Source organism: Gopherus evgoodei, chromosome 2 (assembly GCF_007399415.2).
Source record: "Gopherus evgoodei ecotype Sinaloan lineage chromosome 2, rGopEvg1_v1.p, whole genome shotgun sequence".
NCBI classification, from domain to species: Eukaryota; Metazoa; Chordata; order Testudines; family Testudinidae; genus Gopherus; species Gopherus evgoodei.
In genome coordinates this window covers 257,169,841-258,291,012 of record NC_044323.1, presented here as the reverse complement: position 1 = coordinate 258,291,012, position 1,121,172 = coordinate 257,169,841, and the positions used below count along the sequence as shown (strand labels likewise).

Genomic DNA, 1,121,172 nt, shown 5'->3' with positions numbered 1-1,121,172 from the left:
ACCACTTCATCCAAGATTGCATTACCCATAAACGATGCCATAATGGAACCGGCATAGAATATGTGGCAGACTCCCGCCATGATACTACCTACCAGCAAATGAGCTGACAGAAAGTATTTCGTCCCACCTAAGGGGATGGACTTTCTCTTCTCTCATCCACAACCCAGTTCCCTAGTTGTGGAAGCTGCCAATCATCTCAGCAAACAACCTAAATTCCAGTCCACTCCACAAGACAAAGAACACAAACCATTAGACTTTTTTGGTAGAAAGGTATACTCATCAGTTACACTCCAATTCTGGGTAGCCAATTGCTCGGCTCTTCTAGCCAAGTACAATTTCGATAACTACAATACGCTGCAAGAATTCCTTGAGGCCTTACCTGATGAAAAATGTCCCCAATTAAATGCCATCATGACAGAGGGACAATTAATTGCCCATATAACCCTACAGGCCTCAATGGATGTAGCAGACACTGCTGCGAAAGTGATGGCTACAGCTGTTGTAATGCGCAGGGGCTCATGGTTGCAGTCGTCCGGTATCCCAAAGAAGCTCCAACTTAAGGTGGAGAATCTACCTTTTGACTGGGAGAAATCTTTCTCCACAAAAACAGATGACATTCTTCACTTGCTGAAGGACTCTCAGGCCACTCTGTGCATTTTAGACATATATACGCCACCAAACAAACGACGTCGATACCAACCATATAAAAAAGGCAGAGACACCTCTTTCCACTGCCCTCAACAGCGGCACTTTTGACCGGAACAGAAATAAGCAACGCTCACAGAAATGCAGGGCTCCTCAAACTCAGTCCTCGTCTTCACAAGCATCTGTCACCAAGCCACAGTTTTGAAGTCTTGGTCAAGGGTCTAAACGACTTCCCCCACAACACAGCACTGCCAGATACTCCTACCCAACATTTTGGCCACAGCCTGTGCCCATTCTATCATGCCTGGGTGGCAATAACAATGGACCAATGGGTACTGGAGATTATAAGATTGGGTTACCCCATCCCTTTCCTTTCCCATCCCCCTTCAGGAACCCTTCTCACAAGCACCTTTTACAACTGGAAGTGAATCATCTTCTACAATTGGGTGCCATGGATCAAGTTCCAACTCAATACAAGGGGAAAGGTTTTTATTCCTATTGTTTTCTCACCAAAAAGAAAAACGGTGGATGCAGACTCTTCAGAAGCTCAACAGAGTTGTGCGGAATCACAGATTCAAAATGGTCACACTGGCCACAATTATTCCAGCACTAGACAAAGAGGACTGGTTTTCCGCCCTTCCGCCCTCCAAGATGCTTATTTTCATATGATCATACACCCGGCTCCCAGATGATTTCAAGATTCACGGTGGGCCTCAATCATTATCAGTACAGAGTACTACCTTTTGGCCTTTCCACTGCCCATCAAATTTTTTCCTAAACCCTCACAGTAAAGGTGGCCCACTTACGAAGAAAGGAAGTGATGATCTTCCTGTACCTGGATGACTGTCTGCTGAAAGTACAACACAGGAAGAAGTGACAAACATGGTACAGACCGCCATCGTGCTGGGATTGCAAATATACGTACAGAAATCTGCACTGACCCCAGTGCAAGAACTGGAATTCATTGGGGCCTACCTCGATTCCACACACACCAGAGCACTGTTGCTTGGTCACAGATTCAAAACAATAATCAACCTCATCTTGATGGTCACCAGCAGCCCTCAAACATCTGCCAGAACCTGCCTACAATTATTAAGTCATATGACAGCTATGACGTTCGTCATGAGACATGTGAGCCTGCGTATGTGTTGCCTACATGGCTGGGTGAGCACAGTGTATGCTCCCAGCAAACACAGTCTAAACAAAAGAGTGATATTACCTCCAAAGGTCATTGCATCACTACAGTGGTGGATGAAACCGGAAAACATCTGCATAGGGATCCCTTTCCAACAGGATCCACCATCGCTAATAATCATGACCAACGTGTCATTGATAGGCTAGGGCACTCACTTGGACCAGCACACCATAAAAGACAAGTGGTCATCGACAGAAACTCAGCTCTACGTCAATCTCCTGGAGCTCTGAGCGGTATACAATGTGCGCAGGCACTTCCTCCCGATCATGCGGAACGGATTAATATGCATACTGACCGACAACATAGCATGCATATTCTATTTCAATTATCAAGGAGGAGCTTGCTCCCATTCACTCTGAACTGAGGCCATGAAATTGTGGAACTGGTGCATTCACCACAACATAACCATCTCAGCATTTTACCTCCCGGGGTTCCAGAATATGATGGCAGACATACTAAGCAGACATTTCTCCCAGGAACATGAATGGGAAATACATGACAGTGTCCTCCAATCGATATTCCAGAAATGGGGCTTTCCATCTGTAGACCTGTTTGCTTCAGCAACGAACCACAAGTGCCCACCTTTTTGCTCGAGGGCAGGACTAGCACCCCAGTTCTTAGAGGATGCCTTCCTCATCACATGAGACACAGCACTCATGTACGCATTCCCACCGATACCTCTAATCCCATGAGTCATTCACAAGATATAGGCCGACAGGCCCATATCATGCTGATTGTTCCAACATGGCCCAGACAGATTGGTTCCCTAATGCGCTTAACAGTGTGTGCTCCATGAGTATTCCCCTTGCGGGTGGATCTCCTCTCACAGAACAAAGGCTGGACTCTCCACCCAAATCAGGAGGAACTTCACTTCAAAGCATGGCTTCTACAAGGTTCCAACATGACAAATTAGCCTGTTCAGAAAGACTGAAACGGATGTAGTTAAATAGCTGGAGATCCAGCATATACTTCACTACATACTGGAACTCAAAGGCCTAGTCTACACTATGGGATTAGGTCGAATTTAGCCACATTAGGTTGATTTAAAAATGATTGAGTCCACACAACCAACCCTGTTCCGGCTACCTAAAGGGCTCTTAAAATCAACTTCTGTACTCCTCCCTGACAAGGGGAGTAGTGCTAAAATCATCCTTGCTGGGTCAAATTTGGGATAGTGCGGACTCAAATCGATGGTATTGGCCTCCGGGAGCTATCCCAGAATGCACCATTGTGACCGTGCAGCACAGGTGACCATGCAGTTCCCCCAGAATTGCAAACAAGCTCTAGCATGGACTGAAGGGGAAGCACTGGATCTGATTGCTGTATGAGGAGAAGCATCTGTGCAGACTGAACTCTGATCAAAAAGAAAAAATGCTAATATATATGCCAAAATCGCACAGGGCATGGTGGATAGAGGCTACAACAAGGACACACAGCAGTGCCTCATGAAAGGTAAGGAGCTCTGGCAAGCCTACCAAAAGACAAGGGAGGCAAACAGTCACTGTGGGTCAGAGCCCCATACATGTCGCTTTTTTGATCAGCTGCATGGCATTCTTGTGGGGGACCTACCACTATCACACCACTGCCCATGGACACCTGCAAGGGGGAGTCTCATGCAACAAGGAGGAGGATTTTGTAGAGGAGGAAGAGGAGAATGCATAACAGGCAAACGGTGAATCCATTCTCCCCGGCAGCCAGGACCTTTTCATCAGCCTGGAGCCAATACCCTCCCAAGGCAGGATCCCTGACCCTGAAGCCGGAGAAGGCATCTCTGATGAATACACATTTGTCACTACAGAACAGGGTTTAAAAGCAATAGTGTTTAATGTTTGATTTGCCCTGAAGAATTGGGATGCATTCATGGCCAATACAGCTACTGGAAAAGTCTGTTCGCATGTCTGGGGATGGTGTGGGAATCCTCCAGGAACATCTCCATGAAGCTCTCCTGGAGGTACTTTGAAAGCCTTTGCAGAAGGTTTCTGGGGAGGGCTGCCTTATTTTGTCCTCCACAGTAGGACATTTTACCACGTCAAGCCAGTAGCAAGTATTCTGGAATCATTGCAGCACACAGCATGGCAGCGAATGGCAGGGCTGGCTCCAGGCACCAGCCCAGCAAGCAGCTGCTTGGGGCAGCCAGTGGTGAGGGGCAGCACGTCCAGGTCTTTGGTGGCAATTCGGCTTTGGATCCCTCACTCCCTCTTGGAGCGAAGGACCAGCTGCAGAATTGCTGCCAAAGACTGAAGCAGCAGTGGTAGACCTGCAGATTGCGATCGCGGCTTTTTTTTTTCTTTTGCAGCTTGGGGTGGCAAATATCATGGAGCTGGCCCTGGCGAATGGTCCTGGGTTTTGGTTGCATTCCAGCAACATTTGGTCTATATCTTTCTGTGTTAGCCTCAGTAGAGTGATATCATTCATGGTCACTTGGTTGAAATAGGGGAATTTTTGTAAGGGAAAAGTAAAAGGACCCCATTCATGCTGGGCTGTTTGCGCTTGGCTAAAAGGGATCATTCCAGAGAATAGCCTTGCGGTGGGGTGGAGATAGGTGTGTGCTGCACATCCACCCGAAAACCTCAGCCCCTCCTTTTAAATGTGAAACCCAACCCATTACTTGCTCTGGGAAAGGAAGGCACTGCAGTTTGAAAACATTCCCACGTGTTATGAAGGTGTAAGAAGCCAAACCTGAATACCAAAAGGCTTACGATGGCTACCTGGAAACTGAATTCTGTTGCCCATCCATGTGTAGTGTCACCATACTGGCTGGTACTCAATATAAAAGGCAAAATGCGACCTTGTACTTAAAGCACATGTGCTGTCTGCTGTGAATTGCTTGATTCACAGTGAAAGAGCCTCCCTTTTGTTCTCAGAAATGTATCATCTTAAATTTTACTCTCCCTTTTTATCTCCCCCAGGTGCAAATGTTTCTACGCACTCCCTATCATCTCTATTTCTGATGTTATCGCAGATTTAGAAGGCAAAAAAAGTACTCATGTTGACATGTTTTCTTTCCTCATGCAGTCCTCCTGCACTGATAGGGAACAGCTTAATGCGTGGAGGCATTCAGTGGCAAAAGCCAGGAAAGAATTAAGTGAGCATGAAGAGTGGAGGCAGGACATGATGCTGAGGCTAATGGGGGAGCAAACGGATATGATGAAGCATCTGTTGGGGGAGCAAGCAAACATGATGAAGCGTCTGATGGAGCTGCAGGAAAGCCAACAAGAGCACAGACCCCTGCTGCATCCACTGTATAACTGCATGCCCTCCTCCCCAAGTTCCAGATCCGCCTCACCCAGATGACCAAGAACGTGGCTCTGGGCACTCAGCCATTCCACTCCAGAGGATGGCCCAAGCAACAGAAGGCTGTCATTCAAGCAATTTGATTTTTAGTATGGCTACAATAGTAATATATGGAGATATGCCTCTCTCATAGAAGGTCATTGAGTCCAGCCCCCTGCCTTCACTAGCAGGACCAAGTACTGATTTTGCCCCGGATCCCTAAGTGGCCCCTTTCAGGACTGAACTTGCACCCCTGGGTTTAGCAGGCCAATGCTCAAACCACTGAGCTAGCCCTCCATCCCACCTGGGCTACCTTGTCTATTATCTCATTTTTTTAATTAATAAAGGAAGACTGCATGGGTTAAAAACATAGTTACTTTATTTTGAAGGGAGGAGAGTGGTTGGCTTACAGGAAATTAAAATCAACAAAGGGAGTGGGTTTGCATCAAGGAGAAACATACACAACTGTCACACCGAAGCCTGGCCAGTAATGAAACTGGTTTTCAAAGACTCTCTGATGCGCAGCATGCTTTGCTGTGCTCTTCTAATCACCCTGATGTCTGGCTGCTCAAAATCGGATGCCAGGTGATTTCCCTCAACCTCCCCCCGCATAAATGTCTCCCACTTACTCTCACAGACATTATGGAGCACACAGTAAGCAGCAATAACAATGGGAATGTTGGTTGCACTGAGATCTGACCTACTCAGCAAACAAACAGTTCCAGTGAGTTTTTAAAAGTCCAAAAGCACATTCTACCACCATTCTGCACTTGCTCAGCCTATAGTTGAATTGCTCCTTACTACTGTCCAGGCTGCCTGTGTAAGGCTTCATGAGCCATGAGAGCAAGGGGTAGGCTGGGTCCCCAGGGATAGCTATTGGCATTTCAATATCTCCAACGGTAATTTTCTGGTCTGGGAAGTAAGTCCCTTCTTGCAGTTGCTCGAACAGCTTGGAATTCCTAAATATGTAAGCGTCATGCACCTTTCCCAGCCATTCCACGTTGATGTCGGTATAATGTCCCTTGTGATCCACCAGTACTTGCAGCACCATTGAGAAGTACTCCTTGCAGTTCATGTACTGGTTGGCAAGGTGGTCCGGTGCCAAGACAGGGATATGCGTTCCGTCTATTGCTCCACCACAGTTAGGGAACCCCATTGCAGCAAAGCCATCCAGTATGACCTGCACATTTCCCAGAGTCACTACCCTTGATAAAAAAATGTCAATGAGTGCATTGGTTACTTGGATCACAGCAGCCTCCACAGTAGACTTACCCACTCCAAATTGGTTCCCGACTGACCGGTAGTGATCAGGTGTTGCAAGCTTCCACAGGGCTATCGCCACTCGTTTCTTAACTGTCAGGGCAGCTCTCATATTGATATTCCTGCACTTCATGGTGGGGGAAGGCAACTCACAGAGTTCTAGGAAAGTGGCCTTATGCATGCGAAAGTTTTGCAGCCACTGTGAATCATCCCATACCTGCAACACTATGCGATCCCACCAGTCTGTGCTTGTTTGCCTGGCCCAGAATCAGCATTCCACTGTATCAACCAGCTCTGCTGTCACCATGATGTCCCAATTGCCACAGCCTGTGCTTTCAGGAACATTTGTGTCCATGTCCTCATCAAAATCCTTCCCGTGCTGGCGTCTCTTAGCCTGGTTCTGCATATACTCCAGGATAATGAGTGAGGTGTTTACAATGCTCACAACAGCAGCAGTGATGGTGAGCTGAGTGGGCTCCATGCTTGCCATGCTATGGCATCTGCACGGATAACCCAGGAAAAAAGTAATGATTTTCTGCCATTGCTTTCATGAAGGGAGGGGTGCCTGACGACATGTATCCAAAACCAATGTTTTTGCCCCATCAAGCGCTGGGAGCTTAACCCAGAATTCCAGTGAGCAGCATAGACTGCGGGGACTGTGGGATAGCTACCCACAGTGCAACACTCTGTAAGCTGATACTAGCTGCGGTAGTGAGGACGCACTCTGCCAACTTAATGCGCTTAGTGGGGACATATGCAATCGACTGTATAAAATCGATTTCTAAAAATTGACTTCTATAAAATGGACCTAATTTCATAGTGTAGACATACCTAAAGAATTGGGCTTATCCATAAGCTCAAACTACACCTAGCGGCTGTTACAGTCTTTCACCACAAGGTGGAAGGAACATCAGGCTTTTCTCATCCAACCACTAGATGCTTTTTTATTGGTATACAGAACATGTTCCCAGAAGTCCAACAAGCTACACTCCCATAGGATTTGAATATTGTACTCAAATGCCCACTAGAGCACCTTCTGAATCACTGGCAACTTGTTCACTCCTTCATATGTCTATGAAAGTCGTGTTTTTGGTAGCGATCACCTCAGCTAGACGAATCAGTGAAATCGGGGCACTTATGGCTGAGCCCCCTTACACCATGTTCACTAAAGACAAGATCATGTTGTGGCCACACCCCAATTTTTTGCCCAATATAGTGACATCTTTCCATGTAAACCAAATCATACACCTATCCACATTTTACCCAAAGCCATATGAGAATTCTCAAGAGGCTATCCTACATACACTTGATATCAAACAAGCCATAGCATTCTATTTAGACAGAACCAAACTCTTCCAGAAATCCCCAAGGCTGCTTATTTCCACCACAGAATGCTTCAGAGACTATGCAATATCAACCCAGAGACTATCTAAATGGATTTCTACTTGTATCCAACTTTGCTACCAATTGCACAACAAGGAACCCCCACTGGGCATCCAATCTCATTCTACCTGGGCCATGGCTACATCTATAGCCTTCCTGAACAATGTCCCTCTAATAGATATATGCAGGGCTTTCACATGGGCATCAGAGCACACCTTTGCAAAACACTATGCCTTCACTCAATGCTCTATGTCAGATGCTATACTAAGCCTTACCGTGCTCTCTGCCACAACACATATGACTCCAAAGCCCTACCGTCCACAGTAGGGCACTGCTCTACAGACATCTAAAGTGGAGCACCCACAGGGACACTGCTCAAAGAAGAAGAAGTTACTCACCTTGTATAGTAATGGGCTTCTTGGAGATGTGTCCCCCTGTGGGTGCTCCACTACCCACCTTCCACCCTTCTACAGATTTTGTTCATCGAACTCTGCAGTAGAGAAGAAACTGAAGGGTGGGATCGCGCACACGCTACATGAGGAGGCACCAATGGCAACATGAGATGACTACTGTGAATGTGCACCCTGACCGAGAACTGCTACCAAAAATTTCCGATCTGCAGCACAGGGACACACCAACACCTAAAATGGAGCACCCCCAGGGACGCACATCTCAAAGAGTCTTTGTTACTGCGCACGGTGAGTAACTTCTTCATATGCTTTGTGTACATAATAGTGGAGGACCAAAAGTAGGCTCTGAACTCATTAGTTCAATTATCTAACCATTCCACCTCTTTTTATCCATTGTAATTTATTGTACAAACATAATAAAGGGCTCTGATAGCATGTGCACAAAATCTTAAACTACAGTTGAAATCTACTGAAAATAAATAAATATTGTTATGGATTCGGTGAAACCTCATTGAAGTAAGTAGCTGTAACTACTGCACTTCATTTAAAATAAGATCATCTACCCAAACAAATGTGTGTCTCTGCCAAAAAACGGTACATGTAACATCTCAGAAATGGAATCAGGGGAAGAGGGGTTTTGCTGGGTGTGACTGAATATACCTGCGTTCATACCCTACACATTATTGTAATAATGTTTGTACAAGATATGCCTTGTAAGGTATCATTTAAAAACGCATCATTTGCTGATCTATAATATCTTGGCCAAATGCACATAGTAACGTTATATAAAGTCATGAACATAAACTGAAATTATGACAGAAGTATGTTTCCCAGATAAATCTGGGGAGTGGCTAAACCAGTTCCTCAGAGACAAAGGATAAGTTGATGCCTCAGCCAGGTGTCAACGAAGTTGATGGACCTTGCCTGATAAGTGGCCATTCTTTGGCAAGGAAGGGGGCAGAGACAAAAATCTACATTTTTAGCAACAGCATGGAGTTTCCTTGACTCACCAAACTGACTATCGCTTTGCTTCCAGCTGGAAATTCTTCTCAAAGGAGGGAAAGAACTATAAAACGAAGAAGCACACATCCATCTCTCTCACCCCACCCATTGCATTCTCTGCATCTGAGAAGACAAAAGGAAACAGCTGTTGGATTTTGGAGGAAGGGCCCTCATCTGAAACCTTGGTAGGTAATCTGCTGGAGCATGTGATGAGAAAGTTTCTTAAGTTGATACTAGCAATCATTTTATCTTTATTACTCTTGTAATCATTTCTGATTTTTATGCCTCATTACTTGTACTCACTTAAAATCTACCTCTTTGTAGTTAATAAACTTGTTTTACTGTTTTAACTAACTCAGTCTGTTTAAACTGAAGCGTCTAGATAACTCTATTTAAGATAATACAATGGCATATTATTTCCTTAAAGGAATAATGGACTTATTCTCTTGAAGTAATAATGGAATCTGTGACTTCCAGAGATCTCAGTGACATTTTCTGCTTCAGCGCTGCGGCAGTAGGGAGTGAGGGGACACCCAGGAGCTCCCAGCCACTGGCCCTGGAGCTCCAAGCTACAGCAGGAGGCCCCCTGCAGCTCCCAGGCACCACAAGCGGTGGGGGAATCTGGAGCTGCAGCAGCAGTGGGTGCTGGACCCCGCCTTCCTATTTTGCCACATTTATTTTTTGTAAAAGTTAGAGACAGGTCACAGGCTTCTGTGAATTTTTGTTTATTGCCCGTGACCTGTCCATGACTTTTACTAAAGGTACTTTATTGCCCATGACAAAATCTTAACCTTAAGCATAACCACGGTTGGTGAGAGCCAGGATATAGGTGGCAGACTGCAGTTACACACAGACACTCAGGGTGTGGCTTGCATGCTGGAAGGTTGTTTGTGAATGGCCCAGGTGGGAGCTACTTCTCGAAGGCATTGTAAGGCACCCAGCTTGTAGGGCAGGGGAGAGACAGATCCCCACTAGTCTGGATTGTGTCCTGATATTTCACACTGGGTACTGTTTAGTGGAGGTATGTGTGAGAGAAGCAGAAGCAACAACCGAAAAGCAGCATTGGAATCAGTAGAAAGCCCAGGATACAGCCAGGATAAGTACTGCCAATCTTGCCCTGAGAAAAGCCCAGTGAGAAAGTGCTCTTGGGTTAAGTGCTGACTGGGAAGAGGCTAGGAACTATGAGCAAAGAAACTGTCTCCTGTTGTTTGATTCCTACTATTTTTCAGGAAAACAGTTAATGTGTGCGTTCTTTGTAAATAAACAGCCTCACATCAGATAAATACCTGATTCCATCAATTTCTGTTCCTAACCAAACCAATCAGCTGGACCCCAAATTGTGGTTAACTGGGTCAACAAAGGGTAACAATATCAGGCAGTGTTAGTAAGGGGAAATTGAGCCTATTATAAAAACTAATAACTTTATTTGCTTCAAATAACTTTCTAATATACTGAGCAAGTGAATATAAAGATATACTGCAGGTTATTGATTTACAGTATCAATACTGATGTTCTCAGCTGGGCCTGAGCTAGTGCGATTAACTCAATCAGTAGAGAAACATTTAGTTGTTTGTGCTGAATGTCTCAGTCATTAACCAGATTGCACAGACAGTGAACACACAAACAAGTTTATCTAAAGTTTTTAAAGTTCACACGCTGGGTCCTCTTTCCCCCTATCATGAATCTCTCATAGTAATTCCTGGTTCAATGAAGCTATCACAGAATGTATTTTCCTTTAACTTTGCAAATACTATGAATTGCAATGAGTTTTCCAGGCCCTCTGATGTTACTCTCTCCTGGGAAGAGGGTGAGAGAACAAACAACAAGTGACAGATGTGTGGCTATGTTGCTTAATGCACTTTTGGAAGGCATTCAGATAGGATGGTCATAACTGTGATATAATAATATCTATATAGAATAGAATGTATTTAAAAAGAAAAAAAAGCAGTGTGTAACATTCACATTCTAACTTCAGTGAATGAGAAAGTACCAACTGTATTTCACAGCCTGGTTAGTTGGAACATTCACCATAGAAATATGCACTGAACTAAATTTTCATTTATAAAATGCAGATTATAACACTTTAGTGCATTTCCTTAAATCTCATTGTATTTACTCTCCTTAGAGGCCTGCAACACCATCTCTTATCATTTATGTTGGGGTAGATCCTAGAGGCCTCAACTGGGATCAGGGCCACATTGTTCTATGTGTTGGATGTACACACAATAAAGAGAGAGAACAACCCTTCCCAACTAGTTTACAGTCTAACTTATTGAGAAAGACAAAGGGTGGGAAAGTAGCAATATCCTCATTTTACAGATGAGAAATTAGGGCTATATGTCACTTGGAGTCTATGGCAGAAAAGGGAATTGAAATTGGATCTTCTGAGCCACAGTTCAGTGTCTTAACTACAAGACCACACTTATATTTGTCACTAGTCCCCCAATATAAGCAATTTGTTTTGAGGGCTGAATCCAATACCCATTGTAATCTAGAAGAATCTTTCCATTAATTTTAGTGGGACTGGATCAGTCACTACGTGAACTGGAAGAATATTTTCAAAAAATGTGATACAGAAGAAGAAAATCTTTTAATCTTTTATACCTGTTAGTTTAAGCCCTCTCCTTTTTGAGGTTGTATTTCACTGAAAAACTTCTACTTAATTTAATAGTTCTTCCAACTTAAAATTATGGATATTTTTTTCAAAAGTGCCTAAGTAGCTAGGAGTGTAAGTTCCATTCTCAAAAGTGAATTAGGAGCCTAATGGACAGATTTTTCGTGTCTAGGTGGCTAAATACCTTTAAAAATAAGTCCTTAAGTCTGACTTTCAATGAGACTTAGTCTCCTAAATCATTTAGGCACTTTTGAAAATATTTACCCCTCCTCTTTATCTCATTTTTTTTCTGGATAGACTGGATTAGAATACAAGTGTATTGATTAAATTACGAAGTTTGTATGAATAAGGACTAGATTAATTACTTTAGTTATTAGATAGCATTCACAAGTGTGCTAGGAATTTCACACAGAAGACAGGTCTCTATGCTGAAGAGTTTACGGTCTGATGGATGTAACAGATAATTGAGGCTATACCATACAACAGGGAAAGGAGGAAAGGAAGGACACAGGTCACAGAAGATTGCTCAGTTAATCATTTAGATATCCTCACATTGTGATGTTTCAAAATGTGTGTTCTTCCTGAACTTTGCCCTTAATTTGAAATTAATTAGATGTTGCCTATTGAGCAGCAGAAAATGTGTTTAAAAGGTTTTGCCACTAGGGGACACCAAAGATTTATGAAAGAAAGAAAACTGTTTAGTACTTGTAATTAATTTCCTTACTTGCATGAAGACTGGCAAATTAATTGAATATTAAAAAAACATTTTATTCTGTAGCAGCTTAATGCTCTGATATTTGCTAAATTTGGAGAAAATGGTTTATTAATATTAAAAAATCTATATATTTATGTACTACTGTTAATTTATAAGCAATGCACAAAGTTACCATAACTGAAGGAGATTAGGGGGAAATGTTTTTTTCAGTGTATACATTTCAGTATTTTGCATACAGTAATTTCCCCTATTGTTTATGTGGGTCTTCCACATAGCAACAGGGGAGAGAAAAACATTTTTTTAAGATAGGAAAATGTAGTTGTAAAGAAAAAAAAAAGTAGGAGGGGGACCTAGGGGCATGTGTAGTACCTGAAGCTATCTTCTTAGTTCATTTTTTAAAAAACAGATTAGATATCAAGATGATGTGTCCCTTTAATGTTATCTTAGTATATGAGGTTAAAATTGGATTAGAATTTGGGAAACTAATGTGTTCATCTCCCACTTCTCCTTACTCTAAAACAAAATCTTAACTAGATGTTTATGAACTCCAGCGGGGCTCTGTTGACATTCCTATGTTGCAAAATACTGGATGTATCAACACTCTACCCCACCCCACCTTTATCAGAGATTGAGGAATTCCAAGGGTGGAGGTTGGTATTAAACATGTTAACAGCAACAACAAAAATTCAAAAAAGTAAGTGTCTGGGACTATGCCCACTTAGTGATTGTGAAAGGTGCTAGCCAGTCCTAGGGATTAAAGTCCTCTGTCAACACACAAGATAGGTTAAGCACAGGCAGTAACAGTGCAAGCTTCTGTACACTTTCCCACCAACATATCTCAAGTCTGTCAGCAAGAGTGCAGAAAGTAAGACTACATCATAGTTCATTATCTCTCTATTGTGCACCCAATCCTGTAAGGTGCTGAGTGACCTCAGTTCCCATTGAAATCAATGATACTCCAGCTACAGCTTGACCACTGACAAGAAAGTCAATATTTCTGTTAAAAGAATCTATCTATCTATCTATCCATCCATCTATCTATCTACACACACTTTGCTGTAATTATTTCATTGCTGACTCATGGTCTTTTTGCGTTGTACTGATTTACATTTGTAAATTTGGTAACTCCTTTCTACACTTCATATTTGTCTCCACAGAATTTCATTTTATTATTTTTAACTCATTTCTCCAAACCACCAAGATCTCACTGAGGTTTTATCCTTTGCACCAGAGTATTAGTGATTCCTTTCAAAATTCATCTGTGAAGTTGATTACAATACTATTCAACTCTCAAGATACCAATACAATATTTAATATAATTGGACCCAGAACTTACGCCTACTGTATCTTATTGCATATTCTTTAGGCCCCATTCTGTTCTTATACTGGGATAAGTCAGGATTAAATCCATTAAAGTCAGTGGATTTACACTGTGTAAAACCGATAGGTATAACTGGGAACATAATCAAGCTTTCAATGTTCAATGAGTTTGATTTTTAAAATTATTTGTCTATCAGTATGATTAGAGTTTCATCTAATACACATTTTTCCAGTTTCCCCGTAAGAATTTTTTATGAAATGATATCACAAGGCTTATTATAGCTGACATATATCCTATTGAGAAATAACTGTTTACTTTTCCCTGTAAGCTTGTTGTTATATCAAAGAGATAAATTTATAGTTATGATTTGTTTTTGATAAATCATTATTGCCTACCACTATGTGTATGACTTTATTTCCCTTTAGGTGGTTACAAATTAACTTCTTTATTATTTCTACCAATTTTCCAGATATTAAAACGTAATTTATACTTTTATAATTCCATGAATTAACCTATTTCCCCATCTAAAAATAAGCACTGTATTTGTCCTTTTCATTCATTTGGGACCTGTTGTATTGATTTAGATGTAATATATGAGCTAAAGGTGTTAACATAGCCCAGTCACTGTCCAACATTAAACAGTGTTAAACAAGGTCTGGTGTTTGGTATACAGAGCCCTCAGCCTGCTTAGTACCATGACAAACACACCATTAAAATCCTTTTAACATTTTATTAAAGATACAGGCCTTGGCTACACTCACACTTTACAGCGCTGCAACTGGGGTGTGAAAAAACACCCCCCTGAGCGCTGCAAGATACAGCGCTGTAAAGTGTCAGTGTAATCAGGGCAGCAGCGCTGGGAGCGCGGCTCCCAGCGCTGCACGCTACACTCGTAAGAGATGTGGTTTACATGCAGCGCTGGGAGAGCTCTCTCCCAGCGCTGCCGCTCTGACTACACTCACACTTCAAAGCGCTGCCGCGGCAGCGCTTTGAAATTCCAAATGTAGCCATACCCACAGAGAAGAAACAACAGTTAAAGCATTTGAAATGTAAAGTATTAAGTAAGGTTTTCATTTTAACAACAACTTTTGTTCCCTTTTCCATTAGCTGGAAAGAATTTTAGAAGGAATTCCCCTGATAGTCTGTGATGTCATTTGGATCCCTCTCTCTGGCCCAGTCAGTGCATCTCCCAGGGTCAGGATGACAAAGCCCCACAGTCTGAGGAAGTGATGAGGGTGGCAGCCATGATGGTGAAGCTCACACCAGTAGCCTCCATCTGTTCTTTCATTCTTTTTTCCCTTAAGCTGGAGAGAGTTTTTCTGAGGAAAAGAGAAGTTAGTTGAGATGGGCTGGAGTTACAGGTGCCAACTTTTCCCACTGCTGGTGGGTGCTCGACCCCCCTCGCTTTGACTCCACTCCTGCCCCGCCCCCTCCCACCTCTGCCCTGCCCCCATTCCAACCCCTTCCCCAAAGTTCCTGCCCCAACTCCGCCCGCTCCCTGCCTCTATTGGACTCCATCCCCAAATCCCCGCCCCGGCCCCACCTCTTCCCCAAGCACACCGTGTTCCCCCTCCTCCCACCTCTCTCCAGCGCTTGCCGCTGTGAAACAGCTGTATCACAGCAGGAAGCACTGGGAGGTACGGGGAAAAGTGGGGACGTGGCATGCTCAGGGGAGGAGGCAGAGGCAGAGGTGAGCTGAGGCGGGCGGGGAGCTGCCAGTGGGTGCAGAGCACCCACCAATTTTCTTCTGTGGGAGGTCCAGCCCCGGAGCACCCACAGAGTTGGTGCCTATGGCTGGAGCTGTTATTAAATCCTATTTTATCCCAGGTGGTGTTTGGGATTCAGGTCAGTAGAGGTGGCGATGTTTTCTGGGTCTCTGATCTGGTCTGATCAGAACATCTCTCAGGATTAGGATGACAAAGGGTATGTCTGCACTATGGGATTATTCTGATTTTACAGAAACCGGTTTTTTAAAACAGATTGTATAAAGTCTAGTGCACGCGGCCACACTAAGCACATTAATTTGGCGGTGTGCGTCCATGTACCAAGGCTAGCATCGATTTCCGGAGCGTTGTACTGTTGAATTTATCCCATAGCTATCCCATAGTTCCCACAGTCTCCCCTGCCCGTTGGAATTCTGGGTTGAGATCCCAGTGCATGATGGGGCCAAAACAGTGTCGTGGGTGATTCTGGGTAAATGTCATCACTCAATCCTTCCTCCGTGAAAGCAATGGCAGACAATAATTTCGCGCCCTTTTTTCCTGGATTGCCCTGGCAGATGCCATAGTACGTCAACCATGGAGCCTATTTAGCCTTTTGTCACTGTCACCGTATGTGGATGCTGCTGACAGACGTGGTACTGCAGTGCTACACAGCAGCATTCATTTGCCTTTGCAAGGTAGCAGAGACGGTTACCAGCTCTATATCACCATCTGCATTTGGAAACTGGTGATGATGGTTATCAATCCTTTTGTACTATCTGCAATTGGAAATTGGCAATGACGGTTATCAAACCTTTTGTACTGTCTGCTGCTGTCATGGCCTCGCTGAGGTCAGCCGGGGGCGCATGGACAAAATTGGGAATGACTCTCCAGGTCATTCCCTTCTTTATGTTTTGTCTAAAAATAGACTCAGTCCTGCCTAGAATATGGGGCAAGTCTACTAGAGAACCAGAGAGCACAGCCGCTCCGGGTCAGAGCCCCAGATATCCTGCAGAAATGATGAGCTGCATGCCATTCTAGGGGGTGCCCCTGCAACAACCCCACCCGTTGCTTCCCTCCTCCCGCACCCCTCCTGGGCTACCGTGGCAGTGTCCCCCCATTTGTGTGATGAAGTAATAAAGAATGCAGGAATAAGAAACACTGACTTTTTAGTGAGATTAAATGAGGGGGAGGCAGCCTCCTGCTGCTATGATATTCCAGGCAGTATAGAATCTTCATTAGACATGAAAGGGGGAGAGGTGAGGAGCTCAGCCTCCAGTTGCTACGATGAGGACAGTTTTCAATCCTTTTGGACCGTCTGCCGGGAATGACTGGGAGTAATTCCCATTTTTGCCCAAGCGCCCCCGGCTGACCTCACCGAGGCCAGCCAGGAGCACTCACGGGATGATGAGGACAGTTTCCAAGCCTTTTGTACCGTCTGCCATCAGGAAAGGAAGGGGAGGGGATGCTGCTTTTCAGCGCCACAGCACCGCATCTACCAGCAGCATGCAGTAGACATACAGTGACATTGAAAAAAGGCGAGAAAAGATTTGCTTCCCTTTTCTTTCACGGGGGGCGGAGGGAGTAAATTGACGACATATACCCTTAACCACCCGAGACAATGCTTTTGACCCTTCAGGCATTGGGAGCTCAGCCAAGAATGCAAATGCTTTTCGGAGACTGTGGGGACTGTGGGATAGCTGGAGTACTCAGTCCCCCGTCCCGCCCTCCATGAACGTCCATTTGATTCTTTGGCTTTCCATTACACTTGTCACGCAACACTGTGTTGATTCCCTGCTGTGGCCTCTGTCTGGAGATTTTTTCAAATGCTTTGGCATTTCATTTTCTGGAACGGAGCTCTGATAGAACAGATTTGTCTCCCCATAAAGCGATCAGATCCAGTATCTCCCATACAGTCCGTGCTGATCAGCGCTCCTCGCTGGGCAAACAGGAAATGAAATTCAAAAGTTTGTGGGGCTTTTCCTGTCTACCTGGCCAGTGCATCCAACTCCAGATTGCTGTCCAGAGCAGTCACAATGGTGCACTGTGGGATAGCTCCCGGAGGCCAATACCATCGAATTGCAGCTTTACTAACCCTAATCCAAAATGGCAATACTGATTTGAGCACTACTCCCCTCGTCAGGGAGGAGTACAGATATCGATATTAAGAGCCCTTTATATTGAAATAAAGGGCTTCATTGTGTGGACAGGTGCTGGGTTAATTCAGTTTAACGCTGCTAAATTCGGTATAAGTGCGTAGTGTAGACCAGGCCAAAGGCACGGGGTCCCAGGAGATTGTGGAGGTGGTAGCCATAAAGGTGAAGCTTATTTCTGTAGTCTCCATCTGTTCTTTTCTACTTTCCCTACAAGTCTCTTTCTTTGAGGATCCAAAAAAGGAGTGATAGTTGGAATAGCCCATTTCCCCCCTTATTTTGTTCACCATGTAGGCCTATTATCCAACATACCAATTTTGGTTCATTAATTTCTGATTCCACATCCTATTTTTACCAAGCATGATTTTAACATAGTCCTTGAACCGTGCTAGCAGATCTTTTTGTTTAAGCTAATTCAGTCTGTCTCATTTTCATACCCTTTCCAATCAACATTTGTTATTACAGTTTATTGTAACATTTTTGGAACCTTTACATGCTAGTTATAGTTGGGCTCACAATTAGAGTAAATTTATAGGCCCACTTATCACAACAGACTTCATCCAGGAGTTCTTAACCATAATGGCCTGTGCTTCTGATACTCATTCTGCTATTCCAGTTAGCTAAGAATTCTTGAACTGTTATTGAAATTATTTCATCCTGAATCTGTCTTGTGACCCCTCTCTTTCTTTATTAGTTTTTACTGGATTAGATATTTTGTTAAAACTACATTATCCTTTTTAATCAAGACTAAAGCAAAATAGTTATATATCTTAGCCTTCCCTTTGTTTTTGGATATTGGTTCTCTTTCTCTGTTAAGTAAGTAACTTGTACTTTCTTTGCTATCCTTTTGCTTTTTATGAACTCATTAAAGCTCTTTTTCATGTTCCCTTGTACCTCCTTTACTAAAAGTACAGCTTTTTAACACCAGATCCCTTCTGTCCATAGGCAAAATTCCCACTGACTTTGATGAGAGTTCCATGCACAGAATGATTGCAGGTCTGGGCCTTTTGTGCATTTGTCTTTATGACTTGTCACATAAACTTGTAATTTCTTTCAGATTTGTAAAACAACACAAGAAATATGTGGTTATGGCTGTACACACATTTATTATGCCATTGCAAACTACACAAACTTCACTCTTCTAGTTTTAAAGTCACCAGAATCCTTTGATATTCTTGTAGTTCAGTTATTTGAATGACTGTCCACATGTATTCCACTTCTGGTGCATAGCCATCCTCTGGATGATCTGATTTTTGTGGCCAGCAGTGTCTGTAGAGGTTATACAGGGCAGAGTGGGCCCAACCATCCTTCAGTTTCTTATGACCATCTGTGGCTGTGAGACAGAACCCCTATAGTGTCTGCTTCTCTGTGCACTGTATGATTTTACTAATTTTGTGCATATACAGTTAGCAATATTAGTAGAGTTAGTATAGTGGAGGGATAGTATAGTATAGTCAATGTAGGTTTTTTCCCTTCTTGATACACTTGTTGTCTGTACATATGTGTGCAGGGCCAGCGCTACCATTTAGGCAGCCTAGGCAATTGCCTAGGGAGCCGGGATTATTGAGGGGGCAGCATTTTGCCGAGGGGGCAGCAGGTGGCTCCGGTTGACCTGCCACAGTCATTCCTGCGGAGGGTCCGTTGGTCCGTGGCTCCGGTGGAGCTGCCACAGTCATACCTGTGGACGGTCGGCTGCTCCTGCGGCACCAGTGGACCTCCCACAGGCATGCCTGCTGCAACTCCACCGGAGCCACGTACCAACGGACCCTCCTCAGGAATGACTGCGGCAGCTCCACCAGAGCCATGGGATCAGCACGGGGAGGCGGCGAAATGGCCGTGCGCCTAGGGCGCGAGAAACCCTGGCGCCAGTCCTGTATGTGTGTGTTTGTATATCTCATTTGTATTAGTGTTAGAGATTTCCTCAATCCTGGGATTTAGCTGCTATGACTGAAACAAGGTCCCAGGAGTTCAAAACAGTCTACTGGCCCTGAACATGCTGTGAGTTCTGAGTTAATGTTCCTGTGAGCTGCAGCTCAGTTCTGAGTTCCCAGGCACACTCTTCTAAGACATCAAAAGCATCATCCACTGAGACTGGCAGAGCGGCTAAATTCTCCTCCATCCAGTGGTCTGAAAGGGGTAGGAAGGAATATCTCTCCCACAGCGAGCAAAGACCAAGACCACCCTCCCTCAGCCCTAGTAAAAGGAGTCATAGGTCCCAGACTGCTCAGTCAAAGGGCAATTCATGGCCCAAAATTGGTCCCTCTGACACCCAAACAGCAGTTGGCACTTCATCTGGTACCAACCTGTCAATACTGACATAGGTGCCTGTGACCCACATGCCCATGACTCCAGTGCCAACATCTGCTATGCAGCTGCTCCCAGCACCATCTTTCTCAGCACCTAAGTTATTTTTGGTACCAAGCAATCTTATGATGATAGCACAGCCTGAATCACTACTATCTTCAGCTGTTAAGAATACCCTGTACTTTGGTACTGATACCAATACTGTTACGGTACTTCAGTTACTTCAAAACAATTCAGCTCTTCAGTTATACTGGTATGGGACACTCAAATTCACCCTAGAATTCCAGATATTAAGGTAACCCCACTATTAGAGGAGAAATACTCATTTTCTTCTTCTCCTTCAGAGCACAATAGGGACGAGTCCGCACTCACTCACCTCATTTTCATTCGCATGACCCCTATTGGTCTGAAAGGGAATCTAGCTATGGGATCCTAGGGAGAACAGTCACCTTGGTATCCACCTCACCGGCCCCCAATCTCTTATCTCAGCAATCTTGACCCCACTAAGCCCCTTGGGGTATGAAACAGGAGAGGAAACCTGCCTTTCTACTACTGCCCCAGAGTTAATCTCCCTCCCTGTAAAACTTTGTTGATTTGCTGAAGAGAGATATCAAGCATAAATTCACACGATATGCCAGGAAGAACAGGAATGTGAAGAAGAATACTTGCAGACAAAAGAGCACTCAGTCCCAGCGGTGATCTCTTCTGCCTCACCAGGAAAGGTAGTAGTGCCCTCCATTTTCACTCAGCCAGAGGAGTTCAAAACAATTCAGGAATGTCTGAGTCACATGGCAGACACAATACAAATCCCTGTGGAGGTAGTGCAGGAAAAATTGCACAAGCTACTGGACATTCTGCACCCCTCCATGCCTGGAAATCTTGCTGTGCCAATTAATGAAGGACCGTTGGAACCAATAAAAACATTATAGCAGACACTAGCATCAGTAGCACCTATGTCTAAGAAGGCAAGGTTGGTGGTATCAATCCCTTTAAATGGGTTTGACTATTTTTACCAGCACTCTTTTCCTGGGTCTCTGGAAGTGGTGGGAAAATAAGAAAGGTCCAGACAGCATGTACCCCCAAAAATGACTCAGAGAGACCAGGATCCAAAAAATTAGATTTATTTGGCAAGAAAAATTACTTATCAAGTCTGCCGATGCATATTGCAAATTTCCAGGTGCTCTTGTCAAAGCACGATTACCTTAAATGGGACAGGGTATTGCAGTTTATTGAGATACTTCCTTAAGAACAGAGGGTAAAGTGAGGTGAAATTTTTTGACTAAAATTCTTTTTCAGTGAAAAATGCAAATTCAGAGACATTTTCTGAATTCCTAATTGCTAGTTTCCAGTGTGGAATACATGTGGGCAGTCACTCAAACAAGAAAGAACAGTTACTTACCTTATAGTAACCATGGTTCTTTGAGATGTATTGTCCTCCCTCTTTCCCCGTTACTAGAGTCCTAAACCACCTGGACAAGACTGTAAAAGGGTTAAAAAAGGAACTAGATAAATTCATGGAGGATAGGTCCATCAATGGCTAGTAGCCAGGATGGGCAGAAATGGTGTCCCTAGCCTCTGTTTGCCAGAACCTGGGAATGGGCGACAGGGGATGGATCACTTGATGATTACCTGTTCTGTTCATTCCCACTGGGACACCTAGCATTGGCTACTGTCAGAAGATAGGATACCGGACTAGATGGACCTTTGATCTGACCCAGTATGGCTGGTCTTATGTTCTTAACAGAGGAACAGTTGGGCCCGCTGTGCCTTTCATGCCCTGGGATGGGAGGGGGATCTGATGACATTTAGAGTGTAGATGTAGCACCAGTGGACACTGTTGGCCAAAAAAATCCGATCTCATAGGTATGGGGCACATGGAATCCATATGGATAATACAGCTCAAAGAACCACGGTTTCTGTAAGGTAAGTGTATAATATCATTCCCATAAATATTCACTTGTTTCAATGGGACTTGTGTTCCTCAGTCACTTAGTGCTTTTGAAAATCCACTCCTACAGGTATTATGAATTTTGGCAGCCTACATATGGACATCATGATCTCCAGCAGGACCAAACTTGCTTTAACACCAAAAGTACAACCAGATTTCATTTCAGCTAATAGAATAACTCAAGAACCAACTCTTATCTTCACTGAGGCTAGCCACTAGAGGGAGACATGCTCACACATCAAGTCGATGTATTCTATAGACTGGTTTCTATGTGAAGTGAACTACTTTTACAGTTCTAATCTGATCTGGATGAGAGTGGGGTATTTTGAATCACCTTTTCCTGTAGCTGTCCAAATACCATTTAAAAAAAATACTTCTAGAAGAAGAAGGAAAGAGGAAGGACAGAAAAGAAAGACAAGGGGGTGGGGGGTTATTGCAAATCCACCACTCAAGAATGGCTCTTCCTAGGGCAACAGTGGTGGAGGGGGATGTTGGAAGGGATGATGATGGGCAGAGGAGGTGTTACCTCAACCTATACACCTTTGAAGCAGTTTAATCACATCTCCACCTACATTTTTATTACACATCCTCCTACTCCTCCCGAATCAAGTTCTATTTTCCTCCCAGGTCATCCTGCTTTACTCGTCCCTTTGTCTCTTGGATTTGTGCCTTATATCATGCTGCCCCTCTGGCTGGAACAGCCTCCTATCACTTGTCTGCTGGGCATCCTGTCGTTCCCCCTTCAAATCCTTTCTTAAGACCTACTTCCTCCAGTTATTCCTCCTATCACTTTCTCCCCAGTAATCTCTCCACTACCTTCTCTTGCTGTCCTATATCTCTTATTGTGCTTATCTTGTTTAACAGGCATCAGACCATATCTAACCTATGCTTATCAAACACTCTTTAGATTTACAGCTCTATCTAAATATTTAATCATCATAACACTCAAAATGACAATTAATACTGGGGTAGGGAGAGAGATAGAGAAGGAGAAAAGAAGTGGGAAAAAGAGTAGGAGTTACTTCCACAGGCAATAGAAAAGGAGAAGGCATGAGAAAGGAGATGAGAAGGAAGGAAGTGTTAAGTTTCTCCATACATAAACACCAGAAAGATACATTCCATCCAAATGATCTTTAGTACCTTCCTAGATTAAGAGCAAGAGAAAATAAAAGCAAATTCTCCATGAGAGAGCACAGTGTGCGTCTTCTGATGACCTGTATTCAATTGCAACCGAAATATGAAACAAAAGAGTCCTTAGAGCTTTAAAGGTGCAGTACAAGGAAAAGGCTTATAAATTTATAGACTTAAGGCTTATATAGCGAAATATACCACAGAACAAAGAGGAAAGGAGGAGAGAGAAAGTGGAAGAAAAAGGGAAGAGGAGGGAGAATATTGATTATGTTTGTGCTGGGCTAGTATTTTAAAGGAGTATATTACCTATATATTTAAGGCAGAAAAAGGAAATCAAGCAAATATTGTATTTAATGGAATAATCCAGATGCCACAAATGGCAAAAGTCACCAAAATTGTACATTTTTTTCCAAATGAAAATAGATATAAATATAACGGTGACAGTCTAGGGCGCTTAGCAACAAAGATAGCATTGGATGCTATAGTGACTGGAAGACAGTAGTATGCGATGACTTCAGAATGTATGGAATTGGTGGCATCAGAATTACAGTTCTATTGGACAGGAAGGATTCTTTTGTTTTGGTTTTCATTGATTGAGCTAGCTGTTTTTTGATTGGGATTTGGTTCTGACCTTTGGCATATTTAACCTACATACATTTTTGTTCTGTAAATAAAGACTATATACAGTAGGAAAAGTGACTTCATAAATTCTTCTTTGTAACGTTCCATCAACCAAAAAGATGCTATTAACTGGGGTCCTTTGTGGGCTTTTGCATTTCATGTAAGTGTGGATGTGTAGTCCCAGGTTATGGAGAATGGTGGTGGCAACAAATTCAGAGGAGCCCATGACAAACTGATAGTGAGGGGTAGGACACAAACATTACTAAGAGAGTATCAGAGGGGTAGCCATGTTAGTCTGGATCTGTAAAAGCAGCAAAGAGTCCTGTGGCACCTTATAGACTAACAGACGTTTTGGAGCATGAGCTTTCGTGGGTGAATACCCACTTCTTCGGATGCATGCAGTGGAAATTTCCAGGGGCAGGTATATATATGCAAGCAAGAAGCAGGCTAGAGATAAAGAGGTTAGTTCAATCAGGGAGAATGAGGCCCTCTTCTAGCAGCTGAGGTATGAAAACCAAGGGAGGAGAAACTGGTTTTGTAGTTGGCAAGCCATTCAGAGTCTTTGTTTAATCCTGAGCTGATGGTGTCAAATTTGCAGATGAACTGAAGCTCAGCAGTTTCTCTTTGAAGTCTGGTCCTGAAGTTTTTGTGCTGCAGGATGGCCACCTTAAGATCTGCTATTGTGTGGCCAGGGAGGCTGAAGTGTTCTCCTACAGGTTTTTGTATATTGCCATTCCTAATATCTGATTTTATTAAGAGAGTTCAAAATACTGACAGTCTAAACTCAAGGTGCACAGGAAAGGGGTTTTTTTTTCTTGCAACTTTTATTTTGTGTGAAAGTTGACTCTCCAATCCCAGTGGAGAAATCGACCACCTGTGGGATGTGTTTGAGAGATATGATACCAGTTTCTGAAGAAAAAGCAACTTATTTAGGCCTTGCAAATTAAGAAACAGGAGGAGCAGTTGGAAATTAGGCCACAGATAATACTAATGGAACTATTTAGCAAATGGAACTATTTAGCAGTGAGATGAGATCATGAAGGAACAAACCAGACAAGCAGCTGAAATTGAGTTCCAGAATAGATGATCTTTAGGGCAGAGTCTGTGTCTTCTTATGTGTTTTTTTTTTTAGTGATGAATACAATGAAGTCCTGATCTTGATTAGGGCTTTCAAACATTACTAAAATCCCAAATAGTAATAAAAATAAAAAAATATTATTATTCCTAATAATACACACAAGCTTATTCAGAGTTGGCAGTGAGTCCCCTTGCATGATATGCAGAAAATGGAAAGTCCCCTGCAACTCTACTTCCTAGTCCCATTGTGGGACTTCAGTGTCCTGGAGGGCTTTGAGGTGCCTTACACCAGAATGAATTTCATCCATTGAGAATATGAGAAATATGTATGAGAAATACATTATTTCCTGTTGAGTGAGCTTATTAGAGGATCCAAATGGAGTGATCAGAATGGAATCACATGGCTACATTTTTAAAGATACACTGCTACCTCGATATAACGCCACCCAATATAACACAAATTTGGATATAACGCGGTAAAGCAGTGCTCTGGGGGGGCAGGGCTGCGCACTCCGGTGGATCAAAGCAAGTTCAATATAACACAGTTTCACCTATAACACGATTTTTTGGCTCCCAAGGACAGCGTTATATTGAGGTAGAGGTGTACTTCACTCACAATGGAGTTGATTTGTAGCTTTCACTTTTTATTTTCAAAAAGGGTACATTAACCAGTTTCCATTTATTATTATCATCATTTAATTGAAAATAAGCAACTGGCTGCAGATAAGGGGCTATCAGAAGCCTAGAGAAACCTAGAAAGCAGGAAAGAGAGACTGGTATACTATTTTAATAATTGATTTAACATATTTAAAATTATTTTATTAGTTGTCATTACAGTGCTTATTCAATGCACTGTAATGCTGTTAGTTGGAAAGAATTGTATTTAATTTATATTATATTAAAATAATGCTGCTATTTTCTCTCTTCCAAAGAACTGTGTGGAAGAATTTAAAAAAATACTTTAAATATTTAAAAAAAAATTTTTTTAAAGTTATTTTATAATTACAATAAAAATGCCAAATTGTGTAGCAGTGGTGAATAATGCATTTAGATGTGCATTTTTCAGCATTAACCTTTGGTCTGCATTCCTTATAAACTACCTACATGGAACTCCACTTGCAAGTAATTAAATACTTTTTAATCAGTTGCTAGAATACTGATTATACCGATACTGTAATTATCTATAAACCACTTAATTTGGGAGGATTGAAATTATTTACATTTTGTGTTACACTTGTTTTAAATAATACAGCTCTCCAGTGTATCAGAAGCACTTGGCTTTACCTTTGTTTTCACTGCACACCTCAGCTATATTATTCAGCACTGCTGTGCAGTCTGTTCCTTATTGCTTAAATAGAAGGTAGTACTTTAAATGAACACCAGTTACAGCTAACGATTTCTCATCTAGACAATTGGATGTATTAGTATTTTAATTACCTGGCTGTAATTTCCACTTAATTTGGAGAATTTCAAACATTTTCCTTCCAGCACTAAACCAATCTCATTTATAATGCTTTATTATCACAGTTCAGATTCCAGTAGCATTCTCACTCAACAGCAGTCATACAGCAGGATTTCTCTGGCTAGTTTTCAGAACATTACTTACTCTCGGAAGGAAGTTCCAGTTGAAGAGTAATAATATCCAATAAATGTTTTTTATATTTGGAAAAAACCACCCAGTTCAGCTTAAGAAATAATGTATTTGAAAACAACCATGTTATACAAAGGCTAAGGCTGACTTGGTACCCCACATAAGGTAAATGTACCTATACAAAGGATCTTTGAACTGAGGAGAGAACACCAAATAGCCTTAAATGTGTTTTGTTCGATTTAAAATTTCCAGGCTGAGATTTTAAAAGGAGCCAAAGGGAGTTGGGTGGCCCAGATTCCACTGATTTCACTGGGAGCTGGGTGCCTAACTCCCTTAGATCCCTTTGAAAATCTCAGCCTAGCTGGATATTTCTTTACTAATAACACATCTTATTAGGCTAAGTTGGCTGTTTTGTACATGTAAAGCTTTTTTGATCAGTTGGATTATAACAACAGTTCTCTCTTTCTACCAGGCTTCAAGTCACCACCATGTCAATAATTTCAGGTACAAGAAAAAGATAACCAATTATTCATGTTACTGATATAGTCTATAGGGATTGGCTACTTATTTTGTTGTAGGTATAAGAAAAGATCTTTGGTATCTATTTCAAAAGAAAGGCTCTTTCCTTTCTTTTCCCAGAGCGCTCTCCTCAGGGAAGGAAAAAACTAACATCCTTAGATCAGGATCACCCCCTCTTCTGCCTCCCTTAGTCTCTTCCCTGCCCACCCAGATTATTTATAGTGCTCCCTTCATATGGGAAAACGCAGCTATCTTTGTGTTCCTGCTGAGTCGGGGCCCTGCGAGCACCAGCAGCTACAAGGCTCACAGGGGAAGGTTGTCACAAAGGCAGCAGCTAACCCGTCATAATGGAGTCTGCTGTACTTGTTAGAGAAACACCCTGGATGTGACACAACCCCTCCCTGCTTCCCCTTTCTACTTGTGTGTGTTGGGAATTGCAGACAGTGCCTGGGATTTCCAGTGGCTCTTGTGTGATCAGGCCCCAGGATCCAGTTATAGACACAATTATTTGATACATGATGCAAACCGGCTGGCAAATGTTTTGCTTATAATACTCAGCCCCTTGAATCAAGACGAGAGAGAGAGAGAGAGAGCGTGTGGTACCTTCAGGGAAAAACAGAATCCTCTTGGGAAGAGAACTGTTTAGGTTTGGTTTAGGGAAGTTTGTTTGGTCTAATCTTTTTTCCTGCCTGTGCCCACCTCATATCAGTAAATAATGAATATCTCCAGGTTGCTTATTCATGAATATCTTCCCTGGAGATGAACAGTGATAATCTCACCAGCCTGTCCAATTGGTGAGTTTGTTTCGATGAGTCACGCTCAGAGAGGAGGAAAAGTATTTGCTAATGGCTCATGTTCTTTCCATGCATTGTCTGTAATTCCATAGCAACCCAGACTTGCTGTGAACCACATAAGAAAGCCAAGCCGGGTTGCTGCAGCCTGTGTGCCCTGAGCCAAGGTTCTGCTGTGTCTCTTTCCAGGTCCCCAAGAACGGATTCCCTGGCTGTCCCAGGGACAATGCAGCATTAACACAACGGGGGATCAGTCTCTACACAAAAAGTTCCAACATGAGGGAGAAGAGGCTCACTACTGGTATGTAAAGCTCTCCCAACAGGACAAAAGGGCAGTAAGCACTTAGGGCTATGTCTCAGGCTATGGGAATGACGACTCCCAGGAGGGAGATTTAAATTATATCCTTGAAATTCATACAGCAAAATTCTTCAGTCCTAAGAATGAAAGATCATAAACATGTCCAATGAAGTGAGCTGTAGCCCACGAAAGCTGATGCTAAAATAAATTTGTTGGTCTCTAAGGTGCCACAAGTACTCCTCCACTTCCCTCATATGCATCCCAAAGAAGGGAAGCTGTTTCTCAAGTGGGTGAGACTTGGAGCATAACTGTTTCACCTGGGAACATTTCCTGTGTTGCCTGTTCTCATGATTTTATCATGAGTTTCACAATATCTAGTGTGTTTAGCCCCAGCTTCTTGAGTCATGGAGTTACATGGGAATCTCAGCTTTCTTTATTAAAAAAAAGCAAGTTTTTAGTCTTCGTGATTTCAGAGTAAAGCTGGAAAATGTGGCCTAAGTGCACCATAAAGGCTCAAAAAAACCAAACAAAAAAAAAACAAAAAACCAAAAAAAAAAAAAAACAAACCAGAAGACAAATACCCCCAATATATGATTTTTCAAAAAAATCTCATTATATTTAAGATAATCCCATGAATTTTTTGAGATCTGATTCATGATTTTTAAATGCTTGGGGTTGGCAATACAGCATTTTCTTAGAGTTTGTTTTATTTCCTCAGATCAGGTTATTTTATTTCAAAAAACCCAGGAAATTAGTAGAGTCCCATCACTTACTTAATTTTTCAGAGTAATCGCTAAATTATATGTGCAGTCAAATTGACCTTAACAAACATAAATGGAAATGTGTTGGATGAATAACAAGTAGTATTTTATATCTGTGTTTCAGAGCCTCCAGATATAACAGAAGATACATTTGTAAGTAAACTTTAAAAGGACCAATAATTATTTTTCTGTTTTGGGACTATAGAGAAAATAGCAGGTCTACTACTATATGGTTTCTTATTTCTTCCATTGTAGTAGCTGAGCACTGACATGTTTTTCTGAGCAGGAATACTGCTACTTCTGACAATGTTTCTTTAAAAAAATGGTTCTCATTGTTTCATTTGATTAAGAAAAAAATGCTGCAGAGTTAGAAAAAGTGAAACAGAAGTTTAAAGGGAATAAGATTGCAAAGATAAAGAAAAGCACAACGATAGAGGAAGGAAGGAAGAAAATAGGGAGTTGGAAGGTCCAATTGATATGTTCTACAGATGCTTTTTTCTTACCATTTTGAGAGCTGATTCATCTGTTCTCTGCTTATTGCTTCATACCAAATGACACCCCTTTCACTGTTTGAATGTCTAAGCAGTATGCATGTTTTAAAAATATATTTAGTTCTATCTTTTATGGAGACCTCCTAGGTTCTATTTCTACTCCAATATAAATAATATATATTGAAATCCAGGTTAATTTCATTTAGGAGTAAACAAAAATATGTATCATAACATATTAATAACCTAGCTGAACCAAAAGTTTACATTGGGTTAGGTTCTGATTCTATAATCTACTCCATGTGGGCAGACCCCTTGATTTCAGTGGAACTCAAATAGGTGCATGGATCCACTATGCAGAATTCAGGGCAGGATCAGGGTTTCTGTAAGCACTTTAAGGCTTTGACATTTAAAGTGAGCACTGGATTTTATCTATGAGCACTTTTCATTTCAGTAGAAGCTGCATTTAATGTACTGTTCTATTGTCTTACCAAGTCTATCTCTGTTCAGATCCTTCTTGGGTATCTTATAACATCACTCTGTATCTGTGCTAGTACACTCATGGCAGTGATATGGAGAAAGCTAGTATATAGAATAGATACAGTGTCATGGGATATGTTTCCCTAGAAAATGTAAACAGCATTTTTACAGGATACTACTGACATAATGATCATCCCTTCAGTGCTTTAAGACTGACAATAATAGGACCCTTGATACCTGTATACTGTATGCAGGCAAAATTCCCAGTTACTTCAATAAGTTTTGCCTGCATAAGCACTGGAAATTCAAGCCATTTATAGTTCATCCAGACTGCCTATTGGAATCATGAGAATGCTTTTAATAATTATAACTTGGATTATACACATCAGGGAAAGAATTAAAAGAAAATGCCTATTGCCACCAACATCTAAAATTTTTTTTGTATATAAAATTATATGGACTCTAATGGGCAAATAGTAAGTGTGTAAATATTATTTTGAAATGAGAATAAGACTGGTTGCTGACATCCCATAGGAAAGTTTTATTGTTTTTTCATATTCTTTAAAAAACTTGCAGATAGGTGCAATAAGTAGCAAAGCTTGTGTTAACAGTGTAGTAAAAGTTTTATGGATTAATGACCCAGTTTGTTTATATTTCTTGCTGCTATATAAGACTTTAAAGAACATATTCCTGGCAAATAAAAAACACGTGTACCCCTGTATATTTTCATAGGACTTCTAATTCAGTGTGTAATAAATACTTTGTTTCAAATAATTCACTTAGATGAGAGAAGTATTTACACTACATATTATTGTATCTAACCATCATCAAACTAGTCTTTACCCATTTCAAATCTAATGATGTATTACCTATGCACAACAAATGTGAAATATAGATACTTTTTATACATGCGCAACCTGTTTCTAACAAAACTTTTCACATAAATAAGAAAGTCCTTATGCACTTAGGGCTCAATCCAATGTCCATTGAAGTAAATGGGAGTCTTTCACTAATTTCATTGGGCACTAGATCAGGCCCTTATGCCTTGATTCAGGAGAGATCTTAAGCATATGTTTATTTAAAGCATGTGCTTTTCATTGTCTTCAAGTTAAGCACATGCTTAAGTGCTTTGCCGAACTGGGGCCTAAGAACCTGGTTCAAAGCTTATTGAAGTCAATGGGAGTCTTCCACTGACTTCTGTGTGCTTTGGGTCAGACCCTTTAATCCAAATTCTCCTGTTTAATGTTTAGTTCAGATATCTTTGCCCTTCCCCTTCCATGCCTCTCCCAGGTCCTGAGTGCTGGTACACAGCAAGCCACTGTGGAGCTGAGCTTGACACAGTAGTTCTAGGAACGTTCATGCCATATATGCCCTATCAAATATTGTCCCCCATGTGCATAGTTGCACTTAATCACTATGGAGAAAGCGTCAGGATTTGATATCTTAAGAACTTTAACAGCCCCAATAGATAAATTTAGACTAAGACAGTTTTTATGCTCAGAAATAATAAAGTGTTCGAGAAATTGTATGCAGTGTTGTTGAAGCTGTGTCAACCCCAGGATATTAGAGAGACAAGGTGCGTGAGATAATATCTTCTATTGGACTGACTTCTTTTGGTGAGAGAGACAAACTTTTGAGCTACACAGAGCTCTTCTTCAGGTCTGGAAAAGGTGCTCAAAGTGTCACAGCTGAATACAAGATTAGTTTAACATCAATAGCTCATATTCTTAGGTGAAGCGGCCCATTAACACCCTGCAGTCCTAGGACAAAAAGTGAGTTACAGATTGTTGTTATAAACCATAAATCTAGTGTCTTCATTAAGATCATGATTTTGGTCTAGCAAAGTTATGAATTTAAGTTCCCAGGCTTGTCTTTTGAAAGTGTTGTGCAGGTTTCCTTTGAGGATGAGGACTAATCAGCTATAGATCAGCTATAGAGTCATTGCTCTGTGAAAAGAGTTCACCCACAGGTGATATGTTCTTTTTCATTTTCCTGTGTGAGTTCATTCGTGAACACAGTGAGTGTCTGGTTTCATCCACATAGTTGCTACTGGGGCATTTAGTGCATTGGATGAGGTACAACACATGTTGTGATACGCATGTGTAGGACTCAGGGATCTTGAGAGGTGTGTTGGAGGTGTGTTGATCATTGTAGCAGTGGAGTTATGTCTGCAAGTTTTGCATCTGTTGTTCTGATAGGGTCTGGTGCCGCTTTGAGTTGGTGTCCTGGTCTGTGGGGAGCTTGCTTATGATGATGAGTCTGGAGAGGTTGGGGGGTTGCTTGAAGGCCAGAAAAGGGGGTTCAGGAACAATTTCTTTCAGGAGGGGGTGCCCATTGACTATTGGTTGTAGTTGTTTGAAGATATACCCCGTATGAGTTCCAGTATGTGGTATAGTTGACAAGTAGGGATGTGTGGTTGGAGGGGGCTTATTTCTTATTGTTGCAGGTTGTCTCAAGGTATTTGGACCATTAATAATTGACATTATTAAAAACTAGACAGGATTCTCTTTCATAAAGCTGACATATTTTTAAAAAGCCAACAGAGAATATATTCTATGCTGGCTTGTTTCTTCTCTCATTGACATGAGTAGGAGTTTTCCATTGATTTTAGCAGTTAAGACGGGGGGGGGGGGGGGAATTCCCAGTTTGGGCCAGCCCCAACTATGGCATACTACTGCTTGATATCGTGGGCCAAATTCTGATCTGGTTAGCACCCTCTCATTCACCTTTGGTGGCTACCCAATTGTGAGTATCAGTTTGGGGATGGAAGCAGCTACATTCCTCTTTCCCAGGTGCAGATGGGTGGAAGGGTGTGGAACAAGTCAGGAATATGTAGGCTACTTACATATCTTTTTTTTTTCAGAAGTAAATTTGCAAATTTCCCACTTTTACTAGATTTTAGGTTTACAAGTGTTTTATCTATAACTTCTTTGACACATGAACTGTCTTTGTATGTTTTGTATGATATTGAGCACATCACTGGTGTATGTAACCCTTCTGCCTATCAGAGTTGGCAGCAACAAGGGCTGGGTTCAGTATCTAGGGGTTCCGTTTCAATAACAGAATGGAAAACTGGCTCGAGCCCTCACCTAGTGACCTGGGACAATTACATACCACCCCCCGGGCACCTGTAATGGGCAATACTTCCCCTCTCGCAAGCACAGAGTCTGAGTGTAGCAAAAGCCTTTTAATAAAGGAGGGAAACAATGTGGCATTATGTTGGGGAAACACCACAAACAGGATTCATAACACAAACCATAAGCAAAAGACCCACCACCAAGTAAGTTTGGCAGTGTCCTTTTCCCCTCAGGGTCTTAAGTTCAGAAACCCAACAGTCACTCCACCCATAGTTTCTGTCCTTGGTCAGTGCAGCCCCAGAGTGGTTCTTGAGTCCATCAACCCAAAAGTCACCCCTCCCACAGTTTCTGTCCTTAGTCAGTGCAGCCCCTAGAGTTCAGAAGTTCATCTGAAGAGTTTACCAGTCTGGGTGGAAATGGGGGGAGATATGGGGGCATCTTACATGCTCCACTGCTCAGGTCGATGGCCAATTGCCACGCCTCACCATGGGGTTCTGCTGCAGTCTTCACCGCCAGCTGTCCAGCTAGCCGCTTCTCTCCACTAACCATGCCTTTCCCTTCCTCTCTGCTAGCCATCCTACTAGTGCCTTTCCCCTCCTCTCTGCTAGCCACCCTGGTAGCTGCTCAACAACATGTCTTCAGCCCCCCACACACACTCTTAGCACAGCTCTCAGTGATTTCAGCTGTTGGGGGGGACAGTGCTGGCACACTCAGAACCACTGTCCCTAAGAATCAGCACATAACAAGACTACTAATAGAATCAAAATTAGCTCTGTTATTACACAGCAGAGAGAGGACGGGTCAAAGTGGTGTTTGGGGCCCACACTACCAAGCACACATACCTATCCCCAGCCTCTCTCAGTTCACTGGGCTTTGAAACCCATGTCCCTTGCCTAGCGAGTGCTAAATAGGTGAGGGCAAGTCCCTCCGTCATAAAATGTTAAGTACAAATCTACTGTCCTTGATTCACATAACCAGGATAACAACACTTTATTACTCCTGCCACAGTAACAAAGAGATCCCACAGCAGCCGAAGTGATCATTTGGGCAAGCAGTCCCTTCACACTAGGCGGGGTGAGTGTGCCCATGCAAACAATATCAGCCTCTGAAGTCCTTTTTCACAACTCACCACCAGATGTCAGGGTAGAGCTCAGTCTGACTCTGGTTACATGTACAATGAATGTTATGAATGTTATGTTATGTTTTTATGTTCTTAACACAATGACACAGTGAAAAGTCTACTTTTGTGCAAAAATTCTGATCTGCTTTAAGACAAACCATAGTATAAAAGACTATCATCTATACAAATACACATCAACATAGATTACTTTAAACATTGTCTTGTGTTTTCATGTTCCTATAGGAAGATTATTTAGCGACAGATGATACGCTTGTGGACTACTTTAATGAATTCTTGAATCTTCCAGTAAGTATGTTATATTAATTTCTTCCTAAACCGAAGAACAAACTTTATTGTGATTAGTACTAAAGCAAACTGGCTTGGCAATGCATACTAAAGTGTTCTGTTCATTTTCCAATTCTTTTGAAGGGCTTCTATATTTTAATGGTAGCATCTAATCTTTTAAGATGTTATCATCAGTAAAGCTTTGCCAATATCTTTAAAATACAACATAGTATCTAGACTTCTTGGGATATAATTTCTCTTGTTTCAGGTCAATCTATATATGTAACTTACAGTTTAATCAAAATATTATAGATTAGAAGTGAAGAAGACATATTTAGTGCTTATGTTAAAATACCTTTGAAAATCAGGCCAGTTTTATTTAGGTACCTAATTTAAGGCATTCAGGTTTGCAAATATTAGTCCTAGTTCATCTCTTGATCATTGAGGTCAAGGACCAAATTCAGCAGTGGTGCATCTCCACTGATTTAATTTAGAGGTGCACCTCCCCCCCCCACATACATCATTATTGATTCTGTCTGAAAGTAAATTTCCCTGATTTCAGTGGGAATTTTGCCTGGGTGAAGATGGTAGAATTGGATTCTAAAAACCAGTTTTTTATTTTTAAATAAAATTTGTGAGCATGTAAAGAAATATATTGGAGTGTGGGTATGGCCCATAGTGATGACACTGTCTTCTCACAGGAGCTCTCTCCCTATATACTATATAGTACCTCTCACTGCAAGTTTCCTGGGAAACTCTCTCAATTAAACAATGAAGGCACTGTAAGAAGAACATGGGAGTTCTCTTTCCAGCTGCTTTAGTATGTGTGAATCCAAACCTAAACCTGATGTTCTTTAAGCCTAGGCCATCTATTGAAAAAGCTGGACTGTTCTGTGATGTAGCAATTTTTAATCTTAAACGGGTCAGATTTTCCTCATCACAAAAATACCCCCTCCACCCCATGTTTGTTTGGAAACTGAGTTTCCATTTGACTTTCCTCCAGATCATTCCATCACAAAGAATGGTGGAGATGGAGTCTGCTTCCCTAAACCCATGGATGTCCTTGGACCTACCCTGCACAAATCTTAAGACACCTAGTTCAGGGCTGGGCTGTCTGTCAGAAGTCGTCTGTGTTTCCACAGTGCTTAGTCCACCATCTTGCCTCTATGGCAGCACAGACCCTGAGCCATGCTTCCATGGTCTGGGCACTTGCAGCGGTCCCTGAAATCTATAGAAGACAACTCACATTGGCAATGCTGACTAAGCAAGTATTGTTTTACACAGGTAACCCCTGAGGGTTTCTGGGGGAACAATGCCACAAAGTCTCTCTTATACACTTATCCAAAGTATTTTAATGGAAACTAATATTTATTAGACCTTTTTATTAATAGTGGTCTCATCACCTTTATTTTCTCTTTGATTTCTGTTGAGGGGGTTCTCTCTTCAGGATTAAGTTCCTTTATTATCTGAAATACTGTAGCCTGAATATTTTATATTTCCAACTTCCCTCCTCTTCCAAAAGATTGACTCTGAGATAGTGCAACATTCTTGTCCAAAGCACTCCACTGAAAATTCTGTCTTTTTGACTTTCTTATGCTGATATAGCTGTTGCCTAGAAACATAATTACCCAGGTCTGTTTGTATTTAGGCAACTACTTAAACTGAAGAAATATCATGTGACTTGATGCATCAAATCAGAGGCAGCAAATGTTTACGTTGAGAGACTCGCTCTTTTGATTTAGAATATACCATCAGTGACTCTGATGGTATAGCACGAGTGACTCTGTATAGCGCAGAGCAATACTCTATTGTAGTTTACAGTACATTCTTTAAACAATTAGGTTATCATACTACTGTTCAGGACATTCTGACATCAAATGATGTATACTTTAATGAAGTTGTCAGAACAAACTTTTTGAAAGATAAAATTATACAGAATAACCAAAAGGACACTTTTCTTTTGGTCTGAGGTGCAGTGATTTGAGAAAGTTAGAAAGTGATTACATGATATAAAAACAGTTTACATCTATCTCAGTGATTAATTTAAGAACAATGGTCCTTTATAAAATACTTAAAACAGAAATATTGTAATAAGCATATTTCCATCTCCAGTTGGCCAGGTAGCTACACCTTCTTTGTTGGATATGGACCTGGGCACTGTAAACTATGCATTCATCACCTCCAGGAGTATAGTTTACCAGAGCATGACAGTTAAGGACACAAGATAGATACATCTCCTTCAGTGTATACAGGCTCATCTATTCAATAACACTGCTGAATGGAAATACATTTCTCCTGCATGCTGCAAGCCACACTGGCTTCCCATTGCATTCCAGGTCCCTTTTAAAGTCCTTTTCAAAGCATTCAGTGGGCTGGGTTCTGGTTATCTAAGGGACTGTCCTTTTCTTTGTGACTTAGCACAATATCTGCATTAATCAGGGACACGGGAGCTGACAGTACCCAGCTTGAAACTCACAGGGAATGGGCATTCTTGGTGGTATGCCCTTGGCTGTGGAATTACCTTACATCAGAAATCAGGATGATCATGGATTTTACCAACTTCAGATTTTAAGACTTGCTTCTTTTCAAAAGCCTTTCCACTATAAAAGCCCTAAAGAATGGACAATGTTACTTCTCTGGAGATAAAAATATTTCAACACTTCTATGGTATTAAAAATAGATATATTTTCCTCTCTCTTTGGTGAACACAAACACACACAGAGACATATTAATGGTGTAATGTGGAGAGGAAGATGAATATAGCCCTGCAGATTGATTATTACTTTGTTACATGGTTTTATTGGCACCCAGGTATGATGGTGATGGCTGCAGAAGAAATATCTAGACACACAGTCTAGGTAGGGATCTGGAACCTTTATGGAGGCAAAACTTCCATGGGAGTTTTGCCTGAGTAAAGAAGAACTCTAGGATTTGGCCCATTGAAATTATCCTGAAAATAAAATGAACAAAAAAAATAAAATAATGTTTAGGCTAATTGCACTTTTAGAAAATAGACACTATGGGTCTGATTGCCCTCTTACTTATACCAGTTTAAATCAGGAGTACAATGGTTTAAAACTGATGTTACTGGAGCAAAATCAGAGTGTGGATGGGTGGGAGAGAGCAAGTCAGATGGCTGAGAAAAGTTAGAGTATTCCCCATTTTTAAGACTCTAAACCTCTTTGGATGCACCATATCATGGTCAGTAGGTCCCTATAATTTCCAGGCTGCACAGAGGAAATTTGCATGTGCCTTGGTACCACTACAACCTGTCTCCAAGTGGCTTTTTCACCACTGAGTCCCTGCACCCTAGGTTATGTTGCCAGAAACTGGCCTACCCTAGGACTAAATCTAAATGAAAGCCTTCTACAAGTAATCTAGACCACTGTTTCTCAAACTGGGTTCCACGGACTCCTTGAGGGTCCATGAAGATACTTCAGTAGGGTCCTTGGGCCCCGCTGATCAACTTCTCCCCCTACCTCCTGGCGCCTCCTGCATGCCGGGGAACAGCTATTCTCTGGCATGTCGGAGGCACTGGGAGGGAGGAGAAGGAGTGGGAACAGGGCACGCATGGGGCAGGGGGCAGAAAGAGCTAGGGAAGAGGAAAGAGAGGGATGGAATAGGGGTAGGAAGAGGTGGGGTGGGGCCGTGGAGGAAGGGGTGGAGTGGGGGTGGAGCCTAGGGCTGAGCGGGGAGCTTGGGGGTCTGGGAAATTTTTTAAATCAAAATGGGGGTCCTCGGGTTGCCAAAGTTTGAGAACCACTGATCTAGATCATCAGAAGAAGTTGTCCTTATTTCTCTCCTTACTGACACTAGATTGACTGACAAAAAGCTAATTTCTTCTCCATTAATTAGCTCTTTACTAATTGCCTGTGATTTGCTCATTATTCAGCATTGGGAGTGAAATCCTGGCCCCACTGACGTTAGTGGGAGTTTTGCCATTGACTTATCTTCACCTAGGATTTCACCCTGGACTCCTAAAGCTGCATAATCACTTTTAATTATTTGGACTTTCATTGACATTTATGTAGAGTACATATCTTAAGGGACTTTTGGCAAAGTCAAAAAGATATTGTATGATTTATTAGGACTTAGTTCATTTTCTCCCTGTTCAGATTCTCATCCTAAGAGATGCTGAGCTGTTGTCATTCATTTTCTCTTGGGTTTAGGCTATGAGACTGTGGGTGGGGTTTGGTGAGCATAGTTACATATTAGGAACCTCAGCTGAAGCTAAATATTTTTGACAGCTGTAAAAGCTGAGGCAATAGAGATGGATACATCCGATGTCCTGGGTGTACGGTGATGGTTGATGTTTTGGGAGGAATAAAGGACAGTTGCCATCAGTACAATTAATTATAAGGCTTTACAACTCAGAACTGTGCATTCAGTTTGTTCTTCAGCCAAGAACATATTCAGCTATTGTGTTTGCATTTGATATCTGAGAGGTTTATTTGCTTTCGACTATTTGAGTATGATTGTTTGTTTATTAAAATTTCTCCTTTTTTTGTTTTTGTTTTTTTTGGCTTAGTGACTTTTGTGAAACTGAGTTGATGTCCTACATACTGGATGTTTAGGATATGGCTGGCATTTATGACTTTCAAAAGCAGGAGGGGGCATTTTGCCACCAGGCAAAACTAAGTTGATTTTTGCCTTTCAGATTTTATCATAACATTTTTGAGGGTCCTGGATTTCCTGCATATTTTACCAGAGATATAAAATTATCATCATCATCATCATCATCATCATCATCATAACAAGAAATGTTTATTGTTTTTTTCTTAAGCAGTGACGTAAATGCTTCCTTCCCCATAAAGGTTTTAACTGTTTTAAGGGTGTTTCTATTTGAGGCACTAATGATATTCTCTATCTGGTAGAGTTTTAGCTTGTGTGTGCACGTACTAAGCCTGGTGAAAGAAAACTATATCTTTGATGCTGATTTGGTCTCATGCACATTATTTGAAGTCTTACTTTTTTCATTCCTTTAGTGTATATGTCTTATAAATGATTTGTTGTCAAACATCCAAAATGACAACACAATTTATACTTAAAAAGTTGTAATTGGCATCTTTTTCACTACATTAACATTGCCAGATGTTTTCTGTTCAGTTAATTAGAATGCACAATGAAAAATCCAGCCTACGAATCAAATACTAGAGATTGAGTAAAAGTAGATATGAGTGATAAATTAATGTTGTCCTTGGTTAGTTTTCAATTTAAATACCATAGAACTAAAATAATCTGGTGATGTCTACTCAAATAGTTCCAGATTATGGAATTTCTATGCCTTGTTTGCATTTTTCTGCAAGGGAGAACACATCAAAGCTTGGGAAATTTTGGGTTTTTTTCCTCCCTTCTCGCCCTCTTTTTAAAAATAATAGGAAATGAAATAATAAAAATTATGTTCAGGCAGTATTAAGGTTGCACAATCACTCAAAAATCAGAAAATGCCCAAATTAGTGTTAAATATATAAGAAATTTGCAGATATTAAGTTGGGGGGAGTTCTGGACACAAACAAACAGAGACAATACAAAACAACAACAGAACCACTTTAAAATGCAGGCGAATAAATCTGGAGAAAAAGAATCGAAGCCACAAAGAAACCTGGAAAATAACAGTGTCAAAAGAGATTCACGAGTGAACAGAACATTAGATGTGCCATTGTAGAGTGATATGGCTGTGAAACATACCACTGCAGTTGTGGGCAGTATGGTCCTGACCCAATAAAGCCTTTAAGCATATGCTTAACTTTAAGCATGTGAATGGTCCTACTGACAGCATGGAGACTACTCACATGCTTGAAGTTAGGAATATGTTTAAATGCTTTGCTGAATCAGGGCCTATAGGTAGAGGAATTACATGATGTGAAGGGAACGTAACAGACCATTTCCATGGTTCTGCTGTAGCCTAAGATATTGTGTTCAAATCTGGGCAACTCATTACCAGAAAGATATTGACAAATTGGAAGAAGTTCAATGTGATTACTTAGGATTTAAACCGGTGCAACAGAGAACAGAATCTGGCCTATGGTATGTGTCTGTTACAGCTATCCCCCTATTCCATTTTGTTTCTTACAGCTGTCCCCATGCTCCATTTTGTTTTTGTTCTCCTCCTGTGGCCCCCCTTCCCTGGCTGTTAAGTTGTTTACCAGGGCCACTGCCCTTCTCAAAGGGAGGGCTCCTTAAGTTATTTACCAAGAGCCATTGCCCTTCTCAAAGGGATGGCCACTTATGCTGCGTGCTAAGTGGGACCACCGCCCTGTTCAAAGGGTTAGTCCTGTTATCACCTTGTTGAACCTGGGCTTGGTGTAGGGCAGGCAATGTCCAGAGCTGCAAGACCTATTGTGTTTTTAAGATCCTGGGCATGAATCATAGGCCTCATGTGCTTTTGAGTCACCAACTGCACAGGACTATGTCCAGGCATGTCTCTGTGCTCACCTGCAGTTTTTTCCCTGTGCCTCCTCCCCTGTGACAGAGGGAGCCTATCAGGATTACTGGGGGGAAACTGCCTAAGTTTGCCTTTAAAAACAGACATTTTTTAAACAAACATCAGAAACGTTCCTGCATTGCTGTCTGGTCTGATCAGCCAGGGGTTTTGGGGGGGTCCTTTCTCCGCTCTCGTTTTATTTTTGAGCATACCCCCGGTTTTTAAACCCCCCCCCCCACGAAGAACGAATTGCTGCCTGAGAGATCTCCTGTTTATCGAGACCATACTGAGCCCTCCTTACTTCTTCTGATGTTGCTGCTGCTTCTGCCTTTGCTGCTGCCTTGGGGACCAGTAAGAATCCCTCTGTGAAACTTTCCATACTTTTATTTTATTACTTTAGCTGCTGGCTCTGTTTCCCTAGCACACAGACTCAAGCTAAAACTTGGTCTGTGTCTTAAAACCTCTCTTAAACTCCGCAGCGCTTTGCTGCTAAAAATAAGCTTGTGCCGCTGCTAAGCTCTGCTCCGTGCTTTCAGCTGTATCCACTGCTGCAGCCACCAACCCTTGGCTTCCTTGGGGACTGCCTCAGGAGCTGTATCCTGGGCACATACCACTCTGCCCTCTGTAACTTCCCTATAGCATAAGGTGCACCGTAGGTTTTGCTTTTTAGTTTAATAAGTCATAGTTTGCTAAGATTGTAGAGCTTGTAAGTTTCACCCGCTTTGTTATAGTTTGCTGTTTTGTTGCTCTGTATAGTTGCTTGTTATAGTTTGCCTAGAATTGTAATATTTGTTGTTTTGCCTAGTCGTTGATTAAGATAGATTTAAAAAAGCCATTGCCTGGTTGTATTCTGTACCCGTTTTATTACTTTGTATAAGCTGCTTGTAATTTATATAAGTTTGATTAAGTTAGAGGATAGATAAGGTTTTTACTGCTTGAATTCATCTTCCCGCTGTCCCAATCTCTCCCTGAGCTTTCCCATGTCTGTTTTTCCCCCGCTCCAATCTCCCCCTCTGTGTACTTCTCCATGTCTTCCTGTTGTAACCCCTTGCTGCTTCCCCCCCGTGTAACTTCCCAAACCCTTTGCCGCTTCTTTCCTTTTTTTGTGGGCGTCCCTCTAGCCCTTCTTTACACCTCTATGCTGCCTCTCCCTGTATCCCCTGTGTTCGTGCCCCCGCTCCTCCGCTGCCCCTCCCGTACCGAAGATAACCATCACACTGCTCCGTTTGTCTTCACCCCGCTGCTCTGCAACTTCCCTGAAGTGCTCTCCGCTGCTGCAGCCTGTTTCTTCCCTGAGGTACTCTCAGCTGCTGCAGCCTGTTTCTTCCCTCAGCCGTCTGCCCCATTCTCCACATGCCTTCCCATCGCTTACATGCTGAGCGCCCTCCCCCCTTGCTGCTCCCAGACTCCTCTTAAGTGCTCTCCAGCTGCTCTTGTCCCCAGTATCTCCAGCCTGCAGGCTCCTGAAGACTGCTGCTCTGGGCTTCAGAGTCTCTCGCTGCTTGCAGCTGCACTCTCCTCTCATCAGATACCACTAATCACTCACTCCCCTCCCCCCTCCTGTTTCTTGACCCAGCTTTTAGGTACACTCTTGCTATCACAGCCTCACAAATTAAGTCAGTACTTTTCTACGTTGCATAATTTCACTTATCACCCATATTGAATTATTGCACTGTGACTCACATTTTACTTGTGGTTATGACACCCCATTAGTTGCTTCCATTTTTCTAATATACTTTGTATACCATTTTTATATAGAAGCTACCATTTTATTTTGCATTTTCTTTTGGGTACATTTTGCATTCCACACTGTATCTAGAGTTGTTCCTATATAAGGTTAAGTTGCTTATTGACTGTACTGTATCCCATTGTGCTGAACCCCACTTACTGTACCCCACTGTTAAAACTCCCTACACTGTTCAATAAGAAGAACCCCCCCATCATTGTCTATTGTAAACATCTTATACATCCCATCCCATCGCATTTCATTGTTAAATTCCCACTACTTCTTTTTCCCTTTAATAAAGAAATTAATTGGCACCCCACCTGTGTGGTAATTGCTCCCCAAGATCCCATATACCTGCAGGCAGGGACAGTATGCATTCTTATTAAAAAAACAAGAAGCTAAATGAAATGAAAAATATGCCAAGTGAAAGAAAATAATCTTATTCTCCAATGTAGGTAAAACACCAATTTTACAAACTCTGTGTGAAATCCTGAACCTACTGTATGAAACCAAAGGGAGTTTTGCCAATGAGTGGAATATGACCAGGATTTCACTTTCTAATTTTTATGAAATTCTTCTTAATGTAAAATGTTTGTTGTCCTACAGTTTGATTGTGGGCTACTTGTATATTCTGCTTTTACAGAACCTCAATTTCACAATTTTTTGGGGCATCATCCAAGATTTTTTATCAGATCTATCTATAATTTCCCCCAACATTTCTGCTGAATGTAAACATTGAGAGGTAGCATTAGTTTGGGTTTATAAGAAAAATGGCAGTGGAAAATCTGGTATCCACAGCACTCAACAAACTAATGATGATACTCTCCTTTTGGGTATTGCTCAGACAGCCCTTGGAGCTGACAAAAGTTGTATATGCATAGCTGAAGGTGGGATTTGGCCCATCCTATATACTACACAGTACCTGATTGAATTGGCAGTACATGGTAAGTTTCTTGGTTTTGACTTTTGGTAGGCTGTTGACCTACTATATCTAAATACGAGGCATAAGAATTTACTATATATGCCAAACACTCAGAATGATCCATCCCCCAAAACAGTAGAGCAAGAAGCTTCACTGGATATGGGATTCAATAATTTATGGTATAAACAGGGAAGCAGGGACCTGATCCTGTAAGTGAGCTGCTTGCAGAACCGTTAATAAAGACAATGGGAGTTACGTGTGTGAGCAAGCATTTGCTGTATTGGGGCCTATATCTGCATGGGAAGAAGGTGAATTAGGGTCTGAAATGAGTGACATAGTTTGTAATTAGATATAGTTGAGAGCTGTGGTAATAATTTATTGGAAAACCTTACAATGAGCAGGAAAAGTGGCAAGCATGCAGATTTACTATTGCAATCCCTAGCAAAAGCCATGGAACGAAGAAGGAAAATGTCTAATGATACTATCTTGCATTCTGTAGGGTGCTTCCCTACTGCAGAAACAGGAATTTTTATATGAAAGGTTTCTCTTATTACAATTTCTTTTGCAGACCTTTGCAGAGCCAGTTAAGTTTAATCCTGATTTTGGCGTTTTTGAAGTAGTTAATGATACCCCACAATGTCTGGAAAGCCAGATGAAAAAAATTCTACATAATCAGAAACCTCCCAGTCCCATTTATGATGCTACAAGGAAGGCAAAGAATGATGGGCAGCTTTCCAAAAAGAGCAGCATTTTTCCAGACTTCAGTGTTGACCCAAATTACAGTATTATGGTAAGCATGTTGTGTCCAGTGACTTTATATTTAAATCCAATTATATTGATACTGACAGCAGTTACTGTTGTGTTTGGCTTGTTATCTTGGGAAAAATGTTAGTTTGTGTGTTAGGAAAACAGTATGATGGGCCAAATTATGTCTTGAGATGCACATAGGTCTTCCATTCAAGTGAATTGAACTACACATGTGCATCCTGTAAAGTAGAATTTATTTCAGTGGTCTGAATGCTCACTAATATAAAGACAAAAGTTAAGCCATGTCTACACTGGGAGCACTTTACTAGTATAAGAATACCAAGTACTCTACTGACAAGGCATTCCTAGTATAGATGCAGCTATACTGCCAAAGCAGTACAGGAAGATAATAACATTCAGAATACTGGGAAACTTGGTTTATTCCCATTGTTGCTTATATTATACTGGAGTAAATTATGTAACTCTAGTTTCTTTCATTCAAGGCTATTCTAATTAGGGCTGTTGGTTAATTGCAGTTAACTCATGCGATTAACTCAAAAAAATGACCTGGGATTAAAAAATGTAATCACAAGTAATCGCACTGTTAAACAATATAATACCAATTTAAATTTATTAAATATTTGTGGATGTTTTTCTACATTTTCAAATATATTGATTTCTATTACAACACAGAATACAAAGTGTACAGTGCTCACTTATTCTTTATTACAAATATTTGCACTGTAAAAATGAATAAACAAAAGAAATAGTATTTTTCAATTCACCTCATAGAAGTACTGTAGTGCAATCTCTTTATTGTGAAAGTGTAACTTACAAACAGGGCCTGCTCCAGGCACCAGCATTCCAAGCAGGTGCTTGGGGAGACAATCTGCAAGGGGCAGCAGTCTGTGTGTTTTTGCAGCTCCAAGCAGGGCGCCAAATTGCCACGAACAGTGGGGGCAGTTCATCTGCAGTTAGGGCAGCAAATGTGTTTCTGCGGTGGCCCAGCAGCTTCTATGTTCAGCTGCCCGCGATGGCAATTTGGTGACTTCTGTCTTCCAGCCGAAGACAGAAGCTGCCACCAAATTGCCGCTGCCATGGAAATGCGTGTGCCGCCCTAATGGCACATGGACTGCCCCCGCCGTCTGCGGCGGCAATTCGGCTCGCTGTTTGTGGTGGCAAAAACAGTAGAGCCGGCCCTGCTTACAAATGTAGATTTTTTTTGTTACATAACTGCACTCAAAAACAAAACAATGTAAAACTTTAGAGCCTACAAGTCCACTCAGTCCTACTTCTTGTTCAGCCAATTGCTAAGACAAACAAGTTTGTTTACATTTATGGGAGATATCGCTGACTGCTTCTTATTTACAGTGTCACCTGAAAGTGAGAACAGGCATCACATGGCACTTTTGTAGCTAGCGTTGCAAGGTATTTTTCGTGCCAGGTATGCTAAACATTCATATGCCTCTTCATGCTTCAGCCAGCATTCCAGAGGAGATGCTTCCATGCTGATGAGGCTCTTTAACAAAATAATGTGTTAATTAAATTTGTGACTGAACTCCTTGGGGGAGAATTGTATGTCTCCTGTTTTGTTTTACCTGAATTCTGCCATATATTTCATGTTATAGCAGTCTCAGATGATGACCAAGCACATGTTTGATTTTAAGAACACTTTCACAGCAATTTGACAAAACGCAAAGAACGTACCAGTGTGAGATTTCTAAGGATAGATACAGCACTCGACCCAAGATTTAAGAATCCAAAGTGCCTTCCAAAATCTGAGAGGGATGAGGTGTGGAGCATGCTTTCAGATGTCTTAAAAGAGCAACACTCGGATGCAGAAACTATAGAACCTGAACCACCAAAAAAAAAAATCAACCTTCTGCTGGTGGCATCTGACTCAGATGATGAAAATGAACAGGTATCAGTCCGCTTTGCTTTGGATAGTTATCGAGCAGAACCCATCATGAGCATTGACACATGTCTTCTGGAATGGTGGTTGAAGAATGAAAGGACTTATGAATCTTTAGCGCATCTGGCATGTAAATATCTTGTGAAGCCAGTTACAACAGAGCCATGCAAATGCCTGTTCTCACTTTCGGATTACATTGTAAACAAGACATAAGCAGCATTATGTCCTGCAAATTGTAACCAAACTTATTTGTCTGAACGATTGGCTGAAGTAGGACTGAGTGGACTTGTAGGACTTGTTTTCTTTTTGAATGCAGTTATTTTTTGTACATAATTCTACATTTGTAAGTTCAACTTTCATTACAAAAAGATTGCACTACAGTACTTGTATTAGGTGAATTGAAAAATACTATTTCTTTTGTTTTTTACAGTGCAATTATTTGTAATAAAAATAAATATAAAGTGAACACTGTACACTTTGTATTCTGTGTTGTAATTGAAATCAATATATTTGAAAATGTAGAAAACATCCAAAAATATTTAAATAAATGGTATTCTATTATTGTTTAACAGCATGATTAATCGCAATCAATTTTTTTAATTGCAATTAATTTTGACAGCCCTAGTTCTAATGCCCTATAAAAATTAGGAATGAGGCTGCTCTATCTTATGCCAGGGCTGGAGGCCAGTTAGAGAATCAGAGAGCTCTAACTGGCTGCCTCCCTGCTTTGCTGAGCATAAACTCGGTGAAGCAGAGATTCTGGCTCACAATAGAATGAGAAAAATAACTGCAGTACCACAATATTTGGTGGCAAACTAAACAGGAAAGACAGCCTAGGCTGAAGAAATGGGGCAGCAGCACTATATCGGCCTCCAGATAAGAAAACAAAATGGAATGCACAATGTTAAGAGAGGTCAAAGAGGCAGCAAAATCTAACTAAAGTATAGTACTGACGGCCTTCAACTGCTCACATATGCACAAGTCCAATGGCACAATGGGACAAAGTTTGAGAAACAATTTCTTGACATTGTAAATGTCTGCTTCTTGGAGCAGCAAGTTATAGAGCTCACGAGAAGTGAAGCTGTGGTTGACTTAGTCTTAAGTAACCCACAGGAGCAAATTCAAGAAGCGACGGTATCGAAGTCACTAAGTAATAGTTGTCATAACCTAGTCCCAGATTTGGACCTTAGTGTCCAAAATATGGGGGTTAGCATGAAAACCTCCAAGCTTAGTTACCAGCTTGGACCTGGTACGGCTGCCACCACCCAAAAAATTAGAGTGTTTTAGGGCACTCTGGTCCCCACAAAAACCTTCCCTTGGGACCCCAAGACCCAAATCCCTTGAGTCTCACAACAAAGGGAAATAATCCTTTTTCCCTTCCCCCCTCCAGGTGCTCCTGGAGAGATACACAGACACAAGCTCTGTGAATCTAAACAGAGGGACTCCCCCCTCCCCGTTTTCCAGTCCTGGAGAACAGAATTACTGAGAGTTAATCTCTTTCCCCCCTCACCCAGAGGGTATGCAAAGTCAGGCGAATAAATCTAACACACACAGATCTCCCTCTGACTTCTTCCTCCCACCAATTCCCTGGTAAGTATAGACTCAATTTCCCTGAAGTTTCCCAGTAAAGAAAAACTCCAACAGGTCTCAAAAAGAAAGCTTTATATAAAAAGAAAGAAAAATACATAAAAATGGTCTCTCTGTATTAAGGTGACAAATACAGGGTCAATTGCGTAAAAGAATATTGAATAAACAGCCTTATTCAAAAAGAATACAAATCAAAGCACTCCAGCAACTATAGACATGTAAATACCAAAGAAAAGAAATCATATAACTCACTATTTGATCTCTTTGTCCTTACAACTTGGAGACAGAAGATTAGAAAACAAATCACTTCTCAAAGCTGAGAGAAAAGCAGGCAGACAGACAAAGACTCAGACACAAACTTCCCTCCACCCAGAGTTGAAAAAAAATACTGTTTCCTGATTGGTCCTCTGGTCAGGTGCTTCAGGTGAAAGAGACATTAACCCTTAGCTATCTGTTTATGACAATAGTGACCACAGTATAAGCAGGTTCAACATCCAAGGTCCAGATAAGGTACCAAAAATGGTTATGAACCACTACTCTAGGACAAATTCAGCCTTGAAATAAGCAACTACATTGATTTCAGTGGTGTTGCATAGAGGAGATATATTTCTTCCTAAGATCTGCAGGGTTTTTGCTGGGTTTCTCTGAATATCCTGCCTCTTCTTCACCACCACTAACGCCTCTCACATAGGTTGGGAGAAGGGGACAGTCCTGCATTGTTTCTAAGAATAATTGACCCTCCATGGGATTTTTCACATACGGGAAATATTGTGACCTTTATAAAGAAAAATATTCTTCAGGGCATTCCTGACACTTTTTTTTTTTGGCATGTTGCACCTCTGTTCTTCCTTTTGGAATCCTGGATGGGTGATTTGTATGCCCCCTCTACTTTTGTATGGTACCTCTGACTAACAGGCATGAATTCAGAAGCTGCTGGGGCATACCAGCATGCCAAAAATCAGTACAGCGGCTACACAAAGTAGAAAAAATCAGCCACAGCTGTTGTATCCTGCCAACAGCGATAATACATCTTGTGTTCTCTTTCTCAGTCCTCATCTCCCTCTCAGCCTGTTTAGACTTATGAACAGGAAAACGGTACATGTGTTGGTTTATTACAGATGTGGGGTATGTATACATTGATCTGAGGTCAGTCAAGAATCAGTCGAGGATGAAATATATGAAGGAAAGGCATATGCAGTAATGGGAAGAACTATTAACAAGTAGAGAAGGAAACTGGTAGAGGTTCTGCATATCTTATTTCACATAGGTTCCAGCAAAGCACTTAAATAAGACCTGAGCAGTCTATGAGACCATTCACATGCCTAAAGTTAAACACATGCTTCAAAACTATGCTGGATTGGGTCCCACAATGCCTAAAGCTGGACCTAGTTACAAAATCTACTGTATTAAATTTAGAACTCTTTTTCTGAGAACGCTTTCCTTCAGATGATAAATATAATTTTGCATATCATCCACTCACAGGAGAATTAAACATGCTATAAATAACTCAAATAAAACACCAGGATTTGATTCAACTGGTACATAAATGTTACAAATGTTTTTCTTACATCCAAGGAGATTGACCAAAATAAAGAGACAACCTTCTGTATTTCCAAAAACTTTATCAGTTACCAAAAAGAGGCATACATTATAGGGATGAAAATAATTATTCTTCATCTCCACAAAGGACATGACCCACAGCCAACATAAGCCTTCCATGTTTTGATATATTTTCTTTTATTTAAAAGAAACCACCTACTTTTCAAAGTAATTTATATATTTTAACTCCCCTGGGGATATTTATGGAGCAGAAATAACCCTTGTCCCTTATGAAATATTAGATCACAGAAAGATAATTCAGGACCTAGCCCTGTACTGATTAATTGAGGTAGCAAACTGCTAAACATCCATCATTTTGTCCCTGCCTATACTACACCTGTGGACAAGTTGTGGATTTCATTCTTCCAGGCCATCAATTTCACCAGCAATCAAGTCACAAAAATACAATCTAAGAACAGAGAAATACACTTGAGAGAAGTGAAAAAGCTAGACTCTTCAGGATGTAAAAAGTTGTCAAAAAGGTGCCAAATCTTAGGTTTATTTCTTATTAGCCAATAGAGAGATACTATGAGACTGCTTCTCCTCTCATGTATGCTGGTGTAAATCAGTAATAATTCCACTGATGTCAGAATATAACTGTTTATTATGTTCATGGCATACACACAGAAAAATTAGATTAAAACATAAATATTCTTGCTGGAAGCTTGCAATGTACCACTACTTTATTTCTTAGAATTCAGAACTGTAACACCCAAGAACCTACAGGCTGCTCCCTAAGGCAGAGGGGCACAATCCATCCTCCTTTGCCTTAAGATGGCTCTTTGCAGACAGATGTGGATTGCATGCTTTGCTATAGAGCTCCCTAGCCTGAAAGCAGGACCAGGAAACAGTCCCTACTCCTCACACACACTTAAAGTGATACCTTGCAATACATCATATGGATGTAGGTGAAAACTGTTGGTTTTTTAAAAATATCCACAGTTCTCCTGCTTTGGGGCTTTTGTTAAGACCGTTTGAAAGTTTCCTCAGCCCTCAAAATATTGATGAAAACACTAACTGTTGTTATTTTTAAAATAAGTATCATCAGCAAAGTTACCTCTTTCATATTGCAGTTGGTACTCTGATTTGCATTCCTCTGTCACTTGCACTAGTTTGGAACAGGGAAATTCCAATGGTTTAAGTTTCCATGTATGCAGTTTTAAGAAAGATCAGAATCAGACCCTCAGGTGTTATAGGAAGGTAAAGTAATTCACTTGTCTGGTTAGACTATGTTTGAGGGGGAAAGTTGTTTACTTTGCTGGAATTACTGCAAGGTAACCTATCAATTAATTATGTGGCAAATAAAACTTGATGAAGTGAAACATTAACAGATATTTGATGGTTTTTTTGTTTTAACAGCGTCTTGAGCGAGAACAGGGAATTCAGTGGATTAAGAAAGAAAGACTCCCAGCCTTTCTAAAAAGTGATTGTTACTTTGAATACAGGTATTGCCCACTCTAATGTCATATCAAGTTTTAAATTTGTTAATTTATCTCCTCTATTTAGTTTGTTTTGTCATAACTCTTACAACATTTTCTCAGATCTTTTGCCCCATGTAACTGACATAATTTCAGTGATTTGGATAAATTAAAATGAGGCTGATGCTTTTTCTCTACTTCCTCTTGACTCTAATTTCCCTTGTCCATAAAATGACAAGATTGAAATAAAAGCTATTCTAGAATTAGGATAAAGCTGCTATATCTGCTAGATTTTCCTCTGCCCAGGTTCTTTGAGGAATGCTAAGGCAAAATGGTGAGTCTTGTAGCATGACCTGATGTACTTGTTGTATTCTTCCTGACCTCCTTTGAGAAGATGTCCCAGAGCCTTGGACCTACTGGGGAAGGCCCTTCCTCCAGATCCCTAAAGTTCATGTCTGGGTTCTGTCTGTTGTAGTATACAGGATGATCACAGCTGTGCTGGTGAGTCCCTAAGAGTGGCTGCCTGGTATCCTGGCTTACCAAGTCCCCTTTTTATTGCAGAAATTGACCAGTTCTTTGGGCACTGAGTGCTGCATAAAAATATTTTTAAATGTTTGCAGTAACTGTATCAATATTCAATATACTGAAGACTATGCTTATATTGGAGAGAAAATTTTAAAAAGGATAACAAATCCTAGAGAAATGATGTATTTTCCCTTCAGGCAATAAATGGACATGCCTAAGAGTTTTCTGTTGTGTCAAACCACTTTCTTCATTAAACAAAATAAAATTATATAAAATGAGCTCTAATCATGTAATTAATTCCCACTGAAGTTAGTATTTAGAACTAAACACATGCTTAAGGACCTTCCTGAATTAGGGCCAAAGTGAGCACAGATGGGAGGGAAAAAGAGACCAAATCTGACCCAGAACACCAGATCCAAACACTCCTCCCCTCCCCTCTTCCCTCGCATCTCTGGTCAAGTTTGGATTTGGAGCTGGATTCAGATATAAACTCCAGGCCCAAGCCTAACGTATACCATGCCTAGCTTTAGGAGGAATTCCTCTCTGTCTCTCTGAGCTGTAAAATGGCTGTCATTCTTCACATATGTAAATAGGGTCAAGGGGGTAAAATTGAAGATACGTAGAACAGGAAGTTCCCCTTTAGAATTTATTTTGAGATGTGTTAACGTTTCTTACTGTCAGTTGTAAAGATAAACAAATGTCTTGATGAATGCTTAAACTGAACTACTCATTTGTCTCCTGATATATTTAACTGTAGGTTAGCTAAACTGCTTTCGCAGGTAGAATGGAGCAGAACTGGTATTAACTTCATTATAGATACAACGTATTATCCCTGGATTATGAAAAGAGAGCTGACACCTCCTTTTCTTGAGGAAGATGAAGAGGAACTAATTATGAGAAAGTTCTATGTTTCACTTGGCAAGGTAAAATCAGCACAACATATAGGCAGGCAATGGCAGCAATTTTGTGCTGGACTGAGCACAATGGGCTAAGACCCTTTGTACTAATTTAGTCTGTCTGTCTTCCTCTTGCATCTTTTCCCATTAACATTTGGTGTTATATGTTACTATGACATTTTACAAACTTTCACTCACTTTTCAGTTAAGTTCATAATGAGGGTAAATTTGTAGGCCTATTTATCACAACAATTCCAGTTTCCTCTAAGTACAGGGGGAGCTCTGATGTTCCCACTCCAGGCCCCGGCCTCTCTGGAGAGTCTTTTCCTTCAGATTTCTGCCTAGCTCTGAATTCTGGGCTCCAACTTATTCTCCCTTGGGTTAGAATACCCACAAGCAGCCCTTCTTCCATAAAGCTGTGTTTCACTCCTGGCTGCCTTCCCAGCTTCCAGATTCACACCACTGTGGCCTCTCTGGAGAGACCTCTCCCCACGTCTCTTCCTGGCCCTGGTCTCAAACTCCTTCCCTTAGTTCAGGGGCCATACTTTAATCCTGGCAGGTTTCCCTCAATATTTCTACATCCATTGTGAACCATCATGATAACAAAACCTACATGGTGAGAGAGCACAGAATAACCACAGACAATAAGACAGCCCTGCAACAAATAGATAAAATTGAATTATTGTATAAGCTACAATGAACTTTTTTAATGTTGCTTTTCATAGGCTACAGTTACTCAGACAAAGGATTGGTTTACACTAGCCAAAAAAAATCAGCAAACAACAACTACAGATACAATTACTCATCCTTTAGTTTCCACTCAAATTCAAGGTGCACAGTATTGGTCTACAGGCCCTCAGAGAACTGTTGCATACAACCACAATGTCAGCCCAGGTAAGTAGTAATGGTGCAACCATGTTATTTAGATAACAAATATGACAAGATTGAAATCAAAGCTGTTCTAGAGTTTGGGTAATGCTGCTATATCTGCTTATCATTGTTCTGTGGCCTACAGTACAATACCTAGGAACTTGGATGGGGGAAGAGAATAGATGTATTTTCCTCTCTACTCCTGCAATGTTAAATGCTGCTTACTATAAGTGGCCCATAATCTCTCCTCTGCTATGTAGAGCAGAGGGAAGCAAAATGGATCAGAAAAGCTCGAACACATGGGGAAGTGTAGGAACTGTGTCTCTCCCCAGTCCTGTGAGAACACAGAAGCTGTTGTATTTGAGAATTGCCTTATGAGGGCCATGTGGATCCAAAACATGGATGGGGTGGTATGATAACTCCTCAGGACATTATTGCTCTGGAAACTTATCGTTGTAAAATATGCTCATTCATTAATCATTAATGTACGGGGGTTGCACTAATATTTAAGTCATGACTTAATCGTTAGTTTATGCAGCGCTGCAAGCAGCCCGGTCAAGATTGCATAGTACTTGCAGGATCTGTATTGCATTGGGCTGGGACTGGGATAGGAATGGGAATCAGCGGGAGGTCCACTTTGCTGTTACGTTTTTCTTCTCAGAGTATAGTGGCTTCAAATGTTGGGGAAACCACAAAGTGTTTTAGCATAATCTAAATTTGCAAGAACATTTAACCACGACACTTCAGTGAGTCTCTTAGCAATACACCCTCATATCTCAACACATTCACTTTTTCCTTAGTGAGGCTTGCTAGTAGCCATGTGGACAGTCTTTCTTCTTGATCCTCCCTTTAGTTGTCCAATAATCAGTGAGTTTTCACCCTATGGATCTATTAGCTCTCCTGCCTGAGAGCTTTGTCTTCTAGTGTGGAGCTCTGTTTTTCATCTGCGTCTGGCTATTACTCTGTCATGCAAAATCTGCTGCTCCTTCACTCTAAAACGCATTATGCATGCATAGTACTTCCCTTCCTTAACCTCGATGGACTGGGGGCAGAGTCAAAGAATGGGCACAAGTGAGGTTTGGTTGCAGCATAGTTATTTCATGGGAACATCCTTGGAATATGAGGTGCAGGGCATGGTCAGATAGCAGTGTCAGCCAACCAGGATGAGGGCAGTCTAGCCTAGTGGCTAGAGTCAGAGCTGTAGTCAGTCACTGGGAGCCAAAGCCAAGGGTAAAATTGGAAGGCAAAAACTTGGTGTCATAGCAATCTTTCTCAGATCTGAACCTTAGAGTTCAGGAAATGAGATACTAGCACCTGAATCCTCTAAGCTTAATTACCAGCTTAGATCTGAAAGCACTGCCACCACCCAAAAATATAGTGTTTTGGGGCACTCTGACCTCCCCAACCTTCCCTGAGGACCCCAAGAACCCAGATCCCTTGGGTTCTTAAAACAAGGAGAAACAAACCATTCCCCCCACCTTTCCCCCTCTCAGAATTTCCCTCCCTGGGCAATCCTGAGAGCTACTGATCCAACCTCTTAAATCACCATACAGAGAAGCATCTCCCTTCCCTTCCACAAAGAGGCAAACAGATTCAAGGAAAACAAAGAGAGATTCTATCTCTCCCCCTCCCGTCTCCCCCCACCCATCCTGGTGAGTTATCCCAATCCCCTGGAATAACACAAGGGAAACAAGGAAAAAAAATCAATCAGGTTCTCTAAAAAAAGAAATATTTTAATAAAAGAAAGGAAAAAGTAAAAAATTATCTCTGTAACTTCAAGATGTAAATATACAGGGTCCTATAGCTTACAGACACCAGAAAGAGTCTTTCCCCCCAGTACCAATACAAATCAAAATATTCCCAGCAACTGCATATAAAAGTTAACCAGCCAGATCCACAATTGCAAATAGAGTAAAACAATTAAAAAGCCTAAACCGCCTGATTTTACTTACTATATGAAAAGAAACTTAGAGAGCCTGTAGTAACATCTGGTCTCTCTCAGACCCTCCGAGAGAAGAACCCACAATGGACAAAGAACACACACAAAAGCTTCCCTCAGCCCAAATTTAAAAGTATCTTGTCTTCTGATTGGTCTTCTGGTCAGGTGTCCCATTCCCTGCTTGTAACCCTTTACAGGTACAAGAGACATTAACCCTTAATAACCTGTTTATGACACTTGGTACCAGAGCAAAGGGCCAAGCTGGAGACTATAGTCAGGAGCCAGAGCTGAGGGTCAAACCAGAGGGCAGGAACTGCAAGCAGGGTGGCAGACAAGGATGGGTTCAAAGCAGGAGCAGGCACAGCAATGAGCATGAGCATTGAAAAGCCAGTGAGCTGCTGTGGGCAATCAGTTGCTTGGCTCATCAAACAGCCTGCTGCAGACCAACTGTACTGATGAGGTTGCCTAGAGACTAGCTCTGCTGAAGGTTGGGATTCCTGACACACACCTCTAGTTGGAATTTATGCCACTGGGGGATCAGGACAATTGGTTAGTGTCATAAACAGATAGCTAAGGGTTAATGTCTCTTTCACCTGGAGCACCTGACCAGAGGACCAATCAGGAAACCGAATTTTTTCAACTTTGGGTGGAGGGAATTGTGTGTCTGAGGTCTTTGTTTTCTGGCTGCCTGCTTTCTCTGAGCTTTGGAGAAGTAGTTCTGTTTTCTAATCTTCTGTTTCTAAGTGTAAGGACCAAGAGATCAGATAGTAAGTTATATGGTTTCTTTTCTTTGGTATTTGCATGAATATAAGTGCTGGAGTGCTTTGATTTGTATTCTTTTTGAATAAGGCTGTTTATTCATATTTCTTTTAAGCAATTGACCCTGTATTGTATCATCTTAATACAGAGAGACCATTTGTATTTTTTCTTTCTTTTTTATATAAAGCTTTCTTTTAAGACCTGTTGGAGTTTTTCTTTACTTCAGGGAAATTGAGTCTGTACTCACCAGGGAATTGGTGGGAGGAAGAAATCAGGGGAGATCGGTGTGTGTTGAATTGGCTAGCCTGATTTTGCATTCCCTCTGGGGGAATAGGAAAGTCCTTTTTGTTCCAGGACTGGGAACAGAGAGGGGGAGTCACTCTGTTTGGATTCACAGAGCTTGTGTCTGTGTATCTCTCCAGGAGCACCTGGAGGGGGGAAGGGAAAAAGGATTATTTCCCTTTGTTGTGAGACTCAAGGGATTTGGGTCTTGGGGTCCCCAGGGAAGGTTTTTCAGGGGGACCAGAGTGCCCCAAAACACTCTAATTTTTTGGGTGGTGGCAGCAGGTACCAGGTCCAAGCTGGTGACTAAGCTTGGAGGTTTTCATGCTAACCCCCATATTTTGGAAGCTAAGGTCCAGATCTGGGACTAAGGTTATGATATGGTGTAGCAGCGGGTGGGATATAGACAGAATCCAGACGCCAGTAGGAATATTATATTTTTCTTTTCTCTGCTAAGGGCTTTTTAGGAGAGAGGAACAGTTGGTTTTAAAAGGGAACCAGAGAGAATTTTTTTTTTCTGCTCTCTCTGGCAGTTTGTGGCTTGCATGTTAAGCAAGAAGCCATTTACCAGACTGTTAAGGGTCTTTTGTCACACAATAGCACTCCCATTGAGAGTCATACCAGCACTATATAAATGCAAATAAAGTGGTTTTTCAGGTTTACTTGACATTGAAGATTAGCTAAAGGCACTGTTTCTAGGCAGACTTCAGGAGGCAACAGAGAACCTGCAGTTCAGAGGATAAACACCGGAGGGCACCCCAACACAAGAAAACAGGAATCATGACTTCTAAGGCAAAAATTAAGGCCGAAGAGCAATTCAAAGAAGCTGAACACAGGCGACAAATGGAGATGAAAGAAAGAGAAGAACAAATCAAAGAGGCAGCACACAAAAGAAAACTAGAAGAAGAAGAGGCAGCCCACAGAAGACAGATAGAACTCCAGAGGGAAGCCCACCAACAGGCCATGGAATTAGAAAAGGCTAAGCAACAGACTCCAGCCAATCCTAACAACCCATCGCCCATTATTGCTCCACAGCACAGGAAATTTCCCACCTACAAGGCAGGTGATGACACCGAGGCCTTCTTGGAAAATTTTGAAAGAGCCTGTCTTGGGTACAGCATCCCCAAAGACCAGTACATGGTAGAATTAAGGCCACAACTCAGTGGACCTTTAGCAGAGGTGGCAGCTGAAATGCCTAAGCAGCAAATGAATGACTATAAACTTTTTCAAACCAAGGCCAGATACAGAATGGGGATAACCCCAGATCATGCCCGTCGGCGTTTCAGAACCCAAAAGTGGAAACCAGAGGTGTCATTTCCCAAACACGCCTACTACATTGCAAAAAACTATGAGGCCTGGATAACAGGAAACAACATTCAAACCTTGGAAGAACTGAACCTCCTCATACAAATGGAGCAGTTCTTGGATGGTGTTCCTGAAGACATCACACGGTACATACAAGATGGAAAACCCAAAGATCTCGCTGAGGCGGGGGAGATTGGAGCCAAATGGATGGAACTGGCAGAAAGCAAGAAAGCTACTGTCAAGGGGAACGATTACCACAGGGGGCACACAGACCATAAACCCTACAACCGAGGACAGCCAAAGACCCCGCATACCACCCAAGTAAAGCCACAAACACCCTACTCTTCCACCTCACCAGTCTCCAGTAACTCACCTCGGCCCAGTGACCCATCAGATGGAAGATGCTTTAAGTGTAATGAACTGGGACATATCAAGGCCAACTGTCCAAAGAACACCATGCGAGTGCAATTCATTACACCACCATCACCCCAAAGATCCCCAGGCCCGGATGCCTCTCAAATACCCTTGGAGCGAAGGGAAAATTTGAGAGTGGGCGGAAAAAAGGTTACTGCGTGGAGAGACACAGGGGCACAAGTGTCAGCTATCCACCAATCCTTCGTTGACCCCAAATTCATCAACCCAAAGGCCAAAGTTACAATTTACCCCTTCATGTCACAAGCTGTAGACTTGCCTACAGCTCAACTGCCTGTCCAGTACAAAGGCTGGTCAGGAATGTGGACTTTTGCAGTCTATGACAATTATCCTATCCCCATGCTACTGGGGGAAGACTTGGCCAACCAGGTGAGGCGGGCCAAGAGAGTGGGAATGGTTACATGTAGCCAAACCAGGCAAGCTTCCAGACCCATTCCTGTTCCTGAGCCGTCCACAGAGGCCCCGTCTGTGTTACCAGAGACCCAGACAGAGGTAGTGGACCCGGATTCCATGCCTACCACTGAAACAGCCACCGCATCTCCAGTCCCAGGCCCGGAACTGGAACAGCAACCAGCACCAGCAAGTGCAACCACATCTTCAACCGCAACGCCAGAGGGCGCCAGCGAGCCAGAACTGGCCGAAGCAAAAGACAGCCATACCCAAAAGGCTCAGCCAGAGCCTGAAATACCCTCAGGTGCACCAGCGGAGAGCGGTTCACCAGCAACGGAAACAACCCCATCACCTACATCGCTTCCAGAGGGACCAAGCCCAAGTCCACAGTCTGAGGAAGAACTGGTGACCCCAGCCTCAAGGGAACAGTTCCAGACTGAGCAAGAAGCAGATGACAGCCTTCAGAAAGCTTGGGCGGCGGCACGGAGCACCCCACCGCCTCTCAGCTCTTCTAATCGATCACGGTTTGTTATAGACCAAGGACTTTTATACAAGGAAATTCTTTCTGGTGGACACAGGGAAGAATGGCAGCCGCAAAAACAGTTGGTGGTTCCAACTAAGTACCGGGGGAAGCTCTTAAGCTTAGCCCATGATCATCCCAGTGGCCATGCTGGGGTGAACAGAACCAAGGACCGGTTGGGGAAGTCTTTCCACTGGGAGGGGATGGGCAAGGATGTTGCCAAGTATGTCCGGTCTTGTGAGGTATGCCAAAGAGTGGGTAAGCCTCAAGACCAGGTCAAGGCCCCTCTCAAGCCACTCCCCATAATTGAGGTCCCATTTCAGCGAGTAGCTGTGGATATTCTGGGCCCTTTCCCAAAAAAGACGCCCAGAGGAAAGCAGTACGTACTGACTTTAGTGGACTTTGCTACCCGATGGCCAGAAGCAGTAGCTCTAGGCAACACCAGGGCTAACACTGTGTGCCTGGCCCTAACAGACATCTTTGCCAGGGTAGGTTGGCCCTCTGACATCCTTACAGATTCAGGGTCTAATTTCCTGGCAGGGACCATGGAAAAACTGTGGGAAACTCATGGGGTGAATCACTTGGTTGCCACCCCGTACCACCATCAAACCAATGGCCTGGTGGAAAGGTTCAATGGAACTTTGGGGGCCATGATACGAAAATTCATCAACGAATTCTCCAATAATTGGGACCTAGTGTTGCAGCAGTTGCTGTTTGCCTACAGGGCTGTACCACATCCCAGTTTAGGGTTTTCACCATTTGAACTTGTGTATGGTCACGAGGTTAAGGGGCCATTACAGTTGGTGAAGCAGCAATGGGAGGGGTTTACGCCTTCTCCAGGAACTAACATTCTGGACTTTGTAAGCAACCTACAAAGCACCCTCCAACACTCTTTAGCCCTTGCTAGAGAGAACCTAAAGGATGCTCAGGAAGAGCAAAAGGCCTGGTATGACAGACATGCCAGAGAACGTTCTTTCAGGGTAGGAGACCAGGTTATGGTCTTGAAGGCGCAACAGGCCCATAAGATGGAAGCATCATGGGAAGGGCCATTCACGGTCCAAGAGCGCCTGGGAACTGTAAACTACCTCATAGCATTTCCCAATTCCTCACTAAAGCCTAAAGTGTACCATGTTAATTCTCTCAAGCCTTTCTATTCCAGAGATTTACAGGTTTGTCAGTTTACAGTCCAGGGAGATGATGCTGAGTGGCCTGACGGTGTCTACTACGATTGGAAAAAAGACGGTGGCGTGGAAGAGGTGAACCTCTCAACCACCCTGGAACGTCTGCAGCGGCAACAAATTAAGGAGCTGTGCACTAGCTTCGCCCCATTGTTCTCAGCCACCCCAGGACGGACTGAACGGGCATACCACTCCATTGATACAGGTAATGCTCACCCAATCAGAACCCCACCCTACCGGGTGTCTCCTCATGCCCAAGCTGCTATAGAACGGGAGATCCAGAACATGCTACAGATGGGTATAATCCGCCCATCTACCAGTGCATGGGCATCTCCAGTGGTTCTGGTACCCAAACCAGATGGGGAAATACGCTTTTGCGTGGACTACCGTAAACTAAATGCTGTAACTCGTCCGGACAACTATCCAATGCCACGTACTGATGAGCTATTGGAGAAGTTGGGATGTGCCCAGTTCATCTCTACAATAGACTTAACCAAGGGGTACTGGCAAGTACCACTAGATGAACCTGCCAAGGAGAGGTCAGCATTCGTCACCCATGCGGGGGTGTATGAATTCAATGTCCTTCCTTTCGGCCTTCGAAATGCACCCGCCACCTTCCAGAGGCTGGTAGATGGTCTACTAGCTGGACTGGGAGAATTTGCAGTTGCCTACCTCGATGATGTGGCCATTTTTTCAGACTCCTGGCCCGAACACCTACTACACCTGGAAAAGGTCTTTCAGCGCATCAGGCAGGCAGGACTAACTGTTAAGGCCAAAAAGTGTCAAATAGGCCAAAACAAAGTGACTTACCTGGGGCACCAGGTGGGTCGAGGAACCATAAACCCCCTACAGGCCAAGGTGGATGCTATCCAAAAGTGGCCTGTCCCAAGGTCAAAGAAACAGGTCCAATCCTTCTTAGGCTTGGCCGGATACTACAGGCGATTTGTACCACACTACAGCCAAATCGCTGCCCCATTGACCGACCTGACCAAAAAGACCCAGCCAAATGCCGTTAAGTGGACTGATGAGTGTCAAAAGGCCTTTACCCAGCTTAAGGCGATGCTCATGTCTGACCTGTGCTCAGGGCCCCGGACTTTGACAAGCCATTCCTAGTAACCACAGATGCATCTGAGCGTGGTATAGGAGCAGTGCTCATGCAGGAAGCAACAGATCACAACTTCCATCCTGTCGTATTTCTCAGCAAGAAACTGTCTGAGAGGGAAAGTCACTGGTCAGTCAGTGAAAAGGAATGCTATGCCATTGTGTACGCCCTGGAAAAGCTACGCCCATATGTTTGGGGACGGCGGTTCAAACTACAAACTGACCATGCTGCACTAAAGTGGCTTCATACTGCCAAGGGGAACAACAAGAAACTTCTTCGTTGGAGTTTAGCTCTCCAAAATTTTGATTTTGAAATTCAACACATCACAGGAGCTTCTAACAAAGTTGCTGATGCACTCTCCCGTCAGAGTTTCCCAGAATTCAGTAGTTAACAAGTGTTCTTAAAATGTAGAAGTCTGTTAGTTATATACTTAGGGGTATATGTAAAGGTGCATGTGTTGTATTAATCTGTTTATTTTCAAGTTCTAGAAGGCAATCGCCGCCAGTGAGCTTCCCCACTGTCTGCAATTTGGGGGGCGTGTCATAAACAGATAGCTAAGGGTTAATGTCTCTTTCACCTGGAGCACCTGACCAGAGGACCAATCAGGAAACCGAATTTTTTCAACTTTGGGTGGAGGGAATTGTGTGTCTGAGGTCTTTGTTTTCTGGCTGCCTGCTTTCTCTGAGCTTTGGAGAAGTAGTTCTGTTTTCTAATCTTCTGTTTCTAAGTGTAAGGACCAAGAGATCAGATAGTAAGTTATATGGTTTCTTTTCTTTGGTATTTGCATGAATATAAGTGCTGGAGTGCTTTGATTTGTATTCTTTTTGAATAAGGCTGTTTATTCATATTTCTTTTAAGCAATTGACCCTGTATTGTATCATCTTAATACAGAGAGACCATTTGTATTTTTTCTTTCTTTTTTATATAAAGCTTTCTTTTAAGACCTGTTGGAGTTTTTCTTTACTTCAGGGAAATTGAGTCTGTACTCACCAGGGAATTGGTGGGAGGAAGAAATCAGGGGAGATCGGTGTGTGTTGAATTGGCTAGCCTGATTTTGCATTCCCTCTGGGGGAATAGGAAAGTCCTTTTTGTTCCAGGACTGGGAACAGAGAGGGGGAGTCACTCTGTTTGGATTCACAGAGCTTGTGTCTGTGTATCTCTCCAGGAGCACCTGGAGGGGGGAAGGGAAAAAGGATTATTTCCCTTTGTTGTGAGACTCAAGGGATTTGGGTCTTGGGGTCCCCAGGGAAGGTTTTTCAGGGGGACCAGAGTGCCCCAAAACACTCTAATTTTTTGGGTGGTGGCAGCAGGTACCAGGTCCAAGCTGGTGACTAAGCTTGGAGGTTTTCATGCTAACCCCCATATTTTGGACGCTAAGGTCCAGATCTGGGACTAAGGTTATGATAGTTAGCCTGATGTTTTTTGCCACTTGTGATATTTTTAATCTGTTATGTAATAAAATAATATTTGAATTATTCCTTCATCAATGTAGATTAAGACTTAGAGTAAATTAGATTCAGTATTATGAAAATTGGTGGATTTTTTAAATTTAAAAATTTAAAATGTGGAATAGTGTGAGTATGGAACATAGGAATTTCTATACCAGATCTGACCAGTGATCCATTCCATTCAGTATTCTGCTTGTGACATTGGCCACCGCTACCTAATTCACAGGAATTTACAAGAAATACTATAATAGAAAATTATGGAATAATCTGCCCATCCTAAACTCTGATTAGTAATGGATGTCTTATGCACTGACACATGGACACTTATATCTCCTGTTGTGCTGAATGGTTACAGGAATATGGATGGAATTCGGTTAACCCTCAAATTTAAAAAACAAATTAAAACCAAGATGCTGTATAGCAATGGTAGAATTATGACTTTGTTTTTTCTTGCTTTTCATTTAGATTCTGTTCCTTCTCAAGGTGCATGTAGTTTTTCTGCTCAGTCTTACACAGCTGATTTATACAGCAGTAGCAGCAGTAATTTAGGTAAGCAATATTTATAGATAAATGGTCACTTGTGCCAACTACTATCTGGACTGGAAAAATCCTATTGCCCAGAAGCCTGGGATATGCAGAAGGAATCTGGGCAAGTAAAAGTGTCAGGTTTCCTGCTCAGCAGTTAAGAACAACAGGGGAGGCTGGAGGCCAGTTTAGTAACATGAGAACATCTGCACTGACCTGCCAATCAAAGGGAGGATGGCTAAAGGGGATGAGTGAGAGTGTAGCAAAAAGAAATGAGCTGCCTCAATGGTACAGGGGGAGAGAGAGAAGAGAGCTGGTTATTTATCTAAACACATTATTAATGAAACTCTTGTGAACAGAACTGATTCCTTTTTGGGTTAAAGATTTGATCTGTAGGAACTCAAATGTGAAATTGCAGAACTACTAACTACTAACTAACTGGTTTGTAACCTATCATTTAAATAAGCTTCTGTACCAGATGACTGGAGGATAGTTAATATGATATCAATTTTTAACAAGGACTCCAGAGGTGATCCTGGCAATTACAGGCCGATAAGCCTGACTTCAGTACCGGGCAAACTGGTTGAAACTATAGTAAACAACAGAATTGTTGCACTTATAGATGAATATAATTTATTGGGGAAGAGTCAATATGTTTTTTGTAAAGGGAAATCATGCCTTACCAATCTACTGTCATTCTTTGAGGGGGTCAACAATCAGGTGGACAAGGGGGAATCCAGTGGATACAGAGTACTTTGATTTTAAAAAAGCCTTTAACAATATCCCTCACCAAAGGCTCTTAGGCAAAGTGAGCTGTCATGGGATAAGAGGGAAGGTCCTCTTATGGATCAGTAACTGGTTAAAAGATAGGAAACAAAGGGTAGAAATAAATGGTTGGTTTTCAGGATGGGGAGAGGTAAATAGTAGTGTCCCCCAGGGATCTGAACTGGGACTAGTTCTATTCAGCATATTCATAAATGATCTGGAAAAAGGGGTAAAGAGTGAGGTGGCAAAATTTGCAGATGATACAAAACTACTCAAGATAGTGAAGTTCAAAGCAGATTACAAAGGGATCTTACAAAACTGGGTGGCTGGGCAACAAAATGGCAGATGAAATTCAATGTTGATAAATGCAAACTAATGCACATTGGAACACATAATCCCAACTGTACATATAAAATGATGGGAGCTAATTTAGCTGTTCCCATATAAGAAAGGGATATTGGAGTCTTTGTGGATAGTTCTCTGAAAACATCCACTCAGTGTGCAGTGGCAGTCAAAAAAGCAAACAGAATGTTGGGCATCATTAAGAAAGGGATAGATAATAAGACAGAAAATATCATGTTACTTCTATAGAAAACCATGGTTCACCCACACCTTGAATACTGCATGCAGATGTAGTCACCTCATCTCAAAAAAGATATATTGGAATTGGAAAAGGTTCAGAAAAGGGCAACAAAAATATTAAGGGTATGGAACAGCTTCTGTATGAGGAGAGATTAATAAGACTGGAACTTTCAACTTGGAAAAGAGATGACTAAGGGGGGATATGATAGAGGTCTATAAAATCATGACCGTGGTGGAGAAAGTAAATAAGGAAGTGTTATTTACTCCTTCTCATAACACAAGAACTAGAGGTCACCAAATGAAATTAATAGGCAGCAGATTTAAAACAAAGAAAATGAAGTATTTCTTCCCACAAAGCACAGTCAACCTGTGTAACTCTTTGCCAGAGGCTGTTGTGAAAGCCAAAACTAAAACAGAGTTCAAAAAAGAAATAGATAAATTCATGGAGGATATGTTCATCGATGAGTATTACACAGGATAGTTAGGGATAGTGTCCCTATTCTCTGTTTGCCAGAAGCTGGGAATGGGCAACGAGAGATGGATCACTTGATGATTACCCATTCTGTTCATTCTCTCTGGGCCATGAGACATTGGCCACTGTTGGAGGACAGGATACTGGGCTGGATGGACCTTTGGTCTGACCCAGTATGGCCATTCTTATGATCATAGGGTCCTAGGATCCAAGGTCCCAGACATATTATTATATATTTACTCTTTCCATGTATAAAAAGATGTTATTCCATTGACAGGCGCCTGTCCAATGCTCTGAGCACCCTGACAACAGTTAAAATCAATAAACTCATGCCATTTTCCAATATGACAAGTAATACACTTTCCATTCCATCATAGGTAGATAAACAGCTACCATTTATTATTCCCTCTTGCTCCTAAATAAAAAACACCTCCCACCTCAAACTACCACCTTGCCACAGGCATAGGAGAAAAGATGGGCCTAGCAGCATGACCAGATATTTAATAGGTTCCCTGGGGGTGGAGGTGCCTATGGGTTGGGATGCCAGTTGGTGGAGTGCTGCCTGCTGGCAAGGTAGGTTGCCTTGGAATGTGTTGGGGTCGGACGGTTGAGAATGCAGGGATCTGGTGGACCAGAGTGGAGAGTGAGTTTCACAGACTCAAGGGGCTCTCGCAGAGAACGTTATGGCAGAAGACCCCTCCTGTTCATTGCAAGGTAGCTGCAGCTCAAGCACATTTGCTGATCCCAACTGTGGAAGTATGGTACTTTCCATTGCTGTCAACAATGATATGCAAATACGTTCCAATTTTTGTAACTTGAAAACTTGTTTCTGTGTGGCAGGAGAACAGTTTTGAATCTGAGAGCTTTTTCAATGATCTCTTTTGATTTAATGCAGGAGTGGATTGCCTGGATATGGAATACAGCCAAAGGAGTCTCCCCCTCCCCCAGAGGACAGAAACTGCAAAAACTAGCAATGTTAGAGGGAGATCCAAAAGTGCAGAGGTTGACACTTCTGTATCCATTGCTGACACTCCTTTCCACGCTATGTTAAGAGTATACCTAGATCAGAAATGGGAGAATGGTCCTGAGGAGAAAGAAAATCTGGAATACGATGGTAGACAGGAAATGGCAGCTTTTCAAACATTAGAAGAGTTTACATCAGCTTATATTCAGTACATAGTGAATGAATCAGTTTCAAAACTGACAGGACAACCGGCCGCTAAGAACAAGACTGATATGAACTTCAGTAAACTGTCCAAAGTATTTATACATGAGTTATCAAATAATCAACTTTCTGCTACTGCTGCAGCGCCACCTACTTCTCAGAATATCTCTCCGTCCAACAAGTTAGACTCCAAAGGACATTGCATAAAACATGAGACTGAAGAAGTGAGTTCAAGTTCAAGGTCTGAAAGTGATGTCACAGACAGTCGGGCTGCCTGGTGTACCAGTCACAGAACTTATGATATTGGAAACAGAAATGAGTTTGAAAGATTCAAGAAGTTCATAAAAGGAACTTTGGGTGAAAGGTACTGGTGGCTCTGGATGGACATTGAAAGACTAAAGGTCCTTAAGGACACTAGAAGGCAGCTAAGGTATTTCCCGTTGTTTTTAATGCTTATAAAGAAGGCTAGATAAATGTTGTTTATGAACATTTAGAATTACCCATGCATAATGGATATGGGTGAATAATGCAGACACAATGGTTCTAATTCTGATTATTTCACTAATACAAGGGTAATTCAGGAATAACCACTGAAGTTGGCTGAGTTATATGTTTACAAAACTAGTGTGAGTTCAGAATCAGGGTGAAAATTAAAGCTTTATACAAAAGATTTTTTTTTTATAAAACTGAATATGAATAAATGTCTTAATGAAAACAGAATGAAAGATACTCTATAAATGTAAGATTTTAAAGTCACAAGCAGGGCATACAGTATGACACACTTCCCTAAGCTTTATTAAATTTAGGTCCCCTGCCCTAAGCCAATAGGGACATTTATTCTGTACAAAACTTGGGTTTAATGGTAATAGAAATGTTTTGGCTTCTGCTATTTAGAAATGTTTGAAAATATATTTCCAAAATGACAGCTGTTTGCTCAATGGAATGAATCATGCCAATTATGATTCAATGTTAATATCAATGGCTATAGCTTATTTAGGAAAGACTGAGTGGGCAAAAGGGAAAGGGGAGTGGCACTTTATGTAAAAAACGGTAGTGCGTATTTCTGAGTCACTGATTACTTGAAAGAACATGATCTTGGCTGCTTATAGAACAGTATCCTAACTGATAAAGCACAAGATGTGGTATTAGTTGGTATCTGCTACAGATCTCCAAATCTCACTAGGAAATGGGATAATCAGCTCATAAACTTTAAGGTCATTGTGATCATCTAGTAGAGGGGTGGGCAAACTTTTTGGCCCAAGGGCCACATCTGGGTGGGGAAATTGTATGCAGGGCCATGAATGTAGGGTTGGGGCAGGGGGCTGGGATGCGGGAGGAGTGCAGGTTGCAGGAGGAGTATGGGATGCAGGAGGAGGCACAGGGCAGGGAGTGGGGTGCAGGAAGGGGTGCAGAGTGTGGGAGGGGGCTCAGTGCAGGGGGTTGGGATGTAGGAGGGGTGTGGGGCAAGGCAGGGGCTCAGGACAGGGGGTTAGGGGGCTCAGGGCAGGGGGTTTGGGCTCCAGGAGGGGGCTCAGAGAAAGGGGTTGGAGTGCAGGAAAGGTGTTGTTTCAGCAATTATTTGGTGACGAAATCTGTCAGCTATCACACCCAGGAAAATCTGGGCCCTACTGTTATTAGTAGCACTTGTCCTCCAGTCTACACATGGGAAGTTAAAGTCTCCCAGAATCAGACAATTCCCAGTAGTGTTTATTTAATTAAAAACATTAAAGAGGTCCATATCCAAACTGGATCCTGGTGGTCTGTAGCACACCCCAGGCACTATATTAGGGGAACCTCTAGTAGCTTTCTTCCTCAAAGTGATTTTGGCCCAAACAGGCTGCCTTATCCGTTCCATCACTTCTAATTTCTTTACAGTCTACCTTATCATTAATATAAAATGCTACTCCAACACCTTTTCCTTTATTTCTGTCTTTCCTGAGCAGCAAGGACCCTTCAATACCAGTACTCCAGTCATAACTACTATTCCACCATGTTTCTGTTATCCCTGTCATATCTGGTTTCACTTCCTATACCAGTAGTTCTAGTTCCTCCATTTTGTTACCCAGGCTCCTTGCAATGGTGTACAAACATCTTAACTATTGCATCTTGGCTTCACCCACATTCCTCGCCCAATTGGGTACAGTCATATTACTGTCAATATCACCTACCTGACTGGTATCAGCACTATCCTTTCTCTTAATACCCATGCTCCTACCCACTGCTGTTCCTTTCTTCATTGCTATATCCTTTCTTACTTGATTTTCCTCCCTCTCAATCTTAAAATCAGGCATGGAGATTACATGAGCATCTCCCAACGGTCTCCCCTGAGTTCCTAGCTTACAGCTCTTGTAATGAATTGTGCCAACCTCCATCCATGAAGTCTGTTTCCCTCCCTACCCAGGATGAGTCAATCCCACGAGAACAGTCCTCTATCCATGAATGCCTCCCAGTGGTCAAGCATCTCAAAGCCCTCCTTGTAGCACCACTGCCTGAGCCATCTGTTGATCATCATAATCTTGTCTCACATTCGTTCTCCTCCTCTAGGGACAGGCAAAATCCCAGTGAAGATCACCTAAGCCTCTATTTCCTTAAGTGTCTTCCCCAGGCTGGCATAGTCTCCATGGATATGTTCCAGCAAGAATCTAGCTGTGTCATTTGTTCCCACATGAAGGATAATCAGTGGATTCTTTCCTGCTCACATGAGGATCCTCTTCAGCCTCAGGTCCACATCCCATATCTTAGCTCCCAACCGATAAGTCACCCTTCTGTTCTCCGAATCAGTTCTGGTGACAGGCCTGTCTGTTCTTAGTAAGAGTCACCAGTCATGTAAACCTGCCTTTTCCTGGTGATGGTGTGATTCTCCAGCCATCTGCCTGTTCTTTCTGGCTGCAAATCCTTTTGTGTTTTATTCTCTCTTGCAGTCTTCTGCAAGTTATCCTGTATCCTCCTGAGGCTCTGAACTCTGGGTATCTCCATTGACTCTTCCCCTCTTCTTATAGGACTAGCCACACTTCTATTCTTCCTTGCCCTCCCACCATCAGTTACTGCCTGCCACACCCTTCTTCATTTTCCAGCTCAGCAAACCTGTTCCTGAGCTCTATTTCTCCTTCACTAGCTGGTCTTTTCCTCTTGTAGTCACATGCTTCCTCTGGCCACTTTCCTCACCCAGCAGTCTCCCCTCAGAGTTCTTCAGTCCAGTTTGCATTTGCAAGTCTTGACTTTTTCCTTCAGCCTCCTCTGCCTTTGCTCCATCATCTGCTCAACCACCCCTCAAAACTAAACCATAGTTTCCATCTGCATCTCCAAGCCTCGGATCTTCTCTTTCATCAGTTCTATCAAGTGGCACTGCGTACAATATTAATTTATTTTCAGGTACCTGCTCTAGCATCATGTACATCCTGCAGCTTCCACATCTGGTCATATTCATTGGACTATAAGGTGGATAGAAAGCTGGCTAGATTGTCAGCTCAACGGGTATTGGTCAATGGCTCCATGTCTAGTTGGCAGCTGGTATCAAGCGGAGTCCCCCAAGGATCGGTCCTGGGGCTGGTTTTGTTCACTATCTTCATTAATGAACTGGAGAGTGGCGTGGACTGCACCTTCAGCAAGTTTGCAGATGATACTAACTGGGAGGACTGATAGATACTCTGGAGGGTAGAGATAGGATACAGAGAGACCTGGACAAATTAGAGGATTGGGCCAAAAGAAAACTGATGAGGTTCAACAAGGATAAGTGCAAAGTCCTGCACTTAGGATGGAAGAATCTCATGCACTGATACAGACTAGAGACTGAGTGGCTATGCAGCAGTTCTGCAGAAACTAGGGGTTACAGTGGACGAGAAGCTGGATATGAGTCAACAGTGTGCCCTTGTTGCCACGAAGGCTAACGGCATTTTGGGCTGTATAAGTAGGAGCATTGCCATCAGATTGAGGGATGTGATCATTCCCCTCTATTCGACATTGGTGAGGCCTCATCTGGGGTACTGTGTCCAGTTTTGGGCCCCATAGTACAAGAAGGATGTGGAAAAATTGAAAAAGTCCAGCAGAGGGCAACAAAAATGATTATGAGTCTGGGGCACATGACTTATGAGGAGAGGCTGAGGGAACTGGGATTGTTTAGTCTGCAGAAGAAAAGAATGAAGGGGGATTTGATAGCTGCTTTCAACTATCTGAAAGGGAGTTCCAAAGAGGATGGATCTAGACTGTTCTCAGTGGTACCAGCTGATAAAACTAAAACTATTGGTCTCAAGTTTGCACTGTGGGAGGTTTAGGTTGGATATTAGGAAAAACTTTTCACTAGGAGGGTGGTGAAGCACTGGAATGGGTTGCCTAGGGAGGTGGTGGAATCTCCTCTCTTAGAGGTTTTTAAGGTCAGGCTTGACAAAGCCCTGGGTGGGATGATTTAGTTGGGGGTTAGATCCTGCTTTGAGCAGGGAATTGGACTAGATGACCTCCTGAGGACCCTTCCAACCCTGATATTCTATGATTCTATGATTCTTCCATGGCTTTGGTCATTACTACTGCTGCCTCTGTACCTTTACTGCCTAAATTCCTGTCAAGGGGAAAAACAAACAAAAAACCAACAACACCAAAACAAAACCAGAACCCTGCACTCCCATTCCCAAACTCCCTTGTTTACAGCTTTGTTTGCTGCACTTGTGCTACAGCTCCTGTGCCACTGGCTGACTGTTTGGTGCTTTTATAGGCCTATTGAAGACAGAGGAGGAAACAGGAAGTTGTCTGTGGGCTGCTGGTCTGGTGTTTAGCTGCTCCAACCCTCCGATAATGACCTCCTGAAATTCTGACTTAGCCTGACTCTTAGTAACTGCCTCCTGGTTCCTGCCTTCCAGTTTCCTCATCTGATCCTGATCTCCTGGTATCCTGACTCAGCTTGACTTTTGGTACTGCTTCCTGTTTCCTGCCTTCTGGTTCTGTCACCCTAACCTGACCTCCTGGTGTCCTGACTCAACCTGACTCTTGGTAATTGACTCTTGATCTATGCTTTCTGGTTTCTCTCACAATTCTGATCTCGTGGCATTCCAACCTGGCCTGATTCCTGGTAACTGGCTCCTGGCCCTTGGCCTGCACTCAGCTCTAATCCATAGACCAGACTGCCCATGCTGCAGCCCTGACTGCTTTTACAGACCACTATAACCCACAGGAGTGGGCCCAATGTGAGAGGAAGAGATTCAGCAGCCCAGTCACTGCCTCTGGAAGCACTGGACTCACCTGAGTGAGCCGCGCGCCTTCAGGTGGCTAATCAAGCCCTCCAGGATCAGGTCATAAAGCTGACATGGTGAACCAACTACTCCAGGTACAAGTAGACCAGTTGTGTGGAGAAAATGCCACACTTTTGTGCACTCCTTGAAAAGCCCCGCCCTGAACAGGGTCCTAAGGTTCCCCTTCCAGAATATTTTGATGGGTCCTGCCAGCAGTTCTGCAGCTTCATTAACCAATGTCGTGACTTGTTTTTGACATGTCCCCAGACCTACAACTCTGATTTGTCCAGTGTGAGCTTGCCTATCAGCCTGCTAATGAGAGAAGTACTAAACTAGGCCTCCCCGCTGCTGGAGAATGATAGCCTGGTTCTTTTTAACAGAAATGCTTTCCTCCAGTCCATGTCAGTAATATTGGATGATCTGCACCAAGCTTGAACAGTCAAGACTGCTCTGAGGAAATTCTGGCAGGGGAAGGATACAGCGGCTACCTATACAGTGCACTTTCACAGGCAGATACTGAATTAGAATGAGGCAGTGCAACTGTATCAGTTTTGGTGGGGTCTGTGGGAAGTAATAAAAGATGAGATTGCCCCATGTAGAGATGTCCATGAGTTTAAATGCCTTCATGGATCTCACCATTCATATAGATAACCAGCTGTGTGAAAGAAGGGAAGAAAAAAGGGGCTCCTGCAACATCTCTGTCTGCATGTTGTTCCCTTGATGCCTGCACTTTGCACCAAACAGACGCAGGTGGATATTGCCCATTGGTGGCTCACCACAAGGACAGAATATGTCGTTGTTGGCACACATATATGCTTCTATTGTGAAAAATCGGGCCACTCTATTTAGAACTGTCTCACACAAGCCCTGAAGGGTCTGGGAAAAGAGGTGGCCCGTGCTAAGGGGGTGGGCCTGGGCACTAAAGGAAAGAAGTTCCCCCCCATCTCAGTCTGACTGGGACACATTGTGCACCATGTCAGGATGTCCCTCACTTTCAGGTACCTGTTCAGTTGCACATTCCCAAGATAGAACAATGGATTCCAGTCCAATGGGCTCTTGTCAATTCAGGAGTTGCTGACAACTTCATAGATGTCACAACTGTCTGGTTACTACAAATCGCTTTGCAATACAAGTTAGTTGCAGACCTCATAGAAACTACTGATGGGTTGCCTCTTTCTTCAGTCCCTGTGACTGAGGAAACAGCCCTTCTGAAAACAGCATTTAGGGGTACCATAACACCAGGGGCAGCTCTAGGTACCAGCACACCAAGTGCGTGCCTGGGGCGGCAAGCCACGGGGGGCGCTCTGCAGTCGCCGCAAGGGCAGCAGTCAGGCTGCCTTTGGCGGCATGCCTGCGGAGGGTCCGCTGGTCCCCCGGCTTCAGCGGACTCCCGCAAGAGCGCCACCAAATCCGCGGGACCAGGGACCTCCCGCAGGCAAGCTGCCGAAGGCAGCCTGTCTGCAGTGCTTGGGGCAGCAAATACCTAGAGCTGCCCCTGCATAACACAATTCAATTAATTCTCCACACTTCCCCCTGATCCTTGGAATTCCCTGGCTGACCCATCATAATCCCCTAATTCACTGGCAAAAACAAGAAATCATCTTCCCTTCTGCATTTTGTTAACAGCACTATCAGTGCAGGCAAATTCAGTCCCAGCATTTGGACCTGCCAGGGGAGTGGAGGCAAAAGTGATGGCCCTGGCCGAGGCACCCCCTTGAGCTACATCGGAACTTCCCCATAAATACTAGAATTATGAAAAATGTGTTTGAAAAGAGGAATGTGAAAAACCTTCCCCCACATCAGGCCTACAACTGCCCCGTAGAATTACCACCTGGGGGCAAAATTGCTGTTCAGGCAGATTTACACCACGCCTGAACCTAAATTGACCACACTTCTGGAATACCTTCAGAGAGTCTGGCCCAAGGGTTTATTGACAAATCAACATCACCAGCTGGTGCCTCAGTCCCCTTAGACAGAAAAGAGGACAGCAGTCCTCAGACTCTGTGTTGACTGTCACATCGTAAATCAAATTACGACAAGGAACCAATACCCTCTGCTCCTGATTCTTGAGTTTACTGGATCGCATGTGGCTGTCCCTATATTTACTACGCTGGGCCTCCAGGGAGCCTATAACCTCATATGTGTTAGGGAAAGTGATAAATGGAAGACTGCCTTCCAAATGTGCTATGATCATTTTGAATATCTGGTGATTGCGGTTCAGGCCTAATGCCCTGGCTACCGTCCAGTAGTTTAGCAGCAATATGTTCTGGAATGTGCTGGACCAATATATAGTGGTTTATCTAGACAATATCTTGGTTTCTCAGACAGTCCTGAGCAGCACACTAATCACATTTGAGTGGTCCTGGAGCATTTACAGTAGTACAGACTCTAGACTAAGCTTCAGAAGTATGTGTTTGACCAGATTTCCACAGAATTTCTGGGCTATCATAGAATATCCTGATCCCCCACAGGAATCAATATGGACCCACCAGGGCCGGCTCCAGGCACCAGCTTATCAAGCAGGTGCTTGGGGCGGCCACTCCGGACTGGGGAAGCACTTCAAGTATTCAGCGGCAATTCGGCGGAGGGTCCCTCACTCCTGCTCAGAGCGAAGGACCTCCTGCTGAATTGCTGCAGATAGCAATAGCGATCGCGGCTTTTTTTTTTGGCTGCTTGGGGCAGCAAAACCCCTGGAAGCCGGCCCTGGGACCCACACAAGGTCCAGGCTGTTCATAATTGGATGACCCTCACATGACCTGTGATTTGCAATGCTTTAGGGTTGTGAATTTTTGTCAGCTGTTTATCTTACATGTCTCAGAATAAATTGGGCCCCTCACTGTTCTGCTCTGAAAGGAATGCCCAGTTCCAGTGGTTCCCCTGAAACCCAGCATGCATTCGATCAGCTGAAACTTGCCTTACCACTGCACCAATACTGGCCCACCTGGATACAATATGAGTTTTCTAGTAGAAGCCGATAGCCTCTAGTATGGCAATCAGGGCCATACTCTCCCAAAGACACTGTGATGGGTGTACTTACCTCACCCTGGCACAGCAAGGTTTAATTGTTGCAGTGCAGGCTGAGGAAGCCACACCCCTTCACCTCTGCTGGGCATGCTCAGCCTGGAGCAAGATATAAAAGGAAGCAGCCTAGTTCAGTCTGGGCAGGCTGCTGAAGGGAAAGGATGCAACCGGCAGGCCTTCTCCAGGGAGCTGCTACTGGTCCTGATCCCAAAGCCAAGGCACACAAAGCCCTAGACAGATTCCAGACTGATTGATTAACCCAGAGAGGAAGCTGTGTCATGAGGAGCTACATCGCCTGAGGACCCCAGAGATCCATAGGAACCGTGGACCATTGCATAGGAAGGACCATCCCTAGGATATGAGCAGTCCAGGGGGCTCAGACTTTGCTTCAGTGGTGGACTGGGGAACCAGTCAGCATGATTTGGGAGGATACCTGCTGACTTGGTGGTGAGTAACCCTGCCACTGCCAGGGCTCTGGGCTGGGGCTCAAAGGAGCAGGGAGGGGCCCGAGTCCCCCAACCCAGGGTGCCACATACCAATGACAGCTCCGGGTTTACTCAAGTGGCTCTATTCTTTTCATCTTCACCATCACATACTGACCCCATAACAAGAGATGGCCGATCCAATGCCATTTGCAAGTTTTTGATTCTGAACCACATGGACCTAGCCTGGAACTGGCCCACATCCTCGAGACCTGCAACTTTTTGCCGGAATCTGGTCACGACTGATTCATTCTGCCTCAAAAATTCCACCCTCACAAGCTAGCTGCCATTGACGGAACCACATGACATTCCGGAGGGGTCATGTTCATGAATAAATGCAGTTACATTCCCCCAGATAAGATGAGAGTGGAAGCCTTACAGCTATGCCATGACTTCGCCCTGACGGGACACCTGGGCCACTTTAAAACTCAGCAATTGTTGACTCATCTTTGATGGTGGCCCCAAATGCACCCCTAATACAGGCTTTCATAGTATCCTGCAATGTGTGTACTCAAGCCAAGATGTTGCTCCACAAACCCTGCAGTCTACTCCAACCTCTAGACTCTCCATCTGGACCCTGGGCCACTATTACATTGGATTTTGTTGTGAAGCTACCAGAGTCTAACAGGTTCATAATGATCTCTATGGTACAGACCACTTCACCAAAATGCCCTGTATTAGTCTACTGAAGAGACGGGCAAACTATGGATTAGTCATGGTGTGACAGGGTGTACCTACCTCACCCTAGCTCTGCAGGGGTTAACTGTGCATTGCAGGCTGAGGAAGCCACTCCCCTTCGCCTCTGCTGGGTGAACCAGGAACCCAGTCAGTGTGTTTCAGGAGGATCCCTGCTAACTCGTGGCGAGTAACCAGGGCCCTGGGCTGGGGTTCGGAGCAGCAGGGAGGGCCCGAGTCTCCCTACCCAGGATGCCACACATCCCTGAGTGGCGACCCACTTCCCCAGTGGGCCAATAGGCCACACAACCCCACAGAGGGATGCGACTTTATTGACTGACCATTAGGCCACACTGCCCTGGCTAGAAGAGTTGCTTTATGGACTCCAGCCATCAGGCCGCACTGCCCTGAACAGAAGGAGCTGCGTTATTGACACTGGCCATTAGGTCACACTGCCCTGAATGGAAGGGCCATATTATTGACTCTGGTCATTAAGCTGCATTGCTCTGAGCAGAAGGGTCATTTTATTGATGCTGGCCATTAGGCCATGCTGTCCTGAGCTGAAGGGCCACTTTACTGACTCGAACCATTGGCCATGCAGGCCTGTGTAGAAGGGCAACTTTATTGACTCCAGCCACTAGGCCGTATTACCTTGTTTCCTAGTAAGGGTTATCAGCACTGCACCTAACCAGCTGCAGTACAGCCCCTTTCTTTGCTGGTGACCACACATGGCCTACTAAATCACATCACCTCTGATGGATCACAATTTACAGCCCAATTCTGGTGTGAGGCCCTATGTCTTCTGGGGATCCAGCCACACCTTTCTTACCCCACCACCCTCAGTCCACTGACCAGACAGAAAGAGTCAATCAGATTTTAGAGCAATAGCTATGATGTTATATTAACCACCATCACGATTACTGGTCCTCACTATTATCTTATGTGGGGTTTGCATACAATAACACAGAACATGCTTCCACAGTAAAAAGTCCCTTTTTTGCCATCTATGAGTACCACCTCTTATTCCACTTACAGTTACCTATGACTTCTAACCCAATCACATTGGACTTGGTGCAGGAAGAAGGAAGGGGTCACCTGGAAAAGTGAAAGCCAACTAGAAGTGACATGCAGACAAACATCATCAGTCAGGCCCCACTTATTCTGTGGGACAAATAGTGTGGATCTCAAGGAAGCACCTCTGCACAAATAGACTCTTATGTAAATTGGACTTTCAGTTCCTTAGCCTTGACTGAATCCACCAACAACTTAACCTGGTCACCACTGAACTACACCTACCCCAGTCTCTCAAGGTCCACCTCGTATTTCACATATCCTTCCTGAAACCCTGTACCAAGAATTCTTTTCCATACAGGACCTAATAGCATCCCCAACCAGTGCGCATACAAGGCCATGAGGACTGTGTTGTGCACAAGATCTTGGTATCCTGACCTAGTCTGACTCTTGGTAATTGGTTCTGCCCTCTGGTTCCATTGACTAAACCTGATCTCCTGGTGGCCAGACTCACAGTAACTGATTCTTGGTCTCTGCTCTCTGGTTTGTCTCTTGATTCTGATCTTCTGACATTCCAAACAGGTCTGATTTCTGGTAACTGGACCCTCTGCATGCATCTTATGTAAACCCCTACACCAGGCCACCCATACTGTGGTCCTGACACTGTACAGTTAAAAACTGATCTGGTTTAGAGGGGACATGAAGGAAACTTTAAAAAATAATATATAATAAATGGGAAGTTGATAGTAATGAATATAAATCAGAATACAGGAATTGTGGAAAACTGATAAGCAAAGTGACAATAGGAGAAATCACGCCTAAAGAGTTAAGGTCAATAAGAGTGAGATTTTAAAATTTTGTAGGAACAAAAGGAATCCTGATAATGATTTTGATCCATTACTAGATGGAAATGGTAGAATTATCAATAATAATAATGTGGAAAAGGCAGAAGTGTGCATAAATATTTCTGTTCTGTATTCAGGGAAAAACAGATGATGTAGTCTCATCATATAATGATGATAACATTCTTTCCATTGCACTAGTATCTTAGGAGGATGTTAAACAGAAGTTTTTAAAGTTAGAGATTTTTAAATCAGCAGGTCTAGACAACTTGCATCCAAGGGTTTTAAAAGAGCTGGCTAAGATACTCACTGGACTATTAGTGTTGACCTTCAATATGTCTTGAAACATAGGGGGAGTTTCAGAAGACTGAAAGAAAGCTAGTATTGTGCCAATATTTACAAAGAGTAAATGGGATGACCTGGATAATTATAGGGCTATCAGTCTGACATCAGTCCCAGGCAAGATAACGCCGTGGCTGCTTTGGGTCTCAATTAATAAAGAATTAAAGGAGGGTTATTAATTAATGCCAGTCAACATAGGTTTATGGAAAATAGATTCTGGCAAACGAACTTGATATTTTGATGAGATTATGAATTTGGTTGATAAAGGTAATAATGTTGATGTAATATAGACTTCTGTGTGACATTGGACTTGATACCACGTGATATTTTGATTAAAAAAATGGAAACATATAAAATTAATATGACACACATTAACTGGATTAAAACGGGGCAACTGATAAGTCTCAAAATTTAACTGTTAATGTAAAATCATCATACAAGCAGGTGTGTTTCTAGTGGCATCCTATAGGGATTGGTTCTTGGTCCTATGCTATTTAACATTTTTATCAGTGACCTAGAAGAAAACATAAAATCATCACTGATAAAGTTTGCAGATGACCCAAAAATTGGGGGAGTGGAATGAATGGACAGATCACTAATACAGAGCAATCTGGATCGCTTGGTAAGCAGGCTGCAAGTAAACAATGATTTGGGGGTTGTGATGGATAGTCAGCTGAACATGAGCTCCCAGCATGATGCTGTGGTCAATATGGCTAATGTACTTCTTGGTGGTGTAAACAGGAGAATCTTGAGTAAGTGTATGTGACATTACCTAGGGTACAATCTGGGCCATTGCACAGCTGTGTCCCATTAATTCTCTAGCCTGGCATCCTTTTTACACTGCTTTGGTGTCAGAATATCCACTCCTGGACTGTTCCTACAGCCTAGGGAGATTCCCAAACCTGAGTCGGCTTTTGTAGGTGACAAATCTGAGGAACTGTCACAGATTGAAGTGTCACTAGAGGAGGTTTTGGAATTAATTGATAAACTCAACATTAACAAGTCACCGGGACCAGATGGCATTCACCCAAGAGTTCTGAAAGAACTCAAATGTGAAGTTGCGGAACTATTAACTATGGTTTGTAATCTGTCCTTTAAATCGGCTTCGGTACCCAACGACTGGAAGTTAGCTAATGTAACGCCAATATTTAAAAAGGGCTCTAGAGGTGATCCCAGCAATTACAGACCAGTAAGTCTAACATTGGTACCAGGCAAATTAGTCAAAACAATAGTTAAGAATAAAATTGTCAGACACATAGAAAAACAAACTGTTGAGCAATAGTCAACATAGTTTCTGTAAAGGGAAATCGTGTCTTACTAATCTATTAGAGTTCTTTGAAGGGGTCAACAAACATGTGGACAAGGGGGATCCAGTGGACATAGTGTACTTAAATTTCCAGAAAGCCTTTGACAAGGTCCCTCACCAAAGGCTCTTACATAAATTAAGCTGTCATGGGATAAAAGGGAAGGTCCTTTCATGGACTGAGAACTGGTTAAAAGACAGAGAACAAAGGGTAGGAATTAATGGTAAATTCTCAGAATGGAGAGGGGTAACTAGTCGTGTTCCCCAAGGGTCAGTCCTAGGACCAATTCTATTCAATTTATTCATAAATGATCTGGAGAAAGGGGGTAAACAATGAGGTGGCAAAGTTTGCAGATGATACTAAACTACTCAAGATAGTTAAGACCAAAGCAGATTGTGAAGAACTTCAAAAAGATCTCACAAAACTAAGTGATTGGTGCAACAAAATGGCAAATGAAATTTAATGTGGATAAATGTAAAGTAACACACATTGGAAAAAATAACCCAAACTATACATACAATATGATGGGGGCTAATTTAGCTACAACAAATCAGGAAAAAGATCTTGGCATCATCATGGATAGTTTTCTGAAGATGTTCATGCAGTGCACAGAGGCGGTCAAAAAAGCAAACAGGATGTTAGGAATCATTAAAAGGGGATAGAGAATAAGACTGAGAATATATTATTGCCCTTATATAAATCCATGGTTTGCTCACATCTCGAATACTGTGTACAGATGTGGTCTCCCTCACCTCAAAAACGATATTCTAGCACTAGGAAAAGGTTCAGAAAAGGGCAGACTAAAATGATTAGGGGTTTGGAGAGGGTCCCATATGAAGAAAGATTAAAGAGGCTAGGCCTCTTCAGCTTGGAAAAGAGGAGACTAAGGGGTGATATGATAGAGGTATATAAAATCATGAGTGATGTGGAGAAAGTGTATAATGGAAAAGTTATTACTTATTCCCATAATACAAGAACTAGGGGGTCACCACATGAAATTAATAGGTAGCAGGTTTAAAACAAATAAAAGGAAGTTCTTCTTCACACAGCGCACAGTCAAATTGTGGAACTCCTTACCTGAGGAGGTTGTGAAGGCTGGGACTATAACAATGTTTAAAAGGGAATCTGGATAAATTCATGGTGGCTAAGTCCATAAATGGCTATTAGCCAGGATGGGTAAAGAATGGTGTCCCTAGCCTCTGTTCATCAGAGGATGGAAGATGGATGGCAGGAGGAGATCACTTGATCACTGCCTGTTAGCTTCACTCCCTCTGGGGCACCTGGCATTGGGCACTGTTGGTAGACAGATACTGGCTAGATGGACCTTTGGTCTGACCCGGTACGGCCGTTCTATGTTCTTATGTTCTTCACGCATGCAAATTCACCCCCAGCTAAATATATGAGAATTCAGACCTGTCACTCATGAATTACATACAGGGCAATACCTGCAAATTCCTAGTCCCGCCCTGTCCCCCCCAGAAATGTGTGTCTTATTACTGCTCAGCATAGGAGCCAACTCTGTGGGTGCTCCGGGGCTCAAGCACCCACAGAAAAAAGTAGGCGGTACTCTGCACCTGCAGGGCTGGATTTATCTTTTGTGGCCCTGCTCCCACTCGGCCTCTTTCCACCATGAGGTCCTGCCCACCGCTCACACAAAAGGTGGAGAGGAGCAAGCACTCGCCGCCAAAAACAAAAGTCAGCGCCTGTGCTGCTCAGTACCTTCTGAACAGTACAGGCTCATAGAAAGTCTGTCATTTCATCGAAGGAAAATGATAATGCACCATCCTTGTTATCTCAAATGGAATTTCCCACACACTTTAATCCAAAAACACTGGTTAAGATAAAGCAATAAGATAATTATTAACTACAGGAAGATGGATTTTTAAGGACTACAAGTGTGATGTATTAAATCAGGATTGGTTATAAAAAGAAAATAAAGAATAAAAAGCAGCTAATACTTATTTACAAGCTAAGTGAACTTAAAAGCAAAGGGGTTTTGTCTCACCATATACAGCATCTGTACTGGCTGAAAAGCCTTCAGCCAGGGGCCCTCTCCCAATTCAAAGATGTTTCTTTGTCTTTCAAGCATTGTAGCTGCTGGGAGCAGAGATGGGAAAAGAGAGGGGTGATGTGGAGGCCACTGTCTCTCATTCTTATACCACTCTCCCCTCTTTGAGGATTACTCCCAGCTGGGGTGCAGATGACAAACAGTTTCTTGTGGACTTGAGGTTTGAACTGTCCCTGTGATTAAATATACATTTCTTATTCACAAGCCTGCCGGAGGATGGCTGCTTACGTAGGTGATAGCTCTTTAGAACCTGCTGGTGGTTGGTACTGGTTTGGGACTACTTTTCCTAAACTTGGAGTATGTCACAGCAATGTTATGTAGTAGAAACTGATGTACATCAACACTGATATATAGTTATATTTTACCATGTCAATTGTGTTCAGCAGGTTATGAGTTTTCAAATGATACCTCACAAGGCATAGTTGTACAAAATTTATCACCGTCTTGTAAAGTGGTAAGTATAACAGTATAGACTGTCACAGAATAAAGAGGTTATTTTAACTCTGTATTTGGCCCTGGTGTGACCTCACCTGGAATAGTGTCCAGTTCTGGTGTCAATAATTCAAGAAGGATGTTGATAAATTGGAAGGGATTCAGAGGAGAGCCAAGAAAATGATTAATGGATTAGAAAACATGCCTTTTATTGTTACACTTGAGGAGATCAATCTATTTAGTTTAACAAAGAGACGGTTAAGGTGTGACTTGATTATGGCAGCATGCAGAACACAGGTACTACAAGTGGGGCTACATGCCACAGTGAAAGGCAAGCTGCATCCATACTTGTCACTGTGGTATGTAGCTACACCTGGAGAAAGGCTCTGGCATAAGGGAGCTGCCAGAACCTTTCGCCAGTGCTGGCGCCTTTCACTGTGGTGGGGAAAGACTCCAGCAGCGAGTAGGCAGCAGGACACTACACTGATACAAATAGCGGAATACCTTGGGAGGCTCTGCTTGGGCATGTAGAGAGATGAGTAGGGTATATCCTCTGGGAGTTCAGACATGTAGGGCACTCTTCTCTACTCTGCTTGGCTAAGCTATGGCTCACTGTCTACACTGCTATTTATACCCATGCAGAGATGCTGGAACTAGGGGTGCAGTAGCACCTCCTGGCTTGAAGTGGTTTCCGTCATATACAGGGTTTACAGTTTGGTTCAATGGCTCCCAGCACCCCACTATAAATTTTATTCCAGCACCTATATACCCATGCTATGTGGGTGTGCAGTGTCTGTACTTACATGCTACTGTAAGTGTAGATGTACCGTATAAGTACCAACATGGGGAAACAAATTTTAATAATGGGCTCTTCAGTCTAGCAGAGAAAAGTATAACATGAGCCAATGGGTGGAAGCTGAAGGTAGACAAATTCAGACTGGAAATAAGGTTTAAATTTTTAACAGTGATGGTAATTAACCATTGGAAAATTTAACAAGGATTGTGGTAAATTCTCCAATACTGACAATTTTTAAATCAAGATTCGATATTTTTCTAACAGATGTCCTCTGGGAATCATTTTGGGGAAGTTTTATGGCCTGTGCTATACAGAAGATCAGACTAGATTATCACAGTGGTCCCTTCTGGCTTTGGAATTTATAATATGTGCAGGAAGTAATATGTATCTTTTTCTTTGACTCAAGACAGCTTGATAAAATGAAAAAACTCTATCTAGTGAGCAGTGGCGATTATTTTCTCAACTCAGAAGTCTTATTCAAACTGGACCTGCTACTTGGAGACCAGTGGAATACAAGACACTTAAAATGGATTCAGCCTGAAGTAGTGAAACCTTTACTTCTTTACTGGTAGGGATAACTGAAGATGAACTCTGAAGTCATTGTTTTTGTAATGTTTACTCCCTTTACTACTGCTATAGTTGTGGGGGAAATTCTAACCTCCTTTACTCTGGTACAACCCCATGGAGCTGGTGTTAGCACAAGTGATAGCAGATCTTGGCCCCGCAAATTTTTGTTTGAGAGATCTGAGACTCAGGGTCAAGCTCCATATTAAGCTACATCCTGTACAGCCCATCTAAAATCGTTGGTGTTGCACATAATATAAATCTATGCAGAGTGTGACCCTGACAATTTACAGTTGGACCCAGGACCGGCGCTAGGGGTTTGAGCACCCTAGGCTCAAACCCGCGCCGGTCCTGGGTCCAACTGTAAATTTCGCCGCCCCGCGCGCTGGTCCCCCAGCTCCACAGTCCTGCCTGCAGATGGTCGGCTGCTCCCGCGGCTCCAGTGGAGCTACCGCAGTCGTGCCTACGGGAGGTCTACTGCAGCCGCGCAAGCAGCCCACTGTCCACAGGCATGACTGCAGCAGCTCCACCAGAGCCTCGGACCAGCGGACCCTCCGCTGGCACCACTGCGGCAGCTCCACCGGAGCCGCCTGCCGCCCCCTCCAGCAAAATGCCACCTCCTAATAATGCTGGCGCCCTAGGTGATTGCCTAAGCCGCCTAAATGCAACCGCCGGCCCTGCTTGGACCTCTGTTATACATAATATTAATAGCTGTCTTGCGGTAACTTTGAAAGCCTGCTTACTGCACTGCTGTTAAAAGTTTAAATGTGGATAATTATATTTGCCTCTACTGTAGATTTGAGAATTAAAAGTGTTATATAGAGCTGAATACTATTATTTATTTAGCTTTGATTTACAAAGGCTGTTCTCTCAAGGACTTCACAGTAAATCATCTGTCTTCATATTAATTGTTCTCCTTCCTGCTGTAGTAGATTATGCAGATTCTAATCTAGTTTGCAAAGTATAATTAGTCATTTTTTTTTCATTTTCCTCCCTTCCTCCACCCCCCAAAAAGTGAATCTCTGCACCCATGAGCTAAAGCTACAAATTACTTCCTGCTACCACAGTGCCTCATGGGAGTTGTAGTTTGGGTGTCTCATGGCTCCATTCTCTTTTACAGACTAGGCATAGCATGCTAGATTGAATGTAAATTGCAGTCTCATAAACAAAAGCAGCTGTATTATAGTATGCCATTTAGAACTCTAACGTATTTAGGCAATAGGTCACTTATATATTTAGAGGTTTTAGAGGTAATTTATCTTTTCTGTTGACTGGTCTTTCACTCTGGTTATTAATAGAACCATACATTGATGTAGTAATGTCACATTAGTCCAATAGTTTGTGTTTTGAACAAAGTCTACTTGTATGTATTTCCCCCCCCTCCAGGGGTCCCAGATTTTGTGTCACTCATACAGCTGCAGTACAAACTGCCAGTGCAAAGTTGAAGCAGTGGCACACCTCTCACGAGAGACCAAGAACGATATTGATCCTTACCCACAAATGGTGACATTGTTACCACTGAGAGCTAAATCTTGCATTCCAGGATAGCACCTTCCCATCCTCAGGTAGGCATGACAAGAACCCTCAGAAGTTAACGGCAGAAGTTCTGTTGAAGTAAAAGGGACATGGATTTGGTCCTCATTCCTTGAGTCAGTTTTATAGAGTCAGATCTAGTTAGTCTAAGCTTGTTTCATCTAAAATCTATGTATAAAATGCAGTAGAATGCTACTGGGTTTTGTACAGTAGCTCCAATACAAACTGCAGGCCAATTTCTGTTCACAGTTACAACTCTGACAACGCCATTGATGTCATTGGGCCAAGGGGCGGCTCTAGACATTTTGCTGCCCCAAGCACATCATCATGCTGCGAGGGGCGCTCTGCCAGTCGCCGGGGCCCACGGCTCCGGTGGACCTCCCCGCAGGCATGCCTGCAGGAGGTCCCCAAAGCCACTGGACCAGCGGACCCCACACAGGCATGCTGCCGAAGGCACCCTGCCTGCTGCCCTCACCCGTCGACCGGCAGAGTGCCTCCCACGGCATGCCACCCCAAGCACATGCTTGGCATGCTGGGACCTGGAGCTGCCCCTGAGTGGGCCACATGGATATACCTGAGAGCAGATTTAGCTGAAAATTTCAAATTTCATTGATTACATAACAGCTAGAGAGTAAGATTCTGCCCTCTAGTATCCTGGTATAAATCTGGAGTAATTCCTTTGGTTCAATTAAGTTACTTTGGATACACACTTACTAGTGTTACGGAGAGCAGAATCTGGCCCACTGCCTCTCAAATTATAATTGTTTAGTCAGAACAGCCAGCTGTGATATTTTTTCTAGGGATGGTCTCAAGCTACAAAACTCAGATCTAGATAGGATTTTAATATACTAGAATTTGTACACTGCGAGATCAGGGTTCTTGACTCAGCTCATCACAAAGGGCCTGAAGATGAGAGGTCACTTCAACGGAATTTGCATGTACTCAGCAACATTCAGGATCAGGTCTCAAGATAGGAGCTATTTACACATTGTGAATCCAGATCACAGTTCAGATTTCAAATACTCCCAAGGATAAGGGATGTTTTGATTCAGGGATTGAGTTCAAACCCATCTCTAATATTTTTATTGAAATAATTGTTAGAATGCAGTTTTAATATCTATGTGTATTAAAAGATTAGTAATTAATGGAAATGGATGGTTCACTATGGTCTAAATTAATCTTGGTGGCCTGATGTTTACTGCAACGGCTTCAGCTGTTTAATTAAAATTTAAAGAAACGTCTAGATTTCACTTTATAGGGATTTATGCAAACATTTTTCTGGTTGTTGTTTTTAAGACATGGGATTGGATCTTTTGAGATACTCACTGAGTCTGGATTTTGAATGAACTCACAGTCTTAATGGAAATGAACAAATTTTCACCTGTTTTCATTTCAAACTCATAGATAGTGAAGTTTCATTGCATAGCCCTATACTGGCCCAGATTTACTTGGAAGTGTTTTGCATTTTAGCAAAACTTTCTGTGAACCTGGCTTCAGATAACTGAGTTTATAGGAAAGCCTGAAACTAGGTGAGCTTTGTGTGGTCTCAGGTTTTGTGAGAGCTTTGCAAAACGTTTATAATTCTAAGTTATCCTCTGCACATCTCAACTGATTTGTAAACTAGAGGACATTCATCTGCTGCCATTCATCTTCATCGGCATCCTTAGAGTTCATTAAGGAACAAATCCTGGTCCTGTGAGCAAAGTTTGAGCAAAAGGGCTTTGTCCGGGAAAGTATGCAGGGGCTGATGGAAATCTAGATGAGCAGGTGCCACCACTGGGAAAAGAAAGGACTAGTAGATTGCATCTGCACTGTGTGTATGAGTCTACTGGCCATACCCCGGGTATGCCCACATTTTCCCCTTATGGTGAATAGTATAATAATGTGCAGCTTCCCCCTACATAAGTTGTCTGCTTCCCTGTGCAATGTCTATCTGCTATGTTTTGGAGTTTCCGTGTCTTTTGGATCAAATCTGGAATCAGGAGCTACAGAGACAAAAAAGGTTACATTAAAATTGCAGGATCTTGATTGTTTGGGTTATTTGTTTAATATGGGTCATGTTAAACAAGATATGCCATATTCTCCTGTATCTTCATTCCATTTGCAGAAATCTTACTGATGTTAATTGGAATTTTATGTAAAGACGGAGGGTGAAATATTGCCCTCTGCTATCAACTTTTAATGCTTTGTAGTTATTAATGGATGATGAAAAAAGCTTGGATCTTCTGTACATATTGTGATTGGAAAGAAAGTCACTGATGTCAATGGAAACCTTTAACTGGAGAGCATCAGAAAGAACAAAGGTGGGGAAATTTGTTTCTGAGTTGTTCTATTTTTCTATTCCTTTAGAGAAATGAAACCAGCTCACCCACAACCTTATTAAAAACAAATGTGATGAATTTATCTTCTAAGAGAGCTACCAGATTATTGTCAGCTATCCTGCCATCAAGTGGAACCATCACAAAGGATGATTTCTACAGCGTAACCAGTAAACCTGATGTTCGTAGAAAAAGGTAGGTGCAAAAATCTCTTGTGTATCATCTATAAATCCCATACTTCTCAACTATTTAACATGGTTTTACAAAAATCTTAAGATACTCATTGTTTTAATGGAATGCAACTTTTCTATTGCCCACTAATTTAATACAATAATCTGCTAACAAGAGCACAGTTTTGATTTAATCTGCCTGTGGTGGAAATTTCTTCCTAACCTCTAGCTGTTAGTGGTTTGCTTATGCCCAGGAGCATGAGGGCTTTGTCCAGGGAAGTATGCAGGGGCTGATGGAAGCCTAGATGAGCAGGTTTATTTAGATGAGCAACATTTATTATCCTTTCTGATGTAACTGTCAATGTTCTGACTGGGCACATACATATCTTTTTTTAATCCTTCTAAGCACTCGGCTTCCATGATAACCTGTGGGAATGAATTCCACAGGTTAATTATGTGTTATGTAAAAAATATATATATATATATTTCCTCTAACTTAGTTTTAAATCTGTTGCCTTTCAGTTTCATTGAATGTTTATTTGCTCCTTCTGTAAGAAGACAAACTAAATAGTAATGCTCAATTTATCTTCTCCATACCATTCACTATTTTGTTACACCTACATCATGTTCCTTCTTATTTGTTTCTTCTCTAAACTAAACATTCCTAATCTTTTCTTAAGCAGTTATCAAACATTTTTGTTTGTTTGTGAGTCCAGGCCAAAATCAGTGGGAAGCAACATGATTCGTCTCTCTGCTGTTACTGATGATACAAAATGCCTGAAGTCCCAGACAGACAGAAAATACACCTATGCTGAGCTGCTCCCAGTAAGTAGCCCTGGAAGAACCTGGCTTCCCTGAATCTGTGGTTGAATCTACAGTAAAACCAATCAAAGGGGATATACCCAGTGATTTTGGAAAATGTGTTTGATTTTACAGATAATATCTTTGCCTTCTGCAGTGTTTTAATGAGAAAGTAGGGCTGTCAATTAATCACAGTTAACTCACACGATTAATCGTGATTAAAAAAATTAATCGCAGTTTTAATTGCACTGTTAAACAAGACAATACCAATTGAAGTTATTAAATACTTTGGATGGTGTTTTTCTACATTTTCATATATATCTTGTATTCTGTGTTGTAATTGAAATCAAAGTGTATATTTTGATTACAAAGATTTGCATTGTAAAAATGATAAACAGAAGAAATAGTATTTTTCAATTAACCTCATACAAGTACTGTAGTGCAATCTCTTTGTCCTGAAAGTGCAACTTACAAATGTAGATTTTTTTTGTTACATAACTGCTCTCAAAAACAAAACCATGTAAAATTTCAGAGCCTGCAAGTCCACTCAGTCCTACTTCTTGTTCAGTTAATCACTAAAACAAACAAGTTTGTTTATGTTTACAGGAGATATTGCTGTCCTCTTATTTACAATGCCACCAGAAAGTGAGAACAGGCGTTCGCATGGAACTTTTTTAGCTGGCATTGCAAGAATTGTACATCCCCTGCTCTGTTTTACCCGTATTCTGCCATATATTTCATGTTATGGCAGTCTTGGATGATTACCCAGCATATCTTGTTGCTCTTTTTAAGAACACTTTCACTGCAGATTTAACAAAATGCAAAGAAGGTACCAATGTGAGATTTGTAAAGAGAGCTACAGCATTCGACCCAAGACGTAAGAATCTGAAGTGCCTTCCAAAATCTGAGAGGGACAAGGTAGGGAGCATGCTTTCAGAAGTCTTGCGGAAACTACAGAATTTGAACCACCAAAAAAGAAAATCAACCTTCTGCTGGTGGCATCTGACTCAGATGATGAAAATTAACATGCGTTGGTCCGCACTGCTTTAGATGGTTTTCAAGCAGAACCCGTCATCAGCATGGATGCATATCCCCTGGAATGGAGGTTGAAGCATGAAGGGACATATGAATCTTTAGCACATCTGGCACGTAAATATCTTGAGACGCCGGCTGCAACAGTGCCATGAGAACGCCTGTTCTCACTTTCAGGTGACATTGTAAACAAGAAGCGAGCAGCATTATCTCCTGCAAATGTAACCAAACTTGTTTGTTTGAGTGATTGGCTGAACAAGAAGTAGGACTGAGCAGACTTGGAAGCTTTAAAATTTTACATTGTTCTATTTTTGCATGTAGTTTTTGTACATAATTCTATATTTGCAAGTTCAATTTTCATGATAAAGAAATTACATTACAGTACTTGTATTAGGTTAATTGAAAAATACTATTTCTTTTGTCTTTATACAGTGCAAACACTTGTAATCAAAAATAAATATAAATTGAGCACTGTACACTTTGTATTCTGTGTTGTAATTGAAATCAACATATTTGAAAATGTAGAAAACATCAAAAATATTTAAATAAATAGTATTCTATTGTTTAACAGTGCGATTAATCACACAATTAATCTTGATTCATCTTTTTAATCACTTGACAGCCTTTTAGAAAGCCAGCATGGTATCCATTTGTCCATTCTATTTCTTTATTCTTAGAATAGGAAATAATGGTGGTAACTCTCATACTGTGGTATGGTAAAGACTAATAAATGATTATGTTTTAATCATGATAATGTTCTTTATGTGATAGTAAAAAGGATTATTATGTGTGAGTTAATGGATAAATGCTTCAATAGAGACATTCCCACACCTTAGTACAGTTTTGTGCAATATTTTAGTGACCAGTGGAAGTGAGAGCTTGAATATGGCCCTAAAATATGCAGTGATGAAAACAGTAAAATATACAGCAGGAACATGTTCCAGTTCTAATTTTTTTCATCACTTCTACACTTTATTGTATGGCTTGTAAAATTACTGCCTCCAAAAGCAACTTCCTGAATCCAATGCACAGAAGAATGTTTCCTTAATTTTTGCTGAAATGATGGAGGCTTTGGGGGCTTCCTGCTTCTTGAAGTCCAAGAATTAATAAATAATGCCACAGGTACAGCTATAAATCCCAAACTCTTCATGTTCATTGAACATTCCAAAAGTGTCCTGCTCTTTCATAGGGATTGTTGGCACTGCTGGCCCAATTCAGGAAATAAACTGTAATGGTTGGACCTTTCACATGTGCATTGAGTTCCTTAATCTGTTAATAGACTGTTTATTTTCATTAGGCTAGTACTCTTGTTTATTCCTTTGCTGAAGGTATTCTTGTTTAGTTAACAGAAGGGATGGGGGAACAGGCTGATGTTTGCGGTTAAGTGAAATTTATATTGTGGAACCAAATATTCAGGAAATATTCACACTACTAAATGTCTCTATTTGTACATCCTTGTCTTTTGTCTGGAGGAGTCTATCTCTGGCTTAGGGGAAGAGAAGCCCAGCCATTTATTCTCCACTTGGTTATCCATGGAGGCTATGAAGGGCCCTATGGTCACTTATGCCACCACTGGACATGATGGTGGAATTTGCTTGGCATAATAGGTGGTCAGCGATAATAGTCATTAATCACTCTCTCATCACCAACCCCACCATCTGCCCACCAGGTTTTGACCTGCCAAGGCACCTGTGGCCATCCTTGAACCAGTTTTGAATAGGATAGGGCAATTGTGCGGCCTGTCACTCTTCAAATGGGATTTCTCTAATGACTCATGATGTAGATATAGTCAACTTCAGACTACATTGCATCTTCTTGACGAGTGCCCAATGACTTACTTCAATGGTGAGTGAACTCCAGTATGCAGATGATCGTGCTATAGTTGCACACTCAAAGGAGGATCTATAAACAGCCCTTACCTGCTTCTCTGAGGCTTACAAAAGTCTAAGACTAACCCTGAACATTGACAAAACAAAAGTTCTCCACCAGCCAGCTCCTGGTCAATCATCAAACCCAGCAAGGAAGTTCTAGATTGACAGAGAAGAATGGAAAATTTAGAACACCTTTCCTACCTTGGCCGCCGTCTCTCACAGAGGGCAGACAGAGATGTCAAGATTCAGCACAGAATCTGCTGTGCCAGCCTTGTCTTTGGCAGACTGTCTCAACGGGTATTCAACAACCACCACATCAGAACACACACTAGACTTTTAGTTTATAAAGCAGTGGTAATCTCAACTCTCCTCTATTCTGGCGAGACTTGGGTGACCTACAGAAAACACCTGGAAAGCCAGTGCTAGCGCTAGCACTTTCTCCAGAAGATATTCAACATAAAGTGGAAGGATCATCACCCTAACATCAGTGTCCTCACGGAGGCCAACACCTTCAGTATTGGATGATTATCCAGCACCAGCTGAGGTGGAGTGAGCACTGTGTGTGCATGCCTGACGCACGCCTACCAAAACAATTGCTGTATGCCCAGCTCACCAAAAGAGAAGGGAAATGGGGAGGCCAAAAGAAACACTTCAAAGACACCATCAAGACAAAGATTAAGAGATGTGGCATCAATACCACACTCTGGTACACAGTGGTCAAGGACAGGGCTAACTGGTGAAGACTTGTCACAGAAGGAAAGATCACTTTTGAGGAAAATTGCCTTGCCCTGGTCACAGAAAAATGCCAGAAAAGAAAGGACAGATGACTGTCATACAGAAATCATGGCTCAAACCTGCCTTCCAACATCACCTGCAATGTCTGCCAACAAGTTTGTGGCTCAAGGATTCGGTCACCAAAAGACCCATAAAAATTAAAATCTGTGGAAGAGATCATCCTTGACCTCAAGGGATCACTGATGTTGCCACCTGGCGCTTCACACAGCTGATGATGATGCCATCAAATGGCGGGGCCCACTGTGCATATGCTGAGTATCAAGGATTCTAATTATTCCATACCCTCAGGCTTCTCACTGTGACTGCTTTCTCACAAGACCCTCTCTCAAAGGCCCTGCTCTTTCTTCCCTACCTGCTCTTGAGCAATCTTTGGAGAGAAACCTATTGTCCTCCCATCCCCACTCCTTCATCCACTCCCAGTGTCCTCACAGGATGTGACCAGTCTGCTACATATTTTCTCAGCTTTTCAGGGATAAGCTTACTGGCCTGCATTTTCCTTGGGATTCTTTGCAGGAGGGTGGGGAGGGAGGTGTCAAAATAGACCCCCTTAAATCTCTCCTGTCCTACTCAATACTCCTGGATACTTTGATACCTAGAAAGTTACTGGAACAAGTTAATAAAGAATCAATTTGTAAGCACCTGGAATGCCAAACCTATCTAATTTCCTTCTTTGACAGGGTTACTCGCCTAGTGGATAGGGGGAAACAAGTGATTTTCCTTAATTTTTAGTAAGGCTTTTGACACAATCACACCTGACATTTTCATAAACAAACTAGAGAAATGCTGTCTAGATGAAATTACTATAAGGTGAATGCACAACTTGTTGAAAGACTGTACTGAGAGTTGTTATCAATGGTTTGCTATCAAATGGAGCAAATGGGACCGGGGGTGGGTGCGAATGGGCGAGTCTGTCCTCAGTCTGGAATGCTTCAACATTTTCATTAATTACTTGGATAATGGAGTGGAGAATATGCTTATAAAATTTGTGGATGACACTAAATTGGGAGGGGTTGCAAGCAGTTTGGAGGACAGGATTAGAATTCAAAACAATCTTGATGAATTGGTCTGAAATCAACACAAATTCAATAAAGACAAGTGCACAGTGCTACATTTAGGAAAGAAAAATCAAATGCACAACTACAAAATGGGGAATAACTAGCTAGATGGTAGTACTGCTGAAAAAGGAGATGGCAGTTGTAGTAGCTTACAAAGCGAATGAGTCAAAACTGTGACGCAGTTGCAAAAAAAAAAAAGCGAATATCATTCTGGGATGTATTAACAGAAGTGTTGTATGCAAGACACAGGAGGTAATTGTCCCACTCTACTTGGCACTGAGGCCTCAACTGGAGTATTGTGTCCAGTTTTTGGCACTATGCTTTAAGAAAGATGAGACAAATTGGGAAGAGAGTTCAGAGGAGAGCAATAAAAATGATAAAAGATTTAGAAAACCTGATCTATGGGGAAAAATTTTTAAAACTTGAGAAAAGAACATGGAGGGGGATCCAATAAGACTGCAAATCTATTAAAGGCTGTTATAAAGAGGATGATCAATTGTTCTCCACATCCTTGAAGGAAGAATAAGAAGTAATCAGCCTAATTTGCAGCAAGGGAGAATTAGATCAGATATTAGGAAAAACATTTTAACTTTAAGAATATTTAAGTACAAAGGAAGGTTGTGGAAACCCCCTCATTGGAGATTTTTAAGAACTTGTTAGACAAACACCAATCAGTAATGGCCTAGGTATTGTGAGTCCTGCCTCAGCCCAGGGGGATGGACTAGATGACTTCTATGCACCAATTGTATGTATAATATAATGTAAAATCTGGTTGACTGGAGTGAAGATGTCAGCTGAACAGTCTGCGTGACACCCCATTTCAACTCATTGACATCTAAGAAAAATTAATCACCTTTATTTCTTGCTGTTCTGTTAATCTAGGGTAAAAGTCCTACAGAGAGTGTTGTCCTAGGGAGTTCTAAAATGGAATGTATGCTACAGTCTCTTTATGTGGAGAACAGAGCAGGCTACTTCTTCACACACTTCTGTGAGAATTCAGGGAATGAGGTATGAGGTATTTTCTTACCCTGTGATAATTTATTCCACAACTGACTGAACACAGAGCTACAGAGGGCAGCCAGGCTGAAAAAATAATTGGAGAAAGGGGTGGTGTTCATGCATTTTTTGAAACTAAAGATGGGCCTTAATCTGACTATCCCAAACCTATTTGAAGTCTGAGTGTTCCATCAGGGATGAAAGGGACTATTCATTGTGAATAACTGCCTTTTCCATCTGGCAGAAAAACAATATGAGATCCTGGCCTTCAGAAAGATTTTAAAAAGGGGAAAAAGAAGAATATCTACTAGAATATAATCTCTTTCACATGCTAGTTTTCCACCTCCTTCCCTGTGGTGTCAGTTATGTCCAGAAGTATCCAGCATTTGCATAAAGTTCTTTAGTGTTCACTGAAGCTCCATGAACTTCTGGGAAACACAATTATATTTCTTCTCTGCTATCTGCAAAGCCTCTACTTGCTGCAGGATATAGAGGGAGAATGGGTTGGAGCTAGTCAGCGTGTGGGCTTTGCAGAAGCAGTGAATCTTTAGGAAGGATTTGAAAAAGATGAGGATGTAGGCCGTGGTCATTCCATCCATTGGCAGGGTTATAGATTTCTCACAGATGTTTAGAATGCAGCAGCAGTGGCCAGAAATGCTTTCTTCTGCCTTTGGCTCTCCAGGAGACAGCAACCACAATTTTTCAAACCTGGGTGCCTTAAATTAGAATCCTAAATTTACATTTAGCCACCTACACAAAATTGGTGTGATTTTTCAAAGAGGATGAGCATCCATAAATCCCACAGAAGTAAATGGGATCTGTGGTGATCACTCCCTTCCAAAAATCAAGCCATTTGTATTAAGTGTCTTCCGCTGTGGAACTTATGTTCAGCCTGACCTCTGACTGAAACAAGTCTTGGAACCAACAGGTTATGGAGCAAAACTCCCCTCTTTGGCAGGTATTCCTTTAACTGTCAGTCTCATGAAGCAGCTAGCCCCAGATGTGCTTTTGGGATACTCACCAAGACCCAACCCCCATAAGTGAAAGGCTAGAAGAGAGAGGTGGGGGGAGGGGGGAAGAGCTAGCTCCTTCTTCTGAAAGATGTTTGATATTTTTGTTTGACTCAATGAAACGGAGACCAAGATATGGTACCTTAGAAACAAATATAATAACAATGTAATATAGTCACAATAACATATGCCAAGCATAAAACGTTTAATTGTCTGGGTTATTGCTGCAAAATGCTATCACCACCATGGCACAAGTTCTGCACGTACATTATCAACATTTCTTAAGTGCTGGCTTCACGCCATCAAAATGTGGTTACTCTTCAAATGTTAACTGTAACGTTAACAATTTTAATGGCCAATTATATGCAAAGGATACAATGAAAGATATAATATCGCAGTGACAATGCCATTAAACATGTTGTCCTGTTGCCAGTATGCAACAGAAGATTAAAACCATCTTAAATTGAGCTTGATTTATGATGACCCCAAGGAGCTAAACAATTACTTGGATTGGAAATTCAAGCTTTTATAAAGCCCTGATAATTGGGTAGTAATAACTTATATTCTTTTTCCATCTGTAGCTGTGGAAGAACAGTGCGTACTTTTGGTTTGACCTACAGGCTTATCATCAACTTTTCTACCAAGAAACCCTTCAGCCTTTTAAACTATGCAAGCAAGCTCAAGTAAGTTATAAATGTGTTTTCCCTTCAGTAATATCTTTTTTGTAAGACTGTTTAAAAAAGACAGAAGAACTGAAAGGGTTTCCAAGTCTCCCCAACCCCAAGCAAAGGAAATTTGAGGTTGTGGTCAATAAATCCAGCTTTAAATTGTTACCATGGAATTGCTTTACTTAAATGTTAGCCATGCATAATTTGTTTCCTAGGATCAATTCCATTCCCAGCTTTATCTATTAATATTCAGTTTGCATAGTCTCCCCTTTGCTACTCACTGCCAGTGTTATCTCTTATTTGGAAATAGCTATTGTTAATGCTGATCATTCTTTTTGTGTATGTATGTGTAAATCAGTTGTTACCGTCTCTCATGAGGGTTAGAATTTCAAATCCTGAAGCCTAAGCTTAGGATATTGACTTTAGTCATAGAAGTGGATCTTCCAGTTGTCAGTTTTATAGCTTTTCCTTTTCTTAATTTCAGCCCATTATTAATCCTGATTATACAATTACTCTCGCTTCTTGGTGTTAAGCTACTTCATAGATTTTTAAAGTGCTAATGAGATTGCTTACCCGTGAGAATTCTTCACTGGCTTTACACTGTAAGTTCAGGTGCAGTGAAAAAGTTAATTATTTTCCCACTGACCAGTAGTGTTGATAACTGAGACCCATGTCCTATAAGACTGTTGGAGGCGGATGGGGGAGACAGTTACAGCCATTTTAAGTATGCCATGCAGTTTTTACGGCCATTTTGAGAAACTTGGGTTTCCTTTTCCTTTCTAAATTATCCTGTGCCTTTAAATATGTGTCTGTTGCTCCAAAGAGAGCAGACCCAAGTATCGCTTAGGGAGCACCACTTCCCATGTCCATAAAGCTTATGTCTGTAGAGAGAGGAATGGCATTTTACAGAACCAGAATAATTTAAATTTCAATGTAATTTTCATTTTAAGTTATTGCTGTACTGAGCAGTTGTAACTCTCCCTCCATGGCTTTTCCATAGCACTGAGTGTGCATGGGTCAGTGGCTGGTTGTGGGCATTGATTGAACTGGCAGAGGGATGGCTACTCCTTGGGATCCTTGTCAGGGAGAGAAGGAGAAGGAGGCACCTCCTACTCCATGCTCTCACACCTGCCCAGAAATACATGGCGTCCATGTGTGGGCATTGGGAGCTGGGGAGTTTCAACCTACTTCTGTCTCCCATTGGCAGGCTCACTGGAGACAGGGACCCTCTCCGCCACCATTGCTTATGGCCCTCTTGGAGCTATCTTAGACCCACAAGTGCTGCGTTGGCTACCCCTACCCTTTCTTTTCAGTTGTCATAGCTGGGTTTCTGGGCTTGCTTTGTGGGGCTGTGGAGGATTTTTTCCTGTACTTGCAGAGTCCTAGAGGCCTCGTAATGTAGGAAATTAAGGAAAAGAGATCACAATTAAAACAAACAATAGAAATTAGTAAGGGGTAATAAAACAGAGTAATTATTGTCAATACTTGTGTCTAGTACACATAAGAGGCTTTAGAGACCAGCTTCTGGGCTAAACCAAAGCCTGAGACCCAGGAGTTTCTGTAGTGGAGTCACCCCTGCTGCCACCATGGCCTTGTCTGGGGAGGAGGATGTGGAAGCTATAACTGGCTGAGTCACTCCCTCAATGTCCACAGAGGCCTGACGGACTTTGTCCTGGGCCTCAATAGCCTGTTGAGCATATGGATGTTTTAAGGTCCATGAAGAATAAGACACCCTTTGTCTGTACCCTCACTCTCCTTCAGAGTGGGAAAGTAGCAAGACTGAATCCTGTTTTCAGTTAGGGAGGGCTAGACTAAAGGAGTCACCCCTCACTCATTGGGATTTTAATGCTTAAGGCTGGTTAATCTCATACTGGAGCCAATTAATGCCCCGTAATCTGAAGGGGTGAGAGTGGGGTTGGGCAGCATGTTAAAAGTTAATAAAGTTGCCGCCTGCTTTTTTAATTCCACCTCCAGTTCTGTGTCTTCATTCTTCTGTGTGCCCTGATCTAAACGTTCTTGCTCCTGGGCAATAAAGGAAATGCCACAATAACTCAGGGATAACAAATGCTTGAAGCAGTCACAATGCTGAGTTTTCCTCTTTTTCCTAAAATTCAGGAGGACACATTATAAATTGTATGTGTCAATCTCAGCCTTAAAACAAAAATGTCCAACTTAGGTGCCTAAAGTTTGACATCTAAATTCATATTTAGGCACCTAAATATGTAAGTGGCCTGACTTGAGTGCCCACAGAACACATATTTATTAAAGGGAGCTGCAGGTACATAGGATCATTGAAAACTCAGGCAATTTTTATTTAGCTGTCTTAATATGGATTTAGGAGTCAAATTTATGTTTGAAATTTTTAGCTCCTGGGCCCGAGTCTCCATTGCATTGCACATGGTGCAGTCATTTGCACCGATGCAAAGTGCCTATGAAACACTGACGTTCTGATTTGGTCATATTTATTTCTTACTTTGCCCTGGACTAAAAGGCTGCATGACTGAAAAGCAAGCCTTTAGTCTTGTCTTATCTTATTTCCAGCCCCGGCCTGGTGGTGACAGCAAAACATCAGACAATCAGTGTTATTAGGCAATCACAGAAAGCTACATACACATGACCATTAAAGTAAATACATCAGAACGAAATATGTGAAACTGTTCCATTAGCATCACAGCTGAAATGAAACATAACAAATCAACACATGTGCTGAAACATTTGGTATCATTCTCAAGTTTGCCTTTTAAGGCTGCACACAAATTATTCTTGTTTTCATTGGAACATAGATGAGAGTCAAGCTGTATCCAATCAAAAGGGCCTGCTTCTGGAAAAGATGCCTTCCCGAATTCTGCACTCACCTTTGAAACAATGAGATAGTTATTCCAGCTACTCCTAATGTCAATCAGATTTCTAATAGCAGATTGTCATATATTTTACTATTTACGACTGAGAGAGATTGAGTGTTTTATACAATTTAAGAAACTTTCTTTGATCATTGTATTTTTCTGGACAGTGTTTTATCTAAGCTTTATGATATACCCTGGCATGTGTTTCCTTAATATATCAGTGTGTATAGTAAAAGAAACTCAAATGAGGATGAAATGTGATGCACTAGAAAAAAGATGAGTGACAGTAATAATCCAGGAATGAATGGGTTATTTCACTATAAACATACATGCTGGAGTGTAAAACTAATTGGAAAAGAAAAATAATAAAGAAACACAAGTTGCAATCTGCAATGAAAAATAGTATTTAGGGTTAGAAAAATTTAATACCATTATTGGAAATATAATATTTTAATACTAGAGCCAATTTAGATGAAGAGTTATTATTATCATGGACTTGTTGGGGAACAATACTAAGCATTTTTTGTGTTTTTGCATAAACCTAAGCATTCTGAGATTACATACTGAAAATCTTTACATTTAGGGATGAGTTTAACCAAAACCCCAGATCTGAACATTCCCAAATTTGGGAGGTCATAATCTGATTTTCCCAGAAGTTTGGTATATTTGCATTTGGTCCATTATAAATAACTTCAAGATGCAAACTCTGATCAGACTCCAGATCACAGTTTTGGTTTGGACCCATCACTAACTTTAATACTTTTATAGAAAAATATATAGCTGGAAGGTAGGAAAATTCTTTTTATGTTTTACTGAAGTTGCCAAACATTGAATGAATTAAGTCTGATGAGCCTGAGATTTTACACGCTCAAAGGTCTTTATTTGAATTTTACAGCCTTATAATCATTTAATTTAAACTGAGTTTATTGAAATACACAATATAATGCTCTATGAAGTCCTTAGTGCACAAGCTCCCATAGGGACCATTCAGGAGTTTCACAGCCCCAGTGAAAATCTGGAAGCACAGTACTTCTTATAGCTCCCTAGCATGGGGCGGAAGCAGGGCCACTGATACACCGGAGTAGTTGAGCAGGCAGTCACCCTGGACACCAGCTTCCAAGAGGAGCCAAACTTCTGAGCAGCTTGCTTTTTTTGGTCTCGGCCGCTCAAAGAATGGAGATGAGCACCAAAAATGTTTTCCACCCTAGAGGCGCTCCTGGATACATTCTTTAAGACAGGAGTGGGCCAACCTTTTCAGCCGAGGGCCATATCTGGGTGGGGAAATTGTATGCAGGGCAGGGGATTGGGATGCGGGAGGGAGGGAGTGCAGGGTGTGGGAGGGGGTGCGGTGTGCAGGAAGGGGCTCAGGGCAAGGGATTGGGGCAGAGGAGGGGTGCAGGGTGTATGAGGGGGCTCAGGGAAGGGGTTGGGATGCAGGAGGGGTGGGGAGTGCAGGAGGGAGCTCAGGGCAGGGGTGCAGGATGGGTGCAGACTGCAAGAGGAGGCTCTAGGCAGGAGGCTGGGGTGAAGGAGGAGTGCAGGGTACAGGCAGGGGGCTTAGGACAGGGAATTGGGAGGTGGGGTGCAGGCGGAGTTCAGGCTCTGGCCTGGCACCACTTACCTAAAGCAGCTCCGGGGTGGCAGCGACGTGCACCGGTGCCAGGGCAGGCTCCCTGCATGCCTACCCTGGCCCCATGCTGCGCCACTCCAGGAAGCGCTGCTGCCCCTGGGCAGGGGGGGTGCGGAGGGCGCCATATGGGCTGTCCTTGCCGCGCCTCCAGGTATCTCCCCCAAAGCTCCCATTGGCTGCGATTCCCCATTCCCGGCCAATGGGAGCTTTGGGGGGGGCAGTGCCTGGAGGCAAGGGTAATGCATGGAGCCCTCTGCTTACCCACCTTGGGGCTGCAGTGAAGTGGTGCCGGCCGCTTTTGAGAGCGGTGCGGGGCCCGCGGCACCACAGGGGGCAATCCAGTGGGCCAGATCCAAAGCCCTGAGGGGCCAGATCCAGCCCACAGGCCGTAGTTTGCCCACCCCTGCTTTAAGAGCATATAATGTGTTCTTCCCTCTGAAACTGACTGGCTTCATTCAATAATTCAGAAGGAGAAAGCCATGGACATCACTTCTCCACTTGTTTGTAATGACCAGCACAATTTGCAGTAACATCCCATTCACTCCTTACATTCAGGCCAGGGAAAGCTGTGCAGTTGTGACTGACCCGGCAACACAAGGTGGTGTGACTGTGCCGGCAACACAAGGTGGTGGAAGGTTCCTTGTCACCTCTCCCGTCATGCATCAGCACAAGCATTTACTCACAATCTGGCCCTATATTTCCACTTGGGGGCTCGGATATTACAATGATGGGCATACTATAAAAATCTTGATAGAAAGGTAGGTTGTGGGCCAGCTCCTCAGATGTCCTAAATCTGTGCATCTCTCTTAAAGTCAACAGAATTACGTCAGTTTAGAGCAGCTGAGGATCTGGCCCTTAGGGTATATGTCTATGCTACACTGTAATCCTGAGTGTCCACACTGAATTGTAAATCTGGGTTTACAGTTGCTGGACCCTGGTCTCAAAGCCATGCTAACGCATCCACACTGCACTATACAGACCTTCTGACTCAGTTCTGTGAGTTGAAGTGCGTCCACATTGCAAAATGGCAGGGTTTGGACTCAAGTCACAGGCTGTGACACACCCGTAGCAGGGTCCCAAGATCCAGGTGCTGAGTGCTTGCTGACCTGGCTCAGACTGATCTGTGTGCGGATGGAAGTAACCATATATAGCCTAATGGATATAATGTCTGCCTTTATGTAGGAGCTCATTCTGTAGCATCTCCACAGGTGAAATGGAAGTGATGTCACTAGCAGTTCCACATGTGGAGCAGCTGCAGTAGCAGGTCCTGATGTTGCAAAGGTAGTGAGTTTAAAGCCTGTTAATAATTTATGACATTGTCTATCAAGGTAAGTATAGATTAGTTTTTCCAACTTTTCTAATTTCTGAACCAAAACAAACAGAAGGCCATTTGAATGCAAACATTTAGTATATAAAAAATTCTATTTAGAGAGAGAACAGTTCCATCAAAGAAAGATGTGTTTTGGGTTTTAAAAAGCCACGTTACAGGAAGGTTAGCCATTTAAATGACCAGGTTCAATCTAATACACTGGGGTCTTCCCTAATTCAGAGCTCCCATGTGTGGTTTTACGAGTGGACCAACTTAGTCCTATTGCTGTCTAATTTGACTTGAATAAAATGTCTAACCCCTTTCTGAGATGGTTATTTTTATAGCTATCACATCTTTATATGACTGGACTGTCTTTTTATAACTTGGTTTTTTTACATGTGAAATGTGTTGGATCAGATTAAAATATGATGTAATTGTAACTTTATTAGTTTTAAGTAACTTCCAAGGTTTGACATCACTGTGAGTCTAATTAGTGCTGTATCTGCAAAATTTCAGTTTATTTTATAATTAGCCCAGGGTGTACACTGATCTGATAAATTTGGTTGAGTTTTTCAGCTTAGCTTTACCTATGGATTTGTTAGTTTTTTAGTCTCACCCCTACACATGGGAATCTTTATCTGGGCTAACAATGTATAGGCCGTGCTAAAAACAAACCCGTCTTGCTTTTTAGGTGCCTACATCTATGTAGAAAATGGGTGGAATCCTGCATGGTTGTTAAAGATGCTAGTCATTAAAAATTCTAAGGATGACAGTTGTAAAGGGATCCATGTGTTTGGTGACTTGGCTTTTGCAGAGTTGAAAGAGCCACTGTCAAGTGTTTAGACCCGAAGTGTTGGTTCTTCCTGGAGTGCTTGCACATGCCTGTTCCAGTGTAAGGATGTGTGTGCCCTGAGCAAAGTTGCTTGAATTTCCCCCCCTAGTGCAGGGGTTCTCAAACTGGGGGTTGTGACTCCTCAGAAGGTCTCAAGGTTATTACATGGAGGAGTGGGTCATAGAATCATAGAATATCAAGGTTGGAAGGGACCTCAGGAAGTCATCTAGTCCAACCCCCTGCTCAAAGCAGGACCACCCCCAACTAAATTATCCCAGCCAGGGCTTTGTCAAGCCGGGCCTTAAAAACCTCTAAGGATAGAGATTCCACCACCTCCCTAGGTAACCCACCCTTGTGCTTCCTAATATTCAACCTAGACCTCCCCCACTGCAACCTGAGACCATTGTTCCTTGTTCTGTCATCTGCCACAACTGAAAACAGCCGAACTCCATCCTCTTTGGAACCTCCCTTAAAGTAGTTGAAGGCTGCTATCAAATCCCCCTGCATTCTTCTCTTCTGCAGACTAAACAAGCCCAGTTCCCTTGAACCCGGAGGTACAGGACTCAGCACCACTGGTACCACTGAGCAGCAGAGAACTGTTGCTCAGACTTCACCCAGTACCGTGTCTCCCCTCTAAGGGAAAAACCCTTTGGCAGCCTCCACGTGATCTTCGCCATGACACTGATCATTGGCACTGAAAGGAATGGCATTGCCTTGTTCTCCATGCTGCAGTTCATCATCAGAGTCAGAAGTGGGGTCCTAACTCCCTCCATTGACACAGCCGCCCGCACTGCTCCCCGGGCCATTCCTTTTTTATTGTTGCCCCAAGTACAGGGGTGCCACTGAACACTTAGGCACTGGTCCCCATGGTCCTGGCAGTTATGCAATGACTGTTTAGGAACCCATGGGGCATGCGCCCTCACGGCAGCTTCTCAAGGCAATCATACTCAGTGGCCTTGGAAAGTATGATGCCCCTGGTACTGCACCGAGAGACCTCTCACTCAGACTCCGGTACCGAACCCAACACCAAGCCTCAGGGGGAAGTCCTGCAGGCCTCTGTGGAGACTGAGGAAGTGACGGAGGCTCCTCAGCTGGTTATAGTCTCCTCATCCTTCTCTCCAGATGAGGCAGTGGTGGCAGCAGGGTGTCTCCACTGCAAGATGACCACAAGGAATACCAGGACATGTTAAAGAGGGTAACCTCAAACTTATAGGAGATGTGGTTAAGGAGACATCACATAATCATTTAGACATTTTGTCAGCAGTGAGCCCTTTTAGAGTGGCTCTACCACTCAGTGAGGCCATTATGGACCCAGTCAAGGCACTGTGGCCCTCCCTTCTACAGTCAAGGCACTGCCTCCCTCCCTTCTACAGTGAAGTGCACAGAATGCAAATACTTTGTATCAGCTAAAGGATATGAGTTCCTATTCTCGCACTCTCCCCCGGGGTCCCTGGTTGTGGCGGCTGCCAATGAAAGGGATCTTCAAGGTCAAATGGGATCCATATCCAAGGGGAAAGATTCAAAGAAATTGGACCTGTTTGGCTGGAAGGCCTACTCCATGGGGGGGGGGGGCTACTGCTCTCCATAGTGAACCAGCAAGCCTTGCTAGGCTGCTATGATTTTAATATTTGGGAGTCCATGCTAAAATTTAAGGAATTGCTCCCCCAGGACTCTAGACAAGAGATCTCATCCTTAGTTGAGGAAGGGAAGACCGTGGCATGGGCCTCCCTTTAAAGGATCTGAATGCTGCTGATTCCATGGCCAGATCAATGCCACAGGTGTAACCATGCGCAGGAGCTCATGGTTGCAGTCCTCAGGGTTTCCACATGAAGTGCACCAAACTCTGCTTTTGAAGGGTCATAGCTCTTTTTGGAGCAAATGGACACTAGACTACATGGCCTCAAGTACTCTAAAGAGACCTTGAAATCTCTGGGTCTGTATATCCTGGCAGTATCCAGAGGGCACTACAGATCCCAACAGACTGGCCACTACTTTGCCCAATCAGTCAGGCAAGATCAACAGAGGAGGAAGAGCAGGGGGTTCAGACATAAGCCCCCTTTGCAATCCTCCTTAGCAGGCCCTGCGCAGACTCAAAGCACTCGTTTTGATGAGATGCTCAAGGTCAACATTACAATCCCCTCAACACCGGATCCAGCTACCCCTTCTTTTTCCTACCAGCTCCTCCACTTCCTCAGTGCCTGGGTCCACATTACCTCAGATCTCTGGGTTCTAAGAACGGTAGAAGTGTATTACCCCATCCAATTTTTGTCTACCCCACCTTCCTAGCCCCCCCCCACCTGTCTCTCCTCAGGGACCCTTCTCATGAGCAACTGTTGGAAGAAGAAGTCCAATCCCTCCTTCAGGTGGGAGCTGTGGAAGAGGCCACAGACGATTCCTAAGATTTGTTATGAACAAGTTCATTACCAGTTTGTGGTCCTTCCATTCGGCCTGTCGGCTGCTCCAAAGATCTTCACCAAATGCATGGCAGTGGTGGCAGCCTTTCTCAGAAAAAAGGGAGTTCATGTGTTCCCGTCCCTCTATGACTGGCTGGTAAGAGACTGGTCCAGAGCTCAAGAGGAATCTGACATCCATCTTATCCAATTGACCTTCAGGGCACTAGGTCTACTGATAAACATCCAGAAATCCACTCTTATCTCTGCTCATTGGTGCCGTTCTCAACTCTCTGCAAGTGATGGACCTACTTCCGGACAATTGTTTTCATTCAATTACATCCCTAATAAGGTCCATCCAGTCTCATTTGACCAAGACTACATGAAAGTGTCTAAGTCTTCTGGGCCACATGGCTTCATGCATGTATGTAGTGCAACACACGAGGCTACATCTCAGACCTCTCCAAGCCTGGCTGGCCATGATATACTCTCCTTTATGTCATCATCTGGACTCAGTGGTCACTGTTCCAGCTCAGATCCTCAATTCACTGACATGGTGGCTGAACCACCACGTGGAACATGCAGAAGTACCCTTTTCAAGGCCTTAATTGTCTGTGTCTAGTATCTGATGCATCAGCCCTCAGCTGGGGAACCCACCTAGGATCTCTCAGAACTCAGGGCCTCTGGTCTCAAGAAGTAGGGTTGCCAACTTTCTAACCACACAAAACCGAACACCCCTGCCCCACCTCCTGCTTGGCTCCTTCTCCGAGCCCCTCCCCCCTGACCCCGGCCCTGCTTGCTCAATCCTCCTTTCCTCCGTTGCTCACTCTTCCCCACCCTCACTTACTTTCACAGGGCTGGGGCAGGGGGTTGGGGTTCAAGAGTGGGTGAGGACTCTGGGCAGGGGCTGGGGGTTGGGGTACGGGAGGGGCTCTGGACTGGGGGTGCAGGCTCTGGGGTGGGACTAGGGATGAGGGCTTTGGGGTGCAGGAGGGCGCTCCAGGCTAGGGTAGAGGGTTGGGGTGTGGGGGGTGAGGGTTCCGGCTGGGGATGTGGGCTCTGGGGTGGGACTAGGGATGAGGGCTTTGGGGTGTAGGAGGGGGCTCTGGGCTGGGCCAGAGGGTTGGGGTACAGGGGGATGTGTGTGGTCCCATCAGCACTTACTACGGCTCCAAGGAAGTGGCCACCAGGTCCTTGTGGCCTCTAGGTGCATGGGTGGCCAAGCAGCTCTGCGCAGTATGTGCTGTCTTCATGCTCACAGGCATCGCCCCCTGCAGCTCCCACTCATCATGGTTCCTGGCCAATGGGAGCTATAGAACCACCACTCAGGACGGGGTCAGTGCGCTTAGCCTTCCTGGCTACCCATGTGCCTAGGGACCACAGAGACTGGCAGCTGCTTCTGGGAGCCACCCAGAGCCAGGGCAGGTAGGGAGCTTGCCTTAGCCCTGGGCTCCTGCTGCGCTGCTGATCAGACTTTTAATGGTCCAGTCAGTGGTGCCGACTGGAGCTTCCAGGGCCCCTTTTCGACCAGGTGTTCTGGTGGAAAACTGAATGCCTGGTAACCCTGTCAAGAGGAGCTTTCCCTCTTATCAATGTCAGGAAGCTTGGGGGACCGGGGGGAGTATCTAGCCTGCCAGGTGTTCCTACCCCACATTACAAACAAGACTATTTCGGTTCTCACAGACAATACAATGGCCATGTTCTACATAAACAGACAGGGAGGGGCGCAATCTTCCCCCCGTGTCAGTAAGCAATCCAGCTGTAGGAGCTCTGCATTACTCACTCAATCAGTCTAGAAGTGTCCTATCTTCTGGGAACACAGAACCAGCTGGCCAATCACCTCAGTAGGTCTTTCTCCTCTAACCATGAATGATCCCTCTGACTGGATATCATGAGGGACATCTTCCAATGGTGGGGGACTCCCTCTATAGATCTGTTTGCTACCTGCAACAACAGGAAATGCCATCAGCTCTATTCCCTGTGAGGCCACTGCCCAGGGTTGCTCACAGACACATTGCTATTGTCATGGACAAAACATCTGTATTATACATTTTCACCTACCCCACTGAGTCACAAAGTTCTGATGAAGATCAAGCAGAACTGAGCATCAGTCATTCTCATAGCCCCAGCATGGCCCAGGCAACATTGGTTCACCACCCTCTTAGGCCTTTCAGTGGAGATTCCATTACTGCTTCTGCTACACCCAGACCTGATCTCTTGAGACCACAGTTGGCTGCTCCACCAAAACCTCAGTTCCCTTCATCTAACAGCCTGGAAGCTCTATGGCTGACCCCTGAGGAGCAGGATTGCTCAGAGCAGGTCCGTAGAGTCCTACTGGGCAATAGAAGGCCACCTACCTTGCAGAATGGAAGTGGTTTTCCATCTAGTCCTCCCAATGGGGAATTCGACCTATGCAGTCCACTCTGCAGCTTATTTTGTAGTACCATCTGCTGCTGAAACAACAAGGTCTGGCCCTCTCTTCAGTCAAGATCCACCTAGTGACCATCTCAGCCTTCCATCCAAAGGTCAACAACCAATCCGTTTTTTCACACATGATCATGATCCGTTTTTTCCAAGACTTGGAGAGGGTATACCCCCAGGTTAGAGAACCCATTCCTCCCTAGGATCTAAACCTTGTCTTGTCAGAGCTCATGGGCCCACCATTTGAGTGGCTAGCAACGTGCTCATAGTTATACCTTTCCTGGAAACTGGCCTCCTTAGTGGCCATCACTTCACCCAGAAGGGTATCAGAGATCCAGGCCCTTACATCGGAGCCCCCATACACAATCTTCTTCAGCATAAGGTTCAGCTGCATCCACACATGTTGTTCCTCCCAAAGGTGGTTTCACAGTTCCACTCAATCAAGCAATCTTCCTGCTGGTATTCTACCCTATGCGAACAGAGAGGAGCAGTACCTGCACTCATAGACTCATAGACTCATAGGTCAGAAGGGACCAATCTGACTCTTTAGGTCTTAGATAGGATCTGGTTCTCCATATACAAAGGACCAAACCATTCCACAGATCAACTCAGCTGTTCATCGTGATTGCAGAGAAGAAAGGACCTCCCCATCTCTGCCCAGAGAATTTCATCCTGGATTACTTTATGCATCCGGACATGCTATGAACTCGTGGGCATTTTACCTCCAGCTAATCCGACTGCTCATTCCAGACCTCCTTGGCCGCCTTTCTAGGACAAGTCCCTATTCAGGACATCTGCAAAGCAGCAACCTGGTCATCAGTGCACATGCTCTCAACACACTATTTCATCACCCAGCAGACTAGAGACCATGCCAACTTTGGCCATGCAGTCTTGCAGTCAGCTTGTCACTGAACTCCGAGTCTACCTCCTGCACAACTGCTTGTGAGTCACTTACATTGGAATGGACATGTACAAGCACTCAAAGAAGAAAAAACAGGTACTAATCGTTCTGTAAATGTTGTTCTTCAAGATCTCTTGCACATGTCCATTCTAAAACCCACCCTCCATCTCTTATTGGAGTCACTCAGTTAAAATAAACTGAGGAGGGCGGGGCTGGCAGGCATCAGTGGGCACTGGAACTGACCCAAGGGATACCTTGAGGGAAAAAATTAATGCAACTGTGCTTGGGGTGCACACACACCTACATTGGAATGGACATGTGCAACACATGTCGAAGAACAACAGTTATAGAAAGGTTAGTAACCATTTTGGGTTTGTTTTATGGTTGAAGTTTGACATGACTTGATATGCTAAATAAAGAAAAGAGAAGTTATTTTTTAACTATTCAAACATTCCTCTGCTGTGCTAGACACTGAAACACAATAGTATTTTATTAGTGCATGAGAACCAGAAAGTAAAACTGACCAGCCTCACTTCACTGTCTAAGCTGAGTGAGACAAAACAGGGAAGGCTATTTTCTCAGCTGGTGTATATTAGTGTAGCACCATTCAAGTCAGTGAACGATGGTGATTTACCCCAGCTTAGAATCTGTCCCAAAAGTTGCATTATATCTTTGAATATTCTTATAATTTTAATGTTACACAATGCTAACAACAAAAGTAAAGAATGTTTAAAACTATATAAATTTTATCATAGCCTCATAGATGTTTGCTTCGGAGAAGTTTTAGGCCCCAGCTCTCCATTGGATATGCTGAAGCGGGCTCCTGTTCTGTGGCAGAGTCCCAGTGAAATCAGTGAGGGTCTGCATATGCACAGAAGTCCATGCTAGTAGATCCTGAACCAGGACTGCAGTCTTCTTGGTATTTAGGATTTTCAATTTTACATTAAAATTCCAAAATCTTGCTTGGTTTGGTTTCTAAAAAGCAAGAAGAAACCATCTTTCACAAAATGGTTTATTGTATTATAGAACAGTGCATCGTATTACAGTTAAATGTTTAAAGTAATAACAGTGTGTAACTCAAAGATGAAGATCTGCATTTGTTGTTGTTATGGTGATTGCAACTAAGGATCAGCAAAATGTATCTGTGTAAGCATTACCATCACCATTATGCATGATTTTGTCATCAAAGAAGCTTTTAATAAGCAGAAAATGTAGGAGTAAGGAAGTCAGGGAGCTGTGGCAGAAACTGTATTTTGGAAAACTTAGTAGCATCAAGGGAATAGAGGAAGGGGAGGAAAGATGATGTGAGCGAGAGAGTAACTAGGATAATAAAAAAACAGTTTGCTACCACCCTCATCTTTAACTAACTTATTTACTGTGGCCATTAGAATGGATGGTGGTTAAAAAACTGTTGTCTTCTCTTTTATTGTAGTTCCTTTATGCTGCTTACATTGCTCCTTCTGCCAGCATGGATATTGGACTGCAACAGGATAAGAAAAATGAGATTTATCAGAAAATTAAGCCACCTTATGAGGATCTTTTTGACCCAGCAGAAGAATATATTCTCACCCTTCTGCTGGTACCATGGATGAAAATGGTGGAAGCAGACAAATCCATTTATGGAAAGGTAACTTACATAGGGCCAGCTAGTGAGGGGCCCTTATTCTATCCCTTGATCATCCCCATTCAAGTCACTGGGCTTGAGTGAGTGCAGGTACTGCTCCCTCAGTGTTCCTCATAAGGGAAAAAATGGGGCCATAGTCACAGTTCCCCTCTGCACTGACCAATGGAATGAGTAGGACACATTGTGGAGAGCAGGCTACACCATTCTGAAGATGCAACCTGCACTGTTCTCTAATGAACTGGACCACTCTGCTCTGGGAGGTAATGTAACTTCCTGAGGCACAGGCTTTCCCTATGGGATGGTGTGCTCTGTGCTATCTCATAATCATGTCATTGACTAAAGGCCACACCTATGATTTTACTTAGCATGAATGGCCAAAGAGTCATTTTTTTACCATAAAGAGATAATAAGCAGTGGTGTCAGAGTGTCATTATAATGACCCTAAGTCAAGACTAACTGTCTCAAACATGCCTTAGTGCTTAGAATTAAGTTGTGGCTAATGCTACAATAAGAGGAAATATTGTACAACAGACAAGCAATGTTTGCCTGAAAGGGTATGTCTACCCTATGGGATTATTCCAATTTTACATAAACCGGTTTTGTAAAACAGATTGTATAAAGTCGAGTGCATGCAGCCACACTAAGCACATTAATTCGGCGGTGTGCATCCATGTACCGAGGCTAGCGTCGATTTCCAGAGCGTTGCACTGTGGGTAGCTATCCCGTAGCTATCCCATAGTTCCCACAGTCTCCCCCGCCCATTGGAATTCTGGGTTGAGATCCCAATGCATGATGGTGCAAAAACAGCGTCGCGGGTGATTCTGGGTAAATGTCGTCACTCATTCCTTCCTCCGTGAAAGCAACGGCAGACAATCATTTCGCGCCCTTTTTCCCTGGATTGCCTTGGCAGATGCCATAGCATGGCAACCATGGAGCCCATTTTGCCTTTTGTCACTGTCACCGTATGTGTACTGGATGCCGCTGACAGAGGCGGTACTGCAGTGCTACACAGCAGCATTCATTTGCCATTGCAAGGTAGCAGAGATGGTTACCAGCCGTTCTGTACCGTCTGCTGTGCCATTGTAAATTGGCAATGAGATGACGGTTATCAGTCATTCTGTACCGTCTGCTGCTGTCATGGGTGCTCCTGGCTGGCCTTAGCTGAGGTTGGCCAGGGGCGCAAAGACAAAAATGGGAATGACTCCCCGAGTCAATCACTCCTTTATGGTTTATCTAAAAATAGAGTCAGTCCTGCCTAGAATATGGGGCAAGTGTACTAGAGAACCAGTGTATCAGAGAACCAGAGAGCACAGCTGCTCTGTGTCAGATCCCGCAGAAATGGTGAGCTGCATGGCATGCACAGGGGCTGCCCCTGCAACAACCCCACCCATTGATTCCCTTCTCCCCCAACCTTTCTGGGCTACCGTGGCAGTGTCCCCCATTTGTGTGATGAAGTAATAAAGAATGGAGGAATAAGAAACACTGACTTTTTAGTGAGATAAAATGAGGGGGAGGCAGCCTCCAGTTGCTATGATAGTCCAGGCAGGACATTAAACAGTGGGGGGGGAGGAGCCCAGCATCCCGCTGCTATGATAGTCCAGGCAGTACAGAATCTTTTCTTTAGACATGAAAGGGTGGGGGCTGATGGAACTCAGCCCCAAGTTGCTATGATGAGAACGGTTACCAGCCGTTCTGTACCATCTACTGGGAAAGACCGGGAGGCCAGCCAGGAGCACTCGCGGGCTGATGATGGTGATGGATAGCAGTCATATTGTACCGTCTGCCACCGGGGAGGGGAGGGGAGAGGATGCTGCTATTCATTGCCACAGCACTATGTCTACCAGCAGCATGCAGTAGACATAGGGTGACATATAAAAAAGTCAAGAAACTATTTTTTTCCTTTTTCTTTCATGGGGGCGGTGTGTGTGGGGGTAAATTGACGACATATACCCTGAAACACCCCGGACAACGTGTTTGACCCTACAGGCACTGGGAGCTCAGCCAAGAGTGCAAATGCTTTTCGGAGACTGCGGGGACTATGGGATAGCTGGAGTCCTCAGTACCCCCTCCCGCCCTCCATGAGCGTCCATTTGATTCTTTGGCTTTCCTTTACGCTTGTCACACAGCACTGTGCTGTGGCCTCTGTCTATCATAGCCCGGAGATTTTTTCAAATGCTTTCTCATTTCGTCTTCTGTAACGGAGCTGTGATAGAACAGATTTGTCTCCCCATACAGTGGTCAGATCCAGTATCTCCCGTATGGTCCATGCTGGAGCTCTTTTTGGATTTGGGACTGCATTGCCACCCGTGCTGATCAGAGCTCCACGCTGGGCAAACAGGAAATGAAATTCAAAAGTTTTCGGGGCTTTTCCTGTTTACCTGGCCAGTGCATCCGAATTCGAATTGCTGTCCAGAGCAGTCACAATGGTGCACTGTGGGATACCGCCCGGAGGCCAATACCATCGATTTGCGGCCACACTAACCCTAATCCGATATGGTAATACCAATTTCAGCACTACTCCTCTCGATGGGGAGGATTACAAAAACCGGTTTAAAGAGCCCTTTATATCAATATAAAGGGCCTCATTGTGTGGACGGGTGCAGCGTTAAATCGGTTTAACTAAAATCTGTTTAAACGTGTAGTGTAGACCAGGCCAAACATTCTACCATGTAAGCAGGTGGTGAGCCTGCTGTGAAAGAATTAAGTGTATTCTGCAGGCTTACTGAAGCAGGTTACCCAGTGTCCCATCCAGATATGAGGTGGGAGTGGCTCTCTAGACAGAGGATCTAAAATAAGGGCTGAGCAATCCTGAGAGAAAAACTATAAGAGCAGCAAAGCAAGAAGAGAAAATTGGAAATTCCAGTTTTGCTGCTTCCATAAAAATCAGAATAAGAAGTAATTAGGCAAGACTGTGTGTTCTGACTGTATTCTGTATGTGGACTTTGTTTAATAGTATGTTTGGAAATGTGACCGCTCACAAGCGATTACAAAAGTTAGGACAAATCTGCTCTCAGATTCATAAAGTGTATCTGTGGATTAGGTGAGGCGGGACAGAGATTTGTTTAACAGGAATGAGAATCTGGAAACCTGGGTTCTGATCCAAGTAGTTTCACTATGACCTTGGTTTAAGTGGCTTTCTTTTCTTATATGTAAAGAAAAGAGAATTACATAATAACACCTCCATAGATGAGAGTATATTTGTTAACAGTTGTAAAGCACTTTGAGATCTTTTATTGGAAATCTCTATAGCAGTGCAAAGTATTAATTAATTATTATTATTACGATTATTATTATATTCTCTCTATATCGGGGTAGGCAAACTTTCTGGCGTGAGGGCCACATCAGGTTTCCAAAACTGTATGGAGGGTCAGGTAGGGAAGGTTGTGCCTTCCCAAACAGCCTGGCCCCTGCCCCCTATGCGGCCCATCCCACTTCCCGCCCCCTGACTGCCCCCCTCAGAACCGTCACTCCCTATCCAACCCCGCCTGCTCCCTGTTCTCTGGCTGCTCTGATCCCTATCCACACCCCCGCCCCCTGACAGACTCCCAGGACTCCCAAGCCTATCCAACCCTCCCCTGTTTCTCATCCCCTGACCGCCTCACCAGAACCTCCGCCCCGTCCAACTGCCCCCTGCTCCCTGTCCCCTGACTGCCCCCTGGAACTCCCTGCCCTTTATCCAACCTCCCTGCCCCCTTACTATACCACTCAGAACACCAGGACTGACAGCCGCGCCGCCCAGCTGCAGCCAGCCCCGCAGCTGCGCTGCCCAGAAGGAGCTCGCAGCCCCGCTGCCCAGAGCGCTGGCGTCATGGTGTGCTGAGGCTGCTCGGGAGTGGGGTCTGGGGGCTAGCCTCCATGGTCAGGAGCTCAAGGGCCGGGCAGGATGGTCCCGCAGGCCGGATGTGGCCCATGGCGGTAGTTTGCTCACCTCTGCTCTACATGCATGAACAGCTATGAGGATGCCACATATATTGGGAGATCAGGATTTCAAGGTTGAGGACTGACAGGCCTGAGAACAGAATCTTGCCATGACTTACATTTTATGCCATAATCTCTTCTCTTTCCAAGCATTGTCATGAGAAAGATATTTCAACTATGTTCTTAGTGATCTGCAGAATATGCTGTCAAGTATCAGCGGGATAGCCGTGTTAGTCTGCATCCACAAAAACAATGCTGTAATTGGCCAACCCTTTCATTAGCATGAAATTCTATTTAGACTTTGCCAGACTAATGTTATACTAAGCATTACACCTTTTGCAAACATAAGTAACACTTCACATATACTGAGAATAGCAGTTCCTCTGACCAAGTGGTTTCACTATAAAGCATAATTCTTAATATTTTTTTATTAAAAGAGGGATGACATTTTCTGAACATTCTTTTAACATATCATTTTAATCTTGTCTAGTGACAAATCTAAAACCTTCTATGATTGCTTTATGTTAATTTCATGCATGTAGCCTACAATGTCTGTTAGTGATATAATGAGAAACTTTTATCACCCTTTCAGCACAGGTGGTACTTTGCTTTGCTGTTGTATGGTTGTGCATAAACTTTTCAAATGACAATACTCTAATAACAGAAGAGACCTGGGCAGATGTATAAAAAAATATAGGGCCTGAGCCTGTTGGGTCCAGCAAAAAGGAGAAGACGTATTCCTTAGGGTGGACCGAACAGCACATGCTCTGGAAAGCCCTGTGCTACTCCTCTCAGACTATGCCCTCTTGATGCAATGCACTGTTCAGCAACTTAGTTCTCCTTCTAGGAAAGATCCAGCTTTGCTACTTGTTTAGGGAGAGGAGACTCCCTGTGTCCTCTTTCCCCACTTGCTTGGCAACACAGAACAGGTACATTTATTCCACAGAAAACAAGCTATTTCAACCAGCAATAAAGGAGAGGCTTAAATCATACATTTGAGGCATGGTCAAAATATCTTTTATAAAAACCCAAACACCAAATCAAACCTTTTTCATTATGGTGTCTCAACTTCTATCAATTCTCTGATTTAATCTTTGTACAAAATGGTCTGAAATTATTTTCCTGGTTGTTTTAAAAATACATATTATTTCTCAAAAAACTCCCAACAATGAAGAAACAAAAAAAGTTGTGCAGCAGTAGAAGAGAGTTAGATTGTGGTCTGTGGACATTCAGATATATGATGCTGAGTATGATATTAGTGTCTAGGTAGATGTTAATTTGGAAATATTGTCTTTTCTCTTTCATATAAGCTCTTGCATAATTAAGACCATGGTGGGGGAAGTCTGTCTGTGATGGATTACTGCACCACTATAACATGCAGGTCCAAGTTTCATAAATGTCCAGTTCCCACATTTGAATATTCCAACCAATATATAGATGTACAAAACAGTTACTTATGCACCTAACTGCTGATCTGAGCATACAAATGCAAGATTACTGTTGTTGTTAAGCACCATATATGTGCATGGTGTTACACAGATTAAAAAATATCACTCAAGTCATTGCCCTGAACAATTTATAGTCTAAAGCCACCAACTGGCACAATATGGAACAAAACAGGAAAAGCACAGAATAGTTGTCTTATAGCTTTCATATTTATTGGTTGGATTCTCTATTGAGGTGCTCATGTTTCAAAATTGGTGGTGAACATCATTTCCTAGTGAGCACTATAGTTCTAAGAACTGGATTGCTGCTTCTCAGTGGCTCTCATAGGGATGCAACTTGCAGTGATTTTTTCTTCTTCTGAACATCTGTCTCGTTATTGGCAAGGATGTTTCTTTTCTACCCACTGTCATTGGCAAGTTGCCTGCCCAGCTCTCCAGCTTTCTATAATATATACTGTGGGGATTACATAAGATATTATTTTTATTAGGTGGAGCTGGTGGAAGAAAGTCGACAGCTGGACTCAGTGTACTTTAGAAAGCTACAGGCTTTGCATCAAGAGAGTGTTTCCAAGAAGGATGAGGTAAGACAAGCACCTACTAACAAAAACAAACTTGATTTCTATCTGAGAGGCTTAACACTTTATGGATCAGCAATGAAAGGAAACTGTGAGCAGGTTTGATTGACTGACAGTGCTGTTGACTAGTATTAATTTTCAGATGAATGCTTGACAGCCATCACTGTTTTAATTATGGTTCCAATTCTGCTCTCAGTTACATCAGTATTTGGGCCTGATCCAAGCTCCATTGAAGTCAATGGTCTGACTTCTACTGACTTTAGTGGGAGGTGGATTGGACCCTAAATATTGAGGAAATCCCTTGAATTCAGTTAAGTGACTGGTTTATTTAAGGATTAAATCAGGCCCAATATGTTTAAAATAAAGCTGATAACATACCTTACCGATATATGCAGCTTATTTCCTTAGGAATTGGGAAGTTTTTATATCAAGACAGATTCTGCTCCTCTTCAGCAATGGTAATAATTTCTGTGTAGCAGCATCATTCCTTGTCTGCTTGGTCATGACAGAGCATTGTTTCCTGTAACAGGAGAAAAAGTGACTTCATGGCAGCAATTAGCAACAACAGAAGAGAAGGAATTAAAAACAATAAAGAAGGATTAATGGAGGATTATTAGATTGTCCAGGTTATAGAGGCAGAAGATTTCTTTATATAATTGAAATTGTTTCTTCTGTTAGAGTATTGCTCCTGAAATCAGTCTCCTACCTCAGCCTGATGTTCTCAGAGAAGCACAGCTCTTAAGTGAAGTCCCTGAGGAATACAGAGGTTGTAGCCTTCACGACCTGATCCGCAATGGACTGGAGTTAGAACAGTTCCGACACTTTCTTGAAGAGCATTCTGCAGTGTATGTTTGTTGTTCTTCAGTTATTTCTGCACTCAAAATGCCCATTGTCTTTTATGGGAGTTTTGGCTATGTAAAGATTACAGGATTGCAATCTATCCATTTTTTTGAGAATGATATGTATGCACTAAAATGAGAATTTTGTTCAAACATCAGAATGGCAGTCTCAGCTGTTTGTTAGAAATAAATCTCCTGTTATGAAATCATTTGTGGTCAAATTCTTCCTGCATGTGTCCCACGGCCATTTAAAGACATGCACCCAACACAGAATTTGATCTATAATGAATAAAACTTGCTTTTGATAGCACAATTTGAACCTGTTTTTTTTTTCAAATTGAAGGCTCAGAATTACAAATATATACACAGAATTTGGGCACACAGCTATCATAAGTGTGTAAGCAACTGCAGTTTTGGTTCATGCAGTTAACACAGTTAAGTAACCATCACAGTAACTGCATGTGTAATTTATGCACACACACAATTTCCAAAATTTGAGCCTAAATATGTAAAATAAAGATTTAAGCAGACATTTCAACAGAAGTAAATGTGAGTTTTGTCCCTAACTTCTCTATATCTTCCTACATTAGTCCCCATATTTTTAACATTCCAGAAAATTGCAGAAGTACTCAGTTCTTAGGTAACTGCTCAAAATAGTTAAAATATTTCCTTTTTCAGCCTTCCAATCCCTTTTTACACCCATCTGTTTCTTTAAATTAGGTTTCCCTAAACCAGGGGTGAGCACATTTTTTGGCCCAAGAGCCACATCTGGCTATGGAAATTGTATGGCAGGCCATGAATGCTCACAAAATTGGGGGCTGGGGTGCAGGAGGGGTTGAGGGTTCTGGGGTGGGGCCAGAAATGAGTTCAAGCTGTGGGAGGGGGCTCTGGACTGAGGCAGGGGTGTGGGGAGGGTGAGGGCTCCAGCTGGTGGTGCAGGCTCTGGGGTGGGGTTGAGGATGAGGGATTGGGGGTGTAGGAGGGTGCTTTGGGATGAGACTAAGGGGCTCAGAGGGCAGGAGGGGGATCAGGGCTAGGGCTGGGGGTTGGGACTCAGGAGGGGGTCAGGTGTAGGCTCCAGGCAGCGCTTACCTCAAGCAGCTGCATGTCCCCCCTCCAGCTCCTACATGGAGGCATGGCCAGCTGGCTTTGCACGCTGCCCTATCTGCAGGCATTGCCCCGGCAGCTCCCATTGGCTGCAGTTCCTGTCCAATGGGAGCTGCGGAGGCAGTGCTTGGGGTGGGGACAGCGTGCAGAGCCCCCTGGCTGCCCCTACATGTAGGAGCCGGAGCAGGGACATGCCGCTGCTTCCAGGAGCCATGCGGAGCAGGGCAAGCCCTGGACCCTGCTCCCCAGCGGGAACTCGAGGGCTGGATTAAAACATCTGAAGGGCTGGATGTGTCCCCTGGGCCATAGTTTACTCACCCCAGCCCTAAACTAATGCTGATGATGTTGTCTCCTGGTCCAGGGTAAACGGTAATATAATTATAAGCTAGCATGGAGCAAAAGAGTCAAAAGTGCCTAAGGGACAGGAGTAGAGCTTTGTGGAGAAAAGGCATTCCGTTTCATGGAGGATTCTGAGATTTTAAATTATGGTTTTGTTCTGATTTGGAAGCTTTAGGGCTCCTGGCTCTGAGGAAGTCTACCTAGCAAGCTGCCCCATAGCCGCAGATCCTGGAAGCTCTGTGGTCCCCCCAACTCTGAGGCAGTCTGTATAGTGGGCTGCCACAGAACTGAGTGGGTGAACTGCTAGGAAACGAGGCAGTGTTCCAGCTGAACTTTTTTGAAACTGAACTGTCCCCGTTATACATTCCAATTTGGACAAATTGGCAAATTCCAATTAAACGCTGTTAGAATTTTTCCAACTAGCTCTACTTAGGAGAATAAGTCCTAGTAGGACTTAAACTCCAAAGTACCCAAGAGACTTTTGAAAATGGGCCTTCAGTTTTTAAATCAATTAGATACTTTTGTAAATTTTACCCATGAGCTAATACCTCAAAAAACAAAATAAAAATCTGAAAATATTTATTAGAACAAGAAATTAAAGTGGTTTGGCTGGATCTGCCTCTGCATGTTTCACTTTCTGCAAAAATTCTAGCAAACAAGTTTATTGTCAGGAATGTTCACAGAAACACTAAATTTTAATAGAAAATAATCATAGAAAGTGAACTTGGAAGTGTGAGTATTCTAAATATTTTTCTTCTCCAATTAAGGAACAAACCCAGTATCATGTAACCTGTGTGTCCAATCAAGATTATCCCATTAAAAAGCTGGCATTTTAAATATTGACTACTCATGTTGAACTGATTATGAGCAATTTACAGACCAGGAGTTTTATGGAGAAATTATTCATCTTTTAATATGGATAATAAAATATTTGAGGAAATAGGAATTTATTAATAGATTATTCAAAAAGAGACAAATTCATCAAATAAATTATTTGGTCTGGTCTACTGTAGACTGGGATTTAAAGGCATTCCGCTTCTACTTCTGAGTGTTTTACTAGTGACATACTCATTCTTATGTTAGCTTATTTCTAATCTAGTAAGAAACAACTGAGGCAAAAAGTATATCCCCTGACATAGCATGCAAGATCTGGACACTTGATTCCACTTCTGTTAATTGTAATTAAAATAATAACTTATTAGAATTCTGATAAAAATGACATCAACATGGAATAATGAAGAATATTCTCCTTGATTTGTTTGTAGCATGGATCTCATGTGCTGGCTAGACATTGAACAATTCAGAAGGATGCTCCACAAGGAAAAAGAAAAAAGAGAGGAAAAATCTAAAGCTATTAAAAACAAGTACCTAAATAAAAAATACTTCTTTGGACCCAATAGTCCAGCTACAAAAGAACAACAAGACCAGGTATCAGTATATAGAACAATATTTATACATAGCTGTCACAGTTCTGGCAGAGCTCCCTCTGCTGGACATGCTCCAGGCTGCTGTGGTTGGGTCCCACGTACTGGGCATAAAGGCTTTAAGCTTCCTGAGTCTGAATAGGCTCCTCCACCATCTCTTTGTGCCTCTCTGGCACATTTTCTGGGCAAGCTCTCTGTGTGTTACCCTTTTGCATAAATAGGACTTCAGAGTCCAGCTGCCCGAGGTCCCCATGACCAATGCTGAGCCCCCATAGACACCCCAGTTGCTTACACACACTCTTGCCCAGAGATCCACTTTGTGGGCCCTCAAGCTTACAGTTCACCTCCTTAGGGACTCGTGATGGTGGAAGCAGACAGACACACTGACCTTGAAAAAACAACAAGGAGTCCTTGTGGCACCTTAGAGACTAATACATTTATTTGGGCATAAGCTTTCATGGACTAGAACCCACTTAATCAGATGCATGTATTTTCCATTCCATGCATCTGATGAAATGGGTTCTAGCTCACGAAAGCTTATGCCCAAATAAATTTGTTAGTCTCTAAGGTGCCACAAGGACCCCTTGTTCTTTTTTGCTGATACAGACTAACACGGCTACCACTTTGAAACAGACCTTGAGAGGTTCAAACGTAATCACTCTTTACTGTAGATAGCTAAAGAATTATACAGTTCTAGACAAATCAATAAAATGCCTTTACACATTTCCCTGCCTCAGTTTACTCACCAATCTTGAATGTTCTTTGGGCTTAAGTCAGAGTCATCTTGGGTGTCCAGGATTCTTCTTCTGGCTTCTCCTCTGAAAACTGAGTCTCCCTCTGACCCTTCAGACAATGCTCTTTTGCTCTCTACAGTGGCTGTTGACAGACCTTTTATCTTATAATTTCCAGTCCTCTTTGTCAGGTCATCAAAGTCATCAAACAGGTGTTGACTGTTTACTCCCTCCCCCCACCAGGAGCTCAGACATGGAAAAACTGGTTTGCCCTGGGCAGTAGTCATCTTTGTCCACAGGTATGCCATTTAAATGGATGATCACCAGAGTTCAACAACCCTTTATTGTTAGCCCAGTGCCAGGTGCAAGAATGTCTCCTGTCACCTCTTGCGGGTGTTAATTCAATATGAGGCAAAAGACAGAAGATAAGGCAAAGAAGTCCCACATTCAAAATGGAGTTTGCAGTCTGACCCAGATACACAGAGACTTCAGCTTTAAATAGAATTCATCAGCCGTCTGCAGATTCCCCAAATCGTCACAATAACAATAATGCAGATACATGTATGTATTCCAGCAGAACTTGTGTTGACTGAGAGGCGTCCATTTTAATTAGCTGCCATTTGATACATACCCAGTTTATTTTTCTAACAGATTATTTAATTTCTATTTACTTTTGTATTTTTGGTAACCCTAGCAGATACCTGTGTCTAACCTAAGTGCTCCTCAGCACTCATCAGCTTTTCCTCAGTTCTGCATTTAAACAAACCTCCTAAAACCTTGTCAATTTCCACTCCAGCAGTCTGGTTCCATTTTGGATAAGATGTACTCCATCTCTTTGGTATAGGCTCTCTCATCCTCAAAAGTTCCCCAGTGTCTAATTAATTTACACCCCTTGGCTCAGATCTCACTAGGCTTCAGCCCAGTAATGCACAGTACAGCTCAGAAAGAAGCATTCAAAAAGTGGCTTTACGCCAAAGTGGTCTGTTCCGGCTCTCATCTTTAGTATGCAGGTAAAACCAACTGTAGGTAACAGCATGTCTAAAGCATGTAGTGTTGTGTTCTAACTTGATGCTTGTAACATTTGCTTTGATCAGGATGGAGGACTTTATGCTGCAACCTGTAGTCTCTGTGGACCATACCTCTCTGTGATAGGGCCAACTGCAATCTGCTCCATTTTATGAAAATTACTTGTGATCCTTGGTTAAGCATGCTTTGATTAAAGTTATGCTTGTGTTAAAATACATTGCTCCTGCAATTCACTCTGATTGCCTCAGCAGATCTGACTTCATATCAGCACCTGCAGTTTATGCTTTCTCTGGGGCAATGACAGTGTTATTCAGTGACCATCCAACTCTCATAAAGCAAAGTACTATTTATTCAGAACAAAAGAATTTCAGAGAAAACACATCTTTAAAAATAATAAACAGCTTGTACATATGCCTACCTTACCAAGTGGGTCTTCCATCTCCCACTTGCAGATAGGTCTAACATATTCTCGCAGGCCTGATTCTGCTGGACACAGCATCCTGCCTGTCAGTTTTTGGGTGATGTGTGTGAGACCCTCCTCAACTCAGGGAAGGTATTTTATACAGTTTCAAATCATTCGTGCGCCAAGACCTTTGAACCAGGTCAGGCCAGTCTAGGCTATTCCTCAGGGGTTGAAATTTGAAAAAGACTTACTACGTGCATTGTTTCATTATTGGGAATTTGCATTAATTTCTCCAATTGACATTAGTTCCTGCAGGAACCATTCCTTATCTGACCCGTTTAGCCAGGAATGCAGTCATTAGCCAGCCCATAAAGATACACTTAATATTTATGAGGCTAACACAATAGTCTTTGAATATTCCATGGTTCCATAATATTGCATCTGTCACAAGGGATAAGTGACTTTTGCCCATACACAAAAGAGCTTCTCTAACCTGTTGTTGTATTTGGATTGTTTAGCTAATGCAGTCAGGTGGAGGCTGGGGACATATACTTCATGATCGACTTTCCTCAGCAGTTCTGCTAGAAATTCAAAAATACGTCCAGATGAGGCTAGAAAAAAGGTGGCTGCCACTGTTCCTGGCAAAAGAACAATCTGGGGCACGTAGAAAAACAAAGGTAATGTTTCAAATATGGCCCATCCCAGTAGTGTTTTCATGCTGAGATGTAGCTTACTGTTAGGGTAAGATGGTGCAGAAAAATGACAGTCAATCATAGCTCATAGTGAATTTAAACCCCAGGGAAGTGACTTGTGCATACAGCTTGCCGTGTTACGCTGATGCCAGTGGATGAGGTTTTTTCCCTCTAATAGCCCAATCCTGCTGATGGCCTTGTTAGCCACTGAAGCTGAAGAAGGCAGTTGATGCTGCCTTCACAGTCAGCCAGTGTGGGGAAAAGTTGGACCTTTGCAGCAGAGTTCACCCTCTATACCCCCCACGTAGTCACACCCAAAAGAAATCCAGCTCCACAGAAAAGAGTTGCAGAGATGCTCAGGGAGACAAGAGCACAAGCAAATGATCTGGCTTCCCACACTCTGCTACTCCTGTTTCTCACGCTGCCCATGTCCTCCCACCTGAAGCTGTATCGCCTCCAGGAGCTACTCCAGGCCTCCTACAGAGCTGCCAAGTGGGAAGACTGGCTGGCTACAGGCCTGGCTTCTGACTGGTTACATTAAAGAATGATCAGTTACATTACACATGAGTGTTCAGAGTAGGGAGAGCTTTGCTCCTGCTGGCACATCATACATTAGCTTTTTTGCTATGGGCATAGCTTCTACCTCACTGACTTTTATGGCAGTGTAGCGAGGATGGGATCTGTGTGGGGGGTAGGAGGAATTACACTGCTGCTGAGACTAGCAAAAAATCCTGTTTTTAGCAGACACACACACAAACTGAACAGAGAATTTGTATTGTACTGATTGAGGAAAAACCTGCCATTTCCAACCAGGCACTGAATTCTTTCAAATCAGACACGTAACTTAGTTTTAATTCTTTTTTAACATAAAGAGGGTTCAAAGGGCTTACAAAAATGTGGGCAGATTGGATAGTCCATCTCTCTATTTGTTGATTTAGAGCACTGGACACTTTTCACAAATCAGTATTTTGTAGGTTTTTAAGTAAGCCAAATTATTTTATTTGCAAGACTATGATTTGTAACAATTATAGGGGCTTTTGGTATTTTTTTTAATCTACATTTATGTTTCCTTACTATGTTCCCTATCTTACCACAAAGTGAGGGGATGAAAAGGCCCTTTGAAGCAGAGAGTCTCAATCTTTTTCTTTCTGAGGCCCACGTACCCCAACTTACTATAAAAACTCCAGGGCCCAGTGGGAGGCAGGGGTTTCAGGTCTCCTGCCTTCAGCCACCGGGTGTGGGGCCTCAGAACTTTAGCCCTGAGGGGCTCAGGGCTTCAGCCATGGCAGGGGAGGGGGCTCTGGGCTCAGGACCTCAGCCCTGGGTTGGGATGGGGGGCTGGAGTTTCAGCCGTGGGAGGGGGGGACAGCTTGGGGCTTTTGCCCCTTTGCTCTGCACCCAGTTTCAGGTGCTGAGGCTCTGGGCTTCAGCCTCATGGCTCTGCTCCTGGCTTCAGACCCACAGAGGGTGCTGAGGCTCAGGACTACCTGTGGCTCCTCTCCTGGTTTCAGCCCCGTGGGGGCGCCAGGGCTTGTCTTCAGTCCTGCAACTCTGTTCCAGACTTCAGCCCTGTGGAGGGCATCAGGGTTAGGGCTTTAGCCCCACTCCCTGCTTCAGCCCCACAGGAGACGCTGGGCTCGGGGCTTTTGAATCTGGTTGAGAACAGCTGCTTTAGAGTTTATTTAGTGGAAGTGAACCAGATTACATTCTCCATCCATCTTCATAATTCAGGGTGACCAAATATACTGGGTTTGACCATGCAGCTCTTATTCAGACAATCTTCCCTTGATTTAGGTGGGTGTTTTGGCTGCAAAAGGGCTGCCTGATCAAGTCTACCTTTTCTGAAGCAGATGACTTAAAAGCTGGGAGCATTTCGTATCCAAACCCATTATAGCCTGTACATTAAACAAGAAGAGTTTAGTACTTGCCAGATGAGCATACTGATAATCTTGTGTTCAGCCACAGATAAGGGACATAGCTGAAGATCTCCTAATCCAGAGAAATGAGAAAAAGATTGGGTCCTGGAAGGCAAGTAAAGTATGTTATGTCTCTTTTCCCTGGTATTCCTCTGTTTCCCTGTTGAAGCCTGGAGATTTCGTCATTGTTTCCCTGCTTTACATATCTAGGCCCAAGTTCACTGCTGGCATCAGTGGGTGTAATTACATTGATATCGGTGGAGTTGTACTTGCTGACATTAATGGTTAATTTGGCCGCCAACTGGATGGGACTTCCAGCAATAATTGTACTGGCCAGAGGGGTCACTCTGGAGCAAGTCAAGCCTCTCCCCAGGGATTGTGCAGCAGTCTGAACTCCTCTGAGAGCCATAATTGGTACTGGATCTTTAATGCACATTCATCTGTATTTCCCATGCAGTGGGCTTATTGGGACAAGCTGTTCATTCCAGCATCTGGTAGTTTATTTATTATTGAGAGTGGATTACATGCAGACACAAAAGAGAATGTGAAGTATGCAGCAGAATGGGCAAGTTTAATCATATCACACAGTATCTGTTTCATTTAGAATTGTATTTTAACCTTACAGCGCTAAGATAATATCGATTTTAAACATCTTAAACCTCAGTCATATGACATTTCAGGAGACATTTGCCAGTTTTTTTCCCCTTGAAGAGCAGTGAACTCTTTGTGGTTGCCAATGTGCAAGTTGTATACATTTATTCAGTCTAAATTTTATTGTCTGTTGAATACAAACTAGAGACCAGGTCACTATTACCGCTGCAAACCACTAGATAGAAAGAAATCCAAAGTGCAGGTGGGTTCCGTTAACTGGGTTTTCCCTGGTACCTGTGTTTAGGGAAATAATTATTTGCAGCATCTCATTTAGGGCTGTGCTTTTGTCACATCTCATCATATAAGCAGGATGCATTTGATTATTTTTTCACTCCTATCTCCCAACACTTAACCAATTCCTGATCACAGTGTTCACACCACCCTGAATGGAAGTGGCTTTACTATTTGAGGGAGGACTATAGTAAGATGATTCTTTTGAGTAATATTAAACTAAATTTCTCTTTAAGCAAGTTGAATTTTGGGTTGCCACTACCCATCTCCACTGGAAGAGAAGTATAGCCCAGCTGCTTGTGCTGTGGATTGTGTATAGCTACTGCATGAGGAATGCAATATGGTATATCAGCCTTTAGCTGACCACAGCATGGATGGTGGTCACAAAGTTGGCATCCAGAAGAGATGGTTGCAGCCTCCTTCTGAGTTGAGGATGAGAAAAAGCCAGTTTAGCTGCTGCTGTCCTAAATATTCTAGTAGCAGTTGAGGAGCAAACCAGAAGTCCAGACTATGAATCCAGTCAGCCAGAAATGAGTACATCATCTCAGTCTGAGGAGTTGATATTACTCCTGCCATATCTTCCAGTTCCTTTCCCCAACCAACATCATTTTGTCTGTGTTATATAGGAGATCAGGCTAAATGATCATAATAGTCCTCTCTGGCCTTAAAATCTATGAATCCCCTCAGTCTTATCTGGATTAAGACTCACTCAGATTGCCGTCAGCCATGGCCCATCTCCCCAGACACTGAGGGCTTGTCTTCACAGTGGGTGTCGATTTAGCAGGTCTGGTGAAAACCCAATAAATCAACAGCAGAGCGCTCTCCAGACAACTCCAGTACTCCCGCTCCCCGAGAAGAGTAAGATAAGTCAACCAGAAAGTGTCTCCCATCGACACAGCACAGGGAAGACACTGCTGTAAGTTGACCTAAGCTATGTTGACTTCAGCTACATTATTCACATAGCTAGAGTAGTGTAACTTAGGTCGACTTATCTGGTAGTGTAGACAAACCCAAAGTAATGCATGTAGCAGTTTTGGACAGGTGAGAAGGCATGGAGAAATACAGCGAGGTATCATCAGTGCATGTAAGGCACCACAGTCCTTGCTTCCTTACTAACCCTCCTAGAACCTCATACACAGGTTAAACAAGAGGGGTGACAAGCTGGAATCTTGCAGAACTTCAGGGTTGAGAAGCAATTGCCCCACCAACTGTGAGTGCTCATCAGTGTTACAATGAAGCCAGTCCCAGGAATAGCCCCAACCATCCTTTTTATGGCTGCAGTTAAGCTAACAAAACCTCATGTGCAGAGGTGTCAAAAGAGTTGAAGCTACTCATCATCCTGATGAGCTGGGCTTTTTTTTCTCCTGTTTGCTCTGGGGTTTTTATACAGTTATTTAACTAGAATCAAGGACAGCCCATAATAGTAACATCAACAGTCTACAGATAGGGAAACTTAGGCAGAAAGTCAGATTCTGTATCAAATACAATATTAGCAAGTGAAAGTCCCTTGCTCTCAGTCCTGTCCTTAATTCACTAAATTGTGCTGCCTCTGATTCTATTGAACTGCCCTCTTGTTGGCCAGAAGACACGCTGGCTGCTCAGCAGAGGAACCAACTCAATGGCACCCAGATGGCTGGCACCCAGGAGAGAGCTTGCAATTGCACTAACATCACCAGTAGCAGCCTAGGCAGCATTCCCAGCCATGATTCTGCCTGTGGCTTTCTGAAACATTGAGGGGCTTGTCATAGTTCCCACAGTGCCCAGAAGTTACGCTGGGTGACTGTAGCAGGGGACTATGTATAACCTGTGGTTTTATTTTACTGTTAGGAGAAACCATTGACAGACTTTCAGCTCCAGCTCTCATGTTACATTTCCAAGGCTATCTGCAACAAAAAATACTCCTCCACCCCTTGCTTGCTAGCCATTGGACATGACTCCCTCCCTTTAGGTCCTCATGGATTGTATACTGATGTTACAGGGTAATTTTCAGTCAACCATCTGATAACAGCGAGGAATTGGTTGGCTTAGTGTTCAAGGAATAATAGCAAAGCATGAGAATTGTGAGCTCAGTAAAGAAGGACTGAGGGTTGATTTCCATTCTAAACTTCATGTCAAATGAACTTCTGCATAAATTGTCTTTCTTTCTCTACCCCCTCTGGCTTCACTTTTCACTCATCCTTTCATGTGTTCTGTTTCACTGTCTATTTTGAAGCATGAAGATTCCCAAAATGTCTTGATGACTTTAAATCACATTTTACTATTTGTAGAATTCATTCCAGAAACAGCAAACTCTCCAGCTTCTGTTGGTGATCATGGCAACACTTTTCAAAACTGGTTTTGTTAGTGAGGTCCATGTCAAAAGCATTTTGGAGTTTTTAGCAATGTGGTTTGTCTGTTCCTTTCTCTTTGTTGCTGTTGTTTGTTTGTACAAAACTCAAACTGTTCCCTAAAACATAGCTTGTTGCCATAAATAATAGCAGTGGCTGTTTCCATTTCCTCTCTCATCCATCCTTTCCAAAAAATGTTGTACCAACCAACCACAGAAAGAAAAAAAGAAAGAAAGATTGCCAAGTTCTATTGTATCCCCGTCATAAACTACTGAAAGTTAGGGTCAGTGCAAAGATAAGAATCAGACAGTTTACCCTAACTAATGCTTTTGTTATTGCTTTTTGAAACAGTTTATTCAGTGAATTTTTTTCCTTTTGACAGCATGTGGACAATAAGTGGGTTTCTTCATCTAGAGAAATAATCATGTTCCGTAAAGCGCTGCTGAATCCAGTGACAGCATTACAGTTTCAGCGCTTTGTGTCTTTGAAAGGAGATTTACTGGAGAACGGAGTGCTCTTCTGGCAAGAGGTTCAGAAATATAAGGTATGGTGCTATAATGTGAGCAAGGGAGTATCATGCAGATTTTAAAGTATATATCTATTAACATACTTCAGGATACTTTTAACTATAGTGCCTTGATGCAATTTACTGTCAACATCAATGCCACCCACTTCACTGCCTTATTGTTCTTTCCTCCATGCAGATCCTTCTCCATTCCTTAGAGAAAATATTTTAAATTAATTGAGAATTTCATACCCACATTCCTTTGTGCTTATATACACTCTAGAATGATATGGACCTTTATAGGGATATTGTCAATTAACTCATGTCCAAAATTTTATTATTATTTATATGTTGAGCATTGATGTGCACTGTGCTGTACAAAACATAGTGGGCATTCTTAAAATGTTTATTCGGGTTATGGAGGCATTCCAGTAGTATTAACCATTGTAAGTAAAGAAAATACTATTATATATACAATATGTACACAATTTTACAAAGGGTAAGTGTTCAGGAAAGATGCAATCTGAGTTGTCATCATCCTCTGATTCTCCCAAACTAGTCATGTCTCCTTTAGGCCATGTCCTCCATTACAGTAGATCAGCTTAGCTCTATTGACTTTAATGGAGCTACACCAAAGTACTAGCAGTAAGTAAGTCATGCCTGTGTTCAGCAGAACACAAGGACTTGTTGTGGAAGAGTCAACATGGTTTTTGTAAAGGGAAATCATGCCTCACCAATTTACTAGAATTCTTTGAGGGGGTCAACAAGCATGTGGACAGTGGGATCCAGTGGATATAGGGTACTTAAATTTTCAGAAAGCCTTTGACAAGCCTTTGACCCTCACCAAAGGCTTTTAGGTAAAGTGAGTTGTCATGGGATAAGAGGGAAGTTCCTCTCATGGATTGGTAACTGGTTAAAACATAGGAAACAAAGGGTAGGAATAAATGGTCAGTTTTCAGAACGGAGAGAGGTAAATAGTGGTGTTCCCCAGGGGTCTGTACCAGGACCAGTCCTATTCAACATATTCATAAGTGATCTGGAAAAAGGGGTAAACCGTGAGGCAGCAAAATTTGCAGATGATACAAAACTACTCAAGATAGTGAAGTCCAAAGCAGACTGTGGAGAGCTACAAAGGGATCTCACAAAACTGGGTGACTGGGCAACAAAATAGCAGATGAAATTCAATGTTGATAAATGCAAAGTAATGCACTTTGGAAAACATAATCCCAACTATACATATAAAATTATGGGGGCTAAATTAGCTGTTCCCACTCAAGAAAGAGATCTTGGAGTCATTGTGGATAGTTCTCTGAAAACATTCACTCAGTGTGCAGTGGCAGTCAAAAAAGCAAACAGAATGTTGGGAATCATTAAGAAAGGGATAGATAGTAAGACAGAAAATATCATATTGCCTCTATATAAATCCATGGTTCACTCACATCTTGCATGCAGATGTGGTCACCCCATCTCAAAAAAGAAAGACTGGAATTGGAAAGGTTCAGAAAAGGGCAACAAAAATGATTAAGGGTATGAAACAGCTTCTGTATGAAGAAAGATTAATAAGACTGGGACTTTTCAGCTTGGAAAAGAGATGACTAAGGGGGGATATGATAGAGGTCTATAAAATCATGAATGGTATGGAGAGAGACAATAAGGAGATGTTATTTACTCCTCATAACACAATAACTAGGAGTCACCAAATAAAATTAATAGGCAGCAGGTTTAAAACAAATAAAAGGAAGTATTTCTTCACAAAAGTACAGTCAATCTGTGGAACTGTTTGCTAGAGGATGTTGTGAAGGCCAAGACTATAACAGCGTTCAAAAAAGAACTAGATAAGTTCATGGAGGATAGGTCCATCAGTGACTATTAGCCAGGATGGGCAACGATGGTATCCCTAGCCTCTGTTTACCAGAAGCTGGGAATGGGCGACAGGGGATGGATCACTTGGTGATTACCTGTGCTGTTCATTCCCTCTGGGGCACCTGGTATTAGCCACTGGTAAGAAAACAGGATGTTGGGCTAGATGGACCTTTGGTCTGACCCAATATGGCCTTTCTTATGACTATGACAATGCCTGGCCCCTACATACAGGCTGCAGAGAGGGGGAGAGGCTGCTGTGATCAGTTAATATGATCAATGATTATTATTATTTATCATTCATACCATATTGCAGTAACCACTGAAGACCTCAGTCAGGATTGGGGCCCAATTGTGCCAGGCATTGTATGAACACACACACTAAAGACAGTCCCAAGCAGGAGTAACAAACAAACAGAAGGACTGGCAGGAGGGAGGATGAGGATAATAGTGTAAGAATATGTGGTTGCTTGGGCAAGCTATGAGATAATTTGCATGTTTCAAGTTTTTATTTAAAAAAATAAATAATAGTTATAAATAAATGAGATACTAATGATACCAGTAATCACTGCTGGCCACCTGCTTAGCCATCAGAAATATAAGTTAGCACATGAATTATGCCACCACCACAGAAAAGCAGAGCTGGCTCCTCAGGCTTTGAAATTACTGAACCCTAAGCACTTCCCAAAGCCAGCTGGTTCAGAAGGCACAGCAGAACTGAGACTCTAGCTACGGCTATGAGATGGTGATTCACTTGTTACCCCAGAACTGGGAGTAGCTGGGAGGCCAAAACACACACACAAATGTCTGAGGTTTCTGTTGGTTTGTGGCTCTCCCAAGCTACATTATGGAGAAAAGTGGGCTCCAATTTGAAGTGTTTTCTTTATGGACATATTCTATGAAGAAAAAGCCATTGTTTTACCCTCCATTTATGTTAATTTTATCTGTTTTCCTATCTAACAAGGAAAAGTACAATCTGACCATAATTATACCTGCACACAATTTGGCAGGGTTGGCAGCTGCTGCTCTTCATAGATGCCAAGGACTAGACGAGCAGGCGTGTTGCAGGTCAGGATGTACCATAGGACCATTGCCAAAAAGCTGTGTGCAGAACTTTGCATAGTGCCTGCCTGCAGTGTCTGAATCATATTGCACCATTGGTTTTCAAACAGAACTCCCTGTGGGACTTGATGTCTGCAGTGTTCCTTACCACCTGGCAGATTGGTAGGATGTTTTTGGGCAACTGAAAGATAATAAATAAGAAGAAATGACTTTTAAAACAAATATGGATAAATATTAGACTGTAGGATTTTTTTTCTGTCTGCTACACTATGTTCTGCCTCTCATCTTTCCTCTTATATCCTATGGCTTGTTCATCTTTCCTCTATGATTTATTTGAATTTTTTTACATCCTAAATTAATAAGAAAAGGCATAATATTATTTTATGATATGCTGAATATGGTTTTCTATTGTCCTTTCAAACATGTGTTCATCTTTTCTCATTGTAATTTTTATCATTTTTCCCTTCACACCATTAAAAAAGTATTAATAATAAAAACAAAACAGTTCTTTGAATTATGAAATATCTTTTAAAAACCATGGGGTTTAATTTCCTTTCAGATTAAAGATCAAGTTGCAATACAATTTCTTCTATCAAAAGTTAACCCAAATTCTTGAGCTCAGGCAGATCTGCTCCCACAGGTTCTCTAGCATGCTCACTGTATCTTAATAGAGATATTTAAGGAACTGTGATAAACATATAATACGATGGAAAGTCAGGATTTCTGCACAGAAGGAAACTACACATGAAAGGATTTGATAACAGTGCTTCACAACATTTTCTCATAGGTTAATGCTGCCACTGCACTTCATCAGAGCTTGACTGTGCAGCACTTGCTTTCAGTCACGGGTTTTATCAGAGTTATAGGATCATAGGAATGAGACCCTTGCAATTGAATTCCTGTTGTCCATGTTTTAGTGCTGGGTCCACTCTACTTTTAATAATCCCAAGCCATGGAGCTTTGGGAAACTATAACACAATCCAGTAGATCTCAATATCAGGAAGGTTTCACTGGTAGCCTAAATTGTTTCCTTTCTTAATTTCATGCCATTACTCCTGGTTATAGCTCCTTATACCATCTTAAATCATTCTTATCTCATTATTTGTAGGCAGTCTCCTTGTCCCCTTTATTTATGACTCACCATGCTATCCATAGTTAGCTTAGTCTCTTTTGGAAATCAGTCCTTCTCACACTTTCATTTGTGTTTGGAACTGCCTTACTTTTGTCAACAACATGCTCATATTGAACCTAGAATATCAAGTGCACAGCCTCACCAAAAGCACATAGAGGGACTATCGCATCTGCTCCATGACTATGAATGCAACCTAGTATGTCATTGGCCTTTTTTCCTTTTTTGGTGCTATTTGTTGTTAAGAAAGTCAATGCAAGAATTCTGTTGCATCTTAGTTAAGGAGGGGTGTGTGTGTGTGTGTGTGTGTGTGTGTGTGTGTGTGTGTGTGTGTGTGTGTGTGTGTGTGTGTGTGTGTGCACTGTACCATTAAGAAATTTATTGCCAATACACCATACCGGAAAGACACATTTGGTATCTGCTGAACGCTGCAGGGCTATCCCAGGAACCACAGTGGCGAAAGGAGCAGAACTGTCCCCAGCCCCACCCCAGGTCTTCCACGCAGCTGCATCTCCTTTCTGGAGTCTGTACAGCGCTGCTGGAGGACAGGGATGGGGACAGGGACGGGGGTGATACTGCTCACTGTAGGAGCTGCCGGCGTGCAGTCATCCGGTGGCCCCATGTTCTGCTCCTTTTGTTACTATAGTTCCTGAGAGAGCCGCACAGTTCAGCAGATACCGATTTCTATCCACAGATATCCACATCTGCAAGTATGAATTTGTATCCATGCAGGGCTCTAGTCATAGAACATTTTTTGTGAGGTGCAGGCGACTGGTGGGAGGGGCACAAAGGGTCAAGTAACCCTCCCCAGGCTCAAATATCCCCGCCAGCCTGGGGTGGGAGAGAGGAAGGGGTAGGGCAAGAGCCAGAAGGCCAGCACCTCTCCTCTTCCAGCCATGCTGCCTGGGATGCTGCCAGGTGCAGCACAGCAGCTGCCTAGGAGAGCCAGGCACTCTCCCAGGCAGTTGCTGTGCTGCACCAGGCAGCATCCAGGAGTAGTTCTGGGGCCTGGCTGCCAGGAAGAGCAGCCAAATGACAGGGGGAGCCTGTGCAGTGGGAGGACAGAGCTCTCCTCCCAGGTAATGTGGGATGGGGAGGAGACAGGGACAGTGTGGGGGCTGAGAGCAGGGCAGGGAGGGGTCACATGGAGGGTTGTGGGAAGGGTCACGTGGGGAGGTCACATGCCCCTCTTTAGCTGGTGCCCCACTTTGTGTCCCTCCCATGAGTCGCCATACTGGTAAGAGTTAAAATCTACTTGCACCACTGTGTGTCATAATTATTTGCATATAACTGATGTTAGTCAGATCACTTAGTTTTTGTAAAGGACCGAATGGCTAGTTACTGATAACTAATATATTCACTGTATGCTGCATTTTCCACTGTTCAGGATTTGTGCCATTCTCACTGTGATGATGCCACTATACAGAATAAGATCACAGCTATCATCAACTGCTTTATTAATTCCACCATCCCACCGGCTCTGCAAATTGACATTCCACAAGAGCAAGCTCAGAAGATCATCGAGCACAGGAGAGAACTAGGGCCATATGTATTTAGAGAGGCACAGGTAAGATGATGGGGATGGGTGCGGAGAAAAGTATCAGATTTGGTTAGAGATATTGTGCCTGTTTTTTAGAGATGGTCTCTGATATTATGGGCACAATTTTGGTCCCATAAATCATTGTGGGCACAAAGCTGCACCTATTATACTAATTATTATCCTGAAAATTAAGGGATCAAGATGTGGGAGAGACCTCTGAATACTGTTAATCGCCAGTACACTGTATGATCTTTTTCAGCTGGTTTTACCAAGGAAAGGGGTGATCGGCCCTGCATTAGGAGTTCTTGCTTTAGACCTAGTACTCCATTTTCCTGAGTTGCTTGATGTGAATAGTTAAACTGTAGCAACCAAATTTTGTAGTTTGAGGAACCACTTAAGTAGATATAAAAAATGTTGTAGACGTTAGCAAAACACGCAAGCAGCTTCTACCTTACCGAAAATGCTGCCTTTTCTTTTTCCTTTTCTTCAGAAGGTCTGTGTAATAGGAACAGGCTGTGAACAGGTTTTTTCTCTCTCTGCTTATTCTGCTGCACAGAACCAAATAAGGTCCATTGTAAACCCACACTTTTTACCCTCTATGGTCATTACCTTTTATACTTCTGTTCCTCAAAAACATGAAGCTGTGTCTTCTTCCTTTTCCCACCAAATTGTCCCACCCCTTTTCTGAAGATCTATTAATGCAAATCCACAAAACATTCAGATCATGAGGTAAATGATTTGGAAGACAGGAGGATTCATACAGATCATAAGATAAGGGAAGATGCTGATTTAAGGACTCGACTTGTATAGAATACAGCAAACTCCAGAAATACAGAGTGGGACTAATGGAAGAATTTGGCACGATAAGACTGACATTCTTATCAAATATCACTATTAAGCACATTGGCCTCAATTTTGTGACGTGGTAAGCGCCCTCAACTCCCACTGAAGTCAAGTGACAATACAGGACTTTCAGCAATATCATGCCTTAATACAATGTGTTAGTAGAATGCATTGCTTTCTGATTGCTTTTTTTTATTGTTTTTCTTATTCCCGTTCAAAAAAGACCCCATGAGAGATTATATCATTTAAAAATTATCCAAGATTTACTCATAGATCTCTAATGTGGTTTAAGAGCTTTTCCAGAGGCAACAAAAAAAATTTCCTTTCTCTTAAGGAGGGAAAAAAAACAAAGCTGTCTCCCTGATGAACAGAATATTTGGAATATTTAAGCAGAAGAGTGGTATAAAAAGCAATCCAAGTGGTGAATACTTTATAAAGAATACTTGTAAAAAATGATGGATGTTTTCATTAATGCAAACAATTGTTTAGGGAAATATAAAAAAAGTGGGCCTTTTAACTGCATTTTAGGAGTATTTCTCACCAGTAACAAACATACTGATGAGAAGCATGTGCAGAGCAAAGCTGGACTGAACTGTCAGGAGACAATACGTGGGAGGAAACGTGCTGTGCACTAAAAAGGAATAGTTATTGCATTGTTATGGTCAACTCCATTTACTTTTTACAGTACACTCTGTTTTCTTAACATAGTCGTGTTACACTTCCTTTTCTTTCTGCTCAGATGACTATTTTTGCTCTTCTGTTTAAATTTTGGCCAAAATTTTGTGAATTTCGAAGCAATTTGGCAGATGAGAAAATTTTGCCTACTTTGGAGAGAAAAAAGGAAAAGAAGAGACAAAATTTTAAAAGAAAAACAACAGAGGAAAGACTCGCACTTGTAAAGGTGAGAAGCTGAAATACCATAAACACATTTTTCAGCGAACAAGAGTAAAACATTCAAATATTCCCCCTATGGGCCATGAGAAGACTCCCACTTACTTCAGTTGGCTTCAAATCAGGCCCTAAATGTCTTTTGTTAGAATACAGGCTTCAGGTACAATTCAGTCCTTGGAGAATTAGGCTCCAATCTGTAAACACTCACGCATATGCTTAAATTGTGTGCTTAAAGATAAGCCCATGGGTAAGTGTTTGCAATTGGGGCATTTATCCTCCCTCTCATTTTAAATAGGGTGGAAATATATTTGTTCATCTCTTGTGGTGAGGGAGAAAGTAAAAACATGAAGGGCCTAAATTTTCAAACAGATCTGCATGTGCTGCATGTGTAAAACTGACAATTGCACATGGAATTGCGCTAGAACATGTTGGCATTGTCAGTAGACCATGTTTAGCTGTTTACTATCAGGTCACAAATTATATTTAAAATCAACACGTTTCCTTTCAAACAAAGATTTTGAAATGCTGATGCAGGATTCACTCTTTATCCTCTTTGTTTATTTTTTGCATTTCCCTCAGCACTGACAATGAAATTATTAGGCTACGCACTTTGACTTTTGTTAGTGAGCAGTTTCTAATCTGAGTTGTTAGTTGTTAATGCACTAGCGGAAGTAAAAGCAGCAAAGAATCCTGTGGCACCTTATAGACTAACAGACGTTTTGGAGCCTGAGCTTTCGTGGGTGAATACCCACTTCCTCAGATGCATGTAGTGGAAATTTCCAGGGGCAGGTATATATATGCTAGCAAGCAAGCTAGAGATAACGAGGTCAGTTCAATCAGGGAGGATGAGGCCCTGTTCTAGCAGTTGAGGTGTGAAAACCAAGAGAGGAGAAACTGGTTCTGTAGTTGGCAAGCCATTCACAGTCTTTGTTCAATCCTGAGCTGATGGTGTCAAATTTGCAGATGAACTGAAGCTCAGCAGTTTCTCTTTGAAGTCTGGTCCTGAAGTTTTTTTGCTGCAGGATGGCCACCTTAAGGTCTGCTATAGTGTGGCCAGGGAGGTTGAAGTGCTCTCCTACAGGTTTTTGTATATTGCCATTCCTAATGTCTGATTTGTGTCCATTTATCCTTTTCCGTAGAGACTGTCCAGTTTGGCCGATGTACATAGCAGAGGGGCATTGCTGGCATATGATGGCATATATTACATTGGTGGATGTGCAGGTGAATGAACCAATGATGGTGTGGCTGATCTGGTTAGGTCCTGTGATGGTGTCGCTGGTGTAGATATGTGGGCAGAGTTGGCATCGAGGTTTGTTGCATGGATTGGTTCCTGAGCTAGAGTTATTATGGTGCGGTGTGCAGTTACTGATGAGAATATGTTTCAGGTTGGCAGGTTGTCTGTGGGCAAGGACTGGCCTGCCACCCAAGCCTGTGAAAGTGTGGGATCATTGTCCAGGATGGGTTGTAGATCCTTGATGATGCGTTGGAGGGGTTTTAGCTGGGGGCTGTATGTGATGGCCAGTGGAGTCCTGTTGGTTTCTTTCTTGGGTTTGTCTTGCACTAGGAGGCTTCTGGGTACACGTCTGGCTCTGTTGATCTGTTTCCTTATTTCCTCTTGCGGGTATTGTAGTTTTGAGAATGCTTGGTGGAGATTTTGTAGGTGTTGGTCTCTGTCTGAGGGGTTAGAGCAGATGCGGTTGTACCTCAGTGCTTGGCTGTAGACAATGGATAGTGTGATGTGTCCGGGATGGAAGCTGGAGGCATGAAGGTAGGCATAGCGGTCGGTAGGTTTTCGATATAGGGTGGTGTTAATGTGACCATCACTTATTTGCACCATGGTGTCAAGAAAGTGGACCTCCCGTGTAGATTGTCCAGGCTGGGGTTGATGGTGGGGTGAAAGCTATTGAAATCGTGGTGGAATTTTTCCAGAGTCTCCTTCCCATGGGTCCAGATGATGATGTCATCAGTGTAGCGTAGGTAGAGAAGGGGCGTGAGTGGACGAGAGCTGAGGAGGCGTTGTTCCAGGTCGGCCATAAAGATATTGGCATATTGTGGGGCCATGCGGGTGCCCATAGCAGTGCCACTGATCTGGAGATATATATTGTCATCAAATTTGAAATAGTTGTGTGTAAGTATAAAGGCACAGAGCTCAGCAGCCAGTTGTGCTGTGGCATCATCAGAGATAGTGTTCCTGACAGCTTGTATTCCATCTGTGTGTGGGATGTTTGTGTAGAGAGCCTCTACATCTATGGTGGCTAGGATGGTGTTTTCTGGGAGGTGACCAATGCATTGTAGTTTCCTCAGGAAATCAGTGGTGTCACGGAGATAGCTGGGAGTGCTGGTGGCATAGGGTCTGAGTAGAGAAGTAGTGGAAGTAGGCTGTGTTTGGGATGCAGCTACTACAAGGGAATGTTTGTGAAGCTGTTTCTCTTGAAATTTTGTTTTTAAAATATGGAAAAGTTTCTGTTGATATTTTGTTTGACGAAAGGTTGCGTTTACAAAATCTGAACGTTGGGCCAAATGTGATCTCTGTGTGTCCCTTTAAGAGCAAATAAACTATTACACCTGCAAACCTTCTAATTAGCATTTATATAGCACTGTACATATTCAAAGTACCGTACTAACAGGTGCTCAGATACTGTAGTGATATGAACTACATGAGTATCTAGACAGATAGAGACATTAAGTAATAAATCCTCATAACAACTGGGGAGATCATGTAACTATTATTATCCCCTTTATAGAGGGGAAACAGAGGCACAGAGAGATGCTGTGATTTTCCCAAGGCCACACAGCTATCAGTGTCAAGCCAAGACTGAAACCCCCAACTCACGCTCATTCCTCCAGAGAACGCTGCCTCTCTATTGAAATGCCAGAGCATGGGCATGCATAAAGAGTGCAATATTTATGGGTAGTGCATGTTTGTGTCTTCACCTCAGTCAAAACAGACTTTTCCTTCTCTCTAATTTCTTTCTTTCTTTTTTTTTTTTAAAGACTATTGTTTGGATGGAGTTTGGAGCAACAAAGCTGAAACTCCCTAGCCCTTATATAGCACAAAGAAAGTACTGTGTAGAAGAGGAGATTGTTATGGAGCAAGGAAAAGCTGACGCCTGTGCAAAATCTTTTCTTTACATTATGTGAATATTTTAATATTCTGTGTATGTGCCACTCAGCAGTAGGGGCAAATCTAGCTCCTTCATCTGTGGCTGTTGATGGCCCTATGACAGTGAATCCAATGTAGAGAGACTGGACACAGGGGAGCTATACTTGGGTTGCATCATCTGTGTCCAGTTCAGAGTCCAGCTCTATGCATAGTCACTGGGTGCTGATGTGCAGGGTTGTGTGTGTGGGGGGTGAAGGCAGGCCATATCAGGGCCAGAGGATTCACTCACATGCCAATATTTCAGCTATTGGGTGAAGTAGTTGTGAAAGTTGCAAGCTTGAGGGAGGCTGCTTTACCTCCTCCCTTTCTGCACATCGGCCCGTGGCCAAAGCCAGCAATTAATCCTGGGTTTTGAGCTATGAATTTGCTCCTGGGTAAGGCATTAGGCTGTACATGCTACATTCCTTATTCCTGTTTGCATTAGTCACTCTATAAATTGCTCTTATGCCAGTATTTCTGCATAAGCAGTTACACTTCACTTACAAAAAGAATTTTTGAAATCTTTACCAGAAAAACACCCAAAGCCTGACTGAAAAGTTGCAATTAGTTTTAAATCTGTGCTCATCCTTCCCTCCCCCTCCACCAAGAGAGGACAATCCCCCATGCCTGGGTTTGACTTTTCCTTCTTCTCTTTAGCCTCGTGGCACAAATATAGGTTACTAAACAATTTGGGCTAGATCCTGCTAAGCATTAAGCTTCTCTTATCCATGGAAGTTGACGGTGTTCACTGTCTAGCAGAAACAGGATCTTTAAATTTTAGACCATAAAGCTTTAACTATTTTTAAAAGCAGTTTCTTGGAAGATGTATGTTAGTCAGTCACCATTTTATAAAACCTTGCAGTTCTTTGGTAGATAGGAAAATTACTTAACTTTCATGTCCAGGATTTTATGGTATGTTAGGACAATTAGGGGAGGAAGATAAATAAAATGTTATGAAAATTCCAAGAAATTTAGAAAACAGAAAATCCAAGGTTAAAGGCAGAGAAGATCTATTACGTGAATGGATTGCTAATGTTTAACCAATTTCTACTTTAAAATTCTACAGTGGGTTGACTTGTTGACCAAGTGGTACTGCTTTGTGCCAGTGCAACATACAGTCATTAATGAGTTAGACTAGCATGGTGCAGAGTCTGAAAATGAGTCCTGAATTTCCTCCAACACTGCCAACAATTAGCAGGGCCTTGAGGGATTTCTGCTATTGAACCAGTGTCCTCTGTTGGCTAAGTAATGTCTTTATTTGCCAAACTCCTGCTTCAGCTGCGAGGCTTGTGATTCTTCTCCCAAGCTCTTGTCTCTCCTGCCTGATCAGGCTTCTCTATTGACTTACATTTTCCTGCATTAAAGATAAATTATAAAAGCAGAAGCACTTTTCAAATTTTCTTCAAGGTTTTATTCAGCTGACATCACCAAACATATTTGTTGGGGGTGATGCCATGCTATGATACATGATATTGTGTCATGATCTAGCACAGCATGAGATGACATCATCCAAAAACTCTCACAAATCCCCCATTCCCAGTTTAAAGAATAGTAAGTATAAAATTTGTTCTCAAGGTTGTACTATGTCTCTGTCCTATCAATGGAGAGTTTGAGGGGTCAGAGGGCCTGTTTTGGGATGGAAGATAAAATTCATGCTGGAGGAGCAGCTGAGGAGCACCTTGGACAGTGTTTCAGGAGCTGTGGTCAGTCGGAGGGTGAGGAGAATGAGGGAAGTATAGAAGAAAGATGCTCTTCTGTGGCAGGGAACTGGAAGATCTTGGTTCTTTTGCCAGCTCTATCATCTCTGCTGTGTGACCATGGGCAAGCCATTTAACCTCTCTTGCTCAGTTGTGCCATCTGCAAAATGGGGGTAACACCTGCCTCACAGGGTTGTTGTGAGAGTTAATTAATCAATGTTTGTAAAGGACTTTGAGTTCCTCAGATGGAAGGTTCAAACACAAAGCATTATTATGACATCAAAATAACATTCACAGTGAGAGCAATTAACCACTAGAAGAATTTACCAAGGATTGTGGTAGATTCTCCATCACTGAAAAGGTTTAAATTGAGATTGGATGTTTTTCTAAAGAATCTGCTCTAGTTCACCCAGAGCTATTGGACTTGAAGCAGGAATTATTCAGGGAAGTCTTGTGACCTGTTTATGCACGTGGTCAGACTAGATCATCACAACAGTCCCTTCTGGCCTTAAAAATCTAGATTATATGAGTTTGTCTACACAAACATTTAGTTTGTGGCAAGTTGGGGTGAAAATCTACTCTGCGCTATCCTGCTGTAAACTAACTATCCACTGAACTCTGCTAACATACATTACCCATTTGTTAATGAGCTTTGATCTACTCCTATTTCAAAGAGGACTAGATCAAAGTGCATTAACAAACTGTTAATGTGCATTAGCAGGGTCCACACAGACAGTTAGTCCACAGCAGGGTAGTTTCACATCCCAGTGGGCTGCAAATTAAATGATTGTGTAGACAAGCCTGATGGAAATGTGTTCCATTGCTGCTTCATTGTGCCATTTAGGCTCTAAGAGGGTGGATGGGAACTGTTCACAATGAAAATGGTTGGCAGAAATTTAGAGCGGTGGAAACGTTGAATTGGGCAAAGAAACACCTATAAAACCCCAAATCTTATTAGTATGCAAGAATGATAAACTACAAAACTGGGCATTAGAAAGTTCTGTACAAAATATGCTTGGAGTGCTATGTGATATTGCATGTGAGTCAGTTGAAATGCAACAATACCATCTTCTCTGACTTTATTCTTCACCCCAGCTCAATTATTTGCAACTAATCAAAGAATTGTTTCTATTGGTAACAGCAAGTGAAAAAAGTTGTCAGCTTATCAGAAAGTATTTCTGTGGATGACACCAGTATGGGTAGAGGAACACCTTCATCTGTAACTGGATATGGACGACAGGTGAGTAATAAAATATCTTGCTACAGATATCCACACCCCCACCTACATCAATGAAGAGAAGTAAGGCAAGGTGCTGATGTAAAGCGAAAGTGGAGGATTGGCTACTAACGTCTCTGTTGCAGGGTTCTTAGAGAACTGCTCATTCTCAATACATTAACTTTTCAGGTTAAAAGCCTGCTCTGCCTCTTCTGAGGTTCTTTCATTTTTAGATGCTGGGGAGTATTTCTAACAACTTGAGGCCTTTTGAGTTTATAAGTGAGGGCAGCAGTGATTTACACTTGAGATAAGACCAAGGCAATGGAGTTTCAGATTCATATCAGAGCTTTCCTGAAGACTGGGAGTCTATAATGCCAGGGGAATAGTATTTTTTTTTCTTTAAAATAACGGAAGGAATGAGCACAGCAACTTCTGAACACTAAGCGATGGTTTATAGTGTAAAATGGATGGGTGGAATATAGTTTGGAATATAGACCAGCTTGAATGTCATCCAAAATCTCAAACCAACCAAAATCCAAACCATGTTTTTAGGTTCAGTGAAGTTTGGATAAGCACACTCTCCCCCACACAGTCCTCTCACTCAAACAGGCCTTTTACCTTTGCTTTTCCGCTGGAAAAGTCTCGACTGGCTGATTCTGAAGCCAGGATGCTATCCTGCACAGACAGACCAGGGTGGAGCAGCTTCAGAATTTCTAGGAGTCTGGTAATCTCTGCTGAACCAGCTTCTGCCTTCAAATCCTGTGCTACTGTGAGAAGTGAATTAGAGTTCCTCAGACTGAACCACCAAATCTAAAATTGGCCTCAGACTTTCAACATTTCAGGAAAAAAGGCTGATACAGAATATTCCTGACTAGGGTTATGCCTTAAACCAAACAGAGGTAGAGTCACATAATGTTTGGGTGAGCGGCCTAAAGCTTACTTTGAACCTGACTGGGTACATTAAAATTTAAAGAGCAGCATTTTTTCTTTACTGCAGGAGAGAAGGTACCATGTTGTAGAAAGGTGCTGCCAAGTGTGGGCAAGAAGAATTGGGAGATTTCATATGACCAGCTGGGATCTGGGTGGGGTAGCTAGCAGGTAGAGAGGCTCAGGGTGGGTCAGAGGGAGTGGGCACTTTTGGGTGTTCAAAGGAACAAAAAGAATGAAATTTTGGCAGGGGTAAGATTCTGTAATGTTTTAGGAAGAGGAAAAGAAGAAAAATGTGACATGGAGAAGGGAAGAGTAAAAGAAAATGGAGAGTTGAATAAATTAGGATGAGCATCCAATCTGTCAGACTTTTCTGTATTGCACCTCCCAGTGCATTGTGATTCACTTCTTGCTAGTGAATTGTTTCACAATTTCAGTTTTTAATGGCACAACTCCCCTTTCGATAACTTCTTCAGCTTTGAGAAAGCTGGTATTGTATTAACATAAACAAGCCCTCCTGCTGCTGAAATAGACCATCAACTACCAGTCACAGGGTACAGAGGCTGATGTTTGAACATGGTTCTTGCAGGTTTCCTGGTCTTATTCCAAGTACATAGAAGCCCTCGAGCGAGAAAGAGTACTCCTTAAAATACAAGACGATCTGGAGAAAAGGACATCATTATTTTCCACAGGTTATTAATCATGTTCTGTGGTTTAGGAGGACAGTGTTCTGACTACTAAACATTATACGGTGAAAGTCACACAGCATGAGGCTCTCCTCATTTGTTCTGCTTTAGGACTGTGTGGGTGGGCCTCACCTCCACTACCCTGTCTGCTGTGGAGTGGCTGTTCACACCCATATAGCTCAGTGACGAGGGTGGTGTTGGGAGCGGCCATGGGATCCAGTGTTACCACTGCAGTGCACATGTAGTGTGACCAGATAGCAAGTGTGAAAAATTGTGATGGGGGTGGATGGTAATAGGAGCCATATTTCAAAAAAACAAAACGAATATCATGACTGTCCCTATAAAATCAGGACATCTGGTCACCCTAGGGACGTGTAGCACAGAGAAGAATGCACATTTTTTCAGACTGTGCACTGACACAGCAGCCAAGGGGGAGTACTCTGCAGCCGTGCATTTCAGCTCTGTAGGCTGTAGGCTGCATTTTACCTCCCCAGGTCCTTGCACTACAGCCACTTGAACTTTATGTGGCCAGAATAAGAATAAACATTCTATTACACTGTCAGTGTTCTCTCCATGAAGGTACTGGGAGGTGCAGCAGCTCATATCTGCATTTAATTTAACGTCCTCATAGTCCATGCCCCAAAACTATACAATCAACTGTGGTGTTCCATTCATTTTTTGGAGATTGTATCTGACCATAAAATAGGCACTTCTCCTAAGCAAAAGCACAGTTTCCCTTAATTTCAAATTGTTTTCTTTATACAGGTTTCTCATCCACAACCTATTTGAAGCCAGACTTCACTGCAAATCCAGAGAAATCAATCACTTCATCAAACACTAGTCTGATTTGGGAGAAACAGTCCAATCTTCCCAAAGATGTGGGAAGTGAGTCCCAAATAGTTAATAATTTGCTTCTGTTTGGTATTCATAGTTGAATTACATCCTTGGATTCTGAAATTCTCAGATTATAATTCAGAGCTAGCTAGAGACTAACTCTGGGCATGTCTGCACTACCTGCCGGATTGGCGGGCAGCGATCAAGCCAGTGGGGGTCGATTTATCGCAGTCCCCGAGTGCTCTCAGGGGAGCAGCAGCAGTCAACTCACCGCAGTGAAGACACCACGTTAAGTCAGTCTAAGTACGTCGATTTCAGCTATGTTATTCATGTAGCTGAAGTTGTGTGACTTAGATCAACCCCTTCCCCCCCCCGCCAGTGTGGACCAGGCCTCTGCCACTGCAGCTATAACAGAATAAAAAAGGGTAGAGGAGAGAGAATGAAAGAGATGTCAAAGGAAAAAAACAGATTTTGCTACATTTTGAATCCCCAGATTAAGAGTCCCCTGGCTTCCTTCATGCTAGGCTGAATCTACAGTGCCTCTCTTGAATTTTTTTTAAATTGATGAAGTCTAGAATTACTATAATGTCTATGGAAACATGCCTCCATTCCCTCTCAGGCCTTGTCTACGCTACAGGGGGAGACTGATCTAAGTTACGCAACTTCAGCTACGTGAATAACGTAGCTGAAGTCAACGTACTTAGATCTACTTATCGCAGGGTCCACACTACGCTATGTCGACGGGAGACGCTCTCTCATCGACTCCCCTTGTGCTTCCCATTCAGGTGAAGTATAGGAGTTGATGGGAGAGTAATCTGCGGTCAATTTAGCAGGTCTTCACTAGACCTGCTAAATCGACCGCTGATGCATTGATCACCACATATCAATCCCCCAGTAACTGTAAACAAGCCCTCAGTTTTCCCTTAATCTTTTACTGCTTTAATTTTCCTACTTTAGGCAAGGTGGACTCAACCCTTCCCTATTGCTACTGCACTTCGCAGTGCCTGGATGGGCCCTCTTGAGGCAGTACCTTTTGTCTGTGACCAGCAGAAGGAGCAATATGCAACAGGCTAGATTTTCTTCATTTCTGTTTCAAATTCTTTCTTTCTTTCCCATGGTTTTTCGGCCTGTTCAACCCCTCCTTTCACAACTCTGTCCTCCATTATGCTCTCTAAATCACTCCCACACCTTTGGTCCCTCGCAGTCCCCATTCCTCTCTTCCTCTCATCTCATCCCGTTTCCTTGCTAACTTCCGTTGCCCCACCAACTTCCTTAGTACTCCATCTCCTTTTCCGTCCTTTCCTTTTCCCCACAAACAACCCAGGGTTTTGGCTGTCTTAGGATGGCCGTGAGACTCTGATTGTGATGTGACTGCCTCCTTTTGTGACTGCCTGTGACACAGGAACGCAGCTCACTCTTAGCACTGCTCCTCTCCTTCTTGTATTACCAAAGAGCAGCACATCTCATTACTGCCTAGATATGAACTAAAGCCTCTTCATACCTTGGTGATTGCAAGTTTCATCCCTTTCCCATGGCTGCCACCTTGCTAATGGTATTCTATTACCCTTTGCAGGAGGATTTAAAACCTAAATGAAGAACAGAACACTGAGATAATGAATTATGGCGGCCTTGGGATGAGCTAGCAGTCAAAATAAATAATGTGTGGTTAGTTTTGCACTCATGTTTTCAGAGCACAGATAATCAGTTGGGATATTTAAAAGCCAACAGATGCTAGAATCAAGATAACAGAGGAAAGTCCTCCAACATACTCAATAGCAATATAATGTTGTTCTTATTTACGCTGGGTGCTGCCAAGAGGCTGCCGTCAGGATTAGGTACAATCACACATATAAACACACAGGTAGATGTGGTTTCTGCCCCAAAGATCTTACAATTGGATTCAGCTTCTTCAGTGCCTGAGCTAGTGAATAAGTGCTACACCATCTTAAATACAGCACAATGCATTTGCTAAAGCAGAGGTGGGCAAACTACAGCCCATGGACCACATCCGGCCCATGGGACTGTCCTGACCAGCCCTTGAGCTCCCTCGCAGCCATGCCGCCATGTGGGCAGTGCTCTGGGCGGCGGGGTTGTGCACTCCTGCAGAGCAGCGCGGCAGTGTGTTTGGCTCCAGCTGGGCAGCGCGGCTGCCAAACATGCTGCTCTGAGCAGCATGGTAAGGGGGCCGGGGCTGTTGGATAAGGGGCAAGGGTCCTGAGGGGCAGTCAGGAGACAGGGAGTAGGGCGCGGTTGGATGGGGTGGAGGTTCTGAGGGGCGGTCAGGGGAAGGGGGGATTGGATAAGTGTGGGAGTCCCAGGGGGCCTGTCAATGGGGGGTGAGGATAGGCTCAGAGCAGTCAGGGGACTGGGAGCAGGGGGTGTTGGATAGGGGGTGGGATCCCAGAGGTGGTTAGGGGAGGGGGGTCCTGAGCAGGGCCACCTGGGGGGAGGGCAATTTGCCCCAGGCCCTGGGCCCCGCAGGGTCCCCACGAGCCCTGACCCGGCAGTGGTCCAGGTCTTTGACAGCAGGGGTCCTTCAGTGCTGCTGAAGATGTGGAGTGACTGAAGGGCCCCCCGCCGCTGAAATGCCGCCAAAGACCAGGATCGCCGCCGGATGAGTACAAGCGTCGCAGCTCCCCCGCATTGCCCTAGGCCCCCTGAATCCTCTGGGCGGCCCTGGTCCTGGGAGGGGGCGGTTAGGGGACAAGGAGCAGGGGGGGTTGGATGGGTCAGGGGTTCCGAGGGGGGCAGTCGGGGCGGAGGAGTGGGAGGGGTTGGATGGGGGCGGGGGCCAGGCTGTTTGTGGAGGCACAGCCTTCCCTACCCAGCTCTCCATACAGTTTTGCAACCCCAGTGTAGCCCAAAAAGTTTGCCCACCCCTGTGCTAAAGGATCCCCTGTCTTTGATTCTATAATTGTCAAGCAGCGTGGTTTTGTGTATTATGACCCCAATTCCACCTTTACATACTCGCATGCAACTTCTATTGACTGACAATGTTTCATGAGATTTAGAGCTTTCAAAACCAAACCCTAGCCCTGTTGTTCAGTCAATGATTCCAAGCCACAAAGTTAGTGGCTTCTGCTGTACATGGGCATAACCCAGGTATGGGAAAATAAATTCACTGAGTTCCAGTTTGTGGCGATTCCTAGGAATTATTCCAATTATAGGATGGGGTTTTTCTCTCCCCATGCCCAGTGGAAGAAGGCAAGGATCCATGTGAATCTCAGGGATCTGCCAGAGACCAGACTATCCACTGTACTCCCATGTAGCCAGCCTACCAAGAACATCCTTGCCCTCTGCTATTCCTAGAGGCCCTCCCCATAAAAGATTCATTCCACAGCACAGAGAGAGAGGCTGTGGGAAATTAATGCAGCATGTGGGCTGCGAGGGGAGAATCAGGAGCCCCTTTTTCTTTCTTAAGCTCAGGGAGCTGGAATCATATGGAGCTCCTATGAAAGGGATTCTGCAGGGTTGAGGGCAAAGAGAGAACAACCTCACTTTCGTGGTTTCAGGCCCACCCATCACATATACACAAAACTTCCTACAGTTCAGATAGACTTTTGGTTCTATTATTTCTGCATTTGTACACCTGGACAGCACTCCTTGCAACAGTTTGCAGCTAGCAGAGCACATGCAGGGGCATGTGGTCTACCTCTCATTAAAGTGAAAGGCAAAGGAGAGTTGTGCCATTCTGCCAAGGTAGTGGCATGTCTTAGTCTAAAAGTGAGTGAGTGACTCTACCTGTATTCTGGGAAGTGTGTGGCATGCTGTGAAACGTTGCAGACTGATGGTCTGTTTCTCATTTGTTGTATTCTCGCCTACATGGTATTTTGAAACAGTTAAATAGCATGAAGACAATGTTTATCTTTCATTAATAGCTTTTTACTTGAGTCATACTTGGATTACTTATTAAATGAAGCCTATTATCCAGATATATGTCACAGATGATAAAACTCCACATGAATGTATTCCAGCCTTGCAATATTGCCACGAACATTTACCAGCCCACGCACAAAAACTACTCTCCCCCCCATTACCATGACAATGATGATGATGAAAAAATTACTTTACTTGCCAATTTAAAAAAAAAATACTTTTCTCAGTGAGTGATTAGAATTTTGCAAAGCTGGTACAATCCATTCATTGCTTTCTGAACCCAAAGTTCCCCCAGAGAGCATCACACGGCAATCACTCTATATCTGACCTATCAGTCATCCTCAAAAGAAACCTGCATGACACTTCCAAATGATGAGCCTGGGAGCTTAAATTCATAATTCTGCTAGACACTAAAATCATGGCCGGAACAGAGACGCTGAATGTATGGCTTATTACAACAATCTGAAACCACTAACCCCCACTTTTTGTCCTATGACTCAGAGGAGTTAATGGGTCATTCTACCTTGAATGGTCGCTTACAATATGTACTAACTACTTATGCTAAATAATCTGTTCCACCTTGCATTTAGCTGGGACACTTGGAGTACCTTTCCCAGACCTGAAGAAGAGCTCTGTGTGGCTCAAAAGCGTGTCTCTCTCACCAACAGAAGTTGGTCCTATAAAAGATCTTACCTCGCCCACCTCGTCTCTCTGATGTTCCTCAGTCCATTTCACATTTGAATTTCTATGTTATATAAAAAAAATCACATGTAGCCACTTTCCTGTTGAGTACACATCTGATGAGGCTCATATGTTATTAAAACCACCAAATACCACCGCCCTTCCTGCAGCCCCCATTGGCTTGGAGCGGCAAACTGTGGCCAGTGGGAGCAGCGATCAGCCAAACCTGTGGACACGGTAGATAAACAAACTGGCCTGGCCCGCCAGGGGCTTTCCCTGAACAAGAGGTGGCCCTAGTTTGAGAATCACTGCTCTAGATCACTCTATAAATAGGAATGTCAGCACTGCCTTTGGCTTTCCCTGTTCTATGCATAAATCAGTGCTAGGGCTGCCGATCCAGCACTTTTCTTCAGCACTACATGCAGTCAATATTTTTTTAAAGAAGTAAAAAAGGTGCGTTATGTATGTTTAAGATCTCTCCCTTTTGTCAAATCACATTTCATTTCCATTAGCTTCAACCATGGGTACCTTGGCTTCTATCAAATGTGCCTTTTAGAAAACTGTAGGTTTCTATCAGAACAACAGGTTTATATGGAGTTTGTTGCTACAGCTTGAGGAAAAAATTCCTGTTATTTGGCAAGATGCAATATCAGAAACCATTCCAACCTGACTGGTGATTATTCTGCACTAGAGGTGATCAAAACACAGAGGCTAATTACACTTCTTTGAACATATTCTTTTTTTGTTTAGTGTCATGGGATACAATATATTTAGGCTTAGCAGAATTTGATTTTTATTTTTTTATCATTTTGAAGGATAATATCAATAAGCATTTTTTCCAATGTTTATCAACTGAAATTTTCACAGCTGTGGGAAATTTTGGAGTGGGTGGGTCAGGCAATTATTATTTAATGGCAGTAGACACAGATTCAAAAACTTTAAGCTTCAGAGCTGTTAACACACAAATTGTAAACATTTGTCAAAATATTAAAAGTAAATATCCTTAAATCAAACTGTAATAAGTTCTCAAGCAGCATTTTTCTGTGTCTATCTGTAAATTTCAGTTATTATTGATGGAAATATGTTTTCATACATTTGTGGGTGTAATCAATGTTCACTGACATTTACCAGTAAAAAATGAACTTTTCCAAGCCTAAATATATTGAAACTGTTTGGAATTTTCTTAATTGCCATTTTGAATATATAGGTATTAATACTAAGTACCTTTACCGTATTACTTCACATTTCTTTCATCAAATCTGACATTTTTTATGCAAATCATCTGTATTCTTTTCCTAGAGTGGACAGTTTATTTTTAAAAGTCCAGCCATGAAATTATTCATTCAAAACTCCCCTTGATTTCAAAAGAAGTTTTGACTGAATAAGAATTTCAGGACAGCAGCATTAAAATGGAGTGAGGGCAAGGCCCTCCCACTTTTGAAAGCAGATGGGCCTGGCCTGTCCACTTTTCACCAGCCCCTCCTCCTCCTCTTGAAGCTCTGCTCTTCCCCTTGAGACCCTGCTTCCTTGCCAGGCCAGAAGCTGAAGCTCAGCCTGGGGAGCCTGTGCTGCTGTGGGGAGCTGTGGACCCTCCACTTGTCTGGGGTGGAGTGAGCCCAAGAGTAGCCCCTGGCCCTCATCCACGTCTCCTGGGCCTCCCACCCAGGGCAGAGAGAGGGCCCACGGCAACCCACAGCTGTCCGGGCGGCTCTTAACATGCCTGGCTGTGTCTCTTTGGCCCCCGAGGCCCCACATTGGCCAGGCAGGAAGCTGGAGCTGGAGCCGGGTCAGAGTAATAGCTGCGCAGGCAGCTATGGATAGCTGAAGATCCTTCACCTGCCCGGAGTCCTAGACCTAGCTCTGACTTCCGGCATGGCTGGAGTGCGGAGGGTTGGGGGGAAGAGGATGTGGGGGCAGGGCTACAGTGAGGGTGGGGCCTCATCCTCCCCCACACTTTTAGGAAGAATCTGTTGTCCCTGCTTCAGGATCAGGCCCTATACAAATATCTCAGCCTGCAAACCTGCCAATGTATGACACAAGCCATAAAACTGTGTGATGAATGGCTGATGTTTCATATACCATATGCTGATTAATAACAGGAGAGAACTCTGTGTTTCTAAAGCTAAACTGACTCTTTATTAAAAGGATTATTTACAGACTTAACAGAGAGTTCATAACTGCAGCTAGCATTCCAGCCATGTGCACACAGATTGACTTCCTGTTGCCTCACCTAAACTCTTCCCTCCTGCAACCCATGCTCCTCACAACAAGTTACATGCAAGATGCTACAGCTGAAATACATAGGCCTCGATTGTGATGGTAAGGCATAGATCCATATTAGCTCCCTGATATGCAGGCAGGATTGGCCGCTGCACCACCCTTTAAAGGGGAGCAGAATGATCTTCCTAGTGTATCCAGCCAGTGCTGCTGGCCATTGCCTCTTCTACATTCTGATCCTTTTGGGGGTGGCCGTCATTCAGAGATGATACATGCCTGCAGACAATGGGAGGGGGCACAACCCCAGGGGTGAGCAAAGTATGGCCTGAGGGCTGCATCCAGCCCTCCAGTCATTTTAATCTGGCACTTGAGCTCCCGCTGGGCAGCGGGATCCAGGGCTTGCCCCTCTCCGGCACTTTAGCCAGGGAGCAGGTTGGGGGCTTGCCCCACTCCGTGCAGCTCCCTGAAGCAGCGGCATATGCCCCCTTCGGCTCCTACATGTAGGGGCAGCCAGGGCACTCCACACACTGCCCTTACCCCAAACGCTGCCCCCGCAGCTCCCATTGACTGAGACCTGCAGCCAATGGGAGCTGCAGGGGCAGCACCTGCAGACAGGGCAGCACGCAGAGTCGCCTAGCTATGGCTCTGCATAGGAGCCGGAGAAGGGACATGCCGCTGCTTCTGGGAGCTGTTTGTGTTAAGCACCGCCCAGAACCTGTACCCCTGACCACTCCTGCACCCAAACCCCCTTCCCCAGCCCTGATCCCCTTCCCACCCTCCAAACCTGTCTGTCCCAGCCTGGAGCACCCCCTGCACCAACCCCAGCCCCACCCCCACACCCTAACCCCATGCCTGAGCCCAGAGCCCTCCCCCACACCCTGAAATCCTCATTTCTGGCCCCAACCCAGAGCCCACACCCCCAGCCATAGCCCTCACCCCCTCCCATACCCAATTTCGTGAGCATTCGTGGCTTGCCATACAATTTTCATACCTAATGTGGCCCAAGGGCATGGAGTGGGGCAAGCACAAAAGTTTGCCCACTCCTGAACTACAGTCACATACCCCACCCTCCAAGCAGCCCTTCCCCTTCCAGAAAGCACCCTCTCAGCAGCCCTTCCCCCCCACCAGGAAAGCAGCCACCCCTTTGTGCAGCTCCCACCTGTTCCTCTGCCTCTCACAGCATAGTTAAAGCAGCAGCGCCTCTGAGCAGCTCCCAGCTATTCCTCTCCATTTCCAGCTGGCTCAGCTGCTCCACGGGGGGTGGCATCTGCACAATGTGACCAAGCAATCTGGGGGGACATGTGACCCCATATGCCCCCTCCCCTCGCATCACCTCTAGTAGCCATGCTCGAGAGGCTACTAGCTGGGAGTAGTCTTATAGTCCCTGTGCTGGGGATTGTGTTGTTCTTATTAAGGCATGGAGAACTTGTATTTAACTATCAAATTTTGAAATCAGAAGCTAGTGTTGACTGCAGCCCTCAGCTTCCTGCAGTCCAGAACCCTGCCTGCCAAAATGGAGGCTATCAGCTACAAACCCTCATCCTTATACAACCATAACAGCTAGTGCACACAGGGGTTCAAGGCAAGAGAAAGGCTCTTGGTGCCCTCCCTACTTGCAACCTTTAGAAAAGGACAGACACAATCTAGCCCTTTGTTTTTATTCAAACTATTGATTGCAATGAATGTTTTGCTTGGGTAAAAATTGTTTGAAACCAAAGTCCTTCAAGATTTCACTCCATAATTAATACAACTCCTGAAATAATTTTTGTATCCAATATTAAATAATGTGACATAATTCAGCCCTTCTGTAAATATATGGAAGCCAGTGGTGTTACACCAAGATGAACTTGACCAAGGTTTAAAATTGCTCTGCTATATAGTTCATTGGTCAATATGTTTTTTCACCTTTTGATTACATTGATCTCAGTTAACAACTGTAAATCATTTCAGACTATAGCTAAGAAAGGTTAGTTAGAGCTTTTAAACTTTGTGATCAAAGTGTCTGCAGACTATTGGTGGTTCTGGTAGGTTCTGTAAATATTTTTAGAGATGGGTCTGCACCAAAATTCCAGATCTGTGTCTGGGTTTCGATCTGAGCTCACCATTTGCACCTATCTCTAATGACCTGATTCAGAACACTCCCAGGATCAGGGAAATTCATATTTAGATCTGTATTTTGAACCCCCATGTACAAGGCTGTTTGAATGTGCAGTATTGGAACAGACCCATATCTAATATTTTAAGTTTGTAGTCCCCAAACTAGAAACCAGACAGAATTGATTTTTCCTTTAATATGAAAACAAATCTTGCAACAAAATTCCATCACTGAATTGGACTGATATGAAACATAAAAATATACATTTTCTACCTTCAAACAAATGTACTCATACTTTGCAATTTGCACTGGCAATATAATAATGTAACTAGAAAACGAATACACAATACACCGAATTGCTTTAGTGCCAAATATTTTTCCACACTGCCCAGATACTAGAGAAGGATAGGGATATGCAGAGGTTTATTGGGTTTGCCAAAACATGATATGGATATTCTAGGTATAAATATAAGGTTTTGTTTCTATTTTAAATAATCAGTTAGCCAAGGTTTTTAACCTCTCTAATGCACATGCTTTTATGTTGGATTTGCTACTATTTTTTTAAATTATTGAATAAAAAATGTTTATTTTTTTAAAGAAACTAAAAATGTTGATGTAAATTTGGGGTTTTTCTTTTCTCCCTTATAACTATTTTGTGCAATATCTGTTTGAATGTCTTTTGTTAACAAGATTTTTTTAAAGGAATTATCACTTCTCAGAAAAGGATTCTTGTACAAAGAAAAGCGCTTCTTGTCCTCGGCAAGGAAGTTCAGTGAAACAAACAATAGCACAAACAAGTTAAAAAAAAACACCTTTGTCAGACTTCAGGAATGCACCTGCACACAATGGCTTATACATAACACAGTAGCTGTCAAGGCAAGCAAATAAAGAGATTTAATTTCAGCTATACAAACAACTCTAGTCTGAAATACACAAAGCCATGTAAGTGAATCTATTAAACAATTAGCTTTCTAACCATTGTTCAGTCTTCATTAGTACTCTTTACCGGTATGCATTTGTTCCCCCCAAGGATATGGTGGTCAAGTCTTGTAAATAAAAGATCCTGGTGGACTTGAATACCATTCATGCATGAATCAAGTAGATTGTGAAACAAACCTGGCACATTTCTTTGAGAATTTAGAACTTTGCTGCTTGAGAAATATATTCAAATTTAAAATCTATGAAACATTAAATTGTCTTGTGTTGCAATCAATAGGGGTTTAAGTTCAGTATACATCACCTTCCCTAATAATTTTCCAGCCATTTTCTTACATATTATTGTTCAAACTTTGGTATCTGCTTAAAGCAGAGCTCCCCAAGCTGTGGAATGTGCCCCTCTTGGGGGGCATGGAGGAACGTTGAGGGGGTCATGATGGGATCTGGGCCAGCTCCTATAGAGGGCAGGGAGGGAGTGCCACCCATCCCTGTTTCAGCTTCACCCCCAGCCAGGGCCATGGCTCCCAACCTTGCCCACTCCCAGCCGCAGCCCCACCACCAGCCTCGGCCCTCAGCTGCAGTTCCACTCCCGCCCCCAGCCACATCTCCCAGTCACAGCTCTATTCCCCAACTTGGCCCCAAACCCAACCCATACTGCAGCCTCAGCCTTGGCCCTCTTACCCCTGTCCACACTTCCCTCCCAGCTGGGGCCCCACTCCTGGCCCCAACTCCCAGGGGGCTAGGCATGGACAGGCATAAGGGGCGGGGGCATGACTGTGAAAAGTTTGGGGACCACTGGGTGAAAGTGTTTGGTTCTTTACCCATTTGCATCTCAGAGGATGCAGATATAATACTACCTTGGTCCAGGGTTATTCCTCCTTAACTGCTCTGTACTCATGTATCACCATCTGAGGAAAGGAAATGCACTCCTGCTTTAAGTGAAACAGCTACAAGAGAAGAGTAACTCTCTCTTTAGTCTTTCCTCCCAAAACAGGTACATAAGTTTCACTGAGTAGCAATTAACAGCAGATGGCTAACTGCTGGCCACAGACTTTCAAACTAATGAGTTACTGTTTTCAGGCTGGAGAAATAATAACTAATATCTGACATAAAAATAAGTGTGTGTGTGTGTATCTCCCAGTAATGGTATTTGTGTTTAGGCCATTCCTGGGCCCACTTAATGCCTGGTTGCCTGATCTGGCAAGTTCTGAGCAACCTCAGTTCCCACTGACTTCATTGATATCTTTGTTGATGCTCAGCATCTGGCAGTAGAAGGTCCTAAGAAAGCTATCCATAGGGCCAGAGCAATGTAACCCAGATGGTCTTTCCATTCTTTATCCACCATCCAGGTACTGAAATGCCAGGACAGTACTAGATCCTGTGCCACCTCAGCTCTGCTGCTGAGGCCAACAGAAAAAGAGCAAAGGAAAACCACCAATACAGAGATATAAAGAAATATCTGGGTTTCCACGTTACTGAGATATACAGCTGCCTCTGAATTCAAATGCTCATCCTCTTTTAAAGTACGATTTGGGGCATGACACTGCACTCCCTCTGCGCCCAAAACTTCCACTGAAGCCAATTATTCAAATCTAACTTAATGAAGACCACAGTTTTGTTGGCTGCACAATCACTGGTAACCATCAACAAACTGATTCATCTACAAGTGGGCCAAAAGTTACAAAAGCTGTTTCTGAGTTCTTGTTTGTACCCTTCATCACAAAATTACACCAAAATTAAAGAATGCAGTACTTGAACCGACTTCAAAGGCTGAGCTTGCACTTCTAGCTAGCTAAGGCTTTTACTGGTTTATGTTTTCCATTTGGCTTCATTGCCCTGTTCTTTGCTGATGCCTTTCTAGAATTTCATTTACAAATATTACAGCTCTGGTTGGTGAGACACACTAATTAATACCATGGTGGAGGCTATGGCTTGTAGCAATCTCATGCCTCCTGCTTGGAAAAATGCTGCAATTTTTCCACCCATATACATCTAGCACCAGACAGAACATGGCCAAATGTGTCTTAAGAAAATGTACTCTAAATTCATTTAATCAAAATACATTTAGCCAGGATTGTTCACACTGTTATCTATTGCCAGTTCTGTTAATCACAAAGCTCAAACATTTCAATGTGGTCAAAACATGAGATCTACAATTTCTTAATTAGATTCTTTTCAAACATAACAATAAAGTAAAACCAGGCCATTTTATGATTTTTTTTTAAAAATGTTGAATGCCTTCAATAGTTTAGCTAAAAAATAACAATAGATAATTCTGTGATTTTCTGAAAGCCCCGTTTTATTATCTTGTCTAATCTTTGAAACTTGGGACCATATCCTGACATTGATTTTAGCTTCATTAAGAATCTTGTCTGCAGAATGATGGCAGCAATTAACTTGAATCGCTAACTAGTAGGATGAAAACCTTGTTAACGTCAGGATCATAAATAAAATCAGTTTTATTTATAAAATCCTGAACTCCAAATGACATTACCAGCATAGGCATAAAGCTTAGCAGTCGAGCATGGCACTCTTTTAAGTTGATGGTCCCTCACACATTATAAATGAATCCAAATGAATAAAAGAGTCCTTATTTTTCTTATTATTTGTATTGCACTAGTGCCAGAGGTCCCTGCATTGGGCACCCGATTGTGTGGTGCTGTATGAGGAAGAGGCAGAAATGGTCTCTGACTCAAAGAACTGACATTCTAAGATGACAAGCAGTGTACACAGTGTAAGGGAGAGGGATACAATCAAAGTATGCAACATTTATATGCAAATTATATACTTTCATATTTTTTAAATAATGAACATAAACACTTCAGCTATACCTCAACCTATACCTTTTTGTAGGTATCATGGAAAAAGCAGGTCTTGGGGTGAGAGAAATGGCCTTCCACTCAGTCTGAGACCAGGACCATGGAAGAATGCTTTCATTAGAAGAGAGTTGCCTTGCAAGCGGCAAGGGTTACAGACCCAAGAAGAAATGCAAAGTGTTTCAAATGAGATAATAGTACTTTAACTGTGCTGTCATTCTTACACTACAAACAATATCCCAGACAGAATATTTTAATTAATCTGATATGTGCTGTGCGGTGTACTCTAGTGGAGAGAGCAGAGGCTGTGAGACAGGAAAGTTGGATTCTGTTTCAGACTGCCACTGGCAGTCGATGGGCCAGACTGTGACCTCCTTATTCCCATTGTGAGCAGCTTCTCCCAGGAGCAGTCCCACTGGGTATGTCTGCAATGCTGAGTTAACCCAGGCTTTTACTTGAGTGTTTCCCCTAAGCCCCCTCCCGTCCACACAGAAAAACCTTTGACCAGAGTTCAGTGGAGCTTTGGCCCCAGGCTTGCTAGCTTGTCTGGGACTATAGGCTAAAGCCTGAGTGAAACTTTCACTTAGGCTGGTAACCTGCCTACTTTGTAGTAAAGAAGCAGGCTGAATCACTTGCATGCTGAAAGCCCTCCAGTGCCTTCCCACACTTCTCCCTGTGTGCCCAGAAGGAGAGACAAGTTTGCCCACAATTTCCAGCTCAGCTTAATGCTTCACAAAGAACCATGGAATAGGCCTTCAGAAATCCTGGTGACAGATACACATGGATGAGCGCAGCACCAGTGAGGACATAGTAACTCAAGTGTAGTTTTGCAGTGTGGCTGCTCATACATAGGTTAACCTGGGTGCTCAGACCTGGATGCTGAGCATCAGCATTAACTCTGCAGTGAAGACATATCTAGTGACAAAGGGGTTCAAAATCTTGCTCTGTGTGTGGGGCTTTGGATAAATCAATTCCATTCCTGGTGCCTCAGTTTCCCCACCTTTAAAATGGGGATAATACTTATCCTTCCCTTTGATATCCTCCCTTGGAAAGGGCTATGGAAATGTTAAGTTTTATTTGATATTATTTTACAGTTAGTAGTTTGTAGTGTTTTGTTTCTGCCTAAGTTTTTTTAAATTATTGTTATTATTTGTTTGGTGTGATGAGAGAACATGCCGGCTGCAGGAGAAAAAACCAAAGCTTTAAACTATAAAGTTTTCCCAGTGTTCTTTCAGATGCATGAGATGATACTAACAGCAAAATCAGACTGCTTAAAAACATGGGGGTATCCACAGTGCTATCTGATCATGAGAGGATGATTGGTTTAGAATGCAGGTAATTTGTTTGCTGAATGGCAAAATGTTTTCCTAACTGTGTCCCTTTCAATAATCTGCCTGGCCTGCCTAATACATACATAGATCATAATAAACGCCTATCATTTTTCATCCTCAAACAGCCTCACTGACATTAGCTAATTAAGCCTCACCACAGAGCTATGAGGTAGTTCAGTTATTATCCCCATTTTATCAATAAAGAAACTGAAACAGAGATATTAAGCATTTTTCCCATAGCCATGAGGGAGTCAGTGTCAGAGCTGAGATTGTAGAGGTGGATACATTATGGCCAGTGCCTGTCATAACCCATCCAAAACATTACAGAGGACGATACATATTTTGACAGTATCTCGAAATCAGGGAGTAGTGGTTCTGGCTCAAACATTGTGCTAGCTGAGGGTGAATTTGTTCCAGTGGAGTTGTCTGTCAAGTCTGCAGTGGTCCTGTTTACCTCCTCTTCCAATGATGGCTGTTGCTGGATAGCCATCAAAAGAGAAAATGACTCACCGGCTGCTTGTCAATTTGCTCTTGGAGAACTAGTGTATTATATCCATCATGGGTGTCGGTCTACATTGTACTGGAAAGCAGCAGTCATGACTGTTCATGAACTCTTATTTCACAAATGGTGGACATCATTTATCTGACATGTCACTACAATAACGTAATGTGGGACATTTAGCTCCATCAAAACTGCACTTTCTCCATTAGAAATAAACTTCGCATATGTCTAAGCTGCCAGGCATCAAAATTATTCTGAAGTTACTTCCAATGATCTTATAAGACTTGTCATATCAGCATCTCAACAGGAATTAAAAGCCACTAAAACAGGAGGGGTAAGAAAGTTTTGTGTAAAAGGCTGCAGTTGCCAGTAACTTCAGCTTACACATATGCAAAGTTTTTATACTTGAACAAGCTACGCATACTCAGACTTCTTTATTAAAAAGAAGTGCAGGGGAGCCTCAAGAATATACTGTAAGCCAGCAGCCGTCTCATTGTCCATCTCAAATATACACCCCACAGAAGGAAAAAGTGAGGCTCTCTTGTGTGGAAAATAGGTGTTACCTGACACCAGGAAGCTGATATTTAAAGCCAGCGTCCAAATTTGCACTCAGAATTTTGTGCCTGCAATGAATTGCAGATGCAATTTTGCAGGCAGAATTAATTCCTTGAAGAAATGTTGGCAGTTAGACACGTCCTGATTTTCAGGTGAAATTAGGATTTATGAATATTTTATGTTGGCCTAGTTATTGGTGTGTTTCCTGTATGACTATATTGATTTAACTCAACAGGAGTCTGTCTAGAAAAACAGGTAGCAAGGAAAAAATAGCTCTAGATAAGCAAACATTTAAGAGTTGATACAGGACAAGGCCAGAACTATTAGCTTTTATTTTGCCTATTCTCCAGCAAACCTACAACACTGGTTTGGATCAGAACAGGAAAAGACACTCAAACACAGAAGGACAAAAGAACTTTGACAGGGTTAAAAGACCTTCTCTCAAGAGAGAGGCAGTGACCATTTAGGGGAGATAGTCTGAGAAACAGGACCCCACTGGGGGTGTCTGAAGAAGCTAGCCCTGCCTAAGTTAGCATCAAGGGATGGTAAACGTTTAGGTAAGATAGACGTATGTATGATGTTGATTTAAAGTCCTATTTATCTACAAGCTTTGTTCTTACAGCTAAAGTAAACAATACTTTTGTTTTAAGAAGGCAGCCTGATTACTGTATTCCATGGTCACAGACTCTCGAAGGGAAGAACTGGAGGTGCCTGAACTCAGTTGGACTATCAGAGTGAGAACGGTTGATATACAGGGCTCAGTCTAGAAGTGGGAGAATTGCCAAATTCCAGCTTCAGACAAGTAAAGGCATAAGGCCTAACACCTGAAGACGTGCCCTCAGAGGTACCAGAAAGGGGCCACAGATGCACTTAACCCTGTAGTTATGACGTGTCTATTTTGAGACATAGTTGAGTCTCCTGTTTGATAATATGATTCATCATGGTACCATGTGCTGGACAATCAATGGGGGTCATTCATGGAATAAGGAACTGTTCCACATGAGCACAGGTGTCAGAATCTGGCCCTTTAAAAAGTTCAACAAAGTTAAAAAATTGTGAAGTGAGATTTTAAAATGCTAAAAACAGTTTATGAAATCAACAAAAGGCTCATGAAATCTCCATCCACTGAGTTTATTTGGATTTTAATGTTTGCTTTTTTTCTCCATTGTTCGGGATACCCTTTTAGAAGTTTGAAAATGATTATTTTCCCCTACCAATTCTGTATTCTTTCCACTTAGGAATCATTGATTTGCCCCGTCCCTGATAGTCTGAATACAGCTGAGATTTATACAGCTGTTTTATTTAACTGCCACTTCAATTTTGTAAAATGCCTTATCATACCATAGCATCTGTGTTTGTGCCCCAGCGTCTCTGATTGATGCCAACACATTTCTGAGAAAAGAAGTCTTTAATTAGTTAATTTCTGGCTCAGAGACAGCATGAAGAGCACAAATGTTTTTGTTTGTGGCACAAAGCTTGCAGCTAGTGGTGTTTTTATTTTTAAAAAAGCTTTTCTTGGTGATAGAGTAGTAGATTTTATAACAAACAAATTAGGAATGTGGCAGGCTTGGATGATTACTATTGTGACATACAGCCTTTTTCCACTAGAGTATTTGTTCTAATTTGATCCAGGTTGGCTGACAATTATTGCCGTCAAATGACTGTTTCGTAGCCTGTGTGAAAATAATTGGTTATGACAGTGTTGCTGCTAGTGGACCATTGTCCACGTCAGAAAAACCGCTATGATAATGGGTACCTTTTCTGGCCATCTCAGTACCAAAGCCAGGGATTCAGGGCCCTATCCTGTTCCCATGGAAGTCAGTGGAAAACTTAGGAGCAGGAACAGGCAATAAATGAGCTTTAACTACCTCCTTCCTGCCTGTAGAAGTGATCTCTTTATGCCAAAGGGCACCAGGGTGCTTCAGTTCCTGCAAGTGTTTGTCATAACCTTAGTCCCAGATTTGGACCTTAGCGTCCAAAATATGGGGGTTAGCATGAAAACCTCCAAGCTTAGTTACCAGCTTGGATCTGGTACTTGCTGCCACCACCCAAAAAATTAGAGTGTTTTGGGGCACTCTGGTCCCCCTGAAAAACCTTCCCTGGGGACCCCAAGACCCAAATCCCTTGAGTCTCACAACAAAGGGAAATAATCCTTTTTCCCTTCCCCCCTCCAGGTGCTCCTGGAGAGATACACAGACACAAGCTCTGTGAAACTACACAGAGTGACTCTCCCTCTCTGTTCCCAGTCCTGGAAACAAAAAGTACTTTCCTATTCACCCAGAGGGAATGCAAAATCAGGCTAGCAAATCCAACGCACACAGATTTCCCCTGATTTCTTCCTCCCACCAATTCCCTGGTGAGTACAGATTCAATTTCCCTGAAGTAAAGAAAAACTTCAACAGGTCTTAAAAGAAAGCTTTATATAAAAAGAAAGAAAAATACATACAAATGGTCTCTCTGTATTAAGGTGACACAACACAGGGTCAATTGCTTAAAAGAATATTGAATAAACAGCCTTATTCAAAAAGAATACAAATCAAAGCACTCCAGCACTTATATTCATGCAAATACCAAAGAAAAGAAACCATATAACTTACTATCTGATCTCTTTGTCCTTACACTTAGAAACTGAAGATTAGAAAACAGAACTACTTCTCCAAAGCTCAGAGAAAGCAGGCAGACAGCAAACAAAGACTCAGACACAAAATTCCCTCCACCCAAAGTTGAAAAAATCCGGTTTCCTGATTGGTCCTCTGGTCAGGTGCTTCAGGTGAAAGAGACATTAACCCTTAGCTATCTGTTTATGACAGTGCTACACTATCCTGGGGGTGAACAGAGACTTGTCTCCAGAGTTGTAAATCTGGCAACTTTTCTTTACAAATAAATTAAAAACTCAAGCAAACAAACTAGATCTTTAAGGCCAGATTTTTAAAGGGATTTAGACACCTAAACAGGCAGATAGGCACCTAAGACCATCAGGAGGTGCCACTGCCATTTTCACAGCCACAGCTCAGGCACTACTTAACCCTCCTAGGTGCCTAAGCCCCCTGGGCACCTAAGTTTCCACTAGTCAACATTGTCAAAGCTGCCTTAGCTCTGACGCTGCTCCACAGATAACAAGCTGCTCGAAGCTTTAGCTCAAGCCAAGGCCCTGCAGTGGGATTTTTAAACTAAGTAGGGAAACACGTATCTCACCAGAGGGGCCCACTCCTTATGCATGATCTGAGCATTCCTAACATCTGATATGTTAGACTCTGCAGCAGCCGCCACCAACAATAGGTGAAGGGACAACACAAACAATTATTAAGGCCCTAAAATATTGACTCCCCTCAAAATGCAACACAGGGAAAATTACTAACGAAGCTTTTTGTAATGATTTGCAACCATTAGGGTGGACTGTGCATGAAAAAGAGTTCCTGGACATCCATGCTAAAAGAAGATAAAGAAACTATTGACAATATTTTAGAGTCAAAGTGCTCTTTAATCCTCTGCCCCCAAATGGATTAAGGGGGTATGATAATACACACAAACTGAATTATGATATTGAAATATAAAGAATTGCTAAATGGTTACGCTTAAGAGCTTTGTTAGTTACACTTTAATTTACAATTATGGATAGTGAATGAATTTAGGTGAGGTAACATTCAGGCCAACATGAATGTCATTTAACTAATTCTCCTTTTACATAGAATTGCTGATTTGCTTAAAAATGATGTTATTGCTGACAGGACCAAGGTGACGTTGTGCTGGAAGATTTTAGGTAAAAAATATACAAACCTGTAATGACAAGAAATCCCCTTTACTTAGGCTGACCGTAAAAGAAGACTAAGGTAGTAATTAGAAGGGAAACATGGGCAAATCATCACCTTATTTTAAAGTGAGGTACAAAAATCTTCTGATTAGTTGCTAAAGGTCAACAATGTGCTTGTTTTATTTACAGACTGGACCAGTCATGCTTATCAGTGAACTAAATCATGTCATTTTATCTATCATCTGCTCTTGCGCCAATTCTGAAGATGTGTGAGAATCATTCAGGGCAGGACAGGGCTGTTGTTGGTTGGTTGGGGCGGGATGGAACTGTCGTAGGCCAGGGCAAGACTGTCATCAGTTGGTCACAGTGGGGTTGTTTGTCACCAATTAACGTGAGGCAGAGCTGTTGTTGGTTGGGGCACGTGGGCTGTCATCAGTTCATTGTGATGAGGCTGCCGTTGGTCAGGACGGAGCTGTCATTGGTTAGTCAGAGCAGGGCGATGTGGTGCTTTCTTTGGTTGGCTGGAGAGATTGTTGATCAGTTGGGGCATGGTGGGGCTGTAGTCGGCCAAGGCGGGATGGGGCTGTTGTCAGTCGGGGTGGGGCAGAGCTATCATCAGTCAGGGTAAGGTGGGGCTGTCATAGGTTGCATTGGTCAGGGTGAGGCTGTTGTCGGTCAAAGCAGGGTAGGGCTGTCATCGATTGGAGCAGGGCTGTCACTGGTCAGGGTGGGGCTATTGTCGGTTGGTCAAAGCAGGGCTGCTGTCTGCTGGTTGGAGTAGGGTGGGGCTATCAATGGTGAGGGCACCTATTGAAGTCTGTGAAGCGGATGGGTGCAAGCCCACCCACATCTGAAGGCCCCTCCCTCAGTGTAAGCGGGGAGGCCAGGGCTGTCGTCATTCAATTGGGACAGGGCTGTCTTCGGTCGGGACAGGGCAAGGCCATCACTGCTTGGTAGCAACAGGGGCTGTTATCAGTCAGTTGGAGCAGGGCTGTATTCAGTCAGTCAGTCAGTTGGGATGGGGCTGTCATCGACTGGGATGGGCCTGTAATCGATTAGGATGGAGCTGTTGTCATTTGGGGCAGGGTGGGGCTGTCGGTTCGGGTGAGGTGTCATTCGTTGGTCGGGGTGGCTGTCATCGGTCACTCGGGGTGGGGCTGTCGTCAGTCAGTTGGGTTGGAGTGTCATAGGTCGGAGAAGGGCTATTGTTAGTCAGGGTGGGTGAGGCTGTCATGGATCAGTTGGGATGGGACTGTTGTCAGTCTGGGTAGGGCTGTCATCAGTCAGAAGGGGTGGGACTGTCATCAGTTGATTGGAACTGGCCTGTCATCTTTCAGTTGGAGCAGGATGAGGAAGGGCTGTCCTTGGTTGGTCGTGGCAGGGCTGTTTTCGGTTAATTGGAGTAGGGCGGGCCTGTCATCAGTCAGTCAGAGCTGGTCAGGGTGTGGCTGTCCTTGGTTGGTCAGGATGATGCTGTTTTTGGTGGGTCTGAGCAGGTTGGGGTGAAGGCGCCCTCGGTCAGTCGGAGCAGGGCGGTTGTCGGTCGAATCGTGGAAGTCAATGAATGGCTACGCAGGTGGTGTCTAAGAGAAGGCTTTGGATTCTTTGACCATGGGATGGTGTTCCAAGAAGGCATGCTAGGCAGAGATGGGCTCCACCTAACAAAAAGAGGGAAGAGCATCTTCACAAGGAGGCTGGCTAACCTAGTGTGGAGGGCTTTAAACTAGGTTCACTGGGGGAAGGAGACCAAAGCCCAGAGGTAAGTGGGGAAGTGGGATACCAGGAGGAAGCACGAGCTGTGCAAGAAGGGAGGACTCCTGCCTCATACTGAGTAAGCAGGACAATCAGCGAGTTATCCTAAGTGCCTAGACACAAATACAAGAAGCCTGGGAAAAAAGCAGGGAGAACTGGAAGTCCTGGCATAGTCAAGGAATTATGATTGGAATAACAGAGACTTGGTGGGATAACTCACATGACTGGAGTACTGTCATGGATGGATATAAACTGTTCAGGAAGGACAGGCAGGGCAGAAAAGGTGGGGGAGTTGCATTGTTTGTGAGAGAGCAGTATGAAACTGCAGAAAAAACTGAGAGTCTCTGGATTAAGTTCAGAAGTGTGAGGAACAAGGGTGATGTCGTGGTGGGAGTCTGCTATAGACCATCAGACCAGGGGGATGAGGTGGATGAGACTTTCTTCCGGCAACTAACAGTAGTTACTAGATCACAGGCCCTAGTTCTTAGAGATTCCCTGGCTGGGATGATTTAGTTGGGGATTGGTCCTGCTTTGAGCAGGGGGTTGGACTAGATGACCTCCTGAGGTCCCTTTCAACCCTGATATTCTATGATTCAGGGTGGGACAGGACACTGTTGCTCACTGCAGTGGGCATGCAGCGATGAGGCTAGTACATGAGTTTACCATGGTGCCAGTGGCTCCTGCTCTGTTTGGCTGGTTGTGCCCTTTCCAAGGGGCCAGAGGGATCCCTGACCGGCCACAGCAGTGCTGCAGGCTTAGCCTGTGCATGGACATAGTCACTTCCAGCAGGCCGGTGAGTGTGGCTGTGGGCAGGAAGGGTGTGGGGGAATGGGTCTCTGGAGGGTCTGTGGGGGGACACTGAGGGTTCTGTTTGGGGTACTCCTGGGGGAATGAAAACAGATCCCCTGAAGATTTCTTTGCTTCCCTTTCAAAAGTGATCGAGAAGCAAAGGGAGGGGGGTGGCAGCTGAGAATGCCCATGGGCTTAGTTTGGGGGCAGTGCCCCCAAAAAGAGGCGAGGTGTGGGGGCACACAGAGTCACATGTCACTGCCTCCCCCACTTTCTGCAAGCACAGAGCTGCTGGCTGAAAAAAGAGGGTGCTGCTCAGAAGATGCCACTTTCTGGGTCCTGGTGCTGGTTGAGCTCCCCTTCTGTGTGCTGGGAGCCTCCTGTTTTCTGTACAACAGTGAGTGCCTATGGTGGGGAAGGGCAGGGGCAGGCTGGGACTAGGGGGAAGAGGCAGTGGGGAAGGAGGGGGTGGGGTGGGAAGGAGATGGAGCAGTGGGGAAGGGGCATGCGATGGGGAAGCGGGGGCAGGGGGGAAGGAAGTGGGAGGAGACAAAGCGGTGGGCAAGGGGCATGGGGTGGGGAAGAGAAGGGGGTAGGGGAAGCAGGGCTGGGGAAAGAGGCAGTAGGAAAGGAAGGGGGGATGAGGAGGAGATGGAGTGGTAGGGAAGGGGCATGGGATGGGGGAAGCGGGGGCAGGGGGAAACTGGAGCCAAGCATGCGGCATCCCCTTGGCAGAAGCTGGGGCTCCCCTGTTAAGCAGGTCCATCAAACCCTCACCCTGACAAGCCCCATCTCCCCTGCATCTGTATCACCCCCACTGAGCCCCAACCACCTGCACCTGGACCCCCACCCAAATGAACCCCACCTCTCCTATTGAGCCCCAAACACCTTCACCTGGATCCCCTACAGTCCCATTGCCCCTGGAACCTCCCAATGAGCTTCTGTGAATCCTGATCTCCCACTGAGCCACCCGCACCCAGATTGCCCCACAGAGAACTCTCTTACCCCTACCTGGATCCCCCCACACTTAGTCCCTCTGCACTTGGATCCTGCCGCCAGGCTGAGCCTGCTCACCCACACCTGGACTGTGTCAGGGTCAGGTGCAGCCTCACTGCCAAGTCCCTGTCACAGGGTGGGGTGGGGGGAGGCTGCAGGGTCATCTCCCACCTCCATGCAACCAGTGGCCTGTGCTCCCCACTGCCATGTTGGAGCCTCCACATTTATTTACTGACAAAATTTGCAGAATTTTAAAATATTGTGAGCAAAATTTTTAATTTTTTTGGTGCAGAATCCCCTCAGGAATATGGGGTGCTGTGCAGCTGTGAGGGTGGGACTGTGAGGAAGGTGGTGGGCAGTGGTCTATGGGTGGCGGGTGCTGGGTGAGTGGTGTGGTGTGCAGGATGCTGTGCAGCTGTGGTGGGAAGCCAGGAGGGGAGGTCTCTGGGAGGGGTGGGGGCTGGGCATAGAGCTCCGTGGTGAAGATCTCTGGGGAGGGAGCACTGGGCATAAGGATGAGGTACGGGGCAGGGGGGCAGTGTGGTGCGGGCCCGCCCTCAGGGGGAAGGGACATGCGGCCAGCACAGGGCTGGGAAGACCACTGTGCATCCGGCAGCTGCAGGTTTGTAAACAGCGCTCGCCTTCTGGGCTGCGCAGAGCGGTGCTGGCTCCCGCCGCACCATGCCTCATTGCCCCCAGCCCGCCCTTCCCGCTGGAGACTGACCATCCCACTCCCCTGCACCTTGCCCCATGGGGGCCCACAAATATGTATGGGGCCAGGCCCACAAAAAGTTAATCTGGCCCTGGATGAGGCTGTCACACTGAAGGCTGCTACAGAAGGAGCAGTTTGGGGTGGGGGTGGGGTGGTGCTCCTGTCATACCCTTGCCTAGAGAGAGGTGGGGGTGGGGTAGCCAGAGCGCTTGTCCTCCCCCTTCCCTCTGCTTTTCCTTTGCCCTCACTCCCTCCTTCCGCCCCCTCCGCCATGTGGTCCCCAGCTGTGTTGCTTGGCCCCACCTCCATACGGATTTTGTGGCTCGCGGTTTGAGCCGGGCGGCTTGCCGTAGCCTCGTCAGTGTGTTGCGCATGCGCGGCTGCAGTCCCGTAGTCTGTGCCCGGCTGTAGTCAGTGCGGAAGGACCTTGGTGCTTTGCTGAGGTGAGTAGAGGCCTCCCCCGCCCCACTGGCCTGGAGCTAGTCCGGCAGCCCGGCGTCCCCTCCTTCCCGGCCCCGCCCCGCCCCGCCCCGCCCCGCCGCCCCCCTGACCTCCGTGTCCCTGAGGCCGCTACCAGCCACCGCGCATCCTGCGGGTGAGGGGCCGGGCGCGGCGCGGCGCGGAGCGGCGGCGTCGGGGGGTTGGGGCCGGGGGCCCGCTGCCGGCGGAGGAGCGCGGGGGGCTCGGTCGCTCTGGGTCCGGCGCTGACCCGGGCGCGCCTGGGCCGTGTGACTCTTGTCTCCATTTTGTCGCTCGGTTGGTGTTTGCGGACTAAGCACCCGGCCTAGTCCTCTGCGTCTGATCCCCGGGGATGTGTGTGACGCTGGACAGCAGTGCTGGGTCTGTGACCAGAGCGGCCTGACCTGCAGACCACAGACTGCCGCTGCCTTGCGGCCCGGCCAGGAGATGGCAGGCAGCGAGGGACACACCGAGTGTTTTCGGCACAGCACTTTTATCGAGCATAACCGCATCTGCACGTGGAGAGCTTTGCTGGCACAGCTGCACTGGCAAAACTCTTGTATAGACAGTGCCTGACACTCAGTCCTGTGTGTCTCACACGACTGTGTGCACAGTCTGCTGCACTACTGTGTACATGGCACAATAAACCCCCTTTGCAGAGACATATTATTACACAGTACAGTTGTCTGCCATCTTCCTTTTTTTAATATAGTGCATTAGTCATACATTATATCTAGATTAATAAAAATATGGTTCCTGGCCTAAAAAATCTGAGTATGACTTGTTTCAGGAATATAAAATGGCAGTAGACTTCATAGGAGAGGGAGGAGTATTGTGTGGCTAAGACACAGTAAACAGTAGAAAAGAAACACTCCATGAACTAGTCTATTATATGTATTTAAAGTCTGTTGTGTTTTGATAGTTTCCCCTCACAAATAGGTTTCCTTCAAAGGGCATCTCAAATGTTGTAAGGAGGTATTTTAATGGAGGGAATGATTTTGCGTGTGTTGTGAAGCTAATCTAGTATCCTCTTGTGAAATGTTTAGTTTAACAAGTCCGTTATATACATAGAAAACAAAATGCATTAATTAGGACAGGAACTTCCTGTGTACATCTCTTAATAAATTTCTAATGTATTACTTTCCTAGGAGAAATCATCACCATGTCATCTACTCTGTTGCCCAAACCACAGATGAGGGGCCTCCTGGGCAAACGTCTGAGATTCCATATTGTAGGGGCATTGATTGTATCCCTGGGAAGTGCAGTTTTGTACAAGGTAAGGTCTTATAACAGCTGTGAGCCCAGTTCATCTCGACCAATCTATATAGCCTTCTGGTTCAGGACTTTGACTTGGTTTATCAGAAAACTGCTGTGATGGATTTCTCATGAGTATGTCTCCAGAGTGCTGTATGAAACCTTTTGGTGCTTCTCTGAGAGGAGGAGGAGTTCCTGTTTTACAGATAGCCTCCGATAGTTTCTGAGTGACCTGGCCGAGGCCACATAGTTGTTGGCGAGCCTTGGACTAACCCTAGGAGCCACACGTTGCACAATTCGTGTCTATACTGCCCAGTTAACATGAACTCTTACCCAGCTTTTAGCCCACCTGGTTCATACAGGGAGAGAAAAAAATCTGACCCAGGTTTGGAAGTGCTTCAAGCCTGGGTTATCTTATCTGGTGGAGATGGGAGTTAGAATACAGGCTCCACTTTAATTCAGACTGCTTTTCCGTGAGGAGATAATCCTCCAGTGCCTTCCCACAATTTTTCCTGAAGGACATCAAGTGTTCCTGCAGTTGAGTGGGAAAGAATCCTAGAGCATCTCACCACTAAGAACAGTGAAATATGTCTGCAGACACATGAGTGAATGAGGACACAGTAATACAGGTAGAGGTTTGCTATGGGGATGTCCACACCCAGGGTAGGCTAACATGGATGCCAGTCACCCAGGTTACTTGTGCAGTTCAGACGTATCCCTAGTGCTATGTATAGCTCATGGTGGCTCAGCCTAAAAAATTTAAAATTGATGGTGCTCGGACTGGTCCATGGACTTGCCTATGTTTAATGTAGGATATTTATTGAGGGGAAGAGGGGAGAGAGAGAGTCCCTGAGGAGGGTCCCACTTACTAAGTTATCCACAGAATGATGGCCTTTGGAACGCTTAGCTAAGCAAGATGGGCAAACTCTCTGCCCTCTGTAACTTAATTTGATTTAGGAGAGTCAAACATCTCTCAGCCATTTCTGGTTTCTTAGAAGGGTTAACCCTTCTTGGCATGTGCATTGGCATCTGAGTATTTCGTAAAGTTGTTGTAGAGTATAAAATAAATATCTAGAGACTGGTCTCTTTAAGATGAGATCTTCCTCTGTGTTTGCAAAGTGCTTAATGCACTTTGGATGCTACTGCAATAGAAGCAATAATGAATACAATAAAAATGCTGTCTGCTGAGAGCCACCTTTTCAACTAACTTTAGCCACCATTGAAAGCTGGAGAATTGTTAATCAGCCTTGATATCCTGCTTTGGTCAGAAGACTACCCGTGTGCTCAGTGGAGTGTCTATCATTATTGTTGGCAATCTATCTGATAAGGTATAGTGGGCAAGGAGGACACAAATATCTCTGGAGGGATAAGGACAACATGGTGAAAAAATAGAACTGTGGCTTAAGTGTGAGGTTGAAGACCTTTTTTTTTTTTTTTTTTTTTTTTAAAGGATTAGGGCAAGGCCACATGAGCTTTGCTTTCTGGGACACTAAAGAGTCGTGCAGACAGAATAGCAGTAGTTAAACACTTAAATACCTTTAATACGCTGAATGCATAACCATCACTTTTTATGTCTTAGGATGGCTTGATTGCCTTTATGACTAAATGTTTGCTAGGTTTCTGAGGGGTGATATCTTGTTAAAAAGTTTCACTCAGAATTGATTTCCTAAGCAATCAAAACACACACACTCAGCAACTCATTTCTAAGTATATGGAATAACTGAGCCTCCAGTCCTTTACTAAACTTCTTTCTTGTCACTTGCAACATTTACATTTTCAGAAAGCTCTAGCTGAAGACAGCTGTAAATATTAAGGTTTAATTACTATTATTCATCAGTAAAGCCTAGCTCTGTTACTAGCACAGTCAGAGGCTTCAGCTCCTATTGGAGATTTGAAAAAAGTCCATTAAAGTAAAGGAGCAACTTACCAGGACATAGCTAAACTGACACTTGATGTATCTTTAATCACTACAATTTTTTTTAAACCTGGCGCACCTGTGGTGGGGCAACTCTTTAAAAAATAAAGGGTCAGATTCTTGGGTATGTACAAAGAGCACACCACAAAAACTGGGAATGCAGATATGGCATAAATCTGTTTTGTGCCTTTTCTGCCTGGGGCTTGTGTTTGAAGAGCCAAGCTCCTCACGTAAGAGCAGTTAGTTTCCTTCACTGTTGTATCTTGCCTGAACTTTGTTGAACTGAAGGGGTATGTGTAGGAAGACTGATCTTCATCCACTGTTCCCTTAATTATGCACACAAGTGGCCAAATCCTGAAAATATACATGTATATAACTCCATTGACCTCTGGCATTCGTCTAGATCTGCATGTATTTTAAACTAATGTAAAATGTGCCCCGGTCTGGGAATATTCTCAATTGTCTTATTTCCTAGCCAGCTATGCTCACAGCTGGTATGAAATTTGAGAAAGGTGGAGGTGGGTAAAGAAATTCATGTGTGGTATCTTGCCCTTTGCCACTGCAGTGCCCAATCAGATGATTTGAAAGTATCTTGTCTCCTGATTGGTCCTCTGGTCAGGTGTTCCAGGTTCACTGTTTGTTAACCCTTTACAGGTGAAAGAGACATTAACCCTTAACTATCTGTTTATGACAGATGGAGATTCCACCACCTCCCTAGGTAACCTCTGCAGCATGGGGCACGGGTCACTTGCTGGTGGATTCTCTGCCGCTTGAGGTCTTCAAACCACAATTTGAAGACTTCAGTAACTCGGACGTAGGTTAGGGGTTTGTTACAGAAGTGGATGGGTAGGGTTCTGTGGCCTGCTTTGTGCAGGAGGTCAGACTAAATGATCACATTGGTCCCTTCAGACCCTAAAGTCTATGATTCTTGAAGGGCTCCCAGATTTATATGGCTATTCAGTTGACTAAAAGATTCTATCAAAACAAATGAACCACAGCATGGAGCCCAAGTGTATGAAGTGTGTTCATACTAGGAAAAAGATGGGGGATATTCTTTATGTGTGAACACATGGCAACTAGCACAAGGTAAAATCTTAGTGAAGACAAAGCAGTTTGTAGTGTTCACATGTGTTAGGTTAAGTACCAGGTTAATATTAAACTTCTTGTCTTCCCTAGGATTTAATTGTGTGTTAATTTATGAGTATGAACCCTCCTTTTTCTTAGTGTAGATGTGGCCAAAGTGGGTGCGTCACTTTGGCTATTTGCTTTGGCAGTTCCCTTTCCTCCTTTTGTAACCTTACAGAATTGCTCTAACTGTAACTCAGTTTTAGTAGGAATGATAGATAAAATGGCATCCCTAAACCACTTAACCATGTGATTGTCCATGGGCATATTAAAAGTATATTTGTAAATCCTTTAAGTGTAGAACAATTGGCAGGTGGTGACAGTTTTTTGGCAGAAAATGATCACTTGGACTTGTGCACATTATCTGACAAGGAAGAATTAACTTATTCCTGAAAATTTAATAATGCTGTTTGTAAATCTGGTTCCAATTTTTAGATGAAGCAACACAAAACATTTGTTTTCCAATCCATTAAATAGTTCAGGATCTAAATCTGAGTAAAAGTATTGCTGTAACCCTCTAATATCTAACTGTTCTGTGTTGAACTAAAAACAGCTTTTTGAGACTGAAGTAGTGTTATATCAGGTGATATGGCACCACCAAGTGAATTACAGGCTTTCTGCATCTTATACAAATTTTTCTACTCTTAAAACTTTAATTCTCTACCTTTTGCATTTCAGTATGGCGTGGCTGAGCCCAGGAAACGAGCATATGCAGACTTCTATAAAAACTATGATTCCATGAAGGACTTTGAGGCCATGAGGGAAGCTGGTGTTTTTGAAAGTGTACAACCGAAAGACTCATAAGCAGCATATATAGGTAACTGCAAGAGGCCTTACATCAAACTGATCTCACTAACTACTGTTTATATGGATACACTGGAAATGTCCCATTTTGATGTTTTTTATCAAATTCTACCCTTAAATTGCCATCCAGTTAAATGGAGGTGAGAGTTCCTGAAGTTTAGAAAAGGAAAAAGGGTCTCAGTGGGAACTACAGATAACATTCCTTTTGTTCCTAAATCTGCAGGGCCCATGATGATAAATGCAAAGTATTGCATGTTGAAGGGAAAAAATTGAACTACTTATGCATCCGTTGGGGGTAATAAATTAAGTGTTAACTTAAGGAAAGGACTTCGCATCATTACTTTGACAACAGCTCATCATGCGGAGATAATGTGTTAAAATGCATAAAGAATAGAAAATACAGAAATATTGCCATTATATAAATCAGTGGTTCACACTAACTTGCAATATTGTGCAGTTATGATAACCCTATCTCAAAAAGGAAGAGACTCTTACATGAAGTATTTGGATATGGGAGATTTTACCTTTATAAAACATGATAAAAGTATACAAAACAATAGTATAGGGAAGATAGGCTGGGAGATTTTTTTTTTCTGTCTTGTAATACAAGAACAAGGAGACATCCAGTGAAAATGACAAATTCAGAACTGAAAAGGAAATGTATGAAAAAAACAACTGTTTAGTCTGTGGCACTCTGCCATAGGATACTGAGGCCAAAACCTTCTCAAGATTGAAAGAAGGATGGAGCACATACTACAAATATATTCAATCATGAGAGTTAGTTGAAAAAATTGACTTGATAGGGATATATAAACCCTCATGTTCCATGGTTTGTTTGAAGATTGGCTTAATCAAGCTGAGGGCAGGTTGTTTCACCTATGCCTGCTGAAGAGTTTCTTGCACCTTACTCTGCAATGTTTGGTTCCGGCTGATTGGGGGGGGGGGGGGGGGGAAATGTGGACTAGATTGGCCATGGGTCTTATTGATTATGGCAATTCCTGGTTTCCTTTGACGATAAAGGAGAGGGAGAAGACCAAAAGATCACTTCTTTTGGGGATGGAGAGAAACAGTGCATGTTCATGGGTCATAGAAGCAGCTTCCAATACATCCTGCTTTCTCCAGAGCTTGAGGAAAAGGGAAGATAACTGGCCACAAGCTGAATTTCCATATTTAAAAAAAAAAAAAGTTGTACAAAGGAACGTGGGAGTTCATGCCTTCTCACATATTTTGTAAATAGAAGCATTTGATTTTTCCCCTTAATAGACTGTACTGTTCCCTCGATATAACTACAAAGGGTTTTTGAACAAAAAATACCAAACAGCTAATAACTTTGCTCTTAAACATCCTCAGAACTCTGCCTCCTCTCTTCCAGATGCTGTGATTAGAAACATCAGTGTTAAAGTAAGCTGTAACTTGGCATAAGAGCTTTTTTTTTTAAAAAAAAAGCTGCTCCAACCGTAGTCCTGATTGGGGGGGGCTACATATGAAACTGATATTGATATCTTCATTGATCACTTTCTTCCACTTCTCTGAAAACTACTTCTTCAAAGACTGATCAGGGGCAAGGACTTCTCCAGTCTTCCGGTGCTCAGGAATGTTTATTGTGATCATCACATGATGATTTGTCTTGCCTAATTATCCTGGCCAGCTAGAGTTTGACTTTTAGTCTCATTCAGTTTTATTACTTGTTAAGTAAATGCTTCAGTACTGGACTTGATGGTGTTAATGTTTCTTGCTTCCACACACAAACATGACATCAGATAGCAGCTGGTTCCAGTATAACAAAAAAATGGATGATGGATGCTCCTCATATAGTTGTAAAGTACAAATGCAAAACAGAGTAGCATAAACTAATAATGGGATTATTGACCATCCTTTTATTCTTCCTCCCATTGGAAATTCTTTTTTTTTTTTTTTTTTTAAGCAACATGTAAGAGTGTGGTAAATAACAAAGGGATCACTTTACCTTTGCACAGTCATACTTCTATCTCCAGTTTAAGATCATAATAAAGAATACTGCTAACATATGTTTATGTAAACTAACTTTCTCTGGCACTTACATCACCAGTGCTTTGGTCAGGTGGCCTTCTTCAGGGTGTTTTGAAAGGCTATTTGGCAAGAATGTCAGATCTGATTATGGGAGGAAAATCAACTGAAACAATACTGCCAACAAAGATGCAAGTTTAAAACTCTTTAATTGAAACTGAGAATCGAGCTTTGCTATGCAAACACAGCCAAAAGAAACACTTGATTACACCAAGAGGCTGTAAGCTTTCCAGTTTGCAAGCAATGTAGAAAAGTCTTTCTCTGACCAGGTTGAGTGCACCTGTTTGTTAGAACTGTGGCACATTAACTAGCTCAAGGCTTTAAAGGGATTTTGGGATTATCCTTTCTTCATCATTTACCCAGTGGCATTAATTGAGAGAAAGTGGCACAGATAGAATAATCTTAATCTGTAACTCTGTTTAGGTAGTGCATTAGAAGAATTATCAACAGATGTGGAGGTGCAGTGCAAAAATATCCTCAGCTTCTGCAGTAGGAAAGAAGCTGGTGGGGACCTGCAGTGATTGTAGGGTGCATATGACTGCCTAGGTCAGCAGTTCTCAAAATGGTGGTTGGAACCCCTCAGGGCGTCAGGAGGTTAATTACATGGGGGGGGTGGTCACAAACTGTCAGCCTCCACCACAAACCCTGCTTTGCCTCCAGCATTTATAATGGTGTTATACATTAAAAACACTTTTTTATATGTGTAAGGGGGTCGCGCTCAGAGGCTTGCTATTTGAAAGGGGTCACCAGTACAAAAGTTTGAGAACCACTGGTCCAGGTAAATCGGAAGGAGGGGGAAAGAGGAGATACAACTTATCATTGCTGCTTCCGCCATCTGTGGAAGATTGCACCTGTGCTTTCTGTCTATAAAGTGAATGTGGAAATCTCCCATCCCCTCCAAATATACTTGTGAAACTGGATGGAGGTTCAGTTTTGATGCTGTTTTTGCTATGGACATCTGTCTTGTAGAAACTGTACTAATACCAACCTGTTGAAGGTCTGGATAACTAAATAGAAATTTGTCATAGGCTTTCCTGACCCATGCTGAAGATCTGTTAGACTATATCTAATACTGCAGCAAGTCAGTGGACTTTGGACTAACTCAAAAATAGACTCTGAAAATCCTTTTCTCTCACCCCCGCCCTCCTGTTCCCTTCTCCCTAATTTTAGGGTTAACACTACTTCTTTTAACCTGCTGTTTTGGAATGTTTCTTGCAGTTACCGAAGAGGAAGTAGGTCAGTAGTTAGCATATTAGCATGGGACTGTAGAGACTGAGGTTCAATTCCCTGCTCCGCTATAAACTTGTGTGTGGCACAGGGCAAGTAGGTAGGACTAGCATTTCAAAGGGCTTTAGGCACTGCAGTGCTGAGTCTTGCAATGCTTGACTTTTGGGTGTGTCGCTACCAGGTGGAATCCATCATACACTTGTGCATTTATCAATGTGTATATAGTGAATTGTGAAGGCTGTTCCAGATCTTACTGCGTAACTCTTGATTTGTTCCATGTTTCAATTTTATTTACCTCAAGCAATGTCATAATAAGCGATGAGGAAATAGTGGTGGGAAATTCCTCCAGACTAAACTACTGGCATAAACACTTTCCCTCTCTGTTTGAATTCATACATACTAATGTAGTTACTTCTGAGAGCTAGGATTGTCCAAATATATTAACTTATGTTTTTCTTATTTTGCAGATCATCTTCAAGGAGACTTGACAGCTTAAACTTGTTTCTTCAGTCAACTGTAAAATGTGTAATACACTTCAGTGGTGGGCATGCTGTAGTGTTATTCAATAAACTAAATACTTAATGAAGCTTTATTTATCTTAACTGATGACCTTGACTGTTTAGATGCTGAGGGAAGGGGTGGAAATTCAGGTGGTACTCTTCATATAATGCTAAAGACTAGGTGAGAGAGAAACAGAGATCCTGAACCCTTGTGGTTACTAAAATAAAGACAGTATTGTTTGCTTCCTGGCCTAAAGTGTTCAATAGGCAACAGCTGCTTGGACAGCACTTGCAGAGGATTCCTATATACAGTATTTATAAAAAATTGAAAGCTTTTTTTGCTTAGGATACAAAGTTAAAATGTACCAGAGTTAAAGTTTCCAGGGCCACATAATTTCCCTCCTCCCCCTTCAAAGTTGAACCTGTACTACTGAATGAGGCAAGGATCCTCTTGAAAACGTGATCATGTAATTAAAGACAGCATCCGAATTAATACATAAAAGGGGTTGCAATTAATATTGCCCATGCAACCTTAATCTGGCAGTTCCAAATTTTTGACTTTTAGAACTCTTAAATAAAATGACCTTTTAAGGGGTTGTGGGTTGAAAGGGAGGTGTGCACGAGGGAGTTTTGAGTCCGTAGCACTTCCTTCCCTATCACATTCCTATTCATTGGGGGTAAGGGAGAAGAAACAGACACAGGGAAGGGGAAAGGTGAGAAAACAGTATGACATCTCTCTTCCTCCCCCCCATGTATTTTTATACTTCTCCCATCAAGTTGTCTGTTTGCTTGCTGTCTTGTCGTCTTCTCCTTTCTGTTCCTAGACTCACTACTCTTGAGTTCTCTGTGGGTTTTCCCCTCTCCTCCATTATAGTCTTTGGCTCACTTCCTTTTTCCTTCTTAGGAGTACTTTCTTTCTTCCCCTTTATCCTGCAGTCCTCTCTCTCTCCAACCCATTCCAGAAGTTTGAACTGTCACTGTTCCTGCTGCAAGGCCCCTACTTATTCCCCTTTCTGCTGAAAATGCCTTCTTTTTTTCTTCCTGTGTGCCCCCCTAACCCTCTTCCCCAATAGTGCTGGAATGTGACTCCTGGGGCTGGCACCAGCACCCTACCTTTGGGTATAGGCAGCAGTGCATAGCAGTTGGCTTAAGGCCCCAAATCCTAGGTGTATGCCTGTACCTCAGACACTGGGGGCCAGGAGAGGGTCTAGAGAAGATGAGGGCAAGAGCACCTAGTGGCAGCCAAAGGCACTTAGATGCACACATACTGAAGTAAGAAAATGCATGTTTAAGTTACATAAACAAACTTTCATTTGTGCTGTGGTGATGACATGAGAGGGAAAATGTTCTGTACAAGTCAGTTTAATTTGCTCTGGGACTGCAAACATTAAAATGTCCATTGTAATTAATGGTTACTGCATGACATCAATACAGGGCCATTAAAGATGAGTTGGATACCTTACTTGCATTTCTTCCCTTAATGTGCTTGGATTCTTTTTAAAGCATAAGGTATATCTCCATATATTATCTCATAGAGCTGGAAGGGACCCTGAAAGGTCATTGAGTCCAGCCCTCTGCTTTCACTAGCAGGATCAAGTACTGACTTTGCCCCAGATCCCTAATTGGTCCCCTCAAGGATTGAGCTCACAACCCTGGGTTTACCAGGCCAATGCTCAAACCACTGAGCTATCCTTGCCCCCTGAAGCCTAGCCTTGAATTTCTTGGGTTTATGTTTGGTTCTGGGACAACTAAAGCAACTGCAATATGTTTTAAGGTAATGATGCATGCTCTTAACTGTAATTCCATTTTATCATAGATATGGTCTAGGAATATAGAGTGAGGCTTAGCCTCAGTCACCCTGGTGTTTCAACCTACCCTCCATACTGAATTTAGGTCAAGCTATCCTGTACAGTCTCAAACTTGGACAAGATGGCCTGTTACAAGTAATTAAAACATTCTTGTTCTTACATTAAACAGAACACATTAGCCTCAAATAATGTGAATCAGTGTCACATTTATAGCTAGAATGCAGGAAACTGCTTCAGAGTGTTTTTGGCTTGACACATAAGATTCTAGAGTTGCTCAATAATAGTGTCTTTAAAGTAATTTTCCTTGTAATACCTACTGTTCAGAGAACATAGACTCCATCTCTCTCATAAGCAGACAGTAAAGTCTTCCCATGAAGAAGCACAGCAAATTAAGACCTTTCCAAATATAATACAGATAGCTAAAGTTCAAATCCAGTTGGCATAGCTTTTATTATTTCAAATAGCCCATTAACTTTTCAACATTCAGCGTGGACCATGTAGAAACATTAAAGAAACTCCTTGTGTAACTTTTAGTTGATTCAAAACACTAATGCAGTAACAGAAGGTCTGAAGAAAATCCCATCCATATAGGTTTTGCTGTGAAATAGGGAATACACTTTTATTTGTGCTTCAGGTAGATAGTATTAGAGGTGTTAGGGAAACACTTTCTCCTGTAAATATAAACTGAATATTATAGCATGATAGAAAAAGACAATACTTAATCTCTCAAAGCTGTAACTATCCCAGCCTGTTAAACGTGCAGCAACCATTTCTTCTGACTAGTGCTGTCTCAAGCACATCTATAGGTTCTAATGGTACAAATTTTTTATCCACACAGCTTTGGTGGCACTATAATTTGTTAATGGCAGATGCAGGCTAGTGAAGTCAATTTCTTGTGCAGGCCACTATATACACAAACATATATTTTTGTCATGCCTTTCTGCAAATTTAGCTTTTTAAATCATTTTGCTTTTGAAGTCTGACTTTTCTTTTACCAAGTTCTATTGTTGCAGTGAAGACTGCTTCAAAAAGGCAGACTACATGGAGAAAAAAACAAAACTGCCTATCCTGTCTACTGTTGCAGCAGCTGGAGAAGAAATGTGCCTTTCTTAAAGAAATATAGGGTTGGGAGAGAGCTGGAGGCATCAACTTGTCCAGCACTCTGTGCTGAGGCACGACTAAGTAAATCCAAAGCATGTGTGACAGGTGTTTGTCTGACCTGTATTTACTAACCACCAGGGAGGCTTCCACAACCTTCCTTAGTTAAATTCTTGAATAGGTTTCCATCTTTAGCGTTGGAAAGTTTTTCCTAATACCTAGCCTTGTTGCAGATGAAGCAGATTACTTCTTGTTCAACCACCAGTGGACATAGAGAACAATACATCAACCTCATCAGCCCTTAAGCTACAAGTATTATTAGTTTCTCCTCCTTGGTCATCTTTCATAAGACTAAACATGCCCCTAAACCTTTTATCATTTTTGTTGCTCTCTTCTGGGCATGCTACAATTTGTCCCTATCATTCCTAAAGGATGGCACCTAAATTGGAATCAGTACTCCACCTGAGGTCTCCCCAAGGCTGTGGGACACTTGCCCCTCCTGCCCCCATGCCTTACATATAAAACTACTGTCAATGCACCCCAGAAGATTAGCCTTTTTCTAACCTGAATCATGTTGACTGATTGTCAATTCTTGATCCACTATAATCCCCAGAGCCTTTTCAGCAGTATTACAGCCTAGCCAGCTAGTCCCCATTTTGTAGGGGTGCATTTGATTTGATTTTCCTTCCAAAGTACTTTGCATTTGAATTTCATCTTGCTTTCAGACCAAGTTTCTAACTTGCCAAGGGCATTTTGAATGCTAAGCCTAGCCTCCAAAGTGCTTGTTACTCCTACAAAGTGTGTTGTCATCTCCAAATTTGGTCAGCATAGGTGCCATCCCTTTATCTAAGGCATTAATGAAAATAGTGAATTGTACTGAACCCAGGAAAAAAACAAAACCACACACACACACAGTTTGACAGCAAACCATTGAGAACTACTATGGGGCTTTTGACCAGCTGGACATCCACCAGACAGTAATTTCACCTAGACCACAGGTTCCTAGTTTGCATATGAAATGGATATTTGCTGTCATGCCGGACAGCTTTACTAAACTCAAGTTATAGCTCTATGTCCCCGCTCCCAACCATCCAGTAGGCCAGGGTAGACAACCTATGGCATACGTGCTGAAGGTGGCACGTGAGCTGATTTTTCAGTGGCACTCACACTGCCCGGCGCTTGGCCACTGCTCTGAGGGGAGAGGGGGGTGGTGCTGCATTTTTATTTAATTTTAAATAATGCTCCTTAAACATTTTAAAAACCTTATTTACTTTATATACAACAATAGTTTAGTTATATATTATAGACTTAGAAAAAAGCGACCGTCTAAAAACATTAAAATGTACTACTGGCACATGAACCCTTAAATTAGAGTGAATAAATGAAGATTCAGCACACCACTTCTGAAAGGTTGCCAACCCATGCAGTAGGCCAATAAGCCTGTTAAAGAAGGACAAATAGGTTGGTTTGGCATGATTTGTCTTTAACAAAGCCATTCTGGCTAGTACTTATAACTAAGGCTGTGATTTAGTCTCAGAAGGCATGGAATCTGTGACCACCAAAGTCCTCCATAACTTCAGTCAGTGCTGGCTGGGAGGTGCAGCATCCCCTACTGCTTGTGGAGGCAGGGAGCTGCAGGGTACCCCTGCCACCGTAGGCAGTGCGAGTACCCCGCAGCTCCCTGCCACCAAGCTGGCTGGGGAGGGGGAAACCCTCCCCCCCCAGAACTTTCCACCGCTGCAGATAGCAGGTGGGCGGGGGAACCCCCCCATAGCTCCCAGCTGCCATGGGAGGACCCTCGTCACATAGAGCTGCCAGTGGAGGAGGACCCTGGCGCGCCGAGCCCCCAGGGGTGGTGGGAGCTCCCAGCCTCCTCTCTGCCATCCACGCCCCCCTCCACCAGGCTTCCCATTTTTAATTATTGCCTGTGACCTGTCCCTGACTTTTACTAAAAATAACACAACTCTAAGCTAAGCTTTATTTATAACCCTATTCCTAGTCTCCTCCAGGTGTTTACAACTTGATTAAGTTGTTCCAGTATCTTTCTAGTTGGGGCTGACGGGTCTATCAGGCCCTTTGTCTCCCTTTTTTCAAGATAAGGACTATAGTCGCCCTCACTAATTTGGACCGTGGAGAAGCCACACATGTAAAGTGAGGTGGTGGCCTTTGGGGAGGGGCAGTGGGGTGTGTGTGCAGGCGGGCGGGCAGGCAGAATTCGTGATGTGCAGGGCCCTTGGCCAGAAATGAGGCAACTTTCCCCAGCTCCTGAGCTGCAGCTGCTAGAGAGAGCCTCCTCCTTCCCAGCCTCAGCTCAGGGACTGCCATGATGAGGGAAGAGAGGGCACATTCATTGCATTAAGACCACTGATATTAAAATATGAGTTGTGTGCTTTTATTTGTAGAACAAACCCCCCCCATTTATTATTAGTTTTTTTTAAATATAGTGCTTTTATAGTGCTTTACAGTGGTTAGATAACAGTACAAAGAACATTTGGAAAGATCATTAAGTGGTCTGCCGAGACCCTCAGCAATTTTCAAGTGGTCCGCCGAAAATAAAAGTTTGAGAACCACTGCCCTGGGCTGTTCATTAGGCCCTGGCACCTTGAAAACAGCTAACACATGGAGATTACCTATCTCATAGACCTGGAAGGGACCCAAAAGGTCATTGAGTCCAGCCTCCTGCCTTCACTAGCAGAACCAAGTACTGATTTTTGCCCCAGATTCCTAAGTAGCCCCCTCAAGGATTGAACTTACAACCCTGCGTTTAGCAGGCCAATGCTCAAATCACTGAGCTATTCCAAATATTCTTGAATCTGATCTCGCCTTATTGGGGGTTGCAGTCCGTCTCCCTTGCAGCTGGCCACCATTAAGCCTGAAGCCAAATAAGCATTAACCATCTCTGTCTTGATAGCACAAGTTGTTAGAGCAGCGTTCCCACTAAGGAGACGACTTGCCCTTTCCTTTGCTTGTTCCTAATGGAGTTAAAGAACCACGTTATGTCCCTTACTTGGAGTAACCCATTTTGATTTTATGCCTACATATTTGTGCTATTCTTCTGTATGTCTCCTTAGCAATTTGTCCATGTTGCCACCGTTTGCTTTGTCAGCTCAGTAACACGCTTGACACAAGTAGCCTCTTACTATGCTGCCTTGTGGGCGTTTGCAGTTGTGCCTTTAATATTAGTTCCTGCAGCTCTGCTGAATGTCTTTCTCTCAGAGTTTCAGGCCATACCTACCAGTGCTGTGGCTGTTAAAAATTTGCCTTTTTTTTTTTGAATGCCAGCATTTGTATGCTGCCGCCCTCACACCTTTCTAGCCTTAGCATCAGGAAAGCTATATTTATATTATTACTTTCGCTCAAATTTCCTTTCCCCTGCAGCATCGCAACCAATGCCTCGCTCTTGGGCAGAAGCAAATGTAAAAAAAATGGCTGTCTGCCTGTTTATTTCCTCCACCTTCTGAAACAAAAAGTTATCTCCAATACATGCCTATGCCCTATTTTTTGTTTTGCTACAGTACTTTGCCAACAGATGCCCCCATTACTACTATCCAGTAGGCTAATAAGCCTGTCGAAGAAGGAAAAACAGCGCACATACTAGTAGGGTTGCCAACATTCAAATCACACAAAACTGCCTTGCCTCTTCCATGAGGCCCCGCCCCTTCTCTTAGGCCCTGCCCCCCCTTTCACTGTGCTGGGACAGGGGGGTTAGGAGTGGAAGGGGGGTGAGGGCTCCAGCTGGGGGGGTGCGGGATTCGGGGTGGGGCCAGAAATAAGGGGTTCAGGGTGCGGGAGGGGGCTCTGGGCTGGGGCAGGAGGTTGGAGTGAAGGAGAGGGCTTGGGGTGCGGGCTTTGGGAGGGAGTTTGGGTGCAGGAGGGGCTTCTGACCTGGGGAGGGGCGGTTAGGAATTTCAGAGCTCCTGGTTGGCGGCACAATGGGACTAAGGCAGGCTCCCTGGTTGCCCTGGCTTTGCGATACTCCTGGAAGCAACCACCATGTCCGGCTCCTAGGCAGAGGCATGGCAAGATGGCTTTGTGCTGCCCGCCCCTGCAGCTCCCATTGGCTGTGGTTCCCAGCCAATGGTAGCTGCAGAGGCAGCGCTCAGAGATAGGGGAAGTGTGCAGAGCTTCCCTGATCTCAGCTGCTCCTAGTGGCCGCAGGGACATGCTTCTGGGAGCCGTGCGGTGCCAGGATAGGCAGGAAGCCTGCCTTAGCCCCACTGTGCTGCCGACCGGACTTGTAACAGACTGGTTAGGGGTGCTGACTGGAGCCACGAGGGTCCCTTTTTGACCAGGCGTTCTGGTTGAAAACCAGATGCCTGGCAACCCTGCATACTAAATATTACAGTAGCTATTTCAAAATCATCCATGATAGTTACTACTTTTTAAACATAGCTAAGCAAAAGTCCATTGCTTTACATCAAGAGTCAAGGTTTTTTTAAAAAGGTAATGAATATGGTCTGATGTATTTTGGACCAGAACTTTCACATCCAGTGTTGTTTTAATCACTGAACAGCACTAGTGTGCATCTTTTTTGTGATCAGCATAGGCAAAACAAAGGTGAGAAGGAAATGGCTAATACTGACCGATCAATAGATATTACCTTACGGTTTTTGTTGGCCTTTGCAAAATGGAGTGGTGAGCGCCTGCTGTGCTAGTTAAAAGATTCAAAACTCAACTGTCAAGGAGGAAATAGACTCAGCCCTATGTCATGGGGCAATTTCGGTCAGTGAGTATGCATGTGTTGTCAGATGCTACTGGTGTGGTGCTCTGCTCTGTTCAATGTTGATATCACTCGGCTGTGTGCGTGTGTTCCCTCTGTGTGCTGTCCCAGCTCTTCGAAGATAGCTGACACAGCAGACCCCAAGAGAACCCCCAGTGACCACAGAGTCTAGTAAGGTACAAAGGCACTTCGGCCAGGTTTATTGTCAAACGAAGCACAATAATAGTTCCCTCTAGATTTTTACTCTACAGGACATACTACGAGGATGTGCCCCCTGACAATGGACTCAGCTTAGTTAGGCGGGACTTTCCCTGCCTCCTCGGCTGGACAAAGTCACCGCCTCAGGGATGCATTCTTATACACAGGTACAAACAAGCTACACATCACTCCTGACGTATGAGGTGCAACCCCTCTACGTAGCAAGGTACAACCCCTCTACGTAGTAAGGTGCCGCCTCTCACCTTCGATAGAGTTGTTTTGTTCAAACCAACATGTACATCATATTACCCTTTTGCTAGTCATTGGGATGGGTTAGTCTGTTCCTTGTTATCTGTGTGGAGTGTACAAGTATGCAAATGTTCTGATATCTGGTGTCCAGTACATTTTACCTATGTCTCTTTCTGCAGCATTAGTCCTTTTCGTGCCAGCTTCTGTGAGCAGGGCCTGCCTCTAGCTCACAGCTTAAACTTTGCTTTATGTTAGCAAAGTCTTGACCATTACTTTAGTTCAGGCCTCAGGCCTCATACCGGGCCTTTGATACCAAGGTTTATATCTTAGTGCCTCCTCTTACTACATTCCTCCATTTTTTTATGGGGAGGATGTTTACCCATCGTCCCGGAAAAGCATAATGCATGGACTGAAGATAACCCAGTGGGCTAAACACTGTTATGTGGTTACCTTATTTTACCATCCATACACTCATGCCCCATCTGTCTGTTTAGTCTGCACACCCCCTCGTATGACTGGCAGACAGTTTTCATAGATGGATAGAGTTGTTTTGTTCAAACCAACAACATGTTTGCTGTATAGTACACTAAGCTCCTCGTGCTAAGCGGATGTCCTAACATCTGTCCTTTGTCACTGGCTCAGAGTCCTTTTGAGCTGGATTCTTTCTTCTTGACAAATAAGGTGAGCCACACACCTCCTGAATTTGTTTTTCTCCTCTTGCCAGCCATGGTCAAACAGACCCCCAGTATGTTCCTTTTCAGAAGTATAATATATGCCCCAAATGCATATAGTTGATTTCTCGCTCCCCTTGCCTGCTGAGATGTACCTTAACCAGGTCCTCACTGCTCCTCTGGATTGCTGTTTCTAGGCATTATTGCCTCAGAAACCAGCTATTGTGCTAATGGTTAAGGTGATTTTATGAGACTGTCCCCACTAGCTGATCATGCTTGTCTGTGATGGCCAGGTGAAATAAAATGTAGAAGGGAACCATACAAGTTCTCTCCTGAGAAGATTCCACCACAATGTTCTCCCAGAGCAAACAAGCATTCCTTGAACACCCCAGAATAAAGCTAGCAAGCCAAAATCTTGAACAAGACAAACTAAAAAAGAGATGGATTGGAGATTTTGGGCTCTCCAGCCTCAAAGAATGAGCCCAGGTATATTTCTAAAAGCACAAGTTGGAGAGCTTCAGCCCGCCAAGCACAGTTGTTAGGCATCTGCTCCATGGACAGTTTTGTTTTCGCCATTCACACACATCATACGTAGGAGAGGCTGATTTATGTGAAGTTACCACATATGTTTCCGTACCTGCCTTCACAGAAGGGGGAGAAACAACCTTCTGCCAAATGCAATACATACACTAGCTTCTTTTATTGTAGATGAGTGTGCAATATAAATATATTTGCCAGAGGATGAGCATAATTCAGGAAGAAAATGTCAGCATAATCCCACCAATATTGGTTTGACACTTCAAAAAAACCGCTGTCTCCTCCCATATGTTTTACAGGTGTGTTTTGCATGTTTTTGATATTCAGCCAATGTTCTACTAGGTGAACAGCTTATTCTAGTTTGGGTTGTGACTATGACACAGTTTTGAATCAGTACATAGAGTCATAAAACTCTGTAGCACCTGTTTTTGCCAGCTCTAGTCATCAGTCTTTACTTCAAAAAATATTAATGTGAATTTCAAACTGTGTTTCATGGTTGGCTGCATTTTCTGGGGTACAGCAAAGCCCATTATCTTACTGGGGGTTGATCACACAGAGATTCAGTGTCACTATTATAATCAATGTTCTGTTCATTAGATTGTAATCACGTGACTTGTGTAGCACACAGAAACCAAGTATTGTAGGAATAGCTTTATTAACTTTAAACAATCCTGTTATATTATAATTTATGCATCAGTATGTAAAATTAGCAGTAGTAAACTATTTCCCATAAAAGATTCAGGAATGAACAATCTATTTATTTACATTTTTAAATAGTGTCATTTAAAGGCAAACAATGACCAAGTAGCTAGCCGACTGTATGAAATGTTAATAATGGATGGGTTCATTTCACATTCAGCAAAGGGCTATTCAAATCCCGGGCTTCTTCCTTATTAGTACACAAGAGACATGAATTCCAGGAGTAGCTTCAACAAAGCAGAACTCATGAGAAATGCATAGCAATTAATACATTCTTATTGTATGTCCATTTGGTCATATAAGTGATGTATAGGAGATGCTAACATAAGTAAATGGCATTTAGTGAACACTAAGGGCAATGATCTGACTTGACTCCTGTTTTAGTTGTTGGTTGTATTCAGATACATCAGGAATCCCCACACAATAAGTTAGTTCCTGTGCTGAAATTCATGGTCAGAAGGAGAAGAGTCACGGGCAGAGTTTAAAGTAGAAGCTCACAAAAGCCAAGAAACTGAGTCACGTCAGCTTTTCCTATTTAAAATGAAAATTGCTGTAGGTGTGTTTGCTCTGTGATGACAGCAGTACAAACTATAACACAGATTTGAAAATAAAGGGTAAAGAACAACTTGAAAAGCACATTTCTGTCTAAAAGCTTTTTACCTAATATTGTTACAAGTGCCATCTAACATTGATGTCATTGATATTGCTATTGCCCTTTGTAAGCCTGCTGCTGGCAGTAGCCATCTTGCTGACAGATAGTGGTTTGCACCGGGCTCCAATATTGCAGTTTTCATACAACTCTGTCTTTCGACCTATTTCACAGTTGTTACATGAATTGAGAAATGAGTCTAACTCCAAGAATTTTCCAGTTGCTCTGCTGTGCAAAATAGGGTATAATTTCTAGGCACACGTAGTTCTGTATGGTCTGATGTAATACATGACTTCTCAGTCCTGATTCTGAATTTCCTGGTTTCTGACATTTTAGGGTGATAAGCAAAAAATGAATTACAGCTGGCCAAAGTAAGGAAGTGCTGTGGGTATGGTTTGGAGAGTCCAGAAATAGTAGAGCCTATCAAGGTGAGCTACAGATAAAGTTTAGCACTTGGGTTTAAAAGGAGCAAGGTGCTAATGAATTTTTGGTACATATTAATGAGAATAAACACAGCTCCTAAAGCTTTTTAAAATGCACATTACTGGACTCAAAATTATAACTGCTCCTATTTCCCTGACATAATTACATATTACCAACTAATCCCCAATGGTATATATATCAAAAATTCTTATGACATTTTGATTGGTGGATAAAATAAGTTTTCTGTATACAGACAGTTTCAAAAGTAAATTAATATTATCGTTTCCATTTTGTTCTTCAAACCACACAAAGGCACTAGTTTACATTAAGGACTAATGTCCTGCAAAATTTCAGTCAAATAAAGGAAGCTATTTTAAGGTTAGAGTGGTGCTAAAACCCAGCTGTTGCTAGTAACTTAAAACGGTCACACCAGGTCTATCAGATTTAGTAGGGGAATATGTTTTGCTTCAGTATGTAGACATTGGGGTGGAAAAAGTTTCAGCCTTCAGGAAGTTTTTACAGCTGAGTTATAAGCCTTGCTTATACCAGGGACTGGCAGACCCTAAAATATGATATAGTGGGCACAAATATCTATTTTTGGTGTGTGCAAAAAATGTCTCAATGAATAAGATTTCCCTTGTCTTCTTTCCTCTTATTTCTGCTAAGAGAAAGAACAAAGGATTTTCATTCAGTTACCACCTTTCCCTTTGGTTGAATATCTGTTTGTTAGGGTGGTTATTTTATGCACCAACTCTGCTTTCCTCCTAGTGCTAACATCTTGCATAGAGACCAGGCATCCCAAAGTTGTCTTTGTAGTCAGGTCAGAAAAGGCAGCTTTTAATTTTTCTATCACCCACCACCCCACAAAACTGACATTAGAAAAGTTCACATTAGGTGACTGCATAGAAAGCATGACTTTCAAAATGGTAATGCATAATCATGCTTGCCATAATTTGTTCTTAACTAAATCCCTTCCGCAAGGCTTTATTTTTTACCATAGTGAATTTACTAATGAATACCTGAGCAAAATTTGGATCAACTAGGTACTGATATGTCTTAATTGTGCTTGGAAGGGGCTCTGCAGCTACAACTTGTGATGCTGTTTGTACAGAAGAGTGGCCTGGAGCAAGGTGGTAGGATGTTTTTGTGACAAAATCCACCAGCCGGTTGTATTGTTGTTCAGAGAGTCTCTCTCTAACTCCATCCACCTAAAATCAGATAAATCAACGTTATTATTGGAATTTAAAGTATCTTCACTTACTGTTCATACCCAGCAAACATACTTCTGCATTAGTTTGTTATCAAGCAAAGGCTTCCTATCATAGATCTGTAATGTTGGTGACGTTTCATCCTTTCTGCAGCTCACTGTCTCCCACATTTCTGTGACATGTGAGCTGCTTCCCTCTTCTACAGTTCTGGTGGCAGTTCAATGTCCCCTTTCTTCAGCTTCCCACCAGAACTTCTGCCTCTCTGGCAGCAGTTAGGTTTGCCCCAACTATTTCTGTTGCCAACTTGACTTTTAATTCATTTTCTGGGCAGTAATGAACAATTTATAATCTTTCCTCCTCTGCTGCCCCACACAGATCAGGTATCTGGCAGCACGGTGGTGTTAGCCACCCAGACCAGTTGTTGTAGTGTCTCTACTATGGGACTCCCATGTCCCCCCTCAGGCTGTGCAGAACTGTCCAGCAAACATCAGACTAAATCCAAGTGGGGTTCTATATATGAGGCAGCATTCACAGACTTTTCAGAGGGTAAATTATGTCTTGCCTATTCCCAGCCTGCCGACCATCACAGAGGCAGGGCACGGGACTCAGGACATGCCCTCTCCAAAGAGCTGTGACTCCAATCAGGAGCTTCTGAGCATTTCAGGGAAGAAGGATGCAGAGGAAGCTATCCGGCCAGCTCAAGGGGTAAGTCCCACATAAGACCCCAGCCAGAAGGAAAAACCCTTTAAAAGATCCAAACTCATCTCCTACATAAAGATACTGAACTGGGTTTTCAGCTCCCATGCTGGCCAGTAAACAATTCTGATTTGCAAAAAATTTCAAGGTTTCAAAATTGGTTTTTGTTCCAATGCAGAATGAAAATGAGAACTTTCGAAAAATGAGAGAGACAGACAAACACACAAACAGCCAACAACGCAGTGCTTATGTATGTACCTGGGATGTGTGGGATGGTTCCAGTTCCTACTCTGCCTGATTCAGAGCATTCCAGGTGAATGCCCTAACCATCTCTCTCGCTGACTCCCCAACCCAGTTGGAGCAGTTCATCTTCATATAACTAATTTATTTATTGATTTACTCTGTAGCACAGTGGTTTGGCACTTACCTGGGATGCAGAAAACCCAAGTTCAAGTCTACCTGATTCTGAAGCAGGGACATGAATCTGGGTCTCCTACATCCTAAGAGACTGCCCCCTAACCACTGGAATGTCTCTCTCTGGTCGTGACAAGAAGTTCCATCCTGGACATAAGAAACCTTTTTGATGAAATTTTCATCAAAACGGATACGTACCATGATCTCATCTGATTGCATCCCTGCAATGCAGATGCCCATTCCAAACAAATCTTGTGCTCATTCAAATTCAGAGACTGTCTCCTGTTTGGAGAAAACGGGTAAGATAGTAGCAGAGAGCACATCCATGCCCAAGCAGTCCCTTCTGTCTCCACAGAGTGCCTTGAGAAGAGACTACAAGCCCAACAACAGGTAGAAATGCTCCTTTTGCTCACCATCATCCCAGAAGTAAGATAGCACATATTTCAGGCACAAACCTTGGAACTGCAGATCCAGTAGCAAAATCAGAGGTGGCAGCAATACCTCTAGAAACTCACTATGACCATAAAGACTGTGCCTCCACCTTGATTTGAATGTAGGAAGCAAACTATCCTCCTTCTCAGAAGTTCTGGTAGGAAGCTGGAGAAGAGGGACACTGAACTGCAGAAGAGGGGCACAGCCTATACATCACAGAATTGTGGGAGACACTGAGCTGCAGAATGAGTGAAATATCAGCAAGAGAAGGTGAAATGGATGAAAGTGGACTAATTGGTGAAAGTAGTAGTGAGTTTCAGTTGCCCCCTCAAACTAAGGGCACCACCTCATACCTTCTTCCTCCAATCACCCATGTCAAGCAGTCCCATCAAACACGAGTTGATACTGAATGGGCTCTCACCCCAGGATATCGGAGCAATACAACCAGTACTCCTGAGGGAACTCAGTGCCAAAAAATTCTGCACCAAAAAATAAAAATTCTGCACACAATATTTTAAATTCTGCACAATTCTGTGTATTTTATTTGTAAATAAATAAACGTGGAGGGTCCAGCATGGCAGAGGGGAACACAGACCACTGTCTGCACAGATGTGGGAGATCATCCCACAGCCGCTTCCTAGGATATGCACTCAGCGGTGAGGCTGCACCTGATCCTGACACAACGCAAAGGCCTGGCCTACCTCAGAAACACTACAGGACCCTGCCCCTCCATGCCAGGTGCACCAAGATAGTGAGCAAGAGGGACAGTCTCACATGCACACCCAGCCCTGGCCCCTGAAGGACTTAGTGTGGGGTGAAAGGTTCAGTGTGGGCAACTCGATGAGGGGTCCAGATATGGGGGCGGATCTGGATGCACAGGGGCTTGTTGGGGGTTTCCAGGTGCAGGGGGAATGGGACTCTGCAAGGGGGGTCTGGGTGTGGGAGGATGAAGATGGTGGTGGGGTATTGGTGTGGGGGGCTCAGCAGGGGAGTCTGGGTGCGTGAGGCTTGGTGGGATGTGGATCTGGGTGTAGGTGGTTGGGGCTCAGTGGGGTGGCGGTTCCAGGTCCAGGGAGCTCATAGAGGTGGTCCAGATTCGGGAGGGCTCGTTGGGGTGAGAGTTTGAGTGCAGGGTACTCAGGAGTGGCTATGATAGCTGCTAGCTGAGCCTCATAGTCACTGGAACACATGCAAGCTGAAGTGCTGGTCCTAAACTAGGTACTGAGTCCTTCAGATGACGGACAATTCCAAGAAATGTCCACATGGGTCTTCCTATCTGCTCCACAAAGCCTCAAGTACTCAAGAAGATGTCAGCCTATTGGGGTGGGGAGCACACTTTGGACAAAGAACAGTGCAGGAAATGTGGCACTCCATAGATAGGAATGAGAGCCTCAACCTCTTGGAGGTCAGAGCAGTGAAGCTAGCCCTAGGAATGTTCCAGAGCCCTCTCATGGGCAATCACATCCTAGTTCAATTGGACAACCATCACCACCACTGGGGAGTACATCAGCAACCAGTGGGGAGCTCAAAGCTTGACAACTCACATGGGAAAGCATTAACTGCACTTGGATTATTCTTCAAAGTGATTAGGACTACACTGGCCTCCAGATGGACTTCAACACTAATGGCCTACTTCTCCAGCTAATCATGGTTTACCTCATGCTATCAAGAAAAAAAACAGATACCCCAAGGACCCTGGAATTTCAGCTATTCTGGATTTTCTAAAGGACATTATGGAAAGGGACTATAGCACAGCAACATAGCACATACATCATCACCGATAAGTAGTGTCTTACATTCCAAATCCTTGGGCTCTTTAGCCAAAAATCTTCAAGTCTCAAGAGTTCTCAGAGCAATAAAATTGTCTAAACCCGCAGTAGACCAATGTTCCTAAGGGGGATCTAACTACTTGTACTAGAAGCCCTAACCACTCACCCCTCTGAACCATTTACAGTGGTCATGCCTTTCTTTCTACCTACCTATCTGTCTACATCTGCTTCTTAGTTGCTACGATACATGCTGGATGAGTCTCATAATTAGCAGGTCCATCCATATCGAAACCACCTTGTGTGTGCCATGATGACAAGGTGGTTCTAAAGACTCTGGAAACTTTCTTATCAAAGGTGAATTCCTCTTTGCATGCTTCACAGGAAGTGATCCTCCCCCCATTCTGTTCAGAGCCATAGCAGCCTACTGAAAAGGTGTGAGGATATACAAGAGCACTAAAGATCTCATCATAGGCGATTCCTCAAGGTCAAGGATGATATAATTCATGGATTATCCATTTCAAGTTATCTATGGGTCCACAGATGGGCCACAGCTCTGCCACATTGTAGACACGTATTTCTGAGCAGGATGGGTGAATCTGAGATACTGGTTCGAAGCATAGTGTGCTTTCTCTGTTGCTCCTGTTTTTCTGTTACATGTAGTTGAATCTGGTTCTCAAAGTGCTGAGTTCCCTGCTTCAAGAAATTCCTCCATTGTTGTCAGTCCTGGGCTATACATTCCTACAAGTTAATGTCAATGTTGCATTTTCTCAAATTAGCCTTCAAGACAGCTCTATAGCATGTTTTCTGCCCTCTTCTAGCATGTTTGCCTTGGCTGAGTTGAGAAGAGAAAATTTGTTTTGGCAGTCTAGAATTGGGCATCTGAACTACATCCCTACCCAGCGAAGTTGATGATAATCATCACCTCGATGCTTGTGATATTCGCTTACGAGAGGATGTTAATGTTAATGCATCTATCAGCTCATTTAATTTGAAGAATCTTAGGCATACGGCATTGATGACACTTCTCCAGTGCCATAAGATATCTCTTATGTAGTCCACATTTCAGCCCCTTAGAATAAGGTGGAGAGCACAACAGCTTTATAAACCAGAAGTTTGGTTTTAATTCTAATGTCACAATCTTCAAAACACCCTCTTTCTCATATGACCAAAAGCTCAGCTGGCACATTTGAGACAATACCAGATACTTCTGCCCCATACAGCACTGCAGGTTGTACCACTGTTCTATACAGTTGCGCTTTCAGTCCCAATGACATACTGTAGTGGGGTGGTTACCTGCTCCAGCCCTGGCAGGGTTAAAACCAGCCCTGGGAGAGAGTTGGAGGGTGGGGAGAACAGCCCAGGCTGAGTGGGAAGCATGCTTAGCTGCTGCCACCCCTCAATTAGGGCCCAGCTGGCCCTATAGAGGCTTGAGCCAAGAGCTCAAGCAAACACTTTCTCTCTGTCTTTAGAGGGAGAAGGGCCTGACTGCTAGGGAGTGTACCTAGGTACCTAAGGTGGAGCAGGGCTGGGGGAAGGCAAGAGGAGCTGGGGAGCTCTGGCCTGGAAACCCCCCAGGCTGCAGGCCTACGGTAAGGCCATCTAGGTACTGGAGTTGCAAAGGGGCAGCCCATGGGTAGGCAGAGGCAGCAGGTCCCTTTGCCTGTGATGAGTGGCTGATGCACTGCAGTCTGCACCAGTGAATGGGGGCTAAGTGATGACTGGCAGTAGCCAAGACTGAGGCGAAGTGGGGATAGTGGGTGGGGGTTCCCCAGGGAGGGAAGACCCTAAGACTGAGGGGTTACTGCCAGGGGGCAGCGCCCCAGATAACAGGGCACCAGGTCTGGGAGCGACACACGGGCTAAGCGGTAGTGGGACACTGACCTGGAGAGGGCAGCCCAATGGCTGGAGAGCTAATTCCCTGAGACCACCAGCAGGAGGTGCCGCAGGGGTGAGTCCACTCCCTTACACATATGTTTGTCATACACAATGCCTGAGAAGTTATTCCATACTCTTTCAGCACTCCTCAGTCTGGACTGAACCTCACATTCAAGCTTGCCGTCTTCTGTAACCCACCCACAAGGGAACTTGAACCGATCAATCTGGTTGAATTTTACTCCATTAATTTCTATATCCAGTTTTCCTGCAGCACCTCTACTGACCCATATGAGCTCAGTTGTCAGGGTCGGCTCCAGGGGTTTTGCCGCCCCAAGCAGCCAAGAAAAAAAAAAAAGCCGCCATCACGATTTGCGGCAATTCAGCGGTAGGTCCTTCGCTCCGAGCAGGAGTGAGGCAGCCTCCGCCAAATACCTTAAAGTGCTGCCCCGCTCCGGAGTTGCCGTCCCAAGCACCTGCTTGATAAGCTGGTACCTGGAACCGGCCCTGTCAGTCGTAGTGATTTTCATCTCATGCCTGCTCAGCTGATCATACCACTGATTTCACTATGTCCTTTAGGTCTTCTTTTGAGGATGCCCTTATTGCTATGGTACCAAGTATCAGAGTGGTAGCCGTGTTATTTGGTAGCCACAAAAACAACCTGAAGAAGTGGGGGGATTTACCCACGAAAGCTTAGGCCCAAATAAATCTGTTAGTCTTTAAGGTGCCACCAGACTCCTCGTTGTTCTTATTGCTATGTCATCTGCATATAGCAGCTTCTCACCTTTTCCCATTGGGATCTTCTTCCAGCAGGTGTAGTCAATCAGTACTAAACAGTAGCAGGCTGAGGGCCAATTCCTGATGCAGTCCAGCTTTCATTTCACAGGCAGGGCCAGTTCCAGGCACCAGCGAAGGAAGCAGGTGCCTGGGGCGGCTAATAGAAAGGAGCGGCATTCCATCTAGTATTGGGGCGGCACGTCCGGGTCTTCGGCAGCACTTCGGCGGTGGGTCCTTCACTCCATCTCTTCTTCTTCGGTGGCACTTTGGCAGGAGCTCAACTGTTTGGATTTTTTTGCTGCTTGGTGCAGCAAAAAAGATGGAGCCGGCCCTGTTCTGAGGGGCTTGTTCCAAAATATGTTCAGATCTTTGTTTCAGGTGGAGTATATAGTACACTCTATATAGTGCATTCACTATAGTTTTTATATCCTCAAACACTCCATATTTCGTCAGCACGGTTGTAAGCATCCTTCCGTCCACATTATCGTACACCTTGTTTGTGTCTATAAAAGCCAAGAAGCTATCCTATTGGTACTCTAGCTGCTGCTCTGTTGTTTGCTGAATTACAAACATGGCATCAGTGGCTCCTCATCCTTTCTTAAAGCAAAACTGTTCTTGTTTGAGGAGTTCTTCCACCATTCGTCTAATCCTAGCGTCCAAGATGTGTTCCAGTATTTTCACTCCATGCAACAGTAACTTTATCGCTTGATAGTTTCCACAGTCATGTATCCTGCCCTTATGTATTGGGACCAAGATAGACTTGCACCAATCTCTGGGGAGTCTCTTGCCTGCCATACAGCTTTAATTACTCTGCTCATCCATTTTATGCCTCTCTTATCCAAGACTTTCACCAAGTCCACTGTCACTTCATCAAGTAAAAAAAGTATCTTACAAAAACCATGGAACTAACAAGAATGAAATCCCAGTCCAACTGGAATCACTCCCCAAACTCCTCTATTGACTTCATTTGGGTCAAGTTGTCACCCATGGTGCTCAACTTCACTGCTTTTTCAGTGTATTCAGTTTCCCCTTCCTTTGTGTATACACTCTCTGTTGGGATTGTGAGCTCTTTGGGGCAGGGAGCTTGTCTTTATATGGGTCTATGAATTACTTGTTGGTGCAATATAAATAACAATACTGATATCCATGTTTGATTCTGACAATGCCTCTCATTCAAGAATTGGATGATGAGACTTGATGGTCAGGCAGAACTTGCTCAGTTTAAGTGATGATTTGCAGGAAAAAGAGAAGGGAGTTGCAAGATTGAGTACAAGAGGGTAAAAGCAACCTAATAAAACCATGCTGCTCAAATATTCTTAAGTGAAAGTGGCTTGTTAGGGTTAGGATTAATAGATGAACCATGCCCTAACAATGTGCATTTAATTGCTGAACTGCTAGGTTAAGCATCTAATAGAATTTGGTTTAATTTTTTTCAGTGTAAATTTGCAGGAGCAGCCCTAATGTTCTGAGCAATAAATACACATACATAGCTTCAGACATTAGAACCTCTTATTCAGAGAGTTAATGTTGGCTAAATTACCCAGTTTATTCCAGAAAAGCCTTGTGGTGGACACTGAAATTTAATCTGGATAATGACTGAAGAAGGCAGTAGGGAATGATAGCACCTTTACTACTAAGAAGATTAAAAATACCACTGGCTGTTGTGGGACCTTAATCTCTGACCTCCTGACCCAGACATGAGCATGCCACCAACTGATCCCTACTGATACTCTTGACAAACTCACCAATGAAACTTTATCTTTAAATGACGACACTACTAAATGTCTTTACCTCCAAATCACAAGGCACTCTTTGTTGTTTGAGCTGCACCTTCAGCAGATTTTTTTGTTGATGGTCTTCTACGCACTCAATTTCAGTCACAGGGAATGCCTGCTGCTGTGTGTCTTCACTGACACTGACCACAAATAGCACCTCTGATGTAAGCAGCAAGCATCCTTCATGCTCCTGGCCTGATCCACTCACAATAATCACGTCCAGTGCCATATGGACCTCTGGCCTTCCTAGAGACTGAAGCATTTTCCTGTTTAAAAATAAGTCAGTATTAGAAATTGGATGTGTGAAGTAGTAACTCACTTTTGTTCTTCCAGGTTTTCACTTAAGATTGTAGCTGCCTGCCACCTAAAAATACAAGGTAAGCTTCGGTTTGTTTTTGTTAAAATCACTAATACCACATTTCCTGCAATACTCATGTGTAAGATTTAAATACCAAGGTTTCATATTTATTCTGTAGAGTTTATCATAACTCCTTAATGATTTGCTGCAAAACTGACGTAATAACTTCATGGCTATTCATAATTACATTCACCTAGGTCAACCAATTTCTTATCCCAATAGAGAAATCACCCTGAGAAGCTGGATCCAAATCCAGCGCAGAAAGTAAACCTATCTTCAGTGACAGCTATTTCTGGAGATGTGCAGTATTTTTCTTGGGCTCAGTGCAATGATAAATAAGTAAAAACTTACTGAATGTCATCAAATAAAGATTAGCTCTGCAGTTCTAAAGCTGGAAGCAGATCAGCAGTCCATCATTTCCAGATTGGGTTTCTACGCAGTACCTTTATGTTTAACATTCCTAAATAAACTGCTATAACTCAGCCTTTCCTAGGGAAGAAGCCTGTTAAGTTGACCAAGAGCCAGAACCTATTAATAAACAACGTGGATGTAAAAATGAGCAAGAGTCTAAATAATTTTACCAGACATATTTGACGTGGCTGTTTGCGGCCTGCTCAACATTTTGATCCTTTGGATGATAGCGCTGTTTGGGAAGCTGAGAAAGTCCAGCTCCATGCAAAATACCTGTGGTAAGAGAATTTTAGATTTTTACTAGTTATTTTCTGGAAAACAGTTACATGTTGCAGTGATGTCATCTGTTTAGAGCGGTTCATAAAACAGTGCAGATACAAACTGATGTCACATTTTTGGAAGTTGTAATAAAGATAATTCATTGACCATTACAATGCAATAGCTGTGCATTTAACCCTTAGCAAGAAACAACAACAACAAAAATGAACGTACTAAAGGTCAGTCACACACTAGCAATTCAGAGAAACATAATGCCCTTGAGAGCCATCATTCCAAAATGGGCTAAGACACATCATTTACAATTTACATATAAAAAGCCAAGACCACCGTTAACTTTCTTGTTTAGAATTAAAATATTTACACATATGTGCCACGATTGGTAAAAATTAGAAGAAAAGTTTGCCTAGGTACAGCATTTAAATGTTAAGTTACTTAATCCAGCTGTTAAACATGGATCAATATACATTTATGAGATCTCCTGGGGCATCTGCTTTTATTATAAGTTCTTCTTAGTGCCAGCACAGAACGAAGACTACAAGAAGCAGTTAAACAGGTCTCCAAGTAGACTCTCCAGAGTAGAAGATGATACAGCATGTGTGCTTTCTGGTGGCTTGTAAATTTTTATAAATAAGGTATGGTCATTAGAACAAGAATTACTTGTTTGTAAAAACTTCATTGATATAATAAATTCTTTAACAAGAGTGACAGAAACTAGGTTAAGAGTTGAGGAGCAGTGTAACAAGGTATAGTGCTGAGCCCTTCAAACAACAGAGGAAAATGATTTTGTTAAATTAAGCACACCAATGAAGCAATAGCATTTTTACATAGGGGTGTCAGTAACTTCTATTCCTTTTTATAAAATGGACAATAATTTAAACATAAAATGGATAATAATTTAAACAAAACATCAGTATTTGAAAAATACTTTAATTTTTAACACACATGTTGATGCTAATACTTAAAAGAAGCTTCCCACTTGTAACAATTGGCTTACCCAAGTTCTCAGCATTATGCAAGTGAAAATGTCATTTACAGATGGAGAGAGAACATGTGTTTATTTCTGTGTGGTCCCCCACCCCAGGGTCCCTCCCAAGAGGCACAGACCCAACTTCCAATCCAGTTGTGGCTGAGAGTTATTCTAACTGTTGTGTGTTTCTCTCTCACGCACTGCCATTTATTATTGATATAGTTTTTATGTCTTTCCCTGGCTAACTCTTTCTGTCATATGTTCATGGAAAACATGATGTGTTGTATACAATATCTGCAGTGAAAACTGTCCCTCTGCAGTTATGGATTTCTTGTAGTTTGATAATGATTGTACTCTGGGCTTAAAGTAACCTAGAAACAATGATTCTACAGTTAACAAAAAGAACATTATTCCCACAATTTAGGGCCAGATTCTGATTTCACTGACATCAGTTTTACACTTGTGGAATGCAGATTTCAGAGGAATTAATCCAGAGCCAAACTAGTGTAAGAGAGATAAAATCAGGCTCACAATATTGTAAAACCATTGAAGAAGAGACTGAGCTGTACACAAGCCTTTTTACCAACTGGATATAAAAAAGATTACCAAGCATGTTTGCTTGTCATTTAATTATTTACTATCTCCAGATTAGGTCAGGGAGGTGTTCTGTGTGTAAAGAGAAGTGTGGAGATAATTTTTCAAAATTTCGACTCTAAGGCAACTCCTCATATTCCACTCATGAATAACTTTGGCTTAATGCAGGAGTTCTCAGACTTCATTGCGCCGTGACCCTCTTCTGACAGCAAAAATTACTACACGACCCCAAGAGGGGCGACCTTAGCCTGAGCCCCACTTCCCTGGCTGGGGTATATGGGGGGAGGAGGGGGAAAGCGGGCGTGGCAGCAAAGCCAAAGCCTGCATCCCACCACCCCTGGTGGGGAGACTGAAGCTCAAGGACTTCAGCCCCAGACAGGACGCCTGTAACCTGAGCCCCACCACCCAGGGCTCAAGTCTTTAGGCTGTAGGTCTGAGTGGTGGGACTTCAATTTGGGCTTGGGCCCTGGGTGGTGAGGCTCAGACTTCAGCTTCTGCCCCAGGCCCAGCAAGTCAAACGCCAGCCCTGGTGACCTCATTAAAAAGGACTCGTGACACACTTCGAGGTCTCAACTCACAGTTTGAGAACTGCTGGCTTAATGAATCGGTATATCAAGAAAAAGAGGAGAATGCGCTCGGATTAAAGCACCACTCCAAAAGTAAAAAAATCATTTAAAAATTGCTTGAGGTTAACTTAATGACTGATTTGTCATCAATGTGTATCTTGTTCCCTTTTTTTAACCCTTTAGTTTTGGAGCTAAGGATTCATGACACCAGAAGGAAATGCTATTAGCAAGTTTAGATCATTTCATGGTACTCTTTCACATATTTTACTGGCCCAAAGTGCATTTAGCTAGATCTGAAAGGATTTGCCATAACTACTGCTAGTGCTTAATCTACTTCGCATGCCTATCCCTCTATCATAAAGTTGGGGTTACCAGTATATTCAAAACCAGAATTCAATTCCCTACCCAGAAGCACTACAATTTAAATGGGATATTCCCACTACATAAATTTTTTTTTCCTCTCAGATTCTTTATTTAAAGAAAACATAACTCTCTCTTTTCTGTAACAGATCAAGCACCCACAAAAAAATGCTCTAATTCAATCTATTATTTCTGCATTACATTTACTGTTGAAATCTCTCTTGCAGCACATATGTTTCTGTAACTAATTCCCCTGGCTTCCAAAAATTACTTCATAGTACATTCTATGTTTCTGGTGCCACACAAGACTGTGATCTCAATGCAAGAGAGCATGACAGGATGACTTTTAAGGGAGAAAGACAACATTTACAGCAATTTAACTGCAGTATTTTAAATCTTTTTGCAAGGAAAATAGCTACTGATTCATATAAACAGACACGGCAGGCTGTATTTCATGACCAAATCTTAAGAATATTCTTTAAAGTTAATACTGAGATCTCAAAATTATTGAAACTCACCATAGCCTGTCTGGGAGACAAGTTCAGCTGCTCCTCCAATTGGCTTAGTAAACACTCCCATAATTCCTTTTCCTACACCAGAGATAACACCTTTGGCCTTGTGCCCTGCCGAAGCTTGGGCCTCAGATATTTTCTGAAAATTCTGCATTGGCTGATCTACAATACCAGCAATTGCTCCTGCAAAAACAAGAGTTGCCAATAATTAATGAAGATTAAAATCCCAGAACAAGATCAAATCTGAACATTGGAAGAGAGCTTTGTTTGGACTGAACATTGCACTCCACCCTCTGCTACAGCTATTTAGCATACATTTACCAGTTATCTAAACAGTATCTTCGCTTCGTTTAGACTAAACCTCCGCTTCCCCCTCACATGTCTCACTCTTTAAACCTTTAAATCACTTAACTTCATAATATGTTCTTGTCTTTCAACTACTTTTTATTAAATGCCTTTGCTGACTTGATATAATGTAGTTCAGTCTATATGTGGCTTCTGGAAATATTGAGAGTGGAATAAATATCCACTAGTTTTGAAAGACTTTTAGCAGTTATAGAATTGAGATTTTCATGTAAGCCTGTGATTGACTTCAGGAGAATAAAAACTGTTTGCATTCAATAGATCATTTTTATATTCTCTTCCACTGCCAGAAATGTTCATAAGCTAATGCAACTTTTGATATACTACTAAGATTAGTAGAATTAGACTTTTGGACTTTTTGTTACTCTTTTGTTAAAACTACCATATTTTACTTTAATGTGCATGGTTCAAACTTTTACAAGTGACACAATGACCTCTCCAGCTTTTAGTATCAACAGAGGACTCCAACTTAAATCTTCCTAAATGTAAACAGGTATGTGAGGTGGTACATTTCTTTGATCTTGAGTTTACTCAAGCCACTTACCACAGACATGTCTCTAGTTATTGTAATTTTGATAGATAAGCTATTTGGAAATCACTAAGAGTACAATGATTGGACAAAGTGACAGGGTGCTAGTTAGATAACATCAATTAGAGAATGGGCTGCCTGATCTAAAGTCCTTTGCTCGCTGCAAAGCAATTCACCCGGGTGCAAGTTTGCAGATCCCTCAGATAGCTCTCAGTTTGCAGTTCCTTCTGCAAATATCAGGATAAAGCAGCCACTTAAAGACTAAGAAATTGACTGGAAGTGTTACCTTTATAGCCATGCATTTCTCCTAGAGCATGGAAAACTCTGAAGATCTCACTTTGTATCTAGCACTAAGTGTGCACATTTTTTTTTCACTATACTGTAATTTAATCTTAGTGAATAATAAATGTTTGTAGCATTCACATGGGGGCAAATGCACCCAGGAATAATTCTACTGATTTCAATGGAGTTACATCAGGGGTGCATCTGACCCAATATGTTTACCAGACTGACCTATGCTAGCTAGCCCCTAACTGGTTTTAAAATGATCTTAAGAAATGGCCACTGGGTTAATGAAGGAGCTGCTGATTTTGAATGATGAGAACTGGTGTATTTTCCAAATAACAAATGAGATTGGGGAAAAAGAACGTTCAAATTTCCCCCTATTCTTGTTCTCTAAAACATTGTATCCCCAAAATGCATGTAATATGAAAGCACTGTAAATCTTCCTCCAGTTACACACACTTCTTCCACCTTTTATGTGTACTTCATTTCCCAGAAAAATGTGTTTGTATTGCTGCCTCCTTGTTTGTAAGAGACCTGCCCACTGTAGTGAACACTCATCATATCTTTCATTTCAGTCACATTTTTAACTCTTTGTATTATAATGCCAGGCTATGAAGCTTCCTTAACTATATGCTGTGGAAGAGATGTACTTTTCAATTCAGTTCCATTTCATTAATCGTTAACAGCTGCTCATGCTTGTTGACTTCAAAATACACCAACACCCCACTGCATATACAGGAGCTGTTCTTCCATTCTTTGCTCTTGTACAACTGTTAACACATCTGAAGAAACAAAATAATTCTTTGTGTAGTACTAGGTTCCAGTATTATGTGACTTCATGACCTCTTTCACCCAACCTACAGAGGTCATGCACTGCAACTGCACGCTCAGAACAGAAGTTACTGCCTTATTAAATGTAATCCACCTAAATCCTTGCACTAGTAAATTGCTTACTGTAATACACTTGAGCAATGTTATAAGGTAATAATGAATAAGAGCTTACTCCAAAGAACTTGTGGTGTGCTGCACACACTTCTCTGATGAAATCAGGCCCAGAGGACAAGACAGCAGAATGGAAACTGCTTTGACTATGATACATAAAATTATTATTTATATCGTGCCCAAGACAATACTACCACAATCCATATAATAAACAACAGTACTCACATCTAACTGACTTTTGGTACCTGTGGTTGGGTCTCATCAAGCTTCCCCAAAGAAATGTAGGGGAGACTTCCTTTTGGGGGTACTCCCGCTTCCATGGGGCAGGTGGACCCATGCAGCTCTCATCCTCCCTCAATCATGTGGTCTCAGGAAAGGAAGTTCCCAGGGCACAGCAAGCCCAGGAGCAGAGACTTGCCCCAAGCAGAAGCCAGAATCAGCAACACGGCTAGAGATGCACACATGAAGCCTGTCTAGGTCTCTCCAAATCTCCTAGTACCTGGAAATGTGCAGAGAAGACTATCCTCTGAGGGCAGCTGGCCCTATGTGGCTCTATCCCTCCCCATTCATATGTGGTTGGCAAAAGCAGCAGCTTCCAGGGTGGAACCAGCCCAGGAGCCCAGATTTTTTACCAGCAGGAGCATGGAGGAAGCAGAGGCTCAGTTAGGGTCACCATTACAGCTCCTGGACAATGGTGAGGTCATCAGAACTACGACCTCTGTAGTTTGTACCTTGGACATCCCTGGCCCCCATTTATTGTCTATTCATTCCAACTGCCTCCTGTTCTCTTTCACAGGCCCTTCATTGCCAGGCCACTCTCCTGTACTCCCAATACAATAAAAGCAAACCCCATTTCCCTTCTTTACCACACCAAAAAAATTGCACAACCGCTATGACATCTGCCAACCATCAACCTGATTACTCTGCTTTTATACTGTATCCCTGCTGACTGAAAAAAAAAGTGGTATTTTTATAACTACAAAATGTGTGTTCAGGGCAAGTCGAAGTTCCTTGCCAGGAACAAACAGAACATTCCAGTGGAACGAATGCTCAGAGTGATGAACAGTGTTTGGAGTGAAGAGAAAAGTCAAATGGCATAGAATCTATGTAAGCTGTTCTTTTGCTCATAGTGAATGTTAATGCCACTTGTTCTGTGTTTCATTCAAGATACATTCATTTAGATCAATATGATACAGGAAAAAATCCTCCACTATGAAAACAATGCATGTGTCGCTACTGAGTCAAAAGCTGGCAGTACAGACATAAGCGTACTTTTGTCAGTTGTGTGACACAAGTGTTCTGGTTTCTGAAAACATGTCAGAAAGTGGTTGCCTTGCTGCAAACAACATGTGCTTTTTTATTGAAATGAACAGGCCAACTTGTGAATACGGTTAAGCATGTGCATAAATATTTGCTGGATTAGGATTTTAGACTGCAAGATCTTCAGGATAGGGACTGTCTCTTACTTTCTTGTAGGTACAAAGCCAAGCATAATGGAGCCCTGATCTCAATGGATGCAACTGTAATACTACCGCTATTATGGTGAATAATAAAGTTTAGAGAGACAAGGTGGGTGAGGTAATATTGTTTATTGGATGAACTTCTTTTTGTGAAAGAGATGAGCTTTTGAGCTTACACAGAGCTCTTCTTCAAATCTGGGTTGTCTGTAATGGAAATCACAGCTTCCAAAAGCCAGGTTTTACACATTGTCTAACTACAAAATTATTAGTTTCTTCATGCTACAGTCTACTAATACTACTAAACAAGATTGCTTGCTAGCATGAAGTATAGCGTGAGTGGAGTGTACAGTCCTCCTTCAGTTTTTCTGAAAAGTCTGTTTCGCTAGGGTTAGACAGCTGTTCAATTACTCAAAAATGTTCCATTTCATAAAAAGGAGCTGATTCTATGCAGTGTCTTTCACCAGAGCCAACATTTTTGAAACTGATCCCATAGCATCAATATTCTCTCTCACATAATTATTAGTTTTTATTTAATGCATGACAGTGTGATTAACGCTATACAAAACGCAAAAGATGACATGGCCCCCTGCACTCAGGAGTTTATAATCCAAATACCACAATCTACACTTTTATATTTCATATACTTTTATACTGAGATCTACCACAGAAAAAATGCCTAGACTCTTTTGATATCAAAAATATAACAGAAAACACCCAGCAGTCTCCTTGTAACTAGAAAATAAGAAAATTGCGAGCCAGAGATAACAATCAAATCAAACAACACCCTGGCAGTGCTTGAGTCATTTAGAACTAGACAGAACGAAGCACTTAAGAATGCACTGTGGGGAACAACTTGCACTGAGAAGGAGACAGAGTACATGACTTTGGCCCTGATTCAGCAAAGCACTTAAGCACGTGCTTAAGTGCTTTGCTGAATTGGGGCCATAATGAGCTAGATTGTTAAGCAAGTTAGGTGTGCAAATGTGCACTCATTTTTTTCTGTGCAATTACCACAAATACATATGTAAATCAGATAATTGTGCACACATATGACTAAAACTGGCTATTTGCATATGCAATTACCCAAACGGTCTGCACATTTGGGGTGACTGGAACACATATTATGCTGCTTTGATCATCTCATCCTATAGGTCTTTTCCATGTTTTTTTCATTTCTATTAATCTATGCAATCATCAAAATTATTTCTACGAAGGACCTAGAAATCCCTATCTTTAGATTCATTCTGAATGCTTCCTGCTTGCGAGAGAAAAGAACACAGCAGCACCACTTCATTTCACTTCACTGTACAAGAAAGACACTGGAGGTACTTTTTTAAGCGTTCTATAAATGTGCTGGAAAAGCAAACCAGTGCTGCAGCACTTTACTCCAACCAAATCTGTTTTGGAGGGATTTCTAAAATCCCTAAAACTGAATGGTCAGGGGAGAAATGTCATTATGATGTATCTGTAGCAGCTGGAATTTATGTGTATTATGCACATAACTTAGATGCCTACTGTTTGTATACTTAATAGGAGAATCAGTCTTTTTGATGTTATCAAGAAAAAATCAAGATTTGTGTCTGATACAATTGTGATGTCTGCTGATTCCTCATTGATACTGACAAGCTCCATACTTGTCAATTCCCCTAGAGTAACCACAGGTATTTATTTGGGAAGTTAATTATTTCTGTTGCTAAGAATAGTAGGTATTACTTTAGCAGTGAAGAATTTGTAAACAGAATCATGGAGACAGAGAGTACAAGTTCCTTATTCCTGGGACCGTTGAAATTTTAAAATAAAACAGCGCTGCAACTGCAGTTTAAGCCAACATGTAAACTGCTGCTCTTCTTCCGTATTTTGAGGAACAGCAGCAATTAAAAGCAAGACGTTATTTGGTACTTAGAGGAATACTGTTTAAGTGCAAAATTAATAACCTCATATTTCCAACATAATGTTTGAGTTCTTGGGTAATCAAGTAGGCTCCAGTATTCTAGTTCCTGCTATTTTCATAAACCCAGAAGTATCCACATAACCACTGCAGCCTTTCAAAAAGATATTAGGCTACTTAGTGCACTGTGCCTGGATGTTTGTGACAAGTGTGGTGTAAACCACTGGTATGTGTGTCTTACAGGTCGCCTGTATGAGCCAATCCACAGAGGATATTAGTTGTTACAGCACCCAAGGACAGAGTGCTGGCTCTTTAGCTCAAGTTGTAGCAGCTCATGCTTTTAGCTCTGCAGTTCCCCAGTTCAATCACCTCTGTGTTGGCCAAAAGGGTGGCCATCACATTGGCCTGTGGTCTTATTTGTGACTGAGCTAAGATCACCAAACTATTTCTCACCAGCATCCAATACTGGACTGACGCAAAGTGAAATCTTATGTTCTTCTGTTATGTTCTTATGTTCTTATCCAGCTACTCAACATGACTGCCCCCATCCCAAATAAAAAAACCTCCTCTAAACTGCCTATGAGTTGCAATATCTGTACCAGTTTACTATTGGGTAGTGGCTACTAATATATGAAATTGCTGCTTCATGCACATCTTCTCTCAGGACACTAGCTTGCCAGGTTACAGGCATTATCAAATGACAGGGCTTCATATCATCTACTGTTTTTGCTTAAAATAATTTTCAGTAACTTAACCTGAACTTGTAACATTTTACCACTTCCTCTTTGGGGCTTTCAGGGTTGTGGTTGTAAATTTAGGAGTTGCGTATAGTCCTGATGATTAGGAACAAGGACATATCCTGTCAAGCTCATCTCTTCTAACCTTTTGCTCTGGACTGTTTTTCGGTCACTTTGATCTCTAAGGGATTCATACTCCTTCATATGCACTAAGGCACCTTGCCAAAGAATACAATTTGGCATTCCTTTGCTAGTGTGACAAATAGAAGTACCCTACAAAATCCAGTTCCTGAATGCTTTAACTAGAAAACTTCCTTTCAGAGATTTTCCAGAGTAGTTTAGTTTTCAAACTTCTATGTAATATTTTGAAATATCCATAGTGATCTTCACCTCTGACCAAACCATTTGGCTGCTTGACTAATATAATTATACCGAGTCAGGCCAATCTGGCTTTCTTTGCAAAAGTAGAATTGTTCATCAAAGTTTACTTGACATTTGCACTACGCTCAAGTGGTTTTCAAACAAAAACAAGCATCTCTGATATCTATTGTGCAATAGAAAACACAATCAGTTTTAGAAAGTTTTCCTATTACTCACTGGAAAGTAAATATCAGAATGATGACGTCTTTGTGCTGACTTGCCTACAAGCCAGCATGCCCAATACAGAATTATACTTTCATTTTGACTTATACATCATGTACTAATAGAAGTGTTTCACAAGAACAGCATGAGAATATGAAGTTACTCTATATCTGCAATTATTATTAACAGGAAAAACAGTATTTAAACTCACCTTAATTCTGGATAAACAGAAACAATATCTCATATAAGTAACTCTGTGGCCATTTAAGAAAGTTTTGGCCTTTGTGTCGCTAATCTGCATGCAACTGTACAAAAGACTGATGAGTAGTTCATAAATATCCAGTACAACTATAGTAAATTGGTAACAATACGTTACCTAAAAGGCTGATGCCTAAGCGGGAAAGCCCCTGTCTCAGTCCTTCTCCCAAATTCTCTGGAAGCTGCCTTCGCCATTCTTCTTGTCTGTTATAATGCTCCTCATCCAGTGACAGACGATCCATATTCCGAGCAAGACTTGTTGCAAGATTGGTAATTGATGTCAGTGTACCTAAAAACACAGTTATATGTTTGAATGTGGATCAGACTGTTTTAGTCTAAGTCCCACTGAGCTATCCTTACCAACAGAACAGCAATTCAACTGAATAAGCTGCCCATGTGTAACATACATTTATTATTATTTGTTAAGCAACATCAATGTGCTTCATTAGTGCACATCAGACCTTTTACATTGCCCTTCACCAGGCCTGCCTTACTAGCGACAAGTACAGCTCATCCACATATCCTTCCCTGGTTCCCAAACTATTACAAGTCTGACATGAGCATAACGGGGATGGATGGAAAGGTCAACCAAGTTTCATAAAATGATCCTATAAGAGCTTCTCTTGTATGAATCTGAATTGCTAGCAAACAGCTAATACTTCATTTTCTGTTGCTGACCTTGTTAAGCCACAAGATGGCACTGTTTATGTATCCTTGTAAAAGAAAAGCTGGCTGTGCTTTAAATTCAGATCTGCCTTCACGTCAAAATGTACTTACAAAAGTTATGACAACTGCATCTACATTTTTTTTAGAAACAATAAATATGATGAGGCAACGTAGTTTAGAATTTCTTATGTTTAGCAGAAGTACTGAACACTTTTAATATTTCTGTAGTTATCATATGGAATAATGGCCAAGCCAATCTTGGTTTCCCCAATGGGAGGTTTAAAATTCTGAAGTTTCTGAAACATTCTAGCATACTGTAGTCAAGAAGTGATCTGTTTAATACATAAGACATTATGTATGAGCTTTGTTATCCTCCCTGCATTTCTTTGCAATCTAACAAGGCAAACAAAGCTGCAGGCAATTTCATTTTAAACTTTAACACATTATTTAACAATGCATGACAACATGGCAGAAATAGGAGCAATGAAGTGAAAGATCTACCTTTGGAAATGTGTTTAACAAATGATGTTGTTCCTCTGGAAACTCCACTGACAAATGCTCCTGGGCCTCTGGTTAGCCCCTCATATGGGAGCCTAAAGAAGTCAGCTATGCCATTCCCTATACTTCGCACCAAGCTAGCTGGGCTTCCGAGAATTTCTAAAGATCCGACAACCCAGCCTGTGAGGAGAAATAAGACAAATGTTACATTCACTAAAAATTGTGGAAGCAGCAGTTGTGAAAAAGTTATTCCTTAATTCCCCCCCCACACACTTTTTTTTTACACTAGAATTCACCACATTATGAACTTCCTCTGAGCAAAACACGGGAAATAACTCATCCACTATGAATTCAGAAATGGCAATCTTTCATACTTTGTAAATCAAAGAAATCCCTTTGGCAAACTCACAAATAGCTTTGGAATGACTTCCTTCCACGAGCCTCCCGTATTTCTGCTAAATGTGTGCGTGGAGAGATGGAGGCTAGATTCTAACAACTAGGAGCAACAGTACTGGAGGCTTAGCTTGTTTTGTAGGCAACATAGTGATTTCTCATCCTTATGTGAGAGAATCATGACAGCCAGTTTACAGCGATTCAATGTACAGACTTATGGGAGCATGGAGGTCAATTGCTTGATGGGGTGTTGGAAACGGGGATGCAGATTTTTGACAAGTGCATGAGAAGTTATTTTTCATCCACCCCAACCCTTCTGAGCTGACCACTTTCTTCTTGAGCCTAGTTCTAGCCAGATAAATGTCTTTTTCTCAGTACAGTTGTGTAAACAGCAATGACATATACATGCTGATTAGATTACTCATAAGGGAGTATTCCTTATGAATATCCCAGGAGAGGTATCTGGAGATCTGGTTTCCTATATAAATACAGGGTTGCCAGAGGACAGTCTGATGGCCACTGTATAGTGCTCTGTTGTGAGTCTTATTGTAAATCTGCTTTGCAGGTCTCTTCTTTTTCAGGTTGGTGGATTGGCAGGAGGTTATTAAAGAGATGGTGCTGCCATAACTGTTGTTTTCAGCAGCCCATCAAGACTATTTCAGAAACAACAATATAGACTCATTGGAAACTGCCTGCTCTGCCAGTCTCACAATCACAGATTTCAGTTAGGGCTGCCAGAGTTACATGATACATAATAGGGACAGAAGAGTAAAAGAGGGACTGAACTGCTTCTTGTCTTTCTAATGAGGGCCGTGAAACTGCTTTGGTCTCCTTATTCCCACCCCATCATTGTGGGTTCCTGTTCTCCAGATTCTTTCTTTGTTACTCCTCACAGCCATTCCTAAGTAAAGCTGAATCATGAAACTGAGCAGAGAGAAAATGTTACTCATATGAAAGAAATGAATCTCGTGCTATCATTTTAAGCTCCTGGAAAATCTATTATTCTTGCAGAATCTGTCCCCCATTTCAGCTTTGTCAGTTGAGAGGTACAGTACACTACAGATAAAAAGCAGGGATCATAGTGGACATGAGGGAGAGGTAAAAAACCAAACCAAAAACCAAAAAAAACCCAACCCAAGTACAGTCAACTGGCAACTCCAGGAGAAGATCTGGAATGAAAACCTTCGGATGTTGGCAAAAGTCCTGCAGTTGCTGCCCTACAGAGGTGTCTTACTGGCAGCCCTCTCTTATTGGGAGCTCTTATTGCTCCAGCATGGGCTTGCTATCTCGCTTCAGTGTAATATTTCTATAAAAAAGTATTTGCCACTGTATAAAGTGATGGAAAACAGGATGAGGCTGGCAGTGGTGTACAGATGGAATGTATGCGCCATCTGCTCAGGATCCTTTCTGATCAATAATGTTGCACTGATCATTTACATCTACCATATTTGTGCATTTCAGGTTTTTTCAAATGTTTTAGGAAATGGAGCCCTTTCAGGAGCTGCTTCTCCCTCAGAGACCCCCCCCATCATCAAAACAATGGTTCTCCAGGTGATGAAGAATGGATGCAGATCCCCGAGAAATGATCAGTGCTGATCTGATCACTGACCACAGATTGTTTGTGAATGACCTAAGATGGTCCATCCCACAGAGGGTAGAGCATGTACCCTCTCCACAAAACTGACGGACCCTGCCAGTCTGAGGTGTGGGGTACTGAGCTTGCCTGAACTCTGCTCACACACTGCCAATCAGCTTTTTCAACTATTACGGATAGACAGGGCTGAAACTGTTTAAATACAAAGTTCTGGGACAACCTGGCATTCCAGTGACTGTGCACTACAGTTTGGCTTTGAATAATGAGCTGTTGGTTCTGGCAAGGCTGGGAAGGCAGCAAATTCACCTTGGAGTGAGAGAGAGGGAGAGAGAAATAGAGGTATTTTGCATCATGAGCGACCTTTTCTGGCCCATACACTGGAGTGAAGCTGATGGGCTCTCAATGGACCTTTATCCAGCATCTTGCCTAGAGGTCAGATCACCATGACTCAAGCCCTTTTAATGAAGGAGGTAAGTGTGGGAGGAAGTTTGTGTATATGGGGAGAAATGAGGAACTGAGCAGAATCCACCAAATTCACAAATTCTATATTAAAATTTCACAATGTTTCATAAGCCTTATTCTACTACACATCAGAAGGCACTTAGTATTTATATCTACTAACATGAAATAACTATTACTACAATGTCTTAGCAAAGATCCACCATATTCTCTTAATAGGCAACCTATTGGGATACATTTTGGCTAATAAAATTCAAAATTTCCATATGACTTTTGCTAATGCAATGTGACAGTGTTAAACATTTTTAACCAACATTCCCTTCAAACACAGCCCAAGCCACCAAAGTTGTCATTTCCGGTTAATTATTTGGAGGATGTGGGATGGCTAACTCCAAATCCCAAAGGTGACCATTCCAGTCCATAAGCTTCCCCTACTACATTGGTACCTGTGATATGGATAGCTGGTGCATGGAGGTAATGGGCGTCTTGTGCCACTGCATTAGCTGGACTGTAATTTGGCTCTTAATTTAGCAGGAAGCCAAATCTCTCCTTTAGTACTACAGGGGCCTGATTTAAAAAAAATGTTTACATGCAAGTGTACCATTATGGCATGATCAACTCTACAAATCAGATATTTGCACATGGGAAAGGCCAGTTAGACATCTCATTGGCTATATTCATCTATAAATACCTGATATACATGCACAATCATGGTAATTGTGCATGAAAATGTGGTACATAATTGTGTACACACTTTGTGTATGTAGCAAAAGTGGAAAAAATAAGATTTTGGAAAATCTGACTCTAGAGACTTAGGAAAATAAATATGATGTTGCAATAAGTTCTACATTAACTGTGTGTGATCATTTACAAATTCCCAGGCCTATTAAGGTGTAGAAGAGACTGAGACACTTTATTATGAATTTATGGGAGACAGAATTTTAAGAATGCATCCATTAATCTAAGAGGCTAATTGCTCACTATCGATTCTGTGTGGGAAAAAGTCAGTACAGCAAACTACATACTTCATGGATCAAAGGACAATAAACATCTGTGTGCCAGTTTAGCATGAAGGCTCTGTGAAGAAAGACAGATTCCTAACCATAAAGAGCAGCCAAAAGGTTTAACAAGAAAACAACGTACAGTGGTATAATTTGCTCTGAATGCATTGCAACTTATTGAATAATTTGATTAAATAAATTATTTTTTGTGAGTTCATGTTGGGAATTCGTAGTTTGATTCTGATTGTATTTATAATATGAGACGACAAAAACCAAAATGGACAGAATACATTACAATAGTTTTTACAGGGCTTTGGAAAAGTCTTCAGGTGCCAACTAACATTCACCACAGCTTTAAATGTACATCAATTTCAGCCCCACCATTTTATTTGACCCCCATCATATTGCAGAATATCAAATGTTTCTTAGATTATTATAGTAATTTTGCAGGACCATCTAAAGCACAAAAAACAGATCTGACTGTAGTAAGTAGCTTGTGAGCTACTGTAGTAAGTAGCTTGTGAGAGAATTACTGGATACTGGTACATAATAAAAATGTTACAATTCTAAGTGTAAGGAAAAAATACTGACCTGCTCTGAACAGTGCCCCCGCAGCATAATGCATGGCCAAGGCATGGATGAGCTGTCTGGCAGTGGTGTAGATGGGTCCCCTTTCAAACACGGAGAAGGAGAGAGGGGTGTGATCTGAAGCTATATACAGCTTTAGTGAAGCATGGATACTGACCAAGAGGTTAACTGGTTGTATTGCTAACTTCCTTAACTTCACTGGGTTGACTAAAGCTTTAGCATGCTGTCTCACTTGTTCAGGCAGTATCTGGGTAATAGTTGAGGTTTTCATGCAATGACCAATCACTTTGCTGTCTGGAAGATATGTATCAAATAAGGTCTTAATGTAATAAACAAATGTATCTTCCACATACAGCCTCGCTGGTTTCAGTTCGAAGTTGAGGTCATTAACGCAAAACAAGAAATTCTGTTCCTCTGATAAAGTGATGCAGAGTTTTATGAAACAGTTTTCCTTATATTCGTCCAAATCTTTGTTGGATAAAATGAGGTTGTTCACTTTGGACCACCGCATGGTTTCATTTTTCTCTCCCTGGCACAGCAGGACTGCAAAATGGAAACTGGATTTATTATACAGCTGGTTGTCCAATTGCAAGTCTCCACAATATATTTGGAGACTATAAAACTGAAGAAGACCTTCGGAGGTCTCTCCCTGGAATTCATGAGACAGGGATCTCAAGTAGCTGGCCATTGGTGCCATGTTAAGGAAAAGGTTGTCCACTGTAAGCCGCAGAAGTTCAGATGACATTTTATGATTTGTTATTTCATCAAACACTGCAAGACTTGCCTGGCTGATGAACATTTTAAATATAATGGTCTGCTCCTGAGTTCTAGATAGGAGGAAAGGAAAACATGAGTTTGTAATTTTACTTGATTTGACCTGGTATCTTGTTTTCCCAAAAAAGCTAGTGCTGCTGGGTGATCAATTTCTTAGAGATTAATCCTTAATTATAGCTCAAATAAAAACTCTGCAAACACACATTCCTCTCTTGTTGTAACATCTCTGGAAGCCGAGAATTCTGAGTGTTATAAATAGGTGATGTTATAATTAGAGTTGAATGGATTTGAGAGCCAAGTTTTAGCAATGCTCTAACAGTGGGAGACAGTCTTCTAAGGAAGAGTGTTATAAAGATGATGGAGTGCACAGTTAACTACTGTGTATAGGGCCATTCCTGCAGCCATTACTGAAGAAAACTCCCACCAATTTCAGTGGGAATTTTGCAAGAGTAAGGACTGCAGGAACTGGCCACATAAACTTTAAACTTGTGAATACACTCAAAATTACAACGGAAACTATTTTTAATTCTTTAAAATGAACAGTTCAGTACTGTTTATTATACCAGACATTGAGTGTTTATCCTAGAGTGACATGACCTCAGATGTTAGATTGTCATGTTTTACTGTGATATACAAAACATAATATGTGCTCTAAACTTATGCCACTGAGTATGCAGTGGGATTAGACAAAACAAACAGTTATGCCAGATTTCATAAGTCACTTCACACTTACAGGGCTTAATGACTTCCCTGGATAAGTTTTTAAATTTACCAACATTTTTTATGATCTTCCATGTGCTTTATATACCTGTTCAGGTTGATCTGGACAGGTCCTGGTCTTCCTTCTGGTGCCAAAGTTATTATTATTGTACCACAGCGATGAGCAATGTCCACATAAACATAGCCAAAACCAATTAAGAACACAATCTAGAAAAGAACATTTAAAAAACTAATTAGACATATATAAAATTTTACTGAAATTGCTGATTTTACTCTAGTACAATTTGATTCAATGCTATTACCACTTTCGAGTTGCAATTTTTCATCTCAAATCATACTTTCTGTTGAGAGGCAGAAACAGTTTGCTTTCAAAAGAAAAAAAAAAAGATTAAATCCAGATTTTTAAATATTCCATCTGTAAGCTTAATAGAGAAGAATATAATAAATGAGAGAGAAAATTAGCTTCTCATCCTTTACTTCCAAGAACTGATAAATACATTTTAAAAGGGTGGAGCTTCCTAGAATCTAACCTGGATGTGGGAGGGAAAAACAGTTTAAATGCTAAAAAAAAAAAAAATGACTTTCAAACTCTTGGATTTCAGATCACCGAGCAAAGAATCTCCCTGGAGCTCTTCAGAACACCCCTCAAAAATCAGAACTAAGCTGCATCAACAAGACTCTTTGCAAATAAGAACTTCTTTGATGCAATGAGAGAAACTATGCTGTGCCTCACTGGAGGTGTAGCCAATTTATTCAAAAACAAGCCAGTCCAGTGTAAGTATGCTTTTACAAACATGCATGTTATATTTGAATTGAATCCCAAATTCTGTCCAGTTTTCAAGCAATTAAAATTGAAGATCCTGCTTTCTACCAAAATCTCTGGGTATGAGAGAGAGCTATGTCAGCTGTATCAAAATGGTGGGAAACGTGGAAGTAAACTCACACAAGATAGATAATTTCTAAGTGCTGTCAACTTTTCAAAGATGCACACGTCTAACCAGCCAGGTCAGCATCAACTGAGCTTGTTGTTAGCATATTCAAATTGGTTCAGTTAAAACGTTATAGTAGGTAAGAGTGCTGGAATACATACCCTGCCCTCAATAGCATTTTTGTTTGCTTTCCTTGTAGCAATGTGGAGGCAAAGTTGGGGTAACCAATACTAGGATTTCAAAACAGAATTTTAAACGAAAATATAGGAACATGCAGTTGCCAAAACTTGCAGCTGGTGTCCAGTGTGGACAAAGGCTAAAAGGACCAGCTCCTTCTATAGATAAATGAGACCTAGGATTTCAGCTGGTGGATGTTGTGCCTGTATGGGGGCCTGAAGTCTTCAAATACCGAAGTACCCGGTTGGTCCTCTCAACTCCTCCCAGCAAGGGAAGGCTAAAGGATTCAGAAATGAGCTGTGTCCTAGGGAGTAAAGGTAATGAGGTCTACCCTGAGTTATTAGTTTTATGATGGCAGCCATGTAACTCTGCACCAGACCCCGTTAAACGCCTGGTATGTGATGGATGGCGGTGGTGTTAAGTCAATAAAGTTGCAGCTTGCCCCCTTAAAAACCATTTCAGTGTCTGCCTTTCATTCACTTAAATGTCCTAAGCAGCAAAGAAGTGGTAAAAGCATCTCAATATCTAAGGCAGGAGTTGGCAACCTCTGGCACGTGGCTAGCCAGGGTGAGCACCCTGGCGGGCCAGGCCAGTTTGTTTACCTGCTGTGTCGGCAGGTTTGGCCGACCGCAGCTCCCATTTGCTGCGGTTCGCCGTCCCAGGCCAATGGGGGCAGTGGAAAGCCGCAGCCAGCACATCCCTCGCCGCCTCCACCGCCTCCTTTGGCCTGGGACAGCGAACCACGGCCAGTAGGAGCCACAGTTGGCTGAACCTGTCGACGTGGCAGGTAAACAAACTGGCCCGGCCTGCCAGGGTGCTTGCCCTGGCGAGCCGCATGCCAGAGGTTGCCCACCCTGATCTAAGGACAGCTACAAAAGTACGGAAGGCCTAACTAGTCAGTAGCCTGAGGATTTGATGATTGTACTGCTGTGTTTTGCTTGCAGATTTGCAATGTGTGCTTGAGAAGTAAATGTGCTCATGAAGTGACTCATATATAGCATGTGTTTTGTACTTAATTTCATGAAACCTTCACAGATTTTCGTGTTGTTCCAGAAAAAAAGAGAGTATGTTTTTCAGGTTTGGAAAAAGCACAACAAACTTGGTTAGGCCTGCAGAAGAGACAGCAAGCTGCATTCTATACTGTCTAATACATCGCCAACAGAATTGTTTACTAAATTTTAATTCCATGGCCTATCATTTACACCTGTTTCAAAATGAAAGCCTAATTTAAAGATAATGGCTACCCACTGAAAGATAATAAACATGGAATTCCAGAATGCCATATTAAAAGAATTACTTTTAAGAGACAAAGGAAAAATCATGTTGGTAGCTTGAAATAAGAGAGGTATATAACACATGGAGAAACAAGTTTCCAGACTTGAGATCTGTAGGGTAAGCCAAATGCAGAAAGTTGCTCTGCATAAACAAGGACATTTACTGATGGGAACACAGAAGAGATTCTTCTGTTCTTCAAAACTCTAGGTAAAGTACAAAGGAAAGGAATACAAATACAGAGAATTGGCTAGGCAAAACTAAGAAACAAACACAGGAAACTCAGTATCCAGTTCTGATGAAGAGATGAGTTGATTGTTGACAAACCAACTGTGAGAACATTAAATAAAATCCAGTAGTTCATAAGGAATCCAATTTTATGTGTGATTGTTGGATTCAAGATAAGAATGATAATAGTTGGATGTTATTATAGCAGTAATTTGTTTTATGTTTTCCACATTACAAGTACAAAATTTGTTTTTTATGGAACAAAAAATTGAACAATAGCAGAACTATAATGAATGGACATTATTTGCAGCTATACAGCCTCAGGCTGTGATCTCAACTCACCACATCAGCTATGGTCAGATGTTGGATGAGAGAGCTCTAAAGTGAAAGCAAGTGCTGAAGGGAGTAACGCTGTGTTGGTGATTCTATAAGTGGTGCTCTTCGTTCTGAGTTCCTAACCAATGCCCAACCATTGTATCATGGTTCTGCTATCCAGTTATCTGAATGCAACACAGTGGTATCTGAACAGAGTATCTATGATAGAGGTGGTGTTTTTTTAAATGGGATGTAAAACTGAAGTCTTGACCATTTATAGACATAAAATCCTATGGCACATTTTGCAAGAATAGGAGTGCTAGCCGTGTATCACAGTCTAATTTTAATTCAGGAATCACTGTACATTCTACTAACCTAAAATTCCCCCATCCTTTCAGTTGGATACAGTATTCTTAGCCTCCTGTCCTAAACTCTTGTGTAGTGTTGTACACTTTTTTTTGGCAACATTTCCATTGCGATTGCATCTCCGTTTTGGGTGAAATTATTCCCAAGGACAGATTCTGGCCATTCTTCATGGCTGTGAAAGAGTGCAGGAAGAGAACAATAAAGACTCTTTACCAGTCCCTTGTGCACAAGTCCATGATTCCCTACAACTTGAAAAGGGTGGTGCTCGCCTCGACACACCAGCTGATGGACCTAAACTGGAGGGTGGGAGGGGGAGAAGACTGCATTCCTTTATAGAAGTGGCTTCTCCTCCTTTGCCCCTATTGACATTCTCTCCGCCCCTGTACTGCCTCTTAAGCACCCTTTGGCTTTAAAGTCCACAATCTAGCCCACAGTTTGTAACATTTATACAGCACTTCTGGATTCTCCTGGATGGTACTATGTATACATTTAAATCACTGTCATGGTATTTTCATCATTATTAGTTGCCCCTCGAGTAAGTTTAGGTCCCACAGTTACTGTAGTTATTTATACTGTAGCTATTGTGCCAAATCAGATCATACTGTTGGTCTATCTACTCCAGTATTGTGCCTCTAGCAGTAACCAATTCTTGTTATGTCTGAGGAAAGTACATAATCCTAGAATGTCCCTAGCTCACTGACTGTGAGGGATGGACTTCTTTTCAAGCCCCAGACATGATCAGTTTATGCCTGGAAGCATGAATATTAATTTCTTCTACCATTATCTTAGCTTACAAATGTTATTTATGATCATACAATTGTCAAATGCGTTAAATACCTTGCTAAATTATTTGTTTTAAAGATTTTATGAGGCAATGAATTCACAGGTTTACTGTATACTACATAAAAAGGATTGCCATTTAGCAGCTTTAAATGTACAGCCTTTCACTTTCAGCTAAGGTCCTCTTATTCTTGCATTATGGAATAGAAGAAACAGATGTGTCTGGTGAGTTTTCACTATACTTTCAGTATTCTATACGTCTCAATCAAGTGTCCTTTTAATTCCAATCTCAGCTGGCTCTGATAATGGATACTAGATGTGACTAATTCTTTTAGTAAATTAGTAAAGCACTTTCTTTCTAGAGGAATAGACTGTGCCTGTTTGTACTTTGTACTTGATTGGCCATAAAGAAAGGAAATGATCTGTGACCCTGTAAATCTCAAGAAACTTCAGGACCCAGACTTGGGTGGTACACAAAAGGAACATGCCTAGTTGCTGAATAGCATACTCAGCACTTATTTCAGGTACTAGTATTTTTCTAGTAGCAAGTGTTGTCTTTGAAGAGGACTGCAAGGCCTCTTGAAAGAAAAATCACTATTTGTACACCCTAGAATTTCAATATCTAGGCCACTGACACAATATGCAGATCACCTGCGAGTATACTTGCTTGATCCTATTTGTGAGACAGAGTTAAGTGATAATGGAAAGGTTCTAAGCATAGATAGTGGATGAGGTTTTCAGATTCCTTGCTGCTTTAAAATGAACCTTCCTAATGACACTGGAAGAGACAGACAAGAAGTCTTAATTAGAATGTTTTAAAAGTACCTGCCACTTAGAATTTCTGCATCTTTGCAGTGCAATAACTTTCCAGCTGGATTCAGGAAGTACCTACATGTCAAAAGTGGGACAAATGTTCTTCATATAACAGATTATTCGTGGGGATTGTAAATGAAACTGTTCAAGCTACTCTGCAGTTCACGTCCTTCAGATTAATAGCTGATGGAAATATCCTCCAGTAAAAACTTACTTCCTCTCAGTCTCCCACGTAAATTGCTTCTTTTCATCAGAGAATGCAGACTCCTTTCCTGATAATTTATATAGCATATCACTGAGGTATTATCTGTAAGAATTCTGAATGATTGTTCTTTCAAAACAGGATGTAAAGCAGGACTTTTTTGGGCTCCAAACAGAGATAGCAAGGGAGTTTGAATAAGATTCTCTCTCTCAGCTTTGGAGCATTCATATCTATAAAGGCTGTATGATGGAGGAAACAATCAATGTAACCCTCCAACTGGGACTTTGACACACTTTTAAAAAGTCTAAAACCTGATGCAACCAATCTTTTAAATGACTGTTGGAGGTCTAGCATGCTCTGGTGGGTCAAAGGAACAGTACTGCCAACCCAAAATGTTCAAAAATCTAGAGTCAGACCCACACAGAATAATGAAATGGGATTAAAAATCATGAGATTTCTAAAAGCATCATATATTTTTGGAATGCATTTTGTTTGCTTTCTGGATTTTGAACCTTTAGGGTTTGCTCTGGTCATGTTTTCATGCTTTTCCCCATAAACATGAGGTCTAGAAATGTATTTTTTTTAATGAAATCTGTGATTTTCACATAATCACTTGACCCTTAATAGGAACACCAAATATCACAAGATTCATGATAAAACTGTGAGATTTATGGCTTTTCTACATGTCAATTTAGAGTGCGGAAAGCCTGCGTGTGAATCTACAGCTGTGTGGGCACTGCTTCAATGCAGTGCAATTTCAGAGTGTGGCTTGCCATTCTACACTTTCAAGTAGTACAAGGGTGGCCAACCTGAGCCTCAGAAGGAGCCAGAATTTACTAATGTACATTGCCAAAGAGCCACAGTAATACGTCAGCAGGTCCCCATCAGCTCTCCCCCGGTCCCAGCGCCTCCTTCCCACCAGCAGCCCCGCCGATCAGCGCCTCCACGTCCCTCCCTATCAGCTGTTTCGTGGTGTCCAGGAGGCTCGGAGGAGGAGGAGTGAGGGCACTGCAGGCTCAGGGGAGGGGGTGGGAAGGGGTGGAGTGGGGTCAGGGCCTGTGGCAGAGTCAGGGGTTGAGCACACTGGAAAGTTGGCACCTGTAGCTTCAGCCCGGAATCAGTATCTATACAAGGAGCCGCATATTAACTTCTGAAGAGCCGCATGTGGCTCCGGAGCCACAGGTTGGCCACCCCTGAAGTAGTAGTAATGCCAAATTGCACTCCAGGACTTTCAGTGCACTGTAACAGTGTGCACATGGGACATTTCTGCATGGCAAGATCTTGAGCTGTAGATTCACACCCTGACTTGCCGTGCAGTACCTTGCTGTTCAGATAAGCCCTTAGGTATTCTGAAGGAATCACTGTAGCCCACAAAGCTAGTTTAAAGATATTTTATATCACACTAATACAAGAAACCTACAGGCCTACACCTAATATATTTACCTTAAGTATTTAGCTTAAGGCTTTGAAGCCTATGAACCTTAGCATAAGTGAGTTACCCAAAAGTGACTCTGAGTTATTGGGGAACAGGGAATATCATGCTTAGGAGATTTTTTTTGTACCAGGCAACCACAGGAATATGAACTAAGGTCAGCGTTGGATATTTTAGGATAGGAACATCTGAAAAAAGTACAAACACAAACTTGCCTTCGCAATGAATTGATGTATATGCTAAGTGGAGATCATTAATATATTAACCTATAGGATAAGGACACCTCAACATTATTATGGTGAGGAAGTCAGTTATGGATAAAGAAAGCTGGGCATCTACATGAATATTCATAGCCGTCACCAGGACCTATAATAGGCCCAGTCACCACGTAGGCCTTGAGATTGTGACCATCAGACTTGTATGGCATGCCATGGATGACTGCCTGTCTCTTACCACTAAGTTTCCACAAGAAGGGGTAAGTGTGTGTAAGGTATGGTGTGGGACAGCGCCTTAATTTTATATTACAGCTGCATTCTCATTTGGTTTGGAACATTTGTGTTTTTATTAATTATACTAATACAAGTATTTAAAGCTTTTCCCTCAATGTGAATGTTGTCATTGTGTAAGTTTGGGGTTCCCAACCAGACACTAAACTTAATTCTGATGTGCCTGATTCAGGTACTAGAACGTTTCAAATCTAGAGGTTCAATCACTGATTAAATGGAAGTCCTTAACAATCAATGTAAGCAATAACCAATAATCAATAACCACTCAGTGAATTAGGCAACACCACCAAGGTACAAACTATCATTGGACCAAACAACCAACAAATATCTTTGCATATAATGTAAAGTATATGCAGACTTGTGCTAGTTGCTGTTATGTCTGAAACTTAAATGATCACATAATTTAAGAACATACCTGCAACAACATCTAGTATTTTCCTATAGAGAGACAGAATTAAGATCGCTGCAGCCATCTCTTTCTTTTAAGGCAGATCATTAAGGTGGAGTAGTAACAGTATGCACACAAAATACCAACATAGTACATAAACAATTGCAAAGTGTAACCTTGGATTGATTTTTTTTTAAATTCTGCTTACTCAAGTAACACTTCATCATTGAGCAAAGAAAGTTTTGTTATTAGCCTCAATGCCCTGGGTTCAGAAAGTCCAAGAAATTGAGATATTTTGTACGAGTAAGTCAAAGGGATTTTTAAAGCTTAAGTTAAACAAGCTGAGGGTCTGAAGTATCAGAATTTTTAATTGGAGAGAATTCCTCCACTAGGATAAGATCCTCAAATGCTTTCAAAGCATTTAATTCCTTCTTTCAGCCTGATTTCTATAAAGAACACTGGATTGGCATAATATCAATGACTAGAATTTGAAACCTTACATTGCCTGACTGGCTTGCTGAACTCAACTGAACTACTTGCTAATTAACATACTAGTTAATAATCAGGAACATTTTGTGAGTGGTCCCAAAGGAAAACATCTGAAATTGCTATGTTTTTTTAAGTTGCAAAGCTGTTTGTGTTGATTTCGTGTATGCTAATTACTTTAAAGATGGACAAATTTCTGTTAAAAAACCAACCAACCAACCAACCAAACAAAACCCCTCACTATCCCAGGCAAGGAAGTTTTCATTTACCTCAAAACAGGAGAAAAACCAATTGAAGAATAAAATAACTCCCCTTTCGTATAAACATAAACTTCATTCCCATGGAGAAACAGAGGGAGAATGACAATGATGGGTCCTGTGGGATTTGGAGGGATAAGGAAGCTGGAATAGTGAAGTTACTAAATGAGAGAAATTTACTCTGTTGGATCTTGCATATATTTGCTTCATGAGGCCAGAGTTCCTCAAGATTGATGTGTCTAGACCAAGTAATTTTCACAACAAGGCATCTGGGAGTATGAAAAAGGAGCGACATAATTTAAAACTGGAAAATTTGTATTATTTGTCATAAAAATAGCCATGCATGAATAACAGAATCATAGAAATGTAGGACTGGAATGTCCCTCAAGAGGTCATCTAATGAATTCATTCCCCCATAGTGACACAGGACCAAATAAACCTAGACCATCCCTGATAGGTATTTATTTAACATGTTCTTTAAAATTTCCAATGACAGGGATTCCACAACCTTCTTTGATAACTTTTTCCAGTTCTTAAGTCAGAAAGCTTTCCCTAATATCTAACCTATATTTCCTTTGCTGCAGATAAAGCTCATTCTCTTGTCCTACCTTATGTGGACCTGGAGAACAACTGATCATTGTCCTCTTTATAACAGCCCTTAACATATTTGAAGACTTGCCATCTCAGTTTTCTCTTCTCTAGACTAAACATGCCCAGTTTTTAAACCGTTCCTCAAAGGTCAGATTTTCTAAACCTTTTATTATTTTTGTTGCTCTCCTCGAGACTCTCTCTAGTTTGTCCAGATCTTTGTTAAAATGAGGCACTCAAACCCGGACACAGTACTCCAGCTGAGGCCCTGACAGTGCCAAGTGGACTAATCATATACCTCATCTTACATACAACACTTCTGTTAATACACCCCAGATGGATATTGGCTTTTTTCACAACTTCATCGTATTGTTGGTTCATGTTCAATTTGTGATCCACTATAACACCCAGATCCTTTCTGCAGTACTACTGCCTATCCAGTTACTCCCCATTTTGTATTTGTACATTTGATTTTTTCTTTCTAAATGCAGTAGTTTGCACTGGTCTTTACTGAATTTCATCTTGTTGACTTCAGACCAATTCTCCAATTTGTCAAGGTAATTTTTAATTCTAATACTATTTTTCAAAGTTCTTGCAAGCCCTCCCAGCTTGCTGTCATGCACAAATTTTATAAGCATAATCTCCACTCCATTATCAAAGTCACTAATGAAAATGTTGAAAAGTACTAGACCCAGGACAGACCCCAACAGGATTCCACTAGATACATCCTTCCAATTTGACAGCAAACCAGTGATAAATTCTCTCTGAGTGTGGTTATTCAACTGATGTACATCCACCTTTTACTAATTTCATATTGTCCATATTTCCTTAGTTTGCTTATGAGAAGGTAAACAATAATCAGAAAAGCATAGAAATGTAAGACTGGAAGGGCCCTCGATAGGCCATCTAATCCAGTCCCCTGAACTGAGGCAGGATCTAAAATTTCAACAGATACACGGTTGGAGGGAGCTCCTAGGACTTAAACAGAAAACACAACTACCAGGGCCATGCACCAAAAAGGTAATTACATGTTTATCATGTAGTTTGATTATGGGCAGATGCAGAATATAGTTCTACCATTGTAAATTTCAAAAGCAAAATGACTGTACTCATCTGGGCAGTGTTCTGTGCAAAACTCCTAGAAATATTGATCTTTCAAGGTCTGACATGATGGAAAAAAATACATTTCCCTGTGAATTTGCCTTTGCATGTGGAGATGCCTACTTACTACTGTGCACCTAGTTTAGGCCATTTATCGCATATTTGAAAGACATTTACCTTCTAAGCTGAGAAATATTTTTTTAATGATTTACCTGTGTTCCTTGATTATTAATGTCCACAAAATCACTCCATTCATTTGTTAGTTCATCTGTTGATATCACTTTCAGAAGAATGCTGGGCAGCAGGTCCTTGGTTTTGCAATCTGGGTAGCCGGAGACTTGATGATAAAGCTCATGATGAATAGAACATTCAGCTGGAATTTTCTTGCAATAAACTTCAAACTTTGGTGTGTCTGAAATTTTACAAAATGTCTAGATTAGGCTCTCCGCCTGTTCGTTCTTACAGCAGAACCCAAACCCACATGTTTATACATAGAAGAGATTTCTCTACTACAAAGAAAGCTCACCTTTGTCTTTTATGTTTGGTTTTTGTTTTTAAACATTTTTTCTCCAGCAACTTTTGTTTTTCAGTACAATAATTTGTCATAGCTAGAGCTGACTGAAAATTATTCAACACATTTTTTTGGTCACAATTTGTCAATTGGTCAAAATCCAAATGTTCTGTGGGGATATGTCAATTTCAATAAATTCCATTGAAACCTGCCCAGTTTCCTGCCAGTCTACCCACCCGGCTCATCAGATGGACTACTGAGGAACCTGAGCTTCCATGCTCCTGGCTCCTCTGAAGCTGGATGCCTTGGCTACCAAGCTTGCAGCTCCTTGGCAGCTCAGATGCCTGACTTCTTGACTGCTCAGGCTCCCAAGGCTTGTAGGCTCCCCGGCTCCCGGACAGCCTGCCAGGTGGACTGCCCCAAAGCTGGGACTCCCTGTAAAGCAGGGCAGAGAATGGTAATTCCGTTTTGTGGAGAATTTCAAATTTTAGGTTCTCATTCTGAATCGAAATGAACCAGTAGTTTGCTATCACTAAGGCTCAATTTTTTAAAGGCATTTAGGTGTTGCAGCACACAGCATTGCAATGCCTATCTGATTTAGAAGCCTATGTCTCATTCCAATGGGAATTAGGCTCCCAAGCACCTGATTGTTCTGAAAATGAGATGGAAGCTCCTAAATCAGGTAGGCATTGCAATGCTGAGTACCACAATGCTTAGATAGCTTTAAAAATCTGGGCATCGATCCTCAGCAAAATGGAATTACCATTCTCCACTCAGTGATGGTCATAACTATAGCACCTACAGACTTAAAACTAACAGTAGAGATAAAGAGTATAATAATTTTATTATGACAATGCTTTGTTTCTGATTACTATGTTGTAACATAAATTCCATACCTTTGATGTTCTCCTTTATAAGCAATGAGACAGAACACCTGTTATGGATAATTATGCGAGGACTAGGGTCTTCCTTAAGAGTTAAGTATGTCACCCCAAGATGCTCTTGATAAGTTAGTGCTATGGCTCTACAACAGAAAAAGATTATATGTGTGATTATAAAATTCTTTGGATGAATTTCAAATTTACTATTATTAACACCCCCTTTGTAAGATTTTTCATTCTTAGGCCCAATTCTGCAGACACTTATGCAGGGATCAGCTCTGGGTCTGGTTCTGTTCAATATCTTCATCAATGATTTAGGTAATGGCATAAAGACTACACTTATAAAGTTTTTGGCCGATAATAAGATGGGAGGGGTTGCAAGTGCTTTGGAGAATGGGATTATAATTCAAAATGATCTGGACAAATTGGAGAAATGGTCTGAAGTAAATAGGATGAAATTCAATAAGGACAAATGCGAAGTACTCCACTTAGGAGGGAACAATCAGTTGCACACATACAAAATAGAAAATGACAGTCTAGGAAGCATTACTGTGAAAAGGGATCTGGGGGTCATAGTGGACCACAAGCTAAATATGAGTCAACAGTGTAACACTGTTGCAAAAAAAGCGAACATCATTCTGGGATGTATTAGCAGGAGTGTTGTAAGCAAGACACAAGAAGTAATTCTTCTGCTCTATTCTACGCTGATTAGGCCTCAACTGGAGTATTGTGTCTAGTTCTGGGTGCCACATTTCAGGAAAGATGCGGACAAATTGGAGAAAGTCCAGAGAAGAGCAACAAAAACAATTAAAGGTCTAGAAAACATGACTTATGAGGGAAGATTGAAAAAATTGGATTTGTTTAGTCTGGAGAAGAGAAGACCAAGAGGGGCTATGATAACAGTTTTCAAGTACATAAAAGGTTGTTACAAGGAGAAGGGAGAAGAATTGTTCTTATCCTCTGAGGATAGGACAAGAAGCAATGGGCTTAAATTGCAGCAAGGGAGGTTTAGGTTGGACATTAGGAAAAACTTCCTAACTGTCAGGGTGGTTAAGCATTGGAATAAATTGCCCAGGGAGGTTGTGGAATCTCCATCATTGGAGATTTTTAAGAGCAGGTTAGACAAACACCTGTCAGGAAAGGTCTAAATAATACTTAGTCCTGCCATGAGTGCAGGGGACTGGAATAGATGACCTCTCGAGGTCTCTTTCAGTCCTACGATTAAGCATGTGAGAAGTCCTACTGACAATACATTTTAAAAGAAAGGCAAGAGAAAAATAGGACAACATTAGAGGATAAACTGACTTTAATGGACTACTCCTATGTTCAAAATTAAGTACCTGCATGCTTGCAGGGACACAGCCTTAAACTGCAGACTTATAGGAACTGAAAACAATGAGAATTTCAGGGCTAAATTTTGAAAATTGACTTCTGAAACAGCACAGGAAAATTTGCACATACATGTAAATGCTATTTTTAAAAAAATGTTTTGTACATGTAAATATTTGAAAAACACACCACCACAATACTTTGCAGTAATGATCCATAACAATATCAGTATTTTAAATTCTAGCATTTTGGATCACTACTGCTGCCATTTAAAAAAGAAAATCAATTAATTGTGGATCATCATTAGTGAATAAAAGGTATTGTTTCCTGATTTGCACATACAACTGCTTGCTTGAATGTGCAATTTTAATGGCCACTTCTGAAAATCTGCTTCTTTAAAGTGATTTTTATGAAATAACAGGTCTAAAATATGACTATGTCAGTTTTTGAAAGGGAGTGGTATGGCTCCTTTGTCCTCATCAAAACTCTGAGGAACTCACATTATTCTTCCTCACTCTTAGGAACCCTATTTTTGCTAGCATCATTCCACCTGAAGTCTGCATGGGTATCTCTGGAATCCACCAATATCACTTCTAAATTATCTAGAAGAATTGCTGTTGAGTAATTGAATGATATGAGGTATTCCCACCTTACTCCATATAGACTGAGAATGTTGCCTCCAAAACCCCTACCACCTCTGCTGGACAAGTGAAAGAAAGACTATATGACTCACTCACAGTGATGTGGCATCACTGATTTTAGTGAATTTATTTCAAATTTACACCTGCATAAGTGAGAGCAGAATCAGACCTCAGGTCTCGAAATGAAAGTCAGGTCTCCTATATGGCAAGAGTTTTATTTTTTACTTGCTGGAGGCATTTCTTGTTTCGAAAGGAGAATACATATTTGGATATAGCAAGCTTTAAAACTTGGAGATCTTTTCTAGCTACATTCTCAAAACAGTTTATCCCCAATGTTGCTTTTCCTGCTCTTCTCTCTTACTCTTCTTATAAAATGTTATTGTGCACTTTTACATAGCTTTCAAAAATACTTCCCCAAATTGCTAGATTAAAAATTAAAATGGTTAAACAAATTAAAAATTACATGGTTAAAATATAGTGGATCACAAAATCTCTGAACAAAGAAAACATCTTCTCAAGTTCTCTCTTAGGATTTCTAGAAATATTTGGAGAGAGAAAAAGTACAAAAAATGTTTCCAATTCTACTTCATTATTTATTTTTCAGCATGTTTCTCAAAGGGCTACTATAAAGTTAAAAATCATGTATTAAAAATAAAAAAACAATTTTTCTTTCCTGTGCTACTAACAACTTAGATTACTAAAACTGAAATGATTTTTAAACCAATTATATTTTTCACCATTTATTCCATTTGCTTACTTTTTGCATTTTATTCAACCTGGACAATAAAATCCCTCTCAGTCAGTTTCATTTCCTGGCTCTTAATGTCGCAATATTTGGGTTTCAAACACTACACAGAATTGTTTAAATCCAAACTAAAAATTGTTTTCATTGACAGAAGATAATTCTGAAAGCATTTCTATAATATTTGGTTTTGTTAACTCTTTTAAAAACAAAACCTATAGTTTGGAATTATATTACTTAATATTGTACCTCCAACTCTTAATTTGTATTATTTCATGCAAATTTTCAAAAATGCTGAAAAGACTTCTTTTCATTCTCTCTTATTCTGTATAGTATTATACATCTTAAAGGAGGAGCCATGTAAATAGTAAAATAGTACAAGTTGTACATGATCATAACATTCAACCATTTATTAAAAGTGTCTAAAACATCAAACATTAACAGTTTTTTTAAATTAAAGTGAGATCCGACTTTACATATGGTGGACATATGTTGTTATTTTAACTTTTCTATTAATCTCTTATGCTTTGTTTCTAGATAAAGCTTTATACTGACAGTCAAAGAAGAAGGTCATTCACATTTATTCAATTTACCTGGTACAAAATCCACTTTCATTACAAACTCCAATGGGTACTGACACACTCTGTCTAGGAAACTCCGGTCTAATCACAGCTGGCAGGCTCCAGCACCGTGAGCTGTCAGCACACACAACTGGACTGAAACTTAGCAATATGTGCTTTTGAAAAAGGGACACTTCTGAAGTTGACTGACTGATGTCCGACATCAGGTCCCAGCATGGAACAGAGCTCAATTTTTCAGTAGGTGGCTCCCCAGCTGGGCAGATGCTGAATGCGGTACTGTCTGGTATATGTAAATACTGGAAAGAAAAAGAAGATAATGCAAAGACAATGTTGGGTCATAACAAAAGTCCATTGATATTTAACTTTTACTGTGAACAGTTATAACTGCCCAATTAGAAAACTGTAACTAAAAGTTCAACATCAATGGGGCTGCAGGATTCCACAGATATTCAGACATATTCTGACCCATTACACCCAGGCTATCAAATTTAAGTCAGTGAGTTAAATTCGGTTCTGCCTGGTATGTGAGAGCAGAGGGTGGGCATGGAGTGCCCCTCCCCAGTGTTAAATTAATAAAGTTGCAGCCTGCCCCTTAAATACCTCCCATATGTCTGTTGTTCATTTACCTGCATGCCCTAATCAATACATAAATGACTGATTAAAAATATATTTGTGCCTGCATGCATTCTGCTTACTGTACGCTTCTTTCCTAAATATACAGTGCTGTCACAGAAAACTTAAATTAATGAATGAATATTTCATTCCTTGAAATACATAAACTTGTGGAATATCTGCAGATCCATGGCTTATGATCAGGTACTGGAGTCATCTAAAAAGGGTACCTCAAATATTTCATCCTGCAAAGCAGATGTACTTCTTCTACATGTGAACTTAGTACAAATTCTCAGAAGTACTTCAACAGCTATTATGGATTATACTGCCTATATTACAGCAATGGTCTTTATTCTCTGAACAGATGGAAACCAGGCAGAACTAATCCTGCAATGTGTAGGGATCTGCCACTTTGCACAGATATCTATCACAGTTAATTACCGTAGCAGAATTTACCGTAGCTTCCCCGTTTTTAATTAAAACAATATGAAATTACTTATCTTTATTAACTCTTAACTTTTTACTTTTTTCTGTTCAATTTTTGCAAGGCAAATTTGAGACTTTAAACAAATATCAATGCCTACCTATTGCAGAAGCCAAAGAAAAATAATATCCAAAATACTGTACCTCCTCTCCTGACCGAGGCCTTGAAACAGACAGCTGTGGTATACAATAGATATGGTATGATGTATTGTTGATTACTGTTGTCTTATCTTCAATCTGTAGAATTTGAATACCATGCTGAACCATAGAGGAAATGCAGAACTGACACAACTGCAGGATAATTTAAAAGAATATGTTAACCAGTAAGAAAACAATATTTTAGGCTGGAGACCCTGTCTTAATTCCTCTACATTATAACCTGATGTGCATCAAATTTCTAAGCAGAATTCTTGTTAGCTGCATCAGTCAACATTTTTCAGCTAAGACTGAGAATCCATAATTTTAATTTGTTTAAAGTGATGTTGTGCATTTTATAGATGATCTAAGTTTTTTAATTACATTTGATCCTTTATTTATCTTTGCATTGTGCTTTTGAATCTATTACCATATTTTTGAGCAAAGTTTGTGCATTGTTATGTATTTGACAGCTTTCATCTGCTGTTTGATTATTCTCTGTTTGAAATGATAAAGTTATAAATTGTCACAATGTCTTCCTAACCTTTTTATGACCTGGGAAAGCACCAAGTTTTATTTCAGCTTCAACAAACCCTTCTTCATCCAGTGTTACCATTTCCCCATTGTCTGCATCCTTCCATTTTGGAGATGTTATGTTATGAACTAGTTTGATTGCCACTGATTTGTGCACAGTATTTGTGTTTGCCCAGTATATTCCAATTTGAAAAGCTTCCTGTAAATGGAAAATAACCATATTTAGAACTTTCTGCTAACTTTTACACTCATACTACAATTAACAGTAATTGTCAAGTATGCATATACCTACAACCAACTTCCTTTATTGTTTTTGTGCAGACCTATATTTCCCCCCTTTAATTCTCTCTATACAGTATACATTTTATAAGGGACATGGTACTGTATAAATATCTTAAAAATGATTGGCAAAATTTAGTGGCAAATACAAGGTGGTGTAGCTAGTCAATCAAAGCAATATATCTGGAAAACACGTATATGCCACAAAGTTGTACAACTTGCAGTGATGAGGCACTAGTAGACATGCAAATTAAGCTTAATTCTGCTTAAACTCAGATAACAGGTTGGGAGTTGTGATAAGAAAAGTGTATGGGTGGCCAAAAAGAAGGCCTTTCAAAGGGAAAATCCAACTAAATCTATTTTGTGATCCAAATTCAAGTTGGAGGATGTATACTTGAGCAGTCCTCCTATCTCCCCCATTTGAAATCCATCTTTATCACAACAGACACCATCAACATTCTTGGAAGCACATAAACTACATACACAGCACAAGTCATGAAAAAAATTACTCGCAAGACAAACATTCTTCCCAGGCCATCAGCTGCGCCACCTAAGCAAATGTATATCCATAAGGGACAAAGCAGCCTTTGCACCCGGCATTGTGCAATTAGGAAGGTAGCTGTGCAGCTGGCTACTGGGACAGTGGGAAGATAGCAGTGACATCTTCCATTGTGGTCAACACCCACCACTGGTTACCTGGATGGCAGAGCCAGATTCTCCCAAGTATTGATGACACATAAAAGGATCAAGTAGGCACTACAGATACCCAGAAGGAAACAGTGAAGAATGCAATCTGTCTGTGCATAGGTTAGGGGAGTAGCTCACCTAGCATGCAAGATCTGCTCTATACTCCCAAAGCAGATTTTTTTCATGGGCATCTGTGAGCCATATTGCGCAGCAACCTTAACTTGTCAATCACTGTATTGCACCATATCCTGCCAAAGTGCCTTGGACTACATCTGTTTATTTTGTCCAATCAGCATGGCAGATTCCAGCTCATATTTATACCCGGATCATAACCATATTACTGGTACACATATGGACTAGAATGCAGCAAGAACATGTGGACCATGTGGATTGAAATAAGGTTTGAATGTTTAGAAAACTTGTGCATGTTAACTTGAACAGTATGTCTACCTGGAAATTTGGAGGTATAATTGTTTTCCCGGCAGGTATCTGCAGAACTATTTTCTCTCCTTCAAATAGCCAGAGATCCCATTTGGACTGATTGTTAAGCAGAGCCCAGGGCAGGAGTTCTATCAGCAGAGTTTTAACACAGGGCTTCCAGACTGACAACTTCACCCGCATTGGGCTATCCCACTGAGTGAGCTGTTCATTACTGTTCCAAATAACATATCAAAAGAAAAATAAAATAAAATTATTAATTCAATGTTAAAATTGCATTTAATCATTCTAGCTACTCAGAAATTATTTTACAATACTTCATCATGACCTATCACTCTGAAATGCGTAGAGGTACTGTCGGGAACAAGCTGGCCCTAACTGTAGGTTGTAAAAGCAGGAATTTGTTAAAGGGACAATCAATCTGAAATCTGCTCAATTAAAAAAAAAAACATTAAAAATAGTATCCCGACTACACCTGCTCTGACTACTTCCTGCCAATTTTAGTGGCTGTAAAATCACATTTGCATAAACAACAGTCTCTGCTGGTCACAGTAGAGGTGTTGGAACCACAAAAAATGATTGAGACACCTCAATTCTGGGGGCAAACAAGGCTGATTTGGCCCCTGCAGTGTAGTTTTGAGCAGTTTCTGAGCTGATCTACATTATTTAAACTCTGTTGTTAGTTTAAAAAATCAGTACAGATGTCATATATGGTATTCAAACATAGGTAAATATATGTTTGAATATCACCTATGACTTAAACTAGATATAGTCCTTACAACTTGGTTTCACAAATCTGGCTATACATACACAAAAAAAGGAAAGTGATCCTCACTAACTTTCTCTAGTAAATAAAGTACTGTAAAGACAGCTGCTTCTATGTTTTTGTTACTTCCAAATGAGTAGCTTAACAGTAAAGATTCAAAGATTCAAAGCTGGACAAAACTCTAGATAGTTATAACAGAAATCAGAACAGATTAAAAATGAGGTTTTAGGATAACTGCATTACCACTGAAAAACCCTACAAGCCATAGGCAACAATTTTTAGATGACTAAGATTTGTTCTTAGCGAACTGAGGGCTCTTGTTATGAAGTGATGTATTCAATCAGGCCCTGATCCTACAAGGAACACGAGCAGTTATTAACTTTAAGCATGTGATTAGTCCTATGGATTTCAAAGAGACTGTTTAAGTCCTTAAAGTTAAGTATGTAAGTTTTTTGCAGGATCAGGGCCTAAGCCACGTATCAGCTGTGGTTATTGTGTAGGACAAGTCACATAACTACATTTCAGTGTTCTGACTGTTAGATTATTTACATTTTTTTGTTGTTATACTACCAGTCCCTCCTCAGTATCAAGTGAAGAATAGTTATTCTAGGCGCATAATAACTGAAATAAAATTTTCTCTGCATGCACAACCACAGGAAGAAGGAAATTAAATAAAGGAAATTAGTAAAATGATCCACTGGCTAAATACCACTTGCATTTGAGGAAAGCTAGACTAATGAACAAATTGCCTTTCTAGTCATAAATCCACATGTGTCAGTTGTGCTGTTTGCTCACTGGTTGGTTAGCTCAAAAAAATCCCAAAGCTACTTTTGCTAACTACTCTGTGTGATGGTACCTCCTATAAGGCTTTATGGAAATATGCTTAGAATGTGTTTTATGCTACATATGCCATGTAACATATCTTCATAAAGGTTATGATCTACTGAATCTACTGAATGTATTAATCCTATTTGTATGCATGTATCACTTTTTTATTCGAAGTTATGAATGTTGGCTGTGTACTGGCTTGATTTCTAAATAACCTTAGTAGAGCATTTGGTCAGTTCCTGGAGAAAGGAACGTTGGAGTTAAGTACCTAATCAAGAAACACTTAAAGGACAATGGATCTTGGAATGCTCCAATCCACATGAGAAGTTTACTTGAGGACGTTCAAGGTAGCATGTAAATAATGGATGCTACCTTTAAAAACTGTGAGTCATGCATGGATGTGTGACTTGCCCAGATGACTCCTAAACTCCATCTTGGAGCTGGACTTTGCTTAGGAGTGAGGAGGGGGGTCTCCACCCACAAGAGAAAGTCTGTTTAAACCCCTGGGAGACCCCTCCATTTTGTCTTCAGCTGGCTAAAGAGAGAGCATCTCCACCCCCCAGGATACTTGGAAGAAACTGGAACAAAGAGCAGCAACTGCAAGGGGAGTGAGTGATTGCTGGACCCAGGCTAAAAGGAGATTAGCCTGTAAAAGGGAGCATTCTGGAACTGGTGAGGCTCTTATCTGTAGTCAGTTTGATTAGACATAGATTTGAGCATTTTATTTTATTTTGCTTGGTGACTTACTTTGTTCTGTCTGTTACTACTTGGAACCACTTAAATCCTACTTTCTGTATTTAATAAAATCACTTTTTACTTATTAATTAACTCAGAGTATGTATTAATACCTGGGAGAGCAAACAGCCATGCATATCTCTCGATCAGTGTTATAGAGGGTGAACAATTTATGAGTTTACCCTGTATAAGCTTTATACAGGGTAAAATGGATGTATTTGGGTTTAGATCCCATTGGGAGTTGGGCATCTGAGTGTTAAAGACAGGAACACTTCTGTGAGCTGGTTTCAGGTAAACCTGCAGCTTTGGGGCAAGTAATTCAGACCCTGGGTCTGCGCTGGAGCAGACAGGTGTGTCTGGCTCAGCAAGATAGGGTGCTGGAGTCCTGAACTGGCAGGGAAAGCAGGGGTAGAAGTAGTCTTGGCACATTGGGTGGCAGTTCCCAAGGGGGTTTCTGTGATCCAACCTGTCACACTCTAATCTATGTACTTTTTAATGGTGTATAACACACCTAGAAAGGCTCACCAGGAAAAGATATTTTGGTGAAAAATTGGTAAAAAAATTATCATTAGGTTATTTGCAATGATTTATGAAGCTCCTATCTACAGAAAAATATTTATAAAATTATCAGCCAGTTAGACAAGCATGAACAAAATTAAAGGCTTTTAGATCATTTATTACAATTGAAATATGTAGGGTCTTTTAACATACTGCCTTATTTGCATATATATTTCTTTAATTTCATGACAATGCAACCTCAGTGGGCAACACTTAGCAAAGCCTATATTACCTCTCTGAATCCTTTCTATTATATGGCCACACAGGCTGGGGAGAGCTATTAATCCCATAGAACTCAGAGAGTATCTGATTCACAGTGCCACCTGTATGGGATTTAGTAGCTATCTGTTTAATAAGTGCTGTTGAGATAGGAACTGCACACTCTGATGGATCATCCTCTTCCCTGTCAAATGAAAACAGAAACAGAAATCAATTGCAGCACTAGGTCCAAACTATGGTTAACATTTTCTTTAGTGCAGCATTATGAGTGCACTCTGAAACCTGAATGATCTCATATGAAACCAGGATTAAAGTAATCAGACATATAACAGAAAAGGGACTCCCAAAACGTGGTAGAATATGGCATTACAGGAGATGGTAGGAACTTTTTTTATCAAAATGCCAAAACTTGCGCACTTATTTGTACGCTCAACATAAACAGATATGGGTGCACTAAGAGGAACTGCACAGTTTACAATATTCCATCGTATCATTTTCAGCAGCCCATGCAATTATCTGTTCTATACATGCAATGCAAGGGAATATTCTTGGAAGTACTGCACTGAAAGTTAAATGACAAATGATGACGACTCCTTTATTGTAGGCATTTTCAGGAAAATGCACAAGTTATACCTGGCTTGAAATGTCAAGTGATGGGTAAGATCAGGCTCTATATTTTGCAATGATTTCTCCTGCCCTTTTCCTGGAATCATTTGTGTTTCACTCAACCCCAGACTTCTTTTCTCCAAATGTATGATAATTGGATCTGGAAGATGACTCCTCATGATAAAAAGAGGGCTGAAAACAATCTACAAAGAAAAACAAAAGCAAAACTGAAAACAAACAAAAAACAACACACTAACTTAATGTTAATTCTATTCCAGCTGCTGAAACAAGCTGTTAATAAATCTTTGCTCGGGGTCATTCTGACCTTAATTTATTTCAGAACATGAAAAGGCCACAGAGCCATACAGAATTTGGAGAATGGTGAATGCACTCACTAGTCGTTGTTGTACTTGAGTGTTGGGTTCTACTGTCAAAACTGTGCACCACACATAAGTAATTGAACTGTTTGAAGATGGCACCTACACACAGAGAGATGAATAGACAGCATTAAGTAAGATTATTTTCAGCTTATAAAGCTGGACATCTGATCACATCAGTTAGAACTCTGAGTTACTGTAAGTCAGAAAGTAGAGAACACTTCACCACTTAGAGTAATATTGCTCGCTCTCTTTCGTTAAATTTACATAGGATCATAAACATGTGACATATTTAAGGTATGTAATACCATATATTTTTACTTTAATGGGGTCAAATAGGACTTAATATAATTAAGGATGCAATCAGAAGTTCCCCTATCAGCTATCTGCTACTGATGAGAGGAGGGAAGGTAGTTTGGACCAGAAGAAAGTGCCATTCCAATGAATGTACATGGATAATCAGGCTGTGAGGTTTCCACCAGGTACTCTAAGCTGGAATTTGCAAAGGAGCCTGGAAGTTTTAGGTGGAAGTTTATAAATGCTATACTCAAACATCTGTTTATCTTCATACCTGAATGACTGTGCTATATTCTGTGTGTTTGGAACTGAGACATACATCTCTTGACCAGTCTTCATCTCCTTTAGCTTTCACACTCAACTCGGTCAGCTCATCATTTTCTAGAACATAGGAAGGCAGCTTTTGTGTGGCTGCAAGGCAGTCAAAATGTTCTTTAACAACTGCCTGCCCATCTTGACCAATGTAGTGCTGAACCACTTTCAATTCAATGCTGTCAGCCAGATAACTACAGACCATCTGTCTTCCACAGATTATGATCTAAAACATAAAAATAGACAACTGCTGCATCACCAATTTCTGAAAAGAAAACTCAAAGGGTGTCACTGTGGAATTAAATTTAAGATACAAGATTCTTCAAATACCTTAGAACTGTATTGTTCTTAAATTGCTCTTGAGTAATTTTACAAGAATAATCTACAGTGGAAAAAAAACCAAGCAATGTTTTGTTTCTGAGAGTTGCTGAAAATAATGGAGAGTGGGCTCTTTAGATACTCCACCAGTGCGTTGATTTATAAAGAACAATATTCTTCTGACTAGCCAAATGCATTGATAATTCCAGAGAAACATAATTATTAAGATACCCCAAACAATGCTAAAATAACATATGGATTTGATGTAAATGGATATTATGCAAAAAATTCAGGTAAGGACCTGTATGGCGTTAGTGTACTCAAGTCCTATCGAGCACTTTAAAGGATTGCACTCTGTGGCTGTAGTTATGTCTTTGCCTTCCCCGATGTTCCTATATATTGCAGTTCTCTTAGCATATGGTGTCATAGCTATGGATGTTTTGAGTTGTAGCCGCAACGGCTTTTGAAGGATTCCATTGAAACCCCAAATCCTGGTCACTATCTAGGGTTCACTTTCTCAAAGGAGCAAGCCTCTGCAGTATGTTTACAGGTTTAAAGCTTACCCTGCAATTAAACACCCATTTAAACATAAAAATAAAAAACAAAGCTTCAACCAGCTCTGAGGCCTTCCACACTATGTGTATTAAACATGTCTACCTAAAAATTGGCCAAACGGGTTGAGTTACTACTGTCCAAATCAAATGAATCACTACTGAGTAACACAAGGTGCTCTCCTATGTCTGTGGACTGAATGTGTTATGTGCACCATATACCCTGGCTTCTGCCAATTGAGGCACAACTATTACAATATTATTACAGATATGTTAACATGTTATAGTAGAACATCTGTACAGTAGCTCATTGTGTGGCTATGCAAGAAGGAGAACAGGAGTCAGTGGATATGGTTTAATTAGGCTGCAACTTTATTCCTAAATGTTCGGGAGTACCCAGCAGATAAAACTGTAGAGTGCAGGTAATTCCATAATCATTTATATATTCCTGGGTGGCGGTGCTGCTGTCAGCTTTCCCCTTTTACCCATCCTGTTCCCCAGCCAGCCCGCTGCTGGGATCTAGCTGCATCCCCCTTGAATGAGGGGAAAGGGGCCATAAAGGAGAAGGGGTTGTTTCCCTGCTGTACAAGTCACAGGAGCGCTGAATCCTTCCTCTTTCTGTTCCTTTAAAGAATACGTCCTCTGTATCCTTTACCAATCCATTTGAGCTGATCACCGTATCTCTTCCCCACAGAGTACCTGCACTGGACATCCTGCTACACTTATCTAAAGAGTTGTGCCATCATAGCTTAACCCCCATTTTATTTTTTGCCCCAACTGAGCTTTAGGTGAGGAAGGCAAAAAACCCACCTTACCTTGGCCAATTTGGTGGCGAGGGAAAATATTAATTCCCAGCCATTGAGAAAGGAGTGACTAGCGTAATGCCCAGAGCAGATCATGACTAAATCTAGTAGTTTAACTACTTTTGTGGGTGAGAGGGTAGGTACTGCTCTGCCTGGTCCAGGACAGGGGAAGAGGGGGAAATGGGTCAGTATCCCCAGGCTGACCTGGTATGAAGCTGCCATAGCAAGTAACTCTTTAGCTCTCTGGCCCTTAAAGGGACAACACTCCTTCTGAAATTTTAATTCGGTCATTTCTTCTCCCCCTCTTTTTCAATAACCTAAGGGCCTGAGGCACACTACTGAATAAAAACATAAATAACGTCTTTTTAAAAAACAAAACACATTCCTACTTTTCAAGAGCACAAAAATGTGCCAGAAATTATATAACTTTGCATTGTTAGAAATTAAAACCCAGGCAAAAGGATGTTTTACAAAATGTGTAAAAAATGTGCTGAGGACTAAGATTTTGTGTGCCAAGATTCATACCAGAGTGAATTCTTACAGCAGAGTTGTATTAACTCCTGAAATAATCTCTATAATGTAAGACCTGCTAGTCTCATTAAATATTATGGCATTAGTGAGCACCATTACAATTACAGGGAAATATTATAATTTAAAAATGGATTATTCATTATTTATGTAAAAAGCATAATCTAATTTACTCAGATTCAAAATGGTTCCCCTATATTGTACACAAGAGCACTTACTTGTTTTTGCACTCCACTGAGCTGTTGAATCTTGATGATAAGTGATGCTGTCCTGCCTTTGTACTGAATGGTTCTGATAAAGGTCCCTGCATTGTCCACACTGAATGGCTCAGACCAGCGCCAGTTTCCCCAACCTTCAATGCAGATGTGTAACAGCTGGAAAGGAAACAATAATTCCTTCAATGCAGAACTGCAAAAAAAGGCTTGCACTAGAATATGAGTTCCAATATTGAGAAATGTTTCTATCCATAAAACTTAAAAATGCCAAGTAGATATTTTCATTGAAATCTGTATAACACCCATTTTTCAGAATTGCTGACTGCACAAAGAATAATGTAACACTCTGAATGATTATATTACAGTATTTCCACAATAAATTTCCATATTGTCTACTGCAAATAATTTACATTCTTGAATGGTAAAGATCTAGCACAACACTTGCTAAGAAGAGGCCCTGCACACTATAGGTCAGGCCAAGGAAAATAAGAGAGTTCCTTTACTGCTCTGGAAATTCACTCTCTTTACGGTTAGCAGGTAATTCAGATACAAGCCATTAAAAAAAAAATCTTTAAACTGTCATTCATGAATACAAACCCCTTACCCCCACCCAAAAATCCTCCAAACCAATCCATCTGGGGAGGGGAGGGCGGCCCACTTGAGCTCATAAGTATATCAAATGTATCAGTATTTAAATATGTTGCTTAGAAATGGGGAACATCTCAATTGAATCAAAGTGGTGACAAGTGGCTTTTGCAGGCATAATTATACCATTATAATTATATAGTTATACCAGTATCAGTCCCCGTGTAGTCACACTTATTCTGGAATAGGAATGCCTTTTTCTGGTTAGCTTAAACCGTTTCTAAGGCAACGCAGGGCTTGTCTACCTGGTACATCACTATGTACTATATGGGTGTAAATTCTAGTGCACACAAGCATGTTGTGTACTAACCTCTACATGGACCTTTTTACTCCAGCTGAGGAGCTGGCCATTTAGCTTTATATAGATGATTTATGGCTGTTCAAAGTTAAGAATGTGAGTTTGCATATACACAATTAAAGCAATAAGTATTTCTTTGCAGAGGGCCAGCACACAGTCTAAGCACCCACTTAAGCCCTTAAAATAGTTGTGCAAAGGCTTTATGAAAAGTCTCTGTGCAAGGCTGAATTGCACTTTGTATTTGGGCATCTGGGGCCGGAAGTCAATGAGAGTTCTGTCATTAATTAATTGGAAGCAGGAGCAGGCCCATAGTATAATTACTTGCACCAATGAAAAATAAAAGCTGTAAATATTATGTCCTGACATGTTTAAAAAACAATTGAAAAAGGGAGATTGTGAAGTCTATAGGTCAGGGTTGTTGGCTGAATGTTTGTCCAGATATTCTTTTGCAGTGTCTTAGGACTGCTTTCTACTTTGACCTTTAGGAAGCAGCCACAGTAACCGCCTTCTAAGACTTTACAACTCAGTAGCCTTTTCATAATTTGTGGTGTCCTCAGCACAAGATTACACACAAAAACAAAAACATCCATACAGTGAGTGGCTTCTGAATCACTCAAGAAATGACTGCTGCATTCCCATTCAAATTACTTCACCTTAGAAGAAGGCTTAATGGCTTTAAAAAAAAAAAAAAAGTACCTTGAGGCAAAGTGTACTCCATGACATAAAAGCTCTTGGTAGCTTTGATATTTAAATAGTAGTTACAGAAAAAGAAAAACAATTGTAGTGGCTGGAACCATTTCAGTTTCTTACAGAAGCAGCTGGGCATATAAAAACTAAAAGAAACAAGTAAGCTGTTTACTTTGGAGAGACTAGTAGCTGGAAATGATAACAAAATAATGAAAAAAGGTACTAAAGAGTCAGTCCCAGTTAGAATATACTCAAAATACATGCCAAATACAGATGCCAGACATAAAGATATAATTAATAATTAGCATTTGCTTATAACCCCAACTTTAAGATGACTCCTGTCCTGTATAAGTAACTTGTTCTTTAACTGAATGTCACCAAGGAATATGCTGTCAGTTGTCATTTAGCAGTCATTAGTTCACAGAATGTTGACTTAGTAATTTTCTGTGTATCACAAAGATTTATGTGCATTTGATTCTATGGTTCAGAAAAAAAAAATTAAGAAAAGTGAGGAACAGACTGGTGTATTATCCTTCTAATTATATAGTAACTTTTCCTCACGCCAAATCACTCATATATTTGTGAATACTACCAAGAGACATGGAATAACCCAGGTATCTTATTTTAACTTTTACCTAATATATCTGTCTTCATGACTTATTAATACTAGTAGTCTGTATTATATGTCTGTCTACTTTTAAAACCTTGTTCATGAGGTTCTTTGAAAAGCAAGATCTTGAATCATTTTCAAAATATGAAGACCTCTAGTGCTATGTATGTAAAAAGATGGAAACAGAGACTGATGCAATTTTGGAAAATCAAGTAATCAGGAATAAACATTATTTTAGCATAAGCCAATATCAGAAAGGATGTTTAATTAGACACTTAGTACATGCTCTGTACTAATCTTAGACAACTCCCTTCACCCACCAAGATATAAGCAAATGCAAAGTGTACTTTGGCAATTCTGTTTAAGAACGAAGGGGTTTATAAAAGCAGATAGAGAAGTAGCAGAGAGACATTCTGAGAAAAGAGGTTTTGCTACTAAAAGGGAAAACATGTTTGACTAAAGTAATCCTTCTGTAATTCAAAGTTTAGAGCCAATCTAAGATATTTTGTTGTATTTATTCAAATGTGCATGAACTTATCATCCTTTTGACATCTGTGCTTTTTCTCTACTATCTAATATGTTGATAAATACTGTTTTTCGCTTAGACTGACCTGTACTGGGGTACTGGACTATTAATTTTGTAGCCATTACTGGCTGCTGCTTCAAAAACAAATGAAACTGATATTGGGAAGGCAGAGTAAGCTGTTTGTGCTAGGTAAGTGGCATAGAGAAGGCTGCATTCGCCGTCCAAATCAGTGCTACAGAAGGGCAAATGAGAGTCATCATGGGCATAAAGAAAGCCAAATAACATAAGGGCACAAATTGGACATTCCATTTGAACTGAACTCTTAATTGTGATGGTAAAATTTCTAAAGAGACTGAATGAACCCATAAAATACACTAAACGAGAGTTGGACAATATCACTTGACAGGAGTAGAAATACCATTATCCTCTTTTTTGAAATGGTTTCTGTTCTGGTCTTTTTAATGAGAATTAGAAAATGTTCTTAAAATATTAGATGTTATTGGGTAAAACAGTCATATGTCAGTAGATTGATCAGCGCTACTGTAAAGTTCAGAAATCTTTTTGAGCACAACATGTTATCTCATCACAACATTAAACAAAACAATGGATCAAATAAATCAAAGAGCTGAAAAGTCAGAGACTAGAAATTGTAAAGACCGTTTATAAAAGACGGTTACTCACCTTTGTAACTGTTGTTCTTTGAGATGTGTTGCTCATATCCATTCCAGTTAGGTGTGCGCGCCGCGCGTGCATGTTCATTGGAAGATTTTTACCCTAGCAACTCCAGTGGGTCGGCAGGTCGCCCCCTGGACTGGCGCCGCTATGGCGCCTGATATATACCCCTGCTGGCCCGTCCGCTCCTCAGTTCCTTCTTGCCAGCAACTCCGACAGTGGGGAAGGGGGGCGGGTGTGGAATGGATATGAGCAACACATCTCGAAGAACAACAGTTACAAAGGTGAGTAACCGTCTTTTCTTCTTCGAGTGATTGCTCATATCCATTCCAGTTTGGTGATTCCCAAGCCTTACCTAGGCAGTGGGGTCAGAGAGAGATGTCGCTGAGTGCAACACAGCGGAGCTGAAGGCTGTGTCATCCCTAGATTGCTGAACCAGGGCATAGTGGGAAGCGAAGGTATGGACAGAAGACCAGGTTGCTGCCCGGCAGATATCCTGAATGGGCACGTGAGCAAGAAAAGCAGCCGATGAGGCTTGAGCCCTGGTGGAGTGCGCAGTCACGTGGCCCGGGGGGGCGTGCGCCAAGTCATAACAGGCGTGGATGCAGGACATTACCCACGAGGAAATCCTCTGTGAGGAGACGGGTAACCCCTTCACACATTCAGCCACCGCAACAAACAGTTGGGGGGTTTTGCGGAATGGCTGAGTTCGCTCTATGTAAAAGGCGAGCGCCCTACGGACGTCCAGTGAGTGTAGCTGCTGCTCCCTGCGAGTTGAATGGGGTTTTGGGAAGAAGACAGGTAGGAAGATCTCCTGGTTAACATGGAAAACCGATACCACCTTGGGGGGAAAGGTTGGGTGCGGTCTCAGCTGCACCTTGTCCCTGTGGAACACAGTATATGGGGGATCTACCGTGAGGGCCCGAAGCTCCGAGACCCGTCTCGCTGATGTGATGGCCACCAGGAAAGCGGTTTTCCATGAGAGGTAGAGAAGGGAGCAAGTCGCTAATGGTTCAAATGGAGGGGACATGAGCCGGGTCAGAACCAGGTTAAGGTCCCAGGTAGGGGCAGGGCGGTGAACCTAGGGGTAGAGACGCTCCAAGCCCTTAAGGAATCTAGTCACCATAGGGTAAGAGAACACCGAGCGGCTATGCCCCCCGAGTGAAAGGTGGAGATGGCCGCCAGGTGAACCCAGAGAGATGATATCGCTAGGTCCTGTTACTTGAGGGACCAGATGTAGTCTAAGATATTAGCAATGGAGACCTCGGTGGGAAGGAAGTTTCGTTCCACGCACCAGCAGGTGAAACGCTTCCATTTGGCTGAATACGTCACTCTAGTGGAAGGCTTCCTGCTGCCCAGGAGCACCTGCCGCAATGGGGTAGAGCAACGGAGCTCAGACCAGGTCAGCCACTCAGAAGCCACGCCATGAGGTGGAGCGATTGAAGGTCTGGGTGACGGAGCTTGCTGTGGTCCTGAGTGATCAGGTCCACATGAAGGGGCAGAGGGACAGGGTCGGTTATGGAAAGGTCCAGCAGCATGGAGTACCAGTGCTTTCGGGGCCACGCTGGAGCTATCATGATCAAGCGGGCCTTGTCCCTGCGCACCTTCAATAGGACTTGTGGACGAGCGGAAATGGTGGAAAGGTATAGAGCAGGTGCGTCGTCCACGGAACAAGGAAGGCGTCCGCCACCGAACCCGGTGAGAGGCCTTGAAAGGAGCAGAACATCTGACATTTCCTGTTCCTGCGGGATGCGAAGAGGTCCATTTGGGGAAACCCCCACCTCCGGAAGAGCAAAAGAGCAATGTCTGGGTGAAGGGACCATTCGTGGGAAAGGAAGGACCTGCTGAGATGATCCGCCAGTGTGTTCCGAACCCCCAGGAGAAAGGATGCGATGAGGTGAATAGAATGGGCTATACAGAAGTCCCAGAGCCGTAAGGTCTCTTGACACATGGGAGAGGATCTCGTGCCGCCCTGCTTGTTTATATAATACGTGGTCGTCGTGTTGTCGATGAATACCGAGACACAACAGCCCTGCAGATGCTGACGGAATGCCTGACAAGCAGCGGACAGCTCTCAACTCCCGGACGCTGATATGGAGGGCTAGCTGGCGAGGTGACCACAGGCTTTGGGTTTGCAGGAGCCCGAGGTGAGCCTCTCAACCCAGGAAGGAGGCATCTGTTGTCAGGGACACCAAGGGTTGGGGCGGATGGAACGGGAGCCACGCACACACCACGGAAGGGTCCAGCCACCACTGGAGGGAGTCTAAGACGTCCTTGGGAATGGTGACAACCATGTCGATAGAATCTCTGGCCGGACGGTATTGTGCGTTGAGCCAGGACTGGAGGGGTCTTAGGCGGAGTCTTGCATAGTTCGTTACGAACGTGCAGGCCGCCATGTGGCCCAGGAGGGTAAGGCAGGTGTGCACCGAGGTCAGGGGCGCTGCTTGCAGTCTCCGTATGATGGCTGCCATAGTTTGGAACCTCGACAGAGGCAGAGAGGCTTTGGCAAGAGTGGAGTCCAGGGTGGCACCAATAAACTCTACCCTCTGTGTGGGGATTAGCGTCGATTTCTCCACATTGATCATTAGACCAAGGCTTAAGAAAAGGTTCTTGACAATGTGGACGTGACTGAGGACTTGTGCCTCGGAAGTCTCCCGGATAAGCCAGTCGTCTAGGTATGGGAATACGTGTATACGACTGTGGCGAAGGTGGGCGACGACTACAGCCATACACTTGGTGAACACTCTTGGGGCTGTAGATAGGCCGAATGGGAGGACCACGAATTGGAAATGTTGCCGGTTGACCACAAACTGGAGGAACCTCCTGTGGGGTGGGAAGATGGCTATATGGAAGTAGGCATCTTGCATGTCGAGGGTGGCGTACCAGTCTCCAGGATCCAGGGATGGGATAATGGTCCCCAGGGATACCATACGGAACTTCAACTTTACTAGGTATCTGTTGAGTTCCCTCAGATCGAGAATAGGTCTGAGACCTCCCTTCGCCTTGGAGATTAGAAAGTAGCAGGAATAAAACCCCTTGCCCCACTCGAGCTCGGGAACCTCCTCTATGGCTCCTTTGGCGAGGAGCGCTCACACCTCCTGCAGGAGGAGTTGCTCGTCAGAGGGGTCCCTGAAGAGAGACGAGGGAGGGTTTGAAACAAATTGTAGGTGGTATCCAAGTTCCAACATGCGTAAGACCCAGCGGTCCGATGTTAGCTGGGACCACGCAGGGAGGAAAAGGGAAAGACGGTTGGAAAAAGGAGGGGACGGATCCATCAATGAAACTGGTACAACGCCCTCGGGCGCACCTTCAAAAGGAAGGTTTCGGCCCGGAAGAAGGCTTGGAGAGGTTCTGGTTCTGGCCTCCTTGGTTGCCGGATTGTCTGCAGCGACCATTCCTGCCTCGCCGTCTGACGAAGTCTTGCCTCTGCCGGGGTTGGGGGTAAGGCCAGTGTTGCTGCTGTGGCCGGAAGGGTCTGTGCTGGGTTACGGGTGTATGCATCCCTAAGGAGCGCATAATAACCCTATTGTCTTTTACGCTTGGCAGCCTAGGGTCAGTTTTGTCGGAAAACAGGCCTTGGCCTTCAAATGGGAGGTCTTGAATGGTATACTGGAGTTCCGGGACGAGGCCGGACACCTGCAACCACGAGATACAGCGCATAGTAACGCCAGATGCCAGAGTACGTGCAGCTGAGTCCGCGGCATCTAGGGAAGCCTGCAGGGAAGTTCTCGTGACCTTTTTGCCCTCGTCGAGGATCACAGAGAACTCCTGACGTGCTTCCTGAGGGAGCAGCTCCTTAAATTTGTCCGCCGTGGCCCAGGTGTTATAGCTGTAGCGGCTAAGGAGGGCCTGCTGATTGGAGACGCGGAGCTGGAGGGCCCCCGCAGAGTAGACCTTTCGGCCGAGTAAGTCCATGCGTCTCGCCTCCTTGGATTTTGGGGCTGGGGCCTGCTGACCATGTCACTCCCTCTCGTTCACAGATTGGACGACGAGGGAAGAAGGGGGAGGGTGGACATACAAGTATTCATACCCCTTTGAGGGGACCATGTATTTACGTTCCATCCCTCGCGCAGCAGGGAGAACAGAAGCCGGAGACTGCCAGATGGTAGTGGCATTAGCTTGAATGGTTTTAATAAACGGAAGGGCAACCCTAGTGAGGGCATCCGCTGACAATATGTCCACCACTGGATCTTGTATCTCCGAGACCTCCTCGGCCTGCAGGTTCATGTTCTGTGCAACACGCCTGAGGAGGTCCTGGTGCGCCCTAAGGTCAAGTGGAGGCGGGCTGGTAGATGATGTTCCAGCCACAGCCTCGTCCGGGGAGGATGAAGAGGAGAGACCTGGGAGGAGCGGGTCTGCGGAGGGCTCTGCCTGAAGAACTGCGTCCGACTCCGCAGGGAGTTTGGGGTCCTGAGGCTGGGACAGCCTTTCCTCCGTGGGAGGGGAAGGAGGACGGGAAATCGTGGCCTCAGGAACCCTGTGCTCCGAGACATTGGAACAGGAGGGACCCAGCTGAAGGCCTTGGGCTTGATGGTAAGCCCAAGGCGTCGAGAACCCCCCCTGCTGCGGTCCATGCTCTTGAGGCTGGGGTTCATGGAACAAGGTAGCAGGTATGTCTGTGTCTGGGGCATATAGGCTATCCGCCTGAGAGGACACAGACGGCTGGCGGGACGGTCGGAGGGTGCCGAACGAGGCTGGTATGGGTCCCTCGTCCCCGTTGGTCGAGACCTCCTCGGTGCCAGAGACTGGTACCGGGAATCATAACGGTGCCGAGATCGCGACTGGGACCTGCCACCAGTTTGGTGCCGGGAGGTCGATCGGGAACGCCGACGGCGCGAGCGGCTGCGGGAGTCTCGGTGCCGGTAGTGATGACTAGAACTGGAGCGGTGCCGAGAGTACCAGGAGGTCGATCTGCGCCGTGAGTACATCCAGTACCACCGTGGTGAGCGGTGCCGGGACTGCGAGCGGCACCTCGATCAAGATCTTCCGCGGGACCTGGAGCAGTGCCGGGACCTAGGTGGAGATCGGTGCTGGCTTGCCGACTCCAGGGACGGAGGTCTCATGGCTTCAGGCTTGCCTCTAGACTGAAGAACCCGCACCGGCGGTGCCGGGAGTTGAGGCAGAGCAGACTCAGTCATTGCAATAAGGTCCCTGGCCGAAGAGAATGTTTCTGGCGTAGAGGGGACTGTCAGCTCGACCACGGGTCTCACCGGGGAGCTCTCCAAGACCGGACTCGATGGACCTCTCGGGGCTAGAGTCGACGGTATCACTGGTGTCGGGGCTGCGGCAGGAGTCGGTGCCGGTGCCGGGTGGTCCGCACGAGCCTGCTTCGCAGGAGTAGAGGAAGCCGATGTTCTTCGGTTGGGACCCTGCGCCGGGGAAGGCCGGTGCTGAGGTGTCTTCGCGGTGCCGGCGCGGTCCGGTGCCGGAGTGGTGTCGGCACTCGGTGCCAAGGAAGGAGGGTTAAGAGCTGCCTACATAAGGAGAGTCTTTAAACGATGGGCTCTTTCCTTCCAGGTCCGTGGCTTGAAGGCCTTACAAATGCAGCACTTCTCAGATATGTGCGATTCCCCCAGGCACTTTAGGCAGGCGTCGTGGGGATCGCTCGTGGGCATCGGCTTTTTACAGGCTGAGCACGGCTTGAATCCCGGCGAACCAGGCATGAGCCCGGGCACCGGGTGTGGGGAAGGGCTAGAGCCCGAACCCGCTAAACTATACACAATAACTGATTGACAACTATGAACTAATTACTCTATACACTAACAATAACTATATACAACGAGTGAACAAGGAGAAGCTAGGTACGTGGAGGGCAGCTATGCCGCGCTCCACAGTTCCAACGACCGACACGGCGGTAAGAAGGAACTGAGGAGCGGACGGGCCAGCAGCGGTATATATCAGGTGCCATAGCGGCACCACTCCAGGGGGCGACCTGCCGACCCATTGGAGTTGCTAGGGTAAAAATCTTCCGACGAACATGCACGCGCGGCGCGCGCACCTAACTGGAATGGATATGAGCAATCACTTGAAGAAGAACATGTTTTTGCTTCCTGACCTCTTTCTGCGGCTTTCCCCTCCTTTTCCTTATCCAATTCTGCCCTCCTGCTGCTCAGGCTATTGGGACTGTCTTCCTTCCTCTAATGCTTTCCTAAGGGCTTTTCTCCCTGTCTCCTCAGAGCTTTCCTTACTTCCCTTCTCCTTTGATCAAGGATAAGGCTCAAAAGGAGTTTCTAACTACCCATATTTATTCAAAAATAAACATAAAAGCACTAATGAGATTGTTGCAGTTATCACAGCATTACACTTCTATCTATCTCGGGGAAGGTTTTTGCTTCTGTCTTGTTGGCCAAAGCCACTGATATCTTAAGAAACAAAAGAAGATCACAACAAACTGGCTTCACTTCTGGCTGTTCAATGATGGAGCTAATTTTCAGAGCATGCCAGTTTATCGAGAATTCAGAAGAATTCAAGTGCTCCATTCACATTACATTTGTGGATATCAAGGCCACATCTGACTGTTGACATGGAGTCATTTTGTCTGATCTTGAAACTTGCTGGCCTCCCCAACAAGCTCTTTAGAATGTTATTTCTTTTATATGATGACTCCTCAAGCAACTTTCTTGTAAATGGGAAAATAACTGCTTTCTTTCTAATCAGATTAGGCATTAACAAGCAGGTGTTGCCGCTCCCGAACTCCTCAGGGTTGTCAGAGACAATAATAAACACATTTTAGGCATTCATTTTGATTATAAAAACCTTACCAATGTCAATTTTACTGACAACATAGAGCTGGTCATTGAATCAATGGACGAGCTGGTTGTGGCTTTTACAGCCCTGGACAGCTCAATGGCAGAAGTTGGCCTGAAAATTAATTGGGGCAAAAGCACAATTCTTCTTCTTGTCAATTTTGAACATGCTGCAGGCTTTGCCATCTTAGTGGATAACCACCCAATCAAGCTTTACAGTTATTTCACCTCAGTTCTTTTGGCGAGAAAGAACTTGAAGCTCACATGGCAAAAATATCATCAAGAAAGTGTTAAATAGATAAATAGAGAGATGAAGCTCAGGATACATAATGCTTCAGTGGTCAATATCTGACCTCTGGAAATGAAACATGGCCCCTTACTCTCAAGACTGAAAAGAAATTGAACACCATTCAGATGAAGTATCTCTGAGTAATCAAAAACATCAAATGGTACATATTCAAGTCAAATGAAGACATCAGTTTCCTAATTGAACACGTCCCACCCTCTCTAACAGTCACCCGCTTTAAGGTGGTCTAAAACCTGCTCTGAACACCTACCAACTTCCCTACAAGAATCATCTTTGGCTTTGACCCAATGACAGCAGGATGGAAAAGACCACATGGAAGACACAAAACAAGATGGTTTGATGGCATCAACGGACACCTGCCCCTCACAAACATTCTATCATGTAACATGTCAGATTTGTCTCAAGACAGAAAATCAAGGAGGCACATAATGTGTTCGGTGGCCTCTATGCAGTCCAAGAGACCATGTGAGAACTACTCCTATTTACTGCCCCTCTGTCATCTCTGGACTTCCTATCTTTACCACTTTTCTGCTCAGAGGTTTCTTACAACCCCCCATCCCCTCATTTTCCCTCCACCGCCTCTTCTGTCTCAATTTGCTAAGGGTTTTCAGCCAGTAATGAGGGAGATGGGTGAGATTTAGATAAATAAAGCAGTTACATGACCTGGTGTAGAGACCAAGGAAAGTGATGAGAAACATGGCTAAGGAAGGGGTATTGCTGAAGCAGCTTTGCCCAGCCAGCGTGTTCCAGACTGCAAGTAGGTATAATTTAATGCTTGTAACCTAGAGATTGTAAACTAGATTTTTGCATAGCTTGTAGATGTGGTCAAGTTTATTCTGTTTCAGTTTATTTGAATATTTTTTCTATTTTCTAGCTTAAATAACTAAACTTGCTTTTGAACGATAATTTGACTTATGAGCCATTTGTTGGGATACTTATTGTGAGTCAATCCCAATGGGTAGTAAATGAATTTTTGACCTCTTATGAGCTGCACAAGGGAAGTAATGACTTGGTCAGTGGCATGGGAAAAAGTGTAAATTCCAAGAGGTGTTGCTGATAAAATAAAAGCTGTGGTCCCACAGAAACAGGTGAAAAGTGTAAAGACTAAGAGGAGAGCTGGGTTCTAGGAACCTGAAGTAAAACTAATATTTCTCACTGAAAAACTAAAACTGAAGGAAGGTGGAATGTAAGGAGTGAATCAAATGCTGCAGCAACAGTAGAATTTCTAACTTAAGAACATAAGAACTACCATACTGATACAGATGAATGGTCCATCTAGCCCAGTATTCTGTCTTCTGATAGAGACCAGTGCCAGGTGCTTCAGAGGGAATGAACAGAACAGATAATCATCAAGCGATCCATCCCTTGTCACCCATTCTCAGATTCTGGCAAACAGAGACTAGGGACACATCAGAGAATGGTTTTGCATCCCTGCCCATCCTGGCTAATAGCCATTGATGGACCTATCCTCCATGAACTTATCTAGTCTTTTTTGTACCATTATAGACTTGGCCTTCACAACATCCTCTGGCAAAGAATTCCACAGGTTGACTGTATGTTGTGTGAAGAAATACTTCCTTCTGTTTCTTTCAAACCTGCTGCCTATTAATTTCATTTGGTGACCCCCTAGTTCTTGAGTTATGAGAAGGCGTAAATGACACTTCCTTATTTACTTTCTCCACATTAGTCACAATTTTATAGACCTCTATCATATTCCCCCTTAGTCGTCTCTTTTCCAAGCTGAAAAGTCCCAATCTTATTCATCTCTCCTCATATGTATGCTGTTCCACACCCCTAATCATTTTTGTTGCTCTTTTCTGTATATTTTTCAATTTCAATATATCTTTTTTAAGATGGGGCAACCAGATCTGCATACAGTATTCAAGATGTGGGAGTACCATGGGATTTACATAGAGGCAATATGATATTTTCTGTTTTATTTATCCCTTTCCTATTGGTTCCTACCATTCTGTCAAGATTTTTGACTGCCACTGCACATCGAGTAGATATTTTAAAGGAACTATCTACAATGACTTCACGGTCTCTTTCTTGAGTGGTATCACCTAATTTAGAACCCATCATTTTTTATGTATAGTTGAGATTATTTTTTTCCAGTGTGCATTGCATCAGAAATGCAGATTGACTGATTTTTTCTTTCTTTATGGATCCCACAACACAGCAACAGTTTCTTGCTAGCATCACTTGTGGTGCAAATTACTCTGATAGAGGTGAGGAGAATGGGACCATGGACCCATCCCCTTCAAGCTGGACACTGGAGTATAGGCTGAACTTTCCTTAGTGTTGGCTCAGCAGGCACACTCCTCCTGTGCACCAGAGAGCTCCAGGAGGCATTGTTTGGCTCCACACAGCTTGTGCCTACCAAACTCAATCTAACCCCACATTTCTAGATTAGAAGAGTGTTAAGAACAAGAAACATGAACAAAATTATGATGAGCCATACGTTTCTTGGGTAATAAAAATCGTTATCTGTCCAAGATATTATCTGGAAAGTAAATTAAATATAATCCAGTTAAATCATTAATTTGGAATGTGGAACCCCAAGTGGAATTGACAATACATTTCACAGTACTTAAATAGTGCAAAAATAAAATAAAGCTTTATTTTGCCTGCTGTTGTTCTGTAAATGGTCTGGGGAGGATTATGTTAAGTACCAAAGGTTGTTCAGAGAATCTGTAACATCCCTAAGCAATTAAACAGGAAAATTTCCAGATAGTGACTGATGTTTGAAGTCACAGTTTCTATATGTTGGAACCCACAGAGTACTGTATATCCTCTTAGACTTTATGGGACATAACCTAGTACCTGAAAGAATACCAACTTGGAAATAAGTAATGATAAATTATTATCTTGTTGGAGAAGAAGCATAAGTTACATTTTGGCTTCATTTTTCTTCTTTGGGGAAAGAGGAGGAGGTTCTTAATAGAACTTTCCAAATCTACAAATACCTTTTAAAAAAAGTCATTTATAAAGTTACAGCTCAAGGTTTGTTTTGCGAACACACTATCTAAAGAAGGAAGAAGAAAAGAAACTTTATATTTATTCCAGTATTAAACTGAAAGTGTTACTAAAATTTGTGTAGATAGGTACAATACTTTATACGGTATATTCACTGAAACATCATGCAAACCATGCAAATCAAAATCATATAGTAATAGTCATTTAAATTATATATGGTTCATTTAGGAATGTTAAACTACAATATTTTAATGAAAAATATACACATATTACCAATAATCAAAGGCCTGACTGTTCTCTCCTTGAAGTCAATGGCAAAATATGCATTGATTTCAGTGATCATGTGATCAAGTCCTTAAATGCAGACTGCATCAATTCAGCCTTATGGTTGATATTATAAATGCATACAAGAAAAGAAATTCAAAGTTGTAGTTCTTATTTATCAACATTTATAAGTATTCTAGAACTACATAAACTGCTAACCTGCATAGTAATTCAGGTTCAAGACATAATGTTGCCACACAGATCAACAGAACATGAGATCCATTCCTACCTACAATGGTTCATATCACGGTTCTTGATTGCCTGGTTTACTGTAACCTCCTTATTTTTCATAGGTGTTAAGGGCAGAAGGGAACATTATGACCATTTAGTCTGACCAGTTGCATAACATAGACCACAGAACTTCAACCCCATAATTCCTGCATCAGTCCCATAACTTCTGGTTGAACTAGACTATGTAATCTTTTAGAACGACATTCAATGTTGATTTAAAGACATCAAAATGAAGGCCAACCCGCCACTTCCCAAGGTAAGCTGCTCCAATGTTAATCACGCTCACTGTTAAAAATACGTGCCTTGTTTCCAGTTTAGAACTTTTCTAGCTTTAAGTTTTAGCCACTGGATCTTAATATGCCTTTGTTTGCTAACTTGTAGAACCCCTACTACCAGAAATCTCCCCATGTAAGTACTTACAGATTATTTAGCCATCCTGATTCTCAGTTCATCCTTTCTTCAACATGTACATCATGTTGCAGCTAAAAACAAAACAAAACAAAAAAACCCCTTCCTTTCCTACAGCTCTGACCATGTCACCCCCTCCTAGAATCTCTCTCACTTACTCCCCATCTCTTCCACATCAAGCTCTTCTTTCTCACTTTCAGGGTGCTGAAAATTACACCTACACCTCAGGCTATTTCTGTCTACTCCTAATCTCATACCCTATTCTCTGCACCCTCTTCTTGCCTTATTGCTCCTCCTTGTCTTCTTCCATCACTCAAACCTTCATATCCTTTTTCATGCTGCTCCTTATGCCTGGAAAAAAACATCCTCTTTCAGCACACCAAATACCCCCCTTCTCTACTTCAAAGCCTTTCTCAAAACCCACTTTCTTTAGCTAGCTTTACACTCGGCCCTCTTCTCTTGTGCTACCTATTCCTTACTCTGTGCCCTACCTTATTCTCAAATTTAAATAACAATAATACATCAGTAATTACAGCTTCAGATGCAACACAATGTTAATCAACATTTTCATTTTTATAGAACTTGCCTCATCCTCAGTGGTGAGCTGCAGCCAGTTCCCACTGGTTCACAAGAACCGGCTGTTAAATTTAGAAGCCGGTGTAGAATCAGCTGTTAAAGGGGCAGGTGGGTGGGCAAACAACTGCAGTCTGCGAGCCACTTCTGGCCCGTGGGACCGTCCTGTCTCTGGCCCGTCTGAGCTCCCAGCTGGGAGGCTCCCCCGGCCCCTCTCCTGCTTCTCCCCCCCCCCCCCCCCAGAGCCACAGCATGCCGAGCCGCCGGCGCCAGCACTCTGGGCAGCTCTGCAGCTGCTGCCACTTTGAGTGGCAAGGGGTGGGGGCTGCGAGCTCCAGCGGGCTGTGTGGCATCCTTACATGCTGCCCTGAGCAGCATGGTAAGGGGGCCAGGCTGGGGCTGGGAGGAGGGGTTGGATAAAGCAGGGGCTGGGCTGGGCAGGGAGTGGTTGGAGGGGGCAGTTGGAGGGGACCGTCAGGGGATGGGGACCGGAGGGATTTGGGTAGGCATGAGTTCCAGGTGTCTTTTGGGGTGGTGGTGGATGGGGTCAGGGGAATCAGGGGACAGGGAGTGGGGCAAGTTGGGTAGGGGGTGGGGAGGGATCCTGGGGGGCAGTTAGAGTGGGGGGGGGGTTGGGAGGGGGTAGTCAGGGGACAAGGAGTAGAGAGGGGTTGATGGGTTGCTTGCGGCCCTTGTGGGTTCTGAGGGCAGCAGTCGGGGGCAGGACATGGGTGGGGGTCAAATGGCGAGGGGACAGGCTGTTTTGGGAGGCACAGCCTTCTCTACCCAGTCAGCAATACAATTTTGCAACCCCAATGTGCAGGGCCGGCTTTAGGAAGTGCTGGCCTGATTCGAACAGTTTCGATGGGGCCCCGTCAAGGATGACTAAAAAAACCACATAAAAAACATGTGGGGCTTGTACTCACCGGATGGTGCTCCGAGTCTTCGGCAGCACTTTGGCGGCGGTTCTTCATTCACTCTAGGTCTTTGCGGCACTGAAGGACCCGCTGCCGAAGTGCTGCCAAAGACCTGGTAGGGACCCGGTTGTTAAGATTTTGGCACCTCATTACTGCTCATTCTTCTCTGTCCCATCCTATGTCTGGTGTTATCATTTCCTTTGTTTGTTTAATTTAGCCTGAATGTGCAAACATATATGCATACGAGCATTCCTAATGAACTGAATGGGACTGCCCACATGTGTAACTACTTATGTAAACTAGTGCTTGTAGGATCAGGGCTTCAGATGGTAAACGCTTTACAATAGAGACACTCTTTCTCCCTTCTCCCCCCTAAAAACAAATATCATATAAACTTATTGATCTCTTTCAAACAACAATCGCCATTAATAATATGGGCAGGGGAGGCATGTGTCAGTCCCAGGACTGTTAAAGCTTAACATTATAGCATTACAGACAGACATGAAGAGGGACTGAGTGTGCTGTGTTTGGGATCGGCTCCATTTTGAAATGAGGAAGGAAAAGAAAAATAGAGACATTCTTAGCTAAACCGAACTATGGCTTATGAAAGGTGAAGAACATATGGGGCATGTTCTGATCTCTGTCACACTAACAAAACACTGAATTAATTCTACTGAATTCAATGGAGTTTTATTAGATTTGAAGCAGTATAACTAACATTAAAATCCAGTCCGTTGTCTTTAGCAGTAGATTCATAATATGGAAAGTTAGTGAGAGGAGTGTTAAATATTAAAAATAAATTGTTATTATCAACTTAGCTTTAACCAACTTCAAATTATGCCAGAAATTTGGAAAAAATCCCTTTCTTCACATTAATTTATTATGGATCCCCACTGAAGTTTGCTTTTTAAATTTTCGCTGCACTCACAGTCAGTGTCCCCTTGCCTTGCGCAGTGCTGAGAAAGAGTATGTTACAGACAGTTTTGGGTGATTACTTGCAAACAAATAGTTTTCAGGGAAGCAATTCAGGGAATCTAATGTAACCACATGGGTTTTACACTTGTGAAAGCAGTGAGTTTCTTGGTCAGTCTACTGTCTTGCAAGACAGAATTCCATAACTGTGAGCCAGCTGCTGAGAAGAACCTGTCACCAGTGCTTATGATAAATACCATATGCTCCAGTATTCCTAAGGAATATGGCAGTCTTGGAGACAAATAGGGCTTCTGAGATAACTGGGGCCTATCCCAGTACTGGGCTTGAAGATCAAGATAAGGACCTTGAAGTAGATCCAGTGTAGCATGTAGAGCCACTGCAGAAATGTAGCGGCCCATCCCTTTTACTGACCCCAAACAGACCTCTTACTTTCACTAAAATCCACATCAGATCTAACAAGGTTTGGCAATCTTTGCCAGGATTTCTGACAGCTTTATAATACACAGCTTTTGTAAATGGAAATCATGCCTCATCAATCTATTAAATTCTCTGAGGGGGTCAGAAAGCATGTGGACAAGCGTGGTACAGTCGATACAGTGTACATGGACTATCAGAAAGCCTTTGACTAAGTCCATCACAAAAGCTCCTAAGCAAACTAAGCAGTTATGTGATAGGAGGGAAGGTTCTCTCATGGATCAGTAACTGGATAGGAAATAAAGGGTAGGAATAAATGGTCAGTTTTCACAATGTTGAGACATAAATAGCAGGGTCCCCCAAAGATCTGTGCTAGAACCTGTGCTGTTCAACATATTCATTCATAAATGATCTAGAAAAAGAGGTGAACAGTAAGGTGGAAAAATTTATAGTTGATATAAAATTACTCAAGACAATTAAGTCCAAAGCTGACTGTGAAGAGTTACAAAGGGATCTCACTAAAGTGGGTGACTGTAATGGAGTTCTCAGTTGGCCGAGGGGCCTAATGATTAGCATCCACTTGGTCGTAGGGGAGCCTGGGCCCACCCACTCCACAGGTTCTGATCCAGGGCCCTAGGAAGGTTAGCAGTGTTCAGCCTCCAGGAGGGGCCCTCTGAGCTACCTTTAAAGGGTGACCAGGTGTCTGGGTTTCGACTGGAACACCTGGTTCAAAAGGGACCCTGGCGGCTCCAGTGAGCACTGCCAACCGGATCGTTAAAAGGCCAGGTAGCGGTGCTGCGCCGCTAAGGCAGGTTAGTCTCTACCTGTCCTGGCTGGCACTGTGCTGCACCCCAGAAGTGGCCAGCAGGTCCAGCTTCTAGGTGGGGGGTTGGGGCGGGGTATGGGGACCCATGTGCTGCCCCGATCCCAAGCATTGGCCCCGCGCTCCCATTGGCTGGCAAGGTGGTGGTGCCTGCGGGCGAGAGCAGCGGGCGGAGCCTCCTGCCCTCTTCCTTTCCCCCCGCCTAGGAGCTGGACCTGCTTGTTGTTTGCTGTTTTGGGGGCGCGCACAGAGCGGTGCCAGCATAGGCGCGGGAAGTAGGGGTGCAGGGGGTGCTTCCTGTGCCTATGCTCTGTTCCCAGCCATCTGTCCCCCAAACCCTCTCCTCACCTGGGGCTGGGTTCTGGTCTCGGCTGCTGGCTGTGGGCCCTTCACTGGCCCCAGCCCCACTCCCAGGCCCCCACTCCCAGGATCTGCTGGCCCCGCGCCCAGGCCTCTGCTCCTGGGACCACAGCTGCTGGCCTCATGCCCGGGGCCCTGCACCTGACCCCGCAGATGGGGTCCTGGCTGCTGGCCCCTGCCCAGGGCTGTGGCCTCGGCCCCCTTACCCCTGTCAGTGTTCCTCCTCCCAGAGACACAGCCCTGCTCCCAGCCTCGGGGCATGGGGGGCAGACAGGGATAAGGGGGCTGGCTTTCAGCACCCCCACTAATAAAATTTTCCAGCACCACTGGGTGCCAGGACAGGCAGGCAGCCTGCCTTAGCCCCCCTGTAGCACTGCTGACCGGGAGCCGCCTGAGGTAAATCCATGCCCCAACCTTGAGCCCCAACCCCCTGCCCCAGCCCTGAGCCCCCCCAAACTCAGAGACCCCTCCTGAACCCCAAACTCCTCATCCCTGGCCCCACCCCAGAGCCAGCACCCCCAGCGCAGAACCCTCACCCTCTTCCTCACTCCAACCCCCTGCCTCAACCCGCAGATCCCTCCCACACTTCAAATCCCTCAGCCCCATCCCCCAGCCTGTAGCCCCCTCCTGCATCCCAAATCCCTCATTCCTCAGGCCGACCCTAGAGTCTGCACCCTCAGAAGGAGCGCTCACTCCTTCCTTCACCCCAACTCTCTGCCCCAGCCCTCCTGCACCCGGAATCCCATATTTATGGCCCCACCCCAGAGCCCACAAGCCCAGTAAGAGCCCTTATCCCCTTCCACACCCCAACCCTCTGCCCTACCCTAGTGAAAGTGAGTGAGGGTGGGGGAGAGCGAGCCACAGAGGGAGAGGGAATGTAGTGAGCAGGAGATGGGGCCTTGGGGAAGGGGCGGGGCTAAGGTGTTCGGTTACGTGCAACTAGAAAGTTGGCAACCCTGGCTACCTTCCCTGGTTGCTTCCTTCTCTCAGCTTCTGGTCCCAGATAAGGAGAAAGGAAAAAGGAAACCAAACTACCACCCCAGCTGAACTCCACACACAGTCCTATTCCTTCAGGGCGCCTTCTCCAGCCCCTTTTGGCAAGAGCCTTCAGGGTACATCTGCACTCCTCCTCAGCCACCCACTTCTGCACTGGGTTGCTTTCTTTTCCACCCTGTGTCCAGCTGGAGTATTTTCTGCCAGGTTGGAGGGGTGGAGCTAGCTGGGCCCAGTATAATCCTTTAACCCCTTCCATCCCAGTGTGGGGCTTGTATAGAATGAAAAAATGGCAGATGAAATTCAGTGCTCATAAGTGCAAAGTAATGAACATTAGAAAAAGTAATCGCAACTATACATGCAAAATGATGGGGTTTAAATTAGCTGATACCCCTCAAGGAAGAAATTCTGGAGTCATTGTGGATAGTTCCCTGAAAACATACACTCAACATGCAGTGGCAGTCATAAAAGCTAACAGAATGTTAGAAACCATTAGGAAAGGGATACAAAATAGGACAGAAAATATCACAATGCCACCACATAAATTCATGGTATGCCCACACCTTGAATATGGTGTGCAGTTCTGGTCGTCCCATGTTGAAAAAAAGATATAATAGAATTGGAAAAAGTACAGAGAAGAGCAATAACAATGATTAGGTATATGGAAAAGCTTCCATATGAGGAGAAATTAAAAAGACTGGGACTGTTCAGCTTACAAAAGATGACGACTAGGAAGAACATGATAGAGGTCTATAAAAGCATGACTGGTGTGGAGAATGTGAATAAGGAAGTGTTATTTTCCCCTTCTCATAATACAATAACCAGGGTCACCCAATGAAATCAATAGCCAGAAGGTTTAAAACAAACAAAAGGAAGTGCTTCTTCACTCAAGACACAGTCACCCTGTGGAACTTGTTTCCATGGGGTGTCATGAAGGTCAAAAGTACAACTGGATTCAAAAAGGAGTTAGCTAAGTTCATGGAGGATAGGTCCATCAATAGCTATTATGGTCAGAGACACATCCCCGTGCTCCAAGTTCCATAAACGTCCAACTGCCAGAAGCTGGAACTGGATGAGAGGGGAAGGACCACACAAAATTGCACTGTTCTGTTCATTCTCTGTGAAGCATTTGGCACTGGCCACTACCAGAAGACAGAATACTGGGCTACACTGGTCTGACCCAGTATGCCCGTTTTTATGAGTTCTGGACTTCCCCAAAGTCAGAGAGGGACAATACATTTGGGGATGCGTTGGACCCAAGAAAGGTCAAGAACTCATGAAATTTAAAGAAAATGACCGGCTGGAGTCCAGCAGAATCAGTGTCAGACATAAGACTTTCCAATGAAATATTAACCAAGTTAGAAAGGCTTCTAGGAATCAGAGAGTAAACTGAAGGGCAGAGGAAGAGAAGGGTTAGGTTGACTGAAATGTAGAGGGGTTGAACTAGAAGAAGAAATGGAAAGGAGGAAGGATTTCTCAGAATGTTCAGATACATTAAGATAAGCCTGCTTATGTAACAGGACCAAACCTTTTCAGAGTAATCACCAATAACTGATCATCTGAAATGCCATACCAATGCATTTTTTATATTAAAATGTTAAATAACTATAATCCACTGTAGCATCCTTAATCCAGTAAAATTCATTCAGAACTAAAATAAAACACTTGCAATGTTTTATCTATATGCCTCTATATTAAACAACGTTTTATACATTTCATTTATTTTTGTTCAAAATTTTGACTAGCCAATTACAGTACTTCCTCCTAATTTCAGTTAGCAAAAGAAAAATGGAGAATTTTATTGGTATTAATGTAAAAGAAATACAATCCTTTTAAAACTATTTATTTTCATTTAACTGAACTGCCTTGCCATATTAAAAAAAACATTTTTACAAAGGTTAAATAAAGTATTTCATGGCAACCGCTGCTGCTCAGTGCCTGTGTAACAAGAAACATGAGCCAGCCAAAGTTGTGCAAATTGGTTTTCTTTCCCAGTAAGAGAATGTGGTATCTAAGACCTTGTCCTAACTCATTTTATCCCCAAGTGTAAGTCAAGTATGAACTAATGCCTGGAGGGAAGTCCCTGACTCCAAAAGTATGGATTATTTCCCATTTATCTTACAATCTGCTCTCAGAGTTCTTAAAATTCACTAACTTGGCAAGTCAGGAATTATCATGAGAAATGAAATAATTTCATAACTATGAAGTCATCTAGCATTCCATAAATCTGACACTCACAGGGCTTGTCCAGGCTTGGGCATTATTCTGACCTTTAAATAATAGGTTGTGTTCAATATCCAGTTCAGCCTGGAACAATTAGAAAAGTGCTACAACATTACAGATACAACATGAAGCCTTAATCAAGTTGCTGTTTTCATTACAAACAGACTTGAATTAATATCTCACTTTAAAAAATAAAACATTTTACACATGATAATATTTGCAATATTCTTAATAAACATGGCTTGTGTGACCTAAAATGGCTAAATATTATGTTGTTGACAGTTAAGATGAACCATTTTTCTAATGCGAATAGCATTTACAATGATTCCTGTCTAAAATTTATCACATGAACTAAATTTACATTTGGATGCAAAGGTTCTGAATATTTTCTGAAGAAAATCAGCTTATAATTGAATAGTGTATGGAAAACCTATGCTTCCATGCATCATCAGTGAAGCTGCCTCAGTTCCCAGTTTCAATCCTTAAACTTGCTGTCATGGGAAGGGCAGTGAAAACGGTAACAGAACAATAACATTCCAGAGACTATTGCAGCGGGTTGGGATAACTTCAACACAACAATCTAGTGTCAGCCCAGGAAGCGATGAAAGGCTTTAAAATTTGATGCCACCATTGTATTGTTGACCTTTTCATTCTGGTGTGCACTAGCTCAAAGAACTAGGGATTGCTGTCCTGTTCTTATGTTAGGCCTGCTCTCCTCAGTGAGATATCTAGCTCTGTCTTGGCTTGCCTTTCCTTCTCCCTCCTCTTCAAGGCCTGCCTTTTCTTTCCACTCCCTGTCCTTCTGCCAGCTCTGCACTGTTTCTTCCTCACATGTAACTAGTGCACAATGCAGTGCCTCACCCAAGGTGGCTGGCAGAACTACAGAAGATAAATGTTAAACCTTGCCTGGCTTTCTCTCCACAATGTTGCCTCTCAAACCACAGATTTTGGGTGTCTATGGTTAATAATTTAATATACATTAATTAAATCCTGAAGTAATCTAATTTCTTAGGATCCAGTTCTGCCATCTGCACTCAGGTTGAGAAGTACCTTATTTCACAAGTACACTAACTGAAAACTATGGTATTACCCACAAAACTAGCTACTACTCAATGTGAGGATAGAAGAATTTGACCCTTCGATTGTAAACTGTTTGGGAAAAGGACCATGCCAACTTATGTATTTGTACATATTGAGTGTAACATAGCCCTGATCTTGATTATTACTGTGTAGACCTTCAGAATTTTGAAGGCTTTATGGTCAGCCACACTCTGTAGTAGAAAGTTCCCCACTCTGTGCCTATTCCTGCTCTCAATGAAGTCAATGGCAAAACTCCCATTGTCTTCACTGATGAAGGGTTCGGGCTTTAATGTTGCCATTACTTACCAAACACCATTCTGTGAACCCAGAAAGGATTTGCATATGGGCACCAGCTACGAAAACAATTTTTCACAATGTCCCCCCTTTCTCTTGGTATTTACCATCCACTCTCAAAATAAATAAACCGGGTATCTTGGGCATCTGCTACGGGAGTTGAAAGAAGGAAATTGTATAGCAGCAGCAGCACTAATAGGAGGATGAGAGACAAAGTAGGTCCTGTTGTACATAGTCCTATACCGCAAGTTGTCTAAGGTAACAAAGGTGCTGCTCTGCTCATTACATAAAATTGTTTATAAAAATAAGCACAAGTTAAAGACAGAAAGCCTAGTACAAACTGGATTGTTCAGGTTATAAGAACTGCAATAAAGGGGTCTTCAAGGTTCCTCATAATGTCATAGATTGGCATGCCAATGATCTGGAAGATTGTAGAAATGGGAGGAAATGTTCATAATTGAAATAATCAAAATGTGTTTTATCTGGTTGATTTTAATGGCCAATTAGAAAAACTAATTACACAGAATTTGTAAAAAGCAACGAAGAGTCCTGTGGCACCTTATAGACAAACAGACTAGCCATGAAAGCTTATGCTCCAATACATCTGTTTGTCTATAAGGTGCCACAGGACTCTGTCGCTTTTTACAGATCCAGACTAACCCGGCTACCCCTCTGATACTAAACAGAATTTGTACTTCAGGGTTTGCATCAGCACTTAGTGCATGGCCGGCTAGAGCACTAGATTTGTATCCCGGCTTGCTGCACATTAAGAGAGCAAGTAGAAAAGCCCTAACATTATCTTATCCCTTGCTGGGCTCAAGATATCCCTTATTAGCACAACAGCCCCCTCCCCCACTTTAATGTATGCGTACACAATCTCCAACATCTTTGAAGCTTAATTCAGCCTTGAAATAAGTAGTCGCATTCTGCTGACTGGCAAGGCATCTGCAACAACTTACTATAGGGCTGAGTTTGGTCCACCCAAGTTACCATGTCAATGTAAGGTATATGCTTGTTTTGCACACCCACTGACTGCCACTTCAGCACAACTTACAGTCAGTTTGCCACCTACATCTGTTTCCTAATTAGGGTGACCAGATGTCCCGATTTTATAGGGACAGTCCTGATATTTTGAGCATTTTCTTATATAGGCACCTATTACCCCCCCTCCCAATTTTTCACACTTGCTGTCTGGTCACCCTATTCCTAATCAACCTAAACCTTATCACCTCTGAATTTGACTTTTAGATCTCAGCCACATCCATGATAATTGTCCCCCTAAACATTACCCCTATCTTACACATCAAGATTGGCATTTTCAAGGTGCCCAAGAAAATTAGGCACCCAGTTTCCACTGAATTTCTCTTTGGTTTCTTTAAAAATCTGAGCCCAGATGTTTGGCTACAGAAATACAGACTGACAAACAGGGTGGAAATAGGCTTTTAATGGTATATGGCTTCCTCTGTTGTGTGAATACCACATGAAGAACATATCCCAAAAAATTATGCACTGAGAAAATCAATTTCAAGAACCTGGCAAATTAATTTTTTTGCTTTGGTTCAGAAGCTTGAATTTTTATGAACATGATTTTTCTTTGGGAAGGGTGTGTGCATGTCCAGTTCTAAATTTGAATCACATGTAAACACTTCTGGATTTCCTCATCCCTTTATTTATCTCTTATGTCTGATGTAGGTTCAGCATGTGGCTCCTGATGGAACTGGAAAGCTAAAGATAGCTGAGCACATGAATAAAAACATAGAATCAATGAATAAAAACTCCAGCCAACTTTAACAATTGCTGCATTTGTAATGCTGTTTCTGACATACCTGTGGGGACTTGTGAGAGCGCCAGCTGTACTGGTGACTGTGGAGACTAGCCAGCACAACATTTTCGTCAGTATCCACCTGGCCAAACCGCAATGTCTCCTGTGTGTCATTACAGATCACAAAATGGCTAAAGACCAACTCCTCTGCCTCCGGGCATTGGTTCTGAAAAGAAAAAAAAGAATATGAAAGCCAACAAGCATCAGCTTAATTGCAAGATGTTTGGCAGCTGTCTGCCCAGTGGTGATTGTTACAACACAGAAATGTTGTAAGATCTGTTGTCATTAGCTTTGGTTATAAAGTATTCTATACTGCTAGCATAAGCACGAACAAGTGCTGGGGTCTAAAATGTGTATCCCAAGAATGTATTTTTGCTCTTCTACTGTAAATCATAAACATTCAAAGCTAGAAGGAAAATGAAATCTCCCAACTTTTAGAAATGACTAGTGCAAAATTAACATATGTAGGAAATAATGTGTTCTATGGTGCAGACAATATACTAGAGGCTGAATATAAAACAATTCTATTGTTCCTCCAAGCTTGATAAAAGATCTACAAGGCTAACAGGACACATGTCCTGCTCCCCAGCTGCTTCTTTTACTTTGAAATGCTGCTGTGGAACATTCTGGAGCAAATATTTCCTCTCAGAAGGCTTTCTCTTGTCATGCTGCAACACTTCAAAGGAGCAGGACCGCTAGGGCTGCAACTCAGGGACTACTTCCACAAATCCACAGGCTTTTTTGAAATACATCATGCAATTTAATGGCTCAACATGCAAAATATTAAACTGTCTAATACATTTTCATAACATCATTTTAACTTCGTAGAAACACTCCCTGCTCAATGTAGCAGTCCCTCCTCCACTCTTTGTATCTGGTTCCTTTTCAGTTCTGAGGTATCGCAGCAGAGCAAAGAGCATTCTGGGCATCTTTCCACCATTTATTCTATTTGCATGATGGGACTCCATGACAGTCAATATAAATTATCAAGCAGCAGGGCTTTACTCATGCCTGCAGGCACAAACTGCAATCTTCTGCACCAGGAGAAGCATTCACTGCCAAGGGAGAATTGGAAGCAATACTGCCGCCCTCCCCCAGGGAAGGTTTTGTCAGGATGGAGCCGCTGAAAAGTATACTCAAGGCTTGCATAGCAACTCTGCCAATGGAAACTGCCTGGGGGATGTGATGAGTACCATAGCCTTCCCACTTGGGCCACCCCCTCCCATATCCTCACCCACTTTCTGGGTTGCTTTCACAGTTATGCCAAACTGGTCCCACTGTCTTTTTTCAGGCGAACTTTCTGCAACTGGGATGTTTGAGCCTGAGACTGATCAGGGCACACTGTTTAGCTCAGCTGAAACAAGGTGTCGCCTAACAAAGTAATCCTTTCACTCCTTAAATGGCAGGTTTCGGTAACACAGTGCTCTCAAACATTTTCACAGAGAAATCATCTCACAGATTCCTCTCCCACACCCCCATCATAATTGTGCCAACTCTCTCCTTTTCCACTTGCTATCACATAACATCCTTGTGGCAAATGGGAGCAATTGCTTACATGAGGAAGTAATACTAGAATACTATTTATGCAATTTTATGTATATAGCATATATAAATTATCACATTATTTACTTTTGGTTTTCATTTATTTTCCATCCATCTTTCCCTGCACATGCTTCTCTATCACTTGTTCTCTTCTTCTCTCTCTCTGTTGCTTGGTTGCCTTCTCCCCTCAACATATTGTCCAGTTGCTCCATTCCCATCTCTCCTTCCTAGGATATTTTTCTTCTGCTGGCAGGCAGCTCCAGGTTCACAGGTAGCTTCAATCTTTGAGAGCTAATTCTATTTCCTCTACTCTCTGTCTTATGTAGCAGAGTTCCCTTGTAGAAAAAGTGAGGTTGGTTCCTACCATAAGCTATTTTCACATGCTTCCCAAGGTCTCTGACAACAATGTGCCGGGAAACCTGAAAAAAGCACCTGGAAGCAAGGGAGAGAGCCAGGAACATAAGACCAGACAGCTCTCTGCAGACCACTAATGGTCCATGAACACAGTTTGGTACCTGCTCTTGCACTGTGGGTCAGATTTTCAGACAGTTAGGTGTGCAAATATGTGTGCCAAATTTAAACTTAAATTATGCCAAATTGTGCCTTTGGATATGAGTGCCTGGCTATTATTGAATCCAGTGTGAGCTTTGTGTGCAAATCAAAAGGTAAAATTTAGCCCCTATGGTGACTCCATGCACAATTTAGGTAACTTAGCATTAAAATGACTAAGTGCATTTGTGTACTAAATTATCTGGTTTGTGAGAGCAATTAAGTGTGTAACTGGACACTTAACTTCTGAAAATCTGGCCCTTTGTCATGAATTTCTCTTCACTATGCTGCATATCTTCCATGAAAAATCAGTCAACTAAGCTAACACTAGTCAAAGTCTCCCTTTTTGTAAGGAGTAAAACTCATTACAGAGCATCTGCATTAATTGTATTCAGCAGCTGATCTGGGTATACTAGATGCTGACATATACAGTGCCACTTCAGAGAGCAGTATTTATTTTGGCACTCTCTAGTGATGGATCTATGACTTCTTATTGTCAAACTGCCATACCCATATATCTACCACAAACATATATTTTCTTGTAACAGCTTTATAAAATGTTCTTTTGTAAAGACAGGATTTAAAAGCTAAGGAACTCAGTATGTTATAATAGTCAAACCTAGCTCAGACCTTAGTGAATTTAATACAACTTCTTTTCCCCAAGGAAACAGCCACTGGATTTGCCTTCTTGGTTCTGCAGCCAGAAAGCCTGAAACAATAGCACCACAAGGAGTTTGAGCTTCTTGGAGTATTAATATGAAGCTCAATTACCATGAAGAGTAACTTCATGCATTTACTGACATGCAAAAATAATTCAATAGGCCAAGCCTAATTTTAATTTTGCGCCAGTGCATATGTAAATTAATGATTGGCACCTGGGGCAACAAGTTTGCATTTAAGATGCCAGAATAGATGCTTTACAGGCTATGGGATTGCACAGCTTTGGTGTGTGATCCTGATCTAACATTGTATGTATGTATCTAAAGTCCACAGATGGCTTCCATCAATGTGGTATCTGAGCCTCGCCGCCAATTTTCAATGTATTCATCCTCACAACGCTGCTGTGAGGTAGGGAAGAGCTATTATTCCATTTTATACATAGATTACTGAGGCTCAGTGACTTGCCTGAAGTCACACAGAAAGTCTGTGTGGAGCAGGGACCTGAACCTGTCTCCTCCAAATCCAGGCTAGTGCCCTAACCATTAGATCATCCTTCCTCTCATTACCTCCAAGGGCAGCATGCAGCACTGTTCCATCAGACTATACTAACTGCACTAACCACATTTAATGTCAAATACTGATAGCAGTTACTAGCATTATATGCTCGAAGTATTACCGGCATCTATTGTCTTTAGCAGCAGCGTTTCTAAGACTTAGATACAAGTGGTATTTTAAGCTCTAGGTCATACTGGATTCTATTCACATAACTCAGGTCACAGGGCCCCCAGTAGAGGAAAGTTTACCTGAAGGTAGTTGCAGTGGCACAAGATACCAGTCACTTGCTGGGGAAGAGGGGCTTAGAGGTGGTCACTGATGCCTCAAAGGAAAACAAAGGGGATGTCAAGAGTGACTTGTGGATGTGCTAATTCAGCACATCGCTCATGGAGTCTTTGCTAGTGGGTTCCTCCATATCTCACATTATTGTTGAAAGATATCTTTCTCCAGCAAAACACTGCCTACTCTCCCTGGATGTTAGCACCCTCTGAGGCACAGTGGGTGAATTTAGCCCAAAAGCTGCTGCTAATGTCTAGTGCAGGAGCTCCTCACTTAATGTTGTAGTTATGTTCCTGAAAAATGTGACTTTAAGCAAAACGATGTTAAGCGAATCCAATTTCCCCATAAGATTTCATGTAAATGAGAGGGGTGAGGTTCCAGGGAAATATTTTTTTTCACCAGACAAGACTATGTGTGTATACACACACACACACACACACACACACACACACACACACACACACACACACACACACACACACACACACACACACTATAAGTTTTAAACAAACAATTTAATACTGGTACACAGCGATGATGATTGTGAAGCTGGGTTGAGGTGGTGAAGTCAGAGGCTGGGATATTTCCCAGGGAATGCCTTACTGCTAAATGATGAACTAGCGTTTGGTTGAGCCCTCAAGGCTTAACTGGTTGTTAATGTACAGGGCAGCAGGCATGGAGGGAGGGGACAGAGCACAGCAGACAGAGACATGAGAGCGAGAGATGCACATTTCTCCTTTAAATAGCTAACCCCAGTCTTAAGTACACTGCTTTGTTAATTAGATCAGCTTGCTGAGATGCAGCTGCTGCCTGGAAGCTCCCTCAATCCTGGTGTGTCCTTCCGCTCTATGGAAATGGGGTAAGCGGGTGCAGGAGCAGGAGGGGAGGGACACCCTGATATTAGCCTCTCACTTCCCCCCTCCCCTTGTACAGCAAGCAGGAGTCTCTGGGAGCAACTCCGAGGCAGAGGGCAGGAGTAGCACATGGCAGTGGGCGAGGGACAGCTCAATGCCGGCAATTGTTAGCCTGCTGGGCAGCTGCATCACAGGGAACTTAGGGGTGTGGGGAGCTGATGGGGGGCTGCCAGTCCACCCTGATTACAAGCCCCCACCAGCTAGCTCCAATGGGCTGCACTTCCTGTAAGCAGTGAACAAAGCAGGTGGCTGCCAAATGACGCCATTAGAAGCAAGCATTGCACAGCTTTAAATGAGCATGTTCCCTAATTGATCAGCAACGTAACAATGAAACAATGTTAACTGGGATGACTTTAAGTGATGAATTACTGTACTAGAAATGCCTGGGTGGGAGGGTTTTGAAATGGAGAGAAGAGGCAAAAGGAGGAGAGGAAGAAGTGTAGACTGGCAAAGGAGAGGATAGGAATAATAGTTAAAGGGGAGGATCTAATCTGCAGACACAAAGAAAGAAAACAAACAAAAACTGGGGCACTGTGCAGGAGTCAGTGGCAGAGGACTGACTGGCCACTAAAAGAGTTGCAAACAAAAAACATGCCTAAGACTGGGTTAGGGGAAAATGCTCTCTTGAATCAAAATAACAATCAAAGGATTTGACAAAAGATCAACACCCTGAACTGGGTATAGACAAAGGTCAGTTCCTGGGGGTCAACTCCCTGCCCTCTCTAGTCTGTTCCTACGTCTTTCTGTTCCTTCAGGGAGGCCTGGAAAGTCTCTCTTGTTCACAGGGTTTTCAAATAATTTGTGAACTCAATTCAGAGAGGAAACCCCCTTCTCTATATACTGCTGGTCCTCAAGCTTTCCCTGGTCTCAGGGCTCTGTGCTCATTTGAATGACCATAGCCAGAAAGATCTTCCAGCTCAAACTTATTTCAAAGCAGTGCTGGGTTTGGAAATGAATCATAAATGAGTGGCCCCTGTGCATGGGGTTATCTTCTGAGTGTTTTTCAAGCTACTGTACAGTTGTGGAAGAGTTTTGCATATATTACTTAATGTGGCTGTTCTGCTGAGAGGACTTTAGTAATTTCACATATCCTTTCCAACTGTTTTTCTAAGGCAGAACAGCAATCTTTGATAATTGTTACAGTCAAAACTTAAGATATGACATGACTGCTGCGTTTTGGCATTATCAACTGAAATATAAATACCAGCTATATGTATACACCATTCCTTCTTCCAGTCCTTGTAGCAGAGATACAAGGAAGCTGCTGTGATCACAGATATCTGCCTGACTGGAAGATATCTTGGAAATCAGACTGAGTTTTCTTAATGAACTGGGATCAATCTGCTAGTAACAGAGAGGTTAAGCACCACACGGCCTTAAAGGGAAAAAAATGAATTGGTTTCCTCATCTTTAAAAAGTGATGTTTAATAAATTCTAAAGGGTTCAGAAAAACATTTAGGCCCCAAAGGGGATGTTTACATTTTTCTAAAATATACTCCCATAGTACGTATTTGGTGAGCTATTTTATCAACTGACCCTTGGCCTATGGAATTCAGTGAAACACTAAAGAGTTAAAACAATTTGGAATGATTTAAATGTTCAAATACAGTAAAAAAAATTGCATCGTTATTCAAGTGAAGCATGCATTTTCTGTTTCAGCATATACTCTATTATTAAATAATTACTCCTTAATGTTCCCTATACATTACTTTTATAATTAAAACCTTATTTACTTCAGCTTTGCATTCAGTTGTGCATTAGATTGTTACAGTTTGTATGTGAACAGGCATTTCATATTATAAAAGATTAGACAGTGAAACACAAAGTCAATAAGGGAAATTGTTTTTAAAAAAGAGCTAATCCCCTCCGGTTTTCAGCATGTGACCTAGAAGTATAAAGCAAAATGTGTATTGGTGTTTTTTAGGCCTAATCTACTTCTAAAACTTTCATCATTACTAAATCAATCCACATCTAGGAAACAAAGACACTGACAAAGGCTTCTGTTAAACTTGAACTCTTGACCTAAAGGTGCAAGGCCAAATTGCTTCATGCTTCATCTGTCTGTCCCATCCACATGGAATATAAAATTACTTATGCCATATATTAGTCCAGTAAAAAATATGTGGAGAATTATTTTTCCTGCTTATTAAATACATGTTTCTTGTTGGCAGCATTTACTCTATATTCGATGTGAACACCGTACATCAAACAATACTTACAACTGGGAAATTCATTTTTCCCCCTTGTGGAGGTAAAACCACATACATAACAGCTTGGTAGCAATTTATTTAATAAGCAGTTTTGAACCCACTTCTGTGTCAAATGTCCCCTAATTTCAAAGTAGTGCAAGTTTTTAATCTAGAATACTCAGGGCTAGATACCCACCACATCAGAACATGGTGGCAAGTACCCTTGACATGAGAGGAAACGAGAAAATTACAGCAACAATTACAGAAGTATATCCTCCTGTGGATCATGTTAACATTGCCAAAGCCATGTATAAATCAGAACCAACTATTCATAGAATGTACCTGTCAGCAATATACTATACAACATATGGCTCTACTTAATCAAATATACAAGTCCATTTTTTCAACTTGGAATGTTCCTTCAAGGCACTGTGTAGTCAGTCAGCCATTTACACTCTGATGTGGTTTAAAACATTTAAATATTTACGCACGATATTTTACTTAGATGTATAACTGTGTGTGAGAGACCTTTTTATCCTAAGAGGAAACTAATCTTTCTGAAGGCCATGTTTCAGTAGTTGCCACACATATCTCAGATGAGGCTCTGGTTCTAAAATAGAAATATTCTGGGCTTAACTGCACTAACAAGGAATCTCATGTTTTTTCTATGTTTGTTTTTTATTAAATGCATTGTTCAAAATATGACAATAGATAGAAATTGGAGCTACAAAGATCTTGTGATATTTGAACCAGCTGTAAAGATTTAAATCACACTAGATCTTGTTTTATGAATGTCCTTTTGCAACAAGCAAACCATGGAGTGCCCTTAAAAAAGTTTTTTTTTTTTAATATAAAACAGATGTTTTATCTTTTTTTTTACTTTGCTATTGTAGTACCATTACAGGTAATTAATTCACAAGAAACATATTGGTCTGTACAGGAGCAGCGCCAGGGTTTTTGACGCCCTAGGCGGATGGCCATTTTGCCACCCCCCGCGGCCCCGGTGGACCTACCACAGTCATGCTGGCGGACGGTCCGCTGCTGGAAAGGCTCCGGTGGAGCTGCCGCAGTGATGCCGGCGGGTAGTCTGCTGGTTTAAAGGCTCCGGTGGACCTGCCGCAGGCATGACTGCGATAGGTCCCCCGGAGCCTTTAGACCAGCGCACCGTCCGCCGAAATGACTGCAGCGGCTCCACTGGAGCCTTTCCAGCAGTGGACCGTCCGCCGGCATGACTGTGGTAGGTCCACTGGACTTGTGTGCCGCCCCCCCCCACGGCAAAATAGCGCCCCCCAAAAATTCTGGCGCTCTAGGCCATTGCGTAGGTCACCTAAACGGTAGCACCGGCCCTGGGTCTGTAGGTAGATAAAGAAAATTATTTGCATTCAGGGCTGTATTGAGGTGAGAGCATTATAGATCTTTGAAAGTTCACTGCAGAAGCAATGTTCTTTGCACCAGAATTGGTCTTGCCGATTTATGCTGCATATTCAGAATGTAATGTGACACTAGTACTGAACTTCAAGAAGAATAAAAGCAGTAGCTGTTGGAAACAAAATGTCATATTACTAAGAATGAACTAGTCTTGCATATCATACATCATTCACATATTAACTGACTATTTTGTATTTCAAAGACCCACTGGGTTAGAATCTGATCACAGTTATACCAGTATAAATCACTGTCACTCCACTGAAGTTCAGGCAGTTAGTCTGGATTTACTCAAGTGTAACAGAGCAGAATGTTGTCCATTATCTACTAATTTTCACAGCTGTGTCTGAATTAATGCTAAATACTAGAAAGACTTCTACTGTAAAAGTCTTTTACATCTTTGACTATTGTTAATAAATTTAGTTACCACCAACTTTGATTTTAGGTGAATCCAAATAGCCAGAATGTAACTTCTTTCATGCTATCATATTTGCATACCTGTTGCCAAGCTTGAAATGCTGTATTCAGAGAATGAACTGCATGCTGCCCAAAGTTTACGAATATAGGGTCCACCATCATAGTGCAGTCCAGTAAACTTTCTGTTGCACTGCTTGAAATGGCAGTCTGCCCCCAGATTTTGAAAGGCTTCACGATATTCTGCATCGTAACATTTCGGCACTCCAAAAGTTTACAGCCAGTCCATGTAGAAAACTGGATCTCCTTGAAGATTGATTCATCATTCCACTGCCGGAGATATGTGTGGGGCTCTTTGAAGGAAACTATCATGTATTCTAGTTCAGATGGAACATTTTTATCAGAGGTAAATGGTTGAAGGGACCTTGCTGGTGCTGTTAAATTAAAGGATAGAATTAAAAATGGATATCAATAATGCAGTCAAGATTCAAGAACGTCTTTGCTTTCCCAATTTTTTTTTTATTTGGAGAAGCTTTTCATTTGTTCTAAATGTGTAAAATACATAGGATAGCTTAAATGTCTGAAACTTAAAATTATTGGTGATAGTGTACAGTATTTAATAAACAAAGACACAACTATAATTAACATAACCTTACACACTGCAAACACAATGTACGTAAAAATAAAATCTATCCAGATATATCCATAAATTTAAGTGACCAAAGTACCTTGTATACGTTACTTTTGGTCCTAGCTCTATCTCTCACTTTTTGTCTGTTAAATCCAATGTTAGGCACCATTCCTGCATTTTGTGGAGTGCAGGAAGATTCCTGTACCAGCACACTACACAATGCAGAATTGGGGCCTTACATTGTAAACTTATTTGGAGTAGCGACCATATTGTTGTCAGTTCTGTTTGTGTAGCGGGAGTATGTATATAACATGCCATACATATTTATAAGCCTGTATAAATAATGAATACCAGTAACACTGTCATACTTGTTGAACTGCCATTCTGCAGACTAACAGCTTTTATAATGAAATTTCTATACTTGCTCTGATTAGCAGAGTATTCAAAAACCACAAGTGTGCCCCCCTTTCACAAGCAACATCATCACTCAAAAACTTAAACCAAAACATAATCCTGAAACTTCGAAATTGAGAGATATACAAGGTTTTCATGTGCTTCATTAAAGTCTTGATCCTGGTCCAGATTCAGCAAAGCACCTAACACTTGTCTAATATTAAGCATGTGAGTAGACATGTTGAATTTGTTATGATTCATGTCACCAGGACTATTCACATGCTCAAAATTAGCATATGCTTAAATATTTTGTTGCACTGGAACCAAAATGCTCAGCCATTTGCACATTCAAGCCCTATTATCTTTAAAAAATTTTCAAAAATGTAACTGATTCAGTAAGTTTTGTACTCTATTTGTACAGCACCTAGCACAAAAGACCCCAATACTGACTGGGACTTTTAGGTGCAGTAAAGATAACAGCATCAGCATAAACTCAATTGCTGCTGAAAAATGAAACAGCTGTGTTTGATTTTAATCTGATTGTTGCTTTTTCCATTATGTGCAATTCCACAGCTCCAGCAACTGGAATTGGAGTATAATAGCACCAAAAGTTTAAGTACTGTACAGGGCTAGCTGGTGTACAATTAATTTTCTAGATTTTACTAGCATTAATGTTAGTAAAATTTGATAATGGATATATTTTAATTTTGCAGAAAAACCAAGAACTACAAATAAAAAAAGCAGTTCCTTTAAAAGGTATCTTAGATATTTGTTCATGTTCCAAGGAAAGCATTGCTGGCATTTGAAATCAGACAATCTAAAGATCTCTTGGAAGGTATTTGCCTTTAATGCACTGATAAGAGAGCCCTGAACAAAAACAGATTAATCTTTCTAAAAATGATCATAATTGGAACAACAATTATATTTGCAGTTCCTTTATCAAGGCATCCATACTGAAGAGGTTGCAAAATTGTCAAATATTTCAACAATAATGTAAATATGTTGGAAAGTTTAAAAGTTGAATTGGTTCTATAAATTGGCTCGAGAGTGAACTGGCACCTGCTATCACTAGCTCAGAAAACTGAACTGCTTCTACATACAATCACTCAATCCCAAGGGACAAAGTGAAGCTGATCAGTCAGTCACACGGCTTTTGGAATATACTCTATCAATCGACAGAGAACAGAAGTTGTGAGTTTGCACTGAAGTGATTACCAATGGCCTTTCCTAGTAGTGATTTTTCATAGTTTGCTGCCTGAATAAGAAACTGGGACTATAGAAGGCAAAATGATAGTAAATCATAATTAAATGTTTTCATTATTATGAGTTAAGAGGTACGAACCTGTGCCCAGCTGATCAAGATGATGGCAGAGATGGAGTTCCAAATGAGCAAAATGGACTGAAACGCCAAGTGAAGGCACAAACCAAGGGGTAAAACAGGAGTCAACTCTGGTACAGGCTGCTAATGCTGTAGGAGTCACAAGCTGATCACACGCACTTTGTGAGCCAGATTCACTTTCAGAGCTGTGGAAAATATATAATGAAGGAGTAGCTCAGCAAGTCCAGGTCTTTATCACTTTATAACAGGATTTGAGCATTTGCTATGCTATTTTTCTGACATAGCCAAAACAACCATTTTATTTTATGTTTAACTGTTAATACTGGCACAAAGGAGGGACAAGGAAGAGCTCTGTGTAAGCTCAAAAGCTTGTCTCTCCTCACCAACAGAAGTTGGTTCAACAAAAGATACTACCTCACTCCCCTCGCCTCTCTAGTATCCTGGGACTGACATGGCTAAAACAACACTGCATACAATACTGGCATACAATTTGTTTTTAAACTGAAGTTGGTAGACAATATTTCAATCAAAGAACTTTGTTATTACAGTAGAGTGTATTCAATGTACTTACTGAAATATGTGAACAAAAAATGAAGAAATTAAACTTTTACAAATTAATGAAAAATGGCAGTTATGTTTTAATGCTTGTTAAAATGTAGTGGTCAACTGTGTTGACACTGCACAGGCCATAAGAAAGATTTGAAAACTCACTTTACCGAGACAAAAAAGGATTTTTTAAAAGAAAGTACTCCATAATTTATATACTGTAGCTATCTTTTCCACATTTGAATCCCTCCCTGCAAGCCTCTTATTGTCCTCTGCCACTGTATAGTCAGAATTTTAGAAAAATGTCTTAGACAAACCTGTTATAAGCTCAGCATGCAGTCGTATAAAATTTATTATGAAACAGTAACTGAATAATTTAAAAATGCCACCACAGTTGAATTTTCTCTTGCTAATGACAACTCCTGACACTATGAATATTTCCAAGACTTATCCTGAAGTTCTCTTGAGAACAGCTAAAACTACCTCGCAAGCCTATAAGTTGCTAAGACATCACAGCAGTACAAATAAACTTTCTAATTTAAGCCAAATCAATCATTAATGCTCCTCACTCCCACTACCTTAGCTATTTTGCAATTTTAGAGTTCTGAGGTTAAAAATCCCAGGTTTTGTTTGAGACCAATAAACTCCAAGTTTTTATCCACAGTTAAATACTGGTTTTGTGTTCAATTGTAACCAAATATTACATATATTATGCGAGCCTAAATTCAGTAAATAACAAAGACGTATAAAATTTGGAGCAGATCTGGATTAAAAATTCCAAAAATGTAACCAATATGCTTTGTACATTGAGGGAAAATTTTCAGCCCTTCAATTTATCTTCAATTTCCACATGTGAATCTGCAAAATTATGCATAAATATATGTGCACCCATAATTTTCATGCACAAACACTTTAATTTCCTAATGTTTATGCCACACACCTAATTTGATCATCATGTGTTATAATAAATAACTAGCATGATATTTATCTTCAAAGAGCTTAGAGTACATTTTGGGCTTGTGGACATGATGAGTTTTTGCGATTCATGAAAATGTTAGACTAACAAGTGCTATATATGTTTAACAATAAACAATTCAAGATGTGTTCATTATCAAAGGAAAAAGACAAGATGTAATGTACAGAGATAGTGAAGGAGGAGAGAGAAATATCTGCCACTGGATTTATAGAGAGACAAGGTGGCTGAGGTAATATCTTTTATTGGACCAACTTCTGTTGGTGAGAGAGACAAGCTTTCGAGCTACACAGAGATCTGCCTCAGGTCTGGAAGCCCAGCTCTGTGTAACTCGAACGCTAGTCTCTCTCACCTACAGAAGTTGGTCCAATAAAAGATATTACCTCAGCCACTTTGTCTTTCTAATATCCTGGGCCTAACACAGCTACAACATCACTGCATACTAGATTTATAGTTGATTTCTAATGCTTCCTTTTCCCTCTTTCACTTGTCCCCTGTTACTTTGAAAATGGCCAAAGTCATAGGCCATCCATCATTGCCACTTCCATTGCCTATGTTTATAACTCTCTCTGCAGTACGGCTGATCTCTGCCAATTGGTATCTCTGGAAATAAATAATTCTTCGAGATGGCTTGGGTTAATGGTTAGGGAATTGGACTGGGAGATCTATGTTCTAATCTTGGTTCTACACTCTGCCTCTATTTCCACATATGTAAGACAGAAACAATTATGCTTTACTCTCCTCTGTAAAGTATTTGCAGATATACAGATGAAAAACATTATGCAATAACTAATTATAAGAACTAGATAATACTTAGTACTGCCAGGAGTGCAGGGGACTGGAATAGTTGACCTTTCAATATCCCTTCCAGTCCTACGATTCTGTGATTATTATAGTAGTCTCAAGGAGGGATGGGCAACGCTTAAAAAAATAACCAATTCCGATAACCCGCTGAAATGTAAATGGTTATCTGGATCATTGAGTGCTTTTCAGTTTGCAAAACCGGTTAGTAATCTCAGAAGAACTGGCAATACTGTAAGAGCAGCCTTTCCCATGATATTTCAGCGCTTCCTGTTCTGTCCAGAGACAGAGACACAAAAAAATGAAAAAGAGAAGTAGAGGAAAGAAAGGTTAATCTAACTTTTTAGAACCTTAACAAAGATTTAATTTTCATTTTTTTCTTTGAGTCAGCTTTGAATTTATCCAAATTGATTCATTTATCCCTGTTCATAATAACCTCCCAGAAATGAACTCTCCAAAGTAATTATTCATTGTCATAAAAAACAGAGCAAAGCAGTATGAAGCCGTTAAGAGCATCTCAAATTTTCTTTAAACTCAAACATTTTTCTTTTCAGAAACCATTGTACCAGTGACTCTCAGTTCTTCTTTCCTCATTTAATATTACAAGGATATTTTCATAAAAACCGAACTCCTTGTTTCTTCAGACTTAATATAATCGCTTCTTACAAATTTTTATTTACAGAGTCCTAGTGTGCTAGGGCCTTTATTTCCCACCTCTAATCATAATAATGATTGTGGGGCAGCATGATATGGTTGATGCAGGAGGACATGTGTCAGAAGCTTCACTTCTAGAAAGTAATTTAAGGCATTTATCCATACTTTACTGTGATTGCCTTGCTCTACAAACAATATACCAGGTGGGTATAATAGCTGGGCACTCAAAACATCAGGCACTCAAAAAGATCTTTAAAGACTCTAAACTACTTTCATTTATTCACGTGGAGAAACTTTAGTTGAAAAAGGACCACCATATCACTTGTTCCTGAACCAACTGCTGAGATCAACTCCAAGAGAAACTTGAAATAGCAAGCCCCCCACTTACAAAATGCTTGATGCAATTATGTCCAGTAATCTAGAGTTAAATAGCAAGCTTGAGTAGAACTATGTTTTTTCTGCAACAAAATGAGCATAAAACTGTTGCACATTAGTGAAGCTGAGTATCTTTCCCGGTAGGAAGGAAGGGGAGAAACAGGAGAACAGAGGTAACATAGAACATAAGAACGAGCATACTGTGTCAGACCAAAGGTCCATCTAGCCCAGTATCCTGTCTTCCCACAAAGGCCAATGCCAAGTGCTTCAGAGGGAATGAACAAAACAGGTAATCATCAAGTGATCTGTTCCATCGCCCATTCCCAGTTTCTGGCAAACAGAGGCTAGGGACACCATCCCTGCCCATCCTGGCTAATAGCCATTGCTGGACCTATTCTCCATGAATTTAGTTAGGATTTTTTTTTTTTAACACTGTTAGTGTCTTGGCCTTCACAACACAGAGGTTAATTTTAAGCTCCTGAAGAGGACCTCATGCTATTGTGAGAAAATCAGTGTCCCCTGAAAATCATTTGAGGCAAAAGAAAATTAGGATTCTTTGTTTATTTCTCTCACATCTGAAGAGTTTCTGGGGTTCTTCATTTTCATAGCTGTTTGGCCACGGCTGGGGAAATGATACTATTATGAGTGAGAGAGTCCATTGTTCTTATTCCCAGAAACCACTTCCAGGGTCACTACTTCCCATATTGGTATTCAAAATAACAAGTACAATAAAGGAGTCAGCATTAAACAAATATCAATATTTGCTAACAGTTACTTCAGTGGCATCTGGGATACCACAATATCATCCCATTCAGAAAAGAACTGCAGTATTTCAGATACTATTTTGTGGTAAAGCCATCAGTAAATATCTATTTTTAAAAGGAGACCACAGTTCTTAGAACTAATTTAGAGCTTTTCCTATTCAAATTACTTGATATACTGTGATTGGAATCTGATTCTTTGTCTGAGCAGACTTTAGATTGACCTTCAACATTGCTTTAGTCTTAAAGTGTAAGCAATGAGAATTCGAGCCCCGAATTTTCTATCTTTCATTCTACTGCCCATTATATGTCACATGCAGTCTGGTAATAAAACAGAATTATTTGATAGTCCAGAAACACTCCTTCTGTTGAGTCCTGTTGAAGTAAAAGTAGGTGTTTTAACTTTGCAGAAGTACATTAAATAAGCCCCTGATTGTGATAACAAACAATTGTGATTCACAAACATATGAGAGTGGGCAAGATTCTCTGGCTTGCTCCAGAGGCACAAAGGTAGCAGAGTGTCTGCAAGTTCCCCACTAGTAATAAAAAACAGAGTTAGCTTATACAGCTCCAAGTATGGTATTGTATATTGAGGTGTGATTGTACTGGAAAACAGAGCAATAGAAACAGAGAAAATATAAGTACAAACAAAATTGAATCTAATATCGTAGAATGATTTCCAAAGATTCACATGAAGTGTCAGAGTTTATAAAATGGGCATCTTCTACAATACAGATAAGATATACTCAAAAATTATAATTTCACATCTTACAAACCCAGAAATGCTCTGGCTAAATGTATGATGACTGGGAACAATGACTAATCCTGACCTGCACTATTCCTACTAGTCCAACAGTGGAATTCTTTAAAGCAAAACTGCCATTTGTGACAAATTGTGACAAGGAAAAATATCCACCTGGAGAAGAAAGAAACCACTTAACTCGTGGTTAGAACACAGGTCTCTAGAGGTCTAAGTCCACTATATCAAACTACTTTGAATCTAACCCAGAACAATCAACTAGAAACACAATTGTGTTTTCCCATATGAATTTTTTAAAAAGTAGATGTCAAAGGCATATTGCAATTTGTTTGCACTTGTTTTATGATATCTTAGATATGAAGATGTTTCTGCTAAGGCATTTTTAAGGGAATACTGACAAATTACAAATCATAATTATAGAAATGCTGTTATTCAGTACATAAAATATATACAACAGCCTTTAAAGCATTTACTATGATAACCAGTATGAATAGAAATTGATGGAGCCTCCCTGCCCCTCAAGTCTTTTTCTACTTAGGCCTCGTACAATACATTGAAGTCTCTGTAATGAGAGCTTTCCATCCCTGCCCCATGAAACCTTTAGCTACAAAGGCAATTTATTCTCATGTAAGAACATAATTCTGCTCCTATACATTCTTTTAGGACTGCTCATGAGCTGCAATTGCCAATTATCCCGTATTACGTGGTGGTGTTTCTGTTGTGGACTATCCACTAAAGCAGAGGTGGGCAAACTATGGCCCACAGGCCACATCCAGACCGCAGGACCCTCCTGCCTGGCCCCCAAGCTCCTGGCCCGGGAGGCTAGCCCTGGCCCCGCCACCACTGTTCCCCCTTCCCTGCAGCCTCAGCTCGCAGGGGGCAGTCAGGGGACAGGGTGAAGGGGTGGTTGGATGGGGCCGGGGTCCCAAGGAGCCATCAGGAATGAGAAGAGGAGTTGGATGGGGCGGCAGGGGTCTGGGGGTGGTCACGGGACAGGGAGCAGGGGTGTGTGGATGGGGCAGGGATCCCGGGGGGGGGCCGTCAGGAAACAGGGGAGGTTGGATGGGGCAGGAGTCCTGGGGGGGGGGAGCTGATAGGAGGTGGGGGCCGGGCTACAACCCCCTTCCCTAACCAGCCCTCCATACAATTTACGAAACCCAAGGCGGCCCTCAGGCCAAAAAGTTTGCCCACTCCTGTATTACTTTAAAGACCACTACAATTATTTCATACAGGACTTCAAATTGGATTTGAACAAGGAATGGCCTTATGAGTGAAATAAGAGTTCTTTATAAATTAAGCCACTCAGGCCCTAGATTATCCATTTCCGTATTAATAATCACTCCCTAATCAATTTTGCAAATAGTGAGTATGCCATGGATTTTGGACATCATCATCTTTGGATAGCATAATAGCCATCACAGCCGACGTTACCACAGCCTGTCATCTAATACTCAGCATGTAAGCTGAATCCATCTCTTCCCACAAAATCTGCAGTTTTCTTGTCACCAAACATGATGAGACACACGTTTCACCCTTTATTTCCATTTTAGGAATCAATAATAAAGTACTTAAAACACAAGGGATTAGCCCTTTAGTACTAGTTATTACCATATCAGAGGGGTCACAACAAAAACCTGTAGGTTTTTTTGGGTGTTTTTTGGTTTGTTTTTAAAGAAAGTTATTGGTAGTGTGGGAGTCTGATCCAAAATATAAAAATCAAATACAGAAAATATACTCCAGCCAAGTTAAGGACTTTATAGGAGTAATTCCTTTTTGTAGGACAATTCTATATTAGATGTTTTAAAAATTAATCAACTAATTAAACACGTGTTATTACATCACTTAAAATATCAAATGCTATGTAAATACGAAGTAATAATACTAAACATATCTGCACAAAAATATGATTGGTACTTATATCTATTTTTCTTTTTTAATTATGGAGTTGAGAGTGGAGTGATACAGGTATCTAGGTGTAGGTTCTCTCATTTTCACCCCATCAGTCCTGATTGGGATGGCCAATGAAGCAGTTCAAGATACTATTTGGTCTAAATGGAGATCTTAAAGAGTATCCACCATCAGGCATTCATTTTGTCTCTCTTTACTCTCCCTATTACTTTGTCCCTGCTTCCTCATAAGAGCTAGAAATGAATCTAAGTAACACTATAATTTGCACTGGTTTACACTTCTTTCTGGCCCCTTTAGAGACTCAAACATGCTCCTGAATCTAGATCTCCTGGTGTGAGCTAATATCTAAAAAAGGCTTTTTTTGCTTTTCCTATGCTCACAAAATTGTGGAAAGCAGATGGAGGAGTAGACTGAAAATAATCATTGTAGATTAAAAGTTTCATGTCACTGTACCACTAATTTTTCTACAGACATATTTATTTAATACAGCGGTTCTTGACATTTTCCATATTATGATCCCATGTTATAACAGAAAAACTTGCCCCAATCTAGCTACAACGAAAGGGAAAGTGGTCATGACTCCACGTTGGACCTATGACCACCCACACAGGTGCTGCAACCAGCGGTTGAAAACCACAGATTAATATATTTTGCATGTGTGAATTTGTATTCTGCTATGAAATGTTTCTTATGCTCATCACCATTTTCTGGGTTAAACTGGTTTACTCTATTAGATTTTAAAGTTATTTGCATTTCCTTTAAACACTAGTGTTGTTCCTAGTGGTCGTTGCTTACAAAACTTTTTAATAGAACTCTGTGAAATATTAGATACAATGATAAATCCCATTTGAGTAGAAAACAATAGCTGTGACAGCAATGTCAAATGCTTTGATGAAAAAAATCTACTGAATTTCACTAGCTTTATTTCCAATTCCCACAGAGTTCACATTTCTATGGTGCTAAGTTGACCACAAAGGTAATTTTGCAAAGGTCCCACATTCAGAGGAATTAACCTTGTCTAAAACACTTAACTTCTCAATGATGAAAATGCATTCCTTCACAATTAACATCAAGAAATCATTTCCAACCTGATATTATTAATGGAAACCAGATGTTTAATTTTTTATTGATTTTGTTCCTGACTCCCCTTGAATTCTATGGGTTCTCCCTCTCTCTCACACACACGGCAGTAACAACCAACAATGGTTGTAGTAGGCAATCTCCCAATCCATCCAGTATAATTTACTAAAAGGACAAGAAGGAGAGCAGTTTGACATCACTTGCATTGTTATTTCTGAATATCAGATACAATAGTGCACCCCGATAGTTTTTTCAAACTCTGTCAGGTAATCAAAAAACTCATCAACAAAATCCAAACTTTGACTCTCAGTGCACTTCTTTCACAGTTAACCATTTACGAAGCTTCCAGATGTGAAGAAATGAAAACATTTATCTTCTGAAGTGTTTCTGAAATCTCCTGATGGTAAATTTCCATTTGCTAGCATAGTAAGAACACAATGTGATTGATACATAATGACCATAAAGCATCACAAAGATTATAATTAACATTATGGAGATATGCACTCACAACTGAATTGTGCCTTTCAGGTTCTGGCTCACACAGGGCTGGATTAAGGCAGAGGCTTTAGAGGCTGCAGCCCAGGGCCCAGGCTCAAGGGGGAATCCGCAAAAATAAATCACAGGCAGCGATCAACTCTGGGCCGCTAAAAGTCTCATGGCGGAGCGGGGCGCTCAGGCAGGCTGCCTGCATGCTGTGGCCCCACGCTGCTCCTGGAAGCGCTAGCTGCTAGCACATCTCTGCGGCCCCTGGCAGGGAGGTGGCTCCACACACTGCCCCTGCCCCCAGCACTGTCCTTGTAGCTCCCATTGGTGTATTCCCGGCCAATGGGAGCTACAGGGGTGGTGCTTGCAGGTGTGGGCAGTACATGGAGTCACGCTGTCCCCCCTCCTTCCAGGGGCTGCAGAGATGTGCTAACAGCCAGCCGCTTCCTGGAGCATATTGGTGTCATGGCATGCTGCAGCCAAGAGCTGCCTGCGGTAAGCGCCTGCCAGCCAGAACCTGCACTTCGCACTCCCTCCTCTACCTCAGCCCCCTGCCCCAGATCAGAATCCCCCTCTTGCAGCCGCACCCCCTCCTGCACCCAATCCCCTGCCCCAACCACCTCCTTGTATATAGGGGCCCCACAAAATCTAAAAGCCCCAGGCCCACAGGAGAGTTAATCCGTCCCTGGGCTCACACCGAGGGCAGTGCAAAGATGCACAACTCTGGTGGTAGCTACCAGGTGCACAGGGGAAGCATGTCTCCTACTACACCACTCAATGAGTTGTGACACATCATCCCTTCTTTAACGAGTCAGTTTTGCTGCCTGGTGCAGGTGGGTGGGGATTGGCCATGGTCTGATGATCTCTTTCCCCTTTTTAATAATCTTTGTGTTCAGAGTCTCCATAGATTGCAAGGTTGACAGTTAACTTATGAATCTGCAGGGAGAGAAGAAGGTTTCTTTCCACACTCCATGGACTTGTGTGAGGGTCAATCACAATCTGAAGATCAGTTAGGAGCAATTACTACTAGCATAAGTGAAATGACATCAGTTTCACTAAGTTTCTTGAACTAGTTCTCTCCAGGGAATTGTATACCTTTCCCTTGTTTAAAGATTACCTTTGGTCATCAGCTCCATTCTGATTGCTGTTCAGGACAATCCTCCAGAGGTCTGAGGCTACAAGCTCCTTCTGATCATTCACAAGGTTGATACTGGGCAGCTGCAGCTCACAAACTTTGCTTTCTGATAGACTGAATTCCCGGAATGCAATGAATGATTTCTGGAGCTCATCCCAGTACTCCAAGCTACAAGGAACCTGTGACATTAAAGAAATCTCAGTTACTCTGTACTTCTATACAAGTACACAAAACAGGTATCTACAGTACACTTTATAATGATAAAATTAAACTAAAATAATTGCCAAATGACCAAGAGAATTTTAAAATCTTATTATGTACCCTATTCTACCTCCATATAGTTAAGCTACATTATTCTTAGACCTTTCTATGAAGATGTTACTTAAAACATCCTCCTATGTATTGGGAAAAGAAATAGTTATTTACACTGCATGACAAAGAAAATACAAAAAATCCCATATTCACATTAGGTAGTCAAAAGATCCATTGGATGTGACTATAATATAGAGTACTCTACTCCTCCATCAGTCTATTTGTATACATCTGTTGTCTCTTGTCTTATGCTTATATTGTAAGCTCCATGGGTCAGGGCCAACTTTTTGTTCTGTGTTTGTATAGTGACTAGGACACTGGGGTCCTTGTTCATAATTAGAGTGCTACGGCAATACAAATGATTAATAATAATCCCCACAAAACTCTGCTTAATTGTATTTGAATTAGTGTCTTTAAAACATTTAATATAGTGTTAAAATATGCACATTAAATTAGTGAAGCTATAAAGGGGAAAGTAGTTTGAGCATCTGCTACAAATCACTAGAAAATTGTATATTTTTAAAAAAAATCCTGATCCAACTCTGAAAGTACTTTAAAAAAAAGAACAGCTTCTCTTATGGAATGTACTAACTGTCCAGATATCTGTGTGGTTACAAAGAAAGTCATATCGTGGACTTGATTCAGCAAGTTACTTAAACATATACCTAATTTTAAGTATATGATTAGACCAATCATTGTGAATGGAACTACTCAGATGCTTAATGTTAGGCATGTGGTTAAATACCTTGTTGAATTGGGGAGAATGTCATCAAAAAAAATTCTCAAGTATGTAGAAAACAAATGTGTAATCTAGAAAGCAAGAGATTCTGAAAACAGAAGAAACTATCTCACATCTACTTTTAATTGATAACAAGAAAGTAACTGAGAATATGAGAGGGGTTAAACTTAAAATAAATCTAAACCTAGTAATACATGGAATGCACAGTGAAGGCACCCAAACAACCTGAATTCCACTCTGTAATGACCCTTTGCAATAACCACACAATTACGATTAGTGTATAATTGTGTTTTTAATCCTAGATTAAATTAAAATGCTTTTAAAAGATACATTCAATTTTTTCCTTTTCTTATGGTATCATTACAGGGCCAAGTATACTTGGGCACCATAACGTGAGTACTTCTTTTAAGTTTACCCTTCACTCTGAATTCTGTGAGCTTTTAATTTTTGTTCTTGGCATAATTACAACATCTCTGAAATGTTTTTACCCCTAAATTACTGAGATATACTCAACCTTACTCCCAGTTCAATGTAGTTTTTATTTTAAAATGTCCTTTATTTTTTAAAAATAATAAAAATGTTCATATACGAACACTAAACAGGAAACCCAAAGAGAATGTTACCATGTGATATTGCTAATAATTAAAAGATATGTAGCTTACATTACTTAATTTTAACTTTTAGGGTCAGGTTCACCGGTGTGCTTTGACTGCATTGTCCCATTCTAGAGCAGTGCAAAGCAGCCTAGTTGCCAATTTCCCCCAGTGCCTGACTTTCACAACACTTTGCACACACATACAAGTTTCCCCATTTCTCTTGCCCCCTATATTCCCAGTGCTACCAACTCTTGTGATTTTATTGCGAGATTTGAATATCTGGTGCTCCTAGAATTATGTGATCACATGAGTTTCTCAGTTTTCATTTAAAATAAAAAGTCCGTAGCCCTCATGGTTGCAGAGAAAATCTTGACAACATGACCTAAATGTACCATAAAGGCTCAAATGCCAAATAAAAAGAACCCCAAATATATTATTTAAAAAAAACAACACCTCAGGATATTTAAGCCAATATGATTTTTGAACTCTTGGGGTCGACAATACTGCATTCCTTTGTGCTGGTACACACAGACACCAGCATCCCCCTTGCTCCTGTCCCCCACATTCTTCTGCATGCCACACCCACTAAGTTATTTCCTCTTGCCCTTGCTGTTGAGTAGCTCTCCTGCAACTAAGTTTTTTAAAGTGATTGTTTAGTATTAATGGTCTTTTTTGTAGGTTAATTCTTCATAACTGAAAGTTTCTTCTTTAATAGGGGCTGAAAAACAGTGTTCTTCTATAGAAAATTTCATGAAGAATTGCTCTCTTTCAAAATGACTACCATCTCCTCAATGGCAATGGCCATCTTCTCTAAAGGCAGCCAGGTTTCATTTCTATTGGGAACAACAGTAGATGGTAGCCATTTTGAAAAAGGCCTCCTTCGTTAGGAGGAGCCTGCAAATTTCACTCTGATTGAGTTGAAAGCACAAGTTAACAGCACAAAGAAATTTACAAATGATACTACAGTCTGGACACATTGTACAATGGGACCCGGAGAAGTCAGATATACAGATAGATAGAAAACAATGACACAAGACTGATTTTGCAGAAATGCAAGCTAATATACAGCATACTGGAAGGAATTTTTTTGGAAACATAGGTATTCAATAAATGGAAGAAAGCTGGAAAACAGTAACTGCAAGACATAAAAATTAGATGAGCGTGTAACAGAATACGCAATGCAATTTTAGACTGCATTAGTAGAGACTTAATATCAAAGGGTAGAAATCAAAGTCCTTTTTAGTCCCCACTGTGATCTGAAAGAGTGTACTTATTTTTCGGTCCCCATTAACAGAAACATATAGAAACTGGAGAGAATTCAGGGGAAGCCACAAAAATGACCAAAGGAATAGGGTATGTGACTAATGAGGAAAAACACATTGTATACTGATAAAAATGAGAAAAAAACAGTTTTAAAATTTGAAAAGCGACTCATTTGTATGCACAGTATTTTTCCCTAGCTGTATTTTAATATGTACCGTACATAAGAAATGTAGTTTCGACAGATATATTAGGATTCAAGATATCATTTATAGGTTATAAACTAAAAGGTCAAATATGCAGTTTATGTGATCTCCCTAAACTAACTACAGCTCATATGCTTTGGGACTGTCCCAAACTCTAAGCATATTGGGCTGAAGAATGCAAAAGACTTACTTGATTTAGAATCCTCTGTGCCTAAACATCTAGATTTATTCATTCTAGGGGGCTTATTGCTAATGCCTGATCTGGATAAATTTAAGGGATGATGGGTGCTCTGGGCAGCATTAGCTGCCAAAAACAATAATTGTGAAAGACTGAAAATAGGCTATATCCTCAAAACTGAGTCACTGGCAGTGGGAATGAGTGAATTAGATGCACTAAAAAATGCCCCATGTGTAAAATTAAATAAGGTAAATAAGGTAAATAAGGCTCTTTGTTCGTCCCTCCCTCTTGGTAAGAGCCTTACAAACACCACAGCTACAAGGCTAGCCACTAGACTCCACTATTAAACAACACACACATACAAGAACCCACCATTCTTTATCTAGCACCTCTGCTGACAAAAGTTTCCTTTTTTTCCTAGTTATCAAAAAGGTCTATGGCTGTGATCATGCTCATCATCAAAACAGAAAAAGAACACCGAGTTTAGCTTGTATCTCCCAATCTCACTTGTTACCTGGAGTGCAAAGGTATTATTTAAGCACCCATAGAATCAGACTGAACTCAGAATCCTTAAACTCAACTTTGCAATATGGCTGCTATATATTTTAGTACACGAATACCTTACATAGAAGAGGCAGCAGCCTCCCTCCATGTAGGAATACTGCAGTGCAGAGAAATACATGCACTGAAAGTTTCCTTCTCTCTTTTGGTGACCTTTGAGAAAGAGTTAAAGAAGGGAACAGCTGGGTTACAGACTAATGTGTTCATGTATTGCCCCCAGAGATGCAATTATGGCCTTTTATTTATGTACTGTTTCATTTTTTTTGTTTGAAAGAAGGCTTCTAAAGATTAAATGTTCACTTCTTGAAGTACTATCCCTCACATGGTGGTACTTCCCCTTGGAGATGAAGTCACTCTTGTTCCAGAAACAACTACTGTACAACAAAATGCACACAGAAGACAGGAAGCATGTGTGTGTGTTTTATTATCTCCTAACAGGGCCACCTAAGTGAAAGAGAGGTGGAATATAAAACAATCTTGTACTTTGTGTTAGACGCCAACCCATGCTGCGATTTTAACCCAAGCTTCCTGCATGAATAACTGATTGCTCCATAATACGGCTATCCTGGTATTAGGATATTTTTCTGTTCTACAGCCAAATGCCTTGAAAATACAACTCTCCCTTTAGGTGAACTGAAAAAGTAACAGAAGAAAAATAAAAACTCTTGTCCACATTACTATAGGAAGAAAATTCTTGGCAATGTTACCCAGCAATCTGTATTTTTAACTTTATGGTTAACAGTGATTTGCATCAAAATTGCAAAAGTAATGTTAGTTGAAAAGTGTATTACAGGGAAGGTGAATTCAAAAGAAAACTAAGTATAAACAGATATAAAAAATTAAACGTGCCTATGTACATTGCTAATAAATAATTTAAACTGACCTCTAGAATAACTCTACAATTTCAGAACATTTCAATACACACCTGCCCGACCAGCTTCCTATGCAACTGAGGCCATGTCTACATCTAAAATTTTGCAGCGCTGGTTGTTACAGCTGTATTAGTACAGCTGTATAGGGCCAGCGCTGCAGAGTGGCCACACTTACAGCAACCAGCGCTGCAAGTGGTGTTAGATGTGGCCACACTGCAGCGCTGTTGGGCGGCTTCAAGGGGGGTTCCGGGAACGAGAGAGCAAACCGGGGAAGGAGACCAGCTTCGCCGCGGTTTGCTCTCGCGTTCCCGGAGCACCCTGCAAACCGCAGGGAAGGAGACCTGCTTGCTCGGGGTTCCGGGAACGAGAGAGCAAACCGGGAAAGGAGACCAGCTTCGCCGCGGTTTGCTCTCGCGTTCCCGGAGCCACCCTGCAAACCGCAGGGAAGGAGACCTGCTTGCTCGGGGTTCCGGGAACGAGAGAGCAAACCGGGAAAGGAGACCAGCTTCGCCGCGGTTTGCTCTCGCATTCCCGGAGCCACCCTGCAAACCTCAGGGAAGGAGACCTGCTTGCTCGGGGTTCCGGGAACGAGAGAGCAAACCGGGAAAGGAGACCAGCTTCGCCGCGGTTTGCTCTCGCGTTCCCGGAGCCACCCTGCAAACCGCAGGGAAGGAGACCTGCTTGCTCGGGGTTCCGGGAACGAGAGAGCAAACCGCGGCGAAGCTGGTCTCCTTCCCCGGCTTGCTCTCTCGTTCCCGGAACCCCGAGCAAGCAGGTCTCCTTCCCTGCGGTTTGCTGGGTGGCTCCGGGAAAGCGAGAGCAAACCGCGGCGAAGCTGGTCTCGTTCCCCGGTTTGCTCTCTAGTTCCCGGAACCCCGAGCAAGCAGGTAAGGAGAACCGCTTGCTCGGCGGTTCGGGGAACGAGAGAGCAAACCGGGGAAGGAGACAAGCTTCGCCGCGGTTTGCTCTCGCGTTCCCCGAACCCCCCTGCAAACCGCAGGGAAGGAGACCTGCTTGCTCGGGGTTCCGGGAACGAGAGAGCAAACCGGGAAAGGAGACCAGCTTCGCCGCGGTTTGCTCTCGCGTTCCCGGAGCCACCCTGCAAACCGCAGGGAAGGAGACCTGCTTGCTCGGGGTTCCGGGAACGAGAGAGCAAACCGCGGCGAAGCTGGTCTCCTTTCCCGGTTTGCTCTCTCGTTCCCCGAACCGCCGAGCAAGCGGTTCTCCTTCCCTGCGGTTTGCAGGGTGGCTCCGGGAACGAGAGAGCAAACCGCGGCAAAGCTGCTCTCCTTTCCCGGTTTGCTCTCTCGTTCCCCGAACCGCCGAGCAAGCGGTTCTCCTTACCTGCTTGCTCGGGGTTCCGGGAACGAGAGAGCAAACCGGGAAAGGAGATCAGCTTGATTACCAGAGGCTTCCTCCTTCCACGGAGGTCAAGAAAAGCGCTGGTAAGTGTTTACATTGGATTACCAGCGCTGGATCACCAGCGCTGGATCCTCTACACCCGAGACAAAACGGGAGTACGGCCAGCGCTGCAAACAGGGAGTTGCAGCGCTGGTGATGCCCTGCAGATGTGTACACCTTCAAAGTTGCAGCGCTGTAACTCCCTCACCAGCGCTGCAACTTTCTGATGTAGGCCATGTCTACATCTAAAATTTTGCAGCGCTGGTTGTTACAGCTGTATTAGTACAGCTGTATAGGGCCAGCGCTGCAGAGTGGCCACACTTACAGCAACCAGCGCTGCAAGTGGTGTTAGATGTGGCCACACTGCAGCGCTGTTGGGCGGCTTCAAGGGGGGTTCCGGGAACGAGAGAGCAAACCGGGGAAGGAGACCAGCTTCGCCGCGGTTTGCTCTCGCGTTCCCGGAGCCACCCTGCAAACCGCAGGGAAGGAGACCTGCTTGCTCGGGGTTCCGGGAACGAGAGAGCAAACCGGGAAAGGAGACCAGCTTCGCCGCGGTTTGCTCTCGCGTTCCCGGAGCCACCCTGCAAACCGCAGGGAAGGAGACTTGCTTGCTCGGGGTTCCGGGAACGAGAGAGCAAACCGGGAAAGGAGACCAGCTTCGCCGCGGTTTGCTCTCGCGTTCCCGGAGCCACCCTGCAAACCGCAGGGAAGGAGACCTGCTTGCTCGGGGTTCCGGGAACGAGAGAGCAAACCGGGAAAGGAGACCAGCTTCGCCGCGGTTTGCTCTCGCGTTCCCGGAGCCACCCTGCAAACCGCAGGGAAGGAGACTTGCTTGCTCGGGGTTCCGGGAACGAGAGAGCAAACCGGGAAAGGAGACCAGCTTCGCCGCGGTTTGCTCTCGCGTTCCCGGAGCCACCCTGCAAACCGCAGGGAAGGAGACCTGCTTGCTCGGGGTTCCGGGAACGAGAGAGCAAACCGCGGCGAAGCTGGTCTCCTTCCCCGGCTTGCTCTCTCGTTCCCGGAACCCGAGCAAGCAGGTCTCCTTCCCTGCGGTTTGCTGGGTGGCTCCGGGAACGCGAGAGCAAACCGCGGCGAAGCTGGTCTCCTTCCCCGGTTTGCTCTCTAGTTCCCGGAACCCCGAGCAAGCAGGTAAGGAGAACCGCTTGCTCGGCGGTTCGGGGAACGAGAGAGCAAACCGGGAAAGGAGACCAGCTTCGCCGCGGTTTGCTCTCGCGTTCCCGGCGCCACCCTGCAAACCGCAGGGAAGGAGACCTGCTTGCTCGGGGTTCCGGGAACGAGAGAGCAAACCGCGGCGAAGCTGGTCTCCTTTCCCGGTTTGCTCTCTCGTTCCCCGAACCGCCGAGCAAGCGGTTCTCCTTCCCTGCGGTTTGCAGGGTGGCTCCGGGAACGAGAGAGCAAACCGCGGCAAAGCTGCTCTCCTTTCCCGGTTTGCTCTCTCGTTCCCCGAACCGCCGAGCAAGCGGTTCTCCTTACCTGCTTGCTCGGGGTTCCGGGAACAAGAGAGCAAACCGGGAAAGGAGATCAGCTTGATTACCAGAGGCTTCCTCCTTCCACGGAGGTCAAGAAAAGCGCTGGTAAGTGTTTACATTGGATTACCAGCGCTGGATCACCAGCGCTGGATCCTCTACACCCGAGACAAAACGGGAGTACGGCCAGCGCTGCAAACAGGGAGTTGCAGCGCTGGTGATGCCCTGCAGATGTGTACACCTTCAAAGTTGCAGCGCTGTAACTCCCTCACCAGCGCTGCAACTTTCTGATGTAGACAAGCCCGTAGACAAGCCCTAAGTGTTGTGAACTCATCGTACAGAGCAAGTTGCCTTCTAGGAGTTGGATAACATTTCTTACCTCCTTCTCAAGGCACTAAGATTATATCTCATCACTGTGGAAAATAACCTCTTCTGGCATATCTATGTTCTGGAAATTCACTCCATTAGACTTTTGATGTGGATCCAAATAAAAAATGGAAGTGATTCAAAGTCAGATACAGCATAACAATGTTTCAGTTTTTATATAATCCAATAAATTATAGCTGCACAAAGGAAATTATGTTATGCCTTTTTCAAACTTCGTCTTCATCTTTGTTATTCACACTATTTTTGCTATTCACACTATTTTGCTATATCCTTAGACTTTGGGCACTGAAAATTCTTCCTCAACAGCACCTGCTCAGTGCTTAACAGTGATAAGCAGATACTGCAATTGGAAAAACTTTAAGAAACTATACATTACCTTTTCTTCACAGAGAGCTTTTGGATCCTGATTTGAATTGGGTTTAATAATGCCTGTCTGAAAGTCACAGTTATTTAGTTCAATTGTAAATATGCCTCTGTGTGTGTGTTTTAATTTCAGGTTTTTCATCTGTAAAATGAGGATAATAATATTTACTCAGCTTTCCAAAGGACTTGGAAATCTTTGGGTAAAAGGGGAATATACTTTTTTTTAAAAATAAAGAATAGCATCTCAAACCTTCTATCTATGTTAAATCAAATATATTTATGGTAGTCTGCCACTGCTATTAGTTATGTGGTATTTATTCTACTTACACTTAAATCAGTACTGCAGAATATAAAATAAACACCTATCAATTATAATGCAGAGATATCAAAGAAAAATTTCTTTTCTGAAAAAAAAACCTGTTTTAAAAAAAATACCTAAATGCCTTTTAGCTGAGTTTGAAAAAAAGCTTCTATACATCTTCAACTAATAGAAGCCATAAAAAACCCTTTGTAATATTGGAACCAGTTGAGAAACCACAAGTATTCAAATGCAGGAAATCATGATTTTATAACATTTTAATGTGATCTACTCTTGGGAAACAAAGTTAACCAAGCCCTATTTCTGTACAGGAAATATTCCACTGTACAGTTGTAATACATTGTGGTGAGGGGCACAGCTGCAAATTTTTCACCTGTAATGCCCCACTGGTATTGTGGCTTACTGCATTGCATCAAGATTGCCTTCCTGTCCGGAAAGCCCTCTAAGTACAAACAAGACTCTAAGCCCAGGTTTTATTTTCCCTTGGTATCAGAATATGGTAATTTAAGAGCCCTGAGAAATACTTTTTAACCTTTTAGAAGAAATATGTAGCATTCTCTTATTAAGGCCTATGTTTTGTGTTTTTTAAAAAAACATGTGACCAACTTATCTTATCAATTTATCAAGCTACCAAGTTCAGAGCAAATGCAGGTGTGCATGATAGAAAGCAATCTGTCACAGACTGAGTTTTTTCTCATTAAAGAGAAATTAATCTAAACATACAAAATAGCTTTTGTTAAAACAGAGACAGCAGAGCAGTACCAAGCTGTATGTGAAAGAACTTCAGAAGGATCTTTAAAAAAAGAAAGAAAGATATATACATCTCTTAAGTAGAGAAACAGTTTCATATGTCATTCATCTTTACATTGAGTACACGTGGAGTCACTTACACTTCCTACTGAAAAAGTAGCAAGAAACGGTACAATGCTGTAGAATTTATTTGGATTCTTTGTGTCTAGTTTCTCTATTGAACCTTGCAAATCCTCAGAAACAAGTTATCAAAAAAAGCTCTTGGTATATGACCTCATCTACCCATTACAGTGTTTTTCAAATAGTTCTATTTTTTCTGATAGAGTAAAAATAGTCCACATTTATATAGTGATTTTCATCTTGAAGGATCCAAAGCACTTCACAAATAATATGTATATAGCACCACTGAAATGCAGTCACCTCTGGGATTGCAGCCAGCAGCTTACTAGTGCATAGTATATATTGCACAATAGTGGACTGATGAGATATTTGGCCCAGGATACATGAACAAACCCGTATTCTAACAAAAAGTGGCACAGGGACTTCAGCATCCAGTTGTAGTAGAGAGAACATCATTTTCTAAAGTTTCATAAATCAGAGATATGAAGTCTGAAAAGGACAGAACTCAACCAGAGTATAAATCTGTCATTAAAATACTCCAATGGTTTTGTCAGTCTTCTGGCATCAGGCAGAGTCTTCACTGGCTCAAGGGATAAAAGTGTGAGGCACTGGTAAATTATGCACAATGACCATTAACATTCCCAAGAAGTTACGCCTAACTCCATGCACAGTTTATTGAAAATGTACCCCTAAAGGATACAGTCTCCCTTCTTGATATACAGAAAGTTTTGCATATAACATGCAGAACACACAACAAAAAATTTTAATAACTGACAAATACATTAACAGGATAGTAAAGTACCTCAAAGCAAGATAATTCACAAATGTTTAAATCTACAATACCTAAAAAAAAATTGGCTGTTTCTTCATCTGCCTCAGACTCATTGTGCAACTGTAGTCAATAACTTTTTCTGCCTCTGTTTCCCCTCCATGAAGCAGAATGAAGATAATACTCAATATCTATCTCAGTCTTAAAATTAGTTTTAAATAATTAAGTCCTAATGTTCAGAAATAGGTTTGCAAAATTGTACATGTCATTATGCCTGTGCTCACCAATGACCAGTTAGATCATTTGAAGTCTAATTAGTTACTGGTACATGCAAGTCTCCAATCCTTGGCAATACTACAATTATACACACAAATTATGCGCGTTCATTTTTGCACATGTACATTTCTGAAAATGTGGGTCTAGGAAAGAAATTTCAGACACTAGGATTAGGGGAATTTTTGGAAGGGTGTAGTATTATAAGTCAAATATAATTTTTAGAATAAAAGACTAATCTTTCATTTTATGCTTGTTTAATCTGTCCAAATATCAGATAAATGAATAAAAAGGAAATAATATATACTAGTAACTTAATTTAAAAGGATTACTTAAAACAACAAATGACAGCTATAAAAGGCAAGATCCCTGACAATACAACAAATTTGGCTTGCTCTCTGCACTAACTAAAATAATTGGACAACATATTTTAACACACTTTAGAAAAGTCTGACCAATTAAGGCACAAGCGTTAAGTATAATTACAGACTTTAAAATATTCAAAATTTCAGTCCATGCTGTTGATAAGTGTAGATGAACTTTACAGCATCTTAACTAATAATACCACAAACCTAAATCACTAACCTGCCAAACACAAATTATTGGATTTCCAAAATACTTGCTTCTGAAATGTGAGAAATGAACCAAACATGAGTAAAATTTGTGGTTTCCCCAAAACCTCTTTTCCCAGCTCTTTCAAATGCCCAGCTCAACACTGTAGCCCCAATGGGGAATACAAAGCAAAAAGGAAACAGAGTCAGCCAAAAATGAGGTATTCTTCATTAAAGGGAAAAATGAATGCCTTTGACATTGATCATAATTCTCTTCTTGTTTGACTGTCATGTCAAATCTTTCCTGGAGTTATGACTTATAGTAGGTCTAATGCCAATCATTCTAAAGCTCATTCTTCCTTGAGCCACTGTTTAAGCAGCCACTAGGTGTTAGCAAATGTGTCTGTTTCTAAGTTAGCATAGTGTTGAAAACATCAAGCCCAAGGTTTTGTAGTTTACAAATGTTTTCTTTAAACCCTGTAGGCGATTAATGTGATGTAACAGATAATTCTCTTAAATCCTCAACTTTCCCAGATGTTGCAGACATTTATATTCTCTTAAAGGAGCTTTCTTCACCTCAGAGAATTTACAAAGGAAAGCTTCCAGAGCTGGGTTACTTACCTGGTCTTTTCCCTAATTAAATCCAAGCTAAGCCCGTGCAATCTCAAAACTATTTACTCCTCTGCTTTTTTCTGCTGTCTGTGAGATCAAGCTGAATTAACTACCACTCTCTAGACCAAGAGAGTGGGCTTTTTCACCCTGTTTACAAAGAGACTGTGTTAAGGTAAAAGGGCAAAACAAGATGCCCTAGCACACAATAGTATTGTCATCAACTCTTTTAAAACTGACTGCACTTGCATGCAATCAAAATACCAGCTGGTACTCAAGGGAAACACACATACTCAAAATTGTTTGTGCATTACAGCTTGATAGATGTTTTATTTTAACTTCATATGCAGCAATGAATAAGAGCCATAGATTATGCTCCTTTTGTCTTAGTTCCCCTATACCTTTTAACACCCTAAAATATTCTCTCAACAGAGTTCATGATTTACCTGGACTATCTCTCTGGATAGCAATTCAAGAGAAAATTGTATTAAGGTCTTTGCTGTGAAAGAGGCCTGTGTAGATCTTAAGGATCAGAATTTAGAGTACCACTTGATATAATCACAAACAGCAAAAATATAAAACAGGTTATATTTGATTATACAATCTGTTATTCAGTGGCCACTTGTGTTAACAGTTCAGTGACAATGAGTAGGCTTTTAGGAAGTACAGGGTAGTGCCAGTGATATTCTTTGCTGGAGAGATAGGATACAGAAAGGAATAGCAGAGAACAAACACCTTTGAAGAGACTCCACAAGTAAAAAGCTGTGCAAGAAATTTCTTGTTGCAATCCTGTTCACAAGCTTGTTTGTGTGTGCACGCATGCACGCACACACACACAGGCAGAATATTTTCCATGCTACACAAATAGCTTTTCTTGGTGAAAACTTGTTCCCAGTATGGATTACTGACATCATAGGTACAGGCCTAAAGAAAACAGAAAAATAAACACCTCCTTGTGTAGTCAGAACCCCTCCTTGTCCTTCTGGCTGAACATATGTTAGGTATGGGGAACTGTGCCTTTAAGAGATCATGTTAAGTAATGCAGCAGCAGTTGGAACCGAGATACTGAATGAAGCTTCTCTCTGTCAAGCACCTTTTCTCTGAGTTATTACAGAATACCACACACTACCAGAAATAAAAAGAGATTCAGAAAATAACCTGAGTGAAGAAATGGAGCAGCTAAAAGCTCCTTCACAGCTGAAACTCACTGGGAACTTGGAAGAAGATTGGAGGAACTTCAAACAGCACTTCACTCTTCATTTGCTAGCAACGGGTGTTGGTCAAAAGGAAGACATACCTTATTTTTGACAATGGGTGGTTCTGAAGCACTTGCTATGTTTAACATTTTCAGTTAATTCACACAGAACAGCCTAACTCAGTGATATCAATTAATTTTATCATGTGTTTCATGACATTTGGTGATTTTCTTAAAGCCCTAGCTCCTGGCACTGTGTGCTTAGGTAAATATGTCAACTTTCATTTGAAAAAAGAATATGCTTCTATCTCTCTTGGTTGCGGAGTAAAGATTGAAAACATGACATGAGTGCCACTTAAAGGTTCAAAACCCAACAGGTAAATAAAAAGAACATAAAATTGATCATGCTTAAAATTGTAGTTCAGAAATTTAAAGAATACTGTACCCATGTAAAAATGAAAGATATGAATGATATGTTTTAATCTGAGGTTACAAATGGTGATTTATGTGAGGCTGAAGAGCCAATCTTGCAATTCGGGGGGGGGGGGGGTGTTAAATGAGTCCCTGATAAAAAGACTGGATTGTGATTAGAATCTGGAACAAAAAAACTCAAAGAATGACTACTATAAAATTAACCCCTTCACAAAGCATGTAGAATTTCCTAAGCAACAGAAGTTACCCAATCCAGACTGAAACTTATGGAGAGTGGACCATGGTCTGACACAGCAAACATGGTTGAGAATCCAAAATACTACAAGAAGAGAGATCTGCAAATCCAAGTGACAGTGCAAGGTACCTCAGAAATTAACTGAAGATGGTTAAAAGAACGAGGAGTTCTTGTGGCACCTTAGAGACTATAATTTATTTGGGCATAAGCTTTTGTGGTCTAAAACCCACTTTATCAGATGCATGGAGTGAAAAATACAGAAAGCAGTATAAATATATTCAGCACATGAAAAGATGGGAGTTGCCTTACCAAGTCGGGGGTGTCAGTGCTAACGAGGCTAATTCAATTAAGGTGGAAGTGGTCGATTCTCAACAGTTGACAAGAAGGGGTGAATATCAAAGGAGGAAGGCCACTTCCACCTTAATTGAATTGGCCTCGTTAGCACTGACCCCCCACTTGGTAAGACAACTCCCATCTTTTCATGTGCTGAAAAGATGCTGAGAGAAGAAAAGGCACAGCCCTGGAAGTCTTTCCTCTACACCTCAGATTGCCTCCTTGTGGGCTGCCTAGCATGTTCCTGAGATACGGCTGTTATGAATACCCCAGGGGGATACCCTTACATCCCTTGTCTATTTGTTTAAATAGGTTCAGAGAAACCTTAAGGGAAGAACAGCCTCATCACAGGATTTTGTTTTGTATTAAGCTGAAATAGACTGAAATTTCAGCACAGAATTCCTGTGATGGACTCAGCTTATTTTGTTACAATTTATCTAGGATTCTTGAAAAAAATTCAAGCTGCTCCTGATCCACTGTATGCTATTTCCAGTCCTTCCCATCTGCCAGCACTAGGCCCAAAGAACAGGGGAATGTATCATGATCAGTGGAACTGGACACAGAGAGTCCAGCTCCCGGAGGGAGGAATGTGAGGTGTTAGGCTGGAAACAACTCATCTAAAACAGAGCTCAGCATTTAATAAAGTTCCACTTGTTCAACTTAGCCTGCATTCAGCTTTACTCTCTGCTAATGAAATACGGTGGCAGCACTGGAACGGTGAGTTCTCTGAAGTGTATCAGCTGGCAGGGTGAGCCATGGAACTCAGTCTGAAGCTCCTGGAGCAGTGGTTCCCAAACTTGTTCTGCTGCTTGTGCAGAGAAAGCCGCTGGTGGGCCGGGCCGGTTTGTGTACCTGCTGCATCCGCAGGTTTGGCCGATTGCATCTCCCAGTGGCTGCGGTTCGCTGCTCCGGGCCAATGGGAGCTGCTGGAAGTGGGCCCAGATACTGCAGGTACACAAACCGGCCCGGCCCACCAGGGGCTTTCCTTGCACAAGTGGCGGCGGATCAAGTTTGGGAACCACTGTCCTAGAGCCCTGGATTTTGCAGACACAAATCTAGCCCAGCAATGGACCAAGTGGAAGGAGGAGTTCCATCTGTACACAGATCTGACCATACAGGAGTACAACAGCAGGAAAATAAAACACTTATTTTGCCATATTCGGGAACCAGGCAGAGTGGTCCACTCTGCCTCGAGCCCGGTTGCACCGAGATCATACAAGGTAACTACAGAAGAGGGATAAGTGATCCAAAGGCAAAGGAGACACTTACAAGCAGAAGATACAAGACTCAGAGAACCTACGGCAGAGGTGGGCAAACTATGGCCCGCGAGCCACATTCGGCCCATGGGACTGTCCTGCCCAGCCAGGGTGGGTAGCCCTTGGCCCCTCCCCTGCTGTCCCCCCACCCCTGCAGCCTCAGCTTGCTGTGCCGCCAGTGTTCTGGGCAGCAGGGCTGCGAGCTCCTGCCAGGCAGTGCGGCTGCGAGAGCCGCCGTCCTGCCCCGGTGCTCTAGACTACGCGGCGGTGTGGCTGGCTCCGGCCAGGTAGCGCGGCTGCCAGTCCTGGTGCTCTGAGCGGTATGGTAAGGTGGCGGGGAGTGGGTGGGTTGGATAAGGGGTAGGGGGTCCCAGGGTGCAGTCAGGGGACAGGGAGCAGGAGGTGGCTGCATAAGTGTGGGAATCCTGAGGGGCCTGTCAGAGGGCAGGGGTGTGGATAGGGGTCAGAGCAGTCAGGGGACAGGGAGCGGGGGTGTTCGATAAGGGGTGGGATCCAGGGGGCGGTCAGGGGCAGGGGTTCCTGGGAGGGAGCGGTCAGGAGACAAGGAGCAAGGGGGGTTGGATGGGTCAGAGGTTCTGAGGGCGGCAGTCACAGGGCAGGAAGTGGGAGGGGGTGGATATATAGCCTTCCCTACCTGCCCTCCATACAGTTTCAGAACCCGGATGTGGCCCTTAGGCCAAAAAGTTTGCCCACTCCTGTCCTACAGTTACACAGATCATCACAGAACAGAGAGACAAAGAACTATCCAGAAGCCAGCCCCACAAGGAAGGAGGATACTCTAGAAACATTGTTTGCTAGACTTGAAGATAGATGAAATGAAGACATAGAGAGGTTAGTCCCAGTGTGGCTGTCTGTTGAGGATATCAAACTATCTCGAAGACTACATAATCAGCTGAATTTTGTGATAAAGACAAGACTTCAACTCAGCTATGGGCTAGCAACCTCTGGCTGAAGGGACAGGTTGTTGAAGGCTTGGCTTCAAGTATTTGTTTTATTTGTAGTAAAAAGTTTGTATAATAGGGAAGATGTGTCATAATCCATGGAAGTGGAGTCAGAGGAACCATGTTCCTCGGAGGGACTATTATTGAGAGACACCAAGGGTACAAGGAGCAGGTGGAGTTAGGCTGGAAGCAGTACACAGGATTCAATTAAATTCCAGTTGTTCAGCTTAACATATATTAAGCTACTCTCTTTGCTAATGGAACAGGGACCCAGGGTTGTCCTTACCAATAGGCATAGGGCACCAGGAAATTTGGTGCCCCAAATTTCCTGGTGTCCTATGCAGCTGCATGCTGCTCCAGCCCCTGCTCCACCTCTTCCCCATGGCCCCTGCCCTTGCTCTGCCCAGCCCTGCCCCCACTCCACCCCTTCCCCAAAGCCCCCGGCCCTGCTCCACCCCGGCCCTGCCCCCAGTCTCCTGAGGACTGCGGCAGGGTTGGGCCTGCACTCACTGGCAGTGGGAAGTGCAGCGACTCAGTTCCAGCCTGCTTCACCAGTGAGTGCTGGGGGGCAGTTCTCCCTCTACTCCTCAAGCCAGCGCCCCCCCCGGCAGAAGCCTGGGGCCAGACTCCCCCACCACGTGGAGGCCTGGGCCCTCCCCCCCATGGGGGGGGGCTGTGTAAAGCCCCAGAATGGCTAGGGACAGCCCTGCAGGGATCACTCTGAAATGACAGCTGAGCATGAATGTTCTAGCTGGACCAGTAGGATCTACTGATCGGGAGTACGGCTGCCCAGGGATGTGCTAACTGGTAAATTAATTGATTTTTTGTTTTGTTTCACAGAATAACACCTTTTTTTCTTCTTTGTCCTTTCACCAATAAACATCTTCCCATGTTAGCGTCCTGATTGGGTTTTGTTTTTGTTATTTTGAACGGTATATATTTTGCACTGAAACTGTTCTCAGAAACAGGGCAACATTTCTTGGGCTAGGTCCTCAGCTGAGGACCTGACACATTGTGTATATGAAGTCACAAGTGCTGAATGCACTGCTCTACACCACTAGTTGATTACTCAAATTTTACTACTAAACAGATGATGTCACAGGCCAGATCAAAACCATGCTGACCTACAAATCCAGTTTGGCCCTAAAGTTGCCTTATAGAGAACAATTTACAGTTAGATGGAGAAACTGAGGCACAGAACGGTTAAATGACTTTATCAAAATCATAATGCTAGCTTCTGGTAGTGGTCGGATAGAACCGTGATTTTCTGACTCCCAGTCCTGCCTTTTAACCATTACACTATTCTTTAAAATGGCAAAATTTCACCATTTTTGCAAATCTCGTGTGAATAGTTGGTAAGTAAAAACAGACAAAGTAAGGACAAAAACTTCTTTTCCCTAGTCTTTTCACTTCAGAAATTGCTAGCACAAGATAGTGCCCTAAAATGTAATACGAACCTCTCAAAACTCAGACCACTAATAGCTGTTTTTTCAATTGTACATAATAAAGAATGATCTTTTTAAAAACCTATCTATGTATCTTCAACCACCAAAAATTATCCTCTACCTTCACTCTAGTCACTTTTTTGACATGCTGGTGTAAATGTTTCATCTGAGAGTTAAAACTTGGAAAAGTCTCAAGGAATCCTTTCTGGCTAACACCAATCTTTAACATATGAAAAAAGTGATATTTTTACCTCTGTCTTGGTCTTCATTTTTATCCTTTGGATCAATTCCCTAAAAGATTTCCATACTTTGGCCTTTTTCCTTCTTTCAAACTATAAGTATGATCCTCACTACAGCACTGACTTCCTGTTCGTTTTTGCCCTCACCAACTGGAGCAATAATGGATTGCCCTTGCCTAAAATCACTCTAGATGGAGACAGCTCTGGGATTAACTCCACTCTCAGGAAATATATGTTGTCTTCCACTAAGTCAAATTGTCAGTGGGATATGCTTTTTCTTCTCCATGTATGTTTGACCACATTAGCTGTAGTCTAGATTGAACTTCTATGCATTTAGTAACATTTGAATTTCCTACTGTCTAATAGGATCTTTAGTGGTTTCCCCTTTACATAAAGGGTATACTAGCTGTGGTTTAGAGTCACTATGTACTATATCACATGGACAAGGAATAATATATGTGCTGTTAGATTTATTCCTCTAAGCACATCAAACTGCCACTCCAGTATGTGTCCCTTCCCTTCCTCCCACAATGACTTTTATTAAAATATCTAGCTCATATATAGGGCTTTTAATCTTCAAAGCACTCTACAAATACTAATCAAGGAAATCTCATACCAGAGATGTGGATAGGCAAGCATTATAAACACCGTTTTAAGGATATTGAAACAGAAGTAGAGAGACTGATTTGTTCAGGGTGACAGAGGAACATGTCGGTGTACTGTAGAAGATTCATTCGGGAGTTTCTGGACTTTTTGTTGTATTCATATCACACCTTTCTTGATATAGAGTCACATTTTCAAATGGCCACTCAAAGCTGCATCCACAATTTGCATGAGCAAACCATGGGCATTTACACTCCCAAATTGTTTTTCATTTCTTGAATTTATTCAAATTAGCACTCTTGGAACCTTCTGGTCCCTCTTTTTACTGTTGTCATCACAGATGCTTGGACTGATTGCAAAATGTAAATAACAGTGCTTAGCCACCCTTGTAAAGTGCTTTGAGATATTTGGATGAAAAGTACTATAAAAGTGAAAAGTATATACTATATATACTGATAAATATTTTATATTATTTTTATAGTAAAAGAATCAGGGCTTTATAAATTAATATGATATGAAATATATTAATAAACATTTTAATAGCTTTTAATAGCCCCTCCTTAAAGTACTGAACCAAGATATGAGTTGCTCCACGACCCATTAGGCTCTATAAAATGTGCATTTGAGGACACAACCATACACTGGAACACACACATTCAAACACCTGGTGGCTATGCCTAAAACCACTTGGGATTGTTCAATTTTTCTTCAACACACATACACACACACTTACTTTGAGGAATTTGTAACAGATTTTTCACTTTCACTTTTATTTTCAAAATGAACTTGTACCCAAACAAAAATTTGCAGGTTATGCTGGATTATAAATTTGCTGGCTGATGGGGATCAGTATCATTCATTCTGAGTAATGAGAAAAGTTGTTTGTAGGGGAGGAAAAATAGATCTTAAAATTTCCTAGTGATTTTGAATATTAACATGACACTGATCATTAACAGACAATAGCTACACAGCAGTGAGCTTGCTCTGTATTCTGTCTCCACTTCAAGAGTTGTAAGAAGAAAGGCAGGGTTAGATAAAATGTCTGTTGAAACTCATCACTTCCACCATGACTTCAAGAAAAAACAAAAGGCTTTATTGCTCAGAGATAAATACTATTTAATGGCTGAGCATAGTGGAGAAACAGAGATAGTTTCCAGAATAAAATTAAGTAGATTTGTATGGAAAAATGAAACAAACTAATAAATAACTGTTAGCAATCCTCAACTTTCCCAGATATGGTTTAAGATGGTTAGTATTTTTCCAGTTGACAAGTGTTTTTAATTTGTTAAACATGTACATTATTCTAAAATAGATTTTCCACATTTTTAAAGGATATGGAATGTTAGCATTTCAAATGATTTTCTGTTTTTTGATTCAACAATCTCATTTACTATCCAGGCTTTCTAATGTCTAGACTGCAATATATCTTTATTCAACACAATATACAGATAAAATATGGTTAAACTGATCACAGGTTAGACTGTAACAGGTAGACACAAGAGTCCTATAGAAAGCTGTGATGCTATGGAGCCTTTTCAGAAAAAGCTGGGTTGAGCATGGGAGAGGGATAGGCTGACACTGGAAGTGGGGAGTTTGCAAAACCTTCTTTCTTAAGGCACTGTGTTTGTGTTTCCAACGTATTCTATCACACATTCTTTTTCATTAATAAGGCCCCAATCCTGAAAATATATATGTGCTTAACTTTAATGCTTAACTTTAATTTAATGGGCCATATGAGTACTTAAAGTTAAACACGTGAAAGTTTGTGCAGGAAATGGACCTAAATTGTATATAAGCCCTGAAAATAGGGGAAGGTAGCTCTAGAGAAGATCTCAGTGATGATTCAAGATTACAGGTAGTGGTAAATAACCAAAGTTGAATAATATGAAAAATACTTACCTTTGCTCAGTTAAATTTTTGGAAAAGTCAAGTCTAGAGGGAACAAGTGTCTCCTGTAAATGATATGCAACATCTTTGTGCGCTAATTAAAATGCCAGAACTTTTCTTTAAGATCACTCAGTTTCTAATGATATAAGGCATATATTTCTAGCCATGATGGTCCAGATATTGAACTTTAAAATTATGAGTCCTTGGGTCTAACAATGCTTTTTTGGCATAGACCAAATCTTACACTGAAACCAGTATAATATTGTCATTGTCTACATTTTGAGGCTAACTTCAAGAATGGGATATAAGAAGTTTTCTTATGTGCTTTGCAAGGAATGTGTAGATTTCTGTTGCCAATAACAGATGCTATGCAGAGCCAGGGAAACAATTTGGAGCATGGTGGGGATAAGTTAGGACCTGACCTGCCAGAGAACCACTATGTAGAAGAGCCAGAAAAATAATATTTCTGGTCCTGGTTTCTTGCTGTCTGGGTCAACAGAAATGGGTATGCTGCAGAGGTACTGGTTTTAGCATGTGGGAAGAGGAAATACCTCATATCACTGAACAGCGTCTCATCTAACAAATTAAGAAGAGATATTGGCAAGTTCTAAATGAGTATAATGAAGTCTTTTTTGGCCAGAAAGATGATGAGCCATGAGGAGCCAGAACAGTGTTTGTAGGATGTAAAAACAGGCAGAATGGGGATTCTCATGGCTGTAACCAAGCTGGGGATGGTTTCTCCTCTCTTCCTCCAAACACAAAACTAAATATTTTTAACAAAATCACATATGAAAAGCTTGCTTTCCTCCAACAGAAAAAGGAAGCAAAGTAAGAAATATATATACACACCTCTACCCCAATATAACATGATTGAATATAACATGAATTCGGATATAACAAGGAAAAGCAGCTCTCGAAGGGGGAGAGGGGGCTGTGCACTCCAATGGATCAAAGCAAGTTCGATATAATGTGGTTTCACCTATAATGCAGTAAGATTTTTTGGCTCCCGAGAACAGTGTTACATCGGGGTAGAGGTGAATATAAAAAAAATCAATCTAAGTAATTTGACTAAGACAAATGTTTACACTCAATGGTGTAGCCCATACGGCTAGCTTGCCTTTACTATATTCACTGCCTTGCCTTCATTATTTTCAGCAGTAATGCAAGGAACCTACAGGCTTGTATCCTGCAAGACACTGATTTCAGTAGTTAGCGTGAGTCTTGAGGTCTATGAACATTGGCATAGATAAACGGCCCAATGATAATCCCTAAATTTTTGGGAACTAGAAATAGTGTAAGGGGGAATTTTGTCCATAATGACATCAATGAACCACAGAAACATGAGCTAACACTAGCTTGTGAAAGTTTTTGGAAAAAACATCCAACCACAAGAGTGCCATGGCAACGAATTGACATATATGATAGGTTGAAATTATTAATATACTAACCTATAGAAGAAGGATACCTCAACATTAATAAGGCAAGGAAATACAAATAAGGAAGAGGGGAGAAAACCCTACTGAATATGCATTAGACATGGTAACATCAGCATAACATATTATAAAAGTGGTATCCCAGGAGGAGAGAGAGAGATGTAGCTCTTGGGAGGTGCCAGAATGATGGCCACTGGTGAAGATGAGGAAGATGATGGTGATGAGGAAGATAATGGCTAACATTTCAGGTTGTTCTGGAAGGGATGGTGTGAGTATGGCTGTTCAGATGTACTTTCTTATTCTCTCTATCTACCTTACTGAGTTAGTGTTTGTGACTGTGCTAGATGTATTAATAAATTATTTGTAAACATAGGAAAGTTCCTATAGTATGAGTGTTGCAACTGTGCAAATTGGGGGTTCCAAACTACACAGTAATTTTAATAATACTGGGCCTGATCTTCGGACAAGAACCTGTCAAACCTCAAAGTGATAACTGAGGGTTCTTGTACATAATCTATAGATCAGGCTACAATGGAATAAAAGTGAGAAAACAAGCTATTGGAATATTTTTGAACCTACATTAAAATTTGATTTGAGACACACATCACGGTTCAGATCAGTTCTTATTGCTCTGAAGCAGTTAGTCTACCCTGAGGTTACAGTCAAATTGCAGCCAGCATGTAATGAATTCTGATATCTAACAAAGGTCTGTTTACAGTGAAGTTTTCATAAATTCTAATAATCTGAAGAAGTTATAGAAACAAAGAGGCTTCCAACATTTATTCATGATGATTAAAAAGATGTGCCTTAAAAGAGTTAAGTAGAGCCAGAAAGCCAGATGAAATGTCACAATGATTTACTTTAAAAGATGAACATACAACTGGAAAATTTTAAATGTTAAATATAAGTGAAATTACACACGTGAACCTTACACTGAATTTATCTGACAGTATAGAACTGAGTCCTTACTGGTATCACAGCTGGTTACAGTATGGGACCACATAGTATTTCAAGATATGTTCCCTACTGGGAAAGCTGCAATATGATTTCTATGCACTTTTGTATCATTATTATATTTACAACTTTTTTGGTTCCCTTTCTAAATATGCTAATCATAATTACCTTGTTCACAAATATGCTGAAGCCTTTGTAGTGTTTCACCACAAGTGAATTAAAATAATTTTTTTTCTTTTATTTTCCCTTTATTCCTAGCCTCTCCCATTCAGCTAGGTACATCTACCCCTGTCCACATGTGTCCCTCCACCCCCACTCAGACATCCCCTGTTCCTGTGTGGTTCTGCACCCTATCCTCTGTCCCCATGTGACCCTGCACCTCCATTCCCATTCAGCCCCTGCCGCAGTCTGTCCTCCCACACTAGCCTTTATGAGCCCGTCTGTGACCCTCCAGCAGCCCCACGCTGTCTGTCTCCCCATAGCCCCTGTCACCTGACTTGGCCCAACAGGTAATGGAAGAAGGCAGACTATTTCTCTTCCCTAGCTGGCTGGGTACTGCTGCTCTGTTCTATTCCCACAGAGCCCTCTGGTGAGCAAAAGGCAGAACTACAGCTGTTTTCTGCGCAAAAAATTAAAAATATGCACGGCTTATTAATTTGCATGCAGAATTGCCCCAGAAGTATATGGTAATCCATTGTGGGTGATTGACAAGCAGTACCTAAGTAGTAGGAGGATGCAAGGATGAAGATGGTAGGGCTCAGCAGAGAACCTCTGTCCCAAAGGAGGCATCGGCAGCCCAGGCCTGAACCAGGGCATAATGCCTTGCAAACGTGAATGGAACTCCACATTGCCGCTTTACAAATGTCAAGGAGGGATACGTCGTGAAGACACACTATGGTTATTGCTTGGGCTCTAGTGGAGTGAACTCTTACATCTGTAGGGGGAGGGAGGTTTGAGAGCTGACAGCAGAATAGAATGCTGCTGGATATCACTGGTCTACAATTTTTGAGAAGTCGTCTGCTTCAGAGATAAAATGTGATATTTATTATATATTTTGATGTGCTGAATTCAAATATGACAATTAAAACAACTGATTGGCGACTGTTTCTAAGATATTTAAGTTTTTACATTTTATGTCTATGTATATTGTGTAGATAGTAGAGTTTTAATCATAAATTGTAAACCTAGGTTTTTTCATGTGTTCATGGTTGCTTTACATGATATTTCACCTGTCCTGTTTATGTAATACTTTAAAAATCAGCAAAAGGGTTATATCAATAAAATTTATTATGAAACAAAAGGCAAAAAACTATTATGTACATAGTTTAGTCCTATTCAGTGTCCACTCGGCGCTTCTTGACTTGTCTCTTGTATTCATTAAATGGAGCATCTCTTGTCACTGTCCAGCAATAGTCTGCAAGCATTGATGGGCCCCATTTGCCCTGATAGCCTGCCAGGAGATTCCACTGCTGTAGTCTGGAGCCCAACAGATCTGCCTTACTCTTGGGTAGTTCCAAATCCCTGACAAGGTCATTCAGTTCACCTTGTGTTATGAGGTGTGGTTCAGAGGAGGAGGATGGAAGAAAATGTGGGTCCTGTGACATTGATGGTTCAGGACCAGAAGTTTCATCCTCTTCCTCTTCCTGCTCTGACTCAAGTGAGAATGATTCTGGTGCATCAGGAACCGGCAGTCCTTCTTCGTGGGGTACTGGGCGTATAGCTGATGGAATGTTTGGATAATGCACAGTCCACTTTTTCTTCTTTGACACACCTTTCCCAACTGGAGGCACCATGCAGAAGTAACAACTGCTGGTATGATTTGTTGGCTCTCTCCAAATCATTGGCACTGCAAAAGGCATAGATTTCCTTTTCCTGTTCAACCACTGGCAAAGATTTGTTGCACAGGTGTTGCAGCATATGTGTGGGGCCCACCTCTTGTCCTGATCTCCAATTTTGCAGCCAAAATAAAGGTGATAGGCTTTCTTAACCATAGTGGTTATACTGCGCTTTTGTGATGCAAAAGTCACTTCACCACAAGCATAGCAGAAGTTATCTGCACTGTTCACACAAGTACGAGGCATCTCTGCTCACTTTGGCTAAACAGAAATGTGTCCCTTTGCAAAATCAAACACTGACAAATAAGAGAGCACGACACTGTATGATTTCTAGATCTGATATAGGGCAATTTGTTCAGCAGAGTGATGTAAGCTTCGTTATGATTGCATCATCCATGACTTCTAGGAATAACATGATGCAATTCATATTATGTATGACGCAATACTAGCTTCAAATTGCATCATTCATTGTTTTGCTAAAAAGCAAGTACTGTCCAAACCCAGTCATAGATTTATTCATAGATCCAGTCAAAGATGTATTTTAGTCATTTCTGGTTTAAATTGAGATCCCTTCCCTTTATAACTCACTTATCCACCGCCATTCCCAAGTCAAGGGTCGTATATACTGACCCAATAGGATATCTTGAAAACTAGAGCCAATCAACAATTTTAAGCATCATTTTCATTCTCAGTGACCCAGAATTAGTAAAGTTGGACTACATTTATTTCAGAAGCATTTTGGCTGTAGAGCAGTGTATCCATTTGGAAATTCTCTGAGTGGTGATGGCATGCCCTCTTACTCTTTCTGCTATAGCGACAAACAGTCTCGGAGACTTCCTGATTGGTCTTGTTCTCTGCAGGTAAAAGGCCAAAGCTTGTTGAACATCGTGGGAGTGGAGCCTACATTCTTCTGCAGATGCATGCAGTTTTGGTTAAGGTGAAATTCCAAAACTATTTTAGGGATAAAATTTGGGGTATAGGTGTAAAGAAGCTTTATCTTTATGGAACACCATATATGGAGGGTCTGCTGTCATTGCTTCCAGCTCACTGACCCTTGTTGCTGATGTGATAGCTACAAGGGCAATTTTCATGGTGAGGAGGGGCATGGAGCAAGTAGCTAAAGGCTCAAAGGGAGAGCCTGGTTAGTACCAAAAGAACAAGATTCAGGTCCCAATGGGGCACAATCTTCTGAATCTGTTGGTTAGTGGATGTGTGAAAATGGAGTAGCCCTGATCAGGTGGATGGTGTGCACTGACCACCACTAAGTGGACTCACAATGAGCTGAGGGATAGACCCAATGTCTTCAAAGGTAGGATATAGTCTAGGATGAGAGGAATATCCGTAGCTTTGGACTGAACGCCTCTTTGCTGTGACCAGGACAAGAAGCATTGCCATTTAGCTAGGTAACATTTTCTAGTAGAGTTCTTTCTGCTATTAGACAGAATGCCTCATATAGCTGAGGAGCATGCATGTTCTAGGAATGATGCCTATCCATATACTACTCTGTGAAGTGGAGTGGTTGTACATTGAGGTGTTTGATCTTGCCCTTGCACTGGTTTAGGAGCTCAGGGAATGTCAGGAAGGTAATCGGCAGGAGAGATGACATGCACAGGATGTTGGGGAACCAGAACTGTCTGGGCCAGAAAGGGGCAATCAGGATGACTGTTGTACTATCCTGCTGGATCTTGTCTAGTACTCGTGGTAGAAGTGGCAGCGGAGGAAAGGCATAGTTGAACTGGTCTGACCAAGTAAGGAGGAGACTATCACCCTGGGAGCTGTAGCGTAAGGCTCCTCTGGAGCAATACATGACACATTTGCTGTTTGCTTGGAAGCATTATGGCCCCAGGCATCCAGCATCCTGAGAAAGACACAGACCATGATCAAGGGCTCAGAGCTGTTCAGCCAGAGGACAGACTGTGCTCTGTACTCACTGAAGGATTCAAAAGCCACCTTGTGCTCTCTGGGGATATACACTCCATTACCGGGACCAACTCAAGGAGTGTGGACATCTTGAGAGTCCAGAATGCATATCAATGCCCTGGAACTATGGGCGGTACAGTCCTTTCTTCTGTTCAACCACTTTCACCATGTCCTGATAATATTTGGCCAGGAAGGACTGGCCATTAGCCCCTGCAGGGAAGCAATGGAGTGCGGCTTTCTCACAATAGGTCAAGCCTTTTGGGGTCCTTGTCCTTGTGGCTACTTTTACTCGACTTTAACTTTTATTGTACTATTGACACAACTAAGGAGCCCAGGCTGATGTGGGTGTAGAAGCACTCAAATCCTGTGGCAGTTGTCTGGTACCACTTCTCACCATTTTGCAGCAGGACAAGAAGCTGACCGACATCACATAGCTTATGGATTTCTTCAATATGACTGATGTTTCAAATCCCAATGTCTCGACAATCATTGCAAGGAGTTCCTGGAACACTTTAAAGTCATCGAGTGTCGATATCATTTCATCAAGTCACAAAGATGAAAGGTCCTATGGTGGTAATACAGGTGGCTGGTGCTGCTCTGTCCCTGGATCTGGCATAGGTACTTCCTGGTACTGTGGCATAGGTGATCCAGCGAGGAATGCTGACTGGAGGGTAGTCTTTTCCTCTTCTTTGAGTGTGGTGAAAATCAGCTTCTTGATGCCTGAGTTAGTGGGCTGCCTGGTAACCCAGTAGGGCCATGGTGTCATGCTGTAGGAATAAAGCTGGCTTGTTGGTTATTGGTCAGTTCAGGGTTATTCCTGATGGACGGGTGGTGGCTGAGTCCTGTAGGGTAAGGTGTTAGGTATCTCTATGGTATTTATCACTGACCTCAGAGAAGGCGGGTCTCTACTGGATGTTGGGAAGAATGTATGTCACAGTGATGGTGAGGAGGAGTAGACCTCCTCTGTAGTGCCAAAATATACTGCATTCTCAGTATCTGAGTCTTTACTGGTGCAAGTAGGTTTGCCGGTACCAATGGTGATCTTGGTCCTCTGGGCTCATCCTCCCTGGTGGGCATGAACACTGATGGGTGCATCATCAGAGCAGGGGTTCATGCTGGAGGAGTCTGCTGCACTGTAAGCTACTCCTTTCCCCCAACTCTCGATGCTATGAGGTACATGATAGATTTATCTTCAGCGACCATACAGTATCTGTCCTTATGGGAGGACACTGAGTCTGGAATCTCTGCTTCTGTTTGGAGTGGCTCTTTTTGGAGCCAGCTGTAAATGCCAGAAGAGGTGCACCATTTTCGACTGCTGAGAACAGCTTTGGTACTGATGGTATCAATATTGGTACTGGAACTGGGTAGCAGTGCCATCTTCTCTGTACTTGTCTTTGGTGTTGCTTTTCTGCTAGATGGGGTGCTAAATGAAGCTGGTTGTCTGAAAGCACAGCTTGAGAACTGATCTCAGGGTCTGATGACACCTTCATGGAGTGTCCCAGAAGATGGAGAATGATAAACTGGCAGAGAATCTGCTCGATATAGGAGATGTCCCCACACAGGAGAGAAACCTGTTATTTCCTTCTTCTAGAGGGATTAGTCCATCGCAGGATGGACAGGGCTTAAATCTTGACATGTCAAAGGATGCTGTACAAGTGTTCTAACCAGTTTGGTTCAAATGGATGGAAACAGTTCATGGCAGTCAATGCAGAAGATGAGAAGTAGTTCTGAAGATTTTCCCAAAGATCTATAAAAGTTTAGCAAAAGCTAAGAACTAGTGGGTTGAACTGAGGGAGGGCTGCAGACACCTTGCCCTTATATGGGAACATGAGACGGCACAGAGTGTATATGTGTAACTCTGACAGACCCTGGTCATCGGCAGGTGGGATCGAACCGGGGACCTCTGGAGCTTAATGAATGAACCTCTACCACATGAACTAAAAGCCAACTTGCTGTTAGCTAAGGCTGTAGAGCACACTCATTTTATCTCTCTCTTTAAGTGGTCTCAATGCCACTAGATGGGACAGAACACCACACCCAGTAAGTGTGTGGGTTACATACTTCTCCTAGCTGAGGAAGCATGTCCCGAGCTTCAGTCTTCCCAGTTGAAATCCAGGAAGATCCCAGGGCCACCAAGTGAGGTAGTGGGCCCCAGACCCCCACAAGAGTTTTTTGGAGCCCCTGGAGCAGTGTCTTTCACTCCCTAGAATAGAATCATAGAATAGCAGGGCTGGAAGGGACCTCAGGAGGTCATCTAGTACAACCCCCTACTCAAAGCAGGACCAATCCCCAGACAGATTTTTGCCCCAGATCCCTAAAAGGCCTCCTCAAGGATTGAACTCACAACCCTGGGTTTAGCAGGCCAATGCTCAAACCACTGAGCTATCCCTTCCTGGGACCTGCTACCAAAGAGCCGGGTCTTTGGTGACAATTCGATGGCGGGGGCACCCCCCACCGCCGAAGACCTCAGGTTGCCTGAATCCTCTGGGCGGCCCTGGACGAGCCCCGACTTCTAACGTCGACAGACCCTGGGCGTCAGTGGGTGGGATCAAACCAGGGACTTAAGGCTGCAGAGCAGACTCATTTTTTCTCTTTAAGTGGTCTCAGTGCCACTAGATGGGACAGAATACCACATCCAGTTTAAAAATGTGTGGGTTACATATACAGCCCCAACAGACACTGCTTTTCAAAAAACCTCCAGTCTTGCATGCATGAGGGATAAGCACAACTACAGTGGGAACCACACTGACGTACTCAATGGAGAACCTACATTACTATATAGGGCTAAATTTTTAAAGTGGTACATGTGGAATTTTGCCCACAAAGCCTGTTAACTATAATGGGGTTTATGCAGCAGACTTGTTGCACATTGCTTTGAAAATATAGTCTTTAAGGTCTGCAATTTGCAGGTTTTCACATGGATTGAACGGAGTCCTCAGGATAGTGCATGATAACACTATTTTGATCTTTGATGAGACCTCAGGCCAAGCTTAGTTGATTTGTTCAATTTAGTTCTTAACCTTCATACAGTTTAAGGGAGTTGAAACTTGCCTGTCTAGAGGGCAAAGAAATTAGCAGGACACCTAAATGATCTCACTAACACTTCGTGCAGTATAATGATAGTATATCATATTTCTGTGGGAAATTAACCTGATCCATAAGTTAATGCATACTGGTGCATAATTCAATTCGTAAAACAGAAACTCTTCCATTACAGTTATAAAATAAAAAAATAAAATTTAATACCTCTCACTAACTTGCAAAGGAGGGGGACATTTTATTTAATATAATTTGCAATACTATTTCAAAGCTGAATAATAAGCAGACCTGAAAGATACGGAAGATGGCCTGCAGAAAGAAGTGAAAAGTAAGAATTAAAAATATTAATGAATTCACAGTTGAATAAATATCTATACAGAAATCCAGGGAATAAGGGAAATAATAAAGATGGATTACAGTAGAGAGTACAAAATTCTTAATAATGTATTTTGGGGAACAACAGACCTACTAAATAATGAAAGAGCAATGCAGTTGGCAGATGCAGGAACACTACTAGGGTATACATACACACTCCAGCTGAGCAGAGGGAGTCAGACAGTGCTCCTGAAGAGGAGATCCATGGACTGGGGCAATAGGATTGGACTGCACTTATCAGCCTCCCACAGCAAGAAGATGGTAAAACCAGAACTGCTGAGGTTTGCTGTAGTTTATGATGCTGTGGAAAAGCCTTCACAGGTAAATGGTAGGAAACACTGTTTGATTCATTTTAAATTAGCAATGTGTTCAAGCTGCAAAATTCACCTCCCATTGACTTCATTAGGCCCCTGTTGTTTGTTTTATGCACAACTTCTACTAACAGCAATTTCTAAAACAATGAATAAACTTCATAATAACAGCCTTCTCTTTTGCTAATGAAAGTAGGAATTCCCAATTACTAACCTGAAGAACATCTCCAAGGTTTGCAGTACTAATATCTGGATCTTCAGTTGTATTAAAAGGAACAGGAGTTATTCTTACAAGGGTAAGCACTCTGGGTTCTGGATATCTCCATAACATTATTCCTGGACTATCCTCAGTTTCATTGTAAAACACAACTTCATAGGCACTCGGCAGTTTCTGCGCTTCTGTCAAATGAAAGAAAGCTATAATTTGTTATGTAATTTCTAAAGAGGAACAGGCTGGTTTACGAGACAAAATATTTAAAAACAAATCTCTTAGGATCAAAAGGAGAGAAAATAAAAAAGCAATTTCCCTGACTTTTAAAAGATTGCAGCTAAATGGAAAGAAATCAAAAAGACATTGATGCAACAGATGTTTTCAATTGCTTTACCAAAAAAGGTAAAGAACTTTGTCATAGGTAAGTGATCTTTAAAAGGTTACTACTGAACTTTGTAATTTAAAATAAAATATAATAATCTTCCTACCTGCATCTTGTATGTACTGGAACAGGCCTGTTCTCAGATCATCTAAGGTATGTTCAGTTTTTGAGGTCTGATTCCTTTCCATAGGAGACTGAGTCTGGTTTGTTTGATCAGAGATCAGTGTCTCCATTTTGCCTTGTTCAGTAAGGTACCCTTGCAGAAGTTCATGGAGAAGAACTAAACAATTCAAATGTTCTTGACCCCAGAAGACCTGATTAAAATATAAAGAAAAGAAAAAAAACAAAACAGATGACAAAAATGTTGCTTTAAAATACGTAATTATTTTAAACAAAGTAAAAAAATAAGTAAATAAATCAATAAATAAAAATAAAAACATACATCTTTTTTTGCTACATACTCTTCATATACTGTAACTTTCTGCAAACCTGCTAAATGGCAAAAAGATTCTAGCATGCCTTTTGACAAATTTGTCTTTTACTCAAGTCTAAGGAATGCATTTATTATTATTTATTACTCTAAGCACACTATGCATCTCACATATATATAAAATAGACAGGCACTGAGCGAAGTGTTTAGAATCTAAAGGCCTGCTCTTCACTTACTGTGGGGCATATTGCTTAGTGCTGGGAGTAGTCCCACTGAGTCAGGTTTTTGGATAAGCTTATGAGGAAAGTAATTTTAATGTTTCAATTGTTCAGAGCATAGTGTTATAAAATGGGGCTCTTAGGAAGGTGATTCTTTGGAGAACATTAAGTCTGGTTCATTGAAATTGTCTTCGAGTTATATGTATGTTTGGCAATAAGTTTCCATGGTAGATCTTTTAGTTAGTGTTTTTATGGGTTTTCTTAAACCTTCAACTACATTTATATTTTTTCATTATACTTAAAATTGGTGGACAAGAGAAGGAAATTAGGAAGGAACAGTGCAGAGAATAAGATGAACCCTCCTTATATATATTTAATGTTCCACATTTTCAGTTTTTATTTGTAAAAAAAAAAAAATTCTGGGAATTTTTCAGTGTTTATTTTCCAAACATTAAAACGAGTATGAAAAATGGTTAAAAAATTAAATAAGAAAAATGGAAAAAAGAAAAACAAAAAAGCTTTCATAATAAACACATTTTACTGCAGTATAATTTAAAGGGTTTTTTTTGTTTTTTTTTTAAATGTACAAAGCTATTTTTTGTTTTTCAAAGATAGTAGTTTTTCCAGAAATCCTGGTTTGCATACACTCACATAATTTTCTTCAAAATATCCTCACTCATGTTGAGCCTCTTGCTGTCTTGGAGGTAGTCCAACTTTGAAAATAAGCAATCTGCATCAATAAATCGAAGGGGTTAGGGCTGGCTTTAGGAAGTGCGGGGCCCAATTCAAATAGTTTCGACGGGGCCTTGGCAGGGAAGACCCAGAAAAAAAAAAATGTAAAAAAAACACGTGGGGCTTGTGCTCACCGGGTGGTGCTCCGAGTCTTCGGCGGCACTTTGGCAGCAGGTCCTTCACTCACTCCAGATCTTCGGCGGCACTGAAGGACCCGCCACCGAGTGCCACCGAAGACCTAGAATAAGCGAAGGATCCACGGCCTAAGTACTGCCAAAGACCTGGAGCACCGCCAGGTGAGTAAAAATTAAAAAGGTGCCTCTAGCCGTGAAGAGATTCTCACTGGGCACGGGGCCCTCTTAAATGTGGGGCCCGATTCGGGGAAATTGGTGGAATTGGGCTAAAGCCGGCCCCAAGTTAGGAACCCTAACTCTAGAGCGGGGTGCCGTAATCATAGGGCCCATAATCCTAGCTCCAAGTGCCCTACCCATAGGAACCCTAACCCTTGCTCCAAGTGCCCTACCCTTAGGAACCTTAACCCTAGGACGGGGCGCCCTACCCATAGGAACCCGAACCCTAGCTCCAAGTGCCCCACCTTTAGGAACCCTAACCCTGGGGCTGGGGGCCCTACCCATAAAAACCCTAACCCTAGCTCCAAGTGCCCTACCCATAGGAACCCTAACCCTTGGGCACGGTGCCCTACCCATAGGAACCCTAACCCGAGCTCCAAGTGCCCAATCCATAGGAACCCTAACCCTAGGGCGGGGCGCCTTACCCATAGGAACCCTAAGCCTAGTTCCAAGTGCCCAACCCATAGGACCCCTAACCCTAGGGCGGGGCACCCTGCCTATAGGAACTCTAACCCTAGGGTGGGAAGCTCTATCTATAGTAACCCTAACCCTAGCTCCAAGTGTGTTACCCTTAGGAGGTACACTCAAAGTTTGCTGTGCCACTTTGCTGAAGTTGGGAAGTGCATTTTGATGACTTTACTAAAAAGAGAGCACATCCAGTTTCACATTGTCATGATTAGATGTGTTCATGTATGTAGTAAGTTCCCCTTTCAGATTTGAAATTTCATCTTTAGTGGCAAATGGTTGAAACACTCTGGCATAACTGTCATAGTTGCTGCAAAATTCACTTTGAGTAAGGGGTGCAACACCTAGATGACATTGCAAAAAGAATCTTTGGCACCAAGCACTTTGGGGTTCAGATTACAGGCCATGGTCATGAATGGTTTTTTTTGATTTTCTCGCGTTCTAGAGTTGGAAGGATATTCAGAAACAGCTGGGTTTTCTCACCGTATGTTTCTCCTGCAGCTTTTGTGCTCAATTCAGCTAAGATTTTGGTTGTCAGGATCCAGTAAATGTCTGTATTGGCAAATGTGCTGGCACTTGTCGGAGACAACTCCAGTGTTTTCTGTATGTCACACAGTGATCCCAAGTCTTCAGCAATGAACATTACCGTGGTGCACAGAATAGGCAGCCATTTTGGTTATTTGACAGTCTCTTCAGAGTATCTACTTTAGAACCAAACAACTCAAGGTGATCTAGGAGAGGCATTAACACAGTCCACACATTATTTACATGACAGGCAGCATAGTATAAGCTCATCCACCAATGCTGCAAAACAGGGGTAGGTAAAAAAGACAGTCGGCTCTGCATTTGTCTTGCACTGTGTAAAACAAAGCCTTAGCTTGTTCACATGCTTGAAAACGGCCCCAAATCCAATGATGCAAGATTTTACGTCTTTCATTTCTTCTGTAACAGTAGCTGACAGTGCAATGTTAATCAGATGATCAGGACAGGTAATACATAGCGGCTCTGGTTTCTGATTGAGTTTAATCTGCCATGAAAACTTAGCCACGTAGGAAGCAGAATCTGTGTTAGTTGTGGCCGTATTTTCCCAAAGTAGTTCGTACATCTCAATCATGTCAGTTGTTGCTGCCTCAACAAAACAGCTATCAGCAGAATGGATGAATATCACATCAGCACAAAACAATGCAGGTTTATTCGTTTTGAAATAACAATATGAAAACTAAAGGCCAAGAATCAGATGGTCCAAAACATCAAGAGACTCATCAAAAATCATACTAGACACCACATTTCCATCAATTCATTCCATCAGTTTAGACACTAAAGCAAAATAATTTTATTTCAGATACATACAAGTGAGGTTGTCTGCATTAGGAAGGGTTTTTGCTGCAAGAAAGTATTGTCTCACAAAGTCACCAGTCGTCCCCTCTGCAATTAACAGTGGCTGTCTGGCAAAACAAAGAGCACTCACAAATTCATTGACATAATCGTGCTGTGTCCTCTCCTTAATTAAAGCCCTGGTGAAAGCGCCTGATACTGATTGTATATCCCCAAAACTCACTTTCTTCCTTAAAGTTCCTGTGTTGCTTGCTTTCGACATGCTCCTTTATTCAGTCGCGTGAGCACTGACTTCAATACTGCAGTACTTGCAGCACAATGAATCCTCTTCACCCTTGTCTTTACGTTTCTTGAAAATGTCTAAGCATTGATTTTTTTGTTGGTATTCAGGCATAGATCTGCATTTTTGCTCCACGTTTACCTTTTCTTTACCTTATCTATCTTTATCTGTGGGGGATTGATTTTTTAAATTGAGCTCCATAATAAATGGACGCAAAGAAATAGGTGGGTAGCATTTCCTTGTGAGCCAATCATAGCATGATATTAACATTGTTTGATTTTCCAACCTCCACTGTGTGTGTTTCGTGCTTTACTCTGCAGAACTGCTTCAATCTTAGAGCTGCAGGACTCAACAATCATATAAAGCGTTAGTGTTTAACAAAAATACGTACCTGAAAAAATATTGAGTGGATTAATAAATCTGCAAAAACAGAACACCTTTAATTACAAAAACTGGTCATTTATTGGTAAAAATTGGTAAAAACTGAAAATGTGGAACAGTGTGCCTTAGAGAGATGCCAGTGAACAGAGGTTACTTCATATTTATCTATTTATTATTTAGATTTATGCAAACACACAAGATATGCCTTTCCATAGTCTGCAGCCATCCTTGACATATCTTAAAAACACATCACAAATAATACCCTAAAAGTTCAGCAGTAAAATTCAGTATAACTCACTGCCAGCAAACTAGGCAACTTTAAAGCTCAAATCCCCTTCACTCTCCAACAATTCTCCAGCAAGCCTGGAAGACAATCAGATTCAGACTATTTTGGGCCTGGGGAAGTGCGGGTTCTGAATCATGCGGTTATTGACACAGTAGTCCCTCACTATCCTACAATTCATGAGCATGTGCTAATTAAAAATGTCTAATAAATCTAACACAGAGGATAAAGAATAGCAGCATGAAGTAAATTTCACAATATTTCTTGGGAGAGAAAGATCTGGATATGTTGCCCAAGCAAGAAACCACATAACAGTTATGAGTATCTTATTCCTGTTATTTGGTTTCTTTGGAAGGTAATCCAGTTCTCTTCTCACCCATAAAACCATCAGTGTGGCAGAACAGTAATGGAAAAAACCCCCCAGAATAATAAGGTGGGAGTGACATCATGAGAAAAGGAAAGAAGAGAAGCGTAGAGAAAACAGGGAGGAGTAGTGAAAGTGAGAGAACATAGGGGAAGCAGAGATACAGTATGGCAAAAATAGGTGATGAAATAATAGTCAAAACCCTAGACCCAAATCCTTGTCTTCCCATCTCCTTGTTCTTTCTCTCATCCTCTCCCCAGGCAGGAAACAGTGTGTGTGTTTAAGTGCAGTGTTTTATTATGGTAGGGATTTTCGTTTCTTTGTCTTTAATGTACATGCTACCATGTGTTTTAATTGAGATTCAGACTTAGATCCAATCTTTGCAGCTCAGGACTCTCGTTATAATGGATTCATAAGGGTAAATATACTTTAAATTTATTTTAAACATAACAATGTTGAGATGCTCAGATACTATGGTATCAATACCTTAGAAAGACAGACATACCATAACCCTGAATCCCAACAATTTTGAGTTTGGGGAAAGGAGAGATTAGTATCTAGATCTACACTTCCATGGGGGAGGGCCCATCTTCAGAAAGCACTGTTGTTGATTTGAGCAAAGTTTGAATTTGGATGAGATCTCAGTTAGATGTTCCCAAATTTTAGGGAGGTGCATGTCCAGGGTTCCAGTTCAGGCCATCCTTAATCAAAACATTCAGGTGTGTAGGAAAAAAATGAGGAAAATAGACTTAAAACATTCTGAAGATACATAAACCTTTTCAGGAGAAAGGAAGAGAAAAGCAGAGAGGTGAAAAAAAGGGAATTAACAAGATTTAAAAAAAACGTTGAAAAGATTTCTGCAATGTTTGTTACATGTTAACTGGCTCTGCATGGTGAATCATATAACCATGAATGATTTGTATTCCCAGGTATTTGAACACTAATATGTCTAATCCTATCTGGGTGCTTTCGGCAGGCAGCGAGTGCACTGGGGAACGAATGGATCAGTCTTTCCTGGCTGAGAGAGAAATTAATGAACCGTTCCCTTTCGCCTTGCCAAGCAGTGCTGCATTTCTTCATTCACACTGTTGTCTGCAGCAATCCTGCATGCTTGGACAAACCATTGAGAAATTGATGACAAAGTAATTTTTAAACAATTGCCCTAACATATTCCCAGAACCCCTCTGCATCTAACTTAAAGACATAGCTGGTCTAATCCACAACACATCACTCAAAATTTAATTGAGCCCTGGTCCTTGGAATTCCAGTGTTGGACCCAGTGGAATATCAAGACACCAAAAACAAGTAGACTATCTAGAATGCAGTATCTCAACTATTTGTCTGACACAATGAGGTGATCACCAATGATTCTCAGTGCAGAAGTGTACCTAGAGGCAGAGAGAGAAAAACAGAAGCAAGCTTATCTATTGATTTCATCACAGGATGAAACCACCAGATGGTAGGTCAAAAGTCTGCAGTTGGTGGGTGGAAGGAACAGAGTGTGAACTTGTCCAGAGACAAAAGATCTTTTCACTATGAGTACAGAAGCAGGAAGTCTGAAGAGACCTAAAAAAACTTGCAGTAAACCTGGCTGAGAACCATGTTTTCCCTTCCTCTGCAGCCATACATAAATTGTGGGAGAAAGCACAGCCTTGTGGAAGTAGAATGGCAAATGGTCCTGAACAGGAAGTAACCTACAACTATGAATTGTAAGCATACAGGAGAGGGAAACAAAGACTAAAAACAGAGATACCTGATGGAATGGTCTGGAGGATTCAGTAGTAACATATAATGCTCATACTGCAAAGAGGAGGAGAGTGCCTGACAGTCAAAACGGGCAATAGACTTTTTTGCCTCACTGTGGTGTGGTAGTGAGGAAGGATAGTCTTGTTGTTAAGGCACTGGACTGGGACACAAAAGACTTGGTTTAATTCTTGGCTCTGCCACAAATTAAGTGATTTGTCCAAGGCTGCATAGGTAACCTAACTGTGCCTCAGTTCTTCATCTGTGAAGTGGGGATAAACAATTCCTCTCTCCCACTCTTTATCTGTCTTGTCTATATAGACTGAAAGATCTTCAGGGTAGGGACTCTCTTTCTATATGTAGATACAGAACCAAGCACAGAGACACCAATATCATTTTGGACTTTTAGGCACTACCATAATACACATTAGTAATGGTGATACATGAGGTTATATTTAGAGCTGGTCAAATTATTTGTTGTGAATGATTAATTATAAATATAGTCCTTTTTCATTTCACCAACATTTACAAACGGATCCAGTTTTCTGCAAACATTTTTTTTTATAAATATTTAATGAACGGTTTATCTGCTGGAGTTTATTTATTTTTAACATTGGTGCTTATAAATCTTACTGTAAATAGGTGTGTATCTTGTTCTAATTATATTACAACCCTCTTGCTTAAGCTATACAGAATCAGAATTCTTCATTTCAAAAACTCCCATGTTTCTTGGACTGTTTTTCAAGTTACGGACACATTTAACTGAAGGGGAGGATAGCATGTAAAACTGAGTGTTAATTGCCACAAACAACAATTATCAATTACTCCCCTGAGAATTTTTTGTATATTTAAAAAAACTGAAGTGCATTTGTGAGAGCTGCCCCAAGGCATTATGCATGCATGCACACACAAAACAGAACAGGCCCCCAAATGTTAAGTGTTAGTAACCTGATACAGTACTTTTAAGGGAACACACACATACAGCTACACTACAGTAAAATGGCCTGAACAGTTCTTGTCAATACTCTATGCAGTTTTGCCTAATCAGTAGTTTGGCATAAACACCCACTTCTTTGAAAATGTAAAAATTTTCAAATGTGGTGAACTGTCTCATGATGCAAAACTTTACAAGTTTTTTGTGCAGTTTAGACAGAGAATCAAAATTCAAGGCAAATTCAGTTATATATCAGAACCATAAAAACATAAGAACGGCCATACTAACGTTCAGACCAAAGGTCCATCTAGCCCAGTATCCTGTCTTCCAACAGTGGCCAATGCCAGGTTCCCCAGAGGAAATGAACAAAACATGTAATCATCAAGTGATCCATCCCGTCACCCATTCCCAGCTTCTGGCAAACAGAGGCTAGGGCTGGGGCAGCTCCAGGCCCCAGCATGCCAAGCGCATGCTTGGGGCGGCAAGCCGCGGAGGGCACTCTGCCGGCGCCGTGAGGGTGGCAGGCAGGCTGCCTCCGGTGGTTTGCCTGCGGAGGGTCCGCTGGTCCCATGGCTTCAGAGGACCTCCCGCAGGCATGCCTGCGGCGGGTCCACCAAAGCCGCGGGACTAGCGGACCCTCCGCAGGCAAACCGCCGGAGGCAGCATGCCTGGCGTGCTTGGGCGGCAAAATCCGTAGAGCTGCCCCTGGGCTAGGGACACCATCCTTGCCCATCCTGGCTAATAGCCATTGATGGACCTATCCTCCATGAATTTATCTAGTTCTTTTTTGAACCCTCTTATAGTCTTGGCCTTCACAACATCACAAACATATACATCAAAAACATATACAGACCTGTATAAGCCCTCCTCTGAAGTCAATATGTATTTTTGGAATGGATTGCTCTGGACCAGGATTGCCACTGTGCTTACACCACTTAGCTTCCACATTGATGGAACAACAGAAGGGGCCTATCAGAGCTCTGCTTCTTTCTTTTAAACTTGTTTTAAGGAGAAAATCATTTATGTCAAGAACAAATGATGATCCATGAATTACACCTGAAGAAAAAGGAAAAATATATCATTTAGCTTAGTGGTGTGTGTGTTCTCCCAAGATATATATTCTCTAGAAATGTCTCAAGGCCAGATTGTGAATCCTTTGCTCTTATTGGTGAGCAATTATTCACACACATAGTTCCATTAACTTCAGTAGAACTATTTGTGAGAGTAAATGCCTCACCAATGTAATTAAGGCATTCACAATCTGGCCACACTGCTTTTGGTTTGTTTTCATTTTGCTTTTCCAACATATTTGAATACAGTTTAGATTGAGTTCTAGTTATGGAGCAGGTATGTTTCATGCACATTCCTTACAAAGTACTATTTGCCAAAATGTTATAACTTTTTACATGTGTGAGTATTTTAAGTTTTATGAATAGAGACAATTTTCATTAAACTATGCAATCTTTTCAAGATTATATTAAGAATAAGAACAGCTGCTACACTTATATTCTAAACTGATAGGAAATCGCCATTTTGAATTATTCTCTCTCCTTTCATTCTGATTTCTCAGTACAATATATTGCCTGGATAGAGTCTAGAGTTCTTAACAGGAATAAGGTTTTTGCTTGAATTCAACAACTCAAAATAATCACAGTAACTCAAAATACATAACGTGTTTACTAAAAAAATCACATCATAACCATTCATAGTGGACAGAGTATAATACAACCTTTAAAAAGTTAAAGACAGGTTAGATTAATAATATCACCTATGTATTCTCATTAACAATAAACAGTTTTAGAAAAGGAACATCACCTAAAAATTTAAGTTCTCTTGTGAATTTAACCTAGTGCAAATCAAAAATCCTTGTGTAGCAGCCTTCAACTACCTGAAGTGGGTTTCCAAAGAGCATGGAGCTAGGCTGTTTTTAGTGGTGGCAGATGCCAGAACAAGGAGCAATGGTCTCAAGTTGTAGTGGGGGAGGTCTAGGTTGGATATTAGGAAAAACTATTTCACTAGGAGGGTGGTGAAGCACTGGAATGGGTTACCTAGGGAGGTGGTGGAATCTCTATCCTTAGAGGTTTTTAAGGCCTGGCTTGACAAAGCCCTGGCTGGGATAATTTAGTTGGGGTTGGTCCTGCTTTGAGCAGGGAGTTGGACTAGCTGACCTCCTGAGGTCTCTTTCAACCCTAAACTTCTGTGATTCTCTGAAAACAATTTGATAAAACAAACAGTACCTAAAATCTCTCTACTCTTTAGGATATTTAGATACAAAGCACTACACTAGAGGCTAGGATACATTTTTCTCTTTTGCTGCTCATTTTTGGATTTGTCATTGTGAATACTGAATTTCACCATTCTTAGTTCACAATGCCTATAGCTGATTTTTCTAATGAAATTTGACACTTACAAAAGATGAAAGATTAAAATATACTCGAGGCCTACAGCATACAGATGTTTCAAAGGACTGTACTATTTTGAATTTTCAAACCTTTGCTAGAAGAAATATCCCATTAAAATGGAATTCTATTCTGTGTACAATGTAAACATGCCTGGTTTAAATATGTGAGGAGGTTTAAACTTCTCTGAGGAACCTCTTTCAAAATCCAGGAAAAATCTGTCTATGTCCTGAGACTTTAAACTATAATGCCAAGAATAATTTTATAATGTAATGATCTATAGTTTTTTAAGAACGTGATTTGAATTATGGAAGAAAACACATAATGGACCCAATTCTTTTCTCAGATGCATGTTCACAGCTTCTGTCAATTCCAGTAGAAATACTAGAAAAATCCAATCTTTACTCCATAGCTTCAGAGGTGCCATTGTACTGTGTGTGTGTTTTGAATGGGAGAAGAGTGGGTCACACACTATCGGTATGCATCCTCTGGGCAGCATGGAGCCCATCTCTGCAGAGTTCCATATGGTGCAGAATGCAGGAGGCATGCAAAGACAGGGTAGGACTGGATGGTAACCTTACTGTGGCAGAGGTGCACAGGGACCAAAGAGAGCTATTTCGGCAGTTGGGCGGAAGTACTCTCCATGGAATTACTTTGCACTCTAGGGGATTATTACTTAAAGTTTTGAGATGGAATCCTAGCCCTATCGCAGTGAACAGGAGAATTGCCAATGGTTACAACAAGGCCAGAATATCAGACTTTGTCTCTGGATAACTCAATCTTAGTGCTGGATCCTTGGATTTGGCCTTATGTGTGAACATCAAGACAAGAATTTGGCCCAATTTGGTTAGGTTCTTTCAAGATTAAATAATTAACAGGAGAGTAAACCTGAATAAGTATGTTTATAGTATCAATAAACTACATCTTCTCCTTTTGTTACTGTTTTTTATAATAAGCACAGCATATTCAGTAGAACAGTGGATTGACAACAACATACAGTATACAATATAAAAGCTGTTAGCCCAAGAAAATAGTGTCTTTGGTTCTTTTGTTAATTTAGTTATTTTAAGGAGCACCAAAATCAAAATATTTAATGATTTAAAATTTTTTTTTGCACTTGTCTTATGATATTTGGTTCTAAAACACAGAAATATACTTTTGTGTAGATTATTCTCACAATTTTGTAATATGGCAGGAGTGACCTGAAAGTTCAAGGATTTTTTTGTTTTTGTTCTTAATATGAATGATATGTCGGGTTATGTGTTGAGTGCCCCAGACAGCAAAGGGAAGAAAGACTTTTAGCATGTAAGATGTTTTAGCTACATCTTTTACCCCACTGATCATTCGGAATTACCTATTGTCAGATGTTGTAGTGCAACACATTGCAGCATGCACTATGCTGGTGATTATCATGAACCAGGGCCCACAGCAGAGCCAGTCTCCAGGTAAGTGCAGCTAGCCTATAGTAGGCTGCCTGATGGGCTATTCCACCTGTCTGGTTGGAAGAATCAGCACTAGCAGATCAGCTCTTAAGTCCAGCAGCAGCAGCAGCAATTCAGTGGCTGCTCAAAGCATTCGCCCACAGCTATGACAGCTCCTGTGCCTGCCTGTAGCCTTGCTCCCAGCCCTGCTTCTACATTGGTCCCAGCCTTGCCTCATTCCAGGTAACCCAGCTCTGTCCCCACACCTCCAATTCCTGGCCTCTGACTTCGGCTGTGACCCTTGCCTCTGGCATCTGACCTCTAACCAGCTCTGAGCCTGGGCTCCGATTCTTCGCTACCAACTCCTGTCCTAACCACTAGGCATTATTATTGCTCTGACCATTAGACTTGCCTGCTGTTCTGACCCATAGACAAGAATGCTCCAGTCATGTGACAGTGATGTAAAAGCCACTACAAAACCTGGCTGGAACGTAGAGTCGATTTACAAGGATTACGCAGATTGTTTTTTAAATTACAGAACAGTTTCACAAAATATAAAATGTAAATTATACTAACCACTCAACACATAACCCAATGTTTACTGGTCCAGATTCACTGGTATGCTCTGGCTGCTTTGTGTTTCCAGTTCACCTGGATTTATGAGTGCTTGTGTAGCTGGACTAGCACTTTGCAACCGAAGTGTAGCAATGAATCTGACTCAGCGATTTAAAAATAATTGCAGGTCAGTTGTAAGATAGAAACACCATCCTTAACTCACTCCATTGGGCCTAAGTATTGCAGTTGATATGTTATGTGAGATCACACAGCACTATTAGGTTCCTCTGATAGACGACTATATCATATACATAATGTATGCACAATAGAATGAACTAAACATGAAACTTCAGGGTTGATACCGAATTCATGAGTTGAAGGCAGATGTGAAATATTTGTAGACCTTTTCACAGTTTTAAAACACTCATGCTGAAGAGTTACTTCATGTGGTTCAGTGCCTACAGAATATTGTAATTATCTGTATGATAATAGATGGAAAGAGGAATCAATCAATCTAACTGATATATATCCCAGTGAAAAACTGAAACACAATCATTAATAAAGAAAAAGATATGTTGATGAATTTCAAACAAGGTAATTTATGTAGTGCAAAGCAACTGCATGGGTTACGTACTACAAATACTAGAGGAATTTCAGGGACTTGGGCCACAGTTTTATTTAATTTTTCTTATAAGGAACCAGAATTTCTCTCTTTATAGGCAAGACATCATATCCTATTTCACAGCAGTTATAAATGACCTCTTTGGGAAGAAATGAATCTTATTATATAAATCAATGTGCACGTAATGAAAAAAAATACAAAGAATAGTCAGATAAACTTGCACAAAGGGCAGTCTTGAGAGAACTAAGAGAATAAGTACTTAAAGAAAACAGATGAAGACTGGCAGATAGGTAGAAACTGCAAAAACAACTGAGTGAAGAGATGTATGAGCTTTAGGGACGCTTCTTTCACTGGAATATCACTGCCGTAGAAATCCCAGTAGGCTGACATTAGGGGAGAAGTGTACTCACGTTCTAAGGGAAAGGGAGTGAAGAAATACCATTGTAACATCAGTATGCACAAGGATCTTATTTTAGGATTTCTAAACACCATATTGAAATACAGACCATGAACTGAGCTTGTGAAGCTCCTTTCCTCTGACTAAGTCATCTTGGAAAAGTAAAAAACTAATTCTCCTCTTCTGTGCTCCCCTCCTACACACTGCTTTCAGCCAGCTCTTTCATGGATCTCTCTCAAACATCTTGTGTAGAATTCTGCCTTCGGTTTAAACAGATTAAATCATGGTCACCATTTCAAGTGAACTTGATATGGCAACATACAGAAGTAATATATCTTCATAAACGATTGTTGTGAAATGCAGAAGTTAACTTGCTCTGTTTGGATTATTGCTTGCTGAACACCAACATACTTTTCAGTGAGTGCAATAATTTAGCTCTAGGAACAATTAGTTTCATGACTTTTAAAATACATCTTCAGGAGACTAATAAATGTGAACCACTAGCTTTGGACAATGTTTACCAAATGTGGCCAACTCTCCATTGTCAGGCTCCACTCAGACCCTTAATAGCATTGCAAAGGACTGCCATACTGACTGAGTGAAATGAAATTTAAATCAGGCTTCTGTATGTCATTATAAAAAATTATACTATGATGACATATGCTAGAAGGGCATATCCAGGTATTTTTTATACAGCTGGAAATAATCTATGACTACTTGAAAAACTGCACACATGTGTTAGATACTCTCCAGAAACTGATTTGCATAACAGTTAAGACTATTAAAAAGTATGAATACTATTAAAAAAGAACACTGAGTATAAGAAAACTTCCTCTAAAGACAGAGAAAGCTTTTGATGTTCAATTATATCATCTTTAAATATTTAATGTCACTGACTTGATTCATACTAACACAGACACTACAAGGACACTTGACAGGGTCATATATATGGACCCAAATATGCTAAAATAAATATATGAGAATTTACTATTATCAGTATTAGAAGATTCTGCAGTGATCAGGCTGTGCACGGGTGAGAGAAGGGGCCCAGATAAGGAGCCTGACCTTGTCTATTATCACTGCAATGGTTGTAAAAAGGCAGAGACAAATTCTAACAAATGCAACAGAAAAACAAACAAATCAAGAACCTCCCTTTTCATTAATGATAATTTTAGGTATTAGAATATACACAACAAGTGACAAGAGAATATAGTTCCTTTAGTCCTACTGGGTCACAAATGAAGGAAGGGACTATAACTCAAACGAATTGCACAGTCATTGTATTCCACAGTATTTTAAAATATTGATAATTTGATAACAGTTTTAATAATTCCCAAGTATTGAAAGAAGTGAAAACTCTACAGGATGTTTCTTCCCTTCTACTATGCGTACTGGATTTCTGCATGTCATTAGTTTCCCAGGAAATAGCTGAAAGATATTTGATCTGACTGCACTGCCACACTGATAGAGTTCAGAGCAGAGTTTTGATTGGTGGATGTATATATGGGAAGCATTTTTTTTAAAAAAGCAAACAGGTGACAATTTATTTGTACAATAAAATAAACAGAACTGAACATTAGACAGACTATATTTGGAAAAAAATTCTTGAGGTCAGTCATGGCTTTGCCATACAGGGCACTGCACTGTTGTGCTGCCCCAGGAGGTACCAGGGAAGGAGATTGTGTCAGAATCACAATCTGCTTCTGTTTCCACTTTTATAGGGTGTGCATGTGTATGTGTGTGTGGGAGAGTAGCACTTGGTGTGCCAATGCTTTGGGGGTGGAAAAAGCTCCTAACTGCTCCCTCCTCAAAGCAGGAGGGGAGTAGCAGTTTTGTGAAGACAGCTTCCTCTACTGTAGACACTCAGGACGATCTGGGCCTTAGAAGATTAATTACCACACACTTTTCTATATTAATTTAACTGAAGGAGGAAATATTTCTCACTCTTTGAGGAGGTGGGGATTTTATTTCTTTTTTTAGGTGACGCAGATGGAATTGTTGGTATAAAGTTACTTGTCAGGCTTCTGTATTCATTACTTATTTATACCAACAAAGTTGACCCCCCCCAAGAAGAATTATTTACTAAGCATTTTCTAACTACTTTCATATCCATATTTTGATATGTTATAAAGGGGATGACAAACAGTGAAATCTGGTTGCTAGCATTCACCGTGTCTATCTTCAGAATCTGTTTTGCATTTGCCAGAGAAATTGGAAGGTATTTTTTAATATGCATATTGGTTATATCTAGAATGAATAGTAAATTTCTTTCTCCTCCTTTGTTAAACTTCAGATATGTCATGTCATAAATGGGTCAAGCAGTTTTGCTGTATTCTCTATTGTCATTCTGTAACAAACAGCTGCAAAGAAAATGGGGTAGCAGTTCTGGACCAAATAACTATTGGGGAAAAACTCCAGTTAATGTAAAAGTCACCAGATTGAATAGTGACTAACCACAGCAGCTAGAAAATGGTGAGACATTTAATTAGGGACAATTTTCCAGGCGAGATTAAGTTAACAATCTACGGACTGCTCTGGATTTCCCATTAGTATGGAACAGAATCATATGATGGTTCCTCCTCCCCAGGAGAACAATATTTGCACATTACTGATTAACAATTCTTCACTGAAAGAGAGCTTTTCAGCATTGCATAGGGACACACGTGGGCTCTGTAAAAACATGAGACATGTAACACTTGGTAAACAGAAAGTAATGATCTTAAACAGGCCAAATCCTTGAACTCGTCATTAATAAATGTCCCCCTGCATTCAGCAGCCCTGGCTGTTGGGAGCCTGTTTTCTTCAAGTACTTCAAACACTAAAATCCAGGAACATTTATTATTTTAATCCATTACAGGCAGTGCTTGATTTAACTTTATTGGTTGTGGTGGTGGTAGTGGTTATAGTGGGGGTAGAGCAATGTTCTTTTACACATCATTTCAAAAGGGCTTAATTATATTTTATAGCTTGGGCCAGGAATCCTGCTTGTTTTGTGTCTAACAAGGTTCAAATGAAGTTCAGGTCAGTGATGAATCAGAAGAAAAGTCAGAGATGGTTATCTATCTAAAATGAGCTCATCTCCCTTAAAGAAAGGCTAGGCAGGTACATAACATTCCTAACACTACTGAATGCTAAATAGCATGGAAATCACACTTCCATTGTTGATCTGATAATTTCTGAATTTGTGTTGCCTGGTTACAGCACTAATTTAGGTCTAGAGAGAATCTCTTTAATTTTTGGTCAATTATTGTCATATGTATAGAATGATTTACAGTTTATTTGTAAATCATTATGCTACTATGTTACACCAAAGAAAAAATAATTCTAATAGAGAAAAATATGTAGTAGAATAATGAAAAAAATGTAATGCTTGTATTCATTCATGTTGTTATGGGTATTGAGTGAAATCCTGGCCTTCCTGAAATCAATGGCAGAACTCCCATCACTTCAGTGGATTTCATCCACTGTGACTAGGGTGACCAGATAGAAAATGTGAAACATCGGGACAGGTGGGGGGGGGGGGGGTAATAGGTGTCTATATAAGAAAAAGCGCCAAATATCGGGACTGTCCCTATAAAACTGGGACATCTGGTCACCCTAACTGTGACTGACAATGAGCTGGTAATACCATGAAGGTAATAATAATATGTAAGCTTTCATATGATGGCACTTTTCATCTTTAGAAGACAGAGCTTTTTAGAAAGGTGGCTAAACATTCTTAACCCCACGTTACAGATGAGGTAATTGAACTCACTTTTAAAAGCATCCACTAACATCTAGGTGCCTCCATTTCTGGGTGCTCAACTTGAGACACTAAGGGCATGTCTACACAGCATTTTGGAGCCTGCAAGAGCAAGCATCCCAACCCGGGTTGACAGACTCAGGTTAACACTCTAAAAATAGCTGTGTAGACAGTGCTTTGAAGTTAATTTAATAATAATTGGAGATATACCTATCTCCTAGAACTGAAAGGGACCTTGAAAGATCATGGAGTCCAGCCCCTGTCTTCACTAGCAGGACCAAGTACTGATTTTTGCCCCACATCCCTAAGTGGCCCCCTGAAGGATTGAACTCTCAACCCTGGGTTTAGGAGGCCAATACTCAAACCACTGAGCTATCCCTCCCCCTACATGGGTGGCAGGACACGCTAGCTTCCTTGAGTTGCAGCTCAGGCTGAAGCTCAGGCTCTGAAGCCTGGAGGAGATCAGAGGTAGCCCCCCCAAATCTGTTACCCCATCTGGGGTGCTTGCTCCTCCAGGCTCCAAAAGGGCTCAACACTGGAGTGGGAGGTGTAATTTCTAGCTTGGGAAGACATGCCCACATCAGCTGTCATTGAGCAAGCATGCTAAAAATACCAGTGTACACATGGCTGCATGGGTGGCAGGACAGGCTAGCTGCCTTGAGTACGATTCCATTTGAAACCTTAGGTACGTACTTGGAGCAGCTAGCTCATCCCACTGCTTGCCCTGCTGCAGCTATTTAACATGACAGCTTCATTAAAAGCTAGCATGGGTAGGTTTACCTGAGCTGTAAATTACATCTTCAGCTCTGGTGTAGACATTCTCTCAAGGGTTGATTTTCAGAGGTGCTTGGAACTGCTGCTCCCATTGATTTCAGAAATAGTTGTGGGTATTCAGAACTACTGAAAATCAGGCTGTGGGCATCTTAAATTGGGCACTCAACAATGGAGGTAGCCAAAACTAGTGGGCAGCTCTGAAAATGTAGGCCTAAATAATTACCCTAAGGGAGAGCTGGGATTAGAGTTTAGGTCTCCTGACTCCCCACTATATGCTTGATTCACCTAGGTCCCAGCTGCTCTACTGAAACAAATGATCCGTGTATTAGATAAAAACATGTTTGTAGTGTAGCCATTATACAGAAAAATACAGAACGTTGAAAAATAAAAAAAAAATCAAAGCACAACCCTTCAGCTATTATACATTTTCTGCTTAATGCAAGTCTTCTGTGGAGTCACCATGAAAAGCTGTAGTATGAGAATAACAGAGCTTCCACTATTGTTATACATAGCATATGCAGCTATACAACAAAACACAAAACAAAACATTCCCAAACCACAAACCCAGAAATGAAATTCCCATCTCATATATTAAGTATATGCGATTGCTTTCATTATGAAGGTAGTAACAGAGATTGAGAAAACAATGCTATTTGTTGTGAATGAACATAAAATAGTTTGATTCAGTTCCTTTTGGAAGTCATCCATTCTTTGGAGGTTTAGCTATGTTAATTGTGGTCCCACACATTTAGAACACATTTTCTTTCTTAAATCAGCAACCTACAGTTAGTTTGCAATTTTTAAAAAAAACAGACATGCCAGTTCATCAGTAGCAACTCAGAACCCTGTTATAAAGTAACAGTAGGGAATCTGACCAGGATTAATAGTGGTACTCAGTCCTGGGATTAGGTGGTGTCTTGTTTCATGGATTTTAGGCCATCTGTTCTTCCCTCCTTTTACTTCTGCAGAACGATAAACGCACCTCCACCTCAGGGACTATAGAAAGGAATTAGAATTCTTCTGCTTTTCATTATCACAAGATTCAGTAACTCATTTCATTGTCAGGATAATCCCCTTTTACTCTTTCTTTTGCGCTTGCAGGGTATGCCATAATGACAAATAAAATCCCAGATGTTAGAGACCTGCTGAGGTCTCCACCTTTTCTTGAGTGTTGGGTTTAAGCTACTTGGGACATAGTGTCAAAACTGACAGGACCCTGATGCCCACACCCAATATTCATTAAGGTTTGTTAGTGATTTGTATAGCTGTCTACAAGCTGCACTTCCACTTCAATCCTCAGTGGCCATTTAAATATTTAGTTTGTCCTCTGGCTTTTACTGACAAAGAATTCATTTCCTATTGTTCAAATGTTGGAAAGAGTTTATATTTCTTTCTAAAAGTAACAAAGGTCTTCTGGGTGTTGTAAATGGCTTGTTACTGCTGCATATTATTTTAGGTAGTCATATCTAATTTAATGTTTTATTTCCCCTTAGGCTAACTTGCATATCTGCAGCATCCAAAGGCTATGACAATGCCTTAGCAAAGTTTTCTCAAGAGGACCAGTTAACTGTGAAATGAAAAGTTTTGTATCTGGTTTATACCAATTAATATCCACATTTATTTTTTATATTTATAAAAAAAGATCTTAAATCCATTACATTTTTAATTTGTGACTAGTAGAAATAAATGCAATTTTCACATGAGAAATTGAATGGGGTCTTTCATCTCCTCTTTGCATGCTAAGATAATTATATCTGCATAATAGAGGAAGGGCAGTGAAAATTATTTAAACTGTTACTCTTTTACCAAGAAAAGAATTCATTAGATTTTTCATGGTATGAGATCCTAACATCCCAGGTATCAAGCAGAGAGTCTTCTCTCTTGTGCCCTCCTGGAACAGGAAACTAGTCCTGAGCGAGTCTACAGCTTTCTTCTTTTTCACTCTGGAGATAGTATGGTTCCCAATCTCTCTTCTATATCTTACCCAGGTGGGTGGCTCCAATTTTAAAATCAATCTAAATTAGCTAATGGGGCACATGTGGGAGATATTTGCACACTGCTTGCTAGAATTTATTGGTGAATCTCTGTGAGTTATCCAAGTTTTAATGACATGAGGCACTACACAACAGTGAGCTCTGTGCCTTGTGTGAGGTGCTGAGCACCGTCAAGAGCTATTGACTACAGTGAGACATGAAGGGTGCAAGACACCATGTAAGAGATGGCCAGAACCTCACAGGAACAGGCCCATTGTAATTCCTCAGATTGCTTGTGAACTTGGGCTTCCTGGTCAACAATACAAATTAAGTACCTGCAAGTTACCTGAGCAAACTCACAGCATTCACTATTTCAAGATGTGGCTCCAAATTTACCCAGCTAAAACTGGAACAAAATGTTAACGTCTGTCTTTAAAGTACATACATTGGTTACAATTAAATTATTCATTTACCTTCACATTTAAACTACTGTCCTTGAATATGTCACAAAGTTATAACTGTTGTCTTTACTAAACTACTGTTAACGATAACCTTAGTCACGGAGTTTTCTGCAATACAGTACATCAAATTCTATAATAATATTATATTACTAAAACCACTCAGGACTTTGCCATAACTACAGAGTATAAGTATTTTAGCAGAAATTGGAATCGTGATTAAAAGTCACTGTTGTATTAGAACCCGAAGAGTGTCCAACAAAATGAAGTCCCATGAAACACTAATGGGGTTTGGGGTTGTATAATATTGCAACGGGCTAAGTGGAATGGAGCTTTTGTAATAACTGGTAGGTCTCAAATATCCGCAGTTGTGATGTGTACAATCAACTATTGCAATTTATCCCATCAAAAAATGAAAAAAAATAATTCAACTGATTAGCCATTGTACTTCTCAATTTTCTTCTTAAATAACAGGATGAAAAAAAATTAGAAGGTTTTGAGTTTGCATGGTTAAAGTGATACTAACTTTAAATGTCCGGGGGGAGCGGGGGGAGATAATTTTTCACAAATTACATGTGGCAAGCTTCTTTGTTAATTTAAAACAAAACAAAATAAAAACAACTTCAGTCATTATACAAGGTCATACGCTTTTGTTCCCTCCCTCCCCCCATAAGGGAGAAAACAAGCCGACAACACATTCCTGTGTTTTTCTAAATAATTCTTAGCACATATGAGTCCTCGAGCATCACAAACCAACTTCATCTCTTACATTAAAACTCATCTGGAAATGGGGCCATTTACACTGTTTATAAAACACTGTCACATAAAACGTGTAAAAAAACATTTTTCACTAAAAATAGCTTGCGTAAGTAAGGGATTAGAGTAGTTTCTACTGAAATAATTGTTCCTTTGTAGTTTTTTTCATGATGTTTTTTGAACTGTTTTTTAACTATGTTTATTAAAGTCAGCACATCAAAAAAGGATCAAAGAGAAAGCTAGTGAGAACCAAAGAAACCCCAAGTGTGTTGTGTTGTCTCACTGGGGAGTTATGCAGATTCAAGTAAACAAGTGTAAATTGTTGAGGTTTTAATGAAAATTTCCTACAATTATTGAATCTGAAGTCATTCTATATAATAACATCTGTACAACAGATGGCCATACTGTATAAAAGGCAAGCAATGCTCCTTTTTCTTTCTCTGTTTTAACAGTACATCTGAGATGACTACTTTTGTCACTGTGCTCAGTTTGGTTCAGTAAATAATTCGTAAAATGCAGCTGCTACAGATGGTCACAATACTTATATGACTATAAAATCAAAGACACAGTAAAGTATTTGCGTATTAGTTTCATACTATAAAATATCTGACATTAACCCTGTTCAACTAAAAAGGTACATCTATAAAATTTTTTAAAAAGAAAATTCTGAACTGACATATTTTAAATAGTCCTAGCTCTCAAAAATCTGATTGACACAGCTACTGCATTTTTCCATTTAGCTAACTTGCGTGATATTTTTTACACTTAATAAAACAATTCTTGCTAGTAACTGCAGTATTCTTGTGTCTTGTGAAGATCTTTTAGACAAAAATATAATTGAAGCCCCATCACAATATTTTATCTTATTTCCTAAAGTTACCTTTAAATGTAGTAAATAAGGCAGTTTTGAATGCAGTTCTTTGGAAATGTGTTTTTCAGTTATTGAAACTTAAAAAACAATTTCCCACATTGCTGTGTTGGAATTCAAAAGCTTGTGTGTACGTGATGTGTTTTTCTTCTTATAAAACAGAAAGATACACTAATTTTAATAGGAGAAATGTGAAGAGAGTCTGTTGATCTTACTTTATTGTCTACTTAGGGAAATTATTCAAATTAAATGATTAGCTTTCATTTTGGTTAGATTCGGCTCTGCTATCGCTTTATTTAAAAGTGCTTGCCAGAATAAAAACACACTAGAGACTTGAGTGTAGTTTACCGCATTCAAAAAAAACAAACATAATCTGCCTCCTGGCACTGCCTGAAAGATTAAGAAATACAACTTTGTAGCAGTAAGTTTCTGAGGTTTAATGTGCAAGTCAAGGTAAGTTCTTCTGGGAGGATGAAAACTCGGGGGGAAGTGATATACACTGCTGAGTTTGCCAAATTGCTTTAAAGTACAGTGACAGAACAGGCTTGGCTTTGATATATAGAAGTTTATGTGGACACCATAATCTACCATTGGAGGGATAAAGTACAAGTACGACAGAAGGGAAGTGATGGAAAGAAAGAGGATTAGAACACACAGAGAAGGCTAAAACTATGTAAAGGATATTAAAAATGCCCTTTACTCTACTCAATTGCTGCTCTTTCCATACGAGGATTGAGATACGATTGGAAAAGCGTGGGAATGCATTCACTGTTCCTGTCTGTACTGCAATATATTTGTGGATAAATCAAGAATTTCAGCCTCTAGCACTTTCATAGCCTTTCAAGTTCTATGAACCTTGAATTTTTCATTTTCAACTTTTAAAACAATAAAAAAGCACTGAAGTTTATTGGCCTGAGCAGGAATATTTCTGATGAAAAAGAAATAAATCACCTAGTTTGGCCTACAACTCATACTTTTCAGCTACAAACCATTTTCTTTAGCTCTTTAAGCTACACTGCCAGCTGGCTAGATCTGGCTAACTTCCAGATCATGTAAATGCACCATCTTATTAGTTTTACTAAGAGACTAACCAATACAGTTTATAAAGTGGTGCAAAAATCCTTAAACCAAAAGGGAATCTATTTATGTTTGGCGTTCTGCTAATTCTACTTACGGTGTGAAATTCCTCACATTTTAAGGCCAGTCTACACAAGAAGTGCTACATCAGAGTAACTGTGGTGCTGTAGTGTGTCTGATGCAGACACTCTATGCCAGGGGTCGGCAACCTCTGGCACGCAGCTCACCAGAGTAAGCACCCTGGCGGGCCGGGCTGGCCCAGGGCGGTTTATCTGCCACATCGTCAGGTTTGGCGGATCGTGGCTCCCATGAGCCGCGGTTTGCTGCTCCAGGCCAATGAGGGTGGCGGGAAGCGGCGCAGGCTGAGGGATGTGCTGGCCATGGCTTCCCACCGCCCTCATTGGCCTGCAGTGGCAAACCGCCACCAGTGGGAGCCACAATCTGTCAAACCTGCCGATGCAGCTGGTAAACAAACTAGCCCAGCCAGCCAGGGTGCTTATCCTGGCGAGCCGCATGCCAGAGGTTGCCAATCCCTGCTCTATGCCAATGGAAGAGAGCTCACCCATCAGCATAATTACTCCACTGCTTCGAGTCCTTCTGGGATTTGCGTCGCTCAGTGGGGTGGCTTTTTCACACCCTTGAGCGATGTAAGCTCTATCGACATAAGCGGTAGTGTAGACATGCCTCAAGTCTCACAGCGGTGACTTTTCTGTCTAAGATGCCTAATTCCCATTGATTTTATTGATTTCAGTGGGAGTTAGGTGCCTAGGCACTTTTGAAAATCCCAACAGATGTCTATCTGCATCTTTAGATATCTAAATACCTTTAAAAATCAAGTCTCTAGTGTCTACTGTGGGGAAGTTCTAATTTGTCTCTCTTGTATGCATAGCACATTAGCAGCATTTCTTACAGTATCCATGTAGTCAGGATTCAACCCAGAATTATGACAAATTAATAATAAAACAGTAGCAATAGTTACAGTACTTTGCAAATTATCCCAGGCCCTCAAACATTTTACAAATACCATTAAACCATACAACATCCCTGACAGGTACAGGAAGTACTGAAACTGTTCCCTACATTTACTAATGGAGAAACAGAGGCAGAGACAGGTTAGCTTATTGGTTCAAGGACACACAGTGAGTCCAAGGCAAAGCCAGAAATAGTACTCAATAATCCTGAATTCCAGTCCCCAGTTCTAATTACCACACAATACGAAAAAAAATACAGGAGAGGGCAGGCTTGGCTTCTCTAATACTGGTGAACTACTGTATAAAATTGTAGTTCTACAATTTACAGAGTTTGAGTGGGTTTGGGGAGGAAGGCTGACTTTTTTTTGGTGGTCTACTGGTTACAGTAAAAGACTGGAAATCAGGATTCTTGGCGCTAGATTCTCCAATCCACTAAAGCCACTTCGTGCTATGTAAGCTGTGCAAAGTAATTTAAAGTGAAGGGAGAAAGTTAATGCAGAATTCCAGGAGCACACACTGCCAACAGAACGCTGGTGGAGACAGCACTGCTACCTCCTGTGTCAGCCTTCCCCACCCCCTGGGCTAATGGGACTGGGGGAAAGGTGGGGAGGACAGAACAGAAAGCGGAGGGAAATGGGCAGAGTGGAGCTCTAGTAATATAGGGAATCCTCTACTATCACAGGGAACCTTATGCTAGCAGCATAAATTAGAGATGCCCCTGTGTAGCCATAACTTGTTCCAGGTCAGGCAGCCCTGAATCAGGAAACTGCAACCACTTTACTGAGCTCCACATCAAACCCCAGCTCCTATCTCAGAGCAGAGAATTAAAGTAATTGGTTCTGCTGCTAACCATTGTGCTACCTGGAGCAACAAACACATATCTTTATATCTCACTTTACCAAGCGGTAAAATGTGTAACATAATGATACTTATACAAATAAATAGCAACTTTCATTGTTAAAAGCTCTTACCTGTAGTTTTATGTCCAGCTTTGACATTCAGACTTCCACTGAGGGTTGATAAAGATGCTAACAGGAAAGGTTTATTCGGGTGTGGCATGGTTTCCATAGAAACAACCATTTGAGCAGTATGAATGGAAATCTTTTGAAAACAGGAAACAACTCTCCACAAATTTTCTTGGACTGAAGCCATTTGCTCTCCATTAGCACTTGCTGCAGGTAAAGAATCCTTTCTACTGGAACATTTGGGTGCTGATATGTCATCCTTGATTGGAATGCTATCAGCTGAAGCAGCAGCCTCCTTGCTAGTCTCATAGTCATTCGTCCTTATGATTTTCTTCAGGAAATGATTTATTTGATCAAGTTTGACACAGCTCAGGTTTGCTTTCAAAGGCTTTGATATAGCCACATTTATGTCAGCTGAAGAAAAGATTTGAGAGAGACAAAAACATTATCAATTACTCATTTAATGGACAAAATAATTACCATTTATCTGAAGTATGGAGGGAAAATATTATTTCTCTGGCTGATTTTGACATTTGAATAAAATTACTAAAACAGTGATAACTGTTTGAATGGAAGAAATCTAACACAATCTTATTTTCTTGTTTCTGTTCAGGAATCATCACAGCCTCATGAAAAGACATAGACATAAACTCCAGTGTGTAGGATGGTAAATACATAAATCTGTGTGCATTAGACTGAAAATATATATTCCTCATTCCCTTGAGTTTATATCAAACAACTGTAGTGGTACTGTATATAAACTCTAAAGCTGACAGTGGAAATTTTCATCACACTTAAATTGATGGATAATATGTATACTTTTTTGGTTTTCTACTCAGTGGTTATATCATACTGTTTTAAATGTATTTTGTACTTAAATGTGAACTGTAAAGCAAACCTAAAAAATTAGTTATGCTTAATCTCTGCTTTGGGGAAACATTCAGGACAGAAATAATGTAACCTTTCATAAATATTTCGCCCCTTCTGTGAAATCTTGGTACTTCCTGTGAAATTATATTGATATTTCCTGGTTTAATTAAAATATCTCACAATGCATTATTTTGAGAAATCACAATAAAATGAATTTCATGGGTTGCAATGACATTTCTAATAGTTGTGATGTTATATTCCCATGAAGTACCAAGACGATTATGTAGATGGCAGCAGAATTTTTTGGTTAGTTAAATCTTATTTTTCTGCTGCTGAACACTTCTCGGAGCCAATGACTTGGTGCTTTCAGCACAGGAATCGAGGTTTATCTCCGTTTTTATTGTCCTGGCCACACTATAAGAAAGACAGGGGGCAATGGATGTGGTTTAATTAAAACAGAACTTTACCCACTTAAAATATATGGGAATACCCAACAACAAATCATATAGTGCAGGCCATCAATATTTCCTTAATTGTTTCCCCTTACTTTCAGCCCTCCCCCTACCCAGCCTGGTTCCACATAGCCCATTGCTGGGACCCTGCTGCCCTCCCCTCATATAATGATTAAGGGGGCTAGAAAAAAGAAGGGAGATGGCTCCCCACTGTACTAGACATTAGGAGCCCTGAACCCACTTCCTCACCTCCTTTAAGAGATACCTTCCTCTAAATCTCCTTCCAATCCGTTTTTTTTCTGATAACTATATCCTTTCCATATATCTGCACTGAGCATCTGCCAAATTTTTTAGTTATTACATTGTGACATGATAACCTATCCCCTCTACCCTATCCCACCATGTCCCAGACTTGCTGTGGGGAAGGCAAAAAAATACACCCCAACTTGGGCATCTGGCAGTGATGGAAAAATTCCTTCCCAGCCCCCAGGTAAAAAGGCAACTAGCATAATGCCCAAAGCAGATCATGAGGCAACCTGGTTCTACTAATCACTCTGCGGGAGGGTGGGCTTTGCCAGCCTGATCACAGTGACAGAGGGCTTCTCCACAACTGTCTGGGGTATAAGTAGCCCTCTCCTCCAGGTCATCTGGAAGGGCAGTGTCTCCATACACATACCTGGTGCAGCTATTCCTGTTCCTCCCTGCCCATCTAGGTAATTTTCTCCCTTCCTCCCCTTTTGTACCAATTGTAGAGGGAGCCCCTTTTCATCCAGTCAGCCAGACAAGAAGCCACTGAATACAGTTGCTGTGAGTACATTTTTGCCTTGCAGTTCAGCTTTCATTCAGTAATGAAGAATGAAAAATTGTAGTTGCCCTTTTAAGGAAAAAAGGTTCTTTTTTTCTCTGTACAGTTCTTTTCAGTTACAGAGCACAACGTGATCACTTTCACTCATGCAACTCGGCTGTCTGAAACGTTCACAACAAAATACAAAACTGCCTGATTTTAGGTTTTGTTACAAATTCAAGTTGCAGACAGTTTGTTGAAAGGTTCACATAGGTTGATAAACCTTTAAATCAAAGTTGGGCCAAGTTTCAAGTTTGAAATGACCAACTTGTTCTTTTAAGACAAAATCATTTGAGATTTGTGGTTTAGCCAAATGAACTCAGCTCTTCTGCTTCTCAGGCAATATGAAACTTCTTACCTCAAGGATAAAGGGCAGCAAGATTAGGTCCTTACACCACAATTCAGAAAATCACGTAAGCACACACTTAAGTTTACCATTGATTTCAACAGGCTTAAGTACGTGCTTATGGGTTTTGTTGCAAGGATAGGTTCCTGGGTTAGTGTTTTTGTTGTGTGGTGTGTGGTTGCTGGTGTCTTTCCAACAAAGCCTGTTGCCAACTCTGCCCACATATTTATTCAAGGGACACCAGCATAGGACCTAATCACATCAGCCACACCTCAGAGGCTCGTTCACCTGCACATCTACAAATTGATATATGCCATCATGTGCCAGCAATGTTCCTCTGCCAGGTACATTGGCCAAACCGGACAGTCTCTACGCAAAAGAATAAATGGACACTAATCAGACGTCAAGAATTATAACATTCAAAAATCAGTCAGAGAATACCTCAACCTCCCTGGTCACTCAATTACAGGCCTCGAAGTTGCAATTCTCCAACAAAAAAACTTCAAAAACAGACTCCAATGAGAAATTGCAGAACTGGAATTAATTTGCAAACTGGACACCATTAAGTTAGGCTTGAATAAAGACTGGGAGTGGATAGGTCATTACAAAAAGTAAAAACTATTTCTTCATGCTAATTTTTCCCCTACTGTTACTCACACCTGCCAGTCAACTATTTGAAATGGGCCATCCTGATTATCATTACAAAAGTTTTTTTTCTCCTGCTGATAATAGCCCACCTTAATTGATTACTCTCGTTAGAGTTGGTATGGCAACACCCATTTTTTCATGTTCTCTGTGTATATATATCTTCCTACTGTATTTTCCACTGCATGCATCTGATTAAGTGAGTTTTAGCCTATGAAAGCTTATGCCCAAATAAATTTGTTAGTCTAAGGTGCCACAAGTACTCCTTGTTCTTTTTTAAAAAAAATAAAAAATCTATTAGTAAATTTTCAAAAGCGCCTAAGTTTCCAAGTCCCACTGTGATTTGGGTTCCTAAACCACCTAGATATTTTGGAAAATCATACCCTGTTAGATCATCTTTATACATCAATGAAGTTGCACTTATGGATCAGATTCAAAATATTTGTTGGTGTTGCTTCACAGTTAAGCATGTGAGAAACTAAACCGGAGGAGAGACATTTTATTTTTCAAGATCATATTTGACTACTGATACTTTCCTGTAGCAGTATATTCTACTTCTGAAAACAGCAAGAATAAATGCATCCTAATATACATGTTCCACAGGAGAGGTGACAAGATAAAATCCTAGAGCATTCTGCATGAGAGAGCCTTAAAGGAGAGATGAGTAATTGCCCAGTAGTACTCTCTTGGGATCTCTCAGACAGAGAAAGATATAGGGATAGATTAGTCGGAGAGATTGGACTGAGGTGCACTTGCAGAGTTGAGTAGGGAAACTTGCACAGCACCTGTCTCATTATGTCTGTATTTAATTAGTGCTATTAGTCACTTGTTTTCATAAACCCTGAATTCATCCAAAAAGCAATTAAAAAAAAAAGTTAGCACTAAAACACAGGAGCAACGCAAACCAGGGTAAGTGGTTGGCTTCCCTGTTTTCCACACTGAAACAGCACGTGTCACACAGCAAAAAATGTTGTCATGCCTGATAACATGACAAAGTTTTATATTAGGTTATTATTATACAGTGAATAAGGCACAGACATTGGTGGGTCAGCCAAGAGCATAACTGAAGAAAATAAAACATTGGAACCTTTATTGCAAATATTTTAATAATCTCATAATGACAAAGATTATTCAACAAGATTCTTTGGCATTTTAAGTAAAACACAAAAAATAAAAATAAAATTGAGCAATCTACCTGATTTTATTGTTTGCCCTGTTTTATACTTTCTCCTTAACATTGTGAAAGGAACATTAACATTCACTCTGAGAAAGACTTGTTTAAATGATGGACAGAATATATATCAGTGGAGATCGGTGGCATCTTACAGCAGCAGATAAAGATAATAATGGGTCAAATTTTCAACCCCTTACTTGGCCCCTTCACACCAGGTAAAAAGGCCATTGCATCATAAGGGGCACAAAAAACATGGATGGAGGTGGGAGAGAATTCCCCAGGTACAAGAACTAAGAAAGACAGCTGCAGACTGTCCTCTGAGGACACCTTCACAAGCCATGGCACACGGGTGAGAAGGGCGTAGGGCCACGGTATGTAGTGGAGAAGACATTCTGGGCAGTGTTGCTGTCCACAGGCAAGCAGACACACAGACTGCAGTAATGTAGACAGTCCTTCAAAGCTATTTAAGTTACACTAGAATCAGGAGGGAGCAAAGGTGGCTTATAGCTACCTTAGCTCTTTCCTGAAGGGCAAATTCTCTGCCCTGAAGCACAGAATCAGTTTCACAACAGGATAGGCAATTCCCACCTCATCGTGGTTTGAGGCGCTTCCATTGCAAATAAACAATAAAGGGATTCTTAACGAACTGGGATGAAGTGGACTATTCCAAATTACATAACTACATACGAATAAACTGTATTAGAGGATCTCATGGAAAAATATTTTCTTCCAGTGAAAAGTGCACTTAATTAATCTGCTTTCCTGTGTGCTGTACTTTTCTCTCCATTCTCTTGCCACATATCTTTAGATTACCACGTAAATCCAGGTCTGTCAGTTATTAGTTTCTAATTACCATTCACAACTTTCTGAACAGCTACTAGGAAACAGAATGATGAAATGACTATTGAGTTAAAAGGAAATTAGACAAACATAAATAAATTACACTTATTATATGCTCCCACCACACCAGAAGATGACTTAATGGTGAAAGGAAAAGAATCACGTTGCAATAATGAAATCAGAGAGGGAATTCACATCCCAGAGGCGATTCTATGGAGTTTATGTTAACGTATACCTTGTGGGGGACCGAAAATCAACTGGAATAGTTTCCTGAAAATTATTTCCAGCTATTTTCTCATTTAAAATGTTCCAACTTCACTTGACCCATTAGTCATCATATTACTTACAGTTATTATGTATTTTTAAATCTATTACAAAAAACCCAATGGATTCAATATGGCCTGTTTTAACGAAATCATAATATCTATAAAAGAAAATGTATAAGCAGCGCTCTGAAAATTCTGTCTGAAACAATTTCTTCCTTTGTCATTTCATTATTAAAGGTGTACCAAAAATAGGTGCAGACTTACAGCACTGTGACTATTTTCTCTCTCTCTGAAATATTTGTGTACCCTCTGTGTTGATGTCTTTTTACACCATGAATTAGGGGTCACTGTGTAATTCAAAAGTGGCAGAGCGATGACAAAGTTGTGTTGGTCAACCCCAATAAGTGGAATGAAAAATTCTACACATACATGGACCAATCTGTTAAAATAATACTAGGCAATATTGTACTTCTTCTCCTGCTTAGCATTTCAAAAATTGATTTTTTGGGTCAGTTTTCTCAGTAGTAGGTGTGCCATTTCTGAGAGAGCCTAACCTAGAATACATGGCTAAGTTAGTTACTGGATGACTGTTTGAAAATGCTGGGAAACTGAGAGAACCATGACTATTTGCTTTTGGTAGATATGAAATATAAATATATATTAAAAGTGAAAATATATGAGTTACATACTTCAGTTTTGAACATATTAATATTTATACATGTTGTAGTATCCTTATCAGTTAATATGCAGACGATGGCAATATACTTTAACTTGTAATGCCTAGGTATCTGACAGACAGGTTTCACCATTACAAAGTCTACATTTGCCACAGTTATGACACAGTTATAGCTAATGTACTACATTGTTTCTCTATATTTAGAATAGGAAAAAGTGCCTCATCCTGCAAGGTGCTAAGTACCCTAAGCTCCTGTTGAAGGCAATGAGCTTGATCCTGAAATGTGCCAGAACTGAAAATATAATAGGTCACTATTTCTATTAATTTATATAGTACCTATAGTGTGCTAGGCTCTGTGCATTTAATTTGGTGAATCAGAAAAGAAACCTCATGAAAAGGCATAATGAAAAATACGTGTGTAAAGAAAGTCATAGATCTCATACATATAGGATTTTTTCATAGACCGGTAACCAGAGAGAATCATGGAGAAAGGAAAATGTGTTCTTTGCTGAGAGTTTCTTTTCTTAGACCCAGAGTATCCCATGATCTTAAATGAATTTTCACCTCTCTCCCAGAGGATTGGCAGAAAACCAGTCATTTTACCCAGCTGGGACACAGGACTATCCTTTCTGAGTATTTTGCAGAACACCACCTTCCAAAGCTGTAAAATACTAAACTTCTTCATAACCACAATATTTAATCCTACTATAAAGAAAACTGATCTCTCTCTGGAATAGAGCTTTCAAGTATTAGGATTGGAGAAGCACCTTAACTCTTCAAAGAAATAGTTATCTGATGGAGGGTTATATTGCAGGAAGTGTTTGGTTCCACATGATACCAGCATGACTACTAGCTAGATGCATTAGAAATCCGACAAATCAGTGGGGTTTTCAATACTAGATGAATAATTTGTAATCTTCCTCAGTTTCTCTTTCAGAATGAAGACACTCTAACATGACCCACCAGAAGTTGTAGTCTTCGTATTTGAAAAAATGTGACTTTTTCTTTGTTTGCCATAAAGCCATACTTCTATAGCTGCTGCCACAACTGGGCTCCTTTTCTTTCTTGAGGGTGATTTGATGAGCAATGGGTAGAAGCTGGCTCCCATTCTAGGAAGCCTATTATTAAAGACACCCTGTGAGGGTGATGGACTGAGAGGCAGGGCCCTGACTGAAAGTGCCTCTCGTAGTTTCAGAAGCATATATACTTATGATGATATACCATAATGACAAGGGGACATGCATCTATTAATGACAGAAGAATCCAGAAGGGGTAGGGATTCTATTTTCAGACTACATAATGCATTTTGATGGCCAGGTGAACACACTGAGCAATTCAGAATCCAAGATGGTTTGCATTTTGTAATTCCTTTCCAGAATCACAAAGAATATTGAGTAGCTTCCACAGGATCAGTCATTCGATAGGACAGATTCTGTGGCCCAAATGTGAAGTAGATATGAGATTATTTGTTTGTCCTTCCTGAATTCTTTACTTTGGGAGATGCCAAACATCTTTCTTTCAAGGTACTGGATCAGTTCTATCAAATCGCACATCTCTGCAGGAGCCCTCTCATGTGGACTGCCTTCTTCGGATAGGGTTCCCCCAAATCATGCTGTGGATTTGGGGATGTTAAATATTGCAGAATTGTAGTCTGGACAGGGGACGAAAATCCAGATCAATCTATTACATATCCTCTTCCTGATGAATATTCTTCTTCAGAACTTAGAAGACTGATGGACACAAGCTGTCTGTTTCTAGACAACTGCTTTAGGACAAGCCGGCACTAGCACTTATGCTGACAAAATTTTTGTTGCTCAGGGGTGTGAAAAAACACCCCCCAAGCAATGTAAGTTTTGCCAGCATAAGCGCTCGTGTACACAGCACTATGTCGGTGGGAGATGCTCTCCCGCTGACATAGCTACCACCAATCATTGAGCTGCTTTTATTATGTCAAAAGGAGAGTTCTCTCCAGTCGGTATAATGAGGCTACACAAGCACTCTTACGGCGACACAGCTGTATTGGTATAGTTGTGCCACTGTAAGCCTATAAGTGTAGACAAGATCAGGCTTGAAAAAGCCCTGGCTGGGATGATTTAGTTGGGGATTGGTCCTGCTTTGAGCAGGGGGTTGGACTAGATGACCTCCTGAGGTCCTTTCCAACCCTGATATTCTATGGCCTCAGTCTCTTATAAAATCAAAGAAATGTAGAGCTGGAAGAGACCTTGAGAGGTCATCTAGTCCAGCCCCCTGTGCTGAAGCAGGACTAAATATACTTAGACCATTCCTGCCCAGGGGTAGGCAACTTATGGCATGCATGCCGAAGGCGGCACGTGAGCTGATTTTCAGTGGCACTCGCACTGCCCGGGTCCTGGCCACTGGTCCAGGGGGCTCTGCATTTTAATTTAATTTTAAATGAAGCTTCTTAAACATTTAAAAAAACGTTATTTACTTTATATACAACAATAGTTTAATTATATATTATAGACTTGTAGAAAGAGACCTTCTAAAAACGTTAAAATGTATTACTGGCAAGCAAACCTTAAATTAGAGTGAATAAATGAAGACTTGGCACACTGCTTCTGAAAGGTTGCCAAGCTCTGGTCTAACCTGTCCTTAAAAACCTTCAATGACAGGGATTTTTATAAAACCATACAGACTGCAATATCACAGTAGACTAAGAAGAGGGCCAATTATCCAGATAGGCCACAACTAAGGGGAATCAGATGCCTTAAGTAGTCCTCTGATTGGGATTGGGGCAAATAATGAGGGAGTCCAGCTGAGGAGGAACGAGCTGGGCTGGGTTTATAAAAATGAGAAGTTGACAGCAGAGACGAGGCTGCAGGGTAGTAGTCTGCATTCATTCTCTGGGACAAGGGAGGTGTGTTTGGAGCTGTAGAAGCAAGTAACCTACAATTGCTCCCTGGGAGGAGGGAGCTATGGGGCTGGCAAGAGAAGGAGGCAGAACCAGAAGGTAAGGACAGGCTCAGGGAAAAGGCAGTAAAGATCAAGGATGGAACAGATCTGAGCTGCTGACTAGATGGTCCCTGTGCTGTAAGCCGGAGTAGAGGGTGGGCCTGGGTTCCCCTACCAGCCACTGAGGAAGTGGCACCATAGGGGACAGTGAGTGAGATGACTGCTGGTAAGGAAAGACTTTGATACCCCAGAAAAGGAAATATGTATGGTGACTTGAACGAAAGGCCAAGTCACAAAGAAGGAGCACCCAGAGTCACAGAGAGAGAGAGAGAGAGAGAGAGAGAGAGAGAGAGAGAGAGGGGAAGCAGGGTGTGCAGCGAGCAGCAGAAGAGGGCCTCGGACCTGGAAAGAGGTAATCCCCAGAAAGGCCAGGAGGAGGTGCCACCTGCAGTGAGTGGACCATGTGACAAGGATAAACAAGCCAGGCCCTCTGTGCCAGGATATACATGAGCACACAATGCATCTCTTGGCCTTGATTTCCCTTTCTTCTACTTGTCTGCTATCTTTGGCTCAGCAGGATGATGGGACAGGAAAATACATTACAAAATCTCAACCTCAAAATTCCAAATATTTGCAGATTTTCTTCAACAAATCCTATATTCCAAATAAAACTGGGTAAGGAAAAAGTTTTAGTTAAGATGCCTGAAAATATTCTGTCACAAAGAGATGTCTGTAGCCACCTGTTCACATTGCTTTGGATGGAGGGAAATATGGGTGGTCTATACTCCAGCTAGAACAAAAGGTTTACTCTGTCTCCAATCACCAACGGAGAGGGCCCACTATGAAGATAAAGGGACACGAGGGGAAAATGTAAGGAGAGAGAATGGAAAGAAGAATAAAGAAAAGAGGGGAAGAAGTGAGGAATTCTCCATGGAGAGCCACTGAAATAAACATGAAGGGAGAGGAGACAAGCAAACAATGAAACAGGAAAAAAAATAATGCTTAGGTTTAGGGTTTTATTTCAGATTTCACCAGAGCCTTCAAAGGGCATTTTGGCTCCTTGAAGCTATGGCTACATATATTTGATATATATTTGACATACATGATCCACCTGGATCCCAGGAAGCCCTCCTTTTCCAGGGGCTCCTAAGATCTCGAAAAGCCAATCACACAAGGGTCTGGTCAAATCTGGCATCTAGAGCATTACATTTTGTTTAATCATGTGTCCCCCTTGAACATGCCAGCTCTCTTCCACATAGAACTCAGATCTTTAGCCAATCAAATTGTTTAGATGGTTCATCATCGGATGCCTTTACAAGAGAATGACTCCTCTTTTAATCTCAGATTTCGATTCAGGCTTTGGCATCTATGGAAGACTTGGAAGTCAAACACCTAAGGAGTTTTTTCATGCCCCACAGGAGTTCTTTAGGAAAAGATCTCCCAGGACTTAATGCAGGAGCATGCTGTGAAGCAGTGTCTTATTTATAATCATTTTGGGCCCTTTCTGAGAAGACCTTGTAGTCATCATAGGCATTAAGAGCCTTTTCCTGAGGCATAAAGAGCATTTTTATGCCTATCTGAAACAAGGATATTCCAAGGCAAGAGAAATGCACTGTCAGCCTAATGGCAGCATGGTGTTCAAAATAGTGGATGGTGCTGTAGGGAGCAAGTACCTTCCCCCTATCCTCCACTTCTCTGCAAGTCAATCATATTACAAAGTGGAAAACTGAGACACTTTTGGGGATAGATTTGTGAGGAGAAGGGGGAACCCTCTTCTCTCTTCCCCCTTTTAGAGAAATAACTTAAAAATTGGGACACATGAATGAAAAGATGAAGGTAGGAGAAAACACTATGTATTCCCTCTGTCATCCATTCAGTGTTCCTTCCCAGCCCCAGAACCTCATCCCCTCCGGTCTAGCTTTATTCTAACATCTGCTTCTTATCACCTTGACACCACCAATTTATTCCCTCCTGCCTTAACCCTGCAACTCAACCCATTCCACTCCTGGCTCAGAATTTCCCCACTTCTCTCCAGCCCAACCGCACAGAAACACCCTCCCACACACACCTGTCCCCAAAGCGGAAAACCCTTTCTCTTCTTACCTAGTCTTAGTAGCTCAGAACCATCCCGCTTAATTCTGAACACCTATTGTGCATGCACACACACCCCTCTAGACATAGAAAATCCATCCCTAGGCTCAGGATCCTTCCCTCTCCAACCTGATACTAACCAGTACTAGCACCAGTATCAGAAACACCCCCTTACTTGTTGCTGGGACCGAAGAATCAAGAGCAGAACCAATAAGGTGGATTGTGACGTCAAGGAACCGTATATTCTTAATTAGCACCACAAAAGCCTACATTCCTGGTCTCTCTCTCTCAGTTCTCTTCTGCCTGTAATTCATGTGCTGTAGGGACTCCAGGGGCTACATAGATGATCTATGGAATATTGATACTGAGGGAATTGTACATGCCCCTAACTACCAACTACTTTTCAAAAATGTTTCAGGGGCTATGTGACTAAGCAAATACAGCTGATGTGTATGGAGGCATCATCAGGAAGGTGAACAGTAGTTAAGTGTTAATATTCCCTTTTTACAGATGTGGAAATTGAGGCACAAAGAAGTTCAGTAATTTGCTTAAGGTTACCCAGCAAATCTGGGGAAGATCCTGGAAAGGATCCTAGAGCCTGTGACTCAGAGGCCTGGTCTACACTGTGAAAAATCTACACCCCTGAGCGATGCAGGTAAACTGACTTAACTCCTGGAGTAGACAGCACTAGATCAATAGCAGAATTCTCCCATCAACCTACCTACCACATCTTGGGCAGATGGAGCACCTCCACCAATAGGAGACCTTCCCGTTGGCGTAGGTAGTGTCTTCACTGAAGCGCTACAGCAGCACAACTGCACAGGTGCAGCTGCGCCGCTGTAGCATTTTAAGAGTAGAGAAGCCCAAAGCCCTGTTCATATCATTATTAAAAATGATAAGATGGAAGATAGAGATGAAAAAATCCTAAGAGAAGAAAAAAATCAGCAAAAGGTAAAAGTAGACTTTAAAAGCACATAAGACACTTCAAAATGATGGAAAAGATATAGAGTAACATTTTCAAAACCATCTATGTGACTTAAGAGCCTGAGTCCCATTTTCAATAGTGACAGACTGCTAAATGCCTGTGTTTCATTTAAAGTCAGTGGGTCTTAGGCTGCTAAGTACCTAAGTCACTTTTGAAAATGTTATCTCCATTATTTTTGCACCTCACTGAATCCTTGAATTGTGATTTTTAATAAAAATAACTGTGTCAATAAAAATAATGTGCACACTACTATATTTATTTGGCATATTTCTGTTTGTTCTCTTAATAAAATAAATGTCATTTCATGACTACGGTGTCAGTGGTTCAAAACTTGTTTGTAAAAGAATAATGAAAAAAATACCAGAGAGCTCAAATGTTTTTGCAAATGACCCTGAGTTAATTAGAAAAGTCTGCACCCTGGCCAGTTCCCCTTCTCACGTGTCTGCTCTCATTAAATCAAAAAATTCTCATTACAAAGTTAACAAACACCATGGTTAACAAAACTGTTAAAATGGGATCAAGTGGGCACATTCCTAGGTTTATATATGATGTCACGTTAAGCAGCCCACAGCTGAACTTGCAAAAAGTATGAATGATTTTTCAATATATTAAGTATCTGATCTAATGCTAATTTTCTCTCTATAGGCTAACTGTGCTGGGAACAGGTGGCCCTGCTTTCAATTACAGAGGGCTAACATGCCAGTGTGAGGCCTGGATTAGTTCACCTTCTCACAGGGAATTTGCTTTGGTTGGGAATGGATTTATTATGGCTTCACACATGGAACGGAGCTCATGTCAGCTGAGGGCAGTGACACATCATATGATTCAAATTAACCTGCTATGGACTGTTCTACAGGGTTGAGACTGTGTATTAAAATGACGACATTTTAAATACAGTTTGAAAGAAACCAGAATTGCCGAAGTGCAATGGTTCCAATTTGTTCCAACTAATCTATCACCTGCTAGAGATACTATTCTAGTGGGTTTCTGGTAGGTGCTATTTACCATGTTTCTCCAAATCACTGACCTTGCTAATGGATACAATTGTTGCCTTTGGAGGTAGAATTTTTTTTTTAAATGATACTTGGGTTTTTGGTTTTTTTTAATGTATAAATATAGTATATTTATATAGCATTTATAGCTTTATAGCACAGTATTCATCACAACATACAAGCAATGGAAGGGAAAGACAAATACGCAAACTCAAAAGAAAAATCTTTAACTCCGTTTTATCATTCAGCAGAGGGACTACATCATATTTCTTAATTTGACTGAATAAAATGTTTTACAGAAAATTATTCCAAATGGCAAAAAATCAAAAAGCTTAATAATTTCATACTTAAACTATCATCTTTCCAAGAAAATGTTAGGGAAAGAGGATTTTGGCACAGAAGAATTTGTGTTTTGCTTACATCTGTACTTTTAAGGCAAATTATAAGACAAGTTATATTTCAAAAATTGTTGAAACCTTTTGTAATATATTACATACAGCACAAATATGTGGGATTTTTGTTCTAAAGAAAGAATTAATGGGTAGGAATAGCAAGTAAATTAGTAGTAAAACAGCAAGGGCATCTTTATTCTTTGTCCAAGAAGATAACTGGCCAGAAATAATAATCAGTTCAGCTGTATCTAGTGTAATCCTGCCTGTGAAGTATTAAATATACAAGTCTAGTATTAGATTTACTATAACAATGGTTGTGTGCGTTGATCTAGCAGGAATTAAAAAAAAATTGTAGATAATTAGCTACTGTAGAAAAGGAAAGAATAGTTCTTTAATTTGTTTTTTGAGGGTAAAGTTGAGGCCTGTTCCCACTGGCTCAGTGATGTATGCTTATTTCTCCTAGGATCCTATTACTTAAAATCTGGAAGAAATATCATTTTTCGTTAGTTGCCAAAAATGTACAAAATAATCCACTCATGTGGCAAGAAGTGTATTAATGTATCCTGTTATTCCCTTTTAATTGGTGGTTTCCAAGTCTAGCTACTAGCTGTAGTTTTTTTTTATCTCTAAGTTAATATAGAGTGACAATCTGGCTTCCTGCGTGGTGAAAAAATAATTTTTTTCTGTGAAACAACATCTACTTATCTACTTTAGCTGACAAACTGTTTACAATAACTAAAGTTTCATCTAAGATAGCAAATTCTGGGAACCATTTACAGACTGTTTTCTAACTACTATACTGTATCATAAGTTATGTACATGTTTGGACTAGTAGAGCTGTTTCAAACTCACCTTTCCAAAACTCTTTTTCTTAGTGAAAATGTTTTACTTACTAAAAAACAGTGAACCTCTGATACATGTATAGAGGCATATTCAGTTGTCATTGCAATAGTTATATCCAGGTTTCTGACTGTATTTGTATAACTTTGACAAATGTGCTGAAAAGCAGATCAGCTGTCTTCAATGGCTATCATCTAAGGGTATGTCTGCACTACGAAATTAGGTGAATTTTACAGAAGTCGATTTTTAGAAACTGATTTTATACAGTCAATTGTGTATGTCTACACTAAGTGCATTAAGTTGGCAGAGTGCATCCTCACTACCATGGCTAGCATCGACTTACAGAGCGGTGCACTGTAGGTAGCTCTCCCACAGTTCCCGCAGTCTCCACTGCCCATTGGAATTCTGGGTTAAGCTCCCAATGCCTGATGGGGCAAAAACATTGTCACAGGTGGTTTTGGGCACATGTCATCAGACCCTCCTCTCTCCCTCCCTCCGTGAAAGCAATGGCATACGATTGTTTCGTGCCTTTTTTCCTGAGTTACCTGTGCAGATGCCATACCATGGCAAGCATGGAGCCCGCTCAGCTCACCATCACTGTACGTCTCCTGGGTGCTGCTGGCAGATGTGGTTCAGCATTGCTACACAGCAGGAGCTCCTTGCCTTCGCGGCAGACGGTGCAGGAGGCTTGATAGCCATTCTCTGTCTCCTGGGTGCTCCTGGCAGACCTCGGTGAGGCCTGAACAGATATGGCTATCTTCCTCCTAGAGCAGGGGTTCTCAAGCTGGGGGTCAGGACCCCTCAGGGGGTGGCGAGATTATTACATGGGGGATTGCGAGCTGTCACCCTCCATCCCAACCCAGCTTTGCCTCCAGCATTTATAATGGTGTTAAATATATAAAAAAGTGTTTTTAATGCATAAGGGGGGGTGGCAATCAGAGGCTTACTGTATAAAAGGGGTCACCAGTACAAAAGTCTGAGAACCCCTGTCCTAGAGCACCGAATGGGAGCCAGAGACCCCAGGTCATTTTCTTCTTTAAGTTTCGTCTCATGGAGATTCAGTCCTGCCTGGAATATTTTGTGAGCTGGAGGCTTCTGCCTCAAGCTGCTCTCCCAGTGGGCAGCACCACACGGTTGCACCTACCCCAGCCTACCCCTTCTCCCATGGCTCATGAAGCCTGGACAGTAGTAAGGAGCAGTTCAACTATAGGCTGAGTAAGTGCAGAATGGTGGCAGAATGTGCCTTTGAACATTTAAAAGCTCTCTGGCGATGTCTGCTGACTAGGTCAGATTTCAGCGCAACCAACATTCCCATTGTTATTGCTGCTTGCTGTGTGCTCCATAATATCTGTGAGTGTAAAGGGGAGACGTTTATGGCAGGGTGGAAGGTTGAGGCAAATCGTCCAGTGTCCAATTTTGAGCAGCCAGACACCAGGGTGATTAAAAGAGCACAGTAAGGCGTGCTGCACATCAGAGAGGCTTTGAAAACCAGTTTCATGATTGGCCAGGCTTCGGTGTGACAGTTGTGTGTGTTTCTCTTTGATACAAACCCACCCCCTTTGTTGATTTTAATTCCTGGTAAGTCAACTATTGTTTTTAACCTATGCGTTCTTTCTTTATTAATTAAAAAAAATGAGATAACGGACAAGGTAGTCCAGGTGGGTAGGGGAGGAGGGAAGGACAAGGCCACATTGCTTATTGCAGCCACATTAAAAAACAAACTGGTTGAATGACAGCCTTCTGTTACTTTGGCTATCCTCTGGAGTGGAGTGGCTGGGTGTCCGGTGCCTCCCCTCCCCCCCGTGTTCTTGGGCATCGGGGTGAAGAGGCTATGGAACATGGGGAGGAGGGTAGGCGGCTGGGGGTCTGTGCTCTTGTTGGATTTCCTGCAGCTCCAACAGATGCTTCATCATGTCCGTTGCTCCCCCAACAGACCGGTTCATCATGTCCATATGCTCTCCCATTATCCTCAGCATCGTGTCCTGCCTAAGCTGTGCCCTATCAGTGCGGGGACTGCATGAGCTTGGAAAACATGTCATCGCGAGCGCGTTTTTCTCACCTTCAGATCTGTGATAACTTCAGGGATGGAGAGGATGGGGGAAGCATAGAAACATTCTACGCTCTACGATTCTGGGGGGGACTGCACGGTCACCTGTGCTGCTAGGATCGTCACACTGACCAAACAGGAAATGAAATTCAAAAGTTCCCGGGGCTTTTTCTGTGTACCTGGTTAGTACATCGGAGTTCAAAGTGCTGTCTAGAGCGGTCACAATGGAGCACTCTGGGATTGCTCCTAGAGGCCAATACTGTCGATTTGCGTCCACACTACCCAAAATTCGACCCAGCAAGGTTGAATTTAGCACTACTCTCCTAACCAGGGAGAAGTACAGATGTCGATTTTAAGAGCCCTTTAAGTCGACGGAATGGAGTTGTGTGGTTGGTTCATATTGAAATTGAACTAACGTGGCTAAATTTGACCTAACCCCATAGTGTAGACCAGGGCTAATGCATTTGTCTATACATCAATTGATTGTAAAATAAATACATAAAATGAACATAAAGAAGTCCTTAGAAAATATTTATAGTAGTAATATAGTAAGAACATGAGCATTATAGTATTTGACATTGACAGAATGTTGCAATATGTGCACTAGTACCTGCAAATGAATTTTTAGCAGAGTATTTATTCAATTCAGTAATGATATATTGGTTTCCCCTGCTCCCACCAATATCATGTGTTCCTAGGTTGCCTTGCTGAGGCTGTCTGAAGATGACTGCTGAGGTCCTTGCCCTTGCCAGACAATCACAGGCTGACAGTGTCTGGCCAACTAACTGCTTACCACAGAACCACTAAGGAGCCATTCTTCTCACTCCTGGTGGGTTCAGCTACTTCTCAGATGCCGAACTACCATAGGTGCTGAAACTAGAGGGAATGGGGGTGCTGCTGCACCCCCTAGCTTGAAGTGCTTTCCACTATAAACAGGGTTTACAGTTTGGTTCGATGGCTCTTAGCACCCCCACTCTAAAAATTGTTCCAGCACCCCTGCCAACCATGTGTTGGAATTGGTCTTGACTGTGAGGTTTTTATTGTATTGTTGATGTTAGCATGTTGTTGAATTAAACCACTGTAACTTTTCTTTTCACTAGGTCTGAAACAGCACTTATTGCAGTTGTGTGGTCATATGCAAGTCTGGTCTTTGTTTTAAGGCAATCTCATCAAAACTCTAACATTGTGAAATGGTACTTAAAGAAGATTAAATTATTTGATCAAGCTCTCAGTTATATCAGGTTATAAACCCTGTACTGGAAGGCTGGGATGTTCTGTTGGAGTCACCTTGAGCCAAAATTCTATGTTAAGATTCAGGGCAATTACTGACTGCTGAGATATGCTTAGAAATGGGTCCAACGAACCAGACATGAGATAAGAATGTAGCTATGTGTCTTAGGCCAAAAGAGGTTTTGGAGGGAAACCTCCAAGATCTAGAAGGAAACATGCAGAGGTTTATATTGCATTATTGTTTTGGAGTTGCCTATAAAGCCAAAGACCAGAAAGGAGCGAATTTGAACACTGACTCAGTATCTGCCTATATTGTTGAGGGTAGAGCAGAGACTCATCCTATTCACACCCATAGGTGAGGGAACTAAGGTTTTGCACAGGGTTTTGCTCTGTGCCCAGCTGCTGGCCCCATGCCCGGCTCTGTGCCCGTGCGCCTGGCCCTAGTCCCAGCTGCTAGCCTAATGCCCAATCCTGGTCCCAGTTTCTGGCCCCGGTCCCAGTTGCCAGCCCTACACCCACCTGCTGGCCCCGTGCTCTGTCCATGTTCTCCCATCCCGGAGCCATGACCCTTCTCCCACCCCCAGCTCTACAGGACAGTGAGGGGGTCTGGACAGAGGTAAGAGGGTTGTAGCACTCCCACTCTAAAAAAGTGTTCCAGTGCCACTGTTCACACCATTACATTTGGAGGTAGGAGATTTATTGTCTACTTAGCACCTGGGGGAATCACTTCCATCACGGGAAAGTGAAACCCACCAGTAGAGACTGCCTGGGTTTGCTTAGCAGCAAGCTCAACTCCATTTCTAAGGAAAGTCTCTAAATTAGCAGCAAAGAGTTCTGTGGCACCTTATAGACAAAGAGAGCATGAGCTTTCCAAAGCCTAGAAGCAGGTATTTTGTGTTCTACTAGAAATCTATAAATTTGAAATTTCTAGGGGTTTAAGGCTCCAGTGTCTAGTCCTGAAAGATAAATTTATCTGACCTTAAATCTGTCACTTTATTTCTGTTCTGACTCTCTCCAGTGTAGTTTTTGGCAAAAATAAATAAATAAAATTAATTTAAAAAAAAAAATCCACATTTATGGAGAAAGAAGGAAACATTTTTCTGGCATGTTCATTTATAAAGAAATGATAGCTCTATATGCACACACAGAGTACATTAGAAAATTCATTTTGATCAAAAGTGCACCACTTACCTGGCCCATTGAGAAAGTCTTTAATTTGCAGTGTGATGAGAGGAGGTGGAATGCCACTTTTAGCATCTCTCTCTCCTGCTACTGTCTGCAGCCAAACCTTGCAGTAATCAAGAGCTTCTGGAAGTGTCTTTCCCGGATCTGCAGGTGATAAGATAATCATCATATTTATTAATGATATGCTAGTAGTGTGACAAAATAGAATAGGGGAAGCAAAACAAAATGAGGTTAAGCATATGCACATTACGATAGCATTTATATATTATTTTATATGCAGTGTTTGTCGTTATGTACACAGAGACAGTATAGCTGCATGTACATTAGTGTGTGCATATGTATATATGACAAAGTACATTACAATAATTATACTTAATTTGTAATGTGTGCAAGAAAAGCCAAATACTATATTAGTAAATATAAAAAGACATTGACATGGCTGTTCTTAGTATCTGTTCAGTTTAGCTTAATTGCAAGGAACATTTTACTTATTCTACCTAAAATGAGTGTATGAGCTAAAAGTTGCTATTAGTGAAATGAAACCTTAACTAGTTACTACTTCTAGATTTTCTTTGCATCACAGTAAACATAAACAACAGAAAGCAGAAATTATACAGAAGTCTAAAAGATCAGAACATTACAAGCTCAAGCATGCAATATAGTTATTCAGAGTTTCACTGACACTGCAGTCCCTTTTTACTGCTAGGCTTTTGAAGTTTACTTCAGTAGCTACTCCTGCAGGTATCCTTTAATGGTATTCCTTTTGTCAATCCTTAATATTCACAATTATGAATAAAAGGTCAAAATTAACTTTTGCTCAGTGCTATGTATTTCTTTATTTTCTGGCTCCCATAGATGACAAAAACATCACCAGATTATTTTTAATCTTTGGCAATCCCCAGCATTTTTTTAAATAACTCTATTAAAAAGTAACTGCTGAATTTTGGCATTACATGATTTTTTAAAAAAATATCTAAATATTCACAGTTTTTCTTTAATTCCAAGACTGCTTCTCTCGCTGATGTTATGATCACAGAATGCCATGCTGGCCTTTGCCCCTTTCTATTTTGTAATTTTTTTTTTGCCATCGAGTTCCTCTCATTTTTAGTTAATTTGAAAAGTGTTACTATAGTTTTATTTATCTTGGGTTCTACTGATAGGATTTCTTTCAATATCAGCATTTACATACCCACCATTATAGTCAACATATGGTAATATAGTATCACAGTCATATGTGACCTGGGTATAGAAAGTCAGCTTTGGAATTTGTATTACTTGACCTTATCATGTGATTCATATAAAACTTGGCACATATGAACCTCATGTGATTTCAAAGAACAGACGGAAACCAATTGATCGTGACTTTAGATCTATATGGAAAAGATCAAAAGTTAGCACATTCTTCTGCTTTTATTTGATCAATTTTCAGGCAAGCAATGACTTTAGAGCAGTGTATATACTGTGTGGTATTTACATTACAGACAAAATACTTTTTTTCCTTTACATTCTTCACATTATCCATTTATAAAGTCACTTCTCAACAGTTATTTTAAGAGCTCTTCATTCCTGAACACGGCATACAGTATACATGTACTTTGTCCATTTATATTTCTGCATTTTCTATGGCTATTATACTTCCTCTTTAATTTTGCTGAAGAGTATGGTATGGTGTATTCCTTCATATATTATTAGCTCTTCAGGGCAAGAGTGTGTCTTTCTCTGTATCTAAACAGTGCCTAGCATAGTACAAATAATATGCAAATATGCAAATAATAAATAACAACAGATTTTTTATTACTATCTAGGTTTGTATGTCACAGTTTATAAATTATGCTACATTCTTATATTCTCATTTCCTTATTCTAAATGCACAGCTTCAGAAGAACTCACAACAATTTGTTTCTGCAGAAACTACTGTTACTTCCAAATACTCTTGTTGTTCTAAACATTGTCATTTTTGTTTTGGTTCCATACCACAAAGTCTTATTTTTTTGTACTAACTATCCATCATACTGTTACTAACAGCATACAAATGTCAGCTATCTCATAATGAAAGCCTTGTAAAGATTACAGAATATAATGCAATGAATGTCACTGATTTATATAAACTGACAGGTAGGTATTGTTGCTAGAAAAAATCTGCAAATTTTGTCCACCTTTTCTATTGCTTAATACTTATATGCACTTTTCTATGATCCATCTAAAGAAGTATTTATATTATAAAATGCCTAACTCTTGAAATATGAAGATATCCAACAAAATAGATGAAAAGTGTTAACATATGGGAAAGCTCTTTGATTACATATTAGATATACAAAGGCAGCTTGAGGTGCTTGAAACTGCAGGATACTATTTATGTTCATCGGGGATTTTTAATTCTACCGATAACCCAAAAGATCCAAATGATGCCAAACTCGGATCATTAATGAAGTTCTTAAGCAATGAAAACAAAACTATGATTGAAAGACTGCAAAATTAAGATTGGGTGGTGAAATAACTAGGTTATTTAGATGCTAATACTGAGTAACTGGAGTGAACAACAAAAATTACCAGGAGGCTGGACAGATTAATTTATGAGGAAAGGTAAAAGGTGTAAAATACGACTTGCTTAACTGAGGTTCAATCTAGAGAGGAAAACAGTGTACAAATATTTGTAGGGTTAAACACCAAGGAAGGAATAAATCATTCAGCATGCCACAAAAGGTATAAATTATCACAGAAATAATGGAATGAAATTTAGAAGAGAGAAAATTTAGGCTGAATATTAAAGAACTTCCTGATGGTGAGATTTATTAGAATATGGAATAATCTCTTCAGGGAACTGGTGGAAACACTATGGTTTAGAATGTTTAAAAATAGAATGAAGAAAACACTATAAAATGTACAATAGGGAACAATTATGCATTGGCAGGGAACTAGGCTAGATGAAGTACTATAATAGTTCACTGTCACCTCCATTTCCTATGATTCCCTCAAAAATCAACACTTGGATTTGTAGTTATTTGTTTGAATAAAAGCCCTTGGAAGTCAGAGGGATGGAAATGTGAGTAAAAAGGAGAGGGCAGGAGGACTACTGAGGAACCAGCAGGGGCAGGGAGTAGGGGGAAAGCAGAAGGGCTGAAAAGTGGACAGGAGAAGAGGAAACACACAAAGAGGGAAAAGAGAGAAGAGAGTCAGACATGTTATCTACTGCATGATGTGACAGATTACTCTGTGGCATCAAAGATAAAAAGCATATGAATAACTATTATGTACTGATAGCCAAGATGGTAATTTTGAGACACTGAGAATCAGAGGCTCTGTCAACTGAAAATGAATGGATTACGTCTCTGCCAGAAGCTGCCTCCTATAGAAAAAATCTGATATAGGATTCACCATAATGAGTGTGAAACTCGGGTACATGGGAATTGCCATAGTAGATCAAACCTTGTATGGAAATAGTCCAGGATCCCGTCTGATGGGGGTCAGTACCAGATACGTCAGAGGTAGGTGAACTCTGAAGTAGACAAATGTGGTTATCCTGTTCCCAATCAAAAACTCATCCTGATACCTAATAGTTAGAAATGGGTTTAAATTCTGACACATGAGGTTTTATAACCTTTCCAAAACTCTTATTTTAGAATTAACTAATTATGGATAACAATAATGTTATCTATAAATCCAACCCCTCTTTGAATCTCGCTAAATTCTTGGCAATGATACCACGTACCATCTAATACTCTGTTGTGCTTTTTTCACTTTTGAATGTTCAGACTTTTGATTTCACAGAATGCCCCTATTCTTGTGCTATGAGAAAGATAAAAAATAAGAACTCCTGATTAGAGGTGGGCAGGAAAAGGTAATTCTATTCTGTGGAGGATTTAACTATTTCTAAAACTGGTTTCATTTTGGGACAAAACCCAAATATTTCAAAAGTCTTTATGAAAGGGAAAGGATCCTCAGCTCTCAGAGCCTGAACTGCCAAGGAGCCTGAGCCTGGGAGTGTGGCAGCTGGGACACTCAGGACCTCCAGACTCACCATCAGCTTGCCAGGCAGGCTGCCAAGAAGCTGGATACGCAAGCTGGCAGGAAATCAGGCATATTTTTGTTGTAACTTTGGTGAAATCGAACTATCTCCACAAAACGTTTTGCTTTTGATAGGTTTCAGAGTAGCAGCCTTGTTAGTCTGTATCCGCAAAAAGAACAGGAGTATTTGTGGCACCGTAGACACTAACAAATTTATTTGAGCATAAGCTTTGGTGGGCTACAGCCCACTTCTTCGGAGGCATCCGAAGAGGTGGGCTGTAGCCCACGAAAGATTATGCTCAAATAAATTTGTTAGTCTCTAAGGTGCCACAAGTACTCTTGTTCTTTTTGCTTTTGATGAATCTGCAAATTCCCATGGAAAAAAACAGTTTGTCGGTATTTCTCCTACTAGCTCTACTCCTGGTCTATCTTCTCTATAAAATTCATCGTTTTGGATTATTTTATTGTATCCCTTCTTATTCATTTCCTTTCTAAGGTAATTGTCGAAATCTTTTCAGTCCCTCTCTGGCTAACTGATAGGTCTCAATCTTTAACTGTAAATGAGGAATCATCACTGAATGGGTCTGTTTCATGTTGGGTCCCACATGGGTCAGTTCTTGGCCCTATTTAACATTTTATCAATGACCTGGAAGAAAACATAAAATCATCACTGATAAAGTTTGCAGATGACACAAAAATTGGGGGAATGGTAAATAATGAAAAAGATAGATCACTGATGCACAGTGATCTAGATTGCTTGGTACACTGCATGCAAGCAAACAATATTCATTTTATTACAGCTAAATGTAAATGTATACATCTGTGAACAAAGAAAGTAAACCATACTGACAGGATTGGACACTATCCTGGGAAGCATTGTTTCTGAAAAAAAATCTGGAGGCTGTGGTGGATAAACAGCTGAATATGAGCTCCCAATGTGATGTTGTGGCCAAATGTGCTAATGGAATTCTGGGATGCATAAACAGGGGAATCTTCTGTAAGAGCAGAGAGGTTATTTTAGCTCTGTATTTGGCACTGGTGCAACCACTGCCAGAATAGTGTGTCCAGTTCTGGTGCCCACAATTCAAGAAGAATGTTGACAAATTAGAGAGGGTTCAGAGAAGAGCCACAAGAATGATTAAAGGATTAGAAAACATGCCTTACAATGACAGACTCAAGGAACTTAATCTATTTAGCTTGCCAAAGAGAAGGTTCCTGGGTAACTTGACTACAGTCTATAAAAGTACATACATGGGAAACAAAAATTTAATAATAGGCTCTTCAGCCTAGTGGAGAAAGGTGCATAACACAGTCCAATGTCTGGAAGTTGAAGCTAGACAAATTTAGACTGGAAATAAGGCATACATTTTTAACAGTGAGAATAATTAACCATTGGAACAATTTATCGAGAGTCATGGTGGATTTGCCATCAGTGACAATTTTTAAATCAAGATAGGGTGTTTTCTAAGATTCTGTGGCCTGCATTGCGCAGGAGGTCAGACTTAGATGATCATAATGGTCCCTTCTGACCTTAAAGTCCATGATTCTACGATTCTATATGCTGTAGGTATTATTTTGTGGAAGTTCTATGGTATGTGCTATACAGGAAGTCAGACTAAATTATCACAATGATCTCTTCTGGCCTTAGAATCAATGAATCTATGAATGCGAGAGTTGTCCATGCCCCTAATCATTCTCATTGTCTATTTCGGAGCTTTATCTATTGCTCCAACATCCTTTTTTGAAGTGTAGTGGCCAGTACTACACACAGTATTCCAGATTAGAGAAAGCCATTGATTTGTATAATAGCATTAGAGTGTTCTCTGTGTTACTCTCAGTCTCATTGTTTATACCTTCTAATATTTTGTTTACTTTTTTGACTGCAGTTGCACATTGTGCAGAGGTCTTCACCGAGTTGTCTGCACTGATGCCCAAGTCCTTTTCCTAAATTGATACTGTTAATTTAGAGCTTTGTACGACGTATGAGAAGTTCATCTGCCATTAATCTTACAGAGAAACATGGGTTGGAATATTTTCAATTGTAAGGGACCTGTCATACTCTCCAACACAAACACCTGTTTAAGGAGAAAAAACAATATAAAATTGACCTCACAGACTGTCCATGGCATTCTCCTTTCAAGAGTGTATGGGAAATTAATGGCTATGCACACAGTGGAAAAGCTGGAAAAAGGAAATACAGCCTGCAATGTATTCTAAGGTCCTTCCTCTGCACATGGGCCCACCTGCGTGGAGCTCTTTGCAGTATAAAGGTCTAAATGTGGCCAGAAGTAGGTTTAAATGTGTTTCTAGTAGGAGAGAAATTCTACCTTTATTAGTATCTTTCAGTGGGATTTTGGGTAAGTCTTTTAACCTCTCTGTGAACTGTTTTCCTTATCTATAAAACAAGAATAATTAGGGCTGTCAAGCAATTTAAAAAAATCGTGACTAATCATGTGATCAATTGTGCTGTTAAACAATAAGAGAATACCATTTATTTAAATTTTTTTGGATGTTTCCTACATTTTTCAAATATATGATTTCAATTACAACACAGAATACAAAGTGGACAGTGCTCTTTATATTTATTTTTGATTACAAATATGTGCACTGTAAAAAACAAAGGAAATCGTATTTTTCAATTCACCTAATACAAGTACTGTAATGCAATCACTTTATCACTGAACTTACAAATGTAAAAAAAAAAAAAACTGCATTCAAAAATTAAACAATGTAAAACTTTAGAGCTTACAAGTCCACTCAGTTCTACTTCTTGTTCAGCCAATCGCTCTAACAAACAAGTTTGATTACAATTTGCAGGAGATATTTGACACGGTTCCACATGGGGAATTATTAGTTAAATTGGAAAAGATGGGGATCAATATGAAAAGTGAAAGGTGGATAAGGAACTGGTTAAAGGGGAGACTACAACGGGTAGTGCTGAAGGGTGAACTGTCAGGCTGGAAGGAGGTTACTAGTGGAGTTCCTCAAGGATCGGTTTTGGGACCAATCCTGTTTAACCTTTTTATTACTGATCTTGGCACAAAAAGCGGGAATGTGCTAATAAAGTTTGCGGATGACACAAAGCTGGGGGGTACTGCTAACACAGAGAAGGACCGGGATATCATACAGGAAGATCTGGATGACCTTGTAAACTGGAGTAATAGTAATAGGATGAAATTTAATAGTGAAAAGTGCAAGGTCATGCACTTAGGGATTAATAATAAGAATTTTAGATATACATTGGGGACGCATCAGTTGGAAGCAACAGAGGAGGAGAAGGACCTTGGAGTATTGGTTGATCACAGGATGACTATGAGCCACCAATGTGATATGGCCGTTAAAAAAGCTAATGCGGTTTTAGGATGCATCAGGCGAGGTATTTCCAGCAAAGATAAAGAGGTGTTAGTACCATTATATAAGGCACTGGTGAGACCTCACCTGGAATACTGTGTGCAGTTCTGTTCTCCCATGTTTAAGAAGGATGAATTCCAAGGAATGGAAAACCTGTCATATGAAAGGAGACTCAAAGAGTTTGGCTTGTTTAGTCTAGCCAAAAGAAGGCTGAGGGGGGATATGCTTGCTCTTTATAAATATATCAGTGGGATTAATATTAGGGAGGGAGAGGAATTATTTAAGCTTAGTACAAATGTAGACACAAGAACAAATGGGTATAAATTGGACATTAGGAAGATTAGACTTGAAATTAGATGAAGGTTTCTAACCATTAGAGGAGTGATGTTCTGGAACAGCCTTCCAAGGGGAGTAGTGGGGGCAAAAGACATATCTGGCTTTAAGACTAAGCTTGATAAGTTTATGGAAGGGATGGCATGATGGGATAGCTTAATTTTGGCAACTGATCTTTGGTTATCAGCAGATAAGTGGGCGGTGATGGGATGTTCGATGGGATGGGATCTGAGTTACTGCAGAGAATTCTTTCCTGCTGGCTGGTGAGTCTTGCCCACATGCTCAGGGTTTAGCTGATCGCCATATTTGGGGTCGGGAAGGAATTTTCCTCCAGGGCAGATTGGCAGAGGCCCTGGAGGTTTTTCACCTTCCCCTGCAGCTTGGGGCATGGGTCACTTGATGGTGGATTCTCTGCAGCTTTGAGGTCTTCAAACCACAATTTGAGGACTTCAATAACTCGGGCATAGGTTAGGGGTTTGTTATAGAAGTGGATGGGTAGGGTTCTGTGGCCTGCTTTGTGCAGGAGGTCAGACTAGATGATCACATTGGCCCCTTCTGACCTTAAAGTCTATGAGTTTACAATGTCACCTGAAAGTGAGAACAGGCATTCACATGGCACTGTTTTAGCCAGCATCGCAAGATATTTACATGTCAGATGCGCTAAAGATTCATGTCTCTTCATGCTCCTTCAAAACTCTCCTTAGACCTCTTTGCCATGATGCCTCCAGAAAACTTGACAATGGTTTGGCTGCTGGTGTTCTGAGATCACTGCCTATTGTGCTGATTAATATACCCTCACTGTTTTCTTGAACTCTCCTGTTGGTCTGTCTGTATCAATCTGTTGTCTCTTGTCTTGTACTTAGATTGCAAACTCTGTGGGCCAGGGATTGTCTTTTTGTTCTGGGTTTATAAAGCACAGGAGTGGTGCCAGGGTTTTTGGTGCCTTAGGCAGGGGTCCTTCCACGCTCCCGGTTGCTGGCGGCAATTCTGCGGTAGGGGGGGTCCTTCTGCGCTCCTGGTCTTCAGGGCACTTTGGCGGCGGGTCCCGGAGTGAGTGAAGGACCCGCCGCAGAATTGCCGATGACGATTCAGAGCGTGGACAGACCCCCCCGCCGCTGAATTGCTGCCAAGGGCGGCAAAATGCCGCCCTCCCAATCCTGGTGCCCTAGGTGACCACCTAGGTCACCTAAATGGAAGCACTGGCCCTGATAAAGCACATAGCATAATGGGGTCCGAGTCCATGACTGGGGCTTCTGTCAGCTTACGGCTAAGTTCTGGGACATATTTTTCCAAAGCATTCATTGAATACCTTTCGATAGGAAGTTCACAGACTTTTTGAAAGACTAAGGAATGCAGTTATCTATAGCAAACTTTAATCTGTGCTGTTCCAGGTAGTCCAATTTGTGCTTCCATATATATCCTTAGATGCAGCTGTGCTGGAAAGTGAATTTACTCTAAGGGAACCAGGTGGCACTGCAACGGATTTCTTCAAGGATTCTGCCAGTGCATGGAATTTTAAAATCTTATTCGTATACCACATGAGTCCACCAGCAGATGCTGCCTGGAGAAGCTGCCTGACATGGCCCCAGCCCCACCCTATTTTGCTTGGGCCCCCAACTATAGCAAGGATGAGCCTCTAAGTTCACTCTGAGTGGACCCTTGTGCCATTAGAAGGCTGGACTGAAAAAAAAATGCACTCACTATGATCAAGATTGCTCTTTAGATGGCCTTATAATAGCTGTCTTTGAAATGGTTCTTTGGAGGAAGTTGGAGACATTCTGTGCATAACAAATATTTCTTGGGAAATTTCTTTACTTTACAAATTACCAGGTGGCACATTCATCTCTCTAAAAACAAACAGAAATACATAAACAAACACAAAAAATATATATTTTTCAAAAATGTCTTGGGAATCATGCTTAAGAAACAAGGCTACTAAATCTGGACTGCATTACCCAAAACAAAACAAATATGAATTTAAAAATACTTATAAGCATATTTAATAATATTATGTTAAAAACAACTGCTGACACTTCTTCTTAAATGGGGTTGGCCAGTAAGCAGTTGTGAGAAATAAAGGTGCTGGCAGAAGATGTAACTTTTGTTTAGATTTTGTTCCAAGCAGGGTGAGCGTGCAATGAAAATGTTGCTTTATTTTTACATTTAAAATAGGAACCAGCTCACAGGACATCTCACAAAGCAGCCATCACCTTTAACAGGAGGTATTAAGCAGTCAGTATTATTTATTTTTTAGGATATTTATTTTTATATGAAACTCCTATCCCTGGCTCTCAGAACCATCACAGTAATTAAGATTTACAATTACAAAAATAAAACTTGGACAAAGCAGAAATGTATAGTGGAATATCCACACACAACCACAATTCCACATGCCCATAGTTATGACACTGTAACAAGTACCCCCTCTGCCACTAGCTGGATTGCAGGGGGTGTGATTTCAGAGAGAGGCTTGGGGCAATGGAAATTGTTCTTTTGGGGAGTGGGCCACCTGTTGCTAGCTCTGGGCGAGGCAGGCACTGCTGTGGGTGGGCTCTGGCTGTATTAACATATGTTGGATATATTTCATTATGTGGTCTCACCTCATTCCTTTGGATACCCATGACGGTACAAAATCAGTAATGACCCTTTCAGACAAACAAGGACATATTGTTTTCCTAGTTGTTTTTCTTTAGCAGCAAAGATGTTTATGAATAAAAAACAAGAAAAATATATATCCTGAAGAAGATTTTGCAGTGAATATCAGAGATGCTGACACTAAATTTCACTCACTTTCCCCTATCCACACACATTTCTTACTTTCTTCTCCCACTATAACTTGCCTGTGAGAAATATCTGCACTTTCCCTTTTAAAAATTAGCTGTCTGCAAAGAAGACGGGATAGACTTTTCTGGCGTTACTGCATTCTAATGCTTTTCAATACTTCTCACAAAATTAAGACATATACAAGGTTTATTGTGTCAGTCTGGATTTCTTTGGACTAATAATGACTCAAGATGTCTATTTTGCTTACAAACTGAAGGTGAAAACATTTAATGATGATAACATTTTATGTCTACAATGTCACATAGTTCCACTTGCTACATGACAGAGCTGCCACTATAAAAATAAATGAATAACTTGTACCATAAATGTTTCCTTCTTTCTCCAAAACTACATAATGACTTCCCTATGCCTCTCCTCCCCCACCCACAATTTACACTGGTCTGCGGTGTTAGTAATTTGGTGACAAGATTAAGGTATGACATCACAACCAGTAATGGCTAGAAACAGGTGCTTTATCCCATTTCAGAACTGGGAATCTCTCTTTCTCAGTGCTATAAGTCTTTTGCTCTTAGCTCTGGCACACATGATATTAGACTTTCAAATCATTACATTATGATGTAAAGAAAAGTTATTTTTGGAGGTTTTTAAAAATTATTGCATGGCCTTTACACATGGACAGGCTGCAATTGGAATCTATATTTTGTCAGTTTCGCACTGAACCTGTTCAGATTAGAATCCACTCAACATGAGACCCATATTAAGTAGCCAATCAGGTACATGTAAGCACTAGGCAAACCAGAAAATAGGACAGATATATTGCCTGACATATGGATAGAATTGTACTGAATGTCTTACTTTCATTCTGTCTCAAAGTTAAATGATAATATAAATAAAAATAGTTACAACAATATTTAGTTTTTCTATACTGACTTTCTTCCTCTTCTTCCATAGTACAAATGGCAAAACTGAGATGGGAAGATCACAGAGCCAGTCAGGGCAGAACCAGGAACAGAGCCCAGTTCTCTAGACCCAGTCTCCAATGCCCTATGCACTGGGCCAAAGTTCCTTTCAAATGAATTGGTTGTCTCTTAATGAATAATGATGATTTAACATAGCATTTAAGCATAAGTTTAATGCTTTGCTGGGTGACATGATGAAAGTCCACATAACATCACACTAATTAGCATCCTTGTCAGCATTTGTAACAGAAAAGCCAAGAGTTGAAGAGTCATGACACCTGAATTACTCTCTGCATGGTAGATTTGCTCCATCAAGAGCAGGATTAATTCACCTTGGAAATGAAATACTGGAACGTCTGCACTAGTGATGTCTGTGCCATACCTATTCTGTGCATGGATTGTAGGTGTCACAAAAATCTATTAGCTGTAATTATTCTCTTACTTTGCAACCTAGGTATTTGGATATATGGTTCCAAATTCACCATGGGCAAAATGTTTGTTTGTTTGACACAATACTCCAGTTGAGGCCTTATCAACATGAAAAATTTTTTTAGAAAATGTTTACATTTTGGGGAAGCTGTTCAAAAGTCTGATATCTGATAAATTGTTTCAGGGGTGCTGGATTAATGGGCACAGGACAGGTGTGGTGACCAACAGTTCCTGATAAATGCACTCATCATGTCTTTCCAGTTTATCATATGGACTGAGCTTGATAAATAATGAAAAATACTTTTGCTAACATTTTGTTTAATGAATCACTTGATGATTACCTGTTCTGTTCATTCCCTCTGGGGCACCTGGCATGGCCATTGTCAGAAGACAGGACACGGGGCTAGATGTGTTATGTAAAGCCTCTGCTCAATCCAGCAGAATACAATTGTAAGGGAAGCTCTTCTGATCTTCCAGCTGTTCAACCAGCCCATTCATCCCACAAGCACGAGCGGCAGGGGCAAGTTGTCAACAGCTAGCAATCTCCGCTGTCAAAGTGACGGAGAGAGCTGAACAGGAGGTTCAGGTGGTGTGTCTGCGGGGATTGGTGCTAGAGAAGGGGACCCATCTGGGCGGGAGAGAAGCAGGCCCCCTGGCATCGGGGACAAAGGCGCTGCTCTGATATGACCCCGGAGACTAGGACGGGGACATATGGCACAATCCCGACCTGGGATGGCCGCCAGATGGGCCGGGAGCTCAGCCAGCCCCGGTAGCAGCTGTACATGGCCCCCCCGGCCCAAGGAGGGAGCCCCGGACCCGCAACTGGGATAACTACGCAGGAAATAGCCTTGACTCCTGCAGAGATAACTTCTCTGGCTCAGTGGTTAGGGTCAGCCCAGGCAAGCACATTCTTGGAATGGACGTATCAGTTTCTGATGGCAATAGAGAATCAGGGGTTAAACCCAGAGGAAGTTAGGAAGCTGTTGAGGACGGCATCCACAGTACCGGGGTGCAATATGAGAATCACACTGTGGACACAGGCAGGCGGACGGTGGCCGTTCCCATTTGTGCTGGTTTGCAATTTAGCTCAAGGAGAAGCACTACATGAGGTCAGCCGCCAGTATGCAGGGAGGACCCTGACATCTTTGTGGAGAGACTGGTATTAGCGGGATTGTTAACTGGACGGTATCTGGCCCATGCGTGGGGGGGTGATCTCCAGGACCTGAGATTGTGGTTCCAACAGCCGAATTTAGGCTTATTGCAGCAATGTTGCCCAAAGATGTTCAGATGGCTATGCGAGTGTGGAGGCAGGAAGTGGCGTGACAGGCCACCAGAGTGGTTGGTCAGCCCAGAGCTGAGGCTCCTGCTCCCATCGCTGCTGCTCCTGCTCCCGTAGCTGCAGCCACAGCCCCATGGACGATATCCTGATAATGGGAAGTGGGTCCATCGGGGACAGCTCAAGCCTGTATGGGGAACCACCCCGATTCCATGTTCCTCTCTACGACAGCCTACAGTTGACAACATTTCATTTTTTTTTTGCAGCTTCTGTTTTTCAGAGCACCAGAAAGAGCTGATACAAGCTGAAGGACATTTGAAACATACCATGGTGCATCATCGCGACAAACCTCTACGTTGTCTTATGTTCTGTGTTTTTGTGTTTCAAGTTTTATGTTTGTCTTGTAGCGCCTGTCCAATTGCTAGCATTATGGTATATGGTGTTTAGGAAAAGGGAAGATACCACATCAGGCAGGGAACAGCAACATACCATACTTACAGCCCTTTTTAACTCTAACCGGACCCCTCCCTCTCCCTACACCCCTCCGCATCTTGCCAAATTGTCAGTCACACACCTATCCCCATGGTGGCCACCTCCGTCCAGAAGCCTCTGATACATCAAGCTTATAACTACCTTTTTACTGATGTTTACCTCTCCACCGAATATTCTGATTTTCATCTAAAAGTAGTATATGATAACGGCTGTTTGACACTCATTGTTACATCCTCCAGTCAACTTTTTGATATGTATTTCTGTTATTGTGGACATGCTACATATAATGAAAATCCGGAATTTTTCCGGCAATTGAAGTACTGGCATGGATGAGCGGAGGCACCAAGTCCCTCTTTGGATGTTAACCACAATTTGGGTGACCAAGGGGCAGGAAATGTTATGTAAAGCCTCTGCTCAATCCAGCAGAATGCGATTGTAAGATTTGTAACTTTTCAGTCATTGCTAGGAGGATCATTAAGTTCTGCAACCTTTTACAAACTTTGTAACTTTAGTTATTGTTAGCATAGCCTTTTAAGCTTTGTAACCCTTGCAAACTTTGTAACCTTTTCAGTTGCCACTTGTATAAACCTCCAAGCTTTGCAATACACCATCACGCAATCAGAGAAAGTGTGAACAAGGGAGTGTGTGAAGCAGATAAGGGAGTGTGAACAAGGGAGTGTATGTGGGACTGGGCGGAGAGGAACTGCAAGGAGAATAGAGCCTGGAGACATGAGACAGGTGTGTCTGATGTAATCTGCCCTGAGAAGGCAATCGTGGGGTGCTGTAAAGAAAAGAAGAACCTGGTATGCATGAAAGGAACGAGGCCTGGGAATGTTTCTCAGTGATGGACACAGAAGAGAAACTCAGTGTATGTGACAGGAGCCGCCCAGTTCCAAAAAGGAAGAAGGCATGCACACAAGCCCCCTGCTTCTTGACCTGCTCGCCGACCTGGATCCATGACCACAGGCGGACACACCAGATCTACTACGCTTCTGCTTCTCAGCTTCCTCTGCTGTCTGTGGTAACTCTCCACCTGTGTGAGTGTGTGGGTACATGAGGGTATGAATGCAATGAATGTGTGCGTGCATGAATAAACCCCATCCCTTTTCTGTTTGATCCAACAGCCACATTTAATAAAAACAATATAAGTCTAACCCTGGGTTGGTTTCTAGGGAAACTGAGGTAACAAGGTGGACTTTTGGTCAGACCCAGTATGGCTGTTCTTATGTTCCTATTGTTTTTAAAGTTGAGCATATTCACTAATTATTCATACCATTCCATAAACAGTATGACTACAAAATTAATCAAATAAACTAGTCAATGAGTATGACTTGACTTTGTATGCAGGTGTGTTTATACATACCATATACACCACATACGCACAGGTAATATCCATGTAATATATTGTAGAACATGAATTTATCATATATGTATGACCACCTCATTGTTCTCTGGCAACTATTAGTCTTAATTTATTTCCCTGGGGATTTAGAACATTCTGAACCCCTGAGTCATCATTGTTATCTAAATCAATCTGCAAAAAAAACATTTCTTTGTTGTTCTACAAATGGAAATATCCCACAAAATTACACCCAAGTGAGGATGGACAAAATTCAGGTTTGGACTATAACAACTTTTCTACACATGAACATGTCTCAGGAGCTATACTGCATGAGAAATGAGAGATTTCTAGCTTCATAACAGAACACTACTCTTGCTTCCTCTCCTACAACGTTCTAAGAGATGGACTTTAAATCTGTATTCTTTTTTTTCCCCGATAGAAGAGAGATAAATTATTTTATAGGTTTTTATAAAACCTGAGTCCAGTGCAGTTGGATTAACAGTAACTAAGGGGCCTGCCTTTATAGGGACACAAAAATATATTCAATCCAATCTTTCAAAACATTCCTAAAATAGTTTCCTGTAACACAGATGGTATATATGAAATGCATAATGAGTTTGGGGGGGCATAAAGGTTTTATTGGCATTTATTTGGGATGCCTGCATAACTCACTCATGATTCTGCCAGTTGTGAGTAATGGTGACACTGCAAACGAGTGTCAAGTAAAAGTTTATAGCACACCATTACACATTTCTCTTTCTCTCTGTATATAACATACACAAATATAAACTGTACCTCCACTAGAAAGATTTAATGAAAACAGCACTCGTTTGTAATATGTAATTTAAACACTAGTTTTCTTTTCCAATAATCCCAGATATAGGAAGGAATACAGTAAATGGTTGTACAGAGAAAACAGAAGCTAATTGGCTTCCTTCAATAAACTTTATATTGTTCTTCTATTTGGAAGATACATGCATGTCTTTTAGACAAAACTATTAGCAGGTGGTCAGAATATGTCAAAGAAATTCGCCTGAATATCAATCATACTGACTGACTGCAGCAGTTTAAGAAATGTGTTGCAAAGCTCCCGATGCTATATTTTATCACAATAAATAATGTAGTTCATGGCAATTTGCCCTCAAAAAATGTGTGGTAGATCCCAGAAATAAAAATAATTTGAAAAACCACCAAGTTACCACATTGGGATGATGGTGTTAATCATGAGTGATGGAACCATGAGTTATGAATATGGTAGGTCTTCCCAAAGAAGAAGCACTACAAACTTTATATCACAGCACTATCACCTATTTTATTTAAGCCATATACTGGTTTTATTTTGGTATCTTTTTATGCTTTTATGCTGGGATTTTCAAGATCATTTATGGCCATTAGGCACTGGGACTTGGGTGCCTAACTCTTTTATACTCATTTGGAAATCCCAGCCTTTACTTTTAGACACTAAGGACCAGAGCTGTTTCACTAACTGATCGATCAGTTAGCTCGTAGCTCTGAAAAATGGAAAAAAACTTTTCCTTCTGGGTCAACCTGCAACCAAAATGTTTTGGAATTTTTGGCAAATTGAAAAGTCAGAAAAAATCATTTTGGGTTGATTGAAATGTTTTCTTCCAATTTCATGCATTTTTAATCTTTATTTATTTGTAAATGAAAGCAAAGGAAACTTGGAAATGAAGGATTAGATTCATAAAACTCAAGAGGAGCAAAAAGTGGTGCTGATACTGCTCTAATAGTCCAGTGGATAGGGCATTCACTCAGGACATAGGAGAGACTGGTTTGAATCCCTGTCTGGAGCAAGAGCTTGAACATAGGTCTTCTACAGCCAGGTGAGTGCCCTAATCACAAAATTATTGACTATTCTGGAGTGTGTTTTTCTCAATCACCCCTCTTCAAACTGTTCCACTTTGTAATTATACATAATTAAACATTATTTGGACCAAGACAGTGAATGACTTGCTGGTGGTTATGGCACTCCCTTGAGAAGGGAGACACCACAATTCCAGTCCCTGCTCCAAGCAATACTTAATTATTTATACAAAGCGGAACCACTCAAACAGCAGAGATTGAGAAAAGCCCACCCCAGAATACCCTACAGCCTGGTGATCAGGCCAATTACCTGGGATACAGGAGATCTGTGTGCAAGTCCTTGCTCCAGAGCACAGAATCAAACCTAGATCTCCCACATCCCAGGTGAGTGATCTAACCACTAGGCTAGTTTGTGTGTGCGTGCTGTCAAAGTTTTGTGAATGGTGCCTAATGGTATGTCTACACTGCTGACTCAGGCTCATGGGGCTTGGGCTAAGGGGCTGTTTAATTTCAGTGTAGACATTCAGTCTGGGACCTTCCAACCTCACAGAGTCCTAAAGCCTGGGTTCCAGTCCAAGAGCAAACATTTACACTGTAATTAAACAGCCCTTTAACCCCATCCCTGCAAGGCTGAGTCAGCTGGCATGTGCCAGCCGTGGGTTATTAACTGCACTGTAGACACTCTCAATCTCCTTGTGAATCTAGCCTGACAATGTTGAAACAGCTCACTTCGATGTTTCAGAAATTTTCTTCCACCAAAATAATTAGCCAAAATCAGCATACATTTGTGAAATGTTATGGTCAACCCAAATCTGCATTTTCAGTGTAAAAAAGATTTTCTCTGAAAATTTTCCCCCAGCTCTACGAAGGACCCAATTCTTCTTCATTAAAATTAATGAAACTTTTAACATTGACTTGACTGGTGCAGAATCAGGTCCTATGTTCTGCCCTGACACAACCTCCCCCTCTCCCTACTGGGTAAGAAGACTGATGGCACCAGCAGTGGAAAAGACAGCTCATAAAGAAGTGAGAGAGTGCATTCCTGGGAATGAAGTCTGATCCCTCCTTCTCCCTGCTTCCCATTCTCCTGCCAGGAGGAAGCTGGGAACTCACTGGCCCAATTGGCTCCCCAATCCTTCATCAGCTTAAACCTCTTACTGGGGTTTGGGGGGGAGGAGGAGCTTTTCTTCCCTTTAGCTGCCCTTCCTGTATTCATAGTATAGGAACAGTATTTTTAGGATGCTGAGGATTTGATCAATCACCTGTTTGGGGATCAGTAAGGTATTTTTGCCATTGGGCCAAACTGGCAGAGGCTACATAGGTTTTTTCACCTTCCTCACAGAATCGTGGAGGAACAGTTTCGTTACAGGTAGTAGAACTTAGAAATTAGTATTAGAAATTTGTAATGTTAGGAATCGCAACATGTGGCCAGTGTCCAATACAGATAAAGGCCAAAAGGACCAGGTTGCAGGGGTAAAGGGAGAGCTGGGATTTTTCTGGTGCACCTTTTGCCTATGGGAAAAGGGGAGATCTCAAGTCTTTGCAGACTGAGGTCTCCACCTGGTAATCTCTACCTGAGGGAGGGAAAGAGAATTCAGAAGTGAGCTATGTTCTAGGAGTAAGCTGAAGAGGGTCTACTCTGAGTTACTGGTTATAAGGTGGGAGCCCTGTATTCCCAAACTCGATCCACCGAAGTGCCTGGTATATGACAGACAGGGAAGGTGGGTGTATAGCATCATTCCATAGTGATAATTAATAAAGTTGTGGCCTTCTTAATTCCATCCATGTCTATCTTCATTCACCTGAATGTCTTGATCAAAAAGGCACAGTTCTCATTAAGTCAATGGTAGTGGTACATGAGTATCTGAGGGTCTGTTTTAGATCTAAATAATGTATTGATATAATTTGATATGAAGAGATGAAGAATAATATCTGTTCATAAAGGGTTTGAATTTTATCACTTCATCGCATTTGGCCTATCTTTCCTCAAACAGTTCAACCATTAACCTGACACAGGCAGGAAGTTACTACATTTCTCTTGATTGCTTTCCTCTGGTCAACCACATCTCTATAGATGGTATTTGGTTTTGAAACTATATTGATGAACTATCATTTACTGGCAGAAGTCACTAAAAATTCTAAATAAGCCTTTTAAAATTATTATGGCTTTTAAAATGCAGACTTTAAAAAAAGCCAAACAAGGCAGCAAAATTACCCTGTTTATTGATGGCTCTATGTTTGCACTAACTACTACAATGTGCTGACCGCAGCCACCATGGGAGGAAGGGGTCTTGTCTGTCCAGAAGAAAAGGGATGTTGCCCCTTTAAGGGCACCCTTACAACAGGGGTAGAAAGGGAAATTTACAGGAATGGACAGCAAGGGCACAAAGCAGCTGAGTCCAGCCCTTCCTGCTGACTGGAAGAACTTGTGGGTATTTACACTCTATGCAGCCCCAGAGAAACCCTCTTTTACTGGGATTGGGCAGGCAGCACTCACCCTGAAATTTGCAAAAGGACTGGGTTTCCTCATGACCTGCTGCAGGCATTACACCAGTCACCCTTTTCCTTGGGGTCTGGGAAGGAATTTTCCCCTCACTGTCAGTTTTGACAAGATGGGATAGTTTATTTGCCCTCCCCAAAGAAGGTCTGGGCCCAGGGGAATGAAGTAGGGGAGTTAGATTATAATATCACAATTTAGTATCTAAAACTTGTGGCAGATGTCCAGTGCAGGTGCTCATTCTGGAAAGGATATTGTTAGCAGATAAAATGGACTGAAAAGGGATTTGAAGGAAAGTATCCCTTAAGGAAGCTGAGGAAGCAGGGTTTGGGGCTCCTAAGCATCTGGTACAGCGTGGAGCCAACTCTTCTTTTTTTTAGCCCCCTTTAAGGGAGCTGAGGAAAGAGGGCTGAGGGTTCCTACACCTGGAACATTCGGAGGCTCACTTCACTCTCCTTTTATAGCCCCCTTGCATCCCACATGAGGGGAGGGCAGCAGGGTGTACAAGTATAATTAGGCAGGCCAAAATTTGAAGAGCAACTGGCAAAAGACACAAAAGCTAACAGCGAAAATATTTTCAAGTACATTTGAAGCAGAAAGCCTGCCAAACAATGAGTGGGGCCACTGAGCAATTAAGATACTAAAAGAAACACTCAAGGAAGACAAGGCCACTGAGGAGAAGCTAAATTAAATTCTTTGCATCGCTCTTCACTGCAGAGAATGTGAGAGAGATTCCCACACCTGAGCCATTCTTTTTAGGTGACAAATCTCAGGAACTGTCCCAGACTGAGGTATCAGTAGAGGTGGATGTGGAACAAATGGATAAATGAAACAGTAACAAGTCACCAGTACCAGATGGTATTCACCAAAGAGTTCTAAAGGAACTCAAATATGACACTGAAGAACTACTAAGTTTGATATGTTGCCTCTGTGGCATATGACTGGTGGACAGCCAATGCGATTGCCACTTTTTAAAAAGAGTTCCAAAGGCAATCCTGGCACTACAGGCCAGTTAACTTCACTTCAGTACCAGACAAATTGGTTGAAACTATAGTAAAGAACAGAATTATCAGACACGTAGATGAACAAAATACGCTGGGGAAGAGTCAACATGGCTTTTGTAAAGGGAAATCATGACTCAATGATCTAATAGAATTCTTTGCAGGGGTCAACAAGCCTTAGACAAGGGTGATCCAGTTGATACAGTGTATTTGGACTTTCAGAATCCCCTTGACAAGGTCCCTCACCAAAGGCTCTTAAGCAAACCAAGCAGTCATGGCATAAGAGGCAAGGTCCTCTGATGGATTAGTATCTGGTTTAAAAGACAGAAAACAAAGGATAGGAATAAATGGTCAGTTTTCACAGTGGAGAGAGGTAAATAGCAGGGTCTCCCAAGGATCTGAACTGGGACCAGTGCTGTTCAACATATTCACAAATGATCTGGAAAAAGGGGGAAACAGAGACATGGCAAAGTTTGCCAATGATAGAAGATTAGGAAAGATAGGTAAGTCCAAAGCTGATTGTGAAGCATTACAAAGTGATCTCACAAAACAGGGTCAACTGGCGACAAAATGGTAGATGAAACTCAATGTTGATAAATGCAAGTAAGGCTCTTTGGAAAACATAATTCAAACTACACATACAAAATGATGGGTTCTAAATTAACTGTTACCACTCAAGGAAGAGATCTTGGAGTAATCCTGGATAGTTCTCTGAAAACATCTGCTCAATGTGCAGCAGCAGTCAAAAAAGAATGTTAGGAACCACTAGGAAGAGGACAGAAAATATCACAATGCTGCTATATAAATCCATGGTATGCCCACACATTGAATACTATGTGCAGTTCTGGTTGCTACATCTCAAAAAAAAGATATATTAGAATTGGAAAAAGTACAGAGAAGAACACCACAAATGATTAGGGATATGGAACAGCTTTCATATGAGAGAGAAAAAAGACTGGGACTGTTCAGCTTAGAAAAGAGATGACTAAGGGGAGATCTGATAGAGGTGTATAAAATCATGAATGGTGTAGAGAAAGTGAATAAAGAAGTGTTATTTACCCCTTCACATAACACAAGAACCAGGGGTTACCCAATTAAATTAACAGGAAACAAATTTAAAGCAAACATAATAAATTACTTCTTCACACAATGCAGAGTGGGACTTATTCCCAGGGGATATTGTGAAGGACAAAAATATAACTGGATTTAAAAAAAAATAGATAAGTTCATGGAGGATAGGTCCATCAATGACTATGAGCCAAGATGACCAGGAGTGCAACCCCTTGTTCTGGATATCTCTAAACCGCTGACTGCCAGAAGCTTGGACTGGACGACAGGGGATTTATCATTCAATAATTGCCCTATTCTGTTCATTCCATCTGAAGCATCTGGCACCCGTCACTGTTGAAAGACCAGATACTGGGCTAGATGGTTCATTAGTCTAACCCAGTATGGCCATTCTTACGTTCTTATCCTGTAAATGGTTCCAGCAACCAGGCACAGCTGGGACCAACTTGTGCATTATAATAAGTACCCCCCACAAGTATATCAGGTAGTATATAATAAATATACAGGGAGATCACCACCAGTCTCCCAGCAAAAGTCCTGAGGCAGCATTTCTTGTAAAGAGATAAGGAGAGCAACAGATGGGAAAAGCAGAGGAGAGGAAAATGGGAATTGGAATTAGAAAAACAAAAGAGAGAAGAGAAAATAAGGATGGAGATAGGGAACCAGGGAACCTTCTACCTCCTTACGTTCTCCCTCTATCGTAATCTCTTAGTAAAGAAAAGAAAGGAAGATTCGATGGCTGTTTCTTCCTTGTGTTAATCTCTTCCACAAACAACCATTTAAATGCTAGATAGGTCTTATTTTGCACAGTAACTATTCATTGCAGCTGGGTAAAAATGTATTTTTTCTTTATTAAACTATTTGAAAATTAAATGTGTTGTATGAAATTTGGTGAGAGAAGAAATAATGATGTCATCCAGAGACCTCATCTGATCAATAATCTCCCCAAGGTCTAGGCCTGGAAACAGTTTCTTTGGGTAGTCTTGCTTCACCTGTATGGGTCCTGATTTGCCCACATTTTGGTCCCTAATATCCTAGTGGGCTAATGGAATGTCTCATGGCATTCTTGCCCCACTGGTGGTTGGTAGAGGGCAGAATTGCAATGCCACTCACAGTAAGAATGTAAGATTGGCCATAGTGGGTCAGACCAATGGTCCATCTAGCCCAGTATTCTGTCTTCTGACAGTGTCTGGTACCATATGCTTCAGAAGGAATGAACAGAACAAGCAATTTATCAAGTAGTCCAGTCTCAGCATCTGGCTGTTAGAGGTTTAGGGATATCCAGAGCATGGGGTCGCATCCCTGACCATCTTCACTAATAGCCATGGATGGACTTATTCTCCATGAATTTATCTAACTTCTTTTTGAAACCAGTCATATTTTTAGTCTTCACAACATCCCCTTGTAACAAGCTCCACAGGCTGACTGTGCATAAAGAAAAACTTCCTTATGTTTGTTTTAAACCTGATGTCTACTAATTTCATTGGGTGACCCCTGGTTCCTGTGTTATGTGAAGAGGTGAATAACACTTCCTTGTTCACCATTTCTATATCATTCATGATTTTATAGACCTCTGTCATATCCCCTCTTAGCTGTCTCTTTTCCAAGCTGAAAAGTCCCAGTCTTATTAATCTCTCCTCATATGGAAGCTGTTCCATACCCTAATCATTTTTGTTGCCCTTCTCTGTACTTTTTCCAATTCTAACGTCTTTTTGGGGGGAAGTGGAAACCAGAACTGTATGCAATGTGTGGGCATACACTGGATTTATACAGTGGCTATATGATATTTTCTGTCTTATTTTCTCTCCCTTTCCTAACATTTCATAGGCAGACAAATACATTTTTAATCAAAAAAGTGACTTTTCATTGTTATAAATACTTCACACGAAATACAGCAAATATTACATCTACAGAAAAGCCAACAATTGACCGCCTTCATCTAGGGAAAGGAAACTCTCATAATACTTTACTGCTTAGCTGAGGGAGAGCCTAAAATATATTATTTGCTAAGTTAGCATTTATTAGGGTTATACAAAAAAATTCTGAAACAAATAGGAATTTGGTGAATTATGTCTGAAATTCTGCTATTTAGCTTAGGAGAAATAATTTTTCAAATACCTCTGTGAAGTCGAATACTTAAGAGGAAGCATCGTACCCACCCTGTACCACAACTGGATTAGTCACTTCTACTCCATCTTTGGTGATTATGTCTGACAGTGGTCCATCATTGATTCAAGAGGAGAAGAAATTATAAGAATGATCTACTCCTTCTTCATCCCTCCCCCATGGCAGGTGCTACTTCCTTCCTCTTCCTTACAGTGAGTTGAAGTCAAACCTTCCCACTACCAATCCCCATCCTGAGTTTTAAAGACCCTGCTGGGGAGGTGGTATGTAGTAGATAGGTATGTCATGAAGTTGCTGATTTGCAATTTAAATAGTTCTTTATAAAAAGTTTGCTAAAAGTTTTCTCAATTTAATGATTTTACACATCTTGCTTTCTGTTTTATTTAACACTATTAAGACATCATTTAGAAGACTACTATAATTTTTGTAAAGTTTATGATCAAAATACCATGTGTTTCTGAAAGTATTGCTTCTAATTTTAGCAGAGGAGTAATATGGGAAAATATAATGGTTTTCAGCTATAAAAATACCCTTTATGAAAAAAACATGACTTACAACTCATTGCTTATCATATTGGTTCAGAAACTCCTGATACATTAAAATACTATGACAGCACCTCTTATTTTTCTGGGGCTGAGAAAACAATATTGAATAAATAAGAACTGGCTTCTTGAAGGTTAAACCTTTATTCATTTCAATCATCTTCTATTCTTAAATTTGGTTCAAGTATGGAATATAAACTTAACTTTTTTTTTTAAATTAATATGTCTTGTCTAGTCTATCAGCTCTTTTCTGTTTGATCATCTCTGAAACTTTGAGGAAGCCTTATTGTTATGGCAGTTGTTAACACCCTCCTGACTTTAAATTATCTTACCTGTACACGTGTAGTCTGAGGTTACTCCTTTAAGCACAGCATCAAACACTGATATTTCCACCCTCTGCTTTCTGTGGTGACAGCTCAAGAGTACAGAAGGCTGGGATACAACAAGGTGCAGAAAAGGTTCTAACCGGAGGTCACCAGTTCCTCTGCGACCAGGCTGTCGAACAATAGTTATACCAAGGGCTTGTCGAGCAGATGACCTTGTGGAAGCATGAAGACTTTCTAGTGATAGTAGACCTGTTTTTCTCCCATTGGGCAAAGAATTGTTACTGTTCAAGAGATCATCTGCAGTTACCAATGAAATACATGCCTGACTGAGCTTTCTGGTGTCTTGGCTACCATGTGATTCTGTTTCTGGAAGGTTTAATGAACTTTTGCTTATCTTCTCACCATCTTTCTGATCTTGCAATGATTTAGATTTAGCTAAAGGAGTACACAAATAAGACATCAAGGAGATCCGGCTTGCTGTAATAAAAATATCAAAGGGAATGAAGTTCAGGTTCTTCACAATGGAAGACTGTCGGGAAGGACGTGCAATGCGGTGTTGGCTGGTGCCACTATGTTGTTCTATTTGAACGATTCTGATTTTAACGCTGTCACTGCCAATGCCACTGTCTTGGGCACCACTATAACGTGAAGAAGTTTCAACTGTTCCTCCATCAGATATATCCATTTTTTTCTGTTCTTGTTTGGAAACCTGTGAAGGAAAATATTATATTATCTTATTATATCCATGTCCCAAGTATTTCCATTTCAGTGGCAGCAAACAATTACTATTTAAACATGATTTCAAAAAGCGGAATTATAAAAAACCTGCCAAGTTAACTTTTAACAGAGTAATCACTCATGAAAGCACAGCAGGTGTCCATTCCGAAGAAATGATGACTCACATCTGACAAAGTGCCAAAGGAATATGTGAAGGGAAAAAAATTGAATAACGATTTCTAGGCTCAAACTACACTTTTTCAACTAATTCTTTATAGTCTAAAGAATCCAAAAGAAATACATGAGTTAAAACAAAATTGTGCCCCTATGAAACAATATTATATTTGACAATTAGAAAAAGGTTGAGAATCAGAATTTCTTCCAAGTTTTCTGTGTAAAAACTTATAAAAAAAATCCCCATTACCATTAAAAAGGCTTTAGCATATTTACACAAAATAAAAAAGTACTAATTAATTTCAAATTCATAAAAAAGACTAAATGGAAATTGTAAGATATAAATACTGTGTTGTAGGACTTGAAAGAATGTTTTCTTAGTCACGCAAGTACCAGCTGCATTATATAAAACAACATGGCTCACTGCTCAGGTAAATGTCAGCTACTTATAAAGCCTGCCATTATGGTGGCATAAGTGGTATATTTACTCACTAGAGTTTTATGCATTTGGCTATGACTTCATAGGATCTCATCAAATAGAAATGTTTAGATAGACATCACTGCTTAGAGCAACACTTAAAAAAGACAGATTTTAGCTGTTGTCACAGCTAATACTACTAATCAAGAGTTTGATTGTGCCTTCAAGGCAGAACCCTCAGCAGGGGGTACTGAAGATGTGCACCACCCAAGCAGAAGCCCCAAAGAGCCATTGCTCCTGAGGCAAAGTTTAAGTCCTCCGAGAAAGGTGGGGAGAGCAACCATAGCTACAAACATACTCTTTTATAAGGCGTAGAGTGTACTCCATAACAACAATAATAATAATGATGATTCAGAGCCAGCTCCATTGACTGGTTGGAAGTGAAGTAGTGACATGAGCTCACCCTATCCTACTCCTTTGAGGAGCACAGAGTCATTGCCTACACTAGTCACAAGCTCCTCTGGGTGCAGAGAGTGGAATGTCTCTGGCCCCTGCCCTCGAACCTGTTGCAAGGTGATGTCTCCTTGTTACACCTTCTCTTTACACCTTGTGTACCCATGAAGGGACAAAAACAACCTGATCCCAAATATACAATATCTTCCATTAGAAAAAATATAATTGCGAATTACATGTACTTACAATATTATCCACAATACAACATAATGGGAGTGAAGGGCATTGAAGTACTGGATTTTTTTCTTCTTAGTCTCTCTACTGTATAACATACTAAGAAATTGGTTTCTTTTGTTTTGGTTTGAATTTTTAAGAACAGCTGAGGGGTTTTATTGGAATTCCTTTATATCATGCTTTTTTTTTAAATCAAAGGGAAAAAAAGCAAAGATTTCCTTAAAAATGTAAATATACTAGAGAAAAGTATTACCATGGAAATCCTAAACAGAACCATTAACTAGCTGAGATTTTCAGCTTCACTCATATACAGTACATATTTTTCAAATCACCAATACAATTCTTGTGGCTGATTTCCATGAGAGACTCATATCATTGGCTCATAAATATATCACATCACTTTTAAAGTAGCCTTTACAAAATTAACTTACTAGAAGCAGCCTTAATGAATCATTGGACTATGAGCACAGAATTCCTCAGCCAGTGACTCAATCTGATACTGTGGCCAAGTCAATTAACCTTTCTACCTCACTCTCATCATCTGTAAACTGGCAATATTATTTACCTATCCTAAATCCTGTGATGATTGGGGCTTTAGAAATGCCAGGTGAAGTTCCATTATGTGGGTGTGCTTGTCTCTCTCAACAACAGAAGTTGGCCCAATAAAAGATATTACCTCTCCTATCTTGTCTCTCTAATACCCTGGGACCAACATGGCTGCAACATCTCTGCATGGACAGAAGAGGCAGTTGTGGAGAAACCCTGCAATAGCACTTCATGGTTGGCACTCTCCATAGCACAGTGGAAGGACATTTGGGCTACCAGCAACTGTATTGATGCCATGGTCAAAATAGGAGCACAGCATCTCCAAACAGGTCCATAGCCACCTGTTTAACCCCGTGAGGAGAGGCATCAGGTAATAATGGATGGAGGCCGCAGACTTCTTCTGTGCAGCCACTGTGGTTTGCTATTCTTCTGCTACTTGCAGCAGAATCATGACAGTTCCCCCATGTTTATGGTGAACTGGATTTGGTCATAAGAAACGAAAATGCAATTTCAGTTAGGGAAGGATAATCTATTTTACAAATGAAAATTTTTTTACAAGTACTTCCAGTTTTCAAATTAATACATTTTCTTAGGTTTTTATAGGTTTTGTTTGATTTAGAAACCTATTTTTCTTGTTCTTCTTCTTCCTTTTCATTTTAAAACAAGTAAATTTAATATTTGTTAAATGTACTGACCCAGTCAAAACACCTGCAGGAGGGTAAGAGGGTAGCTTTTCCTCTACTCCCAGTTGGTCCTTGGCCTTTTTGCTAAGACTACCAATACAGGTGCTAATTAGTCCCAACTGTGGAGTTTCTTCTGATGTGGACATCTGACTAATAGAAACATTACCGAGACTACCAATCAATTCATATATGTCACCGAACAGCAGTCAGATGGTAACTTCTTCTGATCCCTACCAAGCAGTGAGGAACATGAACTAATGATCCAAAGGTGAAAGGTATTGTATTACATTACCTATCAGTCACACCACCTAGCTACACACTGAAATTTTAATATTTACATTTTCTTATATTGCTGTTATAAAGACTGGAACAACAAGTAATAATTTGCAACACAGTTCCTCAGTTTTATTATATGATTTTTGAGTACAAAACAAAAGTAGCAGGAGTATCACTGGAACTTTGCATATCAGTCTCTTATGGAACTCTTGGCCAGTTACTCAGTTAAGTTTTGCAGTTAACTTTAAAAGTATGCCTGGTAATAAAACTGGGCATCAACTAAATACTCCTTTAAAAGGGAGGCGGTGGGGGACTCCCAATGGAAAAACTCAAAAGAGATGTTTTGCTTGTTATGGAATAAATGGGCCAATACTTTAAAGACGTCAAAAACAGCAAAAGCAGCTTGCTGCTAGCAAATGTAATGGTAACATTTATCATTGGGCTGTATTATATCAGTTCTCTTACTCTTTACATAACCCATTTAAAATGAACAATAAAAGTTTTCTTTAATTAGCTACTGGTGTGCATTAACATGATCATGATTAAACCATAAAAACCAACTGTACATTACTCTGGTCCCCTATCCCATATGTTTTAAATTATTTACTTGAAAATGTACTTTGAGCCCCTTTTAAAAGTTCAACCTTCTGCTTTCAGAGAATTAAATGCATATTACTGTAGTGGAGAAGATAATGTTTCAGACCTCCAGGCATATATTAAACACACTGGCAGCACATTAGACAAAATGCTTTACTTATTAGATACTTCCTATTCTAAACAGTGTCATCAAAGGCTAAAAACAAAATCCATATAAAAGCTGCACAATGCTTCCACACAGAACCTGTGCCAAAATCCCTGTACTTTCCAACTAATGAGGAAAGGATGTGTACTCTTAACATATGAATGTAAGATTTTCCAAGCATTCACTTTAGGAAACAGGACTATTGATTCCACATGGGTTATGTTAAATGAAACTGTATTGGTACAATAACCTTTAAGATATCTGGCATGATAACTGTAATTAAACAGTATTCAAAAGAATAAAACAAAAGGGAATTTGGTTCCACAATGGCTAATTAAAATAAAATGAAAAAACACAGCATGTCATCTATCAAGATAAATTGTTATTGTTTAAGAACTATATAAATACTGTTAAAATATACTTTTAGATAAAATCTGAAAGGACTGGAAAAATATTTGTGGCTTAAAAATGGATAGTTTGGCGAAGAAAAAAGTTTAGGACTCTGAAATTTTATGCTGAGAAAATAGCTTTAAAGCTTTGAGCATAACCAGATGGTACTTAAATCAGAGGAATTCTACAGTCTCACTGTCAGAATGAGTTGCAATATGAAAAAGTTTTCAATAGCTAGAAAAACATGTCAAGTTGATAGTTTACTTCTTATATGACTTCAATGCATTTTCCCATCCTTTCACAGTTATATAGCTTATCAATACTAACCACCAAGGAAAAGGTGTTGAAAGCTACACCAGTAGCTAGGGAACTGTGGCTAATTCTTCCTTTTCATGTGTTGAGATAGGTAACTTTACTAGCTTAACCCCTTAAGTTCAATAGGGCATATAGTGAGTGAGTGAGTGTGTGTGTGTATATAGTGTATATATATACTATATATATAGTGAAGAGGTATGATATTAGCATGTGCTCATGAACATGCACTGTGCAGTGCATCATAAAATCCAATGTAAATAAATGGAATTGCCTTTCCAAATTACAATATTGAGTAAGCAGTTCTGTTTATGGTCTAGAACAGACTAAATCTGGTAACTTTTCTTATCTATTTGTGGCCAATTTTGATAAGTTTATATATGAGAGATTTTTCCTAAAATCCTTCAGAACTCAACTTTTTAAAAATGAGCAAATTAAACTATCCAGATAAACTTTAAAAATGGTAGTTTAGATCTATAATTAACATATTTTTCAAACAAAGGGGAAATATTTTAAAACAAGTGATGACTTCATTGTTGTACCAACTGTGTTTTCATTTTCTTGATTCTTCAATCATTTTGATCAGCAACATGTGTCTATATATACAATGGTCGCACTTAAAAAGTTCCGACCTGTCTGAGAGATATGACTGGTTCTACTAGTAGTCCCTACTTTAACTACAGAGAATAATAGTCCAATGATAGAATAATTGTAAGCAAAAGAATTGTTTGAAATGCTCTAAAATACATCTGCATTTTTTTCCAGTTTCTAATATTAATTATGGTTACATAACGGCACTATTGAAGTAATATTTCCAGCTTACAACAGTCATTCCCTAACTCTGATCAAAACAGTTTCAGCCAATCATGAGATCATTCTTCACATCATATAAATTATGGAAAAAGTCACAAGTGTGAAACCACAGAATCAAAGTGCCAATCACATCTGGTACATCATTGTGACATCTGACCTAATTTTATTGCTCTTGCTAAAAAGTAGTAGTATTTTCATGGAAATAAACATCTTGTCTATCCTATAAAAGCAAATACAGAAAGAGAATTAGTTCCAGTTTTTTAATATTATCCTTAAACTAGAATTACAGAGAAAAAATATTGTGGTTTCATTTCAACTTTTTTTTTTTTTTTTAAGTTCTTCATCTAGCAAAGCATCTTAAGCCAAACAGATGCAAACCTATTTGACTACTATCATTGTAGTTTAAAGATCCTTTTCTTTGTTAACTACAGTTTACCACATTGTTCTTATGAACATAACAATTAAAACTAATTACTTGTTTTGCTTTAAAAACTATTTATACAAATGAACACAGATTATAATTCTGACACTTATGAAAACTTTTTTTCCAATCTGACATATAAACTCCCATGAGTAACGTTAAGAAACTCACATTTTTGAACTATCATTTTAAATTATCTCACTGTTCTGTATTTGCAGTTTGCTAAATTTTAAACTAAGGCTTCAGTTCTGCAATTGATCTTGTCAGGCAGCCTGTGCCTGCATGGATTCAATTGCAAGATGAGGATCTAGGTCATTTGACTACAGATGTAGAGTCAAACATTCAATTTCTTTCTCATTTGAAGAATTTGTTTTCACCAGAGCTTGCTGCAAAGCAAAGGCGATTTTAAAAGTTCACTTCACTGAGCACAATATTATCTATGATTTCATATAATAGCTCCCAATTGCACTGCAACTGAAGTTTTCACAATATTACAGTAATAATACAAAAGAGCAGAACTAATTATATATATCATTACATAACTGATAGGATGGTAAGTACTATAGTTTCAGCTTCCTCCTTAATGAAATAATTTTTCCAGCTCTTTGAAGTTCAAATAAGAGGCTACTGTCTGTTAAATATCAGTTCAAATATTTATATATGAAAGCTGTGCTAAATGTTCCAGCTGTAATGTGGTTATAGCCAAATATGGAAATTCCTACTAACCCAGATAGAATGAATAGTTTTTTTCTTACTATAAACAGCATGTTTACTATACTATATTAAGAATCTATCGAGACTTGTACAAGCCTCTTTTTAGAGATATATACTTTCAATTAAAGAAAAGGTAATTCCAGGATGAAACTTAGCATACAAGTCTTAGTCCAAGAGCAATGTATATTTAAAATTCTAAATAAAAAGTTTGGCCATTTTTTGCATGTTTTTAACACTTTTTGTCTGAAACTAATTTCAGTTTTATTTTCGCTTCTTTGTTTTTTTTAGAAAAGCATGGCTTAGGTGAAAACAATTACATATACTTCAACCTTGATCAAAATTGTTGTTTGTGTATGTGTGTTGTCAAAAGACTGAGGTTTAGCTTTTTGTTTTTAAAATGGCTGCTGTACATTCAACTTTACTACTTTTCAAAATGATGCAATCAAAGCTTTAACTTTTTTTTATCATGGTTTCTGACAAACTTTCAGAGAGATCCTCTTGGTTTTAACAACCCACATAAAATTTTGCAATTGCATCAGTCTTAGTTTCATGCCTCTTTCACATATATTTCCATTAAGACGGAATTGGATGGAATTGAATAGTCCGTTAGAGTTGAACCGATCTTACTGGAAACAACTGTGTCCCATCAAACTATCTGAAAGTGCTATTAAGGCTGGATCAACTGTGAAACCATAAGTATATCTGATGATGTAACTGAACTGTGTAATTTAAAGTAATTTCTGTTCTGTAGGTGTTGCAATACTGAACTAACAGAGTTTTGCTATTTAAAAATCAGTGTTTTCTTGACCAACTGCATAACTATGTCAAAAAACTTCTCATTTGATCATGAACTTGGGAAAGGGAAAATTTTTTTGATAAGGAAATAACAAATAGATCTCTTTAATGACATCCACAGATAAAAAGTAACTATCTGATAATACTTCCAATTAATAAACATTGAATGCACCGTGAGAAAAATGAAAAAATGCAGAACTAACTAAATAAATTCAGACACCCATTACCAGGACTATGATTGAGAGAAGAATTCATCTAAACTATAGAACGAAAAGTCAGAGACTGTTTTTCCTGAACAAAATGATTACCACCAATGAGGTTAGCTTTTAGCATCAAATGTAATTAAATTACATAATGCATTAAATACAAGTAACTTTTAAGATGATTTTCACAAGACAAAAGTCTACTGACAGCCCCTTAACTGAAACAGTGTGTACTGTTAGTGCAGTATCCCAAATAGCACATAACATATCAGTGTCTCCAGTGCATAAAAGTGCCTGACCTCGGTTTTGGGCATTATACAATCAATTAAGAATATGACCAGAAACTTACTAGATCAAAAATGACAATAAAGGCCTCCTGGCCCAAGCAAATGAACTCCACCTGTCTCCTCCCACCAGGGCCGGCTCCAGGCCCCAGCGCACCAAGCACGTGCTTGGGGCGGCATGCTGTGGGGGGAGCTCTGCAGGTTGCCGGGAAGGTGGCAGGTGGCTCTGGTGGACCTCCCACAGGCGTGCCTGCAGAGGGTCCGCTGGTCCCGTGGCTCCGGTGGACCTCCCGCAGGCGTCCGCAGGCATGCCTGCTGGAGGTCCGCTGGAGCCGCCGGACTGGTGAGCGGCAGAGCGCTCCCCACGGCGTGCCACCATGCTTGGGGCGGTGAAATGGCTAGAGCCGGCCCTGCCTCCCACCCCCAAAAGCCTGGAAAAATAAGTTAGCCTTATAGAATGCCCTGAAGACCAGAAAATCTGCACTATGTCACACTAAGGAATGGGGGAAAATAATTCTAAAGTTAAGGTCTCCTCAACTAGAAATGCCATACAATCAACCCTCTCACATTGAAATCAGAGAGCTGTTAGTTTTAACACTTCAGCTTTCATATATTCTTTGTGTTTAAGAAGGAATCATTAGATCATCTATTCTGACCTCCTGTCACAGGCTATTCAATCTTACCTAGTTACCCCTGTACTGAGCGCAATAAATTGTGTTGATTAAGGGTAACTTATGTTTGTCTACAGATTTTCTTCCAGAAACACATCCTGGGGAACTAAACCATACAAAGCAGTACTTGAACCCACAGCCCTGAGAGTAGAAGCCTTATGCTTTACTGACTGAACTAGTCAGCCATGGCTCCAGCTACTGCAGCCTCCTAAAAGGAGAGTGACTGTTTCCAAAGTAGGCAGGACCCAAACCATATAGATTTTTACACGATAAAAATCAACACCTTATACTTTTCAGGAAAATCAGTTGGCAGCCATTACAAAATAAAGAGGCAAGTTGACATGTACTCCTGTATGAAACATATGTTAATAAGCAACTCGCAACATTCTGCATTTGTTGCTATTTCCAAATAGTCTGAAGTTGTAGCCCCAAAGAGTGCATTGCAGCAATCCTACCTTTGGCTGACAAGGGCACGGGTAAGTGTGGAGAAGTCTGTATCCAAAAGAAAAGGTCCCATCTTATTGCCACACCAAAAGGATAAAAAGCATTCCTAGCAATTGCTATTACATCGGTACATGGAAGCAGCAAAGAATCCAGACAGGTTTCAGAACCTGAATAACATATGACTCGCTCAGTCATGAGAACTGCTATAATCTCAGCTACCTCTTTGAGTTGCTTCAAAGGAATATAGGCATTATCTCACTGCCTTTCAAAAGTGAGTCCTCCGGGCCAAAACACAATTTCCCAAAACTACTGTCTGCATTCTCCTTGAAAAAATGGAGCAGAGCCATTCAACAGAAACTCTGAAACAAATCTGAATGGAAGCATTCACCTTTTGGGCTGAGTTTCATTGGTCTCTGTCCAAAGGCAAAGTGTGTATGCATAAAAACAGAGCACAATCTCTTCTGCCTTTCTGAGTTACAAGTGTCCCACCAATATATAAAATATATATCCCACCAATTATAAAAGTCTAGCTGGTCTTTTTTAAGTGCAGTCCACACTATCAAAAGGTTTATGAAGCCCTGCCTTAAAGCCAGGGTTCCACATATTCTGTAAGTCTGCTGCCATGGAATTTGCCCTATAATACACTCCTTTCTGCAGAACAGTGCACCAGAATCTAAACTTGTATTTTGTAAAACACATATGATTTTAGCCCATATGGTTTCTGAAATAATCTTTAAAATGTGAAGCAAGAGTAAACCCCTGCAGTGTTGTCTGCTTGAATCTGCAGACAGCCCCAATATTTTAAGCAGTATCTCACAATCCCCACCTGCCTTCAAAGCCTCTTTAGATGACAAAATCCATGATAGAGCCCTCTACTCAGTTGCCAAAACCTTCAGCTTTCCCTATGATACAGCTATCAGTTGTCAGTACAAATATCTTTGGCCTGAAGAAAACAGAAAATGCGGGGAAAGCATAAAATGAATTAATGTAATAACAAAATAAACAACATAGGGACTACTGTACTGATTGAATTATTTTTAGCTTTCATTCATTAAAAATATCTTTTTTTTTTTTTTAAGGTTTAAAGAAACTGCTACAAAATGTCCAGTTTGCTGTACCAGAGTGCAGAAGAATCCAGGAACTTTGCTGGAGATTTAAGTGCAGCTTGCTGAGGAATACCTGGAGTCTTGCTGATGCAGAAAGTGCAACATATTCAAGTTAACTTTCTGCATTTTATTATTATAGTAGTTGGGCCAAACTGATCTTTGGTGTAACTCCATTGATTTTGATGAACTTCCATCAGGGATGAATCTGGGCACTCAGACAATGAGGTTTAGCCCAACCCAGACCAGCACTCAGATCCCTGTGGAGAAAATTTTACACAAATGCCAGGGATCTAATAAATAGAAGGGCTAAAAAACGAACAGTCACTGTGCAATGTGCATTTACATGAGTGGAAATGGCTGATAACTAGACAGGACGCATATTAATGAAACAGCGGGAGATTTTCAAAGGCACAAAAGGCGGTTATGCGCCAATCTCTCATTGACTCCCATAGGTACATAACTCTCATGTGTGCTTTTGAATCTTTCCTATACAGTATCTATGTATTTTGCGAGTGTTATACCCCATCATCTGAGAAGCTGACTGGGAGATTATCTTATGTCATTTGGGTCCCAGAGACTGGAAGGGACATGTTTCCAGGTGGCATGCCGGAAAGAGGTACATTTCACTGTGAAAACACATCCTGATTATGAGAAAGAGACCCAACCAAGGGAAATAGACAGATAAGGGAAATATACAGATACATGTTTACAGCAGTGAAAAATCTTATTTTCCTTTTTATTTCTGAGGTAGATGAACTTTATGAGACTTTTAGATGGGACACAAAGGGGAAGTTAAATGTTTAACATCCTTTTAGTTTTATAGGTGCTCTCTTTCACAACCTACATGCTACGAAATATCTTGTGACTGCTTCAGTTTCTTTCTGGAAAAGATACAGTATGAACTTTATCACTCTCTTGTTGACAGAGACAGGTGAAATTAGTGGGAGAGAAAATCATGAGTCAAGATTGAGGCTTCCATCTTGATTCATACAAGTTGACAAAGAGTAACCTGGGACTCTAGTGGGAGCAGAACGAAACAATTTTCAAGTAATAGGTAACATCACATCAACACATGAGAAAGAGTTGCTAATGTGAAAGCGTTATTAAGCAAATATACTAATAAGGCAGAAACATGCAAATCAAAGATTAGGGTGATATACTAACATAATTTATGCAAGAACGGGACCACAATACCTTATAGCAGACTCATTATCAGATAGAGAAGCCCTCCAATAAACAATGAGGGGAAGAGGAGAAATAAGGAAGCAGGAGGAAGGGCAGTACCACTTGAGATACAGTAAAAATATTAGAGATGCATGAGTGGCCAATGATCCATAAGCTTGAATTTACCTTATGTTATTAATATCACATGTAAGACTTAGATCAGACCAGTATCACATTTATAATCCATGATTTCACCATATGATACAGTGCAGCATAACTGCATCAGAGCAGGACTAATCATAGAGATGTTCAAATGGCAATATTTTGCAGCTTCCTAATCCTCCCCACACTCATCACAAAAACTTTGTAATGCCACTCCTGATCAATATGACAGCTACTCTACCATTTACACAGAAATCACAAACAACATTGGATTTGACCACGCTCTGTCACAGAAAAACCCAGAAGAGTGGTGTTAAGAGGAAAAACTCCCTATACATTTTTTTTCCTGAGGAATTGTCCCAGATTACATCATCATAATGAGGCCTGCCCTATTGTGGAATAAGTCATGGGACACGCTCATACCTTGTTGATCCTGGAGGATCAAAAGTGGGCCACAGTCCTCTGCCTCGAGGTTCCACACTGGTTCTGTACCTCCCATTACAGCACAGTTCCATTGGAATTGTGCTTCAATGGCTTCTGCAGTCAATGGAAGCCTTAGGAACCCAGTGGAAATAAATGTATTACAATTTGGGCTGTATTATCTTTTTAGTCTAATATAAGAGTGGGCAAACTACGGCCCAGAGGCCGTATCCAGCCCTTCAGATGTTTTAATCCTTCAGACATTTAATAGAGCTCCCGCTGCGGAGTGGGGTCGGGGGCTTGCCCCACTCTGTGGGGTTCATGGCTCCCAGAAGCAGGGGCATGTCTCCATTCCAGCTCCTATGCATAGGGGCAGCCAGGGGGCTTCACATGGTGCCCCTGCTCAAGTGCCACCCCCACAGCTCCCCTTCGCTGGGAACCATGACCAATGGGAGCTGCAGTGGCGGCGCCTGCGGACAGGGCAGTGCGCAGAGCCACCTTGCCGCGCCTCCATGTAGGAGCCGGAGAGGGGACACGCTGCTGCTTCTGGGAGCTGCTTGAGGTAAGTGCTGCCCAAAGCCTGCACCCCTGACCCCCTCCCACGCCCCAACCCCCTGACCCACCCTAGAGCACTCTCCCATCCTCCAAACCCCTCGGTCCCAGCCCAGAGTACTCTCTTGAACCCCCAACACCTCACCTCCATCCCAGAGCCTGCATCTCCAGCCAGAGGCCTCACCCCCGTCCGCTCCCACACCCCAACTGCCTGCCCCAGCCCAGAGCCCCCTCCCACACCTTGAACTCATTTTTGGCCCCACCCCAGAGCCCGCACCCACAGTCAGAGCCCTCACCCCCTCCCACACCCAACCACCAATTTCGTGAGCATGTATGGCCCATCATACAATTTCCATTCCCCCTTGTCTAATATGTTCAGGTGTATTGGAGGGTAATGTTAACCTCCACTGGCACATACCCACACTTACTCCAGGCTCCCTACAGATCTTGCAACTGCATGCAATATCTTTGGGGACCATACTGTATTAAGTCTATGTATTATGTTTCATTGTGGGCTAAGGATTTTAAGCAACTCCGGGGAGGTGAGATGGGGTGTTGCCACTACTCCACCAGGAACTAATAATAGTGAGGGATGATTAAGGTTAATTATTCAGGTTGTAACCACCTCTAGAGAGGTACCATCTCCAGGGAAGGCTTGCATGTATTGGTTCAAACTGGATTCTATAGAGACCAGTAGACAAAGAAAGGGCTTTTGGCAAAGGCTGAGTTTAAATGGACTCAAGGCCTTCATTCTGGTGCATCAAGAAGGTCTGGACAGGACTTTTTATCCAAGAGAGGCCTCAACACTTATGGAAGGGTTGGAAAGACTTTGGACTATTAGGGACCCATAAGACTGATGGGTGACCTCTGGTATGCTGAAAAATAAAATTTCTGCTTAAAATAGTCTCACTTAGTAACAAAATAAATGCTCGGCCTCTCTCCCAACGCAAGAGTTATATCTAGGTTTCCACTGGAATTAAAATATTTGCTTATAGGAAATATCTAAAAAGTACAGTACAGTCTAACTGAAAGATATATTACTGATGTTTTTGGAAATAAAATGAAATGATGAAGCAAAGCTTCCTAACAATGGAAAGATGTTAAGATGATGACTCAAGGTACTGGCAAGAAATTTATTTTGATAGTTAGTGTACCGCAAAATAATCAAGGTTCACTTTATTTTCAGGAAACAAATTTACAAATTGGATGCCAAGTACGGGTAAAACCTAACAGGAAAATGATGCAAGTGTTGTTCAGGTATTACAGTATTACCCCAGCTCAGGGGTTTCATTGGCATTCTCTAGACGTTACACTTTGGCACTCTCTTCAATACTATCAAGCTACAAGCTTGCTCTAATTCTGAAATTTTATTAACAAAATAACCCAGTGGTTGAAATTATGCAAAAGATGAGTATCTAATCTCATTTATCTTTCAAAAGAGTGAGTGATTCAAAAGCTTAAAATTATTGCATTAAAAGCAGAACTGGACAGAAACTGACCATAACAACAGTCACGTATACATGAGCCAGCAAAACTTTATTTGTCTTCACCCAAATTACTGACAAGTTAATGTATCAAAGTAATGATGAAGACTTAATTCAGCAGAAACATTAAAGCAGAACTCTGAAATGAAAAGGTCACAGATCTATGTTGCCCACTCAAACAGGATTTTGCTGTATTGTATACTACTGAAGTTCCCATGTCTCCCCAAATGTAAAGCCATACTGTGCTAAATCCTACGTCCACAATATACATTTGCGTATCAGCTTGACAAAGTGTTCTGTGGGGAGAGGGAAGGAAGAGTCCCCTCCAAGGCCTCAAAAAAGCGGTAGAGCCATCCCATGGCCACCATGGAAGCCCAGGAATATTGGACTGAGACTCAGGAGGTCTGAATCTTTTCTTGGATCTTCCAGGCCACATTTAGCACCTTGAGCTTGTACAAACTATTTAATGACCCTGTGTCTTGGTTCCCCATCTGTAAAATGGGATTAGTTATACGGTACTTCCTTACAGGGCCGCCCGGGGGGGGCAGGGGCAAGTGAGGCAATTTGCCCCAGGCCCGGGGCCCCGTAGGCTCCCATGAGAGTTTTTCAGGGGTCCTGGAGTGGGGTCCTTCACTTGCTCCGGGGCCCCGGAAAACTCTCACAGGACCAGGCCCCTGGAGCTTCTTCCGCTCCAAGTCTTCGGTGGCAATTTGGAGGCGGGGGGTCCTTCTGACCCAGGATCTGCCGCCGAAGTGCCGTGAAGACCCGTGGTGGGGGGTCCTTCCACCCCAGGACCAACCGCCAAAGTGCCGGGTCTCCGGCAGCAATTCGGCCAAAGACCCCAGGCCCCTTGAATCCTCTGGGCAGCCCTGCTTCCTTACTTCCCCAGGGTGTTGTAGGGATCAATTAATTAATGTGTGATATGCTCAGATACTGTGGTGATGAGCATGACCAAAATGCACATGAACAAATGCTCCTAGCACTCTTATGATCTTGCTCTCTGAGGGTATGTCTACACAGCAACTAGACACCCGTGGCTAGCTCCTGCTAACTCACTCTGGCTTGCGGGGCTCTGGCTGCAGGGCTGGTTCACTGTTGTGTAGACTTCTGAACTTGGGCAGAAGCCTGAGGTCTGGGACCCTCCCACCTTGCAGGCTCCTAGAGCAGGGGTGGGCAAACTTTTTGGCCTGAGGGCCACATCTGGGTATGGAAATTGTATGGTGGGCCACGAAAGCTCAAAAAATTGGGGTTGGGGTACAGGAAGGCATGACGGCTCTGGCTTGGCATGTGGGCTCTGGAGTGGGGCCAGAAATGAGGAGTTCAGGGTGTGGGAAGGGGCTCCGAGCTGGGATGAGGTGTTGGGGTGTGGGCGGAGGGGTCAGGCTCTGGCGGGGATGCAGGCTCTGGAGTGGGGCTGGGGATGAGAGGTTTGGAGTACGGGAGGGTGCACCAGACTGGAATTGAGAGGTTCGGGAGGGGGATCAGTGCTGGGTCAGGGGGTTGAGGTGTTGGGGAGGCTCGGGGTGCAGGCTCTGGGAGGCTTTTGCCACAAGCAGCTCCTGGAAGAAGTGCATGTCCCCCCTCCAGGTCCTACATGGAGGCTCTGCATGCTGGCGGCGTCTGCAGACAGGCCAGGTGGCTCTGCATGGTGCCCTGCATGCAGCTCCCATTGGCCACAGTTCCCTGTGCTTGGGGCGGGGGCAGCGTGAGGAGTCCCCTGGCTTCCCCTAAATGTAGGGGCTGGAGAGGGGACATGACACTGCTTCCAGGAGCTGCTCGGAGACATGGCAGGCATGCACACAGCGGCCACTGACCCCGCTGCCCGACTGAAGCATAGGAGTGGGGAAAGCCCCAGACCCCATTCCCCAGCGGGAGCTCGAGGGCCAGATTAAATGGGCTAGTGGGCTGGTTGTGGCCCATGGGCCATAGTTTGCTCACCCCTGTCCTAGAGCCTGGTAGTCTACACAGCAATGAAACAGATTTGCAACCCAAGCCCCGTAAGCCCAAGTTGGCCAGCATGGACCAGCTTGGAGTGTCTAGTTGTGTAGACATACCCTTAGGGTCAACGACTGATGCTAACTTCATCCCTGCTCTTTCCCCACCATCCACACCCTGCTCCATAGGAATCTGCAGGGAGCTTAAGTAAAGCTAGGCTCTATGATGTGCAGGATTGGGTGAGCACATCCTGGGTTAGTTCCTCAGCCTTGTTTATGGTTGCTTTGCACTGTCTAATGAAACAAATCAGAATTAAAACTAACTTCAATGGCAAGTAGAGAATTGCCTCATACTGCGGGAATTATCTGGTGGTAGAAGGCTGGCATAGTGACTTCTTACATCATCCCCTGGCTTCTAGTGCATGACAGGTGTCCAGTACATCTCTGTGTCCTGCAATTAACAGCTGTTGTACTATAAAAAGCTGTTGGAAAGGCTAGAAGGGTCCATTATTGGTTGGGTGTGAAATATAGCAGCCCCAAGACTTTACACTGGAGCTAGCTCTATGGGTAGATCTGTGAGGACTTAACATGGCCTAAAACCTTTGTTCACACACTGCAATACTGTATCCCAGCAGTGGAGCTGCAGAAGTTCCATTGCTTCTGTGGCCATACAAAAGACGTGGAGGTACCAGGTATAATGGTAAAACAAAGAAAACGTCAAATTGCCTTTCTACACTAAAAGGAACTTCCTTTCTGTAGGAGATAAATAGTAGTTTGAATTTGTAGTACAACACAGAAAACTGCTGAGAACCTCACGGAGAAAAACACATGGGCAACAGTTTTTCCACCTAAAAGGACAGAGATCCTATATTATTTAGACATCAGAAGTGTTTTGATTTTTAGTCTATTAGATTCAGACTATCTTGTAATAAAAAATATCAGTACAATTTTAGGGCACTATTACAATGGGTCGGATTCATTCCTGAAATGAAGCAACTGAAACAAATGACATTATACAAGGGATAAATTTGGCTCATTGGCTTTGTGCACATGTTTACCTAAGATTAGCTCATGTAATGGACTCAATTTCAGCATATTACTCAGACCCATTTGGAAAAGATGCTTAGTCATAAATTTCCCTCTTAAATTATCTTATATCCTTTCCATATTTTACAGTTTTCTTTTGCCTGTATTTAAGCCATGGTCACATAGATCACTTTACAATGGTATTAGAGGGTGCAGGTCTTTGTGGTTTTTTGGAAGGAGAGGCTGACTCAACTGGGATTTCAAAAATGTTTTTTAAAGTTTTAATGAATAAAAAATCTGAACACGGTTTGGAGTTTCTCCATGAAAAAAGTCTTATATCTACTTAGTAAAAAATAAAAAAGTGTATAAATTGAAACAAAAAAATAGTATGACTATAACATAACTATACTGTGCAACACAAAAGTGATGATACAGAAAGACCCTGGGACACTAATAATGTGTTGAAATTCACTTGAAAGGAAATGGGAAATATAAATTTTTTGAAAATAAACATCATGAATTTATGCCTACTGAATGGCTTTGAATCCCTTTGATACTACATAGATATACTGCCACCATCACTTCAATGTAAATGTTATTGAAAAAGAGGAAAAACTGAGTGCATGCATATTCTTAGTGTACTTTAGATAAGTGTGAAATTCACTCCAAACTGTGCTATAACTATCCCAGACTAATCAGATTTTGAAGAAATGCTTATATTTTCTCCTGCCAAGATCTCTAGCACAAATTGCTGTGCTTAGCCTTTTATCAGACACATTAAAAACCCTCTAAGATGATGAAGCATTACCTGATTTTGAAAATAGGCTACAATTGGGTAGAAAAATACAGAAAAGGATATAGTAAATATGGTAGTTATTGTGCAATCTGTAAAAATGTAACATCTACTACAAGAGACAATGCAGTATTAAGGTGAAATCCTGACCTTATGGAAGTCCATGAGAGTTTTGCCATTGACTTTAATGGGTAATGATTTCACCTATCATCTGCCTTTCATGTAGTACTTTACTGGGTAGAAGTCTTGTTGCAACTGCATGATTCTGAAATTCATGAACTGCAAGAGCTCAGTTACTTTCAGTATTTAACCAAGTGGTTCCTAATGAGATTTGCTATACTGTCACAAGGCTGACTTAGGAAAGATAAGAGGGTTTCAGCTGATGAGTCAACTCTAAAGATGACAACCGGAGTATCAACATCATGCTACTCATTTTAGTAAAAATATCTAGGAAATGAACTCTTACTGGGAAGATCTCTTCTGTGGAGGTTTCAGAGTGGTAGCCATGTTAGTCTGTGTCAGCAAAAGCGAGGAGTCCTTGTGGCACTTTAGAGACTAACAAATTATTTGGGCATAAGCTTTCATGGGCTAGAACCCACTTCATTCAATGATTCCCCCAATGGTCTAAAACTGACAAGATTTGCTTCTATGACACCTCCTGACCCTAGAAAGCTGGTGGGAAACAGGTATGGCTGGAATAAGCTGCACTCCAGCTGATGAAATTTTGATCACGTCCTATTTGTGCAAGATTCTGCCCAGAGAATTGGGGCACAGTAACAGAACCTTGACAGTCCCCTTCCTGCTGTGCGAAGCAAATTTTTGATGAAGCAGAGAATCTGGGCAACAGAATGTGTCAAAAGAATAATACACAAGCACAGTATCACCAAAGATATATTTGGTGAAGCATCACCAACAGTATATTTTTTCTATTAAAAAACATTTAAGTTGAGTTAAAGGTACTAACATCTGAAAAGCAACATCTAAAAAGTTATTTTTCTGTGGATCTGATATATCTTTAAAAAAACAACAAAGTCTAGCGCTTGCTTTGATATCACATACATTAAAAATACAGAAAAGACTGGGATAGCTCCTGTACAAAGATTCCACAGAAATGTCCGAATCCTTCCCACAAAGAACATGAACATAAGAATGGCCATACTGGGTTAGAATATAGAGCCATCTAGCCTTTCTTTACTACTGTGTAAAGTAAATAGTACTATTGTGCACCTGAACGATGCAGAATTTTCACTAGCTTCGCACAATTTGAAAATAAAGCTACTTTTTCAGAAGTAGCAGAGGGCTAATATTGTTCATTTTCTTTTCAATGTAGATATGAAAACTATAAGATATTCTTTATTTCTATATGAAATTACTGGAAACTTTAAAACTAACAACATTCCATTTAGTTATCAACATAATGCTAATGCTGGTGAGAGTGTGCAGTAACATTTATTTAAAGTATTGATCAGACAAACAACAGCCACAAAATATTGTCCAAATGTTGAAAGTAATACTATTTAATAGAGACATTGGCTAGAACATTCATCTTCTTTAGACCATTACACAAAGGTTAGTATGAGACAAAAGAAATGTAATGCAAACAGCAGAGGCAAGAAGGTCTGTTTTAGATAATCAAGTAAAGTAGACCTTAAAAAAATAAAAAAGCTGGATTGAGCCCAAACTCGCACTTAACACTCAGGTTAAAATTGCTGTGGCTCATGAGGCTCCACTCTCGAACACTTGGAAAAATAAATAAAAATAATTATCAAATAAGATAAAGGTTTTATTGAAAAAAAAAAGCCCTTGAAAATCCTCTTTGTCTCCACTAATAGTTATTAAACTTTTAGATTTTTACAACGAATATTTTTAGGTGCTTTTCTAGGAGAAAACAATTATGCTTTGGGGGTACATTTCTACTGGTCATGTGCCAACATGCTAGTTTCATTATGGTTAAAGAAAATATGAAGACTTTAAACCTTATCAATATGAAATTGCACAGTACCATGGACCAGATCTTTAACATTTAACCTCTTCCTTTCCAAATATTATAAAATACAGTTGGAAGATGTAGGGGTGTACTCTGCAGGGTTCAAGCAAAAGCTATTTGGAGTCATATCTATTATTCCATTTTTATTTCCAAACTATCATTTGTGAAAAGAAAAGAAAAGAAATAAAAAGATATCCTAATTACATCCATGACAAATCACACTATGACTAAAATTCTTACAACCTTAATTCAAGGCAGATATTTCATCTAGTTTATTTCACTAGTGGCAAAATATTAAGAAAAATATGGCCAAAAAACAAGCCACACCCCCATCATGTTTAAAGCATTTTGGTAACAACTCCAGCATGCATTTATGCATTTTTTGCTGTAGATAGAATAAACAAAAAAACTAACAACAATGGCCTCCACCACCACCAAAACCCTCCCACAATCATATCCCATTTAGTTAAAAATGAACTATGGTCATTACTCACTACTACAAAACAAATATCTCTTGGATTTATAATAGTACATACAGTCATTTAATTTTTGCATGACTATATTAATACTACTTAACTTCATCAGCTTCACTGCGATCCCATTTTGCTTGTTTTCATTTTTTAAAAATAAAGCCATTCCTAATTCTTTTTAAATATTCCCTTATAATTTAACTTAATTCCCAGTTTTGGAATTTCTCACGCAGTAGATCATAAAGCTTACATTTGTTTATTTATTTCACCATTTTATTAATATTTTTAGAGTTTGTGCAGATACTAGGAAAAATGATTGTTACATAGCAAATTTCAGTATAGTACAGTAGCTATTTTTGGCATAAGAGCTGATACAAATACAAATATTTAACATTCATCATTTCTGTTCATTCTCTACATTATTCAGATGAATGGTACAGACAGAAAATATTTTACAGCAAAACAAAATTCTCTATATTTCTCAGTTCTCAGTTTTTTTTGCTTTATTTTTTTTTACCACTAGACATGGTAAGCCAGATCTGTAAGAAACTACTATTCCTCTGTCTTAAATCTTCTATGACCTTTCTCTAGTCCTCTAAGTCCACTTTGTGCTGTGTAAGAGGCACAAAATGGATTTAGGACACATGGAATTGCCAGTAGAGAATTCCCTCTGTATAGACTCTCTGCCAGCGTAGATGTCTCCTTCACCGGCTGCCTCTCACCCCTGAGTAGTGGGAGGACGTAGGCATGCCCAGAGGCGGCTCTATGTTCTTTGCCGCCCCAAGTACAGCAGGCAGGTGGCTCCCCACCCAAATTGTTCTTTACCCAACTAGGATTGCCAACTTTCTATTTGCAGAAAACCAAACACTCTATCCCTGCCCCTCCTCCGAGACCCTGACCACGCTCCACTCCTTCGTTGAGGCCCTGTCCCTGTTTACTCCATCCCCTCTTCCTCTGTCGCTCGCTCTCCCCACTCTCACTCACACACTTATTTTCACTGGGCTGGCTCAGGGGGCTAGGATCAGAAATGAGGAGTTCAGAGTGCAGGAGGGGGCTCCAGCCTGAAGCAGTGGGTTGGGATGCAAAAGGAAATTAGGGCTCTGGCTGGGGTAGTGGGCTCTGGGGTGGGGCCAGGGATGAAGGGTTTAGGGTGCAGGAGGGGGCTCCAGGCTGGGGGTTGGAGCCAAGGGGTTAGAAGTATGGGAGGGGGCTCCGGGCTGAGGCAGGGGGTTGTGGTGTGGGAGGAGGTACAGGCTCTGGGCTGGGGATGCAGGTTCTGGGGTGGGGTCAAAAATGAGGGGTTCAGGGTGCAGGAGGAGGATCAGGGCTGGGGCAGGAGGTTGGGGTGCGAGTGGGGGCCTCTGGGGTGAAGGCTCCAGGCAGTGCTTAGCTCAAGCAGCTCCTGGAAGCAGCAGCATGTCCCCCCTCTGTCTCCTATACATAGGGACAGCCAGGGTGTCCGCACGCTGCCCCCGCCCCAAGCGCCGCCCCTGCAGACGGGGCAGCACGTGGAGACCCCTGGCTGCCCCTCCGCATAGGAGCTGAAGCAGGGACATACCGTTGCTTCTGGGAGCCATGCAGTGCAGAGGCTAGCAGGGAGCCTGCCACTGCACAGTGCTGCCAATTGGACAGTCAACAGCCAGTGGTACTGACTGGACCCACCAGGATTCCTTTTTGACTGGGTGTTTCGGTCGAAAACTGGACACCTGGTAACCCTATACCCAACATTATCTTCTTCTGTGCCAACACACACCATTACAGAAGACACACCTCAATTTATCTGACCTATACACACTATAGCAATTGAGACCATTTGGTTCTAACCCTGATTATTTTTGACTTCAGGAATCAAAGGCACAAAAGATAAACAGCTCACTCAAAAGAAGCCTGGTAATTAGAATGCCAACTTTGGAGAATTTACATATACTAAAAATACTTACAATTACACCACTTTTCCATAGGATACTAACTAATCAACACAACATCTGCACAACATGTGCATCGGCCACTTCACACTTAGGCTGCCTGGCTTCTTGAGACATTCTCTGGAACTCGTGTTACCAGTTTTATGATTTTTAATGAAATACAAATGGAAAAGGGCATTCTGTTTATTTTAACCAATAAATACATTGCCTGATTTATTTTGGTTCTCTACTAGGTGACTATGTAACTGTAACTAAAGTTTCAGTTGAATCTGCATTTAACTCAGGGGGCTTGCGTGCTGAAACTTTACTGCTGATAAGATTGAATGCCAATGGCTCCATTAGGTCCTGGTGAAAGGAAACATATAATTATCTAAATATAAGAGATAGCAATCCCTTAAAATTATAAATATATGAAAATAAACCCCCCAGTATTTACATTTTTATATCTCCCTATTGGATTGGATGAACTATAACCTTTGTGTTGTAACTAAGAAACAGTAATAGGATATTGATTCAGGAATGGCAAAAATAGAAATATTACTGCAAAGACAAGTGTTATGCATTCTCTTGCAACAATCCTGTGCCCCTCTGCAGATGTCATAGAAAGAATGAAACTTTCTGTTGATCATATCAGTGAATACAATTCCTTTCTTTCCGAATTAAAGAACAAGAGGACTTTAAAGTGTTTCTCATGAGGGATTTCTTAACTGTCAATACAAGATATGTAAAGATTTACTCTTATTGCAAGTAAATGCCAAGAATTCTGGAAATTTAGCTCTTCTTGATCCTTCAGGCTTGGATTGGAGAAGAAACTGAAAGCTGAAGGAATAAAGAGATCTGAGGGAGATCCAAAGTGGAAAAGATTTTTGATCTCTGCTTTAACGGTATTCAACTATTCCATCATTTGCAACTACTTAATGTTAAATGCTGCATTTATCACTACCATTAAAAGAAGCTGTGAATGAAACAAAACAGCACAACGGACAAAAATGAAGGTTCTTATTTTTCACTAATTATTACTAATACATAAGCTACCATAGTGAATTTATAATCTATGGGCTAGACTGTGATTTGGACTTGTGGGCTACTGAGAGTGTCAACCAGGCATTCAGGAGTAAACTGGGCTATGCAACCTTCCTGAAGCAGACAGATGGAGAGCAGGGGAGGAATGGGCAGAAATTAGGTTCCACCTCTGACTTGCTAGCCAGTACAAATGCTATGTGGAACCTGATTGGATGTTTATAATTAAAATAAATATAACTAAAAATTAACTGTCAATGCACAGAAATATATATGGGCCCAGTTTTCAAAAAAGCACCAAGTGTGGTAATTTATTGCTATGTTTAACCAATAGGAAATTACTATCCCTGGAGCAAGAAAGAAATATGTGAGGAATTTTAACTCAGAGATGTGTCTACATCACAATGCTTCCTAGAGCTACTGTTGGCATGAATACACCATCAAACTGCTGAGTTACTGTATCTAATATCACCATAAAGCCCTATAATACAAGCAAAATAGTATTTTTATTGTGAAAAGAAATCTGCTGAAATTTCTCTGCTTTTATGAATTAATATATGAATAAAATGGAAGAGATTTAACCAAGGGAATTTTAGGACTTAATAAATTGCATGTAATATAAGCAGTTGAAAATTAGTATTACGTGATGCTAAAAAGATTGAGGGGTTCAATCTGGATAATCATTCAAAAGTTTGATAGTTATTTGAATCTTACCCAAACCTCTTTGAACCAAAAATCTGAAACAAAAATCTTGCAAGAAAAGGCTTATTGCAAGACTTCTGGTACCTCCTCCTTCTGGTTGGATCAGAAACACTCTATTTCTAAAGGGGAGTTTATATATCATCTGTGGTGGGGATAAACTGCTAAGCAAGTCCAAATGGTAAAACAAAGTGACTTATGTGCCAGTTGTTATAAAAAAAAATTATGTATCTTTCTCATTCTCGGATGCTAAAACCTGCCATCAGAAATGGATCTATGCTCTTTGGTGCTAACGTCACTGGCAGCAGTTCAGAATGGATGAGGTTTGAATTACTGGAATGTCAAGTCTGATTACTGTGACTTCTGGATATCTTAAGTGTCCTCTTTTTAGAATTCTTCCTTTCCAGGGCCAAATTCAGAGGGAAATCTAAAGTTATACCTTCTTCTAGCCTCTCTTTTGGGCAAGTTACACCAAATTACCCTCAGAAGTGCTGTGAGGTTGGTTAGTTACCTTACACCCTAAAGCTAAAATGGACTAACTTCAGAAGTTCTTGCCAGTCTTGTGCTGCGAGTTCTACTAGGAGCACAGGCCCAGGAATATGACTTGGTTTTCAACTACATGCCAAACTTACTAGGAATTTCAAACCCCAGTATACAATACACTGAGACAATAACTCTACAACCCACTGCAAAATGGAAAGATCTCTCCGATGTTTTTCTCTAAGTAACTCTTAGAAAAATTGGTCTCCAGCTACAAAAGGCAACTTGTAAAGCGAGGCAATAATATATCTGACCTTTCTGATTTTCTGTTTACATAAAGTTCCCAAAGTTGAATTTAGATTTCCATAAAAATCCGATAAATAACCTCCTGCATTTCTGAAAGGCTTCTTAATACTGCTTCAAAACTGGTTAGGGCCTGCATCCTGTCACAGCAAAGGCTGTGACCCAAGAAGAGTAGACTGGGGATTTACAATACAGTAGGCTGTAGATTTACAATGGGTACATCACTGAATCCCTGTGCAAAATGGAGTTAACGCCACATATTTACCTCACAGAGATATTGTCAGGATAAATTAAATGCTTATAAAGGAATTTTAGATTATTGGCTGGAAGGTGCTATCTGAATGCAAAGTATGTTTATTATCAACATCAATGTAGAATTTGATTAGCTATAAATATTGGGGCAAATATAACTAAAAAGTGACTTGGTGTAGAAATGTATATTAGGGCACTGTTTCCTGGGCTCATCTTGATGTTTGAGGACTAGTAAAAAGACATTTATAGATTAATTTATGATGACCCATAATAAATTTTTCAAAAGTACCTACGTGACTTTCAATGAGACTTAGGCTCCTAAGACATTTTTGAAAATGGGACTTTGGTGCCTAAATCCTTTAGGGTATGTTTACACTGCACAGGGCAGTGTAATTTACAGTTTAGGCAGATGTACATGCGTTGAGCAAGCCTCCACCCCTGCAGGGTCCCAGAGCTCTGTCTCTAGCCTGAACCTGAATGTCTTCACAGCAATTTTTTGCCCTCCAACCTGAGTCAGCTGATCTGGACCAGTAGCAGCTGTGCTGCTGGTCTTTAATCCCTGGGTAGATGTACGTTGGGTGGTAATGCTAAGGACATCAAAAACCTGATTTGCAAACCTAAGAAAGATGTTCTCTAAGGCTCACTTGTTGTATCATGGAAAAACAACAGTACTGCATACCATTTATATTTTAAAGGTTTACACTCTAACAACATTTCAAAAATCTTAAGGCAGAGAAAGTGAAGTCCCTCTAATTATGTAGCTATCCGCTTAGCTGAATTAGCAAAGAAGTAAAGCATCTTAATTGCCATTCATCCTTTCACTCCCTGTTCCTTCTGCCAGCACCTCTATCTCTGTTCTCCACGTGCACATATTTTTCTTTTTGCAGGATTTTGGCATGTATTAATTTAAAAAAGTGAATAATTATGAAAAGACAGAAAAATTCCTTGCCCTTCAGGTAATTTATCAAACACCACATGTGTGTCCACACTCTAAGACTGCCAAGAAGATCAAAGCAATCTTCTTTGTGATAACAGAGTACACTTTATGATGAAGCCAGTACAATGGGTCTACTGTACATCAAAGATGGTTTTATAAAAAGAGAGCATACAGCAAAGGCTTACAATAATTAAAAACATAACACTGCAGACCTGGCACTACATTCTCTATATTAAAATACTAAAATTTTTTGTAACAAATCTGATTTAAACATATATTCATTGCTCTTTATTATTGTGTCTACACCAATCTTCACTACATTATCCTATAAATCAAAGATAATGGATTTGGAATTTGCCCCTTTACAGTTTAAAGAGGTGATTACTGTTCTGTTGACTATCTAAAATTATGTAAATAAAAAGAAATACATGGAACCACAATGTGTGTTATTTTTAAATAGTGGCACAAATCCTTAGTCCTTCTAATCATCTGCAACTTCAATTGAAATGAAGCTTCTAACTGGAATTAATGGCAATTGCTACTGCTCAGCAAGTGTCAGAATTTGGCCCACTGAGACATTTGGAAAGAGTAAAGTTTCTTCAGTGCTCAAAATGCTCCTTTCTTCACAAATATGGACAGAAAAAAATATTTTTTTTCCAGCACATATCCAAGCCAGAGTAGTTAAGTTCAGAGGAAGTACGGCAGAGAAGTTTGTGCAAGTAGTACAGGATACTATCTGGAAACAGATTTGGCATCAGCTGAAGAGGCGAAATAATGTGGATTCTGGTGGCAAAAGAAGTTTGTGGATAATGAAAATGGGAAAAATTAAGAGGAAAAAGAGGAGTAGTGTTAGACCATAGTGCAGATAACAATCTAAAACAAGAAAATGGCACAGAAAGAAAAAGAAATGAATCCATCGAGTACTAATGAACCCACTGAGTGCAAACTCTTCTACCTGTGTGACAAAAAGAGCTGAGGGTGGTTGTTAGAGGAGAGCTGAGAAAGCTGTTGATTGAAGTTTTTAGAGTGAGTGACAGATATATGGCTTCATGAATTCAACATAAAGAGCGCACTCTGTTTGTGATATGCACCTTAGCCAGGATGAAACAAAGAAGAGAAAGAGAATTTCTGCCACGACTTGGTGATCAGTGGGAATGCAATAACTGAGTAGCACTGATGTTGAAAGAAACAAGGTGATAGAGAAATGTCAATAAAATATAAGCTTGTGATGTGTTTTTTTAGTTGTACTTGCAAAGGCATATCAAAGTACAGGGGCTATTTTTTTCAGCAGTAATGCTATTCAGTTATCTCACTTCTACTGATCACCAGGTTTTGCACTATTTTCCTGCAAATGTTTTTTTTAATTTCCTATTCATACTTTTAACCTCTTTCGTTGTTTTTCTGATATTTGCAATACCTGCCTTACTATAATTTACAAATCTGTTTTTACCATGATGACTGTTAGAGAAATTGAATAATCCATTTCTAACAACAATCTCCAATGGCTCATTTCACACCACACTTCAACAGGGCACATTGCATTGATGTAGTTGCATTTTATTAATAGGTAAAGGGATCCTCAAATATACTCTGCTTGTTGTCTGTGATCACATTTTCAAGCATTTTGAGATGTCCGAATTAAAATTATTATACATATATCAGTTATTAATGATCACTGAATAATCATTTAGGTGATTTATTAATCATAATAAAACTGAAATGTATAATGACTTTCATCAAATAAAAAGAAAGGAAAAGATTCCAAAACACCCAACAAAATGATTACTGAGCGTATGTTATATACAGAGATCACATCACCCATTACTAAAATGTAGATACTTCACATCCAGAGTGAAAGGAAGAAAGAAATCTTTAAACATATTCCGTGCTGAAACTGTATCCCATGTAGGTCCTGAGGACTCCTACTCATTTACAATAGGTCAACTAAAAGCCTGTAAAATATATACAGTATTATTAAAATACATATCAAAATATTCCTCCTCATCTGCATCTTAAAGAAGTGGCACGGCGTATAGTCCAGGGGCAACACTTTTTTCACCCTGTCTTAATATAACTTTCTTAAGTAACAAGATTTTCAGCAGGAAAATTTCCCTTCCTTGGCTGGCTAAATCTCAGAAGATATGGGTATTCACTCATTCTCAGAAATTTGTATCCACAAACAGACCAGAAGCATCTAGATCATTAAAAGTCAATGTGCCAGAACTTCAGCTGATGTAAATTGGCACAGCATCACTGACTTCAATGGAGCTATGCCAGTCTTCACAATCTGATGATATAGCCCAATATCGTCAGTTCCACAGATGCACCGAATGATCACCAAATGTTTTAAGACTTGCATAACAATTTTTAGAACCTCTATTTTTTCTTTTAATTACTGCAACTGTTTTTGACTTTCAGTATGTGAAGCAGCTCAAAGGCTTCAGATATATACACTGCAGTACTCAACAGATTGCCATTTCAATATGCATATAAAAATTCTTTATAAATGCTTGCTCTTTAGAGACAAATATATTATTGATTTCCAGGATTTCATTGTTTTATATGATTGATTTGCCGCTACAGACCTTGTTACAGGAAGCTGTATTTCTCTTATAATAAAATATGTACTAAGTTTCTGTAAGAGCCCTTGCTCACCTTCTGGATGCCCACTTGTCTCTGGTCACAGTGTTGCATGGGGTCCTTGACTTAGCGCCCCTTGCAAGGCTCTCCCTTGGAGTTGTAATGGCCTTTCTCCACCTGCACCTTTTCCCTTTCCTCCAGTCAAGTGACATAAAAGTCTCCCTTCTGGAGTAGCACAAACAAGTCCAAATAAAGATTCAAACAAGTCTTCAATCTAATAGCCCTTCCCTACTCTCAGGCTTCACTAGTTCTCTTAACGTATCCTACGCCTGTTAAGCCCTAGTTCAGGACTCTCTGTCAGAGAGACCTGTCTTGTCAGCAATCTGTCCCCAACTGAGTTCCCTCAGTTAGCTTATATAGCTTAACTCCACCTCCTTTATCTAGGATAAGCAGCAAAGAATCCTGTGGCACCTTATAGACTAACAGACGTTTTGGAGCATGAGCTTTCGTGGGTGAATACCCACTTCCTCAGATGCATGTAATGGAAATATCCAGGGGCAGGTATATATATGTGTGCTAGCAAGCAAGCTATACATATATATACCTGCCCCTGGATATTTCCATTACATGCATCTGAGGAAGTGGGTATTCACCCACGAAAGCTCATGCTCCAAAACGTCTGTTAGTCTATAAGGTGCCACAGGATTCTTTGCTGCTTTTACAGATCCAGACTAACACGGCTACCCTCTGATATTTATCTAGGATGGCATTTAGTTACACTTCACGTCCAGGGGCAGAGCATGACTAACTGGGTTCTTTCCCTGGCCTTGCGGGTGTTGGGGGTGGTATATCAATATGAAAACAGCCCCTGTATCATGACAGAGAGAGTGCAAACAAAGTCCACATGTCTTAATTATCTGACCCTATAAGTAACCCATGTACAAGGACTGTCCACTAGAGTAAGCAGGCAAATAAATAAAATACAATTATGAGGTACATGTGTACAGAAAGGACAATCCCAAATAACTAAGGTATAATTTTCATTTCAGCTCAAATGCTGCAACTCAGAGTGGTACACAATCAAACTGCCAGGACATCTTGCAAACACCTGAATCCCAGGATACTTCAAACAATCCCAATGTGTAACAAAACAAGGAACAATGCTAATGTCTAAACTGAGGGAAACTCATTACAACTGAGGTCTTCTCTATCGTTTATAGGAGTTCTTTTTACTCAATCACAGACATGTATTTATTCATAGATTCCAAAGCCAGCCAGGACCATTGTGATTATCTTGTCTGATCTCCGGTGTAATACGGGTCTTAGAACTTCCTCAAAATAATTCCTTTTGAACTAGAGCATATTGTTTAAAAAAAGCCGCACCCATTCTTGATTTAAAAAATTACAGTTAATTACTCATGGGGGTATTCTGCGCATGCAGAGAATTCATGTCTGGCATAGAATTTTTTTTTTTGCACATAAAATGCATTCTGACTGAAAAATGCTGCAGTTCTGCCTTTCACCCACCAGAGGACGCTGTAGTCACAGAATAGACAGCAGCAGCTGACTGGCAGTAACAGTGGGCAGGGTGCATTCATCAGAGCACCCTGCGGGCAGAGCCAGGTTAGGAGGCATGGGATATGAGGGGTGGCAGACAGAGTGGGGCACGCAGAGCTGCTGGGGGATCAGCGACAGGGATTCAGAAGGTCTAGTGGGAAGTCTAGTGTGAAAGACCAGGGAAGGGGCACCCTCCCCCTTCCCCCAAAAAACCTGTCGCATATTTCTCCAACCTACACCCAACAACCCTCCAGGTTCACTCTCTGGTTCCTTTCCTCTCCCTCAGCTTCTCTATTACCCTAAGCCTTTGCACTGCTTCCCACAGGTGCAGGAAATACATTTCTGTATTGTAGTTTAAATGAATTACTAAAAGTTCCGTATTCATTTGTCTAGTAAGGAATCTATTTGTCAAAAAAACATTTCCTGAATCTTTTTTTTGGTCTGCCTTATTACAGACATACTTGCTGACAGGTATTTTGAAATAAATGACCAAAAGAATTGAAACTGACGTGTTTATATTGTGTTATTTTGACAAACAATATATGCAGAATTTTAAAATATTGTGCACTGAATTTTTAATGTTTTGGTGCAGAATTCCCCTATGAATAAATTGGTGTCATCATTTATTGTTTGTACTTCTGCTCTTAACATTCAGAGACCTGGTCATAGTAAACAGCTAGCTGCAGAGACAAAATAGACTTTTCCTACAAACCTGATGAAAGAAAGAGAGAAAGAGAGAAAGAAAGAGGAAACGTACTGCATCAGTTTATCGCTGTACTTGAGTTACCACTACATTCGGTTGAGATTTAATTCTTTGGTGTGCGATTTTCAAAAATCACCAAAGTGTTTTAAGAGCACAAGAGTCATTGTCTTTCAATGGGACTTCTGCTCCTAAGTCATTCAGACAGTTTTGGAGATCCCACTATTAATCTTGAAAATATTTATTATATGGGCAGAGTCGTAGATGAATGTGCATTTAGGTATAAAACTTGTAGAAGAAAAAGAACTTCTGTTGTCAACATGTGAGACACATGTGTAATATCTACAGAATCTAATTCAAAACATCAAAAGAAATGTGTTTTCTTTCCAGTGATCGGTGTCAGGCAGGTCACATCCCTTCATGGTACTGTACATCTGTTAGGCGTGAATTAATTTCAGTAGCATAGGTCCTCTTAATGAATGATATGCCAAAATTGTGACAGAATCTGGATGATCACCTGCTTCCAATCTAGTCCAGCTCAAATGAAATCTCTTGAAAGGCTTTTTCCACCTCTTCCCCAAAGGCATCCTCATTTACATAGCAAACAAAAGCAAATGAAAACATTAACTAGACTACAATTATAGTGAGAATTCAGAGATTACTTTGTTATCTTTGATATACTACAACTGTGCTAACCTTTAACAAATACCTACAGCATCAAGCACCAAGTGGGAAATGTCAATCCCTCCTCCCACACTTTTCAGTTCGATATTATTGGCACAACACACTGGATAAGTGTTGTCAAAGTGTAAAACACTCATGTATTTCTTAGAGATAATATCCATCCATGATAGAGTTACATACTGTAGCTGTTACTTAAAATAAATAATATGTGAAACTATCCTAATGCACCAAATCAAAATGCACTGTTTTTTCAAAATGGAAAAGAAACAGGAAAAAAGATGCAAGAACTTCAGGAGAACTCAACCCGACCCACTGCTGACCCTGGCCCCTGAACAGGTGGGTCCAAAAATCCAAAGGCAACAGTAAATAGCCCAGATACTATACCTAATGAACAAAACTCCCTCCAGAAGATGGTAGAACCTAGTTTTTCAATCCATTCATAAGGAACACCTTGATCCATCTCTCCCTTCACTTCTCCTGCATACCCCAGCATGTCCCTTTCCTCCACTTATATTGGGAGGGTGGGTTTCTGGCGGAGGAGATGGTGCAGCTGTCTATGCCAACTTAGATTTCCTCTATATAGGAGGAATTCTCCAGTGATAATATGTGGCTGCTGTATGAGATACAAGAGAACTTGGCGGACTGGAGGATCCCACTCCAAATTCTCACTTGAAATGGCAACCTTACCAATTCAGTGCACAAACTGCAATACGTGTAATTACTAATAAAGATGGAGAGTTTATATCAATAGAATGTTCCTAATATTGAACAAAAGATACAAGATCTCCCAGAACATTTGATGCAGTAATTAAATAGAAAAGGACATATTATCACCACACAGATATTTGGACTGATACATATACTAGCAAATGATTGATCAAAACTTTTTAATTAAAACCAGAAGATACAATAGCTATTTGCTTCAAACCCTGTAGTTGAATATTCTGACCCTCTGCTGCTGAAAAATTAACAAAGGTAGATGAAACTGGAGAAATGATCAAATCATTTTTAAAAAAAGATTTCAGGACCATATTCTGCAATTAGCGCATCATGGGTAAAGAGATCTTGCACCCAAGCTGAGCCCTCATTACTTAAATGGGGTTCTTTATAGACCCAGATGGACGCACTGGGGTCCTGGGTATTACACTGTTGAAACAAGAGTAAATTCTCAGTACAAGTTTGCCAAAGTTGCCAAGCAGTGTGCTCTTCACTGCACTTCAGCGGTCAATGATACTTACCTAGGGATGGAATGGATTCTCCATTACTTGAAGTCTTTAAATCAAGATTCCATCTCTTTTTTCTAAAAGATGTGCTCTAGCACAATCAGAAGTTATGATCTTGATATAGGAATCACTGGGTTTGTCTACCCAGTGCTTTAGTCTGTCCTATGGGGTTGTAGATAAGCCCTCTATGTGAAATTCTGTGGCCTGTGTTATGCAGGAGATTACACTAGATGATCACAATGGTCCCTTTTGGCTATGAGTAATACAGGAGCATTCAAGTGGCATGGTAATGGAAGCAAGATTTATAGTCATAAATAGAACCTTTCTAGCTCTAGCTGTGTTTCAAAAGGTTATCAAAGATAATTAAAAAGAGAAGAGAAAAGTTCCCCTGACATCTAAACTAATTAATACCAAAGAACATCTTCAGGCTTGATAGAAAAGATCTGTTTCCTTCACTGTATTTTGTTACTTGAGCAGAAAGTTGAAGAATATACACAATGATTAACATTCTGGGGGAACAAACAGGACAAATACTCTAATAATTTCACAGAACTAGTGCAATTCCACAAAATTAGAATTTCTCTACTTTTTTCTTTTTTAATTTGTTATAGAACAAATGTGCAAAATGAAAACACTGGGGAACTGCATATACACATCAAGACTAAAATAAGCCTACTGAAAGGCAAGATAGACACATATGGATTAGGCAATGAGAAGAAGACTGCAGAAGAATGGAAATTTGTGAGGGGGAAATGAGTTAAGAGATAGGGAGAAGGAAAGAATGTTAAATTAGTTTTATGATTTAAAGTTTTTTCTCCAGGATGCTGTCTAGAGTACACAGATCAAAGAGCACTGCCATGTTTGATTTCCTTAATGATGTGGTTCTTCCCTGCCCCCTTAAAACATGTTTTTTATTTTGTTAAAAAGTATAAACATTTAACTTGCTCTTAAACACTGCTTTCAAAAAATAGACATATGTTATTCCTTACATATGGTACTTTTGTAAGTGGGTTTACTATGATGATTACTTGATATTCATGAATAACGAACTAATTACTGCTGCTAAATCCACAGGCACCAGGCAGACTTAATACACTCAAGCCTTATTTTGTCCATTTAAAAAAAGATTTAGATGTTTAATAATTTTTATCCTTCAGAGACTGGAAATCACTAATTCTCACCTTACTTTGTCTTTGTAGGTAATATCTCACCTGTCCTGCAAATGGTTGCTTGAAATTCAGGTGAAGTGGATGGAATTTCTTGAATATTGAACACAGAAATTGGAGATAAAAAAGTTTTGTTAAGACCATCTAATCAATTTCCTTGCAAGGGCAGGATCATCTCCTATAGTTTATTTTCAAGTGTTTGGTTCAGTCAAGTTTTAGATATCCTAAGTTATGATGTCTTCCATCACTTCTCTTGGGAGACATTTTCACAGCTTAACACATTGATTTCATAAGTTTTTTTTCCTGATAGTCATCCTAAACAATCCCTTTCTTCTATTTCATGGTATAACTACTACTTCAAATCCATTCTACAACCCTAAATAATTCCCTTCTTTCCTTGGTGCTTACACCCTTCAAATATTTGCAGATTTATAGCCTCACTCTTCTCCTTTGTCACCTCTCAGCCAAACTATGCATGTTCCACTCTAAAATCTTTCCTCATAAATCAATTCCCAAATCTCCTAAACATTTCTTTATTTTTCTTTGAAATTCCAGTTTGTAAGACGCTTCAAAGGGCTCCACGCTGGGGGAGGTTGCTTCATCCCTAGATAACAGGAGCAGATAGAGGAGGCCCACTTGCAGGTGAAAGAAACGCAGGGGAGCTTCTAAATGGGGCTAGACGGGAGCATAGCAAGACAGGCATTTTTTGGAGTCATGTTTCTTACTCTTCTGGCATGCACCTCAGTCAGAGAAAAGCTGTGGCTCTGAAGTGAAGCAATGTACTAACAAGGAACGAAAAAGGTAGAAGAATTTCCTACTAGCTGTGACTGACAGGTGTGGCCCTGCCTCTAAAGCTACAGAGCAAGCGATTAACCCTTTGTGGGAATGGGTGCTGCGGTTAAGAAGAGACTAAAAGCAATATCCCAGATACAGCTACATCAGAGCCCTACAGGGTGGAACCATTATCCCCCAGTACCAGAGTGTGATTTTTACATTTGCACCACTAAACCAAATAGCCTTTTTTTGCTTCTACAGTTCATTGCAAACTCCTGTCTGATTTATTGTTCACTATTACCCTAGGACTCTTTTAGTATTACTGCTTTCCAAGTATCTCCCATTCATTGAATCTCTGCTTTGGATTATTTCATTCTAGAATTATTAGCTTGAATTTAAACAAGTTTAAATGTTTTGTTTTGTTTTCTGCCCATATTTTGAAACGCTCTAAATCCTTTAGCATTACTCCTAATCATCATTGGTGCTTACAACCATCCCAATATAGTATCACCCACAGTGTCCATAAACATGCTGTTAGCCCCCTTTTCTGAATAATTTATTAAGATAACATGTTAAATAACATTAACTTTGGGAGCAACAGCTAATAGTTCAAGACCCACCTGTTTCTCTAAATGCTTCTCCCTACCACGAGCACCGCTTCCTGTTTTTAGTTATAGCCAGTTTGCTCTCATCCACATCCTTATCATGGCAAGTTACTGGGAAATTAAAGAAACTGTTGGATCCAGGTTTGATAAAATGAAACCGAATTTTCACTGCTGGTATATACTAGTTATCCTCCACTAAAGTCAATCAGGTAGCATCAATAGTGTATTTGTCCTTTGTGAATAAGTATCAGCACTATACTGATGACAATGCAGCTCAAAATGTCTCTCAGTCTCCTCTAGTAGCTTATATACACATTGAACAGGAGGGATGATAAGATGGAATCCTGCAAATCTCAATGTTAGGGCTCTTAAGGAAGATAAACAATTGCCCATTTCTACCTCTTGAATCTCTTGAGGCAGAAGGAGCTGAAGTGGAACTCTGTTCATTCAAACAAGATCATCCAGATGCAACAATACCTTAATAGTGTCAAAAGATACTGATAAATTTAACTGAATCAGGCTGGCCACCTTATGGCTTATGTGATCATAGAAAGAAATCAGCAATTGATATAATCACTGAGGTCTCTATTCCATAACCATAATTGAACCCAGACTAAAATATAATACACATGTGGAATTGAGGTGTATCTGAGATGGTCCATTACAACCTTCTTGATAACTTTTCCTAAAAAAGGAAGATGTTAAATGTTTCTTGAAGAGGAATCTAAACACTATTTATTTAAGTGTGGCTGACCTGAGCAATCCAGATGATCATCTTATTGTACTTATCTTACTGAGCACTCATATTGCAATAGTGCCAGAAGAAAAGCAAATCAAGTCCCTGTCCCAGGGAGCTCACAATCTAGGATTATGACCAGACACAAGAAGAGGATAAGCAAACAGGCAGGAGCATGGGACAATATAACAGCAAAGGCTAGAATGTTTGCATAAATTAATAGTCTCAGAGCAGGCCTACACTGGGGAGGGGGGATTGATCTAAGATATGCAACTTCAGCTACGCGAAGTTGAAGTATCTTAGCTCAACTTACTGTCCTCACGGCGGCAAGGCAAGGAAGACAATTCAAGAATGGTGGTATCAGAATAATGGACCATCAAGATGAGCAGCTTTTCTACTGATGTGAGGAGGGAAAGGTTGGTGGCCCAAGGCCAGAGAGAAGATTTCAGCTGTCAAGAGTGAGATAACAGCTTGAACAAGAGCTGTGGCAATCTTCATCAATAATGAGATCAGTGTTTATCACCTAGCTTTAATCAGTCCATCTCACAGGTCATAATATCTCAAGAACACCCAAAACTGTATGAAAGCCAACTAGCAAAGTGTGAGTTTCTCATTTGTAGTGGTAAAGCACTGTTACTCCAGATGCATAAGATATGTTAAAAATCCTAACAAAATTAAGGTTTCTGCTAACCAAAATTTATTTACAATCAGCACATATAGAGACTTGATCAAGATGATGAAAAAGGGGTCTGCACTGAATAAAGGTTTAAACATGGAAACCGGGAAGCCTGGGAATGAACATGTGAAGTCAATGTCATTGTCTAATAGCTGCCATATGAATAGGCTTGGCAGATTTCAATTTTTTTTTAAATAATTTTGACAGATAATATTGATGTCTATTTTAAAACTTTTTTCAATTTTTATCTGTTTAAATGTTCACAGTTGTAGGAAATTTGGAGGGTTGATAGAAAATAGGCAGGTTCAGACAATTATTTAATGACTGCAGATGCTGAGATTCAAAAAATTAAAGCTTTACAAGCATTAAAACACAAATATTCAACATCACATGTCAAAATATACAAAGTTAATATCCTTAACTCAAACTCTAATAAGTTCTTTAGCAGCATTTTTCTTACTTTGCCTACCTGTACATTTTGATTATCATCGGCAGAAATATTTTTTGTCACTTTGTGTGTGTTTGGAGATATTGACTTTTACCAACATTTACTGATAAAAATCTAACCTTTCCATGCCTACGCATGAATTAATTTAATTGTCAATACAAGACATATTTCACTCCAAAAGTTTAAATAAGCTTGACTTATTCCAATCAGCCTTGTGCCTTCAGTGTGAAGTGGAACTGTATGTCCAGGTAAACATATTTCTGGGAGATTTTAAGCATAGCAGGGGAAGAATTAATCCTAACTTACTTCTAAATTTGGAAAAATATTTGTTACTTAATACAGCTGACAGTGCTGAAAAAAACATATTAAGAAACAAAGGGAGTTGCTAGCAGCTATTAAACACTGTCCTGCAAGAATGGATTGATGTTAATCTTTCTCTAGTCTTTCCATTCTACTTGCAGTGTTCCTTTTTCCATTCCTGCTTCCAGGCCAACCACTTCTTTCAACATACAGTAGACAAGAGACAGGCTCCATGTTACCCATACAAAGTTTACGGTCAACTGGACACTGCATACTACAGGAAATCTAGTCCCCGCCAAGCCCCAAAGTTCCATGATCTGCCCCGAAACAATTCCATTATGCAATATTTCTAGGAAGACCTTTAAGTATTCAAATCTTCACCTGGAGACCCTTGAAGAATTCACCATCCACAAGAAAAGCACCACTATACAGAGAAATCTGAAGTATTAAAACTTTTTATTGCTATAGACTATGTTCTCATATTCTTAGAAAATTCCAGTGTTCTGCACCCTCAGTTGCAGGCTAAAGGTAAACTATCTTTGACAGATTCTTAACAAAAACTCAGTCAAATGTGTTTCAAGCCAAGTCTTTCCATTGTGTTTAGCAGGGGATGAACAGGAGGTAAAACACTTATTTCTTTTACAGGCCATAACCTCAAGAAATTCAAGGTATTCCCTCATCTCCTCCATTTTAGAGAATGCACAAATGCATATTTTATTAGTGACCTCTGTTTATTCTTGGTTACATGTGACCTATCCAGCTGTCTTTGAAGAGAAACAAAATTGCTAACCAAGGAACATGAACTAAAAGTTTCCCAATTCCCTCATGCTGTGTATCATTAAAATGTGTGAAATGACAGACTTTCACCTGGTCCATTTCAACATTATATGCCTGCGGAGCTCTGAGTATTTCTTAAAGCACCAGCAGGACTGCTTATCTTTGGTGTTTGAAATTCGTGCATGGACTCTCTCCAGAATGAAAATTACATCCAGAATGCATCATAATGTCTGTTATACAATCAAAGACTTCTGTTACTTTAAAAACCTGGCAGATCACTGCTACATTATCTTGTCTCATATTTGGAAGAGAGGCCTTATACATTTTGTATTGGAAGCAAAGCCAAGCTCACTATGAGGATTTCATATGTGGGCCCTTCCTCTGGGTCTCCCAATGCATTATACACTATCTGCCTATTTAGCAGCTAAGCTCCTGGGGGCATATACTGCCTCTTTTTCTGTGTTCTGTACAGTATCAAACACAGTCAGCACTTATATAAAGATAGGATGAAATCTTCATTCCTGCTCTTCCCCTGTTATACCAGGTAAAAGGAATGAAGTGGCTTAAAGAGACCCTTAAAGCTCTGAAACTGAGAAAATTCCCTGGTTCAGGAACTGTGTGAAACAACTGTAGCGTTGCCCTCTGAAGACTGTCAGGGAAGCTCTGATATAAGGAGTGTGCTGGAGGCAGGGCTGGGGGCAAAGCTGCAGCACAGATTGCAGGCAGCACTGTAGCTCACAGGGCAGTCCAGGGATGCTGCTACAACTTAGACAGGCCCCCTGGGGAATGTGGGATAATTATAGCTGGATGCTTCTAATAAAATGGTTAGCAGTCAAATAGTTAACAGTGTTGACATATGAATTATCATTTCTAGATTTCAGACTTAACTCATTGATATGAGCAGGGCAGTTCACATACATCAGCTATTACTTCACCCTCCGAAAACTCAAGAAGGCAACATGAGGTGAAAGGCATGTGGAGAAAAGACATTGAGGCACTGATGTGAAGCTGGCTTCACTTTGTTATTTTAGAGAAAATAACTGGAGAAAGGAGTAATGGAAATAAAACATATCATTACCCTTCGCTGTTCTTAATCCAGATATAGTTTTATTATTTATGACATAACTAAGAATAATAACTTGAACTAGAAATGTTTTCCTTTATTAATTATCTACAGTGTGTATAGAAAGAACTGATGAAGAACAAATGGGCACCTCTAGATATAGTGTAGAAAAAGCACTCTGAAATGATCTAGTAAGTGGCTTTTATTGCAGCAAGTTTGCATACTAAGCACTAATAGTGCAGAACTTCTTCACAGCACCAGCTCAAAATTCAAGTTCCGGGCACCCATTCAATGTTTATGATTCTGTGCATTCCACAGGGGATGGGAAAACAGTGCCCTGTAAGTTATTTATTGAAGATATTCCCATAGTATACCTACCTACAATATTCATTTCCAAAAGAGACTGTGGATCTGCAAAGTATCCAAAGAAGAGAAAGACATAGTGTATTTCTTTTATTACATTGTTAATGTTTCAAAGGTGTAATGAAATAATGCCCCCCCAGTCTCAGTGAGGGACAGGGAACAGAGGGTGAGTTTTCATTAGACTTAAGATGGGATAGCCCCTGGGGTCCTGAGAGCAGAGGGAAAGGGAGCTGCAGGCTCAACTTCTTCAGAGCACTGCCCCCTCCTGCCAGCCCAGAATGCATGTGGAGATTGTGCCTGGGCAGGAGGGCAAGTACAGGGAGGAGAGGAGAGATTTCTGTACTTCTCTCTTCCACCCATTTGCTAGACTTTTGGAGGAAAACACAGACTTGATTGTCTCATGCGTCCGCCTGCTGTCAATGAAGTTCTTAGGACATGTAGCAGTCATTCCACTGAGGTTGCTGCTGCTGCCCTGCCTCACCCTGCCCTTGTTATAACCTTATTCCCAGATTTGGACCTTAGCGTCCAAAATATGGGGGTTAGCATGAAAACCTCCAAGCTTAGTTACCAGCTTGGACCTGGTACCTGCTGCCACCACCCAAAAAATTAGAGTGTTTTGGGGCACTCTGGTCCCCCTGAAAAACCTTCCCTGGGGACCCCAAGACCCAAATCCCTTGAGTCTCACAACAAAGGGAAATAATCCTATTTCCCTTCCCCCCTCCAGGTGCTCCTGGAGAGATGCACAGACACAAGCTCTGTGAAACTACACAGAGTGATTCCCCCTCTCCGTTCCCCAGTCCTGGGAACAAAAAGGACTTTCCTATTCACCCAGAGGAAATGCAAAATCAGGCTAGCCAATTCAACACACACAGACCTCCCCTGATTTCTTCCTCCCACCAATTCCCTGGTGAGTACAGACTCAATTTTCCTGAAGTAAAGAAAAACTCCAACAGGTCTTAAAAGAAAGCTTTATATAAAAGAAAGAAAAAATACAAATGTTCTCTCTGTATTAAGATGATACAACACAGGGTCAATTGCTTAAAAGAATATTGAATAAACAGCCTTATTCAAAAAGAATACAATTTAAAGCACTTCAGCACTTATATTCATGCAAATACCAAAGAAAAGAAACCATATAACTTACTATCTGATCTCTTTGTCCTTACACTTAGAAACAGAAGACTAGAAAATAGAACTACTTCTCCAAAGCTCAGAGACAGCAGGCAGACAGAAAACAAAAGACCCCGAGACACAATTCCCTCCACCCAAAGTTGAAAAAATCCAGTTTCCTGATTGGTTCTCTGGTCAGGTGTTTCAGGTGAAAGAGACATTAACCCTTAGCTATCTGTTTATGACACGCCCCCCAAATTGCAGACAGTGGGGAAGCTCACTGGCGGCAATTTCCTTCTAGAACTTGAAAATAAACAGATTAATACAACACATGCACCTTTACATATACTACTAAGTATATAACTAACAGACTTTTACATTTTAAGAACACTTTTTAACTACTGGATTCTGGGAAACTCTGACGGGAGAGTGCATCAGCAACTTGGTTAGAAGCTCCTGTGATGTGCTGAATTTCAAAATCAAAATCCTGGAGAGCTAAACTCCAACGAAGAAGTTTTTTGTTGTTCCCCTTGGCAGTATGAAGCCACTTTAGTGCAGCATGGTCAGTTTGTAGTTGGAACCGCCGTCCCCAAACATATGGGCGTAGCTTTTCCAGGGCGTACACAATGGCATAGCATTCCTTTTCACTGACTGACCAGTGACTTTCCCTCTCAGACAGTTTCTTGCTGAGAAACACGACAGGATGGAAGTTGTGATCTGTTGCTTCCTGCATGAGCACTGCTCCTATACCACGCTCAGATGCATCTGTGGTTACTAGGAATGGTTTGTCAAAATCCGGGGCCCTGAGTACAGGGTCAGACATGAGCATCGCCTTAAGCTGGGTAAAGGCCTTTTGACACTCATCAGTCCACTTAACTGCATTTGGCTGGGTCTTTTTGGTCAGGTCGGTCAATGGGGCAGCGATTTGGCTGTAGTGTGGTACAAATCGCCTGTAGTATCCGGCCAAGCCTAAGAAGGATTGGACCTGTTTTTTTGACCTTGGGACAGGCCACTTTTGGATAGCATCCACCTTGGCCTGTAGGGGGTTTATGGTTCCTCGACCCACCTGGTGCCCCAGGTAAGTCACTCTGTTTTGGCCTATTTGACACTTTTTGGCCTTAACAGTTAGTCCTGCCTGCCTGATGCGCTCAAAGACCTTTTCCAGGTGTAGGAGGTGTTCGGGCCAGGAGTCTGAAAAAATGGCCACATCATCGAGGTAGGCAACTGCAAATTCTCCCAGTCCAGCTAGTAGACCATCTACCAGCCTCTGGAAGGTGGCGGGTGCATTTCGAAGGCCGAAAGGAAGGACATTGAATTCATACACCCCCGCATGGGTGACGAATGCTGACCTCTCCTTGGCAGGTTCATCTAGTGGTACTTGCCAGTACCCCTTGGTTAAGTCTATTGTAGAGATGAACTGGGCACGTCCCAACTTCTCCAATAGCTCATCAGTGCGTGGCATTGGATAGTTGTCCGGACGAGTTACCGCATTTAGCTTACGGTAGTCCACGCAAAAGCGTATTTCCCCATCTGGTTTGGGTACCAGAACCACTGGAGATGCCCATGCACTGGTAGATGAGCGGATTATACCCATCTGTAGCATGTTCTGGATCTCCCGTTCTATAGCAGCTTGGGCATGAGGAGACACCCGGTAGGGTGGGGTTCTGATTGGGTGAGCATTACCTGTATCAATGGAGTGGTATGCCCGTTCAGTCCGTCCTGGGGTGGCTGAGAACAATGGGGCGAAGCTAGTGCACAGCTCCTTGATTTGTTGCCGCTGCAGACGTTCCAGGGTGGTTGAGAGGTTCACCTCTTCCACGCCACCGTCTTTTTTCCCGTCGTAGTAGACACCGTCAGGCCACTCAGCATCATCTCCCTGGACTGTAAACTGACAAACCTGTAAGTCTCTGGAATAGAAAGGCTTGAGAGAATTAACATGGTACACTTTAGGCTTTAGTGAGGAATTGGGAAATGCTATGAGGTAGTTTACAGCTCCCAGGCGCTCTTGGACCGTGAATGGCCCTTCCCATGATGCTTCCATCTTATGGGCCTGTTGCGCCTTCAAGACCATAACCTGGTCTCCTACCTTGAAGGAACGTTCTCTGGCATGTCTGTCATACCAGGCCTTTTGCTCTTCTTGAGCATCCTTTAGGTTCTCTCTAGCAAGGGCTAAAGAGTGTCGGAGGGTGCTTTGTAGGTTGCTTACAAAGTCCAGAATGTTAGTTCCTGGAGAAGGCGTAAACCCCTCCCATTGCTGCTTCACCAACTGTAATGGCCCCTTAACCTCGTGACCATACACAAGTTCAAATGGTGAAAACCCTAAACTGGGATGTGGTACAGCCCTGTAGGCAAACAGCAACTGCTGCAACACTAGGTCCCAATTATTGGAGAATTCGTTGATGAATTTTCGTATTATGGCCCCCAAAGTTCCATTGAACCTTTCCACCAGGCCATTGGTTTGATGGTGGTACGGGGTGGCAACCAAGTGATTCACCCCATGAGTTTCCCACAGTTTTTCCATGGTCCCTGCCAGGAAATTAGACCCTGAATCTGTAAGGATGTCGGAGGGCCAACCTACCCTGGCAAAGATGTCTGTTAGGGCCAGGCACACAGTGTTAGCCCTGGTGTTGCCTAGAGCTACTGCTTCTGGCCATCGGGTAGCAAAGTCCACTAAAGTCAGTACGTACTGCTTTCCTCTGGGCGTCTTTTTGGAAAAGGGCCCAGAATATCCACAGCTACTCGCTGAAATGGGACCTCAATTATGGGGAGTGGCTGGAGAGGGGCCTTGACCTGATCTTGAGGCTTACCCACTCTTTGGCATACCTCACAAGACCGGACATACTTGGCAACATCCAGTGGAAGGACTTCCCCAACCGGTCCTTGGTTCTGTTCACCCCAGCATGGCCACTGGGATGATCATGGGCTAAGCTTAAGAGCTTCCCCCGGTACTTAGTTGGAACCACCAACTGTTTTTGCGGCTGCCATTCTTCCCGGTGTCCACCAGAAAGAATTTCCTTGTATAAAAGTCCTTGGTCTATAACAAACCGGGATCGATTAGAAGAGCTGAGAGGCGGTGGGGTGCTCCGTGCCGCCGCCCACGCTTTCTGAAGGCTGTCATCTGCTTCCTGCTCAGCCTGGAACTGTTCCCTTGAGGCTGGGGTCACCAGTTCTTCCTCAGACTGTGGACTTGGGCTTGGTCCCTCTGGAAGCGATGTAGGTGATGGGGTTGTTTCCGTTGCTGGTGAACCGCTCTCCGCTGGTGCACCTGAGGGTATTTCAGGCTCTGGCTGAGCCTTTTGGGTATGGCTGTCGTGTGCTTCTGCCAGTTCTGGCTCGCTGGCGCCCTCTGGCGTTGAGTTTGAAGATGTGGTTGCACTTGCTGGTGCTGGTTGCTGTTCCAGTTCCGGGCCTGGGACTGGCGATGCTGTGGCTGTTTCAGTGGTAGGCATGGAATCCGGGTCCACTACCTCTGTCTGGGTCTCTGGTATCACAGACGGGGCCTCTGTGGACGGCTCAGGATCAGGAATGGGTCTGGAAGCTTGCCTGGTTTGGCTATGGGTAACCATTCCCACTCTCTTGGCCCGCCTCACCTGGTTGGCCAAGTCTTCCCCCAGTAGCATGGGGATAGGATAATTGTCATAGACTGCAAAAGTCCACATTCCGGACCAGCCTTTGTACTGGACAGGCAGTTGAGCTGTAGGCAAGTCTACAGCTTGTGACATGAAGGGGTAAATTGTAACTTTGGCCTTTGGGTTGATGAATTTGGGGTCAATGAAGGATTGGTGGATAGCTGACACTTGTGCCCCCGTGTCTCTCCACGCAGTAACCTTCTTTCCGCCCACTCTCAAATTTTCCCTTCACTCCAAGGGTATTTCAGAGGCATCCGGGCCTGGGGATCTTTGGTGTGATGGTGGTGTAATGAATTGCACTCACATGGTGTTCTTGGGACAGTTGGCCTTGATATGTCCCAGTTCATTACACTTAAAGCATCTTCCATCTGATGGGTCACTGGGCCGAGGTGAGTTACTGGAGACTGGTGAGGTTGAAGGGTAGGATATCTGTGGCTTTACTTGGGTGGTATGTGGGGTCTTTGGCTGTCCTCGGTTGTAGGGTTTATGGTCTGTGTGCCCCCTGTGGTAATCGTTCCCCTTGACAGTAGCTTTTTTGCTTTCTGCCAGTTCCATCCATTTGGCTCCAATCTCCCCCGCCTCAGCGAGATCTTTGGGTTTTCCATCTTGTATGTACCGTGTGATGTTTTCAGGAACACCATCCAAGAACCGCTCCATTTGTATGAGGAGGTTCAGTTTTTCCAAGGTTTGAATGTTGTTTCCTGTTATCCAGGCCTCATAGTTTTTTGCAATGTAGTAGGCGTGTTTGGGAAATGACACCTCTGGTTTCCACTTTTGGGTTCTGAAGCACCGACGGGCATGATCTGGGGTTATCCCCATCCTGTATCTGGCCTTGGTTTGAAAAAGTTTATAGTCATTCATTTGCTGCTTAGGCATTTCAGCTGCCACCTCTGCTAAAGGTCCACTGAGTTGTGGCCTTAATTCTACCATGTACTGGTCTTCGGGGATGCTGTACCCAAGACAGGCTCTTTCAAAATTTTCCAAGAAGGCCTCGGTGTCATCACCTGCCTTGTAGGTGGGAAATTTCCTGTGCTGTGGAGCAATAATTGGCGCCGGGTTGTTAAGGTTGGCTGGCACATGCAGCCCAGCTTTTGCCAAGTCCAGGTCATGTTTTCTCTGTTTTTCCTTCTCTTCATTTTCTTTTGTTGTTTTTCCATGTCTCGGCGGTGGGCCGCCTCTTCTTCTTCGTGCTTCCTTCTGTGGGCCAACTCTTCTTCTGCTTGTTTCCTTCGGTAGGCCACCTCTTCTTCTTCTAGTTTTCTTTTGTGTGCTGCCTCTTTGGCTGCCTGTTCTCTTTGGTAGGCTGCCAGTTTGATGCTTTCTTCCTTTTCTTTTAGCTCCAGTTGTCGCCTATGTTCAGCTTCTTTGAATTGGTCTTCGGCCTCAATTTTTGCCTTAGTAGACATGGTTCCTGTTTTCTTGTGTTGGGGTGCCCTCCGGTGTTTCTCTTCTGAACTGCAGGCTCTGTTGCCTCCTGAAGTCTGCCTAGCAACAGTGCCTTTAACTAATCTTCAATGTCAAGTAAACCTGAAAAACCACTTTATTTGCATTTATATAGTGCTGGTATGACTCTCAATGGGAGTGCTATTGTGTGACAAAAGACTCGTGATAGCCCTTAACGACTTCTTGCTTAACATGCAAGCCACAAACTGCCAGAGAGAGCAGAAAAAAAAATTCTCTCTGGTTCCCTTTTAAAACCAAACTGTTTCTCTCTGCTAAAAAGCCCTTAGCAGAGAAAAGAAAAATATAATCTTCCTACTGGCTTCTGGATTCTGTCTAGATCCCACCACTGCTACACCATATCATAACCTTAGTCCCAGATTTGGACCTTAGCGTCCAAAATATGGGGGTTAGCATGAAAACCTCCAAGCTTAGTTACCAGCTTGGACCTGGTACCTGCTGCCACCACCCAAAAAATTAGAGTGTTTTGGGGCACTCTGGTCCCCCTGAAAAACCTTCCCTGGGGACCCCAAGACCCAAATCCCTTGAGTCTCACAACAAAGGGAAATAATCCTATTTCCCTTCCCCCCTCCAGGTGCTCCTGGAGAGATGCACAGACACAAGCTCTGTGAAACTACACAGAGTGATTCCCCCTCTCCGTTCCCCAGTCCTGGGAACAAAAAGGACTTTCCTATTCACCCAGAGGAAATGCAAAATCAGGCTAGCCAATTCAACACACACAGACCTCCCCTGATTTCTTCCTCCCACCAATTCCCTGGTGAGTACAGACTCAATTTTCCTGAAGTAAAGAAAAACTCCAACAGGTCTTAAAAGAAAGCTTTATATAAAAAGAAAGAAAAAATACAAATGTTCTCTCTGTATTAAGATGATACAACACAGGGTCAATTGCTTAAAAGAATATTGAATAAACAGCCTTATTCAAAAAGAATACAATTTAAAGCACTTCAGCACTTATATTCATGCAAATACCAAAGAAAAGAAACCATATAACTTACTATCTGATCTCTTTGTCCTTACACTTAGAAACAGAAGACTAGAAAATAGAACTACTTCTCCAAAGCTCAGAGACAGCAGGCAGACAGAAAACAAAAGACCCCGAGACACAATTCCCTCCACCCAAAGTTGAAAAAATCCAGTTTCCTGATTGGTTCTCTGGTCAGGTGTTTCAGGTGAAAGAGACATTAACCCTTAGCTATCTGTTTATGACAGCCCTATAACTGAGGTATAATCTGAGCGGTGTTGCCAAGATGCTGTAGGTCTGATCAGATCTCCAATTTTGTCGATCAGGAAGGATTTTTTTCCCAGGGGGCAAAGTGTCTTGTTGGTTGGAGGCCTAGTTTTAATGAATAAAGACAGAATTTAAAAGTTCAAAATGTAGTAAGTGGGAAGTTTGTAATTTTGTTGCAACTTGAGGCTAGTGTTCATTGCCAATGACAGGCTGATAGGGGCTGGCACCTGGAAGTAAACATGGACGAAAGACCCGAGTGATGGCTGGTGGACCCTATTAGTCACAAGAAAGATGTTAAGTGTTCATAGACTGAGGTACCTTTTATGTGTATCCTCCTTTTCACTTGCAGGGAGAACATAAGATGATTGAAAGGTGGGCTGAATCCTAGAGATTAGAGTGAAGGGGATCAACCCTGAATATTGGTTTGGCCTGGAGGTCATTTAACACTGTATTGGATTCAAGTAAATGAGTGGTATATCTTGGGGGGAAGTAGGTTGTTGAGTCTTCCATAAAAGTTAAACATTAATAACCTTACAGCCTTCTGTCTTAAAATCCATCCAGGTGCCTTTCATCCTCCCATGTCTCCTGATCAATGTGTTCTCATGAGGAAGCTTTTACAAAGCCAGCTCAGAGTGACTTCCTGAAGAGTATTTGTAATTAACAAAGCAGTAGGCACAGCTTAATTTTCAAAATAACAGTGGAGTACAGTGTAAGTAAAGCTTGATAAACAATAATGTGTGTAATTCATTTACTTACACGTTTTCTATCACCACACATAATGTAAATGTCTGATGTGAAGCCACAGTAATTCTAAAAGAAAATAGGTTATATAACCTACCTCAGTGCTCTTGTCGGAAGGCTCCAGTCCAACCAAATTGGCTTGTACTAGCTGCTGTAGAAGTTGTACTTGAGCTACGCTGAGGAAGAAGTCCAGGTTTGTGGTCATATTCACCTCCAAAGAATGTCCGCACACTAAAATCTCCTGTGGAGAAAAAGCATGTCAGATACTAGCTACTAGGCAGGTAATTTACATTTTAAAGGTAAGTATACCACAGTTCTCTGTCAAACCCAATTTAAGCCATTTACACAATGTTAATTGGGACTGTTAAATCTATTTCTCTCTTTTAGTAGCAAAGAATGGTGTGCCAGCCATAAGACTTCTTGTGAAGAACTTGTGTTTAATACCTTGCTTTTCTTTCAACAGCATATGTAACCATTAACACAAATCTTGTATGTTTCATGTGTGAGGTCTTGTTTTTCTTCGTAATATCAAACACTAGATTGTCAGATTTTTGTTTTTCATTTGCTTGGCAATGGACTACATTTCTCCTTTGCCTTGTCCTTCCAAGAAGATACATAACTCAGCTCGATTTATATTGAAATCATATGTTGGAACTCAAAGATAACCAGCCTATTTGATTTCTCTTTGCCTGTAAACCACTGTTAATATCGTAGCAGAGTTAGCTGGATGACCACTATTACAGTTATACAAAACTAAAGCTCTTGACCATTGTTGGCAAGTGATTCAGAGATGAACAGCAGAATCAATCCATAAGGTTTGCTTAATAAGCAAAAGCATTGCCCCTTCTCATGAAGGACATGTGAACAATGTTCATATTCTTGGTAATCTATAGTAGACCCCACCCTTCAACCTTAAGTGTCCCCTAAGGAATAGATTCTAGGTGAATCTGACTAGCCCAAACATTTAAATTCCTGAGTGTGAGCAATAGTTATGTTCATATGTTTCTTTTCTCTGAATCCTTTCCATGCATTTCACAGCTATCCCCTGAATTTTCTTTTAATTTAAAACTCTCTCCCTCCTACACTTGTGATGGCACTCTACATGAAACACAAACTCACTGCAATCTTTCCCTCATGTAATTAACATCTGTTCCTTCTCCACCAACTTGCACCTGTTACAAATGTGCAAATATGATTTTCATTCCTACCTCGGTTTTGCCCTTCCCAGGAGGTAGCTATTATGAAAAATCACTCCTGCTAGCTGGCAAACAATGACTGGCACCTCCCTCCAAATAATGTGTTTTAAATTCCCTACCCATGTGCTAATGCCAAGAAATGAACCACAGTCTCTTGTGTGTAACAGGCTCCTCTAATGAGCTGACCCACAAACTGGTAAAAGTTACAGCTAAATCTTTCCAGTCAATTTGGAATATCCTGAGGAATCCCTATTACTCCTACTACGAAAAGTAGTACGCCTTTGGAAATTTGACCATAGCAAACTGCGTTTATTTGATTCTTGTAGAGATAATGTAATTTTCAGGTTTGCTTTTATGGTGCCCATGAAAATAGTGTTTCTTAAATATTGTGCTGGATCATGTCTTCTCAACTCTTTTAGTTATAAATCCTTTAAGAATTCTGCAGTGTGCCTACCATAAATCTGACCACTTCATAAGTCTGCTGAATCATGTTTCCCTTCCTTTCATCTGGTTTTTGACAAGAGATGGTAAGCTCTTTGGGACACAAACTATTTCTGGGTGTTTGTACAGCACCTGGCACAATGAGATCATGGTCATGATGAGGCCTTTGAGTGCTATCATAATGTAATTAAATAAAAATAACTGTTCAAACAATGCAAATAATAAACAATAACGGTGCCATAGTTAAATACCAAAATTACAGCAGCTCTATGAACTGTTTAAAAAAACTTTTTCCTTTTTCCACAAACACACTATTTTAATATTGTTTAATATAGTATTTTCTATCAAGATTAAAATTTGTGAAGGGAACAATAATGTACATGTTAAAAAGTCAGTTATTTTTGTTTAAATTTTGTACTAACCTCTGTGTGCAAGTTTTCTGGTGAAATTACTTTTGTGAAAATGATTGCAGGAGCTGCAGTTATTCGCACTGTGAAATCTGTTAAAATTGGAGTTAAAATTGCTCTCCGTTCTTGATGTCGCCTTATGCTAAAAGAAAAAAAAAATAATATTATTACAATAGATTGTAAGCAGCTTAGGGCAGAGACCACATCTTCCTGTGTTCTTCCTGTGTACAGGGCCTACCAAAATGGGGCCTCAATTCTGATTGGGGCCTTTGGTTGCTACCACAATACAAATAATAAATAATTATTAATAACAATGGTCCCAATCTGGCTGTCAGGTCATTATCCCCATGGACAGGACCATTGAAATCAGTGGAGCTCAAAGCAGAGTACGGCCTAGATGGATCCAACTGCAGGATCAGGGCCAATACTTTATTTGAATTTCCTCACAATTAAGACAAAAATTACACATTTTTCTAATGTTAACTATTAATATATTGCACAAACCCATTGTGACCTCAGTATGTTTGAAACCAAAATATATCTAAACCTTTTACTCTGCAAGCAATCCACCAGTATACACACGATACAAAGTGATGTATTATTGTTTTTTCCTTTTACTGAATTAATATACATTTAAAATTAAATCACTGTGAAGCAGTTTAGGCCACACACATTTGACCTACAAACAACATAAAATAATTTTCAAAATGTGTTAGTAATCTTAATATTTAAATAGGTGTTCTTGTATATCCAACAAGACATTTACATCATGCACAATATACTTTGTAATGAAACAGTTAAAGCTGCCACACACACGTGGCACAAAAATCACAAAATCAAGTCCATGAAAAGTTAAGCCATCTAACGATACAGAACCTCTACTCCACCATTCACACTTCACCGTTACCATAAGTACTTTACATCATAGACCACACACAGACGCCTAAATTCTGCCCTCATAGTGAAGCAATGCCAGCCTTCCAGCATCCCTTTCTGTGATTGGATGAGCATGCTGTACATTAGCTCCTTTTAAACAGAATACTGACATTCACTTTCCATGAACATTTGTGTCAGTCAACTGGATACTTAAATTATATTCTGGTTATTTTTCACTGCTACCAACATGCAGGATGAAGTCATTTCCCTTTTTTGGATGCATCTATCAATAGCCCTTGTTGACCCAACATACCAGACTAGGATCTCTGTGTCAATTCAAATAAATTTGCCACAGTCGTCTATGAGCACCTCCTCTGCCATTCTTCCAATGAGGAAAGTTGAATGAGAAAAGCCTGCAATGAAATCAGATGGCCCTCAGTCTCAACAAGATCATGGGTAATGTGAGTCCTCTGGGTAGTAGTATCTGGTTACCCATTGCCTTGAGATCTGGTCATTGAGCACATCTGCTAGAAGACTACCTACCTTTCTTACAAAGACAAGCTAATCACTGGGTTCCATAGAGGCAAACCTTGACAACCCTTAGAACATGACTTTCATTAGACCAATTTCTGCATATTCAGAAAATGAGAAACAGCTAACTATGAACAAGCTAGTAAACAAATAATATAAGTTCAAATAATATACAAATTATTCTAACATATATCCCAACAAAATGCCCAGGTTATGCATTTTCTCTGGCTCATATAAAGAAGAGAAACTAAGAGACAATTGTGACATAGGGGCTTTTAAACCCTTGGCTCTAGAATGCTAGAATACACGTTCTACCATGGCAAACAGCCTTGAAACTGGTTTTGTTGCAGGACACACAATCTCTCACAATGGTAATCAGCAGAGCCATAAAGGATAAAAGTAAGAGGATTTCACAATCATTCTTTAATGTGGCTAGGCTCCGGTTTACATATATATTTCTAGCAGAAGCAAACTCCAGAGATGAGAGTGGGACACAGAGCCCTATTGGCAGCTCACTATTCTGTGTCAGCAACTCATCAGGCCTGACATATTCACTGCACCTAACACTCTGTTGTCATGACATTTATGCAAAAGATGACGTCATAATATATCACTGGAAAACTAGTAAGTCACTGATCATTAATATTCATGTGTAATGTATGTATGGTAAACCCACAAAAGACTTTATAAATGTAAGCAGAGTCAGGATTAGCTCTACCCTGACATCTGGTGATGAATTATGGTGAGTGTGGAAAAGAATTTCAGGGGCTGATCGTGTTTGCATAGGCACACGCATCCTGCCTAGCATAGCCTACGGCAGCCTGGGATGGTTGCTTTGGCAGCTGTGGGATCCCCAGTTTCTTTGTTGTTGGGGCGGGAGGAGTGGAGTGTTGTCACCCTGATTGTGTGGATGAGGAACTGTGAAACTGCTTTGTGACAGGGAGTCTCACCATCAATTGAGTAGCACTCGCTAGACAAGGGAGTAGGCTCCTTTTGTGAGCCAGAAGCATCAGTTGCACCTCCTCCTCTCTCCACTGTTGAATACCAGAGCTGATTTTTGATTCCCTTAAGAATCTTAGTTACAGGTTCCTGAGCTGAACTCACTAAGAGCTGAAATCACTAAAGAGCTGTGCTAACTAGTGGGGGAGCCTGAAGCTATATTGCGGAGTAGAGCAGCTGGTGGAGCGGAGCAGTTTGTGGGACAGTTGGAGTGCCCATGGAGCGAGCGGAGCCGAGCAGTTTGCAGGGACTGCTGGAGGGGATCACAAGACGGCTGGTGAAGCAGAGCAGCTGGCAGAGCGGAGCAGTTTGTGGGACGGTTGGAGCGGCCCACGGAGTGAGCAGAGCCGAGCAGTTTGCAGGAATGGCTGCAGTGGATCACGGGACGGCTGGTGGAGCAGAGCAGCTGGCAGAGCGGAGCAGAGCGGAGCGGAGCTGAGCAGTTCGTGGGGAAGGCGGAAACAGAATCCCAAGGCGAGGCAGGGCAGTTGGCTCTGGACCACGTAAGGTGCCCCTTTCTATCCAGGCTGGCGGGGGGAAAACCCCTGCAGATAGACTCTTGAACTCTGGGGCTGCACTGACCCAGGACAGAGATTTTTGGGTTGTGGGACTTTTGGGACTGTGGGTGATCTTTGGGTTGCTGGACTCTAGGGACATTTGGGGTATTGGACTTTGGAGTCTTGGGGTGATTTGGGGGTTGCTAGACTCAAGAGCCCAGGGAAGAGGACACGGCCAAATTTTCTGGGGTGGGTCTTTGCTCATGGTTTGGTCTATGAACTCTAGTTGAGGTGTTTTCCCAGTTTAATGCTTGTTGTTTATCTCACGTTATTAAACATTTTCTGCTACACCTAGACTCTGTGCTTGCGAGAAGGGAAATATTGCCTCTTCGAGGTGTCCAGGGTTGTGTGTAAGATTCTCCCAGGTCACTGGTGGGGGCTTGAGCTGGTTTTGCATTATGTTGTAGGGAAGGGACCCCTATGTATTGAACCTGGCCCTTGTTGCTATCAATTCGGCCTGGCAGAAGGGTTACATAAATATATGATGGAAATACATGACTAAACTGTATTTAAACAGGCATGTCCAGGGGAGTTGATCAACTGGTTTTCTCCAGACAAAGGAAAGAGGCTAACACCTCAAACCAAGTGAGGTTGCAGGAAGCGATCATTTGCATTGTAAGAATCACCAGGGGGAGAGAAGACAGTATGGAGTCTACACCAACAGCATGGCATCCACATCCAGCAAGGAAAAGCCACTTTGTCTGGACTTACTTTTCAAAGACTACATTTCCAAGGTTTACTGGACTATAAAAATAAAGGGAAAAGAACCCCCTAGTTGTCCATCACTTGGGGGATTCTATGGGACTGCAGCTCTTGAAATCACAGAACATTTGGTCCCTTCAGATAAGGAGGATGAAATCTCTGCAAGCTAAGTTTAGATTATAACTTGCTGAAATTAAGTTTTAGTCTTATAAGCATATTTTTATTTTGGTTTGCTTGTAACCCTTTCTATCTTTATTCCTTATATCTGAACTCACTTAAAACCTCTCTGTGATTAAATAAACTTGTTTTACTTTTATCATAAACCAGTTCAGTGCTGTAATTGAAATAATATTTGTCAAAAACTAGTTACATTTATGAGTTGCAATATATTGACTCTTTAAAGGAGCAACAAACTTAACTTCTATTCGTGTTCCAGGAGAGGACAGGACACTAGAAATGCAGATGATTTTGGGAAAATTCAGGAGTAGGAGGTTCACTCTGCAAAAAGCAACTGGGTGTTAGAAGCCAGGGTGTATGTGGGCTGTTGATGGCAGGGCTGTGAGCCACAGCAGCACAGCATTTAAGGCATCCAGAGTTGCAGGCCAGGCAATGACACAACCCCTTACTGGTGTGAGTTGAACCCCAAAACATTACAGAGGACCTGCTCTTTCAAATTCCGTGTTCCTTGAATTTTACTCTGCTGGCAATTAGCGTAAGTGCTCAGGATGTGATGTATTGCTCCTGAGGGAATTCTGCACCAAAAAATTAAAAATTCTGCACCAAAAAAAAATGCACACAATATTTTAAAATTCTGTGAATTTTGTCAGTAAATATATGTGGTGGCTCCAGTATAGCAGGGGGGAACACAGGCCACTGGCTGTATGATCACCCTGGAACCCCTCACCCACAGGGACATGGACTAGGCTGTGAGGTTGCACCCGACCCTGATGCAGTGCAAGGGCTGGGCCTACCCTAGAAACACCATGGGGCCCTGCCCCTCAGCACCAGGCGCAGGAAGGCAGGGTCAGCTTGGCAGGATCCAAGTGTGGAGGGTCTTAGTATGGGGGGATCCAGGAGTAGGGTGAGAAGGTTCTCTGTGGAGCAATCTCAGTGCAGACAGCTCAGCGGGGGTTCCAGGTGAGGGAGGATGTGGATGCATACAGTCTTGTTGGGGGGTTCTGGAAGCAGAGGCTATGGGACTCTGCATGGAGATCCAGGTGAAGGTGGCTGGGGCTCAGTAGATGTGTGCGTGGGGAGGGATGAGGCTCAGCAGGGGGGGTCTGGGTGTGGGAGTTCAGCAGGGGTTCTGGATGCTGGGGGAGTGGGGCTTGGTGGGGTGAGGGTCTGTGTGAAGCTGGTTGGGGCTCAGTGGGGTGGGGATCCAGGTGCAGGTGGGTGGGGCTCCTTGGGGTGGGGGATCAATTACGGTGGGATCAGTGGGGGCCTGGTCTGTCTGCAGGGGTGGGGATCTGGGTGCGGGGGTGGGACTTGGTAGGGGGTCTGGATGCAGGGAGTGATGCCCAGCAGGGTGGGGGGTTGGGTGCAGGGAGGGTGAGGTTTGGCAAGGGACTATGGGAATGGGGAGTCCAGATGCATGGGAGTTGTGCGGATGGGGGAGCAGCTCCCTATACAGTTACCCCTCCCTCGCAGCTGAGGCACAATGGGAGCAGGAAGTGGGGGGGGGGGTTCAGAGCTTCCTGCAGCTGGAGGAGGGTCTGACTCGGCCATTATTTGCAGGGGAAGAGCAAGTCCTGTCCTCCCCTGCCCCCAGCCCAGCTAGTACTAGCAGCTGAGCACAGTGCACGATAGGAGCCACTGGCCAGGGCATCCCCAGCCCTCCCACCCCCACCCCCACACCCTCCCAACAGTGATTCACCTCTTCGCCAGCTGCTCCAGGCACCCAAACCAACATTTTTCTGTGGGGAAGCAAAAGAACCAGCATGGGACATGAATTCTGCATGCACAGTGGCACAGAATTTCTCAGAAGTAATGTGTGCAGGAAGCATGGTAAATTATAGAGGAATACTGTCTCCAAGTTAGCTATGCCCTAGGCTATTTAAGATTATTTAGGGCAACTTCAGTTTTACACACAAGTTGATTGGCAGCCAGTACAGAATACAGATTTAATATTTGTTGAGCACAGGTATAATATACTTTTGCTCAGATGGTGGGCTTCTGCATGTCTGTCATGGTTAGTCCCACAGGGATGACTATGATAAGATCAGCATCTGAGGGAAAAGCAAGGAATATTTCAGGGGTGGCCAACCTGTGGCTCCGGAACCACATGCAGCTCTTCAGAAGTTAGTATGTGGCTCCTTCTATAGGCGCCGACTCCGGGGCTGGAACTACAGGTGCCAACTTTCCAATGTGCCGGGGGGTGTTCACTGCTCAATCTCTGGCTCTGCCACAGGCCCTGTCCCCACTCCACCCCTTCCCGCCCCCTCCCCTGAGCCTGCCGTGCCCTCACTCCTTCCCCCTAACCCCTAGAGCCTCCTGCATGTCACGAACCACTGATTGGGAGGTGCAGGGAGGGAGCGAGAGGTGCTGATTGGCAGGGCTGCTGGTGGGTGGGAGGTGCTGGGATCAGTGTGGGGGAGCTGATAGGGGGCTGCTGACATATTACTGTGGTTCTTTGGCAATGTACATTGGTAAATTCTGGCTCCTTCTCAGGTTCAGGTTGGCCTCGCCTGGAATATTTGGTCATTCAAAGACGAAAAAAGGCCTGTCCGGCCTGTGATGTTAACTGGTAGTCCATGAGCAATGATGAATCTATCTAGTTAGACCACAGGATCACAAAGCATATTCACAGTCAGTTGGCAGACACCCTCAACTGAGAAACTGGTCATCGATTTTGCCACTTCCATAAATGCTTCTCCCTGCCAATCAGCATCTCGTCAGTCTTATCTAGATTAAGTTTAAATCAAACGGCTTTCGTCCAGGTCCCTATTGCCACAGCACAATGGGAAAATAAGGAAGTAAGTGTTTTTGTCTTTGGTGAAAAGGAAATAAGAATTGAGTGGCACAGGCATACTGCTGACACTGAAAGAGCATACTGCTATGTGTTAGATAATTGTCTGCCCTAATGTATATAAGATTGCTGGCAATTATGACTTAAGTATACGCAAGACAAAAGAGAGAGAAACCTGCATTATTACGTGGACACAAAAACACCAACCTGATTTTTGTTTAAATAAATTTTGGCCAATAAATATTCTCATTTCTTAAATGTGATATGTTGATTTAGTAGGTGGACACTGTGCTGCATTTTAAAGGATTTTTTTAAATGTAACACAGGTTCAAGACTGATCAATGTTTTCTTTACGTGCCCTATACCATCTGCCTGCACTACTTTACTTGAACTAATTTACCTATCAAATAATATTAGTTTCTTTGCTTATCAATTAATATTAGTTGGTAAATCTGAAAAAGCATCAAATCAAGTATTAGCAAAACAACTGTAAGTGTAAACAGAAGCCAAACACAATACACTTGGAGAGAAGGAATGGAGCAATCAAAAATGAACAAAGAAACAAGTTCCACTTTGAATTACTAAGTCTTCCACACTGCATCTAAGAGCACTGCATCTAACTTAACACAGGTGTACACCACATGAGCTCATGAAAAAAATTTGATTGTGAAGGATGTAATGATGGTTCTATGTCCAGAGTACATTTAATCCGAGGTCCACTTATGCATCTGTTATATATTTATGTCTTTTTTTTTAACCAGTACTTTCAGAGACATTAAAGTAGTCCATCATCTATACTTAAAAGTACAGTACACTTAAAAGACCATACGCTAACATAAGGCTGTGAGGCAATAAAACTTTTGTGGTAAGGTACACTAGTGCCCTATACTGATTGCTGGCCACCAACTGCTGAACTAAGGCTATACCTGAGTATACCTAGAAGCCCTAATCATGGACCAGGACTGACACAGAACAAAGAGGTGGTCCCCACCCTATAGAGCTCACAATGTAAGTATAAAACAAGAGACAACAAATGGATACAGGGGAGTATAAGGAAGCAATGAGAATATTGACCAACATAATAGGCTGCTGTATGAGCACAGCACGAGCCTAAGTATTGTCAAGCCTTCTGCAGAGAGAGGTGACAACAAAAAGCTTGCTATGTCAGCCGAATTTCTCAGTCTTTTTTATTTTTCCTTTTTTTCTCTGCTCTTATGTTCTTTCCCAGTCTATTGATTTTGTTAAATTTTCAAACTTGCCAGGGAACAAAAAAAATCCATCATTTGCCCAGCTCTAATTGCTGCACTGTCTGCATGGCTTTCCCATTAGTCCGCGTAGAACAAGGTTGAGGTCCCACATAGGTGTAGGGTGTCTTATGGTGAATGAATGTTTTCAATGCTTTTAAGGAAGCATTTAATTGTTGGGTGAGCAAATATAGTGATCCCGTCCACCTGGCCGTGGAAGGAGGTAATAGCAGCCAAATGTAACTCTGATGGAACTTGTGGATAGCCCTGATTTTTTAAGTCCTAGAATATAGTCCAGAATCCTTTGTATGGGGGGTGGGGACGACTGTGGTAAGATCTGATTATCTTGGCATCAGGTAAAGAATCATTTCCACTTATGGATATATGTCTCTCTTGTGCCTAGTCTCCAGCTGTTCAGTAACATATCTTTTACTTCCTCAGAACAGGCCTCCTTGACTCCTGTTAGCCATGGAGTAATCAGGCCTTGAGGTGGACGACTGTGAGGTTGGGATGGTGGACGTGTCCCGCACCTTGTCCTAGAAGGTGAGGTACTAGGGGAAGAGTTTGAGGAGGCTTCACTGCCATCTGATGCAGGTATGGGAACCACATTTTTCTGAGCCGTATGGGTGCTATGAGAATAATCCTGGATTTATCCTGCTTGATCTTGTGAATGACTCAGCTTCGGAGTGGAGTTGGAGGAAATGCGTACATCAGTGGTACCTCCCATTTTATGAGGAGAGCATTGCCTAGGGAGTGGTGTCCCAGTCCCTCCCTGGAACAAAATTGTGGGCACTTAGCATTCTGAGCTGTTGAAAATACATCTATGGTGGGGAACTCCCATCGTTTGAATATGGATTTGAGAATTTCAGGATCCATCTCCCATTTGTGGGTTTGTGAGAAGTCCCTGCTTAGTATATCTGCTGCTCTATTCTGACATCCCAGAAGATAGGATGCCGATATATCTATGTTGTTGGTGATGCACCAATTCCAAAGTCATATTGCCTCTGTACATAGGGAGTATGATCGTGCTTCCCCTTGTTGGTTTATGTAAAACATGCATGCAATACTATCCATGAGGATCTTGATGGCATAGTTCTTGATTAGAGGGAGAAAATGGTTGCAAGCATTTTGGACTACCCTTAGGCTCCAGTAAGTTTATGTGCAGGTTGGACTTCGCTGGGGTCCAGCAGCCGTGGACCATACTGTTGAGAATGTGTGCCCCCCAACCTATTATGGAAGCGTCTGTTGTCATTGTCACAGTTGGAGTTCTTTGTTGGAAAGGGATTCCTGAGCAGATGTTCTTTGATTGTGTCCACCATGTTAACAAGTCTTTTAATTTCTGCGTGGCATTGTGAGGCATCTGTTGAGAGAGTGCCTGTGCAGTATATACGCTGTTTGAAGCCAGGCCTGCAAGCATCACATGTGGAGTCTGGCATGTTTGACAACAAGTGCAGTTGCCAACATGTGCCCCAAGAGTTTTAAACACATTTTGGTGGATGTCTGTGGGCTTTCCTTCACCGTTGAAATTAGATTGACTGGAATGAGGAAGCACTGTTGGGGTAGCATTGCTGTTAGAGAGTCAAGACAGGCTCCTATGAATTCCAACTTTTGGACAGGAACCAGTCTGGACTTTTGCACATTTATTTGCAATCCTAAGTTCATGAAAAGGGTTATTGTGCTCGGCATGGCATTTATTGCTTCTTGCTGTGTTTGTGCCCATATGAGGCAGCAACCAAGTATGGAAATATTACTCCATGTCTGCAGAAATGAGCTGCAATGACAATGAGAACCTTGGAAAAATGGTTGGGGCAGTTGACAGGCTAAAGGGTAGTACTCCATATTGGAAATGCTGTTTCCCTAGGGTGAATCTCAGGAATCTTCGATGTGATGGCAGATGGTAATATGAAAATAAGTGTCCTGAAGGTTGAAGGCTGAGAGCCAATCTCCCTTTTCTAATGCCGGAATTATTGTGGTTAGTCTCACCATTTTGAAATGTTGTGTTCTCATGAATTTGATGAGTTTGCATAAATCCAGATGGGTCTCCACCCACCCATCTTTTTTTGAGTTAGAAAGTACTGTGAATAAAGACCTTTCCCCCTGTGTTGCAACAGTACAGGTTTCACAGCACCTAATTGTATGAGGTGGTTTATTTCCTGTTGTAACAGGTGCTTGTGAAAGGGATCCCTGAAGAGGGACAGGGAAGAGGGGTGGATAGGTGGGATAGATTTAAAGAGGATGGAGTAGCCCTTATGGGTAATTTCAAAAATCTATTTGTCTGTAATAATGATGTTCCAAACTGGGTAGTATGGTGACAGGTGGTCTCCGAATGGGCGGAGGACTATTTCTGGTTTCGGAATCAGAGAGCGTGGAGATCTTGTGCCTTCGACCATACCTTTAAAATGATTGTCTAGCGATGGATTGTTGAGACACTGAAGGATGATCTTGGTTCTGCCGACATGTGTTCTGTCTTTGTTTATGCCAATGATCGCACTGTCTTTGGGGGCTAATAGTATGGCGTAGACCAGAATCTCTGGTTGTAAAACCTGTCTTGTTCCTTTTTGTTTGCAAGTATGTAGATGTCCAGGATTTTTAAGGTTGCCCTTGAGTCCTTAGGGTGTTTAAAGATATATTGGTTTTGTCTGTGAATTGTTTTTGACCCTCAAAGAGGAGGTCCTTAACTGTTGCCTGGACCTCCCTTGGGAATCTGGAGAGTTGGAGCCAGGATGCATGGCACATGACCATGGATGTCATGATGGATCATGCTGCTGAGTCTACAGAGTCAAGGGAGACCTGTAGGACCATACTGACGATGAGAGACCCTTTGGAAATGTTCTCCTTATATTGTTCTTTTTTGTCATCTGGTAAATTTTCAATAAATTCTGACATTTTGGATAACATATTGTGTGTATATTTAGCCAGCAGGGCTGTATAGTTGGCTATGTGGAACTGAAGTGTAGCTGAGGAACAGGCTTTCATCCCGAAAAGATCTAGCCTTTTCCACTCTTTATCATATGGAGTTGTTTGGGCCTGGTGTTGTTTCCCCCTTTGATTGACTGCCTCCACCACTAAGGAGTTTGGTGCGAGGTATATGAATAAAAATTCAGCCTCTTTTTCTGGCATATAATATTTTTTGTCAGACCTCTTACACGAAGGTGGTGCTGTAGCAGATGTCTGCCAGATTATTTTTGCAGACTCCATAACAGCATCATTAATTGGCAAAGCTATCTTTGCTGCTGGGGATGTGTTGGGGTGGCACCCCTTGGATGTCACCTGATGTGCCACGATACCACTGAGCCTGCCTTTTGTGCCAGCCTAGGCACCCTTTTTACCTGTCTTGCTGAGCCAAGCTATTACGCTTCCTCCAGCACACACACAGACAGGGCCACCCCAAATTGCAGAACAAGATAGACACTGAGATCAATTCTGGGAAGGCTCAGATTAAGGGACTTGCCTGAGCACTCAGGTGTCCACCTCCCTTGGAATGCAGACCCAAAGATATATTATGAAATCCACCTCCTCCCTCAATGTGGGGGAAGGTATGCACAGCCTCTCCCTTCCCCCTCTTCAATTATGAATTGTACACACAGGGTTATGTGGTAAACAAGAAATAAGTTTATTAACTACAAAAGGTGAATTTTAAATGAATATAAGAGATAATAGACAAAACATAGATTACTGAGCAAATACACCAAAGTATGCAAACTAAGCTCAATATACTTAAGAAACAGGTTACAAAATGTAATTTCTTACCCTAAATGTCATTTTAGGCAGGTTACAAAGCTTCTGTGGTTCAGAGTTCCAGTTATATTTCTTTTCAGACTGGATCCTTGTCTCAATCTGGACTCCCCCCTGCTTTCCCTTCAGGTGGCTTTAGCAGTCCTTCTTCCTAGGCAGACAGGCTATGGGGAGGAGGAGTCCCGTTTGCCTTCAACTCCACTCTTAAATAGGATTTACATAAGGTAGAACTCCTTTGTTTCCCAAATTTAATCTCAGTGGAAAGTTACAAGAAGTCCCAGATAATGTTTAGTGTCAGGTGACAAGACCATCTGACCTAGTAGTGTCACAGTTACATTCCCGGATGCCTCCCAGGAGGGGGAGAGATTAGTATCTTCATGGTTTTGTTGTCCCTTCCTGATGGCTTATCAAATCTGATGGCCTATTGTCAGGTGGATGTCTTCCCAATACAAACCCAGTTGTGATTGTTACATAGTCCATATTCCTAACTTTAGATACAGAAATGACACGTATAAAAATTGGATAATCACATTTAGTAAATTATAACCTTTCCAATGATATCTCACAAGACCCATCTTGCATAAAGTACATCTTAATTATGTCATATCCATAACATAAGCATATTTCCATAAAGAATATGGAGTGGAATGTTACAAGATGCCTGGAGCATTTTATGTTGGGCTTCTGGGTCGTGCCAATGAAATGTCTAGGGATTCAGCAACCCTTTTGAAGAGGTTCTGAAAGGATTTGAAATCATCCCCCATAGTGTGTTGATGGGTGGTATTACGGTTTCATCCGGTGATAAATATGAGAGATGAGTAGGCAGCGAATTATCATGTTTGGCTGTGTCCTCAGGTTCCTTGGTCTCTTCCTCTTGTGTTTCTTAGAGTTCTGGGACAATTGATGAAGGGGACCTGGCTGTTCTGGAGCTAGGCAGGCTAGGAAGCCTGCAGTTTTCGGCCCTATACATTGCCCATGGATCCCAGTATGACCAGTTAGGTGGGAATGGTATGGGGGGTGCTGCCCATGGGTGACCATACCATCCTTGTATATCCACAGGTGGTTGGTGATAAAATGGTCCTGGCTTGAGTGAGGAGTGTATATTACTGCATCATCCTCTTCTTCATCACTGGAGATAAGAGGGGCTGATCTGCAGGGAGTCGTCAGCTGGCTTGGTACTCTTCTGGATGGGTACCCTCTGTACCGAGAAAAGGAAATTCAGGCACTGAGATCACTATCAGATCCACATGCCTCATCAATCACTGCAGATCCATGAGGCTTGGTGTTGGAGATGGCATGGCGGAAGGCCCAGGAGCATGAGTTGAAGCTACCGAGGCTGAGGATTTAGAGCTGTGTAACGTAGGTACAGCAGGGGGCACCATTGTACTGCTCAGTGCCGAGATCATCTTCGCTGGGTGCCGAGCTGGAAAGTTTTATTTTAATTTGTGAACCTCCTATAGAGCTTGCTTGAATAGGATCTTTAGCTTTTCGGGAACTCCGTGTCGGATGTTCTTGGTGTCTTGCGGTCTGGTGCTCTCAGTGCCGTGGGCACCGGGGCAGATTTTTCAGTTGGATATCACTTTCTTTTTGGCGATTCTTGGTGCAGGGATGTCTGCAACCACTTTTTGGTAGCCTTTCTAGGAGCTGCTCCTTGGCAGCCATTGTTGAAGTGGAGCCCGTCAGAGGCTGCTGCTGGCAGTGACCGTTGGCCAGGGGGACCCCTGGACTCGGGGTAGGAGGCTGGCCGGAGGGATTTCTCCATCATGAGGAGCTTCAGTTGGAGATCCCTAACTTTTTTTGTCTTGGCTATCAGTTTTCTGCAGTGTGGGCACCTTTGAATAATGTGTGTCTTGCCGAGCGTGGCTGCCCAAGACTGGTATGGAAAGTCTGCAAGTCAGGCAGCGTTTAAAGCTAGGTGAGCCGGGCATGCCTGAGGGAATCGGTCTCTTGTTTGAGGCTAAAGCTGTATGCCTGCTGGAGAGACAGGGGTAGACAGGGAAGGTGAAAGGAATTTTTTTTAAATGAAAATTGAAGAAATTAGATTAGGGCAAGTAGATAGGGAAGCTAACTACAACTAATCTAAAACTATCACTATGAACTATCTACTATTAATCTTATCTGAGGTAAGAGAGGGCACTGATGATCACTCAGACCCAAGCCAAAGGCAATAGAGAAGGAACTGGGGGACAGATGACCACACACCACTATGTAACCGCTCGGAGAGGCGCAAGATGGCTATGGCCCATGCGCTGCCCAACCGGGCTCTGCTACCACAAATCTCCAGTTACAAGCGCAGGGCCCGTAAAGTGGCGCGCCAACAGGGACACTCTTTGAAAAACAACAGCACTTCCCTACCTCCCAGGGGTATTGTGAGGATAAACAAATTAAAAGATTACTAAGTGTTCAGATACTACAGACATGAGGACTATATAAATGCCTAATATAGATGACCAAGTACCAGCCACCTGGTTGTATAAAGGTACTCCTGTTAAACAGTAATAACTGAACAAAAAGAACATTTCATCCATCTTCGTGACAGCAGCCAACAGCATTTTTTGTAGTGGGGCACTGAATAAAATAATGCACTTGCATGTAATTGGTATAAGGCTTCATACTGTATGATGATGTGCACATGACACTGAAGCTAATGCAAATATTACAAATGAAATAAAGGAGTTAATTGAATAAAGTCTTGCATTATGTCCCTAAAATTTTCAAAAGTGTAAGCATGGTCTGAATGAGCTCTCCACTGACTGCTAGCTGGGAGGGGGCGAGACTTTAGGAGAAAACTGTATTTACATGAACACACCTAGGAGAAAACTGTATTTACATGAACACACCTACTCTGCCTACATATCCAACAGATAGAACTGTGTTGCTTAAAGTGTCGAACTTTGGCTACTGTTGGGTTACAAATCACTTTAGTACTGAATGAAGAAGTAGTGAAATGTCATCAATGTTGCTGTCTTTATTGTATGAGTAAAGGGGAGCAGAACTGTGCTTAACTTGTCTCAAATGAGGAAGTCACCCTCAGCTGAAAGGATCTCACTAAGCCAGGAGATCGAATGCCAGACCCCGGTGTCCACTCTCCTTAATGGTCCCTGGTCTGGTTTAACCTGTTCCTCCTCCCTGTTCAAAGACAGAGGTAAATAGGCTACATTAGGAGTCTTTTGTTATTTTAACTGCTCAATAGAGCTGAAATCACTAGTGGAGGGACAGCGTTTCCTTCCAGTCCGCTTCAGGTTCCCCCACTAAGAGCTGACTATCAGTAAGAGCTGCAAATCACTGAGAACTGACAATCACTAAGAGTTGGGTGGAATTGCAAGAGACTGACCTGCAGAGGTCACAGCAGAGAGGCAGCAGGTGGAAGAGGTGAGCAGGTGGCCAGCGGAAGTGGAGAGGAATGAGCAGGATGGTGAGCAGAATGGCAGCTGGCGGGGCTGCCAGCCAGAGCAAGTACTCAGATAGTGGAGCAAGCCAAGTGCCCTTCTCCCCCCTACCTCTGCAGGAGGTGAACACACATGGATGCACTTCTGAACCCTGGGTCCTCAATGACCAAGGACAACCACTGTGAGTGGGGTATGGTGAGGGAACAGAGAGGGGCACAGTTATTGAACTTTTGGTTGTAGAACTCAAGAACATGAGGCAGCAGACACTACCCCATACACACTGGGGTGGGCATCCTGCTCACAGTTTTATGATTATCAATCCTGCTTGCGGCATTTTCCCTAATTAATGTCGGGTGACTTCCCTCCTTTCATTAAAAGTTTCTTTTCTACACTCGGACCTTGTGCTTGTGAGTGTGAAAGTATTGCCTCTCAGAGGTGCCCAGAGGTGGTATGCAATTTCCCCAGGTTACTGGATAGGGCCTCTTGGCGGTTTTGTGTTGTATTGTTGAAAAGGAACCCCTAGATATTGACCCTGGCTCAGGTTGCTGTCGGCTCCACCTGGCCGAAGAGTTACACAAGTAATCTCTAATACACATACCATATGTCTACTGACCACGTTTTTTTTTCTTTTATTTATTATTGAAGCATCATCCATTATGAGGGTAAAACTTTATATGTTTGCTTTTCAAAACTACATGAAAGTAAGGCCTAAAGAAATAATGCGAAAACCTTCTCAGAGGGGTCTCTCAAACTGTGAGTGACATTTTGTTCTATTTGGTACCATAGATCCTTGGTGCCCTGACATATTAATGGAGAGTCCCAGGAAGTCAATCCAGATGGTGGTCTGCCAAGGACAAAACTGAAATGCAGTACATTGCCACACTCAGTTCATTACTACACACAGCAGTAATGCCTTTAACCTCAATTGTTTTTCAAACAGAGTTTATTCAGGCTGCAGGAAGCACAAGTTGCTGCTGGGTGCTGTAGAAGGACTGCATGAGGATGGGGGCGAGGCCTCAAGAGAGGGTATATTTCTGTATTTCCTTCAGGGCTGTTATTTTTTCCACTGAAAGGAGGCAGAGAGAGAAGGGCTACAAGCTGAAAAAGCAGTTTTAAATCAAGAAAACGTCTTTTTGGTTAAGTATTCCCAGTTCCCTACATGCTATTAGGCAAAGAGTATAAATGTGAACAGGTTTCATTTGTACATAACTTATTAGAACTGTCTGACCGTTTCCAGGATTCTTTTTATATATTGCCCCATTAGGGAACTTTTTATAACATCTATAATGAAGTATAAACATTTCACATTTGGAAGTGTTATGATTCCTGATCCCCAGTACACCACAATATTTAGATAGCTATTTCTGAGTGAAGCTACCTCAATTGGGGTTAGTTCCTCTGATTTGTTACCTGAAAAGAATGACTCATATGTGGGAATATCCCTCACATCCTCTGCAGTTGTAGACCAATGCAAAAAAAAAAAATCATGTAGCTTCTTTGCAACGGCCTTGTCATTCTTGAGTGCTCCTTTAGCACCTTGATCATCCAGTGGCCCCACTAATTGTTTGATAGGTTTCCTGCTCCTGATATACTTTTAAAAAATTGCTGTTAGTTTTTGTGTTTTTTGCTAGTTTCTCTTCAAACTCTTTTTGGACTGCCTAATTATATTTTTCCAGTTGACTTGCTGGAGTTTAGGTTCCTTTCTATTTTCCTCAGTAGGGTTTGACTTACAATTTTTTAAAGATATATTTTTTGTTTCTAACTTCCTTTTTTACTCTGGTTAGCCACAGTGGCATTTTATTTTGGTCCACTGACTGTTTTTCTTTATTTGGGGTATACATATAGGTTGAGCCTTGTTTTAAAAAAGTTTCCATGCAGTTTGCAGGCACTTCACTCTTGTGACTGTTCCTTTTAATTTCCGTTTAACTACCCTTCTCATTTTTTTATATAGTTCCCCTTTTTGAAGTTACATGCTATCATGGTGGGTTTCTTCGGTATTTCCCCCTCCTACGAGGATGTTAAATTTCATTTCATTATGATTGCTATTACTGAGTGGTTCAGCTACGTTCACTTTTTGGACTAGATCCTGTGCACCACTTAGGACTAAAACAAAAATTAAACTCCATGCAGCCATGGAGACAAGCTCTTTACCAGGATCAGACTGGCAACACTCATCCACACAACTCCCTTGAAAGTAGGAAAAGTATCAGTTCCCTTTTGACATGCGGAGGGCATTATACTAGTTGCCTCTTTTCCTTGGTTAGCTGAAAAGAAATTTTTCCGGCAGAGTCACTGGCAGGGGCAAGGTGGGTTTTTTTCACCATCCCCACAGCTGGTCTGGGATCTGGTGGGTGGAGTTGAGGGGTTAAATTACAGTGTTGCAACTTTATACATAAAACTTGTGGCAGATGTCTAGTGCAGGTATTCGGTGTGGAAGGGATGTGGTTATTGGATAAAATGGTTTGGAAAAGGATTTGAAGGAAAGCATCCCTTATGGGAGCTGAGTAAGGTGGGCTTGGGGCTCCTATGTCTCATCAGTGTGGAGCAAACCCCCTCTCCTTTTCTTGGCCCCCATTAAGAGACCTGAAGAAATGCACTGGGGGGTCCTATGTCTGGATCAGCAGGGAGCTGACATCTTCCTCTCTATACCGTAAACTTTGTTGCCAGGTACCGCCAGATATTGTAAGTGTATAAAGCTGCAGCCCAATTAAACCACATCCATGGCCGCCTATCGTTCTTCCAGTATGGATGGACAGTGTTCGCAGCATCTGTTTTAGGATTTTGTTAAAAATTACTAAGGTCAGTATATTTATAATAATATACTTGGAGTGTTGGAAACTGTAACATACACTTGGAAAATGAAAGAACAGTAGCTTTTCTGGAATTCTTTTCTACAAGTTAACCTAGTAATCAAACAATGCTACACAGAGAAAAAGACGTAGATCTGATTCTATACTTCAAAACACATGTATCAGCTAAACATCAAAAATAATGAAACGAGTAAGATACACTGCTACAGACACACATCCAACATGAGGAACCTTAAAAAAAATAATTGACCTACTAAACCAGAGTATGGGACTAGCTAAGTGAAATCAAATGTATTAAAACCAAAACAATAAAACTAACCCAAGGGTTCCTCAGAAAAAGCCATTCCATATGTTCCATGCTAAACATATCAATGTAACTTACAAAGAATTAAGAAAGAAAATAGAATCACTACTAACACAAAGAATAAAGAAAGTCTCTGTGACATTCTCAGGAAATCTCAAGATAAACTTCACCCTGGAAACACTAAGCACCATGTAAAACACCATGCAGTCATTCTCTTGGTGCATGCTGGAAATATCCTAGCACATGGCAGACAACAGTACAGGTTCTTCCAGTTCTCAGCACATCACTTCCACAGATCATAAAATAAACGCAGATGCAGCATAACTGATTGCCAAGTAAACAGCAAAAATGTGAACATCTTGAAAATGAACTGTGGTACATGTATATAAGATTAAACCAAACTGACAAGCAAACACACATATCAGCTACTCTCTGCATTAAACAAATGCAGAATAAAATTAAAATAGTAGTATTGCATATCACAAAGAACAAGTCAATCCAGCTAATTAAAATGTAGCATTAAATATTTGTTAAAATGCTTTCAAAGCAAAAAAAAACACAGTTATTGAACACAAGCTCAAACAAAAATACTCAAAAGAGTTTTGTTCAAGATGGAAGAAAGTTCTAGCAGTTATGTAAGGAGAATGTGCAGCTTGGCTGTAACAGCTGCTTCCCTTATCCTGTAATCTTAATACTGTTTTAGGAATTCCTATCATGGTCAAAAAATGTACCCATAAGGCTCAGACCAAATTCTGCTTCTCTCTCCTGCTGGTTTCTGCATTGTCTCTGGCCTGGTACATGATGGCATAGTGAGACATAAATGTGTGGATTGAGGACCACATGGCCGCTCTGCATATTTCCTGTGTTGGGACCTGAGCCAGGTACACTGCGGAGGAGGCCTGTGCCCTTGAGGAGTGGGTCGTGATTGGCGGGGCAGGCACCTTAGCCCGACTGTAGCATTCATGGATGCAGACCACGATCCATGAGGAGATAGGCTGTGATGAGATGGGGAGTCCCTTCATCCTGTTGGCCATAGCAACAAAGACTTGGGTTGATTTCCTGACAGGGGCGGCTCTAGGAATTTTGCTGCCCCAAGAACGGCAGGCAGGGGACCTTCGTGGCGCCGGCAGAGCGCCCCCCGAGGCTTGCCGCCTCAAGCACGCGCTTGGCATGCTGGGGCCTGGAGCCACCCCTGTTTCCTGAATGGTTTGGTTCTTTCAATATACAATGCCAGGGCACTGCGAATGTCCAGGGAATGCAGCCTAAGCTCCGTGCTGGAGGAGTGTGGCTTAGGATAGAACACAGGGAGAAAAATGTCTTGACCCATGTGGAATTGGGAGACCACCTTCGGAAGGTATGCTGGGTGTAGCCTAAGTTGGACTTTGCCCTTGTGGAAGACAGTGTATGGAGGCTCGGACGTCAGTGCTCTGAGTTCTGACACCCTCCTGGCTGAGGTGATAGTCACTAGGAATGTGACCTTATATGAGTCACGGGCTCGAAGGGGGCCCTGTGAGGGTGGAATGGACCAAATTGAGGTTCCAAGCCGGGGCTGGTTGTCAAGTATGTGGGAACAGCTATCCAGGCCCTTGAGGAAGGGACAAACCAATGGGTTCAAGAAAACTGAACCACCTTCCGCTCCTGGGTGGAATGCTGAGATGACTGCCAAGTGGACCCGAACCAAAGAGAGGGAAAGTCCTAGCTGTCTCAAATGCTGCAGGTAATCCAGTATGAGAGAGATGGGGGCGAGCAATGGAGCCTGACTCTGCTGCTCAGCCCAGATGGAGAAGCGTTTCTACTTGGCCATGTATGCGGCTCTGATGGAGGGTTTTCTACTATTGAGGACTTGCCTGACCTGCTGAAAGCATTGCATCTCCACAGGGTTTAGCCATGGAGCATCCAGGCTGTGAGGTTGAGCGATTCCAGGTTTGGGTGGCGGAGATGGCTCCAATCCTGTGTGATCAAGTCTGGGAGCAGGGGCAATGAGAGGGGCGCCCATGTGGACATGTGCCGCAGTGATGTTTACCAGTGTTGGCGCGGCTATGCCGGCACTATCAGGATGACATGAGTGTGATCCCTGCAGATCTTGAGGAGTACCCTGTGAACCATGGGAACTGGGGGGAAGGTGTAGAGCAGGCTGCTTTCCTATGGAATGAGGAAGGCATCCATCAGAGACCCTGGACTGCGCCCCATGAGGGAGCAGAAACATTGAGGCAAACAGGTCTATGTAGGGATAGCCCCAGAGACAGAAGAGTGTGTGTGCTACATCTTGGCGAAGGGACCACTTGTGACCATGGAATGAGCAGCTGAGGGCGTCCGCCAGTCCATTCTGCACCCCTGGGAGGTAGGATGCCGTCAGGTGAATTGCATTCTGTATGTGGAAATCCCATAACGCGAAGGCTTCCTGGCATAGGGGAGAGGAGCGTGCACCCCGCTGTCTGTTGATATAGAACATTGCCGAGGTATCGTCCGTGAGGACTGCAACACACCTGCTTGCCAGGTGAGATTTGAAGGTCAGGCAGGCTAGATGCACCGCTTGTAGCTCCCTAACAATGATGTGCAGGGAGAGGTCTGCTGGGGACCAAAGGCCTTGAGTCCTGAGGATCCCCAGATGTGCTCCCCACTCCAAATCCAACATGTCTGTTACCAAGGACAGGGATGGCTGAGGGCTGATAAAGGGTACTCCCGCGCAGACCTCCCGTGGGTCGAGCCACCACCGGAGGGAATCTAGTACCATTCTGGGAAGCGTCACCAAAGAGTCCAGCACATCCCTGGCTGGTCTGTACACAGTCCCTAACCAAGATTGGAGAGAGCGCAGCCTGAGCCTGGCGTGGTTCACCACATAGGTGCACGCAGCCATATGACCCATCAACTTGAGGCAGTTTCTTGCTGTGGTGGCCAGGCAACATTGGAGACTGAGAATGATGTCAGACAGGGCCCGGAACCTGGCCTCCGGTAGGTACGCTCTCACTTGCGTCGAGTCCAGAACTGCCCCTATAAATTCTATCCTCTGGATGGGAGAGAGGGTGGACTTGACCTTGTTCAGCAGGAGACTGAGCTCGAGGAAGGTCCATCTGATGAAGACTACCTGAGCCTCCACCTGTGCCTTGGCGTGGGCCTTGATGAGCCAATCGTCCAGATAGGGGAACACTTGAATCCCATGCTTGTGCAGGTAGGCTGCCACGACTGCCATGCATTTTGTGAAGACGCTTGGGGCTGCTGACAGGCCGAAAGGCAGGACCATGAACTGGAGATGGGCATTGCCCATGATGAATCTGAGGTAATGCCTGTGCTGAGGAACTACTGCAATATGAAAATATGCGTCCTTTAAGTCGAGGGCGGCGTACCAGTCCCCTGGATCCATGAAGGGAATGATGGAAGACAAGGAGACCATATGGAACTTGAGCTTCTTTACAAACTTGTTCAGATGGCGCAAGTCCAGAATAGGTCTGAGGCCCCCTTTCACCTTGGGTATTAGGAAATACCGGGAGTAGAAACCCCTGCCCCTGAGTTCCTGAGGAACTTCCTCCACTGCCCCTACTACGAGGAGGGACTGCACTTCCTGAATTAGAAGTGCTCGTGAGAAAGGTCCCTGAAGAGGGATGGGGAGCGGGGCTGGTGGGGCAGGAGGGAGGAGAACTGGATAGAATATCCCCTCTTTACCACGTGGAGCACCCAACTGTCCGATGTGATTCGGGACCAGGCACAATAGAAGGGGGACAGACATGACGAAAAGGTAGGGTTGGTAGGATCCAGAGTCCTGACCGGTAGGTAGTCCCCGACCGCACCATCAAATTTGGGATCTAGGCCCTGATGGGGGCTGCGGCTGGCCAGACGACTGGCCAGAGGGCTGTTGTTGCCTCCTTCTGCCATTTCTGCTCCGCCTACACGAGACGTCTGCGTGGTTTTGGAGCTGGTAAGGTCACGGGGCTGGCTGCGGCCTGAATTGCCTATGTTGGGTGGCTGGGGTGTGTAAGCCCTGCAACATTGGGTAGGGTAGACATTGAGTCCTTTAAGCTATGGAGCTTCTTGTCCGTCTTTTCAGAGAAGAGCATAATAGGTCCCTCGAAAGGGAGGTCCTGGATGGTCTGCTGGACCTTATGTGCAAGGCCTGAGACCTGAAGCCAGGCTCCCCGTCGCATAACCAGCCTGGTTGCCAGTGTGAGGGAGGTTGCGTCCGCCGCATCCAGGGCTGCTTGGAGGGATGCCAGGGAAATTAACTTCCCCTCCTCCACTATAGCTGAAAACTCACTTTGTGCTGGCGCCACAGGGGCAGTGTGGGGTGGGAACTGGGGCGACATCATGGCTGGCTTGCCCCAGGGGTCGGGCCATGTTCTGTGGCTCCTTCCACCTGTGTGGGGAGGCCAGCACCGGGAAGCTTAATAAGTCAGGGGCCACTTCGAACGCCTCCAGCATTGATGGAAAACACACATCCTCGTTGAGGTCCAGGGACCTCGACTGGTCCGAACTTGATCGCACCCCCACCAGGGCGGGAGTCGATGGAACCATGGGAGGATGCAAATGTGGCACAGCTTGTCCCACTGCACTCATGGACGCCGCCAGCCTTTTAAGGCCCTGATGGGGTGATCGGCCCTCCACCGGCCTCTTTTTCTTTGTGGGCACTGGAGATGGTGATCGGTGCCTCATGGAGGCCCATTTTCTATGGCCCGTTTCTCCCTGGTACCGGGACTTAGAAGTCTTAGACTGGGCCTCCTGACTTGCTAGCGATTCCCAGATGCTGCGCACCGAGGAAGAGGTGCTGGACGCCGGGTCGGGCAGCTCGGGGTCCGAGTGTGGCTGTAAGGCTGCCTCCATCAGGAACACTTTGAGTCTCTGCTCTCTGTTCCTAAGAGTCCTGGGACGGAATCCCCTGCAGATACTGCACCAGTCTCTCTGGTGGCTCTCTCCAAGGCACCTTAAGCAGGAAGAGTGCAGGTCACTCTTTGGCATAAACTTCCCACAGTCCTTGCAGTGTTTAAACGCTGGGGACCTGGGCATGCCCCAGTGGGGCGACGAGTACGTTGGGGGAAAACTCCCCAAGCTATTAACTATCTAACACTAACTCTAAACTATGAGAGAGGGAATAACTATATACACTTAAAAGGGACACTGTTATGCTTAGACTCATAGACTTTAGGGTCAGAAGGGACCAATATGATCATCTAGTTTGACCTCCTGCACAAAGCAGGCCACAGAATCCTACCCATCCACTTCTGTAACAAACCCCTAACCTATGTCTGAGTTACTGAAGTCTTCAAATTGCGGTTTGAAGACCTCAAAGCTGCAGAGAATCCACCAGCAAGTGACCCATGCCCCATGCTGCAGAGGAAGGCAAAAAACCTCCAGGGCCTCTGCCAATCTGCCCCGGAGGAAAATTCCTTCCCGACCCCAAATATGGTGATCAGCTAAACCCTGACCATGTGGGCAAGACTCACCAGCCAGCACTCAGGAAAGAATTCTCTGCAGTAACTCAGATCCCATCCCATCGAACATCCCATCACAGACCACTAGCATACTTACCTGCTGATAATCAAAGATCAATTGCCAAAATTAAGCTATCCCATCATACCATCCCTTCCATAAACTTATCAAGCTTAGCCTTAAAGCCAGATATGTCTTTTGCCCTCACTATTCCCCTTGGAAGGCTGTTCCAGAACTTCACTCCTCTAATGGTTAGAAACCTTCGTCTAATTTCAAGTCTAAATTTCCTAGTGTCCAGTTTATACCCATTTGTTCTTGTGTCTACATTGGTACTAAGCTTAAATAATTCCTCTCCCTCCCTAATATTAATCCCTCTGATATATTTATAAAGAGCAAGCATATCCCCCCTCAACCTTTTTTTGGTTAGGCTAAACAAGCCAAGCTCTTTCAGTCTCCTTTTATAAGACAGGCTTTCCATTCCTCGGATCATCCTAGTAGCCCGTCTCTGAACCTGTTCCAGTTTGAATTCATCCTTCTTAAACATGGGAGACCAGAACTGCACACAGTATTCCAGATGAGGTCTCACCAGTGCCTTATATAATGGTACTAACACCTCCTTATATTTGCTGGAAATACCTCGCCTAATGCATCCTAACACTGCATTAGCTTTTTTAACGGCCATATCACATTGGCGGCTCATAGTCATCCTGTGATCAACCGGTACTCCAAGGTCCTTCTCCTCCTCTGTTGCTTCCAACTGATGCGTCCCCAATTTATAACTAAAATTCTTATTATTAATCCCTAAATGCATGACCTTGTACTTTTCACTATTAAATTTCATCCTATTACTATTACTCCAGTTTACAAGGTCATCCAGATCTTCCTGTATGATATCCCGGTCCTTCTCTGTGTTAGCAATACCTCCCAGTTTTGTGTCATCTGCAAACTTTATTAGCACATTCCCGCTTTCTGTGCCAAGGTCAGTAATAAAAAGGTTAAATATGATTGGTCCCAAAACTGATCCTTGAGGAACTCCACTAGTAACCTCCTTCCAGCCTGACAGTTCACCCTTCAGTACGACCCGCTATAGTCTCCCCTTTAACCAGTTCCTTATCCACCTTTCAATTTTCATATTGATCCCCATCTTTTCCAATATAACTAATAATTCCCCATGTGGAACCATGTCAAATGCCTTACTGAAATCGAGGTAAATTAGATCTTCTGCATTTTCTTTGTCTAAATAATCTGTCACCTTCTCAAAGAAGGAGATTAGGTTGGTTTGGCACGATCTACCTTTTGTAAAACCATGTTGTAATTTGTCCCAATTACCACTGACCTCAATGTCCTTAACTACTTTCTCCTTCAAAATTTTTTCCAAGACCTTACATACTACAGATGTCAAACTAACAGGCCTATAGTTACTCAGATCACTTTTTTCCCCTTTCTTAAAAATAGGAACTATGTTAGCAATTCTCCAGTCGTACGGTACAACCCCTGAGTTTACTGATTCATTAAAAATTCTTGCTAATGGGCTTGCAATTTCATGCGCCAGTTCCTTTAATATTCTTGGATGAAGATTATCTGGGCCCTCCAATTTTTTTCCCATTAAGCTGTTCAAGTTTGGCTTCTACCTCAGATGTGGTAATATCTTACCTCCATATCCTCATTCCCATTTGTCATCCTTCCATTATCCCTAAGCTCCTCATTAGCCTTATTAAAGACCGAGGCAAAGTATTTATTTAGATATTGGGCCATGCCTAGGTTATCCTTAACCTCCACTCCATCCTCAGTGTTTAGTGGTCCCACTTCTTCTTTCTTTGTTTTCTTCTTACTTATATAGCTATAGAACCTTTTACTATTGGTTTTAATTCCCTTTGCAAGGTCCAACTCTACATGGCTTTTGCCTTTCTCACTTTATCCTTACATGTTCTGACCTCACTAAGGTAGCTTTCCTTGCTAATCCGGCCCATCTTCCACTCCTTGTAGGCTTTCTGCTTTTTCTTAATCATCTCTCTGAGATGCTTGCTCATCCAGCTTGGTCTACAACTCCTGCCTATGGTTTTTTCCCCCTTTCTTGGGATGCAGGCTTCTGATAGTTTCTGCAGCTTCGACTTAAAGTAATTCCAGGCCTCCTCCACATTTAGATCCACAAGTTCTTCAGTCCAATCCACTTCCCTAACTAATTGCCTTAATTCTTTAAAGTTAGCCCCTTTGAAGTCAAAAACCCTAGTCCCAGATCTATTTTTGTTTATTCTTCCATCTAGTTTGAACTGAATTAGCTCATGATCACTCGAACCAAGGTTGTCCCCTACAACCATTTCTTCTATGAGGTCCTCACTACTCACTAAAACCAAATCTAAAATGGCATCCCCTCTTGTTGGTTCTTCAACTACTTGGTGAAGAAATCCATCAGCTATCACATCCAGAAAAATCTGAGCCCTATTATTCTTACTAGCACTTGTCCTTCAGTCTATATCTGGGAAGTTAAAGTCTCCCATGATCACACAATTCCCATTAGTGTTTACTTCATTAAAAACATTAAAGAGGTCTCTATTCATATCCAAATCAGATCCTAGCGGTCTGTAGCACACCCCAAGCACTATCTCAGGGGAGGCTCTAGTAGCTTTCTTTCCCAGTGTGATTTTTGCCCAGACAGAGTCTGTCTTATCCATTCTATCATTTCTTATTTCTTTACAGTTAACCTCATCATTGATATACAATGCTACTCCACCACCTTTGCCTTTATTTCTGTCTTTCCTAAACAGCACACAGCCTTCAATACCTGTACTCCAGTCATGACTACTATTCCACCATGTTTCTGTTACCCCTATAATATCCAGTTTCACTTCTTGCACCAGTAGCTCTAGTTCCTCCATTTTGTTACCTAGGCTCCTCACATTAGTGTACAGACATCTTAATTTTTGCCGTTTGGCTTCACTGACATTCTTTACCCGGTTATGCACAGACATTCTATCACCAGCATTACCTGTTAGACTGGCATCTACACTACCCTTCCTCCTTATGTCAATTCTTCTGTCCACGGCTGTATCCCCTCTTACTTTGTTTTCTTCCATCTCAGCTTGCTTACAGCTTGCTGTAAGAGCGAGCAAAAGTTCCAGCTAGTCGTCACTGGCGGTAAGAAGGAACTGAGGGGGTGGAGGGTCGGCAGGCCCCTGTATAAGGCACCATGGAGGCGCCACTCCAGGGGTCACCAAGGCCGACCCTACAGACGCTGCTAAGGGAAAATCTTCCGGCTGGCGTGCACGTGGTGCACACACACCTGCTTGGAATGGACATGAACAATCACCCGAAGAAGAATTAATGTTTCAAAAGACAGGAAACCAACTATGATGCCTTATAAATGAATAACTAGCAGACGTTATTACTGCACCTCCCCTATTCTGTTCCTGCCCCTTCATCATTACTTTCAGTGGACCTTCTTCTTTCTGCTCCCTCTATCTTTTTGCTGTTCCCCAGGGATCTGTCCACGATTATCCCTTACACTCACTCAGAGTGGCCTCATCTACTTCCGTAGTCTTTTATCACTTCACTGCTGATAACACTCAGATATGCCTGCCCATTCCTGACCCCTCTCCATTTGCTATGGCTTGTATATCATCTTTCTGGACATCCTCTTGGCAAAAACTGAACTGCTATCTTTTCTCCAATCCCTCTTCATTGTCTTTGAGAAACCACCCTCTCCACTGGGGAAGAATCTCAATTCTGGGACCCACAAAGCCATGCATGTGCTGAATATGGATTGAACAAGTTCCAGAGAAATTTGAAAAATGTGGTTTTGCTTGAAAAAATTGTCTTTGAACTTGGACAAACAGGCCTTTTTAAGTACAAACACTTCAAAATGAGCTGTGAGCACTTGCTCCTGGCTACCATACCAACTTCCTTCACTCTGAAGCATAAACCTTTGGCTGTTCTAAAATCATCACTCTGTTTTTCAGATGACTAAATAGGCATTTTAGAAGTAAAACAAAGTTTTCATATGTTTTAAAACTTCAAAATTAATCACAGGCATTCCAGAATGCTATATACAGCTGTGGTGTAATTGGTCCTATGGGGCAGAGTAAAATCCTAAGGTGATTTTCCCACTAGTCTGTCACAGCACTCTCAGATCCATGCAAAACTTGGTAGGAGTGAAGGTAGAGCTTGAATTATGCTGTGCTTTTGTCACTTTGTCTCTCCTCTTCTCCCTGTCTAGTATTCTAATGCCTATTAATCTATCTCTGGTATATCTAATCATTTTCATGTATACAGTTATTACAGTGATGTTGTAGCTGTGTTGGTCCCAAGATATTAGAGAGACAGGTGGGTGAGGTAATATCTTTTATTGGACCAACTTCGTTTGGGGAGAGAGACAAGTTTTTGAAAGATATTATCTCACCCTCTCGTCTCTCTAATCATTTTCATGTTGTTTTCAAAAAGATTTAATCCTCATCTCAATTACAGTTAAGAAATAAAAGCATAAAAAGTCCGAGTAGATAGACAGACAAACAAACAAACCCTTTCTCAATAAATATCAACCATTTCATCTCTTCATTTTCTCTGCTGTACCTCTTTTCAATATGTTTTCAGGTATTTCCAAACTTTAGATTCTCAAATATCATATTCACATTCTACCCTCAGTTGCACGTAAACAACACAATGGAAGTCAATTGAGTTACAAGAGCAACACGAGGGTAGATGCTGCATGAATCACAGAATAATGAAAGTACGCATTGTAACATGCTCATTCATGAGAAAATAAATTCATCTCGGTATGAATTTCAAAAGCACTGTATATTAGCCATTATAATGCAAATACATGGAATGCAACAAAACTGTGATGACTAATTAATTCATAGTAATTAAGGTATCTCTTTTTAAATTTTAAATACCAAGCAAATGTATTTATGCTGTATCTACTATGTGTAGCTACATTATATCCTTAAATTTAACCCACAGCAAAGTCTCCCATCTCATGCTGGACTCATTACTATGCAGAACAAGATCCTTAAAGTCCACTGGAAGCAATATTAGCAGGTGAGCCAAATGGAAGTCTCCCAGTGGGCAATCCAGGAGTAACTGTGCTAAACCTATTTCAGCTGGAAGTCTCTTTTGCATATCTTAAAGTCCACATTATGGACAAATCAGCTGAAATGCGTTATTCTACAAATGCAGTTGCTTTCCCTTACAGAAGCAAAAAAACAATTTAGGAGCCAATAGAAAAAATTCTACTTTATCTTTTCCTAACTTAGAAATGTCTAAACTGCTTTATTCAAACTTGGTAAAAATACAAACAAAGGAAACAAAAAACCCCAAATCATTGTTCCTAGCCTAAGAACTTGAATGCCAAGTCTCCTCCTGGAGCTATTTTCTATGGCCATATAATAAGCCATTCAAAAAAAGGAATTTCTAAGGAAAATAGACAAACAAAAGACCTATGCAATAATTACAGTGTAACAATAACACAAATAACAGTTTCAAACATACAATTCAAAACTCTATTTCATAGAAAATATTTGCAACGCAAAGTAAAAACAGTGAAAAAATACTTTGATCAGGCATACTCTAGATTTGATCCTCAATGTTTTTTGTCTGAAAGACACAAAGTTTTGAATTATTTCCTTACCTACTGGCCATATTCCATTCAAGCGCTGGGTTTTGAGAATTTCTTTCACTCTCTGTCAGCACACCTTTACTATTGTCCTTCTCTGGTTTCAGCTGACCCCACTGCGCAGTACCAATGTTGATAGACTGCAGATCTATTTGGTATTGTCTGTCTTCAACCTCTGATCCAGGGTCTCGAAGAATTCCCAAATTCAGTGCTCTCCTATAATGATACAAAGATTTTTGCTTGTTAAAGAAAGTTGCCACTCTGTTCAGTGCTATAAATGTGGTCTAAATACTAACGATCATCATCTGGAAAATTCCTATTAACCTCAACGGGTATTTTCCCACAACAAGTTAGGAGGGCTCAATTCTGCCACTCTTATGTTCAGTAGTACCATATCATAGGCTGAGCCATTGAAGTCAATGGGAAGTCACTTTGGATTGGGCCTGTATGAGAAGCCTCACTGAAAACAGTAGAAATAAGGAAAAATTAAATGTGAGTAAGGATGGCAGAATCAAGCTCTCAGTAAGGACTTCAGGATATGACCCTATAGCAAGAAGATATATTAAGTGTATACTTAATTACTTAAACTTTTAGAAGACTATATAGAACTAGAAGCTTATAAAAAAGGGAAGCTGGTATTTTCCAAGGAGTCCAAAGTAGCAAGGTACCCAAATCCTATGGAAAGTCTTAGGTGCTTAACTTCCTTAGGCCCCTTTGAAAATTCCAGCCAGAGTGTTTTGCAAATATACTATCAAAGTCACCCAAAAGTGTTCTGCAACCAGAATGCAGTAGAGTACTATAAGAAACTCCACTATGAGCTAATCTGTTCAAGTTTAGCACATCCATGAAAGAATAAAAGTAGTAAGGACATTTCAAAATGTATTTTGTTAATTTATTTGGACACATTTAGTTTTAACCATTCACAGCACTCGCTAATAAGTCCCTAAAGGTACAAGTAAAATTTTCATAATATGCCTTCTTGTGTAAAAATGATTTAAACATAGTAATATGAGATTTCATTAAAATGTTTTGTTATTAAAAGTTTGCTGACAAATGAGGAAACAAAGAGCAACATTTTGAGCAAATTATTTAATGTGTGGCTAATGCAAGGTTCTGCGGCGTTGCATTTTTCAGTTTATTATTCAGTACTTTAAATATATGTAAAGAAACCCATGTTCAGCAACACATTAAAGAGTTTTCTGGACCAGAGGACGCAGCTGAGACAATTATGAAGGCAATACAGTAATCCTCTGACAATAATTGTATCACCAATTGTCTTCAGACTTCTCCTAAAGATCAGTGGAGACTCTTTAGAGGAATCAGCTGGCCCACTCTATCTTGAAACTATATAGAGTAATGGAAGCTGTTCATTTAATAATGTAATAAAAAGGTGTAACTGAATTTAATACTAGTTTTAAAATACACCAGAAAATAAGGTGAAACAGATATTCCTACAATTTTCCCTTAAAAGGCACAATGCCAATTTGTAATCTCTTCCTCATGAATTTACCCATTACATATTTTAAGCTAGAGTTTCCCATTCACATAGTTTCTGATCTTCGCATATAACTGATCAATTAAAAAAAATATGTAATCATTGGTGTTAAGAAACTAAAGTTTTACACAAACACGACAAAACATGTGTGTCTATATGAACGGTCATAGGGCCTACTGTTTTGGACAAATCATTCATGTTTATGCAATGCACTGGCACTGTGCAGTAGTCCTATATTTTTCTTCAAAATTTAAGCAAAAGTATACTGCATACAATCTATGTCGCCAGAGATAAATATGCTGTGATCTTTAAAACTCAGAGTGCTCTTGTTAACCCTCTCTCCTGAGAAGTGTAATCCATAACAACAATGATGAAATTTATTTCTCTTGCAAGGCACAGTTTCATGAATATATGTACAATGATTCATATTACAAATTACCAAATGACATTGGGTCATATGATAACTTGATTATTTGCTTTGTTTAATCCAAATAAAGACTGGAGCTTATATTTGGGGAAATATTAGCTAAAATAAAAGCAGCAAGAGACAAATCCTGTGAAGTCCATGTGTTTAGATTTCTCTAAAAATATAAATACAACATATGGTAATTTAGTTTACTGGCATAGTGAAATCCTTCTTCTCCCGTCCTCTGCAATCCAATTCCAAAAAGCACATTTTTCAATCAGTATTTTTACTGCCAGAGACACCAGATAAAAAACATTTGCGCTCTGTATTTCCAACCAGGAGGTTAAAAGAAATGAAAAATGCAAAAAGGAGCAAAAAGAAAGTACAGTACAATATGGTGTTTTAATTATCTTTCATTTATAGACAGATTTAAACAAAAATAAATTATTTCCCACACATTTTTTCTTCTTTTGCTACTGCTGTCTATTTTTAGAGGACTATTAAGCAACACACTTGTGCTTTAGCTAAAGCTCATCTTTATTACTTCACATCTGAAAGATTCTATGCAACTGCAAGTATAAGATCTAAAAATTTAATGAAGATTTGACATGCTTGCGCTAAAGGCCATTTTTATTTCGATTGTCCTTCATTCCAAAACACTCACTAGATAAATTAGATGCATAAGTGAGAAAACAGAGTAGAAAGAACACAAGGCAACATCTGAAGGAAGTTTGATACTAAAAGGGGTTCTTCACAAAAATTATGTCCCCTGAACGCCTCATATAGGATCAGAATATATTTATTTTCTTGCTTTCCAAATTGCTTCCCTAGCTTATTATTATAAAGTGAGAAAACCTTAGGATTAGACCATGCCTGTGCTGCAGAGGGGAAAACAGGAAGGAGGTTGTAGAAAACTTTCTTCCTTTTGCAGTGCAAGCAGGAGGACAGGATCTTTTCCCAACACTTAAGAAAGCAGAAGGAAAAGGAATTCAAGATGTGGTCTGTCGATTAACAGACAGTTCAGCCCCTCAATCGGAGGCACTTGGTATCATACAGCTGCTAAGAGTGCAGTTACTTCTTTTCAGAAAAGGAATAAACTACACTCAGCATTGCATTTCCCAAGTTTGTGCTGCACAATCATTCCTGGCCAACAGGATTATTGGAGCAATAGATGCATTCTGAAAGTGTCCCTGCAACTCCTCATTGTGCTGGCCAAGGTGAATTTGGCCCTTATTTTGTGTTATGACTAGATTTACTTATCTCAATATAAATAAAAATTAACTAACTTCCTGGCATTTATCTCCTGGTACAATGAACAGGCATGACTACTATTCATAGAATCAAACAAGCTAGAGATAGAAAAAAGACCCATTGGACAACCAGTCTGTTCCACCGTCAATACAAAATTGTTCCCATACTACCTTTTTTCTAGCATTTCATTCAATTCAGTCTTAAGCAATGATGTTTGTACCACTTCCCACAGGAGACTATTCCACACCCTGATATATGTCACTATCATGCTGATACTCAAGCAACATTTTCTCTGTCTTAATTGCAACCTATTACTCCTAGCAATACTCCATGTAACAACCTAAATAATTCCTTTCCATCCTTCACATGTGCACCTTTGAAATATTAGTAGATTCTTATGTTTCTGCAACCCTCCCAATTTTCTCACTTCTTAACCATTCCATACAAAAGCAGTTCTTTTAAAACTCACTTCTCACACTGTAAATCAATCCTTCCAGCCTCTACTTTTGTTACTTTTCTCTGAACCCCTCCAGATGATTAATAACTTTCTGTTAAGGTGGGGCCCAGAGGCATATATAATATCCCAGATGTGTTCAGACCAGAACTACAATATAAAACACTGCATGCTCACCCTATTTCATGGCATGGTGCCTCTGTGTATGCAGCCCTAATTTTGTTTGTTTTTTTGCTGTCATATCACACTGTAAACTAACTTTCTGTCCACTATCATCATCTTGAGAGGTGTCTCAGTATTTCAGCTTTCTAGGCACTTCCTTCTCAATGACTATGTATGCTTGGGGTTATTTTTCCCCAGGGTTGCTAGCTTGTATTGCTTTGCATGATGGGTTATTTAAGGGCTCTTTTCAAAGCATATATGCACATTACTCCATTATTGTAGCTGAAAAAGCCTAACCTGCCTATGCAAAGAATGAGTCCAAATTGCTTTTGCAAACCACTTATGAAAGTAAGTCATGCAAATGACGTGAGTTGAGATACCCAACCTTTGCTACAACTAAAACAGTACAACCACATGAGGTGTACTTTCAAGGACTTTTATAAAAGAATCAGAAGAACTAACACATTAATGGCTGGTTACATTTTGCTAATCACTGATTACCAATCTGAAAGTGAATTGCGTCAGTTTATACTAAGAGGAAAAAAATAGCTTCTAATTTTTCCAACTAAATGTATACATACACATTTATAAATAAAAACTCATGGGTTTCTCTGTCAATTACTTACATGAATAACACCCTGATTTTATTCAGTATACTTCCTGAATGGACCAGATAAGTTAAAATGTATTACAATTGACTTTGTCTTGAATATACATGGTTCCAAATTCTATGAACTTTGCACTCTTTTTTCGTTTTGCTGCTTTTGAAACCCTTCTAGCAATTGAAATCAGGAAAAAGAGTAAGCCAAGATTCATATGACTTCCGTACCCCTAGCATAAAACCTGCTTCACCAGCTGAAATGCAATGTAGGAGTTATAATTGTCATTGTTTTGCCCTTTCGAAAATAACTCCACCATCCCATTTGAACTGTTCAGCTGGTGGTGTAGGAGGATAAACTAAAGCCTACGATAGTTGGTCAGTAATACAGTAAAATCATAAGAAACCAAAGAATACCTTAAGCATGTAACAGGAAACATAGATTTAATGTTTTTCTTTTTAAATTGATTTAGTCTAGGTCAAGCCTTTTGTATGTTTATACAAGAAACAGCTCATGTTGAACCAGTTACTACTTGCTGCCGAATAGGCATAATTCTGAGACCCATGGTAAAGAAGTTACTTACGGCTCAGCTGAGATCTAAAAAATGCTAAATAAACCAGAGAAAATGGCATTTTAAAATTCATATAAACAATGTTGTGATTTTCAAATATTTTACAATAATCAAAGTCAGTCAATGTTTAAATGGATATATCCACATATTTCTTCTCTTTCCCAAATCTATTTGGTTCAAACCACGAACACTGAAGACAGTGTTTTGAAGGTGACAGCGTCTCCCTATTCTAAATCCAAAAGAAAGAGCCTCCCAGTACAGGTAGGTCAAACTGTTCCCTTTGCTTCTATGGGTGGTGGATGTGAACTCCTTTTAGATCTGGGCACAGAAACGGGGAGTGCTACTACCCCTACAGTGTTTCATTCCTCACCTTAACCCACATAGCCCACCCCAGACGCAGTCTGGAAACCCTGATCTATGAGTGGGGAATGGCTGAATCAGGGTAGGGGGCAGCCATGGAGTGGGTGTCTGCAGTACTGTATTCCATGAACTCCCCATTTTCTCTCTTTCAACTCCATGATTCCATGGCTTACTGGGCCAGAGATCCTACTATGTGTTATGAAATCTCTCCTGGAAGGAGATTCTGATGGCTCCCACGAAACAGTTCGGGAGGGTAGACAGGCATGTGGCAAATGCAAGACATCATTCATCGGGATAGTACTGGTCTTGGAGAATACACAGGTTCTATGAACAAAACACCATGCCAGAAAACTCCTTACTCAATGGACCATATCAAGGAAACTAAGAAAAAAAGCTAATTATTATTGTTATTATTTATTTGTATTACTGTAGTGCTTCAGTCCCCACTGTGCTAAGCACTGTACAAACACAGAACAAAACCAGTCCCTGTCCCAAAGAGCTTACCATCTAAGTGTAAAACGAGACGCACCAGCTCAGAGCCGCCCAGAGGATTCAGGGGGTCTGGGGCAAAGCAATTTCAGGGGCCCCTTCCATAAAAAAATTGCAATACTACAAAATACTATATTCTCATGGTGGCCCCTGCGGGGCCCAGCGCAAATTGCCCCAATGGCTCCCCACCCCCCAGGGGCGGCCCTGGGAAAAATAAACCTGCATCACGGCACAAAGCCAGTTTTGAGAGAACTTCTTTACAAGGTATCACTGGTTCCCAGCACCAGCTAGTGCTAAAAGGCACTAAAGCTCATTAAAAGGGTTGGACAAATATTTTCCATCAAAACTTCTTCTGGATTGAAAATTAGGGGTTTTTAAAAAGCAGAAGAAAATCACAATGTCTGCTTTCCTTCAAAATTTGTTGTGGTTTTTTTAATTGAAAAGCTGAAATTAGTCTGCTAAAACCTGAATATGGTTTGGGGTTTCAGAAGCGTGTGGCCAAATATCTGCTGCTTGCTGTGTTTGATTGTTTAAAGAAACAATAAAAAAAATTCTGCTTAAAAAGATCCAAAACTTTTGAACCACCTCAGCTTGTGACCAAACGCCTGAGCCCATTTAGTCAGAGATTTTTCCAGGTTTCTGATACTCTGCTGGCTTCCTTGACTTATATCTGTCTCCATAACTCTGGGTTCATTTAGCTCAGAACATATGAACAGCCATCCTAATTCAGATCAAAGGTCCATCCAGCCCAGTATCCTGTCTGCCGACAGTGGCCAATGCCAAGTGCCGGAGGGAGTAAACCTAACAGGTAATGATCAAGTGATCTCTCTTCTGCCACCCATCTCCACCCTCTGACAAACAGAGGCTAGGGATACCATTCCTTACCCATCCTGGCTAATTGCCATTAATGGACTTAACCACCATGCAATTATCTGTTTCCAGAGACTGGCTCCACGAGGTAGGGTTGGGAAGGATATTGCTCTTCTCATGTGATCCCTTCCCCAGTGGCTAATTTTAAATGGACCTACCCTCCCCTGACATGAATCTCCCTATGGCACTGAAATAAAATATAGATTATAATTTGGCATTTGAGAAGTGAAAGGGATGGTAGCCCTAATGGAAAAGCTAACAGCTTGGCTCTTCTGCAAGCCTCAAACTGCTGAATGAGCTTTAGGGTAGGGAAGGCTGTGCCTCCCAAACAGCCTGGCCCTGCCCCCTATCCGGCTACCACCCACGTCCTGCCCAACTTCCCACCATCCTCAGAATCCCCAATCCATCCTACTCCTTGTTCCCTCACTGTCCCCCAGAGACTCCCCTCAACCACCACCCCGTTCCCTGTCCCATGACTGCCCCAAACCCTATCACCCCCCGCTGAGACCTGACAGACTCCCAGAATGCCCACAATCCAACCCCCCTGTCCCCTGACCACCCCCCCAACCTCTGCCCCCTCCCTGTCCCCTGACTGTCCCTGGGACTTCCTGCCCCTTAGCCAACCCACGCTCCCTTACCCCTGGCTCCCCCCCTCACCCGGAGCCTCAGTGCATCCAGGAGCTTCGCTCGTCAGCTGCAGCGTGGCTCTGGCAGCGCTTGAGCTCCACCCCGTTCAGAGCCGCGTGGTCAGGGGGCGGGGCCTGCGCCCCTCCCCGCTCAGAGCCACGTGGTCAGGGGGCGGGGCTGGGAGCTCCAGGCTGAGCTCAGCTTCCTCCGCTCAGCGTGGAGCTTGCAGCCCCGCCCCCTGACCACATGGCTCTGAGTGGGGCGGCGCTCAGGGGCCCCACTGGAGCCACACTGCACCACTGTCCTGCGAAGCTTCTGGATGCGCTGAGGCTCCAGGAGAGGGGCGGAGACGGGGTTGGGTCAGGGCTGGAGCCTCATCCATTCTCATGGGAGCCCCTGTGGATCCCGGGGCAAATTACCCCACTTGCTCCCCACTCTGGGCAGCCCTGCACCAGCTGGATACAGACAAACGGGAGTACAATGAAATAATGAGATAATATTGGTCAGCATGACAGACAATACTCTCACTGCACCAGCTGCCTAACTATTGCCAATTTTTCATAGCAAAGAAGGTTTCTTTGAGGAGGGATCTGAAGGAGGATAATGATGTGGATGTTCACGGAGAGTGCCTCCCAAGCATACAGGACAGCAGGGGAGAAAACATGAAGGTGCTTGTTGGAAAAATGTAACAAGTGCATGGAGATTGGTAACTAAGCTGACATCTCAAAAGTGAATGAGAAATAAAAGGTTGGGTGGGAACAGGCTGTGAAGGGCCTTGAAAATGAACACCAGTAGCTCATATTTTGATACAATAGAGAAGGGGGAGCCAGTGGAGGGACATGGTCAAAGCGACAGACTAAGAAAATGATAATTGCAACAGCATTCTGAATAAATATGAGAGGGACTAGATTGTGTTTGTCAAAGCCAGACAGAAGGATGTTGCAGTATTTGAGAGGCCAGATGGTAAGAGCCTGGACAAGACTTTTAGCTATGTGGATGGATAGGAAAGGCTTAGCAATGTTATGTAGAAGAACTGACAAGAGTTAGACATAGCCTGGATGTCATGACCAGGAGAGAGGTCCGACTTGAAAATGATACCTAAATTATGGGCTTGAGTGACAGGCAGGATGGTGTTATGGTCCACAGTGACTGGGAAGATAGGCAGTGGGGGAAGGGCTTGGAGGGTAGTTTAAGATTGTTTTTATGCTATATGCTTTTTGGGGGCAAGGACAATCTACTACCTTGTGTTTTCTCAGTGGGGCCCCGTTCTTAGTTGGTCCTTAGGCAGTACCAAAATAAATATTAATAAAATAATAAATAGTAATAATAATAATAATAATTCTGTTTTAGCCATGTTGTGCTTGATCTGATGGCTAGACATCTATGAGGAGGTATCAGAGAGAAAGGCTGAGATTCTAGTTTGGACAGGAGACAGGTCTGAAGTAGAGACACAGATCTGTGAATCATCCATAGAGAAGGTAGTTGCATTTGCATTTGTGGGTGAGACTACCCAGAGATAAAGTGTCAAGGGAGAAGAGAAGGGGACCAAAGACAGAACTCTGTGGAAAACCCCCTACAAACATACGAAGCGACAAGGGGGATAAGGAGGAACTTCCAAAAGACATTCTGAAGGAGAGATTAGATAGATAAGAGGACAACCAGGAGAACACAGGCTCACAGAAGCCAAGGGAAGTCAAGATTTCAAGAAGAGTTGGTGTTGAAGGTGGCTGACAGGTCAAAAAAGGATGAGGATGGAGTCCTGCTTCTGTGCTTTCACTAAGAAGAGACTTCTGTGAGAGAAATGGAATGCAGGGGGCAGAAGCTGCACTGGAGAGGGTCTAAGATGTAACTGAAGGAGAGGAACTCAAGACAGTGTTTGTAGACAGCACATTCAAAGAACTTACAAATGAAGGGGAGATGAACCAGTAGCTGGAGACACAAGTGGATCAAAGGAGGGATTTTTAAAAATGGGAGAGGCTAAAGTGTGCTCCTATTGTGTGGGGGAAAGAAACAGAGGACAGTGAGAGGTTAAGGAGAAGAGTAAGGGAGGAGATGAGAGTGGCTGTGAGGGAGATCAGGAAATGGGATGGGATGGGGGGAAGGGAATCACTGACAAAAAAGAGTGGCTAGATATGGAGAGCAGGTGAGAAACTTCTGTGTCTGTGATGATGAGGAGGAGAGAGTTGTAGGAGAAGGAAAAGTGAGCCAAGTGGAAGGAGAAAGTCACATCACATTTTTTTAATTTTCTCTTTGAAAAAGTAAGAAAGATTCTGCATGAAGGGAGAAGTGGAAGCAGGAGAAAGGAAGGATTTGAGAAGTGAGGAAAAAGTGGAATAAACACAGTTGGGATTGTGAGTGTGGCACTCAATTAAGTTGGAGAAGTACAGTTGTTTAGCTAGGAAGATGGCAGAAATTAGCCTGGTCACAAGAGATGCTCTATGGTATAAGAGCAGTGCAGAGGCAGCAGATGCTGGGGAAGAGCCAGGGCTAGGGGTTGGCAGGGCAGACACTGAAATGGGAGAGAGAGGCAAAAGAGTCCAGAGTGGAGAACAGTGAATCATGGAGAGAGAGAGAGAGAGAGAGAGAGAGAGAGAGAGAGAGAGAGAGTAATGCTTGGTAAAAACCAAGTCAACTGACTGTTCCCTTTGGTGAGTGGTAGAGTTGAACTAGGGCTGCAGGTTGAATGAAAAGGTGAGAATGAGGAAATGTGCAGCTAAGGGGCTAGATGGGTCAACAACATGGAAGCTGGTCACCAAGGGTGAGATTGTGCAGAGAAGAGGTAGAGCTAGGTGTCAAAACAAGAGAGGAAGGCTGAGAGGGATGATTGGGGTGGATGGTAGATGACATAAACATGGAGGGAGAGAGGAGAGAAGAGTCAGATGCAGTGGTGTTCAAAAGAGGAGAAATGGTAATTTTGGCAGTGTCAGCAGTTGGAAGCAGCAGAAATGGGAGAGGAGGACCCCAACATCCCCACCACAGTCTGATCCAGGGTGGGGTGTGTGAGGGTATGTCTACGCTTACTCTGCCCTCACTTTGAATCACAATAGGTTCCACACTATTAACAGGGAGTAAAAGGGTGCAGAGGGGGCAAATCAGAGGGGAGGGATGGGCTGAATTTTTGCAGGGAGGCAAACTGTATGCACAGGGGACAAACAGGTGGAGGTATAAAAAGGAGAGAGGCAGCTATGTAAAATCAGGGATGGTATTAAGCAAGGGATATAGGTGCTGCCAGAAAGTGGCAGACAGGGGAAATCCTAGGATAGGGAGGGGCAGAGAGGATAACTGTTACCCCAAATGGGGTGAGCAATCTGCAGTGCTTGCAAAATTAGGATGTAGGTGGCTTTTTCTGCCCCTCCCGCAAGATGGCACAACTCAGCATCCACTTCTCAGAGCTAGAAGAGAGGGGTAAGGAGCGGGGGAAGGGAGACAGGGGAGGACACAGTAGGGGGATTCCCTCGAGGGCAGAGATTCCAAACCATGACACAGAAGTTCCCAGAATACCTAGACTAACAATTACAACAGTTGATTTTCAAATATCAGTAATGTCTCTTTTTCCATTTTATTATTATACTTAGTTATTGCATGAGCATGGCAAAAATCAATTTTGTTTGTGAGTACTGCTTATGCAGAGTACCACGAAATAACAAATGCAGTAGTTTTAGTTTCATCCATCGTCCTGAGTTTAATGATTATATTTAAGGATCCTGAACAAAATAATTGTTAGCAATACCTCACAACTTAATTGATTATGGATGCCATCATTGCTAGAAGTGGAAGAAAGATTCAAGCATTCCAAGTGAATGTTCAACAACTAAGACAATTCTGCACAATAATACATGTATTTAAAAGTCCCTGGACACATATCTACACGATACCCTATATTGTAATAGGCCCTGTCAATACTATGCATTTTTTGAAGTCCTTAAATACAAAATGTACATAATCCATACTTTAAACAGTCCTGAAATCCTCACTGTAATCTCTCTAAAAAGTGATTGCCATCCATTGTCTGCTCTCACACAGTTCTGTGAGGGATTTGTCTCTTTTCATTATAATGAAATGTAAGCTTGCTCAAGGACAAAAATGTATGCGTGCTCCACAACCTGCTTTCCTCTCCTCTACTTCAGAGTTCTTGTCCATGACTTTGCAGTAGAGAAGAGGGAGGTTGACCTTGTATCCTGACTAGCCTTGTGGCAGGGTATGAGGAGAAACAGCACATGTGCAGGCAGAACAGACATTGCTACTGTAGTTCTCCAATTAGCTCTGCAGAGATGCAAGCACACCTTCAGTGGCTCACCCATAGGGGGACACATCTAGAAGAACCTTCTCTTCTACAGATGAGGCCGTCATACCTTTCCCACTGTCTCTGGCTGACGACTTTTGCCTCTTCTGAAATCTAGCAAACAGAGTGGCAGACACTTTCCAAATACCGCTACAAGTCAAAGACACCCTCCATTGTCTCCTTGACATACTCCATTCAGCCTCATCCTCAAAGATTGCTCTACCTATTAACAAGGCCATTCTGGATCCAGCAAGAACCATTTGGCAGACCCCAACATTGGTAGCACCTACCTGCAAGTAGGTGGGCAAACAATATTATGTCACAACAAGGGAGAGTGAATTCCTTTTCTCCCACCCTCCACCCAACTCCATTGTGGTGGATGCCATTAATACCCGCATCCATCAACGCCAGATGAGGTCCATTCTTTATGATACGGACTGGAAGCATTTGGGCCTTTTCGGAAGGATGCATTCTCTTCAGCCACGTTTCAGTTTCAAATTGGCAATTACTAAGCCCTAACAGCAAAATATGGCTAAGTAAATTATTCTAAACTGAACAATTTTATTAAGCAGCTGCCTGAATAATATTATGACCAATTTAACATCATTATCCAAGAGGGTCAATTAGTAGCAAAGACAATGCTACAGTCTGTCCTTGATGAAGCCAACTCAGTGGCCAGGTCTATCTCCACGGCAGTAGTGATGTGTCGAGCATCATGGCTCCATATGTTGGGTTTCCCGAAGGAGATACAGTTGACCATTGAAGACCTTCCCTTTAAAGGCACTAAGCTCTTCACGGAAAAGACTGAGGCTTCTCTTCACATCCTGATGGATTCTCAAGCCACTCTCTATTTGCTGAGCATCTGCACGCCAGGACAAAACAGGAAATTTTGGCTGCAGCCCCCGCACAAACCATGTACCTCCCAATACCCAGCTCAATGTTACAAGCCACAGAGGAAGAAAAATAAGTTATCAAGGCGTAAATCATCTGGCCCGCAATCTTTCTTGTCTCAGCTGTCTACGTCCAAGCACCAATTTTGATGTGTTCATCAAGGTGAGGGTAGACCAACTCCCCCAACCACCATTATCAACCCATTTGGCCACCGGTTGTCAGTGTTCTGCAGCACCTGGGAACACACAACATTAGACTGATGGGTCCTAGAGATTGTTCACAATGGATACTTTACCCATTTTACCTCCCTGCCTCCACAAAAACACCTTTTCCCATCCCTCTTCAGGGACCCTTCTCACAAGAGTTTACTTTGACAAGAAGTAGATCGTGTCCTGCAGTTAGGAGCCATAGAATCAATACCTCAACATTGATGAGGCAAAGGGTTCTACTCCAGCTATTTCCTAATACCCAAGAAGAAGGTAGATTGAAGACTCATGCTAGACCTCCAAGCTCTCAACAAGTTTGTCAAAGCTCAAAAATTCAAGATGGTCACTCTAGCAATGATCATTCCCACATTGGAACAGGGAGACTGGTTTTCGGCCCTTGACCTCCAGGACACCTTCTTTCATATTTCAATCCTCCCAACTCACAGATGATTTCTGAGATTCACTCTAGGACAAGACCACTACCACTACAGGAAATTACTCTTTGGCTATGATCATCCCCGAGAGCATTTTCTAAGGTTCTCTCAGTAGTAACTGCACATTTATGCTCCCAAAGGGACGTGATTTACCCTTATCTGGATGTCATACTCATCACTTCTACTTGGCTGAGACAGATCTGGTACCCTTACCTATCACAGCTCATGACTTGCCTGCTGATCCCTCCCCCAGCCATTCTGTACCTCCTCTCACCGAACAGAGGACATACCCTATATCCCAACATTGGGATTCTCTGCTGCAAGGCATGGCTCCTTCTTGGTCCCAATATTAGAAAGCTCCTGCTCAAAGGAGGTACAAGAGATATTGTTACACAGTAGAAAGTCCTTTCCTGCAAAAATTGTCCAAGTTTCAGATGTGCTGTACAGTACTTTCCTGCAAAAATTGTCCAGGTTTCAGATGTGCTGTACAGTACTTTCCTGCAAAAATTGTCCAGGTTTCAGATGTGCTGTACTTCCCGACAAAATATCTCCGACATCCATGACTCTTCCATATATCTTAAACTATGAACTGACCCTAAAAAGCTCAGGACTATCTATCTCTAAGCAATCTGAGTTCACCTAGCAGCTGAAACCAACCAGTAGATACTCAGTACTATCACATCTGACCACTAAAAAGTTCCTCAAGGGTACAGAAAACCTCTTCACACAACCTCAACTTCCTACTCTCACATGGGACCCAAACCCGGTATTGAAAGGACTGACTAGGCCTCCCTTTGAACCCATGGCTACCTGTTCCCTTATATACCTTTAAAAGAAAACGGCCTTCCTGATAGTAGTTACCTTGGCTAGGAGCACAGGGGAAATAGCAGCTCCTGGTGATACATACCCCCTACATGTATGTACCACCAGGAAAAATGTTCTGGGTAAGTGGATTTTTCTTGTTCTTTTCCTAAGCCACAATCCTCTGCTGCACAGTTTGCCATATGTGAAAAGTTCCATATCTACTTTCACAAAGTAACCACAAGTTTGCTTTTCTTTAATTTCTTCACTTGTTTCTATTGCCGGTTCAACACACGCTATTTCTTGGGACTGGATGTCATAATATGTATTACTTTAACCTGTTCACTCATCTAGCAAATACAAATATTATTTACCACTCAGTGCATTTCTTCTTCAAAGAGCTTTACAAACTAATCATTTACCTCACATAGTACTATGAGAATAAAATATTATAAACAAGGTACAGTAAAACATATTTATTTGCTCAGTGTGTTAATAAGGGCATTTTAACTCATTTTTTATTTTAGCTTGTTTTTCACCTTTAAATTAATTCATTTATTTTAACAATGACAACTACATTTCCTCTTACCTGATATTGTTCATGGTTCATACACCACATTTAACAAAATTATTTCTCTGGAAATAGCAGGAGATGTCCTGTATCTCCTGGTGTTTCACAGGAAACTGCTGTCACAGCAGATACCCATTCTAGCAGAACCAACATCAGTGAAACAACAAGTTGAGACACCTGGCTTCAATTTCAGTTTTGACTTGCAGGACCCATGTAAAAGAAAACCTCATTCTCAAAAGGTGATCAGTGTCAGCTCAGTGAACACACAAAAATATGAAAATATTCTTAATCTACCATTTCTAAACTTTTCCATAAAGTATAGTAGATACACTAGAATACTACAATTGATATAGAAGTTATTAACTGAATCCACAATGAATAATTTATGTAGTCATCCAGGGTCACATTTATAACTGTATAATCATTTTGTGGTGTTTATAACTTCTTGAATAGACCTATAAACCAACCGTGAGATGGATTACTTTTGCAATTAGTATGTTGAAAATAAATGGCAAACAGTGACTGAAACATACACCAATGAGTTGTAAATAAAATTCATTCCTGGTTATTCTTTATTGTTTCAAATGATTGATGTAGTTAAAAACATTAAAAAAAATCTATACTCTAAACATTTCCCATTAACATTTTATTGTCTTTTAAACTAATGCTGCAAAGGGCCATGCTAGTTCCTGTGAACCCCATGGCCTTTGCCTCTTTCTAGTCACATGTAGTGTTGCCATGAAAGTTAAGTGATTCTGTGGGGAGGTTTCCAAGAAAAGGGAGAGGATCAGATGATATAAAGGTTGTAAAGACCTCTAGACGACTCAAGTGGAGGGACACTGGAGACACCATAGCCTTTGATACTTTTGGATCAAAGGATGTATTGACTATGGGATTAGGGTGTATTAGGACATCATGCAAAATGCTGATGATCATTGCCAGTCCGTGAAGTCACTAAACCATTTCCTGTTTTGAATATGATTTTAGCAGGGCAGGGTGTCTATTGGGTGTTACTAAGACCTGGTTGGATGGTAATTCAGTTTTATTCTGTGCAATCAAGTCCCAGTATTTTTAGCAAATTAGTATCGAAGCCTGGATTGTTAAGCATTCGGGAGAGATCATCTGTTTAAAATCCACCTTTGAACAGGGAGCTTGGTTCTTGGTTAACACCAGGTACTTTGAGCAACAAACCCTCTTGCACTGGCAGAACCTACCTTTAGTATATTCCAGATACACCAACTATGTTGCGTACAGTTTTGATGGTGAACAAGTAGTTATTCACCTTATGCAGTAACTATGGATATGGTCTTCAGGATCACTTCTTCCTCAGCACCACCCTCCTGTTCCTCCACAATTTCTTCCTGAAGTTCTAAAGCTCTGGACGCTGTGGCTGAAGAGTTCTTGGGTGGGGCTAGAAGCTGAAGAGGCATGTAGGCTATATGCAGCCCAAGGGTATGTAGGCTATATGCAGCCAAGCAGTATGGCCACTGGCGCGGTGCCCGTGAGTAGCTATATCACGATGGTCGTAGTGGGGCCATCTGAGGGTATGCTTGAGGGCCCTGTTGATATTGGGCACCGTAAGTAGTCTGGGAGGCATATTCTGATGCAACCTTCTTGGGTTTACTATCCAAGCCCTCACTAGAGAGCAGGAGAGTGTGACAGGGCAGCAGAGAAGATTCCCATGCAGGGCAAACATTTGGTGCAGAGGTCCCAGCACTGAGAAGAGACTCCAGTACAACAGATACACAGAGGTCCCCAAAGTGTCTGAATACTGGCAGTACTGACTAACTCGCTGCCATTGGCAGTACTTGGAGGGACTCAGAAGTTCTCCGTACCAGTTGCTTTGGTGCTGGATGAGGCATAGATGACAGTACCGATGTAGAATTGTATACCTGAAATGCCTTCTTAGTGGAGTGCTTATTCTTGTCCTTGTCCTCTGGTACCGTTGACTTAGTGCCCATGCCCATTGGGTCTATATGCTTGTTGATCGTACATATAGCTCTGGATTTCCATGAGCCAGGAGTACTGGACTGCGAAGGTGTCGGTGCAAAAGGTACCAAGGATACCAAGCATGCCAGAGAGTGCTTGTGGGTATCTTGGTGCTCACTGTGGGGACTTCCCACTCCTTTTATTCAACAATTTGTAAGAGAGATGAGCAGCTTGTTTCTTCGACCCACAACCTTTAGATGTTGAGGCTTGCGGGGAAGACTCATGTCTGTCAGGTGACTCGTGGTGCGGGTCTGGAGAGGGTTGGAGAGCCGCCTCCATGAAGATTATCTTCTGTCTGACCTCTCTATCCTTGAGACCAGGAGCTGAGTTACTGGTAGAGACCACACTTTTGTTGAATGTAGCCTTCCCCGAGGCAGCAAATGCACTGGGAATGTTTATCTGCGACAGGGATCACTTCTTTGCAAAAGAAGCACTTCTTGAAGGCCAGTGGACTGGGCATACCCCACTGGAGGAAAGGTCCCCAACAAGGAAAAAGGCTGGGGGAAATTAAGTCTTTTAAAAAAAAATTGAGGAGAAAAAAGAAAACAGGAAAAAACAACAACTATAACTACAATAGGTACTAAGAGGTTAACTAACTATAGAAATGCAAAATTGAAAGCAATCATAATAACGGACTGCGACTAGCTCTGTCTCTAGCCAGAGGCGGTTAAGAAGAGACTGAGGGGGGTTAGCCTGCACGTGATTAGCCTCATGGCAGGGCATGAGGAGAGAGAGAGCGAGTGTATGGACACTGCTACTGAAGGGACGCAAGCACATCTACAGTGGAGAACCCTTAGGGACACTACTCAAAGAAGAAAGTTTTTGTGCAGTCCATCTTACCCAAGAAAAAAATGGTTACCCACTTTTTAGTAATTGTTGTTCTTCGAGATGTGTTGTTCATGTCCATTCCAAGCAGGTGTGTGCATGTCGCGTGTATGCCAGCGGGAAGATTTCCCCCTAGCAGCGTCCGTAGGGTTGGCCTCGGCGCCCCCTGGAGTGGCGCCACTATGGCGCCCTATATAGGGGCCCGCTAACCCTCCACCCCCTCAGTTCCTTCTTGCCGGCACTCTGACAGAGGGGCAGGAGGGTGGGTATTGGAATGGACATGAACAACACATCTTGAAGAACAACAGTTACTAAAAGGTGGGTAACCGTTTTTTCTTCTTCGAGTGGGTGTTCATGTCCATTCCAAGCAGGTGACTCACAAGTCTGACATATACTATGTCAAAAAGGATAGGGAGTTGGAAGAATTCTAATATGCAATAGTATGTTGTATTAGTCTAATAATACTCTGTTATATGCTCCACAACTACAGAATAACATTAGCATTGCCATATCTGCTAATGTAATATTTTAAAATCTTGAATTTGAATCAAAAAGCTTCACGATACAGGTCAGGTATTTGGGAGTGCATGTGGCTAACCAGTCATGTGCCCATGTTTGATTTGCAAAAAAAAATGCATACTATTGTGATAGGCCCTACAGAAATAGCTAAGATAGCTAGATGAACAATATATATAATACTTTGCAATATATATAACTTGGAATAGTTTTATTTTCATATTACAAATGTGTGTGTTTTAGGAAAATGCCAAGCTCGGTCTTAAAATTTAAGATCCTAAATGCCTCTAGGACTATTAAAATGTTTAAATATTAGACAGACACTATAAACTAAAAATAATATTGTCTGAATTATTTTGGTCTGACTAGTGTGACAAGTAGCACAAGATTACTAACATCTGAAAGATTAGAGAAAACAGTGTGTTTAACTTTGTACATCTGAAAACCCTTTAAGAGTCAGCTTTACTGATTTCCCCTAATATTAGCTATCTTCACCTTTTGTTTATGTGGGTCTTTCACATTTGAACAGCAAGATAAATAATTTTTTAAAAGATGAATATGTGACAAAAATTGAGACTGCAGTACTAGTGTTGTACCTGAAACAACTTTTAGATCATTTACTGCCTTAACTTCCCCACTTCCCTTTCCCCAACATTTGGAAACAAAATGTACACACATGGGGATTTGAGACAGTAATGTCTCAAAACAAAAATGGCAGAGGAACTTCTAAAGAACAGCATTATCAGATAACAAATTTACACAGTTCAAAATAAGAGTTTCAAAATAAAAGGCATACCAGGAACTCTTACAATAACCAAATTTCTAGTAAAATGACCTGTTCCGTATTCAAGTACTGGCAGTGGAAGAAATCCTTGACACCTTAGCAGCTGTGTATAGGTAACAGCACTGAAAATAAAATTTATGTACTGAGAAATGATGAGATCAAGCAGTTTTTAAAGGGTGTTTCAAGCACTACTCTTACCCCAGCTGGTGCAGTCCATTTTTTTCCCATACAATTGTTCTGAAAGGTGTTTCTTCAGAACAGAAATATTTACAAGATAGGCAAAAATCTCATTTACTCTGAGGGACTGTTTTCAGATGAAAGCTTGTGCATTATAAACGAATTATCTGGTTATACCGAAAGGATAGGAGACAGTGCTGTGGTTTAATCAGGCTGCAACTTTATTATTAGATGCCTGGGACGACCCAGCAAATAAAAGTGTACAGTGAAGGTAACTCCATGATCATTTCAATATCTACCTTTTTTCTTTCACGGTCCCCAGTCAACCCATTGCTTGGATCTTACCATCCCAACCCGCCCCCCTGCTTGAATGAGGGTTAAGGTGGGCTATAAAGGAAGTGGAGTTGGCTCCTTGCTGTGCCAATCATAGGAGCCCCAAATCCCTTCTCTCCCCCATTCTGCTCTTTTAACAAGCATCTCCTTTAGGTCCTTTACCAAGCCATTTAACTGGTCACTGTATACTTCCCCTGTGGAGCACTTACACTGGACATCTGCCTCAGACTTACATAATGTCTTGCAACATCATAGTCTAACTCCCTTCCCTACTAAACATAACAAACCTCCCCCGCCCCCCAAACCCAATATTCCACCTTGGCCAATCTGGTGGTGAGGGAAAAATTCCTTCCCAGCCCCACGATAAAAGAGCAGCTAGTGCAGTGCCTGCAGCAAGTCCAGACCAAACCTGTTTTTTTTTTTTTGCCACTTCCCAGGGGAGGGAGGGTGGATGCTACTCCATCTGATCCAGGTAGGGTTACCACTAGGTCAGTATTTGACCAGCCTGGATGTTTTATTTTTATGGATTTGCCAGTTGTCCAAAAAAAATAATAATCTGCCATTTTTTTTACATTGGTCTAAAGATTTGCATCATCATCACAATACACTGGGATATTTAATGGTAAAAGTTTCTTGTGTCCAGCTAAAGATGCTGCAGTGTTCCCACTTCCGCAGGTGTAAGCAATATCAGATCCAAACTGTTGAAAATAAAGCAGCTCTCTGCCCACCAACATGCAAGTGCACCGTGCATGTGTTAGAGAGGCTGTGGGTCACGCGAGAGTGAGGAGACGTGCAAGGCATATTAAATAATGGAAGAACACGGTGATGGTGCAAGTGATCCTACTACATTCCCCCCCAAATAAAAGCTCACATCAGAAACTGTACATTCAGTGACAACTGGCTAAACAAAACAGACTAGAAAAACGAACTGGTAAAATGTGCTGATAAAACAAATGCCTGTTTGTTATCAGTGATGTTATCAATTTTATCTATATGAGTTATCTCTCAAGATACTATAAGTGGCTGTTGAAGGGGGAGTTGTAGAGTTGTCTTTTAGTTGGATTTTTGCATTTCAAAGGTGGTAATCCTAGGTCTGGAGAAAAGGGCTTCTCCCGCCATGTTTGCCCTTTATCAACTCCGCAGCCCTTCCAGTCCCTGGGGGATGAGTCAGCATAACCATACTGACTCATTCTAGGTTTGCAGAAGCTTCTGTGCTTCTTTCTCACCCCTCCCCTCCCACTCCACTGTAAAGCGCTATATCCTACTCTGACAAGCCAGACAATGCCCCTAACCCTTGCTTAAGGTATGGCGCAGCCATTGGTCCAACAAAAGGTATAATTAATTACTTTGTGACCTTTTCTTGATCAATTCCATCAGCCATTGTGGCGGAAACATCAGTCACCATTTACCTTTCAATTGCATATCTCTTTCACAGGAATAATTTTCATAGAAAAGTTAAAAAGAAAGAGAGGAAAGATGGTTTTATGGTGAATGCATATGAGCAGAAGTCAGGAGATCTGCATTCACTTCTTGAGGTTGTCATAGCCTGCATTCTGCTAATAATCCTCCCTATGGAACTGAGCGTGCTGTTCTGGTTACAACATAGAAGTAGAAATCAGGAGACCTATATTTCATTCCTGTTCTCCCACTGTGACCTAGAGAGGTAACTTAACTTCTTTGTCTGTCAGTTTATTCATATGTATAACGGAGATAATATTTCTCTACCTTAGAGTACTGTTGTGAGACTTCATTCATAAATTCTTTTAAAAGCACTTTGAGATCCTCTGATTGAGCGAAAAGGTATTGTATCGTATATAAAAGTTAAAGCCCCGCAAATATATTCAATATACTGTTTAATTATTTCAATTACTCTGACTTTGGGACTCACTATGGCACATCTTTAAGGAACTAAATAAATATTAATTACAGTAGTGGTGGCAGGTGGGTGCCACTGTAATATTCATATAGGAAGGTCAAATTGAAATACACTGGCCCACACCAAGGCCAGAATTGGTCGCACTGCATTCATCATATAAAAGCCACTGAATACATTAAAGGAATTACAGTGGATCACACATCAAACATTTTGGCCTTGTGCTTACTTCTAAGAAATGCTCTACATATACTGTGAGGTGACCAGACATTTAGAAGTAGTCCCTTGTTCCAAAGGCTCCATGTACAATAATTTCCCACAACTAAGCAGAAGAACTTTTGCATTACAGTTGTTGTCAAGGTTTTTTCCCCACTTTGAACTTTAGGGTACAACAAGTGGGGACCTGCATGAACACTTTTAAGCTTAATTACTAGCTTAAATTTGGTATGCTGCCACCAGCCAGAATTTAGTGTCTGGCACACTTTCTGTTCCCCCAAAACCTTCCCTGGGGAACCCAGACCCAAACCCCTTGGCTCTTTAAACAAGGAGAAATTAACCATCCCTCTCCTTTTCCCCCCAGACATTCCCCCTCCCTGGGTTGCCTTGAGAGGCTTCACATCGATCCAAACTCCTTGGATCTTAAAACAAGGAGGAATTAACCATCCACCCTCCTTTCCCCCCACCAATCCCTGGTGAGTTCAGACTCAATCCCTTGGATTTTAAAACAAGGAAAAATCAATCAGGTTCTTAAAAAGAAAGCTTTTAATTAAAGAAAGAAAAAAAGTAAAAGTTGTCTCTGTAAAATCAGGATGGAAAATGCTTTACAGGGTACTCAGATTCATATAGACTAGAGGGACCACCACCCCAGCCTTAGAGTCAAAGTTACAGCAAACAGAGGTAAAAATCCTTCCAGCAAAAAGACACATTTACAAGTTGAGAAAACAAACATAAGACTGATCCGCCTTGCCTGGCTATTACTTACAATTTTGAAACATGAAAGACTGATTCAGAAAGATTGGGAAAGCCTAGAATGATGTCCCGTCCCTCTCAGTCCCGAGAGAAAACAATGAACCAAACAAAGAGCACAAACAAAGACTTCCCTCCACCGAGATCTGAAAGAATCTTGTCCCCTATTGGTCCTCTGGTCAGGTGTCAGCCAGGTTTACTGAGCTTCTTAACCCTTTACAGGCAAAAGAGACATTAACTCTTAACCATCTGTTTATGACAGTTGTCTTCTATAGCCATATCTGGAACACAGAAATGAATGACCCAATGATGACAAGGTACAGTGTGGTAACTATACAGTGTAATTTTAGACTAACTGTAGAAAAGTATGAAATAAAACTTAAGAGGGCTGATGCTTTCAGATATCTATATAGGTGTAATCTGTTTTTAATGATTTATAACTTTATTGTTTAAATTCTTCAACAAAAATTACAGTCTGAGAGAGTCTGAACATTTAGAGATTAGTTTTTCATTTTTACACTGATCAATGTTTAGACAGCTTGAGGAATCTTGACATATTTTTGAAGCGTTCACCAAAACGTGGAGAGCATAGTGTAAATGTACAGTTGGCAGACCATAAAAGTGATAAATATGCATAATTCCAAATGAAGGTATAAGTGATATTTTTGGATGGCAAAACATTTCCACAAGAAACAAGTGGAATACAACTTCTGTTTAAAGGTTCAGTGAGAAGGAAAAAACTTGGAAGGGTTAGGTGGCGAGATAAGGGAGAATTGGTGAAAAACAAGACACAAGAACATAAATGAAATTCTTTACTCTTGTTTTACAGTGGAAATAATTGTGCCTCATAATTTAGCATTGTTTGGCAGTAATAGGAAACTAAGTTTTGACTTTCCCAAACATTTCATAAATACTTGGCTTACCACAAAGCTGAAACAAATAACCTTGTGATTCCACAGTTGTTTTCATTCTGTGTTTTGTTTTGTATTTACTGGTACAATATCTCAGTCTTATCAGGTGTTCTATAAATTCACCTGGAAAAACTGAGATTGAGTTTCACTGAACACAGGCTTCGTGATTCTTGTATGGAACTTATTTAAACAGCATGGTGAGTAATATAAAAGATATACTGTCAATAGTGTGTTTGATAACCTGATGTGGGACAGGAGTTCTTTTCAGTGTTGTATCAGTTTATCAAACCTATACCTAGACATCAGTCAAATCCTATACAAAGCACTACAACATGCCTGGAAAAAATAATAAATTTTAGACATGATATAGACTGCATTTTTATACACATTAAATAACTTATATAGTATATATAGTAATAAATAATTTTATAATAATAAGTAGTATATACTGTACAACAGGTACAAATTAGTTTAAAAGGTTTATTATTAAGTATCTAGTTCCTCAGTGGTACATTGCATCGGTCTTTGATAATGAATAAGTTAAATGAAAACTAAAGAAACCAAAACTCTTACTGTATGAGTTCACATTTTGTGAATCACTGCATTTACAATGTTAAGCTAGAAATAATCATATTAAAGAATGATAAAATATTAAATTAGATACAAAGTATGAATTTGAGAATGGTTTCAGTTAGCTTTTAGAAGTGATTTTATGTTGATAAAGATACTTCAACATTAATATTAAAGAAGCCTTGGGGATGGATAATTGTCCTTTCTTGAAAATTTAATCTTTGAATATTTTTATTCTATCCTCCCATCGCTTCTTCTACTTCACCACCATCTGGGAGACAATCTCCTTAAAAAATTCATCCCAGAATCAGTCTTCCAAAAGTGAAACACAGTAAAACTTTACATTAACATTAAAAAAAATATTTTTGAATAGAACTCCTTAAGTGGTTTTTAAGAGTATGTCTGAGTTCAAATGAATCTATGAGTAAGGAAAAATTACCTAAAATGGGTTGGATTTTTGGGCTATTCATTTAGGACGTAACAAGCGGTAATTACTCCAGAGAAGAAATAGTTTTATTTATTGAACATTTTAGGTATCCCCAGATTCTAAGGTATCAATCCTGTGCCTACTGAAGTGAATGGAGGTTTTATTGACTTCAGTATAAGCAGAATTGAACCATGAGGGATTAAGACTGGGCTAATGAGACACGATAGTTAACCATTTTCTGCCAAAGGAATCTTTGGAGGATGCTAATTTATGAGCTTGTAGGCTCCAAAACATGTGTGGACCAAAACTGACATAGTCACCCTACAAATCTGATAATAAGAGGTGTACTTTTCATTACCATAACCTGAAGAAAAATGTCTGAAGGCTTTTTGAGCTAATAGCTCCCTCTTGTTTCTATGTTTTCATACATGCGCTGAGCTATTTGGCAATTGATGCTCTGAAAGCCTTACAATCTGATAGTTGTGAAATTTCCTGAAAACTGTTACAAAAAGAGATAGTGGTATTGTATCAAAGGATATCCCTGATCCTAAGAACCTGTCTGTGGATAGCATAATAATAAGGTTCATCTGAAACCTTTCTAGATCACACGTTATGAAACTGTGGTCAGTGGCCCCACTTTTTTTCCTTTCTTCTTTATAACTTTAGATAGAAGTGAGGCTAGAATGAAGGCATATAATTGCTACGAATTTGCCTTTTTGGATCTTCCTGAATATCTTATGAATTTGTTAACTTCCATTGATTGCAAAATTGCTGCAGTCTCCCCTTCATATGTGACACAACCAGGAATAAAAACCAGAGTTCCAGCCAGGGTTTTTTTTGTGGCTGGAGCTGGGCTTGGTGGAATATTCTCCTCTGAAGTATATAAATTAAATTTATCTCCTAGAACTGGAAGGGACCTTGAAAGGTCATTGAGTCCAGCCCCCTGCCTTCACTAGGAGGACCAAGAACTGATTTTGCCCCAGATCCCTAAGTGGCCCCTGCAAGGATTGAACTCACAACCCTGGGTTTAAGCAAGCCAATGCTTGAACCACTGAGCTATCCCTTTCTTTCTTTCATTGGTATCTTAAAACTGCTGTATTCAAAATAGTTGCTTTCTCCTATAAGCCTGAATTTTCCCTTTCTTGTTTCATCAGAGCCTTTTTTTAAATCAGCCATCTGAACTATTGCCCATTCCCAGGTTCACCAAACAAGTTTCCCCAGTGAGTATTTTCAGTAGCTGTTTGGCCTGTCTCTTGTTTTGAGGAACAAAAACAGGGCTGAAATCCTAACTCCACTGAAGTCCCTGGCAAACCTATCATTGACTTCAATCGGGCCAGGATTTCACCCTAGGCACACCACTGGAAGCCACTGAGAGGACTGAGACACTAAGGGAATCGACTGAAAAAAGCTAGTGAGAGCTTAAGAACCACAGCTTTTAGTTATTTTTCTCTGGAAGGAATTGCAGCTTTCAGTTCATGCATCCATGACAGTGTAGCTCTTGCAAATCAGGTGGAGGCTGACTAAACTTTCAGGAAAAGAACTGAGGCCTTATAATTATGACTAAGTGATTATTCTACTTCCCATTGTTAAAAAAAGAAGTTTCTTGAGAGCAAAAGGACTGTTTCATTCATCCCACAGCACCCGTCTTTTGGACAAATTTTTTTAAAAGTGAAAATAAAATTTTCATCACTCTCTTCGTTTTTTTAAATTCAGTTGGACATTTCCACTCTGCTTGGTGGAGGAGCAGAAACAGTTATTTTAGCTCTTAAGGGAATGTACTTCCTGGGCAGCAGTTCTTCAGATTTTTCTTCTTTATCTTCTTCTTCTCTCTCCTTTTGCTTAGGTTCTGGGACTTGAACATTCAAGGTGCTAATTATCCTTTGAACCATTTTTATCAAAGTACTAGGTAGGGAGCAATTTACCTGAGATCCTGCTCTTGTTCTTCATGTCTGAAGTCTGAGACTTCTCCTTCCTCAGGAGAAAACATGCTAGAATACATGCTTATACTCCCTCTTTTTGCATTTCTTACTGGATTTAAATTTTCTTCCTCTTTACTATTCTAAGGATGAAGTACATGAATAACCCAAAGAATTAGGATTTTCTATAGCTTTTCTAGAGAAAAAATAATTTTTGAGCCTCAACCTTTCTAATTATTATGAAACCAGAATTTTTCCCTTGGAATCAGGAACGATTTTTTTCCATTTTCCATTTTGTTGTGGCTTTTCTGAGACGGAAGTCCTACAAAGGAAGGTAAGTGCTCTTCCTTTATGGCCTCTGGTTTGGGAGATGATTTCTTCTTTGAGGATATATCAATGATTCTTCTGGGATTCCTGTTAGAGCTTCAATGTGTGTTATTACTCATTCCCTGGACTTCTCTTTTCCATATTCTTTCTACTGTTTCTGACAAACACTCACTAAATTATGACTAAAATAAGAATGTATTCTCTTTGGGGCAGGGACCACTTCTTTTATCTGTAAAGTACCTAGCACACTTCTTAGCACAAGGTACATAATAACAAATAGGATGTAGTTTGAATGGGATAGAAATGACTTTGCTTTCCCATAGACAAACCTATCCTTTTTAACAAAACGAAAGAGAAACTGTCATCAGTATTAAATCATTGACTTAAGACCGCAGGAAAAAGTTGTAGAAAGTTAAGGGTTCTAACACACTTAGAGGCCTGGGAAGTGTTTTCCCAGTAGGTGGTTCTAGCACCAGCTTCCCTGGACTGGGTCTACAGCAGGGTGAGGGTCGAAGGGGGAGAAAATAACACTTTGAGGACTGTTGGGCATGACTGGAAGGAAAAAATATATATATATATTATGCAATATAACTAATCCTGAAGCAGTTTAAACAACCAAAAGATATGCAAAGATGCAGCAAGGTTTATCACATTTTAAAGTACAAAATATACTTGGAACCCACTTAGAAAAGCATGAAAGTTTAAGAACAAATTTGCAAGGTATTGATTCTTGTCTGTAGTCTTCACTGTGATTTACCCTGCTAATAAGAACTCTTGAAACATTTACAAGGATGGACTTTGGGCATTTACTTGCTTCTGAAAAGAAAATGTCCCATTATCTCAACTCAGATCAATGCTTTTTTACATTATAATTTAGGCAAAATTCTTGCAACTCTAACCTTGGCTGATAATTTATTACTATCCCAATTTTACAACTTAGAAAATTAAAGCAAAGAGAGAGGAGGGTACTGAGCACCTCTGAAAATCGGAAAATAAGCAATTTGCTCAAGGTCACACAGGAAATTTATAGCAAAGCCACCAATATAAACTGGGTCTCTTAACTCCCCTTTCCTACCTTAACCATAAGACCACCACTTCTTCCCCTCTATCAGCAATCCATTCTGAAATTTAAATTTGCAAGTAATTATTTGAGACTAAAATGATTCTGCATTCTTTGTTTCTGTTATTAATGATAAAGTGATAATTTATTTCTCTAGACACTATATACTCCTGGGGGAATTCTGCACTACTGTGCAATGCAGAATTTTGCAGAAATTAAGGTTGTGCATGCAGAATTTCCTTTCCACCACAGAAATGGGCTCATAGACTCATATACTTTAAGGTCAGAAGGGACCATTATGATCTAGTCCAGTGGTCCCTAACCTTTTCGTCTGGCGGGCGCCAGATGAAGGACCGTGGCAGTGGTGGAGCACCTGCTGAAATGCCGCCAAATTTCGGCAGCATTTTGGCAGCGACACCTCTCGATGGCATTGCTTGTTGGCGGCAAGTGGCGTCATCAAGAGGCGTCGCCGTTGAATTTCTGCGGCGTTTAGGCGGCGAAGCCTCTCGATGACGTCACCTGCCGCCGACTAGCAACGTCATTGAGAGGCATCGCTGCCGAAACGCCGCAGAAATTCGGAGGCATTTTGGCAGATGCTCCACCGCCGGCCAGGACGCAGGCGCATTTAGATGCCCAGTGGGCGCCATGGCACCCACGGGCACTGCCATTGAGGACCCCTGATCTAGTCCAACCACCGGCACAACGCAGGCCACAGAATCTCACCCATCCACTCCTGTAACAAACTCCTAACCTATGTCTGAGTTACTGAAGCCCTCAAATTGTGGTTTAAAGACCTCAAGGTGCAGAGAATCCTCCAGCAAGTGACCCATGCCCCATGCTGCAGAGGAAGACAAAAAACCTCCAGCGCCTCTGCTAATCTGCCCTGGAGGAAAATTCCTTCCCGACCCCAAATATGGCAATCAGTTAAACAACGAGCATGTGCGCAAGACTCACCAGCCAGCACCCAGGAAAAAATTCTCTGTAGTAACTCAGATCCCACCCCATCTAACATCCTATCACAGACCATTGGGCACATTTATCTGCTAATAATCAAAGATCAATTAATTGCCAAAATTAAGCTATCCCATCATAGTATCCCCTCCATAAACTTATCAAGCTTAGTCTTGAAGCCAGATATGTCTTTTGCCCCCACTACTCCCCTTGGAAGGCTGTTCCAGAACTGTTCGCCACCACTAGGTTTGACTGGATTTGGCAGAGTCCAGCCTGCACATTGTTACTCCTGGGGGATTTCTGCACCACTGCATATGTGCAGAATTCATGTCCCCCGCAGATTTCTTTGCTTCCCCACAGAACAATGACTTTCTGACAGGAAAGCAAAGAGAAGATGCAAGAGCAGTCATGCGCCACTCCCTAATTGCACAGGTACATCGTTTAAGGCACTCGGAGCAGCCAGTAAAGAAGTAAATCACCGCAGGGCTGGGGATGCCCCAGTGAGTGGCTCCTACCCTAAGCCGGGATCAGCTGCTAGTCCCAGCTGGGCTGGAGGCAAGAGAGGATGGGATTTCCTCTTCCCCTGCAAGGAGTGGCTGGGGCTGTGTCAGACCCACCACCAGAAACCTCTCTCAGCTATAGGAAGTTCACCATCCTCCCCTGTTTCCTGCCCCCATCACTCCTCAGCTGTGGAGGAGGGGTCACTGTATGGGGAGTTGCTCCCCCATCCACCCAAACCCCATGGATCCGGACCTCCCATACCCTGACACCCCTGCCAAGCCTCACCCCATACACCCAGTTCCCCCCAGCCCTCCATACCTGAACCCCACCCCATTGAACCTCAACCACTGCACCCGGAGCCCCCTGCACCCAGATCCCCTGCCTCGAGACCCCCCCACTAAGCTCCCTGTACTCAAACCCCCACACTGACAAGCCCCATCCCCCCTACACTACTCTGAGCCCCCACATCCAGACCCCCAAGCCACTGACCCCCAACTAGCTGCACCAAGACCCCCACCCCATCCAGCCCCAATCCCCCAGCATCCAGACCCCTCTGCTGAGCCCCAACCACTTTCACCTGGAAGCACCTGCAGAGTCCCATTGTCCCTGAACCTGGAACCCCCTCCCCAATGAGACTCTGTGCATCCAGATCCCTCCACAACTAGACCTCCCCACTGAGCTGCCTGCACCTAGATTGTCACACACAGAATCCTCCCACCCCATACCTGGATCCCCCCACACTGACCCCCTCCACACTTGGATCCTGCCTGATTGAGCCTGCCTGACCCACACCTGGTGTGCTAGGTGCAAACGGGCAGGACCACGGTGTGTTTCTGGGGCAGGCCCAGGCCATGCGCTGTGTCAGGGTCAGGTGCAATCTCACCACTGAGTCCATGTCCCTGGGGTGAGGGATAGGGAGGCTGCAGGGTGATCTCCCACCTTCATGCAGCCAGTGGCCTGTGCTCCCCACTGCCATGCTGGAGCCTCTGCATGTATTTACTGAAAAATAAAACTTGCAGAATTTTAAAATACTGTGCACAGAATGCCCTCAGGAGTAGCACAAAGACGACACTATTGGAAGGGAGGGAGAGGAGCTAGAGGGTTCCTGGCAGCTGCAGTTCCCAGCATGCCTTGAGGAAGGGAGAGGGCAGTGTGCAGAAAACTCCATGTAAGCCTGGGACCAAGCATCAGGCTATTTCTCCCTCTGGATCCCTGGGCTTGATGGGGTGTCATAAACAGATGGGTAAGGGTTAATGTCTCTTTTACCTGTAAAGGGTTAAGAAGCTCAGTGAACGTGGCTGACAACTGACCAGAGGACCAATGGGGGGATAAGATATTTTCAAATCTTGGTGGAGGGAAGTCTTTGTTTGTGTTGTTTGTTTTGTTTGTTGTTCACTCTTGGGACAAAGAGGGACCAGACATACAACCAGGCTCTTCAAATCTTTCTGAATCAGTCTTTCAATTTTCAAAATTGTAAGTATAGCCAGGCAAGGCGGATTAGTCTTACGTTTGTTTTCTTTCAACTTGTGAATGCTTTTCCTTTTGCTGAATGGATTTTTACCTCTGTTTGCTGTGACTTTGAATCTAAGGCGGGGGGGGGGGGGCGGGCAGGTCCCTCTACTCTATATGAATCTGAATACCCTGTAAAGCATTTTCCATCCTGATTTTACAGAGATAATTTTTACTTTTTCTTTCTTTGATTAAAAGTTTTCTTTTGTAAGAACCTGACTGATTTTTCCTTTTTTTAAAATCCAAGGGAATGAGTCTGAACTCACCAGGGATTGGTGGGGGGGGAACGTTAATTTCTCCTTGTGTTCAGATCCAAGGGGTTTGGATTTGTGCTCCCCCAGGGAAGGTTTTGGGGGAACAGGAAGTGTGCCAAACACTGTATTTTTGGCTGGTGGCAGCGTTACCAAATCTAAGCTAGGAATTAAGCTTAGAAGGGTCCACGCAGGTCCCCCACATTTTTACTCTAAAGTTCAAAGTGGGGGGAAAAACCTTGACAAGGGGGGACGGATGTCTGGGAAAGGGCAGACCCTGCAGTTGTGCTCTGGGGGCGGGTGGGGGTGGGTGCCTGGGCTGGGGGGAGCCCTGTGGTTGGGCTCTGGGAAGGAGGGGGTTTGGATGTATTGGCTGTGGGGAGGCCTTCAGGTGGGCTCTGGGGGGAAGAGGCTGTGAGTGTCTGGTCCTCCAGCTGAGCTCCAGGGGGAGGAAGGGGGCAGAGAAACAGGAATTGGGTTGTCACAGGGGTTTCTTTAACTCTCTACTTCTGGAGGAATTTTTGTGTCTCTGTATTGTTACAGACATACTCACTGACAGATATTTTGAAATAAATTACCAAAATAATTGAAACTGGTGTGATTATGTAGTGTTATTTTGACAAATTAAATTTGCAGAATTTTGCAATAATTTTTTTCAACAGAGTTGGCCTGTCCACGTATCTATTCAAGTGACATCATCACAGGACCTATTCACATCAGCTACGCCATCAGGGGATTGTTCACCTGCACATCTACCAACGTGATATATGACATCATGTGCCAGCAATGCCCCTCTGCCATATACATTGGCCAAACTGGACAGTCTCTGTGCAAAAGAATAAATGGACACAAATCTGACATCAGGAATCATAACATTCAAAAACCAGTAGGAGAACACTTCAATCTCTCTGGCCATTCAGTAACAGACTTAAAGGCGGCAATCTTGCAACAGAAAAGCTTCAAAAACAGACTCCAACAAGAAACTGCTGAACTTGAATTAATATGCAAACTAAATACCATCAATTTAGGCTAAAATAGAGACGGGGAATGGCTGAGCCATTACACACACTGAATCTATTTCCCCATGTTAAGTATCCTCACACCTTCTTGTCAAATTGTCTGAAATGGGTCATGTTGATTATCATTACAAAAGTTTTTCTTCTCCTGCTGATAATTGCTCATCTTAATTAGCCTCTTAGAGTTCGTAGGGCAACTCCCACCTTTTCATGTTCTCTGCATGTATATATATCTCCTTACTATATGTTCCATTCTATGCATTCGATGAAGTGGGCTGTAGCCCACGAAAGCTTATGCTCAAATAAATTTGTTAGTCTCTAAGGTGCCACAAGTACTCCTGTTCTTTTTGCGGATATAGACTAACACAGCTGCTATTCTGAAACCTATGTATCTGTTGTAGAACTGTAGATACTAGCAGCAGACGTACTGACATATTTACATCTAAAACATAGATAGGATTTTCCAACATATTTAGAAGACATTTTCTGAAGTGAATATCTAAGCAAACGTAGTCAGTGTGAAGGCTGACCTCAAAAGTTCTTTTTTACAGTAAAAAACAAAAAGGCAACAAAATGTAAAGCAAAACTACAAGGGAAACATAGGGGGAAAGAGTTAACATCATCATAAAAGCAGCACAATTCAAAGGCAGTAGGACTCACAGACCTTTTGAACACTGTCGTTGAGGTAGTTTTTGGCAGCAAGAGGCAACATATTCTTAGAAACCTACATCCTGCCACAGGAAGCCCCAGAATACACCATTGCTTTTGTGAATGCCAAATTTAAATACAAAGCCTTCACACTAAATCAGTTTAACACTATGATACAGTATGTATGAAAAGCCTGCCAAAGATGTTTTCAAATATCACATTTAAGTAAGTTGCAGTTGCACTTTTTGCCAGATAAACCAATCCACACTTGCTAGAATACCCACTTGCATGACAACAGTGACCTTTGGGACTATGGATTAAATTTTCAAGTGTCTAAACAAGATCTGTCAAACTCCCAAAATATAGAAATTGTGGTGGTTATAAAGACAGTTGGGTGTCCTGCATTTCTGTCAGAAGTAAAATAGTGCAGGGAGCAATCAATGACATATATATATACAGAGACACACACACACACACACACACACACACACACACACACACTTCACAATTAATTCTGTCTGCTGTATTTATTTAAAGCAGACTTCTCTGAGCACAGTTGGATAAACATAAATCTATACAATTCCGATCAGTTGCATTTTGAACATGGTATAATCTCTGGATATTTTTTGAAGTTTTTTTTTTTAAGTGATGCATCTGTTTACATAACATGCCAGGTTTTAAATAATTAAGCTGAGAACTCTGAACAATGTCTATGGAAAATAAAAATGTCTATAAGGATAGTGAAACCTATAGAAAAATTATAACAAAGCTACTTTTGAATTTATGCTGGATAATCATTATATACTTATATCTGATTACAACGGGAAACTGAAACGTCTTAGCTTTTCCTTTGAGCTGACTCTTCCACCACACTTCTAAGCCCTGGGCTCTTTTTTTGCCATTTGAAAAATAAAGCCAATAACAAATACATTTAAAAATAATAATAGCCTCGGGTTTAAGTAAATCTGGATATTATTGTCAGCCAAGAACTGTCTTCTCCTTAGCCTGCAATACTGTTTGCGTCTGTACATATCCATTTTCCTGCAATCTTCTGTTCAATGCCACCTTCATAGTTGTAATATCTTTTGCCATTTAATCCAAGCTGCCATGCCACTGGAAGTCATGAGGACATCAGACTAAAGCAAACCAAATAGGCCCATAATGATGCTAGCTATTATCTCAGTATTTTTCCATCCTCTAACACAGGCTGCCAATAATTAATAATAGTATCACCCATTGTACTCTTAACAGAAAACTCACTGACAACTGACAGCCCAGTCAGAAAGCACATGGAATATATTTAGAAGTTGTAATTGGGCTAGAGTTCTGCCTGTAAACAAAGTTTAAATGGTCTCTAAAATGCAGCAAAAATACTGCATGTTAACTTAATCAATATCCTAGTCCTGTGTAATCAAAGTGATCAACAGTGCACTGAGATAAAATACCAGCATGAAGAATAAGAGCTGAAACATTAGAAGAATATTAAGTGTGGGATTTTCAAAAGCATTTACAGGAGATAGCAGCCCAACCCCAAATTAAACTTAGTAGGAGTTAGGTGCCCAACTCACATAAAAAAACCCATGCTAAATTATTGAGCACTTTTGCTACTACAGCTTTGAATGGTGCTCAAATAATAATAGTACTTTGTTCAAATTCCTTCTCTTGACTAAATGAATATATAGCTGTCTATGCAAGTTTCTCAATATAATCAAATTATATATGAACATAGAAGTAAATGTGATTATTTTCATTCAGCTGAATGTCCATAAAACTGAAAATAGAAATGCTTACAAAAATGTTGTACATAGAACAGAACGATTTTAGCAAACTATTTTGTGAAAAAAAAAAATCCAGCCATTCACAAATCACTTCAAGAACTGTGGCATAAATTTGTCATAGATAAAACCGTGTGAGGGACATCAGAGAACCCACAAACATTTATGGAATGAACCACAAGCTGTATACAGAAGTTAACAAATGTCTCATTACAAATGGGGTATCGATCTCCCAGGAACAGAAGCATAGCACTCATATTATATTCAACTTAAGATCCCGTTATAATTAAAAATATTACAAAAGAAAAAAACCTGCTTTAAATATTCTGTGAAATACTTTTCAGCAAACAAAACATTTGTTGAAACCAAATATGATGTGAATTATATTTACTCACAGTTAATATAAAAAGTGTAACAATAAGCTTTTAAAAACCTTTGCTGAATTATTTTATAGTAAATTACTTACCACAATCAAGACCTTTGGATGTCAATTTAAACTATATATGACAGCAAAGTATTCTTTAAATGAGTGTTCAAGCACATATTTTTAAAATCAACTCTAAGAAACCAGAGGACAGACAAACAGCGAAATATTTTATGGAAAGTAAACTATTCCCCCAACTGGGATTTATTAAATACAAGTAACTTCCATAATGGCTGCTCTATTTAAACCCTTAAAGTAAGCTATTTCCCCTAGTCCAACTAATGCAGCCCTCTGTTATCAAGTATTACAGTACTCTACAGTAATGTTCCAAAACTTGCAACTTACAATAATGGTAGCAACAGTTACAGAACTCAGCAAAGCCAAGACTTTGGAAGTCATGTGGCCCAGCAAATTCTCTCTTCTGGAGCAACCATCTGGGTTGGTGCTCTTCATGGAATTTGTCAGGGGAAGTAGCCCTTTAAGAAGGTGCTAGTATCCTCCACACAAAGAGAGCCCTAGCTGCCTCTGCCAGCACACCAAGTGACTGGGGGATGGCCTAGCCAACCTTCCCTGATGCCCTCTCCTTCTATTGCTAAAACTTTGGGGCACATCCCTGCAGTCCTCTCGCAGCAGCAGCTCACTCTTTTGCAGCCCCAGGAGCCACATGAAATCAGTAATTCCAGACTCTATGACCTGTATTGTGTGGTTGGGAGAATGGTTGTTTGGTCAGGGAGGTGGGAAAGGGCGATAAACTGAGCTAGGGGCTGAGGATGGGATTTTCAAAGGAGCCTAAGGAAAGTAATGTGCCTTTCACACAACGCACAGTCAACCTGTGCAACTCTTTGCCAGAGGATGTTGTGAAGGCAAGACTATAACAGGGTTCGAAAAAGAACTAGGTAAGTCCATGGAGGATAGATCCATCAATGGCTATGTCATAAACAGATAGTAGGGGTTAACAGAACAGAAGTACTTCATATCTCTTTTGCCTGTAAACGGTTATCAAAATCAGTGAGCCAGGCTGTCACCTGACCAGAGGACCAATCAGGGGACAGGATACTTTCAAATCTTGAGGGAGAGAAGTTTTTGTGTGTGCTGTGTTTGGTTGTTGTTCACTCTGGGGGCTCAGAGGGACCAGACGTGCAACTAGGTTTCTCTCCAATCTCCCTGATACAGGTTCTTATAGATTCAAAATAGTAAGTACTAGGTGATAAGGCGAGTGAGGCTTATGTTTGTTTTCTTTATTTGCAAATGTGTATTTGGCTGGAAGGAGTTCAAATGTGTATTTGGCTGGAAGGAATTCAAATTTATATTTTGCTGAAAGGATTTTAATTTGTACTTGTATACTTAGGCTGGGAGGGTATTCACAGTGTCTATAGCTGAAAGATCCTGTATCTATTCCATTTTAAATTTACAAAGATAATTTTTACTGTTTTTCTCTCTTTAATTAAAAGTTCCTTGTTTAAGAACCTGATTGTTTGTTTATTCTGGTGAGACCCCAGGGGACTGGGTCTGGATCCACCAGGAAATTGGTGGGGAGAAAGGAGGGAAGGGGAAGAGAAAGGTTAATTTTCTCTCTGCGTTAGGATTACTTTCTCTCTCAGGGAAAGTCTGGGAGGAGGAGAGAGAAGGAGGGGGGATTTTCCTCTCTGTTTTAAGATTCAAGGAGTTTGAATCACAGTGATCTTCCAGGGTAACCCAGAGAGGGGAAGCCTGGGAGAGGCAACAGTGAGAGGAAGAGTTTACTTTCCTTGTGTTAAGATCCAGAGGGTCTGGGTCTTGGGGGTCCCTGGGCAAGGCTTTGTGGGGACCAGAGTGTACCAGGCACCGGAATTTCTGGTTGGTGGCAGCGCTACAAGTACTAAGCTGGTAATTAAGCTTAGAGGAATTCATGCTGGTACCCCATCTTTTGGACGCTAAGGTTCAGAGTGGGGAATTATACCATGACAGGCTATTAGCCAGGATGGGCAGGGATGGCATTCCTAGCCGTTCTTTGCCAGAAGCTGGGAATGGGTGACAGGGGATGGATTACCTATTCTATTCATTCTCTCTGAAGCACCTGGCATTGGCCACCGTTGAAAGACAGGATACTGGGCTAGATGGACCTTTGGTCTGATCCAATATGGCTGTTCTTATGAGAGACGGAAGCAATAAAGGCAACCTGGGAGCTCTGTGGTCCAGTATCCTCCCTGGACTCATGTGGAACAGGACTCTTCCCCCAGTGGCTTGGGATCCTACATCCGCCCAACCACCACCAGACATCACTCAAGTGGGCGGAGGACTGACTTTCAATGGGAGTTGAAAGTCTATTCAGGAGCCCCTCTGATATCTGCAGTGACTCTCCTAAATGGCATGTTGAACCAGGAACTAAGGCATGAATATATGGCATGGAACACACTGTGTATTTTGAAAGGGGAGGTAGGGCTTGCATCAGAGTTAAGGTTTACAAATAGTTTGATGCACCTGGCTGCTGGGAAGGAGGCATTGCTCCTGCTAGGGTGAGAAAGAGAAAAACAGGAATAAATCTGTTGCCTTAGTAAAGTACACTAGGGACAAGTAAATTTATTTGTATTTATTGTTCTAAGAGTTAATATATATCAATGCAAAAGTTTAAAATACTAAGTATTTCAGTATATAAAATTATAATGTCAGAACATGAAAATTTTAAACAAATTAAAACTAATCAAATGATTCTTTGATTTTATTTTAATTGGCTTCCCTATAATTGACTTCACTATAACAAAATTGAAGTTTTTTGGTCAGGAAATAGAAAACATTTAATTATGTTAAACTACATCTCAGATACTGCACACAGAAAACAAATCCTGTTTCCCCCTCCCACTGCAGCAACTTAAACACATTATTGATTTCAAAACTGAAGTGATATGAAATATATGTATCAAGTTTTATATATGCTGTATATCAAATACAGAATAACTGCGTTAAAATAGTATTACAGGCATAAATAAAAATCATAAAAGGAAGGAAACTCTAAAGTCAGCCTGCTGATTTTGTGCAGGCTTTAGAGAACACATGCTAGGTAAGAACACCAGCAGCTGTGAGACCTTTTTATAGAGTATAATATAAATTACAGTACAAAAGCACTATACAAAAAGGCAATTATCTTACAGAAACCTTCATTTGCAATTGCTGTGCTTTTGGTGATTTATGTCTGACCTTTAATATTACAAACTGTCAATCAAATGGTGGTAAACTTTACTTATCAGTAACAGAAATGAGAGTTAGACTTTATTATGCCATTTTACTATAAATTACACAAGCGTTATTTTTCAATTATGCTAATGACACCAAAGTTGTCTGAATTGTAGTATCAACAAACTCATCAGTAATTTGCTTTCATTTCAAAAGGCAATGTTCCATTCAATGGAAAATTTAATTTTGAAGAATTCAAATAACCATTTTTTCAGCAACTAAATCTTGAAATAATAGGTCACCTCAGTAGCCTACAAGGTTTAGAGGAGCAAATTTTACCCACCTTTAACAATTGCTTCTTTGAATAGCTGGTCCTAGACCATGCAAGTTGAGAGACTGCTCCTGATTTATTCCTAAACAACCCACAAGTGTTAGTTCAGGAAGCTACATCTGGGCCACCAAATACTCATGACACAATATAATTATATTCAAAATCTGTATGGGAGAGTTCATACCACATATTAGCACTGTTACATTAAACATCAGGGTTGAGAGCTTCATCTTGCTCCACTCCCTTTATGACAAGTAAAAGGGCCAGAGTGGCATAAAAGGCCTCTAAAATCCTCATATTCATCCAGGGAAGGATTCCCCCAGAGAAAGAAATGTAGTGTGCTGGAGGGCAGGGCTGAGAGTGGGAGGAAGTGTGTTGGGAGTGGGACACAGAATACAATGATGCAGAGATTCCAGACACAGTCTTGGTGTTTGCTGGTACAACCCAGGATTAGAAGGATGAAATGGTGGCTTAATGCAATTGTAGCCTCCATCCCCTGGAGTTGAGAGTTCTGTGCAACACTTCTTAGAAGCACAGGACAAACTCTCACCCTAGAAGATTTAGAATTTTATTAAAATCCTCGGATTCAGCACCAAGGCTACTTAAACATAGTTACAAAAGGCATAAACGGCCCTAAACAAAAAAGGTGGTAGAAAGGAAACAGGGGCGGCTCTAGGCATTTTGCCGCCCCAAGCACGGCAGGCAGGTTGCCTTCGGCGGCATGCCGGCGGAGGGTCCGCTGGTCCCGCGGCTTTGGCGGACCTCCTTCGCGGTGACCAGCAGAGTGCCCCCAGTGGCTTGCTGCCCCAAGCACGTGCTTGGCGTGCTGGTGCCTGGAGCCGCCCATGAAAAGAAAAGAAAAAAGAAAAGATACAAGAGGTTATTTGAGCTGCACAGGTATCCGTCAGAAAACAGAAATCCTGACCAAGTGAAGCCAACAGACAGGAACAAACTATGGCAGATAACATCTAACATGGAAACTAGGATGTCATAAACAGATAAGTAAGAGTTAATAGAACAGAAGTACTTCATATCTCTTTTGCCTGTAAAGGGTTAACAAGATCAGTGAGCCTGGCTGTCACCTGACCAGAGGACCAATCAGGGGACAGGATACTTTCAAATCTTGAGGGAGGGAAGTTTTTGTGTGTGCTGTTAGTGTTTGGTTGTTGTTCACCCTGGGGGCTCAGAGTGACCAGACGTGCAACCAGGTTTCTCTCTAATCTCCCTAATACAGTCTCTTATATATCCAGAATAGTGAGTACGAGGTAGATCAAGCGAGTTAGGCTTATGTTTGTTTTCTTTATTTGCAAATGTGTATTTGGCTGGAAGGAGTTCAAATTTGTATTTTGCTAAAAGGATTTTAATTTGTACTTGTATACTTAGGCTGGGAGGGTATTCCCAGTGTCTATAGCTGAAAGACCCTGTAATATATTCCATCTTAAATTTACAAAGATAATTTTTACTGTTTTTTCTTTCTTTAATTAAAAGTTTCTTGTTTAAGAACCTGATTGTTTTTTTTATTCTGGTGAGACCCCAGGGGACTGGGTCTGGATTCATCAGGGAATTGGTGGGGAGAAAGCAGGGAAGGGGGAGAGAAAGGTTAATTTCTCTCTGTGTTAGGATTACTTTCTCTCTCAGGGAGAGTCTGGGAGTGGGAGAGAGAAGGAGGGTGGGGGGGAAGGTGAATTTTCCTCTCTGTTTTAAGATTCAAGGAGTTTGAATCACAGTGACCTTCCAGAGTAACCCAGGGAGGGGAAGCCTGGGAGAGACAACGGTGAGGAAAAGGGTTTATAGACTCATAGACTCTAGGACTGGAAGGGACCTCGAGAGGTCATCGAGTCCAGTCCCCTGCCCTCATGTTTACTTTCCTTGTGTTAAGATCCAGAGGGTCTGGGTCTTGGGGGTCCCCGGGCAAGGTTTTGGGGGGACCAGAGTGTACCAGGCACTGGAATTCCTGGTTGGTGGCAGTGCTACAGGTCCTAAGCTGGTAATCAAGCTTAGAGGAATTCATGCTGGTACCCCATCTTTTGGAGGCTAAGATTCAGAGTGGGGGTTTATATCATGACATAGGAGGATTTAAAAAAAGCAATTTGAAGTCCAAAGACAATAAAGCAATAATAAATTGTTGAAGTTCTTTTTCTTTTCTCTCTCTCTCTCTCTCCTTTTTTTTTTAGGGTAAGGTAAGGGTAAGGGTAAACGTCTTCAATTGTTTTATAAAAAACATTCTTAGGTGGAGAGTTACTAGGGGAGCTGAGCAAACAATTTGCAACAAATAACATAATTGACAAATGTAACCTTTTCTCTGTTTGGAGACTGTTGATTAATTGAAAACTATTTGAAAGAAAGTCACAACTTTTGTTTATGTGGCTTCCTTGTGAGCAACACTGATTAGCAACCACTGGACATATAAGTCACATAATAATGTTTTTGTTCCCAGACTGGAATACTCACATGAAGCAAATATAAAATTAACTATCCATGAATATTTGCAAGTGAAAATTTAAAATTCACACTCAGCAAATATTTGCAAATAAAATTCAATCCACTAAAAGAAAAATGATTTGTGGAGAAGGTACTCACAGTTTTGAAGCAAGTGTTTGGGGTCGAGTAGGAGATAGTAATACTTCTATCATTTTCTCTTTCTGAATTTTTTTTTATTTCTACTAGTCACAAAGTGATAAGGGGAGATTTATTCTATTATATTTAGTTCAATTAAACAAATGGTATTGTATTCACCAATCAACTTCATAATTAAAAAAGCAAAGTCCAAAATAAAAGTGAAATATACAGTTTAAGTTTAGTGAAATTCATTCTGTGGGTCTGGATAGCTTTTGGTATTGGAAACGAATAAGCTAGATGTCTGAAATAAAATGGGCAGCGTTTAGCTTTAATTTTACAATTAATTTCCACTGATGTTTTCAAATGAATAACTCTTGCAATGATCTCAGAAGTGCCAGTGGTAATTAGGAAGGAGTTTCCATGTAACGCTATCAAAATATTTGAATGTTTTACTGGTACAATGGCTGAGACAGATATCTTGGAACCACTCTAATTAGTACAGAAAATGAAGAGATACTATAAGGCTCTAAAAGAGCAGGGCAACTTTTCTATCCATAACAGCTGTAAGAGGGAATAATCATGAACCTTTATAGAAAATAAGAACAAGAAGGATTTTCATAAAAATTATTAATAAACAAACATAAATTCAAGTGGTATAACGGTGGAACTACTGAAATTAAGACAATGTAAATAATTAAATCAAATCAGTTATCTTAAAAATCAATTAAGGCTTTGCAAAACAATTAGAACTTGTGCTATTGCAACTGTGATTAAAATTTATAGTGAAATTTCTTGAAAATATTTTTAAGAGAAAAATTACTGAGTAAAAATCTGAAATTCTACTAACAAAGGAGGCTAATTAAAGAGTACAAAACATCCACTTTAGCAATTTACGACTATAAAATGGGAAGAAAATAAAGAACAAATCTCTCTCTCTCATGTTTTAATTGCTTGTAAGTTATAAATCAAATATTTCCGTACAAATAATTTAAAAAAATATGTAATAAGATTAGTTTTTGTACCTATCTTTTACCTTTATGTTTCTTTAAAAAACACTAACCTAACCTCTGCAGTAGAGAGCTAAACAAAATGACATAACTAGAAAACTTCATTTTCCTACTAGAGGTAGGATCTGGGAATTTTTACTGACTTGATACTGTTTCCACCAAGAATCCCTTTTGTATATATATTTAAAATGATTGCAATTTCAATGTTCATCCAGCAGTAGTGTAACAGTTTGTTTCTTTATCCTTCTTTAGAGCTTGGTAAATTCTTTGTTCACTTACAAAAAACTTTCATTTAAATATTCCAAACTTTAGAGCTCAATGAAAAATAAGGTGAAGTTTTTATACAATAATCAACCATTAAAGCAAGAACTATGTGTCTCAATTGCATTCCCTAAGTTACATTCAGATATTTGATACCAAACTTTTAAATCAGAAAGATGATTTCAGTTGTGTTAATTGGTCTTACAAAAAACTGAAAAATAAAAGGCTACAAGGGTTCACTATTGCTCATATTGTGGTCACAAGAAAGAGTGTTCTGCAAATCCTAATCAGCAGGTATGATTTTATGATATAAATGTAGTCCATAGTAGTATCAAAACTGAGCCAGATAATACAGTTGACGACTACATGCTTAGAAATTTGGGTGCTTGTTGGAAAACATTAGACATGCATTTCATTTTCCAAACCACATTTGAAAGAGAGAACAGATTTCCATCCAGCTTTTTTGGCAATGTATTTACTGTCTGTCAGAAACCCATCTATCATTCTTTCCCTCATTACTCCAGCACTATCAGCGCAAACACACGAAGTTTAAATACTATTTCTTTTTAAAATTAGCATATGGTATGAACAAGAAGCTTGATCTTGAAAATGATGGGGGATTCCCTGTTGACCAACTATGGGCCTGACGATCCCCTAGATGTGCTGAGTGCACTAAACTTCCAGTTACTTCATAGTCTCACAGGAGATCTTTGGCACCTTAAATGTCAGGCCTTTTCACAGTTGCTTTCAGAGTCTGTACCCTCCATGCTCCTGGTCACTATTTCTTTTCTAGACTTGACAAGTCATTTAATGGAGCAATATCAAACATTTACATGCGCATCACATTGTTTTAATCTACTCATTCTAGGACTGGGTCACAGTTTCTTAAATTGTAAGGTCTTTGTATGTGTTTGCGCAGCATCTAGCAACATTCTGATTCAGAACTAGAATATGCCCTGATCCCATGTGATCATGCGAAAACACCAAGTCCCGCTCCCCAGTACACACTACCTGGAACTTGGGACCAGGTGCTGGGGGAAGCAGGGCACTGTGTATCTGATATTTCTCTACCATAAACAGACGGACAGAGGCAGGATATGGAGGAGAGGGAGTAGACAGAGCTATGGTTCCCCTCCCCCTACATGCCAGCAGATAAACTGACATGGTATGGTGCATCTTGTAAAGAAGTTCAGTTATAACAATATAATAATTAATAATAATAAAAAATAATGGGAGATTCTCAGTTTCTGCTTTCTTTTATGCTGGGTTTCAATTGGTGAAAGTTATTTGTGTTGTGCCAGGTGTTGTACATAAACACAGGAAAACTGAATCCCCTGGCCCCAAGAACTTATAATCTAAAAAGATGAAAAACAGAAAATGAATGTAATGGGGCAGAAAATTGGTGAAGGTGCTAATAGGCACATATCTTGTTATTTCTATTTATTTAAAACATTTTTAACATAACATAAAATATATGTATTGTTCATGGGAGAGAGGTGGGGACTGGAGAAATGGCAGGAGGAGAGAAGGTGGGTAAATTGGAAGAAGGGAGTGAGGAAAATTCCTGCTGCCCTGAGAGCTGGTTTCATCCCAAGAACTCCTGCCCTGCTTCCCCTAGCCTATTTGACAGAGGAGGGGGATCCTCTAGCACTGGTGCTCTTGGTTGGACTCAGAGTGGAAAGTCCCAATAAGAAAGGCTTTCTCAATAAATCAGTCTCCACATGACAAGTAATTGTGAAGTAGATCTAAAGCCTTTTGTAGTAGTCATAATCACCACCCACAATTTTGTATTTAATAAATTCCAACATAAAGTATTAAATACTAATATTTTGGAACACATCCTAAGCCCACCACAGAGTCTGAGTAACAAGATCATGTCAGTGTTGCTAATTCCAAGAATTCAAGAATCATGAGTCGGACCCCAGTAAATGATGTGGTCTTTAAAAAATAAATAAATCACATTTTTTTCAACAGTCTTTGGATTCCTTTCATCTTCAGGGGAAAATCTCTCACTCTAAACTGTGTTATCAGACAGGTCAAAATTCAATCTTTAATATATGCACAAAAATATGGCCTTCCTGTTCACTGATTAGAGGGATCTCCACTTACCCTGTCCTACTCCCTAAAGGTGTACGGAGCTGCCAATCTCTCTCTGTTTATCCTTCTCCACATATGGGATAGGCAGCATTTGCACTCACATTCTCACTCCCAGTCCTCTCAACCCCAACTTATTGCCTACATACATTCTCCTCATTTCTTCTGACATCTATAAAGGTTATGCCATGCTGTCTAGCTTAGAGCACCCTGTAGCTTCAGTCTCATTGACAAAATGGTAGATGGTGGCCATTTTCTTAAAGGGCAAAACTTTATGCGCTGGAATGCAGATACCAGATACCAGAAATTCATCAGAAATCTTAAAAAACAAAAAAAACCCCATCCTTCCGCCCCCCCCCCCCACATCTCAGAGGAAGGGGCAGGTATTGCCCCTTACAGGAGGCAGCAAAATGGTATAATAATGCTTATTTTAAGCGAGTCTTCTTTTTGGTGTTATAGTACATTTATCTTATTTGTTGTATCTCATTAATTGGTTTAAAAGAAATTAAATCCTACATTTATGCAATTTAAATATTTTAAAATGGTAAAATAAAAATAGAGGCATTTTGTTAATTATGTTCCTTGCTAAATGCCAATATTCACATGGGGAAATGTTTCCATCCAAACTTTCAGGGTGAGCTGCTTCTCCATGATCCCTTTTTGAATTTAGTTTTCTCTCCAAGTTAAACAAGAAAGCTGTTTTCCAATACGGAGAGTTTCTAAATGTGAGGAAAAAATTCTTCTTCATGAGGAACACTACAAAAAATGACACTAATTCCATGTGGTTACAGCACAGACCTAAACAGAAGACCGTTTAAACCAAAGTGAGACCACAAATTAAAAGGCTGGGTGTCCCCACTCCCATAACACTGTAAAGGCAGCAATTCAGACAATGATTTATTTTCTGACATTCTATTAAAAACAGTAGTAATAAATAGAAGCAGGGGGAAGGATGGAAAGAGGGGGGAAGAAGCCATGTTGGGATTATTACAGTACTGCAGCAGATAAATCTCCAGTAATCAACAGACTTTTTATATTTTTATATGTTCTATAATGGACAGTACTGTACATATGTTGCAGATGATATTTATGATCCATTTTTAAACAAAATGTGTGTGTTAAGTTTTATGGGCTTGTTGTTTTCATTTGCTTTTTGACAAACCCTGACTAGCATTTGGATTCCCCAGTCACACACAGTTGTCATCTAACACTATCCCCCACTGGCTTTGGACCTTCCAGATAGTGAGAATCCTGGTCAAGTAATGAAATCTAGTCTCTGGGCAGCAGAGTGTTGAAGCTGAACTAACAATCACAAATGCCTTACTTTTATTCTTTTCTAGCTTCCATCCATGCCCTAATTATACAAAGTCTTTGTATTATTCTCCTTTCCAACAAGAGTTCTGAAATGAGCTCCCTTCTGAATTCTATTGGCCTAGCAGCTGCTACTGTTGAACGAAGAAGACTGAGTATATCCTCGCCACAGTGCTCCCAAATCTATGTCATGCATGGGGACTGAACCCTGGATTTGAATCCTGAACTCCCAATTAGAAGTGTAGAAAATTTACCATTGTGTCACAAAGTTGGCACCCTAAAACTTGATGCTAAAAATTACTTTACTTATTTTGATAGAGTGAAATTTGCTATGGCATGCCTCAACAGTTCAAAACATTTTTAAAAAAAAAAAAGTAGGATTGCAATATCATATGCTATAATTTTGCCAAATGTCCTTAAGAACATAAGAACAGCCATACTGGGTCAGACCAAAGGTCCATCTAGCCCAGTATCCTGTCTTCCAACAGTGGCCAATGCCAGGTGCCCCAGAGGGAATGAACGGAACAGGTAATCATTGAGTGATTCATCCCCTGTTGCCATTGTTTCCTTCACGAAAAGTATGTCCCAAATTTTTTTTTTTAAATTGTTGTCAATAATATAATTGCATAGTTAAAAGCGCAAAGATATGCCTTTCACCTATGGTGTGAAATAAGATGGTGAGTGAATGAAGCAGATACGGGAAAACTGCTGGAGACTGCAGACATTGCTGAGGAGAACATTACTGCACTGAGGAGTGTGATGCTGTGTATAGGGTCAATGATTTGATCAGTGACAGACAGTGATCCAACACTTCTTTTCATCCTACCCAATTTTACCTCAAATTCCCTTAGTCTGTTGTGTTGTATATGGGCTTTTTAATGACTTCCTTGTTAGAAAAAAGATATTTAAAAAAAGTATCTAAAAACTTAGCAGCACAAAACAAAAGACAACATTCTGGGCTGTAGAACTGAGAGAACCAAATATATGTTGCCAAAAGCTAGTCTCGTGCAGTGGTTTTCAACCTGTGGTCTGCAAACCTCTGGGGGTCTGCTATGTCTAGACTATGTCTAAGGGGTACGTGAAAGGTTCCTGTTAACAAAGAAAGTGGTTTTCAACCTGTAGTCCATGGACTCTGAGGGGGGAGGGATAGCTCAGTGGCTTGAGCATTGGCCTGTTAAACCCACGGTTGTGAGTTCAATCCTGGAGGGGGCCACTTAGGGATCTGGGGCAAAAATCAGTACTTGGTCCTGCTAGTGAAGGCAGGGGGCTGGACTCAATAACTTTTCAAGGTCCCTTCCAGTTTTAGGAGATAGGTATATCTCAAAATTATTATTTTTTTTAATTATTAAGAGCACTGGACCAGATTCTCAGCTAGTATAAATTGGTGTATCTCCACTGACTTCAATGGAGTTATGCCAATTTATGCTAGCTGAAAATCTGTCCCATTTAGTCTCTAATGTCTATGCAGGGAGTGCCACATACCCCCTGTAACAGACAGCACTGGAGATTACATTATTGAAACTAGATCTTGCAGGTTCAAATTTATGCTAGGAGAATGTTTTAAAATAGTTTTTAGATTCCAGATAGGAACAGAGGAAGAGAAGGACAGCAGGATGTAGTTTTGGTTTTGTTCCTCACAAAGCAGAAACTAATTTAGTGGGGGGAGGGGGGGAAAGAATTGTGAGAGCGGAGGAACCACAGAGACAGAAGCCAATACATTTGTGAGCAGAGTGGGAACTGGTTCAGACCTCCTCATCGAAAGCAGTCACTGGCAACAGGACACAAAGAACTTTCACAGAAGGGATCCTAACGTGATAATAGTCACAGCCCATTTAATATAAGGAATAAGCTACTAGTGACAAACATATGAGCAAATACAATAATTCACATATTTTCAAATGGAAATTTGACAAGTATTTGGAGAAAAAAAGACTTTGCCTTATAACTTCTAGATGAACAGAAGAGACAAGGAGCTGGAGAAATGTCATGGTCTCCTGCCATCCTAAAAATTCCTACACTTGACAAAGTAAAATTGCTGTCATTTTCTAGGCAGTAAATATTTTACGGCTGGGAAAGGATTTTGATGTTTGTAACTTCTATTGAAGTGCAGTATGAAGTACTTTTCAAACAAAAATATTGCCACATCTGAGAAACAGATCAAAAGGAACTATAAGACACTTGTTCATCTGTATTTCTGTGACTTTTCTCACTTGGTATTATTTGCAACCATACTTTCATGTCTGGCATCAGAGCCAACTCTACTAAATATCATACATTATTTTTTATCATGCTGATTACATATGTTTGCCAGTTTTGCTGCCTACATATGATTAGTGAGGTTTACACATAATCAATGACACAATCCAGAGCATGACATTTTTGCAGAAAATGTGCTTACTGTGAAATGTCTCTTTAGAAGTTTGCTCTCCTTTACAGCTTTGATCCACATGCCATCGACAGTCCTGCATTTTGAATGTGTGTTTACCATTTACATTCTGAGTATCTATCACTTTCACGCTACACTGCTGCTAAGAGCTATGCTAGTCACAAACAGTCCCTTTTCTTCTTAGGTGATCTGAGTTTTCGCTACATAAAACCAAGTCTCTTAAAATGCTTTCATCTGTGATCTTTACTTTCATAATGACTTGACATTTAAATTCTATTATGCATCAACACATCACAGAAATACTTGATATATCTGAATGGATTTGAAAGCCTGCAAGTGAAAAAAATAAAGAAAACCTGGTTTTGAATATCAAAAGTATTTTAACAGGCTGCATGGACCAAGTTTTATTGACCAATTAACTTCCCCTACAAATGAAATATTTGTGAGTTAAGATATAAGAAAAATACTTACTGGTAAATATCTTTTCTGAGTACAGCTCTGCTAAGAGGGTTGTCTGCCTGGGGAGCCATAGAGACAGAGCCAATCTTGATAATCAAAGTGTCTTCTTTTATTGCCTGATTAGCTTCAGCTAAGGCGAGAGAAAACATGCATCTCTTTTATAAGTGAGTGTGTGCACAGAGATACATGGCAGACATATATAAAAATTGCTTATAAAGAATCTCTGAATCAGACTATGTATTAAGGATTCAATCTAGCAAAAATTTATGCACAAGAGTTACTACTTGCACAAATAACTCCATTGAAGTCAATAGCACTACTATGATGATATACAACAGAGAAGGTTGTTACTTGGTGCCCAGTTTCCCCATCAAGTTCTGTCTTGCACTTAAATCAATCTGTGACCTCTTGCTCTACCTTGAGCCATCTTATTTTAAAAATATCTTTTCAAAAGGATATTGATTCCAACAGATTTTTATATTCTACAGCTGCTTCCTCATGAACACCCTACTTAAGTATATGCATATCTAAAATGTTAAAATATTACTCAGCCTTATGTTGTGGGCCCCTTTGGAAGGTATGACTCAAAAAATGCTAGATTTTACAATCTCACCATACAATAGCAGATCTTTCAACAGTTATCCCTGGAGTACACCTTACTGATTGCAACAAACATGATAAACACAAAGATAGCAAGATTGGGCTCAGCGCAGTATATAATACCCTACACACTGCGAAAAAATAAAAAGATGTGATATGTATCTGTGAAGAAGAGTCTCTTTGGTGACATTCTCAACTGCTATAATGAAAAACCTCTGCTTTTTACTGTGTCTAAATTAGGTTTTATATTTTATCCAGATGAAGAAAAGGTTTACTTTAAATGAATGCTGTATTAGATATAAAACCAGAGCTCTTTTCAGAGAAAAAAATTAGATTCTATTGCTCATAGTACACTGAAATTTCATGGCTCTCTTGCATCATCACTAAAAAAAAAACAAAACTGTGTTCTATTTCAACAGCTACAAAGACTCGCATTAGGTATTTTGCAGCACTCCCACTTTGAAGGATTTTATGGCAATTGAGAAGCTGCCAGTAATATCGTAAGTATATGACCGAGCATGCTCATAGAGTTTCCCACTCCATCTTCAGTATTATACATACTACATACATTACACATATCAATCCATTTAATATGTAAGTACTTAAACCCAACCCATTTTACCATCTGTGGCCACCCAGTAAGATACTTCAGATATCTTGTTCTGAAACTAAATGTTCAGCCACAGAAGAGAGCTGAAGTATTCTACTAAATAATGCATTGCTTGATGTGGAAAGAACTAGTCAGACCTCAGCTTTTTTGTTTTTTTTGAATGGCTTCTACAGACCAATTCATTTCTTGGTGAATCAGACAGCCATATTCTGAGGCCATGCTCTGTAGTCTGGACATATAATTTTTGTGAATGGATCTCAGGGATCATAGAATTCTGGGTAATACACAAAAAACAACATAATGCAAGTTGCAGCAAAGTAAACCAACGAGTGATAGCACAAATGATTTGACTGAAGGAAACCTGTCTACCCAAAAATCAGAGCCCAGATCCTTCAGTCCTTAATCTGACTAAAATGATGCTTATTTGTTTTGGTGGCAGGCACTGAAGGGGGAATTTTTAAATGCCCATGAAAAACTTTTTGTCACAATAATTTTTAACCAAAACCAAACAGTTTTTTTTAACAAAGTCTAAATATTAGATTTAAAACTACCTCCTGCTGTTGTTAAATTAACATAATGGGCTTTAACATGTCTGTGAGGGAAGAGGGAAGTATATTAAGTGTGTTTTAAATATTATTTTAAAGGCTTTGGGTGGCAGATCCCCATGCTAAGTATTGCATTTTCTCCCTTTCTCACCCAAATCCTTTTTATGCTAAGGGTTTTAGAATACTGAACAAAAGTGGTTCTGAGTCTCTTGTTTCCAGTATTTGTCACTTTGATCATTTATTACGGGGCAATAAATAGAACCCTGTTCATTAGTCTCAATATTACTTGGGTCACCACCTCACTTATGCTGTAAAACATGACATTATTTGTGAGCAAGAGTGGCAAAAAAAGGTAGCACTTGAGAAAGGTCTCCTGTCTTCTTCTTCTTCTTTTTTTTTTTTTTTTAAAAAGAAGGGTTTGGATTTTGGTAAAAGAAACAAAAGTATGTAAATGTATTCAATACTATTAGTACATCCAACACTTACAGCTTACCTACCACAAAATGTACCAAAGAGTAATTCAATGTCACATGGTTTAACAAATGAACTCTTTAACATATATAGAGAGTATCATACTAATCAATATTTTGATGCTTCTGTGTTGGGGGCAGAGGCGATTTATGTCCTGATTTACTGATGGAGAATATACCTCTTAACTCATATTCTGCCACACATACTCTTCTCAACTTTTCAGGGGAAATCTTCTATAGGGAAACTATAATGAATAAAACCATGGGTTGCCTGCTTATGTATTTCTAAAGCTCTGAGTCAGAATGTATATATTACACATAATGAATGCACCCTGGGACAAATTTATTATAGCTATATATGTTATAAGGCCCCTCACATTCACTTTTGTTTTCATCTACCCCAAGTGCTGCACACCTCCGGCTTACTGGCAAAGCACTCACTTGACTAATACATGGGAAAGCTAATCTTGTACTTTTGTATCCTTCATATGAGGTTTTTTAAAATAATTAGTTTCATTCTTTACATGGACTGTTAGAGGCATTAAACTATATTTCATGAGTACATAAAAACTCATTTTGCTCTTTTATTAAATTAGATGACTATAAACATACTGCAAAAGTAGAAAACAGAAGTTATAGTACATAAAGTAAGGTGTCATACTGCAATTGTTATATTTTAGGATTCTTTAAACAGATATTTTAGTAATTCTTAAATGTTTATGTAATCCAACTGTTACACAGCCTCAAGAGCTAAATTCTTTGTTTAGCACCATGCTTGCACTTGGTGAAGCTTTTTTGGCATTTTATGTAGAAAAAAAAAGATTTAACCCTCAAGAATAATGGCACAATTAAATAAAACTTGTTTATATAATTTATGTAAGCTCCAGAATGCAGAGTCATACACATGTGCATTAACTTCATTAATGTAAGTAGTCCTATTGAATTCAATGGGACTACTATGAGTGTTAAGCTGTGCCATGTTTTCAGGATCAGGGCCCTAGACAGTAAGTATTTATAATACAGTATATAACATCAACATTCATTTTTGTAACACCTTTAACTTTTCTGGCATTAAAGAGATTATCTTGTACAACATTTGTTTCAGTGTAATCATGTCCTTAGATATAGAGGATTGAGAAAAAAATTATGATCAACAAGAAAAGTGCAACGTTACAGCATGTCATCTTGGGGATCACCAAGTCCAGCATTAGACTTGCTAGAAAACACCTCTGATCTGGTTGTGCTATTGAAATACTATCAGAGAAACATATGACATTTGGAATATTTTGCGCTGAAGAAAAGAAAAGTTACACTGAATTTTTAAAAAGCAAATAGGCATCAGTGGTTACCACAGGCCTGTGACTAATAGATGTCCTAACTGATGGCAAAGGAAAGATCAAATATATTTTAATAGTTAACTTATGAAACATTTAGAGAAAATGTGCCCAATATAGTACCATGTAGCATATTAATTTAAGTTGTCATATTGAAATAGCAACTTTTTTTGGTATGCTGTAATTACCTGAAACTAATATATGAATACCTCTTGCAGATGGATTATATAGTACTGAGGCCTTCAAAAGCAGTTAAAATCCTAATATTTAAAGGGCCACTGTTAATTTAAAAATAACAGCTGGTCATATTCAAGCCTTGGCCTTTGTTACAGTCTCTAGACTTCATGGTCAAAGAGACCTCAATGTCTTCATTCAGAAGTACCTGAGTTTAGAAAGGGTTGGGGTGAAAGAAGAGACGGAAAAGATCTGGCACTGACCTTCACATTTTCATGAAACTCCAAAGCTTCTAGTTTTTGGGGTTAGTTTGTTCTGTTTTTATTTCAATAAAGTTTAAACTTTTTTGGCCATTCTTTATACACACATGTGTGTTTACCACCTTCATTCAAGCTTACCCACAGCAGTTCTGCTATTTGTAATTGCTTAAAAACGTGGTTAGCACAGGGTCAGTCTTTCTTTCTCTAAGCCAGCCAGAACATTTTTTATAAATGTAATTTTAATGAAGTGCAAAGCTACAGATGTTGCAAAAACATATTCTTTAAAAAATTTCCTTGACAGCATGCCTCAGACTCCCTTCCCAGAAGAACGATAACTCTTCCTTGCCAACAAAGCCATTCTAATTTTATCTGACTGTATTTCTGCCATTCCCAGTTGGAAAATTGTAGAGGATGTTGGCAAAAAAATAATCCAACTAAACTCTCTCTGTCTGCACCTCTTGTTGTTAGGTTATGTGAAAATTTAAACTCTACCCTCATGGGTTTAGACTGTGTATTATTGCAGATAATAGTAACAAACCATACCTACATGACTTATGTAAACATAGCATTATATCAGTAATGCATTTTATTCGTTTCTCAGAAGAGTAGATGATAATGCAAGTACAAGTTTCAGAGCGGTAGCTGTGTTAGTCTGTATCAGCAAAAAGAATGAGGAGTACTTGTGGCACCTTAGAGACTAACACATTTATTTGGGCATAAGCAAAGTGGGTTTTAGCCCATGAAAATTTATATCCAAATAAATGTGTTAGTCTCTAAGCTGACACAAGTACTCCTCGTTCTTTCTAGTGGGAGTACTGTACTTGTAATGGTATAGTCTCTAGCTGTCTGTAGGTGTACTTTTAATGTTAATGTCTTTCTATGTAGATGTAAGAATTAAAAGCATAAGTATAAATATAATAAATATATTTTGTGGTGGGCAATGCAGAGACTTAGAGTAGTGGTTTAACTGAGCACAAGGCTTTTACACCTTCCATCTTTCTAAGTATCCATCCATCTGCCCAGCTGTCTGAAGGCTTGTCTAACATGAACATTTAGTTTGTGGCAAGCTGAGATGTGAATCTACTTTGCCCTGGCCTGCCATAGAGTGACTGACTATGGACCCTGCTCATGTGCATTAACAATCTGTTAATGATTTTTGATCTTGTTCTCTTTGAAATGGAACTAAATCAAGGCTCATTAACAAACTGTTAGTGCATATTAGCAGGGTCCACACAGACAGTTAGTCTGCAACAGGCTAATTCTGGGATAGATTCACACTCTAGCTTGCTATGAACTGAATGTTCATGTAGATAAGCCCTGAGGTTTTCCAATAGTTCCCTACGATAAGGCCCTGTTCCTGAAAATGGATCCATCTGACCTAGGTGAATTCTTGTACCAGCATGGACACCTATTGGCCTCAAAGGGGGTCAGTGCTGGTACAAGAGTCAACTCTTGCAGATCTAATTGGAGACTCAGGTCTTAAGTACTCTCCATGCAACTCCTGACCAACTCCTTTAACAATCACATTCGCAGCCCAAATGCTATGGACAGACAAAGGTAGGCCTCCAAAGTAATTATTTCTATAACTCTTAAGAAATGTAGTGTGTATCATATTAATTACATTTTCCATCTCTTTCCTTGCAGTATGACAGCCCCAGGGACAATGCTAAATATGCCATTATCACAAGAAGCAGTGAGATAATTAAGATAGAACCTTTTGGTCAAAGAGACTAGATTTCCCTATAATTCACCTGTCTAGAATGCAAAGAGACCTGCTTAAGAGATCTGTGTCATCCTGTGGCATTTAATCTTCACCAAAGAACGTGGAGGAAGTAAATATTTCACATAATAAATATATTCATACAGTACATAGTACCTCCTGTATCATGTTGCATTTCCTCAGTTTTGGGAAAGAAGACTCTGATTACACCTGTGTTGATATAAATCAGAGGTAAATTCCGAGATGTTAGAGTGTGAGTCCTCATAGGTTGGCCAGGTGATTTGCTTTTCTCTTTTTGATTCCTTGGCAGCCTAGCTTGAAATATACTTGCAATTGCATTAAGCAAAGGGAAACATAGGACAACATCAAATGCTTGTGCAGAAAGAAGGATCTCGTGAAGAAAATGAGGAGAACCATCATTGAGACCTTCAGATAACTTATGGAAAGTTCTTCGTTCATTTCTTGATATCAACTTGTGCCGGACATTTTTTGTCACAGCCTTTGTGTAAGTGAGAGAGAGAAATCCGTGTTGTTGGTGTGAGCCATCTAAAAGTTTTGCAGTTGTCTGTTCCAGGAAAAAGAAACAATAATGAAAACTGTTGTAAAGAGAACAGGTTACACATCTTGAACAGAGAGCAATTGCTATTATTTCTTTATTAGCTCGTCTTTTCAGGTTTGTTTGGCTTTTTTGGGAGGGGGGGGGAGGTTCTTACTTTCTTCAAACAACTTAAGAAAAGGTTTATTTAAATCTTTAGAAGGGCCATCTACCTCACAGTATGACCAAATGTTATCACAAAACAGCCCAATGTAAGCTAGAACTGCTGAATATTTTAGTGACACTAAACATTCATTTTTTTCATGAAACATTGAACTCAGCCTGGTAGCTTAATATCCCTCAAATACTACTACCTAAAATATTTCTTGCACTTCAGAAAGTCAAAATTTACCAAAAAATATTTATTAAAAATTGTGCATAAGTTTAAAATTATTTACATTACATTACCCCCTCTTCATTTTAGAGAGCTTATTATAGCTTTTATTCCCTTTCATTCCCTCTGTGGGCCCAACCATCACTGTACCAGTGGTGGAAAGATAACTTTGTACTTCAAATTTCTCCTGCAGAACACCCATAATACTAACTACTATACACAGCAGACTAAATAATTCATCTCAATACATAAAAAACAGCTTTTAAAACGTATTACATTATTCTTCAGAAATCTGCAAGATTTCTGTTCACGGAGGGAAAGATTTTCAAAGGCACGTTTGGAAGTTAGATGCCTAACTCCCATTAACTGTCAGAGTGTATTAGGCTCCTGACATCTGTACCTTTTAAAAATCTCCTCCAGTATCTAAATGAAACATTCATTTCTGACTGAAAGTTGACCTTGAGTGAACTACTGCAAAAGTTGAGAATTTTAAAATAAACTAATAAAACAAATTAAATAATTTTAATAATAAAGGAAAGCAAATAAAATCAAATTGGTTTTGACATAATATATATAATTATGTTAACAGTGTTTAATCACTCAAGCATAAGTATAGCAACTACATTTTGTAAACAGAGTAGATGCTTCTTTCAACATTTTCAGATTTTATTTATTCAGAATCGCTAATTAATGTATTTTTAAAATTTTTTATAAATGTAAGCACTAACTTCTTACATAAATGTAGTAAGTATTTGAAATGCTGAGAAGCTGAAAGAGCATATCATTAAGTGAATTGTAACAAATTAGTAAGTTAGCTTTCACTCTAATTAGGACAAATTTAAACAACTAGAATAAGTAAAAGAATGATGGACATATTCATGACAGAAAATAAATCAAATGGAACAGAACTTCCACTAACACAAAAATATTCCATATAATCTATCACATCACTAAAGATAAAGGGTCTGTGCTGTAACCTGCTCAGGTCTCTACTCCCATTAACTTCAATGGGAGTTGCTAGAAAAATTGTATGACTGAATTTTAAAAATTTTTCATTTCTGTGAATATGAGAGACTGAATACATATGTAAGATTTGTCTACATTGGGGAAAAGCCCGCACTAGCTACTCTGTACTAACTCCCCATGTGGACATTTGTACTGCACTCTAAGAGTACCTTTGTGCACATTAGCTTAATACAGTTCAGAAGCGTACTAAGCAAAACTGCCTAAAAGCACTTTTAGGCTATGATTACACTTATGGCGGCATGCAGAGTACAAACACTGCATGTTCCCCCAGCACAGATATACATTTCACTGTGGATGGTGAAGCATTGCTTAGGTGAGTAAGGACACACCAGAACCTTAAGGCATGTACCCCACCTGGCTGTCCATGTGCCCAAGCAGTGCCTCCCATCTCTACACTGCTGTTTTTAGCAGTGTACTGTCCTGTTGCCTCCCCATTGCCAGAGCCTTTTCCACAGCAGTGGAAGGCTCTGGCTATGGGGAAGGACTCTCATGCCAGAACCTTTTCCTGCTGCCTCCCTCCTGCCAGAGCCTTTCACTGCTGTGTGTAGCTACGCACTGCAGTCTGGATGCAGCCTGCTTTTTACTGAGAAGTGTCACTACATGTACCCTATATGCCAAAAAAAGTGTAGATATGTGTGGTGTGCAGTAAGGCACTCCAGTAGTTCTGGGTTTTGTGGGTCTGTCTGCTTTAACCCACAAAACCCCTGTCGTGGTTGAAGCAGCTCCTATCCCACAGGGCTCGCTGGGCTCAGCTCCTTGCTCCAGGAGTTATGACTGGGCCCCGGGCATCGCAGTATTGTTCAGGTTTGGCCTGGCCCCCTGGATGGTGGTGAGGCTAGGCCAAATTTGTGAGAGCCTATGCGCAAGTTGCAACATCACTTACTCAGATTTGGCCTGGCCACCTCCCTTCAGGGGAATAGGGCCAAACCTGAGCAGCACGGCGACCCCATGCACCAGGAGCCAGGTAGCAATGCTCAAAGTAGAGAGCCGAGCCAAGCCTAACAGGCACCCAGGTTAGCACATTTTGGCCCTTTTTACTTTTTTTGGAATTACTTCTAGGCCAGTTCAAGTTTTGTACTAGCTCATGACTATTAATCAAATAGGAAAAAGGCCATGGAAGAGAAACAGTTAAGTAACTCATATTACTTGCTGGCTGAGACAATTGTAATGTTCTGAGACTTCCAAGGAATTGTGACCACATGAACGGTTTGCTGTAATTATTGTATATATTGTAAATAATATATGTGAATAAATTAGTTTAAGGCATAGCTCAGTTACGTAAAGTAATTAAAGGCACTGAGAATATCATTACAGCCACCACAAACAAGGTACAATGTACAATACTGGCTTTTGCTCACACATTTGGGCCTCGATCCAGCAAACACTTCCATATATGCTTATCTTCAAAGTATTTGAGCAGTCCCACTGATTTCAATGGGACTACTCACATGCTTAAGCTTACGTATGTGCTTAAGTGCATTGTGCGATCAGGATCTTAGTTACTTTAAATGAGGCATTCTAGCTGTGCCACTTTGCCAAATAGCAGTGTTGTAGATTTCAGAGAAACACAAAGGACACTGCTTCCCAGGCCCATGCAAAGGAATTTGACAATTGTTGCCAGAGAAGAAAAAGGAAGTAAAATAGATAATAAATATATTCAGTACAGAGAATTTATAAATGACAAATAATGGGAAGAAACTAATGACATTTGAGATAATTTTTCTCCGACTTGTGTTTGTTAATGGAAGTTCTGTAGTATAAGTTTAAAAGGATTTCTTACAGGAGGAAAGAAGCCAGAGAAATTACTGAAAGGGTCCTGCTTGCTGACGGGTCGAACCAACAAGGTACGTCTGTTCAGCTTGTCAGTACAGGAAAGGAATACACCTCCGTATTGCCCCAGAGACCAACAGTCTTCCCCAAGGCTTGAGGTGATGAACAGAGAGGAGGCAAAAGACAAAAAGAAAAACAAAACAAAACAAAACAAAAGCCATAAGCCAAAAAAAATTAGAATTTTAAATTATGCTGAAATTTGCATAGCTCTGTACAGCTGTGAGATATAGCATGTGTGGCACACACCTTCTGAAATGCCCAAATTCAAGGAAATCAAAAGAAAAACTGGTATGAAAAATATTAATTTGAAAAACTGTAATTTATGGGAAAGGACAATCCAACAAAGAGGTCATGGAATTAAAATCCAATAGAATTCTGCACACAAAATACTTATCACTTGATTTTATCAGAATTAAAAATTCAGCAAAAAGCTTTATTAGCGTGAAAGAGGATGATTACAAGAACAAAAAAATTGAGAAAGGAAAACAGTATCCAAATACATTTCAAATTTAGAGTACTTGTTCATAAGCACAAAATTGATTATGAAGTGGTAAAATTATGTTTTGTATTATTATTCTTGCAATCATTCTTCTGAACATGTCTGAGAACAAAGAAAAATTATATTGATTAAGTTTTAGAACAGAGTTATTTTGTTAAGCATCTTATTCCACTACAAAAATCTCACCAAAAGTTTTTCTTTGCATTGCAGAAATATTCCTTCAGAATGTCCTGACTGCCAGCCTTCCCCTGGCCTGGAAAACAGAATGTTCACCTTATCTGTTCTCTGCATTTGGTTTGAGTCCATAGAATTTAGTCATATATAGAGTGTACTTTGAATAGTTTATGAATTGAAACTGGATTTGACAATGCAATTATGCTAAGTGGAGTAACTTAATAACCTGATAAAACTTTAGCAAAGAAAGAACACTACTAAGTTGGAAGGAAGCTTTGGAGAGTTTGACGCTTTAGACTATTCAGAACAAAGAACCTCTCAAGTCTTTCACAGAACCTGCGGGAAAAGTAACTTGTTAATAGTATGAGGGCTTGGTGTATGCCACTATATCTAAAAGCTTCATGGTATAGACTGCAACAGAAGTTTCCAGAAAGAAAATGTAAGGTTTGATTAGTCATTTTTACAATACATTCAAACAAATATATATTTCTAATTCAGAGAAAAGAAAGAAAATTCAGAACGGCTCTACTTTTCGTATACATCCTGTAGTGTTTGTTCATTGTACTAAGTCTCAAATGAGATGATAACTGAATTAAGGACAGAATGAGAGGCTAACACTGAATTTCCTTCCTATTGTTCTCATGAGAGACTTTCAAAAATGCCTATGGGATTTAGGAGTACAAGTCTCCCTGAAAGTCAGTAAGAATTATGCTCCTAAATCCCTTAGGCACTTTTGAAAGGTCTCACCCTAATAATAAATTTTAAAACATTTTAATGGCTTATTTGTTGATTCTTCTCCCAGGGAAAGACATTAGAGAATTGTCCCATTTTCTCTTAATTACCATCTCCCACATACCTCCATGGATTCTGCTTCATGACAACTTATCATTCAGCTGATGAAGACTGTATGTGGCTCCCTCAGATCTTATCAAGGCTATTCTATGTATTAGACTAGCACCTGCTACAAAGGTAATGAATTCAGTTTCCTGCATTACAGTGCAGCTACTCCACAACAACAAAAACATCTCTTTTATTAAAAATTTCCTTCTGATGTCTTAAAAATAAACAACTTATCAAGTAGGAGAGACAAAAAACACCCTAGACATTTACTATTTGGTAGAGTAAAATTAATCACAGTACAGTATTTGAGGCATTTCCCATTGTAAGTATTTGGACAACAGCTTCTCATTTAGTTCAACAAATACCAATTTTTAATGGTGTCACCCACACACAAAATGTATTTCTCCTTAAAGACTAAAATGGCTTGTATATCCTGTTTACAAGCAAGTTTAATTCTGGGAAATTCTGATTATCAGAGCTTATTGTTTAAAAAAGTATAGCTATGGCTTATTTCACTATATTCCACAATGATATTAATTAAAAGTCAAATAATAATTCTGTCAATGAAAAAGAGACAACTGCTTTCTTTTTTCAGAATGGAATTAATGTAGCATGACTTCCAGTAATTACCTGTTTCTGTAGTGGTCAATGTTGAAGCTTTCTATTTTACATTTTACTTTGGTGTATACATCTTGCACATCTACTGAGGCGCTGAGATCTTCTAATTCACTGACAACACAAATCTCTGCAATAACCAGTGATAATTAAAATGAACATCTATGAATTACAATCTCTAAGTTTGTGTTATAAATAAAACACTGTTCATAAACCAGAAATGTGCCTGCGTCACCACAATTTGTATTTGGATCTCTAATTCCCATCCTGCAAAGTTCAGGGATTTTCACTTAGTGAATTTTTGTTCAAACATCACACAGACAGGAGCTAGTCACAAAATTCAGATCCAGATTCAGAATCCAGACCTCTCTTAAAAATGCTGAGACTGTTTTTATTTGGGCTCAATTCTGCTGTAAAGCATACAACAGAAAGCTAAAACATCAAAATAACTCAGAATGGAAAAATACCAATCAATCCAATATAACAGTGATGAATACAGCATAGAAACCTGGATAGATTAGATAATTCTAGGCAGACCAGAGTTTAACAGCTCTCAAAGATGTTTTGCAATCTAAGTAGCCACTTCCACTGACTAAAAGATGGAAAACATCTCTTACCAAATCCTCCACATTTTGCTTAAATAGAAGTCAGCTCTCAAACACAAATAGTTTTCTCAGAGCAACATGTCTTTCCTAGTTGTGATAATCCTGCTCCACTTAACCTGTTACTAAGATCAAGCTAATATTTGTCACTTTAGGTGTCTGTTTGATATAACAGTTCTGTGGAAAAATAGTATGTGACCAAGTAATTAAAGATTATCATAAGGCACATGCACAAAGGGAAGTGAATTAAGGCTGCAGAGGTAACTTTAATTCTGGGATTTCCTAACTGTTGTGTGCTTGACTTTGTAACCAACTTTGAAGTTCTTTTAACATAGTTTCTGGGTATAATTATCTATATTCACAAAAAGTATACATGGCTCTTTACATACAATATCTGCAAGATAGGATCCACTAGAAGAGAGACAAATGTGATTAATAAATACATAACTCCTCCTCACTTAATGCTAAATAGACTCCTCAGATTATGTAATAAAAATGGGCAAAGGACATTACTAAGGGATAGAAATTAGACTGAGACTCTGACTCTTATTAAAACATAAAAGCAATGTTAATGTTTACAAACTAGAGTTGAGAAATTAAACCTGAGACAGTTGGTGTCAAATATTTTCAAAAAATTTTTCTGCATAGCTTGCTCTCACTGCATTTTCCAAATGGACAGCGTCGCAGTAAACCACTGCAAGCAGTGATGGGTTACTTTACTTTTCAGCTTCAGAATAGAATAGCACACCATTAAGTAAAGAGTGCTTCCAGATTTCAGTATGTTACTGCGCAATTATGGCTATTAAATGAATCTAGAAAAATGTACTGTTTTGAACTACTGTATTGAAACAACAGAACATCTTCCTTTCAAAATTTAGGGGATAAATTGAGTTCAGGATTTTTGTTCCGTACATTTTGGCTTGAAAACTAATTAAAAAGAATCAGGACCATTTACTGCTCTTGATCTGTGTGAACTGCTAATCTTGACATCAATGGTAATTCTGTGGACAGAGAGCAGTATACAGCTTTCTCTATAGCCTTAGCTACAGAGAGCCAGATCGGGGTAGGGAAACTTTTTGGCCTGAAGGCCACATCTAGGTATGGAAATTGTATGGCGGGCCATGAATGCCCACAAAATTTGGGGCTGGAGGGCAAGAGGGCTCCGGTGGAGGGTACGGGTTCTGGGGTGGGAATAGGGATGAGGGGTTTGGGGTGCAGGAGGGTCCTCTGGGCTTGGACCAAAGGGTTTGGAGCATGGGAGGAGGATCAGGCTGGGGTAGGGGGTTGGGGCATGGGAGAGGTTCAGGGAGGCAGGCGTCAGGGTTGGCGCTTACCTCAAGCAGATCCCAGAAACAGTGGAATGTCCCCCCTCTGGCTCCTACATGGAGATGTGGCCAGGCAGCTCTGCACACAGTCCTGTCCGCAGGCATTGCCCGTTCAGCTCCCATTGACTGCGGTCACCGGCCAGTGGGAGCTGCAGGGGCAGTGCTAGGGGCGGGGGCAGCGTGCGGAGCCTTCTGGCTGCCCCTATGCGTAGGAGCCAGAGTGGAGACATGCCCCTGCTTCTGGGAGCCATGTGTAGTGGGGCCAGACCCCAAACCCACCCCCTGGCTGGAGCGCCAGAGCGAGGTAAGCCCCGGACCCCAATTCCCAGCGGGAGCTCGAGGGCCAGATTAAAACATCTGGAGGGCCGGATGTGGCTTGCCCACCACTGGGATAGAGATACTCAAATTAAACAACAGCACAAAAGAGACTTCATTTAGAGATGTAACAATATGACTGAGAGCTAGGAATTCTTGAGCAATAATCCCAGCTCTGGCAGAAACAATACTTTTAGGGCTTGGACAACCTCTTTGCCTAACCTAACCTCTTTGCTCGGGTATCCTTGTTTATAAAAACTGTACATAATAATAGTCCTGTGGCACTTTATAGACTAACAGACATATTGGAGCATGAGCTTTTGTGGGTGAATACCCACTTCGTCGGATGGATATCATGCATCCGACGAAGTGGGTATTCACCCACGAAAGCGCATGCTCCAATATGTCTGTTAGTCTATAAGGTGCCACAGAACTCTTTGCTGCTTTTCCAGATCCAGACTAACACGGCTACCCCTCTGATACTTGACTACATAATAATACTTACCTAATAACCATCATGGTGATGGCGGTCATTTAGATAATATCAGTAGAAAATGCTTTTCATTTTCAAAATGCATTACAAGTGCCAAGTTTTTTTATCATCATCATATCTACTGAATTTTCAGATTTGTTTCCTGTCAAATTTCTGCTGTCAATGTTCTGCTACATTTCTTTGTAAATTAACTTTAATCAGATATATTAATTTCTTCATTTTCTAAAACAGGGCACTAGTATATTTTGTTAACAAGGATGTCAAGTGTGCATCCTAAGAAAAATATGTATTTAAGTTCATACAATAATAAGTGATTTACAAAATCTTCGTGATGAGTTATTTATAAATAGTATTAGTGCAAAAATGGTATTTCCGAAATAAAAACGTTAGTAAGAAGAGAATTGTGTACCACCTGCCATTAAACCATATTTTTATTTTCAACATAAAGTAACCTGAAACATATTAAATTCCTTCTTACTTTTAAAATATTATAGATGTTAAATTTATGTCTGTGACGCATGGCTAAAAAGGGTTAAACATCTTGCAAAATAAATAACCTTCAAAAGACTTGAGGGGAGATAACATTTGTGGTTTTGTGTATTTACATATGTATGAGTAGGATGGACAATGTAATCAATAGTCCCTGTCTATGCAGTATTCTGATAGTTCAGAGATCAAAAGAACATCCTAGCATTTAAATGATTGTAAACATGGGATATCTCGGTATTCATCTCTCTTTGAAATGTACTGTGAATGGTGGAGGAACAAGCAAATTGCCTTATGTTAATTCTGTAGCTAAGTTCCGGTGACTGACCTCCTTCAATGACTTTTTGTTCCCCGAGGAAATCCCAACTTGTCAAAGAGGACATGAAATTGTATAAATATCTTTGGGTTCTGATTCTGTCATCTCAGATCTATGTAGGCTTCATCAGGGGAAGTTTGAGTCGCAAGACTGAGGTCCCAGTCATGCTGGTACAACCTGAATATGATATTTGGACATTGCACTATAACCTATGAACTATTTCTGAAAGAACTCTTTGCAACTGCGAAGCTCACCATCTCTGCTCTGACGATGCACCTAAACGAATTGAACTCATGTCTGTATGTATACTGATCTTTTAACCATACTCTCTGTCGTTTTTTTTTTAAATAAATTTTAGTTTAGTTAATAAGAATTGGCTGTAGAGTGTATTTGGGTAAGATCTGAAACATTCACTAATCTGGGAGGTAATGTGTCCCCCATCCTTTGGGATTGGTAGAACCTTTTATTTTATATGATGAAATAAGATTTACAGAAATGTTCATCATATTTGATGTGGGTACCTGGATAGAAGCCTGAGGCTGGAACACTTTAAGGGAATTGTGTTGTTTGGACTTCTGAATAACCAGTTAGGTAATAAAGAAGCTGCTTTATGCTGGTTTGATAGATCTAAGTAGTGGAATATCCACCAGCTTTATGGGGATTTGTCTTCCCCATTCTTTGCAGTTCACCCTAATTGAGAGATTTTAGCTGGCCCCCATTGGGACTCCAGTCCCAATGTCATTTAAAAATCAACACAATTTTAAATGTTGATAGAAAAATGCAAAATTGTGTATAGCGGCTCACAGTTGGGAACATAACATCACAAGTAAAACTTAATAAAACATATACACTGCTTATGCACAAACTTTTGTCCTGTATCATTTAAAATGACTAACAAACTTTTAATTCAGATTTAGTATAGTCCTATTCCTTTTGAGGATCAGCCATGTGCCAAATTAAATTTTAATAGCCACCTTTTTCTGAAGTCTGAGTGGGAAAAACAAGAGAATAACTTCACATGAGAAAAAAAATACACAGTTTTTCATACTTGCATAAGTCAAAAGAAGTGAATAAATTGTTTTCAAATTTAAAAAAACACTTTGTGGGCTAAGATTAAGCCCCAAGACTGCCTTTACAATGCTCTCAATCTCTGCCAATCCAGGTGCAAAGGACAATGTTGAAGTCTGATCCCATGCATGACAGCATATTGCAGTATGCTAAAACACTGGACAGAAACGTGCATCTTTTTATAATTATCAGAGGTTTTAATTCATGAATACATGCTATAAACAGCAATTGGTTTTATCTTAAAATAACTACACACTTAAAGTACTAAATTAAAATAGATAATTCTATGTACCCTACCTGTGCCTTTACTTCCAGGATCTGGTGCAAACAGCTTTATAGTAATTTTTGGCAACATCCATTGCATCCACAAGCTAACACGTCCACTTGATATTCCAATGTTACTTGTTGTTTGCTCCAAGGTAACAGAGTCTGAGAATGGAGAATCATCTCCCCCTTGTACAGAATCAGCCTAGAAAAAGAGAAATACTAACTGAAAAGGCTCAATGACCAACCAGATTATATAATAATTTAGAAATACTCCACATGAATATCTAAAATACTATAACAGGTCATATACTGCATATAATTTGCTTATACACTGATCATTTGTAAACCGCCTTCCAGTGTGGCACTAAATTAGTATTTCATCGCTCTATTGAGTAGCAAAGTTAATAAATAATACTTGTCCTCCTAGCACTTACACAATAAGATGATTACCTTCAGAGAATAACTATTACTTAATTAATCAGTACTATTCAATTAGTTGTCAACACTATAAAAAACATGGTCAAATCTACACCACATACAATATGATGGATTTTTTTCAAGACAATATATCAGTTAATTTAAAAAAATACTTTTTAAAATGCAAAAGGACCACAGATTATGGAAGCATTGGTAACAACTCCATAATTAATGGTGCATTGAGATTTGCTCTTAACACAGAATGGATAACCCTGTCTTTCATCTCTTTAGACTGAAATTAGTCTCCAAATGTAGGTCAATAATTCTCCACAAGACAATTGAATTTTCGATGTATTTTCTGGACAAAGTCTTTGTTAAATCTGCAAGGGGAAAATTATACACAAGACACCTTCTCCTTTTGAATTTTCCTACGTTCATCACACCTCTGAAGGTTCTTCTAGTTGAACTACTATAGACTGCCAAACTTCAAACACACACACACACATTCTGATAATGTCTTGGACATAAGCCATTTTTGAATATATAAAATTAGACACATGAAGAGTTAGTCCACCTATTCAGGAAAACCTAAAGGAGTTTTGCCCGGATTATATGATGAAACTGTCAAGTTCTATCACTTACTTCCATTTTACAACACCACTAGCCTGCCTCATTAGCTCCTCTCTTCACAAAAACCCTGGTGGATCAACACTGGCCAACAGAGAACTCTGGGATGGAGGTGGGAAAGATAGTGTATATGTGCATAACAGAGGATGAAGTCTGGGCTTTGTGAAGGGAAGAAAGGTTTGATTAGGTCTATGAGGGAGTAGAGGAGGAAGAGATGTGAGAGTGGGGCTGTGCTGCAGGAGTGGATCCCAATATGTATGCTCATACAGATAGAGTTCACCCATAGCCCTTCTGCCTGCTGGGATGAGGCAGCAGTGTCTTGGGCATCTATGGTTCCTCACACTGCCATAACAGATGCACTGGGAGACTCATGGAAGCAGAACCAGGGGTAACTTGAATATATCAGTATTTTGGCACTGCTGCCATGGGGAAGACCACACAGCTGGTCAGAGTGGCAGATGCAGGGACATTTGTGGACAATGTCAGCAAATGTGTCCAACTGACATGACCAACCTATAGATTTAAGACCATTGTACTCTGGACTTTTATCCTGGAACTTTCAGAAAAGCCAAAAATACTTACTCAAAGTCATGCTAAGGAGAAAACAATTAATGTGGGGAACCTTGTTTTGAGGACTGTTGACTGTGTTCAAGGATGATTTGTTTACAAGATAAGATTGGGTTAAGACACTATTGGGTTAAGACACTATTGGAAATAAATTTTCCATTGACTATACAGTTATAAAAATCAAAAGGATTTCCTCAGCTTGTGGTTGATTTTATTTCACTGGAGTTTCAATGTCTATTCCCTCCTTTGCTTTTCTTACTTTTCGTTTTAAGTTGTGGGTTTAATGGGTACAAAACTTACTGGGTGTCAGGCCACGGATTTTTTAAGGTTTTAATAACATCCCTTAATGTCTTTTTGATTTGGTGTTTGCCTGTTTGGCTGATGCTTTCTTAGCTGGTTCCCGCCACCAGGAAAGAAGAGTAAATTTCAACCAACAAACTGGACATCACCTCTAATTACGTTCCAGACTGATCTTCAATGAAGCATGGGACTTTGTCTGCCTAAGGAAATATTCAGCTTCAACTAACATTACAAAAATCCATCCATATCTGACAGTACAGGAACCTATTTTTCCCCCTTTTCCTTCTTCTTCTCTGGTTGCCACCCTGTTAATATTGCCATCGCTCATGAAGAAACCTGCAATATTCTTGCACATTTAAGTGATTTCATTTCTCTTTTCGTAATATGTATATATAATGTCTGGCACGATCCTTGACTGTGGCTTCTAGCACCTACAACGGTACAAACAGACAATACTAGCAACCATACAATTATTAAGGAGCTAAAGTCTTAAAGCATTGGATAGACCACTAACTGTTTTATTACTGTGGAAGGGTGTATCTAATTAACTCATAACCACCACTATTTTGAGGTCAAGTATCAGAGGGGTAGCCATGTTAGTCTGGATCTGTAAAAGCAGCAAAGAATCCTGTGGCACCTTATAGACTAACAGACGTTTTGGAGCATGAGCTTTCTTGGGTGAATACCCACTTCCTCAGATTCATCTGAGGAAGTGGGTATTCACCCACGAAGGCTCATGCTCCAAAACGTCTGTTAGTCTATAAGGTGCCACAGGATTCTTTGCTACTATTTTGATGGTTATGCAGGACAGAAGTGTTAAATAAGAGTTTTCTCCTTTTTCCTCTCCTCCCCCCACAGCATGCATTATCTCCCTAATATGAAACAAAGGCAGTCAGAATATACTTGTTCTGTTTTGTATTTGCTCCTCAAAACGCTGGCTGAGAGCATGATGAGTTCCTTGACTGGTCTGTCCTTATGATATAAGTGCTCACCTACGGGAAGTATTTAGTTTCTGTTGAATCAGCAAACTCTGTTCCTTTCCTAAAATTGTAAAGACTTGACAGACAAGGCCACAAAAATGAGTGCTCTCTGAGAAAGAGCAAAACAAATGAAAGCCACATTGAAAAACCTGTTTGGATGATGGTTGATCAGACAGAGTGGAGCGTCTTTTCTAGACATACCCATACTATTTCCCCCTTCTATATGGAGCACAGGACATAGACCAAGTACCTACTGTCTCCCAATGAGATTTTAGAGGAGTATCCTATCATTTAGAACAGAGCGGGCAAACTTTTTGGCCTCAGGGCCACATCGAGTTTCAAAAATTGTATGGAGGGCCGGCTATGGGAAGCTGTGCCTCTCCAAACAGCTAAGTGTGGCCTGGCCCCGCTCCCTATCTGACTCCCCCTGCTTCTTGCCCCCTGATGGCCTCCCTGGACTCCTGCCCCATCCAACCCCCCCAATCCCTGATGGCCCCCCCAAGACCCCCGCCCCATCCACCCCCCCGCTCCCTGTCCCGACAGCCCCCAGAACTCCTGCCCCTGACTTCCCCCCGCCTTCCCATCCAAGCCCCTCTCTCCTTCCTGACTGCCCTCTCGGGACCCCTGTTCCCATTCAACCCTGTTCCCTGCCCTCTAACCACCTTGCCCCCTATACACATCCCCGCCCCCTGACCACCACCCCAAACTCCCCTGTCCCCTTAACACGCTGCCTGGAGCACTGGTGGCTGGCAGCACTACAGCTGTGCCGTCCGGCTGGAGCCAGCCAAACCACCAGGCAGCACAGAGCACCGGCTCAGGCCGGGCTCTGCCTCAGAAGGTCACAGCTCCGCTGCCAAAGCATTGCGCTGTGAGCTGAGGCTGTGGGGATGGGGGAACAGCAGGGGAGGGACCAGGGGCTAAGCTCCTGAGCCAAGAGCTCAGGGGCTGGGCAGAAGAGTCCCACGGGCCGGATGTGGTCCGCGGGCCGTAGTTTGCCCACCTCTGATCTAGAATATTCATGTGCTCCACTAAAATCAATTACTAGATTCAGACAGAAGTGTTGCTTCTCCAAACTGCAGTTCTCATAAGCCTGGGACTAATCCCCCTGTTCTTTTCCTTGCTTCCATACCCCTCTTCACAGAAGGGACCTGCCCCCTCTTGATCCACCAGTTTGAAAACCTGACTAAAAGGAAAAGCTTTGGGCAAACATGCTTGAAAAATCCATTGCCATTAATTTTAACACTTGAAAGTGCAGAGACTTCCATTTCAAAATACATTGTAAAGTCTCAGCTAGATGCAGATGTAACCAGATAGCACAGAAAATAGTGGGACAAATCTTTCTCTTCCCAGTTGTGTGTGTGCATGTTTGCTGTTGTTGTTTTTTTAACATGCATCAAGTTCTCACTGTGAACAAGAGATAGTTGTCAGTTTTGCCAGTGAATCTGAGACCAAAACAAACACAGTATTTCCAGTTCCTGCAATATCTGATGCCTTTCTTAAGGCCTCAGCTCCTGAAGTCAAATGATCATATAAGATACTCAGAGTTGTCATTAAAATAAAGTTAGTTTCCAACTTTCATGGTGTCACAGGCCGTTCCTTCACCTACCCTGTGAGTACTGCTGCCATACGCAGCGGGTTATATGGGCTCGAGGTACTCGGGCTCCAGGAATATTCAGGGCCGGGTGCCCTGCTCCAGCAATATTTGGAGCTGGGTCTCTCCCCTGGCCCTGCCTGGATCGGGCCCCGGCCTCAGCCCCCGCGGGTCTTCCCCCACCGCCCCGCCCCTCCGCATCCCTGCCTGGAGTGGGTCCCGGCCTCCGCCTTCCACCCCTCCCCCTGTGTCCTGCCTTCCCCATGTCCTTGCCTGTTCGCGCTGCCAGAGATCGGCTCCCAGCAGAACTGCTGTCTGTTGCCCCAGAGTCCTAGTGCCTGCGATCCACTAATGGCAAAGCAGGCTGCCCTTACCCTGCCCTAGCTCTGAGCCTTTCCAACACCCCAAACCCTCATCCCCAGCCCCAACCCTCATCCCCCTGCACCCTGATCCTCTGCCCCAGCCAGAGCCCTCATTCCCCTGCACCCTAATCCTCATCCCCACCCAGAGCCCTCATCCCCCCGCACCCTGAGCCTCTGCCCCAGCTCTGAGTCCCCCCGCATCATGAACCCCTCATCCTCAGCCCCAACCCTCATTCCCCTGCAGCCTGATCCTCTGCCTCAGCATGCACCACCTTCCCCTTCCTACATCCCCACCCCCAGCCGAGCCTGCACTCAAACTCCATCCCAAAGCCTGCACCCCTCAACCCCTCCTGCACACCCACCCCCTGCCCTAGCCCAGAGCCTGCACCCAGCACCCAAACTCCCTCCCAGAGCCTGCACCCCTCACCCCTTCCTACACCCCCACCACCAGCCCAGAGCCTGCACCCAAACTTCATCCCAAAGCCTGCAGCCCTCACCCCCTCCTGCACACCCACCCCGTGCCCCAGCCCGGAGCCTGCACCCAGCACCCAAACTCCTTCCCAAAGCCTGCACCCCTCCTGCACCCTAATCCCCAGCCCAGGACCTGCACCCCAGACCTCCCCCCTGAAACCCCGCCCAGAGCCTTAGGCAGGTGGAGGCGGAGTTTGAGGGGGCGGAGTTGGGGGGCAGAGTTGCGGGGGCGGGTTCTGGGCACCACCAAAATTTTTACAAACTTGCCTCCCATGACTGCTGCCTAGCCTGTTCTCGCGGTCTCCTAGCCACAAACACATGTAGGCTGTTTCCCTTTCATCACATTTGTTTTTTAATCTTCAGCTTCAAAGTATAACAGACAGAACCACAGGTTTACAGCAGGACAAATGTGTTCACAAAGCTTTCTCTCCTACCCACAATTCACTCTCTGAGCACTTCTCAATTCTTCACCAATATATCCTTCCAACCACTGAGCCAATTCCCTCATTAACCCAGCAACTGCCACCCAAGTCTCTGTAATCCCCAACAGAAACTGGTTAATTGACTTCAATTAAGTTTGCAGTCTTCCCAGTACTGCAACAACCTCTGTCACCAGGGTGCTAAAAATAGCACCCTGTCTCATATGGTTGTGGAGAAAAGTTTGAAAATGTGACTTAAGTGTATTTCAAAGGCAGAAAAACAAAAAGGGAAATGAAAAGAACCACAAATTTATTGTAATCTCATGATGTTTTTGGGCCCAACTCATTATTTTTAAATGCTTGATACTGGCAACACTGCAGACACTATTGCATGATGTCTTTATGATTTCAAAGTCTGGATATGAATTGGATATCCTACGGCTATAAATGTTTCAATTCAAAATTGGCATTAAATTTGGAAGCCGCTCAGATCAGTGAAAAAGAATGTTACAATTTTAGAAAGATTTTATGCAAACTGACTGGCCAGGAAGAATGCTTGCATGGCACCAACAAGAAATTAAAAACAACTGGAACTGTGCAAATTTCACTGAGAATTCTTGGCCTTCACAACATCCTCTGGCAAAGAGTTCCATAGGTTGATTGTGTGTTGTGTGAAGAAATACTTCCTTTTGTTTGTTTTAAATCTGCTGCCTATTAATTTCATTTGGTGAATCCTAGTCCTGATGTTATAAGAAGGAGTAAATAGCACTTCCTTATTTACTTTCTCTACATCAGTTATGATTTGATAGATCTTTATCATATTCCCCCTTAGTCGTCTCTTTTCCAAGCTGAAAAGTCCCAATCATATTAATCTCTCCTCACACAGAAGTCATTCCATACCCCTAATCATTTTTGTTGAACTTTTCTGAACCTTTCCAATTCCAATATATCTTTTTTGAGATGGGGGGAACATATTTGAATGCAGTATTCAAGATGTAGGCATACCATGGATTTATGCAGAGGCAATATGATATTTTCTTTCTTATTATCTATCCCTTTCTGAATAATTCCAAACATTCTGTTCACTTTTTTGACTGCCGCTGCATGTTAAGTGGATGTTTTCAGAGAACTATCCACAATGACTCCAAGATCTCTTTCTTGAGTGGTAACAGCTAGTTTAGACCCCTAATTTAGAAGCCTCTGCTCCTTAGATGTGCAGGCACTGGCTCTATGGCTCCTACACTGAGGAGGTGGTTTATCTCCTGATGTAACAAGCTCTTGTGAGAAGGGTCCCTGAAGAGAAATGGGGAAGGGTATTTGGGGGAGGGGGAGGGATAAAAAAACGGAGTAGCCATCTTGAATGATATCCAACGCCCATTATTTGGAGGTTATCTGTTACGAGGTGCTGAGGAATGGGAAGATACTATAACAAAAATCAGTGTGGTTTTTCAGCATGAAATGAGGAGAGCGCTCTACAGGCACCTCAACTAATCCATCAATACTGTCTTTTCAAGGTGGAGGGCTGAGAGGAAATTTGCTTGAGGCAGCGGCTGCAGGAGGGCACTTCCTCAGCAGTTGGCAGGACATACTAGCAGTGACGGAGGCCTGTTGCCTTTGGGCCTTCCAGGGTCCCAGTATGGCCATTGTGATGGGAAGAGGTCTGGTGGTTGGTACCATGGTTGCCCAGACTAGGGAGGCTGCGGGTCAGAGGGGTGTTATGCCTGGGGTCCATAGTGAAACTGGGCTCTGTATCGCAGGTGAGAAGAGCGTTGGGAAGCTAAGTTCTTTTGTTCACTTTCTGATTCCAATGACAAAAAGGGTGGTGCATGGCAGGAGGTCATCAGTGAGCCAAGGGCTCTGGGTGAACTTGGTACCACGGCCCCAGTATCGAGCAAAGGAGAGTCTAGTGTGTCGGACACTGAAAGATCCATCAGTGCAGAGGGCGTTAGTACCAGCGGAGGCTGTTGATGCCAAGAGACTTATACCGACAGTGTCAGAGACACAGACCTGATAGCAGGGTGCATTGTGCCTGATGTACCGTCATTGGTACTGATGTTGATGACTGTACCAATGGAGCCTTTCCCTGGGGTGGATCTTACAGCCCTGCGGTACCGATGCTTCTTTGCTTGCGCCCATCAGCTCTTTAGGCATTCCGACTTGCCCTGATGGTTTGGTACTGCTTGTGCCCTGGGTACCAAATTTAGATAGCTTCAGCGTCATTGTTACTGATGACACAGACCGAGCCGGGGATTGTTTTTAGCTCAATCAGAGCTCGCTTTGAGGACGCATAGACCTTCTCTTACAGGCCTTAAATGAGTGGCTCGTAAGTGTCTCTCTTAGATCGCTCCCTTAGAAGTGGAAGTTGCAAAGTGAGGGCTCCCACAGGGACTCTGGAGGTTGAAGGGCTGACTCCATGAGTAGGAGTTTAAGTCTCAGTTCTCTGTCCTTCCTGGATCTGGGCTTCAGCTGCTGACACAAACCACACTTCTGTGGAATGTGTTTCTGTCCCAGGCAGCAAACTCACTGTGAGTGTCCATCAGCCACTGGGATAGATGCCTTGCAACTGGGACACTTTTTGAAGCCCAGAGAGCCAGGCATATACTTGTCCAGGAGGATCCCCCCAGAAGAGGTCGATGGAAGACAAAGTTTTTTTCATCAAATGGCACTTTACACCAATGAAAATGTTCAGTTTGGACTAAACTAGAAAGTGTTGCAAATTTCCTTGACTTTTCTGGAACAATTGCTTTTGTTTTGCTACAGAAAAACACCCCTAAAACTATTACCATCTTGGCACTGAGTGAAATTGGTATAAGAGTAACACCAATATGGCATGACTTTGTTCCATTTGAGGGGAAAGTATACAGTGAGTGTTTTGACAGAGTGTAACCCCATCTCTGGGCATTCTATCTTTCCTTTTGTAAATCAGAGAAATCTCAGAAATGTAATCTGCAATGTTACAAAATCAAAATGTCAATATGTACAGCAAATGATTTTAAAGATTAGGCATTACTGATTTTATTTTACTTGCAGATTCCAAGTCTAATCAAAACAACTTTTTGTTTTACTTTCCCATCTGGAGGAATATCGGGGTTCCAGGACTCCAAAGTAATTGAAACAAAAACCTGATCGCAGCAATTCATCAGAGGTGGTTTTTTTAATGTAACCCAACTACTCATTAGAATAAAGCAGTCTCTCTCATTCAATTGGATGTGATCACATTGGCAATGACAGTAGAATTCCATGGGGATTTTCTATAACTAAATCAATTGTAAATAGCATAAATACTGCAAACATAGGAATTACTAGAAGAGTTTTCTTATGCTACAAATCAGATTACTCTGACACCACTCCTTCAGGCACAACTGACAAAGGCAAAGGTATTACTTTGACTAGAGATAAACCAGACTCAGAGCTAGTGAAGCCACAACTACAAGAACAAAGTCATTTCTAAGCTTTACAGGCATATAAGGCACTCTACAAATACTTTATTTCCAAATCAGAAAGACCGCAAGAGTAATAAAGAAATTATAAATCATAATACGGCAAAACAATGGTTCAATCTTTTTAAAGGACTTCTTGTTTACATCAATATGATGGATAAATACCATGATGGGTAGCTCTCTTGAACTTCTTTCTCCCTTTGATTTTCTTCCCATGGAACCTTAACTACCCACTCTCTGAGGTCACTAATGCCTGCCTTTTTGAAGTATTTTTTCCTTTTTCTGTGGCTCTCACATTTTCTTTTCCTTAGAATCATGAAAGCTATCATTTTATGATCACCCAAACTGCCTTCAGTCTTGAGAAGTGCAATCAATTCGTCCACGAGTCGGAATCAAGTCTAAAATGGCATGATGGCTTATGTAGAAGTCATCCAGAAATCACAGTTATCTACCAGTCGTGGAAGCAAACAGCATATTGGTCCATGCATTTTAACTGTGGAAATCACTATGTGAAAGCGTCTCACTTCCTGTACATTATAATCCACCAAAGCAAATTTCAGAGGTTCTCTAAAGTCCAGAGAAGTTTATTTTTCAGTTGTCAGACTTACAATTTTATTTTTTAGGCCCATTCTACAGACCAAGAAAGGGATTAAGAAAATGGCTACAGTTACCCATCTGTTTTCTAAATGGGTAAAATGTATTCCCACAGGAAATGACATAGCTCACACCAAAGCTTTTGTATTGATGAATCAGGTTTTCAAACAGAGACCTAAACCTTAGAGTACAGAGCCAGATAAACCAGCAGATGTGTGTAAAAAACTGGGAATTAACTGGGGATTAAACAAAAGTTATACATTGCATATAAGGTCTTTGGGCTGTTTAATCCACATCAAACAGGTTTTAGGACCTTTGAACTTATCAATGAGAGAAGAATAGAATTATCTTATCAGATTCGTATCAGACAAACACTAGAATCTGAACCTCTGCTTTAAACATTAAGCAGTACATTTCTCAGTTAAAGCAACATTTGGTGGCAGGTTTTTCCTTGTTCCAGTTAAACCTATAAAGGTCACGAAAGGGAGACAAAGCTAATTACACCCAGGAATCCTCACCTAAGGAATACCAGACAGGTAACAAAGGTATTTTACTTTATCTACCTCCACAAACAGAAAGGCCCACAAAAAATTCAGTGTTGTTGGAAGGGTTCTTATGAAAGCATAATGAAAATATAATCTGTGCTGCCACATAAGGCAATGAAAAGTATTTATTCATTATCATTCCACTGTACATGAGGAAACTGGCTTCCTTCTTCAAATCCAACTTGTAAAAATGGATGACAATTTAAAACTTAAGTCAGTTCTAAATATAGGCACCTGAAAAGATTCTATCAAGGTCAAAATGATAACCCCATGCAATGGTGGCTTATCAAGAAGAATCTCCTGATGAGTACCTACTGCCTAACTGAAATAAGTGTAGAAAAGTCAGAGATCTGTACTGTATGTGTCCAGAAAGACTATGTGTAACAAATAATATCTAGACACTGTGTGGAATGAACAAGTGCCACAGGATTCTTTGCTGCTTTTGTAAATTAATAAAACTTCAACCTGAGTAATTTTCATTAAGTTTCAATCTTACAATGGACACTGATTTTTCAAATGGGCTGTTCTATTGAAATACCACTTGACATGATTTGAAGATCTGATCAAATGGGCCTGAGTACCATGAGTAATGGACTTTTTGTGAAAATGAAACCAAGTGACATGACCTACCTATATCAGAGAGACTGTAATGGATTTATTGCATTTAAAGTATGAACTTTCCCCTTATAAAATTATTAAAATAATTTAACTTATGTTATGCTAGCAAGAATATAATGCTTGCAGGGAAATTTGTTTTAATAACTGTGTGACAGTTTATACCCTATATTCACCCCTTTCATAGGACTATGATAAATCTTGTACAATGTAAGCCTTGTGAGGTATTATTTGAAAAGTCATAATTTGCTGATCATTATTGTCCTCGTAAAATGTCTGTGACAACATTGTATGTAAATTTATAAGACTCTACTGTATGATATTACTAAAAGCAGCCACAAACCAGTTCCCCAGAGACAAAAGGATAGCTAATGCCTCAGCCAGATGTCAACAAGATCAAATGGATTATTACCTGGTTTAATGGCCATTCTTTGGCAGGAAAAAAGATATGGATGAAGATTTACATTTTGACAAAGAAATAGCTGGGGGTTCCCACCCACATGGACTTTTTATCTTCTGAAACTCAGCTGCAGAGATCCTCAAAAAGAGGAGGAAAAATATAAAGAGGAAGAACCAAGGCCCCAAATCATCTCTCCCTTCATCTCTACTCACTGCATCAACAACACTCGAAGGACAAAACAAGCATCTTTGGATTGGGGAGGGGTCCTGAATGAAGAGAGTTCAGCTAGTAAGACTCCTATAACATGTGGCAAGAGAGACTTTTTTTTCCTTTAAATTTATATAGCTTGTTAAGTTTGGTATTAGTTTATTTCACTTTTTGTTTACTTGTAACCAATTATGACTTTTATGCCTCATTACTTGTCGTCATTTAAAATCTATCTTTCTGTAGTTAATAAACTTGTTTTATTGTTTTATCTAAACAAGTGCATTTGGATCAGAGTGTATGGGAAGTTACATTTGCGATAACAGGATTTGTGCACACCATTTTCTATTAATAAAATGAAAAACTTTATATGAGCTTGTATTGTCTAAGAGAAGGCTTAGCAGTACAAGACATACATTTCTGGGAGAAAATCTGGGACTGGGAATTTGCTGGTGTTTCTCTGCAGAGTAATTCATGAGTGGCTGGCTATAGCACTCATATACTATAATGGGGTAATTTATATGCTGGAGGCTGGATATGAGCAGATCAGGAGTGATAGCAAAGCACTGTAAGGAGCACCCTAGCTTGGAGAACTGAGGGGACACAGCTGTTCATCAGTCCAGATTGTACCCTGCGTAATGTCACAGACTGGCTCCTTGTTGGTATATTCTTATGCAAGTTTGCTTTGCTTATAGATTAAAATTATTTAGGTTAAGAGATTCAGCAATTAAGCAAGTAACAGAGCTGTAGGAGGAGGTGTGCAGCATCTGAGAGTGGAAAGACTTCATAGACCCATGTGGAAACATGTGGGATGGAGGATGTGAGCCAACTACAGATGACTACAACAGCACCAGAGAAGAAAGGAGAACCAGCTGCACTACAGCAAGGAGACTGCCTGCTGGCTACCTCAAACAGCAGACTGTGCTCCATCTCCCCACCCAGGTCCTGTCTTTATTGATGTGAAGAACCTGTATGCTGTACTGGCAACAGGTGAGGAGCAGAGCACAATGCTGAGGAGGAGGAACCACCTGACCTCAAAGCTGGGAGGTTCACAGTCACTGGACCCAAGAGAAGGAGGTAGGATTTTGGTGCTTGGGAACACCTTTCTGAGGGGGACAGAGACATCCATCTTCTGACCTCACAGGATGTCCCAGGAGGTGTGCTGCCTGCCTAGAACCTGTGTCTGAGACAATACAGAAAGATTGCTGAGGCTCATCCATCCCTCTGACTACTACCCCATGCTGCTCATCCACATTGAAACTAATGATATTGCTAGGTATGACCATAAGCAGATCAGCAGTGACTACAGGGTTCTAGGAGCAAGGGTCATAGGTGCATATTGTGTTCCTGTCCATCCTCGTGGTTGACAGTAGGGGCCCAGTCAGCGACAAGTGCTTCCTGAAGATGAATGCATGACTGTGCAGATGGTGTCAAAGGAAGAGCTTTGGCTTCTTCAACCATAGGATGTTGTTTTGGGAAGGTCTTCTGGGAAGAGATAGGATCCACTTGACTGAGGAGGGGAAAACCATCTTCACATATTAATTAGCCAATCTAGTGACGAGGGCTTTAAATTAGGTTCAAAGGGGGCAGGTGACAAAAGCCTACAAGTAAGCATAAAAAAATAACAATCTTAACAGAGGAGACATGGATAATTATAATTGGGTCATAGGAGCAGCAAGAAGAAAATTAGTTAGGGAAGCTGCTCAATCTTAGATGTCTATACATAAATGCAAAGAGTACAGTATGTAAACAGAATAAACAGGAAGAACCGGACATATTAGGACATAAGCTAAATTATGACTTAACTGGCATCACAGAGATTTGGTGGGATAAGTTTCATGACTGGAATACTGGTATAGAGGGGTATAGCCTGTTCAGGAAGGATACTTAGCATAAAAAGGGAGAAGATTTTGCATTATACATTGAGAGTATACACACTTGTTGTGAGGTCCAGAAGGATATGAGAGGCTGGTCAGTTTAAAGTTTCTGGGTAAAGATACAAGGGGTAACAAATAGAAATGATGTTTGGTAGGGGTCTACTATATACCACCAAATCAGGAAAAGCAGGTGGATGAGGCATTTTTAGAACAAATGACAGAAATATCCAAAACACGTGACCTGGTAGTAATGGGGGATTTTAACTACCCAGACATTTGCAGCAAAAGTAATACAGCAAAGCACAAAATTTCAATACATTCTTAGAATATTAGGGACAATTTTTTGTTTGAGAAAATGAGTGAGGGATAGCTATTCTAGACTTGATTGTGACCAACTGGTAACAAATCTGAAGGTGTAAGGCAATTTGGGTGAAAGTGATAATGGGGGCCGAGGGATGTGCTGACCGCCACTTCCCGCAGCCGCCATTGGCCTGGAATGGTGAACTGTAGCCAGTGGGAGCTGGAATCAGCCGAACCTGCAGATGCTGCAAGTAAACAAATTGTCCTGGCCTGCCAGTGGATCTCCCTGATGGGCCGCATGCCAAAGACTGCCGATCACTGCTTTACTATGTAGGTAAATTGTGACCAAATACTTCACAAAATTAATATTATCAATAAGGGGGAAGGAACACAGGCCAAAATATGTTAAAAACAGGTTAAAATATTTAGATAAATTAGATGTATTCAAGCCGACAGGGCCTGATGAAATTCATCCTAGGGTTCTTAAGGAACTAGCTGAAGCAAACTCAGAACTGTTAGCAATTACAGAATCATAGAATATCAGGAGGTCATCTAGTCCAGCCCCCTGCTCAAAGCAGGACCAATTCCCAACTAACTCATCCCAGCTAGGCCTTTGTCAAGCCTGACCTTAAAAACCTCTAAGGAAGGAGATTCCACTACCTCCCTAGGTAACCCATTCCAGTGCTTCACCAACCTCCTAGTGAAAAAGTTTTTCCTAATATCCAACCTAAACTTCCCTCACTGCAACTTCAGACCATTATTCCTTGTTCTGTCATCAGGTACCACTGAGAACAGTCTAAATCCATCCTCTTTGGAACCCCCTTTCAGGTAGTTGAAAGCAGCTTTCAAATCCCCCCTCATTCTTCTCTTCTGCAGACTAAACAAGCCCAGTTCCCTCAGCCTCTCCTCGTAGGTCATGTGCACCAGCCCCCTAATCATTTTTGTTTCCTTCCGCTGGACTCTTTCCAATTTTTCCACATCCTTCTTGTAGTGTGGGGCCCAAAACTGGACACAGTACTCCAGATGAGGCCTCACCAATGTCGAATAGAGGGGAATGATCACATGCCTCGATCTGCTGGCAATACCCCTACTTATACAGCCTAAAATGCCATTAGCCTTCTTGGCAACAAGGGCACACTGTTGACTCATATCCAGCTTCTCGTCCACTGTAACCCCTAGGTCCTTTTCTGCAGAACTGCTATTATCTTTGAGAACTCATAGAAGAAGGAGAGCTTTCAGAGGATGTGAGATAATGCATATCTTTAAAATGAGGAATAAAGAGGATCTGGGGAACTATAGACTAGTCAGTTTAACTTTCATATTTGGAAAGATACTGGAACAAATTATTAACCAATGAATTTGTAAGCACCTAAAGGATAATAGGGTCATAAGGAATAGCCAACATGGATTTGTCAAAAATAAATCATGTCAATACAACCTAATTTCCTTCTTTGTCTGGGTTACTGGCCTATTTGATAGGGCGAAACAGTAGGCACGATACATCTTGATTTTAATAAGGTTTTTGATATAGTCCCACATGATAGTCTCATAAATAAACTAGGGAAATACAGTTGAAATGACTACAGGGTGGGTGCAAAACTCGTTGAAAGACTATACTCAAAGAATAGTTATTAATGATTCGCTGTCAGACTGGAAGGGTGTTTCTAACGGGGCTGCAGGGATTAGTTTTGGGTCTGGTACTATTCAATATTTTCATTAATGACTTGGATAATGGAGTGAAGAGTATACCTATAAAATTTGCAGATGACGCCAAGCTAGGAGAGGTTGCTAGCATTTTGGAGGGCAGGATTAGAATTTAAAATGACCTTGACAAACTGGAGCATTGGTTTGAATTCAACAAGTTGAAATTCAATAAAGACAAGAGCTATACTTGAGAAGGAAAAATCAAAGAAAAACTACAAAATGAGGATTCACTAGTTATGTGGTAGTACTGCTAAAAAGGATCCAGGGGTTATAGAGGATCACAAATTGAATATGAGCCAACAATATGATGCAGTTGCAAAAAAGCTAATATCATTCTGGGGTGTATTAACAGAGTGTCATACATAAGACAAGGGAGGTAACTGTCCTGCTCCAGTCATTGCTGGTTAGCCTCGGCTGCAGTACTGTGTCTAATTCTGTGTGCCACACTTCTGGAAGAATCAAATAAATCATCTAAGTTATCTAGTCCAGTTCCCTGCATTGAGGCAGGATTAAGTATTATCTAGACCATTCCAAAGAGGTGTTTGTCTAACCCCTGGACAAAGTGGAGAGAACCCGGAGGAGAGTCACAAAAATGATACAAAGGTTAGAAAACCTGACCTGTGTGGAAATATATTAAGGGCTGCATAAAGAGGATGGTGATCAGTTGTTCTCCATGTCTACTGAAGGGAGGATAAAAAGTAGTGGGTTTAATCTGCAGCAAGAGAAATTTACGGTAAATTAGATATTAGGAAAAACTTTCTAATTATAAGGGTAGTTAAACTCTGGAATAGAATTCCAAGGTAGGTTGTGGAATCCCTATCATTGGAGGTTTTAAAGAACAGGTTAGTCAAGCACCTACCTGGGATGGTCTAGGTTTACTTGGTTCCGACTCAGTGCGGGCGTGGACTTGATGACCTCTTGAGGTCACTTCCAACCCTACATTTCTATGATTCTATGACTATGGGAAAGAATTAGTTATAACATACATGGCACTTTTCCATGCACTGTGCAGTTATAGAAAGACAAAATAAACTGAAAAGATTTTGGTCAAGTTTGTTCATATGGCATTTTGGTGTCTGTCCTTTTCCTTGATTTTCTTATATTCTACAACTAGAAATCTACATTATGGTTCTAATAGGTGAGAAGCCTATCGAATCTCAACTCCTGGTGCTTTCTCAGATTTTATCCAGGTTCCTGAACTCCCTTCTGGAAACTGTCTTAACTGGGTCCTACCTGTATGCACTTGGTTGGGGAAACTGACTTGACAAGTTAAGAACTTTGGAAGTAAGCAGAAAACAGTCTAGTTGAAACAGTCTTAGCATTGCCATCTTTCAAGAAAAAGCTTACAAAAGAACATGATGATTTTGGAACTTAGAATTATCCTGCACACTTAATAAAATGAATGTTTTACATCAAGTGTGATTAAACTACTTAATATAAACCAATCATTTTATTAAGTGTGAGGGATAATTCTAAGTTCCAAAATCATCATTTTCTTTTGTAAGCTTTTTCTTGACTGCTGACAATGCTAAGACAGTTGCAACTAGAATGACATTTAATCAGCTCATAACTCATGACAGAGAACAGATTAGAGCAGGGGTTCCCAAACTTGTTCTGCCATTTGTGCAGGGAAAGCCCCTCGTGGGCCAGGCTGGTTTGTTTACCTGCCACGTCCGCAGGTTCGTCCGATCACAGCTCTCAGTGGTAGCGGTTTGCTGCTTCAGGCTGGAAGCAGTTGCCAGTATGTCCCTTGTGAGATTTTATGAGATATTTGGGGAGGAGGAAGACAACTGGAGATGAATTGGTGGGATGTCATCCAGGTCCCTCCAATTATTCTTCCTAGATATCTCCATGACCTTTCCCCACCTGTAATTGTAAACTCCCTCCAATTTATGACACTCTTCCTTTTCCCCCACACCTCCCTGTGACATTGTAACTGTCCCCTGCTACAATCCCAGGCTGAAAAATCTGATGAGGATAACAGCAGATAAAGCACCACCATGGGGGGAGGTGAAACACACCAAGGGCTATCCAGTTAACTTCAATCACACTTCACCATGCTCCCATTCCCTATCACCCTTCCCTTCCTCCCTTCAATGTCCCCTACTTCTTTCTTTGTCTTTTCATTTAGCTAATTCTGTAAAAAAATCACACCCCAAAAATTAAAAACAAATTTCTCATGCCTCATATCATGAAATTAACCTGATTTAAACCATCATCACATTATTTGTGCTGCTTGTATATTATATCATATTCCACCACCCCCATCTTTGTCTGCCTTTTCCATTTAAATTGTAAGCTCTTTGTGGCAGGGACTGTTTCTTTCTCTCTTTTTTGTATAGAGACTAGTATAATGGGGCCCCAATCTTGGTTGGGGCCTTTAGACACTACCATAACACAAATAATAAATAATCATCATCAGATCTCTCACACTGAGATGTTCCACCTGGCAAAGAGAGAGAGAGGCTACCTGAGGGTGGAACTAAGGGTATTCCAGGATGCAAGTGTATGAGAGATGGGGGTGTTACGGGAGAACAGATATTTGGTTGCGGGTTACTGAGGCTCTGTGGGCAGAACAGTGGGGAAAAGCCAATGACTCTGTACAAATATAGGACACCCCCTATAGATCTGCTTACACATTACCTGAAAGAGCTGCTCACCACTTGGGAGAAGGGATGTGAGAGAACTTATGGAGGGACAAGGGGGTCCAGAGATATATGCAGATGGGAATTGGGTGCATGGTGTCCAGTGTTTCTGTGTTGAGACAATAGCAGTTCAAGGGATACACATAACACAGCTGCTTTGGTGGACATGGGAGCCAAAGCAGCAGCACAAGTGGGCCCTTCAAATAGATACTTTGGTGTAGAGGCTATGAGTTTCCCTCCATCAAATCTCAGGCCCCCACAACTAATCCCTTTAGTGCTACCTTGGTTCCATTCATGTCTCTATTCATCCCTGTTTTGGTTTCTCCAAAACACCATACAACTGCACTGTGGGGAGCAGAAGGGGAAGCAGGGAAATATGGGCAGGGGGTGGAGCGGTTGGAGTGCGAAGGCAGAGGCAAGATATGCACTATACTCTCACAAATTATAGGAGATTTGTCAGAGCAGAGACTCATGGGATGATGACATCCTTTCATGCTGGGTGGAACATTATCACAGCATCCTGAACTACACCTCCAGCTGTCGCTTGCTCAGAGCAGGATGATTTGGCAGTCACTGTGGTTCCAGACCCAGATACTTGTACTGATGCACCAGCGTTGGATGAAGGGAAGTGCATCATCTGCAAACTGAAAAACACTGCTACTGACCCTGTAGCGGAATCAATTCTGGCCATCTTTTGTCTGGTGTGGACAACTGGAACCCTGGCAACTGCCTAAAAGGATGGTATTGTGATCTCGCTTTATAAGGGCCAGGGACCATGCAGCGAATGTAAGAGCTACAGGTCGATCACCTTGTTGTCCATGTCAGGGAAGGTGTTGGTGCATGATCTGCTAGCACGTTTGGAGCCCCTGCTACATCAGAAGTGTCGCCTCCAACAGTCAGGCTTTACGAGGAACAGGTCCACATTAGCCACCATTTTGGCCTTCCGTTTGTTGTCAGAGATACATCATGAGTTCAAGAAGTCCCTGTACAAAGTGTATGTTGAACTTAAGGCTGCATTTGATTCAGCTGACCAAATCACACTATGGAAGGCCTTAAAGGGTGTAGGTGATCCAAGCACTCTTCTGTACTTGATTAGCGAACTGCATAATGAAACCACTGCCTGTGTACATCTGGGGAACTGGATGTCAGCCCTTTTAAATCAGTATCTGGTGTCAGGCAGGGTTCTGTCTTGGCCCCGGCACTCTTTCATTGGGCAAGGGGTTTCATAATACAGCATTCTGTCAGGTCCATAGGCATTAAGATCAGTGATCTCTCACCTTCAGACCTTGACTATGCTGATGACTTGTTCTTCTAATACAGAGCCCCGACTGGTTTCACAAGGCATTCCAGCAAATGGAGGAGGAGCTGGTTAAGGTTGGTCTCTGTGTCTCATGGTCAAAGACAGAGATATAAAATCTAGGACCAAGTCCACCCACGACTCCAATCTTTGAATAATTAAACTGTTAAAGCAGTCTCTAGCTTTTGCTACTTGTTTTCTATACTCACTAGTTCCTCTAACTCTCACACAGAGGTTCTCCATCGGACTGGCATCTCAGCATCTGACATGGGTCATTTATAACAAATATGGAATCAACATCATCTCAGTACGACAACCAAGTTAAGAATCTATTCGATCTGTACCCTCTCCTTACTGTTGTGAAACATGGACATTTTGCTGCCCAGGTTGGGAAAAGCTGGAGGCTTTGTCAAGGGAATGCCGTTCTTCGGGTGGCATATAACATCGGAGATAAAATTCCACCAATCGAGGAGTAGAGATGGCCCAGAGGCAGACTCCCTATTAAATGGATTCATCAAGTCTATTCTGATGCTGGACTCTTGGGCCTTTGAGCCCTTGCGGCTGCACAGGAAAGGACCAAATGGTGAACGATCCCTACGGTCAACTGTTTGGCTAAGCACTGAAGAAGAAGAGACCCATTCCAAGCCAAAGGTGATTGGTCAGCATGCAGATCTTCCCCCCCTTGCTTCTCCCTGCCACATCCCTATGACTTCCAATTCCATTTCTCCCCATGCCCTTCACAAACAGCTCAAATTCCCATGTTTCCCCACAGCCCAATTCACCTTCATGCCCATCCTGAATCCTACTCACCAACTATGCTTCCACCTCTGATTTCCTACATATCTTTACATAAAACTCTGCTCCTTTCAGGACCCACATATTGTCCCTATGAGAAAGTGAACTCTCTGACTTAGGAGCCTATATAAAATTGAATAGGAGAACCAGAAAAGATGAATATCCTACCATGGTAGCAGACAGCACTTTCAGATCAAGGCACTGAGATTCAATCTCACTTCCTAAACAGATGATGTTTCTTTGCTTTCTAAAAAGTAATTTCTGCATACTAATACCATCTTCCCACTTCATTGCCAACAATGGCAAGGACACTTGCATCTTTGCTATATCTCTCTGACAACCCTACCAGATGGTTCTTTCATAGTATGGCCCTCATCTCCTAATAGATTTCCCACACTTCCATAATTGGCTTCTGAACGGGCTCACATGTAAGATGTTTTCACTGTGAAGTCTTCAGTCAGGTCTGAGATGGCTGTTTTATTCTAACCTCATATGCTTTAGAGACTCCTGACTCAGAAGCACTTTGGAACACAGGGGAAGCACTGGAGCCTGTGAGATCTGAAGGCAGCAGCCAGCCAAGGACATGCTGCCGTAGCTAAGACCCTGAGATGGATTTCACAAAATATAAAAAAGTAGAGGCCAATTGAGGGTCAAGGAAATAGAGAAACAATACTTATTTAAACCTAAAAATATGTTCAAGCTTAGTTCAAACTGAGATTCAAGCCAATTTTGATACTGTATGAACTGATTTTCTAGTCTCTATTCTTTTTATTTTATAGAGTGCATTTTTCCTTGTTTTTCAGTTGGAAAATTTTTGAAGTTCTTTTTCTAGTGCTGGCACATTCACTTTACCAAGCTAATTTATTTTTGCGAACTTTGGGGGTTGGGAGCTTCTTCCCCCCTTCCTCTCCCATTGTATATGCTCGTTCCCAAATAACTGTATTTTTTTCTAAAAAATTGGCAGATCTCTCCATTTCTGCATAATTTTTTTTAAAAAAGAACAAAACAATAATAAATTAAACACAAGTGGGCACCTTTCACAAAAAATAAACACTGCCACTCTGGCAATATTTGCATTTTATGAATTAGATCTCTTTTTTTTTCTTTTCAATTTTATGTATTCTGGTGTTTCATGTTTTTCAGAGTTTGAGCCTATGTTGTGTAATCCCCACCCCCACTGAATTATGTTTTTGTTTAGCGGTTGAGGATACAGATAACTCTGTGCTGTACAACATTTAGGAAATAATTTTCCCATTGTTTTTTAGAACAGATTTTTCTGAAAATATTAAATGATGCATCATGTTCCTCAAAGAATCTGTTTTTTAATAATTTTGGCACACGTTTCCTTGTGGCAATACTAGGGAGATCCTTGATGAAATGCATTTATCTAGCATGAACCAAGACATATAAAATGTGCAATGACAGAGAAATGTGCAATGAAATTTTGAAAGCAGTGCATACTGAGTTTTAGGGAATGTGAATATTACCAACCAAATATCTAACACCCAAAGTCTACCAATAATTCAGTCCTGGGTGTCTGCATGGATACACCATGAAGTGGAACAGACACTGCTGCTGACATAACAATAATGGAAAAGCACTTAGACTTAGAAAAGATACCAAAGTGTTCAGAGTTTTCTCTACTGTTGGAGCTAAACTTGCACTGGCATGATTCCAACTATGTTTATGCTCAGTGTTGCCTGATTTGCAGATGTTTCCTAGGAGCATACTATAATCTATCTTCTGTGTGAAGTGGCTTTAAAAAAAATACATAGAAATTTTGTGTTAAAAAGCAATGATACAAGGAAGGCCTGCATGGACAGTACATGTCTGGAAGTGAACTTAAAAAAGAGAATCAATGCTTTATTTGCCAGAACTCAAAAGGACATTGCCAATTTAAGAATAATGTTGTAGAAACATACATTTCTTTACTTATAATCCTAATAATTGAGATTCTTAAAATCAAAATAAAATTAAAATTCCAGGACCAGATTAACCAGCACAGTCAGGATATGTCTTCACTGCTGAGTTAACGTGGGTGATCAACATTCCAGCGTGAGCCTGCAGGTTAGCAAAGCCCAGGTGTGAGCAGCATCACTGCAAAGCCGTGTCTGAGTTAATGTGTCCTCACTGGCACTGCACTGACTACTCTGTGAAATTAGGCCTTCTAGGGGCATATCCTATGATTCTCTGTGCTGCAGTAGGCGAGAACTTGACTGTTCTTCTGGGCACATGGGGAAGAAGGCAGAGGGGGAAGGGGAAGTCTGAGGGAATCATGGTAAGAGGCTGGAGAACTATCAGCACCCCAGTGCTTTAGCCTGCGTCGTCCTCACTGCAAAGTGTGCAGATTACCAGCTTGAGTGAACATGGCACTCGAGCTCTGGTCTACTCTCCCAGGCTAGCCTAAATTTAAAGTACCATCAAACTGGAGTGAGAGGGTTTTGTGTGTGGATGAAACCAGGGACAGGGTTGCCACTTTCCTAATTGCTGGTAATTGGATCCCCAAGGCCCCACACGTGCCCCGCCCCTTCCCCCAAGGCCCTGCACCACCTCTTCCATCAAGAACACACCCCTATGCTGCCTCTTCCCCCAAGCCCTGCTCCTGCTCCAACTCTGCCCCTGAGACCCTATCTCCATTGCTCACTCCTCTCCCCCACTCCGCTTGTCGCTCACTGGATCATCTCAATGAGCCTCTCTGCAGGTAGGAGATGGCCCCAGCTGAGACGGGGCTAGTGTGAGTTAATGACCTAGTGCAGAGGTGGGCAAACTATGGCCCGCGGGCCACATCCGACCCATGGGACCCTCCTGCCCAGCCCCTGAGCTCCTAGCCTGGTAGGCTAGCCTCCAGCACCTCCCCTGCTGTTCCCCCTCCCCTCTGTGAGCTCTTGGGGCAGTGCCGCTGCAAGAGCCTGGCCTGACTCAGTGCCCTGTGCTGTGCAATGGCACCACTGTAGCACCCCCAGCCACCAGTGCTCCAGGCAGCGCGGTAAGGGGGCAGGGATCTGGGAGGGGGGAGGTTGGATAGAGGGCAGGGGAGTATGGGGTAGTGGTCAGGAGGTGGGGGTGTGGATAGGGGTCGGGGTGGTCAGAGGGTGGGGAACTGGGGGGAGTTGCATGGGGCAGCGGTCCGGGGAGGCAGTCAGGAAGAGGGGGGGCTGCATGGGGCAGCGGGGGGCAGTCAGGAGTGTGGGTTCAGGAGGCGGTCAGTGGACAGGGGGTGGTGGATGGGGCAGGGTCCTGGGAAGCAATCAGGGAACGGTGGGGGTTGGATGGGACAGGAGCAGGGGGGCAGGGGTGGATGGGGTGGGGTCCAGGCCACGCCCCCCTCCCCTAACCAGCCCTCCATACAATTTCCGAAACCCAATGCGGCCCTCGGGCCAAAAAGTTTGCCCACCCCTGATCTAGTGCCTCCCCCATGCCCTGCAGTAACTGGACTTTTGGTTTGGGTGCCATTGACAGTTGCCAGGTCCCCTTATCAACCGGACTTTCTCGTCAAAAACTGGGCCCCTGGCAACCCTAAATGGCACCTGGACACAGAAGCCAAAAACTGGACTGTCTCAAGTTAAACTTGGATGGGTGACAACCCTAAACAGGGGGAAGAGGATTAAGGGCAACTCCTGAGTAAGAGGCTCAGTTCACTCTATAGTGAAGACATATCCTTAGACTGCTTTGCATTGCTGCATAAAGCAGCCAGAGTGTGAGTGGTTAATCAAGACCACAATCTAGTTGTTACTATCTATGCTCTTTGTTTACTTTTTTCTTTTCTTTTTACTCAGACAATGATACTCAGCCAGGCCAACTTTCATTTCTCTTAATGGTCAGTTTTGCTTTCAGGTTCTTCTCTGTAGAAGGATGTTTATTTGTTTTAAAACAACTGTTTGTATTGGAGTGCTAAAAACATTGAAAATGTGTGTTGTTCAGAAGTTTTATAAAAAGCTGCTTTAGAAAATTTAAATTTGGGGCCATATTTAAGTTGACGGCATCTCTTTACAGAAAACAAAACAAAACATGCAGGGCTTCACATGAAAAAACCCTACAGAAGGCAGCAATGCAAGGCAATGCTCTCCACAGAATGGTCTTCTGTAGTGCCATGGAGCAAACAGAAAGTTAGAAATTGTCTTCAGGTATCTGCAACCTTAGGGAATGCAAAAGAACTCAAGGAGAAGAAAAACTTCTGGGCTCTACAGCCTGAGCACATTATGGAGGGTCTATGCAGGGGAAGGGAAGAAAAAATGAATGTGTAGGAGAGAGGTATTAGAGCAGCAGGAAAAGAATAAGAGCTTTAACTAAAAAGGGAGAATAAGGCTATGTCTACACTGGCACTTTTGTCACTCAGGGCTAAGTTCCCCCTAAGCTGCGCGGCGGAGCAGCTGCCTGCTAAGCCCCACACAGGGGTTCAGGGCTGCAGCAGGGAGATATGCCTCTCCCAGTCGGCCCCAGAACAGACCTGCCACAGTCGGGGGAGAGGAGCCTCTTCCTCGGCTCGGCCCAGCCCAGCCCTGCGGGAGCTGCCAAAGTCAGAGCGAGGCACCTCTCCCTCAGCCCTGAGTTGCTGCAGCGAGAGAGGGCTGAGGGGGAGGGGAGTCCTCTGCCTCCTCCCGCACTCCAATCCCCATCCCAGAGCCTGCACCCCCAGCCAGAACTGTCATCCCCCCAAACCTCAGTCCTAGCCCTGAGCCCCCTTCCACATTCCAAACCCCTCAGCCCCTCCCCCACCACATGAATTTTGTTATGTGCACCAATATGAAGGTGATGTGTGACACATCACGTTCATATTGGTGCACATAACAAAATTCATTCCACACATTGTCATAAAAAATTAGAGGAAACACTGCTGGGGTATGAAAAAACACCCCACAAATGACAAAAGTTTTAGCAGCAAAAAGCACTGGTGTGGACAGCACTTTGTTGGCAGGAACTATGTTCCTATCGATGAAGCTACTGCCCCTCGTTGGGGATGGTTTTATTTTGTTGCCAGGAGAGCTCTCTCCCAGCAATAAAGAACAGCCACAAAGTTCTGTGTGTAGATATAGCCTTAGAATTAAGAAATAAAACAAAGACAGAAAAAAAAATACTAACGTGAAAACCAGGAAGAGAATGGAATTTGAAAAAGAGTGCCTCAAAGAGAAGGGGAAGGCGGGGGTGGGATGAACTTAGGGAAAAAACAGTGTAAAAAAATAGTCTGTGGGAAAACACATTTATGGGAAAAATATAGAAAGAAAAAGTACAGTGAAGAATAACTGGAAGTGAAGGAAGAAAATAAGGCTGACATATTGATAAATTAACTCTTAACTTTATCTTACGCTAAAAATCTCAAGCATTTTATATTTCTTTTTAGCATCAATTTTACCATTTTTATGCTTCACAAAAATTAAAAATAATATCTAATACCAAAGGGCTAAGCAGGACTAATTAAACAGACACCATTCTAAACCCTCAGCTAAACCACTCCACCCCAGCCTTGTCAGCCCATCAACCCTCTTCTTCTCCAAATGGCTGTGAAAAACAGAGGGTTTTGCAGTATGCCTGCAAGGTTAACAAATATTGGCTTTGGTGAACCAAAAAGGGATGCAAGTTCCAAAGTTGAAAATCTTGAGAAAGAATGTCGTGACAGCAGCTCATTCTTGTCTGAACTGAGGAGTCTCCAGATGGAACATCAGTGCTCACAGAAACTTTGACAACATTGTACAGGGAACTGATCTTTCAAGTAATCAAACCATTTAGGACTCTCATAGATTAACAACAATACTTTGAACTCTGCATAGAAGGTTACTAGCAGCCAGTGCATAGCACAGAGTAGTGGTATAAACTGTTCTCTGCATGACACATTGGTAATAAATACCTTTTCCACATATTTGCGTATATCATCATTGCAATATATCTATGATGGGTATCAATAGGAGACACACAAAGCTGGCAGTTTGTTTTAATGCATCTTCTGACATTTGGGGGCAATTTTTTAAAGTGACATATTTTTGTGCCTTATTTTATTGGGGACACAATTAATTATGGCTGCAAACAAGAGCATTTAGCTGTCTGCCTACTTGAACTCTCGCACAACTTGGACAGTTGGACTTGTTCATTCTCCTCCTCAGTGACTCTAGTCAGGAGAAATACATGTGCTCCCAAGAGTGTAAGAACTGCTGTCGTGGCTGGCCATTGCAAAATGAGACTTAGAGGGATGCAGTTTCTACTGCAGGGTCAGATACAATCTAACTCTTAATGGCTCTGCATCCATTAAAGCAGTGGTTCTCAACCATGGATACGCGGTACCTCTGGGGGTACGCAGAGGTCTTCCAGGGAGTACATGAACTCATCTAGATACTTGACTAATTTTACAATAGGCTACATAAAAAGCACTAGTAAAGTCAGTACAAACTAAAATTTCGTACAGACAATGACTTGTTTATACTGCTCTATATACTATACGGTGAAATATAACAACAATATGTATCATTTCAAATTATTTATTTTATATTTATATGGCAAAAATGAGAAAGTAAACAATTTTTCAGTAATAGTGAGCTGTAACACTTTTGTATTTTTATGTGTGATTTTGTGAGCAAGTAGTTTTTAAAGTGAGGTGTAACTTGGGGGTACATGAGACAAATCAGAGTCCTTAAAGGGGTCCAGAAGTCTGGAAAGGTTGAGATCCACTGCACTAAAGCTTGGTGTACAGCTCAAGAATTGAAAGAGTGAGGGTCTGCAGAGGCAATTGCATGAAGAAATCTAATTTTATTTCATTTAAGTATAATATGTTTAAATCCTTAGAAATTTGTTGCTTTGAATTAGGAACATTAGAAACTGCAGTGAGAGATCATGCTCTCATTCCTCATGCAGTTTCAATTTTCATTTTGGATTTCCAGCACCCAGCATGGTATTGTTAAAGATGTTTATGCATTAATTTTCTGCTCTGCTTCCAGATCTACAGAAAGATCAAGCCAGAATCAGCAATGCTGAACTATTTTCCCACACCTCCTCATGCCAAGTTCTAAAATATACAATTTAATTCTTTCACCAATTGTTGCAAATTGACCAAAATACTGAGTTTATTTTCTTAGCAGAATTTATCTTTGTTCATCAGGAAGAACCAAACATATGAGGCCTTCATCCTTGGCCTGCCTTAGAGCTCAGGGATGATCACAGTTTTGGCCACACCACTGCTATGCCTTATCAAAATAACTTCTGCGTTCTTGTTCAATCACAGAGCTTCCCCAAGGACTAAACACTTCTACCACTGTTTGTACTTAAGTAAACAGAAACAAGTGGCCTGTTGTAGTATGCACTACCTTTGCTCTTGCTGTTCTAATGCAGGGTGGTAAAAATGATTAACTGTTTCTAAGACCCAGTACTTAAGCCTCTCACTCACGCTTTTCCTCTGCCACCACCCAGATTGAAATTCAGGAAGCTAGATAGCTTTACCCGCACAGGAGTGCAGTGTTCCCTATCAACTTGTCAGCATGAAATGAATTACTCACAGCTTAAAGTATAAATAATTTGTGGATCTTATAAACAAATACTTCTTTTGCTATTTAATATAAACAATTTGTAGAGTTTACTTTTTTTAAATTCATTTATAGTAAGCCTACTGCACTTGAAAAAGCCTTTAAAAATAATCATTTGGCCCCACCAGAATAGAGAAATGCTTTAACTGTAAAATGTATAAAGTTCAAAAATTCAGACCGATGGCATGGGGTATTTTTGTTTGACAATCGTCAACGTTTTAAATGTAAATTGTAGAAACATATAAACAAAACAGACACTGTAATTTCAAAATGGTCCCAAAAGATTGTAATAATATAAATATGTAAATGAAATGTTATACCATAGTGAATTTCAATGCCAATCTCCAATCATGTAGCTAAAATATTTGAAATTAAAAAACCCACATCCAATACTGTGGTGTAATGAGTCTACCTATATTATTGCTGTTGTTTGTTTGCAACACTAAGTATAAAAACTGCATATACTTAGCTTTGGGGAGCTAAATTTGACAAAGGTGGTTCACATGACCCACTTTCATATATTATCTTCTCAATTCTTTAAAAAAATTCTAGTGTCACAAAATTCTAAACATTTTGATCTATAAATTTTATCAGAATTGAACAGAAAATAATAAAGTTAAGTATATATTATGGGATTTTTCAAAAGCACCCAGTATGAACCTATTTTTGCTCCTGCTGACATCACCTCCCATTGACTTCACTGGGAGCAAAGCTAGGCCCATGCTGAGCGCTTTTGAAAATCCCGCCCTTAAAAACCAAAATGTGTATATCTAGAAATTTTATATTAAGTACTATTTTCCCAAATGTTTGGTAAAATGAAATGGCCAAATGTTTTTCAAAATTAGGTTTTTTACAACTTGCAGCCCTGCCAAGTGTCATGCATATAGTAGTGCTCAGGGATCAAGCAGAATGTTTCCTGCAATTAATTCTCCTGGCCACCGGGCACCAGCATTGACAGGAGGGAGGCTCTCTGTCCTGTGCTCTTAACGCACCCCCTGCTAAAATCGAGGCAGTGTGGAAAATAAGGGGAATCAGCTTGACTCAAATCTAGGGAGCAAGGAGCAGAATAGGGTTGCCAGGCATCCAGTTTTCAACCAGAAAACCTGGTTGAAAAGGGATCCTGGCAGCGCTGGTCACCTCCATTGACCGGGCCATTAAAAATCCAGTCGGCGACACAGCGCGGCTAAGGTGGGCTCCCTGCCTTCTCTGGCTCCGTGCAACTCTCGGAAGCAAACAGCATGTCCCTGCGGCCCCTAGGGAAGCCTCTGCTCCAGGTCGGAACCTACTCCCATACCCTAACTCCTTCCCAGACCTCCCACCCCACCTGCACCCAAACTCCCAGCCCCAGGTCAGAACACTCTGCCAGACCCCGTTCCCCAAATCCCCTCCCAATGCTCTGCCCCGGCCTAGTGAAAGTGAGTGAGGGTGGGGGAGAGTGAGCGACAGATGAAGGGGGGGCTGGAGTGAGCGGGGGCAGGGTTTCAGAGAAGGGGCGGGGCAGGGAAAGGGTGTTTGGTTTTGTGCAATTAGAAAGTTGGCAACCCTAGACCAGAAGTGGAAAGAGGCTGTTCTTTACTTCCTCAACAATCTCCCAAAGGCTCTCTCACTGCTTCTATGAGATGCAAATAATATGTCTCTGTCTCCCTCCCACCCCGAAATATATATCTATATCTATCTATCTATCTATAAAATACATATACAAACACACACACACACACACTTCCCACTCGTCTGAGACAACCTGAAGAGGAAGCATTGGGGAGTACTGTCACACATGGGGCTGTGAAAGAGGGGACAGCTATGGACTTGCAAAAAGTAATTTAGATTTCAACAGACATCCAAAAAGTGATTAGCAAGGACTAACTACAACATGTGTGTAACAATGAATGCAAGGCTTTAAAATGCTAGTTTTGGTTCCAGTAGGCATGCAACTGCAATTCAGTTCTACAGAGACAGATCTTTCCAGAGTTCTTAAGATTACTATACAAAAACCCATCTTTGGCTAAACCATGAAGGGATTGCACCCTTATGCAGGGCTTAGAGGAAAAGCCTAGCCAGTCAGAACTGCCTTGGTTTTAGGGGCTGACGGTTGTCGCCCCTTGGGCAGGTGAAAGGTGGAGCTGACAACTGTGCCTCACAGAGTGGCAGACATAAGAAGCTCAGATCTTGTATATACAGGCTTTGTTGTTGTTGGTTATGGGGGGGGGGCAGTGTAGTAGTATAACTACACAGCTACAAACCCCCATTGTCAATTCACTGCACTATTGCTTCTACAATGGTGATTTGCAGTGGTTTAATTCCACTGGTGCAAATAAACCCCGTCTAAACAGGGCATAAAGTTTTCAGGAGGATGGGGGTAATCCTTGATGCTTCCAGCTTCATCCCAAGTGGAGGGAAGGGAACTGGAGTCAGGAGATTTTCTCTTTTCTCCTTAATCCCATCCTTCTCAGTTCAAGGGAGGACAAGGACTCGGTGGCCACTGTACCCATAGGGGAATTTTATTTGTATGTTTGTTTTAATTAAGCCACCTTGCTGAAAAAGGGATCTCTGAGAGATTAATTGCCTCCCAGGCGGAAAATGGCCTTGAGTTGTTTTGGGAGAGATTTGTTGTATGCTTGCTTCCCACACTTGATTTTAAAGGGTTGACAATCCCTTCCTCAAAGGGTGGGACGGCAACTCTGTTATTATGACATCAATCCTTACTGGCACTCTAACTTTTGGAAATGCTCCGCCAATAGACTATAATTTCTGAAACAACCAATGACAATTGCACAAGAGAATTAATTTATAATTTTATATTTACTCTGTCAGCAATAGCCTATTAGAAACATGAGAATAAGGTTTATTTTCTTTTTATTGTGTCATACTCTATTTGGCCAACACTGACCTTTTCCCCCTATGAAATAACGCTATGGCCTCCATTTCCTTTACAACTCTCCCGGTGCACCTGCAATGTCAAAGATGTCAAGAGGAAAGTACGTAGGTCCAGGAATAGTTGGGGGGTTGGAGGGGGGGCGGTAAGCTGCTTCCTGCACAGCAGCCCACATGGTTTCACTCTGTCATGTCAAAATAGTGGCTATCTTCATTGTAAAATCTCAGAAATTATGTGAGGAAATTAAAAGAAAAATAAGTAGAATCGGGAAGACTGCCCACCAGATCATAACAATTTTAAGCCAAGTAAAATCTGGGTGTTAAATAGCTGTGACTATTTCCTATTAATGGGCAAGGGCTTGTTAATACCATGCTTGATACATTTGACCTTGTTTGCATCATCAAGACCTAGTTGGATGACATAACAGGCCTTATGCTAGTTCAGTTTGTTCCTGCTGGTAACTTAGGGTATGTATCGGCGGGTAGCGATCGATTTACCGGGGATCGATATATCGCGTCTCATCTAGACGCGATATATCGATCCCCGAACATGCTCCCCATCGACTCAGGAACTACTCCGGAGTGAGCGGTGGTAGCGAAGTCAGCAGGGGAGCCGCGGACATCGATCCCGCACAGTGAAGATGGGAGGTAAGTTGGATTAAGATACTTGGACTTTAGCTACAGTAGATGGTAAACTCCTTACAGCAAGGCCTACCTTTAACAATGTGTTTCTACAGTCTCTAGCACAATTATATTTTTCTTTGTAAAGTGCTTTGAGATCTTTTTTGAAAGTACTGTATACATTAAGTATTCTATTATGAATCACTATCAATAAACTAGGATTAAGGTCACAGGATTGAATGTAATACATTGCCATTCTGACACATACATTTAAATTTATTTTAACATACTATAGATATACACCTCTACCCCAATATAACACGACCCGATATAACACAAATTCAGATAAAAGTAGTGCTCTGGGGGAGGGGGAGGGCGGGGGGTTGTGTCTGTGCACTCCAGTGGATCAGAGCAAGTTCGATATCACGCGGTTTCACCTATAACATGGTAAGATTTTTTGGATAGCGTTATATCGGAGTAGAGGTGTACTTTTGCTTCGCTGATAATTCACAGATTAGATTTAGTTTACCACTGCAACAGCCTCATGATCTCTCAGAATTAGAATTTCAGAGGTATGCAAAAGCAAAACTTTTACTGAACACAACCTGCAACTTTACTGAAATACAAGCATTAAAATCATCGACCTGCATGATGATGCAATCCACATTGGAAAGGAGGATAGATACTTTCATGTCTGTGGAAAGAACCTGGCATTCCATATATTCAGCACGGCACAGTACTATCCTTATCCCACCCAATATGTTTACCACTAGTTCCTTGACCCATCAATATACCCATGAGCTCGGTTTGTGTCAGGTCAGCTAATTAATTTAACCAGCTGACCTTAACAAACACATTGATGCAAAGTCACATGTCCCATGACTTTTCATAGTGCATAGTGTCCAGTTGCCACGAGCATTATTATGCTCAGCGACAACTGCCTGAAAGGCACCACCATTCATAAAATAGGCTCAGCAGATGCATCCAGGAAGGTGAAAAAATTGCCTTGATTCAGCCAGTACAGTAGGGAAGAAAATTCTTCTCCATGCCCAAATACGGCTATCAATACAACTTGTGAAAGCTGTAGAGACTTAGACCAGGTAGTAAACTAAAGACAAAAACTCACCTGGCCCCAGCCCCAGCAAAAATATATAGGCCAGCCACCATCACCTTTATAATTTTGCACCTGAAAAACTCCTTCATATTCTGTTTTTAAAAACACCTAAAAATAATTTTCTTACACTTATAGTTAGGGCCCTACCAAATTCACGGCCATGAAAAATGCGTCACGGACTGTGAAATCTGGTCTCCCTCCCCCCCACCCCGCCATGAAATCTAGTCTTTTGTGTGCATTTATCCTATACTATACAGATTTCATGGGGGAGACCAGTGTTTCTCAAATTCGAGGTCCTGACTCTTAAGGGAGTTGCAGGGGGGAGGGGGGCATCAAGTTTATTTTAGGGGAGTTGTGGTATTGCCACCCTTACTTCTGTGCTGCCTTCAGAGCTGGGTGGCTAGAGAAGAGCGGCTGCTGACTGAGGGCCCAGCTCTGCAGGCAGCAACACAGAAGTAAAGATGGCAATACCATACCATGCCAGCCTTTCTTCTGCGCTGCTCCTCTGCCTTCAAGCTGGGCTCCTTGCCAGCAGCCGCTACTCTCCAACTACCCAGCTCTGAAGGCAGCGCCACCACCAGCAGCTGGGCAGAAGTACAAGTAGCAGTACCGCAACCCTCTCTCCCCCACAATAAACTTGTGACTCCCCCACAACTCCCTTTTGTATCAGGACCCCTACAATTACAACACCGTGAAATTTCAAATTCAAATATCTGAAATCATGACATTTACTATTTTTAAAATCCTACAACCGTGAAATTAACCGAAATGGACCGTGAATTTGGTAGAGCCCTACTTATAGTTTAAAAGAATCAGCATTCATACCTTTCTAATAGCAGTGAGCTAGTTATATAATTAATATGGCAGCAATATTGTAACTATTTCCTTCCTTCCTCCTCCGGTTTCCTCAAATTTACAGTATTGCATGTTTAGCGGATTATAGTCAAAACTACAGTATATAGGAACACTGTTACTTATTTTATCTTTGTGATTCTTAATTGGTCACTTGCCACATTTTGCAGATTGCTCTTCATAGGATATTTTTTTTTTCAGAAACACTTACCTCTGTAGTGGTTCCAAAGTCAGCAGATGGGCTATATGTGCTGGTATCCGCTGGAGCTGTCCCAACACTACTTTTAATTGGAGAGCTAGGAGGAGCAGGCCCTGTCACGGACTCCGTGTAGACAGAAGATTGATACAGCATACCTCTCTTCTGAATCTTATTCCAGACTTTGCTCATGATGTCAGTCAGTTCATACAGAAGCTGTATCTAAAGAAGAAAAAGATGGAGTTCTTCATAATTAGGTGTACGAAAATCCATCATAGCCACCAAAATCCTCCAGTGAGATTTAAACTACATATCAGAGCTCAATACTTTTACAGTGTATAACATCCTAATAAGAGATTATGCTGCTATAAAATGAATTAACAACAATTACAACGTAGTGATTTTGCTCAGAAAGCATTGCTTGTCTAAACATATAGTAGAAAATCAAACTACAATACGTAGTTCATAAAAATATGTCATAAATCTGGTCTTGGAAAATTTTCATTAGTAAAAGTTTTAGCAATAAAAAAAACTATCTAACTTCTGGATTATCTCACACATAGAGATACTGACTGCTGTTTTAGTTGATTCTTATGAAAAGGCAAACTCACATGAAGAAAGGAATATGAATGTTGTTATGTTATAAACAATGTAAGAGAGACTCCTTTTTAACAATATTAAAATGATTCCATGCTACATATGAAACTATTCTATATACGCAGAAAGAACATCCACTATCCAACTCAATAGCCTCCTGGGATATGTCATTCCAATATTCAGAAAACATACTGTTTAACTTGCACGTTGTTTGACTCAGTTCCTAGATATTTACACAAGCTTTCGTAAATAAGCATTAATCATGACATTTGTATGACAATGTATTGCCATATACTATATAAAACAAGTCCAGAGAATACTGCAAACAATACATAAGCAGATCCACAGCTGGATACCATACCCAGCTGCCATTATAAAAAATTCTTATATTTATGAGAAGTTTCAGCCTCAGGACACATCCAGGCTATGAAGCTGGCTTCTTATGTGGGCAGAACAGATGCAGGAAAACATTGTTGTCAATCTATATTTGACATAAAACAGTACTTGATTTTGTGCGTGTGAATGTGTGATGAAGTCTCAAAGATTATGCTACAGTCACTTCTTAAGAGGTGAAATGCTGGAGTTTTATAAAAAGCTTCTTAATTCATTTGGGTTTTTCTTTTGAAGATTCAAGACTTACAATGAGCACGTCATATAACTTTTTGACATACAGTGTTTTGTTAAGAGTGGATGAATTGCATTTATGTCTTCCCACATTAAGAGTAATAAACAATGATATTTGTTCTGTCTACAGCAGAAATGTATTTTCATTAAGTTTAAGAGAGTCTCTTATGTCCCTGATACTTTGATATTCTGTGATAGTTATTTAATTATTAGTTTAATTACTGTAACTAACCACAATAATTAAACAGTGTTATTTAAAAACTACTACATTCAGATTTCCATACTAGTTTCCACATAATTGAGAATAACACACTTCCGACTGATTAAGTTGTATATTATTAACTGGGGATGACTCTACATTAGCAAAGAAACAACAAAACTTTCCAATTTAAAAAATGAATGATCTGATAACATGAGTGATACTTTAATCATTTCTGGGAGTTTAGTGGGCTACTTGGATAGACCCAAACAGTACATTCCTGGAAACTCAAAAAGGGTGGTCAGGAGACTAGTGGATAGTTTAAGGAAATGGTGCCCTACAAAAGCAGGATTCCTGACAATTTCAGTACCCCATTATTCATAAGAAAGGCGGAAGCACAGAGCATGAAAGGATGGTGTCACTGCCATGTGCATGTCCACAATCACAAATAATCCAGTGAAGAATTTTGTTACCAGAGTGTCTCAGAGCTGAGAAGTTGGAAAGAGAGTTTCAACTTTCACTAAGGCTAAGAGTTCTTTCCCATATTAAGGGGATATTATTTTAAATGGAACTAGTTGATGGAAGTACGTAAAACTATCTCAGCAGGTGACATCTATGTCAGCAGTCAGAGACTGGGTCACAATGAACAAAATTGCTAAAATTAGGGACCAAGCCAGAAGGAAATACATCTTTCAGATTAAAAAGCAGCATGCCGGAGCTGCGCTGCCATGTAGGAGCCATAGGGGGCATGCTCCTGCTTCTGGAAGTTGCGAGGGCAGCGCCTGTGGATGGGCCAACGTGCAGAGACACCTGGATGCGCCTCCACGTAAGAGCTGGAGGAGGGACATGCTGCTGCTTTCAGGAGCTGCTTGAGGTAAGCACTGCCCAGAACCTGCACCCTTGAGCCCCGCCCCCAGCCCCCCCGCCCCAGCACTCTCCTGCACCCCAAACACCTCATCCCCAGTCCCACCCCAGAGCCTGCACGTCCAGCTGGAGCCCTCAACCCCCCTGCGCCCCAGTCCTGATCCCCCTCCTCCCTCTGAACCGCTCGGTACCAGCCCAGAGCACACTCCTGGACCCCAAGCCCCCCATCCCCAGCCCTACCCCAGAGCCCGCACCCCGAGCCAAAGCCCTCACCACCCCCGCACCTCAGCCCCAGCCCGGAAACCCCCTCCCACACCCTGAACTCCTCATTTCTGGCCCCACCCCAGAACCCCTTGTTCCCAGTCCAGAGCACCTCCGGCACCCCAAACCTCAAACCCCTCATCCCCAGCCCCACCTCGGAGCCCAGAACCCCAGCCAGACACACCCTCCCACACCCCAACCACCAATTCTGTCGGCATTTACGGCCTGCCATAGAATTTTTATACCCAGATGTGGCCCTCAGGCCAAAAAGTTTGCCCACTCCTCGATTAGAGCCTTTGAAAGTTTAGGAAAAAGGAATTAGAAGTGACCAGATTATTTGCTTTAAAAAACATTGTTTTAGGATATTAGGTGCATGTATGGCAAGAAAATTAAGAAATTAACACTACACTGGCTTTTGTGAATCATTTATGACTTATAAGGTTTACAGTCTGAAGGTCAGTGCTGCATGAAAGCCTGAGCCACAATCACCATTATGTGAGTGAGTGTAATTCTGTTTAAGTCAGTATTATGAAGATGAATACGATATAAGGCAGGCTATAAAGGATGTAAAATTGTGCATTATTATTCCATGCAAAAATATTGTTAAGGTTGCAAAGTGAAGCTCTCAAAAGTCTTGAAATACCAAAATTAAAGTTGTCTGCATTTCATTATTATGTCTCTGTTTGAATATGCTTTTATAACATGATCATAATGATTGTGCAGCCTGGATGGATCTTGGTGAATTGTGGCAGCTGTTCAATGTTTAATTTTTATCCTCATTGTTCAGTGTGTAATCCCCTGCCCATTTCATCACACATCATCCAACCTACACTTTGAACCCTAGTTTCATCCATTGCATAACGTGGAGGGCGTGCAGCGAATGAGGCAGAGTCTATAATGTGGGCTTGGAGAATGTGCAGTGAATGGGGCAGGGGACCACACATTGAGGATAAAATAAATAAATAAATTCAGAACATTTGCCTTACATACAGACCATCATCCAATATGTGCACTGAATGAGGCGGAGGGGGGAAGAGCATTTAATTAAAGAACACATTGTAATGCATGTGCACAAGGGAAAATGTAAAGATTACCCCCGCAACTACAACGTTATCATTTCCAGATTTAGGCCCCGATCTGGCAAATCTTTATATATATGAGAGTAAATGTTTATGAGATGGAGACTTATAAAGAATGGTTACCTACCTTATACAGTAACTGGAGTTCTCCACAATCAGTGGTGTCTGTGTTTATTCCACTCAAGGTTGGAACTGTGGCAACTGTGGCGCCTGGGACCAAAATATTTTTTTGTTAGGAGTGGCCCCTACTCCTCGTGCTCCAAGCTGAGGATTTAAGGGCAGTGCAGACAACCACTCTCCAGTTCCTCTTCTATCAGGAGTATTCTAAGGATAAGGATCCAAAGCTCAAGGGAAGGAGAGGTGGTGGTGGAATACACATAAGGTATGTCTACACTTCAGTTCAGAGCAAGCCTCCCAGCTTGGGTAAACAGACTCATGCTAGTGGGATTCAACCTAGCATGCTAAAAATGCAGTGTGGACTTTGCATCACTGATAGAGGCTCAAGCTAACTACCCAAGATTGGACCTAGAGGGTAGGATGGGCTTGAGCTTGGGCAGCTAGCCTGAGCCTCTGATGATACAGCAACATCCGCAAAGCTATTTTTAGTGGACTAGCACAAGCCCCACTAATGTCTCCCCTGACTGGGAGGTTCACCCCAGCTGCAGTGTAGACATACCCATAGGGACCACACATCCCAAAGCACTCCAATTATTGTACAAGGTAAGTAATCATTCTTTCTTTCTCAAGTGATGGTCACTACATGTATTCCACTCAAGATGACTCACAAGCAGTATTCACTAAGAAGGAGGGTACAAGGAACTTGGCAGCAGGGCTGGCTTGAAGCTGATTCACCCGATTCCCCGGTGGCAGGGCCCCACTCCAGGGGTCTTCGGCGGCATTTCAGCGGCGAGGGGTCCTTCAGTGACATGGAAAACCCAGAGCAGAAGGCCTGCCACCGAGTATTCTAATCGGGCCCCGCGGGTCATAAAGCCGGCCCTGCTTGGCTGTACCCACCGACTGAAGAACTACTTTGCCAAAGGGGTCCCCTGCTCTTGAAGCCTGCACCAGGGCATAATGTCTCTCAAAGCTAACACTGCTGCCCTACATATCTTGAGAACAGGGACATCTTGTAGGAAAGCTACAGAGGCTGCCTGGGCCTAGTGAAGTGTACCCTTCCACCTTGTGCGGCAGGATTGCAGTCAATTTATAGCAAAGCAAGATGTAGCCCAAAATTCACATAGAAAGTCTCCTCCCATACATTCAGCCAAGGAGACAAATAGTTTAGGGGATTTCCTGATGAATTTTGTTCTCTCTAGGTAGGAAGTCCAGGCTCATCAGACATCCAAAGTGTAAAGCTTCATGTCCTTCCTTCTGACACGTAGCTTTGGGTATAAGACAGGTAAAGAGGATGACAGGTTCAGATGGAACTTCGAGCTCACCTTTGGAATAAACTTGGGATGTAATCTTAAGGAAACTTTATCCTTATGGAAGAATGTATATAGAGGATTTGCCATAAGGGCTCCTAGTTCTTCCACTCTCCATGTTGAGATAATTGTGATAAGAAAGGCAATTTTCATGGATGGATGACTGAAAGCAAATGAGGACAAAGGTTTAAACGGGGGATTTGTTAATGCAAATAGGACTAGATTGCCATCCCATACTGGGGCTGGTTTCAGTACTGGAGAAATGGCTCTGAAAAGGCCTTTAAATAACCTCATGGAGACCAGATGGCTGATGATTGCATAGTTGTCCACCAGGGCTGAAAGGCACTAATAGCTGCTAAGTGTACATGAAAGGAGCAGAATGACAATCCCAACATTTTCAGAGAAAGGAAATAGTCCAACATAGTTGGGATCTCCCCAAACCTTCTGGAGATCGCTGATGATGCTGACACCATGTGGAAAATCTTTCATTTTGCTGTATAGCATTTGGTCACAGAGTACCTCGGGATATGTGCTCATCTAGATGAGCTCCCCCCACCTAACAGAGAGGCATCTGTAATCAACTTTTGGTGGGTGGAAGAGAGATGAACAGAATCCCTACATATACTGTCTCCATGTTTTTCCAGTAGTTGAGTGAGGTTAGTATCCTGTGGGGGAGCAAAATCAACTTATGTAGACTGTCTCTATCTGGGACATAGGCTGTCTGTAACCAAACCTGAAGACACTGAAGATAAGGTTTCCCACAAGGTCTCTCATATGTACATGAGGAAATGTGGCTTAGGAGGGTGAGACAGGATCTCACTATTATTTGGGGGCTCCCTCAGCATTGACATGATGAGCATCATCATAGCCTGGAACCAGTAGGTATGTCCTGGCAGTATTTGAGTGCAGAGTTGTTCCAATAAGTCTAGAGTCTGTACTGAGGTTATAGTGGACTTTTCTGCATTTACTCAGAGTCCTAATTATTGTAAAAGGCCAAGTAAGGATAGAGTTGCTCCCTGAACTTCCTGGTATGACTTCCTTGTGAGCAACCAGTTGTTCAGGTAAGGGAACTCATGACACAGCTGCAGAGACTACTGATAATACCTTCGTGATCAGTCTCAGGTTATGTCTGCACCGCAATTAAAAACCCGCAGTGTAGACTTCCCGGCTCAGGCTGGATCCTGAGCTTGAGAACCCTGTGAGATGGGAGGCACTAGATAAGTGGCAGAAACTGTCTGCAAGTCTCATATACTCTCCCCACCTCGCAGGGTCCTAGCTTTGGTCAGGCACTGGCTCTCAGTACCAGCGATTCCTTCTCCAGGAGAGTCGGTACCATAAGTGCTGGAGGCATCCAATTACTCCCTTCCCAAGGACAGTCCCAGTGCTGCTACTTCAGTAGATAGACGCCTCTGAACCTTTTTAGTTTTCAGTGCTGAGAGATGAGTTCTCAACTCCTGACACACTCATACTCGAATGCATAATCTTACTTGACTGAGTGGGTCAGGGAAAAAGTTCTTTTCTTAGATGAGGATTTAGAAGTGGAATTCTTATGTATGTTGTTGTGAGGGTGTTCATTCTTATCCTCTTCATGATTCCCATTTTCTGTTAGAGTCCTTAACTCTGCTTACAGGGTTCCTGGAGCTGGAGGCAATCGTGTTCGAAAGGGCACAGGCTGGGGTTGGACTCTTGTCTCATCAAGCAATCCATCAGGAATGTCTGAAGTCTGAACTCACAGGATTGATGAGTTTGGCTACTGAAAGTCTGGCAGATGCTACAATTGGAAGGAGTATGTGCTTTCCTGAGGCAACAGAAATATATGTTAGGGCAGTAACTGGCCATGAGGGTCCAGAGACAAAGGACCCAGTTCTTGAAACCTGGGGCTTTCGGCGTGATAGGTACCCAGTACCCAGAGATGGAGGACAGCCCCGCAGCTCTGTAAGAAGCTTAGCTAAAACTAAAACTAAGCTAAGAAAGTTCTATTTGCAACTAATAAAACAAAGAACACCAAGTAAAGCTACAGACACTAGAGAAGTTCCATCTCAGACCACATGTGGAAGAAAGGAACTGGAGAGGTGATCAGTCCACACTGCACCTTATACTCTTGACAGGGAGTATGGAGAGTAGGGTGCATTTGAAAAGCAATACACATTGTAAACAGAAAAACTCCAGTCTCAGGTGCATGGGGCACATGCACTCCATGAATAGAACATACACAGAGGCCCCTACTTGAAGAAGAATCTTTGGCAAAGCAAAAAAACCTGCAGAAGTAAAAAGAATGCAGGCAGAAGTCCAGTAGCAGAGGGGGGGCTACACAGTTTATTGAACTGAATGCAGCATGTAAGATTACTTGCCCTGTGGGTAGGTGGCTTATGTGTGCATTAGGCGCAAGCAACTCATGGCCCTCAAAGGCCGAGTATGGGCTCTTGAGACCAGAGAGGCTGAACTAGAGAAGCCAAGGAACACAAAGTGGTACATAGATGATACTTTTGGGAACACAGTAAAGTGGCCCCACCTCCAGTCTGAAAGCCTCTGTGCTGTCAAGGAGGATGAAAGTTTCAGGGAAGGAGAACATCAAACTGGAGTGGAGGGAAACGATCCCATAGTTGGGACCCTCCTTCCAGATATGTCATGGTATCTTCTCACACTGAGGATACCACTCTGGGGGAAGGAATCCCAGTTATTAGGAAGAGAATGGTAATAATAATGGGGGATTTGATTGTTAGAAATACAGATAGCTGGTTCGGATGATTGGGAGAATTGCATGATGGGAGAATTGCATGATGAATTGCCAGCCAGGTGCAAAGATTGCAGATCTCTCAAGACATCTAAACAGACATTTAAACAGACATGTGCAGTGCTGGATAGGAGCCGATGTTTGTGGTACAGATAGGCACCAGGGACATAGGGAAAGGTAGAAGAGAGGCCCTGGAGACCAAATTTAAGCTGCTAGGTAAGAGACTGATGTCCAAGACCTCTATGGTAGAGAAACAGTGCAATGAAAGAAGTCTAAATACTAAGATGGGTGAACTTCAGTGCCTGCTATCAAATAAGGATATTGATACAACAGGCAACACAGAAACTTGGTGGAATTATGGCAATCAGTGGGACATGGTAATTACACCTCTATCCCGATATAACGCAGTCATGGGGAGCCAAAAATCCCTACCGCATTATATGTGAAATGCCATTATATCAAGGTAGCAGTGGCAGGGCTGCAGTGATGATTTAAAGAGCCTGGGGCTCCAGCCGTGGGGAGACCCAGATGATTTAAATCACCAGTGAGCCCTGCTGCCACAGCCCCGGGGTAGCAGCAGCAGGGCTCCGGCAGTGATTTAAACAGCTCCATGCTCCGGCCACTGCAGGGAGCCTGGGCCCTTTAAATCGCCCGCTGAGCCCTGCTGCCCAGCCCCGGGGTAGCGGCAGCAGGGCTCCAGCAGTGATTCAAGGGGCCCGGGGCTCCCCACAGCCGGAGCCCCAGACCCTTTAAAGTGCTGTTGGAGCCCCACTGCTACCACGCTATATGCGAACCTGTGTTATATCGGGTCACATTATAGTGGGGTAGAGGCGTATATAGGAATGACAGAGTAAGTTTTGCAGGTGGAGGAGCAGCACTATATGTGAAAGAAAGCATAGAGTCAAATATAGTAAAATTCGGGGAGGGATAACTTAGTGGTTTGAGCATTGGCCTGCTAAACCCAGGGTTGTGAATTCAATCCCTGAGGGAGTCATTTAGGGAACTGGGGTGAAAATCTGTCTGGGGATTGGTCCTGCTTTGAGTAGGAGGTTGGACTAGGTGATCTCCTGAGGTCCCTTCCAACCCTGATAATCTGTGATTCTGTGAATCCAGCTGTACCATAGATTCTCCATGGACAGAAGTTCCATGCTTGAATAATAAGAGTATAGCACTAAGAATATATTACCAACCACCTGCCCATCTTCCGTATGAGGAGAGGTTAACAAGACTGGGACTGTTCAGATTAGAAAACAGATGACTAAGTGGAGATATGAAAGAAGTCTATAAAATCATGAATGGCATGGAGAAAGTGAATAAGAAAGTGTGATTTATCCCTTCACATAACACAAGAACTAGGGGTCACCCATGAAACTGATATGCAGCAGGTTTAAAACATACAAACGGAAGTACTTCTTCACACCATGCACAGTCAATTTATGGAATTCATTGCCAAGGAATGTTGTGAAGGCCAAAAGTATAACTGGGTTCAAAAAAGAATTAGATAAGTTCATGGAGGATAGATCCATCAATGGCTACTGGCCAACACGGTCAGGGAGGCAACCCTATGCTTTGGATGTGCCTAAACCTCTGACTGCCAGAGGCTGGGAATGAACAACAAGGGATGGATCACTTGATGATTGCTCTGTTCTGTTCATTCCCTTTGAAGCATCTGGGCCTGGCAGAAGTCAGGACACAGGGCTAGATGGACCATTGGTTTGACCCAGTATGGCCATTCTTATGACATACTTTTATTTCATTTTATTAAGCAGTAATAGTTGAAAAATTCAAGTATCGTTTTCACTGGGCTACCCCATTGTGTCTCTTTTCTCTGTCTTGTCTCATTGATAGCTAGCTCTTTGAAGAAGAAATTGTATGAGTGCAGCATCTTGTACAATATCAAGCACCCAGATGGCGCCTGAATTATAAACATCAATAACAAGAGGTGCCAGCTTCATCAGAACTACAATTAAGATGTACTGACAACAAAAACCTTATTAAAGACACAGTTCAGTGCACTGAAAATTTGAACAGAAATTCTCTCCTATTTGGAGTGACTTCAGGCCACTGTAGAGTAACTTGGATCTAACTCAATTAAAATGCAGTTTTCAATAGTGTATGTAACATATCTACCTTTTAAAGAATAAATTTATGGTGACAATCTGCTTTCTTTTAAACAATTCCCTTTCAGTTTTCCCCTTTAATAAAAGATATCATAGCTTGTTTGAAAACATTCCATGCTGAATGAGAGACTGTGTGAGAATTTGATAAAAAATTACATTAGACCATTTCAACAATTGTTTTCACAATGACAGTTGAGCAGTGCTTCAGTACATCTGCAACTGATTTCATTCCATCAGCCAAAAGATGCATTTATGCTGTAGCTATTACATTTTAAGAAGAGTTTAAATTACAAAACTTGAGAGAGCTTCAAAGCAAATCTAATCTAAGTACCCTGATCTTGATGGCCCAGTTTAAAAAAAATAAAAAATAAGATGTTTAATAAAAGAGAACCTCCTCAACAAAATGGAGAACAATTGTACTTAATTCAAGTTATTATTAATTTCCTTTAATAAATCAAGTAAATATACCAACCTGGGGGTTCGAGCATTTTATTTCAAGTGACTCAAGGTCGACATGGAGGCAAACAACAAATGAGTGTCTGGATTCTGGCCCTGAGGCAAGTAGTTTTTGTGAAGTGACAGCTAGAGTAGAAGTACAGCCCATGGGTTCCACTAAATTAAGGGTCATTTGTTGTTCAAGAAGAGTATACATGCTGAAATGATGCAGACTGATTGTCCAGGGGAAGGCATCACCTGGTGATTAAAGAGAAAAAAAAGTTTTATAACTACATGCCTCTAAATGTTAAGTGATGATTTTTCTCAACATTATTCAAATAGTAAATGCTAAATGAAATTCAGAATGAATGGGCCTGATCCAAAACACACAGAAGTTAATGGATGTCTTCAATGGGCACTTGGACCAGGTCTCAAATCCTAATAAAATATCCTTTGATACGGTGCCAGGAGATAAAAAACAGAAATCTGATTTGAATTTTTATTTCACACTGCAAATAAATCTAGCAGAACAATGTTAAAGGACAGTATCTTGTTGATTTACTTGATTTTTCAGCATTGTGTTTTTAAAAATCAATGTGAATATATTAAAACTAAGTGAGCATATGTCTGCTGTAAATGTCTTGTATTGCCTTGTATCAAAGAAGTTTCCTTAATTAAGAGACCAGTCACCTTACTCGCTTTGAAAAATATCCAGCTCTGCAAGCAGAGCCAGTGACTTCAGTTTATAGGTAGCAAAATCAGACTTTAGTCACACACACAGACACCCTACAGTTGATGAAATTTTTCATACAACTACTACTGTGAGTAAGAGTCATGATGGAGCATTACATTTTACAAATTGAAGATTGTGAGTTGAAGGACTGAGATCCAGGAAAGGAGACCTTGGACCCTAAAGGACACTGACCAAACCCCAAAGAACACTCACGAGTGGTGAGAAAAACTCAGGCAGGGAATGGTGTACAAGTGTTTCTTATTTTGCATTAGGGTGGCCACTCACATATTCCCAGAATACTGGACATTCAGAAACAGTATGCGCTTGCTCTTGCCAGCATAACCCCTCTCCTGCCAGGGTGAACTTGGATTCACATGTGCAATTTCCTGACAAATCCGAGTGCAATTTTGAAAAGGTTATCAGGCAGCCCCCACTGGCATCACGTTGCATGCAAGGTCATGCTGTTGGGGACAGAGCAGTATGCTTCTCAAAATGGCAACCTCCATTCAATGCTGGACAAAACCACATTCAGTTTTGTCTGAGTACTGAATGGGGATGAAATCCTAGAAAAGCAGGACTGCTGGATTCAATACCAGACCAGTGGCCTACTTTGCATGGATTAAACTACAAACCAGAGGACCCTGACAGGTGGAGTTCTGGAGATGGTGCGTGTATGCTATTGGGGAGTCTCAGGGAGTTTGGCATTGGTCTTGGGGACTAGGAAAGCTGGACCATGGGATCCTAGATAGAGAGTCCATGCCTAGAGTGAGCCTAGAGGCCAAAAAAAGAGACAGTACCTGGAGCTCATGGTGTCATAAACAGATAGTTAAGGGTTAATGTCTCTTTTACCTGTAAAGGGTTAACAAACAGGGAACCAAACACCTGACCAGGGGAACAATCAGGACACAAGATACTTTCAAATCTCGGTGGAGGGAAGCCTTTGTTTGTGTTTTTTGGGTTTGGCTTTGTTCTCTCTGGGATCTGAGAGTGACTGGACATACTACAGGCTCTAATTTTCTATTCAAGCGGTAAGTGCAAGTAGAAAGGCAGTTTAGTCTTTTTAATTGGTTTTCTTTATTTGCAAATGTGCATCTGGCTGGTAGAGGTCTAATGTGTATTTGGCTGGAAGTATTTTAAATTGTATTTCTGCTGGAGGAGGCTTTTTCTCCAGTTTCTAGAAGCTGACAGACCCTGTAATATTCCATCTTGAATTTACAGTGATTTTCTTTATTCTTTTTTTTTATTAAAAGTTTTGCTTTTAAGACCTGTTCGATTTTTTCCCCTTGTTAAGGCTCAAGGGAATTGAATCTGTACTTAACAGGGAAGGGGAAGGAAGGAGGAAGGGGGAATCCCTGTTTTAGATTCACGGAGCTTGAATCTATGTTGCCTCTGGGTGAGGGAGAAAGGGGGGGGAAGGGACATTCCTCCCTGTTTTAAGATTCAAGGAGTTTGAATCACGGTAATCTTCCAGGGTAACCCAGGGAGGGAAATTCTCGGAGAGGCACGGGTGAGGGAAAGAGTTTACTTTCCTTGTGTTAAGATCCAGGGGGTCTGGGTCTTGGGGGTTCTCTGGGAAGGTTTTGGGGGGACCAGAGTGTATCAGGCACTGGAATTCCTGATTGGTGGCAGCTTATCAGATCTAAGCAGGTAATTAAGTTTAGAGGAATTCATGCTAGTACCCCAACTTTTGGACTCTAAGTTTCAGATTGGGGAAAGATACTGTGACACACGGGAGTTCAGAAGAACATACATCCAGTGCTGGGATCTAAGCAAAGCAGCCTGGTGAGTGTCCAACAAGTGAAAGCTCAACCAGCTCTGTGACATCCTTATATTTGAATAGGGCTTATTAAGTTTTCAGGAGATACATGAGGTGAAATTCTCTTTCCTACAACAAATCCAGAGGGCTGGGCTGGTGATGAGACTATTTGTCACAACTTTGAGCAGGTGACAAATAAAGACAAGGTAAGAAGATACAAAACTTAGTCTCATGTCCCAAAGTGAGGCTTGGGAAAGTGAGCATATGATAGCAAGTAATGGCAATTAAATACATGGGACTGGGCCTTTCCAGTGCACAGTTATAAAGCACCTTAACTGGTGTGTCCAACTCTCTAATTAATGAAGAGTTGCATTGGGGATTTGCTGCTTGGGAATAATCTGCAGTCCTGAGGTTCAAGTAGGGCTTCAAACAATACAGCTAAGTGACACCAGAAATAAAGTGTTGAGTTAACTGATGGTTAACTATTTAAATTATACTTTACAAAAATATATGAAGTTAGAATAAAGTTGAAGCCAGAAGTCTTCTCCATACTACTTTGGCAAGGGTTTAATTGGTGATTAAATTACTTATTGCTGGTGTCACCTCTGTATAGTCACTAGTATAGCCATAAAGCATTGCATGAGAACATACAAGAACTGAAAACTTTGAACTTATTCTGAAGTTATTTACAAACTGAAGAAAGGTTCCAAATTATGTACAAAATAAAATTCAGCTAGACTTGCCTTAAAATATTTTGGAAAGATTGCCGAATACGTATTTAAAATTCTCCAAAAATTTAATTCATCCAAGAAATACAAAATATTGATTGTTTAGGAAGGAAAACTGTTCAAAAACTTGAAGTAGATTCTAATGGCTTATTTATTAATTAAAATACATGATTTTTCTTTTCTCAGTGATCACTATAATAATTCAATATTGAATATTTTTCAGTGACTAGTCAGAGATCACCCAAAAACAGTATCTATAACATTATTCCACCACACATACGATATCTACTTTAAACTGTCCAAGTGTTAGAGAATTTTTTTCTGCAGTTGTTTTTAGTGCTTTAATTTTGCCTTTTTTTTAAAAAAAACAAAACACTTTGGTGGCCAATATTCATTGTTGGGTGAACGTACAAAGCTTCAGAAACTATTTAAAGTGTTTACCCTTCAAAAGAAATGTAATTCAAAAGACATTTGTTTCAAAATCCACTTACTAGTACATCTGAAGGGAAGCCAGGTACCACTGTTTACAATAGTAGGAGCAGAAGAAATCTCTACAACCTTCCAACCGACCCTTCATATGAGTCATAGCCCTTCAACGAGGTCAGTATTTCACCCTAGATCTTTTTTGAGCCAGAATATGAGACAGACATTGCAGCTCCTCAACATGGCAAGAATGTTGCTAAAAATCCCTTTTACTCACAAACTTGAGGTCTGACAAATCCTTACTTTTTCTTCTTACAGATGATTTATAACTCAGTTACTTGAACTATTAGTGGACTTGAAAATTAATGCAAAAGATGGTAACAGTTATACTCAACTGGTTTAACAACTTCTTGTGTTTATAAATGCCGCTTTCAGGATAGGGAAAGAATTTCTCCTTGGCATCAGGGTACCCTCCTTAATATTAACCATTGATCTGTTACATGCGGGCTCCCTGACAAGAATTCTCTCGTGTGTGTGATAAAAGCTGTTTTCACTAAACATCATAAAAAAGGGTCTCCTCTAGAGTTTATCTGTTCATTGTAACATGCTGCTGATGTTCTAGTTTTGGTTTCTTTGGCGAGCAACAGAGCTAACTATGCCTTTTATCTACCCCTACTCATTGTGTAAAATATTGATCAAATTGTAAAAATACTAATTTTTTTTGTTATACATTTGCCCTCGCATTTGTTAGTTTCCCTTTTCTAAAGGATCTTGTTGCAGTAATGGCAGTTACCTGTAACCTGTAGCAGATGTGTAATTATTTTTTTATTAAAAGTAAGTGGAAAGGAAGAATAATCTTGTGATTACAGCACTGGAATTCAGATGATCTGGTTTCTATTCCAAGTTTTACCAAAGTCATTCTATGTTATTTTCAACAAGTCTCTCAAACATTCTTCCTGTTTCCTCCTCTGTAAGAAAGGGATAATACTTACCCTTACAGAGGTGCTATGAGGACTTATGAGTTATTAATGATTTTAAGTGCACTCAGTTCTCAGATAGAAAGTCTTCTTCCTTGCATTAATCTCATCAAATGGGGTCTGCTCTGAGTCCTCTCCCTCGAAATTGCTATGTTCAATGCCATATCCTCTATTATACCACATACTAACATGTCTTCCTTTAGGACATCTCACCATTACTTCTTGGGTTGGCCTTCAATCCTGATCTGTTGGATTCTCTTACCCATGTAGTTGTCAGGACTTCACTTTACACGAACAAATATCTGAGCCTGTACTCTCTTACTCTTTCATGTATGGGTTTTATTTTGAGCATGTCTCTAATATACACATTCCTCATGCAATCTTTTCTTGTTTACACCACTCATCCATCTCACCATTTACATTTCCGTGGAAGAGATCACTCGCACATGTTCTTTCTTTGTTGCCCAACACCCAGAGCCACCCATTAAAACTGGATGGACACCGTTTTATAGACTTTTCTTTTTATTCTTACTGGTACTTTCCACTTCTCTTTCTCCATCAGAGCCAGGTATTTATTATCCTACATCTAATTTTATCCTCTATTTCTCCAGATTTTGGAACCCAGATATTGAAACTTTGCATTTTTGGTATTGTTTGTTCACCTAGTTTCAAAGATAATTCTTCAGTGTGCACATTACTGAAATTATATATCATATACCACATCTCTCCATTTATCAAGATTCTCTTTTAAGACTCACTCTTTTCCCTCACTGCATAGAATGATATTATCTGCAAATAGCATGCTTACTTCTGTATGTTCCTCTTGAGGGTATCCAGGATGAGAATAAACAAGAAATGGCTTAGTGCTGATTCCTGATGAACTCCCACCTTTACCGATAGTACATCTGTTTCATCACCATAAGTTCTGACTGTTGATGTTGTACCTACATACAGGCTTGAACAAGCGACACAGAAAGTTCTGGTACCATTTTCTCCCTCATACACCACCAGATGAATTCTCTTGGGACTCAACCAAAGTCCTTTTTGAGATCCAGAATGCCATGTGAATATTTTTCCTTTTCTCTATATATTTTTCCACTAGCTCCCTAAGTGCAAAAATTATCAACCTTCCTGGCATGAAAACATACTGATTTGTGCTAATATTCACTTCACTTAATCTTTTATCGATGATTCTCTCACACAGTTTCATCGTATGATTAATCAGCTTAATACTTTTATAATTTTTGCAGTTTCCATTGTCACTTTTTCCCTTGAATATCAGCACCAAGATACTTTTCCTCCACTCATTTGGTATCCTTTCCCATCTCATGATTAAATTGAACAGAAATGTCGGCAAATGGATGCCTTCTATTCCAAGCTTTTTCAATGTCACAATAAGGATCTATCTGGGCCTAAGGCCTCATTATTTTTCATCGCTTTTACAGTGTTTGCCACTTCATCAGGTATGAGAGGCTCCACTACACCAAAGTTCATCATTTTGAAATTGCATTGTTCTCTTGGGTACCTTTTCCATCGGTCCTTTACACGATATCACCAGTCAACACCACACCAATTTCGTTGTTGATGAACCTCACTTCCTTTATATCTCTGGTAATTTTGACCCATGATTTTGCTAGCCTATACACTTCTTTTCCCCCTTCCTTTGTTCTAAGTCTTGTGTAAAGTTGCTTGAAGATTTCTGCTTTTACAACTATTCCTGGACATTTTCTTCACATCCTTCTACTCCTTCAGGTTTCATTTGCTCCTACTCCTTTGCCAGAGTTTAAACTTTATTTTTTATCATTTGTACTTCTTCACTCCACCACATTTGTTTTTGAATAAAGGCTTTCCAGTGTTGAAAAGTAGCATTTATGTTTATTATTATTCATACAAAGTTACAGTAGAGAGATAGAATCCTTCAGAAGCAACAATCCAGGAAAGCACTTTATAAATACTGAGGCTTTTCCCTTGTCAAGGAGTAAAAGATATTAAACAACAAACAAGTTGTTTAAAATTAGAGACTTTGAATAGTTGTTCCATGGTATGCTATATTTAATTCCAGTCACATCAAATATTAAATAGACATACTGTATTCTCTTCCAAGATTAAATCATAGGGAGTTAAGTGTTTTAAGGCCATATAGCCAGGCATTTCTGCTTTTATCCAGATTTTCAGGTTTTGATGCACTTTCAGTTGCGACAGTTCTGAGAACGCTAAATTGCTGTGTTTGGAATGGTAAAGAGTTTGGCCACAGAATGATCCAATTTATCAACCATGTGCACAGATTATTTTTAGTTTTACGTAAGAATTGTTTATTGCAGCTGGGATGACAAGACTTTATGATGGAAAGGACAGAGGTAGAGATAGCAATATAAAGAGACTCAGTAAGTTCTGATCTACAGTGCAAATACAGAAGACACATTTTAAAGGTTCTTTAATTTGAGCAATCATTGTCTGTGGTTCTTAAAATCCTATGCTGAGACATGCAAGATGCTGCACACTCATGTCCAATCCAGCAAAGCTCTTCAGCACATTTAACTTTAAGCGAGTAGTTTCATTGACTACAAAATTAAGCACATACTTCTAAGCACTTTGCTGGACTGGGCCAGGGTTCTCAGCACCTTATAGAATCAAATTCTATACTAGCAAGAGCCAGAATTCTGTACGTGACAGGGGTTATTTAAATGCAACCCTCACTAGCATTCTGATGCAACAATAAGACTGTTAGTAAAATGGCAGTTCAGTTCTAATTTTCTAAAATGATTATCTGTAATATTTCAGCTAAGTATTATAATTATTAATTTAGTTTACAGAAAATGGTACTTAGTAAAAAATGAGTGACCTGCAATATTTAAATGTCACAGGCAGTAGACAGCATTAAAAACTTACAAGTTGTCTCAACTAAGTATCTTTACCTCTGTCTCCTGCCTCCACCTGCAGGCGCTGCCCCTGTAGCTCCTACTGGCTGCAGTCAATGCTCCTAAATGGAGGAACAGCCACCGGAGCTCTGTGCACTGCCTTCATCCTGTCCCAAGTGCAGATCCCAGTGGCAGGGGACCACAGCCAATGGAAGCTGTGGAGATGTCACCTGCAGGCAGAGGCAGCATGCAGAGCTGCTTGGCTGTGCCTCTCCGGACATGTCACCATTTGCGGGGAGCCATCCGAGCTGAGTGTCGCCCTGATCCGGCACCTCAAAGCCCCTTCCACACCCAAACACCCTGCCCCAAGCCCCCTACCTCCCTCCCAGAGCCCATGTCCCACAGCCCCTCCTGCACCCCAGCCCCGAGCTTGCTCCTGCACCCAAACTCTCTCTCTTTTAGCTTTTACTATAGTTTTCCAATGACATATTACATGACACTTTTTTAGATACAGATTATAAGCATAGTGAGTTAGGTTACACTGAACTGATCATGCAAGCTTAAACTCATTACATGATACTAATGAACCCCTTGCCATCTGGTACTGGGATGCTCTTAGGGTCACAACTAAACAAATGCTGAGGTGAATATATTTGTTTATCTAAGGCAAAATTAGCAAGTTATTAAGAGTGACTAATGTACTATAGTTTTACCATAAGCATTAACTGAATTATTGCTATATTTGGAACTATGCATCTAAACACTTGTACCTGTTAGACAGTAAGATCTTACAGCCAACATATTTACTTACAGCTCACTCATACAAATGTACTTAAGGTCCTAATCTTCCAGTACTTCCGGAGTCAGTTGATGATCTATTCAGTGTACAAACCTATGCTTTTGTTACATCCTGAGTGTCATCAAAGCCATCACTCCCTAGTTCCAAAGCACGTGCTGCCATACCCAGTCTTAGTCAAGGAGGTTTATTTTCATAATAGAGGTTAACAAACAAACAGAACACAGTCTTAACTCAATCCTTGGTGACAGGCTTCATGGCCACCCCACCCTGGGGTCTCTGGCACTCCAGCTCCTGGCAACCTCCCAGCCTCAGTCAGCTCTGCTCCCTTCCTGAATCCTTGTTCCATAGGAGCTAGCGCCACTCCAGTGTGGCTTTCCCTCCCAAGGGCTCAGCCTGTCTCAGTTCTTCCTTCCTCCAGCTGCCTACTAGCAGCCCTTTATAGGCCCAGGTGTAGCCCGGTCCTCTTTAATTAGCTGGACTGGGCTCATTTGCTTGTCTTGGGGAGCTGGGTTTAGTCTATCCACAGAGACCAACTACCACAGGTGGCCCCACTACAGGGATTGCCTATATATGCTTGGATTATGGTTCAATATAACAGACTGGGCCTCCACAAGTGTGTCCTCCAGTCACCGAAAATAAAAGGCATTATTCTGTGGCTGCTTCTGGTTTGAAGCCTCCTTTTGAGTATGCACACAGCTGAGAAGGTGACAGTTCATTATATGGATGCCTTGACTTTGGAATCCTCCTTCCTGTCCTGGCCAAAAAAAAGCTCAGCAGTAACTGTCTGCTATTATTGGCTATAATTGCATATACACATAACATTAAAGGTACCTAGAGCTACTGGAAGGCAGTCTTATTTCATTTATGTGCCTCAAAACCAACAAATAAAATGTCTAAAGTTTCCACCTTCTGCACTTGCATGGCGGTTTGTATAGTTATTGGTGGCAAAAAGGATGTGGACGAGGCCTTGGTTTATATACCTGTTTATGATGTTTCCTCTTTGGGCCAGGGGATAAGTACCCAGGGAGCAGAGGGTTGTCCTGGAGTCTTAACAAGTGCAAAGACTGATCTTTATTTTTGTTAAATACATTAGTTTAATCAAGGGAACCCCAAAGAGTGGAGCCACAATTTATGCCACATCACTATTTCCATTGCTATAGCACTAGATGTAGTACTGTCCACATAGACTGTGGCTTGGAGTGAAGTTTTGGCCATGCATCTACCCTCATCAACAAGGTCTTGGAACTGGGCCCTGTCCTGAGGAAGTTTATTCTTAAACTCCAAAAACTTGCAGTAATTCACAGAAGCAGGCTTTGCCAACAGGTTCTGGTAGTTAGTGATTCTAAACAGAAGGCTAGTGGATGTAAACACTTGCCTCCCCAGAAAGTCAAGATATTTAGTGCCCTTGTCTGCAGAGGTGGTCTTGGGGTGTTGTTGCCTGGATCTTTCCATGGATGAACAAAAATTCTGCCCCTTTTGCAGGGACAAAATATCACCTTCTCAGTTTATTTGGTCGTATGGGTGCTTCTTGCAGCTGTGTTGCATACCACCCTGGATGGTGCCACGATTCTCACCCTGGATGGTTCCATGGTCCTCATTCACTGGGAGAGCTACCCAATTGGGTCCAGTGGGCTGTAGTATATCAAAGAGCATATACTGCCACATGAATGTCCTTAAGTGGAATCTGAAGTTCAGCTGCCATCCTCTGCAGTAGTTCTTGGTACTGCTTGTGGTCATCATGCAGGAATGGCAAAGATGGGGTGACTAGCTCATCAGGTGAGGAGGTTTATACTCCTGTCGGTACTGCCGGTACCGGTGGATCTGGCTTGATGTCCTCCTTCTCCATATACTCTGGCAGAGTTGGTTGTTGTTGCCTAGGGGAAGAGGGCCAATCAGACTCTTGCACAGATCCAGGGTGCTCTGCATAGGGATCTCAAGGAACCCAAGAGGGCCAACATGATGGTTCAAGAGGCTGGTTGGGGAGATCCCTATGCACTGGGTACCAGCAGTTCCTGAGAAGTTGGTCTTGTCTGGTCAGAGGATGGATTCAAGGCAGTCTAGAAACCCTGTCTAGATGATTCAGCTCAGATTTTGGTTTCACCCCATGAGCAGGTCGGATTTGGTTTTATCAGTGGTACCGTTGGTGCCAGTGGATGGAGACTTCAGATCATGGACAGAGCAGAGTAGCAGCTCTTTCTTCTCAAGGTGGATTCTTCTTCTGGTGTGGAAATGTCCCTCAGGCAGAATGACCCAAAAGCAAATGAGATTATGAGTACAGGAGGGCAGGAGGAGGTATAAGTCTCAGTCTGTCCCACAATGTGAGGGGTCATGGTAGTCGGTATAGTTGGATCTGGTATATCACAGGCTTAATGGTGAGTGGGTCCTTATGGGATGATGGGTGCCGTCAAAGAAGAGTCCTGCCTGGAGCCCTCAGTCAGTGCTGGCAAATGCCAATTCTTCAGCTTACTGGCTGGTACCAGAGTTGGTACTGTTGGATCCTTGCTTCTGTGTGCTTTACTCTTGTGGCTGGAATGCTAACGTGGGCCTAAGTCTTTAGGACCCGAGTGTGAGGACTCTCACAATTTGGAAGGATATGGAGAGCGATCTTTTATCTTGGGAGAAGATCTGGAAGGGTACCTGTTCCTGTGTCTGCGAGAGTGTTCCTTACTCTCATGAGAACACTGAGACAACAGGACTTTGGCTTTATTAGCTATGGCCTGCTCCAGAGCTCATACTCAGAGGCTCAATCTGATGCTCAGTGGGGATCTCCCTGGTCTGGAATCCAACTGGAGACTTATGGCTTTCTCCAAGAGGTACTTCCTCACTTGAAGCTCTCATCCCTCACATGTCTGGGAAGGGAAGGAGCAGCAGATTCTGTACTTGAAGAAGATATGAGCCTCCCTATGTCAATAAAGGCTATGTTGGTGGTCATTGCTGACTGAGAAGGAGCAAGGACAGGAGACACAGTTCTTAAACCCTAGAACTCTGGGCATAGACCTTCTCCCTAGTGCAGAAATGCAGAGGGTCCCCGGGGCAGGGAAGAACAAATCTACACTAACTATAAAGAGACTACTTAAAACACTAAGAACTATATACAGTTATATTTACAGATAAGAAAGGCAGTGTGAAGATAACTTTGGACACAGAATTCAAACTCAAACCACGAAGTGGTCAGAAGGAACTGGAGAGGTGGTCTGTCCATACCTCCCCTTATGAAACTCAGTGCGGAGCATGAGGAAGGTGCAGGCACGGACCAATGAACACTACTTGAAAGATTTTCCCGTCTTAGGTACATGCATGTCCACATGTGGAATACACACAGGGACCAGCACTCAAAGATGAACCTATGATTACACACATGGCCTGCGTAAATCCATCTCCTTTTCACATGCTACTTGGTAATATTATCCAAGTTACAGTAATTCTGAATTATGGTGCCATGCTTAATATGCTCTTTTGAATGTGATTACCAAAAGTATTCCTACAGCTTACAGTTATCTCAGAGGAATCCTCTTGTCAGAGCTCTGGAAACAAAGATTTGAGTGTAGGAGTTATTTTTGTTGTATATTGACATTTGGAGGTCAATAAGCCTTCCTGACAAAGTTGCAATATTCCTAGATGACAGGATGATTGTGCTGTTTTTTCTTTTAAAGAAGTAAGAAAAACATGTGAATGAGCAGATAGCAGTCAGAATAAAAGACGGTTACTCACCTTTGTAACTGTTGTTCTTCGAGATGTGTTGCTCATATCCATTCCAGTTAGGTGTACGCGCCGCGCGTGCACATTCGTCGGAAAACTTTTACCCTAGCAACTCAGTGGGCCGGCAGGTCGCCCCCTAGAGTGGCGCCACCATGGCGCTTGATATATACTCCTGCCGGCCCACCCGCTCCTCAGTTCCTTCTTGCCGGCTACTCCGACAGTGGGGAAGGAGGGTGGGTGTGGAATGGATATGAGCAACACATCTCGAAGAACAACAGTTACAAAGGTGAGTAACCGTCTTTTCTTCTTCGAGTGATTGCTCATATCCATTCCAGTTAGGTGAATCCCAAGCCTTACAAAGGCGGTGGGGTCGGAGTGAAATGTGGCAGAATAAAACTGCTGAGCCAGAGGCTACAGCCTCTCTTGACTGCTGAACCAGGGCATACTGCGAAGCAAAGGTATGGACCGAGGACCAATGGAGCTTCGCGACAGATCTCGTGGTTAGAAATACGAGCCAGCAAGGCGGCAGATGAAGCCTGAGCCCTGGTAGAATGCACGGTGATGTGGCTTGGGGAAATATGAGCCAAATCACAACAAGTGGGGATGTCCGCCATCACCCCAGATGAGATCCTCTGAGAGGAAAACAAGCAAGCCCGCTACCGGGACAGAGCTGGGGCACCTTAGGAAATGGTTCTGTCAGCACAATATAATGCGAGCACTCCACAGATGTCCAAGGAGTGCAACGGTTGTGCCCATTGCGTTGAGCTGTGGGTAACATGAAAGGCCAAAACCACCTTAGGGAGGAAAGCCGGGTGCGGTCATAACTGCACCTTGTCTTTGTGAAACCTAGTGTACGGCGGAACCCCCGTAAGAGCTCTGATCTCAGAGACCCGTCTGGCCAAGACTAGGTTGAGGTCCCAGGTCGGGGCTGGGCAGCGCACCCGAGGGTGCAAGCGCTCCAAGCCCTTGAGGGACCTCGAACCCATAGAGCGTGAGAACACTGAACGTCCATCTTAGCCTGCTGGAAGGTAGAGATGGCTGCTGAGTGTATCCTCAGCGCTGATACCGCCAGGTCCTGCTGCTGAAGGCCAGAGGCAGGCCAAATAGAGGGGATCGAGACCTCAGCAGGAGCAAGATCGAGCGAATTGCAGCTGTAAAAGAAACGCTTCCACCTGGCCCGGTACGTTGACCAGGTGGAAGGCTGCCTGTCACCCCGACTCAGGTACGCAGCAGCCACCGTGAGGCGAAGAGGCTGCAGGTCCGAGTGACGAAGCCTGTCGTTGCCCTGAGTGATGAGGTCTGGGCTGACAGGCCGAGCAACGTGGTATGTCAGTGCTGCCTGGACCATTCTGGAGTGATCATGATGATGCGCGCTCTGCCCCTGCGGAGTTTGAGCAGGACCTAATGAACCAGTGGGAACAGTGGGAAGGCATAATGCAGTTGGCCTTTCCACGGCATCAGGAATGCGTCCAAGATCGATTCCGAGGAGAGACCTTGGAAGGAGCAGAACACCTGGCATTTCCTGCTCTCGCGGTGAGCGAACAGGTCTGTGTGAGGAAACATCTCCACTTCCGGAAAGCGGGACGCCTCACATGGGGCAGAGTGATCACTCGTAAGACAGGAAAGACCTGCTGAGTCAAAGAGTTAAGACGTTCCGAACGCCTGGGAGAAAGGACGTCGCCAGCTCCATCGAGTGGGCCATGCAAAAGACCCGGGAATGGATGGCCTTCTGACAAAAAAAGGGGGGGGGGACTATGTCCCCCCTGAATACTTATGAAGCACCTGGCCATTGAGTTGGCTGTAAACACCGAGATACAACGGCCTCGCAGCTGCCGCTGGAACCCCTGGCATGCCAGGCGGACTACTCTCATTTTTGGGGCATTGATGAGGAATGCCAGCTCCCTAGAAGACCAAAGGCCTTAAGCTCGGAGGTGACCATGAGCACTCGAGCAGAGAGATGAGGCGTCCGCCGTCAGGGGCAGTGAGGGCTGGGGCGGATGAAACCGCATCCCTGTCCACACCAAGGAGGGAGTTAGCCACCACTCTAGGGAGCCTAAGGCGTTCGAGGGAACGGTGACTACCATGACCATTGGCTCCCTGTCCAAGCGGTACGCCGAGGTGGCCCGGACTTGGAGAGGACGGAGGCGGAGCTTGGTGTGTTTGGTTACAAACTTGCGGGCAACCATGGACCCAGGAGACTGAGACAAGAACGAGCTGAGGTCGTTGGGAAAGCCTTCAGACCTCAGATGATTGTTGCCATCGCCTAAAATCGCAGTTGTGATAAGCAAGCTCCGGCTAGGTAGGAGACCAGGATAGCCCCTAGGAAGCCCAACCTCCGCGTGGGAACCAGAGTGGATTGCTCTATAGTAAACAGCAGGCCTTGACCGGTGAATAAGACCGTGACGATGCCCACGCGCTGAGTGGTTTGTGTCTCAGAGTCTCCTCGGATAAGCGAATCGTCCCCATACGGAAAAACGCATATCCGACATCAGCGACGGTAGGCGGCGAAAATGGCCGTAAACCGGGAGTATTGACCGTTGGCTATAAAGCGGAGGCATCTCCCGTGCGGAGGGAAGATGGCATTGCGAAAGTACGCGTCCTTCATATCCAGGGCGGCATAGTAGCCCCCAGGAGGCAAGGATGGAATAATGGTTCCCAGGGATACCATGCAGAACTTCAACCTTATCCTAAACTGGTTGAGTCCGTGCAGGACCAGGAAGGTCTGAGACCTGTGTTCGAGTGGGGGACTAGGGCATAACAGGAGTAAAACCCCTTACCCCTTTCGTCCGCTGAAGGGGGACAGGGCTGGAGCAAATTAAAGGTGGTACCTATGCTCCATCGTGCGCAGGACCCAGCGATCTGAAAGTAACTGGGGCCATGCCAGGAGAAAGCGGGATCGGGATCCCGTCCTGCGACTGGTACACCGCCCTCAGGCGAACCTTGGAAGGTCCGTCTTTGGTCCCAGTGGTAATTGCGAGGGACCTTGACTTTGGCTCTTTAGGGGTCCTGACGTTCGTCTGTGACCACCTTGGCCTTGCCGTTTGCCAGAGTTCTGCCTCTGGCTAGGCACAGAGTATGGCGGCTGGGGCCAGAAAGGCCTGCGTTTGGTCGCTGGCGTATACATGCTGAGACGCATTAGGACCCTATTGTCCATCAGACTTCGCAGTCTGGGGCTGTCTCTGCCGCGAAGATGCCTTTACCAACAAAGGGTAAATCCTGAATGGCATACTGCAGCTCCGGCCGGAGGTTTAAAACCTGAAGCCATGAAATGCACCTCATGGCGACACCCAAGGCCAGAGTGCTGGCCGCAGAGTCTGCTGCGTCCAACGAGGCCTGGAGGGACGCTCTGGGAACCTTCTTTCCCCCGTCCTCCAAGACGGCAGCGAACTCCAGGTGGGAGTTTTGAGGGAGAAATTCCTTCACCCAGGTGCTATAATTATCGCAGCTAAGCAAGGCTTGTTGCTTTGCTACCCAGAGCTGCAGGGCCCCTGCAGAGTACACCTGGCGGCCAAGCAGGTTCATTCGCCAAGCCTCTTTCTGCTTCGGGGCTGGCGCCCGCTAGCCATCATATCAGGATCGTGGTCCTGAGCATAAAATCTGCGCATATGGGATGACACGGATGCGTGTCCGGACGGCCATGGAGGTACTAAAAGAAGGCACAGGCAGAGTCTCTGACTCATTCGGACCTTGCCCAACTCGGCACCGGGGACCGGCATCGGGAGGCGTATCGGTACCTGGAACGAGATCCAGACCCGCAACCAGAACGGTGTCGGGAGGTCGACCGAGATCTCGAGGCTCGGAGAAAGGCTACAGGAGTCAAGGTACCTGCCCCGGTGCCAGGAGTCGGAACGGTGCCGATAGCGGGTCGGCGAACGGGATACCGACCGGTGCAGCGAGTGCGACCAGTACCGAGGAAAACAGCACTGGGACTGCCAGTGGTGTCCGGCGTGCCGACAGGACTTGGAGTGTCTGCGGGACCGTGATCATGAACGGTGCCGCTCTGCTGTGCTGACAGAGGACAGTCACCTGAAGAGACTGTATTACCCGCACCGGCGGTGCCGGGGTCAGGCAGCATTGACTCTGTCATGGCACTGAGAGCCCTCGCCGTTGGTAACGTCTCCGGCGTGAAGGGAACAGCAGGCTCAACCACAGTGCATACTGGGGAGCTGTCAGGCACCGGATTCGACGGCCCTCGTGGGACCGGGATCCATGGTACCGAGGTCATCAGAGCTTCGGTAGGTGTCGGTGCCGGGCGATCCGAGTTAGATAAGCTGTCTGGCTGCGGTGCCGTCAGCACGGAAGCAGCGGGAGTAATATGCTCAACCACGGCGCGTGCCGGGGAGCCGTCGGGCACCGGATTCGATAGCCCTTGTGGGACTGGAATCGACGGTGCCGACGTTGTCGGTGCCTCAGAGGCGTCGGTGCCGGGCAATCCGACTTAGACTAGCCCTCTGGCTGCGGTGCCGTTGGCACGGAAGCAGCCGGAGCAGTAGCTCAACCACGGCGCGTGCCGGGGAGCCGTCAGGCACCGGATTCTACGGCCCTTGCGGGACCGGGATCGAAGGTGCCGACGTCATCGGTGCCGCAGCAGGTGTCGGTGCCGGGCGATCCGACTTAGACGAGCTCTCTGGCTGCGGTGCTGTTGGCACGGAAGCAGCAGGAGCAGTAGCTCAACCACGGCGCGTGCCGGGGAGCCGTCAGGCACCGGATTCTACGGCCCTTGTGGGACCGGGATCGATGGTGTCGACGTCATCGGTGCCGCAGCAGGTGTCGGTGCCGGGTGATCCGACTTATACGAGCCCTCTGGCTGCGGTGCCGCTGGCACGGAAGCAGCAGGAGTAGTAGCTCAACCACGGTGCGTGCCGGGGAGCCGTCAGGCACCGGATTCTACGGCCCTTGTGGGACCGGGATCGACGGTGTCGACGTCATCGGTGCCGTAGCAGGTGTCGGCGCCGGGCGATCCGACTTAGACGAGCTCTCTGGCTGCGGTGCCGCTGGCACGGAAGCAGCAGGAGCAGTAGCTCAACCACGGCGCGTGCCGGGGAGCCGTCAGGCACCGGATTTTACGGCCCTCGTGGGACCGGGATCGACGGTGCCGACGTCGTCGGTGCCGGGCGAACCATCTTAGACGAGCTCTCTAGCTGCGGTGCAGTTGGCACAGAAGCAGCAGGAGCAGTAAGCTCTACCACGGCGCGAGCCGGGGAGCTGCCAGGCACCGGATTCAGTGGCCCTGGGGGACTGGAATCGACGGTGCCGATGTCATCGGTGCCTCTGCAGGTGTCGGTGCCGGGTAATGCAACTTAGGCGAGCTCTCTGGCTGCGATGCAGGTGGCACGGAAGCAGCGGGAGCAGGGGGCTCAACCACGGCGCGTGCCGGGGAGCCGCCAGGCACCAGCAGGAATCGTAGGCTTTCTCGATCTCGGAAGAAGGGAGCGGTGCCGAGTCGACATCGGTGCCGGCGACAGCCGGTGCCGAAAGGCCTTGGTAGTACCGGCGGGGTCCGGTGCCGAGGAGGCGCTTCTGCCCGCCGCTTGAACATCGCTCGGCGCCCAAGGTGGAGGGGTAAGTGAAAGTCCCGCGCCTTTTTGTTCTCGGCTTAAAAGCCTTGCAAATGGGGCACTTAGCTGTCAAGTGTGATTCCCTGAGGCACTTCAAACAGGAGTCATGTAGGTCTCCCTTCGGCCGCGGCTTCTGGCAGGCCGGGCCCATTTTAAAATCCGGTGAGCCATGCATGGGCTCCGGCACTGGGCTCATGGAAGGGGCTACTTCCTGAACCCCGCTAACTAAACTAATCATGTTAGCAAAGAAACACGTATAACTATACAAATATATATATAAAAAGGTTATAACTGCATAACTATATACGAGAAATACGAGTAGCTAGGGAAGTGGAGGTCAGCTAAGCCGCGCTCCACTGTTCCAACGACCAACACGGGCGGTAAGAAGGAACTGAGGAGCGGGTGGGCCGGCAGGAGTATATATCAAGCGCCATGGTGGCGCCACTCTAGGGGGCGACCTGCCGGCCCACTGAGTTGCTAGGGTAAAAGTTTTCCGACGAATGTGCACGCGCGGCGCGTACACCTAACTGGAATGGATATGAGCAATCACTCGAAGAAGAACTATATAGTCTTGTAAGAAATTGGACATTTGCTTGGATCTTCTTTACAAAAGAATGAACAGTTCCAAAATAGCTTTCACGAAGAGTAAGGTTACGTGCATATGATTTCACAGAGAAGGTAACGTTTTACGAATGACATGTTGTCACTGGAGTCCTGTTCAAATATAGATAGTCATTTAGACTCTCCCTCATAAAAGGCTATAAAAAGAACTTACCTCTGCATGGAGAAAATAAAGAAGGCGACTTAAAAGCTTTGAAAATATTTTTTTATTAGTCTGTTTAAGGGGAAGTTTTGGCATGGGAGAAAGTAACAGCTCCATTAGAGAATCAAAAATATCAAGATTGTGAGAACTTCTGTTTGGCATTATTCCCAGAGCACAAAGCCACACACAAATAAATCCCTTACAGTAGGATTTATCCCAACCAATGGGATTCATCTCTCTTTCTCGGATTGCTCCTTCTTTTCTGAGTCTGAGAAAATTTAAGTACGGTCTGCTTTCATAAAAGGTTTAAAGGGCACTACCAACTTAAAAAAATCACATTTCTGTTTAAACATATTTACGTTTTCTTGTTACTATAACAAATAAGGTTATTTTACCTGAAAGAAATTAGAGGAAACATTTATTTCTCTATTCTTGTTTACTTTGTGCATTTGACAGCACTTACCAGTACCATTACAGAGAGTTTCATCGTTTAAAAATTCACTAAAATCTGTTTCTGCTGTTGTGCATGTGGAGGAGGAGAGACTGGGGTTGTTATAGAACAAAAAGGGAAGGGAAAATCAATAAAAAAAATATATAGGAAAATGTAGTTGTAAAATCACAAAAATTGGCAGACACTCAGGAGAAAATGTAGCACTTGAAAATACTTCTTACTTCATTTTTCATAATCTGTGTTTTATAATGTTTTGGTAAGTTTCATTTGTAAACTTTGTGTGCAAAAAAAGAGAAAAATATTATGTACAAAATTCTCCTATGAAAACCTTTTAACAAGTTCTCCATTTTCTCTGCTCACTTTAATGCAAATACACAAAAACAGCAAAACCTCTCTAAAAAAATGTATAGTTTCAAGATTAGAGTAATGAATTAAATGCACATGGAAAGTTCCAGAAAGTTTAAATTTTTGCTATAGTTGTACAGGTTCATGGATCATGGTTAAAGAATACAAATGTGTCTGTGGCACTTAGCTCACATATTTTGGATATGAAATCTTTTAGTAAGAAGACTGATTTATATAAAAATGTTGGCAATATAAAACAATGATCATACAACAGAATTATACATTGAAATAACAACAGGACAACTTTCCAAATTTCTCATACTGTACCTTCTTCAAGAATGGATCTTAGCACAACAAAGGGGATTTCTTGCAGCGGTTCCATATATTTGTGTCCAGCACTCATAATCTTTATCTGGGGCAAGCAAAGAACTAGTGTACCAGGCATACCGGCCTGCCCATGATACCAACTTCGGACAGTTCCGGGAATGTCACCAGACACGATTGTACTTGGGGAAGGCAGGCTGTCATTTGGAATGAACACGCAACAGGACTGCACTTCAAGCTGGAAAAACAAAAACAAATCCAAGACAGGATTCTCAGAAATAGATCTCAACATTCTCCCAACATATTTATTCATTTATAATACAGCATCAAAGACTATATCACAGAATTACCGATATCACAGTTCATTAAAAACCTGTCTAAATTCTTAAACAGAATTAAAGAAAGGACAACAGAAAATGGCAAATGCTTACACTTTCATAAATTACATACATAGAAAATAACACCTGAAAAAGTGCCATTTTGGTCTATAAATTTGATCAAAAGGGTGTAGCCACATAAGTTGAACATAAATTTGCCTTTCCACAGCTGTTTTCAGGAAACATAATGGAGTTAGAAACTGTGCCGGCAGAAAAGGTGACAAAATCCTCCTTCTTTTGCAGTTCATTAGCTTTTGTTATCACTAGCTAAGGCTCTAGAGCTGACTAACATTTTATATGCTGTTACTTTCTAAAAAAGTTTTATTTCAGTGAGAATTCTTCCCTTATTTTGTACTTAACATAGACTAAAGTGCATAAAAAGGTCAAGCTCAATCAGTCAAACATAAATAAAGCCTCAGCCAAATATCTACATGTTCATTAGTATATATATCGTAATGAAAAACGTTAATAAAGTTTAGAAACTAACAGGTTTGTCTCTTCTTGTCACTTTTCAGATTAGAACAAGAACATGTGATTTCATATGAAATTTCTGTTTCCATGAGTGCACAGTTACTTAGACAGCTATGAAACAGTTTTGATAATTCTGCCATATCCTTAGAGACTTCCAGCAAGGCTAAGTAAGCCCAAACCAAGGACTGAACTCATCATGACTTCTTAATTCAAAGGTAATATACGCTAAAGACTGTTAGTCTTACTTGGCTCTTGCAAGTAATATTCTGCACCTGGATATCAAATAACCATAACAGCCTACACACTTGAATGCTTTGTTAAGCAAATACAAACTATGATTCAATCCGTTTCTTCACAATATTTTGGATGCAAGATGTTATTTGAAGACATGATAAAGTACTTTTGTTTGCTGCTTTCTAACTCACGTAGCAGTGTCCAATAAATGCTTCAAGATACTATAAATTTATATAATTAAAGGAACTATATCTTACAAATGATAATGAAGACTTAGTGTACGATAACTCCCCTAAAGGCTAACATTCCCCCACAAGAGCAATAATGATGTGTAACAGGATTGGAATCCCTCAATACCATAAATAATTTGCCAGCCTGGTGAACAGAGATAAAGTGACAAGAATTCACTGTCAAAAAATATAAGTAGAATTTCACAAAAATAAATACATTACATGAAGTCTGTGTCTGTTTCTAGTTTTAAAGTTATTTGAGCTATAAAATGAAGTTAATTACATCTTTGATAAGTAATTTATTGATCCAAGGTTTAGAATGTACTTTATTTATACCAGACAAGAAGCAACTGTGTATTGTTACAAATGTAACACATTTTGATTTTCAAAAACTCTGTAAAAATTAATTATTCTGTCAATGTTCAAAGATTTTTATGGTGACATATAAGAGTATTTTCTGGTCTATTAGCAATAAGTTGAAGTTAAGACCACTGTTGGGCAGTGATAAATAGATGACAAAGGCAATGCACTTATGATCAGAGTAGCTTTTCTTTTATCAATGCACTTACTGAGTAAGCAATTTATAACAAATCACCCAATATATATCTCTGTGATGATTAACATCAAATGTTGCCAGAATATACAAGACATGTGGTTATAATAATCCACAAATTCCACAAACTCAGAGATACACTGTTGTATCAGTTTACTCACTGCAAGGGTCTACGATAGATGTTTAACAAAGTTCACTTTACAAGTATACAGAACCAGGAAATGCTACGATTTTTTACACTTTATCTGCAAAATTGCATTGAATACAAGTTGCTCAGGTCATTTTCCTCTGTTTAATTTGTTTTTACCGTATTAAGAACACTGAAGTGTAATCACAACTACAGCACTCCTTATATTATTTAGAAGGAGCTATCACTCACTTAGGCCTCGATTAGATCACCTTTCATGTTCAGTAGTACCTTGAGTTAATGTGAGTTGGCGCATTGATTTCAATGGGACTGCTCATGGACTAATGGGTGGTAGAATCTGGTCCAAAATGTGTAATAATAGTAATATATTTCTATATAAATTCAAGCCAATTTAAGTGAATAAATGATCTGGAGAAAGGGGTAAAAAGTGTGGTGACAAAGTCTGCAGATAATACTGAACTGCTCAAGATAGTTAAGACCAAAGCAGACTGTGAAGAGCTTCAAAAAGATCTCACAAAACTAAGTGATTGGGCAACAAAATGGCAAATGAAATGTAATGTGGATAAATGTAAAGTAATGAACATTGGAAAAAATAACCCCAACTATACATACAATATGATGGGGGCTAATTTAGCTACAACAAAACAGGAAAATGATCTTGGAGTCATCGTGGATAGTTCTCTGAAGATGTCCACGCAGTGTGCAGAGGCGGTCAAAAAAGCAAACAGGATGTTAGGAATCATTAAAAAGGGGATAGAGAATAAGACAGAGAATATATTATTGCCCTTATATAAATCGATGGTACGCCCACATCTTGAATACTGCGTACAGATGTGGTCGCCTCATCTCAAAAAAGATATACTGGCACTACAAAAGGTTCAGAGAAGGGCAACTAAAATGATTAAGGGTTTGGAGAGGATCCCATAGGAGTAGAGACTGAAGAGGCTAGGACTTTTCAGCTTGGAAAAGAAAAGACTAAGGGGGGATATGATAGAGGTATATAAAATCATGAGTGATGTGGAGAAAGTAGATAAGGAAAAGTTATTTACTTATTCCCATAATACAAGAACTAGGGGTCACCAAATGAAATTAATAGGCAGCAGGTTTAAAACAAATAAAAGGAAGTTCTTCTTCACACAGAGCACAGTCAACTTGTGGAACTCCTTACCTATGGAGGTTGTGAAGGCTAGGACTATAACAGCGTTTAAAAGAGAACTGGATAAATTCATGGAGGTTAAGTCCATTAATGGCTATTAGCCATGATAGGTAAGAAATGGTGTCCCTAGACTCTGTTTGTCAGAGGGTGGAGATGGATGGCAGGAGAGAGATCATTTGATCGTTATCTGTTAGGTTCACTCCCTCTGGGGCACCTGGCATTGGTCACTGTCGGTAGACAGGATACTGGGCTAGATGGACCTTTGGTCTGACCCAGTATAGCTGTTCTTATGTTCTTATGAAAAAGCATGCATAAATAAACGAATGCATCATATAGGAGGTCTTAAATCAGAGGAATATACAGTTTAAGGTTTTCAAAGGAGGACACAAAGGATGAACCTCTAAAAAAAAACAAATTTTCCTGTATAAATCAGGCAATTACTACCTGTCACAGGAAATTATCAGTTTATATGTGGAAATGCCTGGTAGAGCATTCAACAGTGGCTTCTTAAGGAACACGTTACATTTCTCATTGGGCCAAATTTTCCCCTCATGAAATTCCAGCAAGTGTCAGCGGGATTTTCACATGCATCTGAAAGCAGAATCTGTCTCTCTCACCCCCACTCTCCCCTGCCCAATCCCACCTGGAAGATTTGGCTTACAGCAAGTTCTAGTAAAGAGAGGGAAGAACACATCCAATATTGATGCACTATATGTTGGATTAAATAATAATAATATATGTTATGTATCATTTTATTGATATGGAAAGTGCTTTAAATTATATGTAATCAAAATATTTTAAAATTAAAGATACATAAATTGCATATATTAAAGCTACCATATAAATCTTTTTACCTTTGTAAATAATTGTGAAATGGTATTTCTAAAATTGTGACTTTAACGTAAAATGTGACTGATCTATGTAACTGAATATAAATCTGTAGCAGTAAATCTTGCATTAATGTAAGGATCTGACAATCCAAGGGAAAGAAAATGAAGTAATCTGCCAGTAAGAAGTCCTCAAGCTGGGGGTCAGATCCTGTTCATGGAAACCATCTGGCTGGGACCCTCCAAGCCACACCAAACACAAATGATCTTTTAAAAAAATATCCTATTCATTAATGTATCGCAGCTGTACTGAGTGTTACTTCACTTTTCCATGGCAACATCCTTTCTGTTTCAAGGATCTTATTTCAGTTTTGGTAGCAACATGTTCTTGTGCCAATACTGAACATATTCATGTGTTAAAGAGAAAGAATTATTACAAATTCTTGAAATGGAATCACCTCCTATTTTGATTTCTATTATGTCAAGGGCTATAACATATACTAATGATAAACTAAGGGCAAAAGAACTGTTTTGCCTTCTAATTAAAAAGAATTAAGTGAACCATATTGTATTTAAGTTTTTACTAACATATATATATTGAAAGGTGAGTGGATCACCAGATCTCAGCTATTTAAAAAGGAAAATATTAATTTACTAAAGTAAGTGATGGCACAAGAATTGTTAAAGCAGTTTATACTATTTTTAAAATTATATACTGCATAAAAGAGAAGGTTGTTCAGTAGAGAGAACTGTAAAATATGTACTGTATTAGGAAAAAATCATCCTGGCTGTGGAGTGGCCACTAAAGGCCCAAAATGCAGCAGAGGTGCTCCTGTGTAGGAGAGTGGAGAAGATGTGCGAGGGATATCTACAGCCCCTTATGCTTCATTTATGCTACAATTAAAAGATTCACACCTTCCCTGCTGAGCCCTTGATAGCCAGCCCTAGCCAATCCAACTACTTGCTATAGTGATAGAAACTGCCCAATGGGGGAACTTTGTAAGGATATCTCTAAGCAGTGTGGCCTCTGTCCCCTCTAAGTCCCAGCCCTGCAAATGTATTCCTGCTGTAAAAAGGCTAGTGTGTGTTTGTCTGTTTTGTTTTGGGGAGTTTGGAGGGGGGACAAGATGGGGGTACACATATATGAGATCTAGGGTGACCAGACAGCAAGTGTGAAAAGTCGGAACAGGAGGTGAAGGGTAATAGAAGCCTATATAAGAAAAATACCCAAAAATCGGGACTGTCCCTATAAAATTGGGACATCTGGTCACCCTAATGAGACCCACAAACTGAAGAGATCCACTGGTCAGAAGTCTCATGTAGGGGAGGGGGGGATGAGGTTAACAATGAGGGCTGCCGTGGCCAAGCTGCACAGGTACTTGACTCCTACTTCCAAGTTGGGTAATAGCATTTTATTTATCTAGCTTTTCTGCTGGTGTACCACACAAGCTCTGCTTATTTGTATGTTGCAAGGGAGACAGAATTTCACACTTAAAGTTTGTTAAAAACATCTTAAAACGTAACTGGTAATATTTGACTGATTTCTTACTACCTTCTGAACAATGCACAGTTCACTGTTCACTAAATTTAAAACAATATTTTTATTTGGTCATGAAACTACAGAAATCAAAACTGATAGACTAAATTTGTAGATAAATGTTCCAAAATGGAAACATTTTATAGAAATTCTTGTGAAAACTTTAGGAACTCTCTTACTGATGTTAGCAGGAAATGAGCAGGATCATCCTATCAGTCTCACTGTGTGATAAATAACAAGTCAATTCATAGTCTCTCTCCCTCCCATACCTTCTGCATATTATTGCTAAGTTACATGTTACAAAAGCTCTCTATGTCCTGCACAAGGAACAAGAATATAAGTTAACCTGATTAGATTTCTATTCTTTCAAACAATAAAAAATTCAGTGGAAATTATACTCTTTAGAGAAAATATTACTTCAAATAATTGCAGGAAATAGGCTTATTTTTCAAAATATTTTAAAGCACATAGAGTTATCTACTGAACATTACAAATAATCATTGTACACTTATTGGGTTGTCATTCATTGTAACATTGCTCTTCAATTAATTTGGTTTTACTACAGATGCCTCATTATTCCCACTAGAACTCATCATTAACAACCAATTAAAATAATTGTTTATGCCACTTCATGATTTTAGCAACTATTAATACAAGTAACATGTGAAAAGTGAGTACCGCCCCCACAGCCTAGCTGCCAAAAGACTTCAAGGCTGCATATAAAACCCCACAACTAAATAATAAAAACTATTTTTAGTTAAGATTGAAAGTCTTTTTCACTGAAATGCTAATAGTTTACAACAAGTCCAATGCACAATATCTTCATGCAAGGGTCTATCATGAGCAAAAAGGGCCAGGGCTAAACCAGTACCAGTCTTAATTCCAAAACAAACTTTCTGCGACTTTGGTTCAACACATTTACTTACTCAAACTTTCACTAAAAAAAAAAAAATCCTTTGATGATTTTAAATTATCAAGTTCTATTTTATCCAATGACCAACTGCAGACTTTTATATTGTACAATTGAAAGAAAACCACCTGCAAAGAAATACACTCAACTTCTATATTTCGTCAGGATGTGCAACCCTAAATAATGCCAAGTCATTGTTAGAAATCTATTCTTAAATTACATATGTGGTTTCTCATTGGGAGCTGATGTAATTTTCTTTGGATGGCTTCTCAATGTGCCTCTTTCCAGCAAGTTAAAGAAAATAAATATTCACCAAAATTTATCCATGTATCTCACTATGTAAATTGAGATGGTATGGTGAAGAAACAGTGGAGAAACAGGGAAAATGGAAGAGAAACCAGGACAAATGAGCAAGTAATGTGGTTTAGGGACACAAACATGGAAAGTTTATTAAAAAGTTGGGCATACAAATAGCTATATTTCCTAAGCAACTCTAAGGGCATGTCTACACTGCTTCTGCAGTTTGTACTACAGGAGTGTGAATAGCAGTGTACACCAAAGTGTTGCACTGTAACTCCACTCCCTGGATGTACAGGTATGAAATACCAGTTTTTACTCACAGTAATGTAATCTTGTTTGAAGAGAGCTAAAATAATGTGAACTAGGAACCATTTAGTTTGCGCCTGCAGCATCCATACGGAGAAATAACAGCACAGCTCTTTGGTGCACACTGCTATTCAAACTCCTGTAGTCCAAACTGTGGGTCAGTGTAGATATGCCCTAAGTTACTCAGCACTAACAATAAAAATAATCACCTTACCTCATTCTCTGTTTTAAAATATTGCAGTTTATAAGCTTCATTTCCAAAAAGACCACCTTTAAAAACCTGAAGTAAAATCTTACTGAGGGAAACAGAAAGGAGCACAAGCTCTGGCAAGTTAAGTGTAAAAAATACAATAAGGCAGACCAAAAAACAATCTGAAGATCAACTAGAAACAAACACAAAAACTAACAGCAATTTTTTTTAAAGTACATCAGCAGCAGGGGGCCAGCTAAAAAATTAGTGGGAGGCCAAGGGACAATCAAGGTGCTAAAGGAGAATTCAAGGATGACATGGTAGTTGCACAGAAGCTAAATTAATTCTTTGTATTGGGTCTTCACTGTAGAGGATGTATGGGAGATTCCCACACATGATTCATTCTTTTTAGGTAACAAATTTGAGGAACTGCCCAAAACCGAGGTGTCAACAGAGGAGTTTTGGAACAAATTGATAAATTAAAAAGTAGTGCGACACAAGGACCAGATGGCATTCACCCAAAAGTTCTGAAGGAACTCGGATATGAAATTGCAGAACTACTAACTATGGTAGTAACCTATTGCTTAAATCAATTTCTGTACCATATGACTGGCAGATAGCTAACGTAAGAGCTATTTTTAAAAAGACTCCAGAGGCAATTTGGGCAAATAAAGGCCAGTAAGCCTAACTTCAGTATGGAGCAAATTGGTTGAAACTGGCAAAGAATTACCAACACGTAGATGAACATGATATGTTGGAGAAGAGCCAATACGTTTTTTGTGAATGGAAATCATAACTCACCAATTTTACGGAAGTCAACAAATGCATGGACAAGGATGATCAAATTGATATAGTGTACTTGAACTTTCAGAAAGCTTTTGACAAGGTCCCTCATCAAAGGCTCTTAAGCAAAGTAGGCAGTCATGGGATAAGAGGCTCAAGTCGCTGCTCTGGAAATTTCTGAGATACGGCATCTTTAAGGAATCCAACCAATGTAGAAATTGACCTCATGGAGTGTGTACAGATTCCAGAAAGAGGCAACAGGTTGTACTCTTGATAAGTGATTAATGAAATTCAAGGACTTCCTGAAGTCCTTAGTCCTGTTCAAGTAGAATGCTAGTGCTCTTCTAATATCTAGCATATGCACAGTCACCTCCCTGTTTTCATGATGTGGTTTTCGGGAAAACAACAGGAAGATGGATCTGTTGATTCATATAGAAAGTGGAGGCGACTTTAGGGAGAAACTTGGGATGAGGCCTCAGCGTTACTTTGTCTTTAAAAAAGACCATGTATGGTGGATGTGCCATTTCTCCTATGCCCCTAGCTGAGATGATGGCAATTAAAAATGCTGTCTTCATGGACAGTTGTAAAAGAGAGCAAGTTGCCATGGGCTCAAAGGAAGGTCTAGTCAAAGCTCTGAGAATTAGGTCCAAATCCCAGGTTGGAGAGGGTGGTCTCACATGCATGAAGAGTTCCAATGCCCTTAAGGAATCTCTGCATCAGCAGGTAAGCAAACACCAAGTATCCATTGACCTGATGGGGAAAGCCATTATGTCCACAAGACATAGCTTAAGGAAGCTGAGTGAGTTTTGACCTCTTAAGATCTAAAATGTAGTCTAAAATCAGAGAGATGGAAGACGAGGTTGGGTCTGTGTGCTTAAAATGACACAAAACTTGGAATCATTTCCATTTTTGTAGGTAAGTATGTTGAGCGGTCAACTTTTGGCTGACAACAACACGTCTTTTACCTCATGACAGCATTCTACGTCTAAGGTCTGGAACCAAATTAGAGTATTATGCAGGGCAGCAAATTAAGCATGTTTGAGTCTTTGCAGGATTGGAGCCTAGACGCTAAGGGCCAAGTTTTTAAGAGATATTTAGGCATCTAAAAATGCAGATAGGAGGTACCCAATGGGATTTTCAGAACGGTCCCCAAGTCACAAAGGGAGTTGGATGCCTAGATACATTTGAAAACCCCACTAAGCATCTATCTACATTTTTTAGGCAGCTAGCTACATTTAAAAATCTGGTGCTAAGTCCTTTGGGACAACAGTGTCCTTTTTATTTTTGTAAAGTGTTTTGTGATTTTACAGAACTATTTCAGTATTAAAATAGATAAAAAATACAGTTTCATATTCATGGCACTTAAAACCAGAAGGTATCTATCTGATTGTTTCACAAAAATATAACCAAAATTATAAACCGTAGATAAAAAAAATTTGAAAAATAAAAAAGTGGATCTAGCATTAAAAAAAATCTACCAATATCCTAACATCAAGGAATCGAGCTAATACATGTGTTATACAACAGTTTATCTTCACTTCCAGAATTTTTTTTTGAGAATGCACAAATCTATTTGTACAACCTCCTTTAATTTTTGCAAAAAAACCAGACAGAATATAACTGCAACAATTCTTACTTCTTTGCAAATATGAAAAACTGGGTATTTATCTTTCATACACCTCAACACATGAACTAATTTTTCATTTTCCTGGCAGATGCTTTGGTTGCAAAACGCCGGAAATGTTATTGGTAAAACAGAGAAGGTCACCAGGAGAAATTTTGGGCACAGGAGACAATTAACACCCTTAAACTCCCATGCCCTTCCCCACCCAATTCTCTCATTCATAACTCACTCCTTTATTATCATCATCATCCTCATCTGTTTGTATTGCAATAGAACCTTCATGCCTCAATCCAGGATCAGGGCCTCATTGTGCTGTACACTGTACAAACACATAACAAAAATATTTTGCTTACAAGTAAATATCTGACTCCTCTTTTCCAGCTGTCCTCTTTCCCAGTGGTGAAAATGACATTGGGGAGGGAAGAGACAAACCCGCTTAGAAACTATGAACCAAGGACCTGACTCAAAGCCCAATTAAGTCAAAAGATAGTATCTCATCAACTTCAGGAGGTTCTGTATTAAGCCACAATCCTGAAGCCCTTACTCAGAAAAACTCCAATTTTCACACTCTATGCTATAATGAAGTCAATGAGAGTTTTATCTGAGTACAGAATAAGTAGAGTGAAGGCTCTGGTATTTGGCCATATACAAGTGAATAAATTAATATGCAGAAGGGGTCATGGAAGATCCAATGGTCATGCTTCCCCAATAATAATTTTAAGTTTAACATGAAAAATGCATTGCTGTCATATTTTATACCATTGAATGGTCTCAATAAAGAAAAAAAATCTGTTAGGCATTCCACAAATATTATGCTAACTTTGGATAATTTCTGAGTGTCAGTCTGCATGTGTGCACATGTGCACATATGTATATACATACACGTTTGCCTGTGTGCACACATAGGGATGAAAAAACAGATTTGACAAAGAGCTAGGACTCAGGGGGAGAAGTGGGACTGGCTAGGGGGGAAAAGCATGTATTCATGTAATTTAAGGCTGTATCATAATGTGCACACACAAGGGAGTCAAATTAAGGTTACACAGGAAACCTTAATTGAGGCATTTCATAACTTCTGAATGCTTGCCTTTGCAACCTTACTAATGTTCTTTTAACAGTTTATTTGTGTGTGTTTGTGTGGTATATATACCTCTGACCCGATATAACGTGACCCGATATAACACAAATTCTGATATAACGCGGTAAACCAGTGCTCCGGGGGCGGGTGGGGAGGGCACTGTGCACTCTGGCCAATCAAAGTAAGTTCGATATAATGCAGTTTCACCTATAACGCAGTCAGATTTTTTGGCTCCTGAGGACAGAGTTATATCGAGTTAGAGGTGTATATACATTGTCATAAAAAAGCATTGCTTCCATTGAGTTCAAATTTATGCAGAACAGAATGGTACAGTTTAGTCTGAGTGGTCTACTTCTTATCTCAACAAACAAGCAAAAATATAAGTAAATGAGCTACCACTATGACTGCATTAATTACACATACTATTTCCATACTTAAAAGCACTGAAATAGTTTATTTTTAGAAAGAAAACTGCTCTGTGGGGCCAATTACAGCTGGTGTAAGACCTCCATACATGTGATATTAAAAAAGTAATGTTTTTAATGTTTTTCTTCTCCTTTTAAAGTTAAGTAGAAAGATAAGTCCATTGAATACAAATATTTTAAATTCTATGAATCTTTGGTGAATTTATCAAATAGCCATATTTTAATTTTCAGCCTGTAGTAATTTTAAAGTAAAATACGATAATAAAACGGGGAAGCTTTTTTTAATAGAGATTTTTTAAAAGTGCTAAAGCGCATAAAAAGTGGGACAACATAACTTTTCTCACTCCCTTTTCATCTTACCTGAAGTGTAAGGCGTTTAACTGCATTCCACACTGTCCCAATAAATTCTTTCATTCTCTCCTCAGGACTTCTGCAGCTCTCAGATGAGGTCAGCATGGCTTTCAATGGAAGTGACAAAGGCCTAGATTCTAAAGCAAACAACATACACTAGTTACTTGGATGATATGTACCTTCACTCAGTAATTGATTACTAGTACATTATTTTTTTATTTAAAGTCTATAAATAGTTTGTCTCCACTTCCCAATTTAAAATGCATGTTTCAGTGTTTACACTGTATAGCAGAAACTTGAGTGGACTAGTATTGTTTTATTTACTAGCTTTAAGCTTGGAAAGGGAATAGTATCAATTAAGTGTGATGAGAAATTCAACATTTTAACAGCATTTAGAGACATCCTAAATTTTTCCAATGTAAGCTGTTAAAAAATATTATGAAGAATGCTTGACCTAAGCAATTAAAGTCAGTTTTCAACGTGTGATGGCATATTTGACGATGTACTAGTAATAAGTTTTCCACATAATTTGCTGCCTGAGTAATCTAAACCAAGATTTAGTTCTGTAAACTTGATGCAAATAGCAAGACAGTCTCCATGTTAAAATTCAGTCTTTGACTTGGTATATTTAATTATTAATTTAAGGAAAGGTTTTTCAGCAAACATGCCAAAATATTCAAGAAAATTAAATCATCATTTAAATGTTGTTCCTAAACTTTAAAAAATCTAACAGGCTTAAGAAAATTCTAAAATGCACAAAAAAATCACAAAATGTTAGAAAAAATAAAATTTTCTAATAAGGAAAAAACAAAAAATGACTGCCTCATACCATATTAATAATATATTTAATTTAGTTATAAATATGTGAATATAAAAATGATTTAAATGAGGAATTCATTTACAAGTATGCCAGCAGAATCGAACTACCAGACTGTCACAGTGTCTGGCCCTTTGAGAGGAGGTGGGTCTCAGCCTCACTTGTGACACAATTAGCTTACCTCCCTGCATGGTGAGAGCCCGTATGATCATATGACTTATGGGTCATGTGGCTCATTTAGGTATCTTAGGGAAGAAACTCCTCAGAGGTAGGGTTACCATATTTCAAGTTGCTAAATAGAGGATACTGCTGGTGGGAGGGGAATCTGGAAGGGGTGGTACAGTTTCTATGGCAATACCATACCATACCACCCTTACTTCTGTGCTGATGGCGGCACCACTCTCTTCAGAGCTGGGCACCTGGCCAGCTGCTGCTGCTCTCTAACTGCCCAGGTCCGAAGGCAGCAGCACAGAAATAAGGATGGCAAATCCAGTAAACTCACACGTCACTATTAGGGCATGCCAGGAACTGAAGTCCTACAGGAATCAATGTTGGAAACAGGATGAGCAAGGAAAACCATGGACATTTGTTCATATATAAAAAATCTACCTGAAAAGAGATCGGACAAACAAAAAAGAGGTCATATCCGGGAACACCTTGATATGTGGTAATCCTACTCGGAGGCGGAATAGGGTGGAGGAGAGATTAGGAGGAACTCTACAGGAAGGAAGCCCTGGTAGCTGCTGCTCAGCAAAAGAGCAAGGAGTGACTCAAAGGAGCCCAGGAAGGGCTGACAGGGAAAGACTGAACAGAGCCTGGAAATAGCTGAATACTGAATCAAAGGGCTTTATGGAGAGTGTCTGGAGTGGAAGACAGACCAACCCCTCAGGATGCAGGGGCTGTGCCCAGCTTGAGGCTGGGACATAGACTCTGGGTTTTTTGTACTGGTCTTTTTGACTGGTATACTACAGAATGGGGCAACTTCCATTAAAGCCTTAGCTGTGGAGCCAAGTCACTGGATCAGCCAAACTCTCACAAGAGGAAACTGAGGCAAGGCCACTGCAGAACCACTCTAGGTTCATGAGGCAGTCATCCTGCAACAGAGATCTACCATATAACATTTTTTTCAGTAGGAGCAGCAATTATATGCATTTTCCACAACACATATTAAATTATCGCTTTGAGATTTTGGACCATCTTTTGATGTATTCAGCTTCTTCAACTTCTCTATTCTATCACATCCATGAATGGGCAGAGAAAATGGCAGGCATAAATTAAGAATTCTTTCTAGTTCATTTTAAAATGAATTTAAAATCAATAGAATTCTAATGCCTATAGCAGTCTGTAGCATATACACTCCGCCAAAAAACAACCAACCAACAGCCTCCTCCTGTCCCATATGCATCTTAAAATTGAATCTGGCAAAATCTGACTGTATGCCCTTCTCAAAGAAGTTTGGCCATTAGACAATTTCAATCATCTTTGAAAATATAGGAACAAGGCAAAAGATCACATTCTAAAGTACCCCCCAAAAGGGACATGGACAAGAGAGGGGGAGAGACTGAGGCAACAGCGTGCTCTCTTAGAAATTAATCTGTGATTTTTTTCCAGTAAAAAGCTATGAGAGGGTAAAAAAACCAAAAAACTTACAGCTGGCTAATAATTTAGGCAAAATCCACTTAAAAACTCAGTTTCAAAAATGTGATAGATTGTAGTTTATGGCCTACCTTGAAAAAAAAAAAAGAAAGCTGAATTTTATGTAGTAAGCAAGGAAATAAAGAAAAGGTGAAGAGATGGTCTGAAAAGCAGGAAGGAAAGATTATTTTGGTTGCAGCATTTGGGTTATAATGGAATAGAACGAGAAAAAAAGACATGGGAGAGTATAGAGCAGGACATTGCAATGGTAGTGAGGATGAAAGGAGGTAAGAAATGGTTACTTACTGTAACTGTAGTTCTTTGAGATGTGATGCAGACATTCCAAGTGTATTCCAGGTAGGTGTGTGCATCCGCTGGAGTCAAGAGACTTTTGCTTAGCAGTACCTGTACAGGGGAGGCGCTCATGCCTGTAGCCCCTTCCCTAGCTATAATAGGCAGCCCTGCCCTGACCCCCTCAGTTCCTTCACATTGACTATCCAGGGGAAGACTCTGGAGAGGGGATGGAGAGTGAGTTGTGGAATACATGTCTGCATTTCATCTTGAAGAACCACAGTTACAGTAAGTTACCATTTTTTCTTCTTTGAGTAGATGCAGATGTGTATTCCAAGTAGGGAATTAATGAGCAGTACTCCAATCTGGAGGCAGGGCTCAGAGTTTATCTGAGTAAAGGATCACAGGACTGCTCTGCAGACATTAGCATGAACTCTGGAAGAAGCGGCAATTGCCTAAAGGTCTGCAAATGTATGTGCAGACCACATATCTGCAGAGAAGGCGTAGCTGATGCTATCTCATAATCAGTCTTGATGCAAGATGTTATCCATCTAGAGATGGTCCGCGCAGAGACTGCTTATCCCTTCATGGGGTCCGCATAGGACAAGAAGAGGCAAGGCATGAAACTGTTCAGTTCTGTTCCAACAGAAGGCTAGACAATGTCTAATGTCTAGCATATGGAAGCATGCTCCTCCGAGCAAATACAGCACCTGGTTCAAATGAAACTGAGAGACCATTCTGGATAGAAACTTCAGGTGTGGCCAAAGTGTAACCTTGTCTCTGGAGAACTGCATGGAAGGAGGCATAGCCATCAGGGTCTGCAGCTCACAAATCCTCCTGATAGAGGTAATGGCTATCAAGAATGCAGTTTTCTGAGATAAGAGCAGCACTGGATGGGAAACAAGGTGCTTGAATGGTGGCCCCATTAGAGCCGCTAAAACTGTGTTCAGGTCCCACCAGGGGACTAGCTCTCACACTGGAAGATGCAGGTGAAGGAGCTTTTTCAGAAATCTTGTCACGATGTCATTGGAGAAAACCAATTTTCCTTAGACAGGGGGATAAAGTGCCAATATTGCTGCCAAGTGCGCTCTCAGAGAACTGAGAGCTAGGCCTGATTCCTGAAGGCGTAACAGGTACTCCAAGATAACCTGCATGGAAGCCTCAACCAGATGGTTCCTATGGGCCAAGGACTACATGGAAAATCTCTTCCACTTAGCCAATTACGCCATTCTAGTCTTCCTATTCTTAAGCAGGAACTCTTGGAGAACCTCTGAGAAAGTTTTTAGAGAGTGTTGGGGACAACTTCCTTGTGCAAGTACTGGAGGGACCAACTAGGGATCATGCTCCTCTTGACCTGCTGCTCACAAACAGGGAAAAATTGGTAGGGGAAGCAGAAGTGGGTGACAACCTGGGCAGCAATGATCATGAGATGGTCGAATTCAGGATCCTGAGAAAACGAAGAAAAGAGAGGAGCAGAATACGGACCCTGGACTTCAGAAAGCAGATTTTGACTCCCCGAGGGAACTGATGGGCAGGATCCCCTGGGAGACTAATATGAGGGGGAAAGGAGTCCAGGACAGCTTGCTGTATCTTAAAGAAGCCTTATTGAGGGCGTAGGAACAAATCATTCTGATGTGCAGAAAGAACAGCAAATATGGCAGGCAACCAGCTTGGCTTAACAGAGAAATCTTCTGCAAACTTAAACACAAAAAGGAAGCTTATAAGAAGTGGACAGAAAACTAGAGAAGAGTCTAAAAACATTGATCGAGCATGCAGGGATGTAATTAGGAAGGCCAAAGCATACTTGGAATTGCAGCTAGCAAGGGATGTGAAAGGTAACAAGAACAGTTTCTACAGGTATGTTCACAACAAGGAGATGGTCAGGGAAAGTGTGCAACTCTTACTGAATGAATGAGGCAACCCAGTGACAGATGATGTGGAAAAAGCTGAGGTAATCAATGCTTTTTTTGCCTTGGTCTTCATAGACAAGGTCAGATCCCAGACTGCTGCATTGGGCAGCACAGTATGGGGAGGAGGTGAGCAGCCCTCAGTGGTGAAAGAACAGGTTACAGACTATTTAGAAAAATTGGACATGCAATGTATCCGAGGGTGCTGAGGGTATTGGCTGATGTGATTGCAGAGCCATTGGCCGTTATCTTTGAAAACTTGTGATGATTAGGGGAGGTCTGGATGATTGGAAAAGGCAAATATGGTGCCCATCTTTAAAAAAGGAAAGAAGGAGAATCCAGGGAACTACAGACCTATCAGCCTTATCTCAGTCTCCGGAAAAATCATGGAGTAGGTCCTCAAGGAATCCATTTTGAAGAACTTGGAAGATCAGAAGGTGATCAGAAAAGGTCAACATGGATTCAGCAAGGGCAAGTCATGCCTGACCAACCCGATTGCCTTCTATGATGAGATAACTGGCTCTGTGGATATTGGGAAAGCAGTGGATGTGATATACTTTGAATTTAGCAAAGCTTTTGATATGGCCTCCCACAGTATTCTTGTCAGCAAGTTAAAAAACTATGGATTGGATGAATGGACTATAAGGTAGCTAGAAAGCTGTCTAGATCGTCAGCTTTAACGGGTAGTGATCAACAACTCGAGTCGTTCCTGGGCCAGTTTTTTTCAACATCTTCATTAATAATCTGGATGATGTGATGGATTGCACTCTTAGCAAGTTCCTGGATGACACTAAGCTGGAGGGGAGAGGTATATACATTGGAGGGTAGGCATACTGTCCAGAGTGATCTAGACAAATTGGAGGTTTGGGCCAAAAGAAATCTGATGAGGTTCAACAAGGACAAGTGCAGAGTCCTGCACTTAGGATGGAAGAATCCCATGCACTGTTACAGACCGGGGACCGACAGGCTAAGCAGAAGTTCTGCAGAAAAGGAGCTGGGGATTACAGTGGACGAGAAACTGGGTATGAGTCAGCAGTGTGCCTTGTTGCCAAGAAGGCGAACAGCATATTGGGCTGCATTAGTAGGAGCATTGCCAGCAGATCGAGGGAAGTGATTATTCCCTTCCATTCGGCACTGGTGAGGTCACGTCTGGAGTACTGTGTCCAGTTTTGGGCCCCACACTACAGAAGGGATGGGAGAAATTGGCGAGAGTCCAGCACAGGGCAACAAAATAATTAGGGGGCTTGGGAACATAACTTATGAGGAGAGCCTGAGATAACTGGGCTTATTTAGTTTGCAGAAAAAAAGAGTGGGGAGGATTTGATAGCAGCCTTCAATTATCTGAAGGGGAGTTCCAAAGAGGATGGGGTTCGGCTGTTCTCAGTGGTGGCAGATGACAGAACAAGGAGCAATGGTCTCAGGTTGCAGTGGGGGAAGGTCTAGGTTGGATATTAGGAAAAACTATTTCATTAGGAGGGTAGTGAAGCACTGGAATGGGTTACCTAGGGAGGTGGTGGACTCTCCATCCAGAGAGGTTTTAAGGCTAAGCTTGACAAAGGCCTAGCTGGGATGATTTAGATGGTGTTGGTCCTGCTTTGAGCAGGGAGTTGGACTAGATGACATCCAGAGGTCTCCTCCAACTCTAATCTTCTATGATTCTACAATTGTATGAAATGCCCTCTCTCCTCATTCAGCCATGCAGCTGCCACACTGTAAGGTGCAGGGAGCTGATCGCCAGATGCAGAGTGCAGCTGCAGTCCTGTGTGAGAAGGTCAGGAAGGAGAGGAAGTGGCATGGAAGGCTGAACGGACAGAGCAAGATCTGACAACCAGTGCTGCCTCAGCTATGCAGGGGCAATCAGAATGAGTCTGGCTCGATCTGCCTTGAGCTTGGTGATGACCTGGGAAAAGAGCGGGATAGGCGGAAATGCATACTGCAGAGTCGACTTCCAGCTGCAGTGAAAAGCTCTGGCTGAACCTCTCCTGAGAGCAGAACCGGTGACAATTTCTGTTTTCCTTTGTTACAAAGAGGTCAATCATAGAGATTCCCCACGTTGTGAACACCATCCGAAGCACCTCCATCTTTAGGGACCATTCAGAGAGAAAACTGATGAGATGACCCACAAGACGGTGCTGGACCCCTGTAAGTGGACAGCTATCAGGGGGATTTCCTCTTCAATACAGAACAACCACAGGCTGATCACCTCCAAGCAGAATAATCTGGAGCAAACTCCTCATTGTTTGTTCACATAGTACATTGCAGTGGTATTGTCCATGACTATATGAACCACCAAATGCCTGATGCAGTCCCAGAATGCACAACACGCATTGTGGATGACCCAAAGTTCGCGCAGGTTAATATGGAGCGTGGTCTCATGTTCTGACCACAGACTCCGCCTCCACAGCAAGTCCAGAGGCACTCCCTAACCCAGAAGAGATGCGTTGGTAACCAGTGACTTGGTTAGAGAGGGCCAAGTGAAGGGGACCTCCTGCAACATATTGCATGGGGACTCCCACAAGTGTAAGGACTCCAGGACTGATGGACAAAGGTGAACCAACCTATCTAGAGAATGCATGGCAGGGCGGCAAACTGTCCTAAACCACATGTAAAGAGGATAAAGGTTTAACCTGGCAAGATAGATGACCTGGGTACAAGCAGACATGTGGTCCAACAGGCTCAGGCACACACAGACAGTCATGGATGGTTGTGATTGCAAAATGAGGCACACCTGTTGAATCTCCTGGAATGCTCTCAACTTAATGGAATCTAACAGGACCCCAATAAACTCTATTTGCTGAGTAGGGGCCAAGGTTGACTTTACTGTATTTAGAAAAAGTCCCAAATGGTCAAGTAAGCACAATGGGGTGTGGATGTGGCAAGAATGTCCCTGGAGCTGTCCTTCTGCAACCAGTCATTGAGGTGGGGAGAAGATATGGATTCCCTTCCTCCTGAGGTATGCCATGACCACTGCCATGTATTTGGATGAAGACCCACTGGCCAGAAGAGAGGCCATACAGGAATACTATTTACTGGAAATGGCAGTCTCCTACCATGAAGCAAAGATACTTCCTGTCAGTTGGCCGAATGGTCACATGGAAGTAGGCATCTTAAAGGTTCAGAGCAGCGAACCAGTTGTTCTGAGACAAAGCAGAGACGATACATGATAGAATGACCACGTGGAACCTCAGGTATTTGATTGCGAAGGTTATGGATGGGCCTTATCCTGCCCTTGGATTTTGGTATCAGGAAATGTTTGGAGTAGAATCCATGATCGCAGTGTTCTCACTGAATCTCCTCTACCACTCCCAATTCTAGCAGACAGCAGGCCTGCTTGAATAGCAGTATTTCATTAAAGGGGTCCCTGAAGAGGGGTGGGAAGGTGGGGTGTGGAGAGGATCTGGCTGGTGTAGCCCAATTTCACAGTGTCTAGGACCCAGCTGCCAGATGTTATTGAGATCCAGGCATTGTAAAAATGAGCCAGTCAATCCCCAAAGGAATGGGGGGATGCTGAGGGAGGAAGGAAAACAATCGTAACAGAGCTCTGGACTGAGTCAAAATGGGCACTTAGCAGCTGCGAAAGAAGGGTGTGCAGAGCAGTCAGGCCCTGAGCTTCAGTGTTTCCTCTTGTGAGACCTATCCCTCTTCCTGGGCAGTCCTGCTGTCTCAGGGGGAAAGGTTATACAAAGGGATGCTGTGGTCCGTGTGGCTGTTGTTACTGTGCTCGTATTGACGTCTCTGTATGGGTGGCATGTATATCCCCAGAGACCTTAAGGGAGTCCTTAAATCCTTAAAGGAATGCAGGGTTTCATTATTCTTCTTCGAAAACAAAGTTCTGCCATCAAACTGCAACATCCAATACAATCCCTGAGTTGTGGAACAAAGACGCCCTGATCATAGTAATTGCCAAGGCCATAACCCAGGCCCAAGTGTCAGCCACATTAATGGCAAGACTGCAATGAGGTTTTTGCCACCAAGCAGCCCTCAACAACAAATGCCTGAAATTTAGCCCAGGAAGCCTCAGGCAATTGCTCCTCAAATTTGGCCATAGCTGACCAGTTGAGGAAGTTATCTTGCATTTATCGGAGATTGTTTACCCAGAAGTTATTTCCCTGTGAGTTTATGGGTATTCTCCTGGAGAAAGTCTGCCTGAATATCCAGTGATGAGACAACCTGACATAACAGGTCCTGGTATGCTGTGACGTCTTCTAGGACTGAAGGAGAGGACAAACCAGGCAACACCGCATAAGCTGTTGGCTGGATTACAGGCATATCCTGCTCTTCGGGCAATGTGTCCAGATGAAGACATTCCGGTGACTCCACAGGAAGGGGGAAACTCAGACATCTGGACCTGCGCTGTTCTGCAGCCACTAATGTTGAATGAGCAGGGGATCTTGCTCTTGACTCTGATGATGAGTGAGACCTATGGGGGCAAGGAGTTTCCCACGGGGCCTCAGGCAGCCACTGGTATGGGTAAGATATTGGTGGCCAGTAGGCACTGGGCCAGGGGCCTCCATCTCGGCCTCGAGGCACGTGCCAACCTTGGTAGCCATATTGGTCCACTGGTGATCTCTGGATGGGGAGACCAAATCTGAAGCCCAAGAGTCCCAGGACCATGTAGATGTGGCGGGGCAACTGCACAGGGAACCAAGAGGTCACCCCATTCATCCATAGCCAAGAATGAAGTTGGGATTGGCACTCACTGGTGCTGAAAAGGTTGGTGCCACAGGCAAGGTCTATCCCAATGTAAACAATGGTACAAGAGCACCCGCGTGCCTTGACATTGAGGGCAACAACACCCGCCATGGAACCATCTGCAGTGTTGATGTATTGGTGCTGAGGGAGGGCCTGGTACCCAAGAACCTTGTACTGTCTCCGGTACCATATACAAACCTACCCCCAGAACGGGTGCTTCCTGGTGCGATACCGAGACTTCAGGGGCATACTCCAACTCAGGAGCCATTGCGGGCACCAGCGGCAAGGTCAAGACCAAAAGGCAGAGTAGATCCACCGCAATCTGGTACACCAACACCACTGACTCTATTGGTCCTGATATCATTCCCATCAGTACCAGACTCAGTGAATGGCCGAGGGGCAGAACCAGAGTTGATGGTACAGGGTGTTGCACTTCCTATCCTGTACCGAGGGAGGATCATTTGCACCTATGCCATCCCACATACCAGAAATGGCACCATAATGGTCTGCATTCTTCTTAGGAGAGGCAGACGAATTAGCCTGGAACCTGGAGCACTCCTGATGGGTCTTACGCAACCTCTGATTTGATGCTGATGATGGAGAACAACTCTCGTACCTCCTCGGAGAGGTCTGTGCAACGAATGGGAGACAGCAGCATTCTCCAAGCTGAAGGACAATCTGCAGCCCAAGGAAGGCCTCGGTACCAGGTCAGACTTCATGGCCTGCTGAAGCAGGTGCTGTTTAAGATGAAGGTTCCATGCCACCTGAGTCCTCTTCTTGAATGATCTGCAGATTGAACAGCTCTTCATCAAGGCAGAGCAAGCAATGCATCTGTAGGTCACTGTTAGGGATCGCCACTCCACACAAAGGGCAATGCATAAACCTCAGTGAGGGCATCACTGGAGAGCACTACCACTATAATATATACTATAACCCTTAACTAACACCACTAACTAATTTAACTATTTACAACAAAAACTAGTCCAAGAGACAAATTGCGAGATTGTGAAGGAATAACCGCACAGAGTTCCAACTCTAACTGATGGGCAGTGACAAAGTACTGATGAAGGTCAGGGCGGTGCCACCTCATATAGCCCAGGGAGGGGCTACAGACAAGAGGGGCAAGTGCCACCCCTCAATGGGTACTGCTAGGCAAAAGTCTCTGGCTCGGAGCCATGGGGTGTGCACACACTTACTTGAAATACGTGTCTGCATCTACTTGAAGAACTAGAACATGGTCAATGGATGTTGTCCGTTGAGTTGGAGAGAATAAAACCAAATGAATACTAGAGATATTACAGAGAAGGAAGCATCAGGATTTGGTAAGAGCCCAAATGTGAAGGGGGGGGAAAATAGAACAGTTGATGGACCCTATAGAGATGCCTATCTGGATAACAGGGAGACTAGTAACTTAACTACAAGGAAATTTCATAGACAGGCATTCCTGAAAGAGAGACAGACAGACAGAGAGACAATGGGGAGAAATCAGTGAAGGGGAAGGTAATGGTGAACAAACAAGTTCAATGTAAGTGAAACTATTACAGTTCCACATTTCAGTCAGTAGGAGTGTCAAAATGAGTCAGCTGTACCAGAACACTCCTGAGGGGACAATATATTGTGAAAAGATACTTAACAGCTGGAAATAATAAATTTACTTTCTGATTTAAATTAATACTGAATTGAAAGTTGCTGAATTAAAGTTTAGTATATGGCAAGATTTTAAAACTATCATATGGTACACTTTGATTTTAAGGCTGCATTTGTTTAAACAATAGCAAAACAATAAAATAACTAGTGTTAAAATTTACTTTCCAGAGTAGTAAACAATCATCTTGAATCTTAGCAACCCTAAGTTTGATTACAAAAGAGTCTTCACCACAGACTTACTGTATCTTATGGACTTTTAGATATTTTCTTAAAAATGAATAACTCAGGATGCTAGAAGAACGAGGAGTACTTGTAGCACCTTAGAGACTAATAAATTTATTTGGGCATAAGCTTTCGTAGGCTAAAATCCATTTCATTGGATGCATGCAGTGCACTCTGTCCACATATCTATTCAAGAGACACCATCAGAGGACCTAATCACATCAGCCACACCATCAGAGGCTCGTTCACCTGCACATCTACCAATATGATATATGTCATCATGTTCCAGCAGTGCCCTTCTGCCATGTACATTGGCCAAACCAGACAGTCTCTACACAAAAGAATAAATGGACACAAATCAGACGTCAAGAATTATAACATTCAAAAACCAGTCGGAGAATGCTTCAACCTCCCTGGTCACTCAATTACAGACCTCAAAGTCATAATACCCCAACAAAAAAACTTCAAAAACAGACTCCAATGAGAAACTGCAGAACTGGAATTAATTTGCAAACTGGACATCATTAAATTAGGCTTGAATAAAGACTGGGAGTGGATGGGTCATTACACAAAGTAAAAACTATTTCCCCATGCTAATTTCCCCCCCTACTGTTACTCACACCTTCTCGTCAACTGTTGGAAATGGGCCATCCTGATTATCACTACAAAAGTTTTTTTCTCCTGCTGATAATAGCTCACCTTAATTGATTACTCTCATTATAGTTGGTATGGCAACACCCATTTTTTCATGTTCTCTGTGTATATATATATCTTCCTATTGTATTTTCCACTGCATGCATCTGATGAAGTGGATTTTAGCCTTGTTTTAGCCTTGTTTACAGAGGCTACTCCTAGGGAGCCCAGCATAGGGTTTGAGAAAAACTCCTACTACGCTTGGTTTTTATATTCCATTCATTTAGTGCCAGTGCACTGGACAAAGGGATTTGCCACAGCGTCTTAATAGGCTGCATGGTGGCCTCATTTATAAGTTGGGCGCAAAAAATCCATTAGTTTGTGGGTTTTCTTCTCCACAACTTTCCTTGCAATACCAAGGAAAGCAGCCATTCCCCTGAGGAGCTCTTGGTATATTTTAAAGTTGTCTGGTATCTGATGATGAGGATGATGCACTGATGACATGCAAGGGAGAAGCCTCCCAAGGTTGTCCAGTGCTGCTGAGATAGGTTGGTATTTCAAAGCAAGTTCAGACAGGTCTGCTAAATCTGTGCCAGTAGGTTGATCAGTGTAAAAGTACTCTTGATAGCAGCAGAAAAAGTCTCTCTTCCAGGTTATTTGCTACTAAGGGGGAATGGTAGTGTAGATTTTGATTCTGCGAGCAACCCCCAAGGCATCCAATACACCTAATCAGGGGGCTGATATAGTACTGGGGTTCGGTTGTGCCTGGACCAGGCTTCCCAAACTCTGGCTCTATTTTTCTCATATTTCCTTCCTTGAGTAAGAGAACAGGATCTGGAGGAAGTTCTGGACTCTCAAAAGTGTGAGACTCAACAGCCTGCCTCAGACTCCAACAAAGAAACAGAGTATCTGGAAAGCCAAGGCAGTGCCCAACTGAGAGAAGTCCTCAAAGACTGTGACCATGATCTATGCTAGTAATACAGTGCCAGATGAAGCATGTAAGGCTTCTTAGCTACCGGGGCCAGGCAAATGAGATGGAGCTGGTACCAGAGGTCTTGAAATGGACATGGAAGAGGCCAATGAATGTGGTATCAGGCCTAAAGTCAGTGGGTCCACAGCAGAGTGTAGCAGAGCCAACGAGTGGCGTGCCTGTGAGAGTGCCAGAATAAGGTCTTTGCTCTGAATCAATAGAGATGGCAGTACCACGAAGAAGAATATGTCCCTCACTGCCACATAGGCCTCTGGCATTATTGGTACAATACAGATGATTGTCCCACCATGATCAAAGATAACTGATATATTGTCATTGCTGAAGAAGTAGCCATGCTTAATGGTCCCTGACAGGTATCACAGTTAAAGGCTCAAGTCTATCAGTGTGAGGTACTACTGGGGAGTAGAGCTGAAGGATGTGCTCTATCATTGGTACTGGAGTGACCTTCTCCAGAGGAGTACCGTACCCTGGATTTAGAAGGACTCAATGGTGACTTATATTTCTGAGGCTGGAATACCTCCAATGTCTTAGACCCCAAAGACGACTTTCCAAGTGACAGGGAACTTCTAAAGCTTCTGTGTGCTGACAAAAGTGCGGAGCACTCTGGGAAGGAGTCATCACTGCGCTCCCTTTTGTCAACCAAGCACGTTCAGACACCCGCTGAAGCGATATGTAATATCACTCTTCTGTCAGTTTCTTTGTTCTGCTCTTGAAGCCCCAGCAAATCAAATACCTCTTATGTGGCCCTCAACTGAGCTCTTTAGATAGTAAGAATGAGGTTCATCAACAGGAACTGACTTTCAACAACCAGAACAAGGTTTGAAACCTGGGAACCTTGACAATGGCCTCCCTGGTACTGGACGAGGCCCGCCAGATTCAAAAAATGAATAGGAAAAGAAAAATGTTAAAACAAAAGTGGGGGAGAGGAGGGGAGAGTCCAAGGGATGAAAAACAGTACCAGTAGACAAAAAAGTGAGATAAAGTACCCAAACTTCGTTATAACAGAATAAGGCTGTGAACACACAATGCTCTAACTACTGACCACAGATGATAAGAAGGAACGGAACTGAAGGAGAGGTGGGGTGGCTACATCCTTTTTACCCACCTCCCCAAACATGAGAAGCCAGAGATAGGTGGAGCAGACCCTAAAGGTACCACTAGGGAAACTCTCCAGCACTGATGCATGAGACACACAGATACCTACAGTGTAACAGATATATGCAAGCACTCAAAAAATACCCACCTGGATACATTTCACTTACAACAAGATAATGAGAGTCTGGTGGAGATTTTTTGTGTGCGTGTTTTGGAACATACATGGACTATCATCCTATCATTATGATAAAGCATTATGTCAACGGGCTCTGAGCAAGCTTCCCCTCAAAATTTTGCAAACCCTAATATGAAACATTCTTGCTGTTCCAATATGGAACTATTCCTGTGCAACAGAATAACTCTAAATGGGCCAGTAAAGACAAAGATAGATTAGAAGCTTTTGGCTCAGTAACTGCAACTTCACACTTAAAACATAGTATAATAGAAGACTGATTTACTGAACAGTAAGTCATAGGAACCATTTTTCTGCCATCAAAGTAATCTTTTTGCTGCTACCCAGCCAATGTTCAAGCAGCTATATAGGTTTGAAAAGACAGATTTGGTAGCAGAGAAATAATGCATTTCTCTTAAAGAACAATCAGACACACTGTATACATTTTTAACTATTCATTATGTACACTATCACTGAATGATTAATGCAGCTTACCCATGATAATTTTGAGATCAGTTTTATAAACATATTGATTTTATCAACTCCTTAATCCACAAATAGTTCATAAATTAGGGGTCTGACTGTAACTCTTAAAAGTCCAGGAAGCAAATGAAAGTGGGGAAAGCATCAACCATCCTGAGCTGTCACTAGCATTCCAGGAAATTAATACTTATATCAAGAGCATCCCGACATGTCTCAGGCCGAACCCAGCCCTCTTAAAACTGAGGTCTTATCTGGTCTACATTATTCCAAGGCCTAAGCAAAGCCTGCAGCCCTTTCAAAGCCCAATGAAAGCTGCAACAACCCATTGCAGGCTTCTGCAAAAGGCAATCAACAGGCTGGGACTTCCTTGCAAAATCCAAGTAGATTGATGCCGGGTACTCAGAACAGGGGGTACTGTCCCAATTCACTATGTGAGTTGGGAGAATCAAGATGTGAAAGAAAGGACAAGTAGGAAAGACAGTGATTTTTCAGTGCCAGAGGAAGAAGTAGGGATCGGAGTGTCTACTGAAGGGCGGAACAGAAAGAAGCCTTCTGTCCAGCATTGCATTGTGTGGACAGACCCAAATATCTTTCTGAACAATCCCAATGCTAGAGAAGTGCTGGGATGAGTCAGGGGCAACCTGCCAATAAGGGAGGACTATTATTAGATGGCAGTTGTGGTGACATTGCCAGGAATGTGATGTGACCTGTCCTCCCAGCTCTGCAATCTAGGCCAGCTATCACGGGTCAGCTCAATTTTTTGTCTCAATTCAAAGTTGCACATCTCTAAGGATAATTATGACACTCAATGGTTACTGTTGATTTGATCACATCCTTGTGAAAATCTAGCAAAATTTCTTCTTCACAGTGAAACCAGTCTTGGGCAAGAGCTGGGCATCAAAGGCTTGATAGGAAAATTCCCTGGCTAAAACAAAACCTTACAAATTAAGAAGGAAAAGAAGGCCTGCTAGAGGTTGGCCGACTTGGAGTCTAAGGCCTGGTCTACACTAGGTGGGGGGATAGATCTAAGTTACGCAACTTCAGCTACATGAATAACATAGCTGAAGTCGACATACTTAAGACCTACTCGCTCCAGTGTCTTCACTGTGGTGAGCTGACTGCTGCCATTCCCCCGTCGACTCTGCCTGCGCCTCTCATGGCAGTGGAGCATAGGAGTCGATGGGAGAGTGCTCAGGGGTCTATTTACCTGATCCAGCAGGTAATGTAGACATACCCTGAGAGAAAATCAATATAAATGTAGGACAAAATTGTCCCACTATCTCATGAGACAATTTATACATACTATTAGGATATTAGGAAGTAGTAGAAAAGAAAAGCAGGGAAAACAGCAGGAGAGAACAAAAGCTTTCCAGCCAAAGAACAAATTTAGAAACAGCAGCAAAGTATATACAGAGAGGGGAGACACGCAGAGACAGAGACTTATAAAACAAACAAAACATAAAACCCCCACAGATGTACGGACTTCAGGATTCAGAGCAAAAAAGATTTTTCCAAGGACGACACCTATTTTTTAGCGTTTAATAAGGCTCCAAGTGTCAGTGTTGCAAAATTAATCATAATAGGCCATCATCTAATTCTGCTCTCTTGAGAAAGATGCAGCTGAATAAGAATAAGAGGCACACATCCAGAAACAGATGTCCTTTTGAAACTGACATATTCCTCTTTAACTGCAGTTTTAATCCACTGGGACACTGTTGTTTTAGAATCTTTATCTTTTAAGATGGTTACGAGTTATAAAAAACAGAAGACTTCTTAAAAGAATATATTAATATTCAAGGAATAGAGCAGAACATTTTTTGGAATTCCAAGGTTTGTGGCAGAAAGGAGGAATGGAAATGTCCTCATTAGGACTTTAGGTCAGAGGCTCTCCAAATGTGGTCTAGGAACTGCTGGTGGGCTGGACAACACTTGTGGAAAGTTGCCTATCATAAGCTGCTAAATTGAATATAGGACCAGGTAAAATGCATTAGAAGTAAATACTTCTTAGCTCTTTCATAGTACTAGCTATCCAAAAATATCAAATGGGCATGACAATGAAAAACACTGACAGAAAAAGATATTTCAAATAAAACATAATTGAAAAAAATAAGTTTATCTTTCAGCTACCCTGGAAACATTTTTCTAGTAATATTTATTATTTCTAGTGCCAAATTTATCCAAAGTATTTTACAAACATAAGGAGGACCCAGCCCTGAGTTTACAATCTAAAAAACCTTTTCTAAACCTTCTGTGCACATCATTACACCTATAATAGTTTAAAATGTTACAAGCAGTTGCGCTGGAGATCTTAATGTAATTATGTTTATGTGTGCATTAAGATACTGTATACATCTGGCTTTTAATCAGGAAGAAAAATGATAAAACCTAGGAGTTTGATAAAACATAAGCCACTGAGTAATTGATAAAGGGGTCTAAGAGATTAGAAATGTGATTTAAAGGCAGTCAAGGGGAAAATTCAGTCTCCAAATACCTTTAAAAAAAATTAAAAACCTGAATGGATCACAGATTTTCTTGAGGAAAATCATATCATTCAATTACTGTAGGCCTCTTCATATGTTCAAAACTGACTAAAACATTTCTCTTCCCCCCGCCCTTTCATTTTACTAAAATGGTCTGAGTTCTGTTACATGTATTATACAGAAGCAATTTAGACACACCGACATCTGCTTTACACTTACACACTTAAATTAGACTTTTTTTTTAATTACAAGGGAGCAGAATAAATAATATCTTTGTAACCACAGTAGAGCATGAAATCAGAGCTCCCCCATGTCTATGTATATAAAGTGGCTTACAATTAAAGGGCAAAGTTTTACTCTCATTTATATGAGTACAGCCCCACTGAGGTCAACATCCTGTTGCAACAGATAAGATTTTGTTGCATGATGTATTCTTAAACAACAATGAAAACACCCTGCAATACACTGTTCCATACACTCACATCTCTCCTAGTCCTGCTAATTTCTTTTAACATGCATCTCTAGGTTTAGCCCCATCAAAGTTGCAACAATATATGGAAATTTATTTCTGTCCAGAAGGTATGATGTGTACAACTGTTTGGTGGGTATCGTGAACAGCTGCATTTACATTTACCTGAACCATCGCCTGGCAGAATCAAGGAGCAGACAGAATATTCACCAACCTTCTATTTTTGCTCTGGCACAACATGAACAGCTACTGCTGGATTACCACTGTTAGAACCATTTGAATAGCTGAAGATTTCTTGAGGAAAGTATATACGAGGTGGCCAAATTGTGGCTCGCAGGCCACATGCAGCTCTTTTACAGTTAAAGTGCCGCTTACAGAGCTCCCTATGCCCTGCCCCCATCAAGGCCAGTGCAAGGAAGTTTTGCACCCTAGGCAAAACTTCCATCTTGTGTCACCCCCCCACCCAGCTAACCTGCCCACCGCCCCCCGACAGTTAATCACACCCACCCACCCCTACCACCTGAAGAGCCTCCCTGTGGCAGCTAACCCCCCCCCCACCCAGGGAGCCCTCCCCTCGCAGCAGCTACCCCCCCTTGCCAGCCCTCCCTCCACAGCAACTAACCCCACCCACTGCAGCAGCTAACCCATCCTCCCCCCACCCAGGGATCCCCCTCTTGCAGCAGCTACCCCCCTCCGCAAGCCTCCTGCTCCACGGCAACTAACCCGGCCCGGGGAGCCCCCCCTCTGCAGCAGCTAACCCCACCCCCCTCCGCGGCAGCTAACAACGCCCCCCTCCGCGGCAGCTAACCCCAGCTGGAAAGCCCGCCCCAGCTCTCCTCCGCTGAGCACACCGGCGCTGCTCTAATTCTCCTCCCTTCACAGGCTTGCAGCGCCGATTGGAGGAGAATTAGAGTGGGGGCTGTGTGCTCAGCAGAGGAGGCAGAGTGGAAGTGATCTGGGGCGGGGAGTGGGTCCCCCTGTGCGCTCCCCCTGCCATTACTGCGGGTGGTCCTCCCCGCGCCCCCCTGCCCCAGCTCACCTCCACTCGACCTCCTCACCTGAGCGGGCTTTTAGGGGCCCTCAACCACTAGGCGCCCTAGGCAGTCACCTAGTTTACCTAAGTGGTTGCACCAGCCCTGGCCCCCATTATCCAGCACCTGCCATACTGGGAGGGGTCCTGAAGGCACCATGTGACTGAGCGGGACCAGCAAACTCTGGCAAAAATTGAGGGGTGGAGGACATGACCCCCTGTGCCTCCCACCCCTCCCCATATGTCACCTCTGGCTAGGGTTGCCAACTTTTTAATTACAGAAAACCAAACGCCCTTGCCCCACCCGCTGCCCCACCCCTTCCCTGAGGCCCCAGCCCCGCTCACTCCATCCGCCCTCCCTCTGGGGCTTGCTCTCCCCCACCCTTTCTCATGTGCTCATTTTCACTGCAAGACCCAAACAGCTTATTTATTCTTTTGACAGATGTATTATCCTAATTTCAAGTTTTATTTCTTATAGGATGCTAGAGCTGGCAGCAAAATAGTCAAAAAGGGTCATTTTTAAAAAAAATGAAATTTCACAAAGGTTTTAATGATTCTTTCCCTCCTGAATTCCCATTTTTTGTAACCAGCTCCATGTTTTTTGTTCACTAAAGTTATTGTAATTTTATTTGTGGAATTAGGACTGCACATTATCACAGCTGCAATGGGTCCATTAAAGGCCCACTCCTGAAGCCCAAATATAAATTCATACAGCACAACCAGAGAAATGCACAAGTGTCCATGTACACCTATATAAATAATGCACGTGTCCATGTACACCTAAATAAATCTGTAGAAATTTACTCCCATATCTACATGCAGATACACACGTGTATTCATGTGTACACATCTAGCATACACTAACACATATAGTTCCACATTATTTATTATTACAATTGTTGGTTACTGCCTAGAGACCCCAACTACAATCAGAGCTCCAAGGTGGTAGATGCTGCACATACACATAAAAAGAGAGTGTCTGCAACAAAGAGTTTATAATGTAGCAAGACAAAGATGGGGAAAAATGTATGTGATACATTGGCTCTTCTGCGATTACTAGTCAACAACATTCACTTTTAAGAAATAGTACATTTCTTTTAGAATTCCCTTCTCTTTTAAAAACTTGTTATGAAATGAATACACACATATTTTAGGTCATCCATTTTTTTGTGTGCAAGCCAGCAAAAAGAATAAAAGTCAAAGAGTTAGGGTGCAAATTTTATTCACACAGGTATACACACATGCAGTAATACACGCACCTCCCTACACAGTTTCTTACACACATACAGCGCATGCATGCACACACTTGCCTACACAAAGATACACAGCCAGGAAGGGAGGAGGGTGGGCTGGAGGGGGAAAGATGGGGGGTGGAGGAGAGAGAATGGAGAGGGAAAGAGGCCAAGGATGAGAGCAGGGTGGAGGTGAGAGGGGGCGGTGAAGGAGAGAGGAGGGGGTGTGGTGGTATATGGGGTGGATGGGGATGCAGGAGGAGGCAGAAGGCTACAGGTGCATGAGGATGTGGGGGCACAGGGATATATACGGACATAATGGGAGTACAGCAGTGTATGGAGGTGAATGCGGTGCAGGGGTGTGGGGGGTGAGGCACATGGGGGTGGCAACTCTGGGAGGTGGAGAGAATGGGTGGGAGAGTGCTGTAAGGGGTACAGGGCTGGGATGGGTAGGTGTAGGGGGCAGGACAGGATGGGACTGGGAAGGGATGCAGTGAGAGGGATGGGGGAATGGTGGCATGGGGGATTGGGATGGGAAGGGGTGCAGTGAGGAGGGTGGGGGTGCAGAACCATTCCCAGCACTCGGAGACAGGGATACAAATACCTCTAACTCCTGGGTGCCAGCGAGGGGGAGAGAGACCGCAGTTTGCCGCAGGGCACGCACCACAGCTGGAGGCCAGTCACACGAAGAGCACAAGGAGAAGAGCGCAAGGAGCAGAGGGAGAGACATGTTCCATGTGACTCCTCAACAGCGGCCTGCTGAGAGCTCATGATTTGCGCTAGTTACTCCCTGGCCCTGACGCAGCCAATGGGAGCCGCATCTCTGGGGGGGCCGGGCAGCATGCCGACCCCCATGGGGAGCCCCTAAGGCTAGGAGCCAGACATGCTGGCTGCTTCCCAACCCGGGAACTGTGCGGCACAGTGGCTAGCAGAGAGCCTGCCAGCCCCGTTGCACAGAGCCACAAACCAGACAGTCAACGGTCTGGTCAGCACCACCAGGATCCCTTTTCGACTGAGTGTTCTGGTCCCAAACTGGACACCTGGTCATCCTACCTCTGGCTTCTGCCCAGCAGGGAGGGACATCTTGGGGCTTCAGACCTGCAGGGCACACCTGCCATGGCTCAAGGCCTCAGCAGGAGCGGGGCTGAAGCCCCAAGCCCCAGCAGACACCTCTCGTAGGACTGAGGCACCAAGATCCCCTACCCCAAGGGATTGAAGTCCCTATTTCCAGCAGACACACCATGGCTCTCGACCTTCTGAAGATTGTTGTATGCAACTCAGGCAGTCAGTAAGTTTGGCCAGCCCAGGTATACGACGTGCAATTTGAGATTTGCATGACTGCCTGTTCATGGATAAGTTTGCCCCTAAACTCTTCTGCATTGGTTTGCCTTAGAATAGAGCTTTTAAAGGTTATGTTTACCAATATACTGTCTATTTTGATACCAGGTCTTGGTAAATTTACCAGCAATCAACATGACGCAGTACAGTGCGCATACACAATCTATAGATCGTCAGTTCCTCTACTTCATTTTCAGTGTTTTTGCATTCTACTTTATTCTTATTAATGACTATGATAAAAGTGATTATTACCTTCACTTATGCGAACACTTGATTCTCACCACACATATCCTGTCTAGTTGGCAAAGTAAATGGTATGACATTTGATATCTGGGAAAACTGAAGCAGAGAGATGTAGTGTCTTACCCTGGGTCACTCAGTAAGTCAATGGTAGAGCGAGTATTACAACACAAGAGTCCATGATTCCTAAACTCCATATTCCTGCCTCTAGAGACTTTCTGCAGAAGTTATGTTATTTGTTATTTAATTCAGACAGGCAGTCTAAAAACGTCGTCGGAGACCTGATGTGGTGATGTGTGCTAAGTTTCATATTATCACTGTCACCCTTACTATCATTCTGGATATAACAACTTTTGGACACCTGAAAAGTGCATGTAATCGCATATGAAACTATATACTTTGCTAAGTCACTCTTGCAAAATAGGAAAATGATACATTACGTTTCATCTGGAAACAAAAATTTATAATGTTTACATTTGAACTCAAACTTTTAGGCAAGGGTTGCAGTTATACAATAGGAACTCAATTAGATATAGAAGTGCGCAGGTAATACAGTATACATGTTGAAGTATATTTTTTACAGCTAGACAGTTAAACTGTAGATTTATATATACTTGTATAGAAACTTAGTGAAAAAATAAATTGTAAGCAGAGAAATGGATGTTTCCAATAATGAAAATATTTTTCTTGTATTTACTGAAACTGTGGTTGCTTGCTATGCTAAGTATTAATTAGTTAATGTTTGCAAAATGCTCTGAGGAGGAAAAGTGCTTTAGTATGTAGGTGTTATGAATTCACTGATTTATTAAGTAGCTGCAAAATAAGCATCATAAATCCTAAATAAATAGAGCACACATCTACACCTTACTCAGACAAGTTTAACTTTTTCACCATTCTTTTCAGATATTTAAAACATTTTTGATTGAATGTGTGCAATTTGTATTTTAGAAGGAACGGCTTCTTTTCTGATTAAGCCCATATTTATATATGTGAGAGAGGAGGTGCTAGATTTTAACGTCAGAACTTTTTAAATTGAAATTTCATAAATAGAGATCAGCAGAAAGAAAAACAACCTCAGTGGAAGTATATGAGCTGACTTGGAAGAGAAGGAACATGAGTTAGAAATAGAGCCAATATACAGAATAGTGGAGAAGCATTTACAACCACTTCAGTTATATAGAGTATATCCATCTTAATTATGACAAAAAAAAAGTACCGTTGGCTCAACAACTGTACAGAGTATTCTAAGGAACCTGATAATGCACAATGTCCCTGATTCACCAAGATATTTAAACACATGCCTAATTTTAGGCAGAAGAATACGCCTATTGAAGCCAATTGAGTACTTAAAGCTTTAAAAACACAAGCATTAAGTACCTTCCTAAACTGGACCAAAGATAAGTATATAGAAGGAGGGGGACATACCAGCTGGGGAACTGTCTTCTTTGAGAAATCAATTAATGAAGAAGTAACAATCAGTTACTTACACATACTTATATTCATGCTTACTTGATTATTTTGTAATATTTTAAACTTCAGAATTTTAAACTAGTATGAACTAAATACTAAAACATAAAATATATAACTAGCATTGCCCTGGACACCACAGGAAGACAAGACAAGACATCAGGAATGTGCTTTAGCTAGGCTACAATGTTATTAGCATATCTTGGAAAGGTCTCTCTTCCAGTGCAGGTCAATTTTTCTTCTGTAATCTGTACCAGCTGGGGGAAGATTGACCTCAGCTCTGCTACCCTCCAAACCTTTAATTTGGTCCCTGAAGCACTCCTGGGGTCCCACCACCTTTCCTTTATATAAGAGTTAGGGTTATGGGGAAAGGGAGTTGATGCCAGATATTAGGAGTCCCAAACTAATTCCTCATCTATTCCTGATTCAAATTCCAGTTTATTAGGGAAGCGTGCAGCACTGGTTTTTGTTTATTAAACAAGAACCTGCAATGCACACTTGTTGGATTGTGACACGAACATCTTTATGACTTACCTGAACAAGCGGACCCTGGGAGGCTGGGAGGAAAGTGAAAAAACCCACACCACTCAGGACAAGGAAAAAATCCTTCCTAGACCCCAAAAGTGACTAGTATGATGCCAACAGCAAGACTCAGAAACCTGATCCTATTCTAATCCCAAGGAAGACAGGGAGCTATTGCTCCCAGGCACAGAATGACACCTTGGGCAAGAGAAAGGGTTGATAGGCTCTCCCCCCACAGATATGCATGAGCCAATGGGTTTCTGCTACACCTTTCTATCCAGCCAATCAGCCCGACTTATGCTTTCCTCCAGTGCATGAAGGAGGCTGAGACCCAACTAGGAAAATCCTTAAAGCTATTTTCTTTCTCTTGATGGCCCACAGAAAGTGTTCCTACCTATGAACAATTGTTAAACTACATCTTCATTAGTTATGTGTTCTGTTCTGGCTATTTCACTGACTGGCTTACTTTTGGGTAAATCTTGCTTATAAATCTTCCTATTTAATACTTATTTTCATAAACAATATTCATAAACTATTTCTGTAGTTATCAATACATTCCATAAAACCATGCTATGTAATAATTTTTATTAAATCTTAAACTCAGTATTTCAATCTGAGATTTGCAAGAACATTCCCAGATAAATGCATGACATGCTCTTTGTTTTGCCTTATATTCACAGAATTTATTTACAGAATAAATTTAAAAATAAAAATATATATTTTTTTAAATTCCAAATTTAAAATTAAGCAATTTCTGAAAACTACTTCCAAATGACTGATGACTGCCCTCTGTTCCTCTTGGTTATGAATGTCACGACATGTAAGATGACAGAACTGCACTGGTTTATGTCCCTAACATTCTCTAAGACCCCAAGTGGCAGTGCTTTTGGCTGGAGCAGAAGGTCAAAAGTGAAGACATTGATATACAACATAAAACATTTAAGATTACTGGGCATTAGGAGCAATTACTGTGAGCTCCCTCATTAATTCTGCCTGCTAAAAAACTATCTTCTTTAAAAAATAATATGGTTCAATTCATTTTGCTGAATTGCTGCCTATACATGTAAAAGCTACAGTAAACGATTAAAGTCCAGGGAATTTTTTTATCCTCCTAAGATTTTAAATGTGTTTACAGAAGCACAGAAATCAGAGTGCCTCTTTAAGTCTTGAGGTAAAGGTACTTCAGATGTACATACATACACGATACTGAATCTCTCTGCTGTCTATTTACTTTCACTCAGATACAAAAAGTGCTCTTGTTCATTTAAATCAGTGGTCATCCACTGCACAGCAGGCATGAAAAAACGATAATCATTCAGTTCATTGGAGCAGAAATATGTGATCTCCTAATTCACATACTTCAGAAAAGTCAATGATTTCTCACCAACCAGCCTACCCTCACAGCTGCCAGTTTTCTGCATTTCAGGAGTTCATTTTAGGAGGAATCTAGTTGAGCATTTTAACTGTATCTCAGATAAAATGCAGACTTGTCTTTAATTTGCTAACTAATGGTCAAATCCTGCCACGCTGTAAGTCAACAGAAATTTTGCCCAACCTGAGATCAAAATTGTACTTATATACTTAAGGAGTATTTCTATAAGGGGTCACTTTGGCTGCACTGCACACTTTCTAACAAATGTCAAAAAAATTGAGATTGCATAAATTATGTCTATTACCATCTAATCATGATAAAACAAAATTACTTAGATCATATCTCCATTTTAATAGTGATCTTAAACATAATTTCTCTATATTTTGTAGTAGTGCATTGAGAACAGAATAGTTAAAATAAAATACTCTAGGGAAACTCTAAGCAGTAAAGATTTGGCCCAGATCCTCAGAACTCATTCTGGCTCTTTTTATTTGCTTCAGCACTAGAAAAAAGCTGGAAAGATGACCTAAAAGAAATGTTGGGGATTTCACTGGTGTAGGGGAATCCCAGAGAGGCATAAAGCCAGGGTATACCACCCATTCCCATTAATATAAGCGATGCATCAGGGTGTACTTGGACAGGGGGAGGGACCAGAGTACACTGTATTCTATCAATCTATTACAGGCCAGTGAAAGTTACATTTCTCTAATTTGTGCCAGCCTGAGGACTGGAAGACCAAAAGTGTGTCTCAGAATTCTGCTCCTGCAGACCCAGGAGCGGCGCCAGGGTTTTTGGCACTTCGATGGCGGGTCCTGGAGCGAGTCAAGGATCCGCCGCAGAATTGGCGATGATGACCCAGAGCGCGGAAGGACCCCTTGCTGCCGAATTGCCGCCGCGGGTTGCAAAATGCTGTCCTCCCAAATCCTGACGCCCTAGGGGACCGCCTAGGTCGCCTAAATGGAAGCGCCAGCCCTGTGCAGACCTGAGGATTTTGCCCTTTGTTTTTAACTATGAACTACAGTACATGCTTACCATATATTATCATAATCTATGCTTCATTATTTTGATCAGCATAATACAGAGGAAGTTCCACAATTTGCAAAATGTAACTGTGATATTTCACTCCATATTCTTTATGAAAATATGCTTATGATATGAATATGACAACTTGAGATGTACTTTATGCAAGATGGGTCTTGTAAGGTATCATTGGAAAGGCTGTAATTTACTGAATGTGATTATCCAATTTGTATGCCTGTATCATATTGACAATGTATCTGTATTTCAACTATGCTACTTTGGGTGACACCCACTGCCAACACTTCAGGTACAACAATGGAAAAGCCAGCCAGGGCGGTGGCCCATCAGCAAGGACAATGGACTGTGAAAAGATTTGGCCTTCCTGGGGACCCTCCATACTGCCACTGACTCATGGATGCTGTTATACTACAAAGACAGGTGGTCTTGTCACCTGATACTAAACATTACCTGGGACTTGTAACTTTACATTGGAAGGGAAGGAGGGTCAAGTTTGGGAAACAAAGGATTTCTACAGTATGTAAATCCTATTTAAGTGTGGGGAGGAAGGCAAAGGGGACTCCTCCTCTCCATGGCTTGTCTGCCCAAGATGGAAGACTGCTAAAGTGACCTGAAGGGAAGGCAGGGGAAGTGTCCAGACTGAGGCAAGCATCCAGTCTGAAAAGAAATAAAACTGGTACTCTGAATCGCAGAAACTTTGCAACCTGCCTAAAATAACATTTAGGATAAGAAATTACATTTTGTAACCTGTTTCTTAAGTATATTGAGCTTAGCTTGCGTATTTTGCTTTACTTGGTCAGTAACGTGCTTTGTTCTGTCTGTTATCTCTTATATTCACATAAAATTCACCTTTTGTAGTTAATAAACTTATTGCTTGTTTATAATATAGCCCAGTTTATGTCATTTCTAACTGGGGGGGGACAAGAAGTTTTGCACCTCCCTCCACATTGAGGGAGGGGCGAATTTCATAAAACCTTTGGGTTTGTACCCCTTAAAGGGAGTGGCAGGAGAGTGCTGGGGAGCCCTCTCACACAGAGCTGACTTCATTCTGTGTGTGCAGCAGGGTGTGGTCCTATCTGTGTATGTGTGCTGCAAGAGGCCAGAGAGCCTAATCCAGCAACGCAATAAGAGAGAACCCTTGCTGATTGAGCAGGGGAGGCTCAGTTAAACCCCAGGACATCACAGTTGTGTAGTCGAGCAGAATAGTGTGCACAGCTTATTGCCCTGAAACACTGGTGGTGATTTTAAGTGAGTTTTAAGTGTGGTGGCTAGAGAACAGACGAAGTGGTTATTGGTTTGCTATTTTCTGTTTGCTTATTTTGGGCAAGAGAAGTCAGGACAGGAAAAGCAGCAAAATGAGTGAAAGTGAAGTTACCAAAAAGTTGGATCTCCATAGGCTGCTAGTAGAAAAAAATGCAGAAGCAGCCAGGGAGAGAGCCATGAACTGAGACAGCTAGAGGCTGGGGAATCCTGAGAACTGCTAAAGGCTGGGGAATCCTGAGAACTGAGAAAGCTGGAGGTACAAGCAGCCAGACAAAAACAGACCATGAGACGGCCAGGGTGAGCCACAGGATAGCCTTTGAGGAGATGGAAAAAGAGACAAAACATGAATTGGCTGTAATGGAGTGGAGGAGACAGAAACCCCCACTAAGGGACCCCACCTCTCCAAAAACCCACAAGTGGAGTGGTTGTGTCCACCATAGGTGACATTGCTGAATATTTCATCACCTTTGAGAGGCTGTGTATGCTCCATGCAATTCCTGAGGATCAGAAGATGACCGCTTTGGTTGCAAAGTTAACTGGGAGAGCTCTGGACGTATTCAATAAGATGCCACTTGGTGAGGCTTCCAATTACGTTAAATTTAAGGAGTTGGTTTTGAAACAGTTTCAGATTACACCTGAAATTTATAGAGTAAAATTTAGAAGCCTTACGAGAGGGGCTGGATTAAGTAATGTGGTTCATGTGAACCAAATGAAAGATTTACTGGATAACGGGTGAGGGGAAAAGATATTACAAGCTTTGAAGGAATGTGTGATTTGATTGCTCAGAAAAAGTTCCTAAATATGTCTAGTGATGATTTAAAACAGTGTTTCTGTGATAAAAAGATAAAAACGATCGATGAATTTGCACCTAGTAGGAACAAATCACAGGCAGAGGGGTTCAAGTTTGGTGGAAAGCAAAAGTCCCCGTTTTACCCTGGGAAGGAGGAGGGTGGATCAGTGGCTGGACACTCACCTCCCCAAGTCCATTGCTCTTGTCCTCCTCCCAAATCTCCTGTAAAAACAGAAGAGCCCAGAAGGTGCTATCATTGTAATTCCACTGAGCAACTGAGGAATAAATGTCCTGTGCTGAGTGGAAACAGGCAGCAGGCAACTCATGGAAATGCTGCTACCCAGTGCACAGAGGCACCTCAGGCAGTTGCCACTTATCACACAGGATTTGTAAAGGTTTCCACTGCACAGCCAGGCAGTAAGCACATAAAGGCTGTCAGAGTAAATGGCAGAGAATTCCGTGCATGGAGAGGCACTGGTGCAGAAATCAATGCGGTCAGGAGAGACCTGGTTCAAGAGAAAGACATACTGCCAGGACAGATGGCAGAGCTTCTGTTAGTAGGGGGTCACAAAATTCTTGTGCCTTTCTCTGAAGTACACATGGACACTGGTATTTGCAAGATGAGTTAACCATGGCTGCAGTTTCTCAAAATCCTACACACGTTCTCCCTGGAAATGACTTTTTCATTGTGGCTAGGGCTACACAGCCCTCTGTCAACAGTGAGAAGAAATCTTGTGCTGAAGCCCCAGTGAGAAGGAGAAAAGCTACAGAAATAGCTGAGGAATTAAAGTGTCTCTTTAATTCCTCTCCAGGAGTGCATAGCAGTTTGTAACAAGGAGTAGGGGTAGGGGTGGGTAGAACCAGCTCCTGTCTGGTGGCTGTTGTTTGAAGGGAGGGGAATGTTTTGCCTGATGGTAGGGAGACTGCCCAGGTTACTGGCAGCCAGGAAGTTGCAGTTAAGCAAGGGATAAATCCTGCTCTAGGATGCATACGGAAATGTGTCCTGGAGGAAACCCTAGAAGGGGAAGATGGGATCTGAGAAACTACTGCTGGGGATGAGGATTCCATGGGCTCTGTACCTGGAGGCCAGCCCAATTCAAAGATGGAGGAGGATACAGGGCTTGACAGTGAAGGGTCTGTCATGGCTGGTACCTGTGAACCCACAGATGGATAGGGGACAGATTACCCTCCAGGGAGCACAGGGTGTGTGCCCTGGCAGGGGCCCCAGAAAAAGAGGTTAAGAAAGAATGTGTGGAAGTTCAGTAGTGTCTCCACTCTCATTACAGGGAAGGTTTTGCCCAGGAGAAATTTGCTGGATCTACATCTGTAATCCCAGGCACCTCACCTGTGCCTCTGGTTTTAAGGGGGAACGGTTTATCTGACCTCCTTGAGAGGAGCAGCCATATAGCTGACCTCTTGGGAACAGCGAGATGCATAGGGAAATGTGGGGCCAAAATGTTTTTCCTGATGTACTTGTGAAAACTAACTCTGTCTCTTTATGGTGATGGGGGACGGAGTTTCATCCAAGCATTTTGGTGTCAGTGAACATATTAATGATCCATCTCATGAAGGGGTGGAGATAGCCACTTCCCAGGCAGGTAAACCCCTCCTCATAGCTAAGCATCAGACACTGAGTGATGGGGGTGAACACCACAAAGGAATCTCAGGAGAGGGGTTGGATTCCTTCCCATGGGCTTATTCCTGGAGAGGAAATGCAACTGCACAGGGAGTGGGCCAGTAACATACAAGGTCTTACACCCTTTCCTTGCCAAAACCGCAAAGACATACTTAAAGTAAGAACCTTTATTGAGGGGATGAGAAATACAATGAATGCTGAACAAACTGATCTGTTTAGACAGAAGGTGTGGTATGATAATCATATTTGGCAGCACCGCTCTGTCATCAGTTTGCTAGTAATTTAATGTCTCTTACTCCACACACTATGGGTTAAGACAAAGAATTTGATACTAATGGTAAATACTTTTAAAATGTGTAACATGCATGATTTTTGGAAGAGTCTTTGGTACAGACTGGGAGTGGTAACAAGAAAGTCCTATAACAATACTGCTTCTCAGCTAGTACCTATAAACAGGCTTAAAGCTGGGCACAGCAGAGAAAGCATAACCAATCTATACTGCTGTGTGGAACGGGAAACTGAGGCACACTAGCGCATGGCACTGGTGGCTAAATGCTAAGGCACCTATACTTCAAAAGATATTGATATCTACATTATGTTTGCAATATTACACACCAAAATGTTTTCTAGCAACCTGGGAACAGAAACTCAGAACTTTGCAAAAGCATCTATGAATGACATTACAGTGTTTGGTAACACTTGGGGATTGTATAACCAAAGCCATAAAGGGATTGTAGGCATACTGCCTCCACATTGGTCAGTGACCAATCCTCTGGCAGTAATCTCTGGGGGAAGGCGTGATGTTTCACTCCTTATTCTTTATGAAAATATGCTTATGATATGAATATGCCATAACTGAGATGTACTTTATGCAAGATGGGTCTTGTAAGGTATCACTTGAGATGTCAGCCACAGGGGTTACAACTTACTATTTCACAAGCAAGTTTAAAACATTTTAATTTAAATGTTTTTAAAGTAATTCAGTTCTCAGTGAAAAAGTAAAAATAACTGAAAATTTAAAAAATAATAGAGATGAACAAATACAGTTTTTATAGAACACTGCAAAAGATTCAGCTGACATTATAGTTGGTATCTGACATATTGGCACTTCTGGAAGCTTGAAAGTCCTGGCATTCAAGCTTCCCCACAGCTGGTGTTTCCTGTTACAGTGACCTATAATATTTTCTCACCCACCTGTGTCATACAGATTATATACACGAATATTTTGCTAAGGCTGCCTGATGATGGATACCTTCTCTAGTTGGCTGCAAGTCAGCCAAGCTCCTATTTTTTTTCTTTCAGCTAATATAGCTGCTGAGAATATGAGCAGAAGATCTGGGTGGCTGTCGGAGCTGAAAGAAGAACTCAGCTGGCCTTTCTATTCCTTGATAGGGCTTCAGTTTAGAGAATTTAAAGAGCAGAGGCTAAAATGGGGCCTCAAAGAAGGGAAGAACCGATATCAAAAGGGAATTCAGGTGTGAAAGCAAAGATTATGGTGCACTTGGGAAGCAGAAAGTGAAATTTAAGGGACTTTGAATAGTGGGAACAAAGATCAGAGAAGATGATGAGGGAAGGTGGGAGTGAGTGGAAATGATTTTTTGGAGCTTGGATGGATGAGGAGCACCTACAAGAAAGACATGAATATCTAGAAGTGGGAGAAGAGAAAGGTGAAACAAAACAAGCTGGTGACTGTCAGTCTATGGAGTGAAGACAAGAAATACAGTAATGGGTTAGATAAGCAAGAGAATAAACCAAAGATAAAAGGAGGAAGAAGTAAATAGAGCAAACAGAATATTAAGGGAAAAGACATCGAGCAAAACTCGGAGAGGAGACAGAAAGAGCACAGAAAACCAGGAATGGAGAGAACTAAAAGATATTTAAAAGTAAGAGAAAAAGGGAAGGAATGCTTTAAAGTGGGGAGGGAGGGTTATTTAATTTTTTTTTATGCAACCATGTGCTTTCTCCTCATCATTGGTCCAGTTATAGGACCTTTAAAACACATTCACCACTGTAACACTAACTTCTTTTTCTACAGGTCTATTAAACCCAGTCCTAGTCTTTCCATGTAGAGATGGTGAGAGTGTGTGTGGTGGAGAAAGGGAGGAAAAAAACAACAATCTATGGAAAAAGACAAATGGCAAATATAATTTTTGCAGCATCATCACTGTGCTATCTCACCTCCAAGAAGCAACAGAGAGGACCAGTAAACAACATATAAATATGGGAGGACAGTCAACCATCTACATCCTTACTGAGTAACTGTGTGAACTTAATGTAACCCCCGTCCTTTTTCTCTACCATTCTCCATTGTTCCTTTCTTGTCAATTACATGTTAACTCTAGACTGTACATTCTATTGTTTTTTCTTATTTTGTGACGTGTCTAGGATATTGCTGGATGCTTGATAAATAATAACATTAGTTTGACACTTGGAGCAGGGGCCTTGTCTTATTTATTTGCTGGGCACTTAGGTGCCATAAAAGTAACAATTTTGCTTTTTTACCATACTTCATTTCTGGCAAGGTTTCAGCAGCCTTTATCTCACACGCTGATAAAATTAGAGATCAATGTTTTAAATTATTTCACAGCAATTCCAAGCTGCTGTCATTTAATATATAAGCTTGGTTTCTAGCTGGTCTCAGGAGTCTGGCTTCTAAGAGCATGCTGAAAAAGAAACAGGTAAGATCAAGACAATTAATGGAACTGTATGATTTTAAGATAATACCTCTCTCAACTGTCAAGGACTACACATGCATCTTACACTAATGCAGGACCCCCAGCTTTCTGCCCATTTAAGCCACACATAGCTAGACCCGAAGGCTAACAACATACCAATCTTATTCTCTGTTGAGAAGTGTTTTTTTCTTTTAAACTGGTCTGACACTGAATATAACAAAAGCCTGGACCTATAATTAGTGTGATTTTTACTCCTTGTTTTATGGAGAAAAGAGAGAGAGGAAGAGGAGTGGTAAGAGAAAGAAGAAGTTACTCACCTTGAGTTCTTCGAGATTTGTGTCCCTGTGGGTGCTCCACTCTAGGTGTTGGTGAGTCCCTGAGCCGGAGATTGGAGATTTCTCGCAGCAGTAGTCGGTTGGGGGAAGGGCGGGCCCAGAAGTCGTCTCATGCAGCCATTAGCACCTCCTGTAACGCACGCTCCCCTGACCGTCCCCTCTATTTCTTCTCTACCGCGAGTGTTTTTGAGAATACTTGGGGAGCAGTGGACAGTCCTAAGGGAAGGACCCTGTAGTGGTAGCGACTGTAGGACCCAGTCGCTACCACTACAGGGTCCTTCCCTTAGGACTGTCCACTGCTCCCCAAGTATTCTCAAAAACACTCGCGGTAGAGAAGAAATAGAGGGGACGGTCAGGGGGTCCTGCATTAGTGTAAGACCGTCCCCTCTATTTCTTCTCTACCGCGAGTGTTTTTGAGAATACTTGGGGAGCAGTGGACAGTCCTAAGGGAAGGACCCTGTAGTGGTAGCGACTGGGTCCTACTGAGAAACTCAGGAACCGCCTGTAGGCAGGATATATTGTAATATGAAAGCATGCGTCTTGGAGGTCGAGGGCTGCAAACCAGTCCCCCACATCTAGCACTGGGATTATTGTGACCACAGTGACCATTTTGAACCTGTGGTTACATACGAACCTGTTGAGTTTTTGGAGATTTAAGACTGGTCTCCATCCCCCTCCTTTCTTCTCTGTCAGGAAATATTTGGAATAAAACCCCCTCCCTCGGTATTGATGTGGTACTGGTTCTACAGCACCCAGCAGTAGGAGGTGGTTTACTTCTTGTTGCAGAATGTGCTTGTGAGAAGGGTTCCTGAAGAGGAACAGGGAAGGGAGGAGGGTAGGGGGATGGCTGTGAAAGGAATGGTGTAGTCAGATTGTGTGATCTCCAAAACCCATTGATCTATGGTTTCACAGCCCAGGCAAGGTAAAAGCGGCATAGGCGGTGACCAGAATTGTGGGATGGGGTATCTGTTGGCGTTAGAGGTGTGGAGAGGTCTTGTATACCCTCAACCAAGACTTCTAAATTGTGGCTTAGATGTAGATGGATGGGTGGACGAGGCCTGGTTCTGTGGACCTCGTCATCTCTGAGCCCGTTGTTTGGGTCTGTTCTGAGTGAAGTATCGTGGTTGTTGACGGTTAAATGAGGTGTCTCGTGACCTTTGGTATGGTGTAAAGTGAAGATGTTTGTCAGGCATTGGGTGTATACCTAGTGTACACAGCGTTGCTCGGGAGGCCTTCATGGTATGGAGGACATTGTCTGTTTGCGATGAGAATAGTTTATGCCTATCGAAGGGGAAGTCCTCCACTTTTAGCTGTAGTTCTTTTGGAATTCCCGAAGCCTGCAACCATGATGTTTCTTCTCATAACCACAGCTGTTGCAGTTGTTTGGACAGCTGTATCTGCTACATCCATTGAGGCTTGTAGCACTGTGTGGGCTATTAACTGACCCTCGTTGATAATGGCAGTGAGTTGAGGACGTTTATGCTTGGGGAGGTCCTCCACGAGCTCTTGTATTTTACTATAGTTAGAGTAGTTGTGATTTGCTAGTAGAGTAGAACAGTTGTCAACTCTAAGTAGAAGAGTGACTGACAAGTAAACTTTCCACCGAAAGAGGTCCAGTCTCTTGTGTTCTTTATCGTGCAGTGAGGAGCAGAAATGAGGCTGTTTACTGCATTGATTAGTAGACTCTGCTACCAGACAGCAGGCTTGTGGGTGTGAAAACAAAAATTCCATGCCTTTGGTTGGAATGAAGTATTTCCTGTCAGTCCTTTTGTTGGTGGGTGGTGCCAATGCTGATGTTTGCCATATTACCTTTGCAGGCTCTATGACAGCCTCATCTATGGGGAGGGCAATCTTGGTCGATGATGCCGGTCATAAGATTTGTAACAACTTATGTTGTTTCTCCTGAATCTCATGTAAGGCAATTTCTTGGCAGTTTGTTCCTCTTTTGCTGAGTTTTTGGAACTGTTTCAGGTCATCTGGTGTTGTAGGGGTAGATGGCGTCACCGCTTCGTTTGGTACAGAAGATGAGTGTGGGGCAGATCGTGAACTATCCAGGTCGGCCTGAAAGAGTATCTCTCTCTTCCTCTTCTCTCTCTGTCTCGGGGGGGGGGGGGGTGTCAGAGGTTTCTCTGTGTGGTAATGATAGATGTACTCTGGAAGCTCTTGTTGCTGGGGAAGGGGGACCAGAATAGGGGTTCTGGTATGTGGGCCAAGGACTCCATTGTGGCCATTGCATGGGATAAGGTGACAATCGGTAAGGCCAGTGCTGTGCATACCAGGGCTGTGAATGCTCTGAGGGATGAGGCTCTGGCTTCACAGCATTCCATGTAAGTCTTATATGTGATGGAGATATAACTATCTCTTACAGCTGGAAGGGATCCTGAAAGATAATTGAGTCCAGCCCCCTACTTTCACTAGCAGGACCAAGTACTGATTTTGCCCCAGGTCCCTAATTGGCCCCCTCAAGGGCTGAATTCACAACCTTGGGTTTAGCAAGCCAATGCTCAAGCCACTGAGCTATCCCTCCCCCCATGAATGTTGAGAGGAGAAGCAGATGTCCTGCATGTCTTCTTCCTCGCCATCATGCATGGAGGGTGGTGCAGGAGATGAAGGATGGTACCGTGCTATGTAGCTTGAGGAGTGTTCGGTGTCGAGCAGTGGTGACTGTGGTGCTGAAGAAACTGCTATGTCAGCAGGAAACAGGAGTTGCGCTGATCCCGCCTTGGGGTTGCAATCAACCATTGAGGTGCTGGGTTTGGCTTGTTAACTGGCATCAAGTCTTGGGTCGGTGCCAGTAGCAGAAGAATTGATTGCGGTGCCACTGCCCGTGCCACGTTCTGCACTGGGGTAGTCGATGCTGTGGAGGAGACCTGATGTCTCATCTCCGGTGCCACACGTTGGGGCTCAGCAGGGGCCCACTGAGGGATGATGCCGGAAGAGCCAGGTGCCTCGTAAGTGCTCAATCTGGATGAGTGGAACATTGAGGGTAAAGACTTCACTGGGGAAGTTCTCTTTTTCTGAGAGACCCTTGCTGAAGAGCTTGAGGCTCGCTTCCTGACAGTTTTCAAAGTCAGAGCCTTATTAGAGCTCAGGGATCTTGGTCTGTGAGACTCCCCAGAGGACGTCTCTTGCAGAGGTTGGAGGGATTTCTCCAGCAGAAGCATTTTCAAGTGGAGATCCCTATCATGTCTTGCCCTTGATGTTAAGTTTGTGCAAAGTGCGCATTTCTGGGATATGAGTTTCTCCCAGACAGAGAATGCAGGCTGTGTGGCCGTCAAAGACTGGCATCAGTTCACGGCAGGAGTCACACTTTTTAACTCCTGTTGAGCCTGGCAGGACTGCAGTTAAGCCTCTCCTGCCTTTTACAGAGTCATAGAATATCAGGGTTGAAAGGGACCTCAGGAGGTCATCTAGTCCAACCCCCTGCTCAAAGCAGGACCAAATCCCAACTAAATCATCCCATCTAGGCCTTTGTCAAGCCTGACCTTAAAAACCTCTAAGGAAGGAGATTCCACCACCTCCCTAGATAACTCATTCCAGTGCTTCACCACCCCCCTAGTGAAAAAGTTTTTCCTAATATCCAACCTAAACCTCCCCCACTGCAACTTGAGACCATTACTCCTTGTTCTGTCATCAGGTACCACTGAGAACAGTCTAGATCTATCCTCTCTGGAACCCCCTTTCAGGCAGTTGAAAGCAGCTATCAAATCCCCCCTCATTCTTCTCTTCTGCAGACTAAACAAGCCCAGTTCCCTCAGCCTCTCCTCGTAGGTCATGTGCTCCAGGCCCCTAATCATTTTTGCTGCCCTCCGCTGGACTCTTTCCAATTTTTCCACATCCTTCTTGTAGTGTGGGGCCCAAAACTGGACACATTACTCCAGATGAGGCCTCACCAATGTCGAATAGAGGGGAATGATCACGTCCCTCAATCTACTGACAATACCCCTACTTATACAGCCTAAAATGCCGTTAGCCTTCTTGGCAACAAGGGCACACTGTTGACTGTCCAACTTCTCATCCGCTGTAACCCCTAGGTCCTTTTCTGCAGAACTGCTTCCTAGCCATTCAGTCCCTAATCTGTAACAGTGAATGAGATTCTTCCGTCCTAAGTGCACAACTCTGCACTTGTCCTTATTGAACCTCATCAGGTTTCTTTTGGCCCAGTCCTCTAATTCGTCTAGGTCCCTCTGTATCCTATCCCTACGCTGCAGCGTATCTACCACTCCTCCCAGTTTAGTGTAATCTGCAAACTTGCTGAGAGTGCAGTCCACGCCGTTCTCCAGATCATTAATGAAGGTACTGAACAAAACCTTTCAAGAGACATGAGTGGGAGTTAATTGTAAAGGTAAACTGTAGAAACTGTTCCCAAAGGGGAGTTAAGGAGAGAAAAAGCCTTTTTCTTTCTTCTCTCCCCCCACCTTTTTTTTTGGGGGGGGGAGGGGGAAGAAAAACTTCTAAGAGGAACTAAGGAAACAATGTAACTAAGTATAGACTAAAAAGAAGTTCCTATGTAACTTGTAACCTCTTTTTTTTCCAGAAAGTATCAAAGAGAGCACTGCCACGGAGCTCCGTCTGCAGCTGAGGATGGTTGAGAAGGAACTGAGGGGATAGTCGGGGGTGCGCACACTACAGGAGGTGCCAACAGTTGCATAAGATGACGCCTGTGCACACCCTTCCCCCTGCCAAATACTGCTGTGAGAAATCTCCGATCTCCAGTGCAGGGATGTACTGACACCTAGAGTGGAGCACCCACAGGGACACCACTCGATGAAGAAATTCTAGATACAAAAAGGTAAAATGAAATTGGAAAAATGTTAGACAGAGTCAACTAAACTAGGAGATGGGAATGAAGGGAATAAAGAAATGGAATAAAGGCACAGATATACAATTTTAAGATTAGCACACTTCTTATTTGTCCCTGCTTGCAGGTATATGGGATCTTGGGGAGCAATTACCACACAGCTGGGGTTCCAATTAATTTCTTTATTAAAGGAAAAAAAAGGAAGTGGTGGGAATTTAATAATGAAATACGATGGGATGGGGTGTATAGGGTGTTTACAATAGACAACAATGGGGGGGAGTTCTTCTTATTGAACAGTGTAGGGAGTTCTAATAGTGGGCTACAGCAAGTGGGGTTCAGCACAATGGGATACAGTACAGTCAATAAGCAACTCTAGATACAGTGTGGAAATGCAAAGCGTACCCAAAAGAAATGCAGAATAAAATGGTAGCATCTATATGAGTTAATAGCTAGATACACAATGTAACACAGTGGCATCAATGTAAATACAAAGTATATCAGAAAAGTGGAGGCAACCAATGGGGTGTTATAATTACAAGTAAAATGTGAGTTACAGTACAACAATACAATATCAATAAAGGCTGGGTCAAGAAACAGGATTGGGGGGAGTGAGTGATTAGTGGTATGCAGACGAGCCGCTGGAAGCAGCGAGAGACTCTGAAGCCCTGCAGGGCAAGGACAACGGAGCAGTGTGATGGTGATCTTCGGTAGGGGAGGGGCAGCGGAGAAGTGTAAAGAAGGGCTAGAGAGAGGTTTAAGCAACAAGCGGACACCAAAAACAAAGGTAAAAAAAAAACAGCAAAGGGTTTGGGAAGTTTCACAGGGGGAAGAAGCAGCAAGGGGTTTGGGAAGTTCGGAGGGTGATGCAGACGCTGGGGGGGAAGCAGCAAGGAGTTGGGAAGTTCGGAGAGAGTGCAGATGCGGGGGAAAAGCAGCAAAGGGTTATAACAGGGAGACACGGAGGAGCACACAGAGGGGGAGATTGGAGCGGGGGAAAAACAGACACGGGAAAGTTCAGGGAGAGATCGGGACAGCAGGAAGGCGAATTTAAGCAGCAAAAAACCTTATCTATCTTAACCAATGACTAGGCAAAACAACAAATATCATAATTCTAAGCAAAGCTATAACAAGCAACTATACGGAGCAACAAAACAGTAAACTATAACAAGGCAGTGGAAACTTACAAGCTCTACAATCTTAACAAACTATGACTTATTAAACTAAAAAAAAACAAGACCTACGGTGCACCTTATGCTATGGGGAGGGTACAGAGGGCAGAGTGGTATGTGTCCAGGACCTAGCTCCCAAGGAAGCCAAGGGATGGTGGCTACAGCGGTGGATACAGCTGAAAGCAGAGAGCCCCAAGGCGAAGCCCACAGGAGCAGAGCTTAGCAGCGGCACAAACTTATTTTTAGCGGCAAAGAGCCCTGGAGTTTAAGAGAGGTTTTAAGACACAGACCAAGGTTTAGCTTGAGTCTTTGTGCTGGGGAAACAGAGCCATCAGCTAAAATAATAAAATAAAAGTATAGAAAGTTTTTACAGATGGATTCTTACCAGTCCCCAAGGCAGCAGCAAAGGCAGAAGCAGCAGCAACATCAGAAGAGGAAAGGAGGGCTCGGTACAGTCTCAGTAATCAGGGGATCTCTCAGGTAGCAATTCGTTCTTCATGGGGGGGGGGCGTTCAAAAAATGGGGGTACGCTCAAAAATAAAACGAGAGCGGAGAAAGGACTCCCCAGAACCCCTGGCTGATCAGACCAGGCAGCAATGCAGGAACCTTTTCTGAGGTGTGTTTCAAAAATGTCTGGTTTTAAAGGCAAACTTGGGCAGTTTCCCGTCAGTAATCCTGATAGGTTCCCTCTGTCACAGGGGAGGGGGCACAGGGAAAAAACTGAAGGTAAGCCCAGAGACATGCCTGGACATAGTCCTGTGCAATAGGTGACTCAAGAGCAAATGAGGCCTATGACTCATGCCCAGGATCTTAAAAACACATTAGGTCTTGCAGCTCTGGACATTGCCTACCCTACACCAAGCCCAGGCTCAACGAGGTGATAACAGGACTAACCCTTTGAACAGGGCAGTGGTCCCACTTAGCACGCAGCACAAGTGGCCATCCCTTTGAGAAGGGCAATGGCTCTTGTTAAACAACTTAAGGGGCCCTCCCTTTGAGAAGGGCAGTGGCCCTGGTAAACAACTTAACAGCCAGGGAAGGGCAGCCACAGGAGAACAGAAAACAAAATGGAGTCTGGGGACAGCTGTAAGAAACAAAATGGAATAGGGGATAGCTGTAACAGACATTATTAATTTAGCCCTATTCCAATATATGTTATACATCTCTAGCAGAAAAGAGGAGCTGAAAGAAAGGGTAAAGAGTCAATTGTAATTCTTTTGATGGGGAAACCTCACCTTCTACAGCTGAACCTTTCCAAATTCTCATAACTACCATCTCCTGTGGCCTCACATCCACAACAGAGGTCTTTCTAGCTAGTCAAATCACAGACTATAGGAAATGGAAGTTCAAGTCTAGTGTTCTTCAACTTCACTGACAGGCTAGGTCTTCCCTCCCTAAATCTTCTAACCAGAAACCAATTCTGCCCAATAGGCTACAACATGAACTCTAGAAATAAAACATCTGTTGTCCCATCCACTTCCAGCAAGCTTTTGATGAAAAACAGGAGGGTACAGAGGCTAAGAGTGACATTTCCAGAACTCTATTATCTCTCTTTACCATTAGGGGTCCCTTTTAGGTGAACATGATGTCCCTGTAAGTCACTTTTATTAACCAACAATGTTTTAGCTTTTACTTTTTACACATTGAGGCTTAAATTTAATTTTGTACATAAAACGACGTGCACAAAATTTACATGGGCAAGCCGGATATCTGCATACCCGTGTGCAGATGCAACTCCTATCTACATCTGTACATCATGCATTCTATACCTGCAACTCCAGAGCATGTAAAAATTTTGCACATATTTAAAAGTTGAGGTCTAAGATTAGGACCAAACATTTTCTCATGTACATTGCAATCTTAAAAAAGATAAAAGAACAAATTTTGAAGAGATCTTTTTTTAAACAAACAGTGCTGTAGCTTTGCTTGTCATATATAATATTTCCCACTTTCACATAATTTGGAAGTCCTTAACAAAGCACGAATTAACTATGCCAAATTCCATAATGCATTCTTCAAAAGACTAACTACTTTTAATTCAAAAAGGAAAATCGAATACTTAGTCAAACCACTCTATCTCCTGAGAGAAACAAAGCTATCATATTTTGTTCATTAGTGTCAAACTCTGTGCCATGAAATTATTTTACAATGAAACTAAATACCCGATTAATCATAAAAGGAATGGGATTTAGTCTAAACTAGTGAGATAAAGTACGTGATTAAAATGCGCGATTCCTAATATAAATGAAATCTAACAAGGAAGTTTTCTTTTTTGCTGCAGTAATGTCCATTTTGCGAAATAATTAAAAAGATGATTTCTCAACATCCACTTTTAATTTAAATTGAGCAGTTTTGCATTAGAAAACTAAGGAGTACTTTGATGATCCATGAAAATAGTTGTTTGTCTTTATTATTACCATTATTTATCATTTATCAATTTTTTGCCACAAAATTTTTGCTACCAAAAAAAGAGGTCTGTAAAATCAACATCACCACCTTTCTTGACATCTCCAGATTTTGAACAACAGACTTTTTGACTAATAATTTCTGATTTGACCATTACCAACAATGGGAAATCTAATTCCTTTACAAAGAAGATAGTAGCAAAGGTCAAAGGTCAGAATCAGCTAGACAACTGAAAAAGAGAATGAGCCAGCTATAGGGACGAATTCTCAAAACTCGGGTCCAAAGTTCTGTCCAGATAAAATGTAGATGCTTGCATAAACAGGCAACTGCCATATACTAATGTTACATTTGTGCATGCAAGTAAATACTTGCATGAGCAATTACCTGGGCAAAAATGAAAGTTTGTGCAGTTTTTGTAGGTGTAATTCAGAATCCAAGTTTTGAAAAACTCACTTGGTACAAATACACACTTGCCCCTACCCTCACTCGTTCCCTCCATAACAACATTGAAGAGCCATTAAAAATTCTATAATTGCAAATTAACCAGTCCTCAATGCCAAATATACATTTATCCTAGTTCCCTCTTACTTTTACTTTTCCACGTAGCAGGCCCACCTCCCTTCCCACTCCTGAGTAAACCCTTCTTCTTCACTTCATGAAGACTCACCTCCCTGGCTTTCCAAAGGGTATTTTCCCAGCTCTAGCACTCATACTTCCCACTTGCTTTCTCCCAACTACTAGCTTCACACTTATGAAGTTGCTCTGGGTTCCTGAGTTCCATGCAAAAGTATTCCTCCTCAGCCAATAGTTTCCAGCCTGAGGGAAATATGAGGATCAACACTAAGAGCAAACAAGCTTAGAGTAAAAGAGTGGGATGGGAAATGAGGGCTCCCAAAACGTTATTATTTAATATTTATTTAAAGGCAGCACCTTCATTTATTATTTAATATTTATTTAAAGGCAGGTCCTGAATACAGTGGAAATTAAAATATTAATAGAGTCATAGAGTTTAAGGCCAGAAGTGACCACTCGATCATCTAGTCTGACCTCCTTTTTATATCACAGGCCACCAATGACACCCAACACTCACACACTAAACCCAACAACATGGATGCTTGGAGTTACAAGGATGGACCATGTTCAGAACAAACAAATTGGGAGAAATGTGATGTTGGTACCAATTACAGAAAAGCTGAGGGAATCCACACTTAGATGGTTTGGACATGTGAAAAGAAGATCAGAAAACTATATTGGAAAATAATGGTTGCTAGCCTTTCGTAACTGTTGTTCTTCGAGATGTGTTGCACGTGTCCATTTTACTCTGGTGTATGCATGCCCCACGCACAGTTATCCGAAATTTTCCCCTCAGTGGTACCTATTGGGGTTGTTCAAGTGCCCTCTGCTCCCTTGGGCCACTAGCATCAGTATAAAGTGCCCAGACGATCTCAATTCCTTTTTTCTAGAAACTCCGATGTAGAGGAGCAGGAGGGCGGGTTCTGGAATGGACATATGACAACACGTCTCAAAGAACAACAGTTGCAAAAGGTGACTAATCATTTTTCCTTCTTTGAGTGATTGCACAGTGCATTCCACTCTTGGTGACTTCCAGGCAGTAATATAGGCAAATGAATCAGCGTTCACATACACACAGAGCATAGCACAGCTCAATAAATTTGGCATTGTCCCTACAGTAATGGGTGACGACATAATGGGAGGAGAAAGTGTGCACTGATGACCAGCTTGCTACTTTAGGCCTGGCCTACACTATGAGTTTAGGTTGAATTTAGCAGCATTAAATCAAATTAACCCTAGACTCATCCACACAATGAAGCCATTTTTGTCGGCATAAAGGGCTCTTAAAATTGATTTCTGTACTCCTCCCTAACGAGTGGTGTAATGCTGAAATCGACATTGCCAATTTGAATTAGGGTTAGTGTGGATGCAATTGGACGGTATTGGCCTCTGGGAGCTATCCCACAGTGCACCATTGTGACTGCTCTGGACAGCAATCTGAACTCGGATGCACTGGCCAGGTAGAATGAAAAGGCCCGCGAACTTTTTAATTTCATTTCCTGTTTGCCCAGCGTGGAAAGTTGATCGGCACAGGTAACCATGCAGAGCTCATCAGCACAGGTGACCATGCAGTCCCAGAATCGAAAAAGAGCTCCAGCATGGACCATACGGGAGGTATTGGATCTGATCGCTGTTTGGGGAGACAAATCCGTGCCATCAGAACTCTGTTCCAAAAGACAGAATGCCAAAACATTTGAAAAAATCTCCAAGGCCATGATGGACAGAGGCCACAACAGGGACTCAACATAGTGCGACATGAAACTTAAGGAGCTGAGACAAGCATACCAGAAAGCCAAAGAATCAAATGGATGCTCCCGGACAGAGCTGCAGACATGCCACTTCTATGCTGAGCTGCAGGCAATTCTGGGGGGGGGGCCGCCACCACTACCCCACCCCTGTCTGTGGACTCCGATGATGAGGTACTCTCAGTTGCCATGCCTGAGGATTTTGCAGACGGGGAAGATGAGGAGGACGAGGTTGAGGAGACCACACAGCACACTGTTCTCCCCAACAGCCAGGATCTTTTTCTCAGCCTAAAATACCCTCCCAAGGTCATATCCTGGACCATGAAGCCAGAGAAGGGCCCTCTGGTGAGTGTACCTTTGTAAATATAAAACATGGTTTAAAAGCAAGTGTTTTTTAATGATTAATTTGCCCTGAGGACTTGGGATGCATTTGTGGCCTGTACAACAACTGGAAAAGTCTGTTAACGTGTCTGGGGATGGAGCGGAAATCCTCCATGAAGCTTTCCTGGAGGTACTCTAAAAGCCTTTGCAGAGGTTTCTGGGGAGAGCAGCCTTATTCCGTCCTCCATGGTAGGACACTTTACCACACCATGCTAGTAGCAAGTACTCTGGTATCATTGCATGACAAAGCCTGGCAGCATATGGTCCTGGTGTATGCTGGCATTCAAGCAACATCAGTTCTTTATCTCTGTTTTATCCTCAGGAGAACGATATCATCCATGGTAACCTGGTTGAAATACGAGAATTTAATTATGGGGACATTCATAGGTGGCCTACTGGGCTGTTTGCCCGTGGCTGAAAAGAAATCCTCCCCGCAGTTAGCAAAGCGGTGGGGGGCAGAGGAGGCATTGGCACTGAGCTGTTTGTGTTTGGCTAGCTGGGATCTTCCCTGATACCAGCCACGCAGTGCGGTGGGGGGAGGGTTAAAGCAGTCATCCAGAGAAAAGGATGGGCTGGTTAGTTTGTACTGAAATCACATGTGCTATATAATGTGAATAGTTTTGTTCACCATGAAAGAGTATACCCATTGTTCTGTAAAATGTATCTTTTTAAATACTTCTCTCCCTTTTTTTCCCTCCTGCAGCTGAAAATGTTTCAAGCCTCCCTCCTCTGTCCCAAAGGCTATCTCAGATAAATTGGCGAAAAAAATGTATGTGCGATGAAATGTTCTGCATGAGCTCATGCAGGCCACCCACACTGAAAGAGCTCAGCAGAAAGGGTGGAGGGACACAATAGCACAGGACAGGAAAGCAGCCACTGAACGTGAAGAGAGGTGCCAGCAGGAAGATCAGAGGATACACGAAGCAACACTACTGCGGGAACAAACAGACATGATCTGGCATCTGGTGGAGGTTCAGGAACGTCAGCTGGAGAGACTTCCGCTGCAGCCCTAGTATAACCACCCTCCCTCCTCCCCATGTTCCATAGCCGCCTCCTCACCCAGACGCCCAAGAACGCGGGGGGTGGAGGGGTAGGCTCCAGGCACCCAACCACTCCACCCTAGTGGACAGAAGGCTGTCATTCAACAAGTATTGAAGTGGCCTCTTTCTTCCCTCCTCCCCTCCTCTCCCGCCCCACCTGGTCGACCTTGTGAGTTATCTCCCTATTTTTATAATCAATTAATAAAGAATACATGGTGTTTAAATGATAGTGACTTTATTTCCAATCTGTGATCGAAGGGGGGAGGGCGGTTTTCTTACAGGGAATTTTAGAGTCAACCAAGGGGGTGGGTTTTCGTCAAGGAGAAACAAATAGAACTGTCACACAGTACCCTGGCCAGTCATGAAACTGATTTTCAAAGCTTCTCTGATGCACAGTGCTTCCTGATGTGCTCTTCTAATCGCCCTAGGTCTGGCAGCATGTAATCGGCCGCCAGGCGATTTGCCTCAACCTCCCACCCCGCCATAAATGTCTCCCCCTTACTCTCACAGAGATTGTGGAGCACACAGCAAGCAGCAATAACAATGGGGATACTGCTTTTGCTGAGATCTGAGAGTCAGTAAACTGCGCCAGCGATCCTTCAAATATCCAAATGTACACTGTACCATCATTCTGCACTTGCTCAGCCTATAGTTGAACAGCTCCTTACTACTGTCCAGGGTGCCTGTGTACAGCTTCATGAGCCAGGGCATTAAGGGGTAGGCTGGGTCCCCAAGGACAACTATAGGCATTTCAACATCCCCAACAGTTATTTTCTGGTCTGGGAAGTAAATCCCTTCCTGCAGCCATTTAAACAGACCAGAGTTCCTGAAGACGTGAGCATCATGAACCTTACCTGGCCATCCCACGTTGTGTTGGTGAAACGTCCCTTGTGATCCACCAGTGCTTGCAGCAGCATTGAGAAGTACCCCTTGCGGTTTATGTACTGGCTGCCTTGGTGGTCCGGTCCCAAGATAGGGGTATGCATTCCATCTATCGCCCCACCACAGTTAGGGAATCCCATTGCAGCAAAGCGATCTACTATGACCAGCACATTTCCCAGAGTCACTACCTTTGATAGCAGCACCTCAGTGATTGCTTTGGCTACTTGCATGACAGCAACCCCCACAGTAGTTGCCCACTCCAAATTGATTCCCGACTGACTGGTAGCTGTCTGGCGTTGCAGGCTCCCAGTGGGCTAATGCCACTTGCTTGTGAACTGTGAGGGCTGCTCTCATCTTGGTATTCTTGCGCTTCAGGGCAGGGGAAAGCAAGTCACAAAGTTCCATGAAAGTGCCCTTACGCATGCAAAAGTTTCGCAGCCACTGGGAATCATCCCAGACCTGCAACACTATGCAGTCCCACCAATCTGTGCTTGTTTCTCGGGCCCAGAATTGGCGTTCCACGGCATGAACCTGCCCCATTAACACCACGATGTCCATATTGCCAGGGCCTGCACTTTGAGAGAAGTCTGTGTCCATGTCCTCATCACTCTCATCACTGTGCTGCCGTCGCTTCCTCACCTGGTTTTTCAGCTTCTGTTTCTGCATAAACTGCACGATACTGCATGAGGTGTTACAATGCTCATAACTGCTGCGGTGAGCTGAACGGGCTCCATGCTTGCCATGTTATGGCATCTACATGGAAAAAAGGCGCGAAATGATTGTCTGCAGTTGCTCTCACGGAGGGAGGGGCGACTGACAACTGTAGCTATCCCACAGTTCCCGCAGTCTCCTCCAACCATTTGAATTCTGGGTTGAGCTCCCAATGCCTGATGTGGCAAAAACATCGTCGCCGGTGGTTCTGAGTACATGCCGTCAGCCCTCCTGCCCCCCTTCATGAAAGCAAAGGAAAAAATAGTTTCTCGCCTTTTTTCACTGTCAGCGTATGTCTACTGGATGCTGCTGGCAGACATGGTACTGCAGTGCTACGCAGCAGCATCCCCTTGCCTTGCCTTGCGGACGGCAGATGGTGTAGTATGATTGGTATCCATCATCATCGTCCTGTGGGTGTGCCTGGCTGGCCTTGGTGAGGTCGGTAGGCGGTGCTTGGGCAGACATGGGTGCTCCTGGCCGGCCTCAGTAAGGTCGGTTGGGTGTGCCTGGAAAAAAACAGGAATGACTTCAGGTCATTCTCTCTTTAAGTTCTGTGTAATGGAGATTCAGTCCTGCCTCAAATATCATGTGAGCTGGAGGCTTCTGCCTCAGGCTGCTCTCCCAGTTGGCAGCACCACACAGTTGCGCCTACCCCTTGCTCTCATGGCTCATGAAGCCTGGACAGTAGTAAGGGGCAGTCCAACTATAGGCTGAGCAAGTGCAGAATGGTGGTTCACTCTACTTCCCTGTAAGCCATCCGTCCTCTCCTCCCCTCTTTGATCTCTGCTTGCAGAGGCAATACAAGTCAGTGTTGTTTCAAATTCAGACATTCTTTATTACTTCATCACACAAATGGGGGGATAACTGCCATGGTAGCTCAGGAGGGGTGGGGAAGGAGGGAAGCAACAGGTGGGGTTGTTGTAGGGGCACCCCCTTGGATGGCATGCAGCTCATAATTTCTGCAGGACGTCTGGGGCTCTAACCTGGAGCGGCCGCTTGCATCTGTGGTTCTTTAGTAGGCTTGCCTGATATTCTAGACAGCACTGAATCTCCATTAGACAAAACTTAAAGACGAGGATGACCTGGGGAGTCATTCCCATTTTGTCTAAGTGCCCCCGACCGACCTCACGGAGGCTGGCCAGGAGCACCCATAACAGCAGCAGATGGTACAGTATCACTGGTAACCGTGTTTGCTAACTTGCAAAGGCAAGGAGCTGCAGCTGCTGCTGTGTAGCACTGTCAGCAGCATCCAGTAGACATACAGTGAAAAAAGACTGAATGGGCTCCATGCTTGCCGTGCTATGGCGTCTGCTTGGGCAATCCAGAGAAAAGGGTGCGAAATGATTGTCTGCCATTGCTTTCATGGAGGTTTGGGGGGTGAGGGTTGACTAATGACATTTTCCCATAATGACCTGCGACAAACTTTTGGCCCCATCAGGCATTGGGAGTTCAACCCAGAATTCCAATGGGCAGCAGGAACTGCAGGAACTGTGGAATAGCTACCACAGTGCACCGCTCTGAAAGTCGACGCTTGCCATGGTTCTATGGACGCACACCGCCAAATTAACGTGCTTAGTGTGGATGCATACACTCGACTTTATACAATCTGTTCCCAAAAATTGACTTATGTACAACCAGAATAATTTCATAGTGTAGACATATCCTTACAAATGTCCTGGATAAGGGTCTGTGCTAAGAACATTGCTAAGAACACTGCTGAAGTTGCTTGCAATCTCATGGAATGAGCAGTCAGATTACTTGGCGGATAAACGCCTGCCTGATCATAACAAGTGTGGATACATGAAGTTATCCAGGATGAAATTCTGTGCAGACACAGGGAGACCTCTCATTTTGTCTGCTACAGCCATGAACCATTAGGTGGAATGCTGAAACAGTTTAGTCGTTTCTATGTAGAATTTTAGAGCGTGTCTAAAATCCAATAACTATAGTCATTGTTCATTCTTATTTGCACAAGGCTTTGGAAAAGACAGGTAGGTAAATTGCTCTATTACTATGAAATTGCTAAACTACTTTTGGGAGGAAACTCAGGTGAGGACATAAATACACTTTATCTTTAAAAAAGACTGTGTATGGTAAGCTCTAAGGTGAGAGCATACAGTTCAGAAACTCTTCTGACAGACATGCTGGCAATTAAAAATATCACCTTCCAAGAGAGGTATAGTAAGGAGCACGTTGCTAACAGCTTCAACAGTGGTCCCACAGGTTTTGGGAAGACCAGGTTCACATCCCAAGGAGGATCGGGTTCTCTTACTTCAGGGTACAACCTTTTTAGGCTTTTGAGGAATCTGACTGCCATGGGATTTGAAAAAACAGAGTGATTGTCCACCCGAGGTGGACAGCGCATATTGCTGCCAGGTGGATCTGATAGAGGGTCCTGCTAAGCCTTGCTGTTACAGGTGCAACAAATAGTTGAGTATATTTTGGATGGATGAATGCATTGGCGAGACTCTGGTTTGGGAATCCCAGAACAAGAACCGCTTCCATTTTGATGGGTAGGCCATGCTGGTGGAGGGCTTTCTACTACTTAGTAAGACCTGGCGAACTTGCTCCGAGCAAGCCTGTTCTTTGGGATTTAGCCATGGAGCTTCCAGACCGTTAAATGAAGGGAACGCAGGTTTGTGTGGAGCAGCCAGCCCTGGTCCTGAGAGATCAGATCCAGGTGCAATGGGAGTGAGATTGGGGTTGCCACTGAGAGGTCTAAGTGGAGAACCAATGTTGGTGGGGCTATAAATATAACCCACTTGAACTTTAGTGGCACTCTGTGTAGGAGTGGGATTGGGGGAAGAGCATAATAAAATTGTCCCATCCAGGGTAGCAGGAAGACATTCATAATGGAATCTGGACTGCGGCCTTGAAGGGAGCAGAATTGGTTACACTGTCTGTTGTCCTTGTTTGCAAACAGGTCTAGTTGGGGAGTCTCCCAGTGCTGGAAAATGCTTCTAAGAGACCACTTGAGACAGGAGCAAGACCTGCTCACATGATCTGCCAGCTCGTTCTACACCTCCAGAAGTTAAGAGGACCTGATGGGCTATACAAAATTCCCATAGGTGAACTGCTTCCTGACAAAGGAGGGAAGAGTGAGCTCTCTCTCCTTGCCTATTTATGTAAAACATGGCTGCTATGTTGTCTCCAAATAAGCTTCTGCCCCTGATATGAGGCAGGACCATCTGACAGGCAAGACAAACCGCCTTGAGTCTATGACATTGATATGAAAAGAGAGATTTTGCCAGAGAGCAAAGACGCTGAGTTCTGATGAGCCCCAGGTGAGCTCCCCATCCTAGCGTTAATGCGTTTCAGACCAGAGTAATTGATAGTTGGTGGCGGATGAAGGGGAACGCCTGCACAAACATTGAGAGGATCCAACTACCAATTCAAAGAGATGAGAACCTGTGAGTGTACTGTGAGCACAATGTCAAGGTGGAGATGGCTTGACGAGTATACTGAGGCCAGCCATGTCTGGAGAGGTCTGAGATGCAATCTTCTGTGTTGTATCACATATATGCATGAGGCCATGTGGCCTAGGAGCCCAACACCGTGTCAGGCTATTGTGATTGGATGATCTTTGAAGTGTGTCACCAGCAATTGGACTGATTGGAATTGTAACTTGGGGACGAACACCCTGGCCTAGGTAGAGTTCAACAACGCCCCAATAAACTCTATTCTCTGTACCAGACAAAAGGTAGACTTGTCTGCATTGATCAGAAGGCCTAATGCTATGAACATCAACTGGCTGAGTTGAACTCTGAACACAACCTGAGCCATGGACCAGTCCTTGACTATCCAATCATCCAGATAAGGTAGACCTGAACCTTTAATCTCCTCAGGAAAGCTGCCAATATGGCTATACACTTTGTGAACATGCAAGCACTGCCAACCGGTAATGTGAATTCTGGTTCAGTCAGAGGAACATTTCTTACTAATGATCTTGTCTTAATATGACCTTGTCGGTGCTGAGTCTGACTGGCCTGACTCAGATGAAGGTCTCAGTGTCTCCTCCATGAGCAGAAACTTTAGCCTGGCCTCCCAATCCATCTTTGTGTGAGGCTTAAAATCCTTGCAGATTTGTCAATGGTCCCTAGTATAAGCTTCCCCCAGGCACTTTAAGTAACTTGTGTGTGGGTCACCCAGGCATAGCCTTGTTGCAGAAAATGCAGGCTTTAAGCGTGATGACCGAGGCATCACTGGGAATTGGCCAAAAAATGAAACACTGAAATCTAACTACTTAACTAATACTATTTATAATATACAGAGGAAAGTCCACAGAGAGAACTTGCAAATGCAAGAAGAGCAGTTCCAGTGACCGTCACAGGAGGTAAGAAGGAACTGAGATGGGACAAGGCTGGCTGGGTGCTTCTTACTGGCACCAACATTGTGTGGCAGTAGAGGGTACTCGAGCCGCACCAAAGGGCACGATCGAGGAAAAAAATACGGCAACTGTGGAGCATGCACACATCAAGAGAGGAATGCACATATGCAATCACTCAAATAAGAACAGAATATTAAACTTCAAAGTGGAGGGTAAGAAAAGAGTTGAAAGATCCAAAACTGGATGGATAGATGTCATACAAAGAGATCTGGTTAGCTGTGGAGTTTCTAAGGAACTGAGTCAAAAAGACTGAAATGGAGAAAAAGGGTTCGAAGAGCCAACCCCACATAAATGGAATGAAGGCTAAAAGAAGAAGGAGAATTATGGCAGCACCCAGAAACCCCAATCAAAATATGAGTCCCATTTTGCTAGACTCTGAACAAACACATATTAAGACAAGGTCTGTTCCCTGAAGAGCCTACAATATAATGAGATAAGAGGCATATGAAGGGTAAGGTGGAAGAGGAATATAGTCTAATATATACATTTTTATGTCTGGTGGCAAAAGTGCCTCTGCAGTGCCCCGCACATTTCCCCTTCTTCAGAGGTCTTTAAACAACACATACACCCCACAGTCTTTTTCCTTCAATCACAACCCTTCTTGGGGTCTGGTTTCTTTATTTACAAAGTTCCAAAAATGCAAACAGAAACAAACACACACAAAAATGAATTTCTCCAATCACTCACAGAGTCCCCAGAAATATGTCTCAGGGCATGACTCTTACCTCAGTGACAGAGGGAGTGGGAAAAGGTTTACTTCCACAGTCTCTCTTACCAGCTTGTGGGTGCACTAACCAAGCTGACTCCCTTGCAGCTTCTCAGAGTCAGTCCCCTCTTTCCAGAGCAGCAATAGCTCTCATATAACGAACCAGTTGCTAGAGGTTCCTTCCTTGCACCAGATGTCTCTGGTTGTCTCATTTAGCAAGCCTGCTCCAGGCTTCTAGTCTACTGCATGCAGTTCCCTCTCTCCCTCTGCTTTCTCACAATGTACATATACACATTTATAATCATTTAAAAATGATAAATTGTTAAAATAGACATCCTGTTTGTCCATCAAACCACCTTTAATTGACTGATTTCTTATAGGTATCACTGTAGAATGGTTCTGAGGAAATATTTGAAAGAAGCAAAGGGTAGAGATTTTACCTTCCTATTTTATCATTCTCAACTCCCTTTTCTATTTCCCCTTTGAAAATCCCAGTTTGTAATCCCCCCTTCTGATTTAACATGAATATGGTGTTTATAAAGACTATGTTTTCCCCAAAATTTTCTCTTCTATTTATGAAAAAAATACAGATGTATTCAGCTTGGGTTCCTGTCACCATTCTTTTCTATTTTGTTTTTTGATCAATAGTTCATTACTGAAATTATATTCACAAATATTCACATAATTTCAGTCAGTCACTTATTTATGATAACATTATAATCAATTTCAGAACACACATTGTGGCTTCATAATTAGTTATAGAACAATTTCTCAATCAATATTAACCATGGAAAGCACGCATGTATTATTAGGACAATTTTCAGATGTTTTCACTATTAATGATGTCATAGCCATATCTGTAATATCCACTGTAAAGACATATTTTCTGTCATTGTTCCTTTTCAAATGCTTTAATTCAGTAACAAAATAGCAATAAAAAAGCACTAGGATTAGAGTACCAGATTCTGATTTCAGTTACATCAGTGAAAATCTTGAGTAATTCTACTGAATACCTGGAAAAATACATACACACACATTTTATATCCTTCCCACACCAATGTTGGCATATAGGGTGGAAACCATCTCTTCCATTCATCTGTGTAATTTGTTGCCACTTCCATTTGCTCGGTGGTGTTCGCTCAACTACTCTGCCTTTCCTGACTAAGATTCTTTTTAAGGTTTCTCTAAGGCAGGGTCCCCAAACTTTTTTGGCCATGCCCCCACCTTACGCAGGCTGCACCCCCCTGGAAGCCAGGGCCAGGAGTGGGACCAGAGATGGAAGCGGGAGCCAGGGGTGCTGTGGGCCGGAGGTACGGCTGGGAGCAGAGCCACAGCTGGGCCTGGGACAGGGATGGGACAGGGCCGGAGCAGAGCAGGGGGGCTAACCCAGGCCCCGCCGCATTCCCTAAATGTTCCTCCATGTCCCCCTAGGCAGGCACACCCCACAGTTTGAGGACCACTGCTCTAAGGCAGCCTCATTTCCTTAAATCAGTCGGTATTCACTTGACAAGCTTCATGTGGAAGTCTGTGTTGTCATCCAAAGTATATGCCCCAAATATCTCCAGCACTTCCTTCTGATTCTGGTGCAAATGAGCTGCTAGTTGGTGATATTTCAGATGATTCCATGTTTCCACTGGTGAAGAGGACTAATTTTTCCCCAAACTTCATTGAACAATTCTGTCAATTTTATTAGATGGGGGTAGCAAGTACTTTTAGCATTGCTGCTGTAATTTGATCATCCTCCACTGCCTTGTTATTTTTCAGCTTTTTTACTTCAGCCTGTGCTTCTGATATCTCTATTGGATCAATGTTAGTGTCAAGTTGATCAGATTCACATTTCATCAGATCTGGTGCTGTGGTGGGGCTGAGTCTACTGAGTACTTCTTTGAAATGCTCTGCCTATCTGTTTTTCTGTTCTACCTCAGTTGTAAGCATTTTTCCATCTTTTCTTTTTATTGGCTCATGTCCTGTTTTGAAATTTTCACACAGAGTTTTCGTCACTTGGTAAACAGCTCTGTGGTTCCCTATCATAGCAGCAGCTTCAGCTGCTAGCTCTACAACATAAGCCCACCTGCTGCACACTCATGTGACTGCTGGTCCCAAGCCCAGGTAAAGCGGGGAGGGCTGAACACAGGGCTAACCATCTGGTTTTGTAGAAACATCTTACTGGTTATAGAAATGGAATCAGGCTACCACTCTGTTAAAAATTAACTATGCTGACCCCTTATGCTGCATGACAGCTCCTGTGAAAGCCGGAAGCCAGGAACCCAAAAACTGACGCTATCACAATAAAACACTTCAGAGTTGGTTACTGAAACATGAGAACAACATTTCAAATACAAAAGATCTCAGCGATCATGAGGGAGATAGACAACTATAAACTTTAAATTCTGGGTATCAATGAGAGCAGATTGATAGCTGCAGAAAACAAGCACTTTAGCAAAAGAAAAAACATCTCATTTACTCAGGTTGTAGTGACAACAAACCCTCAGAGGCAGTAATGCTCATTATAACAGATTCTGCTGAAAAATCACTCATCAACTGGGAGCCTATTAACCCATGCATCGTTTTTGCCAGATTCCAAACCAGATTCCTAAAGACGTCAATCATATAGCGCTGACAGAAGAACATAGCAATGAAAACAATGATAAGTTCTATGTGGGAATATACACCAGTGTGAACGAATGCAGAATTTGGATCCGTGTATTTTATAAGGATTACTACACTTTTTAAATGGATAGAATCAATTTTTTGGCTTGTGTCTTATAATAATAAGTAAAGCACGCTATCATAGCCCAGAAATGTACAGATTGTTATGTCCATTGACAATCAGTAATAACACGCTACAACATAAGCACAGACATTTGTTAAGGATCACAAACTACACCAGCATTTAAGTTTTTGTTAAAGACAGAAAACAAAGTGGTGGCTAATACATTTTCCATAAGTAGGTGGTCTTGAAAATACTGCATTGTACTTTATTTAAACATAAGACCCTTATACTACAAAGACTTCTGAACATGCTAGAACGAGACTATGTGAGTAGTTCCATTGACATTATATATCAAGACAATAATTAAAATTCTACTGTAAGTGCATCTGCTTCATCCAGCTTAGCAAGAGCACTGTGTGAAAGAGCATGAACCTCAATACTTATAGCAAAACAAGAGGCAACTCAAACGTTTTAGCAATGAAAAATCTGATGATTTTTAATTAGATAAATTATAAATAAAATGAGCGTTTTAAAAAGAACTGTTTAAGTCTGAAAAATGTAATACCGCTAAAAATGCTTGTGTGTTATGTGTTGGCGAGAAGACAAAATGGCCAGATTCAATTAAAAAGAGAACATACCTGTTACAGTTTTTGTTTTGACAGGGCTGCTGGCATACTCAGAAGCTTGATTTGACTGCTGCTTTGCCAAAGGCACACTTCCAACTGACACCTCATCCTCTTTTTTTCTCGTTACTGGCATACCAAGTGGAACAGTTCCTACGGGCTGCTAGAAACAGGAAAAAAGTAAGTGCTATATGGTGACTAATTCAGAGACAATTAACATATATGACAGAACATTACGTCATCATAGAAAGCGTATCATAAACTGTTACTTCGCCCAAAAAAACTCCTAGAGAAATAACTTGAAATTATAATTCAAGCACATACAATGTGAAAAATTTGCACACTGAACTCCTTCAGTATGTATTAAATAGATTAAAATCCTTAAATATTTTTAGATCCAGATTTCTGCATGTAACTCTTTGTTCCTGAAAATGCTCTGAAATATCAAAAAATGGTAATATTTTATCTGTAAACTAACCAAAACTTAAAGAATAAATCTGGACAAATGACAATGACCACAGAAACACTGAAGTCTGGACGTCTGAGGTTCCCAGAAACTGAAAGATGTTTGCATGAGATATGAATTCTAAGACATTTTAATAAATAATAATAATGATAAATTGTACAGTCCTTTATATACAAAGCAATTTACAAATTTTGCCTAATTAAGCCTCAAAATGTTGGATGAAGTAAACATTTTTATTATTTACACAATTCCATGTATATACCAGGTGCTTTATAGGAAAAAAAAAAAAAGATGAAATCTATACCTTAAATACTAAGGACCACCTTCTTACAGTTACTAATGTTGAATATCATCTTATCTCTTTGGCAGTCTGAGTAAAATCAATGACGCTACACATGAAGTAAGATATTGCTTAATATGAGTAAGGGTATTAGAATCCATTCCTAAAGTAAGTGTTACTTTCCCATTTATGGAGTGAAGAAACAGGTCAAGAGAGATTAAATGATTTACCCAAGGCCAAACAGTGAGTCAGTGTCAGTGCTGAGATTAGACTCTAAGATATGTCGTCAAGCCATCAAGACATGTTTTCTTTTTAATGTATGTTATACAAAAAATCAAAATGACAATACTGTGGGCCACTGCTACACAATTGACCATTAGGCTCTTTAAGTAAACAGCCCTTCAAATTGTTTTAGAAGCTACACCATACCTGGCAACAGTCACTGGGAAATAGGAGATTTTTTTCCCCAAAGCCTGACTGTTAGTAGGAGAGAACCATTACACATTTCCAATGCTGATTTTGCTTTTGTTTATTGTTTACAGATGATACAGTTTCTGTGAAGACCAGACAGCAGGGTTACACATACTTTAATCAAGTTTTTTGTTGTTGTTTAAATTTGTTGGTACTAGAGTGATAATGTAATTCATATAGACGAGAAAAAAGAAACCTCACACGTTGCATGAGGAATCTTTGTGGGAAACAGTTTGTGTCAGGCAGGGGTTATGGGCCTGTAAATTTCCCCCAATGCAAAACAGATTACTGCATTAAGCATCGTGCACACACACAAAATATCATCCATGGACGAGTGACTGCTAAACTTCTTTAATAATGCTTAGAAACTCCACTAGGAAAATAAGTTAGTGCAAGAAAAACAAACTGCTCATCAGAAAAATCCAACATCTACTGAGGAAATAGCATGTTTTAATCATACCCCAAAGAAGCCAACTTGAACACATCTACAGTGGGATGTGAGACAGAAAAGAGGAACCCCACTGCTGTAGACAAATAGAACACCCCAGGATATGCCCATCAAACACCCGCCATGCACCAAAAAGCCCTAAAAGTCATTCTAGCAACGCAAAAGGAATTTTCAGTCAGCACTGGAAAAGCAAGATAAGGTTTATGGCATAAAATTATTTTCCATAGGGAAAGGTAGGTCAAAAGAAAATGTGTCAAGCACACTTTTGTCAAGACACATTTAGTAATACTACATTTCTCTTTTGAAAATTTAGCCACTTATCCTTCTATGACTATTTTATATGGCAAAAATGATTGCACCTTTCCTACCGCCTTAGGGTGACCAGATAACAAATGTGAAAAATCGGGACGGTGGTGGGGGTAATAGGAACCTATATAAGAAAAAGACCCCAAAATCGGGACTGATCCTATAAAAGTGGGACATCTGGTCACCCTATACCGCCTACCATTGAGAATATTTTCCTTCTACAATTTGGCATTTCAGGATATGACATGGCAAAGAGTGCTGGCATGTCAAATTAAAGCAGTGGCTTGGAGAACATGACCAGAGACTATGAGACACAATGAAGTTACAGGCTGGAGACTGACTGCCTAAGCAGCAGTTCCGCAGAAAAGGACCTGGGGATTACAGTGGATGAGAAGCTGGATATGAGTCAACAATGTACTCTTGTTGCCAAGAAGGCTAACGGCATATTGGGCTGCATTAGTAGGAACATTGCCAGCAGATCGAGGGAAGTGATTATTCTCCTCCGTTCGGCACTGGTGAGGCCACAGCTGCAGTATTGCGTCCAGTTTTGAGCCCCACATTACAGAAAGGATGTGGAGAAATTGGAGAAAATCCAGTGGAGGGCAACGAAAATGATTAGGGGGCTGGGGCACATGACTTCTGAGAAGAGGCTGAAGGAACTGGGCTTGTTTAGTCTGCAGAAGAGAAGAGTGAGGGGGGATTTGATAGAGGCCTTCAAATACCTGGAGGGGGTTTCCAAAGAGGATGGAACTCAGCTGTTCTTAGTGGTGGCAGATGACAGAACAAGGAGCAATGGTCTCAAGTTGCAGTGGGAGAGGTATAGGTTGGATATTAGGGAACACTATTTCACTAGGAAGGTGGTGAAGCACTGGAATGGGTTACCTAGGGAGGTGTGAAATCTCCATCCTTAGAGATTTTTAAGGCCTGGCTTGACAAAGCCCTAGTTGAGATGATTTAGTTGGTGTTGGTCCTACTTTGAGCAGGGGATTGGACTAGATGACCCTCTGAGGTCTCTTCCAATCCTAATCGTCTATGATTCTATGAAAGTGGTATGATGGAAAAAAATTGTCTTAAGAGACAAAATCTACTTCTGAACCATTGTCTCAACAACGCAGAAGTATATGTAACAACACTAGACATGTAGGGAAAACCATCAAGACTATAATACTAAGAGAAAGATGGAAAAAAATAGGGCCATATATTGAATGCACAAGTAGTGGACAATGAAATAGCTGCTTCATCTTTGTTGTCCAAAAGCAAGCATGATGCTGTTGATAAGGCCCAAAACAGTCTTGTCAGTTTTTTGGCAAAAAATGCCAGTTATAAGTAAGCAGTAAATGCAAGTTCAATGTTGAACTGGATAAAAAGGGATTGTCAAGAAGTTGGGGTTTAGCCACAAACTGACATGGAAATTGTGGCTTAGGAAATAGAAGACGACAACAGCACCACAGCTGTATTAGAAGATGATGAATCTGATGGGAAAGGTAATGACGCACTCAAGTGTTACCATCAACATTTTATCACATCAAAAATTTAGAGATAAACTCTACTGCACATTTGTTGCTACACCTAATTAAGAACCACCTTGTGATTATTAGTAGATGTTGTTATAGTAAGGGTAAACATACAGAAGACTTAATATAGCTATGAAAAATTATAGCAGCTTTTTATAAAAAGTTGTACCACACTAGAGGACACTGTAACAAGAGGCATTGTACTGAAACAGGACAGATGGCAGGACATCTTATATGTTACAAAGGGGGAAAAAAACCTAATTCCACACCAATTTTTCTGCTGATCTTTAAAAGTTTTAAAAAAATTGTCTGGAAATAAATGAATCAAAGTTCAGGGAACTTGAAGTGTATTTATGCTCAGTGAACTAATGTCATAAAAATGTTTACAGCCTTACTGAATAAGAGAGTCATACTGATGTAATTAAAATGGATTTTGTTTAATTTTAAATTGTATTTGGCTTCCCTCTAGCTTTTCCTGCTTTTGTCCTGGTTGTAGTAAGAAGTCCTTTCCCCAGTCAGTGATATAAATATAACAGTGTTGCACTTTCCGGCAACTATAAATGTTCTGTTGGTTGGAGTACACACTTGAAGAAGTTGCACAGAGCCTGGAGAAAAGTACATGAAGTCCCATATAGCTAGCTTGTGGGGAATAAGGGACAACTGTCTGTAGACCACCACCTACACAACCAGAGCAGTTATCCTTACAAGGGCTTCTTAGGGAACTGCTGATGTTATTGGTAGGTATGGGATAGAGATGGAATTATTCTTGCAAATAGGAAAAAGAGAAGGTGATGAGCAGAAAAGGGGGTACAAATGATCCAAGACTGAACTTTTTTCAGTAAGCCTTTTGCGTGTTTTAATAAGGGGGTAACTGCATTTCTCTGGGACAGTGAAGATCACAAAACCAATCTCAGGCTGTGACATGTATTAAACCAAAGTCTGAGGACCATTAGGAAATATTACATAAATCTCTTGGATAAAGCTTTTCCATCTTAACCAGAATGACATTCACAGCAGACATCCCATCTCCAGCTCACCCAAGAAAAGAACCAATAAACTACCCCAAGTAGAACTTTTTATAACACAGAAAGGGACAAAAACCAGAGACTCCATGAAGTCCACCAGAAACCTCATAAACTAATTAACCTGGAAGGACCTGAGATACTTCAACAAAAATTGTATTTATCTAAGCATATTTAATAGCTATTGAAACTATATAAAAATAGTGCCCATTATATATGCTTTTTTAATAGTTTTGAATGCCGAAAAGGTTTCTTCTTGTCTTAATTTCTCTTTCTTCCTGTCCCCTTTGCAGTAAGAGAGAAAATTCCATAGGGTCAATTTAATACACAAATTGTTCAGCGATTTCTTTCTAAAATTGATAATATCATGAATAATTCCTATCTTTTATACCAATGACTTCAGCTAGCTCACCTGGGAACACTAAAGGGGAAGTTCTCAGAAAAACAACTGTCAAGACTAAAATACGTGCAATGCTCGTTTTAGTTTTCAAGGCCAATCATCTATTCGTGACAGGAAGAAAGTAGCCGTCAATAAGCATCACTTAAATCTAAATGAGCACATGGAGAATTTTAAAGAACTCGTCTGGAAAATCAAAACAGGGCATATATAATAGATTAGATTTAAAGGCTCATTTTATCTACTTAAAAAAAATCATACTTCACTTTACATTTTTTTAAGCTGACATTGTTACAAGTAACTCCTAATGTTTCAATAACTAAAAGAGATTTGAGGGGAAAAAAACACATTCTCTATGTTTTCCAGTGTGTTAACTTTGTATATTAGATTGTACTTTGATTATATTCAGCTCCCTTGCTTGCCGTCCAGAAATAATCTCCCCTTTTTGTTTCTGTAAGTTTTTCCCATAGCAAGAGGGGAAACAAAATTAAAAGGTGATTTGCAAAATTCATTGACTCCAATGGGACTCCATGCAGGAATAAATATATGCTCATGAGTAACTGCTTCCAGGTTCAGAGTCTATGATTGGAAAAACTTATAAGATTTAATTATAGAGATCAGACTTTCATACAACATTGTCATAAAAGAAAAATAAATGCACCAAAAGCTGTTCTAATTTTTGTAATTGTTTTGCAGTCACATCACGAAGTAAAATCCAGCTGCAAGGACATGGCTAACTTTAAAACCAACTTTAAAAAAAGCTGAGATGAACATTACAAAAGTGCAGTTCATGTTGACTCTATTCTTGTTATTGGACTTCACTTATGCATGAGGGTTTACGTATTTCCTCAGGGAGCCACACTGAAGTCACTGAGAGTCCGTCTGGGATAATTATATGTGTATGCAGTATTAATTCTCACAAATAATGTGTCTTTGGCCCTCACTCCAGCCTTCACATATATTGGGGAGCAGGGGAGGGGGCAGAGAAAGAGAAAGAACACAAAGTTCTGTAGTCTCGTGTTAGGTGCACTAAACAGCAAGCCAAGAGCCCATGAGTTCTACTCCTTTCTCTTCCACTGACTGCTCTTAATATTTCTGTGCCCTTCACAAATCATACTATGAGCCAGGCTTTCATATCTTGTTGGGGGTAACTATCATTCACCATTTTACAGATAACCGAATAGAAACCAGTGTGACAAAGTTCCTCCTCTACCTTGGTGGGTCCTGCACTTATTGGAGGATTTGCTTGCCTCACAGATTCACCCTGTGGGTCGGGAAACAGCCCAGAGACCTTCCCCTCTGGCAGAAGCCACAGACCAGGTCAATTCCTCCTGTGTCTGATCAGGAGTTGGGAGGTTTGGGGGGAACCCGGTCCCGCCCTCTACTCCAGGTTCCAGCCCAGGGCCCTGTGGACTGCAGCTGTCTAGAGTGCCTCCTGGTACAGTTGCATTACAGCTGCAACTTCCTGGGCTACTTCCCCATGGCCTCCTCCCAACATCTTCTTTATCCTCACCACTGGACCTTCTTCTTGATGTCTGATAATGCTTGTACTTCTCAGTCCTCCAGCAGTAAGCCTACTCACTCTCAGCTTCTTGCACGCCTCTTGCTCCCAGTTCCGTGCATGCACTTCCTCTCCTCTGACTCCCTGGGTCCCTTTAGCCTGACTGGAGTGAGCCCTTTTACAGCATCAAAGGGGCCTTAATTAGAGTCAAGTGCTTAACAGTCTCACCCGACTCTTAGCAGGTTAATTGGAGTCAGGTGTTCTCATTAGCCTGGAGCAGCCCTTGCTCTGGTCACTCAGGGAACAGAAAACTGCTTCTCCTTTGGCCAGTAGATCTCCCTTCTACTGCTCTGCTGTTACCAACTGGTCTGGGTCTATCACACCAGGAATAGAGCTATAACAGAGCCAAGACTCATAGACTTTGCAACACTGTCTTTCTGCATCTGTCATAACATATTCCCAGATTTGGACCTTAGCGTCCAAAATATGGGTGTTAGCATGAAAACCTCCAAGCTTAGTTATCAGCTTGGACCTGGTAAAGCTGCCACCACCCAAAAAATTAGTGTTTTGGGGCACTCTGGTCCCCCCAAAAACCTTCCCTGGGGACCCCAAGACCCAAATTCCTTGAGTCTCACAACAAAGGGGAATAAACCATTTCCCTTCCCCCCCCCCAGGTGTTCCCTCCCTGGGTTCCTGGAGAGATATACAGAAGCAAGCTCCGTGAATCTACACAGAGGGACTCCACCCTTCCTATTTCCAGTCCTGGAAAACAGAAGTACCGAGAGCTAATCTCTCTTCCCCCCTCACCCAGAGGGAATGCAAAGTCAGGCTAGTAAATCTAACACACACAGATATCCCCCTGACTTCTTCCTCCCACCAATTTCCTGGTGAGCTACAGACTCAATTCCCTGGAGTTCCCCACTAAAGAAAAACTCCAACAGGTCTTAAAAAGAAAGCTTTATGTAAAAAGAAAGAAAAATACATAAAAATGGTCTCTCTGTATTAAGGTGACAAATACAGGGTCAATTGCTTAAAAGAAATATGAATAAACAGCCTTATTCAAAAAGAACACACTTCAAAACACTCCAGCAAGTACACACATGTAAATACAAAATAAAAACCCTATAAATCACTATCTTATCTTTTGTACTTACAACTGGGAAACAGAAGATTAGAAAAGCAGGAGGCAGAAAAATCCTCTCATAGCCGAGAGAGTACAGGCAGAAGACCAAGAACAAAGGACTCACACACAAACTTCCCTTCCCCTAGATTTGAAAAAGTCTTGTTTCCTGATTGGTCCTCTGGTCAGGTGTTTCAGGTTACTCCTTTCCAGGTAAAAGAACAGTAACCCTTAGCTATCTGTTTATGACAGCATCACTCTCTAGTAGCTACACATACAGAGGTTTCTGACTGTGAGTATTCCTGTGCTAAGAGATCTGGCTCTTTATCTCAAGTGGAAGAGGCCACTTTTACATTCAGAGGTACTGGATTCAGTACACACAGATGACCCAAGCAAGGCATTGTTACATTTAGTGATGCTGTCTGTAACCACTGGATCACAATCCATTCCCATAGCCACAAATGGAAACCAGAAATATTGATGCCCAGCATTGCACTGCTGTCTCACAAATACTTGCTTAACCCACTGGCAATGAGAGTGTTTTAGCACCCTGTATGAGCTGGTCCACAAAGGGAACAACAACATATCTTCCCCATTACTCGTAGAGCTGTAGTGTAAGGGATCTGTATAGCAGGTCTGAAGGTTGTGGGTTCAAAATCTGGTGATGATCCACGTGAATATGACAAATTGTGTGTGTGTGTGTAAGCAAAAGTTAGTGGACCCAAGAGTAATTGTTAGAACAATTTTATATTGCAAAAATTTTATTTATTAAAGTGAATGTGCATCTTGGTTTAATAATTTGTTTTACTGTTGCATTTGTATTATTTGTATTTGTTTAATAGGAGCTGTCCTTTTAAGAATAGGGTGTGGGAGATGCAGAGTGTGTTTCAGACTAATAGCAATGTGTGGATGATTTTAGCAGTGTGTCCAGGGAGAGGAAGCCCTGCCAACGTACAGTCCAAAAAGGACAGAACTTGATTTAATAAAATTATCTTTTCAGAAAGCAAACATAATTATAAAAGTATAACATTAACAGGGATTGGATGTCTCAGAACATTGCTTTGGAGCTATGGAGCCTTTCACCTGTAGTAATCTTGGAGCATATGTAATTCTGTAGGCAAGTTAATGACAGAAAGATAGGAATGGTGTCTTCTGATTTGTAAAAACTGACTGAATAATAATTTCAATAGTGTCACTGTTCGCAGCGTAGTAGATGAGGCTTCCTGCACGCTGTGGCTCCCTGCTCCAACTCCTCCAGCTGGTGGAAATTTGGATAATATTGTCAGAAACGGGTCAAGTTGAATATCATTCAAAAGCCCTTCTCCCACAAACATAATGGTACCAAACATGACAAACCCAGAACAACTATGTAGCTATATATTCAAGAGAATGCTTAAACTTTTTTAAATTATACTTTAAAAAAGTCTTGTCAAACATGCAGCCCTCACAATGTTAATTTGTGGCCCTCAGTTGACAGAACTGCGTGATCAGTTCAGTCTCAGAACATGATACCTGATTCATTTCTTTAATGTTACAGATTACTATGAAAGAAAGGAATGCATCATGTTGGTTTGGCATCATCGGCAAAAAAAGAATTGTTTCAGTGGAACTGATTATCAACTTTATTTACTATGCCAAGAGCTGTACTGAGGCACTGATGAAGACATCAGCATCATGCCAGAAATTACTGGAATCCATCCGCAAATGGTATGCACATAGTTACATAACATAATTATAATCCCAAAATAATTTATTACAATCTTTTCATTTTTACTCTCATCTTGATCATTTTTAGGAATCAATGAAAGACGGAGTAGCTGAATCTTTGAAGAATATCACTGTGGAAGTCCTATTTAAATGCTTGGTAGCACCTTACAGGCTAGAAGAAATGCACGCATAAACTGAATTTGGCGAGCTTGGAGAAGATGTACATCGAGCATCAGGAAAAAGTTCAAGATGCGAAGACAACTGCCAGTCATGGGCAAGAGTCACCTTATCCTAGATCCCTTGGCATGTGTCTTGAGAAGAATACCGCTTCTTCTGCAGTTTTCCAGAAGCCCGAAAATATCCATTAAGCACAGTTTTGACACATAAGACAGGTGTGAAACTGTATGAAGCAGTCATTCTTAGTAAGAATGTTGCATGGAAAATAAAGGTGAGTGCATTGACCCAAAAGATGCCCATGCATATGATATTGTGTATCACATCAAGTACTACACCAATAACATATATTGTGTCAAACGGTAAAAGCAATAGAAACAAATACTGATGTTACCACTCTAAACTGTGCAACTCACCTGAAGTTCAAAAACTGCCTCACAGAGGGCTCAAATGGATGGAAAAGTGGTGGTGATGGGTGATGCAAAGGCTAAGTACAGAGAAATGGATTGAAGAGAAACAAATCCTTAGCAGAAAAGCTCTGAAAGCATATACTGAAGATGAGCTGTGGGATGTGGATGTAGTTTTTAGCAATCCTATCCACAGAAACGAATCACAGCACATATACTTATAAGCTGCAAAAGACGTGGCGCTATCCAAAGCGTTGATGTCAACAGTAATATGAAGACTGTTTCCAGATGCTAAATGTTTACGGAAAAGTATTGTGTCCTGCAGTATGTGGGAGTTTCAGGGATCCATAGTTGATGCCAAATCTGACAAAATAATACAGAGTGACCTGTTTTTCTTTTTTTTTTAAATGGTGCATCTTTGATCATGGTTACTTCAGTACCAGCAAGCATGACAGTAAGCAAGTGGAGCACAAGGCTGCCATTTTATTACAAAGCCTCATGTACGAGTGCTTGAGTGAAAGGCAGGTTTTCAACACATGCATGACAACTGTGAGGCATATGCACAATTTACCACTAAAAATGGCTGTTGGTTTAACAATTAATTCTAAAACCTGTAGCAAATTCCTTGTGCAGCTTATGCACAGCATTGCCTCCTCCACTGAGTACAAAGTACTCTTCCTGGAGACTGCAATAGCAAGCAATGTTCTCATGGAACTGAATGAACGGCTGTACATTCCCCAGACCTCATCAAGGGAAGGTCTATATTTTTGTATTGCCAATAACTTAGACTTCCTTGAAGATACACCAGATAGCACAGGTACTCTTCATGCTACCGTTATGGTCTGCTATCAGGACTATATTAATGGGGACTAGTCTCAGCCTCAGGTGCTGTCTGGACCAGCAAAGAACTGTTCCTTGAAAGTGCTTCCTGACTTCATGACACATACTTTTCTAACAAGTCCAAAAATTCTGAAGCCAAAAATTCAGTTTTCAATAAAGTATTGGTTTAATTGACTAAAGAAGAGCTTTCTGCATTCACTAACCTTGACCTCACTTCATTATTGTGGAAAAGTGGGATGCACTCCAGAAGTGAAAAATAATTGAGTATGGCTTCAGCTGAAGAGGGAGAAGACATACTCTCAAATGATCTGGAAATCTAGGACATATCATACATCATTTTGGGAAAAAATACATTCCAACATCAGCAGCAGACAACAAATGACCCGTGTATACATCCTGCCAGTCATACCTGCTAGCCCCAATGATCGCTCATTTCACTAAGAAAACTTGCCACCGTCCAGAGGTGCATGTATAGCTGCTATCAAGAAGAGGATTATCAAGCAATGGAATGACTGGGATGAGCGAGCACATTCAAAACGATCCTCCTCTATCAGGCATGGATGGGTCATGCAGGATGGACTGATACGAAATGCACTTCCGAATCATCCATCCGCTAATCAATTGCTTATATGGAAAGACCAGATGCTCACCACCCTGCAAATGTTTGCCCAGCAGCCTGCATTGTACTGATATGTGCAAGTGTGTCACAGACGAGAATCACTGTGACGTGTCTAGCAGTGGTGCCCTAAATGGAGACGTCACTGATGATGACTTAGATGAACAAATGTTTTAATTCCTATTTGTCAAGGCTAACTTCCCTTCAATTACCAAAAATCAATCTCTTTTTCATGCAAGCAATGCATTCCTGCGTTAAAATATAATTAAAAACATTGATTTTTAAACATTTTTTGAATATACAGCTACATAATTGTTCTAGGTCTGTTATGTTTGGTATCACTGTGTTCATAGGAGAAAGGGCTTTCAAATGATATCCAACTTATCCCTTTTCTGACAAAGACTGTATTATCAAAATTTATACCAACCAGAGGACTTGGATTTGGGATGGTGCCATGGTGTAGGGGGTGCCACCTCTGAAATTATGATTCTGTAGGTTTTTACTAATGAAATGACACCTTCCTTACCTTTACATCACTAACTTGCCCTCAAAATGAGATTTTACTATATTATTTTCCCAAATTATAGGTCACCAGTTTGAATCCTGCCCATGTCTGGAGGTGGGAAAAGTTGTTACCATCTAATGGATGTTTGATAGCCCCCAAATAAAATGAATTTGGCGAGTCCCAGTTCCAGCTCCCACATCAAAAACTTTGCACTAGATTGTAAGATATTCATGGCAGGGATTTATCCCTTACTATGTTTTTGAACAGTGCTAGCAAAATGATGACCCAATCTCAGTTGAGTTCTCTACTGAGAGCCCCTAAAATAGATGTCCAAAACTATCTTACTCAATATAAGTTTACAAGAGCTTGTGACAGCTATATCACACAGACATAGAGAATGTCAGGGGGAGTTCAAAAATTGAAAGACCCAAACCCCCCACCTTTTTGTTCCTTTTCCCAATCTCATTATGGCGGGGGTGGATTCATGATTTTTTAAGCTTTGGGGTTTGCAACACTGTGCACATATGTATTGACAGGATCAGTCCCATACTTTGTAGTTCTTCACCACAGTAATTAGAACTGCATGTAAGTGAGAATTTTAAAAGAGTTTTCACTGGAGTAGTGCCTAGAGGCCCAAACTAAGATTGGAGCTGCATTGTACTAGACACTGTATAAAATACATCATTAGAGACAGACCCTTCCCAGAGAAGCTTACAGTCTACACAGACAATAGAAAGGTGAGAGGGAGCAGAGGCACAGAGGTGAAATGACTTGTCAAAAGCCATACAGCAACTCAGTGGCAGACCTGGGAATGGAAACCAGATCTCCAGCTCTCCATGCAGCACCCAGGCTATCTACTACATCATGATGCCTCCCCTCCAAAGTCATTTATGAAATTAAATACAAAAACAACCTACACAACATGTTAACAGAATATTGTTTGAGTTGCAAAGTCAAGCACCCAGAAGTCAGGAAATGCGACAAATTAGGTTGCCTGTTCACCCTTAATCTGGCTCCTGTGTGTAACGATTATGCAGGCATTAATTACCTTAATCAACAGAATATTCTTTCTTTTCCTGTCTCATTCTCTATACACTTTCCAAATGTTTAGAGCAAGTGAGGCAGGAATACTATAGAGCAGCCTATTCGCTGAATACTTCCCATCCTGTGTACTGAGTGCAGCTGAGGTCCCATGGAAAAAAAATAAGGTGCTCGTGTAATTAAAGACTGCACAGGAAAACTTAATTCTGTCATTTCCTAAGTTTTGAGTGCTCAACTTTGCAAACTTAATAATGTTTTTTGTCAGTGAAATATCCTAGGGGTTAGGTTTTGTTTATTTTTTAAGGAAAAAGATAAAAATAAATTCTATAATGAGCAACTGAAACCTGCTTCTCATTGTGCACCATTTATCATGTTTGAACCATTAAGCTCAAGCATTGCAGCACAGATTTCTATCACTTGAGCTAAAGGATTAATTATATTAGCTGGCAGAAGCAGAAGGTTATTATCCCAGAGAGGAGATGGAAGACTGAGCCATATGTGCTGGGTTCAGGAGATGGTTCGTGGAAGCCTGGCTCAGCTCTTTCATTCTCACAAGGAAGTAGGGGATGCTCCTGCCTGAGATGGTACCACTTGACATTAGGGTAATGTGCTCAACTCAGAGCATGGCCTCTCTTCCCTCTCTCAAGAGATGAGGTAAGTTACTGCCCTAAATGATGTCCCCAGATGGGAAGGCAAGCCGCTAGGGTCATGTGTTAGGTAGGGTGTTGAGGGAAGCTGAGCCTGAATCCCCTTCTCTGCCCGAGATGCTCTCTGCTCCTAGGGTTCCCCATTCACCGTGTATTGCTGCTGATGGTGGTTTGACAGCGATATGGACCTGGATTTAGATTAGAATGTTAAAGTTCAGTTATTATGTTGGCAGGCTGAAACCATTTTGTGGACAATGCAAATGATAGAAGGTAAATGGTAATTTTCAATCATTTTAAAATTGGCTAAACCCAATACAATTTCATGGGACAAAGAAAAGGCACTTCTCTGCCCCTAGGCTTTCTCCCTGCTGCATTTCAAAGGCACACTTGAAACAATGGAGAAGTTAACACTGCTCAAAAAAGGTCACAAGATCGTTTATAATGAAAAGTGCTAGACAACCTAAATATAGCAGTCACTACTAGCTACCCCAATAATTAAAAAATATAACCTCTCTCTTCAGATTATGAAAATACATGACCAGTGGTAGACTTCTATTATATGAAGATTGCTTTGAATGTCTATGTTTTCATGGTAATTAAAAATATTTCAGAAGATGATAGAGTTTGACTAACATCAGAAAGCAGGTCTGATTTCATGGTTTATTTAAAGTACCGTACTGAATTAACTACCAATCAGCTGGGTTTTATACTATAGTTTTAGGCTGGTTTTATCCCAGAAACAGAGATAATTGACCACTCCTGACCACTGAGTGCAGTTTTACCAACACATTATTATTATAGATAAAACAAATTTTATGATAGATTAATAATAACTCATGGTCTTAAAAATGAGCATTTTGTGACTTTCTTTTCAATATAATTATATTGTTAGAATTAGGTTGGGGTTTTTTTAAATGGAGCCTAAACCCCAACAGAAACAAAACATCTTCAATTTCAGATTGTTTCAGCCATTAATGACACATTATTTATTCATTTATTTTTCATTATACTACATTGTCATTATGACTCTGGAACTGATAAAGAACCATGTAAAATCAAAGGCAGGCACAGGAATTATAAAAAAGAGACCAAACTCAAAAATAACCATCCAGAGATATAAAATTCCAAATATTTCCTGGTGTACAAAGAAGTGGAAATATGCCAAATATCCAATTTATTATCTGATACAGAAAATGTATTTAAAAGACAGTTACAACTTTAACCTCAACTATAATAATCTGACATATACTGCAGTATACAGGTCAAGAAAATGCTCAGTGAAAGGATAAAACAAACAATAGAGGCAGACAAGCGACTGTCCCTTTATATTTCCCTTGGAGCTTCAATACAAAAGTTACTATTTACATTTCCTCTGATAAAAAGTTTGTTCCTTATTGTCACTGTCCCAGAAAACTTGCCATAAATTAGCTACTTTTGTGTTAGTGTAAGTAATGGGCATGATGCACAGACTGAAAAACATTGGAAGTATCCTTTTGAAGGGTGAATATAAATAAAATATTAATTATTGTTGTTCATCCTCCATAAGGCTGAAGAAGATTTCCTCTTATGCGTCTAGATGTCTTGACTCCTTGTCAAGGGGAGCAAAATAAAGTGGTCTGTCAGTCTCAAAAATTTCCACTTTTGCTTTTGGTAGTTGGATACCTTAGAATAAGGGAATGTTGCAAATGTTGAGGTAATGTCACCTGCCTGTCTAGACAGATAGAAAGATGATGGCCCTCACTGTTGGAATATCTGAGCACCTCCACAATAATTAATAGGTTTTATCATCACCACATTCTCTGAGGTAGGGAGGCATTATCAAAGTTTTACAGATGGGAACTAAAGCACAGCATATAGATTAAATGACTTGCTCAAGGATACAGAATGGTAATGGTAAAGCTGGGAATTATACTTAGTTCTCCTGATTCCCAGTCCAGTACACTACCCATTAGATCACCTTTTCTACCTCGGGTCCTATTTAAACAAACTAAGTTTAAGGGTAGTCACTATACATCTTCAAAGCTGTTGACCATTCTTATTATATCAACCCTACAAAGGCTTCAAATAATAGATGAGAGAGAAAAAAGAGAAAGAGTACAAGGCCTGCTAACAACTAAAAGGATGAAGCAGGCTGGGCCTAGATGTCTTTAACTGGATCCAACAAATCTCCATCAGTATGTAAGTTTTCTCTCTATGCACATGCATTATTTGAAACACCTTGAAGATTTTATCCTAAAGAGAAGAAAAAAAAATACTGTAGTTCTCAGTTTTCATTGCAACAGATTTTGAAAGACCCTTTCAGAGCAATAACAAGATGAGAAATTTTTCTTCTGAAAGGTGTGCAAACTGCAAGAATCAGAAATGGAAGATAACATGCACAAGGTGCCATGGACACTGATGAAACTGGAAGAGGTAAAAAGGTTATTCCTTAGTCACTACCCCTGTTCGCTCCCTCCTCCAGTATATGTCAGCTTCAGACAATCCTGAACTCAGGTTTTTACAGCCATTCTCTTTCCTAAATAATTTTAAAGGAAGACACAATGTTTAGGCATAACATACACATACAATCCACACCCTCACCTCCATAACTAACAATATTGGCAACAATATCAAATTTCCAAATTGTGAAACAGTTATAAAAACAAAATCCAATAACACTTAGAAAATTGACAAATGTCAAGAGTTTAGAACCTGATGAGCACTTCCTAAAAATGGAGATTTCTCACACAGATTCATATATCTCCTATGAAAACACCAAAAACAATTTAATGATGACTACCTGATACCCAGATATCAAGGTCTGCAGAGGAGATAGCACACCAAAATATAGTTACAATTTTTGTGCCAAGACACTCAAGTATCCCTATGTAAACCTAAATTAGGAGTATAAACTAAAGTTTAAACATAATGTGAAACAAACAATAGTGTATGAATTAAATATGTAGGTATTATATATACATATAAAATATATAAATGTGAGTAATGAAAGGAAACACAAGAGTATACGCAACTACTGGTAGAGCTATTTTTGTTTAAGATAAATACAGACTATCCACTAAAACTTAATAATGCACTTAATGTGGATAAATGTAAAGTAATGCACATTGGAAAAAATAACCTCAACTATACATAAAATATGATGGGGGCTAATTTAGCTACAACTAATCAGGAAAGAGATCTTGGAGTAAGTGTGGATAGTTCTCTGAAGACATCCACACAGTGTGTAGCGGCAGTCAAAAAAACAAACAGGATGTTAGGAACCATCAAAAAAGGGATAGAGAATAAGACAGAGAATATCTTATTGCCCTTATATAAATCCATGGTATGCCCACATCTTGAATACTGCATACAGATGTGGTCTCCTCATCTCACAAAAGATATACTGGCATTAGAAAAGGTTCAGAGAAGGGCAACTAAAATGATTAGGGGTTTGGAATGGGTCCCATATGAGGAGAGATTAAAGAGACTAGGACTTTTCAGCTTGGAAAAGAGGAGACTAAGGGGGGATATGATAGAGGCATATAAAATCATGAGTGGTGTGGATAAAGTGAATAAGGAAAAAGTTATTTACTTGTTCCCATAATATAAGAACTAGGGGCCACCAAATGAAATTAATGGGCAGCAGGTTTAAAACAAATAAAAGGAAGTTCTTCACACAGCGCACAGTCAACTTGTGGAACTCCTTGCCTGAGGAGGTTGTGAAGGCTAGGACTATAACAGAGTTTAAAAGAGAACTAGATAAATTCATGGAGGTTAAGTCCATTAATGGCTATTAGCCAGCATGGGTAAGGAATGGTGTCCCTAGCCTCTGTTTGTCAGAAGGTGGTGATGGATGGCAGGAAAGAGATCACTTGATCATTATCTGTTAGGTTCACTCCCTCTGGGGCACCTGGCATTGGCCACTGTTGGCAGACAGGATACTGGGCTGGATGAACCTTTGATCTGACCCAGTATGGCCATTCTTATGTTCATCCTTATCAAATTTGCTTACATATGAGAGAAAGCAACAGAGATCAAAATGACATCATGATTATAGGAAATGGAACCCTTGAACCCAGAATGGGACTTTGTAATCTTTTTATAAGAAGGTAATGTTAATATGTGGTAGATGGCATATGTTTAGATGAGGTAGTAATGAGGGAACAAGAATTATACTACATTCTGTTTATGTAATTAAAAACTGCTTATATCTTCTTAACTTGTGCCCTGAACTAACTGCCCCAAAATACCAAAAGGAACTTTTACTCAGCAAAATCAACCAAACTAATTACAAGATAATAAAAACAGTAAACTACAGCTATTTTTTCAAAACACCATAAGTTTAAAACACTACCTGATTTCTACTCAAATTCTCAGAAAACTCTACCCTGCGTTAGGATATGGGATGCAAAATTTCAAAAAGGTTGGTTTCTTGAGGGGGGAAAGAGAAGGAGCTTTCAAAATCAGGCTCATTGGTCAAATGGGGATCTAATTTCAACCTTAACAAAGAAATGACTAAACCTGCTCCAAATCTAGCTGAGTTTAACTAGATATTTAATATAAATAGAATTTAAAAACTGATAGTATCTGTCAGAGTCTCACATATACTGGAATATTTGAATGAAAAAAAAATTCTAAACTATTTTCTAACAATGTTTCATCAATGATCAAAAAGGTTACAGAAAATATCCTTTGAATTTGCTGCCCTTCATCTGTGGCTTATTGCCAGCCACTACAAAAATGATGGTAACATAAGTCTATTTTAGAGAAGTATAACAAATCTTGAGAACTAAAGATGTGATTATTTTTAATATCCAAATAATGTAAAATATGTGATTTTTATGTAGAACAGATGGCTAGAGTACAATGTATCTTGGTGTATGCTAATTTTTCTTTTGAGCAGTCATAAGGATTATATACAATGCACAAAAATTAATTTTTTTTACTAGCTTTCCACTTCATGCATTACATTTCAGAACACAGAGCCACAGAGAAAACACTATGGGATATATTTTCAAAGCTGTGGATGGGGTTTTATATCCATTAAAGTTTGATAGAAGTTATGTGGCTAAAACCCCATGCAATTCTTTGAAAATTAACCCAAATGTTTCAAACATTCGAATAATGCTTGAAAGTTCTGCTATCTTTAAGCCTGTCTTAGTATTTCCATTATATAAAAGCTACATATTATTATTATATATTACTAAATTCCATCTTTCTAGTGGAAAACTGAGCAATATTTTCCCCACCCACCTTGTTGACCTCTGCGATATGACAACATCAGTCAAGGAAGACTGGACAAAACTTTTGACACCAGCCAATCAGTAAAGCACTTCTGTGAAAAGAGGATATGTCTTTGAAATTAGTGTGGGTCATCAGAGTAATGAGAATTAGAAAAACAACCTTAATTTGTTTAATTATATAGAATATTGCAAGGGTTTGCACTAATGACATATTGTAGAAAAAGACAAAAAAAACTAGCAACAAGAAATACTTGCTACTCTGATTATCTGTGAAGACCATCAATATCAGTTTTGAAAGCTTTTAGTGTTGTCACCTCTACTGAATTTATGCAAATAACGTGATTTTGGCCCCTTCTGCAGAAGCGCTTGCAAATATGTGATAAGCTCCTGCAGTCATGTGATTTCAGAGGAAGAGGGATAGAGACTCCCACACAATGCTTTGTAGTTTATGGGAAAATGTACTGAGCTCAAGCCAGGACACCACGAGCTCTAGTCCCAGTTTTTCCACAGACTGCTGATAATATCTCTGTGATTTTTTAATCCCAATATGGGATGGGAAAACTTTCAAAAATCTCAAAAAGTCTCATGGGATGGGAAAACCATCTCCTGCCCAACTTTACTTTTACAGCTGAAGTGAAAGAGGTCTGAACAATGGAAATGAAGATTGTGTATTCAAACCCAGCTAATGACCTATGGAGGAAATTATATATAATTTCCATTTTATATATAATGTATGTGTACATGTACATGTGTATATACCCACACCTACTACAGATTTCTGCAACTGATACATTTTTTGGTGAAAGTAGCCATTTATTTTTTAAAAATATAAACAGCCATCTTATCAATAGAAAACACACTAGTAAGTGAATGTGCATAACTTTCACATGACAAATGCATACTGTGGCATGTTTTACTGCTTATTTATACATCATAATACTAAATACCTTAATAAATATGCTTTATAGCTACTCCTCCAGAAATATTACTAAGATATATGTTTATAATTGTAAATTGGATGTTTTTAATATTTTTAATTATTTTCAAAAAATGGTTCAGTTTTTCATTTCAGCCAGATGTAGATTTTACAATTATGGGGCATTACTACTGAAAATCAAAATCCCAGAGCCGTTCATTAGTATGGGATTATATCACACTACAGCCCAATCACTGATAAGCAGATAACAAGGCTGGAGATGCAGACTGTTCTTCCCCTCCTGAGAGCTTGCAGTTCAGCAAAAGAAGCTTAAAATCAGTACCATATTTCACTAGTATCCAATGAAAAAATTCAAAGCCATTATGCAGATTTATACAGGCATTCAGAAAGTTTGTCATGGATTTTTTTTTACATATTAAATCAAAGTTCGCATTGTTCATTTTATTTAAAATGAAAAATGGATAGATGCATGTGGAAATCAAATGTGATTATAGGAAAACATCCCCCTTTACCCCTAGAGCACTGACCACATAGTCACAACAGGAACTACATGGATCCTTACTCAAATATGTAACAGCAGCCACATTTTGGCACGTACATTCACACGCTGAGGAAAAAATACATAAACTTAATACATTGTTAAACCATACATTGACAACATCAGACTCCCAAAATTCCATTTTTCCTCCAAAATTATGCCAGAAGCTTACAAGCAGAGTTATGCTGCTCCTAACTTTCTCTCTACTATTCCATTTCTAGTTTAAGGAGGTCAAAGCAAGAATGATGTATGCAACTTGAATGTGAGCAGGACAGCACAGTTGATATGTGTGTAGTTGAGAAATAAATGACTTCTCAAATTCCTAAATTTTTGGCATGGGTTATTATTATTAATGCACTTCACAATTAAATTATTTGTGAATTTTTCAACTGCATGAAATTAATGACTAATGCAAAGTGGAATTTGCTATAGCACATATTGGCTATGTTTTTTAGTCTATTGTTATTATTAATCATGTTTATTATGGTAAGGTCTAAGGACCAACCAAGAATGGGTCCCCATTGTACAGTACCAAGCACGAACACAGAGTAATAGGCAGTTCCTGGCTCCAAATTATACTAAAAATAATGGTGGCAAAATCTTAACCTTAGATATAATACACAGAGTGAACAATATGATGGCAGCAAACATCATGGCAATTCCACAATTATTATTATTATGGTGGGTTTACTTAGAGATAAACTGAATGGAAAGAAAAATGAAGAGAGAGGGGACATTGAATGCAAGGGGAAAGGGGCAAATGTGGAGTGAAATACAGATGAAGAGACTGGGAGGGAGGGGAAGAGAGATTCAAAACTGTAGTTCTGTGAAAGTTTGTTGGCCCTGGTTTGGTTCCTTCTGCATTTGCTCCTCCTGGCGGGACCCTCAGTAAGGACAGACACAATTATTTCCATGACATTCTCATAGAAAGATGCATAGTTGTACTAATTTTACACAAGACATAGAATAGCATTCTGAACCAAATCATTAGTAGTTTGAGTCACTGAAAACTATTACTCAATCTTACTCATTATTATTTTGGATCTTCTGGCAGATTAATGTGAGTTTCTAAAACTTTCTGCCTTACCAGCATGCGAAAATCCTCTTGTTTAAAAAAAAAAAACACCAAAAAAAAAATCACACACACACACAGATTTCGACCTGGTGTATGTATAAACAGGGAACCTACAAGACTCCCATTACAGATAATAGTGCAGGTAGAACCGATATCTTTAAGGCTTCTTATATGAAAAACAGGGAAGAATCTTACTAAGATCTTCATTTCAACTATATCTTGTGACTGTCAGTTCCATAGTTTGATTATGTAGTTTGTTTAAAAAGTGTTTTCTTTTATCAAAATTAATGCCGTCAGTGCATTTGAATGTCTTCTTGTTCTTGTAGTATGAGAAAGAAGGTAAATACAGCACACATATTTATCCTCTGTACTACTCACAACTCTGCATGCTTCTGTCATATCCCCCCTTTTTAATCTGTTATCTAAATTACACAGATTCCAATCTTTTCAACCTCTCTTTATATACCCAGACAAAATTACATTAAGACAGAATTACAGTTACAAGTACACATGAATAATTTAAAGTAAAAATACATTACAGGGATATTGTAATTATCCCAAAACCTAGCATTACAAATTCTGGAAATCCAGAGTTAAGATTAAATTAAAAGAAATCAAAACAAGGGAAAGTATGGAAACTGTGGAAAAACCACTAAACTGTGGAAAAATACATGTTGTCGCAGAATGTTTTTGTTTTCTTATACAAATCAGTTCTTAAGATAATGAACTGTACCTCTCTTCAATAAAACAGATATGTGATCATCTCTTTGGCTACATTATTTTACCTCGTACGGTGTCAATGCTTTATCACAGACTCAAACTTTTAATCCTTGAATGTATTCAGAATGGATATCATCTGAAGGAAAAACGTTCCCTTGATAAGATTATTTCAGCATAAGCAGCGATAGTTTTAAATGAAAATGCATTTCTGACATTATAAAGAAAATGATATTTTTTATAATTTTACCCAAGTTATAAGCAAAACTACAATGTTAATAATAGCAAAAATGTTCAAAGTTGGATGCGTACACAGAAGTTCCTAAATCCATATTTAAACATTTAGATGGAAGTGGTCTGATTTTCAGAGGAGCAACCATAAATCCTACTAAAGTCAGTAATAACAGCAGGTGTTAAGCACTTCTGACAAATCAGGCCATTTTTTATTTATATGTCTAAACCTCGATGAAGGTACCTAGGTTTGAAAACCTGGGGCAATAATTTTATATATAAAGCACCCCCTTTCCAAGATTCTTGAAGAGCTGTATAATACTGTATATATAATATAATGACACAAATTAAAACACAATTTAACATAATTAACAAAATAAAAGCTAAACAAGGGTATCCAAATGCAAATCTGTTAATACATATTACATATATCACACCCAATAGAATGAACTTCAATATTAAATACATGGGGATAGTCAACTGACCCAGTAAACACTGGGCGAGACAAGGTGGGTGAGACTCTCTTATTGGACCATCTTTTGTTGGTGAAAGAGACAAGCTTTCAAGCTTACACATTTCTTCTTTAGCTCTGGGGCATTTCAGGTCCCAAAATAAGGGAAAGCTGCCCAGCAGTAATAGAACTAGTAGAAACTTTTCTGATACAACCACTCAAGAATGTGGGCAGATAGGTCACCTGTTCCCGATGATGTCTGACAGATCGCTTTAGAATGAAGAGGAAAGAAGAAGCCTTACTGCTCACTTATCTCAAAAAAAAAAAAAAAGAAATAGAAAAGGTTGAGAAACAGTGATGAAAACGATTAAAGGCCTGGAGATACTTCCATATGAAGAAAAGACTGGGACCATTTATTTTAGAAAGGAGACATGGCAAAACTGTAAAAAATTATGACTAGGAAAGAGAAGAAAAATCAGGAATGCCTATTTCTTCCTCTCATATCGCAAGGACAAGGAAGCACTTGATAAAATTGAAAGAAAAACTATTTAAAAGGAAATATCTTTACCCAACACTTAATTAACCTGTGGAACTCAATTTCACAAGATGTCGATGGGAGCAAGAGTTTAGTAAGAGTCAAAAATAAGGATTAGACAAACAAACTTCCACTATGGACAGCTTATTCTGTAATTATGGGTATCTCTTCCATCTGGTCCTGGTCACAGTGAGGAAGGAAACTAAACTAACAAACCACTGGTCTGATCTATTATGTCAATTTTAATGTTCTCTTGGAACTGTTGCCCCACCAAGACATCAGCAATGAGAATGTTAACAGGCCACTGGCCTGCCTAACACAGAAGATAAAAAAAAGTGAAGGAGATGTCTCAAATAAAAGAAGATTCAAAATCAAGCAAAGCTTGGCTTGTTTAAGCCCTAGCCTGAAATTCTTGGATGATTTCCAAAACGTGCATTGAACCTCCAGGAATCTGGACCAATATCTGAATTTGGAACAAACTGCCAAACCAGATGACTTTCATAATCTTGTTCCGTAACCATCTAGAAGGCTGTTTTTGAGAGAGCACTTTTTTACTTTATATGAACTGGGGATGGATTTTATACAAAACTTAAAATAAAAAAGATAGATACACTGATTGTGGCACCCAATATTACTGTACAAAATATCATAACTCAAAGGACAAAAAAACCTGAGGACATATTCTATCAACATGTTAACAAAAGTGCCCAACAATCCAGCACCCTGCTGGAGAAGGCTCCAACTTTGCAACATATCCTACAAACCTGCAAATTCAAGCTTTGCCAGACAAAAGGTGAATCAAATGCTATAGTTAAGAATCCTTCACAAAGAATATCTTGTCAGATGGACACAAACACACTGGTTTCCTGTATCTCTTCCATGTATATAACATACAAATACACATTTAGAACATATGTAATTACAGATTATGTATCGGAGCTGTGACAGTTGGAGATGTGTGTCAAATTATGAATGCCATGAATGCCCTGCCATTTATAATACTAAAAAATTGTACTAATCTTCCATAACCGTTCTTCAAGATGTGTTGCACATATCCATTCCACTCCTCGTGTGCATATGCTCCACACACAGTCGTTAGAAAATTTTCCCTCAGAAAAACCAGCCAGGGCAACCTGAGTTCCCTCTGCTGTCATGTGCCACTATGTCCCAATATAAAGGGTCCAGCTGCCCACAGCACCCTCAGTTCCTTCTTGTCAGACAACTTCAATGCAGAAGGGCAGGAGGATGAATCATGGTATGGAAGTGTGCAACACATCTTAAAGAACAATTATAGAAGTTTAGTAACCATTTTTTATTCTTCAAGTGATTGCATATGAGCATTCCACTCTTACATCGGCCAAACTGGACAGTCCCTATGGAAAAGGATAAACGGACACAAATCAGATATTAGGAATGGTAATATACAAAAACCTGTAGGAGAACACTTCAATCTCCACGGACACACAATAGCAGATCTAAAGGTACTTCAGGACCAGACTTCAAAGAGAAACTGCTGAGCTTCAGTTCATCTGCAAATTTGACATCATCAGCTCAGGATTAAACAAAGACTGTGAATGGCTAGCCAACTACAAGAGCAGTTTCTCTTCCCTTGGTTTTCACACCTCAACTGCTACAAGAGGGCCTCATCCTCCCTGATTGAACTAACCTCGTTATCTCTAGCCTGCTTCTTGCTTACATATATATACCTGCCCCTGGAAATTTCCACTACATGCATCCGACAAAGTGGGTATTCACCCACGAAAGCTCATTCTCCAAAACGTCTGTTAGTCTATAAGGTGCCACAGGATTCTTTGCTGCTTTTACAGATCCAGACTAACACGGCTACCCCTCTGATACTTGATTCCACTCTTGGTGACTCATAAGCCATAAAGGAGGAGAAGGGGGTTGAATCTATGTAAGATAGACTGGAGGACAAAATTTAGCATTGTCTCTTGAATGCTGAGTGTTGGCATAATGGGATGCGAAGGTGTGGACTGAAGACCAGGTTGCTGCTCTACAAGTATCCTGGATGAGGACTTGTGCAAGAAATGCCACCAAGACTGCTTGAGATCTTGTGGAATGAGCAGTTACTTTGCTTGTCAGGGAAATGCCAGCCAGATCACTACATACATGAATACAGGATGCTGTCCACAATTGAACTGTCTGTGAAGAGACTGGGAGACCCTGCATCCTGTCTGTGATGGCCACAAATAGTTGGGTTGAAAACTGGAACTGTTTAGTACTATCTGTGTAAAACATCAAAGCCCTTCTAACATCTAGGGTGTGCAGGGGTTGCTCGTCTCTATTGATGTGTGGTTTGGGGTAAAACATAAGTAAGTAAATTGACTTGTTAATAGGAAAGTTAGATACCACTTTAGAGAGAAATCTTGGATGAGGAAATATACTTTGTCCTTAAAGAAAATTTTATAAGGAGGTTCAGACATCAGAGCACGTAGCTCAGCCATACTCCTTGCAAAGTGATGCATACTAAAAAAAACCCACCCTCAATGATAGGTTTGGCAAAGAGCACATTGCTAATGGCTCAAACTAAATTTAAGCCTCATGGAGGAATAGATTCCCTTCTCTGAGGGTACAACCTTTCCAGGCCTTTCAATAATCTGCTTGTCATATCATTAGCAAATTTAGAATGGCTGTCCAATTAAGGATGGAAAGTTAATATTGCTGCTAGGTCAATATTGACAGAACTAATCACCAACCATGAATGTTTTAGGTGTAATAAATAGTCCAGGATATGATGGATAGAGGACTGAATTGGTGAAACCCCAAATCGCCAAGACCAGATGGAAAAATGCTTCCACTTCAAAATGTAAATAGTCTTGGTGAAGGGTTTTCTACTATTTAACAAGACATTGCAAACTTGCTCCAAACATGACTCATCTTTTTGATTTAGCCATAGATCCTCCAGGCTGTTAAATGAACTCAGGTTCTGGTGGAGCACCTGACAGAGGTCCTGCAAAATTATGTCTGGGTCCAAAGGAAGTGAAATTGGAGCCTCTACCAACAGATCGAGGAGAGTGGAGAACCAGTGCTGCCAGGACCTCCTGGGGACTATTACTATAACTTGGGCATGGTCTTGTTTGAACTTCTGCAACATTTGGTGTAGAAGTGGAATTAAGGAAAAGTGTAGCACAGCTTGGTCAGCCAAGACAGCAAGCAAGTGTTCATGATGGAACCAGGACTGAAACCTTGTAGGAAACAAAACTGATGGCATTTCCTTTTGGCCTTGGTTGTGTACACTGCTGGAAAATACACCTGGGTACATCCAAGCAGAGAGACCATTTGTAGTGACTCAAACGATCTGCTTAGGTGGTCTGTAAGCTCATTCTACAATCATGGAATGTAAGAGGCTTTGAGATTGATTGAATTGACAATGCAAAAGTTCTATAGGTGAACTGCCTCTTGACAAAGTGGAAAACAGAGGGTTCCTCCCTGTCTGAAAAAGGAAAGCCTGAGAGGCTAGGCAGACAGCCCTTACCTCCCTGACATTGATATGTAGAGACATGAGTAGCCCACGAGGACCATAAACCCTGAGCTTGTAAGGGGAACCCAAATGAGCTCCACTCCCAGGCAGCCACATCCATCACCAATGTTAGCAAAGGTTGAGAGCAGTCCAAAGGAATGCCTGCACATAGATTGACCAAATCTGTCCACCAATCTAGAGATCTCAGTATGCTAGAAAGCACATTCAGCAGAGAGTTCAGATGGTGACAAATTGGTGAATAAATGGAGGCCAGCCAACTCTGAAGAACCCTGAGATATAATCTGGTATGTGCACAAGACTTTATGTCCCAGGAGCCTTATACAGTTTAAGGCTACACTACAAACTAAGTACTGATCAACTAGAAAACTATTTACATTAAATTTACATAAAGTATTCTAAGAGCACTTGCTAAAGCAAGCCAAGCAAGTCCAACGGCCATCATAGATGGTAAGAAGGAACTGAGTGGAATCTGGGGCAGCTGGACCTTTTATATCAGCAGTAGCGGCTGACAGCAGAGAGGACTCAAGCTGCCCTGATGGATACCACTGAGGGAATTTTTTCTGATGACTGGGCATGCAGCATGCACATGTACAAGCACTTGAAGAAGAACCTTCAGTGTAGATTTTGTAGCAGAGGCTTGACACCTAGTAGACAAACTGTCTGAGCAGCTGTGACAGAACGATCAAGGGGGATCTATAATGAATGACTGTTTCCTACCAAAATAATGGGTTTTCTGTGAGCAGGTTCATTGACTTTCAATGCTTTCCTACAGAGAAGCCAACTGGTAGGGAGCCCTGGAGCCTGGACCTGCTCCCACCCCCAGCTCACTGAGGAGACAGTCAGTTTTAAAAGAACTACTTCTCTAAGTCAAAGAGACCAAGATGGCCAGGCTGAGAAGGCCAGAAGGGCTGCGTGGCCTAAGGTCTCAGACCATGACTCACTGGGTGGAGAGGTCAGACTGAGGGAATTTGTGTTTAGAAGGTTGTTATTTTCCATGAATCTGTAATTCTCTTGGGCTTTTTAAGAGTAAAGTGTGTGAGACAAGATATTCCTGTGATAAGCCTATGCTGCCTTGCTTTATTGCCACATTGTCCCTGAAGGGTGTAACTAAGATACCCGAGTTCCCACAGCTGGGTGGACTCTGTGGGGAATGTGTCTAAGCAACTGGGGGCTCAGGAGGGCTGTGGCACTGGTTCTGGGATCTTCGTGGCTGGATTGTAGGATCCCACCACCTAAGAAGGGTATCTGATGCAGGCCTGTACCCGGGAGTGCACATGATACACTCAAGGTATGTCTACACAGCAGCTGGGAGAGCTAGCATTCAGAAAACAGCAATATGGCTTAGAGGCATGGGCTGCAGCTTTGGGCTAGGAACCTGGGTACTACCACCATGGGGTCGGGCAGGATTGCACTCAGGTAGCTAATCAAAGCTGTCACCTGTGCCACCATGGCCACACTGCTATTTTTAGTGCACTAGCTTGAGCACAGCTAGCTCATGTACATGTATTCACACTGGGAAGGAATGTATACACCTCATAACTGCTGTGTATACATGCCTCCAGATTAGTGATCAGCCATTATCTAGACCCAGGAGCTTAAAGCATATGGGATTCAGAGGTTGGAGCCAATCAAAACAGAGTGCAGGACAGGGACAGGTTGTGACAGTATCCTTTATAATAAATGTAGTCTGGAGTAATATAACATAAAATTTTCATATTAAATGAGAGAATATGATATAGGAAAATGTTATTTTTATATATCCAAATAAATGATTTCTCAAGAATTCCTACCTGTTGGATGTGTCTACTACTTCGTTTCTGAGGTTGGTACATAAGCCAAGTATACAAGACAGGATCAATATTGACTGCTAATCCCTGCAGACTGGCCAAAAGTACAGCACCTAGATAGCATAAAGAGAAAATGAAATTAAAAAGATAAACTATATAAACATACATACAAATATATATTTTCTTTAGTAGATACAAATCCTTTTTGAAAAAGAAAGTTACCATTTGTGCAGTGATTACACTTTACACTTTAAAAGTTCAGTCTAGTTTTAGAGATGTTACCAGTTCTAATGATAGTGTTAAAATAGAGAATAAGTACCACATAAACTGAATATTTTAAAATGGATGTAACTTTTTAATTGTGAACATTGGATGTACTGTAAATTCCATTTTCTTTTGATTATGATGGGATTTTTTTATTTTGTTGATGGTATATCATAATACAATATTGCTTTATTTTAAATAAATGCTTTTGGAAAATGGCAATTTTGAAAGTGATAAACATTTCTAAGCACAAAATATGACCCTATATCTAAATATCCCTAAAAGAAGTGGAAAAAGAAAGATGGAAGAAGAATGGAGAATCAAGGAATCTTACAGAAGAAAGAAAATAGTTCTGCACAATGTTCACCTCCTCACACAAACGCCCCCTTGACATTACATAAGATTGCTGTTAATTTCTGATTGTCAATGATACCATAAACTATTCACAGCCTCTAGGTGAAGTCTTTCAGAACTGTCTTTGGCTTTCATGATTCTTAAAATCTGCCAATCAACTCCTCTAAGTGCCTACCTTTCACGAGGCTTGCCCTAAATTGGGGATAGGAGAACCTGAAGAAATAATTCTGTTCACCTTTGACTACCCAGGTCTGACTAGGATCTGTGTTTCTGCTAATTGTCCTCATTGAGAAGGACAGGCCTTACTCCATCATCCATGCACTAGACTGCGTGAAAATTTAAAATGAACCCGAACAGTGAACCTCAAAAGTTGAAGGGACTCCAGACACACAGTTACAGCTCATCTTATTTACAGTGGAAACTGCAAAGATCTCATGGAAAATGAAGTGTGTCACAAAGGCCAATGCAACTGACCACCATTCTTACTGCCAGCAGGGACACCCAACTTATGGGGGCCTCTCAATTGTCATCATGTCCCTTTTGCTTCCAGCAAGTGATCAGTCTGACAATTCATAACCACTCCTTTGTTCCCAGCAACTGCTGAGGCTTCCGTGTTTCCCTCACAGTCAGAGCAGTAAAACAGTTGGAGAAAGAACAAACTCAAATGTCCAGCAGAGACTTATCGTGAAGATTAGTGGATTGTGGAAATCACAAGACAGCAGAACTGTGTATATCATATAAACCCCTATTCATCATATCACAAAAGTGAGAAACTTGGCTGCTTTGCAAATGGTGTGGGGAAAAGGAAGCAGAATACAAAATGGAGAAAATGCACAACATTTCTTGGTTTTGCTTTTGTACGTTTTTTTTCTTTTTTGTGCTGCAAACACAGCTGTTTTCACACAAAAATTGTGAATGTAACCCAAAGCTCACAACTTCTCTCCCTAGACTCTTTTCTCAGCCAACAGAAACACTACGCTAGAATTGAGCCTTGTAGCCCCAGGCCCAAAGAAAATAATGTAACCCATTCTTCCCCTCAAAAAGAAAACACTTGTAATCGGTCGGTGCGGTCAACTTTCTCTATAGTGAGCCAGAGGGGGATGCCTTGGAGCATTCTTCCAGCCGGTGCTCTGCCCAAAGCAGACTTCAATTATCTCTCTATCCTGGGCAAAAAATTATTTGGATGGATGTTGTCAGATACCCTACTGACCCACTAGAGATTACAAGGCAAAACACTAGAGAGGGAGACATTATACACACAAAAGGCTCTTCTACAAGACTGACCAGAAGATTAAAAAAAAAAAAAAGATAAGAAAAAAGTTAGAATGGAGAAAAGAGGAAACTGAACCACCATGAAAAGGAAACAATTGAACCATGAGTTGTTTCTGAAAAGTTTGTATTCAAAATGTTATGGTCTAAACATTAATATTCATTTGCATTCCCATTTCTTTTATAACCAGTGTTTTAGAAGATCATGCAGATAAGAAATGCTGTGGAATTTTTCTGCTTGGGTTCTCTTCAATTTATGAAATCCTTAGAATCAGTTACTGCTGTGGACAAAAAGTTTAGGAGGTCTCCCTTGGAAAACACTTTTTCATCACCAGGGCCAGTGCAACCAGTTAGGCAAACGAGGCGGCTGCCTAGGGTGCCTAGTGGTTGGGGGTGCCTAAAAGCCCGCTCAGGCGATGAGGTGGAGTGGAGGTGAGCTGGGGCGGGGGGGGAGGGCACACGGAGGGCTGCCCGCCGTAGCGGGGGGGGGGGTGCACAGCGGAACCGCTCCACTCTGCCTCCTCTGCTGAGCACACCCCCGCTCTAATTCTCCTCCAGTCGGCGCCGCAAGCCTGGGAGGGGAAGAGAATAAGAGCCGGTGTGCTCAGCGGAGAAGGTAGAGCCGAGGTGAACTGGGGCGGTCTCCCCAGGTGGGGTCAGCTGCTGCGGGGGGGAGTCTCCGCAAGTGGAGTTAGCTGCCGCGGGGAGGGAGTCTCCCCAGGTGGGTTTAGCTGCCGCGGGGGGGGGCCTCCCCATGCGAGATTAGCTGCCATGGGGGGGTTCCCCAGGCGGGGTTAGCTGCCATGGAGGCGGGCTCTCTGGGTGGGGTTAGCTGCCATGGGGGGGGTCTCTGTGGGTGGGGTTAGCTGCCGCAGGGGGGGTCTCCCCGGGCAGGATTAGCTGCCGCGGGGGGGGAGCAGCTGCTGCAGAGGGGGGCTCCCGGGAAGGGGTGGCGGGCTCCCGGGGGGTGGGGGGGGGCTGGGTTAGCTGCAGCAGAGGGGTGGGATTAGCTGGGGGGGTGTGTGGCGCAAGGTGGAAGTTTCACTAGGGCGTGAAACTTCCTTGCACTGGCCCTGTTCATCACACATAAGGAAATTAACTACTGGCACCTAAACATAAAATAGCATGAAGTTTAAAGACTAGAGCTATGCACAGAAGCAAAGCTAATAATTATAAATACAAATAATTCCTTAAAACTTTATTAGTTAAAACATAATTAGCATAAAATTCCTCACCATTCAAAATTTGTTTAACATTTTAATAGGTTCTTGATAAGTTTCATTTATTTTCTTCAGTATGAGCAATGTAGTATGAATTTATTTTAATTCCCACAAATGTAATCATTTAGCAACTATGATTAAATATGGTGTCTTAAATAATGATTAGTAAGGCTTAAGATGGGATTTTCAACCTTTGGGAGGTAGGTGCCTGAATCCCACTGAAATCCAACTTCACACACAAGTTGTCCAATAGCAAGACCAGGGCACCTGTCTCTTGTATCAATTACAGTTAGCATCTGTTTATGTAATATGACATTCTTTATCCTTGCAGTATTAAGACTGCATTTTTGCTTTACAATCAAATTTTGGATATATTTTCTTTTCTTAAAATACATTTTTAAACACTACCATTGTCAGCAGTCTAAACTTTTGCCAATCCTCATGATTTTATCATGAGCCTCACAATAGTTGGCGCTTTTCTTAAAACACCAGTTTGTGGGGTTATACAATAATTTCAGTTATATTTTTTAGAAGAGTTTCTTGCTTCAGTTATGGAGAAAAGCTTGGAAAGGGACTCTTAAAGCTCAAAAAAACAGATGGCAAATAAAAAAATACCCAAATGTATTATTTTAATAGTTAATTATTTTGAAATCAATGTAATGATTATTTGGGGCCTGACTCATGATTCTTGTATGCTTGGGGTTGGCAGTACTTCAGTCTAGGCAGAGAACTATGGATTAAACTATGGATAGTACAACACTGAGTGTACTATCCCCTCTGCCCCAAAGGTGGAACTTTCAAGTCCTGGAGAAGATGCATTAGTAGTATGGGTGGAGGAGTGTGAACTGCTGTTGCATGTGTATTGGAATTATTCTGTATCTAAAGATCTTCAAATACAGACAATGGATCATTTTCATGGACATTAAAATTAACTTTTTTTGAAAGTTACACTAACACATGTTAATGCAGCAAGTATTCTGCATTCAGGACTAGAATGTACTTATATGCATTTATATTACTACAGCTATTTAACTGCAAAGGTGCAAAATTTTAAACCAAATGGATAAATGTAATGCAAAGAGAAATGATGAAGACCAATGTACCTGATTTGAAATTTTGCAATGAAAAATGAAATTCAGTTCATAAAAAGCAGCTGATTATTGGAAGATGAGGCAACAAAATCCAGATATTTTTAGTAGTAATACTGTTCAAGGAGAACAAAAAGAGTGATTTCTCCAAATATCGTATTTGATATTTCATAAGTAGGTGGCATAGTATTTTAAATTTAATTTATATAATCCTTTCATTTATATCAACACACTTTGGACACAGACAGAAAAAATATCCCATTCAGTGATATAAGATACTTCACAACATTTTTAAAAAAGCTAAAATATTAAATTTTGAATGTATTTTACATAAAAAGTGAGCAAATCTGTTGAATTTTATAAGGCAGGAAATACTATCAAAGTGGGGTTAAGAGAGGAAGACTTGAGGAGTACAAATGTGCAAGAGACAGTTGAAAAATACACAAAGATAAATCATCAGTATAGCACAGGCTCTGAGCTGGAACACACACAGAGGAACTCCTGTAGCTAGAAGAGGCTTTGTGATCTGATAGTTTTAAATGTCAGTAACAAACCTTAAAAATAAATCTTCAATTTAAGGAGAAGCCAGTGGTAGGACATAAAATAAAAGAGTAACATGTGTACAATGCGAACAACGATAAATAAGCCTTGCAGTAGGATCTTCAGCAGATTGGAGACTGGAAATAGAAAATGCTTGAAGGTCGGTATGGAGCATATTACAATAATTAGCATTTATCAACATTTTAGGCGCCAAAATTATGAGGGATTCCTGCATCTTTAAAAGATATTGTCTGATGTCAGCTAGCCTTAATGATAGATTCATTATATGTGTCAAATAAAAAATACGAATTGGACAGACTTCCCTGGGGGGGCAGGATTTGGGGAGGAGTCAGCCTAGGCACAAAAATTAGTGGAAATTTTTTTTTATAACAAATTCCCCCAAAACAACAACAAACATAGTGTTAGCAGGTAACATGATTTAGTACTGCAAAAAGAGAACTCAGCTCAAACTGTTAGGAGGTTGGAAATCATTTCAAGTTAAAGCATGATTTTGACTGTCAACCTTAACTATGGAGTTGTTATGATGGCTCCATAAGCTCAAAGGTGAGGTGGAGGAGGACACTGTAGTTTAATTTCTCAAACCTCTTTAGCTGTTCATCCCTTAAGTCTCAGAAAAACAGTTCAAGTAGATAAATAATTAAATTATTTTGCCTTTTAGTTTGAGTGGCAGGTAAGTTCAGCTTGCTTCTAACCACTTATTAAATTTTACTTCCGCATATTTTGCTTAGGCCTTGCCTACACTACCATGATAAGTTGATCTAAGTTATGCTACTCCAGCTATGTGAATAACATAACTGGAGACGATATAGTTTAGGTTGACTTACTGCGATGTCTACACCACGCTGCATCGACGGGAGACGCTTTCCCATTGACGTATGTTAATCTTCTAGTTCTGATGGAGTCCTGAGAGTCAACTGGAGAGTGCTCTGCAGTCAATTTAGCAGGTCTTCACTAGACTCTGTAAATTGACCCCTGCTACAATCGATCGCAGCAGCATCGACCCCCAGTAAGTGTAGAGATGGCCTTAGATTCTATGTTGATGGACAAATATTATATGTACATGTAAAATACACAAATACTTTTTATGGGACCTCTCCCAAGAAATCCAAGCACAAAAGATTCTACTTAATCAGCTACTTTTAAATTTAGCTAGAATGCCAAAAATTAAGGGTTGACCCAACTGCCATAGAAGTCTCTCATTGACTCCATTGGCATCAGGATCAGGACATAAACAGATTCTTTTGAGGCAGGTTTTATATTTAATTAAAGATTCTTTAATGACTATTTTATCTTTTTCAGGAAAAAGCACTAAAGTTTCCTGAATTTCATTAGGAGTGGTTTGAACTTTTTTCATTCCCTCTGTGAATTAAATTCAGGTTTCAATGAAGAACTGGTCTTACTGGCATACTGTGTTTCACTTTCAAAGCCCAGTTCACATATATTTATCTCATACCCCTTTCTAGTTAACCAGTACAAAATATAAATCTTGATAACAATTGTTATGCAGTCTTTGAGAATAAGAAGGAACAGACCCTTAGGGTCATGGTGTACATTTTAGGGAGATATGGGGGTACATTCCCCTCCTCCCTCCTCCCAAAAAAATTTCAGCTTGAGTGAAAAACAATTTGTTTCTTCCTCCAACTTTCAGCCCCAACCTGGAGGAGGAAGAAGACAGAGGGAGGGGGGCCAGGCACAAAGAGGAGAGAAGAGAGTACAATAGAATCTCATAGTTACGAACACCAGAGTTATGAACTGACCAGTCAACCACACACCTCATTTGGAACTGGAAGTACATGATCAGACAGTAGCAGAGACCAAAAAATAAAAAGGCAAATACAGTACAGTACTGTGAAAAACAACAACTAAAAAAATAAAGGGAAAGTAGCATTTTTCTTTTGCATAGTAAAAAGTTTCAATGTTGTGTTAAGTCAATGTTCAGTTGTAAACTTTTGAAAGAACTATAATGTTTTGTTCAGAGTTACGAACATTTCAGAGTTATGAACAACTTCCATTCTGGAAGTATTCATAACTCTGAGGTTCTACTGTAGTCTGAAGTTACCTAGTACAGCTGCACTCAGAACTCTCTTTCCCCACAGATAAGCTAGCTAATGAGCTGGGCAGGGAGGAGGCATCAGAAGTTGCAATCTTCTGTTTCTAGGAATCAGCTCTGTCTCCCTGATAGGCAGGCAGCTCTCTCTGTTCCCTTCCAACCCAACCCAACCCTTCCACCCCCATCCCCACCCGCCATCATCACCTCCAGCTCTAAGTACAGAGCAGAGAGTGCGCAAGCTTGATAGGCAGTGCAACTCAGCCATCAGCCCCTTGGCCAAGAAGCACCAACTCTAGTCCCTCTTCGTCATTCCTTCACTGCTGCACACCCAAGAAGCAGGATCAGGTATGGGAGAGGGGGTTGGTCACATTTCTGGGGGATGGCACTGGTGTCTGAGAGAAGAGTTTGGGAGAGGGGGCTGTGGCTTATAGGAGGAATCTCTTGGAAGGAAAGTGGTGGCAGGGAGGGAGACAGGCTTGAAGAAGACTTGGGATAACAGATTTGTGGGGAGTTGGGGCAGGTAGAGGAGAAAAGGTGTTTGGTGGGAGAGAGGAGAAGTTTGGTGAGAGAGAAGGAGAGGCTAATGAAGGGGTTTGCTGGGTGGAGAGTGAAAGAGAGATGATTGGTGGAGAAGGAGTGCTTTGAGAGGAAAGATTGGAGATTTGAGGAAGCAAATTGTTTGGGGAGCAGAGGTGTGCAGAGCCTGGGTTGTAGAGGTGTAGAAGTAGACTTCTGTTGCTGGGGTGTTCTTAGAAGGGAAGGGCTCCCAGTACTCTAAGTGTCTGTGTCTCTCTCAGCTTTTTGTCAAAATGAGTCCATTGTTTAAAATGGACAGGGGTATTCCAATTGTAAGTGGAATTATTATTCTAATTCAACAGCGAGCACATGACAGCAATGATATAGCTAATTTTGTGGATGATCTGAGATAAGAAGCAGTCTTGAGACTTTGTGAACAGGACTGACAGAGATGCTGCTTAAACTATTTAATCTCTGGAAGAAAAGAAAGAATGCTCTACTGTTGGAACACTTCCTGAAATCTCCTTTCAATTAAAAATATGAATATTTAAATTGTTCCCAATGCAAAACTTCAGAAATGAAACTCTCTCAAGATTTTAAATATTTTTCTGGAAAAAAGAATAGTAGCACCTTTATAAAAAAAACAAAAACACCAACACCTTTTTTAGTTACAATAAATTTGGGATTTTTTTTGAGGGAGGGATGACAAAACTAATGAAAATGTTCTGTAATGAACATTAATTCTGACAAGTTTTGTCTATTTTTTAGTAACTAAGTAGCTTAAGAAAACATTACACCAGCATGCTACATAAACTGCATCATAAATTATTCCAGCAATGACCTCATGACTCTGAGGTGTCTTGGAGTCCATGAATGCTAAACAGGTGCTGATGCAGGTTAACTTAGCATCATAAATTTAATATCCAATTATTTCAAAGGGGACGGGGAATGAAAAAAAGTCTTATTTTTCATTTATCATCATCAGATTATTCAATCCCCAATATACTGTACTAGACACAGACCTACATATTACACACAAATAAAGAGTTCTTTTGTACAAGAGTGTGCAGGCAATTAGCTCTTTATGATGGCTTGACTCAGAACAGATCCACTGTAAATCACTAAAAGTGAAAATATCTAACTCTGTTTAATTTTAGCCTGAGAGACAAGTAAGGGAAAAATGTGCTTTGCTACTCTGCTTACTGCCAAAATGGTTCACTTAGCCACATTCCAAACAGGCTTTACCAATTAGCTATCCCAGGGCACCACAATCATTTTCAGTTACATCCCAAAGTGAAGAATGAGAGCTGAAGCAGGGGTTAGAGACTGAAGTTACACAGCCTAAAAATTAAACATGCACACTTTTTTGTCAGTTTTATAACATATATGACAAGCCAGTAAGATTGCTTTGTAAAATATCAACTTATCTGAGGGACAAAGTGTCCTGCATTTTATCTGGAATCACTGAACCAAACAGGGAGAGCAGACATATCAATCTACATTAAAGTTTAAGTGACTATGAACACTTATATTTTGCATTATGGCAGCTACAGTAAGTCAACAACTTTTTATCGTCTACCCATTGAGATATCTGTCGGCAAGTCTCGCTATTTAAGGATTATTTGAGTGGCTTTTTAAAAAGATCTAATTACAGACACTAATAACTTTAAGACAAATATTTTACAAATAATGTTACTTTATCTCTGAGAAAAAACACAATGAAATGGGCTGGGTTTTGGAAGAAAGAGTACTTAGTTCCTAAGGAGAGTGGGAAGATCAATGTGAGCAAGTAATGATCCCATGAAAATCATTGACAAAACCCTAATTGACTTCAATGGGAGTAGGATCGGGCCCAGTTTGACTGTTATAAACTTCATTTTTATGTAATGTTAGCAGTCAAAGTGTCAAATATATTTTATCTCAACTCTCTCCTATTGTTTGAAAATCCTATAGAATAATAAACAAAAACTGTAAACCTTTATTTAACATTACACAGGCTACCTAAAGGCATAAATATTCACTAGGGAAAGCTATGTTATAGACAGTGCACAGAAACTTGAAGAAAAATGAACACACATTTGCAGAGTTCCATGGTTACTTTAGTAAAGTTTTCTTTTTGTTTTAAAACTCTCAAGTACAATTGAAAAGTTTAGCTGTTTAGGCTGATATTCAAATACTTTTTGTAACAACCACAGTATTTTCCTCAGTACAAATGTTAAAACCAGCTTTTCCCTTCAACTCGGGCCTTTTAAAATACAGTTTCTCCACAGATCACTCATATACACATGTTCCCGCTAACATACACAGAGAATCCTAAATATTTAATTATGTTTTAATGCTATTTGCCTTCCAAGTAACAGCTTTTGGTCTTAGGAAATATTTCATAGCTTAATAGTCAACACTTGTATGTTATGTACTGCAATTAAGCATCTATTGTACGTAGTAGTGAAAACAACATGCAAATAATATAAATGTAATGTTTTGACTTGTTTTGCATAAAAATATATAAATTGTGGTGGCATAACTTTCAAGCACATGTTCTAACAAACAATGTTAGGGGTTTGTGAAAATCGAAGTATGTATGGCCATCTATATATGCACCTGAACATATGCAAACCACAAGGGATGAAATTAAAGAGGATACAGCATCAAAATACACAAATTCATTCAACATATTGGCTAAACACAAAAGGTTCAGCTGCTTATTGCTTTAAATCAGGTGCAACTTCACTGAAGTGAAAGGAGTTACACTGTGGTTAAAATAAAAGAGTGTGATCAGAATCAGACCCCAAAGTGAACAATACGCAATCAAGCTGTTAAGAATAGTTCTCATCGTGCACTCATCATTCATGTAAAAACTCAGGGCCTAGTTCTGCCTTCTGATGTTAAGATTGGAGCTAAGTCAGTTAAGACCCACACCTTCATTACAGGGTAAAATTTGGATCTTATTTTAGAAGCAAATGCAGTTTATTGCATATGTGACAAACTGAGTTAAACCAGTTTTCACCAAAAATTGCTAAAACGTTAATAGTAAACCTGTATGGTATACAATTTTGAAATACAAAGTATTTTTCTAGTAATTGCTTCCTAGTTTTGTCTATTCCATCTGAACAAAACTATGTACACTGACTTCTGAGGGTACGGGGATGTGGGGTTGGAAAGTTGGCTAAAGAAGAAACAGCACTTATTCAGTATGACTAGCAAATGGATGGGCAGCTGCAGCATGCATGATATATGTCAGCTCTCTTTTTGGTTATTTCTGATTTGTCTGTGTGAAAACATGGTGACAGATGGCTATTATTACCCTGCTGAGCAGAACAGTCTTCCCTCCCCTAAATTGTAGCTCTTAACATAAGGATCATTTCTTTATAAGCTATTATGAACCTTTCTCTCATCCACATTCTTGTTTTAGATACGTCTATTTAGCTATAACCTTTCTATTATTTATCATTTGATGCGAAAATGAAGGAGCATGACATGCAGCCTCATATTTAGCAGATTTTCATCAGTTTATAACTTGACCAAATCTGAATGAATTTTCAGCAAGAAGCACATCCGTCAGATGATTACCATGCCAAATTTCAAAGTCTTGCTGAAAACCACTGAAATCTCAGAGCTCTTAAAAATAACTTTTTTTAATGGAAAGTGATAGGCAACTTAAATATAGGTGTCACTGTCACTTCCCCTATAATAGCTAACTCAGTGTATCATGGCTTGACTGTACATGTACAATACTATACCACCAACTGTGAGCAATCATGTCACAGTAATACTACAAGGAAGAATGAGACTTGTACTTGAATAGTAAGGCAAGTTACTTTGGTAAATGACCTCATTTTACCCTTCCGGACACTGCCTCTCCAGGTACCCATTGAGAGAGACTAAATATAATGACAACTATCTGAAAGAAGATTCAAGAGTACAGCTAATTCAAAAATGAATGAAACACAGCTAAATGGAGAATCCAATCTAATCTGGACTAAGCAGCAAGAGAATAATATTACAAAAAGATATCAATCAAGTCCTGGGTAGGAGCTTTGAGGATCTGCACAACTGATATATGACAAGTAGATGCTGCATAAACTGGTAACCCCTCCTTTCCACAGTAGAAAGAGTGTTAAGTACTTCTGGTGTAGAAATTTCAGTGGACATATAGAATTAAGTATTCAGACAGGCTATCCATTTAAATCAGCTCTGGACTTAAATGGACAGGCCTTTATCTTTCCACCAAAAGCTATAAACCATCTTGAGAATTTCTTAACAGGCTTTGTCCCATCAAAGAAATAAAATGATAGACTTCTTTACTGCGAATGCTGGTCCTATGGGCACTTTCTGGATAAACAAAGAACCTCAGAACTTTGGATCCATTACCAAAATATCTCATAAATAGATCTGAATAGCTTCTATCTGAGCATGCCCATTCATCTTTGGACTCATAGGATTCAACAAGTGATCTACGAGTCTTAGATTGTTGGAACAGGCCCTTGTGTGAAGTCTGTTAACTGCTCATGTGTTCAGGATGGCCATGTACCTAGCCAGCTGAGCAGCACAAGGATGGGGAGGCAAACACTGGCTGAGTTCAGAAATAACTGAGGCTCAATAGAGTCCGAAACTCAATTCGGAAAAGTAAAAAAGGAAGATACTAGTGCTGCTGTGATTGGATCAACAGTCAAGCTGCCAGACAGTGCCTAAGTTTTGAGATTGTTTAAAAAGACTAGTTGGTCTGCCTTCCCTTGAATTACAAAAAGGAGACCTTCCAGTTTGTTTATTTCTGGGGCAAGATGAAAATTACAAAACTGGTTTAAAACGAGAGATCATTTTAGTTAATTTCTCTTGTAGGGCAAAGATAATTTCCAGTTGTTCAATTCTTTCTGGGTCAAAGCACAGAATGTACATACTTTTAAAAAAATTAAAAATTGTGTTCATTGGGTCAGGAATCGTGTTTTCATTTTTTATTTATTTAACAAGGCTCAAGACCTTTCAAATCCTCTTAAAGAAGAGGCTCAAAACACTGTGGCCCTCTTCTAGTCCATGAGGGCTTCTAGTCTCATTTGTAAAGGGAGAGGTTCGAGGGATTGGGGCTGTGCCAAACTACTGAATGCTGGTATCTTCCCAAGTGAAGAGAGCCCATATAGTGTTTATTGGGGGATTCTTAGGGGGCAAGAAGTTTAGGAAGGCAGCATACACTACTACCTTATTAAAGAGGCCAAGACTGGAAATGGAAGGAGCATGACAAACTGGAGTTCCCATTTTTCTCATTACTCAGGAACTGTAATATGGAAACCCAATCCCAGCCCTATCAATCTCTGACTAATAAGGATCTGAGTTACTTTGAACCAAAGAGTACTTTATTAGTTCTGGATGATATTCTAATCTAAAATAAAGCAAATGAAGACATTCTGATTCCATGAATGGAAGTTCTGGTAGCTGTAATAGGGGTGGAGGGTGGGGGGTAGGATTCAGCTTGCCCATAACGGGTTCTCAGGTTTTCTTGTACTCCTGCAGGAAAAATATACTGGACCTTCCCAAATGGTCAAACACTGCATACTACTCCTGAGTGCATTCTGTGCCAAAATATAAAAAATTCTGTGCACAATATTTTAAAATGCTGCAAGTTTCATTTGTCAATAAATAAATGCAGAGGCTCCAGCATAGCAGTGGGGAGCACAGGCCACTGGAAACTCCCCAACTCCTGGAACACAGACTCACTGGAAAGACTGAACCCGACCTTGACACAGCACAAGATCTGGCCCTGCCCCAGAAACACCCAAAGGCCTTGCTGCCCTGCGCCAAATGCACTAGGTGTTGGGCAGGCAGGTTCAATCAGGTAGGATCCAAGTGTGAAGGGGCTCAGTGTGGGGGGATCTAGGTGTGGGACAATCTGGGTGCAAGCATCCCAGCAGGGAGTCTAGGTGTGAGGGATTTGGATGCACAGAGGCTCGTTGCGGGGGGGGATTTCCAGGTGCAGTGGCAATGGGACTCTGCTGCAGCTTCCAAGTGAAAGTGGTTGGGGCTCAGCAGAAGGGTCTGGATGTGGAGGTCTCTGCAGGGAGTCTGGGTGCCAGGGGATTGTGGCATGGTGGAGTGGGGATCTGGGTGCAGCTAGTTGAGAGTCAGTGGCATGGGGGTCTGGATGTGGGGGCTCAGGATGGTGCAGGAGGGTGGGGCTCATCAGGGTTGAGGTTTGAGTGCAGGGAGCTCACTGGGGGGTGATCTCAGTGCAGGGGCGGCTGTCCAGAGGCAGGAGGTCTGGGTGAAAGGCAGCTCCAGATGCAGAGGCTGAGGTTCAGTGGTGTGGGATTCATGTAAGGAGGGATAGGGGGTTCTGGGTATATGTGGTGAGGCTTGATGGGGGTGTCTGGGTATGGAAGGCCCAGATGCATGGGAGCTGGGCAGATAGGGGAGAAGCTCCCCATACAGTGACCCCTCCCCTCTGCAGCTGAGGGGTGATGGGGGCAGGAAGCAGGGGAGGATGCTGAGCTCCCCGCAGCTGGGGGAGGTTTTTGGGGGTAGGTCTGACACAGCCCCAGACACTTCTTGCAGGGGAAGAGGAAGTCCCATTCCCTCCTGCCTCCAGCCAAGCCAGGACTAGCAACTGATCCCGGCTCAGGGTAGGGGGTATTCCTGAGTCCTGCAGTGATTTACCTCTCCGCCAGCTGCTCTGGATGCCTGAAACTATGTACCTTCGCAGCTAGGGAGTGGTGCGTGACGCTTTTGCAGCTTACCTTTGCTTCCCTGTCAGAAAGTCATTTTTCTGTGGGGAAGGAAAGAAATCTGCGGGGGACATGAATTCTGTGCACATGCAGTGTTACAGAATTCCCCCAGGAGTAGTACACTCGCTAACACACATACAAAAGGTAATCAAAATGATTCTCAATACTAATGTCAGTAAAACCACGCATTCTTCCTCAGAAAGATGGAGCCACTTCACTAGATTTTAAAGATTGTAAGGAAATACAGAAACCTAATACCCAATCAGGGATTCAGTATAGTACTGAGAATCCTGATTGAATGAAGGCATACAAGTAAGGAATGGATACTGTTTTGATAATACAAGCCTCAAGAGCATGGGCATGGGCAGTGAGATCAATGCTGATATAATGGAACATGAACTGAAGCAGAGAATCGGTTAATCTCTCATAAATGGTGTTTAATCCTAAAGATGAGATCTGTTGATGTAACACGAATAATGTGAAATGCATTAGTGGTAACAGGGAGGTCTCCAAAACTTGTGAAGAACAAGGAGTTAAAATAAGAAGAAAATAATGGATGGAGTCTGTAGTATCCTGGGCTGGGTATCCTGTAGTATCCTGGGTTTGTATTATCGTTAACAGATAATACAAACCCAGCCCAGGATACATATATTACCCTGTAAGATAAATATAATAGTTCCCAGCTGAGACAAGACAATAAATAAGAGGATAAAACTAGAAAGCTAGAGGAAGAAGAATGGGATACATATTTAATTTCACTATAGGAAAGGAAATGTATTTTTTTTATACTAACTGTAAATTAGTATATGGTAAGGCTATGTGGAAATACAACCCCTTGACTTCTAGATTGTTACATCATGATTATATCTAGATTATTATATCATGGCTGTAACTAATATCTGAGCACTTCAATATAGTACTTCTCTCTATAAGAACTATGTAGGCCTACGTTTCTTATGACATTCTGTTAATTATTTGTCAAAAGAAATCCATAATTTACAAGACAATTAGCTGTGCTTAATTATCTACATGACAGGTTCTTATCCTAGGTGTTGCAACCCATCTTCTTTTATTTATGGCTATATGGAAGGAAACATAAGAAAATTTATTTCTGTTGTTGACAATGGATGACAATATGAAAAAGGTTGGGAACCAATGACCTAGATAAAATTAATGCTGGGTCATTTTGAGTGAACTGCAATATATTCACAGCTTCATTATGACATCAGTTTTCCTAATATAGTGGTATTACCAGTAGAAACAAGAGTTGACATGAACCAGTCTGTACTATGGTGGGGTTTTTACATTATTTATTGACATAATTTTTACAACCATATATTATTTTTCATCGTTCTTAAAATGGGAGCAGCCAACACTTTGATAAATGCCAGGAAGTTGCCTAGTACAGTGTAGCTTCTGTATCTGTAAATACCTCATATCATCTGCTGAAGTGTTATTTTGGAATTTCTTACTCTAGTATTCCTCAGTGAATTGCAAGAAATCTCTCCTCCCCCTATGGTAACAGTACATCAAGGGAACTATTTTCCTTCTTTCTCTAGCAGTAGAATGTTTGTAGCATAGTGACTATGGATACCAATGGGTTTTGAACTTAAAAATGCAAACCTAAAATCACTTTACCAGTAGATGCTTCATGAACCTTCTCTTAAAAATAATTTGAACAATATGCAGCTGTAACTCTTATATTTCCTTTTATTCTTAAACATTATAGTTCCCCAGAGGCAACAGGAAACATACTGAAGATTTCACACACTTTCTTAGGTGCTCAATAAAAATATATATTACCAGAGCAGTTGAGGCATAAGAAAATAATTTTAAGGGGTAAACAGTTCTTACAGACCAGACTGGATTTCTGACTGTCCTTTTCTATAGGGGACAGAAAAACATAAATAGAAGAAAAGGAAAGGTAACCTGAAGTATACCATTTATTCTAAATAGAAAACCTCAATTAATTCATCTAATGAAGAGGTTGGCAACCTTTCAGAAGTGGTGTGCCGAGTCTTCATTTATTCACTCTAATTTAAGGTGTAGCGTGCCAGTAATACATTTTAACATTTTTAGAAGTTCTCTTTCTACAATTCTATAATATATAACTATACTATTGTTGTATGTAAAGTAAATAAGGTTTTTAAAATGTTTAAGGAGCTTCATTTAAAATTAAATTAAAACGCAGAGCCCCCCCGGACCGGTGGCCAGGACCCAGGCAGTGTGAGTGCCACTGAAAATCAGCTCACATGCTGCCTTCAGCACTTGTGCCATAGGTTGCCTACCCCTGATCTAACCCATCATGCAATACTGCAGAAATTAAAAACGGCAATAAATAACAAATAAATATATTTGCCAATCAATCAACCATTTTCTGAGCTAGGATTATTATTCTAACAAGGTGGCAGAAAAAAAACCCATCTGTAGTTCATTACAGTATCACATTTGTGACACTACAGTGTAGTTAAGATTGTGCAGGCAGTTCCACCATAAACTTTTTTTTACAAGCACACTCCAGCTGAAACTTGGCATATGAGGTCTCAGTTTGAGAGCAAATGTTTTCTGATAAACTCTGGAAAAAAATCTGACAGTTTTTGAGTTACATGGTACCAAAGAAATAGAAGTGTAATACTTTCAGATATTATACACTTAAAGGGGCCAAATTATCTAAGAGGACACAAGTCTCTTTTCAATGTGAAACTTCGCAGAGTTACTTGCATGTGAAGTGTACTAATACTTGTACATGCGAATGACAGAATGAAATGGTATGACGGGGTGTTCACCCCACAGCAGCCTGAAAGGGGTTAATGTGGCTGAGAAGGGGTCAATTAATCAGCTAGGACACAGCTGAGGGGTTTTAGGGGGCCTAAGTAATCCCCTGAATGATGATGGAGTCAGGCTGAGAAGTAACAGCCTTGGCTAGGATAAAGCTGGCAATAGGAAGGGGCTTCAGGGATGCAGTCTGCAGTCACTCCCTGCGGGGAGGGAGGTGTGTTTGGGCCTATGGAATTTTAATCTTCAATTATTCCCTGGGAGGAGGGAATTTGGGCTGACAAACCCATAGGAAGCAAAACCAGAAGATGTAGGAAAGGCTCAAGGAAAAGGCAGCAAAGTTTAGGATGGCTCAGAGTTTGGCTGCTGATTAGAGGATCCCTGGGCTGGAACCAAAAAAAGAGGGTAGGGTAGGGCCAGGTTCCCCTACCAGCCATTGGGGAAATGGCACCAGAAAGACTTTGATACTCTGGAAGGGGAGGACTATAGTGATCTGGCCGCAGGGCCAAGCCATAAAGACACCCCTGATCTGGATCAATGAGTTTAAAGTTCTCAGGCATATAGAACAAAACTGAGAAATCAGTTTTGGTATATCTTTGCCAACAGTTTAATGACTGCTATCTAATCATCAATTGAGAAATGAATAATGAAAGTATGTCCTTACAGTTCATGAGGACATAAAATTGAATGATTAATTTAAATCTGATACTTATATCTTTATGGCAGAGTGAAGTATAAATTTCAGAATGTAATTTTAAAATAAGTGAAATATGACTTCCTTTATTTATTTAAAGACATTTAGATTCCCAAGCTAGTTGACCATAAATATTGCTTTATTCTTGCACATCTGAAATGCGAAAAGGAGAGCTCCTCTAATATAGTTCTTCAACTAATCAATGCAACAGACAGAAAATTAACTTCTAACTAGCTCACATAAGAAATCAGTGCACACTCACTACAACTGAGCCAAAGCATGTACAATTCATTTATATCTGCAATGCACATGTCAATGGATATATTTGGGTTCACCAGGTTTTTTTAAGTTGTCTCTGTTGCACTGTTCAGCTGAAAAGGATAAATTCTCCTCTTTATAACCTGCAACTTTATAACCTTTGAACTGGCAAATAAAATCAGATATTAAGATATCTGATTCTAATGTTCTGGAATAGCCTTATGAGAAAGGCATCTTATTGTCATATGGTCTGGAATCTTACTGCAAGATTCATCATAATTCAGGGACACTCACCCTAAAATATTAGACAACAAAAAATTATCACAATTGTTTACCAATGAGAAAACCTAAAATAAAGAATTAAAAGTTTCTTAAAACCAAGCAATAATTACTCTCTCTTCACTCAGCATTACCTGATCAGTGCCTTACCAGTGGAAGATTGGCTAAATCTCTTAATTAACAGAGGTAATATGGATTCAATAATCTGTCACATATTACTGTTTCCCTATTTTCCAAGTAAATTTTTTTAACTTCTAATTACTTCCACTAAAAATACTAACAAATATCCAACTTTTGAAAAAGAGTTAATCTAATCTTGTGCAGTTATTTTAATAACCCCAAAATACTGCCCAGTTAAATCAGTTTCAAAAACTACTTCTGAATCACAGTATCAGCAGCATATTTACTTTCTGTTTTGGATCCTGAGTGAGGGACTCCCTTTATGGCAGGCACTAACAAAACTGTTTGACAACATTCTCTTAGATCTAAAGAACTGCATCACCTTCCCCAATACACATTTTGGGAAATTACAGGTAAATAAATCTATAAACCTGCATCTCGCAACTAGCAGTACAGACAGCTGCAATCATGCCTTTAGACCACAGTGAGAAATTTAAATATACTGCCTTGAAAAACTGATTTTTAAATAAAACTAGCTTTTCAAGTCCTTGACAGCATCTTCTAAGAAAAATGTTAAGAATCGACAGACAGTAGTATCCTTTACAGTTATGTTGGCTTTAAAATTAACACTAGCTTTATAATTTTATCAACCTCATTTAAAAATGTCAGCAAAAGTTTGTAAGTAAACTGTATAAAACATCTGCATTAGCATTATGGAATACCAAGTTTATTTACAAAGGAAACAATCCTACAGAAAGCTAGCAAAATTATCGTGACATCATTACAGTACTTTCAGAAACTGTAGTATGTTCTTGGGTCATATTTTACATTAATTCTACATTCATTTATTAAACCAGGAAGCAAATCTCAAATATCTAAAACTGTTAAGGAAAACATTAGAAAGAGATTTAAATAAGTCACTCAAATATTACAAATAGTGTTTGTCATAAGAAATAATGACAATTTGTAAATAATGGAATTATACCTGATGGTGTTGATACTCCAAGGACATTTACAATTTCATGCAATAACATTTCCTGTTCAGATGTGTGGGCTCTCCAATTTAGCTGTAGTGTAGTAATTAAATGGTTGACTAATCCACGCATCACAAGGATGTGTTCAAATCTTCCAGTGTCCAACCAAAATGGAAGTTTAGTTCCAGACACCAGGTATATACATATCAACATGCATGCTGTGTTACAGAATGGTTAGTGGAGCTGCAGGAGACACAAAGCTAGAGGCTCTGATCCCATCACATTCTGGTGGTAGGGGAAAACTGGTGCTGGCTAGCTGCTTCTTCCCATCCCAGTTACTAAATCTGTATTTAGTGGAGCAGCACTCAGTTGTGATCATAGAATCATAAGGTTGGAAGGGACCCCTGGAGGTCATCTAGTCCAACCCCCTGCTCAAAGCAGGACCAAGCCCCAGACAGATTTTTGCCCCAGATCCCTAAATAAGCCCCTCAAGGACAGAACTTTGCTTTTTTTTGTGCAGGTGGAAGATTTTGAAGAGCTGCTGCTCCAACTCTTTGACAGTGGTTACTATTATACAAGTATTTCAAACATGCAGTACTATTCAAGTGAAATTTTATTTTTGGTTATATGTAGTCACTAGGGCTGTCGATTAATTGCAGTTAACTCACATGATTAACTCAAAAAATTAATTGTGATTAATCGCACTGTTAATCAATAGAGTACCAATTGAAATTTATTAAATATTTTGGAGGTTTTCTACATTTTCAAATATATCTATTTCAATTACAATATAGAATACAAAGTTTACAGTGCACTGTAAAAATAATAAAAAAAGAAATAGTATTTTTCAATTCACCTCATACAAGTACTATAGTGCAATCTCTTGATCATGAAAGTTCAACTTACAAATTTTTTTTGTTACATAACTGCACTCAAAACCAAAACAATGTAAAACTTAAGAGCCTGCAAGTCCACTCAGTCCTATTTCTTGTTCAATCACTAACAGAAACAAGTTTGTTTACATTTACAGGAGATAATGCTGCCCACTTCTTAATTACAATTTCACTTGAAAGTGAGAGCAGATGTTCGCATGGCAGTGTTATAGCTGGTGTCACAAGATATTCACGTGCCAGATGCACTAAAGATTCGTATGCCTCTTCATGCTTCGGCCTTCATTCCAGAAGACATACTTTTATGCTGATGATGCTCGTTTAAAAAAAATGTGTTAATTAAATTTGTGACTGAAATCCTTGGGGGGGGGGGAGAGAAGACTTGTATGTCTCTTGCTCTGTTTTATTTGCATTCTGCCATATATTTCATGTTATAGCAGTCTCTGATGGTGACCAAGCACATGTTCGTTTTAAGAACACCTTCTTCTTCGAGTGCTGTCCCTGTGGGTGCAAAGAAGGTACTAATGCAAGATTACTAAAGACAACTACAAGTATCAGAGGGATAGCTGTGTTAGTCTGTATCCACAAAAACAACGAAAAGTTTGGTGGCACCTTACAGACTTGCAGATTTATTCAGGCATAAGCTTTAATGGGTAAAAAACCCATTTCTTCAGATGCAGCATCAGCAAAGATGTATCTGAAGAAGTGTTTTTTTTAACCCACGAAAGCTTATGCCCAAATAAATCTATTAGCCTTTAAGGTGCCAAAGGACTCCTTGTTGTTTTTAAAAGATAGATACAGCACTCAACCCAAGATCTAAGAATCTGAAGTGCCTTCCAAAATCTGAGACCGACGAGGTGTGTTCAGCAAGCTTTCAGAACTCTTAAAAGAGCAACATTCTGATGCAGAATCCAAACACTTAAAAAGAAAATTGACCTTCTGCTGGTGGCATTTGACTCAGATGATGAAAATTAACATGCGTCAGTCTGCACTGCTTTAGATCATTCTCGAGCAGAACCTGTCATCAGCATGGATTCATGTCCTCTAGAAAGGTGGTTGATGCATCAAGGGGTATATGAATCTTTAAGGCATCTGGCACGTAAATATCTTGTGACGCCATCTACAACAGTACCGTGCAAATGCCTGTTCTCACTTTCAGGTGACATTGTAAACAAGAAGCAGGCAGCATTATCTACTGCAAATGTAAAAAAAATTGTTTCTCTGAGCAATTTGCTGAACAAGACGTAGGACTGATGGGACTTGTAGGCTCTTGTTTTATTTTTGAATACGGGGGGGTTTTGAACATAATTCTACATTTGTAAGTTCAACTTTCATGATAAGGAGACTGCATTACAGTACTTGTATTAGGTGAATTGAAATATATTATTTCTTTTGTTCTTTACAGTGCAAATATTTGTAATAAAAATAAATATAAAGTGAGCACTGTACACTTTGTATTCTGTGTTGTAATTGAAATCAATGTATTTGAAAATGTAGAAAACCTTTAAATAAATGGTATTCTATTATTGTTTAACAGTGCGATTAATTGTGATTAATTTTTTGATTACTTGACAGCCCTAGTAGTCACTCATTCTTACTCTTTCAAGAGAGGATTTTTAAACCCCTCTCCTCCTCTTTTTTTTTTCACTCCTGTTGTGTTATGCAGTTTGTTCCTTTTTTAAAAAAAGTACACTAATTTTAATCTTTGTCAAATTTAGATTTTTTGTTTGGTCTTCTGCAGAATTAATCTCTGCTCATCTATTTTTAACTGGAGCCAAAGTTGGACAGCAAAGAGCACTCAAATGAATGAACTGACAGCCTATTTCAGTTCATGATGCTTCAGCTTTGCTCTTAGCTATTTTCGATCTGAGCTGAAGGATAACATCAAGCCATGGCCATTTAAAAAGCTTGCACATGGTTTCACCAGAGATGTTAACTGAGGTTGTGGATGCATTGGGAGAACTTCATTCTACAATATATGTTTTGCTTCCTTTTCCTTCCTGGTGGATGAAAGCCTTTGTGGAATTATTATTTGCATGACAGTAGTGAAGTGCCCAAAATAGGCACTGTGGTGTGTTTGGTAGAGATTGGCACATGAATGAGTATAAGATGGTTAAAGCTCACACCAGATAAAACTGGTGGTGACAGTAGCTGAGGGAATTAACTGAAGGATGAGAAAGATTATATCTGCTCCTTTGATTAAAAGTATGTGTCCATCAATTGCCTCAAATTTGTGATTTTGTGGTGTTCTTAGATGCTATTTGGACTATCTTATAGTAGCAGGACAAAAACTACTTTTTTCCATTTGTATCTGGTCAAGAAGTTGCAGCAGCTTCTTTCAATAGCAAACCTTGCTACTCACCTTGAAATCAGATTACTCCCATAAACTGGACATGAGATTACATTTTAAATACTTTCAGAAACTGTCACTATCAAAAAAAAAAAACCACCCAAAAAACAACAAACAAAAAAACCCCTTTCTATTTCTTAAGTAAAGTATCTCACCGTGAGCACATGACATCAATACCAAAATATGCACTAACTACATGTAGATTTCCAGGTTAAATTTGTGGTGCAGGTTTTGATCTTGCACCTACCTACTAGAGAGACTGCCTCTCTCCCAGTGCAACACCACTATAGGTGCAAACAGCCAGGGATATATGGGTCAATGGATTCAGGATTGGTCATGTGGGTGGGATGATGTGAAATCTGCATGGGTTCAGGATTTTTGTGGTAAATAATATGGGGATGTTTACTTTTTTTCCACAGCTTGTTTTCTGTGCTGGGACAGGACAGGACCACTCAGCAACCACTGCTGTTCTGTTGTGTATTGCGTTTTGAAATATTTGTTAAGGGACCCAGAGCCTTCTGTAGGTATCTATATACTGTGTGTTGAAATCAAAATACATGAAAACCAAAATAAACAAGCAGCCTAAAACTACACTCTTTAGATCATGTTTGTATTGCCTCAAATGCAAAAATTTTCACAATGCCACATAATTCATAAAATTATCCTACATAAAGAAAAAAGCATTATCATAATCTTCTTTACACGTATATGTAGAAGGTGAATTAAATGAGGTTGACAAGCTTTGTCATGAGAAGCAAACAATCTAAATAAGAAACCTGCATGTTGTTAAATGATCTACTTAACTCATACCAATCTTTCTGTATATGAATATACTTGTCTATGCAAGAGCAGGACAATGGATTTAAAACACTGGTTTTCAAACTTTTTAGGCTGCGTATCCCTTCCAAATAACGTAGTCTACTGTGAACCCCTATCTGAGATAGGGTCATAATATACCTATGAAAACGAGGGGAAAGGTATGTAAAGGATAACATAATGTTCAAGTGTGTTGTCACAGATACAATTAATTTATTATTATTATTACAAACAATTTAATTATATATACTTTTGCTTTGAATAAAAATAGCCCATCCCTCAAACCAAGTTTCTACTTGTTGTAAGCATTAAATTGGAAGTTTTCAGCGTCATTTTGTTGTAATCAATTAAAATGAATGAAGCTTCTGCGCTGGTCTGTCTCACTCAGAACTGACATATCCCATGCTAGCCTGTCATTGAGGATAGGTCCATATAAGGATGGGCAGCGATAGTGTCCCCAGACTCTGTTTGCCAGAAGCTGAGAATGGGCCACAGGGCATGGAACACTTGATCATTACCTGTTCAGTTCATTCTCTCTAGGGCACCTGGCATTGGCCACTGTCGGAAGACAGGATATTGGGCAAGATGGACCTTTGCTCTGACCCAATATGGCCATTCTTATGTCGTGACTAAGCATTATCATAATAATGCCAGTCATGTATTTTTGTTGATGATAAAGATACAGAAAAAGAGGAAAAGAAAAGCTTACTACCCACACATTCCTACAGCTGACCTGAATAATACGAAAATATATTATTGGCATTTTTAAATTGTTGGTGATTAATATATCATACTTTTCTATGTTAACTGAAAATAATAATAATAACATGGTTATCTATCAATGTAATGGATGTTCCTACTTTTTAATCAGACAAATCACTCCTGGTAGGGAAAACTGGGGAGAGCTTCAGTTCCAAGTAATTTTTGGTGTTTAATCTCAGACAGTACTTGGTTTTGATTGCTGTGAGGGCAGAGAATCCAGGCAAGGAAAGTTACATTGTGGAGAAGGACATCAGAAACTTGACAGCTTATTTTGACAGGTCTGGGTAATCTTCCATTCTTTGTGCCCAAAATTCTGCCAAAGATTTGCGTGCAAACACTAATTTAGCCCCACTGTCAGAACAGAAATTGAAAAGTTCCTCCTGCTCATGCACTGAGAGATAAGAGATTGGGAGAGATTCAGGCACCTCAAACGGATTGCATATCAAAACATTTGCATTGTCCTTTTTCAGGCTAAGTTGTTGCACGCGCTCCATAATATCAGCTTTCACATTCTCGTGTAAACTGCATGTTGTCATTTGTTGTGAGAAATTCTTACAGTATTGGAAAGTAGTCAATCACATTTCTCTTTAAGAAGCTATCCCAAAACAGTAGTTTCTTAATCATGGATTCAATTTTGTCTTGTGTTTTGAAAATAGTGCACTTAAGCCCTGAAGACCTAAATTGAGATCGTTGAGGCAAGAAAAAATGTCCGCCAAGTAGATTAATCGCTGGTGCAGCATCTTCCAAGCAAGAAGACAATGCAAAGTGGGGGGTGGTCACTGTAGAAAATGTGAAGCTCGCTGCTCAAATCAAAGAGTTGTGTCAGTACTTTGCCATACGACAGCCAGTTAACCTCAGGGTGCATTAGTTGCATCAAATAATCACTTCCCATTTCATCACACAAGGTAGCAAAAATTCTTGAATTTAAAGGCCATGCCTTAACAAGTTTAACCATTTTAACGTCAACATTGTCTGATACAGTCAAGTCTTCAGGCATTTCTTTGGAAGCAAGGACCTCTCTGTGGATGCTGCAGTATACCCATGTGGCTTCTGTTGTAAAGGCCTTCATGAAAACCACAACTCCACCGTGCTTTCCCGTCATCGATTTTTCCTCATCAGTACAGATCCTTTCAAGGCAGGACCAGTCAATATTATTCTCACTCATGAAGTTATCAAGCAGTAAAAAAAACAAAAAAAATCTCTTCTGTTGTTTGAGTAGGCAGGGGACAGCAAAACAGAAAATCTTCATGTATGGTACCTTCATACATATACAAACACAAACCGAAAGATTAGCCAGGCTAACTAAGTCCATGAATTCATCTAGTTGCAGAGAATAATATTCACTGTTTCTAATGTGATTCACAAGCTGAGAAAGAATTTTTTCAGTCCTATCATCAAGGCAGGACAACACAGCGTTATTGGAGAAATGTATGGCATTAAGTTTTTTTTTCTGTTTTTCACCTAAAATGCACTTTATCCTGTCTTTAACAGCAGGTATAATTAAATCTTGTGCAGCAGTGTGTGGTTTCCCGTTTTCAGCGATTCTAACTCACAAGGTATAAGGCTTGAAGTGCATTTATGTTTCCCATGCAAGAATTCAATTGCAGAATTTGTTTACTGCTTTTTACCTGTTTCAGTTTGCAGCTGAAAAATGGAGCTGGTTTGTCTTTAAATGTATTGTGTTTAGTTTCTAGATGCTGGGGAAGAAGGGATGGTTTAAGACTGTTATTTGATAAAACTTCACAGTATAGGACACACTGTGGCTGAGAATATCCGGAGTCCCCGGTCCATGTAAATCCAAGTTCAATGTAACTTTAATCATACTTGAATTTTTTTGATGCACTTTCTTTTCCTGCCCTGTCGCACACTTCCCAGGCTGAACTTGCAAATCATGTGTGGCTTCCTTTGCATTCGTACCGCTAGAGTCAACAGTAGTAGTTGAATTAGCTGAAACTGTGGTTGCACTGAGCTCCTGCTGATCCCTATGTGTTCCACCCTTTGCTAATGTACCAGTCTTGAGCCAACAATCCATATTTTTTCACTTAATTGAAGAATAAAAACTTTTAACTCTGACATCAGACATCAATAATGGCTTGTAAGAATGAGGCCAATTAGTTCTCATTAACATTAATTTCACTAATGAGGTCTTTGGCCTCATTCTTATAGTGTTTATATGTGTTTATATCGTTAACTTCGCACAGCAGAAAGGAAATGTTCACCAATGTAGTTGTAGTTTTAACTGAAAGGAAATTAATAGTTGATTAGATTGCCAAGTTCTGCTTAATTAAATGCATTGTCCGCCATTACAGGATTTTTCTGGCATATCCTCTGACGAGAGCATGCATACCCCAGTTTGAAAACGACTGATTTAAAATATTTCCCTCAAATTTTATCCTTCTCTAACATTTTATCAAGCCCCTATTATTGTGGAAAGATTGCTCATAATGTGTGTGTACACACATACATAATGTACATATAAAATTAGGTTCTAAAAGTGGCATTCTTTGATTATTTGGTTCACTAACTTCCATGGCCTAATCTCACAAACTTTAGAAGCACAAAAAAAAAATAGACTAATTGAACTCACAAAGAGCACACAGTGTGTTTGGCCTGCTTAACATATATTTCTGGCTGAAAAAAGTACAAAAGCTTTCATCCAAACTGAATAGAATTTATATAACATGAGGCAATAATTCTCAGTAAAGTTAATATGGCCTTCATAGTGGGACCATCAAACTTCTTATAGTTAAGACTAGTGATGGAAAACATTTCTTTCTTTCTTTTTTTGTTTTTTGTTAGACTATTACAGTAGTAAGAAAGCAGACTTGAAGGGAATATTTCAATAGTTTCCTCATTGGTAACTCACTGGCAGGAATGTACTCCTGTAAAATCCCCCTTTCTATTTGATAAAGCCTCTCTGCCAAGATCACCAATGAAGGCTTAAAAAGTGCCCCTAAGAGAGAGGGCTCAGCTCTATAGCCAGTCCACATGCAGAATTATGCTTCCTTTTACCTTCTTTGGGTAAGAGCATTCATCGAACAGAAAATGGTGGTAAAATAAACCACTTCCATAGAACAAAGCATAATCTATAGAGAATAGATCAAATATTTAACAGAAGCGTTTGTCTTCATCCCAGAATTCATCTCTAGAAAATGGTTGACTCATGACACCATCTGGGAAAGTTCCTAAAAAGAATGGCTCACATCCTCAGCCATGAAGACTGATGCAAAAAATTAATTTAGTTTCTCCGCAATTACCTTATTGTCCTTGAGTGCTCCTTTAGCATCTCGATTGTCCAGTGGCCCCACTGTTTTTTCTAGTTTTTTTTTTGTAACAGACAGAACAAAGTGAATTACCAAGTACAATAAAATAAAACACACAAGTCTAAGGCTAATACAGTAAGAAAACTGAATACAGATAAAATCTCACCCTCATAGATGTTTCAATAAGCTTCTATCACAGACTGGACGCCTTCCTAGTTTGGGCATAGTCCTTTCCCTAATCAGCCCTTATTCCAGCTCAGGTGGTAGCTAGGGGATTTCTCATGATTGCAGCCCCCTTTGTTCTGTTCCGCCCACTTATATGTCTTTTGCATAAGGAGGGAATCTTTTGTCCCTCTCTGGATTCCCACTCTTCCTTCTCAATGGAAAAGCACCAGGTGAAGATGGATTCCAGTTCAGGTGACACGATCACATCACTGTAAGACTTCATTACCCACTTGCCAGCACACACGTATACAGGAAGACTTGCAAGTAAAACAGAGCCATCTACAGTCAATTGTCCTGGTTAATGGGAGCCATCAAGATTCCAAACCACCATTAATGGTCCACACTTTGCATAATTACAATAGGCCCTCAGAGTTATATTTCATATTTCTAGTTTAGCTACAAGAATGATACATTCATATAAATAGGATGAACACACTCAGTAGATTATAAGCTTTATAATGATACCTTACAAGACACCTTTTGCATGAAGCATACCCCAATTACATTATATTCACTCATTATATACTCATATATATACTCATTAGCATAGTTTCATAAAATCATATAGGGTGCAACGTCACAACCTCATTCCTCTATAAGGCATGACCTTGCTCATATGTTTGTCTCTCTCGATGATGTAGACCTGCTCATCCAAGAGTTTGAAACTAGGCCACTGATTCAGTAGTTGGGTCTCAAGCAATTCGCCATTTACCAGAGCAAGCTGACTGGCAACCCAGCTAAGCATGGGGTTGGCCCGCTGTTTCTGTACAAAAACCAGTATTTTGGGTGTGAATATTGGTTCCTATAAGTTCATTGAGACCCACGGATTTGGGTGGTGAGTTCCTGCACCTGAGGAAACTTACCCTGTGTCAAGTTGTTCACCTATTTCAACCAGATCATCTTATATGGCCATTGTCTCCAACTTTTAGGAGGAGCTAGCCTTCTCACAGGGCTTTCTCCCACACTCTGCTATGGTTTCTTGAAAATACTTCTAATCTCTTCCTTATATAACTGGATATGTCAAGGCAGGAGCTAACCCAACGAGAAGATTTGCTATCCAGCACCCATCATTAGTTGTATAGTTTATGTCTGGAAAGGTTTCACATCTACAAATATATACTGGAAAACGACCATCCCCTGAGCCTCACTTTCCTGTCCAAGTAATTGTTCATCTACCAGGGTTTGTGCATAGCCATAGTCTACTAGGCCATTGACTCGTATGTGCACCACTAGCTTGGCCTTCCTCCTCTTCCAAGCTCAGGCCTTGAGTGTCCATACTTGCCCATAATTACATTCCATGTAGGTGCAGTCTTAGTGGAAGTATCCCAGGTGCCCACATGAAAAACATACTCCTGGAGCTACAGACACACTGGGCTCTGTTTTGGTGGTTGTAATTCTCTCTGAAAAAGTCTTTTATGAGCCACCAGTTGGTCTTCCTGATGTGTCTGATGGGCCTCTGGTTTTGTGCAAGGAATTCGTTCTCTAGAGGACTGTATTTTCCTGGGAACTCCAGACCATGCCCTAGTTCCTTTTTCTTGTGTTCCTCGCCACACTCACCTTTGTTTCTAGGGGCCCACAGTGAGGTTTGTCCCCCCAGCTGGTCCCAGGTTCTGTTCGATCAGGTCCTCCTCTGGTTCCCCATATACTACTCCCCAGTGCTGCCAGTAGGCTATCAGCAACTGCATAATTTTCCATAAGGCTAACTCTCTCTGCTAATATCTCTGGGCAGTATTTTAACACCCAGGCCCTTTTTCCCAGCAGGCAGGATGAGCGTTAACTGTTCCACGAACCCAAGTTCAGCTACTTGTATCCCTGTCCCAGCTTCTGGCTTTAATTCAGCAAGTACTGAGCCACCACTCAGGATCATGCTCTGGGGGGAAAAGGTGGGGTACTTCTCCTCTAGGAAGTGCCAGAGGTAGTTTATTCTGTAATATCTAAGTAATCGAAGATAGCCATTTTCATTTTCAGGTAATCCTGCGCAACCACTGCATCCAGTTCTCAATATGCTGCATTGGCTTATCTGGTAAAGGAAAGAGGCAAGCAGGACAGCCTAGTGTTCCTGAGACCACCGGGCTGCTTGAGCCACTCATCCTCTGGACCCATTTTCACTAACTTCACAGCATGGGTGGGTCTTCCATTATCATACTTGCTAGGCTCAATGGAGCCCCTGAGCTGCTCCAGTTGGCTTAAAAAAAAGATAACATTGTTGTACCAAGTGTTATTGTTGGTCCTGGTGCTCTGGTATTATTATTATCCCACAGAAGCAGCTACTGTTGTTGTTGTTGCTGCTGCTGCTGCTTCGTAGATAACTGTTGTAGCAACTGCTGTTAACTTTCTCTCAGCCATTGAAATAGCCTGTCCACGTCCATTTTGCTTAGACCACCTATAAGTAACTTTTTTTTATGCCTTCCCTCACCTCAGGGGTGTTCTAATGCCCATGTTCTCCACTATGTGTCACAGTTCTCAGGTTACTGACAGGCAGGTCCTGCTATCTAGGTGCTGAAAAACCTTTAGGACATCCCCATCTACATACACAGGAGTCTCAGTAATACTAAATTGAGCTGAATACACCTCTACCTTGATATAACACTGTCCTCGGGAGCCAAAAAATCTTACTGTGTTATAGGTGAAACCGCATTATATCAAACTTGCTTTGATCCACCAGAGTGCACAGCTGCCCCCGCCCCCTAGAGTGCTGCTTTACTGCGTTATATCCGAATTCATGTCATATTGGGTCACTTTATATTGAGATAGAGGTGTACTTTGATTGCGTTTGATGGGGATGAGGCTCCTGGGTCCCATTTTCCAAGTCCTTTCAGTATAGTCCTTAATTCCCTAACTCTACGAGGGTTTGAGGATAGCAGTGTCAATCACTTAACAGCTTGCCGTGGTATTGTCAAACCTATACTGCCTGGCAGGAATACTGGATTCTACTGTTTTCTTGTAGGATTGGTGTGTGATCTTCTTGAGGGCAGTTTCTCTGAAGCTATCCAGGAGTGCCTCTTGGGAGCTGTAGAACTGTAGCCTTCTCTCTTCCAGAGCTGCCCAGCAACAGTATGGATCTTCCTGCTTTTAAAATCTTACTCCACCCATTACATGATTGACAGCGCTGGAGACACAGCAGTTAACTCCTTTGCCACTGGTGGAGGATTTATACATCCTGTCACAACCATATTGTACCTTGCCTTCAGTAAAACCTGTGGGAATGGGACAAGAGGCCTATAATCCTCTACAAGGCTCACCTCATGGAGGTCTCTTGCAATGCTGCCTTTGAGGAAGAAGGATGTAGGACTGTAGAAGCAGTAGAGCACACAGCCTACAAACTTTTTGGAGCTCAGGTTTCTCTAAGATGAAGTTCTGTATGCTAATCATTTCCATTTAGATGATTGTTCCCTTCCCCCAACCTATGACAGCTGTTTCTTCTGGACTTATTTTGCCATTAGCTCCTACGCGCTCTCTAAAGGGTCACATGTGTACAATGGGAATTAGTGCTGCTTAGCATGGCATTTATTCTTGCTTGAGTATGTCAGGTTTAGAGGGAAGCATGTGGTAGTGCTTTAATACGGCTTCTTCCTTAAATGCACCTATGTCAATTTGACATTTTGTACTCCAAAGCAACACCTGGGCACCCCCATATGGCACCCCCAGTGATGAAAGAACAAATTAAGGTCTATTTAGAAAAGCTGGACATGCACAAGTCCATGGGGCCCGATGCAATGCATCCGTGGGTGCTCAGGGAGTTGGCTGATGTGATTGCAGAGCCATTGGCCATTATCTTTGAAAACTCATGGTGATCAGGGGAGGTCCCGGACTATAAGATGGGTAGAAAGATGGCTAGATCGTCAGGCTCAACAGGTAGCGATCAATGGCTCGATGTTTAGTTGGCAACCGGTATCAAGCCGGTCTGGGGCCAGTTTTGTTGACCATCTTTATTAACGATCTGGATTATGCCTTGTAAGGTATCATTCTAAAAGTCTTGATCTGTTGAACGTTAATATCCTGTTAGATTGTATGCTTAATCATTGTATCTGAAGTTATGAATATTGACTATGTACCAGTATTTCAAATATGTTTGCTCCTGGGGTGACACCCACAAGGTAGTTTACATCCAGTCTAGCCAGCACATTGTGGATGGATTATTCAAGTAACCATTAGGTAACACAATATGCCTTAGAAGCAACTTATCCCCACCTAGTGGGCCTTCCTGTGGATACTTCAGCCAGTATATGATTAATGGCTGCTATGACTCTAAGCAGCATACAAGTGTGTGTGGCTAGATCATGTGATACTGGACTCCATCTTGTGCCTGTCGTTTTCCACAAACCATGCTGGGGACTTTGCTTGGAACAATGAAGTTCTCTCCACATGAAAGAAGCTATAAAAGGGGGAAGTAATGTCGTCGCTTGGCCTCATTTTCTCCACAACTCAACACTTTGAAATACCTCAGGAACAAAGACTGGACTGGGGAGGTGGTCCCAGGTGGGAAAGAAGGAATCCCAGCCAATGTATGGAAGATCAGTGAACTGTTTCTACCATTAGGATGAGACACTGCTTGATTTAAATCCTGTCTAGTTAATAGAACTCAGATTGCGATTTTGTTTTATTTCTTAGGCAGAGCTGTAACAAGGAATTTTTGAGCCCGAGGCAAGGGCCAGCTCCAGACTCTCTGGCGGCGGGTCCCTGAGTCCCTCTCAGAGGGAAGTATCTGCCATCGAATTGCCGCCACTGCTTCATTCATTCTTCAGTAGCAGGTCCCTAAGTCCCTCTTGGAGAGAAGGACTCACCACCGAATTGCCGCCAAAGAAGCTACTGCCACTGATCACGGTAGAGCTGCATCCCTCCACTTTGCGCGCCCAAGGCAAGTGCCTCACTCGCCTCGCCTTTGTTACGGAACTGTTCTTAGGTAATCTACTTTGATCTGTACACTTGTTACTTACAATCACTTAAAATATATCTTTTTGAAGTTAATAAATCCGTTTTATATTTTACTTAAAAACCGTGTGGTTTGAGTGATGTGCATGAAAAATTGTAGCTCAGTTAACAAAAAGTTTGTACATATTCCTTCCACATAGAGAGAGGGGTGGACTGGTTAATAAACTTACATTGGTCAGACTTTTGACCAGGGCAAGACCGTACAGTTCTGGGGTGGTCCTAGGCTGGGGAGAACTGACTGAGGCCTCTCTATTGTTGATTAATGAGTGGCTGGCAAAAGCATTTGTGTAACTCAGCTGCACGTGTCCCTGCCTGTGAATGTCTGTGTGAGTGCAAAACCTGGAATGGTCTGCAGCTTGTTACACCCTGAAGAGTGTGAGAGGGAGCCCAGGCTGGTGAAACAGAGGGCTCAGTGGTATCTCAGTTTCAGTCTGCACCTGAGGAATGCCCATCAGACAACCCCTGCCAATACACGGTATTCCTAACTTGAAGACATGACATGGTGGAACAGACTATATGTTGTGGGGCTACTTTTCCCCCTTCCGCACCTCAACAATGGCTTCTGCTCCTTTATGATCTATTGTAAAAGGAGAAGACTTAAGTGTAGACCAGGCCATATATTAACAGTTTTGCTGGTATAGCTATTTTGGTTAAAAATGTGACAAAATTCTCTCTCCTAATTGACATAGGTACACAAGCAATAGCCTTATTACATATGCAGTTATACCAGCAAGAAAGTCCTATCACCAATATAGTTTTTTTTGTCCATGGAACCAGTATAAACTATATTGGCAAATGAACTCTTGCCAGTGTAAGCTGCATCTCCATTAGGAGAGTATGCTGATATAGTTAACCATTTCTAATGCAGACATGGTCATTTTATTATTTCAGCACCTAAACAATTAAGAATATATATATATGATAACAGAAACATTTTCTTGGTCATTTTCCATGTTATTTTGGTCTTGGTCTGATTTTTGTTATAAATAGATTACTAATAGCTAAATGTAGATTTGAAGAGTGAAGATATGAATTACAGAATGGATACATTATTGATATTGACGAAGATTTCTTCTGGGGCATAAAAGTTCTGTTCCAAACGTGTACACTCTGAAAACAGAAAATATTCTCTCTCCAAGCAAAAAGCAGTAAAATGTTTGCTTAATTTGTGAAATATTCTAAATCAATCTTACAGAATCATTCATTCCCTCTGTTATGAAAGGAATTAAACAGTATCATTTCATTAGATCACCACAATGTAGACAAACAGACTAAATGTTTTTGCTTTCTTTTCAATACAGGTGTAAAACAATGCACTATGCCAAACACAACTACAGAGGGAGGAAGTTGTTCCCCAAAACTGAAAGGGTATCAGAATATAGTAATTTGCTGTAATTTTATAGCTGGACTTTTTGTTTACAAATATGTTAGTGTGAAAATATGGGGGAGAAACTAAAAAGAAAACTTTACACAGAAATTTGTGTTTTAAATTTTAAATTTTTGCTATGTTGCTGACTAAATAAAGCCTTTGTGCTTCTATGCAGCAAACGGTAACCTATGTTATGTGTATAAAAAAAATGGAGTTAAACAGGCATATAGTGTAAGTATAACACTGACTTTGTACTCGTAAACATCCTTTCCATACTGAGCCCTTTGGGACATTCAAAGAATTTACTGAATGAGCTACTCGGAATAAATAAAGAACATTTGACTTGGTCTGTAACACTTTAACTGATTAAAAAGAGTTTTAACTGTTCCCCTACTTGCAAGGAAATAGCCATTTAAAAAAAAAATCTGCTGTGGCAACAGTAAATCGTAACTTTATTAATTCCTTATTTTTGGATTTCCCTGCAAATACATGGGGCTTGTTAAAAATAATCTTTTGAATCCAACCAGTTCAGGCTTAGAAATGTAGTACTGATCCAATGAACCACAGGCAAATATTGGAAAAAGATAAGTCACATGCTGTTCCTTACTCATGTGAGCCAGTGAATTCTGTCAGCAAGTTTAGCTTAATTGATGTTGCCACAGATATTTCCAAAGATAAGACACATTTCTTCCATTTGATTTCTTTGTTTAGGGACTTGCAAAAAGAGACCTCTAATTCAGTTTTAGCTAACAGCCAAGAGAGATGGATGTCACTCAGTAAGAAAGCTGTTGAGGATACTTACCAAATCTTATAAAATAACCTTATAAATAAATTTTATGGGTTTTTCATTTAAGACATGCTCCACGCTTAGGCAAAATTAATCTACAAAATAAAGAAGATGGGGCATATATGCTTTAATTTCTAAACAGGAAGGTTTTATAAAAATCTTGTTGACAGCAGGTGCATTTGCAAATATTAATAAATAAAATATTATTAAAGTATGTTCTCTTGCACTTCAAAATATCATTTTCACAGCATCGGGTGATACAGTACCATATACTTTTCTTACACACACTTCTGTAACCTCGTTTAACTACCAAACAATAAAAAAACACTTGAAATTTAATAGGCAACTGCACAGTTGACTTTGATCTGGCTTTTAAAACTACTTAATATACAAAATGTTTTCCCTAAAGTCACTGCATGTTATTATTATGTCCATGTGGGGGCAGTAATGTTTAAGAAAATAACAACTCCATCATAGCTACCCTAATTAATTCGTTCACAGAGACCTTTCTTGAACACAATCAGTGAAATTTTAAACATATATAGCTATTAGCACCAAAGAAATAACACAAAATATTAAGGCTATTGCATGTCAAACAACTCCCTTTAAAATGCTACTGCTAGTAAACCATATTTAAGGCTACTCGGTGTCTAGTTCCCTGGCATAACTGTATGTAGTGCTCCCTCTCAATAACTTGCATTGTGTTTTCTATATCTGAGTATCTTCCTCAGATCTGAAGCTGCTCTGAAGCAGAATGCTTCTCTCATAACTAGCACTGCTTTCTTTCATATCACACGCTGTGCATTTAACACCTTCCAGAGCTGGTCTGCAAAGGCACTAATCCTCCTCATTTACATTCATCCAGAAAATCCAGTTCTTCCATGCCATCTACACTAAACTAGCTCATTAAGTCATGTAGCTCATCTATTTAATTTATCTATCTCCTGAATGTAATGTTAACCTATAGGTAAGAGGGTGATTTAATGATGAGGAGAAAGATTGTAAAGACACAGGAACTGAAGCTGGGAATTGATAAAGGTGAAAGATAAGAAGTTTGAATTATGGAAGGAGGGGAATTTAGTATGTTTAACAAAAGCAAACAAACATGTAACTAATAAGACACCATGACTCTGACCACTTCCCTTGAATGTTACATCCTTTCCCTCCAATCTTTGTTTGTCTTTTAAGTACACTATCTGGGAAGCGCTTCACACAATATGGATGCTCCTGTAATGTACACGCTAAATAATAATGAATCTTTCACTTAAAAATAGGACCAATGAAATGCACTTATTATTAAAAAATGTGTCTCCATCTTAAAACAACACAGATTCCAGGAAAAAAAAAGTTTTTGTCCAAAATGAACACCACTTTCTGTACATAATACAATGGCAGAGTCCATAATTTTTTTTAAAAGTCATTCATATCAATAAAATCATACAACACTGTTATCACTGTGCTTATTGTGACTGGAAATTACCATATATACTCATTCATGAGCCGAATATTTTTGGTAAAAAAGTGACGCATCAAAGAGCAAGGGTCGGCTTATAAATGGGTCTACACCAAAATTTGATAATTTTAAACTTTATGGCAGGGGCCGGCAACCTTTGGCACACGGCTCGCTGGGGTAAGCACCCTGGTGGGCCGGGCCAGTCTGTTTACCTGCCGCATCCACAGGTTCATCTGATCGTGGCTCCCACTGGCCGGTTCGCTGCTCCAGGCCATTGGGGGCTGCGGGAAGCAGCGCAGGCCGAGGGATGTGCTGGCCACCGCTTCCCGCAGCCCCATTGGCTTGGAGTGGTGAACCGCCTCCAGTGGGAGCTACGATCAGCAAAACCTGTGGACATGTTAGGTAAACAAACCGGCCTGGCCCACCAGGGTGCTTACCTTGGCAAGCCACGTGCCAAAGGTTGCCAATCCCTGCACTGTGGAATCATTGAACTGAATATCTAATACATTATTATTTTGTTTACCTGAAACGTCTGCAGGTATGGAGTCCCTCAGCTCCCTGTGGCCACAGTTTGCAGCTCCCATTGGCTGGGAACGGCGAACCATGGCCACAGGCTGCTGAAGGGCTCCATGCTTGCAGACGCTCCAGGTAATCAAAACATCCCAACTCGCCAGCGGCTTACCCTGATGGGCTGGGAGCCAAAGTTTTCCAACCCCTGAAATATAGGTTCGGCTTATGAAAGGCTCATCAGTTTTTGCTATTTTTACTTATTCATCTTGGGAGGTCGGCTTATAAATGAAAGGGCTAATGAACAAATATATACGGCATATAATTCTGCTAATCCTCTTAACCATATACATTTTACATTTTCTCTGTAATATTAACAGTATTGTCAACTCCATGTTTTAAAAAATCTTGAGTCAGCTCTCTAAAAATCATTAAATTGTCTTCATCACAACAATTTAAAAATAATATAAATTTGAGGGGTTGGGAGGTTATTTGCTTTCTAGTTTTTTTAGCTTTTAGGTGGAAGACACCCACCCAAAACTGTATGTAAGAATTTCAGGGTCAAAATTCTTCCTGAAATGCATATTTTAAAATGCAGGCATCCCCACTGGCTTCTCGGAGGGGGATTTTCATCACCTTGAAGTGGGTTAGCTGCCATTCTATCCTCCTCCCCTTTCACTATCTTGTCTCCTTCCCCTCTCTGTCCCCCTTCCTTACCCCATCCAGTCTTCTGCCCTTCTCCATACCCTACCACCACAGCCCACCCAACTGGTAGTTACAAAAGTGTCCTCAGCTGACCCCCTACATTCAATTGTCCCATTTTCCCTTCACAATATTCTATGTCTGAGAGCAGTTTGACTTTAGTCCCATTGAAAGTAATGGGAGATATGGGGGCATTTTGAATAATGGAAAACTTTGCACATTTTGAAGCTACAAATCTGAGGTCATGTGAAACTTGAAACAAATAAAATCTTACAGTCGTGGTAATATTAAATATTTATATTATGTTAGTGACTAAAGGTCCCAATCAGGATTAGAGCCCCATTGTGCTGGGCACTGTATAAACATAGAAAGAGAGAGAATTCTTGCACCGAAGTGACACTTGTGATAAAAATCACAATGGTTGGCAATACTGTGTCAAAAATAAACATGAAGTGAAAGATTTTAAACTAGGCTCATAGGTGTATTTTGAAGACCCAGATAAGCAGCCAGATTTTGAAGTGTTGAACACCCAACAGTTTGCATTGACTTTTCACTTTAACAGGAGCTGCTGGATGCTCAAAACTTTAGAAAATCAGGCGACTTATTTAGGTCTACATAAGGAGTTAGAAGCCTAACTTTCAGCACTTTGAAAATTCTGACCAAAGTCTCTAAAATTACATGGAAAGACCACAAGTTCCAATCTTCTCACATGAGAAAATCATGGCTCATTTTACTTTTATGAAGAACTTTGCATTTGCTGATGATAATCAGCATTGATTCAGCCATTTGTTGTTGCTGTTGCTATGGATCAGTAGGGATTTCTGTGACCTATGTATAAGTATGAAACAGAGGCAGTACAAACTTTCAAATCTCTTCTTATTGCGCTAGGCAACTAAATATTGTGGAAAGAAGTTGTCTCAGGACAATGATGCCTATCTTTTTATGCACTGGAAGGAATGAGTTAAGAAACCAGATATTTGGATAGAAGGAAGAAATTGAAACTGTAACCCCTCTTGAACTGAAATAACCCATTATCTAATACAATTTTTTATTAATGGGAACCATATTTGTACTTCTGAAAGGAAAGCAGACAAATAGGAATCACCTCTAAAAAGTTCTGAAGAAGCTGGTGCTTCCATAGGCTTGGCTTGCACATTTCAAAAGAACTGATGGGGAGGAGAGCTCTTACTTTCAAGGCATGGAGGGAAGTATTTTGCCTACACAGCAACTTTACTGGGCAGAGAATGACAAGCCTGATGTGGATTTCCAGGGCAAGGAAAGGAAATCCTTATTATCAATGTCTGGTCATTAGCTCACAGAACAGACACTACCCTATATAAAGGGCAGAAAAGGGTCAAAGCCACAGAGCATGTCTGGTGATTATGTTGATAGCCATTACCTTAGCCGACAGCCAGAGGGAATTGTAGGGTGTATTACACATGAAGTTGGTTTTAAGATTGAAAAGAGATCAGTTTTCTTCATAATTTGGAACTAATAGGGAGTTTCCTCTGTAGGCAGATGGATTTTCTCTGGCCATTTGAGAAGGAGCTTGATTGTTAACATTAAGTACCTGTATAGCCAAAAAACAGAGAAAACTAACAACTGTCTCAACTGAAATTCTGATCAGGATATCCCAAAGTGATCTAGACTGAAAGAGCTATTGCATCAGATAGGACTCTTTCCCCTCACAACCTTCTGTCCCACTCAGTTGGAATTCTCAGAGGCACACTTTAGCTGTGATCTAGATTGTAGCAGTCTTTCCTCTGACTAGTTCTGCTGAAGGAAGGAAGCCTGGAATGAGTTTGCTCCAGGAAAGCAGATTTGAATCATCCCTGGTTCCACTATCTCAGAGTGAGTTTGGGCGTATTCTCCCATTGTGTCCTTTATACCTGAAAGGAGACCCTCGTAAAAATACACAATGCCTCTAAATTACCGTTCTTCAAATCTCAAAGGCAAAGACTAGATTGTATTTTTTCTGAACCAGAGAAAAATGTGACACCTCCATGTGTGGCAGTTTTTAAAATTATCATTGGTGACTACTGTCTGAGTGCAGAGAGAAGGTGGAACTTACCCCTTTGGATTAAAGAGTGGAGTTATTGAACAGTGATAGGTAGTTTTATTTTCTAATTAGAAAGTCATTGTTTTAAAATAATTGCAAGCATATTGCAATAAAAAAATTCAGTGGCGTACTGGAGTAGGCTCTCTGGAGAGATTTGTAGACCTTTATTAAAATTCCCCAGCCAAGCTGGAACTGAGTTGATTACCTGTCTCTGGGGACTGCTACAAATCATCTCTGCCAGAGATGACTTATCCCATCTTTACCCATCTTCCTTGTCCTCCTTCAAATGACATTACAGTAGAACCCCAGAGTTACGAACTGACCAGCCATACACCTGATTTTGAACTTCAAGTACGGAATCAGGCAGCAGCAGAGACAAAAAAATTTAAAAAGGCAAATCAGTACAGTACTGTGTAAATGTAAACTACTTTTAAAAAAAGGAAAATTTTAAAAAAGATTTGACAAAGTAAGGAAACTTTCTCTGTTTGCTTAATTTAAAATATGATTGTTAAAAGCAATATTTTCTTCTGCATAGGAAAGTTTCAAAGCTGTATTGAGTCAATTTGTTCATTTGTAAACTTTTGAAAGAACAACCAAAATGTTCTGTTCAGAATTAAGAACACCCTCCATTCCCAAGACGTTCATAACTGAGGTTATACTGTAGTTGAACACAGTACTACACTATCAATATGCTCAGTATATTTTTCACAAACAAAATATATAAACATTTTCAGCATATGGTGCTTAACATAAGTTTGCCAGCTGAGTGTTATCAGTTCCCTCTTTCTCAAAAAGCATTTTCCTTAAATGGGAAACAAATGAACACACCTCACCCCTGATGATGAAATCTATTATTCCCTTTAAGTAAAAAGTATCCTTTAAAAAAACCATTTTAGAGGATCTGTTCTTCTTCCAGAGAACTGTAAGTCTGATATCTTTATGATCAGGGTGTCCATCACTTCAAGCTCTAGTATGATTACATGAGAAGTTCAGGTCATTGACAGATCATCTTCCAATTGCTTCAAGTACTGCATAAACTCTCTTGCCTCTCTCTTTCCCAGTTATTTTCTCTCTTATCAATAGGAGTTTTAATATTTATTCCTTATTCTCACATCTTTGGTTTCTTTTCTATGTCTCAGCCATCTAGTATTAAATCCAGAGCTTTATTCATACTGAAAAGTTTGAAGATTTGGATACAGAAACATCTCAGGCCCATGAGCACTACTCAGAAAAAAAAAAAGGATCCCTATTGGGCTTTACTTTGGACATGTCATTAATTATTTTAAAATGCATTAGAGGAAACATAGAAACATTCCTCCCGGCTCTGCTGACCCCTTCTTGCTTTATCAGCAGCAAGACTGACTGGATGACCTAACAATCCTCTTTGCTTATTTCTATAAATGACAGCACTCACAGAAGATGACTTTTTGAAAACGAATTTCAATGAACAGAGGGAAGGAGTCCCATGCATAGGAACAGCATGGGGAAAGTGAAGATGTGAATGGGAAACAACAAACGGACTTGGGAAGAAGGCTGATTTCTGCCCTTTCAAAGGAAAGCATGACTCTGTTTTGCCATTTGACTGTCCTTTTGGCAACTATTATATCAAAGTTTGATGGGTTTACATATATTCCACATTATATACAACTTTTTATATAGAGAAGCTTTTTGTTTTGGCCCAAAGTAAAGCCCAATCTTCTAAATAAATGAATTAACATTTCATATAATTGTAATGCATTATTTTTCAACGTACTAACAGAACAGGTCAATATTTCATTATTAATTAATCACAAATATCAATGACAACTATGAAATCACTTTTCAGGATGTTACAATGTTTTCCAAAATTCCACTCTTATTAAAAATCTGTATTCATTTCCACTTAAAGCATTCAACTCATGGGTCTATGCCTCAGCCATAAGAATTAAAGACATTTTCCAGGCAATTAAGTTGGGTTTCTCTTCCTCCCCCACAACTAAAAAAAATTAAAATCCATTTGGTCACATCAGCAATGTGTGATATAGAGTCATTTATCAATTTTTGCACCTTTTTGTTACAATCCTATTAAAATATTTATAAAAGATAAAAATACAACTCTCTATTAATTTCCAAAGAAAATTACCACAAGCATAACTGAATTGAAAATTTAAAAATCAATTCTTGGTGATACAGATGGATATCTATGTTAAAATTATCATTACCCAGTACTGCAAAAACAGTAAAAGCAGTGTATATTAGAGATGAGTGCACATTTTCACTATAATTAGTAATCTTATATTAGTAGGTTCACTAGAATGTAAATGAAAAGGAAAAGGTCTGACAGACATGAGCTCTAGGATGGAAGTACAGGACTGTAGGTACTTTTCAAAATAAATAAAATATTTGTCAATTACAGAAGCTATTTATCATTTGACCACTGTCTCCTTAGCAGACAGTAAAAGCAAAATGATACCAAATTCTATCATATGATATACTCAGAATAGAAAAATTGTCACAAGACATCAGAAATTTAATAAACTGTCCCATTTTCAATGTAATTTGTTTGATAATCATTTTCATCACCACAAGTATAGCTTTCACTTCATCGCTATCTTACCAAGAACATGCAGAAACAAACATTTTAAATATAACAATGCCACAAAGTAACCCATTAAAAACTTTTGAGGAAGACAGTAAAATCAACAGAAGCCAGTACTCCACCTGGAGGGCTAAGATAATTTTTCATACTGAGTAACAAAGCATGACAAACTACTCACTCTACTACACTAATAAAATAGAATAAAAACTAATTTGATACTACTTTAAAGCATTGCCCTAAGCTTCCTAGTGTCATCCTTGTAGCTACTGGTTAAATTGTTCATCACAGCATATGAAAATCTATCATTACCTTCTCCTCAGCAGACCCCACAGGAGAAGAAACAGAAATAAATAAGTAGTTGAGAAAAAGAATGTGATAAGAAAGGTGTCAACAATGGAATTTGGTGTCACCAGAGAGTTCTTCTACAGACAAGTCCATAAATTAGCAGCATAATTCAATCAGACAGTAGTGACAGCTCTAAAGCCTTTAGGTCTGCTCTCTATCATGCAAAAGACAGATCTAGACCTTTGACATTTTAATGAAGTAGAATTATTACTGATTTGGTTTATCAAATCACAAAGCCAGAAAGTCAGTAGGAACCAAACAGCTGTTCATCTTTATAAGGATATTAGCCACTTTTACTGCGAAAGATGAAGGAAGTAAAGAAACCAATTCATTACTATTTAATTATACTTCAAATTATGGAGTAGCAGCAACTAAGGAGTTTCCATTTTAAGCCCATTTTGGCTCCCCTTAAAAAATTCAGAGAAAAAGCACCTCAAAATTGGTAATTAGGACTGGGGCTGAGGTAGAATTTTGTGCCAAATTTGAAGTACATTAGACAATGGGTTCCTCTGTTCTGACATCTTAAAAATAAATGTTTATTAGAACTTGGCCTCATATTTTTCTTTGTCATTTGCAATTTAAAAAAACATTAAAAGAAGGAGAGGAATTTAAATGTAGTTTACTAGACATCTATTGCACAGAAAGAAATTAGTCAAATTTTTATTTTGAAAGTTTAAGATTGTAAATAATAATGGCACAATGACAATTTTACTGATCTGATACAAATATCATATGATAGGGTATCAAAAGACTCTCACTTACAAGTGCATATAAAAAAAGAAAATTACAAAGCAGGTAATCTGATGCATATAGGCATAACTCTCTTAACTTGAAATGAAGACATATTAAAGAAAGTGGTGGTCGCCAGTTAGAATTCCTGTAACACTTTTATTGTATGTTCCAAACATGAGAATGGAAAATGGGAGTGATTTTAAATTAAGTTTATTTGGTCCATACATTTAAGGAGAGGTTCCTTCTGTACTGACCCCACCCCAACTCCCTTGCTAGCCCAAATACTTCTTCAGCCCTCCCAAGGTGCACACTTCCTGGAGATCTTAGAATGTGTATGTGGTGAATGTGTGAGGAAGTATGTGGGAAAGCATAGAGCCTGGGGGAGCAGAAATGCAGGGAAGAGTAGAGACGGAGAGAATGCGGGAAGGGGGAGAGGAGAAGAAGAATTGGGTGCATCACTCTGTGAGATTCATCATCCTACTGCAAGACACCTACTCACCTACTACTAATCTTGGCGGCTCATAGGCTTCCCTCTATCCTCAAGCCTTAGTAGGATCATGGGATCCCTCGCAGCAAACAAGCTAAAGACTTATTAAGCTTAGCACAACACAGCGGCCCTTCTGATGAGCCTAAAAGGATCTTTGCAAAACTGTTGGATAGGCTTGTTTGATAGTTGATTATCCAGTTTTAATATATGAGACAAGAACAAGCTCTTAAACCTTGGGGGCAGGGGAGAGAGGTAACAGTTTGCCCCAGTAACTGCTAAAGCTCACATGGGCTGTGCAGGCTTGGAGACCTCCATCATCGTCGTAAAGCTCAGGGAAGGCCCAAACAAGCCTCACAATTCCTGTGGATGCAGGGAACTCCCTTATAAGCCTTCTAAATTTGCAAGGGGTGGTGGTGTGTGGTAATTGCCAAGCTGCTTAAGGCTCAAAATAGTATAATGTTTTTATAGACAATGTAACAATTAATCTATATACTTGTAGGCATGATGCAGCCACAGAGTGTGCACTCTTGTGACATGGTATTCCATTGCAATCCCCTGCCTCAATCTCCCTCTAAATTTCAGAAATCATCTACTCACACCCAGAGTCTTTAAAACAATATTCCCTGCCTCTTCTGGGGTCTAATTTATTAAATAAGAGCCAGCTCCCAAAAAAACCCACACCCTCTTTTGAGTCTGCCTTAGGTACAGGGCTCTGCTGTGCTCTCTCTCAAGACTGCATGATTTCAGTCCTGGACTCCCCTGCCTATAAACTCTCCCCTTAATTTTAGGGTTTCCAGGAGTAGTCAATTTTTTGTTAAGATCCAAATTTCTTAGTCAATAATAAATAAATAAATAAATAAATAAATAAATAAATAAATAAAAAAAGATGTTGGGGTCTGTTCAAAAGTTGGTTTATACAGCCCTCCTAGAGCTGTGTGACCTGCATGAGTCTTCCTCTCAGCAGGCACCTCTTCACTAGACTTGGAGCCTCCTTTCTGATTCATCCACTCAGTCATCTGACCGTTCATTTGACACTTCTCAAGGAAGTCTAATAACTCCAATCATCAGTCTGACCCTTAGGACAAAGGGGAGCTTTGTACTACCTGCTACAAGGTTCCTTCCTGGGCCCTTAAAGGAACAATGGCTTGGGTTGTCCTACTTTTCCCTCTTCTCAGATACTAACATTCTTCAGGACCATCTTCCTCTCATCCAAAGTCTGTTTCAATTAATCCTATGCCCTTCATTCACCTTCTCCAGACACCTGGAATGATATAATTAGCCTCCCAGGCTATTTACTCCAGCCTTAAAGGGCCACTACCTTAGTTTCAGTACTAAATTAAATTTTCAGATTGCATGCTTCTATTCAAATTAATAAGTGAGTTCCGTATGTAAGAACTTCCCCTCAAATCTTTGAAGACCTTTCTCAAGCACTTGTAGTAGTAAATGACTCCAACTCATCTCAGACTTAATCAGATTAACCATTGTTAATGACTGGAAGTCCATTTTAGATCAACTTGTATTTTCAGGCTTTTACTCCCACAAGAATGTATAAATCCTATCAGTCAGTCTGAACCAACCTTACACTTGCTTTAGCTTCCTTCAATTCTGAAAGCTCATATTAAATGAAGCTCTCTATATATTACAGACCAAAAATATTTTTTCCGTTCAATTGAAACGGCAATGAACAAAACAAAATTCAGTCATTTCAGATATTTGGAATGTCTCATTGTCTGAGCTTCCATTTTAAAATTACAGTTTAGTAACTGAAGTGCAGTTTACCTTTTGGAAATGAATAAAAAGGATGATTGTAATGGACGAGTCAATCATTAGAAACATAGATAACTGGGTTTGAGATGACCAGGAGAACCACATAGAGACTTGCGGGTGCTAAGGTAGTGGATCTTTCAAGACATCTAAATAGACTTATGTGTAGTGCTGGGGAGGAGCCATTAGTCGTGGTACATGTAGGTACCAATGACATATGTAAGGACAGAAGAGAGGTCCTGGAGGCCAAATTTAGGCTTCTAGGTAAGAGATTGAAGTCCAAGAGCTCCATGGTAGCATTCTCTAAAATGCGCCCAGTTCCACGCGCAGGGCCAGTTAGACAGGCAGAATTGCAGGATCTCAATGCATGGATGAGACAATGGTATAGGGAGGAGGAGTTTAGATTTATTAGGAACTGGGGAAACTTTTGGGACGGAGTTCCTATACAGGAAGGATGAGCTCCACCTAAACCAAAACGGAACCAGATTGCTGGCACTTAAAATTAGAAAGGTCACAGAGTAGTTTTTAAATGAAGGCCTGGGGAAAGCTAACAGATGCAGAGGAGCACGTGGTTTGGACAGAGACATCCCTTAGAGGAGAATCTATTAATGGAAATTCTCTATGTTCTATTAAAGAGGAGATGATTTAAGAAGGATTTAAGAAGGGAGAGGAGAGGAGAGGATTTAAGAGAGGATTTAAGAAGGATTTCAAAAGTGACACGTTTTTAAAGTGCTTATATACAAATGCTAAAAGTCTAAATAAGATGGGCGAACTAGAGTGCCTCATATTAAATGAGGATATTGATATAATAAGCATCATAGAAACTTGGTAGAATGAGGACAACCAATGGGATACAGTAATATCAGTGTACAAAATATATTGGAAGGACAAAACAGGTCATGCTGGTGGGGGAGTGGCACTATATGTGAAACAAAGTACTATGTGTGAAAGAATATGTGAGAATATGTGTGAAAGAAAGCTCCAATAACGAGAATATAGCAGTAGGCATATATTACCTGACCTGGATGGTGATAGTGACTGTGAAATGCTCAGGGAAATTAAAGAGGCTATTAAAATAAAAAACTCAATAATAATGGAGGATTTCAATGATCCCCATGTTGACTGGGCACATGCCACCTCAGGATGGGATGCAGAGATAAAGTTTCTTGACACCTTAAATGACTGCTTCTTGGAGCAGCTAGTCCTGGAGAGGTCCACAAGAGAAGAGGCAATTTTTGATTTGATCCTAAATGGAGCACAGAATCCGGTCCAAGAGGTGAATATAGCTAGACCGCTTGGTAATAACGACCATAATATAATTAAATTTAACATCCCTATGGTGAGGTAAATACCACAGCAGCCCAGCACTGTTGCATTTAATTTTAGAAAGGGGGACTGCACAAAAATGAGGTTAGTTAAACAGAAATTAAAAGATACAGTGCAAAAAGTGAAATCCCTGCAAGCTGCATGGAAACTTTTAAAAGACACCGTAATAGAGGCTCAACTTAAATCTAGACCCAAAATTAAAAAACATAGAAAAGAACCAAAAAAGTGCCACCCTGGCTAAACAACAAAGTAAAAGAAGCAGTGTGAAGCAAAAAGGCATCCTTTAAAAAGGGGAAGTGAAATCCTAGGAAGGAAAATAGAAAGGAGCATGAACTCTGGCAAATAAAGTATAAAAATATAAATAGGAAGGCCACAAAAGAATTTTAAGAACAGCTAGCTAAAGACTCAAAAAATAATAGCAAAAAAAAATTTTAAGTACATCAGAAGCAGGAAAACTGCTAGACAACCAGAGAGGACACTGGACGATTGAGATGCTAAAGGAGCACTCAAGGACCATAAGGCCATTGTGAAGAAACTAAATGATTTATTTTCATCGGTCTTCATGGGTGACGATGTGAGGGAGATTTAGATGAAAAATTTGAGGAATTTTCCCAGATTGAGATGTGATTAGAGGAGGTTTTGGAACAAACTGATAAACTAAACAGTAATAAGTCACTAGGACCAGATGGTATTCAGCCAAGAGTTCTGAAGTAATTAATTGTTTTAATAATTTGAGATATACCTATCTCATAGAACTGGAAGGGACCCCAAAAGGTCATTGAGTCCAGGCCCTGCCTTCACTAGCAGGACCAAGTACTGATTTTGCCCCAGATCCCTAAGTGGTTCCCTCAAGGATTGAACTCACAACTCTGGGTTTAGCAGGCCAGTTCTCAAACCACTGAGCTATCCCTCCCCCCGGTAACTCAAATGTGAAATTGCAGATCTACTAACTATAGTCTGTAAACGAACAGGAGCTGCTAACAGGGAGTTTTGCAAGGGAGTTTGGAAGGGGAGTAGGAAGGGAGGGGGGGTCCCTTGTTGGTCTCATTTGTGACCCTTTGGTCCCCTGAACCCATAACCTGAGCCACATCAAAAACCTTTCTGTTTACAGCAGAGAGGAGCGGACAAGGAACTGTAGACGGGAATTTGAGAGAGTTTGACAAAGGGAGGCTTACAATGGTGAGGAGGACCCGCAACACCTGTGCCAGCACTGCTTCTGTCTCCTCCACCTGCGCCTGTAGCCAGACAGAGTACCAAAGCATGGATGCTTTTACCCAGATTCTGGTGTGGGCTTGCAAAGACTGTAATTTGCAATTTCCACTTACTGATATCCAGGCTGGGGGTGGCATCCAATGTGAAAGGTGCCTGCTGGTGGAATCTCTCAGGCAGCAGGTGGGAGAGCTACAGGAGGAGGTGGCCAGGCTGAGGAACATCTATGTCCATGAGCAATTCCTGGACAGTATCCATGTGGAGACAGCTGATGGTGCTGTCCCAGTTGACAGGACTACCGACACACCAGTGGAGGAGGAGATGCCTCAGGGTGTATCTGACACACCAGTGGAGGAGGAGGCTCAGGTTGGACACAGCCAGCTGGTTACTTCTAGCAGCAGGCAGTGCTCCACCGCTGCTGCGAACCCTCCTGTTGTGGTAAAAGATAACTGTTATGCTCTTCTTGATACAGGAGAGAAGAAATCACCCCCAACAGTGAAGGGGGTGAAGCCTCGTACCCCTAAGGCTGGGAGGTCTGCTGCCACCACTGATAAGAAACGTAGGGTAGTGGTGGTTGGAGACTCTCTGCTGAGGGGGACGGAGACACCCATCTGTCGCCCTGACCGTTCATCCCGGGAGGTATGCTGCCTGCCAGGGGCCCGTATCCGAGATGTTACAGAGGCTTTGTCGAGAATTATCCGGCCTTCTGACTACTATCCCATGCTACTCATCCATGTGGGCACAAATGATACTGCGAGGTGTGACGCTGAGCAGATCAAGAGTGACTACAGGGCTCTGGGAGTACGGGTTAAGGAGTTTGGAGCGCAGGTGGTATTCTCTTCGATTCTTCCTGTTGAAGGTAGGGGTCCGGGCAGAAACAGATGCATCGTGGAGGTGAATGCCTGGCTGCGAAGATGGTGTCGCCAGGAGGGCTTTGGCTTCCTCGACCACGGGATGCTATTTGAGGAAGGACTGCTAGGAACAGATGGCGTTCACCTTTCGAAGCGGGGAAAGGCCTTATTTGCGCACAGACTGGCTAACCTAGTAAGGAGGGCTTTAAACTAGGTTCGACGGGGACAGGTGAGCAAAGCCCACAGGTAAGTGGGGAACAAGACCTGGGAGATGGGTTGGAAACAGGAGGGAGCACGGGCTATAATGGCAGAGAGGAAGGAGGGTCAGGGCGAAGCTGGGAGGCAAGATCAAACCAGTATCTTAGATGCCTTTATACAAATGCAAGAAGTATGGGTAATAAGCAGGAAGAACTGGAAGTGCTAATAAATAAATACAACTATGACATTATTGGCATTACTGAAACTTGGTGGGATAATACACACGACTGGAATGTTGGTGTGGATGGGTATAGTTTGCTCAGGAAGGATAGACAGGGGAAAAAGGGAGGAGGTGTTGCCTTATATATTAAAAATGTACACACTTGGACTGAGGTGGAGATGGACATAGGAGACGGAAGGGTGGAGAGTCTCTGGGTTAGGCTAAAAGGGGTAAAAAACACAGGAGATGTCGTGCTGGGAGTCTACTACAGGCCACCTAATCAGGCGGAAGAGGTGGATGAGGCTTTTTTCAAACAACTAACAAAATCATCCAAAGCCCAAGATTTGATGGTGATGGGGGACTTCAACTATCCAGATATATGTTGGGAAAATAACACCGCGGGGCACAGACTATCCAATAAGTTCCTGGACTGCATTGCAGACAACTTTTTATTTCAGAAAATTGAAAAAGCTACTAGGGGGGAAGCTGTTCTAGACTTGATTTTAACCAACAGGGAGGAACTTGTTGAGAATTTAAAAGTAGAAGGAAGCTTGGGTGAAAGTGATCATGAAATCATAGAATTTGCAATTCTAAGGAAGGGTAGAAAGGAGTACAGCAGAATAGAGACAATGGATTTCAGGAAGGCGGATTTTGGTAAGCTCAGAGAGCTGATAGGCAAGGTCCCATGGGAATTAAGACTGAGGGGAAACACAACTGAGGAAAGTTGGCAGTTTTTCAAAGGGACGCTATTAAGGGCCCAGAAGCAAGTTATTCCGATGGTTAGGAAAGATAGAAAATTTGGCAAAAGACCACCTTGGCTTACCCTTGAGATCTTGCGTGACCTACAAAATAAAAAGGCGGCATATAAAAAATAGAAACCAGGTCAGATCACGAAGGATGAATATAGGCAAATAACACAGGAATGCAGAGGCAAGATTAGAAAAGCAAAGGCACAAAATGAACTCAAACTAGCTATGGGAATAAAAGGAAACAAGAAGACTTTTTATCAATACATTAGAAGCAAGAGGAAGACTAAGGACAGGGTAGGCCCACTGCTCAATGAGGAGGGGGTAACAGTAACAGGAGACTTGGAAATGGCAGATATGCTTAATGACTTCTTTGTTTCGGTCTTCACTGAGAAGTCTGAAGGAATGTCTAGTATAGTGAATGCTTACGGGAAGAGGGTAGGTTTAGAAGAGAAAATAAGGAAAGAGCAAGTAAAAAAGCACTTAGAAAAGTTAGATGCCTGCAAGTCACCAGGGCCTGATGAAATGCATCCTAGAATACTCAAAGAGTTAATAGAGGAGGTATCTGAGCCTCTAGCTATTATCTTTGGGAAATCATGGGAGACGGGGGAGATTCCATCTATAAAAAGGGAAATAAAAACAATCCAGGAAACTACAGACCAGTTAGTTTAACTTCTGTGCCAGGGAAGATAATGGAGCAGGTAATCAAAGAAATCATCTGCAAACACTTGGAAGGTGGTAAGGTGATAGGGAATAGCCAGCATGGATTTGTAAAGAACAAATCGTGTCAAACTAATCTGATAACGTTCTTTGATAGGATAACGAGCCTTGTGGATAAGGGAGAAGCGGTGGATGTGATATACCTAGACTTTAGTAAGGCATTTGATACAGTTTCGCATGATATTCTTATAGATAAGCTAGGAAAGTACAGTTTAGATGGGGCTACTATAAGGTGGGTGCATAACTGGCTGGATAACCGTACTCAGAGAGTAGTTGTTAATGGCTCCCAATCCTGCTGGAAAGGTATAACAAGTGGGGTTCCGCAGGGGTCTGTTTTGGGACCGGTTCTGTTCAATATCTTCATCAACGATTTAGATGTTGGCATAGAAAGTACGCTTATTAAGTTTGCGGATGATACCAAACTGGGAGGGATTGCAACTGCTCTGGAGGACAGGGTCAAAATTCAAAATGATCTGGACAAATTGGAGAAATGGTCTGAGGTAAACAGGATGAAGTTCAATAAAGATAAATGCAAAGTGCTCCACTTAGGAAGGAACAATCAGTTTCACACATACAGAATGGGAAGAGACTGTCTAGGAAGGAGTATGGCAGAAAGAGATCTAGGGGTCATAGTGGACCACAAGCTTAATATGAGCGAACAGTGTGATACTGTTGCAAAAAAAGCAAACGTGATTCTGGGATGCATTAACAGGTGTGTTGTAAACAAGACACGAGAAGTCATTCTTCCGCTTTACTCTGCGCTGGTTAGGCCTCAACTGGAGTATTGTGTCCAGTTCTGGGCACCGCATTTCAAGAAAGATGTGGAGAAATTGGAGAGGGTCCAGAGAAGAGCAACAAGAATGATTAAAGGTCTTGAGAACATGACCTATGAAGGAAGGCTGAAGGAATTGGGTTTATTTAGTTTGGAAAAGAGAAGACTGAGAGGGGACCTGATATCAGTTTTCAGGTATCTAAAAGGGTGTCATCAGGAGGAGGGAGAAAACTTGTTCACCTTAGCCTCCAATGATAGAACAAGAAGCAATGGGCTTAAACTGCAGCAAGGGAGATTTAGGTTGGACATTAGGAAAAAGTTCCTAACTGTCAGGGTAGTTAAACACTGGAATAGATTGCCTAGGGAAGTTGTGGAATCTCCATCGCTGGAGATATTTAAGAGAAGGTTAGATAAATGTCTATTAGGGATGGTCTAGACAGTATTTGGTCCTGCCATGAGGGCAGGGGACTGGACTCGATGACCTCTCGAGGTCCCTTCCAGTCCTAGAGTCTGAGTCTGAGTCTGAGTAACCTATCATTTCAATCAGCTTCCATACCAAATGATTAGAGGATAGCTAATGTGATGCCAATTTTTAAAACAGGCTCCAGGGGTGATCCTGGCAATTACAGCCAGTAAGCCTGATTTCATGTTGAATCTATGGTAAAGCTTGATTTTCCAAGTCACTGCATTTTCCTGAAGCATCATAGAGAGTAATATTTCCAAAGGAACTGGCAATGCATATTAACTATATGTTACTCAAAATTCTGAAAACATTAAGATCCTTAATATTATACCCTTTCCAATATTGTCAAGAAAAAGCATAAGTTAACTAAGAGTACAAAATTGTGAAAATGTGTTTTTAATTCATTGAGAGCACAGAATTATGCCTAGAAGAATGGAGGCGCTAACAAAAAAAAACCAGGTATTATCTACCGTACTGCAGTCCCATTTATCTAATATATAAATCATTATATCCAAAAAGAAATGTGTCATGCCAGTTCTAACTAACTTATTTTTATCTATTATCAGTTGCTTCACACATTCCTTTCCAGCCTGGTCTACAGTCCATCTCTTAGTCTTCCGACCCAATGTAAACAGCAACAATTTCAGACCTGTATGAAGTTCTTTCTTCTGTTTCTTAGGCCAAGGAATGCCATCTACTGGACCTCTCCTGCTAACCTGCCTCTTGTATCCTGATTTTGGTGTCCTTCCCATCAGGCATCGGATACTGAACCAGGGACAACTGCATGATCATGTGGTGCTGTACTCATCTGCCTGGCTGCCAAACTCTCTTGAAAATCAGTAACTTGGCATCTACCCCTGCCTCTGATACTGACTAGCTGTGTCATCTTGAGAATTCAATTTTTCTACAGCTCAGTATACTTGTTAAATGTGTATATTATGACATCTCTAACTCAGAGGAGCATTGGGAGGTTTGCAAAAAACCTGAGATCTTCATATTATTATTAATAAAGCATATGTGTTTTTGTGCAAAGAGCACTCACCCTAAATATTCTCTGTTATATGTTGTATGGGAATGCTAAGGAAAAGTATTCAATAAATGCTCCCCAAAGAGAGAGACAAACTCATGTGTTTCAAATTAGCTGTTCCTGATGCTCTCTGAAATAGTATTTTTAAAGTGGAAGTAAAGGCACTAACATTTTTATTAAAAGAAAATGACATTTTTCTCTTAAAATATTTAATGGTCATCAAGACATACAAATGCCACTGAAAAAAAAATCCCATTCACAGACTATCACATTGAAGAAAAAGATTAAGCTATAAGATTCTGTTAAGGCTGTTTATTTCAACTATGCCCCTTTCAGCAAGACCAAATTATTAAATGTCTATGGCTTTACTTTAAAGACTTTCCTATATTCATAACACCACCACCACTTAGGTTCAAAGCCTGAGTTGCAGGAGGATGCGGGGGGAGAAGGGGAAGGAGAGGATCCAAGTGCTGGCTTTAAAAGTCTTCCCACTGCTTTTATCTATTAGTAAAGCTACTGTCTGCAAGGACCTCCCCCAAGAACCTTGAAGTATGGACTTTATGCTTGCTCATGTCTTACATCCCATCCTGCATTCATTACTTCACCCCATTAACATTCCGTGCAGAGAGTCCTTTGCCAGTTTTATGAGGCGAAACCATGAAATGTCAGGTTAACAAAACCCTCAACCAGAAATTTCCCATTTATATACTGCCTGTCAAGAATCTGCTTACATAGATTCTCAGTGAATTACCATCAATATGAAACTAGGTGAAAATTAATGAAGGGGGTGAAATACTCAAAATATGCTGCACGCAGGATTACCAAATAATCTATTAGTATTTTAGTAGTACCTATCTTGTTGATTTAAAAAAAAAAACATAAAAGACTTGATTGCTATACTTAATAGCCAAACAACAGAAAAATGGATAGTCTAGTTTGTTCCAAGCTTTGCCTCATCAGCATCAGCATCACCACAACAGTATTACAAAGAGTGAAATACAGAAAGAGGAAAAGGAGATAAAAGCGCAGTGAGTAAAAAAAAAACATTTCAGTTGTTCTGAAGATCTTCTGTCTTTCGCTCCAGCTAATGAATTCCCAACCCTCCCTAAATCAAACAGCAAGTACATATGTTCAACATACAGATAAGTTGCAGCACATTAACACCAGTGTATACCTATCCTCAGATGTTTCATCAGGTAAATAAAAATAGCCCAAATCTGACACCCACAACTGTTTCACAGGAACAGTGAGTTATACAATGGAAGCCTTGGAAGTTACATTTATATTTCACCACAAAAAATGCCGAAAACCAAAACCAAAAAAAGTATTAACTTATAATTAAGGTTACTCATGTGCATTTCCTATCACTAAAACTCTAGGAACTCAATAGTTAAGCACCCAACATTAACATGCAGATTAACCTCAATTCACAGACCCTATTATCCAAACATCATAATACCCAAACACGCTCTCAGATTTCTCAGGAAGCTCCCTTTCCACTTCAATATTCAACCATCTAAAATGCACACATCCCGTTTCCCAAAAACATGCTCAAGTCCAAACAACCTTAATTCTTACTTCAGAAAGATTAAGAACTTACTGTTAGATATGTTTTACTGTTAAAATATGATGTTTATTATCTAAAAACTTATGATGATGTAGTTATTTATATCCGGCAACTGGAAAGTAGAGCCCTTGATGTTTTCCTGTAACTTTAGTTTCTTGATTTGTTCCATCATTTTTCTAAGTGTCTCATTTAAACAAGCAATCATTTTTTCTAAGTCAAAGCAAAAAATAAATAATTTAGCTTCTCTCTCTACAATTCCCATGCCCTCTGTCCTGTTGTCCTGTCTTGTAGCCTGATAGTCTATTGCTCCTCTGGATTTCATGTTTTATTTTTCACAACTGGGAAAGGAGTTGGATAGCTAAAGAGATAAAGTTTTTTCTCTGTGGGAGTTTGGGTTTGATTTCTCACCTGAAGTCTTGAAAATGAAATCCATCAATTATTTCCAATTCAAAATCTCACACACAAAGGGTACCACACACATTTTTCATGACTTGGGACCTCTGTTTGGGAAAAACTCTGCTAAAATTACCAATTTTTTCTCACTCCCAAAGGAAACAATAGTAGAATTAAGATCACTGGCACTGCAATGAGGACATGTTCATACAGACATTTGCAATAAGGACCACCTCCAACAGATGATCTACTAGCTGAAGAAACCACTTTAAATATCTCCAAGGTTTGTAGCACAATTTGTTCAACCTTTTCTGAAAGGCCATCTTTTCCAGGCAACTGACTCTTGTTGGTCCATTGTGTGGTCTAAGACTTGGGTGGTCTAGAGACTCCAGCTTGGGTGGCTTAATTTGATTTGTACTGTATTTAATCGTTTTATATCACATTTTACTTTTCTGGCTACAAAACTTGAAATTCAGTAAAAGAGGAAACATCTTTTTGCCCCCATCTTGCTTTCTAAATGTGAGTATCTATCTTATGAGAAAGCCCCCATCACACATTGTTATTTAATTTTGTCTGCCAGCTGATTTAGTTTTAAAAAAATCAATCAAATAATAGATATACAATACCAAAAGAACCCTAAACATTTAATGAATCTGTGCAGTATTGTATATTTTTTAACTCCCTGAAAGCTATTAATCTTCTGGTAACATTATCTCTAGCAGTTCCAGTTGACTAAACAGTAGTTTATGTTTTCTTTACTTTTTTTATTGCACATACACTAAGAAAGTAGTGGTTATAATAAATGTACTTTCTTCTAACACTATTAACTTACCTAGAAAAGTGGTGCAGCTTTTGTTTCTGGTGCTTAAAACATGGTGCAATTCAAAATAAAATACTGAATTTTGGCATTTGAGAAGAAATGGAGTGTGGTAGTATCTCTTCTGGATTAGTATACCACATTGTAAATGGAGTTTAAAAGGACTTTTTAAGTACTTCTTTGGATCTACATACAACTGTTCAGAGATTTATCTGGCTGGCTCTCCTGCAAGAAGCACTGTACCCTGCCTGCAAGCCCATGTCTTTACTTTGACATCCTACTAGCATCACTTCCTCTTTCACCCGCTCTGTGTTCCCATTCGTTATGCATAGCACAGTGGATATCCAAATTGAAAAGGAATTAATTATTTGTTAAAGTTTCACTTATCAACCTGTCATCCACACAGGGCAAAGCCACAGAGTAGAACTTAGCAGCTGATAGCCTATTTGCTCTGTTCCATGGGCTCCAGAGTAAAATTTACCAAAGAATTAAGTTTCATGTTGCAGGTTCCCAACAGAGATAGCACAAAGGACTAGAGGGGTATGGAAAGGAACCAAAATAGATAGGAAGGAAACACTGAGGCAAGTGACCAAGAGAAGTAGGAAGCCATGGGAAACCAGAGACATCCAACCAGTAAAACAGGGGAGGACAGAGAGCTAACAGAGTAAAAAAGATTACAAAGAATAAACAGAGGAATGTAATGAGGTCTACAAACCCCATACTGAGCACATGCAGATGGGAAAGGAGAGTCTTCCCTGATTACAGGCCAGAACTGCCAATTGTGGAGGCTGCACCCACACCTGTGTCCAATAAAGAAAATAAGACAGGACAAAGAGGAAAAGTGAGGCAGAAAGGGTAGCAAAAGGATAACAGCCCCACACCAGGCTCACTCTCAGAAACTGACATGGAGGAGACAAAAGAAGACTGCAAGCCCTGAAGTTTAAGGGATGACTGACTCAATTTAGGGTAGGAGTTTATAGACTGGTCTAATTGTAAGCAAATTAAAGGGGACCAGTTACAAGGAAGCTGAGACCCCTAGAGAGACTGCACCAGGAGCAGTTGACAAGGAAACACAATAGAAGAAATAAAGAATTCTGGTCTGGACATTTACAAAGAAAAAAGAATGGTGTAATATTTTCAAGGAGATACAACAATCTTAAAGACAAAAAGTAACATTTTGTTTGTGTAAACATGTATGAGTGGATATATGACCTTTCAGATGTGCATTCCCAATGTGTCCCTCCCCTCAGCCACACTGAAAACTTAAATATTATCAGAAAGAAGCTCCCCCTCATCAGAATCTGGAAAAATCTGTGCAACTGTCCATTAACTCATGGATGCTCTTTGGTGGGAAACAGAGAGTGAAATTAATAGCCAAGAATTCAAGGATCATGAAAATTTCAATGGTAACATCTACTGGCAGGCAACATACTGAACCATGTGATTTACAAAGCACTGACATTGGTTCTAAAGGAACTTTTGTGGGCACTAGATTCTGTTGTCAGGAAGTACACCAGCATCTCTATTGCCTTCAATGGAAATTTAATTTACCTGTGTAAAGGAGCTCTTATATTACTAATGAATTCTGTGGCTCCATCCTGCTCTCAGATGCATGTGGCGATTAATGTTAGAAAAGTAGCTTCTCCAGTTATAGATTTTTTCTTTTAAGGACTGTCACTTTCACTGCAGGCTGTGAGTTTGTCGCAAAGGTCACAGAATTCACGGATTCTGTGACTTTCCGGCGGCCAGTACACCTGGCTCAGACTGCTCAGGCAGTCTCGCCCCCCCCCCGTCCCACAGCAGAAGAGTTTGGGTGTGGGAGGGGAAGGAAGCATGGGGTTGGGGCATGGGACAGGACTGAGGCAGGCTCTGGGCAGCACTTACCTGGGTGGCTCCCCGCAAGCGGTGACACTCCCCTCGCTCAGTTGCTAAGCAGAGCTGTGGCCAGGCAGCACTGTGTCCTGCCTCCGCCCAGGGCACAAACCCTGCTCCCATTGGCCCACTGCTCCGCACCCAGAGCCCATCCTGTGCCCCAATCCCCTGCCCCCTCCCATGCCCAAATTCTGCTACTGGGGGGGGGGAGGCACGAAGCCAGGTAGGGAGCCTACCGGCTCCGCTAACCTCCCAATCTCCAGCATCAGCAGGGATCCTGGGCCACACACCGCCGCCAGCCATCCCCCCCCAGCACCCAGGCCACCCTACCCCAGCACCTACAGGGCCCCTGGCAGCCCCTCTCAAGTTTTAGTCACCACTATTTTTAGTAAATGTCATGGACAAATCACGGGCCGCGATTTTTTGTTTACTGCTCATGACCTGTCCGTGACTTTTACTAAAAATACCCGTGACTAAAATGTAGCCTTAGCAATAATAAACTACAAAAATTCTACTATAGATTCCTATTACTATAGAATGAAATTTTACTCCTTTATCTCTCAGCCCACAGCTTTAGTTAACATATATTAACTTAAATATAGTTAGTTTCACCAAATCTTATTTTATTCTCAACACGTATCTTTCTTGGGTGAATTTTCTCCCTTTGCTATTAAGACTCAAAGGGCATGTCTACACAGCAACTAGACACACATGGTTGGCCTGTGCTAGCCAATTTGGGTTCACGGGACTTGGGCTGCAGGGGTGTTTCATTGCTATGTAGCTTTCCAGGTTTGGGTTGGAGACTGAGCACTGGGACCCTCCAACCCCTCAAAGTCCTAGAGCCTGGGCTCCTGCCCAAGCCTGGAAGTTTACATAGCAGTGAAATAGCCCCACAGCCCAAGCCCGAGTTGGCTAGCACATGCAGGCCTCCAATCTGTGAATAATAAGGTTCAAGCAGGATGCAAAGGGAAGCAAGTTCTCTTACCATTTTGCCAAAACTAACAGAAGAGTTGATGGGTTAGAGATTTCACCCCACAATGGTTTCTCAAGCATTTTCCTCACGTGATATCTTGAGGCAAGAAGGTGCTGAGAGCCAAGAGACTGGAGAGGATGAGGTACCCTTCTCCTCAGCTGTGCCTAGAAGAGCTCTCACAAAGTTCATGTCTTTTTTAAAATTATTTACATATGCAAATAAAATTAATTATCAAAGATCTATAGGGCTTGATTCATTGTTCAGTCTTATTCCAGTATTCTTCTGGTGTAATTTAATTCATTTTAATGGAGTATCCCAGCATAAATGTGGAAACACATTGGTGAATCAAGACCACAGTATACACCAGAGGTGGGCAAACTATCGTCCGTGGGCCACATCCGGCCCGCAGGACGATCCTGACCAGCTCCTGAGCTCCTGGCCCCGGAGGCTAGACCCTGGTCCCCCCCTACTATTCCCCCTTCCCCGCAGCCACACCGCCATGCCGGCAGCGCTCTGGGTGGCGGGGCTGTGAGCTCCTGCAGTTAAGTGTGGCAGCATGTCTGGTTCCGGCTGGTGGTGCGGCTGCCAGGATGGCATGGTAAGGTGGCCAGGGCATTGGATATAGCACAGGGGATCCAAGGGGGCAGTCAGGGAACAGGGAGCGGTTGGATGGGGTGGAGGTTCGGGGTGGGGACAGTCAGGGAACAGGGAATGAGAGGGTTGGATAGGAGTGGGAGGCCCAGGGAGCCTGTCAGGGGACAGGGTGTGGATAGGGGCAGGGCAGTCAGGAGACAGAGAGTGGCGGGTTGGATAGGGAGTGAGATCTTGGGGGACAGTTAGGGTTGGGGGGGTCTCAGGAGAGGGCAGTCAAGGGACAAGGTGGGGGGGCGGTTGGATGAGCTGGGAGTTCTGAGGGGAGCAGTCAGGGGGTGGGGCGGTTGGATGGGTTGGGAGTTCTGAGGGGAGAAGTCAGGTGGTGGGAAGTGGGAGGGGGTTGGATGGGAGTGAGGGCCAACTGTTTGGGGAGGCACAGCCTTCCCTACCTAGCCCTCCATACAGTTTTGCAACCCTGACGTGACCCTTGGGCCAAAAAGTTTGCCCACCCCTGGTACACACAATCAAGCTGAGCTTTTACTGAATAAACCTTTTGCACTACAAGATGGAGAACCATACTTCAAACTACAATAAACTGCCATTAATACATTGCATAATGTTCCTTCAGTTTAGAAAAATAGAATCTTGTGATATTAAATAACACAGATTAACTACAGCTTCCTAATTTTTTGTCCTGTGTCCAGCAATGTTGCTAATTGCTTAATTATTAAGATATAAAACCTTTTTTATATTTGCAACATGAGCAAATACAACATAGCAAATACTGTGGAAGAAATATCTTTACTCAGTTATATATTATGCAATGCATTAATTTTAAGGCTGTCAAGCGATTAAAAAAATTAATTGTGCAATTAATTGCAGTGTTAATAATAGAAAATCATTTATTTAAATATTTTTGGATATTTTCTACATTTTCAAATATATTGATTTCAATTACAACACAGAATACAGTGCTCATTTATATTTATTTTTAATTACAAGTATTTGCACTATAAAAAACAGAAATAATATTTTTCAATTCACCTCCTACAAGTACTGTCGTGCAGTCTCTTTATCATGAAAGTTGAACTTACAAATGTAGAATTATGGACAAAAAAACCTGCATTAAAAATAAAACAATGTAAAATTTTAGAGCCTGCAAGTCCACTCAGTCCTACTTCTTGTTCAGCCAATCACTCAGACAAACAAGTTTGTTTATATTTGCAGGAGATAATCCTGCCCAGTTCTTGTTTACAATGTCACCTGACAGTGAGAACAGGCATTCTCATGGCACCATTGTAGCCAGCATTGCAAGATATTTGTGTGCCAGATGCACTAAAGATTCATATGTCTGTTCATGCTTCAACCACGATTCCTGGGGACATGAGTCCATGCTGATGATGGGCTCTGCTCGATAAGAATCCAAAGCAGTGCAGACCGACACATGTTCATTTTCATTATCTGAGTCAGATGCCACCAGCACACGGTTGATTTTCTTTTTTGGTGGTTCAGGTTCTGTAGTTTCCGCATTTGGAGTGTTCTTTTAAGACTTCTGAAAGCATGCTCTACACCTTGTCCCTCTCAGATTTTGGAAGGCACTTCAGATTCTTGAACCTTGGGTCAAGTGCTGGAGCTATCTTTAGAAATCTTACATTGGTACCTTCTTTGCGTTTTGTGAAATCTGCAGTGAAAGTGTTCTTAAAATGAACAACATGTGCTGGGTCATCATCCAAGACTGCTATAACATGAAATATAGGACAGAATGCAGGCAAAACTGAGCAGAGGATATACAATTTTCCCCCAAGGAGTTCAGTCATAAATTTAATTAACATTTTTTTTAATGAGCATCATCAGCATGGAAGCATGTCCTCTGGAATGATGGCCAAAGCATGAAGGGGCATACGAACATTTAGCATATCTGGCATGTAAATAACTTGCAATGTTGGCAACAAAAGTGCAATGCAAATGCCTGTTCTCACTTTCTGGTGACAGTGTAAATAAGAAGAGTGCAACATTATCTCCTGTAAATGGAAACAAACTTGGTTGTCTTAGGGATTGGCTGTACAAGAAGTAGGACTGAGTGAACAAAACACTATGTAACAAAAAAAATCTACATTTGTAATTTGCACTTTCACGACAAAGCGATTTCAGGACAACGAGATTGCACTACAGTACTTGTCTGAGGTGATCTGAAAAATACTATTTCTTTTGATTATTATTTTTACAGTGCAAATATTTGTAATAAAAATAATATACACTTTGGTTTCAATTACAGAATACAATATATATGAAAATGCAGAAAAAACATCCAAAATATTTAATATAGTTCAATTGGTATTCTATTGTTTAATAGTTCAGTTAAAACTGCAATTAATTGTGATTAATTTTTTAATTGTGATTAATTTTTGAGTTAATTGCATGAGTTAACTGTGATTAATCAACAGCCCTAATTAATTTAGGAAATCTTTGAATTGTAGAAGTCAGCAAAGCATTTCAAAAGTTGATTTTTACATGGAAAAGTACTTGAAAAGCATATACAAAATTGCAAAGGAGATAAAGCTGACATTAGTAATGAAAATGTTTAGATCACTGCTGACTTAAAAAAATACTAAGGCAGTTGCTTAAGGTTGCTCTGAGACCCTAACTAAAAAGGGAAGGACACCTTTAGATACTGTCTATGCTAATAACAATATTTCTGATTAGATAAACCTTGAAGGGCGTATCTTTATAGGGAAATTGAGTAGCATAACCATAGCAGAATAAAATATCATGCTTCAGATATTCTGGAGTTGATCCCCATATGGAGACACCATTCCAGGATAAAAGAGATTTTATTCCAGAATTATTAGTGTTGTAATGTATTAAAAGTTGTTGTTCTAATTTTTTTTATTTATCATAATATTTTCATAAGAAGTTGCACTTTGAGTCATACTCAATGAGCTCTCTCAGCCCCATCTTGCAAGCTGCTGGGAGCCCCCCAGTACAGCATCCATTCAAGTCAGTGGTAAGACTCTTAATGACTTCAGTAAGCATTTGATCAGGTCTTATGTGAAGTAGGCTTTGGGGATTTCTACTAATAAGAAAATGTATTTGCAGAGCACAAATTTATAATGCATCTTCATATACATACAAATTCAAGAGACGACGTATTTAAATTACAGATGAATCAAAAAGACTGGAGATGGGATTTTTTCAAAAATGATTAACGCAGTTAGGTTCCCCACTTCCACTGAAAGTCAGTGGGAGGAGTTAGGTGCTTCACTTATTTAGCCACTATTGAAAATCTCATTTGGATTGTGTAAAAATATTTTTTTATATCAAAGTTTTACTAATGCTTAAAGACACAAGTACACTCATTCATAATATTCCACACTCCATGTTGTACATTCCAAATGAGATTCTGAAGTTTCACAACACTCCTTTGAAGTAGATTGTGAAATAGCACATTTTATACATAAATTGATATACAAAAGAAGTTAGGTGAAACAGACAAGGTCCGTAAGTAAGTGGAAGAGACAAGAATACATCATGGGATGGAATCTTTCTGCTGTAATACACAGCCCACACAATGTAAGGTAAAGTAATAAACAATGAAAGTAAATGACAATGCTGTTTGAATTAAACCCACTTAGACTTATTGCAATAGTTTAGTGTGATGAACAGTAGTATATTACTAAACTTAACCTGGAGGGTAAGTTCTTAGTCAATAAATCGATGATGTCAATGGGAAATTTACTTGAGAAAGAACTACATTTCTCAGAAGATCAAAGATAACTAGTGTTGCATTCTGTCCTAAACAGACCCAGATTCACACTTTCCGTTAGCTATTTATATTAAGCCCATGACTACCACTTTTATAGATCCATAAGAATAAGTGTGTTTTTACTCTTTTACTAATATTTGTTTAATTAAGTTAATTAATTACAGCTTAACTGAAATATCTTACAAAAGACCTCACACAGCTTTCAAAGTGTAATCTGAAACCTCATCTTATTTTTTCTTTTAAACTAGCACTGAGGATGAAGTCAATAAATTGTCAATTAATAACATACTTGCTTTGATGGATCTTCAGTAATTTACTTTCATACCACTTCATAAATTTCTTAGCAGAACTTCTGGAATTTTTAGTACAGTACCTCTGACATGGGAAAATTTGGTTTAAAACTGCTCTGCTACCAATAAAACAATAAGACTAACTGGCTGATAATCCTCCCACACTACACTGTTTAGAAATATGCACTCAACCAGTGAAAGTTTAATTTGTTCCGCTAATGGCACAGAAAACTACTCAGACTCATTCACTATATAAATCTGAACTTAAGTCCACTACTTTTAGTTATTGCCAAGGTACAAAGATCAAATTATTTGATGCTTTGTAACAAACTATGTTATCTTTGTTTTGATCTAAAGCATAACAGTAATAATAAACACTATCAGTAGCTAAGTATTAAATTGTACTTAGTAGGAGAAATATAATAATAAAAAAAAACTTAGAAAACTCTAAACATCTATTTGAATCAGTATACTATCATGCAAGACAAATCATTATGGCCAAATGAGTCAATATCAGAGCATTATTGTTTAATTAATACACTTAAAATCTACTACTCTTTACAAACTTCAGCTACCACACTTGTTGTCTTTTATAGTTTAGGATTTCCAGCCAGATAACATTATGTATCTTTAATATAGATTTAGTTGAAAAGGTAATTTAGCTTACAAGTAGAGGAAAATATAGTGCGAAACTGCACAATTTTTAAATACCCATTTGATATTTTGCTATACAGTACAACCAAATATTAGATTGAGCTCTAAAGTGAGTATATTTTATATATTAATCCTTAAGCATATATATATATAATAAAATTTTAAACAAAAAAATCTTTCAGATTGATTACTTTCCAAAACACAAATTATTCACCTTATATGCTTTGTTCTTCCTATTTACATGATAGTTTGAGTGAATATATAAAGAATATGTGAAAATGTGGCATAAAAATTTACTTGCAAAGGTTTGGTATGATCACATTGTTTGGCAGGGACAGTAATAGTGATATAAATCATTCCAAGTAAATGTCAATAAAAGCTTTATTCCACATCATGATGTACCTGTGCATTATGCCATATTCTTATAGAAAACCTATTATTGAATATCATTAGGTTTTTTTTAAAGATTATTATTGATACTGTATTTCATATCTCTCCACCTATAAGGTCCTTTGAAACAAACAGTATGTGACCATGGAATTAAAGACAGTGAAAAAGAATGCACACACACAAGTGAGTAAAATTAAGATCATAAGGTTATTTTCCTAGTTTTTTTTTTTAAGGAAAAAGGTAAAAATAAATTATATTATGTACAAGTATGGAATTCCCTTCAACTCACAATCATGCAAGTTCAGCAGTTTGAACCCTAAACCTTCAGTGTTTCTGCACAGACTTCTACCACTTGAGCTACAGAACTAATTAGGTGGCAGGAGACAATTACTGCTATGCCATGTAGTGTGTACCACTCTAAAACAGTTCCCTTGATATTATACTATGTCGAATATAGGTTATATATTGAAATAGCCCATTATATAGACATGAACATTAATATCTCAGAAAAGCAAATTTCCAAAATAGACAGATTACTTGAAAAGTGAGCAGGGTTTCCAATAACTATCTGAAGTGCCAGAAAAGTCTAAGTTAGAAAAATCTTCACTGATGTTTGTTCCACATAGTACTATTAATGGGCTTCTTACAGACATGCTTTTTACAGCAGAAAACACTGTACAATTGTTGTGGTATAAAGTGTATCCTAGAAATGAAACAGACATATTTTGAGATTAGAAGATGTTTATGCAGAGGAATAATGTATCTGTTTCAACTGACCATCTTGGTGCTACCAGCAAACTATGTTAATACAATAATTATTTTAAAATATACACAGTTATGCATCCACTGTGTATACACCCTTTATGTCATAAAGGTTCTTAAATCTCATTTTCACTGCAATTTAGATAAAGATACATTATTATTATACCAATGAATTGAGATATCCTGGCCAGTGGACTCATTTTCAAGGTCTTTATGTACTGTGACAATTCTGAGCAAGCTAAACAAAGTAGCATTTTAAGCCAATTTCCATGGATATATCAGTATTTTCAGTGGGAAAAATCATTTGTAATAACTATTAGCCTGGGTTCTGTGTACTCTCTGTACAGTGGGACCAAATTCCATCACATCCATCACCAAATTCCATACCAATAGTTTCTATCATCAAAAATATCCTTTAGTCCCATTTTCCAACACCACAAAAAAACCCACAGAAACTAGGCTCAAGCTTGAAATTAATCATCATAAAATTCATTGTGGATTATCAAGCATGATTATTTTACAGGAAGGTTTTTTCCCCTCACTATGCTCTCCAGGCAGCCAAATTTCACTCACATTGAGGTTTTCCAGGCAGTCCGACTCAGCATCTTCTTCCCCCGTATGAACCAGGGAAGGAGGAAGTTTTGATGCAATGGAATCAATGCCTGATCTCCCCAGCTCTTGGCTACAGCTGCTGCACTGTTCTGCAGGCAACCCAGCTCACCGATCTAAATTTCTGGTTTCCCCTACTGCCTGTCTAGAATCTAAACTCCAACTCTGGCTCCTTGACTCCCTACTGCCTAGCTGCAGGGAACAAGTACTGTAATCCAATTAACTCCCCATTGCTCGGAAAACGGCAACACAAACTGCAACTACAGGCAGGTCCCAGCAGATCAGGGAGGCAAAACAAAATGTTGAACATCTGGCTGATGCAGAATCATAGAATTGTAGGACTGGAAGGGACCTCAGGATGTCTTGTAGTCCAGTCCCCTGCACTCAAGGCAGGACTAAGTATAATCTAGACCATCCCTGACAATCTGCTCTTAAAAACCACCAATGATGGAGATTCCACAACCTCCCTATGCAATTTATTCCTGACAGGAAGTTTTTCCTAATGTCCGACATAAACATCCCTTGCTGCAATTTAAACTCGTTGCTTCTTGTCCTATCCTCAGAGGTTAATGAGAATAATTTTTCTCTCTCCTCCTTGTAACAACCTTTTATGTACTTGAAAACTGTTATGTCTGCCCTCAGTCTTCTCTTCTCCAGACTAAACAAAGCCGATTTTTTTACTCTTCCCTCATAGGTCATGTTCTCTAGATTTTTAATCATTTTTTTTTTGCTCTCTTCTGGACCTTCTCCAATTTGTCCACATCTTTCCTGAAAAGTGGCACCCAGAACTGGACACAATACTCCAGCTGAGGCATAATCAGTGCGGAGTAGAGCAGAAGAATTACTTCTCGTGTCTTACAACACTCTTGCTAATACATACTGTACCAGAATGATGTTTGCTTTTTTTGCGACAGTGTTGACTTTTATTAGGCTTGTAATCCACTATGATCCCTAGATCTGTTTCTGCAGTACTCCCTCCTAGGCAGTCATGTCATATTTTGTATGCGTGCAACTGATCGTTCCTTCCTAAGTGGAGTACTTTGCATTTGTTTGTATTGAATTTCATCCTATTTACTTCAGATCGTTTCTCCAGTTTGTCCAGATCATTTTGAATTTTAATCCTATCTTCCAAAGTACTTGGAACCCCTCCGAGCTTGGTTTCATACACAAACTTTATAAGTGTAGTCTCTGTGCCATAATCTAAATCACTGATAAAGATATTGAAGGCTCACTTCTTCTACAGAAAGTGGAATAATCACTGTGGGAAGTCTTCACATTGTGTCATGACATTTGTGCTATGTTTAATTATTATGACAGTGTACTCAGAAAATAAGGATACATCATCATCATCATTCAATCATCATAATACAATATCAGGGCATTATACCATGGATTTTTTTTGTTACTTCATGCAACTCAATTTCATCTCTTTTTTCTCTCCATGCTCCACACTTGTACCTGCCGAGAGAGCATTTGTAGCCAGCGTTACAAGGTATTTACATGCCAGATATGCTAAACATTCGTATGCCTTGTCCATGCTTCAGCCACCATTCCAGAGGACAGCCTTCCATGCTGATGATGCTCATTAAAAAAATAATGCATTAATTAAATTTGTGATTGTATTCCTCAGGGGAAGAATCGTATGTCTCCTGCTCTGTTTTACCCGCAATCTGCATACATTTCATGTTATAGCAGTCTTGGATGATGACCCAGGACATGTTCGTTTTAAGAATACTTTCACTGCAGATTTCACAAAACACAAAGAAAGTACCAATGTGAGATTTCTAAAAATACCTACAGAACTCGACCCAATGTTTAAGAATCTGAAATGCCATCCAAAATCTGAGAGGGACGAGATGTGGAGCATGCTTTCAGAAGTCATAAAAGAGAAACACTCTGATGTGAAACTACAGAACCCTCCCCCCCAGAAAAAGAACCTTCTGCTGGTGGCATCTGACTTTGATAATGAAAATCAACGTGTCAGTACATACTGCTTTGGATGGTTATCAGGCAGAACCCATCATCAGCATGGAAGCATGTCCTCTGGAATGGTGGTTGAAGCATGAAGGGACATATGAATCTTTAGCACATCTGGTACATAAATAACTTGTAATGCCAGCTACAACAGTGCCACGTGAATGCCTGTTCTCACTTTCAGATGACATTGTAAACAAGAAGCAGTTAGCATTATCTCCTGCAAATTGTAAACATCAAAAAATACTTAAAATAAATGGTATTGTATTGTTAACAGTGCGATTAATCACTTGACAGACCTAATTTACAGCCATTGTCTGGCTATGCCGGAAGGAGGACAGGAAACACTGTATATGGTTTAAATAGGACAAAACTTTATTCTTAAAAATCTGGGAGTACCCAGCAGATAAAAGGATACAGTGCAGATAATTCCATAATCATTTCAATATATACCTAGGGGGCTTCTGTCAACCCTCCCCATTACCCATCTTGGTCCCCAGCCAACTGCTGCTGTGACCTCACTATTCCCTCCTCAAATGAGGATTGGGGAAGGGGTTACAAAAAAGATGAGGGTGTGGCTCTCTCCTGTATTAGTCAAAGGAGCCCTGAACCTCCCCACCCCCATTTCCTCTCCTTTAAAGAATATCTCCTTTAAATCCTTTACCAATTCATTTTATCTAATCATTATATCCCTTCAATACAGAGTACCTGCACTGGACATCCACCTCACAGTTATGTAATGAGTTGCGACACCATAGCCTAACTCCTGTTTTATGTTTGCCCCAACTAAGCCCCCAAAACCTGCTGTGGGGAAGGCAAAAAAACCCACTTTGCCTTGGCCTACTTGGTGGTGAGAGAAAAATTACTTCCCAGCCCCCTGAGAAAGGAGTGACTTGCATAATGCCCACAGCAGATCCTGACAAAACCCAGTATTCCACCACTTCCATGTGTGGGAAGGTGGGTGCTGTTACCTCTGGTCCAAACAAAAGACGGCTTTACCTACACTGACATGCACTTACATAGTCTCCCCTCTCTTCCAGTAACCTGAGGGGGATGGGTCAACACCTCCACACCAACCTGGTCTGCAGCTGCAGCAGAAAGTCACTCCCTTGCTCTCTAGCCTGAAAGGGGCACACACCTTTTCCAACAAGTCAGACAACAGCCTATACCACTTAATGTACAGTGAGGTCATTTTGCACAACCCAGAGTAGTGCCTCCTTTGCTTACTTAAAAATATATTGTAATTACCCCCAAATCATATGGATAAATCTGACCTTTAATTTATAGTCTAAGGGTAGTGTTCATGAGACTGATGCAATGTTAAAGGGGTAAAGGGAGCCCACTTCCAGAGGAACCTTTCAAGCATTGAAGCTGAAGCTAGCATATAGCCATGGAACCTTTAAAAAGAAGTGACAGTTGGATCAAGGAATCTATCAGTGAGAACTCAATACATGTGATCAGTCTCCCTCATACCACTGACTCACTACAACCATTAGAATTGTTGTCTGCAAGTTAGCTGTAGAGAAGTGGTGATGATTGATTCAGTATTTGACATCACAATGGACCCACTTACGTGTTACCTGTGCTGTTGAAATTATCCTATCTTTAGCCATGTAATCATAACAATTAAGTACAAAAACTGTTAATAATTTAGCTGAATTGCAACCTAATTTCTTCAAACAAAATTAATTTATCTATAAGGAAAGATTGAATGATTTGTGCTATTTTATTCCTGAGCTCATTTAGGACAAAAAGCACCTGAGTGATAATAAATTTCTTAAAGGACATGGCTTTTCATTCATTTTAACTCAAACTAATCAATTGATTTACTTGTAAATTCTCAGAAAATGCATTTTATACTTAAAATAACTGCTGTAAGTTTGAGGAAGATATGCTATATTTTTCATACATAAAGAGGCTGAATCACTGATTCAAATGCAAAACAGAACTCAACCTATTTTATGGAGTTGTGATTGATGCCTCCTAATGAGAAATAAACAATTTAAGGGCTTGTCTACATTGTGCAGCAAAGCATGCCAGAGGGTTGTGATTTGTAAAGTGCTCTAACATGCTGCATTCTAACTGCATACTCTAAAAGGTACTTAGTTTGCATTAATAGACTATGTTAATGTGAACCAGCTACCTTTTAGAGTGCACCAACAGGGTCTACACAGGACAGTTAGGGCACGGCACATCAGATTGCTTTACAGCGCTCTTCTAGTGCACTTCGCCAGCACAGTGCAGGTAAGCCCTTAGTTACTATTCTGATCCACACTGTGTGAAGGAAAATGAGGTTATGTACCCGTAACAGGAAGTTTTTTCAGATGTGTGGTGCCTATCTGTATTATACACATGGGTACACATGGACACCATGAACATGAGTCTGGAAATTCTAACAAAGTGTCCATTTGCCTGGACATACGCAGTAGTTCTCTTCATGCTCCAGACCAGGGGCATAAGAGGCTGATGCCTCTCTAGCTCCTCCTCTTAAAGTGAATCCAGCAGGGTTTGAAGCAGAGGGGATGGAGAGCAGGTAGCGGAATACAGATATAGAGCACATATAACAAAGAACTTCCAGTTACACGTAAGTATCCTCCATTTCTTCTTCAAGTGCTGGTCCCCATGTGTATTCCACATATGGGTGATTGACAAGTAGTATTTAGACTGGAGGGGGTGTGCAAGGATGCCAGCAACAAAGATGCAAGCAACAAAGATGCTTGAAGTACTGTAGTTCCCACTGCTGTATCTGCAGTGGAGGCCTGAATCAGCACATAATGCTTTTGACTGTGTGCATGGAACTCCAGGTAGCTGCTCTGCATAGATCCAGTGTAGGTACTTCCTACAGGCATGCTGTAGAGGCAGCTTGTGCTCTCGTGGAGTGTGCGCTCATCCGACAGGCAGTGGGATATGTACTAACTGATACTATCCGATGGTGAACCCAGAAATCCATTAAGAGATTCTCTGAAAGGATATAGTTTGTCCTTTGAACTTTCTGCTATGGCAAGAAATAACCTTGGTGACTTTCTGATAGATTTGGTCCTCTGCAGGTCAAATGCCAACACAAATCTGACATCAAGGAAATGAAGTCTTCTTTCTTCAGTGAAGGTATGATGTTTGGGGAATAAAACAGGTATATGGATCGTTTGATTGACATGGAATTCAGAAGTAACCTTGGAGAGGAATTTAGGACGAAGGCAAATGGAGATTTTCCTTTGAAAAACAGTATACGGTGGGTCTTCCATGAGGGCTCCCATCTTGTTCACCCTTCTAGTTACCTTCATGGATGGGTGGGATATGGAGCATGTTGAGAAGGGTTCAAATGGAGGCCTACTGAGTGCTGATAGGATGACACTGAGGTCTCACTGAGGTGAAGGTTTGATGACTGGAGGAAAAGTCCTGACTAGCCTTCCATGAATTTCACTGTCATAGGCTAAGTAAAGATGGCCTGTTCACTGAAGAAAGGAAGGCACTGGTTGCTGTAAGCTGGTCCTGCAGTGAGCTAATGAAATGACCTAAGTTTTTTTTAAAACAGGAGGTAATTTAAAGTGACTAGGATACCTGCAGAACGTGAAGAAGGCTGCTTATCCTAGACCCAGCAAAATGTCTCCATTTAGCTAGGAGGCAGTTTCCAGTCAAGTCTTTCCTACTTTGAGTAAGAACAGCCTGGACGGCTGTCAAGCAAATTCATTCTAGTTCCAGTGCCCATCCAAACACCAGACCTTTAAGTGGAATGGATCTGGATTGGGGTGTCTGATTCTGCCCCCTTCCTAAGTAAGGAGATCAGGGAAAGGGTGGATCTTGATAAGAGGACAGATTGACTCAATCCAGATTTGACCACCAGGTAAAACAGGTGATGACCAAGGTGGTAACAGTCCACTCTAGTGTTGATGTGATCCTTGTCTGGTGAGTAGATCAACCAGAGCCAGGCCTATAGGCAGCATAGATGAAGTCTGGCAAATGATATAACATACGTGCATGAGGCCATGTGACCTAGAAGAGAAAGGCATACCTTGACTGTAGTCCTTGGTCTGCAAATAATCTGCGCTATCAGCTGGCTCATTAACTGAAATCTTTATGTGGGAAGGAAAGTTCTTGCTGAAATGGAGCCCAGTGTCGTTCCAATGAAGTTTATCGTCTTTGTGTATGTTAAAATTTACTTTTCTTTGTTCACACAGGTACCCAGTATTGCTAGAAGATGGAGCAGGAACAAAGTCACCACTCTGACCTCATGGCTGGAGCAACCTACTAGGAGCCAATCATCACAGAATCATAGAAGATTAGGGTTGGAAGAGACCTCAGGAGCTCATCTAGTCCAACCCCCTGCTCAAAGCGGGACCAACCCCAACTAAATCATCCCAATCAGGGCTTTGTCAAGCCGGGCCTTAAAAAGATATCAAGATATGGGAAAACTGTGTAACCCTGATTTAGGCGGCCGTAACTGAGGAGACCTTTGTGAATACTCAGGGTGCTGCTGTTAGTCCAAACGGAAGGATTCTGAACTGGAAATGTTCCTAACCAACTAGAAACTAAAGGAGCTTTCTGTGGGACGGAGGAATATCTACATGAAAATAAGCGTCCTTCATGCTGACAGCCATGAACCACATGATATTGATACCTGTGTAACCATCCTGAATTTTGACTCTCAAATTAAGATGTTCAGTTGTTGAAGGTCCAGAATGGGTCTACACTCTCTATCTTTTTTAAGGACTAAGAAAGAAGAGGAACAGAACCATCTCCCTTGATACTGAGATTGCACTCATTCAATTGCCCCTCACTGGAGGAGGGAGTCCATCTCCTGTGAGAGTGGCCCCTGAAGGGGGACAGGAAAGGGGGTTTGAGAAGGAGGAGGGAGAGAAACTCTATGGAATATTCTTGATGTATAATTTCTAAGACCCACGTGTCTGTTGTGACAGAGGCCCAATTGTGGGAGAAAAATGAGAGACAGCCCACAAAAATAAGGGGGGTAGAGGTGGATGGCATCAATACAGGTGGACGGATCTTGACTGAAGGGTCAAAAGTAGACCTTTATGTACAGCTGGGAATGGGTAAAGGTCGTGGTAGCAGAGGGGGCTGAAAACCAAGGCCTCTTGAGTCCTCTGACATTTACACAAGGGTTCAGCGGGACACTTGTGGTAGAACGTCTGTGGAGAGAGTGGCTTTGTTCTAATACACTTGCCTCTGGTGCTGTCTCATTGGGGCGGGAGTATAAAGTCCCAGGGACCATAGAGTTGACCTTGAGTCTTTCAATCAGTCTAGGGACTCATACATTTCCTTGTTGAAAAAAATGTGACTCGTTGAAAGGCAGGTCCTGTATGATGTTCTGGACCTCACTGGGGACCCCAAAGAGTGAGGCCAAGACTCAACCCTCATCACTATGCTAGTGACTAAGCCTCTGGATGCTGTGTCCACTGCAGCTTGAAGGGATGTCTTTGCCACTAACTTGCCCTCCTCTGAAGGACTGAAATTGGGCTCTGTTATCAGAGGGAAGTTTGTCCTTAAAAATCAGCCACCCTGGAGTAATTGTTAAAATTATACTTGGTTAACAAGGCCTGATAGTTAGCTATACAGAATTACAGGCTCACAGAAGAAAAGACTTTCTTCTCAAGAGATCCAACCTCTTTGAGTTCTTGTCAACCAGAGTGTTCTTGGGACACTGTGATCTTGCTCTATCCATGACTGCCTGTACCACCAGGGTGGGAGAAAACAAATTCAGGCTTCTTTTATGGGGAATCTGTCCTTTCAACCATGAAAGTACCCCCTACTTTCACAGGAAGCCTGGGAAGAACAGTTCTTGGACTCAGCAGCTGTAGACTCTGCTCCTAAGTTTGTTCTTGGAGGGGCGCTGCTCATTTGATGGGGCCAGTTTGTAGGGGGAGTCTCCCTGGCACAGATCAAAGTGACGCCTCAGAGCCTTCTCCATAACGTGTTTCCTTAACTGAAGCTCATGAGCTTTGCATGTTTGCAATGAAAATGAGCAGCACATGCTGCACATTCCAACAACATGCAGCTCCCGCAAGCAGTAGAGACAGTATTGGTGATTGTCACTTGTGGAGAAGCAGCGAGGGCAAGAGAGACAGTTCTTGAAGCCCAGGATACTGGGCATAGTCCCAGATCGCAGGGGGAAAGAACTAGCAATACCAACTATATTATAACATTCTAACAATACCAATGTAAAAACTATAAAAGCTATCTACAATATCTATTTACAGGCTATCAAAGATAAAAGCTGGAGAAATCTGTGGACACAGTGATTCCAACTCTGCCCATGTCACGGTAAGAAAGAAGTGGAGAGGTATCAGCCCACACTGCCTCTTATGTCCTTGGTCTGGAGTACAAGGAGACCTTCACTACATCTGTGGTGCAACAGACACTGATTTTTAGAATGTCCAAACTTGGGCTCATAGCATGCATGTGCACCCACGTATGCAATACACATAGGGACCAGCACTTGAAGAACAGGAAGTTAGGAAGCTTATCCTTGATTGGACAACCCAATCAAGGTGTACGGTAGACAAAAACACAAGCAAAAAAAACATCCGAGATGGCTTAGGCAAGGTATCGGTTAAACAACTACATATGCGGGGAGCTTGGTTATGGAAACCCTGCCAATGGGCAGATCCAACAAAAGTGATCTACCAAAACAGAGTAATATACTGTATTCTGTTGCCCTCAGTGTAAATAAATACCTTTTAAAAGATATGCATTTTATCAAAGAGACTAGAATCAAGCCCTAGCAAGCAGACAGATAATGCTCTTTGAAATCGCTTCTGCAACACTTATGCCTTACTCAGCTCTCTTCTTTTCACCTATAAACCCAAAGGACCGTGTTTAATTTTTTACATTGTGGTGAACATTTACAGTATTGTAAATATAGAAAAATTTATAATTATCACATATGCATTTTAAAAATATGTCATTTTAGGTCAGCTGAATTTATGCATAAAAAATGTGCAAAAAGTAGATGATCATTTTGTAACTTGACTCCTAAGTGGTCGACTGCCTCTTGAAACTATAAAGTCCAAAGGTTGCATTAATCCAGGACCATTAAAGTAATAGTGAAGTTGGTCAGTAATTAAACTGATCACATCTCCCTGAAGACCAAAAATGTAGACAACAGCTAGTAGCTGACAACTAACTTCAACATTTCCCAGCTGCTCTAGAGTAAAGCCTTTAGACAGTTGAATGCATGCATGCATCTTATTTTCCCAGGATTTCAAAGTCCACATGCAGGCTGCTGCTCAGCTATTATAAATGAGTAATTCAAGTAGGGCATGACTGCTTCTTGTATTAACTTGATAAAGATGTTTCACTCCAAGTGCATCAACAGTTGTGTTAAGTCATCCCTTTCACAGGCTGATTAGGATTACTTATGCCATGTTTTGTAACCATCGAAAAATAAGGCAGCATTATTAACTTTGACATTTATTTTCATAAGAATTTAACTCTTGGCTAATGAATTAAAAATAATTTCATTCACTGATTGCTGTCTTAATTCAAGTAGTATCACATTACTTAAAAATCAAGCATTATAATGTATTAACCATCCATTTAAACTATAAATTTGTTTACAGAACGTTCAACTTATTAAAGTTTGTGTATCATATTGGCACACGAATCAAAAGTTCTATTTTTTCGCTGCCAACAGATGAGTCTTCAGAAAACTGATTTAAATACAGACATTTTAATATAATTGACAGAACATAATTATTCCTGGGGGGAATTCTGCATCACTGCACATGCGCAGAATTTATATCCCTTACAGATTTCTTTGCTTCCCCACAGAAAAATGACTCTTTCATGGGGAAGCAAAGGGAAATCACAAGAGCGGTCTTGTAACCCTCCCTAGGAGTATGTTTCAGGCACCCAAGGGAGCTGGCAGAGAGATAAATCACCGTGGGGCAGTAGGTGGGACCGAGGAAGACTGGGCTGGTGACTTCTACCCTGCATCAGCTCAGCTGCTAGTCCTGGCAAGGCTGGTGAGGACGGGACTTCCTCTTCCCCTGCACAGCATCCAGGCCCAGGTCAAACCCAACCCCAGATTTCTCCCCCGGCTGTAGGAAGCTCTGAAAACTCTCCCCTCATACCCAGACTCTCCTGCTTAGCCTCACTCCCCTCCCTGCACTCAGAACCCCACCTGATGATCCCCACTTCCCCAGCACCTGGACCTACCTGATGAGCCAACTGCATGCAGATCCCCACCCCATCAGTCCCAACCAGTTGCACCTGAATACCTCCACCACTGAGCACAACTCCTCCAGCATCTAGATCCCCCACTGGGCCTCCCACACCCAGACTCCTCTGCTGAGCTCTATCCTCCCACACCCATATCGCCTCCTGCCACTGAGTCCCAACCACATTGACCTAGACCCCCCTGCAGAGTCCCATTACCATTGCACCCAGAACCCCCAAACAAGCCCCTGTGCATCCAGATTCCCCCCTGAAGCGCCTGCACCCACACTGCCTCACACAGAACCTTCTCAACTCACACCTAGATCCCCCCACATTAAGCCCCTTCACATTTGGATCCTGTCTTGCTGAGCCTGCCTGCCCACACAGAGGGGCAGCGCCCTGAGGCGTTTCTCGGGCAGACCGGGTCCTTGCACTGTGTCAGGGTTGGGTGCAGCCTCACCTCTGAGTCTGTGTCCAGGGGGTGGAGAGGTTGCACATTGATCTCCCATCTATGTGTAGCCAGTGGCCTGTGCTCCCCAATGCCATGCTGCAGACGCCACATGTATTTGATGAATAACATTTGTAGAATTTTAAAATATTGTGTTCAGAATTTTACGTTTTTTGGCACAGAATGCCCTCAGGAGTAATTTAGTGCATCTTAAGAATGTAACTTAGTGATTCTATAATTAAACATTTACAAAATAGCTGTTAACTATTTTCAATACATTTTGAACATGAAAATATATTTTAGGAAATGTTTATGAGTTAACCATATTGGTACATATATTTAAAGCATAATTTAACTATTTAAAATGTTTTCCAAATAATATAATGGTTATTTTTTCTAACTTTGTATTTATTAATTTTCAGTTCACTGGCCACAGAGTTGGTACACACACAGTGGAATTCCCTCTTTCTATCCCCACCCAAAGGTCTTGTGTAAGATACTCTACGGATTAAGGGAGAGAGAGGAGAATAATAATTTTAGAAACATATTCAGTTTTCCTCCTATCAGGTTCTTGAAGATGGCATAGATATTTGCTGTGTTTGCAGTGCTGTTGTGTTGGCGTCCATGCTGTTCCTTAGTCTCCAGATCTGTAACTGTCATTACTACGTTGTCCACTTCCTCAGTAATAGCTATTACTGTGGCACGTACCCTGACACCTTTCCATTAATTTCATATTGTATAGCCTTAAATTATTGCTATTCTCATTCTACAGGCATAGAATTCTTTTTCCAGGTTTCCTAGTGAAAATGACAACCAGAAGGGTTTTAGATCTGTCTGCATGACCTGGAAAATATAATTCTGAATCTGTTTTGATTGTCTCCTGGTCATTTTTGGTAAGTTAGCAGCCTTATACCTATTTGAGTACAAACATAGGCTCTGAACCTGCAGCTGTTTCTGCTCAGGCAGATGCCAGTGCCTGCATAGATTTAGTTGCAGGACTGGGGCTATAGATATAGTAATCTGTAATTCAGCTACTGTTTCAGTAAAGCATATTGTCTGCCCTGCTGTGTTGCTTCTAACCTCTTCCTCAAAATAATTTAACCACAAACCAAATTCAAGTTAAGTAACAATTTTTAAAATGTAGTTATTTCATTAAACTATATAATCTTATCAGTGTATTTTTCAAATACATTTAGCATGCCAGGAAGTAATAAGAATGTTGGAAGTGTTTCAAAAATGAATTTCAAATGAGACTTAAAATTACTATATTGCATGTAAATTAAATATTCTACTATGTTTAAGGTGCCTGTGTTTGAAGTTTTTTTAAAAAACTGTTTTATGGAGATATTTACAACTAAGACCATGTAATATACATGTAGCATATCCACTATTATTCTACACAATAATATATCTATCTTAGATACTTCTAAAGCGCCCACAATACCTAGCTATTTAATACAATATTGTTATATACAGGCAGGCATATGGTATTTAGTGCAAACTAGTTGTAGTTAGATGCTTTGGAGAAAAATGCAGATGTTACTTACTCAGTATACAAAAGATTAATGGCCAAGATTTTCAAAAATGAGTAGTGATTTTGGAAGTCTCAATTTTTGGATGTCCAATTTAAGGGGGCCTGATTTTCACAGGGTGAATACACAGCACTTTTTGAATATACGCTTCTTTAGAGTTTCTGACGTGGAAACTGAGGTTTCCATAATCACCAGTCACTTCTGAAAATCTTGGTCAACTTTTCTAGATATACAAAAATATTGTTTTAGCTCAGTTTGTCGCTGGCATTGTCTTTCTGGATTACAATTAGTTTATTGATTAAATCCCAAGAAGTTTTGGGATTGACTAATCCAAGCTCTGATCTGTTCCTCATCTCACATGGCACCACATTTCTTTAGTCACATGGCAATTGTGTAATTTTATCTTGTGATGATAGTTGTAATCTGGTATGGCAAATCCTATGAGCCTCAAATCAATGAGGCACTTGATTGATATTGATAATGTTCTGAAAATGTTCATTGCTTTGCAGATTTGAGATTATGTCTCAGAACAAGTAGCCTGGGTTTTAATAAAAAACCATGTATATCAAAGATTTTCAATAAGCTTCTGTGCATGTGTGCAATCAAAACTTTTGAATCTGTGACCATTTCCGAAAATGTTTGTGGAGCAATCTACATTCCCTCTTCATCTACAACAGAGGCTAGGCTGTGGTGAATAATGGAGTACAGAAGCAGTAGCATGATGAAAATATTTAGAGTTGAAAACAAACCATCTAATTAAAAAGAATATTTCAACTGTATAAAACAGTGGTTTTCAAGCTGGAGTCTGCAGACTGTGTCTAAAGGGTAATAAGAACATAAGAATGGCCATACAGGGTCAGACCAAAGGTCCATCTAGCCCAGGATCCTGTCTACAGACAGTGGCCAATGCCAGGTTCACTCGCTCTGGGGCACCTAACAGGTAATGATCAAGTGATCTCTTTCCTGCCATCCATCTCCACCCTCTGACAAACAGAGGCTAGGTGACACCATTCCTTACCCATCCTGGCTAATAACCATTAATGGACTTAACCTGCATGAATTTATCCAGTTCTAGCCTTCACAACCTCTTCAGGTAAGGAGTTCCACAAGTTGACTGTGCACTGTGTGAAGAAGAACTTCCTTTTATTTGTTTTAAACCTGCTGCCCATTAATTTCATTTGGTGACCCCTAGTTCTTGTATTATGGGAATAAGTAAATAACTTTTCCTTATCTACTTTCTCCACATCACTCATGATTTTATATACTTCTATCATATCCCCCCTTAGTCTCCTCTTTTCCAAGATGAAAAGTCCTAGTCTCTTTAATCTCTTCTCATATGGGACTCATTCCAAACCCCTAATCATTTTAGTTGTCCTTCTCTGAACCTTTTCTAGTGCCAGTATATCATTTTTGAGATGAGGAGACCACATCTGTATGCAGTATTCAAGATGTGGGCAAACCACTGATTTATATAAGGGCAATAATACATTCTCCTTCTTATTCTCTATCCCCTTTTTAATGATTCCTAACATCCTCTTTGCTTTTTTGACCGCTTCTGCACACTGTGTGGACATCTTCAGAGAACTATCCACGATGACACCAAGATCTTTTTCCAGACTCGTTGTAGATAAATTAGCCCCCATCATATTGTATGTGTAGTTGGGGTTATTTTTTCCAATGTGCATTACTTTACATTTATCCACATTAAATTTCATTTGCCATTTTGTTGCTCAATCGCTTAGTTTTGTGAGATTTTTTTGAAGTTCTTCACAATCTGCTTTGGTCTTAACTATCTTGAGCAGTTTAGTATCATCTGCAAACTTTGCCACCTCACTGTTTACCCCTTTCTCCAGATCATTTGTGAATAAGTTGGATAGGATTGGTCCGAGGACTGACCCTTGGGGAACACCATTAGTTACCCCTCTCCATTCTGAGAATTTACAATTAATTCCTATCCTTTGTTCCCTGTCTTTTAACCAGTTCTCAATCCATGAAAGGACCTTCCCTCTTATCCCATGACAACTTAATTTACGTAAGAGCCTTTGGTGAGGGACCTTGTCAAAGGCTTTCTGGAAATCTAAGTACACTATGTCTACCAGATCCCCCTTGTCCACATGTTTGTTGACCCCTTCAAAGAACTCCAGTAGATTAGTAAGACATGATTTCCATGTTGACTTTTGCCCAACAATTTATGTTCTTCTAGGTGTCTGACAACTTTATTCTTTACTATTGTTTCAACTAATTTGGCCGGTACCGACGTTAGACTTACCGATCTGTAATTGCCAGGATCACCTATAGAGCCCTTTAAAAATATTGGCATTACATTATCTATCTTCCAGTCATTGGGCACAGAGGCCGATTTAAAGGACAGGTTACAAACCCTGGGTAATAATTACACAACTTCACATTTGAGTTCTTTCAGAACTCTTGCGTGATGCTATCCAGTCCCGGTGACTTGTTAATGTTAACAAGTCCATGGAAGGTTGTTGTTACCATAGAACAGTGATTTTCAATCTTTGGTCTGTGGTCCACTCAAGGTCCACAGACTAAGTCTAAGATTTCCAAGCTGGTCCACACCTCCCTTTGAAAATTTGTAGGGGTCCACAAATGAAAAAAGGTTGAAAACCATTGGTATAAAATTATAATCGTATGAGTGTTAGGTAGTAATCAGAGTTTCAGAACAATTACTAAAACTCAAATTACAATCACAACTATTTGTGCATACTTATGACAACTTTATATGAAATATTTAATAAAGGTTACACTGCATTAAAATACAGTACCCTTAAAGAAAAAACAGTTACATTATATTCACATTTAATTTATTATTACACTTTTTGAAGAAAAAAAGTGTCATCTGAAAATTGAATAATTAACCTAAAACATAAAAATAAGCAACATGTGAAATACATTTGTGTTTTATGCATATTGCATTTATTTTCAATGCAATATTTTTCTCATTCAACATTATATGCATCGGCTCCAAAAAAGGATGGTTGCAGCAATTTAACTAAATTATAAAGTTGGAAGAATTTTAAACACTACATGAAAGTGAACAGCCATGGTCCTTTCTACCCATCTCTGGTGAGCACCCAGATGCAAGTTAAAGATCCCAAGGCAATTTTTCAAAATGAGTAGGAGCTATCCTGATATCTTGGCCAACATATACTCTCTCAATTAAAACAGATTTTTAGTGTCCAAAGCTGCGTATCACCAATTCTGGAGGGTATAATGGCTATCAGGTTTCCAAAATCTTTCTGCACAAGCAGCATCTAGTCACCTTGCTTAATAAAATGCTCTGAGGTACCTTGAGTGAGAAAGCTGCTTTATACAAATATATTATAGAAAAATGTATTAGCCCATATTGTTACTGAAATAAAATCTTATGTTTGGTCTCCCATACAGAATTTATTACATTAAAAAAAAAAACACCTAAGAGTTGTTATTTAGGTTGCTAAATCAAGCTCTTGCAATTAGCAGACATCAGATTTAATGGTGCCTATGCAACTTGAATTCTGCCAACCAGTGAACTGAATGAGGCAGGAGTCCTATAGAAAACAATAATATGTGATCACATAATTAAGGACTGTATCATAATACTTATACACAAGGGGGCAGAATTAAAGTTGCACATGTAACCTTATATCTAGCATTTCCTATTTTTCAAATGTTTAATTTTGAAACCTCCTAAACAACACAACATATTTTTGGTACAAAATTTCCTAGGCTTTTCTCTTTTTAAAGGAAAATAAGTTCTATTATGTACAACTAACAGTCCTCCCCAATTACGCATCATCAACAGCGTTTGAACCCTAAACCTCCAACACTGCAGCACAGACCTACCACTTCAGCTACAAAACTAACTACTTTAGTTGTCAATGGAAAGCTGTTACCCAGAGGAGAGGAAGATGGGTTAGGGACAGGGGTGCAAGTAAAATCCATGTCTTACCGATACAGGGCGGGCCAACAGTTAAGGTAGGCATGTGACCTTCCCACGTGACCCTTCAAGTGAATTCTCACTGCCCCACTCCCAGCCTGGGGCCCCCACGCTCTATCTGTCCTTCCCCACATCCAGTCCCATCCCCTAGCCCTCTCCTCTGGCAGGGCTGTGGTACACAGACGGAGATGCAGCTCTGTGGAAGGGCAGAGAGTAGGGCTGGGAGTTCTGCTCTTTTCCCTGCTGGGAAGGGCAGCGGGGAAAGTAGCAGACTCCCAGCCCCGCCCCTGCCCTTCCAGGCACAGAGTTGCGTCTCCAACCTTCCTCATACTACAGCAGTACCCCTGCCTGCGGCAGGGAGAGGGGGAGTGAGGTTGGGGGAAGTAAATCTGCCGGAAGAGCTGCCAGCATTCTGCTCCTTTCCCTGCTGCCCCTCCTTGCGGTGAAAGGAGCAGAACCCCTAGCCCCACCCCACAGCCCTCTCCTCCTGTGGGGCTGCTGTTGTGTCTTTCCAGTATGCTGTACCAGCTATAAATACCAGCCTACTTGCACTGCTGGTTAGGGAGGAACTCAACGTAACACTATCTCCAACCCCATACTACACATAGGTATATGACAATTCTCCAAAAATACCCATATTTTGGGAGTTTAATGTACCCATCCTACACATACCCATATATACCATTTAAAAGCTTTTTTTATATGCATTTAGATGACATATGATGTGTTGCTGCCAAATGGTGCTGTAAGCCTGTAGGTGAGGTGAAACAGTGGCATCCAAAATGAGAAAGTGTCATTTTTTTGCACAGTTCCAAAAATACTGCAACATGACTATAACCACAGTTTTTACTGTTTCAGTTAATTTCAACACCTTATTATAGTGTTTATTGATCAAAGCTACTAAATAATGTATTAAAAGATTTTTATTGGTTTTTTATTTTTTATTGGATTTTTATTAATTTTTCTTCAGAAATGATGTAGCTCTTTAATATGTGGCAAAAATGCCAAATATCAACATTTTGCAATATACTAACATGAAATGTTTTCACATCACATTCTTAATTGTCAAAGTATCTCACAAATGATAATCGTTTTCTACATTTTCAATTGAAATCTGCTGATCAAATAGTTCACACTGAAGGTTGTGCACTAGTAGCAGTAGATTGCATGCCCACAGTTTGTACTGCACAGTGGGTACAAATGTAAGTGAATTTTTAATGTAATGCTTTGCCATTTGTAAGCTTTTGTACATACAATGCAACAACTAGTCTGCCTGGTAGAAGATTATAAATTTGTAATTGCCTGTGCATGCAGTACTAGCCTTCTAAATATGCTAGAAACTAGCTTTTAAACACAGTGACCCTTACGCACAGGTCAGTATTAGTGTTAGAGATGACAATACACAGCTTCGTATGGGCTTCAATCAAAGTGCTCACTAAGCAAAAATAGCCATTTTTATACTAACCGATAGATCTAATTTATATATAAGTTAGCATAAGTTTGTATACTTAAACAAAATGAAAAATGGTGATAGTAGTGATGGTAATGTTAGCAATATACTTTGGAAATTTTACCTCTACAGGGAAGATGCGAAATCTGAAAACATGGAGGATGTAAGCATCTTAAAGGTTGCATCAAAAAGAAAATGACTCTCCATAAACTTTGAAAATATGTGTTATTTGTCAAGAAACCAAAAAAATGCAAAAGTCACCAGTGTTGTGCACAATTCTGTGATGCTGGAAGAAGCAGCCAGAAGTGATTAATTGTGTTGACAGCTACTGGATGAATTTTCTTGTTTAGGTGATGTGCCACCAATACTCTATTATAGGGGTTTCTTTGAAAAATACACAACCAAGTCAAATTTGCACATGAGAGTTGTATTGAACCCAGGATATAAAGCAGACTCTGAACCTGATCAGAGAGCATCATGTTCACCTGCTTCTATACCCATCAGAGCAATCGTGTCCTCCAGTGATTGATCCTTTTACATTATTTGCTTGAGGAAAAACACTCAAGATAAGAAACTTTATAAAACAGAAACCTTTGAGAGAGCAAGTAGCCTAAAGGACGCAGCACTTCAAAGAGGAGATGGTGACATATTGAACAGAGTATCTATGGAAGACCTGATTGCTAAGGATGCAGTTTATCACTCAACATGACTTTCTTTCTACTTGAGCAAAACAAATATTAAAGCAAAACCATCCAGTTACACAGCAACTATAGTCACCTTATGACATTGCATTTCATCAGATGCCTAAAGAGATAGACAGTGATCTTATGCACAACAAGAAGGCTCTTCTCCTGTCCAAGCTGGAGAAGATATTAAGCCCTTCTTCCCTCAGATGTAGAAAAAGACTAGTACTCTCCTTTGCAACTGTTGTTCTTCGAGATGTGTTGCTCATATCCATTCCAATTAAGTGTGCATGCGCTGCGTGCACAATCGTCAGAGAATTTTTACCCTAGCAACACCTGGGTTGGGTCGGCTGTGGAGTCCCCTGGAGTGGCGCCTTCATGGCACTGGATATATACCACAGCCAACCGAGCACCCCCTCAGTTCCTTCTTGCCGGCTACTCTGACAGTGGGGAAGGAGGGCAGGTTTGGAATGGATATGAGCAACACATCTCGACGACAACACTTACAAAGGTGAGTAACCATATTTTCTTCGAGTGCTTGCTCATATCAATTCCAATTACATGGCTCCCAAGCCTTACCTAGGCAGTGGGGTTGGAGTGAGCTATCGCTGAGTGTAGAACCGCTGAATCAAATGCAGCGTCACCTCTAGACTGCTGGACTAATGCATAGTGAGCGGTGAAGGTATGTACAGATGACCAAACTGCAGCTCTACAGATCTTCTGATCGGAATGTGAGCTAGGAAATCGGCCGATGAGGCCTCGGCCCTCGTGGAGTGAGCTGTGAGACGAGGGGTCGGGACACCGGCCAAATTGTAACAAGTGCGGATACAAGAGGTGATCCATGAGGAGATGCACTGTGAGGAGACTGGTAGGCCTTTCATCCATTTGGCCACTGCAACGAAAAGCTGGGTTGTTTTCCTAAACGGCTTTGTGCACTTGATATAAAAGGTGAGGGCCCTACGAACTTCAAGTGGCATGGGGCTTCGGATAAAAGACCGGGAGGAAAATATCCTGGTTCACATGAAAAGCTGATACCACCTTGGGAAAAAAGGTATACGGTGGTTCAGATGTGAGGGCTCTGATTTCAGATACGCATCTCGCTGAAGTGATGGCTACAAGGAAGGCTGTCTTCCAAGATGGATAAAGGAGCTAACAGGTGGTCATCGGCTCAAAGGGGGGCCCCATGTGTCTAGAGAGGACGAGGTTTAGGTCCCATGCTGGGACCAGTTGTCGTGTTGGTGGGTAGAGACAATCTAGACCTTTCAGAAATCTAACAATGATCAGGTTGGAGAAGACAAAGGAAGCACATTCTCCCAGATGGAAAGCCAATATGGCTGCCAGGTGCACCCTGAGAGATGATGTTGCCAGGCCTTGCTGTTTCAGGAATAGGAGGTAGTCTAAGATGAAAGGAATTGACGCCTACAATGGAGGCATGGCACACTCCCTGCACCAACAGGAGAATCGCTTCCATTTGGCCAGATATATAACCCGAGCAGAGGGTTTCCTACTGCCTAATAGAACTTGCTGCACCAATTGAGAGCAGAGTAACTCTGATCGAGTTAGCCATGCAGCACCCATGCTGTAAGGTGAAGGGATTGCAGGTCGGGATGATAGAGGCGACTGTGGTCTTGTGATATCAGGTCCGGCCACAGGGGGAGTGTGATTGGGGGCTCTACCGATAGCTCCAGGAGTGTGGTGTACCAGTGCTGCCTGGGCCATCCTGGAGCGACCAGAATCACGTGTGCCTTGTCCCTGCGTAACTTGAGCAGGACCTTGTGGACTAGCGGGAATGGAAGGAATGTGTAGAAGAGCCGGTCTTTCCACGGGAGTAGGAAAGCGTCCGATAGAGATCCCAGAGAGTGTCCCTGTAGAGAACAGAACACTTGGCACTTCCGATTGTTGCGTGAGGCTAATAGGTTGACCTGGGGAAACCCCACCTCAGGAAGATGGAGTGGATGATGTCTGGGCGAATCAAACATCGTGCAAAGAACCCATCGGTCTGAAGTTATAAGGGATCAAGCATGGTGGAAATGGGAGAGATGATCTCAAAATGGAGGAAAAGGATCCTGGATAGAGAGTGGTACGCCGTCCTTGGGCGCACCTTCAAAAATTTTGTCTAGGCTCCTATGATGGTTTAGGAGGGCCTTGGTTCTGACCGGGCTGGTGGCCAGTGGATCTCTTTCTGCCGCCTCGATCACGTCTCCTGTAAAAGTCCTGCCTTGGACGATGGGGAGAGGGTAGAACCTTTGAGGCTGTGGTCTAAAAGGCTTGCGCTGGGTACCAGGGACATACATCCCCAGAGAGCACATGATGGTTCTGGAGTCTTTTAGGCTCTGTAAACTAGAATTCATTTTCTCCAAGAATAGGCCCTGCCCATCAAATGGTAGATCCCGCAGGGTTTGTTGCAACTCTGGCGGTAAGCCAGATACCTGAAACCAGGAGGTGCATCGTACAGCGATGCCCAACGCAAGGGTGCTAGCCGCAGAGTCAGCTACGTCAAAGGAGGCCTGTAAGGAGGTCCTAGCAACCTTTTTGCCCTCTTCTACTAAATCTCCAAATTCATCCCTAGATTCTCATGGAATCAGCTCCTTGAATTTACCCATGGAGCTCCACAAGTTATAATCATAACAGCTCAGAAGTGCTTGCTGGTTTGCGACTCTGAGCTAAAGGCCCCCCACTGAGTAAATTTTGCATCCAAACAGATCGAGGCACTTGGCGTCCTTTGATTTGGATGCTGCAGCTTGTTGACCATGCCATTCCCTTGCATTCACTGAGGACACCATCAATGAACAGGGCTGAGGGTGAGTATACAGGTAGTCATACTCCTTAGAGGGAACAGAGTTTTTTCTCTCTACTCTTCTGGCCGTAGGTGGGATAGAGGCCGGGGTCTGCCATATAGTCTTGGCGTTGGCCTGGATGATATGGCTAATGGGTAATGCTACCCATGATGGAGCATCAGCTGAAAGGATGTCCACCACCAGGTCCTCCAACTCCATTATCTCCTCCGCTTGGAGGTCCATGTGCCACCCAATGTAGCAGATCTTGGTGAGCACGTAGGTCTATCAGAAGGGAACCTGAGGTCATCGTCCCTGCCACTGCCTCATCTGGAGAAGATGAGGAGGAGGCTACAGGGGCTAACTGATCTTGTGGTAGATCCAGCTGCGAGGAGTCCTGATGCTCAGGATCCATTATGCCAGGGTCTGGGGCCTGCGTTGGGGTAGGTGTAGATGCCTCCACACCCCCTTGAGGGAGTCGACTGATGTTGGCCTCCAGTACTCAGAGCTCTGAATGGGCTGATCGGGAGGCTGCGGATGGTACCCCTTGGGCTTAGTAGTACTCCCTCGGGACGTAGAAGGACCATTGTGTAGTTGCTGGCTAGGGTCTTGAGCTTCATCCTGCCATTGACTCAGGTTACCCTCTGCTTGGCCTGGTGCAGGATAGGCCACGTGGGATGCGCCATCCGACTGCGAGGAACATGAGGCAGAGCACGAGGGCCAGGGCAGTGCAGAGTGTGCCTGTGCCGACTCTGTTGAGAACGGTGCCGAACCACAGGACAGCGGTGCCAATGCAGTGCTGGGGAGTGGTATCGGGATCTAGAACGGTGCCGATGGTCATGTCGGTACTGGGGTCCAGACCTGGATCGCGATGAAGATCACCTGCGGAAGCGGTGCTGGGAGCGACTCCTTGAATAGGATCGGCGCTCTGACCGGTGCCGGGAGCGGCATCAGGAGTCCGAGAAGTACTGAGGTCCAGAGAGGTGCCTTGAGGCAGAACGGTGCCGGGAGTAAGATCTGGGCCGCGAGTATGACCGGTGCCGTGATAGAGAACGGCACTGGGACTGCGAGCAATGCCGGGACCTGCTCCTAGACTGGGAGCAGTGCTGAGTGTTCACGCTCGGAGTTGGTGGACGTATTAGGGCTGGTTTGCCTTTAGACTGTATCACACGGGCAGGATGCGGTGCCGGAGCCTGAGCCAGTGCCGGTTCTGTAAGGCCAATGAGATCCCTTGCTGTAGCAAATGTCTCTGGCGTCAGTGGAAGTCCGGCTCAAACACAGTGTGGCCTGGGGAGCCTGTACGCGCCGGACTCAATGGCTCTTCCCTCAGTACCGGAATCAATGGTGCCGATAAAGGCACTTACACCTTTGGTTGCTCCGGTGCCGGACGCGAGTCGGAAATTGACAAATGGGGTGCCGGTGGCCTGATGTTGTTGTCGAGAGGCAGCCCCGTCCGGCTTGCAAGGTCTCTTATGTCCCAGGCTCAGTGAATGGAACCGAGGTGCCTGCACTGGACATGGTGCCGACAAGGACCGGTGCCGTGAGTCTCTATTAGAGTTTCCCTGCAGTGCAGTACTCAAAGGTGCAGCTGGGGCAGTACGTACCGAGGCACTCGGTGCCAGAACCTGGCGTGCCGAAGGAGGATCTGGGCTGAGGGCCACCTCCAGAAGGAGCTGCTTAAGTCTAAAGTCCCGCTCCTTTTTAGTTCGAGGCCTGAAGGCCCTACAGATCTTACACTTTTCGGCCTGGTGAGACTCCCCAAGGCACTTTAAACAGGAGACGTGAGGGTCTTCCATTGGCATAGGCTTTGAACAGGCTGAGCACGGCTTAAACCTCGGAGCCTTGGGCATGAGCCCAGGAGGCATGCAGGTACGAAGGGGAAAGAGCCCCTTCCAACCCACTAACTTTATTTACAAACCCATTCTAAAACCATCAAAACTACTATACTACACCAACTATATCACTATATAACTACAAGAACTACAACAACTATCTAAACCCGTAGGCAAAGCTAGGGAGAGTGGAAGACAGCTATGCCGCGCTCCACAGTTCCAATGACCGTCACGGACAGCAAGAAGAAACTGAGTGGACGCTGAGTCGGCTGAGGTATATATCCAGCGCCATGAAGGCACCACTCCAGGGGGTTCCACAGCCGAACCACAGGGTTTTGCTAAGGTAAAAATTCTCCGATGATCGTGCACGCGGTGTGCGCACACCTAATTGGAACTGATATGAGCAAGCACTCGAAGAACTGAAAACTATTTTAGTGGCAAATGATAGGCAAAATAAGAAAAACACTGGTTCTTCAATTTCATTCTATACACAGCATCAACGAGACAAGTCTGCCATTTTTCAATACAGTGCAATAACATGTAGCTGATGCTAATGCAAATTGCCAGTAGTCTGAAGCACAAATTTAAGTAATCCAAATGTTTTGTGACTGTTCTTCTGGCAAGTGAGCCTGATGATAAGTTTTCAAATGAATAAGTGGTTTTGTTTAATGGTGTTTCAATCCTCTCATCTGAAATAGCCAAAATGAAAGGGTCTGAATATTATCTCCAAAGCCGGTGACATCAGTTTAAAGAGGTCAGCAACGTTTGTGCCCCAACTGGTGCAGGAGTTTGTCCTTTGGTTGACGGATAGAGAGGCATATAATTCAGCTAGCAATGTGTATCATCCTTCAGAAGACATTCAAACCAGGTGCCTCTCAGTTGCAGAGTTCATAGTATTTAAGAGTTCCAAAATTATCACACCACTGCATATTAGCCTTGCTGCACTGCTACACCATGAGTTTGGGTTTCACAATTTAGTTGACATACTATAGGTACATGGATTCTGCATCAGTTATGATGAGCTGAGGTGGTTCATCTCACTAATGCTGCAAACACTGATGTAGAAACACTCCAGGGAGGTGTGGTCATGCCAAACAGAACTGTACCACTTTATGCCAGTGGAAATCTTATCTGTTACCAGAGAAAACTCTTGTGTCTCTACTTCGTAAAATCATTCCACTCTCAGATGACTGCGGTGGACCCTGAGCACATGGATCCAACCTTAAAAGATTAATGTTTAGTTATTATTTTGGCTTATTGCCAAATATTTCCTGAACAATACAAGCAAGGTAAGAGAAATGGCTATTTTCAAAGAATGGCACAAAGAAAAGACATTTCTCTTGCCACTGGGCTTTCCTCAACCAAATTTCAATATGCTGCTGCAAATAATAAAAATATTAGTGCATCTAAAAAAAAAGGCACACGTTTTTTGGGTTTTTTTTAATAACGGAAAGTGATAGACAACCTATAGGAGTCTTTACCAGCGGCCCCTATAACAATTGCATTGACACAGCATATTCATTTTTTTCTTTGTTCTTGTTAAAAAGTAGCAGTTTTCCCATTTTATTTGACACAATTCAGGAACTTATTTAGCAAAAATTATACATGTTTGTCTAAGTCACACAAAACACTAAAAGCTGCATACCAGGCTGTCTTACCCAGGGGAAAAATAGGACACTGCAGAAACAGAGAGAAGAAAAAAATATACAGCTATGTTTCAGGAAACTGCAGTGCCCATTTGGTGGGAAAGGACAGATCACTGAAATGAACTTCCTACCTGCTGTACAATACAACTCCTTATATAGAATTAGATCATCTTCCAACTGCTGGGGTTATGCAGTTCACTAGACGTAACACTGATCTAGTTATTACAGTACAACAGCACACCCCACCCTGATTTTATTCCCAGGAGATGGAGTTGCAATCATAGTGAGTAGAGTAACAGACTGTACTCAAGAAAGGGATTACTTCCCCCTCGGTACAAGTAGCAGGTTTCTAAATTTCATAGCCTAAGAAAATTGCAGGATCTTTATAAACTGGCAGATGTAAAGGTGACGTGGGGCTGGATAAAGTCTTCAGTATTTATTTAATTGTGACACAAAATACATTAATTTCTTAGGTAGCTATTGTTACAATTGCACAAACAGCTTAATAAAATAAATTAAACAGAGGACTTTTAAATCTTACAAATAGAAATTATTTTAAACATAAATCTACCATTGTTGCTAATTAGCAAGCATATTTATTACTAAACTTTTTTCTTTGGCATCCCCATCTACTGTTCCTACCTGCAAAAAAATTTAAATGCTCAATTCGTTACATCACAAGTACCATGACAACAGATCATTACAACTTCATTATGGGAGCTGGCAAATGGAGAAAGTGCATAGTAACAAAGAAAATAACTCTTTGACACATATAATAGTACTAAAAAAGCATCTTTAGTCTGCAAGATATAGCAAGGCACTGTGAGGGACCGGGACATGGGCAATTTTGTCTAGTGGTCAGAGCAGGAGTCAGGATACAAAGCTAAGGGTCAGAACCAGAGTCAGAAGCCAGATGCCAGAGTGAGGAATTGGAGCTGAAGGTCAGGAAAAGTGTTAAGAGTCCGAAAGCTAGAGTCAAGACTGAAGTTAGAGTCAGAGCCAGGAACTGGAGCTGAGGGTCAGAACTTGGTTACTCAGAGTCAAGGAAGGCAGGAGGCAGTCTTCCACTCATCTCCCTTCCTAATCTTCACCAAGTTGTATGTTCCATGGATGTCAATTTTGTGAAGAGTTTGGTGGAGCAAAATCATTCAAAATCCTCATTGATGAGGGGAAAAGGATACCAGTTATGGATGGTGATCTTGTTTAATGTCCTGTAGTCCACATAGAGCCACTGAGATCCATTCTCCTTCTTTACAATGAAAATCTGCACCCCAGCTGAAGATGTGAATGGATTGATGGATGAAAGTCCTCTTAAAGGTAGCTCCAGAGCACCCATAGCACACTCTCAGTGAGACAGTAGATGCGACTGAAAGGGATCTCTGCTCCTAGCTGAAGGTTAATGGGGCAGTCATAACTGTGAAGGGGCAGCAAGGTGTCTGTATTCTTCTTAACGAACATGTTGACAAATTCTTGGTATTTAACAGATATCGCTGAAATTGTAAGAAGCAGCACAGATGATGCTGAAATTTCTTGTGAACTAACAGCCTCAGACTCAGGTTCTCAGAGAAGGCAGACCAAGTTGCAGAGGACTTCTGGCCCACATCTCAGTTTTGGGAGACAAGAATGTCGACAGTGCAGGGACTTGAAACGTACTGTGCCTGCGGGCCAATGGATATGAGGATGTTGGGTGGTGAGCCAGAGCATGCCAAGCATAACTGGAGAGTGCAGGGCCTTGGATGATTCTGAATTAGAGGGTTTCTCGATGACCCTGGAGGGTGGTGACCTAAAGGAAAAGACGGTTACTCACCTTTGTAACTGTTGTTCTTCGAGATGTGTTGCTCACATCCATTCCAGTTAGGTGTGCGCGCCGCGCGTGCACGCTCGTCGGAAACTTTTTACCCTAGCAACTCCAGTGGGCCGGCAGGTCGCCCCCTAGAGTGGCGCCGCCATGGCGCTCAATATATACCCCTGCCGGCCCACCCGCTCCTCAGTTCCTTCTTGCCGGCTACTCCGACAGTGGGGAAGGAGGGCGGGTGTGGAATGGATATGAGCAACACATCTCGAAGAACAACAGTTACAAAGGTGAGTAACCGCCTTTTCTTCTTCGAGTGATTGCTCACGTCCATTCCAGTTAGGTGAATCCCAAGCCATACCTAGGCGGTGGGGTCGGAGTGAGAAGTCGCGGCATGGAGCACTGCAGATCCGAAGGCCGCATCCTCTCTTGACTGCTGGACCAGGGCGTAGTGGGAAGCAAAGGTGTGGACCGATGACCAGGTCGCTGCCCGACAGATTTCCTGGACGGGCACATGGGCGAGGAAAGCCAGCGACGACGCCGGCGCCCTGGTAGAATGCGCAGTCACACGGCCCGTAGGAACATGGGCCAGCTCATAGCAGGTCCTGATACAGGAAGTTACCCATGAGGATAACCTCTGCGCAGAAATGGGAAGCCCCTTCATGCGGTCCGCTACTGCCACGAATAGCTGGGGGGATTTGCGGAACGGTTTGGTCCTCTCCACATAGAACGCGAGAGCCCTACGGACATCAAGCGAGTGGAGTTGTTGCTCCCTGCCTGAAGAGTGAGGTTTCGGGAAAAAAACCGGGAGGAATATCTCTTGGTTGATGTGGAAGGCTGAGACCACCTTAGGGAGAAAGGCCGGGTGTGGTCTCAGCTGCACCTTATCTTTATGGAAGACTGTATACGGGGGATCTACCGTGAGAGCCCGGAGTTCCGACACCCGTCTAGCTGAGGTGATAGCTACTAGAAAGGCAGTCTTCCAAGAGAGCTAGAGTAGGGAGCAAGTAGCTAACGGCTCGAAGGGGGGCCCCATGAGCCGAGATAACACCAGGTTAAGATCCCAGGTTGGAGCAGGGAGCCGGACGTTAGGGTATAAACGTTCCAGCCCCTTCAGGAATCTAGTCACCGTCGGGTGAGAAAAAACGGAGCGGCCATCCCCACCCGGGTGAAAGGTGGAGATAGCCGCCAGGTGGACCCGCAAGGACGATATCGCCAGGCCCCGTTGTTTGAGGGACCAAATATAGTCTAAAATATCGGCCACCGAAACTTCCATCGGGCGGAGACCTTTCTCCACGCACCCACAGGAGAAACGCTTCCACTTGGCCGAGTATGTCGCTCTAGTGGAAGGCTTCCTGCTGCCCAAGAGTACCTCCCGTACCGGGGTGGAGCAGCGCAGTTCAGAACTGGTCAGCCACGCAGGAGCCACGCCGCTAGGTGCAGTGACTGCAGGTCCGGGTGACAGAGAGTCCCGTGTTCCTGGGTGATCAGGTCCGGGTGAAGGGGCAGGGGAACTGGGTCGGCTAAGGCCAGGTCCAGCAACATGGGGTACTAATGTTGCCTGGGCCATACCGGGGCTACCATGATCACGCGGGCCCTGTCCCTGCGCACCTTCAGAAGGACCCTGTGGACCAGCGGGAACGGGGGAAACGCGTAGTACAGGTGGGTCGTCCACGGAATAAGGAAGGCATCCGCTATAGACCCGGGTTCCCTGCCCTGAAAAGAGCAGAACGCCTGGCATTTCCTGTTCCCCCCGGACGCGAAGAGGTCCACACGGGGATAACCCCACCTCTGGAAGATCGAGAGGGCGACGTCCGGGCGAAGGGACCACTCGTGTGAGAGGAAGGATCTGCTCAGGCGGTCCGCCAGCATGTTCCGCACTCCGGGGAGGAAGGAAGCCGTGAGGTGAATGGAGTGGGCTACACAAAAGTCCCAGAGTTGCATCGCCTCGTGACATAGGGGAGAGGATCTGGTGCCGCCCTGCTTGTTGATATAGTACATGGTCGTTGTGTTGTCGGTAAACACCGCGACACAACGACCCCGAAGCTGGTGACAGAACGTTTGACAAGCAAGGCGGACCGCTCTCAACTCCCGCATGTTGATGTGCAGCTTCACCTCCTGCGGGAACCACAGGCCCTGTGTTCTCAGGGTTCCCAGGTGGGCCCCCCAGCCAAGATCTGAGGCATCCGTCGTTAGGGACACCGAGGGCTGGGGTGGGTGGAATGGGAGCCCCGCACACACTACGGACTGGTCTAGCCACCAGTTGAGAGAATCCAACACCCCCTGGGGAAGTGTGATCAGCATGTCTAGTGGTTGCCTTGCCGGCCGGTAATGAGCAATGAGCCATGACTGGAGGGGCCTCATGCGGAGCCGAGCGTAACCGGTCACAAATGTGCATGCTGCCATGTGGCCTAACAGGGTTAGACATGTCCGTATTGATGTTAAGGGGGCTGCCCGCAATCACTGAACGATCGCCGACAACGCCTGGAACCTTGGTAACGGCAGAAGAGCCCTGGCCACGGTGGAGTCCAGGACGGCCCCGATGAACTCCACCCTCTGCGTGGGGAGCAGGGTGGACTTGTCCGCGTTGATCATGAGGCCCAAGGTAGCAAACAGGCCGGTGATCCTGCGGACGTGGCCGCAAACCTGCAGCTCCGACGTGCCCCGAATTAACCAATCGTCTAGATAAGGGAACACGTGGATACGGCTGCGCCGAAGATGTGCCACAACGACAGCCATGCATTTTGTGAAAACCCTCGGAGCCGTAGAAAGGCCAAATGGGAGGACTGCAAATTGGTAGTGAAGGCGGCCCACCACGAATCGAAGGAAACGTCTGTGGTGTGGCCAAATGGCAATGTGAAAATAAGCGTCCTGCATGTCGAGGGCGGCATACCAGTCTCCCGGATCCAGGGATGGGATAATGGTCCCCAGGAAAAACATGCGGAACTTCAACTTCACTAGGTACTTGTTGAGCTCTTGCAGGTCGAGGATAGGCCTGAGGCCTCCCTTGGCCTTGGGGATCAGAAAGTAGCGGGAAAAACCCCCTTGCCTTTCTCGTTTTCCGGAACCGCCTCTATAGCTCCTTTGTTGAGGAGTGTCTGTACCTCCTGCCGGAGGAATTGCTCGTGAGAGGGGTCCCTGAAGAGGGACGAGGAAGGGGGGCGGGAAGGAGGAAATGATATAAACTGCAGGCGGTATCCCGTCTGCACCGTGCATAAGACCCAGCGGTCCGATGTTATTTGGGTCCACGCCGGGAGGAAAAACGAAAGGCGGTTGCAAAACGGGGGGGAAGGATCCGTGGGGGAAACTGTTATTGCGCCCTCGGGCGCACCTTCAAAACGAAGGCTTGGGCCCAGGCGGGGGCTTGGAGGAGCTTTGATTCTGCCCCCCTTGGTTCCCCGAATGTCTACGCCTTCCATTCCTGCCGCGGCGCCTATTAAGGTCCTGCCGTTGGCGGAACTGGGGGTATGGCCTACGCTGCTGTTGCTGCTGTGGCCGGAAGGGTCTGTGCTGCGTTCCTGGGGTGTGCATCCCAAAGGAGCACATAATGACCCGATTGTCTTTAAGACTTTTCAGTCTGGGGTCTGTCTTTTCTGAAAACAGGCCCTGGCCTTCGAACAGGAGGTCCTGGATGGTGTATTGGAGCTCCGGCGGAAGGCCAGAAACCTGAAGCCAGGAGATGCGGCGCATTGTTACCCCCGAGGCGAGGGTGCGGGCAGCCGAGTCTGCAGCGTCCAAAGAGGCCTGTAACGAGGTTCGTGCAACCTTCTTGCCCTCGTCCAGAATGGCCGCAAATTCTTGACGGGCCTCCTGCGGTAGCAGCTCTTTGAACTTGTCCACTGCCACCCATGAGTTAAAAGCATATCTGCTAAGAAGGGCTTGCTGATTTGAAACCCTGAGCTGAAGGGCCCCAGCCGAATAGACCTTGCTGCCGAGCAGGTCCATACGCCTGGCCTCCTTGGATTTGGGGGCTGCGGCTTCCTGCCCATGGCGCTCCCTCTCGTTCACCGACTGCACCACCAGGGAACACGGTGTCGGGTGAACGTGGAGGTACTCGTAGCCCTTGGAGGGGGCCATGTACTTCCTCTCGACGCCCCTCGCCGTAGGGGGGATGGAGGCCGGTGACTGCCAGATTGTATTGGCGTTGGCCTGGATCGTCCTAATGAAGGGTAGGGCGACCCTGGTGGGAGCATCGGATGAGAGGATGGTGACGATGGGGTCCTCGATCTCAGAGACCTCCTCGGCTTGCAAGCTCAGATTCTGTGCTACTCGCCTTAGGAGGTCTTGGTGCGCCCTGAGATCTAGCGGAGGAGGGCTACTGGAGGAAGTGCCAGCCACCGCTTCGTCAGGGGAGGAGGATGAGGAGACCCCTGGCAAGAAAGTGTCCAGTGGGGGGTCCCCCTCTGCCCTCGCCTCTGTCTCAGGAGCAAGACCAGGATCCTGCTGCTTCGAACCTTCCTCTCCATCAGGGGAGGGAGGGGGGCGAGACAACGAAGCCTCTGGCACCCTGTGCTCTGCCGTTGCAGGCCTAGCAGGAAGCTGTTGGGGGCCCCGGGCTTGATGGTACGCCCAGGGTGTCCAAAACCCCCACTGCTGCAGACCATGGTCCTGTTGTGGAGGATCCTGGAATAGCGCCGCCTGTCTGTCGGTGCCCAGCGCATACACGCTGTCCGCCTTGGGATGACACCGACGGCTGTCTAGAAGGCCATGGCGGGGCCGACCGCGGCTGATAAGAGTCTCCGCGGTCCGAAGATCTTCTCGGTGCCGGGGATCGGTACCGGGAGTCATAGCGGCGCCGGGATCGGGACCGGGTTCTGTCTCGATGCCGGGATCTGGACAGGTGCCGGCCGCTGCTTCGGTGCCGGGATCGGGACCGGGACCTGCCACCGACGTGGTGCCGGGAGGTCGACCGGGACCGGGACCTGCCACCAGCTCGGTGCCGGGAGGTCGACCGGCGCGGTGAGTGACGGCGAGACTGGCTCCTAGAGTCACGGTGCCGGTATCGACGGCTGGAGTCAGACCGTGACCGTCTGGAGGTCGATCGGTGCCGCGAGTGCGACCGGCACCGCCGAGGGGAGCGGTGCCGGGACTGCGAGCGGCGGCAGGATCTCGAGCGACCGTGGTATCGGGACCTCGATCGCGAGCGTGAGCCCCGAGACGGTGCCGTCATCATGGGCTTGCCCCTAGATGCTACCCGCACCGGAGGTACCGGGGGTGGCGGCTGAGTCGACTCCGTCAGGGCGATAAGGTCCCGTGCCGAAGCGAAGGTCTCCGGAGTGGATGGGACCAATAGCTCAACCCCAGCTCTTATGGGGGAGCTTGGCAGTACGGACTCGACGGACCCACTGGGCCCGGAGTTGACGGTGCCGGTAGTGCCGCGGCCGATGTCGATGCCGGGCCCTCCATTCGAGTCTGCCTGGCTGGAGTAGCAGACGTTGATGGTCTCGTATCTGCACCCGGTGCCGGGGAAGGTCGGTGCCGGGGAGTCTTTCCGGTGCCGGCGCGATCCGGTGCCGGCGTCGAGATCACGGCCTGCGAAGCTGCTGGGTCAAGTGCCGCTTCCATTAGGAGAGTCCTGAGTCTCTGGTCTTTCTCCTTCTTTGTTCTGGGCTTAAAAGCCTTGCAAATGCGGCACTTGTCCGACCTGTGCGATTCCCCCAAGCATTTTAGACACGCGTCGTGAGGGTCGCTGGTTGGCATAGGCTTTTTACAGGCCGCACATTGCTTAAAGCCCGGCGAACCAGGCATGAGCCCGGTGCCGGGAAGGGCTACAGCCCAGACCGGCGAACAACTATATACAAATACTATTTACACTACAACTAATTAACTAACTATACTTAACGACTAACTAACAACTGTAGTAACAACGGTAGTAACAAGGAGAGCTAGGGACGTGGAGGACAGCAATGCCGCGCTCCACAGTTCCAACGACCGACACGGCGGGCCGGCAGGGGTATATATTGAGGGCCATGGCGGCGCCACTCTGGGGGCGACCTGCCGGCCCACTGGAGTTGCTAGGGTAAAAAGTTTCCGACGAGCGTGCATGCACGGCGCGCACACCTAACTGGAATGGATGTGAGCAATCACTCGAAGAACAGTCTGTTGTGTAGCCAGGTACGATGAGAGAAGCAACTCGTCAATAGACTCCACTAAGTCCAGCGAGCATTATGGTGGATGGGGACAGTATCTGCTCACGCAATGTCCAAGTCCATGAAATTACTGGAGGCATTCAAATACACCAGTGCTTCCTGTGGACTTCAGTCATAGAGGGTGTGATGTTGCACTCCATATGTTTTATGGAAACATGCTTATAAGTGTGAATATAATGTAACTGGTATATGCTTTATGGAAAAGGTCTCTTGTAAGGTATCATTACAAAGCTTATAATCTACTGAGTGTGTTCATCCTATTTGTATGTATGCATCATTTTTGTATCTGAAGCTGGAAATATAAAGTATAACTCTGAGGTACTATTGTAATTATCCAAAGTGTGAGCCATTGATGATGGTTTAGAATCTTGATGGCTCCCACTGACTAGAACAATTAGTTGTAAATGTCTGTTTACTTGCAAGCCTTCCGGTGTTCCGTGTAAGCCAGCCCAGGAAGAATGGTGGAATCCATCTTAAGCCTGGTGCTTTTCCATTCAGAAGGAGAGGTGGGGCTTCAGAGAGACAAAAGATTCCCGCCCTGCCAAAGCTATAAAAGGGTGTGGAACAGAACAAAGGGGATTGCCAATCATAAGAAAGCTCCTAGTTACCGCCTGAGCTGGAACTAACAAGCACTGTATCAGGGGAAAGGATTGGGCTCAGACTAGGAAGGAATCTAGTCTGTGAAAGAAGCTTATTGAAACATCTTTGAGGGTGAAATATTATCTGTAATCAGTTTCCTAATGTTTTAAGCGTAGACTTGTGTGTTTTTGCTTTATTTTGCTTGGTGACTTACTTAGTTCTGTTTGTTATTACTTGAAACCACTTAAATCCTACTTTTTATACTTAATAAAATCACTTTAGTTTATTAATTAACCCAGAGTAAGTGATTAATACCTGGGGAAGCAAATAGCTGCGCATCTCTATTAGTGTTATAGAGGGTGGACAATATATGAGTTTACCCTGTATGAGCTTTATACAGAGTACAACAGATTTATTTGGGATTTGGATCTCATTGGGAGGGGCGTGTTTCAGTGCTGGAGGCAGGTAACCTGCTGAGCAGTTTTTTGTTAATGTCCGCAACTTTGGGGGTGTGGACCAGATGTGGGTCTGTGCTGCAGCAGGCTAGCATGTCTGTCTAAACAAGGCAGTGTTCTGGAGTCCCAAGATGGCAATGAAAATGGGCTCAGAGATAATTCCATCACGTCAGGTGACAGTCCCAAGGGGGTCTCAGTGATCAAAACCATCACAGTGGGGTGCTGAAGTTGGAAGGGGAATCAGAGATGTGTCAGGTTCTGGTTAGCCTTTGCCATAGTACCAGCAGGCATTTATTGATGTTGTGTACTGGAGGAACAGGAGGAATACCAGCCCAGCCCAGACTCCTCTGTTGGGACTGGGACTTGGCTTTTCCCAGCTGGGACGCAAGTTGGACCTTTTCAGGACAGCCTGATTTGATGTATCCAGGCTCTGCACAGTATAGGCATAAGCCCATCATTTGGTGTCCATTTTTCTCTGCATCTGAAAGGCAAGGCTGGGTTTGGTCAATTTGCATGGGCTCAATATAGAGGGACAAAGCTGGTGACTGGAGAGCTGGGGCCAGAGAAACCAGTGGGGCACAAGAGGCTAAGCTTTGCTCTTCACATTGCTCTGTCAGACAGCTATCAAACTTTATGCACAGGTTCAATTAAATTATCCAAGCCGGATGGGAACTCCACCCATGCCAGCTCATCCGTGATTTCTTTGCTGAGGCTAGGCTGGAGGTAGTAACGCTGTCAGCCTCATTCCACTTGGTATCTGTTACCAGGCTCTGAAATTCCATGGCTATTTGGATATTGATTGGCACCTCTGTCACAATGCTTGGAGCTCAGTCTGTACTGTGCATGTGTGGTTTGGATCATTGAATATTGGCACCATGGCTTGCATACTAGCCTAGAGTGGGTTCGATTTCTCCAGGAGTGGGAAAGTCCAGGCCAGAGTTTATCCATTACCAAACTGATGATAAGTCCTACTCAGGCTTGATTGGTGGGAAATGTCCATGGTGTCAACAGAAGCTGACATTGACTCAGGAATCCATTGAATTTGCTTCAGTCACCATTGTACTCACCTGGCAGTGGAATCTTTGGTTTGCAGGGAGATGAAGTTGGAGCTGCAACTTGCACCTGAAGGGGCACATTCTGCACCTGCGGAGTATACAGATTGTGTACAGCACCCACTATATCCAACAGGGAGGCGTTTGTCTTGGTGGGATCCATGTCAGTGGGAAAGAAGGCCCTTTTCCCCCTCATTGGTTCCATTTAGGCTGCTCAAACTATTAGGCAGTGGGATGTGGATAGTCCTGCCTAATGGTGGGAGCAGAAGCCAAGTGCCGAGAAAAAGGAGCTGAGGGTCGGAACCAGTGTCAGAAGGTAGATGCCAGAGTCAAAGGTCAAGCCATAGTCAGAGACAGGAATTGGAGCCAAAGGTCAAATCCAGGTTACCTGGAGTCAGGGAAGGTAGGAGCAGGGCTGGAACCAAGTGCTGCTGCTGGGAAATACTTTGAGCAGACAGCACCCTGCTGCTGGCTTTCAGAGCAAGTCTGTGGATCCCCTCAGCCAGTCAGGCTGTTATACCAATCAGGAGGTTCAATTTGGGCCTACCTGTACTCATAAGACTGCCTGGAGGTTAAGCAAGCAGAGAAACAGGCCAGCTGTAGGCCCTGACTAAAGAACATAAGCATTTTGGTGAATCAGGGTCACATGCCATTACTAAAAAGTTATATTGTTCTGTGTTCAAATGTTTTGTAATCAAGTTTACTCACATTATGCAAGTCACTTTTTTACGAGGAAGGAAAAATTAAGACACAGAAAATCACCACTTTCAAAAACTATACACATGAGATATATTAAGATTACTCCTCATGGATGAAGTGTTTGCAGACAGCACTTTTCATTTACTAACAAATCTCAAATTCTTAAAATATACAGATCTGACAGTACACTCATGACCAGTAAAACATTCATTTGGCAAGGTCTGTAACTTGGGAACTTTTCTAATTTTAGCCTCACGCTCCAAGTATTTTAACTGTTGTTATCAACCCAATTTTGAAAACTACAGGCAATAGTTAATGGAACTCATCATAGAATATCTAAGTGCTTGAAACCTAATTTACCTCATTCTAACAAAAGTACAATATAAACATTGTGCTTTCAGAAACATATATTACCTGGTACCAAGATTTTTTTAAAGGTAAAATAAAGAGAATAAATTATATTTTAAAAGTAATTAAGAGGATAAAAATGTTCTGTGCTGCAACTGCAGAGTTCTCAAAAGAGTGAGTCCTGGCAACTATCATAATCCTTTTGAAATTGTTGATATTAAGATTAAAAGATCACTTTGTTCCTGTATTCCCACAACTAGTTGGTATGGTAAAGAGATCAGATCCCTAGTTTTATATATAACATCTTTAACATTTGCACTCCTTTCTGTGCATGTGATTAAATGTAACATTTGAAATCCCAAAGTTCTGAGAAAAACATAAATCCTTGTCCACAGCTGCTGTTTTACTCTGGAAACATATGCATTTTCTTTTCAAGCATCTACCATCAAAAAATCCCAAAGGACTTGAACTGGAGAACACCTGCATCTCTTCATTTAGTTCCAATAACAGAGTCTAAACTTCAAAATTACAAAAATAGATGCTATGTTCAGCTGTAGTTACATTTTGCTCCTAATTCCTGTGAACAAAAATGCTAAGAGCATGAAATCATTCGGGCAAGCTCTGTCATCGAGAGGATAAGGTTTTTTGCACCAAAAGCCCAGTGGGAACATGATAGAAAACTGGCAACAATTATAGATAAAGTACATAGCGAAGTCCTCAGGGATAGGAGAGGAAATGTAATAAGATAGATGGGTATAATTTTTACGCATTTGTGCCCAAACCACAAACGTGAATGGTCTTTATTCACTACAGTATATAAGCATTCTTTCTTACTTGTCGTGTCAAAAATATTTTAAAAGGTACTTTAAGCAGTTCATTGAGATTTTTCTATTTTTAACAACATAAAGACATACATCTAAATTCAAATAAAACATCATTGTTGTAACTTAAAAAAACTAACTTCTGCTAGAATTTACAGTATTCCAGACCAGAATGGTGAAATGGAAAAATAATAAACATTGATAACTTCATTTTAACCCTTGGGCTTTTAAAAAAAAAGAAAAGCAAAATTGGATTTTAAGCCCATCCTTTCCTTTCCAATTGACCCTACTGAACAAAATTAACCTTTGCATTGTAGGAAAAATATCAGATAACGTTGTTATTACTGTTATAACTTATGAGACTTTTGTAAATCTCAGTGCACTCTTTTTCATAGGATTTTTTTGAAAGCTGAGAAATATTCATACAGTTATAAATACTCAATTTCAGAGTAATTTATTTTCAGAGATTTGTGAAATTATGCATATATTTCAAATACTTTTAAATAGAAGTGTCTCAAAATGCTTGAAAGAAAAGTCACTCTAAGGAAAGGAAGAGAAAGAAAGGAAAGTCACTTTCAGTTAATGGGGCACTACTAATTCCTGATTAACATTTAAAATAGTACGAAAATGTTTCTTCTCCACTGTTACTAATTCCCCCATAAAACTAGAAAAATCTTTTACCATCAATTTGGTCGTTGTCTACTGGATGCACTAATTTATATCAAACGAACCCAAAATTAACACGATTGCTTTTGTTTGCTTCCTTGCTTCACTACTCTAGTATTCAATATTTAAGTTCAGTTCAAAGAAGATCATTTACTAATTATATTTATTTTATTTCCTTCTGATTTAAGTAATAAAAACTGCCTGTACAAAGGCTATGAGTGCCCTGTCAATTATTTAATAGTACAAAATAAAACAGTTTAATCAGCTCACCCCATCTTTTCAGTAGAATCTCATAACTCAACACAAAGCGCTGGTCCACACTAATGCTGTAAATTAATCTAAGTTATGCTACTTCAGTTACATAAATGACATAGCTGAAGTCGCCGTAACTTAGGTTGACTTACAGTAGTGTCTTACACTATACAATGTCGACAGGAGACGCTTTACTGTAAATACAGATTCCGCCTCTCGTGGAGGTAGAGTACAGACATTGATGGGAGAGCATTCTCCCATCAACTTATCATGTCTTCATGCACCCACTAAATCGACACTGCTGCATTGACTGCAGCAGTGCCAATTTAGCTGATAGTGTAGACACAGCATAGCACTACCATTCATCTTCAAAGTCCTCCATCCGCCTTAAAATGCCAGCTGAAACTTTCAGATAGAGGTAGGAGGGCATTACCAAACCTTAGGTCCTTTAACAAAGAAAATCCTGCCAGTCATCCCCTCTCTATTATATTATATATATGCTGTGATCTAGACAAAGGTGAGGGAGCACTAATGCTACAATGATATTCAATGGGACCAAAGACTATTAAAAAAACCACTGAGCGATCTATTGAAACAGATGAATGATGACAGAATTAAGAGCGTTAACATACAAAATTACATTTAAGGGCCAGAACTACTGTTACCAAAATCATAATTGTCATAACATATTCCCAGATTTGGACCTTAGCGTCCAAAATATGGGTGTTAGCATGAAAACCTCCAAGCTTAGCTACCAGCTTGGACCTGGTAAAGCTGCCACCACCCAAAAAATTAGAGTGTTTTGGGGCACTCTGGTCCCCCCAACAACCTTCCCTGGGGACCCCAAGACCCAAATTCCTTGAGTCTCACAACAAAGGGGAATAAACCATTTCCCTTCCCCCTCCTCCTTCCAGGTGTTCCCTCCCTGGGTTCCTGGAGAGATACACAGAAGCAAGCTCCATGAATCTAAACAGAGGGATTCCACCCTCCCTATTTCCAGTCCTGGAAATAGGTACCGAGAGAGAGAGCCAAGTTCCCCCCCACCCCCTCCTTCACCCAAAGAGAATGCAAAGTCAGGCTAGTAAATCTAACACACACAGATTTCCCCCTGACTTCTTCCTCCCACCAATTCCCTGGTGAGCTACAGATTCAATTCCCTGGAGTTCCCCACTAAAGAAAAAACTCCAACAGGTCTTAAAAAGAAAGCTTTATGTAAAAAGAAAGAAAAAATACATAAAAATGGTCTCTCTGTATTAAGGTGACAAATACAGGGTCAATTGCTTAAAATAAATATGAATAAACAGCCTTATCCACAAAGAATACAATTTAACACATTCCAGCAACTACACACATGTAAATACAAAAAAACAAACTTATGGTCTTCCTATCTTTGTACTTACAACTTGGAAACAGAAGATTAGAAAAGCAGGAGGCAGAAAAATCCTCTCATAGCCGAGAGAGTACAGGCAGAAGACAAGAACAAAGGACTCACACACAAACTTCCCTCCACCCAGATTTGAAAAAGTCTTGGTTCCTGATTGGTCCTCTGGTCAGGTGTTTCAGGTTACTCCTTTCCAGGTAAAAGAACATTAACCCTTAGCTATCTGTTTATGACAATAACGAACTGTTATTTTTATATTGGAAAATACTTTGCTATCTACACAAGGCAAACGGATACCGCTGCCACACTTTTTTGTAAACACACAAATGTTAACAAAAAACACTACCACAAGTATGAGCCCTTGTTAAGAAACTGTTAATATATATGGGCTATTATATATCATTTACAAAAGTCTTAACAGAAAAAAGGAAAAAACTCATTTTACCAAGATTCAGGTTTCTCTACTAGGTTACAATCACTGTAATTTAATATTAATACTGTATTATCTTACTCCTTCCACCATCAATTCCTTAAGTTGAAAATAGACACAAAAATGTTAATGTAGGGTTTATTAATTAATTAATTAATTATTATTCACTTTTTGATAAAATTTTCTTGGCATGTACTTTCAAATGAATATTAACACTTTTTTTTAACTCTGCACAATCTCCTCCTAGCAATTTATACCCAGTTTAAAGCCAGTCTACCACTCCACTAGTTGTGCACATCAGAAGTTGATTTCCAATCTAAGTAGAGATTTATAACCCAGTCATCTCATTACAGAAAGCAATCAGTTCTGTACAATGCCAAAACCTCCTGTCTACACCATAGGTGCAAAATTAAGTTAGTCATTCTTCCTTCACGCATACTTGTAATAGAAGGAACTGTAAGAATTTCATCTGCAAGATATTTTCAATTCTCTTCCAAGATCTGGAAAATTGTCCTTTATTCTAATTAATATTTCTTGTGTCACTAGTTCCTATATAGGCCACTGAGAAACGTATCTGGAATTAATCTATCCTTGGCCTTTCTGGTCATATTTCCTGGCTGGATTCCCAGAGGGTAGCACAGCATCCTTTTCTCTTTATCTGGATAATATGTTCTTCACTATCAAATTATCAGTAGAGAACAATTGTTTCAATTTCTCCTCTGATAGGATCTTTTCCATTCTTCTTCTAAATTGGTTGCATCATAATCTTTCAATACCCCTTCATTTTCCATATCCATCCCAACTCAGTTTAAACCTATTATAGCTCTCAAACTATCCAATTTAGCTTTAATGGTTTCTGTCAGTGGCTTCAGATGATGCTCACAACCAGGGCTAGCTCCAGGCACCAGCCGAGCAAGTTCGTGCTTGGGGAGTCAGATTCCAAGGGGCGGCATTCCCTCAAATCCTTTTTTTTTTTTTTTTTGCTTTGCCCCTTTGGCCGTCCCTGCAGGTGTTTTTTCTTTTTGGTTCACTGCTCCGGCCGCACTGTGGGGCCGCAGTGCGGAGGAGGGGAGCGCTGTGCTGAGAGTGGTGCCAGGTCTGTAACAAGCCCAGCAGGGCAGCCCATGTCCTTCCCTGCCCGCCCTCCTTCTCTCTCTCCCCCTTAATAGCCAGGGCACGCACTCCACTGCCCGGGGCATGTCTGCAGGGCTGGGAGTCGCCCTGCACCCGCATTCCGGCTGCCCCACAGGTTTTTTTTTTCATCCCTTCACTGCTCTGGCCGCCCCGCAGGTTTGTTTGTTTTTTTCCCCCCCTTTCGCCACTCCGGCTGCCCCACAGGTTTTTTTTTCCCCCTTCGCTGCTCCAGCTGCCCTGCAGGTTTTGTTTTGTTTTGTTTTTGTTTTGCTTGGGTTGGCAAAAAAGCCAGAGCTGGTCCTGCTCACAACATCCTTTGTACACTCATAAATGGAAAACAAATACTTTGTGCATATGTAGATGGCATGGCCTTATTCAAAAAAAGGAAAGGAAAGGATAAAAAATTGTCCATTTTTAGCATTGCACATTCTTTAGCAGCCTTTTAATTTTATAGATTCATGGATTCCAAGGCCAGAATGGACTGTTGTGATCAACTCTGACCTTCCATATAACACGAGCCACAGAACTTCTCCAAAATATTTCCTAGAGCATATCTTTTAGAAAAACACCTAATCCTGATTTTAAAATTGCTAGTGATAGAGTACGCATCCATCCATGCTTGGTAAAGTGCTCAAATGGTTAATTACCCTGATTGTTAAAATGTTATCTTATTGCGATCTGAATTTGTCTAGCTTCAACTTCAAGCCATTGGATTGTGTTATGCCTTTCTCTGCTAGATTGAATAGCCTATTATCAAATATTTGTTCCTCGTGCAAGTACTTATAAGCTGTGATCAAGTCACCCCTTAATCTTCTCTTTGTTAAACTAAGCAGATTGAACTCCTTGAGTCGATTGCTGTAAAGCATCTTTTCTAATCCTTCAATCATTCTTGTAGCTCTTTTCTGAAACTCTCCAATTTGCTAAGAAAAACTGGCTACTTGATTTATGGCATTTTAAACTCACACATCTGTTAATTATTCTTGTGAATTCACCTACACAATACTGGCTCTATATTTGTTTTTTGTTTTCAATTCTCTCAAACATCCTCTTCCAAAAATCAATTAAATTTGTTTTTAAAAGCTCAAATATTAAATGGAGCTACTTTCATGGTGATCTAAAATATATTTAAACACTCTAGTGATGGTAGGTATATATAGTCATTTAAAATGAGTCATATGTGCTAGTCAAACATGGGATCCTTAGACTGAGAAATTTACGAAGAAAAGACATAAAAGGTACAAAACAATATAAATGTCATGAACTAATGCTATGAAAACTGGTGAGGAATAGGTAGATGTTCAGAAGGTTTTCAAAGGAAGGAAAAGCGGATGTTTGAAAGTTAATGGCTCCAGGCAGTTGTTCATTGCAGTACTTGGACTACCTAATATAATCATTATAAAAATCCTGCTATAAATATTTGAAACCTGACTGGGTAGAGCTATTACACAGACAATTTAGTGAAGACAAAACAAACAAAAACAAAAAATACAGACTACATACAGCACACATAGGACAAGATATTCAAACGGATCCTAGTGTAGCCTCCACGTGTATTTTGTGCTCTCAGAAGTTTATTTTTGTTTTGCAATGTTTTGTGAGCAGTTAATTTTATTGTTTCCCTGGTAAAATCAGTATATTTGTCAGCTTCCCACATTCTTTGTTTTGATCTTTAAAATAGTGTCAAGGGTGAGAACAATATTTTAAAAATAGGAAAATGTGATAACTACATCAACACATATTAGCAGGGGGATGTAAGACCAAATACAGTACCTGAAACGGGTTTTACATAATTGTTTTTAACGAACTGGATTTCAAATTGACAAGGTCCATTTAAACAGACCACTAGTGGTCAATGTTTTGTTTAAATATCACAGAACTCATGAGAATGCCAAATGAGTGCTCATACCTATGCAAGCATTGCCAAACCTTTCAAATCAGCAACTTCCTTCAACTCCTATACAAGCTATTCAGAGACTCTAAACTTGCTTACCATTTAAATCTATAGCACGGTAGCAAGATAGATGAGGCTAAATGTATAGTTTACGAACTGTTTCCAAAGTTGTCACTTCTTACTATGTGGGTTAACAAATTTTTAATAGCAATTATTTATGCTACAGATTTACATGAGCCATTTTGAATCCAATGTCAACTCAAGAACTAACTTGTTGCTTCTGTATATCAAACCCTAGTTAGATAAGAAACTAGAATAAAATGAACATCTACAACATGGATTTTGTCAAACTAAAAAAAAGTAGGCAGAAGACAGTATATAATTTTTTCAAAAAGCAAACCAAGTCAGTTAGGCATGCACTATCTAAGAGAATATATATTACAATGGTGTATTTTGTTTTTAAATTTCAGAGTGAACTAGGGTGAAGTTATAGTGTGTACAGTATGTGAAACAGACACTCTGGGCATTTGGCACATTTTATATCAAATCCCCCTTTCGAAAACTACATTGGATATGAAAATGTAATGTGATACCAGCTTAACAAGAGTTTTGCACTTACCAGAATTATGGCAATAATCCATATACCGTGGATTTTGGATTGTAAAGGCTACCATATCTGGCGCTAAGAGAGATTCTGGCTTTCTACTTTCATTGAGCCATTTGCTGCTGTGTAGGTCTCTGGTGTCAGAAGGGCCTTGAATTAAAGGAATCAGCTTCTCTTTTCCACCATCACCTAAATAAAGATTAAACTCTTTACACCTTTTCTAACAACAACGTAATTCAACACTTACTTTCACTGGCTTGAGCAGGGCAGCTATTAAATACACAAGTATAGAACAAAGTGACAAAATACAAAGAATGAACAGCATTTATAAACTTGTTAGCAGTAAACAACTTCCTTATAAAGTTATTTTGCAAATGTCTTTATATGCAGAAGAATTTAAATTAAAATTTAATTTAAAATAATGCTCCCAGATAAATCAATCAAGTCATTAAATAATTTGTAAATTACTATCTCTTGACTAATAAAATATTCACTTATCTCAACAATCACCTGGGAATTCCTAAATCACATTTAATTATAAATTACTATGTTGAAAAAACTGTAAGCACTGACTACATAAAGTATTTGTATGGGTTGAAAATATTTACTGTATACACCTCTCTTCACTAGACGCAGTAAAGATTTATTATACCACAAAACCTCTTAAAATCTCCACAACTGAAAATTTTACTTTTGTCTTATTTGAAAACGATGAGACAGATTTAAAAAAATCATAATATACATTCATAATTATATAGAAAGTGGGATAAAACACAAATGTACTATATGATTTGAAAGCTCAGTTTTCATATCAATTTTCTTCAATGTTGTTAGACACTGGTTTTTGAGTTCAAAATCCAACAGGTTTTAATTTTATTTATTTGTCATCAAAATCAAATTTACTATATATATCATCCTGGCACAATTTAAAAAAAAAGAAGACAAAAAAAACCCCTCTCTGATTCATATGAACAATGAGTAAATTCTTGTTTCAGTAACTCTCCTTGTAAAAAGCAAGGCCAATTCTCCTATACAGGCAATAAAGTTTTACATGGTCCAGCTGCACATACCTGGGGCTTTGGCACAAATTTTTATTGATCCCACGGTCCCAGAGGCACATTTGACCAATGATGTGCTGCAGTACTTCAATTCAACATTCTGGACTGAGCCCTCAAGAGTTGGCAGGGGATTCTTAGATTTCACACCTAATAAAAGAAACTGCAAATGTACTAGCCTGTTGAATTTAAATATTTTTATATTCCTTCACCAAGGTATTTAAACTTAATTATACTTTAATTATCCATGTTAGATATTCTTATAGCATTTTTCTTGCTATTCATGGCTGACTTTGTGAAGTGAGAGAATATTGTTATATACTTTTATACATATACATATAATAATGCACAAAATATTTATTTGTTCTTATTTTCATACACATATGGCAACTTACAACTTTTAGAATAAATATGTATATACACAAATCCAGATAATTTTGTTTCATTTTATAATTGAGCCATGACACTTAAACTGCTCTCTATCAACATTATTATTATAATCCTTTAAATCTGAGGATCTTAAATGACTAAAAATGTTTTCAGACGACACTTAGAAAACAGGGTTTCATTCAGTAGCAAAATCAAAACATTAAATACATGCAGCTGAGTAGCACAGCAGGTTAGTGCACTTGACATTTCACTACGGAAACCAGAGTTCAAACCTTGCTTTAGGTCACACGTTAAATAAGTTTGGTGGTCTGTTCTGAGTCCCCATTTGTGCACACAGAAAGCTAAGACACAGTTTGGAACAAATCAGTGTTATTGGCAATTTCTTCTGAAGAGATGCCTAGAACTGTAACAGCAGGGGATATTGCAGGTCAGGACTTAGGTACACTAGCTGAGTTCTATGGGGAAGCTTACACAATATCACCCACTCACACCATGTATGGCTGAAGTCAATTCTATTATTCCATAGACTTTCACCATCAGAAAAACTACATACACTTACAAATTATATTAAAAAAATAGTTTGACACTTGTAAAGAGCATGTGGCAGGGGAGAAATTGAAGTTACCATTTTATAAATGATTTTTTTCCCTACACAGAATTGATATTGAATTCAAAAATTAGATTTGGCAAGCATTTTGTTCATTATGCAAGGATTAGCCTAATTATGGGGATCATTTCTGTGCATAGCTAACACAGTATTTCTGCCAGAATCCATATATATATACAAAGAAACTATTATGATCCATCAGGCAAAAATACTTTTTTTTTTAAAGCACTTTGATATATATTTTCATGATAGATGGAGACATTAGGGAAACTGGATAAATATATATTTTAAGTCCCCTAAATACTTAACAGACTATATTTTCTTGGATCAGCTGTCAAAGACACTTGCATTAAAGATTATTCTTTTGATTATTTTAAGTAAACAGGAAAAAACATACACAGCACTTAATTTACAAAATGACAATAGGCAGAAAATTCAAAATTAAGTCTGAAACTCTGTGCTTAGTACAATTCATTGTCTAGATACTACAGCATATTCAGTTGGGCATGTATAATCATGCTGCTCACAGTCCTTTGCAATATACCCGTACCTGGGAATAAACTAAAAATTAAATTACACAAGTAATCCCTCTACAGTCAATTAACACAATCCCATGAATGGTAACACTGAATTCCAAATGAACCTGTTAGGACTTTCACACAATGACAACTCATGTAAGGGGTGTAGTATTGGGGAAAACTTTGGAAGTATTATTTAAATTAGGATCTATGGGAAAAAGTGGAGAGTACCAAAGTCCCTTATGTAAAGCAATTAAATTTGCTAAGGACAGCTTATGTACAAGTGAAGTTATTTATACAGCAGCTCTTCCTCCCGGGGGGAAGGGGGAGGGATGTGTGTGAAAGGGCTTGAGGGTACCCCACAGGAAGGAATTCCCAGGTCCTCCTTCCTAGGTTCTCAGAAGGGGGTGTGTGTTTTTTGCACTTGGATGGTGGCAGCATCTACCAATAAAAGGTCAGAGAGAAGCTGTAATCTTGGGAGTTTAATAACAGCCTGGAGTGGCCAGTATTAATTTTTAAAATCCTTGTTGGCCCCCACCTTCTGCACTCAAAGTGCCAGAGTGGAGAATAAGCCGTGACAGCTATCTATCTATCCTAGGTACTTATGTGGCTCCCACTATAGTACCTAAGTGCCTCACAATTTTGTAACATGTATCTCACAAGACCTTTGTGAGGTAGGGAAGTACTCGTATTTCCATTTTAAAGATGGTGAATTGGGGCAGAGAGACTGACTGACTCATCCAATATAGGAAGCCTGGGGCAGAGCCAATAAATTAACCTAGGTCCTCCAAGTCCCAACAAACACCCAAGCCACTGGAACATCCTTCCTCTGCAATATTAGATGAAACTAGTGGCCCATCTGGTCCAGTATCAAACTCTTCAGAGAAAAAAGTTCAAGAAAACCTATAGCAGACAATGATTAAACCATTTCTGTCACAATCTGGACCCATGCTGCTCTCTGGATGGACCCCAGTCTGTTGTGACTGAATCTAACCACTGAAGCCATGTGCTTCTAAACCACTTTGGGTCTGGAAAATGACTGATTACTGCTCCCAACTCTGGGTTTCCCTAGCTCTGAGTCTTGCCTAGAAGCAGATTCTGCGTCTGACACCCTTCTTGGTTAGTGGGAGCCCACCATCTAGCCACCAAGACCCCAGAACCAATGCCAAATGCTTTTCGAGTGCCCAGATGCTTGGAAACATTCCCCCATCCCAACCTCTAGGAGTCTGCCTGGCTGTGGGAGCTCTGGTTTCTTAGTGACACTGTTACTGGGTGAGCCATGCCTTACACCTCATTAGTCCCTCGAGTGCCAGGTCTGGCTTTCTACACCCCACTGTGAACTGAACCGCACGGTCTAACCACTCTTAGATTGGATCTTTGGGCTGCAGCCCCCCGTTTACCAACCACATTAATCTGACAGGTCTGACTGGGTCTGGCACCTATAAACTTTCTTTCTCAGGCACTGGTGGCAGCAGCTGACTACAATGACTCAAAAACAGCATCATTAAATAAAAGTAGCATTTAATTGCCAAAGGGAACATAGCATTTAGGAAAATGGGTTAACACAATAAAAAGTCCTATATGCCCATTTCCTTACCTAAACTTAACCTTTTGGTTGAGAGACCCAGCCTGTTTGCCACAGTCCGTGTTTCTTTGTCTGTGAGTATCAGGCCAAGTCTACACTTACGGCAGAGTACAGGCACTACACATGTAGGCAATCTGTTTCCACACTTGTCACAGTGATGTGCAACTACACACCTCAGTAAAAAGCTCTAGTAGCTCCCCACTGCCAGAGTCTTTTACTATGGTGAAGAAAAACTCTGATTGGGGGTGGCCGTGGGATGCTACACTGCTAACAATAGCAACGTTGACATGGGAAGCACTGCTTGGGCATGTAGAGAGCTGTCTCACCCTAGGGGTTCAGGCATGTAGCACTCTTGTGTACTCTACTCACCTAAGCTGTGTCTTACTGTCTACACTACTATTTATACGCATGCTAGTTGCATGTGTAGTGTCTGTACTCTACTCATCACTGTAAGTGTACACTAGCCTTAGTCAGTTTGAGTGTCAGCCTCAGACTGATAACAACCCACTCCCTCATCCTTGTTCCTGAGGCTAGCATCTTTCAGGTTTAGGATCTGGGAAGAATAAAAGTTATCAGACTAGTAAGAGCTAGTCAGGAGTTATCTTGAAACCAGAAGCTTCCCATACTTTTTCCCCAGTGAGCCTGACCTTTGTCACTGTCTAGTCCAGGGGTCAGCAACCTTTCAGAAATGGTGTGCAGAGTCTTCATTTATTCACTCTAAAGTTTTGCGTGCCAGTAATATATTTTAATGTTTTGGAAGGTCTCTTTATAGAAGTCTATAATACATAACTAAACTATTGTTGTATGTAAAGTAAATAAGGTTTTTAAAATGTTTAAGCAGCTTCATTTACAATTAAATTAAAATACAGAGCCCCCCCAGACCCAGGCAGTTTGAGTGCCACTGAAAATCAGCTCGCGTGCCGCCTTTGGCACCCATGCCATAGGTTGCCTACCCCGGCCTAGTCTTTCCTCATGGTTTCACTCTTAACAGCCTCCTTTGATTTAACTCTTTGCAGTCAGGCAGGTTAATATCAAAATGATAACCAGAAAGACATAAGGACATATCATATTTATAAAAATACTGTACAGCTCCCACATTCTCCACACCTAGATACTTTCTTCAGGGAGAACATGGCAATAAAGCAATGAATACAGGCTTAGCAGAAGAATTTCTTAATCACAAACATCTTTTTAAAAGCACAAGAGTTACAAACCCATGGAAAACAACAAACAGTCCTGAAAGCAAACCCCGTGGTCTCATCTCACCCCATTCGAGGGTCCTGGTTCTATTAGCATTCTTAGGTAAGGCAGAATGTCTCCTACCTTTGATCCTTTCCACTTTATAACCTTTATAGCACACTCTCCTCTAGAATATGGATTAAAACCCAGAATTCTTAAATCCCAAAATGTCTCTGCCATCTAGCAAATACCTGTGAAACCCATTTGAACAGTGTGTATCCTAACTTCCAAGTGTCTGGTTCACAAAGAGACAGCCTACTACTGCTGTCAGTTACTCGGTCAGCTCAAGTGGTAAAGGTCTGCATTGTAGGTCTAAAGGTTCCAACCTTCTTGATGACTAATGTGAGCCAGTATGGTTAAACGCAATGTAATTTCTATTTTTTCAGGATTTCTTTTTAAATTAAAAAAAACTTACATTAAAAGAACTGTAAGGTTGCAAAGTCAAGCACTCAAAAATTAGGAATACCAGGATTAAGGTTGCCTGTGCAACCTTAATCTAGCCCTTTTATGCATAAACAATCTTTAATTACACAATCTCACATTTTTTCCACAGGACACCTGCCATTTCCTAATTTTAGTGCTTGACTTTGCAACCTTAATGTTCTTTGAGTGTACTTTATTTGTACATGCTTGTACACCCATGCATAAACACAAATAAGTTAGCACTGTAAATAATTCTATCAAATTTAACTGTAGATATTTTCATTTCATTACAAAGTTAACAAGAGTTCCATTGTTTTTGTTTTATATGAAACAATCAAAAGCAGGTCTGATTGGTTTTTTGGCATTCAGAATTCTGAGTCCTTCAGAAAAATAATCCAAGCACTTGCAAATGTCATTACATGTATTTCCTCAAATTATCTTTTATGTGCTTTTCTGGATGTTTTTATTCTCAGTTATATATTTCTGAAGATAAGGCAAAGAAAAAGATAGACACCATATTTCAACTCACATTGATTTGTTCAATAGTCAGGAGGCTAAATTCGTTCCTGTAACATCAGTCAAGTAAACTGAATTACACCGGGAATGACTCTAATATGTTATATTTTCTACCATCACTTTCTAATCTTTTTAAAATGCTTCTAAATCATTTTTTTCAAAACATGCTGTCCATTGGGCAGCAGTCTTCACTGACCCATCCAAAATAAATTCTGTTGGTCAAATCCTGCTTCTTATTCTCATGTGAAAAGCCTTATTTATATCATTCTTTCTTGCCAAGGATTTCTTTTTTTAAGTTATTTCCCAATCTATTATACCACTTCTTCAATGATAATATACTGTGTTTGTAAAATCAAAGCCCTTATAGCTGTAGTAGAAATCTTTGTGATATGCCTTGTTTCCCTTCAATAAAAATATATTTAAAACATTAGGTAATAGAGGTTGGGAAGTAGTATATAGAAAAGAATTACAGAACTATGGTCCAAATAATATTTCTGAAGAGGTAACATCTGTACATCAAAATACTAATTCATAGTCACTAACTCACAAATATATACAGACTACCAGTGTTTTAACTGGACTCACTCACGCCCATCACCCCAATCGGGGTATGGGCCGCCAACCACAGAACTCCAGAGTCCTCTATCCTGGGCCATTTGCTCTAGCTGGTTCCAGGTATAGTCCATTTTTTTGCTATCAGCCTGAAAGCCGCGTCGCCAGGTGTTTCTTGGACAGCCTCTTTTCCGCTTGCCTTGGGGGTTCCACCGCAGTGCCTGTCTGGTGATGTTAGTTGGCTGCTTACGTAGTGTATGTCCTATCCAACCCCATCTTCTCCTTCTGATTTCTTCCTCTGCTGGGAGTTGACAGGTCCTCTCCAAGAGGTGGATGTTACTGATGGTGTCTGGCCAGCGGATCTGGAGAATCCTTCTGAGGCAGCTATTAATGAAGGTCTGGATCTTCCTGATGTTGTTTTGGTTGTCCTCCAGGTTTCAGCTCCATACAGTAGGACTGATTTCACATTGGAGTTGAACAGTCAAATTTTTATTGCCAAAGACAGCTCTCTGGAGCTCCAGATGTTCTTGAGCTGTAAGAAGGCTGCTCTTGCCTTACAAATCCTTACTTTGATGTCTGCGTCTGTGCCACTCTGCTGGTCGATGATGCTACCTAGGTAGGTGAAGGACTGCACTTCTTCCAGGGGGCTTCCATTCAGTGTGACTGGGTCATTGCTGATGGAGTTAATCCTAAGGATCTTGTCTTGTCCTTGTGAATGTTGAGGTCAACCTGTGATGACATGTCTGCCACTACGTTGGTCTTCTCTTACATCTGCTGTTTACTGTGCGAAAGCAGTGCAAGGTCATCAGCAAAGTCCAGGTCATCAAGCTGGGTCCATAACATCCACTGGATTCCGTTCCTACGCTCGTAAGTGGATGTCTTCATAATCCAATTGATGACGAGGAGAAAGAGAAGTGGTGACAACAAGCATCCTTGCCAGTCTTTTAACTGGACTAGTGATAGTAAACTCAATGTTGAGAATTTAAAGAGGTAACCATATCTACTACTGTGTACTAATAATGGCCAAATTCGATTTCCCAAAACCAAACTGGTGGAAAAGCACATTTGGAGAAAATTTCTTAATATCAAAATAATTGTTTTGTATAACGGCTTATTCTGGAACATACAAGAATAGGAGTCTACTGGTGATTTAGTGTTCAATTACACACAGGTGTTGGTTCAGGAAGTAAGTGTGGTTGAGCCACTAAGTAACATTTTCAACAAAATAATTGTGACATTCTTGTCAGCGAGATCATACTTAGAGGTATATGACACAAATTTCGAGAAGGATGTTTTAAAAATAAGGATGTTAGATGAAATGGCTTGAACAGCAAGTTATAATGCACATATCTAAGAAAAGGGTAGTTCAGCTAGTAAACTAAATATGCATCACTAAGACACCTGATATATTGAACAGTTAAAGGATGGTATGAATGGTGTCCATCTTTAAATAAGTAGTTAAGGTTAATTCAGTGAACTATAAGTGCAAACTTAAAAGAAAACGTTCAGCATTCAAAGTAGCCAAAAATAACTTCCTTCAACTTAGAGAGCACTGGGCAAGTTCAAGTGATTGATGACGAGATGCAAAACTCTAAGTCACCAGTTTAGCTCAGCTTGGTAATAACAGAATCAAAGTCATTTGCACCGCTCTTCAAGAAACTCAGTTGGCTCTTCCTTCATTCTCATTTATCTTGGTCTTTTTGCCAAAGAAAATCAGTCCCTCCTCCTCAGCATCTTGTTCTCCATTGGTTTCCACAGCTGTGTCTTGTTTCTCTAAGACTCTTTCATCATCTCCTTTGGCAGTTCCTCCTGCCCTCCCCTCAGAATTCTTTGAGTCTCTGCCAATGTTGCTCAAAGGAAAAGTCATACATATCATTCCAAGGTGACCTCACCTGCTCATAACTAGCAGCTGTATGGAGATATTTCAGGCTGTATATATCTAACCCTCTCTCTCACACACACACAATTTCTCATTAATCAAACAGGCAGGAGGGCAGGACGTGATGTCATCATATGCCAAATACTTCCTGTGTCTTACACATGACATTCACCCACCTTGTCTCTATAAACAGAAGTTGGTAAAATAAAAGATATTACCTCACACACTTTGTGTCTCATATCCTGGGACCAACATAGCTACAACTACACTGTATATGACATTTTAATGGCTGGTATAAACCAAACAATGCTCTGTAAGATTTAAGAAATGGTTCAGTGCACACCTGAAGAAAAAACACTAATTTTGAAACCATTGCAAAAATAATATTGCCAACATTACAAAAGTTTGATGTTTCCTACCCAAAGTATGTTTATTCAAGACTATGTTGCATACATGAACAAATGCTAGGAGCAAGGTCTGAAACCCCTTCTGCTTAATGGAGTGCATATAAACTTGTGCATCAAGCTAATTTCCTGCTTAAACTAGTGTGGCGACATTTGGATATAGAACTTTAGTCACAAATTATTTTGTTGTAGCTCATTTAAATAAAAGGGGGTGGGGGGGAAGACATCATTTATACAATATGCCTTTAAGGAAAACAAAATACAAACTCTTCCTGCAGCCTCAGATCAGATCTTTTAACATAGTAACACACTGAATGGATTAAAAACTGGCTAATAGCTCAGTCTCAAAATGTAATTGTAAATGGTCAATCATAATCAAGTATCAGAGGGGTAGCCGTGTTAGTCTGGATCTGTAAAAGCAGCAAAGAATCCTGTGGCACCTTAGAGACTAACAGACGTTTTGGAGCATGAGCTTTCGTGGGTGAATACCCACTTCCTCAGATGCATGTACATAATCAAGTGTGTGTATTTCTACTGGAGTCCCATAGGAATTGGTTCTTGACCCTACTTGGTTTAACAATTTTATTAATCACCTGGAGAAAGCATAAAATCATCACTGATAAAATTTGAAGATGACAAAACATGCAAGAGAGGCAGTAAATAATGAAGACAGGTTACTAACAGAGTGATCTGAACCTCTTGGTAAACTGAGTACAGAAAACAGCATGTGTTTTAATAAGGACAAATGTAAAGGTATAAATTGAGGAGCAAAGAATGGAGGCCATACGTACAAGATGGGAGAGCTCTTTCCTGGGAAGCAATGGCTCTGAAAAAGACTTGTGGGTTGTGACTCTGGCAGAACAGATGCCTACTCTTGCCAAGGCTTTAGGCCTCAGCAGAACACTGACAAATTCACTGCTGGAAACCAGTCTGTTTCACATGTGTGTTAGTATTGTTAAGATTAGTATTGGATTTAGAACAATGTGTTTAGACTTTATTAAATGTTTGTAAATTGCTGCATGCATTAATCTCATTTATAATATCTTTATCACCTGCTATAAGGAAATATTTACATTTTTGCTTTGTAACTAAAAACATGTTTGCTCTGAAACTGTGAACCCAGATGGGCCACCAAAACTAAAGGGACCCTTCTGGGACATCACAATTCAAAGATTTTACTAATTATCCCTTACACCCATGGAGAGGCTTCGTGCAAAAGGGTTCATCACATCAGTCTGAATTCTGGAAGAAAGAAATAAAATTAGCTGACAAGAAAAAAAAATTGTCATCTCTTTTGCAGTTTGAACTTTCACAGGGTATATGAAACAGAGATCCGCAGGGTCGACCTGGGATAGCCCTAAAAGACATTCAGAGCAGACATATCACTACAACTCTGTCACTTTTTGGAACTATAGAATGAGACTCATTTGTGTATAAAGGCTTGCTGCTTTAACCTTGTAAAAAAACTCCCATCTTTTCTTAGTAAATCTTTAGATAGCTTAGTATAGGATTGGCTACTAGTGTTGTCTTTGGAATGAGATCTAATGTACACATTAACTTGGGGTAAGTGGCTGATCTCTTGGCACTGGGAGCAACCTGAATTTTGTGATCTGTAGTGTACAGCAACTATCTATCACTAAGTCCAGTTTGCCTGGGTGGCAAAATAGACTGGAATCCTCAAGGGGACGGTCTGTGATTCCATAGTAAGACTGTTACAGTGCTTTAGGAGTTCACACTTGTTACTGGGTTGGTGAAATTAAACATAGAACATACAGCCAGTTTGGGGTCTCTGCCCTGCTTCTTGGTAGTCTGCCCTGAGGTTGGCATTCACGGTTGTGAGCCATTCCAAACAGCGTGACAGGGGTCGTGGTGGATAATTAGCTGAACACGAGCTTCTAGTGCAATGCTATGGCCAAAAGAGCTAATGCAATCTTTGGATTCATAAACAGAGGAATCTCCAGGAGCAAGGAAGTTATTTTACCTCAGTATATGGCACTGGTACAACCACTACTAGACTACTGTGTTCAGTTCTGATGTCCACATTTCAGTAAGGATGCCGATAAATTGGAGAGGGTTGAGAGAAATGCCATGAGAATGATTAAAGGATATACATACAGTATAGTGATAGACTCAAGGAACACATCTATTTAGTTTGACAAAAAGAAGGATATGATGTAATTTGATCACAGTATATAAATACCTACATAGGTAACAAATATTTGATATGAACTCTTCAAGATAGCAGACACAGATATACCAGAGTCAATGGCTGGAAGTAGAGGTAGATAAATTCAGACGGGAAATAAGGCACACATTTTTAACAGTGAGGATAATTAATCACTGGAACAACTTACCAGTGGTTACAGTGGCTTCTCCATAACTGGCCATTTTAAAAACAAGACTTTTTTTTTTTCTAAAAGATATGCACTAGTTCAAACAGGAATTAATTCAGGGAAGTTCTATGACCTGTATTATATAGGAAGTCAAACTAAATAATCACATTGGATCCTTCTGGCCTTGGAATCTATGTAGCAGTATTACCTCCTTTGGTGTTAATTTTTCGAGTTTTCCGCTACACAGAACGTTTGGAGGAGTACATCCTCTTCTTCAAAGAAGACAGTGCAGTTTGTACCAAAGCTGCAATTTTGTCCTCAAATGTGCCATTAAGATGGTAGTACAATATGCAAGTTCTATACAGGGCTGTCCTTTGATTCCTGGAATTTCTGCAAGTAAACTACAGGGAAAAAATGTGAGGAGAAAATATGTTGCTCTCTAGAACTCAATGTTCCAATAAAATTGCTATGAGATTCACTTCACTCCCTTGTTCAACATCAACAAATTCACTGAGAGAAAGTAGGAGAGAGCAGTCATGCTCATTATGTGTATTTTTCTCCATCACAACTGACAAATTTCTTTAGCTAATTTCTTTCTTATCTCAGCAACATGGTAACCATAGACTATAGGGAGATAGTCAGTATACATGACTACTGAGATGTAGTATGACTCAAGCAGATTTTACATTTGCTTCAGGTAAGAACGCAGAGATAGATTACTCTTTTCTGATTGTATTGCTTTTGTAGAAGATACCTGCTTTTCTGTGGAGCAGATTTCAGCAAAATCAAACTCTTTTCTCAGTATGTCACATGCAACTTTTCTGTTTTAGATGAACTGGAATATTTCACATAGTGTAAAACATACCACCACCAGATACATGAAATTTTGTTCCTCTATATTGCAGAACTGGAAAACTGGCTGAAAGATTTCCCAAAGCTCTGCCTTGACATTTTACACTCCCTATATGGTACAATAACTCACTTTAATGTTCATTCTATTAGTCTCCAGAAGTGCACAGAGCTGTTCTTTTCCAAGGATATGTACAGAAAGACCTCAAGGAGACATGCTACTTAAGAGCTCCCGGGGAGCATAGCAACTGTGTTACCCTTAGAAAGGTGTAGTAAGGTTTCTATAGGTAAGGCAGCATTATCCATTGGGGCCAAGGCCTGGCCTCCTCACATTCCTACTGGGTACTCCTCAAATGTGAAGGAGTACAAAGGTTGCAACCTTCCCCCTCCATATGTCATCTGCAAAACAAGTCACAATCTGGCACTTTATGGCTAAATTAAAGACTTCAATCACCAAGGCTGTCAATCTGATACTTATTGTGAGCCGTAACTTAACCTAAGATTATTTTTGTAAATATCTATATCTTAACTGGTGATCTTAGCAACCTTTATATCCATTACCAATGCACTGGTAAAGTAATGAGTTTGCAGTGATTAGTGGTAAAATCAGGAGGGTAGTTTTGAACTGAATTTTATGATATACAGGAAATCAGTGAAGGGAATGAAAGATAAAGGTGATATATTACTACTACTTAGGGCAAGAAAGTCTGAACTAAGTATCTAAACACCCATTAAGTTTAAAGAGAAATGATTTAGGAAGATCATAAAAGAGGGAAATGCAAAATATGAGATGGGAAATGAGTAAGGCATGATTAAAATTTTCAGAAGTGGCCCCAAATGGATTCTAGCAATGTTTTTGAGGTGGCTTCAAAGAGAGGACTTCAGTATTTAAAGCATTCAGTAGCAGGAAATGATGGTATGGCCAGGACACAAAGTGAAGACTGGCACACAAACATCAGAATGATTAAGAGTTGTGTGAAAAGAGACAGATTAGTGAATGGGAGCAAGTAGTTTTTACCTAAATGAAAGAAAATTTAGGGACTAATACAATGTCCTTTGAAGTCAATAGAAATATTCCCACTGTCTTAAAGAACGTTAGATCAGGCCCTTACATCTTGATCCAGTAATGCATATAAGAACATGCTTAACTCTAACCACAAGACTTCAGTGAGACTACTCATGTGCTTGAAATTCAGTACATGCTTATCCGATTTGTTGAACTGTAGTTTTAACAAGATTGTTTTGCACTTGGTTAGAGAGGTGAAAAAGCCTGGTTAGAGAGTTGGAGACAGAGCTTCTTTCCCTCCTTCCCACAGAAGTGACACAGCAGCAATGGGAACCAAATGTAGCCAACCCCACATGCCACCAGCCCAACTGGAAGTAGCTCAGGAGCCAGAGCACCCAAAAAGGGGACTTGTCCTGTTCCAACAGTAGGGTCACAGCAGCAGCAGGGGAGCTTTACTACCCTTAAAGGGTTCAGGGTCCCCACTTCTCTGGCTGTTCTTTCTTTCCCTCCACCAGTGAGGACATAGCAGCATGGAAGGGACCACTGTTCAATTCCAAAAAAAAAAAAAAAAAAAAAAAAAAAATTAGAGAGATTTTCTAAAATTTGAAAATGAGGTTGTGATGACTCTCCAAGTCACTTTCTCCAGCTCAAGAACCGCCACCAGGAACTTGGCTCTCAGAAGACACTTCTCTTATAGAGAAGGAGTCATTAGCCTCATTCCTGCTCCTTCAGCCTTTGCTACCTTCTTCTAACCAGGAGGACATTTTTACAGTTCAATAGTAAGAACTATTTAGCTTCCTCTCACCCCTCTCCCCCAAAGCAGAAAAAGGCAGCAGATGCACCATGACCACAGACAGCTTATTTCAAGGAGACATCTGATGCCATTTCCATCCCCCTTTTCCTAGACTCAACCAACTTAGTATTATTGTTGCTGCTATTATCCTTTCTGTTGTAATGCCAACATGCTTCCAACACACCCACCACAACTCAAAAAACAGACTGGTCCAATTCCAAATGACAAGAAAGTCACATGACCCTGATTCAAACACAAAGACTCAGACTTAATCAAATTTCAAAGCATGCTGAAGCAGAACAACATTCCACCACAGGACAAGGTTTCAATGATCTAGTGAATAATCACCATCATACTCTAGCCGCAGCCATGAATTGACCCCCACACAGCTCATTCCTTCCATTCACTCACACATATCTCCTTGATTTTCTGATACTCTGCACCAGATGAGACAGAGAGGTTGGAAACTCAAGCACCTATGCCGAGAAACGAAAGCTGAAATAAACAGGTTGGAGAATGACAAAGACTATTCTGAAGTCGTATTACAGGCTAAGAAAAATTTTCTATCAACCTCCACTGAAGATGTCAAATCCCATCCTAAGTAGCTATGCAATGTGGTAAACCACTTCATCAGTCCTGAGTGTCTAAAGCCCATAACTGAAATCAGCACAAAGCACTGCAAAAAATTACTTCACTGAAAAGATCATATGCATTTGAGAAGGCTTCTCAAACAGCATGGATCCACTCCATCAACCCAGGCACCAAACAGCTTGCCTGCATTCCTAGCTTTCAGTACATTCATTCACGAAGAAGTACTGGACACCCTAAAAGGTGTCTCAACCCAAGATACATGAATCCAACCCATGCCCTTCCTGGTTGGTGGAATAAGAGTCATAAGCAATTTGTGCTTCTTGTGGCAAATACTAATGCCTCATTCAGGGAAAGAATACTCCCTTCGTCCTTCAAACATGCAATAGTGCAACCAACAATGAAGAACCCAACCCTGAACATATGATTCTAGCCAATTACTACTCAGTAGTAAACCTTCCACTCCTACGGAAGCTCAAACAAAAGCTAACTACAAGCTCATCTAATTGATGGACTCAAGCCAGGACATGGGATGGAAACAGTTTTTGTGGCATTGATGGATGCTCTCTTGCTGTAAATGGAGAGAGGGAAGACTTTCATTTTCATCCTCATGTCCTACCCAAGAGAAGCAATAGGGGCCCAGGCAATTGTGGTGAAAATGGCTTAAGTTCCTCCTAAAGGGATGCACCCAATGACCAGTGATGGGAAACACTCCAAACACCTCACTTGTGGAGTCCCACAAGGATCAATTCTCTCTCCGGACCTATCAATACCTACATTCAGCCAACAGGTAAATCGGTAGGATGACACAGACTGAAGAGCCAGCAATATACAGCTCTACTTACAACAAATGACCATACCATTACCACCAAGATAGTCCAGTAACTGGAAGATTTGACTGAAGCTGAACCTGAACAAGACAGAGGTGTTGCTGGGGCAAAAGAGGAAAGCTCTTTGAAGGGTATGCAGCCAAGGTACACAGTGATTATTAATCAATTCTGTATGTAGTTTAGGAATGCTCCTGGGTTCCTTGCTGACACCAGCTTTCACATAGCAGCATCTACAAATAATGATCTCTACCACCTCCCGGGCCAGGAGACTCCATCCAACCCTGGAAGACGATGACTTGGCCTCAATTATATACACCTTCACCACCTCTTAGCTGGACTACAGTGATCCAGTATACATGGGCAGGAAGCCAGTCATTCTTACAAAACTCCAATCAGAACAGAACACCACAGCATATCTCCTCATCAACACAAGGTACCGTAAGCACATAAAACCTGGCCTCCACTATTCCATAGAATATAGACTCAAGTTCAAGGCCTCAATCCTTATCTTCAAGTTGCTCCATAGCCTGGCCTCAGAATATCTAAATGAACATGTTAAACTCTGGGATGAAGACTTTGTTTGACAACTCCACTGCTCAGGCAGAATGAAACTACCATAAAGAGAATACTAGTCTATGCACGAGACAATGTTTCTTGGGGACTGGTCTAAGACAGCTGAATGAAGTCATACAGGAGCCCATTACAAACTTCATCACCTTCCGCTCCTAGAGCATGGCACACTCTTTCGACCTTGCCTTCTCTCACACACATATAGCAACATGTATATTTAAAAAACAAAAACAAAACAAAACACTACACAGCATGCACAATTCTCCCCCATGGAAGAGGATGAAAGAAAATGAACCACATGTGACAGATGTTGGAGCTTGTCTAAACTACCGCTTAAGTCGATGTAAGCTATGTCCTTCAGGGATGTGAACTCCCCACCAACATAGCTTCTGCCTCTCATTGAGATGGAGTAATTACATAGACAGAAGAGTGCTCTCCCATGGACATAGCGCATCTTCACCATGCAGTATCACCAATGCAGTGCGGTAGTGAAGACAAGCCCTAGGCCATACTGCTCAATGCGCTGCTGGAATTCGCTCAGATACTGCAGTGATAAGGACAGTGTAATAACCTGAATAAAATAGGACAAGAGCACTGGAGAGAGCAGTAGTTAACTAATCACTAAGACCAAAATTAAGGTGAGCAAATTTTCAGTATGACAGGGAAAGAACTAGAGGACATGGAATTGTTGACACAAGGGATGATAGCTGATCTTATAAGGCAAAAAAAAGGCTGGAAGTGGATTCGGGGTTGCAAACATATAAAGAATAGAAACAGACAACTGCCCTTAAGATAATAAGAGGATCAGGTATATTTTCAATCTTCTAAAGCAGCGGTTCTCAAATTGTGGGTCAGGACCCCAAAATGGGGTCACCAGGGTTGGCATTAGACTTGCTGGGGCCCAGGGCCAAAACCCAAGCCCCAGGGCCCAGGGACAAAGCCAAAGTTTAAGTCCCACTGCCTGGGGCCAAAGCCCAAGGGCTTCAGCTCTGGGTGACAGAGCTCGGGTTTTGGCTTTGGCCCCTCCCCAGGGCACTGGGGCTCGCGCAGGCTCAGGCTTCGGTCCCCCCTCCTGGGATCATGTAGTCTTTTTTGTTGTCAGAAGGGGGTTGTGGTTCAGTGAAGTTTGAGAACTCCTGTTCTGAGGGAAGGACAAAGCAAATTTTATTACTTAAAATAATCTGGAACAAGGATAATGAGTTACTAGTTTCCTCAGTGATGCATGACACTGAGGAAGAGGAGATACAAACTAATACAGATAAGTTCAATGGCGGGATGAGAAAAAGTAAGGGAGAAGAATTTAAAGTGTATAGAGGTTAATGGTGTGAAAATGTAAAAGATCATTACTATCCTACCTTTATGAGGTAAAGGAAGCTAGAAGCAAGGGGGTCAGAGTAGCTGTCACCAGAGATATTGACAGTTAAGTGATGATTACAGTAGAAAAGGCCTATTGTCATCATGAAACCAGAGAAACTATGGATGTAGAGCTGTTAAATCAAGAACTTCTATGCTGAATAAGATGTAAGAACGGTAGTTATGTATTTGAAGTGTTAGTGTATATTGAGATGAAAACAAATCCAAATTTGCCAGTAACAGACTTGCCTTTTATAAGTATAGAAACAGAACTGTTCAAAATGAATGAGATGGGAAAAGATATTTCAAGTAAAATCAAGAGGTGAGAGCACAAATTCTGAGTCTCGGGCAAAGACACCAATTAGTCATCAAGGTGCTCATGTAAGAATAGACATTTTTCATTAATAGGCTGAACATTAAAAACAGCAGGTATAGTGGCAGAATAAGCAGAGGTGGTGGGGACCCAATGGGAAGCATCAATAGGGATATACACTACATTGTGCTGTGGCAATGCAGGTTGCTGTTGAAAACAGTCACTGGATGGGAAATGGGACTGTTGGAGAACAACAGTGATTGCAATAGGAGCCTGAGGGAATGAAAAGGTAAGAAGTGGTATGGATTACATGTGAAAAAGTTAAGCAGCTATTTACCAACATTATTTAAAAACAATCATTGTTCTCTCTTGGGAAATATTGGCTGTTTAAACAAGAAAAACAAAACAAAAACCCAAATACTTGAATCTGAACCTTCACTCCTAACCTTCTGTAGCCAGGGAGGCCAAAATTTCAACACATCAAAAGGTGTATTTATTTCTAATTTCAGTAGCATTCAAATCCACTCAAATCATCTTGTGTACATCTACAAATTTTTCAGTTAAAATCACAGAATTCGCCCTAATAATTCAAATATATATGGTTTAAGTTAAACTTACAGTGTTCTAATTTTAGTGGAAAAAAAGAGTAAGAAATGTTTTTATTTATCCCCAAAATATTATGTATCATTAGTGAGTAGTTAAAATAAACAGTACCTTTAGCATCTGAAGTGGCAGTTTCTTACACCAGAAGGATACTAACCTTTAATCCCCAAAACCATTAAAGAAATGTTTTAGGAATATTTTTAGACTCTTTTTATCTGGTCAAAGCACTGGAAGTTGAGTTGTATCCGTACAAACCAATCATTTCACCAGCAGTTTTATATTTCTTTAAAGCCTCATATAAAAAGCACCTGCTTAAAGTGAGTAATGGAGTTTTATATTCATTGCACTTAGGAACAGCGTATGTAACCTATTCCGTTTTCCTCCCTTGTGGAATGTATTTCAGCTTATATTGCACAGCACATTACTGATGTGTATAAAGACTCTCTGATCAGCAATTTGGACTGCAGACAGCAACCTGCATGAGTGCATTTTTTTCCCCTAAATATAGTATCCACTTGATTCACCAAGACAAATTAAAACCATCCTTTGCAAGACGGTGATCTCACCTTCACAGTGAATATATACAGTACATATATGGGTACTTTATGTATGTGTGTACAGTACACTATCACACCTACAGAATACAAAAGCACATTTACCCTGCACAACTAAATGAAAAAAGGCATGCTAGCAGCAGAATAAAAACAGGAAAATAATTTTTACGTTAGGCTTCACTGTCTGAATAATGTCAATTCTCTTTAATTATGAATACTTGTTAATTAACAAGATGTTAAAAATCTCTCTGATTTGATATGGATTAAAAGAAAAATCCTCTATGTGTACTTTAAAAAATTAAACTACAACTAAAATCATATATATTCTTTTAATGTAACATAAGAGCAAGTTAGAAGACATCCTTTATTTCAAATAATTCCTCTGTCAAAGGTTCAAAATATCTTATTACCTAAAATGTTTCAAAAATATGATGGATTTCAAGGACACTTTGAAATTTGCATTTCATAAAGAAAAACACTATGTATAATAAAACACAAGCCTCTATAGTGCCTTACATTTCTCAGCTATCAAGAAATGTCATGTTCTTAATTTCAATCTCAGCACAACTCTCCCTATAGGAGTATTAATTAACCTATATTCATTAACATGTACATTTAACTTTATACAACAAACATTCCAACAGTTCAGAAGTATTTATTCCACTGCAAGAATATTATAATTGGATTGCAGTATGTACTATATGCCTAACTTTATGGTAGGATGAACATATTACATTTTACTACAATGTACCTTTAGAACATTTGACTGGAAAAGTTGGGACTTGTGGGAGGAAGAATGCAAAATCAACTATACACATGTAGCAATTTAGTATAATTAACCAAAACTCAACAAGTATTAAATACTTTTTCATAAAGCAGGGAAAATATCTTAGCCTCAATTTCTTAAAAAATTATCATGGCGATTTTGACTGTTTAGTACAGGGGTCAGCAACCTGTGGCACGTAAGCCGATTTTGCCTGGCACACGGCTACGAGCCGGGGTCCCGGCCACCGGCCCCACTCAGCCTGCTGCCAGCTGAATGAACGGAACCCCAGACCAGCAGGAGGCTAAGCAGGGCCAGCGGTCGGGACCCCAGACCGGCAGCAAGTGCGCCCCCTGGCTCCCTCCTCACCGCGCTTGGGTTCTGTGGCTCCCAGGAGAGTGAGATGCCAGGGCGCAGTCCCTAAGCCTGCTGCGGGAGGTGCAGCAGCTCATACTCCCAGGAGCTGCAGAGCTCAAGCATGGCAAGGGGGGAGCTGCCGGATACATGGACACTGCTGCCCGCATGCATCCGCTGAAAAAGCACCCCCAGGGGGACACCGGGCAGCAGCCCAGGCTGGCGCACCCCCGGCTGCCCCCCTCACCACGCTTAGGTTCTGCTGCTCCCGGAAGTGTGAGCTACCGCAGTCATTGCCCCTCCCGCAACTCCCCACCTCCCACTACCTCAGCACTCTGTGGGGGAGGGGCTGTCCACACAGCAACCCGTCAGTGTGTTTTGCCTCCATGTGGAGCCAGCGTCTGGCTGGCATGGAAAGGGGAGTCCTGCGGGGCAGTCAGGGATCAGGGAGAGGGTTGGATGGGTCGGGAGTTCTGGGAGTCCTGTCAGGGGGCAGGGAGTGGTTGGATGAGTCGTGTGAGTCCCAGGGGTCTGTCTGGGGGCAGAGGTGTGGATAAGGGTTGGGGCAATCAGGGGACAGGAAGAGGGTAGCGGATGCTCCCCACTAGCGTGCCAACACCTTTGCAGGGCTGCTGCCCCCCTGCACCGCGCTGGCTCCTCCATGGTTGGGGTTCACTGCTGCCACAAGAGGGACGCTCTGGCTCTCCGACGCCTCCGGAAGGCGGCTCCTCCCTGCTGAGCTGCTGCAGCGGCTCAAGCCCAGCAAAGCCTGTGAGTGGACTCGGGGCAGGGGCCACCAGGGTGGGGTGAGGAGGGGAGGGCTTGCAGTGGGGCTGTGCACTCTCCAGAGGAGTTCAGGGGGCGGGGAAAGGGGAACTTGGTCTTGGGAGCAGCTCCTGGGCACAGCTGGCCCCTGGGCAGGCTGGCCCCTGAGGTCTATAAAGGCTCGTTGGGATTTACCCCTCAAATAACCGATGTGCAAGGGGTGGGGGCAAGGTGGAAGTTTCGCCTAGGGTGCAAAATATCCTTGCACCGGCCCTGCCCCGGGGTGCGTGCACCCCAGGTTAAGAACCACTGCACTAAATTGATAAGATCTACATTTTAATTTAATTTTAAATGAAGCTTCTTAAATATTTAAAAAAACTTGTTTACTTTACATACAACAATAGTTTATAGACTTATAGAGAGAGACCTTCTAAAACATTAAAATGCATTTCCGGCACGCGAAACCTTAAATTAGAGTGAATAAATGAAGACTTGGCACACCACTTCTGAAAGGTCGCCGACCCCTGGTTTAGTATAAATAAGAGTTGCTGATACATAATTCTATGAAAACTATTGAAAGCATCTGCAGAAAACTCTCTTACTCATGGCAGAAAGTTAGGCTGTGGACCTTTTTCCATGTACAAATCTCTAAACTGATAAATTTTGCCAAAACAACTTGAACCAAGCATAGCATTACCTGTCAATATTAGTCTACATAACTACTTACCCACTAAACTAAACAGGAAGAAGGGCTATATTATATTAGCTTGATGAGTACCTTTTGGAAGACTGCTAAAGAAGTTGTGAGGTCAATGGAAGTTTATATAAATCATGAGAAGTGGAAGGATTAGGCCTTCTGTTTTACTACATAGTACACCTAACACTCATGATCAGGAAAGCAAGCATAAATTGGTATCTCTGGCAAATTTTAAAATGTCTACTGTAATTAGGTTAGTGTTGTAGTTAATCTCTTTATAATACTTCCAAAATCTTTTGATGTTCTTAGTTTTTTAGTAAAGTAAAACTTTATAAATCTAGCAAGTAATATCCTGTAACATTTGAAGCACTGGAATGACAAAGTTCAAATGAAATCCTTATACATGTTTGCAGCATGTCAGCCAAAAATCTGCAGAAATATTTTGGTAGAACTTCTGACATAACAAATGCAAATTCTAACAATCTGTAAACTGGGAAACATATACCTTTCTTGCTTTTCTTTTTACTAGTGAAAAAAATCAAAATTTTAATGTAAAGATTTAGTACTATGAACTTATTCTTATTCCAACATTATTTCTTTTGGCAATTAGAAGTCTTTACTATAATATTAAATGTGTACTGACATATCTTTATAACTTACAAAGCATTATTTTATAACTTGGCTTAATTTGTAAGGAGGCTTATATGAATGCTGGTTGTATCCTTTTCTACAGAAGGATACAAACTTATTTGTGATCTGTTTTTCTCTTTCAACTTATCTCTAGTTTCTCTGTAGAATTATAATGTTCATTGTTTCCAATTTTAACAAATCACCTAATAGCAGAAAGGAAAACATGTTAACCTTAGAATTACTTGCAGTTGTAGAAAACCCTTTTGTCCGGCTTATGCAAGGCCTGCAATCTGTTTTGAACACAGATTGTCTGTCTTTCGTCTGACAACCACCAAGCTGCACAAATTACTTTCTGCCTGTTCACCTGTTTGCAGCTGCGTCTGTAAGCTAAGGATTCTGTAGTTTGACTTGAGCAACCACTCCAGGATTGATGACATGTGCTGCTGATAAACTGAGCAATCTGAAGAAATTACTGGAGAAAGTTATGGAAAGACATCTGTGCATGAGCTGAGAACTAGAAGTCTTCAATTGTATGTTTGCAACCTGCAGTGGCGGCAGCACTGTTTGAAGTAATATCCTTCTATAAGAGAGCTGGCCTTGACACTAAATAACCAGGCCATCTTTGCAACATAATCTCTCACATGAGTAATAAAGAGTTCGGTCCTTCTGGTCTTATAATTTAAGTTTAGTCATTTATTTGACAAGTATTTGGTAAATAAGGGTATATAACAATAATTAAAATTTCTTATATCCCATATAGCAAAAGTAATCTCTTTTGAAGTTTTTGTCTTCCAGTTTGACTTGTGCTTCTCAATTCTCAGTTTTCTTTATTGTATAGCTCTGTTCTCAGCAGTTATAATATCTAGTACAAAGCTTCCTTTGAGCTGGAGGATCACAAGACCATGTTTATTTCAAAATTACGCTATAGGTCAGCCAGTTGGAAGATGATATTTTTGAAACAGTGTAGCTTACACACCAACCTCTCTTTTCCTTCTGCACTAAATATGTCATCTCTTCAGCTAAACTCTGCCCTCAAATCCAAGATCCCCGATTTGTTCCTAAACTCTCTAAATTAAAAACAAAATGCTGTATTTCTGAATCAGGATAATGTTTGTCACTTATTTTTGTTAAATATCTTTTTTCACAACACAAAATGTGAAAGAATCATATTCTAGGTCATGTTGTAGAAACAGAAAACATTATTTATTTAGGCAGGAAATATGCTAGCCAGCTTACCTTCTATAAACATTGTTTTACAGTTATAATAAATATGGTCTGATGCCATACTTACATATGATCTAGACACAGATCCTGCAAACAGTTGCACACATGCCTAACTTTGGGAGCACTACTTGTTCAAATGTTTAAAACATGCACTTAAGACTTTGCAGGATCAGTGCCTTGGTCTCATACATTATTTATCTCCTTTTGTCCCATTTACGACAAAAAGGTGAGCACTGGCAACAAAATGCATAAGTTGTACATCAGCCTTTGGGAAAAGAAAAATTTCTAAATTCTGTGGACAAAATTCTATCTAGTATACACAGATGTACCTCCCATTTTGAATAGAAGCTGTGCCCATTTCACCATGGTGTATTTGTTTGTACACTTCTAGATAAATATGTTTCAAATGTATAATTTGACAGACGGACACCCAAAAGCAAAACTTTGCATGCCTTCAAACAATCAGTAGTTTGGAGTAAATAGCAATTTTTCAAAAACACAAGCATAAAAAGAATTTGATAAGTCATAGACAAAACAGTATATTTTGGGGATATAGGGAAACAAATCTAAAACTGAAGTTAGCGTGCGGATGTTAAGAAGTATGAGGGTGTATTAGAAACACACAGACTCAAACTATATGCCTTGACAAAAATTACCACTTTTTATGTTTTTAAAGCATTAAAAATAAATGATATATGGGAAAACAGAATATTATAAATTCATCATTTCATTTATCTTTTCTTTTCACTATTGGCCCCAATCTTGTTCCTACTGAAAGTATGGTCACAGACTTTAGTGGTAACAGAATAGAGCCCTAAATCTGCACTACCTTTTATTTATTTTAGCAAATAAATGATCATTGCTATTTCTATTTCCCACACATTTGGAAAAATTCTTACATTTAAAAACAGTATTTCTTTCCAATGCTAAAATGTTCAAACTGTGTTTTATTTGATAAAAAATTCAGTCTGCTATAAATTAAACCCACTTGAAAATAGGAAGGCAAAGCTTTCAAGTTAAGTAGCTGTATAAATTTGGCTTTAACATTTCAGAACCCATAAACTGGATTCAACACAGAGCTAAACCAATCTAGAGAAAAAAAGGATATGCAGCATACTGTATGCGCACACAATAAATCAAGTCCTTATTATTTATACTGAAGTGTACATCACTAATAAGAAAACCTTTAAGATTCTATAGTACAGCACATATGTAAATAAATGCAGTCAGTTTGCTTGAACTCACAATATGAATAGAAAGTATTTTTAATGTCAGCTTTTATTTTAAAAGAGCTAAGTCGTGAGAACATTCTTATGTACCACTTCATAACTCTGACACCAAGTATGTATAAAAAGATTAGCCTTTATTTGGTATAAAATCAGTTGGCAGTTTTACATCTGTGCAATGCAACATAAATACCCCAGCTGGCATCTAAAGCTCACACACATATGGACTTCAAAACAGAAACTTCCTTATTTGCAGCACTGCCAGGGTAATTTTGTATACTCTGCATACTACAGCTATTTGTCAGGCCCCTGCAGGTGTGCACTGCACATAAACACACAGCTGTATTCTACCAAGCCAAGTGTTCCATCAAACACATAAAGGGAGACCTCAGCAGCTGGATTAGTCATCCCTGCAACAGGTCCAGAGAGAACAATATGGGTTAGTATTTTTGGAAAAGCATGGATGGTAAATTTATGATTGTGCTTGCCTTACCAAATAACTGCTGGATTGTGTCATTTTTATGCAATGTCTACTTATTAAAGTTTTTGTTAGAATGGCTGGAACAGACTGAATATTTTTTAGTTTTTAATATAAACAATAAGGTAGTTTATGTATAAAATAGTTTATTATGTGCAAAATGTTAAAAGGTTTTCATAGTCGTGGTTGGTTTTTGACAGATGTTACAATTATTTGCATTGGCAATAATAGACAAATCACTGGAATCAATTACAGTTAGTATATCATAAAACTTCTTGCTAGTTATATATATTATATTTTGTCACATTTATTGTAATTATATAACATTTTTCTATCTGTATTTGTTTAGCTCCATGATTAACTGCTTAACTCAGGTGAATTCTCTATTATATGTATACCTGAGAAAAAGGACAGCATAGAGTAAATCTGCTTTATCTTTTATAATTCTGACAATCTTGTTTATTTTTAATAGTATCATGTCAGTGTTAAAATGTAATAGGAGAGATTTCTCCTGTCAAAACCACATTTGGAAGACACATGCTTAGCTCTTCTCAGTCACGTAAGTGTTAAAATAACTTTACTGAAGCAGAAAAGATAATGTTTTAAAGAATTATTTTGTTCAAGTCTCCACTAAAAACCTGGTGGTATTTTAATAAGTTAAAGGCAATAGTAAAGGAAAACAATCAACTAAACATCTACTACCTCTGTGCAAACGTCCAGCATACTTCTCCACAATGTTCAAACTATAGTATCTCTCATAGGTATAATCACTGACTTGTAAGGATGACAAAATACAAAAGCTATCTACAAAACTGAGTAGATACTAAATCTTAGTTTTCCATTGATAAATGAAACATATCCTTTAATGTTATTTGTCAATGGTGTTTACTTTGAAATAGTAGGGAAATCGCACAAAAATAAAATACCTTACCAGTAAGCAGAATTTTCTAAAAGTAGCATAGTTATACTAATTTTAGTAACAATGTCTGACAATTGGGAGGGGGGGGCAACTTCAAAATTGAGCACATAAGACTTTTAAGATGAGACAGTTATTAGGCCAGTTATGCACGTTTGGAGAAATGAGCTCCCACATTTTCTTCCAGAAGAGACCAGTTTTTGACAGTAGATATAGACAATGTAACATAAACCCAATTTCAAAACTCTCTGCCCAGGTTCTTCTGCTGAGGAAACCATTTCATGCCTGGAGTGAAACAAGGAAAAATAGAGAGCCAAACTCTCTTCAACGTGCCCCACACATGTTTAAAGAGAGCTAGAGAAGGCTAACCATTCCTCATGCTCCAAGAAGTCACTTACATATTCAAATGCTGAAAGAGACCATTGTGTTCATCTAGTCTGCACTCCTGTACAAACAGACCATAGAACTTCTTCAAAATAATTCCTTTTGAACTAGAGCATATCTTTAAAAAAATCTAAAATGTATTTAATAAATACCAGTGATGGAGAATCCACCACCACCCTTGGTAAATTGTTCCAGTGGTTAATTATATTCACTGTTAAAAATGTACACCTTATTTCCAGTCTGAATTTGTCTAGCTTCAACTTCCAACTACTGGATGGTGTTATATCTTTGTCTGCTGGACTGAAGAGCCCATTATAAAATATTTGTTCCCCATGTAGATACTAGACACTATTATTAACATTACAAAACACTAAAATGTCCATGATACCATCAGGCCAAGACAACATGGCTTCCATAAAAGAAAATTGTGCTACTCTAATCTACTAGAAATTATTTGATCAGAGTTTATCAAAATGTATTTGAACTTCCAAAAAGCATCTGAAAAAGTATTTAACAAAATGCTACTGAATATAGTAAGCGATCAGGTGATGGGGTAAATACCATCACAGATCAAAAACTGGCTACGTGGCATAAAAGGGTAGAAATAAGTTGCTAATTTTCAAACTATTAGCAGTTGTGTCCCCCAAATTTCAATATATATATTATTAACCTCAGAACGTGGGAGAACAAGTGAGGTAGCAACATTTTCAGAGGAACCAAATTATATAGTCCAGATAAGAGAAAACTTTGAAGAAGTTCAAAGGGACCTAGATGAGTGACCTGTTCTTTCTCACTTGAATCTGTGGCCTCAGACAATAGGGCCAATGTGGTGTGTCCAGGGTAGGGATGTTATGGTAAAAAAGACAGTTAAATGACTTTTTCCTAGGAGGCACAGTGGTGTAGCAGACTAGGCATAGGCCTAAACGCCAAGAGACTTGGGTTCTAATCTTGGTTTTGGAACTGATTTGCTCTGTGATTTAGGCAAGTCACAAATCTCTCTGTGTCCCTGTTTCCCCAAAGGAAAAATGGAAGCTATCACACAGGAGAGAATTTATGTTTTGATAGTGCTTTGGAAAATACTACATAAATAAATCTCCACACACCTTAAGTATGGAGCCACTATAGTGCTTCCAGTATTACATAGATATTTTAATTTGTACACAGAGAAGCCTATAGAAGAGATTGTCCTTTTAAGGCTCCTGTTTTAAGAAAATGATATAAATTATCTCCAAAGGTACTGAGTACAATTCCACCTTTGTTAGAAACCTACATGTGCAAGATTTCCAGAGGTGGTAAGACTCTGTAGCTCCCAGTGAAGTCAATGAGAGTTCAGAGGATCTCAGCACCTTTAAAAAAGTCAGGCTATTTATTTAGTTGCCTTACTTCAGAAACTCACATTTGAAAATGTTAGCCCTAATATGTATTTACCTCTTTAAATCTCTCTATATAAATCAATCCCTATCCATCTTTTAATCAGAGCGATGGACCCATGCCATCAAGTTCAGATCTGAACTTCCACAAAGTCCAGGATTATTCAGATCCAATCTTTATGAAAGGTTAGCTATTTCAATACCATTCAAAATAATTAAGAAAGGAGAGACATGATCACATTATAAAGATCTGCACAGTCTACTGTGAGTGTCAACTCACTTTGAGTGAGTAGTGCTGGGAAAGACCCAACACTTCTGATTTTCTTTGAGTTTGATCCAGGCCAGGGGACAAAAGGCCATTGGGAAGGAGCAGAGTCCTGGAGGCAATTGAGCTCATCAAGGTGGAGTTAATCCCTACAGAGCCCAGTGATAAATACAAGACCTGTCTCCCTGACCAGATCCAGTAGGCATCTGGCCTGGCAGTCAGTGTCTACAGATATCAGTGCATCCAAAAACATTTATGGCAATCCAGGACCCTAGACACATCAGGACCCAGAGTCTCCCTTAGCCCCATCCCTGTGCTGTGGCTGTCCCACAATTAGAATGGCTGTGTCAAAAGCAGTGGAATGGGGCTCTCTCCAGAATAGTAGGAACTCTTTCCCTAGGAGGAGCAAATATCCCTGTCCAACTCTTGGTAACAGAAGGGAGAGGCACTACTTTTCCCAGCAGTGGGGGCTGATTCAGAATAAGTTGATAGGCAAGGCCAAATGCATGTTTCTGCCACACACAGATCCCTCTGCTGGGGTGCTGTGGTGGGGGGTCCCTACAGCAGTAGGTTATGACATTAACCCCCCACTGAGATGCATGGAGTACTTCACACTTCACAGAGCTACTGTTCTAGGCTGTCTGCAGATTCAGACACCACTGCACTAGTTACACTTGGGTCTCACCTTAACAAGCTTTTCTTCACAACCATGAGTGCTATAACCTTATTTTAAAAAAAAAAGTGAAAACTGAGATTCTGAACTCAATCAAGTTGATTGAGCTGTCACCTTATACATACACATTTAATGCCTATACCACCTTAAGCCAGTGCTGAATGCATCAGTTCATGATTTCAAGGTTTTCCAACAATGGGTGCTAGAAATAATTCATTTCTAATGAAAGCTCAGAATCTTGACACCATCACTTGACTCTAGAAAGTGGGGAATTTAGGTACATGACTATTGTGTTTATACCTTAATCCAGCCCTGCCCATGGTTATTTCCAAACCTCACTGAGAGGAATCAAACTTGCAGAAAAGGTGAATAAAAATCAATGATTTTTTTTAATTGGATTTTTTTGATAAAATGATTTCTGATGAAAAAACTTATCTAAAGATACTGGTAGTTTTCATTAAGATACATTATAGCTCAGAGATATCTCATCATGGAATAGGGATTATAAATTCTAATTCTATCATATGAGACAATATATTCATGTAATGTTTAAGAAAAGTTTTGTAAATGAGTTCCAATAGTTCATGGATTAGGGAGGGGCTTCTGTATAGATTATTTAGGTTAATCTTTCTATCTACCCATGGGATTCAGTGCTTAGTCTAGAAAAGGGGTGGGAAACTTTTTGGCCCGAGGGCCACATGTGGGTATGGAAATTGTATGGCAGGCCATGAACGCTCATGAAATTAGGGGTTAGGGTGTGTGGGGGGTGATGGCTCTGGCTGGGGGTGAGGGCTCTGAGGTGGGGGGGTGAGGGGTTGGGGGGTGGGGGGTGTAGGAGGGTGCTCCGGGCCAGGATGGAGGGGTTCAGAGGGCAGAAGAAGGATCAGGGCTGGGGCAGGGAGTTGGGGCTCGGGAAGCAGGGCAGGCTCCAGGCAGCGCTTAACTCAAGCAGCTCCCTGAACAAGTAGCGTGTCCCCCCTCTGGCTCCTATGTGGAGGCATGGCCAGACAACTATGTGTTGCCCCATCCACAGGCGCTGCCCCTGCTGCTCCCATTGGGTGCGATGCCCAGCTACCGGGAGCTGTGGGGACCGCTCTTGGGGCCAGGGCCATGCACGGAGCCCCCTGGCTGCCACTACGCATAGGAGCGACATGCTGCTGCTTCTGGAAGCCAGGAAGAGCCATGGCATGCACGGCGCAGGGCCAACTCCCGACTTTGCTTGCATCTGGAGAACCAGAGCATGGCAAGCCCTGGACCCTGCTCCACAGAGGGAGCTTGAGGGCCAGATTAAAACGTCCGAAGGGCCGGAAGTGGTCCCCAGGCCATAGTTTGTCCACCCCTGGTCTAGAACAGGTGTCTCCAAACTACGGCCCGGGGCTTCCATTTGTCCAGTCCTCCAACCAACAGGGGAGAAGCGAACAGCTGAGTAAGCAGCTGAGCAGACAGGGGGAAATGTTCCTTATCAGGAGGAAGCTGCACTGAAGATGATGAAAGAAGCATGTCTGAACATGCAGGAACTTCAGGTTGGTAAACTTGTTTATTTAAGACACCTTTCTTAAGGACTGCCTGTCTTCCTTCTGGACTATTCTTTTTTATAAGAATGATTGCAGATATACCTATCTCCTAGAATTGGAAAGGACCTTGAAAGGTCATCGAGTCCAGCCCCCTGCCTTCAGTAGCAGGACCAAGTACTGATTTTTGCCCCAGATCCCTAAGTAGCCCCCTCAAGGATTGAATTCTCATGTTTGAACAAAAAATATAGTTGTTACTCTATGGTACTATCATTTTAGATTCAGTTGTGATAAAAAATAAATAGCTGAAATAGGCAGATCTTCCTTTTACAACTTTACCTTTAAAGTAGTACTGAGTGTCAGTGAATGCAATGAGTAATACTAAATGAGCAGTATGGTCATAATAATTAAATAACTGCATTGACTTATTTTGTTTAGGAGAAGTCATCCTCAACATACAAGATTCTGAAGACTATCCACATTCAAGATCACCATCATTTTCTATAGTTTCAGAGTTATCTGCCAGTGACAGTGTTTCAGTCACATCATGTATGTCACATAGCCACAATATACCACCTGTAGCAAAAGGAGAAAAAAAATCTCCATCATCCAGAAACAGCCATAGATAAATTTGGGATAAGAACCAACAGATTACAAAAAAGAGGTAACTGATTAAAAAATATGATATGCCCAAGGTGTCCAGAAGGACCACTGATGAGATCCCTGGTCTGGGCCGTGGGTCTCTTGGAAGACTTGGCTGTGTGTATCCGAATCACGGTCCTGTGCGTAGGAAGCACTGTCTGCGTGTGACGATACAGATGTATGGCGAGACGGCCACGGAAGAGCTGAAACCACTTGGGAAGGGTCTCTGTGTCTGGTTGATCCGTGTTTGTGTCTCCATGCGGCACCAGAGTACGGTACCAGGCACCATACCGGTACCGGGAATGAGACCGGGACCTGCGACTGGAGCGGTGCCGGGAGGTTGACCGGGAACTCGAAGCTCGACGTCGAGAGCAGCTGCGAGAGGTGCGGTGCCGGGAGCGGTGCCGGGAGCTAGATCGGCGGGATCTCGAATGGTGCCGCGAGTACGACCGGTACCGAGATGGAGAGCGGTACCGGGACTGTGAGCAGCGTCGGGACCGGGATCGGTGACGGGACGGAGAACACCAGCAGGACCTCGATCGTGACGGGTGCTGAGCGAAGATGGTCTAAGCAGGGCAGGCTTGCCTATTGACTGGATAACCCGCACCGGTGGTGCCGGAAGTTGAGGCAGCGCAGGTTCTGTCAGAGCAATCAGCTCCCTTGCTGTAGAGAATGTCTCCAGCGTGGAGGGAACAATAAGCTCAACCACAATGCGTGCCGGGGAGCTGTCAGGCACCGGACTCGACAGCTCTTGCGAGGCTGGAATCAACGGCACTGAAGTTTTCAGTGTCGCGGCAGTTGTCAGTGCCGAGCAGTCAGACTTAGGCGGGTGCTCTGACTGCGACGTAGGCACGGGAGTCGCAGGAGTCTTGTGCTTCTTGACCTGCGAAGAGAGAGAGCGGTGCCGGGTAGGCTTCTGGGCTGGCGATGGTTGGTGCCGAGGGGCCTTCATGGTGCCGGTGCACACTGGTGCTGAAGATGCACTTCTCCCCCGGTGCGGACTGTCTCCCCCGGTGCCGAGGGCAGAGGAGTAAGAGCTGCCTCCATCAGGAGCTGTTTGAGACGAAAGTCCCGCTCCTTTTTCGTCCCGGCTTGAAGGCCTTGCAGATGCGGCACTTGTCTGCGAGGTGGGATTCCCCCAGGCACTTAAGGCAGGAGTCATGAGGATCTCCTGTTGGCATCGGCTTGTGACAAGCCGAGAACGGTTTGAAACCTGGTGAACCGGGCATGGGCCCCGGCACCGGGTGAGGGGAAAGGGCTAATCCCCAACCCCTCTTAACTATATACAATAACTACATTAAAGAAACTAATAAAACTAACTAGAAATATAGAAAATTGAACTATATACACAATAACGATGAAAGTATGAGAAGCTAGAGAGGCGGAGATCAGCTAAGCCATGCTCCACTGTTCCAACAACCAACAGGAGCGGTAAGAAGGAACTGAGGGGCAGTTGGGTCGGCAGAGGTATATATCCGGCGCCATAGCAGCGCCATTCCAGGGGGCGCCCAGCCGACCTACCGAGTGTTGCTAGGGTAAAAATCTTCCGACGAACATGCACGCGGCGTGCGCACACCTAACTGGAATGGAATGAACAATCACTCGAAGAAGAACAGAGCAGATGTCACAGGCAAATTGATGGATAAAGTGTATGAAAGAGAAATTGAGCTGTGTGCAAAAGGTCTAGAGGGTGAAATTGTTAACCTGAGTCTTGATGGGTGGAGCAACGTCCACAATGATTCTGTTATATATGCTTGTGTGACAACAGAAGAAGGGAATGTTTTCCTTACAGAAACAATTGATATATTAGAAAATGCACGCAAAGCAGAATACTTACAAGAAGTAGCAGTAAAAGCTATAACAAACTGAAAAAAAATTCAAATGTCTAGTACACAGCTTGGTCACAGACAATGCTGCAAATGTATCCAAGATTAGAAGAAATTATTTAGAAGAGAGTGAAGAAAATCCCAAGCTAACAACATACAGTTGCAGTGCTCATTTGATGCACCGTCTAGCCAAAGACTTCAGTGTTTCAGAAATAAAGGCTAACGTTGTTGAAACTGCAAAATACTTCCATAACAACCACTCTGCAGCAGCTGCTCTGAAAAAAGTGGGAGGAACCAAGCTAACTCTCCCACAAGACATGTGATGGAACTCAGCAGTGGACTGTTTTGAGCATTATATCAAGAACTGGTCTAATCTGATGACAATTTGTGAACAAAATTGTGAAAAAATAGATGGCACTGTCACAGAGGAAGTTCTCAATATTGGGCTTAAGAGAAATGTTGAACACATGCTGAGTACCTTGAAGCCTATTTCTGTAGCCTGGAACAAAATGCAGGGAAATAGCTGCTTTATTGCTCATGCTGTTGAAATCTGGAAGGAATTGACTGAGATCTTAAAAAGAGAAATATGCAATGACAGAGCTAAATTACAAGCATAAAAAAAAATTAAAAAAAACCCACAAATGGGACATGCACTATCTCCAGCTCATTTTCTTGCAAATATTCTCAATACTTGGTACCAGGGTCAAACCTTAAGTGTTGAAGAAGAGGAGATGGCTATGACATGGACATCCAGCAATCATCCCTCCATAATGCCAACTATAATAAACTTCAGAACTAAAGGTGAACCACTCAAGAAATATACGTTTGCTGATGATGTTTTAAAGAAAGTCACACCAGTGAACTGGTGGAAGTTACTTAAGCACTTGGATTCAGAGACTGTTGAAATGATCATCTCATTTTAACAGCAGTAGCTTCTTCTGCCGGTGTAGAAAGAATATATTCTTCCTTTGGACTAATTCATTCCAAATTGAGAAATCGTTTGGGACCTCTAAAAGCAGGAAACCTTTTTTTCTTCTCCAGACTATGAACAAACAGCAAAATGAAGGTGAAGACGACTGAGTTAGCTACAGAAGCCAATACTTTTAAGTTTCTCATGTTGACTTGGCTGTATAGTCAATTTAATTTTTGGTTTTTTTTTTTAAATATTTCATTTAACTATTTTAGTTAAAAACAATTTTAACAAAAACAAACCTGATTTTAAAAAACTTGAATGTTTAAATTCAAAAATTCATATGTTTGTTTTGTTAAAATATTATATGTTTGCTGTTGAAGAAAAAAATCCAGATGTTGTTTTAGTTAAATAAAACAATTTAAATGCCTGTTCGCTGATGTTCTCTTCCTAATACAGCACGGCAAGAAAATCCTCCAAATATTAATGATTAACCTGTTAAACTGGAGATAGTTCACCTCCCAATGACTTCATAAATATCTGCTTCAATTACCTTTGGTAAATGAAATGACCATTCATTTTCTAATATAGCTGTAAACCTAATCTGAAAAGTTTTCCAAATAAATCACTTTTAAAATGTATAGTGTGCACCTTCTAAAAATGAAACCTACATCTATCTCTGAATTGTGAAGAATATGTATTAAGGTTATAACAACCAACAAGAATGCACTTTTATGTAGAAATTCATGATTAAATCAAGTCTTCCTGACTAGTGATTTAAATCAAATTGATTTAAATCAAATCCACCCTGCTTGCGGAGCCCAGCAGAACTAACTATATTTTGAAATATCTGTAGTATCTACTGTGAACTGCACAATTTAGGAGAGTACCATTATTTCCTCCCACCACTACGGCTTCAAGTCCTTGCTCCACAGTTTTCACTGGGCCCATCTCTGTTAATCATTGTTGCTTCATTTTATTGACTGTCTTCCACGTCTGAAATATGTTTCTAATACACAGGTGCTCCAGTTCCAAACAGAACACAGCATTCTAGGTATTATCTTGTGATGGGGTGTTAATCCCACACTAGTACGGAAAGAGCTAATGTGGCTCAGAGGGGGTTAAGTAATCTGATAAGCCACACCTAAGGGAGAGTTAGGCTTGACAGACAATCCCTAACTGAGGATGGAGCTAAGATGAGCAGGCGCAAGAGGGGCTGGTATTAGGCAAAAAGCTGGCAGCAGAAAGAAGTGGCAGTGTAGAACCCTGTATTCACTCACTGGGCATTAGAGAGGAAAAGGAGGAAACCCAGCGAGAGAGGAGAACCCCTGGGATTCGTTCCCTGAAGGAAGGATTTATTCAGAAAAGTGGTGTAGAAGCCTGAGACACACGATAGGAAACGGCTCAGGGAAATAGCAATAAGATTTGGGATGGAGCAAACCATGGCAGCTGATTAGAGGGTCCCTGAGCTAGAACCCAGGGAAGAAGGTAGGCCCGGGTTCACCTACCAGCCATTGGGGAAGTGGCATTGCCTTGGATTGGAGGACTGCTGGGAATGATACCTGGTCAGTCAACCAGTAAGACTTTTATAATCAGGAAGGAGGCTGTTTAAATGCAATGTAGACATGCAGGCTTGGGCTAGCGCCTGGGCTCGGGGACCCTCTTTCCTTGCGGGATCCCACAACCTGTGCTCCAGCTCAAGCCTAAATGTCTACACAGCAATTCAACAGCCCTGTTGTCTGAGCCCCACAAGCTACACAGCAAGCCATGAGTGTTTAATTGCAGTGTAGACAGATCCTGAGTGTCATTTGTGAATTAATGTTCCATTTACTTTTTTCCCCTAATAATAAAGATGTTAAATCTAAAAAGTAGCTTAACTACTATTTCTGTGAGCTCTCATTGGACATCTCCCCAACTCAGTAAACTGCTATATTATGGTCCTTCAATGCACTGAAAGCATACGGAGGATTTTTCAGAAGGGCTAAGGTCAGGACAAATTTAATAACAAGTGACTCAATAAAAGCCATCAGGATTGTCTGGAAAGTAAATCCCATTTCAGAAGAACAGTCTAATACAATCACTGCTCAATGGGAGCCAGTTCTTGATGGCAGTGGGCTGACTCATCACTGATGCCAAATGCTGAGGCCTTAGTACTAAATATTAAATAAAAAAACTTCAATAATTTTCATATACACCAGCTCAAAAATGTAGTGATACATAAGCAACTTGATGACTAATATTGGAAATCTGAAAGTGATCACTGAAATACCAACTTGAAAGAGACAAAAATGGTCTGGAAGCAAATTCCCCATTGATGCAAAGAGAATTAGTAACTGGGAAGAGGAACCCTATACCTTTGCTGGAAAGGAGGGAATGGAAGTGGTAGATAAGGAGGTTGGAGTTAAAAAGTCTTAAAAGTAACTTTTGAGCTTTAAAGTACAAATGAACTATTATTATTATTATTATTAAGGATGTTGATTAATTGCAGCTAACTCAAATGATTAACTCAAAAAAGTGATCGCAATTAAAAAAATTAATCACAATTAATCGCATTGTTAAACTACAGAATACCAATTGAAATAGATTAAATATTTTTTGATGTTTTTCTACATTTCCAAATATTTTGATATCAATTACAGTACAAAATACAAAGTGTACAGTACTCACTTTATATTAGTATTATAAATATTTGCACTGTAAAATGATAAACACAAGAAATATTTTTCAAATCACCTCTTACAAGTACTGTAGTGCAATCTCTTTATCATAAACATGAAACTTACAATCTTATTTTTTTTTTTTGTTATATAATGGGCTCAAAAACAAAACAATGTAAAACTTTAGAGCCTACAAGTCCACTCAGTCCTACTTCTTGTTCAGCTAATCGCTAAGACAAACAAGTTTGTTTACATTTGCAGGGAATAATGCTGCCTGCTTCTTGTTCACAATGCCACCTGAAAGTGAGAACAGGCATTCGAATGGCACTGTTGTAGCTGGCTTCGCAAGATATTTATATTCCAGATGCACTAAAGATTGCCTCTTCATGCTTCGGCCATCTTTCCAGAGGACATGTTTTCATGCTGATGACGCATGTTAAAAAAATAATGTGTTAATTAAATTTGTGACTGAACTCCTTGGGGGAGAACTGTATGTCTCCTGCTCTGTTTTATCCACATTATGCCATATATTTCACCAGGGCCAGCTTTAGGAAGTGCGGGGCCCAATTCGAACATTTTCGGCGGGGCCCTGGCAGGGATGACTTAAAAAAAAAAGTGGAAAAAAAAGCCTTTCATTTCTTTCATGTATTATTTACTTTCCATAACTATATAAATAATAAAATTATGAATTATGTACATTGCATCATATATGCTGTTGATTGGTTATTAATGACTGCTGTTTCAGATGTGTGGGTCCCAGTTGCTCCCTGCCCACCTCATTGAAGCAGGTGTGCAGGGTTACTGTCCTGGAACTGCAGGGCAGCAGTGGACATGGGGCTGGCTGGAGGCAGGGCAAGGGGAGCGGGGTTGGTTGGAGATGGGGGTGTGTGGGGCAGGCTGGCTTCAGGCAGCGCCACGGGGGGGTGCAGCAGGGGTTGGCAGGGCTGGAGACAGAAGCAGAGACTGGCTGGCTTCAGGCAGGGGGATGCAGCAGAAGTTGGCTGGAGACAGGGCAGGGTGTGCAGGGCTGGTGCGGGCAGCAATGTGTGTGGGGCTGGCTGGCTTTGGACAGGGCCACGGGTGTGTGGCAGGGGTTGACTGGAGACACGGCAGGGGGTTTGACAGGGACTGGCTGTGGGCACGGGGTGCAGAGCTGGCTGCAGGCAGGGGGAGCGGGGCTGGTGTGGGCAAGGCAGAGGGTGCAGCAGAGGCAGCTGGAGACCCAGCCCTTTAAATAGCCCCCAAGCTCCCTGCTATCCCAGGGCTTTGGGGGCTATTTAAAGGGCCCAGGGCTCCCCAGCTTCTACCCTGCCCTGGACCTTTTAAATAGCCGCGGGAGCCCTGGGGAATGCGTGGTGGTGGCGGGGCTCTGGTGGCTATTTAAAGGACCGGGGTGGCAGAGGCAGGCTGCCGGAGCCCTGACCCTTTAAATAGCCCCCAGAGCCCCTCACTACCCCAGGGCTCTGGAGGCTATTTAAAGGCTCGGAGCTCCAGCCGGGAGACCAGGGCCTCGGGGCTTGCCGCACTCCGGCCAGAGCTCCAGCCAGGAGAGCGGGGCTTGCCGCGCTCTGGCCGGGACTCCAGCCGGGAGAGCGGGGCTTGCCGCGCTCCGGCCGGGGCTCCAGCCGGGAGAGCGGGGCTTGCCGCGCTCCCGCCTGCACTTCGCTCAAGGGAGTGGGACCATGGAAGACCCCTGAGCAGATCGCAGCCAGGGACCAGGGGTAAGTTTAAAAAAAAAAAAGTCTAAGGTGCGGGGCCCTCTTAGGCGCGGGGCCCAATTCCTGGGAATCGGACGAATCAGCCTAAAGCCGGCCCTGTATTTCATAACAGTCTTGGATGATGACCCAGCACACGTTGTTCATTTTATGAACAAACTCACAGCAAATTTGACAAAATGCAAAGAAGATACCAATGTGAAATTTCTAAAGATAGCTACAGCACTTGACCCAAGATTTAAGATTCTGGAAGTGCCTTCCAAAAATCTGAGAGGGATGAGGTGTTCAGGAGGCTTTCAGAAGTCTTAAAAGAGCAAAATCTGATGTGGAAACTACAGAACCCAAACCACCAAAAAAAAGAAAATCAACCTTCTGCTGGTGGCATCTGACTCAGATGATGAAAATGAACATGCGTCGGTCCACACTGCTTTGGATTGTTATCGAACAGAACCTGTTATCAGCATGGACGCATGTCCTCTGGAATGGTGGTTGAGGCATCAAGATCTGGCATGCAAATATCTTGCAATGCCAGCTACAACAGTGCCATGTGAATGCCTGTTCTCACTTTCAGGTGGCATTGTGAACAAGAAGCAGGCAGCATTATTCCCTGCAAATGGAAACAAACTTGTTTGTAATCAAAAATAAATATAAAGTGAGCACTGTACACTTTGTATTCTGTATTGTAATTGAAATTAATATATTTGAAAACGTAGAAAACATCCAAATATATTTAAACTGTATTCTATTATTGTTTAACAGCGTGATTAATCATGATTAATTTTTAATTGCTTGATTGATCACAATTAATTTTTTTATTGCTTGACAGCCCTAATTATTATTCATTTTTGTGTTTAGCTTGTACAAGACACAGAAGAAAATACTGTGCTGGCCCAAAAAGAATTTATAATCTGAGCAAACTGACAACACAAAAATGTGTTCGAAGACCTAGAGGAATACTCTGTTTTAAACTATCTGCAAGCACAGCAGTAGCAGAGATGGTGAGCTTGAATATGCATTTACCACTTTCTCACGTGTGGGGGAAGGGAAAGAACTGGCTAACATGCTGTGGTTGTAGCCTTAATTCTTACTAAGTAGCTGCCTGGCAAACATTATAACTAAACACCTGTATAACACATGATTAGTACTTGGGGAGGGAGGAGAGAGAGAGAAAAAGAAAAATATCATCTTTCCATATTCAGCCAAACCTCGTAAGTGTATGCAAAACTGAACAGAAAACTTGACAAAAACCTAACTGACAGAGGAATTTTCAGATTGAAAACTGCATTGTTAGCCAAAGCAGCTGAAGCAACATTATCAAACTGTAACCAGCTCCAGACCCCTATGGGCAACACATATCACCATGCATTTTTTCCATTTTTTAAAAAAATACAGTCTATTTTATAGGGTGATTGTAATATGATACTATGATCATTGCTGATTGCAGTTAAAAACAGATCTTTCTAATCCATCTGCTCTCCACTTCAACAAATGCCATTTAAAAGCTACTTCATAAAAACATTATTGCTTCATACTTAAAAGACATTAAGTCAAGATTTTGGAAATTCCATTCACTTGATTATATCAGCAAGTGCACTAGATGTTAGATTTATCATTAAAGCAAAATCCATGAGAACTGTTTTCCAGACTTTAGTTAATGTTCTTATGACACATTTGGCCAATGAAAATGGATGAAAAACAGTAGTGCTTTGAAGCAATAGCCAGTAAATGCCACTGTGGTTTACCAAGAGTGGGATGCACAACATATTAGACCACAGTTAATTAAATTAAATAATTTCTTATGTTATTGAAATGTGTCCCATATTACTTGTTTGGAATCTACACAACTGCGTAACCCTTGGGATTTTACTCTTTTTATTCGCCCCTCCCCCCCCCAAAAAAAATACTATATCTTGCATTTATTGGTAATTAAATCAGTAAATGACCACCACTATTTTGTATTTTATTATACTATTTTAAGGCAAAGCATCTCAATAAATAGTTATATTTTCTTTTTATTTCCACACTAATAGTTATAATTTCATTTACTCCATTATTCAATGATATGGGGAAAAGATCAGAGTGGGGAAAATGGGATCAATTATTTGCATATTATCTGCTCAGTATATGTCCGTTGATAAGTAGTTTCCTTTCATTACATGTCCATGCAATGTGGGTTTAAGATAATACTTATTTTAAGGAGTTTGATAGAGAAAATCTTTGGGCAGTTGTTTTGGTCTTGTAGATTTTGGAACTTTTAATATATCCTTCATACATAGTTAACCCACTAGATGCTTGGCTGAATAATTCACTAAAATAAGAACTATTCACCTCTATCTGGAAGTCCTGAAGGACAAAAACAGATGTTTTTAGTTCAACAAATTGACTTCTAGAAATTCTAAAAATATTTAGGTACTGGTCATGATTCCATGGTTAAGGTCAAATTCAGTATTTTTCCTTACAATAGGGATTAAGCCTCTTCAGGTGAATTTTCACTAGCTTAAAACTGATCTTACACTAGGAAATTAGGATGCTATAACTACATTGCTGAGGGTTGTCAAAAATTCACAACCGTGAGCAACACAGTTAAGCAGATTTAACTTTCATGTTGACAGTGCTAGGTTGATGGGAGAATTTTTCCCTGGACATATCTACTGCCTCTCCAGGAGGTGCAGTACCTACACCGAAGGGAGAACCTCTCCTGTCAGCACAGTTGGTGTCTTCACTGAAGCACTAGAGTGGTACAGCTGCAGCAGTGCCGCTGTAGCAGTTTATGTGTACACATACCCTTAGCATGAGTGGAGCATCCCTACTGCAAACAGCTACCTCTGCCAGCCCCCTTTGCATACCCAATGCTGCTGTACAAGCCCATGTGCTGGAATGGATTTCTGGTGGGATACCCCACAGTTCTCAGTGATGCATTAAACTGGGCTGTTCTATGAATTTATTTGTTGTTCTTTCTCTCTCTCCCCCATGTAGTATGGAGATGAAGTCTGTGGTACTGATGTGAGAACAATACTTTATGTAAATAACTTCCAAGTGGAGCTATTCATTAACAACAGAGATTCATGTAGGCGAAAGCAAACAGCATTTTGCAGCAAGAACTTTCAATGAGAATGTCATTTAGGAATTCAGTTTGCAAACCACAAAGTGAATCGCAGAGCTCCCAACTGACTTATCTTCCTCTAGGTTTCTTTCCTATCCACTAAACACAAAAATGTCATTTTGGATCCTTTTCCCCAAAGTATGAGTCTTGCTAATATCACACTTTAACAGAAGGCTGGTGTCAGAATCTAACATGCTGGCAGCACGGGGAGGAAGACTTCTTAGGCGGCATCTTCGTTAAAATGTTGTGAAAGTGCCACAGAAATGGAACAGGCAACCATGGGGTTAAACTGCTGAGCAAAAGAAGGGAGGTATCAGACAAAAGAGTACAGCTCAGGTGGCATTCTGGGATAGAACCAGAGAACTAACAGCATCTAGGCTTGATTAGCCTGCCTTCTCACTGTAAAGTAGGTGGGTTGCCAGCCTGTGCTGAATCAAAACATGAGCTCACACCTATACCCTTAGCTGTGCTAATCCTACTTTAAAGCACCTTCAAACCCAGGTTAGAGGTTTTTGATTGTGGTGTGAGGGAGGACTGGGGCAACACCTGGCTATAAGCCCAAGCTTACCCTTCGGTGAGGACATACTCCTTGTTATGTATGAATTATATATTATATCCGTCCCACACTTACAGCACTACATCTCTCTGAACAGAATTAATTTTCTGGGAACTCACAATTAATAGTTGATAAGTTAAAAATAATTTGAAATGAGTCCTTTAAGAAATGTTTCCATTAGTCTCATCTCGTTTCTCTCTAGCTAACAAATAGTTTATTAACCATTCAAACTATCCACATAGTTACAACGCGTATTTGAAGCTATTAAGTTGCAATCAAGCAAAGTTATAAATGATTGTTGTCTCTAACTCAGTGGTTCTCAAACTGTGGGGTCAGGACCCCACAGTGGGTCTTGACCTAAGTTCCCTATATGCTGCGCAGACGCCTATTTAGCATCACATGACCCTCCTCCAGCCCCAACCTAGCCCAGCCCCCAACCTGCCGCAGCCAGGGCAGCCCCCTAGCCCTATCTATGCCGGGCTCGGACCTGCCAGCCAGGACAACACGGCATGACTCAGACCCAGCTATGGCTGGGGCAGTGCAGCCCGGTGCATGCCAGACCCAGCCATGGCTGGTGTGGGGCAGCACAGCCCGGACCCAGCTGCAGCCTGCTTGGACCCAGCCACAGCAGCATGGTGCAAGTTGGACCCAGCCACAGACGGGGCATCCTGGCCTGAACTCAGGTGGCCTGGCCCAGACGTCTCATGGGGCACCCCTCCCTGAACCCAGCCCCAGCTGGACCTCCAGGAGCCAAGGGAGGAGCACCTATCCTGCAGTCCCAGACCTGGAGCTGCTGCAAAGGGAAGGGGACGGGAGCCCCTTCCTCCCAGCCCAGGTGCTGCTGTGGGAAGAGAGAGCTGGGGGGAGTCTTCTCTCCCTGCCATAGCCCTGAAGCACCCTCCTGCACCCCAGTCCCACTCCAGAGCCCGCACCCCCAGCTGGAGTCATCACAGTCCTGCACCCCAGCCCTGAGCCACTCATTCCCGGCCCAACCCCAGAGCCCGCACTCCCAGCCAGAGTCCTCACATCCCTGCACCCTAATTCTCTCCCTCAGCCCTGAGCCCCCTCCCACACTCCAAACCCCTCAGTCCCACCCCCACCACATGAATTTTGTTATATGCACCAATATGAAGGTAATGTGCCACATTTCGCACATGGGTGAGAAAAATTAGAGAGAACACTAGTCTCAACCCCATTTTAATGGGGTCGCCAGGGTCAGCTTTAGACTTGCTGGGACCCCTAGCTGAAGCTGAAGCCTGAGCTCCACCCCTACCCAGAGTGGTGGGGCTCAGGCTCCACTCCCACCTGGGGTCACGTAGTAACTTTGTTCTCAGAAGGGGGTCACGATGCAATGAAGTTTGAGACCCCTTGAGCTAACTATCTGCTATGATTACAGTAAGGTCCAGATCAATAAAACAGATCATTCTAAAGTGTCACTGTGAGAGAAGTTAACTCAATGAGTCATCACCATTCTTCTCCAATTAACTGGCATGCCACAATTCTACAGGTTATAGGAGTCAGTGGAATTAGGTGAACTGTACACAAGGGGCATGTTTTCATATAAATTTTCTGCATTCTACAAGTTTTCCAATTACTCTATTCAGATAAGACATGAGGACAACATTTTTTCCTTAAAGTGGGTGTTTGGATTTTTGTTTTTTAACAGCATGGGAAAGCTACATATCATAGAATTAGGAAGTTTTCTGAAAAAAATTCTTCCAGCCTATATGCCAGGACCCTGGTATTGAAGCCATGCCCACAAGGTCCTTAGGCAGCATCCTTAACCACTGTGCCACAGCAATACACTGAAGCAGAGTGCCTGACTAAACAGCTTTAGTGTTAAAGGCCTACAGGCCCATAAAAGCCATGCACTAGGCCCCTGATTGGATGGACAGTCAGCACTCTCACTGAGAACCTGGCTTATATAAAGGCCGCAACAGGAAAAGGAAGCTGAGAAACAGACAAGTGCCTGATAGCTGCTCTCCAGACTGCCTTGCCACTTCCTCTGATCCTGCCCTGCTGCCTCGATGCCTTATCTAACCTCGCCTTCCCAACCAACTTACCCAGCCCCTTGGACTGGATCATCTGGCTACTGTCCCTTCAAGAACTCAACCACTGCCCTGGACTGCCTCTGATACGGAATGACCTGCCAGCTACCGGACGACCCATGCACACTTGCCTACTGCTCTGGGCACTCTCTAGCCCACTACAGCCACCAAACATTACCCTTTACATCACAGAGATATTTTCAAACAAATCACTTACACAGATCAAAAATTGGAGGGAAGGTGTCAAAATAAACTGACAGTGGAACTTACATGCAGTCAAGCCTCCATATTTTAAAAAAATCCCATATATAAATATAGTAAGATAGAACAGATCATTGCCCTTAAAAGGGCATGTTAATATCTCTATTAGCAGAGGTGTTGAATAATGTGGTCTGTAACAGACGTTGTGCTATGCATCAAAGTGGCAGTGAAGCTCAGATCACATACCCTCATTTCCATAATCATTTTCATATGCCTGGTATGCATTAAATACAGTACCATCTTAAAAATGAGAAATAGACATTCCTGTGGAAATTAATTCAACATTACATGTGTCACACTAGGCAAAAGGGTTTTTTCTCTCTCCCTTCCTCCATGTCAGTATGCGAAGCTTGCAATACAATAAGCAACCATAGATATTTTTATTATAATTTCCAAGGGTTCCTTTCTGCCTTATAGGCACAAACCCACAATAGTGGTGGTACAGAGCAGGCGTATAGGTCTGCTATACCAGCTTTTTAAGAAAGTACACTATATATTTCCTTCTGCAAATCAACCCTCACAAAACCATAAAAATAATAAAAAGAAGAGAACCTTGTTACCATACTTTAAGCCCACACTTCACTGCTGGCACACACTGCCTCCCCAGGAATTCCTTTCCACCTCTTTCAACAAAGAAACAAACAATATATACACACACTAAATTTCTCTAGTTTGCATAGTAACAGAACATTACTTCCTATCCTACCTTCTACTTTCCACATGAAAAAACAATATTTTACACTTGATCAATACATACTTCTACAGTAAATATGTTAGTGTTACAGAGGTTAGAAGTTAAGGTTCTACATTAGAATGTAAAATTAGACGAACTCGGCATGTCTGCACTAGAAGCACTATAATGTGGAGCTAGAAGAGATCTTTCTAAATGTACAGGTTATGTCTTCACTGCAGAGTAAACACAAATTATCTACACTTGAGTTATTCCTCTTGAGTTTGCCTCACTTGAATGAGAGCAGCCACACTATGAAACATGTCAGCTACTGCAACCACACTAGCATGCTCTCGCTCATGCGTGGCGCTCAGAATTCAAGGGGCAAATCCTCTGATTTTTAGCTCACTATGCATTTTGTTTGCAACGCATTATGAGAGCAATTGTCTGTCCTTTCTGAACACACAAGATGAACAGTGGGAAAACAAGCAGTACTCAAATGACAATAGCTTCCATCCACACCGCAGAATGGTTGTTAGCAGCTGATAAGACGCTTTTACTTCTGCACTAGCCTATGCCCCCTCTCATGCCAACCAACTTGAATTAAAAGCACCACCACACTCAAATGACAGGTTTTTGTGGATGGATGGGAGTTGAGTTAGGGCAACACTTGAGTTACAAAGTAAATTAACATGCCCGTAGTTCATCAGTGAGAATGGCTAATGTGATGTGTGGGTATACAGTAAAGAAGGTTTTCTTAACTTATTTCACTGCTTTTAAGAATTTGCGGGGGGACGGAGTTACATGTAAGCAACCTTAACTGTTTTTGTTTGTAGGTATATTAAAATAAGTAAAATGTTAATACCCTAATGCAAAACATCTGTGTTTACATGACAAGACACTAGTATAGACATATCCATAAATGTATGTACTGAAATGATAAAATTCTTTGTGGGTTTATGCAACTTCTGACCAATTTACAAACCAAATATATGGCAAATATCTGTTAATCGGTTATGCAATGAATCACTACACTTATTATTTAAAGTTATTACACTTATTCTATTTCTCAAGACCTCAGACAACCTCTGTCCCATATAGTGAATAATCTTCTCCAACATGCTGACCAATACTTAGATTGTAAATTCTCTGGGGCAGGGACTGTTTTTGTTCTGTTTGTACAGCACCTAGCACAATGGGGTCCTGGTCCATAAGCAGGTCTCCTAGGGACTACAATAATACAAATAATAAATAATAATAATGCAGAATTAATAATCAAGCAGATGCTAAAAAAAAATCCTACAGGGAATTCAGTTAAATGTTTACCTGTTATTCTAGGCAGAGTATAAACAGTAGGAGTTGAGGGACAAACAACAGAAGTACCAACTGAGTATACAATCAAAAGAAAAAACATGAAATGGATTACATCTGTGCTAACCTGTGCAAATAATGGCTGATGCAAAAAGATGTTGATTATTGCTGGACTAACACCAAAATATTTCATGGAAATAGTAGATAAAATATTCCAAAGGAGGAACTTGTAAAATATGTAAGCTATTTACAATAGGACATACTTCAAAATAAAGGAAACAAAAGATGTTAATATAATTTGCTACTTATACTTAATTAATATACTAAAAGTAGTGACCTAAAGTGGCTCTTAAGAAAATGATAGAAGCAGAACTCTAGAAATGGCAGCAGCATTATATGTATGTACCATCATAATACATTCCACAAAGCTAAGATTCAAATCCCTTTTAACAGACAAAAAAAACACACATTAGACAATGTGCAGTGTGAAGGAAAGAAAGCCATCTTATAAATCTAAGGATGTCACTTCTCAAATGTGGAATGCATATTTTATTTCTACTGCAGAATATGTCATCGCTGCAGGGCCAGGCCAAAAATATCCAGATGTTTTAATAAGAAAGATTAAGCATAATCTTTCTGGTGATCAAATTTTATTTTTCTAAAAGACAGTTGTCAATATTAAAAATGGAGACTGCTAGCAGTTTTAGAGGCCTAATCATTTAGAATTATTCCAATCACTTCGTCACAGATAATGCATTTGTTACAAAGAAAATGTGGACAGCACAGCTTTACAATTCATTAAACTTTTCAACTGCGAATAGCTGACAGTTCTTAGTACCATTCTAGGCTTTGGGAAATGTAACTAAGACATTCCTACTAGTAATGCATGAAATAAAAGTAGTATAAAAAAACAAAACAAACAAACAAAATGTCAAAAAGAGACATCTTTTAAAGTACTTCAATCTGAAGAAATCACACGTGTTATACAGCAATTATGTTGTTATTTAGCATACGCATATCACACAATACATATTAAAGAGAAAGGAAATGGTGAAGGGGAGAGGATAAAAACTATGAAAAACAATTTATTGTATTCCACATGCTGTTCACACAACAGGCAGGCAATTTAAATATTCAGGCAGCTGAAGGAAAGGTTAACCCTCCAAAGGAAATAAAACTCCCATTGGAAATGAAAGTGGAAATGAAACCACGGTAAAAAGCTGTTTGCTCCACACCCTAAGAATTGCCTACAGCACTGCATTACAAAAAAGCCCCCAGAGATTGGTTGAGCTTCAACAGCAGCAATATTGCAGCATAAATATTGGGTCATCAGTGGCAGTAGTGAGCTGATTAAGGGTTGAGGTAATTTATTTACTTTCTCTAGTCAGGAACCGTATACAGTACAAGCAGAAATACAAAGAGTTCCTGTATGTCTATTGTGTTGAAGGAAATACTGTAATAATCCACGTATTAAGGAGGACATACAAAACATGCCAGAATGACAGCAGTTCAGATGAAGAAACACACACGAGACCTGAAGTATCATACTTAGTTACACACCCAGTATAAGAAAAATCAAAGACTAAAAAGGAACTGATGTACCTCCACATTTGTTTCAATGTTATCTAATGAAACTGTTTCCAATAAAAAAAGAGAAAACTATATCACAAGCCTAGTATGTTTACAATATTATTTGTAAGAATACTAAGATGTGCATGATATAAATGCTTAAATTTTATATACGTGTGTGTATGTTTGTGTGTGTCTAGTGAGAGAACGGTAAGTGCGTGTAGTGAGAGAAAGGTGTGCGTATTAATTAAGAGAAAGGTTACTTATCAGTTGTTTGTTCTCTGAACATATTGCCACTTCAGATCTACACTGTAGGTCTCAGGAGTTATCCATCAGTTTCTATAAGCATGTCCTTCAGATGTGGCATTCTGCATCCATAAAGCTACAAGCCTCTGTGCCCCATATCCACCCTACATTTCTCTCTGGATACATACTTTTAAATTTCTGAAGTACCCAGGAGGATGAATTGATCCGTAGAGGCCATACATTGAAACACCACCAGTTCCTGGCAAGTAACCTTTCCTTCTTCTAAAAGATGTTGCCTCTGCAGATAACCCAACGTAGAAAATTAATTTGAAATGACAGTCCTCAAGATGATGAACAGATAGTACTATCACTAATTAAAAAGAAACTGAAGCACGGTTTTGCTGAATTGAACATTCACTCTGGGTTCAGCACTAAGAAAATACTACTTTGCAAACATATTAATTGAACTTCAGGAATCAGAGCATTAGAAAGCTGGACTGGCAAAAAATATTGTAGAGACTATTTCCCCTTTTGAATATTGGACACCTGGAACTTTTGAAAGAGTAGTTCCAGCTAGGTCACAGCATAACAAAATACACAATTTAATCCGTGTTGATGGCTTCTGGATTGACATTGCTTGGCCTTTAGTCTCAAGCAAGACTCACAAATAACCTTGTCCAATGTATAAAGGGTTTAGAATTAGCTATAATGAATAACCCTTTAAAACATGCAAGGAGTGTAACAAAGCTTCACCTTGGAGATCATGAGGCTTTCAGAAAAAATGGTAGCAAAGAAACTAATTAAAATGAAATTAGATTGCCTAAGTAAAATATTTTGGATAAGATCTTAAAACTATCTTATCCTTATGAAAAATTAACATTTGAAATATCTGTCATCAAAGCCTGCTGCTGAAACTCTCCTGGCTTATGGAAAAGCCACAAAAAAAGAACTCTAACAATATATGCTAGAAGAAACAGGTACCAGGGGCTTCTAAAATAGCATCTACGAGTTTGTAAGGACAAGAAACAAGTCTCATAAGAACATAAGAACGGCCGTACCGGGTCAGACCAAAGGTCCATCTAGCCCAGTATCTGTCCACCGACAGTGCCCAATGCCAGGTGCCCCAGAGGGAGTGAAGCTAACAGGCAATGATCAAGTGATCTCTCTCCTGCCATCCATTTCCATACTATGATGAACAGAGGCTAGGGACATCATTCTTTACCATCCTGGCTAATAGCCATTTATGGACTTCACCACCATGAATTTATCCAGTTCTCTTTTAAACATTGTTATAGTCCCAGCCTTCACAACCTCCTCAGGTAAGGAGTTCCACAAGTTGACTGTGCGCTGTGTGAAGAAGAACTTCCTTTTATTTGTTTTAAACCTGCTATCTATTAATTTCATTTGGTGACCCCTAGTTCTTGTATTATGGGAATAAGTAAATAACTTTTCCTTATCCACTTTCTCCACATCACCTGTGATTTTATATACCTCTATCATATCCCCCCTTAGTCTCCTCTTTTCCAAGCTGAAGAGGCCTAGCCTCTTTAATCTTTCCTCGTATGGGACCCTCTCCAAACCCCTAATCATTTTAGTTGCCCTTTTCTGAACCCTTTCTAAAGTGCTAGAATATCTTTTTTGAGGTGAGGAGACCACATCTGTACACAGTATTCGAGATGTGGGCGTACCATGGATTTATATAAGGGCAATAATATATTCTCAGTCTTATTCTCTATCCCCTTTTTAATGATTCCTAACATCTTGTTTGCTTTTTTGACCGCCTCTGCACACTGCGCGGGCATCTTCAGAGAACTATCCACGATGACGCCAAGATCTTTTTCCTGACTCGCTGTAGCTAAATTAGTCCCCATCATATTGTATGTATAGTTGGGGTTATTTTTTCCAATGTGCGTTACTTTACATTTATCCACATTAAATTTCATTTGCCATTTTGTTGCCCAATCACTTAGTTTTGTGAGATCTTTTTGAAGTTCTTCACAATCTGCTTTGGTCTTAACTATCTTGAGTAGTTTAGTATCATCTGCAAACTTTGCCACTTCACTGTTTACCCCTTTCTCCAAATCATTTATGGATAAATTGAATAGGATTGGTCCTAGGACTGACCCTTGGGGAACACCACTAGTTACCCCTCTCCATTCTGAGAATTTACCATTAATTCCTACCTTTTGTTCCCTGTCTTTTAACCAGTTCTCAATCCATGAAAGGACCTTCCCTTTTATCCCATGACAGCTTAATTTACATAAGAGCCTTTGGTGAGGGACCTTGTCAAAAGCTTTCTGGAAATCCAAGTACACTATGTCCACTGGATCCCCCTTGTCCACATGTTTGTTGACCCCTTCAAAGAATTCTAATAGATTAGTAAGATACGATTTCCCTTTACAGAAACCATGTTGACTATTGCTCAACAGTTTATGTTTTTCTATGTGTCTGACAATTTTATTCTTAACTATTGTTTCGACTAATTTGCCCGATACCGACGTTAGACTTACCGGTCTGTAATTGCCAGGATCACCTCTAGAGCCCTTTTTAAATATTGGCATTACATTAGCTAACTTCCAGTCACTTGGTACTGAAGCTGATTTAAAGGACAGGGTACAAACCTTAGTTAACAGTTCCGCAACTTCACATTTGAGTTCTTTCAGTACTCTTGGGTGAATGCCATCTGGTCCCGGTGACTTGTTAATGTTGAGTTTATCAATTAATTCCAAAACCTCCTCTAGTGACACTTCAATCTGTGACAGTTCCTGAGATTTGTCACCTACAAAAGCCAGTTCAGGTTTGGGAACCTCCCTAACATCCTCAGGTGTGAAGACCGAAGCAAAGAATCCATTTAGTTTCTCCACAATGTCTTCATTGTCTTTAAGCGCACTTTCTGTATTTCGATCGTCAAGGGGCCCCACTAGTTGTTTAGCAGGCTTCCTGCTTCTGATGTACTTGAAAAACATTTTGTTATTACCTTTGGAGTTTTTGGCTAGCCGTTCTTCAAACTCCTCTTTGGCTTTTCTTATTACACTCTTGCACTTAAGCTGGCAGTGTTTGTGCTCCTTTCTATTTGCCTCACTAGGGTTTGACTTCCACTTTTTAAAGGAAGTCTTTTTATCTCTCACTGCTTCTTTTACACAGTTGAATGTTATTGTATTATGGTCACTATTTCCAAGTGGTCCTGCTATAGTTACCTCTTGGACCAGCTCCTGCGTTCTACTCAGGATTAAATCTAGAGTTGCCTCTCCCCTTGTGGGTTCCCGTACCAGCTGCTCCTTGAAGCAGTCATATAAAGTATCGAGAAATTTCATCTCTGCATTTCGTTCTGAAGTGAAATGTTCCTAGTCAATATGGGGATAATTGAAATCTCCCACTATTATTGGGTTCTTAATTTTGATAGCATCTCTAATTTCCCTTAGCATTTCAACATCACTATTACTGTCCTGGTCAGGTGGTCGATAATAGATCCCTAATGTTATATTTATTAGAGCATGAAATTTCTATCCATAGCAATTCTATGGAACATGTCGATTCGCTTAAGATTTTTACTTCATTTGAATCTACATTTTCTTTCACATATAGTGCCACTCCTCCCCCTGCATGACCTGTTCTGTCCTTCCGATATATTTTGTATCCCAGAATGATTGTGTCCCATTGATTGCTCTCGGTCCACCAGGTTTCTGTGATGCCTATTATATCAATATCCTCCTTTATCACAAGGCACTCTAGTTCACCCATCTTATTATTTAGACTTCTAGCATTTGTGTATAAGCACTTTAAAAACTTGTCCCTGTTTATTTGTCTACCCTTTTTTGATGTGCCAGATTCTTTTTTATGTGACTGTTTATCATCTGATCTGGCCCTTACATTATCCTCATCCGTCCTTTGTTCCTGACTATAATCTGGAGATTCTCTATCATCAGACTCTCCCCTAAGAGAAGTCTGTGTCTGATCTACATGTTCCTCTGCAGCAGTCGGCTTTCCCCCATCTCCTAGTTTAAAAACTGCTCTACAACCTTTTTAATGTTTAGTGCCAACAGCCTGGTTCCACTTTGATTTAGGTGGAGCCCATCTCTCCTGTACAGGCTCCTCCCATCCCAAAAGTTTCCCCAGTTCCTAATGAACATAAATCCCTCCTCTCTACACCATCGTCTCATCCACGCATTGAGACTCTGAAGCTCTGCCTGCCTACCTAGTCCTGCACGTGGAACTGGGAGCATTTCTGAGAATGCCACCATAGAGGTCCTGGATTTCAGTCTCTTCCCTAGCAGCCTAAATTTGGCTTCCAGGACATCTCTCCTACCCTTCCCTATGTCACTGATACCTACATGTACCACGACCACCGGCTCCTCCCCAGCACTACACAGAAGTCTTGTCTAGATGCCTTGAGAGATGCGCAACCTTCGCACCAGGCAGGCAAGTCACTATACGGTTCTCTCGATCATCACAAACCCAGCTATCTACGCTTCTGATGATCGAATCTCCCATTACTAACACCTGCCTTTTCCGAGCAACTGGAGTTCCCTCCCCCGGAGAGGTAATCTCAGTGCGAGAGGCAACCCCAGCACCATCTGGAAGGAGGGTCAGCGAACAGGGGCTGCTAACAGGGAGTTTCGCAAGGGAGTTCTCCAGGTGAAGGAGGAGCAAATACAGCATCTGTGGGGTAAGTGACTGTCTGTAGTGTGTGTGTGTTTGTGTTTGGGAGTTACTTGCTGTGTGCTGTGTGCTGAGCTTGTGTCTGTCAGTCTGTTTGTTCGTTTGGTTGTTTGTTTGTTTGTTTGTTTGAAGGACCGTGTGCTGCGGCTGGCAGTTGGAGGCCGTGAGCTTCAAGGGAAGGTTTGAAAGCTCGAAGCCTCTGGTAAGTCTCAATCTCCCAGGTCTATAAACCATAGTATAATCATTCGTCAGAGCCTTAAAGAACCTTTTCTGGCAAGGAATAAGAAAAGATTGAGCAAGGACAAGGCAGGTAGTCTGGTTGCTATATAAGCTTTAACCACAGAGAACAAAATAATACTGAATCCATCATAGGTAAGATATTACTACTAAAAAGGAAGAGCTCAAAGACCACTTCAAACTGTGTATAAGCCTGAAACTGTTTTCACTTGACAGCCTAGAGGAAGATTTTCATGATTCCAAAAGAAAAACTGACTTGCTCACACAAATGCAATAATTCTTTAGTAATAAACCAGGAACCTAGTGCTTAGGTGAAGGGATTTTTCTTTTAGTTGAAGAACCTGACATCCTTCCTGAGACAAGAAATATTATTTATATTGAGGTATCTGAGCCCTGCTGTAGCACCGAGTATGTCTACACAGCAATGTCTGCCTGTGGTTAGTGAGACTCAAGTCAGCTGACCCATGTCAGGAAACCCTGGACTTGAGTGTCTACACTGCATTTTAACCCTAGGTTAAGGACTTTTCTGACACTGCAGTGAAGTTACCCTATCCCAAAGTTCCCAGAGTCCCCACCCAGTGTCAACACTCTAGCCCTATGCATATGTTGCAGTGTGGAAGAACTCTATTGCCCACTCTGCTTCCTAACTGTAACAGTGCTATTGATGGAACTCAGCTGCCCATAAGAAGCACGAGTGCATGAACTGCATAATTAGCCCCTTTGGGGCTCTCTCAGTAAAATGACAGTAGTTTGAGAAGGCTTTATACAGAACTATCATCTAGAGTGAGAATTGGGCTATCCACCTCTAGGCTGAGACACACTGGCAGGAAAATACCCGTGTACCTGTTCTGTTCTCCAGGGCTGTCAAACTATTATAATGAAACTTTGCAATTCTTAATTTTTAAAATGGGATGTTCAATGAAGGGTTTTTTGTTGCTTGTTTTTTTATTTATTTTTGTCTGTTTGTTTGGAAGTTTGACATAAGATGTAGGTTTCAGAGGAAAAAAACACTCATCCCCAGCCTAGATGCCCCCCAGAAAGCGGGGACAAGGGATCCCCAGGAGGCTTTGGGGAAGTTTTAGAGCTGGCTCCCGCTCACTGCCCTGACAGTGCATGCTGGCCAGGTGCCTCAACACAAGCAGCTCCAGAGAGGGAAGGGGGACCAAAGAGCGGAGCAGGGATCAAGCAGCTGCCCTGCAGGGAGGGGGAACAGTCAGGATGTTGGGATCTTCCCTCTCCTGTCTGTGCTGAGCCAGGAGCTCTGACACTCCCATTCCCCACAGACAGAGCAAAGTCGTAACATTACCTCCATTGTACAGATGAGCAAATAGACAAGGCAATATTAAGTGCCTTTGCCAATATCACACAGCATGTCCCGCAGAGCTGGGACTGGAGCCCAGAACTTCCAATTGTTAGTCTTAGCTTTTATTCACAAACCTTCCTTCACCTTTCAAGGAAAACATGTTATTAATCAAACCTGGAGCTCTTAAAAGCACACACAGCTGTGACACAGTCTATATTAAGAATAATGCATTCATTTAGCCGGACAGGTAAAAACAGGCACCTCTAGACACCAATGCTACATGCGAATCCATGATCAGGTGAGGATCAAGAATCATCCTCAGATTGTGAATCTTAGACACTAGCTGATTTTAGTCATTTGCATACAAACAATTAAAATGATGTGAACATTGTTTTGAGTTTCTTTTAGTGGACAAGTTTCCACACAAAGTTGAAATATAAAGTTATTCTCCATTCCATTTATATTAGTATAAACTCCATAGAATTTGATGGAGTTACACTAATGTAACAGAATGAAGAGTAAAGTCCATAGTCTCTGATTGTAAAGGTGAGAAATAACTATGGGACTGTTGCTATATCGATTAAACAAATATGTATGCATATGCGCATGTACATGTGCACCCACATATATTGAACAGCAGATGTTATCTCATTCAAGTTGGACAATTCAATCTAGTGAAAGTTTTTAAACTGGAAGATACTAACAATTATATACCATCTCAAACAATATTAAAATTTCATTTCATACCACTCAGACTCTTAAGTCTCTCAATGTAAGGCATTTTCTCTAGCCCTTAAACTATTCTTGTGGCTCTTCTCTGCATCCTCTCCAATTTTTCAACCTCTTTTTAAAAATGGGTACACCAGAACTGTATGCAGTATTCTAGTATGGTTCTCACCAATGCTGTACCAGCAGTTCTCAAACTGTGGGTCAGGACCCCAAAGTGGGTCATGGCCCTGTTTTAATGGGGTTGTCAGGGCTGGCTTAGACTTGCTGTCGTCTGGGGCTGAAGCCAAAGTCTGAGACCCACTGCCCAGGGCTGAAGCCAAACCCCAAGGGCTTCAGCCCTGGGCGGCAGGGGGCGGGGTCAGGCTTTGGCTTCAGCCCTAGGCAGCTGGGCTCAGGTTACAGCTCCTACCTGGGGCTAAAGCCCTCAAGCTTCAGCTTCAGCCCCCACCCCAGGGCGGTGGGGCTCAGGCTTCAGCGCTTTGCCCTTCTCTTCCTCCCCACTCGGGATGATGGGGCTCAGACTTCAGTTTTGGCCCCCCAACCTGGAGCAGTGATGGTCAGGCTTCAGTCCCCCTTTCTGGGATCATGTATTAATTTTTGTTGTCAGAAAGGGGTCGCAGTGCAATGAAGTTTGAGAAACCCTGCTGCAGACAGAGGTAAATTCACCTCCCTATACCTACTCCTTAGTTATACACTGGAAGATTCATTAGCCTTTTTTGCCACATAAATGCCATGGGAACTCATGCTGAGTTGCTTGTCCACTATGACCTCTCAATCCTTTTCAGAGTCACTGCCTTCCAGGATACAGGACCCCATTCTATATGCATGTCCTACCCTGCTCCTAAAGTTATAACTTTGCATTTGGTTGTACTAAAATACATTTTATTTGAATAAGCCCCACTTACCAAGCAATCGAGATCACTCTGTATGATTGCCCTGTCCTCCTCATTATTTACCATTCTACATAAACTATAAACAAAGCATGGATTTCAGCATTAATCATTCAGCAAATGAAATGACTCTGTAGAAGCATACTGTTCTCAACTTTTAAATACTGGAATACACTAAAATTTTTGGAATAATAAAATACAAAAGTAAGTGTCTCAAATTATTTTTGTAAAAACTTCATAACATTATAGCAATACTTCCTCTCTCTTTCCTCCCCCTCCTCTTTTTTTACTAAATCACATATGTAGGTGGTCTTGATTCAGGTAAATGACACATTAAAATGATCAATCATAAAAAGTGCTTAAAATCTAAGAAGGTTATTTAATGAAAAAACATTGAAATGTTTCCATATGTTTTATGAAGTATTCTTTACCCTCTAAAAGAACACATTCAGATTTAGTCTCTGGCTTTGTTTCAGAGAAACTCCATCTGTATACTACATCGCTTACAGGCCCATCTCAGTCATGCAATAGCTATGTCACAGCTCATATATCAAATAAAAATCACACTCAAGGCCACACAACTTTATATACCCAAATTCTTCCATTCTATTTAAAGTAATCCTAAGAGAGCTCTTACTGCACCTCACTGCTTATGTCACATGATTTTTGTTTTGAAACAGAGTCCTACAACTTAAAAAAATCAAAGAGTTCTTAACACAGATGAGAATCATCTAAAAGACAACTCTGTTGTGCTTATAAATTGGGTAAAACTTTTCTGAAAAACAGGTGCAGAATTAAGAAAAGTCTTCAAAAATAGTAGTATTGCAGGACACTGTGCACTAATGAGAAGACTTGGGTTCAAGAATGACATGAGTATCTCCCTTGGCCCGCACCGCTTCCCAAAGCCCCCACTGGGCTGGAACGGCAAACCGTGGCCAGTGGGAGCTGAGATCAGCCAAACCTGCGGACACTGCAGGTAAACAAACAGTCCCGACCCACCAGCGGATTTCCCTGATGGGCCATGTGCACAACATTGCCAATCCCTGGCATACAGAATTCAGCTGATGAACCTGAATTCCAAGGCCAAGAATGATGGCTGCCCCAGTTTGCAAATGAGGAAACCAAGCTGGGGAGGTTACATTATTTGTCAAATTATGTCAAAGGTATCAGTGCAAAAGCAGTGATTCCAGATTCCCAGTTCCATGTTCACACCTAGCATGGTCAACCTGCACAGGCAACAGGCTGCTCACCATATGGTTATCTCAGATAAAAAATGGTTACTCACCTTCTTGTAACTGTTGTTCTTCGAGATGTGTTGTTCACGTCCATTCCAATCAGTTTCCAGAAATTTTTACCCTGGCAGATCCCATTGGGTAGGCTGTGGAGCCCCTGGAACGGCGCCTTCATGGCACTCAATATATGACCCTGCCAACCCAGGCCCTCCTCAGTTCCTTCTTGCCAGCTACTCCAACAGAGGGGTAGGAGGGCGGGTACTGGAATGAACATGAACAACCTATCTCGAAGAAAAACAGTTACCAGAAAGTGAGTAACCATTTTTTCTTCTTCGAGTGCTTGTTCATGTCAATTCCAATCAGGTGACTCCCAAGCTCTACTATGGAGGTGGGGTCGAAGTCAAGGAATCGCTGATTGGAGTACTGCTCTGCCGAAAGCTGAAATATCTCTGGAGTGATGTATGATGAATAGTGAGAGGTGAACGTATGCACTGAGGACCAAGTAGCTGCCCAGCAGATTTCCTGTAGCAGGACCTGGGTCAGAAATGCAGCTGATGAGGCCTATGCCCTTGTGGAATGAGCCTTAAGAGGCAGGGCTGGGACCTTGGCCAGCTCATAGTATATGTGGATGCAGGCCATGATCCAGGAACATAATCTTTGAGATGAAACCAGGAGTCCTTTCATGTGGTCTGCCACTGCCACAAACAGCTGGTTCAACCTCCTGAATGACTTTGTGCATTCAATGTAGAATGCTAATACTCACTGAACAGCCAGTGAATGCAGCCTTTGCTCTTGAGTACTGTTGTGTGGAAAAATGTCTTGGCTAGTATGGAATTGTGACACTACTTTAGGGAGAAAGGGCGGGTGAGGTCTGAGTTGTATCTAGTCCTTGTGGAAGACCATGTACGGTGGATTGGAGGTAAGGGCCTTTAACTCCGACACCCTCCTGACTGACATGATGGCGACCCGGAAGGCTACCTTCCATGACAGGTAGAGAAGGGAGTAAGTCGCCAGTGGTTTGAATGGGGATCCCATTAATCTGGAGAGGAACAGATTAAGGTCCTATGCAGGAAGAGACTGTCTAACCCGAGGATATAGCCGTTCCAGGCCCTTAAGGAAATATCCTACCATAGGGTTAGCAAACATGGAGCGGCCAGACATTCCCAGATGGAAGGCCGAGATAGCAGCAAGGTGTACCTTGATGGATGATGCTGCCAGGGCTTCCTGGTTCAGGTACAGAAGGTACTCCAGGATGAGTGGTATAGATGCCTGGAGTGTAGGAGTGTGATGTTGGGAACACCAGCAAGTGAACCTTTTCCACTTGACCAGATAAGTGGCCTTGGCAGATGGTTTTCTGTTGCTGAGCAGGACCTTTCTTACTGGTTCCGAGCACAGGAGTGCCACTGGGTTTAACCATGAAGCTTCCAAGCCGTAAGATGGAGGGACTGGAGATCTGAGTGGTGAAGGCAACCGTGGTCCTGAGTGACCAGATCAGGGTAGAGTGGTAACACAATGGGAGTGTCCACTGACAGCTCCAGAAGTCTGGTGTACCAATGCTGGAAGGGCCATGCCGGGGCCAGTACAATTACTACAGCTCTGTCTCTGTGGATTTTCAGCAGTACTCTGGTGCATAAGTGGGAATGGTAGAAAGGCATGCATGAGACAGTCTCCCCAGGGGAGCAAAAAAGCATCCAAGATCGGAGAACCCAGGGGTCCAACGTTATTTGGGACCAGGCACAGTGGAAGTGGGACAGACGATTCTGAAAGCAAGGTTGAGAATCCGGTATATGGTCTGGCATGTTGTCCCTGGGTGCACCTTCAAAAGGCCTGCTTAGAGGCTGAGGAGGTGCGTGCTTGGCCCTGTGATGATGAGGGCTGGGGCGGGCTTATGCCTGCCGTTCCTACCTCGCCTTCTAGAAAAGTCTTGCCTAGGGCAAGGTTGGTAAGGATGTTGAGGTTTACAGTGTTTTCGCTGAGTAGCTGGGGTATGCATCTCCAGTGACTTCGTCGTCACCCTCAAATCTTTTAGGCTGTGTAGCCTGCAGTCTGTTTGCTCCACAAATAATCCTGTCCCATCAAAAGCAAGGTCCTCGAGGGGGTAGGCCTGAAACTTGAAACCACGAGGTTCTCCTCATGGCTATGCCAGAGGACAAGGTATGCACCACCAAGTCAGCAGCATCCAGTGAGGCCTGTAAAGAGGTCCGTGCCACTGTCATGCTCTCCTCCACAATGGCCCCAAACTCATCCATAGACTCTGATGGTATCAGCTCCTTAATTTGAGCATGGAATTCCATGAGTTAAAATTATATCTGCTCAGGACTGCGAGCTGATTAGCAGTCTTGAGCTGTAGGCCCCTATGGAGTAAACCTTTCTACCAAAAAGGTCAAGTTTATTAGAGTCCTCGGACTTAGGTGGGGGTCCCTACTGCCCCTGCCTTTCATATTCATTAACCGCAGACACCACCAAGAAGCAGGACTTCAGGTCGGAGTATAGATACTTGTAACTACTCCCCTGGCTACTGGGGGGTGAGCGGGATGGAAGCTGGGGTCTGCCACACAGTTTTGGTGTTGTTTTCAATGGTCCGAATGAGTGGCAGCACTACTTGGGATGGTCCTTCTGCGGCCAAAATGTCCACCATTGGGTTCTCCTGTTCCACCACTTCCTCGGCTTGCAAGCCCATGTTGCGCGCCACCAAGCAGAGTAGGTCTTGATGGACTCAACAATCTACAGGTGGCGGTCCTGAGACTGAAGTTTCCCGCTACCGCCTTATCCGGGGAGGAGGACGAGGATGCAGGCGGGGGAACCAGGTCATGCTGGGCCTGTTGGTCCACGGGCACCTGCTGCTTGACAATCCGCTGTTCCACCATAGGGGCAGAGGTCTGTGTCAGTGAAGGTGCTGTAACCAGAATCCCTTTAGCACCTCTGAGCATGGGGCGGCTCACCGAAACCATTGGCAGCCTCGGCTTGGATGCCACTGACCGAGAGCCCTTGGACAAGGTACCCTGGGACTGGTGATGTGCCCAGAACGTTCAAAAAGGCCATTGTGCCAGTCCTTTCAACTGGGACAGCCATGGTATTGTACCCACATCGGCCCATCGATGTGTCAACCGGTGCTGCCTCTGGTGTGAGTACCTAGACCCCGCGTCTCATTCTGAGGATGGGGGCTGGGATGTAGAAGGTCATGGTGGTGCCACGCAGAAGGGGGGCAGTGCCAAGACTTCAATCTGTATAGAGGAGATCGGCGACACAATGATGATTGGCGCCGGGAGCGAGACCACCAATGATCCAGGGACCAGTGCCAAGACGATCAGAGCTGCGAGCTCGACCAGGGCCAGAACTCCGAGTGGCACCAGGAATCAGGACGATGTCCCCTTTCCAGTGCCGGTGATCTGGCGATGTGGGCAGGGACATCATTGTTGGCTTGCTGTGGGACAGTAGTGCCCTCAGCGGTGCCAGGGGCTTGTCACAGAGAGTGGAAGACGGTGGTGCTGTCATGGAAATGAGGTCCTAGAGTGGACGGCAGCCTCACCTCCTCCACCACATGGATTGGGGAGTCCAATGGTCCCAAGCTCAACTATACTCCTTGCATTTCTGAAGTTCCCGGAGCAACTCCAAGGGTCTTGGGGCCAGGTGTTCCTCTCTGGGATGCACTCCATTGGCTGAGACCACTGGGGAGTGTCTCACAGGAGATCCACTTCTACCCTGCTTGGTGTGCTGCTTCTGCAATGCCAGAGAGAGGGACCAGTGCTGGGCAGTTCCCACAGTCATAGACATGGGGGATCAGCACTGCCACGAATCTCTGTGCTCTGAGATCTTCCACTGTGCTGATTCTGTCACTGATGCCGGCGCGCTCCGCACTGAGGAGCTCAGTGTCGAGTCCTGCTGTGCCAAGGCGGGCTGCAGTTTAAGAGCCACCTCTTTGAGGTGCTGTTTCAACCTGAAATCTCGCTCCTTTTTGGTCCTGTGTCAAAAACCTGCAAATCCTGCACCTATTGGATTGGTGAGCCTCTCCAGACACTTTAAACAAGTGCCATGGAGGTCGCTCATTGGCATGGGTTTATTGGAGGACTTGCAGGGCTAGAACCCTGGGGATCGAGGCATGCCCTGAGGTTCCCAAGGGGAAAGGTCAGACTGGAGGGGAAACCTCCCATTTCTAACAGAACTACTAGGAACTAATAAAACTAGAACTATAAACTACTAAGGTAAACAACACTAGAAAGCTAGTGGAAGTGAGAAGAACTTGTAAGAAAGCCACCCACAGTTCCAACAAACATCACAGGTTGTAAGAAGGAACTGAAGAGGGGCCAGGCTGGCAGGGTCATATATCGAGCACCATGAAGTCTCCACTCCAGGGGGCTCCACAGCTGACCAGACGGAAGCTGCTCAGGGAAAAATGTCCAGCAACTGTGCACGTGGCGCGTGCACACCTGATTGGAATTGACATGAACAAGCACTCTAAGAAAAAACCCAGCTTTCTTCTGAATAAACATACTTCTCACTTTTGCTAAAGAAAAAATTGGCATGAAAAGCAGTTTGGGGAACCTTTAGAGGCAGGTAAGACTATGCCCACCCATTCTATAACCTACCTTGACTGGTGGATCTTTTCCTCTATAACCACAGCGTTTTCTTTGTTAAAAGAAAGTGCCAAAAATATTTTAAAAGTTTGAGGTGGTCAAATAAATCTAAACAAACCTACTGAATCTTCAGTAAAACAAGGTAACTTCATTCTGGTTCAATTTCTAAAATTACAATGTAATTCTAAAGGATTGATAATATGTGTACAAGTTTTAAAATTACATGGTTGCTTCTTGGATGGTCTCTAAGTAATGTACAAAAAGATTCCAATACTATAAGACATTATTATGAACAGCTGTACATTAACAGTAAACATTTCTATTCTCTCTTGTAAAAGCATCTAATGATTCTATTCATTAATAAAATAATAGCCATCAGGAAATACTATTTCAATCTAATTTAACCAATAAAGTCATTTTTAATTAGCTTATTTTAAACCAATTTAACAGCTATATTAAAAAAATATATTCAGTAAAGCATTTCAACTCTGGACATGAGAGAAATGAGAGCCAAACTCATATTTCTTATAATGAGGCTCAACCACTAAGCTTTGTAAGTTTTGCATTGTGGGCTCATTTGTTTTCTGATCCTCAAAGTTAGGATACCAAAAATAAAAGCTTATTATACATCCATCATTTTACTACTGATTAAAAATGCAATACTCGTAAGTGTTCAGTTAGCTCAACATTCAGCAGGAAGAATAAACATCTCAGACTGAAAGAAACTAAATGTCAGAAAAAAGACACAAATATAAAATCTTAGTAAAAATAGAACAAAAATAGTCTTACAAAGACACTGGATAACATCTACCACTAAAAACTAAAGGGATTCAGTATAGCTAATAGCCACAGCCTGATGTTGGGGGTGCTGCAGAGGAACAATGCCCCAATCAGATATCTGGATGGAATTGTACTTAAAAGGATAATGCTGCCTGGGGCACCAAGTAGCACTGGATCAAGAGGGACCCTCTTCCACCTTGGAAGGGCGGCAGAATTCCAGCTGTGAGTGGTCAGCAGAGTGGGAAGACGGGAGAGAAGAAAGTAGAGAGCTAGAAAGTTAGCATCACTTACTCTATGAAGTTCTCATATTCTTAAGCACATGGATTCCCATTGTCCTTAGCCCTTACAAAGCAGAGTTGGAAGGGAGAGGAGAGCCTATTTATGGTCTCTTCATTCCCTGAGCGTTTGTGCAATACTGACCTTAAACTATTTTATCTAATGAATGTGTGTGTCAGTTCTTCTTGACCATTTATATGGTTCCGTCATTGTAGTGTCTGGATATGAGGCACATAATTAAAATAATTAATCCCTAAAAAAGGGGAGGAGGGGAGAATACCATACATGACCTCCCACTCTTATCTGTTTCTCCAAAGCATCAGCTTTTAGCTTAAAAAAAAAAAAAAATTCTGTCTCTAGCTATTATGCTTGAGATGTATCCCACACATATGCGACTCAACTGCAACTGATGAAGGAATATCTACAGAAGTCTCCAGAGAGCTTGGAACAATTGTTTAAGGAGTTGTAAACTGACTTATTCTTCTCAGTCAGGTGTTAACTCAAATGCCCAATGATGATAGTTAATAAAGTTTGTCATTTAAATTATCTCACCCATCCTCTAAGAAAAGAGAAGGATGATCACAAATCCACACAGTATTCTGTGGTTTCACATTGGTGACCCAAGTAAGTCCTGTTTGGGAGATACTGCCCACTTTCATTTTTCCCAAACTAGGAAGGAACCAAGCCTAAGGACCTCAGCAGAGGCTGTGGGCATAATGCAACCCCATTGAGGGGTACCAAGGTCAAAGACCACAGTAGGGCTCAGAGAGCATACAGTGATATTTTGAACATTTACACTGTATACTGTCAGCAGTACATATATACTCTCATTTTGGTGACTAACATGGGTGGAGCTTGTTTTAAAGGCAGGGCTTGGACTAGATTAATAGAATATAAAGACAGAACTCTGGAAATATCAGCTAAAGAGACCAGTGACCATAGTGGTCTATTAGAACCCAGATATAATGACTTTCAGGGTACCCTGCAGTGTCAGTTTGTTCTCCCAGGCTTTCCCTGGGGAGAGATAGTTCCGAGTCCTGATATACTGTTGAAGCTTGGATAATCCTTTGTCAGCATTATGCTATTTTGTAATTAATTTTGGTTTATAATCTTGTTTTAAAAGTTTGCACATGTGGTTTCAGAATACTGATCAACTCTTTATAAAAAAAATATCTACATCAATAAATTATTAGAACAGTAAAGGCCTTGTGAAATTCATCATCTGAATATAGACATCCAGTTTAGTGTAGATACATACTGAAAGGAAAAAAGAAAATGTAAATCATTGTTTAAAATAGATATCTTCCAGCTGTTTAGTGAGACAAATATATTATGTTAAATACTTAAAGAGAAGAAAAAGTATCATGTTACCACAGGCAAGAAGATCTCAGCTCCAACCACTAAGGTGTAACACAATGGCATTCAATCAGTGGCCTAAAAGCCTCTTGTGGTTCTTGGGACTCTAAAAGCTGGCTCTTAAGAGCAACTGTGTTAGGAAGAACATTTATATTTGCTTAAAAATTGAAAAAGGTTTCTCTGAACAAGCCCTGTAACTTTTAAACTAAAATATTATCAGTATAGTTAAGAGATAGAGGCACTGTTTCACCAGCTGCCATGCACTGCTTTCTCTGAAACCAAAGGAGCAGCTCTGGCATGAGCTAGGAGCATATGGAGCACCTGCCGTCGTTTTCCAGCTGCAGCTGCTCAGAAGCTCCATGCAACAAAGTATAAAGGCACACCTTGAGCCCAAGTGCACAAGGGGTTTTAAGGAAAGCCAGTACTACCCCCTATCACATGGGTGATCTGGGGTGGGATTTTAAAACACAGGGAAAGCAACTAAAGTGGGGCTACACCTTCCCAGTTTACTGAAAGCTGAAAAGGCCCCTGGTGGCTATGAACAAGCATTTGGAGTTGCTTTGCTCCTGTTTTGCTTCTTTTTTGTTAATAAAGCCATTTCTGATCAAAGAACTTTGGACTGAATCACAGTTTAAGGCTTTACTTTACCTGGGGTATTTGCCCAGAGCTGATACTCTCCAACTGGGCACCTGCTGCATCACAAGGGAGGGGAAAAGGCAGGGAGGAGAGAGCAGCGGTGGCTTCTCTGCTGCCTGCTTCACTGCTAGGTTGTGGCAGTCTAACAGAACAGAAACTTGAATTACTCTGTCTGAATTTAGGGACATCTAAGCTTGACACCTTCTTGAAATAATATGATCAGCCCTCAGGCCAAAAGTGTTTGACACCACTGCCATATCATCAAGGAGGCTTCTCTCCTTGAAAAAGGCCAACAGTTTCAAGAATAATCACCACAAGCCTTAGATCCTATCATTAGCACACCATCTTTTACCACATCGAATTCAAGCTCCCTCTCCTCCCCAACAAAGCTTCATATAACCGTACCCAAAACAACAGGTATACTCATTTCCCCTTTCTCTACTCTTACTAACCTTTTCATATTACTGCTCCCTTCCTCTCCTATTCCCTTTTTGTCTCTTCTATTATTGTTCCACTCAACTGGAAAAACCTCCCTCTCTCTCTACCAAGGATCTTTTTCTTTTTAAATCCCATCTCCTCAAATAATTCCTCTTCCTTTCTTTTCTTCATTCATCACAAAGTCCCTGTACTAAATTGTTACCCTGTGTTTGTCTTATCAATCATAGGCCCTGATTATGCAATTTAAAATATGTAGGTAGACTACTGAGCCTGTGTGGAACCCCACTGGGTCACCACATGAGCAAAATCCACCCGCACAGGGTAAATGGAATATTCAGTCCTTTAGACTGCAAGTTCTTTGGGGCAAGAAACATGTCTTATCCTTGTAAAACACTACGGAATTTTACAAGGTCATAGGCGAGTTTTTAATAAAATACTGTACTGTAAGTGGACTGTGGAAATCAAAAATGCAAAATACATAGGAAACAAAATGTATGAGAGTCAAAACAGCAATACTGAAACACCTGGAAAAATAGGAAGTGCACAGGATGGCATACATGGGGGATTAAAGAATGTAATACTGCTGATATTCACACACAGTGAAAATAGTGATGATGAATAAGAGTTTCAATGGAAAAGTAGCATGAAAGCAGGAGCAGCACCCGGGGAAGCTTGTGGGAGCTACAGACACCCCAAAATTTGCATTAGCCCTCCTCCTGTAAGTACCCCTCCCAGTGCAAAGGTCAAATGCTATGTAAAAGTAAGTGTGGCATGGTATTGCACTTCTACTCTTACTTCTGTGCTGCTGCTGACAGCAATGCTGCCTTCAGAGCTGGGGACCCAGCCAACAGCCATGGCTCATCCCCTTTCCCCACTCTGAATACATTCCATGCCCTCCAGTTTGAGAACTTCTGGCCTACATGACTAACCGTCAATCTGAGCTATCGCCAGTGCACTGTGTCAACAATAAATATTAGCGTAATCTCAAAGCATGATGGTGCAGGTTGAAGGTCAACACCGTGAGAGTAGGAGCAAAGCAGCAAGGTTGAGGTTGTTTAAGTTTGTTGGTCATCAGGATCCGTTTTAACTATGGATCGCTTCTTAATTCTACAAAAAAGTGACTGTCGGTCAACCAGTGGTGAGGACCCAGTACTGACTGCTGCCCTAGCCGGGACCATTGAAATCAAGGACGAGGATGACGGAGTTACTGAACAGGTAACTGCAACTGGCAGCAATGAGAGTGATGAACAGGGTGTTGCTATTTTAAATAAGGTAGAAGATGACAAAGAAAAAGTGCTACTGCCGTTAATACTACAAAAAGCCCCTTGAGTCTGATGATATCAGTCAACTTCCAGATGAACGGCGACAGCATCCTGAACTTAAAAGATATCCATCACAAATATTTGGAATGCAAGCCAGGTTTTTCAATCACAGCTGATATGAACAATATTCTTGGTTAGAGTATTTAGTTGTATTGGACACCATGTTTTGTTTTGCTTGCCAACATTTTGTCTATACCAAAACTGCCTTTACACATGATAGTTTCAAGAACTGGAAGAAAGCAAATGTCTCTCTGAAAACCCACCACACAACTGCACTGAACAAATATTCATATGAGCAGTAGTAGAATCACTTCATTTCACCGGGTGTCAAAATATTCCACAACGTGTATACAGGGAAGACAAGCAATATACCAATAGAGGTAAGTTCTTTGAACTTTTACATTTGCTAAGTAATTTTGATAGATGATCCAGGAAATGCAAAATATGTCCGTCATGACATACCAAATTAAGTTGTGGATATCAAGGCAAACAGAAAGATTAGAAAACAAATAAATTAGGAGGGAAAGGCAACACAGCACTTTGCATTCATATACCTGCAAAGCAAAGATATCAGCAAGAAGGAACAGATATTTGTAGTTTTGCGCTACTTGAATGACGACAGTATTCATGAGGACTTTTTACACTTCACCCAAGCAGAGGGTCTTGACGCTGACTTCCTCCTGGAGAAAATAAAGCATATCCTATGCAAATACAACACTGGTAAGAATGCATGCATAGGTCAGTGCTATGATTGGGCTGCTGTAATAGATGGGTGCCACCAGGGTGTTCAGGATAAGTTTTGGAAAGTGCCACACGCAGTTTATGTACACTGCTACACTCATCAACTCAATTTAGTTTTAGTTGACTGTGTTCACAATGTGCAAACAGCTACTGAGATTTTTGCCACAATTCAGATGGTATACAACTTCTTTTCTGGACCAACTGTACATGAACTGTTCATTCAAAAACAGAAGGAATGTGAGCCCGCAAAAAAAAGCCCGTTGAACTGAAAAAACTATCCGACGCACGATGGGCTTGCCAATACGCTCCTTGCTGGGCAATACAAAAAGCATTGCCAGCTATAAGTGCAACGTTTATAGACATTATAACCAGTTAAACCCTCACGGCAACCGAGGCAAGAGCATTGAATACACTGATTGATCAGTCATTTACAGTTAATCTCACTATGATGGAAAGTTCTCTGTCTTACAAAAACGATGTCCAATCATCTACAGTCCCCTGGCATGCAACTGGCCTCTGCAATTGATCTTGTTCACTCAGCCATATCTGCCCTTAAGGATAACCACAACGAAAAAAACATGGGAAGATATATGAAACAGAGCAAATGATCTATATGAACAAGCTGGGATTAATAGAGAGCAGAATCAACAGGTAAGAAAATGAGCACAACCATGCCATGTACAGGATTTCATTGACAAAACCTGATGATTATCAAAACCACTGCTTCTACCTAAGCACAAACAACTTGGTCAATTAACTGAATCAGCACTTTTCACACGACTCTTGCAACATTCTGAAAGGTGTGAACGCACTTATTCCACAACATAAATCATTCCTGGACAAACTGTGTTCTGCCATTGGTCCTCCAATGTGAGATTTGCAAAGACAATCTGGCCACAAAACTTCATCAACTGCGATGTCTTCTTGAAAGAAAAAAGCAACGGGGAAATGTTAACTTTACACTTGCATTTTCGGCCATGCTCCTACCATATCAAGATGCACTTATTGATTTGTACAAACTTGTGTGCATTGGTGTTAATTCAGCAGCCTGTGAACGTAGCTTTTCCTGCCTATGACAACTGAAAAATTATGAGACTTTCGAACCAGTAACCTCACCTTATTTTCTATAAATTCAAGGAGAGGAAAGGGACTAAAATTTGACAAAATCATTGATTCCTTTGCTGCAAATCACAACAAGATTCTTAAGTTAAACCTCCTCTCTGTGGGGAGTAGTAGCTCAATCTTTGTACACCCCTTTTTTTGTTTTATAAGGTATGTCAGTTTTTTCACTGATTTAGTAGCAACCTTTAGAAATACCTGCCCCACACTGTATGTTTAAGAAATTACTTATATTTACATATGATTTTTGCTGCCTGTCAAATGCTGGTTTTGTGCTTTCTTGGAAGTGATTTATTTTATGCTTTTTTTGTATTAACTGACATTTGGTTTAGTTAACAGATTAATTGCTTTTGTTAAAGTAACAAAGACTGTGGCTCAAGGTGGGTCCACAACAGTCACAGGAAGAGTGACACCCCTCCCCTGAAAAACCCCACCAGCTTTAAAAATGTTTTGAATTTTCAGATTATATGTATTTAATTAGATTTTGATTTGACTGGAATGGAAATATAGGCTCAATCAGCTAGGGAAAAAAGTGTATTTAGTTTTCGTCGGGTGTTTATTTTGCTTTAAATAATAGTGTGTGTTGTGTCTCGTTTTCTTTGGGTGTGCAAATGGCTAATTTTAAAATATAATACAGTACATTCTCCTATTTAAAGTAATTAGCTATTAGTATTATTTAACCAGTGATTTTTTCCAGGAGTTTGCATTTGTTATTATTGTTAATAATATTAATATTATTAGTTTATTTATTTATAGGCTTAGGGTTTTTTTCTATTGATTGTGAAATAAATGTTACACCAGTGAGCTGCCATAGATGACGCTTAAAACAGATCTGTCTGTATATATTTTTATGCTCACCTTAGCACCCCTACCAGGAAGAGGCTGGAGCTGCCCCTGTATGAAAGAAACAACAAAACCCCAAGTATTCAAGACAATCTGCAAAAGGATGAAGAATTTTGGAGCAAAGTTATCTGGTATAATAAAATATATACACATGTTCCATCATGCTGAACATATCTAGATACTGTACACGGGTACGGAGAAAACCTAGACATTCTATATGGGGCTAAGTACTTGCAGGCCAATTCAGAAGCTATCGCTACTTCAGAATGTGGCAGCCATAAGAACACATTACACTAATTCTCCAGAAACTCACTATCTTCCTCTTCATTTCTGTGTGCAACTCAGTGTTTAAAACTCTATATAACTTAAGTCCTGTTTTTCTAGGAGGCCAACTCTTCCAGCACATGTAACCACAGCAACTGAGGCATTTGAGTTAATATTTGGTGGAAGGAGTTGAAGTATGCTTTTTTTGAAAGTGCTGGAATGTTTCCTTCCCTGGTCTGACAGTGGTCACATCTGCGTTGATGTTTACAGCATATTGCAAGGCCTAGCTCTTCTGTCAGTCATTTACCCTCAGGAGGCTGGGCTAGAATTGTTCTTTATTCATGTCATAAAGATAGTTCCCAAAGAGTTTGCCATCTAAATGTACATGTTGTACAACAAGTGAAGGTGACAAAAGAGTTAGGAGAGGATGGAATAGGGAAGGATAAGGGTAATAACAATAAGGTTGTTATTGGATTGTTCTCATTTGGGGATGGTCCTTTTATTGTTATCAAGATAAAATGTAATGTTATTAGATTTTTAAGCGTGCACTGAGGTCCAGTGGTTCGAATTTTATAAACAAACTACATAAATGAATAAAAATGAATTTAATAAAGAAAAATGGTTGGTTCCTACCGTCAAGCATGGTAGAGTCACAGTCTTGGTAAAGACCACATCTCTTCTAAATATGTTGGCAAGCTGTGCTTTATTGGAAATATATTGGATAGCGCAATGTACGATGAGATAGTAGCATAAAAATTATACCACTTGAAAAGTAGCTTCACACCTCAAAACAGGCTTTATAAAAAACTTTCTTAAGGAAAGATCAAGCACTTAGCACCTTGGTGATCACAGTCACCTAATCTAAATCCAATAGAAGGAATTCAGAGTTAACTAGAGAAACCAGTAACAAAAGTAAACTACAGCAAGAAATAATCTAAGATGCATTTTGTGAACACCTGGGAGGAGCTATCTCCCATTTGCAAGAAATATACAGAATGTTTGAAAGAGGCTTCAATGTATAGCAAAAGCTAATGGTATACACAATGTTAAATAGAAAGCAACAATTTTTCTCTTACTTTTTAACATATCTGTAAACTTTTTGTGAATTGCTCTGTAACGTTATATGATCTCTTTATAAGTTCAATTAAACCTAGCAAACCTCAATATAAATATTGCATTATTAGTAGTTTTGGTTTGTTTTTTTTGCTTTTGTTTTAGCATCTTGTAACTTTGTTTGATAACCAACCTAACCAAACACTTCATGATGCAACTGTATCTCTGTAAGTATGTTTAAACTCCTGCCTATTAATGGCCCAAAATGGATTGCAAAACTAATTAATTTTGTTGGGAGTGAAAAGAAAGGGGAAGGGCAAGAAGGAACATCTTGAAGGAATGTGCAGACCATGAAACAATAAAAAGATTGTGGGGCAGCATCTCTTTGAAGCAGTTCAGTGATAGCATCCATCTTAACACTAGTTTTTGTTGGCTCATTGCCCCTTGGTTGATATTTTTTGTTTATTCCAGTGGGATTAGACCATCCTGGTACCCTGTGAAATAGGTTTCAATCCAAAGAAACTAACAATGGTAGGTGCCAATTGCTCTACATTTTCAGACAGTTACTGGTGGTAATTATTACAGCTGGCACATGGATAGAGGCAGGTCTGGCTCCAGCTTTTTTGCTGCCCCAAGCAGCGAAGCCAGGTGGGGGGGAATTATATATATAAAGCCACGATCAGTGGCATTTCGGCTGCAACTTTACTGTGCCACTTCATTCTTTGATAGCGAGTCCTTCGCTCCTAGAGGCACTGAGGGACCTGCCGCCAAATTGCCGCAGAAGACCCGGATGTGCTGCCCCTTTCCATTGGCTGCCCCAAGCATCTGCTTTCTTTGCTGGTGCCTGGAGCCGGCCCTGGATAGAGGAGTACCAGCTGGCTTCTTCCTCCATTCAGAAGCTGCCAGCAGTCAGATTGGTACCCTGGTGCAGGCAATGTCAGTAATGCAGAAAGCATTTACAAGCCATTGCAGCAAGGCAGAGGACACAAGTGACTTCCCCTCCAGCCCCCACACTGCACTGGGAAGAAGTGCACAGCTGGCTCTGTGACTCCATGGAGGGCTCTTTGGTTTGGGACTATTCCCCTGGGGGCTATGCAGCTGTTTTGGAACAATTTTGTGCCAGCTATACTTACAAAAAGAGCCACAAAGCAACCCTGAACCTAGACTATAATTTCTTACAGGGTAAACAACACTGTAGAGAAGCACTTCCACTGGGATAGCTTTAATTATTTTAGTGTCATTAAGTGTATAGAAGACAATGTGGATGGTTTATCAATTAGATCTGAAAAAACTGAAGTTTTACAGAGACTTGACAATTTTTTAAAACTATAAATTAACAAGATTGAGGGAGAACATAAGCTTGTCTACTGTCAAATCAAGAAAAATAGACTTCTTTTTAGAGGAAGTATTTCTTGAGAACAACAACTAAACCTTTATAAGTTCTAGGGCTGCAAGAGGAAGCTAAAGTTGAGATCCTATTCTCAAAACAAAATTCAGTCTTTTAAAAGGCTGAAATGTACTGGATCCTAGACTTTCCTATAAATGCCCAGATACAGTTGAAATCACTGATGAGCAAATGGTCACAAAGCATTATTTTAAATCTTACATTAAATAAAGTTCAAGAACTTGAGAATAAGCCTATTGAGAGAGACACATTTTAAAAGAAAAAGAAAAGCCCTAGTTAAATGACTAAACTCCTTCGTTTACATTTTACAAGTTAGATAATATACAGAATGGGATTTTTACACTTCACACTATAGTGTTCTAAATATACCACAGTTGCAGACCTTTATTGCCAACAATATGCAATGAATTTGGAACAGACTCAAATACAGGAAACAACAGGCCATAAATATATTTTCAGTAGCAAATATAAAGCTTCAGAACAGCACCTGGCAAATGCTCACTGCTAAGCACCTACAATTAAAAAATATGCTTTAAAACTAGGAAGCATGAGACAACTTGTTGGAATGTAACTGGTTAGACAAAGAGTCTAATTTAGGCTTAAGTAATTTATTGAGGAAATTTCAGTATAGAAACATTTTAGAAAAGGAAAAGGAAAGTGATTTAATTAATATAACTAGTGTTAGAAGAAATTATCAGTTTTTCTATGTAAGAGTGCTTAGTAAGGAACATTTATTTGTACCCTCCAAATGTGGTTTATGTATTGGATTTCTTGAGATGGCATGTTGGAATGTCAGAGGGAACAGACAGTAATTGCAAGGCAGCAAAGCTGAATGAATCTAACTGCCAAACAGTGAACAGCCATCATGGAGGCATTTTCCTAAATGGCCAACCTGGTCAATTGGGAAAAAAACAGCCTGAGGCAGAGAGAGGACTTCACGCTCAGGTCCTGTAACAAAGACCGCTGAGTAATATTGAAATTCCACCCACGCATACATAGCATCTTTCAGAAAAGGCTGAGAAAAATGGAAACAAATGGATAGACACACAGAGACAAAGCCTGGCCCAGGAGCTCCTTCACTTCCTTACAGAGTGTAAGAAGGCTCTGTTCTTTTTCTGAAACTCTAGAAGGAAGCCCACTTAACTTAGCTTGAAATGAAAGTACATGTGTGCAGGCTGTTAATTATTTTGAAATAATGTTCTCTAATGCTTTGTTCCATTTGCTAATAAACATATTTGTTTTAAGAAGGCTGTTGGTCGCTTTATCACTGGTCACAGGACTCCAAAAAGAGGATCAAGCAGATGACTGAACCCATCAGGTCTCTATGATGGTTAGCATTCGACATAGATGGGAAATTGTACTCAGAGCCCCGTATACGAATTGGAGAATTGTGAGATTTTAATCTCCTGATGGGTAAAGGCAAGAAGTCTAACACATGTGGGGGTGTACTCAGAGAAACCAGAAAAAGGACAGTGTCGTAACCATAATTGTGCACTGTTGGATTTCTTGAACATTCCTCCAAATCATTAGGTACTGACCACTATCAGAGACAGGATACAGATCTAGATGAACCAGTGGTCTGAGTCACTGTGGCAATTTTTATTTTCATACAATGTTAAGATGCTTAACTTAATTCTTAACTTGTTTAGTGGTCTTAGAACAATAACGTTTTTCACCTTCCAATGGAATGGCAAGGCTGACTGACAAAAACTAAGGACTCATTTTCCCCCTTCTTAATTAAATAAGCTACACCTGATGGATTTGAGGAGTCCTCACAAAACAAACATGGCCCTTATGATTCTTAACTGTAAAACAATTCTTTAGAACTCACTCAGAGCTGCATTTCCCCTGAACCATCTTTCCATGCCCTACACATTCACCTTATTCTACCCTCTAGAAAAACAACAGGGAAAGACTAAACTATTAGAAAAGCCCAACAAAAATCTGAAAGAGCTTCCTCCCCCTGCAAAAGGTAAGAAATCTGAAGCCTGCTCAGACGAGAATTTTATCCAAAGAATTGTAAATAGGGTCTGAATGAACGCTTCCCTGACAGCTAGCTGGGAGGGGGAGACACTCTGGGTATGTTTATGTAAATACAGTTTGCTCCTGCTCTGCTTAGATATTCAGCACATAGAACAGTGACAAAGTAATCAATTTTGGCTGTTGCTGGGTACAAATTACTTTAGTACTGAATGCAGGGGTAGTGAAATGCTGTTACCAAAATGTTGTAATTATTGTAGGAATACAAGGAAGCAGGATTGTGCTTAACCTGTCCCAAATGAGGGGGGTCACCTTCAGCTGAAAGGACCTCATTAAGCCAGGGGCTTCAATGCCAGAGCCTTGTGAAAAGAAGGGATGGGGACAGATGTCTCAACTCAGAAGCTGCACACTCTCACCAAGGGTTCTCCCTGGACTGGTTTAACCTATTCCTCCCCACTGTTTAAAGAAATAGCTAAATGGGTTTCATTAGGAGCCTTTGTTATTTTAAATGCTCAAAATCAGTTGTGGTGGGACTGTGTTCCACCTAGAGCTGAAATCACTTGAGATGGGGCAGTGTTTCTGCCCAACCTCCAAAGATCTGAAAATCAGTAAGAGACTGATGTGCAGAGGTCACACAGAGAGACAAGTGGCAGCAGAAGGTGATTGACAGTCAGCTGGCGAATGAGCAGCTGGTAGGGCAGCCAGGTGGCACAGCGAGCAGCTGGCAGGAAGGCGGAGAGGCGCAGCAAGCACCTAGCAGGGCAGCTGGCAGAGAGGGGCTGCGGAGCGAGTACAGAGCCTCTTTCCCTCCAGCCATGGTGAGAGGTGAATTCTGCAGATGCACCTCTGAACTCTGGGTCTGTACTGACCAAGGACAGCAACTGTGAGTGGGGAGCAGAGAAGAGATGGGCACGTTAGAGCAATTTTTGGGTTGCTGGACTTATGAACCTGAGAGGAAAAGGACACTGTCCAACTTACTTGTGGGTGGGTCTTTTGCTCGTGGTTTATGTTTATAAATCCTGTTTGCTCTGTTTTCCCAAATTAACAATGAGTCCTTCTTTACTTTTAATAAAAGTTTATTTTCTACACTAAGACTCCGTACTTGTGAGTGAGGAAATAATGCCTCTCAGAGGCACCCAGGGGTGGTGTGTAATTTTTCCAGGTTACTGGGTAGGGGCTTGAGCCAGTTCTGTGTTGTATCAATGGAAAGGAACCCCTAGATATTGAATATGGCCCTGGTTGCTGCTGGCTCTGCCTGGCAGAAGGGTTACAGAGTGATGCTTCTTTTGTCCAAGTTCTGCTCCCATTTGGCTTGGGTACACAAAAAGAAATGTTGCAGGGTTGAAAGCTAGAAGAAGCACCAGGAAAAACCTCACTGAAGGACACAAGGGGAAAAAAAACAGCTCATAAAAGGGACAGAGCTGTAGAGAACAGAACTCTCAGACTGGTAATGTTATTTTATCAGCCTTTACAGACAGACTGGATCCCCAGGTGATTGAGATTCCAAGCGGAGGTCAGAGAGCTTTTCTGTTTAGGAATCAGAACACTGTCCCCAGTGAGTCAGTAACTGAGACAGGGAATTACTATCACCCTCCATCCCTTCTTACTGAGGTGGGCTCCTACAGCTGATATAAGCTAGGCATAAGCTCTGGGGAAGGAAAGACCAAAGGGAAAAATACAGGACTGGAGTACGAGTTCCTGAGACTGAACTGGAAGTAATGACAGTGCTAGAAAGCAATTGATACAATCAGATCAAGTGGGTCTCTATAACAATAATTACTCATGGTGACTCGAAATATGAAAGTCTTCACAACAAAAAAATTTTAACCACTTCATGACCAGGATGGGGTGACTTACCTCCTCATGGACCATTTCTTCAATAAGTCAAGTAGCAACTCAAAGAACATTCATCTAAGAGGAACAAATGTTAGTAGCCCTGCAGCAGAGAGAATGGATTGCCTTTAAAATTCTAGGCCTCCTTTCTCCCAAGAGAAAAGAGAACACAATATATTGGGTGTGGATGAGTGAAGAGAGCTATAGCAAATCTACCAGTGACAATGGGAAATATCCAGGAATTATATTTTGAAAATAAGACAAGTAGCCCTAAAAAGCCATTAGCTCAGGGGAAAGAGGAGGAATTCAGAACCTCCAGCTTTAAAATACCTCCAAGGAATGAGACAAAAAGAGACTTTTTCTCCAGCTGTTCCACTGCTGTTCTTCCATCTCACAGAGAGCTTGGGCTTTTATAGACCACTTCTTGGATGGGGAATCTTTTGTAAGACCAAATATTTAGTTATTTACAAGTATATTCATTTAACCTTAATTTTCAAAAGCATTTAACATTATATGTTAAAAATGTGGCACGCTTAAAAATCTAAAAAAAAATGTGGCACTTGCCAGATGGTTTTAACTTTAACTATTCAACAGCAAATGATGAGTTAACTTCAGTAGTGTCTATGTGCCAAGAGAAGATCAAAGCCAACTCTGTAAATAACTCACTGTTACTAACTAAGGAAAACTAGAACAGAGAGGGCAGCCAACAAGTGGAGAGAGGAAACATCAGAGATGAGGATGCCCAAGAAAAGAGAAGGCAAAGTAGTAGGATGCCCCTTGGATCAGGTGCAGCAGCCAACAGTAAAAAAGGAAGGTTAAGGATCAGATGCAGCAGGAAACTGGGAGCAGTCACCATCACAAAAAGGAGAGTTAAGGATTGGATTTGTGTCTCATGCTGCCCCCAACACAAAGGAAAAACACCAAGTCAGAGAGAGAAAAAAGGAAAGGAAAAGTGTAAGATGCTTTTGATATGATCTGCAGCCCTCCTGATATAGTCTCAAAAGAGAGAAGCTAAGTAAGTTCAGGCTAGGGACAGTACTTATTTAGGAGGCTTCCAAAGGTGTTTCAGGAAATAGTGTTGATGACATCCTCCCTCTGAGTCAGTACTATGTCAGTTCCACATCAAGTTGTTAAACGATGCTGGATAGATGTAGAGATCATCCTTTTGGTCAGACAAAGCTCAGGTGCTGACCACTTGTTTTCTTTCTACTTGGAATCCACTGACATAGCTTGCAATTCTTCTTTGATGTTATACCACACAATAACACCCCCAGAGAGTGTTCAACTCTTTTCGTTTGTTTGAAAAGCGTTACAGCAACAAATCAAAGTGGAGAGAATTCTGGGGTACATCTTTCCCAGAATATTCTCTGTTGTGATGCCCCTGCACTTCAGGCAGAAGTACAAAGGGGCTTGCATCTTCTGGTGCATATTTGTCAAGCCAAAGAGATGTCTGGGAAAAGCAAGAAACATTTGATTTCTCTCTTATTCTTTCTTCTCCTCAGATTTTATTTCACACAGACAGAAAAACTCTTTACTGAATAGCAGTAACCTATAATCCTGTAGAATGATAACCTCTTCTCCTCACTTAGTAACTTTCCCCCCAAATAATTACAAATTTATGACCAAACTGAAACTTTTAATGTTTCATTTTAAAGTTTTCTACCTATTGCTGCTTGCTGATATTGATAGCTGTACAGATTTTTTCTATATTTTATTATGTTTCTAAATATATGTATTATACACAAACACACACACAAATCTTTATGAAAACTCAAAACTAACATCATAAAACTATTTTCAAACAAACATAGGTTTTGGAAAAATAATCTCCAAAAATCAGAACTCCCTCCTGTCCTTGGACATCGCAAAAGAAGAAGTTACTCACCTTGTGCAGTAACAATGGTTCTTCGAGATGTGTGTTCCTGCGGGTGCATTACTCAAGGTGTTAGTGCCTCCCTATGCCGGAGATTGGAGATTTCTCGCAGCAGTGCTCGATTGGGGGAAGGACGTGCATAGGAGTCATCTAGTGCTGTTAGCACCTCCTGTAATGTGCACTCCCCCGACTGTCCCCTTCATTCCTTCTCTACCGCAGAGGTCAGCTGTGTGAACTCTGAAGTAAAGGGGAGGAGGATGGGTACTGGAGCACTCCCAGGGACACACATCTCAAAGAACTATCGTTACTACACAAGATGAGTAACTTCTTCTTCAAGTGGTGTCCCTGTGGGTGCTCCACTCTAGGTGCTTGTAGAGCAGTACCAAACCAGCAGTGGTAGGGGTTTGGAGTTATATATGTGTGTGATGAGAGCACTGTAAGGCCAACAATAGAGTCTGAGACATGGCCTTAGGTGATAGTGTAATGCTTTAGAAAAGTGTGCTCCGATGTCCAGGCTGCAACTCTACAAATATCTATTAAGGGGACACTGTTCAAGAATGCAATCAATGTCATCACGGCTCGTGTTGAGTTGGATCAGATGCCCATGGGGGGTTCTTTGTGATGCAGGTGGTAGCAAGTTTGAATACAGATAGAGACCCATTTAAACAATCTCTGGGTCAATATTGTAGAGACCTTGGAGTGCTCTGCTGTAGAGATGAACAGTCCTGGTGACTTGCAAAATGGTTTAGTTCTGTCCAAGTAAAAGGCTACAGCCAGTCTGACATCTAGCATGTGCCATGTTGCTTCTCGAGAGTCGTTCTGTGGCTTGGGATAGAAGGCAGGTAAGTGTATGGTTTGGTTAATATGAAAATGTGTAGCCACTTTGGGCAAGAATTTTGGGTGAGGATGTAACATGATTTTGTCTTTGGTAAATACAGTGTAGGGTGGTTTCAGCCATCAATGCTCCCATCTCACTGATATGTCTGGAAGACATGATTGCCACTAGGAATGCGACCTTCATTGACATATGAAGGAGCAAGCAGGTTGCTAGAGGCTCGAAGGGTGGTCCTGTGAGACATCTGAGCACAAGATTGAGATCCCATGGTGGTGCAGGTTGGCGTACTTCTGGGTACATGCTCTGTATACCTGCTAGAAAGTGCTGTGTAATTGGGGGAGCCAATATTGAAGCCCCTTCTATCTGTTCATGGAGGGCTGTAATGGCAGCAAGATGTGCTTTAATAGAGCTTATGGCTAACCCCGTTTCCTTCAGAACTAGTAGGTAGTCTAGGATCATAGATAGAGGCACGATGGTTGCGTCCAGCTGTTTTTGCTGACACCAAAGGGAGAATCTTCTCCACTTGTGGTGGCATGCATTTCTAGTGGTGAGGCAATGGATATTTAGTAATACCAGTTTTACTTTCTCTGAACAGTTCAATTCCCCATGTTGGAACCAGAGAGGAGCCACGCTTTGAGATGGAGTTTTGATGGGTCTGGATAGAGCATCAGGCCCTTGTTTTGGGGTAGGACGTCCATCCAGAAAGGCAGCGGTTGTGGGGCACAGATCGCTAGAAGTGAGAGGTACGGAAACCAAGTCTGTCTGGGCCATGTGGGGACAATGAGACTGATGTATGCTTTGTCTAGTCATATCTTGCAGATGACCCATGGGATCAATGGTATCAGCAGGAAAGCGTACATGAGATGAGGAAGGCATCCCCTAACGATCCCAGTGCCAGGCATGCCCTGGAACAAAACAGTGGACATTTGTGATTTGTTGCTGAGGCAAAAAGGTCAAAGGCAAAAAATTACTGGATGACACCATTTTTTGAATATTGCGTCAAGAACACTATCATGGATTTCCCACTCATGTTCCTGTGAGAAGTGCCTGCTGAGGTTGTCAGCTGTAGTGTTTTGGCACCCTGGTAGGTTTGATGCTGGGATGTTTATATTGTTGTGGATGCAGAAGTTCCATAAATTCATGGCTTCTACGCATAGCGAGTGAGACCTGGTTCTTCCTTGGCAATTGATGTAAAACATGCACGCCACATTGTTGGTGAGAATAGAGACTGAGGTTTCTCATATGAGTGTGAAGAAGTGCCGGCATGCATTGTGTACCACACAGAGTTCCAGGAGATCGATATGTAGTCAGGTTTCCATCACAGACCACTTGCCTTGTACACTATGGTGACACAAGTGGGCGCCCCAACCTATCAGGGAGGCACCTGTTGTAATAGTCACTGATGGGGAGGTCTTGTTGAAAGGAAACCCCAGAACATACATTCCCTGGCTATGTTCACCATTGTAGGGAGAGGATAACCCTTGGTGGCCGTGTCACACATCTGTTGAAAGAGTGCTTGCTGGGTGCACAGACCATGCTCAACCAGTGCTGTAGACAGCGCATATTGAGTCTGGCATATTTTACTATGAAAGTGGTAGCTGCCATTAGTCCAAGAATCTGAATGCATATCTCCACTGAAGTTTGTGGGCTGATGGTCACCATGGAAATAAGACTGGTCAATGTAGTGAATCTGTGGTTTGGTGGCAATACTGCCTTGGCTTGTATGGAGTCCAGGTCAGCTCCGATAAACTCCAATTGCTGGGTTGGTTCCAGCGTGGATTTCATTTCATTTATCTGTAGACCAAGCTGGTGAAACAGGTCTATTGTGGTCTACAGCATGTCTGCCACTTCTTGTCAGATGGCACCCCTGAGAAGGCAGTCCTCCAAACAGGGGAAGATTATGACTCCATTGTGTCATAAATGTCCTGCTACTACCACAAGTGTTTTTGAGAACACGTGGGAAGCTGTGAACAGTCCGGAGGGAAGGACCCTTATTGGCCAAACCGGAAAGTCTCTAAGTAGAAGAATAAATGCACACAAATCTGACATCAGGAATCATAACATTCAAAAACCAGTAGAAGAACACTTCAATCTCTCTGGTCACTCAATAACAAACCTAAAAGTGGCAATTCTTCAACAAAAAAAACTTCAAAAACAGACTCCAACGTGAAACTGCAGAACTGGAATTAATTTGCAAACTGGACACCATCAGATTAGGTCTGAATAAAGACTGGGAGTGGTTGGGTCATTACCAAACCTAAACCTAGTGTTACTCACATCTTCTTGTCAACTGTCTGAAATGGGCCACTCTCATTACTATTTCAAAAGTTATTTTTCCTCCCTTGGTATCCTGCTGTTAGGTGAATCCTCATTAGGCTGACCTCACACTTATTAAGGCAACTCCCATCCTTTCATGTATTTATACCTGCTCCTGTATTTTCCACTTCATGCATCTGATGAAGCGGGTTCTAAGTCCACAAAAGCTGACGCCTAAATACATTTGTTTGTCTCTAAGGTGTCACAAGGACTCCTCATTGTTTTTGCTGAAACAGGCTAACACAACTACCACTCTGAAACCTGATTCCTTTTAAGAATCTCACCACCATGGCACTGGAAAACACTGATCTTCCACGAATGGATCGATGAAAAGGTGATATCGCCGCTAGATGTATCCTCAATTAGCTAAACATAAGGCCCAACTACTGAAAATGCAGCAAACACTCCAAGATGTCTTGGATACTAGCCAGAGTTAGCTGAATTCAACAGGCCAATGACCACATTGAAAAACACTTCACTTTGCTGAGTAGGCCATCCTGGCAGAGGGTTTTCTACTACTGAATAGGACTTGTCAAACATCCAACAAACATTGCTCTTCCTCCTCATTCAACCATGGAGCAGCCATGCTGTGAGATGCAGGACTGAGTGTGGGATGCAAAGTGAGATGATGATACTTTGAGAGCAGGTCAGGATGGAGAGGAAGGGATATGGAAGGTTGAATCAACAACGCAAGAAACTCAGAAAACCAACACTGCCTCAGCCACGCTGGGGCAATGAGGATGACCTTGAGCAGATCCCCTTTCACCTTGAAGATGACCTGTGAAATGATCAAGATCAGAGGAAAACCATATAGGAGAGTCAACTGCCATCTGAGGTGGAGGATGTCAGTCAGGAACCCCGGAATGAGGCCCCCTTGAGAGCAGAATACACAATATTTACAGTAGTAAATAGGTCAATCGTCAGGATGTCCCATGCTCCAAAGATGACTCGCAAAACACTGGGCTTCAGGGAGCATTCGTGATTCTGGGGAAAATTCCCGCTGAAATGATCTGGGAGATCAATCTGGACCCCAGGCAAGTGATCCACTATTGGAATGATACCCTCTTCAATGCAGAACTGCCACAGCCTTGGCAGAGCATCCTGAAGCATACTTCCACTCTTCACATAATACCTGATGGTGATATCGACGGTAAGCGTGTGAACCACTGAACAATTGATGTGGTCTAGAAAAGCTTGACAGGCGTTGTAGATGACCCAAAGCTCCAGGACACAGATATGCAGTGAAGTTGCCTGCTCCGACCATAGACCCTGAACCTTCAGTGACTTCACATGCACTCTGCAACCTATCAGGGAGGCGTCGGTGACAACAGTCCTGGTTGGAAAGGCTGGACAAAGAAAATGCCTTGACATACATTCCCCGGAACTACCCACCAGTGCAAGGAGTTCAGGATCAATGGAGGGAGGCAGTCCAACCTGTCAAAGAAGTGAAGGATCAGATAGTAAACTGTACTGAGTAACATTGGAGATGGCAAAGGCGCACCCTTGCAAATTGAACCTCTTGTGTTCATGCAGACATGTAGCCCAAGAGCCTCAGGCACATGCGAAATGTCTTGGAAGGTTGAGACTGCTGACCAAAACAAAGGTGACCAATTGTCTGGAGATGGTCAGTTTTCAGAAACACACACACACCCATAGAGGGCCCCAATAAATGTGACTTTCTGAAGGGGGAGAGGGGGACGAATGTTAACTTTCTGATGTTTGGGATGAGACCCAGATGATCAAGTAAGCACAGTGTAATAAAAGCATAAGAAAGAACTCCTTCTCTAGACTTGTCCCTTAATAGCCAGTCATCCAGATACAGGAAGATATAGATTCCCTTCTTCCTGAGGCATGCTGTCACCACAGCCTTACATTTGGTTAATAACCCAGGGGCAGAAGACAGATGAAAAGGAAGGACCTTTACTGAAAATGACTGTTTGCCACGATGAACTGGAGAAATCTTTTATGGCTCAGGAGAATCGCTACATGGAAATAAGCGTTCTGAAGGTCCAGAGAAGCAAACCAGTCATTCTGAGTAACTTGACTTTGGTGCTCCAGAGGAGCCTCCCACACTGTTCCCAAAGCCAGAAGAGACTGGACCTGCTCAAGGACCAATATCTCATGAGAGGGGTCCCTGAAGAGGGACAGGGAGAGAGGGGAGAGAAGAACTGGACAACATAGCCCAATCTGACAGTCCTTAGGACCCAAATGTTGGTGGCAATTGAACCCCAAACATTGTGAAAATGAGCTAGTCTGTCCCCATAGAGGGGGCTGGGGTAATAGAAGTCATGACTGGACCACTGATCTGGACCAATGAGTCAAAATGGGTGATGGAGAGGTACCGGAAGAGGGCGTGTGGACTGGCCAAACCCAAAACCTCAATGCCTCCACCTCTGGGAACTATGCCCCTTTCTGGGGTCATCTTGCTGTCTGAGGGGAGGGAAAAACCACCCAAAAGGATGTTGCAGGTGGTACAGTTGCTGCTCTTGTTGCTGGTTACAGAGTGGTGCACAGCCAACCATCCCCCAGTTCCTTCTCTACTTCAGAGAAAAGGTGTGAAACTCCAGAATAGAGGGGAAGAGGGAAGGTAGTGGAGCACCAAAAGGGACAACCATCTTGAAGAACTTCAGTTATTGCACAAGTTGAGCAACCTTCTTTTCTTCTTCGAGGAGCGTCCCTGTGAGTGCTCCACTTTAGGTGACTGTTGAGCAGTGCCCCTCAGTGGAGGGGAGAGGCTGTGGAGTTGGTCTATTGATGGTGAATAACACCTTAAGTCCAAACCGAGCATCTGATGCTGACTGTTGTTCTATAGCATAGTGTTTAGTGAACGTATGAGCTGACACCCAGGTAGCTGCTCTGCAAATGTCAGGGATAGGTACATTCTTGAGAACGGCCACAGATGCTGCTAGTGCTCTGGTGGAGCATGTGCAAACTCCCGGTGGAGGTTGAAGACTGCTGTTTTGGTAGCACAAATGAATACATCCAGATATCCATATGGACAGTCTCTGTTTTGAGATGGTTTGGCCCCTTGCGTGTTCTGTTATAGAAACGAATAGTCTAAGTAATTTTCTGAATGTTTTTGTTCTTTCTGTGTAGAAAGTTAATGCTCTGCGAATGTGTAGTGTGTGGAGTGATGCCTCCCTTCCGTTAGCATGCGGCTTCGGTAAAAATACAGGTAATTAGATTGGTTGATTTAAATTAAAAAGGGAAGCGACCTTAGGTATGAACTTAGGATGTGGTCATATGATTACATTATCCTTAAAGAATGTTGCATAAGATGGGTGAGCCATTAGGGCATCTAATTCTCCCACCCATCTCGTGGATATGATAGCAAAGAGGAAAGCCACCTTCATTGATAAATCCAACAAAGAGCAAGTTGCAATGGGATCAAACAGTTTTCCCAAGAGTCTGCACAGAACAAAGTTGAGGTCCCACATGAGCATAGGGTTTCTTAGGGTACATCTACACTACCCGCCGGATCGGCGGGTAGTGAGCAATCTATCAGGGATCGATTTATTATGTCCAGTGTAGACACGATAAAATCGATCCCCGATCGCTCTGCCGTCGATTCCGGAACTCCATCGTGGCGAGAGGCTGAAGCGGAGTTGACGGGGGAGCAGCAGCGGTTTACTCGCTGCCATCCTCACAGCCAGGTAAATTGGCTTAAGATACGCCAACTTCAGCTACGCTGTTCACATAGCTGAAGTTGCATATCTTAGGTGGACCCCTCTCCCCCCACCTCCACCCCCAGCGCAGACCTAGCCTTAGTGTGATGTAAGTGTTTTCTATGCCTTTAAGGAAGCATTTAATCATCAGGTGAGCAAACATAGCGACTCTGCCCACCTTGCTGTGGAAGTACGTAATGGCAGCTATGTGTACTCTGATGAAGCCTGTGGATAGCCCCAATTTTTAAAGTCCCAGTATATAATCGAGGATTCTTGGGGGGGGGAGGGCAACTGTGGAAAGATCTGTGTATCCTAGCACCAGGCACAGAATTGTTTCCACTTATGGATATATGTCTTTCTTGTGCTGTCTCTGACTGTTAAGTAATATATCTTTTACCTCCTCAATATAGTCCTTCTCAACCTCTGTCAGCCATGGAGTAATGAGGCCTTGAGGTGGAGTACTATGAGGTTGAGGTGATGGACACGTTCTGTATCTTGTGGTAGGAGGTGAGGCATTACAGGAAGGGTTCGTGGTTGTGTCACTGACATCTGATGCTGGTATAGGAACCACATTTGTGTGGGCCATGTGGGTGCAATGAGACTGACCCTGGATTTGTCCTGTCTGATCTTGTGAATGACTTGGCTTAGAAGTGGAGTTGGGGAAAATAAATACATCAGTGGCTCCTCCCATTTTATGAGAGGGTTCCCTGAGGAGTGGTGTTCCAATCTCGCCTGGGAGCAATATTGTGGGCATTTGACATTCTGAGCTGTTGAAAATAGATCTACGGTGGGGAACCCCCACATTTTGAATATAGATTTGAGAATTCCTGGATCCATCTCCCACTCGTGGGTTTCTGAAAAATACCTGCTTAGTTGATCCGCTGTTGTATTCTGACATCCCGCAGATAGGATGCGGATATCTCTATGTTGTTGGTGATGCACCAGTTCCAAAGGTGCTTCCCCATGGCAAAGGAAGGAGCTTGCTGTGGCACCAGAGTTGCCAACACCTGATGTTGTGGTGCAGAGGGAGACGAGCAGTCTGGTGTGGATCTCGCTCTTTCCCTGTCCCCAAAAGTTTTTAACATATTCTGGCGGATGTTTGTGGGCTGTCCATCACTGTTGAAATTAGGTTGACTAGAGTGAGAAAGCGTTGTTGAGGTAACGCTGCTGTTTCTGTGAGACAATCAAGATAGGCTCCTATGAATTCCAGCTTGTGGCTTTTGTACATTTATTTGTAACCTTAGGTCTGTGAACAGAATTATCGTGTTCTGCATGTTGTTTCCTGCTTCTTGCTGCGTTGGTGCCCTCATCAGGCAGACATCCAAGTATGGAAATTTCATCACTCCTTGTCTGCGGAGATGAGCTGCAATGAAAGTGAGGACCTTCAAGAAAACTCCTGGGGCAATGGAAAGGCCAGAGGGTGGTACTCTCTATTGGAAATGCTGTTTTCCTAGAGTGAATCTCAGGAATCTTCTGTGTGACTGGTGAATGGTAATATGAAAATAAGTGTCCTGAAAGTCGTTGGCCAAGAGGCAATTTCCCTTCTGTAATGCCAGAATTATTGCGTTTAGAGTCACCATTTTGAAATGTTGTGTTCTCCTCAATCTAGGATGGGCCGCCACCTGCCAGTCTTTTTCTGAGTTAGAAAGTAATGTGAACAAAAACCTCTTTTCCTCTGTTCTGATGGTACTTGTTCCATGGAACCTAATTGTACAAAGTGGTTTATTTCCTGTTGCTCATGAGAGATGTCCCTGAACAGGGAGGGGGAAGAGAGGTGGGTAGGTGGGAGACAAATAAAGGGGATAGAGTAGCTCTTCTGAATAATCTTTGAAACCCATTTGTCTGTCATGGTGGCGTTCCAGGCTGGGTAGTATGGTGATAGACAGTTTTTGAATGGATGGAGGACCGTTTCTGGTTCCAGAATCAGAGAGTGTGGCAGTCTCATACCTTCCACCACACCTTCAAAATTATTGTCTGGAGGCGGATAGTTGAGACATTGAAGGTTGATCTTCGTTCTGCCGATGTTTGTTCTGGTTTTGTTTATGCCAATGGTCATATTATCTTTGGGGCTGGGAGTATGGCGTAGATGGAAATCTCTGATTGTAAAACCTGCTCTGTTTCTTTTTGTTTGCAGGTACACAAATGCCAAGGGTTTTCAAAGTTGCCTTTGAGTCCTTTAGGATGTGTAGTAAAACATTGGTTTTGTCTGCAAACAATTTCTGTCCTTCAATGGGTAAATCCTCGGGAATCTGGAGAGATGGAGCCAGGATGCACGGCGCACATGACCACGAATGTGGCAATGGATCATGCTGCCATGTCTGCAGAGTCAAGGGAAACCTAGAGAACTGTCCTGGCAATCAAAGACCCTTAAGAAATGTTTGCTTTGTCCTGTTCTTTTTTGGCAAATTTTCAATAAATGTTGACATTTTAGAGAACAGATTGTGTGTATATTTAGCCAGAAGAGCCAAATAGTTACCAATGCAAAACTGAAGAGTAGCTGAGGAATAGGCTTTCATCCCGAAAAGGTCGAGCCTTTTCCAATCCTTATTATATGGGGCAATTCGAGACTGGTGTTGTTTCCCCCTTTGATTGATCGCCTCCATTACTAAGGGCTTTGGTGCAGGATGTGTGAATAAAAATTCAGCTACTTTTGCTGGCACATCATATTTTTTGTCAGACCTCTTACACGAGGGTGATGCAGTAGCTGGAGACTGCCAGATGATTTTCGCAGGCTCCATAATAGCTTCATTTATCACCAGGGCTATCTTTGCCGATGAGGATGCCTAGAGCATGTCCATGAGCTTATGTTGGGCTTCTAGTAGGTGAGCCAATGAAATGTCTAGGGACTCAGCAACCCTTCTGAAGAGGTCCTGAAAGGATCTGAAATCATCTCCCATAGTAGGGGGTGGTGGCATTATTGTTTCAGCTGGTGACAAAGGTGAGAGATGAGTAGGGAGTGAAGTGTCATGTTTGGCTGTGTCATCAGGTTTCTCAGTGTCTTCCTGAAAGGCTACTGAATATTTAGCAGTGCTAATTTTCTTTTTATTTGATTTCATATTAAACATCTTAAACAATGAACCTTGTTAATTATCCCTTGTTTTAGTATTCTTTTTCTTCTTCCATACCTATGGTAACTTTTAAAAAATATATATATTATATCTGTTTTTTGTTTTTACTGGTGGTGCACATGCACACATTACCTCGATACTGATGCACATAAAATTCATTTTGCACACGGATGGAAAAAAGTCAGAGGGAACATTGTCAATTATGCTGAGTCTTGACTCTCCGGGGACCGTGGTACTGGTAGGATGAGAAGGTCCCAAGCAGCTGCAAACACCTCAGGAGCTGATTGCACCACCAACTCTAAGACTGTTACTTTGTAGGTATCCAAGGAGCTTGCTGTGGCACCAGAGTTGCCAACACCTTATGTTGTGGTGCAGGGGAAGATAAGCGGTCCGGCACAGATCTTGCTCTTTCCCTGTCTCCCTTTGATTTCAGCACCAGAGAACTGGTCTTCTCTTGGGGCTTGAGGTGCTTCTTCTTAGGTACCGGGGAGGCCGATCAGCGCCTAGAGTCCTGAGTCAATGGAGGAGCACTCTGCACTAAAGCTGAGATGCTTGGTGCTGAGTCCGAGCGCGGCTCCAAAGCTGGTCTTAAAGCTGTCTCAAGGAGAAGGACTTTCAGTGGGGCCTCTCAGTCCTCCTTGGTCCAGGACCTGAAGTCCCTCAGATTTGGCAGCAGTCTTTCCTATGAGCTTCCCCCAGATACTTGAGACAGCTTGAGTGGGGGTCGTTCAAGAGTATAGGCTTACTGCAGGCAATGCAGGGCTTGAAACCCAGAGACCAAGGCATGCCCCAGCATCGGGAAGGTAGACAACCCTGCACCTTAAGTGTTGAGGCATCCCAGCTAAAACCTCAAACTACTAAAAACTACTCTAACTGTAACCACTATTTACACTAAACCTGTATGAAAAAAAACACTAGGAGAGAATTGCCTAAGCAATGAAGGATTCCAGCCAACTGTCACAGGTGGTAAGAAGGATCTAAAGGGGAACGGGATCAGCATGGCCCTTTATACTGGCACCACACGCACATGGCACCAGAGGGTGCTAGAGTCAACCTGACAGATACTGCTAGGGGGAAATTTCCAGCAATTGTGCTTGGAGTGCGCACATAACTATGTGGGAATGTACATGTGCAAGCACTCTAAGAAGAATCCCACTTACGGATAAACTCAGTGAAAAGAGGTACAGGCACAGGAACATTGAATCTAAAGACCATTTCAAGCTGAAGAGAAGAAAGAACGGGACAGCAAGAGTGGAGCTGGCCTTACAGCCAAGGAAAGGAAAAGCTGAATCTTCTCTGAAGTGACACAAAGTAGTGATTGTTGAATAATCTCTTTTGTTTTTGTTAGTGACAATGCACTTGGTACTAGCTGCACAGCATGTATAAGCTTACAAAAGTTAATGAATTGGTAAACTATAGATAATTATTATAAATAGTAAGCCTTTGGTAATATTCAAAATAATTTATGCTTCTTGTAAAATTTTTGTGTTTTCGCTTATAAAGTTCTAAAAATTTAAAATTGTCTCTGCCTGTCTCTGACCCTCCTCACAGTTAACATAGCCTAGCTGGGTCATCACATGATAAGTATAGATTTACTTTCTTCATTTATGGACAGAGAGGAGGTCATTCATTGGAGGAACAAGTGCTGCCTCTATACCATGACCAGATCTAAAACCTCCTTAAGTGGGACCCAGAACACTGGCAGCTGACTTTTCATTAAAATTGATTTGTGCTAGTTTCTTGATAAACATGCTTAGAAAGCAGATATTAGACATTGGGCAGTAGTTTGAGCAATTACTCTCATTAAGTGATGGCTAGACTACTGTATGTATTAAGGTGGGTGGGAAATTTTTCCCATCAAAGGAGATGTCAATAATCACCTTTAGTCATGATCCCAGCATTCTCTTTCTTTAAAAAAAAAAATTCCTATCTAGGAAGGCAGGGATCAAAGTCACACAGGTGGTCTGATTGCCATCAGTGCTTCCATGGCCACTATTTGTCCAAATTAACCAAATTCTTAGAATAAGCCCTGTCTTTGGCTTGTTGTTACTCTTGGCAGCCCACCATTATATACACAGGAGTCTATGTTATCCTAAAAACCCACAGACTCAAGGCTAAACTGTGCCTTCTACAACTATATAACACTACTCAAGGTAATGGCTGTGGTATTAATCCAGTAGTGCTCATCTTTTAGGCCAAAAGCTAATCATTCCTTTCCTTTTCCATGTGTGAGAGGTTGTACCAGGCCTCCGTGGCCACTTGCTGGAGGTCCTGCTGTCCTACCTCACGCTATTCCAGGAAAGGAGCAGGGAAGGTGGATGTTCCAGGCCTGCTTAGAGAGGCAGCACAGAAGCATCCAATCAGAGCCCAGCAGGCTCAGATTTTAAAAAGCTGCTGGATCTGAGCAGTGCAGTTCCTGGCTGGGACTAGAGGGGAAGGAAGCGTGCTCTGCTGTGGCCAATGGACCTTAACGGGCTGCCTTTACTGAGCGTGGAAGAGAGGACTTGAAAACTATAACCTTAAGTAAAGGGTGAAAGGAAAGGGATGAGGTGGGAAGAAGCCCAGGGAAAACAGCAGCAACCAGTCAAAGAAAGCAGTACGTGGCTGCTGTTCATAGCATCCCTGAATTGGGACCCAGAGTAGCGGGCAGGCCCGGGTTACCCCACTGGCCACTAGGAAAGTGGCCTAAGCCCCAAGCAAAGGGCTGGATTAAAAAGAACCCAGACGTTGGGCTGAAGACCTTGGTGAGGGCAGATAGTTCTGATGGACTTTTGCTACACTGGAAGGGTTAACCCATATTGATGGTGTGACTTGGCCAGAGGGTTGAGCAACTGAAGACCGGCCTAGTGAGGCTGGCAACCTGCAAGGGGCAACAGGAGCAGAAAAAAAGATTGCAGCACCACACTCTGCCAATAGGAGGCACTCAGGAGATGAGTGCCCCCCATGACACTATGTTACTGACTTTTTATATTTTTTTTTCATTGTATTACTGAGCCCCCATTTTTGCATTTTCAGCAAATGTGACCATTTCATTTGTGGTCCCAAAGTAGATTAAAAATTATTTTAAAATATGTTTTTCTTTTTTCCCCTATCACGTTTACAGGGTGGAGTTAAGGTTGTTTGAATGCCTTAATTGCACATTTCCTTACTGTTTATTTTAGTGTTTGTAACATTCTTTAATTTTGTCTTTGAATTTTTATCTAGGTTAACAAACTTACAACTGTAAAGCTCTTTAATGTACATATTTTGACTGAGCAACATGAATGTCAACAAAATTAATAAGAAAAGTCTGAAACTGTTAATTAAAATTGTTTAACCACTGTGCTCTATACACACAATTCATATGTTAGTTCCTTTTCTTCTTTTCTTTTTTTTTTTTTTTAAATGCTGTTAATTTCTCATCAGTGCTGGGTCACTCCAGAACCACTGCTGTAGTTGGAAGACTTCTCTAAGACACTAGAAGCTTCTTCATAATCTAAATACCAATGGTGATTGTAAGAGTAACACACTGTCACATTCATGATGAGATCAATGTTGTTATCTCTGCAATGCACCCACATCTTCATGTTTTTAAAATATTCTTGAAGATTAATCTTCATCATAACAATTAAAGGTGATATGATCATATATATGCCAATCAATTAACATATCTGAATTAACCATAATTTGATACTAAGCTGTATTTCCAAACTATTTGCAGATGATTAGTTTCTACCTAATTTCAAATGCATTACTTGCACAGAAGTTAACTGTATATAAAAACCAGTACTATTTATGCATTGTATGCAGAAACCTATATAATGGATCAGAATACATGTGGGTACAATCATCCATGAAAGACAGCAAAATGTTTATACTGTGCAAGTTTCATACAGCTGTGCTCTGCCACTCCCAAGCAATTACTCAAGAGAATGCACTCTTGCACTTTGATTTTAAACAGAAAGTCTAACTCACAGTCCTCAAAATGAATGCCAACCTTGGCCATGTTATGTGGAACAAACAGAGATTCAAAGCCAGTACATTGCAAGGAAATGATTACAGCTCAACAAACTGCATTACAACTGAACTTAGAAATGTAAAGAGGGGGAAAGTAGTTTTAAAACAGGGGGATTAGAACAGCAAATCACTATATTTCAATCTTTTTCCTAAGTGGTTAAAGAACTATGCAGCAACTCCAAAACTCTTTTTATATGTACACCTGGGAAGAATACTGAATCCTGTTACTTTCCTCAGCGCTACCCTGATGTGGTTTAGACCAGATGTTTAAATGTTACAGTATGCACATTTTCTTCTCTTCTTCCCAGGCAAAAGCAAAATAAGAGGAATATTTGACTTCACTCCACAAGAGACCTATTTAATAGTTTGGCAGTTATGTAAGTAAAGGTAGCTTGGCTAAGTCAATGTTGACGACATACAGAACGACATGATCCTAATGAGTTGGAAAATATTGGCTCTCATGAGATTCAACCAGATGCTACTGCGCTGAGAAAGCTACTGTATTATTGAATTTCATTTTTATGAGGTAAAATTTATTATTCAACCATTAAGGTATCCCACATGAAATCTTGCATAAAATAGTTTTACAGTTACTTTCTGGAAAGTAGATTTTATTTTAACTTTAAGACATCATTTACATGAGGGATTCCAATGCCTACTTGATCGCCTTCAGAGAAATTTAAGGTCTGCAAGCAATTTTCCCAAATATGCCAGATTAATGGAACTGGACTGTCAACAAAATAATGAACTACCTGAACTGGACAAGGAAAAAGTGGTAGCAAGTTCCAGTTTTCCAGAGCAAAGTAAAGCCATATGTGACTGTATATGTGTTTTCTTGGCAGACTGATATGGTTAGAAACTAAGTGGTTTAGGTACACACTAACAGAAAAAATATGTAACAATAACTCCAAAGGATTAATAATACTACAGTTCTTTAAAGAAATTACTGCTTTGCAATGTTTAGCTATTTCCTATATTTGTATGTTTATAATCAAGTGTGATAATAAATAACATTTTCTTGTACATATGCAGACAACATGAACATTTCAGACCCAAGTTTCCTTTCCCACTGAAACTGCATGAATTATAAAATATGCCTACCACATTATTGGGATAGTATGTTAATTAAAACGTGTACAGATACTCCCCATGTTACGCAAACCCAATTTACACAAATCTGGACTTACGGGAAAAGTTCCGAAAGTTTTGGTTTTTTAGTGCTTGTTTTTTTCCACGTAATTGTCAGGTATACGTTCCCAACTTGTGCAAAATTCGATGTATGTGAGGAATTCTGGAATGGAACGCTTGCATAAGTCGGGAAGCGTCTGTATTAAGTATACTACTACTAGGCTTACATATTGTAATCGTTAGAAAATATTTTGGAAAAAACATGAGGTAGCACTAATCTAAAGAAAAGAGCATGAGGCTGAGACACCTTATTTCCAATTCTTTTTTTTTAATCAGTTTTAAATGTAGTGACTCAATTTATGAAAAATATTAAATATCTCATACTTCAAGGGGGTGTTTGACCCTGACGCGCAGTGTTGGGAGTGCCTTCAATCTTTACACTGGGTTGACTATGTAGAGGACCTGGAACAAGACTTTACATCACGGGAAGTAATGTAGGTCAGACTTACAAAGTCCAAAAACACAGCCCCAGGAAAAGATGGCATTCGCTACAACTTCCTGAAAAAACAAAGACCCTGGTTGCCTGGTACTAACTGCCATTTTCAAGAAATGCAAACAGTTCCGCCGTACTCCCAGATCCTGGAAGAAATCTATGATGGCGCTTGTCTACAAGAAAGGCATGCAAGACAACTCCAACACCTGGAGATGCATCTCTCTCTGTTCCACCATGTACAAACTGTATGCCAGCTGTCACACGGCTATGATCACAGACTGGTTGGTGAACAGAGGAGCCATCAGCTCCATCCAGAAAGGCTTCATGTCATGTGAAGGCTGCTACGAACATAACTTTTTCCTTCAGACTGCCAGCCACATGGTCAGGAGGGCATGGAGGCAATGTGCCATAGCATGGCTCAACCTGGCCAATGCTTTTGGATCGATGCCCCACCAGCACATTTTCAACATGTTTCAAGAGTTCTGAAAACTTTCTGCAACTGATCCGGGAACTGTATGAAGGCTGCACCACCACCATCTGCTCCATGAAAGAAGAGATACCTCAAATTCCTATCCATAGCAGCGTGAAACAAGGCTGTCCCCTGAGCTCCATCGTTTTCAGCTTAGCCATGGAGCCACTCATTTGAGCGATCTCCAGCAGTCTATGCAGTTTTTATCTATACGACAACAAAGTGAATATCCTGGCTTAAGCAAATGACCTGGTCCTGATTGCAGACAACCCCGAGAGTCTCCAAAAAATGCTTGACATCACCAGCCAGGCTGCCAATGGGATGGGATTCCACTTCAATGCCAGGAAGTGTGCATCCCTGCATATCGATGGCAGAAGGGATTTGGTCCAGGAAACGTCATCCCAGATCCAGGCAAACCCATGATCTCCTTAAGGATGGGCAAGCATACCAACATCTCGCCATGCCAACAGGTTTCCGCGTCCAGCAGACACCTGAGGATACAATCGCAGAGATCCTATAAGATGTGGCCAGGATCGACTCCTCCCTACTGGCACCGTGGCAGAAGATCGATGCCTTGAACACTTTCCTAATCCCCTGTATTCATCTTGAGAGGATCTGCTGTGGTGAAGGTACTTCTTAACAAGGCAGACAACACCATCAGGCATCTGGTGAAGAAGTGGATGTTTCTTCCCCAGAGGGCCAGCAATGAACTGGTGTACATCTCACCCAGCAGGGCAGTGCCAACATTCCTCGAATAGGTGATCTGTGCAATGTTGCTGTGATCACTCAAGCTTTCTGCCTTCTGACATGCCTGGATGCCATGGAGAGGAACATTGCAGAGAGTGCTCTGCAGGATGCCATCAAGAAGCAAATCACCAGGATCCCCTCAAACCAAGATGTCACCACCTACCTGAGCGGCTCACTAGAAGGCGAATTTTGAAGAGAGGGGAGAGACTTTGCTTCACTCTGGACTCGTACCCGCAATGCTACGCAACGACTGGAGAAGCGTATCGGCTGCCACTGGACATGGTGCAAGGAATGTCAAGAGCTGGGAGTCCTGGTGCCACAAGTGAAGAACACAGAGTGCACCATCATCATTCCGAGAGCCAGAACCAAGCTGGAGAGGACCCTGAAGGATGCCATCTGCTGCCAATACGTGGAAAACCTGAAACAGGAAGCCAGACCAGGACCAGGCTTTGAAGTGACATGCAAGTGGGACACCAGCAAGCACTTCCTCCCCTGGGGCAGCTTCACCCGATTTGCTGACTGGAGGTTCATTCACAAGGTCCAGCTCAACTGCATCCCACTAAACGTAGCAGTCCACCATGGGAATCCGGATACGCGATCCAGGAAGTGCGGCTACACCAATGAGATGCTGCCCCACGTCCTGTGTAGTTGCCCCACATCCTGTGTAGCTGCAAGCCCCATTGGAGAGCTTGGCAGCTGTGACACAACGCCATCCAAGATCGCCTAGTCAGAGCCATCCGGCCACCCATGGGGAAGGTTGCTGTAAACTCTGCCATCCCCAGAACCGGACATCTTCATCACCAACGAGGACTGGAAGAAGATCATCATGGTGGACATCACAGTGCCCTTCAGGAACAGGATCTCGGTCTTCCACAATGCCCGAGCTCGAAAGGTAGAGAAATACGTCCCTCTGGCTGAAACCTTGAGAGCTAAGGGCTACCAGGTTCAGACACACGCACTGATCAACAGAACCTTGGGCGCATGAGACCCCAGTAATGAGTAAGTGCTGAGAGAATGTGGAATTGGTCAACGCTACGCTCAGCTAATGTGGCAACGGATGAGCTGGAGTGTCGATGAGAAGTGCAGTCAGGAAAGTAACTAAAATACTTTCCTCATGAATTGTATTTTCTAAATGGACAATCTACCTAATTCTCAATTACTGAGGGGCAATCTCAACTCATTGATATATTTTACTTTGTGCAACCAAATCTCTGTACAACTTTTCATGAGCGATGCACCCGAGTATTTGGATTCTAATATCTAAACTACATTGTTAAATCTATTCAACTAAATTTGGATTATTGCTGATTATGTACTTTATCATATGACTTCTAAAAACAAACTTTGTATTTGTGGATAATCTAAGCACTATACCCAGCTGTACACTCTTTGCTCAACCTGTGTATTATATATATTTTTTTAACATTAGCTTTAATAAAAATTAAAAAAATAAAAATAAATAAGTTCTTATCAGCTAGGTGCTCAAAAAACAAATAAATGGGTCAACGGGTATCATAACTGAAGGGGAAATTCAGAAGAGTGATAGACCTAACTAGTTAGTGGACTGGAGAACTCAACTACCGTGTTCTGTTGTTTTGCTACCAGAATTGCAATATCTTCCATTGTGAATAACATGCATGCATTTTTATGTTTTTTTTAATAAATATACTTACAAAATAAATCAACAATCTTTTGTGTTTCATTTATTTTTTTAATTTCCCCCAAGTAAAAAAAACCACCCTGAATTTTTTTTCAGATTCGGGCAAAATCTCAATGTGGCATCTCCCCTCAAATATTCTCTGCGGTGAAGGCAGATGTAAACAAATCATTTAACTCCTCTGTCCTTATTCTCAAATTACTCCCTTTACTCCCTGGGAAAAGAGTGGAACCTTTGAATTCCATAGGTTTCCAATACACTTAAGTAATTTCTTTTTATTTTGTTTTTATCCCTTTGGCTCGTTATCCTGTTCAAATTCCTTAGACCTCTGAATTTCCAGCTTACATTTTACCTACTATAGTTTATTCTATTTTCCCTTGGTTTGGATTTCCATTTTCTGAATCATATATCTGTTCGGCTTGAAGAAACTTTTGAACTTTGCCATTTAACCATACTAGAGTTTTGGATTTTTTGCTTCCTGATTTCTTTACTGTTTAGGGGCATGCATACTTTCTGTAATTCTGTTATAGTTTGCTTAAGAAACTTCCAAGCTGAATTAAAGGATGTCAGCCTACACTTCTGGCTCTCCTTGCCCTCTGGAGAGAGGTTGGACTCCAGCTCTGGCTCTCTGACTTCCTGCTGCCTGAAATAACATAGGAGGCATGCACTGTAGCCCAACTACCTTTCTCTTACGGAAGAAGCTGGTGAGCAAAAGGCAGGTGCAGGCCACTCAAGGACACTAAAAGCAAAATGCTGGGTGCCTGGTTGCAGAAGAATTGTAAATTCCATTGTAAAACTTTTGAATTCTTCAGCTTCTTGAGAAAATATCAATTTTTGCGGCCACAGAATCACAGCATCCACAAGGACCTTCACTGAGATGAATGGAACAATTCATTTCTCTCAGAGCTATTATTTCAGGCCTTCTGCAGACTCAGGAAGACAATATTGCATTGGTTTACACTTAGTTTACATTTTCTATGTTTTTATCACAACCATATGGGCTAAATACACTATTTTAAAAATGAAAACAGATTCTGGAGCACAATTCTATAACAAATTCAGAGGCCCTGGAGCATACAGGACCCTGGCCATAGTCTTAACAGGACTGATCATCATCATAAAAAACAAATAGTAACAAAATGCAGCAGGAGGATAATTTTTCCAGCTATCCGCTCTAGAGTTCTTATTTGGGAACTGCCTGACAGTTCTGTGAACGTCCTCTCTAGCTGCACTTAGACAAGATGAACATTTTATACAGCTTTAGTTGGTCAAATAACAACCAAACTAACTCCACTTTTTTTTAGTCCTTTCTGCTCTTGGAAAGAGCCAGCCCAGTGTCATAATGGACTACTTGTATTGCTTTACACCTTTTTCAAAGAAATGGATATCATCAGCACTGTTTTGTAACACAGACTAACGGTACGTCTACACTACCCACCGATCGCAAGCTACTGGGGATCGATTTATCGCACGTAGTGTAGACGCGTTAAATTAATCCCCAATCGCTCTCCCATCGACTGCTGAACTCCAGCTCAGTGAGAGGTAGAAGCAAAGTTGACAGGGGAGCTGCAGCCGTAGATCCTCTGCCACAAGGATGTGAAGTAAGTGATTCTAAGTTGATCTAAGATACGTCGACTTCAGCTACGCTATTCTCCCAGTGTAGACCAGGCCTAAGACAACTACTTCATCATAGTCTACTTCTAGAGATGGAGCTCACGTCCATGCTCTCTCTGCTGCTTTCCTTCTAGACACTGCTCTGAATCCTCAGCTGCCAGCATATAATCTTGGATGACATGAAAGTCTTGAAAAAGATACCCACCATGGAGTCAACATATGATAGTACATTGAATCACTGCCCTTGTATGCTGTACTAGGGAAAAAGAGGAAATAAAACTGTTTTTTCCCCCTGTCTTTGGCCAAAATAAATACATTTGTTCATGAGGGGAAAACAGGAAGAAAAAGAAGCCAGGCTTTCTCAGAGAGTTTGAACCAATACATTGAAGAAAGTGTTCATCCTTAGTAAAACCATTACTCATAATTTTGCCAATATCATTGAGTACTTGGATTTAAATAAACTTGAATAAGGTAACCTGAATTGTCTATGGGCTAAGCGAGGCCCAGATTCAGACAAACACTTAAGTACATGCTTATTTTAAAGCATGTATATAGCTGTGTAAAGATGGATAATACGCATGTGCTCAAGAGCTTTGCAGAATCAGTCTTTAATTTGCACAAACTTTTTTTCTGAAAACCATCCATGTTTTGCATTATGAATCCATGTAGCCAGCTCCTTTATTTCTTCCACGTCTTGGATTTGCATCACTGTAGCTACTTCAGAATAGTCAAGGAAATAGTTATTGATTAAATTGGCTTAGATGAGGAACATTGGTGGCCCTTTTGAACAAATCCATATCTGCATTCTACAAAATGTCCTTGATGAATAAAGCCCTTAAACCTACTGCTTTGTACTTCATTCAACAACTTCACTTCTGAATGATCTTATGTTACTACATTACACAGTATAAGGCAGCAAGGCTGGATGTCTCAAATGATGAAGGAAGTATGGAAAAATTATCCTGTATGGCAATATTAAATGCATCCAGAAACTGGTGCCAGGGAGAGAAGCTTGGTGGTTTAGCTTACATCCTGGATTTTAAGCATAAGCTATAAATATCATATGCACACAAAAACATTCAGTCATTTAACTACAGTACGTTAAACCCTGGATTTAAAAATAGCTGAATGTGCATTCATTTGCTATTAGCAGTGCTCTATATTATTGCAGAGATTTTAATCTACCAAATTGTCAGAAATATTATGTCCTTACCTAAAGTTTGGAAGACTTCATTCAGCAAAACTTCATTTACCACTGCAGAACTGACATTTCCAACATGAGACCAGCTCTGATAAATAGTTTGTAGAAGAAGGGTCTGGGCTCTAGTTGCTTGAACTGTCAGATTTGGAAGTTCAAATATGCATTCTGTTAGTGGAACATGAGATTGCTTGGTCCTGTTTTAAAAATTGAAAAACAAAACAAAGTGATTAATTCAGTGCCCAGTACCGGCAAATATACCAAAAAACTGTAATAATGAGAGCTGAGGCTGCAAGCAGCTGGCTTTTAAGGCATGAATTGTACTTTATTGGTGGCATTTCATACAAAAAACCACTAGATTACAAATATGATTGGATATCAAAAGAAATTTCATTTCTCATTGTTATCTGCCTAAAAAAAATATGTCATGCACTATTAGAAAGAACAACTGACTTTGCATGCCTTCATCCCAATTATCTCAAAGTTTTAAAACATTTAAATAAAAAAAACTTGTCATACTGATATGTTCCCACCAAAATAGTAGTTGGTGTTTTTACTCTTGCAAATCTAAGCACCGGGCGCCTGTACTGTGTGCAACCATACTGTGTGCATAAAATACAGCACAAACAGGAAAATTCATTCTGGGATTACAGTCCATTGGCGAGTACTGTTGATGACAAACCACAAGAGCAAAGCTCAAATAGTTAATCTAATCCTCAGAACTCCTCAATGTTATAATCTCCATAATTCAAATATTCTGGAGCAGTTTTTAATATAAAATATGAATCAAGGCACATGTTTCCTCTGTACTCCAACTAATGCTGCCTTCACCTTTTCCTTCTCCCACATCTGCTACTGTCACCATCTTCCAACCTCAGATGCCCCAAACTGCTACTACAGATCTTCCCTTAAATTCTCCCCCACTTCCACTGTTGATCCTTATTCATGGTCAATCCTCCTATCACTACTGCTTTTCTAGCTATGCATATCTTGCCCTGCTTCTGAACCTTTCCCCTAAACACTCCACCAGATCTAGCTGTTCTATTATCTATCTATATATTTGTGATCCACCCAGCACTAGAGTATCTGAACATTTCCCAAGTATTCAGGGATTTATCATCATAAAACCCCTGACAGTCATTTTTCTGATCTTAACTACATCTAAAGGTAGTAAAAGGGATAACAATTATGTACATATAAATATGAAATATTAATATACACAATATTTTAAAATTATTTTTGTTTCACATTAGTTATAGATTTGGCAATTTAGCTGTTTAACATTACTAAAATGGAGGAAAGTGTTTATAAATTGAATCATTTGCAAATATTTTATTTTAAAAAATGTGAGTCACCAAGTGAAACATCTGTTACGTTGCACTACCAGAAGAAAATAATTTGAAAACAGCCACGCTGACGGTATCTTGGCAAACAAAAGTAACAGAAATGAGTTTTTCCTCACTCCTCATACTTAGAAATCACTGAATATGCACTCTATTTAGCCACTATCAGTTTTCAAGCTCTTACTCAGATTTGATTCCTTTTCACAGCATTATCTTAATTTATTTCCAAGCACATCCGCTTCCAACAACAGCACTTCTGGGAATGACACAAAAATACATTTGTAGCCCACTGAACACAATCCAAGCAAGTAGCACTCTACGTCAGTAGTCAAGAGTTACATTTTTCTTTAAGCTTCAGGTAATATCTATATGTTATAAACAATAAATAAGTGTATCATATTCACTGAAAACCAGAAATATACCAATAGTTTCATCCTGCAGTTTCTTACTCCAAAACATATCTGAAAACTGACACTTTCTTGTCCTTAACGTAATCATCTGCCTTGATCACAGTAATCAGTTCTTCCTGACATCCACATCAGTCCCCAGCAATCTGTCCAAAATCCCATCAATGCCACCAAAATTATTTTCCATACCCATCATTTAGATTATGGTATCATCCATTTAGAATCCTTTGACTGGCTTCCCAGTGCCCCACACATTAAATTTCATTTATCTTCACTTTCAAGGTACTACACTACACTTACCAAACACACTTCCTTGATCTCAATAATTTTGCATATCCCAGCCCTTACTCTGCCAGTGACACCAGCTTTGATGCCCCCTTTCTTTCCTTCTCCAACTTCTTTCTCCAGATCTCTTTCCCCCCACCCCCGGATACTGTTCCTTATGCATGGTATATACTCCCAATCGCTCCACACAAAGGCATTACCCACTCCTAATTCATATTTTTACTATAAACTCATTTTTCCTGTGTTGCCTACTAGCAAGCTAATTAACAAGGTTTTAATTGTGTGTAAATACACATTTTATATCACCAAGCCAATGAGTATATATCTGTGTATCTCCACGATATCATGTTAACCCATGCCCTTCCCCACCCCTTCTATTATTTGCTTGTATTTTGGTGGTGCCCAGAGGTCTCAATCAAGATTGGAGCAAGACTGTAAAAGAAGCTGCTTATACACAAAGACATGATCCCTGTCCCAAACAGTTTACAATTCAACGCCCTCATCGCATAGACACTTATATTTTTATGTTCAAGTTTACTCATACAAATTGTCACAGAACCAAAAGGTTACAAGATTGTCTAGCCCTATCCCCTGCCAAGATGCAGGATTTGTTGGGTCTAAACTATACAAGAAACATGGCTATCCAGACTCCTTTTGAAAACTTCGCGTGAAGAAGCTTCAACAACATTCCGAGGCAGTCTGTTCCATTGTTTTACTGTTAGGAAGTTTTTCCTGAGATTTAATCTAAATCTGCTGTGCTGTAGTTTGAACCCACTGCCTCTTGTCCTGGCCTCTGTGGCAAGAGAGAATAATTTTTCTCCATCTTCTTTAAGGCAGCCTTTCAAGTATCTGAAGACTGCTATTGTATCCACCCTTAATCACCTCTTCTCCAAACTAAACATATCCAATGCCTTCAGCCTTTGCTCATATGGTTTTCATTCCATCCCTTTTATCACCTTTGTCACTCCCTCTGGATCCTTTCTATATATGACCACCAAAACTGGACCCAGTATGCCAGCTGAGGCCTAATCAATGCCAAGTAGATTGGTACTATCACCTTTTGTGACTTGCATGCTATGCCTCTGTTTTTTTGTTTTTTCGTTTTTTGCAACAGCATCACATTGCTGACTCATGTTGAGGTTGTGATCCACCATATCCCTGATCCTTCTCAGCTATGCTGCTGCTGCCACCAAGCCAGTTTTCTCTCACTCTGTGCATTTGGTTTTTCTTTCTTAAGTGTAGCACCTTACATTTGCCTTTGTTCAATTTAATTTTCTTATCTACAGTTCAATTCCCCAATTTATCAAGATTCCTCTGAATTTTAGCTTTATCCTGCAAAGTACTAACAACTCCCACTAGCTTTGTGTCATCTGAAAATTTGATCAGTATGTTCTCTGTACCTATATCCAGGTCATTAATAAGGATGTTAAACACTGGATCCAGAACAAGATCCCTGTGGAACCGCACTTGAGACCTCTCTCCAATCCGACATCATCCATTAATATTTACTCTTTGTCTGCAGTTGTTTAACCAATTATGTATCCACTCAGTGGTAGTTCCACCAAGCCCACAATTCTCCAGCTCATCCATCAGAATGTCTTGTGGGACAGTGTCAAAAGCTGTGCTGAAGTCCAAGTACATTATGTCCACCACATTCCCCCTATCCACCAAAATCAGTTACCTTGTCAAAGAAGGAAATTAAGCTGGCTTGGCATAATTTGTTCTGTGTAAATCCATGTTGGCTGCGAGCAATTATCCCTTCATCCTCCAAGTATTTGCAAATTGAATGTTTTATACTTTGCTCTAGTGGCTTCCCAGTTCTCAAAGCCAGGCTGACTGGTCTATAGTTCCTTGGCGCCTCCTTTATAAAGATGGGCACATTAGCTCTTCTCCGGTCTTCTGGGACCTCTCCTGTCATCTATGAGTTTGTTAATATTACCATCAGTGGTTCCGAGATTTCTTCAGCTAATTCCTTCCGGACCTTTGAACATCAAATAGCATCCAGCCCGTTGATTTGAATTCATTCAAATTGGACAGAAGATCTCTGACATGTTCTTTATTTACCTTGATCTGCATCCTTTCCCGTTTATTCTCTATGATAACTTCATTAGTCATCTGGTCACATGTTATTTTTTGTGAGAAGACTGAAGCAGCTTTGCCTTCCTATCATCTTCTGTTACCAGTTCAACTTCTCCATTGAGCAGCAGACCCCCACCACGCTTGATCTTTCTTTTTTGTCTGACATATTTGAAGAACCCCTCCTTGTTGTTTCTAACATTTCTTGACAGCTGCAATTCATTTACTACCTTAGTTTTCCTGATTTTGTCCCTCCATGCTTATGCTATTTCCAGGTATACTTCCTTGGTGACATGTTCTTCCTTCCATTTCCTGTATGTATCCCTTTTTGGTTTTAGATTAGCTAAAAAGCATCTTGTGCAGCACAGTGGCCTCCTTTAGCTCTTCTTTTCTTTCTTCTCCATCAGACTAGTTTGATGTTGAGCCTCTAGTACTACATCTTTTAAGAACCGCCAAACCCCTTCAACTCCTTTTCTTCCTAACTGGTCTTTCCATAGGACCTTGCCTACTATTTCTCTGAGTCGGTTGAAATCTGCCTTTCTGAAGCCCAGCGTCCTTGTTTTGCTGTTCTCATGTCCTCCTTTCCATAGGATCTTGAATTCCATCAGATCATGATCAATTCCCTCGCAAGTCCCAGACCACCTTCACATTCACTACTAATTCATCCCTGTTGGTCAAAACAAGACCGAAATGGACGACTCCCTAGCTGTTTCATCAACTTTCTGAATCAGAAAGCTATCCCCTACACATGCTAAGAATTTGCAGAACATATTATGTTTCACTGCAATAGTCCTCCAAAAGATATCAGGGAAGTTAAAACAAAACCCATTAATGGCAGCTCATTTGTATTAGTTAATCTTGTTAGAGGCTTATAGAATAACTCCTTCACTTCCTCTTCATGATTTTATGGTTTACAATAAGTCTGTGGCTCACTTCCCCTTGGAAGAAGTGTATACATTCTTGACATACAGAGCAACATCTTCTCCTTTTTTCCCATACTTATCCTTTCCAGACAAGCTATATCCCTCAATATTGGTACTTCAATCATGGGAGTTTTGCCACCAAGTCTGTCTGATGCCAATTAAGTCATAATTTTCTTCATATACCATGACATCCAGTACATCCTGTTTGTTCCCACACTCTTTGTATTTGTGTAAAGGCATGAAAGATTTCTGCAGACTGTCCTGTTGCTTTTCTTTTTGCCTTTTTAATGAAGTTGTAATTTCTAGACCCTTCTCCCATAATTACTCCTTTCCCCTTGTCCTCGTTACTTGAGCCTAGAGGTACACTGGCCGGATTTTTGTGACCGTCCACCACAGGACCTACTATAAAGCTCTTCTTATCATGTTACTCGACTATATCAGAAGACACTCTTCCCAGTATGTGATAGATGAAATCCATCCCAGAACAGTAATCCTCTTTCCTAGAACATCAGCTCGTTGTCAAAGAAGCCAAAAGCACTCTCGCTGACACCATCTGCACAGCCAGACATTTACTTCCACGATTTAACGGTCATGTGGTCATGAAGTCATACAGACTTCAATGGGAATACTGACAGGAGAAAAGTTAAACATATGATACGCTTTTGTAGGACTGGTGCCTAATGTAAAATGAGACATAAGTGGGTGCAGGAACCAAAAAAAGGGGTGGGGGGATGGAGAGTAGAGCAACAATAAGTGGTTGAATAGGCTAGTTTTATATGAAGGTGGTAGTCTGGGAATACATAAAAATTAATTACTATAAACATTTTTGTTTGCTACCCTCACTTGTCATGTCACATCTAAAAAAAAAAAAAAATACAGACTGGAAGCTCTTCAGGCCAAGAGAACCTTCTTCTTTCTTCCCTTCCCCTCACTCCTCCACCCCCCGCCTCGAGGGAAGGGCACATACGACTACAGAAGCTACACTAGTTGAGCATACCCAGACGAGGCACTGAATCCCCTGGGAATCAAGGAGATGCCAATATTTCCCACACAGTGCCAATCACTTTTGGTGCAGCGCTATGATAACCCATGAAAAATTGTTCTATTATCTGTGCCTCATGCTCGAATCTGAGCCTGCTACTCTAACGTTATTTAAACCCAAGTTATGTAGTCTCTCAGACTCATAGACCAGAAGGGACCAATATGATCATCTAGTCTGACCTCCTGCACAAGGCAGGCCACAGAACCCCACCCATCCAATTTTATAACAACCCCTAACCCAGGACCGAGTTATTGAAATCCTCAAAATTGGTTTGAAGACCTCAAGCTGCAGAGAATCCACCAGCAAGCGACCCGTGCCCCACGCTGCAGGGGAAGGCGAAAAACCTCCAGGGCACCTGCCAATCCGCCCTGGAGGAAAATTCCTTCCCGACCCCAAATATGGCGATCAGCTAAACCCTGAGCATGTGGCCAAGACCCACCAGCCAGCACCCAAGAAGGAATTCTCTGCAGTAACTCAGTTCCCATCCCGTCCAACATCTCCCCGCAGACCATTGAGCAGACCTATCTGGTGGTAATCCAAGATCAATTGCCCAAATTAACGATCCTATCATAACATCCCCTCCATATACTTATCAAGCATTGTCTTAAAGCCAGAAAAGTCTTTTGCCCCCACTACTTCCCTCGGAAGGCTGTTCCAGAACTTCACTCCCCTAATTGTTAGAAACCTTCGTCTAATTTCAAGTCTAAACTTCCTAATATCCAATTTATACCCATTCGTCCTCGTGCCTACATTAGTACTAAACTTAAATAATTCCTCTCCCTCCCTAACGTTAACCCCCCTGATATATTTATATAGAGCAAGCATTTCCCCCTCAGCCTTCTTTTGGCCAGGCTAAACAAGCCAAGCTCTTTGAGTCTCCTTTCATAAGACAGTTTTTCCATTCCTCGGATCATCCTTGTAGCCCGTCTCTGGACCTGTTCCAGTTTGAATTCATCCTTCTTGAACATGGGACACCAGAACTGCACACAGTATTCCAGATGGGGTCTCACCAACGCCTTATATAACGGTACTAACACCTCCTTATCCTTGCAGGAAATACCCCGCCTGATGCATCCCAAAATCGCATTTGCTTTTTTAAGAGCCGTATCACATTGGCGACTCATAGTCATCCTGCTATCAACCAGTACCCCAAGGTCCTTCTCCTCCTCCGTCGCTTCCAACTGATACGCCCCCAACGTATATCCAAAATTATTATTATTAATTCCTAAGTGCATGACCTTGTACTTTTCACTATTGTATTTCATCCTATTTCTATTACTCCAGTTTACAAGGTGGTTCAGATCTTCCTGAATAGTATCCCTGTCCTTCTCCGTGTTAGCAATACCTCCCAGCTTTGTGTCATCCACAAACTTTATTAGCACATTCCCGCTCTTTGTGCCAAGGTCAGTAATAAAAAGGTTAAATAAGATCGGTCCCAAAACCGATCCTTGAGGGACTCCACTAGTAACCTCCTTCCAGCCTGACAGTTCACCTTTCAATACGACCCGCTGGAGTCTCCCCTTTAACCAGTTCCTTATCCACCTTACAACTTTCATATTCATCCCCATCTTTTCCAATTTAACTAACAGTTCTCCATGCGGACCCGTGTCGAACGCCTTACTGAAATCTAGGTAAATTATATCTACCGCATTTCCTTTATCTAAGTAATCCGTCACCTTCTCAAAGAAGGAGATCAGATTGGTTTGACACGATCTACCTTTAGTAAATCCATGTTGCAATTTGTCCCAAATACCATTGACCTCTATGTCCTTAACTACTCTCTCCCTTAAAATTTTTTCCAAGACCTTACATACTACAGACGTCAAGCTAACAGGCCTATAATTACCCGGATCACTTTTATTCCCTTTCTTAAAAATAGGAACTACATTAGCAATCCTCCAGTCATACGGCACAACCCCCGAGTTTATTGATTGCTTAAAAATTCTCGCTAACGGGCTCACAATTTCACGCGCCAGTTCCTTTAATATCCTCGGATGGAGATTGTCCGGGCCCTCCGACTTCGTCCCATTGAGCTGTTCAAGTACGGCCTCTACCTCAGTTGCGGTAATATCCACTTCCATATCCACATTCCCGTTTATCATCCCTCCATCATCGCTAGATTCCTCACTAGTCTTATTAAAAACTGAGGCAAAGTACTTGTTTAGATGTTGGGCCATGCCTAGGTTATCCTTAACCTCCATTCCATCCTCAGTGTATAGCGGCCCCACTTCTTCTTTGTTTTCTTCTTATTTATGTGGCTGTAGAACCTTTTACTATTGGTTTTGATTCCCTTTGCAAGGTCCAGTTCAATGCGGCTTTTAGCCTTCCTCACTTTATCCCTACATGTTCTGACCTTACCAAGGTAGCTTTCCTTACTGATCCTGCCTTTCTTCCACTCCCTGTAAGCTTTCTGCTTTTGTCTAATCCCCTCTCTGAGTTGCTTGCTCATCCAGTTTGCCCTACAACTCCTGCCCATGGTTTTTTTCCCCTTCCTTGGGATGCAGGCTTCTGACAGTCTCCGCAGCTGCGACTTAAAGTAATTCCAGGCCTCTTCCGCATTTAAATCCACTAATTCCTCCGTCCAATCCACTTCCCTAACTAATTTCCTTAACTCTTTAAAATTAGCCCTCGAGAAGTCAAAAACCCTAATCCCAGATCTACATTCGTTTATCCTTCCGTCTAGTTTGAACTGAATCAGCTCATGATCACTCGAACCAAGGTTGTCCCCTACCACCATTTCTTCTACGAGGTCCTCACTGCTCACCAACACCAAATCTAAAATGGCATCCCCTCTCGTAGGTACTTCAATTACTTGATGAAGAAATCCATCCGCTATCACATCCAGGAAAATCTGACCCCTATTATTCTTGCAAGCACTCGTCCTCCAGTCTATATCCGGGAAGTTGAAGTCTCCCATAATCACACATTTCCCCTTTGTGTTTACTTCATTAAAGACATTAAAGCGGTCTCTATCCATATCCCAATCAGATCCTGGCGGTCTATAGCACACCCCAAGCACTATCTCAGGGGAAGCTCTAGTTGCTTTTTTTACCCAGTGTGATTTTTGCCCAGACAGACTCTGTCTTATCCATTCCATCGCTTCTTATTTCGCTACAGTTAATTTCATCATTGATGTACAAGGCTACTCCACCACCTTTGCCTTTCTTCCTGTCTTTTCTAAACAGCACATAGCCTTCAATACCCGTGCTCCAGTCATGAGTACTATTCCACCAGGTTTCGGTTATCCCTATAATATCCGGTTTCACTTCCTGCACCAGTAACTCCAGTTCCTCCATCTTGTTACCTAGGCTCCTCGCATTAGTGTACAGACCTTTTAATTTTCGGCGTTTGGCGTCAGTGACATTCTTTCCCCCGTCGTGCACAGACCTTCTACCACCAGCATCACCCGTTACTCTGGTTTCTACTCCACTATTCCTCCTTGGATCAATTCTTGGGACCGCAAGGGTATTCCCTCTCACTTTGTTTACTTCCCTCTCCAGGTTATATTCCGGCGTGGAGATCTCCCGAACATCTCCCAACCATCTCCCCCAACTTCCTAGTTTAAAGCTCTCTTGATGAGATCGGCGAGCCTCCATCCTAGAATTCTATTTCCCTCCTTGCTTAGATGAAGTCCATCCTGAGCGAACAGTCGTCTATCCGTAAACGCTTCCCAGTGACCGTACATCCCAAAGCCCTCCTTATAACACCACTCCCTGAGCCATCTGTTGATCGCCATAATCTTGTCACTCCTTTGTCGCCCCGCTCTAGGAACTGGCAGAATCCCACTGAAGATCACCTGAGCCTCGATTTCTTTGAGCGTCTTCCCCAGTCTGGCATAGTCCTCCTTGATACAGTCCAGCGAGTAACTAGCCGTATCATTCGTTCCCACATGAAGGATAATCAACGGATTCTTTCCCGCTCCCGCTAAGATCGTATTCAGCCTCAGGTCCACATCCTGTATCTTAGCCCCTGGCAGACAGCACACCCTTCTGTTCTCCTGATCAGGTCTAGTTACAGGCCTGTCTACTCTTCTCAGTAAAAAGTCTCCAATCACGTAGACTTGCCTTTTCCTGGCGACAGTGCGATTCTGCAGTCTATCCCCCACAGCAGCTGGCCGCAATTCCTCTCGATTTGTATTCGCCCTTACAATCCTCCTAGGGCTCGTACTTGGTGTCGCCTCCATTGACTCCTCCCCTCCTTCTGCAGGACTAGCTGCTCGCCTCTTCTTCCTCGCCCTTTCTCCTTCAGCAGCCTGCTGTGCTCCATCTTCATTTTCCAACTCAGCAAACCTGTTCCTGAGTTCTATTTCTCCATCGCTGGCCCGTCTTTTCCTCTGCCTGGTTCTCCTAGTCACATGCTTCCACCGTCCACTTTCCTCACCCAGCAGCCCCTCCTCAGAGTCCTTTGGTCCTGCTTCTATCCGCTCGTCTGAGCTTGTCCCCTGTGCCTCATCATGTCTGTGTTCCATCATCTGTTCAAATCCCCTTCTAAACTCAGCCAGAGTTTCCACTTGCATCTCCAGTCCCCTTACCTTTTCCTCCAGCAGCTCTATCAGGCGGCACTTCATGCAGACGAAACTCCTTTCAGGTGCCCCCTCTAGGACCATGTACATGCCGCAGCTACCGCATCCAGTCATCCTCAGTGTGTCTGCACCTGCTACCTCCGCCTCCATCGTACCGTTCCAACTCTGTGCCTGGCAATCCACGCCTCACCGCACCGCAGGCCACCAACAAGCGCTGGGCTGCAGGCAGACCCCTGCCTCTTCCCTAGTCTGCCTTCCTGGTTTCTCTGCCTTGGTCTCCCCTGCAACCTCCCCCTGGAAACTCCCACTGAAACTCCCCTGTTAGCCGCTCTGTTCGCCGCCTCCTGTGCTGCTGCAGCTGACAAACAGTGCATATGGGAAACTACAAAAATAAATGTTATGTTGAAGAAGAATTTGTGCAATATATATATATATAAATAAATATTAATAGATATATTAATGTACAAGACTCAAGACAAAAACGTTATGCAGAAAGAGGGGAGCCACAAGTCTCATACTACTAGTCCCTTCTCTCTAACATGACACAAGACACCACTAGCCATGTGAAGGGCAAAAGTGCAAAGTTAGAACAGTCACAAGCCAGAGCCCAAAAACACACATTAGCAGAGCCTTTGGCAGACATTAACAGAAAATCTCCAAATTTTCCTGAAGGCAAACAGCATAAATTGATGTACTACTATGGTAGTATCAATTGTCAGAGTCCTTCCTACCAGGCCTTCTCTCAAGCCATACCCACTTTTGTAACATGGATCTCAATGCATTAGTGTCATTGATCCATTTTCCTTTACGTATCTTAAAAATATGCTCTTCTACTTTTTGTTTTCACAGTATGATTTCTTTAGTTTTAATGTCTGGCTCCTTAAACTTAATGCTTCCAATTCCTTTAATATGTAATCTGACAGAGGATGTTTCATAACATACATTTCAAAGAAAGACAGTAAAACGTAATGGCACACAACTCCTATTCAGCAAAAAATAGGACTAATATAATTATCAAAGTATGTCTCTATAGGAAGGCTTTTCTAATGACTAATAAATGTACTTGCAGAGAAAAGGAGATATCCAGAGAGATGCAACAATACTGACTTACAGTGTAACATCTTGGAAAAACTTAATATTAAAAACTAAGACTATTCATTTAATGCTCAGTGCAGCTACTATACTGAACTACAGTGACTTTTACACTTACAGATTTCATGTAAAAGATTCCATGAGGGGTAGTAATAGTATATTAAATACAAACTTTTTTTATAATATGCAAATTCTAAACTTACTGTAGTTTTTAATACTACCATAGGGACAAAATACATTATTCGTTTTCAGAGAAAGAAAAGGTGAAGAAAATAAATCCTTCTATACACAGAAAGGCAGGAAACAAAAAAGGGAAAAAAAATTCTACTGTACCATGTGTGCAGCAAATGTTTCTTAAAGGAAATTTTAACTAGGACTGGCTAACAATGAAAGTGCATTTTATAATTCAAATTTTATTATAATGGTTTTGAAGTACAAACAATGCATTTAAAAGCACTATATAATATATATTTGCTACCAAGCTGTACCTGTTAACACAAAATACCCACTATTAATAAATGTAATGAGCTATATTTAACCTGCTTTTATTACCTAACTGATATATTCAAACAAATAAATATAAACGAATATTCAAGTAAAACTAAATTTTTTTCATTGAACCACGTCAGATCTTTATTTCAACTTTGTCTTGTTATATTTTGGTAGATCATTTTGGTTCATACGAAATAACTGAATTTGAATTCATACTAAAATTAATCATATTAAAGCTTACTGTAATTATATAGCTGATTGCTTCTACACTTTGAAAAGCTCTAATCAAATTCCATTTAAAAATCTTATTAACAACAATATTAGAAATAATTCTTTCTCAAATCTTTCTTATATCCAGAGTTAAAGTTCAGATCCGAACATATGTTCATTTAACAAAACAGGTTAAAAAACGATCAATTCAAATATTATTCTCCAGGGCAAAATAAATCCTAATGTAACTAGCGGGTTAGGCAACTCATTAAAGCTAAACTTGGAAAAATTCCAGGATAAATTTAAGGAAATAGGAACAAGCAAGTCTTGCTGTGTAGTGGCATGGAGTGAAAATGAATCTGTTCTAATTAAATGATTTTTAAATACACTTTGCTGTACCCAGTTTGCTGACAAACTGTAATACAGACTTGCTGAAATATTTGGATAAATCTGGCATATCATTAAAGAAAATAGTTTTCTTCACTGTTTTTGAATGAAATCATGAATTGGTCCTTATTATGCTCCAAGCATAAGCATTAATATAACCAATCCATGCAAGTTCACAGGTCTGACATGAAATATTTGCAGTGTGCAGACTTTAGGAACAGCAACCCATTCTTTTAAAATCAACACCTCATAGTGATTGAAAGAATATAGTGGTGAACAGCTGGCTCCAGAGGTTTATACAGAGTCCCAAAATGCAAGACTGGAACCTGCAAACTGTTTCCAAAAATTTAATATTTGTTATTACTCATATCCTGTACAGTAAAATATGATTAGTTCATTTTTTCCAAAATAACAAATCGGGTAACCTGCTACTAGAACCTAGTGAATGTGCTTTAAAAGAACCTGAATGTACTTTAAAAGCCTAAATAATATTGGGAGACATTCTAACAAATTTGTTTTTATATAACCAATATATAATGTTTATGTTCAGTTATTTAATACGGACAAGATTCAATTGCAGTATATGCAATGTCTCCCATGTAACTCAATCACTGATTTCTTTGATCCTCAATTTAAACTGACAAAAACTTGAGGAATAAAGTCATTTATATTGCCAACATCACAATTTTAAACCTTTAATTTATCATCTTTTAAGCAAGAATTATTGGATAATCCAATCCATGACTATACAAATATGGCATTTAATTGATAAGGAATACCAAAACTCTGAAGAGAAAAAAGAGAAAAATAATCCAGTGACAACTAACAAATGTTTTTAAGATACTGAATTCCAGTCACTATGCAAGTTATGGCCCCCATTTTCTCCTTATAGGAGGAAATTCTGTCTTCTAGAGATAAATGATGTATCTTTACTCTTGAGGCACTAAATTACTACTGTGATGAGTGCTACAGAAATGCCAGTAAAACAAATTAAATAAAAATATAAAACTAGCAGGTGTAATAAAAATGTATTACTTTGCTCCATTAAAAAACCTCAAGTGTGACACATTAGAGGTCACCTCTACTTACTTTATTAAGTTCTGCATAACTGAGTGTGTGGCATCTCATTTTGGTCTCTTAAATGGGTGAAATTTCAGGGAGTACCACTAATTTTTCCAATCTGACCTCTATAAAGCATGCTAGTCAGACAATTCATCAGAATGGGGAAACCACTAAATTATGGTATTCACAAACCAGGATTTTTCTGTTTAATGTAAAGGCAGAAGAGTCTGGCTGGGTAATAATGAAGTTTCATTTCTGTTTTGTGAAGAGCCAGAGGACACATTGTCTTTGGAAAAAGACTGACAAACCTTTGCTAGAAACAATTTTCGAAAAAAGAAAAAAAATGCAAGCTTCAGAGATACTTTAGAGATTAAGTCTAAATTGTGGAATTCTAAACTTAGGAATATAACATTGATAAAAATGTTAAATAGCATAGGGCCAAGAACCGATCCCAGTGGGCCCGCATCAGAAACACACCCACTTGAAGACGATTCCACATTTACAATTACATTTTGAGTCCTGTCACTTAGCCAGTTTCTAATCCATTTAACGTTTGCTGTGTAAATTTTGTATTGTTCTAGTTTTTTATCAAAATGTCACAGACTACTATTAGCTGAGGAAGCTGCTTTAGTCATGAATGACAGCAGCAGGCTAAAGCCACTAAAGCTAGGGAAAAAAAATTCCTCATAGTATTTGTAAATCTAATATTGTAGCATTATGCTCATGCATGAGAACTTAAAAGTTAAACTGATTAAAAACTGACTAGACACAAAAGTGAAACTAAATAATCCATCTTCACAATCCAAGCTCAGGAGAAGGAGTAGGAAGTGTTATAGAATTTTAAAATTCTCTCAGTTTTAACAATCGAGGGAATTATTAGTAACAGTTAACTTTTATACATGTGTGTCTATATTTATTATATATCAATCAACTCTTGTACGGGAAACAGAGAACAACAGGAGCTGGGAGATCAAAGGGAAAAAAGTCAAAAATTATTTTAAAAAGTAAATGTACCTTAACTTTTAAGTCTGCCAAAACACAATGCATAATTTAAGACTGTGAACTCCCTCCCTATCCCAAGTTTTGCAGTTAATCTTTCAACTTTAATTATTTTTTCTTATAGCTCTTTGGAAATTTGTAGATTACAGAGATGGAGCTTCAATTTAGTTTGCCTCCTGCCCTCAAAGACTGAAGATGGTGGACATTTGGACACTCCCTGAAGCAAACATATGGGAAGCCATGGGGTCCTCCCAGAAGACTCCTGAGATAAAGGGGAGGATCTGTGTCCTGGGATAAGGAGTGGTGGCTTTGTAGGAGCCAGCATAGGACTAGGAGGAAAGGGTCAGGAAGCAGGAAGGGGCCCCAGACAAGAACTACCTTGTTGGTGGGGGCAAAGATAATGGTGTCCTGGACAGGAGCACCTGGAAGACGTGGTGGAAATCTAATGATTTCATCACTCATTATGAGCTCTCAATCAGGCCACAAGCCCAGTGTCTTCATCTCCCCCCTGGCATGGAGGCAGTGTAGCAGGGGAAGCCAGAAAGGGGTGGAAAGCTGCCAGAATGCTCACACAACTGATTCCAGCCTGACCTGAGGAGGGTTTGGATTGGGGAAGAATAGGCTCCAATCAACACCCCCTCTCCCAGGTTTCTAATGAAAAGGGAGGAGTCAAATGAAGTCCTTTGAGGGGAGAAGATTGAGAAGATCTGGGGGTGAAGACAGGTGTCAAAATAACATGATGAAGTAATGACAAGGTAGTTAAGCTGAAAGGCTTGAAGAGGAGGGTGTAAGAGTGGGGAAAATACTTGGAAGATGAGGGTGGGTGGTGAGTGTGTGTACTTGGGAAGAGGAAGCGAGGGTTAGGAAAAATGAAATTTCTTTGTGGAGATAGAAGGGGACGGTGGCTGTGGAATGAAATGCTGATGATGGGAAGGGGAAGAGAATTAAATGCTGGAGTCCAACTCTTTCCTCTCCTTTCTTTATTGTTCTCTCTATTCTATTTTTGCACTCCATCTCTCTCCTCAGTTCTAAGTAATCCTAGAATAATATATCAAAATGTATGCAAAACAAGCAAACAAATACATTTACACCTCTGGTGCTTTTTACTTTAAAGATGTTGGCATGTATGAGGTTACCATTATCAGAGGATAACTGCTGCTGACCGAAAGGGACTCATAGATGGGATTTTTTTTCTAAGGTAGGGACTTAGCTATGGACTAAGAAACTGGTTCCATTTCTCTTTCAAAAGATTCACGAGATATGCAACTCTTTAGGTGACACTACAGACTAACCCAAAGTCTATATTAGAAACTTTTGCTGGCAGAATAATGTTGACCAGGGTGTGATTTTTCTTTTTACAGTTCTATATCAGCATAACGCTGATGTAGAAGCAGTTCTACAACTATAGAAGTGCTTTCACTGATAAAGTGTATTTCGCTTGGGAAACCAGCATGAACTATACTGGCAAGGAAACTCTTTTGCCAGCATAAACTGCATCTCCACAGGCATATCTATACCAGCAAACCTTTTCTAGTGTAGATTGAGCCTATGAAATCATCACTAGAAAAGATCAGAGAAGAAAGACTAAAAAGGGTGGGGGGTGTTAGTGTGTGTCGGAGAGAGAGTGTGTGAGGCAGGGGGGGCGGGGTAAATGTCAAAGTCCAGCTGAAACATTGCACTGATGGAGATATTACAGTTCATGTTTATGTTCCACGATTATGCACTGTACAAGTAGCAGAAAGAGTGTGCAGGCTGTAAAGGAAGGATTATATTGGCAGTCTCACTACTTAATAACTTTGTTTAAAAATATTTTAAAGTATTTCAGGTACGACTCAAAATTTCTTGCTTGTATTAAACGTAAATAATTGTATACTAGTAAATGTATTTCATTTCTCTCCAACAGCTACACTAGCCCTTAGTAAAAACTATATTTCAGATTTAAATGCAATAGCCCCAGGTTTGCCATATAATTCTTTCTAAAAAATACTAAAATCTTTGAAGCAGTTTTTAAACACACAAAAAGATTTTGCAGACATATAAGGGGAAAAAAAGTTGGGTTCAGTTTTAGCCTACTAACTTTGAAAGTGTCTTGTTACTATTATTTAAACATTAAATAGTTCCACAAACCCTGGTGAGTCTCAAGACGATCAAAATAATCAGATACAGACATATTTAAAAAGATACTGTAAGTATAATAAAATGTCACAGAATAACATTCTCCCGCTGTAACATAAATGCAAAATCAAAGCCAAGACATCTATGGAAAATACATATTGGAACATAACTGATATACTTATTTTCAAAGCAAGAGCCTTTCAGTCTGACACAATATTCCAGTATAACTTCATTGCTGTTACGCCAAATGACTTCAGTATATTGGAGACTGCAAAGAATGCATTTTAAGCACTCAGCGAGATGTAATTCCATAAGTAACTAGAAAAAGAGGTTGAAATCTCGCTATTGACTTCAATGAGACCCAGATTTCATCCATACAATTTTTGCATTGCAACTGCACACCTAAAAAGATTGACTGAAGAACAGATTTGTGCTTCAGCCAACTGGAAACCACCTTATTTGACGGGGGCGGGGGGAGTTGGCAAAGTACTGAAGTTACATTTAATGCATATAAATAACCCAGATAGCCAGTCTTTTTGTCTTGCTCTTTAGCCACTAGAATGTGCTTTGTCTTATATAACTATAAAGTACTTTACTCAAATTCTTATAAAAGTTAATACCACCTCATATTAAAAAATAACCCTAAAATACATCTTCATAAAAACATTTGCAAATCCTTTGACTTGCAAAAGAAATACCAAAACCATGCTAGGCAAACATGTTTCCTGGGTCCTTGTTTCTTATACAATGTTTACTGTTCTACTGAACATCTTATTTTTAAACATTCAGAAAAGGAACAATTTCCTATCTTCACAACTCTGCTTCCCTGACTTCATCAAACAAACAAAAACAAAAACATATGGCTGTAAATTCTCATGATTCATTTCAGGCCAGAAAATTGAGTGCGTGGGTGTTGTTGGGGGAGTAAGTTTGAGAGAAATTGGTCGAGATGTTTTTGAATTACACAGTAATGAAAATCCAAGACATTAAAACAGTATAAAAAAATGTCAAAACCAGCTTGGAGTCAGAACTTTCAAAATTTCTCATGTAATTTTGCCTTCCATCCCTTCTTAACTGACTGGTTCGCTGGCAAATGATTTATAATGATTTTTTTTAAAGAATATGTATACAACCTAAATGATGAGGTGGGAGACACAACTTACAATATACATATATTGTAACCCTATCGATTAATTGCAGTTAACTTACATGATTAACCAAAAAATTAATTGCAATTTAAAAAATTACTCATGATTAATTGCAGATTTAATTGCACAGTTGAACAATAGAATGCCAATTGAAATTTATTAAATATTTTGGATGTTTTTCTACATTTTTCATCCATATTGCATTTTGTGTTGTAATTGAAATCAACATGTAAATTATCTTTGCCAATGTAAATATTTGCACTATAAAAACGATAAATAGAAATAATATTTTTCAATTCACCTCTTACAAGTACTGTAGTGCATTTATCATGAAAGTGCAGCTTGCAAATGTAGATCTTTTTTGTAACATAACTGCACTCAAAAATAAAACAATGTACAAGTCCACTCAGTCCTAATTCTTGTTCAGCCAATCGCTAACAAAAAAGCTTCAAAAACAGACTCTAATGTGAAACTGCAGAACTGGAATTAATTTGCAAACTGGACACCATCAGATTAGGCCTGAATAAAGACTGGGAGTGATTGGGTCATTACAAAACCTAACCTAATTTCCCCAATACTAATTTCCCCCTACTCTTACTCATACCTTCTTGTCAACTGTTTGAAATGGGTCACTATCATTATCACTACATAAGAGATTTTTCCTCTCTTGGTATCCTGCTGTTAAGTGAATTGTCTCATTAGACTGACCTCACATTTGTAAGGCAACTCCCATTCTTTCATGTATTTATACCTGCTCCTGTATTTTCCACTCCATGCATCCGATGAAGCGGGTTCTAGCCCACGAAAGCTTATGTCCAAATACATGTGTTAGTCTCTAAGGTGCCAGGACTCCTAGTTGCTAAGACAAACAAGTTTCTGCACTCTTCTTATTTACAATGTCACCAGAAAGTGAGAACAGGTGTTTGCATGGCACTTTTGTAGCCAGCATTGCAAGGTATTTACGTGCCAGATATGATAAACATTCATATGTCCCTTCATGCTTCGGCCATCATTCCAGAGGACATGCTTCCATCCGACGATGCTCGTTAAAAAAAAATGTGTTAATTAAATTTGTGACTAAACTCCTTGGGGGAGAATTGTATATCCCCTGCGCAGTTTTACCCGTATTCTGTCCTATATTTTATGTTATAGCAGTTTCGGATGACGACCCAGCACATGTTGTTCATTTTAAGAACACTTTCACTTCAGATTTCACAAAATGCAAAGAAGGTACCAATGTGAGATTTCTAAAAATAGCTACAACACTTGACCCAAGGTTTAGGAATCTGAAGTGTCTTCCAAAATCTGAGGGGGACAAGGTGTGGAGCATGCTTTCAGAAGTCTTAAAAGAACACCACTCCAATGAGAAAACTAGAGAACTGGAACCACCAAAAAAGAAAATCAACTTTCTACTGGTGGCATCTGACTCAGATAATGAAAATGAACACGTGTCAGTCGGCACTGCTTTGAATTGTTATCGAGCAGAACCAGTCATCAGCATAGATGCGTGTCCCCTGGGATGGTGGTTGAGGCATAAAGGGACATGTGAATCTTACGCGCATGTGACTCATAAATACCTTGTGATGCCGGCTACAACCGTGCCATGAAAACGCCTGGCCTCACTTTCAGGTGACATTGTAAACAAGAAGCGTGCAGCATTATCTCCTGCAAATGTAAACAAACTTGTTTGTCTGAGCGATTGGCTGAACAAGAAGTAGGACTGAGTGAACTTACAAGCTCTAAAATCTTACATTGTTTTATTTTTGAATGTAGTTATTTTGTATATAATTCTACATTTGTAAGTTCAACTTTCACAATAAAGAGATTGCACTACAGTACTTGTATTAGGTGAATTGAAAATTACTATTTCTTTTGTGTTTTTTACAGTGCAAATACTTGTAATCAAAAATAGAGCACTGCATACTTTGTATTCTGTGTTGTAATTGAAATCTATTTGAAAATGTAGAAAACATCCAAAAATATTTAAATAAATAGTACTCTATTAACAACAATAATGTGATTAATCACAATTAATTTTTTTAATCACTTGACAGCCACAGTATATTGTAAATTCTACAGGCTTACCCTGAGAAACATTTGTTGCAGAAACGTTCCTGCAACTCATCCATGACATGCAAGATAAGCCCACCTCTTTGATTTTAGGGCAAAAATAAGGGGGTTTATGCACTAATCAAAGTACTGCATCACCATTCCTCCTATGTACTTTCCTATAGTATAATCTTTAAGTGCCAGAATGGGTTCCTTGGCTGTCTAGCAAATTCAAAGTGCCTTCTAGATTAGCGGAAGAGTAGCATGACAACTTCAATTTCCATTTTCCTCTTTGCTATATCCTTTATGTGAACTGCCTTGAAAGGTGGCAGACTCTCCTCTGCCCAGGATGTAATTCATATTTCCAGGGAAAAAATGGAACTCTATATCCCTCCCAAAACTAGTGAGTAACCAAACACTCGTGCCTCTATCATAAGCCAATCTCTAACCGGAGGTAAAAGGAGACTTCCCCTGTGAGCACTATGGTTTCCCACTATGTGGTTTCTTGGCACCTTTCACTGAAACAGCTGGTACTGGCCACTGACCTAGACAGGATATTGGATTTGATGGATCACTGGTCCAACCCCCCTTAGGGCCATAATTGTGGGTTAGGATTTTTTTTTTCAGACATGAATAAACTAAATGGATATGTACTCTCAGATGTTGGGGACTTTATTCCAAGTATGCTACTCCATCCTTGCCTCCATACCGATAATGCAAGGTCTGGAGTGAATACTGGGTTGGCAGTGAGCGTGTTGTTTGTAGTTAGCTGCCCATAAAGGGACAATTGGATGTGATTTGAGAACAACATCTACTTTCGCATTCCATTAGGTGTGTGGTTCCACGTCATTAGAAGGAAATTCTGCAGGCACATTTTAAGAAACCCACTCAGTGGACGAAGCTGATGAATGACATCAGCAATCTTAGTCACTGGAGATAATTTGGTAAATATGACCACTGCTAGGAAATGCCTTGATGCAATAAAGTTTAGGACCTTTGCAAATTTTTACCATTGTGGTAACATGCAAATACCTCAACTGTAGAAGATGCTTGCTAAATGCCCTAGGAGCCTGAAAGCCTGCCTGCTTGCTCCTCTAGGATGTCTAGCACCCAAGTAAGTATAGCAGAAGTCACCTAGTTGCACTCAGGACTTTAATCAGTAAATCAGGATCATTTTGAACATGAGAAGGGATTTATCTCCACACCCCCTGCCCTCCTCCCCAGTAACGCCATGATGATGCAGGTTTCTGGGAAGTAGACTCCTCGTGTGCCTTTGTTCTGGTTACCGATTATTTACATTTTAAAGTGTGGCCTGTCTATGATGAGGGAAAGAGAAGGAAAGAGAGACCACTTTCCGCTTTTGAGACTCTCAGCCCCTTTCCCTGACAAAACAAAAGTTTATGGATGATGACCAGAAGGTATAAATCCCATTCTGCTGCTGCCTGAATCTGAGCCCCATGCCCTGATAGAGTAAAAGTCCCTGGGTTGAAAGTCAGACACGCACAATTCTCATTACACTGCAACCCGAGGAAGAGTTTCACAGGACAGTGACAGAATCCTCTGTATGCCCAGACATGCTGCGAGGTTGGAGGGGACGATGAGTTTGGTACAGAGCACTGCAAGAACTTCTCTGGGATACGTCTACACCGCAAAGAAAAACCCACAGCACTGAGTCTCAGCGTCCAGGTCAGCTGACTCAGACTCAGACTTAAAAATAGACTGGGCTCCACCTGAGATCTTTGGGTTTCAGAGTCAAGCTCCAGTCTGAGTCCAAACATCAACACTGCTATTTTTAAGCCTAACAGCCCAAGCCCTGAGAGCCCAAGTCAACTGACCTGGGCCCTGAGACTCAATGCCATACGTTTTTCTTTGTAGTGTAGACATACTCTCTGTATAGAAAAGGCCTCAACAAACACTCCCTTAAGTAAAGAAGAAGGGGGTTAACCACTGGTTTTCACCACTTGCTCATTAATCACACTAATTATTGCACTACCAAGGTGATGGTTGCTTTTACCTTTCTGGGACCTAGAATCTCTAGGGTTTGCAAGGCTTATACCTGAGCACCATGAGAATTCCCTGATGTACACTGAGAAGGAAAGGGGGTTGTCTAGCAGCCCTACTTCTTTCCCTAGGGAGCTGAGAACCCACTGCAGTATCTGGGGGTTCAGTTTTTGATGCTCTTCAGGGGTTTTCCCCCTCTGGTCCAGGTCTGTTGCGGGATTTGCTCCTTGAGCTGGCTGGATAGTGTCTTCTGCATCCTTAGACACTCTCTCCCAAATCATAAGAAGCTACTGATCAGGATACTCTGTGTTGTAGTTGTGGCTTCTCAGGACAGGGAGGGAACCCAACATGCTAGTTCAACAGAGCTCTCCGTGCACTAGCAGTGCAAGGTCATCTGGCTGTGAACACTCAGAATATAATTGCCTTCTGTAGGGCCTGTAAATGTTGCCTCCAACAGGAAACCACTGCTTAGAGTTAACCTGATATTTGCAGGACTGCTCTGCCCTGCATGAGTGGGGACAGAGGAAGCCCAGAAAAGGAGCACTGCAGTAACTGATCTGGGTGGTTGAAACCACCAGGCTGCCTGATACCCAGTCCAGGAGAAGGAGGCAGAAGAAAAATTATAAATCACTACAGCATAAAAACAAATACAAAATAAGTTTTAAAACAAAATGCTTGGGACAAATTGAACTGGCAATTTGTTCCATCGACAGAGGCAGAAAATCTGGTGGCCCGAGCAGCAAGGCGAGGCTTAGTCGAGGAGTCTCCAGCAAACAACACTGGTCTGCCTCCGATTTGCACAGGTGCAGCACATTAACCCATTAGTGACAAATGAGGAGAGAAGCTGTGCAACAGAACTTGTCATATGCTTATTCCTTAATTTCTTTAATGTCCCAACTGTATTACACATGCTCCCAACTGAGCTTCTTGAACATGATACCCACAAAACTAGAGCTCCAGACAGGATACAAGCAAAGTAGATCCTCTGATCCTCTTCTTCCCTGATGTATTATGCTGCAGCACACTACCCTTTTCTACAACCTTAACTACAAACCACACATTAGCAACGTCAGCAAATACTTTGAGTTGACATATGTGCACAGATTGAGTGTGCTTAAGGGGGAGACATGACCTCATAATTAAGCTTTTGTGTTATCCGTGAGGAATATTCTTGTGTGTGCGTTTTCCTTAAAGACAGAAGGAAGTTCCTTGAGAGGGTTCTGGGTCAATCACTGGAAATGTGCTGTGTGGTACATTTGGGTACATTTAAGAGATATATCCTGTAATATAGGCAGGGCCGGTGCAATCATTTAGACGACATAGGCGGTCACCTAGGACGCTGGCATTTAGGGGGCGCCATTTTCTTCAGCAGCGATCGCGGTCGCTGGATCTTCAGCCGTCCCGGTCGCCGCCGGCATTTAAGTGGAGGGAGCTGGGGCAGGGGAGCACAGGGAGGGCCGCCTGCAGCATGCAAGGGGGGGCAGCACTCAGCCCCAGCTCACCCCTGCCTTGCCTCCTCCCTGAGCACACCATGGCCTCTTCACTTCTCCCACATTCCAGGCCTGCGGCGCCAATCAGCTTAGGCGCCGCAAGCCTGGGAGGTGGGAGAAGTGAAGCGGCCACAGTATGCTTGGGGCGCTCGTGCACAGAGCAGGGGTGAGCTGGGGTGGGGGGAGGGGTGCCTCAGAGCGGAGAGTGGGGAACTGCCGCAAGGGGGGCGCCTCAGGGCAGAGGGGGGGAGCTGCCGTGGGGGGAGTGCCTCAGAGTGGGGGCGCGGGGGGGGTGCAAGGTGAAAGTTTCGCCTAGGGCGCGAAACATCCTTGCACCAGCCCTGAATATAGGGCTTGTCTATACAGCGTGTTAGTACCTACTGAAGCAGTATGCAAAGCACACTACAGAGCTTTTAGTCTGTAACAGCAGGGTCCACATGGACAATTAGTGCAAACCTCCTGGAGCAACCCAGCTTATCATGCAGTAACCTGCTGTATAGACATACCCTTCTATTTCTTTACTTTATAGGGTTTGCATTGGCCAAGCAACCTTATCTCCCTCGAGATTTGGAGCTGAAGCAGGTCTCCAAGCATTTATGAAATCCTGTCCGTGAGAATCAGGAGGCTTTGATATTAAGGTTTCCTGAAGCAGCACTACTTAGCCTTAGAGTCTATTTTGTCATTCTTTTTTAGCCCTTGGGATAAAGGATGGAACAATGTCTGGAGGAATGGCATCCCCCCAGCAAGCTACACATCAAGCATGGGTGTCCAAGGACAAGAAAACAGCAGGGGCAGAGGCAGAATTCTTGAACAGCAGTTTCTTTGCTTTTTGTTCCTCCTTAGCAGAACCAAGGACCCCATGACAGGGCAACGCAATCCTCTCAGACAAAAGAAGAAATACATGAAACACAACACTAAACTAACACTAACCTGGACTGCACTAACTAGATGTAGCTAAAATACAGTGAATTAACTGAAACAACTGTTCCAAAAAAGACTGAATAAGTGAAGACAGGGAAGATCCTTGGCCTCTTACTACCACAGCTGGAAGGAACTGAGGTAGCTCATTCAACCTGTCCTCTTTTATGTTCTCACCCTCCAGACTTTCAGATTTCCCAGGAGAGTAAACAGGCAGTTTGAGGACATTCCAGGTGACTCTGCTTCAAGCTATTTGCATTAATCCAGGCTGCACTGATGATGCATCCCAAGCATGGGAATGTGCAGAGGAGAAAATAATGATATAAATGACATGAGATCTGGACCAAAATCTACCTCATAAAACATACATGAAACATTTCTGTATCAGACCAGATATTTAAAACAAAAAACAGAATTCTCTTAGGAATCTAATCTTTAGTACCACAGGAACCTTAACAAATATTCATCTGCAGAACAACAAAGTGCTACTCTACTGGTGATACTGTGTTACAATACTAAACTGTCCTACACTCAATTACCTCATCTGCTGAAAAATAAATTCTAGCCAAAAACGAAAAAAAGTTAATTCCTCTCAAGATTTCTGTTTCGCATTATTATTATTAGTTAGTATGTTTTTCGAGCCATATTCTGCTAATTTTTCAGTTGCTTTTAAATGTCTGCCTGGAAGGTTTGAAAGCTGTTTAATAGCCTGGCATGCAACACTACATGAATTAGTTGTAAAACATAAATATTAAAATTGTATTTTGTAGGTTACTGCCACTGTGAACAAGGACACAAAGTATTTTTTATTTTAATTATAGAATTAAGTTACATATACAGCAATTTAAAATATAGTCAGAAACACATTGAACTAATTGCTCTGAGCAAATCTCTTGGCATTAAGCCCACGTATTCATTTGTATTAAAACACCAAATTAGTAAACAAAAACAAATATAATTTGTTTAAATGATAAAAATAGTTGCCAGCATCTTTATGGGAGATGGGGGGAGAACTAATTTACTTTCATCTATCAAATGTTACCTACATTTCTCCACTACACTTAAAAAATGTAAATATAGCGAATTATAGCATATATTGTATATAGTTAATGTACAGTTTGGAATTTTTATTTTGAAACAAGAAAAATGAAAGCTATTCCGTTGATTTATGTCAGAAATAAAGTTAAGATTTTCGCTGCTAACCGAAAACATACTACCTAAGGGATTCCATAACAGTTCATAAAATGTCTTTGTTTTTAAAAGCTCTGGCTGTGGTATATATTTTCTCCCAAGAAATAGAAGAACATATGTAGCATCAGATGTGTGTACTTTAAGAAATTCTGGAATGTGAAATCTAAAAATCCAAATAAAGCAGGTGGTATAATTTTGAAGGAAAAAAAATGAGTTGAAGCTTAATGATATTACCAGGATATTCTACCAGACTAATTCTCACTCAGTGCATGACTTCAATGAAGCTCTCAGTCCTTATGCCGATTTCGATTTAGTTCAAGTGCTATTTGATGCATTTCATCTGGAGTTTTATTCACTTCAAACTACACTTCATTTAAGCAGGCTGCTGCTGTACTCATTTATTTTTTCTACTTTATTACCCTCAAATTGGCGTTGCTTGGTTTAGATAAATTGTTCGCATAAGTTAGTTTTATCTTATTAAGATTGTGAAATACATTTATATTTTTTAAAAATCTACAAAAGTGTTATACTCTGAAGACAAATGATCAAACTCGCTATTAAAATAATTTAGAAATGTAATAAGCTATAGATGCTATTCGGGTTATAAATCCTATTCCCAAAAGTTGACATATATTTTCTCATTTTAAGATAGCACCATATTTTGCTTAAATTACGAGTTTTCTTTTTTCTTGGTGGCCTATTGAGTTGTTTTTTCTGGCTCAGGAATTTATCATGTTGCATCACATAAAGTAACCTACAGTCTACAAATAAAAAATAAAATGATAGAAGGCATAATATGCACGGAGACAAACATTGCTAAACACTACTAAGTAGCTTGCCTACTGACAGATTTTCAGTGTCAACATCTTCAAAAGAATTAGATCATTTTAAAATTTCATTTTGCACATGTACACAAATTTTTCAAAATAATGTAAAACCAAAATTTATATTTAGGTTTTAAACATCTAATTCATTTTTACATGCTAATACTTCTTAACAAGTACAGCAAACTAACACTGAGTGAAAAAAGTTTGTTTTTCCTAATGTTAACGACTAAAGTACTCTTCACCAGTGTTGACAATTTACATCACTTCTAAAGTACCATAATAAAGTCAGTAATTCATCAGAAAAATGAAAGATCAGCACACTATTTCACATAAAGTATTGGGTGTTTTTGTGACGTATCAATGAAAAATATGACCAAGAAAAATTAATCTACTACCACCTGGTGGTGTACTGACTGTGTTAAAATATTATTATCCATTAAGATAACAAAGTGCAACTATCAGTAGTAAACAACTTAGTATATTCCAGTGTAGTATTATCTATAAAACTAGTGTATTTGCATAGTTCATAAATATTAATAGGACAAAAATACATTTTCCCATTCATGTATATAAAATATTAAATATGAGGACAGTATTTTTAACATGCTAACTTTTCTTCTCCCTGATTTCTGCTTTTTTTTTTAATAATATTTCTCAAGGAGAAGACTTTCATTCAATGCAAGCAATATATATATTTTAGAACCAAAGGGAAAACCCTAAAAATTTCTGCTATGACAAGCAAAATGCCATATTTAATTGAAATTTTTTTTAAAAAAACAAAAATAATTTTTTTCTGCAGCATACTATTTTAAACACAAGACCTTACTTGTGGAGCTAGGTTGTAGATTATTGCCCTACTTTGTTTCAAACCCTGAGTTTGACTGAAGTGAGAACACAGCTCTTCAGTTAAACACATGTAAATCTGTCAGTTGACATCTACTCTTGGTATTCATTCAAGAAAAAATGGGAGGAAGTTACTCATCTTGTGCAGTAACGACGGTTCTTCAAGATGTATCCCCTTATGGGTGCTCCACAGTAGGTGTGTGGTGTGCACGCCCTTGCGCTGTCAATCAGAGAATTTCAATAGCAGTCCATGTCCCCCGAGCACGTGTGGCTCCCCACCTGCCATGAGTCTAGTCAGCATGCATGGGCATTTCTCCCTCAGTTCCTTCTCTACCAGAGTCAACCAGTAGAACTCTGAAGTAGAAGAAAGAAGGGAGCACCCATAGGGGGACACATCTCAAAGAACCATCGTTGGTGCACAAGGTTACTTCTTCACGTAGTGTCCTATTGGTGCTCCACTGTAGGTGACTCCCGAGCAGTACCCACTGCTGGAAGCTGGAACTTCAGAACTGAGTCTGATAGAGATTAAAGTACTAAGGCCCGGAATTGGGCATGGGGATTTGAATCACTCAGGATGGTATAGTGTTCTGCGAAGGTATGTGTAGATGCCCATGCAGCTGCTCTGCAGATCTCTGATTTGGGGATACCCTTGAAGATGGCGATCAATGAGGACACTGACCTCGTGGAATGCATGCATACTGAAGATGAGGGTGTTTTCCCATGCAATTGGTAGCAGAGTTTAAATACAGCAAGAGACACAATTGGAGAGTCTCTGAAATGAAACTGCTGTACCTTTTGACCTATCTGCCACTGAGAGGAAGTGTCCTGGAGATTTTCTGAAGGCCTTTGTCTTGTCTAAATACAAGGCCAAGGCTTTCCTCACATCAAGCATATGGAGGATGGCCTCTCTGTTATCCATATGAGGTTTTGGATAGAATGTTGGGAGTTGAATAAGTTGATTCATGTGAAATGCAGAAATTATTTTGGGAATGAACTTTGGGTGTGGTCAGGACAAGACTTTGTCCAGGAAGAACACCGTAAAAGGGGGTCTAGTCAACCTGTTAAACTCTTTGCCAGAGGATGTTTGTTAAGGCTAAGACTATAACAAGGTTAAAAAAAGAACTAGATAAAAGTCATGGAGAATAGGTTCAACAATGGCTATTAGCCAGAATGGATGGTATCCCTAGCTTCTGTTCAACAAAAACTGGGAATGGGTGTCGGAATGGATCACTTGATGATTACCTGATCTGTTCATTCCCTCTGAAACACCTGGCACTGGCCACTGTTGGAAGACAAAAAGAACAGGAGTACTTGTGGCACCTAAGTACTCCTGTTCTTTTTGCGGATACAGACTAACACAGCTGCTACTCTGAAACCTGTTGGAAGACAGGATACTGGGCTAGATGGACCTTTGGTCTGAACCAGTATGGCTGTGCTTATGTTCTTATGAGAAGTGCCATCAAAGCTACTATCACCCCTTTCCTTCTGGCAGAAATGATGGCGATGAGCACTGCCATCTTCATGGAAAGGTGATTTAATGAACAAGTGGACATGAGTTAAAATGGTGGTCTAGTCAGGCCCTTTAGCACTACATTAAGGTTCCATTGCAGACTGGGGATCCTGTGTTGTGGGAAAAGGTTTGCTATACCTTTTAGAAACCTCCTCATCCTTGTGGTGAAGACTCAGTAGCCTTCTACCTGCTGGTGGGAAGTTGCAATTGCTGCCAAGTGAACCTTCAGCAAGCGAATAGAGAGATCCGATTTCTTTGAAGATAACAGGTAGTTCAGGATCACCAGCAAGGTGGCTGAATTAGGGGTGACATCCTTAGGCTGGCACTATATCTGGTATCTCTTCTATTTCTGAAGGAAGGTGCAATGAGTAGCACCCTTCCTACTGTGCAATATCTCCTGTCACAGAAAAAGGGTCACACCCTTCACCTCAATCCATGGGTACTACATCTCAAAATGTGGCTCCTTCATGGCTCCAGCCCATAGAGGCATACTGTTCAGAGGAAGTACAGCAATGATCAATAGGGTCATTGGTGAACACAAAGTCAGCTGAGACAGGTAAGGGTACTATGTCTGTCTGGCCTAGACAGGTAAGGGTACTATGTCTGGGGCAATCAGAATGATGTTTGTTTTTCTCCTTTTTATTTTCAACTGCACCTTCAGCAACAGAGGGAATAGAGGAAAGGCGTCAAGAAGGCCATTGCCCCAAGGAAGAAGAAGAGCATCTCTCCTGGAGTGTTATTCTATCCCTACTCTGGAGTAATACTGCAGACATCTCTTGTTCTAGTAAGTGTCAAACAAGTCTCTCTCTGGCACCCCCCATTGTCGAAATATATCGATGTAGTCTTAGGTGTGGATGGCTCTCCCTCACTGTTATCTCTTGCAGAGGCCACCTCCCTTTGCTGCCACACGTGGGCAATAACAGACCCTCAGCCAAGGCGGGGCCCCCAGCAAACAGTCTAGGGCACCGGCAGAAATTTGAGCATCCAGCAAACCATCTAGGGAGCCGGCTGGGGTTGGGCACCAATTGCTGTCTATGGGGCTCAGGTAATGGTGAGCACCAACTGCAGTCTATGGGGTTCAGGCAGGAACACCCCAGTCTGCCGTCTTGAGTCCGGTGTGCAACAGACCAACACATGCCTCTTGGAAGAAGGGGGAGTACTGCTACCCCAGGGATGGGGCGGCAGGGGTAGGGGGACACAGGCCCACCCGACTCCACTGCATCCCAACCCAAGGCCCTAAAAGTGACAGTATGGTCTGCCACTGAGTCAGCGGGGAATCCAGCCGTAACACGCTGATCATGTCTCGAGTGGCACTGCAGACAGACTACAGTCGACTATCTCCAGGCTCCTTCCTACCCTCTCCACCAGGTATACCTCAACCCCAGGGTTGTCCTCCATCTCCCCAGGGTATACTGCCACTGACAAACCCGCAGCTCCTCCGCATCAGGCATGTCTGACAGTCCTGGTACCTGAGAGGTGTCCTCAAGGCAGCAGAAGTCTTCCACAGGTTCCAGCTCCAGCAGTGGGCTGTAAGTGTCTGCCTCCCTCGGTGGCGCCTGCCCCCCTCGGTGGTGCCTGCCCAACTGAGCTGCAGGGCCTGCACCTTATACTTCCGGTTCCTGTCCCACCCTTCCACTTCCAACATGGAGGCCTAGACCTTCCAGGCTCCGCTCACAAGGGGGTATCTGGCTCTCCTTTGCTGTCAGTCTCTGAGGGAGGCCACACTACTTTGCTACAATTGTGCAGAATGGATGGTTCTACATCCTACTTCTGGCTGAGCTGGAACTTGTGGTTCAGACTGTCGGCCGTCATGTTATGTATTCCCAGTTTGTAGGCCACTGATATTATGACATTCTGGGAGATGCACTAGCTCCATAGCTTCAGAGCTCTATGCATAAGGAATGAGACCTGGCACCTCCCTGCCAGTTTATGTAGTACATACAGCTCATATTGTCTGCTATAACCTTAGTATACATGTTCTTGATTGGGGGAGGAAGTGAGCACACACGTTTTGGACCGCTCTGAGCTCTACTAGACATGGAGACATGTCTCTGACGGGGACCATCTGCCCTGTACAGTGTGACCATTGAGATGTACTCCCCAGTCTCTGAGGGATGCACTGGTGGTCAAGAGAAGGGATGGGGAGGACTGAGTGAACAGTATTCCCATGCAAATGTTCACTGGCTCTTTCCACCAGTTTAAGGATTGCTAGACTCAGGTGGGGATCGATAGGAGCTTGTTTATATTGTCTTTGGTCTGTACATCGAACCAAACCATGCTTGAAGGCACCTCATGCATAGTCTGGCATAAGCAATGACTGACATGCCTGCAGCCATGTGCCCCAGAGCTAAGGCAGTATCTGGATGGGATCTGAGGACTGGATTGCATTGTCTCTATCAACAAGGAGAGACTGAGAAATCAGTGATATGGCAGGCGCACTCTGAACAGAAACGAGGTTGACTCCAATAAACTTTAGTTTCTGAACCAATGTCAAGGTTGATTTTTGTTCATTGCTCCGAAGGCCCAGTCTCAGAAAAAGGTCTCGTGTGGTCTGAGTGACTAGTGGGACCTCTACGAAGGATCATGCCCTGAGAAGGCAGATAGGGAAAAACTGTAAAATGTAGATTGGGGCCACTATAGAAAGGACCCTAGAGAACACCCTGGGGCTCATGAGAAGCCAAAAGGGAGTACTCTGTACTGGTAGTGGTTCTGGCACAGCGTGAACCTGAGGTAACATCTGTGCCTCTATGACAGAGATCTGAAAGTATGTATCTTGAAGGTCAAAGGTCGAGAACTAGTCCTGCACTTCTAACGCTGGGATAATCATTGCCAGCGTGACCATCTTGAATTTCTGCACTTTGACATATCTGTTGAGTGCTATGAAGTCCAGTATAGGTCTCCAATCTCCCTTTTTCTTCGGTGACTGAAGGGCCAACTCAATGAGCAGGAGTTTTAGCCTTAACTCTCTATGCCTCCTGGACCTGGGTTTACCTGCTGGAACCAACTTCACTTTTGTGGATTCTGCTTCTCCACAAAGTAGCGAATACATTGCAAGTGGCCATCCATTACTAGGATGGATTCTTTGCAGCTAAGACACCTTTTTGAAGCCTTGAGAGCCAGGTATACACTTGTTCGGGGAGTCCCCCCAACTGGGGTTGGCGGGAGGTAAAACTTTATGTTCTTTTTCTTTTTATCTGCCATGGCCAACTAAAAACAAACAAGTACTAAAAGAAAAGGGGATTCAAAAGAAGCAAAAATTTGCTAAATTATCAGGAATTAATCCGTGAATGGACGGCTCTCAGCTCCATCTCTAGCCTAGGGCAGTTGAGGAGAAACTGAGGGAGAAATGCCCGTGCACACTGGCTAGCCTCGCATGCATGAGTGGGACAGACTGCTTATTGAAATTCTCCAATCGACAGCGCAAAGGCATACACACACCTACAGCAGAGCACCCACAGGGACACTACTCGAAGAAGAAATTGAAGTTAAACTAACCTGTAACTATGGGGTCTTTGAGATATTTGGTTTGTATTCCATATGTGAGTAAGCATGAACACCATGCACCTGAGATCAGCGTTGCTCCGCACCGGCATCATTGCTCCCCTTGTGATTCTAACCAAGTACATAAGGAGCAGTGCACACCAACTGCCTCTCCAGTTTCTCTTCTTACCGCGAATAAGATAAGATCTGAAGCAGAGGGGAGGGAGAGCAGGTAGCGGAATACAGCTAGGGACCACACATCATGAAGAACCTCCAGTCACAGGTAATTAACCTCCATTTCTTCTTCGAGTGCTGGTTCCTATGTGTATTCTAGATGTGGGTGATAAGCAATATTTAAACAGGAGGGGACTAGCAAGGATACAGTTGGTATAGGTAGTTGTAATATTGCAGTTCCTACAGTTCTCCAGACGCAGACTGGACTAATGCGTAATGCTTCATGAATGTATTGATGGAGTTCCAGGTGGCCGCCTTACATATGTCCACTAGAGATATCTCTTAAAGAGATGCTCTTGAGGCTGCCTGTGCCTTAGTGGAATGGACTCTTACCCCATCCAGGGAAGGAATATATACTAACTGGTAACACAGAATGATGCAGCCAGAGATCCACGTAGACTGTCACTGAGCAGATAATGCTTGCTCTCGCGACTGTCTCACTGTAACGATAAATTGTCTTTGTGATTTTCTTATTGGTTTTGTCCTTTGCAGGTAGAATGCCAGAGCTCATCTGATGTCCAGAGAGTGAAGTCTTTTCTCTTCATTAGAAGCATGAAGTTTTGGGAAGCATACAGGACAGGTTGATTTATGTGAAACACAGAAATTACTTTAGGAATTAATTTCGGATGAAGAAGTATTAAAAATAGTGTATGGCGGGTCAGGTGCTCCCATTCACTCATCCTTCTGGCTGATGTGATGGCAACTCAAAATGCAATCTTCATGGAAAGATGAGTTATAGAACATGTGGCCAGTGGTTCAAATTGTTGTCTGGTAAATACTGGCAGCACATGGTTGAGGTTGCATTGTGGTGCAGATTTCACCACCAGTGGGAATGTCCTAACAAGGAACTTCAGGAATCTAGTTGTTGAACAAAAACACACTATCCCTCTACTAGAAGGAAGGCACTGATTGCTGCTAGATGGATCTGCAAGTAACTAGTGGAAAGCCTTGAAGTTTTCAAGGACAGGAGACAACCTAAAATAGCAAGGATATCTGCAGAGTCTGGAGATAATTCCATATGTGGGTAAGCATGAACACCATGCACCTGAGATCAGCGTTGGTCCGCGCCGGCATCATTACGTTATGTCTAGATAGAGAAATACTTCTATTTAGCCAGAAAACATTTTCTGGTCGAATCTTTCCTACTTTGATTGAGAAAAGACTGAACAGCCTTTGAGCATGAATGTTTTAGGTCTGTCTCCCCTCTGAATACCAGATCATGAAGGTGGGCTGGGTTGGAATGTCTGATCTTTCTGTTCTTCTGAGTTAGTAAATCTGGGAGTGATGGATACTGATAGGAGGATGGACTGACTTTGCAGAAGGTCCAGAAACCAGAATTGAATGGGTCACAGCAAATCTTCCACAGAACTTGTGGTAGCGGATGGATGGGAGGAAAGGCATATGTGAGCTGGCGATGCCCTGGAGACATTGCCAAGAGCTGCCCGGAGCAGTAAATGGTGAATTACATACTCATTTGGGATGAAAACAGATCCGAAGAAGGTGTTCCCCACTGCACGGATCATTCAGGACAGAATTGTGTATCTTCCACTCATTCTCTGTGGAGAAGTGCCTGCTGAGACTGTCTTCTAGATAATTCTGTGCACCTGGCAGGCATGCAGCTGAGGCAGTTATGTGGTTTCTGATGTACCAATTCCATAAATTCATTGCTTCAGAGAAGGGATTGTGCTCCAACTTGTTTACGTAAAAGAGAGTTGTCATGTTGTCTGACATTATTTGGACATGGCAGGATCCTAGTGGGAGGAATACATTGCAGGCTAGATGGCCTGCTCTCATTTCTCAGAGGTTGATGTGTATTCTGGCCTCACAAGGAGTCCAAATTACTTGTGTGGTCTGACTGTCTAGGTGGGCTGCCCAAGAAGGGATGCCTCCATAATAACAGTCACGTCTGCTGTGGTTATGGTAAAAAGAATCCCCACATGTACTTGTTCCAGATTCATCCACGAGGCAAGGTGACTATTGTTATTCTGGTGTTTATGTGGTCTGTGTCTGCTGGGTAAATGGACCAGAGTGGGTGAAGTCTGGCAAACAGTGTTACGTAAGTACATGATGCCATGTAGCCTTGTAGGAAAAGGCAGGCTGACAGAGTTTGTGGTCTGAAAGAGACTTGTCTTATCAAATTGTTCACGGTCTCAAATATTTCTGTAGGGAAGCAGGCCCTTGCGGAGGTCAAATCTAGGGTCACTCCTATAAAGTCCATAATCCTTGTGGGAGTTAATGCTGACTTTTCTTTGTTGACAGATTCCAAAGGCTGCCAGAAGATGGACCAAAGAGTTACCGGCTGGACCTCCTGACTGGAGTCACCCACTTAGACATCTACAGACACAGGATTCCAACTCAGGCCATGCAGCAACAAGAAGGAACTGGAGAGGGGTTGATCCATATTGCTCCCTATGCCCTTGGCGTATGAGGTAAACAACTGTTTGGGCACAGACCAATGGACACTACTTGCTAGAAATCTTTGATCTCAGGTGCATGGTGCGCATTAATATCAATGTGTGAAACACGCAAAGGGACTAGCACTCAAAGAACAACTGGTCCATAAGACTTCCATTCATTTTAAAAAGCAAAACATTTGCTGTGGGCTTTTGTAGCTTGTTCCTTTAGTTCATTCAAGCAAAAAAGGGTCTACAACACCAATTAACAGATACATCCTCACCTAAATTTTATTGCAGACAATAGACTTTATATGATAATATAGTCTACAAGAAACACAAAGGCCTAGAGACAAATATGGTACTATACTCAATAAAATTCCATTTATCTTTAACCTATGTCAGTATAACACAAAAATGAAGTGAAAGATTATCTGTTACTGTTTCATATTGTGAGTTTAATACTCACCAATATTTGGGAAACTTAAGCAGTTTGCCATAAATAGCAGTACTAAAAGAGGGGATAATTGGAGTAGGTAAGCAGTATGATCCTCTAATGTCCAAGGAGGTCAATCCTGCCTGAAAACCAAATATCTGAAACAAGAAAAAAAGGTCAAATTATATAATGATATAAGATTTAACAAGCATAAGATTAGATCTAACAGTTTCAAATTTCTTTACAATAACTGTACACTAAACTCTTTCCAGTTTTCAATCTAACTCCCCAAAATTTCAACTTGTTAAAATTAAACTAGATAAACATAAATAATTATGATAATTAGAGAATACTTTCCCAGCACACACAAATAACCTGAAAATTCCTCATGTCCAAGTTCTCTCCAAAAACAAAATGTGCAAGTGTTTTATTTTAAGAGAAATATATCTGTTGAAAAAAATACTTTAAATTTATTTTAATTCACCCATTCAGATGTAAACATCATCCCACATGCTTCCTTACAATAGCATATTATTATTTGTTATTTTTATTTTCATAGCAGCTAGGAAATCATAGACCAGGGTCCCACTGTTGTAGGTACTGCACAAACACAAAAAAAAAAAAGACAGTCCCTGCCCAGATAGCTTTCAGTCTAAGTACAAGACAAGAGACAACAAATGGATACGGACAGACAGGGAGTACGAAGAAATAATGAGACAATATTGGTCAGCATGATAGGCTGTATTCTCAGCACAAAAGGAACCAAACTGTTGTCAACATTTCTTTGTACGCACCACGGAAAAGTAGAGTTTGAAGGAAAGGTTTGAAGGAAGAAAGCAGAAATGAGCCTGTTTGAAAATTTAACAAATGGGCATAGAGGCTGGCATCATGGGCTAACCTGAAGTGGGAGTCAACTTTTCTATACTGAATTAGAGAGTGTAGGTCAGGTGGAGGTAGGTTGGGAAGGGCACTGAAAGCGAAGACAAGTAGCTTATGGTTGATACACTACAGATGAGGGAACCAGTGGAGAAATACAAAGAGATAGATGACATTTTCAAAGTGAGAGCCCAGAAAATCATCTTTGCAGCAGCATACTGGATATGAATGGGAAAGACATGTAGAAGGAGTGGTTAGAGAGGTAGGAGAACCAGGAGAGAACACAGTCACAGAAGCCAAGGGGGAATAAGATTTCTAGAAGCAGAGCATGGTCAACTGTGTTGAAGGTGGCTTGCAGGTTATGAAGAATGAAGATGGAGGAGTAATGGTTCCAAGCTTTGGCTAGGAAGAGGTCAATAGAGACTTTGACAACAGCAGTTTCAGTTGAGTGGAAGAGGTGAAAGCAAGATTGAAGAGAGTCTAGGATGGAAATGGAAGAAAGGAACTCCAGACAGCAGTTGTAGACAGTGTTCTCAATTAGCTTAAAAACGAAAGCAGGGCAGTAGTTAGACAAGTGGGGTAAAGGATTTAAGATGGGAGAGACTAAAGCAGGTTTTGTATTGTGAGGGGGAAAAGCTAGAGGAAAGTGAGAGGTTAAGGAGAAAGTAAGAGAGGAAGATGGAGAGTGGGCATGAGGGATTTCAGGAGATAAGATGCATGAGGCCACTGGGGCAAGTGGAGAGATTAGAGAGGAGGAGCAAATGAGAAATATCTGCATCTGTGTCAGGGAGGAGGAAGAGAGTTGTAGGAGGAAAAGGGAGAAGGGAAGGCTAGCTCATACAGAACTCATTTTTTCTTGAAAGAAAATGGCAAGATCCTGTGCAAAGAAGGCAAGGCAGCAGAGTGAGAGTGTTTGAGGAGTGATTCAAAAGTGATAAAAGCTGGCTGAGATGGTAGAAATGAAATTCAATTAAGTTGGAGAAACAGAGTTGCATAACCAGGAAGATGGCTGAAATGAAAGAAGAGAGAACTAATTTGTAATGGAGGAAAGTCAGGGTGGTCACAGGATTTCCATCATAGATTCTCTGCAGCAAAAGAATAGGGACAGAGGAAATGGATTTTGGTGATGAGTCAGTGCAGGGGGGTGCAGGGCAGACCTTGAGATGAGAGAGAGGAGCAAAGAGTGAAGGGTGTAAGAAATAAAAGAGCGTGAAATGGAGAGCATCAACAATCATATTGATGGGGAAGGGGAAGAGAAAGGCAGAAAGAGAGGAGAGGGCTGAGAGCAGATGAGAAGTCATCAAACACTGATAAACTTGAAGTCCAGAAAGATTGAGTGATTTTGGGGTGTTGGAGGCTAATGGACGGTGTTGAAAGATACCATGTGATGGTCGGAGAGGAGGAAATCAGCAACAGAAAGATAAGTGACAGATTGGTGAAGATCAGGAGAAGTCAATGGCCCTTTCAGTGAGTGGGAGAATTGAACCAGGCTTTTATACTTAATACAAATTAAACAAAATGCAGATATCCATTGTTTCATAGTTAGAGTAATATTTTTACAAAAACAGTGGGATTAAGTGACAAAAGTAGCTTTTCTTCAAACCTTTTTGTTATTTTGAATAAAATATGACAATTTAAATTACATTCTACACAGTATATTATAATTGTTCTTTAATTTGTTTCTGTACTAATGTGAAAATTAATTATTGTGGAACTGAATCTTTTCAACACATGTTGCAACACTTCCTGTAAGAGTACAATTCATATGTTTACACTAAAACTGGCAGGTAAAACAATGGTCTTAATCCTGCTCCCATCAACTTCCATGGGAGCAGAACTGGACCCTTCAGTACCGAAAACATCAAGGGTTTTCTTTTAACACTTATATATTAACTTGTGGAGGGGGAGGGGAAACTAAGGAAAACTTGAAAAATATTTAGGAGGGTTGAATGTGATATTGCTGTCCCAATTATTTTACATGTGTTATGAGGTGAATATCTCATTCTAGAAAACTGAAAATTTGCCAAGTAATTAGCCAACACAGTATTACTGTTTTACAAGGACATTCTAAGAATTTCCTGGCTTAGACAACTGTATGAGTAGACAGTGCAGTGGAAACTCATGCTTCTGTATGTCTTTCAAAACAGTCAGTAAAACTTAGTAGTAATATCAGTAGTCATGATAGTAAATTGTTATATTATGGTAGTATCCAAAGACCCTTCAAATGATTCAAACCACTGCACTTGGCCTGGCAGGGAAACTATCTCTTCTGATGATCCAAAGGGGGCAGAGTTTCAACAGATTCTTTGATAATCTTAGCACATTGCACATTCTCAAACTGATTTTTTTTAAGGATTTTTGCAAACTCTTAACCTAGCAAAAGGGCCTCCTCCTCACTAAAGGATATTAAAATACAATGTTTAGAGGTTCTCCTCCCACACTCAGCAGCCCTGGAGTTAATATTATGCACAAAATATGTTAAAATGTGTGTGTCATTGTAATCAAGAGCAAACATTACCATATTACCAAAATATTACTAATTTTGTACTAAACATGTTCATATAACAGAATGTATAAAGATGATTTGTTACAAATGTGTTAACTATATTAGTATTATATGCAATTTTGCAAAGGTTTTCGCCAAATAATTTGAACAACAATCATAAAAAATTAATTCCTTTGGGCTTCAGCCTGTACTCTTTAAAAAGGTGGAATTCTCATTCAAGTAACAGGAGATTTTGCCTAAGTTAAGAGTGCAAAACCAAGCCCTTGATATTTGCTATACCCCTCTTTGGCAAAACTGAACATGCTCTGGGAGATCACAACTCTTAACATTTAGGACTGTCTGTATTTGTATTAATTCTTTTCAGTGTTCTTTAATAATAAATACACTTCATATTTTCTTTTACCTTAAGGTAGCAGTGTGCATAACAGTAATGAAGCAGGTTATCAGAAGGTTGGCTAAGGCTGCTGACTGTTTGCACAAGTTGTTCAGCATACATTGGCACAGAATGTTCCAGGTTAATTTTGTCCATCAATATTCTAATAGCAGGCAAAGGTCGTAAAGGCTGGAAGCTTCCAGCATTTAACAAACCACTTGAACTCTAGAAAGAAAAAGAAAAGAAAAAGTATTCTAAAATCAAACTTTTATGCAATACCCTATGGACCTCATACCTCTATCAATAAAAATTTTTAAAGAGTCTGAAACACTTCTAAAATAATTTTCCTGTAACAAGTTCTCATGTACAGAGTATGTGAAGGTTCAGTGGCTAGTCTATAAAAAAGTTATTTACACATTGCTTCACCACTTGAAAGCAAAATGTCCCCAGATTCATTATGGTATAACTTATACACCACTCTGTACTATCTCAGTGTTTATAAATGTGCCAGATATCTTAACTATTATAACAAAATAATGCATTTAATTTTCAAAAATGTGTTACATAAAAAGATTTTGTATGAAATAAGTATAAGTTGGAGATAAAATCTAGTATGAACTGCATGCATTTCAAGTAAAAACTGATCAGGGTCTTTCAAGGTCCCTGGTGAAGCCACAAAATTGCTATCTTACACAACAAAGATTGTCTGAGAAAGACAGGAAATATTCCTTCAGGGACTCCAGTTATGTGTTTTTATTGGTTCATTCTAATGGAGAAGTTTGCTACCTGACCTGGATGTTGCTTTTCTGGTGGTCAACTGGCATCTTGTTTAACTTGGCTTTAACTGTAGGAAGCTGTCAAAGGATCTAACTACATGAGTGGAAGCAAGCTTCATCATCATGGCTGCCATCACCCCTACTGAGAACTAAAACTACAACACCATTAGGCCTCCATTATCCTAAACATGAAAAATATTCTGACTATATAAGGGGAGTAGATCAGAGAACATCAACACCTATGTTGAGTACAATTAAATCTCAATCAAAACCTGAGATGTGAACTTAAGGTTACCAGTACTATCCACTCCACAGGGTGACATTTTTCCTTCCATACCTGATTTCTATTTTTCTCTTTTTGCTTTCTGAGTAATGAGAGCCTGGCTTAGCCAGGGAAAACAAGTCTATCTCTGCAGCACCACAATGGACCTGTACTAAACAGACAAGCTATAAATAATGCTCTCAGTGCAATTCTGCTATAATTTTGCCAGTTTTGAAATGGCTAATAAGTCCATGTGCCATGCCTGTAATTTCCTGGCAGATAGGTTGCTTGATCTGGCAATTCATTTCCTCATCTCTATGATTACACACAATTCTATAAAAAGAATAAATTTAAAAAGTGTTATATTTTCAGTTTAAACCCTGAGAAGTTAGGAAATACCAAAGGTTAAGGTTGTACATGCAACTTTGACTCTGCCTCAGTTCATCAGAACAACCATCTGCTTAAGTACACAGGAGAAATATGCAACCCTGCAAGGTTAGCAGGCACCCTGCCATAATGCATGATCACCTTTCAGTGTTGTCCAAGGCTCTTACTACAGACCTCGTGCATCATACCAAGTCTATTTGAGCCTTTGCCTCAAGCCCCTATGCTGTTTCACTAGCTAGATCACTGCAAAGCTACACGTAGTGCGGATATATGCACAACAAGTTCTTCATGACTGAGGGGCAGCTGGCTCAAACCTGAGCAGTGCTGTGACTCTGTGTGCTGGTCACAACACCCAGAGTGAAGAACTGGGTCCAGCCCCATGGGACAGGAGCCTCAGGAGCCACTGCTGATGAGTGAATGCAGAATAGGCTCCTCCTCCAGGCTCCATCTGTCACCCTAAACAGTCCCCTCTGCCAACGCTGCTCCTCCTCATTTGCCAAATCATTTTTTAATAAAAAATCACAAAACCCAGGACTTTTACTATATTTATAGTGCCTACTCCATGATTTTGGGGAAAAAATTCCATTACAGCCCAAGTTACACTGAGCAGATGGTATACTACTTTATCCAGAATGATGCCCAATGTCACCACTGAAAGATGGATTTACTAAAGAGGAGTATACTAAAAACCACATAATCGGAGTTCAAAAGCATCAAAAAGATATAGAAAAGTTACCAGCTAATTAAAATTTACAATTTTTTCTAATTGTAAATCACTAGCAGAATGTCTTTAAAGCAGGAAGGACTTAATGAATTAATGTTTATGAGGCAATCAAAAACTATGGTGATGAGTGCAACAGAAATCTTGTGAAGAAACAAATTCACATTCAATGTAAATATTGGATGATGTGTAGTAAGTTAGCCATGAGACCACATACTCAAGGACTGAGATAAAAAGAAATACCGCACAGCAACACGGTTCACTTAATACCTTCTCATCCTGTGCAATAAACGAGGCAGGAATTCCATGGAAAAAGTAGTATGTGATCATGTAATTAAACACTGTATCATAATGCATATGGCACAAAGAGACAAGTTTGCATAGGTAAGCTTAATTCTGGCATTTCCTAGCATATGAATTTGACAGAAGTAGAACTGCCCTGTAATAATTTATTAATACGGTATGTTGACCCTGTTATTGGGGTATTATAGGCTGTAAGGAAAAGCAAGCAGGAAGCAAACTATGGCTCAAACTAAGCTAACCTACAGTAAACACTTCAGGGTTGTAAAAGACAATACCCAAACTATTAGGTTTAAAAATTCTACCACCTGGATTCAGTCAACTTGCAGACCCATTTTTAATGACCATGGCCAATGGCCAGAAACCGAAGAGAACAAAGTACCAAAGAGAACAAAGCAGTTTTAAAAAGGACTGTCAATAGAGAGAGGTGTTGACTGTTCAGCAGTTGTCTGGGAGAGCAGACAAACAGGTACCCACTTGCATGTCTACAGAAACTAGGCCACTTGTGATTTCCATCAAGGAATGGTAAGACAGACATGCATGTAGACTGGCTGTTTTTTTCAAATACTTTGTTCCTACTGTTATGATAAATCATGCTTGGGTTTTGAGAAGGTTGTTGGGTTACTCTATACACCACAGGTCACAAACTCCTGAAAGGAAGAACCACAGACTCTAAATCTATTTGGACCTCCTGGGTAAGATTAGTTGACACACAAAGTACAGTAGCCAGGGCCTGGTCTAAGAAAGGGCGAATCTAAAGGCATGGGCATAGGACTTGAGGGAGTGCACTCAGAGAGCCAAAAGAGGATACTGATGCAGTTAATCCTGTAACCATGACAATGAATGCTTGAATATGCAACCTTAATGTACTTTATATATATATAAAATTAAAAATACCCAAGATTAAAGTGTGTGTGATAAATGTGTGTGTGTGTGTGCGTGTAATATATACATACACACACAACACACACAAATTAAGCAAATATATATAAAATTTACTGTAGATAAAAATATCTTACCTTCTGTCCCATGATTATAGGTAACAAATGGCCCAGTAAATTGAATTCAGCCATAGAGATTGTAATGGTGCATTTAAGAATGGTAAAGCTTGTGAGTCGAGTGGGAATGTATTCCTCCAAAGATGCTACTTCTTCTGAGTTTGGCATAGTTCTGTTTCCTTCCACAATATCTAAAATCAATCATGATTACACATATAAATTCAAAATACGATTAAAATAAAAGTAAATGAGTTACCTTAAAATTCATAGATCCTAAGGCCAGAAAGACCCATTTTGATCATCGAGCCTGACTCCCTGTATAACACAGGCCACAGAATTTCCCAAAAATAATTTATGGAGCATATCTTTCAGAAAAGCATCCAATCTTGGTTTAAAAATTTCCAGCAACACAGAATCCATCACAACCCTTAGTAAACTGTTCCAATGGTTAATTACTCTCACCGTTAAAAATGTACGCCTTTTATTATTTGTCATTGAATTTGTGTAGCTTCAACTTCCAGCCACTGGGTTCAAATTATACCTTTCTCTGCTTGAAGAGCCCATTAGTATCCCCACATAGATACTCAAAGACTGTAATTAAGTCACCATTCATCTTCTCTTTGTTAATCTAAATAGATTATATTCTTATTTTATGTTCTTATGATCTTATTATGATCTTTTCTAACCGTTTAATCATTCTCATGGCTCTTCTCGGCCCCAACTCCAATTCATGAATATCCTTCTTGAATTGTGGGCACCAGAACAGAACAAAATATTTCAGTTGTGGTCGCACCAGTGCCAAATATGGAGGTAAAATAACTTATCTGCTCCTACTCAAGATTCCTTCTTGGGTCACAGCATTGTACTGGGAGATCATGTTCAGCTGATTATCCATCACAACCCCCAAACCTTTTTCAGAGTCTCTGCTTCCAAGGATAGAGTCCCCTATCTTGTAAATATGGCCTATATTATTTGTTCCGAGATGTATACATTTACATTTAGCCATATTAAAACACATTGTTTGCTTGCACCCATATTACCGAGCTACTCAGATCACTCTGAATCAGTGATCTGTCCTCTTCATTATTAACTACTCCCCAATTTTTGTATCACCTGTAAATTTTATTAGTGATGATTTTACATTTTCTTCCAGGTAATTCATAAAAATGTTCAACAGCATATAGCCAAAAATTGATTCCTGCAGGGCCCTCTGGAAACAGACCCACCTGATTTCTATTCCCTGCTCACAGTTACGCTATCTATCTGTTTTTAATCCATTTAAGGTGTGCTGTGTTAATTTTATATCCTTCTAATTTTTTAAATCAAAATGTTGTGCAATATCAAGTCAAATACTTAGACTTTGGTAAGGTATATTAAATCAACTCTATTGTCTTGCTTTAGTTGATAAAGTTAAAAAAGTTAGCTTGACAGGATCTATTTTCCATATACCCAGGCTAATTTGATTTGAATTACATTACCCTCCTTTAGTTCTTTATTAATCGAGTCCTATTATCAGCTGCTCCATTACCTTGCCTGGTATCAATGTCCAGCTGACATGCCTAAAATTACCTGTAAATATTTTCTCCAGCGTCCAATATAGTATTTTTTGTGGATTAGTAAAAGATGCAATTTTTTATCTTTCTCTCTATATATTTGGGAATATTATCCCTTTTACATTAGGCTCTACTTAATGCTAAATATAATAATAATGAACTACTTTCCTCACTTGGAAATCCACACTTGTAGAGTGAAAAATACACACTGGCTCTCTGTTTTATCTAAAATGTTAATCTTAATAGCTGGCCATAATTAGCGTCCACTCCCTTTTTCTGTTTACTCCCATAATTTCATAAACATTAACCCACATTAAGGGTTTCCTTTTATTTTCTGGGACTTTAGAGGAGAAAGTACACTCAGGAGTGTAGATGTTGTGATGATACAAAGCCTCTACCAACCACAGGACTTGTAGGTAAACAGCACAGCCATAAAAATGGTATGTGCTGGTCAGAGAATGGCATAGCTAAGACTGCCACGGCATATGCTAATTCACTTTACCCTCCTCCTAGCCTTTGCTGGTGCGACTCCCATGAAGACACAGGCAGAGATTAAATTTCCTCTCTGCATCCCACTTCCACTATTTGCAGTTTGCACCTTTCAGCAGTGCTGAATCTGGTCTGTAAAAACAACATATTCGTAATTAAATAAGCAGCATACCTGGTTTGGGCTTGTTATATGGCTCATATTCATGTTCCATAGCACAAACTATCATTTTCATAATCCTGTGTACTGCACTGCTATCCAATCGAAGATTAAGTGGACCTACAATGAGGCTTTTTGTAGACATCTCCTGCACATTTATTAAATCTTCACTCTTTGATGAAGAAAGTTCTTGTTGATTTCCAGAAACTAAATAAAAGTGTATTTTTTTCAGTCAGTAAAATGAATGACGACAATTGGGAATATAGATGTATTAATTTTGTCAATTATTTTTTGATACAGCTCTTATTTTTTGATACAGCTCTTATGACCTCCGATTCATTATCAGAAAAAAAAATTCCACAGGAAACATAATTAAGTAAATGCAACACTTCTGTTAACACAGGGTTAATCTATATTTAAGAATTTTTATTCCTTTTCATGTTGAGAAAACAAAGGGTGAGATTCTGTGCTTTGCAATATATAAGAGCAGACTCGGGGAGGGGGCACTAAGATGGCTTTATACCATGTTTTTGGAAGCCAAAAACATTTCCAGATAATTTAGGCAGTCTCAGGAAACTCTAAATTACAGAAGCCTGATACCAGCTGCCTACGGATAACTGTGCTGCTCATAATCTCTGCAATGTGGCATTGCAGCCCCAATCTCAATAAACTCTAATGTGACCTCAGTTCCTGCATCAGGGGAATTCCCACCAAGTTGGAATTGGAGCTTTTAAAGCCCTTTTACCTGGCATAAAGGGGCCTGAGCAGAACTGAGACTTTCACTCTAAGTTATTGTAATAGAAACTGGATTGCCAGCCCCAGGAGATAAATCTCTCTCGTTCGTCCACACATGAGGTACAGCACAGGCAGTGAGAAGGCAAACTTCCTCACCAATGTACTTCAGTCCAATTTTTCAAGGACCACCCCAGGGATGAAAGGGTTGTTCAATCTCCATTTCCAATTGATCTTTGGCCTCTGTGCTGAGACCACCAATAAGTATACCAATTAGAGCTAAATGTGATGGTACCTCTTGTGATACAGGCACTTGGAAGAAATGGATTGAAACCACCAACTCATTGCACAGGCCACTGGACAACCATTAGATGGTAGTGACTATATTATTATAAAACTATTTCATAATAAAATACTTCAGCCAAATTCTTCTAACTTTAATGATTTAGGTTTTATAACTTTTTTTACACTACTCATTAAAAGATTTCTTCACCTTTTCCTGAGCATATTTACTCAGGAAAGGTCCATTCAGACTCATTTCATTTTCACTGATTTTTTTTTTTTACAGTGATTCAGTAGTTTTTATAGTGTCCTTGTAGAGCTGAAATATCAAATGGCTTGCTGAAGGTCACGCAAAACTAGAACCAGGATCAAACTGACTTCCAGCCCATTTCTCTAATCACACACAAAAGAATAGAGCAAACATACAAAAACAAGAAAAATCTGAGTCAAGGATGACCAAGGAGAGCCTACCTAGTCCATTCCAAGTAGTATCATATCTTGATGCTATCTGAATAACTGATAGCACACCAAACTCCAAAATCCATCTGACCAAAGTGGTGCCAAACAGGAAACATACTTTTACCAAAACAAAAATAGAGACAGTCTGTGAGGGCTAGGAAGGCAGTTTTATGAGAACCTGCAGCACAGTATTTATTACTGTCTGCTACTGGAGAACTTGTTAGTGGGGAATCTGGTAAGGCAATGATGATTAGAGTTTCATCTTTGTTTTTTGGAGTTTTCCAAACCTTTCCCTTGCAGACACCTGTCTCACCAAAACGTAATCCTTGACTTAAATGGTCAAGCTGTCTTGTAGAAACTACGATGTCTTTCACTTTAGCTGGCTTTGGGAACACTAATACTTGCTTAAGTGATTCCCTAGATATTTCCCCTGCAGGTATGTCTACACTGAAGTGTAAGGTCGGGCTCAGACTCCGGTTAAAGCCTAACCCCTCTTCCATCTATCCACAAATTATGCTAAACCAGGGCTTGCGCCCAGGGGTCCAGGACTTTGTGGAGCTGCAGGCTGTGAGCCCTAGTCAAGCCATGACCCAGGTTTTGAGCTCTAATCCTTTGCAGTGTAGACACAGCCCCTCCCCCACCCCCTTGAGTGGTTCTAGGAGTAGCCAAAATATCTCACAATTTCACAGGCCAAATTCCTATGCCCTATCCAAAGAATCTCCAATCGACTCCAAAGAAAACGGAAACAACCCCACCCCTTGATGTTCAGCAGCAGCTCACTGAGTCAGCACTGACCCTTCCATTGTCTTCTGATCACCAAGCTGCAAACACATCAGAGCGCTTCCTGCATTTGCAAAGAACAGAACAAGTCTTTTGCAAAATGCACTGCTTCATGGTCACCGGAGCACAGCCAGATTTTGGTGAATCTCTGGTGCAAGCCCAGCAAAACTGACTTTCGTAACCAGGAACAACCACGCATACCAGCAAATAGTGAAGAAGCCAGCAGCTTTGCAAATTTACCAGTAATACTCCTTCTGCGGATCCTGTCCACAAATCAAATTCTTTCTCCAATATGAAACTGCTCTCAGTTCTAACAAAATTGGAGACAATAATAATTTTGGTTGAACAAGGTAAACTGGAGAACAGTTCTTTTCTAGGGATCCAGAAAATGTCCTTGGAGTTGAAGGAAGAGGAGAACCCCCACACTCCTCTACATAGCCTTTCCCTTCTGGAGTCAGACATATTTGAGACTCTTGAGGAGTATGGTTTCTCCTTGCTCCAATAACACAACAGACTCCGTATCTGGCAGATCTGAGGTCAAATCCAAACTATAAACCTACACCTGAACAATTACGCACTGTAGTGCCATAGTATCAGTCACTGGTGTCACAATATGTCCTTGCTTCACTAGATCCTTAAGTCTCTTTTTGGAACTGGCTCATCCAGATCTGAGGGTAGCAGAAGAAGGTTTCCTCACTTTTCCATGCAGCTGCATCTCAGTATATCATTCTTTATATTTAGTGTACATAATGGAATCCTTCACTTGCGGACTGGCTCTCTTAAGAGAGGCTGACACTGTCGAGGACTGATTACTGACATCTGCCTGCATAGATAAATCATTATCAAGAGGACTGGTTTTAGACATAGAAGCCAACATCTCAGAGGCTTTCCTCTTTTTCTGGGCCTTATCACCAGACCTTACAGTCCAACAGAGATGACATCTTTTTTACCCACAGAACCATGCAGGCAGATGACACTCTATGGATCATCATCTCAGTTCCAGAGGACTTTGCAGCCAAGGCTACTTTCAACAGGATTGCTTGTTATCTGTTTTCTTTCTTTCTTTGCTCTAGAGGTAAATGTAGAGCAAACTGATCACTTGGCAGATGAGTGTCCTTCCCCTAAACATGACAGGCACTCAGCATGTGCACCAGATGCTGTGAACATCTCGGGACAGGATACATATCTTTTGAAACCATGTTTCTTTTTTGGTTCCATCAACAGCTATCTATACTATTACTAACTATAAGACTAAACTCTCTATAGCTACTAACAATTAAGACTTTAACTAACTAATCATGGATACAAGAGGATACCTGAGCTCCACACAAAAGGTTCAGCTGATCACAGTTAAAAGGAACAGAGGTAGCTGGAGGGCCACACCCCTTTTATACTCATGCCTTGGAACATTTGACATTCTCTGAGGGGAGGGGAGAGGGAGGAACGTGAGCACCCTAATGACTACTGCTAGTTAAAGCTCAAGGGTCAGACTGCACTAGTTCAGAACATCTTGAGAGTGGTAATAGGCACAGGACATTTGAAGAAAAAATCCAGTTTTAGAGGTACTAAACTTAACTGTGTCTTTTTAAATTGAGGACTTTGCATAAGAACAAAATATTTTCTTTAATAGTACATCTGTTCACCATTCCCCAGCTAACATCACTATTCTATATATGTGAAAATTGTTTTTACAACAGACAATTGTGAGTTCCACAGCACAGAGGTAAGCATATGTACAGAAAACAGCTGATTTGGAGCAGGCACATATACATTTGCTTGGTCAGAAGCTCCCAAGTAGGCACCAAAGAACCCTCGTGGCAATAGTATTTGTTCATCCTTAAATAAAGGTGGGGAAAGAAGCAGTTACCCAATAGGGTGGAGCTATGGAATAGAATCTCTACAGGGTATTCGCTCAGAGAAAATGACCTTGAATTACCTATAGAAAAATTATAATATAAAAAAAATGCTACATACTGAAGTATTAACTAATCTTGGGTAGCTTTAGCTATCCTCAGAGAAACATGATAACTTTTAAATGAGCCAGACGTTGTCAAAATTAGAAAGCTCAAGAAAGGCTGATAACTGGTGCAGAAGTCCATATATACACATGGTTTGAACCAATATTTCCCATAAATCCTCGAACTGCATAATTAAAAGTACTATAAACCCACCATCTTCTGTGCATTTGCTAATCCCACTATCCCAAAATAATAAATGTGTAGGGTAGTCTACACACTTAGCCATGTAATTTGGGTGTTGTAACTGTCTTCTTTTGAACATTTTTTCCCGGGGAATATATGGCCCTAGGACATCAAATAGAAAATAAGCAAAAAAACAGATTAACTCTTAAGAAACAAAGATCTTGTCATATAAATCATCTATATATAAAATAAGAAATCACAGAAAATATATTCTAAAACTAGAATTATTTCTCAATTTTCTTTACAGCATCAGGGTTTTTGTTTTTTTTAAAGTCATTCAAACGTGACACTTTACACGAAATTTAATCTAGTACACTACTAGATTGTACTACTAGTAGAAAACTACTTTACGTTTAGCTGCTGACTATAAAAAATATCTTTCCAATCACCTATGACAGTGATTCCCAAACTTGGGATGCTGCTTGTGTTTATCTGCCCCATCCACAGGTCCGGCCGATGGTGGCTCTCACTGGCCGCGGTTCACTGCTCCAGGCCAATGGGAGCAGTTGGAAGTGGCGTGGGCCAAGGGACGTAGTACTGGCTGCTGCTTCACACAGCTCCCATTGGCCTGGAGCAGCAAACCTGCGGACGGGGCAGGTAAACAAACCAGCCCGGTCCGCCAGGGGCTTTCCCTACACAAGGGCGCCCCAAGTTTGGGAAACACTGATCTATGAGGAAAAAAACAAGTTAGAATACCAAGAATCTAAGAAAACTTACACATGTCGGTTCCAATAAGCTACTGCAAAAATAAATCTAAAGTAAGGTAGACGACAGCTGGTCAAGGCCCAGGTGGCCATCAAAAAAATCTTTGCTTTCTGTTTTTTAAAAGAGGAAAAACAAAGAAAAGGAGTACCTTTGCCACTGGTGCTTTCCATTGTGTACAAGTAATCCATGTAAAAGGCACCAAACCTCTGCATTCCAGCTATCTCTGAGTATGTCTCCTACCAACAAAACAAAGCAAATAAAATAAAAGATGTATAAGGACAGAGGTCATCTCAGAGAATTCACCTGTCAGACAGGTAATCTAACTTCTACTGCACACTACACAAAAGGAGATCCATAATTCTGCTTGACATTTTGACCGCTTTATCAATAACATATAGTTTATTAAACCTTTAATGGACTAAATATTCTTCACTAGACCTCCCACATCCCAGCAGACCTAATTAAAACTAACGCTTGTTAATTCTAAAATATTTTGATTTCTAAAAACCAAACAATGCATTTTATCTTTAGCCTTTTCAAAACTTAAGTCACTACATCATTACGATTTTTAGAAAATATCTCATACTGTAATTCATAGAAGCAAGAAAACAATAGAAAACTTGTCAAGGAAAGGGCATTTTTTAATTAAGGAGAAGTAAAGGGTATTCATAAATGTTTGGGTTTGGGACTTTACCAATTTCACTCTGTTGTGGCATCTCTAGATTGATATCTACTGTACTGCTCTTTTTTTTTTTTTTTTTTTTTTTTGTTCTAAGCAGTATATAGAATTGTAGAAATGTAGGGCTGGAAAGGATCTTGAGAGGTGACCTAGTCCATCCTCCCGTCCTACTGAAACAGGGCCAAATATACGCAGACAATCCCTGACACGTATTTGTCCAACCTGTTCATAAACACCTCCAGTAACAGAGATTCCACAACCTTCGTGGGAAGCCTATTCCAGTACTTAATTATCCTCAGAGTTAGAAATCTTTTCCTAATATCTAACCTTAAATCTCCTTTACTGCAGATTAAGCCCATTACTACTTCGCCTACCTTCAGGAGAACAAATGATCACCATTCTCCTCTTCATAAAAGCCTTAATATATTTGCAAAATTATCAGATCTCCTCTCTGTCTTCTTTTCTCAAGATTAAACATTCCCAGTTTTTTTAACCTTTCCTCAGAGATCAGGTTTTCTAAACCTTTTATCATTTTTTATCCTTTTCTGCAGTACTACTGCCTACTCAATTAGTCTCCATTTTATAGTCATGTATTTGATTTTTCCTTACGTGTAATATTTTGAACTTATCTTTATTAAATTTCATCATGTTGATTTCAAACCAATTCTCCAATTTGTCCCGGTCATTTTGAATTCTAATCCTGTCCTCCAAAGTGCATACAACTTCTCCCAGTTTGGTGTAATCTGCAAATTTTATAAGCATACTCTCCACTTCATTATCCAAGTCATTAATGAAAATGTTGACTAATACTAGACACAGGACAGAATCCTTCAAAAACCCCACTAGATACATCCTCCCAGTTTAATAGCAAACCATTGGTAATTAGTTTGAGGATGGTCTTTCGGTCAGTTGTGTAACGAACTTTTACAGTAAATTCATCTAGACTGCATTTCCCTAGTTTGCTTATGAGAATTTCAGGTGGGATTATGGCAGAAAGTCTTACTAAAATCAAGTATCAGAGGAGCAGCCGTGTTAGTCTGGTCCTGCAAAAGCAACAAAGAATCCTGTGGCACCTTATAGACTAACAGACGTTTTGGAGCATGAGCATGAGCTTTCGTGGGTGAATACGAAGTGGGTATTCACCCACAAAAGCTCATGCTCCAAAACGTCTGTTAGTCTATAAGGTGCCACAGGATTCTTTGCCACTTTTACTAAAATCAAGATATCACATCTACAGCTTCTGCCATATCCAGTAGGCCAGTGGTTCTCAAATGTACTTGATTTTACACACACCCTTTCTTTGTGTCTGTAGTAGTTTACATTCTCCCACACAGCCCCTCAGCTCTCCAGCCACCCAGCTCTGAATGTGCGTAGTAAGGTTTTTTCCCCGAAAGCTTCTCATGCCCTCCCTCCATCAAAATATATTTGGCGCACCGCCATCACCCCCGTTTGAGAACCTCTGCAAAAGGCCAACAACTCAGTCAAAGAAGGAAATTAGGCTGACTTGGCGTGATTTGTTCTCACCAAAACCATGCTGGCTATTTCCTTATCACCCTAGTATCCTCTAGGTGCTTAAAAATTGATTGGTTAATAATTCCACATATTGAAGTTAGGCTGACTAGTATATAATTTCCTGGATCCTTCTTAAAGGATGTTTGCCCTTTTCCGGTCCTCTCAGACCTCACCCATCCTCCACAAATTCTCCAAGATGATTGCTAATGGTTCCAAGATTATCTCAGCTTGTTCCTTAAGTATCCTATGGTGAATTTAGTCAGATCATCAACTTCAATACATCTAACTTATCTAAATATTCTTTAATCTGATCTTTCCCTCTTCTAGTTTGTGCTCCTTACCCCTTTTTTAATATTGATCATGGTAGGTATCTGGTTACAATTTACCTTTCCAACGAAGATTGAGGCAAAACAGGTATTCAACACCTCAGCCTTCTTGATGTCATCCATTATTAGCTCTCATTCCCTGCTAAGTAGAGGACATACGCTCTTCTTTATCTATCTCTTGCTCCTAATGTATTTAAAGAACCTTTTTACATTGCCTTTCATATCCTTGGTTAGGTGCAATTCATTTTGTGCCTAAGCCTTTCTGATTTTGTTCCTATATGCTTGCACTATTCTTTTGTACTAATCCATAGCAGTTTACCCATGTTCCCTCTTTTGGTAGCTATTTTCAGCTCTTTAAAGACCTCTTGGTATAATCATATTGGCCTCATACTAGTCTTCCTATTTTTTCTTTACATCCACATATTCTGCTGCTGTGCCTTAAACATTGCCTCTGAGAAACTGCCAGCTTTTCTGAACTCCTTTTTCCTTCCCAAGAGATCTTAACTACCAGTTCTAAATTTATTAAAGTCTGTTTTTTTGAAGTCCATTGTTTTGATTCTGATGCTCTCATTCCTTCCTTTACTTAGGATCATAGAATCTATCAATTCATAATCACCATCATTTTTTTTCATCCCCATAAACAATTCTTCCCTGTTAGTTATAATCACGTTTATAATGGGCTTCCCATCTGCTTACAGCCTCCTCCGTATGAAACAAGAATTTGTCCCCAGCACCTTCCAAAAACTTCTTGGAAATTTTATGTTTTGCTATATTACTGTTTCAACAGATGTCAGAGTACTTAAAATCACCCATTCCTACCAAATCTTGAGTTTTGGAGACTTCTGTTCTTGTTCTAGAGACATGACATATATATTTACAATACCGACCCAAAGCTCTCTATCATAAGACTTTTAATTTAAAAAAAAATCAGAGTATGATCTTATCAACATGTACCTGACTCAGAATTTCAATATTTGTAGAATAACTTTTTCAAAAGTGCCTAAGGGTATATCTACACTGCAATTAGAGATCTACGGCTGGCCCATGTCAGCTGACTCAGGCTCACAGGGCTCAGGCTAAGAGGCTGTTTAATTGCAGTATACACATTTGAGCTCAGGCTCCAGCTGAGTCAAATGACATGGGCCACCAATGGGTTTTTAACTGCCGTGTAGCTATACCCTCAGTGACCTAGGAGACTAAGTGACTTAGGTACTTAGTTGTCTATATTTCATTGAAACACAATAAAAGGTAGGGCTTGTTTACACTACAGTAGAGCACACTAGTGCATATTCATCATATGTCAACAGAAGGAGTTCTGCTGCCAGCATAGCTACACCAGCAATCCTATGGCAACAGAGGCACTCTTCTGTTAGCATAGCTGGGGCTTTACTGAGAGCTCTGCCAGCATAGCTATGTCAGCTAGAAGGTGTGATTTTTGCATACTCCTCAGCAATGTAGCAATGCCAGAAAACTCTGTAGTGCAGACCAGATCTCAGACTCCTCCTAGGTGCCTAAATCTCTTTTGAAAATGGGACTTCAGGATTTTCAAAATTATACCCAGAATCTGCAGTCTCACATAGATTTGATTCAATAGTGGATGTGCTCTCTACGCATGAGAAGAAAATGGGGAGAACTCTAACAATGTACACAGAAAGGAGACTTGTTTGACTCATTCCAAAAATACCCCTCGACACATTGCTTATTTAAAGTCCAAAAATGACAAAGTGTGTATTTGAGAATATAGCCAGCGTTACAAATCAGAGAATGAAGCATACATTAGCAGAATGACTCAGTGTAAGATAATTTCCTTACTTTTGAAATGATAACGCTTCTAGCTAAAAAAAAATGATCTTATTCACTAAAGAATTTTGTGCTTCGTCTAATTGTCAGAAATTTGTTGGGTCTGGTACCCCATGTTGCACAAGTTTTCTCTAAACCATTTCTGATTTGTCGACATTCTACAGCATAGGAATTTTGTTAACTACTAAATGTTATAGCCCTTTTCTCCCATATGTGAATACCATATTCAAATTATTCATCTTAAAGTCTGTGTATAATCTCATAAAACAGGATCAGCCCCAGATACAGAACTAATATGAAGTGATGTGGAAAATTATTGAATCCCAAATAACCCAGACAGATATAGCAAGAGAAGCAGCATGTTGCTCTCCAACAGTATAGAACAATAATGGTAAAAATGAACTGCCAAAGGACATCTGTTCCAGCAATTTAAGATTATTGGGTTTCCCTAATGGGAATGAGAAATTATTACATACTGGACAAATGACTGCTAGCACCCTTTTACTGAACATAAGAGAGAATCTAATTTACAGTGAAGCAGTATATGGATATCTGACTGAAGAGGTAACAAATGCTCCATGTTAAGTAACACAATAGCTGTCAAAATATACAGCCGCACCTTTACCAAAGATAAAAGCAGAATTAGCAGTACACCTTTCAAGTAGATAGATATAGCATGCAAGTACAACAGAATTAACATTCTTCCAGACTTGGGCTCTTTAAAACAGCAGTTCCCAAACTGTGATCCATAGACCACTGGTGGATTGGATGAGCACTTGCTGGTGGTCTATGAAGAACTGTTTGGATACATGGTGCTCGTGCTCCCCTTAATTTCTGGTTTCTTTTACAAGTGCTCAAACTCTGAAATTAATGCAGCTACTGCTTGCTCAGCACTTTTGAAAATTTGCCCTTTTGGGGGCGCATTAAGGCTATTTGTAGAGTATGCTATTCAACATAAGAAAGGGTGGCAGAATGTGGTCTTTAAAAAGTACATAGATTTTAAAATCCATCGAAAAATTTTAAAAAAAGAAAACAAAATTTATTTTCTAACCTTATGATGAGCTGCATCCAAAATAAATTCTGCACGAATACCATTATTTTCTGGACTTCTGTAATCAAACAGTGAATTGGTAAGGTACGTCATTCCTTTTGTACTCAGATTTTCTCCACAACTGAAGAAGTAGGCCTCCTTAAAAGGTGATTTAAAAAAAAAAGCAAGAGATAGATGAGGGCAAACATGAGAAAAAGTCAGGTTAGTATGATCAAACATTTCTGCTGTTTCTTCATACAATGAATTCTTATGAAAACTTGAAACAGGCCACCTTAAATCCACTCCTCAGTTTTCAGCAAAAACACTGGTATAGCTGAAGATATTAAAACAATTATTTAATTAACTTCAAAGTTTTTCCTTATTTACAAGTTAATAAAAATATCCTGGGCTAATGAACTTTACCATTCTGTAGTTTTTTAGCCCAGAATACTGGCTACCCAGTCTAGATCACGTCTGTTGGGGATGTAGACCGATGCCAACCACGCTTGCAGTGGCTGGAGATGGAGTCGAGCATGACGGACCACGTACGTACACACCTCCATGTAGCCTAACAACCTCAGGCAAGAGTGAGCAGTGGTGAACGGGTGGTCCTTCACACGGGAGATCAGGTCCGACATTGCCTGGAAGCAGGCCTTCAGAAGGAAGGCTCGAGCTCATGTGGAGCCGAGGACCTCCTCCATGAACTCTATCCATCCACCACACTGGCTTTAAGGTTGATTTCTTTTAGTTTATCAATAGGCCCAGCTCATGGCAGGTGGAACATACCAGATCAAGGCTTCGTTGCACCTGTTCCTGAGATCTGCCTTCGATGAGCCAATCGTTGAGGTACAGGTAAACCTGGACACCTCGAAACCTCAGGTAAGTGGCCACTGGCACCAAACTTTTTGTGAACATCCTTGGGGCCGACAAGAGTCCAACGGGCAGTGCCCATTACAAAAAGGAGGAACTGTCTGTATCCTTGGAAGATGGAGATATGGAAATAAGCATATTTCAAATCAAGGGAGATGTAGCAGTCTCCCAAATCCAGGGAGAGGATAATGGAAGCTAGAGAGACCATGCAAAATTTCAGCTTCCTGAGAGATTTGCTGAGGCACCGCAGGTCCCAGGATGAGTCTTAGGCCCCCTTTTGCTTTCAGGATTAGGAAATAACGGAAGTAGAACCCTTTTCCTCTCATTTCCCAAGGGACCTCCTACACTGCCCCTAGCTGTGGAAGGTTCTTGGCCTCTTGAATGAGGAGATGCTTATGAGAAGGGTCCCTGACGGGAGACGGAGAAAGGGTGGGGAAGGGGAAGTGGCCAAGAATTGCAGGGTGTATCCCAGAAGTACAAGGTTACCCACGACCAGACTGAACAGTAGTGGTGTAGGCGGTTGAGGAAAGAATGAGGTGGATCCAGGAAGTTGACTGGGACTTCACTCTCAAGCGCCCCTAAAAATGAGCACTTCTGGCCCCGATGATGCTTTGCCGGGCTGGGTTGCGCAGGTGAGTGGGAGAAGGAAGGGCACCAGCAGCTAAAACTCATATCTCTAGCCCTTCTCCTTCTCTAGCTGAGGCTGCCAGGGCCTTGAAGGCGGGGGGCAGATGGAACTGCTTCCTCGCCGACTGACGTGTATGCAGACCCAGCAAGCAGAGGGTAGCCTGAGAGTACTTTAGTCCATGCAGCCTTGCATCCATTTGTTCTGCAGAGACCATTCCCATCAAACAGGAGGTCCCAGATGGAGGACTGCATCTCCTGGAACAAGCCTGCAGTTTGAAGCAAGGAACTGCACCTCATGACCACCACTAACGCAACCATCCTAGCCACTGAAACGGCCACATCCTACATCATTTGGAGGGAGAATCTTGCTGCTTTTGTACCCTCCTTCACTAGGGCCTTGAATTCTTGGGCCAAGTCCTGGGGCAGGAAATCCTTGAACTTACGGAGGAAGTTATATCTCCCCAAAGAAGCCTGGTGGTTTGCAACCCTGAACTGAAGGCTGGCCGTTGAATACATTTTCCTTCCAAAAAGGTCCTGTGCCTTGACCTCCTTAGTATTGAGGGTAGAATTGGTTTGCCCCTATCTGTCTTTCTCGTTGGCCACAGAAACAACCAGTGACCCTAGAGGCGGGTGAGTGTACAAGCATTCGAACCCCTTGGCTTGGATGAAATATTTCTTTTTAGTTCTCTTGGAGATGAGCGGGAATGAAGGTGGAGTTTGTAAGAGGGCTTTGGGTATCTTCAACACCCGATCATGCACCGGAAGATGTCCGACTTCTCCACCATCTCCTCAAACTCCAGTGGCCACCCTTCAGAGCAGGCCCTAGTGCTCCTTGAAATCCTCCATGGGCTAGCTTGAGAGGGTCGCACCACAGCTTCACCTGGAGAGGATGACAACAACTGAACCACCAGGGGAGGGCCCGGGTCATCGATCCCCATGGGGGAAAGAGGATTTCAGGGTTCGCACTCACTCCTCCACCGCAGCGTCCGATTGCGTTTCATGCACTGAGCCTGGCACCGCCGGTTGCTTTTCCAAAGTGGCGACTGAAGACTGGTGCAAAGGGAGCATCAGCATAACCAGAATGCACCAGGCATTCCAGTTTAGTCACCGTGCCGTGCTGCCAGGACGGCATTGCTGCATCTCAGGTGCCCAGTCGCACCGGTGATGCCTCGGTGATAGGCTGAACTCCCTTACCAGGCCAGAGGAATCCCCTTCTGGTGACCACGGTGGGGCCATCAATGCCTGAGTCCAGCAGCCTACCATCACTGTGGGTGAACGATGTCTCAAATAGACGGACTGATGCCGGGAGCAGGCAGATCGGTATCGTGTCAGAGAACATTCCCATGGTCTAGGTGATGGCAACCCATGCTGTGGAGACAGATGGTGGGAGGATGACCAGTGCCAGCCATACAGTGATCAATGCCTCCCTCCAGATGAACCTCACTGAGAGGGTGGAGATCGGGAGCACGGTGTCTGCTATCTTAAACGTAGAACTGGTGACCAGTACTGTTGTGGAGACCTGGGGTGCAGCAACAGGGAGCGCTGCCTCTGCTCTGGAGACCAGGGGCGTTCACTTGCCCTCTGTGGGGTTATTATGGCTAACTTGTTCTTGTGGGGAACCTTTTCCGGGTCCATTGCAGCATCCAGTGCTGACTGCACTGGGAGAGTCCTTTGCTCTCTGGGCACCAGGAGGGCCTGGGAAGGCATTGGTCCCGCTATGAATCTGTCCCCTACCACTCCCTGGAGTCAGTGGCGGCTCTCTCAGGGAGCTAGGAGGCCCCATGAGGAAGGCACCCCCATGAAGCTCCAGGGTTGGCGAGTGACCAAAACTGGGTCCCTTACCTGATGCCCCTTGGCCTTTTTTGCCCAGTGCCGGGGAGTCATGCTTCCTTGACTTCTTTTTGGGCACCAGCAAAGTGCAGCAGTGCTGGAGAAGCACTGCGCACCAAGGCTGAAGTGGTATGAGTCAAGTCCGGCCAGGACCGCTCCAAGGCTGGGCAGAAGGCAGCCTCATGGGAGAAGGGCCCTCAAACGGATGTTGCACTCTTTCTTTATTCTGGGATGAAAGTTCTTACAGATGCAACACTTGTCCTTCACATGTGATTCCCCCAAGCACTTCAGGCAGCTGCTATGGGGGTCACTAATAGGTATAGACCCGTTACTGTCAGAACAGGGCTTAAAACCCAGAGATCAAGGCAGGCCCCACCTGGGGCAAAGTCCTCACCAGGACTCTAACTTACTAATTACAGAACTTAACAATTACTTTACTAACTAACTACTGTAAATGAACTATTTACAAGACACTAAAAACTTGAAGAAAGGGAGAGAACTGCTGACCATCTGCTAGGCAAGGGAAAAAGATGCTCCGTCCAACTGCCATGGGTGGTAAGAAGGAACTGAGAGGGCGTAGGGTCAGCAGCACCTAATATACCAAGGCATAGCACAGTACTACACAGGACACCACAGCCAGCCCATCAGATACCGCTAAGGCAAAAATCTCAGACAACTGTGCACATGAGCAAGCACTCAAAGAACAACCACGGCTGTTGCAGGGAGGATAGGGAGTTCAGAGGGTAGCAGCCAGGATTCAATACAATCATACATGGCATGATTGTTGAAAAATAACTCTCTCTGAAAAACATTTAGAAATATTCACACGGAAGGTGCTGTGTAGCTGCAATATATTAGTAGCTTTAAGATTATTAAATCAGAAACTCTTGGCAAATAAATGCACAAGAAATTGCATTACTAAGAAATAAGTGTGTAGCTTCTATGGTTCAGTAACTTTACAGCATCCTTTCTCTCTGAGTGAGACAGTTCCCCAAAATCATGCCAGTTATACATACTATACCAATAAACACTGGATTCCTGTGACACTGTACTCTTCGCCACAGCTAAGAAAATTACATATTTTTAATATTTTAAATCAATAAAGCACAACAACATTGCTGTATTTAACAATCAGCAGTATTTCTAATAAACTTACTGCATCACTTCTGTTCACATTCTCTTCAAAGTCTTTAATTCCCATAATTCCTTTAAGGCACATAGCTTGGCAACCAACAAAACCTATTTGGCAGTCAAAGAAAGGCTCTCCCATCATAAGGGCCTATTGGAGGAAAAACATTATATGACAATAAGTACTATACAACTGAAGATATTAAAATATAGAAAAAGTAGAGAAAATTTAAATATATTATATGGTAAGCTTTACAAGTGTAGTTTTTAATTAATCAAGAAATTAATTCAATAAACAAATTTTTAGAAGTACACTCTTACCAAATCTTAGTACTATGGTGTTCTAAGTTTGTAGTAACAGAGAATAGGAATTACTTTATTAAAAAATAGAAATGTAAAACCAAATATTAACTGCCATTTCAAAATATTTAACTGATGAAAAATATTTATTATACATCAATTTGACAAGACATTTACTATAACCTGAAAAATTTAGTCGTAATGGAACATTACCTCAACTGTGGTTCCTTCTTGCTCCCAAAGTATAACTTCTTTGGATTTTACTTTCTGAGGGCTATAATAACTACTTTCAGCTTGCATTTCAGTAAGCTATGAAACAATATGATAAACACCTTATATTAGCATTAAATAGCAGTAATCTGTCATTACTATAAGAATTGATGAAGACAAATTAAACATTAGTATAGGCCAAAATTTATTATTAGGCAGGAAACAGGTGCAGTAAAAACAGCTGTAACACATTATCCATATTAGAATACACGAACTTCTAGCTGAAATATGCCAATTTAATCTCAAGTACAGCTAAGAAAGTTTTAAACAGTTTAGTACTTTTATTTAGCTTCTCTTTTTATATCAACATTGTATAAAAAGTAAAGTAACAGATATGCGGCTGCAATACACATGCCAGTTTATAAACTGCTCTAAAAATCCATAAACTTATTAAAACATTTATGCTGCGAAGTAAATAATTCACAGCATAAATAACATTAAAGAAAACTTTGTGAACTTGAATCACACTTACATTTCTTTTTTGTCATGTTATTTTAAAATAAAGCTCCATTAGATTATATTTTCTATGCTCTAAATACTTAGATACTCATCAAAACTTTAAAACTGTAAATCATGCAATGGAAAAAGTTAAACACTATTATATGAAGTTTTAGTACAACTTTTCTTTGTTTTGCATTTTTATAGTTTCATCTCCTGAAATTAATAATTCAAGTTTTAATTTTTATATAATACACATCGGCTCTCATTACTTAGTTATTTGCAAGCGTGTGTAGAAATGGTTGCCATTTCTAAGTAAAATTCAAAAACTCAAGTAAAATTGGTTTAAAATAAATAAATAAATACATACATACATAAATTTTTTTTAAAAGATCACCGTTCAGCTGTGTGCAATTATTGTGGAGGAAAAGCAATTAATTGATTAAAAGAACTCAGACATTACAAGAACAATTTTCAACATTATTAGAAAAATGCTACATTTAATTTGGCATGATTTTTTAGCTGGAATGGTATCAACTGTTCTAAATGCTAATGCAGAAACTTGACCTTATTTTTTGACCAAAATATGAACCACAAATTAATTCCATACATTCTTTGCATGCAAGCAGAACAATGGATTATAATGTTTTCCTCCTAAATGTCACCATACTGCTCTCATATACCACTTTACATTCTAAAAATATAAAATGCAAGACGCATTCATAAGTAATTTTTACCACATCCTAAGATTAAATGCACAAGCCTATTAACGCAACATTAAGAGCCCCAGTCCTTCAACCCTTGCTCACGTAAATCAGTGGTTCTCAACCAGGGGTACGCATATCCATGAAGATATGCAGAAGTCTTCTGGGGGGACACCAACTCATCAAATTTGCCTAGTTTTACAACTGACTACATAAAAAGCACTACCAAAGTCAGTAGAAACTAAAATTTCATATGGACAAAATTAGAAAGTAAGCAATTTTTCAGTAATAGTGTGCTGTGACACTTTTGTATTTTAATAGTGTGCTGTGATACTTTTGTATTTTAATGTCCAATTTGGGAAGCAAGTTGTTTTTAAATGAGGTGAAACTTGGGGTACGCAAGACCAATCAAGCTCCTGAAAGAGGTACAGTAGGCTGGAAAGACTGAGAACCACTGATGTAAATAGGTCCAATGATTTCAGTAGGATTTCTCATGTGAGCAAGGGCTGTAGAACCAAGATTCAATACTGCGTATGGGAATACAAAACAAGGCAAAACTGTTTAAGTTCCAACTGTGATTTTTAAAAAATTACAACTCCCATTCTTTTAAACAAAACAAGGTAAGTGAAAATCATGGGAAAGCGCCATATTTTCCTCCATTCATATTAATTAACATTTTTAACTAAACAGAAGACATGAAGATATGTTTCAAGTACCTAATAAATCCTTTAAATAAAATTATTTACATTCTTACATCAGATTAAAGTGTCAAATAATTAGCAACTGTCAGAGCTGAAGTGGTTGAAACTTTAAGCCCTTTTCAGCAACATGTCTTTTTAAAATGCAGATTCTCCACCATCCTCTCTTTTCCTGCTCTAAAGCATTCTGGCCTTTATTCAACATATGCCTAAACTCATCAGTAGTCTTTGGTCGGGCTAATCATGAACATAAAATTCGGCATGTGTTTAAATACTTTGGTAAACTAGCCCCTGGTTTTTATCAAGTTAATTCCTGTCAGTAAATCTTAGTGTTTTATCAGTAATTAAGTTAACAAAATTACATAAAATCAATGACTGCCCAGTATTGCTTTCTGAAAACGCATAACAAGAATAAATAGAGATCTATTCATCTATTATTTGAGATTATACAAATCTCAATGTGCGTGTGTGTGCACGCATGTGTGATTTCTTACTTTACTGTTCCTAAGGTAACTCCCAATGTCAACTAAAATTTACTTTAATCTTGGATGTTCCAGAGTAACAGGTCCAGTTCTATCTATTATTACACAGTAAAGAAAATAACTCCAGCCAGTATCAAATTGCTATATCAGCAAAAGTACTTTTACAAGAAATCAAGTGAATGTCACCTAGACTCAGAAGCCAATACTAAAATAAATGTTCATGGATACTCTTTGGTATTAAGAACTTTTTCTTTCTTTCAAGTTTTTTATCTATTTAGTGCTAAATTAAAATGGTTTCTCTTCAGAATTAGATTTTTTTTTCACTGAATTAAATTTTGTATCCGTCATCTCACAAACCCAAGTTTACTGCAAATTGTTTAATGAAGAATAAAACTTAACAATTGCTTCGTATTTCCAGCAATGTAAGCTTTTCCTCTCTTTACTAAAAGACAAATAACCATACACTGAAATCTAATACATTAATTCATTGCTCAGCAAAACAATTATTAAACTATAATGTAAAGATGTACTTACCTTGAAAGTCACAGTTGCCTTTGTGCAGTAAAACCCAATAGAAACAATAGGATCCTTAAGGGCCTGGGATTTCTGCTGATGAAGTATTGTTCCACCTTCTGTTCCAGTATAGTCATCCTCTCCATCATCATAACTCACAATAGCAGGAACAAAAGACCAGGCCCAGGAAACCCATCCCTGCTGCTGATCATCATCTTGATGCATGTAGGGTTCTTGGTTAATATACTGGGTAGAATATTGCATATCTGAACCTGTTTCATCTTCTACACCTTTTGATACAAAAATATATATCAAATTTCAACTCATCAATGATTAAAGGCTCTTCTTTTATGCAATGTCCACAATTATAATATGTAAGCAGTTATCTGGGGTAAGTTTCACACACCATTCTCTTGTTTCTGGTCTCATTAATACCAATACACATTTTTATAAATAAAAACTTCCCGCTAAGGCTTCCTAAGCTCCTAAAAATATATATATATTTATTTTTAGATTTTAAGGTATCAAATCTGAGCTCTGATGACTTTCACCGATATTTTCCCTTATGATTACAGAAATGCTATGGACTTCAAGTGTTTTTCTCTATGGTACATGTTTCTCAGTCACGTTCAGTCCTCCCTCATTGAGGCTATTCTTGAAGTTTCAAACCAAATATCATTAAGGCAATCTGACAACTTTACAGTTCAATTTTATAAAAAGTCAGAGGAAAGCTTTGTTTTTAAAACCCCCAGCAATGAAAGTTTAACACAGTCGTATGCTGATGCATGTATACTATGGCGACTGCTACCCTATAAATAAACTTTATCTCAATTATACAACAACTCCTTATTTTCAGAGATGTGTACTGCATCTCCACCATATAATTCACAACACTCAAAAACAGCATCCAGTTTTAGCACAGAACAACTTTTAACTTAATGTCAAAGAATTATGTTGGCCTTTATTTTGGTCCCTTTTCCTCCTAATTCGGGGCTTAATGCATCACATTATTTTTCTATTTACTGCTTTTTTCTCTGCCCTTCAGGGTACGCATGATTTTAATGACAACTTGAGAGTCCTTCCTGTTTATGAGATAAAAACTTAGATAGTAAACTCTTTGGGACAAGAAGGTTACTATTTTTCCATGTCTGTACAGCTCCTAACTCAATAGGGCCCTGAACTCAAGGCGCAACAGAAATACAAATAAAGAATAATCATCATCATCATGGAAAAACACTGAAGTTAACGGCTGATGGCTGTTTCAAAATGAATTGAGAGATGATTTCCCTGACAAACAATAAAAACACAAACTAAACAATACAAGTCAGATATTCTAGAAATAAAAGCCCTGTTGACCAGAAAGGAGGGAGAAGAGACAACAGGTATTAAAGTAAATAAGATTGGTATGATCTTACTCCCACCGATGTTCATGCAGTGACTTCAGTGGAATAGAACTGAGTGTGAAGGAGGAAAATGAATTGAAAGGTATTTTTAATTTTTTTTTATTTTGAAATAATTTCCCATTTCATACACCCATTTTCATTCTTTTCTGTAGGATTCTCTTTCCTCCTCTCCACCAAATCTAAATTTTGGAATTTCCCTGTTACAACTCACGTAGTGAGAAGCAGAGGTGGCCATCTTAAATTACTGACAAACAGCCTGAATATATTTACAATATAATGTTGCCTACATATTATCACTACATGTGGGCATGGTGCTTCATGGCCAGGGAGAAACAGTCACTATCATAAAACAAGTGAAAATCTAAATTAGACATACAAGAAATTAAAATAATTGACCAAAGAAAGAGGAGAACAGGACAAGGAGCAAGGGATACAACAAATTATTGTGATTTTTTTATGTTGTATATTCACGTATCTTATGGGTCTGGATATTTATTTTGAGAAAGAGTAAGGAAAAAGATCAACAGAAGGCCTTGGATTAGAGCTCAGCAATAGAAAGATAACAAAAGTTAATTTTGAAAAAAAATCTAAAGATGTCAAGTGACCTGATTTTTAGGAAGAAAGAGAACTCTCCAGGTTTGAGGGAAAGAGGCAACATCACGAAAGGTATAAGTGGGGGAAAAGTGGAAGGAATCAACACAGCATGAAATGTAGGAATAAAACAAAGAATAGAAGGAAAAGAGATAATAAAAAGCAAGGCTGGAAAAAGCACTCTTCTTAAGTTATTAGAAAGCTTTTCAGAGTTGAGTACAATCAACTCCTGCAAATTTGAGTTGCCATTTAAATAAAAGGTTTTAATCCTTATGGTTGTGCAGATCACCTTGCAAATAGGAATACCATGTAAATGAACGCAGTGCTATCTTCCAAAGCATTCAAAAAAGATGAGGTGGGATAGAGAGGAGCAGAGGGAAGCCAAAAAGGGAAACATGGAATACAAAAACAAGAGCTGTAGTAAGTTACAACTGCAAAGTTTTAATATGACGTTCATTCATAATAACTTACAATTAAATATAGACAGGACTATAAACCATACACAACTGTTTCATCCATATTAAATTGCAGAATGTGGATTTGAGAGGACAAGGCAGCACAGGATTTTTTCTCCCTGGTTAGTGGATATTAAGTCATTTTTTTCAAGCTCTGATAAAAGGAAAAGGGCAGAAATTAAGTGAAGAAGAATTAATTAAGATGAGATCAAGGGAGTTAAGTCCTGTGTGGGAAAAGATTCAAAGTCATAGAATCATAGAATATTAAGGTTGGAAGAGACCTCAGTAGGTCATCTAGTCCAACTCCCTGCTCAAAGCAGGACCAATTCCCAACTAAATCATCCTATCCAGGGCTTTATCAAGCCTGACCTTAAAAACCTCTAAGGAAGGAGATTCCATCACCTCCCTAGGTAAGTCATTCCAGTGCTTCACCATCCTCCTATTGAAAAAGTTTTTCCTAATATCCAACCTCAACCTCCCCTACTGCAACTTGAGACCATTACTCCTTGTTCTGTCATCTGCTACCACTGAGAACAGTCTAGATCCATCCTCTTTGGAACCCCCTTTCAGGTAGCTGAAAGCAGCTCCAAATCCACCCTCATTCTTCTCTTCTGCAGACTAAATAATCCCAGTTCCCTCAGCCTCTCCTCAGAAGTCATGTGCTCCAGCCCCCTAAACATTTTTGCTGCCCTCCGCTGGACTCTTTCCAATTTTTCCACATCCTTCTTGTAGTGTGGGGCCCAAAACTGGACACAGTACCTCAGATAAGGCCTCACCAATGTCGAATAGAGGGGAATGATCACGTCTCTCGATCTGCTGGAAATGCCCCTACTGATACAGCCCAAAATGCCGTTAGCCTTCTTGGCAACAAGTGCACACTGTCGACTCATATCCAGCTTCTCGTCCACTGTAACCCCTAGGTCCTTTTCTGCAGAACTGCCGCCTAGTCATTCGGTCTCTAGTCTTAGCAGTGCATGGAATTCTTCCGTCCTATGTACAAGACTCTGCACTTGTCATTATTGAACCTCATCAGACTTCTTTTGGCATAATCCTCTAATTTGTCTAGGTCCCTCTGTATCCTATCCCATCCAGCATACCTACCACTCCTCCCAGTTAATGTCATCTGCAAAGTTGTTGAGGGTGCTGTCCACGCCATCCTCCAGATCATTAATGAAGATATTGAACAAAACTGGCCCCAGGACCGAACCTTGGGGCACTCTGCTTGATACTGGTTGACAACTAGACATGGAGCCATTGACCACTACCTATTGAGCCTGATGATCTAGCCAGCTGCTTTCTATTCAACTTATAGTCCATTCATCCAACTCATACTTCTTTAACTTGCCAGCAAGAATACTGCGGAAGACCCTATCAAAAGCTTTGCTAAAGTCAAGGAATAACACATCCACTGCTTTCTCCTCATCCACAAAGCCAGTTATCTCATCACAGAAGGCAATTAGGTTAGTCAGGCATGACTTGCACTCGGTGAATCCATGCTGACTGTTCCTGATCACTTTCCTCTCTTCTAAGTCCTTCAGATTTGATTCCTTGAGGACTTTCTTCATGATTTTTCCAGGGACTGAGGTGAGGCTGACTGGCCTGTAGTTCCTCCTCTTTCCCTTTTTTAAAGATGGGCAATACATTAGAATTTTCCAGTCATCCAGTCACTATTAGGACCAAAGAATAGCTTCCAAATAGATCTACTAGATGGCTTCCTATTATTTAATAGCACATCCTGAACATCTTTACAATAAGACTCTTCTCAAGGGTCTAGCTATAGAACATCAAGGCAGTTAAATGAAGTGTCTGCTAATTTGGATGGAGTAGGCAATGGTAATCTTGAGAAATTAGGCCTGAGTCCAATGGAAGCGATATAAGAGCTTTCACCAAAAGAGACAGGAGAGTGGAGAACCAGTGCTGCCAAGGCCAAGTTGCGGCTATAAGTATGATTCAAGCATGCTCCTGTCTAATTTTTAGCAATACTCTCAACAGCGGGATTGGTGGGAAAGCATACAGAAGCTTGCCTGTCCCAGGCAACAGAAAAGCATCCATGAGGACTGCTACCTTGCAGGAAGCTAAAGTGCTGGCCCTTCTTTTGGTGCTCACTGCAAACCAGTCTACCTGGGTAGATCATCACACTTGGAAAATGAACTGCCTACATCCAGCTGGAGAGATCATTCATGCTCACATGTAAATGATCTGCATATGTCGACTGCAAACTCATTCTGCACTTCTGGAAAGTAAGACACTTGGAGATTGATCAAAATGGCAGTGTAAAAATCCCAGAGTTGGATTGCCTCTTGGCAAAGCAAGGACGAGCAGGCCCCTCCTTGCCCATTGAGGTAGAACATCACCGCTTTGTTATCTTTGAGAATGAGCAGACTTTCCTCTTGATATGGGTTAGGAAAGCCGGAAACACGAGTTGGTTAGTTCTCAACTCCCTGATGTTTGGACACACAAATAAGTTCTTTGGGGACCATTACCCTTGCCTCTGTAGTGAACCCAGATGAGCCCCCGAAACCCAGAGCAGATGCTGTCTGTACGTCACTAATATCAATGAATGTTAATGCAGGACAAAGGGAACAACCTACCACATAAGTTTACAGGGTTTGTCCACCAATCCAGAGAGCCTAAAACCTGAGAGGGTATCCCCACCACAAAGCTTCCAGAGTGACAACTCAGAGAATACGGAGGCTAACCAAATCTGTAGTTCCCTAAGGCGAACCTGGCATGACAGACTATGTACATGCAAGAGGCCATGTGCTCCAAAAGCCTCATACAATTCCATGCTCTTGTGGTTAGGTGAGCCTTGAGATCTAAAATGATGGATCAAATTGTCTGAAATCTTGGCCGTGGAAGGAAAGCTCTAGCTTGAGTTAATTCCAGGACTGCCCATATGAATTCTATCCTCTGAACTAAGGAGAGGATAGACTTCTCTGAGTTGATTAATAGTCCCAGTGTATTGCAGGTTGACTGGATATGACTTACACTGGATAGTACCTGAACTCTGAACCGGCCTCTCTCAAGCCAGCTGTAGGGATACACTTCCTCAGAAATGCAGTTACCATGCCACAAATTTTCTAGAAACTTGTGGAGCTGTGAACAGGCTACAGGAGAGCATTATGAACTCGTACTGAGATTGGTTTACCAAAAACTTTAATATTTCCTTCAGTAGAAGATTGCATCTTATAAGTCGAGGGCACCCTACCAGTCTCCAGGATCCATGGAGGGAATAATGGAAACCAGCAAGACTATGAAAAACTTTGTATTTTTCAAATATCTGTTGAGTTGAGGCAGGTCTAAAATCATTCAGACTTCCCTTTGCTTTTGGGTAAGGAAATAATGGGAATAAAATCCCAACCTTCTGTGACACTTCTGAACCCCTTTTACAGCTACCAACTGAAGGAGATATTGTAACTCCTGGAGGAGTACTTCCTTATGAGAGTGGTCCCTGAAGAGGGACAGAGAAAGAAGGTGGGAAGGAGGGGTAGAAAGGGTGTATCCCACTTCCACAATGCTTAAGACCCATTTGTCTGAAGAAATTCGGGACCAAGAACCTAGGAAGTAGGATACACTGTTCACAAACAGAGAGCAAAGAGAGGCTAGAATTTTGGAGACTGGTATGGCATCCTTGACTGACCCATCAAAATGTTTGTTTAGCACCCTCGCAGAGTGTGTAGATGAACCAGGAGCTGCTGCAGTAGCAGGAGTATATGGTCTGCGCCTATAACCTCTACTCTTTTTCCTTCGCAGATCTTGGAGAAGCACAGAATAGAATATCGGTGGGACTGCTAAGGATGAAAGTGTTTTCTTTTCAGGGCCAATGTATATATATACACCCAACAACATAACATTGTCCTGGAGTCCTTTAAACCATGAAGTTTCTCATCCATCTCTAACAGAGACGGATGACCCTTCAAATGGCTGGTCCTGAACAGTTTGCTGGACTTCTTAGAGCAGGTCCAAAGACTCCAGCCATGAGCCACTCGCACATGATGATGGCAGAGGCCATGATCCTAGCAGCCCTTCAGCACCGTACAAACTGGCCTGTAGTGATATTCTTGCTACCAGCTTCCCTTCATCTACCAGTGAAACTCTTGTTTTGCATCCTTCAGCAACTTATCCTTAAACTTCAATATAGAGTCCCAGATATTGAAGTCATAATGCCCTAATAAAGCCTGTGGGTTGAATTCTAAGTTGTAACCCAGCTGTACAAAAGATTTTTCTACCAAACAGGTAAAGTTTTTTGGCATCCTTTGATTTAGGGGTAGCAGCCTGCTGACCCCAGCATTCCCTCTCACTGGCAGCTGTGACAACCACCAACCCCAACCCCAAAAGGGGGAGGGAATAAAACTGCTCAAAGCCTTGGGAGCATACACAGTAATGAGGCTCAATCCTCTTGGGTGTAGGAGGAGTGAGTATGCCACAGGGCCTTGACAGGTGGATTCTAAAATTGCCTCATTAATCGGTAAGGCCACACAAGACAGGCCAGCTGTGGTTACAATGTCAATAAGTCTATGGTATGACTCCCCAAACTTCCCTCCACTTGGATATCCAAGGCTGAGGCAACTCTTTTTAAGAGCTCTTGGTGTAAGTGTAAGGGGAGATTTTGGCAAACCAGTAAATTGCCTAAACCACTATTGCTTGTTGCTAACAGTAGCCACATTAGCCGGCCATACTGAGCCACTATTGCGTGTTGTTAAAAGTAGCCAAATCAGCAAGTCGTAAATTGGTCATGCAGCGGGCCTCAACATAACCAAGACAGGAGGAGAGGGGGTTTTGGGTGCCGCAGACAGGGCAACTTAACCCCTCACCCTTCCTGCTGAGAATGTTGAAACTGCTGATGCATGTATTTTAGAAAAACAAGAAGTCTCATAGACTCATAGGTCAGAAGGGACCAATATGATCATCTAGTCTGACCTCCTGCACAAGGCAGGCCACAGAACCCTACCCGTCCACTTTTATAACAACCCCTAACCCAGGACTGAGTTATTGAATCCTCAAAATTGGTTTGAAGACCTCAAGCTGCAGAGAATCCACCAGCAAGCGACCCATGCCCCACGCTGCAGGGGAAGGCGAAAAACCTCCAGGGCACCTGTCAATCCGCCCTGGAGGAAAATTCCTTCCCGACCCCAAATATGGCGATCAGCTAAACCCTGAGCATGTGGCCAAGACTCACCAGCCAGCACCCAAGAAGGAAATCTCCGCAGTAACTCAGTTCCCATCCCATCCAACATCTCCCCGCAGACCATTGAGCAGACTTATCTAGTGATAATCCAAGATCGATTGCCCAAATTAAACTATCCTATCATAACATCCCCTCCATATACTTATCAAGCTTAGTCTTAAAGCCAGATAAGTCTTTTGCCTCCACTACTTCCCTCGGAAGGCTGTTCCAGAACTTCACTCCCCTAATGGTTAGAAACCTTCGTCTAATTTCAAGTCTAAACTTCCTAATATCCAGTTTGTACCCATTAGTCCTCGTGTCTACATTAGTACTAAACTTAAATAATTCCTCTCCCTCCCTAACGTTAACCCCCCTGATATATTTATATAGAGCAAGCATATCCCCCCGCAGCCTTCTTTTGGCCAGGCTAAACAAGCCAAGCTCTTTGAGTCTCCTTTCATAAGGCAGGTTTTCCATTCCTCGAATCATCCTAGTAGCCCGTCTCTGGACCTGTTCCAGTTTGAATTCATCCTTTTTGAACATGGGACACCAGAACTTCACACAATATTCCAGGTGGGGTCTCACCAGCGCCTTATATAATGGTACTAACACCTCCTTATCCTTGCTGGAAATACCTCGCCTGATGCATCCTAAAATCGCATTTGCTTTTTTAACAGCCGTATCACATTGGCGGCTCATAGTCATCCTGCTATCAACCAATACCCCAAGGTCCTTCTCCTCCTCTGTCGCTTCCAACTGATGCGTCCCCAACGTATATCTAAAATTCTTATTATTAATCCCTAAGTGCATGACCTTGCACTTTTCACTATTGTATTTCATCCTATTACTATTACTCCAGTTTACAAGGCGGTCCAGATCTTCCTGAATAGTATCCCTGTCCTTCTCCGTGTTAGCAATACCCCCCAGCTTTGTCATCCGCAAACTTTATTAGCACATTCCCGCTCTTTGTGCCAAGGTCAGTAATAAAAAGGTTAAATAAGATCGGTCCCAAAACCGATCCTTGAGGGACTCCACTAGTAACCTCCTTCCAGCCTGACAGTTCACCCTTCAATACGACCAGCTGGAGTCTCCCCTTTAACCAGTTCCTTATCCACCTTACAACTTTCATATTCATCCCCATCTTTTCCAATTTAACTAACAGTTCCCCATGTGGAACCGTGTCAAACGCCTTACTGAAATCGAGGTAAATTAGATCTACCGCATTTCCTTTATCTAAGTAATCCGTCACCTTCTCAAAGAAGGAGATCAGATTGGTTTGGCACGATCTACCTTTAGTAAATCCATGTTGCAATTCGTCCCAATTACCATTGACCTCTATGTCCTTAACTACTTTCTCCCTTAAAATTTTTTCCAAGACCTTACATACTACAGACGTCAAGCTAACAGGCCTATAATTACCCGGATCACTTTTATTCCCTTTCTTAAAAACAGGAACTATGTTAGCAATTCTCCAGTCATACGGCACAACCCCCAAGTTTATCGATTGATTAAAAATTCTCGCTAACAGGCTCGCAATTTCACGCGCCAGTTCCTTTAATATCCTTGGATGGAGATTGTCCGGGCCCTCCGATTTTGTCCCATTAAGGTGTTCAAGTTTGGCCTCTACCTCAGTTGCAGTAATATCCACCTCCATATCCACATTCCTGTTTATCATCCCTCCATCATCGCTAAACTCCTCACTAGTCTTATTAAAAACTGAGGCAAAGTACTGATTTAGATATTGGGCCATGCCTAGGTTATCCTTAACCTCCATTCCATCCGCAGTGTATAGCGGCCCCACTTCTTCTTTCTTTGTTTTCTTCTTATTTATGTGGCTGTTAAGGTCCAGTTCAATGTGGCTTTTAGCTTTTAGCCTTCCTCACTTTATCCCTACATGTTCTGACCTCACCAAGGTAGCTTCCCTTGCTAATCCTGCCTTTCTTCCACTCCCTGTTTATATGTGCCCCTGGGAATGTTTGTCAGGGCTCCAAGCCATGGACACTTTGGGGGGGGGGGGGAACATATCTGGCAAATTGATGACCATAAGGAAATCTCCTGCTTGATCTTTAAAAAACTGCTTGCTTAGCATGTTTTCTTTAAGGGATATGTCATCATGTTACTAATGTATAAATAAGTGGGAAAAGTTTGAGGTAACCAGACTACTCAGAAGAGGCTCTTCAGGGACATTCCCTCTGGATGCATTTTAGAGTCTGCACCGGCAGACAGAAGCCTGGCCAGCAGAAGCCTGTTACAGTGCCACTCAAAAGCCACGCTCAGCTTCGGTAATTATTGAGGGTTGGGGGTGTTTTATTAACCTGCTGAGGACATGTGTAAGTGCTTGAGACTAAGTAAAGTTTAGCTTTAAGTGCAAGTACTCTTGTGCTGTCCTGTTTGTGCCAGCCATCTATCGGTCGGACGGCTGTGTCTGCCTTGATTTATTTCCTGACATCACCCTCGCACAAAGTAAAAGTTACCAAAAGCTTTTGGTTGAAAGAACCCAGGTAACAGAAGGCTTGGTGTTATCAAGTGTAGGTTAGGACACTCCCAGGGATACTGCTTCATCTGGGGAAGATGAGGATGGAGCAAACAGAGGTTGAGGCTGAGGCTCCTCTGGCAACTGACTTACAGGATTCCCCTGAACTGTTACTTACTGCTCTGCACTGGACCCCAATGCCTTACAAGCCACGTGTTCTCACCAGCACAGGCTCCAGGGTCCTAGAAGTATCCTGAGCAGTTAGCTCTAGAATGGAAGCAGCGAGATGCACTTTGCGCTTGTGAGACATAGGAGCCAGTCCCTGAGTCAGAATATGAAAAATCAGCCTCCTCTGACCACCAGGGTAACTATCCACTAATAACAACAAAGAACCAACAGGTAACAATCTACAAAAATAAACATGCAAAGATCTTTCTAATGTAAGAACAACAGATTCCAACAACTGTTATGGGTGGTAAGAAGGAACTGAGTGAGGACAAGGGAACTCCACCCTTCATTTCTGCAAGCAAGGGAGAGTGGCAGGAGAGGGAACTTGAGCTGCTCTGACAGGTACTGCTGAGGGGAAAATTTCCAGCTGTGTCCAAGGTGCACATACACCAAGACTAGAATGCACATGTGCAACCACTCAAAGAACTATAGATGTGACATTTGTGTGATTGCCATCCCTCTACCCAAATAGGGCCGGAGGCACATCTCTCTGAAAGCTGTCTCCATCACTCTCAAGAGGGCTATAAGAGTGCTGCACATTAACCAGGGGTTCTCACCCCAGCTACAATGGTAAGTAAACTCCCTTTATTCTGGAGGGTGAATTTTTGGTATAATGTTGTTCAATCTCCATGTCCATTCAGTTTTTACCTCTCTGCTGAGGCTGACAACAAGAAAAGGAGAGGTTACTCACTTTTTGCAGTAACTGGAGTTCTTTGAGATGTGTGTCCCCATGGGTACCCCACTTCATGTTCGCTTATACCCCATGTACCTTTGGCAGCAGTGCCTGTTTGACCCGCACATGCCCCCTACACATCCTCGTGTCCTGCACCAAGTTTATATAGGACTGTGCAGTTGAACCTCCCTCAGTTCATTCTCTATCGCAAAGTCCCCAAAGGACATTCCAAAGCAGAGGGGAAAGAGGGCAGATACTGGAGCACCCATGGCCGAAAATACTATAAGAACAATGAGGAATCCTTGTGGCACCTTAGAGACTAACAAATTTATTTAGGCATAAGCTTTCATAGGCTATAACCCACTTCATCAGATGAATTGAGTGAAAAAAAGTAGACACGTATAAATATACAACACATGAAAAGATGGGAGTTGCCTTATCAAGTGCAGGGTCAGTGCTAATTAAGCCAATTCAGTTGGGGTGTATGTGGCCCATTCCCAACAGTTGACAAGAAGGGGTGAATATCAGAGGGGAAATTATTTTTTGTAGTGATATAGCCACTCCCAATCTTTATTCAGGCCTAATTTGTCAAGTTCGCAAATTAATTCCAGTTCTGCAGTTTCTCATTGAAGTCTGTTTTTGAAGTTTTTTTGTTGAAGAATGGCCACTTTTAAGTCTGTTATTGAGTGTCCAGTCCAGGGAGATTGAAGCACTCTCTTACTGGTTTTTGAATGTTACAATTCTTGATGTCTGATTTGTGTCCATTCATTCTTTCGCGTAGAGACTGTCCAGTTTGGCCAATATACATGGCAGAGGGGCATTGCTGACTCATGATGGCATACATCACATTGGTAGATGTGCAGGTGAATGAGCCCCTGATGGTGTACTGATGTGTTTAGGTCCATGATAGTGTCCCTTGAATAGATATGCAGACAGTTGGCAATGGGGTTTGTTGCAGGGATTGGTTCCTGGGTTACTGTTTCTGTTGTGTGGTGCGTAGTTGCTGGTGAGTATTTGCTTCAGGTTGGGGGGACGTCTGTAAGCAAGGAATGGCCTGTCTCCCAAAGTCTGGGAGAGTGAGGGATCATCCTTTAGGATAGGTTGTAGATCCTTGATGATGCGCTGGAGAGGTTTTAGTTGGGGGCTGTAGGTGATGGCTAGTGGCGTTCTGTTACTTTCTTTGTTGGGCCGGTCCTGTAGTAGGTGACTTCTGGGTAGCTTTGTGGCACTGTCAATCTGTTTCTTCATTTCCCCAGGTGGGTATTGTAGTTTTAAGAACGCTTGATAGAGATCTTGTAGGTGTTTGTCTCTGTCTGAGGAATTGGAGCAAATGTGGTTGTATCTTAGGGCGTTGCTGTAGACAATGGATTGTGTGATGTAGTTTAGATGAAAGCTGGAGGCATCTAGGTAAGTATAGTGATCGGTATGTTTCTGGAATAGGGTACTGTTTATGTGACCATCGCTTATTTGCGCTGTAGTGTCCAGGAGGTGGATCTCTTGTGTGGACTAGTCCAGGCTAAGGTTGATGGTGGGGTGGAAATTGTTGAAATTCTGGTGGAATTCCACAAGGGCCTCCTTCCCGTGGGTCCAGATGATGATGTCATCAATGTAGAGCAAGAGTAGGGGCATTAGGGGATGAGAGCTGTTGTTCTAACTCAGCCATAAAAATGTTGGTATAGTGTGGGGACATGCAGGTACCCATAGCAGTGCCACTGACTTGAAGGTATAAATCGCCCCCAAATCTGAAATAGTTGTGGGTGAGGACAAAGTCACAAAGCTCAGCCACCAGGTTTGCTGTGACATTGTTGGGGATACTGTTCCTGATCTCTTGTAGTCCATCTTTGTGTGGAATGTTGGTGTAAAGAGCTTCTACATCCATAGTGGCTAAGATAGTGTTTTCTGGAAGATCACCAATGGACTGTAGTTTCCTCAGGAAGTCAGCGATGTCTCAAAGATAGCTGGGAGTGCTGGCAGCGTAGGGCATGAAGAGAAAGTCCACATAGCCAGACAATCCTGCTGTCAGAGTGTCAATGCCTGAGATGATGGGGCATCCAGGATTACCAGGTTTATGGATCTTGGGTAGCAGATAGAATACCCCTGGTCAGGACTCTAGGAGTGTGTCTGTGTAGATTTGTTCCTGTGCTTCTTCAGGGAGTTTCTTGAGCAGATGGTGCAGTTTCCTTTGGTACCCCTCAGTGGGATCAGAGGGTAATGGCCTGTAGAATGTTGTGTCATGGAGTTGCCTCTTATTCATACTCTGACTGTATTCATGATGACTACAGCACCTACTTTGTCAGCCTTTTTTATTATAATGTCAGTTGTTTCAGAGGCTGTGGATGGTCTTGTGTTCTCCATGGCTGAGGTTATGGGGCAAGTGATGCTACTTTTCCACAATTTCAGCCAATGCACTTCAGCAGAAGCACTCTATGTAGAAGTCTGGTCTGTTGTTTCAACCATCAGGAGGAGTCCATGCAGAATCCTTCTTGTAGCATTGGTAGGAAGGTTTCTCTGGGTTAATGTGCTGGTCAGTGGTGTGATGGAAATATTCCTCAAGTTGGAGATGGCAAAAGTAGGATTCCAGGTCACTGCAGAACTGTATCATGTTCATGGGGGTGGTGAGGCAGAAGGAGAGGCCCCAAGATAGGACAGACTCTATAAAAAGAGAGGCTCCATCATTAGAGATCCTATTTCTCCAAGCCTTTAGGCAGAGGTGATAGCCACTAGAAAGGCTATCTGCACAGATAAACGAATGAGGGAAGATGTAACCATTGGCTGAAAGGAAAAATTCAGAAGGCATAAGGAAATACATCCAAATTGGAGTAGGTTCCTTAACTTGAAGAAGGTTCCCTAATCCTCTGAGAAACCTCACAGCTGTGGGATATGCAAAAACTGAGAATCCTTCAACTGAGGAATGAAAGACTTATGACCGTTAGGTATACCCTGATGAAACTAGTAGATAATTCAGTCTTTTGAACTCTAGAAGGGAATCCCAAAATGGTCGAGACAGATACTGAGCAGGTGGAGAACATCTCTAAATACACTAAATGCTGAATCTTTTCTAAAGATAATGCATCTCATGGACTCCTTTCTATCATTCATTAATATCTCTCGTGTCTCCTAAGAACAAGAAGTCTCTACTCCCATGAATCATTGAGGAGCCAAGCTTTGAAATGAAGAATCCTCAGGTTGGGGTTAAACATCTGACCAGCAAGGGAGACTCAATTTTATCAGAAAAAAGGAGGTCTCTGAAATATGTGAATTCCTGTCGTGCCACACAAGTCTGAGGTACAGAGCCACTTCCCTTGTTGGCACTGAGGACATTAGCTGTTCCAACAGATCTCTCCTGGTAAATATAGTCCGTACCAATGAGGATGTCTTAGGAGAGACTGAGGTTGTATGATAGGCACGGCACTTACCTGGTACCACGAATGTCTAGGACGATGATGTTGGTACAAATGGCACCAAAGGACATGTAGGTACTCCCTTTTTAGAAGAGGAGTGCTTAGACTCCTGTGGTGCAGTGCTCTGCTTCTGCAGTATAGTCTCAATACCGAAGGATGTTTGGTGCCTCCATTCTTAGAAGAGTTGGGAGCACCAGACATGAGGTCAGTATCGATGGCACTTGAAGCCTCAACAGTTCCTAAACACGTCATAAGGTCTCTGAAATGGTCTTACTTGGAGGAATCAGACTTCTTTGAAGTAGGCTCCTCTTGAGAAGAATATGTTCTTTTCTTACGGGTCTTCATTGAGGATTTACCATAAGCATATCCTGGTGAACATGCTGAAGTCGAAGGCACACTGTGCTCACTGCCAGGCTGATGTCTGGTGGAAAAGGAGGCATCCTAGCCTGATCTGAGGCCAGATAAAGAGAATGCTCCATCATTAAGAGTTTGAATCTTATCTCATGATTCTTCCTAGCCCTGCCCTTAAAAGCATTTTGAGTAATATGCAAGTCCCACAAGGAGAGGATACAATGAGAATGCCCATCGCTGACATGGATAGCTTCCCAGCAAGAAAGGCACTGTTTGAAATCGAGAGAGTCTGGCCTACGCCAGAGCAATGGTGATCTGAGGAGGAAGTTCTCCACCATAAGAGTGAAGGGATTGAGACCAACCCCTCTAAAAGAAAGAAAGAAAGAAAGAAAAAGACAGAGAAAGAAAGAGACAGAAAGAGAAAGACAGAGTAATAGAGTACTTTCAAACAGAAAGGCACACTAATGCTCCATCTAAGGCCAAGGTTGCTGAGAAGGAACTGAGGGTGGTTTGACTATGCAGCCCTATATAGCCTCGGTGCAGGGCATGAGGATGCTTAGGGCTCACACACAGGTTAAACTGGCACTACGAAGCAAAAATATTGATCAAAAGTGCATGGGGTGTAAGCAAATGAGGTGAAATAGAGCAGTCCTGGGGTCACTACTTGAAGAAAATCCAAACAATTTTAACTGATGTATTTTTGGAGGGAATTTAGATACTTATCCACTAAGAACTGGATATAAGCTATCCATTGGTTTCATATAGGCCACAGGAAAGCCAGCAACTGGAAATTTCTGATATGGATCTGAGCCAACTCTGAACCCGTGAGCCAGAGACAAAAGGTTCTGCATTCCATTACCAATCCCAAGTGTCACAGAGGGAGCAGAAGACAGTGTGAATCAGTAGAGGGGAGGGAAAATCTCTGTCCAAATTGATTTTCTGTACATCTTAAAACTACAACATTGGTCACATAGAAATTCAACTTGAGTTTTGAAATTGATTTTTTTTCCTGATTGTTCAGATACTCTGTTACCCACTATAAAAGATAGCCAGTGCATATAAAATTCAGGTAATGTTTTTATCACATCCTAATCTTCCAAAAACAAAAAAACGAATGTCTACTTTTGGTTTAGTATTTTTACTAGTAAGAATTTTATAGAGATACTAATAACAACCTTATGTTTTGACTGTGTGTGTCCAAATACGTTGACAGTGAGATTGTTTTGTCCCAACACATACTGCACAGCAGTCAAAACCCCCACAAAAATTACTTCACCACCACCAGAGGAAATAAATATTTTAAGCCATAGTCATTTTCTCCTTTAAAAAATCCCTCAAAATATAACTGGATTGAAGTTAATACCTCATGCACATGAATAAGTTCTCAACTAGAGCCACATGGGACACATACAATGGGGCAAACTAATGATGATGAAATGGTGATGGCTGTGATACTGATTTAAAAAGAGGATGAGAGGGATACCTAGCCAAATGCCCAGCTTCTTATACATTAAAATACTTTCCCAATAGGAGTTTTCTCCAAACCACAAGAAACAGCAAATATTTAGTAATTACTATATTAAAAGGTTTAAAAAAAAACTCGTATTTTCCCATCAGAAGCATTAAACTATAAAAGATGACAAGCTAGTGCTCACCCTCCTAGCCAGAGAGAGGCACGGGTGGGTTCAGGAGCAGTGAAGATGGCCTCTGGGATAGGAGAAGGAAACATTCAACTGCGAAGAGCTGAGGCAGAGTTCAAAGTAACCATTCCACCTTTACTCCCCCCAAAGCTGCCAAAAGAAATTTGGGGCCTGGGTACATCATATTTCCTGGGATCCAACCCCTTCCATTTCACTTTTTGTAATACAGATGTTACAGATGTTTTGGGGGTCCCCCTCACCTCAGGGCCCTGATACAATCATCCCTCCCACCATCCTGTCAGCCTGGATTCTCACTATCTATTTGCCTTTGGAACCTGGGATTTACTTCTTTCTTCCCCTTTCCTCCTTTTACAAGGCATGGGGAAGAGGGGAGTAACATAGTGTATCTGGGCTTGAGCTCTGGGGTCTGTGTCACCCTCTTCCACTGTCACCAAGCAGAGAAATTGGTGCTGGGCAAGGTGACTGAGTCTCATGTGGTGGCCGTGGAGCATGAAGGGGGTTGATACAGCTTGCTGCCTGGGCCAGGTAGCCATTATGGGCTCCCTGTTTCAGACCCATTCTTAACCTAGTTGCTTGATCTCTGGCAATTCCAGGGGCTAGGCTGATTGGGCCTGAAAGGAAAACTGGCAATCGTGTTTTTTTTCCACCATCCACCCAGTGTCCTGGAGGTCTGTCTTTTGGGCTTAAGTTACAATTTTGCAACTTTGGCAGGTTCCAGTGCAGGTGCTAGGTTAGAAGGGGTCTGATGTGAGGTGACTGTAACCCAGTGTGCTGTCTGAGCACTGGTCTTGGGTATGCCTCTATGACTCATGCATCTTGTGGTTCCTTTAATATTCTCTCGCCTATCTCCAGCGTGGGACCAGGTTGGAACTCTAGCTTCTAGTCAAAGGCCACTGACAGGTCTGAGGGTATACAGGGGGCCTGCTCTTCCCACTCACCATCAGATTTACAGTCCAGTCCACCAAGGCCATTGGGGCCAGTTGAGATCCAGAGTAGAACCCTTATCATGTAGTCTGGGAAGGTTACCACAATTAGGTAGCAGTTTTTATATAAAGTTTCTACCTTTGTATTTAACCATATCACGGTGCCTATGTTTTATTGTTTCTGTGCCCACGTAAGTCCACTACTCTTTTTAGAAAGGGGTTTTGTGGTTTAGAAACTGTTCAGATTTCTGATGGTGAAGCTAGAGATTATGAACATATAACTGCTGAATAGTGATGGAAAGTGAAAGCTTTAGATTAGAGGGGCTGAGTAAGAGCTTCCGGGGTGAAGCAGCAATTATCTATTCCTGTAGCTCTGAGTATTGGATAAAGAGATGAGTTTTGCCAGCCAGATCTTTTATTAGTTTTAGACTATGAAAGGAAAAGCTATAAACACACAGCTGTTAGTGTAATATTATAGAATTACATCTGGAGCATATCTGAAGACTTTTTACTTATTGAATTCATTGGGGAGCAAAAACAGAGTTGATCAAAAAGTATTTAAATATATTGTTATAATTCACTTTTCATTCACACTGAGCTTTTAACTGTTTACATTCTGTGTCTTATTCTGAGGAAGATTAAGCTGCATAAAAAGCTTAAATTTATCATTCAAAATAGATAAAGTAGTCCTATCTAATTTACAACAACATAGATTTTTCAATTGTTTTATATCAAAGGAGAGATTGGGTGAACAACTTAAAAAGAAGGAAATGGAAGGAAGAGACAAAGAAGGACCCAATATAAAACAATACTTACAGTAATTCTCACACATAAAATTTACTGGAATAAATTCCCTAACGAGCTCTAACTTGGGCAATCAATATTTACATGGTTGAAAATGCAGGCTTGACGCTGACCTTGGCAGTTCTACAGGCACAATCATTATGTAAGCAAATGGGTTCTTGAATAATCTCAAATTATTAACTCTAACCAGGAGTCCTTTTAACATCTCACACACTTTTTTTCTTGCAACATTCCGCCGTCCCAAATTTATTTATTATTGCCAGTACAGGGAAATTACCAGATTCATTTTTTGAGCAAATTCCTCAATATGTTTCATATAGTTATCAGATAGCAGTGGTACTATACAGGTTCTTAGTCCAAAAGAAGATCTATCTTTTGGATTCACATGGCATAAGACAAAAAACTCAAGTATCACAGAGTAACTGGTAATGATTACCGACTATGCCAGTAGTTCCAAATTTAGGTGTTTACATGCACTTACCATGTGAAATGTAACGAAGAATGCAGATCTTTAGCCACCACAAATGTACGTGGACAGCAAGCAATGCTGATGCATCAATTTTTATGTCACTGGACATGATACCACTACCACCAAAAAACAAAATCCTATAGACCAAATTCTAGTCTGAAAGACATTCTCCACATCCCCTGCTAAAAACAGAATTCCATTCTAGAAAACCTGACACCATGATAATTGCAGTATGAATGCAGTGTTATAAGAAAATCACATCATCAGTGGAGAATGCCTACTTAAAGTTTCCAAATATTTTCTTCTTTTTATACAAAAAGGTCATCCATGGCTCAAATAGCATTTGGTCTAACACTGAAATATAGTAGGATTTTGGGTCTATTATTAATTCCCATGTCAACAATAGCATCCAGATTAATCTGGATGCTACCGGGCCAGACAAAAAGATGCCTTTCCAGGCAAACAATGCTCTTAAAGGAAGAAATTATAACTCTCTTTCACTACTGAGCTGTCATACCGCCTGCTAGACATGGAATGCTCTTTAAGTGTTCTGCTATAGGGAAGTTTCAGTTTCTGTTCCACAAGGTGCACTGTCTCAAGAGACACTCCACATTGGAATCTTGTTTCCATTTGTTATATTGTGTTTCCACACAGTCTCCCTATCCACATTCAACTCTCTCAGTCTTATTATAAATTGAAATTAGCTAAAACCAGAGCTAACAAGTACAGAGAAAAGGAGGTGGGCCGGGGGGGAGGGGGGTGTGTGGAAATAATCATCCAAACTTCTTAGGGAAATCCTGTTTAGCTAAAGAGAATGCCAAACTCACCCACCAATTTGATCAAGGAACCAGGCCACAACTACAGTTAAGTGCTGAACCAATAATGTGTTTGTTTTGACTCCTGTAGGTCAATTTAAGTCAAGTAATAGCAATTAGGCTTCACTGATAGGAAGCGCTCAAAAATTGCCTACGTTTTGCAATTATATCAACCTAACAACTTCCATCTTCTTTTCAGGCAAATGGGTAACATATGGGGGTGGCTGCGTAGCTACATTACAGAAATCAAAACACAAAGCCTCAATTTTTCTCTCTACAAGGCTGCTATATAGCCACAGAAAACCAATTTAAAGAAAATGCTAGAGAAAGAATTAGTATTTAGCTTTATATGAGAAACTAATAAAAACAAATAAACCTGAGAGACAAACCTATACCTCTCAAAATTCAAGAAAGCTATCAGAGAGTTTGGAGTCTGACACTGATAGGAATATTCCCTTTGAGAGAAAATGCCAAACAAAATCTGAATAGATCTGTACAATGCATCAACAGAAAAAGTCTAAACTCTGTGCAAAGTTATTGCCACTAAAATGACAGTTTTTTAAAGTAAGAGGATGCAACAAAACTGATGCTATTAAGCTTATTTGTTGAGGAAGCTTTAATCTTCAAAATTAACTATTTCTTTCGTGATCACTCTAACACACTGGATAGGGAGAGTAAGTGGAAATGAAGCCCACATGAGGAGGAATTAGGAAATGCTGCAAGGAAAAAAAATCAGTGAAAAAACATACAGACAGATAAGAGAAAGAGAAATAGAGTATCATATTTATTTGGCATTATAGTGCCTAGCAGCACCAACCGAGATCAGAATTCCATTGTGCTAGGTACTACAGAGAAAGAGATGGTCCCTGCTCCAAAGAGTTTATACACTACAGAGACAAGATAAACAAATGGTGAGGTAGGGGGATAACATCCTGGCAAAGTATCAATGTGATACCTGGCAAATGTAGTATTAATTCCACAATTTTTAATTTTTATTTGTTAAGGGAAGGCAAGGGGGAAAAATTGCATGGAGCCTGGTATCCCTCGGGAGGTTGGGGGGGGAGGTCACATCCTCTGCACAGTTCTGGGCTTGGAGTTGCTTCCCTACCCCATTGTGTGGCTATAACTGCTGCAGCTGCTTGTCTTAGAAAAGGAAAACAAAGACCAAAGTTGCAACAGATCTAAAGAAAAAGGGAGCGTATTTTTCCCACTGAGTGATGCTGAATGTGACAATAAGGTACAGAATAAATAATAAACACCGATAAGTAAAAGTTGAACTACTGTATAATGGCCATATTTTACCATTGATATTTCTGCAAACCACTCATAGACATGAGTGGAAGACCCACTGTACATGGTCCTAAATTTATACCTCAGCCCACAGACTAATTCATGGATTCTGGCTATCTCCATAGAATATTTGATACCCTGGACCTTGGACATCAAGTTCATTGAGTAAAAATTCCTTTTCAATGTCATTAGTACCATGCTCATCACCAAAGGATCTGAACACCTAAAGAAAGCAAAAATGTGCAAAGATGCCTAAAAAAATTCACTCATTGGCCCCTTTACGGGCTGAAATACCAGCATACAATGCTTCATCCTTTATGAAAGCCTGGCAATCTCTACATCTTTATCCAGCAGGGTTTCAGTCAAAATAGAGAGAAAGGGCATTTTTCTCAAATACCACCACTCTTTGCACTCAGACCCCAGCAGGGAACACTTAACTGAGAAGTATCTGAAAATCAGTGTTGTTGCCATTGTCCACTCACTGGGATTGACTGTGCAAGCTGCCTGGTTCTTGAAGCACAGAGCTGTCTTTCTCGGGTAAGGTGAATCTACTCTGGCTTGTTCATTTTTACCCTTCTATGAAACTCCAGAATTTCATCTCCCCTTCTCCAACTTCAAAAGTTGCCCTAGGTTTTCTTGCACAAATTCTTTTCAGCTAGCTGGGAGGGGATTCCATGACAAACTCTCTCCAATTCAAATATCAGCAGTTCTCTGGATCTACTGTTAATCCTTTTGGTTTTATCTCCTCATGGTAATACACTTCTTCTCCCTGAATTTTCTATAAGAAGCTCTTGAGCATGCAGTTATTTCTATCTTAAAGGTTTGGGTTTCATAAGGACTAGAATCATAGAACCCTAGGGTTAGAAGGGACCACAAGCGTCATCTACTGTAACCTCCTGCCAAGATGCAAGATTTATTGGGTCTGAACCATCCAAGACAGATGGCTATCCAACCTCCTTTTGAAAACCTCCAGTGAAGGAGTTTCCTAAAACTCCCTAGGCAGTCTATTCCATTGCCCTACTGTTCCTGAGATTTAATCTAAATCTGCTATGCTGTATCTTGAACCAATTACCTTTTGTCCTGCCTTCTGTGGCAAGACAGAACAACATTTCTTCATCTTTTTTGAAGTATTTGAAGACTGCTATTATGTCCCCCCTTAATCTCCTCTTTTCTGAACTAAACATACCCCAGTTCCTTCAGCCTTTGCTCATATGGCTTACATTCCATCCCTTTGATCATCCTTGTCGCTCGCCTCTGGATCCTTTCCAGTTTCTCCACATCCTTTCTATACATTGGTGACCAACTAGACAAGATGCTTTCAGTCTAGATAGCTGGTTGGGAAGGGTCTATTCAGGACAATGAGCCATTAGGAAAAACAATAGGCCTTAGGAAAAGTTTATCCTCCACATGGTAAGCCTTCTGAGAAGGCTACAGGCAGCTTGTAAATAATGGCTGCTATGACTCTAGAAGGACATGTGACCAGGCCACATGATTCTGGACTTCATCTTGGAATGTCAGTATTTTTCCACAAACTGGTCTGGGAACCAAGTTTTGAAACAAAGGGTTCCCGCCATATGCTAAAGGAGAGGTGGGCAAACTGTGGCCTACGAACCGCATCCAGCCCGCAGGCCCTTGAGCTCCCCGTCAGGGAGGCCCTCCCCTACTGTCCTCCCTCCCCCAAAGCCTCAGCTCGCCACGCCAACAGTGCTCTGGGCAGCGGGGTTGCGAGCTCCTGCCAGGCAGCGCAGCTGCAAGTGTCAGTGGCCTGCACCAGTGCTCTAGATTGCATGGCAGTGCGGCTGGCTCTGGTCGGGCAGTGTGACTGTCATTCCTGGTGCTCTGAGCAGCATGGTAAGCAGGTGGGGAGGAGGGGGCTTGGATAAGGGGCAGAGGGTCCCGAGTGGCAGTCAGGGGACAAGGAGCAGGGGGCGGTTGGATGGGGTGAAAGTTCTGGGGAGGGGCGGTCAGCGGACGGGGAACAAAGGGGGTTGGATAGACGGGGGAGTCCCATGGGGCCTGTCAGGGCGGTGGGGCTGTGGATAGGGGGTGGGGCATCCGAGGGACAGGGAGAAGGGGGGATTAGATGGGGGTGGTGTCAGGGGTGTAGTTAGGGGCAGGGGGTCCTGGGAGAGAGCAGTCAGGGGACAAGGAGCAAGGGGGGTTAGATAGGTCGAGGGTTCTAAGGGGAGCAGTCAGGGGGCGGGAAAGTGGGAGGGGGTGGGGGGCAGTCTGTTTGGGGAGGCACAACCTTCCCTACCCAGCCCTCCATACAGTTTCAGAACCCCAATGTGGCTCTCAGGCCAAAAAGTTTGCCCACCCTGTGTGTGTGTGAAAGGGAGCCCAGGCTGGTGGGTCAGAGGGCTTAGTGGTACCCCAGTTCCAGATGGCACCCCAGGGGGAACCCATCACAGCCATCCTCTGTGTGGACCGGTACTAAAGGGGGATGAGACACACACACTTTTGCTGGGAGTTTCCCAGATATTTGCTGGTAGCAAAGGAATGATGAGACTCAGGAATCTTGCCTTCCATTCCAGATTTTAGAGAGGACTGTACTCTAGTGGGTACAAACTATTCTGGCCATTCCCTCTCTACAACATTTCTCCCTACCTGTCTCAGTCCCAGACCTATCTTTTTTCCATCCTTGGCTGTCAGACTAGTCCTATTCTTCTTACCAAACAACCGAGACTCACCCCTCTGGACTTTCCATCCCAGTCTCCCCCAACCCCCCAGTAAGTCTCCTTGTACAGCCAGTTCCATTCTCTCTGCCACCCCACTCCCAATTTCTATCTCCTTCCCACTCCCTCATTAGTCTCCTGTATACCTTCCGCAATCCCATATCCTTCCACTGCACATCTGATTCTTGTCTTTTCTGCATTCAGATTAGGCAACTTCCTCCTCTATGCTGTTGCCAAGCACAGGAGAGACTGGCTTTCTGCTTTCATTTCAGGTGCCCAGACTCAGACCCAGCACTGCAAAGAGCAGCCTAGTGCTGGTATTGTAGGACATGCTCAGCCCAGGCTAGAGCATACTCAGTACACATGGAATCTTCAAGTCTCTGCTGAGCATGTGTGACCTGGGATTTTTCAGATGCTTAGAATATAGCTGAAGCTGAGAAGATTTATGAGGGAATTTCTGATACAAAGGACAACTCCCTGCCAAATTTCAGATCTTCCACTTCTCCCTCCTCCTCCCCCACAAGCAGGGGGACACTAGAAATTTTCAAAATCACAAGAATATTTCAACATGGGCAAAACAACTTCTTTTTTACTAGCCTCATTCTCAGAACAATTGAACCATTTTGGCTGATGTTTTCTTTAAAAATTTAGCTTGATTCAGATACCCAGCATGGATAACTTCAGCCCAAATGGTTAACATTTGGCAGTTATAAGCAACTGAAAACAGGGTCTTATAATGGAAAATGTCAGGCAACCTTAATGATACACAATGGTACTAGACTCACTATAATAAATATTTAGTTTAAGAGAACATGAACAGCTGTTTCAAAGAGTTATAAATATGACATCTGCAAGGTAGTTCTTTCAAATATTAAACTATAAACAATTTAGGCACATTCTTGAATGGAATTACTTTTGAGAATCAGTAAGTGCTGCTGTTGAAAAGCATGTGGCCAGTATAGCACCATACATAATAGATATTATTTATTATGTTAGTTAATCAGCTAGTAGACTTGTTTGAAAAAAGCAGCACACTGAATTTTCCTCAGAAAAGTTAAAATCTGTAGTTGGAAATCTGGATGACTAATACATTATGAAGAACTAAGGAAAAATGTTTTCCAGCACCCACTCAGGGGCATAACATAAAAGATTTTTTAAAATATAGGCAATCTTAACTAACAAGTAAGGGTACAGATAATTTTGCAAGTCTCCTGTATGACCATTCTGCTTAATTACTCCTCAAAAAGAATGACAAGCCAACACTAGATATTTATAACCTTTTTTGATTGACTCGCCATCCAAAAAACAAGCATAAGAAGGAAAAACTAAGAAAATATAAGGAAAACTGCTGCTAATTTTTTTGGCTTCCATTTGACAAAGTATTGAAGAAAGAGTTGGATGTAGACAACTGTTTCTGGAGCTAAGTCTGCACTATATATTGGCTAAGAAAATTGGAAACTTTGTCATGGCCCTCAAAAGAGTAGGGATTGATGCAAACAACAGTCTTACAAATATGAACAGCCAGTGTCTCAACCTCTACTAAGGAAATGACTAAACTTCTGGTGAAATGTGCCTTGACCCTCCTCCAAGTTCCTCAAGAGCATCTGTGCAATCTGCATGTTCAGAAGATGGTTTAATACACCTTAAAAGCCAGAAACTGATGGTTTGGACATTCGCAGACCCTTGACAACAAATAGATTTATTTGATCTGAAACTTCTTTGTGAAAGACTAATACAGCTTGCTGCTTGTTAGAAGAGAGCGTCAAAGCTTTATGAGCCAATATTCCTGGACTCAAGATCACTATACAAAAGGATTTGAATCACCTGGCCTAAAAGTAGCAAAAGTGAAAAATACAAACACAAAAAAAGAAAAAGATCATCAAGAGTGTGAAGTAAATCCAGTTTCTTTTGACATTAAAATGTTTTCTGACATACAGCAATTTTTCAAAATATTTCCTGAAACAGGAGCCTTCTCTCTGAATCCCAAGTAGATGAAAAAAAATCAAAAACTTCAACAATTCAGTTTTGTCCACTGATAGACAAACACTCTTGTTTCCTTTAAATTAATGAGCAAAGCTAATTAATGTCAGCTAATAATTCCATGCCAGAGGTCTGACATATGTGCTCAACACACTGAGTAGAGAAAATCTGGATTCACCTGTGAGTTGTTTTCTGGTAATCAACATGTCTAACAGTCTCTACACCACCATTAAAGTTGCCATTAAGGGACCATTAAAGTTGCCTGTACATGGCCCCTAGAGTGTATGCATTATGATACAGTCTAATTACCTTACCACACTATTTTCTCAACAGGACTCATATCATTCACTGCACAGAAAGGATAGTACTCACTTAGTAAAAATTCAATATTCAGTTTTATCCTCACAGTTCAATGTGGATCCCCATGCCTTATTTACTGCACACTATTCTAACCCATCTTGGAAGACAAAATTATTAATTAATTTTCTATGGTGCTCATCACTATAATAGCAGAGTGCTACACAAATACTAACATATTTATTTTCACAACACCCCTCTGCAATGAGGGGATATTATTATCCTCATTTTAAAGATGGGGAACTGAGACATATATTAGGGTCAGGTCAAAAGTACTCATTAATTTTGGATGTCCAATTTGAGACACTAAAGACCTGATTTTTCAGAGTACTGGGTATTATAAAGTACTTTACATGTTTAAAGAACAGCTCCCATTGATTTCAGTTGCAGTATGACTGCTCAACATTTCTTCAAATCAGAATCTAGGGTCTCAAGACAGGCACCCAGAAAGACTACCCCATAAAGTGTGCCCCAGCACTTGCTTCCAGTCTCCTACCCCCAACTCAAACTCAGACTTCCTGCCCACCCAGTCCAAGTCTCTATCCCCACCTCTAATTGGGGGAGGGATAGCGCAGTGGTTTGAGCATTGGCCTACTAAACCTAGGGTTATGAGTTCAATCCTTGAGGGGCCACATAGGATCTGGGGCAAAATCAGTACTTGGTCCTGCTAGTGAAGGCAGGGGGCTGGACTCAATGACCTTTTGAGGTCCCTTCCAGTTCTAGGAGATTGGTATATCTCCAATTATTACCTAATCTCAAATCACATTGCCTCTCTCCACACTATCAGCCTCCAGTCCTAGTCTCTCTTCCATTCCTCAATCTCCTTGTCATAGAATATCAGGGTTGGAAGGGACCTCAGGAGATCGTCTAGTCCAATCCCCTGCTCAAAGCAGGACCAATTCCCAACTTTGTCAAGCCTGACCTTAAAAACCTCTAAGGAAGGAGATTCCATCACCTCCCTAGGTAAGTCATTCCAGTGCTTCACCATCCTCCTATTGAAAAAGTTTTTCCAAATATCCAACCTAAACCTCCCCCACTGCAACTTCAGACCATTACTCCTTGTTCTGTCATCTGCTACCACTGAGAACAGTCTAGATCCATCCTCTTTGGAACCTCCTTACAGGTAGTTGGAAGCAGATATCAAATCCACCCTTATTCTTCTCTTCTGCAGACTAAATAATCCCAGTTCACTCAGCCTCTCCTCAGAAGGCATGTGCTCCAGCCCCCTAATCATTTTTGCTGCCCTCCGCTGGACTCTTTCCAATTTTTCCACATCCTTCTTGTAATGTGGGGCCCAAAACTGGACATAGTACTCCAGATGAGGCCTCACCAATGTCGAATGGAGGGGAATGATCATATCTCTCAATCTGCTGGAAATGCTCCTACTTATACAACCCAAAATGCCGTTAGCCTTCTTGGCAACAAGAGCACACTGTTGACTCATATCCAGCTTCTTGTCCACTGTAACCCCTAGGTCCTTTTCTGCAGAACTGCTGAGTAGCCATTCGTTCTCTAGTCTGTAGAAGTGCATGGGATTCTTCCGTCCTAAGTGCAGGATTCTGCACTTGTCCTTGTTGAACATCAACAGGCTTCTTTTGGCCCAGTCCTCTAATTTGCCTAGGTTCCTCTGTATCCTATCCCTACCCTCCAACATATCTACCACTTCTCCCAGTTTAGTGTCATCAGCAAACTTGCTGAGGGTGCCTTCCACGCCATCCTCCAGATCATTATTGCCAACTAGACATGGAGCCACTGATCACTATCCATTGAGCCTGATGATCTAGCCAACTATCTATCCACCTTGTATTCCATTCATCCAACCCATACTTCTTTAACTTGCCAGCAAGAATACTGTGGTAGACCATATCAAAAGCTTTGCTAAAGTCAAGGAATAACATGTCCACTGCTTTCCCCTCATCCACAGAGCCAGTTATCTCATCATAGAAGGCAATTAGGTTAGTTAGTGCATGGGATTCTTCCGTCCTACATGCAGGACTCTGCACTTGTCCAACTTAGTTGTCCAACTAACTAATTAGGTTAGTCAGGCATGACCTGCCCTTGGTGAATCCATGCTGACTGTTCCTGATGACTTTCCTCTCCTCTAAGTGTTTCAGAATTGATTCCTTGAGGACCTGCTCCATGATTTTTCCAGGGACTGAGGTGAGGCTAACTGGCCTGTAGTTCCCCGGATCCTCCTCCTTCCCTTTTTCCAGTCATCTGAGACCTCCCCCGATCGCCATGAGTTTTCAAAGATAATGGCCAATGGCTCTGCAATCACATCTGCCAACTCCTTTAGCACCCTCGGTTGCAGCGCATCTGTCCCATGGATTTGTGCTTGTCCAGCTTTTCTAAATAGTCCCAAACCACTTCTTTCTCCAAAGAGGGCTGGTCACCTCCTCTCCATGCTGTGGTGCCCAGTGCAGCAGTCTGGGAGCTGACCTTGTTTGTGAAGACAGAGGCAAAAAATAGCATTGAGGTCATTAGCTTTTTCTACATCCTCTGTCACCAGGTTGCCTTCCTCATTCAGTAAGGGGCCCACACTTTCCTTGACTTTCTTCTTGTTGCTAACATACCTGAAGAAACCCTTCTTGTTACTCTTAACATCTCTTGCTAGCTGCAACTCCAACAAGGCCTGGTCTACACTGGGCGGTGTGTCGATGTAAGATACGCAACTTCAGCTACTGGAATACCGTAGCTGAAGTCGACGTATCTTATTCCGACTTAACTCCCGTCCTCACGGCACGGGATCAACAGCCGCAGCTCACCCATCGAGTCCGCTACCGCCGCTCAATCCGGTGGAGTCCCGGAGTTGACAGGGAGTGATATATCGATCACCGATAAATCGATCGCTACCCACCAATACGGCGGGTAGTCTGGACGTACCCCAAGTGTGATTTGGCCTTCCTGATTTCACTCCTGAATGCCTGAGCAATATTTTATAGTCCTCCCTGATCATTTGTCCAATCTTCCACTTCTTGTAAGCTTCTTTTTTGTCTTTAAGATCAGCAAGGATTTCACTGTTAAGCCAAGCCGGTTGCCTACCATATTTATTATTCTTTCTACGCATCGGGATGGTTTCTTCCTGCAACCTCAATAAAGATTCTTTAAAATACAGCCAGCTCTCCTGAACTCCTTTCCCCTTCATGTTATTCTCCCAGAGGATCCTGCCCATCAGTTCCCTGAGGGAGTCAAAAGTCTGCTTTTCTGAAGTCCAGGATCCCTATTCTGCTGCTCTCCTTTCTTCCTTGTGTCAGGATCCTGAACTCAACCATCTCATGGTCACTGCCTTCCAGGTTCCCATCCACTTTTGCTTCCCCTACTAATTCTTCCCTGTTTGTGAGCAGCAGGTCAAGGAGCTCCACCCCTAGTTGGTTCCTCCAGCACTTGCACCAGGAAATTGTCCCCTACACTTTCAAAAAACTTCCTGGATTGTTTGTACACCACTGTATTGCTCTCCCAGCAGATACCAGAGTGATTGAAGTCCCCCATGAGAACCAGGGTCTGTGATCTAGTAACTTTTGTTAGTTGCCAGAAGAAAGCCTCATCCACTTCATCCCCCGGTCTAGTAGTCTACAGCAGACTGCCACCACGACATCACCCTTGCTGCTCACACTTCTAAACTTAATCCAGAGACTCTCAGGTTTTTCTGCAGTTTCATACCAAAGCGGACACGGCAGGTAAACAAACCAGCCCGACCTACCAGGGGCTTTCCCTGAACAAGTGGCGGACCGGCTTTGAGAACCACTGCTCTAAGTTATCGTGTTGACCTTGGCAATGACGACTGCAAGAACTACCATATTGTTTTCATATTGTTATCTTACATACAATGCAACTCCCCCACCTTTTCTGCCCTGCCTGTCCTTCCTGAACAGTTTATATCCATCAATGACAGTACTCCAGTCATGTGAGTTATCCCACCAAGTCTCTGTTATTCCAATCACACCATAGTTCCTTGACTGTGCCAGGACTTCCAGTTCTCCCTGCTTGTTTCCCAGGCTTCTTGTATTTGTGTCTAGGCACTTATGATAACTCGCTGATTGTCTCACTTTCTCAGAATGACATAGGAGTCCTCCCCTCTTGTGCTCTCCTGCTCGTGATTCCTCCCAGTATCCCATTGTCTCAATCTACTCCTCCGCTCCCCTCCCCTACTCCAGATCCTGCTCCTGTCCCCTCTGCACTCAAATCAAACAGTTTATTCATCCATGAGATCACAGGAGAGAGAGTCTTCCTGCTTTCAGTTCTGATGCCCAAACCCCAGAGCTGAAACTGCAGGGAAAGTCCTGCTCAGCCCTGGACTGCTGTGTACTCAGTGAGGATGGAAACTTAGGAGATGCTAACTGTGAAGCTCTAGTGAGATCTTACTGAGCACGTATGAAGTGCGATTTTTTTTTAAAAGGCTTATAACTTGGTCAAATTTGGGCAGATTTTCAAAGAGCTGGCAAAAAGCATATGCCTGATAAAAAGCACATCCATACCAATTTTCAAACCCCCACCATAAAGCATGGGGATGCCAGTGTTTCTAAAAAGGACAAGAATTTTTCTTTAACCTTCTTCTAGGAAACGGATGACACTTTTGTCTGAAATTTTCAAAAAAAAAGTTCAGCCTGAAGCAGACATCTAGTGTAGAAAATTTCATCCCAAATGACTGAAACTTGGCAAAGTTATGAACACCTGAAATCTTACAACAGGAAATGTCAGGCAACCTTAGTAATACTTGGTGCTACAAGCCCTGCCTATAATAAAAGTTAAAAACTAATATTCAATTCAAATAATTTACAACAAACCATGGAAAAGAAAGGTTAATGGATTTCACAAAAGAAAATCAAACACTATACCCTTTTAAAATTCCTTAACAAGGAAGTAATTGCCATAAACACTCTGGACACAAAGAGTGATTCTCCAAGGAAGGCTCAGGCTTTTAGACATGGAGTACCCAAGAAAAAAAATTCACAAGTAAAACCAAATTTCCCATTACCTGGACCCTCCAAATATGATAATTTCAATAGTGGGTGTAGAAAGCTATAAAATCACCACTTTCTAACTTATGCTATTCTACTTCTTTAGGATGTTCTAGATTTTGTCAAAATGATAGGAATATTGCTTCTGTCCTCTCTAAGACAGTCTGCCACTTGTTTAGGGCCAATGGGGGCTGCGGGAAGGGCAGTCAGCATATCCTTCAGTCAGCCACCGTTGGCCTGGAGCCCCCGTTGGCCTGGAGCAGCGAACTGCGGCCAGAGGGAGCCACGATCAGCCAAACCTGCGGACACGGCAGGTAAACAAACCAGCCCGACCTGCCAGGGGCTTTCCCTGAACAAGTGGCGGACCGGCTTTGAGAACCACTGCTCTAAGTTATCGTGTTGACCTTGGCAATGACGACCGCAAGAACTACCATTTCATGAAACAGAGGGTCTACCAAATGCTGAAATCTGTCTGAATAAAATTATAGCAAATACAAAAGTTACTTTCAATGAGAAGAGGTAAACAGCTACTGACTGAGGACACTAGAATTGTGGCTTTATGAAGGCTTGGACTTTGGCTTTACGAAGGTTTCATTAGGGCAATCTGCATATTATCAGAGAGCTGAAGATGGTGGCACTTAAGAATCTGGTCATGTCATGATAATTAGATAGTCTCCTTTGTTTCTTTCAGTTCAATACACTTGCAGTTGCAAACTCTTGTGTTTTCCAAGTTAGTCTTGATCCTCAAGCCATTCTGTAAAACTCTAGGACAGTGGGTCACAACATTTTTTACTGGCAATACCTTTCACACTGCAAGCCTCTGTGTGTGACCCCTCTAATAAATTAAAAACCCTTTTTAATATATTTAACACCATTATAAATGCTCAAAGCAAATGGGGTTTAGGGTGGCGATTGACAGCTCATGACCCCCATGTAATGACCTCCCAACTCCCAGTTTGAGAACCCCTATTCTAGGATATCTTTCCTTTGGCTGACTTTCATTGCTTTAATAGATTCCATGTCAGAAGGGACCTTTGTAATTAGCTAATCTGACCTGCTGCATAACATAAACCATAGAACTTCCAGAAAATAATTCCTAGAACATATCTTTTAGAAAAAAATCCATTCTTGACTTTGAAATTACCATGATAAAGAATCTACTATAGCCCATGGTAAAGAGTTCTTTGGGTTAATTCACCTCACTATTAAAAATTTACACCTTATTTCCAGCCTGAATTTGTCTAGCTTCAGCTTAAAGCCATTGAATCATGTTACACCTTTTCTGCTAGACTGACTTGTGTGGGACTCATGTCAGCCTACCTGTCCTACAATTACACAGGTCATCTCATTTACCCTTTTTAAATATTGGCACATCAGCTTTCTTCCAGTCTACAAGAACTTCCCCAGTGATCCAAAACTTATTGAAAATCATCTTAAATGGTGCAATGAGCTCCTTAACCCACTCATTTAAAACTCTCAGATGCAATTATTCTGGCCCCTCTCTGGTGTAACTGTCTACTTTTAGTAGCAGCTGCTTAACATCTTTGTTGGCTACTGCTGAAGTACAAAATATTTCATCATCATACAATATGAATGCATCATCTGTTTTCCGAAAAACAGAGCAGCAATCAGGGTGGATAAAAATCAACAATTAAAAAAAAAATCATATTTTATTTAAATCAGATTTTTTAGATAAAATGCTTTTTGAGGAAAAAAACCTATCTAAAGATAGATTTAATTAAGATACATTAAAGCTCAACAATATCTCATCATGGAATAGGGATTATAAATTCTAATTCTATAGTATGAGACAATATATTCATGTATATAATAAATATATTCTTTTGCGAACAGGGGCTGCTAACAGGGAGTTTCGCAAGGGAGTTCTCCAGGTGAAGGAGGAGCGAATACAGCATCTGTGGGGATCGTGTGCTGTGGCTGGCAGTTGGAGGCTGTCAGCTTCAAAGGAAGGTTTGAAAGCTAGAAGACTCTGGGAACTGGCTTAGCCTTAATCAGTGGGCGGGGCATTCACTCAGGTCAGCTTTATAAAGCCGCACACAAGCGACCAGGGGCTGCTAACAGGGAGTTTCGCAAGGGAGTTTGGCAGGGGAGTGGGAAGAGAGCGTGGGTCCCTTGTCGGTCCTATCTGTGCCCCTTTAATTCCCTTAAAATCTATAAACGAAACTACATCCAAAACCTCTTTCTTTAAACCACCCTTTCATTAACTAGGAAACAATGCAGGCAGAAGCCCAGCAGCAGAATGGGAGCTATCCAGTTTATTGCGCTGAGTATAGCTTGTATGATTACCTGCCCTGTGGGCAGGTGGCGTATGTGTGCAGTAGGTGCAAGGAGCTCCTGGCCCTCAGAGACCACGTAAAAACTTTGGAGGCCAGAATGGCAGAACTGGAGGAGCTAAGAGAGGCAGAGAGGTATGTTGATGAGGCTTTCCGGGATACTGTAGAATTGTCCCACGTCCGGTCAGACAGCCCCTGCACTGTTGAGGAGGAAGAAAGGCCCAGGGAAGCAGAGCAGTCAATGAGAGCAGAGGAAAATGTTCCCATAGTTGGGACCCTCCTTCCAGATGGTGCTGGGGTTGCCTCTCGCACTGAGGTTACCTCCGCGGGGGAGGGAACTCCAGTTTCTAGGAAAAGGCAGGAGTTAGTAATGGGAGATTCGATCATTACAAACGTAGATAGCTGGGTTTGTGATGATCGGGAGAACCATATGGTGACTTGCCTGCCTGGTGCGAAGCTTGCGGATCTCTCGAGGCATCTAGACAGACTTATGTGTAGTGCTGGGGAGAAGTCGGCGGTCATGGTACATGTAGGTACCAATGACACAGGGAAGGGTAGGAGAGATGTCCTGGAAGCCAAATTTAAGCTGCTAGGGAAGAGACTGAAATCCAGGACCTCTATGGTGACATTCTCAGAAATGCTCCCAGTTCCACGCGCAGGGCCAGGTAGGCAGGCAGAGCATCAGAGTCTCAATGCGTGGATGAGACGATGGTGTAGAGAGGAGGATTTTATGTTCATTAGGAACTAGGGAAACTTTTGGGATGGGGGGAGCCTATACAGGACAGATGGGCTCCACCTAAACCAAAGTGGAACCAGACTGCAGGCACTAAACATTAAAAAGATTGTAGAGCAGTTTTAAAACTAGTAGATGGGGGAAAGCCAACTGCTCCAGAAGAGCATGTGGATCGGACACAGACTTCTCTTAGGGGAGAGTCTGATGATAGAGAATCTCCAGATTATAGTCAGGAGCAGAGGATGGAAGAGGATAATGTAACGGCCAGATCAGATGGTAAACAGTCACATAAAAAAGAATCTGGCCCATCAAAAAACGGCAGACAAATAAACAAGGACAAGATTTTAAAGTGCTTCTACACAAATGCTAGAAGTCTAAATAATAAGATGGGTGAACTAGAGTGCCTTGTGATAAAGAAGGATATTGATATAATAGGCATCACAGAAACCTGGTGGACCGAGAGCAATCAATGGGACACAATCATTCTGGGGTACAAAATATATCGGAAGGACAGAACAGGTCGTGCAGGGGGAGGAGTGGCACTATATGTGAAAGAAAATGTAGATTCAAATGACGTAAAAATTTTCACTGAATCCACATGTTCCACAGAATCTCTATGGATAGAAATGTCAAGCTCTAATAAAAATATAACATTAGGGATCTACTACTGACCACCTGACCAGGACAGTACTAGTGATGATGAAATGCTAAGGGAAATTAGAGAGGCTATCAAAATACAGAACCCAATAATAGTGAGGGATTTCAATTATCCCCATATTGACTAGGAACATTTCACTTCAGGATGAAATGTAGAGATAAAATTTCTCAATACTTTAAATGACTGCCTCATGGAGCAGCTGGTACGGGAACCCACAAGGGGAGAGGCAACTCTAGATTTAATCCTGAGTGGAGCGCAGGAGCTGGTCCAAGAGGTAACTATAGCAGGACCGCTTACAAATAGTGACCATAATATAACAACATTTAACATCCCTGTGGTGGGAAGAACATCTCAACAGCCCAACACCGTGGCATTTAATTTCAAAAGGGAGAACTATACAAAAATGAGGGGGTTAGTTAAACAAAAGTTAAAAGGTACAGTGATTAAAGTGAAATCCCTGCAAGCTGCATGGGTGCTTTTTAAAGACACCATAATAGAGGTCCAACTTCAATGTATACCCCAAATTAAGAAACACAGTAAAAGAACTAAAAAAGAGCCACCGTGCCTTAACAACCTTGTAAAAGAAGCAGTGAGAGATAAAAAGACTTCCTTTAAAAAGTAGAAGTCAAACCCTAGTGAGGCAAATAGAAAGAAGCATAAACACTGCCAACTTAATTGCAAGAGTGTAATAAGAAAAGCCAAAGAGGAGTTTGAAGAACGGCTAGCCAAAAACTCCAAAGGTAATAACAAAATGTTTTTCAATACATCAGAAGCAGGAAGCCTGCTAAACAACCAGTGGGCCCCTTGACGATCGAAATACAAAAGGAGCGCTTAAAGACAATAAAGTCATTGCGGAGAAACTAAATGGATTCTTTGCTTCAGTCTTCACGCCTGAGGATGTTAGGGAGATTCCCAAACCTGAGCTGGCTTTTGTAGGTGACAAATCTGAGGAACTGTCACAGATTGAAGTGTCACTAGAGAAGGTTTTGGAATTAATTGATAAACTCAACATTAACAAGTTACCGGGACCAGATGGCATTCACCCAAGAGTTCTGGAAGAACTCAAATGTGAAGTTGCGGAACTATTAACTAAGGTTTGTAACCTGTCCTTTAAATCGGCTTTGGTACCCAATGACTGGAAGTTAGCTAATGTAACGCCAATATTTAAAAAGGGCTCTAGAGGTGATCCCGGCAATTACAGACTGGTAAGTCTAACGTTGGTACTGGGCAAATTAGTCGAAACAATAGTTAAGAATAAAATTGTCAGACACACAGAAAAACAAACTGTTGAGCAACAGTCAACATGGTTTCTGTAAAGGGAAAGCATGTCTTACTAATCTGTTAGAGTTCTTTGAAGGGGTCAACAAACATGTGGACAAGGAGGATTCAGTGGACATAATGAACTTAGATTTCCAGAAAGGCTTTGACAGGGTCCCTTACCAAAGGCTCTTATGTAAATTAAGCTGTCATGGGATAAAAGGGAAGGTCCTTTCATGGATTGAGAACTGGTTAAAAAACAGAGAACAAAGGGTAGGAATTAATGGTAAATTCGCAGAATGGAGAGGAGTAACTAGTGGTGTTCCCCAACGGTCAGTCCTCGGACCAATCCTATCCAACTTATTCATAAATGATCTGGAGAAAGGGGTAAACAGTGAGGTGGCAAAGTTTGCAGATGATACTAAACTGCTCAAGATAGTTAAGACCAAAGCAGATTGTGAAGAACTTCAAAAAGATCTCACAAAACTAAGTGATTGGGCAACAAAACAGCAAATGAAATTTAACATGGATAAATGTAAAGTAATGCACATTGGAAAAAATAACCCCAACTATACATACAATATGATGGGGGCTAATTTAACTACAACAAATCAGGAAAAAGATCTTGGCGTCATCGTGGATAGTTCTCTGAAGATGTCCACGCAGTGTGCAGAGGCGGTCAAAAAAGCAAACAGGATGTTAGGAATCATTAAAAAGGGGATAGAGAATAAGACTGAGAATATATTATTGCCCTAATATAAATCCATGGTATGCCCACATCTTGAATACTGTGTACAGATGTGGTCTCCTCACCTCAAAAAAGATATTCTAGCACTAGAAAGGGTTCAGAAAAGGGCAACTAAAATGATTAGGGGTTTCGAGAGGGTCTCATATGAAGAAAGATTAAAGAGGTCTCTTCAGCTTGGAAAAGAGGAGACTAAGGGGGGATATGATAGAGGTATATAAAATCATGAGTGATGTTGAGAAAGTGGATAAGGAAAAGTTATTTACTTATTCCCATAATACAAGAACTAGGGGTCACCAAATGAAATTAAGAGGCAGCAGGTTTAAAACAAATAAAAGGAAGTTCTTCTTCACACAGTGCACAGTCAACTTGTGGAACTCCTTACCTGAGGAGGTTGTGAAGGCTAGGACTATAACAGTGTTTAAAAGAGAACTGGATAAATTCATGGTGGTAAAGTCCCTAAATGGCTATTAGCCAGGATGGGTAAAGAATGGTGTCCCTAGCCTCTGTTCGTCAGAGGGTGGAGATGGATGGCAGGAGAGAGATCACTTGATCATTGCCTGTCAGGTTCACTCCCTCTGGGGCACCTGGCATTGGGCACTGTCGGTAGACAGATACTGGGCTAGATGGACCTCTGGTCTGACCCAGTACGACCGTTCTTATGTTATGTAATGTTTAAGAAAAGTTTTGCAAATGAGTTCCAATAGTTCATGGATTAGGGACCTATCTTATGGGGTCACAGGGGCTTCTGAATAGATTTAGGTTAATCTTTCTATCTATCCAATGTGACTCACTGCTCAGTCTAGAAGATACCATCAGAGATGCTTAGAGTTTTGCAGTTCTCAGACTGCGGATTTGTGTCTCCAGAGATAACATGCTTGTTAACAATAAAAATGTTTTAAAATAAATAATATAGAGAGGTGAGAAATAACAGACTTTAACCTTATTGTCCCTCTGCAAATTTGTGTACAGAGAGTCAATCCCTTACCTCTGTCTGAAAGTGCAAAGTTTCAAAAAGTTCAATGAATAGAAGATTGTTGGGGGTGGAATAGATCTGGACAAGGAGAAAAAGTCTGGAGATAAATGTGAGAAGGGAGGGACAGGCAGCAGAAACAAAAATGAAACTGTTTGAGCAGCATATTCCAGAAATCTTGAGGACTTTCTGAGTGTACCATACCATACCATTTTCTCACTAGAAGGGAAAATCTATAATGGCAGCAGGCCACAAAAGAGACCCAGTTTGGGAATAAGAACCATTAAAGAAATATATGTTTGCTGATGATGTTTTAAAGATAGTCACACCAGTGAACTGATGGGAGTCACTTAAGCATTTGGATTCAGAGACTGTTGAAGTGATCATATTGCTTTTAACATCTTTGGACTAATTAATTCCAAATTGAGAAATCATTTTGGACCTGAAAAAGCAGGAAAGCTTGTTTTTCTTTTCCAGGTTATGGACAAACAGGAAAATGAAGGTGAAGACAACTGAGTTAGCTGCAGAAGCCAATATTTTAAGTTTCTCATGTTGACCTGGCTGACAGTCGATTTAATTTTTGCGTTTTCTTTTTAAATATTTCATTTAACTGTTTTAGTTAAAAACAATTTTAACAAAAATAAACTTGATTTTAAAATAGTGAATGTTTAACTAAATTCAAAAATTAATATGCTCGCTTTGTTAAAATATATGTTTGCTGTTGAAGACAAAACCCAGACACTGTTGTTTTAGTTGTTGTTTTAGTTAAATAAAAACATCGTTTTAGTTAAAACAAAACAATTGTATGTCTGTCTGGTGATACTTTCCTCCTAAAACAGCATGACAGGAAAATCCTCCAAATATTAATGATTAACCTGTCGGACTGGAAATAGTTCAACTGACTTCATAAATATCTGCTTCAATTACCTTTGTTAAATGAAATAACCACAATAGATGAATAACACTGTTAGGATTCTTTTTGTTTCTAACATACTTAAACTTCTTCTTATTTTCCTTAACTATGCTGGCCATAGACTTCTCCTTGTGTCTTTTTCCTTTCCTTATCAATTTTCTACAACTGATAGCTTCTATTTCATATTTATTACTATCAATATCCCCCTTCTTCCATCAGTTTATTTATTTATTTATTTAAAAAATACAGTTTTCACAGCTGCCTTCACTTTTCCCTCCACACCAGTTCAAGTATTTTGTGGGATTGTGGCTTTTTGAGAATCTAGTGAAGTGTTCTTAAACAATTTCCAATTATCATTCATGATTTTCTGATTAAATCCTTCTTCTAGCTGATTCGGCTCATAATTGTTTTCAGAAACTAGCCTTTTAATGGGTGGGTGTGGGTGAGTGAGTGAGAGAAAGAGAGAGAGAGAAGAAAACAAAATTTACTGGTTTGGACATTATAGCAATGGCTCCACTATAAATAAGGTTGCTTTGCACCTTTTAAAAATTGGCCTAAGTCCTCTAAAACTGATATGCTTAGTCAGATTCCTTTGAAATTTAATGTGCCTCAGGAAGATCTAGAATAAGATTAGTGACCCTAATGTGGAGTCATTGGAACTAGTGGTTACGGAGATACAAGTTCTGAAAAAGATAGCCTTTGTACAAAAAGTTTGCATGTGGCCTTTTTTTTTTTTTTTGGCTCCAAGCTAGAGCTCAAACTATTGTTGCAATGTGTGGCAAAATGGTCTCAAACTGTCCAGTTTTAGCCAAGGTACTGTATGGCACCCACTAAACCTTTGGAGACCCAGACTGTAAACAGTATATAAGAACATGTTCACTTCTTCACTTAAGTAGTTGTGCAGTCTGGAAGGATTACAGCAGTGGTTCTCAAACCTTTGTACTGGTGACCCTTTTCACATAGCAAGTGACTGAGTGTGACCCCCCCCCTTATAAATTAAAAACACTTTTTAATATATTTAACACTATATAAATAATGGAGGCAAAGCGGGGTTTGGGGTGGAGGCTGACAGCTTGCAATCCCCATGTAATAACCTCAAGACCCCCTCAGAGGCCCCGATTCCCAGTTTGAGAACCTCTCAATTACAGTGTGCACGCACCAATAAAGAAAAAAAAAAACATGAGAAGGTTTCTATGCAGCCATTTTATGATTGCCTAGAGTTGTTTGAGGGAATTTCCAATACCATTGTCCCTGCCATTGACGTTACTAATCTGATCCTTGCAGACCTGTGCAATAAAGATTTAATAACTCATATTACTTGCTACAAGTTGTCTCTGTTACAACATAACATTTGTATTTTATGCAGAGGTTTACTGTGAAGACAGTAGAATATAGTAAGCAGCCAGTCTCACCAAACTTTTTGTTAAATTAAGTGAGGAAGAGCCAGAAAAAGAAGATAAGCGTATCTGAAAGAGGGCAGAGTTAAGGCTGCATGAACTACCTTAATCATGCATTTCCTGGTTTTCAGCTGCAAGGGGATGAAATACCACCCAGAAACCTTAACTCAGCATTAACATAATTTTTTTGCTGTTGAATTATAAATTTTATCAAATCATGATCACTAATACTTAAGCTACTTTTACTTTTTAGTTCTGTGATCAGTTCCTCTTTATCGGTCAAGATGAGGCACAATATAGCATTCCCTTGTGTTAGACGCAATCGGTTTTGAGTTAAGAAATCATCTATAATATTAAGAAATTCTAAGGATGCTTTAATACTGGCAGTACATCACTCAAACTGCAGGATCATGCAGTTTTTTGTCTACACATTATAGATAGTTGCTTAAGAAGCCGATCAGCCAGTTACCTAGTGCGATGTGGTGGACTTGGCGACTCATGGGAGGGACACAAAGATGGGCACCAGCTAAAGGGGGCACGTGACCTCCCCACTTAACCCCACCCCCACATGACTCCTCCCCATCCAGCCCCCAGCCCAGGCCCCGGTGCTTCTTCCCATCCCCTCCGCATCCCATGTTACCGGGGTGGTGGTGGGGGAAATGTTGTCCTCCCGCTACGCCAGATACTGATTTCAGGTGAAAGGAGGGCAACCCCATGCCAGCAGCTCCTCTGGTACGGCTGTACTGCCCCCAGCTTTTCCACATAACTGCATCCCCTGAGGACAGCACAGCCCTGCCAGAGGACAGGGCTGGGGGCAGTACAGGTACAGCCACGCCACAGGAGCTGACAGCTCAGGGTGTTGGCTCCTGAGAGTGTTGGGCCCACATTCTGCTCTTTTTGCCACTGCGGTTCCCAACAGAGCCCTGCATTTCAGTTCTGTGCTGAACTGAACCACATACCTCTCCCAAGAACCACAGCGGTGAAAGGAGCAGAAGGTTGCTGGCAACTCCTCCGGCACGGCTTTACCAGTACTGCCCCCAGCCCTGTCCTCCAGCACAGCTGTGAAGACCCCAGGAGACGCAGCTGCGTGGAAGGGCTGGGGGCAGTGGCCCCACGTTCTGCTCCTTTCACTGATGCAGTTCCCAGCTGAATGTGCCCCTCCTCCCGCCCAGGCATCTGGGGAGGTGACCCTCTTTGACACTCCCAGGTGGCGCCTTTCAGCAGACCCCCAAAAATACCCCATCTGACCTATGCCAGATTATTTCTTGAGAAGATGAAAATAAAAACAAAAACTCTAAATTATTTCCCCACCTCCACCAAAAATGTAAATCAAAAATGAGAAATTTAGATAATTTAGATGATACTTCCTCTCCCTCTTCCTTCTGCCCAATGCCCCACTACAAAACAAAGTTTTCTGATAAGCATGTGGAATACTCAGTATCTTAATTGTTTTTAATTAAGACAGACATGACATTTTGAATTCTGAAAGTCTTTTCAAACCCAAGTATCAGAGGGGTAGCCATGTTAGTCTGGATCTGTAAAAGCAGCAAAGAGTCCTGTGGCACCGTATAGACTAACAGACGTTTTGGAGCATGAGCTTTTGTGGGCGAATACTCACTGCATGCATCCGATGAAGTGAGTATTCACCCACGAAAGCTCATGCTCCAAAACGTCTGTTAGTCTATAAGGTGCCACAGGACTCTTTGCTGCTTTTTCAAACCCAGTTATTAACATATAAAATTACTTATTTGATATTTTATATTGACATACAAGGCAAGATATAACTATCAGAAGGATAAAATAAACCATTAAAGCTGCACAGCTGATTTATTATTTCAACAAACAATAACCATTATTAAGTGAGGGATCATAAAACATCAGACACAGGGTATATACCATCTCTCAGAAAAAGGAGAAAGAGAATAAAACAAAACACAGCACTAGTGAAAACACCATGCAAAACATTTATTTAGGAGATACTTTGCAGTTTAACACTTAAGTAGAAAAAAAGGGTTATTAACCTATTCCATAACTTTTTCTTTGAGATGTGTTGCACATGTTCGTTTCGCTCTTGTTGTTTGTGCATGTGAACCCAGTGCATGGCCGTAGGAACCTTTTTCCCTGAATGATACCCATTGGACAATTTGAGTGCCCTCTGCTGACGCACGCCACTGCATGCAGATATAAAAGGGTAGAGCCACACCCAGCACTCACTCAGTTCCTTCTTGCCAGAACTTCAGTACAGAAGGGTAGAAAGGCAGGTTGTGGAAAAGACGTGTGCAACACCTTGCGAAGAACAGTTATGAAACAGGCTAATAACCATTTTTCTGTTTAGAGTGCTTCACAGTCTTGGTGACCCACAAGCTGTGAAACAGGAGATAGGATAAAGTTTGGCGAACAACTCATCCACCTCTAGCATCATCTCTCAAGTCCTAAGTAATGGCATAATGGGAAGCAAATGTGCAGACTGAGAACCAGTTACACTGCAACAACTATTCAGAATTGTAATATGTGCTAGAAAAGCTGCAGTTAAATTCTGATCTCATCGAATGAGTTGTGACTCTGCTTGGTGGGGTGACATTAGCTAGGTCATAGTACATGAGTATACATGAGTTTATCCAAGAGGAATTTCTCTGAGAAGAGACAGATGGTTTTTTCATTCTGTCTGCAACCACCACGAAGAGTTGAAAGGATTTAGTACTGCTTAGTTCTGTCAAGGTAGAACACCAGAGTTCTTCTGATGTCCATCATGTGCAAACATCCTCTTCCCTGCTCGAATGTAGTTTTGGGAAGAATGCAGGTATGTAAGCAGGCTGGTTGAAATGGAAAGTGGACACTACCTTCGCAACAAACATCGACTGAGGGTGCACGTAAACTTTGTCCTTAAAGAAGATAGTATAGGGAAGCCCAGACATTAATGCAGCACACAGTTATCTCACCTTTCTGGAAGAGGTAACGGCAATAAAAATGCCACTTTCACTGACAGATGTAGCAGACAGCAAGTGAATAAAGGCTCAAATGTTAGCCCCATAAGCCTTCACAACACTAAGTTTAGATCCCACAGGGGAACAGGATCATGTACCTGAGGATACAATTTGATTAGGCTTTTCAAAAACCTTATTGAAATGTGGTTTGAAAAAATAGACCAATTATCCACCTTGGAATAGAAAGCTGAAATAGCTGCTAGATGTACCTTGACAGAACTATCAGCCAATCCTTGAAGTTTCAGGTATAAGTAGTAATTTAGTATGCATTGAATTGAAGAGTGGGACAGCAAGAGTCCAGAATGGCACAACCAGATGGAAAAAAATCTCCATTTACAGAAGTAAGTAGCCCTGGAAGGTGGCTTTCTACTGTTCAGCACCCTTTTGAGCAAGAGTGCTCCCTAACATCTAGCCATGAAGCATCCATACAGTTAAATGAAAAGATTGCAGCCTTCCAAGGGGAGTAGTGGGGGCAAAAGATATATCTGGCTTTAAGACTAAGCTTGATAAGTTTATGGAAGGGATGGTATAATGGGATAGCTTAATTTTGGCAATTGATCTTTGATTATCAGCAGATAAGTATGCCCAGTGGTCGGTGATGGGATGTTGGATGGGATAGGATCTGAGTTACTGCAGAGAATTCTTTTGAGTGCTGGCTGGTGAGTCTTGCCCACATGCTCAGCGTTTAGCTGATAGCCATATTTGGGGTCAGGAAGGAATTTTCCTCCGGGGCAGACTGGCAGAGGCCCTGGAGGTTTTTCGCCTTCCTCTGCAGCGTGGGGCATGGGTCACTTGCTGGTGGATTCTCTTCAGCTTGAGGTCTTCAAACCACAATTTGAAGACTTCAGTAACTCAGACATAGGTTAGGGGTTTGTTATAGGAGTGGATGGGTAAGGTTCTGTGGCCTGCTTTGTGCAGGGGGTCAGACTAGATGATCACATTGGTCCCTTCTGACCCTAGAATCTATGAGTCTATGCAGGCTCAGGTAGAGTAGACTTCCATGATCTTGGGAGATTAAGTTCAAGTTCAATGGAAGTGAAATAGGAGGTTTCACTGAAAGTGCAAAAAGAATCTAATACCAGTGTTGACAAGTCCATGCTGGGGCTATGAGTATTATTCTGGCCTGGTCCCATCTTAGCTTTAGTAATACCCTATGAATGAGATGAATTAGTGGGAAAGCATAGACGAGCCTGTGTGATCACGGTAGTATGAATGCATCTGTCAGGGAACCCAGGAGACCACTTCACAGATAACATAACTGAAGGTACTTTCTGTTGAACCTTGTGGCAAAAAGGCTTATTTGGGGAGACCTCCACCATTGGAAGATGTATCTGGCCACAACTGTGCAAAGAGACCATCATAGTAACTCAAATGATCTGTTCAGTCGGTCTGCCTGATGGTTTGGGACCCTGATAAGTAAAAAGGTTCTAGATCTATCAAGTTGGCAATGCAGAACTCCCAAAGCAGACTTGCCTCTTGACAGAGTGGAGAAGAGCAGGCTCCTCCCTATTTGTTGAGGTAGAACATTGCTGCTGTGTTGTCTATGAGAACTAACAGGGTTTTTCACTTGATCTGCTGCAGAAAAGCTTGGCAGCCCAACCTGACAGCTTTCAGCTCTCTGATACTGATGCTGATGTTAAAGTTAAGTCCTCTGCAGATCATAGACTCTGAGTCTGTAGAGAACCCAAGGCTACTCAGCCAAGGGCAGAAGGATCAATTGCAGGGGGACAAAGAGAATGCCCACACATATATTGGCCAGATCTGTCCACCAATCTAGCAAGGCGAGAGCATGAGAGGACATAATCACTACCAAGTCTAGATAGTGACAGCACTGTGAGTAGACCAAGGCCAGTTAACCCTGTAGAATTCCAAGGCACAGTCTGGTATACTGGGCCACATCTGTGAAGAAGGCCATTTGCCCCAGCAGCCTCAATAATATATGGAAATATACCTATCTCATAGAATTTGAAGGGACCCTGAAAGGTTGTCAAGTGCAGCCCCCTGCCTTCCCTAGCAGGACCAAGTACTGATTTTGCCCCAGATCCTTAAGTGGCCCCCTCAAGGACTGAACTCACAACCCTGGGTTTAGCAGGCCAATGCTCAAACCACTAAGCTATCCCTCCCACCCAACAGTTTCATATTGTTGTGACCAAGTAAGCTTTGAGATCTATAGCAACTGACTGAATTGTCTGAAACTTCAAGTCTGGAAGAAAAGCTCTTGCCTGAGCCGAGTCCAGTACTATTCCTATAAACCCTATCCTTTGGACCAGGGAGAGGACAGACTTCATTGCACTAAGTCCCAGAGCATTGAACACTGACTGGATCAGAGATACACTTAACAGTATCTGCACCCTGGATTGGCCTTTGACAAGCCAGTCATACAGAGAGCGATAAACTTCCACTTCCAATCTTCTGAGGAAAGCAGCTATCATTGCCATAACCTTTGTAAAAACTCTGGGAGCTGCTAATATGGTGAACTGGTTATGATTTTGATTTGCCAAAAATATGAGATACTTTCCATGAGCTTGACTGATCACTACATGGAAGCAGGCATTTTTTAAAGTTAGTGGTGGCATATCAGTCTCAAGTGACAGGATAACAGAAGCTAGGGTCAACATACGAAACTATCTTTTTTAAGGTTTCAGAGTAGCAGTGGTGTTAGTCTGTATCCGCAAAAAGAACAGGAGTACTTGTGGCACTTTAGAGACTAACAAATTTATTTGAGCATAAGCTTTCGTGGGCTACAGCCCACTTCATCAGACACATAGAATGGGACATATAGTGAGGAGATTATATACATACAGAGAACATGAAAAGGTGGGAGTTGCCCAACCAACTCTAAGAGGCTAATCAAATAAGATGAACTGTTAACAGCAGGATAAAAAAAAAACTTTTGTAGTGATAATCAAGATAGCCCATTTAAGACAGTTTGACAAGATACTCAACATGGGGGAAACAGATTCAATGTGTGTAATGGCTCAGCCATTCCCAGTCTCTATTGAAGCCTAAATTGATGGTATCTAGTTTGCATATCAATTCAAGTTTAGCAGTTTCTCGTTGGAGTCTGTTTTTGAAGTTTTTCTGCTGCAAAATTGCCACCTTTAAATCTGTTACTGAATGGCCAGAGAGGTTGAAGTGTTCTCCTACTGGTTTTTGAATGTTATGATTCCTGATGTCAGATTTGCGTCCATTTATTCTTCTACTTAGAGACTGCCCAGTTTGGCCAATGTACATGGCAGAGGGGCATTGCTGGAATATGATGGCATATATCACATTGGTAGATGTGCAGGTGAATGAGTCCCTGATGGTGTGGCTGATGTGATTAGGTCCTATGATGGGGTCACTTGAATAGATGGGCATTGGGCTTTGTTGCAAGGATAGGTTCCTGGGTTAGTGTTTTTGGTCTGGGGTGTGTGGTTACTGGTGAGTATTTGTTTCAGGATGGGGAGCTGTCTGCAAGTGAGGAAAGGTCCGTCTCCCAAGATCTGTGAGAGTGAGGAATCATCTTTCAAGATAGGTTGTAGATCTTTGATGATGCGCTGGAGAGGTTTTAGTTGGGGGCTGAAGGTAACTTTCTTTGTTGGGCCTGTCTTGTAGTAGGTGACTTCTGGGTACTCTACTGGCTCTGTCAATCTATTTTTTCACTTCAGCATGTGGATATTGTAGTTCTAAGAATGCTTCATAGAAATCTTGCAGGTGTTTGTCTCTGTCTGAGGGATTGGAGCAAATGTGGTTTTATCTTAGAGCTTGGCTGTAGACAATGGATTATGTGGTATGTCCTGGATGAAAGCTGGAGGCATGTAGGTAAGTATAGCTGTCAGCAGGTTTCCGATATAGGGTGGTGTTTGTATGACCATCGCTTATTAGCACAGTAGCGTCAAGGAAATGGACCGCTTGTGTGGATTGGTCTAGGCTGAGGTTGATGGTGGGATGGAAATTCTAGAAATCATGGTGGAATTCCTCAAGAGCTTCTTTTCCATGGGTCCAGATGATGAAGATGTCATCAATGTAGCGCAAATAGAGTAGGGGCATTAGGGGACAAGAGCTAAGGAAGCGTTGTTCTAAGTCAGCCATAAAAATGTTGGCATACTGTGGGGCCATGCGGGTACCCATAGCAGTGCCACTGACTTGAAGGTATATATTGTCCCCAAATGCAAAATAGTTGTGGGTGAGGACAAAGTAGCAAAGCAACATTCCACACAAAGATGGACTAAAAGCCTTCAGGAACAGTATCCCCAATAATGTCACGGCTAACCTGGTGGCTGAACTTTGCGACTTTGTCCTGCTAACAACAGTTCATCTTAATTAATTAACCTCTTAGAGTTGGTTGGGCAACTCCCACCTTTTCATGTTCTCTGCATATATCTCCCCATTATATGTTCCACTCTATGTGTCCGATGAAGTGGGATGTAGCCCACGAAAGCTTATGCTCAAATAAATGTTAGTCTTTAAGGTGACATGTGCTCCTGTTCTTTTATCTTTTTTAAGAATTTGTTGGGTTGACGCAGTGCTAAAATTGGTCTGAAAGCTTTCTTCACTTTCTGGATTAGGAAATAGCAGAAATGAAACCCTTTCCCTCTGTGACACTGTGGAACATCTTCTATTCTACCCTCTCTTAAGGACAGATTGCAGCTCCTGGAGCAGGAGCTCCTCATGAGAATGGCCTGAAGAGGAAAGGTGGGAGGGAGGGAGGCAGGAAGGGGTAGAAACAAATTGGAGGGTATACCCCACTTTCATAGTGTTTAAGATCCACTGGTCTGAAGTAATTTTGGACCAAGCACTGAGGAAGTGGGAAAGACTTTGCAAATTTTTGAGGAGATAGGATCTGGAAATATGGAGACAGGTATGGAGTTCTTGACTGACCCACCAGAATGACTGTTTAGAAGGTGTCCAGGAGGACCAGGAGCTAGAACTGAAGAAGGAGGAGTGGGAGGTCTGTTCCTATAACCCAGGGATTTTTTATTCAGGTCTTGATGAAGGGGAAAAGCAGGACAATGCTGAGTCTGTGGAGTCTGATAGTGCTTTCTGACTAGGGTAGAGGCATACAAACCCAAGGACTTCAAGGTGGCCCTTGAGGCCTTAAGGCCAGGGAGCTTGATGTCTGTCTGCTCTGAGAACAGAGAAAGACCCTCAAAAGGCAAGTCCTGAATAATATTCTGGATTTCATAGGGTAGACCAGAAGACTGCAGCCATGAAGACCTCCACATGGAGACCACAGAATCCATAATCTTAGCTACCAAGTCTACCACATGCAGCCCAGCTTTCAGCCAAATTCTCACTACTAATCTGCCCTTGTTCACCAGGGAAGAGAACACCTGCCTATCATTCTCAGGGAGCAGACATCTGAAATTCTCCATAGAGCCCCACAAATTAAAATCAGAACATTTCAGCAGAATTCATTGGTTCGCAATTCTAAGCTACAATACCCCCAATACCAAATAAGTCACATTTCTTTGCCTCTTGATTTGGGGGTGGGAGCTTGAAGCCTCCAGTGATCCCTTTGTTAGCTGCTGCAACCACTAGCAACCCTGACGGAGGATGGGAAAACAGACAGCTAAACCCTTCATAGGGCAAATAATACTTGTGCTCCACATGCTTTGAGGTAGGAGGCAAGGAAGATCAGGTCTGCCATAGGGCCTTTATAGGCTCCAAAATCAACTCACTGATTGACAGTGCACTCTAGAGGGACATGACATAGATAATACATCAATCAGGCGAAGAGAGGACTCTCTGACCTCCCTGACTTGAATCCCCAGTCTGAAGCACCCATCTAACAATTCCTGATAAGTCTCGTAGTTGTCAGGAGGGGGTGATGTTGCCTCCAAGGAAACCGTCTCATCCGGAGAGGACAAGGATGAACCCAAGACTAGAAGTAGTTGAACTTCTGCTGCAAGATGTTTGGCTGGCTCCTCCAGAACCTCTTCCTGATTGTCTGCATTGGGCCCAAAACCAGACACTGCAGGTGGGCAGCCTGGTGCAAGGACTCACTCGTCCTGGACAAGGACACTGAGGAGGAATGAGGAGGGGGGGATCTAGAAGTTGGGGGAAAATCCCAGTGGTTCCAAAAGGGCTACTGATAAGGGACCAGATCCCAATGACCTCCTCACCATGTTCCCACAGAAGCTCCCATTCTGGGTTCAACAGGGTACCCAGAGAGGAAGAATCTATGTGGGGAGCAGTGGGTGCTGCTCCAAGACTGACAGATATATGAACCCACCTCGGAGACCAATGAAGAAGAATCCCCTTCTGCAGACCACGGAGGGTCAATCCAAGTTGATTCCAGTGACTGGTGCCAAGAACCAAGCGTACGCTAGAGACACCATCATTGCCAGCTTCCTCTTAGATGGCACAAATGGGTAGACTGTCCAGAAAGTAAGCAGCTGGTGCACGACGGAGTGCTGCACCACAGATGTTGGCACAGGGCGATTTAACAGTACCATGGGAGCTGATTCTTGTACCGTCAACAATACCAGCACCAACAAAGTAAACTCCTCACTGCTGCAAATGCCTCCAGAGTACTCATCACCAAGTTCATATCTGACTGATGCAGTGCTGCTGAAGTTAATAGTGCCATTTCTGGCAGAGGACTCGACAATGCCCATTCTGGCACTGCAGCTAACTGTGCAGTTTTAGGCACTGATTTGGAGGAGGGGTGATTAGATCTCAGTTGCCCTCTACTTGACTCCCTTTCCCTCTGCTTTGCAGACTTGGGGGATGAAGATCTTCCTCTGATCAGAGCCTCTCTGGAAGACTTATGCTTCTTTCTAGGCACAGGTGACAGTGACCAGTGCCGGAACTCTGACACTCTTGGAGGCAAACTTTTGAATGAAGCTGCAGCACTTGGCACAGAGACAGATCAGGACAGCTCTGAGGGTCATCTCAGCTCCACTTCCATTACCTGGAACTTCAGCCTAGCCTCCCTATCGCTCTTCACCCTATGCTTGAAGTCCTGGCAAATCTGGTACTGGCCCTTCACATGTGCCCCACCCAGGCATTTGTAACAAATGGTGTATAGGTCACTCACAGGCATAGGTTTTGAGCAAGAAGTACATGATTTAAAGCCCAGTGATCCACACATGACACGGTGTTGGCAACAGAAACTTGAAAAAAGGAAAAACTGTAAAAGCTTAACTTTTTTTAACCACTAAAACTAACTAACTACAACTAGACTATGTACATAAAGGCTGAGAGAAAACTGTTTTAGCAACGAAAGGGGGTTCCAACAACCGTTGCAGAAGGTCAGAGAAAAAAAGGGGCTGTGGGCAGCTCTGCCTTTTATACCTGCACACAGTGGCACATAACAGCAGACGGCACTCAAGCCACCCACTGAGTATGGCTGATGGAAAAAGTTTCTGATGGCTATACACTGGGTACACAGACACCAAGAATGAAATTCACATGTGCAACCATTTGAACAAGAACAAGTGTTGACGTTTCTATTCACAATTTAAAAAAATACAGTTTCAAAGTCAAAACACAAAAACAAAATCAAAAAGCAATATTTTAATTAAATTAAAAAATATCAAAAACTATCTAACAACCCCAAGTCTCCTGATACATTGGATGATCATCAAAATCCAAAGTTTTGCCCAGAAAGAACAACCTCAGCTTAGCTAGGATCATCAAAATAGATTTCTCAACATAACACAAATAATGTTAAGAGTATTACATACTTACATAGCACAGTGTATTAGCTCTAACAGATTATAGATTGTCAAGACACGGTAATTGTGTGTGTTGAACACACACATTTTTAAAAATCAGAAAATAAAACCCAATTTTTTTTAAATATTATTTTTGATTGAGAAATAATAGTTATATGTACCTGAGATGTTTCCCAGTATATCTTTAGTATGACAAACCAGGTCTTCATTTTCTCCTTCTTTAAAGTTTCCCAATTCTCCATAGTAAAGAGCAATCCCAAGCTGCATTATGCGTATAAACATAGGGAGCTGCTGATCAGTGATGGAAAGCTTCAAACTTTCAACTAACGTATGAATCTACAGTATAAAAAATACAGAAACAAAGAAATCATATAATTTTGTCTTCACTAAAATCAAGTTTTAAAATGTAAGATATGATGCATACTATATATAGGAACATTCTATTTTTTTCTCTTCAAAAACAATATCACAATATTATTATATCTTTAAGTCAAAAATATTCACACTTTGGAACCTAAATAAAAACAACATTTTATTGTATTAATGGCAGAGAGATTTGCATGAAAAATATTTTAATTTACATTTTTATAACAACTTGCGTTATAATAAAGGAGAGCATTCTAAACTAAAGTTTGGGGTGTCTGAAACTGATTGAACACATTTTGCTATATAGGACAAAATGATCACAGCATTCCAGGGCTGTAAAAACTCTCGCAATAATAAGGAAAACACACCACCCTTAAGAAAGATGTAAGTCTGTTGTGTTTTGGAAGGTTTTGGGGAGGTTGTGTTTTTTTTTTTTGGAAGTATTCTGAACTATTATATGTCCATATATTTGAAAGTTTGATCCTAGAAACATCAAGTTCCTAATTTCAATCTGTGAATGACAACTAGTTATTCTAAAAAGGTGAAAGCAAAATGAGAACAAATTATATACTTTTATGCCTGATTATATCTATTAGGAAAAAAGGAAACCGTCTAGAAGTCCAGAGAAGATAAGAGAATGGCTGAAGAGAGGTGACTGAAGGGAGATGTGTGATCAGTGGTTGGAATTAACAATCACTGGAAGCGGAAAAGAAAAAAATGCGTAGATATATGAACTGTGAAGGGGGCTTGATTTACTAGAATCTGAAAAATTTTGGAAAGTGTCCTATGGAAAGCTGTTTAGCTCATCTATAACAGTCTTCAGACTTTACAGCTGGTGTACTCAACAAGCGGACAGCATGCCAAATCTGGACCACCAGACATTTTTGAATGGACCCCAAAATCATCTTATTTATCATTATTGCTGTTTTTTAAAAATATTTCCTCTGGAGTCTGGGTCCTGACTACACCTTGAGACCTTGATAAAAAATAATTGGCTACCCTTGCTTTACAGTGTTGAAATCAGTAGGTGGCTGTTTCTCATTTCAACTTCTGTAAATCGAAAGTTGCTGATCAATACTGCAAATGGATGCTTGGCGTTTAACGATAACTAAGCATCAGAAGTTTATGAATTTATCTGTCAACATGCCTAAGGCTGAAGGAAGTGGTAGAAAAGAAGCAACTGCACTAATGAAAATAGACAATTTTTCAAAAGTAAAATATAAACATTGTTACATAGCAAGAAAGGAAAAGTCATGCCCATATAAAAGTACTGAAAACTAGTTTCTTTGGGTTCTTCATGACTGAATATACCACAGCATGAAACTTTGCTGAAGCAGAAGAAAAGAACACTGATGTATATGACCCCACAAATGAGACATTTAATTGCTATTGTTATCAAAACATAGCCAGGTTGGTAATTTAAGTCTATGTTTCAGGGCTTCCAGCAACCCTTCAGCAGCATCATTCAAAATCAGTCTCCATTTGTTCCTGATACTCAAAAAAAAATTTTTTTTTAATCAATTGGTGATTATGCCATAAAAACAGAAGTTCTTCAAGATGACTCTGCATAGTCACACTTATGGGTAATGTACTGACTGATACAGCAGTAGAACCTTCTCCAAACATTCCCTGTTAGAGTACACTTGAGCCCCCTCCTGCCCTTCCCTTCAGCATCCTCAAATGTTCTGAGAGTGGGGCTATATAAGGGGCCCTGCACCCTCTACCATCTCAGTTCCTGCTACCACCGGCCCAGAGAAACCAAGAGAGGATTCTAACAAAGATAAGGAAGACAGATGGGAAGAGTGAATATGCAGGGCCACCTCAAAAAACCTTTCTGGTTACAAGTAAATAACCTTCATTTCTTCAAGTGGCTCTTCATATTCCCACTTATGGGTACTTTGGCAAGCAGTACTGAAAAACACAGAAGGAAACAGAGCTCTAATTAAATGATGATTGAAGCACTGCTCTACTAAACCTAGCATCTACTCTCGAAGCCAAATCCAAAGCAAATTTAGTAGATGTACAGACTGACTTCCAAAAAGCAGGTTTACAGATTTCCCCCACAGAAACACGTTTAAAATAAGCAAAAGATTCTGTAACTGCCTTAGTGATATGACATCTCATAACAGCAGGAAGAGTGACTGCTACTAACTTCCAATATTCAAAGATACATTATTTAACCCATCTGGAAATAGTCTGGGCAACTACACTGTAACCCATATGACTCTTAGCACAAGAAACAAATAACCAAAAAGACCACCTAAAATCTAAAGTATGTAAAGCTGATTCCCCTATATTAGCACGTGGCTTTGGAAAAAACACTGGTAAATTAATTGTCTGATTGAAGTGAAACTCAAATACCATTTTTGTGATCAAGCCTAAGAACCATCTTGCCATTATGAGAAATAGAGATATAATTCGCTCATGCTTCTGGTGATGTTATAGCAAAAACAACCAGAGTTTTAGTAGATAAATAAAAAAAAACACTCTGCCACAGGTTCAGAAGGGGACTTCATATGCCTAGATAAAACCAAATTCAGATCCCATGGTGGAACCATATCTCCACAGAAACAATAATACTTAGATAACCCCTTCATAAACCTTTTATCTGTATCATGTACAAATAATTATCTATCATCAAAGCATGATAATCTGAAAGATCCACTAAATGAACTCAAAGAAGAATTAGCCCCTCAGACTTTAAATATATCAATTACTCTAATATATAGGGAACAGAAACTGAAACTGGTAAATCAGATTTGCCTTGCATCCAAGAAGCAAATCTAACCTATTTCAAGTAACATTTCCTAATAGATTGTTTTCTAGAATTAACACATTCTGTACCAACATGGAACAAGATATTTCTAGATTAATCAAAGTCCTGTAGTCCAGGCCATCAGATGGAGAGACTTTGGATCTGAAAGAAATCTCCTGCCTTGCTGCTGTGACAATAGCTTTGGAAACAAAGGAAGAAGTGCACAGATTCTCTGTGACGGCTGGAGCAGGTCCATGGTGCTTCGGCCAAGCCAGATCAAGATCATTCTTGCCTTGTCCTGTCTGATCATCTTCACCACCTTCTGAATTAATGGAAAGAGAAAGAAAGTGAGCAAGATGGACTGACTGTTCTTTCATGCTCTTGAACAGAAGAGACATTTTGTTGAATTTGGTTGGACAGACTCCAGCTGGAGAAAATCTCTTGCACCACCTAATCTTTCAGTGATCACTCATGCATCTGAAACTGTCTCTGCTGAGCCAATCTGCCAATACACTGCTCTCCCCTGCTAGATATAGGACCACCGAATGGATATAACAAACAATGCCCCTATCCCACAGATTGACTGCCTTAACACACAGCAGAAAAAGAGTGGGCACCTCCTTGTTTGTTGCCATAATGCATAGCCACTGTATTGTCCGTCACTATCTGAACAACCTTCGTCTTTTCATGAGGAAGAAAAGACCTGAGAGCCAGACCAATAGCCCTTAATCTTAAAACATCTGTGTGTAAATCCTATTCCTGGGACACCCAGTCATCTTGAATTATGAAAGATTCCAGTTGAGCTCCCCATCATTTGATGCATCAGATATTATCATGATCAACAGCAACAGGGACTGAACAGGATCCCCTCGAGAACATTAGTTCTGTTTATCCACTACATCAAAGAATCTAAAATGTTCTTAGGCATGGTGACTAACATGTGAAGGCTGTCCAGCTTGTAAACTAAGCCAATCAGCGCTTCATTGCCTCACTCTGAAATATGCAAATTGAGTAACGTAAGTAGTTGCTGCCATAAGATCGAAAAAGAAAAATCACATTCTGAGTTCAACAATGATGTATCTCAAAAGTCGACTGCACTATCTTCACAATGTTTTCCTTAGGGAGAAAAGCTCTTCCTACTACAGAGTCCAGGATAGAAGATCCATTTTATAGGGTCTAAGTGGAGTATAGATTTGACTTTTTAATATTCAGAAGCAATCATAAATCCGTAGGAAGGGAGATAGTAAACTGGATGTAGCCTAGCAGATATTTGTGTGAAGGAGACTTCAGCAGTCAACTGTCTAAATATGGGTAAACAGAAGTGTCCTGCCTTTTAAGATGCATTGCTAATATAGAAAGTAACATTGTAAAGACTCTTGGACTGTAGAAAGGCCAAAAAGCAGGACTTTGTACTGAAAACATCCTTGTGCCACCACAAAACATAGGTACTTGTGATGATTTTGCAGATAGAAATATGGAAGTACACATTTTACAAACAAAGTTGTAAACCAATCCATAATTGAAAGTAAGGGATTTATGTGGGCTATAATTCACATTCAAAAACGAAACTTTCAAACAAACCTGTTCAACTTCCTCAAATCTAAAACTGGTCAGAAACCCCCTCTTTTTTCCACACCAGCAAATATCTTGAATACAACTCTTGACCCCACAGACCCTAGGCTACCTCTTTCAGCATCTATTAGAAGCAATTTCTGAACTTCATCTGGAACCGATGAAGACAGAATCTTTTAGGCACCTTAGCCTTAGTAAACGAGGAAGTTAGAGCCAAAACACGCCTCTTAGTCTTTGGATCTGATGATCTCCTGGAGGCAGACGACTTAACAGCAAGAGCTTCTTTAAACAGGAACAGTTGCAGTCTATTCTGCCATTTCTTATGAGCTCTGAGTGTAAAAATCTGACAAACAGAACATCCAAAAGGAGAGTGGCCTTCTCCAAGGCTCTTAAGGCACCTAACAATGTCATCCGACACTGGGAAGATAGTTAGGCATAAAGCACACCTCTTATATCTGCTTTTCTTTTGCCTTTGGTTCTGTCATCATACAGAACCAAACCCAAAATTATATTAAACTAAATATAACTAAAAACTCTCTAATTTAACTAACATTACAAACTACCAACAACAATTATCTAAAAAACCCAGCTCTGAAGGACCAGATTAGTTCACTTCTATTGGCAGAAGCAGTTGGAAGGAAAACAGGCAGTAGAGAATGCAACACCTCCTTATATAACATTGCCCTGAGAACATTCAAAGATGCTATGGGGAAGGGTAGACAAGTTAGGAGATTGCACATAAAGGGGAATATGCAGAACCACTTAAAGAAGAAACAACTGAAAGGCAAAATCCCAAGCTGGATAAAAAAAGTGGCTACATTCTTTTATAATCTTCAGTGTAGCACAAAATCAGCTATTATAATGAATTACATACCATCCTAGATATTTTCTGCCAGCCAGATTTAAACTCATAGATCTACTAAATAGCATAAAAAGGATCAATATTGACATTTATGCAATACATAGTTCATGAAATGTGAAAAGTGTCTTGATAATAGTTCCAAGTATCACACAGGGCAAAATGCACTTCTGCATATTGCTATTGACCCGACATCTGAAAATAAAATCACAAACGTAGTCCAAGATGCTCATGATGATATCCAAGAATGTAGAAAAATATAAGGAAAACTTTGCCATCCACACACGTAACCTCCTTTTCATTTTTCTTCTTCTTTTCTAGTGTTGAGCCAAAATATTTATTGTGTTAATTACAGTTGCAGCTTTTACTTACTCTGAGTTGATTTGGAAACCTTCCTAGTCAAAGTGGCAGCATAGAGATTTGTGTGACTGCAAACAAGTAGTTATTTCAGCACACTAAAAGGAGTGCAGGACGTTAACCATGCTCAATAGTGGTTTTGAAGCTGATGTGGAAGGCTTCATTAATGGCAGACAGTCCTGCATGTACACACATACACTCTTAATTAGAAGCTGGATACTTCTGACCAATAAGTAGCGAGTTCTGTCAGGGGTACAAAACTGGCAGCCATTTTGAGCACCAGTCAGATCCAGTCCACTGCCAGGAGAAGACGGAGCTGCCAGTGGTAACCCAGACTGAATCAGTGGGTTGGATCTCAAAAGTTTCCTGTCATTTTACAGAAGCCAGTGGGATTGAAACCATAAAGGAGGAATCATAGACTGGAAGTCCAATGTCTTCGTGAGTTTTTTTTGTTGTTTTTTTTTTTCCAAAAAGAGATAATTTATGAATACACTAGTCCCCAGGTATACAAAAAAAAAATTTTGTTTTTAAGTAAATGTAACTCATGAAATGAAACAAACATTCCTAAAGACTGCACCCTCTATTTACCTACAGAACAAGTACAGTACATGAAGCATTAATGCAAACTGACATCCTTCCTCTTACCTGTTCCAGGGGAACTGGCTATGGATTTGGGTTAATGTTACTGAGATAAGGCCCAGACCTTTCCACTCTCTATCTAGCCTCTCTGCTAAGACAGTCAACTAGTTAGTGACAACTGCAGTAATGACGATTTGGGAGATACATACACTTATCTACTAGAAGAAATGGTTGAAGCTATAAATTCATTTCACTTACAGCGAAGTTTAACATTTTTAAAGTTTTCATGAATGAATGCCAGCCATCCAGTGATCTGATTGGCTGGCACAGACTTCATTAGTATGAATTACAAGAGCACATTTAAAGAACACTTATATCCACTCAGAAACCTAACATTTAAAATAGTATATATATTTTTAAAAGGTACTTTTTTCTATAACTGCTCTCCAACTAGAGCATGCACCCATCTTGTTTATAGCAATCAGAATGCAGCAAATTAATAATGATATATGAAGCAAATATTTCTCTACTGAATCAATAATTACAGCCCCAGTGTTTAAACGAATAGGAATCAAGCAGCATAAAAATAGTTTTAGAATAGTATAAAGGAACATTGACATTGAACATTACTATATGGCTTATTTCATTTACAACTGACGATTGATTTCAACATTTATCCAGCAACATAAAACCAAATGTTCTAATCTTTTATTGACATCTCTAAGGACAATGTACAAAGTGAAGATATTTTATCTGTAAATCACACACTGAAAATGAAAAACAATTGATAACTAGGGACAATATCACCAAAAAATCAACAAAATATGAATAGTCGGTAAGATGAGTCTTTGAACAATTGAAATATGTAAAAAGATGGGAATGACTGACCACCACCAGAGATAAACAGGTGGGTTTCATATAAATATAAATTTAATTACACTAACTTTGCTCCATGTACTCTGGCATGTGTTTTGTGGTAATCAAGGACCCATAAAAAAATGTTATGTAATAAAGTAAAATAAAGTAAAGAATTCATTATTAAAACAGCAGCACCATTTGACACTATCCTGAAGACCGTGTCAATGTTTCCACTATAAATATCTGTTGTCAGAGGTTTATAATTCAGCCAATAAAAATTTGCTCCGTGTTAAAACTTGGCACAGAAGATCTCAAGTCTGTGACTGAATATTTTTCCAAAACTAAAAAGAAAAACTTTGCTGATTTTAAGTGAAAAAATACAGGATTTTTAGCATGCAGTATTATTGCACATATGCACCAACTTTACTAGTACCACAAATGGTAAAAACCTTAATACGTATGTCACAGCCAATCATATGATAAATCATTAATATCAGGACAGTCCATGTAAGCTTTAAAATCATTGACCATTTAGTTTAAAAGATCCTAATATCCGTAAAGACTCAGCTTTTACGCATTTCTTAAAAAAAAAAAACAAAAAAAAACAAAAAACACCACACAAAATAAATGAATTTACAAAAAAAATTAACACAGGATTAACTGGTCCCACTGTGCATAAGTACTGTATAAATATAAGACCAGTGCACAATAGGTTGTATTTTATGTACTAAGATACCTACATATGATAGGAAAAATCACTAGAGTGTATCAGTAAAAATTAAATTAATGATCAGGAGAGGTGCAGATTGCCTGCTTTGCACATATGCTACTGGATATTCACGTGTGCAAAACAAGCAAAAAAAAAAACCATGCAGCATTTTACATGAATACATTTCTAGATATGCACTTAAAAATAGCAAGTATCTGTAAAGAGTTTTGGTATCTTCAGATCAATAGTGCTATGTAAGTGCAAAATACCATTTACAGAGCAGGTAGTAGCAAAAAGCTTCCCCCATACTATCCAACATACCTACAACATGAACTGAAGGAAGAGTCTTTAAAGGTGAAAAGGTAATTCAACCTCTGTGCCCATTCAAATGTTGATTTCTATGCTTTGACTATCAATAAACATGTCATTTAGTACCAGATGTGTGTGTGCGTGATATTGGACACTTGCTTCTTAAGAACTGGACTTGGACCACTATTTTTTTTACATCTAGACCACTGAACAGTCATTAGAATATATTAAGTTTTGCTTAATACCTGTCTGTGTCTGGACCAGATTTGAAAATGCTCTATGTCCCATTACTAATCTCCTAAATCATGCAGTCTCCAAACTTAACTGTAAGCTTCCCTTTTTCCCCTCTGTTTTCTCAAATCTTTATTCTGTGGTACAATTACAATCATTTTTTAAGCTCAAGCAAAAAGCTGCCTGGATTGAACAGGACTTTTCTTTCTTACAGCTGTTAGTATACATAATACATGCAGTCTATTAATAAACCAAGACACAAAAATTCCATAGTAGTTAATGTACTATGTTAGTGTTCATGTTCTTTGATTTTTCTTATGAATGTCAAATTACACACTTAAAACCTGAAAAGTAGTTCATACATATGGCTCTGAGGAAACAAAAGAAGACACTTTGGTACCTACTTTGATAACAGATGGCATCTTGGAATTAAGGTTATCATAAGTAAAATGCAGACGAGTTTTGAAGGAACACTTGTAAAGGAGAGGGTCCTGGTAAAATTCAATTTTTCCACTAGCATTTCTCTTATCAAGACATACTGTGCAGTCAGAAAAATTAACCACTTTCCTTAGTACCAGATCATTTGCTTTAAAAAGATAAGAAAAAATATTAAGACAGTTTAAAACAAAAAATAAGAAGCAAATACTTAATATGCATAATATACTATTCTATGAGCAAACAATAATAATCAATAAAAAATAAATAGATTGACAGAAAAAGAGAAGAGACTGCCACTGTAGTTAACAGTGTTATCTTTTATTTAAGCTACCACAAATATTATCGGCTCACATGGCTAAAATAAAGAGCTTTAGCAAGAAAAATCATTTGCTAAGTAAGTATTTGGTAATATATTTATCTTTACAGCTTACTAAAATGTTTTGTATTTAAACACACATTTAAAGTGTGTGTTTTGCACTTTAAAAACAAAAACATTTCCACAAAGATAACGATCCCACCCACAATTAAAAACTATTGTCCCAAACACAGCAGAGGCCTCAAATCCCTGAGGAATAATGATTATCCAGAATAGAGGACAGGAGGGGGAAGAGTGTTGATCTTGAAAGAAAGGAGAAGAAAGAAGTTAATAAATCTGAACAACATTACACTTCCAATAATGCACTCAAAGGTTACATTCAGTTTTACTGGGGGAAGGAGGGGAGACACAACAGCTGAAGCCAATAGTTAAAAATTAGGCAACAGAGAACATGGAAGTTTGTAACCAAAATACTCTCTCAATTTTCATATACTTTATTATAAATCTGCGAGGACAAAAAAATCCTTGCACTATCATTAACCAAAAACATATTAATTTTTCCTTATAGTCACAAGTTTGCTAGAAATAACAGAGTTGCCGAAAACTCCCAAGATGCAAAATCACCTCACAAAAAGAGAAGTTTCTTTTTGAGATCTTGTATGGTCTTTACTGAGGAAAAAATATATACATTTTCCCATTTAAGAAGAATTTTATATCTTGCAGCCAAAGGCAGAACAGGGCGAGTCCCTCTTTTTCCTTCCTTGGCCCTTTTATCAATTGTCCTATGCCCCAGCCAAATGGATTATCCATTGAGACCCTTCCTCTTAGAAGAACTCTATCTAGGATGACTAGTCCAACTGGGAAGCCAAGACATATGGATCACTCTCCAGCCCCTGCTCTGCAATCCAATGACAGCTGAGAAGGGCAGCGTGCCTTAACTCGTTTTTCCATGCTGTGGTCAGTTTAACTTTTTATCAAAGAACCACAGAATATCAGGGTTGGAAGGGACCTCAGGAAGTCATCTAGTCCAACCTCTTGCTCAAAGCAGGACCAATCCCCAACTAAATAAATAGAATGCATATTTCAAAGATGGTCTTTTTTGTGAATTTGGTGATTATAAAAATGAGAACAATACAGGCTAGAGCTATGCACAGTGTAAATTTCCCAACTCACTTTGCACCTCAGAGCTCACCTTAAAAACACTCCTAGCTACTGTAGTCTATGCACAAGGATGAGACCAGCCCATTCATTTCTTTCTCCCTAGGAGAGTTTTGTCAATTTGATAACCCGCCAAAAATGCACATTTTCATCAGATAAAATCATATCTTGCTATTTTGAAGCAAAATAAAATAAAATATTTTATCATCATCTTGGCTTCAGATATATTTTGTAATGTTATAATATTACCACAATTATTATAAATTTTAGCTAGAGAAGATCGTCCAGTCGTTAGAGTAATGGCACAATATGCAAGAGACTCACGTTTGATTCTCTGCTACATATTTCTTTTGTGACCCTGGGCAAGTCTCTCTTATGCCTCAGTTCCTCATCTGTAAAATGAGGATAATAGGACTTCCCGGCCTCACAAGAGAATTGTGAAGATAAATAGATTAAATATTGTGAGGCACTCAGATACCAAGGTCCTGGGGAATACACACCCCACCCTAAAATGAACAGATAACTTGATATTTTCCCCTACTGATGTGTGATGTGGCATGTACTATTTCACTTAACTGATGTAATAACTGACGGTCTTTCTATCCCATAAAATACATTGCATGTGTTTGCATTTCCATTCAGCCTACTTAATAGTCAACATATAAAATTACCATAATGTGGTCTGCAAGGTACAGGTAATGGAAAAAAAAAACAACTATGTTAAAAAAGAAAACTGAAAATATAATAGAAAGCAATTTCACTTCCAACACTTGGAAAGCTACTTGCATGAAATTTAAATTCTCATCTAAGGAATAAGAGCTCTAATACTATAGAATCTAAGACCCAAAAGTATCTACTCACCAGAGATGTCCATAAATGCACGATCCCAAAATTCATCCACTGTATAGCATTCTGCAGAAGTGATATTGACTGAGAGAACAATATCATCCTCCACATACTTTAATATGAGATTGTTGATCACAATGTTGACATTGTTGACAACACGCCTAATCAAACTCTGCACGTAACCTATCAAATGGAAACAAAAAGACAAAACAGAATGATTCTCAGAGTTCTCAGATGCTATGAGGAAGAGATGCTACTATTAATTTCTCCCCTCAAATTTGTTAATTACGAAATATAAAACAAATTATTTCCAAGGTTAATCTATTCCCAGTCATCAGAATATCATTATCACACTAACCTTTCCCTAGCCAAAAGCCAAGGACATAACTTCTTTAAAATTGCATTCAGTGCTACTGAGTGCATTAGCTTCCAGCAAGTGTGGCAGAGGAAACACAAAAACAAAAATTCTCATCTATTAGGATTTTAATGCAGTAGTAGGTGTTAGATTGTTATGTTGAAACCTGGTGGCAAAAATTAACCTTCAGATTTAATTTTTCAGGATAGTGCAAAATTTATTTTGGGGGGGAAGGGCACGGGGAGAGGAGAAGATCACAAAATACTGCTACTAAAAAATTTTATATGAACATACAAAAATAAACTATATTTAAAGAAAGACAGAAATGGACTTGGAAAGAATATACAAAGTTATTAGAATACTAGTTCAAATATACATGCCTTTACATATATTTTTCCCTCTGAATCCATTTACAAGAAGTCACAGAACATCATTCATCTTTCTAAGTACTTTTATTACTCAATTTAAATTTTAATGACCAATATATTCATGTGCTCCTCAGTAAGAACTCTGTTAGGTATAACAGAATCAATTTCTGTCAACAACTCACACAGTTAGCACCTGCAATAAAGCCTACTGGGAAGAAACCTATTTAAATTTGTTCAACCATAACATGGTTGGAAAAACTAACTCTTTTATGCTTTCCCAGTGGAGGGTAAAAATTCTCATCTGAACAATACAGGAAAGAAATGCAATCCTATCCATGTTGAAGTTTTTCCTGTATACAGAATATATTAAAAATGTGAATTAATTTATGCTGCTAAGAGAAAAGAAACAGATACAACTATTTAAAAATTATATTACTTGCACATCACTATATTTTAAGTTATTACCTACCCATATACCAATATAATATGTAAAAACACATGCATTATATATTATAGAGACAGTGATGGTCACTATAGTTTAAACTGATTGAAAAAAGGCAGTCAAACTTAGAACTTATTCCACTTATACAAAATAAAATATTGCCTTTAGAAACTCATGTCACATATTAATGGGGTCTGATTTACTTTTTAAAGTGTTTTAGTGTTTAATCAGCTAAGTGAGAGGCATTTAAAAAAGGCCTTTTTGGAGGGTGGGAAGGGGAAAGGAGGGAAGAACCATACACGATCTTTAACAGTTCTTTGGGCAGCTTTCAAACAATGTTGTTAAAACAGAGCAAACTCAAACATACCATATGTACCAATAATAATGTCTCATGTATAGGGTACACATAGAATGTCATATTTGCACAATTAAATATTTATTTACATAACCTCCATAACTTCACTCACTAATGTCAAGACATTTGATGATAGGTGCCATTTTCTATGGAGGGTGAAGGGATTCTTACTAAACAAGAGCAAAGGTAAGATGCTTTTAAACTGGGGCTGCAGATAGGATTTATAGGGCCTTCAACAAGCTGTCAAAGCAGGACTCTCTGTGACCCAGAACCATGCAGCAGCCTCACCCTTTGAAATGAAACATGTAGCATTCCTGCAACCCTATGCTTTGCTCCCAGAAAACTCATCTCCCCTTTATTGTGCCTCCCATACCACCTCTATTGATAATGCCTCATCTCTTGCCCAGCTAGATACCCTTACTAAATTTCTTTTTTTTTTTTTAATACCACCTCACTGCCATGACACATAATACAAGTCTTGCCAACGTGCAAGAGACAGTCAACACTCAGGTCCCTGTTACAAGTTGGTACCATCTGCCCAGGATGGGGCATTATCACTGGGAGACAGATTGCCAACATTCACTTTAATAGAGCCTTCACATTCTCAGCAAAGAATCCTGTGGTACCTTATAGACTAACAGACGTTTTGGAGCATGAGCTTTTGTGGGTGAATACCCATTTCCTCAGATGCATGTAGTGGAAATTTCCAGGGGCAGGTATATATATGCTAGCAAGCAAGCTAGAGATAACGAGGTCAGTTCAATTAGGGAGGATGAGGCCCTGTTCTAGCAGCTGAGGTGTGAAAACCAAGAGAGGAGAAACTGGTTCTGTAGTTGCTGTCATCTTAATGTTGTGCAAAGGAAGCATAATCAGCCAAGTAGGTACATCTTCGAGATGCACTACTCCATCTGAGAGCTTCTCTAAGCTCCCCACACTGGATCTTTCAAAAGGAAAGTCAGTGGATCCATTCACAACAGAAAATTTCTGGCTGTTAGGAACTGAAACTTCCATCAGCTCAGGACTGAACAAAGACTGTGAATGGCTTGCCAACTACAGAACCAGTTTCTCCTCTCTTGGTTTTCACACCTCAACTGCTAGAACAGGGCCTCATCCTCCCTGATTGAACTGACCTCGTTATCTCTAGCTTGCTTGCTAGCATATATATACCTGCCCCTGGAAATTTCCACTACATGCATCTGAGGAAGTGGGTATTCACCCACGAAAGCTCATGCTTCAAAACATCTGTTAGTCTATAAGGTGCCACAGGATTCTTTGCTGTTTTTACAGATCCAGACTAACACGGCTACCCCTCTGATACTTCACATTCTCAGTGAGTTCAATTACCACATTAACGAGAGCTGATAATATTGCTTCTAATGTGGGGCTCCATTTCTTAATCCACTTTATTTAAGGTGGGATCTGCCCTCTGCACTAAATTCACAAAGAAAGATTATTTTGAATTTGAGGATAATTTCTCTTTATAGAAACTGATGGTGAACTAGTACTAAAACATCTCTTAGTGCTTAATCCCAAGGATTGTGTTTGGGAATTAATACGTCCATTGTTTTTGTAAATACAGAGTTAACACACTGAACACACAGATTAATCCCAAAGACTAAATTACAGCAAACTAAGGCCACTTTACTTCTGAATGACAGAATCTACGTCAGGGACTAATACACTTTAACTAATATGCTTTCATTAAACACATTTAATTAATTCATCTCAACTTTCTGAGTGTCCATGTGTTGACAAGGCCTCAGAGGACATACTCCTGCTCTTTTCCCTCCCTACAGGATCATCACTGGCTGGTAAAAATGGATAATTTTGGCATTTAGTTAGGTGGGAGTTTGTTTTTAAACTTTTCCTGGAATAACAATTTAAAGACTTGAATTTGAAAATATTTACTTAATAAAAATTATTCCTTCATCAACTCATTTAACCTGTGCACATGTGTTAATAACTGTTCATTTGCACTCCAGAAAACAAAAACAAAGTTTCAACACAAAAAAATCTATTTCAATATTGACTAATTGAAGTCCATTCCTAAATATAAAAATGAAGGAAAGCCTGAAGTTGGGGTCCTTTCACAAACTTTAGAACTACTTCCTCTTTCAGATACAATACTGCAGTCAGTAAGGTCTCATTTAAGTACAAATTCTGTAGGTATTGGCCACAACTCCATAGTTATGATTGAGGTGAATAAGACACCAAGATCAACCTTAACCCTGACCACACACACATTTCTCATATCATCATACATTAAAGTATAATTAGAAGTTTTTATATAAGATATACTAGAATACTATCTTAACATGTCTGTTTACTCCAGATTAATGCAATATTTTGTATTAGAACATGAGATGTCTAGATGTGAGAAATAATATCTGAAATAAAGTGATTTTTAAAGATTATGAAACAAGTAGAACTCAGGATTACGTTTTAAAATATTTTTATGAAGAGTTCTGTAATTTTTCTTCCTGTTTCATAAATTTTATGTTGTAATATACATTGAGAAAATATTTTATAATATATGCATCACTTTGGTGTAATACTATTTTACATAAATGTGTTTGAATACAAATATGAGAAAAGTTGTAAGGTTATAATTGTTAAGAACTAAGAGTACAGAAATGACCTAAGAAAGTTCAAAGCATATAAATATACCTAATTATATGTACTGAAAAATTAATTCAAATTTACTGAAGCTGCTATGTGAATTTTGATTTATTTGCACTTGCATAAGAAGGTATTGATTGAAATATTACGTATAAAATAGGAAGTGATTTCTAAGTTTGTGAAAGATCCTTGATTTAGGATTTCCTGTAGTTTTAGTGTGTGTCATTTAAGAATGGACATCAGCAACCATCCCTCCATGTTAATAGATCTGTATGCAATTTGACCAAAATTTCAGACAGCTGGAGATAGTTAGCATTAAAGTTGAGATTCAACTTCTATTCTAACTCTCCTTTTTCCAGTTTATCATACAAATTTTGGGCTGCAATTTTCTTTGTTTGATTTCATCCTAAAATGCGTGTCTGCTTTTTGGTCCACATTTGAGCAAAATGCATTAGCCATTTTCAAGTTATATAACTACAAATTCACATACTTCCCCCGTATACATTCTTATCAGATGATCTGCATTTGCATAATTCAAAATGGCTGAAACTGAAGTCTTAGCCATGTTTCAAAACAGTTATTTTACATATCCAAATGTGATTTTAAGATTTCCCTGGAACATATTCAGAATCAACGGTATTCAATATCTGAGTTTTTTTTTAAGATTTAATATGAAAGGTTTACCACACAATGTGCAATGAATCTTTCATTATATTAAAAATATTTTGAACAAGCTTACCGCCCACATAATTATTTATTTTTAGACATTTCTATTATGCTATGATCTTGCCACTATCATGAGTGTATTAAAGAATAACAAATATGATATTAAGGAGGGGAAGTATTTCTTTGGAGATATGTGTAAGGAAACAAGATGGAATCCAGGAGGCCAAGTGAAAGCTGTCAATATTAAGCTGTGAAACTTAAAGTTCTCTAACCTTACATGACCTTTTCACTAACTGAATCTGCCCTTTTGCCCTACTGTCAACCAACTGCTTAAATCAACATGTAGAAGTATAAAACTTACTGAAAAAAGCTTGTAATTGAAATTCAAAAGATGAGAAAGGGTGAAATGTACCAATTCATCCTTGATGATTAGAATATAGACTAAAAATATTTGTAGAATGATTTGCAGTATTATAAAGTGCTTGATTCCTATTTACATTAAGACCACTTTAAACTGCTCTGAAGGCGTAAAAGAAAAAGGTGGAAGTAAATTATACTTACATCCACATTAAAACCACATTAAATGATTAAAGCAGTGTGAAGTGGCCTCAGTGCAAATAGGAATCAGGCCCAAACATATTTAGACTTTTTTTAAAGTTGCAATGTGCACAGTACAAATATCAGTTAAACTATATTTTATGGTAAAAATTGAAATGGTCTGATTCTGATCTAACTTGCACTGTTTTCTTCTGATGTAACTTTAATACATTAAATGGAGTTACTCTTGATTTGCATCAGAGAAACAGAATCAGGTTCAGCATAACAAGTGAAATCCTTACCCTGTTAAAATCAATAGCAAAACTCCATTGATTTCAGTATGCTCAGGATTTCACTCATATTTAAATATAAAATGAAAAGAGCTCTAATTTTTTTTAATTCTGAAAACATTTAAAACAAAGCTTTTTTATTTCAAAGCTCGATATATCTTTATTTGTATTGTTATATTTCAAAATAATGCAAAAAAGAGTTTGACACTTTTTCAATTCTCTGATTTATTCATCAAACTTACATAATGATCATTTAAATGTTTCATATATAATTCACACACTTATGGCGAGAATATTGCCTTTCGACAGTTTCATCGCTATTCAGTCAGCTAAGTCTCCTGTAAGCTTTAGGTGAATTATAAAGATAGGATAGACTAAAATATATTAAATTCCTAAATATGCGGGAAAATATTCACAACTGCATGCACTAAACTGTGGCAAAATTTATAAGAACCATGAGGCAATGCAGAGAGTAGAAAGCTTATAAATTTAATTTTTAAAATGTATATGGAATACAATTTCATTTTTTTAAAAAAATACTGATTTCCTCTTTCCTAATACCTTAGTCATAGGGCATGTCTATATTTACAGCTAGATTGGCACTGCTGCAATTGATGAAGCGGTGTTGATTTAGCAGGTCTGGCGAAGACCAGCTAAGTTGATGACAGATACTCTCCCCTTGACTTCTGTACTCCAGCTCTCTGAGAAGTGCAAGGTAAGCTGGCGAGAGAGCGTCTCCTGTCGACACAGTGCGGTGTAGACACTGCTGTAAGTAGACATAAGTTACGTTGACTTCAGTTATGTAACTTACGTAACTGAAGTAGCGTAATGTAGGTCGACTTACAGCTGTAGTGTAGACCAGCCCACAATGATCCCATCTGTTTTCAGAGGTTATGGACCATACAGCAAGCAGCACTTACTGCAGGGATGTACTTCAGGTTTCTGCAATTTTGCTTCAGTAGGAATGTCTATTTCCCCTTCAGTCTCCACAAGGCAACTTTCTGGCACGATTGAGGCAATAGTTCAATTATTATTTTTCAGCTCCCTCAAAAATCTGAATATGGCTTCACCACTGTGGCAGCAAAGGGTAGACAGAGTCCCCAGGTATCATAATTGGCACAGAAACAACAGTAGTGTTCCAGCTTTGTGGAGCGAATAGTATCCCCTCCACCTGTCCAAATGGAAATTCTTTAATATTCTGACTTCATAAGCCTTTCAAAGCCAGTCAGTTTTGACATCCATGATGCTCTCTCTGTGATCCATCATAGTCTGCAAAACCACAAAATAGTAAGATTTTCTGCTGTAGAAAACTCTGACTGGGGGAATGAAAAGCTGGGAAACGAGTTCTATCAATAGTTTCCTGTACAGTTTTGGTGCAAAACAATTAAAGTTAAAAAAAACCCCTCAAATTGCTCTCTCTTTCATCAGTAATTACTTTGCTCAAATATAATGAGAAGGAAGAACTGAATCTCACAAACTAAACAGGATCAGTCTGGGTGAGTGTGATGCTTTCCAGGGCTAGGCAGGATTGTGAGGCATCTTGCTATCATCTGCCCTTAGTGTGAGGAAGCCTTAACTGTGCTTGCCAAGGAGCAGCTTGCCAACTCCACCAGCCACAGGCAATACAAGCATTCCCCTCTATGTCCCGCTGTCTCTTTACAGGTTAGCAATAGGCATACTCCACCTTGAGCTCGCCAAGCAATTCCCAGGAATGTTCAGCCCCTGTTGCACTCACAGTACTCACAGATTCACTGTTTCCAAAAAAACTGTACTCCTCAGCTTACCAGTTTCACCTCACCACTCGACTTAAAACACAACACTTAGATATGTTTATAGTGAAATCAAGTATAAGTTTATTTAATAAAATAAATTCAAGTAATAGCAAGTAGAAGTATTGGAAACAAATGGTTACATATACAGTAAAATAAATAGAAGCATTCTAAAAGCCTACACTTCAACTAGGTATTCTCATGTCTTGTAGAGTAATGCTGACCCAAAGTTCTTGCAGAGCTCTATAATGAGACTCGGCTGTGATCCTCCTTTCATCAGACAAGTATGTGGTCAGCTTGCCTCCCCACTGAAGGACCCTGAGCATTTCCTTGTACCCTCAGATATACCCTAACAATCCTCTGTCATTAGTCATTAACAGGATACTGGCTGCTGTTTGTTTCATCCTGTGAATTTCTTCTCTTGTAGATTTCACAATATTTCAAATAGGCCTACACTGTGAAGGGTACAATATGCATGACCAGACAGGGAGGTAAGTGTATATTACTTTCTGCCTGAAAGGAATATGAATGAGGCATGTCACCTCCTGCTGACCTGCCTTAACTCCAAGACCTTAACATAATTTTCAGTATAAATATATAACTCCTTAAATATTATCCACACATACATTTTACAATGATTACAATGACCCATGGGCTACTGGCTCTCAGTAGAACCCTCACATGCCATGGTTCAGTGAACTATTATGTATATATCTAACCCAGAGCATTCCTGTAAAAACCCAGGCAGCCCCTGTGCCTCTCTCAGTTGCCACCATCACCACCACCATTCAAAGTGATCTGCTGACCCTGCAAAACTGTTTCTGCCAAACTGGTGATGCTTCCCTGCAAACTAACAGCCCTGAATTTTGTCCCACATGTGAAGATTGTGTGCTAAACTCTATCAAGCAGCACTTCCTTCCACTACATTATACTTGTTTCTGAGAAAATACTTGGGCCATTTGGACAGCTCATGTTGAATTGAGCGATTCCACCATTCTGGTTTGATGCTTGCTAAACACTAAAAGCAGCCTGTTTACAGTGGGAGATATGCTACTTTAATAAGAGTGAGATACAGTAACTCCTCACTTAAAGTCGTCCCGGTTAACATTGTTTCGTTGTTACGTTGCTGATCAATTAGGGAACATGCTCCTTTAAAGTTGTGCAATGCTCTCTTCTAACGTTGTTTGACAGTCGCCTGCCTACTGCTTGTAGGATGAGCAGCCTGTTGCAGCTAGCTGATGGGGGCTTGGAACCAGGGTGGACCGGCAGCCCCACTATCAGCTCCCCGCTCTCTTTAGTTCCCTGTGCAGCAGGTGCCCAGCAGGCTAGCAATTGCAGCTATCCCTTCCCCCACTGCCATGTGCTGCTCCTGCCCTCTGCCTTGGAGCTGCTCTCCGAGACTCTTGCTTGCTGAGTGGAGGGGAGGGGAAGAAGAGGGCTAATGTCAGGGTTTCCCCCTCCCCCTGCTCCTGCACCCCGCTTACCCCATCTTCCATAGAGCAGAAGGGGGACATACGACAGGGCTCAGGATGGAGGGAGCTTGCTGCCAGCGGCTGCGTCTCAGCAAGCTGATCTAATTAACAAGGCAGTGTACTTAAAGGGGAAATGCGCATCTCTCTCTCACACACACACACAGTGTCTCTCTCTCTCTGTCTGCGATGCTGTCTCCCCTCCCTCCAATCCTGCTGCCTTGTAGAGTGTGAAAGTTAACCCTTGAGGGCTCAGCCAATTGCTAGTTCATCATTTAGCAGTAAGGCATTCCCTGGGAAATATTCCACCCTCTGAATCCTCCATCTCAACCAAGCTTCACAATCATCATCAATGTGTACCAGTATTAAACTGTTTGTTTAAAAAACTGTGTGTGTGTGTGTGTGTGTGTGTGTGTGTGTGTGTGTGTGTGTGTGTGTGTGTGTGTGTGTGTGTGTGTGTGTGTGTGTGTGTGTGTGTGTGTGTGTGTGTATAGTCAGAACTTAACCCCCTCATTTACATTAATTCTTATCAGGAAATTGGATTCTCTTCTTATCGTTTCGCTTAAAGTCACATTTTTCAGGAACATAACTACAATGTTAAGTCAGGAGTTACTGTATGTGGATTAAAGCCTACCTAGGACATGACATCTAAATCATAGAAGAAGATACACAGTATTGGGATTCCTATGCTGCATATTATATGGAACATTTGAGTGACATGGAAGGTGACTGATGCTAGATGCATCAAAAAAACAAAACTGAACTTGACAGACTTTCAGAGCAGCTAAGTTCTCCTGGTCTATCCAAAGACATCAGTTCTTACTGATGCTCACTGGTAACAGTTCTAGTTGTTGAGCTTATCACACTGATATACTGAATGTCTGTCCCTTCACCACACCACTGAATGCATAGAGTGTGCCTGCAGACCCGAAGTAACAATGTACTGTCAGATCCACAAGAGCAAAGTAACTACTGAAGCACTAAGAGAAAAACATGATAACTGATAGCCACCAGGTGTTGATACTGACATGCCCAGTAACATGCTCACCTTGGGTAATTACAGGTCCCTGCCTGGAAAAGTGCATTTCATGATGCAATTGTTCTTGGAGGAATGGCCCTCTTGGAGGGCCTGCACTCCAGGAGATGCCTGTGTTCCAAAAAGCATGCATCCAGAGCACCTATATTCTGAAGATTCTCATAGAAACCAATATTCCAACGTGCCGAAACCATCACTGACGAACTGATGATTTCCCGCACAAGGCTTCTGTGGGTTGGGTCAGGACAACTAGGTCTCAGAACCTCATGATGTGGAGACAGGACACAATGAGCCAAGATGGACAAACTCTACTACCAACGAGCTGAAGTGCTGCCCGGGTAGGAGATGTGTGCCAAAACTCCTGTATCCAAGTCACTGAAGTTCCAGACTGCCTTCAACACCAATGTATCAAGGCAAACAAATCAAAGCAGTCTTTAAACCCTTGGCTCTAACACAGGTGTCAATTAACCAAAGTGAGCCAAAACAACATATAATAGAATCATAGAAATATAGCACCGGAAGGGACCTCAAGAGATCATCCAGTCTATTTCTACACACGAAGGCAGGATTATCCTTGAGCTGTCTAGGCTTGTATCCCTTAATATATTCCCTAACACAAAGTGCTCTGCACACAAACTTTAATGTCCTCTCCCAAGGTCAGATTAATGAGACAACTATTAACTTGAGCCTTCTGCTGCTATGAAGAGGTAGAGAAAGGTCTAATAAATTCTGAAGGCCCAGAATAATAATGTTCAAGAAAACTCCTAAAAAACAGGAGTGCCCTAGACCTAGATCAAGAAGTTTGCCAGCAAGAAAAATACCACAAGGAAAACATCCAACGCTATGAACAGAAAGAGGATGATTTCTTAAATTTACATTCACACACACTGAAAACCTTGTAAGATAAAGAAGATAAAATATTGAGATAAGATTCTCAATGTTTATCATCCTGAACATACAGATGTACACTTCACATAAAAATAACTGTCTTCCATCTAAACACAAAGGGCGAAACATCACAGACAAAGCTACCATCCTCAGTTCAACTAGGCAGACACATACATAAAAGGCAAGCCAATGTCCTCAGGCTCAGCAGAGTCAAAACCTTCAGCAGAAAGCAAATGACTAGTGTGTCTACCAATGGACAGACAACTCAAGGATGAAGCAACCTCAGATATAATATTCTTAAAACTAGAGTAATGCCTCAAACTATTACATGAATCTGAGACCACAGGGTCATCAGCCAAAATTACTGGAAAAACTAGAGTGCGCTAGTCCTTGTGCAAAGGCCTATAAGGAATTATCAGGAAAAAATTTGTCTTTTCTTTTTTAAGGTCAGGTTTTATTTTAATTTAGTTGTGTTTTGAAATGCTGCTAGATCCTTTTGATCTCAGCATGATTTGCAGATGGTCGGCACTTCTGAAACATTAGGCTACTATTAGGTGCCTAAATATATTTAACGCACCTAATTTTAAGCATAGATTTGAAAATTTGGGCCCAAGTTAATAAACCTTTAACCTAGTTTATTTATAAAATTCATATAAAACATACAAATAAACACAAATACAACCCAGTTCATGAAAGCTATGTTGTACATTACCTGGAGGTAAATCAGGATCAGAAGGAGCAGTTTGCTGGATTCTTCGTGGTTTCACTGATGATTTTGCACTCTCTGTGGTACTGCGGTTTGTTGAACTGGAACCACTGCTTTCATGGTCTTCCTGGAAATCAAACAAATATTAATCTGAATTATTCAAAGAAGAAACAAATAACAGAAGAGCAGATGAATGTAAGGGATTTATGATTGCTAGATTTGATAAATATAATATTTTTGCCAGTATTGTTCCTAGCACCTGATAGTTTGTGATTAACCATAAATTATACAGTAATTTGGGATTAACTAGAAAGTAAAAAACAGATTATTTGAAATGCAAATAAAAAAGAGTATCAATCCAGTATTTGATTGGATTTGTTTTAGCAAAAGTCACACATTGTAGTGATGACCATAATTAGCTGCAATTCAGACAAAACATTCCTGAAAAAAATCAAAGAAAAAACTCTACAGACTATAAAAATAAATGTGAGAAACACTATCCACCTTTATCGGATTAGCGTAAGTGTTTGCTCATGAAACAATCTTGAACAGTTCCAACATGTCAGAGTCATGTCCTTTTTACCACAGTTAATTAAAGCTGCCTCATGAAGCAAGACATTCTCTCAGACCTTTAAAACAGCAAATACTGCCCTAAAATAGATAAACAAACCTGGAGTAACTGCTCATCTTTAAGCTTTTATATGACTGATTTACCTTCAGCACTTTGGCAACAGAAAACATGGCTCACTCATAAAATAACTGAGTTAAAAATGTATCTTAAATGTTAAATACTTGCAACATAGAAAATTCACACACACAAAACATAGTTTATGTGGAGTTAGGATTGCAAAGGCTCAACTATTGTGTTGTGTTCCCTGTGCCCTTCCAGAATGTGCACTTATTATCAAAACTCATGTTTGGAAAACCAATACATTATAGTTAATGCTTTCTCATAGAATATTAATACTAAAAAAAAAAACCAAAAAAAAAAAACACACTTTAATTCTGCTACATATGATCCCTGTCCTGCCTTAGGGATATCAGGGTACCTTACCCATTCTTAAACCTTTTTAACTGAACTCAGCCTACCAGTAGCAAGTATGTCCTGGATCATAATGTTGCCCAGATCACAAGGGTTTGCAGGAGTGTATGAACACAAGTCCTGTTATGAAACTATAATGGGCAATAAAAGTGGCAGTGTTTTATGGAGAGAAGACATTCCTAGTTCCTCTTGGCATTCCTGCTACAACACAGTTAAAATTGCATGGTTGTGTTGTGTGAGAAGTGGCATCTTCAATCTGTATTTCCTGATTTTCTAACATTACTTGTTTAATGTTCTTGTAAGAATTACCAGGGGATCTTAACTCCAAATTTCTTGTCCTTTCAAGGTTTCCTCAGACAATTATGAAAACATCTGTATATACACAGAACTTAAAGAGATGTAAAGACATTCAAGGGAATGCCACAAAATTTCCATTTCATATTTGGAAGAGGGAGAAAAACTATTTATGTCAATTTTCCTGATTGACATAAAATGGAGATAACATTTCAGGAAGAAAGGCAGAGATAATATGTACCAACACCTTGGTTTAGAAGAAGACTAAATAAATGACAAAACATAAAATCAACAACATACATACTGACCCATCTAAATAAGGAGGATAGGTAAGACTATGCCTTTTACAGAAAAAAATGGATCCCAAATGCTAAAACAGCAGAAGGAAAAGCCTATTAACAAATAAAACTTAAGACACCACCCTGACACTCCCCAGGAGTAGTCAGGGCTGAGAGACACCTCACCACTACCCGCCCCTAGAGTAAAGCAGTTTTGCCTGATGCCTACTCTAGCTCAGCTCCCTGAAACTATCAGTATCTGGTCACAGAGAAGTACAGTCTTCCAGGACTTCACAGAGCTCACCCTCTCTTGTGCAGCCTAGAGACAGACACACAGCAATCCCCGAACCCCTCTGCCAGTGTGACTCTGTCATATCCAGCCTGTCACAGGATACTCCCAGAAATAACCAGGTACGCCTGGCTCTGAAGAGACAGTGTACACACAGCTTGACTGGCAAAACTAAGGATTAGGTCCCCTAAAACAACACAGCACTGGAATCTACTTATAGTGAAAACACATAAATCTTCATCTTTGTAAATAAACTTAAGCGCTAGTGACCAAAGATAATAAACAACAGGTTACATGTAAAACAAAAGGTATAAAATGCTTCCCTTAAGGTCTAAGCTTAGTTAAATCCTTGTCTAAAGCAATGTTTCTTTAAAGCAACTCCCCAACATCACTAGCCCTCATGGCCAGGACCCAATTTTAATGAATGCCAAAAGTGCCGTCCTCTTTATTTCATGGTGAAGGATAAGAGGCCTTGTTCCTTCCTCTTATAGTTTAATAAATCTTTGAAATATCCCTTTTGAAGTGCACTCCTAGATAAGACTCTTCTCCACTGTGGCCGGTCCTCTGGTGTGCTCCCCACTGCAGGTTTCACATTCCCACCCCACACACACACCCCTTCACTCCTCCCCCAGTCAATCTGTTTTTTCTGTTGGCTCCAAATGCAAATAGGGCTTCCATTGTGTTGCCTTACAATCCTTAATTTACATCGGAGACAGAGATAAGAGTGTGGAAGAAGAGCTGTTTGTCCTCTCTGCCTAGTTACAGGCTTTAAAACGTAATTTCAGTGTATATATATATATACATACATACATACATACACACACACACACACACTTTCTTATATATTGTCAGTACATACATTTCACAGTGATATTAATGACCAGTGTCATCAGCTTTCATTTGATACCTTATAGGTCACTTTTTGGATACATACAACAAAAGCAATGTGTTGGGTACAGTGAGTTTGTCAGGCCTAATAGGAGTTGCTGACCCAGAGTAGTGAACCCTTTACCAGCTGGCACTAACAGGCCTCTGTATCTCAACAGAGTAGTGAACAGGGTGAAAAGATTTTCCGATTTTATAGGGACAGTCCCAATTTTGGGGTCTTTTTCTTATATAGGCTCCTATTACCCCCTACTCCCATCCCAATTTTTCACATTTGCTGTCTGGTCATCCTAGTAGTTAACTGTTTTCTAGTTGGCACCAATAGATGTGTGTGTCACAAAAACAAAAGAGATATTCTAAATCTGGGAAAGTAGGAGAGAATAATAAAACAAATGTTCTCAAATCTTATTAATACGGCATATGACCCTACTACCTTGCACCTTTCTCATGGCCTATAAAAGGATAGAAACTTGATCTATCAGAAGCCTAGGAGCAAGGTACCAATTTCTTCAAAATCTCAAACTTTCTGCTGAAGAATTAGAGATCACTATAGTGTCTACCCTCCTAGCATTTTATCAGTGAACAAAACAGTTTCCCAAATCTTTCTGGAAACTAGGAATGTGCACAATTTGAAGATCTACTATCTGCTTTTCAGAGTGAGACTTTACAGATGTTTTGGCAGGTCTCGATGCAGCACTTCTCTTAATAGCTTTGAGAAAATGAGAAAGCAGAGAACTCTTGATGGCAGCTGGATCCTGTTTTTTGTACAAGACTCATTGAAGCCATGATGGCCCAACTAGGATGACAAAGACTGTCTTTCTCAATCCTCCACAGGTTTTTATGAATAACTGATACCAAAGGGGAATGCAAAAGACACATTTGTTTCCAGGAAATACAGAATTTACTCCCAGCTGAGTTTCAGATTTCTTCGGAGTTGAGATTGTGCATGCAGAAATTACAAGTGATCTTCAGTTGATCTTAAATTAGGATTAACTGGTCATTTGGGTGATATGGGACCTCTCTCACCTTTTTATATAATTGTTCAATAATGGCTGATCAATCATATAAACAACTAAGGAATGTTGCTTGTATTGTCTGGGATTACGTTCCAGCGATTCTGGACAAAATCAGAAGATAGGAATCAGTTGGTGATTATGGATAATACAGCATCTCACCAAGACTTTGTTTTAACACCTGTTTTTCAGCACCTCCAAACATATCATAGAATCTTATTAATACAGTATTGTTCTCATCCATGGACCTTGCAAATTAAATTTCTGATTTGGAAGGATACCTGAGCAATAATGACACTTGGATATACTTGCCCTCTCACATCCTCAACACTGAGAAGATAGAAGTTTTGCTGTTCGGTAGAGATCTTTTATAACAGGACGCTTGCTCATCTCCTTCTCTTGTTGAGGAGAATTTATTCATAGATTTCAAGTTAAGAATTTTAGCATTATTTTGACAATGCCCTTTCCTTAGGAAACTGTGTTTCAGATTCTGTACAAAAGTGTTTTTCTGATGAATCACTGCATTTTTATTTATCTTTTGATCTTGCCAAAGCAACAGATGGCCTGGTGACCACACAGCTCAATAAGCATGATCCCCTCTTTCCTGAGCTTGTCATAGAGCCACTGTCACTTACCATTTACACAGAATGTTTTGTCATTACTGATATGAATCATTACGATCATATTATGCTTGCCCTGTGATAGCTTTGTTGGCTACCAATAAAAAAAAAAAGATTCTCTTTAAATTAGTATTACCTCTTTTTAAACCATTAATGGTGTTGACCCTAGCTACATTCACATTTTTTTCAGCCTTGTACTAACCAGTATGCACACTCACAAACCACCTGTCATACAAGGATCCCATTAGCATGTGCAAAGTCTGCTGGCAATTGCACTTTTGCAACATGACTCCTACACAACATAGAATTTGCTTATGCCTGAATCAGTCTCATTTCATTCCTCTCCATTTACAAAAAGCATTATAAAGTTTATTTCAATCTGTAAGGTTTGTTTTTTAAGGAAAAATACCTTTGTTTCTGAATAAGCTCCAATTACAAATTTTTTTAATTTAAATGGATCCCTTCATTTGTTGTTTGAATTCTAAGATTTTATTATATTTTTGTTATATTGCATTTGTTTTTAATTTTATAACTTACTGAGCAATTAGTCTTTGCTGAGAGGGGAAGAGGTTGCAATAGTTTGTTTACTGTGTTGGACCTAACAGGATTGTCAAAATAATATTTACATGCTTCAGGATGGTGACAAAAATAATACACAAACACCACCCTGGGAAACATAACTATACATTACTATTAATAAGGAAATTCTAATAGAAGACTTACAACTTTATTCCCACCTATGTGAACACTTGTAACAATATGTATCTAGCTATAGCTTAAAAAGAGCTCAACATGATACAATAATGTTTGAAAGTACTACTATATTTAGTGCTAGCTAATATGCACTAGTTTCCTTAAACTACACAATTATCCAACAGTTTCTGCTAGTATTTTTTTTTAATTCACATTTTTTCTTTCTTTTTTAATTCACATTTTTTCTTTCACAACAGTTACTGATATTTTATAAAACAAATGTCATACTCTAATTACTAGATGACAATTACTATGGCCATGACCTTATAAGAACTAGATTCCTATTAAGTTCTACTTACATTAAAAAAAGTTATGTAGTTACACACTTCTGCTCAATGTTAACTTTAAAAGCATGCTATTAATTTTTCAAACATGTGGCTGTCTCTCATACCCAGAAGTAAAACACGTTCATTAAAGAGAAACCGTTCCAAGTGAACTGCCAAAACTAGCATAATTATGAAAATATTTAACACTGAAACCAACTGAAATCACATACTGTATATAGATTACAGTGATGTCATAATAAACATCACAGCCAAAATGCACTAAAACTACTGCAGTCTAATAAATCTAGCTCACACTACATGACAAACATTTTAAAGTTAAAGAAACACTTTTTCAAAAATATGTATTTCTAAAATATCATTAGCTGAAAAGTTTAGTAAACTGCATATGTATTTTAATAATGGGAATGACTGCAAGTATCAGTTATAACAATAACTATCTAAATTGTAAAAAGACAAAAAATTGTATTTTCACTGCTAATCTTTACAGAGAAATACAGTGATTATTTACTAAAAATATTTTGTGAAATAACTATGCAATAACTTAAAATGCTGGCCTTTAGCAATAATTTAGGTTTGCTTTCAATACTGGACATAATAAGCAGCATCTTTAGCGTAAATAAAGAAGATATCTATTTTCTTCCTAAACAAAAAATAAACTGGGCATACTTCTATAATTAGAAAGTAAATATATGGAAAATTATGATTTCCTATCTTTTCCTCCATTGAAGCACCAGAGTACGTAATCTACTCATGTTGTTCTTGTCCTAAATTGGCTGGTGATCTTACAAGTCCCATGCATATAGTCCTCGCATGCGTAAAGTTACTCACATACATAAATGTTTGCAGAATCTGCAACCACCCCAAAACTCTTCAGAGAAGGGACCTCATTTTACTGTTTTGTAAAGCACCACATGCACCTCCAGTGCTGTGTAATTAATAAGTAAAATATCCATGAGATTAATGTTCTGTCAAATTTGACTTGAAATATTTGATAAATAAAATGGTTATTGCCATATTGTCACATACAAACCGTATTTGACAGCATCAGAATACATGCTCTGAATTTTACTATAACCTTTTCCCAATAGTCTATTAAATATTTTATTTAAATAAAACAGACAATTTTTTTGCTTTAATTAATTTTAGAAGATTTTTTTCCATTTTAAAACATGCTTCACAACACAAGCTTTGTTTAATCTGAAAGACTTCCAAGATGTCTAGTGAGAATACTTCATGGGAGAAGAATGTTTTCTTGTGAGGATCACATGGTTATTTCTGCAAATATTGGCCTATGCTCTCAAGAAACCAAGTAAAAACGTCGTTTCTTTAAAATAGGGGGAGTTATGGTAAAAAAAAAAAAAATCAATTCCAGTTGTGAATTACACTGCAAAAATCATACTGATGCAGTCTAACTAGCTACTTTACAGAAACTTTCTTGCATACTTATATGGGTAGGTTGTTTCAAGTTAGTGTTTTGACTCTCTCCTCCACTTCCATCCACCCCCCCCCAACAAATTTCTCTCTCATCCTATTGCTACTCTTCCAGTTATTATTTCTAGAAAAATAAACCTAATTTACTGTCCAGACTACTTGCAGAAACCAAAAATGATGAACCATTTCCTATTTATGGAAGGAAGGTTGGTGCGCCACAAAATAACTTCCAATGATAGGGCTATGTTAAAATTAAACATTCTTACCCATGGGAAGTTGAGCAAAGAATCGTTTCAAGATCTGTTACAAATCTATGTCAAACTGGTTATGATCTGCAGGATTTCACTGCAGAAAAAACTATAGCATGTGTATTGTCTCCTACAGAATACTACCAGATAGGCATCAAAATGTAGATGCATGTATACAAAAAATACATTAATAGAGCACTTTATTACACCCTTGCAAAAATCTAACTGACCACTCTTCTAAGGTGTATACTTCTTTGACTAAAATATCGCATTTCCCCCTATCAAACGTAAAAAGCATGCAAACAGATTTCGCAAAGCTGATTTATTGGGAATAGATACTGAAGTCAAACTAAACCTTGAAAAATGTAGACTCAATTTTACTACTGCTCTAATGAAGAGCAATATAAACAAGTAAAAACAGTGGATATAGAAAATTAATTTGCTTTGATCTGTTTGATATAAACTTAACTGCTGTAAAGCTTGGGCTCTTGGGAACTTTAACAGCAGTCTGACTATTGGAAACAGATAATAGAACGAAATATGATTGTTATGTAATGTATCTAAAGGCACTTCAAAATTTACAAAACCAATCATATGGTTAAAGAGATGGCAATACCTCTGACTTTAATACTTATGACATAATAGTGCCAAAATTAGGATTATTTAAACTGAAAGGAAAAGAGCTAAAGTTACTCAAAGCTCTAACAAATATTGCATCTTTCAAAATTCTAATAAATATAGCATCTTTTATCTTGAAAGGTTCCAAAATGATTTAGAGAGTGTACTCTAACACTGAAATTCTGTCCCAAGAGTAGTTGTATGTGGCATCAGTTTTGCACACAACCTTAATAACTGTTTCTTTGAAGGGAAAATAGAGAACATCTTTAACTGACAGTGCAGGAGGAACTTTAAGGAAATAGAACATATTTATCCAGGCTGGAATTTGACCACTGGGAAATTACTATTGTGAAGTAATGAATTAGATATTTATCCCAATGCCAGAGTTAGATTGTTTATGACAACATATTTTCTTGCACTTTTACCCAGTCTAGTTTTAAATCTCTTCCAGTAGATGTTTTAGGTATCCATACCGATTTTAGAGCTATTGAGTTACCTTTAATAAAGAGTTGTTGCTGACTCACCTGCAAGACCAGAACAGAAATGACAAAGTAACTCGTGAATGGCTGCTTTTCTCTCCAAGAGATCCCAGGGAAGCTTGTTCTGAGGGACTATATTTTGGTTCCAAGAGTGCTCTCATGTGAGGTTTCTCAAAGGTTCATTTTATAGTCTCTTTTATTCAAAATACATATCAGACTATTAGAATGGATAGTAAGGAGTCCCAATCTGAGGTACTTTTAGTACAATGAGAATATCCATGTCTTTCTCTCCTTCTCATCAGAGCCAATTGGTGTGGTACCTTAATGATTGTCTATTGAGACTGGTGGCATGAATGAGGGTAGAGAGGCAAAGGCTCAGCCTGAATAAGTTAGGAAGACAGGCTGAGGTAAACCACCAAAGGGTTTAGAAGAGACTGTATCAAGTCATCTAATTGAGGGTGTTTGGCAATAATGACCAGAAAGGCTTTTTACCATCTGCATCGGGTCAGGAGGTTGAATCCATTATTCTTGACTCCAGAATTCACTATCATGATCCATGTTTTTGTTACCTCTATATTAGTTTACAGCAATGTGCTCTTAATGGTGCTATAATTTAAATCTATTTGAAAGCTTAAGACAATGTCGTATGCAGCCACAGCAGCCCACTCTGGAAGTAAAGTAGCTTGCAGTGAAAACATGCCGCTGGTGCTCTGGGAAATGTGCTGGCTGCCCATCGGTTTCTGGGGAGAACAACTGCTATGTTCAGTGCTGTTACTGCTGTCATTAGCACAGATATCTGAGTGCAACATCTATTTGTTTACAAGAGAGGGAGCTGCTGGCTTCTCAAAAACTATGGTGATAAGGTCCACAGAAGTACAAATAGATAACATGGGCTGTACTCCAGTAGAGACCTCAATTTTGAATTCATCCCTCACTTTTGTCAGCAATATTAAAAATTTGTCAAAGTCCACTTATTTGTCTCAGCTCTTTGATAAGGTTGACTTGCCTGTACGTTATTTTTCTTTTTGGGGAGGGTGATTTATATTGTAAACCTGTTGACTCAGATTTGATTATATGGGAGCTGGGTCATCTACTGGAGTAGCAATATTTGTTGTATTTGCTGTGTTTTTAAAAAAAAATTATCAGGCCACCTATAATTTGCGATAAGTACCTTTTAATTGTAAAAATCAAAATAAAAACATAAAAATAATTAATGTATCCAAATATAGGGTTTCCAAAACTCCCATTAGGAGACTACTAATGTTTCAGGAAGTTTTTTCTGATGTTTAGCTTTTAAAAAAAAAGGCAACACTTTTTAAAAATTCATAATATTAATTATTTGTCTTACACTAGCACCTAGAAGCCCCAGTCAATCAACTCACTGTAGTAAGCACTAAAGGGAAACACTGACTACCGGTCCCACAGAGCTCACAACCTAGAGAGATTTTTAGGTACCTTTTCGTTGTCTTGAATGATGTTCAGAGAACCCGCCAGTTTAATGAAACTCACAGATACTAAGATATTGTTAGAAGATCACCCTCGTCCCAACCATTAACATTTTAAATAAGATCAGTATCAGGGTCTTCTCTCTTAAAATTAATTCAGATTAAGGAACGGTGAGAATTCAAAGCGCATGAGCTCCATATGAAGACAAGACCTAACACTGAACCTTGCAACACCTTGCTAGACACTCTCTCCCATGACCCCACAGTCCTTTCCTTTGTGTTCCTTCAGCCTCTTTGCAGTCCGAGACCATTGTAATTTATTGTATAAGTAGGATTTTGTAAAGACACTGCATCAAATGTTATTAATATCCCAATTCCTGTGAAAAGTCTCATGACCCACCTTCAGTAACTATGAATACTCAAAGCACTTCTTTTAAATTAAATGAATAAAAGAATCTCCAGCAGCACAGTGCCTACAGTATTTAGCAAGGGCATTGTCTTGAACACCACAGGAAGAAAGGTGAAATACCAGGAATGTGGTTTAACCAGGCTGAAGCTTAATTAAATAACACATACGGGAACTATACAGCAGTAACTTGTCCAATTAGCCTAGTCCCAGTACTGCTGTTGAGACCTTAACACTTCCCTCATCTGAGGGTTAAGGGGAGAGGGAAAAATAAGACTACTTGCTCACTGTACCAGACATTAGGACCTCAGCCCCATTCCCCACCTTCTTTAGGAGACACCTTCTCCTAATCCATTTCCAATTCCAGTTTATCAGGGATCAACCCACTACTGAAGGATTACCAGCAATGAGCACGTACCAAGTTGCAACAAAGTGAATTGTACATACCCACTAGGTGCCGGGCAGCTAAGAGGAAGGTGAAATAACCCACCTTTCCCAGGCCAATCTGGCAGTGAGAAAAATTTCCTCCCTAGCCCCAAAGGCAGCTAGCATGATGCAATCAGCAAGGGCCCAAAAGACCTGGTCCTTCTCTAATCACAAGACGGAAGCTTTTCTTCCTGTGCAGAATGGTCCCCTAGACTGGAAGAAGGATTCATAAATCCTCTCATTAAAATGCATGGAAGCAAATAGGCTTTGCTGAACCCCTGTGTTCCACCGATCAGCCAAGAACACTCCTCCTCAAAATCACAAGATGACTGAATGCCTATGGTGCAAATTCAAAATGCAAGAGCTCCATATGAAGACAAGACCTAACACTGAACCTTGCATATTCTCTAATGGGCTAATAGTTTTCTTTCCCTGCTGGTTCAGACACAGACTGTCCTCCTAATTTCGAAGGCCACAAGGTTCAGTACTGGTAGAGGAAGAATTCCATCTACTGCATCGCCAACATCAATTTTTGTAGCATTTAAATATATCTTGAGGGCCTCCCATGCCAGATCTGATCCTCGCTTACTTTAAGAGAAATAACGAGATCACAATCAGAAAGTGCCAACTGCAATGTAATCAGCTCATTTACAGGAAAAAACCTGAGATTTTTAGTAGAAGTGAGCTGTGCATAAAGGATAGTGATGCTACTGCTGCCATGATAATAATTACACATATCTGACTAGCAGCATAATATTTTAAATAGATGTTTCATCTTTCATATGAATGTAAAACACACACTAAATTATTGTATATAGCATCTTTTATCCCAGGCACCAAGAGGAAGTGTGAATAGCCATGAAAAACTGTAATATTTTTTAGCTGATATGAGCATTTTTAACATGCTTATACAAATTTCAGTCAACCTATTGCATTTTTTGGAGTTAGAAAATTTGTTTTGTTTTAATACAGAATATATAAATTAAATATGTTGCTAAAATAAAATGAATTACTCATTAATAGTTCCAGGGTCCATGACAACACAAAATTGCATACTTTGAATTACATCCTATGTAATTAAATATGTTAAGATTATTGGGGGGGGTGTATGTATATATATATTTTTTCATATATGTCACATTCTGAAAATGCTTTTAGCCTAAAATGTTCCATTTTTGATCTGTGCTGAAAGATATTTTGTTTGTTTTAGGGCAACTTTTGAAGAATGCATTCAGAATTTGTTAGTTAAGGACAGTTTTTTGGTGGGAGACTTTTCACATTGTTAAAACAAAAGACATTATCACACTCCCTCTTCCCCTGACTCCCAAACACACACACAGAAATGTGTAAGCTTTCAAATTTGACATATAGCGTTCATTTTACAGTAAATACTCCAAAAAGTTTGAAAAAAGTGACTAATAATGAAGGGCCAAATCCTGCAGTTCTTACTCAGGCAAAACTCCCATTGAATTTCAGTGAGCAAAGGACTTGGCCCAGAGGTACCTAAACGGTGCAAATGTACACCTGCTGCACCTAGCCTCTCCATCTGCCCCAGATTTGCTTCTATGGAACAACTAAGTGATTCATGTATCTCCAGCTCTCCCCAGTTATTCCAGTGAACTTGCAAGTTCATTTGTGCCCTGAGCACTTAAGTCTGTTCCTAGTCCACCTGGTACTTAAACAACATAGAAATGTATAAAACAAAACTATTTTAGCCCAAACCTTTCCCTTTTTTTTGGAACACGGGTTCCCAAACTTTTCCCAGTCATGACTTTATTTTTGATTGTCCAAACAATTATGGGAATGAATGAATGAATGAATGAATGAATATTTACAAATAATTCATAACACTGGGCCAAAGTTGATACAAGGAGGCAAAAACTGCTCCTCCTTGAGCCAGCTAAGCCCACTGCAAGAAGATGAGATTCACCCTTCTTCAGGACAAACTAACTTCGTGGGGATTTATTGCCCCCCATAATGCTGTTAATCATTATTTTATAGTCTTCCTAATAATCATCTATCTAGATACTTTCATGGTAGAATATTTGGATGGATCCCACACAACAATGAACATACCCTCCCAACACTCTTGTGAGGTAGGGAATTATTGTTATGCTTGTTTTACAGAAAGGGAGGCAGGGCAGAGAGAGATTAAATGATCTACCCAGAATCACACAGAAAGTCTCTGACAAAATTGGGAATTAAATCCAGATCTCCCAAGTCCCAGTCCAGAGTCTTAAACCACAAGGAATTCCATCTCAAAAAATTCCCCCCCATTCATAAAAAGACGTGCACACACACAAAAATGTGGTGGGATCATGGTTATCAATCTACTAGAGTTTTTCTTTATGGGTCACTGTTTGAGACGAGTGCAGTCTAGCCAAGCAGAACCCTCATTGTGCTTACATTGCCAAGATCCCTATTTAATTTTAATGTTAGCTTGACAGCAGTTCTCATGCGCACTCTTCACAATTCCACTATAAAATTATGGCACTTGTTTCTCTTCCAGATGACAAGAAGAAAATGTGCTTGCGGCTGTCTTCCACAGTACCTACATCAAGGGGAATCCTAGCTCCCAGTTGGAAAAGACGATTACTCACCTTTGTAACTGTTGTTCTTCGAGATGTGTTGCTCACATCCATTCCAGTTAGGTGTGCGCGCCGCGCGTGCACGTTCGTCGGAAACTTTTTACCCTAGCAACTCCAGTGGGCCGGCAGGTCGCCCCCTGGAGTGGCGCCGCCATGGCGCCCAATATATATCCCCGCTGGCCCGCCCGCTCCTCAGTTCCTTCTTGCCGGCTACTCCGACAGTGGGGAAGGAGGGCGGGTGTGGAATGGATGTGAGCAACACATCTCGAAGAACAACAGTTACAAAGGTGAGTAACCGTCTTTTCTTCTTCGAGTGATTGCTCACATCCATTCCAGTTAGGTGACTCCCAAGCCATACCTAGGCGGTGGGGTCGGAGTGAGAAGTCGCGGCACGGAGCACTGCAGTTCCGAAGGCCGCATCCTCCCTTGACTGCTGGACCAGGGCGTAGTGGGAAGCAAAGGTGTGGACCGATGACCAGGTCGCTGCCCGACAGATTTCCTGGATGGGCACACGGGCGAGGAAAGCCAGCGACGACGCCTGCGCCCTGGTAGAATGCGCAGTCACACGGCCCGTAGGGACATGGGCCAAGTCATAACAGGTCCTGATACAGGATGTGACCCAAGAGGATACCCTCTGGGAGGAGATAGGAAGCCCTTTCATACGGTCCGCTACCGCCACGAAAAGCTGGGGGGATTTTCGGAAGGGTTTGGTCCTCTCTATGTAGAACGCGAGAGCCCTACGGACATCCAGTGAGTGGAGCTGCTGCTCCCTGCCTGAGGAGTGAGGTTTTGGGAAAAAAAACGGGAGGAAAATCTCTTGGTTGACGTGGAAGGCTGAGACCACCTTGGGCAGAAATGCAGGGTGTGGTTTCAGCTGCACCTTGTCTTTGTGGAAGACCGTATATGGGGGGTCTACCACAAGAGCTCGGAGTTCCGACACCCGTCTAGCTGAGGTGATAGCTACTAGAAAGGCAGTCTTCCAAGAGAGGTAGAGCAGGGAGCAAGTAGCTAACGGCTCAAAGGGGGGCCCCATGAGCCGGGACAACACCAGGTTAAGATCCCAGGTCGGAGCAGGGGGACGGACGTTAGGGAATAAACGTTCCAGCCCTTTAAGGAATCTCGACACCGTCGGGTGAGAAAAAACGGAGCGACCGTCCGCACCCGGGTGAAAGGTGGAGATAGCTGCTAGGTGGACTCGCAACGACGATAAGGCCAGACCTTGCCCTTTGAGGGACCAAACATAGTCTAAGATTTCGGTCACCGAAACTTCCATACGGCGGAGATTTCTCTCTACGCACCAACAGGAGAAGCGTTTCCATTTCGCTGAATATGTGGCTCTTGTGGACGGTTTCCTGCTGCTCAAGAGCACCTCCCTCACAGGCGTGGAGCAGCGCAGCTCGGAACCAGTCAGCCACGCAGGAGCCACGCCGCCAGGTGCAGCGACTGCAGGTCTGGGTGACAGAGGGTCCCGTGGTCCTGGGTAATCAGGTCCGGATGAAGGGGCAGGGGAACTGGGTCGGCTACGGCCAAGTCCAGCAGCATGGTGTACCAGTGCTGCCTGGGCCATGCCGGGGCCACCATGATCACGAGAGCCCTGTCCCTGCGCACCTTCAGGAGGACCTTGTGGACCAGAGGGAACGGGGGAAACGCATAGTACAGGTGGGTCGACCACTGGATGAGGAAGGCATCCGCTATCGACCCTGGCTCCCTGCCCTGAAAGGAGCAGAACGCTTAGCACTTCCTGTTCCCCTTGGATGCGAAGAGGTCCACCCGGGGATAACCCCACCTCCGGAAAATGGAGAGAGCGACGTCCGGGCGAAGGGACCACTCGTGTGACAGGAAGGATCTGCTCAATCGATCCGCCAGCGTGTTCCGTACTCCAGGGAGGAAAGAAGCCCTGAGGTGAATGGAGTGGGCTACGCAAAAGTCCCAGAGTCGTATCGCCTCGTGGCACAGGGAGGAGGACCTGGTGCCGCCCTGCTTGTTGATATAGTACATGGTCGTCGTGTTGTCCGTGAATACGGCGACACACCGACCCTGAAGCTGATGACAGAACGCTTGACAAGCAAGGCGGACCGCTCTCAACTCCCGCATGTTGATGTGTAGCCCCACCTCCTCCTGAGACCACAGGCCCTGTGTCCGCAGGGTCCCTAGGTGGGCCCCCCAGCCTAGATCTGAGGCATCCGTCGTCAGGGATACCGAGGGCTGAGAGGGGTGGAAGGGAAGACCCGCACATAATACGGACTGGTCTAGCCACCAGCCGAGAGAATCTAAGACCTTCTGGGGGATTGTGACTAACATGTCTAACGGTTGCCTTGCCGGCCTGTAATGACTGATAAGCCACAGTTGGAGAGGCCTCATGCGGAGCCGAGCGTAATCGGTCACAAAGGTGCAAGCCGCCATGTGGCCTAACAGGGTTAGACATGTCCTCACTGACGTCAATGGGGCTGACCGCAAACGTTGAACGATCGCCGCCATGGTCTGGAACCGTTGCAGAGGCAGCAAGGCCCTGCCCACAGTGGCGTCCAGGACGGCCCCGATAAATTCCACCTTCTGAGTGGGCCTCAGGGTGGACTTGTCTGTGTTTATCAAGAGGCCCAGACTTGCAAACATGCCGGTGATCACGCGGACATGGCTGTTGACTTGTTGTTCCGACGTGCCCCGAATCAACCAATCGTCCAGATAAGGGAACACGTGGACACGGTTGCGTCGAAGATGCGCCACGACAACTGCCATGCATTTTGTAAACACCCTCGGGGCCGTGGACAAGCCAAATGGGAGGACTGCAAATTGATAATGAAGAGCCCCCACCACGAAGCGGAGGAAGCGTCTGTGGCGCGGCCAAATGGCAATGTGGAAATACGCGTCCTGCATGTCGAGGGCGGCGTACCAGTCTCCCGGATCCAGGGATGGAATAATGGTCCCCAGGGATACCATGCGGAACTTCAACTTCACCAGGTATTTGTTGAGCTCTCGCAGGTCGAGGATAGGCCTGAGGCCCCCCTTGGCCTTGGGGATCAGAAAGTAGCGGGAATAAAACCCCTTGCCTTTCTCGCTTTCCGGAACCGCCTCTATAGCTCCTTTGCTGAGGAGCGTCTGCACCTCCTGCCGAAGGAATTGCTCGTGAGAGGGGTCCCTGAAGAGGCACGAGGAAGGAGGGCGGGAAGGAGGAAATGAAACAAACTGCAGGTGGTATCCCGTCTGCACCGTGCTTAAGACCCAGCGGTCCGATGTTATTTGGGACCACGCCGGGAGGAAAAACGAAAGGCGGTTGGAAAACGGGGGGGAAGGATCCATAGGGGAAACTGTTACTGCGCCCTCGGGCGCACCTTCAAAATGAAGGCTTAGGTCCAGGCGGGGGTTTTGAGGAGCCTTGGTTCTGCCCCCCTTGGTTCCCCGAATGCCTGCGCCTTCCGTTCCTGCCGCGGCGCCTGTTAAGGTCCTGCCGCTGGTGGAACTGGGAAAATGGCCTGCGCTGCTGTTGTTGCTGCGACCTGAAGGGTCTACGCTGCGTCACGGGGGTGTGCATCCCGAGGGACCGCATAATGACCCGGTTGTCTTTCAGACTCTTGAGTCTGGGGTCTGTCTTGTCAGAGAACAAGCCCTGGCCTTCGAAAGGAAGGTCCTGTATAGTATGCTGGAGCTCCGGCGGAAGGCCGGAAACCTGCAGCCAGGAGATGCGACGCATCGTAACTCCTGACGCGAGGGTACGGGCAGCCGAGTCCGCAGCGTCCAAGGAGGCTTGCAAGGACGTGCGTGCGACCTTCTTGCCTTCGTCCAAGATGGCCGCAAACTCTTGGCGAGCATCTTGTGGCAGCAGCTCCTTAAATTTGTCCACTGCCACCCAGGAATTAAAGGCGTATCTGCTCAGCAGGGCTTGCTGGTTGGAGACCCTGAGCTGCAGCGCCCCAGCCGAATACACCTTACGGCCAAGGAGGTCCATCCGCCTGGCTTCTCTGGATTTGGGGGCTGGAGCCTCCTGGCCATGACGCTCCCTATCGTTCACTGATTGCACCACCAGTGAACCCGGATTCGGGTGTACATGGAGATATTCGTATCCCCTAGAAGGGGCCATGTACTTCCTCTCGACGCCTTTCGCTGTCGGAGGGATGGAGGCCGGAGACTGCCAGATGGTGTTGGCGTTGGCCTGGATGGTCCGTATGAAGGGCAGAGCGACCCTGTGGGAGCATCAGAAGAGAGGATGGTTACAATTGGATCCTCTATCTCCGAGACCTCCTCTGCCTGCAGACTCAGATTTTGAGCCAATCACCTGAGGAGGTCTTGGTGCGCCCTGAGATCCAGCGGGGGGGGACTGTTGGAGGAGGTACCCGCCACCGCCTCATCCGGGGAGGAGGATGAGGAGACCCCAGGCACGAGAGTGTCTAACTAAGGGTCTTCCTCATCCCTCGCCTCTGCCTCAGGAGCCACAGCGGAGTCTTGCTGCTTGGACCCTTCCTCCCCTTCCGGGGAGGGAGGGAGGCGAGACAACGAGGCTTCAGGAGCCCTACGCTCCGCAGTCGCCGGCCTAGCAGGGAGCTGCTGGGGGCCCTGGGCCTGATGGTATGCCCAGGGTGTCCAGAATCCCCACTGTTGTGGGCCTTGGTCCTGCAGCGGCGGATCACCGAACAGCGCCGCCTGCCGGTCGGTGCCCAGCGCATACCCGCTGTCCGTTTGGGAGGATACGGACGGCTGTCTAGAGGGCCATGGTGGGGCCGACCCTGGATGGTAAGGGTCTGCGCGGGTCAGCACGGAGGATCGTCTCGGTGCCGGGGACCGGTGCCGGGAGTTATATCGGTGCCGGGATCGGGATCGGGACCGGGTTCTGTCACGGTGCCGGGATCCTGATCGGTACCGGGCGCCGCTTCGGTGCCGGGACCTGCCACCGGCTCGGTGCCGGGAGGTCGACCGGGACCTACCACCAGCTCGGTGCCGGGAGGTTGACCGAGACCGGGACCTGCCACCAGCTCGGTGCCGGGAGGTCGACCGGTGCGGCGAGTAGCGTCGGGACCTGCTCCTGGAATCGCGGTGCCGGTCTCTGCGACTGGAACCTGACCGCGATCATCTCTATGTCGACCGGTGCCGCGAGTGCGACCGGTACCGCTGAGGGGAGCGGTGCCGGGACTGCGAGCGGCGGCGGGACCTGGAGCGCCCAAGACGTCGGGACCTGGATCGTGAACGAGAGTTTCTGGGCGGTGCCGACATCATGGGCTTGCCTCTGGACACAACCCGCACCGGAGGTACCGGGGGTGGCAGCCGAGTGGGCTCAGTCAGGGCTATGAGGTCCCGAGCCGAGGCGAAGGTCTCTGGTGTGGATGGGACCATTATCTCAACCCCAGATCTCATGGGGGAGCTCGGCGGTACCGGACTCGACGGACCCGCCGGGCCCGGAGTCGACGGTGCCGGCGGCGCCGCGGCCGATGTCGAGGCCGGGCGCTCTAGCCGGGTCTGCCTGGCCGGAGTATTGGACTTCGACGGCCTTGGTTCTGACTCCGGTGCCGGAGAGGGTCGGTGCCGGGGAGTCTTCTCTGTGCCGGTGCGATCCGGTGCCGGCGCCGAGATCACGGCCTGCGAAGCCGTCGGGTCAAGTGCCGCCTCCATGAGGAGAGTCCGGAGCCTTTGATCCCTCTCCTTCTTTGTCCTTGGCTTAAAAGCCTTACAGATGCGGCACTTGTCAGATCTGTGCGATTCCCCGAGGCACTTCAGGCACGCTTCGTGGGGATCGCTGGTAGGCATGGGCTTCTTGCAGGCCGCACACTGTTTGAAGCCCGGCGAAACAGGCATGAGCCTGGCGCCGGGTGCCGGGAAGGGCTAAGCCCCCGGCGAAGAACTACTTAACAACTATTTAACTTAACTATCTACTTAACCAACTAATTAACAACTAAAATGGACTAGAGATGAACGATAGATAAACGATAGATAACTAGGAGAGCTAGGGACATGGAGGACAGCTATGCCGCGCTCCACAGTTCCAACGACCGACACGGCGGTAAGAAGGAACTGAGCAGCGGGCGGGCCAGCAGGGATATATATTGGGCGCCATGGCGGCGCCACTCCAGGGGGCGACCTGCCGGCCCACTGGAGTTGCTAGGGTAAAAAGTTTCCGACGAACGTGCACGCGCGGCACGCACACCTAACTGGAATGGATGTGAGCAATCACTCGAAGAAGAACTGGGTTTTTCAGAATTCTTTACGCCACTCCAGATTCTTTATCCTGCATAAACTGTGAACATAAAATTTAAATATCTGCACAATTTTTGCTGCATTCTGCTAATTCAAAGGTGTTTCCAAACCCCTGCTCCCACTCCCACACACACACAAAAATTAAGACCTCATCATGCATAGTGATCTCTTGGGGGCAGATCAGAACCACTTACATACAATCAAGTAAAAAAACCTGTCCCCCCTTTCTTTTTTAAAAAGGCAAGGAAATTAAATACATTTCTCAAGGAACACATGAACACTGTGTTCATGGAACAAGGTCATGTTAGTTATGAAAAGAATAATCATTTTTACTCTACAAATTTATATTTCTTTAATGTACTTTTTTTGCATTTTACCCACACATGTGTATGCTACTACACTCAAAACAAGCTCTCTTTTTAGGATGGCTATACCACAACTTAAACATGTTAGTTGAATGTAACAGAGTGCCAAGTTTTTAAATATTTTGCCTGGCAAGAGGATCATTTACCTAAGCCATGACTTTAGTTAACTTTGTACATCTCGAGTTGGTCAAAGTCTTACCAGCATAGAAGCCAAGTTAGTGCTGAGTTCCAGTTATACCTAGCTACTCACACAATGTCTTCAGGCATGATTTACTGAAACAGCTTCCATAAAAGATTCAGGAATAGCACAGTTGAAGTTGACGTATCTTAGATCAACTTAGACTGACTTACTTCATGTCCTCATGGCGCAGGATCGACAGCCGCCATTCCCCTATCGACTCCACTTCTGCCTCTCGCCCTGGTGGAGTTCCGGAGTCGACGGGGAGCGCGTTTGGTGATTGATGTATCGCGTCTAGATGAGATGCGATACGTGGATCCCTGATAGAGCGATCACTACCTGCCGATCCAGGTAGTGTAGATAACCCTTAGTTGTATTTTAAATTACTGTTATATACCAATAAGGGCCAAAAATTAATTTTCACCCAATGTAATCAGTGAACTAAAACAGTCCAAGTGCTCAGATAACAGACTAATAAAACCAATGGATTAAATTGCAAAGGTAGCTGGGTCACTCTACAAGCTTTCTGGTTAATAAATGTCAAGGGTACACATAGGCATAACTCATTCAAGACATTTAAATTAAGACTTATTTCTACTTATAATCAATCATTTCTTTTATATAAATGTCAATCTTTGTGATGTCTACACTATTTCATAGAATTTAATACTATGTATAAGGCATCACTTTTCAAATACCAAGAAAGGCTTTCAAACTATTAACTAAATGCTAAACTAACTATTTATCTTCCAAAACAGGCCTGTTAGATATGCATCACCTAAACCTCCAAAAATTCTATACATTAAAGAGTGCAAATGTCAACTGCACATTATAACTGTCAGAAAGCTTTACAAAAGATCTCTGTAATTGTATCATCATAATGTGTAAATTCTTATCACATGAATCAATTTAAAAAGCAATGTGTTTCGTCTCAAATAGTTGATACTTTTTAATAGCACACACACAGGGTTTATTATCCTTTCAAATGACCACATTCATGACAAATATTTTTTCTCCCATGAAGACTGCTGAGCAATTCTTCAAATTGAACTTATTTTCTTTGTTACTGACTGATCAGAATATTTCTAGCTAAAAATAAGGACAGCAGCTCTCGTTTTATTAGCCTTTCCTGGAAGAGAAGTTAATTTTTCTGTCATCCCTGGTCTAATTTTTAATGAAAGAAATAGTAAAGATTTAATAAGAGGAAGGAAAGTAAGTGTCAGCAAGAAATGGAACTGAGTGGATTCTAGATACCCATGGGAAACAAAATATATAAATATTTCTGAAAGCGGGAAAAGATTGTTACTGTGTTGTGTTCAACTGTGTACTCTGAACATATGCAAAAGTAAGAGTTAAAACTGGCCAACAGGGTGGAGAAAACAAGATTTAAAAGTAAGTTGGGAAAAAAATATGAGTGTGGGAAAATGAAAAATTTGGAAACATCTTCTAATCTTATATAATGCCAAACAGAATAGCTCAGGGAGTATTTAGTGTGTAAGGAGAAAAGAATGCATCTCATTTTAAATTAAAGCACAAAATAACCTTTGGAACAGTCTTACTGAATAATACAAAATAAGTGGTTTATATAGCTTATGGCAGATTTAGAGTCAAACTGACAAAAAAAATAGGATTATTCTATAATTCAGTGTTTTAACTGATCATATTATATTGATAAAGTTTGCCTTTGTAGCTTAGGCCTGAACTACACTTTAAGGTTAGGCTAACATAGCTACAGTGCTCAGCCTCATATCCTTGAACACCATAATTAAGCCAATCTCTGGCTAAGCGACATGGATTATCAGTACAACAGAAAAAGCCCTTCCATCAGTGTAGGAAGTGTCTGCACTATGATGTAGCTGCGTCACTATAGTGACCATAATATAGACATGGTTGTTAATTTGCCCAACTCTAATCAAATGAAAAATAAACAGTATGTAAGTCATCAAGTCATCCAAGTTTCTCTAACAGTATTTCAGTCCAAGGAAAATATTTTTAATCAGCTTTCTGTGTAAATTTAGGAAACTGCATGCAGTCACTGTAAATTAACCTCAAAAGCACTGCACTTTTTAAAAAACGACATGAAATTTAAATGACATATTTAACAGACAACTTTTTCCAAATAGATGAACAGATGTTGTTTGTTTTGGGGGTTCTTAAACCAAGTAACAAATAAATAAATAATATCGTCTAGCTCTTACATACGCCCACAGATCTCAAACACTTCACAGAAGAGGTCAGTATCACTATCCGAATTTTACAGAAATGAAGGCACAGAGAGTGCAAGTGACTCGCCCTATGTCACCCACGAGACCAATGGCAGAGCCAGAAATAGAACCCTTCTGAGGTCTTCTGAGTCCAGTGCTGTATATGCTACACTGGGCTGCACAGTATAGGTATATAATACACAGAAGCTTCTAGCCATAAGGCTAGAAGAAACCTTGAGAGGTCATCCCCGCCCTCCCTTCCTGGTGCTGAGGCAAGATTAAGTATATCTAGACCATCCTTGACAGGTGTTTGTCTAACTTGTTCCTAATCTCCAATTACAGGGATTCCATAACCTTCCTAGGTAACCTGTTTCAGTACTTAACAATCCTCATTGTTAGAAAACTTTTCCTAATATGTAACCTGAACTTCCCTTGCTTCCAAAACTAAGCTGATTACTATTATCTTACCATTGGTGAAGATGGAGAACAATTGATCATGATCCTCTTTATAACAGCTCTTAACATATTTGAAGACTGTTACCACATCGCCCTTCAGTCTTCTCTTCCTTAGACTAAACATACCCAATTCTTTCAAACTTTCCACATAGCTCAGGTTTTCTAAGCCTTTTATCATTTCTGTGGCTCTCCTCTGAACTCTTTCCAATTGGTTCACATCTTTGTGTGGTGCCTAAAACTGGACAGTATTCCATCAGAGACGTCACTAGTGTCAAGTAGCGTGGAACAGTTTGTCATAGTATAATTCCCAAGTCTGGACCTTAGCGTCCAGGATATGGGTACTAGCATAAAGTCCTCTAAGCTTAATTACCAGCTTAGATTCTGTAGCACTGCCACCAATCAGGAATTTTTAGGGCCTGATACCCTCTGGTCCCCCCAAAACCTTCCCAGGGGACCCCAAGACCCAGATTCCTTGAGTCTCACAACAAAGGGAAATAAACCATTCCCTCCCACCTCTTTACCTCCTCCCAGATCTTTCCTGCCTGGGTACACTAGGAGATACTGTGAATCAATTCCTTGAAACACAACACAGAGAGATCAAGTTTCTCTCTCCCCCTCACGCAGAGGCAATACAGATTCAAGCTGTCTGAATCTAACACAAAGAGGAAATTTACCTTTCCCTCCTTGCTTCCCACCAATACCTGGTATATACAGACTCAATTTCTTTGAGCCTTAATTAGGAGAGAAAAATCAACAGGTCTTAAAAGCAAAACTTTTAATAAAATAGAAAGAAAAAAAGTAAAAGGTTTATCGCTGCACTTTAGATGGTAAACAGTTACAGGGTCTTTCAACTTATAAACAATAGTAAGAAACTTTCTCCAGCAGAAACTCAATTTAAGCTACTTCCAGCAAGTACACATATGCAAATGGCAAAAAAACAAATTAAAAGACTATGACTGCCTTTTCTTATTTACAATTCTGAATAGATAAGAGACTGTAGAAGGGAGATTGGCAGAAACCTGGTTGCACCTCTAGCCCCATCCAGGACCCAGAGAGAACAAAGCCAAACCCAAAACCCACAAACAAAGGCTTCCCTCCAAGAGATTTGAAAGTATCTCGTCTCCTGATTGGTCCTCTGGTCAGGTGTTTGCAGGTCACTGTTTGTTAACCCTTTATAGGTGAAAGAGACATTAACCCTTAGCTATCTGTTTATGACACAGTTACATCCCATGTCTTACACAACCCCCATGTTGATACACATCAGAATGACACTTGCCTTTTTCACCAGAGCATCACATTGTTGATTCACATTCAATTTGTGATCCACTATAATCCCGATATTCTTTTCTGCAGTACTGCTGCCTAATCAGTTATTTCCATTTTTTATTTATGCATTTGATTTTTTTTTTCCTAACTGAACTGGTCTTTATTGAATTTAATCTTACAATTTCAGACCAGTTCTCCAATTTATCAAGGTAATTCTGAATTCTTAATCCTGTCCTCTAAAGTGCTTGCAACACCTCCCAACTTGGTGCCGTCCTCAAGGTTTATAAGCAAACTCTGCACTCCATCATCCCACTTGTTAATGCAAATATTGAATAGTACTGGACCCAAGACAGACCGTTACTGGACCCCACTTGATATGTCCTTTCAGTTTGATTGCGAACCTTTGATAACTACAAAGTACAGTTTTTCAACCAGTTGTGCACCCATCTTATAGTAATTTGATCTTTCATATTCTCCTAGTTTGCTTATGAGATTATCATGTGGAACAGTGTCAAAACCTTACTAAAATCAAGATATATCACATCTATTGTTTCCCCATAGCCACTAGGCCAGTTATCCTGTCAAAGAAGGAAATTAAATTAGTTTGGCATGATTTGTTTTTGACAAATTCTTCTTGGCTATTACTTATCACCTTATTATCCTCCAGTTTTGAACAAAATTGTTTAATTTGTTCCAGAATCTTTCCAGGTGTCAAAGTAAGGTTAACTGGTCTATAATTCCCTGGGTCTTCTTTTTGCTTATTTCTGACGATAAATACTATGTTTTCCCATCACCTGTCCTCCACAAGCTCTCAAAGGCATAACGCAATAATAATTTTTCATTTTCAGACTAAAATCATTTTTAGAATTAAAATAAAGGGCACCATACAATTTTAATTTATGAATTTCTACCATGCTTATGGCTTTAACAATTAGATAAAACTAAACAATTCAATGTAAAAGTTAATTATTTTATAGGTTAATATTTTTTCAGTTCATTCCAATTCTGAATGAGTTCACATACTCAATTCCATTTTCCTTGTCTAAACACTGCAGAATATGCATACCCTGATTTTTAAACAACAATATTTACATAAAACTCACAGAGGAGGAGCTCTGGTTGCAGTAAGCAGCTCAGGCAGTTTCTTCTTGTTTTGAGACTGGCAGCAGTGGCTGCTCAAAGGTCATTTGAAGGACTGCTGTTTAAAACTGGCTAATAGCCAGCAATGAAAATTTAAACTATCATCCTCCTAACTGATCAACAGAATAAAAACATCAGCGAACAGCCCAGGTAAAATACTGGGAATTCTATATTTTAACATAGTTTTTTCAGATTTAACCCTAAAATTAAGCCATTAGACTTTTGGATGCCTCAAATGGGTACATAAATATATGCAGATCCTCATTTAAGTCTGGGTATCTATATGTGCATCAAAACTAGGATTTAAATATTATTATGGGGCCCACATAAATATATATATATTATGATACATGTTCAGAAAGCTACCATAAGACACAACCATGGTAGTGTTCCATGCTGCAATAATTGCTATCATATAATCATACACTGATATTTAAATATTGGTATATTCTTTACCTATATATCCTCGTTATGATTTTCTGAAATTTTTAGAAGTCTGCATTTCAGACACCAGATGTAGCAAACAAATTACAAATTTTAGAAGGAAAAAAGCACAAAAAAGTTACCTTTATTCTAAAATTAAGTATGATTTAATCATTTATCATTAGCAACAACTTTTTATAACTGTATAATTTCCCCAATAGCCGTTGCTTTTAATATCAACTTCATTCCCACCATATACCCTTTATGCACACACAAATATGCACATCTCCCACAAACTGTTACCCCACTACATACTATATGTGCTCATTTTTTAAAATCTATTATATTTTTGACAGGTTTTAGAATGAACAGATAATAGTTTTCCCTATTAAACTGTACTTAAAAATTGAGATCAAATTTTGTCATAACATGTAATGGTTAAAAAATAAAATGCAGATGCCCCTCTAAATGTTTTAATAGCACTAGATGGAATTAATTTAATCTATGCAGTTACTCTCTTGCAGTACAAAATTATTCACTCTTATGGAATCAAGTTTGCAGTCCAAATCATGATCCAGAAAACAGTCAAACGAGAGCTATGAATTTAATACCCTCTGCTTACATTTTCATGATATCCCCAAAAGAAAGGCAAACACTCAGATCTCTCAATCAAGCTGGGTTGTATCAGCTAAACTGGTCACTTTTTCATATCACAAGTGCCTAAACTAAACTTGCTATAGTTTGACCTTACAATATTGAGCAACATAGATGATGTAGATATAGTCCATAAAATATTTTAAAAATTAATATTTCATAGTTAAGAACTTAAAAAGAAATGCTAAATAGGTTGTACATTATGTGCATGAATTACAAGACAGTCTTTAATTACATGACCACATAAAATCTCCCAAGTAATACAACCCAATTAAGAGAATTTATTTAATAATGCCCAACAGTGTGGTATCTAAATGTAACACACTGATCCATGGTGGGATGTCATCAGCTCTAAGGAATTAAACTCAAGAAGTCTAGATCGTTTAAAAAAATAAATAAATAAAAATAAAAAGACTCTCGCTGCCTGAGCTAAAAGACTCAGTGGTTAGCTCAAAAGCAGTATCCAACTCATTGGCCTCTTTGTGGTCCAGCTACTAGAAGGGGCTGGAGAACACATGTAAGCATGGACTCTTCTACAAGGGCCTCTGTGAACTCCCACTAATGGGATCAGCACTTCTAGCTGCAGACCTAGGCCTGGCCTACACTACGCGTTTAAACCGAATTTAGCAGCGTTAAACCAATTTAACGCTGCACCCGTCCACACAAAGAGGCCCTTAATATCAATATAAAGGACTCTTTAAACCGGTTTCTGTACTCCTCCCCGACAAGAGGAGTAGCACTGAAATCAGTATTGCCATGTCAGATTAGGGTTAGTGTGGCCACAAATCGACGGTATTGGCCTCCGGGCGGTATCCCACACAGTGTTTGGTAAAGGTATGGGCTGATGCCCAGGTAGGTGCTTTACAAATGTCCGTAATGGGTACATTATTGAGAAATATGACAGATGTGGACAGCGCCCTAGTGGAGTGTGTGCAAAGTCCAGAGGGAGCATGCATATTATGATTTTGGTAACATAATTGGAAATATGTAGATATCCATTGAGATAGCCTCTGCTTGGAGACCCTGAGAATGTCCTGTTGTGGACAGAAAGAGTCGATTTACTAAACATTTTTGTTCTTTCTTTATAGAATGCTAGCACTCTGTGGACATCCAGCATGTGGAGAGAGGCCTTCCTGCTGTCAGCATGAGGTTTGGGGGAAAATACAGGTTAAGTAAATGGGCTGGTTGAGGTGGAAGGGAGAGGCAACCTTGGGTATGAACTTGAGATGACAAAGTAATCTTATGACTTCGAGGAACATGGCAAAAGGTGGGTGTGCCATTAGTGTACCAAGCTCTCCCACCCTTCTTGCTGATGTGATGGCCACAAGGAAGACAACCTTCGTGGAGAGATGCAACAGCGAGCAGATCACTAGTAACTCAAAGGGCTTGCTTATGAGGGCATAGAGAACGAGACTGAGGTCACACATGGGGGTTGGGTCCCGTAATGTGGCATAAGTGTTCACTATACCCTTGAGGAAGTATTTAATCAGTGGGTGAGCAAAGATGGTTACTCCGTCCACCTTAGAATGGAAGAAGATTATGGCCACTAGATGCATGCTGAGTGAGCTACTAGGTAGGCCTGGTTGTTCTAGGGTCAATAGGTAATCGAGAATTAGAGGTAGTGGGGCCAACTATGGAGTAATCTGCTTGTTCTGGCACAAAATATAGAATTGTTTCCACTTGTGGGTGTATGTCTGTCGTGTGGTCAATTGCCAACTGTTCAGTAGTATGTCTTGCACTTCCTTCTAATAGTGAGCCTCAAGTCCTGTCATCCATGGATTAGCCAGGCCTTGAAACGGAGTATCGAGATGTTGGGGTGGTGAAGGCATCCTGCGTTCTGTGTCACCAGATGAGGCAGAAGGGGAAGGATTCGAGTTGGTCTCACTGCCATCTGTTTCAGGTATGGGAACCATGTTTGTTTGGGCCATGTTGGTGCAATAAGGATGACCCTGGACCTGTCTTGCTTGATCTTTTGGAGGACAATGCAATAGAGGGATTGGAGGAAAGGCATACATTAGTGGGATTTCCCATTTCATAAGGAAGGTAGCTCCCAGAGAATTGTGGCCCAATCCTGCTCGTGAGCAGTATTGCAGGCACTTGGCATTGTGTTTCATTGTAAAGAGATCTATTGAGGGGAATCACCATTTTATGAATAGAGTTTTTTTTATTCCAGGATCCATTTCCCATTAATGAGTTAGTGAAAAGTTCCTGCTTAGGTCATCCGCTGTTGCATTCTGGCATCCAAGCAGGTAAGATACTATGAAGTCTATGTTGTTGGAGATGCATCATTGCCAGAGGCGGACTGTTTCCGAACAGAGGGCATAATATCAGCCCCTCCTTGGCAGTTTACATAAAACAGAGTCACCAAGATGTCCATGAGAATCTGTACAGCGCTGTCATGGGTCGGGGGAGAAAGTGTTGGCAAGTGTTTCAGAATGCTCTTAAGAACATAAGAATGACCATATGGGGTCAGACCAAAGGTCCATCTAGCCCAGTATCCTGTCTTCCAACACTGGCCAATGCCAGGTGTCCCAGACAAAATGAACAGAACAGGTAAACATCAAGTGATCCATCCCCTGTCGCCCATTCCCTGCTTCTGGCAAGAGATTTTCTATTAAATCATGTAAGAACATTTTAGCTCATATTTTTTTAATGAGTTAGTGACAAAAATACATTTTTAAAATTTGGCTGAGCGATATTTTGAATAATATAAACATATGCACAAATCCACAACAAAATTATCAGTAAGAACCAGGCAACTTTAATCTCCTCTTTCCAGCTGTAGAAGTCAAATATATTACTGGTCACAGAGGCACCCTAAATGTCCAATGTCAATTCAATGATGAAAAAAACTGTATCCCTTATGACAGTAGGCTCTGGATGTGAGTAATGCTGCTATCATTAAGGGTAGGTCTTTACTACCCAATTAACCTGGATGCATTGACACCCAAGTCTGAACAACCAGGTTAGCCTTGCCCAGGTACAAGCATTCCCACAACAAAGCCCTACTAACTTTACTAAGCCCTCACTGTTTCTGAACTTGCCAATTGGTGTCTGAGGGCATAACCCATGATCCTCTGTGACCCTCTAGGATTTTTCCCATTCACTACTGATAACACTGGGAGAACTTGTTTGTCCTTCAAGAGAAATTGTGGGAAGGGTATTGGAGGACTATCAGCACTGGAGTGATTTTCCTTGTGTCCTCACTGCAGAATAAGCAGGGCTCAGCCTGACTTAAAGGAGAACCAGAGCTCTAACTTATAACCACAGCCAAGTAAGATAGCCTGGGCTTAAAACACCTCCAAACCGAAGTCAGAGGTTATTCTGTGTAGATAGTAGGAGGTCGTGGGATAAAACTTGCAGTGACCCTAAATATCACATGTCGACACAACAGCCTCTAAAGCCAGTAACTAGCATTTTTAATTATCTTGCCAGGCACACCTAGAATTAGATATTAACAACAGTTATATTAACTAATAACTTTTTTTTAAGTTATTGAAAAATGGAAAAGATGCAGAAAAGAGCCATGAAAAATGATCCAATGGCTGGAAAAAAAATGCCTTGTAGTGAGAGATTTAAAGAGCTCAATCTGTTGAGTTTATCAAAAAGGAGCTCATGAGGTAACTGGATTATACGGAGACAATATCCATGCACTAGGAGACTCTCTAAATAGTTCAGAAAGATACAACAAGATCCAACAGCTGAAGCCAGACAAATTTAAACTAGAAATAAGGCATGATTTTTTTTTAAACAATGAGGGTGATTTGCCTTTCAAACACACTCTCAAGGGAAGTGGCAGGCTCTCCATCTCTTCAAATTAAGACGATGTTATTTTGAGACCATGTGCTTTAGTTAAACAAGTTACTGGACTCAATACCAGGGTAACTGATTGAAATTGTATGGTACGGATTATACAGGAAGTCAAATTAGATTTAAGAGTCCCTTCTGGCCATAAACTCTATGAATCTAGAATGCTAGGAAGCACCATCAACATTTACTAGTTATTGCTGTACATCATCTAGCATCAGCATTAGATGACCGAACTTCTGCTAGTTAGAGAAAGAAGAGACTTGTAAATGGGAGATGGTAAAGTAGTGGGATGATAAATATAGAAAACAGGAGAGAAAAAGAAAAACAGCAGACAAAAGTGGAGAGGCAGAAACAACACAGGGGAACGAGGGGGAACTATCCCACTACAACCACCACCACTAATGCTGCCTTCAATAGAGCATGTTCCATCTTAGGAAACAGATGGCAGGTCACCTGATGCAAGCTGAGACAAAACCTATTATGACCCTTAATATTTTCCTTTGCAGATTGCTGTCCCTTTTTGCCAAATTTCTGAAGTGAAACCTAAGTATGTGTGGTTGTCTCTCTAAAGGTCAGAGTGCACCAAAATTCACTAAGTGACTCATTACTCACAAGTCCTGTAAATTTACCAAAATAGTTTGGAAGAAGTTTCTGAAAATGGCTCTCTGAACAACAGCCAAACCAAAGAGTATGAAAAAAACTCTCACAAGCATCCCATGGCAATACTTCAGACAATTGCAAAATACCAAGATGAAATATATACAGTGCAGTAAATCTTAATTCTAGTACTGTTAGCTGCCAAAAAACAACAGCTTTCACAGTAAAATTTAATTTAGCATCAAAAAACAAAATTATGTCTGATTAATCAATGTGCCTCCTACACACTAATTAATCATATCTATAGTCACATGTAAATTCAGTATTATTTATAATAGTTATTACAAATATCCTTTACCTTATTGACCTACATTTGTTTAGGTGATTAACTCTTCAACCATCTGAATACCTCATGGCAGAACATTCAGAGAACAGGCTCTAACGTTCACTTCAGATGCATCCAGCTGTTCCTGATGTAAAACAGGACTGTACAAAAATAATGCCGTTCTGACAATACCAAAGTTATTCTGTTCAAGTGTTCTAGACAAGCAACTAGAGGCAGGTCACTAACTGCAAATAGCTAAGAAAATTTAAAAATATTGTGCAGATATTATAAACAACATCAAACCTTTTAATAGGCACTTATTGTCAGGTAGGCAGTAAAATGCTTTACTGAACACTAGAAATAGTATAAAACAAACACATCCAATGACTATTTCCAATAAAGCAGAGACTACCTCTTTCACGTTACTTTGTTACTAATTGTATATTAATATAATAAAAAACTGAAATCAGCTTCAGCTAGATATGTACTCTAAATTCTAATTTTAAAATGATCAAAAATTGTCACTTTTACCGTGATCTCTTATTTTCTAATTACTGCAATTTATCATATGTTGAGTAAGTTGGCTATGGCTGCTGTTACAAGGATGTTGGTTCTCTGATGAGCTGGTTGGAATAGTTTAGGACTCACACCAGATCACATCAAGGTTCAGTAACTTGAAAACATAAAACGTTTAAGTAGCCTATCCTCTGACAAATGTAGAGAAAAAAAAACAGTGCTTAAATCTCATGGTCTAGTCCACCAACATACACAATATAATACTACTAAGACGTTACAGTACTCTGCAAAACTTAAACAGTCATATCAGGAAGATGATTAAGTCGTAAAGAAAAAAAGTTATTGTACTATTCATAACTAAAATTGATGCATAAATACTTTTCTGTTCCTCACTTTCACAACCTGTAAAACTGAGTTAATTATACTTACTCTACTTTATAAAATGCTTTGAGATCTGTGAAGAAAAGCATTTTGAGAAGAGAGTATTATTAAATATCGAAAAATTCAGGCTCTTTTTCTGTAACTACTAATTTAAAAATTGTAACAAAGTTTTATAAAGAGATAAATAACACCTATCATTACACTCCAGTAATGAATAAATGTATTTTATCTTTAAAACCAACATTAACATGTGGGCCTTCTATTGAAAATAGAAATCAACTGAAAACCTGGCTTCTGGCACCATGACCCCTTTGTAGCCGGCACTGCAAGGTATTTACACGCCAGATATGCTAAATATGTGTATGCCCCTTCATGCTTCGGCCACCATTTCAGAGGACATGCTTCCATGTTGATGACACTTGTTAAAAAATAATGCATTAATTAAATTTGAGACTGAACTCTATGTCCCCTGTCTATATTACCAGCATTCTGCCATATATTTCATGTTATAGCAGTCTCGGATGATGACCCAGCACGTTGTTGATTTTAAGAACACTTTCACTGCAGATCTGACAAAACGCAAAGAAGGTACCAATGTGAGATTTCTAAAGACAGATACAGCACTCGACGCAAGTTTTAAAAATCTGAAGTGCCTTCCAAAATCTGAGAGGGATGAGGTGTGGAGCATGCTTTCAGAAGTCTTAAAACAGCAACATTTTGATGCGGAAACAACAGAACCCAAACCACCAAAAAAGAAAATCAACCTTCTGCTGGTGGCATCTGACTCAGATAATGAAAATGAACATGCGTCAGTCTGCACTGCTTTGGACTGTTATTAAGCAGAACCCATCATCAGCATGGACGCATGTCCTCTGGAATAATAGTTAAAGCATGAAGGGAGGGATAGCTCAGTGGTTTGAGCATTGGCCTGCTAAACCCAGGGTTGTGAGTTCAACTCTTGAGGGGGCCATCTGGGGATTTAGCTGGGGATCGGTCCTGCGTTGAGCAGGGGGTTGGACTAGATGACCTCCTGAGGTCCCTTCCAACTCTGACAGTCTATATGAATCTTTAGGGTATTTGGAACAAATATCTTGTGATGCTGGCTACAACAGTGCCATATGAACCCCTGTTCTCACTTTCAGGTGACACAGTGAAGAAGAAGCAGGCAGCATTATCTCTTGCAAATGTAAACAAAGTTGTTTGTCTGAGTGATTGGCTGAACAAGAAGTAGGACTGAGTGGACTTGTGGGCTCTAGAATTTTACATTGTTTTATTTTCGAATGCTGGTTTTTTGTACATAGTTCTACATTTGTAAGTTCAACTTTCTTGATGAAGAGATTGCACTACAGTACTGGTATTAGGTGAATTGAAATATACTATTTCTTTTGTATTTTTACAGTGCAAATACTTGTAATAAAAAATAAATGTAGAGTGAGGCATTATACACTTTGAATTTGTGCTGTAATTGAAATCAATATATTTAAAAATGTAGAAAACACCAAAAATATTTAAAGCAATGGTATTCTATTATTAACAGAACAATTAATTGTGATTAATTTTTTTAATCGCTTGACGGCCCTAGCAAACAAACAAACATGAAAAAAGCATGAACAAAGGTCCTAATTAACATGAAAAAAGCAAACAAGATTCCTAATTAATATAATGCGGTTTGGAGGGATGGGGAATGGGAGACAGTGAAAATATGAGAGGGATAATCAATATTGGTGTCACATCTAATTTACAGGAAAAAATAAAGTGTCCTCCTCTCCCTCCCCCGCCCCAAAATTGCAACCCAATACAGAAACCCGAGCTCTAGGCTGCACAACCTATGTGTGTAGGACCCAAATAGCAAAGGAACACCTATGCAGTAGAAAGGCAAACTTTATTGGCAAAGGCAGAATTCCATTCTACAAAGAGGATGCCATAGCAGAAACATAAACCATCAGATATGGGGGCGTGGAATATTCTGAGTCCTACACCCTTCATTGACACAAGAAATAATTCAGCGGGAATGGAATAATTTTAAGACTCTTTCTTTAATACAATCCCCAAAGCAGTAAATGAATCCGAAAGTCTAACAAGGGCACCAAGAATCTTGGATGGGTATTTTTTTTTTTGGAACAGCATAATATACACTGAAAGGAAATAATATAAAGAAATGCTATTCACATATTTAACAACTAGAGTTGAGAAAAATTTGGAATTTCTATTCTGTGGGAAATTTTGATATTTCAACTTTGTTTTCATCCCAATTTGGGATGAAACATTGAAATATTGAAAATTTTTGCAGAATATTTAAAAAAAAATGTTGATTTAGAAATGTTAAAGTGCTTTAACATTTTTGATGTAAATGAAACACTAACATTCCCAAATGGAAATGTTTTGCTTCAAGTTGTTGAACTACAGTTCCTTATTGTGGTGTACTGCCTAATGGAAGTTGTATTTGGAAACCTAATGCTCCTGTTCTCCCTACACGCCAGGCTCTCTGTCCAGATTACATCTCCCATGATACATATGAACTCATGTAAATCTCATTATACACCACGTAACTGGTGAGAGGGGAATCTGCACTTTACCTTGGGACATTTAGTCCTCCAGGGAGCCCTGCCCACAGAAGAATTTGGGGTCCAAATTACAACTCCTGTGAATCAATGTGACACATTAGGGAAATGGCCAAGTTTTCTGGAAAAAATTACATTTTGATTTTATAGAAACCATTTTTCTTTCAAAAAATCATTCTTATGGAAAATTGCCAATCAGCGCTCTCAATAGCTGATTTATGAATAGCTAACTGATATAGTACAAAAGCTTGACTGTATTTTTACTAGTATAAACATTGGAATACGATAGCATCTGTATCAGAAATATTAGGTACTGAGTATTATCAAGCACAGGAAAAATCAGTTACTAATCTGCCCTGTAACTTTGCTGTTGTTCAAGATGTATTGCTCATGTCCATTCCACTTCAGACATATGCACACCCAGTGAACCAGTGTTGGAGATTCGCCAATCAGAGATTTTTTTCCTTAGCGGTACTAGTTGGGGGTGGTGCATGCACCCTCTGTTGCCTCATGCTGCTGCACAATGGTATAAAGCAGTGATTCCTAAACTGGGGTCCTCCAGGGGATTCGCAAGTCATGTGCGGGGCTGCCGGCCCCGCTGATCAACTCCTCCCTCTCGCTCCCAGTGCCTCCTGCATGCCGCAGAACAGTTGTTCAGTGGTGTGCAAGAGGTGCTGGGAGGGCAGGGGAAGAGCAGGGATGGGGCGGGCTCGGGGAAGAGGGAGGAAAGAGATAGGGAAGAGCTGCAGTAGGGGCAGGAAGAGGTGGGGTGGGGCCTGGGACTGAATGGGGGTTGAATATTCCCAGGGAAAAATTAGAAGTCAGCTTGGGGATCCATGAAAAAAATTAAATCAAAATGAGGGTCCTCAGATTCCTAAAGTTTGAGAACTGCTGGCATAAATGGCAGAGTCATCCCCTGACACTCCTCTCTTCATTTTTTAATCAGAGAGAATCCATAATAGAGACAAAGGAGAGTGGATCGAGGAATGGACATGTGCAACACATCTCCAAGAACAGATTAGTAACCATTTTTTCTTTTTCAAGTGATTGCACAGGTCCACCATTCCACTTCAAGTGACTCACAAGCAGTTCAAACCAGAGGCAGGATCTGAGTCTACCTGAACAATGACTGAAAGACTACACATCCAAATTTAGCATGGTCTCTGGAATGCTGAGATATAGCATAACGCATCATAATGGTATGACCCAACAAGCAAGCTGCAGCCTTGTAAATGCCTGCTTTGGGTACCAGAGCTAGAAAATCTGCTGCAGTTGCTTGAGATCTTGTCGAGTGTGCTATCATCTTGCTTGACAGCGTTATACTGACAACGTCATAGCACATGCATATGCAGGAGGAAATCCATGACAAGACCCTCTGTCTCTAAACTGGAAGGCCCTTCATCTTCTGTGGAACTGCCACAATCAGTTGAGATGAGGACTAAAGCAATCTATTCCTGTACAAGTAAAAAGTTAATGCCTTTCTGATATCTAAGGGATGGAGTCTTTCCTCAGCCTTATTAGAATGAGGCTTAGGAAAAAAAGTTGGTAAATTGATTGAGGTGGAACTCCAGTACTACGTTAATCAAAAATTTTGGATGCAGGCATAAAAGTACACTTTGTCCTTATGAAAGACTATGTACGGAGGCTCATAACTAAGGTTCATAACTCCTCCAACCCTGCTTGCATAGGTAATTGCTTGCAAAAACACTACTTTCATAAATAGATGAAGTAAAGAGAAGATAACCATTGGTTCAAAGGGAAGATCCATCAACTTGGATAACCCAAGATTCAAATCCCAGGGAGGGACAGAATCTAATCTGTCCAGGCCCCTTGAGAACCTAATTGACAAGGGACTGGAAAATAGTGAATGACTCGCAACTGAAGGCTGGAAAAAGGAGATTGTGACATACTATACCTTGGGGGAGGGGGGAAGATCTTGTGACCCTCATATTCTTCATTTACATATAACTGTGATATTGCATATAAAGTAGCCAATGCCTGGATGGGGTATCATACAGCCCATCAGCCATTGTCCAGAAAGGAAGCTACAATTCAATGACCCATCTGCATGAGGCCACACAAAGGGAATTGCTCAATCTTCCCTGGACACTGAGCAGTGCCCCCCAGACATGCCTGGACTTGTACTCCCCAAGCACATGGGACTGAGCATATAAAACAGAACACATGCTTGACCTTTCTCCTGCCCCCACCTATGCCGCAAGCAACCAAGATACTCAGAAGAAGACTGAAGATTCCAACAGAGGATAGTGGCCCAGGTTTAAGGGACAAACCAGTATATTAAGGACTGCAATATCCAATGGGGTGAGAAAAACTGCTTAATCCAGATGTTGCCCAGTCTAATAGGGTTGAGAGTTTAGACTGCGTGCTTATATTTTCTTTTCTTTTGGTAACTAACTTTGACTTTTTGCCTATCACTAAAAATCTATCTTTTCTAGTCAAATGTAACTGTTTATCTTTACCAGTGAGTTTGCCTGATGTGTTTGGTAATCTGCTCAGGTTATGTCCACTTTCCATTGATGAAGTGGTGAACCAATTAATAAATCTGCCCTGCCAATCTTGAGCAGTGCAAGACGGCATATTCCTGAGGTACAGTGCTGGGAAGGATTTGGTTTTGGTACCTTTCTCTCTGTGATTCAGGAGTGGCTCTGGGAGCATTCATGCAATCTAGCTGGCTGTACGTCTCCACATGCAGTTGTACTGAGTGATAACAGAACCTGGAAGGGCTTGCTACTTGTCACTATTAAGGCATTGTGAGAGAGAGCTCAGGCTGGAGAGAGTTAAGGGGGTGCAGCAGTCCCATGGTCCCAGACCGCACCCCAGGGATCCCATCAAGGTAACTCCCAGGTGAACCCTGACTGAATCAACAGATAGGCCTTGCTGTTTCAGATGGAACAAATAATCCAGAACATGCTGTATAAAAGCGTGGACAGGCAAAATCTCTTTTCTCTGAGACCATGAGGAGAATGGCTTCCACTTTAACAGGCAAGTCTGTCTTCTAGTAGAAGGCTTTATACTATTCAAGAGAACGTTTATCCACATTCTCTGAACAGACTGCCTCCTGAGGCATTAACCACAGAGCAGCCAGGCCATCAGACAAAGAGCATTTGAGCTGGTATGAAGCAGGCAACTGTGGCCTTTGAGATCAGGTCCAGTTCTGGAGGAAATGTCAAGCAAGGCCTGCTGGAGTGGGTCTGCAGAGAAGCAAAGCTGACAAGGCCATGCTAGTGCTATGAGGACTGAATGATCCTGAGAAATAGTCTAGGGAAGAGCATAACAGGATGGCAAGCATACAATAGTTTGTCTTGCCAGGCTAAGAGGAAGGCATCTGTGAGAGATCCTTGACTGTGACCTGCTCTTTACTAGAAGAGTTGGTACTTCCTGTTGTGGAATGTAACAAACAGGTAAGCAAACAGAAAGGGAACTCCCTATGCCTGGAATATAAGTCTTAATATATCTGGCTTGAAAGATCTGTCATGATCTCTGCTGAAAGATCTGCTCAAGCAGTCTGCCAAACTGCCCTGAATCCCCAACGAGTGTGATTCTTTGAGGTGAACTATCTTGGTGATACAAAACTCCCAAAGCTGTATCACCTCTTGAAAAACAATCTTACCTTGTCCTCCCTGTCTGTTCATGTAGTTGTAGAACATTGCTGCTGTGTTGACCCTGGGGACATGTAGAGTCTTTTCTTTGATGTGGGGGAAGGAAGCCTGACATGCCAGATGAATGGCCCTCAACTCCCATATATTTATGTGGAGAGCTCAATCTTGATGTGACCAGAGATGTTGAGTCCTCAGGTTCCCTAGCCCCCTAACCTAGAGAAGGAGGGTCTGTAATCAGTGTCAATGTACATATGTGAGGGGCAACGGGAACTGCCATACACACATTGTTTGGATCCATCCGCCACTCCAAGGAAGTTAGCACTCCTGCAGGCATTCAAACCTGCATGGCTAGTGGTGGGTGAGTTGGGGAGTATACCGAGCTTACCCAGCTCTACAATACTCTGAGATGAAGTCTAGCACACCAAATCACATACATGCAGGAAGGCACATGCCCCAGAACTATCAGATAGGTCTTCCCATCATGCAGGATGGGCTTTTTAGGTCTGAAGAAATGGCTAACATTGTCTGAAATCTGGTTTGAGACAGGAAACCCCCCGGCTACCACAGAAACTAGGCTCACTCCTATTAATTCTATCTTCTGAACTGGAGGAGAAGACTGACTTGTCCTTGTTGATCAGGAGAACTAGAACTTTGAAAAAGGACCAGATATTAACCACACTGCATCCTACCTGTCTCCTGGACCAACCCTTTACCAGCCAGTCATCCAGGTACAGAAATACCTGTGTTCCCTTAGAAACCAGTCACCACCACCATGCATTTTGTAAACATTCTCAGGGCCAAAGGACAAGACTGTAAACTGATAATCGGTATTGACTAGAAATCTTAGGAATCTCCCATGGTTTTGTGGTTTCAGTCACATGAAAATATGCATTGCTGAAGTCGAGAGCAAGGTCACCAGCATCCAGGAATGGGATAATGGAGGCAAAGATGACCATGCAAGACATTTTCTTTATACATTTGTTCACCTCTCACAGGTCTAGTATGAGTCTGAGACCTCCCTTTGCCTTTGGAATCAGGAATTAGTGTGAATAAAACACTTTTCCCAAGTAGAGAGGAGGAACCTCCTCTATAGGTCCCAAATGGAGAAAAGACTGGACATTCTGGAGGAGGACAGTCTTTTGAGAGTCGACTTTGAAGAGAGATGGAGAAGTGGGGTGGGAGGGCAGACTGAAATAAATGGAAGGGTGTATCCCAGTTCTGCAGTGCCTAAAACCCACTTATCTGAAGTAATATGCACCAAGCAAATAGGAAGTGGGATAACCTGTTGGGAAAGGAGAAATTGGTATAATTCAGACTGGTAAACTGCCCTCGACCTGGCAGGAAAACAGACTGCTTGGTATTTCCTGGCTGCCAAGAAACAGCTGCAGCAGAACAAAAATATGGAGGAGGAGGTCTTCTATAATTCTTCCCCTTCTTTCTGGACTGGTCAAACTGCCTAGGAACAAACACCTGGTAATGCTGGACTGACAAGACAGAAGTGGGGGGGGGGTTTCTGGAATATAGTGTAAATTTCAAAAGATATCACCATAGTCCTCAAGTCCTGGAGACTGTGAAGTTTCTCATCAGTCTGCTGCAAGAAACAAGTTGGATCCTCAAAGAGGAGATTCTGTATCATCTGCTGGACCTCTTGTGGAAGACCCAACAACTAAAGCCAAAAGCATCTGCACATTTTTATTGTGGATGCCATGGTGCTAGCTGCCAAATCTGCGCTATCCAATGCGGCCTGAAGAGAGGTCCTAGCCATCAGCTTACCTTCTTCCAGTACTCACTAAAATGCCTGCCTGGCATCCTCTGGCTACTTCTCCATGAAAAAGGACATTGTCCCAGAGGGAGAAATTGTATCCAGCCAGTAAGGTTTGCTGTTTCACGATACTGCAAGCCAGCAGTAGAATAAATCTTTCTACCGTAAAGGTTTAATCTCTTTGCCTCCTTTGCCTTTGGGGTACAAAATGAAAGGAAGCATCAAGGACATTCTTCTACTGCCAAAACCAAGGAACCTAGAGAGAGATATGTGTAGAAATGTTCAAATCCCAGGGAGGGAATGTGGTACCTCTGCTCGGTCGTCTTAGCAGTTGGCAACAAAGACGGTGCCTTTCTGGGAATCAATGTGTCCTCATTAATAGGAAGAGCCACATGAGAAGGTCCTGCTAATCACAATATGTCCACCAGACTATGGAAGGACTATTCAATTACCTCAAAATTGACATCCAGAAAGGAAGCATTTCTCTTTAACAGGTTCTGGTATGCCATATAGTTGTCCAGGAAAGGGGAGACACCCCAGACATTACAACCTCACCCAGTGATGAAGATGAGGATTGCAAAGGGGGCTGAAATGCAGTCTCTTAAACCTCTTCTGCGGTAGGCTCTGGCAGATAAGGTTGCTTGCATTCAATATGAACCTCAGTACCACGGGTAACTTCCTGTATCTCTGCCCCAGGGCTGCACTGATATCTGCTCGGGGATTGGGAGGGAAGAGGAACCGATGAGGATATGGTGGTGAGACAAGACCTTCCACAGGTTCCAGTATGGCCACTGATAGGCCATGAACTCCCAACATCTACTGGTTCATGGATCTAGGTCTTTGGACCACTGTGGGACCTCGGTACCAGGAGCGCAGTCCTCTCGATGAAGGTGAGTGATGCCTTCTACCCTGGCAAGAGGCACAGGAGCAACGTGTGACTCCAAGGAAGAACCTGAGTCACTTGACCAGAAAAGCATGGTACCACACAGTACTGAGGACCAGAGCTCTATCTTTGACGACGTAATATCAGACACAGAATGTTGGGCTTGCCTTGAGATGGGACCGGGCAAGGAGGCGCTGGACAGTCTGAACATGGCACAGCACAAGTGGTTGGATTATACCTGCAAGTAACGCCAACAAAGATTGAATATCAATCAGTACCAGACAAGTTGTATCCTGAACTGCTGGCGAACTCGATACGGAGAGGCATAGGAGACCCCACAACACAGCATATGTCTCCGGTATCGTAAGAACCAACACATTCCCCTGATGCTGCTGTTTTTGCATCAAAGGAGTCAGTAACCACAGAAGGGGGTTGGTGAGTGTCGATGACTCTGTACAAGATGATGTTGGTTCTGGGTAGCTTCTCTTGTCCAAGACATTTTCTCTTGTTCCCCTGGCTATCTGCTGGAAGACTGTATCAGGGACCTTAATCTCCTGGATGATGCTGACTCCTTGGAAGCATAATGTTTATGTTTTTCTCTGTAATGGGGAAGGTGAAGGGCATCAACTCCCTGCAATGTCCATAGGGGCACTTCTGACTGACATAGAAATGCTCGGTTCCCAACCCAAGCAGGAAGGCTCTGCGAGCAGATCCAAGACTGCCTCCATGAGGCGGTGACACAGTCTCGCCATTCTGTCCTTCTGAATCTGGGGCTTGAAGTCTTTACAGATCTCACACATCACAAACATGGCTCTCCCTGAGGCATTGCAGACATCTTGAGTGAGGATCACTCACTGGCATCGATTTCTTACAACTCTTAAAACCCAGAGACCAAAGCTTCTCCTGTACCAGGAGCTGGCACCCAGAAAACCCAGGAGCCAACATTCTTAAGTAACACAAAAACAAAATAAAACAAGAAATGAAACTTGTTGTAAAGCTCATTATTGCCGCAAATTAACTATGACAAATACATTAACTATATACAAAAAAAGAAGGAGAAAGGGAGGACACTTGCTCAGCAAGTCAACATACTGCTGCTATTGATTATGGTGGTAAGAAAGAACTGAGGAGGATCAAGGTAACTCCACTCTTTATACCATTGTGCAGCAGCACAATGAAAGCAGATGGCATGTGCTTCCCTGACAGGTACCACAAAGGGAATCTCCTCTCACTTTGGTGAACTAGGCACGCGTACACTGGAGTGGAAATGACAGGGGCAATCACTCAAAGAAGTTACATTCATATTAACTTAATCAGTGCTAATAGAGTTCAGAACTCTTCCAGGAAATTTTGCAAGAAATGCAGGCAAGATTTTTTTTATTATTTGTATTCTCATTAAAATAACTTTATTTAGGATTCAGATTCTGCAATAAATAAAAAAAATTTATCTCCAGTATATTTTTAAAATTCTAATAATTTCAAACATAAGCACAGTTTAATGATTGTGTCAGGTAAGCTTCCCAGCTTTATAAACCTTTAAATCGGAAACACTATTTTGCAGCCATCATAGTATTTTGTTCGTGAGAGTTACCTCCTTGTCCTCTTACTCCTCTTATTTGCCAGTTTGGTTTAAATCACGATTCTGAATGAAGCAAAGCTTTACGGAAATTTATATAGGATAACTATATAGAGCTCTAAGGTTTGGTTTTCTAATGATGAATACCATACTATTCATAATTAATTTAATTAGGAAATAAGACAAAACAGATCATGCAGTAGTGCTAATTAACCTATATTTTTAAATATTAACTAAATTATTAAAATATTAATATAAAAGAGCTGCTGGTAAGTGAGGAGGGGATCAGGTAAAGTGGCAACCTGAAATAGAGTCATGAATACAAAGCTGAAGCACATGAAAGGTCTCAGGCTGTAAACATCAGAATCATTTTTACAAATTGCGGACCTCTACCTCTTCCATACACAACCCACCTTACAGTAGCCATGTCATGATCTTCCATGATCATGTCATCATGTCATTGCCCCCAGCATTTCCAGGAAACTATTTGAAATTGCAGTAGTGATATATCTGTTGTGGGAAATACCAGTGCAAAACTGCAGTTCTACATCTATTAGCCTCAGAGTCAAGCCAGAGTACAGTAAACCAAGCAAGGACTGTTGCGCAGACAGAAGACGTACACATCAGAATACATACATATATTTCTCATTGTTTGTGCAGACCCAGAAGCAAGAGAGGATAAAGATTTTGAGTCATTGTTTGTTTGGAAAAACTTGATATGGCATACACCGAAGCCTGAGTACAAGGCTCAACAGTTTAATCAGGAAGGCACTTCTGTTTAATTCTTAAGCTGCAAGAAGGAGAGCCCTGCGCTTGGAAAAACAAAACCACTATGCCTTACCAACCCCAAAATAAAATATGTATGGAGCTAAAATTTAATTTTTTTTTTTGAGGGAGAGTGAAAAAAAGAGAAAATAGCAAGAATATTTCAATTCCTACAAGAAATCGGCATAAAGGAATATCCAGGCCAACATAGTTGACACCGTACTTTTAAAATCAGACTTGTTACAATAATGCTCAATGCTAAAGAAAATGTCATTATGTACAAAAGAAATTTTTGTGGACTATTATGTGTTGGATGTGTTCAGGAGGTTATTTAAGAAATGGGTTAAAAGGCAGCACTGTATGTCTCCCCTGAGGCAGTGACAAACATTGAAAATAGAGGATTTGCTCCATTTAATATTATAAGGGCGTAAGACAACATCTAAGAAATGTTCTTAAAATAATGGATACTAAGAGTAACAATATGAAACACAAACTGTCAGTGTATGTCAATGAAGACGTTGTCTTCAAGATTAAGATTTCAAATGCAAGTTACAGATTCTCAAGAATACAAAATTATTCAGAATACAAAAATCTCTTTTTTGGCGACATTCAAGATCAGCAACCACCAACAAGCCCAGACAAACTGAGGGGAAGGGGTGAAAAAAAAAAAAACAACAAAATTTGGTAGCCATGGGGGGTGGGGGAGGCGCGTAACGGGACAAAAAATGAGTTAGGCATTGCTCCATTTCCAACAACAGAGGTGGGGGAGAAGAAAAGGCTCACTGCAGTCTGGGGACTCCTATCAGAGAAAACTGCTTCTCAATCCCATTGGACCATGCTTGCCCCTTCTCTCTTTTGTAATAGCACCTAGGCTAGGAGTCTACATGGTTCATGAATGAGTAATAGGCACCCAAGGCTGGGTCCACCGCTGCTTCATGGTCCTACTGATGGCAAGAGACCAGCCTGCCTTCCCAATGAAGATGACACAGAAGTATAGCACTCCTTGATTTCCTCCACAGTTGTAGTCCCTCCCTTCAGGAAAAGAAGGTGCCTCTCTCCACTGAAGAGGTAGGGGAGGCAGCAGTGGTCCACCAATACTTAATATAGCAGCCACAGTGTATCTGCTTGTAAAAGTGCACTGGGCCCACTGCATTCTTCTTGCCACACACAGAGTGCTCTCATGTGGTGGTGTTAGAATTTGGTAGCAACGTGGATAACAATGTAAAAAAAAAAAAAAAAAGTTATTTTATTTAAATACATTTTTTATTTTTTAAAATAAACCTTTAATAATCAAATTTCAAATTATGACAACTGTAGTTAAGGCTTAAACTTACTCCAAGTCATTAAAATAATTCAAATAACTTTAAAAAAATGCTTATCAATGAACCCTCCTCAAATTTGAATAAGTTAAAAAAATGATTTTTTTTTAATTATATACAGAATTCAAAGTAAAATCAAGTTTTATAAATGTTACAATGTCATGTACTGTATTAAGGAAATATCTATATTATTTTATTTCAGTACAATTGAGTGAATGCTGGAATTTACATTTTTCCACCTAGATGTACTGTGCTTTCAGTTCCTGTTGTGGGCAAAAGTTTTTGCCTTAATTACTATACTTTGGTTTCAGTTTAGCTACCAAGTGCAGAGAATAATTTCTTCTTTTGTACTAGTTCCAACTTAAGAAATTGACTGGGAGTTTAAAAAGTTGGAAGTTTGTTTTCTCTCTCCCAGTCTATAAATAAAAACCAGATGGAAGAGGATGAGATCTACTAATTCTAAAAATTTGAAGGACCTGAGGCCAGATTTTCAAAAGTATTTAGGCGCCTAAAGATGCAAGGGATTTTCAAAAGTGCATAGGCACCTAACCTGATTTCATTTATTTCAATTCCAATCGATTTCAATGGCAGTTAGGCACCAAATCTACCTAAGTAAGCACCAGGAAGCTATCTTTAGACACTTATATACCTTTGAAAATCCAGCCCATGGTGATCAGAGGTAATCTGTCAATTCACTACATACAAACAATACTTACTTAATAAATAAGTTTTTAATTAAAAATTTGTTTTCATAAACTTTTCTCCTTGTATATCCAAAACACCGAAGACAGTTTTACTAATAAAAACAATTTTAAAGTATTATGCATTATACATTAAATTCCAATTTCTATATAAAAGCAGTCTGATACAAATCACAAGTAAAAAAGTATTATCTAGCAAATAAAAATGTATCATCATTTCTGACATAAAAAAGGTAAAAATCAATAATCTTAATAAATGTATGCTGTGCTATGTAACTGTTTAAATAAATGTATATAGATGTAATGTATACTCCTGATTGGCAAAAAGTACCAAATGCAATGTAAAGACAATATTTAGTTGCAAATTAACATGTTATAATATTTCTACCTACCAAAGACAGATAAATTCACATTAGGAAATCACTAAAAATTAAAGATGCAAAACAAGAATGAAATCAATTATTTAAATCCAGGCTTCCTGCTTGCCGATTTAAATCATGCTTAAAATTGCTGATTTAAAAAAAAATCAATACACTATGCTGTGTACACTGTAGGTCTTGGTATTAACAACCCATTATTAAGGACTTGTTTAGACTTGGATAAAAAGGTGCATTTTTAAAATGTGCTAGCTGAATTTTTTTTAATTAAAATTTAGATTCTGATGTAAATCACATGATTTCAAGAGCCAGGGTGGAGGCACAAGTCTACAGTGCTCATACTTTATGCCAGCCCTGATACCACAAAAGGAAAGATGTACCTTATCTAACACAATGATTCTGAAGTTAGAACATTCCTCATAGAATCCATATATTGTCCCAGAAATAGCTCATGGAACACAAGAATCCATCAAGAATCTGAACTTTCATCCCATAAGACATTCTGATCCTTCAAATTGTGTTTGTCCTACATCAGGAAGAAGAGCTGAAATATTAAAATTATTCACTCAATGGGAAGATCCATAGCTCATAAATGTCAAGACATTTCATTTTGATATTTTCATTCAAAACTAAAAACTTTTCATCACTCCTGATTCAAAATGTTTCTTTTCATATTGTGAAATCAAAACATGTTTTGGCTTGATTAAACATTAATCTGACTACCTGAGCTACAGCAATGCCTCATGCTACAAATATCCTCTCTGGGTTAGGCTCCCCGATGGATTTCCATGGTGCACAGGGCGGTTGAACAAGAAGGGGACCATGGTGTATCTTCAGAGATGCATCCAGAAGCCCAGCCCATAGAGGAGAATGGGGGCATCAGGCACCTGTCCTACAATTCCCAGGATATACTGAAGCAGCTAAATCAGACACAGATGAATGCTGAACTGACCAGAAACTGAACATTTCAATTTGGTTCAACGAACTGAAATCGTTTTATTCAGGTCAACGCAAATTGAAATTTTTTGTTTTGACTTTCTTAGTGGTAAATCAAATCAAAAATTTTCCTTGAAAAAATCTGTATTTTGCAAAAACATTTAAAAAAATAAAAAGATGGAAAATTCCTGACCATCTCTATGTAACACACATGGTTCTTTCCTCAAGCTGATTTTGATTATAACACCATAACCGTTGATAATACCACATCTTAACAAAAAGCTACTCATGGAGAAATGGATCTCTGTTAACATACAACAGCCACTTGGAAAGTTTACTATTTTTATTCATTATTATTATCATCATCATCATTGTGGGACAAAGCAGCAGTGATTACAATAATCTATATGTGGCTAATATAGTACAATTTTATTAGCCACAGTTGTGAATAGTACATTCATAGTTACATTATAAAAAGGACGTGATATAACACCAGCACCTCTGTGGTTCTAAAGAGAGAAAGTAGCTTCCAAATAAAATAGTACATTATTAGCAACTTTATATTTAGGAAGAAAAGTTTGTTGTATACAAGCTTAAGTAAGTAACTTAAGTAAGTTATTATAAAAGGACCCTCCACTGTAACTCCATTACACATTGTTCCTTCTGACTTTCACATGATAAATTCATATTTCTTTACTTTCTGTACAACTCCAGTAAACTAGGACATCACAATAAAGCAGGAAATGTCATTTAATTTATGCATAAATTAAGTCTCAACAAAAGTTTACCATGGCTGTTGATGATAATGAAGCCATAGCACTACTGTATGCAACTGAGAAACTGACCTATTCTGTCCACCAGATACTTCCTTAGTAAAGCAGGCTAGTAAAGGGAATTAGAAAGCTCATTGCTGGGTAAAACAGATTTCTCTGATGCCAGCTAAATATTTACTTAGAGTGTCCACTTACTGAACTACCTATAGGCCTAATGTTCACCATGAGTGTAAACAAACTGCTTGGTTATTTATACATTGCATCAGGTCACAGATATTTTTAGATGTTATTTCAAAAACCAGCCATGATTTTAGTATATTATAGACTTAAAATAGCTGCAATAGTCCAAAAAGCTCAAGAGGACCAGATTTTCATATTTATTGACAAAATGATCAAGTTTATTTGGCTGTCTTCAGAGAAGTTCTCTACAAGTGAACATTTACCGTTCATTTGCTTAATAGCTTGAGTTCAAAAATTGAAGTGATTGGAGACTCAGTGATTCCGCATTTTGATAACAGCAGATCACCAACTTCTTCCCTATCAGTGGCAAAGTAGGATAGTGAGATTTCTAGTTAAGAGAGAGCACGGGTGGACACTTGAAAATGGGTCATATTTACCATTTCTACGAAAAATAAGTGCTTCTCTCCCCTCCTCCACCTCCGCAACACTCCACCAGAATGGTGATGGTGGCAAGTTTCAGTTTCAGAATAAATGGGGTATGTTTCATTACATCTATATGCCTCATTCGCTGCTTTTATTTGTTTTGTTATGAGTGAGTTGCTAAATGAAATAATGCATACAAATTGTGTATGTTAAAATTATTTTACAGAAGCAATTCCTTTAGAAAAGATACTTCATGATAAGTCAAAGGTAATAAATAAATCTATCAATATTATTTCTGAAGTGCCCATCTAAGCTGACAGACAGCAAATGTGAAAAATTAGGACAGAGGGTGGGGGGTAATAGGAGCCTATATAAGAAAAAGACCCAAAAAATCAGGACTGTCTCTATAAAATCGGGACATCTGGTCACCCTATGCCCATCACCATGGTATCAAATAAAACTATCAAAATTGTATCAGACCCTCCAACCAAAAAAAAGGGGGCAAGTTATAGCCTCTGTGTAATTCTCTACTTGAGAGAATTAACAGAACTTTTTGTCTTTAGGCATTTTTAAAAGCCTTTACCAGAGAAAGGACACATTACATAATTTTTCCACTACAAAATCTGTGATTATACCTATTCTGAAATAGTACCTTTTGCTATAATGAGGAGCTAAAAAATACATTCCAACTAATTTAGCTATGCTTTCATCTACGAACAAATGAGGAAAAACTATTTCCTCTCTAAGGAAATATTGCTAAAAGCATTACCTCACCTTTTTCCTGTTATATTATACCAATCCAACGTATTCACTCAACTATATGAAACAAAACTGGACACAAAACTGCTCAGATTTTGATCTCAGCTGGACGAGTATAAATCTGGAATAACTAATATAAAACAATGAAGTTATTTCAGCTCTACACCAGCATAACTGAGATGAGAATCTGGCCCTAAAACTTGAGGAAACGTGCCAAGTAGAGAAAATAAATCCCTTCACAATCTTCTTGGACACAAAGTAATTGATTATGGGTATTTTATTTTCTTATTGTAATATATTAAGAAAAAAGTCTCACTAGCATCCACTAAAATGAAAGACAGAGTCACAGAAGGGTAGGGCTGGAAGGTACCTTGAGAGGTCATCTAGTCCAGTCCCCTGCACTCAAGACACGACTAAATAAGAACCAGATCATTCATGACAGGTGTCAAGTATCAGAGGGTAGCCGTGTTAGTCTGGATCTGTAAAAGCAGCAAAGAATCCTGTGGCACCTTATAGACTAACAGACGTTTTGGAGCATGAGCTTTCGTGGGTGAATACCCACTTCCTCAGATGCATGACAGGTGTTTCACCTGTTCTTAATAACCTCCAATGATGGAGATTCCACAACCTCCCTTGGCAACTTGTTCCAGTGCTTAAATACCCTAACATTTAGGAAATCTTTCCTAATGTCCAACCTAAATCTCCCTAGCTTCAATTTAAGACCACTGCTTCTTGTCCTCTGCTCAGAGGTTAAGGAGAAGAATTTTCTCCCCCTCTTCCTTGTAACAAACTTTTATGTCAGAGGCTCCCAAACTGGGGGTTGGGACCCCTCAGGAGGTCACAAGGCTATTACATTGGGGGGTCGCAAGCTGTCTACCTCCACCCCAAACTCATCTTTACCTCCAGCATTTATAATGGTGTTACATATATTTTAAAAAGTGTTTTTAATCTGTAAGGGAGGGTTTCACTCAGAGGCTTGCTATGGGAAAGGGGTCATCAGTACAAAAGTTTGAGAATCACTGTTTTACATACATGAAAACTGTTATGTCCCCTCTCAGTCTTCTCTTCTCCAGACTAAACAAACCCAGTTTTTACAATCTTTCCTCACAGATCATGTTTTCTATAACATTAATCATTTTTTGTTGCTCTTCTCTGGACTTTCTCCAAATTGTCCACATCTTCCATGAAATGCAGTACCCAGAAATGAACACAATACTTCAGTTGAGGCCTTATCAGCGTGGAGTAGAGTGGAAGAATTACTTCTCATGTGTTGCTTGTAACACTCCTGCTGATACATCCCAGAATGATGTTCGGTTTATCTGCAACAGTGTTAGACTGTTGACCCACTTTTCGCTTGTGATCCATTGAAACCCCCAGATCCCTTTCCATAATTCTCCTTCCTATGCAGTCGTTTCCCATTTTGTATGTATGCAATTGGAGTACTTTGCATTCATCCTTACTGAACTTCCTCCTATTTATTTCAGACTATTTCTCCAGTTTGTATAGATCATTTTGAATTTTTATCATGGACTCCAAAACACTTCTAACCCCTCCCAACTTGGTATTGTCCATAAACTTTGTAAGTGTACTCTAAGTGTCATTATCTAAATCATTTATGAAAATACTGAACAGAATAGGACTCAGGACCAATCCCTGTGGGACACCATTCAATGTGCCTTTCCAGCTTGACTGTGAACCAATAAGTACTTATATTTTATATTAAACTGCAAAAATAATTTCCTATATTCACCAAAGGAATGTTTTCTCTATATTTACTATAAGAAATGTATTCCTAAACTATCAGAATCATTGGCTCTGTAAATGAATAAACAAAATTACTATGGCAAATTCAGAAGTAAAGTAATGTATTACTATAAAAATAGAAATAATTTGTCTTATTCTAGAAAATAGCAAGAAGCACTAAAGCAAACGTCATGAAAAACCGTGACTATTCTTAGAACACAAAATAAAGGAATAACTCTGAGTCACAAAAATATTTTATAAGTTTAAACGCTGAGAAACAATCATTAGTAAGGCATTTGATACAGTCTCGCATGATATTCTTATAGATAAACTAGGAAAGTACAATTTAGATGGGGCTACTATAAGGTGGGTGCATAACTGGCTGGATAACCGTACTCAGAGAGTAGTTGTTAATGGCTCCCAATCCTGCTGGAAAGGTATAACAAGTGGGGTTCCGCAGGGTTCTGTTTTGGGACCGGTTCTGTTCAATATCTTCATCAACGATTTAGATGTTGGCATAGAAAGTACGCTTATTAAGTTTGCGGACGATACCAAACTGGGAGGGATTGCAACTGCTTTGGAGGACAGGGTCAAAATTCAAAATGATCTGGACAAATTGGAGAAATGGTCTGAGGTAAACAGGATGAAGTTCAATAAAGATAAATGCAAAGTGCTCCACCTAGGAAGGAACAATCAGTTTCACACATACAGAATGGGAAGAGATTGTCTAGGAAGGAGTATGGCAGAAAGAGATCTAGGGGTCATAGTGGACCACAAGCTTAATATGAGTCAACAGTGTGATACTGTTGCAAAAAAAGCAAACATGATTCTGGGATGCATTAACAGGTGTGTTGTAAACAAGACACGAGAAGTCATTCTTCTGCTTTACTCTGCGCTGGTTAGGCCTCAACTGGAGTATTGTGTCCAGTTCTGGGCACCGCATTTCAAGAAAGATGTGGAGAAATTGGAGAGGGTCCAGAGAAGAGAAACAAGAATGATTAAAGGTCTTGAGAACATGACCTATGAAGGAAGGCTGAAGGAATTGGGTTTGTTTGGTTTGGAAAAGAGAAGACTGAGAGGGGACCTGATAGCAGTTTTCAGGTATTTAAAAGGGTGTCATCAGGAGGAGGGAGAAAACTTGTTCACCTTAGCCTCCAATGATAGAACAAGAAGCAATGGGCTTAAACTGCAGCAAGGGAGATTTAGGTTGGACATTAGGAAAAAGTTCCTAACTGTCAGGGTAGTTAAACACTGGAATAAATTGCCTAGGGAGGTTGTGGAATCTCCATCTCTGGAGATATTTAAGAGTATGTTAGATAAATGTCTGTTAGAGATGGTCTAGACAGTATTTGGTCCTGCCATGAGAGCAGGGGACTGGACTCGATGACCTCTCGAGGTCCCTTCCAGTCCTAGAGTCTATGAGTCTATGAGTCTATATAGGAAATTACTGGGGGAGGGGGAGAGAAACCTTTCAGTCATCTACTTGAAATAGCAACTCCATAAAAGAAAGAGGATAAAATATATGCTCCCTTATATACACTTCAAATGAAGTTCTGATCTATGAGCAATTCTACTGAAATAGCACTGTGAGGGGTCAGTGTTTGTATATTGATTTCCATAACAAATGTGTTCAGTTAAAAAATTTCAAAGGTGTTCTCTTCTCCCACCACCACCTCCAACTATCAGCCCTACAAATTCACCAAATTTAGCATGGGACCCAAGAGTCAAGGTCCCTTCTTTCTATCTCATGCCTCACAACCTCTATTAAGATTTTTAGCCAATTCTGTCCTCAACCAGGTGCAACCCACTTGTTTTTAAACAGGGATGTACCAGGGTAAATGAGAGCACAATTTGGCCTTGAAATTAGAACTTAATTATGTGCAAGTCAGAAGCTGGGAATGAGTGACAGGGAATGGATCACTTGATGAATACCTATTCTGTTCATTCCCTCTGGGGCACCTGGAATTGGCCACTGTCTGAAGAGATGATACTGGACTATCATGGACCTTTGGACTGACCCAGTATGGCCGTTCTTATGTTCTTAACCCATAACAGAATCCAGATTCCACTCCCAGATTTGTTTTGGCTCAGCAGTACAGTGAAGTATTAAAACTTATTTTTGTCACTGAAACAAGCAACAGAGATTATGACTATAAGGAGCATATCTATTGAATATGAAGGTCTCATTTTCATCTTGTCATTCTTCTAAACAGGACCACACCTAGAAATAAAAGGAAGCAGTTCCTGAACCAGATCAATATTTGTGTTGTGCTCTTGATTCTCTTGAAAAATGTATGGTTGCATTTTCCCAAAACTTGCAATTGTATTATACCAGTGGTGTAAATGTTAATCTATATACATGTGCACAGTATTTATACATTTTACAATGTTCCACGTTTTTATTACTTTATGAAAGTGAAAAGATGTTCTCTCATATCCCCACTTATTTTGATACAATTTCCATCAGGAAGAAGAAGTTACTTACCTTTTACAGTAACTGGAGCTCTTTGAAATATGTTCCCCTAAGAGTGCTCCACATCAGGATGTGTGTGCACCTGTGCACCCTGGCTCAGAAACTTTTCATCAGTAGCATCCACAAGTCCACATACTTGTGCTCCAGTATGAGAGCATATAGGGAGCAGTGGACCTGGCACCATTTAAGTTCCCTCTCAACCATGGAAATCCAATGACTGGCTCTGCGGCAGAGGGGAAGAAAGGTGGGTAGCAGAGCACCCAAAAAGGGAAACATCTCCAAGAATTTCAGTTAAGCTACAAGGGTAAGTAACCTCTAACTTTTTCTAGTAGTATCCCCATGGGTGTCCCACATCAGGAGACTCCCAAGCAATATTGTCACTTTGGAGGTGGATCCAGTACAGATTGTAGAATAGCATCATCAAAAGCTGCATCAGCTCTGGAAGAACTCACAAAAGTGTGGTGCTGGGAGAACTTGTGTATATTAGACCAGGTGGCTGCTGTGCCAATATCTGGGACAGGTATGTTTCTCAGCAGGGTAACAGAGGTGGATTGAGCCCTGGTGGAGTGAGCAATAGCTCTTGGAGGGGGTCAAATCCCTGCAACTTTGTAACAGGTTAAGATGCATCCTGCAGTCAACAGTCTTTGAGTGGAAATCACCTGTCCTTTTACAATTGAGATAAGAAGTATCTGGTAAGCCTTCTTGTCTAGGTAAAAAGCAAGAGCTCTTCTTATATCTGGTGAATGAAGGCTCATTTTGTCTTTTGAAGACTTGAGGCTTGGGATATGTGAAATTCTGAGGAAACCTTAGGAAGGACATGAGGGTGCAGAGGTAGTGTCACCTTGTTGCAACAGAATACCATATATGGTGGGTCAGCCACAAGGGCTTCAAGTTCCCCTACCCTCCTGGCCAAAATAATGGCTATGATGAGACATGAGGTTTTAAGAGAGATGGAGGAGGACTGATATAGCCATGCTGGTTCCAGGATATTAGAGACAAAAGATAAGTGAAATAATATCTTTTACTGGACCACCTTTGCTCCAGTAAAAAGTAGGGCTGTCAAAAAAAATTTAAAAAAAAATTAATATCATGATTAATCGCTTTGTTAAACAATAATAAAATACCATTTATTTAAATATTTTTGGTTGTTTTCTACATTTTCAAATATATGGATTTCAATTACAACATAGAATACAGTGTACAGTTTATTTTTATTACAAATATTTGCACTGTAAAAAACAAAAGAAATAGTATTTTTCAATTCCCCCATTGCAAGTACTGTAGTGCAATCTCTTTATCATGAAAGTTGAACTTACAAATGTAGAATTATGTGCAAAAAAACTGCATTAAAAATAAAACAAAGTAAAACTTTAGCGGCTAGAAGTCCACTCAAGTCCTACTTTTGTTCAGCCAATCACTCAGACAAACAAGTCTGTTTACATTTGCGGGAGAAATGCTGCCTGTTTCTTATTTACAACGTCACCTGAAAGTGAAAACAGGCATTCACATGGCACTGTTGTAGCGAGTGTCACAAGATATTCACGTGTCAATTCCCTAAAATTCATATGTCCCTTCATGCTTCAACTACCATTCCAGAGGATATGCGTCCATACTGATGACGGGTTCTGCTCGATAATGAACCAAAGTAGTGCGGACTAACGCATGTTCATTTTCATTATCTGAGTCAGATGCCACCAGCAGAAGATTTCCTTTTTTGATAGTTCAAGTTCTGTACTTTTCACTTCAGAGTGCTGTTCTTTTAAGACTTCTGAAAGCATGCTCCACACCTCAACCCCCTCAGATTTTGGGAGGCACTTCAGATTCTTTAATCTTAAATTGAGTGCTGTAGCTTCTTTAGAAATCTCACACTAGTATCTTCTCTGCCTTTTGTCAAATCTGCAGTGAAAGTGTTCTTAAAACAAACATGCTGGGTCATCATCTGAGACAGCTATAACATGGAATATTTGGAAGAATGTGGGTAAAACACAGCAGGAGACATACAATCCTCTCCCCCCACCCCCTGAGTTCAGTCACAAATTTAATTAACATTTTTTTAAACAAGCTGTGACAGGTTGCTCTCCTTAGGATGCCACCTGATGTGCTGAGATACCACTGAGCACACCCGTTATGCCATCTTGGACACCCTTTTACCTATCTTGTTGAACAAGGCTATTAAGCCTCCTCCAGAACACACATAGGCAGTACCACACCCAACTGAAGAACGACACTGACCCTGAGATCAGTTCTGGGAAGACTCAGCTTAAGAGACTTGTCCCTGCACTCAGGTGTCCGCCTCCCTTGGAGTGCAGACCCAAAAAGTATACTATGAAATCTGCCTCCTCTCTCTGTGTGGAGGAAGGTATGCACAGTCTCTTATGCCACACAAACACACACACACACACAAATAATTGTACAAACGGGGTTATATTATAAACAAGCAATAAGTTTATTAACTTATTTTAAGTGAATATAAGAGAATAGACAGAATAAAGCAGATTAATGAGCAAACAAAACAAAATACACAAGCTTAGCTCAATATACTTAGAAACAGGCTACAAAATGTAATTTCTTACTCTAAATGTTATTTTAGGGAGGTTGCAAAATTTCTGTAGTTTAGAGATCTAGTTATATTTCTTTTCAGACAGGACCCCGTCTCAGTCTGAACTCCCCCCTGGCCTTCCCTTCAAGTGTCTTTAGCAGTCTTTCTTCTTGGGCAGACAGGTCATGGAGAGGAGTCCCGTTTGCCTTCCTCCCCACCCTTAAATAAGGTTTACATAAGGTGGGAATCCTTTGCTTTCCAAACTTGACCCCGCAGATATTAAATCACTTACTTTGGGTTCATTAATAAACAAAAGTGAATTTATTAAGAATAAAAAGTAGAATTTATATGGTTTCAAGTAATAACAGACAGAGTATGTCACCAAGCAAAATAAAGGAAAAACACATAAGTCTAAGCCTAATACATTGAGAAACTGATTACAGGTAATATCTCACCGTCAGAGATGTCCCAATAAGCTTCTTTCAAAGACTAGACTCCTTTCCCCTGGTACAATCCTTGTTGTTGTCAGATGCTACCGGTGTGGTGCTTTGCTCTCTTTAATGTTGATATCATTCAGCTGCGTTCGTGTGTTCCCTCTGTGTGCTGTCCCAGCTCTGCGCAGATAGTTGACACAGCAGATCCCAAGAAAACCCCCAATGACCACAGAGTCTCGTAAGGTATGAAGGCACTTCGGCCAGGTTTATTGTCAAACGAAGCACAATGATAGTTCCCTCTAGATTTTACTCTACAGGACATACTACGAGTATGTGCCCCCTGGCAATCGACTCCGCTCAGTCAGTGGCAGGACTTTCCACTGCCCCCTCGGCTGGAGAAAGACACCGCCCCAGGGATGCATTCTTATACACAGGTACAAACAAGTTACACATCACTCCTGATGTATTGAGGTGCAACCCTTCTACGTAGCAAGATACAACCCCTCTACGTAGTAAGGTGCCGCCTCTCACCTTGTACATGTTGGTTCGAACAAAACAACTCGATCCATCATACTACCCTTTTGGCCCTGTCACTGGGATGGGTCAGCCTGTTCCTTGTTATCTGTGTGGAGTGTACAAGTATGCGAATGTTCTGATATCTGGTGTCCAGTACCTTTTAGGTATGTCTCTTTTTGCAGCATCAGCCCTTTCCTTGCCAGCTTCTGTGAGCAGGGTCTACCTCTGGCTCACAGCTTAACTTTGCTTTATGTTAGCAAAGTCTTGACCATTACTTTAGTTCAGGCCTCAGGCCTCATACTGGACCTCTAATACCAAGGTTTATATCTTAGGACCTCCTCTTACTACACTTATTACTTCCAGCAGACATCTTCAGTGGAAAGCAGGGGCTCTGTCATGACTAGCAGGCTCTTTTGTTCTGCTCCACCCCCTTTTATAGCTTTGGCACAAGGCAGGGCTCTTGTCTTTTTGGGTCCCCACCCCTGCTTCTAAATGGAAAAGTACCAGATTTAAGATGGATTTCATTATCAGGTGACATGGTCACATGTCACTGTAAGACCTCATTCTTCATTACCCATGGGCTGGCCCACACGTACACAGGAAGGCTTGCAAGTAAATAAACCATCCACAACCAATTGTCATAGTCAATGGGAGACATCAAGATTCTAAACCACCATTAACGGCCCACAGTTTGAATAATTACAATAGAACCTCAGATTTATACTTCATATTTCTAGCTTCAGATATAACGATACATGCATACAAATAGGATGAACAGACTCAGATTATAAGCTTTGTCATGATACCTTACAAGAGACCTTTTGCATAAAGCATATTTCAGTTACATCATTTTCAGATTCATAAGCATATTTTCATAAAGCATATGGACTGCAACATCACAGACTCATTAAATGTGTTGGCACGCATAAGAATTGGATAATCACATTCAGTAAGTTGTAACCTTTCCAATGATATCTTACATGGGCTATCTTGCATAAGATATATCTCAGTTATATCATAAGCATATTTCCATAAAGAATATGGAACGTAATGTCACATGAGCATCATCAGCATGGAAGCGTACCTTCTGGAATGGTGACCGAAGCATGAAGGGGCATACAAATGTTTATACCCTGCAATGTCAGCTACAAAAGTGTGAATGTCTGTTCTCACTTTCAGGTGACATTGTAAATAAGAAGCAGGCAGCATTTCTCCCGCAAATGTAAAGAAACTTGTTTGTCTTCACGATTGGCTGAACAAGAAGTAGGACTGAGTGGACCTATAGGTTCTAAAATTTTACATTGTTTGGTTTTGAGTGCAGTTATGTAACAAAATAAAATCTACATTTGTAAATTGCACTTTCACGATAAAGGGATTGCACTATAGTACTTGTATGAGATGAACTGAAAAATACTATCTTTCGTTTATCATTTTTACAGTGCAAATATTAGTAACCAAAAATAATATAAAGTGATATTACACTGTACACTTTGTATTCTGTGTTGTAATTGAAATCAATATATTTGAAAATGTAGAAAAACATCCAAAAATATTTAATAAATTTCAATTGGTATTCTATTGCTTAACAGTGTGATTAAAACTGCGATTAATCATAGATGGTGACATCCTCAAAATGACCATTTGACCTGCTGACCTCTCCTCCTCCAAATTTTATGCTGCAAATATCCTCCCTCCACCCCATAAGAGCCATCTCATTCATTTTCTACCTTGATAGGAACTCATCCCCTTGGACAGACAAATCCTGGAAGTGATATCTACAGGTTATTTCATCCGTTTCAACTCACTTCCACCCTCATATCCCCACCCCTCACTGCTTTCTTCAGGGACTCCCCTCACAAGAGTCTCTTGAGGCAAGAGGGTACAATCCCTCCTAACAGTGGAGGTGATCAAACCTATCCCAATGGACTTGGTTGTGAAAGGATTATGTTCCACGTGTTTCCTGGACCCCAGGATGGAGACCAATTCTAGACCTCAGGACACTGAACATCTTTGTCTGAGCTCAATGATTCAGAATGATAACCCTAGCAGTAATTCCCTCTCTGGACCTGGGAAATGGTTGGTCTCCCTTGACCTCCAGGATGCTTATTTTCCATACAGCCATGCAACATTTGCACAGATGTTTACAATATTTTATCCTGGGTAGAGACCACTACCAGTATCACATCCCACCTTTTGGTCTTTCCACTGCTCCAAAGGTCTTTAGTAAAGTTCTATCAGCCGCCACAGTCCATCTTCATCAAATGGAAATAATAGTTTTTCCCCATCTGGACAATTGGCTCCTGAAAGGTCAGCCATTTTTTGAAACACATACAGCAACCAGCAGATCCTATCTCTGTTCTGCTCACCACAATGCTGAAAAGTCTGCTCTAAAAGGACCCACTCCCAGTGTGTTTAGGCCTGGCTTAGAACCATCTACACTCCCAACAAACATAGGCTTGTGGCACCTTAGAAACTAACAAATTTATTTGAGCATAAGCTTTCATGGGCTACAGCCCACTTCATCGGATGCATGTAGTGGAAAACACAGTAGGAAGATAGACACACACACACACCATGAAACAATGGGTGGTACCATACACACTATAAGGAGAGTGATCAGTTAAGGTGAGCTATTATCAGCAGGAGAGAAAAAGAGCTATTTGTAGTCTCAGTAGGGATAGTCACAAGAGCTCTCTGCCAATCTGATGCACAGGGGAGACTCAAACCCCACAGATCTCAGTAAGCATTGCATTAACAGGAGTTTGAGCCTATCCTCCCTCAGTTTACTGTATCTACTCTTAAACCCTGAGCAGAGCTTATATTTGGATGGGACATAAGACTCCCTAAAGCAGCAGAGGCAGCTTGAATGTTCATCGCTGGGAGCGGACGCGGTGGACAAGGAGGGAAGTCCTGTGGCAGGTCAGGAAAGGTTTGAAGCCTAAGGTCTTGGGGATAACCCGTACTCAAGGCCATGGATCAAAGGCCCAAATCAGACAAAAAAAGAGGAGGGAGGAAAAAACCTTTTTTAAAAGTACCAATTGTGTAAAACACAAAGAAAAATATACTAAGAAAAAAAGACATTTTAACAAGAGGGGTAGCAAGACATGTTAGCAGACACCATGATGCGCTATCTCAAGCCTCAGGCAGCTGAGAAAGAACTGAGCTGCGCCAAGTCCATTCCTCCCTATGTGCTCTTGTACCAGAGCAAAGGACGTTGAGAGGACATGCAGACACGCGGACGTTGCTGATGAAAAATTCCCACTACAGAGTGCACAGATGCATACACATCCTAATATGGAGCATCCATAAGGAGACTACTCAAAGAACTTCTTGTAGGTATGCTATACAATGTATGAAGCTGTACAGATGTAAGATGGCAGGTTCCTGTAAGCTAATAAAAATAAAAATCACAAATCCATGAATTCAGAAAAGAATCTCAGTGTGGAAAAAAAATGTTCGAAAATGGAAACTAATATTTTTTTAATGACCTGGGTAAGCTTATCCAAAGGTTTAAACTTAACAGAGATTAATGTACAAGGAAACTGCTACATTTGGGGGGCAAGGAAGTAAACAAAAGGAAAATTGTTCTGCCTATCCATGTATCCACCTACCTTATTATACATGTCAGAAATACAAGAGAAAAATATTATTTCATTGGTTGTTTTTATCAGGATAAAAAATATCACTCAATTTTTTCTAAGATAAGTGGAGCATATGATAAGAACTCTAAATAAGAATCATATTTACACAAGCTTTTATTCAAAATATACTAATTAGGATCCAGCTACATCTGCAACTACATCTCCATCCATGACTCGCCAACACAGCTGTGCTCCTCTGGGACAATGCAGCTTATAAAATCCAGACAAAAATGCGTGAGATACAGAAATAAAGCTTTAATCGGTCGAGGGGATCTAGCTATGGAATGAGCTCCCACAAGAACTCTGGCTAACCCACAGCTCAGACATCTTTAAGGTGTACTGAAAGATTCTCCCTTCCCCTCTTTCAGGAAGTTTTCCCAGCATAATCAGAGAAGTAAGTTTATTTTTTAAATTATGTATATTTCTACCCAGTTAGAGCCTTCTACAGCCGGGGTGAAGAGCAGAAGACTACAGAATCCACTAGGGACATCACTATGCAGCTCTAATTTAACTGAGAAGCACTTACTTACTATAATGATTGGTGTTACAGAAAAATCCTAAAATACTGTACATTGTCTAATCCAGTATTGCAAAATTCTAATTGCACAAGGCAAGTAAAATATTAATTTAGCAGCATCACCACAGTGGTACAGGCTGGGCAATTAGTTTGTATCCAGGCTGCTAAATTTTCATGTAAATTGTGCATAGTTTATCTAATCTCAAATCTAGTTGCACCCAACTACAACAATTGTTAATGCAAGATACGTCTGAGGTGAGAAGAGACCATCAAACTTTGACAATCCTTTTAAACATAAGAGTAATTAAATTTTACAAGTCAACTAAAAATAATTCTATTGTATTCACATTCAAAGCCACCATGATTCTGAGTTCCACAAGATAGTTCACTGTAAGTTCTTCTCTGAAATGTATGTAAAAATTGGTTCTCTGTCAACAGACCTTTTCCTTGTGTCTAATTCATCATATCCTTTATCTTTGCTAAAATACCTGTTTTCTCCCTGTTAGCCCTCCAGTCACTGCAGCTCTTGAAAAGTGAGTTCTGGATTCTATTCCAGTAAGTACAGAACAGAATCGTTAACTAAGTACTGAAAACAGAAACTTTATTGTTGATGCTTCATCACTCGAAGACCTCAACTTTTCATTCAGATTCCAAGTATTCAGCCCTGCAGTTATCCCCAAAACACACACCAAAAAAGACTTAATTTTAAATTGAACAGATTTGATCTTAAAATACTTAATACACAAATATGAAATGTTAAAACACAGAGTCACTTTTCAGAACACAAGTATACTGTACTCTAAGGAACTGCAATCAATCATCTCTGACTGGCCCATATCACCTGACTCAGGCTCACAGTGCTAAGGCTGCGGGACTGTAAAAGCGTCATGTAGCTGTTCGGGATCGGGCTGAAGCCCAAGCTCTGGGACCCCACGAGGGGAAAGTAGCCTGACATTCTTAAATAAAGGAGAGGGAAGAACTTGTTTGGGGTTTATATAAATAATGTATGTAGTGTTAATGCTTGCATTTGGCATGAGTTTATGTGTTTTCATGAGAATGACTGATGAGAAATATGTGCATTTGGGGTCCAGAGGTTTTGCTGGCTTTTGGTATGTTTCCTGATTTTTTTAACTAGAACTTAACTTGCGAGTGGCAAATTAAGTTAAATATGAGGTTCATTTTGTATATATATATTATATGTATATAGCACCAACTGTAGTTAAGAATACACCTTTCTTCCTAGGGAAGTCAGCCTTAAAGATTTAGGGTACGTCTACACTACAAAATTATGTCAACCTAACTTATATCAACATACAGCCACCATAGTTGTTAAATCACTTGTGCACATAATTGGCTCCTTGTGTTGGCAGTGCATGTCCTCACCAGAAGCACTTATATCAATTGTATTGTCAGTGTGATGCATTGTGGGATAGCTCCTGAAAGCTAGTTAACAATCTCAACATAAGCAATGCACTGTCTTTACTATTATCGCATCGACCTAATTACATTGACCGTGACTCTATGCCACTTTGGCATGTGATTTTATGAAATCGGCATAGAGAAGAACTTATGTTGGCAGAAAACAAATTTAAGAGAAGACACTACAACAGCTAGGTCAGCACAAGGCAGCTTACACTGACCTAACCCTGTAGGTTAGACCAGGCCTTGGTCCTAACTGTTACTTCATCTATGAAATATCATCTCTTGATACATGAAGCCAATCTCTCATACCACTGACACATTACAACCTACAGAATTTTAGCATGAACATTTGCTGTAGCAGAAGTAAGGTTGAGCATCTGACCCGTCCAAAAATAACTGGTCAACTGAATGGTTAAATAACCTAAAAAAAATTACGTTTATTTTAAAAGCACTAATTTAATAGAACAGTAAAAACAGTAGATAGTAAGACTTGATGGTCTTCAACAGGCTTAGCCTTAGTTCCTTACGCCTAGTTACTTAACTGAGTTATTTTAACTCAGAAAAATGTAAAACAATGAAGTTCTTAAAAAAGAAAGTAATTTTTAAGCAATGTTAGTTAGCATTTAAATGTGAATATTATTCAAGATTGAAGAATTAACAAAAGAATAATTAAACAAAAATAAAACAAACACATAGCAACTATAAAAGAAAAAATGTATTCACTTGTGTTCCATTAGAAGTGTTGTAGCTGTGTTTTTCCCAGGATATTAGATAAAAGAAGTGGGAAAGGTAATATCTTTTGTTGGACCAATTTCTGTTAGTGAGAGAGACAAGCTTCCGAGCTTACACAGAGCTCTTCACTCACCCATCTTGTCTCTCTTATGCTAGGAGGCAGCCCATCAACTCTTCAAGCAACTTAATGGCTGTGCATAGGCGGCGAGTTATATGGGCTCAAGGTGCCCGGGCTCCAGGAATATTCAGGGCCAGGTGCCCTGCTCCAGCAATATTTGGAGCTGGGTCTCTCCCCTGGCCCTGCCTGGATCGGGCCCCGGCCCCGGCGGGTCTCCCTCCACTGCCCCGCCGCGTCCCTGCCTGGAGCGGTCCCGGCCCCCGCAGGTCTCCCCACACCGCCCCGCCGTGTCCCTGTCTGGAGTGGGTCCCGGCCCCGGCGGGTCTCCCCACACTGCCCCGCTGCGTCCCTGCCTGGAGCGGGTCCCGGTCTCCGCCTTCCACCCCTCCCCCTGCGTCCCCCCCTCCGCCGTGTCCCTGCCTGCTCTGCTCGTGCTGCCAGAGAACGGCTCCCGGCAGAACTGCTGTCTGCTGCTCCAGGGTCCTAGCGCCTGCCATCCACTAATGGCAGGGCAGGCTGCCCTTACCCTGCTCTTCTGCCCTAGCCCTGAGCCTCTCCAAAGCCCCAAACCCTCATCTTCAGCCCCAACCCTCATTCCCCTGCAGCCTGATCCTCTGCCCCAGCATGCACCACCTCCCCCTTCCTACACCCCCCCCAGCCAAGCCTGCACTCAAACTCCGTCCCAAAGCCTGCACCCCTCACCCCCTCCTGCACACCCACTCTGTGCCCCAGCCCGGAGCCTGCACCCAGCACCCAAATTCCTTCCCAAAGCCTGCACCCCTCCTGCACCCTAATCCCCAGCCCAGGACTTGCACGCCAGACCTCCCCCCTGAAACCCCGCCCAGAGCCTTAGGCAGGTGGAGGCAGAGTTTGAGGGGGCAGAGCTGGGGGGTGGGTTCTGGGCACCACCAAAATTTCTACAAACTTGCCTCCCATGTGGCTGTGTATCTATTTTCTTTGTGTTGGGGGAGAAGATTTAATTACCTTGAACCCTCCTCTGCCTCCCCAGCTCCCTTCTGTGTTAGTTTCAGTATGTTTGTCTAGTCAGTTCAGCTTGTGAGCTCTTTGGGACAGGGACCATGTCTTTTAATTTGTTTTGTCTTAACATGGTTTGTAAACCTACACACACACTGACAGCCTGATATACCGGTCAAAACATATATATGATTGTTCTAGAAGATTCTAGCCTATCAAGATGTTCAGCATTTAATTAGTTACTTTTCCCCAACAAACAGTATTAGCATGTAGTAAAATGAGCAATCGAAACATTTAAGTAGGCTTGCTAAGAGACAGTACGATAGGCCACTGCCTACCTTACAGCATTCTTGCTGGAATATTTGACCGCATCCAAATAGTAGGTAGCTAATTTATGTTATCTGACCAGTCAACTGACTTTCTTGCCAACCCTAAGAGGAAAGGCAATGATTGGTTGAGTTACCCAGAATTACTGACTCTTGTAATTTTATCATGACTCTCAAAGTACTTGGGCTTCAAGAAAAATACCGAACTCCTGGAATCATGTAATTAAGAGGTAATCTCAGCTTTCATTTAAAAACAAGTAAGTTTCTAGTCCTTACGGCTGCAGAAAAAACCTTGAGAAGGTGACCTAAGTGCACCCTAAAGGTTCAAAAACAAAATGGCAAATAACAAGAACCCCAAAAGTTCCCTTTCCCTCCCCCCACACCATGTTTTTTGCAGGGCTTTAGTTGTGATTTTTGGGCAGTTGGAGTGGCAATACTGGTTACACCTATGAGGTCACAACTGCACCAGTGTGACATAAACTGATGATCTGGTTCAGCCTATATAATCATAATTTAATACAATATTCATTAGTAATTTACCAACATTACTTACATCCAATTTCATCAAATATAGTCTATGCATGTGATTTCAAAAAGTTAACTACATCAAATGTTTGAAGAGGATGTTACTCTGTTAAAGTCATTCAGGACAAACAAAATTAAACAGCACTCTGAGATTAAGTCAAACTAGCAGATTTACTTGTAAATTCTCAAAATTCATTCTGTACTTAAAAAGTAAATGCTGTTAGACTGCACTCTTCCTACATAACAAAGAGACAATCTCTGTTTTAAATGTAAAACTCAACTTTAACTATGGACTCGCAATTGGTATCCCCATTATTTTAAGAAGTGTGGTTGATTTTCACTCCCCACTAACGTTCATGTCATTTAAACATCTCTCTCACCCGTTTGTAAAGCAGTGTGAGGAGTGAGTCAGTTACCTGTGAACCCTCATTTTTTCTCTCTTCCAACTCCCAAGGACTCCATGCTCATTCTGGTTCACTCTTTAGCCTATTAACATCACTATATAAATCAGTCAAAGGAAAGTTTTGCTGGAGAGCAAACAAAAGAATTCCCCTCTCCAGCAACAATGCTTCCAGACCTTCATAATATGAGTCAAGTTGTACCTGCTTAAGTGATTACAGGATTAGGGTCTTTTTTATCAAGTTTTGTTTTTTGCCTAGAGCAGTTGTGTAAACTTCAAATAACTTCCCCAATACTGGCATCTGTTTTTTTAAAAACAGCATTTACAATTTAGTTCATTGTCACTGTTAGTGTAAAGTTGACATAGCACAAGTTTTCAATTAGATTTACAAAGCCACAACCTGATTTAAATCTTTTTTTTAAAAATCAAGTGATTTAAATCATGATTTTATATTGCCTTCATTAAAACTGTTTCACCCTGGACTACCAAACCAGACTTTTATTCCAAACAGGAGAGGGCCAAAAATTTAAGTCAGCTGGATATTTTCCCATTTGCTTACATAGGAAAATTATTTGGTCCTTAGTATTCAAACCACTTCTTGCCTATTTCTGCTTAGATCCTCAGAGACAAGATATTCTTCCACTTTATAACATCTCCTCTCTCTTTCAAAATGTACAGTATTCACAATCCTATGGGGACCAGTGAAACATTACATTTAAGATTTTTGACAAAATAATATTTTCTAGTATTCAGGAATAAAAGCCTGGGAACGCTGACTGAGAGGAAGAACAGACCTAAATCAGAAGGGGGAAGAGGTTACATAAAGAATATGATTAAGTTCTACTGACCACTGAAAAAGAACAATGACCTCTAATATTAAGTTCCAAACGAGAAGGAAGGAAATGATTCAGCAGGTAATTAAGAAAACAGTGTTCAAGACTTCATACTGGGCTTAAAAAGCACAGCACAAGAAAATTCAAGAATAGAACAAAAGAAGCAGTGGGGAATGCAAAAAACTGAAAACAAAAAAAAGTCTTTCCCCAATTGTTATGGGTTTTACAAACAAAATGAAGAGATTGCAAATGTGTGGCATAAAACAAAGCGCATTTTACAGAAACATGCCTCAGTTCAAAGAATAGGAAATATTATGCATTTTAAAACAGACACAGGAAGTGCTGATAAAAAAGTGTACTCCTAATCATCTGGGTTTTTTTTTAAGTATTACCTTAAAATTTAACTCAAAGTAAGTACATAAGTCATTGAAGGTCAGGAGCAAATGAGGAGACAAGATGCACTCCTCCCAACTGCAATTTTACTGTACTATACAGAAGGTAAACAAATTTCAAATACTGCTCTCTGGCATCCACACAATTTGGGCACATTATTAAAGAACCATTTGTCAGTCATATGCTTTTTTTAATACTACCAATTAATAATTTATGATTAAGTTAAAGGGAAACTGTTTTCCCACATACTTAACTTAGCACCCTTTCCTCTCTACACAACTCTCCTTCGCCTCTGTTCTGTTCCTTCATCCTTTTACTCATTTCTCCACAATTCACTATCGCTAGCTTCACTCTCCTCTTCTTACTACTTTGAAAGACAGACCTTCAATCCATGCTCTTCATATAAAACCATTTCATGGAGGAAAATATTTAGTTCTAGAGAGGATGAATAGCATACCTGTTAACTCATATTTTCTTCCAAGAATAATCTCCGGAAGTTAGGTATCACAGAGCTACTATATACTTAAAAAAAAAAAAATAAAAAAAAAAACACCTTTCTAGTGACCCAGTGTGTAGTACGGAGATCCCCAAACTGTGAGGTGCCTCCCAAACTCCTCTCCCCCATCCCAACCCCGCCACAACGAGGGCACAGAGGAACATTCGAGGGAACACAGCTGGGATCCGGGCCAGCCCCCATGGGGAGTGGGGAGGGCATGCCACCCAGCTCTGCTCTGGCCCCAACTGCTGGTCCTGGTTGCCAGCCCCATGCTCTTGGCCCCACGCCCATCTGTAGCCCCAGCATCACCCCACTTACCCCTGTCCGCATACACACACAAACACAGACCCAGCTCTGGGGAAGAGGCGCAGACAGAGGTAAGATGGGGCACAAGGTAAGGTTTTAGGATGCATCAGGCGAGGTATTTCCAGCAAAGATAAAGAGGTGTTAGTACCATTATACAAGGCACTGGTGAGACCTCATCTGGAATAGTGTGTGCAGTTCTGGTCTCCCATGTATAAGAAGGATGAATTCAAACTGGAACAGGTACAGAGAAGGGCTACTAGGATGATCCGAGGAATGGAAAACCTGTCTTATGAAAGGAGACAAAGAGTTTGGCTTGTTTAGCCTAACCAAAAGAAGGCTGAAGGGAGATATGATTGCTCTTTATAAAGATATCAGAGGGATAAATATTAGGGAGGGAGAGGAATTATTTAAGCTTAGTACCAATGTAGACACAAGAACAAATGGAAATAAATTGGCTATCAGGAAGTTTAGACTTGAAATTAGACCAAGGTTTCTAACCATTAGAGGAGTGAAGTTCTGGAACAGCCTTCCAAGAGCAGTAGTGGGGGCAAAAGACATATCTGGCTTTAAAACTAAGCTAGATAAGTTTATGGAGGGGATACTATGATGGGATAGCCTAATTTTGGCAACTGTTCTTTGATTATCAGCAGGTAGGTATGCCCAGTGGTCTGTGATGGGATGTTAGATGGGGTGGGATCTGAGTTACTATAGAGAATTCTTTCCTGGGTGCTGGCTGGTGAGTCTTGCCCATCTGCTCAGGGTTTAACTGACTGCCATATTTGGGGCCGGGAAGGAATTTTCCTCCAGGGCAGACTGGCAGAGGCCCTAGAGGTTTTTCGCCTTCTGTTGCAGCATAGGGCACGGGTCACTTGCTGGAGAATTCTCTGCAGCTTGAGGTCTTCAAATCACAATTTGAGGATTTCAATAACTCAGATATAAGTTAGGGCTTTGTTACAGGAGTGGGTGGGTGAGATTCTGTGGCCTGCATTGTGCAGGAAGTCAGACTAGATGATCATAATGGTCCCTTCTGACCTTAAATTCTATGAGTTTATGAGTCTTCTGATACTCAATGGGCCCAATCAGAGAGCTGGTGACTACAGAAGCCTACTCCTTACATATACTTTATATGTGTTAACCCTTTGAATGAGAAGTGCATTATCACACAACCATAATTGAGTTCATCAGTTAAACATAAGAATATAAGACCAGCCATACTGGGTCAGACCAAAGGTCCATCTAGCCCAGTATCCTGTCTTCTGACAGTGGCCAATGCCAGGTGCCTCAGAGGGAATGAAAAGAACAGGTAATCATCAAGTGATCCATTACATGTCGCCCATTCCCAGCTTCTGGAGAACGGAGGTTAGAGACAAAAGCCAAAATGCTTAACCATAAGCTTTCAATGTTTTCTCTTGAATCACATAGGTAATACATAGTTCAAAACTCACTAAAAGATCAATGGAAACAAGACACTAGAGATTAAAAAAGAACCATAATGACCCTTAATAAATGCTTGTTACAAATGAGTTTTAATGAAGGCAGTTAAATAGGAAAAAATCTGAAGATTAATTTTTCAGAAGTTGGACTTGGTATGAAAACAGCACAAAAGCAGATGAATATAGAACGAATCTCCAAGCATCAGTCCTCAAGAAACAACTTGTCCAATGGGCTGATACTGTAACAACATAATAAAATAAATGCAAATTAAGACTATATACTTCCAAATGGTGCTCAAGGCACTACAACCAGATACTGTGAGGTCTCCAGAAGAACTCCCTTGGAGAAGTGCAACCATTAAGTTAATACTGTCTTTACCTCTGGCAAGGAAGAGATTGGAGTTGAATAGCCCTGCAGCTGTAAATATAGCACATGGCTCTGGAAAGATCATATAGAAGTTAGCCATGGGACTAACTCCAGACAGACTGCCATAGATTCTATTAATATAGCAGTGACAGGCAAAAAGCACTTCCTTTGAATTAGGACTTAAATCTAGTCCTGAAACTCTGCTACTCTGATATCTGATGAAAGACCTTTCCTTGTGATATGCTTAAGGATTCCCCTAGATAATCTAGTTCCAGGAGCCAGGGCCGGTGCAACATTTAGGCGACCGCACTGGCATTTGGGGGGCACCATTTTCTTTGACAGCAACTGCAGCAGCCGGATCTTCGGCCGCCCCAGTCACCGCCGGCATTTAGGCAGAGGGAGCTGGAGCAGGGGAGCGCCGCCTGCAGCAAGTAAGGGGGGGGAACTCCCCACCCCAGCTCACCCCTGCCCCGCCTCCTCCCCGAGCACACCATGGCTGCTTCACTTCTCCCACCTCCCAGGCTTGCAGCGCCTAAGCTGATTGGTGCCGCAAGCCTGGGAGGCGGGAGAAGTGAAGCAGCGAGGGCGTGATTGGGGTGTTCATGCCTGTGCGCGGAGCAGGGATGAGCTGGGGGGGGGGGTGCCTCAGGGAGGCGGGTGGGGGGTGGGGGGTGGAGAGCTGCTGCAAGGGGGGGCGCCTCAGGGCGAAGGGGGGAGCGCCTCGGGGGGGAGCGTGCAAGGTGGAAGTTTCGCCTAGAGCGCAAAACATCCTTGCACCGGCCCTGCCAGGAGCTGGGTTAAGGGATTGTTACTACATATTTGTATTACTGTAGCATATAGGAGCCTAGTTACAAACCAGAATCCCACTGTGCTAGACACTGTACAAACACAGAACAAAAAAGATAGACTCTGGGACAGGGACTACAATCTAAATCCAAGACAAGAGATAACAGATGAGTACAGACAGATGTGAAAGTATGTGCATCCATGTTGCTTTGTTCTGCCCATTTTATGACACTTTCCTTATTAACCTTTACACATCTATCCACTTTTTCAAGTTAACCACACAGAATGCATCCCATGGTGCAATATTCACCTCTCAGCTCTATATTCTGGGATTTTTCTTGAGGTGTATTGTGAGATGCTGTCAAGGCTGAATCCCTACTCTGTCATTTTGAGTGACGGAAGTAGGGACCTGCAAGGATTTTTAAAATTAATACTTGCTACTCCAGGCTTGTATTACACTCCCAAGGTTACAGCTTTTCTCTGACCTTGGCTTGGTAAACGCTGACAGCAACTAAATGGGAAAAAAAAAAAAAAACACTCTTAGAACCCAAGGAGCATTTGGGAATTCCTCCCTGTAGGGTACCCTCAAGCCCTTTCACCCCTCCCCACTCACCAGCCCCAGTCCGGGGAAAAGCTGAAAAAGAAAACAAAGGAAATTAGCTGTGGCCACCAGCTAATCAAACAACATGCACAAACCAAAAATCCAATCTTGTTCTTAAAAAAAGGTAAATTTTATTAAAAACAAAAAGGAAAACATTACATCTGGAACTTGGACTTTTTGCTAGATCTTAAAAAAAAAAATTACAAAAATTAAGCACCCAAAATAGCTTTCTTGGGGGTTCAGCTTAAAGGTTACAAGCAAACAAACGCATCGGGGTTAGCACAGAGGAGAGGCCATCATAACTCTGTTAATGTCCATAGAAGTCTGAGGAGCAAAAATTCTCCCGCACTTTCAAGCAAACATGCCTAAATTTCTAAAGATCCTGGCATCACGGTCCTTTTCAGACTGTCCCATGTGAATATTGGTGAAATAAGAAATAAATCTGATAGCGTCTAACTAAACATTCCCTATCCAAATTATTTTTTCTAGGTATGGAAGACACTTTTTCATACATAGTTCAAACCTTACATAGCATTTCTGCTTATAGCATTGCTCCCCTGTGTCCCTGCAGCCCAGAGAACAACAGACAAAGGGAAACTTTCTTTCTCCATTTTAAAAAGTTCTAGCCTTCCCATTGGCTCTTTTGGTCTGGTGCCATTTTTTTTTCTTTACCTTACTTTTTTTTTTCTTAACCCTTTACAGCTAAAGCAAGTAAAGAACAGCTACCAAGAGAGTTTTTACAGCTAACTGGCTGGCTGGGTGTCCATCAAAGGGAGCTATCCCCCCACTTTATTTATCACAGATGCCTACCAGAAGCCACAGGAATTCTGGGATGTAGGGTCATACTAACAAATTCCCATGATTCCTGTCTTGGAAACCCATAAATTCATCTGTATTTTGCCAGCACCAATTCAATTTTCAAATTGCTTTCAGACAGCGTGGAAGACATATTGCTGAACACTGTGATCATCACAATAATTAGTACACACAGGACGTGCACATTTATTGCAGTTGTTCAGCTGACTGCATTTGACTCAGCAGCTTCAGATGCAGTGGTGATAGGACTACAGGTAAGAGGAGCGGAAGGATGAAATCAAGCAATTACTTCTACCTACATATACTTGGAGGGACTTTACTCAGTGGAGCATCACCTCTAGAAGTAATCAACTAGCACTGATTGGTCAGATAGGATAGTGAGACAGAACTGGGATGACCAGCAGTGGCTGCAGAACTTCAGGATGCAGAAGACTACCTTCCTAACGATCTATGCAGATCTGTCACCAGAACTACAGCAGAACACAGACATGAGAGTTCCCCACAGCAGAGAGAAATGTCTGGCCATTACCATCTGGAAACTCCCCTCTTGAGGGCTACCAATCAGCAGTTTACTAGTTTGGTATAGGTAAATCAACTGATGAGGCTACTGTTAAAGAGATTTGCAGAGCTATGAAGAGGGTGCTGCTGTGTCCTGTTGCAAACTTGGCAACGAACAGGTTACTGACAGCTTTGCATTGATGGGGCTCCCAAATTGCATATGCATTACTGATGTGACTCAGATACCTACTGTCTGCCTCCCACACCAAGCCAATGCCTTTATCATCTACAAGAAGGATATTTCTCCATGGTGCTGCCAGGCCTGGTAGATCATGGTGGAAGGTTCACCAATATTCACATGGGACAGTCTGAAAAGGACCGTGATGCCAGGATCTTTACAAATTTAGGCATGATTGCTTGAAAGAGCAGGAGAATTTTTGCTCCTCAGACTACTATGGACATTAACAGATTTATGACGGCTTCCCTTGTTTAAAAAGCCTTTTACTGGATGCCTGAATGGGGAGAGCTCTCCTCTACAGCAGTTTCCGTATGACTGCCTGCATGGTGTACTTGTGCAATCTGCCAGGTCATACAGTTACTGCTTCCCCTGAAGAATTTCCTTCTGGTAAGACTCTATGCTATACACCAGGGGTAGGCAACCTATGGCATGTGTGCTGATTTTCAGTGGCACTCACACTGCCCGGGTCCTGGCATCGGTCCAGGAGGCTCTGCATTTTAATTTAATTTTAAATGAAGCTTCTTAAACATTTTAAAAACCTTATTTCCTAAAATACAACAATAGTTTAGTTATGTATTCTAGACTTATAGAAAGAGACCTTCTAAAAACGTTAAAATGTATTACTGGCACGCAAAACCTTAAATTAGAATGACTAAATGAATACTCGGCACACTACTTCTGAAAGGTTGCCGACCCCTGCTATACATAAAGGCAAGGATGCTTTCTGTGGTGTCTTAGGTGCTTGGGTGTCTTGTGTGCTTTGTGGAAAATTGCTCCCCTCACCATTCGTGGGTTAGGCGGTGACATTGCTTGCAAAAAATCCAGTCCAGTTGCTCACAGTATGGGCAGATAGGAGGAGCATTACCAGAGGTCCAGTTCTTGACTCTTGTCTTCAGCTACTTCTGCCATACCTCCTTTGCTTTCACTTAGCACTGGGAACAAGTCTGGAAGCGCTATGACAATGTCTTGTAGATGTTTGCATTCCAGTGACTTCTCCAGATGGGACCGGATGTGCAGCAATCCAAAGAGGACAATGAAGTCCAGGAACGCTGCAACTGTGAGCATGGAAGCACAAGGGGCATGGCTGCTATAATGGGCATATGTCTCATTGCATGAACTTACCTTGCATCAAAAAGGGACACATATGGCTGCATGCCAGCATTTCAAAAAGAGAGGTGGCATCTAGTCAAAATTAAACTGGAGCAGTGGAGGGCACACAGATTCAAAGACAGGCTGATCAAACTGTGAAGCAATACAGTCTGGGATAGCAGTGGGAGAATTGTCAGAAGCAAAGTAGTTAGCTTATGATTCATATGATGTATTCCTAACCAACTCACTATAAAGTAGAGTCACTCCAGTTTCAAATAGGATTAATTACTGTGACCTTACACCCAAATAATTCACTTTTTAAAAAACTTGTGCATAGACACCAAGCACTTTAATGATAACCTAGAGTCTGAGTTCAAGGAACTCTGGCAGCCAGCCCAGATGGTTTGGGCTTCTGCCTGGAGAGCAGCTCTCTCACTTTTTAAATTTTACATTCATACACAAAGATTAAAACTTAATATTATAATTAGATTTGTAAACTGAACATCTATTTTAACATTAAATAGGTTATACACTAAAAGAAACAGACAGGGCTTCAAAGTGTACAGCCAGTTTCCATAAATCAAAGTCTGTATGGGCAGAGGCAAGGTTCTGTATGGGCAGAGGCAAGGTTCCTCACCTCAACTGATCACACATAGTGTGCTGTATAGAGCATTCTACCTCTGTCTAGAAAATAGGTACCTATGATAGAATTTATTTCTTGTTTAAAAAAAAAAGAAGAGAAAATTTTATACAATATGAAAACTTGAGATTGAGTGAATCTTCTTCAAAGTCCAGAAACGACAGTTAAGATTGTACAAACAAATGTAAACTTCCTTGTGAATAGGCATTATAATACAGTCTTTAATTACATGATTAAACACTGTTTCATATTTAATGAAGGTCCCTGCCTCTTAAAATGTGCGATGTATCAGGATGTGTTGTGCAGCAAATGGTGTTAGGGTACAGCGAACCGTGGCCACAGGGAGCTGAGGGGCTCCGTGCCTGTGAACGCTCCAGATAAAGAAAATGACAATGTATTAAATATTCAGTTCAATGATTCCATAGAGTTTAAAATCATCAAATTTTGGTGCAGACACATTTATAAGCCAACCCCCGCTCTTTGATGCATCACTTTTTTACCAAAAATATTCAGCTTATGAATGAGCGTATACGGTAATTTTCTAACAGTGTCCAGTAGAACTGAACAACTCACCTCTAATCATGATCAGCACATCTTCAACTTATCCAGGAAGTAATCACTAAAAGTAAATTCCTCCCAAGTGTCCCTCATTTTAGACTCACACTTATTTGGGTCTTACACCTTATGTAACTGGCTTACCTGAGTATTATCGTAACTTGACATCAGAAACACTGATGTTTAGGCCACACAACTGTGAAAGACAACCATGATGACCTATACATCTCCATGGAGTTCTATTGACTTTATGAGTCATCATACATGCAATAATGGTATTGCGAAAGAATGGGCACCTGATTTCTACTGCAACTACCACTATGGTATTGTATAAACTGTAATCAAGATATATTCTGCCTTCATATTCAACTGTAAATCTTATGAATGGCTCACTCAAAAACTCCCTCTCCAAAAGAGAACACATTTAGCAACCTATTTTTCTAGCTAGTAAACTGTCATGCTTACTTACTCAAGGTTCTCATTCACCTGTGGGAGGAAGAAAGGGTCATGGATTCACATGATCAGTACTATGCTCAGCTTTTAAACAGTTCCTTACTGTGCCAGACCTCCTTAAATATAGGCCATATGGGCTCAACACCTCTGATATGGAGTCTCTGGGCTCCAGTACTGCTGCTTCTAACCATGAGCTCTGCCCAGCAAGTACAACCAAGATAAGTCTCTGAACAGAAATCTTCACCCTCTTCAGGAATTAATGCACCTCAGCAAGTATTTGCAGAGACACCAGAAAAACTTTTCAAAACTGTAGGACTTATTAGTCAACTGGAATACTGCATTGGGAAGTCCTTAGGTTAGCACAGAGAAACAAAGGTTAAGATTAGTCCATACTGGCTAAAGCCAAGGTTTCCTTGAGCCGTACTGCTCTAGAAACCATTTTGGTTTCCTTTCTCTCTGTTGCTGTTCCTTTTCCTGTCAGCTTCAGGTCAGAACTTCCTTGGTCTCTCAAAAAGTAAGCTCTGATTCTAGCCTCCTTTCACCTCCAGATCTACTGTCATCCTCTCAAAGGACCACTGCTGAGCCATTAGGTGTCAACTGTTTTGTCACTAGAGTTCCCGTTGTCCTTCCAGATCCTCCACTGGTGGAAGTTTCAGCCAGTCCTTAACAACCCATTCCTACCACCCCAGACAGTTATATGACCCAAACAAACTCACATTGCCTGCTTTGCTGTAGAAGCATTTTAACCCATCTGAACCCCTGGATAGCAATCCCTAGTCAAGTCAGTCACAGGAAATCCCACTTCATCACAGAAAGCATAACTGAGCAAAAATATATTGGGAAGCATAAAAGTGGGAGAGGCAGTTTCTCCATGCACCCCTAATCCCCCAGAGTTTACAGAAGTATTTCTACTTCTACTCTGTGGGTTTACGGTATGTGTGGGTGAAACACATCACTGTATACTACATTAGAACAAAAAAACAGACATACTGGGTCAGACCAATGATCCATCTAGCCTAGTATCTTGTCTTCTGACAGTGGTCAATGCCAGATGCTTCAGAGGGAACAAACATTCTCCTCTTCCAAAAAGGTAATCATCATCATAGAAGTTTAGTGGAAGTTAAAGCTGCTAGAATCAGCCTCATCTTCCACTCTATGCTTTCACCCCACTTGGGAAAGGGATATTGCCAAAGCATGGACAAAGAACCAGCAGCAGCACAACTCCTAAAGAGTTGCAGGTATATAATCCCTATGGTGATGCATATATGGAAGCATTGCAAAGGGGCTGGAACACAAGATCAGAACTTCCTTTCCATGGATACCCATAGGATCATCATTTTTAAAACCATGCCCCACTACCTCCTTTGCAAACCCAGGCAAGATTCATCAGAAACCCAGCTGACTTCACCTCTCCTCCACGAGTTTCACCATGGGTTTTCATAGTAGTAAGTTAGGGTCAATGACTGCACACACTTTGCTCAAACAAACTACTCATGATTCCAACAGACATTTTGCCTGAGGAATGAAATGCAGGATTACGCTAACATGGAACAGGATACAACGTTTTCTTATTATTTTACTGATTTGAAGTTCTTTGGTGCAATTGTTTTAGCTGATAGTTAATTCAAAATAAAAAAAATTTAAACACTGATTCCATCATCAGTGTTTTGAGAAGACATTTTACCTATTACAATGTGTGTACATTTTAACAGCTTCTAACAAGCAAATATTTTGATGATAAAAGGCTTAGTCCTAGCCATTCAATCTACAATTATATAGTGCAAATTAAAATAGCCTAAAAATACTTAAATAAATTTGACATGGAAGTCATTAGATATCATTTTCATTTTTCTTAACACTTAATTTCTAATCCAAGTACTTTTTCATGAAATAAAATCAAAACCATAGGCTCTTAAAAATATACCCATAGAAAACAACAAAATGTTTTCATTTGCACTCTTATTACTCAAAGATAAATGCTATCATTGGCACAGACCCAAATGTTACTCTCCAGAGTGTACATACCACTGAATAATTTGTTCAAATGTCAGTTGTAATTTTCAAAAATCCTTTCTTGCCTCTGAATCTTAAACATCTGTAACAAATACTTGTTTTGAGAGTGCTTTACATTCATGACATCTGACCTTTTGCTGTACGCACCACAAAATTTAAGTTTCAAATACCATGCAAGCAGGAAATCTGATCATACCAGCAGTAGCCATCTGCGTGGTCCAATATTAAATATTAGTTCTTGGTTGCACAAAGTCATGTGTTACATATCTTTTTTACGCAGCTTTCATAATTAATTATAATTTGCTGCTTCTAAAATGTTTCTTATGGGATATCTGGCCTTGAAACCTCTACCTTACCATTGAAAAAATACTTAGTGTCTGGGTGTTGTTTTTATATATAGATATACATGAAAGAGACAGAAAGAGAGCGTGCACACTGCATGGGTGGCATAACTAGGACCAGGTTTTCCAAAACAAAACAAAAATCTCTAATTCCAGAAATAGATTGACTTTCATTACAGAACATTTATCATATAAATGTAATGCAGAAATGTTCTCCAATGTAATTACTTTCAGATATCTAAATATTGGTATCAAATATTAACAGTTCATTAAGCAAATTGTGGAAGTTCTATAGAAGATGGCTTAATCATATGTTTATTTCCTAGGACTCTAATATAACTGAAGTATCTATTGAAATGAAATAAATGTTTAGACAAAGTAAGAAACCTAGAACTAAAACATGCTTTAGTGTTAAAGTGTTCCAACGTATTGTTGATTAACAATGAATGCTGAAATATGGCAAGATGCTACTGCATATTTCACAAAGCTCTGTGCTTTTTTTTTAAACTCATATATGCAAAATATAATAATATCCACTTGTTGGTATAATACCCGATTTCACTGTGGTGGAATTAAAATTTTACAGACATGAAATGTTGTTATGCGTCTGTCACAAACAACTAAATAAAAAGCTTTTAAAAGACACTAAAAAATGTCTTCCAAGACGACTTTATATTTTAAGCAAATAACTTCTTACATCAAAATGGAAAAGATAGCTATATTGAAATAATAGGAACTTTAATAAAGCATTCCTACAGCAATAACTCATATCTTGAGGACACAGCCTAGTGATGCTCTATATAATTTAATCCAGCAGTGGGACACAACTTCTTGGGTGGTAAAAGCTGGAAGCACTTAGGATGCTATGTTGCTCTTAAGATTCATTTGCTCCCTAATCAAAGAAAAATTTTGGCAGAGATTCATTAACCTGCTTTTACACCTGCAGGAACAACACTACAGCAAATAAAGTGAAAGAAGAGAAGGCATCACAGTTCTTGTGATATTAACCATGATTATTGCTTCAGTGCAGACAAAGACTTTTGGCCAGACGTGACAGACAAAACAAATTAGCATTCCTGTAATACAACATCAACTACTTTATCAATTTTTTTGAAAAACTCTCAATTTAACAAACTATATTTTATACAAACTCATCATAGGCTTTTTACCTGGACTCCATCCTTTAGTTTCAAGATGCACTCCATTGTATTGATAGTGATGACAACTGGTTCTGAGCCTAGTTTTGTCCACGGTACATGGATTCGTAACTCATGAATATGTCCACTTAAAAAACTAAATGGTAGTTTCAGCTCCTAAAAAATATGAATTAACCAATTAGATATTAAAACTTAATTAAAAACAAAATCAAAATTGTCAAGGACACATTTGCTACTTTACAAAAGATTAAGAATAAAATCTTAAAAGCCACCTCGCGCCCACGCCCTCCCCCCAAAAAAATCCTCAAAAGTTCTTTTTTCCACCATCAGTTATGTATTGCATAAGTCTTGTCACTTTAGTTAATAATTGGTCACATGCATTTACTCACACACATTTATTGTGCTTATGTGTTCAAAGGAAACATCTGGATTCTACTATGTCCCTGATAATTAAGGAAGGTTTAAACCACAGTCTCTCTTATATGCAGCTACAGTGAAATGCAACACTACTCTAGAAACATAACTATAGCATACTCACAACAATTAACAATGAAAGTTAATTATATTCATACGCATACTGTATTATTTCCACAGTGCCTGTGGAGAGCATGGAGCCTTACAGATTAATATTAAAAACTGCAGGGGGAAGAGGGGGAAAGAAGAGGTCTCTGCTCCAAAAACCTTTTAATACTTCAATGGGAGTTGCAAGTGCTCAGTATCTCTCAGGAACTGGCTCAAATCAGATGAAAGACAGCAAGAAATGACGAACACACGATGGAGCAGGTACTTAAAGAATGAGGGCTATGGTAAAAGAATATGAGGGATGTTTTTATTACACATGTATCTTGTTGGTTCCTTTTAATATATAAAGTTGAGTTTGTACTCTTTTCCTCCAGTGTTAACGCAATATTAGAGGTGAAGGGAACAAGTTAAACAGGAGGAAAGGAGATCAACATGGGAAGACTAATCTAATCAGGCTGCACTCCACACAGCAAAGAAAGATTTACTTGTAGTTTATTTGACATACGGATGAGAGTTTCTGTACACACTGTATATACAACAAATCTTTTGAACATGGTCAGGATGAAATACATTCAGATTTTTTTTTAATATAAGCATTTCTTCCACTATAATCTATGCACAAGATTTCAATTAATTTTAACTACATAAAAATTTTGAAGAGTCTCCATTATTCCATTCAAGATCATTTGAGACAAGGAAAAGACTGACATCCAAAGTTTCTCAAAGGACCACATTTTAATTCACTTTAACTCCAAACAAAGATCTACTTGTAAATTCTCAGAAAATTCATTCTGTACTCAAAATGTTATATGCCATTTTGCTGCCTATAACAAATGGAACCAATCACTTTACACCAGCTTTCCAACAGCCCAAACAAGCAGGTAAGAATAGGAAGCATTACGCTCTCCAACAGCCTGACAAAATAAAAAAAAAAATGTATAACATACACATGAGGCTTTCACACAGGAAGAAGATAGCAGGCCAGTACGAGCTGCAATTTAATTGAGTTGTAGAAGTAAGCTAGGCTTCTTGTCTCTCAAATATTTAATTTCTATGCCAATCATCAGTATAGCAATGTTTATTTAGACACTGATTTGCCTTTACATGTGGGAATTCTAAGTTTACTTTAAAAGACATTCTGAAATAGCTTTTTTCTCCCATTATTTACCACATGGATTTAACTCCAAGTCCCACTTGTGTCCAAAGCTTCCTACAAGATATGTGTCATAAACAGATAGCTAAGGGTTAATGTCTCTTTCACCTGAAACACCTGACCAGAGAACCAATCAGGAAACCGGATTTTTTCAACCTTGGGTGGAGGGAAGTGTGTCTCTGAGTCTTTTGTCTGTCTGCCTGTTTCCTCTGAGCTTTGGAGAAGTACTTTCTACTTTCTAGTCTTCTGTTTCTAAGTGTAAGGACAAAGAGATCAGATAGTAAGTTATATGGTTTCTTTTCTTTGGTATTTACATGAATATAAGTGCTGAAATGCTTTGATTTGTATTCTTTTTGAATAAGGCTGTTTATTCAATATTCTTTTAAGCAATTGACCCTGTGTTGTATCATCTTAATACAGAGAGAACATTTGTATTTTTTCTTTCTTTTTATATAAAGTTTTCTTTTAAGACCTGTTGGAGTTTTTCTTTACTTCAGGGAAATTGAGTCTGTACTCACCAGGGAATTGGTGGGAGGAAGAAATCAAGGGGAGAGCTGTGTGTTGGATTGCTAGCCTGATTTTGCATTTCCTCTGGGTGAAGAGGAAAGTGCTTTTGTTCCAGGATTGGGAACGGAGAGGGGGAATCACTCTGCGTAGTTTCACAGAGCTTGTGTCTGGGTATCTCTCCAGGAGCATCTGGAGGGGGGAAGGGAACAAGGATTATTTCCCTTTGTTGTGAGACTCAAGGGATTTGAGTCTTGGGGTCCCCAGGGAAGGTTTTTCAGTGGGACCAGAGTGCCCCAAAACACTCTAATTTTTTGGGTGGTGGCAGCAGTACCAGGTCCAAGCTGGTAACTAAGCTTGGAGGTTTTCATGCTAACCCCCAAATTTTGGACGCTAAGGTCCAGAATCTGGGAATAAGGTTATGTCAATATGGAAAAATGCTTTGAAGGGGGAAAGAAAAAAACAACAACAAAAAAAACAACACACATTTCTGAAAGCAGGAAGTTGAGCAAAATGCAGAGAGACACAGGTTGCCTATATACTTAGAAGGTAAATCAACTTTTCTGTGCCAAAGGAATGTTGATACAAATGTTGTCTGACATTATCCTAATTGGACAAATAATTGTCTCTGCAGTGATATAATGCAAACTCTTTGTTGTGGTACTTAAGAATGATAATTGAGGCAACACAGAACAAACGTGTGTGCCACATTTACTAATTTAACGAACATAACAGAAGCCTTATTTTTATTCCCCTTCTACTCTCCTGGAATCTTTTCCCATTAAACTAAGTATTACATGGAATGTTGAACTATACTAGATTACATTTGTTTAATATTTAACACTTACATAGTGTTTTACATATTTGAAGTACTGTACAAACACTAAAAGATATATGCTGTAGCTCTAACACAAGATACAGGTTCAATGCAGAAATTGTTGGGTTAGATTCTTTGTCATGTGTTTATGCAGGAGGTCAGACTAGATTATTTTAGTGGTCCCTTCTAGCCTTCAAATATATGAACCCTCAATATCCCTGTGGGACAGGTAGGTAAGTTACGTATTATTACCTTTTCTTCCACATTAAAATCAAAACTTGTCTTCCTCACATTCAGGACTCTGCTCTATAAATAATATATTACAGTGATGCCATACAATAGCCATAAGATAATAATTAAGGCATTTTGTGTTTGCAGTTCCAAGATTAGGTTAAACTAATTTTTAAAGACAGTTTTTTCATATTTTCCCTTCATTGTACCACTATAAGGTTGTTTGGATGCTTTAACCGTGCATTTCTCTACCTTAACATGTTTGGATTTCTCTTAAGTGTAACCTTAACCGGATCTAAAAATTAATGGTAGCTTCAGTACAAGTGATCGTGACTTGATCAGATTTCTAATGTGCAAACAGAACAAAGTTCAGACCAGTAATTATACACACACAGAGTCCAGACTGTAAACTACCTTGTTTGTCCCAATGCTGCCTCCGTAGATGCTCTATGCTACCCACCCCAGCAGCAGCTTCCTTTCCCTGACCAGCGCACTATCTACCTCCGCAACCGTACCCCTCCCAGTGGCACAGGGGAAGGCCAGGGACTACTTTACCCCCCAACCGATCCGCAGCCCCTGTCCGTCCGGCTGGTCACCCTCCACGAAGCTCCCACGGCCTGCTAGGGCTGCTCCCAGCTAGCGCAGCCCAGGGCAGGAGAACCAATCTGATACTCACGCATGGGGGGTAACAGTTAGGGTGGGTTAACGGTAAGACCAATACTTACTGAATAACCAGTTAATATTTTACATCTCTACTTTCAATACTTCTAATGATTTGAAAATATACAACAACTTTAAAACATTATTTTAACTTTTAAGGGCAGATTCACCAATACACCAGAGAAGCACAAAGCAGTCAGAGTATATTGACCAGTTAAGTGAGGTTTACTGCTGCTTTGCATTGCCAAAGCAGCGTAAAACTATCAAAATGTAAGGTGAATCTGTCCCTTACTTTGCAAGTGACTTAATGATTTCTACAACTGTCTCACTGAGACCAGCGATATGAGAAAGAGGTAGAAGCAATCCAGCCCCAAAGTCCCATTGCTTGTATGCGATTAGAGATCTCTCTGCATTTCTGCTTCAGTTCCCCAGCAGCACTACCTTGAGCACAGCTGAGAGTACTTTAAGCACAGACACCCAGCCATAATGCAGCCACAGAACCTTTAAACAACAGTGCAAAGAGGCCAAATAATCTATAAAGGACAGTCTTTTCGTTCTGTTTGTACAGTGCCTAGCATAGAGGGGTCCTGGTCCTCGAGTAGAGCTCGTAGTAGTAATACAAATAATAATAATACCAGAGAGAATGCCTGACATATATCCTGTCTCCCTCACACTACTGACTCATTCAACCAATAGAAACATTGCATGCAAGACAGCTGTAAAGGGAAAGATGATTTGTTGAGTTTCTTCTGATACCACAATGCCCCTGCCCTTAAAAGTTACCTGAGCTATTGATTTCTATAGTGCCTATAGTAATACAAAATACTTTATAACTTAATTTCAACACAATTTTTTCCACTATAATCTATGTACAATATTTCAATTCATTTTAATTATATAAAAATTTTGAAGAGTCTCCATTATTCCATTCAAGATCATTTGGGACAAGGAAAAGACTTACGTCTAAAGTTTCTTAAAGGACCACATTTTAATTAACTTTAAACTCCAAAGATCTACTTGTAAATTCTCAGAAAATTCATTCTGTACTCAAAGAGTGGGTGCTGTCATTTTTATAAGGATGCATGTATTTTTCATACATAACAAAAATGCTGCACCTTTCCTTTAAGTGAAAAATGGAACTTAGGCTTAACTACATAGTTGCAACCAGTGCCTGCATAATAAAGAAAAAAAATACATGTGCTCTTGAGATAAATTTAACAGAACTTAAATTTCATTTAAATGCATTTAGCATTATTTACACAAAATTCTGCAAATTATTTTTAAAAAAACCTTAGGAGGGTGGCCTGACAGCCCAGGAGACTGAAAAACTCTTTAGGCTCATTCTAAGCCTTCCTAGAAGTCAATGAGAATCTTTCAACTGAGTTCAGTGAGTACTGGCTCTAACCTGGCATCGACAGAATAGATTTAGCACATTTCCTCTAGTTGCTTTTGTAGTGTACCTCCATCCCAGCTTGAAGTGCCTTTCTCTAGAACAGTGGTTCTCAAACTTTTTCTTTCGCAGACCCCTTGAAAATTGCTGAGGGTCTTGGTGTACCACTTAATGATCCTTCCAAATGTTGTTTGTATAATTAGCTAACTATTGTAAAGTATTTTGGATAAAATTGCTATATTAAAAAACCTAAATAATAATAAACATGTTTTTGTTCTATAAATAAAAGCACACAACTCATATTTTAATATCAGTAGTCTCTTCCTTGCCATGGCAGCCACCGAGCTGGGGCTGGGAAGGAGAGGGATCTCTCCCCAGCAGCCGCAGCCCCGGAGCTGGAGCAAGTTGCCTCTTTTTCTGGCAGCCACAGACTTGCACATCCCAAATTCCCCCCACCCCCTCTTTTCACCCCACTGCCGCCCCCCACCTACCTCCTATTTCCCCCACCTCACCGCCCTGGCCCCTCTCACCTACACCCTATTCCTCCCAAGGCCACCATCTCACCTTACATGTGCATCTTCTCCAGGGTCCAGGCTCCTAATTAGTGGAGCCAGGCCTGCATGGTTCCACTAATTAGGTGGGCTGCCCTTCATTCTCTCATGTGCAGCTGCCCAGGTGCGCATCTTAGAAGGAACTATCCACGGACCACCTGAATGGAGCTCGCAGATAACTGGCGGTCCATGAACCACAGTTTGAGAACCTCTGCTCTATAAGGCGGTATGTGGTCCATCTTCAATTCCCATTCACTCTCTGAATTCTGATGAGGCTGCCAACTAAAGTGTCAATTATAGTTATTGTTTTAAAGAGGGCACCTACCCATGTAAAACTAAACTAAGAGCACCAGATCACTCATTTCATGTAGACTAACAGGTGTTAAAAAACTTGCTTTCATTGATCTAAATTTTGCTTTCAGATATATATCCACAACTTTCATTTAAGTCACTAAGAGTTGCATGCAAGTATCTGAGGCAACATTAGCACCTATAAGTAAAATGACAACAGACTCCATTGTTTCCCATAGATATATACATATACCAAATATTAAACTCAATACTTACATGAATTTTCTACATCATAGTATCTGAGCACTTTGCAGACAATAATTAATATACGTCCTCACCACACTCCTTCTTACTATGATTATCCCATTCTACCAGTGGGGAATTGTGGCACATACAGATTAAGGACCCAGTCTTGAAAACACATACACAAGGAAACAATTTTGCACACATAAGTAGTCTCACTAAAGCTCAATGAGATTTGCAGGTGCAAATGTTTGCAGAAGGGGGCCTACACAACTTGCCCACAGTTAAAAAGAAAGTTTATGGCAGAGCCATTAAATGAACCCAGATTTCATGGACCACCAGAAAACAATGCTTTCTTTTAAATTCAAGGGATTCTATTCCAATCCAACTACTTCAAAAAAACATGTCCACTTGCTATACTTAGTAAACAAAATTACTTTATGGCAGGAATCACCAGATGGGATTGTTAAACAGTCTTACAAGTACATCAGAACGGCTACACTGAGTCAGACCAACAGTCCATCTAGCCTAGCATCCTGTCCTCTGACAGTGGCCAATACCAGGTGCCCCAAGGAAATGAACAGAACAGACAATCAAGACGTTCATCCCATCATCCATTCCCAGCTTCTGGCAAACAGAGGCTGGTGACATTCAGCGTATCATGTAGCATCATTAACATACCTATCCCTCCTGGAACTTATCAAGTTTTTTTTTTTTAAGTCTTTTCTTGGACTTGATGTACACTACCGACTTATGTCAGTATAACTATCTCGGTCAGCAGTTTGGAAAATTCACACCCTTGAGGGATGCCGTTATACCAACCAAACTCCATTGACAGCACTATGTCAACAGAAGGACTTCTCCGACTGACATAGCTACCACCTCTCCGGGAAGAGGAGTACCTATATCTAGAAGCTCTCCCTTCGATGTAGGTAGCATCTTCACCAAGAAATACTGTTTTGTGATGAAGTTTCCTTTTGAGGGAGCCATAGAAAGAAACAAGATGTTTTGCTCTCTGCCTTAAATTTAACTGAAGTAAATTCTAGGTGCAGACCTGCCTCCTAGGAACCAGGCAGTTTGTGGGCTGAGATTCCCGAAGGAGCAGATTGCCTACATGCTGTTTGTGAATGCACCTGCTCAAGGACTAGAGTATACGGTGTAGATAAAAACAAGTTACCCAAAGAAAATACCCGCAGTCCACACTATCAATTTCTCCTTCAAAGGAAAACTGACCTACAAGGCTCTATAACTCATTGGAGAGGCAACACGAGTAGTCATCAAAGTGAGATACTTTCCAAGGAGAGAGATAGTGAGCTGGCATTACTGCTGAACCAAAATGGAACAAATAGCTGAGACACGAGCAGAAATCAAAGCACACCAGAAGAAATTAAAAGATGACCTAACATAGTTTCTGGAAACTTCTCAGAAAGAAGTGAGAGATAGCCCAAAGGCAGAGATCTAACATAATCAGCTGGAAACAAAACCTCTGTTGATTAAGACGACATGAAGGGTCAGGACAGATTTTGAAACCCAGCTACAAAACGCCTAGTGTGTGCTGACAAATTGGATTGAACAGGTGACCACTGACTTAATTACCATGGACCAAAAAGTTTTTCAAGAAATAGAAATAAACCAGAAAGCTTTGACCAACACAGAACTTGCTAATAAAGCTTAGATGCAGCAAGGACTTCAAGGACTGAAAAACTGCTCTGCGAGAAAACTCAGGAGGGTGCAGACAACCTTAAAAGTCAGCCACTGCCATAGGAATGAAGCCAGAATTTAGGTAAAACTGGAGATTTCCACTCTATTTGTAGCCTACAGGAACTCTGATAAGGAAGAAATCAATGTTCAGGGGCTAAAATAATTCAGAAGTTCCACTATCATTGAGGAAAAAACTTCCTGGGAGACTCTCTTAGTTCATTTTACCATACCCCAAATGAATGGTCGGTGATAGGAACAGTAGAGTGTTTGGGGATGAGGGTGTTCTCGCTGCTAGCTTGAATGGTGCTGTAAAACTTAAACCACAAAAAGAGAAACTGAGTTGGTACAAGCCTCTGATATGAAGTTTGGAGCCAGACATCAGTATGACCTCTCAGGGCTCAGCAAAGAGGTAGAAGAGACCACATATGAACTGACAAATAACCTGAGGAAATTAGATATGCCAGAAATAACAGATACAAGCAAGGATACCCAGCTGGACTTGGACTTGCAAGATCACCGAAAGGTATTAGACACTTGGTGCGGGAGGGGAATTTGCTACAGAACTACAGTTTTTCCATGCACAACCCAGCAGAAAGAGGAAAGCTGCTACCGAAGAAGTTGGAACCTTTCTGCAATGAGTCCCGTAAGTTAAAATCTGCATCTAAATGATTAAAAGGAGGATTTTAATTTGATTCACAACATTTTGAATGGTTTTAAACATCATTAAATTCAGATAGTAAAATAAAAGATTGATAATATTTTTTAAAGAGAGAAGCAGTTCAGTTAAGTGCTGGTACTGTGAAATAACGGATCACTGAAAGAAGGGATATGCTCATGAAGAGACAGCAGTCTCTTCAAGTCCAGTGATTTGCAGAAATGCAAATGTTCATCCACTAGAACAGGGGATGTGTGATCCCCAGAGCAGCTAACCAATAGGGGGAAAAACCTCCAAAAAGAGGTCTAGATGGGAACAAAACAGATAGCAAAAATAATAATGATTGTAAGTGAATACTGATATACCGATAGCATCTTGAACATTTTACTGAACTTACTTTAAATTGAGCCACATACATAGTAGCTACTGTTAACATACCTGTTCAAGTACATCCAGCTTCAATTCAAGTTTGCTAAGAACCACATCTCCTCCCCATAGTGACAGCTGTAGATCTGAGGGCTTCAAGTTCTTAATGTAGCGATTCACATAACTCATTAAAATAGGAGTCACATAGGACTCTAGCATCGTGGAAGATTTCTGGATTATACACCAAGCACTTTAAAAAAAAAAACAGTAAGAGACCACATTAAAAATTAGCAGCATTAGTTAATGCAATGTATGAAAATGTGAAAATGTATTTCAAGTTTTGCTTACTAAACAGGGGTTATATATACTTAAAGAAAACATTTGACACACAAAATGTACATATATTAAATATCTGTATTCATGAATTTCCAACCTATTTGCATTAGAACCAGTAGTAAGCTTGTACAATATATAAAAAATAAATCTGCAGGACAGCATGCTTGCCATATTCTTACATAACACTTAACAGGAAAATAATCTCTGGATCTACACAAATCCTGACAATTTATAAACTCACCTTTTGCTGATGACAACAGACAGATTAGAACATTGGCTCGGACTGAACTGGCACCGATCTTATAATGAGTTTTGATCAATTTTTAGATATCAAGAGTGAAGTTCTATTTCCTACCACTCTTGGCAAACCAAAGTACTAATTGCATTTGGCACAGCACAGTTTCTGACACAGACAGTCACAAGACATGCATATCTTCTTTTCATGACTGTCCAGCATATAATGCAATCTTATATTAGCCCACTTCAGTACTACTCAAATCCTATAAATAGGCTTGGCAGAATTTGATTTTTTTTATAATTTTGATGGACAATATTGGTTTATTTTTAATCATTTTTCTCAATTGTTATCTATTTTAATTTTCACAGTTGTACAAAATTATGGGGGGGGAGTTAGAATAATTATTTAATGAAAGTAGACATTCAGATTCAAAGAGTTAAAGCTTTATAAACCTTAAATAACAAATTCTCAACATCACATGTCAAACATACACAGTAAACATCCTTAAACCAGACTCTAATAAATTCTCAAGCAGCATTTTTCTTACTTTGCTTGTCTGTAAATTTCTATTATTGTGGAAGGAAATTTTTTGTAGGTTTGTCTACTGTGACATTAACATGTCCTGACATTTACCAATAAAAATCTGCTGCTAATCATTCCACACCTATATCAGGACATCCACCCCTCACTACCACCTGCCTTCAAAGCTCCCACCCTCACTATCACCCTTCACCACCACTTGCCCCCAATCCCCACACCTACCCCTGCTGCCCCAAACCCTCCCACTCGCCCTCATCATCGCCAGCCCACAGCCCTTCCACACTCCCGCCCCTCACCCCTCCCTGCTGTCACCACCCAGCCGTGCCTCTGCCTGCTCCCAACCCTCCGACTTGCCCCTCACCATCCCCTGCCCCGAGTACCCCCGACCACCCTCCCACTCCTCACGCTGACTGACCCAACCTCCCCTTGGGTAATGGTAAATGGTGCGGCGTAAAGGCCCCCCAGGAAGAGATGGAGGTAATTGTGCGGAGAGTAAAAGCCCCCAACCCTCTCACACTACCCCGCCCCCGCCTGCCCTCAACCCGCCACACACACCCCCACTCCCCCCGTGCTGCACTCGCCACTACCTGCCACCAACCAACCCCTTCACGCTACTGCCGCCCCGCCACGCGCCCCACCTTCCCAACACGCACCCATCGCACTGAACGCGGTTCCCAAGGCCCGCTCCCCGCCGACCCCAGCAGCCGAGCTCCTGAGCCCCGGTCCCACGCTAAGCTGCCCGCAGCGCCTCACCGTGACGGCTGGCAGCCGCGGCCGTTACCGCTCGGCTGGGCAGTTCCGGGTTCCCCGGTTGGTGTCCTTCCCTCACGCGCCCCCCACGCGTTCTCGGCGCAGGCTCGGCCGCGCAGCCCGGCCGGAAGGATCGGGCGGTGACACCGAGAGGCGGGAGCGCCGCGCGGGCCTTGCCTGGCCTCGGTGCAGCAGTTGCGTGTTGGGGGTTCAGCGCCGCGCGGGGAGAGGATCGCTGGGGCAGGAGGTTAAATGGTGCCGGGGTAAAAGCCCCCCGGTAGGGATGGGGGGAAAGTAAATCGTGCCGCGGTAAAAGGCCCCTGGGGAGAGATGAGGGGAAGGTAAAAGCCCCCGGGGTGGAGATGAGGGAAGGGTAAATGGTGCCGGGGTAAAAGCCCCCCAGGTAGAGATGGGGGTAATTGTGCCTGGCTAAAAGCTCCCCCTCTCCGCTCCCCACACACGTGGAGAAGGTAGTAATATAACTTGGAATGGGCTTCTTTATTTAACCCCGTTGTAGGCTGAGCCTCTTCATTTCTATGAGCCTTGCGAGGAGGGAGGGTTCTGTACAGCAACAGCAGGGCTCAACTGAAGGGAGAAAGAAGCCAGATACCCTTGAGCAGAAGCAAGTTGGGGTGGACCTGCTGTGAGAGGGACAGGGTTTGCAACGGCTGTGCTGATTCTCCCCATATGGTGAATGAGACTGGAAGTTGCACTCTGCTGACTTCCACCATGAGGGAAGAGGACTGGGGGTGCAGGGTGATCCTCCTTTTTTCACCCCACTGTGTAATTTATTTAAAATACAGTAATTTTATTTGTAAAATACAGATAATTGAAGTAACCAGCCTCAGTTTCACGGATGATGTGTAATAGATTCATTTTAAATTGTGGACTAAACAGTGATAATTTTACTGTAATTTTTAAATATGGGGCAGTATTGAAACTACAGTACCAGTACAGTATTATATTCACACTTGTGATCTTGCTGAGGGTCTTACACTCAATTCAGTGGCATTTCTTTCTTTGTCTGTCCCTTCATAACATGATAACTTTTGAACACTGCATCTGATCAATTGCAACATTTTAGGGAATATTCTAGGCCTCAATGACCTGAACCCTTTTCATCTTCATGAAAACTGGAAGACAAGAGGAGAATGAGGAATGTAGAGCCCCTACATCTGGTTAGCAGAGCCAGCAGTTTCAGCTGCTTCTAAATTGTCTATAAATCAAAGAACCAGTTGATAGTAGCCATTAACACCTTCCAGCATAACAATACTACCCTCTCAGCTCTGCCCATCCCAGTACAATTTAAAAATGTTAACACTCTGACTGATGTATCTCCCAGAAAGAAAAGAAATAAAAATAGCAGGGGTAAAAGGCACACAGAGCCCCTGCCATAAGTGGAAGAATGAGGGACCCTTATATGGGGGAATTATAGGGCACACATAGCCCTGGCATTGGATGTAGGGGGAGAATAGAGGAAAATGGTATGAGTGGGACAACAATGAGACAGTCCCTAGCATGTGGCAAAAGCGGGGGAATAGGAAGGAGGACACAAAGCTCCTGGTATGTGATGGAGGGGGGAATAGAGGTCACGCACAGCCCCTGCTTGGGATAGGGTGTTGTAGGGAGTCCCTGATACAGAGGGAAATGGGAGGATGGCACACAGAATGGGGAATGGAGGAATGCAAGGAGCTCCTGTTGTGCAAATTGATCAACCTATGAAAGCAACAAAGTGTGACTAGTTACATGCGCATCTACTAGTTAAAGAAGTCACTGGACTGAAGCACTTAAATATGGCAAAGACTTGGGATTTCTTTAAATCAGCTATACAAAAACTATCTGAACTTTGCATCCCAAGCAAGGGGGAAAAACTGATTAGGAAAGGCTCCAGACGCAGCTGGATGAATCACCACCTCAAAAAGATTATTAAGAGTATGTAGAAAGCTATAAGGAACGGAAAGGGGGATTGATCAGCAAAGAAAGCTACATATTGGAGATTAGAAAATGTAGAAATAAAGTGAGAATTACTAAAAGTTATGCTGAATTGCTCTTGCCAAGGAAATTAAAATATTAGTTTTTTAGTTATGTAACTGAGAATAAGGAAGGATGAGGTTGGGTTGCTATGCAGTGTGGACGAGAAGGAGATTAAAGTTAATCTAGATGTGGCCCAAAAATTAATTTAGTATTTTGCCTCATTTTTCAGTAAGGGTGATAATGTGAAATATCAGCATGAGGGCAGGACGACTGATGGAAATGAGTGTACAAAAATGGAAATTACCACATCTAAAATGGAAGAAAAACTTAAAAGAGCTCAAATCGGGTGGCCAGATTATTTCCGTCGTAGCATACTAAAAGAATTGATACAAGAGATTGCTAGTCCAGTAGCAAGGATTTTTAATAAACCAGTCCATTCAGGGGTAGTACTCTATCACTGGAGAATAACTAAAGTTGTTTATATTTAAGAAAAAGGAGAAAAAGTGATCTGGGCAATTAAAGACCCATTAGTCTGACCTCAGTAGTATGCAAATATTTAGAACAAATTGTGAAAGAAATAATAATTAAATTCATAGAAGTAAAAGAGTTGTAATGCAAAATGGATTTACAAAAGGTAAATCATACCAGACTGATCTGATTTCCTTTTTGAGAAAATGACTGATTTTTTTAGATAAGGGAAATATAGTAAATCTAATATACTTGGACTTCACGAAAGCATTTGACATGGTACCACCTAGGAAACGATTAGTTAGAAAAGATGGGTATGAGTATAAGAACTGTGAGGTCGATAAAGAACTGGCTAAAGGGAAGAAGGCCTTGGGTTGTACTGAAAGGTGAATTACTGGACTGGAGGAAAGTTACTGGTGGAGATTGGTCTTGGGACCAGTCTCATTCAATATTTTTATTAATGGCACAAAAAGTAGGAGTGTGGTAATTAAATTTAGTACATGATATAAAGTTGGTGGCCATGGTCATTACAGAGGAGGACTGGATATTATATAGGAATATCTAGGTGAACTTGAAGGCTAGAGTAACAGAAATGGGATGAAATTTACTACATTTAGAAATAGTACAAAATGCAAGGTCATGCACTTTGAGTCTAATAATAAAATTTCTGCTACAAATTGGAAGCAACAAAGGAGAAAGTCCTTGCTGTGCTTATGGATCATAGAATGACTATGTGCCACCAGTGTGAGGTGACTGTGAAAAAAGCAAATACGATCCTAGGATGAATCAGGCAAGGCATTTCCTGTAGAGATAGACAAGTATTAATGCCATTATACAAAGCACTAGTAAGAGCTCATTTGGAATACTGTATATAATTCTGGTCACCCATATTGATGAAAGATGAATTCAGACTGGAGCAGGTGCAGAGGAGAGCTTCTAGGATGATCGGGGAATAGAGGGCCTGTTTTAGGAGAGGAGACTAGAAGAGCTTGTCCTGTTTAGCCTCACAAAACAAAGGTTGAGAGGGGTCATGACTCATGTCTATAAATACATTGGGGGTAAACACCAGAGAGCATGAAGAGCTATTTAAGCTAAAGCAGGGTTTCTCAAACTTAATTGCACCACAACCCCCTTCTGACAACAAAAATTACTACATGACCCCAGCAGGGTAGCCTGAGCCTGCCTGAACCTAATGACTTCAGCCACAGGCAGAGGGCCTGTAACCTGAGCCCCATCACCGAGGACTGAAGCCCTTGGGCTTCGGCTTTGGCCCCAAACAGTGGAGCTTGGGCTTCAGCCCTGGGCCCCAGCAAGTCTAAGCCAGCCCTGGTAACCCCATTAAAATGGGGGCACGACCCACTTTAAGGTCCTGAACCACAGCTTAAGAACAACTAAGCTAAAGGAAAAACAACAAGGAATCCTTGTGGTACCTTAGAGACTAATAAATTTATTTGGGCATAAGAGTGTTGCCACAAAAAGAGATGGTTACTCACCTTGTGCGGTAACTGAGCAAGATGTGTGTTCCTGTGGGTGCTCCACTTTAGGTGTTTGTGTGCCCCTGCACTCATAGTCGGGGACTTTTGGTAGCAGTGCCTGGTTGGGTCGCACATGCGTGGTCCCTGTATCGTGCTGTTCCAGACAGTTAACTGATGCTGTGTGACCAACCCCCACTCCATTCCTTCTCTACTGCAGAGACTGATTAAGAAAACGCTGAAGTAGAGGAAAAGAGGGAGGGTAGTGGAGCACCCACAGGGACACACATCTCAAAGAACCTCAGCTACTGCACAAGGTGAGTAACCTTCTCTTCTTTGAGTTCTGTCCCTGTGGGTGCTCCACTTCAGGTGACTTCAGAGCAGTGCCCTCCGATGGAAGGGGGAGCTTCAGAGTAGAAATCATAACAGACGATAGTACAAAGCATCCAAACAAGTATCAATGTTGCCTGTTGCTCTAAGGCATAGTGCTGTGTAAATGTATGGGCTGAGGCCCAGGTAGCAGCTCTACAAATGCCCATGATGGGTACATTGTGCAGGAAAGCAGTGGAGGTTGATAGGGCTCTAGTGGAATGTGTGCAAATCCCCATGTGGAGTTGGCGGTTGCACTGATGATAGCAGAGTTTTGTGCAATCAGAGAGCCTTTGTTTAGAGATGGCACTCCCTTGGAAACGTTCAGTCATGGATATGAACAGTCTGGGTGCTTTACAGAGCGGTCTAGGAACCACACTCCCAGTGCTGGTAGCTACTCCCCTCATGGGGGTAGTTTTTTTACAGCATTGGGAGAGCTTTCTCCCAGCATTCGTGCCGCGACTACACAGCCACATTAAAGCGCTTTAACGTTGGTAATTAAGACATAGAATCATAGAAGATTAGGGTTGGAAGAGACCTCAAGAGGTCATCTAGTCCAACCCCCTGCTCAAAGCAGGACCAACACCAACTAAATCATCCCAGCCAGGCCTTTGTCAAGCTGGGCCTTAAAAACCTCTAAGGATGGAGATTTCACTACTTCCCTGGGTAACCCATTCCAGTGCTTCACCACTCTCCTAGTGAAACAGTGTTTCCTAATATCCAACCTAAATCTCCTCCACTGCAACCTGAGACCATTGCTCCTTGTTCTGTCATCTGCCACCACTGAGAAGAGCCGAGCTCCATCCTCTTTGGAACCTCCCTTCAGGTAGTTGAAGGCTGCTATCAAATCCCGGTTTACTCTTCTCTTCTGCAGATTAAACAAGCCCAGTTCCCTCAGCCTCTCCTCATGAGTGATGTGCCCCAGCCCCAATCATTTGCATTGCCCTCCACTGGACTCTCTCCAATTTGTCCACATCCCTTCTGTAGTGGGGGGCCCAAAACTGGATGCAATACTCCAGATGTGGAATAATCACTTCCCTCGATCTGCTGGCAATGCTCCTACTAATGCAACCCAATATGCCATTAGCTTTCTTGGCAACAAGGGCACACTGCTGACTCATATCCAGCTTCTCATCCGCTGTAATCCCCAAGTTCTTTTCTGCAGAACTGCTGCTTATCCAGTCGGTCCTCAACCTGTAGCAGTGCATGGGATTCTTCCATCCTAAGTGCAGGACTCTGCACTTGTCCTTGTTGAACCTTATCAGATTTCTTTTGGCCCAATCCAATTTGTCTTGGTCACTCTGGACACACCCTTAGATAAAGATAAGATGGCAGAAGCTTAGTTTGGATACAAGGGAAACACTGATAGTGTGTTAAGGGAAAGTGGGGTGATTGTCCTTTCTATCCTTCCTTCATTTAAGGGTATGTCTACACTATGGGATTATTCCGATTTTACATAAACCGGTTTTGTAAAACAGATTGTATGAAGTCGAGTGCACGCAGCCACACTAAGCACATTAATTCGGCGGTGTGCGTCCATGGTCCGAGGCTAGCGTCAATTTCCGGAGCATTGCACTGTGGATACCTATCTGTAGCTATCCCATAGTTCCCGGAGTCTCCCCCGCCCCTTGGAATACTGAGTTGAGATCCCAGTGCCTGATGGGGCAAAAATCATTGTCGCGGGTGGTTCTGGGTAAATGTCATCAGTCATTCCTTTCTCCGGAAAAGCAACGGCAAACAATCATTTCGCGCCCTTTTTCCCTGGATTGCCCCGGCAGACGCCATAGCACAGCAACCATGGAGCCTGTTCAGCTTTTTTTTACTGTCACCGTATATGTACTGGATGCTGCTGACAGAGACGATACTGCAGCGCTACACAGCAGCATTCATTTGCCTTTGCATGACAGCAGAGATGGTTACCAGTCATTCTGTACCGTCTGCTGCGCCATTTGAGATGACGGTTATCTGTCGTCCTGTACCATCTGCTGCTGTCATGGGTGCCCCTGGCTGAGGTCGGCCGGGGGCGCAAAGACAAAAATGGGAATGACTCCCCGAGTCAATCCCTCCTTTATGGTATCTAAAAATAGAGTCAGTCCTGCCTAGAATATGTGGCAAGTGTACTAGAGAACCAGTGTATCAGAGAACCAGAGAGCACAGCTGCTCCGTGTCAGATCCCGCAGAAATGATGAGCTGCATGCCATTCACGGGGGGTGCCCCTGCAACAACCCCACCCATTGCTTCCCTCCTCCCCCAACCTTCCTGGGCTACTGTGGCATTGTCCCCCCCATTTGTGTGATGAAGTAATAAAGAATACAGGAATAAGAAACACTGACTTGTTAGTGAGATAAAATGAGGGGGAGGCAGCCTCCAACTGCTATTAGTCCAGGCAGGACATTAAGCGGTGTGGGGGAGAGGAGCCCAGCATCCCGCTGCTATGATAGTCCAGGCTGTACAGAATCTTTTCTTTACACATGAAAGGGAGGGGGCTGATGGAGCTCAGCCCCCAGTTGCTATGATGAAGATAGTTACCAGCCGTTCTGTACCATCTACTGGGAATGACCGGGAGTCATTCCTATTTTTACCCAGGCGCCCCCGGCCAGCCTCACCTGAGGCCAGCCAGGAGCACTCAGCAGATAACAAGCATATTGTACCATCTGCCACCAGGGAGGGAAGAGGAGCGGATATTGCTCTTTACTGCCGCAGCATCGCGTTTACCAGCAGCATTCAGTAGACATAGGATGACATTGAAAAAAGTCAAGAAACGATTTTTTTCCCTTTTCTTTCACGGGAGGGAGGGGGTAAATTGACAAGCTATACCCTGAACCATCCCGGACAATGTGTTTGACCCTACAGGCATTGGGAGCTCAGCGAAGAATGCCAATGCTTTTCGGAGACTGCGGGGACTGTGGGATAGCTGGAGTCCTCAGTACCCCCCACTCCCTCCATGAGCGTCCATTTGATTCTTTGGCTTTCCATTACGCTTGTCATGCAGCACTGTGCTGTGGACTCTGTATCATAGCCTGGAGATTTTTTTCAAATGCTTTCTCATTTCGTCTTCTGTATCGGAGCTCTGATAGAACAGATTTGTCTCCCCATACAGCGATCAGATCCAGTATCTCCCGTATGGTCCATGCTGGAGCTCTTTTTGGATTTGGGATAGCATCGCCACCCGTGCTGATCAGAGCTCCACGCTGGGCAAACAGGAAATGAAATTCAAAAGTTCGCGGGGCTTTTCCTGTCTACCTGGCCAATGCATCCAAGTTCAGATTGCTGTCCAGAGTGGTCACAGTGGTGCACTTTGGGATACCGCTCGGAGACCAATACTGTCGATTTGCGGCCACACTAACCCTAATCCAATATG

The 1,121,172-nt window shown here is 41.5% G+C and overlaps 3 protein-coding genes and 1 long non-coding RNA gene across 17 annotated transcripts; 2 read left to right on the top strand and 2 right to left on the bottom strand.

Moving 5' to 3' along the window:
• Positions 1-27,792: 27,792 nt before the first annotated feature.
• Positions 27,793-144,742, top strand: RGS22 (regulator of G protein signaling 22). The gene is given in 30 exon segments (XM_030553569.1): positions 27,793-27,954; positions 28,837-28,865; positions 34,121-34,183; positions 43,803-44,024; positions 50,439-50,524; positions 51,780-51,945; positions 52,644-52,812; positions 62,609-62,692; positions 65,383-66,082; positions 82,251-82,412; positions 83,795-83,883; positions 83,886-83,948; positions 83,951-83,973; positions 86,291-86,454; positions 87,146-87,254; positions 92,866-92,991; positions 94,571-94,672; positions 108,416-108,610; positions 114,459-114,551; positions 115,224-115,390; positions 118,096-118,258; positions 120,933-121,091; positions 123,066-123,134; positions 126,614-126,775; positions 132,175-132,354; positions 133,910-134,071; positions 140,042-140,140; positions 141,633-141,735; positions 142,495-142,614; positions 144,137-144,742. Coding segments are annotated over 30 exon segments (4,071 nt in total). The 5' UTR covers positions 27,793-27,929; the 3' UTR covers positions 144,154-144,742.
• LOC115647004 lies at positions 97,389-115,318 on the bottom strand. Its single transcript, XR_003999187.1, has 4 exons — positions 115,252-115,318; positions 114,924-115,065; positions 112,645-112,760; positions 97,389-97,512 (listed from the first exon to the last, which is right to left on the bottom strand). It is a non-coding gene; the product is annotated as an uncharacterized LOC115647004 (long non-coding RNA).
• Positions 144,743-165,463: 20,721 nt separating the features above from the next.
• LOC115647002 (cytochrome c oxidase subunit 6C-2) lies at positions 165,464-176,361 on the top strand. Of its 3 annotated transcripts, none has more exons than XM_030553568.1 (4): positions 165,464-165,482; positions 167,180-167,307; positions 171,004-171,142; positions 174,870-176,361. In XM_030553568.1, the coding sequence occupies exons 2-3, from the start codon at positions 167,194-167,196 to the stop codon at positions 171,127-171,129; spliced, it is 240 nt and encodes a 79-aa protein (XP_030409428.1). In that variant the 5' UTR covers positions 165,464-165,482; positions 167,180-167,193; the 3' UTR covers positions 171,130-171,142; positions 174,870-176,361. The 3 variants fall into 3 exon arrangements, with proteins under 3 accessions (XP_030409428.1, XP_030409426.1, XP_030409427.1); XM_030553566.1 differs by lacking the exon at positions 165,464-165,482 and adding an exon at positions 165,914-166,015; XM_030553567.1 differs by lacking the exon at positions 165,464-165,482 and adding an exon at positions 166,054-166,167.
• An 8,458-nt stretch (positions 176,362-184,819) lies between these two features.
• VPS13B (vacuolar protein sorting 13 homolog B) lies at positions 184,820-1,113,632 on the bottom strand. 12 transcript variants are annotated; one of them, XM_030553556.1, is made up of 62 exons: positions 1,113,532-1,113,632; positions 1,111,737-1,111,914; positions 1,102,593-1,102,736; positions 1,024,979-1,025,099; positions 1,013,488-1,013,655; positions 1,011,119-1,011,300; positions 1,002,281-1,002,455; positions 951,849-952,117; positions 948,936-949,031; positions 948,451-948,573; positions 943,989-944,126; positions 938,769-938,856; positions 933,477-933,668; positions 931,284-931,453; positions 927,849-928,043; positions 924,097-924,221; positions 888,604-888,785; positions 791,200-791,334; positions 790,145-790,318; positions 682,063-682,172; positions 653,618-653,765; positions 599,003-599,130; positions 587,497-587,731; positions 568,117-568,337; positions 557,758-557,964; positions 524,464-524,635; positions 519,577-519,691; positions 518,119-518,185; positions 513,805-514,213; positions 507,948-508,065; positions 460,175-460,375; positions 431,034-431,160; positions 429,072-429,215; positions 381,156-381,858; positions 356,803-356,940; positions 338,015-338,422; positions 321,884-322,086; positions 313,622-313,829; positions 313,137-313,321; positions 282,698-282,894; positions 273,243-273,424; positions 270,961-271,310; positions 262,354-262,515; positions 237,491-237,646; positions 235,035-235,298; positions 234,482-234,565; positions 234,114-234,289; positions 233,494-233,664; positions 230,387-230,588; positions 228,981-229,169; positions 228,446-228,592; positions 227,219-227,502; positions 223,929-224,056; positions 222,734-222,933; positions 212,770-212,888; positions 211,191-212,014; positions 207,156-207,332; positions 206,107-206,277; positions 198,951-199,127; positions 195,837-195,939; positions 194,914-195,163; positions 184,820-187,162 (listed from the first exon to the last, which is right to left on the bottom strand). In XM_030553556.1, exons 2-62 carry the CDS (start codon positions 1,111,881-1,111,883, stop codon positions 186,914-186,916), a joined length of 12,033 nt encoding a protein of 4,010 aa, XP_030409416.1. In that variant the 5' UTR covers positions 1,111,884-1,111,914; positions 1,113,532-1,113,632; the 3' UTR covers positions 184,820-186,913. The 12 variants fall into 12 exon arrangements, with proteins under 12 accessions (XP_030409416.1, XP_030409413.1, XP_030409415.1 ...); XM_030553553.1 differs by lacking the exon at positions 518,119-518,185 and adding an exon at positions 517,384-517,525; XM_030553555.1 differs by lacking the exon at positions 518,119-518,185 and adding an exon at positions 517,384-517,525 and having other exon boundaries at positions 653,618-653,762.
• Positions 1,113,633-1,121,172: the final 7,540 nt, after the last annotated feature.

Coding starts and splice junctions, on each gene's coding strand:
- LOC115647002 (XM_030553568.1), top strand. CDS start 167,194: ATGTCATCTACTCTGTTGCCCAAACCACAGATGAGGGGCCTCCTGGGC. Junction 167,308..171,003: donor GAAGTGCAGTTTTGTACAAG/GTAAGGTCTTAT, acceptor TTTGCATTTCAG/TATGGCGTGGCTGAGCCCAG.
- VPS13B (XM_030553553.1), bottom strand. CDS start 1,111,883: ATGCTAGAGTCCTATGTGACTCCTATTTTAATGAGTTATGTGAATCGC. Junction 928,044..931,283: donor CTATAATCATGGGACAGAAG/GTAAGATATTTT, acceptor TTTTCTTTCTAG/AGTTCAAGTGGTTTGTTAAA. Junction 234,290..234,481: donor CTCAAGTACAACAACGACTA/GTGAGTGCATTC, acceptor TTTTCTTTGTAG/ATTGTTTTCAGCCCTCTTTT.